This window comes from Scyliorhinus torazame, chromosome 10 (genome assembly GCF_047496885.1).
Source record: "Scyliorhinus torazame isolate Kashiwa2021f chromosome 10, sScyTor2.1, whole genome shotgun sequence".
Lineage (NCBI taxonomy): Eukaryota > Metazoa > Chordata > Chondrichthyes > Carcharhiniformes > Scyliorhinidae > Scyliorhinus > Scyliorhinus torazame.
Window position 1 is genome coordinate 224,802,375 of NC_092716.1, and position 1,153,433 is coordinate 225,955,807.

General features: G+C 47.7%; 8 protein-coding genes, 3 long non-coding RNA genes and 1 pseudogene across 39 annotated transcripts; 5 read left to right on the forward strand and 7 right to left on the reverse strand.

Moving 5' to 3' along the window:
• Window positions 1-3,201: 3,201 nt before the first annotated feature.
• On the reverse strand, window positions 3,202-573,839 carry dennd2b (DENN domain containing 2B). Of its 11 annotated transcripts, XM_072466471.1 has the most exons (22): window positions 573,344-573,839; window positions 559,508-559,652; window positions 454,142-454,290; window positions 289,679-289,783; window positions 211,165-212,403; window positions 185,380-185,534; window positions 151,312-151,457; window positions 145,367-145,582; window positions 137,196-137,292; window positions 124,904-124,948; window positions 124,190-124,374; window positions 121,218-121,327; window positions 119,054-119,123; window positions 94,208-94,285; window positions 82,425-82,565; window positions 79,331-79,479; window positions 33,950-34,127; window positions 31,154-31,195; window positions 26,876-26,987; window positions 23,868-24,110; window positions 8,168-8,254; window positions 3,202-4,085 (listed from the first exon to the last, which is right to left on the reverse strand). In XM_072466471.1, the coding sequence occupies exons 4-22, from the start codon at window positions 289,750-289,752 to the stop codon at window positions 4,051-4,053; spliced, it is 3,402 nt and encodes a 1,133-aa protein (XP_072322572.1). In that variant the 5' UTR covers window positions 289,753-289,783; window positions 454,142-454,290; window positions 559,508-559,652; window positions 573,344-573,839; the 3' UTR covers window positions 3,202-4,050. The 11 variants fall into 11 exon arrangements, with proteins under 11 accessions (XP_072322572.1, XP_072322576.1, XP_072322574.1 ...); XM_072466475.1 differs by lacking the exon at window positions 559,508-559,652; XM_072466473.1 differs by lacking the exon at window positions 454,142-454,290.
• Window positions 473,628-548,529, forward strand: LOC140384925 (uncharacterized). The gene is made up of 4 exons (XR_011933220.1): window positions 473,628-473,671; window positions 482,610-482,799; window positions 491,598-491,664; window positions 548,261-548,529. It is a non-coding gene; the product is annotated as an uncharacterized lncRNA (long non-coding RNA).
• A 19-nt stretch (window positions 573,840-573,858) lies between the features above and the next one.
• Window positions 573,859-603,987, forward strand: akip1 (A kinase (PRKA) interacting protein 1). 4 transcript variants are annotated; one of them, XM_072466485.1, is made up of 5 exons: window positions 573,859-574,002; window positions 596,908-597,081; window positions 599,172-599,252; window positions 602,363-602,458; window positions 603,307-603,987. In XM_072466485.1, the coding sequence occupies exons 1-5, from the start codon at window positions 573,976-573,978 to the stop codon at window positions 603,448-603,450; spliced, it is 522 nt and encodes a 173-aa protein (XP_072322586.1). In that variant the 5' UTR covers window positions 573,859-573,975; the 3' UTR covers window positions 603,451-603,987. The 4 variants fall into 4 exon arrangements, with proteins under 4 accessions (XP_072322586.1, XP_072322588.1, XP_072322587.1 ...); XM_072466487.1 differs by lacking the exon at window positions 573,859-574,002 and adding an exon at window positions 595,813-595,921; XM_072466486.1 differs by lacking the exon at window positions 573,859-574,002 and adding an exon at window positions 595,846-596,023.
• Window positions 603,988-606,004: 2,017 nt separating this feature from the next.
• c10h11orf16 (chromosome 10 C11orf16 homolog) lies at window positions 606,005-630,941 on the reverse strand. Of its 5 annotated transcripts, none has more exons than XM_072466480.1 (11): window positions 630,253-630,936; window positions 629,702-629,943; window positions 623,715-624,074; window positions 623,147-623,313; window positions 620,372-620,495; window positions 619,233-619,464; window positions 616,990-617,718; window positions 612,397-612,584; window positions 611,457-611,629; window positions 608,597-608,846; window positions 606,005-606,343 (listed from the first exon to the last, which is right to left on the reverse strand). In XM_072466480.1, the coding sequence occupies exons 2-11, from the start codon at window positions 629,909-629,911 to the stop codon at window positions 606,212-606,214; spliced, it is 2,565 nt and encodes an 854-aa protein (XP_072322581.1). In that variant the 5' UTR covers window positions 629,912-629,943; window positions 630,253-630,936; the 3' UTR covers window positions 606,005-606,211. The 5 variants fall into 5 exon arrangements, with proteins under 5 accessions (XP_072322581.1, XP_072322580.1, XP_072322582.1 ...); XM_072466479.1 differs by having other exon boundaries at window positions 620,366-620,495; window positions 630,253-630,934; XM_072466481.1 differs by having other exon boundaries at window positions 617,023-617,718; window positions 620,366-620,495; window positions 630,253-630,931.
• A 20,846-nt stretch (window positions 630,942-651,787) lies between these two features.
• On the reverse strand, window positions 651,788-652,435 carry LOC140430286 (achaete-scute homolog 3-like). The gene has a single exon (XM_072517706.1). It carries the CDS (start codon window positions 652,415-652,417, stop codon window positions 651,788-651,790), a length of 630 nt encoding a protein of 209 aa, XP_072373807.1. The 5' UTR covers window positions 652,418-652,435.
• Window positions 652,436-658,461: 6,026 nt separating this feature from the next.
• LOC140384619 (uncharacterized) lies at window positions 658,462-684,216 on the forward strand. The gene is made up of 3 exons (XR_011933105.1): window positions 658,462-658,583; window positions 659,366-659,448; window positions 683,769-684,216. It is a non-coding gene; the product is annotated as an uncharacterized lncRNA (long non-coding RNA).
• tmem9b (TMEM9 domain family, member B) lies at window positions 666,725-766,683 on the reverse strand. The gene is made up of 5 exons (XM_072466492.1): window positions 766,510-766,683; window positions 751,257-751,348; window positions 715,607-715,715; window positions 709,503-709,634; window positions 666,725-668,821 (listed from the first exon to the last, which is right to left on the reverse strand). Exons 1-5 carry the CDS (start codon window positions 766,597-766,599, stop codon window positions 668,666-668,668), a joined length of 579 nt encoding a protein of 192 aa, XP_072322593.1. The 5' UTR covers window positions 766,600-766,683; the 3' UTR covers window positions 666,725-668,665.
• LOC140384615 (PRA1 family protein 3-like) lies at window positions 743,095-746,542 on the reverse strand. Its single transcript, XM_072466490.1, is given in 3 exon segments — window positions 743,095-743,497; window positions 746,036-746,128; window positions 746,131-746,542. Coding segments are annotated over 3 exon segments (618 nt in total). The 5' UTR covers window positions 746,495-746,542; the 3' UTR covers window positions 743,095-743,336.
• On the forward strand, window positions 766,661-822,885 carry LOC140384618 (uncharacterized). The gene is made up of 3 exons (XR_011933104.1): window positions 766,661-766,737; window positions 814,012-814,111; window positions 821,383-822,885. It is a non-coding gene; the product is annotated as an uncharacterized lncRNA (long non-coding RNA).
• A 5,373-nt stretch (window positions 822,886-828,258) lies between these two features.
• On the reverse strand, window positions 828,259-854,994 carry LOC140384616 (nuclear receptor-interacting protein 3-like). The gene is made up of 7 exons (XM_072466491.1): window positions 854,491-854,994; window positions 849,858-850,040; window positions 849,033-849,115; window positions 840,731-840,870; window positions 836,412-836,470; window positions 835,211-835,302; window positions 828,259-832,817 (listed from the first exon to the last, which is right to left on the reverse strand). The coding sequence occupies exons 1-7, from the start codon at window positions 854,662-854,664 to the stop codon at window positions 832,808-832,810; spliced, it is 741 nt and encodes a 246-aa protein (XP_072322592.1). The 5' UTR covers window positions 854,665-854,994; the 3' UTR covers window positions 828,259-832,807.
• Window positions 854,995-883,810: 28,816 nt separating this feature from the next.
• Window positions 883,811-1,122,841, reverse strand: scube2 (signal peptide, CUB domain, EGF-like 2). 12 transcript variants are annotated; one of them, XM_072466495.1, is made up of 23 exons: window positions 1,122,701-1,122,841; window positions 1,121,350-1,121,472; window positions 1,104,195-1,104,320; window positions 1,095,891-1,096,025; window positions 1,039,328-1,039,450; window positions 1,038,091-1,038,207; window positions 1,034,626-1,034,715; window positions 1,017,456-1,017,572; window positions 1,014,298-1,014,420; window positions 1,011,789-1,011,905; window positions 1,005,178-1,005,300; window positions 1,004,528-1,004,644; window positions 980,322-980,411; window positions 973,957-974,079; window positions 972,426-972,593; window positions 971,708-971,911; window positions 945,410-945,580; window positions 920,049-920,216; window positions 906,801-906,962; window positions 903,206-903,403; window positions 901,172-901,324; window positions 899,230-899,309; window positions 883,811-887,308 (listed from the first exon to the last, which is right to left on the reverse strand). In XM_072466495.1, the coding sequence occupies exons 1-23, from the start codon at window positions 1,122,786-1,122,788 to the stop codon at window positions 887,156-887,158; spliced, it is 3,069 nt and encodes a 1,022-aa protein (XP_072322596.1). In that variant the 5' UTR covers window positions 1,122,789-1,122,841; the 3' UTR covers window positions 883,811-887,155. The 12 variants fall into 12 exon arrangements, with proteins under 12 accessions (XP_072322596.1, XP_072322595.1, XP_072322597.1 ...); XM_072466494.1 differs by having other exon boundaries at window positions 1,004,528-1,004,641; window positions 1,039,328-1,039,453; XM_072466496.1 differs by having other exon boundaries at window positions 901,172-901,309; window positions 1,039,328-1,039,453.
• On the forward strand, window positions 1,118,751-1,119,226 carry LOC140384927 (10 kDa heat shock protein, mitochondrial pseudogene; annotated as a pseudogene).
• Window positions 1,122,842-1,153,433: the final 30,592 nt, after the last annotated feature.

A 1,153,433-nucleotide genomic window follows, 5' to 3' on the forward strand; every position in this document is an offset into this window, starting at 1 on the left:
GATAACTATTTGCCATCTTCCTGATAGTGGCTATTCCTTTCATCAAAGACCAACTGGCCTCTTGTGTCAGTATTAAAACCTCTAAACTCAGTTGCCTCCATGCCAAAACTAACCTAACCACCATAGATTATCTTGAGCTATGATTTGCAGGTGACTGCAGGGTCGTACCCCGCTGTGCACTAGATTTACAAGACACTCCGGATCTCTTCGATTCTGTATGCAAGAAACAATGATTGTCTTTGAACAGTGCCAAAATAAAACTCATATCAACCCACACCAGGTTAGCCAAGTATTCCATCTCCCATATATGTTGAAGGAGAGACTCTGGAATATGTTGCGCGCTTCTCATACCTTTGCAGCAACCTCTCAAAAGGATATTTTTGACTCGAAGATCCAACAATGGATCAGCTGCATCAGTCAGCCTTCTACAAACCACGGCAGTAAGAGTTCTCCGCACGTCAACGTCCCAATGTGCAGAACAGTTGTCACCACACTCCCATACTGCAGTGAGACTTGAACTGCGTATTAGCGACACATAGGAGTGCCGGAGAAATTCCGTCAGCGATGCTTCCGTCACAGCCTCCAGATTCAACGGGAGGAACTTCGAGCAAATAATCACGACCTTCTTGAAGGCAGCTCCACAAGCATTCAGGCAGAACTGCAACATGATGGCCTGGACATTGGATGGTCAAAAAGCATCTCTGCAGCCAGGTCCTCTCAAATGGCCAATGTTCCAAGGAGAGATACCTTGAAGCACTGCTCTTGAGGAGTGGCAGCATTGACAACTGAGAGGAGCTTGCTACCAATCGTTCAAAATGCTGACAACTTGCCCATCTTGCTGCATCAGTCATAACGCAGAGTGGCCAGAGAAGGAAAGAAACAGAAGCTAATCCTGCGCTCCAGATCCACCTACCTTGTTGAACATCCTGTTCCTATGCATCCAAAAATCTTTGTTGAAAATGTGCTTGTTCAATCACATGGCAGAAATCCATGACACTGAGTAGATGTCATTCTCGAATCCCCCTCCCCCCTTGTATAGGACTGTAGTTTAGGCATGTGAGATTTTTGGAAGATATGACTATAATTTGGAAAAGGCGAGGGAATTATTGGCTCGGACAAGGCAGCAGGAAAGAAAATTGAGCGTTCAGTTGGCATTGACAACATCCATGGAGCAGAGGGTGGATCTGTTAAGACAATAGGGATTGGGGGTTGACAGAAAAAGATCAGGGCTAAGAAAATTAACTTGAACTCAAGGAATTAGTTCTGTTTTTATTACTTTACATAAATAAGGGCAAAGGCAATTCACATACTTCATGCAAAATAGACCAGCTGTTGATTTAGTCATGCCTTGCACGTGCTTTTCAATCTGCCTTCCTTAAAGCCAAAAGAATCTGTAATATTTCAACACTTTGGAGATGGAGCACAAAACCTCCCCTGTTACAATCTCAAGCTTTAAAGCCGCCACCTCACTTGGGGAGTAAAAAGGTTTATCCTCAAACGGAGGCATGTGGGTTCTGCTTATAGGAGTGGTTGGTGATGTTGACCTCAAGTGACAATGTGGGGAGAAGCAAAACATTGTGACAATGTTAAGCTTAAGCTTCCTGGCTCACTCTGTCCTAATGTCTTCTAAAAGCTCAACTTTGGCATTGTCTGTCTTAAATTTCTTTACTTTCAAGAGTCAACCTCTCCCTCTTGAATGTGATCTGAGATATAATTATATGTGAGGAGTACTATTGTAAATGTAAGTTGCTGTCCTCAATGAATAAACATTAACATCAGTTCTCTCTCTAGGTGGGGCAAACATCACAGGAAAATGCTGACTTGCTATAAATAAACTGCAAACTTTGAAATCCAAATGTAAATAGAAAATATTAAAGATGTACAGGTTTGCACCCCTTGCAATATACTTGCATAACTCATGGTTCTGTTGGTTTTAGCTGAGGGGTGGAATTTTACTTGTATTTGGCAGAGTGCGACAGTGCCTGGGGGCAGTGCCCAGGCATGACTCTCCTTTCTGAGCATTGTATTCACCTGTGCTCTGGGAGGTCCTCCCACCAGGTGCATGCCATGTGAGTCTAGTCATAATTCCCGCTGGTCTGCCCTCATGCTGACGTTAATGGATTTTCTTCCAGAGAGGTGGGGGTGTGCAATAATTCAGGTGTAGAGGCATGATAATATGTAAATGCATTATAATAATGTTCCCGATGCTGAATGTCAATATTCCTGTAATAGAATCATAGAATTTACAGTGCACAAGGAGGCCATTTGGCCCGTTGAGTCTACACCGGACCTTGGAAAGAGCACCACTACTTAGGCCCACATCTCCACCCTATTCCGGTAATCCAGTACCCCCACCTAACTATTGGAAGCTAAGGGGCAATTTATCATGGCCAATCCACCCAATCTGCACATCTTTGGGCTGTGGGAGGAAACCGTAGCGCCCAGAGGAAACCCACGCAGACACGGGGTGGAACTGCAAACTCCACATAGACAGTTACCCGAGGCCGGAATTGAACCTGGGTACTTGGAGCTGTGAGGCAGCAGTGCTAAGCACTGTCCCACCGTGCTGCCCCAAATACCTCTGGTGTTGGGGGGGGGAGGCACAATTGCGTCCCGCTTTTATGTCGGCATGAAACGCAATTTGGACATCTCGCAAAATTTTTCTGCTCCCATCGCTAATCACACGACGGGAATGGGAGCCGAAAATCCCCCAAGATCTTATTAAAACAATCAGTGGAATTCTCCGTCGACAGGATCGTCCAGTCCTCCGGCAGCACAACCAAGCCTACGGGTTTCCGGATGGCGTGAGGTGGCCACAATGGGAAACCTCATTGGCCAGCTGCGGGAACGGAGAATCCCGCTGCTGGCGGGGGCGGTGGCGCCATGACGGAAAACATGGCTGGCGGACCGGAGAATCCTGGCAAATATGTTTTATGCACCTGAGGAATCGAGATTAAGGACCAAACTCAAAAGTAGATTCCACCAAGCATGGTAGTAGAGATGAGGTATATCAGAAATTGGGATCCAGTTTGACATTTTGGTTGATAAAAGCCCCTGGAAAGTCTATGATAGAAGGATAGGCGGAGAGGAAGGGTAGGAGATCCACAGTTTAGAAGTGCTGGGTAAGGAAAGGGGGTATGTGAAATCTTGATTTCAACCTAATATTTGCTAAGTATTCGAACAGAATCCCAACGATGCACAACCATTACCAAATGTGTTTATTTTATTTTAAAAATGCAGTACATAGAAACGTGGCAAGGCTTACCCAGTCATGCTCTTCGAGTATGGCAGAGTAGGAAAGGCTTCTGCACAGTTCTCATTACACTCAGCTACAGCAGTGCATTAGATACAGAAAGGATTCAGTGATTCATTCAACACCCTCTTCTATGGCAGCTTATGCATTTTCAAGCAACATCATTAAAGGTACCAAATATTTTCAGTGTAACTTGATCACATTTTGTTGGCAAAATGTGGAAAGGAAAATCAAAAGAGATACAATCAGAACTCTACAGTTATAGCCCCCAAGTAAAACTGATACTTCATCATTTTTCATACAGTTCAGGTATTTCCCAATTGATAGGATCGCACGCACTCTCCATAATCATACCAGCAAAGTAGTGAAATTGTTAACAAATGAGAACATCAGTGTTTGCCCCCACAACAAACAATACTCTTCTGCACATGCTCAGTTGGACCATTCATGCTCCCAAGTCATAAGTCATTCTGGCATCAAAAAAACCTGTTAAAGTCAACTCTTTACAGATATTCAGTACAATGACTGCTAAATCCAGACAACAAAATACCAATAAAAACATAGTAAATATATTTACAATATACAATCCAATCTGCATCAAAGATGAACATAGTTAAGTGTACTTGTTGCAGCTTCAGATTCTTCTCCAATACTATTATAATTCAGTCTTTGAATAAAGATGAAGATTTTGTGAACATGAAAAATGTTAATTTTCCAAAAATACAAATGGGTTTTACAAAGTAATTGCGTAAGTTCCTCTGGTCCTTGTGACAACAGCAGGTACGATATGAACACAACTAACTCTTCTTGTGAAGGAATTTCATTTTATTTCCTGCAAGAGATATTTAATCATTAGTGTCGTTATACAGAACAGAAAAGTCATTCCAGAAATCCCTCAAAGGCCTCATTTATGGGATCTTATTTGGATTTTAGTTTTTGCTGCAAGGCTGACAGAAGACTTGTGTTTCAGATTAATGTGTTTCACATCCACAGCTTATGTTGTCCTATCAGATAAATCAATCCCTGACTACAAGGGTAGATGGATAACCTGTTCCCAAACCTCTTTATAACCAGTTTTTGGGAGTTCATGGGATTCCCCTCGGTTGGGCTGCTTTCCTGATATCCCTTCCTTTTAATTTCAACTTGGCGCCCAGCTATAATAATCTTTATAATTTTTATTATTGTCACAAGTAGGCTTATATTAACACCACAATAAAGTTACTGTGAAAAAACCCTAGTCACCACACTCCAGCGCCTGTTGGGGTACACTGAGGGAGAATTCAGAATGCCCAATTCACCTAACTAACAAGCGCATCTTTCAGGACTTGTGGGAAGAAACCAGAGCACCTGGAGGAAACCCACGCAGACACGGGGAAAATGTGCAGACTCCGCACAGACAGTGACCCAAGCCGGGAATCGAACCTGGGACTCTGGATACCTGCACAGAACCACAGGATGATACGGAACAGAAAGAGGCTATCACACCTTTTATACCTGTACAGGTACTTTTGAAGGTGATAATTAATTACTCCTATTCCTTCCCCCTCCACCAACCCCCCCTTTTTCCTGTAAATGTCCTTGAATCAAGCATTTATCCAGCTTCTTTTTGAAAGTTATTATTGAAACAAAGCAATGTGCTGAATTAAAAACTAAATCTCATCTTGCCTTTGGAATTGATTAGAGATAAATCAATTTTAGATCCAGTTTTGTGCAATGAGGCAGGGTTAATTGGTAATGGCATAATAAAATCTCCACTGGGAAATATTGATCATAATACAACTGAATTCCACATGAAGTTTGTAAACAACATACTCTAATCAAAAACAAGAATCCTAAACAAAACCAATTGCATAGGTGTGAGGGGAAAGATTCTTATTGAATTTAAGAGCCGTGAGGTGATGATGCAGCTGTACAAAACTTTGGTAAGGCCACATTTGGAGTACTGTGTACAGTTCTGGTCGCCTCATTTTAGGAAGGATGTGGAAGCTCTGGAAAAGGTGCAAAGAAGATTTACCAGGATGTTGCCTGGAATGGAGAGTAGGTCTTACGAGGAAAGGTTGAGGGTGCTAGGCCTTTTCTCATTAGAGCGGAGAAGGATGAGGGGCGACTTGATAGAGGTTTATAAGATGATCAGGGGAATAGATAGAGTAGACAGTCAGAGACTTTTTCCCCAGGTGGAACACACCATTACAAGGGGACATAAATTTAAGGTGAAAGGTGGAAGATATAGGAGGGATATCAGAGGTAGATTCTTTACCCAGAGAGTAGTGGGGGCATGGAATGCACTGCCTGTGGAAGTAGTTGAGTCGGAAACATTAGGGACCTTCAAGCAGCTGTTGGATAGGTACATGGATTACGGGAAAATGATATAGTGTAGATTTATTTGTTCTTAAGGGCAGCACGGTAGCATTGTGGATAGCACAATTGCTTCACAGATCCATGGTCCCAGGTTCGATTCCGGCTTGGGTCATTGTCTGTGCGGAGTCTGCACGTCCTCCCCGTGTCTGCGTGGGTTTCCTCCGGGTGCTCCGGTTTCCTCCCACAGTCCAAATATGTGCGGGTTAGGTGAATTGGCCAATGATAAATTGCCCTTAATGTCCAAATTGCCCTTGGTGTTGGGTGGAGGTGTTGAGTTTGGGTAGGGTGCTCTTTCCAAGAGCTGGTGCAGACTCAAAGGGCCGAATGGCCTCCTTCTGCACTGTAAATTCAATGATAATCTATGATTAATCTAGGACAAGGGTTCGGCACAACATCGTGGGCCGAAGGGCCTGTTCTGTGCTGTATTTTCTATGTTCTATGGCTAACGTTGATTGGATAATAGACAAATAGGTTTTGTGGCAAATAAATAGAAACAGTTAAAGAAAGTATTCAAAATGTTCAACAAAAATACATTCCATTAAAAAACAAAAACTCAACAAGGAAGATCCATTTGTGGCTTAATATTAGATTAAAATATGAAGTCCACAATGTTTCAAAAAATAGGAGCAAGTATGAGGATTGGAATGTTCTAGAAATCAACAAAGGGCCACCAAAATGCTGACGCCAAAGGGGAAAAATAGACGTAGGAGTGAAATAGCCAGGAATATTAAAAAAAGATTGGATGAGCTTTTATAAGTGTGCACAAAGAGTACCTAAGTAAACATTTGTCCCTTTAAAAGCAGTAACAGGAGAAACTATCTTGGGGACTGAGAAAATGGCAAAGACAGTGCACAAATATTTTGTGACGGTCTTCACAGGTGAAGACACAAATTACTTAACAGAAATAGAGGGTAACTTGGGGTTTAATAAGAAATTAAATCAATTAATATTAACAGAGAACAAGCATTGGTAAATTCAAGCGATTAAAGGCACGATCTTCCCAAAAGGGAACAAAGTCCCCTAGCGGGCGCGTTTAGCCGCATGTTTCCCGGCACTCGCAGTGCCGAGAAACATGTGGCTATTCAATGCTACTCATGTTGAAGAACCCTGAACGGGGAACGTGCGGCCGAGGCCACACATGGCCCCGTACAATGGGGAGCTCCGCTGGGCATGTTGGCAGTGCCAGGGTGACAGGCTGGCACTGCCAAGGTGCCAGGCTGACAGCCAGGGTACCTAGGTGGAACCAGCAGTGCAAGGGCTCTACACTGCCCAAAAGGCATGCAGCTGGGGGCCTCTGATCCCCTTGGAGACTCTCATGAGTGCCGTTCTGTCTGGTCCCCGTTTGTGGATGCCAGTGCTGAATGGCGCTCACTTGAGGTCTCCGAGGCGAAGGGATTGAATCCCAAAGCCTCAGGTACCTCGGGAATCTGCACAGTAGAGTGAGGCTTACTGCCTCATTCTAATGTGCAGATTCCCGAGGTACTTGAGGCTACTGCCTCACTTTCATATGCAGATTCGGAAAACGTGATCCCGCCCGTTGTGGGCGGGATTCTCCTTGCAGCAACTTGCGAGATTGCGTTGAATCTGGCAAGGCGTTGAGAGCCCGGTGGATCCCGAGAGTGGGGACTTCCGGCTTTCACCAGCCACGCTGCACCGCAGCGAGATGCTTTTCTGGCGCAGTGTGGCTGGAACATCGCGCCCTAAATTCCAAAAAATCTCCATAACTTGTTGGACCTACATCCTAAGATTTTGAAAGAAATAGCTGCGAGTGAGGTGCTGGTTCTGATTTTCCAAAATTACCCAGATTCTGGAATTGTACCAGCAGATTGGAAGTTACCAAATGTAATATTGCTTTTCAAGAAAGGAGGGAGAGATAAAACAAGGAAGTACAGGCCAGTTAGGCTAACATTGGTTTTCGGAGAGAGCTAGAATCTATTATTAAGGAAGTCTCAACAATGCATTTAGAAAAGTATAGTATGATTAGAGCAAGCTAACATGGTTTTCAGAAAGGGAAATCCTATTTGACAAATATGTCAGAGTTTTTGAGGAAACTTGAGTGGCGAAATCACAAACTCCTGCTCCTATTTATATTTTTATTATTTTATTTTTCAAAGAACATAATCAAGTTAGTGAATAAAATGTGCCTTTAACAAATCTATGCCAACTGCGATTCTTTTAACCCATATTTTTCCAAATGATAATTTGACCTTTATGTCAATTTTCTTGTAAATTTTTTTCAGTCTAATCAGAGAACAAAGTAATGAACACACTGAAGCTCGATCCATTTTTACCCGAATCTGGGATACCACTGCCAGCATTGGTCTCTTGTTTAGCTGAAGGCTTGTTTATGGCAGATGCTTCAAACAACTAAACATCACCTGAGCCATTATAGGTCCCGATTCATTTGCAACACAGCTTGGCAATAGTAGCTCGCAATGCAGAATTTGGAGACCTAACACCAATTTTATGGCAGGAAAATGTGAGGTTGTGAAACTCCACTCCAGTTTAACTTATTCTCTCAGCAATTCTTAAAATTTTGGGTAAAAGTACACTCACCAAGACCTTTTAGAAATTTGTTCACTCCGCTCTGTTCTGTATCTGGCAGCTCTTCCAAATATTGCTCAACTCTCTGCTCAAACAGACCTGAGGGGGGGGAAGAAAATGAGACACCTTGAAAGCGGATCCAACTTAATACATGCTTTCTATCCACTGCTAAAATTGAGTTCAAAGCTATCAGAAAATTGTTCAGTGATGTTTACTACAGCATAGTTCCTGACGAGAGATTAATTGAAGTAAATAACCTAAGTTCAATATGACATTCACAATTCAATCACGATTTTAGCCAGGAGATCTGTTCACATCTTCATTTGGTGAACTCTAGCAAACCCTCCTAGTGATATTAAGTTCACCAACAGCACAAACCTGCATGGTTCATTGTCTGAAAATTGCAAAAAAAAACCCTATGTCAGGAGTCCTACTGAATGAAAGAGCATTCAAACCACTCGTTGATAGACATATTGCTGTACTAGCTTTTTACATGGCCAGGATTTCCTCCGTGTGCTAACGTGAACATTATAAACTCTTATTTTTAAGAAAAACATATTTATGATTTTACTACAAATTGTGTAGAGGAAATCTTTTTCCAGTGTTCACATTTTGTTTACTGGAGCAAATATTGAAGGTACTGAGGAATTCAAATGGCAGAAGTTGAAATTGTCCAGCGTCTTTGACTGCAGAGAGTGTTGGTCCTGAATGCAGTTGTTACAGGCTGGGGGGCTTTACTGTGCTGCCAGCAGCTGCAGATGACAAGCTTTTGTTTTACAAGCATTTCCACAGAAAATGCAGCCACCAGGTTTAAAATATTTCCAGACAAATAAGGTATGCCTGAGGGCGAACACTGTTCGTCATTAGCAATAATAAAGCAACGCCGACCTATGTTATAGCCAACTTGTCTCATGGCCAGGTCACTGAAATCTGGTGCAGCAAAGTCAGACACATTAAGGCTGTGACACTTTCATGATTCCCTCTCTGCGTTTTCTCTCCCTTTGTTACCTCTTTGCGTATATCTCCCGGGTATGAAGAAATGTTTCACTTGCGACAAGGTGGAACATTCACCCTCTCAATAACTCAACTCGCACATGGCATGGATGCCTGAAACCACACAGTTTGAGCCCCAAAAAGTACCAATAATGCTTCAAGTCCCTTTCCAGAAAAATCAAGACTATCAGGACAAAATGGCAATTTCAAGAATGCTCTCTGCTCATTATTAATCAACGTTAATTTGAAACTTAATATAAGAACTATTCAAAGTTCAAACTTAGAGTGATTTAGAATTTTGCAAGTGATTAATTACATATTCTGATTTATTTTATGCTCCATTATGAATTGTGTTTTGATGTAACTGCATGATAATTGGATATTGCTGTACACTGGCAAGACTTATATTGGAGCTTTTAACGACTTCCTTTCTCTGGTTGTGGTTGTCTCTGCGGTGTGAGCATTTTTCTTTTGTCTGCCTATAAATTGACTTTGCAAACTTAACCCTGTTCATGGCGGGTTTCAACTGACCACAGCAACTACCAATAAATTGACAATCTCTCTTAAATGGCCATAAAGACATCCAATTGTGAAAAAGCCATGCATACTACTCCCAACTACCACCACCCCTACTCAGTGCCCTACACCGTCCCCAATAACCCCATAGGAACCAACCCAGAAACACTGGCACTGGTTCATGTCTAAGTTTCCAACTGAGCCAATAATTCACATTGGTATGGCTGTGAATTTTTGATCTTAACTAGTTTTGGAAATCTCTCCTTTGAAACAAATGTATTCAAATCTTTATAATTGTGCCAATCACCCTCTGGTTTTCTGAAGGAAGTAAAGATGGGTATTCCTTACCATTTTGTGTGAAAATGCGGGATACCTAGAATCATCGAATCCCTAAAGTGCAGAGGAGGCCATTCAGCCCATCAAGTCTGCACCAACCTTCTGAAAGAGCACCCGACTTAGGCCCACTCGCCGGCCCTATTCCCGTAATCCCACCTACCCTTGGACACTACGGGGCAATTTATCATGGCCAATCCACTTAACCGGCACATCTTTGGACTGTGGGAGGAAACCGGGAGCAAACCCAGACGTGGGAGAATGTGCAAATTCCACACAGTCACCCAAGTTTGAAATCAAACCCAGGTCTCTGGCGCTGTGAGGCAGAAGTGCCAACCACTGTGCTACCCCTTCAGTTTCTGGGGCCAAAGGTGTGGAAAAAGGAGCATAAGAAAGTGGTTTACTCAGTGCTAGTCCCTTTTATGTTTCCCAAAGTAGTTTCCCCAGGACTGCTCTTCAGGTTGGGGTACAGACTGCACCTGCAGCAGACATTAGTGTCACTCAAATATGCTAACAAGGCATTCCCAGTTTCATTCTACATTTTTTGTTACGACCCCATACAAGGAATCCTTGGAAATGTGTCACTTGGAAATATGTCATATGTCAGCCAGTCTCTCCACAGGAGTAATGGAGGCAGGTTGAAGCCTGAATATAATGTGCCTCTCACTTCATGCTCCTTTTGCCTGTATTAGACTTGTAGCCACCTGGGTTGGCCAACTCCCGATGTAAAATGGAGAACAGCAAAGGCTGCAGGGAAATTCAGCCAACACAGGCAGAAACTAGCAGGTGCAAGTTACTGTGTATTAAACTCTGCAAAAGCCCAGACAGCATCGATACAAGCAGCCATCTGCATAATAATGTAGCAGCCATCTACATACTAATAAGCGATCCCCGGGAACAATCGCAACATTTGGGACAAACAAAACTAAGCCAGACTCCCTGGCGCCAGCAGGAGCCAACACAAAAGAGGTTAACGGACACCTCAAGACCGCCCATTGATCAGGGAACCGCTCCAGTATTGGAGAAATCGAACCAAGTGATTGGAACAAAGTCCAATCACTTGGAACCAGGTACAGGGTCCGCCCCGAAAGGCGGGAAGCCCCTGGGGACTATAAAGTTAAGCCCCCAAGTTCAAATCGTTTTTCTTGACTGGGGCACTCAGCAACGCGAACCAACCTTGACAGTGACCGGTGCAGCTGCTGCCGATATCCAGTAAGTCTTAAGTCAATGCTCGCTACGAGATAGACGCTCCTAGCTACCAATCCGTACCAACTTTGAATCCCGCTGACTCAGAACCTGAACGAAAGGCCATTTGTTCCCCTGACCTGGTGGGCCAGTCTGAAGCTAAGTATAGGCCTGTTAGTTGTAGAAGTAGCTTAGAAGTAGAATTTGTGCATGAGTAGCGATTACTGTGTATAATAAATGTGCTTTGATTTGAATCTTACTAATTGGTGTATTGAGTTATTGATCATTACTTGAACTTGAACCTCGTGGCGGTATAAAGATACCTGGCGACTCGGGAGCAAAGGTTATAAAACAGAGCCAATTGAACCAACCAAAAGTTAACAACAGACTCTACTGGATCGGTGTTGGAGTGTCCCTGGGCCATGTAATTGACACGGGATAGGAAATTGTGACCTACCTATGCTTAGCGAGAGTAGTACACTTTAGGAGCAGGACATTCTTTTGTTCAGCAGTGTTGGGCAGGACATTTGCGCTATAATCTTAAATAGTTTTTCTGCTCAACAGTTTTATTTGATTCATTCTACCACAGCTATGTGCAACTGATCTCGTGTAACTCGTTGCAAATAACCATGTATGAGATTTATAGACATTAGTCCAAATGGACTAGATGCAGTAGTGCAGTCTTTTGTCATATGCGTACCTGAAGGGGGAATGGGTGCTAAAAGTTTTGTAAAAACTATGCAACCGACTGTACTGTTTCTTATGTGTGTGTAGGTCCGCTGTAGCTCAGTTAGTATCAATCCCATCTCTGAGTCAGAAGGTTGGAAGTTCAAGTCTTACTTCAGAGCTTGAGCACAACGTTCTGAACTGGCACTCCAGCACTGAAGGAGTGTAACATGTTCAGGGGTATAGTAAGATATTAAACTGAGGTGTTGCCTGCCTTTGCTTTTTGGATGTAAAAGGTCTCTTGGCCATATTTTGAAGAGATGGGGAGTTATCCCAAGTGTCCTGGCAAATATTTACTCAATCAACATCAGACAGATAGTTACCAGGTCATTATCACATTGTTGTGCGCAAATTGGCTGCCTCATTTCATTTGTGACTGAACTCCAAAAGTACTTAATTGCTTGTAAAGCATATTGCAATGTCCTGAGCTAATAAAACACACTCTATAAATAACTATGTACAATGCATCAGGTTCACTAATGTCCTTTATGGAAGGAAATCGGTCTGGCCTGCATGTGACTCCAGACCCACAGCAATTAGGGCTGGGCAAATGCTGGCACAACCTCTGCAAATGCACAACAAATGCTCGCCCATGTCCCATTAACAAATAAAATGTTTTTTTTAAAATGCAGGGTTTTAAAATCTTTTGCTTTTAATAAACCCTTCCTTGGTTTATAACCAAAGCCTTGGTCTAATGGGATATTAGTCTTCTGCTTTTTTAAGTTTCGGAGATCATGGGAGTGATTGTGTTATGTGTGGAAAGATTAATGCAGTCTGTTTAATGGCTGGGCAACGCTATATGCACCCAATTAGATAATACTGTGGTTCACAACAAACCTGAAGTCCCCTTTGGGAGTGGTTATTAATGCTGAGCATGGGAAATACGTTAGCAGAGCTTATAAACATATCGCCAGTTGTGAAGACTTTTGAGCAACAATGACGAATGCCACAACTAACTGCTTTCAAAATCCTTCTGGGGTAAATATCATGTAGGCCTCGTGATTTATCTATAATCAGGCTATTAACATTCTTAACACCTTCTCTTTTAGAATATATGGCTAGGATTCTCCATTCCAGAGTTGGGGCGGCACGGTAGCACAATAGTTAGCATTGTGGCTTCACAGCTCCAGGGTTCCAGGTTCGATTCCTGGCTTGGGTCGCTGTCTGTGTGGAGTCTGCACGTTCTTCCAGTGTCTGCGTGGGTTTGTTTCAAGTGCTCTGGTTTCCTCCCACAAGTCCAGAAGACGTGCTTGTTAGGTAATTTGGACATTCTGAATTCTCCCTTTGTTTACCCGAACAGGCGTCGGAATGTGGCGACTAGGGGCTTTTCACAGTAACTTCATTGCAGTGTTAATGTAAGCCTACTTTTGACAATAAAGGTTATTATTATTATTATTATTATTATTAGAGGACTCGTCCCTGCTAGCGTTAGGAGTGCTCCCAATATGCCATTCCATGGCACTTAGGAAGTTTTTTTTCTTTCCATTCCATGGCACGCCAGGATCCGGGCTGCAACTGAGAGGGCAGGAACTAATCTCTCCGACAGGTCCCCCACCTCTGAGATTGGAGAATCCCCTCCAATCTCCATAATAATAATAATCTTTCTTGTCACAAGTAGGCTTACATTAACACTGCAATGAAGTTACTGTGAAAAGCCCCTCGTCGCCACATACATTGGACCCTGGAGCTGAGAAGCAACAGTGCTAACCACTGTATAGCTGCTGCAGCCTGCCTCCCTCCACCCGGATGTAGGCAGGGAACCATCCCCTTTGACTACCCTCAGAACCCCCTTCAGCCAGCCAGGCCCTCTATTCATCCCCCTCACCACCAGGACCCTCCCCTCAGCACCTCCCCCCTCCTTATTTTCCCATCTCACCTCCCAGGTCACTCCCTCAGCCCCCTCCACTCATTCCCCCCTTCAGGCTCTGCCTCTTGGCAGTGCCAACCTGGGATGGCAATGTCATAAGTACCCTCCCAACAATTGCCGCTAGGGTGCCGTGGGGGGTCCTCTCTGGGAGGTGGGGATCAGGGTGCTTGTGCTGGGCTGGAGAGGTGTCTTCCCCGGAATGGGGCTTCTTTGGCTGCTTTCCTCATCTATAGCCTTTAAAACCATTAAACAACCACCCTGTATGTAAAAGTTAAAGTTTTCCATAAGCAAGTGAAAATGTTCCCATGTGTGCCCCTATACCATTTAGACAGTCACTCATTATCTCATAATTAGACATCCATAATAATAATAAAGTGAACATCGAACATCAAATTCAACAACTTCAGATGATTAGCTCGACCCCACCTCAACCCCTTTGTTTTCATTCCATTTCATTTTAACCGTCTTTTACCGTTTATTTCTTTCTCGTCTTTCTTTATAGATATATTCCCCCCCCTTATCTTATTCCACTTCTCCTTACCTTTTCTCCCCTTTGCTTCTCCCTTTCCCCCTAATCTGTCACAGTTTACCCTCTCCCTCTGGTGACTGCCATTAGCACTCTTTCCCTTGGTTTCTGTGGCTATGACTCATCTTTCATTCCCTCACCCCACAGTATAAATATCTCCCATTTTCTCTGCCTTTCAGCTTTGACAAAGGGTCATCTGGACTCGAAACGTTAGCTCATTTCTCTCCTTACAGATGCTGCCAGACCTGCTGAGATTTTCCAACATTTTCTCTTTTGGAATAAAGTGAAAGTGTTCTTAACTGCACCCCTAAGTCCTTTAAACAGTAAGTCGGCATGTAAGAAATAAAGTTTGTTTACAAGTCTGCCTCTTTGTTCTGGGCACAGTAAGAAGTCTTACAACACCAGGTTAAAGTCCAACAGGTTTGTTTCGAATCATTAGCTTTCGGAGCACAGATCCTTCCTCAGGTGAATGAAGAGGTGGGTTACAGAAACATAAATCTCGACAATGTCAAAGATGCCAGACGATGACTTCCGGTTGCAGCTATGCCTAGGTAGGTCGCACGTTCGGCAGCTCCCGCCGGGAACGGACTTTTGGGCTCTTCAGAGGGGCCCCAACAGCAATTGTTCGACGGCTCCCAGTGTGGGAAGGTGACAGCAAGGTCCCCCCCGACAGGATATGGATTGGACCAGGAGTGGAGCAGTTACAAAAGTGATCCTGGTGCAGCGGAAAGTGCGAGGGAGGAAAAGCAAGATGGAGGCGGGTGGAGACCAAGCAGCATGGTCGCAGGAGCAGCAGGAGTTCCTTAAACGCTGCTTTGCGGAGCTGAGGACAGAAATGCTGGCGCCAATGAAGGCGGTGATTGAGAAGCTCATGGAGACCCAGAAGGCCCAAGGGGCGGCGATCCAGGAGGTGCGGCAAAAAGCCTCGGAGAACGAGGACGAGATCTTGGGCCTGGCAGTGAAGGTGGAGGCGCACGAGGCGCTGCATAAGAGGTGGCAGGAAAAATTTGAGGACCTGAAGAATAGGTCGAGGAGGAAGAATCTTCGGATTCTGGGTCTCCCTGAAGGAGTGGAGGGGCCCGATGCCGGGGCATATATGAGCACCATGCTCAATTTGCTGATGGGCGCGGGAGTTTTCCCGAGGCCCCTGGAGCTGGATGGGGCTCATCGGGTCCTGGCAAGGAGACTCAAAGCCAACGAGCCGCCAAGGGCTTTAGTGGTGAGGTTCCACCGCTTTATGGACAGAGAGTGTGTCCTGAGATGGGCCAAAAAAGAACGGAGCAGCAGGTGGGAGAACATGGAGATCCGTATTTACCAGGACTGGAGTGTGGAGGTGGCTAAGAAGAGAGCTGGTTTTAACCGGGCTAAGGCGGTTCTCCATCGGAAGGGGGTGAAGTTCGGGATGCTGCAGCCAGCGCGGTTGTGGGTCACGTTCCAAGATCGGCACCACTATTTTGAAACGCCTGATGAGGCATGGAACTTTATCCAGACTGAAAAGTTGGACTCAAACTGAGGGTTTGTTGTGGGGGGATGTTTACTGCGTTTGGGGAATGAATGTTCATTTTGTTTCGGTGCTGGGTGGGGTTGGATGAATGGATTTGGTGTGGGGGATGTGGGAGAGTGTGGGCATCGGTGTTGGAGGGGCAGTGCCCCACGGGGGAAGGGGGGGGGGGTTGGAGGCCCGGGGATGGGGAGTTGGGGTAAGGCCGCAAAAAGGAGCTGCACCACAGGGGGTGGGGCCGGCTCAGACGGAAAGCGCGGGCTTTTTCCCGCGTTAGGGAAGGATGGAGGCGGGGCCAGGGGGGAAGGGCAGTGCTGGAGAGGAGCGCACACTGACTGCCAAGGGGTGGGGGGATTCTCACACTGGGGGATCGATGGAATGGCGGGAGAGGCCGGGGTCAGCAGGAGTGTCATGGGGGGAGCAAAATGGCTAGATGAGGATCTAGAGGGGGGGAGGGGGGGGAACTGGGTTGCTGCTGCATTGGCCAAAGGGGAGCTGGAAGTAGGTGAGGTGGTCGGGGTGGGGGTCCGCCGCCTGGGGGACTGGAGGGTGCGGGAGGCGCGGGCACGTGGCTGGCCTAGAAAAGGAGATGGCTAGCCGGCAAAAGGGGGGGGGGGGGGGGAGTAGCCCCCTGATCTGGCTGATAACTTGGAATGTGAGGGGCCTGAACGGGCCGGTCAAGAGGGCCCGGGTGTTCGTGCACTTAAAGGGACTGAAGGCAGACGTGGTTATGCTCCAGGAGACACATTTGAAGGTGGCAGATCAGATTAGGCTGAGAAAGGGATGGGTAGGGCAGGTCTTTCATTCAGGGCTGGATGTGAAGAACAGAAGGGTTGCAATACTGGTGGGGAAGCGGGTGTCGTTCGAGGCACTGAATATTGTAGCGGATAATGGAGGTCGATATGTGATGGTGAGTGGCAGATTGCAGGGGGTGCGGGAGGGACTGATGAACGTACATGCCCCGAATTGGGATGATGCCGGATTTATGAAACGCATGTTGGGTTGGATTCCAGATCTGGAGGTAGGAAGCTTGATAATGGGGGGGGGACTTTAACACGGTGCTGGACCCAGCACTGGACCGTTCTAGGCCCAGGACAGGTAAGAGGCCGGCTGCGGCCAAGGTGCTCAGGGGGTTTATGGACCAGATGTGGGGGGGGGGGTGGATTCATAGAGGTTTGCCAGGCCGCAGGCCAGGGAATTTTCCTTCTTTTCCCATGTCCATAGAGCCTACTCCCGGATAGATTTTTAAATTTTGAGTAGGGCGCTATTCCCGAAAGTGGAGGGAACGGAATACTCGGCCATAGCCATCTCGGACCACGCCCCGCATTGGGTGGAGCTGGAGTTGGGGGAGGAGAGGGACCAGCGCCCACTGTGGCGCCTTGATGTGGGACTGTTGGCGGATGAGGGGGTGTGCGGGCAGATGCGGGGGTGTATTGAAAGATGCTTGGAGGCCAATGACAACAGGGAGGTGCAGGTAGGAGTAGTCTGGGAGACGTTGAAGGCGGTGGTCAGGGGAGAGCTAATCTCCATTAGGGCCCACAGGGAGACGAGAGAGAGGAGGGAGAGGGAGAGGTTGGTGGGGGAGATTTTAATGGTGGACAGGAGTTATGCAGAGGCCCCCCGAGGAGGGACTACTTAGGGAGCGACGGAACCTCCAGACGGAATTCGACCTGATGACTACGGGGAAAGCAGAGGCACAGTGGAGGAAAGCGCAAGGGACGGTTTATGAGTATGGGGAGAAGGCGAGTCGGATGCTGGCACATCAGCTTCGTAAGAGGGAGGCAGCGAGGGAGATTGGTGGAGTTAGGGATAGAGGGGGGAATACGGTGTGGGGTGTGGTGAGAATAAACAAGGTATTTAGGGACTTCTATGGGATCTGTACAGGTCTGAGCCCCCAGCGGGGGAGGAGGGGATGTGACGATTCCTAGATCAGCTGAGATTCCAGAGGGTGGAGGAGGAGCAGGTGGCTGGTTTGGGGGCGCCGATTGGGCTGGAGGAGCTGGTTAAAGGATTGGGGAGCATGCAGGCGGGGAAGGCCCCAGGGCCGGATGGGTTCCCGGTTGAATTTTATAGGAAATACGTGGACCTGCTGGGCCCGTTGCTAGTGAGGCCTTATAATAAGGCGAGGGAGGAGGGGACCTTGCCCCCGACAATGTCCAGGGCGCTGATTTCTTTGATCTTGAAGCTGGACAAGGATCCATTGCAATGTGGGTCGTATAGACCGATCTCGCTCCTCAATGTTGACGCAAGTTGCTGGCGAAGGTGCTGGCTACGAGGATTGAGGACTGTGTCCCGGGCGTGATTCATGAGGACCAGACGGGATTCGTGAAGGGTAGGCAGCTAAATACAAATGTGCGGAGGCTCCTCAATGTGATTATGATGCCCTCGGTGGAGGGGGAAGCGGAGGTAGTGGCAGCTGTGGACGTGGAGAAGGCCTTTGATCGGGTGGAGTGGGAGTATCTTTGGGAAGTGTTGCGGAGGTTTGGGTTCGGGGACTGCTATGTAGAGCCCCGGTGGCGAGTGTGGCTACGAACCGGCGGAGGTCGCAGTACATTCGGCTGTACCGGGAGATGAGACAGGGGTGCCCCTTATCCCCCTTGTTGTTTGCACTGGCAATTGAGCCGCTGGCCAAGGCACTGAGGGAGTCCAGGAAATGGAGGGGATTGGTTCGGGGGGAGAGGAACACCGGGTGTCGTTGTATGCCGATGACCTGTTGTTGTATGTTGCGGATCCAGTGGAGGGGATGGCGGAGGTCATGCGGATCCTTAGAGAGTTTGGGGACTTTTCGGGGTATAAACTCAACGTAGGGAAGAGTGAGCTCTTTGTGGTGCACTCAGGGGACCAGGGAAGGGGGATAGATGAGTTACCGCTGAAGAGGGAGGAAAGGAGCTTTCGGTACCTGGGGATCCAAGTAGCTAGGAGTTGGGGGGCCCTGCACAAGCTTAATTTGACGTGGTTGGTGGAGCAGATGGAGGAGGATTTTAAAAGAAGGGATATGCTGCCACTCTCACTGGCGGGTAGGGTGCAGTCGGTAAAAATGACGGTCCTTCCGAGTTTCTCTTTGTGTTCCAGTGCCTTCCCATTTTGATTCCCAAGGCCTTTTTCAAATGGGTAAGCAGGAGCATCATGGGATTTGTGTGGGCGAATAAGACCCCGAGGGTGAAGAGGGTGTTTCTGGAGCGTAGCAGGGACAGGGGGGGGGGGGGGGGCTGGCGCTGCCGAGTCTATGTGGCTATTATGGGGCAGCCAATGTGGCGATGATCCGTAAGTGGGTAATGGAGGGAGAAGGGGCGGCGTGGAAGAGGTTAGAGATGGCGTCCTGTGTGGGCACGTGCCTGAGGACACTGGTGACGGCACCGCTGCCGCTCTCGCCGACAAGGTACACCACGTGTCCGGTGGTGGCGGCGACGTTGAAGATCTGGGGGCAGTGGAGGCGACACAGGGGCGAGGTGGGGGCCTCGGTTTGTTCCCCGATTCGGGAGAACCATCGGTTCGTCCCGGGAAGGATGGATGGGGTTTTCGGAGCTGGCATCGGGCAGGGATTAGAAGAATGGGGGACCTGTTCATCGATGGGACGTTTACGAGCCTAGGGGCGTTGGAGGAGAAGTTTGGGCTACCCCCGGGAAATGCTTTCAGGTACATGCAAGTGAGGGCGTTTGTGAGGCGGCAGGTGAGGGAATTCCCGCTGCTTCCAGCACCTAGGATTCAGGACAGGGTGATTTTCGGTGTATGGGTTGGAGAACGCAAGGTTTCGGCGATTTATCAGGAGCTGCAGGAAGAGGAGGAGGCCTCGGTGGAGGAGTTAAAGGGCAAGTGGGAGGAGGAGCTTGGGGAGGAGATAGATGAGGGTCTGTGGGCTGATGCCCTGAGTATGGTTAATTCTTCCCCCTCTTGCGCCAGGCTCAGTCTAATACAGTTCAAGGTCACTCACCGAGCGCATATGACAGGGGCAAAGTTAAGTAGGTTCTTTGGAGTGGAGGACAGATGTGGGAGGTGCTCGGGGAGCCCGGCAAATCACATCCATATGTTCTGGTCGTGCCCGGCACTGGATGGGTTTTGGAGGGGTTTTTCGAGGACTATGTCCAAGGTGGTGAATGTCCGGGTCAAGCCCAGCTGGGGATTAGCATTATTTGGTGTATCGGACGAGCCGGGAGTACAGGAGGCGAAAGAGGCCGGTATTCTGGCCTTTGCGCCCCTGGTAGCCCGGCGGAGGATTTTGCTACTATGGAAGGATGCAAAGCCCCCTAGTGTGGAAGCTTGGATCAATGACATGGCAGGGTTCATCAAGCTGGAGAGGATAAAGTTTGCCTTGCGAGGGTCTGTGCAGGGATACCTCAGGCGGTGGCAACCGTTCCTAGACTATCTCACGGAGCGTTAGGAGGAGGTCAGCAGCAGCAGCAACACAGGGGCGGGGGGGGGGGGGGTAGGGAGGGGGGCTCTCTCTTGGGGTGGTGTTTGGGTCAAGGTGGATTTTATTTCTCCCTATTTGTGCTTTTTACTGTTATATGGTGGGTTACTGTATATGGGGGAAATCCAATGTATAATTTCTACTTGTTGTGTTTTTATTGCTTTCTTTTTGTTGGGGGGGGGGGGGTTTGTTGAAAATTTGTTGAAAAACTTGAATAAAAATATATATTTTTTAAAGATACCAGACGATACTTTGAATGCAGGTAATTAAGTCTTTACAGGTCCAGACGTAGCAACTGGAGAGAGGGATCCTCTTTCTTCTGGAGGAAAGAACAACTGTGAGGGCTGCCCCTTCACTTTCTATGAAGCACTCAACAACAAAGGGACAGACTCAAAAACTTTGCTGCTATTCTGACTTAATGGATCCTTGCAAAGCTATAAAAATAAACAATCTGGTTCTACACTTTGAAATTCTAGTGAGTTATCAATCAAGATGCTTTCAGCAGGCAATGGTGTGTGAATTTCAATGCAAACAATCCAGTTCTAAGCATTCACACATCCTAGCCATACGCATTGACTACAATACTTCAAAAGACAATGAAATTGATTGTGAAAACTACTTTAACGGTTTCCACCACTTTAAAGGCATAACTTTCAGCTTCATCCACAGAGCTTTAAACTTGGCATACTGACAGGCCTTTTAAAGGGTTTAGAGGTACCGATGGGATCACTTTACTTTATTATGAGAAAACTTTATTTTTGAAGTAGAACGTGGTCTTTCTCATCTCATCTTTAACTATTTCTTTACTTCTTCTATTTTCTTAAACTTGTGCTATTTCCTTTTGTGTTGACCAACAATTTTTTATTCAAATTCTTCCTAATTTTATTTGAACTTCCCTTCTTTATCATATTCTCCATTTTGTCCTCTAATTATTCCTCTAATATTTTTTCAATTGCCTGTCGAGGGAGCTTAATTCTGCATCTGGCTGTGCACAAACATTTGTGTGTCAAAGAAGAGAACAAGAACACCTAATCGATGGTGTAGACATTATAATAAATTCTAGCCACAAAATTAAGCAATTTACACAAAAATAATCAATTTGAGAGGTTTTGATGTTTGCGGCACATCACGGGGAAGCAGAAGATGAATTTTGTGACAAGTAGTAAAAAATCGGGGCCACAATCGTAACAAACCAAAAACCAGTTGCTGATGGTGGCATTTGTCACTGGAGTGCCGCAGAAGGAATAACTGGACATGTTAGAAATTGAAGCAAATGCCCGTCCCGTTTAAATCTCCCATCAATCCAGTTCAACTGGATCAAGGTTGCTCCATCGCCCCATTCTATTATAGTAAGTGGATGTGTATTTTGTGATTTTTGTAATCCTAAAATTACTGCAGATAACTGGTTAAGGCCAATGCATTGCGGAATTAATCATGAAAAATGTAAAGTTCTGCCCAACCTCGTGCGACATGAATGATGAATGACCTGTTCATATATTACAATCACCTTTGTTACAATGTGGCATTTAAACTCTTCACTTCGTCTAACAGGAGGGTTAACCCTTCTAAAAATTAGTTTTCATGCCAACAATTAACATCCATTGAGTACACTGCGGCATGATCAGGTGGAATGGGAATATCTGTGGGAAGCATTGGGGCAGTTCGGGTTTGGGCAGGGGTTTGTTGATTGGGTCCAGTTGCTATATAGAGCGCCGTTAGCAAGTGTTAGGACGAATCGGGTGAGTTTGGAGTATTGTGGATTGCATCGTGGGACAAGGCAGGAATGCCCACTCTCCTCGTTGCTTTTTGCCCTGGCAATAGAACCATTGCCAATGGCACTTAGCGCGCGAGGTGTTTTAAAGGGATAATGGGGGGGGATGGGGGTGGAGCATAAAGTTTAGCTATTCGTGGACGATATGTTACTTTACATTTTGGACCTGTTGGGAAGCATTGGGCGATCATGAACATCTTAGAGGAATTCGGCCGGTTTTCCAAGGATAAATTAAACATAGGGAAGAGTGAGGTCTCCCCTATTCAAGCAAGGGGACAGGAAGGGATGCTGGGCAAGCTGCCGTCTAAAGTGGTGGGGACGAAGTTTAGATACTTGGGCATTCAGGTGGCACAGGGATGGGAACAATTGCACAAATTGAACTTGGCACGGTTGGTAGAGCAGGGGAAGGGGGATTTTAAGAGGTGGGACGTGCTCCCGCTGTCGCTGGCGGGGCGGGTGCAGACCGTGAAAATGAAGGTGCTTCCGAGGTTCCTATTTGTTTTTCAGAACCTTCCAATTTTTATCCCAAAAGCCGATTTTAGGAAAGTTAACGCCTTGATTTTGGAGTTTGTTTGGGCGGGGAAATGCTCCCAGATAAAGAAGGTGCTGCTGGAGCAGGGACGTTGTGGGGGGGGGGGGGGGGGGGAGAGAGGTGCGGTATGCCGGCTGGCCTTGTCAAACTTATGAACTATTACTGGGCAGCAAATATAGCCATGGTTAGGAAGTGAGTAGTGGGGGAATGGTCGATGTGGGAGCGGATGGCGGCAGCCTCTTGTAAGGACACTAGTTTAGGGGCATTGTTGACGGCGCCTCTGCCATTCTCACTTGCCAGGTACTCCACAAGCCTGGTGGTGTGGTGGCCCTGAGAGTGTGGGTGCAGTAGCGGTAGCCCCTGAGGTTGGAGGTGCCGCAGTCTGGGCACCGATCTGTGGGAATCATTTGCCTAGAGGAACTGGATGTGGAAGAGTTGTCCAGCGGGAATGGGTTCCGGTACTTACAGGTGCGGGATTATGCTTGGAAGCAGGTGCCATCCTTTCCCGACCTGCCATCCCCGGGACTGAAGGACAAGGTGTTGTTGAAAACAGAAGTTGGCGAGGGTAGGGTGTCAGAGATTTATAAGGAATAAATGGACTGGGAAGGAGCCCCAAATTGGGATGTTAAACGGAAGTGGGAGGAAGAGCTGGGGAGGGAGGTGGAGGCTGGGTTACGGAAGAAGGCTTTGAGGAGAGTGAAATCATCCTCTTCATGTGCTAGGCTTAGTCTTATTCAATTCAAAGCGGTTCATAGGTGGTCAGAATGAGCAGGCTCTTTGAGGGGGTGGAAGATAGGTTTCGGCAGTGCGCGGGGTTCCCGCAAACCATGTCCATATGTTTTGGGCTTGTCTGAAGCTGGAGGGATTCTGGCGGGGGGTTTACTGACATTATGTCTGAGGTACTTAAGGTGAAGGTGGTCCTGAGTCCAGAAGTGGCGATTTTCGGAGTGTTGGAAGACCCGGGAGTCCAGGGGGCGAGAGAGGCCGACGTCTTGGCCTTTGCCTCCCTGGTAGCCCGGAGACGGATCTTGTTGGAATGGAAGGTCACGCAGATGCCGGGTGTTCGCGAAATTCCTGACGCAGACACAGGGAGAACGTGCAGGTTCCGCACAGACAATGACCCAAGTCGGGAATCAAACCCAAGTCCTGGCGCTGTGAAGAAACAGTGCTAACCACTGTGCTAGCCCCATGAATTAATGGCCATATTAAAGCATATCATATTCAGTAATAAACTTCTAAATTATCTTGGCACAGTAAGTGAAAAGAAAGAGACAAGTCTAGAATGTGCACATTGTGAAGTGTATTGTGATGATATCAGTGCAGGGCTAAATGCCCTTAGATGCTTCAGCTCTACCTTTTGCCCTGCACTTTCGCAGTTCTCTGTCCTGTATGAATCCAGCAAACATCTGCGACTCCATGAAGACCTCTAGAAACCGCCGGATACTCTTGGATGCCACTGACTTGCGGAAAGCTTCTCTTTGGAATATTCGTTCATTCCTCTCATTTTGCGTCAGAAATAAAGAATAATGGCCGACAGTTTCCACAAAGAAGCGAATGAAGGCTTCCGAGACCAGATTGCTCAGTGTGTTGCACTCTGCTGGGGTGGAGACAAAGTAAAAGTTTTTAAAATTACAAACTTCATTACAGTGGTTTAGGTTCTCAACCCTTATCAATAATGTTATTATGTTTCTTGTTTGAATCATAGGTGATTCCCACATTGGAGTGTTTTTTGGGGACTGGACATTGTGTCAGTGTTTGCAGATATTCCTATTCCAATGTTGAAAGTTCTGCACCTCCCCAAGTCTTGCTGCTAAAACACAGATTCAGGCCCTCCTTTGGTGTCACTCCCAATGCTATCAGCAGGAACTGTCACCACAATGCATAGCATTGCTCACAGTGCATAGAGGCTGCAATCTTCACATTTATCCAGATAACAGGATTAAGAGGAGAGGTATACGTTCCAGACTTGAAAGAGCAATAATGGAGTTGGATAAGTGGATGGAATCAAAATGGGGAAATGGGTGCCAATGACTGAGAGAAATAGATGACATTGAGGGAAGGGGGAAATGGATGATAAGGAACATAAGAAGAAAGGGTCAGTGCACCCGAGTGCACACTGATGGTGCCACAAAAACGTGGGCTGATTGCCCTGCAGTTGCATGACTTTTTGCACAGATTCTTTTTAAGGCTGTGCCTAACTGGCGCAGAGCCTGCTCAGGGCCACCTTACGTTTTATGTTTTGATGGGATGTGGGCGTCACTGGCAAGGCCAGCATTTGGTACCCACCCCTAAATGCACTCAAACGTAATGGCTTGTTAAGTCATTTTGGAGGGCAGTTATGGGTCGACCACATTACTGTCGATCTGTAGTCACATGTAGGCCAGACCAGGTAAGGACAACAAATTTCCTTCCATAAAGAACATCAGTGAGCCAGATGGGTTGTTACAGCAAACAATGATAGTTTGCAGAGACTGGCTTTCAATTCCAGCTGCCATGGTTTGATGTGAACCCATTTTCCCAGATTATTAGCCTTGGTTTCTGGATTACAAGCTCAAAGACAATACCATTACAGCACTGTCTCTCCCTTTAAACCATCACGATTGTTAAATCACACCCGCTCCTTTGGCATCCCCAGCATTTCACTGACCACACATCCCCAGTTCCTCTCTCACTCTACGCAATCCTTTGACCCTCAGCACCCCCCCCCCCCCCCCCCCCCATCCCAACCTAGAAACCCCCAGCTCCCCTCCTACCCACAGCTCTAAAAGCAATATTAACAGGAGGCCAAGGCCTCCACCTCGTCGCTGATTGCAAGAACCATGCTCATGCTCTTGGGGGAGGAAGAGGGAAGCTTGAGTGGCACTTTACTGGAGGAGGTTGAAAAGTGTAATATTTACAAAGAACGAATTAAGGGGGAAAACATCAGCCTGAATTGATGGGAGATGCAGAAGAGAGCAGCGTGGACTGATGTGGAGGAAATTGTGCAAATTTGAATTGAGGAGAATGAAAAATTGGATTGCCAGGTCAGAACATTGGCTGACTGAAGAGGTGGGGGTGTGATGAGAGGTAAACGAGAGCCAGAATGAACTAGGGGGTTGGAAGAGAGAGGGCTGTGTGCACGACGGAGTGGAGACTTGAGTGAGTACAATGCCTCTGATAAGTGGATCCAGAGGGGGAGGATTGATGTGCGCGAGTGACTGTCGATGAAGTCTTTGAGTAATTGATAGTCTGGTTGGTATGCTGAAAATAAAGTCACTTTATTTTTATTTTCCATAGATTACACAACCATCAATTATTGAGAATAAATACTAAAATTAAACCAGAATACATCATCAATTATGTGCATTCGACATTGTATTTCCCCATTTTATGTTTTCTTTTCCTCCAATAGAAATTATGGTCTTAAATTCGGTGGGACGTGTCAGTTCCCTGCTGACAGTTCGGAAAGTGTGGACGGCTGGGGGCACGGTTGGAGAATGATGGAGGCCCTACAAAATTTCCAATTATGGATATACTGATTTAATTCACAGATTTTTCAACTCATTTTGTTTCCACGTGTCAAGGTTTGCAGCCTTTTGCCGGCTGTTGGGTTTTATGAAATTCGTGGCCACCTTCTGCCGGCACCTTGGCGAGCAAACTGTAGCCAGTTGTACCAGATGGCAGCTGTTGACATGATTGCTCAGACAGCGCTTCAAGGAACGGCACGTGGGAAGAGCAATTCTCCACTGATGCTGCCAGGTTGGTGGAGCATTTCCAGCATTCTCTGTCTTTGGTTCATTATTTTTTTAATATACATGCAAAGTACCCAATTCATTTCTTTTTCAAGTAAGGGGCAATTTAGCGTGGCTAATCCACCTACCCTGCACATTTTTGGGCTGTGCGGGTGAGACCCACACAGACACGGGGAGAATGTGCAAAGTCCACACAGACAGTGAGCCGGCCGAGATCAAACATGGGTCCTCAGCGCTGTGAGGCAGCAGTGCTAACCACTGTGCCACGGTGCCACCCTGTCTTAGGTGCATCTGGATTGGAGTGTTTTGTTCTTTATTCAAATCAGGGGCACCAGAAATTGTAGTGGTGCAATGTAAATAAAGTATGACTGCAGTAATTCAATTAATCTTATTGTCAATTGCTCATGTATATAACCTATAAAAACTATTGGGCCTTCACTAATAAATGTATTAGGCCAGAGTTTTGCTTACCCCCACCTTTTGGGTATTTGAATTTTTATTCTGATTTAATTTTCAATGAAATATTGTCCACACCTAATCTAAACACCTCCACATATCAAAAGGAATTAAGTTTGGAGAAAAATGGCTGTTTGTAAATTGTTCGAAGGAAACAATTGAACTAATTCCTCACCATCGTCTGAATCACTGTCTGAATCGAAATTGGCAAACTCATTCTTTTGCTCCAGAGCCTGCTCCAGAGCAGCCTGCAGTTTCCGTGGTAACAGCGAGTCCTCATCATCCATCTAAATAATCACAAAATCAAAAAAATATTTAATCCACTCTGCTGCTCCCTTCACATTCTTCAAATAAAAGTTGTTACTTCATTTATAGGGCTGGTTTAGCACAGTGGGCTAAACAACTGGCTTGTAATGCAGAACAAGGCCAGCAGCGCGGGTTCAAATCCCGTAACGGCCTCCCCGAACAGGCGCCGGAATGTGGCAACTAGGGGCTTTTCACAGTAACTTCATTGAAGCCTATTTGTGACGATAAGTAAGGGCAGCACGGCAGCATTGTGGATAGCATAATTGCTTCACAGCTTCAGGGTCCCAGGTTCGATTATGGCTTGGGTCACTGTCTGTGCGGAGTCTGCACATCCTCCCCGTGTGTGCATGGGTTTCCTCCGGGTGTTCCGGTTTCCTCCCACAGTCCAAAGACAGTCCAAATTGCCCTTAGTGTTGGCTGGGGTTACTGGGTTATGGGGATAGGGTGGAGGTGTTGACCTTGGGTAGTGTGCTCTTTCCAAGAGCTGGTGCAGACTCGATGGGCCGAATGGCCTCCTTCTGCACTCTAAATTCTATGATTTCTGTTTAGAGTACCGTCTGGGGTACTGTCATCATCCAAAAGTGTCATTTACTAAAATAATAGTAAGTTATGACAAAAATTAAGCAGTGTTCTTCTTCAACTACAAAAAGATTACTACTTGTCTAGAGGACCATTGCTTCTGTAGAGATATAGGACACACTTTAAAATTCCTGCTTGTTGAACTACAGAACAACATTTTGGCACCAAAAATACTCCTTAGCATTTATACTAAAGTTTGCCCTACAATAATGTTTTTAGTTTCTACTTCTAAACCTAGCCTTAACCATCAATCTAATAAATAAAAAAGTATTGCATGGAGAGCCCCCCACCACCTCACCTCCCCCCCACCCCATATGTAGCATGGATGCCAGGCAATTGGTGCCTAAGAGGGGATCTCTGATATAGTTTGACCTGTTCATTGCATTTACTTCAAAATTTAATCTGTCTCTTTAATCAAACTACCTTAATGATTTGTATATTTAGGGCAATTTACAATAATGTCCCTTTTGAGGTGAAGGAACTGGTTTATCTCATTGCAAAGAGTTGTAAGTTTGGCACAGGCCTGTAAAGAATGTTATCGCCCACAAGACGGTCTGAATGGTTAATTGTGTATTGATGACATCTGGGGCGAAATTCTCCCGAAACGGCGCGATATCCGCCGACTGGCGCCCAAAACGGCGCCAATCAGACGGGCATTGCGCCGCCCCAAAGGTGCGGAATGCTCCGCATCTTTGGGGGCCGAGCCCCAACATTGAGGGGCTAGGCCGGCGCCGGAGGATTTTCCACCCCGCCAGCTGGCGGAAACGGCCTTTGTTGACCCGCCAGCTGGCGCGGAAATGACATCCCCGGGCGGCGCATGCGCGGGAGCGTCAGCGGCCGCTGACAGTTTCCCACGCATGCGCAGTGGAGGGAGTCTCTTCCGCCTCCGCCATGGTGCTGACCGTGGCGGAGGCGGAAGGGAAAGGGTGCCCCCACAGCACAGGCCCGCCCACGGATCGGTGGGCCCCGTGGGGGCACCCCGCGGGGCCAGATTGCCCCGCGCACCCCCCCAGGACCCCGGAGCCCGCCCGCGCCGCCTTGTCCCGCCGTTTAAAAGGTGGTTTAATCCACGCCGGCGGGACAGGCAATTTATCAGCGGGACTTCGGCCCATCCGGGCCGGAGAATCCAGCGGGGGGGCCCGCTAACCGGCGCGGCCCGATTCCCGCCCCCGCCGAATATCCGGTACCGGAGACTTTGGCAACCGGCGGGGGCGGGATTCACGACAGCCCCCGGCGATTCTCCAACCCGGTGGGGGGTCGGAGAATGACGCCCCCTGGTCTCCAACTTACATTTGAAGCATTATTGAGTTTTCTGTAAGGAAACATTGCAAAGGTTTAACAGATGTTCATTGAGGAGCTTAATGGGAAAAGGCAGGGAACAGCAGGTGAGTCTTCTCACAAGTGGGTGCTTACAAAAGTTCTGACATAAGCAGCCATTAATAAAGTTAAATTCAATTTTGAACAGGACAGGACAGGACAAAAAGCTGTTGTATTTGCTGTTGAAGAATTTAATTGTGTTCATTATTTGACAAGACTTCTTGAACTCCAGTAAGAAAGAAGCACACAAAAATGTTTGAGTGGGAAATATTCACTATTCCATAGAGTTGTGATGCCTAATGCATCATGATTCTGATACTCCTGAACCAGCAGGAGTTATGTCATTTCCCTGGAGGCACGAAAAATCAAAATAAAACCCTGAGGTCAATGAGAAAAGCCTGGTAAATTCCTTTGATTCCCCCAGGTGAGTAAAAGAACTCTAGGGCCAAAATTCTCTCAACCCGCTTGCGGTGGGTTTTCTGCCAGGTGGACGTGGAGAATCTAGTGGGAGCCAAAACGTTGTGAACCTGCCGGCGTAAAATCACATTCTCCCAATGGTGGGTTAATGACAGGTCACTCTTCTCGCTGGCTGGGGGCATGGATGCAATTTGCATTCTTTTGCTCATTAAAACATCTGCCCACCAGCATCCCATCAGACCTGCCAATCTTCCATTGCGCCAGCATGAAATTACGTCAGTCAAAAACTTGATTGCTTAAGGGTCACATGCACAAGATAGTCCACAGTTCACCAGACACTTCCAGGTGAGTGCGACAAAGTCTTTTGGCCATAGTCCCCTGCTGCTCCTGATGCACTGTTCACTACTCTGTCAGGGGAGATTGGTTCCTGCTCTCTGCTCTCCATCGCCTGCTGAGCTGGTCTTCATTGTCAGCATCGTGCTGCAGGACCCATGGACTCTCCTGTGTCATTGAGTCGGATCAGTACAGCACCTGGGATTGGGGAATATAGGGGTCTCTTTTCCCTTGGTGGCAAACACCAGTATCTACCTGGACAGCACTGTGCCACAGAACTCATGGAGCCACCACAACAAAGGTCCAAAGTGCGACCGGGGGAGGAGTGCAACTTGAGGCCGGTGTGTTGAGGGGGCTGGGCTGACAAAGACCAGCGGGACAATGTGGATGGCGAGACTTTGTAAGGAAGTGGGGGGAGGGTGGCGAGGGCTCATGCACCGTTGTAACATCACCCACCTCTAAACCTTTTTCACCTCACAGCTGAACTTCCCAACATCTCTTGGTAATTTTCTTGAATTTCCTTAATTTAGGGAGTCAGGAAGTGAGTTACACGCCATAGAATTCTCAGTCTCGAACCTACTCTTGCAGCGACAGTATTTATGTAACTAGTCCTTGCGGATTCTGGTCAATGAAACCCCAGGATGTTGATAGTAGAAGATTCAGCGACGACTTTGAATGTCATGGGGAGGTGGTTAGATTCTTTTGTGTTGACTGGCACTCGTGTGGTACAAATGTTACTTGCCACTTATCAGCCCAATCCCTCACTGTTGTCCAGGTCTTGCTGCACGTGTACAGGGACTGCTTCAGTATCTGAGGCATTGCGAATGGTGCTGAACAGTGTGCGATCATCAGCGAACATCCTGTAGCGCACAATGACTTACGAGAGAGACGAATAGAGGTGAAGTCGATGAGGCTTTATTAAGCGTGACTTGTTCCCAGCAGTTCAGCAACAGACTGGAGCTGCGGGGAAAAGCCCAGGTTATTATACTCCGCCTTCAGGGCGGAGCTAGGGATCAACAGCCAACCAGGACCCGGGATCTGTCAGCCAACAGCATCACGGCTTCACAGTCCCACATGACCCCTAATGCATACTACCACACATCCCTACTCCTGACCTATATCCACATTCTATACCATTGTCTCATGGGCACTTAGAGCACTGCAAAATATATTTTCAGCCAGGTAGTAGGGAGCATGCAAGAGCAATGTTAATGTAAACTTATTTTGTTGTCCTCCCCACTTTCTCCCTTTCCATAATGATACGGCCGGATTGAAACCCAAGAGAATGTGGGAATGAACCAGCTTGCCATTGCTCATTGCCAATAGGGACCAGTATTCCAATGTGCCAGCCAGTCGCACTCCCTACAACAGGTTTATTTTTAATCGTAAACCTGTAAAGAACATACAGTCCTCAACAGATAATATTCCAATTCCAATTATTAATACACAAATAGTTCATAGATTGGTGCTGGTACAGGGATATTTCTACTTTGAATCTTACCTGTCGGAGGAAACGATCTGCTCCTAGATCAACCATTAGTGCCTGATGGAAAGAATTTTGTAGAATATACGATCACTTATACATCAGCAGATTCTTTAAATAAAAATGTTCTGCCTGACCCCCACACAAGATTAAATACTTCCCCTTGACTTCCTGCACAAATGAAGCCTGTAAGGCCCACTATCAGAATTCAGAACAAATAAGCAGTTTATTCAAGGTTTGTGCTAAACTGGGTGTCCAACATGGTGGCCTACATATTCACAAAAAAGTACTGAAGGGCATTAGATCTTTAACACAATTTTAAGATGAATTATTTGCATTGGTTCACCAAACTGCTTCAACAGTAGCAACGTTCTGAATTTAAACTGATGCTGTACCTTAACCTGTTTACAAAATGCCAGTCCCACAGCTAGATTTGCCACCACTTTCATGTCAGGTACTTGACTATATTGTACCACAGATGCTGCCTGTGATCCCTGCATAAACTTGTCAGATGACGTTAAAAATCGCATTCCTGTTCACTATTAAGTGGACAGAAAAACGTGGGCAGTGTGCCCATTATTTCCTGATGTGTATATTTGGCTAGGAAGGTTCCCTGCCAATGGCATTCATTTGTATAATTGGCCATTTGCTGCACAGCTATAGTTTCTGAATTATCCAGTAAAAAATTGGGTGGCAACTATGATAATCCATAATTACCCCTGTATGTTATGATTGATGTAATCTCTTCATACCATCCTGTGGTTGGATTACCAGCACACAATCCTCTTTCGATAGTAGGGTGGGACAATTTAATCTATAGGTTTCCACGTGATCATTAGTCTGTAAATACATTTTTTCAGTGGGCAGGAATGGCAGAGGGGGTGGAGAATCGAGCGGGAGAACCAAAACGGCTTTGACGCCGTCAGAATCTCTCCACTTGATTGACCCCACATTGCCATTATAATACAGTTGAATATAATTAGTGGGCTTCCCCATTGTAATCTCTCTCATGTGAAAAGCCCGCCTAACAGCATGACATCAGCGCAGTTCACAACAGGTTTTAAAAACGGGGAACTGGCAAATAGAACCCGCCGGGGAAGGATGCCCTGGAAATGCTTGGGCATTACCCCCTGTCACTGTCTGGGCATTGCCCCAGGGGGCAGTGAGGTTCCGTGTGTGCGTGTGTGTGGGAGGGGTGGTGGTAATGGAGGTGGAGACCATGCCTGCGGAGGTGGGGGGGTGGTTCCGTAATGCTGGCGGTGGGGGAGTCCATGGTATGGCAGGGGTGAACAGTTCTTTCTGTCTATTTTTATCATTCTGACATTGGGGCCCCATCTGTCAAGAGCTGAGGTTGCTGGGCAGAGCGGACTCATTCAAAGCCTGCCCCGCCAGCATGATGTAGTGGACCCACCTCCTTAGTTTATTTTGGTTACATGTTTAAAAATAAGCCAACAGACTTTTCCTGCCCGAGTTGACACATAGACAAATAAATGATAACATTTTGCCTTATATATAGTGTTCCTGCCATGACATTGAGTACATTGCTCTGTATTTTTGTCATAACCAGATTTTTTCTTTTTGAAGTGTACCTTTGGCACTTTAGTGAAGGGCTTTGTATCATGTTTATCTTATTGCCAACTGTCTCCCATGTGATGATGTTAAATCGTCAAGCCCTTCATGAGACACCTTCAATGGATGTTACCCATGACAAAACAAAGCAGCTCTTTAAGAGTAGCCAGAACTAGGATAAATGTTTTTTTCCCCACTTTAAAACTAGTTTCAGGATAATAAAAGTTGAGGAAATTACAGTAGGTTCAACTGGGAAACCCATGAAACCCACCTCCTACTCCCTTAGTCACACTGCTACTTAACTGTCGTCTACCTAACTTTCCTTCTGGCTGTAATGTTAGCTGATATTGTAAGTAATTCCCCCTTCTTAGATATTGCATTCCTCTATAAAAGCACTATCACCACTTTCTTCTTCAGAAAACCCACCCGTGACCTCTCTATTTGCACCTCTCTCTCCAGTTCTACCTTCAACTTACTTCCTGTTTTTTGTCACTTCAGATTTTTGGACAACTTTCCCTCAATGCAGCTTTTGGCATGGTCAACCATTTAATTCTCTTCTTAACAACTCTCATACTTGTTTAGCTCAGTGGAACACTCTTACTTTCATCTATTCCTGCTATCTGACTTTACCCAAAGCATCGGCAACAGTTCCCATCCATCCTTTGCCCCTCCTTTACCTCATGTTGCCCCGGGGTGAGGTTAATCTGCCAATCTGGGATCAGCATTGGCATGTATGATGATATCACCCAACTTTCCTGTCTGCTGCTTCTGGTGATCCACGTATTCCCTCTTGTTTTCAGATTTATTGGCTGCCATCTAGTCTTGGAATGAGCCACAATTTTCTCCCACTTTACAATTATAAAACTAAAACTGTTGACTTTGACATCTGCCACAAGCATTCAAGCACTCTACCAAGTGCCTTAGGACATTTTTCTATATTTACTATTTATTTCTTACCTAACTATGTATCACCTCAGTACTTAAGCACATCTCTGTTTGCCTGGATTAATTCTGAAGTTACATTACAAGTAAAGAAAGAGCTTTTATTCATATAGCATCATGTGTGAACTCAAGATGTCCCCTTCACAGCCAACGATGTATGTCTGACGTGTAATCAGAGTTTCAATGTGGAGAAATTAAGTAAGAAACAGAGGTTAATATCTCATATCTTTCAAATAAAACACTCAAATCCATAGACATTACGGATAGGAAATGTACCTCCTAAAAAGAGGGAGGTGGTCTTACCTCTTCCACTGGAAGTTCCTTCAGTTTGGAGAGTGAGCTGGAGAGCAGGCCCACTAGGAAGGGCGTCGGGCAGCACACAATATCAATCATGGAGGACGGAAGCACTGGTATGAAGGTGTGCTGCCAGGAGAATGGGTATAGCAGAGCCACCACAGCGTGGGCACAGTTGGACAAAGTGCTGTGTAAACATATCACAACTAATGGTTAATTCTGTTGTTCAGTAATATGAATGATCTTCCTAAAATACTGTCCGATTTACAAAAGAAATTATGATAATCTTGGGCTAGGGAAATTTTATAAATTGAAATTTAGGTGATGTCCTCAAAAAAAGAGTGCATGACGGGCATTTCAACCGGACAATGTATTGTATTGTGAAACACCACACTAGGTTGTTCCTTAGGTTTTATACATGGGTGCAGTTAACTGGTCGTGGCTATTGTTTCCTTTTTGACTGATTAGTGGATAGGATTGTTCCAGTAGCAATCAAGGTGGGCATGGTGAAAGGAGAATCGGAAGATATAATCTTGCAACGTTAACCAAACTGAATTAAATAGCCCATCGATAGCAAAAAACTTGAGTATTGCTGAAAAAGAGACATGTGGTCGAAGCTTTGTCTCTTGTGCAGGAAAGGGGCTGGTTTAGCACAGTGGGCTAAATAGCTGGCTTGTAATGCAGAACGCAGCAGCGCGGGTTCAATTCCCGTACCAGCCTCCCCGAAAAGGCGCCAGAATGTGGCGACCAGGGGCTTTTCTCAGTAATTTCATTGAAGTTGAAGCCTACTTGTGACAATAAGCGATTATTATTATTATTAGAATGCCAAATTTCAAAGGAAGCAATAACATATACTGCATGAGAAAAGTGTGCTGAAATTTGCAAGTCGGTCGAGAAGTTGTTATGGAGAACCGCCAGGGAACTAATTAATATATCATGCCATCTCAATTGAAGTAATAATAATTTTACTTGACTGCATCCTTTTTTCACTGCAACAAACTGTTGAATAATAATTTGCAACCACTCCGAGAAATGCCCCAGGGCTTCATTGAACAGACTGCCAGATTGCACCACTGGAAATGCACCGTGTCACTCAGTTATTCAATTCTTATTCTGAAGTCTCACAGACACACCGACCGGGATTCTCCGAAATCCCGGCCAAGTGTTGACTCCGGCGTAAACACCGGAGTGGAGTACGCCGGCGTCAACGGACCTCCTGGCCCAGTGATTCAGCGGTCTTCATGGGGCCAGCACAGGTGCCGAGTGCGGTGCGCTGCTCCGGCACCAAAAGGCAGCCCTGCACGGCTGGCACGGGATCGCGCACGGCTGTCTCCGCGGCGGCGCATGCGCGTGGTTGCCCTCTCCGCGCAACATGGCGGAGACCTACAGGGGGCCGTGTGGAAGGAGGTAGGCCCCCTCCAGATCACGGGTGCTCGCCGATCGGAAGCCCCCGATCGCGGACCTAGACTCCCAGAGTCAGATCCCCCCGCCCCCCCACCAAGAACGTCCACCGCGGCCACGGGTCCGAGCTCCCGCCGGGTGGTACCAGGTTGGAACCACGCTGGCGGGACTCAGCGGAACTCGGCGGCAGTTCGGCCGGTCGACCGCGGAGAATCGCCGCAGGGGCATCTTTCAGAGGCTCCCACGCGGGCGCGATTGGCACCGATTCTCCGGTCACCGGAGAATCGTGTCCAGGCGATGAAGCGGCGTGGCGGGAATTTCCCGCGTCCCCACCGATTCACTGACCCAGCGCAGGCCCGGAGAATCCCGCCCACCTTTTGGGAAATATGGGGCGCGATTCCCCGATGCTGCGCCGGTTGAGAGAATCGCCTGGCGTGCCATTTTTCCACGCGAGGCCGGTCCAATGCCCTCCCGCGATTCACCCAAGCGGCAAAATTGGCCCCGTCGAGTTCTGTGCGCCGCAGGCCGGAGAATCGCCCGAGACACCCAAAATGGCGATTCTCCGCTACCCCCGCTATTCTCCGCTACCCCCGCTATTCTCTGGCCCGGATGGGCCGTCACGGTTCACATCTGGTAAATAAAGTTGTCAGCCAGTCTTGCTGGCTGACGCTGAGCAGTGAGGAGGTGAGTGGACTGTTCCGGAGCTCCTGCAGACCGGGTCGGCTTCCCCGAGAATGCTGCGGCCAACGGGGGTGGGGGGTAGGGGGGGCGTGGAGGTGGTGTGGGGGGGGGGGTGGAGGTGGGCGAGGGAGAGTGTGGAGGTGGGGGGGGGATGAAGAGTGTGGAGGTGGGAGGGGGGGTGAGGGAGGGAGTGGAGCTGGGAGGGGGGTGAGGGAGGGAGTGGAGGTGGGAGGGGGTGAGGGAGGGAGTGGAGGTGGGAGGGGTGAGGGAGGGAGTGGAGGGTGTCGTCCATCCGCGGATGCCACATGTCAGCCGCCCTGATATGGAAGGACGGTGACGAGGACACTGCCACAGGTTGTCGTGTAGCTGATGGGCACAGGCGATTGGCACACTGGTGAGGAGGACGGTGTGAACTGACCGTTGGACGCAGACAGTGACCCGGTGTTAGGCTGGCTGCGTATCTGCAGCGCGATCAGGCCACCAGGACACACAGGTATCCCATGCAACCCGGCTGGCGAGGTGTGGAAGAACCTCCGTGTAACATGTCGTTTCTCTGCCCCCCACCACCCTCCTGCAGGTCACCATGTATGCCAACCAGACAGCGATGTTCACTGCCGTGGTTGGAGCCGCAGCTCTGCAGGTGGCCACCCGGCAGCGTAGACTCAGATGGCCTACAGTAGTTGCAGATGCAGCGGTTGCTGCTGCAGCAGAGGCGTTGGCCGTGGAGTGGCCCGTTGTCGCTGCGCAGGCCGCAGGCGCTCAGGCCCGGACTGAGGGGAATGCCGAGGGGAACACTGACCCCCGACGGCGAGGAATGCACAGGAAGCGGGCACTGATATTGAAGTGCTTGGGAGGGGGAGGAGGAGGAGGAGCCACTGATGGTGGTGCCAGGGCGCCACAGGCGTCCAGCAAGGCCGAGGGTGTACCATGATAGAAGGTCGTTCGAGGCCCTACCGGACATCACATGCAGGAGGAGACTACGGTTCAGCAGGGATACGGTTGCACATATATGCCACCTCGTGGCGCACGTCACACCACTTGGAACGGATGGAGGACATGCTATCAAGGTGACGGTGGCCCTAAACTTTTACACTACCAGTTCCTTCCAGGCGCCAAGCGGGGACCTATCCGAGATTTCACAGGCATCGGTCCACAGGTGCTTCAGGGTCGTGACCGATGCCTTGTACGCCATCGCGGACAGGTACATTAAATTCCCCGAGGACCGAGCACAGCAGGAAGCACGGGCACGTGGATTCGCCAAGGTGGCCGGGATACCGATGGTCCAGGGTGTCATCGATGGTGTGCACGTCCCCATGCGCCCACCTGCAGACAGCAGGGAAGTGTTCATGAACAGGAAGGGCGCATACTCCATGAACATTCAGGTGGTGTGCGACCCCCACATGAAGATCATGCACGTGTGTGCAAAGTACCCCGGCAGTGTGCATGACGCCTACATTCTGGCACAGTCATTCATCCCCACAATGTTCGATGGACGCCCCCCCCCCCGGCTGAGGGGCTGGTTGCTGGGCGACAAGGGCTATCCGTTGAGGTCTTGGCTGATGACGCCAATACGGAGGCCTCACACCAACGCGGAGAGCCTATACAACGAGGCCCATGCAGCAACCAGGGGTGTGGTGGAGTGGTGCTTCGGCATGCTGAAGATGCGCTTCAGATGCCTGGACCGCTCCGGAGGGGCCCTGCAGTACCGGCCCAACAGGGTCGGTCGCATGGTTGTGGTCTGCTGTGCGATGCATAACATTGCCATGCAGAGGGGAGAAGAACTGGTGGAGCAGTCGGAGGGAGGCCCCAACGGCACTGGAGCTAATGCAAACGAAGGGGAGGAAGAAGAGGAGGAGGAGGATGGGGCGCATCAGGGTGGGGGGAGGGGAGCAGGACACAGACACTGCCCGGCTGCTCGTTACGCCCAGGAGGCTGCACGACGGCACCGGTGAGGACAGCGGGCATGCGGCACGTTGGTGGCCGCACGGTTCACGCACCGTGGGGGAGGGATTCGCTGAACACTGCCACTTGTCAGTCCTGCACACGGGAACCACACTGCACCCCCCCCCCCCTCCCCCCGCACCGCGTACACGGCACCAATTCCACATCACTGTACCACTGCGGCACTACGGGATTGCACAACATTGATGATTGTGTAAGCGGTTGTGATCAGTGCCATGTTGAATGGTGACAGCCCGCTCTGCGATGAACTGTGAGCTGTGATTCGCCAGCCAAGGTCTGACTCATGGCTATAGCTGAACCATGAACTCCGGTGGTCAAAGCCTTCGTAACGGGCATTTCATCAAGTGCCCGTGCAGGGTAGCTGGCGTCGGAGTGCCGAGGACTACGGTGTCCGATTTTGGGATGCAGGGGGGACAGGGACAGCACATCTGGCACCGACGTTGAACCGCTCGTTAACCACAGCACCACTCGGTCACCCTCACGAGCCCCCTGGCACCGGACATAGCACAGAGTCTTACAAGTTAAGTGCAACAGTGAGTTTATTTGTGACATTCACATACAGATGCCCTACCCCCTACAACTAAACTGTGCCCTGCACCTGCGCCAACTTATTATGTGCCTAACTTCTTTGCCTTACGGGCCCTACCACTACGTCTAGGTGTCTCCCCAGATGGTACAGCAGGAGTGGAGGTGGACTGCTGAGAATCACGCCCTGCGACATGGCTCCCCGTCGGCACGCGTTTCCTGGGGCGGCCCGGCTTCGATGGGCCAGGCTGCTCGGTGGGCATGGTGCCACCCTGCCCTGCCCGCTGCCCATCAGATGCGCCAGGGACGGAACGGGGGGAGGCCGAGTGTCCCGGGACGTCCCTTGCTGGAGGTACCGGGACGGGCCCCAGAACCACCTCCTCCCTCGGGGAGCCCGGTGGCCCCCGGGCCTCACTGTGGGATGGAGGTGCGATCGGAGACATGCCCCGTTGCACCACCGACACCTGGCGCTGCCAGTCCTGGAGGCCTGCAGCGGTATCGACCACGGCCCGAATGTTCGCAGAGACGGAGCCCAGGGATTGCGACACTCCTGCCAGGGACTGCGCTAGCTCAACCTGTGAGTGCGTTACGCCATCCATCACGTGCTCCAGGCGGTCTATGCTCTCCGCGACTAACTGCTGGGACTGAGCCATCGCTTGCTGGGACCGGGCCATGGCATGGTGAGACTCAGCCAGGGTCCGGAGAGCGGCGGCAATGTCGTGTTGGCTCTGGCGCCTGGCTACCCGTGAGTGGGCAGCCCGCTCCTGGGCCATGGATGACGCGTGCACGTGAAGCCCAACGCCTTGCAGAACCTGACCCATGGCCAAAACCCCTTCACCCATTGCCTCCACCGCAGTCGCCACCAGTTCGGTGTCGGCCTGGGTGACTGCGATGAGCGGCAGCACTCCCTGCTCCTGGACGCAAATGGACTCTTCCAACTGCGTGTGCAGGTCCTGGAAGATGGCCCTCATCCTGTTATTCAGTCCCTCGGTGTCCTCATGCATCGGTTGTCCGGGTGGGTCAAGTACATCCAGGAACCCGGGAACCGTCTGGGCGGCAGCTGTTTGCTGGGCCTAGGCTGCCCTCCGACCGTCCAGCCCCTAGGCTGCTCCAAACTCCACCTGCTGTACCGGCTCGGCTGCGTGGTGCGCACCAGACCGTGACCCGGGAGCCTCATCACTTATCTGCCCAACCGAGGTGAGTGTCTCTGCGATGGTGGATGGTGTGGGAGACAGCAGTGCCGCTAACTCAAGGTCATCGTATGTTAGGATGTCTGGTGTGTCCTGGTCCCCCTCATGGCCCGGCGCAAGGTGCATGCGGCCCATGTCATGTTGCCCTCCAGGTGAATCCGTGTGGCCGTTCTCTGTGCGTCATCGTCACTGTCCGTCCTGCACCCCTCAGTATTGTCTCTGTCCGTCATATGTGCGTCCCCGTCCAGCGTCCCAGACTGAGAAGACGGCCCTCCTGTCCGACCAACTGCCACCCTCTGGCGTGCGTCCCTGGGTGCGCTTGAGGTTGGAGATGGTCGGCTGTGTCTTGTCCGAGACGACCCTGGACGTTCGGCGGCTGGCCCTGCGGAACACAACGATACGGGGATCGTTAGACACGCTGGGCCGGGTGTATGGTGGAGGTGGGGGCAGTGTGTGAGGGGGGGGGGGGGGGGGAGGGGATTGGGGGTGCAGTGGCATGAGTGTAAGGGGGGAGGGGATCGAGGGTGCAGTGGCATGAGTGTGAGGGGGGAGGGGATTGAGGGTGCAGTGGCCAGTGTGAGGGGGGAAGGGATCAAGGGTGCAGTGGCCAGTGTGAGGGGGAAGGGGATCGAGGGTGCAGTGGCATGAGTGTGAGGTGGGAGGGGATCGAGGGTGCAGTGGCCAAAGTGTGAGGGGGAGGGGATCGAGGGTGCAGTGGCCAGTGTGAGGGGGAAGGGGATCGAGGGTGCAGTGGCCAGTGTGAGGGGGAGGGGATCGAGGGTGCAGTGGCCAGTGTGAGGGGGAGGGGATCGAGGGTGCAGTGGCCAGTGTGAGGGGGGAGGGAATCGAGGGTGCAGTGGCCAGGTGTGAGGGGGACGATGACGGGTTGGGGGGGGGGGGGTGAGGACATGCAGGGTTGTCTCACTTGGTCGCGGATCCCCCAGCGAGGTCCAGGGCCCTCTGCTCATGAACATTTAGGGGCTGCAGCACAGGAGAACCCCTTCCGGTTCTCATACGCTCACGTTGGTTGTGAACTGTCTTGTGCTGGGGGTGGTTGGATAAAGCATCACAATTAGGCGGGTATCATCAGGGCGTGCAGATATATGCTATATTAATGTTGGGTGAGGAGACAGTTGGAGCCACGCCATGGCATCTCTCCAGGGGGGGTCCCGGTGCTCATGTGGGTCAAGTACAATGTTGTGCACCCTGAACCCCCCCACCCGCCCACCACCACCCCCCCCCCCCCACACCCCCCCTCCCCCCACCCCACTTCCGCCCCTCGTGCCCCGGGTGGGTGGGGTTGGTTGTGACCCGGGTGAACCCTCATGGCACTTACCCTGGCAGCCCGAGTGAGGTCGTGCAGCTCCTTCCGACATTGCTCCCCGGACCGGGGGGGTGTGCCCCACAGCACTCACAGCGGTGCCAACTTCACGCCAACCGCGCCTCACCGTGCTGGATGGCTGGCGGTGCCCACGTCTTGGGCAGAGGGTGGCGCTTCGATTTTCAACCTCATCGAGGAGGGTGTGCAGGTCCGTGTCCCGGAACCTCAGTGTGGCTCGTCGGGGCTCAGCCATCTCTCCTCCTTCTCCTCCACCTGGGTCCTTCCGTGCGTGAATCGCGCCATTTATGGCGCAGCGCCGCGTCATTCGGGTGTCGTGCGCTTACGACGCTGCTTTCGCGCCACGCCCCCCCGAGTTCCTCGCGGCCCCGTTCCTAGCCCATTTTCGGGCCCTGAATCGATCGCGATCGGGGCCGTTTCGCGCTGTCGTGAAACTCGACGGCGTTCACAACGGCGTGGGCACTTAGTCGCGGGAGCCCATGAATCTGGATTTAAATTCCCAGCACAATCGGAATTTCTTTGCACAGTCACTTTTTGGCTAATCAGATGTTGCCACTTGCTGGGATTTGAATGAAACAAATCAACAGGCTCAATCATGTACAACACACTGAACCTTAAGCTATTTGGTTTAACAAGAGGATGTCCCAGGAGCTTGGCTGCTATGTTAGAACTTGATCGGAATGTCAAATGCCAGGCTTGACCTGTAGGAACTCTTTCACTCGCTCTGCTAACACCTACCAAGTGATAAGGAAATAGGGAAAGTTTGCCAAAAGGATTTCCTTTAGACCATCAATTTCCGCCCTGCAGCTGGAAGCTTGGGTTAAAAAAGGAATGGTGATGGGACAATCTGCTAAACATCACAGGTTGTAAATTTACATCTTCACTGTCACTGAGTATTAAAATACAGCTAAATATAGCTGGATTGAAGAAAATATACTGCAGAAAAAAGAAAACTTTTTTCAGTGTACTTATCACAATTAAACAAAAAACTCAAGGAAAACAACTCCAATTTAATGAGGACTCCTGAAATAACAAAAACAATTTGGGAGGTCCAGCTGGTTTAAACTCCAATAATCTGAAAGCATTTTACTTCGGTTAAAGAGGACATTTCTGACAGACTTGTTTTATTCAGTATTGATGATCATAATGAGGTTAAAAATGTCTTAAGGTCAGTTTCCACAATTAGGATGCATCCAGAAGAATCATAATTAATGAGAAAACATGATTGGAAACATGTGGAAAGTCCCACCCACATTGTTTATTATTTACAGCACAGAAGGAGGTCATTCAGCTCATCGTGTCTGCTCCAGCTCCCAAAAAAGCAACCTAGCTAGACCCGTTCCCCAGCCCTATCTCCGTATTCCTGTCAAATATATATCCAGCTCTCTTTTGAAACCTCCTATGGAATCCACCTCCACCACTCCCCCAAGCAGCGCATTCCAAATCCCAACAACTCTCTTGAGCAAAGATGTTTCTCCTCATCTCACTCTTGCTGACCATCTTTAAATGGTGACCCCCCTCATCACTGACATACCAACTAGTGGAAACAGAATATCCATCTGTACCCATTCCAAAATTGTTCAGAATTGGGCAGCACGGTGGTGCAATGGGTAGCACGGCTGCCTCACGGTGCCGAGGTCCCAGGTTCGATCCTGGCTCTGGGTCACTGTCTGTGAGAAGTTTACACATTCTCCCCATGTTTGCGTGGGTTTTGCCCCCACAACCCAAAGCTGTGCAGGATAGGAGGATCGGCCACGCTAAATTGCTCCTTAATTGGAAAAAATAAATTGGGTACTCTTAAATTTTTTTTTTATTGTTCAGAATTTTGAACACCTCAATAAAGTCGCCTCTTCATCTTCTCTGCTCCAAGGAGAACAAGCCCAATTTCTCCACTCTTTCCTTGTATCTAAAATTCCTCAATCCTGGTATCAATCTAGTAAATCTCTTCTGCACCCTCCACGGCTTTAGCATCCTTTCTTAAATAAGGTGCCCAGAACTGACCACAATACTCCAAATGTGGTCTGGCCAATGATTTGGAGAGGTGTAGCATCACTTCCTTGCTTTGATACTCTATGCCTCTATTTTATAAACCCAAGGATGCTTTCAACCTTCTTAACAACTGTTTCAACTTGTCTGGCCACCTTCAGAGAATTATGCACTTGAAACCCAAGGTCCCTCTCCTCCTGTTCTCCCCTCAAAGTTGTACAATTATCATAGAATTTACAGTGCAGAAGGAGGCTATTCGGCCCATCAAGTCTGCACCGGCTCTTGGAAAGAGCACCCTACCCCAAGGTCAACACCTCCACCCTATCCCCATAACCCAGTAACCCCACCCAACACTAAGGGCAATTTTGGACACTAAGAGCAATCTATCATGGCCAATCCACCTAACGTGCACATCTTTGGACTGTGGGAGGAAACTGGAGCACCCGGAGGAAACCCACGCACACATGGGGAGGATGTGCAGACCCAGACAGTGACCCAAGCCGGAATTGAACCTATCTTGTCTCCCCACTCTTTAACACTGAAAGAAGGTGTCAGACAGGGGGGTATATATGTGTGTACATACATGATATTAAAGAACCATCAATAAGATTTAATAAGCAGAGTACGAGAACAAAGGGTTCTGTTAAAACTGGTGAAAGGAAAGCTGAGACTTGATGTTGGGAAGAACATCTTCATACAGACAGATCTAGTGGGTAGGATGATGCAGGCAAAAGAGGTGACTCAATCAAGATGGATCACATGATTGTAGCTACGATGCGCCGCGTAGTCGCCCTCATCTGTATGAATGTCACTTGGGCTTGCCAGAGGTTCCTGAAAGTTGACTGTACATTCACTACTCTGCCAAACCACCGGGTGGCAATATTTACTAGTCTTCCATTCTCTATTTTAGCTGATACAGTCCTGTGGTAATATACAAAATTTTAACCCTGCATTAGTAAATAGCTCTCAACTTCTAAAACCTGAAAAATAAAAATTCACATGACACAAGTCAAAGATGAGTTAAGATTCCATCCAACCAAGATTAAATGAATCCAACTGAAGGCCAAAACCCACATCATCCACTTCCCCAATCAGGCTGAGTTAGACTATGTAAAATCTTGCCGTCCTGTCCAACTCACAGTGGGACCTCATGTCCACTTGTCTTTCTATCACCAAAACCATGTACCTCCACCTTTGAAACAATCCTTACCTCCACCCCGCCTTAACCCAATTGCTGTTAAAACTCTTAATCATGATTTTAGGTTTCTCGACAAATAATAATAGGGACTGTAAATTGTAAAAATCCGTTGGGATGACCTCGTGACCCCGCTATACAAATACAAGTTTCTCCTGCTTGTGTCCATTTCTGTATGGGTCCTTCAGGCTGGATTTTCATCCTTTATGAGCTCCGATTTCTTCAAAACTCAGCCGCTTGTATTCTGTTCTGCAGTAAGTTCAGTTTGCCAATTGCCCTGTCCACACTGACTTCCATTCGCTCCTTGTATCACCATGCTTTGAATTAAAAATGCGTGTAAAGGCAAATTAACCATGGCAGCTGGTGGAATTTAAATTCAATTAACAAAAATCTGGAATTGAAAACTAGTCTTTGTAATGGTGACCGAGAAACTACCATCCACTCCATAAAACCATCTGGTCTACTAAGGTTCTTTAGGCAAGGGAATCTGTTGTCCTTACCTGGTCTGACCTACATGTGACTTCAGATCACAGCAATGTGATTGACCCTTAATTGTCCTCTGAAATAGTCTACCAAGCCACTCAAGGCTTGGGCAACACATTCTGGCCTGGCATATACTGCCTACATCCCATATAAAAATAAACACTCCCATCAAGTTGCTTAGGATGTTTTCTACAATATATGTGCGACGCAAATACAAGTTTTTATTAATGTCAAAGGCCATGTCAAAGCATGTCTACTGAACAGCATGGTTCAGTCAGTGAACTTGTTTATTTTTACATACCGTGGAAGAAGTTTGGATCTATTTTATACTGCTGACACTTTCTTTAACTGCTAGCCAATATGTTTGTGTGTGTGTGAACATGAACAGCATGACTATATGTTACTGTTCACACGTGAAGTAAATGTGCCCTGCTCTCCCAAAAAGGAGCTTCTAGGCACAGTTATTGCCATAGCCTTAAGACAAGGGTAAAATCTTCAACAATGGAAAAATCCATCAAAGCACCAAATCAAAGTGTTGTGCAAAATAAGCCTTGTATAGCAAGCAAGCGGTGGCCTGCTCAGTGCCACTCATTCACTGGAGCCTTTGCAACAATCTGCTCATTCTTGGAACTACTGGCCTCCAAAATTTCATTTGTAAAGTTAGCACAATGTGGTCAGATTAGAAATTCTGGTGGTAGTCTAATGTCATTGATTTAATATCATAGGCTGACACTTTTTAACCCGAATTGTGGTTAACCACAAATAATGGATAGCATATATATGGAACATAGAACATTTCACTGGAGTCAGACTGACAATCTCTTCCGTGAAACAAAACTCCAGTGTGCGATTGAGTGAAATTACACCAGCAACCTTTATTTATATAACACTTTTAATATAATAAAAACTCAGAATATTATTAAGCAATTTAACCCAAACATTTCAGCAAGTGTGACCAATGATATTATGACTCATTGAACCATTGATTGTCTCATTGCACACTGCTGTAGTTTAGCGACTGCAATAAGTTGTGTTCTGAAGCAATTTGTTTGGTCACATTTAATACTCAATAGCTTGGTTGGTATTTGGGGTCTTACAAATTGCATCACGGCATCTAGAATAAGGAAGGGTGGGGGGAGAAAAATAATCGGTCAGGTTTTCTGTTAGCTGATCGTTACAACGGGCACCAGACTCAAAGGTACGTGTGCAAGGCTCTATTGTTGAATAGATTGACTACACTCACAACTAAGATCTGTACATGAAAACGACTCCATAGGTGCGACACTAACAGATTATCGGCCTCCCTGTAACTATACCTGAGAACGAGGAAGAAAGTAGAACAAAACTTTATGCCTGCCAATTACATTGCAATGATCATTCAATTCAACGTGTGTTTTAGCAACTTCTTATTGAACATAAATCCTCCTTATAGCTGATTTAATTACAATCCACTTGTTTATAACTCTCCCCCCCCCCCCCCCACTCTTTGATAACACTCATCATCTGTCCTATAATATGAGAACAAGAAGGCAGTAATTCAGCCAAGGGCACTTTTAAATTAAATATTTAATTAAACATTAATTCTTTTTTTGAGCTCACCAAATGCTACTTACATATGTATTTCCACTATTAGTGGTGTACAGCACAAAATGGAAGGAATAGTCCAAAGGGCTGGATTTGATGTGGCCCACTGCAGCGGGAGGTTGGAGTCTACATTTCTGATGTCAAACTGGAAAGAGCAGGAGTGCCCCTCCTGACTCTGCATTCAGGCAGGTGAGTCAATTTTTACTTAACTGCTTTACCGCTAGCCTCTAAAAGCCGCTGTAAAGACCAGCTGCCTTTTGCCTGTGAAAACAACTTCAGAAGGCTCAGTGTCCACATAATGGGACAGGGCACCCTACCCTACCCAATACCGTATTTCACAGCATGAGTGCATATATTCGTATTAGGCCCGTCGGCACTCATTTTTCGCTCGTGAAACAGACACAACGTAATTTATTTTCTCGGTCCACCGTCTCGCTTCCAGCCCAACAACTAAAATTGCTGTACCGCACAGAGTTGGTTAGAGGCTAACTATTCCAAGCAGGTCTTCAGGTCAATTAGAACTCAGGCTAACTTTCTCTGTTGTCTTGACACTCTTAAATGTGAATCCTGAGAACACGGGGACCGGGTGTTAGGCACCAGATTCCATTAACGATGTCACTGCAGGGGAGAATAAGCAGAGACTGAGTGCCACCATTGTCATGGTGGGGAAGGAAGATGGCAACCTTTTGTGCTGAGGAATGGGAATTGGAAAATATTTCACAGAGGCAAGGACATTAGCCAAAGATGAGAAAATTAGGAGTGAACAATTTGAATGGGATGAAGGGGTGGAGGATCACTAGGAGCTTGGAGCGGGAGAAGATTGCCAAGTTGATCCCAAAGGGAATTGAGCCTGTAGGAAATGCAAAGAATGGTCTAGAATTTCCAGTGGGGAATATTTGGAAAATTCTGGCCAATTGAATGTTGATTTTGAAAATGTTAATTAATCCTGAACTTTGCTGTGGACCGAATCAGACTGTGTTGGAGTGTAAAAAAGCAGCACGATGTTACAAGGAAATACCCTCTCTCAGTGTCCTAAATTAACAAATCTCTTTATCAATGATATGTCAATGGTTTATATTTTCTCCTTTTAGAAAAGAAGGTTCTAGTTATGTCACTATAGGCTGCATCTGTTTGATAATAAATACATAATAAAACCCTTCATAGATTTATCATTGGATATGCAACTTAATGATTGCAGCGCCATTCTGGGAATGTGTGAATACTCCTTGGTGAATAGTGCAGGCATGGAAATAGCGTCCAAGAGAAATGTTGCTCTTTGCCTTGGGATTCCGGGGGAATTGAAGTCTAGCTGCAAGCCAAATAGTTGGGAGTGGGGGGTGGTATGGTCAATTATCCATGAAAGAATAATACATGCCCTTTCAATATTACAATTCCTATCTTATTCTATTACTATAACTATTTTATTTTCTCTCACAACATACATCTAAATACCATCAATGTCATATTGCCATATTGTTAATTAGTTGAAACAGAAATGTACAGTGTTTGCCCATTTTTATGCAAAGGGTTTCACAAATGTAACTTTAAAATTTCCATTCATTAAGAGCAAGAATTGTCTGATACAGTTACCTTCAGTTGCCCAAGATTCCTGTCTCAGTTGGGATTTGGGAGTTTTAATTATCTTGTTTCAGTTTCTCCCCTTGCTCTTCTCTGCAGTTACTTAACTCAACTTCAAAGTGATCATTAACTATCAAAAGCAGATACTTCACGTTTTTGCTGATTTATCAGCTCAGTAATCACATTCAAAACTGTCATCTGAGAGTACCTTTAAGAAATGGGTGTTTATTACTGCAGTGATGCCAGAGAGTGGGTGGAGCTGGGCTGTCGGCCAGCTTTTTACTTTTGTTTTAGGCTGTTTGCTGACACACTTTGGGGTTCTCTAAACCCTGGTTCATAACAAATTGGGGGTTCGAGTGTGATAAAGGTCTATCTATTGGATTGGCTTAGTGAACTTAAAGACAGTGAGGGGTGAGCATATTGCAGTTGCTTTTCAGGTGTGGCATTCTAGTTTAAGTAGGGAATGTGTTGTGGACAATGGCTCTTTCAGAGGCTCAGAAATTTTTGGGGGTGGAGACGGTCACACGCAGTACCTTACGGACAGAGACTAAAAGCAGACTGTTCGATTTGGCAAAAACATTGCAGTTAACATTACCTGTCAAAATGCGAAAAGAGGAGGTAATTATGGCAGTGGCTAAGCATTTAAAGTTGCCTGAGATACAGTTTGACTCATTGGAAATGGCAAAAATTCAGTTGCAAATTAAACAAATGGAACATGAGAAAGAATTAAAGCAGCTTGAATACGATTTTTGATCAGATGGTTGAAAAAGAACAAGAACAGGTGGAGGATGAGGCGGATATTTTTAGTTCAGGTAAATTGGCGGAGTTACAACAGAAAGATGTAGAAATAAAAAGGATGTATCAGAAAGCATATACGGAAGAGGAATCGGAGTGGATACCAGAGTGTTATTACCGTAAAAGTAATGTCTTGATGAGAAAATGGAGACCTTTACATATGCAGGCAGATGAAAAGTGGGCAGAGGTTCATCAAGTAGTATTGCCGGTAGGGTATAGAAAGGAGGGGCGTAACAAATTCCAGTGGACAGTGGAGTGTTAACAGGCATTTGACGGCCTGAAGGCTGTGTTAACCACTGCTCCTGTGTTAGCCATCCTAAATTATACAAAACCATTCAAAGTGCCGGTTGATGCGAGTGATGTGGGTGTAGGTGCGGTGCTTCTCCAAGACGACGACGAAGGGCTAGAGTGGCCTATTGGTTATTTTTCAAAGAAATTGAATTCTCACCAGAAAAAGTATTCCACGATTGAGAAGGAGACTTTGAGTTTGGTGCTGGCTTTGCAACATTTTCACATTTATGTGACCAGCAATCCGTCTGACACCATTATATATACTGATCATAATCCATTGACGTTTTTGGAGCGAATCCGGAATAGCAATGCAAGGCTGTTTCGCTGGAGTTTATTGTTACAGACATTTCATTTCAAAATAGTGCATCTGGCAGGACGAGAAAACGGGATAGCCGATGCTTTGTCACGAATGTGATGAACGGAAGCAGTTTCAATTGGAGGAAGAACAAAAATGGACTATATTATTGTACCTGTTTGCGTGTGTTGTTTTTGAAACGAAAAAGTATATTTACTGAGTGCATTTCTTAAAGAATGGTGAAAAGGTGAAAAATGAAACCATCTTGAAGTTGATGGTTTATTTATTTTTTCTTGGGGGGAGGTGTCATGTGAGAGCACCTTTAAGAAATGGGTGTCTATAAATGGGTGTGTATATAAATATCTGTAGTGAGAGTACCTTTAAGAAATGGGTTTTTATTACTGCAGTGATGTCAGAGAGTGGGTGGAGCTGGGCTGTGTCAGCTTTTTACTTTCGTTTTAGGCTGTTTGCTGCAGGGTGTTGTTTAGTTTCGTTTTCAGAGCTGGATAGCTACAGTCACAGTCAGAAAGTGTATGAATCTCTCTCTGTATTCTAAAGACTGTAAATCGATCCTGTTGACTTAAAACTAACAACAGTAGTGACTTTAACCTGATGTGCTTCTGGTAAAAGGTGTTTTAAGTCGTATGGATGTTAAAAGGAAAGCTTAAAGGATTGTTGTAGTCTTTAGGTGTTGTATTTGAATTAATGGTTACTAAGATGTTCACTGTATGTTGTAAAAAGGTTAACTTGAGTTCATAGAATAAACATTGTTTTGCTTTAAAAAAATACTTTTCCATTTCTGCTGTACCACACCTGTAGAGTGGGCCGTGTGCTCCCCGTACCACAATCTAGTAAAGGTTGTGGGTCAGGTGAACTCCATGATACACTTTGGGGTTCTCTAAACCCTGGCCCATAACAAAAACAAACACACTGTAATATATTGGTGACTTAGATATGAAGACATGCACATAACCATTATAATTTTAAAAAAAAAACATTACCCCCATGAGTAGAACATATTAAAGTTTATATTCTACGTGAGGACATTTAGACCATATTAAAAAACATACTTGACATAATTTTCTGGAAACTAGACTCCTCTGTGGTAACAAGCATGTGAATTCCACTGCATTTGCCAATCTCTTTAAAGGATGTATAAATCCAAAGAAGTCTGTGCACTGGAAGCCTTGATGGCAAATTTATCACAGTTTTGAACCTACCTAAATGAAGGAGTTCTCAGTCTTTTGGATGAAGGGTAATGTGACTATACTGAAAGCATTGGAAGGTCTGGGCAAAGGCTTCAGAAAGCGAATGTGAAACATCCAGGAAATTCAGTTGTGCGAGTGGTTGTAAGTTAGTTACGCCTGGACTTCCGGTTGCGGCTATGCGGAGCTAAGCCGCACGATTTGGCAGCTCCCGCTACCACGGACTTTCGGGCTCGCTAGAGGAGCCCCAACGGAACTTTTTTTGCCGTCAACCCGTGGGGAAGGGAAGAGAGAGGTCCCCCTCCAACTTCTATGAAAGGAACCAGAAGTGTAACGGCCAAAAAAATCGGCACTGGAGCAGCGGGAGAAGCGAGGGAAAGAAAACAAAATGGCGGCGGCCAGAGACAAAGGGGAGCTGCAGGAGTTCATCAAGCGCTGCTTCGAGGAGCAGCGCGAGGAGATGCGCAAGGAGATGCTGGCGCCTATGCTTTCGGCAATTGAAGGACTCGGGATCACCCAGAAGGCCCACGAGGTTAAGATCCAGGAGGTAGAGAAAAGAGTCAGTCAGAACGAGGATGACCTCTTGGGCCTGGCGGTGAGAGTGGAGCAGCACGAGGCGCTACACAAGAGGTGGGCGGGAAGACTCAAAGACCTGGAGAACAGGTCGAGGAGAAAGAATCTGCGGATCCTGGGTCTCCCTGAAGGATTGGAGGGGGCCGATGCCGGGGCATATGCGAGCACGATGCTTGGGTCGATGATGGGCAAGGAGGCCCCTTCGAGGCCGCTGGAGTTGGACGGGGCACACCAGGTGCTGGCGAGGAAGCCCCAGGAAAATGAGTCGCAAAGGGCGATGGTGGTGAGGTTTCACCGGTTCACGGACAGAGATGGGTCCTGAAATGGGCCAAGAAGGAGCGAAGCAGTAAGTGGGACAATGCAGAGATCCGAATATACCCGGACTGGAGCACGGAGGTTGCAAAGCGGAGAGCGGGTTTCAACCGGGCCAAAGCGGTGTTGCACCGAAAAGGAGTGAAATTCGGAATGCTGCAGCCAGCGCGACTGTGGGTCACATACAAGGGCAGCACGGTAGCATTGTGGGGCAGCACGGTAGCATTGTGGATAGCACAATTGCTTCACAGCTCCAGGGTCCCAGGTTCGATTCCGGCTTGGGACATTGTCTGTGCGGAGTCTGCACATCCTCCCCGTGTGTGCGTGGGTTTCCTCCGGGTGCTCCGGTTTCCTCCCACAGTCCAAAGATGTGCAGGTTAGGTGGATTGGCCATGATAAATTGCCCTTAGTGTTCAAAATTGCCCTTGGTGTTGGGTGGGGTTACTGGGTTATGGGGATAGGGTGGAAGTGTGGGCTTGGGTAGGGTGCTCTTTCCAAGAGCCGGTGTAGACTCGATGGGCCGAATGGCCTCCTTCTGCACTGTAAATTCTATGATTCTATGATTCTATGAACACTATTACTTCGAAACGCCTGAAGAGGCGTGGACCTTTATTCAAACCGAAAAGTTGGACTCTAACTGAGGGTTTGTGAGGGTGGGGGGGTTGTTTGTGGTTTGATGTGTGATGGTTGGTGTATATAGGGGGTCAACCACGCGCAGGAAATGTTACATGGTCTGGGGGAGAGAAACAAGGCCGCGACAGGGGTTCGCCAGAGGGGGCGGAGTGGGCTGTGGAAAACGCATGTTTTTTTTCCCGCGTGCGGGAAGAAAGGCGGGAAGGGGAACGAAGGAACGCAGATAGATTGGGGGACTCCCACACGGGGAGGTCAATGGGACGGCGGGGGAAGCCGGGGTCAGCAGGTGTCAGCTGACTTACAGGAGTGACATGGGGGGAGCAAAAAAGCTAGACGGGGGTCTAGCGGGGGGGAGGGGAGGGGGGGGGGGAAGGGGGTGAGAGCCCCTCCAATCCGGCTGATAATGTGGAACGTGAGGGGCCTGAATGGGCCGGTGAAGAGGGCTCGAGTGTTCGCGCACTTAAAGGGACTGAAGGCGGACGTGGCCATGCTCCATGAGACACACCTGAACGTGGCGGACCAGGTCAGGCTAAGAAAGGGATGGGTAGGACAGGTATTCCACTCGGGACTGGACGCGAAGAATAGAGGGGTGGCAATATTGGTGGGAAAGTGTGTGTCATTTGAGGCCAAGACTATTGTAGTGGACAATGGAGGGCGATATGTAATGGTGAGCGGTAGGCTGCAAAGGACGTGGGTGGTGTTGGTAAACGTATACGCCCCGAACTGGGATGATGCAGGATTCATGAAGCGCATGTTGGGGCGCATTCCAGACCTGGAGATAGGAGGCCTGATAATGGGAGGGGACTTCAATACAGTGTTGGATTCAGCACTGGACTGCTCCAAATCAAGGACTGGAAAGAGGCCGGCGGCGGCCAAGGTACTTAGGGGGTTTATGGATCAGATGGGGGGAGTGGACCCATGGCGGTTTGCAAGGCCGCAGGCCAGGGAATTTTCTTTCTTCTCCCATGTACACAAAGCCTACTCCCGGATAGATTTTTTTGTTCTGGGCAGGGCGCTCATCCCGAGGGTGGAGGGGACGGAGTATTCGGCCATAGCCGTTTCGGACCATGCCCCGCACTGGGTGGAACTGGAGCTGGGAGAGGAGAGGGACCAACGCCCGCTGTAGCGGATGGATGTGGGACTGCTGGCGGACGAGGTGGTGTGTGGGAAGGTGAGGGGCTGTATCGAAAGGTACTTGGAGGCCAACGACAACGGGGAAGTGCGGGTGGGGGTGGTATGGGAGGCTTTGAAGGCGGTGATCAGGGGAGAGCTAATCTCCATTAGGGCCCATAGGGAGAAGACAGAGGACATGGAAAGGGAGAGGTTAGTGGGGGCGATTTTGAGAGTGGACAGGAGATATGCAGAGGCCCCGGAGGAAAGATTACTTGGGGAAAGACGACGGCTCCAGACGGAGTTTGACCTGTTGACCACAGGGAAGGCGGAGACACAGTGGAGGAAAGCGCAGGGGGCGACCTACGAGTATGGGGAAAAGGCTAGTCGGATGCTGGCCCACCAGCTCCGTAAGAGGATGGCAGCAAGGGAAATAGGGGGAGTCAGAGATGGAAGGGGTGCCACAGTTCGGAGTGCGACGAAAATAAACGAGGTATTTAAGGCCTTCTATGAAGAGCTGTACAGATCCCAGCCCCCAGCGGGGGACAAGGGGATGAGACGATTCCTAGACCGGCTGAGATTCCCGAGGGTGGAGGAGCAAGAGGTGGCTGGTTTGGGGGCACCAATTGGGTTGGAGGAGCTGAGCAAGGGTTTGGGGAGTATGCAGGCGGGGAAGGCCCCGGGACCGGACGGGTTCCCGGTGGAGTTCTACAGGAAGTACGTAGACCTGTTGGCCCCGCTATTAGTGAGGACCTTTAATGAGGCAAGAGAGGAGGGGACACTGCCTCCGACAATGTCGGAAGCGACAATTTCTTTGATCCTAAAGCGGGACAAGGACCCACAGCAATGTGGATCGTACAGGCCGATCTCGCTCCTTAATGTGGATGCAAAGTTGCTGGCAAAAGTGCTGGCCACGAGGATCGAGGACTGTGTCCCGGGGGTGATCCATGAAGACCAGACGGGATTCGTAAAGGGCAGGCAATTAAACAGTAACATGCGGCGGCTCTTAAACGTGATGATGATGCCATCGGTGGAGGGAGAGGGGGAGATAGTGGTAGCTATGGGCGTGGAGAAGGCCTTTGACCGAGTAGAGTGGGAGTACCTCTGGGAGGTGCTGCGTAGGTTTGGGTTCGGGGGAGGGTTTATCAGTTGGGTTAAGCTCCTTTACAGAGCCCCGGTGGCGAGTGTAGTGACGAACCGGCGGAGGTCGGAGTACCTTCGACTGTACCGAGGGACGAGGCAGGGGTGCCCCCTGTCCCCCCTGTTGTTCGCATTGGCGATCGAACCATTGGCCATGTCATTGAGGGAGTCTAATAAATGGAGGGGGGTGGTCCGAGGGGGAGAAGAGCATCGGGTGTCGCTATATGCGGATGACCTGTTGCTGTACGTGGCGGATCCAATGGAGGGGATGGTGGAGGTCATGCAGACTCTAAGGGAGTTTGGGGACTTTTCGGGCTATAAGCTCAATGTAGGGAAGAGTGTATTACAGGCGGGGGACCAAGAAAGAGGGATAGGGGACCTACCGCTGAGGAGGGCGGAGGGGAGCTTTCGGATAGCCAGGAGTTGGGGGGCCCCTACATAAACTGAATCTGACAAGGCTGGTGGAGCAAATGGAGGAGGATTTCAAAAGATGGGACATGTTACCGCTCTCGCTGGCGGGTAGGGTGCAGTCGGTCAAAATGGTGGTCCTTCCGAGGTTTCTGTTTGTGTTTCAGTGCCTTCCCATCGTGATCACCTGGGATATGCCTGGGCGGGTGGATGAGCAAGAGATAACATGAAGGGTTGGGGAAACTGGCACGTACGGGAGAGAGCCAATGTACAAAGCTATGTAAATATATCTTGTCATGTATATATCTTGCTCCGCGCGATTCCTCGTTCTTTTGTTATGGGGGGGGAGGGGTTATTGTTTGTAAGGGAGAAAAATTGTGTTAAAAAACTTTAATAAATATATATATATTTTTTAAGTTAGTTACGTCTGAATTTCAAAGACTTTGGAGTCCAGGGATTGTCATGATGCCACCTTTGGGTGCATATTGCCAAGTAATTGCAGGCCAAAGTCTGTACAAAAGGCTGGGTGATGGATGGCGTACAGCCCCTCTGTGAACTAGTATGGAGGGCACTAAACGTTGGAGAGTGATGTGGTTAAATGTTGATGTGGTTGATCTGCTAAAATGAGAATACCAGCATCTTCTGGAAGCATTTCTCCTCCAGGCTTCTCCTGCTCACCAATCTACCACCTGCTGCTGCTCCAACTGCAGCTTCTGAGCAGAGCGAGGACGGCCTTGTTGGTCAATCAGTCCGGCTGGTTTCAGGCTGGAGTAGGTCGTTTTTGCAACACCTCCCAGTTTTCTGCCCACTATTGGATAAGGGAGGCCAATGAGGTTCTGCTCCCCATAACTCTTGATTCCCTTGTCAACCAAAAATCGAACTCAGCCTTGACTATATTCACTGACCCAGAATCCACTGCTCTCTGTGGAAAAGAATTCCAAAGACAAGTAACCCTCCAAGGGAAGAAATTCCTCCTCATATTTGGGCTAAATAGGATAACTATTATTTGGAAACTGTGCCCCCAGGTTCTAGATTTCCCCATGAGGAGAATCATCCTCTCAGCATTACCTTGTCAAGCCCCCTCTGAAACTTTATTTTGACAAGATCACCTCTCATTTTCCTAATCTCCAATGGAGTATAGGCCCAGCCTGCACAACCTTTCCCGAGACAACCCCATCATTTGAGAAATCAGCCTAGTGAACCTTCTATCAACTGCTTCCAATGCAAGAATATCCCTCCGTTCAACCTACAGCAGCCCGCTGCACTATCTGCATTTGAGCCGGCATGACAAACCAGAGGGTGGATATATAGTAATAATAATCTTTATTAGTGTCACAAGTAGGTTTACATTAACATTGCAATGAAGTTACTGTGAATATCCCCAAGTCGTCACATTCCGGCGCCTGGTGTCAGACTGGTGGTGCCCAGGTGGCACTGCCAGCCAGCTTGGGCACTGCCAGGGTGCCGGGTTGGCACTGCTGAAAACGAGTGTTTTTTGCGTGTGTGTGATCAGGCTGAGGGTTGCCCAGTGTGTGTGTTGGGTTGGGGGGGGGGGGGTGGAGACAGTGATGGGACCCATCCCATGGTGCGTTCGGGCTGTGTGGGAGGGGGGGGGATCAGTGATTGGAAGTCCCGGCGACACCATTTTTAAATGGTGTCTCGGTCTCTCACTACACTGGGGAATTCCAGTGAGCGGAGCTCCCCACTGTACAAAATGGGGCTAAGTGCGGCTTCGGCCATGCGTTTCCCATTCAGGCCCTTAGACAACGTGAGTCGCGTTGAATAGCCATGTGTCTCTCGGCACTGCGAGCGCCAGGAAACACGCGGCTAAACAAGCTTGCTAGGGGACTTTGTTCCCTTTTGGGAAAATCGCGCCCATCCTCCCTCTAATACTATTACTCGGAATTCATAACTGATAGAGATTGTTGGTAGCAAAGTGATGGGGGCTGTGGTACATTAAGCAGCATGTGAGACGAGTGATGCAGTTTGTAGGTATGGTATTAAAAGATGCGTTTGCTGACCTTGGCCACTCATGTGAGACCATTGAATCAACCAAACATTAATTCCAAGGCTCCAGAGCTAGAACCTTGACATTGACCATCTAGGCCCTTGTTTTGTGAGAGCTTGATTAGAAGAATCGTAGTATCTTGCAAATCTGCAGATCAGTGAGATCACTTATCCTCTACCTGCCCCCTTAACCAAAGCCTCCAATGCAGCATCAGGAAATACTGGAGAGCACTGTCTGCCATGTTGTTTTTTTCAGGGTAGAGTCCTAGGCCCAACTATCTTCAGATACTGCATCATTCACCTTCTCTCCATCTTAAAGTCAGTACTGGGAATGTTCACTGATGATTGCACAATGTTCAGTCTGACTCCTCAGACATTGAAACAGTCCAATGAAACAGTTTGCAGCAAGATCTGGACACTATTCAGGCTTGGGATGATATATGACAAGTAATATTCACACCACACGGGTGCCAGGTAATGAATATCTGACATTCAATGGTATTACGATCGTCGGATCCTCCACTATCAACATCCTGGAGTTACCATTCACCAGAAACTTAATCAGTCTTAAATACGTAAGACCATAAATACCGTGGCTACAAAAGCAGGTCAGAGGCTAGGAATTGTGCAGTGAGTAACTCAACATCTGACTCCCTAAAGCCTGTCCACCATCTACACGGCGCAGGTTAGCAGCGGAATTCTCCGCCGGTGGGATCATATGGTCTGCCGGCAACGCACCCACGCCTGCGGTTTCCCAAAGGTGTGGCGTGGCCACAATGGGAAACCCATTGGCCGGCTGCGGGACCGGACAATCCCGCTGCCTGCGGGGGCACACTGCTCCAGAAAATGCGGCTGGCGGACTGGGAAATCCCACCCCAGGTGTGTGATGGAATACTAGCCACTTGCCTGGACGAGCACAGCTCCAATAACATTCAGGAATCTCAACACCATCCAGGACAATGTGGCCTGTTTGATTGACACTCCATCTACCATCTTAAACATTCACTCCCTTCACCACCAACGCAAAGTGGCAGCCGTGTGTATCATCTACAAGATGCACTGCAATAACTCACCAAGGCTCCTTCAAAGCACCTTCCAAACCTGTGACCTCTACATCCCAGAAGGACAATGGCAGCAGATGCATTGGATCACCATCACCTGCACGTATCTATCTGCCCACAATGTGGGTGTACCTATGCCACATGGACTGCAGTGGTTCAAGAAGGTGGTAGAAGGGCAATTAGGGATGGACAATAAATGCTGGTTCAGCCAGAGATGCCAACATCTTGTGGAAGACCAAATTTAAAAAATCTTGTGTTTATCCCAAGTCAAATTCTCTTTTAAAATGACTTCCAGCACCAGATTCAGTTGAAATGCGGTGCCCTTTTAAGAGATGCGGGATGATTTTAAGTAACGCGGGCTACATGGAACCCATGCTAGCCTCTCACAGTTTGGCAACCCTTGCTCAGATGTTCAGCCATCCAGCAATGCACTTAGAGTTGGCTGCACTTTGCAATCATTCAGATTAGTAGAACGCATGAAATTTTGCAAGCTGCCAGCATCAAGGGCATGGGGTTATTAGGCATCGTGATCATCACGCCCATTTTCAGGTCTTACAGAATTTCACAGCAACTGTAATGTTTAAAGCGATCTCGCCCACTGTAATATTGTGAGTAGGTTTCCATTATTCTGCTTAATGTATTTATTCAGTGCTCCTCCTGTTGAACCACAGTGGAAGAGGTTTTTCCTTTCAAAAACAGATATAGTTGGGAATGCACGAACAGCAAAGCACCACAACTGGGTACAGTGTCATTAGCCTGAGAAACTGCAATGGGATTTCAAGGAGAGGTAAAAGATTCCAAAATTCCTCTGCAGTCCTGTCTCTGACATCTGTCCATGTGTATTCTTACTGTTAGCTCTTTGAGATGGATTATTTGTTCCCTTTTACTGCCTTGCTTCTGTTCCAAGAACCTTCTGGCTGGGTGAGCTCAATCCAAGCAGACAATTCCACAATGCTGTGCTATGTATGTGCTCCGACTTGCAACTGAATAGCCGCAGCATTTTACAACCGTAAAGTTTATGTCCAACAACTGACACAACACAGCTGCACATACTAGCAGGGCAGATGTTTAGAAGGCCACAAAATTGCAGCAGCACACATGACGTCTGGAATTGTACTTCGACTTTTTACAAAATTCAAAAGGGTAATTTGTGTTTGGTTTGATTCAATTCAAATACTAGTCATTGTAAATGAGCTCAAATTTGTGGGATTCCGGTGGACACAGTCCCAACCTGTCCAACCTTTCCTCATCGGGCAAACCCTTCACCCCAGGAATCAGTCGAGTGAACCTTCTCTGCATGGCTTCTAATGCAAATATATCTTTCTTAACTAAGGAGACCAAACTGGTCCAAAGTACTCCAGATGTGGTCAAATGTAGCCAAACTTTCCTACTTTTATTCCCCTTTCAGTCAACAATAACAATCTATTTGCCTACTTCATCACTTGCTGTACCTGCATATTGACATTTTGGGTTTCATGTACCAGGACACCCAGATCCCTCTGTACCAGAGTTCTTTCTTCCTACCAATGTAGACAAATTCCCATTTTTCCGTGTTATGCTCCATCTGCCATATTTTTCCCAATTCACTTACTCTACCTATATCTCTCTGCAGGCTCCATATATCCTCTTCACAACTTACTCTTCTACCTATCTTTGTGTCATCAGCAATTTGAACAATTATACCTTTAATCCTTTCACCTAGTCATTGATATAGATTGTAAATATTTGAACCCCAGCACTGATCTCTGTGGCACTCCACTGGTTACATCTTGCCAACTTAAAAATGACTCATTTATCCCTATTCTTGGTTTCCTGTTAGCTAACCAATCCTCTGTCCATGTTAATATACTAACCACTACAATATGAGCGTGTGTCTCCAGTTGAAGTGATGTATCAAGTATGTTGGCATACTGGGTTGTGCATAGTGGTTAGTCTGCATGTCGTCTCTTGCTTTCAGCTCTCATCGCTGGCTATCAATACAACCATTGGGTTGCGGCTATGCCTAGGTAGGTCGCACGGTCGGCAGCTCCCGCTGATAACGGACTTTTGGACCCTTTTAAGGAGCTCCAGTGGCACTTTGACGACGATTCCTGGTGTGGGAAGGAAACAGTGAGGTTCCCCCAGTGCTGTACGGAGTGGACCAGGAGTGGGGCGGTTAAAAAGTGGCTTTGGAGAAGAGAGGAGAACGGGCACGAAAAAGCAAGATGGCAGCTGGCGGGGATCAGGCAGCGTGGGCCCAGTGGTCACGGGAGCAGCAGGAGTTTTTAAGGAGCTGCTTGGTGGAGTTAAAGGCGGAGATGCTGGCCCCCACGAAGGCGTCGATTGAAAGGCTGGTGGAGACCCAGAAGATGCAGGGGACGCCGATCAAGGAGGTACAGCAGAAGGCCTCTGATAATGAGGACGAGGTTCTGGGCCTGGCGGTTAGAGTGGAGGCGCACGAGGCGCTGCACAAAAAATGGCAGGAGAAGCTGGAGGACCTGGAGAATATGTTGAGGAGAAAGAACCTGCGGATTCTGGGTCTCCCCGAAGGCGTGGAGGGGTCGGATGCTGGGGCGTATGTGGCCACGATGCTGAGTACACTGATGGGCGCGGGGCCTTTCCCGCGGTCCCTGGAGCTGAATGGGGCACACAGAGTCCTGGCAAGGAGGCAGAGGGCGAACGAGCCGCCGAGGGCTATGGTGGTAAGGTTCCACCGCTTCACCGACAAGGAGTGTGTCCTGCGATGGGTGAAGAAGGAGCGGAGCGTGGAACGTGAGAGCCCTGAATGGGCCGGTCAAGAGGGCCCGTGTGTTTTCACACTTAAAGGGGCTAAAGGCCGACGTAGCCATGCTACAGGAAACACACCTGAGGATCGCGGATCAAACCAGGCTGAGGAAGGGATGGGTGGGGCAGGTGTTCCACTCAGGGCTGGATGCGAAGAACAGGGCGGTCGCAATTTGGGTGAGCAAGCGGGTGGCATTTGAGGTGGCGTGTATTATGGCGGATAAGGAGGGTCGATATGTTATGGTGAGTGGCAGTCTGCAGGCGGCTCGGGTGGTGCTGGTGAATGCGTATGCCCCAAACTGGGACGATGCAGGGTTCATGAAGCAGATGTTGAGTCGGATTCCGGATCTGGAGTCATGCAGTTTGGTAATGGGGGGACACTTTAATATGGTCCTGGACCCGACAATGGATCGGTCTAGGTCGAGATCAGGTAAGAGGCCGGCAGCGGCCAAGGTCCTGAGGGGGTTCATGGACCAGATGGGGGGAGTGGATCCGTGGAGGTTTGCCAGGCCTATGGCGAAGGAGGTTTCCTTCTTCTCCCATGTGCACAAGGCTTACTCGCGGATAGATTTTTTAGTAGTAAGTAGAGCGCTAATCCCGAGAGTGGAGGGGGTGGAGTATTCGGCCATTGCGATCTCGGACCATGCCCCGCACTGGGTGGAGCTGGGGTTGGGGGAGGAGAGAGGCCAATGCCCGCTGTGGCGAATGGACGTGGGACTACTGGCGGACGAGGAGGTTTGTGGGCTGGTTCGGAGGTGTATCCAAAGCTATGTGGAGGCCAATGATAATGGGGAGGTTCCGGTGAGTGTGGTCTGGGAGGCACTGAAGGCAGTTTTCAGGGGGGTGTCATGATATCCACATTAACATATCATGGTGCAATCACACACACACACTGATGGACAGGTAGTTGGACCAACCAACACACACACAACATCGCAGCCAATCACCAGTGAGAGCACACGCACTATAAAACAGGGAACACCACAGTTCCCGCTCATTCTACCAGGAGATAGCTCAGAGCACAGAGCTCACAGCGTGCCACTCAGACATACACCATGTGCTGAGTGCCTCACCAAGATAGTGCTAGGGCTGGGTCCACAGGTTAGCTGGTGAAGCACGAACCTCAGCCAGCAGTTATTAGTTGTTATTGTTCAAGACAATAAAACAGAGTTGTTGGTTCATTTGTGTATCGGAACACCCAACACGACAGGGGGAGCTAATTTCAATCAGGGCCCACAGAGAGAAGAGGGAGAGGATGGAAAGGGAGAGATTGGTGGGGGAGATACTTAGGGTGGACAGGAGGCATGCGGAATCCGCCGAGGAGGGGTTGTTGAAGGAGCGCTGGAGCCTCCAGGCGGAGTTTGACTTGTTTTGGGGGGGGGGGGGGGGGGGGGGGGGGGGGGAGCATCGGGTTTCACTGTATGTGGATGACCTGCTCCTGTATATTGCGGATCCAGTGGAGGGGACGGGGGAGGTCATGCAGATTCTTGGAGACTTTGGAGACTTTTCGGGGTATAAGCTGAATGTTGGAAAAAGCAAGCTTTTTGTGATACATGCGAGGGGCCAGGAAGAGAGACTGGGAGAGCTACCGCTTAAGATGGTGGAGAGGAGCCTTCGCTACTTGGACAGCCAGGTGGCTAAGAGCTGGGGGGTCTTGCACAAACTCAATTTAGCACGGCTGGTGGATCAGATGGAGGAGGACTTTAGGAGGTGGGACATGATGCCGCTTTCCCTGGCGGGCAGGGTGCAGTTCATAAAGATAACGGTCCTCCCTAGGTTCTTGTTTGTCTTCCAGTGCCTGCCCATTCTCATCCCCAAGTCCCTTTTCAAGCGGGTAAATAGGAGTATTACAGGATTTGTGTGGGCAAACAAGACCCCGCGGATTAAGAGACTGTTCTTGGAGCGCAGTCGGGGGAGGGGGCGGCGTGGAAACGGTTGGAAGCGGCGTCTTGTAAAGATATTAGCTTGGGGGCACTGATAACGGCACCGCTGCCACTTCTGCCGACACGGTATACCACGAGCCCGGTGGTGGCGGCAACATAGAGGATCTGGGGGCAGAGGAGGCGGCACAGGGGGTAGGGGCCTCAGTCTGGACCCCGATACGGAATAATCACAGGTTCGTTCCAGGTAGAATAGACGGTGGGTTCCTAAGCTGGCACAGGGCGGGTATCAAAAGGATGGGGGACTTGTTCATTGATGGGACTTTTGCTAGTCTGAGGACGCTGGAGGAGAAATTTGGGTTGCCCCCAGGGAATACCTTTAAGTACCTACAGGTTCAGGCGTTCGTGAAAAAGCAGGTGGGGGAATTTCCATTGCTACCTGCCCGGAGGATGTGGGTAGGGGATGGCATAATATCGGACATATTCCAGGAGCTGCAGGAGGCAGAGGAGGCACTGGTGGAAGAGCTGGTGGGCAAGTGGGAGGAGGAGCTGTGCGAGGAGCTAGATGAGGGCCTGTGGGCTGACACCCTGGGCAGGGTCAATTCCTCCTATCTTGCGCCAGGCTTAGCCTGATTCAGTTTAAGGTTGAATAAAAACAAATAAAAAAAATAAAAAAATCAATACAACCATTGCAAAAAGGGAGCCAAGAGCATAAGCCTGTCCCGTCCATATATAGCCTCTTCTTCAACAAGCCATAAATACTACCTCCCCATGGAGACTTGTGCAAGCTTCACTCTTCATGGATCTAGGCAAAATACAGGGGACTCAGAGGAGATCTGGCACCCACATATGTGGCATACAGGCACACCAGCATGTGGTACGCATTGGTGCCCACAAACCAGACCCCCAACTATGCACAGCTAGCCCCAGTGCCTTGTGGGTATCTCAGGAGAGAAGAAGTCTGTGGTAATACGAGGTATTGCAGTACCTGAGAGGTGGATGACCATTGGTTAGACCCAGGAGTCTACCATTGGCTGATGTACATAGCTCCGTCCTGACAGGCGGAGTATAAGAACCGGTGCAGTCCCAGCAGCCTTCACTTTCTGTATCGAAGCTGCTGGGGAAGAGTTCTAGCAGATTAAAGCCTTCAGTTATGAATCACTTCGTCTTGAGAGTAATTGATTGTGCATCAAAGGCTAAGGGAGTAAACCCTGACAGGAAATCCAGAGTGGAGTCCAGTAGGCAGTAATCTGTCATCAATCAGAGAGCTTTCCAACAACTCCTGCAGCAGAGCTGGTACCAAACAATACTGGTTCCATCCTTTCCTTTAGACTATACCAGCAATACTGAGGAGGTAGTCCTGATGCTTGGGCAATTCAGGGTCTCCATACTATTTGCCAAGGCCTGCACCTTGGAGACAACACTTCAGTTCTGTGGTTTACATTGGCAGAACATGGGAAGAAACTGTTACTGATTCATAGAATCCCGACATTGCTAAGGAGGCCAGTGGATCTATCGAGTCTGCATCGGCCCTCCAAACAAGTACTCCACATAAGCTCACCACCCACCCCATCCCCATAACGCATTATCCCACCCAACCTACACATCTTAGGACACTAAGGGGCAATTTCTTTTAGCATGGCCAATCCACCTAACCTGCACATCTTTGGACTGTGGAAGGAAACCAGAGCACCTGGAGGACATAGTGAGAATTTGCAAACTCCACACAGACAGTCATCCAAGGCTGGGATTGAACCTGGTCCTGGTGCTGTGAGACAGCAGTACGAACCACTGTGCCACCCCACAAACTCTCACTTGATTGGGTAGAGCATGAGATCCAGGGGTTACATCCGATGGTGGGAAAGATGATCATGTCCTATTGCCCACCTCAAGCTGGGCAACCCCCAGACAGTAAGGTGCTGTCCTGCCATGGCCTGCTTGCTTCAATGGGTGCTTGCAGCTTAGAGGGTCTTCTCTCAACAGGTGGGTTACCAATCAATGCACCAGGCAAGACAAACTCAAGAAAAAAAACACTAGTCTTTCGCAACACACTGGAATGTAAGAACCATGAGTCTTGACCTTACTGATCACCTTCTGCAGGTTGATGATGCACTCAAGACAGATGTCATCGTCAAAGAACTTCCATGGCTCAATTCAGACATGGCTGCATTATAGAAACTAGGCTCATCTTCTTCTTCTGGCAGGGGGAAGCCCAAGAGGCAACATGTGGGTTTTGCAGTAAAAGAAACTCTACTCATGATGATTGAAGCCCCCACAGAAGGGTCAGAAAGACTTCATACACTTTGTCAACAAGCGCAGGCTCAGTTAACCTCATGTGCTTTTACGCACACTCACTTTCACCCCAGATGTCAAGCATCAATTCTATGAACCACTTTACCCTGCCATCAGCAGAATCCCCAGTACCAAGGGACTGTACTTTCTCGGGTACTTCAATGCAAGTGTGGGTACCGACTACATAGCTTGACCAATGTGCATAGGGCACCAGGGAATTGACAAGATGAAGGAGAGTTGCACAGAGGTTGCGGGAGTTATGCGGACTGTGTGCGATGAACAGCTACTTCCAAACAAAGCCATACCACTAGGTGTCCTGAAGATACCCAACACAACCAACATCACGCCATTGGTACCAGCCAGATCTCATCACCACCAGACACATCACCCTCCACAGTGTCTTCAGCGTTCATAGCTTTCACAGCACTGACTCTGACACTGACCACCCCCTGGTGTACAGCGAGATCAGGCATCAGCAAAAGAAACCATACCATGGAAGAAAGATGTTCCTCGGATCAATGCTTGCTATCAGACTGAGCCAAAAAGGACCAGGAGTTCCTCAGCATCCACCATCAGGCTCGTTCAGACAACAACTCCCAAGGCCAGAGTGTGGTGCCAAAGTGAGATCATCTGTGCCACACCATCTATAAATCCGCACTCACCACATATGGGAGAAGAGATCAGAACTGGCTTGAGGCTTATTGGACTGAAATGGAGCTAGTTACTCAAGCTCTCATGAACTACAAGCAAGTCCCCAGAAAACAACATCTAGATGCTCTCATAGCTGCCAGCATCAAGTCTCAACAGACTGCTCGGCACTGTGCCAGTCAATACAGGTTGAAACTCTGCAACATCAAACAATCTGCTGCTGAATATGGGAATATTAGAGGGATGTGTGAAGGAATCAAGAAAGCCCCAGCAGCAACCAAACCGCCCCCTTGAAGACAAAGATGGGGATGTTCAACACTGGGTGGAGCACTACCCCCACTATGGAGAACATGCTCTCAGCGCCATTCAGATAGTTCTGTCATGGAAGAGCTGGACAGTAAGCCCATCATTGTAGAGCTCAAAAAGACCATTGGCCATTTTGCCAGTGGCATATTTTTCTCCATGCTGCTATTGTACGCTTTCAGTGACCCAAATAAGGATGTCTACTTGCGTACCAGAGGTGCAAACAAGCTGTTCAACTTGGCGAGACTGTACACCAAGATCAAAGTGGATAATATCCTAGTCCATGAGTTGCTGTCTGCTAAGATGCCGTGTTGGCATCCCATATTGAAGTTCACTTGCAGCAGCTTGTCGATTGATTCTCCGGGGGCTGCAAGGGGTTTGGACTGACCATTAATGACAGGAAGATCAGAATTATTGGACGTAAAGACTTTGTCTTCCATCAACAATGGTAATCTCACTCCGGAGATCATCCACAGTTTCACATACCTTGAATCAATAATTACCAGCAAGCTGTCCCTTGATGCCGAAATCAGCACCAAGATTTCCAAGGCCGCAGCTGTCATGTCAAAGTTGAGAGGTCACGTGTAGACTAACTGAGTGTGCACCAGTTGTGTTCTCAGCAGGCCTCCTTTACAGTACTGAGGCATGGGCAACTTATGCATAGAACATAGAACATAGAACAATACAGCGCAGTACAGGCCCTTCGGCCCACGATGTTGCACCGAAACAAAAGCCATCCAACCTACACTATGCCATTATCATCCATATGTTTATCCAATAAACTTTTAAATGCCCTCAATGTTGGCGAGTTCACCACTGTAGCAGGTAGGGCATTCCACGGCCTCACTACTCTTTGCGTAAAGAACCTACCTCTGACCTCTGTCCTATATCTATTACCCCTCAGTTTAAAGTTATGTCCCCTCGTGCCAGCCATATCCATCCGCGGGAGAAGGCTCTCACTGTCCACCCTATCCAACCCCCTGATCATTTTGTATGCCTCTATTAAGTCTCCTCTTAACCTTCTTCTCTCCAACGAAAACAACCTCAAGTCCATCAGCCTTTCCTCATAAGATTTTCCCTCCATACCAGGCAACATCCTGGTAAATCTCCTCTGCACCCGCTCCAAAGCCTCCACGTCCTTCCTATAATGCGGTGACCAGAACTGTACGCAATACTCCAAATGCGGCCGTACCAGAGTTCTGTACAGCTGCAACATGACCTCCCGACTCCGGAACTCAATCCCTCTACCAATAAAGGCCAACACTCTATAGGCCTTCTTCACAACCCTATCAACCTGGGTGGCAACTTTCAGGGATCTATGTACATGGACACCTAGATCCCTCTGCTCATCCACACTTTCAAGAACTTTACCATTAGCCAAATATTCCGCATTCCTGTTATTCCTTCCAAAGTGAATCACCTCACACTTCTCTCCATTAAACTCCATTTGCCACCTCTCGGCCCAGCTCTGCAGCTTATCTATATCCCTCTGTAATCTGCTACATCCTTCCACACTATCGACAACACCACCGACTTTAGTATCGTCTGCAAATTTACTCACCCACCCTTCTGCGCCTTCCTCTAGGTCATTGATAAAAATGACAAACAGCAACGGCCCCAGAACAGATCCTTGTGGTACTCCACTTGTGACTACTCCATTCTGAACATTTCCCATCAACCACCACCCTCTGTCTTCTTTCAGCTAGCCAATTTCTGATCCACATCTCTAAATCACCCTCAATCCCCAGCCTCCGTATTTTTTGCAATAGCCTACCGTGGGGAACCTTATCAAACGCTTTGCTGAAATCCATATACACCACATCAACTGCTCTACCCTCGTCTACCTGTTCAGTCACCTTCTCAAAGAACTCAATAAGGTTTGTGAGGCATGACCTACCCTTCACAAAGCCATGCTGACTATCCCTGATCATATTATTCCTATCTAGATGATTATAAATCTTGTCTCTTATAATCCCCTCCAAGACTTTACCCACTACAGACGTGAGGCTCACCGGCCTATAGTTGCCGGGGTTGTCTCTGCTCCCCTTTTTGAACAAAGGGACCACATTTGCTGTCCTCCAGTCCTCTGGCACTATTCCTGTAGCCAATGATGACATAAAAATCAAAGCCAAAGGTCCAGCAATCTCTTCCCTGGCCTCCCAGAGAATCCTAGGATAAATCCCATCAGGTCCCGGGGACTTATCTATTTTCAGCCTGTCCAGAATTGCCAACACCTCTTCCCTACGTACCTCAATGCCATCTATTCTATTAGCCTGGGGCTCAGCATTCTCCTCCACAACATTATCTTTTTCCTGAGTGAATACTGACGAAAAATATTCATTTAGTATCTCGCCTATCTCTTCAGACTCCACACACAATTTCCCATCCCTGTCCTTGACTGGTCCTACTCTTTCCCTAGTCATTCGCTTATTCCTGACATACCTATAGAAAGCTTTTGGGTTTTCCTTGATCCTTCCTGCCAAATACTTCTCATGTCCCCTCCTTGCTCGTCTTAGCTCTCTCTTTAGATCCTTCCTCGCTACCTTGTAACTATCCATCGCCCCAACCGAAACTTCACACTTCATCTTCACATAGGCCTCCTTCTTCCTCTTAACAAGAGATTCCACTTCCTTGGTAAACCACGGTTCCCTCGCTCGACGCCTTCCTCCCTGTCTGACCGGTACATACTTATCAAGAACACGCAGTAGCTGATCCTTGAACAAGCCCCACTTATCCAGTGTGCCCAACACTTGCAGCCTACTTCTCCACCTTATCCCCCCCAAGTCACGTCTAATGGCATCATAATTGCCCTTCCCCCAGCTATAACTCTTGCCCTGCGGTGTATACTTATTCCTTTCCATCATTAACGTAAACGTCACCGAATTGTGGTCACTGTCCCCAAAGTGCTCTCCTACCTCCAAATCCAACACCTGGCCTGGTTCATTACCCAAAACCAAATCCAACGTGGCCTCGCCTCTTGTTGGCCTGTCAACATATTGTTTCAGGAAACCCTCCTGCACACACTGTACAAAAAACGACCCATCTATTGTACTCGAACTATATCTTTTCCAGTCAATATTTGGAAAGTTAAAATCTCCCATAATAACTACCCTGTTACTTTCGCTCATATCCAGAATCATCTTCGCCATCCTTTCCTCTACATCCCTAGAACTATTAGGAGGCCTATAAAAAACTCCCAACAGGGTGACCTCTCCTTTCCTGTTTCTAACTTCAGCCCATACTACCTCGGCAGAAGAGTCCCCATCTAGCATCCTCTCCGCCACCGTAATACTGCTCTTGACTAGCAGCGCCACACCTCCCCCTCTTTTGCCTCCTTCTCTGAGCTTACTAAAACACCTAAACCCCGGAACCTGCAACATCCATTCCTGTCCCTGCTCTATCCATGTCTCCGAAATGGCCACAACATCGAAGTCCCAGGTACCAACCCATGCTGCCAGTTCCCCTACCTTGTTTCGTATACTCCTGGCATTGAAGTAGACACACTTCAAACCACCTACCTGAACACTGGCCCCCTCCTGCGATGTCAAATCTGTGCTCCTGACCTCTATACTCTCATTCTCCCTTACCCTAAAACTACAATCCAGGTTCCTATGCCCCTGCTGCATTAGTTTAAACCCCCCCAAAGAGCACTAACAAATCTCCCCCCCAGGATGCAAGACAAGAAAAGTAGCTGAACAGCTCTCACGTCCATTGCCTCAGAAGAATATATTGGACATCTCCTGGTAAGGCAAAGTGCTGAATATGGCAGTATACAAATGGGCACAGATCTCCAGCATGTTTTCTCTCTTGAGGGTGCAGTGTCTCTGACAGCTGGGTCATGTGCACAGGTGGGTGACAGCCGCATCCCCAAATGCGTGGTCTGTGGTGAGCTTGCCATTGGCACGAGGCCAACAGGTCACCCATGCCTGTGATACAAGGACTTCTGTAAGTGAGATCTCAAGTTGACCGCGATTGGAGTTGATGCATTGGAAGTCTTTGCTGCTGACCAGTGTGCCTGGAGACAAGCAGCCAGAAACGGAGTGGAAAAAGCAAAAGGACAACAGACGCTGGAAAAGAGAACCCACCGGAAGGAAAATACATCCTGGGCTAATGACATTCACCTATGCCAGCTGTGAAATGAATTGCCACACATGAATCAGCCTCTACAGCCACAACAGACCCTGTCCAGTCCAGAGGAGATATACACCCTGGGTGTAGTTTATTGTCTTCTAAGATGGACAGATAACAGAGAGACAGCATGAGCTCGTATTTTACGTAGCAACATTCAATGTAGCACCTTGCCAAACGTTTTGACAATCCAAGTACATCCCATCTATATATCGAGATCCCTTTATTCACATTGCTTGTTCCCTCTCAAAAGGATCTTAATTTATTGCATTGTAATTACAGAGGTATTTATTACATAAATATCTTGGGACGGTGATATGGGTGCCACAATACTGGACTGGAAACCTAGGGGCCCAGACAGATGGCCTGGCAACACAGGTTCAAATCCCACTGTGGCAGCTGAAGGAATTTAAATTCAATGTAATAATAAATCTGGAATAAATTGTTAGTCTCATTTACAATGATCACGAAGCCATTGGATTTGTTGTAAAGGCCGGTCTGGTTCTCTAATGTTCTTCAGGGCTCAGAAGATGATGACGTGCCAATGTGAAGTACAGGCAGGATGAAGGAGACCGAAGCTAGATCCAGTAGCTGAGAATAAGCAAATATTTGGCTGCTGCAGCTGTTCTGTGACTTGAATGTAACATTGGTGGATTTATGCCATCCTGATCATTACAAGCAGAGTTGAGGAGGTTCTGCAGATGTTGCCATTTTTGGTGAATACTGTGCCCACGTAACACGGGTTTGGTTGTCACTGCTGTCGGCTAGAGATCAGGCTAAATCCTAGAAGACGAGGAGCTGAAATTCTGTGTGAGGAAGACAGGGTTCTAATGGACTTTGTGATTGAGATTGATGACATATATGTTGGTTGGACTGCCAAGCCAATTCTTCGGCATGTCACAGCCTTCTGGACTTAACATGGAGTTCAACAACTTCAGATCGTGAACTCTCTCCTCCGCCTTCGCCCCATTTTTATTCCTATCAATTTATTTTAATTTCTTCCATCGATCCATTTTTCCCTCACCATTGTCCCCACCCCCATTCCACCACACTTAAGCCATCTATTCCTTGTCCCGTTGTCCTCTGACACACTGCTTACCTTTGTTCTGCCATTAACATATTCTGACCTCTTAAATGTCTCACTATCAGCCCCCTTCTTAGCCTTGATCATGATCACCACCAAGTAGACTCCCTTTATCTTTCTGTCTATGACACCTTTGTCAATCTCCACTATCGCTGGCCGTCTATCCAGCCCCACTGTTCCATGCCCCCCACAATAGTATAAATCTGATCCTATCTCCAGTCCTCTCCAACTTTGACAAAGAGTCATCCAGACTCAAAACGTTAGCTCCCTTCTCTCTCCACAGATGCTGTCAAACCTGCTAAGATTGTACAGTACTTTCTGTTTAAGCCAAATCATAAATTCTGTCCTATTTATAATCATCACCCCCTCAGCCCCTTTGCCTGTTAATTCATGTTTAAGTTATGCTGATTCTGACCTTGTAATTAGCGGGCCTTCAGGTTGCTCCCTACCACAGCAAACCATCTAGGAGCATTCTGCCCATAGTAGCACAGTGGTTAGCACAGTTGCTTCACAGCTCCAGGGTCCCAAGGTTCGATTCCCAGCTTGGGTTACTGTCTGTGCGGAGTCTGCACGTTCTCACAGTGTCTGTGTAGGTTTCCTCCGGGTGCTCCAGTTTCCCCCCACTGGCCAAAGATGTGCAGGTTAGGTGGATTGGCCATGCTAAATTGTCCTTAAGTGTCCAAAATGGTTAAGTGGGATTACTGGGTTACTGGGATAGGGTGGAGGCGTGGGCTTGAGTAAGGTGCCCTTTCCAAGGGCCGGTACAGACTCCTTCTGCACTGCAAATTCTATGATTCTATGAAACACCAAACAACTAACCACAGATACTCGCTACCTGTGAAGCATTCCTAAATTGAAAACATTCTTCAAAATTAACAAAAGATGAATGGACTTTTGACATGGACCTTAAAGATGGAGACAACAGCAAATCCTCAATTCTGCTCAAGCAAAAGTTTATTATAGAGGAACTTGATGGACAAGTTATTTCCACAGATTTCCACACTAAAGAATTAAGTGGGACATCAAGGGAAGGGATGCACAGCACAGGCTCATACTGGTATTCATGGACCATTTGCTCCATTGTTATGCGGCTTGTACAAGCTTACTTCTATTGATTGGTAGTTAACCAATGTTAATGTGCAATGCAGTCATGCATGTGCATCGTCCTAATAATGTGTTTGCACAATTTACCAAAATATTACAGTAACCCTTAACAGGTTTTAGTGAAATTTTTCAAAAGAATTTGTTATCAATCATAAGTCACTTTAACTAACCTTCATAACCCCATTAATTAATTATAGTCAGGCAAAAGACACAGGTTGCCAAAGAGATTGGAGTAGTCGATCATCGCTGAATAAACAATTGCATTTCAGTTCCAAAGTGGAATATTTCTGTGATAAGTTCCAGATGTTGCTATCCATTTTTGTTATGAACTGGAGCACAAATGAACTACGAGGACAAATTTCAAATATGTTTGACAGATCAAATGAGGCCTCTACAAAAATGGGGAGCAGAAAGAAAACTTTAAGGGGAAGTACATTCCTTCCAAATGCCGTCATTGGCTGTCAGAAGGACCTTGTGCCTGTGTTTGTTTAGACTGCGTTCCAAACAATATAGAGATGATATCCACTTAAAAAAAAAAACTTTCCACCAACCAACTCAAATCGCTGCTTTGGACCAGCAATACTACAAGAGAACATCTGTGAGGTTTCTTGTGGCCAAGGACTGGTCGAGAATATTTGGATTTTCAAAGTTGCACCATTTCTACTTTCCCGGTTTAATTTTCGAGCTTTTAGAAATGTTTTTAGTTCCATGTCCACATTAATTGAGGATACAGTACAGCAGTGGTCATGTCAGTCACTAATAATCCAGATGCCTGGACTATAATTCAGGGAATTTGAGTCCAAATCCCACCATGGTTGTTTGGGTATTTAAATTTGATTTGAAAAAAGGTCTGGGATAAAACTGACCACAAAGCTTTGGATTGTTGAAAAATAACCCCATTTGGTTCCTTTAGCGAAAGAAACCTGCTTTCCTTATCAGACCAGGCCTGTATTTGACTCCAGGTCAACATCAACGGGGTTGATTCTTAATTACCCTCTGAGATGACCGAGCAATCCACTTAGCTGAAGTGGGCCCACCACCACTTCCTCAGGCAATTCGGGAAGGACAATAAATGCTGGCTTTGCAGCAACATCTCCATCCCGAAAATAAAAGCTCCAAGGATGCAGTTCAGCAATTTGGAAGATGCATCTGTGGGTTTTCCTCCCAGTGGTGGTGATCAGTTGGTTTTAACCTGGGTATCTTCTTCCATTTCCATTAGCTTTAGTCTGCTCTCTCAACATCTCTGACCAGGTCAAAGCTGAACTTTGGCTTTAGCTGCCAACTCCACTTAAGGGTCGGGGACTGAAATGGATTGATTTGTCGGAATCAAAAACCTTGACTCATGTTGCTCTATGGATGGATACTGGGAAACTTTCAGTTTCTCCTTCACTTTCATTTTCTTCCTGACTTTCACTTGAGGCTGGAAGAGGAATTTGGACTGCAGGCGGTTTCTCATGCTCGCCGTTTATCAGGTTTCCTCTATCAATGAAATGATCTACATGACACTGGAGTCTCTCCAATCTTGGGTAGACATGTGAATGCACCCAGTCTCTTTACAACTCCAATCATAATGTGAGGGGATTTGCATTCCCGGGTTGTTTTGGTATGCTTTCTAGGTGGAAGCCGAGGCATTCCTGGGAGTTACAGCACACGTGCGGATGTGTGGCAGGGAGGCAGACCATGCATGCTAATTTGCCGACATTCCTCTGCACCTGCAGGGATTGGGAAGTGGGCTGTGTGGAGGTGTGGTTTAAAGCAACGACCACGGGACTGGGGAACAGCACAAAAGTTAGCCCACATGGCAAGCAGTCAGGAGCAGACGGAGAGGAGAGTCAGCTCTACATAGCTAAAGTGTTACAGTTAGTTCTGTGCTGTGGAGGGGGTTGGAGCTCAGACAAGCCCCAGGAGCTCATGGCAGCTCCTTGCGTATAGGAATTGAGGCTCTGAAGCAGTATTTGCTCAGTAAAGCTGAGGAAATCGGAACTTAGTGAAATGCAAGGCTGTGTCAGCTCAGTGAACCTGGCTGTCAGGGTCCGGGAGTTGTCCTGCTCAGAGTAGCTAGAGATATGGAATCATGCCGGTAATTAGATGCTGGAGCGCAGCCTCGAGAATCTAGTGGGACATAGTCTTGGGAGAAGTGATTGAGCAACTGGGAGGTGAGCAGTTGGTGGGGCAATCTAAATCTCAGTTTGAGTAGCCATTGAGAAAAATCAGTCACTATATCCTTGAGAGAGAGGGTTTGAAATCACTCATTTTAAACAATATTGTGACTCTCGGTGATCGCTGACATCTAGGGCAAAAATAGAAAATGATGGACAATCATAGCAGGTCTGACAGCACCTGTGGAGAGAAGGGAGCTAATGTTTTGAGTCTGGATGACTTTGGCAAAACTAAAGAATCGGGTCAGATTTATACTGTCGTGGGCGGGGGGGTGGGGGGGGTGGGTGGAGCAATGAGGCTGGGTAGGGGGCCAGCGATAAGTAGAGATTGACAAAGATATCGTGGACAGAAGACAAAAGGATTGTAAATGGAGGTGATTAAGGCTGCTGATAGTGGCACATAAAGAGATTAGAATGTGTGAATGGCAGAACAAAGGTGAACAAAAGGCAACTAGGAACAGATGGCTCAAGTGGGATAGGGGGAGGAGGAATAATGGTGAGGGGAAAAACAAATCAATGGAAGAAATGAAAATAAATGGATGGAAATAAAAGTGGAGTGAAGGTGGAGAAGAGAGTTCACAGTCAGAAGTTGTTGAACTCACTGTTAAGTCTGAAAGGCTGTATGTGCCTAACTCATATGAGTTTTTGGAACCCACCTCTTCATTCGCCTGAGGAAGGAGCTGTGCTCCGAAAGCTAGTGATTCCAAACAAACCTGGTGTTGTAAGACTTCTTACTGTGTCCACCCGAGTCCAACACCAGCATCTCCACATCATTCTTAGTCATGCCATTAATAGGAGTTCAGAATCTCATTAATTTCAGAATAATCCATAGTTCTCAAGTATTGCAAGCAACATTGGTTAGGCACCAGCTCAAAATGTCTAGCCCCATCCTGGTGAGGAAAACATTTACTTTATCCTTAGCTCCTATTTTATTTGCTTTCAGCCAAATGTGTAACATTAGTCCATAATAACACCAGTCCTCCTTTGTCCCTAAATATGCCTTCAGCGCCATTTCTTTCAATTACATTCTATGGTGATTCACTGTGTACCTGAACACTGTGCACGCACAAAGCAATCTTTAAAATTGCTCAAACTTCCTCAATTTAACCGGAGGAATTCCAAAAATGTCCTATAATGTTCTTTAGTTCTTAATTACACAAATGAAATGTAAAAAGAAAATTCCACCTGGTACTCGTCTCCATCTTTGGGTTGTATATTACAGCGAGTAAGACTAACATATGCTCAGCCGCAAGCAGCCATTATTGAGTTAACTTCATTTACGCCTCCCCACCAGAGAGAGCAGCATAACAAAATGCTCTTGCGGTATACCACAATTCAGTCCGAACTGGGGGAGTTTCATCATTAAGAAGAATTTGCCATGCAAAAACAGTCTAATTTTTTAAGCTCTGGTACCTGAATTATAACCCACACCAGGTTCCATTCACTCACCAACCCTTGCTCATGACCTACATTGACTCCTGATCCTCAGCTTCATTCAGTTTAAAATTCTCATTCTCCTGTTCAAATCTCTTCAGGCCCTTGCCCTTCCCTACCTTGTGAACATCTTCCACTCATACAACCCTCCAAAGCTCTGCAGTCCTCCAACTCAGCCCAATCCATCTCTCACTCCCTTACTCTACCATTGATGGCTATGCCACCTTGGGCATAAATTCTGGATTACCCTCCATTAAGGCCCTCCTTTAAATATTCCTCTTTAGTAAAGCTTTCAGTCACTGTTTCTAATATCCTTCTTTGGTTCTATGACATTTTTGTCTGACTCTGCTACTGTGAGGCACCTTGAGACATTGTCTATGTGAAAGGTGCTATATGAATGAATTGTTGTTGTTGAACTGCTCCCTTCTCATTCTTATTCGAAAAAGAGCAAGAGCTGAAAAAAGGTTGTGAAAGTTGAGCACACAGACCGGGAGACAGTTTTAATTGCAAGGTGGAGGCAGGATCGTAGGCAACCGGGCCTGAAATGTCCTGCTGTGAGCTGGTGTGTTGGATTGCTGGCAAGGTTTCAACTCCAAGCAGGCCGTTTTCAAAAGGATTGGGTCAGGGTTGGGAACAGCTGCCCATCCGCACACAGTCTGCAGGTGGCCAATAAAGGTAATTCAGGCCTTCCTCCTAAACGGACTGGAAATTTCCATTTGGCAGGCAGGTCCCTTGCAATTACCCAGAGACTAGGATGGCCAGTGCTTCAATTGGCTCTAAAGACCCCTCCCCTGTACACGCCATACCATGATAGTAACTGAAAAGAACGGACAAAAGAAATAAAATCAATTAACTCTGAAAATGAAAGTGTGCTTTAGCTGCGAGGCATTTTGCCTTTCTGTAAATCCCTTGGGGGGGAGGAGGTGGTCAGAAGGAAAACTCTTCTTTCGTCTTGGAATGAAACAGAAGTTTATACTCACCGAAATATTTTCACAGTTAATGTTTGACACTGCTGTTTAAGAGCCAGTCTGTCAGTAATTGTTTTCACAGACCAAATCATTGAGAATCATGGCAAGGAAGAAAAACGTAATTTATGCCTGTCCCCTCCTGGCTCTGGAATGTGGCCAGAAATTGCGTGTAAAAGGCAGTCTCCATTTAAGCAAGTGAACTCAATCCTGCTGTTGGACTTCAGCAGGGTCATTAACACATAAACTGACAACCTCTCATTATCTCTGTGTGATACCACTCTTCCCCCTCATAAACAATTTCCATTTGCTGTTTGGAATGACAGCGATATTGGTTGTGTCTGTGCAATGACTCACATTCCTTTCCTATCACGTTTAAACAGCTTTTCTCCTTCTGTTGATATGAGCAGCAAACTAAAATGCAAAACACCATGTTGGGTTTTTCCAACATTCTGCACGCATCGAGACCACAAAACGATACCAAACATCACAAAATTTCCAGTCCATAACACCGTTTATCAGTTGCAAAAAAATTATCATTTTATTTTAATACTTTGCTGGTAAACAAGCTTTGAGTAGATGAAGTTATCGCCAAGAAAACATCGCTTGATCAATCATTCCATTTCTTGCACATGATAAAAGCAAGGAGAAAGGAAGTGAGTTCTAAACACAGGGCGCATAGTTTCTACAATAAGGCCATGACCCATTGAAGTAATTTTACTGGATTGTTAATGGAGTTTCCCAGCATTTTGTGACAGGCTCTCCCATAAGTGGATGCTAAATTAGATGGTTGGACGGCTTGCGATGCCCTTGGCCCTTTACCTAACAATTAATCATTGATTGGCTTTGGTATAAATCCCAGATTAGGTTATTTGCCCACTTACTCAATGAATAATCCATCGGTGAAAGGGGAACAAAATATCTCAGTTTAAGATAATGAGTGAGAAAAGGAGAATGAGGGGGTTGGGGGGAAAGACTCTCAAACAGAAAGTTATACAGGAAACAATTCTCCTCCCAAAATATCAGTGAGTAAAAATGTGTAAGACATCTGGTGCTCAATAAGGATGTTCATGCTGAAATCTGCCATTGGCTGCAAACTCAGAGCAGGCCCAGTACCTCATTACCAATGGCTGTAATGGTGGCCATGGCAATGAACCTTTAAGCCTCCAGTTCCTTCCAGGCTGAAGCTGGAGGTATCTGCAACATCCCGCAGTTTGTCACCCACTGTTGTGTATGGAAGGTTACAGAGCCTCTCTATCCAATGAAACCTAACTGCATGTCTTCTCTCCCTGTATGACCTCCTGTTGAGAGGTTTTCTCCACCTCCTCCTGCCTTTTTCCAGTAGCTTTTCCAGCTCGGGTTGACCTTAGCGCCTTCTCCAAAGTGATTGCCATAATGCTGCACCTGTGTGTGTAAGCAACTGGTTTATGAGGGCTGCTTGAGGAGAGCACAAGCTCCTTCACCACCTGTTACATCACCTCCTGTAGCCTTCTGCAAGTTGAAACAATTATAGAAAGCAAAAAATACTTGTAGAATCATAGCAGCAGCCAGAAAAAAGCAACTATACTGTAAGTAATTGATTATCCCTTCACATAGTTCTGTTGGGGTTCCTTCCTGTGGCTGAATGCATGTTCAACTGTGTGTACTAAAGGGAGGGCATTGGCTGGTGCATTGAGCTCCAAAATGCAACAGTATTGCATGCTGATTGATGCAGTGATTTGCCTGTTCTGCATACTTTCAAGTGCATGTTCACGGTGTACATGTAAACTCCTAAACCAATATGATGTTCAGCATAATTCACTCCACAAGTGTGAGTGCAGCGGGCGCCACCTTGGAAATGTAAGACTACTCGTGGCGCTCAAAAAACAAACTCAATGTCGTGCCCATGTGTCTTAAGTTGAGTTATTTTGTTCCCGTTTCGCTGGATCACAGGCCTTCAATGGTGCACAGTGTCCCTGAATGTATACACATTGCTTTGTGGGGACCACATATAGACTCTTCCCTACACCAGAGCTGAAAGGGATCCCACTCCCTCAATGTCCAGCTAGTGTGTGACCATAGACAGCAAATCATGAAAGGCAACACTCGGTATGCTGACAGCAGTCATAATGTCTTCATTCTTCAGCTGTCCACCATGCCAGCTGCATTTGAGCAAACACAGCAAACCGAAAGATGGTTACTAGGTGACCAGGCCTATCTACTGACAACATGACTGATAACTGCAGTGCGCAACCCACACACAACATGTACGCACCATGCATACAAGAAAGCCATTCTGCTCCACCCGATGTCATAGAGCAGACCATTGGCGTGCTGAAACAATGTGTCCACCGCCTGGACATCCCTGGAGGAGTCTTGCAGTACTCAGCAAAACATATGTCAAGATTGGTGGTGTTTTCCTGCATGCTGCACCCCAACCTTGCCATCATGAATGCACAGCCTTGCTACCAGGAAGCAGCTGAGGGGCAGGAGCAGAAGAAGGAGAAAGAGGAAGGGAGGAGGTTGACAAGAAAGACTTTTTGCGTTTGCTTTTCCATGGACCTGCCTGTGAAGAACTCATTTGAGGGTAATTCTTGTAACCACAACATCAGTACCTCATTCACCAACAGTCCCACACTCCTAACCTCCCCTCTGGCACTGACCCTCCCAGCATTGGTTTGGCCACAATGCGGGAAAAACCACCACAAAGTAAACATTGAAAATCAAATTTATCAACGGAATCATGTCATATTGCATTCAAAAGTCAATCAATCACCCTTGTACATTCTCTCTTAGTGTCTCAATTGAAATGAGATACAAAACAATGACAAATTAGAATTTTCCCACTAATGCCACAAAAATATCCGGTAGCTTGTAAAAGAAAAATAGCCCTTTACCTCAGTTTATCTGCGATGAATATCACCCGCCGCTCCAGCAACAGAGATGCAAAGACCCTCATAACTTGCCGGATGCTGAGGCAACGAAAGAGACAGTCAAAATCTACATGTTCCAATCGCGAGTCCATTGGGCGTCGAAGCTCAATAATCTGAAATGACAGGTTCAGCTGTCAGGCGGCTGAATCAGCTACTACAAGTCCGGGGAGAGTAAAAGGGGCAGAGGCAAGACTGTTTATGATGCTTTTTGGAATAGAATGTTAGAGTCAGCCGATCAGTGCTCTGAGATATTCTATAATACACCAAATCAAAACAACACAGAAGTATCAAAACTACAGATGTTAAATAAGTGGATACATGCTTAATAAGATTGTATGACGTTCCTCTATTCACCATTTTATTACAGGTGTTAAAATCACAATGAAAAACCATTCAAGCATGTGCTCACTAATATCGGTATTAATAATCTCCAGGCTGTTTAGGCCTATCTGGACTGCGTTCAGAATTCAAAATGCGGTTTCAGCTGTGTTGAAAGAGAAGCAATTGAATAGTGATATCCTACATCCTGCTCTCCTTAGCACACTTTAGAAAACACTGGGCAAAATTCTCCACTCACGCGCCGGTTTGGAGAATCGCCTGGGCCGCCAAAATTTCCCGGGACGCCGGTCCGACGCCCTCCCGCGATTCTCCCAAGCGACGGGAACGGCCCCGTCGAGTTCCGCGGGCCGCAGAATCGCCGGAGACACCCAAAATGGCGATTCTCCGGCACCCGCGGTATTCTCAAGCCTGGATGGGCCGAGCGGCCAGGCCAAAACGGCGGGTTACCCCTGGTGCCGTCCACACCTGGTCGCTGCCGTCGGGAACAGCGCGGGAACGCTGGGGGGGTGTCCTGCGGGGGGGATCCTGCACCGGGGGGTACCTCAAATGTGGCACGGCCCGCGATCGGTGCCCACTGATCGTCGGGCCGTCCTTTCTGAAGGAGGACCTCCTTCCTTCCGCGGCCCCGCAAGATCCGTCCGCCATCTTCTTGCGGGGCGGACTCAGAGAGGACGGCAACCACGCATGCGCGGATGACGCCAGTTATGCGGCGCCGGCCGCGTCATCTATGCGGCGCCGCCTTTACGCGGCGACAAGGCCTGGCGTGTGTAGATGACGCGGCCCTGATCCTAGCCCATTGTCGGGGCCTGAATCGGTTGGGATCGGGGCCGTTTCGCGCCGTCGTGAACCTCGACGGCGTTCACAACGGCGTGGGCACTTCGGCGCGGGAGTGGAGAATCCCGCCCACTGTTTCATGGCTTATTTATGTCTTATCGGAGGCGGAGAATCACGGAGGCCCCGGAGAATACCGGGTCAGGCCCGCTAATGATATGCAAAGGGTGTTTACTGTAGTGCGTTCTGGACCGAATTGACGCCACTGCCGAGGTGACAGAGAAATGCGATTTGGTGTCAAATTGGCGCCCGCTGCAATTTTGGCATCGGAACCTATTCTACACCCAATCGCGTTTCCAGATTTCGGCGTCGGCCAATGGAGAATCCCGCCCATGGGATCTCCTTTGATCTTTCCTTGTTTTCTTATTTGAAATGTCAGCCATTGATTGGTTTTACCAGATTTACCAGAACTGTGTTGTATATTTGTCCCAATGCTATATTGTTACAGCAGAACTGAAGGCAAACAATGTGACACAGTACATTTTCAGTTTCTAAATTACTATCATCAAAGCAGACACAATGCATACTTTAAAAAATAATTTTGTAGCTTTTAAATGTAATGAGATGATAAGGAATAGCACATGTGTGGCAATGAGTTTGATGCAGTAACTTAGACTCCCGGTGCTATTGCCATTAAACTGTTTCAGCTTTGGCTTAATGGTTTGTGGCCAGTAGACAGCTTGATTGAATTACCATCTTGCGATCCACTGCCAGGTCTCAGTTTTCCTATGTAACTCTGCTATTAGCTTTTTAGCCAATAGAAAGATCAGTGGAATATTTTCTTCTTTAGTGAGCATCTTGCACATGAGCCCAGTCTTCCGAAGGGTGTCAATCACTGTTGGATTACCAGTCCTTTTCTATTTCCTTTCACAGAGTGCTGGGCTTCTGCATTTCAGGGCCAAAACTCCAAACCGGCTCTCTTCAAAAATGGGAAGCATTCCTGTTCTGGGAGTCCTTCTTCGTAGGGCAGCATCATCAGGCAGGTGGAGGGAGTGAGGGGGGGGGGGGGGGGGGGCATAGCGAAGCCACACACCCTTTTTTTTCTAGGCACTAGCTGTTGTATTTTGGTAAGTCTTCATTCACAAACACAGTGAGGAACTTTGGGATATTTAAATAGCTTTTCACTGTGATAATGAATGAGCGCGTATGAAATGGGTAGGGGTGGATAGGGTGGCAGGGTAGTCGATGCCAGCTGGGTAGGGTGCCAGCTAGGCAAGGTGGTAGGTGACATGGTTGGTGGGTAGGGTGTCAACAGAATAGAGTGGCAGGGTGGTGGGGTTGGGCGGAGGGGAGTTGGAAGGTTGGGCGGAGGGTGTTGGATGAACGTGGGGTGATGGAGGGTCAGGGATGTCGGAGAGTTGGGGGGGGGGGGAAGAGTTGGAGGGGAGGGAGGGTCAGAGAGTCAGGGGTCAGTGGGGAGTTGGAGGGTTTGGCAGTGGGGCGTCAGTTGTATGGTTACCCAGCAGTTAAACAAGGTTTTCCCTGTCTGACATTTCCTGAGTAACTATTCTGGTGAATCGGAACCCTTTCAAGTCTCTGACTAGAACTTCATTTGTAGTCTTTTTTGGACGGTTCCAGGTGCAGGGGAATTGTCCAGCGCAAGTTGAAATTTCTTGGGCAATTCCCGGGGAGTCCTTGCAAGGTGTCCCCAGCATATCTTCCAGGGATGTGAAGATCTGGGCCAATGTTTTGTCCGACTCTCAGCGTGTCTTATAGATACATCACAAATGTAATACATTCAATAAACCTGGTGTTGAACACAGGTATTGGCTCAATTAAGAGGCCGATTTTGGCTGCTCAAACGTTGATTAAATTGAAATCTTGCCTGTTGGAGCATGTGTCAATAGCTCCTTTAACTCTGTAACTACTTTAACAGAGGGGAACTCACCTCATTTCCAGCTCCTGGTAGAAAGGTCTTGACCCGGATGGTCCTTCCTGGTGCAGGGAAGGGTGACTCCATCAGACTCCTCATGAATGGATAGACCAGGGCAGCAGAAATTCCACGTCTCCTCTCCACTTCATCCAGAATCTGGTCGAGCACAACATCAGATGTTTAAAACAAAATCAAGAATTTCCCGACACCTACTTTTAACAAGCTTGCTTTAGGTATTTCAAAACATATTGAATTGAATTAGTGAGCACTTGAGAAATATCTTGAGCAAACAAGCTGTGTTAGTGAGCTGTCAAATCCATGGACAATTTTCACATTTAATAATAATAATATTCTTTATTAGTGGCATAAGTAGGCTTACATTAACACTGCAATGAAGTTACTGTGAAAAACCCCTAGTCGCCACATTCCAGCATCTGCTCGGAGACACAGAGGGAGAATTCAGAATGTCCAATTCACGTAACAAGCACGTCTTTCGAGACTTATGGAAAGAAACCGGAGCACCCAGAGAAAACCCACTTAGAACATGCAGACTCCGCACAGACAATGACCCAAGTGGGAATCAAACCCGGGACCCTAGCACTGTGAAGCAACAGTGCTAACCACTGTGACGCCCATAAAAATGTTGACCATGGGAATGGCAGGGGACAGCAGAACACATAATGCGAGCTTGATCTGTTTTTCACCCGGAAATATTGGCAGGAATAATTTTAACTGATATATAATAAGTATATTGTATGGAATTATGAACATAAGTATCTCAGGAACTGGTTGACGACTAGTTTTAACATAAGACAGGCAGCGATCACAGTGCAGCAAGAGGTCAAGTAAAGCCGAGAAACAGTCCCAGCCAAACTATGCCTCACTTATGGGGCGAAATTCTCCCCCAACGGCGGGATGCCCGCCGACTGGCGCCAAAGCCGGCGCCAATCAGACGGGCATCGCGCCGGCCCAAAGGTGCGGAAGGCTCCGCATCTTTGGCGGCCTAGCCCCAACATTGAGGGGCTAGGCCGACACCGGAGGGATTTCCGCCCCGCCAGCTGGCGGAAATGGCGTTTGTTTCCCCGCCAGCTGGCGCGGAAATGCGGCGCATGCGCGGGAGCGTCCGCGGCCGCTGTCAGTTTCCCAGCGCATGCGCGGGAGCGTCAGCGGCCGCTGTCAGTTTCCTGCGCATGCGCAGTGGGGAGAGTCTCTTCCGCCTCCACCATGGTGGAGGCCGTGGCGGAGGCGGAAGGGAAAGAGTGCCCCCACGGCACAGGCCCGCCCGCGGATCGGTGGGCCCCGATCGCGGGCCAGGCCACCGTGGGGGCACCCCCCGGGGTCAGATCGCCCCGCGCCCCCCCCCCAGGACCCCGGAGCCCGCCCACGCCGCCTGGTCCCGCCGGTCAATACCAGGTTTGATTTACGTCGGCGGGACAGGCAATTCCTGGGCGGGACTTCGGCCCATCCGGGCCGGAGAATCCAGCGGGGGGTCCCGCCAACCGGCGCGGCCGGATTCCCGCCCCCGCCCAATCTCCAGGAGCGGAGACTTCGGCGGGGGCGGGATTCACGGCGGCCAACGGCCATTCTCCGACCCGGCGGGGGGTCGGAGAATGACGCCCCTGATGTGGGAATATTTTACTCTTGAATTGGTCATGTGAAGCAGGTCATGAGAAATAAAAATGATTTTGTACATTCAATATGAGAGTCACTAAAATAGTACAGAAATAAAGTAAAGCATGGGCATCTCCTTTTTGGACAGTCTCCCTTGACCTTCCTTTTAAATTAAATTGGACAAAACATCCAAACTAACAAGCTTCATTTGTACAGAGCTAAACATTCCAGCTGAAATTCCATTTGATACAGAATGCGTACTGTAGAAGGGTCATTTAGATCTGAAAAATTAACTCTGTTCCTCTTCACTGTTGCTCCCAGACCTGCTGAGTTTATCCTGAATTGTCTGTTTTGATTTCAGATTTCCAGCATCTGCAGCATTTTGCTTTTATCACTTTAAATGGAATGGCTGCGTAAAAGTGTAAAGGGCAAAGAGGGAGAGATATTGCTGAAATGTGGACAAGTGTGTTTCTTGCCCAACGTCAGGGGCCAGTGCTGGATCTAATTCTGGGTAATAAATTGGGGTATGGGCATTTGGGAAACAGCGATCAGAATGTTATCAGGTTTAAAATAGTTGCGGAAATGGACATGGTACCATGTGCAAAAAGGCTGATTAGGAACCAAAAAAATAGACCTTGTGGAGGCAGAGGACACAGCTGAGGTACTACATGAGCACTTTGCATTTGTCTTCACTAGTGGAGAGGATACTGCAATGTAGCTGTAAAGGAGAAGGGCAAGATAAAAATAGGCAAAGTGGAGGTACTGAAAAGATTGGCAGTTCTCAAAGTACAAAAAGCATCCAGTCCAGATAGGATACATCCCATTACTGAGGTGTTTGATAAAATACTACATTATAGACTTATTAGCAAAGTTAAAACCTGTGGATTTGCAGAGACAGTGGCAGAACAGATAGAAAATTGGCTAAGAAGCCAATGGTTGTTTTGCAGACTGGAGTGAAGTATACAATGGCATTCCTAGGAAGTCAATATTTGGACCACTCCACTTTTTGATACAGGTATGTAATAATGATCCGGACAGGGAATAATTTTAAAGTTTTCAAATATTACAAAACTTGGAGGTTTGGTAAACACTGTGGAAGTTAGTAATAGATTTCAAGAGGGCACAAGCAGAAATGGGAAATGTAAAGTGAAACTTTTTGGCAGGATGAATGAGTTGAGGCAATATGGACTAAATATTACAATTATAAAGGGAGTGTAGAGAGCAGCACTGTGGTGCAGTGGTTAGCACTGCTGCCTCATGGCGCCGAGGTTCCAGGTTCGATCCCGGCTCTGGGTCACTGTCCGTGTGGAGTTTGCACATTCTCCCCGTGTTTGCATGGATTCCACACCCCACAACCCAAAGATGTGCAGGCTAGGTGGATTGGCCATGCTAAATTGCCCCTTCATTGGAAAAAATTAATTGGATACTCTAAATTTATAGAAAAGTAAGAATAAAAAGATAAAAATAAAGGGAGTGTAGGAAGAGAGAGAGCTGGGAATTTACGTACACAAATCTCTGAAGGTGGCTGGAGAAGTTGAGAATGCTGGTGAAAAAGAAAAGCCTGAGATTCTTTGCTTCATACTCAATTTCTCTATTAATAAGAGGTCATTCTAAAGCTTTTTAAAATCACTGATTAGGCTTCAGGTAGAGTATTGCATCCAGCTCAGGCACACACTTGAGGAATGACTTGTTATTATACATTATAACATTAGCGACCCGGAGGCGCCAGTCGGGAGTATTATGGGGATTCTGTGGTGCTTTGAGGCGTTCTTGGGCTACAAGCAGAACATAGGGAAGAGAGAATACTTTGTGATAGGGGCACCAGGGCGGGGAACTGGGTTGAAGGGATTGCCTTTTCGCTTGGAAGGGTACCTGGGGGTACAGGTGGCAGGGGATTATAATAATAAATAATAATAATAATGATAATAATCACTTATTGTCACAAGTAGGCTTCAATGAAGTTACTGTGAAAAGCACCTAGATTGGAGACGGCTTCAGTAGCTCAACTACACGAGCTTGGTGGGGAGGTCAAGGTGGACCGGAGGGGTAGGAAAATCTCCCATTATTGCTGGCGGGCTGTGTCCTGTCGGTTAAAATGAATATCTTGCCGAGATTCCTATTTTTATTCCAATGCCCAAGTGTTTCTGCCCAAGTCATTTTTCCGAGAGGTGGACCGATTCATTATTGGGTTTATTTGGGTGGGCAACGACCCGAGGATTCAGAGGTGGGTGCTTCACAGGGAGAGACAAGCAGGCGGCCTTAAATCTTCATTGTCACAAGTAGGCTTACATTAACACTGCAATGAAGTTACTGTGAAAAATCCCCTCGTCGCCACACTCCGGCGCCTGTTCGGGTACACAGAGGGAGAATTCAGAATGTCCAAATTACCTAACAGTTTGTTGTACTATTATTGGGCAGCCAATGTAGAGAAGGTGCTGGGGTGGTGCAGGGATCCGGGGGCACTTTGGGTCCAGAAGGAATCAGTTAGGGGGACGAGTCCGGGGGCATTAGTAACAGAACCACGTCCAGTGGCATCGGCGAAGTACTCAACAAATCCAGTGGTCGTGTCCTTGCTAAAAATCCGAAGGCAACTCACCAACACTTCAAATTGGGGGTGGCCTCACAGCTGGCTCCCATTTGTGCCAATCACCGATTCGAGCCAGCAAGGTTGAATGCCATATTTGGTGCATGGAGGGAGAGATTATTGGAGAAGCTAGGGGGTTTATTTTTGGAGGGGCGGTTTCCCAGCCTGGCAGAGTTAAAGGAGAAGTATGGGCTTGTGGATGTGGATGGGTTCAGGTACCTCCAGGTGCAGAGCTGGGTTAAGTTCTTTCTGGCTTTCCTGGTGGTACAGCCATCTACCTTGTTGGAGCAGATTCTATCCTGCTCAGGATCGGTGGAGGGTAGTACGTCCGGTATGTACCAGCAAATAACAGGGGAGGAGTTGTGTTCAGTGGAGAGAGTGAAGGCAAAACCGGTGGAGGAGTTGGGGCCAATACTGGAAGAGGAAGTGTGAAGGGAGAACGCAACATTGTCTTGTGCAAGATTGAACCTCATTCAGTTGAAGGTAATATATCGAGCGCACCTCACTAAAGCAAGTATGAGCTGCTTTTTCCAAAGGGTGGAGGACAGGTGCGAGCGCTGCTTGAGGGGGCCTGTGCAGCACTCACACAGAAGTTCTGATCATGACCCAAGCTGGTGGGGTTCTGGAGCCTCTTTTTTGACACCAGGTCACCGATCCTGAATGTGGGGTTGGAACCCTGCCCAGTGGCGGCAATGATTGGAGTCTGATATGCCAGAACTGAAAACGGGGCAGTGGTGGATGTCCTGGCTTTCGCTTCATTGATGGCATGCTGGTGGATCCTATTGGGCTGGAGGATGGCGACACCACTGAGTGCTTCAGCTTGGCTAGGGGGACTGATGGAGATTTTGTACCTCGAGAAGGCCAAATACACAGTGAGGGAGTCGATTGAGTTGTTCTACCGAAGATGGCGGCCGTTTACATTGTACTTTAGAGAGTTGGTTACTGTTAGCTATTGGGGGGTGGGTGTGGGGGGGGGGGGGGGGAATTATTTGCCTTTTGGGCGTACGTTTTATTGGTTTGGGAAGGGGGTGGTATTTTGGAAAAAAATGTTTGTTTATGTCTCTGGTAATATCTGTATAACATTTTAATAAAAGTCATTTCCAGAAAAAGCTTTACATTTTTCCACATTATATTCCATCTGTTATATCTTTGCTCCCTCGCTCAACCTGTTTATATCTGTATGCACGGATATACTTATAATAAAAACAGAAAATGCTGGATAGACTCAGCAGGTCTGGCAGCATCTGCGTAGAGAGAAACAGAGATTATGCATCATTCCATATCATTTCTTCAGAACTGAACAGGAATCGAAATGTAATAAATTATATAGTTGGAGGGGCCGCACGGTAGTGCAGTAGTTAGCACTGCTGCCTCATGGCGCCAAGGTCCCAGGTTCGATCCCGGCCCTGGGTCACTGTCCGTGCGGAGTTTGCACATTCTCCCCGTGTTCATAGAATCATAGAATTTACAGTGCAGAAGGAGGCCATACGGCCCGAGTCTGCACCAGCCCTTGGAAAGAGCACCCTACTTAAGCCCACACCCCGACCCGATCGCAGTAATCCTGTAACCTCACCTCCCCTTTTTTTGGACACTAAAGGTAACTTAGCATGGTCAATCCACCTAACCTGCACATCTTTGGACTGTGGGAGGAAACTGGAGCACCCGGAGGGAACCCACGCAGACATGGGGAGAACGTGCAGACTCCGCACAGACAATGACCCAAGCCGGGAATCGAACCCGGGTCCCTGGCGCTGTGAAGCGACAGTGCTAACCTCTGTGCTACCGTGCCGCCCTGGGTTTCACCTCCACAACCCAAAGAGTTTCCTTAATTGGAAAAATTTATTGGGCCCTCTCAATTTATTTTAAAAAGTATAGTTGGAGAGAGAGTGGAGCAGGTGGAGCAAAGTGGAAGGTCAGGGATAGGTTGGAGCCAAGGAGAGATTGACCATCTAGTCCTCTTCCACTCCCCGCTCCATCTATATAATTCATTACATTCCTATCCCTCTTCAGTTCTGTTTCTCTCTCCACAGATATTGCCAGATCTGCTGAGCTCACCCAGAACTTTCTCTTTTTATTTCTGATTTCCAGTATCCGCAGAATTATGCTTTCACACTTTTCAACCTATCTTTGTATCATCTGCAATTTTGGCTACCATTTTGGCTCTCCTTATCCAAGTCATTGATGTAAATTGTAAAAAATTGAGGCCCCAGCACAGACCCCTGCAGGACTACACTCGGCATATCCTGCCAATCAGACAAATAACCATTTATGCATACTCTCTGTTTTTGCCAACCTGCCAATCTTCAATCCATATCAATATGTTACCTCGTACACTATGATGTTTTATTTTTGACAATAGCCTTTGATGTGGCACCATATCAAATGCTTTCTGGAAATCCAAGTACAGTACATCTACAAGCTTCCCTTTATCCATAGCACATGCAACAGCTCAAATGAATTGGTTAAAAGTGATTTCCCTTTCACAGAACCATGCTGACTTTTCCTTATTACCTGGAGTTTCTAAATGTCCAGTTATGAAGTCTTTATTGATCGATTCTAACACCTTCCCCAAGATAGGCCTATAGTTTCCTCACTGCTGTCTCATAGCGTTACTGCTGCCTCACGGCACAGAGGACCCGGGTTCGATCCCGGCCCTGGGCCATTGTCCATGTGGAGTTTACACATTCTTCCCATGTCTGCATGGGTTGCACCCCCACAACCCTAAAAGATGTGCAGGGTAGGTGGATTGGCCATGTTAAATTGGCCCTGAATTGGAAAAAAATAATTGGATACTCTAAATTTTTTATTTTTTTTAAAAAGGCCTATAGTTTCCTGTTTTCTGCCTCCCTCCCTTCTCAAGTAGAGGGGTTATATTTGTTACTTTCTAGTCTAATGCAATCTTTCCACAATCTAATTAATTTTGGAAAATTAACACCAATGCATCTACTACTGCGTTAGCCACTTCTTTTAAGACTCTAGGATGAAGTCCATCACGACCTGGAGACTTGTCAGCCCACAGCTCTATCGGCTTGCTCAGTACTACTTCCCTAGGAGTTGTAACTTCACCAAGTTCCTCTCTCCCTTCCACCTGCTGATTTACAGCTATGACTGGAATATAGGAATTATATTAGCTACTCACCAGTCCTCTAGCACAACCCCTTTTTCTAATGAAGTGTTATTATTCTATTATTATCCCATCTGTGTGAAATATATTAATTTTGCAAATTTCTACTTCCTTTCTCTCGGTCTCTCTCCCTTGTGCTCATTCACTCTTGCCCCTTTTGCTCTCTCAATTACCCTCTATTTTACTCGTTAACAGTAGTAGATAAGGTTCACATTGTCATAATGATACCAGAAGTACCACTTGATGCTGACGGTGTTGCCAAAATAACAGTTGGTCATTAGAACCTAGCAGTCACCCATAGATGGGGTTTGGAGAGTGGACACGCACACGTGCGCGCGCACACGCACACACACAATTGAAGCTCCTTACAGCGGTGGTAGAGTTTGGCTTCCAGTCAACTCACTTATCAGCAATGCTAGTGATTTTCTCCTTTCACTGAAAAATGGACAGAGTCATGAAACGCAATCCTCAAAGCTCTGGTTAAAAAAAAGAATCCTGGAATCTGGTAATAAAAATGGAATTTGACTTATTCAGTCACCATAAACCAGAGACCCTGATTATAAACAGATGGGATTGTGGAATTTGATCTGCAAAATACCGGTTTTAAAAAATTCCAGAATCTAATGTAATAAAAACAGATTTGACTCAGTCCATCACAGCAACCCATTGGCTCTGTTAATCAATTAGGTGAGTGGAATCATAGCCCTGTTACAGTGAAATCAATGGCTGGTTATGATGGGAACTTGAGTGCTGAGTTCTGTTGCTTTGCTTCTAAAGAGTTGTGGAATATGCTGCACGGATCAATAAAGATTTCTGTTCATCAATAAAGCACATTCACTTGCTTTCTATATGCTAAACAGTGTAAGACAGAAATAATGAGGCTCTGCTGCCATGATTGGTACACACATGGCCTTGACTCAGTGTCCTGGCTTACGTGTAGTGTGGCTCTTTGTTTGTCGTGAAGATTTGTATTTTCTGTAGGACTCCACCAGTCAGTATTCCACTTTTTCATGACATTAACTTATTTCAACTGATTAATTCAAATCTGTACTATCAAATCTGCATTAGTTAAGAAGAGATCAAAGCATTATAAGGTTGGGGCTAGCGATGGCAAAGAGGTGAAAGTACTTTGTTAGAGGAGGGGCAATTTCAGTGGTATGAGAACAGATCTGGCTCTGTAAATTGGATTCGCTGGCAAAACTTTAACTGAACAATAGGCTACATGAGGTGGTTCAAGTACAGTCGAGGTACATTCCCATGAAAGCCAAAGTCAGAACTCCATGGATGATGAACGAAATGGAGGATAAAACGAGGCAGACAACAGAGCATATGGCAGTTTGATAACAGAAGTGAGATCTAGGCTGGATACAAAGTTCAGAGGAGAAGGGCAAAAGGAAGTAAGAGAGTCAAAAAGAGAGTATGAGAAGAGACCGTCAGCTAACATAAAAAGGAATCAAAAAGTCAACTGTAGGCATATAAATAGTAAAGCGGCAGTAAAAGGAGAGATGGGGATGATTCAAGAAAGATTGAGGATAGCTGTGGTACAAAATGAGTACTTTGGATGTTGTGTTTGTCACTTTCCATCGTTTTTTTTGTCAAGAAAGAAGATGCTACTGAAGTCAGAGTGAAAGAAGAGATAGTTGAAATATTGGATGGGCTAACAAATGATAACGAGGCGTGTTAGAAAGGCTGAAAGGGTGAAGTTGATAAGTCCGGACTGGATGGATACATCCGAGCGTTTTGAGGGATGTAAGGGTCCATATTGTAGAGGCACTGGCCCATATTTTCCAATCCTCCTTAGATACAGGGATAGTACCAGAAGACTGTAAAATTGCAAGTATTACTCCTTTGGTCAATGAAAAAGGTGTAAAAATAAACCCAACATCGATAAGACAATCCGTTTAACCATGGGTGGGAAATCTTTATAATCCAGGACAAAGTTAACAGTCATTTGTGACTGGTGGCGGCTATGAGCTGAACAATCAGACATAAGGTGGCTCTTCCGCTCGGGGACTAATTTTTTGGCCCTTTTTACCGTTTAACAATGTTGTTTGGAGAGAAAAGTGGTGTAATTTGGAAGTTTGGGTTCCTCCTCTGGCGTGTGATGTCTGGACCTTATAATACAAGGAACAAATCGAATAAGGGGTCCTTGTCTGATTTGGAAGCAGGAGGGGAGAAAATGGCAGAGGCCCACGTGTCTTCATTGCCCTCTCAGTGGACAATGGAGAGGCTGGTGGAATTCCTAATGCAGGAGTTTAAGAAACAGAGACGAGCATCTCTGATGACCTGGCCAGGGCGATTGAGGTGGCAGTGGCACCCATTTGTGTAACTTGGGACAGGGTGGAAGAATGGCTGGAGGTACAGGGCTCAACAATTCGGAAGGTGGAGGAGACAGTCACGGCGTATAGTGATTGGATTGCCTCTTTGGAGGCAGATGTGACGATGTTGGCGGAGAGGCAGGAGATATTGAAGGACAAGGCTGATGACCTGGAGAATCGCCCCAGATGCCGGAATTTGAGGATCGTCGGGCTGCCTAAGGGCATGGAATGTACGAGTGCCGTGGAGTATGTAGGATAGATGTTTGGAAAGCTGGGGAGGAGGGTCTTTGCGAACCCTCCCGAAGTGGACCGGGCCCACCGGTCGTTGAGACAGAAGACCAGATCTGGGGAGCCGCCACAGGCAATTATAGTTTGACTTCACAGATATTGGATAAGGAGAGGATCCTGAGGTGGTGAAGAATACTCGAGAATGTAGTTGGGAGGGCCATCCCGCCAGAATTTATCAGGACACTGGGGCAGAACTGGCAAAAAGGCATGCAGGTTTAACAAGGGCAAGGTGGCTCTTGACAAGAGCAAAGTCGTTATGGAGTGGTGTACCTGCTCTCGTTCGGGTCACATTCAGAAATCGGGGCTATTATTTCAATACGCCATGGGAGGCAAATGACTTTGTAAAGAAGCATGGACTGGGGGGAATTGAATGAAGTTCTTGGTTACACCTGAATGTTGGTTTTTGATGTGTTTTGCTATTTCTTTGCCTTTTTTCTGGATATGTGGTTCTTTTGTTTTTTTTAAATCTATTAGTGGAAAGGTTTGGGGGGGGGTGGAGGGATTGCGTGTATACTTTTTTCCTTCCTGAAATGTTTGATATTGAAGTTGGGTTTGGGTAGGGGGGGATGTGGGTGGTATCTACATTGTGTTATTGATCACGCTGCTAGCAGTTATGCTAGTTAACGGGAGCAAAGTGGGGGAGAGAGCTGCCGCTGGTTACCTGGGGTGGGGGGGGGGGGCATGTCTTTTATTTGTTCAGGTAACAAGCCTAAATTGGATGTGTTTTCTTTTTTGGGATGGGGGGTGGCATCTACGAGATACATCGCAGGAACTCACCAAGGTTCCTTAGGCAGTACCTTCCAAATCCGTAACCTCTACCACCTTGAAGGATATGAGCAAGATGCCTGGGAACACCACCACCTTGAAGTTGCCCTCCGGTTCCCCATCATGCTAGCTTGGAAATATATCACCATTCCTTCAATATCGCTGGGTCAAAATCCTGGAATTCCCTACCTAACAGCACTGTGGATGCACCTCAGGGACTGCAGCAGTTCAAGTGCCCACTCCCCCTACCTGCAAGCTCCCCCCTCACTGCCTGCTCTCTCTCCCCCACCCCCACCACACAAAACTGCAATTCCCGAACTCCAGGGGGCTCCCACAAGGGCCTGCCCCTGGCACTTACCCCTGGTACTGCCACCTGGCACAGGTTGGCATTATGCCAACCTGACAGTGCCAACTTGTGCCAGGGCAGTGCTAAGGGACAATGCCTAGGCATTCCCTCTCCCCTCGGGGACTATACTTACCCTTGCATCCCCGGATGGATCCTCTCAACCTAATCCCGTTTTTCAAAACCAGTTGTAAACATGATGTCATATGGGCGAGGTTTGAATATTCAGTGAGGGGGATTCATATGGTGGGGGTGCTGGCTAATGGCATTTAATTTTACTGAAATCCATTAAAACAAGGTTCTTGTACACAACATCACTGGCGAGGGTCGGGGAAATTGGGAAACGCGATTCTCTCTGGGTTTCCTGCCCTCGTCGCCAGTCTCTCTGATGGTGAATACGGGCTGAAAATTGCCCCACTTTTAACATAGTGATATCGTACTTTCCTGACACAGCCAGTTGTCCAAGTTATTAATTTGATTCCGGACAAAAATAATTATATTTTCCGGAAATCAATGAATAGTCTTGTGCAATGCGATCATGTTGGAAGTGTTGATTACTATGGGGTTTATTATGTGGCACTTACCGAAAAATATTAAGGCACACTAAGTGTTTCACATTATACATGCCTGTGACTTTTTACAAATCTCTGCTGGGAAACTATCTCCTAGTTCTTGGTTAGCAGAAATCTCAACTCTTAATGACACTTTCTGAACAAGTCAATGAGAAGTGAGTAAACATTTGCCATCCAAGCAGTAACATTGTACCTTTGAAAAGAGGGTGAAGCAGCCCAGGCGACTGATGACACAATAAACTTCTGGTAAGCGAGGACCTTTCCCACTCGGCTGAAATTAAAAGAAAAAAGAAAAATTAAAGATACTCCCCCCTCCAGTAACAAAAAATACTTTGTATGAATTTTCCATGGAGGTGTGAGCCCAAAAGTGTGCAGGTTAGGTGGGGTTACGGGAATAGGGTGGAGGTGTGGGCCTACGTAGGGTGTGGTTTCGGAGGTCGTTGCAGTCTGAATGTGCCAAATGACCTCCTTCTGCACTATAGGGATTCTATGGTTGGAATCCCTATTTTGGTCCCTGAATAAAGATACACACACTTAATTTGCTGCAATATTTTGGGACAGTCTTCCGATGGAGGGCCCTGCAGAACTGGCTCAATGCAGGAAATCTCGGAGGGAGCACGGGAAATAATCCGCACAGATACCACACACACATTTTACAGAATTAGCTTCCATATTCTGTAAGTAAAGAGATTAAATTTCCCAAAGTTTCTTTGAAACGGAACAGAGAGAAGGTAAGTGGTTAAGTGAGTAGGATGGGTAAGGGTAATTGGGTAGGGGGTACGGTGCATAAGGTAATTGGGCAAGGGGGGATGGTGCATAAGGTAAGTGGGAAAGGGAGCAGTGTGGGTGTGGTAAGTGAATAAGTGGGTAGGATGTATAAAGGTATAGGGTGGGCGAGGTAGTAAAGAGAGTGGGTAAGGGGGTAATGGGTAGGCTATCAGGTGGGTGAGGTGGTAGACTAGCAGGTGGGAGCTTGGCACAGTTGCAGGTAAGTGAGGGGGAAAGTGGGTTGGGGGGGCGGTCAGGTTGGGAGGGGTTGTCAGGTTGGGGTAGTCGGGACCATTGGTAGGGGCCATTCAGGTTGGGTTGGAGGCGAGTCGGGAGTTGGGGGGGGGGGGGGGGGGGGTGCAAATCAGGGGCGGGATTCTCCGAAAACTGACGCGATGTCCGGGACCCGGCGGCAAAAACGGCGCGGATCACTCCGGCGTCGGGCCCCCCCAAACAACGCAAATTCTCCGGCCCCAAATGGGCTAGCAGCGGCGTGACGCCATTCGCGATGGCGTCACCCGATGTGGACGGTGACGCCGCATGGCGTGACGGCTCAAAAGACGCACCCCACCACCCCGGAAGACACGACAAGATGGCCGCCCGCCGCGCAGCCCTGAGGTTCCAGGACCGCGACATCGAGGCGCTCCTGGACGCAGTGGAGGAGAGGAGGGAGTCCCTGTACCCTGGACAAGGCTGCAGGGTCGCCCCACGCCTCAGCCGCTGTCTGTGGAGGGAGGTGGCAGAGGCCGTCGGCGCTGTGGCTCTGACACCACGGACAGGCACTCAGTGCCACAAGAAGATGACCGACCTCGTCAGGGCAGCCAGGCTGAGTCTCCCCCACCCCCTCCCTGCCCGATGTGCGGAACACCCCCAGGTAAACCAACCCTAACCTCTGCACTATACACTATGGCGTGCATTCATATACCTGTCTAACACTGTTGCCCTTTACCACTGCCACCCACCCGCCCCCCCCACAGGAGAAGCGCGCACACACCAAGAGGGAGCATGAGAGGACTGGAGGGGCCCCAGCTGATGAGAGGCCACTTACCGTACACGAGGAAAGGGCCCTGGAACTGGCTGGCGGACCTGAGGACCGGGAGGTTGCCGATGCAGAGGTTGGGGGCCCACCAGCAAGTGAGCCACCGACAGCCCGTCCCCATATCCCCCCCTCCCCCATATCCCCCCTCCCCCATATCCCCCCCTCCCCCATATCACCTGATCACCGCCTGCGTGTCTAACCATGCATGCTTCATTGTGTATTGCAGGAGCAAACGTCGAGGCACCCATCCCCGCAGATGCCGACCATCCACAGGATGCCCCAGGGCGACCACGGGATACGGAGAGACCCGGACCCTCTGGCATTCGACGCCCACAGGATGCCCTGGGGCAACCATGGGATACGGAGAGGCCCGGACCCTCTGGCACGTGACGCCCGCAGGATGCCCCAGGGTGACCACGGGATACGGAGAGACACGGACTCTCTGGCACGCGACGCCCGCAGGATGTCCCACGGTGACCATGGGAGACGGAGAGACCTGGAGCAATAGGGAGACGTCTCGTGTGCTCGTCTCGTGCGGGTGCAGCGACGCAGGCGTGTGCCACCCAGCGACGAGGAGGGCAGCCACAGGCCCCCATCACAGCCGAGCCACGAATCCCCTACCCACGACAGCCCTACCCACGACAGCCCTACCCGGGACAGCCCTACCCGGGACAGCCCTACCCGGGACACTCCTACCCGGGACACTCCTACCCGGGACACTCCTACCCGGGACACTCCTACCCGGGACACTCCTACCCGGGACACCCCTACCCGGGACACCCCTACCCAGGAAACCGAAATACAGGACAGTGCCACAAAGTGGATGTGTGGAGACGAACCGCCACCCCAAAGTACCATGGACTCCGAGACGGACGATGCGCATGACACAACGCCACTGCTGTCTCCAACACCCTCCACCATCGCAGAGACACTCACCTCGGATGGGCACTTTAGTGATGAGGCGTCTGGTACACTCACTGGTGCGCACATCACAGCCATACAGGTACAGCAGGTGGAGGTAGGAGCAGCAGAGGGGTCGGGAGTTCAGAGGACATCCTGGCGCAAGCGAACATCTGCCGCCCAGGTGGATCCCTGGTTCCTGGAGTTACCACACCCACCCATAGCCCCGATGCAACCACCGAACCTGGATCGAGCGAAGAGGGTGACGGCCGGCTTGCAGCAGCTGCAGTCGCAGGTGGAGGAGTCCACCCGCGTCCAGGAGCTGGGAGTGGTGCCGGTCATGCGTGCCACCCAGGCCGACACTGCACGGGTGGCGTCCGCGGTGGAGGCAATGGGTGCGACGGTGTCAGACCTGGGGAACGGTTTGCGAGGCCTGGGGCTTTCCGTGCAGGCGGCGTCTGTGGCCCATCCCGCCGGGAGAATATGGGCAGCCCCGGAGTCCATTGTCTCGCGCCTGCCCCTGCCATTCTCCGAGGCGGGCGGCGCGATTGACGCCCCTCCAATTGACGCCCCTCCGATTGACGCCCCGCCGACTTTTTACCCTTGGTTGAATTCGGCGGGTGTCGGGGGCGGGACTTACGCCGCCCCCCAGCGATTCTCCAACCCGGCGTGGTGTCGGAGAATCCCGCCCCATGTCAGGGAAGGTGTTGGATTGTATTGTGGGGGTTATGTTACTCAGATCAGGTCGCAGAGAGTGGGAGGTGCAGGGTGCAGTTGGGAGAATCGGGGGGCAGGGGTCAGGGTGAGCAACTGTGGGATCAGTTTTTTGTTACTCAAGAGATAGACTAGGTTTTTTCCTGCCTAACATTTCCCGAGTAACTATCCAAATAAGATAGTCGGAACGTCCAAAGTCTCCAGCTCTAACTCAGAGAGACGTTTTGGAGGCTCTCGGGGAACATGGGAATTGCCCAGCAAAAGTTCAAACTTGCCAGACCGTACCCAGAGCTTCCTTATGTTGAGATTTTCCAAGGCTGGCATAACATATCTTCTTGGGTAGGTCTGGTCTCTGACCATCCAGTGATAGGAAGATTAAGATCCTTGCTTTATGGCATTCGACAGTTTCTGTCCACTACAACTCATCCTTCACCATTAAAGATAACTGCTCTAATGTAATGAAGACACTTGCCTTAGAACGCTGCTAATGCGACAGTATAATAGATACCCTCCAATATCTCTCATCCTGCAGTATAATATATACCCTCCAACATTCCTCACCCTACAGTATAATAGATACCCTCCAATATCTCTCATCCTGCAGTATAATATACACCCTCCAACATTCCTCACCCTACAGTATAATTGATACCCTCCAATATCCCTCACCCTAAAGTATAATAGATACCCTCCAATATCCCTCACCCTAAAGTATAATAGATACCCTCCAATATCCCTCACCCTAAAGTATAATACACACCCTCCAACATTCCTCACCCTACAGTATAATAGATACCCTCCAATATCTCTCATCCTGCAGTATAATACACACCCTCCAACATTCCTCACCCTACAGTATAATAGATACCCTCCAATATCTCTCATCCTGCAGTATAATATACACCCTCCAACATTCCTCACCCTACAGTATAATAGATACCCTCCACTATCTCTCATCCTGCAGTATAATATACACCCTCCAACATTCCTCACCCTACAGTATTTTAGATACCCTCCAATATCCCTCACCCAACAGTATTTTAGATACCCTCCAACATTCCTCACCCTACAGTATAATAATACCCACCAATATCTCTCATCCTGCAGTATAATAGATACCCTCCAATATCCCACACCCTACAGTATAATAGATACCCTCCAATAACCCTCATCCTACAGTATAATAGATACCCTCCAATATTTCTCACTCTACAGTATAATAGATACCCTCCAATATCCCTCACCCTACAGTATAAGATACCCTCCAATATCTCTCATCCTGCAGTATAATATACACCCTCCAACATTCCTCACCCTACAGTATAATAGATACCCACCAATATTCCTCCCCTACAGTATAATAGATACCCTCCAATATCCCTCACCTTACAGTATTAGATACCCTCCAAATTCACTCACCCAACAGTATAATAGATACCCTCCAATATCCCTCACCCTACAGTTTAATAGATACCCTCCAATATCCCTCACCTTACAGTATAATAGATACCCTCCAACATTCCTCACCCTACAGTATAATAGATACCCTCCAATATCACTCACCCAACAGTATAATAGGTACCCTCCACTATCTCTCATCCTGCAGTATAATATATACCCTCCAACATTCCTCACCCTACAGTATAATAGATACCCTCCAATATCCCTAACTCTACAGTATAATAGATACCCTCCAATATCTCTCATCCTGCAGTATAATATACACCCTCCAACATTCCTCACCCTACAGTATAATAGATACCCTCCAATATCTCTCATCCTGCAGTATAATATACAACCTCCAACATTCCTCACCCTACAGTATAATAGATACCCTCCAATATCTCATCCTGCAGTATAATAGATACCCTCCAACATTCCTCACCCTACAGTATAATAGATACCCTCCAATATCTCTCATCCTGCAGTATAATAGATACCCTCCAACATTCCTCACCCGACAGTATAATAGATACCCTCCAATATCTCTCATCCTGCAGTATAATATACACCCTCCAACATTCCTCACCCTACAGTATAATAGATACCCTCCAATATCTCATCCTGCAGTATAATAGATACCCTCCAACATTCCTCACCCTACAGTATAATAGATACCCTCCAATATCTCTCATCCTGCAGTATAATATACACCCTCCAACATTCCTCACCCTACAGTATAATAGATACCCTCCAATATCTCTCATCCTGCAGTATAATATACACCCTCCAACATTCCTCACCCTACAGTATAATAGATACCCTCCAATATCCCTCACCCTACAGTATAATAGATACCCTCCAATATCCCTCACCCTACAGTAGAATAGATACCCTGCAATATCCCTCACCCTCCAGTATAATAGATACCCTCCAATATCTCTCATCTTGCAGTATAATATACACCCTCCAACATTCCTCACCCTACAGTATAATAGATATCCTCCAATATCTCTCATTCTGCAGTATAATATACACCCTCCAACATTCCTCACCCTACAGTATAATAGATACCTTCCAATATCCCTCACCCTAAAGTATAATAGATACCCTCCAATATCCCTTACCCTACAGTATAATAGATACCCTCCAATATTTATCACTCTACAGTATAATAGATACCCTCCAATATCTCTCACCCTACAGTATAATAGATACCCTCCAATATCCCTCACCCTACAGTATAATAGATACCCTCCAATATCCCTCACCCTACAGTAGAATAGATACTCTCCAATATCCCTCAACCTCCAGTATAAGATACCCTCCAATATCTCTCATCCTGCAGTATAATATACACCCTCCAACATTCCTCACCCTACAGTATAATAGATACTCTCCAATATCTCTCATCCTGCAGTATAATATACACCCTCCAACATTCCTCACCCTACAGTATAATAGATACCTTCCAATATCCCTCACCCTACAGTATAATAGATACCCTCCAATATCTCTCACCCTACAGTATAATAGATACCCTCCAATATCCCTCACCCTCCAGTATAATAGATACCCTCCAACATTCCTCACCCTACAGTATAATAGATACCCTCCAATATCCCTTACCCTGCAGTATAATAGATACCCTCCAATATCCCTTACCCTGCAGTATAATAGAATCCCGCCAATATCCCTTACCCTGCAGTATAATATACACCTTCCAACATTCCTCACCCTACAGTATAATTGATACCCTCCAATATCCCTCACCCTACAGTAGAATAGATACCCTCCAATATCCCTCACCCTACAGTCTAATAGATACCCTCCAATATCTCTCACCCTACAGTATAATAGGTACCCTCCAATGTCCCTCACCCTACAGTAGAATAGATACCCTCCAATATCCCTTACCCTTCAGTATTAAAGATACCCTCCAATATCCCTCAACCTACAGTAGAATAGATACCCTCCAATATCCCTCACCATACAGTAGAATAGATACACTCCAATATCCCTCACCCTACAGTAGAATAGATACCCTCCAATATCCCTTACCCTTCAGTATTAAAGATACCCTCCAATATCCCTCACCCTACAGTATAATAGATACCCTCCAATATCCCTCACCCTACAGTAGAATAGATACACTCCAATATCCCTCACCCTGCAGTAGAATAGATACCCTCCAATATCCCTCACCCTACAGTAGAATAGATACCCTCCAATATCCCTCACCCTGCAGTATAATAGATACCCTCCAATATCCCTTACCCTGCAGTATAATAGAACCCCGCCAATATCCCTTACCCTGCAGTATAATATACACCCTCCAATATCCCTCACCCTACAGTAGAATAGATACACTCCAATATCCCTCACCCTACAGTAGAATAGATACCCTCCAATATCCCTCACCCTACAGGTGAATAGATACCCTCCAATATCCTTCACCCTACAGTAGAATAGATACCCTCCAATATCCCTCACCCTACAGTAGAATAGATACCCTCCAATATCCCTTACACTACAGTAGAATAGATACCCTCCAATATCCCTCACCCTACAGTAGAATAGATACCCTCCAATATCCCTCACCCTACAGTAGAATAGATACCCTCCAATATCCCTCACCCTACAGTAGAATAGATACCCTCCAATATCCCTCACCCTACAGTAGAATAGATACCCTCCAATATCCCTCACCCTACAGTAGAATAGATACCCTCCAATATCCCTCACCCTACAGTAGAATAGATACACTCCAATATCCCTCACCCTACAGTAGAATAGATAACCTCCAATATCCCTCACCCTACAGTATAATAGATACCCTCCAATATCCCTCACCCTACAGTATAATAGATACCCTCCAATATCCCTCACCCTACAGTAGAATAGATACACTCCAATATCCCTCACCCTACAGAAGAATAGATACCCTCCAATATCCCTCACCCTACAGTAGAATAGATACCCTCCAATATCCCTCACCCTACAGTAGAATAGATACCCTCCAATATCCCTCACCCTACAGTATAATAGATACCCTCCAATATCCCTTACACTACAGTAGAATAGATACCCTCCAATATCCCTTACACTACAGTAGAATAGATACCCTCCAATATCCCTTACACTACAGTAGAATAGATACCCTCCAATATCCCTCACCCTACAGTATAATAGGTACCCTCCAATATCCCTTACCCTGCAGTATAATAGATACCCTCCAATATCCCTTACCCTGCAGTATTAAAGATACCCTCCAATATAAAATACTTTATTCAAGGCATTTTCACATATATACACAAAATATCAGAACAACAACAAAACAACTCAATAAACAACCACAACCCACCTGCCCCCTGACAACATCACCCACCACACCGTGCCTTCCATTTTAACCCCGTTACCGCACAACCCCGTCCTTCCCTTGATGACCCCTCAATCCTCCTTAAAGAAATCGCTAAACGGCTTCCACCTTCAGGTGAACCCTGCTGCCGAACCCTGCAGAGTGAACTTGACCTTTTGCAGCCTCAGGAATTCCACCAGGTCACTCACCCACACGCCCGCTTTCAGCTGCTCCGAGTCCCGCCACCCTAGCAAAATCCGTGTCCGGGCTACCAGAGTGGCAAAGGCCAAAACATCGGCCTCTCTCGCCCCCTGGGCTCACTGCTCTTCCGACACCCCAAATATCACCGCCTCCGGACTCGGAGCCTCCTCTACACGCAGCTCCTCAGACATCACATCCGAGACCCCTGCCAGAACCGCCCCAGTCTTGGACATGCCCAGAACATGTGGGCGTGATTCGTGGGCCTCCCCGCACACCGCCCACACCTAACCTCTTCCCTACTCATCCTCAACACCATCATATGAGCCGTAGGTACCACTATAAATGGAATGAGGCTTACCCTCACACATGACGAAGCCGCGTTCATTGTCTGCAAGGCCTCCGCCCATGTATCGGCACCCACCTCCCCATCCAGCTCCTCCTCCCATTTACATTTAATGTTCCCCACCAGGGTTGCCTCCCACTCCATCAAGACCCTCCGCCAGGGCTTGGTCGGAGGGTTGGGAAAGAGTAGCGGGCCGTGTGCAGTGGGGATATTTGCATCGTTACACAGGTATTAGATATGGTTTTTTCTTGTCCAACATTTCCTGGGTAACAATCCCGGTAAGGAGTCAGTACAATCTGAGTTGGAGACTTTTGTGGATAGTTCTACAAGTTAAAACTTCCTGGGCAATTCCTGCGGCGTCCTTGGGTTCGGACTGCCAAGGGTTTCGCCAGTGCATCTTCCAGAGTACCACCGGGATACGACCATCCGGAGACTGGAAGATCTGGGCCATTGTCTCTTGTCTTTTCCAAAACCACAAGAGGAATCACCTGACTTTCTGCAATCCATTTTAAAGGTACAGTGTCCATTTTTGCATGCGGTTTTCTTTTTAAAAGTACAGTATTTACTTCCCAATTAGCTTACTGGACATGACATGACCATCACACTATGGATTTGGGAGGAAAACTAACTCCTCCCTCCTGACTTCAGGAATGTGACAATTGTAACAACCTTCAAGAAGGGAAATCAATTATGTTTTGGGAACTATCGACATATTTCCCTTTTGTTGATGGCAGGGAAACCTTGACATGCATTCTCATGAATTGACTACTACCTGTGACTGAGAAAATCCTTCCAGAGACACAGTGTGGCTTTACACCTTCCAGAGGAACTTCCAACTTAGTCATTGTTGCCAGACAAAGGAAAATGTCAAGAACAACATGAGAAACTCCTCTTTGCCTGATCATCGACCTGATCAAAGCATTTGGCTCAGTTAATTTCAAGGCCCTTTGATTGTGCTTCAAAGATTTAGACGTCGAAGAAACTCCATCACAATCCTACAATTTCATCAATCTGATATGACTGCAACTGTCTTAAATGCGAGGTCTGAAACAGCCACCTACAAAATCCAGACCAGTGTCAAGCACGGCTGTTTGATAGACCCCATACTATTTACAATCTACCCGACAGTGGCTATTTACCTCATTAAAGGTCAACTGCCCTCTGGTGTCAGTATTAAACACCACCTCGATGGGAAACCCATTTACCTCAGTTACCTTCATGCCAAAACTAAACTGACCACCATAGATGTCCATGACCTATGGTTTGTAGGTGACTGCGGTGTTGTTGACCACTCTATACCAGATTTGCATATCACTCTCGATTTCAGCATACAAGAAATTCAGCTGGTTGACAAAATAAAACTCGTATCAACCCGCATCTGGTCAGCCAAATATTCCACCGCCCATATATGTTGAAGGAGAGTCTGGAATATGTTGCGCTCTTCTAATACCATGGCAACCACCTCCCTCAAAAGGCCACAATTGATGAGGAGACCCAATACTGGATCAGCTGTGGCAGCTCAAGGGTTTGATAAACTACAGCAGCGGGTGTTTGACAACCAAGATCTCTGCTAGTCAACAAAAACCCTAATGTGCAGGGCGTAAGTCGTCACTACGCTCTTGTATTCAGTGAGACCTGGACTGTGCATCAGCGAGGTAGAGTGTTTGAGTAATTCCATCAGCAATGCCTCCGGCCCTATTCAGACTCAATGGGAGACCGTCAAACAAATGTTAGTGTCCTACTTGAAACCAGCTCCACAAGCATTCAGGTAAATCTACTTCATCCGCCACCGGGTCCTGTTTTCTCAAGTCTTAAATGGCCACCGTTCCAGGGGAGGAGAAAGGAAGCACTTCAAAGACACTCTGAAGCCCTCCTTGAAGCACTGTTGTATTAACATTAATGAATGGAAGGGGCTTGCTACCAATCATTCAGACTGGCAATATTTGTCCATCAAGCTGCAACTCACTTTCAGTCATCAGGTCTTAATGATGCAGGTTCAGTTGGCAGTTAAGAAGGCAAATGCAATGTTAGCATTCATGTCAAGAGGGCTAGAATACAAGACCAGGGATGTACTTCTGAGGCTGTATAAGGCTCTGGTCAGACCCCATTGGAATATTGTGAGCAATTTTGGGCCCCGTATCTAAGGAATGATGTGCTGGCCTTGGAAAGGGTCCAGAGGAGGTTCACAAGAATGATCCCTGGAATGAAGAACTTGTCGTATGAGGAACGTTTGAGGACTCTGAATCTGTACTCGTTATAGTTTAGAAGGATGAGAGGGGACCTTATTGAAACTTACAAGATGCTCCGAGGCCTGGATAGATGGACGTGGAGAGGATGTTTCCACTTGTAGGAAAAACTAGAACCAGAGGACACCATCTCAGACTAAAGGGACGATCCTTTAAAACAGAGATGAGGAGGAATTTCTTCAGCCAGAGCGTGGTGAATCTGTGGAACTCTTTACTGCAGAAGGCAGTGGAGGCCAATTCACCGAGTCTCCTTAAGACAGTGATAGACGGATTCTTGATTGATAAGGGGGTCAGGGGTTATGGGGAGAAGGCAGGAGAATAGGGATGAGAAAATATCAGCCATGTTTGAATGGCGGAGCAGACTCGATGGACCAAGTGGCCTAATTCTGCTCCTATGTCTTATGGTCTTATGATGTAGCAACAGGAAAGAAAAGGAAGCAACTCCTGCATTCTTAGAATCCCTACAATGCAGAAGGAGGCCATTCTGCCCATTGAGACTGCACAGACCCTCCGAAAAAGCACTCCACCCAGACGCACTTCCCCTGCCCCATCAGTAGCCTAACCTGCACAACTTTGGAGCACTCGGAGGAAACTCACGCAGACACGGGGAGAAAGTGCCAGCTCCACATAGACAGACACCCAAGGCCGGAATTGAACCCGGGACCCTGGCGCTGTGAGGCAGCAGTGCTAATGACTGTGCCACTGTGATACCACTACATGGGGCATCTGGTCCCATATGCCCAAAGATAAGTGGGTTGAGAATCGGCATGTTCAGTCACATGGCGATCAATGGCAGAAGCCCGTGATCCTGAACCACAACGTAATCCTCGAATCAAAGGACAGCCAATGATTAGGTCACCTCTTATTCTCTTTTCAAGGGTAAGGGACCCAGCCTCCCAACCTAGTAAAGGCACCTCTCAGCGCCAAGGACCTGGGTTAAATTTCAGCCTCTGTCTGCGTGGAGTTTGCACTTTCTCCCCGTGTCTGCGTGGGTTTCCTCCGGGTGCTCTGGTTCCCTCCCACAGTCTAAAGATGTGCAAGTTAGTTGGATTGGCCAGGCTAAATTGCCCCTTAATGTCCAGGGATGTGCAGGTGAGGTTCTGGGTTACAGGGATACTGCGGGGTGGACGGGGGAGTGTAAATAGGTAGAGTGTTCATTCGAAAGGTCGGTGCAGACTTGATGGGCCGAATGACCTCCTTCTGCACTGTAGGGATTCTATGATTCTATGATATGACAAACCAAACTTTTACGAGAGTAGCCTACTAATCGAAGAACATCATCTTGATGCTGGTGGATTGAGACAACTTCATTGCTCTGAGGGTTTCCATTTTTTTACTATTAAGACTAGGAGAGAGGACAGGAAGTGATGTCAAATTGGATGTTAAAACTTGGAGATTACGGAGGAAATTTAGAAATTGCACAGTTTTGAGGTTCTGACAAAAAAGCAGTTTGGGTGATTGCGCAGTGGGTTTTGATTTTAATACGAAGGTTACAAGAAGGGGAAAGAATATCAGGATGCCATATTTGGAGTTCAGCAGGAAGAAGAATGAGGTCAGCGGAGTGGTGATCTTTTACACCTTGTGACACAGCTGGAGTTAAAAAGCAAATATTTAAATTTGTTTGCCAGGGAGTGTAAATGAAGATATTAATAGATGAAGGCCGGCTGGTGAAGTTCAGACCTGACTGAAAGGATTAATCACTTCCCCTTATTAGGCATTAAATTGCTCCTGAAGGCACTGACTGATTAAATCAACTATGAAAAGTTTTTGCTTAAAATCCACAGTGTCAAATCCACTGGAATGTCGACATCCTGCCAGAGGCCTTGGATTTCCACCAGTCCATAGCTATCTTTGGTAAATGCCAATAAAAACACTTTGGCCCAGGAACATCTATATAAATTACTGCAAAACAAATAAAAAAACTAAATTTCCTTTTCTAACGATAATAGGTCTAAGGTAAAATGGAAGCTTGAGGCCTGAAATGTCCCTGGAGCTGCCTCCGCCTCAGCTACACTGCATGTGCAGTGAGTACCCTGTTTATGTTGGTATAAGGGGTTCCTAGCTAATATCCAGTAAAGTTACAGTGACAGAGCTCTGGGAAAAATCTCTGCAGTGTAATTATAGAACATGGCCAATTAAATGTACTGATATTCTGTGTAAGCTTGCAGGTGCAGTAGGCAGTAAAGGAGGCAAATGGTATGTTGGCCTTCATAGCAAGACTATTAGGGTACATGAGCATGGACGTCTTGCTGCAATTATACAGGACCTTGGTGAGGCCACACCTGGAGTATTGTGTGCAGTTTTGGTCTCCTTATCTGAGGAAGGGTGTTCTTGCTCTAGAGGGAGTGCAGCGAAGGTTTACCAGACTGATTCCTGGGATGGCAGGGTGGACATATGAGTAGAGCTTCAGTCGGTTAGTATTGTATTCGCTGGAGTTCAGAAGAATGGGGTGGAGGGGATTGCATAGAAACCTATAAAATTCTAACAGGACTAGACAGGGAAGATGCAAGAAGGATGTCCCTGATGGTGGGTCCAGAACCAGGGATCACAGTCTGAGGATATGGGGTCGACCATTTAAGACAGGGATGAGGAGAAATGTCTTCATCCAGAGAGTGGTGAACCTGTGGAATTTGTTGCCACAGGAAGTAGTTGAGGGCAAAACATTGTTGGCTGGATTCTCCAATCCTGCGGTTAGGTCCACAGGATCAGTCTGGTCTTAGAACCAGAAAGTTGACGTTACACTAGCAGCCGCACAGCGTAAAGCCCCCTGACTTTACCTGCGGATACGGCCGGGCCCGTGTCCGCTCATGCGCACGGCGGAGGCAGCCGCGCCATGCAGCATGGCGCCGGCCGTGCGTGGGCCCGGCCTGCCAAAAACTGCCCACTGGAACCAGCCTCACCACCCCTGGACCACCCCCCACCAGTCCCCGCTGAAATCCCCCTGCCAGCGGAATGGCTCCCCTCCAAGTGTGACGGCATTGGACTCAGCCCGCAGCCGCCACGCGAGATCCCTGAATGGTGTGAGCACACGCGAGCGACGCCGTCGGGGACTTGGCCCATTGGGGGTGGAGCATCAGGGAAGGGTCTCCGGTGATGTCCTGAGGCCGTCCATATTGGCGTGCGACGTACTCCCCGAGTATGCCGGTTTTGAGGCGGTGGAGCATCGGAAAAGCGGCGCCGTGCCCGATTCCAGGGTAAACGGGGATTCTCCGGCCAATGGTTTAACAATGGTTACGATTGCTGCCTGATAAGGTTGTGTTGAATGATGTCAACTTCCTGATGTTAGGCAATCCTGTAGGGTATTGGACTTGCTGCCACTGGCCAGAAAACTGGAGATATTCGTGGCTGCTGCAGGTTTGCTTGTGAGGCAGAATTAGGAAGCCACGACCACAGTAATTTCAAAGAAACTTCTTTTACACATTGGTTCGCGAGTTAGCCAAACAACTTATTAAAGTTACACATGCAACACTGAGAACTGTCACTTCTGATTGGAAACGGCTGGGCCTGAGACAGACTGAAGATATGGACGCTAGAGCTGTGGCTTTTTCTGCTGCTAAAAGGCATATTGGCATTCAAAAGCTCCATTACATGTTATAGAACTTCTAACTGTAACTGGGGATATTTTCTCTGTGTGTGTAAAGTTCAAGATAAATGGGTTTACTATATGATCATCACACGTGCCAACCTAGAAAGTCATACGGCTGGATTCTTCGTTCCTCAGGCAGGGGCAGGGGCAGGATTCGGGGACTTCCACGATCGCAAATCTGGCGGCGTACCAGGACTGATTCAGCGACTGTTAAGGGGCTAGCAGCAGCGCCATTTGGAAAACAAATGATTCCAAATGAAGAACCAGGCGCCAGATTCGCTGGCTGCGCGATTGACACTCAGAAGGCCGACAAGCTGCAGCCACATTTACACACTTCAGTCCCCACACACTCCATCCCAGCCCAGATGATGACACTGCTTGCGTTGGAGCACGCCCCTACAGCTGATGAATCGGCTGGGGCCAGAGGGCACCTAGGGAGGTGGCCTGGGGGGACACCCATACGACCCGCGGCCTTAGATTCACGGTGGGCAGTCAGCGGCGTGCACAGCTGCCTTGCAGGCTGCAACAATGGTGTCCCGTACCCGTCCACTCTGACCCCAGAGCTCGCCTCCTGGCCACTCCCCGCTCCTCTCGGCCCTGGCAAAAGCCCCCCGACCGGCGGCACAACTGTCAGCAAACTACGGCGATGTGGAGACACTTTCCGTACCCCCTCTCTCTCTCCCTCAGCAGGCACAGCACCAGAGCACAAGTGCACATCGCTGCCAGGAATTCGGCCCAGTAGAGGCGGAGAATCACAGGTTGGGCTGCTAATGATATACGCCGTTTACTGTACGTGTGTTCTGCAACGCATTGACGGTGTCGGAATCGATTCTCCTCCCAATCGCGTTGCCCGATTCGGGCGTCGGCCGAAGGAGAATCCTGCCCATAGAATTTGACAACCAGTTCCAAAACAACCTAACAACTGTTTAAAAAAAACCTCTACAATTCAACAGCAGCCAGCTCTGAATGTAGGCCTATAACCAAGATCACTGCTTCCAGATTGTTGAACAGATTAAATTCCTTTCTAATTACAAGCGATCTAAGGATGTTATCAGTATTTGGGGGATCATATTCTGCAACTTAATTTGTTTTTCTGTAGAAATTGAAAACCAATGACCTTACCTTTAATGGGAGAACAAGTAGTGACACTGAGAGAACACAAGAATATAAGAAATAGGAGCAAGAGTAGGTCTGCTGCTCCATCAAGCCTGCTCCACTATTCAACACATTTGCGGCAGATTTTCAAATATAACTTCACAACTTCACACTCCCGCCTGATCCCTTATAGTCCAAAAGTGTGCTGAACTCTGCCTTGAATATACTTAAGGGCTAAACACTCACAACTCTCTGAGGTAGAGAATTTGACAGGTTCAGGCAGGAGGTTTGAGTCTTCCGAACCTGATGTATTATTACTGGGCGGCGAATGTGGAGAAGGTGCGGAGCTGGGTGAGAGGGGTGATTCTCAGTGGGTCAGAATGGAGGAGAGTTTGTGCAGGGGGTCGGGATTGAAAGCACTAGCAACAGCGCCGCTCCCGATAGCCCCGGGGAAGTACTCAGGGAGTCCAACAGGTGAAGAAATGTCTCTTAGTGCAGCTGAATTTTACTTTGGCTGTTGGCCATTAATTGGTTTCATAGAATCATAGAATCCTTTCAGTGCAGAAGGAGGCCTTTCAGCCCATCGAATCTGCACTGACCCTTCAAAAGAGCACCATACCTAGGCCCACTTCCCTGCCCTATCCCTGTAACCCCAAATCTTTGGACACTATGGGGCAATTTTGCATTGCCAGATAACCTAACTTACACATCTTTGGACTGTGGGAGGAAACCAGAGCACCCGGAGGAAACCCACACAGGCAGGGGAGAATGTGAAAACTCCACACAGACAGTCACCAGAGGTCAGAATCGAACCTGGGTCCCTGGCACTGTGAGGCCGCAGTCCTCACTACTGTGCTACCAAGCCGGTTTGAGGCAAGACTTCAACCTCCCATAGGGAGAATGTAATACCTCGAAGAGCTCCCGGCCATGTTATATGTTAGGTTACATGTATTTTAACTGCAGGGCTTGATTATAGGGCCCTGTCCGACAAAGCCAAGCTGGCGGTTTCATGGATTGGCATTGTTTAAGTATTGACATGCATTACAGTACTTTTCACAGTCAAACAAAGTACCATAATGTATTCAGAACTTGTAGAAAAACGTGATAGGCAGTTAAAATGAACGTGTTGCCGCGATTTCTGTTTATTTTTCAATGCCTGCCGGTTTTCCTGCCAAAGGCTTTTTTCAGAGAGATTGAGGGAAGGATTACGTCATTCATACGAGGAGGGAAGGTGGCCAGAGTGAGAAAGGTGCTACTACAAAGGGGAAGGCAGGCAGGGGGTTTGGGTCTTCCGAACCTGGGGCGAAATTCTCCCCAAACGGCGCGATGTCCGCCGACTGGCGCCCAAAACGGCGCCAATCAGATGGGCATCGCGCCGCCCCAAAGGTGCGGAATGCTCCGCATCTTTGGGGGCCGAGCCCCAACATTGAGGGGCTAGGCCGGCGCCGGAGGGATTTCCGCCCCGCCAGCTGGCGGAAACGGCCTTTGTTGCCCCGCCAGCTGGCGCGGAACTGACATGTCGGGGCGACGCATGCGCGGGAGCGTCAGCGGCCGCTGACAGTTTCCCGCGCATGCGCAGTGGGGAGAGTCTCTTCCACCTCCGCCATGGTGGAGACCGTTGCGGAGGCGGAAGGGAAAGTGTGCCCCCACGGCACAGGCCCGCCCGCGAATCGGTGGGCCCCGATCGCGGTCCAGGCCACCGTGGGGGCACCCCCCGGGGTCAGATTGCCCCGCGCCCCTCCCCGGACCCTGGAGCCCGCCCACGCCGCCTTGTCCCGCCGGTAAGTAGGTACTCTAATTTACGCCGGCGGGACAGGCAATTTATCAGCGGGACTTCGGCCCATTCGGGTCGGAGAATCCAGCGGGGGTGCCCGCCAACCGGCGCGGCCCGATTCCCGCCCCCGCCGAATATCCGGTACCGGAGACTTCGGCAACCGGCAGGGGCGGGATTCACGGCGGCCAACGGCCATTCTCCGACCCGCTGGTGGGTCAGAGAATGACACCCCTGATGTATTACTACTGGGTGGCGAATGTGGAGAAGGTGCGGAGCTGGGTAAGAGGGGTGATTCCCAGTGGGTCAGAATGGAGGAGGGTTTGTGCAGGGGGTTGGGATTGAAAGCACTAGCAACAGCGCCGCCTCCGATAGCCCCGGGGAAGTACTCAGGGAGTCCGGTAATAATAGCTTCATTGAGAATTTTGAGGCAGTTTCGCCAACACTTCAGGTTGGGGGCAGGGTCAAGGGAAATGCCGATTCGGGGGAACCACAGGTTTGAGCCAGGAGGGTGGGATGGAAATTTTTGGAAATGGGAGGAGAAGGGGATTAAGACAATGAAAGATTTGTTTCTTAGGAGTCGGTTTGCAGGATTGAAGGAGCTGGAAGCGAAGTATGGGCTGGAGCAGGGGGAAATGTTTAGGTACATGCAGGTTTGAGATTTTGCCAGAAAGGAGATACAGAACTTTCCGAAGGAGCCGGCCTCCACATTACTGGAGGAGGTGCTGACGACAGGGGGACTGGAGAAGGGGGTAGTGTCAGCGGTTTACGGAGCTATTTTGGAAGAGGAGAAGGTGCCACTGGAAGGGATCAAAGCAAAGTGGGAGAAAGAGTTGGGAGAGGATATGGAGGAGGGGTTCTGGTGGGAGGTGCTACGGAGAGTGAATGCCTCCACCTTGTGCATGAGGTTGGGGCTGATACAGCTGAAGGTGGTGTACAGAGCACACCTCACGAGGGCGAGGATGAGCCGATTCTTTGAAGGAGTAGGAAATGTGTATGAACGTTGCGGGGGGGGGGGCGGCGCTAATCAGGTTCATACGTTTTGGTCCTGTCCAAAGCTAGAGGATTACTGAAAGGAGGTTTTTAGGGTAATTTCTAAAGTGGTACATGTGAAACTGGACCCGAGCCCCCGGGTGGCCATATTCGGGGTGTCGGACCAGCCAGGGTTGGAAACGAGTGCAGAGGCAGATGTTGTAGCCTTTGCCTCGTTGATCGCCCGAAGGCGGATCCTGATGGGATGGAGAGCAACCTCTCCACCCTGTGCCCTGGCGCAGCGGGGGGGACTTGTTGGAATTCTTGACTCTTGAGAAGGTTAAGTTTAACTGAGGGGAAGGATGGAGGGGTTCTACAATTCATGGGCATTATTCATTATGCACTTTCAAGAACTGAATAACATCGAACATTAGTTGGGGGGGGGGGCGGTGTTGATGTTGACTATGGATTCCTGATTCCTTTTTGTCATTTGTTTATGTTAACATACGGGCTAATGTTTGGGGTTTGGTGGGAGGATGGGATCGTTGTTATTGATATGGGGATTGACATATTTTTTACTGATTATTGTTTATTGTTGGTGGGTGTAAATTTGGGAGAAAATGTGAAAAAGGAGAATAAAGAAATATTTTTTAAAAACATGATTGGAAAGCCCCTGGTCATTATTTAGACAAGCATTTAAATGTCCAGATCTCTTCAACTTAGAAAATAATTCTCTGCCGCTGAAACTTAGAAAAATAATCCCGTCATCTGTCTCATTCTTTGTGCAGTATGACAGGGCATTGGTTGGAAATAGGAGGTGGAAAACATTATCTGTTCTTTTAGTTCGAAAAGGCTCCATTGTCTGGAATTGCAGGGGTTTGTTTTGACAGCTGAGCCCATTCTGAATGCTTGGATAAGTTTCAAAGCTGATAACCATTTATCCCAGCAGGAGGTTGTGTACAATGTTTGACTGACAGTTTTAATAAGTTATGAAAGGATTATATGTCTTGATGTGGCTTCTGAATAGATGTTTGTTTTCACAGCTGACTGGCCAATTAAGGAGAATGAAATTTTATTCGATGGGAAATATGTTTTTGTGCAGTCTGACTGGCAGTGTGTTTGATGGGCAGCTGATAGATTATTAGCGATTACATTTTTAAAAATCCACTTCAAAAGATTCCCATTCTATCATGGGTTTGAGGGGCTGAATGGCCTACTCATGCTGCTATTCCTTATATTCCTATGCTTCTAATGCTTAGTGAGTTTCCCATCCAGTCTTACACCCATTCATCAATGGTAAGTAAGTAGTGCATGTTTTTGTAAATGCATTTAGGATAAAATGCGGGAAGATATTTGTTTTCCTGCCAATTTGGGAAGACTTGTGTGAGGGCTGATGCGATATGATCTTGATCCTTACAGAACTCTGAATTTTGAATCTTAAAAGTTACATTTGAAGCCAAATTCAAAAGTAAAACAAAATATCTAGGATGGCAGTAATTTGAAAGAACAGATTAGTGTAAAATAAACTAAAGCACAGTTTGGTATGGATTTTTACAATAAATTCAAGCAAGGATCTATACTGATTGATGTGCAATTGTTGTGAAAATGAAAATAAAAAGTGCCTAGATTAAGAAGTGACAGATCCTCTCACGCAGATCCAGTCCTGTGTGACCTCTGCAGATATATCTTGGAACAATGGATGAACAGTACAGGTAATTTGAATCCCGGATGATTTCTAAATGCATTAAGACTCTACCTGAAGCACTGCTGTCTGCATTAAACACAGTGGTTAGTAAACTAATTGTTTTTTCACTTTAGACGCAGAAAAATATACCTCAGGGTGTTGCTGTGCAGCCTTCTGCAAGGTCGTCTCCAACATTTTCAGTAGCACAGGCTAAAAAACGTAATGACCACAGCTTTCCGGATGTTTCTGCCGGCAGCATCATCCGGTCCCGCCTCCGCCGGCGCACCCGTGCCGCGGGTTTCCTGGTGGCGATGGGTGCATTCAGCAAGGATCCCTGTTGATAATGGTGGGACCAGAAGATTCTGCCGCCAGTCTATAGTGGGACACCTCCACCACTACGGAACATGTGGCAGGTTGCATAGAAAATCCCAAACAATACCTCTGATTCTGTCATGTGGAGATGCCGGCGTTGGACTGGGGTGAGCACAGTACGAAGTCTTACAACACCAGGTTAAAGTCCAACAGGTTTGTTTCGATGTCACTAGCTTTCGGAGCGCTGCTCCTTCCTCAGGTGAATGAAGAGGTATGCTCCAAAAACATATATATAGACAAATTCAAAGATGCCAGACAATGCTTGGAATGCGAGCATTAGCAGGTGATTAAATCTTTACAGATCCAGAGCTGGGGTAACCACAGGTTAAAGAGGTGTGAATTGTGTAAAGCCAGGACAGTTGGTAGGATTTCGCAGGCCAGATGGTGGGGGATGAATGTAATGCGACATGAATCCGAGGTCCCGGTTGAGGCCGCACTCATGTGTGTGGAACTTGGCTTTAAGTCTCTGCTCGGCGATTCTGCGATGTCGCGCGTCCTGAAGGCCGCCTTGGAGAACAATCTCCGGGTAAGCATTCTCCAAGGTGGCCTTCAGCTCCTCTTCATTCACCTGAGGAAGGAGCAGCGCTCCGTAAGCTAGTGACATCGAAACAAACCTGTTGGGCTTTAACCTGGTGTTGTCAGGCTTCGTACTCTGATTCTGTGGGCAGTGGTCACGCATGCCGCTGACTGCATTTAAATCTATGTGCCTACCTTTATCGCAGACTCCAGCAAGTAATTGCTCTCTCTGTTGCTATATGGATCCATTGGTGAGGTAATCAGGGAGGCTCAGTGGTAAGACGTTATTCCAGCAAAATCTCATCTCCTTTGATATCGTGAGCTGAAGACATGCCCCTTGAAGGCTGACTTGAGCTCAGTGACATTCTCTGAATTAACGGCCATATTGCCCAGTGATGCGTTTCAATATTTGGGTGGAGCCGGTGGCGTAATCCACAGAACCCAGGCTGAAATCCCACCATGGCAGGGGGTGAAATTGACTTCAATAATAATCTGGAATTAAAAGTCTAATGATGACCCATGAATCTATTGTTGATTGTCATAAAAACCAATCTGGTTCACTAATGTCCTTTAGGGGAGGAAATCTGTCGTCCTTAGCTGGTCTGGCCTACATGTGACTCCAGACCCACAGCAATGTGGTTGACTCTTAAACACCTCCTGATATGGCCTAGCAGTCTCAGCTATCCTTTTGTGCATGGGGTACGGTTCATCTTCTTGCCCACCTGCTCTTCACCCTAATCTCACCTTTGGACAATGTCCAGTGGGATTCTAGGCCTGGGATTCCAGGTCTCCCCTGGCAACCTGTGTCTCCTATTTGAGCAAATTGGGTCAAGTATCAGCCTCCCAGTGCTGTATTCAAATAGCAATTGTTCCAAAAGAAATATGGGACCCTTGTGAATCTCCTCCCTATTTTGGAAACATCATCAGCCAGTACACTCATCTCCAAATTGCAATGTCCAAGTCCCACTCCGTCACTTGAGCAGAAAAGTCACAGCACATTAGGCTGCGAAATTAATATTGGCTAGGATACTGGAGAGATTCTGGCTCATTTATGAGGTGTCACAGAGCTTTTGCCATCAGCCAAACTGAAAGAGCTTTGGTTTAATGTTTCATTTGAAAATATCATGCTGATAGCGGTTAGCAATGCTGCCTCACAGCGCCGAGGACCCGGGTTCGATCCTGACCCCGGGTCACTGTCAGTGTGGAGTTTGCACATTCTCCCCATGTCTGTGTGGGTCTCACCCCCACAACCCAAAGATGTACAGGGTAGGTGGATTGAACATGCTAAATTGCCCCTTCCTTGGAACTTTGAAAGAAACCGTGTGGATGTGTCAGCCTGGATTGTGTGTTCATGTTCTGAAATGAAGCTTCAGCCTTTGCAAAGACAACTGAGCCAATTAGAAATATTCTTCTTCTCACTGTGCCTGGAGCATCAGTAAGAGACAGGTGCTAATTACGGGGGCAGCACGGTGGCGCAGTGGTAGCACTGCAGTCTCACGGCGCCGAGGTCCCAGGTTCGATCCTGGCTCTTGGTCACTGTCCGTGTGGAGTTTGCACATTCTCCCCGTGTTTGCATGGGTTTTGCCCCCACAACCCAAAGATGTGCAAGGTAGATGGATTGAACATGCTAAATTGCCCCTTAAGTAGAAAAAATGAGTTGGTTACTCTAAATTTATTTAAAAAAAATATCTCATCTAATTACCATAATGGTTTTGGGCGTCAAATACTGCCCTTAGCTGATACTTTTCCAATTAATCCAACTTTTCCTCTGAATCCAAAGGAAGTAGGCATCGCTGGCAAGGCAGCTTTTATTGCCCATCCCTAATCACCCTTGGAAAGATGTTGCTGAACCACATTCTTGAATCCCTGTGTAAATCTGTGTGGATTTTAGTTTTTTCTCATGGTATTGATTTTGTGGCATTTCGAAGATTTGTCACAGTCAATCACATTGCTGTCAATCTGGAGTCGCCTATAGACCTGACCAAAGTACAGCAGGTTTCCTTCCCTGAAGGAGATGAACAAGCTGTTTTTAACCAATAATCCAATAGCTTCTTGGTCACCATTACTGATACTCGCATTTTCCGATTCCGTCCGTCACAGGACTGGAAATTCCCACCCAAAGTCAACAGACCTTTTGGTGATCCATCGAATTATCCATCCCGGCCACGGCGACTCCCAGGTGGGCAGGACCAGAACATTTAGGCGTTGCTTTCTATCCTAGGTTAACTCATCAATTGAATTTAAACTCCAGAGATACTAAAGTAAGATTTGAACTTGCGTCTCAGATTATTAGTCCAGGCCTCTGTATTACTAACACAATTACATAACCAATATGACATCATACCTATCACTACATTGCCAGGTAGCTGGCCCAAACAGAAGTCTATATCTGATCCTTTATGTTATAAAAGATATATATCTTTTCTCGCTTAATATCATTATTAAAGCCATGAGAGCAAGATTTACCGCACTCTAAAACTTAAATTAATTTTGGCATAAATCACAGGTTTTCAGATGTATTTGCTCCAGTTCTACATCCTGTATATATATTGTCCCTGACTTAAACACTGAATGGTTCAATAGATCTTTAGGATTTAGGATCCATGTTCCAAATCAGCGGCACGTCCCCAAGAGCTGCCAGCCCAATCAGAGGAGCAGCAGCTCAGGAACGGCACCAGGAGCAAGGGAAGCTCCTCCATGGAAATTGTTGGGGCCATAGCTGCTGCCTTCCCTTCCAGAAGCCCCTTCTCGGTTTCATGAAATCTTCCCTCCTGGACTGCTGCTGAGAGGCCACTTATATTTAACTGGCGGCCTCCTCAACCAACATAAGGGGCGGGGAGCAATCCACCATTGGCAAGATGCCAACGGCAATGTCATTGGCGTAAATCAGGATTTAACAGTGGGACAATACTAGAATAAGTATCCGAGTATTGCGCAACAGGCCCAAGCCTCCAACACTGAAGTCAGCTTCAGTGGAGGGGCCCATATGCAAATCTGCCCATTGGAAGTTTAAACTTTCCAGCCAATTATCTTGCGGATATGCGGTCAAGACTTCCAAAGGGTCCCAAAGTGCAAGAGAGGCAAATGTCTGAATGATAATAATAATAATCGCTTATTGTCACAAGTAGGCTTCAATGAAGTTACTGTGAAAAGCCCCTAGTCGCCACATTCCGGCGCCTGTTTGGGGAGGCTGGTACGGGAATTGAACCCGCGCTGCTGGCCTTGTTCTGCATTACAAGCCAGCTGTTTAGCCCACTGTGCGAAACAAGCCCCTCTAAACCATTCCCCACTTTTGGCATTAGAAGATCCGGCCCATCATTTCAAACCCAAACAAACATGAGAATGGAATTCAGAGGTTTAACAAAACCTCTTGGGGAATTGAACCCAATTCACCCAGGCGCCACCTTCATGGACCACCCACTTCCCTCTGACAAGATCTTCCGAGAAGCCCCTTCCCCACACTTCCCACACAGCAGTTTGCCGCCAAGGGCCACACAATTTCCATGGGCCAGCTCCCTGTTCACTGCCTGACCATTTGGGGTAAAGTGAAGTGGTGCTCACTATAATGAGGCCCAGCAGGAAAAATAAATCACCTCAAGTGACCACAAGCTGCTGCCGGATAGGTCAGAAACAAACGGGCTGCCATGGTAACTTGATTTAAACTTTCTCTATCTCTTTCCTCTCCACCACATGGAGCACTCCGACAAGACATCGTAATTTATCTAGCGTCTGGCCAAGAATGGTTCAAATCAAGGTCCATGTGGTACTCAAGTTCATAATTGGTCTCTTTGGGAGGTAGCGACTGTCTAGTGAGTCTCCAACTTGACGAATTTGACCAAAAGCCTGACAGTTTCTCAGTACCTAGGTTTCTGCGACAGATGTTTTTTAAAAAAAGGAATGAAAGCTAGCATCGGAAAATTGGAAAAAATGGCTGTAATTTAAATAATGAGCTGCACACTTCACACTTTGACCAAGGGGGGGGCAGTATAGCTTGAATGTGAAAAGGGAATTCTGACATGGAAGTGTATACTCACCAATAATCGTCTGCAATATCCAAATCGCCGACTACCATCTTCCCCAGTGAGCATGAATGAGAACGTTTCACTGTAACAGATGATTGTTGGAAGTTACTCAAAAGCAGGACCAATATCTAAAAAAAAAACTGAGGAAGTTCTCCTTGATTATATGCTGATAGGTTGAACACTTTTCATTTTCACCAAAACTTCCATTATAATCAATTCCGTAATAATCCTTTAAGCTATGAGATTCCAGGCTGCAGCATCTGAATTGAAATTATGGACTGAATTATGAAATAGGTTATATTGGCACATAGGTTATATTGGCACATGAAGTTTTGTTCACATTCATTGTTAATTTTGAGGAAGTTGACATTTTTGTTAAGAAACATAATATTTGGAAGGGATCGAGGAAGGAGAACACAAATCGGAAATAACTGAGGGGAGGACGCTGCAGGTTCACTTATACCGTACGTGTAATGAAACTTTCTGGGCCAGATTTATGCCACGACAGAGAGCCTCTCCATTGCGGAGCAAATCCAAGAAATGGCCAAACTTTCTAATTCCTGCCCCTGAATCTGGCACTCCCCATCTTCACAGGGGTGAGACTGGAAACGGGCTGGGGTTCATGCATATTTGATTCGCAGAGGCAGCTGGTCGTTTAGGTGATCAGCTGCCTCTACTGAAATGGGATTTGGGAAGAACAGGAGTGTGGAATTCGGAGTGTTCAAATTAGAACAGCAAAAAGGAGATCTGACCTTCTTGGATTCTTATGTAAATGTCACCACAGTCCCAGAAGACCATAGGCTGCTCTCCCATTTGAGAGCTGACTGGTGGTGATTTAACCTGAGGGTCACCACACTGCAGGCAAGGGGCAAGGTTGAGAAGGTGGGGACTTCATGAATAACCTTAGCCAGTACAGGAATTGAACCTGCGCTGTTGGCATCATGAACCAACCGTCCAGTCAACTGAGCTAACCAACCCCTGGATTCTTATAGATAGCTAGGGGTTACCTTTGGAGAGGAACAGTACCCGTTTAGATACAGTTCCAGAACCTTTGGGAGAGATAAGGCACCCTTTGGGATTGTTAAAACGGAATATGATTATGCATGTTTTACGCAACAAACTCATTGGAATTGTCAAGAGGTGTCCAGCTATCCAAGAAATGTCCAGCTGTCAAGGAAATGTCCAGCTATCCAGGAAATGTCCAGCTGTCAAGGAAATGTTCGGCTGTCAAGGAAATGCTAAGCATCTGTGCAGCTGTCAAACTTGTCCAAGCTATCCAGGAAGTGTCAAAGCTGTCAAGGAACTACCCAACAATACTAGCTGAATTGGCATGGAAGGGGGAAGGAAAAAGGGTGGTTGGCAGAACATAGATTGGCATGAGTTGGCCTGGTGAGCATGGGGAAGTGGAGGAGGGTAGAGGGGAATTAATTTGGCATAGGGGTCATAGGTGTGGGTGTGGGGCATGGATTGGCATAGGTTGGCATGGATCTGTCATCGTGAATGTGTGTGGGTTGTTGAGGGGTGAGGGCTGCAGGGATGTGTTTTATTATTATTTTTAGGGGCAGGCTTTGCGTGCAAGCCCATCTCCGCCTCTGCAGCCTGCTGGTTCATTCTGGGATCGCCCACCCCAACTCATGTTCCAGCCCAATGCCACACACCCCCCCCCCCCCCCCCCCCTCACCCCCAGCCCCACCACACAGATCAAAATTCCCATCTGTGGGAAGCTATTTTTAAAGGTCAGGATCCCTGGGCCAGGAAGTTACCCACCCTGATCCGGGGGACAAAAATCTGGGCCTCTGTCTTGTGAAACCAAAAAATGTTGTAAAACTGCCAAAAACAATATATCATTTGTTTTTGGAATGAGGAATCAACCAATTTACTGGGGAGAAAAAACTCCAGAATTGTGCAAAACCAGATTAAAATCCATAATGAGACATAGAATGTTAAAGTTTTGGTGTCATAAACTGTAAATCCAGTATTGTAACTGGTTTTCACCATTCCGAACCCTGGAATGTGTAATATTAGTCTTTGGTGGAAGACTATAACAATGCTCCTCTTACTTTATATTGTTTAAATCTAAACCAAACTGCAGAGATTAAACAGGGCTGCATTTTTTACAAAAGCTGGTGCACCAAAATACACTCCTGAATTGATTGAAAACCTCCACCTTCTTTACCTGGTAAAATCCGACACTGGGCTCCAGTCCTTGGCATCTGGAAAGCAGAACAGTGGGATCGCTTTCAATCGTTCTTCCGCTTCACGAACTTGTTTTGTTGGCCTTTCTAGCTGTGGAGGAGAAGCAAAATCAAGTCATGTAACTTGGACATCGGCAACAGTCCTAATAATAACACACTCAAACCTTAATAGTACATTATGTAACAGTACTCAGTGTTATCAGTACCCAATGTAACAAGACCCTATCTTAACTGCACTTGATGTACCATAGACAGCCTTCGTCTAACTGTTCAACGGAACCACAATTGATGCTGTTAGACAGCATCAGTATCTGTAACTTCAACATATGAAAATACAACAGACTGTAATGCAACATTGTTGAATTTTAACAATTTCAATATGAGCACGGTATTATATACCCAGAGGTGAAATCACTTCTGAGAGATTGTGTTTTTGTTCTTATATTTAATACTTTGGCCATGACAATATCTTGTGAACTTTGTAAGTAATTAGTAGATGTAACAACAATTGATACTGTGGTGGAATTCTCCTTAAAAAATGACTAAGTGTCATTTTGGGCAAGAAAAACAGCGGCGGCTGTTCCGGTTGGCAAGCGCGGCTTCACTGAGATCTGGCAAAGTGACAGTTCAGATCCCCCCCCCCACAACATCAGCGACATTGGGGCTTCAATGCACAACCCACCATCGTAACCGGCATCCCTCCGCCCACAAAGAATCACTGGTATCAGGGCTCTCCCAATGGGTCTCCCTTCAGACCCTTCCCGCTGGCATCAGCACCACTCCCCCTCCCCTCCGCAATCGCCGGTACTAGCACCCCCTATAGGTGAGTGACACCCTACAGCATTACCCTCTTCCATACCCAGTCCCCTTTCAGGCCCCACTCCCTTGGCAGTGCCAACCTGGCACTGCCCCTTGCACCCTGGGACTGCCACCGCCAACCTGACAGTATCTGGAAATGGCAAAGAGCATGGAAGTGGAACAAATTAGCTAACTCTAAGAATCCACACAGGAGAGGATGACATATTATCGGGGAGACAATGGCTTTGTGGCATTGTCACAGGACTAGGAATCCCACCACGGCAGATGGTGGAATTTGAATTCAATAAAAATCTTAAATTAAAAGTGTAATGATGGCCATGAAACCATTGTCGATTGTTGTAAAAAAAAAACTATCTGGTTCACTAATGTCCTTTAGGGAAGGAAATCTGCCGTCCTTATCTTGTCTGGCCTACGTGTGACTCCAGATCCACAGCAATGTGGTTGGCTCTTAAATGCTCTCTGAAATGACCTAGCAAACCACTCAGTCAAGGGTAATTGGAGATGGAAAACAAATGCTGGCCCAGCCAGTAATACCCACATTCCATGAACAAATTTTTTTAAAATTAAAAATGCATTGAGTTTGCCACCACCATAGTTAGAAAATTCCTCCCGTTCCTGATGCAGAACATTGGAGGGAAAAGTCCGTTCATGGCCATCTATTCTTCTGGTGGAGAATTGCCGTTCGATGAAGTTCATGTTGCGATCTGCCATGTTTCAATTGTGCTGGGAGTGTGCCCGACATCGTGCTGTTTAGATCATTTTTATTTGCCTAAGGTACCCACTTAAAACAGGAATTTGGCACCTTGAAAATGTAAATTTGATTGATACCCTATTGTAGGATATTTGCAAGGCCACAATCAGATGAGCTATGATCTTATTAATTGGCTGAGGTGGCCTGGGCATCCAAGTGGCCTACACCTGCTCCTATTTCTTATGACCTTATCATCTTACAATTTGCTATTTTGGGCTGGTTTGCTGGCAGTGTTGGGCTATTTCGAGTTTTTCTGGCATATTGTGGTGAGTTATTAGATCGGATTTCAATGATTTCTTTTGGCAGGTTAGCATCCATATTTTGAATAGTTAAATGTACCATTCATTCAAATCTTCTAAAGATAGAGGACATGTTATTCAAAATGTCCTTTAAAAGGCTTTAGTAAGAATTAGAGGAGGAGTCAGTGAAGACAGTGTATTGAGCCTCAGCTCAATTTGCCTCGAGTGAGCTTATGGCACCGATTCTGGGCCTCTGACCTTTTTCATTCTTCATCCACTGCTGAAAAGTGCAATGGCATTGCATTTTTGTGGAGAACTATTGTTACCTTTGGCCAAGCATCAGCTTAATCAAACTACCTAACTGCACAATTCGGTTTCCCCCCCCCCCCCAAACTGGACTCCTGTTAAGCAGGAACAGATTATTTATAGATAGTGCATACGCTGGTATTCATTTTGTTGTAGAGAATGCAGGTATTTCTATTTCCAATAACCAGACACATTTTCCACACATTTATACATACTTTCAGCAATGCGAGAAACGTTACATTTTTGGCAAAAGCTTAGAACCTGGCATGCTGAAAAATTGGAGCCAAATGTGCAATATTGAACTGATAGATACAGGCAACTAACGAGAACAGGCAGCTCATTTTTTTCTCTTGCTCTTTAACTGTTACCAATTATTTTCCTGCTGCCCTTTCTTGATTTCAACTTGCTATCGGTGCTAGCATGTTGCTTTGTTCACCCTTATTATTTTGCCTTTGCCTCTCTGGTTTATTACCATGTTCAATGAGCAGAGTTCAAGTTGTGGTCTACAGAAGACAGAAACTAGAAGCAGGTACGCCAGTAATATCAGCAGTCTTGGATATGTACAGGTTAAAGCATAAATGAAACAGCACAGGGCTCCACAAATTATAGCAGTTTGTAACTTTCCTGATCTCACATAAGTTCACAGTCAGAGTTCTAATTAAAGGCAGAAATTTCTGCAGGTGTGAAAAAAAACTACGGTTTGAAGGTACATTAAATTCATGTGGAACAGACAAACTTTAAAAAACTCTTTGCTTTCTAGGCATAATACTGTAGAATTTCGGTAAATGAGTCTAACATTTATATTGAACGCTGGCTTGATTTAAATTATAGCATTCACCTTTGGAAACTGATAGGATACATCAGGGATATAAGTGTTCTTGGAAGGTTTTTTCTTTAGTGATATCACCACAAAATATTCAAAGAGTTCCCGCTCCTGCCACTCGATGAGCTCTCGTTCTAATGTGCGGTATCTGGGAGCTTTCTTTAGGACTGACTGGATGTGGACCAAACGTTGTGTGTGAGCTGGAAAACAAAACAAAATCCAAATATGGTTGACGGTGTCAACAAAGAAAATGTTGAAACGAAGTAAAGCGAGTTATCATGGCGATTAATCTGCAGTTTATGGCCGGCACGGTAGCACACTGGTTAGCGCTGTTATTTCACAGCGCTAGGGATTCGGGTTCGATTCCTGGCTTGGGTCACTGTCTGTGTGGAGTCTGCACGTTCTCCCCGTGTCTTTCCTCCGGGTGCTCCGGTTTCTTACCACAAGTCCTGAAGGACGTGCTTGTTAGGTAATTTGGACATTCTGAATTCTCCCGCTGTGTATCCGAACAAGCGCCGGAGTGTGACGACTGGGGGATTTTCACAGTAACTTCATTGCAGTGTTAATGTGAGTCTACTTGTGACACGGATAAAGATTATTATTATTGGCCTTGAGAGAAAAAAGCAACAATTCACTATCGCATGGAGGACCCAAACACATGGAGGACACTGTTATACAGGTATAAAGGAAGCAGCATGCACTTCTGATCAAGATAACGTGGCCTCTCACCTTTAAATCTGTCATCAGAGTCACTCTCACTCTCACTGTTCTCATCTGTGAAAGAGATAAAGAAGCCGTGTGAAGGTTTCAGCAAACCAAAACAAAATGTAGTGAAGGAAAATGCCGAAAATATAGACTAAACAGTCCTTTCCCCTGCAGCAGCTGTTAACAGTTTAGCTCCTTTTGGAAAAAAAAAGATTCACAGTTCAACTTACTGCATCAATTCAGTAATGTTCAAGGCAGTAGACTCATTTACTCTCTCTTACATGGCCTCATGTATTGTCAATTCAAATAATTCAATTTAATTTAAATAATTCTAAAGGACTTTAACTCTTGCATTTTCAGGTATTCACTGCGAAAACAATGGCAGCTGGTGCCATGACTGGGTGTAAAATAGCACGGAAACATGGCTGAAGTGACACAAACACCATTGGACTATCGGGTGAAGCTGGGCTTCAGACTGACAGAGCTCAAAAACTATTGAAGATCTGAGGAGTATCTAAATTTAGCACCTTCCATTTTCCACGACGCAAATCTTTAATTCACAGACATGCACACGCTCTCAAATTGATCAAAGAGAGGCAATTTCTCAGCCAAATCCAGCCCAACATGGCATCACTCCAGAAGGTTGTGAACCTTTGCACCTTTCCTGCTGCTGACCCGGAAGCCGGGTGGGAACAGGATGGATGACTCCCTTGCAAGAGAGTGCTGCTCTGCAAGTTCTCAAAGCTGCCACTGGATTTTTTTTCTTGCAAAAGCTAAGTATTCCTCCGGAGAAAAGCTGGAGATGGCGAGCTTGGGGGTGGTGAGGGTGCTGGATTGTTGCCGCTATCTTTCTCTCGGTCTCTCGCATTCTCTTTCGGTATGGGCACTATGGAAACCCTAGGGAAGTTTGTGACTTGTATTTTTAGGTCTAATTTTCAAATTCCTGCAACCTCCTTCTGCTCCTCTACCACCAAGCTACTTACTGTTTTTTACTTGACTATTCAAGACCCTTCATTTAGCATGACAATCTCACCCCACTGATCAGTTCTCTCCACCTTCAAAAGTAAACCATGTGAAGCACTTTACTTCTACTGTGCCGTTCATTTCCCAATCTAACTTTTATATTTACACTTTCCCCTCCTGTTTAACAAACACTATTTTGCAGTCTTTGATGTAAAACATTGAGATGTGTCCCTGTATAAAAAGTACTGTGGAATTACAAAGTATTGTCTATTGGTGACGCAGGTGGAAAATGCAGCGAGATTCGGGAAGTGCAATTCTCGCCGGCAAGCTGGTGCTTTCCAATTTTCCATGTCCCTCATCATGCTTATGAATATATTTGAGTGTAATTACCCAATCCACCCCCCTGCCCCCCCCCCCCCCCACGCAAACACATGAGCCCCCCCTTCGCTAAATATTAAACCTCGCTGAAGTTTACAACAGTTATTTGAAGATGTGAATCAGTTAAGGGTATCTTCTCAGGGCACAAAGGTAAGTATAACCATGGGGGCCAGTGGGGGTGGGGAAAGAGAGAGTGGAGAAGAGGGACATGCCCGGACAATGCCAACCTGGGGGTTTTGTGTTGTGTGTGCTGGGAGGAGAATGCCCAGGCCATTGAAGGCGGAACTTGCAGGCACGGAGCGAAAGCGGGTAGTGATGGAGGGGGAACACTGCCAGTACTTCTGCAGTGGGGATGGTGGAGAAGAGTACCTGATGATTAGGGTAGGGGGAATGCCCACAAACTTCTATGGTGGAGGGGAGGAGTTGATCTTCAGATGACACCCCAATCTCTGTGGAGCTGGGCACGCTGACTCTATCAGACCCAGTCCCACCACAGTGACAGTGTAAACCACGCCCACTGAATTTACTTTCTCAGAGAGGCTCAAGATCTGTCAAACATCAGCTGTGCAGCTGCCGAGCTATATGCCAGGAGAGTTATATACCAAGTTTCAGTCAGAGCCTGACACTGAAAAAATATAGCAAGATTCCACTCCTGATTTTTCACTCCGGGGGAGGTGGGGTGGGGGGGAGGGGGTTAAATCAGGCCTGCTGCTCCCAGATGCGGATCAGCAGCCAAGCGTTAATAATTACATATTAATAGCCTTTTGGGAAATGTCAACATAAAACATTTTTAACTGCAATAACAGAGTTTTTTCAATTCTCACTGACTCAGGCAGCCTTTTGAAAAAAACTTTGTGAGGGCTGGAGATTTAAATAACTTAATAGCTTGAGTTTTTTTAATCTCTCACTGACAAGGGCAGGATTCTTTTTGAATTTAGAGGGCAAGGGATTTAAATAGCATGACAGCTTGACAGCTTCCAGAGACTTTTTCTACCCTTCACAAGCATTTACACTGAAAATAAAATCTGTGACACTCCCACACTAAAGTTTAAGATCTTTGTTACAGCAAAAAATAGGTCTGGTTGAATTTAGCACTGAGTTCAAATGGTTCTGCCGGGATTAGGTTTCCCCCATGTGAGTCATCCCCACCCCCTTTCCTATACCGGCAAAAGTAGGATTTGTTGGAAATGGAAGCAGGATTTCCAAATCCAGCCCATCATTTTTAAAGACATGCGGAGTCTCCATGACTCTGTGTAATTCCGGGCCAAGGTAACACAATTGTTTGGGATAGACTGGATGCCAGTTATCCTTCATACATTTGTATTAACTGTCACTGCCATATTTTGATGTACTCAAATTTGGGAGTGATGATACCCCCTGCCGATAAATGCATTATGCTGTATTAATGCATGTGGGGTAGGTTTCATCCTATAAGGATCCTCCAATATTGACTGTGGTGGGAGGAGTCCTTCTTTAACATGTGTGGCAATAGTGGGTAGGATTTTTAAAATGCTTTTTCAGCTTCAATAATAACATTTTTGTAAAGGGTCTGACATGTTAGAGATTTAATAAATCACAAATGAAATTTATGAACCAATTGTCAACCTGTATGGTTTATGTCTTTAAAAAATATAAACACAGGCAGAATTCTCCGCTGAAGATCGGGAATCCGATTGGGTGGAGAATCTCGCATTGGTCGAAAAACAGGATCGGCGTCGAGCGACAGCTCCATCCCCAGTCGGCCATAGCGGGCTTCCCTCCTGATACCAGCAGGAACATGCAAACAGTTCATGTGCATTCATTTGAATATGATTAATGGGCTGGAAACCCAAATCCCCATCATCGCCCCTTCCCCCACCGGAGCAGCTGGAGGAAACCCACGCAGAAATGGGGAGAAAGTGCAAACTCGTCACAGACCATCACCAGAGGCCAGAATTGAAGCCGGGTCTCAGCCACTGTGAGGCAGCAGTGCTAAGCACTGGGCCACCATTCCGCCTGGGTAGGTACTGCCCAAGTGCTCTCTTGGTGCGCTGGACCCCAAAGCAGGGGGCGGGATTCTCTGATGCTGAGGCTAAGTGGTGACGCCATCATAAACGCCGTTGCGTTTTACAACGGCACCAACAGGCCCCCAGGATCAGCGATCCTGTGCCCCACAGAGGGCCAGCACGCACTCGAGTGACTCACGCAGCTCCAGCTGCCGATGCCAGTGTCAACCAGGCACCGCGGGTCTGCGCATGCGCGCTGCGACCGGCGCGAACTCGTGCATGCGCGCTAGTTGCCTGCTCAGCGCCGGCCCCGACGCAACATGGCATAGAACTACAGGGGCCCGGTGAATGTAAAAGTGGCTGACACCAGGACAAGCCGGCCGCCGATCGGTAGGCCCCGATCGCAGGCCAAGCCACAGTGGAGCCCCCCCCCCCCCCGGGGTTGGACGCCCCCACCAGGCCATCCCCTGCAGGATGGGACGCTGAGGTCCCGCCGGATAGGACCACAAGTGAATGGCACCGGCGGGACTCGGCCTATCTCACCGGCCACTCGGCCCATCCCGCACGGAGAATCGCCGGGGGTGCCGTGTAGAGCGCCCCCTCTCACCGGCGCCGCACCGACCACGCCTCACCAATGGCGCCGATTCTCCGGTCAACCGTGAATTGCGCCCCCCCCCCCAGCGAGTCTCTGACCCAGCCCGGGGTCAGAGAATCCCGCCCAGGGTCCGGGAGGTTAGGCTATTGCTCATTTGCCCCTCTGCCGCTACCAGGCGGCAGAGGGAGGGTTCCCCAAGAAAGTTGGGGATTGGGTGGGTTCAGGTTATGTTGACCTCAGGACCCTCACCCAGGATGGGGGGGGTCCTGTGACTGGACTGCCTCTTCCAGCCCTGGGCAACCTGAAGATCACTCTTTATTTATTATCATAGAATTTACAGTGCAGAAGGAGGCCATTCAGCCCATCGGGTCTGCACCGGCTCTTGGAAAGAGCACCCTACCCAAGGTCAACACCTCCACCCTATCCCCATAACCCAGTAACCCCACCCAACACTAAGGGCAATTTTGGACACTAAGGGCAATTTATCATGGCCAATCCACCTAACCTGCACATCTTTGGACTGTGGGAGGAAACCGGAGCACCCGGAGGAAACCCACGCACACACGGGGAGGATGTGCAGACTCCGCACAGACAGTGACCCAAGCCAGAATCGAACCTGGGACCCTGGAGCTGTGAAGCAATTGTGCTATCCACAAGGCTACCGTGCTGCCCAAGGCTACTCTTGGCATGGTGAACTCAGGCAATCCGCTGTTCAAAATCAGCATTCTTGTCTGAACTGTTTAAAGTGGCCTTCTCAGTCTGAACTGCTCCACCTGACACCTGATAAGCAGATCAGAGAGTTCAGTGAAGAATCAAGCTAAGAACACGTTCCCTTTCCTCACATCTGCTCCCTCAAGGCAATGCATTGGAACCTGCTGCTTTTTGAAGAGTCTGAGGCTTCCTAGAAAGCCCACAACACTTGAAAAGCATTGAAATCCACTGAGATCCTTTGAAATGCTTAGCAATCATTGAATTTCACAGTGCAGTACCTTTAACTTCGATTGACATATTAATGGTTTAAACACAGCAGGCTTGTTTTTTCATCTTTCCCTTCAGGTTTAAATGCATCTGAAGTACTCCCACCACTCCCCCCAATTGACCCTAAGCGCAATGTGGATAAAAAACTTTGTTCTGATTAACAGCTGCTGGCCACTTCATAAACCACAAGTGCTTTCATTTCCTCTTTTCTAATTGCAGAAAGTGCTGAGCATTGTTGAAATGGCCAGCAGCTATCTGCATCTGAAGTACCCTCCATTGATCCTAACTGTAATGTTTATAATGTCGGGTCACCCTCATGCACGTGTTGTGGCAGGGGCGGTAGCTGCCCCTCCTTGATCAGTGGTTGGTGGTGCTCCCCTCGTCAGCAGAGGGGTCAGCGTTTGCTTTGTGGTGGAGAGGGGGGCCTGTCTCTGGATGCTGGGATTGGGGCGCCCATTATAAATGGCAGCCCACATAGGGGGGGAAGTTGGGGCCTCGGCGTGGACCCCATTATGGGGGAACCACCGGTTCGCCCCAGGAAGAACAGGTGGAGGGTTTTCGGGGTGGCACAGGGCAGGGATACGAAAGTTGGGGGACCTGTTTGTAGACGGGAAGTTCGCGAGCTTGGGTGAGCTGGAGGAGAAGTATGGGCTCCCCCTGGGGAACACCTTCAGGTACTTACAGGTAATGGCATTTGCCAGACGGCAGGTGGTGGAATTCCCACGGCTACTGCCACACACAGTACAGGACAGGGTGCTCTCGGGGGGGTGGGTGGGAGTGGGGAAGATCTCGGAAACGTAGCAGGTGATGCAGGAGGAGGAGGAGGCCTTGGTGGTGGAGTTGAAAGGTAAGTGGGAGGAGGGGTTGGGAGAGGAGATCGAAGAGGGGACGTGGGCAGATACCCTAGGGAGGGTGAACTCTTCCTCTTCGTGCGCGAGGCTCAGCCTCGTACAGTTTAAGGTGCTGCACAGGGCACACATGACCGGGACAAGGATGAGCCGGTTCTTTGGGGCCAGGTGTGTTAGGTGCTCAGGGAGCCCAGCAAATCACACCCATAAGTTCTGGGCATGCCCAGCGCTGGAGGAATTTTGGAAGGGCGTAGCGAGGACGGTGTCGAGGGTGGTAGGATCCAGGGTCAGACCGGGCTGGGGGCTCGCAATATTTGGGGTGGCAGAGGAGCCGGGAGTTCAGGAGGCGAAAGAGGCTGGAATGCTGGCCTTTGCGTCCCTGGTAGCCCGGTGAAGGATTCTCCTTCAGTGGAAAGATACGAGGCCCCCAAGCATGGAATCCTGGATCAGCGATATGGCAGGGATCATTAAATTGCAGAGGGTGAAATTCGCCTTGAGAGGGTCGGTACAAGGGTTCTTTAGGGGGTGGTTCTTAGACTTTCTGGCAGAACGATAGACATTGGTCAATGGCAGCAGCAGCTCCCAGGGGGGGTGGGGGGGGGGGGTTACTTTATTTTTGTTTATGTTATTTACACTGGAGGGTCTGAGGGGGTGTATACACCTGTTGTGTTAAGTTGGGGTGTTAATGCCAATTTATTATTTATGTACGGGGGGAGGAGTTTGGGGGTTGCTTTTTTAGATTGTGTTTTGTACTTAACCCTGTTGGGTTCTTTTTTCTTTCTCATTTTGTTATTGATATTTTATGAAAACCTTTAATAAAAATTATTTTTAAAAAAATAAATAAATGGCAGCCCAAGGTCAATAAGTGCAGGGGAACCGACATGTTCGCCACTGATACACCATCAATTACGGCGAGACGAGAGCAGAATGTATTCAAGGCTTTATTACAGAGATTTGTGGCCTCCGATAGCAGCTTACGAAATGGCTGCTGTTCGGAGAGCACACACATTTATACTCCGCCTCCTGGGCGGAGCCAGCAGGCAGGGATCTACCCCCGTACCTGTAGTACAGGGGCCTTACCATAATACCCATATATGCAATATAATACAACAGTGGTGACTACCACATTCACCCCCTGTTAAAAATCAGTCCAGCGGGGGTGGTGGAAAACTATATACGTACAGATTGGTTTCAAAATTACAGAGAAGATTACAAATATAGACGATCGAGCGCCTTGATCTGTTGTTGAGGGCGCCGCTGTACTGGTGGCGACTCAGGCGTCGGCTTGGTCTTCGGTGACTCCGGGAGCGTGTCGAAATCCTCTTCATTCCCGTGTGGGAACAAGGGGAGGATGGATTGTCCTGGAGCGGGGGCTGCGGGGGGGTGTGGGGACCCGGCTGGTGCCAGATCCCTGCGGAGATTGTGTCTTGACGGCCATCAGGGTACGCTACGTAGGCGTACTGTGGGTTCGAATGGAGTGGCTGTACTCTCTCAACCAACGTGTCCGCCTTGTGGAGCCGCACGTGCTTGCGGAGGAGAATGGGTCCTGGAGCTGCCAGCCACGTTGGGAGCGAAACCCCAGAGGTGGACTTCCTGGGGAAGGCAAAGAGATGTTCCTGGGGGGTTTAGTTGGTCGCGGTGCACAGGAGCGACTGAATGGAGTGAAGTGCGTCGGGGAGGACCTCCTGCCAGCGGGAGGCCTGGAGATTTCTGGACCGTAGGGCCAGCTGGACGGCCCTCCAGACCGTCCCATTCTCCCGCTCCACCTGCCCGTTTCCCCTGGGGTTGTAGCTGGTCGTCCTGCTCGAGGCAATGCCCCTGTTGAGCAGGTACTGGTGCAGCTCTTCGCTCATAAATGAGAATTCCCGGTCGCTGTGGACGTAGGCGCGGAAACCAAACAGGGCGAAGATGGTGTTGAGGGCTTTGATGACGGTGGCAGACATCATATCGGGGCATGGGACGGCGAAGGGGAAATCGGGAATACTCGTCGACCACATTAAGAAAGTACGTGTTGTGGTCGGTGGAGGGGAGGGGCCCTTTGAAGTCCATGCTGAGGCGTTCAAAGGGGCAGGAGGCCTTCACCAGGTGCGCATGGTCTGGCTGGTAGAAGTGCGGTTTACACTCCGCGCAGACCTGGCAGTCTCTGGTGATAGCCCTGACCTCCTCGATGGAGTAGGGTAGATTGCGGGCCTTAATGAAGTGGTAAAAGCAGGTGACTCCCGGGTGACAGAGATCATCGTGCAGGGTCCGGAGTCGGTCCACTTGTGCGCTGGCACATGTATCTCGGGACAGGGCATCGGGGGCTCGTTGAGCTTACCGGGGCGATACAAAATCTCGTAATTGTAGATGGAGAGCTCGATCCTCCACATCAGGATTTTATCATTTTTGATTTTGCCCCGCTGTGTGTTGTTGAACATGAAGGCAACCGACCGTTGGTCAGTGAGGAGAGTGAATCTCCTGCCGGCCAGGTAATGCCTCCAATGTCGCACAGCTTCAACGATCGCTTGGGTCTCCTTTTCGACGGAGGAGTGTCAAATTTCGGAGGCATGGAGGGTGCGGGTAAAGAATGCCACGGGCCTGCCTGCCTAGTTGAGGGTGGCGGCCAGCGCGACGTCTGATGCATCGCTCTCGACTTGGAAGGGGCGCGTCTCGTCGACTGCGTGCATCACGGCCTTGGCGATGTCGGCCTTGATACGGTTGAAGGCCTGGTGGGCCTCGGCTGTCAGTGGGAAAGCAGTGGATTGAATGAGTGGGCGGGCCTTGTCCGCATAGTTTGGGACCCACTGGGCGTAATACGAAAAGAACCCCAGGCATTGTTTGAGGGCCTTGGGGCAGTGGGAGTTCCATGAGGGGGCGCATGCGATCGGGGCCGGGCCCTAGAACTCCGTTCTGAACCACACAGCCGAGGATGGCTAATTGGTTCATGCTGAACACACACTTCTCCTTGTAAGTTAGGTTGAGGAGTGTGGCGGTGTGGAGAAATTTGGAAAGATTAGCGTCGTGATCCTGCTGGTCGTGGCCGCAGATGGTGACCTTGTCCAGGTACGGGAAAGTGGCCCGCAGCCCATACCGGTCAACCATTAGGTCCATCTCCCGTTGGAAGACCGAGACCCCGTTGGTGACACCGAAGGGAACCCTAAAGAAATGGTAAAGGCGGCCGTCTGCTTCAAACGCAGTGTATGGGTGTTCCGCCTTACGGATGGGAAGCTGATGGTAGGCAGATTTCAGGTCCACTGTCGAGAAGACCCGGTACTGTACAATCTGATTGACCATATCAGATATGCGTGGGAGGGGTTATGCGTCGAGCTGCGTGTACCGATTGATGGTCTGACTGTAGTCAACGACCATCCTGTTTCTCTCCCCAGTTTTCACCACTACCACTTGGGCTCTCCAGGGGCTGTTGCTGACCTCGATGATATCTTCCCGCAGCAGCCGCTGGACGTCAGACCTGATGAAGGTGCTGTCCTGGGCGCTGTACCGTCTGCTCCTGGTGGTGACGGGTTTGCAATCCGGAGTGAGGTTTGCAAACAGGGAAGGCGGGTCGACCTTAAGGGTCGCGAGGCTGCAAACAGTAATGGGTGGTAGGGGCCCGCCAAATATCAGGGTTAGGCTCTGGAGGTTGCACTGGAAGTCCAGGCCGAGTAGCAAGGCAGCGCAGAGGTTGGGGAGGACATAGAGCTGGAAGCCGTTGAACTCTACGCCCTGGACGGTGAGGGTGGCAAAGCAATACCCCGGATCGCCACGGAGTGGGATCCGGAGGCCAGGGAGATTCTTTGGTTAGCGGGGTGTACCGCAAGGGAGCAGCGCCTTACCGTATCGGGGTGGATGTAGCTTTCATGCTCCCGGAGTCCAGAAGGCAGGCTATCTCGTGCCCGTCGACCTTCACCTTTGTCGAAGCAGTCGCGACGTTGTGCGGTCAAGACTGGTTGTTTGTGACCGAGGCGAGACGCGGCTGGTCGTCAGCGGTTGCAGGCGATGAGCGGCCCAATGAGGTGCCCAACGGGCAGGGGTCCTGAGGTGGGTAAGATGGCCACGCCCACAGGCCGCAGGTGCCCTGGGGCAGGCAAGATGGCGGTGCCCATTGGGTTCTGAGGCAAGCAAGATGGCGGCGCCCACGGGCCACACGTGTTGTGAATGGAGCAAGATGGAGGCGCCCACGGGCCGCACGTGGTCTGAGGAGAGGAAGATGGCGGCGCCCACTGGCCGCACCGGGACAATAGCGGTGATTGAGCGGGCCTGGCACACTGCAGCGAAATGGCCCTTCTTACCACAGGCCTTGCAGAGCGCGCTCCGCGCCGGGCAGCGTTGCCGGGGGTGTTTTGTCTGTCCGCAGAAGTAGCACTTTGGTCCCCTGGGGTTGGTTGGCTGCCGCGCGGCGCAGGCGTGGGGTTGGCTGAGGGCGGTCGTTGATGGGGTCCACGATGGGGTGACCGCTGGCGGGGTCCACGATGCACAGGGGTGGTGGGCCGTGCGGTCGGGGGCATAAGCCTGCACGTCGCGTGAGGCGAGTGAGAGCGCTAGTTTCTTGGTCGCCGCGAGGTCAAGCGTGGCCCCTTCTAAGTGGCGCTGGCAGATGTAGTCAGACCCTGTGCCCGTAATGAACGCGTCTCTCATTAGCAGGTTCGAATGTTCAGTGGCCGAAATGGTCTGGCAGTCACAGTCTCTCACCAGGGCAAGCAGGGCATGCCAGAAACCTTCCACAGACTCACCGGGAAGTTGGTGCCGTGTGGATAGGAGGTGCCTGGCGTAGATCTTGTTGGTCTGCTGAGCCTAATTCTCCTTCAGTAGCGCCATGGCCTCTGTGTAGGTCGGCGCATCCTGGACGAGGGGAAAAACATTGGAGCTCAGCCGCGTGTACAGAATCTGGAGCTTCTGTGCTTCTGAGATTGGGTCTGGCGCAGACCTGATATATGCTTCAAAGCAAGCTAGCCAATGTTGTAAGTCCTTTTTGGCGTTGTCTGCTTGAGGATGCAGCTGCAAGCGATCCGGCTTGATGCGGACGTCCATCTCTGAAAAATCTCTGTGTAATAAATTGATGCACTATCAATTACGACGGGACGAGAGTAGAATGTAATCGAGGCTTTATTGCACAGAGATGTGTGGCCTCCTACAGCAGCTTACAAAATGGCTGCTGTTCGGAGAGCACACGCATTTAAACTCTGCCTCCTGGGCGGAGCCAGCAGGCAGGGATCTACCCCCGTACCTGTAGTACAGGGGCCTTACCGTAATACCCATATATACAATATAACAGCGGTGACTACCACAGCCACTATGCATAATTTAGCACAGCAAAGGTATATGAATACCACTTGGACGACGCTCCTCGGTGCACACAGTTCCGATTCTCCATTGGCGGGAGAAGTTAGTCTCTGAACCAGAGGACCCCGCCCATGATTTTTAGACAAAATCTCTTGATTTTGGAAGAATTTTGGAACAATTGATGAGAGGGTGGCTTGACATTCTTTTTCATCCCATCCATACTGAGGGGCAGGGCGCCAGGACGAGATTTGGAAAGTATCAAGTGAGGGAATAACACTTGAAAATTAAGACTCGGGCTATACACACATACTTCTCGACAAGCAGTTCTGCAACAGTACTGAACGTGAAGCCTGGCTGTCCTTTTTAGCTGCAGAATCATGTGTTCAGCAGAGCTTCAAAAATGAAGGAAAATATACTTCAATAAGAGTGTCACATTGTAATTGGAAAACTGCATTTTCCTCTTTAAAGCACAGGAATTTCAAGTACTTCAACTAAATAACAAAGGGGAAAATGAAGGTTAAAGACCCCAGTAACTATTTTGTTTGATTGCTGTAAATCGCGAAACAATTCTTTACCCAAGACAACTCTATCATATTTATGGCATTCTAAGTATATTTAGTTACTGAAGGCTATGAAGATACAAGATAAGTCAGCTGGTATCTCTGGTGGTTTCAGGAAAATCGACACAACTGCCCCACTCCCACCCCTGGGAAAAAGTTACAATATTTAAATAGGTTGTAACCCTGTTCTGGTAGCTTTCAACATGCAGAAAAGCAAAGAAAAAGATACTGGTTTTCAGTCAACTTTTAAAAATAGTGTGATGTTTGTAGGAAGTGTTCTTTACACAGGCTTTTGCAATGGAACAAAATGGTGAGAGCCATTCTCTGATTCATTCCCCAGGGCAATGCCTTGATCAATCAGAGTTAACTTGCCTGGTTTGAATTTAAACACAGTTTGGAAGTTAACTGTCAGTCATCAGTTAACTGGTGCGTTATCCATGGCAACACCTCTATCAATTAAAGTCTACTTGCAATATAATCAGCAGTCTCTCCTCATGCAGAAAGAATTGTTGTTCCCTTTGCATTTGGTATTCTTGCCAATTGTCCTGATGAGTGTAAGATGAAAAGCTTTGACAACATGCATCTTTTTTCAGCAATATTCAAGTTCTGTACTACCAAATGGCTATTTGTTTTACTGTTGGGCATTCATGTCTTCCTATTTTTATTGGAGGAGCATAGGAAGATGTTTGAATAAAGTTTTTTGATTTGATTTAATACCCACAAGATGCTGGTAATTGTCCATCCCCTTACCTCGCAGAGATGCATTCTCAAAGTTTGACAGTGACAGCTTCTTCAGCCTTTTCTTCCCTCTCTTTGCACTGTAGATACCATTAATTTTCTGAACAAGCTACAAGTTAAAGAAGATACACAGATATGTTTTGAATTTTACATTCAAGTTAAATTCTGTTCAGATTCAGCCATTTCATTAATAAGAATCACCTTTCATTCATACATGGCAGTTGATTAAATAAATCAGGATTAAAAAGATAATCTCAGTAATAGTAACAATGAAACGATTGTGCGATTGTCATAAAAACTCATCTGGTTTACTAATGTGAAACCAGAAAGTGAATTGGATCACCATATAAATTGTAGGACTACAAGATCAGGTCAGAAGCTGGGAATCCTGCGGAGAGTAACTCACCTCCTGACTCCCAAAACCTGCCCACCACTTGCAAAGCACAAATTTGGAGTGTGATACTCTCCACTTGCCTGGACGAGTGCAGCTCCAACAACACTCAAGAAACTCAACACCAACCAAGAGAAAGCACCCTCTTGATTGGCACCCCATCCACCCACTTAAACATTCGCTCCCCCTGCCATCGATGCACAGTGGCAGCAGTGTGCATCGTCTACAAGGTGCACTGCTGCAACTCACAAAGGCTACTTTGACAGCACCTTCCAAATCCGCAACCTCTAAGAAGTACATGGGCAGCAGATGCACAGGAACACAAGCACCTGCAAGTGCCCCTCCAAGCCACAGACCATTGTGGCCTGGAATTATATTGTTGGGATGGATTCTCCATTGCCCGACACCGGTGTCCGGATTTCCAATCAGGTGGAGAATGGAACACAGAAGGGAAAATGGATTTGGTGTTGTGATGCTCTGATCCTCCACTGGCGGCCTCAGCACACGACCCACCCCGTGCCGGTGGGAGGATACACATCGGTGATTTGAATCCATTTTCATTTGATTAGCGGGCTGGAAGCCCGAGTCTCCCTCCCTTCACAGTGGGAAATCCACCCGGCAGGCTTTAGTGCAGGTTTCCCCAGCATGGCCCTGATGCGGTGGACCCAGAGGTGGGTCAAGGGGGCCAGTGCATAACTGAGGTCCCCAAAATTAATTGCCAGGCCCCCTCCCCCCCCCCACACAAAGAAGATCCTGCTTCCCACCCCCCCATCAGGGGAATAACGGGTGATTCCCCCACAGCACGCACACATGAGGGTGATCCAACACCACCCCTCACAGATCCCCCATCAGACCCCAGACCCCCCCCCCCCCGCCCATCAGAGACCCCCCCCCCCCCAATCAGTCACCCTGAAAGCTGATAATCAGTCTAGGGAGTAGAGTGAAAAATCACTGCATTTTCACTTGCCCTTCTCCATCATCTGCTGCCTCAGACAAAAGTGTTTAAAGCGGCAGCTGTTACAAGTGTCAGAGGCTTCAGCCAAAGCCAAGTACTCTTCAAAGGGCTTCAAATCCCTTGACCGCCTTTGAAATTCAAATCTTCCATTCAATTTCACACTGCAATATACTACATTAGCCAATGATTGACAGTTTTATTACTCAAGGCAGGTGCTTGGTAGATTGTTTATCTATATTTCCCTTGATGCTTGAATGCATCTCAAGTACCCTGCTTTAATGATAACCGCAATGTTTATAAACACTCTTGCTATGATTGATAGATCCTCACTACATAAAAAGCAGCTAAATGCTTCCTGCTGTGAAAAGGAAAAATATCTGTTGTCACTACCTAGTCTGACCTAATCGAGACCCCAGACCAACATCAATGTGGCTAACTCTTAACTGCCTTCTGAAATAGCCTAACAAGTCACTTAATTATAGCAAATCTCCACAGAAACATCTAGTAAGAATAAACCTGGAAGTGTCCACTTGGCATCAACCTCGGCATTGGCCTCCTTACTAAAACCTGAGGACAAGTGCCAAAATTAGGAGTGCTGTTCCACAGACTAGTCAAGTAACAGCCTGACCACAGTCAAACTCTCCGAATCATATCTTACACCCAATGGCTCAAATCCTTCCATTGCCATCTCTGTGTATGTCCTGACTCATCAACCGGACAGACCCATGAGAGGTGGTGGCACAATGGTATACAGTCAGAAGAGAATGTTCTTGGGGGTTTTCAACATTGACTCTGACCCCCATGCCTCATGGCATCAGGTCAAACAAGGGCATAAATACCTGCTGCGGATTCATACATCTGATTCAGCTGATGAATCAGTATTCCTCCATGTTGAACACATCTTTGAAGCAGCACTAAGGGTGGCAAGTGCACATAATGTACTCTATGTGGGGGACCTTAATGTCTATCATCAAGAATGGCTTGGCAAAACTGCTACTTACTAATCTGTCCGGTTTCTGAAGAACCTGTCAGATTGGGCCTGTGGTAAGAAAGCAAACAAGAGGGAAAAACCTACGTGACCTGGCCATCACCAATCCAACTTTTGCACTTGCATCTTTCCATGGCAGTGTTGGGTGGATTGTCCACTGCACAGTCCTTCTGAACATGAAGTACCATCTTTGTACTGAGGATACCCTCCACAGTATTCTGTAGCACTACCACCATGCTAAATGAGATAGACGCAGAACAAATCTGGCAGCCAGAACAGGGGAATTCATTAGCAGCAGAATTGTATTCAATCACAATCTGTAATCTCATAGCTGAAAATATCTCACCTCTATCATTGTATCAAGTCAGGGGATCAGCTCTCATTCAAGGTGTCCATATGGCACTGTCAAGCCAGCAGGATCACTGCCTGGATGCCAGGGTGGCAATGCAAAGTTGCCTAAGTGCCACTGCCAAGGGCCAGAGGGGGCCATGCCATAACATGAGGGTGAAGGGAGGTTTGAAGGGTGGGAGAGTGCAGGGAAGATAAGTAGGTGGATCTGGGAAGTTGGGGGGCAGATGGGTGGGGGTCCTGGAAGGGAAGGGGTGCTGTAAGAGGGCTTGGGGAGGCCTGAAGAGGGGGAACCCCCAGGGACCCCATAGCGGGGTGTCCTCACTTGGGGGTGTGGGGTAGTGTCCATGTGTGTGGGGGGGATGACATTGCCCATGGGTAGGGGGGATAAAGCTCACTTAGGGTTCGGGGCACCCTTTCAAAATGGCGGGCCAATCTCGAGTTCATCTTCCCAGGGCTAAACAAAAATTGAAGTGTGGGCTAAACCCGTGAGCAACTCCCCAGGGCCCAAAAAGGTGACTAAGGACGCGATTCTCTCCAAAGATTTCTCAGTTAGTTTGTGGCGGGTTTTTCAGGGAGTTTCCCCTCCCCACTCCTATTCAATCACATTTAGTCACTTTTGGTCCCTCCCATTTGAGGTGAGATTCCGACTCTGACGTCTCGCGGGACTCTGGTGAATCTTGCGACGCGCAGAGGCTGTCGGGAGGCTCGCTGGAGTGCTCTCCCGGGATTCCATGGCCGCTTTGTGCTCGCCCTTGAGCGCAACGCAGCCGGAGAATCGCTCCCCAAGTGTCATTGAATAGCAGTGGCAGAGTCGGCGGGAAACTCCCTGAAAAACCTGCCACAAATTAACTTAAGAAATGTTTTGGGAGAATCGCGCCCCAAGTTTCAGATTTGGTGGCGGTCTTGTCCTCGGCAATAACTTTGTTGTTCAGTTGTAATGCTGGAACTTTGGGAGACATAGATTACCTTCTTTCCTTGGAGACTGGGAGCTGTCTCACAGGGCAGCACGATAGCACAGTGGTTAGCACTGTTGCTTCACAGCGACAGGGACCCGGGTTCGATTCTCGGCTTGGGTCACTGTCTGGGGGCTTTTCACAGTAACTTCATTTGAAGCCTACTTGTGACAATAAATGATTTTCATTTCATTTCATTTCTGCCTGTGTCTGTGTGGGTTTCCTCCGGGTCCTCCGGTTTCCTCCCACAAGTCCCAAAAGGTGTGCTGTTAGGTAATTTGGACAGTCTGAATTCTCCCTGTGTACCCAAAGAGGTGCTGGAATGTGGCGACCAGGGGTTTTCACTGTAACTTCATTGCAGTGTTAATGTAAGCCTACTTGTGACAATAATAAAGATTATTATGTACACTTGGCTTCCTTCCTGGCCAGAGGAATCTTGTAATATGTTCGCCAAGTTGTTGGAATTGGCCAGAGGAATCTTGTAATATGTAAAAGCAAATTACTGCGGATGCTGGAATCTGAAACCAAAGAGAAAATGCTGGAAAATCTCAGCAGGTCTGGCAGCATCTGTAGGGAGAGAAAAGAGCTAATGTTTCAAGTCCAGATTCTAAAGGGACTCTCCCTACAGATGCTGCCAGACCTGTTGAGATTTTCCAGTTTTTTCTCTTTGGAATCTTGTAATATGTTTGATCTGCTACCATGGGATGCAAAAGTAGCTACTGGGAGAGGCCTCCTCCAGGCTTCCTGAAAGCCGTTGAGCCACACGAGACCTACCCAGATTTCGCGAGGCGTCACGATCTGGTTCCCGCCCACAAGAACCCACTTGATGGGGACAATGCCGGATCTAACCGTCTCCTGGCATCCATCGACCTCCCAAAGGAGATCCCAGCTGGGTAATGATTAGTACAGGTCCATGCAAATGTGGGGGGTCTCCTAGGCCATTGGAGGCCTCTGGTCGGTTAGGGACACAGTAGGTTGACTCCCTAGCTCTCCCAGTGGCACTCAGGCATTTTGGCACGTCCACCCTGGTACTGTTAAGGTGCCCAGGTGGCACTACCAGGGCAGGAGCACAGCCAGGTGCCAGGGTGGCACTGCCAAGGGTCAGGGCGTGGGGGGGGGTACCATGCCCGTGAAAGGAGGGATGAGGGGGGTATGAAGGGTGGGGGGGGGGGAGAACCCTCAATGACCCCAATACAGGGTGTCTTCACTTGGGGGCGGTAGTGCCCATGTGTGTGGGGGGTGACATTGGGTGGAGAGTGTGGGGGACCCTAAACTCTCTTTGAGATCAGGGCATCCTTTCAGAATGGTGGCCCACTCTCGGAGGAGGCGGTTTGGCCAGCGAGTTCAGCTCCCAGTGATGGAAAACATTCTCAGGGCACAATCTAACAGAAAGGTTCCAAGTGTCATTTGTGGTGGGTTTTGCTGGGAGTTTTCTGCTATCTAACGACACTGATAGTCACTTTTCTGGGCCCTGGGGAATTTCTCACTGGTTTAGCCCACACATTACCGAGCAACCTGCCATGTATTTATCGGCGTTGGAGGCGGCGCGCCAGCGGGATATTCTGGTCCCCCCATTGTTAATGGGATTTCCTGTTGGATGCACTCCTCGTTGCCTGGAAACCTGAAGCGGAGATGCACCATCGGTGGGACCGGAATATCCCTCCAGCTCCACCGGGTTGCACCCCCCTGACAACAGCGCGTCTCAGAGTCAGCATCTGGCACAGGGTGGCACGGCAGGGCATGTCCCTCTAGCAAGTGAGCCGGTGCCCTCTGGCCCCAGGGCCCCCAGAGGATGCCGGCCAGGGGCATCGAAGGCTACAGGACATGGTACGCAGCTGGCTGCCTCCAACTCTGATATGCATCCTGGGGATATATCTAGACACAACGGTAGAGCACAGAAGATTAAGCTGGTCTAGAAACACTGAGAGGGCACTAAGGGGGGGGGGGGGGCAGTACCGCCGGAGGCTAGGGGCAGTGGTGGTCACATATGTACAGCATTAAAAAACATTGCACCCAAGACACATGACGCCCCAAGGCACACCATGTGCAGGTGATGGGTGTGAGCGCACACTCAGCAGACAGGCAGGAGTCAGACTATGGTATAGAATGAGGAGCACCAGCTCTCAGCGGGTTATCATGGCCCCCCTGCCTTTGACAGTGACCCGATGGCAGTGCCGGCACACTCCCGTCATCCTGGAGTGATGTTACACAGACCCTGGGAGGATGGAGCAGGATAGTGGGGGGTGATGGGGGGTGGGGGGGGCTGCAATGATGGACGAGGCCATGTCCTGTGTGCAGCGTGCGAGGATGAGGGCCTCACTGGCCCTCCGGACCTGTCGGACCCTTGCTGCTGCCACCTGTCCTCCATCCTCTGGCTGATCCTGCGGGTCCTCCCCAGCCCCTCCTGGTCCGGCACCTCCTCGTCCTCATCCGCGGGGGGGGGGCCCACAAGTTCCTCCCCCTTCATCGCTGCTGTGCCAGGTATTGGAGGGCACAGGAAACCACCACAAAGCTGGTGACCGTCTGGAAGGTGTACTGCAGGACACCACCAGAGCGGTTGAGGCATCGGAAATGCATTTTGAGCAGTCCGATGCACCACTCAATGGCAGCTCAGGTGGCCTCATGGGCCTCATTGTATCGGATCTCCACATCGGTCACCAACCTCCGTACTGGCATCATTAGCCAGGTTCTCAGCAGGTATCCCTTATCCCCGAAGAGCCAACCGGCCATCCTGGGTGGTCCTCAAAGAGGCTGGGGATGATCGACTGCCCCAAGATGTAGCTGCCTTGCACACTCCCTGGGGAGTGTGCACACACATGCATGATCTTAAGGTGGTGGTTGCACACAAGCTGAACATTCAGGGAGTGGAACCCCTTCCTGTTGATGCAAGGTCCTTGCAAGGCGTGCCATCTATTATCCCTGGACCTGGGACCTCCTGGCGATAGCAGGGAATCCTGCTGCCCAGGCATCTTGTTGGGCCTGGTTCATGTCAAAGTTTATATAGTTTGCTGCCCAGGCAAACAGGGCATCCTGACAGATGCACTTGTAGGCTGCAACTTGTGAGATACTGCACAAGTCCCCACTCGAGTCCTGGAATGATCCTGAGGCGTAAAATTCAGGGCTGCGGTGACCTTGAAGGCCGAGAGCGGGCATCCTGCACATGGTCCTCCTCCTCCAAATGGTGCCAAGTCCGCGAGGACATGGCGCAGGTGCCGACCCATCCTCTAGTTGAGGCGCAGCCTCCTGCGGCACACGCTGTCCGCCATCTGCTCGAAAGACCAGTGACGGCTGTACACCTTGGGCCGTCGCCAGCCTCCCCCTCTGGGTCCCTCCCTGGCCTGTTGAGTGGTCCGGGCCTCTGGGTGTGGGGCCCTGCACATGGGCCACCCCCTCAAGTCTCTGCTCCAATGTCTGATCGCCTGGCCTGTCAGCAGCACCGTGAGGGCAGCAACCCCAATGCCCCCGAGTTCATTGCCTGGCAGGGAAGATAGCTACTCACCTCCTCAGGTCCCCACAGCAGTCATTCTGCCAGCTTCCCATTTTTTAAAAGGTGTACTAATCGGTACTGTGTGACCGCTTGCTGAGGAGGCAGCTAAACCACGGAAGGCCGTTAGATAGAGGGTCTTCCCGTTAATTGTATGGAGATTGGGATTAGGTGGTGATTACTGGTTTCTTGCCACGCTATGGCGGGATCCTGATTTCTACAACGGGAGCGGCCCGGTTAGATCGCAAATCTGTCGACACCCGACCCGCTTCTTGATTTGGGCCATTCCCGCGATCTAACGGCCGTGTTGCGCTCTCGCTCATGCACGACGCGGCCATTAAATTGCGTCCGAAGTGTGGGCTAAACCGGTGAGAAGGTCCCCAGGGCCCAGTGTTGTTAGATAGCGGCAGAGAGAACTCCCCAGGAGACCCCCAGCAAAACCCGCCACAAATGACACTTGGAAAGTTGTCCGTTAGGTCGCGCCCCAAGTATGTGAAAATGCGAAGTGATGATGTAGTACTAACTCCAAGAGCAATACTTGTAGAACCATTCTGTTGCTTCTCCCTGCAGCAAGAACGTGGAGTTCTGTGGAGGTCATGGTTTCTCTCTGTAAACTTGCAGCCAACATTCCACCTCCCACAGCAACAGAGCAGCAAGCTCAAACATATGATTAAATAAGGGAAAGTACCGACCACAATGTTCCACCTATTCGTTCAACCACCAACATGTTGTGGGAAAACTCACTTTGCCAATCTTCAAACCTGCCCGGCAACTCTGGAACATTCCCATTCCCAGCTTCAAAAATGGAAAGCGCTTCATATTTATCGAAAACCTAGTGAGGCTCAACTCCTGGATAGGGTTTTATAAAATGAAGGTCCTTTATTGAATTTTATAATGACCATGATGTGTGAGGTGTCACTCAGATGCCATCATTATGAGCACGTTTTTGATCATTCATGTACATGTACTTACAGACAGAATAACATGAGATGCTAATGATCTTCTTTCTAATTCAGTACTCCACAGTAATTTCAAAAAGGAACCAACGAAACTTTCCTTACCTTAGGGATCCGCCTGGCCCGACGTGTGGACAGCAGCTCACTGGTGGTGCTCATGCTGTCATCATTGAAGCTGGTGGGGGAAGAGGGCACACTAAGGTGGGGCAGAAGTAACACATCATCATGGCTGTGTCTTTTGGACAGTCGTGGTAGTTTAAGGCTCTTCCTGTCTATGGTACTAGTCAGGCGCAAAGACAGACTGCTGGGTTTCGGAGGCAGCTTTGGAAGATAAGTCATTGACCAGGTTAAAGCAAAGTACTGCAGTGAGAATAGAGTACACAACAGCTACGTATCATTTCATGATCTATCCAGCTTTTGAACCAGATGTTCTTGAAACACTCAGTACTTTCTGCTGCAACCTTCCGACCACACTTAGTATGGAGAGCAAAAATGCCCCCCCCTGCATACCTCAAGGCTAATTAACTGCAGACTTGAGAATGAGCGCTTATTCTAATCTAAACAAATTAAATTCAAATCAATTTGCATGTGGACAATCAATAGCCAAATTGAAGTAGTGGAGAAGAAAACTGAAGCTAGTGAAGAATGAGTCTGAACTTAACATTCAGATTCTTCAGCTATAAATAATGCACTTGACATCTGCAGTAATTAGTGTAGACCAGTGGAGTATTGCTTTCTGTCTGATCTGCTCCAAGTTATTCCCATCATTTGCCCATTAACGGTGTCAGTCCCGTCACAGAACAGAATAAGGTCCTGTGATTTTATCTTGACCTTATTTAGCTGCTGTATAAAACAAAAACTGAGTCTATCGAAACATATTTTATCACTGACCTATCATCATGACCAGTAATAAATGTTCCTCAACTTATTTCCCCAGATGAAATTATACCATGGGGTTCCAGAGGTGCAGCACACTTTCTGAAACCTGCTGGTGGGTCCTGTATCTCAGGGATCAATGTCTACATTCTTCGTTGTAGTACTGTATGCATTGATGTGCGTCCAACTTACTTGGCAAATGTGAAGCTTACACACACGGGTTTTGCCTGTCCTGCGCATTGAGTTCCAGCAGCAGTGAATGTATTGTTGGTCTACTATCAAAAAAATCTTTCTATGATTTATAGTTTTGTTTTTCTTTTTTGCCTTTTGTAGTGCTTTCCCCCCCGCCCCCCCACCCCCACATTTTTCATCCAGACTTCAATTGCATAAGGAAATAAATTGTCCGCAAGGAAAGTTGAGAAGTAACCCCTTGTGGAGAAAGCCTACACTTCCTTATCAGTCTCTGTCAAATACAGTGGATCACAAAGCTTACTGCTTGGAGATGCCTTCCTCAGTAACCTGCAAACTGCCCCACCTACAAAAAACACAAGTTAGTTCTAAGCTTAGTCTATAAGAAAGTAACGTGCAAATAAAGTTACTTACTGGGCAAGAAATTAATTATGGCAAGAGATTAGAGTGTTGAGAACAGCAAAAGGCGTGTAATGCAAGTACCAGGTGCCAACAATTCTTCAGCTTGCAATTATATTTTTAAAATCCATAAACTTATTGGAATAATTGTAATGAACATTTATTCACGAGTTTCACAGTTTCAACTCTTCCAGTTCAATGCAGTTCAAAAGATTCCAGTTGCATCACAAAGACTGGGCGCTCTAATTAAAGCTGCTTATTTTTTGTTGTAAATCCATTTTGAATTGTATTAATCAAATGGCACCCAGCAACTGCTCAAATATATCAAAGGAATTATTGTTAAAGCAAAAACCTTTTTAAAATTGTGTTCTGAAAAACTGCCCGACTGTGGAAGCTCATGACAGATTTTGCATTTTGCAATATCAAAATGAGTTTGATTGGAAACTGGATTAAAAACAACTTTAGAAAGTAGCAGGACTTTGAGTGCAAATTGTGCCGGGATCACCAACTGAATTGAGAATGTGGAACTAGGGCTCACAGTTTAAAAAGAAGCATTTAAGACAGCGATGAGGAGAATATTGTTTTCCTCAGAGGGTCGTGAGTGTCTGGAACTCGTTTCCTCAAAGGCAGGGGAAGCAGCATCTTTGAATATTTTTAAGGCCGAGGTGGATAGATTCTTGATAAGGGGGGGGGCAAAAGGTTATCGGGGGTAGGCAGGAATGTGGAATTGTGGTTAGAATCAGATTAGCCATGATCCTAGTGAATGACAGAGGAGGCTCAAGGGGCCGAGTGGCCTACTCCTGTTACTAATTTGTACATTTTTGTGTGTCACTGCTTGAGCAATACACTGGTAGAGTTGATTGCCTGCATGATATAGAACCCACAATTTATATTTTCCCTCAAAAATGTTTCAAAAAGCTTGTGTACCCATTTTCTGATCTCCCCACCCCTTCGACATTCCTTTTAAGCTGTGCTGGTTGAGTCACTAAATGCTTGCACCTATGAACAGACAGTGCATACCCTGCCAATGATGCTTCAAATTACTGCTTTGTCCTGCAGTGTCTTTGCATTTCTCGTCAAGCATATACATAAACAATTTATTCTAAAACAGGATGGTTGGGACACTGGCCTTTTAAGGATTGATAATTATTCGGTGTTTTGATATAGGTTTAGAGGTGCAGCTTGAGTTTGCGAATAGATTTGGATAAAATCACTGCCAAACAGTCGTTCTGACAGCTCCCCATTTGTGGCCATTTTGGAAAAAGGTTGCTTATCTTTTGTGCAAACACCTTTATAATCTCTCCACAGCACAGTCTGAAAGTAATCATACCTTCATCAAAGAGAATGTCCAGAATTTCCTCCATGGTACTGATGGAGAAATAGTGTATAAATTTACATCTACTTTTTCTGCGTCGGTCTTGTCAACATGAAGTTAATCCCTAAATTTCCTGTATAACTCATGTGTCTATATCAGAGCCTAAGAATTGACATTAAAAAAATGCAAATAGGGGGCTGGATTCTCCGCAGCCCCATGTCGAAATCGCGTTTGGCGCAGGACGGAGAATCTACTTTTACACGGGAATTGGGCCCGGTGCCGCTCCCAGATGGGAGAATCGCTCGCGCACAATTTACGCGGCGTGGCTGGGGGGCCATTGCCAGAGGCCCTTCCAGCGATGCTCCGGTCCCGACCGGCCAAATTCCCGATGGTATGGTTCTAACCAGTCTGGCCGGTCGGGACTCTCGCGCGGCGGCTGCAGACTCCGTCCGCGGTCGCCCTGGTGAGGGGCGGGGGATCAAGTACCAGGGGCATGCTTTTGAGCGGCCGGGGTGGCGATCGGGCGGGTTAGATGGAGCAGCGCGGGGCAGATCGTTGGGATCTTGTTTGTTGGTCCAGGTCCGCTGGCTGAGTCCGCCATCGCGTTCAGCTCGGCCACTGGAGGCCGCCGCCATGCGCATGTGTGGACTCGGAACCGGAAGTGCGGAGGCCTGTATCCACAGCTAAAGCTGCGAGAGGCACTCCGGGACCCTGGCAGCCCCCTGAAGGTAGGTGAATAGCTCTTAATTTTTTCAAGGAAAGTCTGGCGTGATACGCCAGCGTTTTTACACCGGCGTGGGGACATAGCCCCATTTTTGGAGAATCCAGCCCAAAGTGTCCCTGTCGAGGGAATGTATCGAGCTGGTAACCTCCGTCATGATGCCTCACTCTCATAGTTCTAAGCCTCTGCTGCTCCCTTCCATTATCATGCAGCACAGTGGTAGGCCCACTGGGAAGGCTATTCCAGCCGAGGTCTGATAAATTTCAGCTTCACTGAGACAGACAACTCTTTGGTTATGCACAACACAGGAAATATCTAAAAAGAAACATGAGAAAATATCTCCCTCCGGGAATCTCAACTTCCATATTATCAGGCGACCTAGGACCTTGTTGTTCTCTAAAGTTTAGCCATAATTCTACAACAGCAGGTTATCTGTGTAAAGCCTGGAAATGAGCAAACAAATCTTCTGCATCGAGAATGGGGTTGTAAACAAATGGCAGAGGTCGGTTCTCGGTTCTCGGTTCTCGGGTGTCCCCCCCCCTCCCTCCCCCCTCAGTCACATTTAGTATGACTTGCCCATCCTGCCACCGGGGAACCCACTGCAGGAGGTCGCCTTTGGCAGGACTGGAAGGTCCTGCCGGCGGGAAGGGCTGGAAAATCCCACCCAGAGAATTTTGGACCCAACTCAGGAACGGCAAATAAAGAGGAAATTTGCACATAGCAGCTAATTGTAAATTGGTGTATATTAGTGATGTCCAAATAAAACATGCAACTCCAATCTTACGCTGGAGTTACTCCAAAACTGCCCAGGAAATTCCAGGCAGTATTTTTAGTTTATTGCTGGGTAGGATCTGAACTATATTGGAAACTGTTGTTACGGATATTACCTTTCACTCAGTGGCATCTTGTGGTGATAGTTCCTTGATCCACTCAAGGATTTTTTTTTTTTTTTTTAAACATTCAAATTTATTCTACAAGTTATGTCGAAGAGTACTGCGGATGTTCTATTTAAAACATTCTGCATGACCACGTAATCATTTTAAGCTTAAGCATAATGAAATCATTGAAATAGTGAAAAGAATTTCTCTGGCATGTCCCTACTTGATTCGAACCAGGTTAGCTTGGCGGGTGCAGCTGTGAGAGTTCCTTTAGAGGACCAAATTTGATATATTGTACACATCTCAGTACTCGCAGGGCCCGCCTCTCTTTAGGGGTACGGAAACCACACTACTACCCACTAGTTGGTCTGCGTATCCCTGCTATAATTCATATTAACTAACCCCTCAGAAGACAGTAATGGCATTTCTGGATTGATAGCAAGAAAAATAGAGGTGATTTTATGCAATCCCTGAATGAGAGCTGAATGTGGTGATAAGTCAGACCTTCCTGACGGAGCAACTGACTTACTTTTCTTACCAGGGAAAGCTTGCGAGTGTGACCTTTGCACAGGTGGAGCCAATTTCACGCTGAGGCCGTGACACAGTTTATACATATATTGTGCTCTGCATTGCCACAAAGTTAGAGAAAATCATTTTTGTGACATTGGTACAGACAAGTCTATATTCTGAAAGCTGTTCATACTCAAATGGATGCTTTGAATTATTGCATACATGTGGGTGCGTACAAAGAAAGCCCAGAAAATCTGATATTGATATCCTCAAGCTAAAGATTTTGTGGCATCACTTCAACCAGAATAAAGATATTGCTACTACTATTATTACTTAATGCTTATTTAAAACATGAATTAAAATCACTAATTGGTTCACAAAGTAACAACAATGTGAATTTATATAGTGCTTTTAATGTAATGACTTAGCAGTATTAACAGAAAAAAAAGTAAAGTTTGCATTTATGTTAGATCTCAGAAACTTTCCAAAGCATTTTTCAGAGTGTCACATCAGAATGACGACATAGCCAATAATACACAGTACCTTAGTTTATGCCTTGAAATCCTGGAGTAGGACTTGACCCCACAGTTTTAATTTTGTATGGGGAAAAATGTGCCATTTATATAATAATCAGCATCTTAAAGGGTGACTGGTCTATTTCATCATGAGTGAGAGAGAATTCCCTGACAGGCACTTGAGAAATTAAACCAGATTTTCACTGCTGAATACACAATTCTCCACATTTCTGAACTTCTACAGATGCAAGCGTCTTACAACTGAGCTAACTTTAGAAAAAGCAGAGTATGTTTTGACAAACTAGTCTTATGTTTTCCTTCATAACTTAGAACTCGTGCTTTTTGGCTTAAAGTCAAAATGCAATCAAAATCATAAAACAGCACTTAACCCCGAATTATTGTTTTTCTAATGCTTTACATGTTTATTTCATTTTCAATTTTCTAAACTTATTTTTTGGGGGGTAAGTTATGAAACAGCTCAGATTTCCGAATCCAAATCCGCCTTGGTTAGGCAGACAGTTCCCAGTTACGTCCTCCCCTCTTCTAGCCTTTTGAAAACAAACAGACCCCCTCCCGCCCCAACCAATAAAAAAGTATTCCTATATGAACTGGATGAGATTTTCTGATGAATTAAACAAGAGAATTACCTGGGGAGGTGTACTGTACTTCCTGTCCTGAGGGGACCACATCCTGTGCAAAGAGTCTAGGGAATTCTCAGATGACAGCTGCAGCTTTCTGCCAGGGCAGCGGCCTTTTAGCTCCACATCTTCATAAGGATTTTCTTTAGGTGTATCTGTGAAGCAGTGCAAAGAAAAAACAGGCTGATTCAAGAGAGTCATGTGAATCTAAAAATATTTCCTCAGTTGGCAGACTGAATCGGATTGCTGTTTACAGTTAACTTTTTTCTACTTCGGTTTTTTTTTTCTGGTGTTTTACCCAGATCCGTGTTAAAAGTATAAAATCCTGTTCAGAAAGTGAAGCAGAGACGTAAGCCTTTCGTAAGCCCCGTACTTAATTGGGAAGATCCAGCGTGAGTGAACAGGATGTGATGTCAGTTGGAATATTGCTTAAGAACTGGTTTATGAATCTTTGAAAACATTTGGTGACTCATTTTCTAACCCTAATACTGAGCCAGTTTCAGCCCGTATGTTAACACTTTGCCACTAGTCCTCACAACAGAATATTGTACTTTGGGGGGGGGGGGAAAGTCATTTATGTGTATTTGTGTTTTTAATATTGTTCCAATTAATGAATCAGACTCACATCAGTTGTGGAATGCTTCAGCTGGCAATAGGAAAGTATTCACTCAAACGCTAAACCTCTCAAAGATACACAGGTTTACAGATTTTTACATTGAGAATTTGCCCAACAAGGACTTATTACTCACTGAGAGAAAACAAAAATCTTTGCGTTCATTCACTTTTTTTCCATTTGAAAGTTCAGCTTCTCAAGTCCTAACTTACAGCCATTAATATTGTCGGAGAAAAAACACTCATGGCTCCCCCAGAACTTCACAGATCTCAATGATTCATGTTGCTCCTTATAAATGTGTGCCTGAACAACAGAAAGCTAAAAAGCATGATTTTCCTTTCTCTTTTCTTTTCCAAATGATACAAACTCTCGCTGCACTGATCTGAGGAAACGGGGCTCAAGCCAGTACTTGCCAAGTTAGCCGAGACAGTCTTGCCGCAAAATTTGATAACCTCCAGAACGGTCATAGCGATCGTGATGTGCAATTATCTGTGCCCACTTTCTGATGAAGGAAGCACACTCATGCTGCCTGTTCAATTAAATGAGTATTAGTGCGGAGCCAGCATTAACTACACTGTTGAGTGGCTGTGCGCATGGGCAAAGGATTAGAAATTGAGAGAGCTGGCACAAGTTAAAGCCAATCCAAACTTCAGACTCTTTCATTTTGACTGGAGACGGTGATGGAAATTATTTTAAAAGTAATGCTGCTGTGGAAGAAACACAATACTGGGACAATATGGCAGACAGCCACCTCCAAGGATTTCTGTACCAGATTCCTCAGTGTAGGAGATAGAAATGCTGTCTGGCCACAGGTGACTAGGAGGCCTGCTAACCAAAAATTGTGTTAAATCACGGGATCAGCCTTGGTGGTCAATGCCAGGAGTCAAAACCTGAGGACCTGATGCAAACCCACAAGAGGTGCACTTTTAAAAAATTAATTCAAGGGATGTGGCTTCACTGGCTAGGCCTGCATTTATTGTCCATACCTAACTGCCCTTGAGAGGTTGGTGGTGAGCTGCCTTCTTGAACCACTGCAGTCCATGTGGTGTAGGTATACCCACAGTGCTGTTAGCGGAGGAAGTAAATCTTTGTGAAAATGTGCCAGTCAAGCAAGCTGGTTTGTCCTGTATGGTGTCAAGCTTCTTGAGTGGTGTTGGGGCTGCACTCATCCAGGCAAGTAGAACATAGAGCATACAGTGCAGAAGGAGGCCATTCGGCCCATCGAGCCTGCACCGACCCACTTAAGCCCTCACTTCCACCCTATCCCCGTAACCTTTTTGGTCACTATGGGCAATTTATTATGGCCAATCCACCTCACCTGCTCGTCTTTGGACTGTGGGAGGAAACCAGAGGACCCGGAGGAAACCCACGCAGACACGGGGAGAACAGATAGTTCCGCACAGATAGTGCCCCAGCGGGGAATCGAACCTGGGACCCTGGCGCTGTGAAGCCACAGTGCTATCCACTTGTGCTACCCTCCTGAATTACCCGTCACTCCTGAATTACCTCACATAAGTCGTCAAGACCAGTGAATGGATTAAATGCCCATCATGAGCCTTGCACATGGTCAATGTACCACATCCCCTTCACTCAACTACCAAGAATCTCTGTCAATCACAATACATAACCAACATTCATGACTTCACCTCACCCTCAGATTTCATACTTTGCACACATTGTCAGCTGTTAAACTATGACAGGCACATCATCCTAACACATTTCACCATGCTCAGTGACGTACTCTTGCAGAACAAAGACGCAACAGCATCCAAACAGAGGGAGACAGGCACGGCTAGAGGTCCTTACTCCCACGGAGGAAAGGTTGCCCATCATCATTCGGGAAGTCATGACTGAAGTTATGGCTAGCAAAGGAAACATTGAAGATAATGATATCCTCATTCCTAATCTTCTCAAAGCTCCTTTCACACTCATCGAAGAATCTCTTCTCATTTACAGGCTGCAGGTGGTGTAAGCAGACAGCACTCCTTTTCCCCTGCTACCCCCGCTCACCACAGCTGGCCTTTTAACATTCCCCGATACCCAAAAGCGGCAAAGTGACAAGCAGTGGTGGAAGAGCAAGAGGTGAAAGAGGAGTAGGTCAGTGAAGAAGAAACAGTCATCCGCTCTCGCACTCATTGTCACATTTCTGATATTGGCACTACACATGCTTTAGAGGAAAAGATTAGAAGCTTGCTGTCAATATTAGGAAGAATAGAGTAGTCGTGCATCAATTTGTGCAGCTTTTCTCATGTGGAAGAGATGAGAAACCCCTTTAGCCACTTGCCAACCCAACATCAGATGACCAATACCTCAGTTTCAAGTGCATTGTAAGCAAAAGTCACATAGTCTGGCTGCTGCAGTGGAAGCTTGGACTCAAATCATGCATGCTCAGAGTGTCAGCATCATAGCTGAGGATTCCAGTGTTCAAAGGAGCTTGCAGGCTGTCACTCTCTTCTCTCAACACATTGCCAGGATTGCTGGGGCACCACCAGAGGACGGATCTACTGTCCGTCGTCAGGATGAAAACATTTGTATTCCCATCACTGTTATTCCATCCGTATCCAGGCTGTTGCAAGTCAGCCATTCAGCCCAGACTTCGGCTGCACAAGCAAAAATGGTGCAGCCTGAAGCCAGAGCTTTTTGGCCCATAGGAACAGGAAGGAAACGTACAAGGGTGATGAGTTGATATTTGTATGAAATATAGCATGGTTTCATGTATAAAGTTTTTTTATTTTGTGGTGCCTTTTATTTTGCATTATGGGAAGGAGGACACTGATGAACAAAAACCAGAGGCAATGTAAGGTGTGGGAGTGTTGATGAATGGGGATGTAGAGCTGCAATTACTCCCAGATGAATTGGCCTCGGACAGGCCAAGCAGAAAGGAGGTGTATTGGCTACCTCCTCCTCCTCCTACTCTTCAGTTGCCCGTTGTAAAGCTGGTGGACAGGCCTTCATGATGGTGAGGTTGTGCAGCATGCAACAGACCACCACAAATCTTGACATCTGCTCTACTGAGTACTCAGGGCTCCTCCAAAGTCATCCAGGCCGTAGCTCAATCGTCTCGATCACATTTCGTGGGACAAGACCTCTGTTATGCTTCTCTCATGTGGGTGAATTGCACAGCAGAGTCATGAGCCATTTCATTGAAGAATAGTCTTTGCAGCACAGCAACCAATCTCTGGTTTGTCTCTCTCAAATACAGCTGGCACAGCAGACTGCCACAAAATGAAGACATCATGGCTGCTGTCAGGATACCGGGCATTATGCGGACTATGGTCACACACCAACAGGATTTGAAGGCAGTGGTATCCTTTTCAGTTGTAGTGCAGAGTTAGCATGCAGCACTCACAAAGTAACATGTGTGAGGTAATGGCGCCCTGCGCGATGGGGAAGCCTGCGTTCCTCACAAAACAGTGTACTTACACCACCTGCTTCCCTCCGACGAGAGAATTAGTTCTATTCAGCTCTCTTGGAACATAGAGCCTCACTATTGTTCCTGATCCAACCGCGAACAACAAAATGGATATGTCCTATCTTCAAAGTCACTGGCAGTGCGGTCCACGGCCTGCTCTGAGGTTGCATTTGTGACAGCAGATGGCAGACTTCAATAAGGGCCTCCTCAGGGGAATGGAGATGTCTGACACGCTGCTCTTCATTGAGGTTCAGGAAGGAGCATTACTCCCAGAAAACCCTGTTGGTTATGGCCTCCTGCTGAAAACCCTTCGCCCCTTCCTCCCCACTCCTGACCCTCCTCCCTACCCACCTCCCTCCCCACCCTCCTCCTCACCTCACTCCCTCCCCACCCCCACCCTCCCCTCCTCCTCACCTCCCTCCCTCCTCCTCACATCCCTCCCTCCCTCTCACCTCCCACCTCCCCTCCCTCCCTCCCCTCCTCCTCACCCCCTCCCTCCCCTCCTCACCCCCTCCCCCCTCCTCCTCACCCCCTCCCTCCCCTCCTCCTCACCCCCCTCCCTCCCTCCTCCTCACCCCCTCCCTCCCCTCCTCCTCACCCCCCTCCCTCCCCTCCTCCTCACCCCCTCCCTCCCCTCCTCCTCACCCCCTCCCTCCCCTCCTCCTCACCCCCTCCCTCCCCTCCTCCTCACCCCCTCCCTCCCCTCCTCCTCACCCCCTCCCTCCCCTCCTCCTCACCCCCTCCCTCCCCTCCTCCTCACCCCCTCCCTCCCCTCCTCCTCACCCCCTCCCTCCCCTCCTCCTCACCCCCTCCCTCCCCTCCTCCTCACCCCCTCCCTCCCCTCCTCCTCACCCCCTCCCTCCCCTCCTCCTCACCCCCTCCCTCCCCTCCTCCTCACCCCCTCCCTCCCCTCCTCCTCACCCCCTCCCTCCCCTCCTCCTCACCCCCTCCCTCCCCTCCTCCTCACCCTCCTCCCTCCCCTCCTCCTCACCCCCTCCCTCCCCTCCTCCTCACCCCCTCCCTCCCCTCCTCCTCACCCCCTCCCTCCCCTCCTCCTCACCCCCTCCCTCCCCTCCTCCTCACCCCCTCCCTCCCCTCCTCCTCACCCCCTCCCTCCCCTCCTCCTCACCCCCTCCCTCCCCTCCTCCTCACCCCCCCTCCCCTCCCCCTCCTCCCCCCTCCCACCCCCTCCTCACCCCCCTCCCACCCCTCCCTCACCCCCTCCTCACCCCCTCCCACCCCCCTCCCACCCCTCCTCCCCTCCTCCTCACCCCCTCCCTCCCCTCCTCCTCACCCCCTCCCTCCCCTCCTCCACACCCCTCCCTCCCCTCCTCCTCACCCCCTCCCTCCCCTCCTCCTCACCCCTCCCTCCCCTCCTCCTCACCCCCTCCCTCCCCACCTCCACACCCCCTCCCTCCCCTCCTCCTCACCCCCTCCCTCCCCTCCTCCCACCCCCCCTCCCTCCCCTCACCCCCTCCACCCCCCTCCCTCCCCTCCTCCTCACCCCCTCCCTCCCCTCCTCCTCACCCCCTCCCTCCCCTCCTCCTCACCCCCTCCCTCCCCTCCTCCTCACCCCCTCCCTCCCCTCCTCCTCACCCCTCCCTCCCCTCCTCCTCACCCCCCCCCTCCTCCTCACCCCCACCCTCCCCTCCCTCCCCCCACCCCTCCCCTCCTCCTCACCCCCTCCCTCCCCTCCTCCTCACCCCCTCCCTCCCTCCTCTCACCCCCTCCCTCCCCTCCTCCTCACCCCCTCCCTCCCCTCCTCCTCACCCCCTCCCTCCCCTCCTCCTCACCCCCTCCCTCCCCTCCTCCTCACCCCCTCCCTCCCCTCCTCCTCACCCCCCTCCCTCCCTCCTCCTCACCCCCTCCCTCCCCTCCTCCTCACCCCCTCCCTCCCCTCCTCCTCACCCCCTCCCTCCCCTCCTCCTCACCCCCTCCCTCCCCTCCTCCTCACCCCCTCCCTCCCTCCTCCTCACCCCCTCCCTCCCTCCTCCTCACCCCCTCCCTCCCTCCTCCTCACCCCCTCCCTCCCCTCCTCCTCACCCCCTCCCTCCCCTCCTCCTCACCTCCTCCCTCCCCTCCTCCTCACCCCCTCCTCCTCACCCCCTCCCCTCCTCCTCACCCCCTCCTCCTCACCCCCTCCCCTCCTCCTCACCCCCTCCCCTCCTCCTCACCCCCTCCTCCTCACCCCCTCCCCTCCTCCTCACCCCCTCCTCCTCACCCCCTCCCTCCCCCTCACCCCCTCCCCTCCTCCTCCTCCCCCTCCCTCCCCCTCCCCCCCTCCCCTCCTCCTCCTCCCCCTCCTCCTCCCCCTCCTCCTCCTCCTCCTCCTCCCCATCTCACCCCCTCCCCTCCTCCTCCTCCCTCTCCTCCTCCCCCTCCTCCTCCCCATCTCACCCCCTCTCTCCCCTCCTCCTCACCCCCCTCCTCCTCCTCAACCCCCCCTCTCTCCCCTCCTCCTCACCCCCTCCTCCTCCTCAACCCCCCTCCTCCCCCCTCCTCCTCCTCCTCACCCCCCTCCTCCTCCTCAACCCCCCCTCTCTCCCCTCCTCCTCACCCCCCTCCTCCTCCTCAACCCCCCTCCTCCCCCCTCCTCCTCCTCCTCAACCCCCCTCCTCCTCCTCAACCCCCCTCCTCCTCCTCAACCCCCCTCCTCCTCCTCAACCCCCCTCCTCCTCAACCCCCCTCCTCCCCCTCATCCTCCTCAACCCCCCTCCTCCTCCTCAACCCCCCTCCTCCTCCTCAACCCCCTCCTCCTCAACCCCCTCCTCCTCAACCCCCTCCTCCCCCTCATCCTCCTCAACCCCCCTCCTCCTCTTCCTCAACCCCCTCCTCCTCCTTAACCCCCTCCTCCTCCTCAACCCCCCCTCCTCCTCAACCCCCCCTCCTCCTCCTCAACCCCCCTCCTCCTCCTCAAACCCCCTCCTCCTCCTCAAACCCACTCCTCCTCCTCAAACCCCCTCCTCCTCCTCAACCCCCCTCCTCCTCCTCAACCCCCCTCCTCCTCCTCACCCCCCCTCCTCCTCCCCCTCCTCCACCTCACCTCCCCTCCTCCACCTCACCCCCCTCCTCCTCCTCACCCCACTCCTCCTCCTCACCCCACTCCTCCTCCTCATCCCCTCCTCCTCACCCCCCTCCTCCTCACCCCCCTCCTCCTCACCCCCCTCCTCCTCACCCCTCTCCTCCTCACCCCCCTCCCTCCCCTTTCCAGCAGTTTGTCCTGCTCCACGTTGCGTCTGCACTTCTCACTGTCATACTGAAGTCCAAGTTGGATGCATACTGCTGCACCCATGCCTAGGATCAAATAGTTTGTGCAGACAACTTGAACTCAGGAGAAAGCCCTGCAGGATGAGCCAGGCCATTCACCATTAACTGTAGCAAATGTAAACAAGTCTGGAAACTACCAAACATTTGTACAACTCAGCAACTAACATGTAAGCAGATGATGACTTAAATAGCTCTTTTTAAGAAATATACTTTTATTCAAATTTTCAATATTTTTAAATAGTGCTGGCTAAAGGGGTCTTTCCTGCAGCTGAATGCATGTTCAGCTGTGTGAGTTTAAAAGACGACATTAGCTGTAGCAATGAGTTTCAAAATGTCGCTGTTGGCATCAAATCAACATTATACATTTTTAAAAAATAAAATATTTTTATTCTCCTTTTTCACATTTTCTCCCGCATTTACACCCATCAACAATGAACAATAATCAGCAACAGATATGTCAATCCCCATAATAACAACGATCCCATCCTCCCACCAACCCCCAAACATCAGCCCGCATGTTTACGTAAACAAATGACAAAAAGGAATCAGGGATTACCCATAGTCACCCTTAATATACACAGCCCCCCTCCCCCCCAACCCTCCCACCCCCAACTCATGTTCGATGTTATCCAGTTCTTGAAAGTGCATAATAAATAGTGCCCATGACTTGTAGAACCCCTCCGAGCTTCCTCTCAGTTCGAACTTAACCTTCTCAAGGGTCAAGTATTCCAACAGGTCCCCCCGCCACGCCAGGGCACTGGGTGGAGAGGCTGCCCTCCATCCCAGCAGGATCCACCTTCGGACGATCAACGAGGCGAAGGCTATGATATCTGCCTCCGCTCCAGTTTCCAACCCTGGCTGGTCCGACACCCCGAATATGGCCTCCTGGGGACCCGGGTCGTTTCACACGCACCACCTTGGAAACTACTCTAAACACCTCCTTCCAGTACTTCCCTAGCAAATAAACATGATACATTGATGTCAAGTATGTTCAACGTGTGGGTGAGACCAGCCCAGCTCAGTGCTGTCAAAGCAAGCATATTTATAGGGTGTCTTTGACATAATGAAAGGTCCCACGGTGCTGCACAGGAGAATTATAAAACAATATATGACATCAGGCCATGTGAAGAGATAATAGACCAAAGAGAGGGAGGTTTTGAGAAGGGTCTTAATGAAGGAAAGTGAGATAGAGAAGTGGGGCGGTGTAGAGAGTGAATTCCAGAACTTGGGGTCCAGGTTATGTTATTCTCGAAGTCTGAATAAAGATTGTAGACTTCCAGTCAACACAAATACTTTATTCAGTGGGTTCATTCTGTTTCCAGAGCTTAACTAGATGTAATACAGTCAAGAGGTATGACCAGTGAAGCTAAGGTAAGCTGCCTATGCTGAGCTGTCTCTGTCTGCTGCTGCTCACTAGCCCTGTGCTTCTGAAAGAGGCGGATCCTGCCTTGGGCTGGACCCTTTATACCCGTCTCTGATGCTGCGCTCTAGTGATGTGGCTGTTACATTTTTCTGTAGTCCCTGGTGTATGTGCAGATGTATGTACAGATGTACAGATCACTACATCCCACCCCCCATCCCTTTTATTTGATATGTTTTCTAGACTGGCCTCAAGAAAACTGTACATAACAAGTGGTGAGAATAAGCAAATCTGCACACTGCGAAAATGATAAAGTAATAAAGAAACAATTAACTGTGTTGTGGTCCATCGTGAGAAATGTCCATATTCTTCTTGTGGGTGTGTTGAAGTTTTGTTACAAATCCAGCCGGTCGGGTGCCTTACGGCTTCTGCTGGAGCGTCTTAACGGTGGTAGTAGGGATGATGGTTTGATGTCATCAAGAGTACTGTCTGGTGTTGTGTGGTGAGGAATGTCCTGTAGACAAATGGACTCAGTCAAGCCCAGTGTGGGAAATACTGGCGTTGTAGGTCGAATCTCTAACAGATCCCGGCGGTTACAGCGAAAATGTACTCCGGCAGACGATTTGACAATGTAGGACCACGGTGCCTCCTGCCTGATCACCGTGGCTGACTCAGACCATCCGCCTTCTGGGTCCCTGATTCTGATGGTGTCACCTATTGTCAGTGGCTTGAGTGGGATCGCATGTTGATCGTAGTATAGTTTTTGTTTGGAGCACAGTGCCCGCATGTCGTCGAGAACCGGTGCGTTGCCAGTGTCTCGGAATTGCTTTGCCAGTAGGGTTGTCTGGATGTCTCTGCCGAAGAGCATTTGCGCTGGCGACAATCCTGAGCTCAATGGGGTTGCTCGGTACGATAACAGAGCTCGTTTGATGTCAGAACGTGACTCGGCTGCTTTGCTGATGAGTCGTTTAATGATGTGGACACCTTTTTCCCCTGTTCCAGTTGACTGCGGGTAGCAATTCTGTGTCGCACCATTGTCTGACCTCGACTTTTTCCTGTGTTTGTGGTATTGATTCTGTATGTCATCGTTCGCGAAAGCTGTTTTGCTCATTTGTTCTGGAGCAGATGTGAATTTGTGAGATTCTTTATCATGCCATGGCATGTTTGTAGTCTTGTCATTGTTTTGCAGTGTGCTGTGGCATTGTCCTTCACGTGCAGAGTTGTACCATGTTGTACAGGTCATTGTTTCATTGTTGTTGTTTCTGTCGTTTCTGTCTTTGTTGTATTCGTTGTCGTTATTGTTGTTGTTTTTGTCGTTTCTGTCTTGGTTGTTTTCATTGGCGTTCTTGTTGTTGTCATTCTTGTTGTTCTTTTTGTCGCGCTTGTTGATTCTGTTGTCGTTGTTTTCGCTTTTATTCTTGTTCTTTTTATTGTTGTGCTTTTTGTTTCTGGGATGCTTCTTGTTGCTTTTGTCGTTCTTGTTGTGCTGCATGTTGTTTCTGTGGTTGCTGTTGTTGTTCTTGTTTCTGCTGCGCTGCTTGCGGTTTTTGTTATTCTTGTTGCGCTCAATGAGTGTGCCATGTGGATGATTTGAGTCATTGTCACAGTTATTGGTGTCAGTGTCCTTTGTAGTATCTGCTACATTGAGCGTTTCTTCTTGAGAATTGTGAGAAGGATCTGATGTTGCATTGATGTTGGTGACATCAGTCATTTGTGGTAGATTCAATTTCTCTTCTTTGATTACTTGGTCCTCCTCTTCTAGAGTCATTTCTGGTTCACTTGAATCATCATTGATTTCTTGGTGCTCCTCTTTTGGAGTCATTTCAGGTTCATTTGAATCATCTGTGATCTCTTTGTGCTCCTTTCTTCGAGTCAAAATCTTCACGATTTCATTTTGTTGTGGGTCGTAGTGCTCCTTTTCTGGAGTCAAAATCTTCAAAATTTCTATTGACATGGTCTCTCTGGACTCTTGGGTGGCCGTCCTCTGATTATTGAGTGCTTCTGTGCAGACGAGCTGAGATATGTCAGTCTCGCTGTGATCCTGCACATCCTGTATGGGAATTGTGATTTCTTCGTCACTTGTCTCACATACAGTGGATAGACATTCAGCGTCTTCTTCAAGCTCAAATAAGCTTGATAGATCTTCATGGTCTTATACATGCATGGCGTTCGCTATGGAGTATTTGCTTGCTTCCATTTTTGAGTCTGTCACCGAGCTGTCTGTGGAGGCTTGCATCACTCCCTTTGTGGAGGCTTGCGTCGCTCTCTTTGTGGAGGCTTGTGTCGTTCTCTTTGTGGAGACCTTCATCGCTCTCTCTGTGGAGTTTGTTATCGCTCTCACTGTGGAGTCTGTCATGGCTCTTTTTGTGGAGTCGTGCAGTGTTCTTGCTGTAGAATCGAACTGTGCTCTCTCAACGGAGTCGTTCTGTGCTCTCTGTATGGCGTCGTCTTCGTCTTGGGTATTGCTGTCATCCAATGTATCGACGATCTGCCATGGCATTGCATTCATCTACCATGAGAAGAGTCGTATTGAGCTTTTCAACCGTGTTGCTGATGCTGTGATCAACACGTCCGAATAACTCAGCCATGTCTGAGCAGTATTGTGTGTATTGTTCGACAGACAAATCATCGCTTTTTGTTTCGGAGTTGTGATCGTTCTCTTCATGTTCAATGAACAAATCATCTTCTTGTGTGGAGGCTGGGACCCTTCGTGGTGCGAGGACCACTCTCTGTTTCTTGGCGTCAGGCTGCAGCATAATCCTGCACTCACGAGTCGGGATGTCATATATGCTGGGCTACAGATTCCCCATTCCGAAGAACTCATCGTCGGGGTCTTCACGGTACAACACCTCTAGTGGCGGTTCGGATTTGGTACTGGGGTAGCCATCTCCCAAGATGAAATCTTCGTCTGAGTCGTAGTCTACAAGGATATCATCTTTTAGAGCGGTGCTAACTGCTTGTTCCAGGGTGTTGTGACAGTTATTTACAACTGCTGGTGTAAGTTCGGGCATTGTTCTGTCTTTTGAGGCAAGAAAATTGGGTTTTGCAGCTTTAAATTTCTTTTTGTTCATTTTCGTGCATTTCCCTTTAAAGCGGTCGTGGTCCTGATCCTCTGACGTCATGATGCTCGTGATGCGTAGGACTCGATTGCCCATGCGCACACCGAGTTTCCTGTACTGTGCGCTCTTTTCGCAACTGAGCATGTGCTGCTCCTTTCTCAAGGTGGCTGCCGCTCAGAACCTCCATCTTCCTCTGATTCAACCCTGCCTCCGCCTCGTGGTGAGTGTTCACGCCATTTTTACCAATTTTGTTTTCTAAATGATGATTCTGTGTTTGTAGAGACTCAAAGTACTGATTTTGTTTTTGTTCATAAGCAAGGCATTTTTGTATAGCGATTTCTAGAGTTAGATACTTATTTTGTGAACGTTCTTCCCTCAAATTTTTATCATATAGTCCAGAAATTAATTGATGCATTATCACAGTGTCTCTGAAATCAGCATAATCACAGCCTTGTGTAATTAAATTGAGATTTGTAATAAAATCATAGATGGGCCCTTCGTTTCTCTGAATTAAATCTTTCCAGCATTTCACCAGCCTGACTGTTACAGCGTTCATCAAATTTTCTAAGTATAACATCTATTTTGGTGTTGTCCTCACCTTCTAAGTAATTAAAGCAATTGTAGATTTGTCTAGCTTCATGCCCTCCTGTTGAGAGTAGTAGGGCTATTTTCGTTGCGTCAGAGGCAGTGCTTAAATCATTAGCTGTGATAAATATTTGGAATAGCTGTTCAAATATTTTCCAGTTATAACTTAAATTCCCGGTTGTTTCCAGCTGCCATGGAGTTCCAACAAGTTCCATCGAATCAGTTAGTCATCGAGGATCCATTTGCTGCAAAGTCTTCCACAGTCGAAAATCCGGTTTAGGTTTTTCTTCTCTTGCTGGTGTCCAGCTAGCTTTCTAAAATCACTCCTGGTATCATATGTTATTCTCTAAGTCTGAGTAAAGATTGCAGACTTCCAGTTAACACAAATACTTTATTCAGGGGGTTCGTTCTGTTTCCAGAGCTTAACTAGATATAATACAGTCAAGAGGCATGACCAGTGAAGCTAAGGTAAACTGCCTATGCTGAGCTGTCTCTGTCTGCTGCTGCTCACTAGCTCTGTGCTTCTGAAAGAGGCGGATCCTCCCTTGGGCTGGACCCTTTATACCTGTCTGATGCTGCCCTCTAGTAATGCTGTGGCTGTTACATCTGTCTGTAGTCCCTGGTGTATGTGCAGATGTATGTACAGATGTACAGATCACTACACATTGGTAACTGAAGACACAGCTACCAATGGTGAGAGGTTATCGGTGGCAATGCACAAGAACGGGCAGCCTACTCAAGATTCCTGCAGACAAAAGCAAATTACTGCGGGTGTCTGAAGCAAAAACAGAAAATGTTGGACAATCTCAGAAGGTGTGACAGCATCTGTGGGGAGAGAACAGAGCGAACGTTTCGAGTCCGGATGACTCTTTGTGAGAGATTGGACTCAGGCTATGGACAGGCTGAAAACAGAACAGGAGGTTTTTGTGGACTAGGAGAACTGTTTGTATCTCGAGCTGAAAGATATTAGGAGGGCTAAATAAAAGATTAGTCAAGGACATAGTTATGAAGGAAGATATTTAAGTGCGAAGGACAAAGGCAGAGAGGTTTCGGGAGTGAATTCAAGAGTGCAGGACCAAGACAGCTGAAGATTCAAGATAGCCAATGGCAGAACAGAGGTAGTGGAACTCAAAAGAGATCAGAATCTAAGGATGGTGTTGTAAAGCTGGAGAAAGATACAAAGACTGGGTGGAGAAGATCGGCCAAGGGAAATGAAAAAGCAATTAGAAGTTATAATTTCCAGTCTTTGCAGTATTTTCCTTATAAAGTAATGGACCTGGATTGAGCTCAACAAAACAAGTCGCTGTTGGCAATCCAGATTATTATTATTAAACAAGCAGTTTATGAAGAGTTGATGGTTTAGGGTCAACGAATGTTGAAAAACAATACAGTGACCTTAGAAATGGCTCCAGGTGTGGAAATGTTACAGAAGTTAGTCACAGCTCAATCAGAGAGAGATATATATTCTGAATTTAGTGCAGTGTCGGAGGAGAGGACATGTCCGGTGTACAGGACATCAAACAATGAAACAAGAAGTCAAACAATTATTGTTAAACGTTGTATTGGGAACCAGGAAAATCCAAAGGATTTTTTTTACCCTGAGACTCAGTGAAATCCGAGGGAGAGTATTCCTAAACCTATGTCTGTTTAATCATCAACAGATCTGTCATTCCAGACTTGGCAATAATAAAAATCTAATTGAAGCATTAAACTGTAAACTGAACTAATTTATTAAATAAACAATTTGGTGAACACAATAATTTATACACAATCACTCATCACAGAGATACATTCAATTATTAACCCAGAACTCAACATGCCGTCTGCACAGTTCTTCACATGGAAATGTTTAATTGGGCCAAATTTTACTTACTGCCTTTTTGGAAAGCCCCATCTTGGGATTGTGTTCATTTCATTTCTTCATAAAAATAATTTTGAGGGAGAGTTAGATTTAAGGGCTGTGCTAGCTTTAAAATAATGTGAATTCAGTTTGTCAGTAAAAACAGCAGACATTTTAGAATATGTATTACAGCTAGGCCAGGGTCGGGGCCAGGAGAGGGTGCGTAAACATTGCTTATGGGACCTGGAGGAGTCCTCCTGGTCTTCTGGGGCCCACAACAGTAAGAAATACTTACTGTTTGGGCTGCTTCAGCTTCCTGCCAGGTTCCGACTCTTCTCTGAAAAGCCACAACGCTTCAATTAGAATTGCAGTCAGAGCTTGCTGATGCCACCTGACCCTGATCTGCACATTTAAAGAAAGATGGAGGCCATGGCCTTTGGGAGTCAGTAGCTGCCCGTTCAGCTGCCTGTTGCAAAATCAGTGGGATTTTAGTGGGAGCTGGGCGACTTGGGGATGGGTCAGTGACTTTGCCGATTTTAACTGCTGGGTTTCAACCAGGCCAGTAGGATTCCACTCACTCTCAAGATGTTTGGACTCCAGGAAGTCTACACTAAAAATGGATCAAATATTGCCCTCTTGCTAACTGATGAAATACAATAAAACAATTAGAAAACTAGGCAACAGCATCAAGTGAAATATAAGACAGCCACATTCGGATTGCTTGGTTAAGTTTTTTAAATTTTGTTCAATTAAGGGGCAATTTAGTCTGGCCAAGCTACCCTGCACATCTTTGGGTTGTGGGGATGAGACCCACGCAGGCATGGGAAGAATGTACAAACGCCACATGGGCAGTGACCCAGGGCCTGGATCGAACCTGGGTCCTCGGCACTATGAGGCAGCAGTGCTAACCAGTGAGCCATCATGCCGCCCCTTTGCTGGGTTAACGTAACAGAAATACACCTTAGTGCCCTCAAAAGGTTTTCCACGATATTTACGTACGTCTACATCGAGGTAAACTCGCCCTTCACAGATTCCCGACAGAATCCCTACATGCCATCAATTACTTTTAGAATCATAGGAATTTACAGCACTGGAGGAAGTCATTCGGACCATGGTGTCCATGGCAACCGGAGAAGAGCTTTTTCAGTTTTTTGTCCATAGCCCTGTAGTTTACCTCTGGGTGAAAGAAATTCTGAACCCTTCTAATCCTTCTACCAATTAGTTTAAATCCACGGCCCATGGCTATTGACGTCTTTCCTTCTGATCCACTATATCTAGGCCCTTCATAGCTTTATACATCTCAATTAAATCTCACCTCGGCCTCCTTTATTCTAAAAAAACAACTTCAGCCGATCGAATTTTTTCTCCGAGCTCAAATTCTCCAATCCTGGCAACATCCTCGTAAATTGCTTCTACACCCTTTCTGGAGCGAACACACCCTTTATCTGCTGGGATTACCAGACCTGTTTGCAGTATGCTGTATGCAGCCTGATGTTTTATATACTTCTAGCATAATCCCCCTGCCTTTATATTCTGCATGAAGCAAGATAATTATTTATCCATTAAACCACCACACAAATCTATTTGATTTTTTTGGTTTCGTTTTCATTCCAATGGAGAAAAAAAGGTAAATTATAATCCATTGTCAGAACTAATTTCCTTAAACATCATCAAGCAAATTAAAGTGGGCAGCACAGTAGTATAGTGGTTAGTGCCAGGGTCCCAGGTTCGATTCCCGGCTTGGGTCACTGTTTGTGCGGAGTCTGCACGTTCTTCCTGTGTCTGCATGGGCTTCCTCCGGTTTCCTCCCACAAGTCCCGAAAGACGTGCTATTAGGTAATTTGGACTTTCTGAATTCTCCCTCCGTGTACGTGAACAGGTGCTGGAATGCGGCGACTAGGGGCTTTTCACAGTAACTTAATTGCAGGGTTAATGTAAGCCTACTTGTGACAATAAAGATTATTATAAAATTTGTTCCTTTCATGCTGCATTTACATGGCGTAGATCTGTTTTGGACAGTAAGTAGCGTTGCTTCCAGTCAGCCAATGTCCCATTTAGAGTGAGGTCTCTATGCAACGGGAGGTTGCTCTATCTCTTCAGTTAAATTTTAATTCTTTAGGCAGCCCTGATAACAGCTCAGTTCATTGTGAGTCAGGTTAAAACGGGATTGATTGCCAAACACTTTCACACCCAATTTGTCACATCAGGATTTGCGTTTCATGCAATATCAAAATAAAGCAGCGGGAAGCTGCCCCCTTCAATCATCAGCGAAAGAAGTAAAGACACTGGTGAAGGACAAAATAATTCTTAATCTTCAATACGTTCATTGATTAGCTCACAAAAGTATGCAGGTGGAAATATTCAAACGACCCATTAGTGGTGCGGGGATCACAATGCGGGACCACTTTACATCCATTTGTGTTAAGGCAGGAAATAAGTAAACTTCACGCTGGCTGCTCATCAGTATGATTGTAGTCTGCAGCCCAGTGTGAATGCATGCAGCTACAACTCAACTGCACTTCCTAAAGGCAGCCTTTCCCTCTTAAAAGGGAATTGCACTACGGCCACAGCAGCTGGTGGAACAGTGTCAGAAAGTCGATGATGGACGAAAGGAGACTAGCGGTGAAGCAAGAGCCCAGGGAGAGAGCTCTGAGATTCTTTGATGCAGTTGTCAGCTCCAGAGACCTTAGTAGGAAGTGGAGGGGAGACAGGTCATGTTCTCACAGGAACCTATAAAGATATACCCTGTGAAGGGAAATGGAGCAGGTGGGAAGGGAGGTGAATTCCCAGAGTCTGGCTGCAGTGCCGGAGAAAATTCAAAGACCTTAAGTTGATCAAGGTCACTGACTGCAACTTCAAATGATATCTTCTGTCACCAGGCCACCAACTTCTCATGTTGCTCAATGCACCACACCCCATCATTCATCCATCAGTAATCAGGGGTGTGACTTTCCCACCACATTGCGCCCGGTGCTGATCCCATTGCGCTACGCCGGGCGCCATGCGTCGGATGGCTCACGTACAGTTTCCACCCGGTGCCATCTGGATTGATCTGGATAATCATATTTAAATGCGTCATTACGTTCATTTAAATATGTGCGGCCTGTCTGACGCCGCATTCTCCCGGCGCCCGGGAGTCACACCCCGCACCGGTGAGGCCTCAACTGGGTTCTGATTAGTACTGGTCTCCACAAGCGTAGGCCAGGCATGGTGGCCATTCCGTGGGTCTCAGAGGCCATTGGAGCCCCTAGGTGGAGGGCAGGGCAGTGCCCTGATACTCCCCTTATCACAGCTAATCAGGTTGGCACTGCCACGATGTCTGGGGCACTGTCTGGGTGCTGGGTTGGCAATGCCAGGGTGACACTGCCAAGGGTCAAGGCCTGAGGGGGGCCATGTCCATGAAAGGGGCAGTGAAAGGGGTTATGAAGGTTGTGGGGTAAGGGGGGGTCCTCAAGGAGGGGGGCTGAACGAGGGGGACTCTAAAGGTTGGGGGGACCTCAGCAACCTCACAGCACGGTGTGCTCATTTGAGAGGGGGTGGTGTACATGTCTGCAGGGGGTGTGGGGTCCCTCAAGCTCACTTAGAGATCGGGGCACCCTTTCAAAATGGTGACCCCGATCTCGGAGTAGCCGGTCTGGTCAGTGGGTTTTGTTCCCCAGTGCTGAAAGAATTTGTAAGTGTGGGCTAGACTGAGGAGAAACTCCCCAAGCCCCCCCCCAAAATTATATAGGGCGTGATCGAATGGCCACGCTGCGCCCAAAAAAGCAGTGTGGCCGATAGAAGGTGGAAGACCCCGCTCCCGGGATCTACGCTGTTCGCAACACTTTGCGAGATTTAACACGATCTCACGAAACGTTGCGACATAAATCCTGCCCAGCTAATCTCACTTGAATATGCAGTTTCCCGAGGCTTTTGGATCTATCCCCTTTGCCTTGGAGACCTCAGGCAAGTGCCGTTCAGTACTGGTCTCCACAAACGGGGACCAGACGGAACGGCACTCATAGGGGTCTCCCAGGGGATTGGAGGCCCCCAGCTGCGTGCCCTTTGACAGTGTGGTACACTGGCACTGCTGATGCCACCTGGGCACCCTGGCACTGCCAGGGTGGCAGAGGGTGCCAAGCTGGCATTTTCTGCATGGTAGTGATTGGGCCAGGGGTGCACTGCGGGGGTACGGTTAGGGGCCTGCAGACTCTCCCATTGTCCGTTGGGGCTTGGGAGAGGTCGCTTCAGGGGCTCCAGGGATCAGCTGGCAAGCGGAGCTCCTCAGTGCACAAATGGGGCTAAGCGTGACCCCGGCTGCGCGTTCCCTGTTGAGGCCCCCTATCTAACCCGGGTGCCATTTTATAATGCGTGAGCGCCAGGAAACCCGCTGCTAAATGCGCTCACTATGGGGCTTTGTTCCCATTTAGTTAAATCCCGCCCTCACTGTAGGTGAGCCTAGGTCTGGATCTTACCCAAAAAGCCAAGGGAAACACCCCGCCAAATCGCCCACTGTGACACTTTGTCTCTTTTTGGGAGAATCGCGCACTAGGACACATGTCTAACATTCAAATGTTCTATCTTCCTCACACTCACCATTGCTTCCAGTCTCACAACTACAACCTCCAGTTCCCATATACTGCTCAGCATGGATAGAAGATCACCCAAACAGTGCAACACACTCACTAACACCCCTCCTCTCTCTTGCAGGACAGTATTACACATCCACAGATGTGCAGGTTAGGTGGATTGGCCATGCTAAATTGCCCCCTTAGTGTACAGGGATGTGTAGATTAGGTGGAGTTACGGGGGTAGGGTGAGGGAGTGGCTGGGCCTAAGTAGGATGTTCTGTCAGAGGGTTGGTGCAGACTTGATGGGCCAAATGGCCTCCTACTGCACTGTCGGGATCTATGATTCTAACTGCTGGGAGCAGAAAGTACAGGCCGGGGGCAGTCATGTCTATCACCATGATACATCTAATCTGGGAATACTTGATGTTGATCGCCTTTATTACAAAGGGATTGGAAGATGAGTAACAAGGGCTTCTTGCAATTACATGAGTTCTTGGTGAGACCACACCTGGAGTATGGTGTACAGCGTTGGTCTCCTTACATAAGGTAGATATACTTGCCTTTGCGGGAATGCCATAAAAGTTGACCAGACTGATTCCTGGGATGAAGGGATTGCCCTCTGAAGAGAGATTGAGTAGACTAGACCTATATTCCCAAGGGTTTTGAGAAATTAAAGATGATCTCATTGGATCATGTAAAATTCTGAAGGGGCTTGACAGGATAGATGCTGGGGGGATCTTTCCCCTGGTTGGTGAAAACCAAGGGTTAGTCTCAGAATAAGAAGTTGGCCATTTAGGACTGAGGTGAAGAGAAATTCCTTCAGTCAAAAGGCTGTGAACCCAGAGAGCGGTGGATGCATGACCATTGAGTATATTTACAACAGAGAGAGACAGATCTCTACACAATCACAGCCTCGCCCTGCACTCTCACACTCATTTGTAGAAAGGAGACTCATGGACAATAGACCCTTGGTGTTGTGAGACGTCTCTGCTGTGGGGATCTCAGCCCCTCAAGCCTCCTGTTGATGTTCACGCTCCCCCCTGGCCCATTCCCCATGCAGTGCCTCCTGCTAGAGCTAAGCCCGCTGAGCCTTTCTCTCCTTTGCCTGCTGCATCAAATGAGGATTTGTAGAAAAGCTCCCTTGTCCACTAGATCCACCTCCTCTTTTAAAAGATACCAGATATCGAAGTCCAGAATGGGTAAAGAGTGGTTAAATCAAAGTTGTGAATCAGAGACTTATGGGAGAGGTTGGGCAGTTCAACGTTGGCACCTCAGATCACATTATTCCTCATGCTACCTTACCCCTGGAGCTCTAGATCATACACAATGATAATAATAATGATCTTTATTGTCACAAGTAGGCTTACATTAACACTGCGATGAAGTTACTGTGAAAAGCCCCGAGTCGCCACATTCTGGCGCCTGTTCGGGTACACAGGGAGAATTCAGAAAGTCCAAATTACCTAACAGCATGTCTTTCGGGATTTGTGGAAGGAAACCGGAGCACTCAGAGGAAACCCACGCAGACACAGGGAGAATGTGCAGACTCCACACAGACAGTGACTTAAGCCGGGAATCGAACCTGGGACCCTGGAGCTGTGAAGCAACAGTGCTAACCACTGTGCTACCGTGCACACAAACCTCCTCCTGCAGGGATTCTTTTATAGTGAATGGATATGCAGGTAGAAATGCCACCTGTTATCCTCCACCCAGTGGGCATTGACACACTCCCACCAAACCTCTCACCCAAGTCTATCATCTGTGAGGCGCCCAATCATCATGTGGACCTACTCCATCAAGAGGCCACATGCACCGTTACTTACAGGGATTCCACCCCCAACACAAGAACTTCACATCCTCCCGCCCTCTATTATGTGTTCCCTATCTACATGCTGCAGATGCCCCCTATGACCATCACCATTCCCTCTGCAGCCCAGTACAGAGCCTGCCAAGCCCAGTCTCATTGACTGTTGGACAGTCCTGCGCACCAAACTGTGCATTTTCCCTGAGGAACACACTGCTCTTGCCCCTCCCTGTTGTCAAGGAGTGGGTTAGAGACTTTCAAATTAGATGTCTCATTGATGTTAAGTACCCAATAATTGACACTGATATGTAAAGGGCTTGCAGGTGGCTCTTGTGGCATGTGATGTGGTGATAAGAGCGTGTTCAAGGAAGATAAAGGTATTTGTGACAAGGAGCAGAACTCTTGACTCTTCACTCAACAGCAGCCGGAAGCTGACACTTGTAGCTGGTATACACCATGGGTGGTACTCTCCCCCATCACCGGCGGGTGGGGGAATCGACGGGGTGCCGCGCGAATCGCGCCACACCGCCCCGACCCCCGCACACGACTCTCTTACCCCCCCCCGAAACCAGCACTGCGCGAATCGCGCCGGGCCGCTCGGAGGGGGGGTGGAGGGAGTGGGGGGGGGGGGTGTCCGTTCCGTTCCCAGAGGGAGGCTCCGTTCCCAGGGCGGGCCTCCGTAGTGGCCTGGTACGCGATCGGGATCAACCGATCGGCGGGCCGGCCTTTCTGTCGGCGGGTCTCCTTTCTTCCGCCGGCGAGCCTGGATCCATCCGCCATGTTTGTGCGGGGCGGCCTGGGGGAGGATGGCCACCGCGCATGCGCCAGTTGGCGCCGGCCCAACTGCACATGAGCGGGACCCAAGGCGCACGTCTTTTACGCGCCGCCGGGTCTCTAACGCCGCGCCGAGGCCCGCCCCCGTAAATTGCGCAACGCCCCTGCTAGCCCCAAGGAGGGGGGAGAATAGGGGTCTGGGAACGGGCACTGACGCCGGAGTAAAACACTTTTACTCCGGCGTCGGCACTTAGACTCCCGTTGGGAGTATCCCGCCCCATGTTTCCAATGATTGCTCCTGACGCACCCCCGCTGCTCCTCTGCATTGTCTCCTTTCTCTGACTTCAGACTGAGGTCTATGTAGCCACTGGACTGCCTGTCATCTGTGACTCCTTTCCATTCCACAGCATAAATGTCTGCAATCTCAGACTCCTGTCTGCCAGCCCCTGAACATAAACAGGGGCCTTGACATAGTTTGCATTTCTAAAGAGGACTATTGACAACAGTAACCTTCACAAAGCACTGCAGCCCCCACCTGTTTAGTGTTCATATGAACCATCCCTGATGTGCCACACTAACAGGCACCCTCCCCATAATCTGCAATCTGTGTTCATCCCCTACCAGTAATAGGTGTGCTATCCCACCAAGCCCCTTCATGCAGCCATGTCAGGGTTCAGCTTCCCTCCCCTCGGTCTTCTCTCTGCCTTCGTTGTTCATCTTCCCCATCCACCTCCTTGACCCTCGGCCTGCCATCGTGAGCTCTCACCATTTCCCCCCCTCCTTGCAAAGCCCTCCTTCCACATTGACCCCTAGTGTTTGCCCTTATCCCAACCCACAGTGCTGTCCAGATAGACACTGGTGTGTGGTACCAGGGGGAAGGAGCCCCTTTACTCCCCAATCCCGGGCACAGAACCAATCTGACTCAGTCACACAGGAGGGTCCATGGGTCCAACAGCACGGTGCTGTCCATGAAGACCAGCTGGGCATGGAGATGGAGGGCAGGAACCAGTCTGCCCCGGCAGAGTGGTGAACTGCGCATCAGGAGCAGTGCGGCACTATGGCAGAAAGGCTTTGTTGCACTTCCCTCAAAGTCTTTTAAAACTGAGGACCACCTCGTGCACGCCACCCTTTATCAATCAGGGATTAGACTGACATAATTTCGGCTGTTTAAATTAGCATTCATCAGATGCAAATGAAATTTGCTCCACCAGCCAGCGGGATGAGCCACCATTAACCCACCTTTGGGAGAATTGCAAGGTGATTTTACACCAGCAGGATTCTGACATTTTGGCTCCTGCAAGATTCTCCGCTCCCGCCCGTCACCCTATATCTCTGAGGCAACTGTTCTGTTCAAATGTCTGTTTGCCATCTTGTGTACAAAATGCAGACATGTACAAGAACAATTATGCTGCGTTTGCATTCACAGGAATGATAAAACATAGGTTGAGTTAACTCTATCTATAAAAAACTGAACTCGGAGTTGCTCTCAGTGCCCGGCTATTAGTCACACATGCAACTTACCGATGTGAGCTACATTTCAGCTTTCAGAAAATAGCAGTTTGGCACAATTCAAACACAGACAGTGGTAGTTCTTTCAATGCCAAACAAATGATGACTTCCCCCTGGCTTCAAGAAAGAATTCACAGGGCTACAGCCAGGCTGTAAATCTGACAGCAGCTGTGCTCCAACCCCAGTGCCAGGTCTGTATAGACAAACTGTCTTCTATCCCACCAACTATCGCATCTCTGCTGTGATATTTTTAAAATATCTTCTTTAATTCTATAAAGTTCAGATTGTCTCCTTTCCCCAATGCTCTTCAGTCCAATTTCTCGAACTTGGCCGTAGAACTAAGTCCTTTAAGGCTGATGCTCAACACCGCGGCACTTTTCTGAACTGGCTCCACGGCTTGAATGGTTCCCATGTGTTGTGATTAAAATGAACACAAACTGGGCGGCACGGCGGCGCATTGGTTAGCACTGCTGCCTCACGGCACTGAGGATCCGGGTTCGATCCCGGCCCCGGTTCACTGCCTATGTGGGGTTTGCACATTCTCCCCGTGTCTGCGTGGATCTCACCCCCACAACCCAAAGATGTGCAGAGTAGACGCTAAATTGTCCCTTAATTTAAAACAATGAACACAAACTCTCGAGGTGTTGTCTGACTGGAGGAGAATCACAGAATCGTTACCACATGGAAGGAGGCCTTTTGGCCCATTGTGTCTGCATCAGTTCTCCAAATGAGCATCATGTCTTAGTGCCGTTCCCCTGACCTTTCCCCGTACCCTGGCACATGATCACTTGAATAGAAACAACCTATTACCCCCTTGACTGCCTTGATTGAATTTGCCTCCATCATACCGCCAGACAGTGTATTCCAGACTATATGAGCACTATGCAATTTTGGTATGTTTTTCTCTGATTAAACTGTACTCATGTCCGTGTGGAGTTTGCACATTCTCCCCGTGTTTGTGTGGGTTTCACCCCCACAACCCAAAGATGTGCAGGATAGGTGGATTGGCCACGCTAAATTGCCCCTTAATTGGAAAAAATGTATTGGGTACTCTAAATTTATAAAAATAAAAAATAATTTTTTTTTTTAAAAAATGTTTTAAATTTCATTTTATTTGCTTTAATTACTTCTTCAAGGTACCTTACCAAGCGGTGCTGAATTTACTCACACCTCCAGAGTTCTCATTCAATCACACCTTTAGCTATTTCCACACCATCCACAGAGGAAGCATGGTGTTTATTCTCTTCGAATATATAGTCTGTATTAATTTGTTTCTGTCGTTCTTCTACATATTTACAGAAATATCGAATGTCTTTGGTAGCTCATTGCTTTGTGTCTCTCATGTTGCCTAAAATTATGGCCTCTCGTTCTAGGATGCCCAACAAGGGGAAAAGTCTGCTCTCGGTCCACCCTGTCAATCCCCTTTAGCATCTTATATACCTCAATTAGATCTCTCATTCTTTTAAACTCTAGGGAGTATAGGCCTAAACTGCTCAATCTCTCTTCATCAGCCAAGTCCTTCATCCCTGAAATCAATCTTTCTGAACGTTCTTGGAACTGCCTCTAATACATTTGCATCCTTCCTCAAGTAAGGGTACCAAAACTGTGGCAGTACACCAGATGAGGCCTCACCAATGTCCTATACAGTTGCAACAGCACTTCCCTACTATACTCTATTCCATGAGCAATGAATGTCAAAATTTCATTTGCCTTCCTTATTACCTGCCGCACCAGCATACTAACTTTCTGCGATTCATTCACAAGGACAGCCAGATCCCTTTGCACTGCAGCATTTAGATAAGTTGCCTTTTTATTCCTCCAACCAAAATGGATAACCTCTCACGCTTATCCACTGTTAGATTCCATCTGCCAAATTATGGCCCACTCACCGAACCTAGCCATATCTATTTGTAAATTTCTTGTTTCCTCATTGCAAATTGCTTTCCCATTTTAGTGTCATCTGCAAATCTGGCTATCGTACATTCTATCCCTACATCCAAGACATGAATGTATATTGTAAATAGTTGCGGCCCGAGGACCGAACCCTGTGACACACCACTGGTTACAGCTTGTCAACTAGAAAAAGGACCATTTATTCCCACTCTCTGCTTTCTGTTGGTTATCCAGTCCTCTAACCAACCAAGCAATGCCCACCGCCGTGTATTTACCTTTTATGCAGCACCTTATCAAATGCCTTCTAGATGTCCTGATACACTGCATCTACAGGGCCCCCATTATCCACTTGACTTGTTACATCTTTGAAGAACTCTAGCAAATTAGTCAAACATGAATTACCCTTCATAAAGCCATGCTGGCTCTGATGGATTGCGTGTTGACTTTCCAAACGTTCCAAAAATAGAAAGGCAGATTATTATTTGAATGGGTGTAAATTGGGAGAGGTAAATATTTAGTGAGACCTTGGTGTCCTCATGCATCAGTCCCGGAACGGAAGTGCGCAGGTACAGCAGGCAGTAAAGAAGGCAAATGATACGTTGGCCTTCATAGTGAGAGGTTTTGAGTATAGGAATCGGGATGTTTTACTACAATTGTATAGGGCATTGGTGAGGCCACACTTGGAGTACTGTGTGCAGTTTTGGTGCCCTTATCGGAGGAAGGATGTTCTTGCTATGGAGGGAGCGCAGCGAAGGTTTACCAGACTGATTCCTGGGATGGCGGGACTTTCATGTGAAGAGAGACTAAATCGGTTAAGATTATATTCATTGGCGTTTAGAGGATTGAGAGGAAATCTCATAGAAATGTATAAAATTCTAGGGTAGATTCAGAAAGAATGTTCCTGATGGTGGGGGAGTCCAGAACTAGGGGTCATAGTTTCAGTAGAAGGACTTTTAGAAAGTGGTGAGGAGAAATTTCTTCACTCAGAGAGTGGTGAATCTGTTGAATTAACTACCACAAAAAGTATAAAAGCAAATTACTGCGGATGCTGGAATCTGAAATCAAAAGAGAAAATGCTGGAAAGTCTCAGCAGGTCTGGCAGCATCTGGAGGGAGAGAAAATAGCTGACGTTTCGAGTCCAGATGACCCTTTGTCAAAGCTGGCAAAGCTTTTTTAAAAATATATATATTTATTAAGATTTTTAACACAATTTTTCACCCTTACAAACAAACCCACCCCCGCCCCGTAACAAATAGAAAGAAAACGCACATAGCAAGACATAAACATGTTAAAACGATATGTTACAGAACGTTGTACATTGGATTCCTCCTGTACATGTCAGTTTTCCAGATCCTTCATGTATTTTCTTGCTCAAATACCCCCCAGACAGACACCCCTTCCCCCTCCCTCCCTCCCTCCCTCTCTCCCGGCCCCCCCGCCCCCCCCCCCCCCTCCCACCCACGCAAGGCATCCCCCCCTCCCCCCCCCTGGGTTGCTGCTGCTGCTGACCGACCTTCATCTAACGCTCCGCGAGATAGTCTAGGAACGGTTGCCACCGCCTGTAGAACCCCTGCGCAGACCCTCTCAAGGCAAACTTTAAACTCTCTAACTTGATAAACCCTGCCATATCATTTATCAAGGCCTCCACGCGGGGGGCTTCGCCTCCTTCCATATTAACAAGGTCCTTCGCCGGGCTACTAGGGACGCAAAGGCCAGAATGCCGGCCTCTTTCGCCTCCTGCACTCCCGGCTCGTCCACTACTCCAAATATTGCTAGCCCCCAGCTTGGCTTGACCCGGGCTTTCACCACCTTAGATATTGTTCCCGCCACTCCCCTCCAGAACCCCTCCAGTGCCGGGCATGACCAAAACATATGGACATGGTTTGCCGGGCTTCCTGAGCACCTCCCACAACTGTCCTCCACCCCAAAGAACCTATTCAGCCTCGCCCCTGCCAGGTGCGCTCTATGAACCACCTTAAATTGTATCAGGCTAAGCCTGGCACACGAAGAAGAGGAATTAACCCTACTTAGGGCATCAGCCCATAGCACCTCCTCAATCTCCTCCCCCAGCTCCTCCTCCCATTTACCCTTCAGCTCCTCTAGCAACCCCTCCCCCTCTTCTTTCATTTCCTGGTATATCGCCGACACCTTGCCCTCTCCGACCCATACACCCGAGATCACCCTGTCTTGAATTTCCTGTGCCGGGAGCAACGGGAATTCCCTCACCTGCCGCCTCACAAACGCCCTCACCTGCATGTATCTGAAAGCATTTCCTGGGGGTAGCCCAAACTTCTCCTCCAGTGCCCCTCGGCTCGCAAACATCCCATCAATGAACAGGTCCCCCATTCTTCTAATCCCTGCTCGATGCCAGCTCTGAAAACCCCCATCCATCCTCCCTGGAACAAACCGATGGTTACCCCTGATCGGGGACCACACCGAGGCTCCCATTGCACCCCTGTGCCGTCTCCACTGGCCCCAGATCTTTAGTGTTGCCGCCACCACCGGACTCGTGGTGTACCTTGTCGGCGAGAGCGGCAGCGGTGCCGTCACCAGCGCCCCCAGGCTCGTTTCCTTGCAGGACGCCATCTCCAACCTCTTCCATGCCACCCCCTCTCCCTCCATCACCCACTTACGGATCATCGCCACATTTGCTGCCCAGTAGTAGCCACCCAGATTCGTCAGCGCCAACCATCCTCGGTCCCTACTGCGCTCCAGAAACCCTCTCCTTACCCTCGGGGTCTTATTCGCCCACGCAAAACCCATCATATTCCTGACTACCCTCTTAAAAAAGGCCTTGGTGATTACAATTGGAAGGCACTGGAACACAAAAAGAAACCTCGGAAGGATCACCATTTTGACCGACTGCACTCTACCCGCTAGCGAGAGCGGCAACATGTCCCATCTTTTGAAGTCCTCCTCCATCTGCTCCACCAGCCTCGTCAGATTCAGTTTATGTAGGGCCCCCCAACTCCTAGCTATTTGGATCCCCAGGTACCGAAAGCTGCTTTCTGCCCTCCTCAGCGGTAGATCGTCTATCTCCCTTTCCTAGTCTCCTTGTTGTACTACAAAAAGCTCACTCTTCCCTACATTAAGCTCATAGCCCGAAAAATCCCCAAACTCCCTTAGAGTCTGCATGACCTCCACCATCCCCTCCACTGGATCCGCCGCATACAGCAACAGGCCGTCTGCATAAAGCAACACTCGATGCTCCTCTCCCCCTCGGACCACTCCCCTCCATTTCCTAGACTCCCTTAATGACATGGCCAAGGGTTCATTTGCTAATGCAAACAACAGGGGGGACAGGGGGCACCCCTGCCTCGTCCCACGGTACAGCCGAAAATACTCCGACCTCCGCCAATTCGTAACCACACTCGCCACCGGGGCTCTGTAAAGGAGCTTAACCCAACTTATAAACCCTCCCCCGAACCCAAACCTACGCAGCACTTCCCAGAGGTACTCCCACTCTACTCGGTCAAAGGCCTTCTCCGCGTCCATAGCTGCCACTATCTCCACCTCTCCCTCCACCGATGGCATCATAATCACGTTTAGGAGCCGCCGCACATTGGTGTTTAGCTGCCTACCCTTTACAAATCCCGCCTGGTCCTTGTGAATCACCCCCGGGACACAGTCCTTGATCCTCGTAGCCAGCACTTTTGCCAGCAATTTAGCATCCACGTTGAGGAGCGAGATCGGCCTGTGCGACCCACATTGCAGTGGGTCCTTGTCCCACTTCAGGATCAAAGAGATCGTCGCCTCCGACATTGTCGGGGGCAGGGTCCCTCCCTCCCTTGCCTCATTAAAAGTCCTCACTAGCAGCGGGGCCAACAGGTCTATGTACTTCCTATAGAACTCAACTGGGAACCCGTCCGGTCCCGGGTCCTTCCCTGCCTGCATACTCCAGACCTTTGCTCAGCTGCTCCAACCCAATTGGTGCCCCCAAACCAGCCACCTCCTGCTCCTCCACCCTCGGGAACCTCAGTTGGTCCAGGAATCGTCTCATCCCCTCTTCCCCTGCTGGGGGCTGGGATCTGTACAGCTCCTCATAGAAGGCCTTGAATGCCTCATTTACTTTCGTCACACTCCGCACCGTAGCTCCCCTTCCATCCTTGACTCCACCTATTTCCCTCGCTGCCATCCTCTTACGGAGCTGGTGTGCCAGCATCCGACTCGCCTTCTCCCCATACTCATACGTCGCCCCCTGCGCTTTCTTCCACTGTGCCTCTGCCTTCCCTGTGGTCAACAGGTCAAACTCCGTCTGGAGACGTCGCCTTTCCCCAAGTAATCCCTCTTCAGGGGCCCCTGCGTATCTCCTGTCCACTCTTAAAATCTCCCCCACTAACCTCTCCCTTTCCATGCCCTCTATCTTCTCCCTATGAGCCCTGATGGAGATTAGCTCTCCCCTGATCACCGCCTTCAGCGCCTCCCACACCACCCACACCTGCACCTCCCCTTGTTGTTGGCCTCCAAGTACCTTTCAATACACCCCCTCACCCTCCCACACACCGCCTCATCTGCCAGCAGTCCCACATCCAACCGCCAAAACGGGCGTTGGTCCCTCTCCTCTCCCAACTCCAGTTCCACCCAGTGCGGGGCGTGATCTGAAATGGCTATGCCCGAATACTCTGTTCCCTCCACTTTCGGGATCAGCGTCCTGCCCAGAACAAAAAAATCTATCCGGGAGTAGGCTTTGTGCACGTGGGAGAAAAAAGAAAATTCCCTGGCCTGCGGCCTGGCAAACCTCCACGGGTCCGCTCCCCCCATCTGATCCATAAACCCCCAAAGCACCTTGGCCGCAGCCGGCCTCTTTCCAGTCCTAGATCTGGAGCGATCCAGTGCTGGGTCCAACACCGTATTAAAATCCCCACCCATTATCAAGCTTCGTACCTCCAGGTCCGGAATGCGCCCCAACATACGCTTCATGAATCCGGCATATTCCAGTTCGGGGCGTATACATTTACCAATACCACCCACTTCCCCTGCAACTTACCGCTCACCATCACATATCGACCTCCATTGTCCACTACGATATTCTTGGCCTCAAACGACACTCGCTTCCCCACCAATATTGCCACCCCTCTATTCTTCGTGTCCAGTCCCGAATGGAATACCTGTCCTACCCATCCCTTTCTTAACCTGACCTGATCCGCCACCTTCAAATGTGTCTCCTGGAGCATGACCACGTCTGCCTTCAGTCCCTTTAAGTGCGCGAACACTCGTGCCCTCTTTACCGGCCCATTCAGGCCCCTCGCATTCCACGTTATCAGCGGATTGGGGGGCCTCTTCTCCTCCCCTCCTCCTCCCCCCCCCCCCGCCGACTTGCCATTTCCTTTTCTAGGCCAGTCCCATGTCCGCACCGCCCTCACCCTCCAGTCCCCCAGACGGGAGACCCCCGCTCCGACCACCTCTTCTGTGTCCCATTCCCCTTCGGCCAGTGCAGCAGCAACCCTATTCCCCCCCACTAGACCTGTGTCTAGCTTTTTTGCTCCCCCCCATAGCACTCCCGTAAGTCAGCTGACTCCTGCTGACCCCGGTTTCCCCCGCCGTCCCATTGACCCCCCCATGTGGGAATCTCCCAATCAGTGTGCGCTCCTCCATTCCCCCCCCCCCTCCGTTCTTCCCTAGCGCGGGAAAAAGCCCGCGCTTTCCTGAGCTGCCCCGCCCCCTCTGGAGCAGCTCCTGTCGCGTCCTTGTCTCATTTCCCCCATCCCCGAGCCTCCTCTCCCTCCAGCACCAGCGCCCACCGTCTCGTACGGTCTTCTCACCCGGTCCCTTTCCCCATCCCCATCCATCCCCCAGCCCGTGGAACATTTCCTGCGCGTGATTAACACCCTATGTACAACAAACATCAAACATCCCCCCCACCCTCACAAACCCTCAGTTTGAGTCCAACTTTTCAGTTTGAATAAAGGTCCAAGCCTCCTCAGGCGTTTCAAAATAGTGATGTTGATCCTTGTATGTGACCCATAATCGCGCTGGCTGCAGCATTCCGAATCTCACTCCTTTCCAGTGCAGTACCGCCTTGGCCCGGTTGAAACCCGCTCTCTTCTTTGCTACCTCCGTGCTCCAGTCGGGGTATATTCGGATCTCCGCATTCTCCCAGCTGCTGCTCCGCTCTTTCTTGGCCCATTTCAAGACCCTCTCTCTGTCCGTGAAATCGCACCACAATCACCCTTGGCGGCTCATTAGCCTTGGGCCTCCTCGCCAGCACCCGGTGTGCCCCATCCAGCTCCAAAGGCCTCGAAGGGGCCTCCGTGCCCATCATCGACTCGAGCATCGTGCTCGCATATGCCCCGGCATCAGCCCCCTCCACTCCTTCAGGGAGACCCAGGATCCGAAGATTCTTTCTCCTCGACCTGTTCTCCAGGTCTTCGAATCTTCCCGCCCACCTCTTGTGCAGCGCCTCGTGCGCCTCCACCCTCACCGCCAGGCCCAAGATCTCATCCTCGTTCTCATTAACTTTTTTCTGCACCTCCTGGATCTTTACCTCGTGGGCCTTCTGGGTCATCCCTAATCCGTCAATCGGCGACAGCATAGGCGCCAGCATCTCTTTCCGCAGCTCCTCAAAACAGCGCTTGATGAACTCCTGCAGCTCCGGCCCATATTCCACTTTATCTCTGACCGCCGCCATTTTGTTTTTCTTCCCTCGCTTCTCCCGCTGCTCCAACGCCGCTTTTTTGGCCCTTTCGCTTCTAGTCCAATCCATAAACGGTGAAGGGGGACCTCACTCTCCCCTTCCCACACGGAACGTCTTCAAAAAATTCCCGTTGAGGCTCTTCTAGAGAGCCCGAAAGTCCGTGATTGCGGGAGCTGCCGAATCGTGCGGCTTAGCTTCGCATCGCCGCAACCGGAAGTCCAAAGCTGACAAAGCTAACTACCACAAAAAGTAGTTTAGGCCAAAATGTTGTGTAATTTCAAGAAAGAATTAGATGTGGCTCTTGGGGCTAAAGGGATCAAGGGATATGGGGGGATGGCGGGATCAGGATATTGAATTTGATGATCAGCCATGATCATATGAATGGCAGAGCAGGCTCGAAGGGCTGAATGGCCTCCTCCTGCTTCTATTTTCTATACAAGGTTCTGTGTGTGTATGTCCCGTTACTATTTCCTGAATAATGGATTCCAACAATTTTCCAATGATGACATTAAATGAACTGGTCTATAGTTGCCTACTTTCTACCTTTCTCCCTTTTTGAACAGGGGCATTACATTAGCCTTTTTCCACTCCACTGGAACCATTCCAGAATCCATGGAATTTGGGAATATTAAAACCAAGCCTCCACTATCTCTGCTGCCTGGAATCTAGGCCATCAGGCCCTGAGGTGCTGTGCCTCAATTACTTCTCACACTGTGAAAGGATGGTACCAGTGAATACACATACAGTGTGTTTAGTAATCCTGCTGTGGTGGCATCATGCATCATCTAAAGCCACTAATACATTACTCATTGAGTTGGCAGGATTCGGAAGAAGGCTCAGTACAATTGAATGTTAATTAAGTCACATCCCACTACTGTGATAGATCAGAAGCAGATTTAATATGCAAGTCTTGGAACTGAATGCTCATCACATCATGATCACTTCAAAACATTTTTATTATATTTTTGGTCCTGTTTTTGCTGTTTGTTGCTCTTTCATCTTTAAAAGGTTGATTATACTTTTGGGGGAAGAGGGGAGTGATTGGTTAGAAGGCCAAGAGTTAACTTAGGAATGAATTCCTTCATCGCATCTTAATGCAAAGCCAAGTTCACGTGTGTGAGTCCTACGGTGCCAGAAATCACATTTGGTTTCATTCAGACTTACTTGGATATCGGAGAACTGTTACAGTCCTGCTTCAAATTTATATCACATCCTTGGCAGGTTTCTTGACCTCTTTCCAGCTGACCCAAATATTTCTAACTTTGGTTGAAATAAAGAAAGAGTTTTCAGTGCCTCCTTCCCTTCCTCTCCCACCCTCCAAACATATTCTAAGTTTAAACATGCGTGAATTTATGCTCAATTATAATATGAAGAAACATCCTTGGTTGGGAAACTTATAAGGAAAACTGGATCATTTGTTTAATCTGTCTTTGCAACGTATGAGTCAAGTGGGCACAGTAGTGCAGTGCTTTGTTAATAGAAGGAAGTGGGTTTGAGCCTGTAGTTAGTCACAGTATATTCAGAACGTTGCAGGGGGGGGCGATGTGAACTCAGAAGTGAGGGCGTGGAGAATGCACTAGTAAAGTTCCTTAAGTTAATAATCTGCCTGACCTTTCAACCTGTGAATGGCACAGGGAGATCTAAATTACAACTTCCTCTCGATTCACAAAAAACATCGTCTGCGAACAACTTTTCATCTAACTTGCCTCATCGATATTGTACCACCCGCATTAGGTTCTCTGCCAGAAGGAAACCTTGCTTTGGACGCCTCACCATTCTGAAACTAGCCACAAAGAAGTAGACATGAGGTTCCACTCCTTTTCAGTTTGGTTTTTCCTTTTCTGCCTGCATGCCTACCTGCAAATGCGGATGGAAGAGAAGAGAGAACTCCGGAGGCTGGACTTTCACACCATTTATAGTTAGCGAAAGCCCTGCCTTAAAACCCTCGGAACTATAGAAGGTACAAAATCTTCCGGGAATTAAAAACATTGCATTAGTGTGAGATTACAATCTTGAGATATGAGGCGGGGAAATTGAGGTTTGGCACATGAGATTCTTGCCAAATGCAGGATATCATTGAGAGGTCATTTTCAACCCAAGGGTATGTGAGATTTTTACATGGAATTAAATACATTAATGGATATTTTCAAGATTTTTCATCCATTTTGAAACCTTTAATCAAGGGAATTGTACCATTAAAGGTACAATGGTGAAGATTACCAATTGAATATCAATTCAGTGCTGTGAGGAGCCACTTCATCTTATTAAAGGGTAGCATGGTAGCACAGTGGGGGTGGCACGATAGCACAGTGGTTAGCACAGTTGCTTCACAGCTCCTGGGTCCCAAGTTCGATTCCCGGCTTGGACCACTGTCTGTGGGGAGTCTGCACGTTCTCCCTGTGTCTGCGTGGATTTCCTCCGGGTGCTCCGGTTTCCTCCCACATTCCAAAGATGTGCATGGTAGGTGGATTGGCCATGCTAAATTGCCCTAAGGTGTCCAAAAAGGTTGGGTGGGGTTATGGGGATAGGGTGGAGGTGTGGGCTTGGGTGGGGTGCTCTTTCCAAGGGCCAGTGTAGACTCGATGGGCTGTATTGCCTCCTTCTGCACTGTAAATTCTTGCCATCCAGATATAACAATCAGCTGGGGTGGTAACACTAAAGTATAGCAAACTGCAGATCATTTCTTTCAAATTATATTTTTGAGAATTGCCAACATGATGGTAATATTTTGAAGTGTAAATGTGAGTCCTTACACTACATTCCTTTTTGACTCTTACCTATGATGTCTTCATAGGCATTTTCTTCTGCTAAAGTGCTTTTTGAACTGAATCTGCTGTGTACTTCCAGAGGAGAGGTGGATGTACCATTTTCAGTAGGAGAGGGAGAGTGGGATGACTGAAGACTGGCAGCATCTTCAAATTCAAAGGATTTCCTGGCAAAACACACAGAGAAGAGTCATTAGTTATAGACATTGTAATTCCGTACCTTCTAAAAATGTACAGCTCGTGAGAAATTGCTTTATGCAAACTAAAATGTGCTGAAGCTGTTATTAATCATTGAATCATGGAATCCCTAAAGTACTGAAGGAGGCCATTCAACCAATCGAGTCTGTACCGACCCTCCGGAAGAGCACCCAACCCAGGGCCACTCCCCCGCCCTGTCCCTGTAGTCCCCCTAACCCTTGGACACGCAAGGGCAATTTAGAATGGCCAATCCACCTAACCTGCACATCGTTTGACTGTGCGAGGAAACCGGAGCACCCGGATGAAACCCATGCAGACACAGAGAGAACATGCAAACTCCACACAGTCACCCAAGGTAAAAATCAAACCCAGGTACCTGGCGCTGTGAAGCAGCAGTGCTAACCACTGTACCACCGTGCTGCCCAGATGAACAGGCCTCTTTCATTGTTTACTTTCTCATTGAATATCAGTTTAAATTCCTTCCAATTTAGTGATATCTTTCCAGCAATCAGCATTTCTACAAATATCAGTACAAACGATTGACAAAAACTAAGCAACAGCTTTTTAAAAAATCAGATAACTTATAAAGTGATAAAAGAAAATGACTGCGGATGCTGGAATCTATAGGGGCAGTGTTAGCACAATGGGCTAAACAGCTGGCTTGCAATGCAGAACAAGGCCAGCAGCGCGGGTTCAATTCCCCTACCGGCCTTCCCGAACAGGTGCCGGAATGTGGCGACTAGGGGCTTTTCACAGTAACTTCATTGAAGCCTACTTGTGACAATAAGCGATTATTATTATATTATTATTATTATTAAAAATAGAAAATACTGGACAATCTCAGCAGGTTTGACGGCATCTGTGGAGAGAGAAGGGAGCTAACGTTTCAAGTCTGGATGACTCTTTGTCAATTTTGACAAATAGCCTTGGAGAGAGACCCAGGATTCATAAGGAATGGTTCAACAATACTCAGTTGCAGTGAGGTACATGTTAATAGGAAGTAGGAAGGTTAGAAAATCAGGACCAAAATGTTGTAGTGTAATCTCCAATGTGAACGTGGCTTCCCTATGATGAACATGTGATCACAGAATCAACTCGAATTTACACTGAAAGATCAGTGGGACAGGGTTTGCCTTCACTTAAATTGAAGTGGCAACTTGCATTCTATTACGAGCAATGCAAAAGATTGTGGCAAAATTTGTGGATTTGTTCTTATTTCTTGGTAAGAAATTGTGTGTCTGCGCTTGTATAATCGAGAGAAACAGAAATTGGAGACTTCAGGTTCGCAAATCACAAAATATCTCTCCCCTAAATGCTGACAACTCTCAGCAACCCAGTCTTAATATTGAACAGTGACACAGGCCTCACCCAGTGCTCTTAACTCCACGTGATCTCTCCAATATTGCTAAATACTGGGGGAGCCGGGTGGGAATTGGGCTGGGTAGTGCCGGTTTTCTGGATGCTATGAGTGCCCTAAGGGTTCCAAAATGATAGCCACATTGCATGCGCAATTCTGATGTGAAGCGTGCTAGAATCAGTCTTGGTCAACCATTTTGCACATGCAATCAGTGTTCATTGGAAGGGCGTCAGTGTCCATTTTGAAGTTCTATGCTGCAGTGAGCCCTCTCTCTTAACTCGCACAGTTGAACACATGTTGAGCAGTTTGATGGACTCCACCATCCCCACCTCCTGGTCTACCAGTAGTGCTATTTACAGACGACCTACAGATCCCTGCAATTCTATAGACTGTTGGTGCTTTCAGGCTTCAAAGGCCGACAGATGTTGCTCTGAAAGCTACTTAGTTGTTTCTTACTGATTGCAAAGTTCCTGCACAAACCAGCCAGTTACTCCCAGTCGTGAATCACAATATCGGCCTTCCTTTTGGAATTGAGTATAACTGGGAAAATGAACAGAGGAGGCACTGAGTTGCTGGAAGAAGGAGAAGGAGAAGGGAAGGAAAATAGCTCTGAGCAAGAGGCCATTTCGACCCAGGGTGTTCAGGGAGCAATTCTCCTACTTTGACTGTAGTGACGGCAAATGTTTAAGGTGTCTGCACTTAAGGAGGTGGCCACTGAAATCTGTCAACAGCTGTACATGTAACTCCAGCCTCAGTGCAGGGCAATAACCCCATTGCCAGTGGCTGTGAAGGTAGCCGTAGGTATGAACCTTTATGTATTTGGTTGCTCCCAATTTGGTGTTCGAGATATTAGCAACATCTCTCAGTTTCTACTGTTGCACTGGGGAGGTCACTGACTCTCTCTATTCAGGAAGAAACAGACAGAATAAGCAGGAGGAAGGTTTGCAGACTTTCCAATAGCACCGGGTGCAGGGAAAAAGGTTCTTCTTAGCGCATGTGAGTCATAAAGAAACAGTCTGGGCAGACATATTGGCCGGGATTCTCCGACCCGGCGCGGGGTCGGAGAATCCCCGGGGGGGGGGCGAGAATTCGCCACGCCACCTCAACGTCGGCTCGCTGATTCTCGGGCACCCGCGGGATCGCCGCCGCACCGGTCGGGGCCGTTGAAAGCACGCCTCCCCCCCCCCGCCCCCGGCGATTCTCCGGGCCGCGACGGGCCGAGTGGCCGCCGAGTTCCGCCGCCGTGGGTCACGTATGGTCCCATACGGCGGGACCTGGAAGTTTTGTGTGTGGGGGGTGTCCTAGTGGGGGGTGGGGGGATCCAAGTCCGGGGGGGGCCTCCAAAGCGATCGGGGCCTACCAATCGGCGGGTGGGCTGGTTCCGTGGGGGCCTATGTTCCTCCGTGCCGGGCCCCTGTATGATTGCCCGGGGGCCGGCGCAGAGACGGGAACGCGTATGTGCGGAATCATGCCGGCCATGGCGCGCATGCACGAACTCGTGCCGGCCGTAGCGCGCATGCGCAAACTCGCGCAGACTGGAGTTGCGGGGAACACGCTGCCTTCGACCTAGCCCCCTAGGAAGGGGAGCATACCTGAGGACCGTTGACTCCGGAGTGGTTGGTGCCGCTTTTCACACCGGCGTCAGAACTTGGCCGCGGGATTGGAGAATCCCGGCCATTGAGTTTGAGGGGGTAAAGCAAAGTAATTTTGACCATCGGATACAGGCATTAAACGTATAGACAACGTTTGTAGCCCTTTGGGAAACAATTTTACTGGCAGAATTAAAAAATTTCATAGATAACATTTCATAGAATTTACAGTGCAGAAGGAGGCCATTTGGTCCATCGAGTCTGTGCCGGCCCTTGGAAAGAGCACCCCACTTAAGGCCATGCTTCCACCCCAGCCCGTAACCCCACCTAACCTTTTGAACACTAAGGGACAATTACCATGGGCAATCCACCTAACCTGTACATCTTTGGACTGTGGGAGGAAACCGGACCACCCGGAGGAAACCCACGCAGACATGGGAAGGAAGTGTAAACTCCACACAGCCAGTCACCAAGGAATTGAACCCGGGATCCTGGAACTGTGAGGCAGCAGTGCTAACCACTTCTTCCAATAGTTAGAACCCATGTTGAAGACCAGAGGGTTGCAACAGCTGGGTGGAGAGCAGAGATGGCTGATGATTATAAGCTGGTCCATAAATCAAACCCCTTTTTTCTGCCACTCATACAAATCAGAGAAAAATAGAAGATGGGAATGTGAAAGGAAGGCAAGTAGCCAGGGAAGAGAAGGGACAGATGGGAATGCCGTGAGGATTTCCCTTCAGACTGGAAAGGAAGGCACTGAGGATGGAAGTGATATTCGAAAGCTGGAGTGTTTTCATTGTAGCAAAGTTCTACAGCAGTCCACTGCGCCAGTTGTATTTCAGTCAATGAGACAAACCAAAGGACGGATCCTGGGCGATAAGGGTTATTCACTGATGACATAGTTTGTGACTTTGGTTCACAACTAACATAGACCTGTGCAGCATGCATAGAATAAGAGCAATGCCTCCACAAGGAATGTGACAGAGCAGATCATTGGCATGTTGAAATAATTGGTGGAATTCTCCCATCTGAGGACTAAGTCCTGAGGCGGAGGCCGGCAGGAAAACACGGCAAATCTTCCACCCCAGCCTCATTAAGTATCCAACTGGATGTTTTGCGCCATATTCTGCGGTAGGATAGGCCAAATGGCACATAGTCTGCCATCCTATTGGGCACCATAGTGAAAAGGAGTCCAACATCGCTGACCCACTATTGAAGAAAGAAGGTGGACCTCCTGGAAGTGAAGATAAATCTCCGGAAACATTCTAAGGCCGGAACCTCCTGAGAATGGCGATGGATTTCCAGGAACATTCTGGGGCTGAAAGATGGAACCCCTCCCCTTTTTATGGCTCTATTTCTAAAGCCCAAGTTCCCAATACTTTATGAACCACTTTCTCAACCTGCAGTGCCACCTTCGATGATTTGCATACCCCCAGGTCCCTCTGCTCCTGCAGCTCCACTAGAAGTGCACCCTTTATTTTATATGGTCTCTCCACACCCTTCCTGCCAAAATGTATCATTTCATTATTCTCAGCATTAAACAACATCTGCCATGTGTCTGTCCATTGTGCCTGCCTGTCTATATCATAGAATCATAGAATCCCTATATGCAGAAAGAGGCCATACAGCCCATCAAGTCAGCACCGACCCTTCGAAAGACCACCCTACCTCGGCCCAATCCCCCGCCCTATTCCTGCAACCCCACCCTAAGGGGAAATTTAGCATGGCCAATCCCCTGAACCTGCATATCTTTGCACTGTGGGAGGAAACCATAGCACCCAGAGGAAACCCACACAGACACCCGAGGTCGGAATTGAACCCGGGTCCCAGGCATTGTGAGGCAGTAGTGCTAACTACTTTTGAAGTCTATTTCTATCTTCCTCACATTTCCAGTAGTTCCAGGTTTGGTGTTATCTGATTCCAACCAAAGCTTGCAGATTGGGAGGGGGGGGGGGGGGGGGGGGGGGAATCCCAATGCAACAGAACCGCATCAGCCCACAGGAATCTCTGCCTGCCAGAGCTTACAGATCACAAGACATTCTGGACACAACCTCCTGTTCGCCTGCCAATTCCCAGGGCCAAATACCAGTGTTCCCAACTTCATATCCAATAACAGCATTAAATTCTGATGCCCACATTTCTCCACATTCTGACCAATGCCAAGCTCTATAAGAGTGCTTCCCTGTTCCAGGACTTTTCCTGCAATCTGGCTGACACCAGGAACACCGTAGGTCAGTGCAAAGCCTAAGTCCAGAACTCTATTACCCAGTTTTGTGTACTAAAATAGCTGGTGCATCTCCCTTAACATCTTTCCTGTTTTATTTACTTTTTACATTTTTGAAAGCAAACGTTTAATGCAATAAGAAGATAGACAAGCCACGCATCACGCAGATCTAATTTTTGAGTTTAAAATATCCAAAAAAATTATTTTGCAAAAGTTGCATAAACACAAGGATTCATAATCTTTACTCCGAAAGTGAGAGTGGATACTCTTCGACTTAATTCCTTGAATGAATAAAGTGATAAAAAGATTCCAAACATTAACCTTTTTTTTGTAAATTACTCTGAATCAATAATGTGGAGAGAAAAGGGAGTTAATGTTTCAAGTCTGGGTGACTCTTTGTCAGAGCTTTGTCAAAGAGCCATCCAGACTCGAAACATTGGCTCCCTTCTCTCTCCACAGGTGCTGTCAGGCCAGCTGAGATTGTCCAGTATTTTCCGGTTTTGTTTCAGACTCCAGCATCCGCAGTGATTTGCTTTTATCTTTGAAACAATAATGTTTCATTCCCTTGAAGTTCATAACTGCTGTGGGGTTAAATGTTTGTCATTATTGTCTGGGCAGTAATCTGGATCCCCTGTTGTTGTGGTACCTGCTTTTACTGAAGTGAAATTTGGGCAGGTTCTCGCGCAGATGGGCAATCTGCTTCTCCAGATTAGTGCCTGGGCACGGAGGGTGAAAGTTTACCCTGTAAATTTAACTGGAATATAGTTACCAGCATACCCTGGATTTTGAAAACCCCACCACTTAGATTTTTGCAAAGGAACTCATGTTCAAATGAAAGCAATTGCACAGCATTGTTTTAAGTTTGAATTATTTCCCTTCCTCACTGGTAACCATTAAAGCTTAAGATATTAAATTGAAATAAGCTTGCTACTGAGACCTGGGCTGAACTCATTTTTTGAAACAACTTATATGGTGACTGGATTCAAAGAAACATGAATTAACTAAAGCTAGACATGAGTATCTTATTTTTGACACAGTAACTTTTTTTATAGTAAGCTAGCGTAGCAGAAAATAATAAGATGTGGCTGCTGCACTGAAGGGAGAATTATTCATTATTAATGTCATAGTTTCACTGTTTCTCCACCACCTATGGGACTTTTCAGGCATGTTATTTTCCTTTTAACACTTGAGACAGCTTCTCTCTGACTGCAATTGAACAGGTTGATATCCACTTTCAAAAATGACTGCACTAAAGCAGATTTAAATAACTGTTCATTCTATTTTTAAGGCTACAGTGAAATCATTTGAACACATTCATTGGATTGTAAAATCATACCAGGAGCAGGAGTGGGACATTTGGCCCATCAGGTCTGCTCCGCCATTCAATAAGATCGTGGTTAATCTGTTTGTGGCATTAACTTCGCTTTCCTGCCGGTCCCACAGAATTCCTTGACTCCCTTGTCAATCGAAAATCAGTCTACCTCAGCTTTGAATATGTTCAGGGTGGAGGCAGGCAGATGGTGGGAGATGGTCCGGTTAAATGACCTCTCTGCCTCACCACAGAGGAGGGCATAAGATTTTTTTAAGCTGCAGCTCCTAGTTCATTTTTAAGCTGCAGCTCCTAGTTCTAGATTCCCCAATGAGAGGAATCATCCACTCAGCATATACCCTGTCACGCCCACTCAGAACCTTGTATAGTTCAATAAGATCACCTCTCATTCTTATAAACTCCAATAAGTATAGGCCCTTTCCTTAAAAGGCAACGTCTTCATCCGAGGAATCAGCCTGGTGAACCTTCTGTGAACTGAATCCACTGCAAGTTTCTCTTTCCTCAAGTGACAAAACCAAAACTGTACACAGTTCTCCAGTTGCGATCTCACTAATTCCCCGTACATTTACACCAACATTTACTTACTTCTATACTCCACCCCCTTTGCAATAAAGGCCAACATTTAATTTGCTTTCTTAATTACTCGCTGCCCCTGCATGCTAACGTTTTGTGATTCATGTACAAGGACACCCAGTCTCTCTCCATTTAAATTACATTCTGCTTTACTATTCTCCCTGTCAATGAGGACAATCTCATATTTTCTCACATTAAACTCCATCAGCCAGGTTTTTGTGCACTCACTTAATCGATCGATGTCCTTTTGCAGACTCTGCATCCTCTTCACAACTTGCTTCCCTATGTATCTTTGTATCATCAGAAAATTTAGCTACAACATGGTCCCCTCATCCAAATCATTAATATAAAATCCCTTGTTACTCTCCTCAACGGCAAATCATCTATTCCCCTGCCCTGTTCCCCAGGGTGCATCACAAACAGCTCACTCTTCCCCATATTCAATTTATATCCTGAAAATTCCCCAAACTCCCCGAGTGTCTGCATTATCTCGGGCATTCCCTCCACTGGGTCCGCGACATACAACAACAAATCATCCGCGTATAGTGACACCCGGTGCTCTTCTCCTCCCCTAAGTACTCCCCTCCACTTCCTAGAGCCCCTCAGCGCTATGGCCAGTGGCTCAATTGCCAACGCAAACAGTAACAGGGACAGAGGACATCCCTGTCTTGTCCCTCTGTATAGACGGAAGTGGTCAGATCTCTGCCTATTTGTAGTCACACTTGCCACCGGGGCCCTGTATAGAAGCTGAACCCATCCAATAAACCCCTCTTCAAATCCAAATCTCCTCAACACTTCCCACAGGTAATCCCACTCCACTCAATCAAATGCTTTCTCTGCATCCATCGCCACCACTATCTCCGCCTCCCCCTCCGGCGGGGGCATCAGCATCACACCCAGCAGCCTCCGTATGTTAGTGTTCAATTGTCTCCCCTTAACAAACCCCGTTTGATCCTCGTGAACCACACCCGAGACACAATCCTCCATCCTCGTCGCCATCACCTTGGCCAAAAGCTTGGCATCTACATTCAGGAGGAAAATAGGCCTGTAAGACCCGCACTGCAGCGGGTCTTTGTCCCTTTTCAAGAGCAGCGATATCGTCGCCTCCGACATCGTCGGGGGCAACGCCCCCCTTTCCCTGGCCTCATTAAAGGTTCTCGTCAGAAGCGGGGCCAGCAGGTCCACGTATTTCCTATAAAATTCCACCAGGAACCCATCCGGTCCCGGGGCTTTCCCTGCCTGCATGCTCCCAATCCCTTTTACCACCTCCTCCACCTCAATCTGTGCTCCCAGTCCTGTCCTCTCCTGCTCCTCAACCTTCGGGAACTTCCGGGGGCTGAGCCTTATACAGCCTCTCATAAAATGCCTTAAACACCCCGTTCACCCTCTCCACTCCCCGTTCCATCTCACCCTCCTCGTCCCTAACCCCTCCAATCTCCCTCGCCGCCCCCCTCTTCCTCAGTTGTTGGGCCAGTAACGGGCTCGCCTTCCCTCCGTACTCATACTGCACTCCCTGTGCCTTCCTCCATTGTGCCTCCGCCTTCCCCGTGGTCAACAAATCAAATTCCGTGTGCAACCTTCGTCTTTCCCTGTATAGTCCTTCATCCGGAGCCACCGCATACTGCCTATCCACCCTCAAAATTTCTCTCAACAATCTCTCCCTCTCTTTGCTCTCTTGTTTTCCCTTATGGGCCCTTATGGAAATCAGTTCCCCTCTGACCACCGCCTTCAGTGCTTCCCAGACCACTCCCACCTGAACCTCTCCGTCGTCATTAATCTCCAGATACCTTTCGATACATCTCCTTACCCTTACACACACACCCTCGTCCGCCAACAATCCCATATCTAATCTCCACAGTGGGTGCTGTTCCTTTTCCTCTCCTACTTCCAGATCTACCCAATGTGGGGCATGATCCTTCGGGATCAGCGCCCTTCCCAGGACAAAAAAGTCTATCCGAGAATACACCTTGTGGACATGGGAGAAGAAGGAGAACTCTTTATTCCTAGGCCTAGTAAATCTCCAGGGATCCACTCCTCCCATCTGCTCCATGAAGTCCTTAAGCACCTTGGCCGCTGCCGGCCTCCTCCCGGTGACCGCCTAGACCTGGACCGCAGCCCTGGATCCAGGACCGTGTTGAAGTCTCCCCCCATTACCAACTTTCCCGCCTCCAGGTCCGGGATACGCCCCAGCACACGCTTCATGAAGTTGGCATCATCCCAGTTCGGGGCATATACGTTCACCAGAACCACCGCCTCACCTTGCAATCTGCCACTCACCATCACGTATCTACCCCCACTGTCCGCCACTATGGTCCACGCCTCAAACAATACCCGTTTCCCCACTAATATTGCCACCCCTCTATTTTTCGCATCCAAGCCAGAGTGAAATAGCTGTCCCACCCATCCTTTTCGTAATCTGACCTGATCCGCCAGTTTCAGATGCGTCTCCTGCAGCATGACCACATCTGCTTTTAATTTCTTTAGGTGCGCAAGTACCCTTGCCCTCTCAATCGGCCCATTCAGCCCTCTCACGTTCCACGTGATCAACCGGGTTGGGGGGCTCTTTACCCCCCCCCCCCGTCGACTAGCCGTCCCCTTTTTTAGACCAGCTCCTCACCCGGTTCCCACGCATCCACTTTTCCACCCAACGGTGTCCTCCCGTCCCGACCATCCCATCCCGTAGCAGCTCCCCCTTCCCCTTAACAGCAGCAACCCAGTTACACCCCCCCCCCGCCGCTAGATCCCCCTCTAGCATGATTGCTCCCCCCATGTTGCTTCCAGAAGTCAGCAAAATCTGGCTGACCTCGGAATTCCCCGTTTATCCTCAGCCTCCCATTGTGTAAGGCCCCCTCCTTCCTGCGCCCCCTTTTCCCGCCACAATTACCATAGCGCGGGAGCAAAGCCCGTGCTTCCCACTCGGCCCCGCCCCTAATGGCGCAGCTCCCTCTCTCCTTCCCCCTCTCCTTCCCCACCGGCGCCCACAGTTCACCATACCCCCCCCCCCCCCCCATCGAGGGGAAAGAGAAAATTTCCCCCCCTTCCGACTCCCAGTCCCATGCAATCACACCACTGCTTTATTATAAAAGTTATTTCTATCTCCAGTCTAGTCCAGCTTCTCCTCTTCAATGAATGTCCACGCCTCTTCTGCCATCTCGAAGTAGTGGTGTTTCCCTTGATGTGTAACCCACAGTCTCGCCGGCTGCAGCATACCAAATTTAACTTTCTTTCTATGGAGCACCGCCTTGGCCCGATTGAAACTCGCCCTCCTTCTCACCACCTCCGCACTCCAATCCTGGTACACGCAGATCACCGCGTTCTCCCACCTGCAGCTCCGTGTCTTTTTCGCCCATCTCAGGACCATCTCCCTGTCTTTATAGCGGTGAAGCTTCACCACTATAGCTCGAGGTATTTCTCCCGCCTTCGGTCTTCTCGCAAGGACTCGTTATGCTCCCTCCACTTCCAAGGGGCCCGTCGGGGCCTCCGGTCCCATTAAGGAATGAAGCATCATGCTCACATATGCCCCGACGTCCGCTCCCTCTGCACCTTCGGGAAGACCCAAAACTCTTAGGTTCTTCCTCCTCGAGCTATTTTCCAGGGCTTCCAGCCTCTCCATACACCTCTTATGCAGTGCCTCGTGTGTCTCTGTCTTCACCACCAGGCCCTGTATTTCGTCCTCATTTTCGGCAGCCTTTGCCTTCACGCCACGAAGCTCCAATTCCTGGGTCTTCTGCGCCTCCTTTAGCCCCTCAATCGCCTGCAGCATCGGGGCCAGCACCTCCTTCTTTAGCTGCTCAACACATCTCCGAAGGAACTCTTGCTGTTCCGGGCCCCATACCAAACGGCCTCCCTCCGCCGCCATCTTGCTTCATGCTTCCCTTCCTTGCCACTGCTCCAGAGGATCCTCTGCAATCCGGCCACTATTATCTCCTTTCTCCATGTACATCTGGGGGGATTCTCTTCTGTTTCACCGCACAATGGGTTTAGCCGTCAAAAATTGCCGTTGGGGCTCCCAATAAGAGCCCAAAAGTCCGTTCAAACGGGAGGTGCCGAAACGTGCGACCTAGCTGGTCATCGCCGCACCCGGAAGTCTGGTCTTCCTCCTTTCTTAAGTACTAATATCACACTTGTGGCTTTCCAATCTAATGGGATCTTTCCAGAATCTAGAAACTTTTAGAAGATTATAGCCAATCCATCCACTTCTTTTAAGACCCTAGAATGTGGGTCGAGTATGAACACCATAAAGCCAAAAACATTTGTAGCTCAAGGAATACATTGGAAGAAACAGGAGTGAAGATCGAAGTGGATGCTGTTGTACTGGAACAAGGAGATATGTCTGTTTAAAACAAGATGGTAGCTATGCTGCTGAAATCAGAAAAAGGATCATAGAATTTACAGTGTAGAAGGAGGCCATTCGGCCCATCGAGTCGCACCGGCTCTTGGAAAGAGCACCCTACCCAAGGTCAGTGATAGTGTTATGAAAATACCTCTTTATTTTTGAAAAATTATTTTCAGAAATCATTCAATGACTGGAAATTTGGACTTTGGAAAATGAGACAAGAAAATGCTTTAAAGTGCAAAGCCACCTTCCAAAATGAAGTGTAAATAAACGTACAGACCTTAAAGTCCAACACTCTAAGGATGAGATTAACATGCAAAGTGCTGAATTTTCATCAACAGTAAAGACCAATCGGAACTGCTGACCAGCCTGATAAACCCAGTAGACACTCAAACCCCTCTGTGGGGGATGAAATAACCCCATCTGTTGTTGGTTTCTACCATCTTGAAATGCGGCAAACGTTTCTGAGACGAAAGATCAAAATGTGATTACTCACTCGACAGAAATAACTGCAAGGTGTGTTAATTGAATCCCTTTTTGGGAATATCCAGACAGGAGGATTTTAAGAACTGGATTGGCAAGCCAGACATAGAGAGAAGTAATCTGGAAAAACTGCTGAAGGGGGCAGTAAGAAATCGCTCGCTCTCTCGTTCTGAAGTTAAGAAAAGCCCTATCTCTGCAGTGTAACAATACAACCCAAGAGATAATGACTGTCCATAGGAAGGAACCTCAGGAGAAACCAATTGATTTTTGGGAGATGGATCATGGAATTAAAAGGAAGAGGACTGTCTCTTAACAAAGTGCAGCAACCTGGAATTCAATTCAATTCCAGCATTTTCAAGGGAACTTCAAACGACCACAATGTTCAATAAAGTGTACCTCAAGAACGAGCATAAAACTCAATCATATATTCTTTTACCTTTTATTTTGATTCTAACTTTTCTTATTTCTGCGTGAGTCATCATATTTTCTATTATTTGTCCTTTGGTTTAGTGGCTAATAAACTTGCTCTTTCATTGATTCAAGGAAATCTGTTTGGTTAGCTCCTTATTGAAACCTTTATATACATTTGGATTAGAAAAGGCGTCTACGAGGAAAATCAATTTAAAAACATTTCTTGCTACCAGCCAAGGAGGCTGAATAAAGGGCAGCCAGTTTGTAGCCTCTCACCCAGTCGTAACAATAGTCAGAAGTAGGATGGACGTAGTCAGAAGTATTTTGTGGATTGTTAACAATGAGAAAGCCTAAGCCTATAACAAAGACAAACTCAGAAGATGCTGCATTCTATCCACTCTTCTCTTTGCCTCAGAAACCTGGATAATAAGTAAAGATCTGCCGAAGCAAAATAGACCATTGAAATGTGGATGCTAAGTCGTAAGCTTAAAATTCCATTTATGGATCTTAAGACAAATAAGGGTTGTATGAAATTGCAAAAGAGACTCTTAAAAGTTGACATCCAGCAAGAAAATTTCAGGGACGATGCAGAGATGATATAAAATAAAGTTCCATATAATCAAAGTGCTTATTGCAGACTTCATTGAATTGAAAAGAACTCTCATTCATAAACACCCAGTTACTACATTTGCATTCCTTCGACCATATAAAAAGCTATTACAACAAACATTTCATTCAAGTGCACAATCGCTTACAACAACACATCAATGGATTTTTGGCTGCTCTGCCGCATCGTCTGCGACGGATCCCAACACGGCAAGACCCCAAAATCTGGTCCAAAGTTTCAAGTCAAACATGACACTTCTTCAGAAGAAAGTAAAATACTGCACTGATCTTATTGTTCGAGGTTTTCACAGCATGGACGATCACAGGGAATGTTGGATTGGATCAAACACTAAATAAACATGAGGAAAAAGGTTTTGCTGCAGTGGTTAGGATCTAGGATGAGAGTATGGCAGAGACAGATTCAACTGTAGCTTACTAAAGGGAATCAGATAATCATTTGAAGAGAAACAATGTGCATGGCTGCAGGACAGGCCAAATGTCCTCCTCTGTGCTGTAAGAATGAAGAAACTAGACCGAAACAAGAGGGTTTGGGGTTTACATTTTGATTATGCAGCCCGTTATTACGATCCCAGACCAGATCCCAACAGTGGCTTGGATACTGGACCATAACCCTAATGTATTTGTAAGACTGTGCAAAAAGAATGATTGCTCCAGAAGTGATTGCATGAAGAATTAGGGATTTGGTATTGGTATTGGTATTGGTATTTTTAAAGCAAACCTTTTTAGGAATACAGTATTAAACTCTTTAACTGCACACCGAAAAAGAGCTTATAATTACCCCTTTAACACTACTACACAATTCCCTGTTAAACATCAAGAAAGGAATGATACAGGGTGGCATTCTCCAGCAATTGGCGGGATGGCTGGCGCCGGCGCCAAGAACGGCGCGAACTACTCCGGCGTCAGGCCAACCGGAAGTTGCGGAATCCTCCGCACTTCCAGGTTGCTAGGCCGGCGCCGGAGGGGTTAGTGCCGCGGCAACCGCCGCCGAAGGGCCGGCGCAAGTTGGCGCATGCGCGGAAACGCCAGCATGGTTCCGCACATGCGCAGACCGGGCGGCGTGTTCCTGCGCATGTGCAGGGGGATTCTTCTGTGCAGAGTCCTACAGAGGACGGTGCGGAAGGAAGGAGTGCCCCCACAGTACAGACCCGTCCACAGTTCGGTGGGCCCCGATCGCGGGGGCTCCCCCGAGGATTCCACTAGACGGCCTACCAGCCAGGTCCCCCATGTGGGACCATGTCCATTTCACACTGGCGGGACTGGCCAGGAACTGACGGCCGCTCGGCCCATTGGGGCCCGGAGAATACAGTGAATGGTAGAACCCTCAAGAGTATTGAAAGTCAAAGAGATCTAGGAGTACAGGTCCACAGATCACTGAAAGGGGCTACACAGGTGGAGAAGGTAGTCAAGAAGGCATACGGCATGCTTGCCTTCATTGGCCGGGGCATTGAGTATAAGAATTGGCAAGTCATGTTGCAGCTGTATAGAACCTTAGTTAGGCCACACTTGGAGTATAGTGTTCAATTCTGGTCGCCACACTACCAGAAGGATGTGGAGGCTTTAGAGAGGGTGCAGAAGAGATTTACCAGAATGTTGCCTGGTATGGAGGGCATAAGCTATGAGGAGCGATTGAATAAACTCGGTTTGTTCTCACTGGAACGAAGGAGGTTGAGGGGCGACCTGATAGAGGTATACAAAATTATGAGGGGCATAGACAGAGTGGATAGTCAGAGGCTTTTCCCCAGGGTAGAGGGGTCAATTACTAGGGGGCATAGGTTTAAGGTGAGAGGGGCAAAGTTTAGAGTAGATGTACGAGGCAAGTTTTTTACGCAGAGGGTTGTGGGTGCCTGGAACTCACTACCGGAGGAGGTAGTGGAGGCAGGGACGATAGGGACATTTAAGGGGCATCTTGACAAATATATGAATAGGATGGGAATAGAAGGATACGGACCCAGGAAGTGTAGAAGATTGTAGTTTAGTCGGGCAGTATGGTCGGCACGGGCTTGGAGGGCCGAAGGGCCTGTTCCTGTGCTGTACATTTCTTTGTTCTTTGTTCTTTGTTAGGGGCCGCTGCCAACGGCCCCCGACCGGTGTGGCGTAAACCCCGCCCTCGCCTGAAAACAGGCGTTGGAGAATATGGCAGCCAGTGTGAATATGGCAGCCGGAGGGCGGCGGGGCGGGATTCACGCCGCCCCCCGGGGATTCTCCGACTTGGTGGGGGGTCGGAGAATCCCGCCCACAGTTCTAAATCCATCTTGAAAGCAGCATGGCATAGAGTAATACTTGCTTTATAGAACAGATTTGGCTCCTGTTAGAACCCCTTCAGACTCGGTATGAACATCTTCAAAAAGCTGGTTCACCTGGCATGTTGCAACTTCTTCCTTGTCCTCAGGCAAGATTGATCTGCTTTAAATGTTATTATTCTTTTGCTAACTACGGTGAGAGAATTGTGGACTCAGTGTCAGACAGATCAGACTTCAACTCCCCTCCAAAGCTGTTCAAAATGTCTCTGCATCCCTTAGCTCCACCCAGCAATGACATCAGCTCCCCAATCTGCAAAACAAATTAACTCTCCAAGCTGAAAACACATCAACTCCCCTTGGGATTTTCCACAATCAAACCCCTGCAAACCACATTCCTCTGGTCAATTTCACCTTCTGGTTCCTAACAGCTTCCAAGCCTTGCAAAACAAATCCTTTATAAAAACATGACTACTGCAGTCAAACACACTATAACGCCAGACTAGCAACCCTTATATTGTCCTAATATTTAGGAGCCAATATTCCTAAAATCCTCCATTCGCCACACTGCAAAACAGACTAGATAGACTGGCTGTACTTTCTTATTCCTACCTTCTCCCGGCTCTGTTCATTATGGCTGGAAGAGTTGGAGGAGTTTTTAAAAGTACATCTGACTAAAAAGTTAAAATGGTCTACTTTGCACTAAGCCTTTTTTGAATCAACAGATGTTTTGATGGCTAGAGGAATGAATTTGTCTTTGTGTGCAAATGATTATTGCCTCTTCAAATCCTCCCTGCCAAGATATCAGATAGGCATATCTGGCAACAATAGCAAAGCTAAATGGTGTTTTTGTTCTTTCTGCAATGAAATACATTCATTTAAAAATGTAAATTTGCAAGTCTTACACGGTCTACTGCCCGCCATTCTAGTCGGCCCTGGTCATGGGCATAGCTCTGGTGGCACAGCTTTAGGGGTGTTGAAAAGTGGAGATATGCCAGTTCTGTAAAGATCACACCCAGTGGAAAGCTGGCGTTAAGTTCTGGTGGGGGATCATGGGCAACAATTTCAAACGTGCTTCTCATACACATGTTTAAATTTAGTTATAAATTACAAACAGCAGAACTATCCCCTTTAATGTCTCTAACAGAAGCCAAGAATCTTTTGTAGGAAATTGCAAAATCAGTACAAGTCCAATAAAGCGTCTTTGTTATTGTGCTGAGAAATAAGTGTATAAAATTGGATTAGCCCTCAATTTTCTGGAGAGATCTGTGGGTTTTTGCTTTAACTCCAAATCTGGGACTTTCTGGTCAGACTACAGGATAGATTAATTACAAGACCAATGAAGCTAAACATGCTAAATGGTTGGGGTTAGTGAGGAGGATGCCTTGTGCTAGAAAACTGCTGGGGCGGGATTCTCCAATAATGGGCCTTGGTCCACATGGCAGCATATAAACGCTGGCGTTTCACTCTGGACTTTCCTTAAGAAAGTCCTGAGTGATTTTTCTACCTGCAGGAGGTTGGCAGGGCCCCCCCCGAGTGCTTCTCACAGCTCTGGCTGTGGATACAGGGCCCCGCACGTCCGGTCGGGAGCCGCGCATGTGCACGGCGGCAGCCTGCGGCGGTCGCACCGTGCGAGTTGGCAGACTCACACCGCGGACCGTCATCAAAAATGTAGGGCCCCCCTGAGATCGCACGTGCCCGTGGGTCTGTGCCACCCGATGGCTCCCCTGGCCGTCCATGAGGCCCCCCCGGTGACCGATCCCCCTGCCCCCCCCCCCCCCCCCCCCCCCCCCGCCCCCCCCCCCCCAGGGCGGCTGCGGACTGAGAGCGATTCTCCTGGACCGGGTAAACGTCCATTCTCTGCCCCCGCACCAAACGCGATTTCAGGGCGGAGGCTCGGAGAATCCAGCCCCTGGTCTCAGACTCTGGGAAAAGCACATATAACTAGAAGTCTGTATATCTTGAGATATTGCGGCATCCAGAACAACACAAGTGGGCTCCACCAGGATGGACGCAACGATAAGGGACGGGACTTTCACGGGAAGGCCAAAGTCGTGTTTCACCTCAATGTGAACCAGGAAATGATTGTCCCTTCCCCCTTATCAATGACAGGCCGCGTTTCCTGCCATCCAATGTCAGGATCCTCATTGTAATAAATTAACATATTGGGCCCCATATGCTGGAAACATACCCCACCATGCATCCGTGGCGGCATGATGTCAGAACGGTGTGAAGCACAACTGGTTTCAGAAATCCCAGGGTAACTGCGAGGTGAGCACAGCACTCATGGGAGAGGGTTGTGCCAGGGTAATGCCGGGGGTGCCGGGGTAATGTTAGAGGGCTCCAGGGTAACGCCAGTTTGATGCCAGGATGCTGCCAGGGGGCACCTAGGTGAATATTTTTTCCTGGTTTGCTGGCTATGTGCTGCGACAGCCTTTAAAAATGGCGCTTGTATCATTGATGGCGTGCTGACTGAATGAGAGGCCGTCACCAGCGATACTTCGTGGAAACCGTGCCTGAAATTCTTTTCCTCTAAATCCTGGACTAAATGGCGGAAAAAGCAGTTATTGCAGTCAGCGACCTCAATTCCGCTTTTCCCGCCCGACATCGGCAGGTGGGATACTCTGGCAATATCCAGCCCTTCCGAATTCCCCGTTCCTTACACTGGCACACCCCAGGGGTAATGGACAGAACAAGGTGAAATGGCAACACTAGTGACACCTGAAAGTCGGCCGGGTCCCTCCAAGTCCAGGCCCGCCATAGGACGCCCGCCAAGGATATCTCGACGACAGAATGCGGAAGGCAGCAGGCCGCCTCCTCCTCTGATAAGGCCCTCGAGACCCATAGACATAATGGTGGGCCTCCTAAGATTAAGGAGTTCTGGGTGCACAGAGTGGACACTGTTGAAGTTATAGAACATAGAACATTACAGCGCCGTGCAGGCCCTTCAGCCCTCGATCTTGCGCCGACCTGTGAAACCACTCTAAAGCCCATCTACACTATTCCCTTATCGTCCATATGTCTATCCAATGACCATTTGAATGCCCTTAGTGTTGGCGAGTCCACTACTGTTACAGGCAGGGCATTCCACACCCTTACTACTCTCTGAGTAAAGAACCTACCTCTGACATCTGTCTTATATCTATCTCCCCTCAATTTAAAGCTACGCCCCCTCGTGCTAGACATCACCATCCGAGGAAAAAGGCTCTCACTGTCCACCCTATCCAATCCTCTGATCATCTTGTATGCCTCAATTAAGTCACATCTTAACCTTCTTCTCTCGAACAAAAACAGCCTCAAGTCCCTCAGCCTTTCCTCATAAGATCTTCCCTCCACACCAGGCAACATTCTGGTAAATCTCCTCTGCACCCTTTCCTATGCTTCCACATCCTTCCTATAATGCGGTGATCAGAATTGCACGCAATACTCCAAATGCGGCCGCACCAGAGTTTTGTACAGCTGCAACATGACCTCATGGCTCCGAAACTCAATCCCTCTACCAATAAAAGCTAACATGCCATACGCCTTCTTAACAACCCTCTCAACCTGGGTGGCAACTTTCAGGAATCTATATACATGGACACCGAGATCTCTCTGCTCATTCACACTGCCAAGAATCTTACCATTAGCCCAGTACTCGGTCTTCCTGTTATTCCTTCCAAAATGAATCACCTCACACTTTTCTGCATTAAACTCCATTTGCCATCTCTGAGCCCAGCGCTGCAGCTTATCTGAGTCCCTCTGTAACTTGTAACATCCTTCCGCACTGTCCACAATTCCACCGACTTTAGTGTCATCTGCAAATTTACTCGCCCATCCTTCTACGCCCTCCTCCAGGTCATTTATAAAAATGACAAACAGCAGTGGCCCCAAAACAGATCCTTGTGGTACACCACTAGTAACTGGACTCCAGTCTGAACATTTCCCATCCACCATCACCCTTTGTCTTCTTCCAGCTAGCCAATTTCTGATCCAAACTGCTAAATCACCCTGAATCCCATGTCTCCATATTTTCTGTAGTAGCCTATCGTGGGGAACCTTATCAAACGCTTTACTGAAATCCATATACACAACATCAACTGCTTTACCCTCATCCACCTGTTTGGTCACCTTCTCAAAGAACTCAATAAGGTTTGTGAGGCATGACCTACCCTTCACAAAATCGTGTTGACTATCTCTAATCAAATTATTCCTTTCCAGATGATTATACATCCTATCTTTTCTAACCCTTTCCAAGATTTTGCCCACAACAGAAGTAAGGCTCGCTGGTCTATAGTTACCTGGGTTGTCTCTATTCCCCTTCTTGAACAAGGGGATAACATTTGCTATCCTCCAGTCTTCTGGCACTATTCCTGTAGACAAAGATGACTTAAAGATCAAAGCCAAAGGCTCAGCAATCTCCTCCCTAGCTTCTCAGAGAATCCTAGGATAAATCCCATCCGGCACAGTGGACTTATCTTTTTTCACACTTTCCAGAATTGCCAACACCTCCTCCTTATGAACCTCAAGCCCTTCTAGTCTAGTAGCCTGAATCTCAGTATTTTCCTCAACAACATTGCCTTTTTCCTGTGTGAATACTGACGAAAAATATTCATTTAGCACCTCTCCTATCTCCTCGGACTCCAAGCACAACTTCCCACTACTGTCCTTGACTGGCCCTGCTCTTACCCTAGTCATTCATTTATTCCTGACATACCTATAGAAAGCTTTAGGGTTATCCTTGATCCTACCTGCCAAAGACTTCTCATGTCCCCTCCTGGCTCTTCTTAGCTCTCTCTTTAGGTCCTTCCCAGCTAACATGTAACTCTTGAGTGCCCTAACTGAACCTTCATGTCTCATCTTTACATAAGCCTCCTTCTTCCTCTTGACAAGTGTTTCGACTGCTTTAGTAAACCACGGTTCCCTCGCTCGACCACTTCCTCCCTGCCTGACAGGTACATATTTATCAAGGACACGCAGCAGCTGTTCCTTGAACAAGCTCCACATTTGCATTATGCCCATCCCCTGCAGTTTTCCTCTCCATCCGATGCATCCTAAGTCTTGCCTCATCGCATCATAATTGTCTTTCCCCCAGATATAACTCCTGCCCTGCGGTATATACCTATCCCTTTCCATCACTAAAGTAAACGTAATCGAATTGCGGTCACTATCACCAAAGTGCTCACCTACCTCCAAATCTAACACCTGTCCTGGTTCATTACTCAGTACCAAATCCAATATGGCCTCGCCTCTTGTTGGCCTATCTATATACTGTGTCAGAAAACCCTCCTGCACACACTGGACAAGAACGGACCCATCTAAAGTACTCGAACTATAGCGTTTCCAGTCAATATATGGAAAGTTAAAGTCCCCCATAACAACTACCCTGTTGCTTTCGTTCCTATCCAGAATCATCTTTGCAATCCTTTCCTCTACTTCTCTGGAACTTTTCGGAGGCCTATAGAAAACCCCTAACAGGGTGACCTCTCCTTTCCTGTTTCTAACATCAGCCCATACTACCTCAGTAGACGAGTCCTCATCAAACGTCCTTTCTGCCACCGTAATACTGTCCTTGACTAACAATGCCACCCCTCCCCCCCTTTTACCACCTTCCCTGCGCTTACTGAAATATCTAAACCCCGGCACCTGCAACAACCATTCCTGTCCCTCCTCTATCCATGTCTCCGAAATGGCCACAACATCAATTAGGCACCAGTAGTTAGGGTGTAATTAAAGTGTTACTATCACTACTCACCAAATTAAAATATTTAGCTCCGCAAAGCCTTAACGCCTCTGTCTTTGACCCCTCTCCCACAGGGAAAGGTCATCTTCGCATCTAAACTCAGCTCCTCGTACAGCCCTCCAAGCAAAGCGAAAGTGAGACCCAATGAAACCCTCAGTGACAGATATCCTGTAATGACTGCTTCATCACAGGGTTGCACAGTGGTTAGTACAGTTGCTTCACAGCTCCAGGGTCCCAGGTTCGACTCCCGGCTTGGGTCACTGTCTGTGCGGAGTCTGCACGTTCTCCCTGTGTCTGCGTGGGTTTCCTCCGGATGCTCTGGTTTCCTCCCACAGTCCAAAGATGTGCGGGTTTGGTGACTTGCCCATGATAAATTGCCCCTTAAGTGTCCAAAAAGGTTAGGTGGGGTTACGGGGATAGGGTGGAGGCGTGGGCTTAGGTAGGGTGCTCTTCCCAAGAACCGGTGCAGACTCGATGGGCTGAATGGCCTCCTTCTGCACTGTAGATTCTATGATCATTCAGTGGACCTTTCACCTTGCCCCTTTTCCCCCTTGGAGCTGTGGGATAAAAGAATAAGGCCCCGACCCTCACTGAGACATGAGCCTGGCAGTCAGTGCGCAGTCTGCAAACAGACATAAGCAGAACCCGAGGAGCTTCACAGCTTTCCTAACTGCAAGCCGCCATCATCCTTCTACCTTGACAAGCGACACAATAACACTGATAACCCAGGCCCATCACCTTGTTCAGATGTTAATGAAACCTGCGGGGTAGGGGATTGTGGAGCTGGCAGACAGAAAGCCTCCAAATGTGTAAACCTGGAGCCGATGAGGGCATCACTGATCTTACTACCCTGGCGCACCCAGGCTGCCGCCTGTCCTCCTTCCTCCCGGTCCTCCTTGGGCTCACCCTCCACTCCCTCATGGTCCTTCTCATCAGAGGAAGCGGCAAGTTCCGCTTGTTCTCCTCCGCATGTCACCGGCTGCTGCACCAAGCTGTGGAGGGCACAGCACACCACTACAATGCAGGAGACCCTCTGGGGGCTGTACTGAAGAGCCCTACCGGACTGGTCAAGGCAGCGGGAGCGCAAATTCTGAACCCCAATGCACCGCTCGATAACTGACTGGGTGGACGTATGAGACTCATTATAACAAGCCTCCTCTGCAGTGGCCAGTGCTGCCCCAGTTCCCTGCTGCCCATCACGTGGCTGCATGAGCAGCCACGGTACACACGCACACACACACTTCCGTTTCATCACTCCCTTCCCCCCACAACATTAGCCCTGCTCCCCAGTCAGCCCACACCCCCAGGTCATTGGTCCATGTTTATAAAGAGCAGTAGTAAACCGCACCCATGTAATATCACGTTGGTAGGCGAGAAGATGCACAACGATGCCGGAACATCAGACTTAAGCCTCACTAATGATATTACAATGCATGCAAATTAGGATCTCGCCCTTTCTGGGGGTGAACCTGATTACGTCAGCGGGGAGGGTCGGAAAGATCGCGTTTGGAGTTCTCTTCAGGGAGGTGTTATGGGCCAGGGTTTAGAAAACACCAAAGTGTATCATGGAGTTCACCTGACCCACAAATTTAAATGGATTTTGGTTATGGTGAGCACAAGGGCCCACTTTACAGGTGTGATGCAACAGAGAACTAAAAGTATTTTTAAACAAAAGCAATGTTTATTCTATGAATCCAGTTAACATTTTATAAACACACACTAAACATCTTACTAACTACAAACACTGATACTTTCCCAAATACAATATTCTGTAGATAATCCTTAGCAACTTTCCTAACAACATCCATAAGCCAAAAACACTTTTTAACAAAGACAGCAAGTTTAAATTCTCTACAGAAACAGGTATTACTTTGAAATCATCAATGAGCTGAAGACATTCTTTAGCTTGTAGAGAGAAAGATCAGTGCACACATCTGCTTGGTTCACATGCAGCTCTCCAACTGAAAGCAAAACTAAACAGAGCCAAATCCAGCTTTCAGCACAAAACAAAAGTAAAAAGCAGAGCAGAGCCCAGCTCCACCCACACACTCGCATCACTGCAGCTATTTGATAAACACCCATTTCTTAAAAGTACATCCACCTGACAGAGGCATAATCAGATAAAAAATGGACACCAAGTCAAAGAAGATATTTGGGTCACTATTGGCTTGCTAAGAGAGGTGGGCTTTTAGGGGGATCTTGGAAGAGGAAAGATGGTTGGAGAAGGAATATTTGGTTAGACAGAAAGTCAAAATTGTATTTTGAGTTTTTGTTATCGGTAGAGAATTCTCTTTGCCAGCCACATATAATGCCCATTTCCTCGGCTGTGTGCCAGTTATTTCCAAATACACAGAGCTGGTTGGTGAAGATACCTGCTGGCTATATAAACTTGAATAATCAGCTTATTGTTACATACGAACAAGGAGCAGTAATAGGCTATTTAGCCCCTCAAACCTGCTCTGCCATTTAACAAGATCATGGATGGCTGATCTAATAGTAACCTTAATCTGCATCCCATCAACCCCCAATAGCCAATCACCGCCTTACTCACCAAGAATCTTATCCGACTGTGCCTTAAAAATAGTCAAATGGTGGGATTTTCCAGCCATTCCCAACAGTAGGATCTTCTAATCCCACCGAAGGGTCCCTCAGCAGAGAAGGTTGCGAACAACAGGAAACCCCCTTGACAGCGGCGGAACTGGAAGATCCCGCCTCCGGCTAATATTAGGTCGCCACCGCTACCGCAAATCCCGCTGTGGTGGTGGTGGTGGGGGGGGGGGGGGGGTTGCTAGGGGATCCTGCCTAAAGACTCTGTTTCCATCAATTTTTCAAGAAGAGAGTTCTAAAGACTAACAAACCTCTGAAAGACTCTCACCTCACCACTGTTTTAAATGGGCCATCCCCTATTTTTAAACTGTGACCCCCTACCTCTACAAGAGGAAACATCCTCTTCACATCCACCTTGTCAATACCCCTCAGGATCTTATATGTTTATAAAAACGATATAGTCGACACAATAATAACCTACAATGACCCACCCATGAACTGGTCACACACTTAGAAAAGAAAACCAAATGCAAGCTCAGAGATTTACGCAGGGTAGCTTCCTGCAATTCACAGCACCTGAACAGCGAAGGAGAGGGATTCTGCTCAAAGCGCTCCAAGGCGAATGATAAAGCTGAAGAAATTTAAGGTGAGGCAAACGTTTTCTTCTACAAAAAGGAGGGAACAATAAAGTATTTCCTACCCCCTTAAGACAACAAAACTTTATAATGGCATAGTGTAGGTTAGATGGCTTTTGTTTCGGTGCAACATCGTGGGCCGAAGGGCCTGTACTGCGCTGTATTGTTCTATGTTCTATGTTCTAAAACTGTAGCCAGGCTTAATGTATCATGAACACTTCTTGGAAGTACAGTCATACAAAAGTACAGTTTATCTGGGGAGATGCCAATGATGCAAATCAAAAACCAAATTCTGAATGGCAAATTAAGGCTTTCACTACAAATTAAGGTGATGACAAATATCAAATAAAAAATAGCACGTCAGGAAAATTCTGGTGCTGACCTTCAGTTCAGCAGCCAAAGCAACAGCTTTAAAATGAAATAAAACCACACTGCTACTCTCGGTCACAGCAGCAGGCAGATAGCAAATTTGTGTTTACAGTAAATGCAATGAAAACCATGCCCAATGGACAGACTCACTGCTTTTGCATATCACAGCAGTTCCTTTACTGCTTGAGTAATTCTGGGAAGATTGTGGGGGTGAGCACAATAACAGCTTCATTGTGCTGTGTTGAATGGCTTCCAAAGGGTGTTGCGAATTATGTTATCACCGTCACCGGGAGGAAGTATCAGCCTCTGCGAAATATTACTCAACATTTTCCTTAATTGGCACCAGCCACCTGTGGTCTCCAGGTTTGTGAGGTTGGTATTGAAAGGGTTTTCCAAATTTTAGTGATCTCAACGGATCTTAAATCCCGGACCACAAATATTATAATTTGAACAGAAGTGCACTTTAAATGTATAGGTGCATCGTGAGTTCTATTAAATAATGAGAATTACATTCTCTTTCAGTGCAGGCATCTGCATACATCAAGGTGGGATATTTAGTCATCAGCAATGGCAATATTTCTCAATGACATACGACACAAGTAACCCACGAGCGCCACTCATGTGTTCAATGATTGCCAGGGTAAAAGGTTAGGATTTTCTTCCAAAGTATCTGAGTTATTCCTCTGTGTTGGGATGGAGTGATTTTGCAACCAAAGAGGAAATGGTCATTTTAAAGACTATTGTATTGGATTTTATTTTCCCTTTCTGCAAAGAGATACACCTGGTATAATACGCTGGCTGCATCTTCTCGCCTTCTACGTGGGACATTATGGCCAATTGTTCTGCCCCATAGATGACTCAAAACAAGTCAAATACCACACTTCAAGATGACTTCTTCATCTGCCTGGTTCAATATCCCATCATACAGCATATTGGCACACTGACGGTAACTTGACTATAGGAGTCTTCACTGTCACTTAATGTCTTATTCAATGTCTTATTCTTCCAGGGACCCCATATATTACTTTTCAACTGTATAATGCATAATAATTCCCAGCATAATTCATTGTAAACCTTTCAATAACATTTCCTCATAGGTGTTTATATTATTTATACATTAAACATTGGAAAATGTATAGTAAAGATGCCAGTTTACCTGTTATGGATTTTCCTGTGGAGGTTTGAATCTTTTTTCTGCTTCCGGGTGACAGGAGGGGCAGGGGTCGATGGGAGAGGTGGGGGAGACGTGGGGCTCAAGGATGGAGGTAGACTGTTGCTCGGAGAGCTCCTATGGTTTTTATCTGCTTCATACTCAAAGGTGCGTTTTGGCTTTGGCACAGGGTTCACCATGATGCTGGGCAGGCTCTCTGCCGGCAGTTCAGGTTTGTGGTAGGAGCTTTCAGGATTAGGGCTAAGCTGTTGCTCTAACGTAGTTTTCTCAATCACAGGCTCAGGTTCTGGCTCCGTTGCCACAGAGCTAATACTTCCTCTCTGCGTTGTGCCCACAGCCTCCTTAATATCCTCTGACACACTTAGTGCAAAAGATTTTTTCCTTAGTCTTTCCCTCCCGTAGCAGCTGCTGGGCAACTGGGGAAGGTCCTTGTTGGGGCTCTCCTTGAGAGTTTGCTCAATTTTCTGAATCCTGCTTAACACAGCAGAAGCCTGTTTTTTGGTGTGCTCTTTGCCACAAATATTGGAAGACTGGCTCCTGCCAAACAGTCTTTCATGTCTGGCAAATGACTCTCTATCAGACGCATCATCTTCAGTCTCAGGGTAGGAGCACTCTGAAAAGGACCGACTCATTCTGTTGAATCCTGTCAGGTCAAAGGTCTTTTCGCTACACGGTGAAGGCAGCATACTGGGGCACCCCTCACTACTGGCCCTATCTCCCATTTTTCTCTTCTCCAACATCAGATTCCGCCTGGGGGACATTTCCTTTCTGCATTCCCATTCTGAAATCTTCTGCCTAATGTCAACAGTCTGAGAGCGTATACCAGCCCGGCTGAAGGAGAGGCCCCGGAAGGTGGAAGCAGGTGCCAAGGATAGTGTACTCCGGTTAAGTTGGTGCGTGCCTATCCCGTCACCTGGCCCCTCTTGGCATTCTTCCCGTGATTGTTTCTGGTCTCTGATCCCTTCAACTGTGGCTGCTGGTAGGTCTGTGTCTAAGCATCCAATACTCACAGCTTTCGGTATAGAATTTTTTGAATCAATAGTACAAGAATGTAGAAAACTGCTTCTTGGTGTTGCTCCTCCTGAACCACAATCCCTCAGACTCAGTCTTGGAGTTGAAATATGAGCATATCTATTAGACCTATAGGAGTCTTCACTGTCACTTAATGGGTATGCTGGGCTTCTTACTGGCAATGAAAGTGTGGTTGGGGACACCGAATGGCGTCTGTAAAGAAAGAAAATGTCATTAAGAAGATGAAAGAGACAAAATAAACTGCACACAATGCACAAGTTTGATGTCAGGTTTATTAGTCATTGTTCAATTCATGCCCACTGTTAATAAACATTTGTTTTTATGTAACACCTGCCAACAGTCCAAGGTTCTGCAGGTTAGGTGGATTGGCCATGCTGAATTTTGCCCCTTAGTTACCAAAGATTGGATGGGGTAACAGGGATAGAGTTGGGGCATGGGCCTAGATAGGGTACTCTTTCAGAGGGTTGGTGCAGATTTGATGGGCCGAATGGCCTCCTTCTGCACTGTAGGGATTCTATGATTCTAGATCTGATGACGAGCAATGATAGGCAAATGGGAAAGGAATTGAGAAGCTAGGCTGGTGAGCCAAAAGCACTGCAGCGAGATCTTGGGGCGATGTTTGAAAGTCGGGAGGGAATTAGCAAGGTGATGCGAACTAGGTGGAGAATTTGACAAGCCACGTGGTGCACGTGCATACCAATGACACTAAGAAAGAGGTTCTACTGAGGGAGTATGAACAGCCAGGAACTAAATTAAAAACTGGATTACTACTGGAGCCACAAGCAAAAGGGCATAAGGCAAATAAGGTCAGACAATTGAATGTGTGGCGAAGAGATTGGTATGGGAGAAATGGGTTTCAGCACTGGAGGAAGTGGAAGCTGTTCTATTGGACGGTCTTCACCTGAACTGTGTGGGGACCAGTGTACTAATGAATCAGCTCACTATGATTGTAGTGAGAACTTTAACCAAAATAATGGGAGAGACGATTCATGTGAGGGGAGATTTGGAAAGTTAAAAAGAACAAGGCAATAGTGTAGGATCGTGATATGGGTAATATATAATCAGAGTGTGACAGGAAGATAGAAGCAGAAGAGGGCATTAGCAAATAGGGAAGACAGAATTAAGAAGACAGAATTAAGCACTCTTTGTCCATGTGCACCATACATTACGAGAGATGGATGAATTGATCGTACAAATAGAAATAAATGAGTATATGATAGCCATTACACAGACATGGTTGCAAAGTGACCACGGCTGGGATCTGAATGGTCAAGGGTATTTGACATTTCAAAAGGACAGGAAAAGGAGGTGGGTTCCTTCTGTTAATCAAGGATGAGATCAGTACTGTTAGACTCGAAAAAGTTGTCAAGGATCAAGTGTAGGTAGTTCTGTTCATAAACTTTATTGAAGATATATCTCGGCCGGGAGAGGAGCCCTGCTTATCCTTCACTCAAGGAGTTAGCCAGTCTCATCTCGGCTTACAAACATGAGAGCAGAGAAGAGCCTCAGAGGCTTGACTGATGACGTTATTATTCCAAATGTTCAAGGAGTCTACTGTGACCTTTACAAATGATAACAGTTCACATACATTAGACACATCTGTCAACCTGAGATTTCAGAATTTGCTGAGAAAGAATTTATGGCTGCTAACACCCCTTAACCGGGTGAAGCCAGCAGCCTCGATCCATAAAAAACAAAGAGCATCAGTTTCCCTTATCAGCCATCTTACTATGAGGCCCCAGCTCTCCTGACTGTGGGCATCGGAAACTCAACTGGGTCACTTTACTTTTAAAACAAAGGATAGCGTGGTAAAAGCTTTAGACTTACAGAACTAGGACAGAAAGATTATAATACAAATTGTACTTAAAATTATGCAGAGTGAGTTTACAATGTAAATGCACAGCAATAGTCACTGTTTAAAATATGACATTCTAAACCAGTCTCTTTATACATTAGTTAATACACAGTGTTGGATAATAATGATCTAAAGAATTGTGGTTCTGCCTTCCTCCCTGGCACCTGCAGTTTTCTGCAGATTATTCCGCCCACTGATAACAAATAGAATCAATCCATTTATCCTGAAGGATTGAGACTCCTGTGGTGATTATTTGTACTTCATTAGCCTGGTCTCAGGCCTTAAATCAATGATTATCACAACCAGTGTTTTGATTTTAAAGATGCCTAATTTAATTATGCCATTTGAATAACATGTTTCCTGCAGACCCTGCAGTCTCTGCCATTCCAGGCCAAGATTTATGTCCACTGTCTATGAATTATATTTACTGGCCAACAGCACAACTTTTAATGAAGCAGAAGTTAATGAAGTTTCTGGGAACTTCCGGTGGTGGCCATGGAGTGAGTGGTCACACGCAGGGCGGCTCCTGCCTGGAAGAATTGGTTTTGGTCCCTTTTACTTGAACTTCGGTGTAAAAAGGCTATGCGGAGAGTGGAGGGGGATCAGTTCTCCCCTGGATGGGCTTGTCTGCAGGTTATCAAACTTAACAGAAGACAGTGAAAGCCCTGGCTAAGGAGTTGGAGGAGACTTGTGCAATATCAATTGGAAAATGATGAAGGGGGAAGGGGCGTCGTCGACTGGAAAGCTGCCAATGGAGCTGTTGATGAGCTTCATTAAGGACAAATTTTGGCAGCAGCATATACAGTGCAGAAGGAGACCATTTGGCCCATTGAGTCTGCACGGCCCTTGGAAAGAGCACCTTACTTAAGCACACGCCTCTACCCTATCCCCGTAACCCAGTAACCCTACCTAACCTTTTGGACAGTACGAAGTCTTACAACACCAGGTTAAAGTCCAACAGGTTTGTTTCGATGTCACTAGCTTTCGGAGCGCTGCTCCTTCCTCAGGTGAATTCACCCGAGGAAGGAGCAGCGCTCCGAAAGCTAGTGACATCGAAACAAACCTGTTGGACTTTAACCTGGTGTTGTGAGACTTCGTACTGTGCTCACCCCAGTCCAACGCCGGCATCTCCACATCATAACCTTTTAGACACTAAGGGGCAATTTAGCATGGCCAATCCATCTAACCTGCATATCTTTGTACTGTGAGAGGAAACCAGAGCATCCGGAGGAAACACACGCAGATACGGGGAGAAAGTGCAAACTCCAGTCACCCAAGGCTAGAATTAAACCCGGGACCCTGGAGCTGTGAGGCAGCAATGCTAACCACTGTGCTACTGTGCCGCCCCAGAATTTATCAGGATTTATCAGGACATTGGTACTGAGTTGGCCAAGAGACGGGCGGGTTCAACAAGGCCAAGGCCGTGTTGTACTGGTGCCAAATCTGATTTGGGATGTTGTACCCGGCCAAACTTTGGGTCACTTCTGAGGGCCGGGAGTATTACTTTGGGATGCCAGCAGAGGCGAATGACCATTAAGGAACGTGAGTTGGGGGAGGTCTGAAAGAGGAATGTAGGTGGAAGTCCTGTCTCTGTTAAATTTTGTTACATCTATTCGTTTGCCGATTGGAAAACGTTGTTATGGGGGTGGTTGCATCTCCTTTTTTGTATTTTGTTTTTAATTTTTGTATTGAAGTTAAGTTGCTGCTTTTTTTCAGAGGGGGCCTCTTCGGTGATGGGGGTGCAATGTTTGATTGTATTGCATTTTATTTTTTATGCTCTGTACAGTGCACGAGGGCTTGTAGTGAGTCGGGGTAGTTCGAGAATGTTCTGTGTGTAGGCCATTTTGGGATGGTGTTTCTTCCATTTGGTTGGGTGTGGGGTACTGGGGGAGAGGCTGGGGAGGATGACTGGAGAGTAGCCATGGGGGTGGGGATGCAGGAGAGGTTGGTAGAGGGGGTGGTGATGGTGGGGCTTGGGTTCAGGGCCTTCAGATGGGATGCGCCACGCTAGCAAGAAATGCTAGTGAACGGGAGGGAAGTGGGGCGGAGCTGTGGCGGTTAGCCAGTGTAGGGGGAGGAGTGGTTGGGAGGGGGAAATGGGGGGAGGGGGGAAGGGAGTTGATGAGGCAGTTATGTAGGGTGAATTTGGTCATGGACAGGACGGGGGCCATCTTGGGTGGTCCTGATTTGGAGTGGGATGGGGAGGGGTGTAGCCCAAGGGTAATGATCACGGACTCTAGTGGGGAAGGGAGGGGAGGCGGAAGCCTTTGGTGTGAATCGTGACGTGGAATGTCCACGGGCTAAATGGCCAGTTACACGGTCCCGAGTGTTCATGCGCTTGAAAAGTTTGAGCACAGAGATGATTTTCCTGCAGGAGTCGCATCTCCAGGTGAAGGTTGAGGAAGGGGTGAGTGAGGCAAGTGTTCTATTTGGGGATTGACTTGAAGTCGAGGGGGTCAACATACTGTTGAATAAGAAAACGAGGTTTACTGGGACTAGGGAGGTGCAGGACCCAGGGGGGAGGTTTGTGATACTGAGTGGGGTGTTAGTGGGGGCTCTGTGGTGTTTGTGAATGTGTATGCACCTAATTGGCATGATGCCGGATTCAGGAAGAGGCCCTTAGGGGCAGTCATGGATTTGGACTCTCACCAGCTGATTATGGGGGGGATTTCAATTTTGTCTTGGAGCTGAGGGTGGATAGGTCGAGCCCAAAGTCGATGGGGAGGTTGAGAATGGCACAGGGAGAACATACAAATTCCACACTGTCAGTGACCCAATTCTGGAATTGAGCCCGGGTCCCTGGCGCTGTTAGGCAGCAGTGCTAACCATTGTGTGTCCGTGCCGCCTCCTGGGGATATTGGTTCAAATTTCACCGTGGCAATTGATAGAACTTGAATTCAATTAATAAAATAGCAACCTAGGACATGGAGCAGGAACCCTGACAGAACCCTGCTCTGTCATTGAATAAGGCCATGGCTGATCTGGTTTTGTCACAATTCCAATTTTCTGTCTGACCCCATACCACTCGACCCCGTTGTCTATCAAAAGTCTGTGACCCAGCCTCCACTACTCTCTGTAGAAGAGAATTCCACATAATAACAACCCTCTCAAAGAAACAAATTCACCTCATCGCAGTCTTAAAAGGGAGACCCCTCATTCTTAAATGGTGCCCTCTAGTTCTAGACTCCCCCACAAGTTGAAACATCCTCCTGCTTTATATCTTATCAATTCCCCTCAGAATTCTCCACATCTTATATGTTTCAATAGATCACCTCTAATTCTTCTAAACTCCAATGGATATCGGTCCCACCTATTCAGTCTTTCTTCATAAGGTAAGCTCCTCTTCCCAAGAATGAGTCATGTGAACCTTCCCTGAATTGCTTCTAACGCAATGATGTACTTTTTCTCACGAGGAGACCAAATCTTACACATACTCCAGGTGTCTTACCAATGACCTGTACAGCTGCTGTAAAACTCCTCGGGCGGGATTCTCCACCCCCTCGCCGAAGTGGCCGCGCCGTCGTGAACGCCGTCGAGGTTCACAACGGCGCGGAACGGCCCCGGTCCCGACCGATTCAGGCCCCGACAATGGGCCAGTATCGGGGCCGCGTCATCTACCCGCGCCAGGCCTAGTCGCCCGCATAAAAGCGGTGCCGCATAGATGACGCGGTCGGCGCGCATAACGGACGTCACCCGCGCATGCGTGGTTGCCGTCCTGTCCAAATCCTCCCCGCAAGAAGATGGGGGACGGATCTTGCGGGGCGGCGGAAGGAAGGAGGTCCTCCTTCAGAGAGGACGGCCCGACGATCGGTGGGCACCAATCGCGGGCCACCCCACATTTAAGGTACCCCCCGGTACGGGATCCCCCCTCGTCCCCCCACAGGCCGCCCCCCCAGCGTTCACGCACCGCCCACGACTGTAGCGACCAGGTGTGGACGGCGCTGGGGGGCACCCGCCGTTTTGGCCTGGCCGCTCGGCCCATCCGGGCCTGAGAATAGCGGGGGTGACGGAGAATCGCCATTTTCGGTGTTTCCGGCGATTCTCCGGCCCGCGAAACTCGACTGGGCCGTTCCCGCCACTTGGGAGAATCGCGGGAGGGCGTCGGACCGGTGTCCCTGGAAATTTTGGCGGCCCACGCGATTATCCCAACCGGCTTGGGAGTGGAGAATCGCACCCCTCTACTTCCACATTCCATTCCTCTTTCAATAAATAACAACATTTCATTTGCCTTCCTAATTACTTGCTGCACCTGCATACTAACTTTTTGTGATTCATGTACCAGGACACCCAGATCCCTCTGCATCTCCAAGTTCTGAAACCTCTCTCCATTTAAATAGTATACTGCTTTTCTACTCTCCCTGCCAAAGTGAACAAGTTCACATTTTCTCCCAGTACACCCATCTGCCAAATGTTTGCTCATTCCTTTAACCTGTCTATATTTCTTTTGCAGACTCTTGGTGTCATTAGCAAATTTATCTACCGTACATTCTGTCCTTTATCCAAATCCAGATTTGAAAGCTGGGGCGAAATTATCGCCACGGAGTTGGGAACACAGAGAAGAAAATGCCCGACTCCACAAACCTAACTCAGGAGAAAGTGCCCCAGATGTTTGGATTTTCATTCTGGGATGGGGGTGGGGTGGGATGCTGACTGTTTGGAGGCAGCCATAGGGGCTGCCAGATGTGAAGCAGGCTGTTTAAGCATCCAGGTCAGTGCTCTGAGATTTCATCCCAGTTGTGAAAAAGTGTAAAACCAAAAACAGACCTCAAGCCCTCATCCCCTCACACACTCACCGTGCCCTATCCTTGCAAACTCATGATCACACACACCCTCATGCCCTCCTTGCCAACCTATACTCCTTTACCATCGCCATGGTCCCTCATACCTTCCATGTCAACCAGTGCCCCTCTATCCCCTCCCCCATTGCCCCATATTCTCTCTATTAACCCATACACCCCACTCATCCCCATGGACCCCATGCCAACTTGATGCCCACTGATGCCAATCCATGACCCCCATTCATACTCATGGCCTTGTATAGGCCCAATGCCAATGTAGTGCCAACTCATGCTAACCTACCCATCACCTTTTTTCCCTTACACCTTCCATGCCACCTCACCCAGTATCCACCATGGGCAGAACTCAGCAGCCACGGTGGGGTGAAATAAAATAAAGTTCTAAGAATCTATTGCATAATTCACTATATTAAAAAACCATCTTCAATGATAAAACCCCATTCAAATAATTTAAATCCATTCAAGCACTTAAATCACTATACAAACAAACATTCCTCCATGTACTTAATCTCTTATGAAAACAAATATTTGCATTAATAGTCTCAAATCAAAGACAGCTACTCTCTTTATAACCACTTGGAGTTTTCAATAAAACTGTAAACTTACACCCCACCCCCATTGTGATGATAGGTTGTGGAAGTAGTCAAGCAGAAATAGTACTCCAATAATAGAAGCCAGGTACTAAGTGAAGGCTGGCTGTTTTCCCCCCCAAAATTCAAAGTGCAGGAAATTGAAATCACTTGATATATTAACAACAATCCCAAAAGGGTACCTTACATCTGTCAAAGGGTAGATGATTTTTGCAAAGAAATCAGATAACTTTAGATCTTTTCCTCAAATGCCGAATGCCCACAAGTTGTGTTTCTGAAACTACATTTTGGCTAAGGCCCACCGACATTGTGTAAATTCAGGCCCTAGTCTCAGTAATGGTGACAATGAAACTAACACAATTATCAATGGAAATACCACCACCTCCAAGCCATGCATCATCCTGACTTGGAACTACATCACCATTCCTTCACTGTCACTGGGTCAAAATCCTGGAACTCCCTCCCTAACAGCACTGTGGGTGTACCTACACCACATGGACTGCAGCGGTTCAAAAAGGCAGCTCAGCATCACTTCCTCAAGGACAATGAGGGGCAAATGCTGGCCTGGGCAGGGATGCTCACATCCTGGTGATTTTAAAAGATCTAGTTTATCTAGATTTTAAAAGATCTAGTTTATTCATAGAATCATAGAATTTACAGTGAAGAAGGAGGCCATTAGGCCCATCGAGTCTGCACCAGCCCTTTGAAAGAGCACCCTATCCCCATAACCCAGCAACCCCACCTGACTTTTTGGACACTACGGGGCAATTTTGGCGTGAACAATCCACCTAACCCGCACATCTTTGGACTGTGGGAGGAAACCGGAGCACCCGGAGGAAACCCACGCAGACACGGGGAGAACGTGCAGACAGTGACCCGATAATCAAACCCAGGTCCCTGGTGCTGTGAAGCAACAGTGCTAACCACTGTGCTATCAGTGTAGTTCTCTGCTCCTAGCCTGAACTGGAAAATTTGATCCGTTTTGCTTCAGTTTCTATCTTCCTCGGATGTCCTTTAGGGAATGAAATCATCTTCCTTACCTGGTCTGGCTTGCATGTGACTCCAGCTATGTGGTTGACTCTTAAATTGTGGTCCGACAAGCTACTCTGTAAAAGGGTAATTAGGGATGGGCAACAAATGGAGGCCTTTGCAGGGTCACCCACATCCCATGAAAAGAATAATAAACAATAGCTACATGGTAGGACAGAGTTTACATATTGAACAACAAGAGCTTGAAGAAAGGAACTGCAATAATAATGGGTGACTTTAATCTTCAGATTGATTGGTCAGAAAGAAAGTTGGCCTGGAGGATGAGCTCACAGAGTGTATTCAGGACAGTTTCTTAGAACAATACAGTCTGGAACCTCCCAGGGACCAGGCTATTTTAGATCTGGTAATGAGACGGGATTAATTAAGGACCTCACAGGAAAGAGGCAAGAGTGATGAGGGGATGAAAACAGAGTTGGCTGAAATGGGCTGGTAAATAGGCCGAAAGGAAATAAGAAGTATCAGACATTTCAGGTGATGTTACATAACTCTCAACAGAGACATATTTCACTGAGGAAAAAAGGCTCTACAAAAAGAATGCACCAACCTTGGTTAACTCAGGGAGTTAAGGACAATATCAAATTGAAGGAAAAGGTGAACAATGGTGCAAAGATACCAGCAAAGGATGAAAAAAATATACAAAGAAGGAGCAATTGGAGTTTAAGAGAAAATTAGCAAGGGAAGCGCTGGTAGAAGAGTTGAAGGGTAAATGGGAGGAGGAGCTGGGGGAGGAGATCGAGGAAGGTCTGTGGGCTGATGCCCTAGGTAGGGTTAATTCCTCCTCCTCGTGTGCCAGGCTCAGCCTGATACAATTTAAGGTGGTCCACAGAGCGCACTTGACGGGGGCGAGGTTGAGTAGGTTCTTTGGGGTAGAGGACAGGTGTGGAAGGTGCTCAGGGAGCCCGGCGAACCATGTCCATATGTTTTGGTCATGCCCGGCACTGGAGGGGTTCTGGAGAGGAGTGGCGGGAGCAATATCTCAGGTGGTGAAAGTCCGGGTCAAGCCAAGCTGGGGGCTAGCAATATTTGGAGTAGTGGACGGAACCAGGAGTGCAGGAGGCGAAAGAGGCCGGCATTCTGGCCTTTGCGTCCCTAGTAGCCCGGCGAAGGATCTTGCTAATGTGGAAGGAGGCGAAGCCCCCCAACCTGGAGGCCTGGATAAATGATATGGCTGGGTTCATAAAGTTGGAGAGGATTAAGTTTGCCTTGAGAGGGTCTGCGCAGGGGTTCTACAGGCGGTGGCAACCGTTCCTAGACTATCTCGTGGAGCATTAGAGGGAGGTCGGTCAGCAGCAGCAGCAACCTTGGGGGGGGGGGCATCCTGGGAGGGTGGATGAGCAAGAGATAACAGGAAGGGTTGGGGAAACTGGCATGTACGGGTGAGGGCCAGTGTACAAAGCTGTGTAAATATATCATTTTGCCATGTATATATCTTGCTCTGCGCGATTTCTCGTTTTTTTTTGCTACGAGGGGGGGGGTTATTGTTTGTAAGGGAGAAAAATTGTGTTAAAAAACTTTAATAAATATATTTTTTTTTAAAAAAAGAAAAAATGAGCAAGAAAGATAAAACAGAGAGTAAAGACAAGTGTATAAAAGGGAAAAGAGTAACTAAAGGGAGCATTGGTCCCTCAGAGGGTGAGTCTGGGGAATTATAAAGAAAACGAGAATGTGGCAGAGGTCTTGAACAAATATTTTGCCTTCACAGTAAAAGACACAAAAACATCCCGAGTAGAAAATCAAGAAACAAAAGTGGGGGAGGAAATTAAAATAATCACCACCACGAGGGAAAAAGAAACACAAAAACTAATGGGACTTAAGGTTGACAAGTCCCCTGGATGTGATGAACTGCATCCTAGGGTCTTAAAGGAAGTGGCCAGAGAGATAGTGGGTAGTGGAAAGATTCCAGTGGATTGGAAAACGGCAAATGTAACACCATTATTCAAGGAAGGAGGGAGACAGAAAGCAGGAAATTCTAGGCCAGTTGGTCTAACATCTATCATTGGGAGAATATTAGAATCTATTATTAAAGAGGTAGCAGCAGGACATTTAGAAAATCATAAATCAAGCAGGCAGAGTCAACATGGTTTTATGAAAGGGAAATTCTGTTTTGACAAATGTATTAGTGTTCATTGAGGATGTAACAAGCAGGATGGTCAAAGGGGAACTAGTGGATATAGTCGGCGGAATTATATCAAAATTCTTCAGGACATCAGGCTCTAATTGAAAACTGTTTTCAGACCAGAGTTTCTGGCACTGAGTGCACAGGATATCTGGGGGTGGTTTATGCCATCACTCTGGCAGGGCGGGGCCTGATAGAAGTGGCAAGGCTGTCTCCACAGATATTGGGGCGCCACCTTTAAAGGGCATTGTCATCAGCGCTGGAATTAAACACCCCCACCCCCCTCCCCATGGACACGGAGGGGCCCCTCACAAGCATCGGGACGTCATCACCTCCCCCTGCCACCATGACTGAGATATTGGGAGCTCTCTTTCCTTCCCCCAACAACCAAATTAGCTAAAGGTAAAGTCTTTATACACATCTCCAAGCAATAATCTCTCCTTCTCAAGAGCAGCATAAAAGAGACTGCCCCTTTCTGGACAACTGCCATATCACAAAATCTGCAGAATCAGTCATCTATGAGATAAAATGTTTAATTCTCCAGCTACGGCACATCCGAGGGAACTGATTTTGAAGGCTTGAACTTATTTTCCCAAGAGTTCAACCAGAATCTTGCCACTAGGAAATTATTTTATTGGCATGAGAGTTGGCAATAAGAGGAAAATAGAAATATCTTGTTATAATTGAAGTGTGGCAGATGTTCAACTGTCCGACGTGAAGCTATTAGGCAAAATCAATCATGGATACATGATTTCCCCATCCACTTTTCTTTTGCTCTATTTAAGCCACATCTTATAATAATAATCTTTTTTGTTACAAGTCGGGTTACATCAACACTGCAATGAAGTTACTGTGAAAAGCCCCTAGTCGCCACATTCCGGCGCCTGTTCGGGTATACGAAGGGAGAATTCAGAATGTCCAAATTACCAATAGCATGTCTATCGGGACTTGTGGAAGAAAACCGGAGCACCTGGAGGAAACCCACGCAGACACAGGGAGAATATGCAGACTCCACACAGACAGTGACCCAAGCTGGGAATCGAATCTGGGACCCTGGTGCTGTGAAACACTAGGGTCCCAGGTTCGATTCCCGATCTTTGAGTCAGCAATTGAGAAACTAGATCACCATTGATTGTTGAATCTGGCTACTACTGTATATAAATTATTTTCTTGTAATGTGTTTGCAGTGGACATCAATGAAGTAATTCGGGCACTCAACTGCTTCAAAACAATGTTGCACAATTATGTAAATCAAGCTCGTATTCTTATATCATCTGGCAAACTCAGTTATCTATAATCAAAATATAATTCTTGTTAATTTCTGTCACCTATAAAGGTGAGTCAGTGTAGTGTTTAGCATGTAAATGTTTCAGCAAATTATCTTCTTTATGTACAGTTGTTGCCTTTCAATTTTCAACCTTCTGTATAAAAATTGCTATTTACAGAAGAAGAGAATTTTTCTGACGTAACGCACTAAGCCCACATTGAGGGAATTGAGTTAAAGAAGCACAGATTCCTGGGCGTTCCTTCCAATATGTCTGCCAGGAATGTCAATTGTGCAATGTGGAGGGGAGTGCCATTGGCGTTGAGTGCCAAGACTTTCACCCCCAAGCTTCAAATCAGAGCTGGAGAGGGTTCAATGACTTTGGCAAAACATGGAAAGTGACAGAGCAGGCACCTTTCCTAATCTTCATTGCTTAATCAGGGCTCCAGCACACTGTTCACTCTCTAGAAGCAACGTGTATAATTAATGTTTCACAATGTGCTTTGGATTTTGGGGGCTCTAACTTGGTATCTTGGAGTATAGATCCCCAGCTCCCTTAACGGCAATTATTTGCAAGCTTAGAATGCCTTATTCCACTTTACTAGACTGATATTCTCACATCTCTTACAGCAACTTGCCCCACTTCTCTCCCCCCTCCCCCTCCCCCCACCCCATCATAAGAAAATGGTGCAAAATGCCCATGAGATACAGGTCACCAGAGGACACCTTCCCATCTTTAAAACTGCACATAATACTCCAGATGTGGTCTCACCATGGCCCTGTACAGCTGCAGTAAGTTATCCTTGTTCCTGTACTCAAGTCCTCTTGCAATGAAGGCCAATTTGTCTTCCTAACTGCTTGCTATACCTGCATGTTTGCTGTCAGTGATTGGTGTACAAAGATGGTGGGGCGGCACGGCGGCACAGTGGTTAGCACTGCTGCCTCACAGCGCCAGAGACCTGGGTTCGATTCTGGCCTCTGGTTACTGTCTGCGTGGAGTTTGCACTTTTTCTCCATGTCTGCATGTGTTTCCTTTGGGTGCTTCGGTTTCCTCCCACAGCCCAAAGATGTGCAGGTTAGGCGAGGTTACAGGACAGTGCGGGTGAGTGGGCTTAGATGGGGTGCTCTTTCAGAGGGTTGATGCAGAATCGATGGTTGAATAGCCTCCCTCTGCACTGTAGAGGTTTTAGGTTTCTGTGGACACCCAGGTCCCTTTGTACGGCAACATTCCTAAATCTATCACTATTTAAATAATACTCTGCCATTTTACTTTTCCTACCAAAGTGGATAACTTCACACTTATACACATTTTATGCATCTGCCATGTATTTTCTCACTCATTCAACTTGCCTAAATCTTAAGAAGGTATGTTAGTTACACGAAACTCATGGTAGCAGCAAAGCCAGAGTAATATCTGTCCGTTCTCAATTATATTTTCCAAGCCATGAAGTTCAAGGCAGGAGGACCATGCCTCTTGCACTGAAATCCCCCAGTAGGTAAAGATGTTCTATCTGAGAGATTGTGCTAATAGTAACGTCAAGCTCCTCAGAGAATCACCTCTGTGGTGGTGCACAGTGTTGAAAAATGAAAATGAAATGAAAATCGCTTATTGTCACAAGTATGCTTCAGATGAAGTTACTGTGAAAAGCCCTTAGTCGCCACATTCCGGCGCCTGTTCGGGGGAGGCGATATGGAAAGGCGCCGGATTGTGGCGACTAGGGGCTTTTCACAGTAACTTCATTTGAAGCCTACTTGTGACAATAAGTATGGATTACACATGTTACATATGGTTACATAGAAGATAGGAGCAGGAGGAGGCCTTTTGGCCCTTCGAGCCTGCTCCGCCATTTATCACGATCATGGCTGATCATCCAACTCAACAGCCTAATCCTGCTTTCTCCCCATAGCCTTTGATCCCATTCTCCCCAAGTGCTATATCCAGCCGCCTCTTGAATATATTCAAGGTTTTAGCATCAACTACTTCCTGTGGTAATGAATTCCACAGGCTCACCACTCTTTGTGTGAAGAAGTGTCTCCTTATCGCTGTCCAAAATGGTTTACCCTGAATCCTCAGACTGTGACCCCTGGTTCTGGACACACCCATCATTGGTAAGATCTTTCCTGCATCTACCCTGTCCAGTCCTGTTAGAATTTTATAAGTCTCTATGAGATCCCCCTCAGTCTTCTGAATTCCAGCAAAAACAATCCTAACCTAGTCAATCTCTCCTCGTATGACAGTCCCGTTGGAGCATAGATAGTAATGATGTTAACCGACTCTGTTTGAGTTGAGAGGCGGATGGAGAAAATACCTTCTGAACCATTTGTGTGGAGGTTCTACAATCCAGAGTAGTGAATTCCTTAGTAAAGCCAACGGGCGCGATTCACTGATCACGGGACGAAGTGTCCACGCCGTCGTGAACGCCATCGCGTTTCACGACGGCGCGAAAAGGGCGCGGGCAGTAGGGATTCTGGCCCCCATAGTGGGCCAGCACAGCGCTGGAGCGACGGCCGCTCCAGCCTTACATTCCGGCGCGGACTGGGGGCAGCACCAACCCGTGCATGCGCAGTGGCGAAGCGCCAACCGACGCATGCGCGGTAGACTCACGGAACGCACCGTCGTACATGGCGGCGATTCTCCGCACCTCAGAGAATCGCGCGCCGGCGTGGCGCGATTGCGGCAATTCTCCGGCCCGGCACGGGGCTGGGAGAATCGTGCCCAGCATTTTTCTCAAGCATCTCCACTGCGCTCTTACCCTGTCAAATGAATGGATAATGTCTTTTCTTTCCATGATCTACTCTTAGCAAGCCTGATCTCTTGTAGTGATGTTATGTTAATGTAGAGTCTATCACGTTCCTCGTCGAGAACAGCTATCTTTTGCAAATTATCGACCAGCAGTAAGTCACCGGTCAATCTCATGCACACGGGTCCTGACATTCCAGCTTGTCAATCAAATAGTTGGCACCTTCTTGCTTTTTGTTTGTTTTGTCTGGTGCGAAGGATTCCATCCATTGGTTGATCAGAGACTCTAAGCTCCAAACACCCATTAAACCAAACGGACTGTGGCGGGTCAGTACCTCAATCATCGGGGGTTGCTCAACTTGAGGTGGGCAGTGGCTGACCAGTGGGTGGAGATGGTCATTCCATCATTGGAGACAGCCTGCAACATCCATTCTCTATGCCAATCGAATTGGCGGTTACATGAGACACTGGCAGATAGATGAGATACTGGCAAATACATGGCGGATATCACAGGAAACTGCTGTCGGGCATGTTATTTTAACACTCTTAGCAGCCAAACAGGAGTGCCCTCTCCAGGACACAAGCCTTGAAACAATGTATAGACTCCCTGAGCTGCCCAAGTTTCAGGACACCTCCTCTTATCTTCCTTAGTTGAGTCCAGAGGAACGCAAAATACATTTGGCACCAACTTGGTTATAGAAGTTGCTGGAAAGATTACATATTTGGGCTCCACTCCAGATTTGTTGTCAGGGTGAATTCCCTTAGCCTTCAACCCTCTTCAGCTATTTGCCCATAATGGGGTGTTTGGTTTATGAGTGTCAGGGCATGTCCCACACACAGGTGGCCTGAACACAGCATGTTCCTCTGAAACATCAGCCTGCAGTCACGAGGGGCTCAATTTCCATGTGTTGCATGTGAGGAGGTGCAGCTGAAGACTTGCTGATGGAGAGGCTATGTACTGACAGTGGGGAGACTTATGCACTTGGCTTTCCTATTTGTCTTTCTGCTAGCCGGCAGTTTCGGCTGAAAATGAGAAGCAAACTAATGCACAAAAAGCATGAAGTACCCTCACTCCCATTCGCCAGCATCTTATGTAGCCGCCAGTATCTCCTGTATCCGCCAGTATCTCCTGTATCTGCCAGCATCTCCTGTATCCGCCAGTATCTCCTGTATCCGCCAGTATCCCCTGTATCCGCCAGTATCCCCTGTATCCGCCAGTGTCCCCTGAATCCGCCAGTATCCCCTGTATCCGCCAGTATCCCCTGTATCCGCCAGTGTCCCCTGAATCCGCCAGTGTCCCCTGTATCCGCCAGTATCTCCTGTATCCGCCAGTATCCCCTGTATCCGCCAGTGTCCCCTGAATCCGCCAGTATCCCCTGAATCCGCCAGTATCCCCTGTATCCGCCAGTATCCCCTGTATCCGCCAGTGTCCCCTGAATCCGCCAGTGTCTCCTGTATCCGCCAGTATTTCCTGTATCCGCCAGTATCTCCTGTATCCGCCAGTATCTCCTGTATCCGCCAGTATCCCCTGTATCCGCCAGTATCCCCTGTATCCGCCAGTGTCCCCTGAATCCGCCAGTGTCTCCTGTATCTGCCAGTATCTCCTGTATCCGCCAGTATCTCCTGTATCCGCCAGTATCTCCAGTATCCGCCAGTATCTCCTGTATCCGCCAGTATCTCCTGTATCCGCCAGTATCTCATGTATCCGCCACTATCTCATGTATCCGCCAGTAGCTCATGTATCCCCCACTATCTTATGTATCTGCCACTATCTCATGTACCTGCCAGCCTCCCATACATCCGCCAGAATCTCATGCCTGCATCTACAGCCAGAAATACACATACTTCACGTTGTTCTTGGATTAGAATATACAGGGGCAGTGACAGCATAGCAGATGGCATTGGGACTTCTGTGAAATCTTGGCTAGCCTTGGTGTTGGGAGTTTTTTTTCAGAAGGACCCATTTACAATGTTTCATGTTTGAGGCGGAACTAAATGAAAGCTGGAATGTCAGGGAGATCAAGCGCCAGCAAAGCATAATTTATTGCATCTACCAAGATCTCATCAATCAAATCTTACGGACCTAGCACACACAGATAACAACTGTGGGAAAAGTGCTCTGCAAGCTTCAGGGCAATTGAGAGCCAAATACAGAGCTGTACCAATTACTACAACATCTCTTGCAACTTCACTGCAAGTCTGGCAAATTAATTATATCCTCAAATCTGTCTCCAATCCCTTCCAGATATGCAACACCATTGTATAAAAAGGTTGTTCTGGAGAGACAAAGATGAGCACTCTCCTCACCATGGCCTTATGAGGTACTATCTCCACTTCACCAGCCCGGACGGAGACAGTGTCAGATGTTAGTTACTCTGTCACTTGCCTGAAGGCGCGTTTCACGTTTACATGCCTCTACATTTGGTTTCCTTTTGCAAAATGTTTTACTTGGCGATTCTTTCCCCAACAACATCATGTATCTAGATCTTTCTGTACAGATTTCATTCCATTTTGCATTTCGCCCCCACCCTCCCTTCCTCCAATTGTTGATTAACAACTTTAAAGGGACACAAGTTTCTCCTCCAACCTCCCCTAATAAAAACAAACATTGAGATTCATATTTGCATAATCTCTGCCCCTGCATCAGCTCAGCAGTTGTTAGCACTCACCCAGGCCTTCGCTGCGTCTATACTCGACAATCCCAATGCTCTTCTGGCTGACCTCTCACCTTTCACCCTTCAGAAGCTTGGAGTCATCCAAAACCCTGCTGACTGTCTGTTAACTCACACCAAGTCCTGATCCCCCCCCCCCCCAAAACCAAGGAACACTTAACTACAATAGTTCCCAGTCTAAGAACCTTTTGATACTTCTCATTCTTGTTTCCAAATCCCTCCATTGTCCAACCCCTTCTTCAGCAAGTTTGATTTTACTCACTCCGTCATTGGTGACTGTGCCTTCAGCTGCTTTAGCTCCTAGCTCTGGACATCCCTCCTTAAATCTCTCACCTCGTTACCGCCTCCTCCCTCCTCCTCCTCCTTTAAGACGCTCCTTAAAACCTTTGACCAAACTCAATGTGTGGTTCAGCATTACGTTTTGCTGCATAATGCTCCCATGAAGCGGCAACTGGGACATTTTACGTTAAAGGCCTGTTGTTGTAAACCTCAATTCACTTTTCCATAAATATTGATTCAACCCTCCTTTAAGCTGTTCAATTGAGCTCCGGTTGAATTACAAGTCTGGTCCGCATGAGGCGAGAGGTTCGGAGAAATGTACACATGCCAAGCTTTGAGACTAGTGAATGCTTTGCGAGAGAATAACAGAGATAGACACCATTGCATTGTTGGGAAAGTAAATATCATTAATTTGAACCAGAAGAAGATGGAGTCTTGGTTTTGGGTCTCTCTATGGCGAGAAAGCAGGCCAGTGAGATAGTTTGGGAATACGTTTGGGAGAGCCAGGTACAGTAAGGTTAGGTGCTGCAAACTTCTATGTTTCTACATCTACTCTCTGGTGTGGAAGGGGGGGCAGAGGGGGACACGATTTCTTAAACAATTTCTAACTCCATTTAAGATGTGGGTTTTAATTGGGTCTTTAGATGTGTTCTCAATGCCCATGTTATTTCCTTGCTTATTTCAATGTTATCTACACCTTTCACAAACTCCAGCACTCCTGAGTTCTGGTTTATTCATTAAACTGCTAACAGCCCCAAGACCTTCCTACCCTCAATACAGAAAGGGTCACAATGGCAATAAGCTAGTGTAAGTGCAAATATGCTTATTAATATTATTTGCGTATTGCAGGGTTGCAGTTATTGACTACAGAATGAGACTGGAGAGGTTAGAATGGATTGGAGCATGGGGTTTGTCTTTATTGGGTTATACTGGGGTTAATTTTGTGAAATGTGGTTGGCAGGGCAATATGCTTTATTAGTAGTCACAGTAAACACGGTTATTGTAAATATTGAATTTTTAAAATATGGCTTTATGGCAAAGATAAAACATTACAGCTTTTTGGAGTGCTTGTACAATCTGACTTCAGGACGTCGCTTCACCTATCCTCTTTGGATTTTTCAAGGACGTTATTTTCTTTGCTCTCTTGCATCTTCAGTTGTAAGTTACTTGTTCAGGGCCATTTGCCGCTGCATGGTGACTCCCAATCGTAAGGTTGTGACACGAAGCAGGACGTTTAGCCCCCAGTGGAGGGAGGCGGGCAAGCACAAAAATTAGCAGCATCAGCGAGCATGCTAATTTGCCAGCTCCATCCCACCCTCAGGCCATTTTCGTGGGCATAAGGATCGGGGGTCTGGTGGTGGCAGGGCCAGTTAGTGGGATTTAAAGGTCAGTGAGGTCTAATGTCAGATGCTGACTGGAAATTTCTAGACTGGAAGTAGAGACTAGGCCAGCTACCTGGAGGCAGCCCCCAGCAGCAACACAGGGGGCCAGCCTTCCAAGCAGTTTTCGAGTCTCTTCCCAATCCCAAACCTGGTTGCGTCTACGATGACAGGCCAGCCTGTGGAGGAGCAGCCATTCACAATGGGGGCCTGAATGTTCATCTGTATCATTCTCTCCAATTGTTTTATATTTTAAATAGATGTTCATATCTTCAATATATGTCTCACAAATATATTCAGTCTTGTCCCACATAATTTAGGCTGCTGCTTTAGTTCAGCACTGAGAGCATACCGCATTATCACAGATGTGATGTTATATTAAAAGTCGCGCACTTATTAAGCTGAACATAAAATATTTGTGGTGCGATTTGATTATAACAACAGACAGCTCTTCTCATCACCCAGCCCAGACCTTCGGAAGGTTTTTTAGATCTTGATATAAATGTCTAAAAATAGCCGTGTGGTAACACAGAACTTGAGTGTTGCTGAAAAAAAATGTTTTGTTGGAGCTTTTCATTTTGCACTCGCCTGGACAATCGCAACAATATCAGTGTCAGGGGAAACAACAATTTATACTGTGCGAGAAGAGGGTTCTGATTAGTTACCAAGTGGACTCTGATTGGTAGAGGCATTGGCATGGAGAATACACCAGTTGCTGGTGGCACCATTGCCCATAGCAACATCTGTACCAATTAGTGTCCAGTTGTCAACCAATCAGCATTCTCTTCTCGTACTGTCTAAAGTTGTTGTTTCCCCTGGCATTGGTATGCTTGTGAATGTCCTGATGAGTGCAAGCAGAAAAGCTTCGACAAAATGTTTCTTTCCCAGCAATACATAAGTGGGTTATTTCTTTCTTGTACAATAATGCTGAAGACAAATGTAGATTTGAGTCCTGCTATACTCCGATCTGCACTGAGTTGAGAAGCATCAAATGGACACAGCATCCCCCACTAAGGAGGTGGGAGCACTGGGGAAATCATAGCCAGAAATCCTATGGTGCCTTTCTGGCAACTATATATAGGGCACATTGCCAGTGATCTGTGCCTTACTTTCTTGACTAAAAGCATCAGTGCACTTGAGTGAACAACAGAGGATAAAATAAAGAAAGAAGGGGAATCTTCGATCTATAACTGCTTTAACATTATTATTAATAATAATAATAAGCACTTATTGTCACAAGTAGGCTTCAATGAAGTTACTGTGAAAAGCCCCTAGTAGACAAAAAATGTATCCATTCATTAAAACAATAGACTGATAGCAAGTGAACTGAAGGCAACCAGTGTCAAGATATCAAACGGCTCACTCAAACTCTGTAATTCCATAGATTTTGAAGTCATCTGCACTCCACATTTGGAATACTGCATTGTAACGCGGTGCATTCCATTTGGCACTCTAACTTTACATTGTTCCCCTATTTAGTTTGCATTTAAACTGGAGCTAAAGCCTGCCGCTCTTCCTGTAACAGAGTACTTTGAAAACTTCAAATAATGCCTCCCACCTGGGTCCACTTATTATTGGCAAACCCATCACAATAAAGTTAACAGATGGTAGCAAGAAATGTGACTGACCACCCATAAGCTGCAGAGTGGAGTGCAGACTTCTGACTTGGGATTTCTCCACATCACCATTCGGAAGATTTCTACAGTGTTTTCTGTCCATGTGTAACCAGTAAAAAGCTGAGCTTACCCTGAAGCATGACTTCAGGATAAGTCACGAATTGTGGATTGCACGACTGCATCAAATGGTGGTTACCGATAGCGGCAAAACTTGTAAAACATCTCAAACTTTGCGAGGGGAGATCTTGTGGTGTGGTGGGTGGCACGTCTCTAGCTCTGAGCCGGAAGCTCCGGGTTCGAGTCCCACTCCAGGATTTGATTGCCATCGAAGGTGTATTTGTATCGCGGTCACCCAGAAACCCTTCCAACAGGCCTATGGCAGGCGGTTAGGGTGGGAGAGACCTCTTCATGGATAGCCATGCTTGATGCCGGGTGGTGCCCCTCAAGCTATAGCCTCTGGCCTCGGGTAGCGACCTGTTCCAGGAATAACAAGCACAGAAAACAGACTTCAGCATGTGTTTTATCTGCCTCGTGGTTCTCTAGATGTGGAAAGTCTTCCAAGTCTAAACTCCATGTAAAAATTGAGTTAAGTAAATCTATTTGGAAATTAAAAACTGATTAAATATGTACAGCGTATAAAATCTGAAAGATGATCAAGCTTTTCTAAGAAAATATATTTTCTTCTGCTTAATGTCCTAACTTTGATGATTATTAATTTTAAAGTCTGAGGGTAGAATTCTCCCTAGCCTCGCTGGCAGATTCAATGGCAGGCGGGGGTGGAGAACTTCGTGAGGCCCTAAAATCAGTTTTACGCGGGTGCGAATTTCCCACGGCATCTTCCGCTGGTGCCTGCCATGGCGGATTGGGAACCCTGCTGGAGGCCAGCATGAAACTGATTTGCAATCCACTGCAGATGAAGGCTCGGCCGAAATCTTCTACACAAGTCCAAATCTCCATGACAACAGCAGGAAAATGCCTTTGGAACAATGTGGCTTGCAGGTGTCAGGATCACCTGAAAAGTGCCAGGGACTGCCTCCAGAATTCAGGATGGAGGCCATCGGCAACTGTGTGTCATGATATGCAAACATGCAGCTAATGAACACATAGAATAGGACACAACCAATGAGCAGTCAGGACACTCAGAGGTGGTATCTCACTATAAAAGGGATGAGGCACTCTCACCCCGCCTCTTTCCACAGACCAACATCTACAGAGTGAGACAGGGTGTATCCTCAGCATCACACCCCAGCATGTGGCTTAGAGCAAGGCTGGTTCAGTTAGACTGAGTTACTACATTTAGATTAGCAGAGAGTCAAACTCATTGAGAACTGTGCTAATAGTTCAATAAAACACATTGAACTCACTTCAAAGTCTGGAGCATCTTTTACTCAAAACTGCATCAAGTGGCAGCTTGTGTTTTTCCAAATTACATAACACAACAGTGTGGACCCTGGAAGATCACAGCTGTGGCTGGGGGAGGTGCCTGCAGGTGGCTCTTTCAGGTTAGATGTCCTTAAGGTGATCCATTTTCCAGCATCGGAATGTTCCTGGTGAATCCGTCTTCATTTTCAGGAGGTCCATTTTCTTTCTTCAAGAGTGGGTCAGTGATTTGGGGCACCTTTTCAATATGGTGCCCAATACGACAGCGGACTATGAGCCAAAAGGGCCTACCCTGCCACAGAATATGGCACAAAACACCCAGTTGCATAATTAATAAGGTCAGGGCCAGACGATATGCCCGGTTTCCTGGTCTCTGCAGCGTGAAATACTCCACGTTCCTGCCCACAATCCAGATCAGAAACAGATATCCACTTAGCCTTTGCCCACCGATTACTGGATAAGATGTTTTTATATTAAAAGAACAATTTCCATTTTGGGTAAGGTGCTTGAACACATTTTTATTGTCAATGGGAAAATTACTTAAGGCCTACTCTTCCAATAGAATAATGTTTGCTGGCAAACTCTACATTCTTCCCATCTCTGAAACCTGTAATAATCATTCATAATTGAGAAAGATATCACCAAATTCCATTGTTCTGGGCTCATCCGACATTTGTCTTCTGTGGAAAGCCCTCATACCGTAAGAAACAAAACAAAGGACTGGACTTTGCCCTCAGTAATGAATGAACAGTGCCAGCCATTAATTACACTTGTATTTTCCCAGAGACTTTTATGGGATCTTGCACTGGAATTTTGGCAATTAGAAAGCCATTTTGTTCAGCATAATCTGTTCTACAGTTCTATGGAGCTGAGGAGGGAGTTCAGAAACCCAACCAAAGCCATCTTCGCCACCAAAGAGCACTGGCATGTATTCAGAACATACTCCAACTACCTCCCGATGTCTGAGAGTAAATGTCAGAGACAGCCAAGGTTTTCTCGAGAGGTGGTTAGTGACCTGTGCGTGCTCCCGCAAATAGACCTGCAGCCAGTCAGCTTTGGAGGAAAGCCCATGCCAGATGCCCTCAAGTTAACTGTACCTAAAACATCTGCACCAGTGGCATATTTAAAGTGTCCACAAAGATGGTATATTCCAGGCTGCAACACATTTGGGCATATGAGAGATGACAAGTGCCCTGTTCAGAAGGGTCAACAAGTTCATCAGATTTGCAACAGATTTGATAGCCAGGCTGCTAGACCAGGCCTCAGGTCATTGCACAGTCACCACAGATACAGGGTGCTATCGACATCACATGCATGGTGTAGCCACCTGGGTTGGCCACTTCCCAACTTAAAATGGAGATCCGCAAAGAATGCAGGGAAATTCAGTCAAACCAGGAAAAACTAGCAAGTGCAAAATCTCCTGTGTATTAGAACTTGCAAAAGCCCAGACAGCACTGAAACTCACAGCCATCTGCATACTAATGAGCGATCCCCGGGAACAATTGAAACATGTAAGGTGAATAAGGCCAAGCCAGACTCCTCGGCGCCAGCAGGAGCCAAGACAAAGGAAGACCAATGAACACATAGGGACCTCCCAGCGATCAGGGAACAACTCCAGTATTGGAGAAATCGATTCAAGTGATCGGAACGTAGTCCAATCACTCGGAACCAGATACGGGGTTCGCCCCAAACGGCGCGAAGCCCCTGGGGACAATTAAGTAGAGCCCCCAAGTTCAAATCGGTCTTCTTGGCAGGGTCACTCAGCAACGCGAATCAACCCTTGACAGTGAACTGCTAAGCTGCTGCATCAACCAAGTAAGTCTCCAGTCAAGCACGCTACGAGATAGGCGCTCCTAGCTACCAGTCTATACCAGCTTTTGAATCCTGCAGACTCAGATCGAATGAAAGGCCATTTGTTCCCCTGACCTGGTGGGCCAGTTCCGAAGCTAAGTATAGGTCTTTTAGAGATAGAGAATAGTCTAGAAAGTACAGTTTATGCATGAGTAGTGATTTACTGTGTATAATAAATGTGTTTTGATTTGAATCTTACTAATTGGTGTGTTGAGTTATTGATCAGTACTTGAACTTGAACCTCGTGGCGGTATCATAAAGATACCTGGTGACTCTAGAGCAAAGGTTATGGAAACAAAGCAAATTCAGTAAAGACCCAACGGGCAACGAATTAAGAGCCAACCAAAGTTAGCAACAATGGTAATTAGTGCTCCTTGGGAACGTCCAGCTGCATTCGTAAATTGAAAAGGATTTCACTCCATTTAACATTCAAAATGTCTGTGACCACTGTAAAAGAATTATGCACTTGTGTTTGTTTCCCGGGAGGCTCTCATGACACATACATCTTATGGAACTCCCAGCTCTCACAGCTACCTGATTTAGAAGCAGCCTCAGAAGAAATTAAAATAGCACTGCTCATCGCAGGACATGAAGCTAGAGAAATATAGAATTGCCTTAAATACTTGAAAGGTGAAGACAGCACCAAATTAGAAGTAATACTGAAAAATTGTGAAGAGTACTGTATGGAATTTGAAGGGTACTGTATGCTCACAGACCAAATTGCACAGGGAATAAGTGATGCAAAACTCAAACAATCACTACCAGAACAGAAAGGGTTCAGTCTAGAATTTGCGAGTGAAAAGTCCAGTTCGAAAGGAAAAAGTAACTTGAATTTTTACAAAGAAAAAACGCTGAAATCCACTGTAAAATGGCGTCTGAGCACATTTTACAGTCTCCGGGGAACAAAAGATGAAAATCTGCGTCTGCGCATGCGCGGCTTCTGTTTCCTGCCGTTTTGCCTTCTGCGCATGCCCAGTTCAAAGAAAAGATTGCACCATTCGAAGATGGCTCTGCGCATGCGCAGTGGACAAAAAACCTCAGAGTAAAGGATGATCGATTTCCGCATGCGCAATCGATTCCTACGCATGACGTCACGAGCGTCATGATGTCAGAAGTCCCGGACCACGCCCACTTAAAAGGGAAATGCCCGAAAATTGGAAACAAGACACTTAAAGCTGTAAAACCCAATTTTCTTACCTCAAAGAACAGAACAATGCCTGAACTTATACCAGCAGTTGAAAATAATTTTCACAACACCCTGGAACAAGCAGTCTGCACCACCCAAAGTGAAGAGAACGGTAACAACACCAAAACAAAAAGAAATGATTTGTCTATCGAACAATACTACTCAGACATGGCGGAGTTACTCGGATATGCTAATCACAACATCAGCAACACGATTGCAAAGTTCAACACGACTCTACTCATGGGAGATGAATCCAATACCATGATGCCATGGCAGATCATCGATACATTGGATGACAGCAATACCCAAGATGAAGACGACGTCACACAGAGAGCACAGATCGACTCTACAGCGAGAACACTGAAAGACTGCACAGAGAGTGATGAAAGACTCCACAGACAGAGCGACGCAAACCTCCACAGGGAGAGCGCCACAAGCCTCCACAGACAGCTCGCTGACAGACTCCAAAATGGAAGCAAGCAAACACTCCATAGCGAACGCCATGCATGAACAAGACCATGAAGGTCTACCCACCAAATCTGACCAACCAGAAGCAGACGATGAAAGTCTACCAAGCTCACATAATCAACAAGAAGACAATGTAAGGCTACCCACTGTATGTGAAATCAGTGACAATGTGATCACAATCGACATACAGGATGTGCAGGATCACAGCGAGACTGACAGAACGCAGCTTGTCTGTACAGAAGCACTCAACAATCAGAGTAGGGCTACCCAAGAGTCCAGAGAGACCACGTCAATTGCAATCTTGAAGATTTTGACTCTAGAAGAGGAGCACCAAGACTCCAGAGAGACCACGTCAATAGAAATCTTGAAGATTTTGACTCCAGAAGAGGAGCACCAAGAAAGCAAAGAAGAGGAATCAAATCCACCACAAATGACTCCAGAAGAGGAGCACCAATGAAGCAAAGAAGAGGAATCAAATCCACCACAAATGACTGATGTCACCAACATCAATGCAACATCAGATCACTCTCACCATTCTCTAGACGAAACGCTCAATGTGACAGATACCACAAAGACACTGACACCAATAACTGTGACAATTACTCAAATTATCCACACGTAACACTCATTGAGCGCAACAAGAAAAAGAAAAACCACAAGAAGCACATCAGAAACAAGAACAACAACAGCAAGAACAAGAACAACATGAAGCGCAACAAGGACAACAAAAACCACAAGAAGCACTGCAGAAACAAGAACAGCAACAACAAAATCAACAACAAAAACTACAAAAACAACAAGAAGCATAACAAAGACAACAACAAGCACGGCAAGAACAACAACGAAAACAACAAAAACAGAAACAACAAGCACGACAAATACAACACCAAGAATGACAACAACAAGAACGACAATGAAAACAACAAAGACGAAACACCAACAATGAAACAACGACCTGTACAACATGGTGCAACTTTGCACAATGCCACAGCACACTGCAAAACAATGACAAGACTACAAACATGCCATGGCATGACAAAGAATCTCACAGATTCACATCCGCTACAGAACAAGCAAGCACACCAGCTTTCAAGGCAAATGACACACTAAATCGATACCACAAGCACAGAAAAAAAAGGTCCACATCAGTCAACATCAGTGGTTCAACCATTCAAACACCTCGGGATGACTTGTTGATTACTTAACACACAAGAACACTGACAACATTCACAAAGGAGTTGCAATATCAATATCACCACGTCAACAACAAAAAAAGAAAAAACCAAATTCATAAAGTTTGGACTCATAAATGTTTTTATTCAGGTTGAACTCAAATATCAATTGACTTTGTACAATAACCAATATCATCACCACTTGTACAGATATACATATCATAAGTAATCTAACTGTTCTGTACAATTTTCTTTACCACTGTACAGAAAAAATGTAAAAGAAAAAAAGGGGCATGTAGTGATCTGTATAGATACATAAGGGGTCAATGTGGATGCAATACAACTGGGCAAGCACTAGAGGGAGCACGGGAGAGGTATAAATAGAGACAGACAGGAAGTTAGAGGGCACTTCACAGGAATGGCAGCTCGGAGCAGAACAGACAGGCAGCTCAGATGTAACTTAAGTTAAGCGCTGGAGAGAGAACAAATTCACAATAAAGCATCTTCTTCAACTTTAAGACTACGAGCTTTATTCAGAGACAAGGAACAACACACCCATAGCCCTGTGGAGGAGCATTACAAAACTCAACACTGCTCAACAAGCAAAATCATAAAGCAAACCGTAGAATTGATCAAAATGTACATCCAATACCTTGACCGATCTGGCCGAGCTTTACAATAACATACAGAGGGTCTCCAGAATTGTCGTCCATCTGCTGTGCCTTGCACAACATGGCATTACAAAGGGGAGAGGAATTGCCAGTCAAGGACATGGAGAAGCTGGTAACCACCTCAGGTGAGGATGACGGGAAGGAAGATGAGGAGTAGGATACAGAACTCACTACAGCTCTGCCGGATGTCAGGGCCACAGAGGGATGCCTCAGGGCTGTCAGGGACAACCTCATCTTCAATTGTTGCGACCACGAGTGATCCACCATCACTTCCTCACATGCAAACCTTTGCCTGCTGCGACTGTGCGCCCACCTCTGCCAGCCTCCATCTGGAGCTACCTCACTACACGCATCCTCTACCCTTTGGAAGACCAAGAGGAGATGAAAAAGGATGACTCTTTCCGAGGATACTGGCTTTGCACTGGTGCTCAGGTCAATGATGTTAAAATGAACCATCTCTCTGTTGCTTGTCCACATCATCAAGGCCACAATTGCATGAGCATCACTTCACTTCTCGTGCTCATCAGTGACCTCAGCCAGTCTCATTGGTACGTCATTTATCGGAAAGCCAGCAGATGCTGCATGTTCAGCCATGTCGCATTGAGGATACAAATCACACCACACACACACACATTACCATTGAATAAATACTGACCCCTACCACACCACCACATTATTGCCAACAGAAGTGAGATGTCCCTCCATCCCCTTCATTCAGCAACAACTGCCAAATATGAAGTAAGGCAGCGCAACATGTCCTCCGAACCAACAAATGCATATAATGCACACAATAGTCAAGTGAACACAATATATTGTGATATCTATATACATGTACATAACGTAACAGTGTCTCAGCCCCTGTGCCACCATTGTGCCCTCAATACGTCTTAGTTTTTATTTTAGGACCATTCGGCCTTGGTGTGACCCCGACATCAGGAGCTGATGAGGAAGCAGGCTGCTGAGATTGGTCCACTGCCACATAATTGCACAGTGGGTCACAGGTCTCGCGTATTGGTGATGGGGTGGTGCGGTGGCACTGCTTCACAGCGCCAGGCACCATGGTTTAATTCCAGTCTTGGGGGTCAGTCTGTGTGGAATTTGCACATTCTCCACACATGTGCGGAGGTTTCCTCCCACAGTCCAAAGATGTGCAAGTTAAGTGGATTGGCCATGCTAAATTGTCCCTTAGTGTCTAGCGATGTGCAGGTTAGGTGGGTTATGGGGGTGCAGGGATAAGGCAGTAGCCTGGCTGGGTTGCTCTTTCAGAGGGTCAGTGCAGACTCGGTGGGCCGAATGGCCTCCTTCTGCCCTGTTGTAGTTCTATGTCTATCGTATGCACTTGCAACATTGGATGTGTAGAGGCTCCCGACATAGAAAGGGAAGTGATTTGCACTTTCTGTCCTGCCGGCCAGGAGCCGTCCTCTTAATTTCCGTCTATTAACTCCCTCTGCCTGGCAGAAATAGGGTTGTAGTTATTCCAGCTTGTCCCACTATTCCTGCTCTTCCCTGGGACCATACATTGGGAAGTCCAGATACCAGTCTGAATCAGATGTGGGCTTCATTAGTCCATAGAATCCATGGAATCCCTTCAGAGCAAAAGGAGGCCATTTAGTCCATCGAGTCTGCTTCAACCCACCAAAAGAGCACTCTACCCAGGCCCACTCCCCTGCACTATCCTGTAACCCCATGACACAGAATCGCCGAGCAGAAACTTATAGCCAAGTTCCGCACACATGAGTGCGGCCTCAACCGGGACCTGGGATTCATGTCGCATTACATTCATCCCCCACCATCTGGCCTGCGAAATCCTACCAACTGTCCTAGCTTTACACAATTCACACCTCTTTAACCTGGGGTTACCCCATCTCTGGATCTGTAAAGATTTAATCACCTGCTAATGGTCGCATTCCTAGCATTGTTTGGCATCTTTGAATTTGTCTATATATGTGTTTCTGGAACAGACCTCTTCATTCACCTGAGGAAGGAGCAGCGCTCCGAAAGCTAGTGACATCGAAACAAACCTGTTGGACTTTAACCTGGTGTTGTAAGACTTCGTACAATGAAAGTCATGACCTCCGACTTTCTGTGCAGAATGCTACAGAATTTGGAAAGAAAGCCCAGCTGTGCAGCTGGAGTGATACACAGGTGTTCAAAATGGACAATACCGCCCACTGTCTCTCCACAATAAGCATATTGCATATACCGGTGCAAGTTCAACCATGTAGAAATGACGGCAGACACCCACTTTCACAATATACATATTGAAAAAGTTTATTCACCCGAGTCTAATGTTGAAGGTTACCAAGACAAATAATATTTGAAAAGCTCTCGGTTACAAATTCTTGTGATGTAATCAATTAAGCAGCATCAACATGGCCAACGTGAAATCTTGTTTCGCAAATTTATTAAAGTTCTTTGTAGATGCAGAAAGCAGGGTTAGTACAGAGGAACCAGTTTCTACGATTTTGCGGCTATGTCCGGAGGAAGCGTCTGGTTTTACGGCCAAAAGGTTTGGCGCCACGGATGCTCTGCCCAGTGGGAGCTAGCAGTCGCGTCACGTGAAGCCCCCGGCCTTACCTGCCGGGAGACCCTGCTCCCGGGATCGACCTGGCTCGCCATGCCTCGCGGGATCTAACGCACTCTCGTGAGAGGTTGCGATGTGAAACCCTTCCATTTGGGTGGGATCGCATTTTGCCAGATCTGCTTATTAGAGCGAGGCAGCTAGTCTCGCCCTAATATGCAGTTCCCTGAGGTAACCAAGGCATTGGGATCTATCCCCTTTGCCTTGTAGATCTCGGATGAGAGCCCCCCCTACAGTGAGTTGAGGCTTGGGAGGTGTTTGGGGAGCTTGAGAGATTGGGACGCTTGCACTGAGGAGTTTCGGTGAACGGGCTCAGTGCAGCCTTGGTCACATGTTTCCCCTCTGAGGCTCGATCTAACTGGAGCTACGTTAGATAGCGATGTTTTCATAGTTTCATAAAATTTACAGTGCAGAAGGAGGCCATTCGGCCCATCGAGTCTGCACCGGCACCCCACCCAAGGTCGACACCTCCACCCCATCCCCATAACCCAGTAACCCCACCCAACACTAAGGGCAATTTTGGACACTAAGGGCAATTTATCATGGCCAATCCACCTAACCTGCACATCTTTGGACTGTGGGAGGAATCCGGAGTACCCGGAGGAAACCCACGCACACACGGGGAGGATGTGCAGACTCCGCACAGACAGTGACCCAAGCCGGAATCGAACCTGGGACCCTGGAGCTGTGAAGGAACTGTGATAACCACCGTGCTACCATGCTGCCCGTTGAGACCAAGGTCAGCTCAGTCGTGATTTTATTGAATGACAGACCAGGCCCAAGAGGCTGAATAGCCGACTCTTGCTCCTATTTCCTATGTTATTTTCCTTGTGTTCTTATGGGTTTCATAAATTAATATTTTCAAAATGTCATTGATGTGTAAACTGGTACTGCATGAAAGCTTACTTGTGTTTTTGTATCTGATAACTTCACATGATCTATTATGTAAGTATTAACCCAAGGGCAATGTATGACCTACTTCAGCAAGCTGCACATTACGATAATAACTTCATACCGTGCCTCTCACATAACAGAATGTCTCGGGGCACTTTAGCTTCGGAGGGAGTTGTGGTTTTGGGAGGGAGTGGAGCTAGAAGGGGACTGTAAAATGCCAGGGTGAAGACAAAGCTTTTAAAGAGATTTTTGAAGGGGGTGAGAGAACGAGCAAGGCAAAATGGCTCCAGTAGAAACCACCACAGGACAGAGGCAAGAAAGCTAAAGAGATTGGTCTCCAGATGTGGAAAGGAAGGACTGGGGAAGGCCCCTAAAATTGCATCACGAAGTACTAATGTTTAATGTTAGCGAAACTAAAGTGGCAATTTTAACTTCCTCCAATCCAGAGCAAATGGAACAATGAAGTTGAAATCAGGATGGCTGAGATACCCTCAATTACGACTCAGGAGAGCAGTTCGATAATACAAAGGCTTTAATAACCAGAAAACCAGACAGCTGCCGAGAAGTGTGCTCACTACACGCTGCTGACTGAACGTAACCTTATATACAGCTTCGTGGGGGCGGAGCCGGAGGCAGAGTCCCCAGGGTTCCAAACCCAGTCTTAAAGGGGCCTACGCATTAAGGGTACATATGTATACAGATATCATTCACCACACTCACCCCTGTTTTAAAAAAAATGCATAGTCCATCGGGGGTGAAGTGGAATTACAAGTTCAGTCTTTTGGGTGATCTGATTGCCCGTGTCGACCTTCTCAGCTCCGGCGGTGGTGCGATGGATACGGTCGTCCTCGGTGGTGGTATATTCGGGAGCACGGTTGTCTGAGCCTTTGCCCGCGTTGGAGCAGGGGGGGTATCCGGAGTGACTAGGGCACCGGCTGCGGGGCGCTATGGGGGGGGGGGGCGCTGTCGGAGTCGACCGCCGATGCGGGGAGGGGAGCGTCGGTGGAAGGGGGGGCGTCGGTGGGTGAGCTAGCGGGTGCCAGGTCTCACAGGGAAACGGTGTCCTGCCTGCCGTTGGGGTGCTCGACGTAGGCGTATTGAGGGTTTGCATGTAATAGTTGGACCCTCTCGACCAGTGGATCTGTCTTATGGCTCCTCGCGTGCCTCCGGAGTAGAACTGGTCCCGGAGTCGTCAGCCAACGTGGAAGCGAGACCCCAGAGGTGGACTTCCTGGGGAAGACAAACAAACGGTTATACGGGGTCTCGTTCGTGGCCATACAGAGGAGCGACCTAATGGAGTGTAGGGCATCAGGTAGGACCTCCTGCCAGCGGGCGATTGGGAGACTTCCTGACCGTAGGGCTAGAAGGACAGCCTTCCAAACTTTTGCGTTCTCCCTCTCCAGCTGCCCGTTTCCCCACGGGTTATAGCTGGTCGTTCTGCTCGAGGCGATGCCCTTGTTGAGCAGATACTGACGCAGCTCATCGCTCATAAACGATGTACCCCGGTTGCTGTGGATATAAGCGGAAAAACCAAACAGGGTGAAGATGCTGTGCAGTGCCTTGATTACGGAGGCAGAGGTCATATCGGGGCAGGGGACAGCGAATGGGAAGCGGGAGAATTCGTCGATGACAGTGAGGAAGTAGGTGTTGCAGTTGGTGGACGGGAGGGGCCCTTTGAAGTCCACGCTTAAGTCGCTCAAAGGGCCCAGAGGCCTTTACCAGACGGGCCTTGTCTGGTCGATAGAAGTGCGGTTTGCACTCCGCACAGATTTGGCAAGCCTTGGTCATGGCCTTGACCTCCTCGGTGGAGTAAGGTGGGTTGCGGGACTTGATGAAATGGGCAAGCCAGGTAACCCCCGGGTGGCAGAGGTCATCGTGGATGGCCCACAGACAGTCTTTCTGCGCGTTGGCGCACGTGCCGCGGGACAGGGCATCTGGGGACTCGTTGAGCTTCCCCGGACGATATGTAATATCGTACGTGTAGGTGGAGAGTTCCGTCCTCCACCTCAGAATTTTATCATTCTTTATTTTGCCCCATTGTGCATTATCGAACATAAAGGCGACCGACCGTTGGTCGGTGACGAAGGTGAACCTCCTACCGACTAGGTAATGCCTCCAGTGCCGCACAGCCTCCACTATGGCTTGTGCCTCCTTCTCGACTGCAGAGTGTCAAATTTCCAAGGTGGTGAGGGTTCGGGAGAAGAACGCTACCGGTCTGCCCACCTGGTTGAGGGTAGCAGCCAGGGCGACGTCTGATGCGTCGCTTTCTACCTGGAAGGGAATGGTTTCGTCCACCGCGTGCCTGGCGACCTTGATGATATTGGCCTTGATACGACTGAAGGCCAACTGAGCCTCAGCCGTCAGGGGAAACACCGTGGTCTTTATGAGTGAGCAGGCTTTGTCCGCATATCTGGGGACCCACTGGGCATAATAGGAAAAGAGCCTCAGGCACCGTTTGAGTGCCTTGATGCTACGGGGGAGGGGAAGTTCCTTAAGGGGGCGCATGCGGTCGGGGTCTGGCCCTAGGACCCCGTTTTCCACGACGTAGCTGAGGATAGCTAACCAGGTTGTGTGGAACACGCATTTCTCTTTATTGTATGTCAGATTGAGGGCCTGGGCGGTCTGGAGGAACTTCCTCAGGTTTTCGTCATGGTCCTGCTGGTCATGGCCGCAGATGGTGATGTTGTCCAAGTACGGGTATGTAGCCCGTCAACCGTACTGATCCACCATTTGATCCATTGCCCTTTCGAAAACGGAGACTCCGTTTGTGACACCAAAGGTGACCCTGAGGAAGTGGAAGAGCCGACCGGCTACTTCGAAGGCCGTAAAGGGGCGGTCCTCTGGGCGAATAGGGAGTTGATGATAGGCCGATTTTAGGTCGACCATGGAGAATACTCGATACTGGGCGATTTGGTTCACCATTTCTGCTGTGTGGGGAAGTGGGTACGCATCAAGTTGCGTAAAGCGGTTTATGGTCTGGCTATAATCCACCACCATACGTTGTTTGTCCCCGGAGCGGACTACCAGTACTTGTGCCCTCCAAGGGCTGTTGCTAGCCTCTATGACCCCTTCTTTTAGTAGCCGCTGAACCTCTGACTTGATGAAAGTCATGTCTTGGGCACTGTATCGCCGACTCCTGGTGGCGATGGGCTTACAGTCGGGGGTGAGGTTCGTGAAGGAGGGGGGGGGTGCAACCTTGCGTGTCGCCAGGCTACATACCATGAGATGAGTGGGGGCAGGGGTCCGCCGAACTTCAGGGTCAGGCTTCGGTGGCTGCACTGAAAGTCCAGACCGAGCAGCAGGGGGGCGCAGAGGTGAGGGAGGACATAAAGTTTAAAACGGGCGTATTTGGCGCCTTGAATAGCGAGGTTCACGACACAATACCCTGTGATTTGGACCAAATGAGACCCAGATGCGAGGGCGATAGTTTGGGAGGCGGGATAGGTGCGCAGGGAGCAGCGTCTTACTGTGTCTGGATGGATAAAACTCTCCGTGCTCCCGGGATCAAAAAGGCAGGGGGTGTCGTGGCCGTTGATTTGAACATGCATCATTGAGTTTCGCAGGTTCTTCGGCCGAGATTGATCGAGCGTGATCGCTCCTAGTTGCGGGCAGTCAGAGTCCTCGGTTGAATCGGACTCGCAAAATGGCCGCCGCCGTCGGTCACATGTTTTGGGTTTTGAAGATGGCCGCCCCCATGACTCGCGCGAGGCCGATTACGCGTCGGAAGTAGGCGTGTCTGGCCACCGCGTGGCCGTGTTTCGGGGCCTGTGGTCCCGGGAGTTCGATTTCTGGGCCCGATGAGACTTTTGTTTCTGGCCTTTGGGCCCAGCCAAGCAGACCTTCGCGAAGCGCCCCTTCTTTCCGCATTCGCCGCAGATAGCGGAGCGGGCCGGGCAACGCTGGCGTGCGTGCTGGCCTTGCCCACAGAAATAGCATTGGGGGACCCCGGTGTGAGCGGGTTGCCACGCGCGCAGATCTGAAGCGTGGCCGAGTCTGGAGGGGATCGAGAGGTGATCAAGAGGGGTTCGCAAGGTCCGCGGAGTACGTGCGGAGATTATGGTGGGCCGCTTCCAGGGAAGAGGCGAGCGTTACCGTGCCTTGGAGGTCCTTCGCTCCGTCTTCTAGGAACCGCTGCCGGATGTACGTGGATCGGATACAGGACACGAAAGCATCACGAATATGTAAGTTCATGTGGGCTTCTGCCGTCACCTCTTTATAGTCGCTGTTCCTGGCGAGCGCGGTGAGTCTCTCCAAGTATTCATCTAGCGTTTCCCCGGAGCGCTGGCGGCAGGACGAGAGCAAATGTCTGGCGTGTAACTCGTTTATGAACAGTGAAAACAGCGCGAGAGGTGAGTGAGCCGGGAAATTGAAAACAGCACGGGAGCTGAGTGAGCCGGGACATTGAAAACAGCACGAGAGGTGAGTGAGCCGGGAAATTGAAAACAGCGCGAGAGGTGAGTGAGCCGGGACATTGAAAACAGCGCAGGAGGTGAGTGAGCTGGGACAGTGAAAACAGCGCGGGAGGTGAGTGAGCTGGGACAGTGAAAACCGTGCGGGAGCTGAGTGAGCCGGGACATTGAAAACAGCGCGAGAGGTGAGTGAGCTGGGACATTGAAAACAGCGCGAGAGGTGAGTGAGCCGGGATATTGAAAACAGCGCGAGAGGTGAGTGAGCCGGGACGTTGAAAACAGCGCGGAAGTTGAGTGAGCCGGGACATTGAAAACAGCGCGGGAGCTGAGTGAGCCGGGACATTGAAAACAGCGCAGGAGGTGAGTGAGCCGGGACAGTGAAAACAGCGCGGCAGATGAGTGAGCTGGGACAGTGAAAACAGCGCGGGAGGTGAGTGAGCTGGGACAGTGAAAACCGCGCGGGAGCTGAGTGAGCCGGGACATTGAAAACAGCGCGAGAGGTGAGTGAGCTGGGACATTGAAAACAGCGCGAGAGGTGAGTGAGCTGGGAAATTGAAAACAGCGCGGGAGGTGAGTGAGCCGGGACAGTGAAAACAGCGCGGGAGCTGAGTGAGCCGGGACATTGAAAACGGCGCGGGAGCTGAGTGAGCCGGGACATTGAAAACAGCGCGGGAGCTGAGTGAGCCGGGACAGTGAAAACAGCGCGGGAGGTGAGTGAGCCGGGACATTGAAAACAGCGCGGGAGCTGAGTGAGCCGGGACAGTGAAAACAGCGCGGGAGCTAAGTGAGCCGGGACAGTGAAACAGCACGGGAGCTGAGTGAGCCGGGACAGTGAAAACAGCGCGAGAGGTGAGTGAGCCGGGACAGTGAAAACAGCGCGAGAGGTGAGTGAGCCGGGACATTGAAAACAGCGCGGGAGCTGAGTGAGCCGGGACAGTGAAATCAGCGCGGGAACTGAGTGAGCCGGGAGATTTAAAAAGCACGGGAGATTTAAAGCGGAGATTTTAAAAGATCGCGGCCTAGTTTCGGGAGCCGTTCGGAGGAGGAGGAGCAGTCTCTGTCAGGGAGAGAACCTGAGAACATCTAAGACACTCAGAAGGTAAGTAAGTGATTTTTACTCATTTTTACTTTTATACCTTTTTCAAATTGTGTGTGTCGGGGGGAAACTGAAGTGACATCACAGAAAAGCTGTGGCCTGAGTGGCTGGTTGGGAATCTACACTAAATTAAAAAAATTAAGCATTGGTAACCAATTAAACATAATTACTTAATTATAATTTAGAGGGGTATCTAAACCAGAGATCGGAGAGTACTATATTTAGCTTTCGCATTTATATTAGAAATCTAGTGCTAGGAAACAGATAGTTAACAGTAACTTTGAAAAAATTAAGAAAATATATAAAAATGTATTTTTAAAAAACTTTTAATTTTAATTAATTGACGTAATGTCAGTTAGAGGGGTGCAGTGCTCTGACTGTGAGATGTGGCAGGTCCGGGAGGCTTCCAGCGTCCCGGATGGCTTCATCTGCAGAAACAGCACCCAACTGGAGCTCCTCACAGACCGCATGATTCGGTTGGAGCAGCAATTGGATGCACTTAGGAGCATGCAGGTGGCAGAAAGCGTCATAGATCGCAGTTATATAAATGTGGCCACACCCAAGGTGCAGGCAGAGAAATGGGTGACCACCAGAAAGGACAGGCAGTCAGTGCAGGAATCCCCTGTGGTTGTCCCCCTCTCGAACAGGTATACCCCTTTGGATACTGTCGGGGGGAGGATAGCCTATCAGGGGAAAACAGCAGCAGCCAGAGCAGTGGCACCACGGCTGGCTCTGATGTTCAGAAGGGAGGGTCAAAGCGCAGAAGAGCAATAGTAATAGGGGACTCTATAGTCAGGGGCACAGATAGGCACTTCTGTGGACGTGAAAGAGACTCCAGGATGGTATGTTGCCTCCCTGGTGCTAGGGTCCAGGATGTCTCCGAACGGGTAGAGGGCATCCTGAAGGGGGAGGGCAAACAGGCAGAGGTCGTTGTACATATTGGTACTAACGACATAGGCAGGAAGGGGCATGAGGTCCTGCAGCAGGAGTTCAGGGAGCTAGGCAGAAAGTTAAAAGACAGGACCTCTGGGGTTGTAATCTCGGGATTACTCCCTGTGCCACGTGCCAGTGAGGCTAGAAATAGGAAGATAGAGCAGCTAAACACGTGGCTAAACAGCTGGTGTAGGAGGGAGGGTTTCCGTTATCTGGACCACTGGGAGCTCTTCCGGGGCAGGTGTAACCTATATAAGAAGGACGGGTTGCATCTAAACCAGAGAGGCATAAATATCCTGGCTGCGAGGTTTGCGAGTGTCACACGGGAGGGTTTAAACTAGTATGGCAGGGGGGTGGGCACGGGAGCAATAGGTCAGAAGGTGAGAGCATTGAGGGAGAACTAGGGAATAGGGACAGTGGGGCTCTGAGGCAGAGCAGACAGGGAGAAGTTGCTGAACACAGCGGGTCTGGTGGCCTGAAGTGCATATGTTTTAATGCAAGAAGTATTACGGGTAAGGCAGATGAACTTAGAGCTTGGATTAGTACTTGGAACTATGATGTTGTTGCCATTACAGAGACCTGGTTGAGGGAAGGGCAGGATTGGCAGCTAAACGTTCCAGGATTTAGATGTTTCAGGTGGGGTAGAGGGGGATGTAAAAGGGGAGGCGGAGTTGCGCTACTGGTTAGGGAGAATATCACAGCTGTACTGAGGGAGGACACCTCAGAGGGCAGTGAGGCTATATGGGTAGAGATCAGGAATAAGAAGGGTGCAGTCACAATGTTGGGGGTTTACTACAGGCCTCCCAACAGCCAGCGGGAGATAGAGGAGCAGATAGGTAGACAGATTTTGGAAAAGAGTAAAAACAACAGGGTTGTGGTGATGGGAGACTTCAACTTCCCCAATATTGACTGGGACTCACTTAGTCCTAGTCTTAGAGTGGTCCTAGGATGAATGTGCTAAATTGGGGGAAGGCTAATTATAATAATATTAGGCGGGAACTGAAGAACATAGATTGGGGGCGGATGTTTGAGGGCAAATCAACATCTGACATGTGGGAGGCTTTCAAGTGTCAGTTGAAAGGAATTCAGGACCGGCATGTTCCTATGAGGAAGAAGGATAAATACGGCAATTTTCGGGAACCTTGGATAACGAGAGATATTGTAGGCCTCGTCAAAAAGAAAAAGGAGGCATTTGTCAGGGCTAAAAGGCTGGGAACAGACGAAGCCTGCGTGGAATATAAGGAAAGTAGGAAGGAACTTAAGCAAGGAGTCAGGAGGGCTAGAAGGGGTCACGAAAAGTCATTGGCAAATAGGGTTAAGGAAAATCCCAAGGCTTTTTACACGTACATAAAAAGCAAGAGGGTAGCCAGGGAAAGGGTTGGCCCACTGAAGGATAGGCAAGGGAATCTATGTGTGGAGCCAGAGGAAATGGGCGAGGTACTAAATGAATACTTTGCATCAGTATTCACCAAAGAGAAGAAATTGGTGGATGTTGAGTCTGGAGAAGGGTGTGTAGATAGCCTGGGTCACATTGAGATCCAAAAAGACGAGGTGTTGGGTGTCTTAAAAAATATTAAGGTAGATAAGTCCCCAGGGCCTGATGGGATCTACCCCAGAATACTGAAGGAGGCTGGAGAGGAAATTGCTGAGGCCTTGACAGAAATCTTTGGATCCTCACTGTCTTCAGGGGATGTCCCGGAGGACTGGAGAATAGCCAATGTTGTTCCTCTGTTTAAGAAGGGTAGCAAGGATAATCCAGGGAACTACAGGCCGGTGAGCCTTACTTCAGTGGTAGGGAAATTACTGGAGCGAATTCTTCGAGACAGGATCTACTCCCATTTGGAAGCAAATGGACGTATTAGAGAAAGGCAGCATGGTTTTGTGAAGGGGAGGTCGTGTCTCACTAACTTGATAGAGTTTTTCGAGGAGGTCACTAAGATGATTGATGCAGGTAGGGCAGTAGATGTTGTCTATATGGACTTCAGTAAGGCCTTTGACAAGGTCCCTCATGGTAGACTAGTACAAAAGGTGAAGTCACACGGGATCAGGGGTGAGCTGGCAAGGTGGATACAGAACTGGCTAGGTCATAGAAGTGGAGATGCCGGCGTTGGACTGGGGTGAGCACAGTACGAAGTCTTACAACACCAGGTTAAAGTCCAACAGGTTTGTTTCGATGTCACTAGCTTTCGGAGCGCTGCTCCTTCCTCAGGTGAATGAAGAGGTCTGTTCCAGAAACACATATATAGACAAATTCAAAGATGCCAAACAATGCTAGGAATGCGAGCATTAGCAGGTGATTAAATCTTTACAGATCCAGAGATGGGGTAACCCCAGGTTAAAGAGGTGTGAATTGTACCAAGCCAGGACAGTTGGTAGGATTTCACAGGCCAGATGGTGGGGGATGAATGTAATGCGACATGAATCCCAGGTCCCGGTTGAGGCCGCACTCATGTGTGCGGAACTTGGCTATAAGTTTCTGCTCGGCGATTCTGCGTTGTCGCGGGTCCTGAAGGCCGCCTTGGAGAACGCTTACCCGGAGGTCAGAGGCTGAATGCCCTTGACTGCTGAAGTGTTCCCCGACTGGAAGGGAACATTCCTGCCTGGTGATTGTTGCGCGATGTCCATTCATTCGTTGTCGCAGCGTCTGCATGGTCTCGCCAATGTACCACGCTTTGGGACATCCTTTCCTGCAGCGTATGAGGTAGGCAACGTTGGCCGAGTCGCACGAGTATGTGCCGCGTACCTGGTGGGTGGTGTTCTCACGTGTAATAGTGGTATCCATGTCGATGATCTGGCACGTCTTGCAGAGATTGCCATGACAGGGTTGTGTGGTGTCGTGGCCACTGTTCTGAAGACTGGGTAGTTTGCTGCAAACAATGGTTCGTTTGAGGTTGCGCGGTTGTTTGAAGGCAAGTAGTGGGGGTGTGGGGATGACCTTGGCAAGATGTTCATCGTCATCAATGACGTGTTGAAAGCTGTGAAGAAGATGACGTAGTTTCTCCGCTCCGTGGAAGTACTGGACGACGAAGGGTATTCTGTCGGTTGTGTCCCATGTTTGTCTTCTGAGGAGGTCGGTCCGGTTTTTCGCTGTGGCGCGTTGGAACTGTCGATCGATGAGTCGAGTGCCATATCCCGTTCGTACGAGGGCATCTTTCAACGTCTGTAGATGTCTTTTACGCTCCTCCTCGTCTGAGCAGATCCTGTGGAATCACAGAAGGTATACTTCTTTGCAGTAGTCCGTTCTGTTCAGTACGACAGTGGCTCCCCCTTTGTCTGCTGGTTTGATGACGAAGCAGACTACCAATGAACCGGAACAGCAGACCGAGAGATCTGCGGTGCGGCAACCGAAGAGGAAAGAGTCGAATTGGACCCCTCCGGAAGGCCGCTGCCTTAGACTCGACATGTATGCTCAAGCCGTCAGGAGTCGCGTCAATGCCAGATTCATCAGTCGCATTCACAAGACAGCCCCGAGCGTCACCCAAGCACACCGCAACGCCATCCGCGCTCTCAAGACCAACCACAGCATCGTCATCAAACCAGCAGACAAAGGGGGGCCACTGTCGTACTGAACAGAACGGACTATTGCAAAGAAGTATACCGACAACTGAACAACCAAGAACACTACAGACAGTTACCCGCAGATCCGACCAAGGAACACATCCGCCAACTTAACAGACTGATCAAGACCTTGGATCCAGATCTTCAGAGCACCCTACGTGCTCTCATCCCACGTACTCCCCGCATTGGAGATCTCTACTGCCTCCCGAAAATACATAAGGCCAACACACCAGGCCGCCCTATCGTTTCAGGCAATGGGACCCGGTGTGAGAACCTCTCTGGCTACATCGAGGGCATCTTGAAACCCATCGTACAAGGTACACCCAGCTTCTGTCGCGACACGACGGACTTCCTACAGAAACTCAGCACCCATGGACCAGTTGAACCAGGAACATTCCTCGTCATCAATGGACGTCTCGGCACTCTACACCAGCATCCCCCATGACGACGGCATTGCTGCAACAGCCTCAGTACTCAACACCGACAACTGCCAATCTCCAGACGCAATTCTGCAACTCATCCGCTTCATTCTGGATCACAACGTCTTCACCTTCGACAACAAGTTCTTCATCCAGACGCACGGAAGAGCCATGGGGACCAAATTCGCACCCCAATACGCCAACATCTTCATGCACAAGTTTGAACAGGACCTACTCACCGCACAGGACCTTCAACCGATGTTATACACCAGATACATCGATGACATTTTTTAACTTTGGACCCACGGCGAAGAATCACTGAAACGACTACACGATGACATTAATAAGTTCCATCCAACCATCAGACTCACCATGGACTACTCTCCAAAATCAGTTGCATTCTTGGACACACTCGTCTCCATCAAGGACAGTCACCTCAGCACTTCGCTTTACCGCAAACCCACGGATAACCTCATGATGCTCCACTTCTCCAGCTTCCACCCTAAACACATTAAAGAAGCCATCCCCTATGGACAAGCGCTCCGTATACACAGGATCTGCTCAGACGAGGAGGAGCGTAACAGACATCTACAGACGTTGAAAGATGCCCTCGTACGAACGGGATATGGCACTCGACTCATCGATCGACAGTTCCAACGCGCCACAGCGAAAAACCGGACCGACCTCCTCAGAAGACAAACATGGGACACAACCGACAGAATACCCTTCGTCGTCCAGTACTTCCACGGAGTGCAGAAACTACGTCATCTTCTTCACAGCCTTCAACACGTCATTGATGACGATGAACATCTTGCCAAGGTCATCCCCACACCCCCACTACTTGCCTTCAAACAACCGCGCAACCTCAAACGAACCATTGTTTGCAGCAAACTACCCAGTTTTCAGAACAGTGACCACGACACCACACAACCCTGTCATGGCAATCTCTGCAAGACGTGCCAGATCATCGACATGGATACCACTATTACACGTGAGAACACCACCCACCAGGTACGCGGCACATACTCGTGCGACTCGGCCAACGTTGTCTACCTCATTCGCTGCAGGAAAGGATGTCCCAAAGCGTGGTACATTGGCGAGACCATGCAGACGCTGCGACAACGAATGAACGGACATCGCGCAACAATCACCAGGCAGGAATGTTCCCTTCCAGTCGGGGAACACTTCAGCAGTCAAGGGCATTCAGCCTCTGATCTCCGGGTAAGCGTTCTCCAAGGCGGCCTTCAGGACCCGCGACAACGCAGAATCGCCGAGCAGAAACTTATAGCCAAGTTCCGCACACATGAGTGCAGCCTCAACCGGGACCTGGGATTCATGTCGCATTACATTCATCCCCCACCATCTGGCCTGTGAAATCCTACCAACTGTCCTGGCTTGGTACAATTCACACCTCTTTAACCTGGGGTTACCCCATCTCTGGATCTGTAAAGATTTAATCACCTGCTAATGCTCACATTCCGAACATTGTTTGGCATCTTTGAATTTGTCTATATATGTGTTTCTGGAACAGACCTCTTCATTCACCTGAGGAAGGAGCCGCGCTCCGAAAGCTAGTGACATCGAAACAAACCTGTTGGACTTTAACCTGGTGTTGTAAGACTTCGTACTAGGTCATAGAAGGAGAGAGTAGCAATGGAAGGATGCTTTTCTAATTGGAGGGCTGTGACCAGTGGTGTTCCACAGGGATCAGTGCTGGGTCCTTTGCTCTTTGTAGTATATATGAATGATTTGGAGGAAAATGTAACTGGTCTGATTAGTAAGTTTGCAGACGACACAAAGGTTGGTGGAATTGCGGATAGCGATGAGGACTGTCAGAGGATACAGCAGGATTTAGATTGTTTGGAGACTTGGGCGGAGAGATGGCAGATGGAGTTTAATCCGGACAAATGTGAGGTAATGCATTTTGGAAGGTCTAATGCAGGTAGGGAATATACAGTGAATGGTAGAACCCTCAAGAGTATTGAAAGTCAAAGAGATCTAGGAGTACAGGTCCACAGGTCACTGAAAGGGGCAACACAGGTGGAGAAGGTAGTCAAGAAGGCATACGGCATGCTTGCCTTCATTGGCCGGGGCATTGAGTATAAGAATTGGCAAGTCATGTTGCAGCTGTATAGAACCTTAGTTAGGCCACACTTGGAGTATAGTGTTCAATTCTGGTCGCCACACTACCAGAAGGATGTGGAGGCTTTAGAGAGGGTGCAGAAGAGATTTACCAGAATGTTGCCTGGTATGGAGGGCATTAGCTATGAGGAGAGGTTGAATAAACTCGGTTTGTTCTCACTGGAACGAAGGAGGTTGAGGGGCGACCTGATAGAGGTCTACAAAATTATGAGGGGCATAGACAGAGTAGATAGTCAGAGGCTTTTCCCCGGGGTAGAGGGGTCAATTACTAGGGGGCATAGGTTTAAGGTGAGAGGGGAAAGGTTTAGAGTAGATGTACGAGGCAAGTTTTTTACGCAGAGGGTAGTGGGTGCCTGGAACTCGCTACCGGAGGAGGTGGTAGAAGCAGGGACGATAGGGACATTTAAGGGGCATCTTGACAAATACATGAATAGGATGGGAATAGAGGGATACGGACCCAGGAAGTGTAGAAGATTGTAGTTTACTTGGGCAGCATGGTCAGCACGGGCTTGGAGGGCCGAAGGGCCTGTTCCTGTGCGGTACATTTCTTTGTTCTTTATCGGCTTTACGAAGCGCTTCTGTAGGATTTTGACCGCCGTTTCGTACGTCGTAGCTTTCTCGATCACGGAGGATAGTTGGTGGCCCACCCCGGCATGTAGTAAGCTCAGCTTGCGAGGTCCGTCGACTTCAGTCTCTGAGGAATTCAGATAGGCCTCAAAGCACCAGAGCCAGTATTTAAAAATGTCAGTGGCTTCCGGCGACCGAGCGTCCAAATTGAGCTTCTCCGGCTTTAGACCGCTATCCATCATGATGTAGTCTGGTTATTAAATTGAAATACCCTCAATTACGACTCAGGAGAGGAGTTTGATAATACAAAGGCTTTAATAACCAGAAAACCAGACAGCTGCCGAGAAGTGTGCTCACTGCACGCTGCCGACTGAACGTAACCTTATATCCAGCTTCCTGGGGGCGGAGCCGGAGACCGAGTCCCCCAGGATTCCAAACCCGGTCTTAAAGGGGCCTACGCATTAAGGGTACATATGTATACAGATATCATTCACCACAATGGCCAACTCATTGCCCCATTCCTCCTCTGTCACTATTTCTCCTGGGGACTTGTGCTTTGTGGTCCAGGCACTAGTCTACAGTGTGGATGGAACAGGCACCATGGATGCTCCACTTAGTTAAGCCTTGTGGACATAGGGGATGGTGGTGGCAGAGTGCTATTGTCACTGGGCTGGTAATCCAGGGGCCCAAGATAATGCTCGGGCAACCTGGGTTTGAATCCCACCGCGACAGATGATGGAATTGGAATTCAATTTTTCAAAACGTTGAATTAAAAGATGACCATGAATCCGATGTTGATTGTCATAAAAACCCATCTGGTTCACTAATGTCCTTTAGGCAAATAAATCTACATATGACTCCAGATCCACAGTAATGTGGTTAACTTTAAAATGGCCCTCTGAAATTGTCTAGCAAGTCATTTGGTTCAAAGGCAATTAGGGATGGGCAATAAATCCCAGTGAACCCCACATCCCATGAATCAATGAATAAAAAAAAGCATGAGGAACAGACCCGATAAGGTAAGTGTTAAAATTATCTTTGCAGTGCCAGGAGATACGTAGGAATGCAAGCTGCCCCAGGTCCCTAGCCCTGTAAACACACGGGCTGGTCACCCAATAGTTAAACTTTATCCATAAGACTTTTTATTTGTCTGTAGATTTGAAACAACCACAGTTGGAACTTGGCCCTGTTCCGACCCAGTGGAGAAAATGATCTGATTGATTCTCAGAGCCTCTTCTCCCACCTTCCAAATTACCCCATTGGTTCAGACCAACAAGCTCCAGTCCTAGTTGGAAGAAAGTTGTTTTTCTTGTGAAATACAGACAAGTTGATACATGGGTTGAGATACCGATCGGCTCAGAGAGGAGCAATTGACATGGACGCCTTCTGCAAGTTCAGCCCTCCTCCTTCAGCATTTTATGGAGTACAATTTCTACCATTTATCCACGTTTTTGGAGGACAAAATCAAATAACAGCACCCCAGCTCTTCATTGGCACCAGGCTAGGTTATAAAGTGATAACTGACTAATCCTCAATGACTACAAACAATAAAACCTCCAAAAGACACAGAATTCAAGATTTGCAAACTTCCAGAGGACATTTTATAAGAACTAGGAGTCGCAATAGGAAATTCAGCCTCTCAAGCCTGCTCTGCCATTCAATACGATCATGGCTGATCTCATCCTGGCCTCAACAACACTTTCCTGCCTATTCTCCATAACCCTTCAACCCATTATCAATTAAACAGTTGTCTATCTCCTCCTTAAATGTACTCAATGTCCCGGCATCCACCACTTTCAGGGGTAGATTCAAAAGCAGCAAACATCACAGTAGTGACAGTCAATCTAATAGTTAACCCATTATGCATGAAGAGATCTGGGCAGGATTCACCGCAATCGGCGAATTGGGCTAACGCCGGCGCCAAGAATGGTGCGAACCACTCCGGCGTCGGGCCAACCGGAAGTTGCGGAATTCATGGCGCCGGAGGGGTTCGTGCCATGCCAGCTGGCGCCGAAGGGACTGCACGAGTTAGCGCATGCGCAGAACCGCCGGCATGGTTTAGCGCATGCGCAGAACCGCCGGCGTGGTTTAGCGCATGCAGAGAACCGCCGGCGTGGTTTAGCGCATGCGCAGAACCGCCGGCGTGGTTTAGCGCATGCAGAGAACCGCCAGCGTGGTTTAGCGCATGTGTAGATCGGCCGGCGTATTCTTTTTTAAAAATAAATTTAGAGTACCCAATTCATCTTTTCCAATTAAGGGGCAATTTAGCGTGTTCAATCCACCTACGTTGCACATCTTTGGGTTGTGGGGGCGAAACCCACGCGAACACGGGGAGAATGTGCAAACTCCACACGGACAGTAACCCAGAGCCGGGATCAAACCTGGGACCTCGGCGCCATGAGACTGCAGTGGTACCACTGCGCCACCGTGCTGCCCAGCGGCCAGCGTATTCTGGCGCATGCGCAGGGCTTCTCCGCGCCGGCCATGGTGGAGCCCTCCAGGGGCAGGCACGGAAGGAAGGAGTGCCCCCACGGCACAGGCCCACCCGCAGATCGGTGGGCCCCAATCGCGGTCCAGGCCACCGTGGCCCCCCCCGGGCCAGTTCCCCCCGTGCGCCCCCGAGGACCGCACCAGCCGGCCTACAGCCAGGTACCGCCATGTCCATGGGACCATGTCCAATGAACACCTGCGGGACTGGCCAGAAACGGACAGCCGCTCGGCCCATTGGGGCCTGGAGAATTGCCGGGGGGGGGGGGGCGCTGCCAACGGCCCCCGATCGGCGTGGCATGATCTCTGCCCGAAAATCGGCGCCGGAGAATACGGCAGCCGACATTCGACGGCGTAGGCGGGATTCGCGCCGCCCCCCCCGGGGATTCTCTGACCCGGCGGGGGGTCGGAGAATCCCGCCTCTGATATTGCTCTCACCAATCACCACTCATACATTTTATACACCAGAAATGTAACACGTCATATACTTTTTCACTAATCCAGGACCATCAACAGAGCCTTGCTTAAAGAATCAATATCATTAGGTTGCAATTCAAATGACAAAACAGGACCAATCTTTTATCATCTAGAAACCACAGTGCTCCCTCAACGAAACATTGTTCATTTGTTATCCAACAAAAAATACAGGGCATTCTTTTCAAAGGTAATTTATCTTCAAAAGCAGAATTAGAAGCGGATCTTTAGTCACATATTTAAAGCTCCCCACCCACCACCCCATTATATTTGTGTTGCAAATGCTCCTTTTGCTGTGAATTCTCAGAGATGGTACAACTGGTTAAATACAAGGGATGGGGAGTTATTTACTTTTGTTTGGTTGACAAAGTAAAAATTCCCATCACTTGACCTTGAAATTATCTATTGCTCCATCAGGGTGACATAACTACTCGATACCAATCTCTGGTTCATTTCAGCTATAATTTAGAAAGCATTCGGCAAATTGTTTCCTACCTCCTCACACAAGAATCAACTTGAGAACAGGTTGCTACAAAGTCCTGAGGGAACTGCATTCAGTTTAGATCATTCTGACCTAAAACAAATTCTGGGTATAAAAGTACACACGGTTCTACAGATTGTTTGATCCAAGAACATAAGAAAAAAGGGGTGTAGGTCTTTCGGCCCCTTGAAGCTGTTCTGTCATTCAGTGAGCTTGTGGCTGATCTGACTGTGACTTCCGCTCCACTTTCCTGCCTCACAGAGCCCTCCACTCCCTTGTTGTTCAAAAGTCTATCTAACTCAGTCTTGAATACATTCAATGACTCAGTCCCCATTGCTCTCTGGAGCAGAACATTCCCAAAATGAATGATACTCTGAAAGAAGAAATTCCTGCTCCAGTCAGGATGTGATGGGATGCTCCCCACTTGCCTGGATGAGTGCAGCTCGAACAACAGCACGGCAGCACAAGGGCAGCACAGTAGCACAGTGGTTAGCACAGTTGCTTCACAGCTCCAGGGTCCCAGGTTTGATTCCGGGCTTGGGTCACTGTCTGCGTAGAGTTTGCACTTTCTCCCCGTGTCTGCGTGGGTTTCCTCCGCGTGCTCCGGTTTCCTCCCACAGTCCAAAGATGTGCAGTTTAGATGGATTGGCCGTGCTAAATTGCCCTTAGTGTCCAAAAAGGTTAGTGGGGCTACTGGGGGATGGGGGTGGAGGCGTGGTCGGAAGTGGGGTGCTTTTTCTCGATGGGCCGAATACTGTAAATTCTATGATTCTGTGAACAGACAAGAGGCTCAGTACCATGCAGGACAAAGCAGCCCACTTGTTTGACACTCCCTCCACCATCAACGCACAGTAGCATCTACGAGATGTGCTGCAACAACTCACCAAAGCTCCTTCGGCAGCACCTTCCAAACCCGTGACCTCCACCATCCAGAAAGACAAGGGCAGTAGATGCATGGGAGCATCACCACTTGAAAGTCCCCCTCCAAGCCACGCACCTTCCTGACTTGGAACTATATCAATGTTCTTTCACTGTCAAAATCCTGGAACTCCTCCTCCTCACCCCCACTCCCTCCCAAACCCCTAATAGCACAGTTCATGTACCACATGGAATGCAGCAGTTCAAGAAAGCAGCTTGCGAACACCTTCTAAAGGGCAATTACAGGTGGGTGACAAATGCTGGCCTAGCCACTGATGCACACAACTTTGAAAGAATATTAATAAACAAAGGGCATACCCTTTATTCTGTAACAGTGGTGATTGCTATGAACTATGTGATAGGGGATCTTTTCGTGCATGATATTGGGTTAACTAATATAGTGACTGTCGCTACAGCAAGGTCCTCTCATTCTAGAGTCCCCCGTGAGGAGGAGCATCCTCTCAGCATCTACCCTGCCAAGCCCCCTCAGAATTTTAGATGTTTCAATAAGATCACCATTTACTCTTCTAAACTCCCAGGAGTTGCTCAATTCTTCCTCAGAAAACAATCCTTCATCCCAGGAATCAGCCGACTGAACCTTCTCTGAACTGCTAGCACAAGGTGATTATATGCAATTACTCTGAACAATACAAAAATTTCATTCTTAAATATGGAGATCAAACCCGCTTACAGTATTGCGGGTATGTTCTCACCAGTGCCCCATCCAGCTGTAGCAAGATTTACCTGCTTTAGTGCTCCATCCAGCTTGTAATAAAGACCAATATTCCATTTGGCTTCCTAATTACTTGTTTTTTCCTGCATGGTATCTGTAGAATCCATGACAGAGTGAACATACTTGGAACAGTCAATTAGATGCAACAAACACTGATCTTTATGTTGTGTTATGCTTCTTCATGTAGCATAAGCTGCTTCCTTGATGTATACTCTGACAAAGAAAAGTCCAGACTTTGTAAGGAGTTCAATATGTTTATTGAACTGTTAACACAGTTCTTAAATGAGTTTGACTCTCCTGCTAATCTAACTGTAGTAACTCAGTCTAACTAAACCAGTCTGCTCTAAGCCACGTGCTGGGTGTGATGCTTCTGATCAACCCTGATTACTTTCTAGATGCCTGTCTGTGGAAAGAGGCAGAGCATGTGTGCCCTGTCCTTTTATATGGGTTGTGAAATGCCCCCTTGTGGTAATGCCACCTCTGGGTGTCTTGACTGCTCATTGGTTGCGTCCTATTCTAAGTGTTCATTAGCTGCATGTTTGCATGTCATGACATCTCCGGTGCTCCCTTTAGTGTTTACTTAGTTGTAGTGTATTTACATTAACCCCTTGTATATATACGGTGATGCATATCACCACAATCTATTCTCAACACACAAATACTCTCCATTCCCCGAAGGGTCTCCCTATACTAGTGGAGCTCCCCTCGTTAAAGGGGAAGCCCTGCCCCATTACCGGCAATGCTCGTAGTTTGTGGGGGTCAAGGGAAACTGGTTAGTCCACACCCCGTGACCTCCGTGGGGGTTGTAACATACCTTTTTTGTGTTTCGTCTATGGGACTACCCGATCTCTCAATACCACAACATTCTGCAGTCCATCTCCATTTAAATAATGTTCTGCTTTTCTATTCTTCCATCAAAGTGAACAAACTCCCATTTTCCCACTTCATACTCCATCGTCCAAATATTTCCTCACTAACTTCCCCTATCTATTCCTTTGCCGATTGTGTGTGGCCAGCTCACAACATACTTTCCTACTAATATATGTATCATCAGCAAATTTGACTATAATACATTATTTCCCATTTAATACACCACGCCTCTTCATCCAAGTTATTCATATAGATTATAAATAGTTGGGGCCCCTCGTTACAGTTTGCCAACCTGGAAATTACCCATTAACCCAAATTGCCATTTCCTGTTCATCAGTCAATCCACTCTCCATCACAGACAGGGCAGGAAAGAGCAAGCGAAAAATGGAATCCACTCCTTTTGCCGACCTTCACTTCCAACCCCCACTAAAAATTATACAACACATCGGTATATTTTTAGAAATATATTTGTGGATGAAATACTCCCCGATCGTTGAACTATTGCCCCAAACCCCAACGGTACGCTCCCCCCTCCCACAATTCGCTGCCTACATGTCTAACCACAGGTACAACCCCTACCGCCCAACTACGCCCCAGCCACACCCCTGCACCCTCTCAACTAACCCTGCACCCTCCCGACAACCCCCTACCCTCCGACAACCCCCCTAACCCCCGTCTCCTGGCTCCACATCCCAATTGTGACTACACCCCCGCCCCCATCAACTACATACCTACCCCCGCAACTACATGTCCCAACTATACCCCTAACCCCTGACTACACACCCCAGCAACTATCCCTCTGACTGTGGTACCCACCACCCACCTGACCAGACCCCAACTACCACTGACTACCCCCCCGGGAACCTGACGCACCCCCCTATCACCGGTGACCACCCTACACGATACACTGCCCACCACCCTGCTGGCCGCTCACTCCCCTCACCATCTCACCCTGTCACCCCCAACCAACCGACAATCCCCCACCCCTTCCCACCAAACACCCCCTTCCCCAATTTTGTCTCACGGACGTACCTTCTACCTGGCTTCTGAAAGTGGCTGGGCCGATGCGTGCTAGAGCCGTTCAAAAGGGGGCCGCGGTTCCTTACCTCCGACTCTCCTGTCCTCGACACAAGGCCTCCGGATCCCGCTGGTCTACATTGTTCTCACCCAGCCTGAGTGGGAAGGTCGGGTGAGAAAGGAGTGACTTCATTTCCAGCTGAGTTAGAAGGAGCAGAGTATATAGCAAGCAGACTCTGACTGCCACTCCACGGAAGTTAGCAACCAATTTTCTTTTCTCAAACGGCACCTCTCTGTGGCAGTTTGTTCCTCAAGTTCGCTTTTATCGATCTCTCCCTCTTCTCTCCTGTCTGGTGGAATGTTCCATCGAACAGCCTTCCTCAGTGACTAATTTAAATGTCATTTAAACTGAAGTGATTTCTACTGAGGCCCCCTGGTTGGGAATTGAGTATTCCACAATACAAACTATCAGACCATTGCTCCATTCCAAGAACCATTCAAGTGTTTAAGGCACATTGTAAAGTCGTGTTGACAAAATTCCTCGCATTCTTTCTTTGTCGTCTCAAACCTTCTCATTCCATCAATGGCCAGAGCAGGAAACCAGTTTACAGTGGGGAAGGAGAACTCATCCGATTGTGCCTGTGCTGGCTTTATGCTGCAGGAATCTAAACCGATCCCACTGTCCTGCTCTCTGCCCATAGACTTGCATTTTCCACTGCTTTAAATATTTATCCAATTGTCTTTCGAATGGTACAATGATCCCTGACTTAACCACTCCCTGTGGAAAAACGTTTCATGCTCCTTTACACTCGCATGAATAAATCTCTCCTAAACGGTCTTCTTTACTACTGACACCCAGCGGAAATAATCCATCAAAATCTTTCAACTGTGAAATGTTTTACCCTGTCTTTAATTATTCCTGTTTAGGAAAGTTTTATGTTATTAATATGTATTATTAACATATATTTCACTTCATTTTTTAAAACTTCGCTCATGGGACATGGGCATTACTGGCTGGCCAATATTTATTGCTCATCCCTAATTGCTATCAGGAAGGTGGTGGTTGTCGTGTTTGGTGCTCTGCTACATAGACAAACCAACACGGTTGCGGATGGTACAACTCAGTTTTATTATTAACACTAACAACATCTGTAAACTGGTTACTGTGGTTCGTTCATTACCCTCTAACCTATGGATCTAGCCCTAACACTATCTTGGAGAAGCACTCGGCACATGGTGAATGTCTGAGTGGCTTGCTGTGAGCTCTGTGCCCTGAGAGGTCTCCTGTTGGAATGCGCGGGAAGTGTTGTGTTCCCCGTTTTATAGTGTGTATGCTCTTGCCTGTGATTGGCTGTGATGTTGTATGTGTATTGATTGGTCTGTTGATCTGTCCATCAGTGTGTATGTATGATTGCACCATGATGTTTATCTGTTTATGGTGAGCTGCCTTCTGAAATCACTGCAGTCCATATGGTGTAGGTACACCCTCAGTCACAAATTTTGACCCAGTGACAGTGATGGAATGGCGACATAGCTCCAAGTCAGTCTTTTGTTCATATTCCCATTTAGCTATCTAATCATCCATTTTATTACCCTCCGTGCCTTCCTTTGTCCCTGTAAGGATGCTCCTGTTAATCCATGTCTGGCCCTTGTTTTTTCCTTTAATTTCTGTTATTCTGCTATTTCAATTTCTGTACCTGGACATTTAATGGGATCTATCTTTAAGATGGACTTCACCTTAATTATTTTTTAAACTCCAGCAGGATGTGCTGTTTGCTCTGACATCAGTGATGACACATCTTGATGGGCTTAGCTGTCGGCTAACGCACAGTTTCAGATTGCTGGGCCTTATTAATGGATCATGCGGATTGGTCAGGTTTTTCTCTGGAATGTTCCTTCCTCTGTGAGACTGTGTTTACGGTTTTAGTTTTGTTTTGAACTCAGAGCTAAATGACGCTCTTTTGAGTTTCTCTCTCTCTGAAAGGGTAACTCTCCCTCAAATACCCAGTTGGGGACTCTGCTTTCTCCTCAGTAAAGTGGGAGGATATTCTAGTGAGTCTGGAAACCAAGTAGGAATAAACCCCAGGATGGGAACTGGGTTTGATGGGAGACAAGGGAGACAAAGAAAATCTTAAGGAAATCCAGACAAGCCACCAGCTGAAAGCAGGGTCAGCAGTTAAATCTCATGTGAGAAACTCTGTTCTTGCCTCAAAGGCTGGTGGACATTCTGGTGGAGTTAGAAACAAATGAGAATTACACAGGCCTGAGGCTGTGAGGGAATCCTACAGCTGTGAGTTCTGACTGAATGCTGCTGCCAGAAGCTCCTCGTTGGCAACCAAACTGGCGGTTCCAATCACTCCGAGTCCTGGGAGGACAACCTGCTGCTGCAACAACTTCAACATCAAAAGACAGGCACTCATCTTCCATTTCATATTAATCCTCTTATTATTTTTACCCCACCCCCTCCCTTGGTTTGTGACTGCCTTGCGTGAATTTGGGTAGAGGGTGGGACGGTAAAAAGGGGGTAGTCGTAGAATAGCTGGCTGTTATTCTATTGTAACTATTGCATGTCTTGTCTCTATTTTTGTTATAAATAAACAGTTGTTGTGTTTTACTTACAAATCTAGTGCCTGTAAGTCATTGGAGCAAAAGGGCCAAAGATCTCAGAAACCTTATACAAATGATTGGTTAATTCACTTATGTTGGGACTCCGGGATCTGTGGGGCTGGAATTGACCCCACACTAGCCCAGGGTGTCGTAACAGTCCCTCATAATTGTTTTTAGTATTGTTAGCTTTAATTTTATTGTATGCCTCCCTTTTATATGTCACTCAGTTTTAATCTCTTTATTTATCTCTGGAACTCTTTATTCTGATGCTGCTTTGTACCCTAAAGAAAGACAGTTAATGTATCAATCTCCTATTTGAAAAATTCTCACTGCTGATTGATTTGCTAACACTCTTGCCAAGTTAATTTGTGCCCGACTCATCACATCTTTTTGAGCTTGGTCTTTATCCAAGACATTTGACTCTTGGTTAAGTATGGTCAAGCCCACACTTAGAATTATTTTTAAATAGCAGGGTTACATTTGCCATCCTCCAGTTCCAGAGTCTACAGAATTTTGGAAGATGACAATCAATGCATCTATTATTTTCATGGTCACTTCCTTCTGTACCCGGGGATGGAGATTATCAGACCATAGGGATCTATCAGCTTTTAGTCCCATTAATTTCTCCAGCACTTTTTTTTAGTAATACTAATTCCTTTCTCACTCTTGGTTCCAGATCATTTCTGGGAAGTTATTTGTCTTCCTCCATGAAGACAGAATTAAAGTATTTGTTTAATTGTTCTACCATTTTCTTGTCCTCCATTATAAATTCTGCAATCTCAAACTTTAAAGGACATACATCTGTCTTCATTAGTCTTTTTCTTTTTACATACTTAAAAGTGGACTGTAAAAACTTTATGTTATTTGCAAGTTTATTCTCATAGTCTATTTTTCCCCCTCTTAATCAATCTCTTGGTCCTCCTTTGCTGAATTCTGAACTTCCCCCAATCGTCACTCTTCCTACTTTTTCTAACAACTTTATGTGACTGCTCTTTGGATCCAATACTATCCTCTGTTTTGTTTGCCATGGTTGGACCGCTTTTCTTGTTGTGTTTTTGCATCAGAAAGGAATGTATAACTGTTGCAATTCTGTTGTTTTATTTCATTTAACTTTTTTTCACATTTAAATAGCTTTAAATTTTCTAACAACCAAGTGGCACTTTATCAAATACCTTTTGGAAGTCCATATGGACCATATTACTCTCGTCACCCCTCTCTGTTGCTTCATTAAGAAATTCAATCAAGTTAGTTCAACATAGTTTGCCCTTAAATCAATGTTGGCTTTGCTGAATTAATCCACACTTGTCCAAGTGACTGTTCATTTTGGTCTGGATTATTTTTCTAAAAGCTTTTCCATTACAGAGATTAAATAGTATTTGCTGAGTTTATCCTTACACCTTTTGTTGAGTAAGGGGATAAAGATTTGAAATTCTCCAGTCCTTTGGCATCACTCTACCAATTCCACTGGAGCATTTTGACCAGTGCCTCTGCAATTTCCACCTGTACATCACTTAACATCCTCCAGTGCATTTGATATGGCCCTAGTGACTTTTCAACAGTTAACTGCTGCCAGCCTTTCAAATACCACTTCTTTAACAATTCTAGCCCATCCAGTGTCCAAACTATCTCCTATTTCACAATGATTTTGACAGTATGCAAAGTAGTCATTTATTACCTTAGCCATACCCCCTGCCTTCAAATAAATCTACTTTTGGTCCCTTATCAGCCCTACTTCTCAATTTACCACTATTATTATTTCTCTGCGGATGGAAGATTTTTGGATTTCCTTTTACGTTGGCTTCCAGTCTATTCCTAAACTCTTTTTGTATCTTTTATTTCTTTTATCCAGGGGCTGAACAGGACATTTGCAACATCTTTAACCGAGGAACAGTCCTGAACGCCTTCAACTTGTTTAATCAAGGAACTGCTGGATTGGCCATGCTAAATTGCCCCTCATGACCAAAGATATGCATGTTAGGTGAATTGCGCAATGGACACGGGGTTGCGGCGATAGGGCGGGGGCAATTCTCTTGATGGGCCAAATGGCCCCCTGTTGCAATGTAAGAATTCTATGGAATATGTTTCATCCAGGAACTGTACTGAAGCCTTTAACACATTTAATCCAGGATCTGTACTGATCACCTTCAACATATTTAATCCAGGAACTGGACTGAACTTCTTTAACCAGGGCAATGGTAAAGGTCAGAGAGGTTGTAAAATAGCCTGCTGACTTACTATCATCAATGTTACAATATTTCACAAAACTCAATATCAGTGAGTGAGTGAAACATGAAAGTGGGAGAATGCTGATTGAGATAGCTCCACGGGAAATGGTGGTCTGGTTGATCTGTTAAAATGTCACTATTTAAAAAGAAATCATAAGTACTTAAAATTAATTACTTAAATGTAAAAAAAAAAGTTTTCAAAGCAGTCTCGTCAACCCCCCACCACCACCCCCAAGCCCCATTGAAAATAGCAATTGTCCTTTCAACACTTAGATCCCTCGACAGACAATTATGCACTTCATTTTTTGTTCAAATGAAGAAAAGTTTGATACATCTGTGGGTGATAATACAAGTCAATATCACCACCTTCAATGTAATTACTTGCATCTACCTGCTAAAGGTTTACGTTCAGAACAAAGACTCTCACTCAAAGCTAATGGGCTGCTTTTTAACATGTATAGGTTGGGTCTGATGAAAGATTCTCCCGTCGCGTCGACAGACAAGAGTTCAGCTAAGGGAAGCAATTGTGCACCATCTAACTTGGTGTCACCTCGTACACGACATTGAGCCAAATTTTGATTTGCAGATCTGATTGCAAATAATACATATGAAGTCACTGTTGGAGAGATGGATGAAGGTACTTGCTTTGTGCCATGCTCACTTGTCTTGTATGAACCTGTCTCTATTCTCCTCAAATTCTAAGTTTGATTGATGACAGAGACTTCTCCATTTGGACCTGTCCACAGGTGTTTTCTACCCTATGTAGTGGAATCCAACTTACGGGGCTCTGAGATTGGCGTTCAGAATGTCTTTGTACCGGAGTTTGGGACGACCTATGGTGAGGTCTCCCCCACCTAATTGTTTGGAGAACACCCGTCTTTGGTATGCGATGGACAATCCACTCTGAAGTCAGGTATGCGGAGCCTTTCAAAACTTCACGTTGGGGAGTTTGTCCTGCTACATGATGTTGTAGACGGATCTTAAGCGACATAGTTTGAATGCATCTTGTTGCTTTGTGTGACCCTGGTAGGTCCAATAACATTATCTAAACCCAGCTGCAGTTTTTACTAGGCAGCTTGATGGGAAGCAGCAGTGAGTTCCCCGTTAAATCCCATCCAGAAAACGATCACAGCCAGAGGTAGCCCAAAAGATTTTTAAACTTTCCCCGTGGCATCAGGAGGAACAGGAACAGAAGCATCAGCTGGTTCCCCGATTTAGCTGATTCTGGGGGCTGCCCCCCAGGGGATTTAAATGAAGTCTGATAATTTTTTTAAAGTGCCTTATTATTGTGCAGCAACGTTACTGTTCACCTGCCTAAAACTGTCCCACAGTTAAAATTGGGGTCAAATTTGAACCACACTGATTAACACTATTTAAGTTACCATAGTATTTCGTGGGAACTTGAATATTTTAAGAGATCATGTCATCAGGGACTGAACATTAAGCACGGTTAAGGATTCGAGATTTTTTTATTATCTCCATGTGTGGTCAAGTGTTGAATTGGTACAGTTGCTGACAGGTGTCAGCATTTTATTGAAGTTCTCTGACTACTTCCCGTTTGAGGGTGATGGTTTTTAACACCATTAAGCTGGGGTTACCCAAGGCAGTCGATCTTCAATTATTTCTACTAACCTGGAGGAACTTTTTTGGGATACTTTCTCCAGAGGGGACTACCCTCAGACCTGTAGAAGCACCACAACTACCTTTAATCATGCTATTTCCTCAGTAAAATATATAAAACCTGTTTCAGTAACCTGTCACATTATTCAGGTTGTGTTGTCCACCCAGCATTGTGGAAAAGCAAGTTAAAGCTCCACTCTATTTGAATCTTTGAACATGAAGCCATAAATAACAAACTGCACAATGTGCCTGACTGATAGGACTGTCAGTACTTCAGTCCCGGACGGCACGGTAGCACAGTGATTAGCACTGTTGCTTCACAGCGCCAGGGACCTGGGTTCGATTCCCGGCTTGGGTCACTGTCTATGCGGAGTCTGCACGTTCTCGCCCATGTCTGTGTGGGTTTCCTCTGGGTGCTCCGGTTTCCTCCCACAGTCCAAAGATGTGCAGGTTAGGTGGATTGGCCATGCTAAATTGCTCCTTAGTGTCCAAAAGGTTAGGTGGGATTATTGGGTTACGGGGATAGGGTGGGGGTGTGGGCTTAAGTTGGGTGCTCTTTCCGAGGGCTGGTGCAGTCCCGATCGGTCGAACGGCCTCCTTCTGCACTGTAAATTCTATGATTCTATGATACAAGTAATTCCCATAGAATACAAAGTCCAATCAAACCCTCTGTTGAAGGACTCTTGGGATAAGTTGACACTCAGCCATTTCCAAATGGCTGTTTAAAATGGCTAATGTCAAACCTTAAAGGGAAGAAATAAGTCACTAACATCAAAGATGACAAAGGGTCATCTGGACTCGAAACATTAGCTCTTTTCTCTCCCTACAGATGCTGCCAGACCTGCTGAGATTTTCCAGCATTTTCTTTTTGGACTAACATCAAAGATATCTTCAAACAAGATATAATCAGCACAAACTTGATTTCAGCCATCTAAATTGTCATAACATCTAAATGTAGTCAACCATTGAGTTGACCATAATTTGTGTTAAATGAGAATGAAAGCACAGCTGGCCTGAATCAGAAACCCCAGTAGCCTGCTTGATGTACTCTTCTTTCCGGCCGAGTTTATAGTTTCAAACACAATTCAGACAGGATCTTTGAAACCCAGTGAATTAGACACTGAAGTGTACTTGAAACACAGCTACAAGAACTGCAGGAAAAGATTTGGATGGAAGTATTCCTCAGTTACTCTTTAGACAAGCATGCATGTGGCTTTGTGCAATGCACCCTTTCAAATGACCGACTCGTAACTGAGGCAGGGTCAAAGTGAAATGCTGTCCCACTGTACTGGACCCTTGAATGGTATTTGATTGAATTTCTCACACGGTGAGTTATTGATCTTCACTGGGCCAATCTGAATGAGACAACGTGTGAAGAAATCATAGCTGGAAAATGAAAGTCAAAGCAAAAGGACGGTTAAGCTCAGGGATAAATGAACACATATTCCTTTAATGTGAGGAGAATAGTGTAGAACCTCAAAAGATCATGGGGTGAATTTTACTTGTAGAAAAACACTTTAACTGGCCTGATATTTACAAGACCCATTGTTACGACACCCTGGGCTAGTGCACGGTCAATCCCAGCCCGACGGGCCCCGGAGTCCCAACATAAGTAAATTAACCAATAATTTGTCGGTGGTGGAGGGATTGAATGTCTGTGGAAGGGGTAGCAATCAAGCAAGTTCTTTTGTCCTGGATAGTGTTGAGCTTCTTGTTGGAGCTGCGCTCATCCAGGCAAGTGGAGATATTCCATTAGACTCCTGACTTGTGCCTTGTTGATGGTGGACAGGCTTTGTGGCGTCAGGAGGTGAGTTACTTGCCATAGGATTCCTAGCCTTTGAACTTCTCTGGTCACCACAATGTTAATATGACTAGTCCAGTTCAGTTTCTGATCAATGGTAACCCCAGGATGTTGATTGTGGGGAATTCAGCAATAGTAATGCCATTGAATGTCATGGGGCGATGGTTAGATTCTCTCTTGTAGGAGACAGTCATTTCCTGGCACTTGTGTGGCACAAATGTAACTTGCCACTTGTCAGTCCAAGCCTGGGTATTGTCCAGGTCGTCCTGCATTTGAACATAGACTGCTTCATTATCTGAGGAGTCGCGAATGATGATGAACATTGTGCAGTCATCCACAAACATCCCCACTTCTGACCTTGTGATGGAAGGGAGGTCATTGATGAAGCAGCTGAAGATGGTTGGGCCAGGGACTACCCTGAGGAAGTTGCAGTGATGACCTGGACCTCCACCCATTTTCCTTCATGCCAGGTATGACTCCAACTAGCAGAGAGTTTTAGCCTTGATCCCCATTGACTCCAGTTTAGCTAGGGCTCTTTGATGACATACTCAGTCAAATGCTGCCTTGATATCAAGGGCAGTCACTCTCACCTCACCTCTGGCATTGAGCACTTTTATCCATGTTTGAACCAAGGCTTTAATGAGGTCAGGAGCTGAGTGACCCAGGCGGAACCCAAACTGAGCGTTAGTGAGTGTGTTATTGCTGAGTAAGTGCCATTTGATAGCACTCTTTCCATCACTTTGCTGATGATGGAGGGTAGACTGATAGGACAGTAATTAGCTGGGTTGGATTTGTCCTGTTTCTTATATATATATATATATATATATAGGACACACCTAAACAATTTTCAACACTGCCGGATAGATGCCAGTGTTGTAGCTGTACTGGAATAGCTTGGCTAGGAGTGCGGCAAGTTTTGGAGCACAAATCTTCGGTACTATTGCAAGAATACTATCAGGGCCCAGGGCCTTTGCAGTATCCAGTGCCTTCAACCATTTCTTGACATCACGTGGCGTGAATCATATTGGCTAAAGACTGACATCTGTGATGATGGGGATCTCCAGAGGAGACCGAGATGGATCATCCACTTGACACACCTGACTGAGGATTGTTGCGGATGCTTCAGTCTTGACTTTTGCTCATATGCAAAGCTCCTCCATTGTTGAGAATAGGGATGTTTATGGAGCCTCCTTCTCCAGTGAGTTGTTTAGTTGTCCACCACCATCCACGGCTGGGTGTGGTAAGACTGCAAAGCTTAAATCTGATGCCTTCGTTGTGGAATCGCTTAGCTCTATCACTTGCTGTTTCTGCTGTTTGGCACACAAGTAGTCCTGTGTTGTAGCTTCACCAGGTTGACACCTCCTTGTTAGGTAGGCCCGATGTTGCACCTGGCTTGCACGTCTCCTGCACTCTTCATTGAACCAGGGTTGGTCCCCTGTCTTGGTGCTGCTGATGGCCCACAGCTCCTCATGAATGCCCAGTCTTGAGTTGCTAGTTCTGTTCGGAGTCTATCCCATTTAACATGGTGGTAGTGCCGCACAACGTGCTGGAAGGTATCCTCAATGTGAAGACAGGTCTTCAGCTCCGCAGGGACTGTGCGGTGGTCACTTCTATCGATACTGTCATGGACAGATGCATCTGCAGCAGGCAGGTTGGTGAAGTTGAGGTCGAGTAGGTTTTTCCCTCTTGTTGTTTCTCTCACTACCTGCTGCAGTCCCAATCTAGCAGCTATGTCCTTTAGGACCCGGCCAGCTCGGTCTGTGGTGGTACTACCGAGCCACTCTTGGTGGTGGACATGGAAGTCCCCCACCCAGAGTATATTCTGCACCCTTGCCATCCTCAGTGCTTCTTCCAAATGGTGTTCAACATGGAGGAGTACTGATTCATCAGCTGATGGTGGCCGGTACGTGGTAATTAGCAAGAGGTTTCCTTGCTCATGTTTAGCCTGAAGCCAGGAGACTTCATGGGGTCCAGAGTCGATGTTAAGAACTCCCAGGGCAACTACCCCTCGACTATATACCACTGTGTCATCACCTTTGCTGGGTCTGTCCTGCCGGTGAGACAGGTCATACCAAAGAATACTGATAGTGGTGTCTCAGACATTTTTTATAAGGCATGATTCTGTGAGTATAACTATGTCATGCTATTGCTTTACTAGTCCCAACTTTGGCACAAGCCTCCAGATATTAGTTAAGGATTTTGCAGGGTCGGCCGAGCTGGGTTTGTCATTGTCGTTTCCAGTGCCAGGGTCGATGGCAGGTAGTCTATCCGGTTTCATTCATTTCATTTGGTGGCCAAAACCGCGAATTTATAGCGGTTGAATACAACTGAGACGTTTGCTACGGCATTTAAGAGTCAATCGCACTGCTGTGCGTCTGGAGTCACATATAGGCCAGACCAGGTAAGGATGGCAGATTTCCTTCCCTAAAGATTTCATAGAATTTACAGTGCAGAAGGAGGCCATTCGACCCATCGAGTCTGCACCGGCTCTTGGAAAGAGCACCATACCCAAGGTCCACACCTCCACCCTATCCCAGTAACCCCACCCAACACTAAGGGCAATTTTGGACACTAAGGGCAATTTATCATGGCCAATTCACCTAACCTGCACATCTTTGGACTGTGGGAGGAAACCGGAGCACCCGGAGGAAATCCATCACAGACGGGATGTGCAGACACCGCACAGACAGTGACCCAAGCCGGAATCGAACCTGGGACCCTGGAGCTGTGAAGCAATTGTGCTATCCATAATGCTACCGTGCTGCCCAAGAGCATTAGTAAACCAGATGGATTTTTACGTTAATCGACAATGGTTTCATGGTCATCATTAGACTTTTAATTCCAGGTATTTTATTCCATCTGCCGTGGTGGAATTCAAACTCGGGTCCCCAGATCATTACCCTGGGTCTCTGGATTACTAGTCCAGTGACAATCCCACTGCACCCCCGCCTCCCCTCACTGCCACATTATTTACCATATCCAAGAAACCAACTAACCTACTCCGCCCATTTCTTGTACATTTGTGTGTGTGTGTGCGCGCGCGTCCGTATGCACATGCATGTGCCCGTCTGTTTGTGTGTTTGTTTGTAGGCCCGAATGATTACATGAGGGCTGAATGCCTGACCTCACATTTTAATTATTTTTCACAGGTTTAAGAATTAATAAATTTGCCCTTTCTTTGGGTCACGAAAACCTTCTTTGATCGGTCCCTTGTTGCTCACAGCTTAAATAGTTAAGTACATTCCGATTTGGAAAAGGCATAGCCTCATGAAAAAGAAACTTAAACCTTTGTTGTGACCAGCCGAGAATGTTGAATAGAGGTGAGCCAGTTCACACCTTCTCACCTGGTCGTAACATCAGGGGCGGAAGTGTCTGTTTTTTTACTGTGTCAATTCAGCGCCAACTCTTCCCTTCGCCCGTTTTGACACTTAGTAAAAGAAATCCTGGAGGCGGGTCCCACGACGTCTCGCTGATGGGGCCCACCAGCATTGGTGGCCTTCAAGTGCCAGGGGGCAGTGCCCGGGCATGACCTTCTCCCTCTCCGCCCGGGGGTTGTGCAGCCCCAGCGAGTACTTTTTGCCAGGTCCCCATTCCAAGATGGCGCCGGAGCGAGGCGACTTCTTGCAAGCTGTGCCTAGCATACCATCTAATTCTATCTTTTACTCTCGTTCTCTGCTTACATTCTGTAGTCTCTCCTTCCTTCCCTATGTACAGTATGCATTGTCTGTATAGCACGCAAGAAACAATACTTTTCACTGTGTACTAATACATGTGACAATAATAAATCAAACAAAAATACAAAACCTGTTGAAATCCCCGCTGTGACATTTCATGGCGGGAACCCCATCATGTCATTGGTGGGGGAGCGGGAACAATCAGGACGGGAAATCCCACTGTTGTGAAAGCTGTTTGAGGACTCCTGATGGATTCTCCAGGCCCAAGAACGGGAGGGGAGAATCCCGGCCAACGTGTATGACATCAAAATAACCAAATAAGGGAAGGAGCAGCTACATTGTGACAATTGTTGAGTTGTTTGCAACTAGGTGATAGATTCCGTAAAGGAGAAAAGATCAAATTTAATTGAACCTAAAGCAGGAATAAAAACAAAGGCAAATTTGTCGATTGTGTATAACAAAGCACAAAGCAATAATAGAAGGGAAGACACTTTTACCAAGATGGCGCCGGAGCGAGGTGACTCTCTGCGAGCTCTCCCAAACAGATCCACTTTTTAAACTTAACTTATACTCGTTCTCATCTTTTAAATGTTGTGTTGCCCTATTATGTATTTTCTTTTATTCCCTTTTCTTCTCATGTACTTAATGATTTGTTGAGCTGCTCGCAGAAAAATACTTTTCACTGTACCTCGGTACACGTGACAATAAACAAATCCAATCGAATCCAATCCAAGATATCGGAGAGTCAGCATTGAAGGACTGTAACTGTATCTACAACCCACTTCCCTTTGTGCACAGATGTTCCATCCCCTACCCCTGAGAGTATGTGATTGAATGATTTAAATGCTCAAGAATATTATTAAAAATCTGCTTATGGAAATTCAATCTGGGAAACAGAGTTTGCACCATTTTATGGGGTTAATGAAAGCTTGAGGTCTCATGGGGACAACAGGGTGGGAATTGTGCACGAGGAGCACTATCTTGGCCGATTATCAACTACATGCAGGAGGATATTTCAGATTCTTTTTCCACTATAACAGGAAGTGGGTAGTATATTATGCTATGTTGCATGCTTGGGAATCGTCTCAGGATTAAGTTATCATGTTAGGAGATTCTGGAAACATTGTTAAGGTTCCAGGGCCATATAAATCATTTCTCAATAGTGACCGTACCTGGACAGATCTGATAAGAAATAGTATGATATTGGTATGCTGATTTAGCGCATTATTCCACCCCATCTTTGGAAAATAACTTAGTCTAATGGGAAAGCAAAGCTTCAGCAAGTTGTGAAGCTTCACTGTTAAATCTACTTCGGCAGGCTCAAATAATTTTCTAATGTGTGTGAGACCAAAGGACAAAGTCTCCTCTTTATTCACCACTATAGGCAAATGACTGCTCTATGCAGAAATGCGTTGGGCATCTCTCAGTTTTGTTCACAACAAGGAATGTGCATCTTTATTGTCAGATGCCTTAATTGCAAACAGTTGTCTGATGATAGAAGTCTCAAGTTATTTGAATCAGTAGGTTTTTATATCCCTATCATTTGTTGCCTAAAAATCAGTAGGCCAGAGACCCCAGGATAAGTGCTGGGCCGTGCCAGCCTGTGAATTCTAATGCAGGCCTGACTGACGTATGGGTCAGGGAAAGGTGATTTAAATAATGTCAGCAAATGTGCACGTCACCAGGTGGAAATCCTGAAACAGAGTGTCTAATTCTCCAGGAAGGGGGTTGGTTAGCCACAGAAAGATATTCTCATGATGCCCATTAAAGAAAACCCCCTCAGCCTTTTTTATGTTTGGGGATCCTGATCTAAAACGGAAATTTTTCACATTGTTGGGGGGGCCCAACACCCCTTGGCCTACATGTAAAGAAACTCACCCAGAGGGAAACTTTTGTATTTAAAAACAAAGGACAAATGTGTTCATTTAGCCTTTGGCAACTTACAATGTGCGGTGTCAGCTGTAGCAGAGTGCGTGCACGATTGCCTCGGAGTCAGATAGTTGTGGGTTCAAGTCCCACTCCAGACTTGATCACATAACCTAAGCTGTCACTCTAGTGAGGCCCTGAGGGGTTGCTGCATGTTCGGAGATGTTGTACGTTGGATGCAATGTGAAACTGAGCTCCCATCTACCTCTCAGGTGGATGTAAAATATTCCATGGGTTTGAAGAATAGGTGGGTTTTCCCAGCTTCCTGGCCAATATTATGCCTCAGCCAACATGGCTAAGAAACAGTTCATCTGGTCATTTACCTCATTTATTTTTGTGTGATCTTACAGTATGTAAATTAGCTTTTCTCGACACTACAACGTCCTCAAGGAAACCTTTCACATCTGCAGGATGTTCCAAGGTGCATAAAACATTTCAAAAGCAATGGCTGTGGAACACTTTGGAATGTGCTGGGGACATGAATCATAGATTTGGTTCTTTGGTCTATACCAATTCTTTCAAAGAGCAATCCAGTTTTCCTTACTCATCCGATCTTTCCCCATATCTGTGTCATCTTTTCTCTTTCAAGAATTTATCCAGTTTTCATTTGAAGGCTGTTATTGAATCTGTTTCCACCACCCTATCTGGTATTCACAACTAGACATAATACACCAGCTGGTAATGAGCTAATAGGGGAGGATGCTCCATGATATGCCCATCCTCAACGCTGACAGAGCCCAGCTTTTCAGTGTAAAAGACAATGCTGAAGCATTTGTAACCACCATCAGCGGGAAGTGCCAAGTGGATGATCTACCTTGACCTCTTCCTGAAGTCCCAAGCATCACAGAAGCCAGTGTGCAGACGTTTTGATTTACTCCTCAATATACCTAATAGCTGAGCTCACTGGTCACGGCAAAGGCTCAGGACCTTGATAAGAGCCCGGCTGGAGTGCTGAAGATTTTTGATCCAGAACTTGACATGCCCCAAGCTAGGCTGTTCCAGTTCAGGGTAAACGAGCCAGGAGTACAAAGACAGATTGGAAGAGCTTTTATAAGAATATAAAAAGGGAGTAGTTAAAGTCAGTCATGGAGCACGATTTACCAGCCACATTCTGCCGAAATTGGGACGGGGACGGCCAGTAAATCCCGGGACAGGCCATCCCCGGGATTCCCAATGGCCAAGATCCAACCAGATCTTGCACGACATCGCGATCTGGATCCCGCCCACAATAGGTGTAAGTGAGTTAAAAAACCCACTTAACCATGCTGACACCAGATCGAATGGCTGCCTGGCATCTACCAGCCTTGCCAAGGAGACCCCAGCCGAGCGCGGATTAGCACAAACTGGGACTAGGCGTACCAGCATTTAGGTGGAGGGACTCCCAGGCGATCGGAAGCCCCCGGTTGGTTGGCCTCTGGCCAGATTGGCACCTGGGGACCGCTGGTGCCACCCAGGCACCTTGGCACTGCCAGCCTGGCACTGCCAGGGCACCCAGCTGGCACTGTCAGGTTGGCAGGAACACTGCCAGGATGCCAGGCTGGAAGTGCCAAGGTACCACGCCGGGGTAAGGCCCGGTGGGGGGGGCTTTCATTATGTTGTGGGGTGCAGGGGACCTTGAGGACCTCCTAACAAGTTGGGGCTTTGGGGGGTTCCGGGGTTGAGTTGGGGAGTTGAGAGATCGGTGCGCCATTTAAAAAGGCACCCCGATCTCTTCCTGCACTGAGGACCTCTGCTCATTGGAGTTTTTCAGCCGCTAAGTGCGGCTTCAGTGGGCATTCCTCCCGGGGGCTGAAATAAGAGTGCCATTAGACAGCGGGGAGTTCACGGCACTCAATTCCAGTACAGAACGGACTCTTTATTTTTTGCGTCCATAGAGTCACAGTACAGATCGCAGTGGTTAGCACTGCTGCCTCACAGCACCGAGGATCCAGGTTCCATCCTGGCCCTAAGTCACTGTCCGTGTGAAATTTGCACATTCTCCAAGTGTCTGCATGAGTCTCACCCCACAACCCAAAGATATGCAGGGTAGATGGACTAAGATGGTAAAGGGCTAAATTGCCCTTTAATAGGAAAAAAAAATTGGGTTCTCTAAATTTGTAAAATAAAAAGAGTCGTACAGTACAGAAGAGTCTGCACTAACAAAACACTAAATCAATAACAATCCCACTTTCCAACACTTGGCCCATAGTCTTGAATGTTATAACACTTCAAGTGCTCATCCACGTACTTTTTAAAGGCTGTGAGGTTTCCCGCCTCTACAACCTTCCCAGGTTGTGAATTCCAGATTCCCGGGAGACAAAATCCCATCAAAACCTCCTGTCACTCACTTTAAAATTATGTCCCCTCGTTATTGACCCTGCATATGATGGGAATAGCTGCTTTCTATCCTCCCTTTCCATGCCCCTCATAATCTTTTTAAAAATATTTCTATTCAAGATTTTTTACATATATAGACAAAACATCCAACATGCGATTTTGGGCAGCACGGCAGCATAGTAGTTAGCACTGTTGCTTCACAGCTCCAGGTCCCAGGTTCGATTCCCAGCTTGGGTCACTGTCTGTGCGGAGTCTGCACGTTCTCCCTGTGTCTGCGTGGGTTTCCTCCGGGTGCTCCGGTTTCCTCCCACAGTCCAAAGATGTGCAGGTTAGGTGGATTGGTGATGCTAAATTGCCCTTAGTGTCCAAAAAGGTGAAGTGGGGGTTACTGGATTACGGGTATAGGGTAGATATGTGGTCTTAAATGGGGTGCTCTTTCCAAGAGCCAGTGTAGACCGGCCGAATGGCCTCCTTCTGCACTGTAAATTCTATGATTATATGAACGTTCACAAACCCAATTCCCAGGAGAAATCAGTGTTTTTAACAGGAGGAGGGACTTTGGTCAATTTGTTAATGGCCTTATTATTGCACTGGCTGCAATGACCAACCTCAGTCCTTCCAGTCTAAGGATTGTAACTGTAAATTCTTTGGGCTTAATTTCACAGAGTGATGCAAGAACAATCAAATTGTTTGGTATTGTGAGTATGGATACAAGAGCATTGCTGCACAACAACACTTTCGGAAAGGATGGTTGAGTGACATATTAGCACAAATCAGCAGTATTAATGCTCGGGATGAAGAAAATTGCAAGCATAAGTTCCATTAAGAATGTTCTTTTAGCTGGTGCTTTGCACTTATCAAGGTAAACATGCTAACCATCTAAAGTGCTAAAGCGCAGGCATCCTTAACATCAGCCTTTAGGTAAGTATGTTAAAGGTGCAGCGTAAAGTTCCCCCTACTTTGTCTCCAACAACATGACTGAGTCCCAACTCTGGAGGGGTATTCGCCATTGAACAGGGGCTGGATTCTCCAATTCTGGGACCATGTCCCCACACCGGCGTGGGGACGGTGGTGTTTTACGCCAGGCAAACTGCCGCAAAACGGCCACTGTTTCCCCGTTTTGCTGGGGGCTAGCAGGGAGACGGCGTAGGGCACCCGGCTCTAGCTGCCGATACGGCCTGGAGAATTGCCGGGTCCGTGGCCGCGCATTCACACGGCGGCGGCCTGCAGCGGCAGTGCCGTGCTTCCTGGTGGAGGCCGCTTGGGGACCCGGCCCACAAAATAGTCCCACCCTTTGGCCGGCTCGCACGCCCCGGCCCCCAGCCCAGAATATGTCCCCCCCTGCCCGCGGATCGGCCCTCCCCTGACTGTGGCGGTGCTGGACTGAGTCCGCAGCCGCCATGCCGCGTTCCTGAGGGGTGAGACGACACTTGTCCCCCACCGTCGGGAACTCGGCTGGTCGGGTGCGGAGCATCGGGGGGCGGGCCTCAGCCATCGGCCTGAGGTCGTCGATACATGGCGCAACGTACTCCTAGAGTTCGCCGCTTATGACGGGGCGGAGTATCAGGAAAATGGCGCCTCCCCCGATTTCATCGGGAATTTGGATTCTCCGGCCGTTCGCGATTTTGGAGTCGGCGACCGGAGAATCCAGCCCTAGGTATTGCATATCTATTTCCTTCACTATCTTCCCAGTGACAGGTCTGAGTGACTTTGCAGCAACAGTACTAAAAGAAAGAAGCAGTAGCGGTATGAAAAACGTACTGAACAAGTTCTGTAAGGACCTTTAATATTATCAACTTATTTAGAATGTAGTTGTCCATCAATGAAAATGCGCATTTCACAATGTGGAAAAAAATAAAGGTTGTGATTGAGTACTGACAATAAACTTAGGGTGCAGTTAGTTGAGCTGAGCAACAAATATCAGGAGTTACGTTATTAATGAGTATTAAGGATGTCTTGAATGGATTTTTTACAAAGACACATATCTACTAACTCCCTATTTCCATAGAATTTTAGAAAGGAATTCACCCCTGGTTGAAGCTGTCGGGAAGCAGCAAGGCTCCCTCTTATCACAATATTGTTTGTGTTCTTCTCTGGAATGCTACCGGCCTCGAAAGTATGCTTTGTACAGGCCTTTCCAGAAGCAGGTGGTGGAGAAACACTCCTGTTGGGAGCAATTTAATTAATTTTACTTTTTTTCATAATCACCTTCTTGAAATATAGCACTATTATCACTGGCTGTAGTTCAGGATTTCACCTTATGATAAGTCATCATGTACGAGCTTGAGCCTTGAGTAACAGTAGTTAATACTTCCTGGGTAACACTGAATTTGGCGCTGATCCTTTCCTCACTCGTAATCCACATTTTTCTTCTGAATGATCGAGAATAGGCATCCCATCACATCCAGGAGGCAGGCATCAGATATATGCTGGGGTTAGGGATTGCCACATATGGACCCCTGACAGTGTCAGGGGTCGGAACACTAATGCATGGCCTTGATTGGACCACCCGGGATGCACCCACAGGGGTTAGAAGGTTGGACCCTCTCCCGGGTCGGGGATTAGCCAGTCTTCACCCGAGGGTCAAAAGTTGAAGCCCCTTCCGGAGTTGTCGATGGGACCTTCCTGGTCCTGGAGCGCGCTCCCCACCCAAATGGAAGTCTAGCCCGTTGATCAACACCGCTCGACTCAGCACAAAAAAAAAATCAATTTTGGAGTATATCTTATACACGTGCGAGAAGGAGTACTCCCCCCCCCCCCCGCGCCCCCCCCCCCCTCCAGCCCCTCCCCCGGTTCCTAAACCTCCACGGGACCACCATCCCATGTGTTCCATAAACTCTCCCAGCTACTTCACCATCCTGAACCTTCCCATTGACTTAGGGCTCGGCCTGCTCACCCTCGTTCCAGCACACAGTTGAAATCGCCCCATCCTATAGTCAACTGTTGTGTGTCTAGGTCCGGGATTGCTCCCAGCAACCCCTTCGCAAACTCTACATCATCCCAATTTGGCGCATATACATTCACTAGCACCACTGGCATCTCCTCCAACACCCTGCTCACTATCACATACCTTCCTCCCCGGGTCCCATACTTCTTTGGCCCCTACAAACATTTGCTCAGCAACATAGCCACCCCAGGTGACTTTGAGTGAAATACATGACCCACCCATCCCTTCCACAACCTGACCTGGTCCTTCACTCAGAGATGCGTCTCCTGCAGAAAGACCAGTCACGCCTTCAAACTCCTCAGGTGCGCAAAGACCTGAGACTTCTTAACCGGCCCATTCAGTCCCCAGACATTCCATGTTACAATTCTTACCAGAGGTTTATGCCTCCAGTCCCCTCTACCGTCTGCCAACATCCTGATTTTTCCGCCTTTAATTTTGCCCTGATCCGTGCCCATCCCAGATGGTCACCTTCTCCGTCCATGACAACACTCCACTCTGCCATGTTACATTCACCCCTCCCCAGCCCACCCCCTGCCCCTCCCCGTCCACCCTCCACATCGCTGGCCACCCACCACGGCAGATTCCCCCACCACACCTCCATTCACCACATTGCCTGTCAGCATGGCAGCTCCTGCCCGAAGGCCCCTCCTACAAACTCCTCCACACCTATCCCCACCATTCCTCCTTGGTCTTTGCGAACGGCTGCCTGTGGACCCCACCCTCCATCTCCATATCCCTTGGGCGAGATTCTCCGAGCCCCTGCCGTGCCGGAGAATCGCCGGGGGGCAGCATGAATCCCGCCCCGCTGCACCGACGCCAGCTGCCGGATTCTCCAGCGCTGCGATGGGCCGAGTGGCCGCCCGTTTTCGGCCAGTCCCGCCAGCGTAAATCAAACAAGGTCCTTACCGGCAGGACCTGGCTCTGTGGGCGGCCTGCGGAGTCCTCGGGGAGCGCGGGGGGATCTGGTGGCTTGGCCCGCGATTAGGGCCCACCGATCTGCGGGCAGGCCTGTGCCGTGGGGGCACTCTTTCCCTCCACGCCAGCCGCTGTAACGGTCCGCCATGGCCGGCGCGGAGAGGACCCCCCCTGCGCATGCGCTGGGATCACGGCAGAACACGCTGGCCCTCCCGCGCACTAACCCGCGCCGGCCGGCGGAGGCCCTTCGGCGCTAACCCCGCCGGCGCCAGCCTAGCCTCTGAAGGTGCGGAGGATTCCGTACCTTCCGGGTGGCCCGGCACCGGAGTGGTTCACACCACTTCTTGCCGCTGGTACGGCCCGCCCCGCCGGATAGCGGAGAATCCCGCCATATCTGCCTCGAGGCATTTCTCCACTCATTCCAGCAATGCTCTCAGGGTGCTACTGATCCCTCAATGGTCTTTGACTAGTCCACGCAACTCTTTTCTTTGCTGGCGGAACTCTTCTCTGATTTACGTCATCAACTGCTCCATCTGGGGCTTTCCCACTGGTGTCGACCCTTCCGCCTCCGCCATCTTCACAATTGTTGCTGCACACAGGCCTCCTCCAGTTCCTTGGCCAAGTCCTTTATTGTTTTTTATTGGGTCTGGTAGCCAGTAGACATGCCACTCATGGGGGGATCTTCTTCCCCATACCGTCTGCGACACTTTCCTGCTGAATCTACCCCACTTTCGGTAAAAGCAGCTCAAACCAACGCCTTCGAACTGGAGCTGCCCTGTGTGCGACCACTCTCCATGGCTGCTACCGGAAGCCCGTTCCTCCACCTTTTCACAGAATTATAGAATCTCTACAGTGCAGAAGGAGATCATTCAGTCCATCAAGTCTGCACCGACCCTCCGAAAGAGCACCGTACCTAGGACCAATCCCCTGCCCAATTCCCGTAGCCCCACCTAATCTTTGGACACTTAAGGGCAATTTAGCATGGCCAATCCACCTAGCCTGCACACCTTTGGACTGTGGGAGGGAACCGGAGCACCCGGAGGAAACCCATGCAGACACAGGGAGAACATGCAAACTTCACACAGACAGTCACCCGTGGCCGGAATTGAACCCAGTTCCCTGGTGCTGTGAGACAGCAGTGCTAACCACTGTGTCACCATGCTGCCCTGTATGTACTTCCGTTTATTTATTTAATATAATTTGAGGAATGGAGAGGGTACCTGTTGTTTTCAGCTTTTGGGTGAATGTATTAACGTTTACAAAGCTAATGGCCAGTTCTTTTCATAATTTTCTGGGTCGGTGTGTAAAAGTCCTACTTTATCCACACATCACCAACGTTTGATTCATCTAAGACTAATCATTGTCTCGCAGCGCAGATTCCTTTGATGGTGGGTATCCAGCCACACACCCCACAAAAGTAAGAAAACTGGGTTGCAGGAAAAGTTCAAATTCACACTATTACAATATGCTGTAGGGCGTGCAGAGGGGAGTCAGGGGGAAAACAATGAGAAACATGACAGGTCCCTCGGTTAAATCAAAGGTTGCAAACCTCGATCTTACGACAGTGTTGGAACCCTCAGTTCAATTACCGTCTCACCATTCAAGGTTTCCAATATCTGCTGTAGATGTTGTTTAATTTCTGGGCCTGAGCAAAGTTTTAGTTCATGTCAGAGAGTGGTGCAAATGTGCCATTCGATCAGGACTATAACAGCTCAAAATCTGTAATAGTTACATGTGTACTAAAAACACTGGCTAACAAAGTCGGAACCAAACTGAGGGGTCTCAAGCTTCGCCAATACAAGAGGTTGCTGGGGAAACACAAAACAGGGCTATAGTTCGCCAATAAAGATCAGACTTTGGGAAACTCATGTGGATCTCTGAAGGTTTTGACAGGCATGCAGGGGTTTCTGTCTGGCCTGCAGCAATCACAGTGCTGTGTGGCCAGAAAACTTGAGTTCATCTCCATTTTACAACAATGCTGTCAATAGCACAGCATTCTTTCACAAAGTATTTGGAATAAGTTTCCATTGCCGAAACCAACAAAAATGATCTTACAATAAGAACGTGTCAGATGCTACCATCATGATTGCAACTTTACAGGCTTTTCATTAAGCGGTTGTGACCTGACATCCTGGATGTTTGTCAAGGACAATTTCTTTCTTACGAGTACAATATTCCTGACAACACAGGTCTTTGCCGTTAATTCATCTTTTAGAAATAAATGGAATGTCCATCCGGAGTTGGGTCAATGTACTGAATTCACAAGCACTGAGTGGTGTTTGACATAAACCCTGTTAAAAAAAAAAAAAATCCCATATATCAGGGCAGTAGGGTAGCATAGTGGTTAGCAGTGTTGCTTCACCGCGCCAGGGTCCCAGGTTCGATTCCCGGCTTGGGTCACTGTCTGTGCGGAGTCTGCACGTTCTCCCTGTGTCTGTGTGGGATTCCTCTTGTTTCCTCCCACAAGTCCCGAAAGACGTGCTATTAGATAATTTGGACATTCTGAATTCTCCCTCCGTGTACCCGAACAGACACCGGAATGTGGCGACTGGGGGCTTTTCACAGTAACTTCATTGCAGTGTTAACGTAAGCCTTCTTGTGACAATAAAGATTATTATTAAAAAGTTGAAGCGATGTACCCATTTCAAAGATGTGACTTGAACAATCCGAAAGACTGTAATCTAAATTAAGCTCTACTTAAGTGCCCGCACTGTATCAAACAAGTCAGCATGGAAATAAATGATCCTGAATCACGGAGCACATAACCATACTTGACTGTTCTGCAGTTGTGTTGTAAGAATCACTATACCTCAGCCGAGCATTGGAACCCGTGATGCTTTTGTGTCCATTGAGGTTTGGGCTGTTAATTCTGCAAAACTATGGAATGGATTTTTCAACTCATCATACCGAGAAAAGTGGGGAAAACATCCCTTTGTTTTCCACCAGCTTAATTCTGAGGCTTAAAAAAGCGTTTTTTGCAATTCTACACACTAACCACACCTCTATGCTTCTAACTATGATTGCCCATTGTGGTAGTCACCACTGTTGTATTATATTGTATATATGGGTATTACGTTAAGGCCCCTGTACTACAGGTACGGGGGTAGATCCCTACCTGCTGGCTCCGCCCAGTAGGCGGAGTATAAATGTGTGTGCTCTCCGAACAGCAGCCATTTCATCAGCTGCTGTAGGAGGCCACACATCTGTGTAATAAAGTCTCGATTACATTCTACTCTCGTCTCGTCGTAATTGATAGTGCATCAATTTATTACATGGTAGTCACCACTGTTGTATTATATTGTATAAATGGGTATTACGGTAAGACCCCTGTACTACAGGTACGGGGGTAGATCCCTGCCTGCTGGCTCTGCCCAGTAGGCGGAGTATAAATGTGTGTGCTCTCCGAACAGCAGCCATTTCATCAGCTGCTATAGGAGGCCACACATCTCGGTGTAATAAAGCCTCGATTCCATTCTACTCTCGTCTCGTCATAATTGATAGTGCATCACCCATTTAGTTGTATACCATGGGCAAAAGCACATCAGATCCTTATAGCCAAGAGAAAAAGGAGGTGGTTGTCTTTATCAAACTGCCTCACCGTCCTGCCCATTCAATACTGAGGAAGTGCTGTTTTCTCTGGGATGCCATCTTGAAATTCAGATGTTAAAGCATGTTCCCATGTTCATCCACCTACTCAAGTAGGTAGAAATGATCCTGTTTGAAAACAATCAAGGCATTTTCTTTTGCTATCCTAATCAACCAACACCACAGAAAACAAATTACTTAGTCCTTTACTTCATTTGCTGGTTGTGGAACATTCAGTGCAAATTGGATGCTTTTGCCTACGAACATCAGTAACTACACTTCAGAAGTAATTAATTGACTGTGAAGCACTTGGGTGCATTCTGATGATATAAAAACCTACATAATGTACAAATTTGTTCTTTTTCATAATAAAAATATCTTTAAGATCGTCTGCAGGGTGGGGGGTATGTCGTTCAATGAGCAAATGTTTGTCTGGTAACGTTTGGTGGAATTAAATGAATTTTCCTGCTAAATGTTTGTTAACTTGCATATACTAACATTTCTATTTGGTGAAAAATAATTTGTTCATGCTTATGCCATAACTCAGGTTACCATTTCAACATATCCTCGCAGTTTATTTTACACTGATTGCATCTTTTCTGCAAACTATCTGTTAATGCTATGCATTAAACTTGCAGCAACTGTGTTACCGTTGTTAATCTCCCCGTGTGGAAATTATCGCTAAGCGAGCAATTTGGTACAGCACAACAAAACCAGCATATTTCTGCACTTAACTGTGTAACTCAATTTTCTGCCTGAACACTGTAATTTCACACAAGGGGTCCCTGAGACAGTGAAAATGCCTGTTACTGAGCAGATGTACATTAACAAATCACTTGCTGCAATAATTCCCTTCCCCCCGTCATCACGACATACTGAGCACAGGCATTCACATCACCGACCATGGCTGCAGCTGTTTAGAGAAGGGGGTTTAAATAGAGTAAGGCCAGTCCCATGAACCTCGCTGTATGTACTCTAAGAAGAAATAATAAACTGTTCTCAACTTTCATCTCGTCTCAAGGTTCACGTGATAATTATTAACTGTTTGAGATACGTTGTTACATTTGATTAGTCTTTCCTGTATATGAAGCAGGAGTGCATTATTATCCATGTTTCTGCCATTTTAGTCTGCTTCTTCCTCCATAAATTGATTGGTTTGTGTCTTTTTTTTTCTGTTGGCCACTGTTACGGTTTTCTGCAGAGATTAAATATTTCTCTGATCCTTGTTTATGCTTGTTTATATTTTGGTCTGACAACACTCGATAGCTATGTTCTGCTATTGTGTCCATGCTGTTGAGTATTCCATGTATCTATGTGCTTTTCGTGTCATGGTTCTCTCTTCACGATGTTCTGTGCTTTTCTTTAACTTCCCTCATTCTAGCCTTTGACTTATCGCGAACCCATAGTAAATTGATCGGAAATTGCAGGAGTAGCTGGGAGGGGAGGTGGGGGCTGTGACGTGAGCAGTCACCCTGCGGAGGGTGAATGAGTTTTCATCGTGTGCGAGGCTAAGCCACATTCAGTTTGAGGTAATCCATAGGGCATATATGACAATAGCAAGGATGAGTAGGTTCTTTGAGGGGGTGGAGGATGGGTGCGGCCGATGTGCAGGGAGGCCCGCGAATCACATCCACATGTTCTGGGCGTGTCCAAAACTGAAGGGTTTCTGGCAGGGGTTTGTGGACACAATGTCTGAGGTGCTGGGAGTCGAGGTGGCCCCCCAGTTCAGAGATGGCGATATTTGGGGTGTTGGAAAATCCGAGAGTGCGGGGGTTGAGAGAGGCCGGTGTTTTGGCCTATGCACCCCTGATGGCCCCGAGACGGATTTTGCTCAGGTAGCGGGACTCAGAGCTGCCGAAAGCGGAGGTGTGGGTGAGCGACCTGGTGGAATTCCTGAGGCTGGAGAAGGTCAAGTTCGTCTTGAGGGGAGTCGGTGGATGGGCTCATCTGGAGGTGGAAGCTGTTTATTGATTTCTTCAAGGAGGTTTGAGGGGTCAGCGTGGAGAAGGGAATGGGGAAGGGGACATGAGAAGTGGGCCCTATTAGGGGAGGGGGGTGGTATTGGTTGTTTATAATGTTGTATGGTTGTTGTTCTGCTTTTATCTGTTTCCATGAAAATGCCTTGAATAAAATATGTATTTAAAAATAGAAATTGCAGGAGTATGTGCCAATTTACTGTCTCTGATAAGTCATCGCCTGTTCTTGTTGGTTTATTTTCTGTTGTTTGTGGGTTCATCAAGTAGCTTTTTCAAAAAAGAACTTCAGTGGCTAGTGTCATATTCAGAGCTGGCAATGTCCTGTTTAACACAGAGGCTGCCAGGTAAAGGGTAGACCGTGAACATGACAAGGGTATGACTAGGGGTCTTGACTGACATTGACTTTGCTGCTAGTGAAAATTTAAGAAATTTAAAAAAAGAAACAAGGGTCAAAAATTGATTTATGTTTTAAAGATAAGACTGTCATTGGATGATCCATATTTGAGGAATTTACATGCAGCCCACCAGAGTCCAGGCAGGTGGCAGCCCGACATGTGGGTGAGGAATTCGACCCCATGTTGTCAATCATTAATCGTTCTGACTTATATCCAAAAAAAGTTAGGTTTCGCAGCCAGTTTTGTGTGCCGTTGATTTGTATGGGCACTAAACAGTGAGGTCACTGCTGTCGTTTGCTATCTTTCGGATTTTCTGCATTTCAAGGAAAACTTTGATAATTCTTCTTCAATTATGGCTTTGTCTCTGTATTTTGTTTTGTTGTGCCGACTCTGGAATTTGCTGTTTTCATAGTACTGGCTGTTCTTGTAGTTTTGGATCTTGCCTCCCTGTGTCTGCGTTTAGTGTCTACCTTTCTTCAGACGGTGATTACAGCACAATTTCTGTCCTGATACTGTTTTCAGGAAATCTTGTGTGTTCAGGTCAGCTTTTATTGGGGGAATAGGTTGATCAAATTCTGCAAAAATGGCCATGGTCCTGAGCTACTGGGGCCATGAGAGTACAATGCTACAGCAAGCAAATAGTAATTACAAAGAATATAGCCCATAAATTCAGACAGGTATTCTGGCAGTTCGCTGGAACACTTTGCAGGGGGCAATGCAAAACTTTGTGGAACTTGCCCTTAAGGAGCTTGGATAAGGAGCTGAAGATAAAGAAATTTAAGAAGCCGAGGTAAACAGTCTGAATACATTGCCCACCTGGTGCTTGTGTCACGAGCTACTTTAGTTGCTCCAGCTGTGTGATTGGCGCTGGCATTTTTGTTGGCAGTCATCCTTATCTCGCCCCTTAGTATTCCTGGTCACCTGCAGAGGAAAGAGACATTTCATTAACCTAAACTCAGTGGATAATACTGGATCACCACCAACATGACAAACTTGTTCATTGTGAGGGAGATGAAATTGTCCCATTTGACAAATTATCTTCCATTAGCTAGGAATCATGGGAATGGATGGAAAGAATTGAATGACAATTGGTACATAGGAATTGCAATTAACTGCACTAGTGTTTGAAAGAAAAAAACAAAAAGAACTAGAATTTGTACAGCAACTATAACATGGTAAAACAGTTGCTTCAAAGGAGTGTAGTCAGACAAAATTTGGCACAGAAGCACAATGGATATATTTGTAAAGGGATCCACAGATGCTGTAAAGATCACATGTGACCTATTCATTACTTTCTCCATGCAACGACCCTGCTCTTGCTAAGCGTGAATTTGATTACCTCTTCTCCGAAGTTAATATAGGCAGAGGACATGATCGAACGGCCACGCTGCACCCGAAAAGCAGCGTGCCTCAGCACAGCGTGGCCGATAAAAGCCAGGAGACCCCACTCCCGGGATCTACCCGGCTTGCAACGCCTCGCGAGATCGAACACAATCTTGTGAGGTGCGACAATGTAAATCCCGCTCATTGTGGGCGGGATCACTTTTTAGCAAATCTGAATATTAGAGCGAGACGGCTAGTCCCACAAACGAGAATCAGACGGAACGGCACTCGTGGGGGTCTCCCAGGGGTTTGGAGGCCCCCAGATGCTTGCCTTATGATTCATCCAATTCGTACAATGTGAAATGTATGATTTGGGATGAATCCCTCATTGGTCCTCCTCTTTTCCCTGTGGTGTCTGCTTGAACATTTATAACTCATGGAATCAAAAGGACAATAGCAATGGGGATACAGAATTGGCTGAGTAATATGACACAGAGAGCAATGGTCAATGGCTATTTTTTGGGCTGATGGAAGGTTTGCAGTGGAGTTCTCTAGGGATTGGTTTTGTGACCCTTGCTTTTTCTGGTACATATTAATGATCTTGGTGTGCAGGCGACAGTTTCAAAGTTTCTGGATGACACGAAACCTGGAAGTGTTGTAAACTGTGAGGACAGTGGAGAACTTCAAAAGGACATAGACAAGTTGGTGGAGTGGGCAGATAGGCAGCAGAAGAAATTCAATGCGGAGACGTGTGAGGTGATGCAGTTTGGTAGGAAGAACATGGCCGGACAATAGAGCGGCACGGTAGCACAGTGGTTGGCACTGTTGCTTCACAGCGCCAGGGTCCCAGGTTCGATTCCCGGCTTGGGTCACTGTCTGTGCGGAGTCTGCACGTTCTCCCTGAGCCTGCGTGGGTTTCCTTCAGGTGCTCCGGTTTCCTCCCACAAGTCCCGAAAGGCATGCTGTGAGGTGAATTGGACATTCTGAATTCTCCCTCCGTGTTCCCGAACAGGTGCCAGAATGTGGCGATTAGGAACTTTTCACAGTAACTTAATTGCAGTGTTAATGTAAGCCTACTTGTGACAATGAAAATTATTATTATTAATACAATAAGGGATACAATTCTTAAGGGCGTGTTGGAGCATTGGGACCTGGGTGGATGTGTGCATAGATCACTTTTGTTCTATGTTCTATCATTGAAGGTAACAGGATAGTTTGAGAGAACAGTTCATAAAGCATATAGTATCCTGAGCTTTATTAAGAGGGGCATAGAGCACAAGAGAAATGAGGTTATACTGAACTTATAACAGACACTAATTATACCTTAGCTGGAGTACTGTGTACAGTTCTGGATGCCACACTATAGGAAGGATAGAACATAGAACATTACAGCGCAGTACAGGCCCTTCGGCCTTCGATGTTGTGCCGACCTGTGAAACCACTCTAAAGCCCATCTACACTATTCCCTTATCGTCCATATGTCTATCCAATGACCATTTGAATGCCCTTAGTGTTGGCGAGTCCACTACTGTTGCAGGCAGGGCATTCCACACCCTTACTACTCTCCGAGTAAAGAACCTACCTCTGATATCTATCTCCCCTCAATTTAAAGCTGACATCGGTCTTATATCTATCTCCCCTCAATTTAAAGCTATGTCCCCTCGTGCTAGACATCACCATCCGAGGAAAAAGGCTCTCACTGTCCACCCTATCCAATCCTCTGATCATCTTGTATGCCTCAATTAAGTCACCTCTTAACCTTCTTCTCTCTAACGAAAACAGCCTCAAGTCCCTCAGCCTTTCCTCATAAGATCTTCCCTCCATACCAGGCAACATCCTGGTAAATCTCCTCTGCACCCTTTCCAATGCTTCCACATCCTTCCTATAATGCGGCGACCAGAATTGCACGCAATACTCCAAATGCAGCCGCACCAGAGTTTTGTACAGAAAGTGATATTGGATATGATGGCATTGAAGAGAGTGCGGAAGAGGTTTACAATAATGGTTCAGTTATGAATATAGATTGGAGAGGTTGGGACTGTTCTCTCCTTGGAGGTTTGACAGAGATGTTCAAAATCGTGAGGGGCTGGACAGATTAGATAGGGGGAAACTGTTCCCTCTCGTGAATGGATCTAGAGTGGGCATGCACAGATTTAAAGTGATTTGCAAAAGAAGCAAACGTGATGTGAGAAAAAAATATTTTTCACGCAACACTTCATTCGGAGCTTCTCTCTGGGAAGCTGTCGGCCTGAAACCATAACCTACTACCTTGTGTCACATTGTGTTGAAACACCAATCCACTGCCTCATACGCCCTCATATTTGGATACAGGGGTTGTTTACGCTACCGCATCAATGCAAAACAACTTATTTCTTACACTTATCAAGCGGCTGCCTAAAAATCTCAAAAAATGCTGTCTAAAATAAGTGCATTTTGTTTCTGACTTTACAAAAATGCAAACGGCTCATTCTTTCTGTCACTCTTCTTGGGTTTTCATGAATTAAGACGAGATTAAAATACCCATTTGGATAGAGGTAAAGCGGGTGGAAGCCTACACATTTCCTTTAGCACCAATTTATTAAGAAAATGGATTCTAATTCTCTGGCCAAGGTTTCATTTGCAAGGGCCATCACTCAAATGAGTTTCAGTGACTCTCCGCATTGCTGCTGGAAGAAAATAGTATTTGTAAATGAGTCCATGAACCATGACAATTCAGCACAAATGTAAATATTTGTGTAATATGTTGGTTGGATTTATTCAACCTCCTTGTTCAATCACCATATCTTAACTACATGAATCAAAACAATGAGACACTGGGGAGAGGAGGAAGAATAATTGAGAAATTGTCGGCAAATCATGTGATCAACGATCATTCTGCTAAAAATTAAAATCTGCCCCATCTTCATCTGTAAAGATGTAGTTGATCTTAGCTGGTTTCTAAATCTTTATTAGCACCTTTGAATGTAACAAAAGACCACAAGGCTCTTCACAGGAACATTATAAAACAAATTGGCCGATTGGTAATACAGAACTTGAGTATAGCTGAAAAAGAGACATGCTGCTGAAGCTTTTCATCTTCCACTCATCAGGACAGATTTGCAAGAATATCAATCATAAAGGGAACAGCAAGTTATACTGATTGAGAAGAGCGATCTGATGGGCCGGCAAGTAAACTTTGATCGGCAGTGGAGTTGCCTTGGAAAATGCACAAGGGCACACAGAGCCCAATTGTGCCTCAACTCGCAGTAGAGGTTTGGATGACCCCAAGTTTATGGACGCTAGAATGTGGGAGACCAGCATGGTGTGTCTTGGAATATTCTCGAGGTAACAAAGGTATAAATGAGGATTTCAACAGCAGATGAGCTAGGACAGGGGCAAAGTTGTGTGATGTTATGGAGGTGAAAATAGGCAGTCTTAGTGATGGCATGAATTAGGTCAGAAGCTCACCTCAGGATCGATGTGATACCAAGATTGTGAACAAACTTGCTTAATCTCATACTGTTACCAAGGAGAGGAATGGACGCACGGTGGTGCAGTGGTTAGCGCTGCTGCCTCACGGCGCCCAGGACACGGGTTCGATCCCGGCCACGGGGAGGAGTTTGCACATTCTCCCCATGTCTGCTTGGGTCTCACCCCCACAACCCAAAGATGTGCAGGGTAGGTGGATTGGCCACGCTAAATTGCCTTTTAATTGGGATAAAGAAATTGGGTACTCTAAATTTATTTGTGTTTTAATTAAATGAGAGGAATGGAGTCGGTCGCTGGAAAACTGAGTTTGGAGTGGGGGCATCAGAACAAATCAATCATGAAATGAATTATAATTTCTGCAACTTTAAAAAAAATCATCCTATCCATTGCAAATGTTCAAGATATGCCTGGGGTTTGATTCTCTGTCGGTGGGACCCTCCATTTCCCCCGCAGCACACTTACACCTGCGGATTTCCCGACGGCGTGGTGGTGCACACAATGGGAAACCCCATTAGCCTGCTCACGGGACAGAGGATCCCTTGCCAGCGGGGGCACGTCGAACCAGAAAACGTGTGGGGTGGGATGGAGAATCCTGCCCAAGGTCTTTTGACACGAAGTCAAAAAATATTGAAAACATTACTCTTACAAAATCAACTGAAGTGACGGATGATCTGAAATTAATTCTGCAGAAGCGATCGCTCCCTTACCAGTATGTCAGTGCAGTGACAGATATGAGCTTGACAAGGGGGTTATCAGGGGTGAAAGGTTATCGGGAGTAGGTTGGAATATGTGGTTGATGTTACAATCAGATCGGTCATGATCTAAGTGAATGGCGGGCCAGGCTCGAGGGACCGAGTGTCCTACTCCTGACCCTAATTTGTACATTTGTAAATTCAGATGTTCAAGCAAATGTCTATTGTCTTGAGACTCCCACTTTGTCGACTAGTTTGGGAATGCAAAGGAAATGATGAAGGAAAATTTATGTTTCCACATGAGGTAGTCCAAAATAAGCAAGGGGTAAATTTCCAGTCCCACCCACCGTGGGAGTCCTCATGGGGTGGGTAGGACAGAAAATCTGGCGGATGCTTCCGGTTGCGGCTATGCCTAGGTAGGTCGCACGTTCGGCAGCTCCCGCCGGGAACGGACTTTTGGGCTCTTCAGAGGGGCCCCAACGGCAATTGTTTGACGGCTTCCAGTGTGGGACGGTGACAGCAAGGTCCCCCCGACATTATATGGATTGGACCAGGAGTGGAGCGGTTAAAAAAGTGATCCGGGTGCAGCGAAAAGTGAGAGGGAGGAAAAGCAAGATGGCGGCGGGTGGAGACCAAGCAGCGTGGGCACAGTGGTCACAGGAGAAGCACGAGTTTCTTAAACGCTGCTTTGAGGAGCTGAGGACAGAAATGCTGGCACCAATGAAGGCGGCGATTGAGAAGCTTGTGGAGACCCAGAAGGCCCAAGGGGCGGCGATCCGGGAGGTGCGGCAAAAGGCCTCGGAGACCGAGGACGAGATCTTGGGCCTGGCGGTGAAGGTGGAGGTGCATGAGGCGCTGCACAAGAGGTGGGTGGAAAAATTCGAGGGCCTGGAGAATGGGTCGAGGAGGAAGAATCTTCGGATTCTGGGTCTCCCTGAAGAAGTGGAGGGGCCCGATGCCGGGGCATATATGAGCACAATGCTCAATTCGCTGATGGGCGCGGGAGCTTTGCCAAGGCCCCTTGAGCTGGCTCATCGGGCTCATCGGGTCCTGGCAAGGAGACCCAAAGCCAACGAGCCACCAAGGGCTGTAGTGGTGAGGTCCCACCGCTTTATGGGCAGAGAGTGCGTCCTGAGATGGGCCAAAAAAGAGCGTGCAGCAGGTGTGAGAACACGGAGATCTGAATTTACCAGGACTGGAGTGCGGAGGTGGCTAAGAAGAGGGCTGGTTTCAACCGGGCTAAGGCGCTCCATCGGAAGGGGGTGAAGTTCGGGATGCTGCAGCCAGCGCTATTGTGGGTCACGTTCCAAGATCGGCACCACTATTTTGAAACGCCCGATGCAGGATGGAACTTTATACAGACTGAAAAGTTGAACTCAAATTGAGGGTTTGTCGCGGGGGATGTTTACTGTGTTTGCTGCGTTTGGGGAATGTTCTTTTTGTTTTGGTGCTGGGTGGGGATGGGTGAATGGATTTGATGTGGGGGCTGTGGGAGAGTGTGGGCGTCGGTGTTGGAGGGGCAGGGCCCCACGGAGGAAGAGGGGGGTGGAGGCCCGGGGATGGGGGGTTGGGGTAAGGCCGCAAAAAGGAGCTGCGCCAGAGGGGGCGGGGCCGGCTCAGGAAAGCGCGGGCTTTTTCCCGCGTTAGGGAAGGGGGGGCGGGGCCGGGGGGGGGGGGGGGGGGGGAGAAAGGGCGGTGCTGGAGGGAGTGCACACTGACTGTCATGGGGTCGGGGGATTCTCAAACTGGGGGGTCGATGGAATGGTGGGAGAGGCCGGGGTCAGCAGACTTATGGGAGTGTCATGTGGGGAGCAAAATGGCTAGATGAGGATCTAGCGGAGGGGAGGGGGACGAACTGGGTTGCTGCTGCATTGGCCAAAGGGGAGCTGGAAGTAGGAGAGGTAGTTGGGGCGGGGGTCCGCCGCCTGGGGGACTGGAGGGTGCGGGAGACGCGGGCACATGGCTGGCCTAGAAAAGGAGATGGCTAGTCGGCGGGGGTCGTGGGGGACGAGTAGCCCCCCGATCCGGCTGATAACTTGGAACGTGAGGGGCCTGAACGGGCCGGTCAAGAGGGCCCGGGTGTTTGTGCACTTAAAGGGACTGAAGGCAGATGTGGTTATGCTCCAGGAGACACATCTGAAGGTGGCAGATCAGGTTAGGCTGAGAAAGGGATGGGTAGGGCAGGTCTTTCATTCAGGGCTGGATGCGAAGAACAGAGGGGTTCAAATACTGGTGAGGAAACGGGTGTCTGAATATTGAGGCACTGAATATTGTAGTGGATCATGGAGGTCGATATGTGATGGTGAGTGGTAGGTTGCAGGTGGTACTGGTGAACGTATATGCCCCGAATTGGGATGATGCCGGATTTATGAAACGCATGCTGGGTCGGATTCCAGATCTGGAGGTAGGAAGCTTGATAATGGGGGGGGGGGACTTTAACACGGTGCTGGACCCAGCACTGGACCGTTCTAGGCCCAGGACGGGTAAGAGGCCGGCTGCGGCCAAGGTGCTCAGGGGGTTTATGGACCAGATGGTGGGAGTGGATCCATGGAGGTTTGCCAGGCCGCTGGCCAGGGAATTTTCCTTCTTTTCCCACGTCCATAGAGCCTACTCCCGGATAGATTTTTTCATTTTGAGTAGGGCGCTAATCCCGAAAGTGGAGGGAATAGAATATTCGGCCAGAGCCATCTGGGACCACCACCCCGCAGTGGGTGGAGCTGGAGTTGGGAGAGGAGAGGGACCAGCGCCCGCTGTGGCGCCTTGATGTGGGACTGTTGGCGGATGAGGGGATGTGCGGGCGGATGCGGGGGTGTATTGAAAGATATTTGGAGGCCAACGACAACGGGGAGGTGCAGGTGGGGGTAGTCTGGTAGGCGTTGAAGGCGGTGGTCAGGGGAGAGCTAATTTCCATTAGGGCCCACAGGGAGAAGAGAGAGGGGAGGGAGAGGGAGAGGTTCGTGGGGGAGATTTTAAGGGTAGTCAAGAGGTATGCAGAGGCCCCCCCAAGGAGGGGCTACTTAGGGAGCGACAGACCCCCCAGACGGAATTCGACCTGTTGACCACGGGGAAAGCAGAGGCACAGTGGAGGAAAGTGCAGGGGGCGACGTATGAGTATGGGGAGAAGGCGAGTCGGATGCTGGCACATCAGCGTCGTAAGAGGGAGGCAGCGAGGGAGATTGGTGGAGTTAGGGATGGAGAGGGGAATACGGTGCGGAGTGCAATGAGAATAAACAAGGTATTTAGGGACTTCTGTGGGGATCTGTACAGGTCTGAGCCCCCAGCGGGGGGGGGGGGGAGGGGATGCGACGATTCCTAGATCAGCTGAGGTTCCCGAGGGGGGAGGAGGAGGAGGTGGCTGGTTTGGGGGCGCCGATTGGGCTGGAGGAGCTGGTTAAAGGATTGGGGAGCATGCAGGCGGGGAAGTCCCCGGGGCCGGATGGTTTCCCAGTTGAATTCTACACGAAATACGTGGACCTGCTGGGCCTGTTGCTAGTGAGGATGTTTAATAAGGCGAGGGAGGGGGATCCTTGCCCCTGGCAATGTCCAGGGCGCTGATTTCTTTGATCTTGAAGCGGGACAAGGATCCATTGCAATGTGGGTCGTATAGATCGATCTCGCTCCTCAATGCTGGCGAAGGTGCTGGCTACGAGAATTGAGGACTGTGTCCCGGGGGTGATTCATGAGGACAAGACAGGATTTGTGAAGGGTAGGCAGCTAAATACAAATGTGCGGAGGCTCCGCAATGTGATTATGAAGCAGAGGTAGTGGCAGCTATGGACGCGGAGAAGGCCTTTGATCGGTGGAGTGGGAGTATCTTTGGGAAGTGTTGCGGAGGTTTGGGTTCGGGGAGGGGTTCATCAGTTGGGTCAGGCTGCTATATAGAGCCCCAGTGGCGAGTGTGGTTACGAACCGGCGGAGGTCGGAGTACTTTCAGCTGTACCGGGGAACGAGGCAGGGGTGCCCCCTGTCCCCCTTGTTGTTTGCACTGGCAATTGAGCCACTGGCCATGGTACTGAGGGAGTCCAGGAAATGGAGGGGACTGGTCCGGGGGGCAGAGGAACACCGGGTGTCGTTGTATGCCGATGACCTGTTGTTGTATGTTGCGGATCCAGTGGAGGGGATGGCGGACGTCATGCGGATCCTTAGGGAGTTTGGGGACTTTTCGGGGTATAAACTCAACGTAGGGAAGAGTGAGCTCTTTGTGGTGCATTCAGGGGACCAGGAAGGGGGATAGACGAGCTGCCGCTGAAGAGGGCGGAACGGAGCTTTCGGTACCTAGGGATCCAAGTAGCTAGGAGTTGGGGGGCCCTGCACAAGCTCAATTTGATGCGGTTGGTGGAGCAGATGGAGGAGGATTTTAAAAGATGGGATATGCTGCTACTCTCAGTAGCGGGTAGGGTGCAGTTGGTCAAAATGATGGTCCTCCCGAGGTTTCTCTTTGTGTTCCAGTGCCTTTCCTTTATGATCCCCAAGGCCTTTTTCAAACGGGTAAGCAGGAGCATCATGGGATTTGTGTGGGCGAATAAGAACCCGAGGGTGAAGAGGGTGTTTCTGGAGCGTAGCAGGGACAGGGGGGGCTGGCGCTGCCGAATCTATGTGGCTATTATTGGGCAGCAAATGTGGCGATGATCCGTAAGTGGGTAATGGAGGGAGAGGGGGCGGCGTGGAAGAGGCTAGAGATGGCGTCCTGTGTGGGCACGAGCCTGAGGGCGCTGGTGACGGCACCGCTGCCGCTCTCGCCGACAAGGTACACCACGAGTCCGGTGGTGGCGGCGACGCTGAAGATCTGGGGGCAGTGGAGGCGACATAGGGACGAGGTGGGAGCCTCGGTGTGGTCCCCGATTCGGGAGAATCATCGGTTCTTCCCGGGAAGGATGGATGGGGGGTTTCGGAGCTGGCATCGGGCAGGGATTAGAAGAATGGGGGACCTGTTCATCGATGGGACGTTTGCGAGCCTAGGGGCGCTGGAGGAGACGTTTGGGCTACCCCCAGGAAGCGCTTTCAGGTACATGCAAGTGAGGGTGTTTGTGAGGCAGCAGGTGAGGGAATTCCCGCTGCTTCCGGCACGTGGGATTCAGGACAGGGTGATTTCGGGTGTATGGGTTGGAGAAGGCAAGCTTTCGGCAATTTACCAGGAGCTGAAGGAAGAGGAGGCGGCCTCGGTGGAGGAGTTAAAGGGCAAGTGGGAGGAGTAGCTTGGGGAGGAGATAGATGAGGGTCTGTGGGCTGATGCCCTGAGTAGCGTTAATTCTTCCTCCTCTTGCGCCAGGCTCAGTCTAATACAGTTCAAAGTTACTCACAGAGCGCATATGACAGGGGCGAGGTTGAGTAGGTTCTTTGGGGTGGAGGACAGATGTGGGAGGTGCTCGGGGAGCCCGGCAAATCACGTCCATATGTTCTGGTCGTGCCCGGCGCTAGATGGGTTTTGGAGGGGTTTTGCGGGTACTGTGTCCTAGGTGGTGAACGCCCAGGTCATGCCGAGCTGGGGTTTGGCTTTATTTGGGGTAGTGGACGAGCCGGGAGTGCAGGAGGCGAAAGAGGCCGGTATTCTGGCCTTTGCGTCCCTGGTAGACCGGCGGAGGATTTTGCTCCCATGGAACGATGCGAAGCCCCCTAGTGTGGAAGCCTGGATCAATGACATGGCAGGGTTCATCAAGCTGGAGAGGATAAAGTTTGCCTTGTGACGGTCTGTGCAAGGGTTCCTCAGGCGGTGGCAACCGTTCCTAGACTATCTCGCGGAGCGTTAGGAGGAGGTCAGCAGCAGCAGCAGCCCAAGGGCGGGGGAGGTTCCCTATTTGTGTTTTTAAATGTTATATGGGAGGTTATTGTATATGGGGGAAATCCAATGTATAATTTCTGATTGTTGTGTTCTTGTTTCTTTATTTTTGTTGAGGGGGGGGTTTTGTTGAAAATTTGTTGAAAAATTTGAATAAATATATTTTTTTAAAAAAAAGAAAATCTGGCGGACCATTTAACATAGAACATAGAACATTACAGCGCAGTACAGGCCCTTCGGCCCTCGATGTTGCGCCGACCTGTGAAACCACTCTAAAGCCCATCTACACTATTCCCTTATTGTCCATATGTCTATCCAATGACCATTTGAATGCCCTTAGTGTTGGCGAGTCCACTACTGTTGCAGGCAGGGCATTCCACACCCTTACTACTCTGAGTAAAGAACCTACCTCTGACATCTGTCTTATATCTATCTCCCCTCAATTTAAAGCTATGTCCCCTCGTGCTGGACATCACCATCCGAGGAAAAAGGCTCTCACTGTCCACCCTATCCAATCCTCTGATCATCTTGTATGCCTCAATTAAGTCACCTCTTAACCTTCTTCTCTCTAACGAAAACAGCCTCAAGTCCCTCAGCCTTTCTTCATAAGATCTTCCCTCCATACCAGGCAACATCCTGGTAAATCTCCTCTGCACCCTTTCCAATGCTTCCACATCCTTACTATAATGCGGCGGCCAGAATTGCACGCAATACTCCAAATGCGGCCACACCAGAGTTTTGTACAGCTGCAACATGACCTCATGGCTCCAAAACTCAATCCCTCTACCAATAAAAGCTAACACACCGTACGCCTTCTTAACAACCCTCTCAACCTGAGTGGCAACTTTCAGGGATCTATGTACCTGGACACCGAGATCTCTCTGCTCATCCACACTGCCAAGAATCTTACCATTAGCCCAGAACTCTATCTTCCTGTTATTCCTTCCAAAATGAATCACCTCACATTTTTCTGCATTAAACTCCATTTGCCACCTCTCAGCCCAGCGCTGCAGCTTATCTATGTCCCTCTGTAACTTGTAACATCCTTCCGCACTGTCCACAACTCCACCGACTTTAGTGTCATCTGCAAATTTACTCACCCATCCTTCTACGCCCTCCTCCAGGTCATTTATAAAAATGACAAACAGCAGTGGCCCCAAAACAGATCCTTGTGGTACACCACTAGTAACTGGACTCCAGTCTGAACACTTCCCATCAACCATCACCCTTTGTCTTCTTCCAGCTAGCCAATTTCTGATCCAAACTGCTAAATCTCCCTGAATCCCATGCTTCCGTAATATCTGCAGTAGCCTACCGTGGGGAACCTTATCAAACGCTTTACGGAAATCCATATACACCACATCAACTGCTTTACCCTCATCCACCTGTTTGGTCACCTTCTCAAAGAACTCAATAAGGTTTGTGAGGCACGACCTACCCTTCACAAAACCGCGTTGACTATCTCTAATCAAATTATTCCTTTCCAGATGATTATACACCCTATCTCTTATAAACCTTTCCAAGATTTTGCCCACAACAGAAGTAAGGCTCACTGGTCTATAGTTACCGGAGTTGTCTCTACTCCCCTTCTTGAACAAGGGGACAACATTTGCTATCCTCCAGTCTTCTGGCACTATTCCTGTTGACAAAGATGACTTAAAGATCAAAGCCAAAGGCTCTGCAATCTCCTCCCTAGCTTCCCAGAGAATCTTAGGATAAATCCCATCCGGCACACAAGGCCGACAATTTCCGGTCTGGGGGCGGACGCGACCGGAAAAATCCCACCCCAGGTGTCAGAATGGGAAAATCGACCGTACTTTATTCCAAATATTTTTCTCAACTTTATGTTTAAATTTAAACCAAGAAACAGAAGAAAATTGTAAATATTCAAGTTACAACAGGCATTGCATCTGTGGTCGTGCCAATATTTCCGACATAAAGTGGAATATTTTAGAGGGGCTATTGCAGCCTATTCCAGGAACACAGCTTGTCTGGAAATTCCCCAGCTGAACTGCCCTTGGAGTTAGAAAGGTTACGGGACACAGGAGCATGTTCTAAATATTTTTATAGTATGTTTTAAAAGACGTGCTTCACATTTTGTCGCAATTGACTTAAAAAGTGGTGTGACCTATAGCAATCTACTACTGCACATGCAATTCTTTTTATGTGTCCAATATGTTAAGTTGGAGGGAGGGGTGGAGAGGCCTGGCAACTGGAACATGTTCTTTTTCCCACACAGTGACAACAGAAGTCAGGAGCAGGCCAGTGATGACGACATGCCTGCAAGAGCCAAAGCTCCCTTATGTTACTTTGTAAGAAGGTGGTGCTAATAAACTGGCTGAAGCAGCTCATTTGGCTCACTGGCCCCTAGAACTCCTCTGACTGGAAAGGGTGATTTGTGCCTGGGGAACCCGATATGTGGTTGGCATCTAGTTCCTTCAAGCTACTCTTCCTTTAAAAGCAGCCAGTTGGAGGGTGCTCGTGGGTTTTCTATCTACCAGGTCACTCGAACCCGAATATTTAAGCGAGCCTTACGGCCCATTTAAATACCGGGATGTCGGATTCACCCGGCCCCTGGGACTTAACGGCCATGCCTGGGAGACTTTGCCAATGTGCCGTTTAGTACTGGTCCACACAAACCATGGAACGGTCGTAACGGCACCTGGGGGAGTGTCCAAGGCCACTGGAGACCCCCAAGTGGTCGGGCACAAGACAGGGTGGCATCCTGGCATTCCCCTGGTGCCTGGGCACGTTGACAGTGCTGCCCAGGTACTGCCAGGGTGGGCAGATAGCATTGCAATGGTGCCAGGGGCACTGCCAGGGTACCAGGATGGCAGTGCCAGGGTGCCCAGGTGCCAGGTTGGCACTGCCAGTGGTGAGGACCAGGGGGAAGGAGCCTTGCCAAGTAGGGGGTTGGTGAGGGGAGATCAAATGAGAGGGGGAGCCTGAAAGGTGGGGGGTGGGTGGGTGGAAGATCGGGGCTGCCGGTCAAAATAGCACACTGATCTGCGAGGAGCCACTGCCGATTCAGGAAATCCCTCCAAGTGCAGCCTCGGCAGCGAGAAACATTTAACCGTGTGTTTCCCGGTGCTCGCAGTGCTGAGAAAGACATGGCTATACAACACAACTTGCATTGCATAACGCGCCTCAGCGGGGAACTCGCAAACGAGGCCGCACATCGACCTGTTTTGTACACTGAGGAGCTCTGCCCATCGGAACCATTTTTAAATGGTGTCCCAATCTCGGAGGCCACCGAAGCAACACCGAACCCACCCCCCAGCATGAACGCACCTTGGGAGCGTCTCCGCGCCCACCCCACCCCCACCCTCCAACACCCACGCATGAAATGACAGCTTGCAGGTTGGCAGTGCCACCTGGACACCTTGGCAATGCCAGGCTGGCACCCAGGCTGACACTGCCAGGGTGCCAGGCCGGTACAGCCAGGGTGCACAGGTGGCACCAGTGCCAGGACACCACTCTGCCCAAAGGGCATGGGGCTGGCGGCCTCCAATCCCCTGGGGGCCCCCACAAATGCCTGGCCCCTGTTTGAGAGGACCGGTGCTGAACGGCACTCGCCGGGTTCCTGAAAAAAATAGCATGAGTGGCCCACCCTGTCCGGAACCCGGCCCATCGGGGGAGGGCCTCAGGTGACGTCCTGAGGCTGCTCTGACGGGATGCGACGTACTTGTAGGGATCGGTGCGCCGCAAAAGCTGCAGCGGCCCCGTTCTCCCCGCCAACGGGGATTCTCGGGCCGATAGCCAAACACGATTTCGGCGTCGGAGACCGGAGACCCCACCCAAGGACTCAGCTTGGAGAGCATGTTGATCAGGCCAGCAAAGTCAGCCCATCTGAGCTCAATGCAATACCACGATTGGATGAATGAAGAGAGTGAATCTGACATCAGTTTATTCAACTCACATCAAACACTGTATCTCATGGATCAACTATGATCTAATGAGATGCATGTGGCCATTCACCATCATGACAATCAGATAAGCTTCCAATTATTTCAACCATGAACTGGTGTATAATCATCGCTACATTGCATAAGTTTCTGAAGTAACATCCATTTTTTAAAAAACTATAATCATCTTTCACAGCCTCAGGATGGCCTAACACACTTTATAACCAATCAAACACTTTTGCAGTTTAGTCTCTGTTGTGATGTAGGAAGCTGCATTAATATAAATTCCTACCCAATTAGGCAAAATTATTAAAAGAAAACACAGCACAGTACCAGGGATAAACCATGATTTGAAACTACGGTATAAAATTAGCCAGTGAAACCTTGATCCACCAGGCATAGCTTGCTGAAATAGCTACCTTGGAACATCTGTGTCCCAGAATCTTGTAAATAGCAGTCTCTTCCGAGATAAAAGAATGATTATTTTTTCGCATGGATATGAAATGACCAAACCCCAGAAGCAGTTGAATATGTTGTCATTAAATAAATTCCATTTGCAGACTTCATTGTAAATGTACGGTTTCATGTTCAGAATGTTGAGTGTAAATATTATGAAAACCCTTCCCACTATATAATTAGGTCATGAGAATCATAACACAAACAAATTCTTTTGGTAACTTGGACTGATTGCAATCAAAACACAAATTACAGAGACTGTTTATAATGTTTTCCAAATTTTCAAAGCAGATCTTATTCCTCTACTTTAGTTTTACTCATTCTCCACAGTCAACTGAATATCTCCCCCCATTTTCAGAATGTGGCAGCAACTGATACCAACGTGAAGACGACTGCCCGAGTGGCTGAACCTAATCCTTTGGCGATGATATCAAGACAGAAAACTGGGACAATAATGTTGCCCCTTAATGCTGGTTGCTCCCCAAACCAGTAATATAAATCTATATTTTTGCAGCATATTGTTGGAGTATTCCATATCTGTCATCATTCCAAAGAACCTATTTGGGTTGAAATCACTGCACAATATTAGTAACTCATACATATGTGAAGTTCCATTACTTTAACAGAGGTATTGCTCCATTCAAAGCTTTTGCTAAAATAGTGGACAAAAGAATTACATTCAAATGTATCAATGCATTTATTACTGATATCACACAGTATCATTTCAACTCAATTTATCTTTTTATGGTGTTTCCAGAACATTTTCTCTGTTCATAATAGCCAAATACCACAACCAAGTGCTGTTTGTGCATTTCATACTCGGTAACATCTGCTTAGATTGCCTGTTGGCTCCCCATCACTGTGTGGCCAGGGGTTATGGAGCTCCGTGCACTCAAATGAAGGTATTTAATATGAATGAATTTGAACCCTGGTCCCTGGATTTCTAGTCCAGAGACAATACCACTCAACCACCACCTCCTTCCCGACTCCCTACTTGGCCGTACTCCTCCTTTTCTTACCCTGTTGTTATTTACATACACGTAGAAGACATTGATTGGGATTCTCTTTTAAGATACACTCACTCTCTTTTCACACTCCCTCTTTGCTTTCCTTATTTGCTTTCTCATTTCCCCTCTGAAACTTCTATGCAAAATGTTAAACTAAGTGTAAAAATGTAATTGTGAAAACTAAAATCTCTGGATGGAACACCTTGGGCACTTGGTTAAATATTAAGCAGTTGCTGCAGGGGTAGATTTTGACCATGTGTGTGATTGTGCAAAATGGGTGCTGGCAAATCACTGTAGTGATCTCTGTATATCAATATACATGATCAATATATGTAATGCTAGTACAGACAATTGAACACTAGAGGTCTCACTATCAGAACCTATATTAATGGTTTTCCCGCTCTTTCTGATAGCAGTGTGTATCAGGAGTGCAGGGAGAACAGACATAGTAAAGATAGAGAGAGAAGAAGTTATTTGTTATCAAAGCATTGTATTGTATAATTTAATTAGTTATCTCTACAATTGTTTCTTTATTTACCAGTTGAGTATTAAGTTAAAGAACTCTCAATATTTATTTACATTACTCAATAAATTAGTTTATATTTAAAAGACGATTACTCATTTCAACAACTTGGCTGGTTCAAGAGAGTAATATATATGTATTACATAAGGTAATATAACAATGACCAGCCCAATTTACATCCCTGTTGACTTGACAGGGATGGAAAATGAGCAGCCAGTTTGCCATTATATATAACTGCACAATCCCTCAGCCTCAGATGACCTTCTGCCATAGATTTCATAGAATTTACAGTGCAGAAGGAGGCCATTCGGCCCATCGAGTCTGCACCAGCTCTTTGAAAGAGCACCCTACCCAAGCCCACATCTCCACCCTATCCCCATAACCCAATAACCCCACCCAAAACTGAGGGCAATTTTGAACACGAAGGGCAATTTAGCATAGCCAATCCACCTAACCTGCACATCTTTGTGGGAGGAAACCGGAGCACCCGGAGGAAACCCACGCACACACGGGGAGAACGTGCAGACGCCGCACAGACAGTGAACCAAGCCAGGAATCGAACATGGGACCCTGGAGCTGTGAAGCAATTGTGCTAACCACCATGCTGTCACTAGCCTCAATGCACCAAATACATTTCCGTCAGGTGGCATCACTCTAAATGACAGTATAGGACTTTCATCTATACAAGACAAGACTGTCACATCAATGTGGAATCTGTAATGTAACTGGCCTGTTAATAACTATCACCTTTAGTCACTTCGCAACAACAAATAATTTGATTTTTAATTTATTGTATACTTCCCATGTTTTTCCTTTTCCTCTTTCTTTTATTTTTGGTTATTTTTTATTTTGCCTTCTTTGCCTTCCTCCTAATCTGCTCCCTTCTCATGATAGACTCTGCTTCTGCCATAGCTGTTTCGAGTTCGGTCTCCAACCAGAAGATGGGAGACCTCTTTGTGTTGGACAGTGCAAATGAAAAATTAAAAGATGAGTTGGACTTTGCTCAGTCACTTACTGTCAGGCCCATCAGTATCCATTCAAAAATAAGAACCATTCAGCATTGAGGATGTAATGACAGACCCAGAACATAATGAAAACCTCGGTCCAATTACATAAACAGAGTTTTAACTGCGATTTCTTTTGTAACTTTTCATCAAATCTTGGGTAATAAATAGGGCCTTGGTAACAAAATCATTAGGCTCATGTATATACGCGAGTTTGTGGACTAGTCATTAAATTCAATGGCATTTAAATGATGCCGGAATAGCTGAAAAAAATCTTAGACAGCCCATCTATCAAGGCTGATGTGACTAGGTCAGATTTTGGCACAATTGAGCTTGTATCTTGTATCATAAGGTCTTTTATTTTTTGATGTTTCAGATTCATGTGTGAGCTATTACATCAAAAAATGAGTAAATTATGAAATCAGGTCATACATACTTGGAGGTTTTGCCAAGAATATGGAATAGCGCAATTGAAAAAGATGAGACACAGATCCAGAGCATGAGTGGGACCAGAAGTGGTGGATTTAAGCGAAAGAGGGTATGAGATTTGAGTTAGTTCAATGATAGACTAGAAGGAAGGCTTGCTAATTGATGGAGGGGCTTGTTCAAGAGTGCATTTTGCTCAAGCTCACCAATAAACTGGTTCTTCAAAAAAATGTGCATTACTTAGATATTTCACCAACTACCAAACTTACTCAGTGCATAGAGAATCATAGAATGGTTACAGCACAGAAGGAGGCCTTTCGGCCTGTCGGGTCCTTGTCAGTTCCTTACAAGAACAACTCAGCCAGTCCCACTCCCGTGCCTTATTCATGCAGTCTTGCAAATATTTTCTACTTCGTAATTACCCAATTCCCTTTTGAAAGCCACAATTGAATCTGCCTCCACCATTCTTTAGGATAACGCACGCCACAACCACTTACTGTGCAATAAAGTTTCTCTTCATGTCATCTTGTCATGAAATCCATTGTTATGTGTGCCGCTTGGTGCTAAATTGGCCGTGTGTGGAGAGTGTAATATTGAAGGCGTAGGGGTTCCAATGTTTGTTAAATTGGTTCCTGCCTAGTAACAAGTGTGGGACTCTCTGGGAGTGGTTTCATAGGACACCAGACAGTGCAAGGGTCAGTGAACAACCCTTCTTGAGACAAAAGCAAATGACTGCAGCTGCTGGAATCTTAAACAAGATAATTTGAGACAGGGGGCGGGATTCTCTGATCCTGAGGCTAAGAGTTGACGCCATCGTAAACGCTCTCGCGTTTCTTGACGGCGTCAATATGGCCTCAGAAGCAGCGATTCTGACCCCTACAGGGGGCCAGCATGACACTAGAGTGACCCACGTCGCTCCAGCTGCCGATCCCGGCATCAGATGGGCGCCGCGGGCCTGCACATGCGCAGTGGGACCGGCACCAACGCGTGCATGAGCAGTGGGACCGGCGCGATTGCCGCGCATGCGTGGTGACTCCCTTCTCCGCGCCAGCCCTGCGCAACATGACGTAGGGCTACAGGGGCCGGCGTGGAACAAAAAGGCCCCCAGACTGAGAGGCCGGCCTGCCGATCGGTAGGCCCCGATCGCGGGACAGGCCACACCGGAGGCCCCCCCCCCCCCCCCACCCATGGTCGGACCCCCCTCCCCCCCACCAGGCTGCCCCCGGATGCATTCACACCGAGGTCCCGCCAGGTAAGAGCAGGTGTGAACGGCGCCGGCGGGATTCAGGTTTTTTTGTATGGCCGCTCGGCCCATCCCGGGCCAAGAATCGCCAGGGGTCCCCGGCAGGCGGCGATTGTCCGCTCTCCGGAGAATCGGCGGGTAGGCATCGCGCTATTCGCACCCATCCCGGCGATTCTCCGGCCCGGCCTAGGCTGAGAGAATCCGCCCAGACATTTTGCGGAGAGTCAGGAGCAGGTGAAAGAAGATCCATGCAGTCATAGTGCTGCTGTTAGCTCTGAGGAACTGACAAGAGATTCAGGGGATGCCCTGGTAATCAAAGAGGACTCAGAGAAAGCCCTGGGAGTCAATATAACGGTGTAGAGAAACTCAGAGGAAGTGCCTGATCAGTGAAGCTAGCTGTCCATCAAAGTACTGAAATTACACAAATAAGTAGCAGTTGAAGGGCAGACTTGAGAGTTCAGGGAGAAGGAATCTCAGAAGGAATCTTGAAACCCTGTGAGGTGGACCTTGTTAAATCTGTCCGAGTGGGAGTGGGACTTTGAGAGAAAATTCTAAAGAGAGATTTTTGAAGGTGAAGCTGGGAATCCAGGGTTTCAATGAGATCATTTGACTTGGTGTTTACTGACATCTGGGTGAGTTCTTGGGAAATCCATCGACTGTCTCGGTTGAATCTGCTATTTACTCTAGTGTGGTGTGTATGACCACAGATCATCTGTTAATTCACATGTACCTCACAATCTAACATTTGTACATGTTGCAAATTGTTTTATCGTTCTGAACTTGTCCAGTAAAATTGTTTTTGCTTCTCCAAAACCCATGGAACCTTGCGGCTTTATACCAAAAGCAGATGCCTTGAATCTCAAGCGTTATCTAGTTTAAACAAAACACTATTGGTCCCTAACTGGATCTCTCCCTAACATCTTGGGGTCTGGCCAAGGATCATAACAGCCTTTAGTTTGTTTGCCATTTACATTAAAATGATAACTCTCTGGTTCCTGCTCCTTCTTCTAGTGGGGGCAGTATTCTCTCCATCTACCCTGCCCAAACCCGTCATGATATTGAACAATTCTATCAAATCTTCTCTCAGCCTTCTCTTTGCTAAGAAAAACAACTCCAGATTCTCCAATCTGCCCACGCAACTCCAGTTCCTGGCACTCAGTCAACTTCATCCACGCTGTCACTATCCCTTTTGTTCCCTGGGCTTTAACATTGCTGCAAACCGGTTATGCAGCACTTTATTAAACACCTTTTGGAAGTCTATGCAAACCACATCAACAGCATTAACCCAGTAACCCTCCCTGCTAACGTAACAAAAAGCTTAACCAATCAAGTTAATTACATGCTACTGTTAACTTTGTCTCGTATTATAATTTCTAAACATTTTCAGACTAACAAGGTAAACGGAGTGGTCTGTGTTTATCCTCAAGCCCTTCTTTGAACAAAAGTGTGACATTCACCGTTCTCCAGTCACAGAATTGTTCCAGCGCAGGTGGAAACCATTTGGCCCATCAAGTCTGCACCGGCTCCCTGTAGGGGCAATTTACCTGGTGCCACATTCCCATCTTCCCCCCGTATCCCTGCCCATTCCTCCTTTTCAGATAAAAATCCCCAAATCCCTCCTGAAAGCCTTGATTGAATCTACATCCACCACACTCTTATGCAGTCCATTCCAGGTTCCAGAAAAATGTTTCTCTTCATCTCTTCATTGCTTCTTTTGTCATTACCTGCAATCTGTGCTATCTCATTTTCCATCTTTCCACTAATGGCAGCAGGTTCTCCTCACCTACTCTTTCCCAGATGCCTCATGGTTTTAAACACTTCCATCAAATCTCCTCTCAATCTTGTCTTCTCCAAGGAAAACAGTCCCAACCTCTCCAAGGTCCTCATTCCTGGGAAAGATTCTTATTCATCTTTTATGCGCACTTTCCAATGCCTTCACAACCTTCCTGAAGCGTGGTGCCCAGAACAGGATGCAAGACTCCAGTTGAGATTGAACCAGTGTTCTATGCAAGTTTAACATAACTTAGAAAATGCTGGAAAAATTCAGCAGGTCTGGCTGCATCTGTGGGGAGAGAAACAGAGTGAATGTTTTAAGGCCAATATGAACTCAGTTCGGAGTTGTCCACTTTAGCAGGCAGAATGGAAAGACAGTGGGCGGTATTCTCCACCCACCCCCCCACGCCGGGTGGGAGAATCGCCAGGGCGCCGCGCGAGTCCCACCACGCCACCCCGACGCGATTCTCTCTCCCCCCCCCACCAAACCAGCGCCGTGAGAATCGCGCCGGGCCGCTCGGAGAATCGCCGCTCGCTGTTTGCAAAAGGCGAGTGGCGATTCTCCGGCCCGGATGGGCCGAGCGGATGCTCCGACACGACAGGTTCCCGCCGGCGCCGTCCACACCTGGTCGCTGCCGGCAGGAACTGTGTGGGAACGCTGGGTGGGCGGCCTGTGGGGGGGGAGGGGGGGGTTCCTTCACAGGGGGGGGCCTCCGTTGGGGTCTGGCCCGTGATCGGTGCCCACCGATCGGCGGGCTGGCCTCGCTAAAGGAGGACCTCCTTTCCTCCGCCGCCCCGCAAGATCCATCCGCCATCTTCTTGCGGGGTGGACGGCAACCACGCATGCGCGGGTTGATTCCGGCCAACCCGCGCATGCGCAGGTGACATCATTTACGTGACACCGGCCGCGTCATCTACGCGGCGCCGTTTTTTCCGCGGCACCAAGGCCCAGCGCGCGTAAAAGACGCGACCCCGCTCCTAGCCTCCGGGGGTGGGGGGGGGGGGGGGTGGGGGGGGAGAGAGAATAGGGGGCTGGGAGCAGGCTACGATGCCGGAGTGAAACACTCCGGTTTTCACTCCAGCGTCGGGACTTTGTCTCCCTTTGGGAGAATCGTGCCCACAATGCTATTTAAATGGAGAGAGATTGCTGAACGTTTGAGCTGCAGATAGATCTGGGTGTCCTGGTACACACATGTTAGTATTCAGGTACAGCAAGTGATTAGAAAGGAAATGGAATGTTGGCATTTATCGCAAGTGGAATGGAATATAAAATTGGGGAGGTTTTACTGCAGTTGTACAGGGTGTTGCTGAGACCATGGGCTGGATTGTCTGGTTCTCCAGTAGTGTGTTTCTCAGTGGCGGGCAGCAGGATTCTACACCCGTGCTGCTTGTCAATGGGATTTCCCATTGAAGTCACCCCACCCGAGGCGGGGATGCCCTGCCAGCAGGGATAGTGAATCGCAGTGGCTGGAGAATTCTGGCCTACATCTGGACCACTGCGTACAGTTTTGGTTTTCTTATCTGAAAAGGATTTAATGGTGTTTGGGGCAATTCAGAGAAAGTTTGTTCAACCCATTCACGTGATGACGGGCTTATCTTATGAAGTAAGGTGGTTAGCACTATGGCTTCACAGCGCCAGGGTCCCAGGTTCGACTCCCAGCTTGGGTCACTGTCTGTGCGGAGTATGCACGTTCTCCCCGTGTCTGCGTGGGTTTCCTCCGGGTGCTCTGGTTTCCTCCCACAAGTCCCATAAGGCGTGCTATTAGGTGAATTGGACATTCTGAATTCTCCCTCTGTGTACCCGAACAGGCGCCGGAATGTAGCGACTAGGGGCTTTTCACAGTAACTTCATTGCAGTGCTAATGTAAGCCTACTTGTGACGATAAAGATTTATTTTTAAGAGTGAGAGCTGATATATGCTCCTGAGGGGATTGAGCTGATAGATGCCATGAGGATGTTTCCACTTGTGGAGGAGACTAGAACTGGGGGTCACAGTTTAAGAAAAAGAGATTTCCTTTCAAGACTGGGATGACGATAATATTTTTCTCTCATAGGTTCGGTAGTACTTGCAATTCTCTTCCTCGGAGAAAAGTGGAGGCTGGGTCATCGAATTTATTCAAGTCAAAGTCAGACATATTTTTGACAGACAAGATGGTCAAGGGCTACAGGGAGGAGCCCCAGCAAAGTGGAGTTTGACCACTACCAGATCAGTCATGATCTTATAGAAAGGGAGAGCAAGTGAAATACCTGAATGGCCTACTCCTGCTCCTACATCCTATGTTCCTTCACACCCCCCTCCACATCTGCCTATGGCACAACCTGCTGGCAGAGAGGCAATTCATGCAAACTGCCCCCATTCCATAATCAGCCACTCAGAGATGCACAAAGAAAAGCTCCAATGAATTTCCTTCTAATCTTCCATCCTTCCCTGCAAGGAAACACCAGGCGTTAAGAATAAACAATAATCAAGAATTAACGAAGAGCGATTAAAATTGTACCCCCAACACCCACAGTCTTTCCACCTCCAAGCTGATGTGCCCATCATACACCTATCCCTTTTTACCAAAACTACAATCATAGAATTTACAGTGCAGAAGAAGGCCATTCGGCCCACCGAGTCTGCACCGGCCCTTGAAAGAGCACCCCACTTAAGCCCACCCCATCCCCGTAACTCAATAACCCCACCTAACGTTTTTGGACATGAAGGACAATTTATCCTGGCCAATCCACCTAATCTGCACATCTTTGGACTTGTGGGAGGAAACCGGAGCACCCGGAGGAAACCCACGTAGACACGGGGAGAACGCGCAGACTCCGCGCAGACAGTGAGCCAGGCCGGGAATCGAACCTGGGACCCTGCAGCTGTGAAGCAACTGTGCTACCCAGTGTGCTACCTTACCGCCCTACAAGATGCCACATTGGCCCACAAAGCTTCTCTGTCACCTCACCGATCACGATCTGTCACTTTCCTAATTTATTTGCAAATATATTTATTTAAGGTTGCACAGGATAGATAAATTTAGGTCGAATTTCTTCAACTAGTTCCTGCACAAACGAGTTGAATCAAGAAATGAAGGAAGGAAATGTTTACCTTTGCTGCATCATAATTAATTTGTTTGATGGATCATGAACTACAAGAACGATCTATATTATTACAGCACCATTAATGTAATGAAACAATGCAAGGCACTTGCCAGCAGCATTATAAACCAACACTTTACCACAAAAGGAGATTTCGGGGGCAATTCAGTGGACTTACGTTAACATCTGCTGAACAGCGCATTTAGCAGCGTGTTTCTCAGCGCCTGCAGCACCCAGAACGTTCCTGCTATTCAAAGGCACTTTGCCATTATTTTTTGGCCTCGGTGAGTAATTCCCAAGTTGAGCTCGCCAGTGCAGGAATACTACTCGCAGCACCATTCTTTCGACCTTCATCTGTCCCGCCACCGCGGCCTCAGGACCTTCCCACTTCACCCAACCCTCGTCTTCCAGTTCCTTGAGCTCCCCCTCACCCCACCTCTTATAGGCAAGTCCCCCCCTCCCACCCCCCCCGGCATGGACAACCTGGCACCTGTGCCCTTGGGCACTGCCAGCCTTGCACCTGGCCGTACCCGGTCATCCTGGCAGTGCAACCTGGGCACCCTGACAGTGTCAGGATGGCAATGCCAAGGTGCCCAGGGGAAATGTCAGGGTGCCACCCTTCCCAATACCCAACCACCCGGGTGCCTCAACTTCCCCAGCGAGAATCCCCCCCCCCCCCCCCCTCCTCCCCATGAAGGTGCCATCACGAATAGTTCATCACTTTATGAACCAGTGCCAAACAGCGCCCAGTTAAGGTCTCGCTGGTGAGGCCAGTGAATCCTGAGCCTCAGGTGAATTGGGCATTGGGCGAGCACATAGTTAAAAGAGTCTAATGGTTTGTTTAAATGTGTGCACCTGGATCTTACTCAGCTGGAGCAAACAGACTGGCTTAATGTCAGACTGTTGCCTGGAAGAGGGATGGAGTTGATAACTAGGGAATAGACTTTTGAATGGGGGACTGAAAAAATAACTTCAGTGTTATCAATATTTAACAGGAGGAAATTTGTTCCCTTCCAGTGTTGGAAGTCTGATAATTTAGCAACAGGGGATGAGTCAAGAGAGGTGATGCTGATATAGAACTAAGTGTCATCAGCATACATTTGAAAATGAACACAGTGACTTTGGATGTCGCCGTGGGGAGCAGCATGCAGATAGGAAATAAGATTGTGTGAAGGACAGATACTAATGGGGCATTAGAAGCAACAGTACAGGAGTTGGAACTGAAGCCACCGCAAGGAACGCTTTGGTTCCAATTAAATAGATAAAAAATGGAACCAAATGAGAGCAGACCCACCCAGCTGGACGACTGTGGATCATTGTTGGAGAAGAATGGTGCGGTTAACCACTAAAGACTTCAGGCAGTCCGCAAAGAGAGAAATTTTACCTTGGTTAGGGTCACATAGGATGTCATTTCTGAATGTGTGAAGAGCTGTTTTTATATTTTGGCAGGAACAGAAATCTGATTGGAGGGATTCAGAATTGAAGTTCTAGAAAATAGCTGAACAAACTTGGGAGCTCCTCACAGTTACTGTTCAAGGTGAGGGCGGAGAAGATGGGAAGACAATTTGCAGGAGAGGAACAAACCTTCGCTTTCCAGGATGTCAATGAAGAACGAGTCGTTTTATAGGAGACAAGAGCAGGATCATATAATTTTTAAGAGGTCCAGTCAGATGTGGCAAAGGCAGTTCAATCAATTTCCCATCACATCCTTTCAAGTCTGTGTCCCTTGATTTAAGGGAGTGGAAATGAGGCCGTTAGCAGGGGAACAGCAAGGGTGAGAGAGAATATTGGCTTGATAGGGGGCTAGAGCATCTAAATGGGAAGTGAAGGTACAGCTCAGTAAGTCAGTAGCTGAAGAAATGTTATGGCGAACCCAGGGCCAAAGGCTAGGCAGTTGGAATTTTGGAAATGCAGCTGCAAGTGGATTACATAAAAGGAAATAAAGGATTAAAATGATTCTATGAAGGGTCAAAGTTGAGATATCGACAGGGATTTATTACACTAAGGGCCTAAATATTTAGGATTATGAGTTGTAATTAAGGATTAAAACTTTGTTGACCTGATCTAATAACTGGATGTAAGCTATTCACAGAATTGTGCTTGACACAGTCTGAACATGTTCAGGTAAATGCATATGTTGTATCTCGGAAGTTTGCTGGTGAATTGAAGTCCTAGAAACTGAAACATTAAATAAGATCATAGAATCCCTACATGGAAGCCTAGAATCCCTATAGTGCAGAGGGAGGCCATTCAGCCCATCGAGTATGCACCGATCGGCTCCGCCCTACACCCGTAAACCTGTAACCTAAACTGCACATGCCTGACATGAAGGGGTAATTTATCATGGCCAATCCACCAAACCTGCACATCTTTGGACTGTGGGAGGAAACAGAGTACCCAGAAGAAACCAATGCATAAACAGGGAGAATGTGCAAACTCCACAGAGTCACCCAAGGCCGGAATTGAATCTGGCTCGATGGTGCTTTGAGGCAGCAGTGCTAACCAACGTGAGATGCATTCTCACATTTGAAAATTGGGCTAATATATAAATGCCCCAATAAAATATTTTTTAAAAATTGGGCTAAACTCTATCTTTATCAATTGAGTTTGTTTAATGTGTAACAGGAAATCGCTTAGTGCGTTAATATTGCGCATACTGATAATATATAATTTAACAATATTACAATACATTCCATTTCACTACCTTTGGAACTAAAATAGCATTAATAATGGCTTAGAAAAATTAGAAAACCTGTGGGCCGCCTAAAGTCTCGAGTGAGCAAGAATTCTCAATAAGTGGCAATTACAATTACCAATATGCTGCCTTTCATTAAGATTCTATTGTAGTTGCTTACTGTTGAATTTCTGTACTCCAGTTCAAATAATATTTAGCATCAAGATCCCAAAGCTTTGTCCCAACAATGTGTGTAGGCCTAATTTAAGAACCGCAAAGACTACTGTAACCTAGTGACATCTTGCAGTTCCCCAATCAGGAAAGTTGTGCCTTCTCTACGTGCAATTGTTTGATATGTCTCAGTTTTCTTTAGTGGGCATAAGTTCATTTCAGCTGCTTCAGATTCAACAGACAAAGGCGAGACTTTTGTTTCACTGACCTGATCCCAACATTGAAATACCAGTGTGCCAAATGACCTATGCACACCCAGTAATGTATCTTTTCATCCCCTGATGCACTGATTGAATAGGCTCTTAATTTTAATATGAAAAGGTTTTTAACAGCTGATGGTGACTGACCCGGCACTGGTGAATTTGAGAAGAAAATTTGGACATGACTCAGAGAGGAAATCAGAAAACAGCAACAACAAAAGTGGGGAGTGAAAACGAGTCCCATAGTTTGTTTAGTCTTTCGACAGTAGTTATCAGTTCTGTCTATATTTTTTCTGGATCTCATTTTGTGGACCAGAAGAACATATCCCCTGAGTTACAGTAGTCATTCCAGTATGTGGCTCTGGCTCATATTAAGGCAGAGGCCGGTATAGGGGGAGGTAACAATGCAGAGAGATAGCACTCTGCACTTGGGTTCAAATTCATACAAGTTTGACAAAATTAAGTATTCTTTTCCCTGCTGACTATGTGGATCTCATGTGAAGTAAGTTTGTGCAGCCAACATGAGTACACACAGAATATAGTTCCATCTACCCCCAACAATATGCTACTGCTTATCACACCGCTGTGCCATTTTCATTTCTGGCACCAGTCATCCTTGACATCTGGGTGGGAGGGCCTGATCCGTCTCTCATTATGAATAGTTTTGTACCGTGAACCAAGAATTGGCTTGAGACAACTTTCAATCATTCAACTGGGATGGATTTCAAATTCCTGTTGTGGAGGTGAAATTATAGTTCTTACCATGTGCCATGTTTTGCCTTTTCAAAATGTTAAATATCTGTTTCCACTTATAGGCCCGAATTCTGATTTTTGCTCCAGATGAGCAATAATAAATCGGCATGCCATTCTTACCTTTTATGTTCATTTTAAATGTTACTTAGCTGCAGTCAACCAGATGTTGATGGTCACTTGAGAATGGACTTATTGGAAAAAAAAAATGTAAAACACTGCAAACTCAATCCCTAAAAGACTTCTCAGCAAAATGTAATTGTTTGTGAATAGGGCTCTTCATCTTCACAGGAGTTGGCTCTGTGAGGAGTGTACTATTTACCGCCGTATGCATGTTCCACCATCCAGTGAGATCATGGCTGATCGACAACCTAACTCCATCAACGTGGTTAGGAGCAGGAGTAGGCCATTCAGCCCCACCTATGCCCTATTTCCATCCCCTTTTTATTTGTTCATGGGATGCGAGCATCATCGGCAAGGCCAGCATTTGTTGCCCATCCAGAACAGCCTTTGAACTGAGAGGCTTGCTTGATCCTTTCAGAAGGCAGTGAAGAGCCATCCACATTTGTAGGCCAGACCAGGTAAGGAGGGCAGATTTCCATCAATCAGTGAATCAGATGAGTTTTTACAACATTCGATGATAGTTGTCACGGTGACTAAACTGAGACTAGCTTTTATAATTGATTGAATTTAAATTCCACCAGCTGCCATGGTGGGATTTGAACCCCTTTCCCCAGAGAATTAGCTTAGGCCTCTGAATTACTAATCCAGTGATGTAACCACTGCGCCACCATCTTCCCCCAAATCCCTCAATACATTTGGTTAACAAAAATCTATCAATCTCAAATTTAAAATTAAGAATTGATCTTGAACCAATTGCCATTTGTGGATAAGAGTTCATCAGCTAATTAATTTGAAAGTGGTTCTAACTTTATGCATGCAATATTTTAGATGGCATTCAGAGGACAGTTAATAAAATTGCCAGTCATGGATTAAAAATGACAGCAGCTCACTTTCCATTAAAGAGTGGAAGAAGAATGCCAAGGAAGTTCCTGTCAGGCCCCAGAGTTAATGTAGTAATTATTTGGAGCACATACTTTAACTTCTATGTAATAATGATAGTTTGGTACTCTGTGGAGCAATAACATTTTATGTGGACGCAGCACAACTTTTACTTTTTTTCAGCACCACTTAATGAGCCTGAATTTGCACATTACAGTCTAAGCTCGAAACTGAAACGGCCTTTTTCAATAATCACATTGCCGGTTTTGAAAACTAAGCCCACCAAAGTGTACTCTGGCTGCAAGTAGCATGATAGCAAATAATCCATTGAAATGCAACTTTATTTAAAGAAGCAGCAGTTGGAAGCCCTCCTTTAATCGAGAATGATAATTAAATGGCAGGGCCCAAGGTATGGAGAACTACTGGAAGTTGAAGCAAACAAGAGATCAGATAAATGGAGCAATGATTATCTGATGGCATGCTTGGGTTTTGAAAGACCATAAATTACCGGAGGAGAGGAAACTGGGGGAGGGAGGAACTCCCCAGTTTTGAGGTCCAGATAAGGAATTCTTTAGAGTAGGAGACAGCGCAATGATCTTGGTTTCAACATGAAAGCCGCAGGGAGCTGGGAAAGCTGCAGGGCCAGTTTATTCAGATTACATCAAAATTACAACACAGAAACAGGCCATTTAGCTCAAGTAATCACAATGGTATTTATTCAACATGTGAGACCAACCTGTTCCCATAGCCCTTTATCCCTCAACCACCTATTTAACCCTGTCTTACAGACTGACACTTTAATAACTAACACTGGTAATACATTTCAGTACATTTCTGTGTAAAACAAAACTCTGTTCTCAATTTCTTTACATTTAATCTTGCATCTACGTCCCCTCATTTATAGATCCATTGCGACTGAAGACAGTCAGTCATATATTTACTAATCTATCCACCCTTCATCGCCTCAAACACTTCTGTCAAGTCTGCTTCTCTGTTTTCAGTACAATCTTTTCGGACTTTTAAATTCCCCTATCAAATCATCCCATAATATCCACTGCAGAATGAAATTCAAAAATGGACTAAAATGTTCATATTTCTCTGTGCTGTATTGGGATGCTAATCTGCCCAACGCATTCTCATTTGCCTCAATTTCCTTAAAGGATAGAGGTCAAAATTGAACAGAGTACTCCAACTGTGATTTTACTGAGGTTTTCTACGGGTTCACCATTACTTCTTGACCTTTATATGCTATGCCTCTTTCTGGAAAACCCCACGTTCCCCCAGAAGTTTTGGGGGATTGGGAAAGATAAGGTACTCTTTCAGGCTAGCTAGGGTGCTCTTTCGGTCGGTGCAGACTCGATGGGCCAAATGGCCTCCTTCTGCACTGTAGGGATTCTGTACCCCATTATGAACATCCTGGTGTTACTATTGACCAAAACCGGAACTAAACAAACCAGATAAATACTGCACTTACAACAGCGGATTAGAGGCTGTCTGTAGCTGGTAGCATCTGAACTCTCCATGCCTACCCATCATCTGTGTTGTGTTGGGTGTTCTGATGTACAAACGATCCAACACGGCTGGAGATGGTGTAACTCAATTTTATTAACTGGTTAACTGTAACAACACACTGCTAACTTGGGTACATGCATTACCAGCTAATCTGTGGACCCTGTCCTATTACTATCTGGGTGAGGCACTCAGCACATGGTGAATGTCTGAGTGGCAGGCTCTGAGCTTGGTGCACTGAGCTGGCTGCTGCTGGAATGAGCGGGAACTGTAATGTCCCCTGTTTTTAAAGTGTGTGTGCTCTCACTGGTGATTGGCTGCGATGTTGTGTGTGTGTTGGTTGGTCCTACTGCATGTCCATCAGTGTGTTTTGATTGCACCATGATATGCTTATCTAAATATCATGACAATCTACATAGCACAAGTTAAGAGTCTGATGGAATACTCTCTGCTTGCCTGGATGAGTGCAGCTCCAATAATACTCATAAAGCTCAATACCATCCAAGTCAAAGCTGCCCCCTTGATTGGCACCTCATCTACCACCGACAACATCCACTCCCTCCACACCCGTGTACTGTGGCCGCAGTGTGTACCATCTACAAAATGCACTGCAACAACTCCCTAACAGAACCTGCCAAACCCGTGACCTCTCCCACCTAGGAGGACAAGGGCAGGAGATGCATGGCAACATCACCCAGACTTGGAAAATATCGCCGTTCCTTCACTGTCGCTGGGTCCAAATCCTGGAACTCCGTCCCCAACAGCACTGTGGGTGTTCCTACACCACATGGACTGCAGCGCTTCAAGATGGCGACTCACCAGCACCTTCTCAAGGGCAATTAAGGATTGGCAATAGAAATGCTGGCCTAGCCAGTGACACCCACATCCCACGAATAGAATTTTTTAAAAATCCACCCGGAACTTCCTTTAACCCTCATAAATATTTACTCAGGCATAAAATAACATCATTTAAATCAGAAGTGGAACACCAGGTTTTGATGTGGATTGACAAAGAAAGCTTCTGCTTTCTACAAGTTTCCTGTTGTACCCTTGTTTAAAAAGGGGAGAAAGAGATAGACCAAGTAATTACAGGTCGGTCAGCCTTACCTTGGTAATGGTCAAATTTCTGGAAAAAAACGAATCGTCATTTAGTTCGCAGAGATTTGTTAAGGAAAAGGTCATGTCTGATTAACTTGATCAAACTTTTCGAGAAGGTTACAACAGGGTCACCAACGAGTGTAAAACATTTGATGCAGTCCACATGGATTTTCCAAAGGCGAATAAGCAATTGCAATTATAAGTTACTTTAATGCCCGGACACACAGACAAATTGAACCACGGGAAACTTCTGTTCACTATTAATGAAATTGTCTGACATTTAAAAGAATGTTTTGTCTGAATTACCATGCAATAATATGCTAGCTGCTTGTGAATCCAAATTGTCACCAAGACAGGGGAGACTGCATTCCTTCTGTCAGCTATTTCCTGGAAAAATCCCGCCAGTGCATCCATCCACACTCAAGTGAGAAGGGAATTTGCTTTTACTTTCTGCCAATGTTTCCAGTGTTTAACCCATAAAGACTAAGCAAACATTTTTATGAATCGCAAAACATAAATTTAACATTCAGGATTTATTTTAAAAGAATTTATAGCTGACTTGAAGACATCAACCAATAGCGATTGTTTTAATTTTGTTAATTCAAAACCACTGGTGAAATTATTGATAGCGTATTCTGTTTTACAAATGACCAAGTATTTATGTCAGCTTGATAGAAACTAGACTGGAGAGAGTAGAAGGGCAGAACCTGTTCCCACTCCTGAAAGGAACAGGAACAAAGGGCACAGATTGAAAGTAATCGGCAAAGGAAGCAAGTGCGACATGGGGAAAAATAACGGTTTTACTCAGCGAATAGTTACGGTCTGGAATACGGTGGACGCATGGTTCAATCGAACTTTCATAAGGGAAATAGACTGTTAACCAAAAAGGAAGAATGTGCAGGGTTACAGGGATAAGATATGTTAATGGAACCAAGTGAACTGTTCATTCGGTGAGCCAGTGCAGATGCAATGGGCAGGAGGGCCTTCTGTGATTCGGTAATAGATTGGTTTTGCAAGAGTTTCCAGGGTTGAGGGATTACAATCAAGAAGCTAGACTGGGTGCCACCCTTCCCAGATGGCAACCGCCTGGGGGTCTCCGATCCCTCTCCGATCCCCTGGGAGACTCTTCCACCCCCCCCCCCCCCCCCCCCCGCCCCACTCAAAGTGCCATTCCATCTGGTTCCTGTTTGTGGGGTCCTTCATTAAATGGAACACTTCTGAGGTCTCCAAGGCAAAGGGGTTAAATCCCAGGGCCTCGGTCGCTCAGGCGAGTTTATATTAGAGTGAGACTAGCTGCATCGCTCTAATATGCAGATTTGCCAGAGACTGACCCCGCCCACAAAGGACGGGATTCAGATTGCGACATGTTGCAAGACTGCATTAGATTTCACGAGGCGTGGCGAGCTCAGTAGATCCCTGAAGATGGCTCTCCCAGAATCTACTGGCCACTACGTGCTGCCGTTCGGGCACACACGGCCGGTAGATCACGTACTTAATCATTATTTGGAAGAATTGCGCCCTTCCTATATCTTTTTTTTTTAAATTATAATCTTTTTTTTTAAATGGGGCAACTTATCATAGCCAATCCACCTAACCTGCACATCTTTGGGTTGTGAGGGTGAGACCCACACAGACATGGGGAGAATGTGCTAATTCCACACAGGGATTGAATCCGGGTCCTCAGCGCCGCGAAGCACCAGTGCTAACCGCTGTGTCACCGTGCCGTCCGCCCTTTGAATATCTTTAAGGCAGAAGTATATAGATTTTCGATAAGCAAGGGGATGAAAGGTTATGGGGATAGGCAGGAATGTGAAGTTGAGGTTGAAATGAGATCAGCCATGATCTTGTTGTATGAGGGAGCATGATTGTGGAGCCGAGAGGCCTACTCCTGCTCAGAGTTCCTGGGCTGGATTCTCCGCATCCTCGCGCCAAAATCGCTTTCACGCCGAAAATGGGCCCGGCGCCAGTCCGTCGATTCTGTGGGACATGAGAATTGGCGTAATCGAGGAGTACGCCGCGCGGCTAGAATAGAAGCCAGCACAGCAATCCTTCGCTCCCAACCGGCCGAATTCCCGATGGCGTGGAACTTATCACCTATTGCCGGTCGGGATGCTGGCGTGGTAGCTGCGAACTCTGTCCTCCTGCTGGAATGGAGAGAGGAGCTAATAAGTGACTGCCTTGGCTGCTTCCAACATTGCAATCTGCCTCACCCTCAGTCCGATTTGCAGAGATTCAACATGCTGCCTCACTGGATGATTGGGGAAGACTGACCTCGCCATCAGCACAGGCACAGACATGGTCTAAAACCAGAAGACATAGGAACAGGATCAGGCCATTCGGCCCACCAAGTCCACTCCGCCATTCAATCATGTCTTATATGTTTCTCATCCCCATTCTTCTGCCATCTCCCCATAACCCCTGACTCCATTATTAATCAAGAACCTATCTATCTCGGTCTTAAAGACACACAGTGAATTGACCTCCCCAGCCTTCTGCGGCTAAGAGTTGACTCTCAAATGCCCTCGGGGCCATAAATGCTGGCCCAACCAGCAACGCCCACATCCTATGAACGAATTTAAAAAAGATGTAGGAGCAGGACACACGCATGTTGCTGGTTCTGTGGCTCATACGTGACATTGTGGCTCCCCAGTGTCTGCCCCATATATAAGGCACATGTGAGGTGTTTGAGAGAATACTATCCACCTTCCTGGGCAAGTGTAGCTTCAATAGCTACAGGAAACTGGAGGCCATCCAGGATGAACCAGGCCTCTTGATTGGTACCCCCATCCAGCACTCTCAACACTGAATCATTCTAACACTGACCCAATGGCAACTGTGTGAAAGATGCACTGCTGCTAGTCCCCAGGACTACCTTGGCAGCCCACTCCAGACCCACAAGCTGCAGCAGCTAGAAGGACAAGGGCAGCAGTGATATGGCATCAGCAGCATCCACAAGTTGCCCTCTATTCCAATGCTGCCACCTCCCTCCCCCACAATGGTTGTACATTCAGTATGACTGCCTCCCAACAGCAGCCCACATGGACCGCAGTGGAACAATGTGACAGCACACCTGCATCATTGCAAGGACTTTTAGGAATGGGCAACACCGATACAGGCCTCGTCATTGATGCCAATGTGAAAAAATGAAATGAAAATCACTTATTGTCACAAGTAGGCTTCAAATGAAGTTACTGTGAAAAGCCCCTAGTCGCCACATTCTGGCGCCTGTTCGGGGAGGCTGGTACGTGGCCTGCCTTGGTCGGCTTTAAAAGCCAGCGATTTAGCCCAGTGTGCTAAACCAGCCCCTAAATCTGTCCCAGGACAGATTTAGAAAATGGTGAGATGAGAATAGAGGGTTCACCTACACTAGTAACACGGATTAAATTGTTCATGTATGTCCCACACTGCAGGGCACTGGAGGTCCACCTCGGCACCCTTGTGGCACTGACCACCTTGGCGACCTCCTCCCAGGCCAGTGTGGTGGGTTGGGTGAGTGTCTTGCTTCCATCCCTTGGAAAAAGGATGTCCCTCCTGTCCTCAATGGTCTGGAGAGGCATCACTGAACTATGGGGCCAGTGCTTTCTGGAGACCATCTCGGTGCCCTGAAATCCAGGAGGGCCGAAACCCTGGCTGTCCGGTGCCGATTTAATATGGTGCCCAGGCATGACTGCGGGGCACACGGTGCGCAGTAATCCTCCCGGCTGCACAATTAGTCAGGGTGAGCAGCGCACCATTTATTGTGCACACCCACCCCGCTCTCCAGCGAAAACCACTCCCACTTCCCGCGCCTATCTACGGACTTGGACCCGTTGCGGGAAATTCCACCTATCGTGTCATGCATGTGTGCATCCTTTTGCAAGAGGACTTCCCAAAAAAAGAAAATGCTTTCTCCCCGTTTTTTGAATACCACAAGTGACCAGTGACACCTGTAAAAAAATGTCCAGCTGGAAGAAATGGTGGGGAAAGTCAAGGCCTATACTGGGTTGCTAAAATTAGGAGTGCAAGTGCCAACAGCTATAATGCAGCCAGTCTTTGCAGTAACTGTCGGAGTTCATATAAACATGCTGCAGTTTTCCCTCCTGCTCCGTGTGAACATAGAAAGTTACCATTAAAGCCAAATAAAACAGCAACACTGCCCCTCCTGCTTCCGATTCTGGCAGGTCTCACCCTCCTTGTGACTACCACCCCAATTAACCTTGGAGCCTGAGACGGCGGGGAGCTGAAGGCAGACTGACTGCTGGGCAGTTGCTGTCTGGTCGCTGCTTATAGATTGACAGTGGTCTGCAATCTGACCGCTGGTTGTGAAATATCACTTGGTGGCTGGCTGTGAGCTGACCGCTGGTGAATGGCGCACACATTGGCTCAGGGTAGCTGGCTGCTGTTGCCTGGCTGGCCAGCTGCCTGTAAAAAGGTTAACAGTTGACTGCAGGCCGGCTACAATGTAGGGAAAATCAAAATATCGTGCAGGAATGATCGCTTTAACACTAATTCAGGAGCAAAATATTGCGGTTGCTGGAAATGCTTGAAGAATTCTGATGAAAGGTCATTGACCTGAAATGTTAGCTCTGTTCCCTTCTGCGCACATGCTGCGGACTGAGTATTTCCAGCACTTCTGTTTTTATTCCACTTTTTAAAATCACCTATGCACTGCACTTGTCATCACGAACCTGTGAAAGAACCTGAGTATGCGGTACCATTCTTAATACTGTGCAATAATGAGATTATTGAAAATGAAAATGCACAAGTACGTGGACAATACTGCAGGAGTTCTACAGGGAAATATATTGGTAATGACACCATCACAGACCCTGCCCACCTCCACAGGCATCCCCTTAGTTCACCATGTTTCCACCACTTGCTTGCCCACATGTAGGGATACAAGGCTTTGATCTGATCGATTGATAGCGGCGGGGTTGCTTGTCTGTACCTGAGCTGCTCCTTTTGATCTTCAGTATGCAGGTTGTCCATTGTTGGAACATTACTCCATTCGCATCTGATCTTAAGGATGCCTTTCACACTCCCAATGGTGTTAGTACCACAACTAGATGATGATCTAGAACGGAGGATGCACACGCTTACACATTATGATGCAGCTACCATCAAGCTACATTGCCTCACAGGATTTTCTATTGGGTCTTTAGTGTGTCGCTTTAGCCTCACACTTACACAGGACAAACCAATGGACAGTGATGGAGGGCTCTGGAATATTTAGAGATCATAAGACCATAAGACATAGGAGCGGAAGTAAGGCCATTCGGCCCATCGAGTCCACTCCGCCATTCAATCATGGCTGATTTCAACTCCATTTACCCGCTCTCTCTCCATAGCCCTTAATTCCTCGAGAAATCAAGAATTTATCAACTTCTGTCTTAAAGACACTCAACGTCCCGGCTTCCACCGCCCTCTGTGGCAATGAATTCCACAGACCCACCACTCTCTGGCTGAAGAAATTTCTCCTCATCTCTGTTCTAAAGTGACTCCCTTTTATTCTAAGGCGTTGCCCCCGGGTCCTAGTCTCCCCTGCTAATGGAAACAACTTCCCTACGTCCACCCTATCTAAGACATTCATTATCTTGTAAGTTTCTATTAGATCTCCCCTCAACCTCCTAAACTCCAATGAATATAATCCCAGGATACTCAGACCTTCAATGTATGTTAGGCCTACCATTCCTGGGATCATCCATGTGAATCTCCGCTGGACCCGCTCCAGTGCCAGTATGTCCTTCCTGAGGTGTGGGGCCCAAAATTGCTCACAGTATTCTAAATGAGGCCTAACTAATGCTTTATAAAGCTTCAGAAGTACATCCCTGCTTTTATTTTCCAAGCCTCTTGAGATAAATGACAACATTGCATTTGCTTTCTTAATTACGGACTCAACCTGCAAGTTTACCTTTAGAGAATCCTGGACTAGGACTCCCAAGTCCCTTTGCACTTCAGCATTATGAATGTTGTCACCGTTTAGAAAATAGTCCATGCCTCTATTCTTTTTTCCAAAGTGCAAGACCTCGCACTTGCCCACGTTGAATTATCAGCCATTTCTTGGACCACTCTCCTAAACTGTCTAAATCTTTCTGCAGCCTCCCCACTTCCTCAATACTACCTGCCCCTCCACCTATCTTTGCATCATCGACAAACTTAGCCAGAATGCCCCCAGTCCCGTCATCTAGATCGTTAATATATAAAGAGAACAACACTGAACCCTGCGGGACACCACTTGTCACCGGTTGCCATTCTGAAAAAGAACCTTTTATCCCAACTCTCTGCCTTCTGCCTGACAGCCAATCGTCAATCCATGTTAGTACCTTGCCTCGAATACCATGGGCCCTTATTTTACTCAGCAGTCTCCCGTGAGGCACCTTATCAAAGGCCTTTTGGAAGTCAAGATAGATAACATCCATTGGCTCTCCTTGGTCTAACCTATTTGTTATATCTTCAAAGAAGTCTAACAGGTTTGTCAGGCACGACCTCCCCTTACTAAATCCATGCTGACTTGTCCTAATCTGACCCTGCACTTCCAAGAATTTAGAAATCTCATCCTTAACGATGGATTCTAGAATCTTGCCAAAAACTGAGGTTAGGCTAATTGACCTATAATTTTCCATCTTTTTCCTTGGAATCATTTTGTGAGGATGGCTAAATAAGACTGTTGCTGAACTCCTCTGTTGGATGTCTCTCCCAATACGTGCACCAGTTCCCAGCTATTGAAAATGAAATGAAATGAAATGAAAATCGCTTATTGTCACAAGTAGGCTTCAAATGAAGTTACTGTGGAAAGCCCCTAGTTGCCACATTCCAGTGTCTGTTCGTGGAGGCTGGTACGGGAATTGAACCGTGCTGCTGGCCTGCCTTGGTGTGCTTTAAAAGCCAGCTATTTAGCCCAGTGTGCTAAACCAGCCCCTTGATGCAGACTTTGCAGGAGCAACTGGACAGGCGGAACTGCATCACCTCCTCTCGGACAATTAGGGGTGGACAATAACTGCTGCCCTAGCCGGTGAGGCTCGCATCCCCTGAATTAATTTTTTTTTTTAAACCTCACCTTGGCACACGGAAGAACCAAAGCATTAGTAAAAGGTGAGCAACGTGTTCAAAAGAGCAGTTATCGCTCTTTAGAAAGTTAAACAATATAAAAACAGGCCATGCTGTGTGAAGACAAGGCATTTTCCTCTCGATGCGGTGATGCACTCTGATGTGCAAATGGACACAAGTTAAAATTTCTGGAGAGGAAACACAATTTCCCCGCGCCTGCCTGAGCTTGCGCCATTTTCTTTGGCGTTCTTGCGGAACGGGGAGTCTTCGGGTTGGATTCTCTGCAGCCCCGCGCCAAAATTGCTTTCGGCACGGGGGCGCAGAATATAATTTCACGCCAAAGTCAGGCCCGGCGCCGGTCCAGTGATTCTCCGGCATCCGGGAATCGGTGTGACCGCGCGGCTGCAGGCCCATTGACAGAGTCCAGCCCAGCAATCCTCCGCTCCCGACCGGCCGAGTTCCCGACGGCGTGGAACTAACCTGCTATTGCCGGTCGGGATGCTGGTGTGGCGGCTGCGGACTCAGTCCACGGCCATCCTGGTGGGGGGTAAGGGGATCGGACACCGGGGGGCCCTTATAGGCCTAATGGTGCGAGGTTTTTAGAGACCCATTAAAAACATATCACATTTCAGAGTTAGTGTAGAAAATGGAAGGCCTGCTGAGGAATCATGAACTTTTAATTTGCAAGTATGAAATATCAAATGGGATGCCAAACAGCCGGCTAAGATACTGGCAACAAGGATAGAGGACTGTGTCCCAGGGGTGACAGGGGAAGACCAGACGGGATTTGTTAAGGGCAGGCAACTCAAGGCCAATGCTCGAAGGCTTCTAAATGTTATTATGATGCCCTTAGAAGGTGAGGAGGCGGAGGTGGTGGTAGCGATGGATGCGGAGAAGGCTTTTGATCGGGTGGAGTGGAATTACCTGTGGGAGGCGCTGGGAAGGTTTGGGTTTGGCGAGGGCTTTATTGACTGGGTGCGGTTGCTCGATCAGGCACCAGTAGCGAGTGTGCGTACGAACCGGCTGAGGTCGGGGTATTTTGAACTACACCGAGGGACGAGGCAAGGGTGCCCCTCTCCCCGTTACTGTTTGCTCTGGCCATAGAGCCATTGGCCATGGCGTTAAGAGCCTCTAGGAACTGGAAAGGGCTGGTTCGGGGGGGTGGAGCACCGGGTCTCGCTCTACACAGATGACCTGTTCTTGTACATTTCGGACCCGTTTCAGGGGATGGGGGAAGTAATGTGAATCTTGGGGGAATTTGGCAATTTTGGGGGTATAAATTGACCATGTGGAAAAGCGAGATGTTTGCGATCCAGGCAAGAGAGCAGGAGAAGTGACTGGGAGAGCTGCCACCTAGAATGGTGGGAAAGAGCTTTCGATATCTGGGAATCCAGGTGGCCCGGGAATGAGAGGTACTGCACAAGTTAAACCTATCCCGGTTTGTGGAACAAATGGAAGGGGACTTTAAGAGATGGAACATGCTCCCGCTATCACTGGCAGGGTGGGTACAGACTGTGAAGATGACGGTCCTCCCCAGATTTCGGTTTGTCTTTCAGTGCCTCCCCATCTTCATCTCCAAGGCCTTTTTCAAGCGGGTGAATAAGGTTATTTTGGGCTTTGTGTGGGCGAATAAAACCCCGCGAGTGAAGAAAGTGTTGCTGGAGTGCAGTCGGGGGGAGGCTGCCGAACTTCTGCAATTACTACTGGGCGGCTAACATAACCATGATCAGGAAGTGGGTAATGGGGGAGGGGTCGGCATGGGAGCGGATGGAGGCGGCATCATGTAAAGACACCAGTCTGGGGGCATTGGTAACGGCACCTCTGCCGTTCTCGCCAGCCCGATACTCCACAAGTCCGGTGGTAGTGGCGGCTCTGAAGATCTTGGGACAGTGGAGGAGATATAAGAGAGTGGAGGGAGCATCGATTTGGACCCCGATTTATAATAACTACAGGTTTGTATCGGGTAGGCTAGATGGTGGGTTCCGGTGTTGGCAGAGGGCAGGAATTAGAAGGATGGGGGATCTATTTATAGATGGGAGCTTCCCAGCTTCAAAGCTTTGGAGGATAAATTTTAATTGCCTGCAGGGAATGGTTTTAGGTATCTGCAGGTGCGCGACTTGCTGAGAAAACAGTAGCCGGCCTTTCCGCTGCTGCCACCACGGGGGAAAATTTTCAAATACCTTAACAACATATTAATTTTTTAAAAATGAAATATCAAATGGGCAGAATGAATGGTGATGGCTTGAATGTATGTTTTCCCTCGGAAGGTCTGGAAACATTCCCTCCCTCACCCCAACCTCACCATTTCTCCTTTCCACCACCACCACTTCACCTTCTGACAGTTTTGCGGTGGTCTAATCTGACATTTTGAAGTCGGTAACAATTTTGTTCTTTTTTTTTTTTTAAATAATTTTTATTAAATGTTTTCATAAAATATCAATAACAAAATGAGAAAGAAAAAAGAACCCAACAGGGTTAAGTACAAAACACAATCTAAAAAAGCAAACTCCCAAACCCATCCCCCCTGTACATAAATAATAAATTAACATTAACACCCCGACTTAACACAACAGGTGTATACACCCCCTCAGACCCTCCAGTGTAAATAACATAAACAAAAATAAAGTAACCCCCCCCCCGCCGAGCTGCTGCTGCCATTGACCAATGTCTATCGTTCTGCCAGAAAGTCTAAGAACGGTTGCCACCGCCGAAAGAACCCTTGTACCGACCCTCTCAAGGCGAATTTCACCCTCTCCAATTTAATGAACCCTGCCATATCGCTGATCCAGGATTCCACGCTTGGGGGCCTCGTATCTTTCCACTGAAGGAGAATCCTTCGCCGAGCTACCAGGGACGCAAAGGCCAGAATTCCGGCCTCTTTCGCCTCCTGCACTCCCGGCTCCTCTGCCACCCCAAATATTGCGAGCCCCCAGCCCGGTCGAACCCTGGATCGTACCACCCTCGACACCGTCCTCGCTACGCCCTTCCAAAGTTCCTCCAGCGCTGGGCATGCCCAGAACATATGGGTGTGATTTGCTGGGCTCCCTGAGCACCTAACACACCTGTCCTCACCCCCAAAGAACCGGCTCATCCTTGTCCCGGTCATGTGTGCCTGTGCAGCACCTTAAACTGTATGAGGCTGAGCCTCGCGCACGAAGAGGAAGAATTCACCCTCCCTTGGGCATCTGCCCACGTCCCCTCCTCGATATCCTCTCCCAACTCCTCCTCCCACTTATCTTTCAACTCCACCACCGAGGCGTCCTACTCCTCCTGCATCACCTGGTAAGTTTCTGAGATCTTCCCCACTCCCACCCACCACCGCGAGAGCACCCTGTCCTGTACTGTGTGTGGCAGTAGCCACGGGAATTCCACCACCTGCCGTCTGGCAAACGCACTTACCTGTAAGTATCTGAAGGTGTTCCCCGGGGAGGAGCCCATACTTCTCCTCCAGCTCACCCAAGCTCGCGAACTTCCCATCCACAAACAGGTCCCCCAACTTTCGTATCCCTGCCCTGTGCCACCCCGAAAACCCTCCACCTGTTCTTCCTGGGGTGAACCGGTGGTTCCCCCGTAATGGGGTCCACACCGAGGCCCCAACTTCCCCCCTATGCCGCCTCCACTGCCCCCAAACTTTGAGGGCCGCCACCACCACCGGGCTCGTGGTATACCTCCTTGGAGGGAGCGGCAGCGGCGCCGTTGCCAGCGCCCCCAGACTCGTACCCACACAGGACGCCGTCTCCAGCTTCCATGCAGCCCCCTCCCCCTCCATCACCCACTTGCGCACCATCGTGGCATTGGCGGCCCAGTAGTATCCACAGAGGTTGGGCAGCGGCAGTCCCCCCCCTATCTCTACTCCGCTCCAGGAACACCCTTCTCACCCTCGGAGTCCCTCGCGCCCACACAAACCCCATTATACTCCTGTTAACCCGCCAGAAAAAAGCCTTCGGGATAAACACGGGGAGGCACTGGAACAGGAACAAAAACCTTGGGAGCACCGTCATTTTGATTGACTGCACCCTACCCACCAATGACAGCGGCAACGCGTCCCACCTCTTGAACTCCTCCTCCATTTGCTCCACCAGCCTTGTAAAGTTAAGCCAGCTCCTGGCCACCTGGACCCCCAAATATCTGAAGCTCCTCTCCGCCCTTTTCAGTGGGAGCTCGCCAATCCCCCTCTCCTGGTCCCCTGGCTGAACTACGAACAGCTCGCTCTTCCCCATATTGAGCTTGTACCCCGAAAAGTCTCCGAATTCCCTAAGGATCCTCATTACCTCTGGCATTCCTCCCACCAGGTCCGCCACATACAGCAGCAGGTCGTCCGCATAAAGCGACACCCTATGCTCCTCCCCACCCCGCACCAACCCCCTCCAGTTCCTCGACTCTCTCAGTGCCATAGCCAGGGGTTCAATCGCCAGTGCGAAGAGCAGGGGGGACAGGGGACACCCCTGCTCGTCCCTCGGTGCAACCGAAAGTACTCGGACCTCCTCCTATTTGTGGCCACACTCGCCATCGGGACCTCATACAACAGCCTAACCCACCTGACAAACCTCTCCACAAACCCGAACCTCTTCAGCACCTCCCACAGGTACCCCCACTCTACCCTATCGAAGGCTTTCTCAGCGTCCATCGCCACCACTATCTCCGCCTCCCCCTCCCTCGCCGGCATCATGATAACGTTCAAAAGCCTCCGCACATTCGCGTTCAACTGTCTCCCCTTCACAAAGCCCGTCTGGTCTTCATGGATGATCTGCAGCGCACAATCCTCAATCCTCGTGGCTAAGACCTTCGCCAGCACCTTGGCATCTACATTTAGCAAGGAAATCGGTCTGTAAGACCCACATTGCAGGGGATCCTTGTCCCGCTTCAGGATCAAGGAGATCAGTGCCCGGGACATCGTCGGGGGTAAAGCCCCCCCCCCCCCCCTCCCTTGCCTCATTAAAGGTCCTAACTAACAGCGGGCCCAACAGGTCCATATATTTTTTATAGAATTCGACCGGGAAACCGTCCGGCCCCGGTGCCTTCCCCGCCTGCATGCTTCCTATCCCTTTGATCAGCCCCTAGTCCCGCCACCAGTCCCTCTTCCACCTTTGGAAACCTCAATTGGTCCAGGAAACGGCCCATCCCTCCCTCCTCCCGTGGGTGCTCGGATTGGTACAATTCCTCGTAGAAGTCCCTGAAGACTCCACTGATGCCAACCCCAATCCGCACCACGCACCCTCCCCTGTCCTTAACTCTCCCGATCTCCCAAGCTGCGTCCCGCTTCCGAAGCTGATGTGCCAGCATCCGGCTTGCCTTTTCCCCATACTCGTAGACCGCCCCCTGGGCCTTCCTCCACTGCACCTCCGCCTTCCTGGTGGTCACCAGGTCGAATTCGTCCTGGAGGCTGCGCCTCTTCCTCAACAATCCTTCCTCAGGCTCTTCCGCATACCTCCTGTCTACCCTCACCATCTCCCCCACCAGCCTCTCCCTCTCCCCGCGCTCCCTCCGCTCCTTGTGGGCCCTAATGGAGATCAGCTCTCCCCTCACCACCGCCTTCAGTGCCTCCCATACCATCCCCACTCGGACCTCCCCGTCGTCGTTGGTCTCCAAGTACCTCTCTATACTTCCTCGGACCCGCTCGCTCACCTCCTCGTCCGCCAACAGCCCCACCTCCAAACGCCACAGCGGGCGCTGGTCTCTCTCCTCCCCCATCTCCAAGTCCACCCAATGCGGGGCGTGGTCCGAAATGGCTATTGCCGAATACTCGGTATCCTCTACTCTCGCTATCAGCGCCCTACTCAAAATGAAAAAGTCGATTCGAGAATAAGCCTTATGGACATGTGAGAAGAATGAAAATTCCCTAGCCCCCGGCCTTGCAAATCTCCAAGGGTCCACCCCTCCCATTTGGTCCATAAATCCCCTCAACACTCGAGCCGCCGCTGGCTTCCTACCTGTCCTAGACCTGGAGCGATCCAGTGCCGGATCCAACACCGTGTTTGTTATAACTTGCCTACTTACCATTGGCTGGGGACTAATGACTATCCCACAATCCTGTGGGAGTATTAGCTTCCCCAATGAGGGGGGCGGAGAAACCACTAATAAACTCCTAGTATAAATAAAGCTGGCCAGTTCAGGAACCAGGAGGAAGGAGTATGTAGCAAGGGAAGTTACTGCAACTGTTCTGTATATATGTTATAGTAAATAAATGTTATTACTTTGTATCCTTAAAACTCGTGCTGGATTCTTCGTGGCCCTTACAAAACTGGCGACAAGGATGGGATGTTATAACCTGCCTACTTACCATTGGCTGGGGACTAATGACTATCCCACAATCCTGTGGGAGTATGAGCTTCCCCAATGAGGGGGGCGGAGAAACCACTAGTAAACTCCTAGTATAAATAAAGCTGGCCAGTTCAGGAACCAGCAGGAAGGAGTATATAGCAAGGGAAGTTACTGCTATTGTTATGTATATATGTTATAGTAAATAAATGTTATTACTTTGTATCCTTAAAACTCGTGCTGGATTCTTCGTGGCCCTTACAAAAGTGTTAAAGTCTCCCCCCATTATCAGGCCCCCCACTTCCAAGTCTGGGATCCGACCCAACATACGCCGCATAAAACCCGCATTGTCCCAGTTCGGAGCATACACATTGACCAGTACCACCCTCTCTCCCTGCAACTTACCACTTACCATTATGTACCTACCGCCATTCTCTGCCACAATGCTCGACGCCTCGAATGACACCCTCTTTCCCACCAAGATCGCCACCCCTCGATTTTTGGCATCGAGCCCCGAGTGAAACACCTGACCTACCCACCCTTTCCTCAGTCTTACCTGGTCTGCCACCTTCAGGTGTGTCTCCTGGAGCATAACCACATCCGCCTTAAGCCCCTTCAGGTGCACGAACACGCGGGCCCGCTTAACCGACCCATTCAGTCCCCTTACATTCCAGGTTATCAGCCGGATCAGGGTGCTACCCGCCCCCCTCCCCCGCCAACTAGCCATGACCCCCTCCTCGCACCCCACACCCGGCCCGTTCCCCACAGCGGCATACCCCCGTCTCGACCCCCTCCCACTCGCTCCAGCTCCTCCTTGACCTTAGCAGCAGCAACTCTTAGGGGCAGCACGGTAGCTACTGGAACCCACGAGGTTTCTTATCCCTTAATTTAAAAGGGAAGAAAAGCATCAGGTCTCATTGTGTGCGGACGACCTATTATATATTTCAGACCCAGTGGGCAGCATCGGAGGCATCTTGGAGGTTCTGGGGGAATTTGGCCAGTTTTCGGGATACAAATTGAATATGGGAAAGAGCGAGGTTTTCCCAATTGAGGTCAGAGGGCAGGAAAGAAGACTAAGGAGATCAAGATAGTTCACATTTAGAGTGGTGGGGGCAAGTTTCAGGTATTTGGGTATCCAGGGGACGTGGAGTTGGGCGCAGTTGCAGAAGCTGAACTTGGCTCGACTGGTGGAGCAGATGAAGGGGGACTTTAAGAGGTGGGATGAGCTGCTGCTGACGTTGGTGGGGTGGGTACAGACCGTGAAAATGAAGGTGCTGCTGAGGTTTCTGTTTGTATATCCCCCCAATCTTTGTTCCTCAGTCATTTTTTAGGAAGGTCAATGATCTGGGGCGGGATTCTCCCCTACCCAGCGGGGCGGGCGGTCCCAGCGCCGAGGAGTGGCGTGAACCACTCCGGCGTCAGGCCGCCCGGAAGGTGCGGAATCCTGTGCACCTTCAGGGGCTACGCCGGCGCCAGCGGGGTTGGCGCTGCGCCAACTGGCGCCGAAGGGCCTCCGCCGGCCGGCGCGAGTTGGCACATGCGCAGGAGCACCAGCGTGTGCTGGCGTCATCCTAGCGCATTCGCAGGGGGGCTCATCTCCGCACCGGCCATGGTGGAGGTCCACAGCAGCCGATGCAGAGGGAAAGAGTGCCCCCACGGCACAGGCCCGCCCGCGGATCGGTGGGCCCTGATCGCGGGCCAGGCCACCGTGGGGGCACCCCCCGGGGCCAGATCCCCCCGCGCCCCCGGAGGACGTCCGCAGAGCCAGGTCCCGCCGGTAAGTACCAGGTCTAATTTACGCCAGCGGGACCGGCCTAAAACGGGCAGGGTAGGGTCTTTGATCTGTGCTGAATTTCCCTCTCCAGTGCAGAGTCCAATAGGGCACCAAGATTGCGAACTGTCTGGTTTGGTCTCAGAGACGAGAGTGAAGAATGGCAAGATTTTGAAGAGCTGGCAGGGTCGGGAACAGGTGCATACACCATTTAAAATTGTAGTGTCAGAGGGTTTCTCTGGATCCTGATGCCTCCAGGCTCCAATTTACAAAGGGAAGGCAGAGGTGGGGTGGGAAAGTGGAACCTGCTTGTCTCCAATTAAAGGCCCATTAAGCTTCTTGAGGAACTTTAGGGACCGGGGAGGTCGGCATTGCTTTATCAGCAGTGACTCTGGCGAATCAAAGCTGTCTGGTGCATGTTTGTGCACAACTGTCAGGTTCACAGCGGGGTGAAGGTAAACTTTTTTTGTCGATGTTGCAAATTACAAAGCCCTTGGGGACCTTGCCCCGAATCATGTGCATTACCTCAGTTTTGGCTATTTGAACACCCTCTTATGCAGCTGGCCCTCTGAGGAGCTGCCACCTCCTGGCGATGTTTGACACCACTGTTTGGATGCAGGGCACACCTCCTGCCCAAAATAGTTTGCATGGATTCATCTGGGCATCATGGACGGGATTCTCCGAGCCTCTGCGTCGAAATCGTGATCGGCGAGGGGGAGAGAATGGGCATTGGCGCCGAAATCCAATACCCGGAGAATCACTGCGAATCGCGGGCGCGCGGTCTACGTGGTGCGGGCCATTCGCAGAGGCCACCGCTGCGATTCTCCAAGTATAACTGGCCGGGTTCCTGACGGCGTGGGTCTCTCAGGTCTCACCCGTCGGGAACTTGGCATGGTGGTTGCGGACTCAGTCCTTGGTCGCCCTGGTGGGGGGCAGGGGGATTCTTCACCGGTGGGGGGGGGGGGGCCTCACAGACGGCCAGGCTATCGATCGGGGGCCATCGATTCACAGGCGCGCGCAACCTCAGGGGGGCCTATCTTTTTGGTTCCGGTCCGCGGTGTGGGTCCGCCATGTCGTGCGGGGCGACCAACGCAGGCCGCTGCCGTGCGTATGCACGGACCCCCAACCAGAAGTGCAGGGCCCTGTATCGGCTGCCAGAGCTGCGAGGACGACTCCGGGGCCCTGCTAGCCCCCTTCAGGTAGGAGAATGACTCTGGACTTCCTTCAGGAAAGTCCACAGTGGTTCGCCCACGTTTTGGCGCTGGAGTGGGGACAGATTGGAGAATCCCACCCATGGTTTCTGACCCCACTTCGAAAATCCAGGCCACGGAGTCTGTGTCTGCCCAACAGAGTTTGTGTCAGAGACCAAAGACAATGGAGAGGATTTTCCGGCCAGTCCTGCTGACGGGATCTTCCGGTCTTGCGGAAGACAATGGGGATTTAATTTGAGCTAAGACCAAGTGTAGAATTTTAAGGATGATGAGTTGGCGGGTAACAGTACCACAAACTCTTGGAAGCCCACTTCCATTTCACATTCACTTGAGCATTGTTTCACAATGGGCAGGACCTCGGTCTGCCCTTGGTAGGAAATCCCACCAGTGAGAGCTATCAGCCAATCTCAACCCATCCAGTCACAGCACTGCAGTGGCCAGAAGCAGTACTGCAGTGCTCTGTCTGGAACTAGGCCCTGGGACCATTCTCAAAGTAAGTTCCAGGCGTCGTGGGAAGGAAGGGGATGACCTGGGGGTTCGGGAGAGGGGCGAGCATGATGTCAGGTGTAGGTAAGGGAGGCCTGGAGCTCCAAGGTCCTAGAGCGGAGGACACCTCAAATCTGAAAGGCCCTTCAGAATGAGATTCCACCGCCCCCTTCCCGCTAGAGATGGAGAAAAATGTATTTCTCAGTTTCCCACCCTACTCGCACTAATGGCCACTTAAAGGCCTTAAGAGGTGAAAGGGTAGGTTTCCTGCCCGAGGCCCTGCCCGCCCAACCGTGAAATTGTGTCTGGGTCAGGCAGGAAACTGCCCTTGCGATTTTACACCCCTCCCCGTCCCTTCTCCTCAGAACCCACCTTGGGGGAGCATGAAATTCTGTCCCAAGGGTGAAAATGTTGGGTAGTCAGCAGTTTGGGGTGAACAGTGTCGAGGGAAGGTGGGTCGCATGGACAGCTTGGAGAAGGCACGAGGGGAGATAGGAGAGGCTGAAGTTCAGAGCTAGGGGAGAAGGGAACTTTAGAGGAATGCTAGCTTTGTGGGCTGGGGAAAGGGAAGGGAGAGGCAAAGGCAGCTGTCCAACTGGACTTGATCTTAATGGCAAAGGCACCCATGGGCATCGGGCAATTGTATTTGGAGATGAGGGGAGAGGGGGCAGGGGCGAGGGGTTTAAAAATATAGTTTGCCGTGAAGAGAAGCTCGGTATTGTTTTGCATTTCTAAGCTGTTCCTGGAATAGTGAGCAGTTTTAGCAGAGCAAGACCAGATAGTGCTTTATGTGAAGGAAAGACTTGCATCTAAAGCACTGTTCACAACCACCAGACCCCAGTGCTTTGTGAATTGTGGTCACTATTGTAATGTAGGAAACGTGACAGCCAATATTGCACACAACAAACTCGCACAGAAAGCAATGTAATAATGACCAGAAAATTGATTCTTGAAATGTTGATTGAAAGATAAATAGTGACCAGGATGTCATGATATGCAAACATGCAACCAATGAACACTCAGAATAGGACACAACCAATGGGCAGTCAGGACACTCAGAGGTGGCATCACCATAAGGGGGCATGACATAAACACTATAAAAGGGATGAGGCACTCACACCCTGCCTCTTTCCACAGACAGACATCTAGAGAGTTAGACAGGGCTGATCAGCAGCATCACACCCCAGCACGTGGCTTAGAGCAAGCTGGTACAGTTAGACTGAGTTACTGCAGTTAGATTAGCAGAGAGTCAAACTCATTTGAGAACTGTATTAATAGTTCAATAAACACGTTGAACTCATTTCAGAGTCCGGAGCATCTTTTAGTTAAGACTGCATCATGTCGCAGCCCGTGTTATCTGAAGCAGCATAACACAACACAGGACATCAGGGATGTCTCCCCTGCTCTTCTTTGAATAGTGTCATGCGGTCTTTCGACAGTGCAGCACACCCTCAATACCACACTGAGTGTGTCAGCCATGATTTTGTGTTCAAGTCCTGATGTGGATCCTGAACCTGGAACCTTTTGTGACTGAGAGTGTTACCAACTGAACCACTGCTAACACACTGTGAACAGTTACCTCAGCAGTCCCACATCGACTAGGACGTTTATATCCTTCGGATTAAGCCCATAGTGATATCGGGGGAATGGCCAGGGTGAGACAGAGCAATGATTTTAATGTATACTTGACATTAATGCTGAATTTAGTGCTTGCTAGTTTAAATCTATTTAGCCTCTTTAGTCTACTCAAGCAATTCTTTAAATTAAATTGATATGCAAACAAAAAATAATCAGAAGAAAACAAACAAAATGACAATGCATGTTATTTGATTAGACAATCAATCTTTAACATACCTCCAGTCTTAAAAACAAAAACCAATAATAAGATTACAACATGAACATTTCTGAGTTCTCGTAATCCATTCTAACACAAGGATATCCAACAATTTCTTTGGACCATCAATTCTTCTCGTGAAACAATCTGACATCTGGTGACTTGCATCAATCCATTTTATTTTGAAAATCTCCCCCCTTTCCAACATTTCTTTTATACTCTCGACATTGATCCTCAACCTACTTTCCATGTGTCACATGAATCTTGTCTCAGAGGGAACGGTTACCTATATAGCATTCTATTGGCACATTTTCCCCAGTTGCCCCTTATATAGGAGTTCCCTTAAAATACATAACCCATATCTGTCACTTCCATCAGCACAAGAGAACAGTGCAATAAAATGTTGGCCAAGCCTAAAATAATGAATCCCGCTGTACTCGGCTAACCATCAGGAAGATTGGTGCCCAATTCAATACATCATGGCACACATCCTATCTAATTTGTGTGCATAACCAATTGCCCAATTAACCTTCTTAATTGATTTGCTTTTTGCTTGATTGTACAGCCTTCCCTTTGTGACGATCTGGCCTGTTTTATTGGGATCCAATTAACATTCTCTGGGTAAGACAGTTAATTCATGGTTATTCCCAACTTAGTCTGTCCAATGTCCAACTCTATGGGCTGGATTCTCCCACCCCGCCCACCCCAAGAATGCCACGGGCTAGTCGCGTAGAATGGAGAACTCCATTGACGTCGGGCGGGATTCTCTGGTCGCCTGATGACGCGGCCGGAGAATCCCACCCTCTATATTTAAAAGGCCCAGAAGCCTGACTTCCAATTTTAAATTCCTTCATAATTTTATCTATCACAAATTTCTCAAGTGGCACAGATTCGTGCCTCTCTCGCCACACACAGGAAATCATTAAGAATCCACAATAAAACATTGCTGGATCTGCTTTTAGCTGAAGACAGCCAGCTTTTAGAGGAAGGAGCTCAATGAAAAATATCATATCTTGGATGATGCATCATTTAACACGTAAACACACTTGTTTAGCTTCCATAATTTCCCTTCGATATTTCCAACTTCTTTGAAGCTTTAAGAATATTTCTCTTTGAAATTGTTCTCCTTGGAAAAATGCAACTTCAACCTTAATGGATTTACATTTCGATGAATATTTTGCTAGATGTGCTAGGAAAATCCTCAAACTTCATTTTCTTGCTGTTAGGGAGTCTACTCTTACTACCTAGTTGTCCAGTTGTTCCTCAAATTCTAGATCTACAAGTCTGGCTTTAGCTTCATACGTACTATCAGGAAATAATTTCTCTGTACATATCAGTCTACGGGAGAATGTTGGCTGTCCTTCGTCTGGCATCTCTTGTGTAAACAACAAACTTTCTCAAATTGTCAACTTCTTTTAGTTTTAACTCCTTCACCAGTTTACCCTCTAACTTGTTAGCAGCCACTAGAGCCACTCCTACGTCTTGTGTCGCTCTTCACCTGTTCTTTGGTCTTTGCTCTTGTTAAACCACGTCCCCTACTAGATCTCCTGTCCCTATGTGAGACTGCTACTACTTGACCTGCTCCTCCCACAACTAGACTTCCTTTCACAAGTTCTTGGACTTTTCATTGGACAGTGATCACCTTTAGGCCCACTGTCTGAACTCACACTATGTTCAAGGAGCGCATGGGGGAACTGTAACTATTGTATATTCCTGTCTGGCACAAAACTAAAACAGGAAAGGTGGCCAATCCATAGCTTACAAGAGAAATTGGAGATAGTATTCGATCCAAGGAAGCAACACACAAATTGGCCAAGAAAAATAACAGGTCTGAGGATTGGGAGCAGTTTAGAATTCCGCAAAGGAGGACCAAGGGATTGATTAAGATGGGGAAAATAGGCTTGCAGGGAACATAGAATCTGACCATAAATGTTTCCATAGGTACATGAAGAGGAAAAGATTGGTGAAGACAAATGTAGGTTCCTTACAGTCAGAAAAGGGGAATTTATAATGGGGGACAAAGAATGGCTGAGCAACTAAATACATACTTTGGTTCGGTCTTCACAAATGAGGACACAAATAACATACCAGAAATGTTGGGGAACGCAGAGTTTAGTGAGAGGGAGGAACTGAAGGAGATCAATATTAGTAGAGAAATAGTGCTGGGGAAAATGATGGGATTGAAGGCTGATAAATCCCCAGGGCCTAATAATCGACAATCCAGAGTACTTAAGGAAGTGGTTCCAGAAATAGTGGATGCATTGGTGGTCATCTTCCAAGATTGTATAGACTCTGGAACAGTTCCCACAGATTGGAGGGTAGCAAATGTAACTCCAATATTTAAAAAGGGAGGTAGAGAGAAAACAGGGAATTATAGCCTCATGTCGGTAGTGGGGGAAATTCTAGAATCCATTATTAGAGATTTTATGGCAGAGCACTTGGAAAATAGTGGCAGGATCGGACAGAGTCAGCATGGATTTATGAAGGGGAAAACATGCTTGACAAATCTACTGGAATTCTTCGAGGATGTAATTGGTAGAGTTGATGAGGGAAGCCAGTGAGTGTGGTTTATTTGGACTTTGAGAAGGTTTTCAACAAAGTCCCACACAAGAGATTGGATGTAAAATTAAAGCACATGGGATTAGGGGTAGTGTATTGAGATGGATAGAAAACTGGTTGGCAGAAAGGAAACAAAGAGTAGGAACTAACGGGTCTTTTTCCAAATGGCAGTCAGTGGTTAGTGGGGTACCACAGGGATCGGTGCTGGGACCCCAGCTATTCACAATATATATTAATGATTTCGATATGGGTACAAAACATAATGGATGGCCGGGATTCTCCTTTCTGGGGACGAAGCCCCACACCGGCGGAAAAACCGGCGGCAACCACTCCGGCATCAACAGCCCCCGAAAGTGCGGAATTCTCCGCACTTCCGAGGGCTAGGTGGACGGCGGAGGGGTTGGCGCTACACCAGCCGACGCCGAAGGGACTGCGCGAGTTTGCGCATGCACCAAAGGGCCGGCGTGATTTGTGCATATGCGGAACCGCCGGCGTATTTTGGCGCATGCGTGGGGGGTTCTCTTCTCGGTGCCGGCCATGACGGAGCCCTACATGGGCTAGCGTGGAAAGAAGGAGTGCTCCCACGGCACAGGACGCCCGCAGATCGGTGGGTCCCGATCGCAGGCCAGGCCACCACGGGGGCCCCACCGTGGTCGGAATCCCACTGAATATCTCCAATTTAAAAAAATAATAATTGTTAATAATCTTTATTGTCACAAGTAAGCTTACATTAACACTTACACCTACACCTTGCACCTACACCTTGCACCTAACACCTACACCTTACATTTACACTTACACCTGACACTGACACCTGACACTGACACCTGACACTGACAGCTGACACTTACACCTGACACTTACACCTGACACTTACACCTGACACTTACACCTGACACTTACACCTGACACTTACACCTGACACTTACACCTGACACTTACAGCGGGATTAACATTTTACATTGGATCAGTAATCCAGAGACCTAGGGTCATGCTCTGGGGACCCGGGTTCGAATCCCGCCTTGGCAGATGCTGAAATTTGAATTCAACAAACAAAATCTGGAATTAAAAGTCTAAAGATGACCATGAAACCATTGGTGATTGTTGTGAAAACCTTTCTAGTCCACTAATGTCCTTTAGGGAAGATAATCGGTCATCCTTACATGCTCTGGCCGACATGTGACTCCAGAGCCACAGCAATGTAATTGACTCTTAGGGCAGCACGGTAGCACAAGTGGATAGCACTGTGGCTTCACAGCGCCAGGGTCCCAGGTTCGATTCCCCGCTGGGTCACTGTCTGTGCGGAGTCTGCACGTTCGCCCCGTGTCTGCGTGGGTTTCCTCCAGGTGCTCCGGTTTCCTCCCACGGTCCAAAGATGGACAGGTTAGGTGGATTGGCCATGATAAATTGCCCTTAGTGTCCAAAAAGGTTAGGTGGGGTTATTGGGAGAGGGCGTAAGTGGGTTGGTGCAGACTCAATGGGCTGAATGGCTTCCTTCTGCACTGTATGTTCTAAATTCTAAAAAACACTGCAATGAAGTTACTGTGAAAAGCCCCTAGTCGCCACAATCTGCCGCCTGTTCTGGTACACTGAGGGAGAATTCAGAATGTCTAAATTAAATAACAGCACGTGCTTCGGGACTTCTTTGCAGAGGTCACAAAGTTGGGTGGGAGGGTGAGCTGTCAACAGGATGCCGAGATCCTTCAGTGTGATTTGGACAAGTTGAGTGAGTAGGTAAATGAATGGTCGATGCTGTATAATTTGGATAAGTGTGAGGTTGTGCACTTTGGTAGCAAAAAAGGGATGGCCGACTATTATCTGAATGGCCATAAATTAGGAGAGGGGAATGTGCTACGAAACCTGGGTGTCCTCGTACACCAGTCGCGGAAGGTAAGCATGACCCCCACAACAGGCGGTAAACAAGGCAAATGGTGTGTCAGCCTTCATAGCGAGAGGATTCGAGTACAGGAGCAGGGATGTCTTGCTGCAATTATACAGGGCCTTGGTGAGGCCACATCTGGAATACTGTGTGCAATTTTGGTCTCCTTATCGGAGGATGAATGTTCTTGCTGTACAGGGAGTGCAGCAAAAGTTTACCAGACTGATTCCTGTGATGGCAGGATGGAGGTATGAGGAGAGATGGAGTCGGTGAGGATTGTATTCGCTGGAGTTCAGAAGAATGATGGGGTTCTCCTAGAAACCGATACAATTCTAACAGTACTAGACAGGCTAGATGCAGGAAGGATGTTCCCGATGGTGGGAGGATCCAGAAATAGGAGTCACAGTCTGAGGACATGGGTTAGACCATTAAGGACAGAGATATGGAAAAATGTCTTCACCCAGAGAGTGGTTAGCCTGTGGAAGTCGTTACCATTGGAAGCAGTTGAAGCCAAAACATTGTGGGTGGGATTCTCCGTCGGCTGGACACTCCATTCTGCCGGTAGCGCACCCACGCCCACGGGTTTCCCGGCAGCGTGAGTTGGCCACAATGGGAAATCCCATTGTCAGGTAGCCAGAACATCGAATCCCATGGATGGTGTGGACGCGCCACCAAGGAACACACGGCTGCCAAACCGCAGAATCCCACAGTGTATGTTTTCAAGAAGCAGTTAGATATAGCAGTTTTCATAGAATTTACAGTGCAGAAGGAGGCCATTCGGCCCATCGAGTCTGCACCGGCTCTTGGCAAGAGCACCCATCCCAAGGTCAACACCTCCACCCTATCCCCATAACCCAGTAACCCCACCCAACACTAAGGGCAATTTTGGACACGAAGGGCAATTTATCATGGCCGATCCACCTAACCTGCACATCTTTGGACTGTGGGAGGAAACCGGAGCACCCGGAGGAAACCCACGCACACACGGGGAGGATGTGCAGACTCCGCACAGACATTGACCCAAGCTGGAATCGAACCTGGGACCCTGGAGCTGTGAAGCAATTATGCTATCCACAATGCTACCGTGCTGCCCAGTTGAGGCGAAGGGGATCAAAGGACGTGTGGGGGGGGGGGGGTGGGGGGGGGGGGGGGGGGGGGGGGGCTGTGGAAGCAGGTTGAAGCTATTGAGTTGGATCATCAGCCTGATCATAATGAATGGTGAAGCAGGTGCGAAGGGCCAAATGGCCTCCTCCAGCTCCGATTTCCTATGTTTTTATGTTTCCTGGCTTTCCACATTTTCACTTTCTCCTGCCAATCCATGCATCTGATACATTCACATTCAGCTAGTTTTTGTATTTCCTTTTGGCCTCTCCTGCCCTTTGTGCTGCGGTGGCTTCCCTCCACTCACTCCTTCTGGAAAATGTGCCACTCCAGTTCCAACTTTGGGTCGTTGATTTTTGTGATAAATGACCCTCTCCTGATCTTTCGCCCATTCTGAGCCACGGTTTGTGGTTCATGCATTCCAAGAGTATATTTGCACCAAGTGCATGGTTCATCTTCAGTTGCCTTCATCTATTCTGGTTCCATCAATGTGTAACTGCATGGAATGTACTCAAACAGCTTGGCTATCATCTTCCCAGATTCTCCTTTTGCCATCAGTGCCTATACCTTTTCCTGAGCCTCTCCAAACTTTCGGTCCTTCCCTTTTATAATAAACCGTGATCCCTGGCGTAAAATTCATTTTGGGTGGCCTGATTAGATCCTTCAAAGCTCTCCTGATTTTTTCTGAAACCTCCGCCTTAACAATTGTTCTCCTCCCTGCATGCAAGGCATTCAAATGGTCTGCAGAAATTGAACTAATTGGGGGGGGGGGGGGGGCGGCGGCATGTGGCACAGTGGTTAGCACTGGGACTGCGGCGCTGAGGACCCGGGTTCGAAACCCGGCCCTGGGTCCGAATCCCGGCCCTGGGTCACTGTCCGTGTGGAGATGACACATTCTCCCCATGTCTGCGTGGGTTTCACCCCAACAACCCACAGATGTACAGGTTAGGTAGATTGGCCATGCTAAATTGCCCCTTAATTGGGAAAAAAATAATAACTGGGTACTCTAGATTTAAAAAAAAGAAATTTTAATTAATGCCAGGGGATGGTCCACATTATTAAAGGTGTCCTCAGATTCCTGCCATGCCATGAACTAATTTACAGGAGTTGTAGCCCCCAACCATCTGGAGCATGGTTTGTAATGCCCACACTAGAGCGGTTGTCAATTTTCAAGACGGTAAGTCAGCTAAAATTATTTCGATCATTTCTTCAATCATAGCATGATTTCTCTCACATATCCTATTGCTAAAATAGTATTTTGCTGCTGTGGGCATTACTACAATATCCAAATTTTCCTGAATTCAGCATTGGCAAATTCTCCTCCATTGTCCATTAAGAATTTGGTTGGTGCTCCCAGCCCCATTCCTATCCATTATTCTGGTTATATTTCTTTGTTGCCGCAAAGAGAAAAGGTATGGAGGTGCCCACACTCTGGATTCTTGTAAAACACGATGAAAGGTTTATTGAGGATGTTGCTCATACAATCAAAGATGGTAATCTGCCCAAAGCCCGCGCAAAACCAGCAGGAACGTATTCTCTGACAGACAACAATTCTATTATTTTTCCGATAATTACTTTACCTCTTACTATTAATTACAGCTGTCTAAATCTCGTTGCTACATCTACAAAATGTAAACAAAATACATTTTTTTCTTTAGCTCATATTTTGAGGTCCATCAATACGATTTCATCAAAGTCTCTTTCTAATGGTCATGATGATGTTTTCCTGTATTTTTTTACAAATATCACATTTCTCACTATTATCTTCAACAAGTCTATCTTTCTCATTCAGTACCCCTGTACCCTTTTGCAGAATCTTCAACCTATAGCCAGAGGGATGGGCAATTGTCAATGTAGTTTTGTAATAATTTACTTCTCTTTTAAATCCCTATCCCCAGCTGCCATTAATACCTATTTAACATTCTGTCTAGAGATGATAGGCCGTAAAGGAATACAAGAACTGTAAACTGCAGAGAGACCAAAATTAACCCATGTTGCAAGTCCAACTTCATTTGGGCCTTTTTCATTGAAGGCTTACTTAACAAAAAAAAAAACACTGAAGGATTACTTAACAGTAAAGATATTTCATTCAATACTACATCAGTACTGATAAAGCAATTTACCCCTGCTATTTTACATGGAATTACTTATTTTTTGTGATTTCACAGTGTTAACATCACCAAACCTGAAACAAGTAGAACTGTCATATTCTTTGACTTTACTTTGGTCTTGCTTACTTAAAAGAGTCCATGTAACATTTGAGCCAATCCACTCCACATACCGTGGAAGTATACCCACTATCTAGAACTGCGCAACTAAACTAATCTGTGACTAAGATACGCATTACCGGACTGAAGCTTCTGCTGACCAATACAATCCGTTCTGATTGGTGAGTATCATCCTCCTCACCTGCCGTACCTTCATGCATTGCTTCAAACCTGTTTTTCATTTTTGGGCAATTCAACACAACGATACTTAAGAGTTGTATCTGAACCACCTCTTGACCACCCCTTGATTATTTGTGGGGTTCATCCCTTTCCATACTTGACCAACTCTGACTGGTATAGGTCCTAAGAGGGTCATTATCCTCATACTTTTTGTTTGTCATTCTTATTTTGCACAGATGTTTGAGCCCTACATTTGAAAAGTCTTGAAATGCTGCGAGCATTTTATCCTCTATCTTTGGGGTGTCACTGCTGAAGAGCTCTTTGTGCCTCAAGAGCGGCTGAAAATGAATGCTTTCCAAGAATTGTTTTTTAAGGTTTCGAACATTTGATCCAAAAGAGTATCTTTGTCTTTGAGTCCAACTCCGGTTAAAACCAAGAGCCTATCCATGTTTGATATCCCAGCACAGTCCAATAATTTAAAGGTAATTACTGATTTAGGAATTTCCAAGTGGAATTACTGCAATCTTGTATATAGTTGGTTAAACTCCATGATGTATTCTTTTATAGAGTAATCATGCTATTCTTTTTAATTCATCAATGTCCGGCCAAGCCTCATTGCCATTCAATAAGTCATCTTACGTATAGATTTTGTGAATCTCATGAGATTGTCCAAACCTTTTCATTGTCTTGTTCCTGAGTGTCCAAATCCAAGAATACCCATGCAGCTGATCTTGCTCCTGTCAGGAAGTGAAGATGCCAAAACCACCCATTGATTTATTTCCAGTAGTGAGATGTCCAAGCGTCAACTTTTATTTTTCCATTGATGATAAAGTTCTGTTTCATAGAACGGTGGTGCAAAATCATATCATCTTGCCTTATACCTGACTTCAGTCATCTCTCTTCAAAGAGTCTCCAATTACAGTCTTCTTTCAAAAACAACTCCAAAACTAGCCCTCAGTTTGGAAGTAAATCTTAGTCTCCAATCTTCACTTTCAGGCAATCATTTTCTGCTCCCAATTATCAAAGAAATTCCCAAATCTAGTGGTGGAGAAGACACTGACACTAGGATGCTTTGGTAGACATTGTTTATTGCTTTCCACAATGTTTACTTCTCAATCCCAACCTCTACCCTTGTGCCAGTGCTGGCTGACTCTTTATAGACACATCTGAGTACAACTAACTAATCAATACCCAACATCTGTTCATCTTGTTACCTTAAACTACTAAAGGTGGTCGCTTTCAGAAGGAGATTGTGGTTGAGAGACAGAGCTACCTGCTGCTTATTTGGGATGAGGGAGGGACCTCCTGATGTGCAGTTCGCAGCCTGGATGCATGCCTTGATCTTTCTCTTCAGTCTAGAGGATGAGATCAGCTTTCAGATAGTTTACAATTATTACATGCGATTTTCCAGTTATCATAATACAGCCAAGATTCTGATGGTACTTGTAGGGGCACAAGGACTAGGCAGGACTGAGGTACTGGGGCAACATCACCTCTCCCACAGTGGAAGAATGGACCACATCTCTGTGTGTGGCAGCCTGCGAGTACACATTAAGTCGTGCACAAGGGAGGTTGGAGTGCTTTGGAAAATAATTTTGGGACATCTGAGACTTGCACATTTTATCTGACCAAATCCGTAGCCAGCACCAATGGCGATAGACCCCTCTCAATCATCTTTGCTTTGCCAGAGAATAAATTACCCGATTTAAATCCATGGAATGCTGCCTCTAGCTATATATTAAAACAAACTGATTTAATGAACGCTGTATACATCGGATTGTCCTGCAGTGTGTTTGATATCTTGTCGCCATTGTCCACTGTGCTAAGAGCTGTTTTCAGCTGAATCATTCTTCTGTATTATTCTTGTTGGAAAAACCAATAAAAACTTCAATAATCTTTTTTAAAAACCTATTAGATACTAACATACAGGACTATACAATTTGATAATAGCTTTCCCTGATGTGTGTTCTGCTCTAATAGCTTTTGTAGTTCAATATACTGTTGACTTTGTTTTTTTTTTAAATCAGGTGGTTTATTGGAGCAAATTCTGCTGAGATTCAGGTCAGTAAAGTTTCATTTTGGAAGTCGACATGATAAAAGGTCAAATATAATCAGTAGTTCAACACACATGTAATAAAACTCTATTGATCAAAAGATATTGGTTCATGATTAGTGGGGCTTTTCAAATATTTTTAGACCAAGTCTCCAGAGCATTAGAACGCTTGCTCCTGCAACTAAAGCAGTCGGCATGAACTTTCCTGAATTGTAAAATCTCATTCCCATTATTCCAGTCAGCCGTCCTGAAGCAATCAGGAATGACCATATATTATAGGGGTCTCAAGTGATCTGTTGGCGCCAAACCCAACCACACCCCCAAATAACAGTCCAGCCACCAGAGCAGGCACACTACAAACATTGACACAACAGAGCAGACTTCCTGACACCACCAACGCCCCATATCCAAAACCAACCCAGTCAACCGCCATCTTGCACTGGACCACTGCTGTTGGCTTTGCTGAGTGTTGCTCCATGTTGTTTCGACATGGTGAATGTCTACAATGAGTCTAGGTCGCTTTCAGTTTCGCCCTTATGTGTTCCAACACATCACGGAGAACGGCCGCCTCTCATTTTTCCTTCCTTTGTCTGGATTAAATTTCATCTGCCATTTTCTGGCCACTTTTCTCCAATTGAATCTGAAACTTCTGAGCTAGCTACACTAGGTCCACTGTTCCTCCTAGTTTGGCAAAATCTAAAAATATTGCATTGAATTTTAGAATGGTGCAAATTAGAAACACACTGATCCCTGCGGCGTACAAATCACTGGCCCCATTCCCCACCATTCCACTCCGCCGCCCTCCGGCCTAACTACTCTAACAATTAACCACTGTTTTCTTCCCTTCAGCCAGTTTCTTATCCATTACTAAGGCTTTCGCTGAATTCCCACAGTTTGGAGCTTGACTAACAGCCATTTGGAAGTTGAATTATAACATATTACATTCTTCCGCTATCCAAAAGAGATGCCACTTCTTCGAAGAAGCCAAGCAGATTTGTCAGGGAGATTCTTTCTATTCTTAGTATATACGGATTATCCAGGTTGTAGTGATTTGGATGAACAAAACGTTTATATCTGATAATTGATTCCACTATGTTACACAGGATTTAAGTAAGACAGAGGTCTGTAGATGTCTGTATCGCAATTGTACCCTTGTTGAACGTGGAGACTATATCAGTCTATTTCTCAGCAACTGATTATGGCTTACAAATCTTCTCCCTAATTTATCTTTGCACACTGGAGAAAATACTATTGAACCCTCGGGGGTGCGGGGGTGGTGGTGGGGGGGGTGGGGGGGGGGGGGGGGTTCTCGTTTCTTCCTGGATGTTGACCACACTAACCGACATTGAGGACCCTTCTCCTGATGATAATGAGCATCACCAGTCAACTATAAACAACTCTTCAGGGTACAGAACATAACTGCATTCAGACAAATAGACCAACGTTACACACCATACATCACTGTAGTGCACTATTGTAGAATCCTAAATAGGGAAATCTGTGTACTTTAAAAAAAAATGAATTGAAAGTAATCACCACTGTAATGCAATAATTATTTTCTTTACAACTCCTGATTATTCCAGCGCATAAAATGTGCAAGTCAACCAAGTGCATGCATTCTTTCTCATCAGTTGTAACTTGTTTTGAAGAAAATAAGCCTTTGTGAAAGAAGGACCTTACCCAGAACGTTTCCCTGGGGAAAATAAAAAATGTCAATACCATTTCAGCAGCTTCTTGCATAACTCATTCGGAAAGAATAAATAATCCCACCTGTAACCGTGGGAATGAATCAATGAGTCTTAAGAATTTCTGCCTCAAGTTTATTTTTAAAAAACAGTAAAATAAATGAAAATGAAAATGAAAATCGCTTATTCTCACAAGTAGGCTTCAAATGAAGTTACTGTAAAAGCCCCTAGTCGCCACATTCTGGCGCCTGTTCGGGGAGGCTGTTACGGGAATTGAACCATGCTGCTGGCTGGTCTTAGTCTGCTTTCAAAGCCAGTGATTTAGCCCTGTGCTAAACCAGTCCCTGGTTTAGTGATGTGTCAGGCATCTTCCAATACTACCTTCCACTTGATCCAATTGGTTAATATTGACAACTTTCACTTTAGTGAAAGGAATAGATTTTTCTTATGATATTTTTATAAATTAGCATGTGGTTTAAATGTTGATCTCAGAGTAAAATCCTGACGTGTGCCTCACATCGCATAACACTCCATAACCAAAGTGCCAATTTGCACTTAAGTAAATAGTTAAAAATATGTAAGATAAAGTACTTCTGTTTCATAAACAAACAAAAGAAGTTTGGCAGGTTTACACACAATAAAACGATTGCAACATGGCAACTTGGTGTGAATCCATCATGCTTATCAATTAGCGTTAGAAGAAGTAACATAGCGCAACAGTGACGAAGACTCACCAATAGCTGAACATTTCCTACATTACAATAGTGATTACACATCAAACTTTTCTGGACTTCCAGCGCTGCACGGTACTTTGGGACATCACAGGATGTAGTAGATGCTATATAAATGAAATTAATTTTTTGTTTTAAGTGTGAATTTCACACATCTGTAAGTCACTTTATCAGAAAATCACTTCCTCAGGAGTGTGGTCTCCCTCGGCCTGTTATTGTTAAAATATTAGATTAGCAGCATATGCATACAGACTCCACAGAAACAGCATAGCAGACCTTTACATGCTACGTCACCATAGTCCAACTCACAACGATTGTGTGGCTCAGTTAAACAGTGAATATCTCAGTGCGACTGCAAAGCACTAAACCAACCAACAGGAGAAATGGTGTCACAAACAAAGGGTGGAATTATCCCATTCTTTTCTTCAAGTGTCAGGCTCAGACTGAAAACCAGCATGTAGTTCTCCAGCTGTACTGCCCAGTTTTTTCTCCAGATCTTGAGCCTCTGAATAAAAAAATGAGTCGGGGTGCTTTGTGCCGTAACTCTGCCGGGCCAGGACCTGACAGAGATCGGGGCGCCATCTTTAACGGGTGCACCAATCAACATGGAAACTGAACGGCCCCCAACACCGCCCCCACCACCACAAACGTTACGATGCTCCTCAAATGCATTGTGGTCTACTTGCACCTCCCCCCCCCCCCCCCCCCCCCCCCCACCTCAGCATAAGCGACAAGACTCTCCCCATGACGCCAAACTCAGGGCGCCTCCCCGTCCCTTCGCAGGCATCAGGCGACCCTCTTGTCACCCCGCACTCCCCTTGCAGACATTAGGGCGACCCATGGCAGTCTTGTGGGCACCCTCACAGCCATCAGCCCTCACAAGGGGAACGCCTCCCCTGGAGTCTCCTGGAGGGACAAAGCCAGGTACAGGTTAGCACTGCCATGTTCAGCCTGTGCCAATCTTTGCCAGGGAACGTGCTAGGACATTTCCCAGCCATATCCCTCATCCCCGTGGGTATACTTACCTTTACGCCGCTGGGGGAGGGGGGGGGGGGGGATCCTCTCGGCTGAATCTCGTTTTTCTAAACAGGTTGTAAACCTTGGTGACTTGACATCACGTCGGCAAGGTTTGAATATTCAATGAGGGGGGAAGCATGTAGCTGGCTAAAAGGGGGGCTGGCTAATTATATTAAAATGCATGCAAACACATTAAATTGAGGATCTCGCCCTTTGTGGGTGTGAACGTCGTGACGTCACTGATGATGGGTGTGGAAAATCAGGAAACACGATCTCTTCACATAAGTGCCAGGCAATGACCATCTACAACAAAAGATAATCGAACCATTGTGCCTTGACAATTAATGACATTACCATTGCTGAATTCCCCCACTATTAACATCCTGGGTTACCATTGACCAGAAACTGAACTGGACTAGCCATATAAACACTGTGGCTGCAAGAGCAGGTCAGGGGAAGGAATTCTGCAGTTAGTAACTCACTCCTGACTCCCCAAAGCCCGTCCACCATCTACAAGGCACAACTCTTGATGGAATACTCTCCACTTTCCTGGATGAGTGCAGCTCCAACAACACTCAGGACGATTGTCACAATCCAGGTCAAAGCAGCCCACTTGATTTGACACCCCTTCCACAAACATTCACTCCATCCACCACTGATGAACAATGGCAGCAATTTGTACCATCCACAAGATTCACTGCAGGAACTCACCAAAGCTGCTTCAGCAGCACATTCCAAACCCACGGCCACTACCATCTAGAAGGACAATGGCAGCAGATACAAGGAAATACCCCCACCTGGATGTTTCCGTCTTGACACTCACCATCCTGACTTGGAAATATATCGCTGTTCCTTCACTGTCACTGGGTCAAAATCCTGGAAATCCTTCTCGAACAGCACTGTGGATGTCCCTCCATCCCAGGGATTGCAGCAGCTCAAGAAGATAGCTCATCACCATCTTCTCAAGGGCAATTAGATATAGGCAATAAATGCTGATTGAGCCAGAGAAGCCCTCATTCGATGAATGAATTTTTAAAAAATGCCTTTGAATGGTGGTGGTGAGCCGCCTTCTTGAACCGCTGCAGTCCTTGTGCTGTAGATACACCCACTGTATGAAAACTGAACCAGCCATACACATAGAAAGGTACTCGCTTCAATCCTAAACTGATGCGGAGTTATCTGATTACAGCTGGGCTCATGACAGAAGTATTACAATTGACTTCCAGGTTACTGATCCCAACTGCCATCCAGTGACATCTTCAGAATGTGCATAAGTTTGCATGTTGGTGTGTCATGCCCCAGTAAATTATGAACTTTGAGTCAATACCTTTGAAAACTAAACAGACTATCAAAATGGCCACTGAAATTGTGAGCTTGGTATTTGAGCTTCAAAAGTCTTAAGTCTCAAGTGAATACCTAGTCAAATATTCAAACTTTCACAGCCATCCAGGGAATTCACACATCCCTTTGTTTAAGGACTTATTAACACAAAAGGACTATTGACTTGACTCTCTGTTTCACCCTGGACAAAAAGAAACACTGAAATTCAGTGGTGTTTCAGGATCCCATCAACCTTCCATTATATTATGGCAGTTGCCCTCATCCAAACTAGGCTGGGTGCCAAAAAACAACACAGATGATTGAAATCAACGTGCACACAATTCATTTGTGTGGGGGAAAAAGGAATTTGAACGTGTGGAAGTCACACGATGAGGAAACCATTTTTTAAGCCTGCTCTGAAACCAACAAGAAGATGCGTGTAGACTGAGCCCCACTGAAAGCCACCAAACTAGCTACAAACCATCCAAGCAACCATGCCAATAAACAGCAACACCTTGAAAGTAGAAGATTCGGTCAGATGGATCCCCAACCTGGTCCAGCCAGTTTACTGAGAACCCTTTACTTTAACAGGCCTTCACTTCAGCTAATGCATAAACGTCATCCAAGAAATTACAGGCCTGCCACAAAAGAGACTGATATATTTATAAGCTGTACCAATATATTACCTTCATCTGTATCTATTCTTTAATGCATGTGAAAGTGTGTGTAAGACGGATGGGTGAAACACTGCATCAAATCTGAAGTGAGCATGTGGTGATAAATAACTTTTATTTTTAAACTCACAAAACGATTGCTGCTGGAAAATTTAATTGGTCCACTCACTGTGTGGGTGAGAAAACACACACCTCTGACATACAAACATGTTGATCATGGGCAGTAAAATTAAATCCACAAATTATGTCCATAAATGGTAGAACAGAATCATAGATTCCTAGAATCGTAGAATATGATTGGGTTCAACAGATAACCTATGAACACACTGTCCTGCCTGATATATCAGGCTTGGTGATTTTGGCTGGTAGCAAATGGCTGGAGCCTCGAAACTACACAACAACTAGAACTAGTCTCCCCTTCAGAGTCACTCTCCTTTTCCCCTTATTCAGTTAAGCACTCTTCTTTCTTTCTAACTCTTTCAGAGGCATTCCTCCCTTTCTACATCCTCTGCTCACAGATGGAATTTCATTCCATTACACGGAGACACCTTTCCAATAAACCCCTCCAATTAATAGAAGCATTCACACATACTGATTCCAGTGCATAGCTCATTTAAGCTGTGATCTTCTCATTGTTGGTCCCAGGTGTAAGGCAAATGGTGCAGAAGGGATGCGAGGAGGAACGTTTTTCAAAGCAGCAAAGTGATAATGTCCTGGAACTCTCTGCTTATGAGATGATCATCGCTTTCAAAAGGAAATTGGAGAGACCCTTTAGGGAAATTAACTTACAGAGCTACAGGGCTTGGGACTGACTGAATTCCTCCACGGACAGTCGGAACCGTGGGCTGAATGGCCTCCTTTTGTGTCGCAATTACTCTATGCCTTCATGTACTGACATTTTGCTTTGCTCAGTGAGTGGACTCATTCCTGATCCATTGTCACATCAAAGCTTACTACGCAGCCATGCATCAGCAGTGTGATACACGATCAATTGCACAAAGACTTGAGCTTCCCTCCCCCAACCTCGGTTCCCTCGCCCCAACTTTCCACTACGGCTAGACCACACGGACCCTGTTCTGTCAGGCTCCGATGGCCGCAGCCCCTCCCCCCACCTCGCTCCCGTTCACTGGCCGGCTTAAACCGGCCAGCGTGGAGGCCCCCGCCCGGGTCCCTTTCCCCCTTGCCCGGCCCTAGGAAAGCCCAAAGATCCCCTTTTAGCACACAAACCTCGCATATCCACCTACACCCCGAAGAGCCCTCCTTTCGAGTGAAAGTCCCGTCCCTTCCCTTGTCCAAATATATGCAACATTGGCTCCTTTAGCCCCTACACCCGCGCGCAGTGATACAAAAAAAAGAAAATACAGTCATGAGGTCACATCGGCACATGGCCATTTCTCAATTTCTCAGTTCTGCCACAGTCCTTCTGCCTTCGCAAACTCCTCCGCTGCTTCCGCCGTTCCAAAATAAAAGTCCCTGAGCTTGTAAGTCACCCTCAGCTTCGCTGGATATACAATGCCGCACTGCACCTTGCCAATGTACAGTGCCCTCCTCGCCAGCTCCACCGTAAAGTCCTGGTATACACGTATACCAGCTCCAGCCCACTGCACCACCCGCTTCTGCTAGGCCCAGCTCAGGACCTTCTCCTTCACACTGTACCTACGGAAGCACAGAGTCACTGCCCTTGGCGGCTCACTCGCCTTTGGTACAGGCCTCCACGACCGATGAGCCCGATCCAGTTCATATCGGGAGGGGTCCTCCCCCTCCCCCAGTAGTTTTGCCAGCATCGCAGCAAAATACTCAGTCGGCTTTGGTCCTTCAACTCCTTCGGGCAGTCCCACAATCCTCAAATTCTGTCGCCTGGATTTGTTTTCCAGATCTTCCATTTTTCCTCGCAGATTCTTGTTCGTGTCCATCACCTTCCGCATCTCCTTCCCCATCGAGGCAAGTTGATCACCGTGCTGCAATACCGTCTCCTCCACTTCCTTCAGCGCCTCCCCTTGCTCTCGCACCTCCGCCACTGCGCTCGCCACCGCCGTCTTCGCCGGGAAAACCGCCTCCTCCACCAGCACATTCAAAATCTCCCTCATCTCCTTCCTCACCATCTCCATACATTTCTCAATCTGCGCCAACTGCTTTTGGAATTCCGCAACCATCACTTTAGTTATTTCTTCAGCTGTAAGCAGTGCGGCCTCCCCGGTGCTCCAGCCTCCATTTTCTTTGTTGACCCCGCGGTGACCTTTCCCCTCCGCGGTGACCTTTCCCCTCTCCAACGGACTTTCAGCCACTTTTTTCCCGGCCTTTTTTTTTGTGTTTTTCGACATCCTTCTTCTCCTTGCGCTACCTCCCGACTTTTACTGCCGTCGCTGGCTCTAGGACCGGGCGTTACTCCCCGAAAATGCCGTTCCCGAACGGGAGCCCTCTAATGTGCGGCTGCCTCCCGCCCGCCGTCACCGGAAGTCCCGTGTCCGTTGATTTTAACGCTGGGCGATGCGGTGGTCAGGTTGTGCGGACGAGACTGGTCGATGGTCACTGAGGCGAGTCATGGTCGGTCGTCACTGGTGTCGGATAATGGGGAGCCCGGGGGGGGGCACAGGTCCTGGAATGCTGGCGGTGCCCATGTGTCGTGGGGGAGACAAGATGGCGGTGCCTGAAGATCTTGAGGTGGACAAAATGGCAGCGCCCATGGGCCGCACATGTTGCGTGGAGGGGAACATGGCGGCACCCACTGGCCGCGCTTGGTCTGAGGGGGAGAAGATGGCGGTGCCCACTGGCGGCGTGTAGTCGGAGGGGGAGAAAATGGCGGCGCCCATTGTCCGTAAGCGAGGGAGGTGGGGGCGATAGCGGCGATTGCACGGGCTTGGCACAGCGCAGTGAAGTAACCCTTCTTACCGCAAGCCTTACAAAAGGCAGCGCGGGCCGGGCAGCGTTGGCGGGGGTGTTTCTGCTGGCCGCAAAAGTAACATCGGGGACCGCCGGGGTTCGCTGGCTGGTGCATGCCGCAGGCGTATTGGCTGGGTAAGGCCCCCGCTGGGGCGGCCGTCTGTGGGGTCCACGATGCGTAGGAAGGGTCGGTCGCGCGGCTAGGGGTGTAGGCCTGAATGTTGCGCGAGGCGACCGTCATAGAGAGCACTAGCTTCGTTGTCTCTGCGAGATCGAGCGCGGCCCCTTCTAACAGTCACTGGCGTATGAGGTCCGACCCAATCCCCGTAACAAACGCGTCCCGCATAAGGAGGTTTGAATGTTCAGTAGCCGTAACGGCCTGACAGTCACAGTCCTGGACGAGTGGGATTAGGGCCTGCCAGAAGTCTTCTATGGACTCACCAGGGAGTTGAGAGCGAGTGGCGAGTACATGCCTGGCGAAGAGCGTGTTCGTCTTCTGTGCGTAATTCTTTTTGAGAAGCGTCATGGCTTTGGCGTAGTTTGGCGTGTCCTGGATCAGCGGAAAGACGTTGGAGCTCAACCTGGAGTATGGGATCTGTATCTTCTGAGCCTCCGAGACAGGGCTGGGCGCCAAGTTGATGTACGCCTCGAAACAAGCTAGCCAGTGTTGAAAGTCCTTTTTGGCGTTGCTTGAATGCGGATCCAGCTGCAGGCGATCCGGCTTGATACGATGGTCCATCTTTTGAAAATCTTAGAGCAATAAATTGATGCACGATCAATTGCACAAAGACTTGAGTTGGGCACAACTGAGGCTTTATTGCTCGAAGATGTGTGGCCTCCCACAGCAGCTGGCGAAATGGCTGCTGCATGGAGGACACACATATTTATACTCCACCTACTGGGCGGAGCCAGCAGGCAGGGACTACCAAATTACCTGTAGTATAGGTCCTACCATACATCATCTAATAGAGGTGCAACAGTGGTTTACCACACAGTGACAAGATCATCAAGGAGAGGTGCACCAGCAAACATGCTGGCCATATCTCTTCATGGTGCAAATCAGCTGTTTTACTATGTTTTTGCTAACTTGCTGACTGAAGTAATAAAAAGTGCACGTATTTGCAGATAGTGGATATGGCTACAGCTGCTTCTCGGAGTCTTTTTGACTGAGTGACCAGTATAGTTGAATAATGAGCTTGTTGCACATTGAGTCCAGCCCAAGAAATTAAGCAGGGACCTCAAAAGTGCCCAAACAGATTTTAATAGGGTCCCTTGCTAGCAAATGGTGAACAATTCTTGCACTCATGTCGCACCTTCCCAACATCAGGATTTTCTACGGCACTTCACATTCATTGAAATTATTCTTGGAGTGTAGTCACTGTTGCTACGTTGGAAATTCAGCAGACGATTCGCGCTGAGAAAGTTCCCATAAACAATATTGTGATAATGGTCAGATTATCGGGTTTTTTTCCAGTGGTGTTGATTGCGGGGTTAATATTGACCAGGACGTGAGTAATAACTTCCCTGCTCTTCCTTGAGATAGTGCCAGGGGATTTTCCAACTCCACCTGAGAGGAAGGGGTATTGGTGTAACTTTTCATCCAACTCCAACAATGCAGCACGCCATCATTACGGTACTGGAGTGCTAACTGAGAATTTTATGCCGAATCTCTGAGTGGGACTTGAACCCGCAATGTTCTGGGGTGGGGGGGGGGGGAGGGGTGGAGGAGAGTTTTTAGAAGAAAAATACCATTGAGGGTGGTCGGCAGTTGGCGTTGATGCAGACCCGTTGGGGTGAATGGCCTCATAGAATCATCACAGAATTTACAGTGCACAAGGAGGCCATTCGGCCCATCAAGTTTGCACCGGCCCTTGGAAAGAGCACCCTACTTAAGCCCACGCCTCCACCCTATCCCCATAACCTAGTAACCCCACCTAACCTTTTTGGACACCAAAGGCAATTTAAGGCAATTTTGAAAAAAAAGTTTTGCAATACCAGTAATCAGTGTACAGCAAGAGAACTACAAGAGATAAAAGACTGTATAGTTGAATTTTAAACCCAGATGCACATTAGACAGGATTTTCTGTCGAATCCTTACAGTGCAGAAGGAGGCCATTCAGCCCATCGAGTCTGCACTGGCCCAATTCCCCGCCCAATCTCATAACTTCCACATCGTTGGACACTAAGTGGCAATTTAGCATCGCCGATCCACGTAACCTGCACAACTTTGGGCTGTGGGAGGAAACCGGAGCAGCTGGAGGAAATCCAAGCAGACTGAATGGTGCAATACAGAAGGTTGCTTTTTCCCCAGGGTAGAGGGGACCATTACTATGGGGCATAGGTTTAAGGTGCGAGGAGCAAGGTTTAGAGGCAAGTTTTTTTACACAGAGGATAGTGGGTGCCTGAAACTCGCTGCCGGAGATGGTGGTGGAAGCAGGGACGATAGTGACGTTTAAGGGGCCTCTTGACAAATACATTAATAGGATGGGAATAGAGGGATATGGACCCCGAAAGTGTAAAAGATTTTAGTTTAGACGGGCAGCATGGTCGGCGCAGGCTTGGAGGGCCGAAGGGCCTGTTCCTGTGTTGTACTTTTCTTTGTTCTTTGAGGCCTTTCATCCCTCAGGCCTCTCCCCTGTGTCTTCCCCATACCGCTGCAATATTTCTCCTTCAGGTGTTTATCTGATTCAATTTTGAAGATTCCAATGAATCGTTTTCCTCCACCCTATCAGACAGTGCATTCCACATCCTGATCATTTGTTGCACAAGAATACATTTTCCTCTTTTCACCTCTGGTTCTTTGGCCAATTACTTTAAATCTGTACCCTTTGTTACCGACCCTTCAGGAAAGAGTTCATTTTACTTGCTCTATCTAAACCAGTGATGGGCTAGTGAGTGGGCTGCCTTCATGTCAGTGAGCCGCATGATTAAAACATGATTTGTTCACTAACCATAGCCCCCAGGCTGCAGATCGCCCACCACTGATCTAAAAGACCCGACCAAATCTCCTCTTCACTTTTTCTGTTCTAAGGCGAACAACCTCAGTTTTTACAGTCTATCCACAGAGCCATAATCCCTCATCTGTGGATCCATTGCAATACATTTCTTCTATGCATCCTTCAAATCCTTCATGTCCTTTATGTGGTGCCCATAATTGGACACAGTGCTCCCAGCTTGAGCCACACTAACGTCTTATGTAGGTAAAATATATTCATGAGATTTATTGAGACAGCAGGAGAAGTTAGCTTCAATTGTTAATGTTTCATGGGGCTGACATGAAAGTAATAATTGTTAATTGAAATAACACCTGAACTGAGATTTGAATGTTGGATCCACAAATTAAGTCTGAGATGTGCCGACTGAGCTATCAAGGCTCAACGTATTTAATGGGCGGGATTCTCCGTTCCTGCCGCTAAGTGTTGGCTTGAACGGAGTTCCAGTGAAGCAGTTGAGGCTCCTTCTTTAAACGGTTTTAAGAAAAAGATAGATACCTTTCTAAAGAATAAAGGGATTCGGGGATATGGGGCGTCATTCTCCGACCCCCCGCCGGGTCGGAGAATGGCCGTTGGCCGCCGTGAATCCCGCCCCCGCTGAAGTCTCCGCTCCCGGAGATTGGGCGGGGGCGGGAATCCGGCCGCGCCGGTTGGCGGGACCCCCCGCTGGATTCTCCGGCCCGGATGGGCCGAAGTCCCGCCCAGGAATTGCCTGTCCCGCCGACGTAAATCAAACCTGGTATTTACCGGCGGGACCAGGTGGCGTGGGCGGGCTCCGGGGTCCTGGGGGGGGGCGCGGGGCGATCTGACCCTGGGGGGTGCCCCCACGGTGGCCTGGCCCGCGATCGGGGCCCACCGATTCGCGGCCGGGCCTGTGCCGTGGGGGCACTCTTTCCCTTCCGCCTCCGCTACGGCCTCCACCATGGCGGAGGCGGAAGAGACTCTCCCCACTGCGCATGCGTGGGAAACTGACAGCGGCCGCTGACGCTCCCGCGCATGCGCTGGGAAACTGACAGCGGCCGCTGACGCTCCCGCGCATGCGCCGCATTTCCGCGCCAGCTGGCGGGGCAACAAACGCCATTTCCGCCAGCTGGCGGGGCGGAAATCCCTCCGGCGTCGGCCTAGCCCCTCAATGTTGGGGCTAGGCCGCCAAAGATGCGGAGACTTCCGCACCTTTGGGCCGGCGCGATGCCCGTCTGATTGGCGCCGGCTTTGGCGCCAGTCGGCGGGCATCCCGCCGTTGGGGGAGAATTTCGCCCATGGTGTACGGGCCGGAGAGTGGAGCTGAGTCCACAAAGATCAGCCATGATCTCATTGAATGGCGGAGCAGGCTCGAGGGGCCAGATGGCCTACTCCTGTTCCTAGTTCTTATGTTCTTATCCACAGGAGGTTCACGTCAAAAAAATCAGCACGAGCCCCTCACCGATTCCGGTACCTAGCACCGGCGCCGCGTAAAACACGTAGATCGCGTTGAGAATGGCCAGAGAATAGCCATGCCCTGGGCCGCGCATGCGCACGGCTGACGACCTACACCGGTCGCGTCGTTCAACATGGCGCCAGCCATGCGCGCAACCTAACCCGCCGACCGCGACCCCACAAGCCCGCCCCCTGGCTGTTAAGTAATGGGTTAAGAGACATTGCAATTAGTTGTCTCATTTATGTTAAGTATCCATTAATTGACACTGATATTTAAAGGGGCTTCAGGTGGCCTCTGTCAGGTGGTGTGTTGTTAAGAGTTTTGTGCAGAGGCTGTGGAAGTGAAATAAATGGTGTTTGGTGAAAAGGAACAAGAACTTTAGACTCTTCATTTCACAGCAACTAAAACATCTAACAATGGTAGCAGAGGATGGTTGCTGTGCAAATGTGAAGGTTTGAAAGATACAACTTTTCCTGATTAAACCAAAGAGTGAGTGAGAAGGAAAAAAAAAAAGATACATGGCTGAACCCAGGATAAAGATGGCTGGATATGACTATCCTTCCTTATTTTCTGAAAGGGAATCGTACGACCAATGGAGAAGTGCAGTAGTTATGTGGACTAAAGTAACTACTTTGGGAAAGAGAAAACAAGGTATGGCATTGGCTCTTTCTCTACCATATGGCAGTAAAATCCAAAACAAAGTGCTTTCTGAGCTGGAATTGAAAGAGTTAGACTCAAAAGAAGGTCTGGAGACTTTATTACATTATATGGATGAGATTTAGAAGAAAGATGACTTGTTAAGTGCGTATGAAGCATGGTCGGATTTTGATAAGTTCCGGAAAATGGAGGATATCTCCATGGAAGACTATATAATGGAATTTGGCAGACTATATAAAAGACTGCAGAAACACAATCTGGAATTTCCACAGTCTGTGTTGGCCTTTACATTACTTGACTGTGCTAGAGTGAGCAACATGGATAGGCTCCTGGTTTTGACAGGAGTTCAGTTTACTGATAAGGATACCTTATTCGAACAGATGACAAAAGCTTTACAAATGTTTCAGGGGAAACATTCGATTCCGATGGCTCTGATGACCCAAATAGGTCAGCCTGCAATAAGGCAGAATATGAAAGATACACGAGTAACAGGATGGCAAAATCATATGGCTACGAACAGGGCCAAGACTATAGACGGAGACTGAGACAAGGAAATTATGAAGTCAAAAACCCAGTTAGAACCTACAATAGGAAGATGAACCACAGAAATGCACAGGGCATGATAAATCGATGTTTTCGATGTGACTCTCAATACCATTATGCTTTCAACTGTCCAACCCGTTATGATAGAGTGTTTGAAGCGACACATGTCACGGAAGAGTCAGAAGAGGAAAAAGATAGTGACCAGAAAGAAGGCATTGTCCTATTGACAAGCAGTTTTACGCCGGTAATGAGGGTGTTGGTTGCAGAATCCTTCAACTGTGCTGTATTGGACAGTGGCTGCACATCTACTGTGTGTGGAATTGACTGGTTAAAATGTTACCTGGACTCTTTGAATGCTGAAAATCGTAACAAGGTTAAAGAATTTGAAAGTTCCACAAGTTTCAGGTTTGGGGATGATAATACTTTCAAGTCGCTGAAAAGAGTGGTGATCCCTTGCAATATTGCCGGAGTGAATCATTTCATTAGCACGGATGTTGTATCAAGTGAGATACCTTTGCTTCTGAGCAGACCATCGATGAAGAAAGCACACATGAAACTGGATATGGAACAGGATAAGGCTTTTGGAAAGACTGTGGACTTACAATTTACACAGTCGGGACACTATTGTATTCCATTACTGACAAATAAAGGATGTGTTAATGGCAGTTGAAAATGGGACTTTAGCTGATAAAAAGCTTATGGTATTAAAACTGCATAGGCAATTTGCACATCCATCTCCTCGGATGCTGGAAAATTTATTAAAGAACAAAGAAATGTACAGCACAGGAACAGGCCCTTCGGCCCTCCAAGCCCGTGCCGACCATGCTGCCTGACTAAACTACAATCTTCTACACTTCCTGGGTCCGTATCCTTCTATTCCCATCCTATTCATATATTTGTCAAGATGCCCCTTAAATGTCCCTATCGTCCCTGCTTCCACTACCTCCTCCGGTAGCGAGTTCCAGGCACCCACTACCCTCTGCGTAAAAAACTTGCCTTGTACAGCTACTCTAAACCTTGCCCCTCTCACCTTAAACCTATGCCCCTAGTAATTGACCCCTCTACCCTGGGGAAAAGCCTCTGACTATCCACTCTGTCTATGCCCCTCATAATTTTGTATACCTCTATCAGGTATGCAGGGATACAGGGGTAAGGGATGACGACTATACTAAACTGATAAAACAGGTTAGTGACCGCTGTGAAGTTTGTAGGAAGTACAGAAGGACACCAGCACGACCGATAGTAACCCTACCTTTGGCCAGGGATTTTAACGTCATTGTGGCCATGGACCTTAAGATCTGGGATAAAGCAAATAATATATTTATTTTGCATTTTGTAGTTTTAGCAACCAGATTTAGTCCATCAACTATTGTACGAAGTAAAGAAAAGAGAGTAATTCTGGATAAAATCGTGGAAAAATGGATAGGGACAGGAATGGGTCCACCGGCAAAATTCCTTACGGACAATGGGTAAGAATTTGCTAATGATGAGTTTAGGGATATGTGTGAAAACATGAATATCAGAGTTATGAATACGGCTGCAGAAAGTCCATTTAGTAATGGTGTCTGTGAAAGAAATCATGCGGTCATCGATGACATGCTTCGGAAAATTTTGGCAGATCGACCAAATTGCAGGTAAATTCAGCTTTAGCATGGGCAGTACATGCAAAGAATTCATTGCAGATGGTTGGGGGCTATAGTCCTTATCAATTAATGTTTGGTAGAAATCCTAAAATTCCGTCCATTTTGGATGACCAGCCTCCAGCTTGGGAGGGAACTACAATTAGCTCTGGTTTTGCTGAACATTTAAATGCATTACATAGCAGTAGAAAAGCCTTTTTGGAAGCAGAAGTCTCTGAAAGAATTCGCAGAGCTTTAAGACATAACGTACGGCCATCAGATGCCGTTTTTCAGCAAGGAGACATGGTATACTATAAGAGAGACAATTCTAATGAATGGAAAGGCCCAGGGAAGATCATAGGCATAGATGGCAAAACAATTATTTTGCAACATGGTAATCAAACTGTTAGGGACCATTCATCAAGGATAATGGGTACAGATTACAAATTTTCAAATTTAGACAGAGCAGACAGACATGATGAGGAACCAGAGTCATCTGGTACGCATGTGTTACAGAACTATGAGGACCAATTAACTGATATAGACAGGGTTTCTGTGGAGGAACACAACACTTCTGGTGAATTAAAACAGGCCATTTTTCCGAAAGGGCAACTGCCAAAAGTTGGTACAAAAGTGACATACTTGCCTGAAGGGTCTAGGAAGGATGCAACTGTTATTAGTAGAGCAGGGAAGGCCACTGGAAAGTATAAACATTGGTTGAATGTACAGCATTCCGGGGAAGGAGTCAAGACAATGGATTGGGAAAACGAAGTTCAAAAACGGAGGGCACAGAAACACCGTGCCAGTTCAGATAGTACATCGGATAGTGAACAGGTCCGCAGGAAAAGGTCGAGAACTATTGAAAGGATATCCCACAGCAGAAGTGAAAGATCAAGCAGTAGCAGTACAGAACGAGATACCAGGCGGGAGAGGGGACGTAGTTTGTCAAGATCTCGGAACATGAGTAAGACTACGAATACTAATATGAGTAGAAGCCCACATGCACGTGAGATTTTGGTGGCTTCAAATAAATTAGATGAAAAAGTTATTAAAGAAGCTAAACAGCAAGAATTGCATAGTTGGAGTGAATTTGGGGTATACACGGAAGTACCGGATAGGGGACAAAGAGCTCTATCCCACGGATGGATTTGCACGGAAAAGGTTCTTCCGGGTGGAACGTATAAGGCAAAGGCCAGGCTCGTGGCAAGGGGATTTGAAGAAAACTTAGAAGATCAGGATTTAAGGGTAGATTCACCTACAGCAGGAAAGGTTATTTTAAAGATCTTCTTGGCTCTATTAGCCACAAAGGCATAGGAATGCAAATCTATAGATATAAAAGCGGCCTTTTTGCAGGGGCATCAGCTCCAGAGAGACATTTTTCTCCGTCCTCCTAAAGAAGCAGCTAACAAGAAGGGGTACTCTGGAAGTTGAACAAATGTGCATATGGATTAAATGATGCATCTAGAGTCTTGTATTTTGCGGTAAGGTCAGTTTTGTTAAAGTTAGGCTGTTGCCAGTTGAAAGCAGATCCTGCAATGTGTTCCTGGCACTATAAAGGAAATCTTTCTGGCATTTTTATGATGCATGTCGATGATTTTTTGTGGGGTAGGACTAGTGATTTTGAAGCTATTGTAATCTCTGGTTTGAGGAAAGAATTCAGGGTTGGAAGTCAGGCTTCCGGTGCATTTAAATATATTGGACTGGAAATTGGACAGACTAAGTTAGGGGCAACTTTACGTCAGCAATCATATTTGGAAAGCATCACCCCAATAGCAATTAGTCGTGGCCGAGTTTCACAAAAAGACGCAATGGTTTCAAAGACAGAAAAAGAGCAACTGCGGAGTTTAATTGGGCAACTGAACTGGTTAGATAGACAGACTAGACCGGACGTGAGTTTTGATGTCTTAGAGTTGAGTACAAAAATGAATGATCCCAAAGTGGAAGACATAGTAAGAGCAAATAAAGCGTTGGCCAAACTAAAAATGCAGGAGTGTGTTTTGAAGTTCCCGGTTTTAGGTGACCTTAAGCACTTGAAACTCATAGTTTATAGTGATGCGTCCTACGCAAATTTATGTGATGGGGTTTCAAGCGCAGGAGGTTTTATAATTTTTCTTTTGGGGAACAATGGTAAATGTTGCCCACTTGTGTGGGAAACAAAAAAAATAAGGAGAGTGGTAAAAAGCACTTTGGCTGCTGAGACGTTAAGCCTTGTAGAGACAGTGGATATGGTTTTTTATATAAGTATGATATTGACAGAAATTTTGGGATTAGGGGATTTGGGTAATATACCTATTGACTGTCACATTGACAATAAATCCCTGTGGGAAAATCTGCACTCTACAAAAAGTGTCAATGAAAAGAGGTTACGGATAGACATAGCAAGTCTGAAGCAGATGTTGGACAGAGGGGAAATAACAAAAATTAAATGGGTCGACAGGAGCTATCAACTGTCAGACTGTAAGACGAAGAGGGGCGAGTTCACAGAAACTTTTGGATATTGTTAATGAAGGGCGCTTGTTTCTGTGACGGTTTTTTTTTTCTTTCTCGTCCAAACATTAAAAAAAGGGGGGGACATCATGTGTGTGTAATTTTGTTTTCACCTAATTTTTTTTTTCTCCAAGGAAGGGGAGACTGTTAAGTAATGGGTTAAGAGACATTGCAATTAGTTGTCTCATTTAGGTTAAGTATCCATTAATTGACACTGATATGTAAAGGGACTTCAGGTGGCCTCTGTCAGGTGGTGTGTTGTTAAGAGTTTTGTGCAGAGGCTGTGGAAGTGAAATAAATGGTGTTTGGTGAAAAGGAAGAACTTTTCATTTCCCAGCAACTAAAACGTATAACACTGGCCACCCCCCACCAGTCCCCCCAGCCCTGGCAGACACCCCTCAGGCCAGCGGCATGGATCCCGGCTGAGTGTGGCGGTGCTGGGCACAGTCCGCAGTTAGAACTGGCAACTCTAATGATATTGTACATAATAGTTCAAAAGAAACTGTCCCATAACTTTAAAAATTAAACAGAATTGGATCGTTGCTGTTGTTTCCAACATCACTGAACTAGTTTACAAATGAGACTAGCAACCTCTTCAAAATTATCCACATGGCAATCTGGAACACCAAGATGAGAATTTAGGGTGTCAGAGGTCAAGGAAATGATTCAAGGTGATGGGAAATTACACAATACTGAGAATTGAAAAAGGAACATGGGTTAGAAGAGAAAAGTGCACATGGAAGTTGTAATCAAACCTGCCGGCTCAAATTCAACAAAGTACATCACAGAGTTCTTACGCTGATAGGAGAGATGTTAGGAAGTGCTTCTACACAGAATGACACACAGCTTTGGGACTCTCATCCACAGATGGCAATTGATGCCAGATCAGTTGTTAATTTTAATTCTGAGAGAGATAACTTTTTGTTGAGCAAAGGTATTTAGGGATATGGGTCAAAGGCAGGTATATGCAGCGGGATTCTCCGCCCCGCCGTGCCACATTTTTGCCCCGATCGGCCGGCAGGATTCTCCGTTACACCAGCCGGTCAATGGGGTTTGCCATTGAAGGGCAGCCCCACGCCGTCGGGAAACTTCCGGGCACCGGCATAACGGAGAATCACGACGGCGGAGAATCCCAGCCATGGAGTTAGGACATGGGGCGGGATTCTCCGCGAACCGGCGGGGTGGGCCACTCCGGCGCCGAGGAGTGGTGTGAACCACTCCGGCATCGGGCCGTCCTTCAGGGGCTAGGCCGGTGCCAGAGTGTTTGGCGCCGCGCCAGCCGTCGCGGAATGGCTTGGCGCCACGCCAACCGGCGCTGAAGGGCCTCCGCCGGCCGACGTGAGTTGTCGCATGCGCGGGAGTGCCAGCGTGTACTGGCGTCATCCCAGCGCATGCGCAGTGGGGTTCTTTTCCGCACCGGCCATGGCGGACCGTTACACCGGCTGGTGCGGAGGGAAAGAGTGCCCCCACGGCACAGGCCCGCCTGCGGATCGGTGGGCCCCGATCGCAGACCAGGCCACCGTGGGGGCACCTCCCGAGGCCAGATCCTCCTGCCCACCTCCCAAGGACTCTGTAAGCCACCCGTGAAGCGAGATCCCGCCGGTAAGGACCTGTTGTGATTTACGCCGGCGGGACCCGCCGAAAACGGGCGGCCACTCGGCCCATCGCGAGCCGGAGAATCGCCGGGGCGGCCGCTGCCGGCAGCCGCCGACTGGCGTGGCGCATTCCCGGCGCTGGAGAATTCAGCAGCTGGCGGGGGCAGGATTCACGCCCCCCCCCCGGTGATTCTCCGACCCGGCGGGGGATCGGAGAATCTCACCCCATCATCTCACTGTATGGGAGAGCAGGCTCGAGGGGCTGAATAGCCCACTCCTGTTCCTATATTTACCTCACAAATAAACTAAATTTTTTTCAGTGCCTCTGCTCTTCCAAATTATGGCCAGTAATGCATAGAACAAATCTATGTATTGCTTGAAGTGTTGTTAATTATAATGGAACAGAGATTTTTTGAACAAAAGCGTGCACACAGAAAGGCTGCAACTTCACTGAAAACTGTGGCTCCAAATCTTTTTCTCGACTGGCGGAAAATAATGTTGGACAGCTGCACACGATTATAAACACACGTCATGCCAAACGCAGCAAGCTAATCAAGAGAGCAAAGTACCATTGGTTTCTGATACTCAACACTCTCTTAGACTCTCTGTGATGATATTTGCTCTCAGAAGGTCATGTTTATTGAGGTAATTTTGTCTTCATTATGAGCTGTCATAAATATTTTGCTATCACATACCAAAGTTGTAAAAGTAGAAATCACATTAACCGTGCTGCAAAATGCTCTCAATTGTTTCAGTCCCTTTTTTGAATTCTTTTAATGTAAGATTATCTAAGAATTGCTTCAATACTGGAGCATCTGTAGTGAAAAGGAAAGAGCAACATTATATTCACTTGGGAGGGATAGCCACAAGTCGGTCTCCGGAGACCTCAGCTCGGATTAGTTTGAAAATCAGATGGAATTTCAGCACACTTTCCCTTATAAGGGAAGGATGGCGAGCTGCCAAATAAATGGAGCATTCCACAGACACCGGGGTAAAATGTGTTCTGCGAAAGCTTTCCTCATATGGGAACAGCTTGGCAAAGGGGAGATGAGAGTAGCAGAAAGCATCGCTGGACATAGTGTGGACATGGCATGGATATAAGAGGCTGGGCCCGAAGTAGCGAATATCAAAGAATGTCGGCACAGCTAAACCGACCTCCCAAAACGATTAACACTTTTTTCAGGCCTGCACCAGAGTCTAAATGAATTGTTCCAACATTCGAGAAATAACTGTTGATGGTAACAATAGACAATTGCTTAACAAGAGTGCAAGATCCCTCTGCCCATGAGCTAAAAGGCAGAAAAATGAGTGCCATACGCCATGTGAAACATTCACCTGCCCATCTCACCAATGGCAATTCAAAATTCCTCATTTTCATTATTACATTTCCATCTGGAGAATTTCACAGGATTGTTTTGGCAGGGGGTGGTGGGGGGAAATTGAGAGGAACTTGAAAGCTGAGAAAGCTACAAGTGCTCTCAAGCTACTGGGAAACTGGAGAAAGAGAGAGCGAGCGAGTGTCTCGAGGCTAAGGAAGGGGAAATTGGCCAGTGTTTCCACTGCTAATCACTAGCTGATGAGTCCCGCCGGAGAATGTTTGTGTGCAAATATTGGGTGAGGACAGCACTGAGCTTAGCCACGATCAAAACCTCCACCCAGCATTGGCCGACTCACTGGCACGCGGGGGAATTGTCACTGGAGGGTACACGTCAATGTGTGTGGACAGTTAAAGAAGAGGAAAATATTCTAGCACGTCAGGAACTCACTGCTGAATGCACTTAGCAATGTCAATATAAGAAACGCAGGCAATTAACTGCGTTTTTAAATTTTGGATTCTGACTTTAGCTGTCATCGCACAAGTTACCCAGATTTTCTGAAACCCATCAGGATTAATCAAAGTGAGAGGACAGTGGGTATTGACGGGGCTGAATAACAGAGGCTGGAGGCCTGTAAATTCTGAGATCTGACAGCTGCTTCATTGCCTAAATGAAAGGCTTTTGTTCACAGGACATGTTCCGAGAGTGAGATTTTATAATAATAATAATCGCTTATTGTCACAAGTAGACTTCAATGAAGTTACTGTGAAAAAGACCCTAGTCGCCACATTCCGCCACCTGTTTGGGGAGGCCGGTACGGGAAATTAACCCAAGCTGCTGCCTTGTTCTGCATTACAAGCCAGCTGTTTAGGCCACTGTGCTAAACCAGCCCCTTTCAATGCTTTGGAGGTAATTTCTGACATTTGAGGTCATTTCTGCTATCTGGACTTTTTTTAACCTTCCAAAAATCCCGACAGTGCAGAAGGAGACCATGTGACCCATCGAGGCTGCACTAACCCTCTGAAAGAGCACTCTACCAGGCCCAATCCCCCGCCCTACCCCTGTAACCCCACACATTGGCCATGGCCATTCCGCCTAACCTGCACATCTTTGGATACTAAGGGACAATTTATCATGGCCAATCCAACTAACCTGCACATCTTTAGACTGGGGAAGAAACCGGAGCATTTGGAGGAAACCCACGCAGACATGGGGAGAAATTGCAAACTCCACACCGTCACCCAAGGCCAGTATTGAGCCCAGGGCCCTGGCACTGTGAGGCAGCAGGGGGGGGGGATGAACAAAGGAGGTGATACCTCTAACACAGTCAGAGAATGAGCTTTCTGGACATGCCTTAGGATGCTCGGGACTTTCACAACAGGTCTTTGCTTACATTTGCATCTTCCTGGAATATGATCTCCTTCCCAGCAGGTCAACTGGGCATGCATCACCAACGCCCCATCAAGGTCACATCCCTGAATTTCTTTGACTCCAGCTCCCCCCATGGATCTATTGGCGGCAACTGCAAAATGTCACAACCTCCAGTTTGTTTTTGATGACTTCAGTCAGAAAGAAAAGGCTCAGGCAGTGTGTAGAGGGGCGAAGCGCATGAGGTGGCTCCCGCCAGTGACTGACTTCTCAGCCCTTTTCACCCAGTTTCTGGAGGTACATTTGTTTCAAATCCCTCAAAAGGGAAACGCCAGAAGGACCAGGGCAAAGAAAGTTGAAGAAAGAAATTCGTTGACGGAATCCAAGGTTTCTCGAGGCTCTTCGGTGGAGAAAATGGCGGAAGCTGCTGCTGCCACTCCACTAAAAGCCAAGACGCTTATCGGCATATTGGCGGCCGAATTGGAGAAGGAAAAGGCATCATTAGGAGATGCCCTGGCACCCATTCAGTCGGCATTGAAGAAGACCAACAAGTTGGTAAAAGCGCATGGCACTGCGTTAGAGGAAGTGGAGGTGGCTCTCTTGAGGCAGAGAAACCAGATTGCCTCTCTGGAAGCTGAGATGTTGCATACGGCCGGTGTGAATAAAGGACTGAAGGCCAAACTGGACCTCTGGAGAATCGTTCCAGGAGGCAGAATATCAGATTTGCTGGGTTACCAGAAGGCCCAACTCCCACGGAATAACTTTCAAAGATGTTTGGGAAGATGATGGTGGAGGGTGGATTCACGTCCCCTCCTGAGTTGGATCGGGTGCACTGGACACTCCGGCAGAAGCCCTGTCCCAACGAGCTGTTCTTGTAAAGTTCAACAGCTTTCAGGAAAGGAACGGATCCTGAGATGGGCTAAAGATCACAGTGATTATAAATCGGAAGGCCACGCCATCAGAATGTATCAAGACGTTGGCGCTGAGTTGGTGAGGAAGCAGACAGTGTTTAATAAAGCCTAGGTCGCCCTATATAAGAGTGGAGTTCAAATAGGGGTGGTGTACCCGGTGAGTGACTGTTGAGTCGAAAGACTATTTTTTTTGATGCGCCGGAGGATGCAGAAGCTTTTATTGAAATCACATGGGCTGAGTGTGAGTTGATTGGGGTTATGGGAGGTATTTGGATGTTGGGGGTGGGTATGTGGTTGTGGGGAGTTGTTGAAGTTTCTATCTGCATTTCCTTGTTCTTGGGTGGGATGACGGTTTGAAAGGTTGATTTGGGTGAGGGTCTCAAGGTTATGGGGGTTTTGTTCTTTGTGTTATAATTGTGATTTGGGATCATGCTCCACATTTTGTGGATTTGGCCCAAGAGTCGGTCTCTCCCAATGCCCGCCATGGAGGTTGGATGTTGTCGATATGGACTTCAGCAAGGCTTTTGACAAGGTCCCTCATGGCAGACTGGTACAAAAGGTGAAGTCACACGGGATCAGAGGTGAGCTGGCAAGATGGATACAGAACTGGCTGGGTCATAGAAGGTAGAGAGTAGCAATGGAAGGGTGCTTGTCTGATTGGAGGGCTGTGACTAGTGGTGTTCCGCAGGGTTCAGTGCTGGGACCTTTGATGTTCGTAGTCGATATAAATGATTTGGAGGAAAATGTAACTGGTCTGATTAGTAAGTTTGCGGACGACACAAAGGTTGGTGGAATTACGGATAGCGATGAGGACTGTCGGAGGATACAGCAGGATTTAGATCGTTAGGTGATTTGGGCGGAGAGGTGGCAGATGGAGTTTAATCCAGACAAATGTGAGGGAATGCATTTTGGAAGGTCTAATACAGGTAGGGAATATACAGTGAATGGTAGAACCCTCAAGAGTATTGTCAGTCAGAGAGATCTAGGTGTACAGGTCCACAGGTCACTGAAAGTGGCAACACAGGTGGAGAAGGTAGTCAAGAAGACATACGGCATGCTTGCCTTCATTGGCCGGGGCATGGAGTATAAAAATTGGCAAGTCATGTTGCAGCTGTATAGAACCTTAGGCCACACTTGGAGTATAGTGTTCAATTCTGGTTGCCACACTGCCAGAAGGATGTGGAGGCTTTAGAGAGGGTGCAGAAGAGATTTACCAGGATGTTGCCTGGTATGGAAGGCATTAGCTCTGAAGAGAGGTTGAATAAACTTGGTTTGTTCTCACTGGAACGAAGGAGGTTGAGGGGCAATCTGATAAGAGGTCTACAAAATTATGAGGTGCATAGACAGAGTGGATAGTCAGAGACTTTTTCCCAAGGTGGAGGGGTCAATTACTAGGGGGCATAGGTTTAAGGTGCAAGGGGCAAGGTTTAGAGTAGATGTACGTGGCAGGTTTTTTTTTTTTTTTTTTTACACAGAGGATAGTGGGTGCCTGGAACTCGCTGCCAGAGGAGGTGGTGGAAGCAGGGACGATAGTGACATTTAAGGGGCATCTTGACAAATACATGATTAGGATGGGAATAGAGGGATACGGACCCAGGAAGTGTGGAAGATTTTAGTTTAGATGGGAAGCATGGTCGGCACGGGCTTGGAGGGTTGAAGGCCCTGTTCCTGTGTTTTTCTTTGTTCTTATCGCTGTGTCAAAATCCTGGAACTCCCTCCATAACAGCATTGTGTCTGTCCCTACATCTCAGGGACTGCAGAGGTTCAAGAAGGCAACTCAACATTACCTTCTGAAGGAAAGTTAGGCTGGGCAATAAATGCTGCAGCGACACCCACATCCCGTGAATGAATTTTTAAAAAGATGAGGGGCGGGATTCTCCCGGAACTGGCCAGATGGCCCGCACTGGCGCCAAGAGCGGCGCGAACCACTCCGGCGTCGGGCTGACCGGAAGGTGCGGAATCCTCCGCACTTCCGGGGGCTAGGCCGGCGCCGGAGGGCTTGGCGCGAGTTGGCGCATGCGCAGAACCGCTGTCGTCGTTCTGCGTATGCGCAGACCGGCTGGCATGTTCCTGCACATGCGCAGGGGGGTTCTTCTCCACGCCAGCCAAGGCGGAGCCCTACAGAGGCTGGCGCAGATCGGTGGGCCCCCGTCGCGGGCCAGGCTACCTTGGCGCCCCCCCCGGGCCGGATCCCCCGGAGGACTCACCTAGCTGGCCTACAAGCCAGGTCCCGCCGTGATGGACCATGTCCATTTCACGCCGGCGGGACTGGCAGGAAACGACGGCCGCTCGGCACATCGGGGCCCGGAGAATTGCCGGGGAGACCGCTGTCAATGGCCCCTGGCCGGTGTGGCGTAAACCACGGCCCCACACAAAAAACGGCACCGGAGAATACGGCAGCCAGCGTCGGATTGGCGGGGCGGGATTCGCGCCGACCCCCAGGGATTCTCCGACAACCCGGCGGGGGCTCGGAGAATCCCGCCCGATAGGTCAGGCTGCTTCCTGGGAGATTGATAAGAAGTCTTACAACACCAGACTGTTGTAAGACTTCTTACTGTGCTCACCCCAGTTCAACGCCGGCATGTCCCCATCCTGGGAGATTGTACAGATAAACGGCTCTGGTGTCAGTTTGGTTTCCGCCCCGTCTAAAGTCATTGCGGCTTTTGAAACATGTGGTGGTATGTATTATGGGTAGTACGGTACCTGTGAAGCCGAGAGGCTATTGGCTGACAGGTCCCGGGTCCTGGTTGGATCTGCTGCCTCCTGGCTCCGCCCAGACAGGCAGAGTATAAGAGCCCGGGTTCTCCCCTCAGCCGCATTCTGTAACTGAGCTGCTGGGGAACAAGGCTTGCTTAATAAAGCCTCGATTGACTTCATCACTTCTCGACTTGAGTGAGTAATTGTTGCGCTACAATTTATTAAGCAAACTTAAAAAACTGTGGAGCTCCGGATCGCCCCGGAGTGTCTGCGAATCAGCCCCCATGCAGCAAACTCGGCGGCCGTGTTTAAACACTGGCTCGCATGTTTCGAAGGTTACCTTCGAACGGCCCCCGGCCGGACCACGGAAGATCAGAAAATGCAGGCCCTGCATTCCAGGGTGAGCCCGGAGATCTACTCGCTCATCGAAGACGCGGAGGATTTCCCGTCAGCGCTCACCATGCTGAAAGGAGTCTGCATTCGGCCCATAAACCAGGTCTATGCACACCACCAACTCGCGACGAGACGGCAAATCCCCGGAGAATCGCTCGACGAGTTCTACAGCGCACTGTTGATTTTGGGAAGGAACTGCAACTGCCCGTCGGTGAGCGCAAACAAGCACAGACCTCCTAATCAGGGATGCTCTTGCGGCAGGTATGACTTCTTCTCAAATTCGGCAAAGACTGTTAGAGAGAGACTCGTTTGGACTCGCAGAGGCACGGGCCCTTGCGGCCTCCCTCGATGTGGCCTCCCAAAATGCCCGCGCCTACGGCCCCGACCGCGCGGCAGCCCCTTGGGCTCCGTGGACACCCGTTGCGACCGACTCCCCGGCACACCCCCCATCCCCCCCCTCCCCATCCCCCCCCATCCCCCCCTCCCCATCCCCCCCCCATCCCCCCCTCCCCATCCCCCCCCCCCATCCCCCGCAGGCCTGCGCGGCTAGAGCACCAGACTATCCCGGTGGGCCCCGCTGCTATTTTTGCAGGCAGGCGAAACATCCCCGGCAGCGCTGCCCGGCCCGCTCAGCTATCTGTAAGAGCTGCGGCAAAAAGGGGCATTACGCAGCGGTGTGCCAGTCCCGGGGGGGTGGGTCGCCGCTATCTCCGGGGGAGAACGGGGACAGCAGACTCAACCTCCCCAACGATCCATGTGCAGCCCGCGGGCGCCGCCATTTTGGGTCCCGGTCACCACGCGAGGAGGATGGGCGCCGCCATCTTGTGACCCCCCCCGGCCACGTGCGATCCATGGGGGTGGCCATTTTGTCCACCCCCGACCGCGTGCGATCCATGGACGCCGCCATCTTGGCTGATAGCCAAGGACCCCAGTATAGACGGCTCCACGGGGTCTGAAGAAAACGCAGCGATGCAACAACCAAGACTGGCTTCAGTGACGCTGGACCAATCGCGGCCCTGGACGCTCCAAACGGCAACAACGGTGCTGGTCAACGGGTACGAGACGCCATGCCTGATCGACCCTGGGAGCACGGAAAGTTTTATCCACCCGGATACGGTAAGACGCTGTTTTCTTTCCATTCGTCCGAGCACCCAAAAGATTTTCCTGGCAGCGGGATCCCATTCTGTAGAGATCAAAGGGTTCTGCATTGCGAACCTAACGGTGCAAGGGAGGGAGTTTAAGAATTATAGGCTTTACGTCCTTCCCCAACTCTGCGCTCCCACTTTCTTAGGGTTAGATTTCCAGTGTAACCTCCAGAGCCTAACGTTTCAATTCGGCGGCCCAATACCCCCACTCACTATCTGCAGCCTCGCGACCCTCAAGGTTGAACCGCCTTCCTTGTTTGCAAACCTCACCCCGGATTGCAAACCCGTCGCCACTAGGAGCAGACGGTACAGCGCCCAGGACCGTACGTTTATCCGGTCTGAAATCCAGCGGCTGCTGAAGGAAGGCATAATCCAGGCCAGCAATAGTCCCTGGAGAGCCCAGGTGGTAGTTGTGAAGACCGGGGAGAAGCAGAGGATAGTCGTAGACTATAGTCAGACCATCAATAGGTACACGCAGCTCGATGCGTACCCTCTCCCCTGCATATCCGACATGGTCAATCGGATTGCACAGTACAAGGTCTTTTCCACCGTGGACCTCAAGTCCGCATACCACCAGCTCCCCATCCACCCGAGTGACCGCAAGTACACGGTCTTCGAGGCAGACGGGCGGCTCTACCATTTTTTAAGGGTTCCATTTGGCGTCACGAACGGAGTCTCGGTCTTCCAACGGGAGATGGACCGAATGGTTGACCAGCACGGTTTGCGGGCCACGTTCCCATACCTCGACAATGTAACCATCTGCGGCCATGACCAGCAGGACCACGACGCCAACCTCCGCAAATTCCTCCAGACCGCTAACGCCCTGAACCTCACCTATAACAAGGAAAAATGCGTTTTTAGCACCAACCGTCTGGCCATCCTGGGATACGTAGTGCGCAATGGAGTGATAGGCCCCGACCCCGAACGCATGCGCCCCCTTATGGAATTTCCCCTCCCCCACTGCTCCAAAGCCCTGAAACGCTTCTTTTCATACTACGCTCAGTAGGTTCCCCAGTACGCAGACAAGGCCCGCCCGTTAATCCAGTCCACTACCTTCCCCCTGTCGACGGAGGCCCGCCAGGCCTTCAGCCGCATCAAAGCGGATATCGTAAAGGCCACAATGCACGCAATCGATGAGTCCCTCCCCTTCCAGGTCGAGAGCGACGCATCCGATGTAGCTCTGGCGGCCACCCTCAACCAAGCAGGCAGACCCGTGGCCTTTTTCTCCCGGACCCTCCACGCCTCAGAAATCCGCCACTCCTCAGTGGAAAAGGGAGCCCAAGCCATAGTGGAAGCTGTGCGACATTGGAGGCATTACCTGGCCGGCAGGAGATTCACTCTCCTCACTGACCAACAATCGGTAGCCTTTATGTTCGATAATGCACAGCGGGGCAAAATCAAGAATGACAAGATCTTGAGGTGGAGGATTGAGCTATCCACCTATAACTATGAGATCTTGTATCGTCCCGGAAAGCTGAACGAGCCGTCCGATGCCCTATCCCGCGGCACATGTGCCAATGCACAAGTAGACCGCCTCCAAGCCCTCCACAAGGACCTCTGCCACCCGGGGGTCACTCGGTTCTACCATTTTGTTAAGTCCCGCAACCTCCCCTACTCTGTTGAGGAGGTCCGTACAGCCACCAGGAACTGCCAAATCTGCGCAGAGTGCAAACCGCATTTTTCAGGCCAGATAGAGCGCACCTGATAAAGGCTTCCCGTCCCTTTGAACGCCTCAGTTTGGATTTCAAAGGCCCCCTCCCCTCCACCGACCGCAACGTATACTTCCTAAACGTGGTGGACGAGTACTCCAGCTTCCCCTTCGCCATCCCCTACCCCGACATGACAGCGGCCACAGTCATTAAAGCCCTCGGCACCATCTTTACACTGTTCGGTTTCCCCGCGTACATCCATAGCGACAGGGGGTCCTCCTTCATGAGCGACGAACTGCGTCAGTTCCTGCTCAGCAAGGGCATTGCCTCGAGCAGGAAGACCAGTTACAACCCCCGGGGGAACGGTCAGGTAGAGAGGGAGAACGGTACGGTCTGGAAGACCGTCCCTATGGTCCAGAAATCTCCCAGTTTCCCGGTAGCAGGAAGTCCTCCCGGATGCCCTCCACTCCATCACCGCGGTCGCTGCTGTGTACCACCACTAACCAAACGCCTCACGAGCGCCTCCTTGTCTTCCGTAGGAAGTCCTCCTTCGGAACATCGCTGCCGACCTGGCTGGCAGCGCCAGGACCCATCTTGCTTCGAAAGCATGTGCGGGCGCACAAATTGGACCCGTTGGTCGAGAGGGTTCACCTTCTCCATGCAAACCCTCAGTACGCCTACGTGGCGTACCCCGACGGCCGACAGGACACGGTCTCCCTGCGGGATCTGCCGCCCGTCAGAAAAACACACACACCCCCAACACCGATCACCCCCTCTCTCCCACCGGCGCACCCCACGACCGCCCCCTTCCCGGGTGGATCGGTCCTCCTCCCGTGCCCGCCCAAGAGTAAAGAATCAGGGACGAACAGCGCACCGCTCCCAGAGACGACAGTGCCTGAGCCAGCACCTGCACCACCACCGGGGCTGAAGCGATCGCCAAGGACGACCAAGGCACCCGCTCGATTCGTGGAATCCGCGTGACAAAAATCTGTAAATAATTCTGACAAAACCTGTATATAGTTAACTGTTGGGCTAAATGCATAGCCACTGTACAAAATTAGTTCCAGGACCAGCCTTGTAAACCCCGACCACCATGCGAACCACCACCCCGCCGGGTTCTTTTTTAACAAGGGGTGAATGTGGTGATATGTATTAGGGGTAGTACGGTACCTGTGAAGCCGAGAGGCTATTGGCTGACAGGTCCCGGTTCCTGGTTGGATCTGCCGCCTGCTGGCTCCGCCCAGAAAGGCGGAGTATAAGAGCCCGGGTTCTCCCAGCAGCCGCATTCTGTAACTGAGCTGCTGGGGAACAAGTCTTGCTTAATAAAGCCTCGATTGACTTCATCACTTCTCGACTTGAGTTGAGTAATTGTTGCGCTACAAAACATTCTATAAGGATCTATATGGATCGGGGCCCCCGGATGAGGGTTCAGCTATGGCAGAGTTTTTGGATGGGTTATCCTTCCCTTTGGTGGAGGGAGAGAGGTGGGAGGAGTTACAATCCCTGTTGGGCCCGGAGGAAATTATGAAATATATTGGGTTAATACATACAGGTAAAGCTCCCAGCCATGACGGACTCTCCATTGAGTTTTACAAATGGTTTGCAGATCAGTTGATCCTGTTAATATTGGACATATTCAATGACTCCTTGTCCCGGGGTTCGTTACATTGGCGCAGGTCTCTAGTTCCCTGATCTTGAAGAAGGACAAGGACCCTATGGAATGTGGGTCATTTCAGCCCATTTCGCTTTTGAATACAGATGTTAAATTGTCCACAGAGGTGCTGGCGCTGCGGTTGGAACCCTGCCTTCCAGAGGTGATCGTGGAAGAACAGACAGGCTTTGTTAAGTGTCGACAGTTGTTGGTCAATATACTTGGCTGTTAAATATTGTTCTTTCCCCCTCTCTTGTGCCGAACCGATGGCGATTGTGTCCTTGGACTCCAAAAAAGCATTTGATAGTGTGGAGTGAGGATATCACTTTGATATCTTTGGGAGGCTTGGTTTTGGGCAAAAGTTCATTTCTTGGATTTGTTTGCTGTACGGGGCCCCACTGCTAGTGTCCGCACTAATGGGTTGAGGTCTGGGTATTTTTTGTTGAATAGGGGTATGAGGTAGGGGTGTACATTACATCTGCTTCGGATTGCTTTGGCAATTGAACCATTGGCCATAGCGTTAAGATCCTCTGGTAAATGCAAGGGAATAAGTCAGGGAGGGGGGGGGGAAGCATTGGGTGTCCTTGAATGCAAATGATCTGCTTCTTTATATTATGGATCCAGTTTCCGCGATGGATGAGATAACAAAGCTATTTAGGAATGTAGTCTCCTTCTCCGGGTATAAGTTGAATTTGGACAAGAGCAAATACTTCAAATCTGGGGATGTTGCCTTTTCGCCTGGCCTTACCTAGCTTTCGTTAACTGGGTATCCAGGTGGCCTCGGACTGGGCCTTGCTCCATAAATTAAAGTATGCTAGTCTGGTGAGTGGGGCCAAGTTTAACTTGCAGAAGGGGGATAACCTCCCTTTGTCCTTGGTGGGCAGGGTTCAGACTATTAAAATGAATGTCCTCCCGAGGTTTTATTTATTCTTCAGTGTCTCCCCACTTTTCTACCTAAATCCATTGTTGCTAGAGTTAAAAAGTTAGTGTACTCCTTATTTTGGCGGCCAAGACCCCAAGAATCTATTGGATGTTTTTCCTGAGCGATACACAGTCAGGTGGCTTAGCTTTACCCAATTTGTTATTTTATTATTGGCCTGCCAATATTGAGAAGTGCTGGGGTGGTTTAGTGATCAGAGTTCCATTTACGGCAAACAGAGGCGTATTCCTGTTGGGGCTCTAGTTTTGGATGCTTTAGTGACTGCATCACTTCCGTTCTCTCCTGTGAGATTTTCTCTGAATCCGGTGGTGTGTCTATCCTGAGGATCTGGAGGCAATTGAAACAACATTTTAAATTTAGTTCCATGTCATTGTTGGTCCCTATCTGTAGTCATCATCTCTTTGTGCTGCCGAACTTGGACTCGATGGGCGGGTTTCTCTTTGCCGCCACACCAGATTTCTGGTGCAGCACGCCGTCAGGATTCTCCGTTTTGCCGGCTGGTCAGTGGGGTTTCCCATTGTGGGGCAGCCCCACAACGCCGGGAAATCCCCGGGCTGCCGGAAAAACTGAGAATCCCGACAGCGGAGAATTCAGCCCTATGGTTTAGGACATGGGAGGGGAAGGGTCTGGAGAGGTTTGGGGATTTATTCGTGGAAGGGAGGTTTGCCAGTTTTGAGGAGCTGTCAGAAAAACTTCAACTCTCTGCGACCGATTTGTTTAGATTCTTCTCATTCGTGATTTTTTGCGGAAGGCTTTTCCTTCATTTCCCTTGAAACCATTATCCTCCTTGTTGAAGAGAATTTTATCTTTGGCCAGATCTGGTGTTGGGGGGGGTGGTGAGTTTTGGGTATTCATGGCCTCATCCTATCTGTGCAGTCAGCTCCGTTGGATGAGGTGAAGATAAAATTAGAGGGTGGATTGAGTCCTATTCTGGGTGTGGAGTGAGGCTCTTTGCAGGGTGAACGCCACGTCCTCCTGTGCTCAGCTTAGTTTGATCCAGTTCAACGTGGTGCCCAAGGCTCATCTGATCAAGACACAGAGGAGTGATTTTTTTTCAGGGGTGGACGACAGGTGTGAGCATGGTTTTCGGGGCCGGCTAATCATAAGAATATGTTCTGGTCGTGTCCCAAGTTGTTAAGCTTTTGGGTTTCTTTCTTCAACACCATGTCAGAGATTCTTAATGTCGAGCCTTGTCCGCTGGTGGCCAATTTCGCGATCTCTGACTCGCCGGTGCTGCAGAGGGGGAGTGAAGGCTTATGTCCTCGTCTTTGTCTCGTCAATAGCTCGGAGGCGAGTTCTGCTCGGGGGGGGGGGGGGGGGAAGTCTCCTACTCCGTCCAGTGCCTCAACTTGGTTTGGTGACCTCATGGCGTTTCTACATTTGGAGAAAGTCAAGTACACCATTAGGGGGTCGGTAGAAGGGTTCTACCCAAGACAACAGCCATTCATTTCCTTTTTTAAGGAGTTAGTCACTGTCAGCTGTTAAGTGGGTTTTGTTTCGTTCAATATGGGGGTAGGATTGGATGTGTTCTTGATTGGTGATTGTGTTCTTTTTATATCGTTACTTGAAGCATTGGTTTTGTTTTACATTATAATACTGTTTTATTCTGATGAAAAAGCTTTTGATAAAAATATTTTTTTTTAAAAGAACAAAAACGCTCACCAATTTACTGTTACGGCTGCATTTCCACAGGTCCAGGGAGTCTTAGATTGCACAGATATCGTAATCTAGGTGTCCTCAGGTCAGTCAGCAATGTTTGTTGATCAGAAGTAATTCCACTCCATCAATGTTTTACTGGTATGTGACTGCCAAAATATTATCTTGCAGATTTGTGCAAGATAGCCTGTAGTGGTCATGATACCTTCACTTGGCAAGTCTCACACATCTTCAAATCTGATTCAGTGGGTGACTCCTTGGAGTAAAAGACGTGGCCGATGACATTTGCGAGGATCTCTACCATTGACAAACAGATTATGGTACAACCAAGGTCATACGGACACTAGGAAAGTCATCAAGCAAGCAATTGAGAAGCTGAAGATGTGATTCGGGGGCCTGTATTTTTCAGTATGCACCAGTGAGGGTGTCCAGAATGAGAGTGGTATCCTGCATCTTGCACAACATCATGCAACAGGGAAGACAAGAGCTGCATGAGGAGGACGATGATGACTACTCTGCATTCTCAGAGGAAGAGGAGGGGCAAGAGAAGGAGGAGGAACCTGATGTGGCCACATCTGCTGGGTTTCAGAGACAGGTTTCTTTCTCCCGTTTGTTGTGGACAATGTTTTTCTCTGGGCCCTTACAGCCCTCAGCTTGATCTCCAGGGAAGCCTCTGGCAATCTTCCCTCTTTGAGACTCCATTGTTCCAGATGCTATCTCTCATTTGTCCATTGTAGAATGTTCCCATTCTGTGCCTTGGATACCAAGGCTTCAACAGTCAGGTGCGAGTTGCCATAAGCTCTGGAATATCCTCACTACACTTCTCTACCTCACTTTCCTCCTTTAAGACATTCATTAAAATCTCTCCATCCGACCAAGCGCTTGGTAACCCGTCCTAATTTTCCTTTACATGGCTCGGTGCTGGACGTAATGACCCAGACTCATCTGCTCTTTGAGTTGGAGAATTCCAAAGATTAACAATGGCCTCATTGAAGAAATTTGACTTCGGGTGGAATTCTCCGTTCCAGTGGCTATGTACCAGAGCCAACGGAGAATCCGCAGGTGGATCACAACGGGAAAATTGGCACAAACCCCTCACCGATTCCGGTACCGGCGAGGGGCTAGCACCGGTGCCGCGTGATCCACTGCGGATTGCGCAGAAAACGGAGAATCACCGGGTCCCGGGCCATGCATGGGCAGGGCTGATGGCCTGCACCAGTCGCACCGGAAGACATGGCGCTGGTCGTACTGGAAACCTAACTCGCCCATCCGACACCAAAGACGCCCCCCCCCCCCCCCCATTCCCCCCAGCCCTAGCAGAAGCAACCCCCAGCCAGCGGCATGGATCCCGGACGAGCGTGGCGTCTCTGGACAGTGTCCGCAGCCGGGACGCGGGTTCCCGACTGCTGGGACAACACATGGCTCCCGCCATTGGGAACACAGCCCATCGGGTGGGCGGTGCATGGTGGGTGGGCCGGCTGAAGACGCGCTAACGGCCTTGCAATTGTTCGCGGCGCCGTCCCGATGATGCCCATTTGGTGGAGGCAGAGCATCGCTGATTTGGAGGAGGCGGAACATCGTCAAACCGGCGCCTGCCCCAATCCGCCATTGGAAGCCAATCTCTGCCCGATCGCCGATCCCAATTTTGGCATCGGGCTACGGAGAATTCCGCCCCAATCTTTGGCTTAAATGGGAAACTCCTTCTTTTGAAACTGTTTCAATCAGACCATCCCAGTTTTTTCTAAACCCCAATGAGCACTGGTCCAACCTGCTCAACTTTTCCCCATAAGGTAACCCCTTCTTCCCAGGAATAAACCAGGAGAACTTTCTCTGAACAGCTTCCAATGTAGTGTCCTCCAAGACAGAAACTGTATACAATACTCTTGGGACAGCCTCAGCAATGCCCCGTGATTTCTAGTCAGAAGTGTGGGCAGCCAGGTTTGGCCTGAGTGAGCTCAGTTGTATCAAGGCTTCCTTACTTTTATATTCCATCCTCTTTGCAATCAAGGCCAATATTCCATTTGCCTTCCTAATTTCTTGCTGTGCCTGCATGTTAATATTTTGTGATTCATGTACAAGGTCACCAAAATCCCTCTGTACTGTAATATTCTGTAGTCTGCCTCTATTTAAATAATATTTTGTTTTTCTTTTGTTCTTCTTTTCTTCGTACCAAAATCAATAACTTCACATTTTCCCACAGTATAATCCATCTGCTACATTTCTTCCTCCCCCCCCCCCCCCCCCACTCGTGGGCGGTGGCACAGTGGTTAGCATTGCTGCTTCACAGCACCTGGGACCCGGGTTCAATTCCGGCCTTGGGTCACTGTCAGTGTGGAGTTTGCATGTTCTCCCTGTGTGTGCGTGGGTTTCCTCCGGGTGCTCCGGTTTCCTCCCACAGTCCAAAGATGTGTAAGTTAGGTGGATTGACCATGTGACATTTCCCCTTAAGAGTCAAAGAAAGTGCAGGTTAGCTGGGGTTACAGGGATAGGGTGCGGAACTGGGACTAGGTAGGGTGCTCTTTTTGACTTGGAGGGCCGAATGGCCTCCTTCTACACTGGAGGAGTTGTATGATTCTATAAACTCACTTAACATCCCTTTTGCAGTCACTTTGGGCTGGATTTTTAAAACAGGTCTGGGTCCAGAATGGAGGTGAGTGGGAACAGCTGGCCTCTGTGCTGGTTGACTACCATGATCCCAGCTCCATGCCGTTTTGAAAGACTAGCTAGGGATTGGATCCGCTTCGCCCAGGAAGTGGCGGGTGCCAATTTCGGTTAATTATGGCTAATTCAGGGCCCTATAAAGGCTCCATTCCCGCCCCGACTGCGATTTCTCGTCGGCATTTGGGCAGCCAGATTTGACCTCAGTGGGCTCAGGGTGAGGAAAACGCTGGATCAGTCAAGGCACAAGAACCCCTCCCTCCCATAATAGGCATTGGGCCATCGTTGTGGCTGCTGGCTGTCCCCTGGCGGGGATTGTCTTTCCAGGATCATGGCCAGGCCACTCGGGCATTGTGAGGAATAAATTTAATTTACCTGTCTTGTTCCCCTAGCATCAGGAACCTGCCACTGTCCTTGATTGGAAGCTGAGCCCACTCCCTGGCCTTTAATTTTCTGTAGCTTTGAAAATCCCAGTAGGCATGTCAGAAGCACACCACGCTGGTTCGGGATCCGCAATGTATCTTCATTTCCATTTCCCGACACCGGATTAAAAATTCAGCCCCTTTGGTTCTCCTCCCATCTTGTTTTCCACCCAACACTGTATTGTCAGCAAATTAGACTTCAATATACTCTGTTCCTTTATCAAAGTCATTAATCTATGCTGTAAATCGTTGTGGCCCCAGCATTGATCCCAATGGCACTCCATTCATTTGCCAACTTGAAAATTACCCATTTACCCCGACTCTGTTTCACATTAGATAGTCAATCCTTTATCCATGCTAATATATCACCCACAATACCATTAATTTTCATCTTCTGTGGTAACCTATTGTGTGAAAGTGAAAGTGGCCGAAGTGCCAGAGGACCATCGGCTGCTCGCTCTCCGTTTTTGAGGGAGAGCTGGCTGGTGATGATTTAACCAGAGGGTCACCACACCTCATGAGGGGCAAGGTTGAGACAGTCAGCCGGTATGGGAGTTGAACCCACTCTGTTGGCGTCGCTCCGCATCATGAATCAGCTGTTAAGCCAACTGAGCTAACCGACCCCCAACCTATTATGTGGCACCTTACTGAATGCCTTTTGGAAATGCAAATACACCACATCTACTGGTTCCCCATTCTTCATCCTGCTTATCTCAGAATCTCTCAGAAATTTGTCAAATTTCCCTTTCATAAAATCTTGTTGATTCTGTTCATCTATATTCTGACTTTCTTGGTGCCCTTCTCATACGTCCGCAGCAGTGGATTCCAGCATTTTCCTAATGATAGACGTTAGAGTAACTGATCTACAATTTTCCACTTTGTCTCCTTCCTTTCCTATTTTTATTTTTTAATGGGATGTGGGTGTCGCTGGCTAGGTCAACATTTACTGCCCATCCCTAATTGCCCTTAAGAAAGTGGCAATGAGCTGCCTTCTTGAACTGCTGCAGCCCATGCTTTACGTCCCCTCACAATGCTGTAAGGCAGGCAGTTCAGGACTTTGATCCAGATTTAGCGGAGGAGCGGTGATACAGTTCCAATTCAGGATGGTGACTGGCTTGGAGGGAAACTTGCAGATGGTGGTGTTCCCAGACATCTGCTTCTAAGTGGTTGAGGCCGCAGAGTTCAAAGGTGCTGTCAAAGGAGCCTTTGGGAGTTCCTGCAGTGCATGTGGTAGATGGTACACATTGCTTCCACTGTGCATCGATGATGGAGGGAACGAATGATGAAGGTGGTGGATGGAGTGCAATTTGAGCAGACTACTTTGCCCTGGATGGTGTCAAGCTTCGAGTGTTGTTGGGAGTTGCACTCAGCCAGGTAAGTGGAGCGTATTCCATCACACATCGGATTTGAGCCTTTTGGATGATGGTGGACAGGCTTTGGGGAGTCAGGAGATGAGTTACCACACAATTTCCAGCCTCTGTCCTGCTTTTGTGGCCACAGTATTTATATGGCTAGTCTGGTTCAGTGTCTGGCCCATGGGAACTCCCAGGGTGTTGACAGTGGGGATTCAGCAGTGGCGATGTCATGAATGCCAAGGAGTGCTGGTTAGAATCTCTCCTGTTGGAGATGATCATTGTGTGGCAAGACTGTTACTTGCTAACTTGAATGTTGTCCAGGTCTTGCTGCAGACGGGTTCAGATGGCTTCAGTATCTGAGGAGCTATGAATGGTGCTGAACACTGTGCAACCACCAGCAAAGGAAGGGCATTGATAAAGCAGCTCAAGATGGTTGAACCTAGAACACGACCCTGAGGAACTGCTGCAGCGATATTCTGGGACTGAGATAACTGACTTCCAAGAACCGCAACCATCTTCCTCTGTGCAAGGTGTGACTCAAACCAGCGGACAATTTTCCTCCTGAATCCCATTGACTCCAGTTTTGCTGGTGCTCCTTGATGCCATACTCGGTCAAATGCTGCCTTGATGTCAAGGGCAGTCACCGTCACTCTTGGCTCCCCTCTTGAGTTCAACTCTTTTGTCCTTGTTTGGACTGAGGCTGTAATGAGGTCAGGAGCTGAGTGGCCCTGGCAGAATCCAAACTGAGTGTCAAAGAGCGGATTATTGCTGAGGAAGTGCCACTTGCTGGCATTGTTAACATGTTCCATCACTTTGCTGATGAATAGGTGTGTTATATTTTTGGTTTTCCAATCCTCTGGCAAAATCGAGGGAATTTTGGAAGATTATAACCAATACATCTACTATCTCTGGAACCAACTCTTTTAAGGCTGCAGACCATCAGATCCAGGGGACTTGTCAGCCTTTAATCCCATCAGTTTTCCCAGTACTTTTTCCCAAAGTGATAGTGAATGTTTTAATTCACCTTTCTTTGCCCCTTAATTTTCTACTATTATCGGGATGTTTTGAGTGTCATCTACTGGGAAGGCAGCTAAAAATACTTTTTCCAAAGTCTCTACCATTTACTGATCGTGTAAAGTGCCTAGGGAGGTTGTATTTCGTTAAAGGTGCTATCTAAATATAAGTTGTTTCAAACCTCTTCCATCTGACAGATTCTGAACAAATTGCAGCATTATAAATGTCAAATATAACCAGTCTTTATAATTCACTTAATTTTCTTTCTTCACACTTCTGTAAATCACCTTGAATGTTTTCCTCTTGTGCAAGCACTCGGGAACACAGTGAACAGTTCCGGTCTCCATAACATAAAGCGGAAATGGAGGAACTGGAAAAGGTGAAACTAGGTTCACTGGTATCATACCAAACGTGCTAGGTTCTAGCCATCAAAAAAAAAACTGAACAGTTGGGGCTCATTTCTCTAGAAATGGGAGACTGGGAGGTGATCGCAGCAGCCTCACGATAACAAAAGATGTTTCCGGGAACACCAGAACCGGGCCATGAATGTAATGATAATCACAAATAAATCCAATAACAATTCAGAAGAAATTACCTTAAAAATGTTAATTGGATTAGGCCAGTTTTCAGAGGTGAGAGTCACAGTATAAAGGTGAGCCAGCTACAGTGCAGACTTTATTTGCACTGAGTGCTGAATTTGGGTGCAATAGTGAGAGTTTGGTGACTGAGGGAGTTAGGTGAGGAGGGAGTAAGGTGCTCCTTTCATTTCATTTCCGACATTTCCTCAAAGAGCGTGAAGGAACCCGGGAGTTTACAGAGAGTGCAGCTGACTGGGAGCAGAGTCGGAGGGCAGAGTTCTAGTTGGTCCACAGGGCAGCTATATTCTGTAAGGTAAGAGGGGCTGGAGGCTAGGGCAGTTGCATGCTCCTCCTGCAGGATGTGGGTGGTGAAGGATACCAGCAGTGTCCCCGCTGACTATGCCTGCGGGAAGTGCACCCAACTCCAACTCCTCAGAGACCGTGTTAGGGAACTGGAGCTGGAGTTGGATGAACGTCGGAACATCCGGGAGGCAGAGGGGGTAATAGAGAAGAGTTACAGGGAGGTAGCCACACCCAAGGTACAGGACAAGAGTAGCTGGGTTATAGTCAGGGGAAAGAAAACGAACGGGCAGACAGGGCAGGGATCCCTCGTGGCCGTTCCCCTTCAAAACAAGTATACCGTTTTGGATGCTGTTGGGGGGGACGATGACCTACTGGGGGAAAACCCTAGTGGCCAGGTCTCTGGCACTGAGTCTGGCTCTGTGGCACAGAAGGGAAGGGAGGAGAATAGAAAAGTAATAGTGATAGGAGACTCGATGGTTAGGGGAATAGATAGGAGATTCTGTGGTCGCGAGCGAGACTCCCGGAAGCTATGTTGCCTCCCGGGTGCCAGGGCCAGCGATGTCTCGGATCGAGTCTACAGGAGTCTTAAAGGGGAGGGTTAGCAACCAGAAGCCGTGGTGCACATAGGCACCAACGACATAGCTAAGAAAAGGGATGAGGATCTAAAAAGTGATTTTAGGGAGTTAGGTTGGAAGCTAAAGAGCAGGACAAGCAGAGTAGTGATCTCAGGATTACTACCAGCGCCATGTGCAAGTGAGGCAAGGAACAGAGAGCGAGTGCAGCTGAACACATGGCTACAGGGCTGGTGCAGGAAGGAAGGCTTCAGATATGTGGATCATTGGGATATCTCCTGGGGAAGGTGGGACCTGTACATGAAGGACAGATTGCACTTAAACTGGAGAGGCACCAATATCCTGGATGGGAGGTTTGTAAGAGCTCTTTTGGAGGGTTTAAACTAGTTTGGCAGGGGGATGGGAACCAGAACTATGGATCAGAGGATAGGGTAGCTGTTGAACAGGCAGAAATAGTTGCAGCAAGTCTGTGAGGAAGGATAGACAGTTGATAGGGCACAGTTGCCTCAGTGGAATGGGTTAAAGTGTATCTGTTTCTATGCAAGGAATGTCAGGAACAGGGGAGATGAACTTAGAGCATGGATCAGTACTTGGAACTATGATGTTGTGGCCATTACGGAGACATGGATTTCACAGGGGCAGGAATGGTTGTTAGATGTTCCAGGGTTTAGATGTTTTCAAAAGAATAGGGAGGGAGGTAAAAGAGTAGGGGGAGTGGCACTGTTAATTAGGGAGTGCACCACAGCTGCAGAAAAGGAGGGTTTTTCTACTGAGTCAGTATGGGTGGAAGTCAGAAACAAGAAAGGAGCAGTCACTTTATTGGGAGTTTTCTATAGACCCCCCAATAGCAGCAGAGAGATGGAGGAACAGATTGGGTGGCAGATCTTGTAAAAGTGCAGAAGTAACAGAGTTGTTGTCATGGGTGACTTCAACTCCCTAATATTGACTGGAACCTCCTTAGTGCAAATGGTTTGGATGGAGCAGATGTCAGGTGTGTACAGGAAGGATTCCTGACTCAATATGCAGATAGGCTGGCTAGGGGGGAGGCCATATTGGACTTGATGTACCGCAACAAACCAGGCCAGGTGTCAGATGTCTCGGTGGGGGAGCATATCGGTGACAGTGACCACAACTCCTTGACCTTTACCATAGTCATGGAGAGGGATAGGAACACGCAGTACGGGAAGGTATTTAGTTGGGGGAGGGGAAATTATACTGCTATTAGTTAGGAGCTGAGGAGCATAAAGTCGGAACAATTGTTCTTGGGGAAATGCACAACAGTAATGTGAGGATTGTTTAAGGAGCAGTTGCTGCGAATGCTGAATTGTTTTGTCCCACTGAGACGAGGAAGGAATGGTAAGGTGAAGGAAACTTTGATGACAAGAGAAGTGGAGCTTCTAGTCAAGAAGAAAAAGGAAGCTTACATAAGGTTGAGGAAGCAAGGATCTGACTCGGCTCTAAAGGGTTACAAGGTAGCCAGAAAGGAACTCAAAAATGGACTGAGGAGAGCTAGAAGGGGGCATGAAAAAGCCCTGGTGGGAAGGATTAGGGGAAACCCCAAGGCGTTCTACACTTATGTGAGAAATAAAAGAATGATCAGAGTGAGAGGAGGGCCGATCAGGGATAGTGGCGGGAACCTGTGCCTAGAGTCTGAAGAGATAGGGGAGACCCGAAATGAATACTTTGCTTCAGTGTTCACTAGAGAGAGGGATCCTGTTGCCCATGAGAACAGTGTGAACCAGGTTAATAGACTCGAACAGGTTGACATTAAGAAGAAGGAGGATGTGTTGGAAATTTTGAAAAGCATCAGGATAGATAAGTCCCCTGGGCCTGACGGGATATACCCAAGGTTACTATGGGAAGCGATGGAGGAGATTGTTGCGCCGTTGGCGATGATCTTTGCGTCCTCACTCTCCACTGGAGTAATACCAGATGATTGGAGGGAGGCGAATGTTGTTCCCCTGTTCAAGAAAGGGAATAGGGAAATCCCTGGGAATTACAGACCCATCAGTCTTACGTCTGTGGTGAGCAAAATATTGGAAAGGTTTCTGAGAGATAGGAATTATGATTATTTAGAAAAACATAGTTTGATTAAAGATAGTCAGCATGGCTTTGTGAGGGGCAGGTCATGCCTCACAAGCCTCATTGAATTCTTTGAGGATGTGATGAGACACATTGATGAAGGTCGGGCAGTGGATGTGGTGTATATGGATTTCAGTAAGGAATTTGATAAGGTTCCCCATGGTAGGCTCATTCAGAAAGTTAGGGAGCATGGGATACAGGGAAATTTGGCTGTCTGGATACAGAATTGGCTGGCCGAAAGAAGACAGCAAGTGCTAGTGGCTGGAAAGTATTCCGCCTGGAAGTCGGTGACCAGTGGTATCCCACAAGGATCTATTCTGGGGCCTCTGCTCTTTGTGGTTTTTATAAAACATAAAGATTTGTGGAGTTGTAGATCGTGTTGAGGGTTGTTGCAGGTTACAACAGGACATTTGACAGGATGCAGAGCTGGGCTGAGAAGTGGCAGATGGAGTTCAACCTTGATAACGGTGAAGTGATTCATTTTGGAAGTTCGAATTTGAATGCTGAATACAGGGTTAAAGGCAGGATTCTTGGAAGTGTGGAGGAAGAGAGAGATCTTGGGGTCCACGTACATAGATCCCTCAAAGTTTCCACCCAAGTTGATAGGGTTGTTAAGAAGGCGTATGTTGTGCTGGCTTTCATTACAGGGGGATTGAGTTTAAGGGCCGCGAGGTTTTGCTGCAGCTTTATAAAACTTTAGTTAGACCACACTTGAAATATTGTGTCCAGTTCTGGTCGCCTCAATTAGGAAGGATGTGGATGCTTTGGAGAGGGTACAGAGGAGATTTACCAGGATGCTGCCTGGACTGGAGGGCATGTCTTATGAAGAAAGGTTAAGGGAGCTAGGGCTTTTCTCACTGGAGCGAAGATGGCAGAGGTGACTTGATAGAGGTGTACAAGCTGATGAGAGGCATGGATAGAGTGGATAGCCAGAGACTTTTCCCCAGGATGGAAATGGCTGTCACGAGGGGCATAATTTTAAGGTGATTGGAGGAAGGTATAGGGGAGGTGTCAGAGGTAGGTTCTTTACACAGAGAGTGGTGAGTGTGTGGAATGAGCTGTCAGCAGAGGTGGTGGAGTCAGAGACATTAGGGACATTTAAGCGACTCTTAGACAGGCAAATGGACAGCAGTAAATTGAAGGGGTGTAGGTTAGGTTGATCTTAGATTAGGATAAATGGTCAGCACAACATCGTGGGCTGAAGGGCCTGTACTGTGCTGTACTGTTCAATGTTTAACCTCAGAGTGGTTAGAGTACTCCGTAAGCAGTACTTGAGGTGACTAGTTAAGAGGCACATGAGGGAGAAAGGAATATAAGAATGTATTAATGAACTTTGACCTTGGGAGGAGACCCATGTGGGGCTTAAGCACCGGCAATGGACCTGCTGGACCAAATGTTCTTTCTCCGAGATGCAAGAAATTTGGTGCTGTAATATTATGGCCTAAATCTTCCCATCTCTGAATCATTGGAGACCTGATGTGTTGGGAGATGCATGTCATGACCCTGTGGAAGACCACACTCCAGGCACAAGGAAATACGTGGGAATTGAAACATCCAATAGGTTGACTCTCTGCTGCCCAGGACATTCCACAAAACACTCCAACTGTGAGCTTGGGGTCGAGCTTTGGGCTAAATACATGCGACTTATCTGTGTGCCTACCCTGGAAATGTCATACAGGTTGAAATTGGGCTAACAACTAGGTAACTCAATAAACCATCCCCCCCCCCCCAAAGATCACCCGAGTATCCAACAAGCCCGGCTATCTCCCAACCCGATCGACTGCCATCCGATCCAGCTGACTCACCAGCTACCCAACTAAACCCCCCCCACTCCACCACCACCACCTGACCAGAATAGCCCCCCTCCCATCCCCCCCGGCAACTCAAATAACCTCCCAAAACCTGATCCAACTAACTTACTGATTCCCCCCCGCCCCCCCCCCAAGGCCTGACCTGGCTGATTGATCGCCCTAAGGTCCAACACAACTAGCCACCAGCCCCCCAACCAACTACCCTTTCAACCACATGACTACAACCGCCTTCCCCCCTTCTAATAATGGAGATCCTGTGGTGCGGTGGTAACGTCCCTATCACGGGGTCAGCAGGTCCAGCGCCAAGACTTATTGGCCATGGTAGGGGTGTTGATGTTAAAACGGGCTGATATTCAGCCTGGGAATCCTTCCACCACCTCTCCACTATTCCCCACACGGAAAGAAGTGCGTGAATATGTGCTTAAAAAATAAATGACTAACCCCCACCCTACTTGACTATGTCAACCCAACCTAATTACCTCCCGGCCACATACCCATCTCCATTTCATCCACTTACCCATTCACCAACCCACATTCATTCATTCAAATTCTTGGATTCTTAAAAACAAACCTGGATAAAGCTTGTGCTTTGGAATTCTCTAGCCCAGGCTCAATCACTGAGCTTGTTCAACATAGAAAATCAACCGATTTCTTGATACTACTGGCATCAAGTGATATGGGTGTAGCACAGGGGGAGTGACATTGAGGTAGACAACCAGCCATGACGGAATTGAATGGCGGAGCAGGCACGAAAGGCTAAGAGACCTACTCCTGCTCTTATATTCCTCTGCCATAAAAAAGGGGCACGTCCGAGTTTCCTCCCCGACTCCAGTACACATGTTCAGCTTATCCAGGAGTTCATTGTGGACAGCACTGTTGCTGACTGGAAAATATAGGCCAATGTAATAAATCCTGGTAGAGATTAAAATTTGCAGAATCTTGTTCAGGGAATCAGCTCAAAGCAAGCAGCTGATTTTCAATGTTTAATACGTACATTGGAAGCTTCCATATCTTGTCTCTTCCACAGAAGATCTCCTGAACGTTCTCTCAAAATATGTAATCCTTGTTCAACACTTGTGGTGGCACTGGTTTTCCATGAATTCATAAGCACATGGTGCAAGTGCCTGCTCTTAATCACGTAATTACTGTTTAATTGATTGTGACGTACTGACAAGGTTTGCATAAACTCAGTTCAGCAAAAGGGTTATTCCAAAAGTATTTCAAGGAGGCATTGTCTCCATTGACCATGAACAATATATATAGCTGACTAATCAAATGACTAACTCTTGTTCTGCTGTATTCATTTCCCCTCTCCACATTATACTGGTCAGACAATTAAACCGACAATGTAACAAACTTGATGAACTCCAACACTGATTACCATCACTGTGCACAATAAAAGAGAACATGCTGGGGCACGCTATTTTATCCTGTATTGCAACAAATCAGCAGCTCCCAGTCTTTATTCATAACTCCAGCTTGAGCTTGGGTTTCTGCACTTTTGACTGCAAAAGCATCAGAGAGAGCAGAAACAGAATCAAACAGGTTTTTATGGGATAGATCTCAGGAGAAAGCATAAATGCTGACCAATTATGAAGGAATTCTAATGTGCCATTAAAGGGAAACCTTCTAATTGCATCTTCTGAAATTAGAGGAAACAAAGTAGTTTTCCTTCAGCTCACAACTCCAGTTGTGAACTAACAATAATAATAATATTATTGTCACAAGTAGGCTTACATTAACACTGCAATGAGGTTACTGTGAAAACCCCTGGTGGCCACATTCCGGCGCCTGTTTGGGCACACAGAGGGAGAATTCAAAATGTCCAATTCACCTAAAACGCACGTCTTTCGAGAATTGTGGGAGGAAACCGGAGAACCCGGAGGAAATGCACGCAGACACGGGGAGAACGTGCAGACTCCGCACAGACAGTGCCCCAAGCCGGGAATCGAACCTGGGTCCCTGGCGCTGTGAAGCAACACTGCTAACCATTGTGCTACCATTGAGGGACTGCCCAGTATTATGGGAATATACAGCAAGTTATTCTATAAAAGATGCAATTATGCAAGATCAATATGCATATTAGTTATACATTGCTGAAAAAATATATGCTGTTGAAACTTTTCATTTTGCATTAATCAGATGCAAGAATACCAAATTTCAAAGGAGGCAACCATTTATATCGCATGAGAAAGGACGTTGATTGGTTGAGGCATTGCCATGGAAAATGCACCAGAGGAATAGTGGCCCCATGCCTTTGTTTAATACAAAACCGGTGCAATGCCTGGACATGTTCCTTTTGCCAGCAGAGGATAGGTCCCTGCGTAGAAACATATGGAATTTCTAACAAGCATTACTGAGCCACATTACGGGTGGGATTCTCCCAGCCCCGCACCGGGCAGAGAATCCCCGAAACTGCGCCACGCTGCCCCGACACCGGCACGCAAATCTCCACAGAGCGGAGCATCGGTGCCATTGGCACTGGTGCGTTTGGCGCGGCGCCGGTCGCGGGCCGCTCTATGAGGCCGGGCCGCCGATTCTCCGGCCCAGATGGGCCGAGTGGCCGCTCCAAAAAGGCAGAATCCGGCCGCTCCGTCCACACCTGGTCACAGCCGGCGGGAACTCTGCACGCAGAGTCGGGGGAAGGCCTGGAAGGAGGGGGGGGGGCTCCGACCTCGGGGGGGGGGGGGCCCTCCGAAGGGGCCTGGCCCGTGATCGGGGCCCACCGATCGGCGGGTCGGCCTCTCGCTCCCCGGGCCTATTTTCTTACGCGCCGGCCCCTGAACTCCCACGCATGTTGCGTCGGGGCCGGCGCATTGAGGGAGGCCACCGCGCATGCGCGGGTTGGCGCTGGCACCACTGCGCATGTCCTCGTTGATGCCGGCACCACTGCGCAGGCGCGGAGCCCGCGGCGCACAGTTCGCGCCGGGGATGGGAGGCTGGAGCACCGTGAACCGCGACGGCATTTCTGACGGCATGGACATGCTGCCGAATGAGAGATTCCCAAGTCCAACTGATAATCTTAAATTGATTGTGATCTAATTCTCAGCACACTCAGGATTGTTCAACAAATGCTATCCAAGCAGGGAATCACATCCAACATTAGACATTATGTACTGAAATTTACAAGCACAGGCTGGTTGAGTACGGTGAGTAATTTGCCCATTGCAAACATGCAAAGGGGCATGCTGTTTCAGAGGCTCCAGTCATTGGCACGTACCATCTACATGCCTGGCGTCACACCAACACTAAGTTTCATATACCACATCACTAATTTAGCCCATAATGTCTAACATTAGATGTGATTCCTTGATTGTTCAGCAAATAATGTTCAATCTCGAGAATGCAAAGAATTATACTTGCAACCAATTTAAGAAGATCAGTCAGGCTTGCACTGTGACTCACTTATTCTTGCTCAAAACTACATACATTCATAAGCAGGCACTTGTCCCCGACAGGCAAAAAGAACATGTCGCGGCATTGCACTTTTTCTGAATTAAACTATAGCACAGCGGACAATAATTCTCTGGTTCATTCTCCATGGCAACCCCTCGGCCGGTGTCAAATTGACAACCAATTAGCCTCAAACATCTTTAACATAGTCATCAGCTAAAGAAAGTGAGGTACAGGGGACCACTTTGATTTTAACTCCACTTCCTAGTTTGCTTCAGGCAAACAGAGTTAAATCTCCATTGTTATATCCCTTCATCCCCATTTCCAATGACATTTAACAGTATTTAGCCCAGGCTTTGCATCACTGAATCAAACCTTACTGATTTATTTGCTCTTTTAAGGGTAGTTGTATTGATAACAGAAATACCTCACAACCAAACTCTTCCTCACTATTATAACAGAGGCACTGATTAATCTGTTAATGTTGAATGGGTTCAGACTTCAATTAAAACAGTGGAATATAAATTTAGTGCACTTGAAACATCAAGGTTTAATCAATGGTAAATTATAACCTTTTTCAACTTTTCTTGTGTCTCATACTGTTGGATTTGGCCCTTAATCGAGGTTTATTGATAAGAGAGCAATAATCTGAAGATAAAGAGATGATAGATATCTAGTAAGGTGGAAGACTTTCTTTGTTATTTAGAGAAAAGGTATAAATTAATTTATGTTCAGATTGTTTCTACTGCTACAAACAGCGAAGAGGCTCATTTTCTCTTAAAGGTATCTGATCAGTGTTTAAAACCTAAAATTCAGCACATAAGTAATAAGAGTGCGAACATCATGCCGCACAGAAGTTGGTCATTCAGCCACCTTGTCTGTGCCAGTTATTTATCTTTAAATGTAGAATGTTGTATTTGGGGCCTTGCATTATACAAATTGGCTGCTGTGTTCACCTACTTAACAATAACTCAGATGAATGTTAGCGTGGACGAGCGAGTGGAATTGGGCGCAGTTACAGTGTTAAATGTGCTAAAGTTCTACTCGTGTCAGGAAGCTGACAACAGGCCACCGACTTGAGAGTTTTCCTCACGTTTGGACAAGAGTTAGGCATCTAACACAATCACACAAAGTAGATTTGCATTTTAAATGGGTTAGTGAGGCTGCAAGTCTCTGGTTTAGCCTGCTTTTCCAGTTAACTACAGCAGCCTGCAATTTGCGGGCCTCAGGAAATCTGACAGCTGCAACAAGGCGAGAAGAGCTGGAGAAAAAGTTTTAACAGCACTTCTAGTGGACCAGGAGGTACAGGGGTCTTTCCCCCTGAGTCCGTCCCCCGCTCTCCTACTCCTGAGTCCCCTTCCATCAGATCTGGAATTGAGGATTGGACCTCTTGGGCTGGACCTACAGGGGTCTGTGATTGGAACTTACCTGCCCCCAAAGCCCCCTTTTCCCCCCAATTCACACGTCGTGGCTTGGGATAACTTGGTCCTGCAGACCAATACTGCGCAGCCCAGAGAGAAACACAGACACCCAGTTTCCCACACGCTATCTGATCCCTCCCCTGCTCTTAGCACATTGGCAATTAATAAACACCCTCCTATATTTAAAAAGTCCCTCATTGCCTGGAACATGTCTGGGACATCCTGAGATACTGAGCAGAGGTATAGATATGGAAGGTTCCTTCTTTCTAAACATCTCGAGGTAGGTTTAGTCACTGAAACAACCCTTAATCTCAGAATTTCTTTATTTCAGTGCTTAATACTATGACAATATAAGGGAAGAGTTACAGCTAAGCAGCCAATGCTAACAAATTAGCAAAAATGTGGTAATCCGCAGCTCTGCCGAGCTCTGGTGACAACTGCGGATTTAAAATTTCCATCTAAACGTCTATTTACCGAGCTAGACATGAATAATAGCAGGACAGGCAATACTCCTGGCAATAGCTCTTTAGGCAGGACAGGCAATACTCCAATATCTGTGAAAGTGGGCTTTTATGGATGTTGGGTGGTGATGGCAAGATCAGCCTTGGTACCTTGCCCTTCCAAATGAATTTGACACTGTCTAACTTTGTGTGAGAACTTTGGCAGCTTGGGAAATGATCCATAACAATTGTCAATACCCCCGGGAAGGAGGAGTGGGGGGGAACTGAGACAATTGAGATATAGTTTTTTCTTTAAAAAAAGAGATGTAGGAATACAGCAATATTCTCACCCTAAGTGAGTCATGTTTAAAGGCTCGCCTACACAAGCCTACCCTCATGGGAAATTTATATATCATTTTTCTGGACATAGTTACTAGCCAGCACATGGTAATCATGGCAGCCAAACGTGTGTTGATGATCTGGGCATTTTTCTAAATTGCGTTCAGGATAAATACTAAGTTGCTTACTCCAATGACAGGCCCATGAACATTATTGTCACTGACACTTTTAACAGATGCCTCACAAATTGGAAAAGTAAATGCAGACACGAGAAGGGAATCTGAAAGATATTCATCGAGATATCATAAAATGTTCAATCAAAGGTTGGCTTGTTTATAAATGTAGGTTAGCTGCTTCGTACTCACTCCTAGGATTTCCTTCTTTCTGTCATAAAATCTACAACATTTGTAACTTTACGGTTTATTTTAGAAGTTATACTTCCATTCAGTGAAACCCCCTCACACTCCAGATGCAAATGTGCTTCTCACTTCAGCTCTCTGATGGGTGTTGAGTGCCTGATTTAGTGCTGTGTTCACGGTGATACACTCTACTCGAAAACCCAGCAAAAAAAAAAAAAGCAACAAGTCAGCAGCAGTGGGATTGGTGTGCTCGAGGGCAAGATTTATGGAGTACAACTCCAATCTCACTCTGCGAGGAACATCTGGGTTATTATTTGTACCTCATAATAGAAAGTAAACCATGCAGTGTGCGTTAAAACACAGCTGTGGGTTTACATAAATAGTCATCTGAACCAGGTCATTATACTCAACACAAATAATTTTTAAATTTTCTCTGTTAAAGCAAGTCATTAACTGTCTAACGGCCTAAAAAACACACATGCAATTAAACAATTATCATACGTGTACACTAATTCCTTGGTCTGACTGCATCCTACAAGCGTCCAGCACATGTTTATCCACCTGCAGAACCCAATGAAAATGTTAACTAACAATCAAGGGCATTTCAGCTAATTCTGTATTTTAAGCTTGACTGGGCTACCACAATCAATCTGTGCTGTTAATGCAGAACAGAGTCAAATCTGCCTGATTTGCAGTATATGCTCTGATCCAAAATGGAGTTTTTGAAAACGTGCAGGGTCATAAACAGATTTTTTTTTTTTTTTTTTTTTTTAAAAGAACTCTACATTTCGTAAACTGTAAATCTTGCCAGAACGTAGGTGGGTTGAAACCAGTATTGGAGAGTGCATTATCATTTACCCAAGGATCCATCTTAATGGTAGCCAACTTCCTGGGCTGACACCGAGGCGTAGGAGTGTTACACTGTCAGAGGTGTGTTTTGCATGCAACATTAAACAGAGGCAGATTGGCAGATCTCAGTTTGCTGGACCTCAGGTATATTCTCAGAATATCACTGTTTCTGTTCTGAGAGGTAGCAAGATTGTGTGAGGACCAAGACCAAACCACTCCGCGCTGCCATGGGGGGTGCATTGCACAAACAAATGTCAAAGATGCGCAAATAGGGAACATTGTTATGAGCATCTTGACAGGAGTGCTGAAACCCCAACACATGGGTTAACAGCGTTTTTCTTGGCGGTCGGAGATGGCCCCATTGGCTGGTGGCTGGACCCGCTGCTGTCACGGGGAGTTCCCACAGAATCCACCCGCCCGCCGCTGGTTTGGGTATGCTGTTGGCGGGGAGATCCTGTTGGCGAGAATGTCCGGAAAATCCCCCCCCACGTTATGTTTTGTGTTCTTTTACATCACAGATATTGTATCGTTCACGATTGTCATTTGCTGTCACATTTAACTTCATGGTTAACAAACAAATTGAAAAGCTAAGTTAATTTTTAAACCAAAAGGAGTGAATGACATTCTAAACAAATACCAGGAATGGACGGGTTGGCTTATGACGAAAGTTTGGAGAGGACAGGTTTGTATTCACTCGAGTTTAGAAGAGTAAGAGGCAACATGATCGAAACCTTTAAGATCCAAGAGGATGTTTCCTCTTGTTGGGGAATCTAGAACTAGGGGCCACAGTTTTAAAATAAGGTGCTTTACTGCAGTTCGTTTCAGACAGAGATGAGGAGAGATTTTTCTCTCAAAAGGCCGTGAGTCTCTGGAACTCTTCCTCAAAAGGCAGTGAGAGCAGAATCTTTGAATATTTTTAAGGCAGAGCTGGATAGATTCTAGGGCAACAAGGGGGTGAAAGGTTATCTGGTGCAGACAGGAATGTCGGGTTGAGGTTACAATCAGATTAGCCATGAGCTTATTGAATCGCGGAGCAGGCTCGAGGGGCCGAGTGGCCTACTCCTGTTCCTGGTTCACATGCTTGTACATTCATACGAGTGAAACTTGGTCAGTCACAGCATTGCATTCATTTCCTTGTACATTGAACATGGATGTGTTAGAAAGGAAATGCCCACCATGAGCATGAATTATAAAAGAGAATAAAATAAGCTGCTCTTCAGGGACCGTGGATTTTCTTTTCCTCATTGACACGCTGTTAAGTCAAACTTTCCACCATGTGCAGAGCTGCTCCAGGTCAGAGAAAGTTTAAACCAAAAATAATTATGATTCTGGTGTGTCTATTTTCAAAGTTGTATGAAGCAATATTGTCAGACTTGATAATATATTACCTGGAATGTTAGTTTGGCTCTGAAGTGATTTCAAGATCATTGCTGTCAAATTATTCCTTCAGGGTTGAATAATATGCAGAGGATTTATCCAGTCTGCTGGCCACTGTTGCGGTGTCATCTGCTCATGGCTAATAATTTAGTTCCCTCAGAGCGATTTTTAAAAAGTTTGTAGCGTACTTAAGTGAGATTAGGAGTCTGCCCTCCACAATAAAGGGCTTTCTATATTATTTTGATTTTCCTTTATTGAATTAACTGTGTCGTCCACCAATGCTTTCTATTATGGGGAAAGGATTCCTCCTTAAACAACAATCAGGGCATCTGCTGGGTGTTTTTAACAGGGCAATCTGCCCTTACCAGTTGTCACATCAGTCCCTCTTTCTCACTGCCTGACTGGAAGGCCTGTGGGATCTCACCATGTAGCATCAGCTGATGTCTACAATAGGCAAGGGAATCCTGCACTGTACCACTAGAATGGCCAGCCATTTCTAGCTCTTCTGACAAGCTGCCTGTCTCCTACCTAGTTTACTATTCCCCACCTCCCTCGGGCCTCGGCTTAGATTTCCACAGCTACAAATTAGCAGCAAGTAAGGAATCTCAAACCCAAGAAAGGAAGGCTACCACATGCAGGTGTGACAATACAGAATTAGAAGGAAGACTTTTCTATTTCATATGTTTTGTGAGTACTTTTCTCTGAATTGCACCTTTAAAATGTTATCTCTTTATATATTGATTATTGAATTCAGGTTCCTTCGTCCTCAATGCGGCAGCTGAGTCTGGCAAGGTGGGACTTGTGCCTGCCGAAATTGGAAGAGGTTAACTCAAGTCACAAATCCTGAGGTGGGTTTAGTGGATACGTTGGGCATGTGTGGAGATTGGGTGGGGACAGGGCTGAGCGAAGCTATGACATTCCCTGTGACTGGGAAACCTGCCAGTGACCATGGTTTAGTCTCGTATGTGAAGACTGGCACTTGAAGGGCTGGTGCTTTACTGCAGTTTGAGCCACTATTTTCAAGGCAGAAGAAAATCAAAGAGAGTAAAAAGAGGTATAAAACGCATTCTAAATATTGAGACATTATTCCATTCTGCACTAGTATTAACAACCCAAGTCCATATCATGCCTGCAACAAAACACCACAGTCTGACCAATATTTCCTCCTCTGTGAAGTAAATTCCAAACTACAGTCTTCATACCAGTGCCTCCTGATGATGTGGGAGCTTTGAAGTATTCCACGCTTCAAATCAGTTTTAAATATAATTTAAAACTTTTGCAGATGTATAGTGCACACCACATAAGAGCTGTACCAATAGAAGTATCATATGCATGATCTAGGCAAAAGCATTTAACTTAATTACAGCACAGAAGCACACAGATGTACCATAATAATAGCTCTATATAACGTTCAAGCGACACAAAATAGTTGTTGTTCCTCCTGGATACCAGACAATGTGGCTTATCACATTCTGTTGCAAATTTTGATAGAATCTTTTAACATAGAAAAAAGTCCCAGAGTACTTCCTAGATTTGTAATCGGGGAAAAAAAGAATGCTGAATGTTGAACATAAAGAATAATATTAATAAGCAGGGTGGCCCCAAGTTTGGTAAAGAAATGTGTTTTAAGGAGAGTCTAAATGGAGGAGAAGAAAGTGGAGACATGGAGGGACTTCTAGAGTGTGGGGCTAAGACAGCTGAAGCCAATGGTGGGGGAAAAAGAGCAGAGAAGAACATCAGGCCCCTGTCAGAGGAATAGAGGGGCTATATAGGACTTTAGAGAGTTACAGATGTTTTATGAGGGCCACAAAGAATCCAACACGAGTTTTAAGGATACAAAGTGATAACATTTATTTACAATAACATATATATAACAGCAGCAGCAACTTCCCTTGCTGCACACTCCTCCCTGCTGGTTCCAAACTGGCCAGCTTTATTTATACTTGGAGTTTACTAATGGTTTCTCCGCCCCCCCTCATTGGGGAAGCTCACACTCCCACAGGATTGTGGGATTGTCATTAGTCCCCAGCCAATGGTAAGCAGGCAGGTTATAACATCCCTCCCCCCAAAGTCCAAGGAATCCACCGAAGACCCTGGCGAAGGAGGGCATCGGACTCGTTTTGCCGCAGGCCGGACACCATTTGCACGCGGCGCTGGATCAGGCGGCGTGTAACGAGACGGAGATCGGCGCTTCCATGATGAACGGCGCAACGGTTGTACATCCACGGCCCGTGGACCCGAGGATTCCCCCTCTGATGCATCCTGTGACTCCATCTCGGAGTCAGAGTCTGCTGCCTCCGTCATGTCAGCGTCTCTATCTCCATTCGGTTCTGTAACGACCTTCGAGTGAGGCACCAGTGGAAGATTGTGAGGACTACCTTCCCTTGTCTCTGGTCTCTGTGGCTGTAGAAATGAGCTCCGGGGGCGGGGAATCTTTTGAGGGGATAGTCTTCTGGACCGAACGTTGTCTACATGTTTGCGCTGGAGACGACCCTGGGCTTGCACCTGGTAAGATATAGGGCCGGTTTGGCGAAAGATTACGCCAGGAACCCACTGGGCACCACCAGCAAAATTCCGAGCGAACACTGGGTCACCGGGCGCAAACTGCCGAATCGGCCGATGCCGAGAAAATCCCTGTCCCTGCCGTTCTTGTGTGCGGCGTACTTTTGCGCTAATGTCCGGGAAAACCATACTAAGGCACGTGCAAAGTCTCCGGCCCATTAGGAGTTCTGCGTATGGATCCTTGAAAAGGTCCTGCGAAATCTGCATGCAAGCGTGCCCAAGGCCGCCCTGGCCATTCCCAGTGCTGTAGGGGCGCGGCCGGCGGAAGCTTCTGATGCTCCTGGCAAATGGAGCAGTTTTGGGCCACCTTCTCAAATGTCGGTGTCAAGGCCTGGCCACCAGACATAACTCCGGGCCAACATTTTCATTTTGGTCACACCTGGATGCCCATTGTGCAAGTCTGTTAGTATCAGTTCCTGGCCTTTTTCCAGGACAATCACACGCGTCGCCCACAAGAGGATGCAGTCTTCCACGCTGAATTCTGACAGCTTGGAGGAAAATGCCCGCAACTTGCCTGGGAACTGTCTATGCTGCCCACCATACAGGACTATGTGCCGAACCTTTGACAGGACTGGCTCCGTGTGGGTCCACTCACGGATCTGTGATGCCGTAACAGGCAAGGTGTCCATAAAATTTAGGGTTGAAACCACCTCACCGGTCGTGGGGGTCGACATGGGGCCGGTCGATAAAGGCAATTGGCTCAGTGCGTCGGCATTTGCTATCTGCGTTCCTGGTTTGTGCTCCAGAGAATACTCGTATGCAGCAAGCAACAAAGCCCAGCGCTGGATCCGTGCGGAAGCAATGGCCGGTATTGGCTTATCCTCTCTGAAAAGTCCCAGCAGAGGCTTATGATCAGTCACGATAGTGAAATGGCGGCCATACACGTACTGGTGGAAGCGTTTTCACCGCAAAAACCACTGCCAGGCCCTCCTTCTCGATCTGCGCATACTTTTTCTCCGCTGCAGTCAATGTGCGGGAGGCGAAAGCTATCGGTCGCTCGGCCCCGTTCTCCATCTTGTGGGACAGGACGGCCCGAATACCATACGGGAATGCATCACATGTGACGAGCAAAGGCTTTCCAGGATCATAGTGGGTTAGTAACCCAGACGACGACAATTGTTGCTTTACCCGCAGGAAAGCGGTTTCTTGCGGCTGACCCCAAACCCAGGTGTGATTTTTCTTTAGCAGAAGGTGCAACGGGGCCAGCGTAGTTGCCAGATTGGGGAGGAACTTCCCGTAATAGTTTACGAGACCGAGAAAAGAACGAAGATGCGAAGTGTCAGTCGGGGCGGGGGCCTATTGAATCGCACGCACCTTCTCTGCGACGGGGTGCAAACCTTCGCGGTCCACCCGATAACCGAGGTAGACTACTTCCTTAGCCTGAAATACGTACTTTGTGTGACATAAACGGACTCCAGCCTCCGAAAAGCGTCCAAGGACAGCCTCCAGATTTTCCAAATGTTCCTGCTCCGACGTCCCTGTAATCAAAACGCCATCTAAGTAGACAGCAACACGTGGTAAACCTCTCAAAATGCCCTCCATAACACGCTGAAAAATTGCGCAGGCAGAGGATACTCCAAAGGGCAACCGTGTATATTCAGACAGGCCCCGGTGTGTATTAATCGTTACATATGGTCGTGAGGCAGGGTCCAACTTCAACTGCAGGTAGGCGTGACTCATATCTAATTTTGTGAACAAGAGTCCACCTGCAAGCTTCGCGTAGAGATCCTCTATGCGAGGCATTGGATATCGGTCGAGTCGGGAAGCCGTATTCACTTAAAGTTTATAGTCGCCACACAAGCGAACTGTGGCATCTGGCTTCATTACAGGTACAATTGGTGCTGCCCAGTCAGCAAAACGGACGGGCCTGATAATACCCAAACTCTCCAAACGAGTGAGCTCCCCTTCTACCTTCTCGAGCAAGGCGTAAGGCACCGAGCGCGCCCGGAAATAGCACGGCGTGGCTCCTGGTTCGACTTGGATACGGGCTACGGCCCCTTTTATTTTCCCCAAACCAGGCTGGAATATATCTGGGTATCGTCCTAGCACCTCAGTCAACCCTTCAGAAACTGTTTGGAGGATGTGCTGCCATTGCAAACGCAAATGGCGCAACCAGTCCCGACCCAACAGGCTGGGCCCATGGCCGCGCACCACGATAAGTGGGAAACGCCCCTCCTGGTGTCCATAAACAGGGGTCATTTTAGTTCCTGCAATGTCCAGTGGTTCCCCCGTGTAGGTGGCCAACCTGGCCTGTGAGTCGGTTAATGTAAGGGTCTGTATACCCTTCTTGATGCGGTCAAATGTCCTCTGGGCGATCACAGAGACCGCTGCTCCGGTGTCCCACTCCATCTCAAGTGGGTGACCATTGACCCGTACTGTCACCTTAATGGGGGCCACACGGGGAGCTGCCACACAATGCAGCTGCAGGCAGTCGTCCTCCGTCTCCACGTCCTCAGGAGTAGTCGCCGCAGGTTCATCCACATGGAAGGTACGGCCTCTGGGCTGGTCCCAGTTATGGCCCCTGGGCTGGTCCCAGTTTCGGTCGGAACGACGGCGCCTCTGGCGCCCCCAGGACCGCCGTCCGCGACGGGGTCGGCGCCTACAAGTCTGACACGGACATGGCTCCTCATGCATTGGTTCTGGAGAAGGCTCCCTTCGGGGAGGAATGTCCGACAGCCACTGGCGTCGGTCCGGACGTCGCCTCGCCCAAGGTACCGCAGGAGTGCGGGGGGACGTTTTTGGACAGAAGGGGCTGTGCCCCAAGGCATGCACTTCCATTCCCTGTAGCTCCTGCACTTCTCGTTCTGCGCTCTCTCGGGACAATACTATTTGAATGGCCTGTTGAAAAGTCAATGTTGGCTCAGCTAACAACTTTCTCTGGGTGGCCGCATTGTTAATACCGCAAACCAAACGGTCGCGTAACATTTCTGACAATGTCTCACCATAGTCACAGTATTCCGCAATCCCGCGTAGCCTGGATAAAAAAAATCGGCAAGGGATTCTCCAGGGGTCCTCTCAGCGGTATTAAACCGGTAACGCTGGACTATCGTGGACGGAATTGGGTTAAAATGTTGCCCCACTATATTCACAAGTTCATCAAACGTTTTGGTGTCCGGCGCAGCTGGGTACATAAGGCTCCTAATCACCCCAAACGTATGCGGGCCACAGGCGGTGAGCAATATGACCACCTGGCGCTCGTTTTCGGTGATATTGTTTGCCCGGAAATAGCAACGCATCCGTTGTGTGTACTAGTTCCAGTTTTCCAGCGCAGCATCAAAAACATCCAAACGTCCATACAGAGACACGGTATAATAGAAAACAACTTCCAACCTGTATCCAACAAAAATCCAGGGAGGTGGCTTCAGCAGTGTAGACAGCTATTCACTTTAACCCTCGTCGCCAGTTTTGTGAGGGCCACGAATAATCCAGCACGGGTTTTAAGGATACAAAGTAATAACATTTATTTACAATAACACATATATATATATATAATATATATATATCATATATATATATATATATAATATAAAACAGCAGCAGCAACTTCCCTTGCTGCACACTCCTCCCTGCTGGTTCCAAACTGGCCAGCTTTATTTATACTTGGAGTTTACTAATGGTTTCTCCGCCTCCCTCATTGGGGAAGCTCATACTCCCACAGGATTGGGGGATTGTCATTAGTCCCCAGCCAATGGTAAGCAGGCAGGTTATAACAAGATGTAAAGAGCGGCCATGGTAATGAAGGAATATACGCAAGGATGAAAATGTTAAATGTGAGCCTTTGGGGAAACAGGATGGTGAGTTACTTGGAGGGGAACTTGCAGGTGGTGGCCTTCCCATGTACCTGCTGCCCTTATCCTTCCAGGTGGTAATGGTCTCGGGTTTGGAAGGTGCTACCTAAAGAGATAAAAGCAAATTACTGTGGGTGTTGGAAATCTCAAATACAAACAGACTGACATATGAGGAGAGATTGAATCGGTTAAGATTGTATTCGCTGGAGCTCAGAAGAATGAGGGGGATCTCATAGAAACTTATAAAATTCTAACAGGACAGGAGAGGATGGATGCAAGAAGGATGTTCCCGATGGTGGGTGTGTCCAGAACCAGGGGTCACAGTCTGCGTATACGGGGTAGATCATTTAGGACAGAAATTAGTAGTGAGCCTGTGCAATTCCTTGCCACAGGAAGTTAGTGGAGGTCAAAACATTGTCGTTCTCCTCTCCATTTTTCTCCCCTTCCCACAAATACTCGCCATCATCACTACTTTGCTGCTGTAAAAGCAGACTCTTTGACAGTGAAGGAGCATCAATGGGTAAGTTCGATGCTGTCTTCACCCGAGATCAAAAAATGGGCCCTTTCTCCCAGTCGTCATGAAAGAATCCAGCTAGGCCTTGATTGTGTCACGTCTGGATCTGATTACTCCGATAAACATCTTGCTGGTCTCCTATTCCCCACTCCGCACAAACATCTTGGCCTGATTGTCCATCCTCATGTCCTTGATCACCTATACGGACTCCCTGCTGCCAAACATATTAAACCTAAAATCCTTGTGCTCATCTTTGAACTCCTCCAAGCTTACAATTCTTTTATTTACATCAGACCTCTCTAACACTGGCCTTTTTTAGTTGCATGTAGGATCTACACCCAAGCATTTGTAACAGAGCCTCCAGCTGTCTCAGTCGTGCGCGATGGAACACCATACTTTAAATTCTTCGACAGGGAATGTGCCGAGAGTTCCCTGCAGTAATGTTGAGGCATATCCGTGGAAATCCAATTCACAAATGCTCATGCGCATCTACTGGCAAAGTTATGGTAGTGGAACAGGTGAAGCCCTGAGGAAATTCTCTCAAATATCTCCATTTATCAAGCACCCTAGGACTTTTTATAAGTGAATGATATTTTATAAATGCAAGTTGGTCTTTACAAAGCCCAGGAATAAGCCATTCAGGACAATGAGGCCAGCTATAGTTAGACAAATGTGATCCATTCCAGGATCAGTAATGAACTGAGAGCTTCCGATGCTTTATTCTGCCTGTGATGAACTTTGGTGATGCATTTATACATGAAGATATCAGCAGAATTCCCTGTTGTTGAACTCTACTCTCATGTTAATGTACTCACTGGGAGTCAACTGTTATAAATTGAAATACATGTTGCAGTAAATAATTCAAACTAACATAAAATGTAATACTGATGCAATGGGCATCAAGATCCAGCAGCCTTACAACAGAGCACAGTGGAATGTCCACCTATTTGCTGTTTTCGGTTCGATTATGGAATCACGCTGAAACTTGATACAGGTAGACATTCAATCAAAGCGCATTGGGAAAGATTTACTCTGTTTATAAACGGATTAAAGATCAGGTTGCACACATCACACAAAGGTAACTTTCACCTTTTGTGATATCCCTTGGCTGAAACTCTCTCAACCCGCACTCTGAAAACAATAATGGTGCTTTCCGTCCAATGTGCTTAGTCTGACAGCCAGATAACAGGTGTAATTGCTGACTGGAAGCTTAAGCAACTCATTAGAAACTGAAGGTATGATAGATACGAAATGTCATGTCGTAAAGGCATGCAGTAAATCCATGGTCCTGCACCCACAGTAAGAAAGCATGGAGCACGGAACATTAGGGGTACAATTAGGGGCCCTATCTCTGATCCATGCTTCCTATGAGTACAGGTTCTCCACAAGAGGCATTTGGTCATAGAGATTGCCACAGGTTTTAATTTTGAGAGTATACATTTCATGAAGTTCCATTTGTTCTCAGATTTTCATGTTACTTTATTTGGTCTGTCTGCACTAAAAAATTAAACATAGCAAAAAAAAAAAAACTGTTTTTGAATACACAAGTCAAGCGGTGACAGAACTCTGTGTGCAGTTGTATTGCGTCACATAAGGGCCCCCTTGACTGCCAAAATCATGTAGTTGTTTGGCAAAATGTCCAAATATTTTTGCATTTTAGACATAAACGTAAATCACCTGTAATATTTTGGACAAGATTGTTCTGAAAATGGCCTTTTGCTGTCGTTATTTTTTTTTAGCTGGGCTCAATATGATGCAAGGACTTTCAGGTGTAAATGTGCGAGATTGTTGCATGATGAGACAATTATTGGCTCTATTCAGCCGTGTCACCAGTTGAACATGGCCCATTAGGATCCCAAATAGAAAGGAGAGGCATACCTGCATTCAGCTGAGGAAATGAGGAGAATCAGGAAACTGTGGCGTGTTCTAGTCCAGAAAGTCAATTGTGACAAATGTAACTGGAGCCAATCTTTACACACTTTAATAGACAGTTAACCTCCTAACCCCACAACCACAGTTTAATTCAGTTTCTAGGTAAGGGGCACAAGGGAATCCCCAATTAATGGCCACCACTTGCCTACAATCAAACACAGTGATAAACACAGTGGACATTAGAATATTAACAATACCTCTTCATTACTCAGCACGAAGTCAGCTGTGCAACTTCGCCAACTTTAAGATGATGCATTATTTTCAACTCTTTGATTTGTACCTTTTGAGACACATCTGCACACATTGAGGCAATTGAACTGTTCTATTGGCTAAATCTCCCTTCATCGTTACTGGGATTTCTTGGTGTGCCATGCATTTCAGAGAAGGCGAAGATCTTTGTTGCACATTTGTGCTCTTTGAAAATCTTTCCTGCCCTCATTTCTAAAAAGGATCTGATGGAAAGAATCTATTATTTTCTGCAGGGAGATATAGTGATAAGCAACAGATATGATTTGCTGGCCTCCCCGCAGTCTGTTCCTTGGTGGCAGGAGGCAGCCCGCTGTTGGCCAGCAGCGGGGTCTTCAGCTGTCTCCGCTGCCAATGGGATTTCGCATAGAACCCACCCCACGCTGCTGAGAAACCCGCAGTGGGGGTGTGCTGTTGACAGGAACGGGGGGCCCCGTCGACGTGAACAGCTGTAAGAACTCACCCAATATGTTCTCAAGAGAAAGGCAGCTGTTCACCCAGCTAATGGATTCGGGAAAATATTTAATGGGTATCGGTTTCCTTGACTTATTTAGTAAATGGGGGGGGGGGGGGGGGAAAGGGGGCTTCAACTTGAAGCCCCTTCAGATTTGAGGGCCCTCCTCTCTGGGACCTTGGAACTCCCTCCCCCCTGGCCTACCTCCTGATGTCATGATTGCCCCTCTGCTGACCCACCAGGGCCTACCTAGAGAACGGTCCCAGGACTTAGTTCTGGGCAGAGTGCTGCAGTACCTCTTCTGGCCACCACAGCACTGTGACTAGGCAGGTTGGAGAGCTGCTGGCTAATCAGATTGGCTGACTGCTCTCACCGGTGGGACTTCACTCACCAAAAATTCTACGCCAAGAAATCTGGGTGGGACTTTCTGTGCAACTCGCCACATTATTGGCCGACGGTGGGATCTTCTGGTCCCATTGTTGTCAATGGGGTTTCCTGTTGAATGCACCCCTTGCTGCCAGGAAACCCATGCCAGGGGTGCACCATCAGCAGGACCAGAAGATCTCGTCAGCATGAACAGCAGGAAAGTTCCAGCCCAAGTCATTCAGCCACCCTCTTAAATTTGGTTAATGAGCTCAAAGAAAATGAAGGAATGGAACGTTCAAAGATAACTTTCCAATTCAAATTCTCTTCCTGCGTGTTTCCAAAGCTAGTTATTCCAGGTCACTAATCTGTTGCCAGCGACTTACCTAGCTTGAGGAGCACCACTCCACATCAAACATGGCCAACCAGGAGTCTCGCCCACTCTTAGCAACAGCCATTGGCGTGTTGGAAGGATTTGCTCGTTGACACTAAACTTGTTTGGCCACGTTATGAACACACCTTCCTTGGTCGTTAAGTTCGTGGATGGGACTCTAACTGGGAGCTTCTGGCTTAGAGGCGGGGCACTACCCAGTGCACCACAAGCCCAAAGATAACCTTAATCATACCACACCTTAATCATACCAAACTAAATGTTTTCCATAACTCAACATAAAATGGAAAAAATACCCATTAATTCATTGCCACAAGTTTGAAGGTGAAGACTTACACGTTTGTTTTTTCTCCCACTGACGATGTTGATCAGGTACCAGACACCCTCGGGTATCTCATTCAAACAATACTCATTCACACCTGAGCTCTGGTAATTTGTATTTACAGGTTGAAGTGTTGGGTACTCTGATACACAGACGAACCAACACGGTTGCTAATGGTACAACGCAGTTTTATTTCAATTAACTATTAACATATTAAACTCAGCACATGGTGAACCTCTGAGTGGCTGGCAATGAGGGCTGTGCCCGGAGCCCTCTCCTGCTCGAGTGCCCAGGAAGTGTCGCGTTCCCTGCTTTGTACTGTGTATGCTCTTGTCCGTGATTGGCTGTCATGTTTTGTGTGTTGATTGGTCCGTTGATCTGTCCATCATTATGTGTGTATGTATGTGCTGTGATGTTCACCTGAATATCATGACACTGGTGAGTTAACAGAAATGTATCACATCCAAATTTGATTCAGTATTCAACAATTAGCCATGTTTCCAGAGGGGATTATTGGATAGCAATCAGGAAGGGAGGAGATGTTGGCTGACTTTCCCCAAACAAAATATCACACTTATCATATTTTATTACAAGTTTGGGATTTCTCACTCATGCTTTTGTTTATGAATCATAACTCAAAGGTGGAACAGAAGAAAGCACCTGGCTTCAACATTAATTGAGACAAGGAGGGATTTGGCATTGATGATGAACATCTGTGGTTTTAATACATTATCACACATGAAACATTCAAACCTCATAAAAGCAAAATGTGGTTGAATGAAAATGTTCCTTTTAGTGTTTGACCCTTAATAATCTTGAAGGTTAAAACTGCAGAAGCATGTGGGGACAGCGGCTTTCATTTGAGAAAGACCACTTTTTCTGCCCCGACATTGCATATGTTGTTACTTTTTGTCCCTGCCCAATCCTTGTCTAGCTCCTCCTCACCTATTGATGCTTGCTCCGTCCTGAGGTACAGATCCAAAAATATAGTGCCTTTGATAACTTACCTTGGTAATTAGTCATGTGAGTCTAGTCTAATCCTTTGGGTCACAGAACACATCATAGTACACTTGTTCTTGTTCAATCAATGTCCACAAATGTACATTTCTACTGGGTTATTGCATGGTAATCACTCAATTTTCCCCTGCATATTGTGGTCAGTTGTAGCACATTATAAGTGCTCCAGCTGTAATCACCACAGTAGTTTGACGATCTTAAGTGAGACCTTCTTATTCAACGTGGACCAACTACACACTGGTAAACTCCCGGGTGATCAGTGAAACTTGTATTTTATTCATTTCCTTCTCCCACTTGGCTGGATGCTTCTGACCACCATTTGAGTCAGCACAAAAGTTGAAAAAGAAGAATAAACAGGCTCAAGAAACAATTACAAGAATTTCAGGAAAGAGATTATTAGGGAGAAAGAAAAAAAGAATAGAGGCATGGACTATTTTCTAAACGGTGACAAAATTCATAATGCTGAAGTGCAAAGGGACTTGGGAGTCCTAGTCCAGGATTCTCGAAAGGTAAACTTGCAGGTTGAGTCCGTAATTAAGAAAGCAAATGCAATGTTGTCATTCATCTCAAGAGGCTTGGAATATAAAAGCAGGGATGTACTTCTGAAGCTTTATAAAGCATTAGTTAGTATAGGCCCCATTTAGAATACTGTGAGCAATTTTGGGCCCCACACCTCAGGAAGGACATACTGGCACTGGAGCGGGTCCAGCGGCGATTCATACGGATGATCCCAGGAATGGTAGGCCTAACATACGATGAACGTCTGAGGATCCTGGGATTATATTCATTGGAGTTTAGGAGGTTGAGGGGAGATCTAATAGAAACTTACAAGATAATGAATGGCTTAGATAGGGTGGATGTAGGGAAGTTGTTTCCATTAGCAGGGGAGACTAGGACCCGGGGGCACAGCCTTAGAATAAAAGGGAGTCACTTTAGAACAGAGATGAGGAGAAATTTCTTCAGCCAGAGAGTGGTGGGTCTGTGGAATTCATTGCCACAGAGGGCGGTGGAGGCCGGGACGTTGAGTGTCTTTAAGACAGAAGTTGATAATTCCTCGAGAAATCAAGAATTTAAGGGCTATGGAGAGAGAGCAGGTAAATGGAGTTGAAATCAGCCATGATTGAATGGTGGAGTGGACTCGATGGGCCGAATGGCCTTACTTCCGCTCCTATGTCTTATGGTCTTATGGTGAGGATTCTCAGCAGTAGAAAGGGCCCACGCAGTGTATGACTGGACATTCGCACCTTCTAAAGATGATAGAATGGGTCCCGGTTGGGAGTAAAGGTAAATGAAAAAAGAAAGCAAGACTGTATGATCTGCAATATAGAAATACCTGAAAAGAACTGTCAAAATGGAAAGCTACAGAAACTGGCAGAGTACAATCAAAATGGTTTATATCCATGGCCAGCCGATTTACCACAACTTCCTGTCATTTGTAAGTTATTTTCTCTTCTTGTTATCCTTTAAATGCACACATATGTGCCACACACTCTTCCTGACTAAGCACATGGACACATGACCCCCCTCTGCCAATGCTACTGTTCAGCAATACACCATAGACAGAAGGCCCAGAGAATCATGGACGGAAGCCACATCCTAGCCGACTAACTAAAATACTGGAAAGACTCAGCAGCTCAGACCCGGGGAGAAACAGAGTTAACATTTCAGGTTGATGATCGTTCATCAGAATTCTGGATGGAGTAGAGAAAGTCTCACTCGCGAACACTGGCGAGTGACGCCTGGGGCAGCTGGGCTCGTGTGGGTGAGGTCAGACTGGGGTTCAGTTATGAATGACACTCCTTGGTACCAAGTAGTCTGCCGACATTCACTCTCCATAATGGACACGTAGGAGACTGGAGGGCAGCTGGCACCCAGCAGGAAACCACAACATTCAGCAGAGGGGAGAAAATTAGAAAAGAAAATTAACATGCAAGGAAAATAACTTAGTGCAGATGTGATCACTGCATCTATTTTTGGTCTGCACTTAAAGGAACCAGCAATTTTCCTGTTCTCATGACTGCAACCTCTTAGGGCTTTGTGGAGCCATGAAACATCCATGCTGGACCACGATCGGTGGCACAGTGGTTAGCACTGCTGCCTCACAGCGGCAGGAACCTGGGTGCGATTCCGACCTTGAGTGACTGGCTGTGTGGCGTCTGCACGTTCTCCCCGTGTCTGCATGGGTTGCCTCCGGGTGCTCCGGTTTCCTCCCACAGTCCAAAGATGGGCAGGTTAGGTGAATTGGCAATGATAAATTGTCCCTTAGTTCCCAAAGGTTAGGCGAGGTTACGGGGATAGGGCAGGGGAGTGGGCCTAGGTTAGGGTACTCTTTTGGAGGGCCAGTGCAGATTTGATGGGCCAAATAACCTCCTTCTGCACGCTAAGGATTCTATGATTCTATAACAAGGAAAGTTACTTATAAGATGTTCAAACCTAGTGTTAAGCACTGCCTGCTTTGTTAGGCAAACTATATGCCAATGTATCAACATGTTAAAATCCTGAGAATACACATGGAAACACCATTGCAAGAATTGAATTCTTCTACTACTGAACTGTTTGGTAATCAATTAGCTGGAAACTTTAGTTTAGCTTCATCTTATCAAGGCACCATCCATTCATCACACTTACAGACCAATACTTTCTCAGGACTGGACGTTGAACAGATTATTTCTATTGCATCCCTTGTCAAGAAAATTAAGTAGTTGATTTATCAACATATTGTTTTTTGGAGCATTTTCCCAGCACAGGCACCCAGTGTCACCTTCAAATTTTCCCAGGGTCAGGTTGGATATAATCAGTCCACTCCCCGGTAATGTATCACAGCCCTATTAATCTGTGTCAATCTGAATTTCAGAACACTCACTAATACACCAATGTAAAATATTCCATTTCTCAGCCTTGTACTCTCTTGAGGCATGAGAAACAATTTAGTGCCAAATTACTGGCCAACTTGGACTTTTGGCTCATATCCACTAAAATCAGAGAAGGAAAGACTAGAGAAACTGGGGCTCTTGTCCTGAAATATGGTGGCTAAAGGTTCTTCTAAAACTATGCAAGACTCTAAGGCATATTGAAAACGTAAAATTGGAGTATTACTTCAGCGTAAGACAGTAAGTAGGGCAACAAGCAAAGATTTAAGTTGGTGAAGGCAGATTTGTGGCTGACGTTGGGAGGATGTTCTCTAACAAAGACTAGTTTTAAAATAGACATAACAGGAAGACAAATGAAAGCAATCAGCCTTAAAGTCATTCAATATCAAGAGCCTATTAAACATTGTGAATGAATGTGTGTGTTATCTCCGAATGGATAATCCAAGATGGACAGGATAACCTTCCCTTATCTGTATTTATCTTGAAATTTTGACATTGTTCAAATCCATTTTATTGACTTCCCTTAAAGCTAGCCGGAAGGGGGTGGCACGGTGGTGCAATGGTTAGCACTGCTGCCTCACGGTGCTGAGGACCCGAATTCAATCCCCGCCCCGGATCACTATCTGTGTGGAGTTAGCACATTCTCCCCGTGCCTACGTGGGTTTCACCCCCACAACCCAAAGATGTGCAGGTTAGGTAGGGTGGCCACACTAAATTGCCCCTTAATTGGAAAAAAATAATTGGGTACTCTAAATTGTGAAAAAAAGCTAGCAGGAAGAGGCAGATTTCATCCATCAGAGAAGACTGGCTTCAAACCAGAGGTAAAACCCACTGTGATTATCAACGGCGCTGTCCTATCCACTGAGTATTATTGATTAGATTAAAATGTCATTATTTATAATGATGGACGTTATTGCATTCCTCCGCATCAACCACTGATTGTGCCTTGAATAAAAGTACATTTTGTATAAATCAGCGTCCGATATGAAAATTTAAATTACGCAAGACCTTTCCAGCAGTTGTTTTCATATTGACCCATAGACGGAACATCTTGATTGAAACCACTGTTCGAAAACATCTGACACATTTTCGTAGGTGGAAGTGTTGAATGCTTGATTTAATTTTTGTTTTCTATTCCCCTACATCCTATCCCCAATCCCTCTTCCATATGATGCTTTTCAGGCGGATTGTGTATCCTTCATTTTTAAAAAAATTAAAAAAAAAAAAACATTCCCTCATCAGTTTACTATCCATGAACAAAAATGAGTAAAAGCTCAATTAAACCTAACTTCAGTCAAATTGGACCCCAAATAATCCAGGTAAATTTGGAAAAATAAAATCAGTAGCAATATATTTTAACTTGGAATATCACTAAAACTGGGAAAACAACATAGAGATTTATTAAAAGACTCATGGTGAAGTAATCGGTACCCTCCCATGTATTGGGTTCAGGGACACCACTTTTATGGAACTCAGAATCAACTCCTTCAAGATACTGTGGTAAATGTCAGTGATTTGTAGTTCTTGCTCCCTACCTAAGAATAACTAAGACCTACATCAAGGCAGCATTTGAACAAGTATGACATCATTGGATTCAACGGGGATCAGGGGGCAATTTCTCTGCTAGTTGGAGTCATATCTAGCACAAAGAGAGGTGGTTGTGGTTGTTGGAGGCCAATCATTTCAGTCCCAGACCATCACCGCAGGAGTTCCTCAGGGCAGTGTTCTTCAAAGTCGGGGGCGCGACCCGCGGGTGGGTCGTGGAGCCGTTGTCCGCGGCGCTCCCAATCGTGCAAATCCCTGCGCAGCAGCCAGCTTTTCATAACGCCGGCTGCAAGCAGCCGCGAACATGTTTTTTTAAAAAAAATTTGGCCGCATTGCGCATTCGCGCACAATGATCGGCACACCTGCGCAAATGCGCCGATAATCGGGCATGCATGCGCAGTGCGGCCGCTATATTTTTTTAATGGTTGCAGCTTTTTGTTTTACAAGTTCTGTAGTGGTTTTTATTAATTTATTTTATTCATTTCATTTTTATTTTTTTCATTTATTTTACTCATTTTATTTATTTACTCATTTTATTTATTTATTTTTTTACACAAGTTCGGGTGGGGGGGGGGGGGTTTATTTGATAAAATTTTACGGGAAAAAATTCAGAACTTTGGATAGATGGAGACGCCATATTTTCCGACACCGGAAGGCTTCACCTTCATCCAACAGGTTCCATTGGAGGAGCGCGTACGAGGGCCAAAGGGACCCAAAACCATTTCCTCCATTTTTGTCAGCAGCAAACAAGGTAAGAGAAAATGGTGGGTCGCGCAGGTCGGCCGGCATGGGTCGCGAAGGTCGGCCGGCGAGGGTCGCGAAGGTCGGCCGAGTTGGGTCCTGAAGATTGGCCGGTTGGTAAAAATGGGTCCCCGGAAAAAAAGTTTGAAGAACATTGCCTCAGGGTAACGTCCTAGGCCCAATCGTCTTCAGCTGCTTCATCAATGACCTTCCTTCCATCATGAGGTCAGAAGTGGGGATGTTCGCTGATGATTGCAAAATGTTCAGCACCATTCGCAACTCTTCGGATACTGAAACAATCCGTCTCATATGCAGCAAGACCTGGACAACAGTCAAGCTTGGGCTGATAAGTGGTAAGTAACATTCAAGTCACATAGATATCTGGAAATGACCATCTCCAACAGAAAATAATCCAAACATCGCCCCTTGATGTTCAATGGCATTGCCATCACTGAATCCCCCACTATCAACATCCTGAGGGTTACCATTGACCAAAACAGAACTGGACCAACAATATAAATACTGTGACTACAAGAGCAGGTCAGGACTGGGAGTTCTGCAGAGAGTAACTCACCTCCTGACACTCTAAAGTCTGTCCACCTTCTCAAGAGCAATTAGGGATGGGTAACAAATACCAACTTAGCAAGTAATGCCCACATCGTGTAAACAAATTTTAAAAAATTAAAGACTGATTTTTTTTTCCCCCATGGGAATGGGAAGGTACAGTTCATAGAATCCCATAAAATCATAGAATTTACAGTGCAGGAGGCCAGTCGGCCCATCGAGTCTGCACCAACCCTTGGAAAGAGCACCCTACCCAAGCCATGCCTCTACCCTATCCCCGTAACCCCACCTACCCTTTTGACACTAGGGTCAATTTAGTATGGCCAATCCACCTAACCTGCACATCTTTGGACTGTGGGAGGAAACTGGAACATCCGGAGGAAACCCACGCAGACACGTGCAGAACGTACAGACTCCGCACAGACAGTGACCCAAGCCGGGAATCGAACTTTTAACCCTGTAGCTGAAGCAACTGTGCTAACCACTGTGCTACCGTGCACCCTGGAATCGAGGCAGAGGATTAATCATGATCTTGTTGGATGGTGGAAAAGGCTTCAGGAGCCACATAGCCCACTTATGCTGCCTCTATTCTTATGCTCCTACCTAATTTGTAGAATTGCTACAATCCCATGGTAGTGAAATAAACTGTTGTCAAAATCTGGCAGGCTCTTCTTCCTTGTTTGTGGCAAGATTATTGCACCATCTGAGAAGGTCCCAGCTTATGATAAGTTAGCTGATCGTTAACCAAGGAAGGGAAACGGAGGCCACTATTGTTGTCACAGCACACTAGCAAAAAATTAAACCATCAGGAGATTAGGAAACAAAATAGGAGAGGTTAAAGTAGCTTCACTGCCTCAGAGGCAGAAGCTCAGGGTTCAAGTCCCTGATATTTTTATCAACTCCAGGATTTGATAGCCTTTGAAGGTGCGTTAATAATGTGGCCAAACAGGTTGACTGTCATCCTGTAAATCTGCCTGTATCACCCAATGGTGAACAGGAAGAGCGGGAGAGTCTCCTAGTCATCTGTCAAAGGCAACGGCAAATCACTGCAGTACCTTGCCAAGTATAATCCTGGGCCGACATGAATTGAAAATAAATGGAAGTCCGTGGTTGCCAAACTAGGGCATGGTAACTAGGCAGAGAGCATGGAATGTGGACAGTGGAAGATCATGTGCTGTGACATAATTAGATTTCCAAAACATCCCTCACAAAAGGCATTGGCTAAAACAAAGACTATTTCGAGGCAAAACAGGGTATTGATAAGGAATTGGCTGAAGGAACTACTCATTAAAGGTGTGACAAGAGAGGGGGGGGGGGTGCGAGTGGTACCAAAATTGGTGCTTAAACCTTTACTGTTCCCAATTTATACTGGCAACCTGGATGCAGAAACCCAATAGCAAGCATAGGCCCAGTCTGAGGAAATAGCCAGGGGCCTAATGGAGATAGATATAATGTGTGAACAGACAGAACAGCAGCAGATAAAATTCAATACACAACAACAACTTGCATTTAAATATTCATCTTTATTGTCGTAAAATGCCCCACGGTATCTCACAGGATTGTTATCTGATAAAAATTGAGACCATGCCACACAAGGCAACATTAGTGGCAGGATTTACCGACCAACCCCTGCTTGATTTTCATCGGTGGAGGCAGCCCGCTAGCAGGATTTACTGACCCCCACCATTGTCAATGGATTTCCCGGTGACTGCACCCCTCATCACCGGGAAACCCGTGCGCCGGCATGGGACCAGAATATCTCGCTGGCATAAACAGCCTGTAGATCGCGCCCTTCAACAATCTTGGTCAAAGAAGTAAGTTTTAAGCAATACCCCAGCTGAGGAGGGGATCTCGGGCAGTCAGAGGTTCTCTAATTAATATGTTAAATTTCTCCGAAATGGTTAAAAGCAATGGCAAACATTGGTAAATGATATTCAACTAATCTAGCAGTTGTAGTACAGGCAGGAGACCAGGAAAGGGGGATAGGCGACTTACCGCTGAGGAGGGCAGAAAGGTGCTTTCGGTACCTGGGGATCCAAATAGCTAGGAGTTGGGGGGTCCTACATAAACTGAATCTGACGAGGCTGGTGGAGCAGATGGAGGAGGACTTCAAAAGATGGGACATGTTGCCGCTCGCGCTAGCGGGTAGAGTGCAGTCGGTCAAAATGGTGATCCTCCCGAGGTTTCTTTTTGTGTTCCAGTGCCTTCCCATCATGATCACCAAGGCCTTTTTTAAAGAGGGTAGGTGGGAGCATTACGGGGTTTGTGTGGGCGAATAAGACCCCGAGGGTAAGGAGAGGGTTTCTGGAGCGCAGTAGGGACCGAGGTGGGCTGGCACTGCCGAATCTGGGGGGCTACTACTGGGCAGCAAATGTGGCGATGATCCGTTAGTGGGTGATGGAGGGAGAGGGGGCGGCATGGAAGAGGTTGGAGATGGCATCCTGCAAAGGAATGAGCCTGGGGGCGCTGGTGACGGCACCGCTGCCGCTCTCGCCGACAAGGTACACCACGAGTCCGGTGGTGGCGGCAACGCTAAAGATCTGGGGCCAGTGGAGACGGCAGAGGGGTGCAATGGGAGCCTCGGTGTGGTCCCCGATCAGGGGTAACCATCGGTTTGTCCCAGGGAGGATGGATGGGGGTTTTCAGAGCTGGCATCGAGCAGGGATTAGAAGAATGGGGGACCTGTTCATTGATGGGACGTTTGCGAGCCTAGGGGCACTAGAAGAGAAGTTTTGGCTTCCCCCGGGAAAAGGTTTCAGATACATGCAGGTGAGGGCGTTTGTGAGGCGGCAGGTGAGGGAATTCCCGTTGCTCCCGGCACAGGAAATTCAAGTGTATCTCGGGTGTATGGGTTGGAGAGGGCAAGGTGTCGGCGATATACTAGGAGATGAAAGAAGAGGGGGAGGCGTTGGTAGAGGAGCTGAAGGGTAAATGGGAGGAGGAGCTGGGGGAGGAGATTGAGGAGGGGCTATGGGCCGATGCCCTAAGTAGGGTTAATTCCTCTTCTTCGTGTGCCAGGCTTGGCCTGATACAATTTAAGGTGGTTCATAGAGCGCACATGATGGGGGCGAAGCTGAGTAGGTTCTTTGGGGTAGAGGACAGATGTGTGAGGTGCTCAGGAAGTCCGGCGAACCATGTCCATATGTTTTGGGCATGCCCGGCACTGGAGGGGTTCTGGAGGGGAGTGGCGGGAACAATATCTAAGGTGGTGAAAGCCTGGGTCAAGCCAAGCTGGGGGCTAGCAATATTTGGAGTAGTGGACGAGCCGGGAGTGCAGGAGGCGAAAGAGGCCGGCATTCTGGCCTTTGCGTCCCTAGTAGCCCGGCGAAGGATCTTGCTAATGTGGAAGGAGGCGAAGCCCCCCAGCGTGGAGGCCTGGATAAATGATATGGCAGGGTTTATCAAGTTAGAGAGGATAAAATTTGCCTTGAGAGGGTCTGCGCAGGGGTTCTACAGGCGGTGGCAACCGTTCCTAGACTATCTCGCGGAGCGTTAGATGAAGGTCGGTCAGCAGCAGCAGCAACCTGGGGGTGGGGAGGGATGTTTTACGTGGGGGGGAGAAGGGGGTCTGTCTGGGGGGTATTTGAGCAAGAAAATACATGTACAAAGTTCTGTAACATATCGTTTTACCATGTTTATGCCTTGCTATGTGCGTTTTCTTTCTATTTGTTACAAGGGGGGGGTTTGTTTGTAAGGGTGAAAAACTGTTAAAAATCTTAATAAATATATTTTTAAAAAACAAAAAAAACTAATCTAGCAGTTAGATGTCATGTTCAATCTGTTTACACTATTTCACCAATTATGACAAATGAACGACGTGAGCAGAACAAGGGAGGGATATGCTAAAATTGGGGCAAGGACAATTTTGGGGAGGAAGAACAACCTGATGCAAAATGTGACCAAGGCTGAGTGGTCTTTAGGATTGGGTAATGGAACCGAAAACCTTGGATTCTTTTGGGATTCTGTTTGAATGGAATGAAGGGTCTCCCTCCCTCGTCTATATTTACGTGGTCTTGAGTATGAACATCGGGTCAGGGAAAGGTGAGATCAACAGAATCCCTTGCTGCTACTCAATGTTGAGGCTTAGAGAACTGGTTTACTGGGTGAGTTAATGGAGGGTGGTTGGCAACTATGGGCTGCATACTGGTACAAGTTAGTGCAAGGAATGGAAAGGAAGCTGGAAGTAATAACCACCGTGATTATAGATGTCCTAACAATTTAAACCCGGAGACATGGCTGGATTATTGACTGAGACTGCGGTGTACTTCAGCAATATTACAGCAACATTTCAAACATGGGTAAAGCAATCCTCATACCATTCCATGGCAAACACAAAGCATTTGGATGTTCAATTGTTTAAAAGCGATTGGTTTGTAGGCAAATCTCAGTGCAAAGACTTATGAAAGAGCAACAAATTTAAGCAGTTTTAACCATTACTGTCACTAAGTTCCTGACAAATAAAAACAGAAGCACGTTAGTTTTCTGCGACAGGCTTAGACATGGTGCCAATTGATCTGGAAGATGAGTAGTCTTTGAATGCTGAATTAAAATCAATCAATTTACATCAACCCCACATGATACCATGTAAATGGGCTGCTTGGTTCCCTATCGGAGCCTGCCATGCGTTTAGTTTTCCAATGTTTCAGACTAGTTATAGAGCCTGAATGCAGCAGACTGGCCCCTTCAGGAAGGATCAAGTTACTTGAAGCTTTTTCTTTTTCGAACTGATGAAAGGCTAAGCCAAATGTAATTGGCACTGATTGAATACCGAGACTATCGAGATACCAGAAATACATCGAGTCTGAACTTTGATTGCCGGGGTACCGCTGCAGTCAGCCTACTTGTAAGTAATCTGCTGAAAGGTTCAAAGTGAGTGAAATTTACCAGCAGCCAGGTGAACCGCTGGAATGTTGCAGAGCAACTAAGTGAAAGCAGGAGGGTCAGGGAAATGTAAAAACAATAATAATATTAACCTTTGTTGTCACAGGTAGGCTTAGATTCACACTGCAATGATGTAACAGTGAAAAGCTCCTAGTCACCACATTCCGGCGCCTGTTCAGGTACACGGAGGGAAAATTCAGAATCTCCAAATTACCTAACAGCACATCTTTAGGCATTTGTGGGAGGAAACCGGAGCACCCGGAGGAAACACACACAGACACGGGGAGAATGTGCTTAATCGTTGGTGATTTCAACTTCCCCAATATTAATTGGGATACTCAAGAGTGTTAAAGGCTTAGAGGGGATGGAATTCTTAAAGTGCATCCAGGAGAGCTTTTTGAGCCAGCATGTAGGAAAGTCCTGCAAAAGAGGGGGCTGTACTCCACCTAGCTTTAGAGAATGAAGCCAAGCAGGAGGTAGAAGTATCAGTGGGGGAGCATTTTGATGATAGTGACCATAACTCAGTAAGATTTAACGTAGTCATGGAAAAGGGCAAAAATGAACTGGAAATAAAGGTTCTGAATTGGGGTAGGCCGAATTTAATAGGATAAGACAGGATCTGGCCAAAGTGGACTGGGATCAGCTACATGTAGGGAAATCCACATCAGAGCAGTGAGAGTCATTCAAAAAGGAAATAGAGAGAGTGCAAAGCCATCATGTACCCGTAAAGGTAAAGGATGGGACCAAAAAGTTCTCTGCCCGAAGGAGAAGAATCCTGGATGTCAAGGGAAATACAGCATTAAGTCTGGAAGAAAGGGACAATTAAGACAGATATAGAGGGCTGAAAACAGTGCATGCCCTTGAGGAGTATAGAAAGTGTAGGGGGAAACTTAAAAAATAAATCAGGAGTGGCGGCATGAAAAAAACACTGGTGGGGAAAATGAAGGAGAATCCCAAAGTGTTTTATAAGTATATTAAGGGCAAGAGGGTAATCAGGAAAAGAGTAGGGGACAAAGTGGCGACTAGGAGATTTTCACAGTAACTTTATTGCAGCATTAATGTAAGCCCTACTTGTAACACTAATAAAGATTATTATTATTACCTGTGTGTGGGACTGAAAGACATAGGTGAGGTATTAAATGAGTATTTTGCATTTGTGTTCACTATGGGGAAGGACGATGTAAGTACAGAAAGCAGGGATGAGGACCGTGATATAATTGAACAGATTTGCATTGAGAGTGAGGAGGTGTTAACAGTTTTAGCGGGATTAAAAGTGGATAAATCCCCAGGCCCAGATGAGTTGTATCCTAGGCTGCTGTGCAAGACAAGGGGGCAGGTTTCTGGGGCTCTGACGTTAATGTTCAAATCTTCTCTGGCCACAGGAGAGGTGCCAAAGGACTGGAGGACAGCTAATGTGCTACCATTATTCAAGAAGGGATGTGTGGAAACATTGAGTAATTACAGGCCAGCGAGTCTAACATCAGTGGTTGGGAAATTATTGGAAAAAACTCTGAGGGACACAATCACCACTTGGAATCAGCATGGCTTTGGCAAGGGGAGATCATGTCTAATAAATCTGATTGAATTTTCCAAGGAGGTGACTAAATATATAGATGAGGACAGTGTAGTCTACATGAACTTCAATAAGTCTTTTGACAAGGTCCCTCATGGAAGACTGATCAAGAAGAGTCCATGGGATCCAGGACAGTTTGGCAAATTGGATCCAAAACAAGCTAAGTGGCAGGAGGCAGAGTGTGTTGGCCAAAGGTTGTTTTTGTGACTGGAAGCCTCCGCAGGGATCAATATTCGGTTTGTAGTGTACATTAATGATTTAGATGGGAATGTGGCTGCTGTGGTCAGTAAGTTCCCACTTGACACAAAAATTAGTGTTGTGGTAAATAGCGAGGAGGAAAGCCCGAGATTACAGGGCTGGTCAGATGGGCAGAGCAGGGGAAAATGGAATTTAACCTTGAAAAGTGAGAGGTGATGCATTTTGGGAGGACTAACCAGGCAAGGGAATACACAATGAACGGTAGGACGCTAGGAAGTACAGAGGAGCAGAGGGACCTTGGGATGCATGTCCATAACTCCCTGGAGGCAACAGGACAATAAGGTGATTAAAAAGGCATATATTGCCAAGGCATAGAATACAAGAGCAGGGAGGTTATGATGGAGCTGTATAAAATGCTGGTTAGGCCACAGCTAGAGGACTGTGTGCAGTTCTGGTCGTCACACTCTGGGAGGGATGTGATTGCACTAAAAAGGGTGGCGAGGAGATTCACCAGGATGCTGCCTGGGCTGGAGCGTTTCAGCTATGCAGAGAGGCTGGTTAAACTGGGGTTGTTCTCCTTTGGGCAGAGAGGGCTGAGGGGAGGCGGGGGGGAGCTAAATGAGCTGTACAAAATTATGAAGGTCATAGATAGGGTAGATAGAAATAACCGTTTATCCTTAGTCGAGCGTTAAATAACCAGGGGCATTGATTAAAGGTAATGAGCAGGAAATTTAGAGGGGATTTGAGGAAAAACATTTTCACCCAGAAGGCGGTGGGAATCTGGAACCCTCCTCCTGAAAGGATGATAGAGGCGGGAACCCTCACAACATTTAAGAAGCACATTGGTAAGCACTTGAGATCCCATTGCATACAAGGCTATGGGCCAAGTAGTGGAAAATGGGATTAGAATAGCCAGGTGCTCGATGGCCAGTAGAGATGATGGGCCAGAAGGCATACAGTTCTGCTTCCAATCAGCAATGGTTCATTTCTTCAATTGTCACCTCATCTCAATGCAACCTTCCGCTGATAACGAGGTGTAAAAATGATCCATTTAACACACGTTAGATCAAAACCTGGCTCTGCTGTTCGACGTCCCAATCACTCAGCTGTTGTTTGTGCAGGAACGGACATATTCTTAACTCGGTTGCAACATTCCTTGGGCTGGATACTCCACACCCTCTCGCCGAAATCGCGGCCAGTGCGGGGGCGGAGAATCGATGTTCCGTCAAGAAATCAGGGCCAGCACCGGGTCACCGATTCTGCGGGTCCCAAAAAGCAGCATACGGGCCCCAAAAAGTGGCATACTCAGAGTACGCTGCACCGCCTGGGACCATTGCCAGAGGCCCACTCAGCAATTCTCCGCCCCCGACCGGCCAAAGTCCCAAAGGCGTGGAATGCTCCAGCCGGTCGGGATACTAGCGTGGTGGCTACGGACTCAGTGCAGGGTTCGAGGGTCGGGCGCGCGGCCGATCGGGGGGTCTCTTTCTTGGGTCTGGCTCCGCGGTCCCAATCTGCCGTGGAGCATGGCGCACCGCTGGAGGCCGCCACCGTGCGCATGCGCGGCCTCTGACCCTGAAGTGTGGGGGCCCATATCTGCAGCAAAAGCTGCGAGATTTACTCCGGGTCCCTGCTGGCCCCCTGCAGGGCTGGGAATTAGTGTCCCTTTGATCCAGGATTTTCAGGAGTAAAACTCTACCATTTTGATGCCAGAGTTGGGACATAGCCCCAATAACGGAGAATCCAGCCCTAAGTATTTGTTTCTCATTCTCTGTCCTGACAAATTCCAGAATTTTCAACATACTCCTTGTGGTATTATCAGGTATTACAGTACCCAAGAGGCCGAAGACCATTGGTTAAACCTAGTAGTTTACCATTGGCTGTTGGTATGTAGCTCCACCTTGACAGGCGGGGTATAAGAACCGGTGCCGTCCCAGCAGCCCTCACTTTCTGTACCGAAGCTGCTGGGGAACAGTTCTAGTCGATTAAAGCCTTCAGTTGTTACAACCTCATCTTTTGAGTGTAATTGATCGTGCATCACTCCTTAATGGTTTCAACTGACTTTAACATGAACAATCAACAGACTTGTCAGCTTTGATGATTCTTGCCATTTGCGTCTTGCATTCTGTTGAGTTCGCTTCCTCACGGCCACACCACTGAAGACAAGGCAAACAAACCGATGCCCAGTCACCAAATTCCCCGGACCCTCATTAGAATTTTAGTCCATCAGCGGTGTCTCCTTGACTTCTCTATTCCTTCTGTCTCGCCATATCTTCCTTAGGTTGCAGCTCACTCTGAGCTCTGTCCAGTCTAACACACTCGCTCCAACCTAACATAAAAGCTAATGCTGCCAGCAGCACCTGAATTCAAATGTCCCAAACTTCTGTCAAGTGAAAATGAGTAAGAATATTAAGAATCAAATCTTATTTTATCACAATGGAAAACAGTCGCATAATGTATTGAACCAGTAGAAAATGATGCATAATTTAACAATGCACTTTAATGATGAACTGTAATTCGCCTGTAGCAATTCCACAAACTAAAAAAGGAGTAAGTTTGATTTTTAACAGAGATTTTAGAAGGCATGATGCTCACTGAAAATAAAGCACCCTTGGAAAATTAAGAATAAAAAGGTGCTAATGTCTCAGCAAAGGTAATGGCACTAAAATTACTCTCAATAGCACTGGTCAGGGAAAGAAAATCATTTTTCTATTCATTCACTGGATGAGGGCATCACTGGCTTGGCCAGCATTCATTGCCCATCCTTAATTACCCTGGAGAAGGTGATGGTGAGCTGCTTTCTTGAAGTGCTGCAGTCCACGTGGTGCACCACCATGCGGTTAGGGAGGGAGATCCAGGATATTGACCCAGTGACAGTGAAGGAACGGCAAGAAATTTCCAAGCCAGGATAGCGAGTGGCTTGGAGGTGAATATCTAGGTGGTGGGAGGGCGGGGCGAGCTGATTCCGTGGGGGGCCTCTATGGTGGCCAGGCCCCTGAATGGGGGCAACCGATCAGCAGGCGGGTTCATTCCGGGGGGTGCCTATGTTCCTCCGTGCCGGGCCCCTGTACGGCTCCGCCATATTGCCCGGGGACCAGCGTGGAGAAGGCCGTGGCGCGCATGCGCAGACCCGCACCGACCCTGGCGCACGTGTGGGCCTGCGCCGGCCGTGGTGGGCCGGCTTTCGGTGCCAGAACACCGCACAGCACTCCAACGCTGTTCTAGCCCCCGAGGAACAGGTGACTGACTGGGCCTGGAGGCCCGTTGACACCGGCGTCGCTCGCGCCAGTTTTGACACCGGCGCCAACACTTGGTCAGGATATCGGAGAATTCCGGCCCATGTTTCTGTAAAGACTTGAGGAAATCAAAGGATGAAAGCTTGGCTGCTGAAGGGCGGAATTCTTCCATGCAAATGACTGAAGGTCAGATTTTCTGATATCGTCCGTGGGCTGCCCCGCTGCAAGTGACAATGGCGAATTTCACATTCCAGCCAAAACTCCATTCACTTTCAGGGCCACCAGATATCCAAGCTGTGAATGATGACAGACGCTTTCTGCCCAAGACTCATTTCAGGCGGGAAAATCGGTGAGAATTCCGCCTGATGTTCCAACGCAATTACCATTGCAATCCACGAAACTGAAGTCATTTTTTGGAGCCTTGGAAAATTCCTGCTGGAAAAAATGTGCAGGACCTAAAGATGCTGGCCCCCAACTCCTCAGAGATTGTGGTGCCAATTCTATAGGGTGCCTAATCTCCAGACAACTCTAAAGCCACCCCCACCTCAGAACTCACTAGGTACCCTTCCCCAGCGCTGGTACCAGTGGTACCCCATCCCCTAGTGACTGACACCCCACTATTGAGTTGCCGAAGGCCCCGCTATTAAGGCTCACCCTCCATCACTTCAGTCCCCACCTTCATTTCCCTTCCCCTCGATCCCACTCCACCCAATTTCATGGCTATGCCTCGTCTCAGGTCCCACCCCTTTACACCCTGCCATTGTCCCCTGACACCCTGGCAGTGCTCCTTGGCAACCTGGAAGTGCCAGGGGCCAGAGCCTTGCCCTGTTCCCTGCCACCCAGGTGCTGTAATGGCCTCCGAGCATCCCTCTTTCCCCCCCCCACCCCCCCACCCGGCATGCTCACCATGTTTGGTCTCCATTGATGGAGACCGGCAGCGAATCCTGTTGGCCTCGCGCTGTGCAGGCAGGGATGGTGAAGCCAGGACAATCAGACTAAATCCCGGAAATGCGTGTTTAAATGAGTTAAAGTAATCATTCAAATGTGAGTCAGGTTCACGCTCAGCGAGGGCATGAAGCAGATTGCATCCGGTATCACGGGCCAGAAGCATCGCGCTTGGTTCGGTGGCTAATGCAAACTCAGTTTACAGGCTCTCCTGCTATTCTCTGGGAATAGCAGGATGTGCATCAGGCACAATGCGGGTGGAGAGTAACCAGGGGTTAGACCATGAGTTGTGACCTTCAGTTTTGTTTGGTACTGATAAAATATATTAAATACGGTTTTGTAAATAAAAAGAAAATTCCAATTAAGGGGCAATTTACCGTGGCCAATCCACATACCCTGCACATCTTTGGGTTGTGGGGGTGAGACCCACGCAGATATGGGGAGAATGTGCAAACTCCACACGGACAATGACCCCGGGCCGGGATCGAACTTGGGTCCTTGGCGCCGTGAGGCAGCAGTGCTAACCACTGCGCCACCGTGACACCCCATTAATTACCTTAATATTTAATAGTGCACTCATTTCCGAGTCAGAAGGTTATGGGTTTTAATCCTAATCTAGGCCAGTGTCATTCAATAGGATTCAAAAAAGGTTGTAAGGATAGCCCCAGCAATCACAGGCCAGTCGGTTTAACATCAGTAGTGGGAAAGCTTCCAGAAACAATTAGTCAGAATAGAATTGGTAAACACTTGGAACATTGTGGGTTGATTAGGAAGAGCCAGCATGGATTTCTAAAGGGGAAATCATGTTTAACTAACTTGCTGGAGTTTTTTTGAAGAGGAAACAGAAATGGTCAATGAGGTTAATGCCATGGATGCGGTGTACATGGACTTTCAGAAGGCATTCAATACAGTGCCACGCAACAGACTAGTGAGAAAAGTTGTAGCTCATGGAGTAAAAGGAACGGTAGCAATGTGGATACAAAATTGGCTCAGTAATTCTTTGAGGAGGTAACAGAAAATGTCAATGTGGGTAACTCTGTCGATGTGGTGTATATGGGCTGTCAGAAGGCATACAACACACGATAGACTTGAGAAAAGTTGTACCTCGTGGAATAAAAGGGACAGCAGCAATGTGGATACAAAATTGGCTGAAAAATGGATATTTTTTCGGGCTGGACGATGGATTGCAGTGGTGTTCCCGAGGGATCAGTATTGGGTCCCTTACTTTTCTTGATATATATTGATGATCTAGATCTTGGTGTGCAATATTATACCAATATTTCACTATGAAAATACACATTGCAAACTGTCATAATGTGATTTAATGCAATTCATTTGTCAACTGAATAAACACCGTTCTACAGTGACCTGAGCCACAGGGACAACGAGGAGCCTGAATTCAGTTCTGCAAAATTAGAACATAATTATAGCAAGCAGCATGATTACAGCAACATCGCAGGGCCAGCAACAGGCCAGAAATATTTAGAGTTTTTGGAGGTCAATTCTGTTTGACCCACTCGGAGGAAAAGGTTCATGTTCAGAGCAGAAAGATGCTCCTCGGGGCAAAAGTGCACTGAATGAAAGAAAGCAGCTGATTTTAATCAGGCTGTGGGACTGAGCTTTCAGAGAATCCTGCTGCTCTGCACTGAACTTCTCATCTCACACTTTTAAATTACAGATTGGACCTTTCTTCCCCTCCAATGGCCCAGCCCCAACACACATGATGATTGACCCTATTCGGCCCATTACAGAATGATACGTTCAAAAAAATATACATCAACACTAACATGGATGAAGCCACATAGTCTGAGGCATCCATATCCATGCTGCCTGTCTCAATGATCTGTTTGTTTTATGTGTGCCAGACAACCATTTAATAACTGAAAATCGTCCTAATCTCCAACCTTCCTAATTATTCATTCGTCCCAGCTGGTGATGGATTTCTTATCAGGAGAATGTTGTTCCTTAGTGGGGAATGGGCTGATATTAAAGAGATTTCTGCTTAACTCATGACAGCAACCATTAGGAGTCAAAATGTTTCTGTCTGCTAGCCATGTGTAAAGGTGCCATCTGCTGTGGTAGAGAGCGGTACAGACAGAAAGGCCCCAGGCTTGAGCTCCAGTCTGCATTGAATTAGCTCTCTCAGCCAAAAACCATGGGCTGGATTCTCCGAGCTTCCGCACCGAAATCGCGATCGGCGCGGGGGCGGAGAATGGGCGTTTACGCCTAAATCCGGTCCGACGCCGCTCTTGCGATTCTCCGGTCCCCGCGCCCTGGAGAATGGCTCAGGAATCTCGCGTGCGAACTACGCGGCACAGGTAGGGGGCCATTGACAGAGGCCCCCCCCCACACACACACCACGATTATCCGAGGAAAACTGGCTGAGTTCCCGACGGCGTGGTACTAACGGCCGTCGGGAACGGCCGGTGGCGGCTGCGGACTCAAGTCTCATGGATGGCCTCATGGATGTCCAGGGGGGTGATCAGATGTGGGGCCTACATTTCTGGTGCTGCTCCGCGGACCGAGTCCGCCATGTCCCATGGGGCGGCCACCGCCGTGCGCATGCGCGGACTCCCGACCGGAAGTGCGGCCCCCTGCAGGTAGGAGAATCACTCAGGACTTTCTTAAGGAAAGTCCAGAGTGATTCGCCAGCGTAAAAGGGGACATAGCCCCATTATTAGAGAATCCACCCCATAGTTATGGAGTTACAGCCAGCCCTCAATACCTAAGCAACGCCTTAGCTCCCACTCCAAATCCGCCCTGCCAGAAAATGATTGTACACAGACACCAGGTGAGAACCAGGTTACACTTGCCCTCCACAGCCAAATAGCTCCAATGCTTGCTATCTAAGAAAACAAACGACTGAAAGATTTGGACAAGCTATTGAAGGGACTCCCGATGCCTATCTGATAGTGCCTCCAGCACAAGGGGAGGAAAGGACAGAAAGTTGGGAAAAAGTCAAAATTCCCTCTGGAATCACACCATTTGTGTAAAATCCTTCTGTGCTCAAAGTCCTTGTTTCATTCGAAGTAAAAAGAGCACAGCTCTATAAAAATTAAACTGAGATGTTTGAAGTAAACGTGCCATCGCCCTTTTTAAAATCAAGCTGTGCTGCGACAGAAGATACTTGAGAGGATTCTATTAATTCAGTCCAATTGTCCACTCACCATGTTGCTGGATGTTTCGTCCTGTGATCACATTCCTAAGACATTCCTGCAGTGCTTGCCTGAGTATGGTGCTTTGTGAAGCGGTCCCCAGTCCCCGGCTAAGTCACCCTACCAGCTGCTTACATTCTGAGCGCATTGTCCTCTCAGACAGATAGTCTCTTCACAGCTCAATATGAACCAGATGGAAATAATTCAATCATTTTCTTTTCCTTAGGCCTAACTCCCAAACTGTTCACAGTTTTTTTTGAAAAACATATAAAAGAAACATTTGCAACTTTCCAGGCTAAGGCACAAGCAGATTGTGACTGCGAGGGCAGAAGTTACTCTGAAAGGACCCTCCCTTTTGCAAATGTTGAGACCACCCCCACCCACTTCCCTGTCGAACACAACAGTTCTATTTACTAGCACTGTCGTCACTGAGCCTTTCAAAACAGCCCGGTTCCCTCACAGGAGTTAGCTTATTATTTGTCCCTGAAAAATGATCTTCTCCTTATTCCAGGGAAATTTGGGAGTCTGGTCAAGGTCTGCCGTGTGTCATCCTGCACGTTAATCCACGGAGGCTGGTTGTGATGTCCTTTCTGTTCAGGAGGAGTGAGTAAATTCAATTCCCCTTTGGGTTCCAAGCTGGGGAATTCGGAGAGGATTTCTCATACTCACTTTCAGTTGTTCTGCTCACATTTGGAATCAGTAAGTTTCACGTTGGGGTAGATTTTCCAGTTCCGCCTGCCTGCCACAGGAATCGTCGCGGGCAGGTCAGAAAATTTGACGGACCGTTTAAAAGACCATTAAGTGCGGCTGGGAATATCTGGTCTTGGAGTGGGCATGACCGGAAAATCACACCCGTAGACTTCCCTGGCTGACAAAACCACTGGATGCATAATATGAGGCCACACCAAAGTCATGATTTAATTAATGAATTAATAAATCACGTTACAATCTCTGTCGAGACCAATAATAGCTTTTAAAACATTTGATATTCCAGTTAACATGAAAGGATAACATGAGATTTAAGACTTTTTACTGGAACAAAAGATTAAAAATACAAATGACTAAACACTATTTTTGCAGGCAAGTTATAATTTAAACCTCAGGAAAGAACTTGCCCCTCTCGCCTCCCAAGTGTTTACGGTTGTCCTTTTCATTTCTCAGTCTGGTAATTTATAATCTCAGAACCATCGTTCACAGTGAGATTTTCCCCCTCAAGAGATTATTTCTTTAGCACAAACTAGGTGAACCTTCCAGCCTTGTTTCCACTTGTGACTTTGGTCTCTCAATCTGTGCGCAAACTAATTCCTGTATGGTGGACAACACAGTGATTTGCTGCCTATAGCTGTTTTCCCTCTCCCAAATACTGGCAGACTAACCTTGGCTAATTTTTCACGGAAATCGGAGAACCATTCTCCTCTCAAAGTCCATGTCCATGGCAACATGAAGCCATGGGCATTGTATCCAGATAGACATGCTGATTAGTGATCTTTGAGACCCCAACTCTCTTTTATCTTGGAAGTAAGTGGGCAGCTTAAAACACAGCTGTTTACAACCAGACATTCTCAACACATTTCTGGAACTTTGGAGACATTCAAGACGCAATTCTCTAGTCTTGTTACGCTCTCACTGAAGCGAAACGAGGTAGGTGATTAGTGGGAGTGGCCAAAAACGAGAACTGCGCCAGGCACTTGAGTCCAGGAACTGGAGGAGGCTGGTCCGGGGGGGACGGGGGGGGGGGGGGGGGGGGGGGGGGGGGGGACCTCCAGAGGTTCCTTGTTATAGTCCAGTGCCTCCCCATTCTGATCCCCAAGGCCTTTTTTAAGTGGGTCAGTAGGAGCATCATGGGATTAGTGTGGGGGAGAAGTGTGTTTCTGGAGCGGAGTAGGGACAGAGGGGGGTTAGCGTTACGTACTCTGTGTGGATATTACTGGGCTACCAATGTGGCGATGATACGCAAGTGGGTATTGGAGAGGGAGGGGGCAGCGTGGAAGAGGCTGGAGATGGCATCCTGTGTGGGCACATGTCCGGGAGCGCTGGTGACAGCACCGCTGCCGCTCCTGCCGACTAGGTACACCACGAGTCCGGTGGTGGCGGCGACTTTGAAAATTTGGGGGCAGTGGAGACGCCACGGGGTGAGGTAGAGGCTTTGGTTTGGTCCCCGATCCAGGAGAACCATCGGTTCGTCCCGGGGAGAATGGATGGAGGGTTCCTGAGTTGGCACAGGGCAGGAATTAGAAGGATGGGGGACCTGTTTTTAGATGGGACGTTTGCGAGCCTTGGGGTGCTGGAGGAAAACTTTGGGCTTCCCCCTGGAAATGCCTTCAGGTAAATGCAGGTAAGGGCGTTTGTAAGATGGCAGGTGAGGGAGCTCCCGCTGCTTCCAGCACTCAGGATCCAGGATAGGCTGCTCTCGGGGGTGTGGGTTGGATAGGGCAGGGTCTCGGCGATCTACCAGGAGATGCAGGAGGAGGAGGAGGCCTCTGTGGAGGAGCTAAAGGGTAAATGGGAAGAGGAGCTTGGGGAGGAGATAGACGAGGGTATGTGGGCGGATGCCCTGGGTAGGGTTAATTCTTCTTCCACTTGCGCCAGGCTTAGCCTGATACAATTTAAGGTTCTTCACAGAGCGCATATGACAGGGGCGAGGCTGAGCAGGTTTTTTGGGGTGGAAGAACACAGGGCAAGAGTTATAGCTGGGGGAAAGGCAATTATGATGCGATATGGCAAGACTTAGGATGCATAGGATGGGGAGGGAAACTGCAGGGGATGGGCACAATTGAAATGTGGAGCTGGTTCAAGGAACAGCTACTGCGTGTCTTTGAAAAGTATGTCCCCGTCAGGCAGGGTGGAAGTGGTCGAGCGAGTGAACCATGGTTTACTAAAGTAGTTGAATCACTTGTTAAGAGGAAGAAGGAGGCTTGTGTAAAGATGAGACGTGAAGGTTCAGTTAAGGCGCTCGAGAGTTACAAGTTAGCTAGGAAGGACCTAAAGAGAGAGAGCTAAGAAGAGCCAGGAGGGGCCATGAGAAGTCTTTGGCAGGTAGGATTAAGGATAACCCTGAAGCTTTCTATAGATATGTCAGGAATAAACGAATGACTAGGGTAAGAGTGGGGCCAGTCAAGGACAGTAGTGGGAGGTTGTGCATGGAGTCCGAGGAGATAGGAGAGGTGCTAAATTAATATTTTTTGTCAGTATTCACACAGGGAAAAGACAATGTTGTCGAGGAGAACACTGAGATACAGGCGACTAGACTAGAAGGGCTTGAGGTTCTTAAGGAGGAGGTGTTAGCAATTCTGGAAAGTGTGAAAATAGATAAGTCCCCTGGGCCGGATGGGATTTATCCTAGGATTCTATGGGAAGCTAGGGAGGAGATTGCTGAGCCTTTGGCTTTGATCTTTATGTCACCATTGTCTACAGGAATAGTGCCAGAAGACTGGAGGATAGCAAATGTTGTCCCCTTGTTCAAGAAGGGGAGTAGAGACAACCTTGGTAACTAGAGACCAGTGAGCCTTACTTCTGTTGTGGACAAAGTCTTGGAAAGGTTGATAAGAGATAGGATGTACAATCATTTGGAAAGGAATAATTTAATTAGAGATAGTCAACACGGTTTTGTGAAGGGTAGGTCGTGCCTCACAAACCCTATTGAGTTCTTTGAGAAGGTGACCAAACAGGTGGATGAGGGTAAAGCAGTTGATGCGGTGTATATGGATTTCAGTAAAGCGTTTGATAAGGTTCCCCACGGTAGGCTATTGCAGAAAATACAGAGGCATGGGATTCAGGGTGATTTAGCAGTTTGGATCAGAAATTGGCTAGCTGAAAGAAGGCTAAGGGTGGTGGTTGATGGGAAATGTTCAGCCTGGAGTCCAGTTACTAGTGGTGTACCACAAGGATCAGTTTTGGGGCCACTGCTGTTTGTCATTTTTATAAATGACCTGGAGGATGGCGTAGGAGGATGGGTGAGTAAATTTGCCGATGACACGAAAGTCGGTGGAGTTGTGGACAGTGCGGAAGGATGTAACACATTACAAAGGGACATAGATAAGCTGCAGAGCTGGGCTGAGAGGTGGCAAATGGAGTTTAATGCAGAAAAATGTGAGGTAATTCATTTTGGAAGGAATATCAGGAATTCGGAGTACTGGGCAAATGGTAAAGTTCTTGGCAGTGTGGATGAGCAGAGAGATCTTGGTGTCCATGTACATAGATCCCTGAAAGTTGCCACCCAGGTTGAGAGGGTTGTTAAGAAGGCATACGGTGTGTTAGCTTTTATTGGTAGAGGGATTGAGTTTCGGAGCAATGAGGTCATGTTGGAGCTGTACAAAACTCTGGTGCGGCCGCATTTGGAGTATTGCGTGCAGTTCTGGTCGCCGCATTATAGGAAGGATGTAGAAGCATTGGAAAGGGTGCAGAGGAGATTTACCAGGATGTTGCCTGGTCTGGAGGGAAGATCTTATGAGGGGAGGCTGAGGGACTTGAGGTTATTTTCTTTAGAAAGAAGAAGGTTAAGATGTAACTTAATTGAGGCATACAAGATGATCAGAGGATTAGATAGGGTGGACAGTGAGAGCCTTTTTCCTCGGATGGTGATGTCGAGCATGAGGGGACATAGCTTTAAATTGAGGGGTGATAGATAAAGGACAGATGTCAGAGGTAGGTTCTTTACTCTGAGAATAGCAAGGGCGTGGAATGCCCTGCCTGTAACAGTAGTGGACTCACCAAAATTAAGGGCATTTAAATGGTCATTGGATAAAAATATGGATGATAAGGGAATAGTGTAGATGGGCTTTAGAGTGGTTTCAAAGGTCGGTGCAACATCGAGGGCCGAAGGGCCTGTACTGCGCAGTAATGTTCTATGTTCTATGTAGACAGGTGTGGGAGGTGCTCGGGGAGCCCAGCAAATCACACCCACATGTTCTGGGCGTGCCCAGCGCTGGATGGGTTCTGGAAGGGTATTGCGAGGACTAAGGTGTCTAAGGTGGTGAACACCCGGGTTAAGCCGAGCTGGGGGTTAGCACTATTTGAGGTATCGGAAGAGCCGGGAGTGCAGGAGGCGAAAGAGGCCGGTATTCTGGCCTTTGCGTCCCTGGCAGCCCGGCGGAGGATTCTGCTACAGTGGAAAGATGCGAGGCCCCCCCGAGCGTGGAAACCTGGATCAGCGACATGGCAGGGTTCATTAAATTGGAGAGGGTAAAATTTGCCTTGAGAGGGTCTGTGCAAGGGTTCTTCAGGCGGTGGCAACCGTTCCTAGACTTTCTAGCGGAGCGTTAGGAGGTGGCCAGCAGCAGCAGCTGCCCAGAGAGAGGGGGGGGGGGGGGGGGGGGGGGTGTACTTTGTGTTTTCTACTGTGTTTATTATTGCTTAATGGGGGGTTTGTATATTGGGGGAATTCGAGATGTAGTTGTAAGATGTTTATTTATGTGTTCTTTGTTTTTCTTTTTTCTGTAAGGGGGGGGGGGGGTTTGTTGAAAATATGTAAAAATTTGAATTAAAATATTTCTAAAAAAAAAAAGGACCGTCAGCTGGAGGTGGAGGACCCTCCACCAGGCAACCGCTCATGGCAACACCATGCAACCCATTCACCCACTCCGGGGGCAACCCTTGTCCCTGCACACCTGCCCCACTGACCACCCATAACCTCCACCGATTGCCGAGGCCTCCGGCTGTGCGGCTGAAGGCTTTCGTTAATAGGGAATTGGCAATCGTGGTTAAGTGAGCACTTCACGTATCCCAAATGGATACCTGTGGTGGGCTGACCCTGTACGATGTGGGGGTCATTGCCTAGCATTCCGATCACCTTTAATGCCTGAACACTGGGAGGCAACACCACACAGCAACATCCGAACACCCAGGGGATGGGACACAGCTCCGGGGACATGTCCACGGCCGTAGGATGGGTGGGTGCCACTGGGAGGGGGCGGGTGCCTGCAGAGATGGGCAAAGGGTTCCAAAGTCATTCTGCATTGCGGAAGAAAGTGATGGAAGCATCATACAGGTTGTGCAAAAAGGTGTTTAATGTGTTTCACAATCACCCACTTGACCACTGGTGCCAGCCCCCCCAACCCCCACCCACCCCTTACATACCCCCTCCTCACCCCCTACCTACTCCCCAACCCCCTCCCCCTGTGCCCTTAGTGCTCCTCAACATGCTTGGCCCTCCTAGCTCTACCGCTACGTCTAGGTGTTTCCCCAGGATGCACATCTGTGATGGAGGCAGTCAGCTGCTTGCCTTGTCCCGTGGCCTTCGATGCCTCTGGCAGGACTCTTTTGGGGGCTCTGAGTCCGGAGGGCCACGGCTCACTTGTCGGTGGCACATGTTCAGCCATGCCACCCTGTCCCGTGCACGGACTTCGAGAAGCATCCTCATCAGAAGTGTGGAACTTGGGGGAGCTGGTGGCCACTGTTGCCACTCCATGGGTCGGGTCCGGATTGGCACCCAGCCTCCTTCCACTCATTGCCCATAGGGCCTTGCGGTTCACCATGGGACGGAGGGTCAACTGGTTTGAACCCTGGCTGCCCTTGCATCAACTGGTTCTGCCAGCCCTGCCGTTCGACAATGTCTGCACCATAATGTCAATGCCCTCGGCGATGCTCCTCAGTGATTGGGCCGTGTTCTGCAGAGCCTCGGAAATGCCCACCTGCAACTGGGCCAAGCTCTGCAGCGCCACGGCCATCCCCATCTGAGAGCGGGACATGTCCCGCAGAACCTCACCTAGGTTGGTCTGCCTAGACCCTCAGCCATGGTCGTCACCGACTGCGCGGTGCCTTGGACACCTTCACTCACAGTGCCGACGTAGTGCACCAGGCTCTCCACCACACCATGGTCGCCATCCTAGCAGTGTTGGCCTCGGTGCCATGCATTGCCGGCGACATCTCCTGCACCCGTAGCCTCTGGGACTCCTCCAATCGGCTGTGGATCTGCTGGGGTTGACACTGACATCTCCCCTGAATGTCACAGCTGCTCCCTCGTGTCTCGATTAGCTCAGAGTACCTCTGTACCACAGGCTCAGCATCAGGCTGCGACCCAGCTGGGTCCTGGGATCCAGCAGATCTCTGACTGCTGTCTCGTCTGGGGGTTCCTGCCTCTACCTGATGTCCATCAGCAGCAGTATGATGCTCACCAGATTGTGCCCCCTCGCATGGAGAGTTGGGGGATGGATGCTCTCTTGGGGGGGGGGGGGGGGGGGGGGGGGGCAGGCGTTGGTTCCTACTCACTTGTGCTGCCCGTGTAGGTCGTTGACCTTCTTACGGCACTGGAGTCCATTCCTCCACACCCCGAGCTGACAGCTGCCGCCACCTCATCCCAGGCAGCACTGGCTGCCTTTTGGCTGACTCTCCTGGATCCTCGGGGGGGAACAGGATATCCCTCCTGGCCTCCACTGTGACTAGGAGCCTCCCTAGGTCAGCGTCCCTGAATCTTGGGGCGGTCTCCTCGGTGCCATTTCATAGAATTTACAGTGCAGAAGGAGGCCACTCGGCCCATCGAGTCTGCACCGGCTCCCGGAAAGAGCACCCCACCCAAGCCCACACCACCCCATCCCCATAACCCAGTAACCCCACTCAACCAACACTAAGGGCAACTTTGGACACTACGGGCAATTTAGCATGGCCAATCCACCTAACCTGCACATCTTTGGACTGTGGGAGGAAACCGGAGCACCCGGAGGAAACCCACGCACACACGGGGAGAACGTGCAGACTCCGCACAGACAGTGACCCAGCCGGGAATCGAACCTGGGACCCTGGAGCTGTGAAGCAATTGCGCTATCCACAAGGCTACCGTGCTGCCATTGTTGGGAGCTGCCTGAGGCTGGTTGAGCAATTGCAGCTTAAGTGCTGCTTGACCTTGTTAGCGGGTAGGGCTGGCGAGCGCAGTCCCGGCGAATCAGCTGGCAAGCCTTGATTTGCGGCGAGAAGCCAGTGAGCCCTTGTTAAGTGGACCAACTAACGTTGAATAGCGTTGCCGGACTCGCTGTGCCGAGCACCGGGAAGCTTGCGGCAATTCCCGTTTGCTACCACACTTAGCACCCTCAGTCCATCCACTGTTAGAACGTAGGCTTCTGCCATTGTCTCCAAGCACAATCACCTTTCACCTCTTCCCAGTCAAATGGTCTGGGACGCCTTTAATTGCTACAATTGAACTACACAGGCTTGCTGTCAGGCAGGCTTCAGAACAGGTAACGTGACCCCTTTCATTTTTATCTTAAATTAAAAGACAGAGTTCCAGTGCATAATAATCTTACAAATCTCATAATTGTAACAGTCGATATTCCAGGATTACTCCACTTTCTCCCTGATTCAGCTTCATAAATTCTCTTGAATGCAAAAGACAGCAGGCACCACTTCGTCTTCTCAGCATTGATCTCATGGTGACAGCAGCACTCCTGTACTTGTGTGAATTTACTCCACAATATACAGTAGCCCTGATCCCTTCCATTGGTGGTAAGAGGGAAAAGGGGCCAATCCAGTTTGGTGCTTTAGTGTAGGAACAGATCTGAAGCTCGACTGTGCTGATTCTTGTCAGCAAATAACGCCACGCCGACCAGACTGCAAATTGCTGCATCTCAGCTTGAAGCACGTGGTAATTAAATAAGGATGACCAAGATATTTTGGCCATCGTGGCTGGGGGTTGGTGCGGTAACAATAGGCTTAATCCTGTGCCCACCAATATCCACTCATGCATGACTTTCCATCAGGGCTCGCCGAGGAGAGATTCGGAATGGGAACATTGGATAATTTTTCTTTCCTTAACCCAGGGAACTGAGGCCAATGTTTGCAACCATTCCTCTACCCTGGCTGACACGAGCTAAATGAGCACTGACCCATGGACTTCCAGATTTGCATAGCTCAGATTAATACTACCGAGGCATAGGGAGAACTCGATGCAATATGTTGACAGTTAAATTTGCACTGCGGTGCTGATGATGTTTGTTGGGTTAGGCAGAAGAATTAATAACTATGAGAAATCTAAAGTGACAACCCAAATTATGATCATTCCAAAGACAATAATGTCACTTCAACATGACTGGTTAGCTGCTTTTCGCAAAAGATTAATGCCAGTGTTCTACAATTTAAGGAGTTCTCCATGAGGCTTTGAATTTTTAGAAATCACAAACGCACTCAGTTAATTTAATTCTTCCTATGAAACCGACCAGCTTTGCGGCCTAACTCTCTGCTGATGTCCTGTTGGAAAAGATAAGAAGGCAGAACTTGAGGGATATAAATTGGTCCGGGAACATTTGACAGGTTCTCTTGCACGTGAGGTCTCTCCAGATGCAAAAAATGCCTAAAAATCCTGAAGAAATTACAGAAACGGCAATTAATGCTATTTCTTCTGGGTTTCCAAAGGTGCTGCAGACAATCAGGAATCCCTGCGGAAATTTATCCTCATGTTTAAATTCAATTACATAAAATTACTTCATGCACCATTTATTTTATACACATTACCACCTTAAAATTGCGCATAATCTTTTACATAGAGATTAAACTGTTGCATTATAGGATTAAAGGTGTAAACAATAGAAACTGCTGCTGTAACATTACAGTAAAGTCAGTGAGGTTGGCAGATAAGTTCATGCGCCTTAAATCTTTCTCATAATATTTGGAGGCAGTGTTTGAATTTTCCTTGTGACCAAATGTCCAGTAAACAAATTAAATTGCACAACAAATAAAAAATTCAAAATCCTCAAATTGGGCAGGCTGGAAGTTACAGAAATATAGATTTTTACACTATTGGAGGCCATTCAACCTGACATTTCTGTGCCGACGACCCAAAGCTAATCACACTTCCTCAAGCTCCCCCCATATCATTCTTTGCATCATCCTTTATTTCAAAAAAATTATTTTTAAAGTTGCAATAGTCTCTTCCTGATCCATTCCCAATGGCAAAGCATTATGGGCGGGATTTTCCGGGGACTAAGTCCCCACGCCAGTGGGAAAACCAGCGCGAACCACTCAAGTGTCAACAGCCCCACGAAAGTGCGGATCTCCACACTTCCGGGGACTAGGTGGATGCCGGATAGGGTGAGCGCCGCTCCAACCGGCGCTGAAGGGACTGCGCGGGTTCGTGCATGCGCCAAAGGACTGGCGTGGTCCCGCGTATGTGTGGAACCGCCAGCGTATATTGGCACATGCGCAAGGGGTTATCTTCTCCGCGCTAGCCATGTCGGAGCCCTACAGGGGCCGGCGCGGAAGGAAAGAGTGCCCTCACAGCACAGGCCCGCCCGCAGATCGGTAGGCCCCGATCGCGGGTCAGGCCACCGTGGGGGGCGCGGGTGGATCTGATCCCGCAGGGGACTGCACCAGCTGACTTACCTGCTAGGTCCTGCCGCCGTGTGGGACCATGTCTAATCCACGCCGGTGGGACTGGCCAAAAACAGACGGCCGCTCGGCCCATCGGGGCCCGGGGGGTTGGCATTATTTGGGGTATCGGACGAGCCGGGAGTGCAGGAGGCGAAAGAGGCCGGTATCCAGGCCTTTGCGTCCCTGGCAGCCCGGCGGAGGATCTTGCTATGATGGAAGGACGCAAAGTCCCCCAGTGTGGAAGCCTGGATAAATGACATAGCAGGGTTCATTAAGCTGGAGAGGATAAAGTTTGCCTTACGGGGGTCTGTGCAGGGGTTCTTCAGGCGGTGGCAACCGTTCCTAGACTATCTCGCGGAGCGTTAGGAGGAGGTCAGCAGCAGCAGCAACCCAAGGGTGGGGGGGGTGTGGGCGTCTTTCGGGGGGGGGGCTTCCCTACGGGTACCTTTGAATGTCATATGGGGGGTTACTGTATATGGGGAAACCCAATGTAAAGGTTTTGTATAATTCTTGACTGTTGTGTTTGTGTTTCTTTCTTTTTGTAATGGGGGGGTGGGGTTGTTAAAAATTTTGGAAAATTTGAATAAACATTTTTTTTTTTTTTTAAATGTAATCAATTGGTGTGGGATCACTTAGCTCTGTCTAACACATGCTGCTAATAGTGTTTGGCATGCAAGTATTCCTGTGTTGTAGCTTCATCAGGTTGACATCTCATTGTTAGGTACGCCCAATCCTGCTCCTGGCATGCCATCTGCATTCTTCATTGAACCAGGGTTGCTCCCTTGGCTTGATGGTAATGGTAGAGCTGGACTACAAGGTTACAGATCAGGGTTGAATACAATTCTGCTGCTGAAATGGCCCACAGCACGTCATTGATGCCCAATTTTAAGTGTGATTTGAAATCTATCCCATTTAGCATGGGTATGGTGCCACACAACACAATGGAGGGTATCCTATATGTGAAGATGACACGATGGGCATTCCTACCAATATTGTCATGAACAGATACCTCTGTGACAGGTTGATTAGCGAGGACAAGTTAAACTATGTTTTTTCCCTCTTGCTGGTTCCCGCGCCACCTGCCGCAGACGCAACCTAGCAGTTATGGCTTCAGGGCTTGGCCAGCTCAGTCAGTGGAGGTGCTACTGAACCACTCTTGGTGATGAACATTGAAGTTCTCCGCCAAGAATACACTCTGTGCCCCTGATGCCCTCAGTACCTCTTCCAACCAGTGTTCAACATGGAATGAGCTGATCCATAAGCTGAGGGGTGGCAGTGGATGGTAACCAGCAGAAGATTTTCTTGTCCGTGTTTGACCGGAGGACTCCCAAGGCAACTCCCTCCTGACTGTATATGACTATGCTGCTACCTTTGGCAGCTCTGTCCTGCCGGTGGGTCAGGATATACCCAGGAATGGTGATGGTGGTGGCTGGAAGACTGTCTGGAAGGTATGATTCAGTATGGTTTGATTTAGTGACTGAAAATATCAGGATGTTGCTTTCCCTCCCAATTTTGACAAAAGTCGCCAGATGTTGTGAGGAGGTCACAGCAGAAATCACCGTACATCTTTCTTGCTTCTGGTGTCTATAGGTTAATGCTGAGTAGGTCATGGTTTTATACTTATTCAAATTATCTGAAGCCTTTTGATTCAACCGAGTGCTTGGTCATTTCAGAGTGCTTTTAATAATCAACCAGATTGCTGTGGGTCTGGAGTCACATGTATTCTTCGGAACCTTGTATTCCCCTTCTCATAAACTTACTACATTCAGCATCATTTATTTTTCTGGATGCATCATTTTAATTTTATCACAGGTCTCCCTTTGAGTTTCAGTGTAGTTTTAATCAACTATCCTCTGCAATTTTGTTCTTTAGTGCACCCCCCTTTTTGCCATACATGCATATATTATTTTATAATCTGTCCATCTTATAGTTGAATATTTCAGTTGGACTGTTTTTGCCCATAATTTGAACCTGATCTCTTTTTATTTCATTGAGATTTTTCCATTTCCAATGGCAGCTTCACAGTCGTTTCTCCCCTTTATTTCCTAGGTCCAAATAAAATATTGCTTCTTTCTTTTTTGGACTCAAAGCATTTGATCAAGGAAACAGTGCTGAATGCATCTGAAATAGCATTTGCTCGCTCCATATGTACCTTGCTCCAGTCTATCTGGGATAGTTAAAATCCCCTGGTCTTCTTGCATATCCCTCTGAACTGTCTGCAAATCCCTCTTCCATCTCATCTCCACTATCCGGTGATTAAAAAGTAAATACTTTCCTTCCAGTTTCTTAATGCTATCCTGATGGATTTTAATGCAACACAATGCGCAAGCTTTTCCTTCAAGCAGCGCGTCGAAATCCTTCACTAACACTGTCCCTTTCCCACATCCCCATCTGCCCTGAACTTGTTAGAACCAAGAGCCGTATGTGTCCTGTTCAAATCTCATCTTTGTTACAACTACCACATCATATCCTTCCATAATCCTTCAAGTCTTCAACTTTATTTTGAATGCTTAATTCCACTTAATTCCAATTTCTTCCCTGGGATTTGCATTTAATTTTTTCATATCCCTCATGACAACGTCAGTGTTTTTAAATCTCTGACTACCTCGAAGTGTCTGCTCCTAACATTTTCTCGCAATTAACATCAGTCGAGTCTTCAACTTGGATGATAACTTGTGGTCGTTCTTCCCCCTGGACTATAGAAACTGGAAATGGAAGCACGGTTTTCAATTGGTTTCAAAGTGCTGGATATACATGAATTTTGGAGTATTTTAACGGTAGATCATTACATAAAACCAAAAGTGTAAAAAAGAAACTTGCTTTTGGAACTTCCCAAACTAGTAATTAATTTTAAAGGAGCGTGGTTGACAGAAAACTCCCTCTGCCTCCATTCTTGATGTTACAAATTAGCCCTTCCCCGCACTGCATGATCCTATGAGGTAAAATAGAAACACATCTCAAACAATTAATCGGGATTGCTCATAGCATCATTTTAGATCAACTCAGAAAAAAAGAGAAATTTGGGTCAATTCAGATTTGACCCATTCATCCCTTTAAAGAAAAGGCCATTGAGCAGAGGGGCCATAGATTCTTGACATAGTATTGCACTCACTCCTGTGCATGTTCAGTAACGCATTGTGTGAGAAAGAATTTAGCTTGAATTATTGTCGATGTTTAAAGGAGTACTGTTTTCATAAGGCGCTCAAAAAAACTGCTCTTTAAATTGGGGACAGTTAGGCTCAGAAGCGAGGTGCCTTTTTCTTTTTACAATAACTTCATCTGCAGAATTCCCACGGCTACTGCCACACACAATACAGGACAGGGTGCTCTCGGGGGACTGGGGAAGATCTCGGAAACATACCAGGTGATGCAGGAGGAGGAGGAGAAGGCCTCGGTGGTGGAGTTGAAAGGTAAGTGGGAGGAGGAGTTGGGAGAGGATATCGAGGAGGGGACATGGGCAGATGCCCTAGGGAGGGTGAACTCTTCCTCTTTGTGCGCGAGGCTCAGCCTCATACAGTTTAAGGTGCTGCAAAGGCACACATGACCGGGACAAGGATGAGCCGGTTCTTTGGGGGTGAGGACAGGTGTGTTGCGTGCTCAGGGAGCCCATCAAGTCACACCCATATGTTCTGGGCATGCCCAGCGCTGGAGGAATTTTGGGAGGGCGTAGCGTGGATGGTGTCGAGGGTGGTAGGATCCAGGGTCAAACCGGGCTGGGGGCTCGCAATATTTGGGGTGGCAGAGGAGCCGGGAGTTCAGGAGGCGAAAGAGGCCGGAATTCTGGCCTTTGCGTCCCTGGTAGCCCGGTGAAGGATTCAACTTCAGTGGAAAGATGCGAGGCCCCCAAGCGTGGAATCCTGGATCAGCGATATGGCAGGGTTCATTAAATTGGAGAGGGTGAAAATTCACCTTGAGAGGGTCGGTACAAGGGTTCTTTAGGCGGTGGCAACTGTTCTTAGACTTTCTGGCAGAACGATAGACATTGGTCATGGCAGCAGCAGCTCGGGGGGGGGGGTTTACTTTATTTTTGTTTATGTTATTTACACTGGAGGGCCTGAGGGGGTGTATACACCTGTTGTGTTAAGTCGGGGTGTTAATGTTAATTTATTATTTATGTATGGGTTTGGGGGGTTGCTTTTTTTTTTTTAAGATTGTGTTTTGTACTTAACCCTGTAGGGTTCTTTTTTCTTTCTCATTTTGTTATTGATATTTTATGAAAACCTTTAATAAAAATTTTTTTTTTTTTTTTTTTTAAATAACTTCATCTGCATTTTACTTCTAGACAAAACAAAAATATGTTCGAGAAGCATTGAAAACAAATCTGCCAAACAATGTTTTTCACCATAAAGATGGTGCCCTTTAACGGTTTGCTCAAATTTAACCTTGCATGGAACCGGAGGAAAAGTTGATACACAGCCTTGGTAGGTGGGAATGCATTTACTTAGTGGAAAGATCTGTAAGTGAATCTGTAGCAGATTGGAGAGTGTAGAACACTGGGCATGGCCAGATTTTCTTATTCAGGGCCGTATGATTCAAATGTGCTAAGGAAATAAGGGAAATGTGCAGCTTATTTATGAATTATTTACTGGCTAGATCTCGAAAACAGGAGGGTAAATCTGTGACTTTGAAAAGACTATCAGCTGAGAGGCAGAGCTTTAATAAATCCAAAATCAATCATTAAATAAATCTGAACTTTTGACCAAATTCAAACACAGTGGGAATGGGGAGATATTAACCTGGAGCAGGTTTTGCACAGGTGGAGTCAAGGTCAGGCAGCCCTCCTCCCACTCTCCCATCAAATCTCTTTGAACTCCAGTGTCTGCTCTCCATGCTGCCACAGGGTTGCACAGTTCAGGTAGTGGTGGGGGAAAGCAGGTGGTAAAGTCTTGAAGGGGATTTTAACTGTACACCATCCTATTCCAACTGGGCAGGGTGGGTTAAAATTACTATCATGTTCTGACTAATGTGTGGCCTAAACTGCTTAACCTCTTTAAGCGCAAGTACAAAAGTGAAATAGATAAGATTTTAGAAAAATATGCCAGTTGCTTCTTAGTTTGCTTCTTGTTCCCACTTAGTTTTGTAGTCAATAAGTCAGAAATTAGCTGTGTATTTCCCCTATTCCCTTAGCCCATCTACAACATTCCTCTATTCCCTTAGCACATCTACAAAAACTGGGCATGGCCAGTATTGTCCAATTACCTGTCTTGCTTCCCTCTTCCTCTTGTGAATATTATAGGAAGTAAAATGCTTGTCTCTTCAAGTATATAATTTGCTAAAGATTTATCCAAGCTCATCATAAAATTCCCCCACATACAGCCTAAAAATTGTTTCTACCCAACCCAACAGCACGGAAGTGATAGAACAAAGGCCCTTTCAATCTTAATCTTGGAGACACCCAACATCATGAGTACTTTTCTACATCAATAATAGATCTTAATTATTTTTCTATTCGAGGCATTTTTCTCTTCATAGTCTGAATATTCTGTCATCGTTCTACCAGATCTGGAAAGGTTCCCATGGTGGATCAAAATCTATCTGTAACTACTCCAAAGCATCTGACTGAATTTACCCGAGCGCAAAATTGACATCTCCTGGAGGTATCAAATAAGACGGGACCTGGAACCATTGTGGCATTTTCAAAATGAAGCACTGATTTGTCAGCAGGAATGATCACCAATTTGGTTAAATCGATTTCCCCACATATACTTCAGCTTTCCTCTCATTGCAAATTAAGTGATTCTGACATACCTAACCAGTAAAGAAAGAAATTACTTATTATTTCGGGCCTTTCAATTCTACTTATGTTCCACAGCCTTTGGCTTACTTTTCAAGTACACTCACTGGGCCGAATCAGTGGCCATCTTTTAAAATGCCTGGGCAACACTTAATTAGGTGGGCCATCCCTGAAAGAGGTGACACAGTACCTCCATTAGCTACCGCCCCAAGGTTGAAAAGAGGCTGTATTAATCACAGACTGTGGCCAGGGAGAGGGACAAAAGAACTGAATTCTAGAGGTAAGAGTGATTGTTCTTGACATTGCGTCATTTCACCGCGTGTAACATCAAGGAACCTCAACAAAATTGAAACCAATGGGGATCAGGAGGTAAACTCTCCAACAGTTGAAGGCAGACCCAGCATAAAGGAAGATGAAATTTAAATCGCTTATCGTCACAAGTAGGCTTCAAATGAAGTTACTGTGAAAAGTCCCTAGTCGCCACATTCTGGTGCCTGTTCGGGGAGGCTGTTACGGGAATTGAACCGTGCTGCTGGCCTGCCTCGGTCTGCTTTCAAAGCCAGCGATTTAGCCCTGTGCTAAACAGTCATGGTTGTGGTTGTCTGAGGTCAATTGTCTCAGACCCAGGACAACACAGTTTTGTCCTATGCCAGCCATCTCTAACAACTTCATTAACAAGATGTGCAGGTTAGGTGGACTGGTCATGCTAAATTGCTCCCTAGTGTCCAAAGATGTGCAGATTAGGTGGGGTTATGGGGAGTGTGCCTAGGTAGGGTTCTCTTTCAGCGGGATGGTGCAGACTCGATGGGCCAAATGGCCTCCTTCTGCACTGTAGGGATTCTACGGAATCTTCCGTCCATCAAAATGTTAGAAGTGGGATGTTCCCTGATGATTGCAGTATCATTCATAACTCCTCAGACACCAAAACAATCTGTGCCCACATGCAGCAGTTGCTTGGGCTGATAAGTGACAAGTCCATTATTGCCACAAACATGTCAAGCAGTGACCATCTCCAACTAGAGAGAATCTAACCCTCTTGATGTTCAACAGCATTACCATCACTGGATCCCCATATTTGGAAAACCCACTGATATGGAACTGTACTACATTAACAATATAAATACTGTGGAGTAGTTTAGAGGCATGGAATTCTGTGGCGTGTAACTCATCTCCCAACTCCCCAGAGTCTGATGACCATCTGGACTGCAGTGGTTCAAGGCCGAGTCTCACCACCAACTTCTCAAAGGTAATTAGGGATAGGAACAACTATTGGCCTAACTAGCAACACCCACATCCTGTCAAAGAATAAAAACCTCCATGGCACATATCAGATTTGTGATGGGATACCCTCCATTTGCTTAGATGAGTGCAATTCGAAAAATACGAAAGAAGCTCAACACATTCGAGGACAAAGCAGCCTTTCCGACCAGTGGCCCTGACCTCTATCATTGTGAAGTGCTTCAAGACTGAGGTTAATCATGATAGTCATGAGACACATCAACTCCATCCTTCCAGATTGTCTTGATCCACTGCAATTCACCGACCACCACAACCAGTCCACAGCTGACGCCATCTCCCTGCCCCTATACTCATCCCTGGAGCATCCCGCCAACAAGGACTCCTACGTCAGACTCCTATTTATTGAGTACAGCTCTGCCTTCAACACCATAATCCCAGCCAAGCTCATATCCAAACTGCAAAACCTAGTACACGGCTCCACCCTCTGCATCTGAATCCTCCACTTTCAGACCCGTAGACCACAATCAGTAAGGATAAACACTGACACCTCCTCCACAATAGTCCTCAATACCGGGGCCCCACAAGGCTGCGTACTTAGACCCCACTATATTTCTTGCACACACACGACTGTATGGCAGAATTTGGCTCCAACTCCATCTACAAATTTGCTGATGACACGACCTTAGTGGGTCGGATCTCAAACAATGATAAGTCAGAGTACAGGAGGGAGATAGAGAACTTAGTGGCATGGTGTAATGACAGTAATCTCTCCCTCAATGTCAGCAAAACTAAGGAGCTGGCCATCAACTTCAGGAAGCGATGTGTTGTCCACGTCCCTGTCTGCATCAATGGTGCCAAGGTGGAAAAGGTTGGCAGCTTCAAATTCCTAGGTGTAAACAATCTGTCCTGGTCCACCCATGTAGACGCTACGACCAAGAAAGCACAACAGTGCCTATACTTCCTCAGGAAATTTGGCATGTCCACAATGACGCTTACCAATTTTTATAGATGCACCATAGAAAGCATCCTATATGGGTGCATCACAGCCTGGTATGGTAACTGCTTGGCCCAAGACTATAAGAAACTACAGAGCGTCGTGAACACAGCCCAGTCCATCACATGAATCTGCTTCCCATTTATTGACTCTGTCTGCTCCTCTCGCTGCCTTGGGAAAGCGGACAGCATAATCAAAAACCCCTCCCACCCGGGTTATTCTCTCTTCCATCGGGCAGAGGGTACAAATGTTTGAGAACAGGCATTAATAGATTCAAAACCAGCTTCTTTCCTGCAGTTACCAGACTCCTGAATGGCCCTCTTATGTACTGAACTGATCTCATGGACTGAACTGATCTTTCTACACATCTTCTCTACAGTTGCAGCACTATATATCGTATGCTTCACCTGATGTCTATGTCCATGTATTTACATCGTCTATTTATCGTATGTCCTATGTTTTTCATGTATGGAGCGATCTGCCTGGACTGAACACAGAACAATACTTTTCACTGTACCTCGGTACACGTGACAATAAATCTAAATTTAAATCTTGATCAACACCCTATTCACCACCTTAAACATTCACTCCCTCCACCAATGACGCACAATGGCAGCAGTGTGTACCATCTACAAGATGCACTGCAGCAGCTTGCCAAGGCTCCTTTGACAACACCTTCAGAACTCATAACCTCTGCCAGCTCGAAGGGCAAGGGTGGCAGGCACAAGGGAACACCACCACCTGCAAGTTCCCCTCCAAGCCACAGACCTTCCTGATTTGGAAATATATCACCGCTCCTTTACTGTTGCTGGGTCAAAATCCTGGACTATGCTCCCGAGCAGTGGGTATGCCAATACCACTTGGACTGCAGGGGTTCAAGGAGGTGGCTCGCGGCCATTTTCTCAAGGGTGACAAATGCTGGCCTTGAATAATTTTTTTTAAATGACAGCCAATTTTCACACATGGACTAAATATAACTCGATAATTGAAGATGATGAGATACCCTCACTTTAAAATCTGGACTGAGTCATTAATGCAGAGTTTAATAATACACACCTGTCAAGCAGGTGCCCACTCTCTCTCGGAACGTTTTGATTAATTTAATGATAAGTCAAACAAAAGGACTAAGATGGAAAACCTGATGCAAGGCAGACATTTCCTGTTTCAAAAATAGAATTATCTTTAGTCAGCAAAAACAAATTTGAAATGGCATAAAAAGCATCTTATAACAAACAGCCTTCTTGAGCCTGAAATCTAACACCAGTTTGTTGTCAAGTGAATTGGTCAAGAGCTGGCACTTTTCCTCACGATAACACACAAAAGTGAGTAAAGAAACAGGAAGCTCAGAAGGCCAGGCAAAAGGACCTCCTCCATCCCCATCCTTCCATGGGGGAGTGGAACCTGCTGCACGCCTGCAGCTGAGGTAGAACTGCCTCCACAGCCTTGGCTGCATTTTCTTTCAATTAGTTCCAGGTGTTCTACAAGATCCAGGGAACAGTGAAGGCCGACAGCAGCATCTCCCACTCACAACACAAAACAACAGCAAACCAATCACAACCACACTTCACTGTTGGGCCGCAGACAAAGGCACACTGTATAGAAAGCGACGGAGTGGCCCTGTTTTCCCTAGCTCAGGGATACAGAGAAGGAAAATGGTTTGAGAATATCAATGAAGTGAGCAATAATCCACATGCAAATGGAACGTTGGAGAGAAAGCAGCAAACCAAGGCTGTCCTTTGACACTTTCTTCAATCAAAAGATTCAGAGGTCAGACAGAGCTAAACTTAAAAATTACAGCAACAATATCAAGACATTTAAAACTGCAGAGAATTACAACCTTTTAGAATAACTTTTAAATAAAGCCAAGCACAATATAATCACAATTTGATCGGAAAACACTTTTAAAAACTCTTATAAAAGCTGGCCCTGCAGTAAATAACCATATATGGTTACTTTAGTTAATATTTCATTTTTCTCAATATTTGTCTAATAGAATCCAACTGTTCGTTTCAGCATGACATCACCTCACAGCATTGGATATGCCGGCATGCTGATGAAAAGGGGGGCCTCCAGAATGCTGAAAATCAGCTTCCACCAACATGCCATACATAGCCCTGAAGCAAACAGAGTTCTCCTATTATTACCTGCAAGTCGCAGCGCATTCCTCTCCCCTCCATTCCGGTTTGGATTTCCCAGACAAGCCTCCCTATTAGTTGGACTGCTGCTAACAGTAGTTTGGACTCGGATACCCACCGGAGGTTCCCACAACTCACTCACATGACTTTAACAGCACACTTTCAGCTGAAACGATTGCAGAATGCTGACAGGCTGGGCTAGTCACCATGGCAACTGTTGTCCCTGCTTGCAGTTCTGGGAAGGTTCCATGAAACAGCATATGCCTTTTGATTAAAAAAGTTTTGCAAGAACTGTGCTCCACCTCCCTCTCGGAAGCAGCACGGGCGAATGAGTTTACAGACCAATCTCTCTCCTCAAAGCATGGAAGCGGCACATCTCAAGACATCGCATTAATCTGTTGCTGCGTGTAAATGGGGGCAATAAAGCATTACCAACATTCTGTTCTTAAGAGGGTGAAGAATATCTCCTCTCCTCGGCTATCTTTTCTCTGATTAGCGTTAACATGCAGGCTTTTCCTGAGTGTAATAGGATCAGATGAATAATGCTATTGTGTTGCAAGTACTCACAAGCATGCCCAGCTATCCACCCAAAACTTGTTCAATGCGTTCCTTTCTTTGCCTTCGTGGAAGTTTTGATGGTTACGAGTTTGGTTCCAGGCATTTTCGTCTCATTATTAAAGTTCCTCTGATAACCCATTCATGTGCTCCCTTGTTTCCTTTGGGGTGAAGGATGACAGCATGAGCAATGTAACACTTTTTTCTTTGCACCTAAGGTTAACCTGCCCAGGTCAGATACAATAAAGGACAAATTACATCAGCTGTTTATTTCTCTGATTCTAAATCCGTTGTGGTGAATGTATTCACCATAATATAAGTTGTCTGTATCGTACTGTGGCCTATGGCCAGGAAATGGTAATATGATCTCCTTCCATGTATTGTACTGGAACCCTGGTGGGCTCCGCCTCTGACTCTGCCCCCCCCCGGGGCAGTACATAGACCTGCCGCCTGTGGGCGGCGTTCATTGTTACAGCAGTCACAGGCAGGCAAGTTCTTGGATAATAAAGCCTATGTTCACTCGTTCTCATCATCTTGTAGTGGATTGATGGTACATCAATTTATTATCCAAAGACATCACTATGGAAGCCGCTCTGAAGCCTGATAAACTGGAACTCGGAACTTCCGGTTGCGGCTATGCGGAGCTAAGTCGCACATTCGGCGGCTCCCGCAAAAACTGACTTTTGGGCTCTTTTCAGGGCCCCCAACGGCACCTTTTCGACGTTTCCCGGTGTGGGAAGGAGTCTACAACAGCTCCCCACCAGTATATGGCTTCAACTAGGAGCGGGGCGACAAAAAAGGTGGTGGTGGACCCTAAGAAGGTGCGAGGGAAGAAGGACAAAATGGCGGTGGGCGGAGACCAGGCAGTGTGGAGGCAGTGGGCGGAGGAGCAACAGGAGGGTATCCAGCGCTGCCTCAGAGAGATTAAAACGGATCTGCTACAGACGATGAAGGCGTCTATTGATAAGTTGCTGGAGACACAGACGGCCCAGGGGGTGGCGATCCGCAAGGCTCGACAAAAGATCTCTGACAATGAGGACGAGATCTTAGGCCTGGCGGTAAAGGTGGAGGCACATGAGGTGCTCCACAAGAAATGGCAGGAGCGGTTCGAGGAGATGAAGAATCGGTCGAGGCGGAAGAATCTGCGGATTCTGGGCCTTCCGGAGGGGCCGGAGGTGGGGGCCTATGTGGTCACCATGTTGAATTCGCTGATGGGAGCGGGGTCCTTCCAGGGGCCCCTGGAACTGGAAGGGGCCCATAGAGTGCTGGCGAGGAGGCCCAAGGCTAACGAGCCTCCGCGGGCGGTGCTGGTGAGGTTCCATCGGTTCGTCGATCGGGAGTGTGTGCTCAAGTGGGCCAAAAAGGAGAGGAGCAGCAGGTGGGAGAACACGGAGGTTCAGATATATCAGGACTGGATTGCAGAGGTGGCGAAGAGGAGGGCCGGGTACAATCGAGCGAAGGCGGTGCTGCACAGGAAGGGGGTGAAGTTTGGCATGTTGCAGCCGGCGCGACTGTGGGTTACCGAGAAGGACCAGCACCATTACTTTGAGTCTCCGGAGGAGGCGTGGGCCTTTGTTCAGGCCGAGAAGTTGGACACAGATTGAGGGTCGGGACGGGCGATTGGGGACTGCGGTTGATATGCTATGTTTATTTTTGTTTCGAGGGGGGCCTTTGTATTGCTCCGGGTTTCTTTTTCTTTGTGTTTTTTCTCTTTTGGGTCGGTGAGGGTGGCTGGGGCGAGTTGGGCACTGTTTTGGTTGGGTTGGTCGGCGGGGGGGGGGGGGGGGGGGGGGCTCTTGGAGGTGAGATGGGGCCCCGCAGGGGAGGGGGAGGCCTGAGCCAGGTGTGAGGGGACCGGGCCTGTAAAAGGAGCTGCATCAGAGGTGGCGGGGCCTGGTAGGTGATAAGCGTGGGCTTTTTCCCGCGCTGAAGACTGGAGGGTGCGGGGCCGGTGCGGGGAAGCGAGGGTTGTTTCCCGCATTTAGAACGGAAGGGGGAGGGGGAGAGCCTATGGATGGGGACGGGAGAGGAGGGTGTGCCACACAATGGGAGGAGTCGAAGGAGAGGCAGGAGTGGCCGGGGTCAGCAGGAGTCAGCTGACTTGCGGAAGTGCAATGGGGAGAGTAAATCAGCTAGGATGGGTCCTAGCCGGGGGCGGGGGGGGGGGGGGGATCGAGTTGCTGCTGCTATGGTCAAGGAGGAGCTGGAGCGAGTGGGGGGGGGGGGGGGGTCGAGACGGGGGTATGCCGCTGTGGGGAATGGGCCGGCTGTTGGGTGCGGGCGTGTGGCTGGCCGAGGAGTGGTCATGGCTAGTCGGTGTGGGAGGGGGGCGGATAGCCCCCTGATCTGGCTGATAACCTGGAATGTAAGGGGACTGAATGGGCCGGTTAAGTGGGCCTGCGTGTTCGCGCACCTGAAGGCGCTCAAGGAGGATGTGGCTATGCTTCAGGAGACACACCTGAAGGTGGCAGACCAGGTAAGACTGAGGAAAGGGTAGGTAGGTCAGGTGTTTCACTCGGGGCTAGATGCCAAAAATCGAGGGGTGGCGATCTTGGTGGCAAAGAAGGTGTCGTTCGAGGCGTCGAGCATTGTGGCAGATAATGGCGGTAGGTACATAATGGTAACTGGTAAGTTGCAGGGAGAGAGGGTGGTACTGGTCAATGTGTATGCTCCGAACTGGGACGATGCGGGTTTTATGCGGCGTATGTTGGGTTGGATCCCAGACTTGGAAGTGGGGGGCATGATAATGGGGGGAGACTTTAACACGGTGCTGGATCCGGCACTGGATGACTCCAGGTCTAGGACGGGTAGGAAGCCGGCGGCGGCTAGAGTGCTGAGGGGGTTTATGGACCAGATGGGAGGGGTGGACCCTTGGAGATTTGCAAGGCCGGGGGCTAGGGAATTTTCATTCTTTTCACATGTCCATAACGCTTATTTCCAAATTGACTTTTTCATCTTGAGTAGGGCACTGATAGCGAGAGTAGAGGATACTGAGTATTCGGCAATAGCCATTTCGGACCACGCCCCGCATTGGTTGGACTTGGAGATGGGGCAGGGCAGGGACCAGCGCCCGCTATGGCGCTTGGAGGTGGGGCTGTTGGCGGACGAGGAGGTGAGCGAGCGGGTCTGAGGAAGTATAGAGAGGTACCTGGAGACCAACGACAATGGGGAGGTCTGTGTTGGGATGGCATGGGAGGCACTGAAGGCGGTGGTGAGGGGAGAGCTGATCTACATTAGGGCCCACAAGGAGCAGAGGGAGCGGGGGGGAGAGGGAGAGGCTGGTGGGGGAGATGGTGAGGGTAGACAGGAGGTATGCGGAGGAGCCAGAGGAAGGATTGTTGAGGAAGAGGCGTATCCTCCAGGCCGAATTCCACCTGGTGACCACCGGGAAGGCGGAGGTGCAGTGGAGGAAGGCCCAGGGGGCGATTTACGAGTATGGGGAAAAGGCAAGCCGGATGCTGGCTCATCAGCCTCGGAAGCGGGACGCAGTTAGGGAGATCGGGGGAATTAAGGACAGGGGAGGGAGTGTGGTGCGGAGTGGAGCTGGCATCAATGGGGTCTTCAGGGACTTCTACGAGGAATTGTACCGATCCGAGCCCCCACGGGAGGGAGGGAGGGATGGGCCGCTTCCTGGACCAATTGGGGTTTCCAAAGGTGGAAGAGGGACTGGTGGCGGGATTGGGGGCCCCGATTGGGCTGGAGGAGCTGATCAAAGGGATAGGAAGCATGCAGGTGGGGAAGGCACTGGGGCCGGACGGTTTCCCGGTCGAATTCTATAAAAAAATATATGGACCTGTTGGGCCCGCTGTTAGTTAGGACCTTCAATAAGGCAAGGCAGGGGGGGCTTTGCCCCCGACGATGTCCCGGACACTGATCTCCTTGATCCTGAAGCGGGACAAGGATCCCCTGCAGTGTGGGTCTTATAGGCCGATTTCCTTGCTAAATGTAGATGCCAAGGTGCTGGCGAAGGTCTTAGCCACGAGGATTGAGGATTGTGTGCCGCAGATCATCCATGAAGACCAGACGGGGTTTGTGAAAGGGAGACAGTTGAACGCGAATGTGCGGAGGCTTTTGAATGTTATCATGATGCCGGCGAGGGAGAGGGAGGCGGAGATAGTGGTGGCGATGGACGCTGAGAAATCCTTCGATAGAGTAGAGTGGGGGTACCTGTGGGAGGTGCTGAAGAGGTTCGGGTTTGGGGAGGGGTTTGTCAGGTGGGTTAGGCTGTTATATGAGATCCCGATGGCGAGTGTGGCCACAAATAGGAGGAGGTCCGAGTACTTTCAGTTGCACCGAGGGACGAGACAGGGGTCCCCCCTGTCCCCCCTGCTCTTCGCACTGGCGATTGAACCCCTGGCAATGGCACTGAGGGAGTCAAGGAATTGGAGGGGTTTGGTGCGGGGTGGGGAGGAGCACAGGGTGTCACTTTATGCGTACGACCTGCTGCTGTATGTGGCGGACCCGGTGGGAGGAATGCCGGAAGTAACGAGGATTCTTATGGAATTCGGGGACTTTTCGGGGTACAAGCTCAACATGGGGAAGAGCGAGCTGTTCATAGTTCATCCAGGGGTCCAGGAGAGGGGGATTGGTGAGCTCCCACTAAAAAAGGCGGAGAGGAGCTTCAGGTATCTGGGAGTCCAGATGGCCAGGAGCTGGGGGGCCCTGCATAGGCTTAATTTTATAAGGCTGGTGGAGCAAATGGAGGAGGAGTTCAAGAGGTGGGACGCGTTGCCACTGTCCCTGGCGGGTAGGGTGCAGTCAATCAAAATGACGGTGCTCCCAAGCACTGTTCCAGTGCCTACCCGTGTTTATCCCGAAGGCTTTTTTCAGGCGGGTTAACAGGAGTATAATGGGGTTTGTGTGGGCGCGAGGGACTCCGAGGGTAAGAAGGGTGTTCCTGGAGCGGAATAGAGATAGGGGGGGAACCGGCGCTGCCCAACCTTTGTGGATACTACTGGACCGCCAATGCGACGATGGTGCGCAAGTGGGTGATGGAGGGGGAGGAGGCTGCATGGAAGAGGTTGGAGACGGCGTCTTGTGTGGATACGAGTCTGGGGGCGCTTGCTACGGCGCCACTGCCGCTTCCTCCAAGGAGGTATACCACGAGCCTGGTGGTGGTGGCTGCCCTCAAAATTTGGGGGCAGTGGAGGCGGCAGAGGGGGGAAGTTAGGGCCTCGGCGTGGACCCCATTACGGGGGAACCACCGGTTCGCCCCAGGAAGAATAGGTGGAGGGTTTGCGGGGTGGCACAGGGCAGGGGACCTGTTTGTGGATGGGAAGTTCGCGAGCCTGGGTGAGCTGGAGGAGAAGTACGGGCTCCCCCCAGGGAACACCTTCAGGTACTTACAGGTAAGGGCATTTGCCAGACGGCAGGTGGCGGAATTCCCGCGGCTACGGCCACACACAGTACAGGACAGGGTGCTCTCGGGGGGGTGGGTGGGAGTGGGGAAGATCTCGGAAACTTACCAGGTGATGCAGGAGGAGGAGGAGGCCTCGGTGGTGCAGGTAAAAGGTAAGTGGGAGGAGGAGTTGGGAGAGGAAAATGAGGAAGGCACGTAGGCAGATGCCCTGGGGAGGGTGAACTCTTCCTCATCGTGCGTGAGGCTCAGCCGCATACAGTTTAAGGTGCTGCACAGAGCACACATGACCGGGACAAGGATGAGTCGGTTATTTGGGGGTGAGGACAGGTGTGTTAGGTGCTCAGGGAGCCCAGCAAATCACACCCATATGTTCTGGGCATGCCCAGCGGTGGAGGAATTTTGTAAGGACGTAGCGAGGACGGTGTCGAGGGTGGTAGGATCCAGGGTCAAGCCGGGCAGGGGGCTCGCAATATTTGGGGTGGCAGAGGAGCCGGGAGTGTAGGAGGCGAAAGAGGCCGGAATTCTGGCCTTTGCGTCCCTGGTAGCCCGGCGAAGGATTCTTCTTCAGTGGAAGGATGTGAGGCCACCAAGCGTGGAATCCTGGATCAACGATATGGCGGGGTTTATTAAGTTGGAGAGGGTGTAATTCGCCTTGAGAGGGTCGGTACAAGGCATCTTCAGGCGGTGGCAACCGCTCTTAGACTTCCTGGCAGAGCGGTAGACATTGGTCAATGGCAGCAGCAACTCGGGGGGGGGGTCACTTTATTATTTTTTGTTTTTGTTATTTACACTGGAGGGTCTGAGGGGGTGTATATACTTGTTGTATTAAGTCAGGGTGTTAATGTTAATTTATTATTTATGTACAGGGCGGGACAGGGGTATGGAGGGTTGTTTTTCTGGACTGTGTTTTGTACTTAACCCTGTTGGGTTCCTTTTTCATTTTGTTATTGATATTTAATGAAAACCTTTAATAAAAATTATTTTTTAAAAAAGATAAACTGGAACTCGACGCACGAGCAGCAGAAGCTAAGCAAATCTTCTCCCACTGGCTCCGCTGTTTTGAGGCCTACCTCGACTCCTCTGAAAGGCCTCCCTTCGATGCCCCAAACTGCGCCTCCTCCTCCTCACCTGGGTGAGCCACCGAATCTCGGGTATGATTGAGGACGCAGTCACGTACGAAGCGGCGGTCGCGATTCTAAAGAGACAGTTCATGAAGCCCGTGAACAAAGTGTTCACGCGGCACCTCCTCACTACCCGCCGTCAACGTGCCGGGGAATCGCTGGACGAGTATCTAGAGAACCTGACACTACTCGCCCGCAACTGCAACTACAGGGATGTGAAGGCCGATCACCACATGAAGCTGATGATCCGGGACACCTACGTGGCTGGGGTCCGGTCTAACTATGTCCGACAGCGACTGCTGGAAAACGGGGCCACTGATCTACAGGACACGGTAAAACGAGCCACCTCGTTAGAGGTGGCCTACCAGAGCCTCAGCATGTTCCCGGCAGACAAAGCGAACCCCTCGTGGGTACCACAGACACGGCCTTCACCAGGCCCGACTACGTCCCAGGCTTGTGCCGCGCGGCTGCCCGTTCAGCCCGGGGGACCGTCTTGTTACCTCTGTGGTCAGGGACGACACCCACGGCAGCGTTGCCCAGCCCGCACCGCGACACGCAGCGACTGCGACAAAAAGGGACATTTTACCAGAGTCTGTCTGGCCCGATCCAAAGCCCCGAAGTCAAAAGCTTACTAGGCCCAATCCACGGACACACAGGCCCACAGATCCCACAATGTGGCTGCGTGCCTGCCGGTACCGCCCCCTTCAGACGCGTCATCCGCCTCGTGCAGCTCGTGGGGGGGCGCAATCTTTAACTCAGCCCCACACATGCGACCCATGGGGGGGCGGCCATATTGGCCGCCATCTTCAACACCAACCGACACGTGCGACCGATGGGGGCGGCCATCTTCAACTCAGCCCGACACGTGCGACTCGTGGAGACCGCCATCTTGTGACCCTGATACCTCCGACCACGCAGACTACCCGCAGCTCAGCACAGTCACCCTCGACCAGTCACGGCCAAAACATCTGAAGAATTCGATGATGGCCGTCCGGTTCAATGGGCGCAAGACCCCCTGTCTTTTCTACTCCGGGAGCACAGAGAGCTTTGTCCATCCTGACACGGTAAGGCGCTGCTCCCTCCACATCTACCCCACGTCCCAGACAATCTCCCTTGCCTCTGGATCCCATTCGGTACAGATCCAGGGGTACTGTGTCATGAACCTCGCGATACAGGGCGCTGAGTACGTCCATTTTAAACTGTGTGTCCTCCCTCACCTCTGCGCCCCTCTACTGCTTGGACTCGACTTCCAATGCAGTCACCGAAGCCTGACCCTAAAGTTCGGCGGACCCCTACCCCCTCTCACTGTATGTAGCCTCGCGACCCTTAAGGTCACCCCTCCTTCGCTCTTTGCGAACCTCACCCCCGACTGTAAGCCCCTCACCACCAGAAGCAGGCGGTACAGTGTATAAGACATGGTTTTTATCAAGTCGGAGGTCCAGCGACTCTTGAGGGAGGTGGTCATCCAGGCCAGCAACAGCCCCTGGATAGCACAAGTGGTGGTTGCCAGGAGGGGAACTAATCGGATGGTTGTGGACTACAGCCAGACCATAAACCGGTTCACGCAACTGGATGCGTACCCCCTCCCCTGCAGAGCGGAGATGGTCAACCAGATCGCACAGTACCGGGTGTTCTCCCCGGCAGATCTGAAGTCTGCCTACCACCAGCTCCCGATCCGCCTGGAAGATCGCCACTACATTGATTTGAAGCAGCCGGCCGACTCTTCCACTTCCTCAGGGTCCCTTTCAGCGTCACTAATGGGGTCTCGGTCTTCCAGAGAACGATGGACGGAATGGTGAAATGGTGGACCAGTACAGGCTGCGGGCTACATACCCGTACTTGGACAATGTTACCATCTGCAGGTATGATCAGCAGGACCACGACGCCAACCTGGTAGTGGGTGCCTGGAACTTGCTACCGGAGGCGGTGGTGGAAGCAGGGACGATAGTGACATTTAAGGGGCATCTTGACAAATACATGAATAGGATGGGAATAGAGGGATACGGACCCAGGAAGTGTAGAAGATTGTAGTTTAGTCGGGTAGCATGGTCGGCACGGGCTTGGAGGGCCGAAGGGCCTGTTCCTGTGCTGTACTTTTCTTTGTTCTTTGTTCTTTGTTCAGAGGTTCCTCCAGGCCGCCCAATCCCTCAACCTCACATATAACAAGGAGAAGTGTGTTTTCCGCACAACCCGGCTAGCCATCCTCGGCTATGTCGTGGAAAACGGGGTCCTAGGGCCCGACCCCGACCGCATGTGCCCCCTCATGGAACTTCCCCTTCCCCAAAGTCCCCTAGTGAGTGCATTTAGCCGCGTGTTTCCTGGCGCTATTCACGTTGAATAAGGAACCCAAATGGGAAAGGCGCAGCCGAGGCGGAACACAGCCCTGTTTTTTACAACTGGGGGTCTGCTCACCGGAACTCCTCATTGTAGCGAGAGATTGGGACAATATTTTTAAATGGCGTCCCGATCTTTGAGTCCCACAAAAAAAAAACCTGACCTCCCCCCAGCCTGAACACAACATGGGAGGATCCCCACAGCCCCCACGGTGGGCAACCCCAGCCCAATCGCACACGCGCAAAAAATGTCACCTTGGCAGTGCCAACCTTGAACTATGGCAGTGCCCCGGCCAGCTGGCAATGCTACCTGGGCATCTTCCTGTACAGGGACATGTTTGAGGGCAGTGATGACAGCTCCTCTTCCATTCTCACCGGCCAGGTACGAGCCTGGTGGTGATTTCCTCCTTAAGAGTTTGGAACCAGTTTAGGCAGCACTTTAAGTTGGAATTGATGTCATTAAGGACGGCAATATGTGGGGACAATGGGTGGGATGCTCCGACCCCACACCGGGTCGGAGAATCGCCGGGGGGGGGGGGGGGGGGGGTCGCGAATCACGCGATGCCGCTCCAGTGCCGGTCCGCCAATGGTGCTGGTGCGGTGCTGGTCGGGGGCCGCTCAACGCGCCCCCCCCCCCCAGCGATTCTCCGCACGCGACGTGCCGAGTGCCCGCCGAGTTCGGCCGAGTCCCGCCGCCGCCATTCGCGTGTGGTCCTACCCGGCGGGACCTCGGCATTCATGCTGCGAGGGCCGTCCTGGTGTGGGGGAGGGGGGATCCGACTCCAGGAGGGGCCTCCCCAGTGGCCAGGCCAGCGATTGGGGCCTACCGATTGGCTTATCCCAGGGGGGCCTATGTTCCTCTGCGTCGGGCCTCTATCTCCGCCATGTTGCCTGGGGGCCGGCGCGAAGAAGGCATCTCACGCGCATGCGCAAACTCGCGCCGGCCGTGGCGCGCAGGTGCAGACCCCGCCGCCCGTGCTGACGCCTGTATCGGCAACTGGAGCTCCGTGAATTGCTCCAGTGCGCTGCTGGCCCCCTGTGCGGCGCAGTATCGCTGATCCGAGGGGCCAGATGACGCCGTCGTAAAACGCTCCAGGATTGGAGAATCCCGCCCCACAGATTTAGCCCAGTGGGATTGGACTTGTAATGCAGAGTCTGGGAGCAGACATGGATTGCAAGATTTCGGGATTTACTAATGGAAGGTAGGTTTGCGGGGCTGGCGGAACTGGTGAAAAGGTTTCTACTTCCACGGGGGAAATGGGTTCAAGTATTTAGAGGTGAGGAACTTTGTTCAGAAGGAGCTTTCTACATTTCCTCAGTTGCCACCCCCCTCAATGATGGATAAGGGAGTGTCTTTGGATGAGATAGGGGAGAGGAAGATTTCAGATATCTATGGGCAGTTGGTGGAGAGGGCTTCTCTGGAGGAGATCAAGAGAAATTGGGAGGAAGAGTTGGGTTGTGCATTTGAGGGGATGGGTGTGGAGTGAGGCCTTACAAAGGGCCTCCTTGTGTGTGAGACTGAGTCTGATCCAGTTAAAAGTAGTGCACAGAGTGACACACGAGTGGGTTCTTTCTCGAAGTGGAGGACAGATGTGGGCATGTTCAAGGGGGCCGGCGAACCACTCGCACATGTTTTGGTCCTGCCCTAAATTAGAGAAGTTCTGGGAGTAATTTTTCGAGAATAAGTCAGAGATTTTGGGAGTAAAGGTGGTGCCGTGCCCAGTTGTGGCGATATTTGGGGTGTCGGATGAACCAGAGCTGCAGTTGTCTTGGCCTTTGCCACCCTGATAGCCCGGAGGAGGATTCTGGGTGGGTGGCGGGTACTGGAACTGCCGAGGACGACGGGTTGGGTAGGGGATCTGTCAGAAAATTTGCATCTGAAGAAAATTAAGTCACACCATTAGGGGGACGAAGGAGGGGCTCAATTCGAGGTGGAAGCTATTTATCTTCTTTAAGAATTGTTAATAGTCAGCAAATGGCAGGATAGATAGGAGGGTATAAGGATGGAGTTGCATAAAAGAGAGACATAAGGGATGGTTAGTTGGTTGTTTGTTTATTGTAAAAATTGCATAAAGTTGAGTGATTGTTGTGTATATTGTAAAATGGAAAATGTCCGGAATAAAAATATATTCAAAAAAAATTAGTATGCATAATTCTCTAATACTGTACTGTATTATGTTATGGTGCAGAAGGAGGCCATTTGGTCATCGTGACTGCACCAGCTCTCCAAATGAACAATTCGCCCAGTTCCATTCTCCCCGTAACCCTGCATAATCTTTCTTTTCAAATAACAGCCCAATTCCCTTTTGAATGCTTCAGTCCAACATACCTCCACCACACTCTCAGGCAGCGTAATCCAGACCACGGGCTGCATGTAAAAGGTTTTCCTGGTGTCGCTATTGCTTCTTTGACCAATTATTTTTAAAATCGGTGCCCCCCTCATTCTCTATCCTCTCACGAGTGGGAAGTTCCCCTGTAACTACTCTGTCCAGATCCCTCATGATTTTTTCACACCTCTATCAAATCTCCTCTCAGCCTTCTTCACTCGAAGGAAAGCAGTCCTAACTTCTCCAAACAATCTTCACAACCGAAGTTCCTCATCCTGGAACCATTCTGCTGAATATTTTCTGTATTCCCTCCAATACCTTCATAATCCTTCCTAAAGTGCAGTGCCCGGAACCGGATGCAATACTTAAGCTGAGGCCAAACTACACACTTATACAAATTCCCTGTGAGCTCTTTGCTCCGGTACTCTATATTCCTATTAATAAAGCCCAGGTGGGAATTTTCCTGGTTTTATTCCCAAAGTGTTGTCTCTGGCAGGAAAAGCAGAGGGCTGCCCTCCAACTGCTTCATTGGGTTTTCCCACCTTATGTGTAAACACTTGGAGAAAAAAGTGAAGAGGCGGGTCCTCGGCAGCAACCTCAACCCCCGAGAGAGCGAGACCCCCCAATCTAAATAAATTAAAACTGGAAAAAGGAACCTCGCCCACGGACTGAACGCACCCCCCCCCCCCCCCCAAGGGACCTCCCACTACCAACCCCACAGAGAGCCCACCCCTTCCCAGTGAGCCCACCCCTGTCCAGGGACCCACCCCACCCCCATGTGAACCTCCCCAACGAAAACCATTCTGGCAGTTTCCCCAGCAACGCCCCTTGGCACTGCCTCTGCTGGTACCCAGGCACTTCCCCCGACGGTGCCCGAGCAATGCCCCTGTGGCACACAGGCAGTGTCGCCTGACACTGCCTCTGCAGTGGGCCAGTGGGCATTGCAAAGGGTAGTGCCTGGGGACATCTAGAGGACAGTGGATGGCATTGTCAGGGTACTTCCCGGCATGATTCTCTTTCCCCCCTCGGGGCTGTATTTACCTGCACCGTACTCTCTATTTTAAATTGGGTGTGATTCAGCGAATATGTAGTGGCCGGGTGAATCCCGGGAGAGCACCAACCCGGTGCACCGGGCACAACACCTCACACGAGCCAGCTGTCCTGGGGCGCCTGATCACGCCCTCGCTGGGCATGATGCAGATAATTATATTTAAATGGACCATTAGGCTCATTTAAATATCCAAACACCATATTCTCCCGGCACCTGGGAGTCAATGGTCGCAACTGCGAAGCCTTAATAACAGGAGCCTTGCAAGCCAATAGAGCTCCCAGGAGGTCAGGGACAGGTCAGGGTAGTACCCTGGTACTCCCCTTGACGCCCTGGTAATTCCAGCCTGGCGATGGCAACCTGGCACTGGGTGAGCGGGTGACAGTGCCAAGGTGCCTAGGTGCCAGTTTGGCATTTCCAGGGGTTGGGGCCAGGGGGGACCAAGCTCACGAAAGGAGGATTGAGGGGGCGAAGGGGGGCATAGCGATCGGGGCAGCCATTCAAAATGGCGTCCCGATTTGTGAGGAGCTGGTGCTGCTGGTAAGCTCATCCCCCCCCCCAGTGCTGGAAATCTTCCTAAGTGTGGCCTCAACGGGATGAAACTCCACAAGGCCCAAAAAACAGCTAAGTGCCGATGAATCGCAGTGTCAATCGTGGCACTGTAACTGCTGAGAAACACCCCGCCAAAAGGGCCCGAAACCGGACTTCAAAATCGTTTGGGTGAATGTCTCTCAATGTTCTTTTTTCACCAAAATGATTCACTTCACATTTCTCTGCATTGAAATTTATCCCCATTTTGTATCGTCCGTAAACATTGAAATTGAAAAAAAATGAAATGAAAATCGCTTATTGTCACAAGTAGGCTTAAATGAAGTTACTGTGAAAAGCCCCTAGTCGCCACATTCCGGCACCTGTTCGGGGAGGCTGTTACGGGAATTGAACCGTGCTGCTGGCCAGCCTTGGTCTGCTTTCAAAGCCAGCGATTTAGCCCAGTGTGCTAAACAGCCCCAATTGTGCTCTGTACACCAAGGTCGAGGTCATTAATATATGTAAGGAAAAGAATGGTCCCGTCACTGACCCCAAACCTTCTTCCAGCCTGATAATCACCCATTAATCACTACTCTCTGTTTCCTGCCACTCAGCCAATTTCAGAACCATGTTGCGGCTATCCCTTTGATTCTAAGAACTATAATTTTGCTCACAAGTCTGTTGTGCAGCACTGTACCAAACACTTTCTAATCTCTATAGTCACTTTGTAGTAAAGCTGCAAGTTTATTGTTCAGTAAATCCTGGCTCCAGCCATCTCCAGTTCAGAGATTGTGACAACATTCCTTCTCTTTCTTTAAGCTTTATTATCTTTACGGGGGAAAGTAACAGAAGTAACAAGAGGGCAAAGCTCTCGGATATACAGAAAAATAATTAAAGGGAAGCTTAGAAATAAATTATTTTACACAGACGGTGATTAGAATATGGAACCAGAACTGAATTATTTTAGAAAGGAAATTGGGTTTTTCCTTGAAACAAGGAATATTACAGGGAATGGGATTAGGTAACCGGGACAAGAGTAAGTTCCGAATGTGGAGAAAAACATTAGCCGTGATTCTCCTGATAAGTGACAGAGGGCACCATCCAATGGCCATGCTGCGCTGGAAAAGCATCTCGCACGGCGCAGCATGGCCAGAAAAAGCCGGAGACCTCGCCCCCGCGATCTACCCAGCTCGCACCACCTCGAGAGATCCAACTCAATCCCGCCAGACGTTGCGATGTAAATCCCGTCTACAAATACTCCCTATACACACACGACTGCGTGACAAAATTTGGCTCCAACTCCATCTACAAGTTTGCTGAGGTCGGACCTCAAACAATGATGAGTCAGAGTAGAGAAGGGAGATAGAGAATCTAGTGGAGTGGTGTAATAACAACAATCTTTCCCTCGGGCAGCACGGTGGCGCAGTGGTTAGCACTGCTGCCTACGGCACTGAGGGCTCGAGTTCAATCCCGGCCCTGGGTCACTGTTCATGTGAAGTTTGCACATTCTCCCCATGTCTGCGTGGGTTTCACCCCCACAACCCAAAGATGTGCAGGGTAGGTGGATTGGCCACGCTAAATTGCCCCTTAATTGGAAAAAATAATTGGGTACTGTAAATTTGAAAAAAAAAAAACAATCTCTCCCTCAACGTCAGCAAAACTAAGGAGTTGGTCATTGACTTCAGGAAGCAAAGTATCGTACAAACCCCTGTCTGACTCAATGGTGATGAGGCTTCAAATTCCTAGGTGTGCACATCACCAACAATCTGTCCTGCTCCACCCACGTTGACGCTACAACCAAGAAAGCACAACAGCACCTATATTTCCTCAGGAAACTAAGGAAATTCCGCATGTCTAAATTGACTCTTACCAACTTTTAGAGATGCACCATAGAAAGCATCCTGTCTGGTTGCATCACAGTCTGGTATGGCAACTGCTCGGCCCAAGAGCATAGGAAACTACAGAGAGTCATGAACACAGTCCAGTCCATTACGCGGAACCGCCTCCCATCCATTGACTCAGTCTGCACCTCCCACTGCCTTGGGAAAACGGGCAGCATATTCAAAGAACCCTCCCACCCGGGTTATTCTCTCTTGGCGACAATTGGTTTCTCAAGAGACCTGTTTTCGCCTATGGGAGCGGGCCGGTTGCATTGTAAACTCTTTGGTGCCAGGCGCGTTTCTTGTTTTCGGCCTCTCCCACTATTCACTGGCCTAATTTCGCTGGAGCGAGAGGGCAACTGATGCGTTGGTATGCCGGGGACTGCGTTTACTGCAGCAGTGAGAGACACAGGCTTTCAACACTCGAAGAAATGCAACTCGATTTTATTGAACTCTTAACTATCATACATACTTTAACAGTGGGTTGACACTATGCTGACTTGACTGGAGACCTGAGGCTAACCTGACCAGACTATCTTACTACCACATGGTGTATGTTCTAGTTGTTGCTCACGGGCTCTGACTGTCTCAGAGGCTGGATCCCAAGAGAGCGGGAAAACTAGTGCCCTCTGGCTTTATAGTGGTCGTGTCCTGTCTGGTGATTGGCTGCTGTATTCTGTGTGTTCATCCTGGTCATCGTGTGTGTCAATCACTGCCTGTCTGTGCACCATCATACAGCTGTGTGTATATTATGACAGCAACGAGGCCTGAGAATCGCGCCCCCAGGGTCATCTCAGGTGAATCAGATTCCCCAAGTGGGGGGCTGGAGGAGCCATACTCTACATGAAATACTGGATGAATCTAATGGAAAGTAGATGCTCTAGTCCACACTACTGACTGAGTGGCACAAAACCTTACCAAAAGTCTGTATGGTATGACAGAAGTAAAATATTTCTGTCTAGTTGGTACTGAATCCGTCAGTTGCAGCACACAATGGCTGGGTTTTTTTGCTGCTGCCCATGGTGGGCAGGCCCCTGGATATCCTGGACCCAGGTCTAATTGGCAGCTGTCATCCTGCCAGTGTTGACCTCGGTGTATTGGCATGCCGATGCAATCATCGCGGACCGAACACAGGCAGACGTCTCCATCATTCATTTCAATCTGAGCAGTGTAGCTGACATCCCTTACTGATATTCCCTTGACAGTCATAGAACATAGAACCTACAGTGCAGAAGGAGGCTATTCGGCCCATCGGGTCTGCACCAACCCAATTAATCCCTCACTTCCACCCTATCCCCATAACCCAATAACCCCTCCTAACCTTTTTGGTCTCTAAGGGCAATTTATCATGGCCAATCCACCTAACCTGCACGTCTTTGGACAGTGGAACCATTTAAAACTGGGGCTGGCGTCCCAGGGCCTGGTGATCCAGAAAGTGGAGGGGCCGATGGGGGGTGCATGAGGAGCAGTTGGCCTCGTTGGTGGCTGAGATGGAAGTGAAGCTGGGGGCACAGAAGAGGTTGAGGATTTGGAGAATCAGTCCAGGAGGCAAAACCTCAGGATTGTTGGGATGCCTGAAGGCATTGAATGTGCGGAGGCCGGTGTGTATGTGGCACAGATGCTGGGGAAATTGATGGGGGGGGGGGGGGGAGCCTTTGACCGGTCTCTGGAGTTCGACTGAACGCAGAAGATACTGATAAGGAGGCCGCAGGCGGGCGAGCTGCCGAGGGTGATGGTGGTGCGCTTGCACCACTTTCTGGGCAAGGAGAAGATCCTTCGATGGGTGAGACAGACCAGGAAATGTACCTGGGAGGGGAATGAGTTGCGGATGTACCAAGACCTGGGAGCAGAACAGGCAAAGAGCAGGGACGGTTTTAATGGGTTAAGGCTGCCCTCTTTAAAAAGGGGGTGAGGTTTGGAGTATGATACCTGGCCCACTTGCGAAAGCATTATTTTGACATGCCAGAGGGGGTGACGGAATTTATGAGGGACAATAGACTGGGAGGAGTGTTGAGGACATTGAACCTTGGAGGAGTTTTGTGTGCTTTTTAAAGTTTTTGATGGTGGGTTTTTGGGGGAACAGCAACGGTGAGTGTGCCTTTTGATCCTCTACAAGGATGTATGGTTGGGTGGGGGGGGGGGGGGGGGGGGGGGGGGGGGGGGGGAAATCGAGGGGAGCTGGAGGGAAGAAGGATGGGGGCCACCATGATAGCTGGGCTGGAGTAAGGAGGAGGTTGCTAGCGGGCAGGTGTGAGGGCTGGGGGGAGGGTGGGGGGGATTGGTTCTTTGTTTGAGGGTGGTGGTGGGGAAGGGGGTGGAGGATTGCTGACAAGGGTGGGATTGGTGGTGCAGTTGGGAAGCGATCAGTTTCTGACCACGTGCCACACTGGGTGGATCTGTGCGTGGCCCCCGCAGTGGAGGCTGGATGTGGGATTGTTTGTGGATGAGGAGGGTGCGGGCTGCCATTCGGTGCTACGCAGAGCTAGATGATACATGGGAGGTCACGATCAGCAAGCGATGGGAGGCGCTCCAGGCGGTGGTTAGGGGGGAGTTCATTTCAATTCGGCCGCACAGGGAGAAGGCGTAGTGGGTAGAGACGACAAGACTGGTGGATGAGATTTTGAGGATGGATAGGAGATATTCGGAGGCCCCAGAGGCAGGGTTGTTGAAGGAGAGGCAGAGACTCCAGATGGAGTTTGGACTGGTGTGTACGGGGAAGGCAGTGGGGCAGTTACGGAGGGACAGAGTGGCAGTGTATGAGTATGGGGAGAAGGCCAGCAGGATGTTGACCCATCAGTTTAGAAAGCAGGAGATGGTGAGGGAGATTGGCAGAGTTAGGGACGATATGGGCAGGGTGGTGAAGGACACGGAGGGGGTGAATGGGGTGTTTGAGGCATTTTATAGAAGGCTGTACGCGTTGGCGCTCCTGGACAGGGGGGGGGGCTTCGGTGGTTTCTGGGCGGGCTGGAGTTTCCCGGGCTGGCTCGGGGACTGGGGAATTGGGACAAGGGATGTGATGGAGAGTGTGAGTGCGATGCAGACAGGGGAGGCCCCCTGGCTGGACGGGTTCCCGGTGAAGTTCTATAAAAGGTTTGGGACGGACCTGGGGCCACTGTTGGTCAGGGTGTATAATGAAGCAAGGGAGAGGAGGGAACGCCCCCCCTACACTGTTGCAGGTTTCCATCTCCCTGATTTTGAAGAAGGATAAGGATCAGGAGCAGTGTGGGTTGTACTGCCCGATGTCATTACTGAACGTGGACGCCAAGCTGTTGGCGAAGGTGTTGGTCTCACGGATTGAGAGGACTGTGCCCCGTGGGTAATAGTGAAGATTAAACGGGTTTTGTGAAGGGTAGGCAGTTGTTGGTGAACATGAGGAAGCTGCTTAATGTAATCACGATGCCGTGGGAGGGGCAGGAGAAGGAGATAGTGGTGGCGATGGACGCGGAGAGATGTTTGATTGGGTGGAGTCGGAGTATCTACTGGAGGTGCTGGAGCAGTTCGGGTTTGGGCAGGGGTTTATGGATTGGGTCCGATTGTTGTATAAGGCGTCAGTCATGAGTGTGCTGAACGACTGAGTGAGTTCGGGGTACTTTGGGCTGCATCGTGGGATGAGGGAGGGGTGCCCCCTCTCCCCATTGCTTTTTGCCTTAACGATAGAACCGCTGACAATGGCGCTTAGAGCATCGTGGGGCTGGAGAGGGATAGAGCGGGAGGGGGGGGTGGGGGGGGAGGCAGCGAGCACAGGGTCTCACTGGATGCGGATGACCTGTTGCTGTATATTTAAGACCCGTTGGGCAGTATCAGAGGCATTATGGGAATGTTGGAGGAATTTGGCCAGTTCTCGGGATACAAGTTGAATATGGGGAAGAGCGAGGTGTTCCCAATTGAGACTAGAGGACAGGAAGGTCAGGGTTGCCATTTAGGGTGGTGGGGCGAGCTTTAGATACTTGGGTATCCAGGTGGAGCAGGGCTGGGTGCAGCTGCAGAAGCTGAACCTGGCTCGGCTGCAGTAGCAGATGAAAATGTATTTCAAGAGGTGGGATGTGCTGCCGCCGTCACTGGCAGGGCAGGCGAAGACAGTAAAACTGACGGTGCTGCCAAGATTTCTGTTCGTGTTACAGAAACTCCCAATCTTCGTCCCCAAGTTGTTTTTTTAAGAAGGTCAATGTGCTGATCTCTGGATTTGTGGTGCTATCCTTTGAGTTGGCAGTGTGTGAGATCAACGTGAATGTGTGATAGGCTGGTGAGTCCGTGAGTTGAGCATAATGAAATGCTGGATTCACCTTGGCAGAACAGATAAGATCATTCATTTTCTTCCTGCATTGGGTGGCGGACTGTTTGTATGTCAAGTTGGCACTGACCATCGTTACTACCGCCTCCCAAGCCAGAGTGGTGAGGTTGGTGGACCTTGGGCCAGAGCAGAGATAGAGGACATCACAGCAGTCCAGGGAGGTGCCGCTGAAATCCGCTGAATAGCGGTGAGATCATGGTCAATCTGAGGCCACTGACCAGTGATCCTGCATGTTTCACGAGTGTGCATATTTAATTAGCTCACAAGCATACGATATGGCGCAAAATCCCATCATTCCAAACAGGCGGAAAAGCACCATTTTTCATACCCACACAGGGTGCAGAATGGAAAAGTCCACCTAATGAGTCGAAATCCAACTCCATCTTAACTCGCCAAAGAAAATGGTGGGTTAGCTTCAAATCAAAGATTAAAATGAAAAACAAAATGTCACCAAAAACAGTAACCAAACCCACTTTCAACCCACCCACTTTCAGATCGAACGAAATAGGGGCGGGCAACCAATCTGCTGGCAGGAAAGCAGGGTGGTCATTTAAATATCATAATGATGCTGTGTGACTTCATTTGATCAGCCATTCTATCTTTAACCACAGGTGGCTGGCAGTTTAAAGGAGCTGAGAAGAGTTGAATCCAAAAGGTGAGTGCTTTATCTCCACATGCTTTTGGACCAGGAGGAGCTCAAGTGCTTCCTTCAGGCACAGTAAGATACCCAGGAATGCCAACCACCACTTCCTCCTTCCCCTCAATGATCTGTCTGCTCCCCTGTCGCCATTAACATCTGCCACTTTGGACATCTATTGGACCCTTGACCCCCATCGGATCCTCATTCAGGATCCATTGGCCCAGGATCAGACCCAAACACCAACCAAGCTATAAGGAACTCCACCTTCCCAGACCACCATTGAACATAGGGGCAGCATGGTAGCACAGTGGTTACACAGTTGTTTCACAGCTCCAGGGTCCCAGGTTCGATTCCCGGCTTGGGTCACGATCTGTGCGGAATCTGCACGTCCTCTCCATATCTGCGTGTGTTTCCTCCGGCTGCTCCGGTTTCCTCCCACAGTCCAAATCCAGGTTAGGTGGATTGGCTATGTTAAATTGCCCTTAGAGTCCAAAAATTTTAAAAATAGGTTCAGTGGGGTTACGGGGACAGGGCGGAGGTGTATGGATAGGGTGGAGGTGTGGTCTTAGGTAGGCTCATTCCAAGGGCCGGTGCAGACTCAATGGGCCGATTGGCCACCTTCTGCACTGTAAATTCTATGATTCCCAACCCCTAGGCCTCACAGACCATCGGAACGTCAATAGAACATACCCGCTACCTCCATTTGACACCCCCACACAAACTTGACTTCCCCCATGTTCCATAGCCCCATTTCCCCGCATCCCACAATACCCCCTACCTGCACTTGTTTTGGGTCTTGTGAAAGTTCCCACAAGGTGGGCCTCCAGCCTATCGATAAGTCTGCCCGTGGTTGGGAATCCCACAGAAAACAATTTTAAGCAGTGTGACAGTTAAATCCGTGGTTCATCCTTCCGTGTTTCCCAGTCCCACTACACAGAACTCGACTCCACCCCAACGTTCTGGCCCATGTTCTAATTTAACTTCAAAGTTGCTGCTTCCATTGTTCAGCAGTTCGGTAGAGAGAGGAGCCAAGTCACTCAATTAAAGTACAAACATGCTCTGTAATTTGTCCAGATATGTATCTGATTAGCAGCATTTTGAATTATATCTACCTCCAATTTCTGTGTAATCAGACTGTTTATTTTTAAATCTTTGATTTTGGAGCCTTTGAAGAGAAAACACTCCATTTAGAATTTCTGAAAGGTGTTAGTTGAGATTGTCTAAAACAATGAAGGGATATAACAATATAAGTATCTGAGGTAAAAGGAGTACAAAAAACACAATAATAATACAAGTCATCTCACCACCAATATAGCATAAAATTTCTTATCTGTTTACAGGTGCCATGATGAAGTTTTTAAGATAATTGTGTTTTCAAACTGTGTCTTTAATTTAAGGTAAAATGAAGGGGGTTAACATGATCTGTTCTGAAATGTGCCCGACAGCAAACCGCCCTGGGTATGAATTTTCTGTTTAACATATATATGAGTTTGTCTCAGAGCTTATCGGCAAAGATTTAGAAATCTGAGGAAGAGACGGAATCATATTTTTATGGAATTTGCTACAGAAAAAGAATGTTTGATCAATGGTAAAGGGTGGTGAAGCTTGACTAAAATTTTGAAAATTATAGGGAAGTGTTATTACTGGAAGATTCCTTTCGGAATCAAGTCGCACCTGGAAGATTGTAAAGTTTCCAAAATAAGGGAAGCTGTAGTTTTAGCTGATGCTAAATCGCTGGCTTTGAAAGCAGACCAAGGCAGGCCAGCAGCACAGTTCGATTCCCGTAACAGCCTCCCCGAACAGGCGCCGGAATGTGGCGACTAGGGGCTTTTCACAGTAACTTCATTTGAAGCCTACTTGTGACAATAAGCGATTTTCATTTCATTCATGTTTATGAACCAGCCCACCAACAGAGGGGTAGAAGCAAAACTATGTTTGCAAGCCCACACAGAAGCTGGAGAGATAAACTGCTTGGTAATGAACAGAACGCTAATTACCATGAGGGGCGGGGTGGCAGGAATGAAAAGACAGGTGCTACTCAGAGACAGGGGGAGATAAATATGATTCAAGGAGACTAACATGTTGCTTTTGCCATAAATCGGATAATGTGAAAGTTGACTGCTGGAAGTTGAAAGTTAGGCTGGTAGCTTTTATGGATGTTTCTAGTGTTTCTTCACATAACTGGTGAGTGAAGCTTGTGACAAACCAATGCCACCTGATGTATTAACAGTGGGTGTAAATTAGAACATAAAAGATGGGAGTTTTATATCCGAGGGTGAAGTGACTCCATTTTTGTCTGATAATGGTGCCAAAAAGATTGTTGTTCTTCAGGAAATGAAAAATGAAAATCGCTTATTGTCACGAGTAGGCTTCAATTAAGTTACTGTGAAAAGCCCCTAGTCGCCACATTCCAGTGCCTGTTCGGGGAGGCTGGTACGGGAATTGAACCGTGCTGCTGGCCTGCCTTAGTCTGCTTTAAAAGCCAGCGATTTAACCCAGTGTGCTAAACCAGCCCCTGATATGGGGTCAACTCAAAGGTTGATGTTAGGAAAAGACAAATTTCTCTCCAAAGAGTTCACTAAGTAAGAGTATATCGGTAATGATGAAAATAGTTCACCTGTTCCACTGTGCAGAGTGAATTTAAACAGTACTTTAGTCAGCTGGTGTGTTAGGCTAATTGCCTATTAATAATATTAATCCTATCTTGAGGAACGATCTAGCTGGAGATCGTGGAGTGCCTCCAGACATTTACACAAGATCCACTGACGTGGGTAAAGATGAGGATATATCACCCAGATCAGTGAACTTTGAAAAGCATATACTTGTCTTTGAATCTGATGTAAGAGGACAATGGTTTGAGTCAAGGGGTGCCTAAGAAGTCAAAAGCTCCAACTTACGAAATTGAAAAGATACTGGAGCCTCAGACTAACAGCAAAGAATTAAAAGCAGCTGGAAATGGATGATTCTGTCTCAATTGAACTTTCCAGCAGACCCAAAACTTGACGTCAAAACAGAATGCAGCAGCAGAATTCCAGGCTAATGAATAGGCAAAGAGCGAAAGTTCTTGAACCAAACTGAGGAAAGAAAGCGTATGTCCCAGTGTGGAGGGTGGATGATCTTGGTCCATCAAATACCATTTCAGTTGAGAAGGATGAGGTGATGAATGGGCTTGTGATTGATGGGTCATAACAATATGCCCATTTTTACACAGCTAATGGTGAGAATCTGCAATGCACTACCTGAGAATGTGGTGGAGGCAGATTCAATTGCGGCTTTCTAAAGGCAATTGGATCATTATCTTAAACAAAGGAATTCTCAGAGCAATGTGGAGAAAGCAGTTGAGTAGTTCGTACAGACAGCCGACATGGACACAATGGACCGAATGGACCCCTTCTGTCAGTAACCATTCAATATTAGCTAGAAATGAAATTAAATAAATATCGATCAGAACACCATATTTTACATTCTATTAAAGTGCTGAAATCTATAAAGAAAATTATTTCCTTCTATACATTTCTCTTTAGCGTAATTTTTCCTGTACAAAGGTGTGAAGCATTCAAGGTGGTAATTTGCTTCCTTATAATAAAGCAATAGAATTTAATCTTCTCCGGGTTCACGTATACATTCAATCCAAGCAAATGTTTTACTTTAGTTTTATATTTATTTGGCCGGTAAAATTGGATGAAATATAATTTCAAGGTGCTATTCACATATTCATGTATTAACGCAGAGCACGAATAATTATCTGGAGAAAGCCAACTTCAATGGGGTAAGAATGGATCTGGGTCAAATAAGTTGGCAGGTAACTGAACAAGGAATATGTTCAAAGAAGAGATAGTTTGGGCGCAATCAAGGTATATTCCCTGAAAAGGGAAAGGTAGGACAAAATCTCCGATAGGCATATAAATAGTAAAAAAGTGGTAAAAGGAGAACAAGGGCCAATTTGGGACCAAAATGGAGATTTACACATGGTAGCAGGGGGCATGGCTGAGGTATTATTAAATTAATACTTTGCATCGCTCCTCAGAATCATATTTCTATGAATCATTGAATCATAGAACCATAGAATCCCTGCAGTGCAGAAGGAGGCCAATTGGCCCATTGAGCCTCCAAAGGAGCACCACATCCAGGCCCCCACCCCCACCCTATCGCCTAGCCCCACCTAACCTTTTTTTTTGGACACTTAGGGGCAATTTAGATTGGCCAATTCACTTAACCTGCACATCTTTGGATTGTGGGAGGAAACTGGAGTGCTGAGAGGCAGCCCATGCAGACACTGAGAGCATGTACAAACCCTGCACAGTCACCCAAGGTCGAAATTGAGCCCGGGTCTTTGGAGCTGTGAGGCAGCATTGCTACTGTGCAACTGTGCCACCCCTTACTGAGGAAGAAAATTCTACCAAGGCCAAGGCGAAAGAGGAAGAAATTCTGTCAGTAGAAAGGTTTAAAATTGATAAGGAGGAGGTATTGAATAGGTTGTCTGTGCTTCAAGTTGACAAGACATTAGGACAAGATGAGATTCATTCAAGGATACCGAGGGAAGTGAGAGTAGAAATTGCAGAGGCACTGGTCATAAATCTTCAGTCTCCTTTAGACTCACGGATGGTGCCAGAGGAATGGGCGATTACAAATGTCATTGTTCCAAATAAGGTGAAAGAATATACCCAACGACTACAGGTCAGTTAGGATCTCTTTAGTGGTGAGGAAACTTCTAGAAGCTATTATTCAGGACAGAATTAATATTCACATGGACAATTACAAGTTCATCCAGGAGAGTAGGCATAGATTTCTCAAGGGGAAATCATGTCTAATAAACTTGCTAGAGTTTTTTGAAGGGGTAACAGAGAGGGTTGATGAGGGTAATGTTAGTAATGTGGGGCGTCATTCTCCGACCCCCCGCCGGGTCGGAGAATGGCCGTTGGCCGCCGTGAATCCCGCCCCCGCCGAAGTCTCCGGTAACGGAGATTGGGCGGGGGCGGGAATCGGGCCGCGCCGGTTGGCGGGACCCCCCGCTCAATTCTCCGGCCTGGATGGGCCGAAGTCCCACCCAGAAATTGCCTGTCCCGCCGGCGTAAATCAAAGCTGGTATTTACCGGCGGGACCAGGCGGCGTGGGCGGGCTCCGGGGTCCTGGTGGGGGCGCAGGGCGATCTGACCCCAGGGGGTGCCCCCACGGTGGCCTGGCCCGCGATCGGGGCCCACCGATCCGCGGGCGGGCCTGTGCCGTGGGGGCACTCTTTCCCTTCCGCCTCCGCCATGGTCTCCACCATGGCGGAGGCGGAAGAGACTCTCCCCACTGCGCATGCGCGGGAAACTGTCGGCGGCCGCTGACGCTCCCGCGCATGCACCGCATTTCCGCGCCAGCTGGCGGGGCACCAAACGCCATTTCCGCCAGCTGGTGGGGCGGAAATCCCTCCGGCGCCGGCCCAGCCCCTCAATGTTGGGGCTCGGCCTCCAAAGATGCGGAGCATTCCGCACTTTGGGGCGGCGCGATGCCCATCTGATTGGCGCCGTTTTTGGCGCCAGTCGGTGGACATCGCGCCGTTGGGGGAGAATTTCGCCCGTGGTGTCCATGGATTTTGAAAAGCATTTGACAAAGTGTCACACAACAGACTTGTGAGAAAAGTTATATCTCATGAAACAAAAGGAATAGTAGCAATGTGGATACAAGATTGGCTAAGTGACAGGAAACAGATAGTGATGGCCAATGGATGTTTTTGGGTTGGACAAAGGTTTGGAGTTCACCAGGGATTGGTGTAGGGAGCTTTGCTTTTCCTGATAATGATCTAAGCCTTGGTGTACAGAGAACAATTTCAAAATTTGCAAATTATACAAAGCTTGGAAGCATTGGAAACTATGAAGAGAAAGAACAGTGTAGAACTTCAAAAGGACATAGACAAGTTGGTGGGATAGGCATATTAAGTGTTCATTGTGGAGAAATATGAGGAGATACATTTTGGTTGGAGGAACATTGAACAGTGTACAGTAATGGGCATTACTCTGAAGGGAGTGCAGGAGCAGGGGTGTATAAATGCATAAGTCATTGAAGGTGGCAAGACAGATGGAGAGAGCAATTAATAAAGCATACTGTGTCCTAGGTTTTATTGATAGGGGCAGAGGGTACAGGAGCAAGGAGGTTAAGAGGCAATGATGTTGTGGTATTGCCACGGGGCTAGTCGTCCAGACACCCAGGGTAATGCTATGGGGACCCAGGTTTGAATCCTGCCATGGCAGATGGTGAAATTTGAATTCAAAAAAAATCTGGAATTAAATGTGTAATGATGACCATGAAACCATTGTCAGTTGTAAAAACCCAGCTGGTTCACTAATGTCCTTAAGGGAAGGAAATCTGCAGCTTTTACCCGGTCTGACCGATATGTGATTCCAGAACCACAGCAATGTGGTTAAAATGCCACTCAGTTTGAGGGCAATTAGGGATGGACAACAAATGCTGCCCTTGCCTGCGACGCCCACATCCCGTGAAAGAATAAAGAAAAAAAAGTTCAATTTGTATAAGGCACTATGTTGGACCTCAGCTGGAGTACTGCATGCAGTTCTGGATGCCTGCATTTTAAGAAGTATACGAAGGCAATGGAAAAAGTGCAGAAGAGGGTTCCGGGAACGAGTCCAGGAACAAAGAACTTCAATTATGAAGATAGGTTGAAGAAGTTAGGGCTGTTTTCCTTTGAGAAAAGAAGGCTAAGAGGAGATTTGATAGAGGCATTCAAAATCATGAGGGGTCTGGACAGAGTAGATGGGGAGAAACTGTTCCCACTCGTGAAAAGATTGAGACCGAGATCTAAAGTAATTGGCGCAAGAAGCAAAAGTAATTTGAGATAAAAAAAACGTTTTAAACACAGCGAGTGGTGAGTGTTTGGAATGCATTGCTTGTGAGTGTGGTGGAGGCAGGTCCAATTGAGGCCAATTAGATGATTATTTGTAAAGAGACAATCTGCAGGGTTACAGTGAGAAGGCAGGAGAATGGCACAATGTCAAATGCTCATTTGGAGAGCTGGTGCAGACAAGATGAGCTGAATGACCTCCTTCTGCTCTGTAACAATTCTGTGATTTACTTCATTTTCTTTCTGTGCTATGTGTCCCTTGTGAATTGGCTCAGCCATGTTCATATCATTACTGTTTTTCAATTATTTAGCAGTCGCTTATTAAGTGTAAGCAGTACAAACCAGGAACATTTAAGCCTTGGCAGAAAGGTACAACCTCAATTAAAAACCCATAAAGTCTCACTGAGTTAAAGCAGTGTCATAGTGCCAGCCAGTTACAGAAACCATACTTCTATGGTGGGCAGTTTTACATTGAAATTAGTATAACGTTTAAACCTAAGTAAATGCATTTGATCAGTTATTTCCACTCCCCATAAAATATAATTGCAACTAAAGGTCAGAGGTTATTTCAAAAATACCCATTAGAAATGTATTTTGAAGGAAAAGTATTAAAAATGTGAATGAATTTCCTGCACATGTGCAACATTCTTTATGCCCTAAGAAGGTAGAATAGAGCAGTCAGTTCCTATCCCTGTGGAATAAACTCAGATTATAGACAACCTCCGGCCTACTACAGCCCTACCCAGTCCCACAGTGACCTGCGGGACCCGATGGCGTATTTATTTGTTTAAATTCCTAGGACACTGATCTTCTGATAATGGCTGAGGAAATACCAAGCCGATAAAACAAATACCATTTTGCAGATAGAACCATATCGCTCTTTGGAAATTATATGGATTGAGGGCTGTGGTGGCTCTTCCAAAATCTGGATATAATATCAAAAGATCCCGTTAGAAAGATACTGGGAAAAATCCCTTTGAAAGGCTCCCGCCTGGTATTTTTTAATAAAACCAGAAAAAAAACTTTTAACTTTCAGTCCTCAGTTGACGAGAAGGTCAAACACAGCCAGCATTCAACACAAAGCTAAAATGACCATTTTATATATCACTGACATATGCAGACCATCTTGCTGAGGGACTGACTGCTTTTCTGGCATATTCACATCGGATATGCGCTCCGTAGAAGAAGGAAATACATTAGAACATGGGCAGCATGCCGCTGCCTCACAGCGCCAGGGGCCCGGATTCGATCTGGCCTTTGGTGACTGTCTGCCTGGAGTCTGCACAGGTTTCTTCCGGCTGCTCCGGTTTTCTCCCACAGTCTGAAGATGCACAGGTTAGGTGGATTGGCCATGCTAAATTGCCCTTTAGTGTTGTGTTTGGTGCTCGATGTCTGCCGAGGAATCTACCAAACGACTTGACTTGTCCAAAACAGGGTCTTTATTGAACCCCACGTGGTAAGATAATGACAAGTTATCATGGAGTTTCTTTGTACTCCTCTGGAACTACACCTAGTACGACTGTTCACTTGCACGCCTTGCAACCATCTGTTGATGGCTTGATGTACCCTCATTCATATTGGAGTGCCTAGTCACATGACTACTGTCTTGAGCCCGCATGGTGTGCCTGTACCACGTGTCTGGTTGGAGGTCGCACCACCAGCCATCTATGATATTGCTTTCAAGCATATCACCATATTTAGTATCGAAAGATGTGCAGCTAATTGGGATTACAGGGATAGGGCAGGGGAGTGAGCCTAAGTAATGTGCTCTTTCAGAGGGTCTGTGCAGACTTGATGGGCTGAATGGTCTCCTTTTGCACTGTAGGGATTCTATGGAACATGAGAAATTAGAACTTTTATACTCCATCCTCCTTGCAATAAAAGTGAGCATTCCATTTGCCTTCCTAATTACTAGCTATGCCTGCAATCTTACCTTTAGTGATTTATGTACCAGGTCACCCAGGTCTCTCTGTACCACAGCATCCTGCAGTCTCGCTCCACTTAAATAATATTCTGTTTCTCTATTCTTCCCACCAATTTCACATTTCCCACATTATACTCCATCTGCCAATTTTTTGCCCACTCACTCAACCCATCTATATTCCTTTGCAGACACTTTGGGTGGAATCTTGATGAGGCAATCAGAGGCTCACCCGCCAACTGAAGAACCACAAGCCTATTCGGCAGTGGCCCTCCCCTAGAATCAAGTGTTGCCCAGTGAGAGCTGCCAGCCAATCAGAGGCCAGTGAGGAGACAGAAGGACACCTTGGAGTACCAGGGCCGTGAAGGACCGAGGCTAGAGGTAAGTAATTTGGGAGGATGGGTTCGCGGGGCACAGGGGTTAGAAGCATGGGCAGGGGTCGGCTCTCAGCTGTCCACCCCCTTCCCGATGTCTAGGGCCTGGATCAGGTACTGACTGGCTGCCTTTGATCAAGGAACCATTGCCCAACCGCCCACTCTCTCCCGAGGTGACAAGCAGCCTGCACAGTTTTACCAGTCATGCACCCTGCATGATGGAAGTTCTGCCTGATACCAGTGGCAGCGAACCCTGTGGCATTCCATCAGATACAGTTTGCTAACCTGCAAATGACCTAATGATCCTGACTCTCTATTTCCTGTTAGTTAGCCAATCCTCCATTCATGCTAACATCCCAGAACTTAAAGACAGTAAAATGGGGAAATAAGAAAACTGATCCGAACTTTTTTCTTCTTTCTGGTATATTACTCCCAACACCATGAGCTCTTCTTATGTGGTAACTTTTAATGTGGCACCTTATCCAATGCAGCCTACGATCTACTATAAAAACTATACACAGCCATTTTCACTCCCATGACATAAACGTTTACGACATATTTCTTTACATTTTTCATTTTAAAACTAAAGTTGTGGGGGAGGGGGGAATTACCCACCAGATACACTGACACCAATGGCTACGCTGCATTGTTTTGGGGCCTGATGTGGACCTGTGTTTCTTTTAAGTAGACCACTGCAGGTTGAACGGAGTAAGAAAATTGGAGCCGGGTAAAGCGAAAGCAGCTCATCAACATAGTCATGTCTCCGGCAATACAATAGGGAATACACTTGAAAAGTGCTTCATTGGCTATTTAGTGGGAAATACTAATATCATGAAGGGTGCTATAGAAATGCAAGTCTTTCTTTTTTTTCCTTCCGGATGTGAGAAATTGGTTTCATTTTCAGGTGCTCGTGGCTGTATGATGGCAGAGGCTGAATTACTCAGTGGCTACATGTTTCAGTAAATCATTCGATGCCATGATTCAGCATCATGTCAAAATCAGACACTATGTTCGTCCACTAAAGCAGATATCTGAAATGTCATTAGTAATCATGTGGTTTTGTCTGTTTTTACTTCAAAAGATTCAGAATTTTTCAGCCCCTCTGTTGCCTAGTTTCTAACCAAATTAGGATAAAAAAATATTACTTCGCTACTTATGCAGTATTTTTTTTTAAAAAGTTACATTCATAGTTCAAAATAAGATGGCGAAAGGCAATACAAATTTTTAACAAAATAATAAACAAAAAGTGGCAGATACAATTTAATTAATCCATGCAAATGGATGACAATTTTTTTTTAGCTGATTAATTTTCATGTAAATGGCCCCAGGGAAACTGGCTTCCAATAAATGTCCTTTCCTTGTTTGATTCTCTTTCACCAAATCATTTACCCATCCCTGAAGGGGCATGCTCTCCAAGTCAGGATTGTGAGTGACTTGGAGAGGGATTTGTTGGTCGTGGTGTTTCCATATATCTGCTGCACTTGTCAATTTAGGAGGCAGAGGTCTCAGATTTGGACGGTCAAAGGAACCTTGGTGAGTTGTTGTAGTGTACCTTGTAGATGGTACTCAAGGCTGTCACTGTGCATTGGTGTTGGCGTGAGTGAATGTTGAAGGTGATGGATGGGGTGCCAATCAAGCGGGCTGCTGTGTCCTGGATGGTGTTGAGCTTCTTGAGAGTAGTTTTAGTATTTATATGGCTAGTCCAGTACAGTGTCATTCAATAGTAACCCCCAGGTTGATGATAGTGGGGGATTCAGTGATGTTAATGCCATTGAATGTCAAAGAGAGATAGTTGGGTTATCTCTTGTTGGAGAGGCTCAGGCCGGGATTCTCCAATCCTGCAGCCAAGTTCTTTCACCGACGTGAAAGGTGGCACGAGCCAATCCGGCATCAATGGGCCTCACCTGGCAGCTATCCATTCCTTCCCAGGGGGCTAGAACGGCGCCGGAGTGGTCTCCGCAGCTACGGCGCCCGAAAGCCAGCCCGCCACGGCGGGCGCGAGTTCGTGCATGCACGTGGGTGCCCGTCTCCGCGCCAGCCCCCCAGCAATATGGCAGAGCTCTACAGGGGTCCGGCGCGGAGGAACATAGACCCCCACGGAATCAGCCCGCCCGCAGATCGGAAGGCGCCAATCGCTGGCCAGGCCACCATGGAGGCCTCCCGGGGTTGGATCCCCCCCCCAACCAGGACGGCCCCCGCTGACAGAACTCCGAGGTCCCGCGGGTGGGACCATATGTAACCCATGCCGGCGGGACTTGGCCGAACTCAGCGGGCACTCGGCCTGTCGAGGCCCAGAGAATCGGCGGGGGGGGGGGGGGCTTTCAATGGTCCCCGACCGGCGCGGCGGCGATCCCGCGGGCGCCCAAAAATCGGTGCCAGAGAACCGGCGAGCCGGCGTGCCGTGATTCTCATGTCCCCCCCCCCCGGGGATCTCCGACCCGGCGTGGGGTCGGAGAATCCCGGCCTCATTGTCTGGCATTTGTGTGGCACAAATGTTACTTGCTACTTATTCAACCCAAGCCTGAATGTTATCTTGCTGCAAATGGCCACAGACTACTTCGGTATCTGAGGAGTCGCGAACGGTGCTGACCACTGCAACCATCAATGAACATCTCCACTTCAGACCATATGATGGAGAAACTATGATCGATGAAGCAGCTGAGGATGGTTGGGCCTAGGGCATAACCCTGAGGAACTCCTGCAGTCGTGTGCTGGAGATGAGATGATTGACCTCCAACCATCACACCCACCTTCTTTGTGCCAGGTATGACTCCAATCAGCGGAGAGCTCCCCTGCCCCCCCCCGGATTTCCATTGACTCCAGTTTAGCTAGGGCTCCTTGGTGCCATACTCCGTGAAATGCTGCCTTGATGTCAAGGGCAGTAACTCTCACCTCACTTCTTGAGTTTGGCTCTTTTGTCCATGTTTGAACCAAGGCTGTAATGAGGTCACAAACTAGGTGACCCTGTCAGAACCAAAACACCGTCGCGTTTCACAATGGTGCGAAACGGGCATGTGCACTACCGATTCTGGCCCCCACAGGGGGCCAGCACGCCGTGGAGTGGTTCACGCCACTCCAGCCTCCCTTCCCAGTGACAACTGGGCGCCGCGCCAACCCGCGCATGCGCGGGGGACTTCCTCAACGCGCTGGCCCCGACGCAACATGGCGCAGGGGCTCAGGGGCCGGCCGCGTCATAAAATAGGGCCAGGGCTGGCGAGGCCGGCCCGCCGATCAGTGGGCCCCGATCGCGGGCCAGACCCCATCGGAGGCCCCCCCCCGGTGAAGGAACCCCCCCCACCGGCCTTCCTCCGACCCTACGTGCAGAGTTCCAGCCGGCTGCGAGCAGGTGTGAACAGTGCTGGCGGGACTCTGCCATTTCTACGCGGCCATTTGGCCAATCAAGGCCGGAGAATTGGCGGCCCGGCCGCAGACAGCGGCCCGCGACCAGCACCGTGCCAAACCCGCCGGCGCAAATTGTGGCGATTCTCTGCTCCTCGGAGAATCGCGTGCCGACGTCGGGGCAGCGTGGCGCGGTTGCGGCCATTCTCCGGCCCCGCACAGGGCTTGGAGAATCCCGCCCATGCAGTAAGGGTACGTGCAAACGATAGACCTAGATATGGACCCTTAGGGGTGGGTTCCTGGAGTCCTGCAGAGTTGAGGCCCACGCAATGAGACCTCATTGTTTGAGGGCCAGAGAACGTTCTGGAAAGGCTCGAAGAGGTGTATAAAGATCGACCACCCAGGACCCTCCCCAGCGAAGACTCAGCGCAGAGGTAACAGAGACAATGGGACAACTGACCAGAGACAGAAGGAAGTGGGTTTGAGACCCACGTTCGTGGACGAAGACCCTGAGACTCAGAGAATTGGACCTACAACTCGACTGAGTTCATCAGCATGGGTAGTATTAAGATCCTTGGGATTTTTATTACTATTTGGGATAACTTGAAGGGGGTGACTGTTTTACTGTGCTTAATAATACATTTGGTTGAATTATGAACTTGTATTTCCCCTTTGTTCATCTCGCAACAAAAGGCATCTGGATAAAATGAATAATAAATTGGTCGAAGTGTCTGATAATTTACAGACAACATTTATGGGGAAAGTGCAAGGGAGTGGGATGAATTGGAAACCTTTTCAAAGAGCCTACACAGGCCTGTTGGGCCAAATGGCCTCCTCCTATGTTGTATTATGTTTTGTTCCTATAGGAAGGAAACCCTTGCTAATTTCCCCTTCCCAGAGAGTGCCACTGAACCCAATATTCGTACCAATAGGCAGAGTTTGAATACTTTATTGATAGATAACTGAACATTTCTGAGTAATGAAATCTCCTGTCTATCTAGGAATCCAATTGACACAATCTGTGGTCCTTGATAAAATAACTTAAAACTAAAATAATTTGAAGTTACAGTATATCACGGAACAATTTCCCAACAGCTCTTACATTAGGAGGTACATTAAAAGTATTGTTGCTGTTGAGCCGTGTTTAAGCACAACACATAAATGTTTTGGCAAATGATAAAACCCATTGAAGTATACGATTGACTTTGAGCACTTTGAAATACTCCCCAAGTAGCCCAACAGAAATTAATTGCTCTTTACCATGCTTCACAAGTCTCTCTCGGTGCTGGTAAATAGGGTTCTGTTTATCTCCCTTAGTGCTGGTAAATAGGATTCTGTTTGAAGTACAAGCAATGCAATGGTTCTATGCCACATCCCTTCTTTCAAACTACAAAGTGGTAAACACTGGCACTAACAGTTCACAAAACAAACAACCCCAGCAGTACTTGGAATAGCAGAGAGATGCAAACACACATGACTCAAGGAAATCCAAAATCCACAGGTGTGAACTGGATTGCTTATCTGTCCAATTTACGTTCCTGGTGCAGTGTGGGGAGTTAGCACCTGTTCATACACTGACCTAAATTGGCTCACGGTGGTGTCCAGATTAATTCAGCCAGGGTGAATTGGCAATACCAGAATGAAATTTGACCCAGTATCTGCAATGTTGTACGTCAAAACATATTATGGTTCTCAGCATCACATGAATAGTTAACAATATAATGGGCTGATTGCTTTATGTGACAGTAGTACACATTGAAAATCACCCTTTGCTCAACAGTAGCAGAGATTGCTAAACACAGTCAAGATGCTATTTCCTCCTGTCGTCTCTACAATGAAATCCATATTTTTCACTGTTTAATCATTATGGTTGTTTTTAAAGCTTAAAAATAAAAAAGGCAGTGAATAAAGTTCCAAAGATTTGAATCTCCTTGTAGCAAAAATAACCGAAACTATTTCACTGGTAAGTAAGGTAGCAGCAGTGAAGGCTTGTATTTCTTTTTTTTTTTAATTTAAAGTGCCCAGATTGTTTTTCAATTAAAGGGCAATTTACATGGCCAATCCACCTACCCAGTACATCTTTGGGTTTTGTGAGGGTGAGACCCACGCAGACACAGAGAGAATGTGCAAATTCCACACAGACACCCGGGGCTGGGATCGAACCTGGGTCCTAGGCGCCGTGAGGCAGCAGTGCTAACCACTAAGCCACCAGCCGCCCCGTTATTTCATTTTTGTCTGTGAAAGTCATTGAGCCTCTGTGGTCTAATTTACTTGCTCCTTATGCTCCAACTACATGCCAATTAAGAATAGAAAAACAATGAAAAGACCAAATAAGTTGATAGGCTGACAGACACACGGCAACTAACTATCTTTCCACCACATGACTCAATGTACAAAAAGACATTCAGGCAGTCATTCTATAGTTTTCCCTCATAACCTATTCCACAACTTTGGCACTATTTGCATGAAAAATCAGTGCATATATTATAACAAACAATGGACACCATCATTCAATGCGTAAATAAAGGGTTATTTAAGAATCCATGAAAGAAAATGCCTTGGAAAGTATTGGATAGCATAGGAAGCATCCAGAGGGTACTGCAGCACACCAAACCTGTCACGTCAAATACTTAAAAAGACATGTGAACTCCAAAACACATTTCTTGGTCCAAGATCAGGGTTAAACTCTGAAAAGCATCCATAATCACTTATCATTCGGATTACTCAATCCAGCTGTTAACAGTATTCATTTTTAGCCCTGACCTTACTCTGGAAAAAAATGTTCTAATATCTGAGCTAGTGCTAAAAGGATATAAACAATTGTAGTTGGTGACTTGACCACTGCTGATAAATGATGTTGTCAAAAATTGCCCCTCATGACTAGTCTAATCATCTTTAGATTCAGGGACCATATGCGACTGATGAAGTGGTAGAAAACACAGTTGAAATCAATCGTTATCTACAGGAAATGTTGCAGACCATTTCAAAAGGAGGTCTTTCCATATTCTTACATTCAAACTTCTAATTCTAATTCTGAGGGTTTTATTTGCAAAATCACAAGTCACAAAAAAAGGAAAACAGATACAAAATAAATATATGTAAGTTTATAAATGATCTTGGCTTGGGTGCAAGTACAATTTTGAAGTTTGCAGATGATACAAATCTTGATAATGTAGTAAATAGTGAGGAGGAAGTAGCAGACCTTGGGTGAAGATAGGCGGGTGAAATGGCAGACACATGGGTGATGCGGTTTAATGTGACTAAATGCAAATTGGTTCACGTTGGTAGGACAACATGGAGAGGAACTTTAATTTCAATTGTACCATTTTGGGTGGGGTGCAAGAGCAGAAAAATCTCATAGTACATATTCACAAATCATTGAAGGTGCCATGGCAAGTTGACAAGCTGGTTAAGAAAACTAATGAGATACTTGGCTTTGTAAATGGAGGCAATTAACACACAAATAAGGAGCTAATGCTGGTTAGATCACTGGTTAGATCTCAGCTGGAATATTACGTTCAATACTGGGCACCACATTTTAGGAAGGATGTTCAGACCTTGGGGAGGATGCAGGGAAATTTTAACCGGATGAGAGGTTTCAATTATCTGGAGAGATTGGGCAATCTGGGATTGTTAGAGCAGAGAAGGTGAAAGGGAGACCAAATAGAGTTATTGAAGAGAATGAGGGGTTGAGAGAGAGCAGGTCGAGCGAAACTGTTTCCTTCAGTCAGTAAGCAGAGGCCATTGGTGCGATTCTCCACTCCCACGGTTGGGAGAATCGCCTGGGCCGCCGAAATTTCCGGGGACGCCGGTCCGACGCCCTCCCGCGATTCTCCCAAGCGATGGGAACGGGCCGGTCGAGTTTCGCGGGCCGCAGGCCGGAGAATCGCCGGAGATACCCAAAATGGCGATTCTCCGGCACCCCCGCGATTCTGAGGCCCGGATGGGCCGAGCGGCCAGGCCAAAATGGCGGGTTCCCCCCCTGCGCTGTCCACACCTGGTCGCTGCAGTCGTGGGCGGTGCGTGAACGCTGGGGGGCGGCCTGTGGGGGGGCGAGGGGGGATCCTGCACCAGGCTTCACCTGCAATGTGGGGTGGCCCGCGATCGGTGCCCACCGATCTTCGGGCCGTCCTCTCTGAAGGAGGACCTCCTTCCTTCCGCGGCCCCACAAGATCCGTCCCCATCTTCTTGCGGGGCGGATTTGGACAGGACGGCAACCACGCATGCGCGGGTTGGCGCCGGCCAACCCGCGCATGCGCAGATGACGTCCGTTATGCAGCGCCGGCCGCGTCATCTATTCGGCGCCGCTTTTACGCGGGCGACAAGGCCTGGCGCGGGTAGATGACGCGGCCCCGATACTGGCCCATTGTCAGGGCCTGAATCGGTCGGGACCGGGGCCGTTCCGCGCCGTCGTGAACCGCGACGGCGTTCACGACGGCGCGGCCACTTTGGCGTGGGGGTGGAGAATCCCGTCCCATAAATTTAAAGTCATTGGCAAAAGAACCAGACAGGAATGAAGGAGAATCTTTATCACAGAGTTAAGGGGCGTCATTCTCCGACCCCCTGCCGGGTCGGAGAATCGCCGGGGGCTGCCGTGAATCCCACCCCCGCCGGTTGCCGAAGTCTCCGGTACCGGATATTCGGCGGGGGCGGGAATCGGGCCGTGCCGGTTGGCGGGCCCCCCCGCTGGATTCTCCGGCCCGAATGGGCCGAAGTCCCGCCGATAAATTGCCTGTCCCGCCGGCGTGGATTAAACCACCTTTTGAACGGCGGGACAAGGAGGCGAGGGCGGGCTCCGGGGTTCTGGGGGGGCGCGGGGCGATCTGACCCCGGGGGTGCCCCCACAGTGGCCTGGCCCGCGATCGGGGCCCACCGATCCGCGGGCAGGCTTGTGCCGTGGGGGCACTCTTTCCCTTCCGCCTCCGCCACGGTCTCCACCATGCGGAGGCGGAAGTGACTCCCTCCACTGCGCATGCGCGGGAAACTTTCAGCGGCCGCTGACGCTCCCGCGCATGCGCCGCCCCGACATGTCATTTCCGTGCCAGCTGGCAGGGCAACAAAGGCCGTTTCCGCCAGCTGGCGGGGCGGAAATTCCTCCGGCGTCGGCCTAGCCCCTCAATGTTGGGGCTCGGCCCCCAAAGATGCGGGGCGGCGCGATGCCCGTCTGATTGGCGCCGTTTTGGGCGCCAGTCGGCGGACATCACGCCGTTTCGGGAGAATTTCGCCCAAGATCTGCAATGCACTACCTGAAAGGGCGGTGGAATCAGAACCAGAGCTTTTAAACAGCAATTAGATGTGTATTTGAAGAGGACTAATCTGCGGCAGTATGGGATGAATTTGAGCTGTTGAACTAATTCAGACAGCTCTTTCAGATATACAGCATAAGCAGGATGGGTTGTAAGATTAAATTATTCTAAATTGCTTTCATCCTTCATCTAACCTTTCAAATTACTTTCTCTCCATCAGAAGCAGCTCTGAAAGCCCATTGATCACAATTACTGGGATTATTACTATGCATTTCCCATCATTTGTGGTAAGTCAAATGCATTTTATCTTTGTTTCTGTGAATTATTTATCCTATGGTATCATGTAGGCAGCTATTTTCCTCAGTCAAAAATGTGCTCAATTGCTAGTGTACAGCTGGAAAAACATTCTTATTATTCTGACTTTAGAAATATTTGTAAAGCCTCACTGTTCAACTTGGAACAACTGTGCTGGGGTGGTCTCAACACATTATATCATAGAGTGGTGGCTATTTTGTTCTGACCTTTAGTTCCAATTATATATTTATGGTGCCTGGAAATGATTAATCAAATGTACTTACCCATGTTTACATACTATCAATGAATTTCTAATCTCCCTATGAAGGACCATTGAAATAGAACGAGGCCCTTCCTGGGTGTGAAGGGAAGTTGTACCCTGATTTATACCCTGAAATTGGGAAGCAATTAATGCAGACCCTTCTGCTCTGCTTGTCAACACTTAAGAATGGGGAGGATAGACGTGCATAGGGGAGACCAAATCTGAGGGATCCAGGCACATAGAACACAAGCACTATACGGCAGCATGAATTACAGGTTCATATGGTGATGTGCTAAACCTACTGAGGTTGGCTGGGGAATGACAGAGTGGAAATTCGTCTTTATAACCTTCTTTATACTGTCTGGTATGTCCTGGTCGTCAGTTAAAGATTGACACTGACAATGGCTGAGGAATAGTAACTAAAAATGAGGTGAGAACTTAGTAATGTAAACAGGAAGTGTTTAATGAATAATTGTTTCATTTGCTTCGCTTTGCCAGTTTAAGATAACTTCCCCAAATAAGCGGAAGTAACCAATTCCTTGCCTCCTTCTGTGCTGTATATATAAGAAGAGGGAAGACATAATAAAAGCAAAGTGCAAATGGAGTACTTCTCTATCAGGTGACTTGCCAGGATGTGGCAGCATCCATTTACCAGGATTGCTGGTGCAAGATGGGTTTTTGTATCGAGTCATTGAAAAGAAAAGCAAGGAGGTGATGATGAAAAAGACCAGAGATGGTGTACTGTGTGGAGTTGTGAGTATAAAGACAATGCAGCAATGGTGCAAATGAAATTAGTTCGAATATAACAATAGGTGTAAATATGAGAGACTGGAAATAGCTGTATTCACTGGAGGTAAAGAAAGGAAGGGATCTGTGTTCACAATGTCAAAAGGAGTGTGAATTATTCAGGATTATTTGCACAGTTCAGTGAATTTGTCACAGGTGGGCATAAATTTAAGATAAGTCATAGAAATAAAAAGATAGGAGACTAGAATTGTTCAGACAAAGGATTATGAACAAGGTCCTTGCCATCCATCATCTTCCAGTGGATGATTGCACTAACATCATGGCCTTGATGGAAATGTGGCTGAGGGTGGATGACAGTTTCCGTTAAATGAAGCCTCCCTGCCTAGGCCTTCCATTACTTGCCCCACCCAAACCATTAGGGTAAGTGATGTGGCTCTTAACTCCAAATCACAGATTTGTCTGTACTCTATTACCCTGGTAGCTTCTTGTCTTTTGAGCATATCCCACTTCTCTCGCCTCTTATTTAAAATTCTAATTTTCTGCAGCACTTCGAAGTACAATGGCAGTCTTCACCGTGCCATCTCCGCTGCTTTGCTCCCTCAGTTTCTGCACTGAGCAACCTTTCACCTTTTGATGATTATAGTCTACATCATTCTCTCTCTCCTTTAGGTGTATTGCTCTCCTATCCTCTATACATCTTTCCTTCCCTTGAACTCCACTCCCCATATTCATTGTTATCCTCCTTGTGCATGCCATCTTCCCTAGCCTCACTACCCGCATCATGATAATCACAGATAGGACCATCTTATTTCTCTCGCTCTCTGTCTACATCCTCCTTTCACTCCTGAAATCGCTTCCCCAATTCACTTCCAACTACACTTTCAAAATTCAACCCATCTCACCTTTGGCCTTCTGTACACCTTAAGATTTATGCAGCTGCCAATCTGGTCAATCTTCTCCTCACCTCCACCTCTGATGCACTGGGCCCCAGTAAAACTATTATTCTCTCTCACCCCAAGGTATTTTCCCAGTACTATCCTAATTTGTGCCAAGGGCAAAAATTTTGAATGTACATGCCTGAGAACTGGTGTATCAGGGCCTACTATCCTTTACCTAGACTGCTCACTATTCCAGATCATCCTGGAACATAAAAGATGGTCCCCGGCCTCTTTTCCACTATCAACCAACTTCTCACCTCTGTTTCCGCCACCCTCACCTCCAACAATGAGTGCAAAGGGCACATCATAGATTATCATAGAATCATAGAATTTACAGTGCAGAAGGAGGCCATTCGGCCCGTCAAGTCTGCACCGGCTCTTGGAAAGAGCACCCTACCCAAGGTCAACACCTCCACCCTATCCCCATAACCCAGCAACCCCACCCAACACTAAGGGCAATTTTGGACACTAAGGGCAATTTATCATGGCCAATCCACCTAACCTGCACATCTTTGGACTGTGGGAGGAAACCAGAGTACCCGGAGGAAACCCACGCACACACGGGGAGAATGTGCAGACTTCGCACAGACAGTGACCCAAGCCGGAATTGAACCTGGGACCCTGGAGCTGTGAAGCAATTGTGCTATCCACAATGCTACCGTGCTGCCCAATGGGCTTCTTTACCACTAAGATTGAAAACTCTGCCGCTTGTCTCCTCGCTTACCATCCCAAACCTCCTCTCGGCCTCCCTCTGCCCTAGCCCTGAACATGCTTCTCTTCTATCACCACTCATGCCTGCTCAAAGCTCAACTTGTCCATCAGGTCCACCTCCTGCTCCATCGATCCTATTCCCAGAAAACTACTGACTGACCACCAAATTTCCCTTCCTGGCTCCCATGTTAGCTGATATGATTAACAGTTGTAGCCAGTTAAAATGGCTAACTCCCGATTAGAATGGCCAAACTCCGATTTAAAATGGGGAATGGAAGAGGCTGATGGGAAAATCAGCCAACAGGACTCAAACAGGCAGCTGCAGGCAAAACTGTGTATTCGCCTCTGGGGAGGCCAGACAGAATCGATACCTGCAGCCATCAACATAGCAACACACCAGCCATCTGAATATAAATTAGCAATCCCCGGGAACAATGTGCAACAAATTAGACACACAAAGCCAACCCAGACTTTTCGGCGCCAGCAGGAGCCTACACAAAAGAGAGGTGAACGACCACCCCAAAACCGCCCATCGATCAAGGAATCGCTCCAGCATTGGAGAATATCGAACCAAGTGATTGGGACGAAGTCCAATCACTTGGAATCAGGTACAGGGTCCGCCCCGAAAGGTGGGAAGCCCCTGGGGACTATAAGAATAGAGTCCAAGTTCAAATCGACCCTTCTTCTCCTCCCGCACCCTTCGAGACCCTTCTGCTGACCTTCTACAACAGCTGCGAGAACCGTAAGTCTTACTCCAACGCTCGCTATGAGATGGGCACTCCTGACTATCGACCTGTACCTGCTTTGAATCCCGCAGGCTCAGAACCCATACGAAAGGCCATTTGTTTCCCTGACCTGGTGGGCCATTTCCAAAGTTAAGTATTGGCCTGTTAGTTGTAGGAAGTAGCTTAGAAGTAGAATTAATGTATAAGTATTGATTACTGTATATAATAAATGTGCGTTGTTTTAACTCTTACTAAGTGGTGTGTTGGATTATTGATCATTACTCGGACTTGAACCACGTGGCGGTATCAGAACGATATCTGGCGACTCAAGAGCAAAGGTGATAGAACAAGAGCAATTAAACTAAGGCTAAAACGAGCAACACAGTTTTCTCACCTTAAATACGGTTTCCCTCCCCATCAAAAATGTTGTCATCACTCCACTCCTCGCAAAAAAAAAAAATCCAGGCCCCACCACCATTGCAAATGACAGTTTCATGTCCAACCTTGCTTTCCTCTGCAAAGTCCTTGAACATGTTGTCATTTCCTGAATCCATTCCCACCTTTCCCAGATTTCTATATTTGAATCCCTCTAATCAAATTTTCACCCTGCCACAGTACTGAAATGGATTTTTAGCAAAGTCAGTGGCGTACTGGTATTGTCGCTGGATTAGTAATCCAGAGACCCAGACTCGTGCTCTGAGGACCCGGTTCGAATCCCGCCCTGGCAGACGGTGAAATTTGAATTCAATAAAAATATGGAATTAAAAGGTGACCATGAAGCCATTGTCAATTGTCGTAAAAACCCATCTGGTTCACTAATGTCCTTTAGGGGAGAAAATGTGTCCTCCTTACCTGGTCTGGTCTACATGTGACTCCAGATCCACAGCAATGTGACTGACTCTTAAATGCCCTCAGGGATGGGCAGTAAATTGCAGCCCAGCCAGCCACGGTCACATCCCATGAACGAATAAAAAAAAATAACATCCATTGTGTCTGTGACAAAGGTAAACCCTCTCGCCTTGCCCTTCTCAATCTGTCTACGGTCTTTGATTGCACCATCCTCCTCTATCGCCTTTCTATTATTGCCCAGCAGGGTGGGACTTCTCCACCTTAGCTAGCTAATCGTAGCCACAGAATCACCTGCAATGGCCTCTCTTCCCCTTTTCACACTCTGTTACCTTTTGTGTTCCCCAAGGATCTATACGTAACCCCCTGCTATATAACTCTCTTCCCATCAGTGACACCATCTGAGAACAAAGTATCAGTTTTCACAAGCATGTTGACAATTTCCAGCTCATCCCTCATCACCACCTCGCTTGACTCCTCCACTATCTCTAAATTAAAATCAGCCTCCTCTGGTCCAAAGAAAACAACCACGAATCATCGGATCCTTTGTGTCAATTTGTTTTCACTACCTCCCATACTCAATTGCTTTTCTCTGCCTTCCCATTTCCAGCTTTGCCTCTCTCTCACTTCTGAATCTGAATTTCCCAACACCTGCCAGGTTAGTCTACACCCTCTCTGTTAAGAGCACTATATAAATGCCTGTTGCTGTTGGTGTTGGTTTATGAGACTCAAATAAATTAGCTCAAGAAGCTGAATCATCCACAACCTTTTAATAAGAGGGACTTAGAAAGGACAATAATTGGGTTTAGAGTGGAACAATTCAATATAGCCCCTTCCAGAATCTCCCTCTGGCCATGCCCCTACCAGGATCCTGACCCTCGCACTAAACTCTCCCTCCTCCATGCCCCCACCATAATCTCTCCAATTGCATGTCTCTCCCACTGCATTATATGGTCATCATTTTAGCCCACAACCTCCTTTAACACTCTCTTTATCAGCTTCATTCAGGACACTATTGACTGTCCTCAACTCACAAAGTACTGCACTCCTATCCTCTCCAACCTCCACTAGCTCCCTGCACCCCACTGAGGTAACTTTACTATTCTCATTTTCAAATTCCTCACTGCATACAGGCCCTTCACTAAGTGGACATGTTGCCTGCTCCCTCTGCTTTACCACCACTGGTTACTCATTCACCTACTCTGTTCGAACTTGGAGACCATTCTGCCTTCCCACCTCCCTCCCTTCAAAAGCCCCCAGAAAATACCATGCCTGGGATTCCCCTTTTAAACCTGCCGTATTTCCCTCTTCCCCTCCTATTTGCCGTTCATTGTTTTGGGCTCCTGATGGAGAGTAATTGACAGGTGCAGAGGACTGCAGGAGTGCAAGTTCCTCCCGCTACTAAGAGACCGGGTCGGCAAGGCAACAATGCATAGAAGGCAATTTTTTGGTAGATCATTGAGTTGGATCAAATTCCAATTAAAATATTGGTATTGACTGTTGTATCATTTTAAACAATATACACTCTGGTGCTTTCACCAATAGGAAATATAAAATTGGGCCATACAGATAATGATTTTGTTTGAGAATATGAATCCTTCCTTACAAAGGCAAGTTTATCAGGGGAAATGTTGAGCAGCATGGGAACAAAGGCCACATTGTTCAGTGGGTACAGAAATTAGCATCATAGCAGATGTGTCCATGGATTTCATAAGCCTGTGTCTGCTTTTAAAATTAGTCGGCACAATCAATTTTTAATGCCTTTGCGATTGTTGCCAAACTGGCAAGGACAGTGCCCCTAAGTCCCAGTGGTAGAAGTAATAAACAAATGCATTTCCTTCTGAATCATCAAGATCATGGAGCAAGATCCAAAGCCATAAATTATTTTTATATGCACACGCAGATACCCAAAAAGTCAAAGGAGCCTCGAGAATGCTAAAAGTCAGCAACTGTCTGCAATTCAATTGATACCTACCGTAATTGCAACAGGCTGTTTGCGACAGTATTTTTTACATCCAAACATGTTGTTAATCTATATAACAACCTACCACCAAAAAAAAGGCTAATTTTCAGCTGGTGAATGCAAGCAAAGTAATTTTCCAGCTTTCTGCTACCATTGCAAAGTCTGGCACACAGAGCGCATGCCAGATATTTAAATAATGGTTGGAAAGTCATATGCCACACATGCTGGAATTTACAGGGTGCCTTTCGAAGGGCAAAGGTCAACTTGCCAGCGCTACACACACAAAAACTTGTGCGTGCCAACGTAACACATTTCTGGGGCGAAATTCTCCGGAAACGGAGCAATGTCCGCCGACTGGCATCCAAAACGGCGCAAATCAGTCGGGCATCGCGCCGCCCCAAAGGTGCAGAATGCTCCGCATCTTTGGGGGCCGAGCCCCAACCTTAAGGGGCTAGGTCGGCGCCGGACAAATTTCCGCCCCGCCAGCTGGCGGAAAAGGCCTTTGGTGCCCCGCCAGCTGGCGCGGAAATTACATCTCCGGGCGGCGCATGCGCGGGAGCGTTAGCGGCCGCTGACGGCATTCCCGCGCATGCGCAGTGGAGGGAGTCTCTTCTGCCTCCGCCATGTTGGAGACCGTGGCGAAGGCGGAAGGGAAAGAGTGCCCCCACGGCACAGGCCCGCCCACGGATCGGTGGGCCCCGATCGCGGGCCAGGCCACCGTGGGGGCACCCCCCGGGGCCAGATCGCCCCGCGACCCCCCCAGGACCCCGGAGCCCGCCCGCGCCGCCTTGACCCGCCGGTAAGGTAGGTGGTTTAATCTACGCCGGCGGGACAGGCATTTTAGCAGCGGGACTTCGGCCCATCCGGGCCGGAGAATCGCGGGGGGGGGGGGGGGCGCCAACCGGCGCGGCGCGATTCCCACCCCCGCTGAATATCCGGTGCCGGAGAATTCGGCAACCGGCGGGGGCGGGATTCACGCCAGCCCCCAGCGATTCTCCGACCCGGCGGGGGGTCGGAGAATCTCGCCCCAAATCTCAGTCCCGAACATGAAGCCAGAGGGATGCCCTCGCCTTGCGATTTTCTTTCAGTCATCTCTTTACCTTGCGCTTACTTCATTTTATGAGGTGTAAATCATTCAGAAACAGGTTGGCTTCTGATCCCGTGTCATAGCTTAGAACACAATCATTGGTTGCTTTTAATAAATGGATGGAGGCTAAAACAAGGGCGGGTTCTCCGGTTGTCAAAGCTTTGACAAAGGGTCATCTGGACTCGAAAAGTTAGCTCTTTTCTCTCCCTACAAATGCTGCCAGACCTGCTGAGATTTCCCAGCATTCTCTCTTTGGTACCTTATTCAACTATATCTTTTTAGAGTCATAGAATCCCTACAGTGCAGAAGGAGGCCATTCAGCCCATCGAGCTGCTGAATTGGTGTAGTGGAATTGTCACTGGACTAGTAAACCAGAAGCTCAGGGTAATGCTCTGGGGACCCGGGTTCAAATCCCACCATGGGTGGCACAGTGGATAGCAATTAACATGACACTTGACCCATATCCGCCAACTTCGCTGTTTCCAAGTAACCAACCCAAATGGCAACAAATCGAACAATAAGGAAGGAGGACCATTGAGTCCGTACCTATCCCAAGCCCTGCAACACCACCTAACCTTTGCTAACTTGATAGAGTTTTTCGAGGAGGTCACTAAGATGATGGATGCAGGTAGGGCAGTGGATGTTGTCTATATGGACTTCAGTAAGGCCTTTGACAAGGTCCCTCATGGTAGACTAGTACAAAAGGTGAAGTCACACAGGATCAGGGGGGAGCTGGCAAGGTGGATACAGAACTGGCTAGGCCATAGAAGGCAGAGAGTAGCAATGGAAGGATGCTTTTCTAATTGGAGGGCTGTGACCAGTGGTGTTCCACAGGGATCAGTGCTGGGACCTTTGCTCTTTGTAGTATATATAAATGATTTGGAGGAAAATGTAACTGGTCTGATTAGTAAGTTTGCAGACGACACAAAGGTTGGTGGAATTGCGGATAGCGATGAGGACTGTCAGAGGATACAGCAGGATTTAGATTGTTTGGAGACTTGGGCGGAGAGAAGGCAGATGGAGTTTAATCCGGACAAATGTGAGGTAATGCATTTTGGAAGGTCTAATGCAGGTAGGGAATATACAGTGAATGGTAGAACCCTCAAGAGTATTGAAAGTCAAAGAGATCTAGGAGTACAGGTCCACAGGTCACTGAAAGGGGCAACACAGGTGGAGAAGGTAGTCAAGAAGGCATACGGCATGCTTGCCTTCATTGGCCGGGGCATTGAGTATAAGAATTGGCAAGTCATGTTGCAGCTGTATAGAACCTTAGTTAGGCCACACTTGGAGTATAGTGTTCAATTCTGGTCGCCACACTACCAGAAGGATGTGGAGGCTTTAGAGAGGATGCAGAAGAGATTTACCAGAATGTTGCCTGATATGGAGGGCATTAGCTATAAGGAGCGGTTGAATAAACTCGGTTTGTTCTCACTGGATCGAAGGAGGTTGAGGGGAGACCTGATAGAGGTCTACAAAATTATGAGGGGCATAGACAGAGTGGATAGTCAGAGGCTTTTCCCCAGGGTAGAGGGGTCAATTACTAGGGGGCATAGGTTTAAGGTGAGAGGGGCAAGGTTTAGAGTAGATGTACGAGGCAAGTTTTTTACGCAGAGGGTAGTGGGTGCCTGGAACTCGCTACCAGAGGAGGTGGTGGAAGCAGGGACGATAGTGACATTTAAGGGGCATCTTGACAAATACATGAATAGGATGGGAATAGAGGGATACGGACCCAGGAAGTGTAGAAGATTGTAGTTTAGTCGGGCAGCATGGTCGGCACGGGCTTGGAGGGCCGAAGGGCCTGTTCCTGTGCTGTACATTTCTTTGTTCTTTGTTGTTCTTTGAGTCTGCACTGACCCTTTGAAAGCACACCCTACTTAGGCCCACTCCTCCAACCCTTTTGTCGTAACCCCACCTAACCTTGGACGTTAAAGGGCAATTCAGCATGGCCAATCTACCTAACCTGCACATCTGTGGACTGTAGGAGGAAAGCAGAGCACCCAGAGGAAACCCTCACACACAGTCACCCAAGGCCAGAATCGAACCTGGGTCCCTGGTGCTGCGAGGAAGCAGTACTAACCATTGTGCCAACATGGTGCCCTTGATTAATGAAATTGCTGCCTGGACATTTCATTGCAAATATTCACCATCTTCTCTGTGAAGTAAAAATATCTTATTTGCCCATTCAGATACAAATATATATTGTCAAACTAATGGACAGTAAAATTAATAATAAGCTGTATTTTAAGGATAAGCTGATTGCTTGGATGAAATTTGTCAGCCACATGTTTTTTAAAAAAGTTAACCACATTCTGTGATTAATTACGACTCCCTTTTGTTTTTTATATTTGAGTCAGGCTTCCTGTATTTTTCAGAGGAACATAGGAAATAGGATCGGGGGTAAGACATTTGGCCGCACAGGCTGGCTCTGCCATTCAACTGGATCATGGCTGTTCATCTCCAATGCCATTTTTCCACAGTATTCCCATATTTCTTTGTCTTTAATATCTAGAAATCTGTCGATCGTTATCTTGATAGTACTCACTGACTGAGCCCCTGCAGGCATCTGCGGTAGACAATTCCAAAGATTCACCAGACTCTGCGGGTAGTAGTTCCTCGCCATCTCAGTTCTAAATGACATAGGCCTTATTCTGAGACTGCGTCCCCTAGCTCTCAACCTTCCCACCTAGGGAAATATCTTCCCTGCATCTACACTGTCGAGCTCTGTAAGAATTTTGTACGTTTCAATTTTCACTATCTGGTCGGCGCGCAGGAATACTGAGAAATGATCCACCATCCAGCCTCCTCCAGAGGCGAAGAAATCCCATCAACTGTCAGAACTTCACGCTGATGCTTTGCACCTTTGGGAGTTCAGTCCATGTGTCAGCATTTCCCGACAAAGGTCAGCACGAACCAACCCTTCAGCTCTCAGTCCCACTCCTACAGGCCCTCCTATTAATGCAAGTGATGCCGGCTGCTTCATACCATAGTTGGGACTTTTCAATCGGACTGGAATTCCTGCTCACAGCTGGCAGCAGCTGGAACATCTTCCATTTGCAGCAACAAGACATCAAGGCGGCATTTGACCGAGTACGGCATCCAGAAGCTCCAGCAAAACTGGAGTCAATGGGAATTGGGGGAGGAAAAACTCTCCACTGGTTGGAGTCATACCTGAGAAGTTGCTTTGAGCTAGGGAGGGAGCGAATGCTAGAATTAACTGAGAGTATAAAGGGGTAGAGGGAGAAACCTGACCTGGAGGAGGAGAAAACACCCCACACTATAAGGAAGTAAAGGGTGTGTGTTGGGGAAGGAGGAATGCCAATTTGAGAGTATTTGATGTAAGTGCCCCTGTGAGGTGGGGAAGCAGTCTATCAGATAAAATTGGAATGCAGGACACAAAAAATGTCAAGTTGAATTGAGGAATAAGGGGAGGGAGAAGAATGCTAATATGAACACGAAGGGTTGGAAGAGACAACTGTGAAAGTGAAGAGTTGGATGGAGGACATTGCATTGATAAATTGAACTGGGGAGGGTGTTTGAGGGAAGACAGAATGATCTGGCAACTTTCAGGAAAGCAATGATCTGGTTGGTCAAATACCATTTACATTTTCAGACTTTTGTTGATCTATTTTTTCCCAAAATGCAATTGAATGCTATGCCTACAGTATAAGTTACAAAGCTCATGTGCAACCTCATGGATTATTGGCTAATAGCAAGTTGTTCAACATTTGTTAATGTCCTGGGTTAGCATGTTGTCATGTAATCGTGCATCTTAAAATGTCCACCTTCTCCTCATCTGTGTGGCAGGCCTGCATCAGCCATGCCTCAGTGAACGTGTGAATAAATTGAAGTGATACATTTAGCGAGTATGTCCTTTACAGGTTTCCATCCATCTCAAAGCCAGCAGGCCAGTGTTTAGTCCTTCATCTGGCTTTTATTAAGACATGGCAATTTGTACGCCATCCCTTCCAGGTAAAAGACATCCTAGAGGACCAGAGATAGGTGTTCCTCCCGATCACACATCTGTGTATGGAGACATTGCACCGTGAGAAGGGTGATGAGAACCATATGCAAGAGCCTCCCTTGTCTCCACTACCCTTAGAAGTCTATCGAGAGACTGTTGCCATGGCAGCATGCAAAGACTAATCACATGAGGCCTTGTCAGCCAAGACCATTCACCCAGGAGGATGGAGTTTTGGAGCCGCTAGTTGGCTGAATTCACCAGCTGTATGCCTTGGAGGCCTCTACCTCACTCACTCCTGTCTCTGACAGCAGCTAATGGACACAGAATGACTGGCAGCTCGAGTCCTTGTTGGGATCTTGTTGTTCTGAGAGCCGTGAGTCGGGGACAAACCTGTTGCAACATGGGTTTCATTGTACAGAGAATACAACTGAGCATAGTCGACATCTAGTTGCCTCATAGTTATTCAGGTGTCCCTTTAATAAGCCATTTGTGCTGACCTTGAATTCCATCCACCCAAAAAAAAAATCCTCCCACTTCGTGGGATCTCACTGACTGAACAACAGTGTGGTCAAAGCCAAATTGAACAATGGTAGACATCACCTTTCAAACTCGCTCCACTACCTTCTACCTTTCCCCTGTCACCAACCAGCTATCCTCCAAATGAGGAGAAATTTCTTCAGCCAGAGAGTGGTGGGTCTGTGGAATTCATTGCCACAGAAGGCGGTGGAGGCCGGGACGTTGAGTGTCTTTAAGACAGAAGTTGATAAATTCTTGATTTCTCGAGGAATTAAGGGCTATGGAGAGAGAGCGGGTAATTGGAGTTGAAATCAGTCATGATTGAATGGTGGAGTGGACTCGATGGGCCGAATGGCCTTACTTCCGCTCCTATGTCTTATGGTCTTAAAGACCCAACCAATTTCGCTATTCCTCTTGCCTCTGTCACACTTGAACCTCCTGCACCATTATCCTGGACCCTATCATGAGCCGCCACGGAGGTAGGAAAGTAAGTTGTGAAGAGAACATAAGGAGGCGACAAAAAACGTACAGATAGGTTAAGTGAGTGGACAAAGATCTGGCAATTGGGGTATAATGTGGGCAAATGTGAAACTGTCTATTTTTAGCAGGAAGAATAAAAAATAAAACATATTGGACAGGATTCTCCGTTCCCCAGCCATGTGTTTCTTGGCAGCGCGCCTTTCGCTGGTGGCGGGATTCCCTCTTCCTGCCACTTGAGGGGCGTCATTCTCCGACCCCCCGCCGGGTCGGAGAATGGCCGTTGGCCGCCGTGAATCCCGCCCCCGCCCCCGCCGAAGTCTCCGCTCCCGGAGATTGGGCGGGGGCGGGAATCCGGCCGCGCCGGTTGGCGGGACCCCCCGCTGGATTCTCCGGCCCGGATGGGCCGAAGTCCCGCCCAGGAATTGCCTGTCCCGCCGACGTAAATCAAACCTGGTATTTACCGGCGGGACCAGGCGGCGTGGGCGGGCTCCGGGGTCCTGGGGGGGGCGCGGGGCGATCTGACCCCGGGGGGTGCCCCCACGGTGGCCTGGCCCGCGATCGGGGCCCACCGATCCGCGGGCGGGCCTGTGCCGTGGGGGCACTCTTTCCCTTCCGCCTCCGCCACGGCCTCCACCATGGCAGAGGCGGAAGAGACTCTCCCCACTGCGCATGCGCGGGAAACTGACAGCGGCCGCTGACGCTCCCGCGCATGCGCCGCATTTCCGCGCCAGCTGGCGGGGCAACAAACGCCATTTCCGCCAGCTGGCGGGGCGGAAATCCCTCCGGCGTCGGCCTAGCCCCTCAATGTTGGGGCTAGGCCGCCAAAGATGTGGAGCCTTCCGCACCTTTGGGCCGGCGCGATGCCCATCTGATTGGCGCCGGCTTTGGCGCCAGTCGGCGGGCATCCCGCCGTTGGGGGAGAATTTCGCCCGAGATTTCCCATTGAAGCCACCCTGCCGGGGGCGCTTTCAGCAGGGAAAGAGAATTCAGGCCATTATCTAAATCGAAGATTGCAAAATGAGGTGCAGAGGGATTTGGGTGTCCTAGTGCATGAATCACAAAAGGTACAGCAATTAGGAAAGCTAATAGAAAGTTATCATTTATTGAATATAAAAGTAGGGAGATTATGGGCACGATTCTCCAGCCTCCTTATGCTCTCGCTCAAGCGAAACGAGCCGGTGAATAGTGGGAGAGACCATAAACAAGACCTGCGGCAAACAGTTTGCGATGCAACCGGCCGTTCTGGTCGGCAAAATTGGGATCTCATCGTACCGTGGCGAGAAACCAATTAATACTACTTAAGCCCAATTTCCATACAATTAACGGGAGCCACCCCATATCCAACAGCCTCCCATCATTCAGCGGCCTCCCCAGCAAGTGCTCACGCTGGCACCTTTTGGAAAAACATGAACCTGACGGAAGGGTTTCTGTGGGGAGTCGAGGAGGTGAGTACCCATCTTTGCTCACAGGCAAAGAGCCCGGGAGTGCTGGGCTTGCCACCCCAGAGCTTGGATGGGGGAGCCTTAGCTGGGGATGGGGGATCCTCTGCAGGTGTGAGCCATCATAGGAGGCTGGGGGGCAAGTGGAGGGATGCCTGGAGGGATGGGCAAAAGGTCCGGAGGTCAACCTTCATTGCACAAGAAAGTGACATAGGCATCTTAATGGTTGTGCGAAAAGGTATTTAATGTGTTTACCAATACCCCAATCCCGATGGTGCCACTCCATGGGAAGGGTCTGGGTTTACACTCAGGGCCCCTCCTCCCGGTCAGTGTTATATGACCCTGGAGTTCACCTCAGGACCGAGGGGCAGCTGGTTCAAGCCCTGGCTGCCCCTGCATCCTCTGACTCTGCAAACCCTGGCGGCTCCCCATGCTCCGCACAATTGTGTCGACGCCCTCAGCAATGCTCCTCAGTGATTGGGCCATGCTCTGCAGCGCCTCTGCAATGCCCACCTGTGACTGGGACAAGCTCTGCAGCGCCTTGGCCATTCCCACCTGAGAGCGGGACATGTCCAGCAGAACCTCATCAAGGTCAGCCTGGTACTGGGTGACATCCCCCAGCGAGTCAGACATTCTACCGAGACCCTCAGCACTGGCCGTCACCAACTGCACAATGCCTTGGACATCTTTATTAATGGTGCTGATGTCTTACACCAGACTCTTCACTGCAGTCGACACCCGAGCAGTGTTGGCCTTGGTGCAACTCATTGCCGGCGCCATCTCCAGCGCCCGTAGCCTCTGGGACTCCTCCAATCGGCGATGGACCTGCTGGAATGACACTGACGTCTATCCCTGAATGTCCTGGCTGCTCCCTAATGTCTCGATCAGCTCAGAGTACCTCTGTACCACAGGCGCAGCTGTCTCTCCTGGAGGTTCCTGCTTTCACCTGATGTGCATTATCAGCGGTGTGGTGCTCACCAGATTGTGCCCCCGAAGCCTGTCCACTAACATGTCCCACCGAGATGTGTGTATCTGCGCTGGTGAGGGCTGGGAATGACGGAGGCATCCTCGCACCTCTCCTCAAAGGAGTTCTCCTCGGAGTCAGGAGAGGGGGCCGCCCTCAACCACAAAGGTCACCTCGAGGGCACGCTCCTGGGAGGAGGTGAGGCTTCTTACGTCCGGCACCCTTCCGCCAGCCTGGGCCCTCTCCTGATTGTGGGAGAGCTTTTCCTGAGAAGACACAGAGGGGGCATCGTTAGCCATATGCGTAGTTCATAGTGGTGGGGCGGGGGGGGGGGGGTGAAGGAGGGTTTGGGGAGGGTTGAAGGGGGAGGGGGTGGAGGAAGGGTTGGGGTCGCATGAGAAATTGGGGAGTGGATGCTCCCTTTGGGTGGGGGTGGTGGGGGGGGGGGGGGGGGGGGGGGAGTTAGTGTCTACTCGCTTATGCTGCCCGCTGACCTTTTTTCGGCATTGAAGGCCAGTCGTCCTGGTCATACTCCCTGAGCCGACAGCTGCCACTACCTCATTCCAGGCAACACTGGCTGCCTTGTGGCTGACTCTCCAGGACCCTCTGGCGAATCCTCCTGGTGTCTGCCGCGTCTAGCAGCCTCCACAGGTCAGCATCCCCAAATCTTGGGGCTGGGCTCCTGGGCGTCGTTATTGCGAGCTGGCTGGGATTGGCTGAGCAAGTGCTGCTTAAGTGCTGCTCGACTTGCTAGTGGGGAACTGGCAAGCCAGCTCCAGGGAATCAGCTGCCGAGCCTCGACTTGCGGCGAGAAGCTGGTGAGGCCTCGTTAAGTGGACCAATTAACATTGAATTGTGTTGCCAGCCTCACTGGGCACGTCCATACAGCTGATGGGTCGGTTCCATGTCCATCCACCCCGACCCCACAGCCCACCTCCTGGCCACCCACCCACTACACCCCCCGGCCCTGGCAAAAGCCCCGGTGAGCGGCACAACTGTCAGCAAACTATGGCGCTATTGGACACTTTCCGTACCCTCTCTCTCTCCCTCAGCAGCTACGATGCCGGTTTCACGATTTTTAAAAGTACAAGTGAACTGTGCCGTCAGGAAGTCGGCCCATCGGAGACGGAGAATTGTGGAGGCCCTGGAGAATACCGGGTCGGTCCCGCTAATGATAAACAAATGGTGTTTAATATCCGTGCATTCCGGAATGCATTGATGCCGCTGTCGAGGTGACAGAGAATCACGATTTGGCATCAAATCGGCGCCCGCCGTGATTTCAGCGTCGGAACCGATTCTCCACCATCTTCCCACCATCACTTATGACCTCTTCCCACCATCACTTACCTCTTCCTGGGTCCTCCCTAATCCGAGGACTCAAGTGGGTGCTGGCAGAAGCCACCTCCATCTTGGTGCTGTTGATGAGTACAGAAGAGCTGGCAGCCTCTGATTGGCCAGCAGCTCTCGGTGGGTGGGACCTCTGTCCCCAGGGTGCGAGATCTCGGCAAAAGGCCAACGCAGGCCTGTTGAGTGCCTGAGTGGCACAAGAAAAAAGGGCCTTCTTGAAAAGAGGTGCTGCGGGGGTCTAATTGGCTGTCCAGCTCTCCGCTCCCTTGGTGGCCAAGACAAGACCCCCATCACTTCCGAAAGAATCTGCCCATTGTGTGGGAAGCATAAGACCACAACACACAAATAAACCAATGGGGGTTTTAGTGAAGGAAGAATTTGACTTAAATTCTACGAAGTAAATTAAAATGAAATTCTGTGGTGTTGCTAATAAGGGAAACATTTGTTTGACAGGGTTCAACATTTATTCATAGAACCAAGGGTGTTAAAGTTATAACTTTCAATAAAATATTCAGTTTTTTGTTAGTATGACATGGTACACTGTTGGAAAGAATTGGCACAAATGGTTGGTTCAGTTCTTTACAGATTTGCTGCACTGTTATCAATGTATGTAATTAATAATGATTCATGAAACATACTTGCTCTGGTAATTCAAGTAATCATGCCGATCAGTGGATCCACTATTGTGGAGATAATTCAATTAACCGCTGACAAATATGTACGTGAACCATTAGAGTACAATAGGGTGTACAAATCTTGCAAAAGAGCACCAGTGAAGAGATGATAGACTCCCACTTGTGCTATGCCAATAATGGACAGGCTAATTGAAGGAAATCATTTGGTTTATGCCAAAATCTCAGTTCCGAGTTCCAACTCCATCGCAGTCTTCTGGTGCAAAATCTCCATGTTCTGTTTGACCCCAAATTGAAATGCAAGCCACATGTCCTTTCCCATCACCAAGATCACCTGTTGTCATCTACAGAGAATTGCTTACCTCCCCCATAGCACATCACATAGAGGCATCAATAACCAGGGGGCATAGATTTAAGGGAAGGAGCAGGAGGTTTAGAGGGGATTTGAGGAAGATCTTTTCCACCCAGAGGGTGATGGGAATCTGGAACTCACGGTCTGAAAAGGTGGTAGAGGCGAGAACCCTCACCACATTTAAGAAGCTTTTAGATGGCCACTTGAAACACCAGAGAGTACAAGGCGTGGGGTCAAGAGCTGGAAAACGGGATTAGAATAGTTTTTTTTTTGGCTGGCACACACACGATGGGCCGAACGGTCCCTCTTCTGTGCTGAAAAACTCTATTGTTGGGATTCTCCCTTCTCCAGCGCCAAGATTGGGAATCCCGATCGGGTGGAGAATCTCACGGTGGGGCACAATCTAGATTTGCGCTGGGCTGCAAACCGGTCACGAATCTCTGTCCCCGCTCTGTCAGCCGTCGTAGGTTTCCCCAACAGCCCAGGTGGGCTTCCCGTCCCAACTTGGTGGGACCAATGGCAGCTTTGCAGTCCGAGTGGTGACATGGTGATAACTACCCAACAAATGCCGCCAGAGTGCCGAGGGGGGCTCTTTCTGGGAGATGGGGTTCAGGGGAGCTTGTCCTTGGCTGTAGGGGCTCAGGTCGGGCTGGGACTCCTCTGGCTGCTCTCCCAATCTGCAGCCTTTAAAACTTCAAACAGTCACTCGGTATGTAAAAGTTAAAGTTTTCTTCGTTCCCCCCTCCCTCCTTAATACTAGTGATTTATAGACGATAAGTTTAAACTAATGTTACAAAAGCAAGAACGTACAAGTCAATTATGTTTTTAAATGTTTTCTTTAATTTAAGGTAAGGCAGGGTGACCTGAAGAGGGGGTGGTGATCATCCTAAACTCTGCCTGGATAGAGGAAATTTGTTTGTCATGAGGACAAAGGCCCAGGCCGAAACCCATAGAATCCAACATGCCAGGTTTCCCACCTTGACACTAAAGAGGGACCGTCTGGCCGTTCTTGCCTAACACACACACTCAGACTCAGTCAAGCGGCGACCATAAGAGGAGACTGCAATCAGTTGCTGCTGTGCCAAGCAGAGGGACACACCGTTTTTGTGTGAACCACCAAGCAGAATGCTGGTGAGAATGGTTTCTTTCTTTGAAGAGACGGGACGTGGAGAGATTTAAAGACAAAGGAATCGTCAGAGGTGGCCTTGCCATTGGAAGTCAGTTTGATGAAACTCAGGAGATTGAGTGAAGGGACATTCAACTCAAAGATTTCCCCCTGCCCCCCTACCACCATTGCCGGCATCCGGGCTTCAGTCCCCCACCATCCCCCCAGCCACTACCATCGTAGCTGGCATCAACCCCCTCTTTCTTCAACCCGATTCCACCCTCCCAAAGGTCTCCAATCAGGCCAGCCCACCCCCCCCCCCCAGTCTACGGGGTACCAGCAAACCCCCCTCCCCAGATGAGTGACACCCCGCTATGGGGTCGCCAAATGACCCCACCCCTTTATGCTTCCCCTTCATTTCCCTGCCTCCTTGCAGGCCTCTTCCCCATAGCAGTGCCAACCTTGCACTGCCCCCTGAGTGTTAACCCATTGCACTGCCCTGCTATGCCCCCGATCACCTGGGGGCTACTATGTCCTCCGAGCCCACTGGCATGCTCATCATGCCTGGTCTCCGGTGGTGGAGACCAGTTGTGATTCCTTCCAGCGCAACGCTGCACTGGCGGGTGGGCAAATAGCGGGAACTGGGAGAATCCGGCTTCAAACAGTCCCAGCATATTTAAATGAAGAATTAAATATGCTAATCTGACTCATGCCCAGATTACATCGCTGCCGGGGGCCGGGGGGCATTGGGCATTGTTTGGCGCCCGCCGCAAATTCCACTTCGGGCTCTCCAGCAATTCTCCCAACATAGAGTGGAATTTGCGCCGGGGGCAATGCCACCATAAATCACCGTCCTTCTGTGATTCTCTCCGTCGGTTGCTGGGAAATTCAAATCCTATAAAAATCATCTGTCCCCACGGGAATCATGACTCCAAGTCATTTTTTAAAATTGACTTTCTTTGTGAATCCCTGGCCTGAAGCCCAATAATGAGACCCCCATTGGTGCCACTGGAGGCGCAAGCCCCTCAGTTCACTTAGCCTATCAACTTTCACAGAGACAGCATTATATTCAGTGCAGTGGAAATTCCTGGTGGTTCGAAAGTGTCTTGCTGTCTCGTGTCTTTCGGTCTAGTGGTGAAACTATACAGTGGATTGACTGTATTTAATTCATAGGAATTGCACAGAATGGCAATAAATAGGCAGAGGAATAAAGCAGTTAAACAGAATAAATTTCAGTTTTTAGGAGATCCTGAGCATTGTATAGTCTTCCTTCAGAAATAGAATTTCTTGGCAAAAACTGGTTAACCATTTATCAAGAGTGCGGCTCTTAAATTACATGTGCTTTTAAGCAACAAGCACTTTGCGGATTGACGTCTGGTCATGTGCCAGTGAAGAGCTGCCCACAGCCAGCTGCTTGAGGGTAATTGCCACACAGAGGAACGTTTTCAAAAATAAATCATTATTGCTATCCTGATGTGATGCAGACATTGTTTCCTTTGCTTTGTACAGTTTCTGTTACTTTTGTTCTCACACTGCTGTCCACAGACGTCTTCTAATGATAGATTGGAATTTCCAAAGACTGTTTCAGCCAAACTCACTCTGCTTCCCTCCAGCTTTTAAATCCAATGCCAACTATTGCGAAGTATTCCACAATGTGTCATTCTGGGGTAGGAATAATGAAGCAGACCTCTCCAGTCAAGAGACCGGAGTCACACGTCCTATCAGGTTATTTAGATAATGGTTTCCTGTTGAAGTATACATTGCAGTATCGGTGCTGTACATCAAAGGATTATCTGCCTGTAATTTGTGACAGGAAATATGAAGCAAATGGTGTCGAATTAACAGAATAATTCTCAACGTCTGTCAAAATTTCGTAAAGATGCTTTTGTTTAAGGATGACAGCAATGAATTCTGAAAACACTGTTGGCATCATAACAATGTTTTAACATGGGATACAATACTTAAGATCCTGTATGTACCTCTATTAAAGGCTCTGTTAAACATGCTGGATTAATTTCAATTCTAACAACCTTTAAACTTCCACATTGATACTCCAATCTCAGTTTTACAGTTGCCAAACTCTTTAGCCAAAGGAGGGAGTGTCTTTTTCTGCATATTGTTTTTCCGCATCCCCTTACCCCCACCGCCCCCAGTTTCTTCCCTGCACTACCCTCTCCGGAAGGCATTGATTCTTGCTAGGTATGATTCCACAGACACTAGGATCTCTTCAATATCTTGCCCCTGTCCAGTGGCCACTGACTGATTGGAGACGAACAGCATCACCTAAGCCTAATCCTATCATCATCACATACAATCTTCTAACAGGGGTTAGCACATAACGACTAGGAGGCTGAACTAAAATTGATACCCACCGCCCCCCACTTCCGAAACACGTGACACTAAGGCCGGCTGTATTCTTAGGGGGCTTGGCAGGGTAGATGCTGAGAGGATGTTTCCCTTTGTGGGGCAATCGAGAACGAGGGGGGCACAGTTTCAAATGAAGGGGTTGCCCACTTAAGATGGAGATGAGAAGTGTAATAACCCCCATGAGGATGCACAGATTGATCTCCCCATGGGACTCGTGGAGTACGAGCTTTCCCGCTGAGTGGGAATACAGGGTACTGTTCGAATACACTCGCCCTCCCTTTGGGATCTCTTCAGTGCAATTTTTCAAAGGGTGATAGAAGGCACCCTCCAGGGACTGCCCAAAGTGGTGGTGTATTTAGACTATGTGCTCATCACGGGGGTCACTGAAAAAGAGCACATGGGCAATTTAAAGGAGGTCCTCAAAAGATTTTCCCAGGAAGAGAGGCAAACGTGTCTTCCACACAAAGGCTGTGACATAACTGAGCTGTAGGGTGGACAAGGACGGCTTTCACTGTGCGGAGAAGAAGGTTCCGGTCATAAAAGGAGCCCTGACTCCACAAAATGCCACAGAATTACGATTATTTCTGGGTCTCGTAAATTATTATGGGAAGTTTATTCTGAACTTGGCCACCCTGCTGACACCCTTCACACCTTGTTGAGGAAGGACCAGAAGTGGGCCTTCAGGAAGAGGCATTGGCAGGAGTGAAGAGGCAACAGTCATCCACCCAGCTGCTGGCCACACTGATCCGTCCTGGCCGCTTGTCCTCACCTACGACACCTCTCCTTACGGCATCGGGCAGTGCTGTTCCATGGTAGGAACAATGGCACACCACCCCTTCACCTTTGCTTCCATAACCCTAGCAGAAGCGGAGCACCGCTCCTCCCAGATAGAGAAAGAAGGTGATATTTGCCATGAAAGAATTCCATCAGTGTATCTATGAGCGGCACCTTTTTATTATCACTGACCACAAGCCACAGATAGGCCTCTGAGGAGGACAAAGGGATTCCCCCCATAGCCTTGCCCTGGATTCAGTGATGGGAAATTTTGTTGGCGGCGTACGAATATACTTTTCAGCATCACTCAGGGATCCAGATATCCCACACTGTGCCCTCAGTCAATTCCCACTGCCTGTGAGCCCCCCATCCCAACCAGTGGCAGGTGAAGTTGTGGCGACTTTAAACTTTGTGGACACTCTGCCAGTATCAGCCGTACATATACGCGCGCGAACGTAGAATGTTCCCACATTGGCGAAACTCCGCCAAATGTTACTGCATGGCTGATTACAGGCGACCTCCCCAGCAGCCCTGCAGCCCTCCAAAAACAGCAGGAACTGAGTCCCAAAGGCGGCATCCTCCTGTGGGGAGCACACGTGGCCATCCTGCAGCCAGGCCAGGAATTGATCCTGCAAGACTTACACAGTGGCCACCCAGGGGCTTCAGGTATATCTGGTGTCCAGAGATCGATGGGGACATTGAACGGGAGGTGCAAAGATGCCGACGTGTCAGTAGCACCAGAAGCTATCCCCTTCGGCCTCTCGTCACCCACGGGAATGACCAGAGCATCCCTGGGTAAGGCCACGTGCGGACTTCACATGGGGACCATCTTTCTAATCCTCGTTGTCACTCATTCTAAGTGGCTTGTCATGCATAGGATGGTCTCCATCACATCAAAAGCCACCATTGAGAAATTAAGGTGTTCATTCAACACCCATGGGATTCCTGATTTCTAGCCACTGATAATGGGACCCCATTCACAGGTGAGGAGTCCTCCACATTCACACGCATGAACGGAATCAAACACATCCAGACCACCCCGGACCATCCACTATCCCATGGCTTGGCCAAGCGGATGATCCAAACATTCAAGAGGGTTACGCGGAAGCAGGCTGCCTGGAGCCATGACTGGCGAGATTCTTTTTCATCTATAGGACCATGCCACCTGACACGACATAACCGTGTGGGTTATTACACCCTGCCCCACCCAGTCCTGATGTGTTGTGACCTTAGAACCCAATTAAGCCTCACTTTCCCAAACCTGGGCAGGAAAGTAGAGCTGCAGCAAGACTTGCAGCGGATGTATCATCACCACACGACGCCAAGGTGGAACTTTCAAACCGGGGGCCGCTGTTTACGTCTGCAAAGTCGGAGATGGCGCGCTCTGGCTCCCAAGGGTTGTGTTGGAGAAAATGGTACTCTTCTCTTACAAGGTGAAGACACAAGGGAATACCTTACGCAAACACGTTGACCACTTGAAGCGAGAGCCTGCACCAGAGGACATCCGGCCAGGGACATTAGTACCTCCGCCTCCCAGGGAACCACTCCTTGGCCAAGGTGTGCAACCCACTGACCCGCCGTGGCCCAAAACCAGGACCATCAAGACGATGACGACTCTGGCAAAGCATCCGCATTCAGGGGCGATGTTGTGTCCATGGCCAAAGTCACGGCAATAACCCTCCGGAGATAGTTTAGAATATGGCGGTCTACCGACCATTACACGTCACCCAACACAGACCCACTGTTGGCGGAAGCACAGCCATGTACAAAGCATCGCAGAAGGCCTCCTCAGTTTGTGGCAGAGGGGGAACTTTCGGACTGGGTGGGGCAGGGTGTAATGACCCACACGGGGATGCACTGATTGATCTCCCCGTGCTTGAGCTTCCCTGCTGAGTGGGTAGAGGCTGCCCCGCTGGGGCTCATTAGAACACTGTAAAAAGGCCGGCTCGGACAGGGACCGGCATGTTCGTTGTCCCAATGGGACTGTGTTATGTAAATAGTTCACTACCTATGTGACCTTGATTAAAACCTACATTCTCTTTACCGCTGGCTTCCTGGGTCTGAATAAGGAGGAGAGCAGTGGAGGCTGGGTCACTGAATATATTCAAGGTGGAGTTAAACAGATCTATGAGAGAGTCGAGGGTTTTAGGGGGCAGGCAGGAAAATGGACTTAAGGCCACATTCAGATTAGCCATGATCGTACTGAATGATGGTGCAGGCTCGAGGAGCCACATGACCCACTCATGTTTCTGTTTCTTACATTCAATCACAAGATAATTACAGTTGAGCTTGCCTATTTGGACGATCTTATTTCAACCATCCGGAAAGATACGACAGCCCCCCACTGTGCCATCCAGTGTTTTCTTCATTCATTAGAACATAGAACATAGAACGATACAGCGCAGTACAGGCCCTTCGGCCCACCATGTTGCACCGAAACAAAAGCCATCTAACCTACACTATGCCATTATTATCCATATGTTTATCCAATAAACTTTTAAATGCCCTCAATGTTGGCGAGTTCACTACTGTAGCAGGTAGGGCATTCCACGGCCTCACTACTCTTTGCGTAAAGAACCTACCTCTAACCTCTGTCCTATATCTATTACCCCTCAGTTTAAAGTTATGTCCCCTCGTGCCAGCCATATCCATCCGCGGGAGAAGGCTCTCACTGTCCACCCTATCCAACCCCCTGATCATTTTGTATGCCTCTATTAAGTCTCCTCTTAACCTTCTTCTCTCCAACGAAAACAACCTCAAGTCCATCAGCCTTTCCTCATAAGATTTTCCCTCCATACCAGGCAACATCCTGGTAAATCTCCTCTGCACCCGCTCCAAAGCCTCCACGTCCTTCCTATAATGCGGTGACCAGAACTGTACGCAATACTCCAAATGCTCCAAATACTCCAAATTGTAGGGTTTTCACATCCCAACTCTATCCAGGGGCGGGATTCTCTGACCCCCAGCCGGGTCGGTGAATTGCCGGGGGCTGGCATGAATCCTGCCCCTGGCAGTTGCCGAATTCTCCGGCACTGGATATTTGGCGGGGGCGGGAATCACGCCGCGCTGGTCGGCGAGCCCCCCCCCCCCCCCCGCGATTCTCTGGCCCGCGATGGGCCAAAGTCCCGCTGCTGGAATGCCAGTCCCGCCAGCGAGAATCGAACCGCCTCTCTTACCGGCGGGACCAGGCGGCGCAGGCGGGGTCCTGGGGGGGGGGGGGCGCAGGCCGATCTGGCCCCGGGAGGTGCCCCCAGGGTGGCCTGACCCGCGATCGGGGCCCACCGATCCGCGGATGGGCCTGTTCCGTGGGGGCACACTTTTCCCTCCGCCTCGGCCACAGCCTTCACCATGGCCGACGCGTAAGAGACCCCCCACCCCCCCCCGCGGATGCGCGGGGATGACGTCAGCAGCCGCTGACGCTCCCGCGCATGCGTGGACCTCTGTCGGCCAGCGAAGTCCTTTCGGCCCCGGCTGGCGTGGCACCAAAGGCCTTCCACACCAGTCGGTGGAGCGGAAACCACTCCGGCGCGGGCCTAGCCTCTCACGGCGAGGGCTTGGCCCCTAAACGTTCAGAGAAATCCCCACCTTTGGGGCGGCCCCACGCGGGAGTGGTTCCCGCCACTCCATCCCGCTGGAACCCCCCCCGCCCCACCGGGTAGGGGAGAATCCCGGCCCAGCAGCCCCAAAGGTGCGGATTTCTCCGCACCTTTAGGGGCCAATCCCTCACCTTGAGGGGCTAGGCCCGCGCCGGAGTGGTTGGCGCGCTGCCGGCCGGCGGGAAAGGCCTTTAGCGCCACGCCAGCCAGGGCCGAAAGGACTTCGCCGGCCGGCGGAAGTCCGCGCATGCGCGGGAGCATCGGCGGCTGCTGACGTCATCCCCGCGCATGCGCAGAGGGGTGTCTCTTCCGCGACGGCTGTAGCCATGTAAAATTGCTGCGTTCCGATTAATCTGGCCAAAACCCAGTTGGAAATGGCTAACCCGAAAGACTGCTGGGAAAAGCAGCCAAGAAGACACAAGCAGGCAGCTGCAGACAGGTTTGCAGCTTCAGCTCTGGGAACGTAGCCCAGATCGATACTCAGGGCTATCAACAGCCCATCAACCCAGGTATCCGCAGTTTCATTCAGGACTGTTTACACCAAATCTACTCAGACATCCACAGTTAAATCGGCTATCCCCGGGAACAATTGCAACATATTAGCAATTGAATACTGGGCCAGACCTGTCGGCGCCTGCAGTGGCCGAAACAGAGCAAATAGGATAAAGCTAGAAAGAGCAACACAGCCATGGTGAAGGCTGTGACCAAGGCGGAGGGAAAAGGGTGCCTCCATGGCACAAGCCCGCCCGTGGATCGGTGGGCCCCGATCGCGAGCCAGGCCACTGTGGGGCACCCCCCGGGGCCATATCGCCCCGCGCCCCACACCCCCCATCCCCCCAGGACCCCAGAGCCCACCCGCACCGCCTGGTCCCGCCGGTAAGAGAGGTGGTTTGATTCTCACCGGCAGGACAGGCATTCCAGCAGCGGGACTTCGGCCCATCGTGGGCCGGAGAATCGCCGGGGGGGGGGGGGGGGGGGGGGGGGGGGGCTCGCTGACCAGCACAGCGTGATTCCCGTCCCCGCCGGGGGGTCGGAGATTCCCGCCCCAGATGTTTATTCCATATGTTCAACACTCTCCGTAGGATTACTTTCATTTGTTAGTTTGGATCTGTGTCTCCTTGTCTTACAATTTAATTGAAAGTAATATTGTGAATTATTATCCGTTCCCATTACTATTCTTATACACAACAATCGATCTCTTCAGCTCTGCAATGTATCTTTCAGAAGAAGTTTAAAAGCCCAAGTCTTCCCTGTTCTTTCTCACAACTCTCACTCCTGACAATGGGACCACCCTTAAGGCTTTTTGATCTATTTTGGCACGGGAATATTTCCCATCTGTCTTGTTTACTAGAACGGGACATAGTACAGAGCAGGTTGGTCAGAATACTGTTTGGTCATAACTTCATACGCTTTAATCCTGTGAATCGGATTTTTTTTAAAAGCCTTTAATAGGACGCGGGCATCGCTGGCGAGAACAGAATTTGTATTGCCCATCCCTAATTGCCCTTGAGAAGGTGGTGATGAGCTGCCTTCTTGAACCACTGTAGTCTATGTGGTGTAGGTACATCCATCGTGCTGATAGAGTTGCTGGGTTTTGACCAACAACTGTGAAGTGCAATGGAATACTCCCCACTTACCTGGATGAGTGGAGCTCCAACAACACTCGAGAAGCTTGACACCATTCTGGGCAAAACCCCTTGCACAAACATTCAATTCCTCCACCACTGATGAACAGTGGCAACCTTGTGCTCCAAGATTCCTTCGGCAGCACTGTCCAAACCCACGACTGCTACCATCTAGAAGGACAACAGCAGCAGATACCTGGAAACCCCATCACCTGGAGGTTCTCCTCCAAGTCATTCACCAACCTGACTTGGAAAAATATCAAATATCACCGTTCCTTCACTGTCACTGCGTCAAAATCCTGGAATTCCCTCCCTCACAGAATGCTGTACCTGCACCTCAGGGACTGCAGTGGTAAAAGACGTCAGCTCACCACCTTCTCAAGGGCAATAGGGATGGGCAATAAATGATGATCCAACCAGCGATAACCACATCCCACAAATGAATTTAAAAAATGAAGTGAGCTGCTTTGTCCTGGTTGAATTTAAGCTTCTTGAATGTTGTTGGAGCTGCACTCATCTCGGCAAGTGTATCCCATCACACTCCTGACTTGTAAATGGTGGACAGACACTGTTGAGTCAGGTGGTGAGTTACAGGAATCCTAGCCTCTGACTTGCCCTTGAAGCAACAATATTTCTGGGGCTGGTCAGCCCAAGCCTGGATATTGTCCAGATATTTGGGCATGAACTGCTTTACAGAATCATAGATTTGTTATGGTGCAGAAGGAGGCCATTCAGCCCATCGTGTCTCCAAACAAGCATTGTAACCATTCTCCTCGTACCCACGAATATTGGTTTGATTCAAATAACTGTCTAATATCCTCTTGAAAGCCTTGATTGAACCTGCCTCCACCACACTTCCAGGCTGCGCACTCCAGTCCCCAACCACTCATTCTTTAAAAAAGTGTTTCCTCACACCACATTTGCTTCTTTTGCAATTTGCTTTAAATCTTTGCCCTCTCGTTCTTGATCCTTTCATGAGTGGGAACAGTTTCTCCCTTATCTACTCTCAGCCCCTCATGATTTTGAGCATCTCATAATTTTGAGCACCCCTATCAAATCTCCTCTTGGCATTCTTCTCTCCAAGGAGAATCGTCCCAATCTCTCCAATCTATCTTCATAACTGATGTTTCGCATCCCTGGACCAATTCTTCGGAATCTCTTCTGCACTCCCTCCAATGAGTTCACATTCTTCTCACAGTGTAGCACCCAGTACTGTACACAACACTCCAGCTGAGCTGCCACGAATATTGCTGAACATTGGGCAGTCATTAACGAATATCCCCACTTCTGACCTTATGATTGAGGGAATGTTATTGATAAAGCAACTGGAGATGGTTGGGCCTAGGACACTACTCTGAGGAACTTTTGCAGTGATATCCTGAGACTGAGATGATTGATCTCTCCAACAGCCGCAACCATCTTCCTTGGTGCTAGGTAAGACTCCAACCAGTGGAGAGATTTCCCCGATTCCCAATGACTCCATTTTTGCTAGGGCTTCTTGATTCCATGCTCGGTCAAATGCTGCCTTGATATCAGTGGCAGTCATGAGGTCATCTTTTTTGTCCATGTTTGGACTAAGGTTGTTATAAGCTGAATGACCCTGGCGGAACGCTAACTGAGTATCAGTGAGCAGATTATTGCCGAGGAAATGCCACTTGATAACACTTTGCTGATGATCAAGAGTAATCTGATGAGATGGTAATTTGCAGGGTTGGATTTGTCCTGTTTATTGTGAACAGGACATACCTGGGCAATTTTCCAGTTAGATGCCAGTGTAGTAGCTGTACTGGAACAGCTTGGCTGAGGGCACAGTTATTTCTTGAGCTCAAGTCTTCAGTACTATTACCAGAACATTGTCAGGGCCCATTGTATCCAGGGCCTTCAGCTATTTCTTGATATCACGTGGACTGAAACAAATTGGCTGAAGATTAGATGTGCCTGTTGCTGCTCCCAGAATGTCCTATTCACTGAACCAGGGTTGATCCCTTAGCTTGACAGCAATAGCAGAGTAAAGGATTTACCTGGCCATGAGGTTACAATTCTGATGGCTCACACTACCTTATACATGCCCAGTTTTGAGTTTCTAGATCTGTTCAAAATCTATCCCATTTAGCACAATGGTGGTGCCAGACAACACTATGGAGGGTATCCTCAATGTGAAGATGGGACTTCATCTCCACAAAGACTGTACAGTGGTCACTCTTCTCAATACAGTCATGAGCAGATGTATCTGTGACAGGTAGATTAATAAGGATGCAGTCGAGTAGGTATTTCCTCCTTGTTGGATCCTCACCACCTATGAATCAATGTCCTTTAAGACTTGCGCTGCTTGGTCAGTAGTGGTGCTACCAAGCCACTTTTGGTGATGGACATTGAAGTACCCCACCCAGAGTACATTCTGGGCCCTTGCCACCCTCCGAGGTTCTTCCAAGAGGTTTTCAACATTGCGGAATATTGATGGTGTCTGGGACAAAGTCACATCTTACAGATATTAGGCTGTTGCTTGACTAGTCTGTGGGACAACATTCCCAATTTTAGCACAAGTTCCTGGATGTTAGGAAGGAGGAATTTCCAGAGTCGACAATGCTGGTTTTGCGTTTGTCATTTCCGGTGCCTACGTCAATTCCAGGTGATCCATCAGGTTTCATTCCTTTATTGAAGACTTCATTGGAGTTTGATTCAACTGAGTAGCTTACTAGGCAGGGCCCCGGGAAACAACCTGAGATTTTGCTATATGATTTGTCATATAGTGGGTCCATCAAAACTATCAGGGCGAGTTAAATCTTGCAAATGTTTTGTTCCCCCAATGTGGACAAGATTCACAAAGCTCCACACATATGGACCTGCCATGTTCAAGGGTCAGGCTGTTCAGAGACTTCAACACAGGATCACTGTTGAAGTTTACAAGCCTTTGAACCTGACCTGATAGACATAACGCTCATTTCACATTTAAAATAAGAACATAATTATTCTGATGGCCGCATTAAATACATTTATTTATTGCAGCTTTTCGATCTGCGATTTTTAACTCCTTTCCCACCCACCCCCACATTTTTGCAGGATGAGAGCATCATTAGAAACAGAGAACATGTTTGGAGTTAGAGATTGGTTTTGTTGATAGCTGGATCAAAGAGATACACTCACTGAAATGTTATTATTTTCGGAGAACCTGCAAACCGGACTCATTGGCAGCACTTGAAGAATTTACAAGTGTGTACAATGGAATTTATTGGCAGCATTTTATTGGTTTGTGTGACCTATAAGCGAACCAAATTTATGTCTGCAGTTTTAGATCAAAGGCAATGTAATAAAGTTACAAACTTGATATAAGTCAGATGGGTCCTTTCTTCATTTAAAAGTTATCATCTTCTTCAGCATGTGACACCCACTGTACTGAAGAAAGAGTGTACAAAAGAGGGAGGTTTATGCTCTGTGACAGTGCTATATATTAAATCTAGACCTTGATGCTCCAGTGTTACCTGGCAAGAATTTAGCCTCAGTATATTTTATGATCTTCAAAAGATCTCATTGTTCAGAATAGTGTCACAGGTATTACAGCAATTAATGTTTTGGCCCCTTAATGATATATGGGGAGCCCTGCATCAATTATAAAGATAGGGGTTGGGATTCTCAGAAATGGAGGCAGAGTGTTTGCGCCGCGACGGCGCAAAACGGGCGCGGTCACTACCGATTCTAGCCCCACAGGGGGCCAGTATGGCACTGGAGCGGTTCACGCATGCGCAGTTGGGCCACGCCAACCCGCAAATGTGCAGGGGACTTCCTCAATGCGCCGGCCTCGACACAACATGGCGTGGGGGTTCAGGGGCCGGCCGCGTGATAAAATAGGGCCGGGACTGGAGAGGCTGGCCCGCCGAATGGTGGGCTCCGATCGCGGGCCAGTCCCCATCTGAGGCCCCCCTGGTGAAGGAGCACTTTGCCCCGCTCCACAGGCCGCCACCCCCCCCCCGACCCTATGCACGGAGTTCCTGCCGGCTGCGAGCAGGTGTGGACGGCGCCGGCGGGGCTCTGCCATTTCCGCACGGCTGCTCGGCCCATCAAGGCCCGAGAATCGGCGGCACGGCCACGGACAGTGGCCCGCGATCGGCGCCGCGCCAGCGCAAATGGCGCCGATTCTCCGCTCCTCAGAGAATCGCCTGCCGGTGCCAGACAGGCGGCGTGGGGAAAAATGGCGTGAAAGGCGATTCTCCCATATTGCGCGGCATGGGAGAATCGCGCCCAGGGAATAATGACCGCAGAATGTGTGCAGAACCCTGGACCGGAAAACCCCATCTAATCCCATGCAGGAGAAGTGCACCTAATCACATAGTGGAAAACTACACCTGACTCCATACAGGTAACTGCTCTTAACCCATTCCAGGAAGAGTGCAGCTAACCACAGGTAGGAAAACTGTTCTAATCCCATTAAGGAAAACTGTTTTAATTCCATAAAGGAAAACTGTTAGGATTGTGTGCCAGGGTGATAGATGAGGACCATGTGAAGGAGGTTACTGAATGTCAGTATGATGCCCTCAGAGGGCCAAGAAGTGAAAGTGGTTGTGGCGATGGACACGGAGAAAGCTTACGATCAGGTGGAGTGGGTCTACTTATTTGAGGTGCTGGGCCAGACTGGGTTTGGGCAGGGATTCTTGGACTGGGTTTGGCTGTGCTATAAAGCACCTAAGGCGAGTGTTCAGACCAACAGTGTTAGCTCAGGGTACTTTGGGGTGCACTGGGGGACAAGGCAGGGTTGCCCATTCTCACTGCTGCTCTTTGCCCTGGTCATTGTCAATGGTGCTTGGGGTTTCGAGGGGGTGGAGGGGTACTGGGTGGGGGGGGGGGGTGGAGCACTGAGTTTCTTTGCATGCAGATGACCTCCTGCTGTATATTTTGGACCTGGTTGGGAACTTTGACAGGATCATGGAGATTTTGGGGGAGTTTGGTCTCTTTCCGGGGTATAAACTCTATATGGGGAAAAGTGAGATCTTCCCAATTAATCCCAAGGAGAGAGGTTTGAGGGAAGAGTGCCAGTTCGGTTGGTAGGGGCGAGTTTTCGTTACCTTGGGGACAAGTGACGGGGATTTGGGCCCAGCTGCATAAGTGGAATTTGGTGCAGTTGGTGGAGGGAATGAAAGCGGACTTTAAGAGGTGGAGTATGCTGTCTTCGTTGTTGGCTGGTCGGGTCCTGACGGTAAAGGTGACGGTGTTGCCGAAATTTATGTTTTTGTTTCGGAATCTCCCGATCTTCGTGCCCAAGTCCTTTTTTAGGAAGGTTAATGGAATGATTTTGAGGTTAGTGTGGGTGGGTAAGGCCTCTCAGGCTGCCTTGTGTAAAAGGACCAGTTTGAAGGCACTATTGCTGGTGCCCCTTCCGTTCTATCTGATCAGTTACTCCACGAGACCGGTGGTGGTATCAGCTTTCAGGATGTGAAACCAGTGGCAGCAGCATTTTAGAATGGAAGGCATATCCCTGTGGGCGACGTTTTGCGACAATCGTAAGTTTGCCCCGGCGGGGATGGGTGCAAAATTCCGCGGATGGCGGCAGGTGGGAATAGAATACTTTAGGGATTTATATGTTGGAGGGATGTTTGCAGATCTGGAGGGAACATATCAGTTGCCAAAGGGGAACGGGTTCAGGTATCTGCAGGTTAGGGACTTCATGAGGAAGGAGGTGCCTTCGGTTCTGACACTGCTGCCCCGGGTGCTGCAGGACAAACTCCTGTCTGAGGAGGAAATAGGAGAGGGCCGGGTCTCGGATATATTTGGAGCGCTATGAAGAGAGGGAGTGCCCTGGTGGAGGAGGTTAGGCGTAAGTGGGAGGAGGAGCTGGGTGGGACACTGGGGGCTGGAGTTTGGAATGAGGTTTTGCGGAGGGTTAATGCGTCCTCGTCATGTGCAAGACTAAGTCTCATCCAGTTTTAAGTGATACACAGGGCCCACATGATGGTGTCCAGGATGAGTCGGTTCTTTCCGGGGGTGGAGGTTAGGTGTGGGCAGTGTGCGGGCAAACCGGCGAACCATGTCCATATATTTTTGGCGTGTCCGAGATTGAGGGGGCTTTGGACGGGATTTGCGGATATGGGGCGAAATTCTCCAACCCCCCGCCGGGTCGGAGAATCGCGGGAGGCTGGCGTGAATCCCGCCCCTGCCGGTTGCCGAAGTCTCCGGCACCGGATATTCGGCGGGGGCGGGAATCGCGCCGCGCCAGTTGGCGGGCCCCCCCGCTCGATTTTCCTAGGACATAGGAATCAGTTGAAGTCATTCAGTTACTCGAACCTATTCCACCATTCTTCCAGATCATGGCCGACTGTGGACAATGCTGTAGTTACTTCTGGACACAATGCAAGCAATTTTAACCAAACTTGTAGGATGGTAAACCTGGAGAATCAGGTGGAATGTTGATTTTATACCTTGCACAATGGGGTACTTTAAGTTATTCTGCCAGTCAGGAGACCGATGGAATTAGTGCAATTTTGGTTTTACACTCTACCTGGTTTATCTTTCCAATGACTTTTGGAAGTTTATTCACTGGGCTGGATTCTTCCGCCTGCCCACCGCAAGATGGCCACAGGCGGGACGTGGACCGTGTAAAAGGTCCATTAACCTCGGGCGGGAATTTCCGGTCGCTGGCTGGGCGCGGCCTGAAAATCCTGCCCTGTACAATCTCGCTGCTTTCCACAGTGGGAGTAAAGCTATGATGTGAATAACTCCCAAAGATATTTGACTCAATAGGGAAAATAATTTGGCGGGTTTTTTTGCATGGAGTCTGCACAAATCCAAATAAATGTTGCATTTAATTTAAAATTGAAATCGTACTGTGTAACATTAATTATTAAAGTATGACACATTGGTACGAACATTTTTCCCTGCTGTTTTAACAAAGACATTAATTCATTTGCAGTAAATATATTCATCCGGCCCATATGTCACAATGAGATTTCAACTCAAAATGTACCGCATGACAAGAAAGTCAGACAATACACTGTTTGGGGACTCTGAATAGAGCGGAGTTTAGTCCAAAGGTCACAATCGGTTTTCAGTCCCAAGTCATCACACAATGTAGCCATCTAATATTATATAATGCTTATGGGTTATTTAGTTGGTGCTTAATAGTTAGTGGTTAACGACTAACATATGTGACTGCGTGAATGATCACCTAGAGGATAGCCTGAGCACAAATCACTACAGCCATGTAACTCAACCTCAGTACTGGTTCTGTACCAAACAGCTAGTTATTCTTTATTTTAGCTGACAATTTTACTCTGGGGATGAAGGGGGTAGGAGCAAGTGGTTCAAATCGTTTACAGGTGGCCTGGAATTCATGCCTCAATAAACAATAAGATGCTCATGATGCTGGGTGATATCCAGAAAATAGCTTGGTTCAGCTACATGCTCGGATATCATTTTACTTCTTTCTCCTCATCCATGGCTTTTCATTGCATCTCTGTGTTACAAAAAAAACTTTTAGCGATTGTTTATCTGGGAAAGCTGCCAAACAGGGAGTTGCTGGTTTCATCTTTTGTCTTTAAGTTGTCAAATTTGGGGAGATGCGAATGAAGCCTGTGACATAAACTTTAACTTCGGAAATTCTGAACAATCATTTGTGACGACTGGTTTTAGGGTCAAAGCACAATAATCTGTGGGAACAGGATATAATTGCAGAGTCATTATTGAAGTTAAGAGGAATTCTTATATGACTTATGTTCTTAAAAATAATTTTAAAGGGGAGTTGGACAGGTACTTGAGAACGATGAACTCCGAGCTACAGACAGTAAGAGTTTAATGCCTCCTTCTGGGCAAATTTGGTGGCGGGAGAACATTTAATTGGGCAAGTGGGGATCCCGCCACCTTCCTGCCAGAGGCGGACTTACACTTTTGGGAGTCCCGGGCTCTCCCTCTTTGCAGGGTCCCCATGTCATGCCCTGCCCACAATGATGTTGAGCCTTAATGACACCAATGCCCCCCTGACCCCATTCACCCTCAGCTCACACGATGCAAGGCATAGAAACCCAGTATCTTGCCCTCGCTGCCCAGTCTGGTTGTTGCCCAGCCCCCTCACTCTCAGCCCTGCTATCTGACTGGCCTCTGGCTCTGGTCAAGTCACCCTGCTCCTGCTGCCCGCTGCTCCCCAATTCCCGGGGACACGATGCCGACACTTGCTTGGCCTTCCTCGCTGCTCTGCTCTGCTCAGCTCTCGGCTCTCTCTCAGGTGCCTGGGCCTTGAGCCACAACCCTCGGCAGCCGCGACTGCTCCTGGCTGGCTACTGCTGGCCTCTGCTCCCTCTCGCCAGGTCGCTGCCCAACCCAGCCCAATGCTTTCACTCTCAGCCCTGCCTGGCTGGCCTCTGGCCGCTGCTGGCTATCTGGCCTGGTGGCCTCTGTTCTTTGTGGTTGGTTTCCCGCCCGCCCTCCTCAGCCCTGGCCTAGAGATCGATTGAGAGCCTTACTCCACCACCGCTGATATTCGCTGTGCAGCAGACAAATAAATCCTGTGGTTTCCAGGGAGGAGGGAGAGGGGGGTCATTCAAAGGCACTCAGTGCATGATCAAAGGATCCAACATATGGAAGATGGAACCCACTGGGAGCCAACCCCATGTTCCCACGACCTAAAGTCCCAATTGACCTCCCACTATCACTCACTCGCCTGTGACCTGGGTCCCTTGGTGATCCTGTGCCTCAGGACACACTACCAGCATTGTTTTGATATTTCTTCTTCAATTACGAACAGCTTTGGGCTAAATTATGCATACCGTACAGGCTTCTGGAGTGCTGACCTTTTCAATCCAAGCATGATGTCTGCTCTGATAGCTTTACAGGTTAAAACAAGCTCCAATGTTTCCTGCATACACTCCGCAAGGTGAATGATAGTCGACCATGGAGAGCATTGTGGCCAATAATGTTCTCATACAACGAGCATACAAGTTTCAAGGATCAGATATGTTTACAACAGTACATGGGCGGCATAGCGGCACAGTGGTTAGCACCGCTGCCACAGAGCGCCAGGGACCCGGGTTCGATTGTGGCCTTGGATGACGGTCTGTGTGGACTTTGCACATTCACCCTGTCCACGTCTGCTTGGGTTTCCTCCGGGTGCTCCGGTTTCCTCCCACAGGCCAAAGATGTGTAGGTCAGGTGGATTGGCCATGACCAATGTGTGGGGGCGTTACGGGGATGTGGCGGGGGAGTGGGCTTAGGTAGGGTGCTGTTTCGGAGGGTCGATGCAGGTGAGCCGAACGGTCTCCTGCCCTGTAGGGATTCTACGGATTCTTAGGCCAAAGGTTGCATTAGCTGAGACTCAGCATTGATGAAGAATCAAAGCTGAACCTTCTGGTTTGTATGACATTTTAACTGACTCACCCCAGCTCAGCTTATTAAGTCGCTTTCACGTCTTAAATATTTCAGATAACAATTGCTGGGTCTTCTTTGATCAGAATGACTATAAGCCTCTAAACGCTCAGAAGTATCTGTCAGTTACATACATAAGAGAGCAATCTTTACAGTATGTACTATAATTCTATGAATGAATGTGGCTCCTCTCTTTAGTCTTTCTGCTGTAAGGCAGACCAAATTGTCCTCATGACTTTTGTATTGAATTAGTTTGTGACATGGATTCTAACTGTGGCTGGTTTTAAAATCCTTGAGGCCAATTCATTTTCTGGTGTGCGCCTGGTGAATGCTCAGTTTCCAGGAAGAAAATGGGATGGGAGCCTTTTTCCTTTGTGCCAGGCAGGAATCTTCTGGGGATGACTTGGAGATCGACTAGTCAGGCAGGTGTCTGATTGGAGTAGCCCCCAAACTTAACACCCCACCCCCATCAAAAAAAAGAACCCCACCACTTTAGATTAGAAGAGCTGAACGAGTCTTGTTGGAGAGTCATGCAGAATGCAAGTACCCCCCCCCCCCCACACACACACACCCCCCAGTGAAGAAAGAAGAAAATTGGACATGGGGCCTTTATGCTGTTGTAATTGGGCAGTAGCCAAAATGCTTTCCAGCCAGCAGCAACCATTATGCCTGCTGCACACTTGTCAGGCTTGCAACAGTGGCCGACTTTCCTCCACCTCTTGCAGACACTGGGCCCTGCTGACTGGGGGTGTATCCAGCTAACAGACATCACATGAACCCAGAAACACAGGCATTTCAAGTCAAGCACACTTCTTTATATTTTGGTACTCCAGTTGTTTGAAAAAAAAAAAAAAAAATCAATCTAAACCGACCAAAAAAAAATGTATTAATCACAAATTCCAAGATGTAAAACCAATTCTTCCTTATTCATTTGTACAATAAAGCAGCCCATTCAAATGGATACTGTCACTATAGGAACATCTTCAATGTTTCTAATCAAAGGAAGATGACCCAATTTTTTCATTCATCTCATTGCTAAGAGCAGAAGAAACAAGAGCAGGAACTCTTTGAACGTGCAATCTGTGTTACTGTCAAACATATTCTTCTATTACTGACCATCTTCAAAGTATCAGATACTTCTACCATTACCAGTAGTGTTGAACACAAATATATGACAAAAGATTTGAGTTTTATTTGAAGTTTTCTTTGTCTAAAGCCTTCTCGAAATCCAAATAAGTGTCACTGCGTGTGTTCTACTCACAAGGTTAATTAGTTTCCGGATATTTATTAAGCAGGGTCTTCTTTTAAATCCGTTTCTTAGCACAGTGGGCTAAACAGCTGGCTTGTAATGCAGAACAAGGCACGCAGCGCGGGTTCAATTCCCGTACTGGCCTCCCCGAACAGGTGCCGGAATGTGGCGACTAGGGGCTTTTCACAGTAACTTCATTGAAGCCTACTTGTGACAATAGACGATTCTTATTATTATTATAAAACTACTGCTACATAGCTCCTTCTTCAGCCTTTAGAATGCTTTTAATAATTTATCTGCTATCGATATTATCTGGGTCAGATTTGTTTCTTGCTTACATATCGATATTGCCCAATTCTTAAAACACCACCTACAGTCAATGACTCTTTGATGACTGAAGCCAGTGCCACACTCGTTCACTTCTGACCCCCTCATATTCCAGAATGCGCACTAGGGCGGCGCTCACTCTCAAACTCGGTTTTCACAAATAAACTCGTGATAAACTCAAATGTTTGAGGTGTTTCGATGGCACAGAGTTCAGAGTTGCAGCTGTGAAGCTCAAATTGAAGGGGAGAGGTACTATAAACAGTCATGTTATTTGTGAGTCCCTGTTGCCACCCATTTACCCTTTGGGAAAATTAGACACTGCCAGACATACCACTGGAGCCAGGGCTGTGCTGGTCCTATTAAAACTCTAGATCAAGTAATTCCTTTCCTGTTCCTCTCGTTAATGGTACAGTTAGGCTCTGCCAGGCTGTCCATCTACACAGATTCAGCATTTATAGTGTCACATAAAACATATAACTGAAATATAACTGGCTTTATTTTCTGCTTTTAGAAGGAGTGTTGAATTCCCCATTTTATTTTGATTTTTGTGGCAATGCTCTGTGTCCTTGTATGGATTTCAGCCATACCCAGCTTTCAGTTGCAATTATGGATGTCTCAAAATAATATACTGACGTAGCTTGTCTGTTTCCACTGGGTAAGCACTTGGGAAAATAATTCACTATTATTAACACCAGAATTCCAACCAATCCGAACACACCTACAATAATCCCAAGTTAGCACATCTGAAATGGTTTAGTGACCACTTGAACACTGTAAACAGGCCGAGCCAAGCATCTGCTCTAACAGAATATACCACTGCAGCATAGTCACAGAGCTTGATCAATCGGCACCAAATGCAAATGGTGTCCACGGGCGAGATTCTCTCTCTCTCTCTCCCCCCCCCCACTCCCCAACCCCAGCCGCAAATTTCTCGGGATTTCCCATTGAAGCCATCCCACACTGCCGGGAAACCCACAGGCGGGGATCCGCTTCCAGCGGGAAAAGAGAATCCCTACGGCCAGAGAATTCCGGCCCATAAATAATGTCGACAGCCTCCTGCTTTCGGATATAGTCTCACCTCATTTGACGCCACTTGGAATATACGGCAAGGTCGGTGTCAAATCAGCGTTAGAAAATGCCAAGTGGACCTTCTGGTCACTTTATAGACCTAGCTGCAATTAATGTAAGAGTGAGGCAATGTTGTAAGCACCGCACTTTAGGATGGACGTGAAGGCATTAGTGAGGATGCAGGAAATCCTCACGAGAATGGTTCCAGGAACAAGGAAATTCAGCTGCCTGCATAGACTGATTCAGCTGGGTCTGTTCTCCTTGGGGAAGAGAAGATTAAAATGGAGGTTTGACGTAGTAGTGTTCGATGGTATTCAAAATCACCAGGGGTCTGGATAAAGAGCAGGTAGGGAGTAACCCTTGACATTGGCAGAAAGATCAAAGAGCAGAGGAGACCAATTTAAGGTGATCGGCAAAAGAAGCAATGCGACATGAGGAAAAGGTTTTTCTTCCATGCAGTTGGGTGATTTAGGAGATAAGAGTGCAGAGTCAGAGAATGTGGTAAGGCAGATTCAATCAAGGTCTTCAAAAGACAATTGGATAATTACCTGAAGAGACAAAAAGAAATGCTAGGCTACGGGGTGGAAGCCAGGGGAATGGGTCTGGCTGATTTGTTCTTGCAGAGAGCCAGCATGGATACAATGGCCCTCTTCTGTCCTCCGAATGGACTCATTCTAAAATTCTAGTATTTGGAAACAGCTAAAAATCAACATCAGGCATCCCTATTCATTTGTTTAGTTTTCACCACTTTTTAAACACATGGGGGCACTAACTTTAAAACCAAAATGAAAATATAGACAAAGCTGCTTTAAGACAATTGACATCAAAGTTTCTCATACGTTTAAATGAATGCAAAGGCAGTTGTAGAAATTGGTCCATTGAGCTGCAGGAATAGAGAATAATCACTCTTAAACCGTTGGAAGAATATATTGTGCAATGAAATAACTGTTGAAACAGAGTAAAACATCAAAATAGATGAAACTATGGGAATGAATCAACAAGTAGATATTTCAATAATCTGAATGGATTCCTGAAATTCTCACCTCTTGACCACGGTTTTACTGGTTTAGGGATTTGCTGGAAACCACGAACAGGAGTGAACTTTTCAAAGTAATTACTAGAATGGGAAAGACAGGCCTAAGAGTGGCTTAGTCTATTCATTTCTATTTTACCTCATGTAATCCCAACAGGAAGCACTGTCTTACCACAAGCTCTGGCAGTTGAAGAGGGGGTTTGATCTGGACTGCACATTATTGCACAGTGACTGGTAATGCATTTCCCTGAATAATTAATATGAAGATTACTAGCAGCTGAGGTGCTCTGAATTTATCAGCCTTATCCCTTCCACAAGATGATCTTGATATTTTATTCCAGGAATCAGCTGATAGTCTTCAAATACATAGCTAAAAAATTACTGTTGCTGTTAGCAGCAGATGAACAGCAGATGTGCTATTCTTTGGACGCTATTAATTTTACATGGATCCCCTCCCGCCATTTTTTAAAGGAACTGGGAGAAGGCCAGGGCTCACAATGCAGCATACTGCTACGGTTATAAAGACCGAGAGAAAATGAAGCAAAAAAGTGGACTTCCTCTGTAAAAAATTAGAATCCATAGAATCCCTACAGTGCAGAAGGAGGCCATTCAGCCCATCGATACTGCACCGACTCTCTGAAGCAGCACCCTATCGAGGCCCACTCCCCTGCCCTATCCCCGTGTGCATTGATCATGGCTAATCCACCTAACCTGTACAACTTTGGACTGTGGGGGAAAAAACCAGAGCACCCGGTGGAAACCCACCCAGCCATGGGCACAACACGCAACTCTAGACAGACTGTCACCCAAGGCTGGAATCGAACCAGGGTCCCTGGCTCTGCGGGGCAGCTGTGCTAACCACTGTGCAACCATGCCTCCCATGTACTGGTGTACACATTTCTGATTCTGCTTCAAATCGAAAAAACTTCCCCTTAGTTATTCTTGCATTTAAAAAAGTGTTAGATTGCAGCCAGATGAGAACGATGATGGAAGTGAACACGAGTTTGAGACCCAGGGAAAGAATAAATTGGAGACTGTAATGAATATTAATCTCACTAATTAACCTCAATAATTAATGCTCACTGGAAGAATGGGGCGGCAGGATGGCACAGTGGTTAACACTGTTGCTTACAGTGCCAGGGACCCGGGTCCAATTCCAGCCTTGGGTCAGTGTCGGTGTGGAGTTTGCAAATTCTCCCCGTGTTTGCGTGGGTTCCTCCGGGTGCTCTAGTTTCCTCCCACAGCCAAAGATTTACAGGTTAAGTGGATTTGCCTTGCTAAATTGCCCCTAGATGGGGTTACGTGGATAGGATGGGGCGAGGGTCGGAGCAGACTCGATGGGCTGAATGGCCTCCTTCTGCACGATAGTAATTCTATGATAAAGCACAGCATAGCTGGAGCTCATTTTTTTCATTAACTGCATATTTCTCAGTAATTATCTTAGGACTGCTTTTTCTTGTCCTTTTACAAGATGCATTTGTATATACTGGAAGCTACATATATTAATACACAGGGCCCGTTCTTTGCAAATGAAACAAACATGTATAGACATTGCGCCTGTTTCAGCTAAACAAATATGTACAGCTATTCACTCCTCAGGGCAATGACTTGACCAATCAGAGACAAGCTGCCAGGTTTAAATCCAAAACAATTCTTGGCAATTAACTGTCAGTCACTGTCAACTGGTGCATTCTCCATAGCAACACCTGTATCAATTAAGAGTGCATTTGTCACCCAATCAATGCTCTTTTCTCATACAGTATAAATGTATTGCTCCCCCTGAATTTGTATTCTTGTGGTTGTCCTCATGAGTGCAAGACTAAAAGCTTCAACAAAAATGTCTCTATTTTCAGCAATGGTCAAGCCTTGGTGAGTTGCTGTAGTGCATTTTGTAGATGGTACACATTGCTGCCACTATACATTAAGCAGGCTGCTCTACCCTGGTTGGTGGTGTTAAACCTCTTGTGTTATTGGAGCTTCACTCATCCAGGAAAGTAGGGAGTATTTCATCACATTCTAGATTTGAGCCTTGTAGATGGTGGCCAGGATTTAGGGAGACAGGAGGAGAGTACCTTGCCACAGAATTCCCAGCCTCTGATCAGCTCTTGTAGCCACAGTATTGAAATGGCTGGTCCATGCAGTTTAAGCACCTGACAACTTAGCTTAATTTATTGCCAGAACAGTGTAAATGTTCATGTATTCCCTTAGCTGTGTTCACGTATGAATTGCAATTCTTAAGAGAATGGTTTTAAATGTGGTAGAGCTTTTATCTTAGTTGCACATCCATTAAAATTACAGTTTGCTTGCACAACTTCCAATGATTCTTACATGTTTTGGCACCAAGTTAACAGAATTTCTAAAACTCAGACATCACAGTATTGAAATAAAGGTACATCATGCCATCATCATTTCTAATTCATTCTTTACCGAGACCTTAAAACCTTGCCATTTTTTTATTTTCTCACACAATCTTCCAAGGTATAAAACCTATAACTTGACATCAACTCACGTTACGTCAGTGCCAGTTGCCATCTGACATGTCTGCCTCTCAGTCAGAAGATTATGGATCTAACCAGCGAACATAGAACATACAGTGCAGAAGGAGGCCATTCGGCCCATCAAGTCTGCACCAACCCACATTAAGCCCTCACTTCCACCCTATCCCCGTAACCCAATAACCCCTCCTAACCTTTTTGGACACTAATAGCAATTTATCATGGCCAATCCACCTAATCTGCAAGTCTTTGGACTGTGGGAGGAAACCAGAGCACCCGGAGGAAACCCACACGCACACGGGGAGAACGTGCAGACTCCTCACAGACAGTGACCCAGCGGGGAATTGAACCTGGGACCCTGCCACTGTGAAGCCACTGTGCTATCCACTTGTGCTACCGTGCTGCCCGGTCATCTAAGATGACACTTCAAAGTAGTGCTGAGGGTCTTTGGCACTGTTGGAGCTGCTTTCTTTGAGATGAAATGTTAAAGCTTGGCCCAGTTACAGTTAGACATGAATAATCCTGCAGCACTCTTTGACGATGGGCAGGGGAGTTCTCCCTCAACCAACACCACCAAACATATAAACTGGTGATTGATCTCTTTGCTGTCGTGCACAATTTGGCTGCCACATTTGTCGATGTAACAAGTGTGACCACACTTCAAACGTTGTTCATTGGCTGTGAAGTATAATGGGATATCCTCCAGACATTCTTACCCCCATCTTATTTTGTTCAACCTTGCTAACCTTGCACTTCCACTGTCAGCCCTTTACTAGAAATGTGTAAGTTCTGACTTATTTAAACCCACCATCTACAATGCAGTGAAAATTATTGCAATTGAAATTCTACTCATACATCCAGGTCAATTAAAATGAATACTTACTCAAGAAAATGTACACACTGACCTATTAACGGTACATGCCCTGGCTTGCATGTGTATGCATAGTTACTTCAAAGCAATTTGATTGCTCATGGTATAGAGGAGGGACAATTCCAGTCTCACAGTAACAAGGGGCAAAAACACCCCTCTTATTTGAAGATAATAGATGGGATTTTTGTTCTTGGGATCTTGGTTCAATAATAACACTACTAAAATATGACAACTGTTAAAATAGATACTGCTGCTCCGTTTGTACGCAGAACAGCATGTCAATAGCTCACCAGTTTGGTGTGCCTTGATTTGTTGGAACCTAGAGATGAATGGATGGAGTCTTACCAGAATTTGGCAATGTGTCAGGGCCAAACTGTGTAACTCTCCAGTTGCAGAGACCATGGGCTGGATTCTCCATTATTGGGACTATGCCCCCACGCCGGAGTTAAAACAGTGGAGTTTCACGCTTTTGCTGCAGATACGGGCCCCCGCATTTCCGGTTCGGAGGCCGCGCATGCGCACGGCGGTGGTCGACAGTGGCCGCTGCAGTGCTCCATGCCGGACTCAAAAAAGAACCCCCCCCCCCAATTGGCCGCGTGCCCGATCCTCAACATCCACACAAGCATTTACCGGCCACCTATAAGGCCCACCCCTGCCCTCCGATTGGCCCACCCCTGAACAGGGCGGCCGTTGACTGAGTCTGCAGCCGCCACGCGAGTATCTCGACCGGCTGGAGCACATTGGTTCCACGCCGTCAGGACTTTGGCCGGTCGGGAGCAGTGAATGGTTGAGCGGGCCTCTGGCAATGGCTCCAGTTAGCTTCCAAGTGGTGCGGCATACTCCCCGAGTACGCCACTTTTTGGGGCCCGCAGAATCGGTGAACCGTCGCCGGTTCCGATTCCTTGCGAGAAAATGGATTCTCCGCCCCTGCACCGCCCGCAATTTTGGCGTTGGGGTGCGGAGAATCCAATCCCAATTTTCTCTCCAGATTTTGAGCCTCTTAAAAGAAAAAAAATGAGTGGGCAGGTGTAGCCACTTAAAATGGCCAACTCCCGATTCAAAATGGAGAACGGCAAAGGCTGATGGGAAAGTCAGACAACAGGACAAAAATGAGCAGCTGCAGGTTGGCTGTGTATTTACCTCTGGAAAGGCCAGACAAGATCGATACCAGCAACCATCAGCATAACAAAACAACAGCCATCTGCATACTAATGAGCAATCCCCGGGAACAATAAGCAACATTTAGACACACAAAGCAAAACCAGACTCTTTGGCGCCAGCAGGAGCCTACACAAAAGGAGGTGAACGAGCACCTCAAGACCGCCCATCGATCAGAGAACCGCTCCAGCATTGGAGAAAATCGAACTAAGCGATTGGGACAAAGTCCAATCACTTGGGACCAGGTACAGGGTCCGCTCCGAAAGGCAGGAAGCCTCAGAGCTATAAGAATTGAGCCCCAAGTTCAAATCGCTCTCTTCTCCACCGCTTCTCCAGCTCTTCACTCTTCAGCAGCTGGTCGAAACTGTAGGTCTTACTTCAATGCTCACTACGAGATAGGCGCTCCTAGCTATCAATCTGTACCAACTTCGAATCCCGCAGGCTCAGAACCCGAACGAAAAGCCAGTTGTTTCCCTGACCTGGTGGGCCAGTTCCAAGTTAAGTATAGGCCTGTTAGTTGTAGAAGTAGCTTAAACGTAGAATTTGTGCATGAGTAGTGATTACTGTGTATAATAAATGTGCTTTGATTTAAATCTTACTATTCGGTGTATTGGATTATTGATCATTACTCAGACTTGAATCACATGGCGGTATCATAAAGATACCTAGCGACTCAAGAGCAAAGGTAATAAAACAGAGCAATTGAACTAAGGCAAAGTTAGCAACATTATTTGGCGACATCCTGACGGGACCCGATCTAGAATTGGAAAACCACTCCGGGAGAACCCAGAATTTGAATTAGAGATCCAGTTGGAAACAGAAAACTACAAGTGTTCAAGCATTTCTGATCAATACTCATAATTCGGGAGTGTGTGTATGCATGCGTAACTAACAGGGCAATAAGGTAAAACTGATAGATTTTTTGTTGCGACAAAAGTGTCGGAAGTTTGTATATCGGAAAGTAGCAAAAGCCGTACCCGTATTTACAGCACCGCCTTAATACCCCTGTCCCAAATTTGAAGAGCAGCATTCGGATTAAAACCTCTGTCCCAAAATCTGAAGAGCAGCATTCGGACAGGAAAGATGGCAATGCAGCGCCTAATGAACCCAGAGGAATTTGCGGTCGCAGCGACCAGCAGCAGTAGAGTGGGACAATGTCCCATCTGGGAGGAAGAGATCAGGAAATATCTCAAAGGGAAAGGAATGAATTCTGTGATAACGAGGAACCAGGCCCCGGGAGTATAGGACATACTTGGTGGGAGAACCTGAGCGAGATCCACAAAAAGAGCTTAGGGAAAGCTCGCAAGCCGATGGCAATCGTGTCCTGCTTGGCACAATTGCGAGGCACAGAGGAGGTCGTTAGAACGCTCCGGAAAGAAGTTGAGGGCATACATCGAATGAGTAAGGTCGATGTAAGCGAGGTGAAAAAGGAGAATTTGGAATTGAGAAGGAAGTTGGCAGCAAAAGACGTAGAGGTGGAGGATGCCAAAAGGGCATACCAGTCTAGTCTGGCGCATTTAAGCAGCTTCCAGTCTCAATACGAAAAGGCCTATCAGGACACGCAACGTGCAGTCCTGGTACGTGAAGAAACGGAAAAGCAGGTAGAGGCATTACAGAAACAGTGTAGTGACCTAAAGGCAGCATTAAGAGCACTCCATGCTGCCACCACAGAGCAAAGACAAAGCACCTTAGATCACGCAAAGTGCCGGAAGCAGATTGCAGAGCTGCAATCGCTGCTTTCAGTTCAGAAAGGCTTCCAGGAAACCTTTGGAGAAAAATTAGATCAGGAAGACGGCCCTGATTGGGGAGAATTGAACGAAACAGCGCAGAGATATGTTCAGGGAACATGTGCGCAGGGAAAGCCACAAAAGAGAAAAGCGCCCCAACCCCCCACACAGCAGATAGTTCAAGCTCCAATGAACCCTGTAACCACCCACCGCACAGCCACACCAGACGATGCGGAATTTCTATATTCCACCTCCTTAACAGTGACCCAATTATGTATGCGTGCGATAAGATCACACCGTTCCTCCCCATCTCAGACCCCCACCATTTTTTTGCCACAGTTAAGCATCAGGCGACCATGTACGGCCTGGATGAGCGAGAGCATGTAAAGCTCACCGTTTTAAGTTTAGACCCTTCGGTAGCAGCAGCCCTTCCCGACCCACAGAATGTAGGAGGAGGCACCCTTGCAGAAATGCATACCGCGATCCTGGACGCGATCGGGTATAACTGGGGTGATCCCGTAGATGGCCTCAACAAATGTAGGCAAAAGAAATCCGAGCACCCCACAGCGTTTGCTGGACGCCTGTGGATCCACTTTGCAGCAGTCTTTGGAGACTTAGACCGTGCCCATTTGTCCCCAGACAACATGGCCAAATGGACCCGCACCTGCATCCATAGGAGAGTACGCGAACAAAATTAGCGCAGTAGGCGAATTTTGGTTCAGCCTGACCACGCTTAGTACGGACAGGCAGGTTAGGGCAGTCCTGCAAAAGAACAGGGCAGCATTCACGACCCACAAGCATGACTGTGGACGGATGACTGGCTCCGTACAAATACCAGGACCTGACCCCAGACCCCAAAAACAGTACGGATTTCCCCAAGAGGCAGAGGGAGAAATCTCCAAGGTAATAGAAAGCTTATTAGAGCAGGGCGTACTTAGATCAGTAGCCTCCACTAATAATGCCCCGATTTGGCCAGTGAGAAAGCCCGATGGATCATGGCGACTGACCATCGATTATCGGGAACTCAACAAAATCACCCCCACAGTAGCAACAAGTCCCGAGACCATGCTCAAGCAGGGACTCAATTCCCGATTCTTTACGGTTTTGGACGTCAGTAATGGATTCTGGTCCATTCCATTGGCAAAGGCGTGCCAGTACAAATTTGCCACATTGACGGTTTCGCCAGCAAGGCAGCACCCCTCTCAGACCTCCTAAAGAAAGAAGCCCCCTGGGAATGGCTTCCGCAGCATACGGATGCTGTGGACTCTTTAAAACAGGCACTCACAGCAGCCCCCACACGACAAGTTCCAGACCCGCTTTCCCCTTACGCCATAGAGGTAGTGACCACAGACCGCACCCTTTCGGCCGTGCTCCTCCAGGAATGGCACGACCAGTTAAGGCCCGTAGCTTACGCCTCCAGAATTTTAGATGCTGTGGAGCAGGGATTTTCAGCCTGTGAGAGGCACCTGCTCGCAGTATTCTGGGCAGTCCAGTATTTTTCGTATATTACCGGACTGAACCCCATCACAATTCTCACCGAACACACCCCCACTCAACTTTTACTGGACGGACGACTCAAGGATTAAGCCAGATTAGAGCAGCAAGATGGACCCTTCTCTTGCAGGGACGGGACATCACTGTTAAAAGGACAAAGACGTACACCTTTTTAGCCGACAACTTACAGTACCCCGGACCCCGCATGAATGCGAAATTATCTCTCCACACCACAACACAGGCCCCTTTATTGCGAAACCCCCCCCCCCCCAGACAGATAGGTAGTTCAAACCAAAGCCCCCAGCACACAGACACGTGTGAGCCCATAAAGATCTATGTGGATGGATCTTCCACAGTCTTGGATGGGAAGCGCATAACAGGTTGCGGTATATATGTTGAGGACGCGCAGGGGCGCGCCCTTGAGGAAATATCGTTAAAACTTCCAGGCCACTTAGGCCCGCAGGCAGCAGAGCTGGAGGCCATTGCGTATATAGTGGAACACCCAGATTCCTTCCCCAGCCCAGCAGACATATACTCGGACAGCCTCTATGTCTGCAACAGCCTCACGGAATTTCTGCCCCTGTGGAAAGCAAGAGGATTTGTTTCCGCAGACGGAAAACCCCTCCCCTCAGCCCCAATGCTTTGTCACATTTTAGAGAGAGCCCAGAACAGGACGTTTGGGATAATCAAAGTTTGCGCAGTCACCATCGTTCCTCCCCCGCTGGAAATGTAAAAGCCGACGCACTGGCTAAAGCAGGTTCCAGGCATGGATATTTTTGGACACCCCCCCGAAAGCGCACCAGTGAATGCAGTTCAGGTCTCACAGACAAAGATCGAGGATCTAGTAGAGGCCCAGAAGCAGGACAGCAATCTCAGGGAGATTGTAAAAGGAAAATATCCAGCACCCTATGAGAGGTTTAGAAATGCACTGGCCACACATGACGGTGTGGTGTTAAAAGACACCCTTTATGTGGTTCCTGAACAGGACAGGAATCAACTGATTTGTTTGTTCCATGACGGTCATGGACATCAGGGAATCGATCTCACTACAGCCCACCTCAAGCAGCTTTGTTGGTGGCCGAATTTAAAGGGTGATGTAAATCACTACATCGAGAATTGTCTTATCTGTGCCCAGAATAATCCGGACAGATATGCCAAAAAGGCTCAACTCAGCCACACCCGACCCGTTAATGGCCCCTGGACTAACCTCCAGATTGATTTCATAGGACCATTGCCCCCTTGCAGGAATGGCTATAAATATGTACTTGTGGTAATTGACACATTTACAAAATGGGTGGAAGCATTCCCAGCCCGCATAAACACTGCAAAAACCACAGCCAAGATTTTGACCCACCACATCTTTACAAGATGGGGACTCCCCGCAGCATTGAATCCGACCAAGGTTCACATTTTACGGGACGCGTTGTGCAGAACGTCTTCACGATATTTGGCATCACCCAAAAATTCCACATAGCATACCACCCACAGTCGAGTGGTATCGTGGAGCGCATGAATCGGACCCTAAAATCCACCCTCAGAAAAATGGTCCAGCAAAACAACACCACTTGGGACTCAGTCCTCCCTTTTGCGCTGATGTTTTTACTTAACACAATTTCTACTTCCACAGGTTACACCCCACACACTCTCATGACCGGACGCCCCATGAAAGGCACAGAGTATTTGTTAGGTTTAGACTTGACCAGCCCCGAAGTGACGGCCCTCACACACGAGAAAGCAGTAGAACAATTAGTGGAAAATGTTAAAACGGCTCAGCTAGCAGCCGCAGTGAAATTGGGCACCAGAAAGAAACAGAGCAAGGCTTGTTTCGACAAGACAGTGCATGCGACTGAGTACAGTATAGGACAGCAAGTTATGCTCTCTGTATATCACCCCAGCACATTCCTGTCCCCAAAATACTCGGGTCCGTACTCCATTGCAGATAAAGTAAGCCCTTCCGTATATAAAATAAAGTACCCCAACGGTAAGACTGCCTGGTTCCATATAAATCAGCTGAAGGCATATGGAACACAGTCTAACCACGCACACCACATCATGCTCGACGCAGCGCACCACACCCCGCCCACAGCCAACGGAACCCTACCATCCCCCAACATGTCCAGCCCAGCCACGGACTCGACCTCGACTCCACTCCCGAAATATATACTCCGCCCCGGAACGCCCACAGACTGCAGCAGCAGAGACAGCGACTGTGACTCGGACGATAGCCACAGCACACCTCCCTACTATCCCCATGCAACAGGACCCACACCCAGCGACTCCGACTACGATCCGAGTGATCCCTTCATGATCACTTTCCTAAACAAACCCCACCACCGACCATCGAACTGCCATAACGACCCCGATTTTGTCCCCACACAACTAGACACCAACTATTGGCACCGAGATAACTCGTTCCGACTCGTCTGCAACGACGAGAGCGACCCCACCTCACACCATGCAGCCCTGATAAAGGGTGTCTTTTAACACCACACCGTCATGTGTGGCCAGGGCGGGGTGTGGTGCGCTGCGTCGAGCATGACGTGGTGTGCGTGGTTAGACTGTGTTCCATATGCCTTCAGCTGGTTTATATGGAACCAGGCAGTCTTACCGTTGGGGTACTTTATTTTATATACGGAAGGGCTTACTTTATCTGCAATGGAGTACGGACCCGAGTATTTTGGGGACAGGAATGTGCTGGGGTGATAACAAGAGTTTGGCACCCGGGAGAAGATGACGACCTTGGGTCTGACTCCCAAACCGAGAACCCCTTTGCGACCCTGTTCTCAACCGAGAACTGAGGTGTCCAGATGATGTTTTAAAAAGGAACTGCTTGCGAGAAGTGGTGTCCTTTCTGATGGAACCTGCCGCATGTTTTATGTTGTTTGTAAGTTTGTTAAATGTTGACAGGAAAAAAAAAAATTTCACTGCCCCACGCCTATTCGGCCGAAACCTCTGAGGACGTGCCTACAGAGACTCACTATTGCCAGACTAGTTCCGCGGAACTAGCTTGTCTGCAGAGACTTGTTCAGGTACCAGACACCCGTTCGTAACTGCCCTTCTGGTTCAAGGGAAAGAACCACTACGGCAGCCCCCCCACGATGACTACATTTCTTGCCCGTTCTTGTCGGTTGCTCAGGCAGTGGAGAAACGGCTTGGGACCCGCCCTGCCTGGGAACCCCCCTCTGGTCAACTACGCTCGGGTAGGAGAGACACGGCATTGGTTGCCGTCCTACCCAGGGACTCCATTCAACTCTTACCCGTCGCGGCCCACACGCACCTCATTTTGGAAATTTTAGTTCAAAAAGTTGTGTTTTATTTCAGGTAACCCTTAGGTTGCCAACCACATGCTATTTACATCCTGAAACATTTGGATGGTAAATTGCACAGTCTGCGAGACGGCTCACACTGGATCATTATTTGGAAGTGTGTCTTGTCTTAAAACTCAGTTTTTGAAAAAAAAAAAAAAAAAGAGGGAGTCACACATAGTGACCAATTATAAAGGGAGTAATTGGCACTAAAGGACAGACAGATTATCGTACGAGATGTTAAACAAAGATAGTTACAGACACTATGCTTGCTTCCACAGAACTCCAGGACCGGAGAAGAGAAGAAAGAAAAGGAAAGAGAAGAGCCATGAGGACTTCCTTCACATGGGTCATCATCTTGATAATGGACATTTGGTTGCGAGTGAACGCGAACCCCATGACTTCAAGCCCCCCAGCCGTTAATGTTTCACTTCCCCGCAGTACCCAGAGCCCAGTCACCAGCGACACCGCACCATCTTGGTGTGCCAGGTTTATAACCTGGTACTCTCTGTCCTATGTAATAGAAACCTTACTGGTATTAGCGATACTCTGCTGCATTGTGCAGACTATGCGTCTAAGAAAATGGAGAAGGAGAGCCTACCGCGCTCGAACCCCGGTATATAGGATCAGATCCCCTATTTTCAGATACGACCAGACCCCCGACCCCCGCGATCTATAATAAAGAGCATTCGTTTGCGTTTTATTGTAAATAAAGAAATGTAAAGAACTGTTCATGAGCAAATTGTATGATCCTGAGCTTGACTGCCAAGCCAGGGAAACTGTGTATAAACTGCTATGATTTTGTTGTATGGTTGAGGAAGTTAGGATAATGAAATGTTTAAATGAGTGTAGTGTATTAAGAATAATTAGAGGTTCCCAGTTTATTGTTTTGTAATGCATGTCCCTGTTTGACATAGCACCTTTAGAATTGTCAGTTAAAAATTTTTTGCATAGCTATGGTCAGTGCAGAGGCCATGAAGGAAGTGCCCCCCCCCCAGGTCAGGGAATGGAAAGCAACATAGTTATGTGATCCTTCACGCTCCGTGTTAGGATCACAAGGAGGGAATGTAGCCACTTAAAATGGCCAACGCCCGATTCAAAATGGCGAACGGCAAAGGCTGATGGGAAAGTCAGCCAACAAGACAAAAATGAGCAGCTGCAGGTTGGCTGTGTATTTACCTCTGGAAAGGCCAGACAAGATCGATACCAGCAACCATCAGCATAACAAAACAACAGCCATCTGCATACTAATGAGCAATCCCCGGGAACAATAAGCAACATTTAGACACACAAAGCAAAACCAGACTCTTTGGCGCCAGCAGGAGCCTACACAAAAGGAGGTGAACGAGCACCTCAAGACCGCCCATCGATCAGGGAACCACTCCAGCATTGGAGAAAATCGAACCAAGCGATTGGGACAAAGTCCAATCACTTGGGACCAGGTACAGAGTCCGTCCCGAAAGGCGGGAAGCCCCTGGGAACTATAAGAATTGAGCCTCAAGTTCAAATCGCTCTCTTCTCCACCGCTTCTCCAGCTCTTCACTCTTCAGCAGCTGGTCGAAACTGTAGGTCTTACTTCAATGCTCGCTACGAGATAGGCGCTCCTAGCTATCAATCTGTACCAACTTCGAATCCCGCAGACTCAGAACCTGAACAAAAGGCCATTTGTTTCCCTGACCTGGTGGGCCAGTTCCAAGTTAAGTATAGGCCTGTTAGTTGTGGAAGTAGCTTAAACGTAGAATTTGTGCATCAGTAGCGATTACTGTGTATAATAAATGTGCTCTGATTTAAATCTTACTGTATTGGATTATTGATCATTACTCAGACTTGAACCACGTGGCGGTATCATAAAGATACCTGGCGACTCAAGAGCAAAGGTAATAAAACAGAGCAATTGAACTAAGGCAAAGTTAGCAACACAGGTTTCACACTGTCACTCTGGTGGGCCGGGGCCTGATAGAACCAGCAACCAGCTCACAGAGATACTTGCGTCATCTTTAAAGGGTTTCCCGATTAGCATTGCAACCTAACAGTCCCCAACTCCCAGCACGGATTTATCAGGAACTCTCCTCCCACCCCGCAGCATTCCTCTCCCCCTTCCCCCCGACAATCATTTCTGGCATTCCCCCCCCCCCCCTTCACCGTTCCCCCAAACAATCATCGGCGGCATTCCCGCCATCAACCCCCCCCCCCCCTCAACAATCATCGGTGGTATTTCCCCCCTTCCCGAACAATCATCACCAGCATCCCCCTCCACCACGCCCCTAACAATCATCGCTGGCATTCCTCCCTGCCCGACTAACACGGAAGTACCATTGCCAGTCTTCCCCCTTGTGCCGCCCCCACAACTTTTATTATTTTTTTTAAATGCACTACAAAACTTGACATTACAACAGATGTTTTCTCTAATTTTCCATTCTATTCCCATGGTTTTCCAAATGGGAACCGAGCTACAAACTGGTTTGGTGCTCACAAAAGCGTTACAACTAAACTAAATGCTGCAACATAATGAGAGAAGATGTGGAAAAACTTGCCGATTGGACAGTCAAGTTTCAAAAGAACTTTAACGTTTATAAGTAAGGTGAGGTAGGGGCTTTGCCGGGAAAACTAGAAACATCACTTTGCACCACTGGATGGGGTAGAAGCGGAAATAGATCAAGGAACTGAGGTCAAAAAAATCATTAAAAGCAGCATTGGAAGTCAGAAAATCAATGAGAAATGCGAACACAGCACTGGGATTTATTTAACTTAATCAGGAGGCCAAACTTATGGAGTTATGAAAAGGACACAGAAGCACTGGAGGAAGGTGAAAGAAGATTTACAAAGGTGGTACCAGAACTAAGAAATTATAGGTAACAGGAAAGATTGAACAGATTGGTTTTTTTAAAACAAACTTCAGCGAAGAGAAGACCCGATAGAGGTCTTTGAAATGAGGAGTGGTTGGCCAGGCTGGGTGTTGAGAGAATGTTTCCACTTGGAGGAGAATCCAAAATTGGGAGTCATGAATACAAGATAATAAATCTCAAATGGAAGTTTCTTTACTCAGAGTGGAAATCGCTACCACAAGAAAACTAGGTGATTGCAGCAGAGAACGAAGAATCAAGCAATCTGCTGAAGGTTGGGTTGAGGTGGGTGAAAGGGTAGACACTTGTACTTGTGTGGCGTGTAAATACAAGGTTGAGCAGAATGGCCTGTGCTTCTGTGCAATATATTCTATGTAAAGAAGAAGCTGTACGAATACCTGATTGAAGGATAAGCACAAACAGTACAATAGTCCTAGGTGACTGTCATCATCAAACTATCATCTCTGCAGTGCAAATAGTCAGAACCGTATAGGGTGGAATATGAAACCTGATAGTCATTCAATGACCAAGAGATGTTAGGGTGTTCTCCACAGAATTTCATGTTCCTACATATCTTCACGGTGATTACGTGCCTCCCTCAGGACTTTAAAGGACTTGATTGGAGCCCACTTTAATGGAAATCATGAGTTGTTTGTTGGTAGGCATAGACTTGATGGCCTGACTGATTTATTTTAGTTCCGGGAAATTTAAGCTTTGTCCCCATCATTGATTGCTGCTCAAAACCCCCTCTGGTGGCCAGATGCAGACTGACAACCAGCTTACACAGTCATTCAGAGAAGACCCTGCCGTCTCAGCCTTATCGCTCGCCTGAGGTGTGGTGATCCTCAGGTTAAATCACCACCAGTCAGCTCTCCCCCCTCAAAGGGGAAAGCAGCCTATGGTCATCTGGGACTATGGCAACTTTATCTTTTACCTTTACAAAGTCAGAGCATTTCGTTTCCATTGACGACAGTCTGTTTCACACACTTTATTTGCTGTATTTTATCTCAAGCAATCATTAACCCATTTAAATGAGGAAGTGCGATTAAACAAGCTATCAACAATTTTCCTCTGGAAAGGGCCATATTCTGAGCAGTGTCACATATCTGGGCAGTTTCAAAGGTTGACTTGCCAATTTTCACTGGTGTTCAGGTTAAAAAGTCAATGACACAGATCTGAAACTGTAAATGTAAATGGGGTGAGCAATCGGAACAAAACATCATGAGGACAACATGCGACCAACTCGAAGATTCCATTTTGCGTGTGAAAAATATCCTTTTTTTATTCCACATCGGAACAAATAGACTTGCGTTCTCATAGTGCCTCAAAATAACGCCTCGAGAGGTTGTGCAACCCGTTACATATTTCTGAAGTGTAGTCACTGTTGCAATATAGATAAACTGGCAGCTAATTCGTGCACAAAGTTCCCACAAACACCGACGTGATAATAACCAGAAAAATCTATTTTAGCGAGGTGGTTGAGAGATAATTATTGACCAGGACATGAGGAAGAACTGCTCTTCTTTATAATCGTGGTATGGTATCTTTAATGTCCGCCTGACGAGGCATGTCGGGCCTTGGGTTAATGTTATCCAAGGCATTGCGCCTCTGCTGGTGCAGCACTAACTCCATAATAAGGTCATAAATAAGAAAAAGAAGCACCGGGGTTCATTACTTGAGGGATAGAATTGAAAAGTAAAGATGGCAATGTGAACAGTTGTGGTCCTATATTATAAAAGGATAATAAGGCACTAGACAAGGTGCAAAACAGATTTACAAAGATGATATCAGAACTGTGACGTTGTACCAATGAGGAAATTATGAACAAGCAAGATCGGTTTTCTCCTGAAAACCAATGAAGTGTGGCTTCATTGGAGGTCCGTAAAAAATACGAAAGGTTTTGATAGAGCAAAGCGAGAGAGATTCCACTTGTGGGGTTGAGCAAAACCTAGGGTCATCAATGTAAGATAATCACCAAACAGTGCCAGGGACTTGGGTTCGATTCCGGCCTCGGGTGACTGTCCGTGTGGAGTTTGCATGTTCTTCCCGTGTCTGTGTGGGTTTCCTCTGGGTGCTCCGGTTTCATCTCACAGTCCAAAGATGTGCAGGTTAGATGGACTGGCCATGCTAAATTGCCCCTTAGTGTCCAAGATGTGCAGGTTAGATGATGTTACGGGGATAGGACGGGAGAGTGGGCCTAGCTAGGGTGCTCCTTTGGAGGGTCGTTGCAGACTTGATGGGCCAAATAACCTCCTCCTACATTGTAGAGATTCTACAGTTCTAAATCAAATATCAGAATATGCCTCTTTCTGTGGGGAGTGATGAGAATGTAAAACTGGTTACTACAGGAAACAGATGAGGTAAATAGAATCGATGCACTTAAGAGGGAGGTGGATTAACATATGAGGGAGGAGGCAACAGAGGGGTTTTCCTGTTAAATATAAATGAGGAGGTTTGGGAGGAGTATCAAGTAGAGCATGAATTCCAGCATGAACTGACTGGGTCAAATGGTTTGTTTCTATGCTATATATTCTACGTATATCGATATAAATCTACTGCACTTAAGTGTCAGCCAAGACTTTGTACTCAAGTCTTTGGACTGCGACTTCAACCTCAACCTTCTGGCAGAGAGGTGACATTACTACCACTGAGCCAGGACTAACAAAATAACAGATTTTAATGCTGTCTGCAAAAACAAAAAGGCAGTAACCTTATTCCAAAGTAACATATTACAAGTACAACTAACAGCACATTTCTTAATTCTTTCCCCTATAACCTGCTGCCAACAGAACTGAATTGGCATTTTGTGACATACATGGTGCTGCAGTTCTCAGAGGAATCATTCCAACATATTACATTCCAGGTCTTTTAATGCACCCTAACATATATTAAACATCTCTCAATACCGGTATCCTCGTGTTTCTGGATATTTAATTTCGCTGATGTTTTCCTGAAGCTGATTTCTGACTGTTTGATGGCGTCTGTTGTCTATCACAGCAGTGTTTGTGCGTTAAGATTAATTTGTGACTGTTAACATCTGCTCTCTTGTGTTTGTGCCAATCTGCATGTGACTTTCAGGTTTTCTGTAAATAAAGTTAGTTCAGTTCGTTGAAACAGACCCGTTAAAACATCAGATTTAATTAAACACAATATCTAAATGACATAAGTTCTATCTGAGCACCTCTGGGAGTTGTGATATATTGTGTTTGCCAAGCTCACAAACTCCATTTCCTGTTCTAGGTTCCAACACACTGCAAAAACGAACTCAAACCTTCACAGAATGACAGACTTGTTACAGTGCAGAAGGGGACCGGTGGCCCATCCGGAATGCACCGACTCACCAAAGAAGCATTGTGGCTTGGTACCAGTCCCCCGCCTTCTCCCTGTGCCTCTACACATTACTTGAAAGAAATCATCTAAAGCCCTCACCCTTAACAGTCGATAACCACTCTCGACTGAGGTCTGTAGATAGAATCTATTACAAATTGAATAAAGACTCTCAGCTGAAACATTGCTCGTTCTCTTCCAGATGCTGACCGATCTGTTGTGTACTTCCAGTACTTTGTTTTAATTTAAAGTTTCCTTTCATAAACCAAAGCCAAGTTTTCTTTTTTTTTTTTAATTTAAAGTACCCAATTAATTTTTTCCAATTAAGGGGCAATTTAGCGTGGCCAATCCACCTACCCTGCACATCTTTTGGGTTGTGGGGGTGAAACCCACGCAAACACAGGGAGAATGTGCAAACTCCACACGGACAGTGACCCAGAGCCGGAATCGAACCTGGGACCTAGGCGCCGTGAGGCTGCAGGGCTAACCCACTGCGCCACCGTGCTGCCCCCAAAGCCAAGTTTTCACTGCAGAAACTCTCCACTGTTTCTTTTGGCCTTACCTCAATCTCCATGAATCACAACAGTGTTGCATTATTAATTCATTAAGGAGGCAATTACTGCAGCATGGAGGAACGATGTCTTGGAAGGGTCTTCAAATGAGGCACTGTGGGTAGTGTTTAGGAGGTAGTCACATTGCTGGAAGTGGGGGGCATGGTGGCACCGTGCTTAGCACTGTTGCCTCATGGCTCCAAGGACCCAGGTTTGATCCCGGCCCCGGGTCACTGTCCATGTGGAGTTTGCACACTTTTCCGTGTCTGCGTGGGTCTCGCCCCACAACCCAAAAATGTGCAGGGTAGGTCAATTGACCGCGCTAAACTACCCCTTTATTGGAAGAAAAGAATTGGATACTCTAAATTAATTATTTTTTAATTGCTGGGAGGTATTTTAGTCCCCCAAACAGTCAGCAGGCAATAGAGGAGCAGATATGTAGACAATTCACTGAGGTGCGTAAAAATAATTAGGTAATTATATTAGAGGACTTCAACTTTCCCACCAATAATTGGGATAGTCATAGTGTAAAAGGTTTAGAGGGAGCGGATTTCTGCAAATGTATTCAGGAGGACTTTTTATGTCAATATGTAGACGGTCCAAGGGACAGCGCAGTGCTGGATCTAATTCTGGCAAACTAAACCGAACAGGTGTTCAAGGTGGCAGTGGGGGAGCATTTTAGTAATAGCAATCACAACACTGCACAATTTAATTTTGCTTAAGCAGGCTGCTCTCTTCAATGGCCAGTGCAGACTCGATGGACCAAATGGCCTCCTTCTGCACTGTAGGGATTCTACGATTCTAAAAGGGAAAAGATGGTCTGCAAAAAATGGTTTTGGATTGGGGGAAGGCAGAATTTATTAAAATAAGGCCAAAGTAGAGCTTCTTGTGGGAAAATCCTGTGGGGGGAAGGGGGTGTTCAAAAAGGAAATGGGGAGAGTACAGGCCCAACATGTTCCCTTTAAGGTGAAATGTAGGAGCAACAAACCCAGAGAACCCTGGATGTCCAGGAATATTCAGGACTGGATAAGAATCATCAAATTTTTTAATTTATTTTTTTACAGTGCAGAAGGAGGCCACTCGGCCCATCGAGTCCGCACCGGCTCCCGGAAAGAGCACCCCACCTAAGCCCACACCTCTACCCAATCCCCACAACCCAGCTACCCCACCCAACACTAAGGGCAATTTTGGACACTAAGGGCAATTTATCATGGCCAATCCACCTAACCTTCACATCTTTGGACTGTGGGAGGAAACCGGAGCACCCGGAGGAAACCCACGCACACACGGGGAGAATGTGCAGACTCCGCACAGACAGTGACCCAAGCCGGGTATCGAATCCGGGACCCTGGAGCTGTGAAGCAATTATGCTAACACGATGCGACCGAAAGAAAAGAAAGGCTTTTAGCAGGTACAAAGGGAGCAAAGTACAGAAAGTTCAGAGCGAACTTAGGAAAGCAATTAGTGAGCATGAAAAAGAGTAGGATTAGAGAGAATGACAAGGTGTTCTATACTAAGGAGAAGAGGATACCCAGGGAAAGAATAGAACACATTAGGGACCAAGGGGGAACTCTGTGTGGAGTGGTAGGGTGTTAAATGAATACTTCACATCTGTCTTCACTCAAGAGGAGGAAGTAGGTACAGAATTCATAGAGGTACGTGAGGTTCTTGAACAGTTTGACATAGGGGGCGGGAGTCTCGCCACGCCGCCCCGTTGACGAGTGGAGAATCGGCGCCATTGGCGCCAGCGTGGTTGGCGCGGCGACGGTCGCGGGCCATTCTACGCGGCCAGCCCGTCAATTCTCCGGCCCGGATGAGCCAAGCGGCCGTACGAAAAGAGCCAAGACCCGCCAGCCCCTGTAGTCATACGCCATGTTGCGTCGGAGCCGGCGCATTGCGTTGGCACCGGTGCCACTGCGCAGGTCCTCATTGGCGTCGGCGCAACTGCAACAGTTGGAGAATCACGCCCAGGGAGTGAGGAGGTACTGGAGATTTTGGCGGGCTTAAAAGTGGGCAAATCCGGATGAGTTGTATCGTAGGCAACTGTGGAAGGCAAAGGAGGAAATTACAGGGCCTCTGACCCAAATTTTTAATTCCTCTCTGGCCATAGTGGAGGTGCCAGAGATTGGAGGACAGCTAATGTGGCTCCACTTTTCAGGAAGTATGATAGAGGTAAACCAGGGTATTACAGAGCAATGAGTCTCACGTCAGTGATAGGGAAACTATTGGAGAAAATTCTGAAGGAAAAAATTAATCTCCACTTGGAGAGACAAGATTTGATCAGGGATAGTTAGCGTGGCTTTGTCAGAGGGAGGTCATGCCTAATGAATTTGATTGAATTTTGGGAGGTGGTGATCGGGTGTGTAGATGAGGGTAGTTTTCATTGTCCACGTGGCTGGGAGAGCATTTAAGAGTAAACGACTTTGCTGTGGATTTGGAGTCACATGTAGACCAGACCAGGGAAGAATGGAAGATTTCCTGCCTTAAAAAGGACCGTGAGGGTTTTTACAACAATCAACAATGGTTCAATGGTCATCATTAGACTTTTAATTTGACTTGAATTTCACCATTTCAACAAACAGGGGATATGGAAGCATTTGGCCAGGTCTCTTTTTTTTGCTATCGGACCACGCCGCACGCTCCAACGGGGGTTGCGGCATCGGAATTACTCATGGGGGCACCACCTTTGCACACGCTTGAGTTTAGTGCTCCCGGACATTAGCAGGAAAGTCGCAGCAGACAGGAATGATCCCAAGTGGACGCGAACAGGCATACGCCCTTGCTCTGGTTTTCTCCGGGAGGCACAGTGTATGTCCGAAACTTTGGTGACAGAGCCCTGTGGATCCTGGGTGTTGTGCTTACTGAGACAGGGTCGGTCTTCTATGCGATATGGGTACAGGGCCAGGAGTCTAACAGACACATGGACCATCTTTGCAGCCGTGTCCCAGAGCTGGCAGACCTGCTCCCGGTTGCTCCGGCCCCACCGATCCCATCTCCCCCGCCGTTGCCACTGGCACCAGCCCTACAGGTCCAGGAAACAGAGATGGTAGATGCAGACCTCTCCGACTCCGATTCAGAGATGGAAACTCAGCCTCCGGCGATGGACAAAGACCAGATTTCTGATGCGGGAGCAGCTACGCTGGCACCGCTCCGGCGATCCACTTGGAAACGTCGATCCCCCGTGCAAAAAAAACACCTCCGGGCCCCATGAAGACAATACCCGAACACCAGCTCCAGGCGAAACGGAGAAAAGGACCTTTGCAACATTCCGCAGGTCGCCGTTCAGGGCGTGGGTGGGGGTGGAGGAGTGTTACAACCCTCACAGAGGTCACGGGGTATGGACTAGCAGGTTCCCCGTGACCTTGCACAATATGACCTTCCCCCGTTAAAGGGGCGGAGCTTTACAAGGGAAGCATGTTGGGTGTAAAAACCCCGGCCTAAATGTAGGTCAGGATAGGAGAATCCTTCAGGGAGTGCAGAAGAGCATTGTGTATTTCATTAAACCTTGTTTCAGCCTCCAAACATCCGTCGCCTTCTGATCACTCTGCTCGGATCCAACAGAAACCAAACATAAGATAACAATTCTTTTAAATTACAAAGCTACTACATTGAGCAGCGTTTTGTGACCATTTCCAGGCAACGCTTATGTTTAGGTTATGCTCATTCTAGGAGCATGGATAATTTATTTTTATATGCGAGGTACAGTGGTTCTTGTGAACTTTCATCCAATATAATATGATTTCATTTAATCTCTCACTTCAGAATTAGGGGTGGGATTCTCTGATCCTGGGGCTAAGTGTTGGCGCCGTCGTAAACGCCATCGCGTTTCACGACGGCATCAACATGCTCCCAGAAGCAGTGATTCTGACCCCTACAGTGGGTCAGCATGGCACTGGAGCGACCCACGCTGCTCCAGCTGCCGATACCGGCGTCAAATGGGTGGCGCGGGTCTGCGCATGCGCAGTGCGACCAGCGCGGGGATTGCGTACATGCGCAGTGCGACCAGCGCGGGTCTGCGCATGCGCAGTGCGACCAGCGCGGGGATTGCGTACATGCGCAGTGCGACCAGCGCGGGGATTGCGTACATGCGCAGTGCGACCAGCGCGGGTCTGCGCATGCGCAGTGCGACCAGCGCGGGGATTGCGTACATGCGCAGTGCGACCAGCGCGGGTCTGCACATGCGTAGTGCCTCCCTTCTCTGCGCCAGCCCCGATACAACATGGCATAGGGCTACAGGGGCCGGCACGGAGTAAAAGCGGCCCCCACCCAGAGAGGCCGGCCCGCTGATCGGTAGGCCCCGATCACGGGCCAGGCCACAGCGGGCCCCGATCACGGGCCAGGCCACAGCGGACCCCCCCCCCACAGGCCGCCCCCAGATGGATGCACGCCGAGGTCCCGGCGGGTAACACCACACGTGGACGGCCCTGGCGGGGCACGGATTTTTTTTACGGCCACTCGGCCCATCCTGGGCGGAGAATCGCCGGTGGGGGGGGGGGGGGGGGCCGCATAGAGCGGCCTCCAACCGGCGCCATACGGACCGCCCAGCACCAGTGACGCCGATTCTCTGCTCTCCGGAGAATCGGCGGACCGGCATATGGGCGTCGTCGTACGATTCGCTCTCGGCACGGCGATTCTCCGGCCCAGCCGGGGCTGAGAGAATCCCACCGAAGGTTCCTGATGTAAACATCTCAGTTTGCCTCTCTATGCTTGCTACACATCCTGTGAGGTGGAGGATACAACTTAAAGGGGCGGGATTCTCCCCCCCCCCCCTCCGGGTCGGAGAATCACCGGGGGGGGGGGGGGGGGGGGGCGGTGTGAATCCCGCACCCGCCGGCTGCCGAATTCTCCGGCGCCGGAGTTTTGGCAGGGGCGGGATTCACGGCGCGCCGGTCGACGGCTGCTGGCAACGGCACCCCCCGGCGATTCTTCGGCCCGCAATGGGCTGAGTGGCTGCCCGTTTTCTGCGGGTCCCGCCGGCGTAAATCACAACAGGTCCATACCGGCGGGACGTGGTTCCACGGGCGGCCTGCAGAGTCCTCGCGGGGAGTGCGGGGGGATCTGGCCCCGGGAGGTGCCCCCACAGTGGCCTGGCCCGCAATCGGGGCCCACTGATCCGCGGGCGGGCCTGTGCCGTGTGGGCACTCTTTCCCTCCGCATCGGCCGCTGTCAACCTCTGCCACAGCCGGTGTGGAGAAGAACCCCCCTGCGCATGGGCTGGGATGATGCCAGCACATGCTGGCACTCCCGCGCATGTGCCAACTCGCGCCGGCCGGCGGAGACCCTTCGGTGCCGGTTAGCGTGGCGTGGTGAGAGTGGCAGAGCCTCCTGGTCAGCCATGCTTGATGCAAGCCTGAAGGTGTGGAGGATTCCGCACCTTCCTGCCGGCCCGACGCCGGAGTGGCCACCCCGCCGGTTCAAGGAGAATCCCGCCCTTCTTGATGCTGCTCCCTTGGGCCTCCAACACCATCGCTCTTTGACAGCTGAGCAATGATAGAAAATAGAAGCACCCAGGTTTCACTCTGATACTCAAACATGATAATAATAATAATAATAACAACCTTTTATTGTCCCAAGTGTGAAGTTACTGTGAAAAGCCCCTAGTCACCACATTCCGGCGCCTGTTCGGGTAAGCTGGTACGGGAATTGAACCCGCGCTGCAGGCCTTGTTCTGCATCACAAACCAGCTGTCTAGCCCACTGAGCTAAACCAGCCCTTTTAAGAACCTGGTGTAATGGCTGCCACCCCACGACACAACACATTAGAGCCCTGATGTGCTCTCCATTCCACAGGCACACACTGCACTCCTTTGCGCTAATAGTTTTATCGCAGGAACAGCTATTAGAACAGAACCCCTCCAGCGCAGAAGGAGGCCATTCGACCCATCGTGACTGCACGACCCTCTGAAAAAGCACCCTAACCAGGCCCAATTCGCTCCCCTATCCCCGTAAAGTCACCTAAGGGCAATTTAGCATAGCCAATCCACCTAACCTGCACATCTTTGGACTGTGGGAGGAAACCAGAGCACTCGGAGGAAACCCACGCACACACAAGGAGAAAGTGCAAACTCCACGCAGACAGTCACCCGAGGCGGGAATTGAACCCGGGTCCCTGGTGCTGTGAGGCAGCAGTGCTAACCGCTGTGCCACCATGCTGCCCTATTGGGTAGCTGTCTTTTTTTGAACTGAAATACGAGACGGAATATTCCGCATGCAGCTTCACAGTTACCTTCATTGGCTAATGCAAATCAGGATTGAAACCTCCGTTAATTTTCTTTTCTCTAATCACAAGTTTGAAGAAGGTATTGTGGGTAGTGCCTCTGAACCAGAAACTTCGGATTTGAGTCCCGCTCCAGAAACACAGCGGATTCTGTGTTCATAACACGGTCATACAGGTTGACTATCAACCGATAAATCCTTCCCATAGGCCTATGTCAGGTGGTGAGAGTGGCAGAGCCTCCTGGTCAGCCATGCTTGGTGCAGATTTGTGCCCCTCAAGTTTTAGCCTCTGGTGACAGACTGGCAACCTGCTCCAGGAAGAAATAACCATGGAAACATAGACAATGGGAGCAAGAGTAGGCCATTTGGCCCCTCAAGCCTGTCCTGCCATTCAACATGATCATGGCTGATGATCCACTCACTAACCTGTTCGCTCTTCCCCCGCCATATCCTTTGATCCCTTTAGTCCCAAGTGCGATATCTTTTTGTAATTTTAAAAAAAAAATCCATTTATTTTTTAATTAGGGGGCAATTTAGCGTGGCCAATCCACCTACCCGGCACATCTTTGGGTTGTGGGGGTGAGACCCATGCAGACACAGGGAGAATGTGCAAACTCCACATGGACAGTGACCCAGGGCCGGGATCGAATCCGGTGCCTCTCAGCCGTGAGGCAACAGTGCTAACCACTGCGCCACCGTGCCGCCCCCCCAAGTGCTATATCTGACTCATTCTTGAAAACATACAATGTTTTGATCTCAACTACATCCTGCAGCAACGAATTCCACAGGCTCACCACTCCCTGGATGAAGATATTTCTCCGCATCTCAGTCCTAAAAAGGTTAACCTGTATCCTTTGACTATGACCACTGGTTCTGGACACCCCCACCATCAGGAACATCCTTCCTGCAACTACCCTGACTATTCCGGTCAAGTTTTATAGGTTTCTTTTAGATCCCCCTTCATTCTTCTGAACTCCAGCAAATAGAATCCTTTTTTTTTTTTAATTTTTCCAATTAAGGGGCAATTTAGTGTGGCCAATCCACCTATCCTGCACATCTTTGGGTTGTGGGGGTGAGACCCACGCAGACACGGGCGAATATGATCCTGACCAATTCAATCTCTCCTCATGCGTCAGTCCCGCTATTCCAGGAATCAGTCTGGACTCAACACTCCCTCTACAGCAGGAACATCCTGGGTGGGATTCTCCACTCCCGCGCCAAAGTGGCCGCGCCGTCGTGAACGCCGTTGAGGTTCACGACGGCGCGAAACGGCCCCGGTCCCGACCGATTCAGGCCCTGACAATGGGCCAGGATCGGGACCGCGTCATCTACACGCGCCAGGCCTTGTCACCCGCGTAAAAGCGGCGCCGCATAGATGACGCAGCCGGCGCCGCATAACGGCCGTCATCCGCGCATGCGTGGTTGCCATCCTCTCCAAGTCTGCTCCGCAAGAAGATGGCGGACGGATCTTGCGGGGCCGCGGAAGTAAGGAGGTCCTCCTTCAGAGAGGACGGCCCGACGATCGGTGGGCACCGATCTCGGGCCACCCCACATCGGAGGTACCCCCCCGGTGTAGGATCCCCCCCCTCGCCCCCCCCGCAGGCCGCTCCCCCAGCATTCACGCACCGCTCACAACTGCAGCGACCAGGTGTGGACGGCGCCGGGGGGAACCCGCCGTTTTGGCCTGGCCGCTCGGCCCATCCGGGCCTCAGAATAGCAGGGGTGCTGGAGAATCGCCATTTTCGGTGTCTCCGGGCTGTTCCCGCCGCTTGGGAGAATCGCGGGAGGGCGTCGGACTGGCGTCCCGGGAAATTTTGGCGGCCCAGGCGATTCTCCCAACCAGCGTGGGAGTGGAGAATCGCGCCCCCTATCTCTGATAAGGAGGCCAAAACTGCACATAATATTCCAGGTGTGGCGTCACCAAGGCCCTGTATAATTGCAGCAAGACATCCCTGCTCCTGTACTCGAATCCTCTGGCTATGAAGGCTGACATACCATTTGTCTTCTTTACCACCTCCTGCACCTGCATGCTTACTTTCAGCCTGGTGAACGAGGACACCCAGGTCTCGTTGCACATTTCCCTCTCTCGATCTATAGCCATTCAGATAATAATGTGCCTTTCTGTTTTTGCTACCAAAACAGATAATCGCACATTTATTCACATTATACTGCATCTGCCTACTCACTCAGCTTGACCAAATCACTCTGAACCATCTCTGCATCCTCCTCACAGCTCACCCCCACCCCACCCCACCAGCTTTCTGTGATCTGCAAATTTGGAGATATTGGCCGGGATTCTCCAACACCCCGCCGAGTCGGAGAATCCCCGGGGGGGGGGCACGAATCCTGCCCCGACACCGGCTGCCCTATTCTCTGGCGCCGTTTTTCAGGTGGCGTTGGTATTCCCGCCACACCGGTCGGGGGCCTTTGATAGCGTGGAAAAGTCCTTACTTTCGGGTGCTGTTGACGCCAGAGTGGTTCCCGCTGGCGTGGGGACTTAGTCCCCAGAAGGGAGAATCGCAGCTATTACACTTAGTTCCCTCATCTAAATCATTAATATATCTTGTGAAAAGCTGGGGTCCAAGCATTGATCTCTGTGATATCCCACTAGTCACTGCCTGCCATTTGGAAAAAGACCAATTTATTCCTACTATTTGTTTCCTGTACCAGTTTTCTATCCATCTCAATGCACTAGCCCCAATTCCCTGCGCTTTAATTTTACACAATCATCTCTCACGTGGGACTTTGTCAAAAGCCTTCTGAAAGTCCAAACAGACACAAGTAAATGATTTGCGTACCTCTTATGGGAAGTAAGATAAAGGAGAAGAATCCAAAGGTGCTGTGGCCAGTGTGGTACCTTACCATCTATGATCAATTTAATATGAGAGAGATATAACAACGGTTTTCATGTCTGTCCGTTAATCAGCTGTGGTATAAAGCTATAGCAACACTGATGGAAATTATGACATCCTCACACATGACTGCGCTGTTATTTGCTTTCAAATAAATTGGCAGTGATCAGAGAATCCCTTTTGTAAAAGTCCATTGCTTTTTTCAATACTATACTTATGATAATGTTACTGTGCAGCCATATGCTGCACTTTGGAAATTAAACCCTACATGGGCATGAACAGGTTAAGGAATTGGTTTATTTTGGCAAAGATACAGAAATAATACATTGAATCACCAACAGATGGCTCTGAGCCAATCAAAAGCAAGCCCTGATTCCCAGGGAGCTTCCTTCTAATTTATAGTGATGGATTGTTTTCCTCCGCTTATCCAAACATTCTTAAATATACTACTTTTCCTCTTTCAATTTACTCCCCTGTTTTGCTGAGAGCACCAGCTTATGCAGCATAAGATTCCACATGCACAGAGTATCCACCAGAGCCATGCCAAATATACCAATCTTCGTACATGAGCCCGAATGAATTTTGGAGATTCATTCAATCATAAAGGACATCATTGCCAAGCTTGTTCTTGATCGCCACATGAATGCATTTTCTCCAGGAATCACTGGGTGCTGATCAACAGCTTGAAATATGTCTTCCTTTACCTCCTTCGAATAAAAAGATGTGCTGAGGCAACCCAATCCATCAGCCAAAATGTTGGGTGTAACTCTGCCTCCGCTGGAGCTGGGAGCCCCAGGTGTATTTTGGTTTCATCAGGTCAGGAATTGGCTGCAGTCAGTGCTCCCATCCCTTTAAAGGATGATGACCTGTCCCCGAAGAACTGTCAACCAGTTGAAGAGTTGTCAGTTCTTCAGGCTCAGCAGTGCCACAGAGAGCAGTGGCCACTGCTGGGACTGCACCCAGGCAGCAGCAGCAAAGATGGAGGAGGCCCTAAACCCAGGTCAGTTTATTAGGGCAAGGGTGCAATGCAGGGAGGGTCTTTCTGAAGGGCAACTCTTGCCATTGGGGATCCTCCCCATGGGTCATGGGGAGTCCAATTACAAATGCCTTCAGGTAACCTACCAGGATATACCTCACAGCCTCTTTGGAGGTGCCTATCCTCCACTGGTAAAATATCAGTCACGGTGAAGAAAGCAAATTAAGTATTGCTTAATTAGCATTAGGGTGAGAGGGTAGTCCTCTGCCTTCCTTGATGCTGGTAAAATGGCTCCCTCCTGCTATCCCACCCAATCCCCACTCCCCCCCCGCAACCCCACCTCCCGCCCCCCCGCAACCCCACCTCCCAGCATGCTCCCCAGAGTCACTTAAAGTCTCAGCCCATGGGTGAGAATACCGACCAGTAGCTGAAACTGAGACTATGTCACTCAGCACCACACTGGGGCATCCATTTCACAGGAGAACCATTACTTTTTAGTGAGCATACACACGACTCAGAAAGAAGCATTTAATTAGAGAGGAAGTGAAACAACTATCAAGACTTACCATTTGTCGAAGAATTCCGCAGTTTTTCAGTGATTCGACACACTGAGCTTTTGTTCTGGGATCACACCCCATTCCAGCCAGCAGGCATCATTTCCCAGTAAGTCTGTTCAAATGTGGGAGAGCTTAATTCGGAAAAGTCTAACAGCTGCAAAATTTAAGCAGGAGGAGAAATTAAACAACAGACTGCAGGTGGTCTCACTTTAGGTAAAACTCCACAGATGGGGCATATCATTACTGGATTAGTGGTATTGTCACTGGACTAGTAAACCAGAGACCCAGAGTAATGTTCTGGGGACCCTGGTTCAAATCCCACCACTGCAGATGGTGAAATTTGAATTCAATAATAATCTGGAATTAGAAGTCTAATGACCATGAAGCCATTGTCGATTGTCGTAAAAATCTATCTGGTTCACTCATGTCCTTTAGGGATGGAAATTTGACTTCCTTACCTGGTCTGGCCTACATGTGACTCCAGACCCGCAGCAATGTGGTTGACTCTTAACTGCACCCTCAAGGGCAATTAAGGGTGGGCAATTAATGCTGGCATAGCCAGAGACGCCCACATCCCATGAGCAAATAAAAAAGTAAATATTAGGCTAGGAAAAAGTAGTATTTCATAACAGTTAGAAAATTCCTCCATTTTTTTTTCAGCGTTTGCTTTCGCTTTGGAAGTCCTGCAGCCATTTTCCTGCCTAACATCTTTGTGGGTAGAATTCAAAATTAAACCAGGAAAAACAGAAAGAGCTCAATAATGCCACCATTGTAGTCAAGCAGTAATCTATGACAAACTAAATCAGTGGCTGCTAAAGGTACTGAAAACTCAGGGTCAAATTAATTCTAAAAGCACTGCAAACCTTATAGTTATAACAAAAATTCCAGATAGTATTAAAAACCCTGCGAGAAGCTAAATGATGACAACAAAAATTCCAACACTCAACTGAAAAACAATGAATCTCAAACAACAAAGAAAAGGACAGCACAGCCATTCGGCCCTCCAAGTCTATGCTGAGCATGTTGCCCGTCTAACCTAAAACTTTCTACATTTCTGAGGTCCGTATCCCTCTATTCCCATCCTATTCATGTATTTGTCAAGACGCCCCTTGAACGACACTATTGTACCTGCTTCCACCACCTCCTCCGGCAGCGGGTTCCAGGCACCCACTACCCTCTGTGTAAAAGACTTCCCTCGCACGTCTCCTTTAAACTTTGCCCCTCGCACATTTAAACCTATTTCCCCTAGAAATTGACTCTTCCACTCTGGGAAAAAGCTTCTGACTATCCACTCTATCCATGCCCCTCATAATTTTGTAGACTTCTCTCAGGTCGCCTCTCAGCTTCCGTCATTCCAGTGAGAACTATCTCCTATCCGAATTTACTTTGGTCCGACAACAAAATGAAATGTGTTTTATGGACCTCAATATTTCTGAACCAGGTAGCAAGCCATTAAACTTAAAATTGCTGCAGGCAATGAAATCCTCCACAAACTAAATATGTTGGGACAGCCCAATGACCTTCTTTTAAACCCAGAAATAAAATCAACACTTGAAGATCAATTGTAAGTGATGCTCAACTTCAGAATACACCATCTGGAATTAATGCCCTTTAGGCAACAACCGACAGAGACTACCGACCAATTCATAAATAGATGCTGACAAGGGGCATGATTGTGACTTTGCGGCAACTGAGCTAACCAACAGAATCATTGAGTTTGTGATAGCATCTTCCTTAATGGAAGCATTCCAAAAAGGCACCTTGTACACCCCAAAAATGTACACCATGAAAGCACAACTACAAAGTGGATGCAAGTATAAAGCTATACTAATGGGTATATTGTTTATCCACCATTGGCATGGTAGCCACTGTAAGCAAACCTTGTAAGCAATATGGGCAGTATCGCCTGTACCCAGAAATTGCCCAGCTTTTAGCCCTGTAATCAAGGCATGTGGCACCAGGGTACAATGGGAGTGCCAAAGACCAAAATAAATGGTTCAATGTGATGAGAAGCCACAAGCAGAACCCCGAGAGGTACAGTACTTTAAACAACCAAGAGCATGTACCAAACACTGTGAAGTCAAGATCCACAAAATGACTGGCCAAGCTATACAATTAGATGGTGTGGATGACCAGACCATCAACTCACAAAGTGAGTCACCATTCAGCACAGTCAACATCAAAGAATGTGTTGGTACAGCGGTATGCACAAAAGCCTTTGCCACCTTCCAGATTGTACGTCCACAGGTGCAGGGTCAGCATAACCTGAATGCTAAACAGGGCACCAGTGCCGATGCAAACATCCTTCCATCTCGCACATGCACTGAAATGCTTGTATCACAGAAATGGCAACTGATGATTCGACCAACCATTGACAAATACACCACGTACAATGGCACAGAAATTCTACCTCTGGGATCCATTACACTCAGTGTTGATAAAACAATTCACCTTGGTAATTCCAGAAATGTTATATCGTGGACACCATAGGTACAGGAGTTGTAAGGTCCTGCCCTTGATCACCATCAATGGCAACATCAAGACCATGACGAGGACCAGGGACCATATGGAGCAATTGGAAACCCTGTGTTCACACTGGGAGACGATCACCTAACTGCAATGCAGATCATCAGCCAACAGGCGACATGACACTGTTTGAACCAAATACACATACCTATTCCAAACTTGCAAACTTCATACTAAGAAACCAAAGCCAAATTGATATGTGGCAGGCAGGTGTGGACAACACTCCACAGTCACCAGGTGCCTTGGTATGTAGCTAACAAATTACCCAATCTGAACATCAGACAGAAAGTTAGAGGACAACACCCAACTGATCGCACCTGGAATCCAGCACAAATTGCCCAAAGGCAAGATTATAATAATTACAAACACCAAATGGCATGACAGTGTGATGACACAGTTGTCAAATCAGGACAATGCCATAGAAACAGCGAATACTCCTATTGTGACTGGAACACAATCTAAGATACAATACAAAGAAAGCAGTCCCATCCAGCATTGTGAAAATGTAGAGCAGCCTGCAGGAAGAGCACTATAAACAAAGCTGGGTTGATAAGCAAACCACTGATACATTTCAGAGATTTCCTCTGTGTTAAAGTACATTCAGATGCAATGTTATTTTGTGTTGCTTTCATATAATTAGTTTGATTCTTTAAGGGTAAACTTTAAGTTCGAAAAAAGGGGATGTTATGATGTGCACATACCCATAAGGTAGTGTATCTTAAACTACCGTCAATGGCTTTCCACTCCAGCAAGATATGGTATATTAGTCCCATGACTTGTTAGGCAGTCTGGAGCAGCAGTAGTAGACATTTATGGGTTATACTTAATTCCCAGTGCATATTCTCTGTATTATAAAACAGGGAGACAGTGGCATAATGTTAATGTCACTGGGCTAGTAATAACAAACAAAGAACAAAGAAATGTACAGCACAGGAACAGGCCCTTCGGCCCTCCAAGCCTGTGCTGACCATGCTGCCCGACTAAACTACAATCTTCTACACTCCCTGGGTCCGTATCCTTCTATTCCCATCCTATTCATATATTTGTCAAGATGCCCCTTAAATGTCCCTATCGTCCCTGCTTCCACTACCTCCTCCGGTAGCGAGTTCCAGGCACCCACTACCCTCTGCGTAAAAAACTTGCCTCGTACATCTACTCTAAACCTTGCCCCTCTCACCTTAAACCTATGCCCCCTAGTAATTGACCCCTCTACCCTGGGGAAAAGCCTCTGACTATCCACTCTGTCTATGCCCCTCATAATTTTGTATACCTCTATCAGGTCTCCCCTCAATCTCCTTCGTTCCAGTGAGAACAAACCGAGTTTATTCAATCGCTCCTCATAGCTAATGCCCTCCATACCAGGCAACATTCTGGTAAATCTCTTCTGCACCCTCTCTAAAGCCTCCACATCCTTCTGGTAGTGTGGCGACCAGAATTGAACACTATACTCCAAGTGTGGCCTAACTAAGGTTCTATACAGCTGCAACATGACTTGCCAATTCTTATACTCAATGCCCCGGCCAATGAAGGCAAGCATGCCGTATGCCTTCTTGACTACCTTCTCCACCTGTGTTGCCCCTTTCAATGACCTGTGGACCTGTACTCCTAGATCTCTTTGACTTTCAATACTCTTGAGGGTTCTACCATTCACTGTATATTCCCTACCTGCATTAGACCTTCCAAAATGCATTACCTCACATTTGTCCGGATTAAACTCCATCTGCCATCTCTCCGCCCAAGTCTCCAGACAATCTAAATCCTGCTGTATCCTCCGACAGTCCTCATCGCTATCCGCAATTCCACCAACCTTTGTGTCGTCTGCAAACTTACTAATCAGACCAGTTACATTTTCCTCCAAATCATTTATATATACTACAAAGAGCAAAGGTCCCAGCACTGATCCCTGTGGAACACCACTGGTCACAGTCCTCCAATTAGAAAAGCATCCCTCCATTGCTACTCTCTGCCTTCTATGGCCTAGCCAGTTCTGTATCCACCTTGCCAGCTCACCCCTGATCCCGTGTGACTTCACCTTTTGTACTAGTCTACCATGAGGGACCTTGTCAAAGGCCTTACTGAAGTCCATATAGACAACATCTACTGCCCTACCTGCATCAATCATCTTAGTGACCTCCTCGAAAAACTCTATCAAGTTAGTGAGACACGACCTCCCCTTCACAAAACCGTGCTGCCTCTCATTAATACGTCCATTTGCTTCCAAATGGGAGTAGATCCTGTCTCGAAGAATTCTCTCCAGTAATTTCCATACCACTGAAGTAAGGCTCACCGGCCTGTAGTTCCCGGGATTATCCTTGCTACCCTCCAGGGGCCCAGGCTAATTCATTTGGAACGTTAGTTCAAATCCACCACGGCAGCTGATAGGATTTAAATTCAATTAACAAACCTGAAATCTAATTTTGTAATACATAGATACGCAGAAGATAGGAGCAGGAAGAAACCTTTTGGCTCTTCGAACCTGCTCTGCCATTTATCACGATCATGGCTGATCATCCAACTCAACAGCCTAATCCTGCTTTCTCCCCATAGCCTTTGATCCCATTCTCCCCAAGTGCTATATCCAGCCGCCTCTTGAATATAGTCAAAGTTTTAGCATCAACTACTTCCTGTGGTAATGAATTCCACAGGCTTACCACTCTTTGTGTGAAGAAATGTCTCCTTATCTCTGTCTGAAATGGTTTACCCTGAATCCTCAGGCTGTGACCCCTGGGGCGTCATTCTCCGACCCCCCGCCGGGTCGGAGAATGGCCGTTGGCCGCCGTGAATCCCGCCACCGCCCCCGCCAAAGTCTCCGGTACCGGAGATTGGGCGGGGGCGGGAATCGGGCCGCGCCGGTTGGCGGGAACCCCCGCTCAATTCTCCGGCCCGAATGGGCCGAAGTCCCGCCCAGAAATTGCCTGTCCCGCCGGTGTAAATCAAAGCTGGTATTTACCGGCGGGACCAGGCGGCGTGGGCGGGCTCCGGGGTCCTGGTGGGGGCGCGGGGCGATCTGACCCCAGGGGGTGCCCCCACGGTGGCCTGGCCCGCGATCGGGGCCCACCGATCCGCGGGCGGGCCTGTGCCGTGGGGGCACTCTTTCCCTTCCGCCTCCGCCACGGTCTCCACCATGGCGGAGGCGGAAGAGACTCTCCCCACTGCGCATGCGCGGGAAACTGTCGGCGGCCGCAGACGCTCCCGCGCATGCGCCGCATTTCCGCGCCAGCTGGCGGGGCAACAAACGCCATTTCCGCCAGCTGGCGGGGCAACAAACGCCATTTCCGCCAGTTGGCGGGGCGGAAATCCCTCCGGCGCCGGCCTAGCCCCTCAATGTTGGGGCTCGGCCCCCAAAGATGCGGAGCATTCCGCACCTTTGGGCCGGCGCGATGCCCGTCTGATTGGCGCTGTTTTTGGCGCCAGTCGGCGGACATTGCGCCGTTGGGGGAGAATTTCGCCCCTGGTTCTGGACACACCCATCATCGGTAACATCTTCCCTGCATCTACCCTGTCCAGTCCTGTTAGAATTTTATAAATCTCTATGAGATCCCCCATCATTCTTCTGAACTCCAGTGAGAACAATCCCAACCGAGTCAATCTCTCCTCATATGACAGTCCCCCCATCCCTGGAATCAGTCTGGTAAACCTTCACTGCATTCCCTCGAGAGCAAGAACATCCTTCCTCAGAGAAGGAGACCAAAACTGCACATAATACTCCAAGTGTGGCCTCACCAAGGCCCTGTACAATTGCAGCAACACATCCCTGTTTCTATACTCAAAACCTCTTGCAATGAAGGCCAACATACCATTAGCCTTCTTTATCGCCTGCTGAACCTGCATGCTTACCTTCAGCGACTGGTGGACAAGGACACCCAGGTCCCGCTGCACACTGCCCTTCTCCCAATTTACAACCGTTCAGGTAGTAATCTGCCTTCCTGTTTTTGCTTCCAAAGTGAATAACCTCACACTTATCCAAATTATACTGCATCTGCCATTAGTTTGCCCACTTTCTCAACCTGTCCAGATCTTGCTGTAGGATTCCTGCATCCTCGTCACAATTCACCCTCCCACCTAATTCGGTATCATCTGCAAACTTTGAGATGTTACATTTTGTTCCCTCATCCAAATCATTAATATATATTGAAAATATCTGGGGTCCCAGCAGCGATCCCTATGGTAACCCACTGGTTACTGACTGCAAATTTGAAAAGGACACATTAATTTCTACTCTTTGTTTCATCTCTGCCAACCAGTTTTCTATCCATCTCAATACATTTCCCCCCAATCCCATGCACTTTAATTTTGCACAATAATCTCTTATGTGGGACTTTGTCAAACGCCTTCTGAAAATCCAAATATACCACATCGACTGGCTCCCCCTTGTCGACTGTACTGTTTACCTCTTCAAAGAATTCCAACAGATTTATCAAGCAGGATTTTCCCTTCATAAATCCATGCTGACTCTGACTGATCCTGCCACTGCTTTCTAAATGTTGCGCTATAAAGTCCTTGATAATGGATTCAAGCATTTTCCCCACTATCGATGTTACGCTTACTAGTCTATAATTCCCTGCTTTCCTCTCTACCTCCCTTTTTGAATATCAGAGTGACGTGAGCCACCCTCCAATATGCAGAGACAGTTCCAGAGTCTATAGAATCCCGGGAGATGACCACCAATGCATCCACTATTTCCAGAGCCACCTCCTTAAGCACTCTGGGATGCAGATTCTCAGGCCCTGGGGATTTATCCGCCTTCAATCCCATCAGTTTTCCCAGCACCATTTCTCTACTAATGTTGATCTCCCTCAATTATTCCCTCTCACTAAACCTTTCATTATCCAACATTTCTGGGATCTGATTTGTGTCCTCATTTGTTAAGACAGAACCAAAGTATGTATTCAATTGCTCAGCCATTTATTTGTCCCTGATTATGCATTCCCCTGTTTCTGTCTGTAGGGGGCCTACATTACTCTTTACCAATCTCTTTCTCTTCACATATCTGTAGAAACTCTTAGTGTCAGTCTTTATGTTCCCTGCAAGCTTCCTTTCGTACTGTACTTTCCCCTTCTTAATCAATCCCTTTGTCCTTCTTTGCTGAATTTTAAACTGCTCCCAATCATCAGACCTATTATTTTTCTTGGAAATCTGTATGCTTCTTCCTTGTATCGGATGCTATTTCTAATTTCCTTTGTAAGCCATGGATTGGCCCTCTTACCCCCTTTGCTTTTGTGCCAGACAGGAATGAACAGTTGCTGTAGTTCCTCCAATGCTTCCTTGAATGTTTGCCATTGTCTGTCCACTGTCATCCTTTTAAGTAACTCTCCCCAATCTATCAAGGCCAACACACGCCTCATATCCTCATAGTTCCCTTTATTAAGATTCAGCACCCTAGTCTCCGAATCAACTACTTCACTCTCCATCTTGATAAAAAATTCTATCATGTTATAGTCGCTCATCCCCAAGGGGTCTTGTACAGCCAGATTGGCAATGATTCCCTTCTCATTACACAGTACCCAGTCGAAGATGGCCTGCTCTCTAGTTCGTTCCTCCACATATTGGTCAAGAAAACCATCCCGTATGCACTCCAGGAATTCCTCCTCTACTGCATTGTGGCTAATTGATTTGCCCAATCTATGTGAAGATTAAAATCACCCATGGTCACCGATATTCCCTTATTACATGCATCTTTAATTTCTTGTTTAATGCCATTCCCAACCTCACCAGTGCCGTTTGGGGGTCTATACATGACACCCACTAATGTTTTTTGTCCCTTGGTATTTCTCAACTCCACCCATGCAGATTCCACATTGACAGAGCTAATATCCTTTCTCACTGTTGTGTTAATTTCCTCTTTAACCAGCAGTGCCACACCAACACCTTTTCTTTTATGTCTGTCCTTCCTAAATACTGAGAACCCTGGGACATTCAGTTCCCATCCCTGTTCACCCTGTAGCCATGTCTCCGTAATCCCAATTATATCATACCCATTTATATCTATCTGGGCAATTAGTTCATCCACTTTATTGCAAATGCTCCGTGCATTAAGGCACAGAGCCTTTAAGTTTGTCTTTTTCACAATGCTCGTCTTGCTCCCAATATTTTTCTCCACTACCCTGTTTGAATGTTGTCCTTGGTTTCGCCACCTATCACTTTTCTTATTCACGTTTCTACCTTTTGCTTTTGTCCTTGCTCCCCCTTTCTCTGACTCCTTGCGTAGGTTCCCATCCCCCTGGCATATTAGTTTAAACCCTCCCCAACCGCTCTAGCAAATAGCCCCCCTAGGACATCAGTTCCAGTCCTGCCCAGGTGTAACCCGTCCAATTTGTACAGGTCCCACCTCCCCCAGAACCAGTCCCAATGCCCCAGGAATCTGAAACCCTCCCCCTGACACCATCTCTTCAGCCACGTATTCATCCTATATATCCTGTCATTTCCACTAATGGTAACCATTAATCAATGGTAATGGTAACCATTGCCGATTGTTACAAAAATAATCTGGTTCGCTAATGTCTTTTAGGGAAGGATAGCTACCATAATTACCTGGTCTTACCTTCATGTGACTCCAGCCCCACAGAAATGGGTTTACTGTTAACTGTGTTAAAGCCACTTGGTTCAAGGGCAATTAGGGATAGGCAACAAATGCTGGCCTTGCCATCAATGTCCCCCACATCTCATAGAATCATAGAATCCCTACAATGTAGAATGAGGCCATTTGGCCCATCGAGTCTGCACCAACGCTCTGAAAGAGCACTCCACCCAAGCCTACCCCTAACCTAACATACACATTTTGGACACAAAGGGGCAATTTAACATGGCAAATCCACCTAACCTGCACATCTTTGGACTCATGAAAGAAAAAAAGTAGTTTTATCTTCAAATAAAGAGCTCATTATCATTTGACCAATCCTTGTGAGATTGGGCAGCACGGAGTCATAGTGGTTAGCACTATGGCTTCACAGCGTCATGGTCCCAGGTTCGATTCCCGCTTGGGTCACTGTTTGTGCGGAGTCTGCACGTTCTCCCCGTGTCTGCATGGGATTCCTCCGGGTGCTCCGGTTTCCTCCCACAGTCCAAAGATGTGCAGGTTAGGTGTGACCATGCTAAATTGTCCTTAGGTTAGATGGGGTTGCAGGGTTATGGGGAAAGGGTGGAGGTATGAGGTTAAGTAGGGTGCTCTTTCCAAGAGCCGGTGCAGACTTGATGGGCCAAATGGCCTCCTTCTGCACTGTAAGTTCTGTGATACATTTACACCAAAGAAAATAACTTATATTCCTTTACATAACAAGCCCGTTGTCTGTGACATACTAATCTGCATTTTATCCTGTCTCTGTAGCACACCTCATACATATGTAATTCTATTTTGTTAATACAATTTAACCAGCATGTTATTCTGTCTCTGTAATATACTGCAAGCTACGTGTTATAGAGGGTATATATAATGCACTCCATTTATTATTCTGTCTTTGTAACATATTCTAGTCTGTATGTTGGCCTATGTTTAATACATTCCAACCCCCTGTCTATCACTCACTACAGTATGTGCCCCATTGTCCCGCTGTAGTGTTCTCCAGGTTGTGTTAATCCTGTCTGTGTAACATACTCCAGCCTCCTGGCTGTTATCCTGTCTTTCTAACAGGCTCCAGCTTGTCCACTAATGCTGTGTTTGTAACACACACACCGGTGTTGTTAACCTCTCCCAAACACACAGCAATCTACCTTCTATTCTCTCGCTCCAATGTGTTGGAGTATGTTTCCCTGAATGTAACAGATTCCAGACTCCGTATTTTCTTGGACATAACATCCTCCTGCATATGAGCTGACATTATTCTCCAGTGATGATATTGCAACATTCTCTCAGTCTTAATGCAGATGCAGCTCCTCAATTATATAACCATATTGAGACGAATGCAGGTAGAAAAACAGTGGCAGCAAAACAGCAAAATAACAGGATAATCTTTGGCCTGTAAATTACTGAAATATTACTTTCATTGCTTATCATGTCATGGTGCCTAAACTACAATTAGATGTAATTCTATTTTAAATAACAATAGAAGGAAAGCATTAAAAGCCTTCAGCTGATTGTCTTGGACTTTAAAAACTGAAATATTAATATATTTTTAAATTCCAAATGATATGGATAGAATGTGCCACAGCCAGCCACATTAGGACTAATGTCTCCATTTACCATGATCAGCCATGCTTTAAGAATAAATGTCTCCATTTGTGATTTATTCAGTCAGCTTCACTATGTAAAGATAATTTTTATATTGCATGGCTCACCCCAGCTATGTGTTTATATCTTCACACATGATGTCATAAAACCCTTAAATTGATTGCAGGTAATACATTAAGCCTGCAATTTAAGTAGGTACAGGTGAAGCTTTAAGTGTATGAAGTTCGGGACAAGGTAGGAGATATTTTATCCATGATAAAACCGTGCAATTAACAAGGAAATGGATGGGTGATGGGGAAAATTCAAAGTTTCAAAAATCTGCCATTGCCACAAGCTCTTGAAGGATATAATCTCCCGCAATGAATTCACATTCTGTACCTTCCCACAACTTTCTATCCAATCTGTGGGAAAGTAATTTTGTACCCAAACCTGACATTATCTCTGGACATGTGGTCAGTATCTATAATTTAACTAAGGGGTTCAGATTGTTTATAAATAGAATAAGGAACTTCAGAGAGCACTAAGGCAGTGATCTAATTGATTTCAACAGTTTGTACGAAGAATAATTATAAAGACAGTGGTCTATAATGTGAATAAGAGATATGTAAGACCATTTATAAGGCATTAATTTAATTGAGTTCAATGGTTTATACAATGAATAAAAGACCTTAAAGAGTGATTTTAAGAGAATTGTCTCATTGTGACGTTTGGGTGGCCTATATTTTGATGAAGAGGCATGTGAGGGCATTTGTAAGGCTGTAGTTTAATTGAAGAATTCAATGGTTTATACTGAGAATAATGGATCTTTGAATGTGGTAAGACAATAGTTTAATTGAATAGTTTGGATAGTTTATATTGAGAATATGAACTATGTGAGGGAATTTATAAAGTGGTAATCTAATCAAGGCATTCAGATGGCTGTATTGAGAATAAAGGATAGGGAAAAAAGCTGAAATCTAATCCAAGGGCTGAGATGGTTTATATTGAGAATAAGAGAAAACTAACAGCAATTGTAAAGCGGTAACCTTGTTGAATGATTAAGATCACATGATTGTTGATGAGGGTTGCTCAGTTTATATTTTTGTTTCAGATTAGAAATAAATCACTGCCTAAATAATCCTACTCCAGTGTATCTGTTAATCTTTATGTCTGTATTACACCCTATACACATGATGGAATGATTATGTTCTAGGTCTCTAGCAGTACACTTTTGCTGTGGGCACTGATGGCTAGTCCAAATACTTTTGTTGAGAAAGTAACAACATTCACACAAAGATTTTAAAATGTTACATAATTACTGTGAGCATATGGTTCTAATCCAGTTTTATTAATCGGAAATAAAGACAGCAGTTTATCAGTAATTATTATACAGCAATACCATTGGTACATATTATGTATTATATAAGTCTCTTTTTGAGCTGTACATACTCTGAAAGAAATGACTCTAATATGTTCTGTATATAGTACAGAGTAATAGATGTCCAGGAAGTGATTTGACCCGTGTTCAATTGCCATTATGATCTTGTAATCCTTCCCATGAACTCATCCTATTTTAAATTCTAAATATTGCAAAGTGGATGAAAGTAGTCTAATATTTTCACTCTATTTTTCTGGTTATGGGTGTTGGATATTCAAGCCAGCGTACATTATTCAGTCGATGAGCTGATGATGATATTAATGTTTATTAAAATTATGGTTAAAATCAGCCAAGGCTCAGTGATCCATAATCTATTATTAATTGCCAAGAAACACAGTTGATACATTAGGGTGAATTTTGGAAGTTCTGCATAATCAGCGGGGCCCAGTCTATAACCAAAGCATATCAAATAATCACTGCTCAATTAGCTTTAGCAACAGCGACCAGCGCCTACGAGCACACTTTTCCTCACTATCTGTCTTAATACGATATCATTAGAATGGCAACCTGAAATCCAGAAAGTGCCATATAAATGTTAATCATCAACTCATCAGATATGCGCCATTATCATATGTGTCTCCATCCTTTTTTTGCAATATTATGAAATTAGAGGGAACCTGCACTGTCGTGTCTCTCTGTAATATTGTTCCCTCCCGTAAACAGTGCCAAGCGCCCCCCCACCCCCCACCCCCCACCCCCCCCCCCCCCCCCCTCCACCACATTATCATTAGGTTCACTCTGTTTGGCTGCAAATCCATAATATCGACCCTCTCCTGTTAACACCAAGGTGCAGCTCTCCTTGTTGGTGTGTGCGCTGCAATGTCACCCCTCAGGTGGCAAGTTCCCTGCAAAACTACCCTCTCAAAATCTAGTTACCACAAGTCCTAGGAAGCTCATACCAGATGATAAAGGCCATCATGGCAGGAAATTACGGCCAATTCTGTCTTCAAATGAAAAGCTGCTGAGGGGGCATGTCACCTTTGTGACATCAATAACAGGAGCTACACACCCACTACACACCCTCTGAAGGATGGTGGTTTGATTATTATTGAGGTCGTCTTTCCATCAAATCTTCCATTTCGGGTGCAGAAATTACAGTGCCTTGCCGGTTACAGCATTTGGAAAATGTAAATTGCCCAGGCAATGCTGTGCAATTATATTCACAGGACATGCTGAGAAACACACATATCACACACACATAACACACTGATACATACATAATGCAGACAAAATATACACACACACAATACACTGACAACAGATACACACACAACACACTGACAACACACACACACTAACACAACACATACACACACTGACAACATACACACACAACATACTGACACAACATATACACACATAATGCACTCACACACTCTGACAACATATACACACACAACACACTAACACAACATATACGCACATAACACACTGACAACATATACACACACAGAACACACTGGCACACCATATACACACACAACACACTGACAACATATACAAACACAGCACACCGACAACATACACACATGATGTGGAGATGCCAGCGTTGGACTGGGGTGAGCACAGTAAGAAGTCTTACAACACCAGGTTAAAGTCCAACAGGTTTGACACACACACACCACACTGACACAACATATGCACACACATATATAATGCACTCACATAATTAAGAAATAACACATTCAGACATTTCCGCGTAAAGATACCAGACAAACTGTGAGGCTCGCGGACTCACCCCGGTAACTGATAATCTGACTCTCGCCTCCTGTGATCCTCTCTTCCCTCCAAAGTTATTTAACTCGGTGACTGCATCGCGTTTCCCGTTTGTGGAAATCAAACTCGTCCAGTTGTCCTGGTCAGTGAATCGCGCCGCGATCCCAGGTACTCCGTTCCAAGCGGGACAGGAAGGATGGAAACAGGGAAAGAGCTGAAATAATATCACTCTGGGTGACAACAACACGTCCAAAGCTTTAAGGGGGAAACTTATCCAAAAATAAACTTGCACCAAATAAAGTGTCACATTTGGAACAAAGCAGCTCCCAGCACGTGTCCAGGTCCAGGCAGGGATAAATGTGGAATTCGCTCCTTACCGTGCATTGTAACAAAAGGCTGAAATCCTGGAGGAAATGTGTTCTCTTTTTTTTAAGTGAAATGTGTTCTCTTTCTTTAAGTTGGTCGCGGATAGACACCCAAATCTGTTCGGCAGGGCTTTTCTTTTTGAGGGATTGGGAAAGACTCCGGAAGCGGTGACGGAGCTCCTGTTATTGATGTGAAATTTCAATCGGGATAAAGTCTGGAGCGCAATGACCGGGAGGGCTGTTCAGATCTCATCCCAGTATAAGGGGGAGTCAATCAACCGAATAAAAAATGCTCCCTGTAGCTCTCGATAGGAAGGTGAGAGCCGAGGAGGCTTCAACAATATCCATATTTCCTGATTGAGATGGGGGGGGGGGGGTTGAGGCAGGGGTTTGCATGCAGCCTGTAATGTAATATATTGTGTGTCCATCGTGCACAAAGAACATCTCTCCAAAATCCAGTGTTGACAATCAGATGCTAAAATCAACGGGGTTTGAACTCACCTAAGGAGTAGGCAGTAATTGCGATTATCCATAGAATCCCTACAGTGCCATTCGGCCCATCGGGTCTGCACTGACCCTCCGAAAGTGCACCCTATCTAGGCTCACTCCCCCACCCTATCCTCACACCTCACCTAACCTGCACATTTTTGGACTCTAAGGAGCAATTTAACGTGGCCAGTCCACATAACCTACACATTTTTGAATTAGATTAATATGGAATCGTTACAGAGACTGACCAGATTATTGATCATCAATTCTTTGTGAAAATACCTGAAGGGTTAAAATGTATATTAAGTCCAGTTATCAATGAAATGTCTTTGTTTTCAAAGAGACTATTTTACTGGGCAATGCATGTTCTGCGTGCAAGCTAGTCATCATTCGAGCAATATGTTTGTATTTTAGAAAAACTTTTCAAAAACGTTAAACTTTAAAAAACTACTTTGGTTAATAATGATTCTGTATGTTTCCGTTGCCATGACTGTCGTCCCTGCGTTAGGCAGAAACTGCAGGAATGTCCATGTCCCCTGTGCCTGGGACTCCCAGATATTCCAAACCAAAATCGCACCAGGAGAGTGTGGTGAGGGCGCCACTCTGTGGTCAGGCTGGGCAGCTGAAGCAGTTCTGGAGAAGGGCCCAGTAACGCAACTCTCTCTCTCTCCACAGATGCTGCCAGACCCTCTGAGTTTATCCAACATTTTCTGTTTTTGTTTCAGAAAGAATACGCCTTCCCTCCTCCCACCGCACACACAAAAACAGCCTTCCCATGGAATAATTGTCAGATGTTCTCATTATTATCATGTAATTTGTCCCTGTCATTTTCTCAGCCGACTGCTTCTTTGATTGAATCATAGTTAAACTGATTTGTACTCTCGGAACATTGCAATATGTGTAATTGTTGCGCGTTAGTTATCTTGATCGATTGTAACTTGAAATGTTTGAAATTACTGTTCAATGCTGTTTCATTTATCCATAAATATTGTATTGAATGTAACAATTTGTAATTGAATTCCATTGCACAGTCCATTCCCAAGGCAGTGTTCGGGGAAGTCTTTGGGAAGGATATGAAGGAACAGCAATATATGTGTGTGGCTCGGAGAGAAATGTGGAAGTTATCTTGTTTTTGTGCTTCTTTATAGTATAGGTCACAGGGAGGGGAGGGAGGGAGGTCGCCTCAAGGTAATAGTGGTGAGTTGCACCTGTGATGGGAACATGATAGTGGTGGCGGGTGATCTGGCTTTATGTGGGGCGGCACGGCGACATAGCTCCAAGGACCAAGTTCAATTCCAGCCTTGAGTGACTGTGTGGAATTTGCACGTTCTCCCTACCTGCATAGGTTTCCTCTGGGTGCTGCGGTTTCCTCACATAGTCCAAAGATGTACAGGTTATGTGGGTTGGCTCCGCTAAATTTCCCCTTAGTGGGTGTTCGCGAACGGAGTGGCCACAGCAAAGATCGCGGCTTTCTTCGGGGATTTTCCCAGCGGGTTTTTAAAAAATTAAAGTCCCGCAAAATCGGCCCTGCCTCCCTCGCCCTGCCCAGGCGCCAAAGCTCCATTCCACAGAGCTGAAGAGAAGAAAAAAAGAGGAGAGACTGGTCGCGGCGTGCTGCACGTGGAGGAGGAGTGGGGATCACAACAAGAAACAGCCTGAAAGTCGGAACACGGAGAGGATAAGACAAAAAAATAAATAATTTTTATTCAACTATTTTTTTTCCTCTCCTGAAAATTTTAAAAACTTTTTTTTTTAAACTTTATGGAAAAAAATTCCTTTTTATGAAAAAAAAAATCGTTTTTAAAAGGGGAAAAGTCCTTGAGGTTTTTTCTTTGGGGGGGAAAAAAAGAATTCCTTTTTCGCACCAGAACCAAAGGAAAAAACGAGAAAGGCACATAACAGACATATGTCTGCAAATAATAATAAATCGGGGGGGGGGTTGGCGAGATGTAAGAAGGAGCAGCAGCAAAGGCGAAGGAAAAAGGCAGGAGCTGCGGCCGCGCAGGCAGACGACCCCACGGAGAGAGATGGAGGTTCAGGTGAACCAGGAAGCGGAAAAGGTGGCAAGCCGAGCAGTGGAGCAGGAACAGGATGCAGCGACCATTCCCCCCCCCCCCCCCCCCCACAACCCCCCCGCACAGGGGGAGGAATAGAGAAGCGTGCTGAAAACGGAAATAAATGCCATAAAGGAGGAGATAAAAACAGAGATAAATACCATAAGGGAGGCACTCAGGATGGAGCTCCACGCAATGATGAAGGAGATGCTGGCGGAGACAACGGACAAAATGCAGCGAACCATCGATGGCCTGGAAAGGAAGGTGGAGGCGCAGGAGAAAACGATTCAGGAGTTGGAGAGGGCCGCCACGGACCAGAGCGACAGGATGGTAACTCAGGAAACCGAGGTGAAAAGGCTGGTAACGACCCAGGGGAGCCTAAGTGGGAAAGTTGAGGACCAGGAAAATAGGTCCAGACGGCAGAATGTTAAAATGGTGGGTCTGCCAGAGGGGATGGAGGGCAGAGACACCCAGCAGGCTACATCACCCAAATGCTGGGCAAGCTAGTGGGAAGGGAGAAATTTCCAAACCCCCCAGAAATTGACAGGGTGCACAGGTCGCTCCGACCCAGGCCCGAAGCCGGGGAGCAGCCCAGAGCGATTATCGTGAAGCTGCACAGGTTCCAAGACAGGGAGGAAATCTAAAACTTGGCCCGGCAGACAAAATCGAGCATGTGGGAAGGGAAGATCATAAGGGTGTGCCAGGACATTGGGGCGGACCTGGCCAAAAGAAGGGCTCAACAGAGCCAAATCAGCACTCTACAAAAGTAATGTGAAATTTGGGATGTTATTCCCGGCCAAACTCTGGGTAACATTTGAGGAGAGGGAGCTGTTTTTTAACACCCCAGCGGCAGCTGAGGAGTTTGTTAGAGTGAACAAACTGGGGGAGGGACAGCCGCAACGGCCATCATGACAGCAACGGGTTGGTAGAAATCCTGCTGCATGGTGTGTCGTCTATCCTGACTGACTCAGGAGTAGAGGCCGGACAAGGAGTGTTCGTGAGCCTGACCTTTTGCAAGATGTAGGAGGCGAGTTCCCAATTGAGTTTGAAAATTGGCTGCCATGCTTGAGCAATCATAATTTGGAGGCTGGGCACATCAGGTTTGAAGAAGCACATTGTATCCAGTCTTTGAAGCCTGAGGTCAGTTGGGGGTCCCTGATCAGTGGTCTGATATTATCCTGTTCTCGATGCTCGATGTGAGGGGTTGGAGGTGGCTGGCTGTGTCGTGTCATCTCCACCCCGACTCTAAACGGCGCCTACCTTCCTAGGTGACTGACCATCGGGATGACGGCATGGCAGGGGTGCTTGTTCGATGGAATGTGCCGTGGGGGCACTCTTTCCCTTCCGCCTCCGCCACGGCCTCCACCATGGCGGAGGCGGAAGAGACTCTCCCCACTGTGCATGCGCGGGAAACTGTTGGCCGCCGCTGACGCTCCCGCACATGCGCCGCATTTCCGTGCCAGCTGGCGGGGCACCAAACGCCATTTCCGCCAGCTGGCGGGGCGGAAATCCCTCCGTCGTCGGCCTAGCCCCTCAATGTTGGGGCTCGGCCCCCAAAGATGCGGAGCATTCCGCACCTTTGGGCCGGCGCGATGCCCGTCTGATTGGCGCCGTTTTTGGCGCCAGTCGGCGGACATCGCGCCGTTGGGGGAGAATTTCGCCCCAGGTCTCTTAGCTGGATCCTGGTCCTCTTTTATCCTGTGACCTTTGGCTCCACATAGTTTTCCTTTTTTTTAACACTGTTTCGATTAGGTTGTTGGGAGGCACTGACCATAATCCAAATGAACAGCTGCTGGTCTTCTCTCTATCAACATGTGAAATGATGATCCCTCTGTTCTGTGCTGGAGGTTGGGGTTATGATGCGTTGTGTGGTATATGTATAACATCCTTTTAGAACTGGGTTCTCGTGGATTTTCTTTGTAATTTTCTTTTTTTGTTATGATGGTTATAAAGGATCCGTGATTGGTTGCTTCAGGGGTACAGACGGGTCTGGAATGTGAGGAGAGGAGGTTGAGGTGTGTCATTGGTGCCTCCGGTGCTGCTGGAGTGGAGGAGGATATATACTGGTGCGCGCCCGAACATGGCGCAAAAAACCTATCCTGAACTCTCGTGGTCATTGCCAGCAATCGCTGCGTGGGAAGGTGTGCACCGTTTTACCACGCTTTCATGGCAATCTCCTGTTTGTCCCTTGTTCTCTGGTAGTGCGTATGGAGGCGCCAAGTTGAGTCTAATGGTTGTATTGAGCCAGCTATATTGCTGTTCTCCTGTTCCCATCTGTATCCATGTATATTGAGACTTTTATTTTCTTGCTGAGCTATACCATTCCTGTGGTTTTGTTGCGTTATTTGTTAAAATGTGAAACTTCAATAAATATACCTCTTTTTTAACAATTAGTCCGGATGCCATATTTAATGTCCATCCTGTCTCAACTGGGACGTGCCTGCCCCTGAGCAAAAATGATGTGAATTCTATTTCATTTTATTTTTTTTCTCTAATGTGGCCTGAGGGAAGGAACGACAGGAAATGTAGAAGTATACAGTGTCATGTGAGAGTACCTTTAAGAAATTAGTGTTTATAAATGGGTGTGTATATAAATATCTGTAGTGAGAGTACCTTTAAGAAATGGGTGTTTACTACTGCCGTGATGTCAGAGAGTGGGTGGAGCTGGGCTGTCTGTCAGCTTTTTACTTTCATTTTTGAGCAGGCTGCAGGGTGTGTTTTAGTTTCATTTTCAGTGTTGGAGCTGAAGCCAGACAAAGCAGGTGTACTGTTGATCTCTCTGCCATAAAAGACTATCTCTTGATCATTTGGTGAATTCAGAATTATAAATGTTCTCAGTAGTGAATGTAAACCTAATATGCTTCTGTCAAAAGGTGTTTCTTCTGTCTTCTGGATGTTGTTTGGGAAGTTATTAAGGATTACTTAGTGTTGTATTCTTTGGGTGTTGTATTTGAATTGATGGTTGCTAAGATGTTCACTGTATGTTTCAAAAGGTTAACTTGAGTTCATAGAATAGACATTGCTTTGCTTTAAAAATTACTTTTCCATTTCTGCTGTACCACACCTGTAGAATGGGCCGTGTGCTCCCCATACCACAATCTATTAAAAGTTGTGGGTCCGGTGAACTCCATGATACACTTTGGGGTTCTCTAAACTCTTCCATTCATACCGGCATCTCAAACATACAGAGGAAATGTCAGCTCCCTGTAGCATTGGGAAAGTCTATTCAGTGCCAGAGCTCTGACTTCCCTCTGTTTGGGGGGGGGTCAGGCATTCCAACCTCCAGATTTATTATCTTCAAAAGGATCTGGGGGTTTTGCAGGCTGTTGAACACTCATTGGTCAAATGTTGGTCAAGTGGCTTTGCACGATGGACAGAAGAATGCTGGACATCTCATTCTGGGATTGCCAGACCCTAGGGTCATAGGCCTGAGGTGCTCTTGTCCAGCTTAGCACCTGCATATTAATTTGGGTAATCTGGGGGTTCAGTTGTTTGGACCCAGGGACTGGGTTTAGGCCAAGAGTCAGGAGGATGGGATGTTTTGAGAGTCGTAGGTCGCTTTAGAGGATCCCGGTTTGAGTGCTAGCATAACTGGAGAGTTCCCGATTCCGGGGCTAGGGGCTTTTTGTGGGCACAGCAACAGGCGGGAAGTTGGCCCTAGCGCTTGGGCAGCCTTTCTGGACCAGGATAACAGGAGGATGACCTTCTGGCAGGGGCCTCTCCTGTGTCCATCCTGAAAATGATTACAGTGCAGTAGTCTGGCAGGGTAAGCAAGTGGTCCAATCTGGTTTGGGTCCCTCTACTGATGAGTGAGGCGATGGGTTCCGTCTGTTGGGTCCCTATTGTCCTCTAGGCTTATCAACTGGGCGAAGCATCACTCACTCTGCCTGTGCTAATTTGTGAACTTTTCTGCTCCATGTTTAAATTCGCCATATTCATCAAAGTCAATCACCCCGGCTTCCTGGCTGGGGCCTTTGGCTTTGGAGGATGCGCTCTCCTAACATGTTCCACGTCCTCGGAAATACCATTGTCTTCTAGTGAAGCTGCCACCCCAGCTACTTTCCCTGATGGCTGTTCAACTGGGGGAGGCAGTTTCCTCACCGGCTCGGGAGGTATTTGGGAACTCTTGGGTCGCCCTCCAAAATCAGCAAGGTGGGTTTGGGTAGCCAGACCTCCTGCTTACCCAGCAGGGGTGCAGGTTGCTTTTGGTTTAAATCTGGGCAAGGAATGTCGCTCGCCAAAGGTGTGTCTATTCCGGATCTTTCCATGCATCCCTCTTCTAAATATAGAAAGGTTTCAGACAGTCAGGCCTTCTGCTCATCCAGCAGGGGAATGGGTATTTTAAATTAGCTGGTCAGGTTTGGGGACTTTCTGTGCCCCTATTTAAAGCCAGTCAGAAAGATTCCACTCGCCATAATAAAAGCAAAATACTGCAGATGCTGGAGACCTGAAATAAAAACAGAAAATGCTGGATAAACTCAGCAGGTTTGGCACCACCTGTGGAGAGAGAAACAGCGTTAATGTTTCAAGATTTTATGCTGTTTAAGAGGGGGTGGAGCAGCTGGAGCAAAATGAAAGGTCAGTGAAAGGTGTGAGCTAGGAGAGATTGTAACAAAGATGGCACAAGACAAAGGAAGTGTTAATGGCAGTGTTAAGGACTGTAGAAGGTGCTGATAGTGGCAAAAAGGTAAGATAGCAGAATGTGGACCTAAAAAAAATATTTTTTTGCCTCCAATTTCCACCTCTCTCTCACCTTCATTCACTAGGTCCATCACCTTCCCTTCCCTTCCCTGACCTCTCTATCTCCATTTCTGGTGATGGATTGACCACCAATATTCATTACAAGCCCACTGACTCCTGCACTTCCTCACGTCCTGCTTCCTGTAAGGACTCCATCCATTCTCCCAATTTCTCTGCCTCTGTCGCATCTGTCCTGACGCCACCTTCAAAACAACGCTTCTACATGTATGCCTTTTTCCTGAACTGAGGGTTCCCACCCACTGAGGTTCGCACAGCACTCAACCCTGTCAGACCCATTTCCACACCTCTGCCCTCACCCCTCCCTCCCAAACCCAATATAGGGTCCCTCCTGTCCTTACTTTTCATCCCACCGGTCTCCAAATTCAGAGGATCGTCCTCGGCCATTTATGCCAACTCCAGCATGATGCTACCCCTCCCCCATCAACATTCCACAGGGACCGCTCCCTCTGTGGCACCCTGGTCCACTCCTCCATCACTCCCAACTGCTCATCCCCATTGTCGTGGCACCTTTCCTTACAATTGCAGAAGGTGCAACATCTGTCACTTTACCTCCTAACAGTCTAAGGGCCCAACAACTCCTTTTAGGTGATGGAGCATTTCACTTGCACCTCCTTCAATTTGGTCCACTGTATTTGCTGCTCTCAACGTGGCCTCCTCTATCGTGTAGAGCGATATTTTCCCTTGCCACTTACAATTTCAGGCCTCTCTCCCCCTTTGAGCTGCTAGCTCCATTTCCAATTTTCCAAGCTGGAATTCGTTCTGTTTCCTGTTCCTTTGCTCTCTCCCTTTCTGCCTCTTAAGCTTCCTTTTCTCTCTCTCTCTCTGTCTCTCTTGAGATACTAGCTGCAGTTTAAGCTTTTCCAGCTCAAACTTGGCTAGGGGAGGAGATTCAGAGACATGAGCGGAGGATCGCTGGGCGGCCTCTGGCAATGTCTCCCCAGCCGCGCGGAGTACTCTGTGACCACGCCGATTCTCGGGTCCCGGAGAATCGCCGGACAGGCACTGGGCCCGATTTCGGCGTGAAATTGGTTTGTCCGCCCCCGCGCCAAACACAATTTTGGCGCAGGGCTGCAGAGAATCCAGCCCAGTGTGTCTGTTCCAGCCAGCTATGGACAACAGCAGCAATTGTAATGCCTAATATCCCAAGCTGGTGTTAATGGCCTGATCATTGCCTGCTCCCAAAATAATTGGGGCGCGATAATGGGGGGGAGCGATTCTCCGCTCCCGCGACTACGTGCCCACGCCGTCGACGTTCACGACGGCACAAAACGGCCCCGATCTCGACCGATTCAGGGCCCGTAAATGGGCTAGGATCGGGGCCGCAGGGAACTCGGGGGCGTGTCGCGAAAGCAGCGTCGGCAGCGCGCGCCAGGCATTGGCGCCGCATAAAAGACACGGCCAGTGCCGCGTAACTGGCATAACTGTCTTCACCCGCGCATGCGTGGTTGCCGTCCTCCCCGAGGCCGCCCCGCAAGAAGATGTCGGATGGATCTTGCGGGGCGCGGAGGAAAGGAGATCCTCCTTCAGAGAGGCCGGCCCGCCGATCAGTGGGCACGATCGCGGGCCAGACCCCTTTTGAGTCCTACCCCGGTGAAAGGACCCCCCTCGCCCCCCACAGGCCGCCCCCCCCCCCCCCAGCGTTCCCGCGCTGTTCCCGTCGGCAGTGACCAGGTGTGGATGGCGCCGGCGGGAAGCCTTTGTTTTGGGCAGGCCGCTCGGCCTATCCGGTCCGGAGAATAGCGGGTGTAGCGGAGAAACGCCATTTTGGGTGTCCCGGGCGATTCTCCGGCCTGCGCCGCGCAGAACTCGACAGAGCCATTCCCGCCGCTTGGGTAAATTGCGGGAGGGCGTCGGACCGTTGTTGCGGGGAAAAATGGCACGCCAGGGGATTCTCCCAACCGGCGCGGGAGCGGAGAATCCCGCCCTGGGTTTCAACCAGGGAGCCTTGTTGATGACCCAGAAATCATATTATTGCATGACTGAGACTTGAGCTGTCGGAATTCCTTTAATTAATAGGCTGTTGGATCTTATAGTCAATCACTGTTGACTTATAATCAGTGACCTCTGAAGGAAACAGTAACTCTCGGTAACAGCCTGTGTTACTGTCCATCATCAATCAGGTGCAACAGAATGAGTTCTGTTCAGGTACAATTGCCTGGCCCTCATCTAAACTGTGAGCTACCAGAACATTGGAACTGGTGCCTTCAAGCTTGATTCAATCCTACAAGCCTTCTTTCTCCCTTCATTGAAGTCTTGCTTCTGGAAAGACAGATCCACCTGTAACAGTCAACAGGAACATTCCATTAAACTGTTGAATCTGGACACTGCACACACATAAAACCCTGACTTGTATCTTCACCATGGTTTTGCCCTGAACCCACTCCCTTTCCCTATCCCAGTTTTATTGTGTGAGTGCAAAAGGGGCAAATATTGCAAAACCCCACTCTGCGTTTTGTGTGTATGAAGTATATTACCTCACCTTGGGTTTGCTGTGCAAGTTATTCATGAGGACTGGAACACTCCAAATTTAATGATGTGGCGATGCCGGCGTTGGACTGGGGTGAGCACAGTACGAAGTCTTACAACACCAGGTTAAAGTCCAACAGGTTTGTTTCGATGTCACTCGCTTTCGGAGCGCTGCTCCTTCCTCAGGTGAATGAAGAGGTATGTTCCAGAAACACATATATAGACAAATTCAAAGATGCCAAACAATGCTAGGAATGCGAGCATTAGCAGGTGATTAAATCTTTACAGATCTAGAGATGGGGTAACCCCAGGTTAAAGAGGTGTGAATTGTATCAAGCCAGGACAGTTGGTAGGATTTCGCAGGCCAGATGGTGGGGGATGAATGTAATGTGACATGAATCCCAGGTCCTGGTTGAGGCCGCACTCATGTGTGCTGAACTTGGCTATAAGTTTCTGCTCGGCGATTCTGCGTTGTCGCGGGTTGGCGTTGGCGAGACCATGCAGACGCTGCGACAACGAATGAACGGACATCGCGCAACAATCACCAGGCAGGAATGTTCCCTTCCAGTCGGGGAACACTTCAGCAGTCAAGGGCATTCAGCCTCTGATCTCCGGGTAAGCGTTCTCCAAGGCGGCCTTCAGGACCCGCGACAACGCAGAATCGCCGAGCCGAAACTTATAGCCAAGTTCCGCACACATGAGTGCGGCCTCAACCGGGACCTGGGATTCATGTCACATTACATTCATCCCCCACCATCTGGCCTGCAAAATCCTACCAACTGTCCTGGCTTGATACAATTCACACCTCTTTAACCTGGGGTTACCCCATCTCTGGATCTGTAAAGATTTAATCACCTGCTAATGCTCTCATTCCTAGCATTGTTTGGCATCTTTGCATTTGTCTATATATGTGTTTCTGGAACAGACCTCTTCATTCACCTGAGGAAGGAGCAGCGCTCCGAAAGCTAGTGACATCGAAACAAACCTGTTGGACTTTAACCTGGTGTTGTAAGACTTCGTACTGTCCAAATTTAATGGCTAGGGAAAATACGCCACCGTTTGTTAAAGGGAGAAATCAAAAACATCTTTCTGTTGACGGGGCCGGGGGGGGGGGGGGGGGGAGGGGGGGTAAATTAGTCCCTCTCCTATCTTTAACAGAAATTGGGAACTCACATCCGGAAACAAATTTGACCAGAGTTCAAATTAATAGGCGAGTCAATTAAAGTCAAGATAAAAGAGGCATTGGAAGCCAAAAGAAGGAAACCCGGTGGCTGGAATTGATTTTAAGGCAAGTAGCTTACCACTTCAAATTCCATCCATTAACACAAAGAAAACTGGCAACATTTGATGCCCAAATGCTTGTTCAGCAAGAGAATTTAAGAAGGAAATTAGGAGACCCTTAGCACAGATCAATCGAAAGCTCCGGCCAGGGAGATAGGGTTTAAATTGACCAGCAAAATCCAAAGAAATGAACTAATGCTGGTATTGGTCATCTGAAGTTACCAGTAGAGTAGTCACAGGATGTGCGGGGGCCCGTATCCGCAGCTAAAGCTGCGTGACTCACTCTGAGTCCCTGCTAGCCCCCTGCAGGTGAGTGAATCGACTGTTCTTTTTTATTGGAAACACGGGAGTGAAACGCAAGCTTTTTTACGCCAGCGTGGGAACATAATCCCATTTTGGGCGAATCCAGCCCACTGTTTCTGGGGCTGAAATTTTGCCTTAGAAATGCAGAAGTATTTCTCTGGAATTCAATGATCAGCAGTCACAGAGGGTATTAGCACCTCCTTAGATATAGTGAGTCTCTGATAGTTTGAATTTCTCTGCTATAAGTCAAGTTGGGGTGTCATGGTGACACAGTGATTAGCACTGCTGCCTCATGGTACTGAGGACCCAGGTTTGATCCCAGCCCCGGGTCACCGTCCGTGTGGAGTTTTCACATTCTCCCTGTGTCTGTGTGGACCTCACCCCCTCAACCCAAAGATGTGCAGGGTAGGTAGATTGACCATGCTAAAATTTCCCCTTAATTGGAAAAATAATTTTTTAAAATGAGTCAAATTGGAAAGCCTTGTCCGTTTCAAAAAATTATAATTTTTACAGAGTAGTTCAGGTGGCATAGATATGCATTTATTTTCCGTCCCGACTTGTGTTCTGTGGTATCCTGGTCAGTTGTCGAGGATAGTAATTCATCTAAATAAAAGCAAAATACGCAGATGCTGAAAAATTGAAATATAACAGAAAATGCTGGATAAATTCAGCAGGTCTGGCAGCATCCGTGGAGAGGGAAACAGAGTTAACATTCAAAGCCTATATTACCCTTCTACGGAACTGAAGAGGGATAGAAATATAATAAATTATATTGTTGGAGAGGTAAGTGGAGCAGCTGGGGAGGGAGAAGAACAGGGATCAGTCGGCACAAAGGAGAGATTGACAAAGGGGGATGTTAATGGTGCCAATAAGGATTGAAGAGTGTTAATAGTGGCAAAAGGTAAGATAGCAGACTGTGTTAATGGGAGAACAAAGGTCAGTGCTCAGTGGGAGAAAAACTGAACAACAAGGGACAAATAGCCATGTGGGGAGGGGCGGGGTTATGTTGGGGCAACGCAAAGGAACCGAAAAACAGAAAGGGGGGCAAGATGCAGTCTAAAGTTGTTGAACTAAATGTTGAGTCCAGGTGGCTGTAGCTTGACTAATCGGAAGATGCTGTGTTGTACCTCCAGTTTGCATTGGGCATCACTGCAGCAGGCCGACTGGGCATGAGAGCAAGACGCAAAGATAAAATGGCAAATGTCCGGAAGATTAGGGTCTTGCGGATGGAGCGAAGGTGTTTAGCAAAGCGGTCAGCCAGTCTGCGTTTAGCCTCCCCAATGTAGAGGAGACCGCATTGCGGGAGGTGAATATAGTGGACCAAATTGAAGGAAGTGCAAGTGAAATGCTGCATCAACTAAAAGGAGTGTTTGAGTCCTTGGACATGGAGGCGGTAAAGAGGCAGATATTACACCCTCTGTGATTGCAGAATTAATATTTTGACAGTAATTCTTTTTAACTCTAGCATTCAGCACCCTGTGATGAGGTCTGGGGCAGAGTAGTTTTGACTGGACCTTAACTGAATGGTAGTGAATGGGTTTAAAGATGCCTAGGTGCTAGTTATGACTTCTTCCATCAGCTTACAGATGAAGAGGACACTGGAGTAATTAGGTGCGTTAGGTGTATCCTTAGTTGTGTATTGGGGACACCTGGCCATCCTTCCACATTGTTGAGTTGATGACAGTGTCATACCAGTGCTGAACAGTTAGAGCTGGTGTGCAGGTGTTAGCACTACAATCAGGTTCCATAGCCTAATTGTGTTCAGTGCACTTAATCACCCTTTCGATGTAACCCAGTGAACTAAATTGGCTAGACTCTAGCGCCCATGTGGATTTGGGAGGAGGCCGAAGAGTGTTGTCCTCCGAGTAATTCTGAGAAATCATTTGCAAACTCTTCAACATTGTCTTTTGTGAGGACAAGCTGAGTTTAACCAGAGTTTTTAAAAAAAATTTAAGAGTACCCAATTCATTTTTTCCAATTAAGGGGCAATTTAGAGTGGCCAATCCACCTAACCTGCACACCTTTGGGTTGTGGGGGCGAAACCCAGGGAGAATGTGCAAACTCCACATGGTCAGTGACCCAGAGCCGGGATCAAGCCTGGGACCTCAGCGTCGTGAGGCAGCAATGCTAACCACTGTACCAACGTGCTACCCTGAGTTTAATCATAGTTAAGAATGAGGTTGTTCTTGAGGCTTCCTCCATAGTTTCTGTATTGAACACCGCCATTCTCAACTTAATGTAGTAGAGTTAGAAACATAGGAACAGGAGTAGGCCATTCAGCCCAGCGAGCCTGCTCCACCATTCAATACAATCAGGCTGATCTGACACTTCAATGTATTTTACTCACACTATCTCCATAATCATTACGTTATTATTAATCACAAATTTATTAGTCTCTACTTTAAATATCCTCAATTCTCAACCCTCTGGGTGAGAATTCCAAAGATTCACAACCCTCTGTGTTGCATTTTGTTTTATTAATTTATGGGATGTGGGCATTGCTGACTGGGCCAGCATTTATTGCTCATCCCTAGTTGCCCTTAAACTTGGCTTGCTAGGCCATTTTAGAGGAAATTTAAGAGTCAATCGCATTGCTATGGCCAGACCAGAAGGCAGATTTCCTTCCCTAAAGGGCATTAATGAACCAGACGGGTTTTGACAACAATCAACAATGGTTCATCATTAGACTTTTATTGAATTCAAATTTCACCATCTGCCATCGTGGGATTCAAACCCAGATCACTACCTAGGGTCTCTGGATTACTCATCTAATGACAATACCACCATGCCTCAAAATCGTCCCTTAGCCTTTGTACCATGTACGATATGAATGAAAGTTTTAAAAAAGAATGACAGATAACCATGTCACCACCTTTATCTAAAAACACACCTAGACCAGGGGACTGAAACCGGCAGTTCATTAAGGTCTTATGTTCAGCTCCAAAACTTGACCAATTCAACTCAGCTTGACCTATTAAACCCATTTCGATAGCAATTAAATAGCTTGTTTAATTTTATTTTTATTAACATTGTACTTGTCAGAAAGTATCATTCAATTAGTAACTTTTGTAATAACATTTAAAATGTGTTGAAATGTGTCTGATTTTCATTGTTATTAGCATTTTTAGTAACAGCATTGTAGCCCTTAAGAGCTCACTGCATTTTTTGAAAATTCCCTTGTTCATATTAAGGTTTCTGACCTAGACCACAAAATCAAAAACATTTAGGCAACATTCGTATTACTCAGCAGGTCACCAGCATCTTATCATGGTTAACATTTCAGGTGTAATCCTCAATTGGAACTCCTCCAAACTGTAACAGTCCCTCAAATTTTGCCTACTCCAGTTGGATTCATTCCTGGAGATTTCATCATGGGACTTGCTGTCTCTAACTGCACCTGCCCAACATTGGCCATTGGACAGGTTCAACCCAAAAGGCTCTTTCTTATCCAATTGGATGGATGATTCGAGACTGTCAAGTCAAAAAAGCTTTTTTTTTCTCCATTACAATATTTTTATGGCTAAACGGACAAAACGAAAACAAAGGCAATGTTTTCATGTTTTGCAGCAATGTCTTTTTAAAAAAATAATAATTTTTATTAAAAGTTTTCATAAAATATCAATAACAAAATGAGAGAAAAAAAAAAGAACCCAACAGGGTTAAGTACAAAACACAATCTAAAAAAGCAAACCCCCAAACCCCTCCCCCTTGTACATAAATAATAAATTAACATTAACACCCCGACTTAACAACAGGTGTATACACCCCCTCAGACCCTCCAGTGTAAATAACATAAACAAAAATAAAGTAACCCCCCCCCCCCCCCCCCCCCTGGGAGCTGCTGCTGCCATTGACCAATGTCTATCGTTCTGCCAGAAATTCTGTAAGAACGGTTGCCACCGCCTAAAGAACCCTTGTACCGACCCTCTCAAGGCGAATTTCACCCTCTCCAATTTAATGAACCCTGCCATATCGCTGATCCAGGATTCCACGCTTGGGGGCCTCGCATCTTTCCACTGAAGGAGAATCCTTCGCTGGGCTACCAGGGACGCAAAGGCCAGAATTCCGGCCTCTTTCGCCTCCTGCACTCCCTGCTCCTCTGCCACCCCAAATATTGCGAGCCCCCAGCCCGGTCTGACCCTGGATCCTACCACCCTCGACACCGTCCTCGCTACGCCCTTCCAAAATTCCTCCAGCGCTGGGCATGCCCAGAACATATGGGTGTGATTTGCTGGGCTCCCTGAGCACCTAACACACCTGTCCTCACCCCCAAAGAACCGGCTCATCCTTGTCCCGGTCATGTGTGCCCTGTGCAGCACCTTAAACTGTATGAGGCTGAGCCTCGCGCACGAAGGGGAAGAGTTCACCCTCCCTAGGGCATCTGCCCACGTCCCCTCTTCGATCTCCTCTCCCAACTCCTCCTCCCACTTACCTTTCAACTCTACCACCGAGGCCTCCTCCTCCTCCTGCATCAGCTGGTAAGTTTCCGAGATCTTCCCCACTCCCACCCACCCCCCCCGAGAGCACCCTGTCCTGTACTGTGTGTGGCAGTAGCCGCGGGAATTCCACCACCTGCCGCCTGGCAAACGCCCTTACCTGTAAGTACCTGAAGGTGTTCCCCAGGGGGAGCCCGTACTTCTTCAGCTCACCCAAACTCGTGAACTTCCCGTCCACAAACAGGTCCCCCAACTTTCGTATTCCTGCCCCGTGCCACCCTGAAAACCCTCCACCTGTTCTTCCTGGGGCGAACCGGTGGTTCCCCCGTAATGGGGTCCACGCCGAGGCCCGAACTTCCCCCCTATGCCTCCTCCACTGCCTCCAAATTTTGAGGGCCGCCACCACCACCGGGCTCGTGGTATACCTCCCTGGAGGGAGCGGCAGTGGCGCCGTTGCCAGCACCCCCAGTATCCTGCCCACACAGGACGCCATCTCCACCCTTTTCCATGCAGTCCCCTCCCCCTCCATCACCCACTTGCGCACCATCGTCGCATTGGCGGCCCAGTAGTACCCACAGGGGCTGGGCAGCGCCAGCCCCCCCCATCTCTACTCTGCTCAGGAACACCCTTCTCACCCTTGGAGTCCCTCACGCCCACACAAATCCCATTATACTCCTGTTAACCCGCCTGAAAAAAGCCTTCGGGATAAACACGGGGAGGCACTGGAACAGGAACAAAAACCTTGGGTGCACAGTCATTTTGATTGACTGCACCCTACCCGCCAAGGACAGTGGCAACGCGTCCCACCTCTTGAACTCCTCCTCCGTTTGCTCCACCAGCCTTGTAAAGTTAAGCCTATGCAGGGCCCCCCTCAGCTCCTGGCCACCTGGGCCCCCAAATATCTGAAGCTCCCCTCCACCCTTTTTAGTGGGAGCTCGCCAATCCCCCTCTCCTGGTCCCCTAGCTGAACTACGAACAGCTCGCTCTTCCCCATATTGAGCTTGTACCCCGCAAAGTCCCCGAATTCCCTAAGGATCCTCATTACCTCTGGCATTCCTCCCACCGGGTCCGCCACATACAGCAGCAGGTCGTCCGCATAAAGCGACACCCTATGCTCCTCCCCACCCCGCACCAACCCCCTCCAGTTCCTTGACTCTCTCAGTGCCATAGCCAGGGGTTCAATCGCCAGTGCGAAGAGCAAGGGGGACAGGGGACACCCCTGTCTCGTCCCTCGCTGCAACCGAAAGTACTCGGACCTCCTCCTATTTGTGGCCACACTCGCCATCGGGACCTCATACAACAGCCTAACCCACCTGACAAACCCCTCCCCAAACCCGAACCTCTTCAGCACCTCCCACAGGTACCCCCACTCTACCCTATCGAAGGCTTTCTCAGCGTCCATCGCCACCACTATCTCCGCCTCCCCCTCCCTCGCCGGCATCATGATAACGTTCAAAAGCCTCCACACATTCGCGTTCAACTGTCTCCCCTTCACAAACCCCGTCTGGTCTTCATGGATGATCTGCGGCACACAATCCTCAATCCTCATGGCTAAGACCTTTGTCAGCACCTTGGCATCTACATTTAGCAAGGAAATCGGTCTGAAAAACCCACATTGCAGGGGATCCTTGTCCCGCTTCAGGATCAAGGAGATCAGTGCCCGAGACACCGTTGGGGGTAAAGCCCCCCCCCTCCCTTGCCTCATTAAAGGTCCTAACTAACAGCGGGCCCAACAGGTCCATATATTTTTTATAGAACGTGACCAGGAAACCGTCCGGCCCCGGTGCCTTCCCCGCCTGCATGCTTCCTATCCCTTTGATCAGCTCCTCCAGCCCAATCGGGGCCCCCGGTCCCGCCACCAGTCCCTCTTCCACCTTTGGAAACCTCAATTGGTCCAGGAAACGGCCCATCCCTCCCTCCTCCCGTGGGGGCTCGGATCGGTACTATTCCTCGTAGAAGTCCCTGAAGACTCCATTGATGCCAATCCCACTCCGCACCACACTCCCTCCCCTGTCCTTAACTCCCCCGATCTCCCTAGCTGCCGCTTCCGAAGCTGATGCGACAGCATCCGGCTTGCCTTTTCCCCATACTCGTAGACCGCCCCCTGGGCCTTCCTCCACTGCACCTCCGCCCTCCTGGTGGTCACCAGGTCGAATTCGGCCTGGAGGCTGCGCCTCTTCCTCAACAATCCTTCCTCAGGCTCTTCCGCATACCTCCTGTCTACCCTCACCATCTCTCCCGCCAGCCTCTCCCTCTCCCCCCCCGCTCCTTGTGGGCCCTAATGGAGATCAGCTGTCCCCTCACCACCGCCTTCAGTGCCTCCCATACCATCCCCACTCAGACCTCCCCATTGTCGTTGGTCTCCAAGTACCTCTCTATATTTCCTCGGACACGCTCGCTCACCTCCTCGTCCGCCAACAGCCCCACCTACAAGCGCCACGCGGGCGCTGGTCCCTCTCCTCCCCCATCTCCAAGTCCACCCAATGCGGGGCGTGGTCCGAAATGGCTATTGCCGAATACTCGGTATCCTCTACTCTCGCTATCAGCGCCCTACTCAAAATGAAAAAGTCGATTCGAGAATAAGCCTTATGGACATGTGAAAAGAATGAAAATTCCCTAGCCCCCGGCCTTGCAAATCTCCAAGGGTCCACCCCTCCCATTTGGTCCATAAATCCCCTCAACACTCTAGCCTCCGCCGGCTTCCTACCTGTCCTAGACCTGGAGCGATCCAGTGCCGGATCCAACACCGTGTTAAAGTCTCCCCCCATTATCAAGCCCCCCACTTCCAAGTCTGGGATCTGACCCAACATACGCCGCATAAAACCCGCATCATCCCAGTTCGGAGCATACACATTGACCAGTACCACCCTCTCTCCCTGGAACTTACCACTTACCATTATGTACCTACCGCCATTATCTGCCACAATGCTCGACGCCTCAAACGACACCTTCTTTGCCACCAAGATCGCCACCCCTCGATTTTTGGCATCTAGCCCCAAGTGAAACACCTGACCTATCCACCCTTTCCTCAGTCTTACCTGGTCTGCCACCTTCAGGTGTGTCTCCTGGAGCATAACCACATCCGCCTTGAGCCCCTTCAGGTGCGCGGGCCCGCTTAACCGGCCCATTCAGTCCCCTTACATTCCAGGTTATCAGCCGGATCAGGGGGCTACCCGCCCCCCCTCCCCCGCCGACTAACCATGACCCCCCTCCTCGGCCAGCCACGCGCCCGCAACCCACACCCGGCCCGTTCCCCACAGCGGCACCCCCCCGTCTCGACCCCCCCCCCCACTCCCACTCGCTCCAGCTCCTCCTTGACCTTAGCAGCAGCAACTCGATTCCCCCCCACCCCCCACCACAGCTAGGACCCATCCTAGCTGGTTTACTCCCTCCCATTGCACTTCCGCAAGTCAGCTGACCCCTCCCCTCCCGCTCCCCATCCACGGGCTCTCCCCCTCCCCCTCCGTTCTAAGCGTGGGAAACAATCCTCGCTTCCCCGCCCCGGCCCGCCCCAGTCTTGGGCGCAGGAAAAAAGCCCGCGCTCTCCACCTACCAGGCCCCGCCTCCAACCGAAACAGTGCCCAACCCGCCCCATCCACCCTCCCCAACCCGAAAGAGAAAAACACAGAGAAAAAGAAACCCAAAACAATGCAAAGGCCCCCCCCCCAAACAAAAAAATAGGCATAACATATCCACCGCAGTCCCCAATCGCCCATCCCGACCCTCAGTCTGTGTCCAGCTTCTCGGCCTGAACAAAGGCCCACGCCTCCTCCGGAGACTCAAAATAATGGTGCCGGTCCTTGTAGGTAACCCACAGTTGCGCCGGCTGCAACATGCCAAACTTCACCCCCTTCCTGTGCAGCACCGCCTTCGCTCGATTGTACCCGGCCCTCCTATTCACCACCTCCGCACTCCAGTCCTGATATATCCGAACCTCCGCGTTCTCCAACCTGCTGCTCCTCTCCTTCTTGGCCCACCTGAGCACACACTCCCGATCGACGAACCGATGGAACCTCACCAGCACCGCCCGCGGAGGCTCGTTAGCCTTGGGCTTCCTCGTCAACACTCTATGGGCCCCTACCAGCCCAGGGGCCCCTGGAAGGACCCCGCTCCCATCAGCGAGTTCAACATGGTGACCACATAGGCCCCCATGTCCAGCCCCTCCGGGAGGCTCAGAATCCGCAGATTCTTCCGCCTTGACCGACTCTCCAGCTCCTCGTACCGCTCCTGCCATTTCTTGTGGAGTGCCTCGTGCGCCTCCACCTTTACCGGCAGGCCTAAGATCTCGTCCTCATTGTCAGAGATCTTTTGTCGAGCCTCTCGGATCGCCACCCCCTGGGCCATGTGTCTCCAGCAGCTTATCAATAGAAGCCTTCATCGGCTCTAGCAGGTCCATTTTAATCTCTCTGAGGCAGTGCTGGATACCCTCCTGTTGCTCCTACGCCCACTGCCTCCACACTGCCTGGTCACCACCCGCCGCCATTTTGTCCTTCTTCCCTCTTCTTCGCGTCCACCGCCACCTTTTTTGTCGCCCCGCTCCTAGTTAAAGCCATATACTGACGGGGAGCTATTATTAACTCCTTCCCACACCGGGAAACGTTGGAAAAGTGCCATTGGGGGCCCTGAAAAGAGCCCAAAAGTCCGTTTTTGCGGGAGCCACCGAATGTGTGACTTCACTCCGCATAGCTGCAACCGGAAGTCTCGAGAGGGAATCTTTTTGGCAGTGTTCGCTTCACCAACCTGCCCCAAAAAGTCTGTGGAAACTCCGGAAAAAGGTCTGAGAGTCCATTCCAGACGGGAGCTGCCGAATGCGTGACCTACTCCTCCATGGCCGCCACCAGAAGCCTCGGCCCCGCTTCTTCAATGGCCTTGGTAGATCTTTTCACAGTTGTTCCCTCTGCTGCTAGAATTCACCTTTAATAAAGGCCCTCAAGTCAGCTTGCAGCCTTTAAGCTTGCCCTTCCCCCGCCTGCATGCTGGAAGAGGCCCCTCTCTCCCCTGCAGCTACAGCCAAATCTTTTACTGTTTCTGCCGGGTCTGGTAACCAAGAGACATACCATTCCTGGGGGAAACTGTCGGGGGAATGTTGCAGTCTTCTTCCCACACCGGGAAATGTCTAACAAATGCCGTTGGGGGCCCTGTAAAGAGCCCAAAAGTCCGTTCCAAGCAGGAGCTACCGGACATGCGACCTAGCTCTGCATAGCCGCACCCGGAAGTCCCGTTTTGCAGCAATGTCTAGGGACTCCGGGCATGTCTACAGAATCAGCACTTCGATTGGTTTAACGTGGTTAGATACCTAGGGTGCGATTCTCCGGAAAGATTTCTAAGTATGGTAGCGAGCGGGAACTGCTGCGAGCCTCCCGGCGCTCGGCCCAGTTGAGGCTGGCAACGCTATTCAACGTTACTTGGTCCATTTAACGAGGCCCCACGGACTCCTTGCCAGCCGATTTGCTGGCAATGCGCTCGCCAGCCCCCCATTAACAAGGTCGAGCAGCACTTAAACAGCACTTTCTCAGCCAACCCGGGTGACGGGGATGGTCTGCTGAGGGTCTCGGCAGAATGTCCGACTTGCTGGGGGATGTTACCCAATACCAGGCTAACCTTGAAGTGCTGCAGGACATGTCCCATTTGCGGATGGGAATGGCCGAGGTGCTGCAGAGCTTTTCCCAGTCGCAGGTGGAACACTTGCTGAGGAAGCCGCTGAAAGACGGGAGGCCGTTGGATATGGGGTGGCTTCCATTAATTGTAAGGATGTAGGGCTTAAGTGGTGATAATTGGTTTCTCGCCACGCTACAGCGAGATCCCGATTTAATAATAATAATCGTTATTATTGTCACAAGTAGGCTTACATTAACACTGCAATAAAGTTACTGTGAAAAGCCCCTAGTCACCACATTCCGGCACCTGTTTGGGTACACAGAGGGAGAATTCAGAATGTCCAATTCACCTAACAGCGCGTCTTTCGGGATTTGTGAGAGGATACTCCGGAACGCCGGGAGGAAACCCATGCAGACACGGGGAGAATGTGCAGACTCCGCACAGACAGTGACGCAAGCTGGGAATCAAACCCATGTCCCTGGCGCTGTGAAGCAACAGTGCTAACCATTTTGTCGATGGGAGCGGGCCAGTTGCATCGCAAACTGTTTGCCGCCTGGCGCAGTTCTCATTTTTGGCCTCTCCCACTATTCACCGCCCTCATTTCGCTCGAGCGTCGCGCAGCAAGGCCGGAGTATCGAACCCTAGCCTCTGAAAGCAGCTGCCAAACTTCAGCGCCTCAAGGACTGGCTCCCTCCCTCTGCATTTTAGGACCAAGTCCTTTTGATTGACGTGAGGAGGAAGGGGCGGCTCCTGTGACAGATTCCGCTCCAGCTGAGATCCCCGGGCCGGCGCCAGTGGACGCTTTTGCTGCGACCAGTAACTTGTGAATGGAAGCAAGTGGAGCCGAGTAAGGGGATTGTAACTTTGAATCGCTACTATTTCGGCGCCTGTTTGGCGCCACCAGTGGGCTGGCGCACGTTTTAAAGTCATTTCTGGGGAAGGAACCAAGGTGCTGAACGAGTTTGGAGGAAGAGCCTCTGCCTTAAGTCTTAATTTTTAAAAAGCGGAGATGGAGGAAAAAAACGTTGTTGTCAGTCGCTCATTAATGCCTCATTCCTCCGAGAGGGCGGATGTTAGTAGTGAAGTTTGTCTCATAAAAATTGTATGAACTTTTCCCCTCCCCCAAGTGGAAATGAAGTTATATTGTGCTATTGATCAGGCTGCCGCTCTTAGACTGTGCTCGAACATAGCTGCACAACAGTGGAGCGGGCAGTGGTCTGCTTGTGTCTGTGGAGAAAGTCCCAGTCACAGCAACTGAATGATAAGTCCCCTGTTTAATGTTTAAGCTGGTGCACCTACCCTAAAATTTGTTGCGGAAGGCCCTCTTACACCATTAGAGCCGAACAATTTTAAAACCAGGCTTCAAACCACACTGCCTGTCCAGCTTGGAGATTGGACAATAAATAATCTCTTTGTAAACCGGGGACAGAAGGGCACATTAGTTTCCCTGTATTAAATCGGCTGACTTTGCATTAATTCAAACCTGGCCTAAACAACTTAGTTACTCACTAAATAAACTGGCAATTGGAGCGAGAAAGTTTACAGCTTTATACTTATTGTGCACCATTTAGTTTTCATGATGTATGCTGCCACCAGATTGAATAAAACTTTGATGGCAATAAATGAAGCTAAAATTGCAATGAAGACAGACTATTGGCATATCTTGGCTAGCAGTATTGGGAAATGGACATTCCACACTTGCATGAGATTAGCCTATGTTGTAAAATAATGTGCAAAATGATTTGCCAAAAATAGATTTCATAAAAGTAATAGTTAATACATATTTTTGCTGGGCAGAAATAAATGCTGATTGGCTCTCTCCTCTTCCACCAGGGTTACGTTATCATGGAACCTGGTGGCTGCCAACTTCAGAGTGCTCTGAGGCGCTCATCACAACTTGGGCGTGAAGTGCTGGAACGTGCTCAGAAGAGGAGAGTGCATTGGTCCATGGATGGTCTGACATGTGGAGAAAGGGAAACAGAAGGATTGCCCATTCAGGAAGATGAGGTAAAAGTGCAAACTGAAGCATGCCAAGTGGCACAGTCCTCGGTGCCAAGTGGTGAGATATTAACACAGGAGAAAGTAAGTGAAATAACACCTTCAATCGGGGAAGCTGACGCTGTAACACAGGAGAAAATACAGGAAATTCCATCTTCAACAGATGAGGTGAAATTACAGGGTAAAGTAAGTGAAACAGCACTCTGTTCAACAGCAGGAGATGAGAGATTAGCAGAAGACGGAGTGGGCAGGGTGGCAGTATCTTCAGCAAGAGATGAGAAGGCACACCATGGAACATGTATAGCAGGCTCTTCGGTAGTGAGAGATAAGGTGACCGGACAAGCCAGAGTGGGCAGAATAACAGCACCTTCAACAACAAGGGATACGTTGATAACATGGGATGGAGTCTGTCGATCAGCAGTACGATCAGTAAGAAATAAGGTGGCAAATTTGACTGTTTTCCTAGAGGCAACTAAAATGTCAATAATTTATGTTCACTAAAAAATCAATTATAGCAATAGAAATTGGTAAATTCTGAGATGAGTATAATGATTGAAAGTCAGATAATGCCGTTTATACTTCCATCAAGAAAACGATGTATCATATAGCACTGATGTGGCGATGCCGGCGTTGGACTGGGGTGAGCACGTTGGACTGGGGTAAGTACGAAGTCTTACAACACCAGGTTAAAGTCCAACAGGTTTGTTTCGATGTCACTAGCTTTCGGAGCGCTGCTCCTTCCAGAGGAACATATCTTCATTCACCTGAGGAAGGAGCAGCGCTCCGAAAGCTAGTGACATCAAAACAAACCTGTTGGACTTTAACCTGGTGTTGTAAGACTTCGTACTGTGCTCATATAGCACTGGAATTAAATAACAATTAAATGTTGAAAACTATTGAAATTAACAATTTAAAAATTGTTACATTGAAATGACAATATGAAAATGGGTCAGTTGGCCCAAAATGTTAATGTTTATCCTTGGTGCAAATAGTAATTCTAATCCCTCATGCCCACATCTCCATTTTTGTTATTGCCCTTCAACCAAGTTAATATGTTCTCTACTTCAGTCACTAATTCTGGTGGTGCATTCTCGGGCCACTCAGCCCTCTGTAAATAAGGTATCACTTGCCCTCTGTCCTATCTCATTTTTAAAAACTTGTCTCTATGTCGACTTGTTCAGGACTCCTCACCCACTGGAAATTCTTTGCTCCTCTGCATTCTGTCTCATCCAAAATGAATAGCAAGCTGACTGGAAAATGGAGAGTAGAGTTTAATTGTGGCTATTGAGACTGGCGAGAGGTGGAAAATAGGATTCGCTTTTTGAAAACTAGCTGTTCACCACTTGCATAAATAACATGGATTCAGAAATCTGAAGGACAATTGAAGCATTTGTGGGTGTCAATGTTGCCTTATATAACAAGGAGCCTAAATTGCATAAAACTGTAGACTAAGTAATGCTAAATCTTGACATTCACTTTTGACATAAAACCCATTAATCCATTAGCTTTCTAATGGCCTTATTCAGCTGAGCTAGAGCTATGTGAAGTATCTTAAGAGGTACTATTTCATTAACCCCCTAATGCCTCTGGTGTTCAACATTACCTAGATTTTCTTCTATCAAAATGAGCCACCTCTCACTTGCTGATATTAATTTGCATGTGACACATTTTCGACACAATATCTTGTCAGTATCCCCTTGCCCTATCTTTGGTTCTCAGAATTATTCACCATCCTCCTGTGTTAGTATTGTCTCACTCTTAAGTTGCTCACCTACCATTTACAGGATCATTTATTTGACAGTAATTGCAAATTCAAAAAGACATTGAATTCTCCGGCTGTTGGGATTCTCAGTTCTGGCCGGCATCGCACCCCTGCCCATGGGTTTCCTGGCGGCATGGGGTGGATTTGACAGGAAATCCCATTGACAGGCGACGGGGGTAGAGAATCCCGCTCCCAGCGAATGGCGCACCGCCGAGAAACACGTGAATGGGACACCGGAGAATCCAGCCCACTGTATCACAGTGTCCGCCTCACTGTAGACTGATTTGCTCTTGACAACTAGAACCTCAATGTGATTCTGATTATATCTCTTTGCCAGGGTAAAGCAGAGTGGACTGACATCAATGATGCTTTTGCCTCGGTTCTGCAATGTATGGCTCATGCAACCAGGCAGTGTAAGGTAAGGTATATAGTTATTCGGATCTCTACAATGTCTGCTTCTCATCATCAAATTTCCAGACACGTTTACGACCCAAGCAAAATAAATTTAACCTTGTAGGTGGTACTGTCTGAGCATAATCTCTAAATTAGAGAATCATGATCTTTCAACAATATAGCAAACTCCAGTTGGTTTATATCTCTGTAACTATTAGTTAGAAATGTTCTATTCCAGAAAACCAGACAATGAAGGATAGAACTGGAGTCTAATCATTACATACTTTATAAACTTTTCTTTGCGGACACTTTGCAAACAAGAGTCTTCCAAACCCAATAACCATAGTTTTTATCTGCTCCTAGGAGCACCAGCGTATCCCCAGTTACAGCCCAGCCCAGTTCCCGTACCAGCTTACCCGAACAGGTGCCGGAATGTGGTAACTAGGGGCTTTTCACAGTAACTTCATACTTGTGACAATAAAAGGTTACTACTATTACTGTTACACCTGCACATAATTAAGAGTCAATTATTATACAACAGTGCATAGGACAAGAAGCTGAGGAAGACCAAAGAAGTGCTGAATAGACAATTTCAAGAGTGACCTGTCCGTTCCTCTCACTGATAATAGTCTGAGGTGTTCAGCACCTTGGTGTCTAATGTGACCCTGAGATAAACTGCCAACCTCATTGACAAGCCATCACTGAGACCAACTCTATAACATCTCACATTGCCTCAGCTCATCTGCTGCTGATACCCTCATTCGTGTCTTCCTTGCCTCAAGACTCGACTATTACAACGCATTTCTGACTGGCCTCCCACATTCTATCTTCCATAAACTTGTTCATCCAAAACTCTGCTACCTAATTAATAATGATAATTAATAATCACTTATTGTCACAAGTAGGCTTCAATGAAGTTACTGTGAAAAGCCCCTAGTCGCCACATTCCAGCGCCTGTTCGGGGAGGTCGGTACGGAAATTGAACCCGCGCTGCTGGCATTGTTCTGCATTACAAGCCAGCTGTTTAGCCCACTGCTAAACCAGCCCCAAAAACCTGCTAAACCTGTGTCTTGACTCAGCAAGTTCAGTTCTGCAGCAGCCATGTGCCTTGCTGGCCTATATTGGCGCCTGGTCAAGCAATTTCTAAAATTCTCAGCCTTGTTTTCAAATCCCTTCATGGGCTCACCCCTCTCTATCTCTGTAATCTCCTCCAGCCCCCAAATCCTCCGCGATATCAGCACTCCTCTGATTCTGGCCTCTTGTGTTTCCATGATTTTAATTGTTCTACCATTGGGGCCATGCCTTCAGCTGCCTGAACCTTCCGCTCAGGAATTCCTTCCCTACATCTCTCTACCTTACTTTCTGTAAGACATTCCTTCAAATCGATATCTCCCTATGTTACTCAGAATCATACTTGGTTTTATGATGCTCCTGTGAAGTGCCTTGGGACATTTCATTCCACTAAAGGCACTATACAAATGTAAGTTGTTGTTGAAAAGGATACAAAAGACTGAAGCAGCCAGGCTAATTCAGAATTGACAGCAATAGGGTGAATTAATTTGACTCCATAATTGCTGAACTAATCTTTAGAAATCTTCTGAATAACGGTTGGGCTCAGGCTGATAAATAGCAAATAACATTCGCAACACAGAAATGCCAAGTGATGACCATCTAGAACAAAAGGGAATCAACAGTATTGCTATCACTGAATCCCGATCTCCAACATCCTGGGGGTAGCCATTGAATAGAAACGTAACTAGATCAGCTATGCAATACTTTGTCTGCAAGAGCAGGTCAGAGGCTAGGAATTCTCCAGTGACTGAACTCATCTCCTGATGTCTCAATCTCCTTTCCACTATCTACAAGGCACAAGTCAGGAGTATGGTGAAATGCGCTTCAAATGCCTGGATGAGTGCAGCTCTAACAATGATCAGAAGCTCACCGCTATTTAAGGCAAAGCAGCCAGTTTAGCACCCTATCCATTATCTTCAAACATTCACTCCACCACCACAGACACACACTGGCAGCAGTGTGTACTATCTATAGGATACCCTGCAACAACTCACCAAGGTTCCTCCTACAGTACTTTCCAAACACACAAACTCAGTTACGTAAAAGGACAAAGGGAGCAGATGTATGGGAGCACCACCACCTGCAAGTTCCCCTCCCAAGCCACACACCATCTTGAATGGAACTATATCAATGTTCCTTCAATATCACTGGGTCAGAATCCTGGAACTCTCTCCCTAATAACACTGTGGGTGTACCTACACCATATGGACTGCAGTAGTTCAAGAAGATGCCTTACCATCACATTTTCAAGGAAATTAGGGATTGACAATAAATCCTGGATTTGCCAGCGACACTCCCATCCCATGAAAGAAAAAAATAATCTTGAGTATAATCATTACTCTACAGCTACCTGTATTATATTGATACTAAAAAATTATTTTTAATTTACTTTGCTTTTACTAGGAAAAAGGAATTTAGAGACTCCATCCTTCTCCCACTGATGTGAAGGTCCATTGCTTTTTATAGATCCGTTCTAACAATACATTTTGCACCAATGCAAAACTAAAATGATCCATATTATGTTAGCTGTGGATATAATTTGCAAATTAAGTTGGTCAGATCTAATATTCGCAAGTGGCACAGGTCCAGCTCAGTCAGGTTTTGTGGTATAATTGTAGCTGAGGTGAAATTTGTTTAAAAATTGAATATTTAACACTTTTAATATGAGCAAAGGACTTCCTTAGTGTTACTGAGAAACAAGGTGGTATTTAACCAGCACTTCGGTAGGAGTTAGCTGAGCTCCACAGAAACACACAAGTTCAGGGTTTTACTTTGACTGGGGTCAGTGATGGAAAAACAATAGTTTAACCCAGCTCTTCTAACCTCATCTAAACAGATATTAACCTGAGACTGGTGTCTTGAGTATGACAGTGCCGTAAAATAAACGGAATCACTGGCAGAAAAATACATAGTGTGCAATCCCATGGGTTGAATTCTGCGACTAAGTGCATCATAATGTTGTTGTATTGTAACAAAACAGCGTATTTTGACTGAGATGGATGTAACTAAAATCTGAATGCGATTAGCCATTGAAGGAATAATTCTGTAGATTTTGTCTTGCAGCATTACTACAAGAGTGTGCCGCTGTGCGAAAGAGACAAATTGGAGGAAAACCATATTCGACGATACCACAAGGGTCTTTCAACCACCAAAACTACTGTGAGTGAGATCTGGGGTCTAGGTGTAGAACAGGCAGGGAGCTGCAATGACTTGAAGAGTAACCACACTGCAGTTTCACAGTGATACTATGCCAGGCTTTAGTGGTAATTCTGATGAGAAAGGAAAACAAATGGAAATTTGAAACAAGAATAGAAAATGTTGGGAGCATCCAGCCGCCAGTGCCATTTGAAAAAGCGGGAGGGATTCCGTTAAGCTCCCATGAAGTATCCTGCTTGAAGCATTCATTTGCCTTTCGCTTTCAGTAGCTGACTGACTGCTCTGCATTTACACAATTCAGTTACTTTTTGAGTTTGCATTATTAGCTAAATAGTTGACTTTGTCTTTCCTTATTATTTTAATGGAAGCGGTCCAAGAAAATTCTAAGCCAATAATTGATATAGTTATACAGTACTGGTGGTAAAATGGGTGTAGTGCTGATGAACATAGACATGTATGTTTATGGAGGGCTTTGACACTCTGTGAATCTCGCCCCGGTGCATGTACTAACATCAGTTCACAGATAGTCTGTGCTTTAAGTGGGTCATTACCTTGATGTCACTTTACCCATGCACAGATTGATCTAGGAGCTGGTACAAGCAAGGGTGAGCTTCTAATTCTTGACACTCCAACCTTTTGAGGGTATCCCTGCCACTTCCAATCAGTGTCACAGTGTTACAAATAAGAGGCCCCCACTGTAGGATTGGTTTGCCCTGTGACAACCGTGGCCAACTGCACTCAGGAAAAGGATAAAAGTGAAGCACCATTAACAATAAGGCATGGTGAGGTTTAGAATGCAAGCTAAGCTGGCAATGTGATCGGCTCATATTGATAATTGCCCCTCTCTTTAGGCTAAATACATTGACAAGCTTCACATTCAAGTGGCACCTGGTTCTTACGCCGTGACAGCGAAATCCAGAGCATCTGAGAGACAGCAGACACGTGTGATACATTTGGGTCCAGATCAGACCATTGATCTTACCTTTAATGTCTGAAGTGTGTGGAATAAAGTGTTGGAGGGCAATAACCAATGGCCCTGTATTTGTTATAGAGAGACATTTGGAATTTTGAAGTCCAGGCAATTAGATCATCTTGGTGGTGATCTTTTTAAATAAAATGTGATTTCTCCATGCAACAGTTGAAGACATGTGAAGCCACCATTTTTAAAGTGCCATGATGCTTAATGCATTTGAATGGAACATTATTTTAAAATTGAACATAACTGAATAATGCAGTGTATGTTTGTGTTATGTTTTTCATACATGACTTTATTTTGTTTTAGTGTCGCCTTTATATTTATAAAACTTAAATCAGTTTATAATATACTTTATGCAAATAGTGACTAAATGCCAATATTGGCAGTATTGCACTGTTGTTATAATAATGAAAATCTATGGTATTATATTTTCAGAAGTTTCAAAATAAAAGTTCTCCCAAAACTCTTTCCTCTTTTTTTCCACCTAAGAACGTATTCTGTCTCAAAAGCAAATGCATTGCCTATCATTCTAGTCTATTAAAGGGATCCATTTTAACTTTGCTACTTTTGACATTTAACTTTGGATGTGATAGAATTACCACATGAATTCTTGTATGTCAGGATTAAAATTATAAAGGATTTTTTGTTGGAAAGGTGAATTTACAAATGTGACATTAGTCATTATGCAAAGATTAATTGGCTGAAAAGCTGCCATTCAAACAATGGCTGGGACAGATTTTACAACAGCAATAATAACTTGTATTTATATTGTGCTTTTCAATGCAGACAAATTGGCCCAGTGTGCTCCACAAAGAATAACCGAATTAAAAATGCATATTGAGTCAAAGATTAGGAATTGTGACCCAAAGCTTGGTTAAAGACATGGTGACAACCCTTCTCATAGAAGAAGAAGCAGGGTTATAGAGAGGTAATGTCAGAGAGTGGTATCCAATTGGCCGAAGGTTGTCAATGGTGGGGAGGGGATTCATAAGAGATGGATTAAAAGGTCAGGACTGATTATGGGCTGGAGGAGGCTATAGATCTGGAGGAACAAGTCAATGCAGGGATTTAAAGACCAGGATGAGAAATTTAAATTTGAGCCATTGGATACCTGGGGTCAGTGTACGTCAGCATGAGCAGGGATAATGGATGAACAGAACTTGGTGTCTCTCGCAGAAGCATGAAGTTGATGGAGAATAGAAGGCTGACCAGGAGAGCATTTAATTTGGAGGAGGATGGTGGTAGACTTTCAAGAGGAGGCTGGTGGGATGGGCAGTCATATTGCAGATAAAATTTAATGCAGGAAAGTTTGAAGTGATATACTTTGGTAGGAATAATGAGGAGAGGGAATATAAAGGTTACAATTCGAAAGGGGATGCAGAAATTGTTGAAGGAGGAAAAGCAGGTTCAGAAAGTTGTTAAAAAGGAATTTGAAATCGTGGGCTTTATAAATGGAAGCAAAGAGTACTAAAGTAAGGAGGTTACAGTGATTTAAAAAAAAAAAACATTAGCTCTACCTCAACAAGCATTTTCTGTCCAATTCTGAGAACTGCACATTAGAAAAGATTTATGAGAATTATTTCAGAGATGAGGGACTTCAGTAATGAGGATAAATTGAGGAGCGAGATTGTTTTTCTTCCAGAAGGGAACGTTGAGAGAGTATTTGATCAAAATCATGAGGGGCCTGTACAGAGAGAAACTGCTCCCATTGGCAGTGGGGCTAAGAACCATGGGACATCATTTAAGGTTATTTGCAAAAGAACCAATGGCTCCATGAGGAAAATCTTCAACACGCAGCGAATGGTTAGAATCTGGATTGCTCTGCCTGACTGTGTGGTGGGAAGCCGATTCTATCATGGCATTTACAATGGAATTGGATAAACACCTGAAGTGTAAACAAACTGCAGGGCCATGGGGAAAGGGCAGAGAAATTGGCTTAGCTGAATAATTCTTGCAGAAAATCAGCACTGACAAAGCAGACTAAATGGCCTTCTGTACTGTAACCATTCTATGTTCCTCGTTTAACGGTAAGGTCCTTGTCTCCAGAGGTGTTGAGAATCACGGTGATGCTGAAAAGGGTGGTTGTGTGTCATTAGATCTTGTGATACAGCCAGTCCATCAGTTCATCCCCCTCCACTACCAGCAGAGGAGAAAACATCTGGTACAATGTGCTTGAGGAAATCTTACTCCAGGATAAAATTTGAATGTAATGTTCGCTGTCTCTGTACTGGTGGGTCCATGGGAAATAATATAAAAGTCCCTGTGTGCAGGCTATTGGTCACTAGTTCAATGAAATGGTGCGCTGCTGCTAGTTTAACGAAACGGTGCACTGCTGATTGGCTTAAGTCTTATCCGTGTCACCTAACAATCCCCGGAAACATTCAAAGGGGCTTGAAGTCTGATGTTAACAGCTGGCATAACTCACTGGAGTGTCTTAGATTACCTTCTACTGTGTTATCCGAATGCAGAATGCCAACACCCCATTAGGTGTCTACAGTCTGGACTGACCAAGGAGGACAGCAACAATAATTGACTTAGGAGTAGGATTTAAAGGGACAAGAGTAAAGACTTAATTGAGGAAAAAAGTCACCAATTTAAGAAGATTCCAGGTGCCACAAATACAAAACACTAGTGTATAAAATGAATAACGTGAATCCTTTATCCCGTGTCACAGAAGCTAATGAATCCTTAAAATCACATGCTGTATCTTTGTCTCTGGAATGCTGAGTAGTACCTAAGCTACTGCAGTAAAAACAAAGTGAACCTGGTTAAATTTCTGTCTAAAATGATGAAGCATGTTTTATTTGATGTTTTCTTCTTCCTGTCTCTCGTTCTTCAGTCAACTTCTCTGCTTCATAGAACCTTTCTGCTGCAATTTTATTGTGTCGTTCCACTCGCCTCCTTCTGGCTTCCTACAAGACATGAACAATGAGATGTTAGAAGATTTTAAAAAATTCACGTGTCCTTGCTCCTTTGGAAAAGGTAATGTCACGGATGAAGACGCAGGTAAGGAGGAGGTGGTTGGATGATTTGCTGCAATATTGGTTGCATTTAACAAAATCAGGAAATGCTAGGAATACTCAACAGGTCAATTAGTATCAATTTTTAGTGTAATTTAAATTCACCATCTTGCTCTCAAGCTGGTCTCTCTTTGTCCTCTGCTGCTTTCTTTAAATTGGACTTGTTACCACCTTCTGGACTCTATGTTCAGTTTATCCATATTAGATTGTAATCTTTGCCCTTGTTCTGTTTCCCTTTCTCTTTACAGGATTCGTTTTTATTTTCATTTTTGCTTTTTGATGGCAGCAGTTCATCATTCTGCCATTCTCATCTCCTCTAGACCCATTATTGTTTCTTTGCTTGTTCCATTACCAATCTCTGGTTCTGCACCACCAGCAATATGGTTGATTCGAAACTGCCCTCGGGATGGGCAATAAATGATGGCACAGCCCGCATCACCCACATTTGAATTTTAAAAAACGTAATCCCCAGGCGCGATTCACCCATAAGGGAACAGAGTTCCATATCAAGCATGTTTAGCCATGTATTTCCTGGCGCTCACAGTGCCGAGAAACACATGGCTATTCAACGTGGCCCGAGTTGAATAAGGGGCCTGAATGTGGAGCCGAGGCCGCACATAGCCCCATTTTGTACAGTAGGGAGCTCTGCTCGCCGGAACTCCCCAGTGTAGTGAGAGATCGGGACGCTATTTTTAAATGGGTACCACCCTGCTCAAAGGGCATGCAGCTGGGTGCCTCCGATCCACTGGGAGACCCCCAAGAGGGTCGCTCCATCTTGTCCCCATTTATGGGGACCAGTGCTGAATAGTGCTCGCCCGAGGTTTCTGAGGGCAAAGGGGTTGAATCCCAAAGCCTCGGGAATCTGCACATTAGAGTGAGACTAACTGTCTCGCTCTAATATGCAGATTTGCCAAAAAGTGATGGGCGGGATTTACATCCCATTGGATCACGGGTGGCATTGTGAGATGGGTAGATCCCGGGAGTGGGGTCTCCCGGCTTTTATCGGCCATGCTGCACCGCAGCGAGCTGCTTTTCGGGTGCAGCGTAGCCATTGGATCGCTCGCGGCAATGGTGTTCCATCTTCTCACGGACCTTCCCTTGTGATCTTATCCCCATCTTTCTCCAGATCACTACTTTCTATTAATTTGCTTAAAACCTATTATCAATGAAAGGGCATCGACCTGAAATGGTAACTCTGACCTGAGATGGGTGTTGTCTGAGTGGAGAAAAATCTACATTACGAGGAGAGGTTAGAAAAGTCAGGAGAAGATTAAGAGATGACCTAATAGGGATTTTTCAAGATGAAGAGAGGCTTTGATGAGGTGACTAGGTCAATATTCAGAGGGTATGGATTCAATATAATTGTGAAAACGCCTGGAGGGGAAATGAGGATAAATGTTTCCACTTAGGCAGTTGACAGGATCGGCAACAACCTTTCCGAAAAGGTGGTGGAGGCTGATCCCAGAAATAATTTGTAAAGGGAGTTAGACAGGTATTTGAGTTTGAGGAACTTACAGGGTTACAGCCTAAAAGTGGGGATGTGGTTCTAATTGCTCTGTTGAAGAGCCAACACAGCAAAGTGGACTGAACAACCTTTGTCTGTCTTGTAAATTTCTATGATTTCAACAAAGTCATGGGAAACAATGACTTTTAGCCTATATGTAGAAAAAGTGAAGATCTGGTAGATCTCTGTGCCAGACCCCCTTTGAGTCAAAAAGTCCTGGGTTCAAATCATGAGCCCAAAGTCACAGCTGACATTCCAGTGCAATGTTGAGGGAGTGCTGCACTATTGGAGGTGCTGTTTTTTGGACATGTGCCTTAAAAACAAGGTCATGTCTGTCCTCTTATGGAGATATAAAAGACTCTTTGGCACTTATTGAAGAAGAGCAGAGCAGCTTTGGTGTTCTGGTGAACATTTATCCATCAACTAATATCACTGATGAAACAGTTTGATTGAGCAGGTTTTGTTTGTGGGACAATGTTGAGTGCAAAATTGACTGCTGTGTTTATTGCAACAGTGGCCACATTGCACAAAGTATTTCATTGGCTGATTTGCATTTTGCAATGTCCTGAGGTCATAAAAGGTGCTCTATTAATGTGTTTTTTCTAAGTGTCTCACGTTCCAAAGTTTCCTGAGTAGATTACCTGCAGCTGGATTTCTTTAATCTCTTCTGCTTTCACTTTCTCTGCCTCTTTTGAATTCATCCTTGCTGTCAACTGCTGGTGGTATGCCAATCTGCGGGCCTCTCGCTCCTTGTCCTCCCAGGCTACAGACTGTATCCTGGTTTGAGTCTTCTGCTGCAATTGCTGCTTGACTCTGTCTGTTTCTTCCAGCTTGCGCTCACATTCTGCTACCTGTTTGAAATGATTCTCCAGGTGCTGCATTACTTTCTCCCTACAGAAAACATACTGAAGCAGGTCAGTGTCATGTTGAGTGGTTGTGGGGAGGAAAAGTGGCATGGCCAGAAAGAACAGGAAATAATGTTTTACTATTCCATTGTCTGAATGTGGTATTATAGGTATTACGGTACCTGAGAGGCTAAAGCACCATTGGTAGAACCTGTATGCTTGCTATTGGCTAGAGTGTATAATAGCTCCGCCCTGATAGGCGGGGTATAAGAACCCGTGCCGCCCCAGCAGCCCTCATTCTGTACCTGAGCTGCTGGGGGAAACATCTAGCTTATTAAAGCCTTCAGTTGGGCTACAACCTCGCTTTAGTGGTCATTGATCGTGCATCACTGCATTAATATACACTTTGGGCAAAAAGTTGCTGCTTTCAAAATGCGTACCGCAACGTATGTTAGGAAGGTACCGTGTGTGTCCCTTTTTGCTGATTAAATAACGATGTGAGGACCAAAAGGTGCAGTGTGTTAGGTATAGGCCTATATAGCCTCTGACACTTGAGTTTCATTTCAGTCCAGAGTAATGAGATGAAAATCTTACATTGCTGATCATAAGGGCTCTACATTTACTGAGACATTGATTCTCTAGTTGGAAAAAAACACATTAGAAAATAGATCATCATTCTACATAGAAGGGTGGCACCGTGGCGTAGTGGTTAGTACTGCTGCCTCACGGCACCAAGGACCCGGGTTCGATCTCGGCCCCGGTCACTGTCCATGTGGAGTTTGCACATTCTCCCCGTTCCCCCCCACAACCTAAAGTTGTGCAGGGTAGGTCAATCGGCCATGCTAAATTGCCCCTTAATTGGAAATTTTTTTTAAAAATTAATTCGACATAGATATCCGGTGTGGAAAATGGAAAAATTCACACCGATCCATTTATTCTAGAGGATGCACTTCTGAAACATCATCAGAGCTTTATTCCCAAGTTGGCGTCACAAGGCACCATGATACTAAAAGTGGGATACCTGTGTGGAAACGTTGTCTATTTCTTTGCAGTAACTGAGACTAAGTTAGGGCGGTACAGTAGCGCAATGGTTAGCACAGTTGCTTCACAGCTCCAGGGTCCCAGGTACGATTCCTGGCTTGGGTCACTGTGCAGAGTCTGCACGTTCTCCCCGTGTCTGCGTGGGTTTCCTCCGGTTGCTCCGATTTCCTCCCCCAGTCCAAGATGTGTAGGGTTAGGTGGATTGGCCATGCTAAATTGACCTTGGGTTAGATGGTGTTGTTGCTGGGTTACGGGGAATAGGGTGGAGTGTGGGTTTAAGTAGGGTACTCTTCCCAAGAGCCGGTGCAGACACGATGGACCGAATGGCCTCCATCTGCACTGTAAATTCTATGATAATTTCTCGAAAACTGTAACAATAAAAAAGTATTCCTATCAAAACATGGAACATAAGTAAATCTGAATCAGTTGACTCGTGTAAGTGCAGCCTGCCATAGCATTTATGTGAGAGCTGCTTTACCATGTTATTAGGCAGAGTGGCACAGCTATCTCAGGTTGTCTTAAAGTCGTACTCTGAGCATAAATTAAAAAATATTTCTATATTAATAATTGTTTCTTTACATTAGTGCTTTTTGAGCAGATTATTTGAAAAAGCTGAATAAAATCTTAAAATATTGTCCCATAGTTTGCAGTTGCAATGATGGTGCAATTGTCCGAGTTTAAAGTCTTTGATCATATGAAACTGACATAAAATTCTGCAATTCACACATGCACAGTTGAATATGGTAATCTAGAAGTTGCTGTCAGTTATTCTATGCTTCTCCTTAGCTGCTGAGGCAACCCCCAACAATCAATGGGGAATCAGGGACACTTACCATCTGACCTCATTACAGCCTTGGTCAAAAAATGGGCGACAGAGCTGAATTCCAGAGGTGAGAGGTTAGTGACTGCCCTCCACATCAAGGCAGTATTTTAATGAATGTAACATCAACAAACCCTAGCAAAATTGACGGGAATCAGGGAGAAAACACTTCACTGGTTGGAGTCACATACAGCACAAAGAAAGGTAGTTGTGGTTGTTGGCGACCAATAATCTCAACCCTAGAACATTGCTGCAGGAGTTCTTCAGGGTAGTGTGTTACACCCTGTCTTCAGCTACTTTATCAATGATCTTCCTTCCATCATAAAATCAGAAGTGGGGAAGTTCGGTGATAATTGCAGTGTTCAGTACTATTCACAATTCCTCTGAAACAGAAACAGTCCTTCATCAAAGGCGATAAGATCTGGACAACCTTCAGGATTGGACTGATAAATAGTATGTAACATTCATGTCAGCCAAGTGCCAGACAATGGCGATCTCCAACAAGAGAGATCCGAAACATCTCTCCCTGATGTTCAACTACATTACCATTGCTGAATACCCCATCATTAACATCCTGGAAGTTTCCATGAACCAATCGGTAACTGGGCCAACCACATAAATATTGTGGCTACAAAAGCAGTTCAGAGACTGGGAATCCTGTGGCGAATAACTCACATCCTGACTCCCTAAAGCCTGACCACCATCAACAAGGCAGAAGTCAGAACTGTGATCGAATGCTCTCAGTATACAAAGCTAATTTCTGTTGTATTGAACTACTTCTCAAATCAGATGTACCTGCGCTGTTCATGGACACGTTGATACTTGTCTTCACTTTGCTGCTCTCTGTCTTTCTCCCACTGACGCCGTTGCAGTTTTTTCTTTCTCAATCTTTGCATAGCTTCTTGATGTTGGCGATCATGTGATAACTGATTCTCTCCTAGACGCTCCTGAATTGGTGGGGCCTCGGCCTGGTCATTGAAATTAAAAATTGCTTTAAAAAAATTTACATAAACACTTTGACCAGTCTAATCATTTACTACTCTGAGTTGCTATTGGGGAAATGGTTGTTACCTGGTTATGTGGTCAGTGCACATCTTTCTGTGCACTGACTTTAGGTTACTTGCCAAGAAAAGAATTGGATGCTGATGGTTTGTTTGAGTAATGTCCTTCACTTCTAGACTCATGGTACAAATTTAGGAGGCCTATGGAATGAAAACACCTACTGGTTCTAAGAATCCTATTGGAAATAAGTTTAGATAGCCAATGTAATGTTCAGTGGACACCAATGTACGCCACAACACTGGCAGGTCCGTGATGATCAAAGGAAATTATGTGGTAAATAAAAATATCCCAGTTGCTCAGTAGGATGTTCTCTCCTGAGATTGGGTTGAACCTAGAGTTGGAGGAAAGTGCAGAGTATCATCATGTTTCAATCATATTGTACCTGGCTGAGGATGGTTGTACTGTGGCATTGGCAAAGGCCCCAGGAAGGTTTGCTGTTCTCCTTTTCAGCAGAGAAAGGCAAGCGGAGACATAGTTTTGTGGGAGGAAAAGGGAATACAAACAGAAACTACTGGAAATATACCAGAATTTGAAAATGAAGAAAATGAGCCATGTTTCAGGTAGAAGCACTAAATTGTTAAGGAAAACTCTTAAGTATATATTATGAAACACATGGGTTGAAGATGGGGTGAACATGCATGCAATTTTGTGGATTAACCATTTGGAAGTTTACCTTGGTAGATGATGTAATGTCATGTTTCTGATGTGTCAAAACCTCTTTCATTGTCACTCTGTTCTGAGGATGTGGACGATCGACATTTTCAAACACTGCACTCTGATTTGTGTGTCTGAGGTGCTGCAGCGGCGTGGAAGAGACTAACTGGTTAGAAAAACTCCTCAAGGGACTTGAAGAAGATGTTCCTGCACAAGGAAGAATGTTATTCAGTATTGTAGTAATGGATCGAAGGCCTGGTCAGTGTTACTGTTCAGCTGGCTTGTAGAAAAATAAAAGACCAACAATTACCACCATCCCCGGCCCTGGGTCACTGTCCATGTGGAGTTTGCACATTCTCCCCATGTCTGCGTGGGTTTCACCCCCACAACCCAAAGTTGTGCTGGTTAGGTGGATTGGCCACGCTAAATTGCCCCTTAATTGGAAAAGAAAAATAATTGTCTACTCTTATTTAAATTTTTTTTAAAATTTTTTTAATAACAATTACCACCTTCCTTACACTCCCCACACATTGCCGGGGGGGGGGGGGTAGCACAGTTGTTTTAAAAGTTAGGATGAATGATAATGTCACACTCTCTTTAAAAACATTTGAAATACATTTATTCCACGATTAAAAGATTTTTTTATGCAATACTTGCATTTATGTAATATATAAATGCACTGACTAAACATTTAGAATACAGTAATGTTTATTATTTAAGAAAAAGAAACAGCTATTTCCCACAAATAGCAATGAACTACATAATCTGAACATTTTGTTATTTGGTGGTGCAGTATCCCTTATTCAAAATGCTTAGGGCTGAGAGTGTCTTAGATTCTGGAATTTTCCGAATTCTGGAATAACTGTACAGGAATAGTTGTGAAATGTCGGATCTCGGGTGAACACCATGTTAGTTTTTACTAGAGACATGATTTGGATCTCTAAAAAGATATATAATAATAATATAACAATAACAATATAATAATAAATAATAATAATCTTTATTAGTGTCACAAGTAGGCTTACATTAACACTCCAATGAAGTTACTGTGAAAATCCCCTAGTTGCCATACACCGGCACCTGTCCAGGTACACAGAAGGAGAATTCAGAATGTCCAAATTACCTAATAGCACGTCTTTAAGGACTTGTGGGAGGAAACGGGCGGCACGGTGACTAGCACAGCTGCATCACAACTCCAGGGTCCCGGGTTCAATTCCAGCCTTGGGTGACTGTCTGTGTGGAGTTTGCACTTTCTCCCCGTGTCTGCGTGGGTTTCCTCCGGGTGCTCCACTTTCCTCCCACAGTCCAAAGATGTGCAGGTTAGGTGGATTGGTAAATTGCCCCATCGTGTCCAAAAGGTTAGGTGGGGTTACTGGGTTACGGGGATAGGGTGGAGGCGTGGGCTTAGGTAGGGTGCTCTTTCCAAGGGCCGGTGCAGACTTGTTGGGATAAATGGCCTCCTTCTGCATTGTAGGTTCTATGGTCCTATGAAATCGGAGCAGCCGGAGGAAACCCACACAGACACAGTGAGAACGGCAGACTCCCCACAGACGATGACCCAAGCTGGGAATCAAACCTGGGAACCTGGCGCTGTGAAGCAACAGTGCTAACCACTGTGCTACCGTGTCGCCCACCGAGCGGATTTCGGAGCTTTTCAAATTTCAGAATTTCAAATAAGGTGTGCTCAATTTGTATTTGTTGATAGAGGAAACATTGGTCAGAACATTATTTGTTCTTCATCAAATTGTACAAAGAATTGTTTATATCCATTCAATCAAGCAGTTGGTAGCCAGATTCAACATCTCATTCAGAGGCCAAGACTGGCCATACTCCACTGGAGGAGTTAGGCCATGTGCTCACTGTGTGTCCCCTCCACCTACTGCAACACGTACTTCCTGAACGTGATTGATGAGTACTCCCGGTCCCATTCGCCATCCCCTGCCCCGACATGACCGCAACCACCGTCATCAATGCCCTCCATAGCGTCTTTGCACTGTTCGGGTTCCCCGCTTATATACATGGTGATAGGGGGTCCTCCTTTATGAGCAATGAACTGCCTCAATTCCTGCTCAGCAAGGGCATTGCCTCGAGCAGGACGACCAGTTACAACCCCCGGGGTAACGGACAGGTAGAGAGGGAGAACGGAAAGGTCTGGAAGACCATCCTACTGGCCCTACGGTCCAGGAACCTCCCAGTCTCACGCTGGCAGAAAGTCCTCCCAGATGCCCTCCACTCCATCTGGTCACTGCTTTGTACGACCACCAACCAGACACCTCACGAACGTCTCCTTGTCTTCCCCAGCAAGTCCTCCTCTGGGACCTCGCTCCTGACCTGGCTGGCAGCACCCGGACCCATCCTGCTCCGAAAACACGTGCAGGCGCACAAGTCGGACCCGTTGGTCAAGTGGATCCATCTGCTCCATGCTAACCCACAGTACGTACGGTGTACCCGACGGCCGACAAGATACGGTCTCCCTACGAGACCTGGCGCCCGCCGGAGCCCCACACACACCCCAGCCACCAGTCCCACCTCCCCTCCACCGGGGCACCTTACAGGAGGATCGGTCCTTCCGCCGGCCCCGTCTAAGCCCCCTCACCCACCGACGCTCCCCGCAGGCGCCCCCTTCCCAGGTCAACCGTTTTCCCCACCAGCGCCGTCTAGGGGTGCCGAAGCTGCCATGGAGATCGAAGCCACGCTCCCGGAGTCACAGAGCCTCCACCGGAGTCACCGCCGAAGCTCCAACGATCACAGAGGACGACCAGGGCCCCCGATCGACTGATTGCTTCATTTTAAATTGTAAACTGTAAATGTAAATCAACAAATGTACATAGCTATCAGAATTGTAAATAGTTACAAAACACTGTACGGAGGTATTATGGTGCCTCCATAACTAATTCTACCACGTTGCCATGTTTGTTATATCAGGCCGCCACCCCCGCTGGACTCTTTTTTTTAACAGGGGGTGAATGTGGTATTATAGGTTTTACGGCACCTGATAAGCTGGAGCACCATTGGTGGAAACTGTATGCTTTCTATTGGTTAGGATGTATGGTAGCTCCGCCCTGCTAGGCGGGGTATAAGAGCCCGTGCCGCATCTGCAGCCTTCATTCTGTACCTGAGCTGCAGGGGGAAACATTTAGCTTATTAAAGCCTTCAGTTGGACTACAACCTCACTTTAGTGGTCATTGATCGTGCATCACTCACAAGTTTCAGTTCTTTTAAAACCAGCAATGCAACACACCAGATTTCACATCACAAATATCAGAATATAGAGTGCACCGATTTGATAATAATAGATTTGTATCATTTATAGCTGTTTATGCATAAACATACATTATGGATTGTTGTTTATAGTACATTATGTAGCTTTTTCTCGTACCAGACCCTACATTAACCAGTTTCGGATAATGTTGCATGTAAATATTATTGGTACTCAAGCGTTACATCATTCCATTTCTATTATCTTGTGAGTTTCCTGATAGCAATATTGAGATGTGCACAAAGCAATGCTGGAGATGGCTGATGGGTAGATGTTGGAATAAAGTCTTCACAGCAAGTCATAGATAAATGGACTTTCATGAAGAACAGTTTAATGATGTGCAGATTAACTCTTTCAAAAAGAAGTGTACAAATAGTAATAGCCTACGAAGGCATCAAAGGTGTTGATAAGTACACAGATCTAATTACCGTAGAGAATACTATGGTTGAGGTGCTGTAGGGACAAGGGGATGTCATCTGTGCAGTGCAACCACTCACGGTTGAATATTGAAATTCGAAATGTTAGATTGATACATCAAAGTTTTATTTCAATTATTTTTGGGAGGGAACACATTTCATATAGTTTCTTTGCTGTTGTTAGCAGTTATTTAAATAACTCAGCAAATTAAATTAAGAGGGAATCCTATAACAGTGCAAAATGTATATGTTGAAAGGAGTAATCTCTGTTTATTCTTATGCTCTGCTACCCCTTTATGTTATTTTAATGTGATATATAAATGCTATTATAATCATTTAATGGGCCAATAGTTCCCTTTTGTGAACAACGGGTATATTAATAATCTTTATTATTATTGTCACAAGTAGGCTTACATTAACATTGCAACAAAGTTACTGTGAAAATCCCCTAGTCATCACACTCCGGCGCCTGTTCGGGTACACGGAGGGCGAATTCAGAATGTCCAATTCACCTAACAAGCACGTCTTTCGGGACTAGTGGGAGGAAACCGGAGCACCTGGAGGAAACCCATGCAGACACAGGGAAAACGTGCAGACTCCGCACAGACAGTGACCCAAGCCGGGAATCGAACCTGGTACCCTGGCGCTGTGAAGCAACAGTGCTAACCACTGTGCTACCATGCCGTATTTAAAATATTTATTAGATAGCACATTTATTTTTTGTGCATTCAGTTCAATACTTTTAGAAACCACAAACTGAATCACAATACAAAATGTCTTCAGATTTTAAAAACACATCTATACAAATAACCGTTTCTGGCAGGGAACAAGTTATTTATTATTCCAATGGACTTTTCCCACTCCACCGTTGCAACATCAGTATAGGTTTGGCAGAATCTTCATTTACATGAGAAGGCATTGTCCATAGGGACTTTACCTCTATAAAACTGAAAGGGAGGTCTCACTTTACCCGGTTTCTTTCGATGTGGCTCTTGGTGGCTTCGACTCCAATACTTCCATTCTCGCCTGTCCTTTACTTTAGTCCCTGGCTTCTCAAACAGCTTAATGTCTGTATTGACCGCCCTGTCTTCTAAAATAGGCTTGCTGGCATTCGGCTCGGAGCTACTGTCAGAATCTTCCGATAGCGAAGTGGAAGAAGATGAAGGAAGTAGGTTTTCGCCAGAACGTCTTTTTTTTAGGACGTCTAATTCCTGAAGCTGTGAAGTAACTTTCTTGTCCAACTCCCCTTTGTCAAATCCCACTGGGCTGGTGGATCTAGGAGTCGCTGTCCACCATCCAACAGGAGAAATCACTTCTGGAAAACAATGACACACGGGATGAGCTGGCAAACCGTGGAAGCCACGATAGAATCCATGCCAGTAATCATTATATGGGTCCAGGCCAGGGAAACCTGGATACCCAGGCTGTATGTATGTTGGTTCAAAGTGGCATAGGTGAACTGGCACAGCCTGAGGCCTAAGTGGACACAGATCGTGGCAGGAACTCAATTCTTCATACTGTAATTGATGTCTGGATGATAGAGGAGTAAGCAGTTGCTGTTGCACCCTTTCGTACAAAGCGCGTGGAATCCACATAGCCTTGTTTTTGGAAACTTTGACTGTTTTTCCATTCCAGAAGTTAACAGAGAGCTCTTCATCTTCCATCACTGTTTAATTAAAAAGAGGGAAGGGTATTATATTCGAGAACTACATTTTTAACATGAATGTGTACTGTTCATTGTTCTACTAGGAGAATACTCTAATCTATCAGGTTTTATTTTTCAGTCTGGTTAGCGATTATTAGTTGATTTAATTGTATTGCACAATTTCAAATATACAGGACAGTTTCAAAGCTGCAGTTGGAAGTATAGCATTTCAGTATCTCTGAAATAACTGTAAACCTGAGTATCAGTGAAATTATTGAAAATAGTTTTATTCCAGTGAAAAATGCTTTTGGATAAAGAAAATATCATATAAAGTAAACATAATATATTAGAGAAAATGGTACAGTACAGAATAGCAAGGTCCAGAGTAAAGTATGTCACTTCAGAAAACCATGGGATGTTAGAAAATGTAACTGTCACAACAAAATTCACTTAAATATTGGTAATTCTGAGGTCCTTTTGTATCTGGACAATTGAAGACCATTGCAGACGCTATTCATATTCATGACGAATCAACTGATAATCGGAAAAATAAAACATGCACTGGGGATACATGGTTCAACCCTTCAAATAATGCCTGTCCTGCACAGCTTTTACAAAATTATATCTCTGCCTTGGAATTTGATACATGTTTGATCGTCACCTGAAAGCTAACAGTGTACAGCAAATAATGGTTCCTTCAAGAACTAGTCTTTTGTTTCCCCACAGCCTGGGAATGATGTTATGTAAGGATGTTCAAGCTGGCAGTTTACAAGGTTACTCGTCACCAGCACAGGTATAAAAATTTACCCCCATATGTCCAACATCATCAAACTATTTTGTACTACACTATAACCAGCAGCACGGTGGCACAATGGTTAGCACTACTGCCTCATCAGCGCCAGGGACTCGGGTTCAAATCCGGCCTCGGGTGACTGTTTGTGTGGAGTCTGCACTTTCTCCCCATGTCTGCGTGGGTTTCCTCCGGGTGCTCCGGTTTCCTCCCACAGTCTAAAGATGTGCAGGTTAGATGGATAGGTCATGACTAAATTGCCCCTAGGTGTCCAATGTTAGGTGGAGTTAGGGGGGAATAGGGCGAGGGATTAGGCCTAGGTACGGTGGAGGATCGGTGCAGGCTTGATGGGCCGAATTGCCTTCTTTGACACTAGAGATGCTATGATGTGCAAATTAGGTGAATTGGCCATGTTAAATTGCCCTTAGTGTCCAAAAAAGGTTGGGTGGGGTTACTGGGTTACGGGGATAGGGTGGAAGTGCGGGCTTAAGTAGGGTGTTCTTTCCAAGGGCCGGTGCAGACTCGATGGGCCGAATGGCCTCCTGCTGCACTGTAAATTCGAAATTCTAAAATATGCTTGCCGATCAGGGTATGAAATGTGTTGTCGATTTGCTGTCAGTTCATTTAGAAGGCTTCCGGTTTGAAACTCTTGAATTCAAATGTAAAAGATAAAATCAAATCCAATATAGTTCCAATCAGAACAATAAGTGTATTGTTAAATAAATATTTAAAAGAAAGTTAATACCTTGACGAGGATCTCTGGTCTCAATGCCAAATATCACTGTTCCAGGACCATATCTGGTCTGATCTGATTCCCAAGGTGCTAATACTTTATCACCCGGGACCACAGAATGCCTCATGGCCTCATTGTACAGAATTATATCATGCAAAGCAATCTTCTGTAAAGAAACTTGCCACTTCTCACTTGGATCCTTAGTAGATTTGTCAAACTCAATCAGGAATAATCTTTTCCTTTCCTGAAAACAACAGAAATAAATTATTTTGCAGCATAGAATTGGTCCTTAGGGCACAATCTAGTTGGAAGGCTGTAGAGGAACAAATCTTCAAGGAACTGGCAAAGAGATGCAAAGGTGGGATAAACAAATCCAGAGCTCCCTGGATGAAAAAAAGGCAGAGTTTAAAATAAAGAAGAAAAAGTGTGCTTATCTCAGATAGAAAGTACAATTGAGGACCAGGCTGAATCTAGAAGGTTGAGAAGAGAGATGAAAAAGCAAATAAGCAAAGCAAAACAGGATTATAAAAAGAGAATGGCAGCCAACATAAAACTGAATCCCAAAGTCTTCCACAGGCATATAATTAGTAAATGTATGGTAAAAGAAGTTGATTAGAGACCAAAAAGGAGGAGAATGTGAAAACTCCACACGGACAGTGACCCGTGGGTCAGGATTGAACCCAAGTCCTCTGCGCCATGAGGCAGCAGTGCTAACCATGTGCCAGCCTGCTGCCCCATGATTCGATATTTCTTCTCCTTTACAGATGCATATGGATGGGCACATAATGTTTACTCTACAGCCAATTAAACAGCAATACATTCCACTCTCCTCCACAGAACCATAAAGCCCAATGCTTTGTACAGCTCATTTATTCTCACTGAAGACCACAGCTCATCACTGCCAAGTACTTCAGCAGAAAAGATAAGAGCCAGATTTTCCAGATTTTGTATTCATTACTTGAAATCAATGTCAATTGGTGCCAAAGAAACTGGGTTGGATTGATCGGTTATTGTTAAATTGGTACAATTTAAAATAAGTTGGTGAACAAATAATCAGCTGTGCCAGGACTGATTAAAATAAATTAAAATAAACTTTTATCCTACTTCTATATATATAGTATATGTATAGCAACAACACAGTTCACCTCCACCTCTTGCTTGATTGTGCCAGGGTAATAGAATCCATCGGACTCTCGTCTTGCAAGGACAGAGGCTCCAGAAATCAATTGACTTGATCCAAGAGGTCCTTCCCATGGCGCACCATATTTGCAGATACTATTGAGACAAATGTGAATGAAGAAGCTCAGGATCAATGTAAACTATTTAAAATATGCTTTGAAGGAAGCAGAAATTAGAAACTAACAATGAAATGAGTGCAATATGTAAACCGCTTTTTTGGGTGATCATACAAATAGTAAAAAACACAATCACTTATAAAGAGTTGGGGCAATGTATTGTGCAATTTTGAGTGAGGTATGGGAATAGAGTTTATAACAAAACAATTAAGGGCATCTATGATAGAATGCATTGAGATTCATTAGTTCCAATTTGAAAGGTTACATTATGTAACATACCTCCTAATTATTTAATAAACAAAATTTATCACAGAACCACGTGACATGATCAAAAGCTATGTCGTTGCAAGCTTAATTAGGATTTCAGTGAATCAGAAAACAATTGGACTTATAAAGGTAAAATAAGTCTTAGTGGTGTATGATGAATATAAGTCCATTTAGTCTGCAAAAAGTCCCTTTAAACAGTCCGTCTAGCTAACAAAACATGCTTAACAACCATATCTCATTATTAAAACCAACACTCAAAATCATTTCTCGTAATGCTTTTTTGTCCTGTAAACTGAACTATTCCAAAACTGATATTACATTGAACAGATACTAAATTAATTACATTACTGGCGACATAGTTTGCAAAATGCAAAAGGTGCCATTCAGCCATCATGTTGAGCCTGGCATGGACTCGGGCGCAATGGGTAAATCCCGGGAGAGCCCCAAATCGGACTTTGCACCGGACGCCGGGCCAATCGCGAATCACCCAACTTGCTACACCTGGCGCGATCTGGATTACACCGTCACTGGGTGTGATCCAGATAATGATATTTAAATGAGTCATTCCATTAGGCTCATTTAAATAACCTGACGCTGCATTCACCCAGCACCCGGAGTCAACGGCTGTGCCTGCGAGGCCTTAAACAGGCGTCGATTAGTAATGGTTCCCACAAACATGGACCAGGTGTGATAATAATAATAATCACTTATTGTCACAAGTAGGCTTCAATGAAGTTACTGTGAAAAGCCCTAGTCACCACATTCCGGCGCCTGTTTGGGGAGGCCGGTACGGGAATTGAACCTGCGCTGCTGGCATCGTTCTGCATTGCAAACCAGTTATTTAGCCCACTGTGCTAAACCAGTCAAGGCTGGATGGAAATTGGGGGAGGACCTTGAGGTTATTAGAGCCTGCCGGGTGGTCCGGGACAGGGCAAGGTAGTACCCTGGCACTCCCCTGGCACTTGGGTACCTGGCAGTGCCACCTGGGTCAGATTGGCAGTACCAAGGTGCTCGGGAGCCAGGTTAGCACTGGCTGCGGTCGGGGCCTGAAGGGGCCCATGCCCAAGAAAGGAGGGGGGGGTGAGGGGGCTCATGAAGGGGCTGCAGAATGTTTTGGGGGTTGAAGTGGTGAGTCCTGAAAGGGGGGGTGGGTTCGTGAAAGGGGGAAGGGGGTGAAGATCAGGGCAGCCTTTCAAAATAGTGCTTCGATCTCTGAGGAGTTGGTCCCAAAGAACAATACAGCACAGGAACAGGCCCTTCGGCCCTCCAAGCCTGCGCCGATCACGTGTCCTATCTAGACCAACCGCCTGTATCCTTCTATACCCCGTCTGTTCATGTGTCTATACAGATAAATCTTAAAGGTCGCTAACATATCTGCCTCAACCACCTCACTTGGCAGTGCATTCCAGGCCACCACCATCCTGTGTAAAAAACTTCCCCCGCACTTCTCCACTGAACCTTTCCCCCCTCACCTTGAACTTGTGCCCTCTTGTAATTGTCATTTCCGCCCTGGGAAAAAGCCTCCAACTGTTCACCCTATCTATACATCTAATAATTTTATAAACTTCTATCAGGTCGCCCCTCAGCCTCCGTCTGGGAATAAACTGGGAGAATAATCCCAGTTTATTCAATCTCTCCTCATAGCTAATCAATCTCTCCTCATAGCAACGGGTTTAGTGCCCTAGTGCCGGAAACATTTCAAAGTGTGGCCTCGACAGGGCAGCACGGTGGCGCAGTGGGTTAGCCCTGCTGCCTCACGGCGCCGTGGTCCCAGGTTCGATCCAGGCACTGGGTCACTGTCCGTGTGGAGTTTGCATATTCTCCCCATGTCTGCGTGGGTTTCGTCCCCACAATCCAAAGATGTGCAGAGTAGGTGGATTGGCCACGCTAAATTGCCCCTTAATTGGAAAAAAATGAATTGGGTACGCTAAATTTATTTTTTTTAAAGTGTGGACTCGACTGGAGAAAAACTTTCCAAGGCCCCAAAAAATGGCTAAGTGCAGTTGAATAGCAGTCTCCATCTCGACACTGCGCCCGTCATGAAACACCCCACCAAACACACCCGAAATCACACTTTGAAACGTTTCCGTTGAATTGTACCTAATATATTATATTCATAATATAATTTTAATGAAGAACCAATTATTTAGTTACATCACTTATTCAACTTAGGGTATATTTTAATAACATAAGCCTGAAATATTTATGTAATTTGAAAGACTGCTCTGTTTATGAACATAACGTTCAGCATTACAAAATATACAGCAAAGTGGAATTAAGAAATGAATTGCTTAGTCAGTTCTAAAATAATACAAATACCAATATTTTTATCAAGAACATGAATGGAGAGGAAAAAAGACTGACCAAGCAGTAACCTGTGGATTGTACACACTGAGCGAATGCATGTGTAAAGCTTCTGGGTCAGAGCCTGTGTAAGGGTTCATATCCAGTGCTCTTTTTACCGTGCAGTATTTCAGATCAGAATACAAAGGCCCAGAGGTTGAAAGGTCTGCAGGATAAACAGGAATTACCTAGGTAACAATAAACATATGATTAGATTCTTCCAAATATGAGGAATTTTCTTGTTAATATTTACTTTTCAATTAAACATAGAGACCTGTTCAAAGTAACTTGTCAGTTTTTTTTCTCAAACATGCATGTCTGCTCCTGTTTAAAGGGAAAATTTCATCTAATTAAAGTGACAAACTTGGGTACTCATTTGTACAAGGCCCTTACACCGCTTTTCTCGGTACATAATTTTGGTCTACAGACACTTAGCTTCTAATTTCTACTGTTCGTTACAGGCTTCTAATCAAAAGAATAGATTAACCTATGATGTGATTGTTTTTTGTCTTTCTGAAGACAATTGGCTGGCTGCGCTTTTCTATCATTATCGATAAAAGTGTTGCATGTTTTTTTTTCCACAAGTTACCTGTTTGATATCTCCAGAGGTGTTGAGTCTAATGAGATAAGCACTGCCTTGGGTAAGTCCACCAATTCTCTGCAGAAACTCTCGACTTTCACTGTCTATCCATTTACTGGACAAGTAGAGAGTGTGTACTGGGCGACCATGGGATATATAAGGTATTGCGTAAAAAATATCCTTTAATTCATTGTCAATTAGACTGTTTGTCACCAGGTAGATAGCCTGACATACTGGATCATGGAATGCAGCTGTTAATGCACCAAGCAGATTCCTACCCAAGGTACAGGTGAGAGACTGAATCCACTGTATTGCACTGTAGACAGTCTGGGGTGAGCATGTTACTAGACGATCACACCATTTAGTTATCTGCATGAAAGAAGGAGATATTTAATACTGGAAATATCTTTCAGAATATAGATTAGAAAATTAATGATTGACATTTGTTATTCAATGTGTAAAAATAACTTAACAGAAATAACATGTATCCAATATTTAATATGTGCTCAAATCATATACATTACAAGTAAACATAACACCATTGTAACTTCTGTTAATAAAATTTGTTAACAAATGGATTTCACTAAGGTTACAGCACACAGGAGAATGACAGGACTAGACAATACAGTGCTTACTCCTGGGCTTCAACTCCAGTTTCCTTTCTGCTCCCCATGGCCCTTGATTTGCTGAGAGCCAAAATCTGTCTATCCCAGCAAAACAGAGCATCCACCACCCTCTGGGTAAGCAAAATCCAAGGATTCACAATGGTTTGAGTGAAGTAATTTATCTTAATCTCAGTCCTAAACAACCTGCCCCTTATACTGAGACTGGGCCCCAAGGTTCCAGATTTTCCAGTCAGGGGAAAGAACCTTTCAGTTTCTACCCTGTCAAGTCCCTTCAGAATCTTGTAGGTTTCAATGAAATCACGTCTCAATTTTTTGAATTCCAGAGAAAAGGGTCCAATTTACTCAGCCTCGCACCATAGGATAACCACCTCGTTCCAGGGCCCAATTTAGTGAACCTTTGTTGTATGACTTTAATGCCTGGGTGGCATGGTAGCACAGTGGTTAGCACTGTCGCTTCACAGTGCCAGGGTCCCGGGTTCGATTCCGGTTTGGGTCACTGTCTGTGTGGAGTCTGCACGTTCTCCCCATGTCTGTGTGGATTTCCTCCGGGTGCTCTGGTTTCCTCCCACAAGTCCCGAAAGACGTGCTGTTAGGGGAATTGGACATTCTGAATTCTCCCTCAGTGTACCAGAACAGGCGCCAGAGTGTGGCGTCTAGGGGCCATTCACAGTAACTTCATTGCAGTGTTAATGTAAGCCTACTTATGACACTAGTAAAGATTATTATTATTAAGTATATCCTTCCTTAAATATGGAGACCAAAACCACACACAATATTCCAGATGTGGCCTCACCAAAGTCCTGTCCAATTGAAGCAAGATTTCTTTACTCCTGTTCTCCAATCCCCAAGATTGACAAGATGCTAGTTTCTTTTTTAACTGTGCGCTGCACCTGCATGTTAAATGTCACTGTTCCTTGTACGAGTACTCCCAAGTCTCTTTGGACATCAACGTTCACAGGTTTCACACCTTTGAAACAATATCCTACTTTCCACCTCCTCTATGGCCACGTCTGGACTAGCACTCCTATTACTATGACCAAAGTGAATAACTTCACTAACACAGGGAGAGGGGGGCAGAGGGTTCAGGTGAAGGGAGACTTAGAAATTCAAAGAAAAAGGTTGAGGTATTGGAAAAGTATAGTGATGTGTGTAAGGACATGCAGAGTGTTGACATGTTCGCTTGTTCTATACTTTTTTTATACTATACTTTTTTAAGTGCATTAAAACTTCCTTAATAATAGATTCCAGCATTTTCCCAAAGACTGATGTTAAGCCATCTGGCCTGTAGTTTCCTGAGTTCTTTCTCGCTCCTTTTCTGAAAACTGGTGTTACATTTGCCAAATCCAGTCTGATGGGAACATTCCCCAATCAAAGGAAATTTGGAAAATCATAACTAGTACATCCACTATCTCTGCAGCTATCTCTTTTAGAACCCTACAATGTTCATCCGGTCCTGGGGATTTGTCGGATTTTAGTCCCTTACGTTTCTCCAATAGTTTTTCTTTACTGTTACTAATTATCTTAATTTCCTCACACTTTTAGCCCAAAGTACCCATCTATCTCTTATATACATGTGTCATCGCCGTGAAGACAGACACAAATATTTGCTTAATGCCTTTGCCATTTCCCCATTCCCTATGATGATTTCTCGGGCCTCTGCTTCTAAGGGACTAATTTTTACTTGATCTACTTCTTTCCTTTTTATATAAGTATAAAAGCCTACAATATGTGTCTGTATTTCTGGCTAGTTTACTCTCATATTTTAATCTTTTAACTTTGTGGTGGCACTTTGCTAGTTTCTAAAACACTCCCAATCCTCAGGTTAGTGCGGTTCTTTCAATACTGTACCCCTCTTTTGTTAATCTAATACTTACTAAAGTAAGTCTTTTGGAGTTTTTATTTTTCAGTGGCATGTATTGCTTGTTGAACATTTTGAATTGTTTCTTTAAAAGTTTCCCATTGTTCATTTGCCTCCATACACTTAAGTATATTTACCCAATCAACCATAGCCAGTTCTCTCCTCATCCTTACGTAATTGGCTTTATTTCTATTTAAGGTTCTTTTTTTTTTTTATTAAATATTTTATTGAAAATTTTTGGTCAACCAACACAGTACATTGTGCATTCTTTACACAATATTATAACAACACAAATAACAATGACCTATTTTATAAACAAAAAATGAATAAATAATAAATAACAAAAATGAAAACTAGCCCTAATTGGCAACTGCCTTGTCACAAGTAACACTCTCCAAAAATATAATTTAACAGTCCAATATATAATTATCTGTAGCAACGACCTATACATACTATACAGTCTATATTAACAACCCTGAGAGTCCTTCTGGTTCCTCCTCCCCCCCCCCCCCCCCACCCCTCCCCCTCCCCCCCCCCCCCCCCGATCCTGGGCTGCTGCTGCTGCCTTCTTTTTCCCATTCCGTCTATCTTTCTGCGAGGTATTCGACGAACGGTTGCCACCGCCTGGTGAACCCTTGAGCCGACCCCCTTAGGACAAACTTAATCCGCTCTAGCTTTATAAACCCCGCCATGTCATTTATCCAGGTCTCCACCCCAGGGGGCTTGGCTTCTTTCCACATTAGCAATATCCTGCGCCGGGCTACTAGGGACGCAAAGGCCAAAACATCGGCCTCTCTCGCCTCCTGCACTCCCGGCTCTTGTGCAACCCCAAATATAGCCAATCCCCAGCTTGGTTCGACCCGGACTCCTACTACTTTTGAAAGCACCTTTGTCACCCCCATCCAAAACCTCTGTAGTGCCGGGCATGACCAAAACATATGGGTATGATTCGCTGGGCTTCTCGAGCACCTCGCACACCTATCCTCCACCCCAAAAAATTTACTGAGCCGTGCTCCAGTCATATGTGCCCTGTGTAATACCTTAAACTGAATCAGGCTTAGCCTGGCACACGAGGACGACGAGTTTACCCTGCTTAGGGCATCTGCCCACAGCCCCTCCTCGATCTCCTCCCCCAGCTCTTCTTCCCATTTCCCTTTTAGTTCATCTACCATAGTCTCCCCTTCGTCCCTCATTTCCCTATATATATCTGACACCTTACCATCCCCCACCCATGTCTTTGAGATCACTCTGTCCTGCACCTCTTGTGTCGGGAGCTGCGGGAATTCCCTCACCTGTTGCCTCGCAAAAGCCCTCAGTTGCATATACCTGAATGCATTCCCTTGGGGCAACCCATATTTCTCGGTCAGCGCTCCCAGACTCGCGAACTTCCCATCCACAAACAGATCTTTCAGTTGCGTTATTCCTACACTTTGCCACATTCCATATCCCCCATCCATTCCCCCCGGGGCAAACCTATGGTTGTTTCTTATCGGGGACCCCCCCAAGGCTCCAGTCTTTCCCCTATGCCGTCTCCACTGTCCCCAAATCTTCAGTGTAGCCACCACCACCGGGCTTGTGGTGTAGTTCCTCGGTGAGAACGGCAATGGGGCTGTCACCATAGCCTGTAGGCTAGTCCCCCTACAGGACGCCCTCTCTAATCTCTTCCACGCCGCTCCCTCCTCCTCTCCCATCCACTTACTCACCATTGAAATATTAGCGGCCCAATAATACTCACTTAGGCTCGGTAGTGCCAGCCCCCCCCTATCCCTGCTACGCTGTAAGAATCCCTTCCTCACTCTCGGGGTCTTCCCGGCCCACACAAAACCCACGATGCTCTTTTCAATCCTTTTAAAAAAAGCCTTCGTGATCACCACCGGGAGACACTGAAACACAAAGAGGAATCTCGGGAGGACCACCATCTTAACCGCCTGCACCCTCCCTGCCATTGACAGGGATACCATATCCCATCTCTTGAAATCCTCCTCCATCTGTTCCACCAACCGCGTTAAATTTAACCTATGCAATGTGCCCCAATTCTTAGCTATCTGGATCCCCAGGTAACAAAAGTCCCTTGTTACCTTCCTCAGCGGTAGGTCCTCTATTTCTCTACTCTGCTCCCCTGGATGCACCACAAACAACTCACTTTTCCCCATGTTCAATTTATACCCTGAAAAATCCCCAAACTCCCCAAGTATCCGCATTATTTCTGGCATCCCCTCCGCCGGGTCCGCCACGTATAGTAGCAAATCGTCCGCATACAAAGATACCCGGTGCTCTTCTCCTCCCCTAAGTACTCCCCTCCACTTCTTGGAACCCCTCAACGCTATCGCCAGGGGCTCAATCGCCAGTGCAAACAATAATGGGGACAGAGGGCATCCCTGCCTTGTCCCTCTATGGAGCCGAAAATATGCAGATCCCCGTCCATTTGTGACCACGCTCGCCACTGGGGCCCTATACAACAGCTGCACCCATCTAACATACCCCTCTCCAAAACCAAATCTCCTCAACACCTCCCACAAATAATCCCACTGCACTCTATCAAATGCTTTCTCGGCATCCATCGCCACTACTATCTCCGTTTCTCCCTCTGGTGGGGCCATCATCATTACCCCTAACAACCTCTGTATATTCGTGTTCAGCTGTCTCCCCTTCACAAACCCAGTTTGGTCCTCGTGGACCACCCCCGGGACACATTCCTCTATTCTCATTGCCATTACCTTGGCCAGGACCTTGGCATCTACATTTAGGAGGGAAATAGGTCTATACCCGCTACAATGCGGGTCCTTTTCCTTCTTTAAGAGAAGCGATATCGTTGCTTCAGACATAGTCGGGGGCAGTTGTCCCCTCTATTTAAGGTTCTTACTTGTGATTGGAATATGCCACTTTAAAACTTAATATGGAATTCAATTATATTATAATCACTATTTCTTAGTGGATCTTTTACTCGGATATTATTAATTAACCCAACTTCATTACACAATATTAGAACTAAGGTAGTTTTATTCCCTAGCCAGTTCCACAACATCTTGTTCCAGGGAACTGTCACAAGAACATTCCACAACCTTATCTTCTAGATCAACCTTGTCAATTTGATTGTCTTCATCTACATGACGATTAAAGTTCCCCACAACTATTATGTTGCCTTTGTTACAAGCTTTCTTGACTAATGCTCTGTCTAATACTGCTTACATTTTTTTTTTAAATTATTTATTTAATTTTTGACATTAAAAAAAAATTCCAATTCAGGGGAAATTTAGCATGGCCAATCCACCTACCCGGCACATCTTTTGGTTGCGGGGGTGAGACCCACGCAGACACGGGGAGCATGTGCAAACTCCACATGGACAGTGACCCGGGTTTCAGCGCCTTGAGGTAGCAGTGCTAACCACTGTGCCATCGTGCCGCCTGGCTGATTACATAATTAAACTATATTTATTAACTTTTGAAATAAATTTATTTTGTTAAAGTGTATAAATTGTGCATTTAACCTTCTTCGTACAAGCAGACTATACCTTATTGGAAAATTCCACAATGTTAAAGCGACTGTAATTTGTACTATAAGCCATTGCCAAAAGTGTTTCCACAAGGTGATACTTGACTGCACTGAGGTGGACTTGCATGTTTTCTGAGGTATCAATAACAAAGGTAACATTCGTATCTCTTATGCATCCGAACAATGTGGGAAATCCCCGGAATTGTAAAATTGGATAAACCACGGGCATGGTCGAAGCTCTCAAAGAAAAGGTGTACCTTCCTAAAAAAAAACAAGTTAGAGCTCGGGTAAACCGATACAACAGATATTTATGGCGAAGGGCTGTTTGAACTTCGCCCAGTACTAGGAGTTCAAAAGATTTCTAGACGAATTTTAAAACTTTTAAAAATGGTTAATTTCCTATTTGGTAGCCAGCGTTAACCTTATGAGACCGTTTAACTAGGAATGGACGTATTCGTCAGACAAACCTCACTAAAGCCAGATCACTAGAGGCAATGGACCGTATAAAACTCAATAGTAACTACCAATTGATTTGACATTGAGTATTCTATTAAACAAATAGAACCAAACCAAGTTGCCGTGATCCAAGTTGGGTTATTTGTGTTCCAAACCGGGTTGATGTGTTCCAAATCGGGTTGAAAGGTTCCAAATCGGGTTTGATAGGTGTTTGATCTGTGTTCCAAACCGGGCTGATGTGTTCCAAAAAGGGTTGAAAGGTTCCAAATCGGGTTTGATAGGTTCCAACCTGGGATGCTAGCTTTCACAGCGGGTTATCTGTGTTCCAAACCGGGCTGATGTGTTCCAAAAAGGGTTCTTGTGTTCCAAACCGGGTTGTTGGGTTCCACACAGGATTGTTGTGCTTCAAAAAGGGTTGTTAGGTTCCAAACCCGGGCTGCTTTTCTCCAAAAAGGGTTGTTAGGTTCCAAACCGGGTTATCTGTGTTCCAAACCGGGCTGATGTGTTCCAACCCGGGTTATCTGTGTTCCAAATCGGGTTATCTGTGTTCCAAACCGGGTTATCTGTGTTCCAAACCAGGCTGATGTGTTCCAAACCGGGTTATCTGTGTTCCAACCCGGGTTATCTGTGTTCCAAACCAGGCTGATGTGTTCCAAACCGGGTTATCTGTGTTCCAAACCGGACTGATGTGATCCAAACCGGGTTATTTGTGTTCCAAACCGAGTTATCTGTGTGCAAACCGGGCTGGTGTGTTCCAAAGAGGTTGTTACGTTCCAGCCTTGGTTGCTAGATTCCAAACCAGGTTGCTGTGTTCCCAACCGTTGCTAGGTTCCCTGCACCGTGTTGAGAGGGGACGGGCCGCTTTCATGCGCAGTAAGTTTGTTATGGGAGTTGTAGTTTCTGCAGTTTCAGAACAAACTTGAAATTGCAACGTTTCAGTGAAAAACTTAATGCAACCCCTGCCGGCCGAGATCCGCCGCCGCTCGGAACCGCAGAGACTGGGGTGCGAGCTAGAAAAGGAAAATAGGCTCTGATCTTCAACATCGTCTCCAGATTCCCGCTCCGCAATGTTGGCGGGTCATCCATCGGAGATCAGCCCAGGGAGTGGAGCCATGGGGAAGAGTGGATATACCCCCTTTTACAGCACTAGCTGCCGTGAGATACCTTTAAATGTCCAGCGGGGATGTGAGTGAATGGACAGATGTCAGAGTTCAATGGGTGAGTGTCAGAGTTCAATGGGTGGGTGAATGGCAGGTGTCAGAGTTCAATGGGTGGGTGAATGGGTGAGTGTCAGAGTTCAATGGGTGAGTGTCAGAGTTCAGTGGGTGAGTATCAGAATTTAATGAGTGGGTGAGTGTCAGAGTTCAATGGGTGAGTGGCAGAGTTCAATGGGTGGGTGCGTGTCAAGAGTTCAATGGGTGAGTGGCAGAGTTCAATGGGTGGGTGAATGGCAGGTGTCAGAGTTCAATGGGTGGGTGAATGGGTGAGTGTCAGAGTTCAATGGGTGAGTGTCAGAGTTCAATGGGTGGGCGAATGGCGGGTGTCAGAGTTCAATGGGTGGGTGAATGGGTGAGTGTCAGAGTTCAATGGGTGAGTGTCAGAGTTCAGTGGGTGAGTATCAGAATTTAATGGGTGGGTGAGTGGGTGAGTGTCAGAGTTCAATGGGTGAGTGTCAGAGTTCGATGGGTGGGTGGGTGCGTGTCAAGAGTTCAATGGGTGAGTGGCAGAGTTCAATGGGTGGGTGGGTGAGTGTCAATGGTTCAATGGGTGGGTGAATGGGTGAATGTCAGAGTTCAATGGGTGGGTGAATGGATGAGTGTCAGAGTTCAATGGGTGAGTGTCAGAGTTCATGGAACATAGGACTGTACAGCACAGTACAGGCCCTTCGGCTCACGATGTTATGCCGAACTAGTCTGAAACTAAGATCAAATCAATCTACTCCCAATCATTCTAGTGCACTCCATATGACTATCCAATAACCGCTTGAAAGTTCCTAAAGTGTCCGACTCCACTACCATAGCTGGGAGTGCATTCCACGCCCCAACCACTCTCTGAGTAAAGAACCTACCTCTGACATCCCTCCTATATCTTCCACCATGAACCTTATAGTTATGCCCCCTTGTAACAGCTACATCCACCCAAGGAAAAAGTCGCTGAACATCCACTCGATCTATCCCTTTCATCATCTTATACACCTCAATTAAGTCACCTCCCATCCTCCTTCGATCCAATTAGAAAAGCCTTAGCTCCCTCAACCTTTCCTCATAAGACCTACCCTCCAATCCAGGCAACATCCTGGTAAATCTCCTTTGCACCCTTTCCAATGCTTCCAGATCCTTCCTATAATGAGGTAACCAGAATTGCACACAATACTCCAAATGTGGTCTAACCAAAGTCTTGTACAGTTGCAGCATAACCTCACGGCTCTTAAACTCAATCCCCCTGTTAATAAATGCTAACACACTATAGGCTTTCTTCACGGCTCTATCCACTTGGTGGCAACTTTCAGAGATCTATGGACATGAACTCCGAGATCTCTCTGCTCCTCCACATTCTTTAGAACCCTGCCGTTAACCCTGTAATCCGCATTCAAATTTGTCCTACCAAAATGCATCACCTCACACTTAGCAGGTTTAAACTCCATCTGCCACTTTTCAGCCCAGCTCTGCATCCTATCACTGTCCCTTTACAGCCTACAACTGCCCTCCACATTATCCACTACTCCACCAATCTTGGTGTCATCAGCAAATTTACTAACCCAACCTTCAACTTCATCATCCAAGTCATTGATAAAAATCACAAATAGCAGAGGACTCAGCACTGATCCCTGTGGTACACCGCTGGTGACTGGGCTCCAGGATGAAAATTTACCATCGACCACCACCCTCTGTCTTCTATGTGATAGACAGTTACTGATCCAATCGGCCAAATTTCCCTCTATGCCATGCCTCCTTACTTTCTGCATGAGCCGACCATGGGGCACCTTATCAAACGCCTTACTAAAATCCAGTTTAATGGGTGGGTGAATGGGTGAGTGTCAGAGTTCAATGGGTGGGTGAATGAGCATCAGAGTTCAATGGGTGGGTGAATGGGTGAGTCAGAGTTCAATGGGTGAGTGTCAGAGTTCAATGGGTGGGTGAATGAGTGAGTGTCAGAGTTCAGTGGGTGGGTGAATGAGTGAGTGTCAGAGTTCAATGGACTGGAGAATGAGTGAGTGTCAGAGTTCAATGTGTGGCTGGGTGGGTGAGTGGCAGAGTTCAATGGGTGGCTGGGTGGGTGAGCGGCAGAGTTCAATGGGTGGCTGGGGGTGTGTGTCAGAGTTCAATAGATGGGTGAGTGTGCCAATGTCAGAGTTCAATGGGGGATGAGTTACTGGGTAGGGTGGGATTAGTTGGTTAGGTAAGTTGGTATAAATGAGTAGGGTGGGTGAAGTAAGTGGTAGGGTGGAAGCCGGGTGAGATGGTAAGTGAGTGGGTCAGGGGGTGGATTTTTGGGTGGTGGGGGTTGTGTCCGGCCCAACTTGAGATTTTCAAGGGCATGGGGTAATCCAGTGGGGTTGGCGTGTTGGTCAGGGGGATCAGGAGGATAGGCAGAGGATCAGTGGAGTTGGTCAGGGTTTCAAGGGGGAGTTTGAGAAACGGGGCAAATCATGGGGAGGGCCTCCTGCTCCACTCAGTCACCACTCCTGGAGCGAGGTACCCTTTCCTCATAGTCTTACAAATTAAAAGAAAATATTGGGTTTTCTGTCCAGTATCCTAGCCACTGTTGGAGTCTGGTTCGGGAGTGATTTCGCACAAAATAGAGATATGGTATATTGAAACAAACTTTATTACTAACACAGTATGAAAATATCTTTAACATCAGGCTAGAAAAACAGTTTACAATCACCCCTCAAACAATGCTTATAAAGATAGTGACACAATAACCCTTAACTGTTATCTTTATTCCCACTCAGACAATAAAACCATCTCAGAACCCAGTCTACATTTAAACACAGTTAGCAGACGCAGGCATACTTGCTTAAGAGATGTTCTGGGAGATTGTTTTAAGAGATAGACATGAGCAGAACAATGCAGGATCTCTAGCTTAACTTCTGAAACTGTCTTCATGGTTTGACTCCTAAGAACCAACTGCATAATCTCTGCTAAAATGCCTATTCCCATGACTTACATCATCTTACTAATGGAACACAAAGGCCTCTAATTAAATACTCAACAGAGAACCCCCTTAATCCAAATTTAAAAATCCATCAGGCCAAGCTTTTACAATGCTTTAATTGCACGTTTGGCTCCCCAAAATACTTAGCTGTCTTGCAAACCAGGATTTTTTAAAACACTACTTCAGCAGTCATACACACACTAACCCAGGCTTTTAACCCTTACTGCACCAAATACATATAATACAATATATCAGAAATTCCTAAATTCATCATAGCTAGATGAAAGTCCACGAATTGGCATGTTGCATGGTGGTGGATGTCCAGCTCGTGGCCAATGCCATCCATGACCTCAAAACGGTCTTACTCGGACCTGATGGCACTCGTGATCTCAAGGAGGTGCAGGTGTGCGGTGGATTCCCATCTGTGCGAACCATTGCTCAGGCGGAATTCCACATTGGCCCTAAGCCCTGAACCCTCCCTCGGGAACTGGAGCCCTACAGCCTTAGACGCCTCGCGAAAATGCCCTCCGTGACCTATCGCACTACATGGAGGGGTTACCTGTATGGGCTGCTACTGCACACCCTCCACTTCCTTGCCCTCGCCCATCGCCTTCGTGCCTCCCTCTACGAAAGAGTTCACCCCCTTAACACCTGGGACCTGGGGTGGAGGGTGTTGCACGCAGCAGTTCCATACAGCAGAATGCTGCTTCGGGTCATGGACTCCTAAGATGCCTGCCTTTTTGCAGCCTTGTGGAGTCGCTTGCCATGTGTATCTAAGTTGTTATGGACTGCACCTCCTTTTCAGTTTTTGGGAAAACCTTTTATTACAGATTTGTTTACGGAGTGGGGCGGGAGGAAGGAGGACCTCTTCATGAACCTGCTCCTGGGCCTGTCCAAACTTGCCATAATAGGCCCAGGCAGCGGTCAACCCAGGGGGCCGCCCGACCCGACTGTCTGCCCCTCTACCGTGGCCTGGTGTCCCTGGGAAGGGAGCATGTGGTGTCCGCAGGCACAATTGAAGACTTCCATGCCCAGTGGGCACCGCAGGGTCTGGGGTGCTTTATTGACCCTTTTATTCACATTTTGGTTTCTTGTTTTAAGTTCATTTGTTTTTGTTTCAGGCAGTTTAAGGCTTTCAAGGGGCTGCCCACTCTATTTTGTCCTTCAGTTTATTTAATTTAGTTTAATTGTTTCCCATCAAAATAGTTGGAGACAGGAAGATCTGGATCTAAGTGTTATGTTGTCTTCCCTTTGTCTAGCTAATTGGATTTTATTAGTTGGTTTCACCGAAACATTTGTTAGATTTTTTTTTTTTAATTATCACACTGGGGAAACCCTCATGGATTAACTGTGCAGGGTGCAGGGAAAGGCCGAGGGTTGAAATTTAAACTCAGATGGCGGTGGAAACAATAATTACCAATCGCAAGATAATCGGATTCAGTGTTTATCATCGGGGCTATCAGCTATTTCAGAATCCACCCAATGGGAGTGGAAGCACGTCACCCTCGATCCTAAGGGAATGGTTAAGAAGAGATTCCGATTTGTATTTTTATGTGTAGACATTCACTGTAGTGTGTGAAAAATTGGTTATAACTGCTTCTGTATAGAGTGGGCAGCACAGTGTCACAGTCGCTAGCACTGTTGCTTCACAGCTCCAGCTCCAGGGTCCCAGGTTTGATTCTCGGCTTGGGTAACTCTCTGTGCAGAGTCTGCACATTCTCCCCGTGTCTGCATGAGTTTCCTCCGGATGCTCCGGTTTCCTCCCACAGTCCAAAGATGTGCAGGTTAGGTGGATTGTCCATGCTAAATTGCCCCTTAGTGTCTAAAAACGTTAGTTGGGGTTACTGTGTTACGGGGATAGGGTGAAGGTTTGGGCTTGGGTAGGCTGCTCTTTCCAAGGGCCGGTGCAGACTTGATAGGCCAAATGGCCTCCTTCTGCACTGTAAATTCTATGATTCTATGATTCCTTCTGTCTTCATTTGCAATCCAATTTCCAGTTCTGACAAAGGACTTACAACGGTTAACCTTATTGCGGGGTGCTCATGTACCCAAAGAGAGCCAGTAGACATAAAGCAGAGCTACCATATCTGGCTGGAGATTTGGTGTAAAAATGAAGTCAATGACCAGCTCTTTAGTTTTGCTGGCATTGAGGGAGGGATTGTTGTTGCTGCACCACTCCATCAGGTTCTCTATCTCCCTCCTGTATTCTGACTCGTCGTTATTCGAGATCCAGTCCACTATGGTCGTATTGGCAGCAAACTTGGAGATGGAGTTGGAACAAATTTTGCCACGCAGTCATGTGTGTATAGGGAGTAGAGTAGGGGGCTAAGTACGCAGCCTTGCGGGGCCCCGGTATTGAGGACTATTGTGGAGAAGGTGTTGTTGTTCATTCTTACTGATTGTGGTCTGTGGGTCAGAAAGTCGAGGATCCAGTTGCAGAGTGAGGAACCAAGTCCTAGGTTTTGGAGCTTTGATATGACTTGGCTGGGATTATGGTGTTGAAGGCGGAGCGGTAGTCAGTAAATAGGAGACTGATGTAGGCGTCCTTGTTGTCGAGATGCTCTAGGGATGACTGTAGGGCCAGGGAACGCGGTGGTATGCAAATTTCAGTGGATCAAGGTATTCTGGGAGTATGGAGGTGATGCGCTTCATGACCAACCTCTCGAAGTACTTAATTACAACTGAAGTCAGGGCCACCGGACGGTAGTCATTGAGGCATGTTGCCTGGTTCTTCTTTGGCACCGGTATGATGGTGGTCTTCTTGAAGCAGGTGGGGACCTCGGAGTGGAGTAGGGACAGGTTAAAGATGTCCGCGAACACCTCTGCCAGCTGGTCCGCGCAGGCTCTGAGTGCACGACCAGGGATCCCGTCTGGGCCCGTAGCCTTCCCAGGGTTCACTTTCAGGAAGGCCGATCTGACTTTGGAAGCTGTGATGGTGGGTATGGGTGAGTTATGGGCTGCTGGGGCACTCGACAGCGGATTGTTGGTTTCCTGCTTGAACTGAGCCTAGAATGCATTGAGTTCATCGGGGAGGGGTGCGCTGCTGCCGGGGATACTGCTCGGCTTCACTTTGTAGCCCGTTATGTTGTTTAGTCCTTGCCACAACCGCCGAGAGTCTGTCTGTGACTCTAGCTTGGTTTGATATTCTCTCTTGGCATCTCGGATGGCTTTGCAGAGGTCGTACCTGGATTTCTTGTATAGGTCAGGGATGTCTGACTTGAATGCCTCAGACCTTAGGTTAGGTGGGGTTGCTGGGTTACAGGCTAGAGTGGAGGTGCAGGCTTAAGTAGTGTGCTCTTTCCAAGAGCTGGTGCAGACTCGATGGCCCGAAAGGCCTCCTTCTGCACTATGATTCTGAGTTTAAAATTCAGAACTGACAACACATAGTCACTAGATGGCACCAAAATGTTGTACATAAAATTATTCACGAACACAAAAAGCACAATCCATCCTCTAGATCGGTGTTCCCCAAACTATTTTCCAGTACAATCACATTTTAATTCTTGAAAAATAATGCAACCCCAGATGCTACTTAAAAAAAAAATAGCAATAAAACATAGTAGCATACAGTATATAATTATTCAAGTTTGTGTATCAACGATCGACATGTAGTAAATCATATATATTCTGTATTTTTAAAGTATTATGTTAAAAACGTTACTGCCCATTACTTCATGTGAGCCACTCCAGCTCATGGGTCTGAATTAGCCAGCAGCAGAAGCACAGGTTGAGGGTCTAATGTTGGAGGTCAGGCTGTTCCGCAGGACCAGGGTGACTGGTTCAGCTCAGACAGGTTGCAGCTCTGCAGTGGCAGCGTCACTGCCAGGTTCATGGTCAGGGCCAGGCTTCGAGATTCAGTAAAGCAGCCACGGCAGAGACCCAAAGAGCAGCAAGGCAAGGGCAGGACATGGGCACTACCTGGACCCTGGTGGCGTGTGAGGTGGTCCAGAGGAAGGGGAGCACGCAGCCCTATTCACTCTTTTTATGATCGACCTATAGTTTGGGAGGTGCTGCTGTAGACGCATTCTCATAGAACACAGAAAAATCGATTTTAGAAAGAGTAGCCAGGATCCATGGTTTCAGCTCAGTGTTCAACACACTTCATTTTGGCAATTAACAATCACTTCAGACTTCCGGTTGCGGCGATGACTAGCTAAGCCGCACGTTTCAGCGGCTCCAGCTCCAACGGACCTTCGGGCTCTTTTAAGAGCCCCAACGGGAAATTTTCGCACGACGAAACCCGGTGTGGGATGAGTGAATAGGGAGTCCCCCCCCCCCCCCCCCCCCCCAACGAAAGAGGAAAATATCGGCGGCGGCTGCAGCGCGAGGAATCCTCGACGATAGGGACAGAAAGGGAGAAGACACAAGATGGCGGCGGAGAAAGCCCAGGCGACATGGGGGTCCGAGCAAGACGAATTCTTGAGACGGTGTGTGGAGCTACTAAAGAGGGAGGTGCTGACCCCGATGCTACAGGCAATTGAGGGGCTCAAGGAGACACAAAGGACCCAGGAGACGGAGCTCCGCGTGGTGGAGCAGAAGGTGACGGATAATGAGGACAAGATCCTGGGCCTGGCGGTCAAAACACAGACGCACGAGGCGCTCCACAAAAAGTGCATTGAAAGGATTGAGGCCCTAGAAAACAGAGCGCGAAGGAAGAACCTTCGGATACTGGGTCTCCCTGAGGGAGTGGAAGGAGCGGATTGCGGGGCTTATGTAAGCACGATGCTAAGCTCGTTGATGGGAGCTGAGGCCCCTGCGGGCCCCTTAGAGGTGGAGGGGGCACATCGGATCCCAGCGAGAAGACCAAAAGCGGGAGAACCACCTAGGGCGACAATCGTGCGATTTCACCGCCTTAAAGATAGAGAAGAGGCCCTAAAAAAGTACGGAGTAGCAGATGGGAGAATGCAGTGGTACAGGTGTACCAGGATTGGAGTGCGGAGGTGGCGAGAAGGAGGGCGAGTTTTAACCGAGCCAAGGAGGTGTTACACAAAAAGAAGGTGAAGTTCGGGATGCTGCAGCCGGCACGACTATGGGTCACGTACCAGGAGAGACATCACTATTTCAAAACGGCGGAAGAAGCATGGACCTTTATTAAAGAGGAGAAATTGGATCGGAACTGAGGGACTGATACTGTAGGGAATGTTATTGTCGATGTAAATAGAGAAGTAAATTGGGAAGGGGGGAGACACTAAGAAATGTGGGCGCCGGTGAGGGGGGAAAGAAGGGACATAGGTGGAGAATGAGGAATGGGAGTGGGAGGGGAAAGGGAGCTGCGCCACAAGAGGCGGGTCAGATATAGGGATGTTCCCGCGCCAGAAAGATAATGGCGGGAAGACAGGCGCAAGGCAGATGGGAGTTCCCCACACGGGGGGGTCAAGGAGGGAGCAGGAGTAGCCGGGGTCAGTTGAAGTCAGCTGACATGCGTAAGTAATATGGGGGGAGCAATCACGCTAGAAGGGGATCTCGCGGGGGCAGGGGGGGGGGATAACTGGGTTGCTGCTGCGGAAATCAAAGAGGAAATGGCTAAAGAGTGGGTGGACGGGGATGGAATGCGACGCCTGGGGAGCGAGTGGGAGCGCGGAGGCGGGATACGGGACTGGCCTAGAGAAGGTGATGGCTAGTCGACACGGGAAGGGGGCAGGTAGCCCCCTAGTGAGGCTGATCACGTGGAACGTGAGAGGCCTGAATGGACCGATTAAAAGGGCCCGAGTGCTCGCGCACTTGAAAGGACTAAGGGCAGACGTGGCTATGCTCCAGGAGACGCACCTGAAGGTGGCGGACCAAGTTAGGTTAAGGAAAGGATGGGTGGGACAGGTGTTCCACTCAGGGTTAGATGCAAAGAATAGAGGGGTGGCCATATTGGTGGGGAAACGGGTAGCATTTGAAGCAAGGAGCATTGTAGCAGATAGCGGAGGTAGATATGTAATAGTGAGTGGCAGGCTGGAGGGAATGGAGGTCGTGCTGGTTAACGTATATGCCCCGAATTGGGATGATGCGGGATTTATGAGACGGATGTTGGGTCGTATACCGGACCTGGAGGTAGGAAACTTGATATTGGGAGGGGACTTCAACACCGTGCTGGACCCAGGGTTAGATAGATCCAGATCTAAGACCGGAAGAAGGCCGGCAGCGGCCAAGGTGCTCAAGGGGTTTATGGACCAAATGGGGGGAGTGGATCCATGGCGATTTCTTAGACCGAGGGCCAGGGAGTTCTCCTTCTTCTCCCAGGTCCATAAAGTGTACTCCCGGATAGATTTTTTTGTTCTGGGAAGGTCGTTGAACTCAAGGGTGGAAGAAGCTGAGTATTCAGCCATAGCGGTTTCGGACCATGCCCCACACTGGGTGGACCTGGAACTAGGAGAGGAAAGGGAGCAGTGAGCACTCTGGCGATTAGATGTGGGATTGATGGCGGATGAGGGAGTGTGTGGAAGAGTGCGGGGATGTATTGAGAGGTACCTGGAGGCCAATGACGACGGGGAGGTCCGAGTGGGAGTGGTATGGGAAGCACTAAAAGCGGTGGTCAGAGGAGAGCTGATCTCCATTAGGGCCCACAAAGGGAAAACAGAGGCCAAGGAAAGGGAAAGATTACTGGGGGAGATTTTAAGGGTGGACAGGGAATTTGCGGAGACCCCGGAGGAGGGACTGTACAGGGAGAGAAGACGACTCCAGACGGAGTTCGACCTTTTGACCACCAGAAGGGCGGAGGTGCTGTGGAGGAAGGCACAGGGGAGGAGGTATGAATATGGGGAAAAGGCTAGTCGCCTGCTGGCCCATCAGCTGCGAAAGAGGACAGCGGCGAGGGAGATAGGGGGAATTAGAGACGAAAAGGGAGCTACGGTGCGGAGAGCAGGGAAGATAAACGAGGTGTTCAAGACCTTTTATGAAGGACTGTATAGGTCCCAACCCCCGGAGAGAGAGGAGGGGATGCGGCAGTTCCTGGATCAATTGAGGTTCCCGAGGGTGGAGGAGCAGGAGGTGGAAGGCCTGGGGGCACCGATTGGGGTGGACGAGGTTATGAAGGGGCTGGGGAATATGCAAGCAGGGAAGGCTCCGGGACCAGACGGGTTCCCGGTGGAATTTTATAGAAAATACGTGGACTTGTTGGCCCCGCTGTTGGTGAGGACGTTTAATGAGGCCAGGGAAGGAGGGACTTTACCCCCGACAATGTCGGAGGCGACGATATCGCTAATTCTGAAGCGGGATAAAGATCCGTTGCAGTGCGGGTCCTATAGACCTATTTCATTATTGAATGTGGACGCCAAATTGCTGGCAAAGGTACTGGCATCGAGGATCGAGGACTGTGTCCCGGGGGTGGTGCACGAAGACCAGACAGGGTTCGTAAAGGGGAGACAACTGAATGTCAACGTGCGACGACTATTAGGGGTGATAATGATGCCCCCAGTGGAGGGGGAGGCAGAGATAGTGGCGGCAATGGATGCAGAGAAGGCATTTGATAGGGTGGAGTGGGAGTACTTCTGGGAGGTGCTAAGGAGGTTTGGGTTCGGGAACGGGTTTATTAGCTGGGTCAAACTCCTTTATGGGGCCCCAATGGCAAGTGTGGTCACGGGTCGGCAAAGATCGGAGTATTTCCGACTATATAGGGGAACAAGACAGGGATGCCCGCTATCTCCATTGTTGTTCGCGTTGGCAATTGAACCTCTGGCCATGGCGTTGAGAGACTCCAGGAAATGGAGAGGGGTGATTAGAGGGGGAGAAGAACACCGAGTGTCGCTATACGCAGATGACCTACTGTTGTATGTGACGGACCCAGTGGGGGGGATGACAGAGGTCATGCAGATATTGAGGGAGTTCGGAGATTTCTCGGGATATAGGCTCAACATGGGGAAGAGTGAACTATTTGTGATACACCCTGGGGACCAGAGTAGAGAGATAGAAGGCCTGCCTCTAAGGAAAGTGGAAAGAAACTTCCGATACCTGGGGATTCAGATCGCTAGGAGCTGGGGAACCTTACACAGACTTAATCTGACACGATTGGTAGAACAAATGGAGGAGGACTTGAAGAGGTGGGACATGCAGCCTCTGTCGTTGGCGGGCAGAGTGCAGGCAATTAAGATGATGGTCCTCCCGAGGTTCTTATTTGTATTTCAATGTCTCCCTATACTAATCACTAAGACCTTTTTTTAAAAAATAAACAGGAGCATCACGAGCTTCGTGTGGGCAGGGAAAGTCCCGAGGGTAAGGAGGGGGTTCCTACAACGTAGCAGAGACAGAGGAGGATTGGCGCTACCGAATTTGGGCGACTACTATTGGGCCGCCAATGTGGCGATGATTCATAAATGGATGATGGAGGGAGAGGGAGCGGCGTGGAAAAGACTGGAGAGAAAGTCCTGTAAAGGGACGAGCCTAGAGGCGCTGGTGACCGCTCTCACCAAAAAAGTTTACCACAAACCCAGTGGTGGCGGCAACATTGAATATTTGGGGACAATTGAGGCGACAGAGAGGTGCGCGGGGAGCCCTGGTGGGGTCCCCAATCAGGAATAACCACAGGTTTGCCCCAGGAAGGATGGATGGAGGATTTCAGAGCTGGCACCAGTTGGGAATTAGGAGGGTGGGAGATTTATTTATAGATGGGACGTTTGCGAGCTTGGGAGCATTGGAGGAAAAGTATAAGTTGCCCCGGGGAAACTTCCTTAGATATATGCAGGTGAGGGCGTTCACAAGACAACAGGTGAGGGAATTTCCGCTGCTCCCGGCACAGGGGATCCAGGACAGAGTGCTTTCGGGGGGGTGGGTCGAGGAGGGCAAGGTGTCAGAGATATACCGAGAGATGAGGGAAGAGGGGGAGGAGCTGGTGGGCGAATTAAAAGGAAAGTGGGAAGAAGAGCTAGGGGAGGAGATAGAGGAGGGTATGTGGGCTGATGCCCTAAGCAGGGTAAATTCCTCTTCCTCGTGCGCCAGGCGTAGCCTGATTCAATTCAAGGTGCTACATAGAGCACACATAACGGGAGAAAGATTGAGCAGGTTCTTCGGAGTGGAGGACAAGTGTGGGAGGTGCGGCGGAAGCCCGGCAAACCACGCACATATGTTTTGGTCGTGCCCGGCACTGGAGGGGTATTGGAAGGGAGTGACGGGAGTGATTTCGACGGTGGTGAAGGTCCGGGTCAAACCAGGCTGGGGGCTAGCTTTATTTGGAGTTGCGGATGAGCCGGGAGTGCAGGAGGCGAAAGAGGCCGATGTCGTGGCCTTTGCGTCCCGAGTAGCCCGGCGTAGGATTTTACTCATGTGGAAGGAAGCGAAACCCCCCGGACTGGAGGCCTGGATAAACGATATGGCGGGGTTCATAAAACTGGAGCAGCTGAAGTTTGCGCTGAGAGGATCGGCTCAAGGGTTCACCAGACGGAGGCAGCCATTCCTCGACTACCTAGGGGAACGTTAGAGGGAAGACAGATGACCAGCAGCAGCAATCCAGGGGGGAGGGGGGGTGGGAGTGGAAAGTTTTAGTTTATGTTAAATGATTAGTTTACCATGTTGATTAGCCATTTGTTCACTGTTAAATTTTCTTTTTTGTTATGTTTTATGTGTAAGGGGAAAAAATTGTGATCGAAAAATTTTCAATAAAATATATTTTAAAAAACCAAAAACAATCACTTCTGCTTCATCAAGCTCTGATGTCCAGGCGCTTCAGAGGAAGACCTGACTGGCTCTTTATAAGGCTGTTCCCATGCAATTCCCAAAGAGAGAAATTCAAATACTTGAAATTCAAATTGATTCGTGCAATTTCAATTCATAGAACATAGAACATTACAGCGCAGTACAGGCCCTTCGGCCCTCGATGTTGCGTCAACCTGTGAAACCACTCTAAAGCCCATCTACACTATTCCCTTATCGTCCATGTCTATCCAATGATCATTTGAAATCCCTTAGTGTTGGCGAGTCCACTATTGTTGCAGGCAGGGCATTCCATGCCCTTACTACTCTCTGAGTAAAGAACCTACCTCTGACATCTGTCTTATATCTATCTCCCCTCAATTTAAAGCTATGTCCCCTTGTGCTAGACATCACCATCCGAGGAAAAAGGCTCTCACTGTCCACCCTATCCAATCCTCTGATCATCTTGTATGCCTCAATTAAGTCACCTCTTAACCTTCTTCTCTCTAATGAAAACAGCCTCAAGTCCCTCAGCCTTTCCTCATAAGATCTTCCCTCCATACCAGGCAACATTCTGGTAAATCTCCTCTGCACCCTTTCCAATGCTTCCACATCCTTCCTATAATGCGGCGACCAGAATTGCATGCAATGCTCCAAATGCGGCTGCACTAGAGTTTTGTACAGCTGCAACATGACGTCATGGCTCCGAAACTCAATCCCTCTACCAATAAAAGCTAACACACCATACACCTTCTTAACAACCCTCTCAACCTGGGTGGCAACTTTCAGGGATCTATGTACATGGACACCGAGATCTCTCTGCTCATCCACACTGCCAAGAATCTTACCATTAGCCCAGTACTCTGTCTTCTTGTTATTCCTTCCAAAATGAATCACCTCACACTTTTCTGCATTAAACTCCATTTGCCACCTCTCAGCCCAGCGCTTCAGCTTATCTATGTCCCTCTGTAACTTGTAACATCCTTCCGCACTGTCCACAACTCCACCGACTTTAGTGTCATCTGCAAATTTACTCACCCATCCTTCTATGCCCTCCTCCAGGTCATTTATAAAAATGACAAACAGCAGTGGCCCCAAAACAGATCCTTGTGGTACACCACTAGTAACTGGACTCCAGTCTGAACATTTCCCATCAACCACCACCCTTCGCCTTCTTCCAGCTAGCCAATTTCTGATCTGCTAAATCACCCTGAATCCCATGCCTCCGTATTTTCTGCAGTAGCCTACCGTGAGGAACCTAATCAAACGTTTTACTGAAATCCATATACACTACATTAACTGCTTTACCCTCATCCACCTGTTTGGTCACCTTCTCAAAAAACTCAATAAGGTTTGTGAGGCACGACCTACCCTTCACAAAACCGTGTTGACTATCTCTAATCAGATTATTCCTTTCCAGATGATTATACATCCTATCTCTTATAAACCTTTCCAATATTTTGCGCACAACAGAAGTAAGGTTCACTGGTCTGTAGTTACCGGGGTTATCTCTACTCCCCTTCTTGAACAAGGGGACAACATTTGCTATCCTCCAGTCTTCTGGCACTATTCCTGTAGACAAAGATGACTTAAAGATCAAAGCCAAAGACTCAGCAATCTCCTCCCTAGCTTCCCAGAGAATCCTAGGATAAATCCCATCCGGCCCAGGGGACCTATCTATTTTCACACTTTCCAGAATTGCTAACACCTCCTCCTTATGAACATCAAGCCCTTCTAGTCTAGTAGTCTGAATCTCAGTATTCTCCTCGACAACATTGTCTTTTTCCTGTGTGAATACTGATGAAAAATATTCATTTAGCACCTCCCCTATCTCCTCGGACTCCAAGCACAACTTCCAACTACTGTCCTTGACTGGCCCTACTCTTACCCTAGTCATTCGTTTATTCCTGACATATCTATAGAAAGCTTTAGGGTTATCCTTGATCCTACCTGCCAAAGACTTCTCATGTCCCCTCCTGGCTCTTCTTAGCTCTCTCTTTAGGTCCTGCCTGGCTAACTTGTGACTCTCGAGCGCCCTAACTGAACCTTCATGTCTCATCTTTCCATAAGCCTCCTTCTTCCTCTTGACAAGCGTTTCGACTCCTTTAGTAAACCACGGTTCCCTAGCTCGACCACTTCCTCCCTGCCTGACAGGTACATACTTATCAAGAACACGCTGTAGCTGTTCCTTGAACAAGCTCCACATTTCCATTGTGCCCATCACCTGCAGATTTCCTCTCCATCCGATGCATCCTAAGTCTTGCCTCATCACATCATAATTGCCTTTCCCCCAGATATAACTCTTGCCCTGCGGTATATACCTATCCCTTTCCATCACTAAAGTAAACAACAGTTGTTGCTTCATCAGGCAACAGTGGAGTTCTTGGTCCAGTCCCAAGATGTATATACTTTTCAGTTTTCTCTTTGTCTGTCTGTCAATTCCTCGTCATGTAATTTTAAAAAAAAAATGAATTTAGAGTACCCAATTCTTTTTTTTCCAATTAAGGGGCAATTTTAGCGTGGCCAATTCACCTACCCTGCAAATCTATGGGTTGTAGGGGTGAGACCCACGCAGACACGGGGAAAATGTTCAAACTCCACACGGACAGTGTCCCGGGGCTGGGATCGAACCCGGCGCCATGAGGCTGTAACGCTAACCACTGCGCCACCGTGGCGCCCCTAGTCATGTAACTCTGCAGTGTTTCCAGACTTTTAACTTTCAAACCTCAGATTCTTTCCAGTGACATTATGGGTTGTTTTAATAAAGTTGAGATTCAGTGCATATTTGACATTTAGAATATTTTCATTTAAAACGAGAATCTCCTAGTTCAATTACATTTTTAGTCTCTGCAGATTGTATAACTGAAGTCAAATTCTGAGATGACAGTGGGGTGCAATAATGTAAGTCCTTTTTGGAGGTGGCCTCATAGTTTAAGGAATGTATTTCTCTCCCTCCATGAAGGAGGACATGTTTTAATTGAAACATGTGAAGGTCTGGTGAGGTTTAACAGGGTACATGCTGAGTGACAGTTTCCTCTGACTGGAGAGTCCAGAGACAAATTAAGATGCCGGCTATTTAGGGCTGAGATGAGGAGAAATTTCTTCCCTCAGAGCTGTTAATTTTAGTAATTCTCTACTCCAGAGGGCATAGATGCAAAGTCAGGAAGTGCATTCAAGGCAAAGATCAATAGATTTTTGGACTTCAGGGAATCAAGAAATATGGGGGTTGGTACGAAGGTGGAGTTGAGGTTGAAGATTAATCATGATCATATTGAACGGTCGAGCAGGTTCAGGGGGTTGGAGCGGCTGTATGGCCTACACCTATTTTCTTAATGGATTCACATTCCAGCCAGGTCGTTTTAATTAAATACAACCCACTGGACCTCACTCCTCTGTTTAGAAATCCAAACTTAGCCTAAAGAACACCATTTAAACTGACAATTTATTCAATTGAATAAGCAACAACAGACCACACTTGCTGTTCTGGTAATCAGGGTTTAGATCACAGTAACAGTTTGATAGAATGGTAGAATTTTACAGAAAAGGGATGCCATTGGATCCATTGTGCATATGCACATTTCCTGAGCCATATCCCCATACACACACTCTATTTTACATTTTCAAATATTTCTCACAACCCTTTCAAACACTATCATGACCTTTATTTGACCACCGTTTCTGCTGTGGTATTCCATGTCTTGACAGCAATCTACATTGAAGGCATATCCGCTCAGTGGGCTAGACAGCTGGCTTGTAATGCAGAACAAGGCCAGCAGCGCGGGTTCACTTCCTGTACCGGCTTAGAATTCTGAATTCTTCATCTGTGTACCCGAACAGGCACCGGAATGTGGCGACAAGGGGCTTTTCACAGTAACTTCATTGAAGCCTACTTGTGACAATTAAAGATTATTATTATCTAAAAGATTGTCTTGACCCTTTTTAAAAAATTTGCGTCCTGTAGTTACAGTTTCATGACCAATGGAAATATTTTCCCTTATCAAACCCCTGTCAGATCTCTTAAGCTTCTCTGTTCCAGTTGCTTTACAAGCCTTTTGTCACTTACATCACCTGAACATTAGCCTGACAACTTTTCCAAATGATGCTCGATGCAATATTTATTTATCTACACCAGGGTGGGGGGGGGGGAGAGAGAGAATTTGGAGAACAATCAGGAGTGGTAATGAAAAAACTGTCACAGAGATACGCTTTCAGACTGGGTCTGAAGGAGCCTCACAAACAGCCGGAATATGTTCTGTATCATTTTTGCCTTCCTGTGTATGTGAAGTTGAGAGTTGTGTGTGGGAAATTGTGTGTTGGGGTTAAGAGATATATGTAAGCTGTTCTTGTTCAGTTTGAAGTTTAAAAGTTTAAATATTATTTTTCTTTTGTTATAATAACATTTTGTTTGGAAAAATGACCAAATCCCATTTCTCGTCACTCCTAGAGCGATCTATTTGCACATTCTTAAAATAAATAAAAGTTGTGGTTCGGGATCAGTATCTGAACCACTGTTGGACTGGTCTGGCGTCCTGCACCTCTCTACCCTGCTTTCCCCATTTAACACACTCAGTAATCCCTACCTCCTTGACCGGGATACTCTCATATCTCCCGATGTGGCTCAGTATCATACTTTGTTTTATAATGCTTCCGTACACCTTGGGACATTTCGTTACGTTAAAGGCGTCATGTAAGTTATTGTTGCTCAGTTCTCATTTTTAGCGTTCGCCACTTCACAGTTAAATGTGTATACAATGGCTATCAGAACATTTATTTTGGTGAAAATAAACTGGGCGTGTATGCCTCCAACACTGCTAATCCCCTTTACCTGGTTTCCAGCGCGCTGGTGAATCGTTTTTCTAAATAGTTCACAATTGACATGTTTAGTGACAGAACATCAGCTTTGTTATCAACGTTTACGCCCGAAGCTTTCAAAATATCCATCGACAGTAAAGAAATAACTGCAGCCAGTGCCCCTCTGAAGCATCCGCAAACACAGAACGAAGAATTGTTTTAGAACGGTGTGGACAAGTTGAAACTATTTTAAGCTGTTGTCCCCTCAGTTTCTTGTTCCATCCATCCATTTGTTACAAGTGCATATATGCTTTGCGAAGATGGTATTATCTGCGGGGATTTCGGGGTCACGCGCGATGCGCAATTGGATTTGCATGTAACTACAGTGACCATGCATGTCCCTTTAAATACTCAGTCAACAGTCCTTTGTTCACAATAGTCACTACATATATATTTTTTAAATGTACAGAACATTTTAAAACGTTAGGACGCGATTCGCCGCTACATATAATATCATCTGATGATAATATTAAACATTGCGTTTATTTCTCCTTTTAAAAAGTCCCCAAAAGACCGGATTGATTGATAAATGGATTGCAGATTCAGGTGAGAGATTTATTGATAGATCGATTGTAGATCCAGAAGAGGGATTGATTGATGGCTCGATTGTAGATCCAGATACGAAATTGATAGATGTAGATCCAGATGAGAAATTGATTGATAGATCGATTGTCGATCCAGATAAGAAATTAATAGAGAGATTGTAGACCCAGATGAGAGATTGATAGGTAGATTGTAGATCCAGATGAGAGATTGATTGATAGATCGATTGTAGATCCAGATGAGAGATTGATTGATTGTAGATCCAGATGAGAGATTGATTGATTGTAGATCAGATGAGAGATTGATTGATAGATTGTAGATCCAGATAAGAAATTGATAGATAGATTGTAGACCTGGATGAGAGATTGATTGATAGATTGTAGATCTAGATAATAAATTGATGGAGAGATTGTAGATCCAGATGAGATAGATAAATAGATGTAGATCCAGATAAGAGTTTAGTTGGCCACTGGATAGATAATTTCGACCCTGGGGTTTATCACATAGTGACTAATTGATTTGAAAAGCGGTGTATTAGCGACACATTTTGACATAAAGTTCCAGAAAGTACCAGTGATAAACGGGCGTAAATAATCGTTTTAATTTAAAAGCTGTGGACTGAAATAAGTGTTATGACAAAAACAAACATGATCATCTCCACAGTTTTGAACAAAACTCTAGTGCAAATAAGGACTTTTAAAATTAATATCAGAATTATTTCGATAATTATATTGATTTAACTTAAGTACCACGGAACAGGTGCTCATAAATAATCTGCAACTTTAAAAGTTAGCTATTAAATAGAATATAACCCGTCTTTCGAAAGGCAACAGAAACCCGTCTATCCTTTATCGATGAAAACGGTCAGAAAGCACAGAACTCAGTTTTACGCAACTGCATTGTGAAAACTACAATCAACAATAATGGATAGTGGATCATGCACTATTTGGTCTGTGGGTTTGTGTGGACAGTTCTGCCAGTTCCAATGTAACCATTCAATCCGGTTCAATTCCATTCAGCTTCTTTTAATGGCATCGCTGGAGTGCTGTCGCTTCGTTATGATCCAGTTATCCTTCTGTGTGATGTGTTTCCAGAATAACTTCTAATAAACGCCAAGTAGCTTTGGTCGACCCGCGTTCGGACAGGGAGAGAGAGAGAGATCAGAAATTCTGAGACGCACGCTTTAGTGCGGACAGATTACACCAGAAATACCAAGAACGTTGAAGTTCTGCCTTGCCTTACAATCAAATGCAATTAATTTCATTGCGCGCGATTGTAAAAACAAGCAACCCCATTCTGGATTTCATCGACCACGATCACCAGGAATTTTAACTCGATTTTGAACAGGCTAATGTTCCTGACTGGTTGAGTTCTTCTAGAATTTATCCTTTTACATTGCATTTATGTTGTGACACATCCGAACAGGTCGTATTTTCGATCCTAATTTATTTGTTGGATCTTTAGAGTAAACTATTAATTGCACAAGCCAAGAGGAGAAAGAAATAAAAGCGACAAAAGTTTATATTCATTCCTTTCACCGGACTCTGCGACATTATAGTAATTAGTCTTTTTTTTTTAAAGCTGTTTATCTTGTTGAGATAAATTAAAATGTTTTAAAATATGTTCCTGGGATGAGTGCCCGATCCTGGTTGCCCTGTCCAATGCCCTTTTTACCGCACTTAGATCCCGACTTAACTGGCAAGTTATGGTGACAAAATCCCTGTCCTTGTGCGTGAGGGGGTAAAGAAAGACGCCTCTTGTGTGTGTGTGTGTGTGTGTGTGTGGCGGGAAGACAGCCGCATTCAGACGACCGAATAAACTACCGAATAATTTTTTTAAACAATTTGCAGAGACCTGGCACGGAGGGGACAGGCCGAATGGCCTCTTGTGCTGTCACCATTCTATGAAAAAGAGAACCCTTCACTGCTGAAATGAGAAGGGGGGCAACGCGACCGTTGCCATATGAATAACAAAATTAATTTCAACTAATTAATTTAACTAATTGGTGCTGGCCATTTCATGGTTCTCTATGGGAAGAAACTGTTGACCACCTCCTTCGATACTGTTGTCAGTTTGGAGGATTTAGGTTTGAGGCCAAGAACTCACCTCCTCCCTTTGCATTTCCCTCTCCATGCCCAACACTGTCTCTCTTTTGGGCCCTTGACACTGGGCTCTCCGGAGGTCGGATAGCCCGTCCATGCCCGGTGGGCACCGCAGGGTCTGGGGCGCTTTATTGACCCTCTTAATCACAATTCGGGTTGATGTTTTAGCTTTCGCTTGCTCTTTGTTTTTGTTTAAGGCAGTGTCCCTTTAAGGGGCTGCCCCTTTTATTTTGTCCCTCAGTTTGTTTAATTTAGTTTATTTGGTTCAATCAAAGTAGTTGGAGATCAGATGGACGATGGATGGGTTCCCCCCTGCCCTGCTCATCCCAGATGGTTTCCATAGCGATCCTGTATCCTTCCCCCCCCCCCCCCCCCTCAGCTGCCGGTTACCCTGGAAACCGAGGGCTGTCGCCCTGGGAGGCTGCAGCCCGGGGGGTTTCCCCGGCGGCGGTTGCCGGGGAAACGGCGTCCGGGGCCGGCTGCCGCTGCGCGCGCTCGCTGTGCTTCCCCAGCAGCGCCTGCAGCTCCTTGATGTACTTGATGGCGGCCCGCAGGGTCTCCACCTTGCTGAGTCTTTTCTCGGAGACTTCCTGCGGGAGGTGCTGCCGCAGCTGAGCGTAGCCCTCGTTGACGCACTTGACCCGCTGCCTCTCCCTCTCGTTGCGCTTGCGGATGAAGGCGGGCTCGTAGGAGTAGTCGTACACCCCGCCGAACGGGGTCTGAAAGGGGTGCTGGGGGTAATAGTGCCAGGCGGAGTAGGCGTCGCTGCCGAAAGCCTCGGGACTCGGCGGGGTGTGCCCGGTGCAGGGCAGCGCTGGCATCTCCTCCGGGGGGTGCCTGAGTCTGGGGGGCTCGGTGCTGGCCTGGAACCCAGAGAGATCGGCAGAGGCCGCCGGGGTCAGCTGCATGCAGGCGGCATCGCCGAAAGTCATCCTCTCCATCAGACTGTCGTAACTTTCAGGCTCCATCTGATACAGGTAACCCGGAGATGTCATGGCCATGGAGCTTTCGATCATATTCGGCGCGTTGTGCTGCTGTCCTTTGCAAAAGGGAAGGAAGCAAGGTACAAATTAATGTTTCCATTATCTTTAATATGCAATAATTGTGATTAGTTAAAACGCGGAAGACAAAATCTACATGCTACCAATGCATGGGGGGGGGGGCGGGGGGGGACTCAGGAATAAATCCCGTTGAGCCTCGACCTTATCGATTAATTATTAGTGTTGACATATGAATAACTGGCGAGCAGCTCTACAGGGTCGTTTCTATATGTAATATTTCTTTGATGTAATAGAAATTCGGTAAGGAAAAGTTATTATTTATCAATAAATCAAATACTATAAGTGTGTAGTTAAAACAAAACCATTTTAGACTAGCACAAAACACTTAGAAAACGTATAGCTCCCCTATGATATACGGGATATTTCACCAGGTGGAAATCGTTATGTTTGAAGTTAATGCAAACAATTATTTGATCCATCAGTGAAACGCATGAATTATTACATTACATTGCTTGTTTAGAATCTAATACGTTAAAGAAAAGAGTATTAAAACAATAAATCTTACCGGGAACCTATTGATTGTGGACACTGTTCACTAAAGGCAAAATAATGTTGGACTGGTCGAAGAGTCCATAAACAACCAGTTTATGAGCTCTTGCAGAGTAGCTTGGGGCTAGTTCGATCTGCAATGTTGTGGTTCCGTTTTTATTGGAGCCAGTTTCGATACGTATCATTTTACATGACAGTCAACCAGTTGCAGGACCCAAGTGATTGCGGCGTTTGTATGACATTTTCTTCAAAATTAATTTCACCAGGGTTTTAACTTTTTCATTATCATGTGTCAAATCTACAATCCAATTGCGTGGCAATTGTAAAAAAAAAGTGAATTAAGTTACAGATCAGTAATAAAACTCGTGTACGGAATTTTTCAGTGGCGCAATGGGACTTAAGATCAGATACATCATAATTACAATTCCGTCTAAAAATTAAACGAATTGGCCATTTATTCTATTTGGCTCCTGTTTATTTTAAAAGATTAGTATAGTATCCACACACCCACACCCGCATCAACTGTTAATTGGTATTCTATCAGTTCAGTTCTGTTAGTGAGTGGGTAGTCTAAAGTGTACCAGAATAATACATGTCACGTTGATGCACCCACCCAAAAACAGAGTCAAACCGCAAAGATGCAGATGTTTCATTCTATTGACGGGCCAGGCGATTATACAAAGACCAATGCTTTCATAGTAATACACTGTATCCTACGTCAATATAAACTGTAATTTGGGCGTGGATTCCCCAAGTGGACTTTGGAAAAAGTAGCGTGAGACACTCAAAAGACACTGTCACTATCTTGGCATTGACTTCACAGTGATATAACCCTCCTCAGCCAATGCAAAGCAGCATACAACTGTTAACATTGAAACACAATTAGCAGTTGGATGCTGGCGATGGAAGTTGTGCACCTGAGCGTTTGAATGGGCGCGAATTGTTTTCCTTGGCCAGTGCTTGATTCGGAGCTGTGGATGTATCTTGCCTCATTCGAGCTCACGAGGTATTCCGGTATGAGACTCACCTGAAGAAGCTAAAGTCCAATCTTTCCATTTTTGATGCAGGGTTAGAAATATGGCTGTGCTGAGCACTACCTTCAATCAGAAAGGTTGTGTGCTGAACCAAATCAATTAGTCAAAAGCAAATATGTTGGCAGCACAGTCCTTTTTACTCTACATGGAATAGGAATGTTGGCACTTTACATATTTCTTCTGCCTCTTGTACTATTTACCAGGCTGTAACTTTATCAAAAATTCAGCCAGTTATCACCAATTTATGTGAGTCTTGGCTCTTTGACATCCCAGCATAAATTCTCCAGGCCTTTTTCCTCTTAGCAACCGCCAGCCTCAGTTTCATAAAATGATGCCCTGGGTGCACTTGTCCCTTCTGTGGATCCTGTTCTTATGCTTCCTAATGTGTGAGAAAAGTATTGTTAGCAACACTGCTGAAATTAAATCTGAAACTGAGCAACCAAGAACACTACAGACAGTTACCCGCAGATCCGACCAAGGAACACATACGCCAACTTAACAGACTGATCAAGACCTTGGATCCAGATCTTCAGAGCACCCTACGTGCTCTCATCCCACGTACTCCCCGCATTGGAGATCTCTACTGCCTACTGAAAATACACAAGGCCAACACACCAGGCCGTCCTATCGTTTCAGGCAATGGGACCCTGTGTGAGAACCTCTCTGGCTACATCGAGGGCATCTTGAAACCCATCGTACAAGGTACGCCCAGCTTCTGTCGCGGCACGACGGACTTCCTACAGACTCAGCACCCATGGACCAGTTGAATTAGGAACATTCCTCGCCACAATGGACGTCTCGGCACTCTATATCAGCATCCCCCATGACGACGGCATTGCTGCAACAGCCTCAGTACTCAACACCGACAACTGCCAATCTCCAGACGCAATTCTGCAACTCATCCGCTTCATTCTGGATCACAACGTCTTCATCTTCGACAACAAGTTCTTCATCCAGACACACGGAACAGCCATGGGGACCAAATTCGCACCCCAATACGCCAACATCTTCATGCACAAGTTTGAACAAGACCTACTCACTGCACAGGACCTTCAACCAACGTTATACACCAGATACATCAATGACATTTTTTTCCTTTGGACCCACGGCGAAGAATCACTGAAACGACTACACGATGACATCAATAAGTTCCATCCAACCATCAGACTCACCATGGACTACTCTCCAAAATCAGTTGCATTCTTGGACACACTCGTCTCCATCAAGGATGGTCACCTCAGCACTTTACCGCAAACCCACGGATAACCTCACGATGCTCCACTTCTCCAGCTTCCACCCTAAACACATTAAAGACGCCAACCCCTATAGACAAGCTCTCCATATACACAGGATCTGCTCAGACGAGGAGGAGCGTTACAGACGTTGAAAGATGCCCTCGTACGAACGGGATATGGCGCTCGACTCATCAATCGACAGTTCCAACGCGCCACAGCAAAAAACCGCACCGACCGCCTCAGAAGACAAACATGGGACACAACCGACAGAATACCCTTCATCGTCCAGTACTTTCCCGGAGCGGAGAAACTACGACATCTTCTTCACAGCCTTCAACACGTCATCGATGAAGATGAACATCTTGCCAAGGTCATCCCCACACCCCCACTACTTGCCTTCAAACCGCGCAACCTCAAACAAACCATTGTTTGCAGCAAACTACTCAGCCTTCAGAACAGTGACCACGACACCACACAACCCTGCCATGGCAATCTCTGCAAGACGTGCCAGATCATCGACATGGATACCACCATTACACATGAGAACACCACCCACCAGGTACGCGGTACATACTCGTGCGACTCGGGCCAATGTTGTCTACCTCATACACTGCAGGATAGGGTGTCCCGAAGCGTGGTACATTGGCGAGACCATGCAGACGCTGCGACAACGAATGAACGGACATCGTGCGACAATCACCAGGCAGGAATGTTCCCTTCCAATCGGGGAACACTTCAGCAGTCAAGGGCATTCAGCCTCTGATCTCCGGGTAAGCGTTCTCCAAGGCGGCCTTCAGGATGCGCGACAACGCAGAATCGCCGAGCAGAAGCTTATAGGCAAGTTCCGCACACATGAGTACGGCCTCAACCGGGACCTGGGATTCATGTCGCATTACATTCATCCCCCACCATCTGGCCTGCAAAATCCTACCAACTGTCCTGGCTTGACACAATTCACACCTCTTTAAACTGGGGTTACCCCATCTCTGGATCTGTAAAGATTTAATCACCTGCTAATGCTCACATTCCAAGCATTGTCTGGCGTCTTTGAATTTGTCTATATATATGTTTCTGGAGCATACCTCTTCATTCACCTGAGGAAGGAGCAGCGCTCCGAAAGCTAGTGACATCGAAACAAACCTGTTGGACTTTAACCTGGTGTTGTAAAACTTCGTACTGTGCCCACCCCAGTCCAATGCCGGCATCTCCACAAATTAAATCAAACTAGGTTGCTGTGCGGGGTGGCTAGGGCAGGTCATTCACTCAGTTTCAATGGTAGGGCCAGGGGTCAGGCGATTCTAATTAATGAAAGGATCCAATTCTCTGCCTCTAAGATCTTTGCCGACCCCATCAGTAGATATGTAATTGTGGCTCACTCGTGACCTTCCTAGTTATGATTTTTATGCCCCGAACTGGGGCAATATAAACTTTATTAATACCCTGCTGGTGTCCTTCCCCGATTTGGATTCTCATCAGCCTATTTTGGGTGGGAACCTGAACTGTGTTTTAGACCCCAGATTAGATCACTCCAGTGGCCACGCTGCACCCGAAAAGCAGAACGCCGTGGCGCAGCATGGCCGATAAAAGCCAGGAGACCCCGCTCCTGGGGTCTACAATGTTGGGATGTAAATCACTTTTTGGCAAATCTGCATATTAGAGCGAGACAGCTAGCTTCACTCTAATGTGCAGATTCCCAAGGTAACTGAGACTTTCGGATTCATCCCCTTCACCTCAGAGACCTCGGGTGAGTGCGTTCAGCACAAGTCTGCAGACTGTCAGAGCCATCTGGCAGAACACCTCATCACCAGAACTTACAAACAAGCACCAAGACCTAGCTTGGCTGGTGGTGAGAAGGGCCCGCCCCGTCAGATTCTTCATGTACACCCGAAGCCTCAGCGCCGTTGCACGCTGCCCTCGGAGTGGCTGTGGGGGAAATGAGACGGTCACCCACCTCTTTGTGGAATATGCCTTTGCAAAGAAGGTCTGGGGAGAGATGCAGTGATATTTGTCAAGGTTCATCCCGAGCAGCTCTGTGACACAGGACTCTGTGCTCTACGGACTGTTTCCAGGGACACACACCGAGACAAACATCAACTGCTGCTGGAAGGTCATCAACTCGGTGAATGACGCTCTTTAGTCTACCCGAAACTTGCTGATCTTCCAGTGCAAAGAGCTGTCCTCGACCGAGTGTTGCAGACTGGCACATTCCAAGGTCCAGGACTACGTACCGAGGGACGCACTCATGTTTGGGGCAGCTGCCGCCAAGGCGCAATGGGGAAAGACCACTGTGTAAGGTCCGACCAGCAAATGTACACCGAGGGGCGGGTAACAGTGTAAACCCCCCTCGGTCTGGGTCATTAACACTCCAATGTATAAAAGAAACATGACAATGTAAATGTTTAAGAAGGAATTGTAACGTAAAGAGCGATTATGGGTGTAATGTTATCAAAATTGAATGGAAGAAAGTCAAGGAAATGTGTAACTCTGATGGAAATGTACAGTCAAGACAATTCAATGTTCTGTAATGTTTATGATAGATTTTATGAATAAAGTATATTTTTTGAAAAATAAATAAATAAATAAACAGGGACCAGATGGGGCGGCATTAGTGGGGGTCTCCCAGGGGATCGGAGGCCCCCAGCTGAATGCACTTTGGGAAGGATGGTGCCCACCTGGGAACTCTGGCAGTGCCAGCCTGGCACTGCTGGCTGGCATTGGAAGTGCCAAGGAGACAAGGTGGCATTTTTCATGTCCGAGTGATTGGGCCGGGGTGCCCTGCATGGGTGTTGGGGGGGGGGGGTGGTCAGGGATCGCGCGGAGATAGGATTTAAAATTAGTGTCCTGATCTCTCGTTACAGTTGGGAGTTCCGGCGAGCGGAGCTCTGCTCTGCATAAAATGGCCTATGTGGAGCCTTGGCCACGCGTTCCCCATTCAGGCCCCATATATAACACAAGTAGCGTTGAATAGCCATGTGTTTCTTGGCACTGTGAGCGCTGGGAAACATGCGGCTAAACGCACTTGCTATGGGACTTTGTTCCCTTTTGGGAGAATCGCGCCCTAAGTCTTTCCATCGGTAGTGGCCAGGGCTTTGTCATTATTCATAATGCAGATGTTGGGGGTGGGGGGAGTAGATATTTGATGTTCCTTGCACTCAAGTGAGAAAGCATTTTTGTTTGTTTCGCATCTTCATCATGTGTATTCGCGGATTCATTTTCTTGTAGATGGATCTCTCCTCCCTTCAGTGGTGCCAGGTGGGTACTCAGCAATTGTTATTTTGGACCATGCCCAACACTTCGTTGATTTTCTAGAGTCCAGCCTCACCCAATGTCCACCATGGAGGTTGAACACAGCACTATTAGCGGGTAAGAAAGTTTCTGACCACATGTCCATTGCCATAGAGGACTATATAAAATTTAACAGGACCGAGTCACTTTGGTGAGATGCCTTTAAGGTGGTCCTTAGGGGGGAAATTATTTCCTAAAAAGCATATTTGGTGAGAACAGCGAGGGTGGAGCAGCAGAGGTTGGTGGACTCTATTCCGGAGGTGGACCTCCACTACTCACTTGATCCTACCCTGGAGTTGCTGGCAGGGGTGGCATGAGGGCATAGTGGTTAGCACTGCTGCCTCACAGCTGCAGGGTCCCAGGTTCAATTCCGGCCTCGGGTGACTGTCTGTGTGGAGTTTGCACTTTCTCCCTGTGTCTGCGTGGGTTTCCTCCGGGTGCTCTGGTTTCCTCCCACAGTCCAAAGATATGCAGGTTAGTTGGCTTGGCCTGCTAAATTGTCGCTGTTTCCAAAAACGTTAGGTCAGGTTACTGGGTTACGGGGATAGGGCGGAAGCTTGGGCTTAGGTACGGTGCTTTCCAAGGGCCAGTGCAGGCTTGATGGGCCGAATGGCCTCCTTCTGCACTCTAAATTCTATGACTCTAAATAGGAAAAAACTGGAAACACAGTTCAACCTATTGTCGACCGGCAGGGCAATATGCCAATCGCATGTTTTACGAATACGAGGAGAAGGCTCACCAGCTTAAATGGCTGGCGTTACCTGGGAGATCACAAAGATATGCAATTCGACTGGTAGCCTAATTTCCATCCCTCCTCTGGTTAATGCAGCTTTTGAATCTTTTTACCGTGATTTTTGCAGATTGGAGCCTCCTGCAGATGAATTGGTTATGTCTGACTTTTTGGGCCTCCTAGCCATCCCAACTGTTGAGGTGGAGACGAATGGTGAGTTAAGTCCCGTTGCACTCTGATGAAATTTTAAAATGAATTGAGTTGATGCAATCTGGCAAAGCCCCTGGTCCGGATAGCTTTCCGATTGAATTCTCTAGGAAGTGCCTTTAATTCTGGATATGTTTAATAACTCCTTATCCTGGGGATTGTTGCTCTCTACCCTCATGCAGGCTTTTAGCTCTTTGATTCTTAAGAAGGATAAAGACCCGACAGAGTGTGGGTCGAACAGTACTATTTCACTTTGAACGCGGGCATCAAGCTACTTGCCAAGGTGCTGGCACTTTGGCTGGAGCCTTGCCTGCCAAACATAATCTCGGACTTGTGTGAAGAGTTGGTAATTGTCGGCCAATATAAGTCGCCTGTTAAATGTTGTCCTTGTCCCCTCCTCGGTGCCTGAGCCGGAGGTGATTGTCTCTCTGGATGCCAAAACAGCATTTGATAGAGTGGAGTGGAGTACTTATTGGAGATTTTTGGGAGGTTTGGTTTTGGCCACAAATTGTTTTCTTGAATTCATCTATTGTGCAAGGCCCCAACTGCAAGTGATCGTATGAAAGCCCTAAACTCTGGTTATTTTCCGTTGAACAGGGGCATGAGGCAGGGCTGTCCATTGTCCCTGTTCTTGTTTGCTTTAGCAATAGAGCTGCCTGCTATAGCGCTGAGGTCCTCTGTCAAGTGGAGGGGGATAAATCAGGGAAGGTGGAGCATCGGGTGTCCTTTTACACGGATGGCCTACATTTTTATTGATTGATTGATATTTATTGTCACATGTACCGAAGTACAGTAAAAAGTATTTTTCTGTGGTCAAGGGAATGTACACAGTACGTACATAGTAGACAAAAAGAATAATCGACAGAGCACATTGACAAATGGTACATCAACAAATAGTGATTCGTTACACTGCGGCACAAGGGCCAAACAAAGCAAATACATGAGCAAGAGCAGCATAGGGCGTTGTGAAAAGTGTTCTTACAGGGAACAGATCAGTTCGAGGGAGAGTCGTTGAGGGGTCTAGTAGCTGTGGGGAAGACATTGTTCCTATATTACGGTCCTGGTACCCTCCATGGAATATATAATGAGGTTGCTTCGCATTTTTGGCTCCTTTTCTGAGTACAAGTTGCACTGGGACAAGAGTGAGTGTTTCCTGGTTAACCCCAGTGAGAAGAGGGCCCAACTGGGGTCTTTACCATTTTGCCTGGCCAGGACTAGCTTTCGTTTTCTGGCGTCGAGCTGGCCCACAACTGGGCCATACTTCATAAATTAAATTACACCAGTCTGGTTAGTAGTATCAAAATAGACTTGCAGAGGTGGAACAACCTTTCCCTATCATTAGCGGATATGGTTCACACTATTAAAATGAACGTGCTCCCGAGATTTTTATTCTTCTTTCAGTGTCTCCCCATTTTCCTCCCCAAATCTTTTTTGGTAAAGTTAGCAAATTGATATCTTCCTTTATTTGGGCGGGTAAGACGCCCAGAATCTGTGGTGTGTTGCTCCAAAGAGATACACAATTGGGGGCCTTGGCCTTCCCCGATTTGTTGTTTACTATTGGGCAGCCGATATTCAGAAAATATTGTTGTGGTTGAGTGATCCCAGATCCATATGGGGATAAATGGAAATATACACCTGTGGTACCTCTCGTCTTTGTGCAATAGCTACTGCACCGTTGCCTTTTTTCCCTGTTGGATTTCATTGAATCCAGTGATGGTCTCCTCCCTGAGAATTTGGAAGCAGTTTAGGCAGCATTTCAAGCTCCTCTCCCTGTCTTCATTGGCTCCCATTTGTAATAATCGCCTTTCCTTACCAGCTGGTTTGGACTCAACATTTTAGTCTTGGAAGGGGAAGGGTCTGGAGAAGTTTGGGGACCTGTTCGTGGAGGGGAGGTTTGCTAGTTTTAAGGAGGTAGCTGAAAAATTCAAACTGCCAAGTTCCAGTCTTTTCAGGCATTTTCAAATTCGCCATTTCTCGGGCAAAGCTTTTTCCTCCTTTCCTGACGCCATCCTCTTCCCTGATGAAGAAGGTTCTGTTTCTGGCTGGGCCTGACGGCATATATGGCCATATCTTTTCAATGGATTCTGCTCCGTTGAGTGGTGTGAGGTCAAAATGGGAGGGTGAATTGGGTTCACATTCTTAATGGTGGAAGTGTGGCCCCTAACAGGGGTCAACTCACATCTTCATGTGCTCGGCTGAGTCCGATTCAAGTCAAGGTTTTGCATGGGACGCACTTGACCAGGGCTAGGATAAGCATTTTCTCTTTCTAGGGTTGAGGATAAGTGTGAGCGTTGCTCTTCCTAGGACGGCTAACCATACACATATGTTCTGGTCCTGTCCCAAGTTAATAGTCTTCTAGGCCTCTTTGTTCAACACCATGTCAGAGGTACTCTGTGTAGATGTGGATCCATGTCTGCTAGTGGCCATGTTTGGAGTGTCAGATTCGCCAGTGGCTCAGTCTGGGGTGAAGGCGGATGGATGTCCTCGCCTTTGTCTCATTGATGGCCTGGAGGCAAATTCTGCTGAGGTGGAGGTCTCCTACTCTGCCCAGTGCCTCGATTTGGCTGGGTGATCATGTAATTTTTCCACTTGGAGGAGGTCAAACATTAACTCAGTTAATGTTTCAGGTCGATCGATCCTTCGTAAGAGCTCTGATGAAGGGTCAGAGATTGGAAACACTTACTCTGTTTCTCTCTCACAGATGCTGACAGACGTGCAACGTATTTCCAGCAATTTCTGTATTTATTTCAGATTTATTTATTCTATGTTCTGCAGTATTATGCATTTGCGTCCATATATTTATTGCATTTTATTTGATCCTATTACAATTGGTTGAAGATTCATATGGATGAGAAGTGTAGAGGCAATGATAAATGTTCGGATATTTTGTTAAATAGTGAACAAAGACAGCCCGTCAAAGGAAAAGAAAAATGTACACAAAGTATTAAACGTGATGCAGAGTGGTCAGAGGCTTTAAAAAAAAATCTTTGCTGGGGGCTGGAAAGCTAGAATAATACAAAATGTGTTGAAATCTGTTTTACTGAACATTTAGTAGGAAACTGGATGATTTGAAATGAGGATAAACCGTAGACTATTATTTGAAAACATGCATGGGAATCATGTCAAAACTAGGACACATTTGTGGAAGTGTGAAGAGTCATACCATTAGAATGGTCGAAGGCAAATACTCAAGGCCATATTATGTGGTTGGTTGACTTCTCGTTGTAAAGATGATGAATTATGAAGGCTGATACTAGTCTGAACTGGTCTAATAATAATAATAATCTTTATTAGTGTCACGGGTAGGCTTGCATTAACACTGCAATGAAGTTACTGTGAAAAGCCCCCAGTCGCCACATTACGGCACCTGTTCGGGTACACCGAGGGAGAATTCAGAATGTTCAATTCACCTAACAAGCACGTTTTTCGGGACTTGTGGGAGGAGACCGGAGCTCCCGGATGAAACACACAGACACAGGGAGAATGTGTAGACTCCGCACAGACAGTGACCCAAGCTGTGAATCGAACCCGGGTCCCTGGCGCTGTGAAGCAACAGTGCCAACCACCGTATTGTGAGAGTGAGAAAGAGAGTGAGAAAAAGCGAGAGAGAGCAAGAATATTCACCACCCTCTGGCTGAATAAATTCCTCCTCATCGCAGTCTTTAAGATAAGAGATATTACTCAAAATTGTTGTGAGAGAGGAACATAAAACTACTTGGTGGATCTTCTGTTAGTACATGAATTAGCCTTGTAGTGACATGAAAATCGCTTATTGTCACGAGTAGGCTTCAATGAAGTTACTGTGAAAAGCCCCTAGTCGCCACATTCCCGCACCTGTTCGGGGAGGCTGGTACGGGTACATTAAATAGTTTATGATAAAAGTTTATTAATCAATTTATTATTGGAAGATAATTCAAATTATTTACAATAGTTTAACCAGGACAGTGCTGAGGGGACGGCATGTGGCGCAGTGGATAGCACTGGGACTGTGGCGCTAAGGACCCGGGCTCGAATCTCGGCCCTGGGTCACTGTCCGTGTGGAGTTTGCATATTCTCCCCATGTCTGCGTCGGTTTCACCCCCACAACCCAAAGATGTGGTTAGATGGATTGGCCACGCTAAATTGCCCCTTAATTGGAAAAAAATAATTGGGTACTCTAAATTAATTTTTTTTAAAAGACAGTGCTGAGAACTAGGCTGTTGGTACAGATGGAAAATGGAGTGATTGAAGTGTATGGTCATCAAACATATTGGGGGGGTGGGGGGGGGGGCGGATTTTCTGGGCCTTTTCGCCATGGGTGCAAATCCCGTTATGTCCACTAACTCTCCCGAGTGGGCCATAACAGGATCTGCGCCGGGGAAATCTCAGAATGAGACCTTCCCCACCCCGGCTGGTGACATAATCAGTGAGGGCATGAACCTGATTACCATACATTGCATTCACTTAAATATGGCATAGCACCATACCATCTAGGGATGTCATATGTTCCGGAGGTCAATCATCTCAACTCCAATCTCAACTCCAGGGCATCACTGCAAGAGTTCCTCAGGGTTGTGTCCTAGGCCCAACCATCTTCGGTTGCTTCATCAATGATCTCCCTTCCATCGTAAGGTCAGAATGGGGATGTTTGCGGATGACTGCACAATGTTCAGCATCATTCGTGACTCCTCAGATAATGAAGCAGTCCATGTCCAAATGCAGCAAGACCTGGACAATACCCAGGCTTGGGCTGACAAGTGGTAAGTTACATTCGTGCCACACAAGTGCCAGGCAATGAACATATTCTACAAGAGAAGATCTAACCACCGCCCATTGACATTCAGTGGCATTACCATTGCTGAATCGGCCACAATCAGCATCCTGGGAGTTACCATTGATCAGAAACTGAACTGGACTAGCCACAATTATTACTGTGGCTACCAGGGCAAGTCAAAGACTAGGAATCCTACGGTTAATAACTCATCTCCTGACCCCCCAAAGCCTGTCCACCATCTACAAGGCACAAGTCAGGAGTGCAATGGAATACTCTCCACTTGCCTGGATGAGTGCAGCTCCAACAACACTCAAGAAGCTCAACACCATCCAGGACAAAGCAGGCCACTTGATTGCTCCCCCTTCCACAAACAGTCAAACCCTCCACCACCGTTGAACAGTGGCAGCCGTGTGTACCATCTACAAGATGCAACTCAGTAACTCACCAAGGTTCGTTAGACAACACCTTCAAACCCACGACCACAACCATCTAGAAGGACAAGAGCAGCAGATACCTGGGAACCCCACCACCTGGAGGTTCCCCCCCCCACCCAAGTCACTCACCACCCTGACTTGTAAATATATCGCCGCTCCTTCACTGTTGCTGGGGCAACATCCTGAAACTCCCTCGATAACAGCAGTGAAGGGCAACTAGGAATGGGCAATAAATGCTGGCCGAACCAGCGACGCCCACATTCCGTAAATGAATGAGAAACAAAATCACTACTGTTCTCCAGCAGTCGAGATGACCACGCTGGGGACGCAGAGGCCAGTGTAGGGACATGGGAGCTGGTATTTCCAGGTTGGCACTGCCAGCTTAACAGTGCCACATTGGCAGTGACAGGGGCGAGGCCTGCAGGGAACCCCACTTGCGAGGTTGGCAAGGTTCCCACTAAGCCCCGATGCCGGGGATGGCGGTGGTGGCTTCACTTCCACATTGGGCATCCTTTCCCAATCTCTATTGAGCCAGACTTACCGGCTTTATGAGGCCGCGCACCGCCAGAGTGACAGTGCAAAACACGCCTCCCTTATTTGTTTTTGACAAAGTGACAGAGGATCTGGGGAGTATACCAGGCTGTTTCTCTGGGGAGAAACACGGCAGCTTTCAATTAGAACTTTTTGGGCGGGATTCTACGGTCACCGCCGCTGAAACCACGTTCGCCGGTCGGCCAGAGAATCCCTGTTTGCGCCGGATTCGGGGGCACTGCCGCATTTGCGATGCTCCGCTCCCTTGAAAAGCCTGAGGCCCTGCCCTGTTGCTACGCCCCCGATGGGCCGAGTTCCCGATGGCATGGAATAGTTATCCTTTTATTTTGTGAACCCGGCGTGACGGCTGCAGACTGAGTCCAGCGCCACCAGTCGGTGGGGGGGCGGGGGGAGAGGTTCCACGGGCAGGGGGGGCTTTGGCGGGGCACTGGTGGGGGGTAGTCAGGGAGGGGTGGCTAGGGGGTTACTGGGGGAGAGTATGTGGCAGGCCAGGTCTGCGAGCAGCCGGCGCCATGTTGCATGGCGAGGCCGCTGCAGGCCACCGCCATGCGCATGCGCAGCCACGGACCCGGCAATTCTCCGGCCGTATCCGCAGGTAAAGGCGGGGGCATTATGCTGCACGGCTGCTAGCCCCCCACCAGACGGATTGGTGCTGCTTTTGCGCCGTTTTTTTTGTTGGAAAACGCCACTGTTCCCACGCCAGCGTCAGCACTTAGTCTGCAAATCGGAGAATCCAGCCCGATATTTTGCCAATTTGGGGGGAAAATTCTGCACATTATTAAATTTGTTAAACTTGGTATGATAAAAGCTGCATTGTGTGATTACAAGGTTGGGGACCAACCTGCTTGAAGGCGTTAAAATTATTATGGATTATGCTAGAGTAAATATTAAAAGATTGCTTCCACTGGTGAATAGATGTTAAAGAGAGGAAACAAATTAAAGATGAAAAAAAAAATCAAAAAGAGTAAGAAATCATTCTTTCCACAGAGTGGTAAAACATTAGTTTATCGTTGAAAATTCTTTGTCAAAGTAATATCCATTAGTATTTTTTAAAAGAAATTGGGCTGAAAAGGGAATACTGAAGAGTATGGGAGCCAGTAGGACAGTGAAGTACAATTAATAGGTTGCTAGTGTAATGAAATATGGTAATCCCAGACGTTAATCAGACTAGATAGCTTTTGCTATACATTACTCACTTCTTCAAATGATGGGCTTTAGTGAAAGATATCAATTTCTATTTGGACAACTGATTCAGTAGTCACTAGGTTTTCTTTTTCAGTGTACTGTCAAGTTTAGGGATCTGAATCAAAAGTTCCAAGTTTGAAAAAAAATGAGGCAATTCAAAATGACAACTCTGAATTAGGGAATTAAAAATATTAAAAAGCATACATACCATTTGTACTGGTGCTGAATCTGTTTTTATGTCCTGTACAATAATGTATCCTATCAATCATGGACTTGACCCTCTTAAAGGTTTGTTTTCGCACTTACCTGGGGTAAGATATCATTATATTTGCCATTGCAAATGAATAAACATTCAGAATTTAAGCCAGAATTTTTTTATTAATTACAACTTATAAAACAAAATTTAGGTCCCAGAATATACACATTGGTATCATTAGGAGGAAGACAGGTGGAAGTGGGAGATCAATGAGGGAGAAATATAGCTTAAATTAAAGGATCAGTATTATGTAGTTATAAAGATTTCCTGTACAATTCCAGCTTTAAATAATTAATTGTGCAGAATGTAGAATTTTAGTGTTTGTAATAATAACCATTGGCTTTTCATCCTGCAGTACTTTTTATAAACCTTATTAGTGCATGAACTGTTTTGATCCCCTGTAAAATATGCCAGAATCTTAGTACCTCATGAGATGGAAGTTTACCAGTTTAAAAAACACACTAATCTTCATCAGCAAACTATTTTCTCTCAACTTTGTGTGGCATTTGGTGAACAGGTAAAATTAGCCCTGCGCAGTGCTGGTGCAGCACACTATAACTAAAAAGCTATACACAGATGTGCAGATCATGATGCCAATTTTTCTTCACTTGACAAGTTAATTTCAATTGTGCATTGCATGTGCAGGGGAGAGGGGTGGTGGTGTGATGTGTTCTACAAAAAAAGTGATAAAACAATTTTAGGTATTCCAGTAGCCCCTGGCAGTTGGTTACAAAACAATATGAACAGAAACCTGCTAGCCCAGCCAGTATCTGAAAAGGAAACATGTAATTCAGAGATTCACAAAGCAATGCTCAAAATACTGTAATAGAATAAAAACATCTAATTGCACATTAAGGCTAAGGCCTCTCTTGGGTAAATATACTGTATGTCACTGTACTGAATCATACAGACCCGAATGATCTCTTCATTGTATTGAATTAGCTGATCTGATGCAATAAGGGAGGGGTGAGGGAAAGAGACACAATTCCTGGTCTTGTGTCCAATAGATAGGTGAATGGGGCCAGGCGGGGGGAATTGATTACTCAGAGTGCCTGTTTCTAACCAGCACAGAGTGAGCTCCACCAGAAAATGCACAGATGTTAGGTGTAGAAAGGGTTGAGAATGGTTCTGGTGTTTCCCACTGTGGAATAATTTGGCCATGTCGTGGCCAAAATTTTAGCAACCTAACAGGAAGGGAGTTGCTGGAACTAATGAAAGTGTGCATCTTATTCAGTCATTGCCTTTAGAAGAAAAGGGAAGGGAAAAACTAAGATTACTAATCAACTGCATAATCCAGCTTTTAACGGTCAGATTAACTGAAGAACAAAGCATTTTGAATCAATGCTTGTGTAAAAATTGTTGTAAACTCTAGCACCATTTTTCAAAACATTATTAGGTTATTTCTGTAACGTTTGGTCCACAACAATGATTAAAACTAATTATTTTCCATAAGCTGAAGAGTTTGCGGTGCGGGGGTAGTTAGGAACATGTACTCCTTACCCTAATGTTTGATTAATTATCAGCATAATTATGTTTACAGTTGTCATCTTTAGGCTTCACTACTTCATTAAAAAAGTTAGTTTAAAAACAAAAATGAAAGGGAGATGTTGGGTGTCAACAAACATGTTCGGCACTTCCTCCAGGACAGGGAGTGCTGGGGGAGCACCTCAAAGAATGATTTTCGTTAACAGTCATTCTGTGCACTCTTCTGTAACTGCACCATAATTAAAGCATCCAGGAAAAAATATTAACTTATAGCTCTACTTTGTAATAGTTTATTATCACTTGTTATGCTGTGGCAATTGTTCCACAATCATATCATAATTTACGGGGAAAACTATTAAAATAGCTACATCAAAATCATGATATCGAAAGAATATCAAACTACTAACATGATCGCTATACTACTTTCTCAAAGAGCCAAGGATAAAAAGAATTTCACAGGCAGGGAGGACCACAAAGAAAATTGTCAGACATTGTTTCTATAGGTCCACTGACTTTTCTCTTCCTGTTTTCCTGAATGTACTTTAAGAAGCAGTATTTTTAGCTGAGGACAACATGGCGATCAAAGACCGATTTCCTTTGTTCTTGCACTTGTCTCTTCCATCGCTGCTGCGCATATTCAACTTTATTCAAAACGTTGGTACGTGATCGAGAACGGGACAGCACTTCATGGGCATTGGCAAATGGCTGTGTGTCCTAAAAGGAAAGCAAGCTTTCTTCAGAAAATGCAGAATAGTTTTGCAATCAATACAGAAAAATAGCAACAAAAGTACTGATATATTTGTGTCCTGCAATAACCAAGATAAATATCATTTAGCAAACAGATCTTTTGGGTTGTGGGGGTGAGACAAAAAGGAATAGGGGAACAATCAAGAAAGTGGCCAGTGGTGTACTATTATCTGTGAATGGAACAAATAGAATATATGGTACAAAATCACTTCATAGAACTTATTAAAACCATGACCTGATCAAGCAATGGTTTTCAGAGTACCTTTAGGCAGGAAATATCCAGCTGTTGGGATTCTCCTTTCCTACCGGCAATGTACACCACACCCACTGATTTCCCGGTGGTGTGGGGTGGTTTTAATGGGAAATCCCATTGACAAGCGGTGGAAGTAGAGAATCCCGTCGCCAGTGAACAGCACGCCGCTGGGAAATACACGGCTGACGGGACCGGTGAATCCAACCCTCAATAACAAGAAGACATGTTTAAAAATGTAAATAAATTTCAAAACCATGGGCTGCATTTTACTGGCACCGTGTTCCTCACCTCTCCCCATTACCTGACTAAAAGGTTGTTTGAGAGCCAAACCACAACAAAACTGTCTGTCCTGCAGCCATTTTATATTTGACGATGCATTTGTTGGCTCAGGGCGAAACTTCTGCTCCTAATTTGGGGTGTAAGTCTCACCTTAAGAGATTGGCCAGCAGCTCTATAGTCTCAACCGTGCCATGTTCAAGTGGTCATCACTGCTGGGACCGCAGTCAGTCCCTGAAGAAGCAGTTGTGGAGTCAACTGAATTAAGTCGATGGGCGGCATGGTGGTTAGCTCTGCTGCCTCACGGTGCCAAGGACCCGGGTTCGATCCCAGACCGGGTCACTGTCCGTGTGGAGTTTGCACATTCTCCCCATGTCTGCGTGGGTCTCACCCCCACAACCCAAAAGATGTGCAGGGTAGGTGGATTGGCCACACTAAATTGCCCCTTAATTGGAAAAAAATATTAAGTCTGATGTATCAGCAGGAAAATGCTGGTTGTTAAAAGGCTCACATCACTGTGATGGTATCTCTCAATGAAGCCAAGTGGTCTGCTCTCAATAATTACAAAAGAAATATGTGCGACAAAACACTGAATAGACTAATAGCTGAATTCTTCTTCTAAAACACAAAATGGACTGAAGGTAAAATCCAACAGACTATTAAGCAGTGCACCAATGACTGACTACTGGTTACAACACTGCCAGACCTTCCGGATATCCTTTGACTCAGGGAGTCAGGGACATTTTCAGATCAAAAATACAAGTCCATCAGCAAAGGAAACAGCTCCACATAAAACAAAGGTAAAGGCGGTCATCAGCAAATGCAATAAACAGTTGGAGAGATGAGTGAAATACTATCTTGATACTCTAGTCAGAACACTGTCACCAAGCAATCTTGAGACACAATCTCATAACACCCGCCTGTCATGACAGAACTTAATATCGAACCCACAGTGGAGGAACTTACAAAGTTATTGACTTGTTTGCCATGGGCAAAGCCATAGGTGCTGATGTTATGCTGCCTAAACTCATCAAGCACAGGAAACCAACATTCCTGAAGTATCTGCAGGAACTGATCTGTCTCTGCTGGAAGGAGGAGGCAGTACCCCAGGATATGCTTTTTTCAGAGATTGTGATTCCTGCCAAGAACAAAGGTGATCACAGCAATTGCAACAATTATCAAGGCTGAGCATCATGGGGAAGGTATTTACCAGTGTTGCCCATGTCAGGCTGCAGATCTTGGCTGAATGAGTCTATCCTGAATCCCATTGTGGTGTCAGAATTAGAAGATCTATAATTGACTCAGTGTCAAATATTGCTTTATAACACTCTCCTGAAGCACCTTAGAATGCTTTATTAAGTTAATGGGACTATAAAAATGTACAAGATTTTGAAGGGGCAAAAATAAGCAGAAGAATTTAACTCATTAAGGGAGAAGGAGGTGACTCTTGCCTCGAACTGCAGGCAGATCCAAAGGTGCTCTGGTCATCTGCTAACAAGGCAATAAGGAATATCTCAACAGAATGTTCAAGAAGTCACCGAGTTTAAAACAATTTTGAGAGATGACTAATCACCATCAGATACATTGATGTTATTGATTCAAACAGAATTATGAACATCTGATAATAATGGAAATGTGGGGGGCGTTATCACTTGTAAATGGTTTCCATAAACGAATAGACTTTTTAAAACTTTTACAATATTAGGCAAGGGCTACTTGTCAATTCAAAGTACATATTTGTGTATATAATAGATCAATGCACAACTGATGAAATTGTGGCCTGCAACCTATTGGGTTAAGGCTTTTATTCTGAGCTAAAGATAGAATTGTCTCCATAACACAATGAGAAATTATACTACAGTGAAAGAAAAAAATTAACCCAAATTAATAGGTTAAGATCCCTGATGTCACCTATTGATTTAAGGGCACGTCTTTACCTAAAAATCAGCTCTTGCTAACTATCTAAAATTAAAACAATTACACAAACAATCTTAGATATCACATTACTGCTCAGGCTAGAGTTACATTTTAAAATCTTTGTATTATATCTGCTGTACCGGTTTCTCAATTGATTGGTCCAATAATCGCAGTAATTCCTTCCATTTGACTAGGGTGGTGTTCTTGAAAGTTACAGTATGCACAGTCCGGTATACATTTTGGTCACCATATGCAGATAACTAAACATACAATTTGGTACTACTAGAAACTACAAACAGACCTATGTAAAGCTGATACTAAGCAGAATAGGTGAAGTGCACAATGTTAAATAATAAACAGGCTTGCTGGACAGATAGTGAATTGGAAAAAAGCGACCTCTAAATATTCTGTTGAAAATGCAAAACAGTACTGAAGAATACAGCTGTATTTTTAACTGACAAATGTCCCAATTGCTTACATTAATCTTCGTTCTTAAGGGAACACCTGCAAGTCTGCAACACCATTCTCAGTAAATAAAAGGAAAATAATAAACCGGCTAAATTTTGCCAACAGATAGAAATAAAGTTGAGTTCTTTCTCCAGTATGTCAAGTTCTAAATCCTCCAAAGTTCCATTAGCCTGCGGTTCTGGGACATGGGCCTCTTGCACCTGAGCCAAGACGCTTAGAAATGGCTTGGGGCGGGAGAGGTTTCGTTGGACGGTTGAGTTTCCAGAGTAAAACTGTCAAGATGCAGTGAAAGTTGCTTTTAAAATTCAAATGCTTGTTGGCACTTTGTAAGGACGCTGAAGCAACATGTTTTACCTGTTTTACCTATGAATTTGCTTTTTGCAATGTCAACAACTGTTTCAGTGCTTAGAAAATCTATCCAATATCTTACTCCTTGCAATTAGCTGTCCATATTTTAAAAATAAAACTTGAATTTCTATTTCTTTTTCAAAAAGAATTTTAATAGCAAAGAGCAATTAAAGTAGCCAGAAATCAAAACAGAGAGGTCTAACTGGTTTCTAAAACAGTCCAACACAATGAAACAATTTTGCAATGGTATCGTTTCTCATCTTTTTATAACAAGATCAACTCCTTGAACTTTCAAAGCATGTTTTGTGCACACCCTACAACATTAGGGCAACATTACAGAATACAATATCAGAGAGATATGCACGAGCAGAGATGACCAACTTAAGCAGGTATATTACCATTGCAATACTAGGTGAAAAGTACAGGTACCAGATTATGATGTAAAAAATGTATTGTGCAGTCATTACACAAACATTTCATACAAATGCCAAAAAGTTATCAATTCTAAAATGGTTCTATAACTTAGAAATGAGGTTGGTGATCTGGCTTCTGAGAACATTAAAATCAGTAGTGCACAACTTTCTCCACAACGGTAGCATCAGAATCCTGATTATTAGGCCATGCTAGCCTGTGTGGTAGGGTTGAGGTTAACCTCAATATGACATAATTGGAGGCCAAGGGGATCAAATTGGCTCTGCACCAAGGACACTTAATCAGACACACCAAATTAAATTGTCATAAAAGAAATGTTTTTGTGCCCACTTATGGCACTAGCACTAGATCCATTACATGACAAGGTTGTCTCTGACAGTATACTTATCTTTGTAGGCAACCCTAATATAAAAATGACATGCAACAATTTCCTTAATGGTTCAGGCAGTGAGTGTTGAGATATACATATCAGGATCAGTTGTCATTTGATGGTCTTCACCAAAGTGATAAAATTGATAGCCAGTAATAATGCAGTAGGAAATAAAATGGTCATATTATGAATAAAGCCTGCTTTCCCTTTCTGGGGAAATACGCAGTTTGCCATGAGCATTTGCAGAAAATCCAGACAAGTTAATATTTTCTTGACAAATACTGCATTGCATGTTGTGTGCTTTGATTTTGTTCAGATTCCCAGGAATTAAAGAATTATGATTTTTGGTCTACTTCCTTTGCACTTTCCCTTCAAACATGCAACAGCTTTTTTAACATTTGCCTACTCTTCAACATATCCTAAAACACAATCTCTTGAAACTTCCACCACACGACAAAGCAATCATGCTTCTTATATTGTTACTTCAAAAGAAGTTAGAATAAAACCACTGGTAACATTTTGACTACAAAATCAATCTTTAATTTCTTGTATAATCCCTTGAAATATTTTGTTGTCGTCTCTAATTCAATTTTTTGGTCAGAAAACAATCTGAACTGCTTTTATGCAGTTTTGTTAATTCTTGCTTTTGAGCTTCCTTCATTATGGTGTAAATGGCCTGCGTTGCTTGAATAACTTAGAACTAAAGTAAAGACAACTGAGTACATTCAAAGCAATTAAAAGCAGCCATGTATTTAATGAGTCCAACTGTTTCCATTTAGAAATCATACAGTACTTAAGATTTTGCAACAGCTTAATGTTACGACCAATACTACTGCTTCGCGGTGGTTGATTTGGTGACAATAGCCACCTTGGATTGTCTTCCGCAGCTTTGCTTCAGTACAGCATTTACAGCATGGTATCATTTGGATCTTTTGTGTTATGAAAACATTGCTTTGCAGCAGATGTCTTATACTATACACACAGGTGGATAAAGTGGTGGTCAGTAACCAAAGATGATACCCCTGTACTGTACAAAACAAATGGAAAGTACAATGCTCGGGAGAAAATAGAACATATTTATACATTAAATGCAATAAATATTTTCAACAAATTACTGTTTTGTAGCTCCATGCACCTGTTTATTGCAGTTGCAATGTCATTACTGGGTGATAGATGAGGCCTCATTTGGTCTCAGGAATCTATACGTAATTTAAATCCTTACTATTTTATCCTGAAGTGGATGATATTTGCTAATGTGTGGTTCTGTACTGTAAACCCAAGTAATGGATGTTGGCAGGCAATTTGAGTGTGAAGGGCCAATAAGCCAATTCATTAGACACCTACTGTAATGCCACATTAGCATAGTGCCTTGTCTGAGATTAGTTAACTCAGAAGAATCAGGCAGCATGGTGGCGCAGTGGGTTAGCCCTGCTGCCTCACGGCGCCGAGGTCCCAGGTTCGATCCCGGCTCTGGTCACTGTCTGTGTGGAGTTTACACATTCTCCCCGTGTTTGCGCGGGTTCCGCCCCCACAACCCCAAAAGATGTGCAGTTTAGGTGGATTGGCCATACTAACTTGCCCCTTAATTGGAAAAAGTGAATTGGGTACTCTAAATTTAAAAAAAAACTCAGTAGAATCTGGAAACCTAACCTGGGATCTTATGGAATATAAACCAAAAATTCTGGAGATATTCAGTAGGTCAGCCAGCATCTATGGAGGGAGACTGAATTAACTGAAACTCAGTGAACATAACTGTGCTTGTGTTATGTTTCACTGAGTTTCAGATAATTCAGTCTCCCTCCACAGATGCTGCCAGACCTGCTGAGTATTTCCAGCATTTTTTGTTTTTATTTAAAATTTCCAGCATCTGCAGTATTTTGTTTATTAGGACATTATGTCCAGCTAAGTAGTATTTTGCACAGACCTTGACCCAGTCAGATAACTATGGATAATTTTTAGGCCAATATAATTGACTTTCAATTTATTCAATCACATTTTAAATATACATACATATGTTTCTGTAGGTCATTGTTCCTTATGTTCCAAAAATGCAGCTCATTTTATAAAGTTTAGTTGGAAAGCAAGATATGCCTAGAATGTGGTTCTCATATCCATTCATTTTATAGGTTTCACTCGGTCTATAATTTTGCAAAATTTTGTGGAGAACAAAATTTTGCTTGAGGACTAGACGATGGCAAATGTAACTTGCCCTCTTCAAAAAATGAGTCATGAATAAGCAAGAACATTAAGGGCCACTGGGTTGTAACATCCAGATTTCCCGGGTTGGATTTTGGGGATATCCCAAAAATGCACAGGGCAATGTCTCTGGGAACTTCTCAGGTAAACATATGCAACCTTGTCTGCGTGGGTCTTACCCCCAAATCCCAATGATGTACAGAGTAGGTGGATTGGCCACTCTAAATTGCCCCTTAATTGGAATTTTTTTAAAAAAGGTAAACATTGCATTTGCCCACAAGTGTTAACTTTGCCTGGGCAATTGCGCTGTGCTAGGAACCATTTGAAAATGTGATTTAAATCCCTAACTACAGTTACACTAATAGTTACCCTGAGAAAGTGAGAAGAATTAAAACCTCTTTTAACTGGGTAAGTACTGTAAACACCCAAACCGACTCCCCCATGGAACTGCTCCCCCCGACCTCACCCCCAACCCTCCAGAGGACACCATCACCACCTGGATTAGCCATCTCACTCCTCAGAGTATTCCCCATCACCTGACCTCCCCATGGGATTCCCCCAACCCTCCCAAGGACTTCTCACCCCAATCTGTAGGCATGGCTCTCAGCCCCCACCCAACCTGGCTGGATCCCCCCACCCGACCCCTACCCCCAATCTGGCTGCGCCCCATCAATCCAACACAGCCCATCCCCCAACCCACCAACAATACCCCCCCCCCCGCCGGATGTTCGACCTCCCCGACCTCCTATCCCCGCCAATCCCCAATCTTTCCCAGAATCCTCGACCTCCGATATCCCCGGTGTCCGAACTCTCCCAGCACCCAGACCCCTGAACCAGCCCAATCCCACTAGACCAACCCCACACCTACCTCTCATTTCAGCCCTCCGCCTGACATCCAACCTCCCCCGATACACGAGACCCCCCAACCCCCTAAGGTCTGACCCCCTCCCTTCCACCCCCCCCCCCAACATCCGACACCTCACCCCACCCCCTGTCCTGTCAGTTTCAATCAGACCTTTAAACTTTTGTTTAAATTTAAAGTGTCCAATTCTTTTTTTTTCCAATTAAGGGGAAATTTAGCGTGGCCAATTCACCTACCCTGCACATCTTTTTGGGTTGTGGGGCGAGATCCATGCAGACACGGGGAGAGTGTGCAAACTCCACACGGACAATGACCCGGGGCCGAGATCAAACCCGGGTCCTTAGCGCTGTGAGGCAGCAGTGCTAACCACTGCGCCACCGTGCCTTTAAACCAAATCTTTACACCCAAACCTTTAAACGAATCGGCTCTGTGACAGCGAGTAAGTAAAAGAGGCACCTGTCCTCTGTCACTCTGACCCTCTTAGACTCCGGGCTGCTGAGACTGCGACGCTGTTTGGATCTTGCCCGGTTTGAATCATCTGGTCTCAAGCATGGAAGACGTTGGTGGAAATGGAGTGGCAGCCCAACGTGATTTATATGGGTTTTCATAAAGCATTTTAGGGTTTCACATAAGTGCCTTATATGGTAGCAAAGGTAACGGTCTATTAATTAAAGCAAATATGGTCAAATGGATAGAGACATGGTTGTCTGTAGAGTAGGGTACATTTCTAGGACTAAAGGATATGGTGAATGCTGATGTGCCTGGGTCTTTGAGGCTACTCTTATTTACTACATGTGTAATTATCTAGACATAGGATCTGAGAAATAAAATTAATATTTGCTATTAACATCTAATTAGACATTTGGCAAATTGTAATGAGCATTGTGCAGGAGGACACAGATGGAGAGCAAGGGCATAACATATTTTGTGTGGTATCCAGTGACATAGAATTTGAAAAAACCTCAAAAAACTTAGACATGAATTTTGAGGGAGAGAAGAGTGGGTTTGAGACTAAATATTTTAAACTTAAATGAGGGCAATTATGACGGCATAAAGATAGAGCTGGGAAATTAGATCAAGGGATAGGTCAGTAGAGATGTAGTAATAGACACTTAAGGAGATGTTTCATAACACTCAGTAAAGATACATTCCTTAAGAAAGAAAGACTTTAGGGGAAGGGTGCACCAGCTGTGGCTATCTAAGGAAGTTAAAGGTAGTATCAAATTGGAAGAAAAAGCGTACAATTTTGTGAAGATTGGTGGCAGGTCAGAAGATTGGACAGATTATAAACAAAAGCAAAGAATAACCGAAAGATGAATAAAGAAGAGGAAAAATGGAGTATGGGAGAAAGGGAGCCAGAAATATGAAAACAGGTATAGTTTCTAGAGGTACTTAAAAGGAAAAGAGTAAGTAAAATGAGCATTGATCCTCTATAGAGTGAGTGTGGGGAATGACAGTGGAAAATAAGGAAATGGCAGATAAATTTAACATATATTTTGCATCTGCATTCACTATAGAGGATAAAAATAAAATCCCAGAAATAATTGTGAATTAAGAACTGAAAGGGAGAAACAAACTGAAAACAATTAAAATCAACTGGGAAAGGGCATTGAGAAAATTATCAGAACAAAAAGCTGCCAAGTCCCTCGGTCGAGATGGACTTCATTCTAGGGTCTTAAAGGAAGTGGCTACTGAGATAATAGATGTATTGGTTTTAATTTTCCCAAATTCCCTAGATTCCGGAAAGATCCCATTGGATTGGAAAGTAACAGATATAATTCTTCTTTCAAGGAGGGAGACAAAAAGCAGGAAACTGCAGGCCAGTTGGGGAAATTGGTGGAACCTATTAAATAGGTTATAGCTGGGCACTTAGAAAAACTCAATGCAATTAGCTAGAGTCAACATGCTTTTGTGAAAAGGAAATCATGTTTGACTAAATTATTAGAGTTCTTAGTAAGTGATTAGCAACATCGATAAAGAGGAACCTATAGGTATGGTGTTCTTAGATTTCGAGAAGGCAGTTGACAACGTGCTACATCAAAGATTATTACACAAAATAAGAGCTCACAGTTTGGGGGTAACATATCAGCATGGACAAATAATTGGTTAGCTAACAGGAAACAGAGAGTGAATGAAAATAGGTGATTTGGCAATAAGACGTAGAGTCGCATGCCACAGTGATCAGTGTTGGAGCCTCAACCATTCACAATTTATCTGCATGATTTGGATGAAGGGCCCAAATATATGGTTGCTAATATTGCTTAAGACACAGAGATAGGTAGGAAAGTAAGTTGTGAAGAGGACCTGAGGAGTCTGCAAAGGGATGCAGATAGGTTATGTGAGTGAACAAAAATTTGGCAGATGGAGTATCATATGGAAAAATGTGAACTTGTCCATTTTGCCAAGAAAAATAGAAATGGAGTAATACTATTTAAATGAAAAGGGATTGCAAAACGTGGTGGTACAGAGGGATTTGGATGTTCTGGTACATGAATCAGGAAAAGCTAGTATGCGCATATTGCAAGTGATTAGGAAAACAAATGGAATACTGTTTTTTATTGCCAGGGGAATGGAATATACAAGCAGGGATTTTTTGCTACAGGTGTACAGGGTTTTGGAATAACTATATCTAAAGTACGATGTACAGTTCTGGTCTCTTCATTAAAGAAAGGATATAAATTGAATGATACTTGTGATGTGCGGGGTGGGGGGTATCTTATGAAAAAAAGTTGGACAGGCTGGGCCTGCATCCATTGGAGGTCAGAAAATCAAGAGGTTATCTTATTGGCACACATGAGATCTTGAGGGGACTTAACAGGATTAAAGTTTAAATGCTGTTTCAACTTGCAGGAGAGACTAGAACTAGGGGATACACATTTAAAATTAAGGGGCCTCCCATTTAAGATGGAGATAAGGAGTAACTTTTTCTCTCAGAGGTGCGCAAGTCTGTGAAACTCTCTTCCCCAGACAGTGGTAGAGGCAGGGTCATTGATTATTTTTAAGACGTCTTCCAACCCCAGGTTAAAATCCAACAGGTTTGTTTGGAATCACTAACTTTCGGAGCGTGACTCACCTGATGAATTGAATTCCCAAATGAATTGAACTCCCAAATCCTTCCACCTGATGAAGGAGCTACGAAAGCTAGCGATTCCAAACAAACCTGTTGGCCTTTAACCTGGTGTTGTAAGACTTCTTACTGTGCCCACCCCAGTCCAACGGCGGCATCTCCGCATCATATTTTTAAGGCAGAGGTAGATAGATTCTTGATGAACATGGGAGTCCACAGTGCTCGGTGTGAAATTACATTGGAAATATCAAAAACTGGTCCTTGTACCACCTCGTGTGCAAAGTAAAGCTGCGATTGTAATAGTTCAGAGTTCGCATGACAATCTGCTCATTTACTTACTTAAAAAATGAATTTCTTGTTGTCTTTCCACTTATGCTTTATTGTGTTGGGCAGTTCCATCCACCTCCACCTCCCCAATCTCAATTGTAGCCCATAAAATGACATACCGAGAGTTTCCAGCAATGAGGATAATCAGGACATACTCTAGAAACAAACTATGTACTGCTGCCAATCGGATTTTTATTAATCTCCGCCACTGATGTCAGGCTGGTTTCCAGTGATGTGATCCGACAACTGTGGTCAGATCGGGCTGTTTGGGGCGAGATTCTCCGACCCCTCACCGAGTGGGAGAATCGCCGGGGGTCGGCGTGAATCCCGCCCCCACCGGCTGCCGAACGTCTACTCTATCTATCCCTCTCATCATCTTATACACCTCAATTAAGTCACCTCCCATCTTCCTTTGCTCCAATGAGAAAAGCCCTAGCACCCTCAACCTTTCCTCATAAGACCTACCCTCCAATCCAGGCAGCATCCTGGTAAATATCCTTTGCACCCTTTCCAATGCTTCCACATCCTTCCTTTAATGAGGTGACCAGAACTGCACACAATACTCCAAATGTGGTCTAACCAAGGTCTTGTACAGTTGCAGCATTACCTCACGGCTCTTAAACTCAATCCCCCTGTTAATAAATGCTCACACACTACAGGTTTTCTTCACGGCTCTATCCACTTGGGTGGCAACTTTCAGAGATCTATGGACATGAACTCCGAGATCTCTCTGCTCCTCCACATTCTTCAGAACCCTGCCGTTAACTCTGTAATCTGCATTCAAATTTGACCTACCAAAATGAATCACCTCACACTTATCAGGGTTAAACTCCATCTCCCACTTTTCAGCCCAGCTCTGCATCCTATCAATGTCTCTTTGCACCCAACAACAGCCCTCCACATTATCCATTACTCCACCAATCTTGGTGTCATCAGCAAATTTACTAAGCCAACCTTCAACTCCATCATCCAAGTCATTGATAAAAATCACAAATAGCAGAGGACCCAGCACTGATCCCTGTGGTACACCGCTGGTGACCATTTACCATCGACCACCACCCTCTATCTTCTACGTGATAGCCAGTTACTGATCCAATCGGCCAAATTTCCCTCTATGCCACGACTCCTTACTTTCTGCATGAGCCGACCATGGGCACCTTATTAAACGCCTTACTAAAATCCATGTATACGACATCAACTGCTCTACCTTCATCTGTGTACTTAGTTACCTCCTCAAAGAGTACAATCAAACTTGTGAGGCAAGACATACCCCTCACAAATCCGTGCTGACTATTCTGGATTAAGCTGTATCTTTCCAAATGATCATAAATCCTATCCCTCAAGACCCTTTCCAATAATTTACCAATGACTGAAGTGAGACTAACCGGCCTATAATTCCCAGGGTTATACTTATTCCCGTTCTTGAACAAGGGGACAACATTCGCCTCTCTCCAGTCTTCAGGCACTATTCCTGTAGACAGTGAGGACATAAAGATCAAAGCCAAAGGCTCTGCAATCTCATCCCTCGCCTCCCTAAGAATCCTAGGATATATCCCTTCAGGCCCAGGGGACTTATTTATTCTCAGGCTTCTCAACATTTCTAACACACCTTCCTTCCGAATATCTACCTCCTCCAGCCTACCAGCCTGTTTCGCACTATCCTCCTCAACAACAGCCCCTCTCCTTTGTGAACACTGAAGAAAAGTCTTCATTTAGGGCCTCTCCTATATCTTCAGACTCCATGCACACGTTCCCACTACTGTCCTTGACCAGCCCTAACTTCACCTTGGTCATTCTTTTATTCCTCACATAAGTGTAAAAAGCCTTGGGGTTTCCTTGATCCTACCTGCCAAGGACTTCTCATGCCGCCTCCTAGCTCTCCTAATTCCTTTCTTGAGCTCCTTTCTAGCTATCTTGTATCCCTCAAGTGCCCATACTGAACCTTGTTTTCTCATCCTTACATAAGCCACCTTCTTCCTCTTGACAAGACATGGTTCCCTCACTCGACCATTTCCTCCGTGCCTGACAGGGACATACATATCAAGGACATGCAGTATTTGCTCCTTGAACAAGCTCCACATCTCAATTGTGCCTATCCCTGACAGTTCCTGTTTCTATTCTATCAGTTCCTGTTTTTATTCTATCAAAATGTGTCACCTCAGATTAACTCATATTGATTTCTATCTGTAATTCTTTGCCCATTCTATGATCTCATTAGCACTGTCTTGCAGTTTCCTTTGATCCTCATAATTATTCATTGTGCTTCCTATTTTAATATCATTTAGTTCTAGCTCGGTGTCTAAATTACAGATATTCTGGTTATAACAGTTAGGTTCCTCACCTGTCAACGACTATCATTTGCTCAACAATGATTTTTTTTCATAAATATTTTCTATTGGGTTTTTGAACAAAGTATATTTACCGTTATGTACACAGAATAAGATATATATATATATATATAATGAAATGAAAATCGCTTATTGTCACAAGTAGGCTTCAAATGAAGTTATTGTGAAAAGCCCCTAGTCGCCCCATTCTGGCGCCTGTTCGGGAGGCTGGTACGGGAATTGAACCGTGCTGCTGGCCTGCCTTAATCTGCTTTCAAAGCAGCGATTTAGCCCTGTGCTAAACCAGCCCCAGCTAAAGAGAAGGGCACATACAAACATACCAAAAAAAAAGTAATAATAAAAAAGAAATGAAAAATAAAATGAAGTAACTGGTAAGGTATTATGCACCAGCTCAACAGCAGCAACTCTGTACAATTGGCAATATTATTTACACACATAAGTAGGCATCTGTTTGTGTGTGTGTGGGGGGGGGGGGGGGGGGGGGGGGAGACTGGGCAGGTGCCGGAGAAACAATTACAGTGGGCAATACTCAAATGGGTCTGGTGTTGGTGTTGTCACTTGCTTCTCCTGGACGGGTTTCGCTGCCGTTGTCGTCTCGCGCTCACCTCCGCTTCAGCCGTTCGTCCCGTCTTTCGCCTGGATTCTCCTTGCTCTCTGTTCCTGTAGATGCCAAGTTTGTTATCGTTTCCCGTGCCCTCCTTCCGGCTATCATTTCCCTGCCTCCCCCCCCACCTCCCTCATTCTGCACTATTGTTCCCTGTCTCTTCACTCTTCTGCCCCTCCGCCCTTCCTGTGGTTCGCCTTTCTTTCCTCTTAGGTTTAGCTGTCCCCCCCGCACCTTCTCCTGGTCTATCTCTCCCTCTCATGCCTTGGCTATTTTCCCCTGATTCTTGGCTACCTGGCTATTCTTTTGCATGTTCGTTGGCCACAAACAGGTCCCGGGACAATTGGGTGAATGGCTCCCACGTTCTTGGAAGCCGTCGTCTGACCCTCGGATGGCGAACTTGATTTTCTCCATTTGGAGAGATTCTGAGAGGTCGGACAGCCAGTCTGCAGCTTTGGGTGGTGCTGCTGACCGCAAGCCGAACAGGATTCTACGGCGGGCGATCAGGGAGGCAAAGGCAAGGGCGTCCGCCCTCCTCCCAGGAATAGATCTGGCTGGTCTGATGCCCCGAAGACCGCCAGTTTTGGGCATGGCTCCACCCTCATCCCCACCACTTTGGACATTGCCTTGAAGAAGGCTGTCCACTACTCCGCAAGTCTGGGGCAAGACCAGAACATGTGGGTGTGGTTGACCGGGCCTCCTTGGCACCGGTCACATCTATCCTCCACCTCCAGGAAGAACATACTCATACGGGTTCTTGTTAAGTGGGCTCTATGTACCACTTTTAATTGCGTCAGGCTGAGCCTTGCGTACGTGGAGGTGGAGTTGACCCTATGCAGTGCTTCGCTCCAGAGTCCCCACCCTATTTCAATCACCAGGTCCTCCTCCCATTTCTTTCTTGTTATGTCCAGTACGGTGTCGGCCCTTTCTATCAGTCGGTCATACATGTCGCCACAGTTTCCTTTATCTAGTATGCTTGCGTCCAGTAACTCTTCCAGTAATGTGCTTGACAATGATGGCAAATTCAAAAAATATTTTATCTTATTACTACTGTTATTTTAGCGATAAGCATGAGCTTGTTATGATGTTAACATCACTGTAGATTGACCAGTTTATGGCAAATAGAATGCCAGCTTGATTCTGATTCTTGAAAATATTATGCATTGTTGAATGAGGCATAACTGGATTTCCCCCAGAAAACTAAATTCATAATTATTGCTGAATAGCCTCTCTGGCCATGAAAAACTAATTTTATGTTTGTGGAATGTCAAGTTTATCTCTGCTAATTTAAAAAAATCTTAGATTTTTAGAAAAATGTGTACGGTTTGCTGAGAATATTTTCCATCGTAATCACATATTATGTAATCTTTATTTTCCTGTCTGTAAAATGATTAAAAGGGGCAGATAAGATAATCACTGCTTTTTTCTTTCCATTTTGTTGTCTAGGAACTCATCAGTGTGACTTACTGCTTAACCTGCTTGATAACACCATTGTTGCTGGACAATCCCAGAGATTCCCTTGAATTAACTCTGGAATGAAATGATTGATGGAAAAGGTGGAATTCATGCCACAGAGATTGCTAGAAATTTGTGTGTAGTTTTCTTGAGGGTCTGTGATGAAAACTGTCTTTTGTCATGGACTGCAAAATATGGACCAAAGTGTCTCTGTCAGGTTGAAGCAATGGCATCAGTGAACCTTTACTTTAGTTCTCCAAGGTATTAATCACACCACCAAGCAGTATAACATAAGATAGACAGTTATTAGGATCTCTACAATGTTTTCTCTTTTCTCACTAAATTTCCAGACACTTTTACAACCGACAGCAAAATGAGCGCCACATTGCAGATGGTATTCTCTGAGCTTGCTCTCCGAGAGTATAATTGTTTCTTTAAACTTGGGTAATAATTCCTATTATAAATAAATTCCTTATAAATATTACTGAAAAATAATTTCCTATTATAAATAAATTCCTTATAAATATTACTGAAAAATAATTTCGTATTTATAAGTTAGACTCAAGTGATTTAATATGCACGACTGGTTCTTCTTTTTTTTAATAAACATTTTACTGAGGTAATTTTGGTTTTACAACAACAACAAAATAAACAATGTACATGAATTTATAAACATAGTGCAAAAGCTGTCTTCCTGCCTTACATATCCCACTTTTAGTAACCCCCTACTCTAAACTAAGCTAACCCCACCCCCCCCTTCTGCTGACGATTAATTTTCCGCAAAGAAGTCGACAAATGGTTGCCACCTTCGGGCGAACCCTAACATTGATTCCCTCAAGGCGAACTTGATTTTCTCCAGACTGAGAAAGCTAGACATGTCAGATAGCCAGGTCTCCGGCTTCGGGGGCTTTGAGTCCCTCCAAGCAAATAATATCCGTCTCCGGGCTACCAGAGAAGCGAAGGCCAGAACGTCTGCTTCTTTCTCCTCCTGGATTCCCGGATCTTCTGACACCCCAAAAATCGCCACCTCTGGACTCGGTGCCACCCTTGTTTCCAACACCGTGGACATGACATCTGTAAACCCCTGCCAGAATCCCCTAAGCTTTGGACATGACCAGAACATGTGGACACGATTCGCTGGCCCACCCGCACACCTATCGTCTACACCAAAGAACCTGCTCATCCGGGCCACTGTTATGTGAGCCCGATGAACAACCTTGAACTGTATCAGGCTGAGCCTGGCGCATGTTGTGGACACGTTGACTCTACTCAACGCGTCCGCCCAGAGACCATCTTCTATATCACCGCCCAGCTCCTCTTCCCACTTGCGCATAGGCTCCTCCGTCTGTGTCCCCTCTGACCCCATGAGTTCCTTGTAGATGTCGGAGACCTTCCCTTTCCCACCCACTACCCTGTATTCCCCTTGGTGGTAGGAGCGGGAAGGTTGAAACCTGCCTCCGTAGGAAGTCCCACAGCTGCAGGTACCAAAATTTGTTTCCCCTCGCCAATCCAATTTTCTCCTCCAGCTCCCTCAGGCTAGGAAAGCTCCCCTCTATAAATATATCCCCCATCCTCAATCCATGCTCTCTGCCTGCTCCGAAACCCCCCATCCATCCTTCTCGGGGCAAACCGGTGATTATTACAGATTGGAGACCAGACGGATGCTCCCTCCGCTCCCACATGTCTCCTCCAATGCCCACAGACTCTCAGGGCTGCCACCACCACGGGGCTGGTGGAGTACCGTGCTGACGGGAACGGCAGAGGCGCTGTTATCAACGCCCCCAAGCTGGTGCCCTTGCATGAAGCCGCCTCCATACGCTCCCATGCCGACTCTCCCCCCACCACCAACTTCCTGATCATGGCTATATTCGCCGCACAATAGTAATTACTGAAGTTTGGCAGCGCCAGCCCGCCCTCTCCCCGGCTCCGCTCAAGCATCCCATTTTTTGGTTGCGGGGTCTTGCCCGGCCCATACAAAGCCAGTGATCACTTTGTTGACCGTTTAAAAAAGGACCGCGGAATAAAGACGGGGAGATACTGAAACACAAACAGGAATCTCAGGAGGACCGTCATCTTCATCGTCTGCACCCTCCCAGCTAGTGACAACTGGAGCGCGTCCCATCTCCGAAAATCGTCCTTCATTTGGTCCACTAGTTGGGTCAGATTTAGTTTGCGCAGCTGTTCCCATTTCTGCGCCACTTCGATGCCTAGGTATTGAAAGCTTCTCCCCACTACTCTAAACGGCAGTTCCCCTGTCGCCTCTCCTGACCCCTTGCCTGGACCGCAAACATCTCACTTTCCCCCATATTTAGTTTATACCCCGAAAACCGGCCAAATTCCCCCAGAATCCTCATGGTTTCTTCCATCCCTTCTGCTGGGTCCGATACATACAAGAGCAGGTTGTCTGCGTAAAGCGAGACTCTGTGTTCCACTCCCCCCCCGGACCAGCCCCTTGAAGCTCTCCGTGCATTTGCCAGCGGCTCTATGGCTAATGCGAACAACAGTGGAGAGAGGGGGCATTCCTGTCTCGTCCCCCGATGCAGCCTAAAATAGTCTGATGTTGTCCTATTCGTCCGTACGCTCGCCACAGGAGCTTGATACAGCAACCTGACCCAGTCAATAAAGCCCTGCCCAAATCCGAACCGTCCCAGTACCTCCCACAAATATTCCCATTCCACTCGATCAAAAGCCTTCTCTGCGTCCATTGCGACCACTACCTCCACCTGCCTATCTTCCGGGGGCATCATGATCACGTTTAATAACCTTCTTACATTGGCCACCAACTGCCTTCCCTTAACAAACCCTGTCTGGTCCTCCACAAAAATGTCCGGCACCCAGTCCTCAATCCTAGAGGACAAAACTTTGGCCAGCAGTTCAATAGGGTTATCGGGCTGCAGGACCAACAACTCCGGGTTCTTGTCCGCTTCAAGATCAGCGCAATCGTGGCTTGTGACATCGTTGGGTGAAGCACCCCACGCTCCCTTTCCTCATTGAATGTCCTCATTAACAGCGGTCCCAATATCCCAGAGAACTTTTTGTTGAACTCCACTGGGTACCCGTCCACCCCAGGGGCCTTACCTGACTGCATGGCCTTCAGACCCTCCGTTATTTCTTCCATCCCGATCGGGGTCCCCAGCCCTTCTACCAGCTCCCCATCCACCTTCGGGAAATTCAGCCCCCTAGGAAGTGCCTTATCCCCTCCGGCCCAGCTGGGGGTTCCAACCCATACAGCCCACAATAAAACTCCTTAAATGCCTTATTCACCCCTGCTGAGTCTCCAACCAGGCTCCCGTCCCCATCCCTTACTTTCCCTATCTCCCTGGCTGCCTCCCTCTTTCTAAGCCGCTGTGCAAGCATTCTGCTTGCCTTCTCTCCATGCTCATACATCGCCCCCCTCACCTTTCTCAGCTGCTCTACCGCCCTCCCTATGGTTAACAAGCAAAACTCCGCCTGTAGCCTCCGTCGTTCCCTTAAAAGCCCTGCCTCTGGGGTCTCCGCATACCTCCTATCAATCTGTAATATCTCCTTTACTAGTCGGTCCATCTCTGCCCTGTCTACTTTCTCCCTGTGGGCCCATATCGAGATCAGCTCCCCTCTAACCACTGCCTTCAATGCCTCCCAGACCACCGCTGCCGAAACTTCCCCCATGTCGTTGACTTCCAGGTAGTTCTGAATACATTTCCTCAGCCGCCCGCACACCTCTTCGTCAGTTAAAAGTCCCACGTCTAACCTCCAGTGCGGGCGCTGGTTACTGTCCTGTCGGTCAACCCAGTGCGGAGCATGGTCTGAGATTGTAATCGCCGAGTACCCAGTGTCCACCACTCCTGTCAGTAGAGCCCTGCTCAGAATAAAGAAATCAATCCGGGAGTACACTTTATGCACGTGAGTAGAAGGAGAACTCCTTCACTCTCGGCTGCCCAAATCTCCATGGGTCTACCCCCCTCATCTGCTCCATGAACCCTTTTAAGTTCCTTTGCCATTGCTGGCACCCTGCCCGTTTTTGAGCTTGACCGGTCTAAGCTAGAGTCAATAACTGTGTTGAAGTCCCCTCCCATGACCAACCTGTGCGAGTCCAGGTCCGGTATCTTCCCCAGCATCCTCTTTATAAACTCCACATCGTCCCAATTTGGCGCATACACATTTATTAATACCACCTGCACCCCCTCCAGTTTCCCACTGACCATAATGTACCGGCCTCCCACATCCGTAACTATTCTTCCCCCCTCAAACACCACTCGCTTGTTGATCAAGATCGCAACCCCTCTAGTCTTAGAGTCCAGTCCCGAGTGAAAAACCTGTCCAACCCATTCCTTACTTAATCCAATCTGGTCAGCTATTCTAAGGTGCGTCTCCTGTAGCATTACCACGTCCGCCTTCAGTCCTCTCAGATGTGCGAACACGCATGCCCTCTTCACCGGCCCATTTAGACCTCGTACATTCTAGGTGATCAGCCTAGTTAGGGGTCTCATCGCCCCCCACCCCTCGCCGATCAGCCATCCCCTTTCGTGGGCCAGTCTCCAGCCCACGACCCACACCTGCACCGGCCCGCCCACAGGCAGTCTCCGCCCCCGACCTCTCTGTCCCTCAGCAAAAGTCCCTCCCTTGTCAGCAGAACATTTCCCTCCCCCCTCCCCCCTTCGTAACAGCACAATGTAAATCGACCCCTTCGATCAGCCTAACATCTGCTCACCCCCCACTGCGCTTCCGGAGCTAGCCCGCCCAGCTAGCTTGGTGGCCCCTGGCGCCAGACATTCTCCCACCTATTGTTCCCTCCCCCCCTCATACACACATATTCAAATGTGAAACAATCCCAACACAATTGCCCGAAAAAAAAGAAAAACCCGCGAAACAAAGAAAAGATCAAGCAAAAGATCCAGCATCTAAACAAACACACCTCCATCCCCAACAGTGCAAATGTAAACTTTAACTCACTCAGCTCTGCAGCTGGCCCCAAATCGATACAGAAGGCATTACAAATAACATCCACAAAACGAAAAACAATAAACTTTTTAAAACATGAACGATGCAGCAAAGTTCAAAGTTCTCAGTCCGCTACCAGTCCTTTCCTTTTCGCGAAGTCTAGCACATCCTCAGGGGACACGGAAAAAAAATGTTGCTCCTTGTACGTGACCCAGAGATGGGCCGGATACAGCAGCCCGAACTTCACCTTTTTCTTAAAAAGGATCGACCGTATCTGGTTGAACCCCGCTCTTCTCCTGGACACCTCCACACTCAGGTCCCGATAGATCCGCAGGATACTGTTCTCCCATTTACAGCTCCGTGTCTGCTTGGCCCACTGTAAAATACGCTCCTTGTCTAAATACCTGTGGAATCTCACCACCATTGCCCTCGGGGTGTCTCCCATTCGCGGCTTCCTCGCGAGCGCTCTGCGAGCCCTGTCCACCTCTAAGAGTCGGGAGAATGCTCCATCCCCCAGCAGCTTCTTGAACATGTCCGCTATGTATGCCCCAGCGTCCGCTCCTTCGGACGCCTCCGGGAGCCCAACGATTCTCAGGTTCTGCCGGCGGGATCTATTCTCTAGGTCCTCCACCTTCGCCAGGAGCCTTTTCTGCTGGTCTCTCAGCAGCCCCACTTCCAGCTCCACCGCAGTTTGATGTTCCTCCTGGTCAGCCAGCGCCTTCTCTACTTTCTGGATCGCCCGATCTTGGGCATCCAATCTAAGCTCCAGCTGTGCAATTGACTCTTTAATCGGGTCCAAGCAGCCCTGCTTCTGTTTGGCGAAGCCCTCCTGGATAACTTGCATGAGCTGCTCCGTTGACCGCTGGGGGTTGAGTCACTTTGGGTAATATAAGGTGGTATTTACTGGGGCCTGAAAGAACAGGAAATGTGGCAGGAGACAGGATTTAATTAGGTCGCTAGTGAAAATTTTGATTTCTGAGTATCGGGTTGAGTCCATGAGATAAAGTGGGTGGTGCCAGGCTTAAAGAACAATACAGCACAGGAATAGGTCCTTCAACCCTCCAAGCCTGTACCGGTCATGATACCACCCTTGGCCAAAACACTCAGCACTTCCTTGTGCTGTAACCCTCCGGGAGGGAAATCATGGGCCCTGGTCCTTCTTCTGTTTCCGATCCCTTATCCCTTAGTCTAGCAGTGCTCTGTGTCAATGTCCTATTCATGAAAATCTGTGAAGTTAGCTTATATTCCAAGAAATGTAAATATTGGAACAATAAATCCAGAAGTGGCAGTTAAATTGTGGTATAAAAATTGCCCAAATGCACTAATTGGCTTGTTTAGCTGGAACAGGATAAAATCCTGATTTAACATATGGGACATGACCACAAACTAATGTCTAAATGTGTATAATATCAACAATGCACTTTGTTAAATGGTGTTGATTTTCTTTTTAAAGCTCATATAATAGTTTTACGACACACGGTAAATACTGCATAGTACACAATATAGTCAAGTATTACGCTGTCTTTGGTACCTTTGTGATGTTCCTTCTATCCCAGAGTCAAAAATTAAAATTACACACCCAAAAGACAAGGAGCAGGATTCTCCAGCCTCCCAGCTGCATGTTTCTCGGCAGCGGGAGGCAGCGCGCCGTTCGCTAGCAGCGGGATTCTCTGCTCCTGCTGCTGTCAATAAGGATATCAATAAGGAAGCCACCCCACGCTGCCAGGAAACCTGCGGGCGGGGGTGCACTGCCGGCGGGACCACAGAATCCTGTTGCCACCGAATGCCCAAAGAATTCCAGCCAAGATACACAATTACTGATTTTCTGTTTTGGAAGGTGGCAATTGCCGTTTCTGTGTATGTGAGGGCGGCATTTCTCAACTGGAGTTATTACCATCTTGATATTCTTAGCAAAACATATTGCTGAGATCTCCTGAGCCTGTGTACCACCATGCAAACTGATCAAACTGCAATCTTATTCTGTACAACTACTCCTGCCCTATCTAGAAATACCCATCTGAAGAGGTTTTTCTAAGGGAGTGGGGAAGAAGTGTTACACATTTTACCAAGAAGAGCGTGTTGTGTTTCCCAGTGTGTATCTTAATAGTATGTTCTGGTGCCGACCATCTTTAATTCAAACTTTATCCCCATCCTGATATGTCGAATTATTTAAGTCGTGTTCTGTTTCCAAATCAACATTTCAAGAACTTACAAAATATTATGTTCCCATACAACTTTTTAAATTGAAAACTTCAACAGGATAACTAATTATATTTTGGAAACTCCAAAATTAAATTCAGTATCGCATGGGTTGAAGCTGTACTTAAGAGTTCTTTTTAAAAAAAAATGTTTTTATTCTCCATTTTCACATTTTCCTTCAAAATTTACACCCCACCCACAAACAGTAAATGGTAACAAATACAAAATCAATCCCCTTAACAAAACCAACGATCCCATCCTCCCACCACCCCAAACAACGGCCCACCTGTCAATATATGCATCCAATAAAACAAACCCTCCCACGGTGGAAACAAAAAACAAAAGAGAAAAAGAAAAAGGAGTCTGGGACCGCCCATGGTCACCACTGACCTAGAGAGTCCACTCCCCCTCCCCCCCTACACTCAACGCCATCCAACCTCTGAAAGAGTACCGTACATGATACCCAAGAGTTGTACAACCCCCCCGCCCCCAGTCTCCAACTCCTCCCGTCCACTGCCTCTTGTAAAATTCCTCCCCCCAACCTCGGTTCCTTCCCCCCCAACTTTCCACCCCGGCTAGTCCACTCGGACCCTGTTCTGCCAGGCTCCGATGGCCGCAGCCCCTCCCCTCACCTCACTCCCGTTCACTGGCCGGCTTAAACCGGCCAGCGTGGAGGCCCCCGCCCGGGTCCCTTTTCCCCTTGCCCGGCACTAGGAAAGCCCAGAAATCCCCTTTTAGCACACAAACCCCGCATATCCATCTACACCCCAAAGAGCCCTCATTTCGAGTGAAAGTCCCATCACTTCCCTTGTCCAAATATATACAACATTGGCTCCTTTAGCCCATACACCCACACGCAGTGAAACAAAAAAAGAAGAAAATACAGTCAGTCATGAGGTCACATCGGCACATGGCCATTTCTCAATTTCTCAGTTCTGCCACAGTCCTTCTGCCTTCGCAAACTCCTCCTCTGCTTCCGCCGTTCCAAAATAAAAGTCCCTGAGCTTGTAAGTCACCCTCAGCTTCGCTGGATATACAATGCCGCACTGCACCTTGCTAATGTACAGTGCCCTCTTCACCCGGTTGAAGGTAGCCCGCCTCCTCGCCAGCTCCACCGTAAAGTCCTGGAATACAGGTATACTAGCTCCAGCCCACTGCACCACCCGCTTCTGCTTGGCCCAGCTCAGGACCTTCTCCTTCACACTGTACCTACAGAAGCACAGAGTCACTGCCCTTGGCGGCTCACTCGCCTTTGGTACAGGCCTCCACGACCGATGAGCCCGATCCAGTTCATATCGGGAGGGATCCTCCCCCTCCCCCAATAGTTTCGCCAGCATCGCGGCAAAATACTCAATCAGCCTCGGTCCTTCAACTCCTTCGGGCAGCCCCACAATCCTCAAATTCTGTCGCCTGGATCTGTTTTCCAGGTCTTCCATTTTTCCTCGCAGATCCTTGTTAATGTCCATCACTTCCGCATCTCCTTCCCCATCGAGGCAAGTTGATCACCGTGCTGTAATAACGTCTCCTCCACTTCCTTCAGCGCCTCCTCGCCTTGCTCTCGCACCTCCGCCACTGCGCTCGCCACCGCCGTCATCATCGGGGAAATCGTCTCCTCCACCAGCGCACTCAAAACCTCTCTCATCTCCTTCCTCATTGTCTCCATGTATCTTGTAAACTGCCTTTCGAATTCTGCAGCCATCCCCTTAGTTATTTCTTCAGCCGTATGCAATGCGGCCTCCCCTCCAGCCTCCATTTTCCTTGGTGACCCAACGGTGACCTTTCCACTCCCCGACGGTCCTTCTGCTGTTTTCTTTATGGACGAATTTTTGCTCACCCTCGACATTTTTCTTCACTGTGCCTTCACTGTTTCTTCCTGCTTTTGCCGCCTCCGTGGACCCTGGGACCAGGCTTAAAGCCCCGAAAATGCCATTCCCAAACAGGTGCCCTCCATTGTGTGGCCGCTTCCCGCTCGCCGTCATCGGAAGTCCTGTACTTACGAGTTCTTAACAGATCTGATCACAGACGTGTGCTCTGATTTAGGTGACCTGTCCTGTGTCGTAGCAGCCTTAAGCCCGAGCCCGACTAGAGCACAGGCTGTGGTGTTTTGCACCTTGTGTACACCCTGTCCTGGGCCTAGGGCATCATGTTAGCGATGGAATGGCCAACATGCCTCCAGGTGGCGGGGACCTATTTACCAATTACATGTATTCTAAAATATTCATTAATTAGAAAATACACCAAATTAAGTCTCCCTTCAAGATTAAGACAATGTGAAATGGGAAACTTGTGCTTTCTGTTCCCTGACAGCTGAAGGTTGCGTGCACCAGACAAGGTTGTTTAATTTTGGGATCTGGGATGAGGTTTTGTTTTGATGTAACTCAGTAGCACAGCAGGCAAGACCAGGGAGGAATTTATGGTTCAGCAGTGGCAAGGAAGAGGAGTGGGGTGGAGAGTGTGGCAGGTTCTCAATTGTGCAGTGGTTAGGTTGGCAAGAGGGTGGGGCTGGTGCTCAAGTCCTCAAGTGACAGTACTGCTGGGCACTGCTACATTTGGCATAGGGGCTGGGAAAAGAGTCATTGTCAGTCAGAAGGGAGTAAGGTTCTGGCTGATTGGGCAGGGTCTGCCGTTGCAGTGATCTCATACTATGTGTCCAAGGGAGGCACCTACACCACACATGACAGGTCAACAGTCAGAGAGGGGTCCTTGAATTTAAAGCAGGGCAGGTCCAAATCCAGGGGGTAGCAGATCAATGGTCTCGGAGGGAGAAGAAAAGTGATGGCAGATGAAGTATGGTGGAGGAAGGCTCCAGGATGATATCAAGAAGGCCGCGCAGGAGAGATGGATGGTTGACGGTCAATAGCTCTGGGTCAAGGGTTATGGTTGGATGCTCCAGGATGATTGGGGAAGGAGCTGGATAATGTTGGGAGTCAAGGGAAATGGGAAGAAGCTTGAGGGTGACAGGATGCAGGGCTGCTGAGAAACTGCTACTTTGCCAGAGGTCAGGTGCTGCTAGAATATCTTTACTCAATCAGGTTGTTGTCCTGGAGGAGGCCACTGTGGGATGGGAAGGTCATGCAACCCCATTTGTCAACTGCAGCTGCTCTGGTAATGAAAGCCATATCAACAGTGGTGCTCATATTATTGCCTGCCTTCTTCATATGCTTCACTTTGTTGATTTGCAAGGGGTCTCATACTCCCAAACCTTTTGCTACTCCAGGTGGTGGAGGAGAAGATTTCCCAGAGGAGTGCCTTGGTTTCACAACATTATAGGCCACAAAGACATCTGCCAATACCAGCCAACAGAGACAAAGGTTAGGAGGAACGAACCAGGGCTGTCTACATCATCAAAAAACATTGGCTTGTCAGCACATATTCACAATGCACACCAACTAATAATAATCTTTATTAGTGTCACAAGTAGGTTTACATTAACACTGCAATGAAGTTACTGTGAAAATCCCCTAGTCGCCACACTGCAGCGCCTGATCGGGTACACTGAGGGAGAATTCAGAATGTGCAAATTACCTAACAGCACATCTTTCGGGATTTGTGGGAAGAAATCGGAGCACCTGTAGTAAACCCATGCAGACACAGGGAGAACGTGCAGACTCCGCACAGTGGCCCAAGACGGGAATTGAACTTGGGACCCTGATGCTGCAAAGCAACAGTGGTAACCACTGTGCTACTGTGCCATCCATCTGAGGTTCAGCCAGCAAGATTCTCGTTTTCTGAGTTTTGCGATATTTTGCGTTCACGTCATCGTTTACGCTCACGGTGAACGTGGATGCAAAATTGCAGCAAGTATGTACACATTATATAAAATGTGTATGTATCAGTATTTGTAAGTGTGTTGAAGGCTGAACAATGCTAAACTGCATATCAAGGTATGGACAATTTTGCTAAGGGCAGTCAATTTCTGTCGATAAACCTTACTTCATTTTGCCACAATTTCTGGATCAAGATTTACAATTCCAACTTGTTAGCTCAACAATTCCCATTAAGTTATTGGAATGTCAACTGGCAAAATATAATTGCAGTTCCAGATACATTGGGGACATATGGGCCGGGTTCTCCATTCCAGTGGCTAAGTACCAGCTCGAACGGAGAATCCGTGGGAGGTCTACACGAAATGAATTGGGCCAAACCCCACACCGATTCCAGTACCGGTGAGGAGCTAGCACTGGGGCCGACCAAAACCCCCGTCTCCCGTACCAAAAACGGCCGGAGTAATGTGTACATGCGCACGTGTGATGACCTGCAGCAGTCGCGCCATGCAACATGGCGCCGGCCGTGCGCTGACCCAACCCGCAAAACGACCCCACAGCCCACCCCCTGGCCACCTCCCACCAGCTCTCCCCCGCCACCCCCAGCCCTCGCTGAAGCCCACACGGCCAACGGCACGGATCCCGGCTGAGTGTGGTGACGCTGGACACAGTCTGTAGCCGCAACGCTGGGTTCACGATTTCTGTGAGGACACGTGACCCGTGCCATCGGGAACTCGGCCCATCGGGGGCAGAGCATCACGAGTGGAAGCCAATGAGGCACCAACAGCATTGTGACTGTGTGTGGCACACTTCACAATGACGCCAGTTTGGAGGGGGTGGAGACTCGCAAACCGGTGTCAAACCGGTGCCAGCCCAGATTCCGACGTCGCAATTGATTCGCCGCCCGATCGCCGATTATGATATTGCCATCAGGCAACAGAGAATCCCGCCCATGGAATTTGAAGTCTTTCTCCCAACTGACACCAGAGATGTAACTAGATCAATGGCATGAGTCACAGAATCACAGAAATACACAATGTAGAAGAGGCCCTTTGGCCCATTGAGCCTGCACCGACACATGGAAAACACCCTACCTATGTATGCAGGTGCAGCAGGCGGTAAAGAAGGCTAATGGCATGTTGGTCTTCATTGCAAGAGGTTTCGAGTACAGAAGCAGGGATGCGTTGCTGCAATTATACAGGGCCTTGGTGAGGCCACACCTAGAATATTGAGTGCAGTTTTGGTCTCCTTTTCCGAGGAAGGATGGGCGGGATTCTCCACTCCCGCGCCGAAGTGCCCACGCCGTCGTGAACGCCGTTAAGGTTCACGATGGCGCGAAACGGCCCTGATCGCGACCGATTCAGGCCCCGACAATGGGCTAGGGTCGGGGCCGCGTCATCTACACGCCAGGCCTTGTCGCCGCGTAAAGGCGGCGCCGCATAGATGACGTGGGCGGCGCCGCATAACTGGCGTCACCCGCGCATGCGTGGTTGCCGTCCTCTCTGAGTCTGCCCCGCAAGAAGATGGCGGACGGATCTTGCGGGGCCACGGAAGGAAGGAGGTCCTCCTTCAGAGAGGACGGCCTGATGATCGGTGGGCACCGATCGCGGGCCATGCCACATTTGAGGTACCCCCCAGCGTTCCTGCGCTGTTCCCAACGGCAGCGACCAGGTGTGGATGGCGCCGGGGGTAACCCGCCTATTTGGCCTGGCCGTTCGGCCCATCCGGGCCTGAGAATAGCGGGGCTGCCGGAGAATCGCCATTATGGGTGTCTCCGGCGATTCTCCGGCCTGCGGCCCGCGGAACCCGACGGGGCCGTTCCCGCCGCTTGGGAGAATCGCGGGAGGGCGTCGGACCGGCGTCCCGGGAAGTTTTGGCGGCCCAGGTGATTCTCCCAACCGGCGTAAGAGTGGAGAATCTCGCCCGATGTGTTTGCTCTTGAGGGAACGCAGCAAAGGTTTACCAGATTGATTCCAGGGATTGTGGGACTGTCATATGATGAGAGATTGACTAGCTTAGGATTGTTCTCACTGGAGTTCAGAAAAATGAGGGGGATCCCATAGAGATTTATAAAATTCTAACAGGACTAGACAGGGTAGATGCAGGGAAAATGTTCCCAATTATGGGTATGTCCAGAACCGGGGTCACAGTTTGAGGATTCAGGGTAAACCATTTTGGACAGAGATAAGGAGACATTTCTTCACCCAAAGAGTGGTGAGCCTGTGGAATTCATTACCACAGGATGTAGTTGATGCTGAAACATTGAATATATTCAAGAGGCAGCTAGATATAGCACTTGGGGAGAATGGGATCAAAGGCTATGGGAAGAAAGCAGGATTAGGCTATTGAGTTGGATGATCAACCCTGATCGTGATAAATGACGGAGCAGGCTTGAAGTGCCAAAAGGACTCCTCCTGCTCCTATCTTCTATGTATCTATGTACCTACCTAATCCATTTACCAGCACTTGGTCCAAAGCCTTGAATGTTGAGACCTTTCAAGTGCTCATCCTGGTACTTTTTAAAGGATGTGAGGCAACCCGCCTCTACCATCCTTCCAGGCAGTGCATTCCAGACCGTCACCACCCTCTAGTTAAAAATGTTTTTCCTCACATCCCCTCTAAACCTCCTACCCCTCACCTTGAACATATGTCCCCTTGTGACTGTGGGTATTAATAGTGACATTTTGTCTGGCCGCCGTATCTAACTCCAGCTGGAGGTACACATGGCTAATGTCGAGTTTTGTGAATGAGTGGCCCCCAGCCAACTCCACAAATAGGTCTTCCACGTGTGGCATGGGGTATCTGTCCAAGCGAGAGACCTGCTTGATTGCCATTGTATAGTCGCCACTTAAGCGGACGGACTTGTCTGACTTCAGAAAATTGGACCGGACGAATAATGCCCAAGTTCTCCAGCCGGCTTAGCTCGTCGTCCACCTTCGATAGCAGGGTCTATAGGGCTGGATGGGCCCTAAAATATTTGGATTGGGCATCTAGGCCAATATAAATTTTAGCTGTGGCCCCCTTTATCTTCTCCAGGCCTACCTGGTAGGCTATTTAAAAAAAAGGTATTTTACCCTTCATTGGAAGATTTGTTGCCAATCTAGGCAGAGTTTCTGTAACCAGTTGTGGCCCAGAAGGCTGGGTCCAGATCCTTGCATCACTACCTGTGGTAATCGGACGGACTGTTGTTCATGGGTAACCGGGATCACCATAGTCCCAATAATGGTCAATGGCTCCAAAGTATACATTGCCAGCCACGCCTTAGTGTCCTTTAACCCAGATGATGGATCCCCAAACGCAGTTTCCGGAACATTTGTTGTCCGATGACCAAGACAGCAGCCATGTCCAAGGGGTGACCATTTACTTGGAGGGTTGTCTTAATTGGGGCTATTTTAGGTGCCATAATGCAATTTAGTTGCATGCAATCGTCTTCATCGAGCTGGGCATTATGTAGTGCCCTGTCTCGGGGTGCTGGTATTACCCGACCACGGTGACACATTTGCTGTAGATTCTGGTAACCTCGACCGGCAGACGTTGCTCAGCTGGCGGGTGGATTCTGGTAACCTCGACCGTCAGACGTTGCTCAGTGGCGGGTGGGTCCCGTAGGTCCTACTCTAGGGGAATGTCACTTTTTGGAATGGGGGGGGGGGGCAGAGGGGGCAGTGCTGTCTACGTCGTAGTTGATGGACCCCTGGTGTTCCTGGACTCCCTTTTCTACATTTTCACGGGAAGTGCTAGGTCTATGGCACTTTTTAGATCCAAGGCCGATTCTGCCAAGTTTCAGTTCGGTTGTCCATGTTATTAATGCCACACACGAGGCGATCTTTCAACATCTCTGGAAGGGATAGGCCATAGTCACAATTCTCAGCCAGCTTGCGATGGCATGTCAGAAATTGTGTGACCAATTCCCCGGGGTTCGCCCGGCCATGGTTTAGGGTCGGAATGATTCGCGACAAGTTCCACAAGTTTGCTATGGGGCTGCTGAGTAGGTGAGGCTTTTGATTATGCTGAAAGTTGGGGCTCCGCAGGCGGTCAGCAGTATTACCTTTTGCTGTTTTTTTTCCAACAATACTATTTGCCTGGAATAAATACCTCATCAGTTCGGTATACTGGGCCCAATTTTCTCCACCTGCTTCAAAGGCCTCCAGCCTTGCGAAAAGCAGGATTTTTAAAATCTCACCGCCCTTTCTCTGGTGCCGGCGAATTCAGGTGTGGTCAGGACGTCCAGTATCCTCATCACCAGTATAGAAGCTTAAGAGTCCCGAGAAGGTAAATCAAAGCGACAACTAATTTTCTGACAAAAGAAAAGGCTGCAACGTGACATACAGCACAAGGTCCCAACCGGGATAACCAAACATGCCGGTCCTGATCTGAGCTGCCTTTTGAGAGGTGAATCCATGAGCCCCAGCTGATGGGCCTCAGCCCATTTGCAGGGGCTGATGGGCCTCCGCCCATTCGCGGGGGATGCTCGGATTCCACAAGCCTCACAGGGTGATCAATCCGGTCATCCTCATGGATCTTGTGAGGGTTAATACAGATGTGCCAATCAACTAGATGGTTTTGACCTAAAGAGTATCAAGCTTCTTGAGCTGCAGCCAGTCAGGTAAGTGGAGAGTATTCTATCACATTCTTAACTTGTGTCTTATAGGTAGTCAAGTGGCTTTGGGGAGTCAGGGGGTAAGCCACTCACACAGAATACCCAGTCACAGAACTGCTTGGGGAATAGTTCTTGCTTTGTTTGTATTCGAGACGATTAAATCATGGGGATTTCATAGAATAGAATTTACAGTGCAGAAGGAAGCCATTCGGCCCATCGAGTCTGCACTCTTGGAAAGAGCACCCTACCCAAACGCACACCTCCACCCTATCCCTATAACCTAGTAACCCCACCAAGGGCATTTTTGGACACTAAGGGCAATTTAGCATAGCCAACCCACCTAACCTGCACATCTTTGGACTGTGGGAGGAAACCGGAGCACCCGGAGGAAACCCACACGCACACAGACAGTGACCCAGCGGGGAATCAAACCTGGGACCCTGGAGCTGTGAAGCAATTGTGGTAACCACTATACTACCATGCTGCCAAAATTAAAAAAGATTTACAGGCAACAGATTTTGGGGGCGATTCTCCGAGCCCCGCGCCGGGCCAGAGAATCGTCGCACCTGCGCCCCGACGCTGGCGCGCGATTCTCCGGGGTGCAGAGAATCGGCGCCATTTGCGCCGGCGCGTTTGGCGGCGCCGGCCGCGGGAATCTGGGGGGCCGGCGATTCTCCGGCCCAGAAGGACTAAGCGGCCGCGCGGATACGACAGAGTCCCACCGGCGCCATTCACCCCTGGTCGTTTCTGGCGGGAACTCTGCGTGAAGAGCCGGGGGGGGGGGGCCTGTGGGGCACGGAAAAGCGATCCTTCACCGGGGGGGGCGGGGGGGGGGGCCTCCAATGGGGTCTGGCCCGCAATCGGGGCCCACTGCTCGGCGGGCCGGCCTCTCCCCCCCCGGGCCTACACTTGCGCGGCCGGCCCCCGAACACCGACGCCACATTGTCGGGGCCGGCGCACAGAAGAAGTCCCCCGCGCATGCGCGGGTTGGCGCGGCGCACATTTGCCGCCGGGAAAGGAGGCTGGAGCGGCCTGGACCGCTCCAGCGCTATGCTGGCCCCCTGTGGGGGACAGAATCGGTCGTTCCCGGGCCCGTGAAATGCAACGGCGTTCACAACGGCGTGAACACTTGGTCTCCATTTTGGAGAATCGCCCCCCAGATTCCCACAAATTATATATATTAAATTCTGTCCTGGGAACTACATGTCTTTGAAAACTTACAGTACCTGTTATTTCTGTAGGTGGCACTGTAATGAGCCACATTAAAGGTATTACACAGTGTTTTATGGCAAATAAGTACTCAAACAGCATGATGCATAATAGCTTAACTATTTCATAATTATGCAATCTAACAATTGACTTCCCATTAAACATTCTATTTTTTCCCCCACCATTTCTTCTTCATAACTGAATTTTCTATTGCACAAAATATGAGATTAAACAAAATTAAAAAGCAATTTTTTCACCCCACAAAATCTTGATTACATTTATCAAATGAAATGTTTCATGTATTTTATTAACTTTTTTAAAGCTTCTACTTGAAAGCCTCAACTTCTCCCAAAAGCCTAGGTTTGGATTTTACGTTTGACCAGAACTAGATTCTTATGAGCTGAATTTGGATTGTATATTGAGCACAGACAACCCAGGATGTATTAGTATTGCTCAGGTCATTGTAATGATGGATATTTTTTTTCAGCTCCCTAGAACTTTCTGTCCAGTAGTTCTTCATTTAATGCAAATGACTTTTTATAGTTGAATTTAATTCAGGATTGAATGTGTTTACTTTGGTTTTAAACAATGGTTCTAGTTTCCCCTTTCTTGTATGGTTTCACTATAACCCGAGTTATATAACCAGTTAGGATTTCTAATCAGCTAGTTTTGACAGTCCAGTTTTTGTCAAGACTTTTTGGATAAAAACAAAAACTAAATACTCAAATTTGTGTTTATAAAATAGAAGCTCACATTTTTCTTTTCTTTTTTTAAACAAACAATTTTATTGAGATATTTTAGGCATATAGAAAAAGTGACATTGTACAATACAAAAAAAAGAAGTAAAGGCACAAATTAGACATAGTGCAAACTATGGCTCTGTTCACGCAAGGACCTGCCTCAATATCCTGCTACTCTACTCTACTCTACCCTAGCCCCCCACCCACCCCCCTGCTGACGGTTACTCCTCTGCGAAGAAGTCAATAAATGGCTGCCACCTTCGGGCGAACCCTACTAGCGAACCTCTCAAGGCGAACTTGACTTTCTCTAGGCCAAGAAAGCTCGCCATGTCGGATAGCCATACCTCAGCCCTCGAGGGCTTTGAGTCCCTCCATGCTAACAGTATTCGTCGCCGGGCTACCAGGGAAGCAAAGGCCAGAACGTCGGCCTCTTTCTCTTCCTAGACTCCCGGGTCCTCTGAAACCCCAAAGATTGTCACCTCAGGGCTCATTACCACCCCAGTTTTCAATACCCGGTGTTGCTCGTTTTAGCCTTAGTTTAATTGCTCTTATTCTGTCACCTTTGCTCTTGAGTCGCCAGGTATCTTTCTGATACCGCCACGTGGTTCAAGTCCGAGTAATGATTAATAATCCCACACACCGCTTAGTAAGAGTTAAATCAACGCTCATTTATTATAGACAGCAATTAATACTTATACATTAATTCTACTTCTAGGCTACTTCCTACAACTAACAGGCCAATACTTAACTTTGGAAATGGCCCACCAGGTCAGGGAAACAAATGGCCTTTCGTATGGGTTCTGAGCCTGCGGGATTCAAAGCAGGTACAGGTCGATAGTCAGGAGTGCCCATCTCATAGCGAGCGTTGGAGTAAGACTTACGGTTCTCGCAGCTGTTGTAGAAGGTCAGCAGAAGGGTCTCGAAGGGTGCGGAGAGGAGAAGAAGGATGCAGCCGGGAGAAGAAGGGTCGATTTGAACTTGACCCCTATTCTTATAGTCCCCAGGGGCTTCCCGCCTCTCGGGGCAGACCTTGTACCTGGTTCCAAGTGATTGGACTTGGTCCCAATCACTTGGTTCGATATTCTCCAATGCTGGAGCGATTCCTTGATCGAGGGGTGGTCATTTACCTCTCTTTGTGTAAGCTCCTGCTGGCGCCGAAAAGTCTGGGTCGGCTTTGTGTTACTAATTTGTAGTATATTGTTCCCGGGATTGCTACTTTATATGCAGATGACTGGGGTGTTGTTATGTTGATGGCTGCAGGTATCGATTCGGTCTGGCTTCCCCAGAGGCGAATACACTGTTTTACCTGCTGTTTGAGTCCTGTTGGCTGATTTTCCCATCAGCCTCTTCCGTTTGCCATTTTAAATCGGGGTTTGGCCATTCTAATCGAGAGTTAGCCATTTTAAGCGGCTACACCGGGCCTCTTCCGTTTGCCATTTTAAATCGGGGTTTGGCCATTCTAATCGGGAGTTAGCCATTTTAAGCGGCTACACCGGGACATGACATCTGCAAATCCCTGCCAATACCCCCTGAGTTTAGGGCACGCCCAGAACATGTATACATGGTTGGCCGGCCCTCTGGCGCATCTAGCACACTTGTCCTCCAGCCTGAAGAATCTGCTCATCCGGGCCACCGTCATGTGGGCCCGGTGCACGACCTTAAACTGGAGCTCACATGTTTCATTTACTTCTCAAATTTAATTATAAGCAAAGCAAATACTCTTGGCTCTTCCACGGATCTACAGTCACCGTATGATTGCTCCGACCGAACGTTTCTGCACCCAAATGCTGTTCCACATTTCTGGCTGGGTCTTCCGAGCCCGGCTTCGCCAGAAACGTGGGACAGGTTTCTCAGTCCATTCACGGCAGCAGGATTCTCCGGTCCCGCTGCAATTAATGGGATATTTCGCTCGCGCCAAATTCTCCGTCCTCGCTAGCAGTGGAGCGGACTCACAACACAACAGAGAATCCCAGCAGTGGAGTGTACAGTCCATCAGAGAACTCCATTGCAGCGTGTAGCATTGGGGGGTACGGGGGGGGGAGGGGGTGGACACTGAGCACACCTTTATGTAGCACTAGCTACTGTAAGAAAGTTTAAATGTCCAGTGTGAATTCAAGCGAATTGTTGAATGGATGAATATTAGTGAATAGGTGGGTGGAGAAATGTGTGAATCAGTAGGTGGTGTCAGGTAAGTGGGTAGGATGGCAGAGAAATAAATGGGTGGGTGGGTCATGGGTGGTTGCGTCAGGTTGGGAGAGGTAGTCAAGTTGAGGATGAGTAAGTGGTAGGGGATGGTCAGGTTTGGTTGAAGGAGTAGTCGGGTGGTCGGGGGTAGTCAGTTCCGGCCGGGTGTGTGGTAGAGTGTTAGTGAGGTCAGGAGCGATAGTCGGGTTGGAGGAATCATTAGGGAGTTTGAGGAGGGGGGGGGGGGTAGTTGAGTTGGGTTGGGTCGGAAGGAGTAGTTTGGTTGGGAGATTGTTGCGGGGAAAGTGGGCGTTGCGGGGAGGGGGGTGGGGGTGTCAGTGTGAGTAATTAGAGGGTCAGTTCTGAAGTTATCCTGAAGTCTGACTAGGATTTTTCTGTCTAACATTTCCTGAGTAACTATTCAGGTAAGTATATCAGAACTATCTGAAGCTTCCGACTCTAACTCAACATCAGAGAGCTTTGCGGAGTGTCCCCGGGAGCAGTTTATTGCCCACTGGAAGTTCAAATTTCCTGGGCAATTCCCTCGGAGGTCAAATTCTGATGCGCACCTTGGGTTGTACGTCCAGTCTCCAGCCATCCGGAGACGGGAAGATCTGGGTCAATAAGGCTCAAGATCCCATCCTTTGCCTTCTTCCTTTGGTCTCTTGTGTGGGTTTGGCTTTGCAAAAGATAGTAACCCTCTAACTAGTTTAAACAGGAATTAATGAGGTTTGTACTAACATCCTTTCCCACAATGGCCCCAATTTTAATTTTCATATGAATGTGAAGTTAGTAGTGTAAACCAGGTTATTAGCAGTATTTACTATTCCTCTCCACATTGTTATTTATGGTGTATTGGACTGGCACATCTCCAGACTGACTAAACTATAAAATCTCACATTGTTAAGAAATGATAAAGCTTTGTACTCTAATGTTAACAATACAGAGTTAAAAAGATTGGATTTAGATAAATGTTCTCACATTTTAATATATAAACACCTAAAGATTATATTGATAAAAAGTTGATTTACATCACAGCAGCTGCATTTAATGAACAATGGATTACCCTCTCCATAGTAAAAGAACAGAATTTGGGAATGTTTACTCTTCCAGTTTTTAAAGCATAGTCAATGTCACTTGCTGTGAAGGATAACTAATGATATCATGCCATGAATTAGGTTGATGCACAGCCATCTCTCATTTTGTGATTCAAGAGCAGTCATTTTTAATTGCTGATCTTGAAGTTCCTTGCCTCCATAAGCCTGACTCCAGTGAAAAATAACACTTTCCTCTAAACTATGTCAAAGCTTTTGAAAATCATTAATCGAGTTTAAATGTCTTATACTGCCACAACTGCATTTTTTCTTAAACACCCAACACAACTTTTCTGATTAAATGAACTATGTGTCTAAAGTAAACTTCAAATGTGGCTAGACCTGATTATATTACAGTAAGAAGTCTTACAACACCAGGTTAAAATCCAACAGGTTTGTTTCGAATCACTAGCCTTCGGAGCACTGAGGCAGGAGCAGTGCTCCGAAAGCTAGTGATTCGAAACAAACCTGTTGGACTTTAACCTGGTGTTGTAAGACTTCTTACTGTGTTCACCCCAGTCCAACGCCGGCATCTCTACATCATGATTATATTACATTTAAGAACATTGGCGCAATATTATCATTCATAACTGGTGCTTTTAAGCAGATTATACATACTGAACTACTACTTTATTTATATTGTATGTTTCACATTACAAAATGTTCCTTTTGAGATTTTAAAGCAGCTGTACAAATGCAAGTAAGTGCTGCTGTTATTGTCCAGGCAATGATAAGTCAGTGAACACAATTTCAGTCATCCATTGTAATATGTGCTAATATCAAAATCTATTTAAAAAGTTATACTTCTACACAGATTTGATTCAAAGGAAGTTTAAAAATTGGGGCTTTTCAAGCACATCATTCTTAAAATATTGCTTACAAATCTTTGCCCAGTAATGAGAACTTTGATCCAGTAGGTCACTGAACTCCTACAGGAGTTCCTTAATAAATGGTAAATTCTGTTATTCACATGGGGCAAGTTCCATGTCTTCTCAGCCTGTCTATCAAAAAGGTACAGCAGCAGAATCACAGCTTAGTTTTCTTCCAAAATTAATGCACCATCCTGCATTTTCTACATTCTCGGACTACAATACCATTTTATTTCTCCAAATAATTCTTCAGGAGCATGTTGTCCTCTGAAATCGTATTTTCAAATTCTAAAAATGGTTTGCTATATTTTTAGTGGAATATGCATATACACAAAAGTAACATATTTCAGAATCTGATTTTTTTAACTATTCAAAATACAATAAAGGTTATTTATACAGTGGCTCATTACATATTGACCTTGGTCCCAAACCTCTGACAATCTTCTTCTTCAGCCAGCCTCTAGTGATTCATAACAAAGTCCAAAACCAACTTATTCAATTTCCCTTCATTTCCTGTAGCTAATTAAATGACCACATAGCCACACTGGTGCTCCTCGTGCCGCCAATTCTAAACGTTAGCTACAATTCCCACCACCATTGTTAGATTATATAAATGTATCAATAGCAAAATAAGTGTAACAAAATAAGTCACTCATCCTAATATGAATAAACCAAGTTCTGAAACGCAATCTTAAAAACTGAAATGAGTTAAACAGAAAGGTAAGTAAATCAGGAGGTAGTGATTGAGTTTTAAAAGCGTGAAGAGGAAAGGCCCCAGAAAGATTTAAGTTAAAGCAGTAGACAATGTGATATTATAATCAATATATTAAAACTCTTGGGCAGGATTCTCCGTTTCTGAGATTAAGTATTGAGGCCAATGCAAAATCCGTGGACTTTTACAACTGAAAAAACGGCGCCGCACCTGGACCGATTCCGCTACCATTGAGGGGCTAGCCTTGTGGAACACAATCGATTCCAATGAAAAACGGTGCGGGATTCGCCGGGTCCGTGATCGACAGTTGGGAGGCTGAAAAGCTGCAGCCACAGAAACACATTACACTCCCCACACACACTTATCCCAGCCAACAAGATGGCACTGGTTGAGCTGGAGTGCCCCCATACAGCTGATGGGTCGGCTGGGGCCAGAGGGCACCCAGGGAGGCGCCCTGGGGAGACACCTATATGACCCATGGCACTAGGTTCAAAGTAGGCTGTTAGCGGTGTGCGCAGCTGCATGGTTGCCTTGCCGGCTGCGACAGTGGTGTTCCATGCCTGTCCATCCCACAGCTCACCTCCTGGCCACCCCCCACTTGTCCCCCAGCACTGGCAGAAGGCCCCCCGGCCAGCGGCACAACTGTCAGCAAAGTATGGCGATGTTGGACAACCTCCGTACCCCCTCTCTCTCCCTCAGCCACGCCGTTTTCACGATTTTTAAAAGCACAAGTGAACCATGCCATCGGGAACTCAGCCCATTGGAGGTGGAGAATCGCAGAGGCCCTGGAGAATACTGGATCGGGCCCCTTAATGATATGCAAATGGTATCTACTGTACCTGCGTTCTGGAACGCATTGACGCTGCTGTCAACGTGCTAGAGCATTGTCATTTGACACCGCGATTTCGGCGTCGGATCAGATTCTCCGCCCAACCACCTTTTCCGATTTCGGCATCGGCTAACGGAGAATCCCGTCCCTTATTTTACTTGCAGTTGTCAACATTTTCTATTATAAATTCCCATATCCATACTTTTAAGGCAAACATCCTACCGAAACATGTCATGCTGTAATTACATCCTGACAGTTGATATGTGTTGCAAAATTCCCACTGGCGCAAGTATGTAATTACAGAATGTTAAGCTTACATCAATAACTTCCCGAAAGTGGATACAGAAAATTAAAAGAAAAATATTAAAGCAAGGACAAAATGAACGGCTTTAAAAAATTGTTTGAATTATGCAGTAAACCTTGGTCCAATTATCACCTGTTCTCTAAAATGGATTAACTGCAGTAGATTTTGATTCCCCTTGCTCAGTGTGTAGGTGATTGACGTGTTTTTAAGAAAAACTTTATAAATTAAAAGAATTAGTATTTCTGTATAATTGTATGATGTGACTGAATTTGTTAGGAAAAAGAGTGGATGAGAAAATGAAAAAAGACAAGTCAGAAACCCGATGGAGTCACTAATTCCATCTCCATCATAATAAGATAATTTGGCTTCAGAAAAGCTGTGACCAAAAGAATGTATGTCACACTACGTTTCCACCTAAAGCTAAGATATATAAATTGAGCGTTATACTTTTTAATAGAAAGAGTTAATTTGTAATTTCTCGAGTGTTACACTAATATATTTACATTGTCTGTTTCTCAATTTCCCAATCTATAACAGTACAATTACAATTTTGGTCAGTAAAGTTTTGGCAATTCAACAAGTTGTAGTTTGGACTCCAACTCTAAAATGCACTTGAGCAGACGTTTTTTTCGAAGTTAACTTTTAGGGAAAACCAAGATCCACATAGCAAGCAATAAATTTGCCAGTGCCCAAAACAATATTAGGACACCAGAAAAAAACCCTCAATAATTTGGTCAATTTAATTTCTGGAAATTATTCATTAACCAAAATATTTTTTAAATGTGCATGCAAAGCACTTAGTCAATTCAGAATGTTCAACCAAATAAAAAGCTTCAGGGTAAATCTACAATAGTTGAACTGGAATCTACCTAATCAGATGATCTTACCAAATGAGTATCATTTTGGATCTACTCCAAATTTAGACAACGTGGGCTACTTATATACTGCCATCTTTGCTCCTTCTCTGCGAATTTCATTTCTGAGCTTAATACCGACATTCAAAAAGTTTCACAAAAACAATTAATTGAAACAATCAGACAGAGTGCAGCAAGAAAGCTGAATGCAAGCTTGGAGTTTGAACTGGTTCTTACTCTACTACATGGAAAGGAGCTAGCTGTTTGGTGAGAATCTGGTAAGTGGGCAAGTTCCACTCTATCTCTAAGGTTTAAAACAGTATACAACTTGGTGGTGAAGTTAATAAAGTATACAGAAAGCACCAAGAGTAAGTAAATAATTTAACTAAGTAATTGTTTAAAACAATTTTAAAAATAAGATGGCAGGGCAGGTGATGTGTCAAGGCTGCAGCATGTGGGAGCTCCTGGATGCCAATGTGATCCAGGGAAAACAGGTCTGCATGAAGTGTTTTTGGCTTGAAGAACTTTGGGGATTCCTTTAGTTAGGGGGGCCCTTTAGTTAGGAGGTCTCTGGGGGGTGTCTCCCTATTTAGGGGGTCTCTATGGCGTTTCCTTTAGTTAACGGGTCCTGGGGGGTCTCCCTTTGGTTTCTTTGGTAAGGAAGTTCCTGAGGAATCCCTATGGGAGGGTCACTGCGGCGGTGGAGGGTTAGTTAGAAGGTCTCTATGAGGGGGGCCTTTTGTTAGGGGGTCCCTTTGGGGGGGGGGGGGGGGGCCTTTAGTTATGGGGTCTCTGGAGGTCCCTTTAGATAAGGCCTCTGGTAGGGTCTCCCTATTTGCAGGCGGGGGGAAAAAGAGGTGGCCATCCGTAAGACTTCGCTATCGGGCCGCCTGCTCAAGACGGCAGCCAGATAGCAGTATTCTCTCGGGAATCCCTCGTATGCAAATTTATGCATGGTGAGGATATTGAATTGCTTCGTGATTAATGTTGCCAGGGTTAAGGGATGAGGGGAGGCAGAAACGGGATGGGGTGAACATTCTCATGAATGTGCTGAGCAGTGTCAAGATGGAGGTGAAAATTGTTGTGATTGCTGCTTTGTTTTGACACTCTGGCTGATCTACTTAAGAGTTACGCTGCTTAGTGGGCTTTACACCTGCTGTGAAAAGTTTGAACTATATCTGTGTAAAACCCAGCCTAAGTATAGGGCAAACAGCCCAAGTCTGCTTGGTTCTGGCCATCTGATCTTATTGCTGTAGGAAATGGTGCTGCGATCTGGCATGGTAAAACCAGTAATCAGAAGTTTAAACTTCCCCCATATGTACTGCACATGTGTGCTTGTCAGGGCTTCCTCTAAGTTTCAAGGAGTATCAGCAGTTAAGTCATTCGTAACTTCCATCCCAGAAGATTCAGGGCAATATTTTGGATTTACTACTTATCTGGTAGAACTCACCCCAAATTCGTCTTCGTTCTGTAGTAGCCGTGAACGTAACAAATGTTTCTTCAGCAAGGGTTCCACCAGTGTCAGATAAATCATATAAACCAGCAGTAAGCCCAGAATAGACAAATAAATTATGATCGTTACCTGTAGACAGGAAATGGAAAGAAAGCGAACAATATCTTTACATATTTTAGCTATTAACACGAAAATATCAGTTCCTGAATGCTGGGAAATAAACCTGACCAGCAAATACAAGAACTGTCCACTGTTGCCTCTCTCCTGAACTTTTTCAGCTCACCCGTATGAAGCTCTGCTGTTACCTTAGGAAAGGATTTAAAGAGAATCATTATGATGCCTCTTGTCGCAATAATCAATAGGTAGAAACAATCTTGATGTAGTAGGATGAGCGCATGAATGCCTGTGCAGCAAATTCTCCCAGTACAAGTAGTAATGATATGAGGGCTCAGAGCAGTACACTTCAGGCACAAAATAGATTCATGCAATTAACATGTAATTAATCCACATGTGTTTTTTCCGTTGCAAGCAGTATGTGTTTGCCTCAGCAGAGGCCCCAGTTGTAATGTAAGCACAACTGCAATACTTAAATCTAGCCAATACCTCTTAAATTCTGGTTGAAGTAAATCATAGAAACCATAGAATCTCTACAGCGCAGAAGGAGGACATTCGGTCCATCGAGTCTACACTGATCCTCTGAAAGAGCACCCTACCCAGGCCCCCAACCTATCCACCTAACTCACACATCCCTGGACACCAACGGGCAACTTAGCACATCTTTGGACTTGTGGAATAGTGAAATAGTGGAATAGTGAAACTGGCTACAGAAGAAAGAGTGAATAGGAAGAACGCCAAATTAAGGTGCAACAGGGCAGTTAGAAAGTTCAGCCAGACGGATATCTGAGGTTGCTCAATACATCTTGGGGAAGGATTCGGCAGCAGAGTGGTTGTCTGTCCACAGGAGTGGTGTAAAGGTATTGGGACCAGATAGTTGATTGTCAAGCAAGGAGTTTAGCATCGAAGATTTGAATGCAGTGCTGCAAGACGTTCATTGGCATCACATTGATCAAGGTCAGTGAATTTATCTTCAAATTATTTTTTCCACCAACAGCACCACTAACCTTACACACTGCTCAGTGCATCCTATTCCCATCATTAGGCTACCAACAGTCACTATAAATCACAATTGATGTATAACATACATTGTGTCATCTCAACCTCACACATTTAGTTGCACATCCACATTTCACAGCTTGCATACCTGCTAACTAATCAACTGACAGCTACACTTCCCAAATGCATTGCATCACACTCACTAACACACTTGTCTCTCACCAGAAATTGATACATGGGCAGCACAGTGGTTAGCACCGCTGCCTCACAGCGGGGGCCCAAGGACTGAACCCTGGGGCACCCCACTAGTTACAACTTGCCACCTAGAAAAAGACCAATTTATCCCGACTCTCTTGTCTCCTGTCCGTCAGCCAGTCTTCTATCCAAGTTAATAAATTATCCCTAATCCAATGTGATTTCACCTTGTGAATTAATCTTCTGTGCGGTACCTTATCAAATGCCTTCCGGAAGTCCAGATACACTACATTTACAGGATCCCCATTATCCACTTTGCTTGTAACATCTTTGAAGAACTCAAGCAAGTTAGTCAAACATGATTTACCCTTCATAAAACCACGTTGACTCTGATGGAAAGCGCTTTGGCTTTCCAAATGTCCTGATATTACATCCTTGATGATTTATTCTAACAATTTTCCAACAACAGATGTTAAACTAACTGGTCTGTAATTTCCCACATTCTGCCTCCCTCCCTTTTTGAATAAGGGCATTACATTAGCATTTTTCCAATCCACTGGAACATTTCCATGTCCATGGAATTTTGGAATATTATAATCAATGGATCCACTATCTCTCCTGCCACTTCCTTTAACACCCTAGGATGTACGCCACCAGGCCCTGGGGATTTGTCTGCCCTCGATCCCAGGAATTTGTTTAGTACTGTTTCCCTATTGATGCTGATTGTTCCAAATTCCACCCTTTCTATTACCTCTGAATTGCCCATTCCTTTAGGAGTGGTACTAGTGTCCTCCACCATGAAAACTGAGGCAAAGTATTCATTTAGCATCTCCACCATTTCTGTGTTCCCCACTATTAACTCAACAGTTTCATCTTCCAAGGGGCCACCATTCACCTTAGGTACTCTCTTCCCTTTTAAGTACCTGTAGAAGCTTTTGCTATCTTTTTTGATATTCTGTGCTGTTCATTTTAAGATAAGAGTCCATGGTGTTAGGGGCAAGGTACTGGCATGGATAGAGGATTAGTTGACTGGCAGAAGGCAGAGAGTGGGGTTAAAGGAGTCTTTTTCAGGATGGCAGCCAGTGACTAGTGGTGTTCTGCAGGGACCACAACTATTCCCATATACATTAACGATCTGAAAGGAGGAACTGAGAACATTATTGCTAAGTCTGCAGATGATACAAAGACATGTAGAGGAACAGGTAGTGTTGAGGAAGTGGGGAGGCTGCAGAAGGACCTGGGCAGGCTAGGAGAGTGGGCAAATAAGTGGCGGATGAAATACAAGTGGAAAAGTGTGAGGTTATGCACTTTGGTAGGAAGAATCGAGGCATAGACTATTTTCTAAATGGGGAAAGGCTTTGGAAATCTGAAGCACAAAGGGACTTATGAGTCCTAGTTTAGGATTCTCTTCAGGTTAACATGCAGGTTCAGTTAGCAGTTGGGAAGGCAAATGCAATGTTAGCATTAATTTTGAGGGGGCTAGAATACAAGAGCAGGGATGTACTGCTGAGGCTGTATAAGGCTCTGGTCAGACCCTATTTGGAATATTGTGAGCAGTTTTGGGCCCCGTGTCTAAGGTAGGCTGTGCTGGCCTTGGAAGGTGTCCAGAGGAGGTTCACAAGAACAATCCTGGGAATAAAGGGTTTGTCATATGAGGAGCGGTCCAAAGGAGGTCCACAAGAATGATCCTGGGAATGAAGTGCTTGTCATATGAGGAGCAGTTGAGGACTCTGGGTCTTACTCAATGGGGTTTAGAAGGATGAGGGGAGATCATATTAAAACTTGCAGAATACGGAGAGGCCTAGATAGAGTGGACGTGGAGATGTTTTCACTAGTAGGAGGGACTAGAATCTAAGGGCACAGCCTCAGACTGAAGGGACTATCCTTTAAAACAGAGATGAGGAGGAATTTCTATAGCCAGAGGGTGGTGAATCTGTGGAGCTCAGAAGTCGCCACAGAGGTCACTGAGTGTCTTTAAAACACATAGATCATAGAATCCCTACAATGCAGAAGGAGGCCATACGGCCCATTGAGTCTGCACCGACCCTCTGAAAGAGCACCCTACCAAGGCCCAATCCACACCCTATCCCTGTAACCCCATTTAGGGGCGATTTAGCATAGCCAAACCACCTAACCGGCATATCTTTCGACTGTGGGAGGAAACCGGAGCACCCGGAGGAAACCCATGAATACACGGGAAGAATGTACAAACTCCACACAGTTACCCAAGATCGGAATCGAACCAAGGTCCCTGGCGCTGTGACGCAGCGGTGCTAACCACTGTTCCAAGGCAGGACGGTAGTACCGTGGTTAGCACAGTTGCTTCACAGCTCCAGAGTCCCAAGTTTGCTCCGGGCTTGGGTCATTGTTTTGCACATTCTCCCCGTGTGTGCGTGGGTTTCCTCCAGGTGCTCAGCTTTCCTCCCACAGTCCAAAGATCTGCAGGTTAGGTGGATTGGCAACGATAAATTGCCCTTAGTGTCCAAAAGGGTTCGGTGGTGTTACTGGGTTACAGGGATAGGGTGGAGTCATGGGCTTAAGTGGGGTGCTCTTTCCAAGGGGCAGTGCAGACTCGATGGGCCAAACGGCCTCCTTCCGCACTGTAAAATTCTATGATCTAAAAAAAAATGTTATAAGAACTAGAAGCAGAAGTAGGCCATCTGGCCCCTCGAGCCTGCTCCACCATTCAATGAGATCATGGCTGATCTTTTGTGGACTCAGCTCCACTTTCCGGCCCGAACACCATAACCCCTAATCCCTTTATTCTTCAAAAAACTATCTATCTTTATCTTAAAAACATTTAATGAAGGAGCCTCTACTGCTTCACTGGGCAAGGAATTCCATAGATTCACAACCTTTTGGGTGAAGAAGTTCCTCCTAAACTCAGTCCTAAATCTACTTCCCCTTATTTTGAGGCTATGCCCCCTAGTTCTGCTTTCACCCGCCAGTGGAAACAACCTGCCCGCATCTATCCTATCTATTCCCTTCATAATTTTATATGTTTCTATAAGATCCCCCCTCATCCTTCTAAATTCCAACAAGTACAGTCCCAGTCTACTCAACCTCTCTTCGTAATCCAACCCCTTCAGCTCTGGGATTAACCTAGTGAATCTCCTCTGCACACCCTCCAGTGCCAGTACGTCCTTTCTCAAGTAAGGAGACCAAAACTGAACACAATACTCCAAGTGTGGCCTCACTAACAACCTATACAATTGCAGCATAACCTCCCTAGTCTTAAATTCCATCCCTCTAGCAATGAAGGACAAAATTCCATTTGCCTTCTTGATCACCTGTAAACCAACTTTTTGCGACTCATGCACTAGCACACCCAGGTCTCTCTGTACAGCCGCATGTTTTAATATTTTATCATTTAAATAATAATCCCTTTTGCTGTTATTCCTACCAAAATGGATAACCTCACATTTGTCAACATTGTATTCCATCTGCCAGACCTTAGCCCATTCACTTAACCTATCCAAATCCCTCTGCAGACTTCCAGTATCCTCTGCACTTTTTGCTTTACCACTTATCTTAGTGCCGTCTGCAAACTTGGACACATTGCCCTTGGTCCCCAACTCCAAATCATTTATGTTAATAATCGCTTATTGTCACAAGTAGGCTTCATTGAAGTTACTGTGAAAAGCCCCTAGTCGCCACATTCCGCGCCTGTTCGGGGAGGCTGTTACGGGAATTGAACCCGCGCTGCTGGCATTGTTCTGCATTACAAGCCAGCTGTTTAGCCCACTGTGCTAAGCCAGCCCCTTATAATAGGTTCTTGATTAATAAGGGGATCGGAGGTTACGGGGTGAAGGCAGGAGAATGCGCATGAGAAACGTATTAGCGGAACAGATTCGATGGGCAGAATGGCCTAATTCTGCTCCTATATTTATGGTCTTAAGAACCTCCTTAGTGAAGTGGAAATGTCTAACATATTGTTTCTTGCTAAGGTTGAGAAAGAAGAAATGCTCCCCGAACACTCTGGATAGATAATCTTCCCCACCTTTCTCCACTTGTTATACTTTGTATTACCTCTTGCTCATTTTTCTTATTATGCTGTCGTCTAAGGCGTTGCAAGCGACAACCCATTCCTGGGATAAAGCAGCCAGTGCAGAATCCATGAAATCAGGACAAACTCCTTCAGCACGTGTCACACTTCTGCCTGCAGACTTCAGCAACTTTAATCAACACTGGAAACCACTAAACAGTTTGACAACCACAACAAGAGCCCGTTAATATCAATCAGCAGCTAAGTAGAAGTAGTTGCCGATCTGTTCAAAAGCACTGATGGGAATGGGCGTTACTTTTCTGGTTGAACACATGTTTAACTGTGCGAGGTTAAAAGGAATTAGCTGGAGCCTAAATGTCTGCACGCTATTTTGGAGGCAAAACAGCACTCGTTGCACTGGAAAACAGGGTGCTACAGAATTAAATTTTAGGTTTTCATCTTTATATCATCATGAAGTAGATGCATTACTGGGGATATGATTTTCAAAATAATTTTAAACTGCCGGCTATCTTTGCCATTATTCTGTAACAGGAATTAAACAAAAACTGTTTTCCAATAAAACTTCAAAGTGCATCATATGATTCGGCCAGTGTCAGCAGAAACATAGGCAAGGACCGTATATTAATGGCTTATTATTAGTGCTAAATCAATTGCAGTAGGATAACATGAGGTATTTGAATTACACCAATAAGAAAATAAATATTTTTCTATTCATAATCAGACAATTCAATATATTTTTCTTTTAATAAAGGGAAGTAAACTTCTTTGATTAAATTTAAAAGAATACCTTAATTGTAGCTGTGCTTCTTTCTTCATATTTGCATTCACATCTCAAGCAGTATGCTTCAACATCTTGTCCAGCAACTGGCATGGGATCAACAACATGTAGACAGTCACTGAAAAAGACAAGATTTCAATTGCTGTCAAGGTGCTATAAACTTCAATTTGCCCTACTTGCATTTAGTTCAGAGGAATATACTATGTGATGTTAACCAGATATTTTCTAATTGTGCCAGTAGAAGGAATTATAACCACATGTACTACTAAAATAATTAAAAAACACAACTACCATAGTGTTATTCAGAACTTTATCAGTTGAAATACAAAATGCTTAAGATCATTTCAGCGGGTTCATAATTTAAAGGGAGTAATTTTCTATGTTCTTTCCGAACTGTAACTAGAAGTAATAACTTTTGATCCTGACAAGATTCCAGCAATAGTACTGAAGATTTGTGTTGCAGAACTTGCTGTACCCCTAGACAAGGTGTTCCTGTACAGCTGCAAAACTGACATCTATCTGGCGATGTGGGAAATTGCCCGGGCATGTCCTGTCCATGAAAAGCAGACCAGATTTAACCCATCAAATTGCTGGCCCATTAGTCTACTCTTGATCATCAGCAAAGTGATGGAAGGGATTGTCAGGGGTTGTCGACAATGCTATCAAGCAGCACTTGCTCAGCAATAACTTATGCACCAACACTCAGTTTGGGTTCTGCCAGGGTTCTCGGTCCCTGGCCCCGTAGCAGCTTTGGTCCAAACATGGACAGAGCTGAACTAAGGGGGGGGGGGGGGGGGGGAGGGGGGAAGAGAGTGAGACTGACTGCCCTTGATCTCAAAGCAGCATTTGTCTGAGTGTGGAATCAAGGAGCCCCAGCAAAAACCAAAGTCAATGGGATTCAGGATGAAAGCTCTCCACTAGTTGGAGTCATACCTGGGACAAAGGAAGATGGTTGCAGTTGTTGGAGGTCCATCATCTAAACTCCAGAACATTACTGCAGGAATTCCTCAGGATAGAACATAGAACATAGAACATTACAGCGCAGTACAGGCCCTTCGGCCCTCGATGTTGCGCCGACCTGTGAAACCACTCTAAAGCCCATCTACACTATTCCCTTATCGTCCATATGTCTATCCAATGAATGCCCTTAGTGTTGGTGAGTCCACTATTGTTGCAGGCAGGGCATTCCACGCCCTTACTACTCTCTGAGTAAAGAACCTACCTCTGACATCTGTCTAATATCTATCTCCCCTCAATTTAAAGGTATGTCCCCTTGTGCTAGACATCACCATCCGAGGAAAAAGGCTCTCACTGTCCACCCTATCCAATCCTCTGATCATCTTGTATGCCTCAATTAAGTCACCTCTTAACCTTCTTCTCTCTGACGAAAACAGCCTCAAGTCCCTCAGCCTTTCCTCATAAGATCTTCCCTCCATACCAGGCAACATTCTGGTAAATCTCCTCTGCACCCTTTCCAATGCTTCCACATCCTTCCTATAATGCAGCGACCAGAATTGCACGCAATACTCCAAATGCGACCGCACCAAAGTTTTGTACAGCTGCAACATGACCTCATGGCTCCGAAACCCAATCCCTCTACCAATAAAAGCTAACACACCATACGCCTTCTTAACAACCCTCTCAACCTGGGTGGCAACTATCAGGGGTCTATGTACACGGACACTGAGATCTCTCTGCTCATCCACACTGCCAAGAATCTTACCATTAGCCCAGTACTCTGTCTTCCTGGTATTCCTTCCAAAATGAATCACCTCACACTTTTCTGCATTAAACTCCATTTGCCACCTCTCAGCCCAGCGCTGCAGCTTATCTATGTCCCTCTGTAACTTGTAACATCCTTCTGCACTGTCCACAACTCCACTGACTTTAGTGTCATCTGCAAATTTACTCACCCATCCTTCTACGCCCTCCTCCAGGTCATTTATAAAAATGACAAACAGCAGTGGCCCCAAAACAGATCCTTGTGGTACTCCAGTCTGAACATTTCCCATCAACCACCACCCTTTGTCTTCTTCCAGCTAGCCAATTTCTGATCCAAACTGCTAAATGACCCTGAATCCCATGCCTCCGTATTTTCTGCAGTAGCCTACCGTGGGGAACCTTATCAAACGCTTTACTGAAATCCATATACACCACATCAACTGCTTTACCCTCATCCACCTGTTTGGTCACCTTCTCAAAGAACTCAATAAGGTTTGTGAGGCACGACCTACCCGTCACAAAACCGTGTTGACTCTCTAATCAAATTATTCCTTTCCTGATTATTATACATCCTATCTCTTATAAACCTTTCCAAGATTTTGCCCACAACAGAAGTAAGGCTCACTGGTCTATAGTTACCGGGGTTGTCTCTACTCCCCTTCTTGAACAAGGGGACAACATTTGCTATCCTCCAGTCTTCTGGCACTATTCCTGTAGACAAAGATGACTTAAAGATCAAAGCCAAAGGCTCAGCAATTTCCTCCATAGCTTCCCAGAGAAACCTAGAATAAATCCCATCCGGCCCAGGGGACGTATCTATTTTCACACTTTCCAGAATTGCTAACACCTGAAATGAAATGAAATGAGAATCGCTTATTGTCACAAGTAGGCTTCAAATGAAGTTACTGTGAAAAGCCCCTAGTCGCCACATTCCGGCACCTGTTCGGGGAGGCTGTTACAGGAATTGAACCGTGCTGCTGGCCTGCCTTGGTCTGCTTTCAAAGCCAGCTATTTAGCCCTGTGCTAAACAGCCCCTCCTCCTTATGAACCACGAGCCCTTTTAGTCTAGTAGCCTGAATCTCAGTATTCTCCTCGACAACATTGTCTTTTTCCTGTGTGAAAACTGACGAAAAATATTCATTTAGCACCTCTCCTGTCTCCTCGGACTCCAAGCACAACTTCCCGCTACTGTCCTTGACTGGCCCTACTCTTACCCCAGTCATTTGTTTATTCCTGACATATCTATAGAAAGCTTTAGGGTTATCCTTGATCCTACCTGCCAAAGACTTCTCATGTCTCCTCCTGGCTCTTCTTAGCTCTTTCTTTAGGTCCTTCCTAGCTAACTTGTAACTCTCGAGCGTCCTAACTGAACCTTCATGTCTCATCTTTACATAAGCCTCCTTCTTCCTCTTGACAAGTGTTTCGACTGCTTTAGTAAACCACGGTTCCCTTGCTTGACCACTTCCTCCCTGCCAGACAGGTACATACTTATCAAGGACACGCAGTAGCTGTTCCTTGAACAAGCTCCACATTTCCATTGTGCCCATCCCATGCAGTTTTCCTCTCCATCCGATGCATCTTAAGTCTTGCCTCATCGCATCATAATTGCCTTTCCCCCAGATATAACTCTTGCCCTGCGGTATATACCTATCCCTTTCCATCACTAAAGTAAACGCAATGGGATTGTGGCCACTATCACCAAAGTGCTCACCTACCTCCAAATCTAACACCTGTCCTGGTTCATTACCCAGTACCAAATCCAATATGGCCTCGCCTCTCGTTGGTCTTATCTACATGTGTCAGGAAATCCTCCTGCACACATTGGACAAAAACAGACCCATCGAACTATAGCGTTTCCAGTCAATATTTGGAAAGTTAAAGTCCCCCATAACAACTACCCTGTTGCTTTCGCTCCTATCCAGAATCATCTTTAGTCGTGGATGTTGTCTAGCTTCCTGGGTGTTGATGGAGCTGCTTTGTCCTGGATGAGGCCCAACTATCTTCAGCTGCTCTTTTGGCAGCACCTTCCAAACCGGTGACCTCTGCAACCTCAAATGACAGGGGCATGGGAACACCACCATCTGCAGGTTCCCCTCCAAGCCACACACCATCCTGACTTGTAACAACATTTCTGTTCCTTTACTGTCACTGGATCAAAATCCTGGAACACCCCCCCTCCTAACAGCCCCCTACCCAACATGGACTGAGCGGTTCAAGAAGATGGCTCACCACCACCTTCTTGAGGGCAATTAATGGTGTGCAATAAATGGCTAGCCATGCCCACATCCCGTGGACAAGTTTTTTAAAAAGATAGAACAAATTTTCCCGAGGTACTTCACAGAAGTTTTATCAATGAAATTTAGAATTATTAGGACAGCTAACCAAAATACTTTGTTGAAGAGAAGAGTGAGAAGTAGAGAGACAGTGAGGTATAGGGAGGAGAATTCCAAGCTTAGAGCCAAAACAGCTTTTGAGTGATAAAACTCCTGTGAAATACTTGCTTGGAAAGTTTTTCTGTGTTAAAAAGCACCATATAAATGCAAGTGTTTTGAGAATGGCTTCAGAATGAGAGAATTCTGTTGTGGAAAAATTAGAGAAGCTTGAGCTGCTCTCTTTCGAGAAAAGATAAAGAGGAAATCTGATAAAGATGCTGAAAATCTGCAGATTGGTAAAAGGGTTGAGAACGAGAGGACACGAATTTAAGCTCATTGGTAAAAGAACCAGAGGCAACATGAGAGAAAATGATTTTTTAAACCATAGTGAGTAGTTAAGAACGGGAAGTGGGAGCACTACATTGATGAAGACAGAACGTGATGAGGAACAAGTGTTAACAAGGAAATTTGGTGCGGATGGGATATCTCTGTTAAGTTTTTCTCAAGCTAGAATTCAGATTAACAGTCAGATTCTAACCTAGAACATTAAAACAAGACAGTTAAAAAGCCTAGTTTAACAGAAAATGTAATGGCAGTTATCTGTCAATCAATTGAAAGTGGTTGCCTGAAAGTTGATTCTTATAACTGGCAGCTGACTTAGCAGCTGCAACTGGCGTCTGAGTCATCAAGCTTCTATAAAAGCAAACAGGTTTTGTGACTGCAAACTGTGGGGATGATGAGGCCCCAGTGCCATGAGAAACAAGTGCCAACTTGGGAATTTAGTACAGGTGGAAATTCAATAGAGGGGGAAGGAGGTGCTACTTTTTAATCAGATTCCATTATCTGGTGAGTATTCAAAGCCATTAATTAGGTGATTAGATAGTTGATTGGTGGGTGATGTTTAAAATCATATCCCTCTAAAGGGCGGGAGAAGTTTAGATCAGTTCTGGGGTATACACGAATTGCATTAAATTTACAGTTTAATTACCCAATATAACTGCAGATAACTACAGTTGAGTAATATTTCTAAATTTGAAACTTAATTACTTAAATATAACACAATAAAGATGGAAGGGCAGATAATATATTACAGCTGTAGCTAGCTGGTGAATACTTGTGTGATCCATAGAAAACACACCTGAAGTGTCTGCACCTTGAGGAACTTTGACTCAGAATTTATGAACTGGAATCTGAGCCTGGGACGCTGTGATGTGTCAAGGATGGGGCAAGTTACTTTTATTCCAATAGGCTGTCACACACCTTGGGTTAAGTTTTTTAAAATTCATTCATGGGATAAGGGCATTGCTGGCTGGGCCAGCATTATTGCCCATCCATAATTGCCCTTGAGTTTGTGAGGTCAATTCCTAGGCATTTAAAAGTCAATCACATTGCTGTGGATCTAAAGAGTCACATGTTGGCCAGACCAGGTAAGGACTGAAGATTTTCTTCCCGAAAGGTAATCAATGAACCAGATGGGTTATTACAACAATTGACAATGGTTTCATGGTTATCATTAGACTTAATTCCAGATTTTTATTGACTTCACCATTTGCTATGATGGGATTTGAACCTGGGATCCCAGCCTGGGTCTATGGATTACTACTAGCCCAGGAACAATGTCACTATGCCACTGCCTCCCCTAAAAGTACTTCTAATTTTGTTTGGGAGAGGAGGGTGTGACTGCATGTGAGGCAGGTATGGGGACCCAGAAGGTAGCAATGGAGAAAGGAGCCTCAATTTCTGCAATTGTTCAACAGGTTCAAAGTTCTTGCAGTTTGTGTGGATGGGAGTAGGGATGTGGATTGGATAAACAAACCAAACATGGCACTGTGGTGCAAGGATCTATCCAAGTGGGGGAAGTGAAAAGGAATGCATTTGTAATTGGTGCTAGCATAGTACTGACAATCCATATGAATGACTTGGATGAAGGGAAAGAGTGTATTGTAGCCAAAGTTTCTGATGATACAAGATAGCTAGGAATGCAAGTTGTTCGAGGGATACAGGGTGTCTGCAAAAGGATATGAAGGGGTTAAGTGAGTGGGTTAAAATTAGCAGATGGTGTATAATGTGGGAAAATGTACAGTTCTTCACTTTGGCAGGAAGAACAGAAAAGCAGAATATTATTTAAATGGAGAGAGAATGCTGAAGTATAAAAGGATCTGAATGTCCTTGTACATGAATCACAAAGTTAACATGAAGGTACAACAACAAATTAGGCAGGAATATTGGCCTTTATTCCAATTGGGATGGAGTACAAAAGTAGGGAAGTCTTGTTTTGTTACAGCTGTACAGAGCATTGGTGAGACCACATCTGGAGTACTGCGTATAGCTTTGGTCTTTTTACTTAAAGTATATACTTGCATTGGAAGCAATTCAGAGAAGGTTCACTCGTTTTTTAAAAATTTTAGATATCCAATTTATTTTTTTTCCAATTAAGGGGCAATTTAATGTGGCTAATCCACCTACCCTGCACATATTTGGGTTGTGGGGGTGAGACCCATATAGACACTGGGAGACACGTGCAAACTCCAAACGGATAGTGACCTGGAGCTGGGATTGAACCCGAATCCTCGGTGCCTTGAGGCTTACCACTGCCACCATGCCGCCCTTAAGGTTCACTGGGTTAGGAGGGGTTATTGGGTTACGGGATAGGGTGGAAGTGAGGGCTTAAATGAGTCGGTGCAGACTCGATGGGCTGAATGGTAGCATGGTAGCACAAGTGGATAGCACTGTGGCTTCACAGCACCAGGGTCCCAGGTTCGATTTCCAGCTGGGTCACTGTCTGTGTGGGATTCCTCCGTGTGCTCCGGTTTCCTCCCAATGTCCAAAGACGTGCAAGTTGGGTGGATTGGCCATGATAAATTGCCCTTGGTGACCAAAAAGGTTAGGAGAGGTTATTGGGTTACGGGTATAGGGTGGAGGTGAGGGCTTAAGTGGGTCGGTAGACTCGATGGGCTGGATGGCCTCCTTCTGCACTGTATGTTCTATGGGTTGTTTCCTGTGATGAAGGGATTATTTTATGAGGAACGGTTGCATGACATTGGAATTTGGAAGAATAAGAGGTGATCTTTTACAGAAAAGTATAAGATTCTGGGGTGGGCTTGATAGGATAGATGCTGGGAGGATGTGGGACACCATTCAAAATTAAAGGTTTCCCCTTGAAGATGAGGTGAAATTTGTTCTCTCAGAGTCGATAGTCTTTGGAATACTCTTCCACAGTCAGCTCTGGAGGCTGAATATATTCAAGGCTCAGTTAAACAGATTTCTGATCAACAAGGGAGTCTAGGATTCCTGGGGACAGGCAGGAAAGTAGAGTTAAAGCCAAAATCAGATCAGCTATAATCTTTTAGAATGATAGACCAGGTTTGATGGGCTGAATGCCTTACTCCTGCTTCTATTTCTCAGACCTTATGGAATCCACTGTCTGAGAGTGCAGTGGAGGTATTGCACGGTAGCACAGTGGTTAGCACTGTTGCTTCACAGGACCAGGGTCCCAAGTTCGATTCCCAGCTTGGGTCACTGTCTGTGCGGAGTCTGCACGTTCTCCTCGTGTCTGTTTCCTCCGGTGTGGGTTTCCTTCGGTGCTCCAGATGGCTAATATGTAAAGTGGAAACATAGGACTAGGACTAGGCTATTTAGCCCCTCAAGCCTGTTCTATTATTCAATGTGATCACAGCTGATCTGTGTCCTAGCTCCAATCACTCATTGGCTCCATAAACCTTAAATGTTTGTTTGCAAAAATCTATCGATCTCAGATTTGAAACTAATTGAATTAAGATCTACCACTTTCTGTGAGTGTTTGACACTTCTGTCACCCTTTATCTGAACAAGTATTTTTAACTTCTGTCCTGAGTGGACTGGCAGGTGAAGGACAACATTGAACTGTGGAGATGGGGTGTGGAGAGGAATGTGGTCTCTTTTGTCCTGTTACTGTTGGTAATTCTTGTATTTTTTCGGTTTGGTAGGTGGTTGGGAAACTCTTCTCCTCCCAAGATGTTTCGAGGCGATGAAGGGTGAATGTACCTTTTTTTTGACAGTTGGTTTTCTTTTGCTTTTCTTCAGTTGTTTATTGTTGCACTGTTACGAGGTGAGTGAGTGGGGGGTAGGAGGAGGTGGCGCCTTGGGCGGGGGCTGCCAGCCTAGCTGGCCGGGTAAGTGGTTGCTGGCGGAGGTGGTGGACTCGTAATATTCGGCGAACGTGGTCATGGACCACGCGCCGCATTGGGTGAACTTGCGAGTGGATCGAGGGAGGGGTTCAGCTCCTGCAGTGGAGGTCGGATATGGGATTGCTCGCGGAGGAGGAGGAGATCACATTAAATAATAGAACAGGCTTGATGGGCTAAAGCCTACTCCTATTCCTATGTTTCCACTTTACACATTAGCCATCTGGAGCACCGAAGGAAACCCACACCGGAGGAAACAGCGGGTGAGGGCCCCCATCTGGGGCGGCATGTGGAGGTAAACGATACAGGTGAGGTCTAGCGCGGCGGTGTTCAGGGAGGAGTTTGTATCAATTCGCGCCCACAGGGAGAAGAAGGAGCGGGCAGAGATGTTAAGGTTTGTGGACGAGATTATGCAGGTGGACAGAAGGTACGTGGGGCCCCTGGAGGTGGGATAGTTGAAAGAGAGGCAGAAGCTCCAAATGAAGTTTGAGTTGGTATCCACAAGAAAGGCAGTTGCGGAGGGGCAGTGTATTAGTAAGGGGAGAAAGTTAGCAGGATGCTGGTCTACCAGCTCGGGTAGCAGGAGGCAGCAACGGAGATTAGCAGGGTGAAGGACGGCAAGGATAGAGTGGTACTGGATCCAGTAGGAGTGAATGGGGTGTGGGGAGTGAGGAGGCTTTATGGATCGGAACCCTCGGACGAGGGGGAGGGAATGTGTTTTTTTTTGGATGGGCTGGTAGAGGGGCTGGAAGGGCCCATTGGATTGGTGGAGGTGCTGGAGGGTATGGGCCAATGCAGGCAGGGATGACCCCAGGTCCGGACGGTTTCCCAGTAGAGTTTTTTATCAAAAGTTTTTGGGTGACCTGGGGTCCCTGCTGGTGAGGGCATTTAATGAGGCAAAGGAGAAGGGTGAGCCCCCCCCCCAGAGGGACGAAATGTGGAGGTAGCGGTCACAATGGATACAGGGAAGGCCTTTGATCGGGTAGAATACCCGATCGTTTGTGGGAGGTGCTGGGGCAGTTCGGGTTTGGGAAGTGGTTTGCAGATTGGATTCAATTGCTGTACCGGGTGGCGAGTGTAAGAACGAATCGGGTGAGTTTGGGATACTTTAGGTTGTACAGGGGGATGCTGCCCGCTCTCCCTATTGCTTTTCATCTTGGCGATAGAGCCACTGGCGATGGTGCTTAGAGCATCTAGGGGTTGGAAAGGGATTGTGCGGGGGGGTGGAGCATAGGGTGTCCCTGTATGGCGGATGACCTGCTTTGTGTATATATCGGACCCACTGGAAACCATAGGGGGCGTCATGGACATTTTAATGAAATTCGGTCGGTATTCGGGGTACAAAAAAACATGGGAACGAGAGGCCTTTCTGATTTCAGGCAAGGGGGCAGGAGCGGAGGCTGGGCAAGTTGCCATTTATGGTGGTGGGAGCGCGTTTTAGCTATCCAGGTGGCACGGAGGTGGAAGCAATTACACAAGTTGAAGCTGGCTCCGTTGGTGGAGCAAACGAATCATAGAATTTACAGTGCAGAAGGAGGCCATTCTGCCCATTGAGTCTGCACTGGCCCTCGGAAAGAGCACCCTACCTAAGCCCACATCTCCATCCTGTCCACTCATGCCCACCCTAGCCACGTAACCCCACCTAACCCAACCTTTTTGGACACTTAAGGGAAATTTAGCATAGCCAATCCAACTAAGCTGCACATCTTTGGGAGGAAACCGGAGCACCTGGAGGAAACCCACGCAGACACTGGGAGAACGTTCCAACTTCTCACAGATAGTGACCCAAGCCGGAAATCAAACCTGGGACCCTCGAGCTGTGAAGCACCTGTGCTAACCACTGTGCTACCCTGGTACCCTAGGTGAAGGGTGAATTTAAAAGATGGGATGTGCTTCCGTCATCATTGGCGGGCCGGGTGCAGTCCGTAAAGATGACTGTTCTCCTGAGGTTTTTGTTTGCATTCAAGAACCTGCCGATTTTTATCCTTGAGGCCTTTTTTCAAGAAGGTTAACTCGTTGATATTGGTATTTGTGTGGGCGGGAAAGGCCCCTCAGGTAAAGAAGGCACTGTTCGAGTGTGTGTGGGGGGGGGGGGGGGGGGGGGGGAGAAAGAGTGTTGGCCGTGCCAAATTTAATTAATTATTATTGGGCGGCAAATATAGCCATGGTAAGGAAGTGGGTAGTGGGGGATGGGTCGATTTGGGAGCGGATGGAGGCAGCCTCGTGTAAGGGTACTAGTTTGGGAGCGTTGTTGGCGGTGCCTCTGCCGTTCTTGCCAGCCAGGTACTCCACAAGTCCGGTAGTAGTGGCGGCCCTGAAGTTGTGGGGACAGCACTAGAGGGGCCCTCAGTTTGGGCCCCGATCTGTGGGAATCACAGGTTCGCTCCGGTGGAACGGGATGGGGGTTTCAGGGTTGGCGGCGGGTGGGGATTGAGAGGTTTGGAAATTTGTTCGTGGAGGGTAGCTTCCAGAGTTTGGAAGGACTAGTGGAGGAGTATGTGTTGCTCAGCGGAAATGGGTTCCGATACTTACAGGTGCGGAACTACATGAGAAAGCGGGTGCCGTCCTTTCCTGATCTACCGCCCCTGGGGTTGCAGGACAAGGTGCTGTCGAGAGCAGGGGTTAGCGAAAGCAGGGGGCGCGATTCTCCCAAAGAAAGACAAAGTCCCGACGCTGGAGTGAAAACCAGAGTGTTTCACTCCGGCGTCGGAGCCCGCTCCCAGCCCCCTATTCTCCCGCCCCTGGTGGGCTAGGAGCGAGGTCGCGTATTTTACGCACGCTGGGCCTTGGCGCCGCTTAAAAAGCAGCGCCGCGTGAATGACGCGGCCGGCGCCACGTAAATGAAGTCACCCATGCACGGTTGCCGTCCTCCACGAGGCTGCCCCGCAAGAAGATGGCGGATAAATCTTGTGGGGCGGCGGAGGAAAGGAGGGCCTCCTTTAGAGAGGTTGGCCCGCCGATCAGTGGGCCCCGACCGCGGGCCAGACCCCATCGGAGGCCCCACCTGGTGAAGGAACCCCCCTCCCCCCACAGGCTGCCCCCCCAGCGTTCCCGCACAGTTCCCGCCGGCAGTGACCAGGTGTGGACGGCACCGGGGGGGGAACCTGTCGTGTCGGAGCGGCCACTCGGCCCATCCTGGCGGAGAATAGCGGGGGGTACCGGAGAATTGCCGTTGTGAGTGTCTCGGTCGATTCTCCTGCTAGCACGGTGCAGAACCCGACGGGGCCGTTCCCGCCGGTTGGGGGAATAGCGGGATGGCGTTGGACCGGTGTCGCGCGATATAGCGGCCGGCGATTCTCCCAACCGGCACGGCCTCGGAGAATCGCGCCCAGGGTGTCAGAGATATATAAGGAATTGATGGATTGGGAGGGTGCCCCGCTCGGAGTAGTTAAGCGAAGCTGGGGGGAGAGCTGGAGACTGGGTATGGGAGGAAGCTTTAAGAAGGGTGAATGGGTCCTCTTCGTGCACCAGACTGAGTCTCATTCAATGTAAGATAGTCCATAGGGCGTCTATGATGGTGGCTAGAATGAGTAGGTTCTTTTGAGGGGGTGGACGATAGGTGTGGGTGGTGCGCGGAGGGACCCACGAACCATGTACATATGTTTTGGGCCTGCCTGGATTTACAGGGATTTTGGCGGTTCATTAGCGTGATGTCAGAGGTACAGGGGGTGAAGGTGATCCTGAGTCCAGACTTGGCAGTGTTTGGAGTGTCGGAAGACCCGGGAGTCCAGGGGGGTGAGCGAGGCGACGTGATGGAAACCATTCATTGACTTCCAGGACAGTTAAGTCAGCAGGGGAGGGGGGTTTAGAGTTAAAAAGAAAAAGTGGAGGCAGAGAGGGTGGGGGGTATGGTAGGGAGGGAGGGTTGCAGTTGTTAGCTATTTATTGAGTTATGCCGTGTTCTCCTGTTGTTATCTTTTTTATCTTGGTTGTGGTTTCATTTGATGTTTATTTATAAATGCCTTAATAAACATATATTTTTAAAACAACGTCTGTCCTGAGTGGCCCGGCTCTGATTTTTAAGGTCTGTCCTCTCGTCCTACACATTCCCGTCATCTACCTACCTAACCTGTCATCTCATTTTATTTCAAAATCTAAAGAATCAAATTCTCCCTTAACCTTTTATATTCAACATAATATAAACCTATTCCAGGCATATTCGACATAATATAATCCTATTCCAGGCAATAGAAACCTAATTCATGTAACCTCCCCACATAGTTTGACTCATGGAACCGTGGTAACATTCTGATGAATTTATGCTGCATTCCTTCCAAAGAAAACTTATCCTAATGTGCAGTGCCCAGAACTGTACACAGCACTCCTTATGCAGTCATTCCAGAAAATCTAAAATTTCACTCTAGCGTTGTACTAAAATTGGGGCTCAGTAAAGTTTACTCCAATTAATCTTTGATTATGTGCAGGGCGGCACGATAGCATAGTGGTTAGCACTGTTCCTTCACAGCGCCACGGACCCGGGTTCGATTCCCGGCTTGGGTCGCTGTCTGTGCGGAGTCTGCACGATCTCTGTGTGGGTTTCCTCCGGGTGCTCTGGTTTCCTCCCATACATCCCGAAAGGGATGCTGTTAGGTAATTTGGACATTCTGAATTCTCCCTCAGTGTACCCGAACAAGCACCTCAGTGTGACAACTAGGGGATTTTCACTGTAACTTAATTGAAGTGTTAATGACACTAATAAAGATTATTATTATTATTAAAATGTTGAAATCATTGATAACCCACCACCTCAATCAATATGAATCTCAACCCAAAATAATACATGATACACAGGAGTTTAGTTCTCCATACATAAGAACATAAGAACTAGGAGCAGGAGAAAGCCATCTGGCCCCTCGAGCCTGCTCCGCCATTCAATGAGATCACGGCTGATATTTTGTGGACTCAGCTCCACTTTCCTGCCCGAACACCATAACCCTTTATTCATCAAAAAAATATCTATCTTTATGTTGAAAACCTAGTGACTCTCCTCTGCACACCCTCCAGCGCCAGTACATCCTTTATCAGGTAAGGAGACCAAAACTGAACACAATACTCCAGGTGTGGCCTCACTAACACCTTATACAGTTGCAGCATAACCTCGCTAGTCTTAAACTCCATCCCTCTAGCAATGAAGGACAAAACTCCACTCGCCTTCTTAATCATCTGTTGCACCTGTAAACCAACTTTTTGCGATTCAGGCAATAGGACACCCAGGTCCCTCTGCACAGCAGCATGCTTTATTATTTTATCAGTTAAACAATAATCCTTTTTGCTGTTATTCCTACCTGTAGCCACCTGGGTTGGCCACTTCCCGACGTAAAATGGAGAACAGCAAAGGCTGAAGGGAAATTCAGCCAACACAGGCAAAAACTAGCAGGTGCAAGTTTACTGTGTATCAGACTATGCAAAAGCCCAGACAGCATCGATACAAGCAGCCATCTGCATAGTAATGTAGCAGCCATCTACATAGTAATGAGCGATCCCTGGGAACAATCAAAACATTTGAGGTAAACAAGGCCAAGCCAGACTCCTCGGCGCCAGCGGGAGCCAACACAAAAGAGGTTAACTGACACTTCAAGACCGCCCAACGATCAGGGAACAGCTCCAGTATTGGAGAAATCGAACCAAGCGATTGGAACGAAGTGCAATCACTTGAAACCAGGTACGGGGTCCGCCCCAAAAGGCGGGAAGCTCCTGGGGACTATAAAGTAAAGCCCCCAAGTTCAAATCATCCTTCTTGACAGGGTCACTCAGCAACACGAACCAACCCTTGACAGTGACCTGCCCAGCTGCCTCCAAGAACGTAAGTCTCAAGTCAACGCTTGCTACGAGATAGGCGCTCCTAGCTACCAGTCCATACCAGCTTTTGAATCCCGCAGACTCAGAACCCGAACGAAAGGCCATTTGTTCCCCTGACCTGGTGGGCCAGTCCGAAGCTAAGTATTGGCCTGTTAGTGATAGAAATAGCTTAGAAAGTAGAGTTTATGCATGAGTAGCGATTTACTGTGTATAATAAATGTGCTTTGATTTGAATCTTACTAATTGGTGTATTGAGTTATTGATCATAACTTGAACCTCATGGCGGTATCAGAAAGATACCTGGCGACTCTAGAGCAAAGGTTATAAAATAGAGCCAATTGAACCAACCAAAAGCTAGCAACATATTACTGGCGACGTCCTGACGGGACCCGATCTAGAAGTGGCTTAACCACTCCGGGAGAACCCAAAATTTGAATTAGAAATCCAATTGGGAACAGAAAAAACCACAAGTGTTCAAGCAGTTCTGATCAATCCTCATAATTCGGAAGTGTGTTAATGCATGCATGCGTAACTAACAGGGCTATAAGGTAAACTGATAGATTTTTTGTTGCGACAAAACTGTCGGGAGTTTGTATTCCGGAAAACAGCGAAAGCCGAACCCGTAATTACAGCACCGCCTTAATACCCCTCGTTCTAAATTTAAAGAGAAGTATTCAGAGAGGAAAGATGGCAATGCAGGCAATGTAACGCCTCATGAATCCCGAAGAATTCATGGTCGCAGCGACCAGCAGTAGAGTAGGACCGTGTCCCGTTTGGGAAGAGGAAATCAGAAAGTACCTCAAAGGAAAAGGGGGAGCGAATTCTGTGGAAATGAGGAAACAGGTCCCGAGAGTATAGGACATACTTGGTGGGAGAACCTGAGCGAGATTCACAAGTAGAGCTTAGGTAAAGCTCGCAAGCCGATGGCAATCGTGTCCTGTTTGGCACAATTGCGAGGCACAGGAGGTCGTTAGGACTCTCCAGAAAGAGATCGAAGGTATACATCGAATGAGCGAGGTCAATGTCAGCGAGGTAGAGAAAGAGAACGTAGAGTTAAGGAGGAAGATGGCAGCAAAAGACGGCGAGGTGGATGATGCCAAGTGGGCACACCAGTCTTGTCTGGCGCACCTAAGCAGCTTCCAATCCCAGTACGAAAAGGCCTATCAGGACACGCAACGTGCAGTCCTAGTATGAGAGGAAACCGAGAAGCAGGTAGAGGCATTGCAGAGGCAGTGTGGTGATCTGAAGGCAGCGTTAAGAGCACTCCATGCTGCCACCATGGAGCAAAGACAAAGCTCATTAGACCACGCAAAGTGCCGGAAGCAGATTGCAGAACTGCAATCTCTGCTTTCAGTTCAAAAAGGATTCTAGGAAACCTTTGGATCACAGCTAGATGAGGAAGACGGCCCTGATTGGGAAGAATTGAGTGAGACAGCGCAGAGATATGTTCAGGGAACATGTGCGCAGGGAAAGCCCCAGAAGAGAAAAGCCAACCCCCCCCCCACAAGAGCAGATAGTTCAGGCTCCAATGAACCCAGTCACCACCCACCGCACAGCAACTTCGGATGACACGGTATTTCTGTACACCACCCCCTTAACAGTGACCCAATTTACGGGACGCGTGCGATAAAATCAAACCGTTCCTCCCCACCTCAGACTCCCACCACTTCTTTGCCAGAGTAAAACAGCAGGCTACCATGTACGGCCTGGATGAGCGAGAGCACATGAAGCTCAAACAGTTTTGAATTTAGACCCTTCGGTCGCAGCAACCATTCCCGACCCACAGAATGTAGGAGGAGGCACCCTTGCAAAAATGCATACCACGATCCTAGACGCGATCGGGTATAACACGGGTGACCCTGTAGACGGCCTCATTAAGTGCAGGCAAAAGAAAACCGAGCACCCCACAGCTGGACGCCTGTGGATCCATTTCGCAGCAGTTTTCGGAGACTTAGACCGCGCCCATTTGTCCCCAGATAACATGGCCAAATGGACCCGCACCCTTATCTCCAATGCCACAGAAACAGGACAAAAAGCTTGTGCGAATTATGACCCCTCAGAGGAAGCTCATGAGAAATGGGTTGCAAAAAGATTGTCCCGCACCTGGGAGCAATCTGTTCAAAACAAACCCACGAACAAAAATCCCGAAGAACAGCAGGCAGAAGCAGACATACACGCAGTTAAGGTACACCAGAACCCCGCATGGGTAAATGAAGGCAAGAACAGCCCCCCACAAAAGTCACAGGAGTGTTACAACTGTGGACAGTTAGGACACTTTGCAAGAGAATGCAATGCCCCACGAAAGCCACAGAGAGCCCAGCAGGCAGGCACTCTGAATAAGAATAGGACAGAGCCCATACATAGTGTGAGCACCCGTTCAGATCAGACGGACCTGAACGGAACAGACTGACGGTGTTCGGGCTCCCCCAGTTGGGTCTGCGACACCCTTTGGAATAGGTCTGGCGGACCAGTAGTTGCAGCAAAAATACGGGGACAGCCCATCTTCTCTGGGACACAGGAGGGTCCCACACCACAATAAATTCCTCCACCATGTTTCAAAAGGTCACGAGGCCCACTACAGCCACCATCACCCTCAGCAGCTTTACAGGCCACTCATAACAGGGACACATCACAGCCCTTGTACCCATTCAAATCGGCAACATCACCACCAAGCACCCCATAGTTTTAGTCTATCTACCTCACACAGCAGAACACATTTTAGGAATTGATTTTATGAATTCCCACAACCTATCCTTTGATCCAGTCAACCGATGTGTCTGGAGAATGGCAAAACCCGCAAGAGCACCCGCAACGCTCACCGTAGGAGAATATGCAAACAAGATCAGCGCAGTAGGCGAATTTTGGTTTGACCCGACTACGATTAGCACGGACAAGCAGGTTAGGGCAGTTTTACAAAAGAACAGGATAGCATTCGCAACCCACAAACATGACTGTGGCCAGATGACTGGTTCAGTACAAATCACAGGACCTGACCCTAGATCCCAAAAGCAATATGGATTTCCCCAAGAGGCAGAGGGAGAAATCGCAAAAGTTATCGACAGCTTATTAGAGCAGGGCGTACTCAGATCAGTAGCCTCCACTAATAATGCCCCGATTTGGCCAGTGAGAAAGCCCGATGGATCATGGCGACTGACCATTGATTACCTGGAACTCAACAAAGTCACCCCCGCAGCAGCCCCCACAGTAGCCACAAGTCCCGAGACCATGCTCAAACAGGGACTCAACTCACAATACTTTACGGTTTTGGACATCAGTAATGGATTCTGGTCCATTCAATTGGCAAAAGCGTGCCAATACAAATTTGCCTTCACGTTTAAAAATCAGCAGTACACGTGGACATGCCTTCCACAAGGATTCCACAACTCCCCCTCCATTTTCCACTGACAGCTGGCAAATGGTTTAGCCAAATTTTCTCGCCCCGAATGTCTGGTTCAGTACGTAGACAACCTACTACTGCAGACAGACACCAAGGAAGAGCACATTGAGCTTCTGTCCGAACTCCTGGAACTCCTACAGGAAATTGGATGTAAAGTCAACCCCAAAAAGACCCAGATTTTGGAAAACAAAGTGATATATTTGGGTACAATTATCACGCCCGGTAACCGCGAGATCGAGCATAAAAGCATTGACTCGATTGCCAAATTGACCCTTCTCCAGAATGTTTCAGCCCTCTGGTCGTTTTAAGGACTGGTTGGCTATTGCCGAAACCACATTGACGGTTTCGCCAGCAAGGCAGCACCCCTCTCAGACCTCCTAAAGAAAGGAGCCCCTTCGGAATGGCTTCCGCAGCATACGGATGCTGTGGACTCTTTGAAAAGAGCACTCATTGCAGCCCCCGCACTACAAGTTCCAGACCCGCTTTCCCCCTATGCGATAGAGGTAGCAAGCACAGACCGCACCCTTTCAGCCGTGCTCCTCCAGGAAGGGCACGAACAGTTAAGGCCTGTGGCTTACGCCTCCAGAGTTTTAGAGCAGGGATTTTCAGCCTGTGAAAGACACCTGCTCGCAGTTTTTTGGGCAGTACAATATTTTTCTCACATAACCGGACTGAACCCCATCACAATCCTCACAGAACACCCCCCCCCCCCCCCCCCCCCCCCACCAAACTGTTACTGGAGGGACGACTTAAGGACGGTACAGTCAGTCAAATAAGAGCAGCCAGATGGACCCTTCTTTTGCAGGGACGGGATATCACTGTTAAAAGGACCAAGACCCACACTTTCTTAGCAGATAACCTACAGTACCCAGGCACCCCCCCATGAATGTGAAATCATCTCACCGCACCACAACACAGGCCCCTTTATTGCGAAAACACCCCCCAGAAAGATAGGTAGTTCACCCCAGAGCCCCAAGCACACAGACATGTGCGAACCCATTAGGATATATGTGGATGGATCTTCCACAATATTAGAAGGGAAGCGCATAACAGGATGCGGCATTTATGTCGAGGACGCACCCTAGAAGAAATCGCAATAAAACTTCCAGGACACTTAGGCGCACAGGCGGCAGAACTAGCAGCCATAGCGTACATTGTAGAACACCCAGATTCCTTCCCCAGCCCAGCAGACATATACTCGGACAGCCTCTAGGTCTGCAATAGCCTTACAGAATTCCTACCCCTGTGGAAAGCAAGAGGATTTGTTTCCGCAGACGGAAAACCCCTCCCCTCAGCCCCATTGCTCTGTCAATGTCACATTCTAGAAAAAGCCCAGGGCAGGACTTTTGGAATAGTTAAAGTTCGTAGTCACCATCGTTCCTCCCCACTGGAAATGTAAAAGCTGACGCACTGGCAAAAGCAGGTTCCAGGCATGGATATTTTTGGACACCCCCCGAAAGCGCACCAGTGAATGCAGTTCAGGTCTCGCAGCCTAATATCGAGGATTTAGTGCAGGCCCAGAAGCAAGACAGCAATCTCAGGGAGATTTTAAAAGGAAAATTTACGGCACCTTACGATAGGTTTAAAAATGCTCTGACCACACATGACTGTGTGGTGTTAAAAGACACTCTTTATGTGGTTCCTGAACAGGACAGGAATCAGCTCATTTGTTTGTTCCATGACAGTCATGGACATCAGGGAATTGATCCCACTACAGCCCACCTCAGGCAGCTCTGTTGGTGGCCGAGTTTAAAAGACGATGTAACTCACTACGTTGAGAATTGCCTTAACTGTGCCCAGAACAATCCGGACAGATATGCCAAAAAGGCTCAGCTTAGTCACACCCGACCCGTTAATGGCCCCTGGACTAACCTCCAGATTGATTATATTGGACCATTGCCCCCTTGCAGGAATGGTTATAAGTATGTACTCGTGGTGAAAGACACATTTACAAAATGGGTGGAAGCATTCCCATCCAGAACGACCACTGCAAAGACCACAGCCAAGATTTTAACCCACCACACCTTTATGAGATGGGGACTCCCCCGCAGCATTGAATCCGACCAAGGTTCCCATTTTACAGGACGTGTCATGAAGAACGTCCTCACGATATTTGGCATTACCCAAAAATTCCACATCGCATACCACCCCCAGTCAGGTGGTATCGTGGAGCGCATTAATCGGACCCTAAAATCCACCCTCAGAAAAATGGTCCAGCAAAACAACACCACTTAGGATTCAGTCCTCCCTTTTGCGCTGATGTTTTTGTTAAATACGGTTTCAACATCTACAGGTTACACCCCACATACCCTCATGGCCGGACGCCCCATGAAAGGCACAGAATTTTTATTGGGATTAGATTTGACCAGCCCGAGGTGACGGCCCTCACACACGAGAAAGCAGTAGAACTGGTTCAGAACGTTAAAACGGCTCAGCTAGCAGCCGCAGTGAAATTGGGCACAAGAAAGAAACAAGAGCAAGGCCTGTTTCGATAAGACAGTGCATGCGACTGAGTTCAGTGTAGGACAGCAAGTCATGCTCTCCGTATACAACCCCAGCACATTCCTGTTACCTAAATATTCGGGTCCGTACTCCATTGCGGACAAAGTCAGCCCTTCCGTCTACAAAATAAAGTATCCCAACGGAAAGACTGCGTGGTTCCATATCAAGGCGGACCACAGTCGAACCACACACACCACGTCATGCTCGACGCAGCAGACCACACCCCGCCCACAGTCAACGTAACCCTACCCTCCCCCAACACGTCCAGCCCAGCCACGGACTCAACCCCGACTCCACCCCCGAGCTATACACTCCGCCCCGGAACGCCCACAGACTGCAGCAGCAGCGATAGCGACTGTGACTCGGACAAGAGCCACAGCACGCCTCCCTACTATCCCCATGTAACAGGACCCACACCCAGCGAATCTGACCACGATTCGAGTGATCCCTTCATGATCACTTTCCCAAACAAACCCCACCACAGACCTACAATGCCGACCCCGATTCCGTCCCCACAGAACTAGACACCACCTTTTGGCACCGAGATAACTCCTACAGACTCGTCCGGAATGACGAGAGGGATCCCAAATCACACCATGCAGCCCTATCCACCCTGATACACTCGAGGGTTTGGCATCCGGGAGAAGATGACGACTTTGAGTCTGACTCCCAAAACGAGAACCCCTTTGCGACCCTGTTCGCAACCGATAACTGAGGTGTCCGGATGATATTTTAAAAAGGAACCATTTGGAAGAAAACAGTGTCCTTTCTGATGGAACCTGCAGCATGTTTAATGTTGTTTGTACTTGTTCTGTTAAATGTTGAATGTAAGACCGGAAATTTTTTTTCACAGCCCCACGCCACCACCCTTCTGACGCCCACCGGCAGTCAGAGAAACTAGTTTGTACCGGACGCTAGTTCAGAGGAACTAGTTTGTCCAGAGACTTGTTAATGTCCCAGACGCCAGTTCAGAGGAACCCGCCTGCCGACAGAAACACAGACCCCCGTTCATAACTGCCCATCTGGTTCGAAGGAAGAACCAATACGGCAACCCCCCACGATGACTACAATTTCTTGCCCATTCTTGTCGGATGCTCAGGCAGTGGAGAAACGGCATTGGGACCCGCCCTGCCTGGGAATGCCCCATGGTCAGCTACGCTTAGGTAAAGCACACACGGCATTGGTCGCCGGCCTACCCGGGGATTCCATCCAAATCTTGCCCGTCGCGGCCCATACGCACCTCATTTCGGCAATTTTCGATCAAAAAGTTTTGTTTTGTTTTCAGGTAACCCTTCGGTTGCCACCCTATGCTACTTACATCCTCAAACATTTGGATGGTAAATTGCACAGCCTGCGAGACGGCTCGCACTGTTTCAGTATTTTTACGTGTGTCTTGTCCTGAATATTCGGTTTAAAAAAAAATGAGGGAGTCACATTTGGTGGCAAATTGTAAAGGGAGAATTGGCACTAAAGGACAAACATACTAACAAATGAGATATTAAACCAAGATAGTAACAGACACTATGCTTGATCCCACAAAACCCCAGAAGCTCCAGGAAAAGAGACGAAGAGAAGAGAAAGAAAAAGAACCATGAGGACATCCTCCGTGTTGCTCATCACCCTAATAAACATTTGGTTGCGTGCGCGAACCCCCTGACCCCAACCCCCCCCCCCCCCCCCCCCCAGCCGTTAATGATTCACTTCCCCATAGTGCCCAGTCACAAGCGACACCACACCATCTTGGTGCGACAGGTTTATAACCTGGTACTCCGTGTCCTACTTGATAGAATCCCTACTAGTATTGGCGATACTCTGCTGCATCGTGCAGACTATTCGTCTGAGGAAATGGCGAAGGAGAGCCTACCGCGCTCGCACCCCGGTATATAGGATAAGCGCCTATTTTTGGTTATGACCAGACCCCCGGCCCCCTCGATCTATAATAAAGAACATTCGTTTGCGTTTTTTTGTGAATAAAGAAATATGTTTCATGAGCGACGGTACAATCCTGAGCTTGACTGCCAAGCCAGGAAAAATATGAATAATGCTGCTATGATTTTGTTTGTATTGTTTAGGAAGTTAGTATGATTGAATGTTTGAGTGAGTGTAGTTTATTAAGGACAGTTAGAGGTACCGTTTTTCTTATTTTGTAATGCATGTCCCTGTTTTGACATAGCGCCACTTAGAATTGTCAGTAAAAAAAATTCTTGCATAGTTATGGTCATTGTAGAGGCCATAGAAGAGTGCTCGCCGGGTCAGGGAATGAAGACAATGCAGTTATGTGATCCTTCACGCTTCGCGTTAGGATCACAAGGAGGGAGTGTAGCCACCTGGGTTGGCCACTTCCCGACGTAAAATGGAGAACAGCAAAGGCTGAAGGGAAATTCAGCCAACACAGGCAAAAACTAGCAGGTGCAAGTTTACTGTGTATTAGACTCTGCAAAAGCCCAGACAGCATCGATACAAGCAGCCATCTGCATAGTAATGTAGCAGCCATCTACATAGTAATGAGTGATCCCCGGGAACAATCAAAACATTTGAGGTAAACAAGGCCAAGCCAGACTCCTCGGCGCCAGCAGGAGCCAACACAAAAGAGGTTAACGGACACTTCAAGACCGCCCAACGATCAGGGAACAGCTCCCGTATTGGAGAAATCGAACCAAGCGATTGGAACAAAGTCCAATCACTTGAAACCAGGTACGGGGTCCGCCCCGAAAGGCGGGAAGCACCTGGGGACTATAAAGTAAAGCCCCCAAGTTCAAATCATCCTTCTTGACAGGGTCACTCAGCAACACGAACCAACCCTTGACAGTGACCTGTCCAGCTGCCTCCAAGAACGTAAGTCTCAAGTCAACGGTCGCTACGAGATAGGCGCTCCTAGCTACCAGTCCATACCAGCTTTTGAATCCCGCAGACTCAGAACCCGAACGAAAGGCCATTTGTTCCCCTGACCTGGTGGGCCAGTCCGAAGCTAAGTATTGGCCTGTTAGTGATAGAAATAGCTTAGAAAGTAGAGTTTATGCATGAGTAGCGATTTACTGTGTATAATAAATGTGCTTTGATTTGAATCTTACTAATTGGTGTATTGAGTTATTGATCATTACTTGAACCTCGTGGCGGTATCAGAAAGATACCTGCCAACTCTAGAGCAAAGGTTATAAAACAGAGCTAATTGAACCAACCAAAAGTTAGCAACATACCAAAATGGATAACCTCACATTTGTAAGCGATCTCCAAGGCGACCTTCAGGACGCGTGACAACGCAGAATCGCTGAACAGAAACTTAAAGCAAGTTCTGCACACATGAGTAGGGCCTCAACCGGGACCTTGGATTCATATCTCATTACATTCACCCCTGGGTTTGCGAAATCCTACCAACTGTCCTGGCTTGAGACAATTCACACCTCTTTAACCTGGGATTACCCCTCTCTCGGGATCTGTAAAGACTTAATTACCTGCAAATGCTCGCATTCAAAGCATTGTCTTGCATCTTTGACTTTGTGTATGTATATATATATGTTTTTGGAACCTACCTCTTCATTCACCTGAGGAAGGAGCAGTGCTCCGAAAGCTAGTGATTTGAAACAAACCTGTTGGACTTTAACCTGGTGTTGTAAGACTTTTTACTGTGCTCACCGCAGTCCAATGCCGGCATCTCCACATCATGGCTCACATCTGTCAACGTTGTATTCCATCTGCCAGACCCTAGCCCATTCGCTTAAACTATCCAAATCCCTCTGCAGACTTCCAGTATCCTCTGCACTTTTTGCTTTACCACTCATATTAGTTACGTCTGCAAACTTGGATACATTGCACTTGGTCCTCCACTCCAAATCATCTATGTAAATTGTGGGCCGAACACTGATCCCTGAGGGATACTACTTATTGCCAACCAGAGAAACACCCATTAATCCACACTCTTTTTGCTTTCTTTTAATTAACCAATCCTCTATCATGCTACTACTTTACCCTTAATGCCATGCATCATTATCGTATGCAGCAACCTTTTGTGTGGCATCTTGTCAAAAGCTTTCTGGAAATCCAGATATACCACATCTATTGGCTCCCCGTTGTCTACCGTACTGGTAATGTCCTCAAAATATTCCACTAAAATAGTTCGGCATGAACTGCCCTTTATGAACCCCTGCTGCATCTATCCAATGGGACAATTTCCATCCAGATGCCTCGCTATTTCTTCCTTGATGATAGATTCCAGCATCTTCCCTACTACCAAAGTTAAGCTAACCGGCCTATAATTACCCGCTTTCTGCCTATTTCCTTTTTTTAAACCGTGGTGTCCCGTTTGCTAATTTCCAATCCGCCGGGACCACCCCAGAATCTAGTGAATTTTGGTAAATTATCTCAAGCGCATTTGCAATTTCCCCAGCCATCTCTTTTAGTACCCTGGGATGCATTCCATCGGGGCCAGGAGACTTGTCTACCTTTAGCCCCATTAGTTTGCCCATCACTACTCCTTAATGAAAACAATCGTCTCAAGGTCGTCACCTGTCATAGCCTCATTTCCATCAATCACTGGCATGGTATTTGTGTCTTCCACTGTGAAGCAAAAAATCTGTTCAGCTCTTCAACCATTTCCTCATCTCCCATTATTAAATCTCCCTTCTCATCCTCTAAAGGACCAATATTTACGTTAGCCACTCTTTTTTAAAAAATATATTTGTAGAAACTTTTACTATCTATTTTTATATTCTGAGCAAGTTTACTCTCCTAATCTATTTTACTCTTCTTTATAGCTTTTTTAGTTGCTTTCTGTTGCCCCCTAAAGATTTCCCAACCTTTGTCACTTTGTATGCTTTTTCCTTCAATTTGATACTCTCCCTTATTTCCTTAGAGATCCACAATCGATTTTCCCTCTTTCTACCATCCTTCCTTTTTGTTGGTATAAACCTTTGCTGACCACTGTGAAAAATCGCTTGGAAGGTTCTCCACTGTTCCTCAACTATTTCACCACAAAGTCTTTGCTCCCAGTCTACTTTAGCCAGCTCTTCTCTCATCTCATTGTAATCTCCTTTGTTTAAGCACAAAACACTAGTTTGATTTTACCTCCTAACCCTCCATCTGTATTTTAAATTCCACCATATTATGATTGCTCCTTCCGAGAGGATCCCTAACTATGAGATCATTGATCAATCCTGTCTCATTACACAGGACCAGACCTAGGATAGTTTGTTCCCTCGTAGGTTCCATTACATACTGTTCTAGGAAACTATCGCAGATACATTCTATAAACTCCTCCTCAAGGCTGCCTTGATTGACTTGGTTAAACCAATCGACATGTAAATTAAAATCCCCCATGATAACTTCTGTACCATTTCTACATGCATCAGTTATTTCTTTGTTTATTGCCTGCCCCTCCGTAATGTTACTATTTGGTGGCCTATAGGCTACTCCTATCAGTGACTTTTTGTCCTTGCTATTCCTGATTTCCACCCAAATGGATTCAACTTTATCCCCCATAGCTCCGATGTCATCCCTCACTACTGCCCAGATGTCATCCTTAAATAACAGAGCTATACCACCTCCCTTACCATCCACTCTGCCCTTCCGAATAGTTTGATTCCCTTGGATATTTAACTCCCAGTTGTGACCATCTTTTAACCATGTTTCAGTAATGGCCACTAAATCATAGTCATTCACGATGATTTGCACCATCAACTCATTTACCTTATTCCAAATACTACGAGCATTCAGGTAAAGTACCCTTATGTTGGCTATCAGTAACCTCCCCTCAGTTATTTTTCCTTTTAGCTTTTCTCCTAATTTTCCTTATCGTGGAACCCATATCTTCATGTAATAACCTGCTTCCCTCTTGTACCATCTCTCGAGCCATGCATTTATCGTATCTATCCTGACATTTCTACTCTGACTAGCTCGTGGCACTGGTAGCAATCCTGAGGATACTACCTTTTGAGGTCCTCCTTTTTAGTTTAACTCCTAACTCCCTGAATTCAGCTTGTAAGACCACATCTCGTTTTTTACCTATAACGTTGGTGCCTATATGCACCACGACAGTTGGCTGTTCAACCCCCCACCACCCCCCAGAATGACCTGCAGCCACTCAGAGACATCCTTGACCCTTTCACCAGGGAAGCAACATGCCATCCAACATACCACCAGCTCCCATCATTAGCTCCATCAGTGTTTCACTGGTATGGTATGTATTCATAGACATACCATCTATTACAGTCATTTCCAAAGTCGGGGTCGCAACCCGCGGAGCCATCCATCACAGCGTTCCTGATCGCGGGAATTAATATGCAACGGCCACAGCAGCCAGCTTTTAAAAATGCTGGCTGTGAGCGGCTTTAAAAATACCGGCCGCGACCGACTTTCAGAATGCGTGCCCGCTCATCAGTGCGCATGCCCGGAGCCCAGTGAGAAGCACCGCCTCCTCCTGATGTCAGCGCCATGACTGGGGAGAAGATTTTTTTTATTATTCAATCAGTCTTCCTGCCTGAAGCGAGGCAGAGAGCAGGTCACGTGCCTTGAAAACTGATGTCACGTGCTCTGGGCGCAATTGCGATTCCTCCATTTTGTCAGCAGCAAACATGCAACAGGACTGAAATTTAAAATGGATTGTTTTATAATAAGAAAGAGGGGGCCAGAGACATAAACAGGCCAGGATCTTAGAGCTAAATCTGCTGGAGAGAGTGGCTCAGCAGTGGTGGTGTTAGCTGTTCAGGAGTCCACAACAGGACAAAACGGTGCTGGTGTGAGCTCCAGTGCCTTTGATGAATAACCCATACAGAAATGTAACATTGAATGACAAAACAAGTGAGAGGGTGAGGACCAAGCAGGCTCAGCTGTTGTAATAAAAGTAAGCGAAAATGGTGGGTCACCAAGTTTGGATGGCATAGATTGCGAACGTCGGCCGGCGTGGGTCACTATGGTCGGCTGGCATGGGCTCTGAAGATTGGTTGGTAAAAATGGGTCCCCGGAAAAAAAGTTTGAAAAACACTGATCTACTGTACTTGAGTGATTAGATTTACTTTGTTGTCAAGTTGTATGCAATAGCACCATCTAATGGTCATGACTAAAATACATTTTTGCAAAGGTAAAGCATATAATTATTTTGTCACTACAAGAAGTTACAGGCCTACAATTTAAACACACAAAAAAAATCTTCCTGCAGAAATCTAAGCAGCAGGGAGAGAGGATACTGCATTTTTTTTTTTTTGGTTATATATTATTTCTTCATATACCTATCAAAAATCAATACAAAAGTATTTCATTCATATTCTTGGGAAAATCACACTGAACAGAAGCACGTGAAACTTTCTACTTGTGAAACTGCGATTAGAAACTTTGTGAAGATATCAAACAGGGTTTTTACACAACACTATAGATGTATTTGGATTCTTAAAAATCCAGTAATCAAGATGTATTTTAAGATTGCATCCTTAAACCTCAAAGTAGAAGCTTAACCAATTAATAGAATTAAATTTAATGCCACCACAAAAAGTGCTCAAGTGTACACATCGTCCAGGTAAACTATTGTAATGTCAGCATGTTAGTTAGCAACTAATTAACAACATTTCCTCAAAATACATAAAGCCAAAATAAAAAGCATAGCCTGGCACTATATCAAGCTGTTCATTTTCTACAATGTATTTTTACTCGGCAAAAAACTATCCACTTGTACTTTGGAATACTTGACAATGGAGGTCACTATCAGGTTGTATGTGGATTGCAAAATATTATTCCAGGAACACTGCACAACATACATCAAGTTAACTGTGTAAAACCAATTGATAATAAGTTCCTCATTAGTCTTTGTTTTGAGCTGCCAACATATCTGCAAATTTAGAGAGGTGCTCCTGCTCCTGGCCAAGTGCATGCAGAAAGATACCCATGGGGCTCTTCTTCAATCCGACCTCTTCCATCTTGTTTTCAAACTTGTTCTTTAAGTTACGAAGCTGGGGGGGGGCTTTACCCCCCGACGATGTCCCGGGCACTGATCTCCTTGATCCTGAAGCGGGACAAGGATCCCCTGCAATGTGGGTCTTACTGACCGATTTCCTTGCTAAATGTAGATGCCAAGTTGCTGGCGAAGGTCTTGGCCACGAGGATTGAGGATTGTGTGCCGCAGATCATCCATGAAGACCAGACGGGGTTTGTGAAGGGGAGACAGTTGAACGGGAATGTGCGGAGGCTTTTGAACGTTATTAAGATGCCGGCGAGGGAGGGGGAGGCAGAGATAGTGGTGGCGATGGACGCTGAGAAAGCCTTCGATAGGGTAGAGTGGGGGTACCTGTGGGAGGTGCTGAAGAGGTTCGGGTTTGGGGAGGGGTTTGTCAGGTAGGTTAGGCTGTTGTATGAGGTCCCGATGGCGAGTGTGGCCACAAATAGGAGGAGGTCCGAGTACTTTCGGTTGCACCGAGGGACGAGACAGGGGTGTCCCCTGTCCCCCCTGCTCTTCACACTGGCGATTGAACCCCTGGCTATGGCACTGAGAGAGTCGAGGAACTGGAGGGGGTTGGTGCGGGGTGGGAAGGAGCATGGGGTGTTGCTTTATGCGGACGACCTGCTGCTGTATGTGGCGGACCCGGTGGGAGGCATGCCAGAGGTAATGAGGATCCTTAGGGAATTCGGGGACTTTTCAGGGTACAAGCTCAATATGGGGAAGAGCGAGCTGTTCGTAGTTCAGCTAGGGGACCAGGAGAGGGGGATTGGCGAGCTCCCACTAAAAATGGCGGAGAGGAGCTTCAGATATTTGGGGGTCCAGGTGGCCAGGGGCTGTGGGGCCCTGCATAGGCTTAACTTTACAAAGCTGGTGGAGCAAATGGAGGAGGAGTTCAAGAGGTGGGACGCGTTGCCGCTGTCCTTGGCGGGTAGGGTGCAGTCAATCAAAATGACGGTGCTCCCAAGGTTTTTGTTCCTGTTCCAGTGCCTTCCCGTGTTTATCCCGAAGGCTTTTTTCAGGCGGGTTAACAGGAGTATAATGGGGTTTGTGTGGGCGCAAGGGACTCCGAGGGTGAGAAGGGTGTTCCTGGAGTGGAGTAGAGATAGGGTGGGGCAGGCACTGCCCAACCTCTGTGGGTACTACTGGGCCGCCAATGCGACGATGGTGCGCAAGTGGGTGATGGCAGGGGAGAGGGCTGCATGGAAGAGGCTGGAGACGGCGTCCTGTGTGGGTACGAGTCTGGGGGCGCTGGCAACGGCGCCGCTGCCGCTCCCTCCAAGGAGGTATACCACGAGCCCGGTGGTGGTGGCGGCCCTCAAAATTTGGGGGCAGTGGAGGCGGAATAGGGGGGAAGTTGGGGCCACGGTGTGGACCCCATTACGGGGGTACCACCGGTTCGCCCCAGGAAGAACAGGTGGAGGGTTTTCGGGGTGGCACAGGGCAGGGATACGAACGTTGGGGGACCTGTTTGTGGACGGGAGGTTCGCGAGCTTGGGTGAGCTGGAGGAGAAATACGGGCTCCCCCCGGGGAACACCTTCAGGTACTTACAGGTAAGGGCGTTTGCCAGACGGCAGGTGGTGGAATTCCCACGGCTACTGCCACACACAGTACAGGACAGGGTGCTCTCGGGGGGGTGGTTGGGAGTGGAGAAGATCTCGGAAACTTACCAGGTGATGCAGGTGGAGGAGGAGGCCTCGGTGGTGGAGTTGAAAGATAAATGGGAGGAGGAGTTGGGAGAGGAGATCGAAGAGGGGACGTGGGCAGATGCTCTAGGGAGGGTGAATTCTTCCTCTTCGTGCGTGAGGCTCAGCCTCATACAGTTTAAGGTGCTGCACAGGGCACACATGACCGGGACAAGGATGAGCCGGTTCTTTGGGGGTGAGGACAGGTGTGTTAGGTGCTCAGGGAGCCCAGCAAATCACACCCATATGTTCTGGGCATGCCCAGCGCTGGAGGAATTTTGGAAGGGCGTAGCGAGGACGGTGTCGAGGGTGGTAGGATCCAGGGTCAGACCGGGCTGGGGGCTCACAATATTTGGAGTGGCAGAGGAGCCGGGAGTGCAGGAGGCGAAAGAGGCCGGAATTCTGGCCTTTGCGTCCCTGGTAGCCCGGCGAAGGATTCTCCTTCAGTGGAAAGATGCGAGGCCCCCAAGCGTGGAATCCTGGATCAGCGATATGGCAGGGTTCATTAAATTGGAGAGGGTGAAATTCGCCTTGAGAGGGTCGGTACAAGGGTTCTTTAGGCGGTGGCAACCGTTCTTAGACTTTCTGGCAGAACGATAGACATTGGTCAATGGCAGCAGCAGCTCGGGGGGGGGTTTACTTTATTTTTGTTTATGTTATTTACACTGGAGGGTCTGAGGGGGTGTATACACCTGTTGTGTTAAGTCGGGGTGTTAATGTTAATTTAATATTTATGTACAGGGGGGGGGGGGAGGGGTTTGGGGGGGTTGTTTTTTTAGATTGTGTTTTGTACTTAACCCTGTTGGGTTCTTTTTTCTTTCTCATTTTGTTATTGATATTTTATGAAAACCTTTAATAAAATTTTTTTTTTAAAGTTACGAAGCTGTAGAGAAGCATGTACGAACATCAAAAGTAACGGTAAGGTGATTCCAAGCAAGAAAACCATGACGCCACCAATGGTGGAAATGAAGAGTAGCTCATCAGCAAGATGGTCAAGACAAACATAGTCGGGTAATGGCATTTGAAATGGCTAATAGCTGCCTTATTTTCAGAAGCCCACATGGAACCCATGAATATCAGTACTATCACTGCTCCACCCAGGATGATCTCCAAGGGACTCATAAACCCGATCACGATAAAGATGTCGACCGCCATGGCCAGGTAATTGCTCTGGTAATACAGCAGGTTGCTGATCACCCGGTTGTTCCACTTCTCGCAATCCCGAAAATCCGGCTGGGCGAAGTGGGCCGAGCCCAACATAAACTCATCCCAAGATCTTAAGGGGGCGAACTGCACTTCCATGGCCAGCAGCTGCCGCACTGGCTCAGGATACTGCATTTTTAGAACACTGGGAGGTTAGACAACTGATCAAATATAAGACGGGAAATAAAGATGAACAGGGTAAAAGTGACAAATGGAAATCCCACTGGAGGGGAACCGTCTTCGTCATCTCCCTTTATAGAACACAACTTTTAGAGTAAAGGAACAGACTTAGACTAACAACATTTGTTAATGGCTTTCCTGGTTCCCATCTAATGGCCCTATTAGAAATTTTGCTCTGCCAGATTCCTGTTCAGGTTTATTGACATCAGTCACTCCCGTAATCAGACAAAGTATTTTTCGTGATACTTGTACAGCAGCATAGACCTGGGTAACAATACTCCATGTCATCTGAAATAGATAACCATGGGCGAGATTCTCTGGTCTCCTGCGGTGGGAGGGCGCCTGCCATTGGCCGGCGGTGGGAGCTTCTGATCTCGCTGCTTTCACTGGGATTTCCCATTGAATCCATCCGCCAGGAAACCCGCAGTGGGAGTGCACCGTTGACGGAACAAGAAGGTGCTGCCAGTGTGAACAGCCAGAAGATTTTGCCCCATGTCTTCAATTCAACTAATTCCTCAATCTCTCTGAAGACAGACGATTGACCAGACTAGGATTAATACAAAGCAATATTCTGCTTTATTTTAAAGTGAGTGAACACATACTGAACAGCAGTTATTATCTAATTAACTTAGTTCAATCAATACAACTTGGCTTTAGGCGATAATATAACAATAATGAACTGACTGAACTTTCCTTCATCAGTGGGTCAGCTTGTTTCACTTCAACAAACTAATAATGTAACTCTCATACTGAGCCTCACTGCTTTGCACCTTTTGTTTCAAAAACCTGCCTGTCAGTCTGTGTTCTAGCTCTTGTTGGTCACAGGCAAAAAACAAAACTAGTTGGATAGCACAATTGCTTCACAGCTCCAGGGTCCCAGGTTCGATTCCGGCTTGGGTCACTGTCTGTGCGGAGTCTGCACGTTCTCCCCGTGTGCGTGGGTTTCCTCCCGGGTGCTCCGGTTTCCTCCCACAGTCCAAAGATGTGCAGGTTAGGTGGATTGGCCATGATAAAATTGCCCTTAGTGTCCAAAATTGACCTTAGTGTTGGGTGGGGTTACTGGGTTATGGGGATAGGGTGGAGGTGTGGACCTTGGGTAGGGTGCTCTTTCCAAGAGCTGGTTCAGACTCGATGGGCCGAATGGCCTCCTTCTGCACTGTAAATTCTATGAAATAGCATTATAACTACCCATCATTTTGTTTAAAAGTACATCAACGCTATGCTTTAAAATACAACATTTAAAATACATTTTTTACCAAATTCTGCAGAAAAATGGTGAAAAATCCTGAAAAACGTGCAAGATTCACATTAACTGTTATCACAATATTTTACTTTCTATTGGTGTTTAATTCACTGCTACATCTCTTCCAGGTACACCCACTTTAAAGATGCTCTTCTCTCCAGCAGGATTTCCATTTGTCACTTTTACCCTGTTCATCTTTATTGCGTTCTATTTCCTGTCTCATATTTGATGATATTCTCTAACCTCCTTAGTTCTGATGAAAGGTCACAATCTGAACGGGTGCAATTTCTAAGTGTCATTTTGGGTGCATTTTCTGGGGTATTTCCCGACGGTCGTGCTGGCGAGATCGCGACCCATATTTATCGGTGATGTGGAGATGCCGGCGTTGGACTGGGGTGAGCACAGTAAGAAGTCTTACAACACCAGGTTAAAGTCCAACAGGTTTGTTTCGATGTCACTAGCTTTCGGAGTGCTGCTCCTTCCTCAGGTGAATGAAGAGGTATGTTCCAGAAACACATATATAGACAAATTCAGAGATGCCAAACAATGCTAGGAATGCGACCATTAGCAGGTGATTAAATCTTTACAGATCCAGAGATGGGGCGACCCCAGGTTAAAGAGGTGTGAATTGCATCAAGCCAGGACAGTTGGTAGGATTTCGCAGGCCAGATGGTGGGGGATGAATGTAATGCGACATGAATCCCAGGTCCCGGTTGAGGCCGCACTCATGTGTGCGGAACTTGGCTATAAGTTTCTGCTCGGCGATTCTGCGTTGTCGCGCGTCCTGAAGGCCGCCTTGGAGAACGCTTACCCGCTTTATCGGCACTTAGTACTAGAAATGAGCCCCCATGAGTTTCTCGCCATTACTGGCTGTCTCGCCGTCCGATTTCACCAACTCGGACCTTGGCAGCTAGCTGCTAACAAGGCGGATCTGCTTTTAAGCACTCCTTCCCAATCAACACACTTAGCATGGCAGCATGCAGATCTGCTCTCCTCGCTTTGGGGATGCTGATCAGGCCAGGTTTCTGGACGCCGTGGAGGCAAGACAGGACATCCTGTTTCCCCCGAGGGGGTCGGAGACCCAGCAGCAGGGCCACCAATGCCGCCTGGGAAGCAGTGGCAGTGGCTGTTAGTTCAGGAAGCACAACAAGGAGGACCATCTCGCACCCTCCCCACATCCAAGCTTGTTTGTTCGTCAGCATCCCCTAGAACCCACCAGCACAATCCCCCATGTTCAGTTGCGATGCCCACCCATGTCACTTGCTAAAGATCCCCCCCCCCCCGCCCCCCCACAATCCATCAAGTATGCGGTTCACAACGCCCTCTTTTTGTCCCCACAGGAGAAGATAGCCCAGCATAGGCGGGTAGCAGAGTCCTCACCCCCCATGAGGAATGGGTCCTGGAGGTCACTGGGTTGACAGAGGAGAGTGCAGTCACCAACAGCGAGGTTGGCCTGTGTCACAACGGTGAGGCTCCATTGCCCCTTCACCCAAATAACCTGTCTTAAGTGAGTTGTTAATTTCAGACAAAATGATCCTCCCCTCTCTCTGACCATATGTCCATTCTCTCGCAGGATCTCGATTTGATGGGGCCGGGCCATCCAGGGCCGTTCCACCTGCCACCCGAGAGAACACCTGGGAGGAAAGCTCTGAGGAGACCATCATCGAGGCTTCACAGCTATCACAACTGTTTTTCGCTCCACAAATGCTGTTAGACCTCCTGATATTTCCAGTATTTTCTGCTTTTGTTTCCTATTAATCACAGGTCTATTTGGAAAATCTATTAGATTGAATGGTGTGGAAAACAGAAATGGTACATTTCACATTGGTGCGTTAGATACACCTGCACCAATGTTGAGACAGCGTAGGAGTTTTATTCTCTCTCCAGAGTGCCCAATGCCATTGGTGAACAGAAAATTTTCATTGTTCCAATACTTAAATTCTTTAACTTGTTAAAAGTTGGGAATGTGCACATTACTGGCAAAGCTGGCATTTATTGCTTGTTGCCTTGAAAGGTGGTGATGAGCCTTATTTTTAAACTGCAGCAGTCATGTGGTGAAGTTACTGATTCTTTGTAATAGTTTGATTCAACTGAGTGGGTGGCACGGTAGCACAGTTGCTTCACAGCTCCAGGGTCCCACATTCGATTCACGGCTTGGGTCACTGTCTGTGCGAAGTCTGCCTGTGCGGAGTCTGTATATTCTCCCTGTGTCTGCATGGGTTTTCTCCGGGTGCTTCAGTTTCCTCCGAAAGTCAAAGATGTGCAGGTTAGATGGACTGACCATGCTAAATTGCCCTTAGTGTCGAAAAAGGTTCGGTGGAGTTACTGGATTATGGGTTTAGGGTGGAGGTGTGGGTGTGGGTAGGGTGCTCTTTCCAAGGAATAGTGCAGACTCGATGGGCCGAATGGCCTCCTTCTGCACTGTAAATTCTATGGACGTCTTACTAGGCCACTTCAGAGGGCAATTAAAACTGAGCCACATTGATATGCACCAGCGCGACATGGATCTGATCAGTTAGAAAGGATGGGTTCCCTTGCCTAAAGGAAATTAGTGAACCAATTAGTTTTTACAGCCATCTGACAACATCATAGTCAATCTTACTAATAGCAGTTTTTTATTTCTGGATTTTTTAAAAACCTGAAATCAAATTGTCATGGTGGGGTCTGAAATCTCATTCACTGGATTATTAGTCCACGCTTCTGTATTATCACATTACTCCATCTATAATGGTAAATTCACTTGTCTTCTCTTTAAATGGGGAGAATTTAAATGGGGAGAATTTATATCAAACTAACTGATTTCAAGGCAATGGTCAATCGAGCTAAAATGTTTCAACAAAATCCAACGGGCAAGCTTTCACACAGAAGAGTAAAATACACCTGATATTCCATTTTAAGGATGACAGGAAAATCAACATTGGCTCAAACAATTGCAAAGGGACAGGTTTTCAAACCGGAATTCCCCCGGGGGTGCAAAGGTGAGTACAGCTCCTGGGTGGGGTGGGGAAGAGGGACATGCCTGAGCAGTGCCCTACCACTACCCCTGGCACAGGTTGGTACTGGCAGATTAGCACAGCACTGTCAACAGTGTCGGGGGAAGACCTGGGTTGCGAGAGCCCTGATGTTGGTGCGCTGTCTATGTGGAGTTTGCACATTCTCCCCATCTCTACCTGGGTTTCACCCCACGACCCAGAGTTGTGCAGGTTAGATGGATTGACCACGCTAAATTACCCCTTAATTGGAAAAAGATAATTGAGTACTCTAATTTTTTTTTTAAACCTGGACTAAAAACTCAGCTGTACAGCTGGAGAGCTACATGCCGGGTTTCAGTCAGAGTCTGATACTCTTGGAAAAAATATGGGAAAATTCTGCCCACAGACTTTTACAAGAAAATTGACGGAGAAGAAAATAAATATAATAGCTGTTTTTATAAAATGAAAGAGATTCAATATTCTGAGGCAGAAGCCTACTTACCAATCCTTCTGTGATACATTTTTGTTATAAATGTGACCTGCGTTGTCTTTGTATGGTGGGCAAATACACTTGCACCTGATATCTTCAAAATTCTGTAATCGAACAGATGAATATTTAAACCACCACAACAGTACAGCTTTGTGCACACTGATTTATAACTATTACATAAGCTTAGTACAGGAACCAAGAAGCAGGAGGCATAGATTTATAATAATTTGCAGATGAATTAGAAGGGAATTTAGTCCGTCCCCCCTCCCCCCAATTAACAAGTATTTGGATCTGCATTTACAGTGCCATAATCTATAAGGCTAAGAACTGGAAAGTGGTGATGAGGCTTGATTCCTCTTTATTGGCTGGCACAGATATGGTGGGTCAAATGGCTCACATCTGCATGATTCTACGAGTCTAAAGTAGTCAAAATGATTTACCTTTAACAAATTCATGCTAGTTTTCATTTCCTAACTGGTATTTTTCCATGTGCCACTTAATTTTATCCTAGATTAATGTGTCTAAATATTTGTCAACCACCAGAATTAGGCAGATTGGCCTGTAATCCTTTCCCTCCTTTTTGAACTGCCTCTGGCACCATGTCCATATCCAAGTGAGATTGTGAACAGTCACTCCACAACTTTCGCCCGTAATACCCTCCTGTATCCCAATTGGACGAGGTGACTATTCTACTTTTGAATATTGCCAACTTTTTAAGTACCTCTTACTTTATTTCTCCACGACCACTGTGACACTGCCAGCATCTCTTTAGTGAAGTCAGATGAAAAGTACTCATTAAGACCTCAGCCATGCTCCCTGCCTCCACAAGAAGATTGCCATTTTAGTCCCAAATCGTCCTACTGTTTTACTATGTATATGTTTCTAAAAGACTTTGGGGTTCCCTTTTAGGTTACCTGTTTTTATTCTCATATACTTGCTTCTCTCAATTCCCTTTTTCAGTTCTCCCCGACATTTTTATTTAACCTGATTCTCTATTCAATTCCAAACATTTATCACTTGCCTCTTTTTCAGTTTCATTTTAGCCTCTTATGGGCGGGATTCTCCGTTCCTGAGGCTAAGTGTTGATGCCAGGGCAGGATTCGTGGACATCAACGACAGGAAAACTGCCACTGCACCTGGACTAATTCAGCGACTGTAGAGGGACTAGCATCGGCGCCATGTGTAACACAATCGATTCCAATGGGAAACGGTGCGGTATTCTCCAGGTCCCTGATTGAATGCAGCCGCATATACACATTAACTCCCCACACACACTCATCCCAGCGAACAAGATGGCACTGGTTGCACTGGAAGTGGGGGGGGGGGTGCTCTGTGGGGACACCTGTGTGACCTGTGGCCCCAAGTTAGTGGGCAGTCAGCAGCGTACACAGCTGCATGGCTGCCTTGCCGGCCGCGATAATGGTGCTCCGTGCCCAACCCCACAGCGCCCCCCCCCCCCACTCCGATTGTTAAAAGTGAATCTTGCCTGGAATTCGCCTGAATGGAGGCAGAGCATCACGGAGACCCCGGAGAATACCAGGTTAGGCCCGCTAATGATACGCCAACGGCATTTACTGTACATGTTCTAAAATGCATTGACGTCGCTGTTGAGGAACCGGAGAATTGTGATTTGGCTTGAAACTGGCACCCACCACAATTTTGGGGTCAAAACCGATTCTCTGCTCAATCGTGTTTCCCGATTCTGGCATGAGCCATCAGAGAATCTAGCCCCTATCTTTAATCACCCGATAAGCTCTAGATTTGAATACCTTTTCTTTCCTCATGGGAATATGTTTAGCTTGTACCCAAACCATCTCTATGATGGCCTGACTTTTTCTAAAAGTAGGGTTGGAAGGGTTACAAAGTTGATCGGAATAAGGCCAGGAAAGATTTAAAATATGAATGAGAATTTTAAATTAAAAGCATTAGCATACTGGGAGACAAATTTTCAGTGAGCAGAGTTTGATGGGTGAGGAGAACCTTGTAGGTTAGGAGATAAGAAACAGCTGAAGGTTATGAAGAGTAGAGGACGAGTGGCTGATCAGGAGAACACTGGAATACTTTTGGAGCGGTATAAGGACTGAATGATAATTTCAGCAGGAGATCGGTCCAAGTGGATGATGTTAGAGGTGGAAGCAGGTAATCTTTGTGATGGAGGGATTTGGAAGCTCAGCTCGCGATCAAATAGGATGCTGAGGTTGTGAACATTCTGATTCAGCTTGAGATAGTGGCCAGTAATGTGAGTCTGTGGTGGAGGCCCAGGATGGTGGTTTTGTTCTGGAGGAAACTAAGATTTATCCAAGACTGGATGTCGGACAAGCAGTCTGACAACATGGAGGTAGGTTCAGAGAGGTTGCGGTGAGATAAAGCTGGATATCATCTGGATATCTGTAAAATTGACCACATGTCCTCAAATTATTTTGCTGTTGAAAACATGTAGAAAAGTACAGAAGGGAGTCAAGAATAGATCCTAATGTGTATTCCATAGATAATGGTTCAGAAAACGCAAGAAAAATTGAAAATCCTCTGGCTGCGATTGAACAGGTAAGAGAGGAACCAAGCAAGGCATGTACACCAGCTGGACAACAGAGATCAGGCATCAAAGGACAATGGCATAATTGACCCTGTCAAAGACTAGAGAGACTGAGAAGGAGGAAAAGAATATAGTGCACCAAAGTCAAAGAGTGTAAAATTAGTGATGTTTATTAGGATTTGTTGTTTCAGTGCTGTGTAATAAATACAAGTCAATATGAAGATATTCAAATATGGAGTTGTGGGAAGAGGAAATGTTTGGGAATCGATGACAGGCTTATGGACTAGGTTAAGATAGGGTGGTGGTTTGAAAGGACAGTGGAGTTGAGGGTGGTACTTTTGAGGGCAGTGGCTGTACCATGCAAAGATAGATTTGCCAATCTTATTTATTTATTACCAGCGGGTTGCAAGTGCTGGTTCCAGCCCCTGAAGCAGCTTTTATTAATAATAATAATCATATTGTCACAAGTAGGCTGACATTGCAATGAAGTTACTGTGAAAGCCCCAAGTCGTCACAATCCGGCACCTGTTCAGGTACACAGGGAGAATTCAGAATGTCCAAATGACCTAACAGCACCTCTTTCTGGACCAGTGGGAGGAAACCGGAGCAAACCCACACAGACACGGGGAGAACGTGCAGACTCTGCACAGACAGTGACCCAGCCGGAAATCGAACCTGGGATCATAGTGCTAACCACTGCTACCATGCTGCCCATTGGGTAGGAGAGGGAAAAGAGATTGGCCAGCTCAGGGTAGCAGATAAGTGGTGAGGTGGTGGCACCTCCTGGCTGCATATTCCTACAATTATGAACTATTTACTTGTCTTTGATGGTTGACTTCAGAGATTTCCTTTAGGTACTGCCGGTTTGGTTGCTTTGCTCCTGTGTGATCCAAAGGGGCCTGAAGTAAGCATTAGGCTTCTGATTTGGATAGGCAATGGAACTAATTCCTATTTCAGATGCACAAACTGGATAAATACAGGGAGCTGTAACCAATAGGCTTCGAAGAAGAAAAAAAGAGGTTGAGAAGGGGTGATGGTTTGCAAAGACAGTGGAGTTGAGGATGGTATTTTTGCATGGACAGCAGCAACTCAGGAAGGCCTTCTCCGTCACCATCTCAAGGGCAATTGGGGATGGGCAATGAATGCTGGCTTTGCCTGGGGCACCCACATCCTGTGAATGAATAAATGAATAAATAAATATAGAAAAAAATTAGTATTTACACTAAAGGGTGTACTTGCCTCACACAATATTGGATCTGCAGGGGCTGTTTAGCACAGGGCTAAATCGCTGGCTTTGAAAGCAGACCAAGGCAGGCCAGCAGCACGGTTCAATTCCGTACCAGCCTCCCTGAACAGGTGCCGGAATGTGGCGACTAGGGGCTTTTCACAGTAACTTCATTTGAAGCCTACTTGTGACAATAAGCGATTTTCATTTTCATTCATCTATCAGTGCTTGCTTATTTCAAGAAAAGGGCACTGTGCAATCTATGTTTTTTTGACTTCTGTGTTCCCATTAAATTCTTAAAACTCCCCTGATTCTGAGGCACTAACTAGATCATCAAGATTTAAAATGTCCAGCATCCTCCATTGTTACCAACTCTATAAGAAATGCGAATTGCAGTAGGATATGAAGAAATTAAAGTTATTTGGTGCCTGTCTAAACAACTGCAAAATAATCATCCAGAATTGATCAGACCAATCCTTGCATCAAAAGGAGCTGCTGCATAAGCCAAACAATCAATCGCAAATTACAAACAAGTTAAAATGAAAGCAAAAGCTACTACTACTAAACCAATTAAGCGAGGCAAATCATATCAAACTAACAAGTGGAAGGAAAACAAAGTACTCATACAATATAGCCATTGCAAAAGCACACATATTTTGATCACATTAGATCCAGAGACAAAATATCAGTACACTACCCCAACAATGCATCTGAGAAGAGACTATGACAGAGATTGGAAGGGAAAGAAAAATGCATATGGCATTTACCAATCAAAGGTAAAATAAATAAAGCAGTATTCTTGTCATGGCAATAAATATTGACAATTCTCTTCAGAAATTCTGATTATACATTTGCTGAATTATTGGGTAAACCACTGAGACTTCCAAGCCAAATGGTTCTTGATTTAATATTAGGCTGTATACTATTATTTCAACTTTTGTTATCAGTAATAAAGTCCAACAATCTTTCTTAAATAAATTAATTCAACATCTATGTTTCCCTGTAGAATGCCTAGTCTCAGGGTGGCACAACAATTGGCATTTGGATATCCTCCATGAACTCAGATATCACTTCAGAGATGCCTGAATAATCTGGAAGAACGGCATGCCATTGGTTGCCATGCTGTCAAATTCCCAGGTGCACGCTGTCCTCCAAAAGACACACCAATGACATAATTATCATGGCATCAGTTTGCCTGGGCCAGCACAAATCCTCTGTGCAAACAAGTAAATTGTAACTTTCTCAGATTATATAAATCCTACAACTATCCAATCATGGGGATGTGGCGAAAAGGGTTTTGAGCTTGGGAGTTTAAGTAATCAGTAACAGCGGTGCATCCATTTTCTGGGGAGAGTAACATGACACTGGTGCATATACCATCTGAGAATTTTTCTTTTAAATGTATTCAGTTCAATTTCAAGGCAGGGATTGCTTTTAGCTTAAAGTAACATGAAGACCATGCGGGAAATGGAAATTTAACTTTTAGAATGTGAACGCACAAAGCAGAAATTTGGAGTAGGCCCATGGGGCACATATGACGGTGGCCAGGATGGGTAGGTTTTTCGAAGGGGTGGAGGATAGGTGTAGGCGGTGCACGGGTGGGCCTGTCCGAAGTTGGAGGGATTCTGGAGGGGGTTTGCTGACATTATGTCTGAGGTGTTGAGGGTGAAGATGGTTCCGAGTCCAGAAGTGGCAATTTTTGGAGTGTCGGAAGACCGAAGAGTCCAGGGGGCAAGAGAGGCCAATGTTTTGGCCTTTGCCTCCCTGGTACCTCGGAGGCAGATCTTGTTGGAGTGGAGCGACCTGGGGCCGCCGAAGCCGGGGCTTTGGGTGAGCGACCTCACCTGAATTCCTCAGGTTGGAAAAGATCACGTTCGCCTTGAGAAGGACTGTGGAAGGGTTTGCCTGGAGATGGCAGTCGCTCATCAACTACTTCGAAAACAGTTAAGATGTCAGCAATGGGGGAGGGGGGGGGGTTAAAAAGGAGGTGGGGAGATGGAAGGCAGTGAGGAGGGTTAGTGGAGTGTTAGATATTTAAGTATTTGTTATGTGTATTCCTGCTTTCTTTTTGGTATGACTGTGTCTGATGTGTATATATATATAAATGCCACACTAAAAATATTTTTTTTAAAGAAATTTGGAGTAGATTTAGTTCAAATTAATTTCTAAACAAATCTTCATAGGTCAGTAAGAAATAAACAATTCAGGCTGCTTATATGATTTTAAAAGAATAGTATTTAAATAAATTTACCAAAATATATCTTTAACAAACTTTGAATAGACTGTATTTTAATGGTTTTCAAAATGAAGTTTCAGATGTGCAAACAAGGAAAAGCAATTATTTTACTTCACAAATGCTTACAATCCAAGAGTAGTCAGGGGTAGCTATTTGGGCATTTGACTTAATTTCAAAAGGAATCTTTTTATATTCTAAGAGCTTGTTTTCTTATTCTTCAAAAAAAATCACATGTGAATGTTAAATTTTTTTTGGTTTTTTTTGTTTCTTATTACAGAAATGTTGGGATTGTTTGAAAGAACAAGCTGCAAAGTTGACAAAAATATCATGTTTCTTTTTATTGGAAAGACTGGAATTGTTCTTCCATTTTTGTTTTGTATTCATAGATTATCATAGAATTTACAGTGCAGAAGGAGGCCATTCAGCCCATCGAGTCTGAACCGGCTCTTGGAAAGAGCACTCTACCCAAGGTCAACACCTCCACCCTATCCATAACCCAGTAACCCCACCCAACACTAAGGGCAATTTTGGACACTAAGGGCAATTTATCATGGCCAATCCACCTAACCTGCACATCTTTGGACTCTGGGAGGAAATCAGAGCACCCGAAGGAAACCCACGCACACACGGGGAGGATGTGCAGATTCCGCACAGACAGTGACCCAAGCCGGAATCGAACCTGGGACCCTGGAGCTGTGAAGCAATTGTGCTATCCACAATATTAAAATGTGAAATAAGATTACACTCAAGTTACTTTTATGTTTAATTTCAGATGTATTTTTATCTTTAGGCAATTGCTCAGTTTCCCTTTCCACAGATATTGCCAGAAAATGCTGACATTTTCCAGCATTTTCTATTTTTATTAATGCTTTTTTATTAATATTTTATTTGTTAGATGAAGATAGTGACAGCAATAAAACAGACTTAAACCTGATGGATGCAGTAATTATGTTAATATGCAATCAAAACATAATTAAGAGAGTAGTTTTTTATCAAGATAAGTCACAATTTTTAATAATGTAACTGCACAATATTCCAGCTGTAGTTGAACCAATAACAGAAATTGAGCAGTATTTCCTTGCTTTTATATCCAATTCCCATCTCCCCCTCCCCAATAAATCAAAATTTCCAAATTCCTGGGATACATGTTCTTCACCTATCAGCATTTTCTGACATTCTATCATTCCCAAATAAACAAATAAACATGTCAAAGTGATCTCATTTTTTTCTGCATGTATTTTGATTGTGTTTTGGAAAACCCTATGATGACAAGTCAGACTTCTTACCTACTTCCTCTTAGCCTCTTAAAATTCCAGTTCTGCTTTCCTTTTCCATGTTTGAAAATTTAAGTTTTTCTGTATATTCCCTTCTATATTCGTTGTGTGTATCTTTAATTTAAAAAAACTAAAAATCCATTTTACCTCTCAATTTACCTTTGGAACTTCAAACTTGGATGCATCCAAAGATGTGCAGTTATGTGGATTGGCTGTGCCAAATTGCCACTTAGTGTCCAGGGATGTGCAGGTTGGGTTACAGAATTTGCAGTTTAGGTTACAGAATTGTGGAGCGGACCTGGGTAGAGTACTCTTTCGGAGGGTCGGTGCAGACTTGATTCTAACCTATTTAATTTTAGTCAGAATGTGTCATGGCTACATATTAATCTCACATTTAATTATCCCCCACTGCTGATCCTAGTTTTTTTAAATGAACATTTTATCAAAATATTTCCTTAAAGCTGGTGTTTGCAATAATCTACTCGAAAGTAGATGAATTAGTATTCGGCGCATTCAAAATGCAGCTGCTCAAGGAGTGGTGCGGGAAAGAGGGATTCCATTTCATGGAACACTGCCATCAGTATTAGGACAGAAGGAATCTGTACCGGTGGGACGGTCTCCACCTGAACCAATCTGGGACCAGTGTTCTAGCTGAAAGGATAAAGAGAGTGGTCACAAGAACTTTAAACTAGCAAATGGGGGGGGGGGGGGGGGTAAAACTACAAGAAATATAATGGTTAATGAATGGGAACCAATGCAGCAGTCAGCATGTGAGGAGAAGGTAGAGGTTAATAGGATGAACAGGCAGGGACGGATTAATGGAGGGGAAGGGAAACATAAAAAATCAAAACGTAAGGTGACTGTCGGAGTGAAAGTTAGGGATGATAAAGGAGGTCAGATTGTGTGAAAAGCATAGTGCACAAGAAAATCCTGCAAGGGAAAGACAAATCAGTAGGACATATTTTAAAACCTTGTACCTAAATACATACAGTATTCGGAATAAGGTCAATGAGCTGATGCACACATAGAGACAAATTGATATGATTTGGTGGGGATTACTGAAACATGGTCACAGAAGGACCCCGGCGGGACTGGCAGTCGAATGTCCAAGGGTACTCATATTCCGAAAGGATAGACATAATAGAACAGGGGGTGGACTTGCTTTATTGGTTAAAGATGACAGCAAGGCTGTATTAAGAAATGATATTGGCACTAAGGGTCAAAATGTTGAATCAATCTGGGTGGAAATAAAAAACAAGGGAAAGAACTCCTTGGAAGGACCAATTCACAGGCCCCCGAACAATACTTCCAAAGTAGGTCATAGTATAAACCAAGAAATAATGAGGGCACAACGGTAAATATGTGCGATTTTAATATGCATATTGACTGGACTAATCAAATTGGAAAGGGTAGCCTCAAGGGAGATTTCATAAGAGTGTATGACGGATTGTTTCTTGGAACAATATGTTATGGAGCCATCCAGGGAGCAGGCTATTTTATATTTAGTATTATGTAATAAAAAAGGATTGATAAATAGTCTTGTCGTTAAGGATACTCCTGGTAGGAGTGATCACAACATGCTAGAATTTCAAATTCAGATTAAGCGAGAGAAGACACGAGTGCCAAACGAGAGTTTTACATTGGGCAGAGGCAATTATACAGGCCTGTGGAAAGAATTGGCCCAAATAGACTGGGCACAAATAATTGAGGATAGGACAGTTGAGGAACAATGGTGGATATTCAGGAGATATTAAATATCTCTTAATTAAAGTATATTCCTGAGAGGAATAGGAATTGTAAAAGGGAGAAAAATGTTCTATGGCTAAACAAGGAGTCAAGGAAGACATAAAGGCAAAAACTAGGCCATAGCATAGTGCAAAAGCTAGTGGTAAGCTGGAGGATTGGGAGAACTTTAAGGTTCAGCAAAAGGCTACTAAAATAAAATCAAAAGACTAAGATGGAGTACGAAAGGAAACTAGCAGAAACATAAACACTGATACCAAAAGCTCCTCGAAGTATATAAACAGGAAGAGAATAGCTAAAGTAAATGTTGGCCCTTTGGAGGACGATACTGGTGAGGTAATAATGGGGAACACAGAGATAGCAGAGGCACTGAAGCAGTTTATTTTGCCTCTGTCTTCATGGTAGAAGACAATAAAACTTTTTCAAAAACTACAGTTAATTTGGAGAGGAATTTGATGCAATAACCATCACTATGGAGATGATATTGAATAAACTAATGGGATTAAAGGCAAATAAGTCTCTGGGACCTGATGGCCTGTTCCCTAGGGTATTAAGGGAGGTGGCAGCAGAGATAGTGGATGCATTGGTTATGATATTTAAGAATTGCCTGGATCCTGGAAGGGTCCTGGTTGATTGTAAACATGTTAACCTGTTGCTCCTATTCAAAGAGAGAGGGGAAAAGTAGGAAACTATAGACCGGTTAGCTTGACCTCTGTGGTGGGGAAGTTGCTGGAAACAATCATTAAGAAGGAGATGACGCGACTTCCAGTGACGGCGGGCGGGAGGCGGCCGCACAATGGAGGGCTCCCGTTCGGGAACAGCATTTTCGGGGCTTTAAGCCCGGTCCCAGGGTCCATGGAGGCGGCAAAAGCAGGAAGAAACAGTAAAGGCACAGTGAAGAAGAATGTCGAGGGTAAGCAAAAAATTGTCCGTAAAGAAAACAGCTGAAGGTCCGTTGGGGAGTGGAAAGGTCACCGCGGGGTCACCAAGGAAAATGGAGGCTGGAGCACCAGTGGAGGCCGCATTGCTTACGGCTGAAGAAATAACTAAGGTGATGGCTGCGGAATTCGAACGACAGTTTACAAGATACATGCAGACAATGAGGAAGGAGATGAGAGGAGATTGAGTGCGCTGGTGGAGGAGGCGATTTCCCCGGTGATGACGGCGGTGGCGAGCGCAGTGACGGAGGTGCGAGAGCAAGGGGAGGCGCTGAAGGAAATGGAGGAGACATTATTGCAGCACGGTGATCAACTTGCCTCGATGGGGAAGGAGATGCGGAAGGTGACGGACATTAACAAGGATCTGCGAGGAAAAATGGAAGACCTGGAAAACAGATCCAGGCGACAGAATTTGAGGATTGTGGGGCTGCCCGAAGGAGTTGAAGGACCGAGGCTGATTGAGTATTTTGCCGCGATGCTGACAAAACTATTGGGGGAGGATCCCTCTCGATATGATCGGGCTCATTGGTCGTGGAGGCCTGTACCAATGGCGAGTGAGCAGCCAAGGGTAGTGACTCTGTGCTTCCGTAGGTACAGTGTGAAGGAGAAGGTCCTTTACCAGGACTTTACGGTGGAGCTGGCGAGGAGGCGGGCGGCCTTCAATCGGGTGAAGGAGGCACTGTACATTAGCAAGGTGCAGTGCGGCATTGTATATCCAGCGAAGCTGAGGGTGACTTACAAGCTCAGGGACTTTTATTTTGGAACGGCGGAAGCAGCGGAGGAGTTTGCGAAGGCAGAAGGACTGTGGCAGAACTGAGAAATGGAGAAATGGCCATGTGCCGATGTGACCTCATGACTGACTGTATTTTCTCCTTCTTTTGTTTCACTGCGTGTGGGTGTATGGGCTAAAGGAGCCAATGTTGTATATATTTGGACAAGGGAAGTGATGGGACTTTCACTCGAAATGAGGGCTCTTTGGGGTGTAGGTGGATATGCGGGGTTTGTGTGCTAAAAGGGGATTTCTGGGCTTTCCTTGGGCCGGGCAAGAGGGAAAGGGACCCGTGCAGGTGAACGGGAGTGAGGTGGGGGGAGGGGCTGCGGCCATCGGAGCTTGGCAGAACAGGGTCCGAGTGGTCTAGCCGGGGTGGAAAGTTGGGGGGAAGGAACCGAGGTTGGGGAGGAGTTTTACAAGAGGCAGTGGACGAGAGGAGTTGGAGACTGGGGGGGGGGGGGGGGGGGTACAACTCTTGGTTATCATGTACGGTACTCTTTCAGAGGTTGGATGGCGTTGGGTGTAGGGGGGGGGAGAGGGAGTGGACTCTATAGGTCAATGGTGACCATGGGCAGTCCCAGACTCCTTTTTCTTTTTCTCCTTTGTTACCACCGTGGGAGGGTTTGTTTTATTGGATGCATATATTGACAGGTGGGCCGTTGTTTGGGGTGGTGGGAGGATGGGATCTGTGGGTGGGGTGTAGATTTTGAAGGAAAATGTGAAAATGGAGAATAAAAACATTTTTTTAAAAAAGAGATGACTGGGAAATGCTTTCAGGTATATGCAAGTGAGGGCGTTTGTGAGGCGGCAGGTGAGGGAATTCCCGCTGCTCCCGGCACAGGGGACTCAGGACAGGGTGATTTCGGGTGTATGGGTTGGAGAAGGCAGGGTTTCGGCGATCTACCAGGAGCTGAAAGAAGAGGAGGAGGCCTCGGTAAGGAGTTAAAGGGCAAGTGGGAGGAGATAGATGATGAGGGTTTGTGTGCTGATGCCCTGAGCAGGGTTAATTCTTCCTCCTCTTACACCAGGCTCAGCCTAATACAATTCAAGGTTATTCACAGGGCGCATATGACAGGGGCGAGGTTGAGTAGGTTCTTTGGGGTGGAAATTAAATGTGGGAGGTGCTCAGGAAGCCCGGCGAATCACGTCCACATGTTCTGGTCGTGCCCGGCACTGGATGGGTTTTGGAGAGGTTTCGCGAGGACTATGTCCAAGGTGGTGAAAGTCCAGCTCAGGCCGAGTTGGGGGTTGGCACTATTTGGGGTAACGGACGAGCCGGGAGTGCAGGAGGCGAAAGAGGCCGGTATCCTGGCCTTTGCGTCCCTGGTAGCCCGGCGGAGGATCTTGCTATAATGGAAGGACGCGAAGCCCCCCAGTGTGGAAGCCTGGATAAATGACATAGCAGGGTTCATTAAGCTGGAGAGGATAAAGTTTGCCTTACGAGGGTCTGTGCAGGGGTTCTTCAGGCAGTGGCAACCGTTCCTAGACTATCTCGTGGAGCGTTAGGAGGAGGTCAGCAGCAGCAACCCAAGGGTGGCGTCCCTACAGGTACCTTTGAATGTCATATGGGGGGGTTACTGTATATGGGGAAACCCAATGTAAACGTTTTGTATAATTTTTGACTGTTGCGTTTGTGTTTCTTTCTTTTTGTTATTGGGGGGGGGGGTTTGTTAAAAATTTTGTTGGAAAATTCGAATAAACATATTTTTTTTAAAAAAGGAGATGACTGAACATTTGGAAAGACAAAGCTCAATCCACCATTGCCAGTATATGAAGGGCAATCCATGCTTGACAAACTTGCTTGAGATCTTGGGGGACATATCCAGCAAGGTGATAATGGGAACCTGTGGATGTGGTATATCTAGACTTCCAGAAGGCGTTTGACAAGGTACCGCATAAAAGACTGGACAAGAAAGTGAGGTCGCAAGGGATTGGGGGTAGAGTACCAGATTGGATTGAGGATTGGCTGACTGACAGAAAGCAGAGGGTCAGGATAAATGAGACCTTCTCTGGCTGGCAAACTGTAACTAGCGGGGTGCTGCAGGGGTCATTCCTCGGACCTCAACTGTTTATAATCTATATAAATGATCTCCAAGCAGGGGCAGAGTGTAAAATACTAAAATAGGTGGGAAAGCAGGCAGTGAAGAGGAGATAAAGATTTTACAGGCAGATATAGATAGGCTAGGAGATTGGGCCAAAATTTGGCAGATGGAGTATAATGTAGATAAGTGTGAGGTTATCTATTTTGGTCGAAAGAATAGAAAGGTAAATTATCTAAATGGAAAGCAGATTCAAAATACGTCTGGGCTGAAGGATTTGGGTGTCTGTGTTAATGAATCGCAGAAAGGTGGTATGCAAATGCAGCATTTAATTAAAAAGGCAAATGGAATATTAGCGTTTATTGCAAAAGGGCTGGAGTATAAAAGTAGAGAGGTGTTGCAATTATATAGGATGTTGGTAAGACCACATCTGGAGTACTGTGTCCTGTTTTAGTGCTTATTTGAGCAAGGATGTCGTGGCATTGGAAGCAGTTCAGAGAAAGTTCACCAGCTTGATTCCGGGGATGAAAGAGTAGACATATGGGGGCGCGATTCTCCGAGCGCCGCGACGGGCCGGAGAATGAAAATCGCTTATTGTCACAAGTAGGCTTCAAATGAAGTTACTGTGAAAAGCCCCTAGTCGACACATTCCGGCGCCTGTTCGGGAGGCTGTTACGGGAATCGAACCGTGCTGCTGGCCTGCCTTGGTCTGCTTTCAAAGCCAGCGATTTAGCCCTGTGCTAAACAGCCTATTATAAATCGCCGCAATCGCACCATGCCGCCCCGATGCAGCACGCGATTCTCCGAGGTGCGGAGAATCGGCGCCATTTGCGCCAGCCCGTTTGGCGTGTGGCTGTCCACAGCCGGGCCGCCGAATCTCCGGGCCGAGTGGAAACGGCAGAGTCCCGCCGGCGCCGTTCACCCCTGGTCGCTACGGGCGGGAACTCTGCGCGAAGGGCCAGGGGCGGCCTGTGGGGGTGGGGGGCTCTGTCACCGGGGGGGGGGGGGGAGAGAAACAACACCTCCGATGGGGACTGGCCCGCAATCGGGGCCCACCGATCGGCGGGCCGGCCTTCCCCCCCCCCCCCCACGGGCCTACTTTGTTGCGCGGCCGGCCCCTGAACCCCCACGCCATGTTGCATTGGGGCCGGCACGCTGAAGACGTCCCCCGTGCATGCACGGGTTGGCGCAGTGCCCATTTGGCGCAGGGGAGGCTGGAGTGGCGTGAACCTCTCCAGCGCGTTCTGGCCCGGGGGCCAGAATCGGTTGTCCCCGCATCCATTTCGCGACGGCGCGAACATTTAGTCTCCATTTTGGAGAATCGTGCCCATGAGGATTCGCGCCCATAGTTTGGGCTTATACTTACTGGAGTTTACAAGGATGAGAGGGGATTTTTTCGAAGTATATAAAATACTAAAAGAGATTATAAAGTAAACGTAGACCAAATGTTCCCCCTTGTAGGGCAATCTAGAACGAGAGGTCACAGATATAGGTTGAGAAGCGGTAGATTTAGAACTGAGATGAGAAGGAATTACTTCTCAAACTTGCTCCCCATTGTGCGGTGGAATCAGAGTCATTAAATGGTTTCAAGAAAGAGATAGCTATATTTCTGATAACAAAAACAGGTTAAAGGGATATGGGGAACAGGTAGGGGGATGGATTTGTGACCAGAATGAGATCAGCCATGATCTGATTGATGGCAGAGCAGGCTTAAAGGGCTGAATTGCCGATTGCTGCGCCTAATTCCTATGTTCACTATATAGAATACGTTTTCAATGTTACACATCAACACTTCGTCACATAACAACTCTCATGATTTCATCTGTTCTTTAGTTAAACAGTTATATTGAGCTGTAAAATGCACACAGGGCATCAGTCACAAGACATCGCTTGTGATTTCCTGTTTGAAATTTGCTTTCTGAAAATCAAATTCACAACCGGGGAAACCACTACAACTGCGCCAGGGAGAATTGTTTTCTCAGAAATCAATAACTAATTATTAATCAACCAGTTTAATAAAATTAGCATTTGAATCCCAACAAAGTACATTTGAATCCGAGCAAAGTAAGCAAATCTATCTAGAATTGCCATCTTAAAATCAAGTCTTCTCGACTCTGGGTCTTAAAACGATTACGAACGTAATTAGACTCAAAAATAATAAACTTGTCAACAACGGCATTCATAGGAGAAAAAAACACAATGGCGAAAAGAGTGAGCCAGCCTACAAACTATTTCATTGAAGGCAGCTGTGAGAGGACTGTCACTGCCAATTTAAGGAGTGAGACGGGGCAGCAGGCAGCACTTTGACTGACTAAACATGTGGGTTTCCGCCCCTCTAGTCATCACCTGTTCCAGTTAACACTGGAAGGGCCTCAGGGCCGCCCGGCCGCCCACCACACCGCGCTCCCCGATTCGCGGCCGCAGCAACAGAAGATTGTTTTGGGCCGGCCGGGAGCCACGGCTGCATCCGCCAACGGTCAGACTGGTCCGCCCCGCACTCCGTACCTTGTTGTCCTCCTCGTTCGTCGCCAGCGCAAGCAGACAGAGCAGCGACCAGAGGGACAGGACAAGGCCGCAGCCACAGGCACCCGCCATCACTCCGTTCCGCGCGCCCCCCTCCCCCCGCGCGCCGTTGTCAGGGCTCTGTCTCCTGGAGACGGCGTTTCCCTGGTAACCGGCGGCCGGGCGCAGCCATCAACGGCTGAGGCCTGTCAGCGCGAGCGATCCTGAACGGTAGTTTGTCTCTTGAGAGGTTGAATTGACTCGGTTTATCTTTTATTTCCTCTTTATTGTTCGGGTGAAGCAAAGCGGAGAATAATAGGCTCTTGTTGTTTTTGCCTGTTATACGTGTATATTATTCGGGTTATTATCCGAGAGTCCGATTGGGGTGTTCTTTTCAAGGGCCGGTGCAGACTCGATGGTCCGAATGGCCTCCTGCACTGTAAATTCTATGATACCGATTGCAAATTGCTTTTATATTTTAACATGCATCAAATTCAGTCGGAAAAGTCAACTTTTACTTTGTGAAATTTAACCAGTCCATAACCTGAGTGGACCATTTCGTAAATAGATCCACATTGCGGACGGATCAGGGATTTCAAGACTTGTGCAGCAGTGAAAAGGAAAGCAAACGTTTCTATTACACAGATCTGGGGTGAGATTCTCCGACCCCCCAGCCGGTCAGAGAATCGCCGTGGGCCGTCGTGAATCCCGCCCCCGCCGCCCGCCGAATTCTCCGAAGGGAGAAAAGTCGGCGGGGCGTCAATCGCGCCGCACACCTCGGAGAATGGCACGGGTGGGTGCAAGGCAATGGATTTTGGGGCTGCCGATATTCTCCCCCGTCCGGATGGGCCGAAGTCCCGCCGACGTGATCACGGGTCACGTCGGCGTAAATCAAACCACCTTTCAATCGGCGTCAACCAGTGCTCCAGGTTTACGCCAACCAGCGTGGAGGTGGGTGACGCCCTGGGGGGTTGGCCGCTGGAGAGGCGATGGCGTGGCCGCAGTCTGTATGTGTAGGGGAGAGGTGTGTAGGGTTGTGTGTGTGTGTGCGGCGGGGGGGGGGGGGGGGTTTAGAGTGGGCTGGGCTCCGGGGGAGTGCAGGGAGGTGGGGTGAGTGCCGGGGACGGGAGGATGACTGCCGGGGAGGGGGAGGGGGACGGGGGTCTGGGAGGGGGAGGGGGACGGGGGTCCGTGCCGGGGAGATGGGTGCGAGGACAAGTGAGTTGGTCCACCTGGCCAGGTGCCAGCCTCCAACAGTCGGACCCATGCGGTCCATGCCACCTGGTTGGGGGGAGGAGGGGGTATGGGCAATGATGACATGTCGTTCCCCCCCCCCCCCCCCCCAGGCCGTCATGTTTTCCGGTCATCCGGCGATGTTGGCTGCCGTGGCGGCAGCCGCTAATGTCCATGTTGCCCTGGATGAGGAGGAGGAGGAGCGTGCCAGAGAGGCGGCACAGGCTGCCGCAGAGGGGCAGGCGGCAGCCAACCAGGCTGGAGGGACACCTGACCGACAGGACGAGGAGGGGGAGGAGGACGTCGCGGCAACAGAGGCACCCGAGGACGCCCCATGTGTACCGGCCCCGGCTGTCATACCTGGACCTCACGGACCGGGAATGCAGGAGGAGACTCCGGATGAGCCGGGAAACCGTGGCACACATCTGCCACCTGCTGGCACACCTGTCACCGCGTGGCACTGGCGGGGGACACCCTCTCCCAGTGTCCGTCAAGGTTACGGTGGCCCTGAGCTTTTATGCAACGGGATCATTCCAGGCACCGAGTGGGGATCTGTCCGGCATATTGCAGACATCGGTGCATCCGGGCAATGACAGACGCCCTATATGCCATGGCGCACCGCTACATCCGCTTCCCTGTGGACCGGGCGAGCCAAGATGCCCGGGCCGTGGGCTTCTCTGCCGTGGCCGGGTTCCCCATGGTCCATGGCGCGATTGATGGGATGCACGTCGCCGTGCGGCCACCTGCAGATAACGGCCGTGTTCACCAATAGGAAGGGGACCAATTCGATGAACATACTGGTGGTCTGCGACCACCGCATGATGATCCTGCACGTCTGCGCCCGTTACCCAGGCAGTGTACGCGACTCATACGTGTTGTCATGGTCATACATCCCCGGCATGTACGAGGGACGCCATCCCCGGCTGAGGGGCTGGTTGCTGGGCGACAGGGGCTACCCATTGCGATCGTGGCTGATGACGCCTATACGGAGGCCACGCAATGAGGCGGAGAACCGCTACAATGATGCCCATGTAGCGACAAGGGGAGTGATAGAGAGGTGCTTTGGCGTGCTGAAGATGCGTTTCAGGTGCCTGGACCTCTCTGGGGGCACCCTCCAGTATCGGTCAGATAGGGTCGGCCGCATCATTGTGGTGTGCTGAGTCCTGCACAATATAGCCCAGCAGAGGGGCGATGTTCCGCAGGCAGAGGACGGCGGAGTGGAGGAGCAGCAGGAAGAGGCGCAGTCCTCCCCAGATGAGGGGTTGGGGGCAATGGTCAGGGCAGACGGGCTAGACACGGGCGGGTGGCTGTCCACTGTTTCCAGCTGGGCCAGCGGGCACGGGACAGGCTGATAGCCGCCCACTTCACTGACTAGATGGGCGTGGGAATCGGGTAGTATGGCCACAGACCGCACACCATGGCAACACCCGACCACCCACACCCCCCACCCATCCCCCCACCCGCATGCACACCACCCCCCCCATTGCCGAACCACCTGCGGCACAACGGCCGGGCTCACACAGTTCCCGGTGGACGCGTGTCTATTGCAGGCCATGGAGGATGATGACAACCCGCTCTGCGATGAGCTCCTGGCTCCACATCGTTGGACTATGTCTGACCCATGGCTTTGGACAGAGCACAAAGGCAGCTTCTGTAGGTGTAACATTGACTTTAATAACGAAAGGAGTTCATGCACGTGCCCTAGCCCCTAAAACTCATCTGTGCCCTGCATCCGTGCCAACCTACTCAGTGTCTAATTGTTTGGCCTTACGGACCCTATGACTACGTCTACGTGGTTCCCCAGACGGTACAGCAGAACTGGAGGTGGACTCCTGTGATTCCTGCCCTCTGACACGGGATCCCTTTGGTGGCCATTTCCTGGGGCGTCCTGGCCTAGATGGGCCAGGCTGCGGCCCGGGCGACTGGGATGGCGAGCTGCCAGCCTGTCCTGCCCGTTGCCCACCCGATGCACCTGGGACGGAAGGGGGGGAGTCTGAGGTGTACCGGGACCTCCCCTACAGGGGGAGCCGGGACGGACCACAGCACCTCCTCCTCCCTCGGGGTGCCCGATGGCCGCCAGGCCTCTACGTGGGTGGGAGATGCGAACAGACTGGCCATCCGACGCCCCCCCGACATCTGGCGCTGCCAGTTTTGGAGGCCCGTGCTGGTATCGACAAGGATCTGCAGGTTTGCAGCCATGGAGCTCAGGGAGTTGGCCATCCCTGTCTGTGCCTGGGCGACGCCGGCTAGCACATGGGCAATGGCGCCGATGCCCTCAGCGATGGCCTGCTGAGACTGGGCCATGGCGTTGAGCGAAGCTGGCGCTGGCTCTGGCTCATGGCCTCCTGTGAGAGGGCAGCCATGTCCTGGGTCACAGACGCCGCCTGCACGGAAAGCCCCAGGCCTCGCAAACCGCTCCCCATGTCTGACACCGTTGCACCCATTGCCTCCACCGCGGACGCCACCCGTGCGGTGTCGGCCTGGGTGGCACGCATGACCGGCATCACTCCCAGCTCCTGGACACGGGTGGACTCCTCCACCTGCGACTGCAGCCGCCGCAAGCTGGCCGTCGCCCTCTTCGCTTGTCTCAGGTTCGGTGGTTGCATCGGACCTATGGGTGGGTGTGGTAACTCCAGGAACCCGGGATCCATCTGGGCGGCAGATGTTCGCTTGGGCTGGGCTGCCCTCCGACCGCCCGGCCCCTCTGCTGCTCCTGCCTCCACCTGCTGTACCGGGACGGCTGTGTTGTGCGCAGCAGTGAGTGTACCAGACGCTTCATTACTAAAGTGCCCAATCGAGGTGAGTGTTTCTGCGATGGTGGAGGGTGTTGGTGACAGCAGTGGCGTTGTGTCGTGCGCATCGTCCGACTCTGAGTCCATTGCACTTTGGGGTGGCGGTTCGTCTCCGCCCATCCAATCTGTGTCACTGTCCTGTATTTCAGTTTCCTGGGTAGTGGTGTCCTGGGTTGTGGTTTCGTGGCTCGGCTGTGACGGGGGCCTGTGGCTGCCCCTCTCGTCGCTGGGTGGCACACGCCTGCGTCGTCGCACCCGCACAAGACGGGGGCGTCGTCTCCCTGTTGCTCCAGGTCTCTCCGTCTCCCGTGGTCTCCGAGGGGCATCCTGCGGGCGTCGCATGCCAGAGGGTCCGGGTCTCTCCGTCTCCAGTGGTCTCCGAGGGGCATCATGCGAGCATCGCATGCCAGAGGGTCCAGATCTTTCCGTCTCCCGTGGTCTCCGAGGGGCATCATGCGGGCGGTCTGCATCTGCGATGATGGGTGCCTCGACGTTTGCTCCTGCGATACACAATGAAGCATGCATGGTTAGACACGCAGGCAGTGATCAGGTGAGATGGGGGAGGGGGGATATGGGGTAGGGGAGATATGGGGGAGGGGGGATATGGGGACGGGCTGTCGGTGGCTCACTTGCTGGTGGGCCCCCGACCTCTGCATCAGCAACCTCCCGGTCCTCAGGTCCGCCAGCCAGTTCCAGGGCCCTTCCCTCATGTTCGGTCAGTGGCCTCTCATCAGCGGGGCCTCCTCCAGTCCTCACATGCTCCCTGGTGTGGTGTGCGTGTTTCTCCTGTGGGGGGGTGGTGGCAGGGGTAAAAGGCAACAGTGTTAGACAGGTATATGAATGCACGCCATCGGTTGCGCGTGTATTTCAGAGGTTAAGGTTAGGGCTGCATTCACTTGGGGGAAGGCGGATATGGGGGATATGGATATCGGGCAGAGGGGGGAGGCTCACCCTGGCTGCTCTGACGAGGTCGTTCACCTTCTTGTGGCACTGGGTGCCTGTGCGTGGTGTCAGGGCCACAGCGCTGACGGCCTCTGCCACCTCCCTCCACAGACGCCGGCTGTGGCGTGGGGCGACTCTGCGGCCGTGTCCGGAATACAGGGCCTCCCTCCTCTGCTCCACTGCGTCCAGGGGCGCCTCAATGTCACGGGACTGGAACCTCGGTGCTGAGCGGCGGGCGGCCATCCGGTCGGGTCTTCTGGTTGGGTGGGGGGAGCAGCGCATCCTTATGAGCCGTCACGCCATGCGGCGTGTATGACGCCGCACGGCGTGAACCACGTGAGCCAGCGCGGATAGCGTCACGTCGCTGCTAGCCCATTCCGGGCCGGAGACTTTGCGACGTTTGGGGCGGCGTGATGCAGGTGGGATTTGTGCCGTTTTTGGCGCCGGTCGGCGGACATCGCGCTGATAACGGAGAATTTCGCCCCTGAAGAGCATGTAGGGCACAACAAATAGATCAAAATGGACAGCAAATAGTGCAGGCCCTCCCATTGGAGAAAACATAAACCTGGAAATTATCATCAATTCAAAAGTGTAAGCAAAGCACAGAATGTCCAATAATGGCAAGTGTAATTTTAGAAATAAACAAGGGTACTATATAGGGAAGAAAAATGTAAGCTCACGCAGTTCACAACTTGGGTATGAAATGTTGGTTAATTGATATGAGTTGTTGCCTGATTCACCACAACAATATATGAACAACAAAACATCCTGACGTTCAAAATTGCTTGCAGGCAATATATATATCAAAAATATATTATTTTTGTTTCTTGTCAAGCTGGCTTGTAGTATCTGTCCCAGAAGTTTCAACAATGAAAAAATTTTCTGTGAGGAAAATCGCACTTCACTGAGATGCAGATCTTGGGTGCGATCCTACGGAAATGTTTCCAAGTGTGGGAGTGGGCGGGAACAGCCGTGGGTTTCCTGACGTCTGACCCGGCGAGGCTGTCACTGGTATTTAAAGTTAATTAGGGCATTTAATGATGCCCCATGGGCTTTAGGCCAGAAAAGACTGTCCCACCTGCTGATTCACCTTGACTTCGCTCGGCAGCTCCCTGCAAATGAGGGGGAGCAGCTCTTAACCCGATCCCACAGAGTAAAGCCATAACAGCACACAGCTATGCCACCATGCAGAGCAACTCTAGGATTCAGGGATGTCAACCTGGCCAGACTGTTGGATGCGGTGCAGTCCAGACAGGATACTCTGTTCCCCCATGGGGGTCAGAAGGTCAGCTGCAGGGCAGTCAGTGCCACCTGGGAGGCAGTGGCTGACAGCACGGGGAGTTTCACCAGGAGGACCGACACCCAGTGCTGCAAGAAGCTCAACGACTTCCATCTGGCCACCTGGGTGAGTTGGCATCGGTCCCCTGGCACCAGTCCTGCCTGCCACTCCTACCCATGCCCATTGTGCTAACACCTGACCCCTCCCTTAGCCCCATGAAGCGTGGGGCTCACAATGTCCTCTGTACCTGCAGGAGTAGTTATCTACAACAGATTGGAAAGGACCCAGATGGGCGGCAGGGTGCCAGACCTATGAGGAATAGGCTTGGCAATCGCGGGGGGGGGGTGGTCAAGGACAGATCGGTCACTGACATCAAGATTGGCCTGCGTGCAGAGGTGAGCCTCCACTGGCCCCCACCCAGATGACTTGTCACATGAGTTGTTCATGCCAGACAATTTTTAAAATATATTTTTATTCAAGGTATTTAATATGTATACACAGAATATCAGAAGGATGACACATCAACCTAATGATCAAGAGATAGTCGTTTCATGGCAGAGAGATCAACAGTGTATCTGCTCTGTCTGGCTTCAGCTCCAATAGTGAAAACGAAATTAAAGCACACCCTGCAGCAAACAGCCTAAAATGAAAGTAAAAGGCTGACAGCCCAGCTCCACCCACACTCTGACATCACTGATAAACACCCATTTACAACCCCCAAAGAATACAACACTAAGTAATCCTTAATAACTTCCCAAACAACATCCAGAAGACAGAAGAAACACCGTTTAACAGAAGCACATCAGGTTTACATTCACTACTGAAAACATTTATAATTCTGAATTCACCAAATGATCAAGAGATAGTCGTTTCATGGCAGAGAGATCAACAGTACATCTGCTCCGTCTGGCTTCAGCTCCAATAGTGAAAACAAAATTAAAACACACCCTGCAGCAAACAGCCTAAAATGAAAGTAAAAGGCTCCATCACTGATAAACACCCATTTCTTAAAGGTACTCTCACATGACACTACCCTCACTTATCTCATCCTCCGATAACAGCTTGTCTTGCAACATCACTGCCTATCACCGCAACCGGTCCACAGCAGACGCTATCTCACTGGCTTTGCAATCAACACTCGTACACCTCGACAACAAGGACACCTATGTAAGACTGCTGTTCATAGACTACAGCTCCGCCTTCAACACAATTATTCCAACAAGACTAATAAACAAACTCCACAATCTTGGACTTGACCCCTCCCTGTGCAGCTGGATCCTCGACTTCCTCACCAACAGACCGCAATCTGTCAGGATAGGCTGTTTAGCACAGGGCTAAATCGCTGGCTTTGAAAGCAGACCAAGGCAGGCCAGCAGCACGGTTCAATTCCCGTAACAGCCTCCCCGAACAGGCGCCGGAATGTGGCGACTAGGGGCTTTTCACAGTAACTTCATTTGAAGCCTACTTGTGACAATAAGCAATTTCATTTCATCAACCCAATAAACAACCACAACCCCCCGACACCAACGCCCTGCTACTCCCAACTTCCCCATTTTAACCCCCTTGTCCCCACCCCGTTAAAAAGAAACCTCCACATTGCTGACCCCTTAATACTCCTTGAAGAATTTGATGAACGGTTTCCAACTCTGGGCAAACCCCTCAACCGACACCCGCAGAGCAAACTTGAACTTCTCCAACCTCAGGAATTCTGCTGGGTCGCTCACCCACTCCCCCGCTTTTGGTGGCACCGAGTCCGCCAAACCTACTAAATCTGTCTCCGGGCTATAAGGGAGGCAAAAGCCAATACATCGGCCTCAACCCCCCAGGACTCCCGGGTCTTCTGACGCACCAAATGTTGCCACCTCCAGACTCAGAACCACCCCCACACCCAACACCTCGGACATTATGTCTCAGAACCCCTCAGTCTTGAACACACCCAGAACATGTTGATGTGGTTCATGGGCCGCCCACGCACCGCCCACGTCTATCCTCCACCCCTGCAAAGAACCTACTCATCCACGCGACCGTCATGTGGGTCCTGTGTACCACTTTAAACTGGATGAGGCTCCACATTGCACACGACAAGGATGATTTCACCCTCCACAACGTCTCCTCCCAACTCGTATCTCCCTACACAGCTCCTCCTTCCACTTGCGCCAAATATCCTCCGTTGGGGTGCCCTCCCTCTTCATCAATTCCTTATAAATATCCGACACCCTACTGTTATGGGCCAGGGTTTTAGAGAACCCCAAAATGTGTCACGGGGTTCACCTGACCCACAACTTTTAATAGATTGTGGTATGGGGAGCACACAGCCCACTCTTATCAGGTGTGGTACAGCAGAAATGGAAAAGTAATTTTTAAAGCAAAACAATGTTTATTCTATGAACTCAAGTTAACCTTTTTAAAACATACAGTGAACATCTTAGCAACCATCAATTCAAATACAACCCCCAAAGAATACAACACTAAGTAATCCTTAATAACTTCCCAAACAACATCCAGAAGACAGAAGAAACACCGTTTAACAGAAGCACATCAGGTTTACATTCACTACTGAAAACATTTATAATTCTGAATTCACCAAATGATCAAGAGATAGTCATTCCATGGCAGAGAGATCAACAGTACATCTGCTCTGTCTGGCTTCAGCTCCAATAGTGAAAACGAAATTAAAACACACCCTGCAGCAAACAGCCTAAAATGAAAGTAAAAGGCTGACAGACAGCCCAGCTCCACCCACACTCTGACATCACTGATAAACACCCATTTCTTAAAGGTACTCTCACATGACACTACCCTCACTTATCTCATCCTCCGATAACAGCTTGTCTTGCAACATCACCTATCACCGCAACCGGTCCACAGCAGACGCTATCTCACTGGCTCTGCAATCAACACTCGTACACCTCGACAACAAGGGCACCTATGTAAGACTGCTGTTCATAGACTACAGCTCCGCCTTCAACACAATTATTCCAACAAGACTAATAAACAAACTCCACAATCTTGGACTTGACCCCTCCCTGTGCAGCTGGATCCTCGACTTCCTCACCAACAGACCGCAATCTGTCAGGATAGGCAACAGCACCTCCTCCACAATAGTCCTCAACACTGGAGCCCCACAACCTCTCTCTAAATGTTGGAAAGACCAAGGAACTGATCATCGACTTCAGGAAGCGCAACACGACACACACTCCCGTCTGCATCAATGGCTCTGAAGTGGAGATGGTCGATAGCTTTAAGTTCCTGGGGGTCACCATCACCAACGTCTGTCCTGGTCCACTCACGTTGATGCAACAGTCAAGAAAGCCCCAACAACGTCTCTACTTCCTACGAAAGCTAAAGAAATTTGGCATGTCTGCATCGACTCTCACAAACATCTTCAGATGTACAATAGAGAGCATCCTATCCAACTGCATCACAGCCTGGTAAGGCAACTGCTCGGTCCAAGATCGCAAGAAACTGCAGACTGGTGAACTCAGCCTAACACATCACACAAACTTGCCACCCCCACATTGATTCTGTATACACCTACCGTTGCCTCAGGACGGCAGACAGCATTATCAGAGACCCCTCCCACCCAGGCATTGCCTTCTTCCAGACCCTTCCATCAGGCAAAAGGTACAGAAGCGTGAAGGATCATATTACTGAATCTTCTTTGTTCTCTGCCTAAGTCGAGCACCCGCAACCAAGGACAGGTTCTACTCTACTCTGTCCTATGGATTGGAACTTTTACCTAAATTGCTTTATATATATCACTTTATTATAAAATTCTAAGGGGCGCTATGACATTCAGGCATGCATTACAATTAAAACACGGGAACCTCTAACTGTTCTTATCTAAACTATCCTTAGTCAATCAAAAGAATTTACAACAGTATAAACTATACAACAGCAGCATTACATGTCTCTGTATCTTGGCGGTCAAGTACAGGATTTCACATCTTTATTAGAACAAACAAAAAAATTAGTCGATGCACTTTATTCACTTAAAGCGAGTGGGGAGCTTGCTGAAGTCCGAAAATAGGGGGTCTGAGGGTATATACCGGTGACTGCGGGAGGCTTTCCTTCGCAGTGGAATGCAGTGGGTGACACTGCAGAGTATCGATATGACGAACAGTGCTTCCACGATGTAGGACAGGGAATACCATGTGATAAATTTGTCACACCAGGTTGGTGTATCAGTGGCTGTCTCTGGGTGTGGGGTATGGCAGGGATGGGAAACATTCACAGCCTGTGGGGTAGGGGTCACGGGGGTCGCGTCCGCGTGCAACTGGAGTGATCCCACGAAGATCCAGATGTAGAACATGATGTCTGTCTTCATGTTCTCTTTTTCTTTCTTGGTCTTCCTTTGTATTCTGTTGTTCTGGATTTCCTGTGGACAAAAGCACAATATCTGTTATTATCTTGTTTAAGATCTCGTATGTCTGTCTGCCTGTCCTTTTATTACCAATTGCCCATTAGAATTGTCACCATATGTGACTACCTCATTTTTATTTTTATTTTTTTTAAAAGAAAGACCAAATATTTTGGGACAAGACATCTGAGAAGAAAATACTGTCGCAGCGCGAGCAGTCTCGCAGCCTGTGTGATCGATGCAGTGAGTGTACCATCCAAGTGTTTGAGGATGTAAATAGAATATGGGAGAGCAACTTAAGGGTTGCCGGAAATAAACAAAACTTGTGGCAAAGAATATTCTTTAAACCACAGACTAAAAGAACAGTAAAAGACTTTCGAACCAAAAGCTCCGAATGAAGTGCGTATGGGCCACAGTGGGGCAAGAATGGGTGGAGTCCCCGGGTAGGACGGTGACCAGTGCCGTAAGTGCACTACCCGAGCGTAGCTGACCAGATGGGGGTTCTCAGACAGGGTGGGGACCAGTGCCGTTACTCCACTGCCTGAGAGACCAGACAAGAACGGAAAGAATTTGTGTTCATCGTAGAAACTGCGTCTTATGATTACCTTTGAATCAGAAGAGTAGTTATGATTGGGTGTCTGCCGACAAACTAGTTCCTTTAACTGCCAGTGGACGTTAAAAGAGTGGTGGCGTGAATAAACTTTAAGTGCACAAACAACATTCAACATTTAAAGTAACAAACATTTAAAGTAACAAACTAACATAACAAAATCGGGCAGGTTCTAGTGTCTGAGGATGGGCTGGACTGGTTGGGGGAGGGTAGGAATAGGTCGTCCGTGGGCGGGGCGTGTTCAGCTGCTGCTGCAAGTGAGATGTGGTGTGAGTGGTTGTTCTGTGTGCCATAACCCTTAATCTGGTTTATGTGAAGCCATCCAGACTTGCAATTGGGATAGGTGATCTTATATACGGAGGGGCTGACTTCATCAGAAATGGAGTAGGGTCCTGCAAATTTGGGGGAGAGGAATGAACTGGGGTCGTATAGGGATAGCATGACCTGCTGCCCTACTACAAATTCTGTGGCGTGTACTGTCTTGTCAAAGCAAACTTTACTTTGCTTCTTTTGTGTCCCAAGCCTAACAGCTGCGGCGAGCTGGGCTGCTTTAACATTATCGATAATCTGCTGTACTGCTTTCTCATGGGTGAGGGCGGTGACTGTGGGGCTGGTCAAATCAAGCCCTAACAAGTATTCTGTCCCCTTCATGGGTCGTCTGGTCATGAGGGTGTGGGGGGTGTATCCTGTCGAAGTGGATACCGTGCTCCTTATGAACATTAGTGCAAAGGGGAGAACTGTGTCCCATGTGGTATTGTGCTGTTGCACCATTTTCCTGAGGGTTGCCTTGAGAGTTATATTCATTCTCTCTACGATTCTGCTTGATTGGGGGTGATGTGCAATGTGGAATTTTTGGCGGATGCCGAAAATTGTGAGGACGTTTTTCATGACGCGTCCTGTAAAATGTGAGCCTTGGTCGGACTCTATACTGCGGGGACGTCCCCATCTTGTGAAGATGTGCTGCGTTAGGATCTTGGTTGTCGTTTTTGCCGTGTTAGTTCTGGATGGAAAAGCTTCCACACATTTTGTGAAGGTGTCGATGACTACCAACACATACTTAAAACCATTCTTGCAGGGGGGCAGGGGTCCTATGTAACCAATCTGCAAATTCGTCCAGGGGCCATTGACAGGGCGGGTGTGACTGAGCTGACCTTTCCTTGCATATCTGTCCAAATTGTTCTGGGCGCAGATTAAACAGTTTTCAATGTAGTGCGTTACATTGGATTTCAATTCGGGTCACCAGCAGAGAGGTCTGAAGTGGGCGAGTGTCGCTTCTACGCCTTGATGTCCATAGTTGTCATGGAATTGACAAATAATTTGGTTCCTGTCCTGGTTGGGACTACATAAATACCTTCTTTTAAAATTATACCATCATGTGTCCTCAAAGTGTTCTTGCATTTATCGTAGGGGGCTGGGAAGTTGCCTTTTACAACTTCCCTGAACTGTGCGTCTTCCTTTTGGGCCTGAGCTAAATCCTGAATGTAGGTCTGTGAGACCTGGACCGCGTGTGCTGGGGCACTCTCGGGGGGGATTCCAAAAGTGACCGTGTCTGGAACCTGCCTTTGCTAGGGTATCTGCCTTAACATTACCAGGGGGGGAAGAACGATGGTGGCTACGAACTTTAATGATACCATATTTCCGATCTTTAGCTGTCCTGAGAATATGCTGGAGTAATGAGGCTGAGGGTAGGGGTTTTCCATCCGCGGAAACAAATCCTCTAGATTCCCACAGGGGTAGGAATTCCGTTAAACTATTGCAGACATATAAGCTGTCGGCGTATATGTCGGCTGGGGTCTGGAACGAGTCGGGGTGCTCTACAATATATGCTACGGCTGCTAATTCTGCTGCCTGCGAACCTAGATGTCCAGGCAATTTCAATGATATCTCCTCTAACGCGCGTCTCTGCGCGTCCTCTACATATATGCCACAACCAGTAATTTGTTTACCGTTCAAAACTGTGGAGGAGCTATTCACATAAATCTTAAGGGTGCGCCTGTGTCTGTGGGCTGGGGTCTCTGGGGTGTAGTACCTGGTTTCGGGGGAGCTGACTTTGGTAGAAAGGGTCCTGTGTTGTACCTGGTGGTGATTATTTCACACTCATGTGGGGTGCCTGCGTAATGTAAATTGTCTGCGAGGCAAGTGCGTGTTTTTGTTCTCTTTACTGTAGTGTCCTGTCCTTGTAAGAGAAGGGTCCATCGGGCGGCGCAAATTTGGCTGATGATGCCGTCCTTTAGTCTACCATCTAGTACAAGTTGGGTTGGGGTGTGCTCTGTTAAAATGGTGACGGGGTTGAGTCCTGGGCAGAAAATCCTTGCTCAACTGGGTCGAGAACTCGTGAGGCATATTCTACGGGGCCTAAACGATCGTGGCTTTCCTGGAAGAGCACGGCCAAAAGGGTTCGGCCGGTGGTTGCAACCTCAATTGCGTAAGGGGTGAGTGGATCTGGGAGCTGTGATGCGGGAGCTGTGCTGAGGGCTCGTTTTAATGCATCCACGGCATCCATGTGCTGTGGAAGCCATTCCCATGGGGCTTGCTTCTTTAAGAGTTTGGAAAGAGGGGCTGCCTTTGTCGCAAAACCGTCTATGTGATTCCTACAGTAGCCAACCAGTTCTAGAAATGACCGGAGGACTCTGACATTTTGGGGCAGGGGTAATTTGACAATGGAGTCAATGCATTTCTGCTCGATCTTGCGTTTGCCATGGGTGATCACTGTGCCTAACTAAATTACTTTTTCTTGTAGAATCTGGGCCTTTTTGGGGTTTACTTTACATCCAATTTCTTGAAGGAGTCCGAATAATTCGGTGAGAAGCGAAATGTGCTCTCCCTTAAAGTGCCTGTCTGTAGAAGCAAGTCGTCTACATACTGGACAAGTCAATCGGGTCGGGAAAATTTAGCTAATCCATTCGCCAGCTGTCGGTGGAAAATGGAGGGGAGTTGTGGAAGCGTTGTGGTAGGCACGTCCACGTGTATTGCTGTCCCTGGAAGGTGAAAGCAAATTTATATTGGAACGCCTTATCCAATGGAATGAACCAAAAGCCGTTGCTAATGTCCAAAACCGGAAAAATTTGACTGGAGTCCCTGTTTTAGCATTGTCTCGGGACTCGTGGCTACGGTGGGGGCTGCTACTGGGGTTACTTTGTTTAGTTCCCTATAATTGATGGTCAGTTGCCATGAACCATCGGGTTTCCTGACGGGCCAAATTGGAGCAATGTTCGTTGAGGCTACTGATCGGAGTACGCCTTGGTCAAGCAAACTCTGGATAACCTTTGCGATTTTTCCCTCTGCTTGTTGGGGAAAACCGTACTGCTTTTGGGGTTTGGGGTCGGGTCCTGTAATGTTGACTAAACCTGCTATTTTGCCGCAGTCGTGCTTGTGCTGGGCAAAAGAAGCCTTGTGTCTCTGCAAAACGTCTCCAATGTTTTTATCCTGACTAATGGCCGAGGGTCGAACCAGAAGTCTCCTACCATGCTAATTCTGTGTGCGTAGTCTCCAACTGTGAGCGTGGCGGGGGCTCGTGCTGCCTTTGCCATTCTCCACACACATTTGTTTATGCGGTCGAACGATAGATTGTGGGAGCTCAGAAAGTCTATCCCCAAAATGTATTCGGCTGTCTGGGGTAGATCTACTAGAACTACGGGGTGTTTGGTTTTAATGTTCCCTATCTGAATCGCTACAGGGGCTGTGATGTGTCCCTGCTGCAAGTGCCCTGCAAAACCGCTGAGAGTAATGGTGTCTGTGATGGGCCATGTGTCTCGTTGAAACATTGTGGAGGAGTTGAGCGTGGTACGGGACCCTCCTGTGTCCAAATGAAATTCTACGGGGTGTCCCCGGACTGTGCCTGCCATTACTGGCCTTCCGGACTTGTCCCAAAGGGTGTCGCAGACCCTAGTTGGGGAGCTCGAACACCGTCAATCGGTGCCGTTCATATCTGCGTTATCGGAACGGGCGCTAATACTATGAATTGGCTTGGCCCTATTCTTATTCAGGGTGTTTGCCTGCTGGTTTCGCTGCTGTTTCTGGGGTGCATTGCACTCTCGTGCGTAGTGTCCTAATTGTCCGCAATTGTAACATTCTTGGGATTTAGGCTGCTGTGGGCTGTTTCCTCCCTCATTTACCCATGCGGGGTTCTGATGTGTCCTAACTGGATGCATGGTAGCATCTGCCTGCTCTTCCTCTGCTTTACTGTAATCTGATTTTCCCTGAATGGACTGTTCCCAAGCTCGGGACAATCTCTTTAGTACCCATTTCTCATTGTGGGCCTCGTCTGAGGGATCATAATTGGCGCAAGCTCTCTGTCCTGCTTCGATCGCGTGAGAAACTAGGATTCGAGTCTATTTGGCCATATTGTCTGGTGTCAAATGGGCGCGGGCTAACTCTCTGAGTACTGCTGTGAAATGAATCCACAGGCATCCAGCAAACGCTGTGGGGTGCTCGGTCTTTTTCTGCCTACATTTATTTAGGCCTTCTACGGGGTCTCCCTTATTGTAGCCAATCACATCTAGGATCGCTGCATGCATTTGTTGGAGGGTGCCTCCTCCTACATTTTGTGGGTCAGGAAGGGCTGCCACGACTAAGGGGTCGAGGTTCAAAACTGAGCTTCACGTGCTCTTTTTCATCCAGGCCGTACATGGTCGCTCGCCTGTTGTTTGACTCTTGTGAAATAATGGTGTGGGTCCGATGTGGGTAGGAACGGTGTTATCTTATCACACGCGTCCCTTAATTGAGTGACGGTTAATGGGGTGGTGTACAGAAAATCTGGGTCTCCACCTGTTGTGGCCCTGCGCTGTGTGGTGACAGGGTTCATGGGGTTGTGCTCTACCTGTGCAGTCGGGGTGGGGGTGCTTTTCTTTTCTGAGGTTTGTCCTGAGTACATGTGCCATGTACATATCGATGGGCAGTCTCATTTAACTCCTGCCAATCGGGGCCATTTTCCTGATCTAACTGGGGTCCAAATGTATTCTGGAATCCATTTTGTACAGAAAGCAGGGATTGCAGGCCTGCAATTTGCTTTCGGCATTTGCCGTGGTCTACCGAGCTCTGCCTTTGTTCCATCGTGGAACTGTGGAGTGCTTGTGGGGCTGCTTTTAAATCGTTACATTGTTTCTTTAATTGCTCGACTTGGTGTTCTGTTTCTTCGCATACCAACACCGCGTGTTGCGTGTCTTGGTAGGCCTTATCGTATTGTGACTGAAAGCTGCTTAGGTGAGCGAGACAAGATTGGTGTGCCCATTTGACATCAGCCATCTCCTTGTCCTTCGCCACTAACTGCTCTCTAAGTTGCCTGTTAACTTTTTTGTATTTGCTAACGTCTCCCTCACTACTTCTCTCTGTCTTCAATCTCTCTGCGGAGCGTCTTCACGACCTCCTCTGTGCCTCGCAATTGTGCCACGCAGGACACGATTGCCATCGGCTTACGAGCTTTCCCTAAGCTTTTCTTATGAACCTCGGTCAGGTTCTCCCACCAAGTATGCCCTATACTTCCGGGACCTGTTTTGTCATTTGCACAAAATTCCCTCCAAAGGGGCTATCCTTTCCCTTTGAGATATTTTCTAATTTCCTCTTCCCATACGGGACACTGCCCTGCTCTACTGGTCGCTGTGACCTCGAATCCCTGGGGGTTCATAAGGCGTTCCATTGCCTTCATTGCCATTTCTACTGCTATCTCTGGGTTTCTACCGAATTTGGAACAGGGGGGAATAAAGTGGTGATGTAAACACAGATACGGCATAAGCTATTTTCCGGTCTACAAAACTCCCGACAGTTTTACGCAACAAAATCTGTCAAATTTACCTTATATCCCTTGTGAGTACGCATGCAAATAACACACTTCCGAATCTTGGTGGTTTGATTGATATTGATCTTACCCTTGTGGTTTTTACTTTTTCCAATTGGATTTCTAATTCAAATTTGGGTTCTCTCGGAGTGACAAAGCCACTTCTAGGTCGAATCCCACCAGAGTCACCAGTAATGTTGCTATATTTATTTGGGTATAAATATGGCGGTCAATATGGTCACCTTTCCTAATCCTAATTATGAGTATACTTTCAGAGTCGCCAGGTATCACTCGATACCGCCACAAGGTTCAACCCGAATACCGATCAAAGAGCCAATACACCAGTTAGTTAGTTCAAAGTCAATGGTATTTATTTACACACAGTAAGATCTACTCATGCACAACAGTACTACAAACTAAACTATCTCTAACGCTAACACCTATACTTAACTTCGGGTGCCCACTTAGTCAGAGGAACAATGGCCGTTGTTCGGATCTGAGGCTGTTGGGTTCGAAGAGGTAACAGGAGTACATCTAAGATCGTCCTCTGGTAGCGAGCGTTGACCTTGAACTTACATGCTTCTGGTGATGCTGGTGGATGGGTCTCTCCGCTTGAGAGCTGAATCCAAGAGACTGAATCTCGGTCGGGGATTCCTTCTTATACTTAGAGGGGCTTCGCGCGCTTTTAGGCGGGCCTTAAACTTGGTCCCAATTAATTGGGCAGCTTCTTGATCATTGTCATCGATCTAAACCAATAAAGGGGTGGGTGCCCTGATGGCTGGGTGTGTCTTAGGTGGCCGTTGGCCTTGCTTTGTTTGTGTCTTTCGGTTGGGGGACTGGCGCTGGGATGTCTGCGACAGTATCGGCTACCTGAGTATTAGTCCTGTAGCCATCTGGGATGGCCACTTCCCGATTACAAAATGGACACTTTGCAAAGATTGCAGGGAAAATGGACAATACTGAGAAAACAAGCAGGTTCAGGGTTTGTCTGCATATTGGAGCCGCAGCTCCCAGACAAGACCAAAACTGCAAACTCATTAGCATACTAATGGCCCATCTCCGGGATCAAAAGAGTAACATTTGAGTAACCGATACTAAGGCAGACACCCCGGCGCCAGAGGAGACCCGAACAAAGCAGGCCAACAGCCACCTAGGACACACCCAGTCATCACGGCACCCACCCCTTTATTGGAGGAAATCGATGAGAACGATCGAGAAACTGCCCAATTAATTGGGGCCAAGTTTAAGGCCTGCCCAAAAGCGCGCAAAGCCCCTTTTGGGTATAAGAAGAATCCCCCAAGAGCGAATCGCTCTCTTGGCTCCGGCTCTCACCGAGGAGAGACCTGCCCAACAGCTGCACCAGAACAAGTAAGTCCAAGGTCAACGCACGTGAGCAGACAGACGACTTTAGCTGTTCCCCTTCACCACTTCGACTCCAGCAGCCTCAGAACCGAACAACGGCCATTGTTCCTCTGACTGAGTGGGCACCCAAAGCTAAGTATAGGCTTTAGCAGTAGTGATAGTTTAGTCTGTAGTATTTATGCATGAGTATATTTAACTGTGTGTGTAAACAAATAAGCATTTGACTTTGAACTAACTGGTGTATCGAGTCTTTGATCAGTATTCGGTTTGAACCTTGTGGCGGTATCGAGAGATACCTGGCGACTCTAGAGCAAAATGTAATTAGGATTAAGGAAGGCGACCATATTGACCGCCATATTCAGAGCCAAATAAAGCAAAACACAGTTAGCAACAGTCCTTTGTTCCTCGGAGATGGGTCATCAATATGTTAATCGACCCAGAGTTTCGATTCCATCTGCTGACTGCTTTCCAAATATACATTCAGGCTCTGTGCCTGCTTGTTGCTTAGTATTGTCCACATTTCCCTATAGTCTCTGTGAGTGTCCATTTTGTGTTCTGAAAGTGGCCATCCCAGATGGCTACAGGGGGGTTTGAACTAATTTGTCATGGGGATGGAAAAATGAGCTGTAGTCCAGAAGCCAGTGTTGAGAGCAGTGAGGTACTGAGGAGGGTATCAAGATCGCTGGAGTGTGCCGGCAGACAGGAAGGTGGGTTGAAGTGTGTCTACTTCAATGCAAGGAGCATCCGGAATAAGGTCGGTGAACTTGGAGCGTGGATTGGTATTTGGGACTATGATGTTGTGGCCATTATGGAGACATGGTTAGAACAGGGACAGGAATGGTTGTTGGAAGTTCCGGGGTATAGATGTTTCAGTAAGAGTAGGGAAGGTGGTAAAAGAGGTGGAGGAGTAGCATTGTTAATCAAGGATAGTTTTACGGCTGCAGAAAGGCAGTTCGAGGGGGATCTGCCTACTGAGGTAATATGGGCTGAAGTTAGAAATAGGAAAGGAGCGGTCACGTTGTTAGGAGTTTTCTATAGACCCCCAAATAGTAATAGAGATGTGGAGGAAGAAATTGCAAAACAGATTATGGATATGTGTGGAGGTCTCAGGGTAGTTGCCATCGGCGATTTTAACTTTCCAAATATTGATTGGAACCTCTATAGGTCAAACAGTTTGGATGGGGCAGTTTTTGTACAGTGTGTGCAGGAGGGTTTCCTGATACAATATGTGGATAGGCCGACAAGAAGTGGGGCCACATTGGATTTGGTACTGGGTAATGAACCGGGCCAAGTGTAAGATTTGTTTGTGGGAGAACACTTTGGAGATAGTGACCACAATTCGGTGTCTTTCACTATTGTAATGGAGAGGGATAGGGCCATACGGCAGGGCAAGGTTTAGAATTGGGGGAGGGGTAATTATGACACGATTAGGAAAGAATTAGGGAGCATAAGATGGGAACAGAAATTGTCAGGGAAAGGCACAAATGAAAAGTGGAGCTTGTTCAAGGAACAAATACTGCGTGTCCTTGATAGGTATGTCCCTGTCAGGCAGAGAGGAAATGACCGTGTGAGGGAACCATGGTTCACAAAAGAAGTTGAATGACTTGTCAAGAGGAAAAAGGAAGCGTATGTAAGGATGAGAAAGCAAGGTTCAGTTGGGTTGCTTGAGGGTTACAAGGTAGCAAGGAATGAGCTAAAAGAAAAAGGGCTTAGGAGAGCTAGGAGGGGGCATGAGAAGTCCTTGGTGGATCGGACCAAGGAAAACCCCAAGGCTTTTTACTCTTATGTGAGAAATAAAAGAATGACCAGGGTGAGGTTAGGGACGGTCAAAGACAGTAGTGGGAACTTGTGCATGGAGGCAGAAGAGATAGGAGAGGCGTTGAATGAATACTTTTCTTCAGTGTTCACCAAGGAGAGGGGCCATGTTTTTGAGGATGAGAGTGTGATACAGGCGGGTAGGCTGGAGGAGGTAGATGTTCTGAGGGAGGATCTATTAGCAATTTTGAAAAACCTTAGGGTCGACAAGTCCCCTGGGTCAGATGGGATATATCCTAGGATTCTTTGGGAGGCAAGGGATGAGATTGCAGAGCCTTTGGCTTTGATCTTTGGGTCCTCACTGTCCGCGGGGATAGTGCCAGAGGACTGGAGAGTGGAGAATGTTGTTCCTCTGTTCAAGAAAGGGAATAGGAATGACCCTGGTAATTATAGGCCGGTTAGTCTTACTTCGGTGGTCGGTAAGTTAATGGAAAAGGTCCTGAAGGATAGGATTTATGACCATTTGGAAAGATGCAGCTTAATCCGGGATAGTCAACATAGATTCGTGAAGGGTAAGTCTTGCCTCACAAATTTGATTGAATTCTTTTAGGAGGTAACTAAGTGTGTCGATGAAGGTAGAGCAGTTGATGTCGTATACATGGGTTTTAGTATGGCGTTTGATAAGGTTCCCCATGGTCAGCTCATGAAGAAAGTAAGGAGGTGTGGGATAGAGGGAAATTTGTCCAATTGGATAAGACCAGTGCTGGATCCTCTGCTATTTGTGATTTTTATCAATGACTTGGAGGAGGGGGCTGAAGGGTGGGTCAGTAAATTTGTTGATGACACCCAGATTGGTGGAGTAGTGGATGAGGTGGAGGGCTGTTGTAGGCTGCAAAGAGACATTGATAGGATGCAGGGCTGGGCTGAAAAATGGCAGATGGAGTTTCACCCAAAGTGCGAGGTGATTCATTTTGGGAGGAAAAATTTGAATGCGGATTACAGGGTCAACGGCAGGGTTCTGAGGAATGTGGAGGAACAGAGAGATCTTGGGGTTCATGTCCACATATCTCTGAAGGTTGCCACTCAAGTGGATAGAGCCGTGAAGAAGGCCTATAGTGTGTTAGCGTTTATTAACAGGGGGCTTGAGTTTAAGAGCCGTGGGGTTATGCTGCAACTGTACATGACCCTGGTGAGACCACATTTGGAATATCGTGTGCAGTTCTGGTCACCTCACTATAGGAAGGATGTGGAAGCATTGGAAAGGGGGCAAAGGAGATTTACCAGGATCCTGCCTGGTTTGGAGGGTAGGTCTTATGGGGAAAGGTTGAGGGAGCTAGGGCTTTTCTCTTTGGAGCAGAGGAGGATGAGAGGCGACTTAATAGAGGTTTATAAGATGATGAGGGGGATAGATAGAGTGGACGTTCAGAAACTATTTCCTCGGGTGGATGTAGCTGTTACAAAGGGGCATAACTATAAGGTTCAGGGTGGGAGATATAGGAGGGATGTCCGTGGTAGGTTCTTTACTCAGAGAGTGGTTAGGGTGTGGAATGGACTGCCTGCTGTGATAGTGGAGTCGGACACTTTAGGAACTTTCAAGTGGTTATTGGATAGGCACATGGAGCACACCAGAATGACAGGGAGTGGGATAGCTTGATCTTGGTTTCGGACAAAGCTCGGCACAACATGGAGGGCCGAAGGGCCTGTTCTGTGCTGTACTGTTCTATGTTCTATGTTCTATGTTCACACTATGAACTACTTGCAGATCTCTTTTCCAGCAGCACAGACAGGCTTAATGACAAGGCTCCAGAAGCACTACTCCGGTAATTTGGAAGGAATGATGAGTTGGTCACAGCGGACACCCAGACCGCGCTGGACTCTGAGAAGAGCGGGAGCTGGGAGATGGCGTATTTAAAAATTGAAGCTGCTGATACAACAGAGAATCAGCCATTGACCGAGCCAGTGACGGAAGAAATCATCCCAATATAAAGAAATTGGCCTCAGAGATATGTGATGATTCATTCCAGGTCTGTGAAACAGTTCCTGTAATTCATTCCCAAACCAGCGACAATAACCATGATGAATGGGAAGACATAAATGACAACTGCGATGACAGCGACTTAGACGTTGCAGTAGCAGGCAACTCTGAGACTGACCCCAAGGAAGAACTGATAACAATCTCAATATGCAGCTCCACAGATCACTCACACATTTGTGAGTTTGATCCAGATGACCCAGTGCCTGGTTCAGCACAACCAGAGAGTACTGTAATCTCGAGTGACAAAGAGCAAGTGAGCGATGCTCCAGGGAGCCAAGAAGGGGCGACACCTGTAACCCCAGTTCCAACCGCAACTCAGGCACCAGAAACAGAGCCACTGCAACATGTCAGTGAGGCTGCAGAAGTGGGTGTGGTCATACCACCCAAAGATGACGCAACGCCTGAAGCTCTGCAAACATCTCAGCACACGGTAACAACAAGAGCAAGAGACACAAAAAAATACATCATCGTGTTCTCAAAATAAAGAGGAAAAAGAGGAGAATACTGGGACAGCTAGCTCATCCCACCAGCAATGGAAACAACAGCAAGTAGCAAAGAACATTATGCCAGGAAGCGCAAAAGAAAGAGACTGGTGACACGAATGTGGCAGTCACAGGCCATCCAAAGGCACAAAGCAAAGAGAAAGAGAAACAAGAGGCCGGCACTAAAACCAGTCTTCGAAGAGGCTGGCAACAGCTCGAATGATCACAGAGGTGATCCCGTGAGGGAGGCACAATGATCTGAGTAAAGGAGACGGACACTGGTTAGGCATATTATGTTTCTGGACACCCGAGTAAAACTTATTCACTTTGTTTGACAAATATCATAATTGTATAAAGTTAAAGATCAATGTTGCTTATTAACATATCTTAATGTTTTGTGAGGATGGGGGATGTGGTGATACACCCAACCAGTATGTGGCTGCGCAGACACACCATGCAGTCTCTAGACCGTGGTCAGGTGATTAGGAAATCCCATATAAGTGGAGGCACATCCTGCAATCAGCAGACGGTTGTAGGAGATTGTAGTAAGACACACTGGTGAACAGTGGGTGCTCAGTGTAGTTCCGGAGGAGTATAAAGAGACTCCATGATAACTTGCTCTGTAACAGATCACTATCTTACCACAAGTGATTAAATAAAGATCCTGGTCTGGATTCTCGGCACCCCCCCGCCCCCCCCCCCCCCCCCCCCCCCCCCCAACACCCCCGCGCTGAAATTGGATTCGGCGACAGGGCGAAAGCGGGACCGGTGCCGGTTTCGCAATTCTCCGCATCCTGAAAATTGGCGTACTCTAGGAATACACCGCGTCAAGTATCCACCGTCTCAGGCCATTGTCTGAGGCTCGCCCCGCGATGCTCCCTTGCCGACCGGCCAAATTCCCGACGACGAAGTTCTAACATGACCCCACCATCCATGATCCTCGCATGGCGGATGCGGACTCAGTCCGGGACCGCCACAGTCGGGGGAGGGTCAATCGGCGGGTGGGGGGGTGACACGGAAGTGCGGGGGGGGGCCGTATCGGCAGCTAGGGCTGCGAGCTCTACGACAGCTGCCTGCTAGCCCCCAGCAAAACAGAATCTGTGGCCTTTTAACGGCAGTTTTCCGGCATAAAAGACCACAGTTTTCCTGACGGCGTGGGGACGTAGTCCCCAAAAACTGAGAATCTAGCCCCCTCGTTTGGACAAGTTTTCGTGTTTGGTGGATTCCTTAGCAAGGCGCAGAGACCAAACACAACATTCCCCTTTTCCTAAACTGCCACCATTCAGATAATAATCTGTCTTCCTGTTTCTTGCCACCAAAGTGAGTAACCTCACATTTACCCACATTACATTGCATTTGCCATGTATTTGCCCACTCAGCCCGTCTGTCCACGTCACCCTGCCGCCTCTTTGAATCCTTCTCATAGCACACACTGCCACCCAGCTTAGTGATGTCTGCAAATTTGGAGATATTGCATGCAATTCCTTTGTCCAAATCATTAATATATGTTGTGAACCGCTGGGGTCATCTGCGGTACCTCAGTGGTGTCCCCTGCGGTACCCCATTAGTCATTGCCTGCCACTTTGAAAAGGACCTTTTTATTCAAATTCTCTGCTTCCTCTGTGGCAACCGGGGGCGAAATTCTCCGACCCCTCGCTGGGTCGGAGAATCGCCGGGGGGCTGGCGTGAATCCTGCCCCCGCCGGTTGACGAAGTCTCCGGCACCGGATATGTGGCGGGGGCGGAAATCGCGCCGCGCCGGTTGGCGGGCCCCCCGCTCGATTCTCCAGCCCGGATGGGCCAAAGTCCCGCCGCTAAAATGCCTGTCCCGCCAGCGTAAATTAAATCACCTACCTTACCAGCGGGACAAGGCGGCGCGGGCGGACTCCGGGATCCTGGGGGGGTCGCGGGGCGATCTGGCCCCGGGGGGTGCCCCCACGGTGGCCTGGCCTGCGCTCGGGGCCCACCGATCCGCGGGCGGGCCTGTGCCGTGGGGGCACTCTTTCCCTTCCGCCTCCGCCACGGTCTCCACCATGGCGGAGGTGGAAGAGACTCCCTCCACTGCGCATGCGCGGGAAACTGTCAGCGGCTGCTGACGCTCCCGCGCATGCGCCGCCCGGAGATGTCATTTCCGCTCCAGCTGGAGGGGCACCAAAGTCCTTTTCCGCCAGCTGGCGGGGCGGAAATTCGTCCGGCGCCGTCCTAGCCCCTCAATGTTGGGGCTCGGCCCCCAAAGATGCGGAGCATTCCGCACCTTTGGGGCGGCGCGATGCCTGTCTGATTTGCGCCGTTTTGGATGCCAGTTGCCGGACATCGCGCCGTTTCCGGAGAATTTCACCCCAGTTCTCTATCCACGTCAATACATTACCCAATACCATGAGCTTTCATTTTGCTCACTAATCTCTTGTGTGGGACCTTGTCAAAAGCCTTTTGAAATTCCAGATACACAACATCCACTGGCTCACCCTTGCCCACTATACTGGTCACATAATAATAATAATCGCTTATTGTCACAAGCAGGCCTCAATGAAGTTACTGTGAAAAGCCCCCAGTCGCCACATTCCGGTGCCTGTTCGGGGAGGCCGGCACGGGAATTGAATCCCCACTGCTGGCCTTGTTCTGCATTACAAGCCAGCTGTTTAGCCCACTGTGCTAAACCAGCCCCACATCCTCAAACAATTCCAGAAGATTTGTCTAGCATGATTTCCCTTTAGTGAATCCATGCTGACTTGGACCGATTCTGTCCACGCTTTCCAAATGCTCAGTTATTTCATCCTTAATAATTCACTCCAGCATTTTCCCCACCACCGATGTCAGGCTAACCGGTCAACAATTCTCAGTTTTTTTCTCCCTCCTTTTTAAAAAGTGAGGTTACATTTGCTACCCTCCAATCCATTGGAACTCTCCCAGAATCTATAGAGTGCTGGGATTGCGTCCACTATTTCTAGGGCCACTTCCTTAAGTTTCCTGACTAATAAGGATTTCCTTCAGTTCCTCTTTCATGATAGACCCTCTGTCCCCTGGTATTTCTGGAAGGTTATTTGTGTCCTCCTTAGTGAAGACAGATCCAAAGTATTTGTTCAACAGGTCTCCCATCTCTTTGTTGTCCATTATGAATTCACCTGATTCTCACTTCCGGGTGCGGCTATGCAGAGCTAGGTCGCATATTCGGTAGCTCCCGCTTGGAACGGACTTTTGGGCTCTTTTACAGGGCCCCCACGGCATTTGTTTGACATTTCTCGGTGTGGCAAGAAGACTGCAGCATTCCCCTGACAGTTTCCCCCAGGAATGGTATGTCTTTTGGTTACCAGACCCGGCAGAAACAGTAAAAGATATGGCTGCAACAGGATAAACAGGGCCTCTTCCAGCATGCAGGCGGGGGAAGGGCAAGCTTAAAGCTGCAAGCTGACCTGAGGGCCTTTATCAAAGGTGAATTCTAGCAGCAGAGGGAACAACTATGAAAAGATCTCACCAAGGCCACTGAAGAAGCGGGGACGAGTCTTCTGGTGGCGGCCATGGAGGAGTAGGTCGCGCATTCGCCAGCTCCTGGCTGGAACGGACTCTTAGACCTTTTTCAGGAGTTTCCACAGACATTTTGGGGCAGATTGGTGAAGCGAACACTGCCAAAAGGATTCCCTCTCGGGACTTCCGGTTGCGGCTATGCGGAGCTAAGTCGCACATTCGGCGGCTCCTGCAAAAAACTGACTTTTGGGCTCTTTTCAGGGCCCCCAAGGTTCGAGGAGATGGAGAATCGGTCGAGGCGGAAGAATCTGCGGATTCTGGGCCTCCGGAGGGGCTGGAGGGGCCGGACGTGGGGGCCTATGTGGTCACCATGTTAAACTCGCTGATGGGAGCGGGGTCCTTCCAGGGGCCCCTGGAGCTGGAAGGGGCCCATAGAGTGTTGGCAAGGAGGCCCAAGGCTAACGAGCCTCCGCGGGCGGTGCTGGTGCAGTTCCATCGGTTCGTCGATCGGGAGTGTGTGCTCAGGTGGGCCAAGAAGGAGAGGAGCAGCAGGTGGGAGAACGCGGAGGTTCGGATATATCAGGACTGGAGTGCGGAGGTGGCCAAGAGGAGGGCCGGGTACAATCGAGCGAAGGCAGTGCTGCACAGTAAGGGGCTGAAGTTTGGCATGTTGCAGCCGGCACAACTGTGGGTTACCTACAATGACCGGCAGCCATTATTTTGAGTCTCCGGAGGAGGCGTGGGCCTTTGTTCAGGCCGAGAAGCTGGACACAGACTGAGGGTCGGGATGGGCGATTGGGGACTGCGGTGGATATGTTATGCCTATTTTTGGTTCGAGGGGGGGGGCCTCTGCATTGTTTTGGGTTTCTTTTTCTCTGTGTTTTTCTCTTCCGGGTTGGGGAGGCGTGGATGGGGCGGGTTGGGCACTGTTTTGGTTGGTGGCGGGGCCTGGTAGGTGGAGAGCGCGGGCTTTTTTCCCGCGCCGAAGACGGGGGGGGGGACCGGGGCGGGGAAGCGAGGATTGTTTCCCGCGCTGAGAACGGAGGGGAAGAGCCTGTGAATGGGGAGCGGGAGAGGAGGGATCGAGTTGCTGCTGCTAAGATCAAGGAGGAGCTGGAGCGAGTGGGGTGGGTCGAGACGAGGGTATGCCGCTGTGGGGAACGGGCCGGGTGGGGTGCGGGCGCGTGGCTGGCCGAGGAGGGGGTCATGGCTAGTCGGCGGGGGAGGGGGGCGGGTAGCCCCCTGATCCGGCTGATAACCTGGAATGTAAGGGGACTGAACGGGCCGGTTAAGCGGGCCCGCGTGTTCGCGCACCTGAAGGGGCTCAAGGCGGATGTGGTTATGCTCCAGGAGACACACCTGAAGGTGGCAGACCAGGTAAGACTGAGGAAAGGGTGGGTAGGTCAGGTGTTTCACTCGGGGCTAGATGCCAAAAATCGAGGGGTGGCGATCTTGGTGGCAAAGAAGGTGTCGTTTGAGGCGTCGAGCATTGTTGCAGATAATGGCGGTAGGTACATAATGGTAAGTGGTAAGTTGCAGGGAGAGAGGGTGGTACTGGTCAATGTGTATGCTCCGAACTGGGACGATGCGGGTTTTATGCGGCGTATGTTGGGTCGGATCCCAGACTTGGAAGTGGGGGGCCTGATAATGGGGGGGAGACTTTAACACGGTGTTGGATCCTGCACTGGATCGCTCCAGGTCTAGGACATGTAGGAAGCCGGCGGCGGCTAGAGTGTTGAGGGGATTTATGGACCAAATGGGAGGGATGGACCCTTGGAGATTTGCAAGGCCGGGGGCTAGGGAATTTTCATTCTTCTCACATGTCCATAAGGCTTATTCTCGAATCGACTTTTTCATTTTGAGTAGGGCGCTGATAGCAAGACTAGAGGATACCGAGTATTCGGCAAAACCATTTCGGACCACGCCCCGCATTGGGTGGACTTGGAGATGGGGGAGGAGAGGGACCAGCGCCCGCTGTGGCGCTTGGAGGTGGGGCTGTTGGCGGACGAGGAGGTGAGCGAGCGGGTCCGAGGAAGTATAGAGAGGTACTTGGAGACCAACAACAACGGGGAGGACCGAGTGGGGATGGTATGGGAGGCACTGAAGGCGGTGGTGAGGGGAGAGCTGACCTCCATCAGGGCCCACAAGGAGCGGGGGGGGAGAGGGAGAGGCTGGTGGGGGAGATGGTGAGGGTAGACAGGAGGTATGCGGAAGAACCTGAGGAAGGATTGTTGAGGAAGAGGCGCAGCCTCCAGGCCAAATTTGACCTGGTGACCACCAGGAAGGCGGAGGAGGAAGGCCCAGGGGGTGGTCTACGAGTATGGGGAAAAGGCAAGCCGGATGCTGGCGCATCAGCTTCGGAAGCGGGACGCAGCTAGGGAGATCGGGGGAGTTAAGGACAGGGGAGGGAGCATGGTGCGGAGTGGGGTTGGCATCAATGTGGTCTTCAGGGACTTCTACGAGGAATTGTACCGATCCGAGCCCCCATGGGAGGAGGGAGGGATGGGCCGTTTCCTGGACCAATTGAGGTTTCCAAAGGTGGAAGAGGGACTGGTGGCGGGACTGGGGGCCCCGATTGGGCTGGAGGAGCTGATCAAAGGGATAGGAAGCATGCAGGTGGGGAAGGCACTGGGGCCGGACGGTTTCCCGGTCGAGTTCTATAAAAAATATAGGGACCTGTTGGGCCCGCTGTTAGTTAGGACCTTCAGTGAGGCAAGGGAGGGGGGGCTTTACCCCGACGACGTCCCGGGCACTGATCTCCTTGATCCTGACGCGGGACAAGGATGCCCTGCAATGTGGATCTTACAGACCGATTTCCTTGCTAAATGTAGATGCCAAGGTGCTGGCGAAGGTCTTAGCCTTGAGGATTGTGTGCCGCAGATCATCCATGAAGACCAGACGGGGTTTGTGAAGGGGAGACAGTTGAACGCAAATGTGCGGAGGCTTTTGAACGTTATCATGATGCCGGCGAGGTGGAGGCGGAGATAGTGGTGGCGATGGACGCTGAGAAAGCCTTCGATAGGGTAGAGTGGGGGTACCTGTGGGAGGTGCTGAAGAGGTTCGGGTTTGGGGAGGGGTTTGTCAGGTGGGTTAGGCTGTTATATGAGGTCCCGATGGCGAGTGTGGCCACAAATAGGAGGAGGTCCGAGTACTTTCGGTTGCACCGAGGGACGAGACAGGGGTGTCCCCTGTCCCCCCTGCTCTTCGCACTGGCGATTGAACCCCTGGCTATGGCACTGAGAGAGTCGAGGAACTGGAGGGGGTTGGTGCGGGGTGGGGAGGAGCATAGGGTGTCGCTTTATGCGGACGACCTGCTGCTGTATGTGGCGGACCCGGTGGGAGGAATGCCAGAGGTAATGAGGACCCTTAGGGAATTCGGGGACTTTTCGGGGTACACGCTCAATATGGGGAAGAGCGAGCTGTTTGTAGTTCAGCTAGGGGACCAGGAGAGGGGGATTGGCGAGCTCCCACTAAAAAGGGTGGAGAGGAGCTTCAGATATTTGGGGGTCCAGGTGGCCAGGAGCTGGGGGGCCCTGCATAGACTTAACTTTACAAGGCTGGTGGAGCAAATGGAGGAGGAGTTCAAGAGGTGGGACGCGTTGCCGCTGTCCCTGGCGGGTAGGGTGCAGTCAATAAAAATGACGGTGCTCCCAAGGTTTTTGTTCCTGTTCCAGTGCCTCCCCGTGTTTATCCCGAAGGCTTTTTTCAGGCGGGTTAACAGGAGTATAATGGGGTTTGTGTGGGCGCAAGGGACTCCAAAGGTGAGAAGGGTGTTCCTGGAGCGGAGTAGAGATAGGGGGGGGCTGGCATTGCCCAACCACTGTGGGTACTACTGGGCCGCAAATGCGACAATGGTGCGCAAGTGGGTGATGGAGGGGGAGGGGGCTGCATGGAAGAGGCTGGAGACGGCGTCCTGTGTGGGTACGTATCTGGGGGCGCTGGCAACGGTGCCGCTGCCGCTCCCTCCAAGGAGGTATACCACGTGCCCGGTGGTGGTGGCGGCCCTCAAAATTTGGGGGCAGTGGAGGCGGCATAGGGGGGAAGTTAGGACCTCGGCGTGGACCCCATTACGGGGGAACCACCGGTTCGCCCCAGGAAGAACAGGTGGAGGGTTTTCGGGGTGGCACAGGGCAGGGATACGAAAGTTGGGGGACCTGTTTGTGGACGGGAAGTTCGCGAGCTTGGGTGAGCTGGAGGAGAAGTACGGGCTCCCCCCCGGGGAACACCTTCAGGTACTTACAGGTAAGGGCGTTTGCCAGACAGCAGGTGGTGGAATTCCCACGGCTACTGCCACACACAGTACAGGACAGGGTGCTCTCGGGGGGGTGGGTGGGAGTGGGGAAGATCTCGGAAACTTACCAGGTGATGCAGGAGGAGGAGGAGGCCTCGGTGGTGGAGTTGAAAGGTAAGTGGGAGGAGGAGTTGGGAGAGGAGATCGAAGAGGGGACGTGGGCAGATGCCCTAGGGAGGGTGAGCTCTTCCTCTTCATGCGCGAGGCTCAGCCTCATACAGTTTAAGGTGCTGCACAGGGCACACATGACCGGGACAAGGATGAGCCGGTTCTTTGGGGGTGAGGACAGGTGTGTTAGGTGCTCAGGGAGCCCAGCAAATCACACCCATATGTTCTGGGCATGCCCAGCGCTGGAGGAATTTTGGAAGGGCGTAGCGAGGACGGTGTCGAGGGTGGTAGGATCCAAGGTCAAACCGGGCTGGGGGCTTGCATTATTTGGGGTGGCAGAGGAGCCGGGAGTGCAGGAGGCGAAAGAGGCCGGAATTCTGGCCTTTGCGTCCCTTGTAGCCCGGCGAAGGATTCTCCTTCAGTGGAAAGATACGAGGCCCAAGCGTGGAATCCTGGATCAGCGATATGGCAGGGTTCATTAAATTGGAGAGGGTGAAATTCGCCTTGAGAGGGTCGGTACAAGGGTTCTTTAGGCGGTGGCAACTGTTCTTAGACTTTCTGGCAGAACGATAGGCAATGGCAGCAGCAGCTCGGGGGGTGGGGGGTGGGGTTTACTTTATTTTTGTTTACGTTATTTACACTGGAAGGGTCTGAGGGGGTGTATACACCTGGGGCGAAATTCTCCCCCAACGGCGGGATGCCCGCCGACTGGCGCCAAAGCCGGCGCAAATCAGACGGGCATCGCGCCGGCAAAAAGGTGCGGAAGTCTCCGCATCTTTGGCGGCCTAGCCCCAACATTGAGGGGCTAGGCCGACGCCGGAGGGATTTCCGCCCCGCCAGCTGGCGGAAATGGCGTTTGTTGCCCCGCCAGCTGGCGTGGAAATGCGGCGCATGCGCGGGAGCGTCAGCGGCCGCTGTCAGTTTCCCCGCGCATGCGCGGGAGCGTCAGCGGCCGCCGAAAGTTTCCCGCGCATGCGCAGTGGGGAGAGTCTCTTCCGCCTCCGCCATGGTGGAGGCCGTAGCGGAGGCGGAAGGGAAAGAGTGCCCCCACGGCACAGGCCCGCCCGCGGATCGGTGGGCCCCGATCGCGGGCCAGGCCACCGTGGGGGCACCCCCCGGGGTCAGATCGCCCCGCGCCCCCCCCCAGGACCCCGGAGCCCGCCCACGCTGCCTGGTCCCGCCGGTAAATACCAGGTTTGATTTACGTCGGCGGGACAGGCAGTTTCTGGGCGGGACTTCGGCCCATCCGGGCCGGAGAATCCAGCGGGGGGTCCCGCCAACCGGCGCGGCTGGATTCCCGCCCCCGCCCAATCTCCGGGAGCGGAGACTTCGGCGGGGGCGGGGGCGGGGGCGGGATTCACGGCGGCCAACGGCCATTCTCCGACCCGGCGGGGGGTCGGAGAATGACGCCCCTGTTGTCTTAAGTCGGGGTGTTAATGTTAATTTATTATTTATGTACAGGGGGGGAGGGGTTTGGGGGTTGCTTTTTTAGATTGTGTTTTGTACTTAACCCTGTTGGGTTATTTTTTCTTTCTCATTTTGTTATTGATATTTTATGAAAACTTTTAATAAAATTTTTTTTTTTTTTTTAAATGAATTCACCTGATTCTAACTGTAAGTGACCTGCATTTGTCTTCACCAGTAGTTTTCTCTTCACAGATCTATAGAATCTTTTGCAGTCAAGTTTTTATGTTTCTGCAAGCTTACTCTCGTATTCTATTTTCCCCTTCCGAATTAAACCCTTTGCCTTCCTGTGCTGAATTTTAACTTCCTCCCAGTCCTCAGGCTTGCTGCTTTTTCTGGCCGATTCATATGCCTCCTGTTTGGCTTTAACACTATCCCTGATTTCCCTTGTTAGCCATGGTTGAGCCACCTTCCCTGTTTTACTCTTGAGCCAGACAGGGATGTACAATTGTTGAAGTTTATCAATGTGTTCTTTCACTGCCTGCCATTGCCAATCCACCGTCAACCTCTTAAGTATTCTTTGCCGGCTTATCCTACCTAGCCAATGCACGTCTCATACCATCAAAGTTAGCTTTCTTCCAGTTCAGGACCCTAGCCTCAGACTTAACTGTATCACTTTCCATTTTAATGAAGAATTCTACCATATTTTGGTCACTCTTCCCTAAAGGATCTCGCACCACAACATTGCTAATTAATTGTCTCTCATTACACAATACCTAGTCTAGGATGGCCTGCTCTCTAGTTGCTTCCGCGACATATTGGTCGAGAAAACCATCCCTTATACATTCTAGGAAATCCTCCTCCATCGCACTGCTACCAGTTTGATTAGCCCAATCAATATGCAGATTGAATTCACCCATAATAACTGCTGTGCTCTTACTGCACACATCTCTAATTACCTGTTTGATGCCATCCCCAACCTCACAACTACTGTTTGGTGGCCTGAACACAACACCCACTAAAGTTTTTTGCCCTTTGGTGTTCCACAGCTCCACCCATACAGATTCCACATCGTCCGGGCTAATGTCCTTCTTGACTATAACGTTAATCTCCTCATTAACTAGCAATGCTACTCCACCTCCCTTTCATTCCTTTTATCTTTCCTGAATATTGAATACCCCTGGATGTTGAGTTCCCATTCTTGGTCACCCTGGAGCCAGGTCTCCGTGCTCCCAATTACATTATATCTGTCAATTCATCAACCTTATTACAAATGCTCCTCGTATTGAGACACAGAGCCTTCAGGCTTGGTTTTTTGACATTTATTGCCCTTTTTAAATTATGATGTAATGTGGCCCTTTTCTATTTTTGTCTTTTGTTTATCTGCCTTCCACTTTTCCCTTTACTGCCTTTTGTTTCTGTCCCCACCTTCCCTCTGACTTCCTGTATCGGTTCCCACCCCCCTGCCATATCAGTTAAAACATCTGTGATGTGACCACTTTACTCAGCATGCTATCCACAATTTCCTCAGCATCGAGGATACTCTGAAGTGAGTCCACCTGAAGGTCCGAAGCCATCAAGCAGTCGGACAGGAGCTGCAATTGGACACACCTCCTGCACGTGAAGGAGTCAGGGACACCAGAAGGGATCTCCTGCCATGACTTAATCCTTAAATTAACTTTACAACAACGCCAAGAGGGAATAAGAGAAAAGAAAAAGAAAAACTACTTACTAGTCACCAACCAATCACTCACCTGCTGGCTGTGATGTCACGGTTCGATTTCTTCCTTGAAGCTGTAGTCAGGTTCCCAGTACCTTCTAGGCTACAACAAATTGTCCTAGCAGCCTCTCTCAATCCCTTTTTTTTTGTTAGAGTTGACTTCTCCCAGAATCCTCTTCTGCCGCCTCTGCTGGATCATCTCCAGGTAGCACCACCTTCAGTGGTCGATCTAGTTTTGATCTCCATTACCCTATTGCATTTCCTTTCTCTCCTGTGCCGTCCTGATTCCTGGTACTCAATTAGTGAAGAGTTTCCCCTAATTACTACTGGATCCAAAATCCCATTATCATGCCCTCATTGTCAGCTGGTTTCCTTCCAGTTGTCCTTGGCAGCCTTGCTCTCTGTCTTTCCACCCCAAGATGCCAGGGTATGCTGATCCCATTCAAAGCCCAGACACTAAAATATGACTCTCCCTACTAACTATGCAGCAGCAAGGACTCCCCCTTACCAAGTGCTCAGTCCCCCATTTCCCATTGTTCCCCATGTACGGCCAGGCAATGCTCTGGGGCAGCCATTACTGACCCACTACTGTATACCTGCTTGCCTTCAGCTAAACTGTTTCGGAAGGCATGGGTAACTTGGCTGGCCTGTCCAAAATCAGAAGTGCAACTCCATTAGGAGCTGTGAAAATCCTGTGGTGAGTAACTCACCTCTTGACCCTTCAAAGCCTGTCCACAATCTACATGGCACAAGACAGGAGTGTGATGAAATGCTCTCCCCTTGCTTGGATGAGTGAAATGAAAATCGCTTATTGTCACAAGTAGGCTTCAAATGAAGTTACTGTGAAAAGCCCCTAGTCACCACATTCCGGCGCCTGTTCGGGGAGGCTGGTACGGGAATTGAACCGTGCTGCTGGCCCACCTTGGTCTGCTTTCAAAGCCACGATTTAGCCCTGCGCTAAACCGGCCCCTAGTGCAGCTCTAATAACACTCAACAAGCTTGACACCATCCAGGACAAAGCAGTCAGTTTGATTCGCACACCTTCCACAAACATTGACTCCCTCCACCATTGACGAACAGTGGCAGCCATTTATATCATCCACAACAGGCATTGTCAAAGTCGGGGGCGCGACCCGCGGGCAGGTGTCGGGAGGGTTGCGGAGCTGTCTGTCGTGGTGCTCCCAATCGCGCAAATCCGCAGCAGCCTGCTTTTAATAACGCCCTCTGCAAGCGGCATTCAAAATGGTCACGAACATATTTTTTAAATGCGGCCGCACTGCGCTTGCGTGCCAATGAGCGGGCACGCTTGCGCAGTGCAGCCACATTTTTTTAATACGGTTACAGACTTTTTTTTACAAGTTCGGGGGAGTTTTTATTTGATAAGATTTTCCTGGAAAAAATGCAGAAACTGAAATTTCATTTTATAGAAATTGGAGGTTCACCACATTTCACCTAAACATTACAAGGTAAGAGAAAATGGTGGGTCAAGCAGGTCAGCCAGCGTGGGCCGCAAAGGTCGGCCGGGTTGGGTCCCGAAGATTGGCTGGTTGGTAAAAATGGGTCCCCGGAAAAAAAGTTTGAAAAACACTGATCTACAAGATGCACTGCACAAACTCACCAAGGCTCTTTAGACAGAAGCTTCTAAACCTATGATCACGACCATGCAGAAGGATAGCAGCAGATACCGGGGACGGGATTCTCTCAGCCCAGGCCGGGCCGGAGAATCGGCGGGCCGGGCGCGAATCATGAGACGCCGCTCTATGTGGCCTTCCTGGCAATTCTCCGCCCGGGATGGGCCGAGCAGCTGGAAAAAAAATCTGAGTCCCGCCGGCGCCGTCCACGCGTGGCCTTACCCGGCGGGACCTCGCCGTGCATCCATCCGGGGGCAGCCTGGTGGGGGCGGAGGGGGGGGTCTGACCCGGGGGGGGGCCTCCGCTGTGGACCGGCCCGCGATCGGGGCCTACTGATCGGCTCTTCGCCAACCCCTGTAGCCCTATGCCATGTTGCGTTGGGGCCGGCGCAGAGAAGGGAGCCACCGCACATGCGCGCAGTCGCACCGGTCGCACTGCACATGTGCAGACCTGCGGCGCCCATCTGACACCGGTATCGGCAGCTGGAGCGGCGTGGGTCGCTCCAGTGCCATGCTGGCCCCCGGTAGGCGTCAGAATCCCTGCTCCTGGGGGCATGTTGACGCTGTCGTGAAACATGATGGCGTTTACGACTACGTCAACACTTAGCCTCAGGATCAGAGAATCCTGCCCTTGGAAACACCACCACCTGAAAATTCCCCTCTAAGCCACACACCTCATGACTTGGAAATGCATTGCAGTCCCTTCACTGTAACTGGGTCAGAATCCTAGGATTCCCTCCATAACAGCACTGTGGGTGTTCCTACAGCAGTGGTTCAAGAAGGCAGCTCACCACCACCTTCCCAAGGGCAATTAGGGATGGTCAATAAGTGACCGGCGAAACCCACATCCCTTGAATGAAAATAAAAGAAAAAAGGAGAGAACATTGAAAATACGTATACTCATTTTATGTAAATTTATCCAGATACTTGCATTTATTTGGTTTTAAGTTTGAAAATGTTTTGCAAACGGTCACTTTTATATTGAAGCACAGAGGAGTAATGCAGTATTTAACATTAAAAGCTTAATGGAAAATCCATTTGAATCGGAGTATATTGGTCTTCCACTGAAAACAGCTGAGTATATATTAAAAACTTGCCAGGTATGATCGGGTTATCCTGCCCCATCCCTTTTGCTTATCATTGCTTAAAATCTCTGTGGAAGGAATAGTTCCATTATCCAGTTGTTCTTTGAATGTCATGAGATTATGTGGTCATGTAACTGTCTCCTCCAATGCTCTCTGGTTTTAAAGCTATTGGCATACCGACTGAACAGAACTGCAGACATTTTGGGTTGAATAAGCAGCAACATTTCAGAATATCAGTATTGTATATATATTTAATAAAATAATCAATCCATAATTACCCATCTCAATTTCAGTTCGAATATCATGAATTTTATTGAGAAAGCACAATAGAATGTGTATCTTTTATTGTAACAAGGGCTAGGGCAAGAGCTCTACTGTTATTTTGATGCTTGCTGCTATATGAATTATAACATCAGTATGTTGGCGACCTAGTTATCCCAGGTTTCTATGACAACTGTCCTTGAACGTCTTCTTTTACTATTTACCTTCAGACTGAGTCATCAGCTTGAGCAGCTGTTACTGAGTTTATTTTATCCTTTTTCTGAGTTTTGCCTTGACATTTTCATGCATGTGAGGTGCATAACAATTTAAATCTTTTTCTCCCCCTCTCCAACGTTATCTCCTCCTGCCTGATGAAGTTGAGTCTGGGCTACAGTGCCAAGAATGTCAGGTGCCTTCTAGTACTATACGTAGAAACATACAAACATACAAATTGGGAGCAAGAGTAGGCTATTCAGCACCTCAGGTCTCCTCCGCCATTCAATAAGATCATGACTGATCTGATTGTGGCCATGGCTCCACAGTGCTGCCTCCCCTTAATATCCTTTGACTCCCTTGTTAGTCAAGAATCTATCTGCCTTAATCGTTTTCTCAGGAAGAGAGTTTTAAAGACTCCTGACCCTCAAGAGAAAATAAATTCTCCCCATCTCCATTTTAAATGGGAAACGGGATTCTCCAATCCCACGGCCATGTTCTGACGCCAGCGTGAAAAGCGGCGTGAGCCACTCCAGCATCAACGGGTCTCAAGTGGCAGGTATTCACCCCTTCCTAGGGGGCTAGTACGGCGCCGGAGTGGTGTCCACCGCTCCGGCGCCCGAAATCCTGCGCGCCATGGCCGGCGCGAGTCCGCACATGCACGTGGGTTCCCGTCTCCGCGCCGGCCCCCGGGCAATATGGCGGAGCCCTACAAGGGCCCGGCACGGAGGAACATAGGCCCCCCACGGAACTAGCCCGCCCGCTGATCGGTAGACCCCGAACGCGGACCTGGCCACCGTAGAGGCCCCCCAGGGTCGGATCCCTCAGGACGGCCCCTGCAGCCAGAACTTCAAAGTCTTACCGGGTGGGATCACACGTAACCCACGCCGGCGGGACTCGGCCGAATTCGGCGGGCACTTGGCCCGTCGAGACCCAGAGAATCGCCGAGGGGGCCGCTTTCAACGGCGGCGGCGCAATTCCGCGGACGCCCGAGAATCGGCGCCGGAGAATTGGCGTGTCAGCGCCAGGGCGGCGTGGCACCATTCTCGCGCGCCCCCCCCCCCCCCCCCCCCCCGGTGATTCTCTGACCCGGCGCGGGGTCGGAGAATCCAGGTCCGCCTTAGTTCTAATCTATCCTACAAAGGAAAACATCCTTTCATCATCCACCCTGTCAAGTCCCCTCAGAATCTTACATGTTTCAATAAGATTACCTCATTCTTCAAAATTCCAATGGATACAGGCAGTTGGCAGCATGGTGGCGCAGTGGTTAGCATTGCTGCCTCACGGCGCCGCTGTCCCAGGTTCGATCCCGGCATTGGATCACTGTCTGTGTGGAGTTTGCACATTCTCCCCGTGTTTACATCGGTTTCGCCCCCACAACCCAAAAGATGTGCAGAGTAGGTGGATTGGCCATGCTAAATTGCCCCTTAATTTGAAAAAATTAATTGGGTACTCTAAATTTTTTAAAAAATGGATACAGCCCCAGCCTGTCCAATCATTCCTTGGAAGATAACTGTAATAGCCCACACAGGGCCTACGGGGTGGGAATGATTATCTTCCCTGTGGTCCTTGTAAAGTACAAGCACCCCCTCTAGGGGCAAGGGATCTCCATCAACCTCTGTATAAAAGGTTGGCCAGGATCTACCAAGCAGTGTAAATATTGTGTGTAAATAAAACTACGTTTCTTTATTTTACTCGGGAATGACTCCCCATGTCCTTATTAAAATAACCACCGCACCATCCCAGGTATCAGTCGAGTGAGTTTTCTCTGAACTGCTTCTAATGCATTTATATCCTTTCTTAAATAAGGAGATCAAAACTCTTCATAGTCTTCCAGATGTGGTCTCATCAATGCCACATACAAGTATAATAAAATACTTTTACTTTTATATTCCATTTCCCTTGTAATAAATGACAACACTCCATTTTCCTTCCTAATCACTTGCTGTACCTGCATATTAACGTTCACTGTTTCATGTACTAAGACAACCAGATCCCTCTGTACCTATGACTTCTGCAGTCTCTCTCTATTTAACTAAATGCTACTTTTCTATTCTTCCTGTCAAAATGGACAAGTTCACATTTTCCCACATTATACTCCATCTGCCAAATTTTGCCCACCCACTTAACCTATCTATGGGTGGAATTTTCCAAAAAAGTGTCATTTGTGGTGAAGCGATTTTCATTCAAAATTGGTGCAAATCTTGCCGGTCTCGGCAGTGCAATTTGGATCGTAATCTTTAGGCACATAGAAGAAAATCTTTTTCTCCACTTGACAAACGTCACGCTTTAGACACATAACATCTGATTTGCTTACCCCGGATTCATCTGAGTGGTTCAATCAAATGGGTACTGCATTTAAATGCTCCACAGCACTTGATTTCATTCAAGCCAGGAGGATGGCTGCTCGAAGACCAGCTCTGCGGTGCCTTGCCAATGTTCGTCTGCATCTGGCACACAGTCCTCAGCAACTGGGATATGCTCTAGACCACCTCAGCATTGCCCACCTGAAACTGGGACTAACTCCAGAGTACCCCGGCCAGATCCATCTGAGACTGTGACATGTTCCGTCGCGCCTCGGAAAAGCCCACCTGCATCAGGGAAATGTCCCCCAGCGACTGGGACATGCTGGGCGCTCAACCATGGGGGGGCTTGTGACGGGGGGTTGCACATGGAGGGGGGGATGCATGGGTGAGCATCACTGCTGGACATTGGTGGGGTGGGACATGGCATGGTGCTAAGTGGGGTTGGTACCAGGCGCATGGTTGTCGGGGTGGGCGGGGATGACATTGGCCCCCGGCGGGACCAGTGCCGGGAGCCGATGCCGACTCACTGTGCGGCCTGGTGGAGATCATTTAGCTTTTTGCTGCACTGTGTGGCGACCCTCCGGATCACGCTTCCCGCGCTGACGGCCATTTCCTCCTGGGCGTCATTGGATGCCCTGTGGCTGACCCGTCGAGCCCCTCTGGGGAACAGGGCTCCCGATGTGACTCCACCACGTCCAGCAGTCGGGCCAGGTCGGCATCCCCGAATCTCGGAGCCGGTCTCCTTGGTGGCATTGCTGCATACTATGTGGGATTACCTCTGTGGGATCGATTTAACTGCTGCCCCCACCTCATTAGTGGGAGGCTGGCGAGCGTGGTCCTGGTGAATCAGCCAGTGGGACAGTCATTTGTCCATGAAGCCTGTGGAGCCTTGTTAAGTGGATCAACTAATATTGGATACTGGTGACGGCCTCGCAGTGTCGGCGTGGGGAAACTCCCAGCATTTCCGCTCACTACCACACTTAGAAACGTTTCCATTAGATCGCGCCACTGTGACTTTAAAGGCTGCTCGCAGAGGATGCCCACCAATGAAAGAGGAGTAAAGTGCACACAATTCTAGCACCAGTTGCCTTGAAGGTGCATTTTCTGATGGTACTGATATTCCATTGTAACCATTCTTTGGGTGGAAAAGTAGCACAGTGGTTAGCACTGTTGCTTCTCAGCGGCAGCAACCCAGGTACGATTCCTGGCTTGGGTCACTGTGCGGAGCCTGTACATTCTCCCCGTGGCTGCGTGGGTTTCCGAGAGTGCTCCAATTTCCTCCCACAAGTCCTGGAAGATTGCTGTTAGGTGAATTGGACATTCTAAAAATCTCCCTCAGTGTATGTGAACAGGGGATTTTCACAGTAACTTCATTGCAGTGTTAATGTAAGCCTACTGTGACACGAATAAAGATTATTATTATCTTGTAGCTATGTACCCTTGTTTGAGAATCTCCCGTTAGTGAAAACATCTCACCATCTACCCTGTCAACCCCCTCAGGATCTTATATGTTTGAATAAGGTCACCACTCACTCTTCTAAACTCCAAGGAATACAGATCCAGACTATTTAGTCTCACTTAACAGGACACTTCTCTTATCCCAGTCTGGTGAATCTCCTTTGGACTGCCTCCAATGTTGCTATATCCTTTTTTTTAGGTAAAGGGACCAAATCTGTATGCAGTGTTTGAGGTGAGGCCTTAGCAACGCCCTGTACAATTGCAACAAAACCTTCCTATTTTTAAACTCCAACCCCTGTGCAATAAAGGCCAAAATTTGGTTTTCCTTTTTAACTACTTGTTGCACCTGCCTGCTAGCTTTTTGTGATCATGCACTAGAACACCTAAATCCCTCAGTACTTCCCTTGACTGCAGTCTCTCTCCATTTAGATAATAATCTGCTTTTTGATTCCTCCTACCAAAGTTCATGACCTCACACATTCCCACATTAAACTCCATTTGCTAGGTTTTGGCACAGTCATCCAATCTATCTATATTCTGTTGCAGAATCACAATATCCTCATCAGAACATGCTCTCCCATCTATTTTCGTTTCATTGGCAAATTTGGAAACCTTAAATTCTGTTCCTTCCTTGTAAATAGTGAACAATTGCAGGCCAAGTACTGATCCCTGTGGTACTTCACTCGTTACATCTTTACACTCTGAAAAGTCCCTGGATATCTATTGTTCAAATTTCTGCAACCTCCACACCCTCAATGAAGGGTTTCTTACCCCTTAAATTGTTCACAGAGAACTCTTAAATTCTTCACTTCCAGTATTGGCTTCCTATTTATTGCTGTCTCCTCATGGACATAATTGTGACCCTGCTATTCCCTAAACTTTCCTCCAAAATTGCTTTATTTGTTTTTTTTTGTTTTAAATATATTTTATTAAAGTTTTTCGATCAACCAAGAATTTTCCATTTTTACAGCTTTGTAACAATATATACATTGATCGTTTTTAAAATAATATATTAACTAACGGCAAGTGCCAACACAAATAAAAAGAAAAACGAAAAGAAATAGTAACATTGAGAAGATAACTATGAACAACAAATATGTAACAACACACAAAAAAAACCCAAAGACCCGAATGCACCCTCCCCCACCCCCCCCCCCCCCCCCCCCCTCCCCTGGGTTGCTGCTGTTGTCTTTCCTATTTTCCCTTATCGCTCTGCGAGATAGTCGAGGAACGGTTGCCACCGCCTGGTGAACCCCGAGCCGAACCTCTTAGTGCGTACTTTATCCGCTCCAATTTTATAAACCCTGCCATATCGTTTATCCAGGCCCCCACGCCCGGGGGTTTAGCTTCTTTCCACATAAGTAGAATCCTTCGCCGGGCTACTCGGGACGCAAAGGCCAGAACATCAGCCTCTCTCGCCTCCTGCACTCCCGGCTCATCTGCAACCTCGAATATAGCCAACCCCCAGTTTGGTTCGACCCGGACCCTCACCACCTTTGAAATCACTTTTGCCACACCCACCCAGAACCCGTGCAATACCGGACATGACCAAAACATGTGGGTGTGGTTCGCAGGGCTTCCCGCGCACCTCCCGCACCTATCCTCCACCCCAAAAAACCTGCTCAATCTTGCTCCCGTCATATGCGCCGTGTAGTACCTTGAATTGGATCAGGCTGAGCCTGGCACACGAGGACGAGGAATTTACCCTACTTAGGGCATCTGCCCACAGCCCTTCCTCAATCTCTTCCCCCAGTTCCTCCTCCCATTTTCCTTTCAGTTCCTCTATCATCGTCTCCCCCTCGTCTCTCATTTCCCTGTATATATCGGACACCTTACCATCACCCACCCATGCCCCCGAAATCACTCTGTCCTGGATCCCTTGCGCCGGGAGCTGCGGAAATTCCCTCATCTGTTGCCTCACAAATGCCCTCACTTGCATATAACGAAATGCATTCCCAGGTGGCAACCCGTATTTTTCTGTCAGTGCTCCCAGACTCGCGAACGTCCCGTCCAAGAACAAGTCCTTCAGTTGCGCAATTCCTGCTCGCTGCCAAGATTGAAATCCCCCGTCTATCCTTCCCGGGACGAACCTGTGGTTGTTCCTTATCGGGGACCACACTGAGGCCCCCGTCACTCCCCTATGTCGTCTCCACTGCCCCCAAATCTTCAGAGTCGCCACCACCACTGGGTTTGTGGTGTACCTTTTCGGGGAGAACGGCAGCGGCGCCGTTGCCAGTGCTTTTAAGCTAGTTCCCCTACAGGACGCCATTTCCAGCCTTTTCCACGCCGCTCCTTCTTCTTCCCTCATCCACTTACATATCATAGACACGTTAGCGGCCTAATAATAATCACTCAGACTCGGCAGTGCCAATCCCCCTCTATCTCTACTGCGCTGCAGGAACCCCCTCTTTACCCTTGGGGTCTTTCCGGCCCACACAAAGCTCATGATGCTCCTGTCCACCTTCTTAAAAAAAGTCTTTGTAATCAGTATGGGGAGGCACTGAAACACAAAATGAAACCTCGGGAGGACCACCATTTTAACCGCCTGCACCCTGCCCGCCAATGACGGGCACCATATCCCACCTCTTAAAGTCCTCCATCTGCACTACCAGTCGTGTCAAGTTAAGCTTATGCAAGGTTCCCCAGTCCCTGGCCACCTGGATCCCTAAATACCGGAAATCTCTTGTTACCCTCCTCAGCGGCAGCTCGTCTATTCCCCTGCCCTGTTCCCCGGGGTGCATCACAAACAGTTCACTCTTCCCCATATTCAGTTTGTATCCCGAAAACTCTCCAAATTCCCTGAGTGTCTGCATTATCTCAGGCATCCCTTCCACTGGGTCCACGACATATAACAGCAGATCATCCGCGTATAATGACACCCGATGTTCTTCTCCTCCTCTAAGTACCCCTCTCCACTTCCTAGAGCCCCTCAGCGCTATGGCCAATGGCTCAATTGCCAACGCAAACAGTAACGGGGACAGGGGGCACCCCTGTCTTGTGCCCCTATAGAGTCGGATGTAGTCGGATCGTTGCCTGTTCGTAATCACACTTGCCACCGGGGCCCCGTATAGGAGCCGAACCCATCTAATGAACCCCTCTCCAAATCCAAATCTCTTCAGTACCTCCCACAAGTAGTCCCACTCCACTCTATCAAATGCCTTCTCTGCATCCATAGCCACCACTATCTCCGCCTCCCCCTCCGGTGGGGGCATCATCATCACCCCCAACAACCTCCGTATATTGGTATTCAATTGCCTCCCTTTGACAAATCCTGTTTGGTCACCATGCACCACCCCAGGGACACAGTCCTCTATCCTTGTCACCATCACTTTGGCCAATAACTTGGCATCTACGTTCAGGAGGAAGATGGGCCTGTATGACCCGCACTGCAGCGGGTCTTTGTCTCTTTTCAGGATCAGCGATATCGTCGCCTCCGACATCGTCGGGGGTGGTGTCCCCCTTTCCTTAGCCTCATTGAAGGTTCTCGTCAAGAGTGGGGCCAGCAGGTCCACATATTTCCTATAGAATTCCACCGGGAACCCATCTGGTCCCGGGGCCTTCCCTGCCTGCATGTTCCCGATTCCTTTTACCACCTCCTCTACCTCAATCTGCGCTCCCAGTCCTGTCCTCTCCTGCTCCTCAACCTTCGGGAACTCCAACTGGTCTAGGAAATGCATCATTCCCTCTTTCCCTTCCGGGGGTTGGGCCTTGTACAACCTCTCGTAGAATACCTTAAATACCCCGTTCACCCTCTCCGCTCTCTGTTCCATCCTTCCCTCCTCGTCTCTAGCTCCTCCGATCTCTCTCGCCGCCCCCCTCTTCCTAAGTTGCTGGGCCAGCAGTCGGCTCGCCTTCTCTCCGTATTCATACTGTACTCCCTGTGCCTTCCTCCACTGCGTCTCCGCCTTACCCGTGGTCAACAAGTCAAAGTCCGTGTGTAGTCTCCGTCTTTCCCTGTGTAACCCTTCGTCCGGAGCCTCCGCATATTGCCTATCCACCCTCAGAATCTCCCCAATCAGTCTCTCCCTTACTTTACCCTCTTGTTTCCCCTTATGGGCCCTTATGGAAATCAGCTCCCCTCTCACCACCGCCTTCAGCGCCTCCCAGACTACTCCCACCTGGACCTCTCCGTCATCATTGACCTCTAGGTATCTTTCAATACATCCCCTCACCCTTCCACATACCCCCTCGTCCGCCAACAGTCCCATGTCCAATCTCCAAAGTGGGCGTTGCTCCTTTTCCTCCCCTAGTTCCAGATCTACCCAATGTGGGGCATGATCTGAAATGGCTATAGCTGAGTACTCTGCTCCTGCCACCTTCGGGATCAGCGCCCTTCCCAGGACAAAGAAATCTATCCAGATGTGGGAGAAGAAGGAAAACTCTTTACTCCTCGGTCTAGTAAATCTCCAGGGATCCACTCCTCCCATCTGCTCCATAAAGCCCTTAAGCACCTTGGCCGCTGCCGGCCTCCTCCCGGTCCTAGATCTGGACTGGTCCAGCCCTGGGTCCAGCACCGTGTTGAAGTCCCCCCCCCCATTACCAACTTTCCCATTTCCAGGTCCGGGATGCTCCCCAACATACGCTTCATAAAGTTCGCATCATCCCAGTTTGGGGCATATACGTTCACCAGCACCACCACTTCACCTTGCAATCTGCCACTCACCATCACGTACCTACCCCCACTGTCCGCCACTATGGTCTTCGCCTCAAACGATACCCGTTTCCCCACCAGTATTGCCACCCCTCTATTTTTTGCATCCAAGCCCGAGTGGAATACCTGTCCCACCCACCCTTTTCTTAATCTGACCTGATCTGCTAGTTTCAGGTGTGTCTCCTGAAGCATAACCACGTCTGCCTTTAGCTTCTTTAGGTGCGCAAATACCCTTGCCCTCTTAATCGGCCCATTCAACCCTCTCACGTTCCACGTGATCAACCGGGTTGGGGGGCTCTTTACCCCCCCCCCCTCGTCGACTAGCCATCCCCTTTTTTAAACCAGCTCCTCACCCGGTTCCCACGCAACCGCTTGTCCCCCAGACAGCACCCTCCCGTCCCGACCATCCCATCCTGTAACAGCTCCCCCTTCCCCTTATCAGCAGCAACCCAGTTAATCCCCCCCCCCCGCTAGGTCCCGCTCTAGCTTGATTGCACCCCCCATATTGCTCCCCGGAGTCAGCAAACTCTGGCTGACCTCAGCTTCCCCCGTTTATCCTTAGCCTCCCTGCGTGTGAGGCCCCCGCGTTCCTACGCCCCCTTTTCCCGCCACAATTTCCATATCGCGGGAACAGAGCCCGCGCTTCCCCCTTGGCCCCGCCCCTAATGGCGCAGCTCCCTCTCTTCTTCCCCATCCCCTTCCCCACCGGCGCCCACATTTCTTCGTGTCCCCCTCCTTCGAGGGGAAAAAATTCCCCCATCTGATTTACAATTTCTTGCCACCGCTTCGCTACTTCATTCCAAACATCCTTTCCCAAATCTAGTACAACTTCTCCTCTTGAATGAATGTCCACGCCTCCTCTGCCATCTCAAAGTAGTGGTGTTTGCCCTGGTGTGTAACCCACAGTCTTGCCGGCTGCAAAATTCCGAATTTCACTTTCTTCCTGTGCAGCACCGCCTTGGCCCGATTGAAACTCGCCCTCCTTCTCGCCACCTCCGCACTCCAATCTTGGTAGACGCGGATCACCGCGTTCTCCCATCTGCTGCTCCGTGTCGTCTTAGCCCACCTCAGGACCATCTCCCTGTCCTTATAGTGGTGGAATCTCACCACTATTGCTCGCGGTGTTTCCCCTGCCTTTGGTCTTCTCACGAGGACCCGGTACGCTCCCTCCACTTCCAGGGGGCCCGTCGGGGCCTCAGCTCCCATTAAGGTATGGAGCATCACGCTCACGTACGCCCCAACGTCCGCTCCATCTGCCCCTTCGGGAAGACCCAAAATCCTTAAGTTCTTCCTCCTCGAGCTATTTTCCAGGGCTTCCAATCTCTCCATACACCTCTTGTGTAGCGCCTCGTGCGTCTCCGTCTTCACCACCAAGCCCTGTATCTCGTCCTAATTTTCGGCAGCTTTTGCCTTCACTCCACGGAACTCCATCTCTTGGGTCTTTTGCGTCTCCTTCAGCCCCTCAATCGCCTGCAGCATCGGCGCCAGCACCTCCTTCTTGAGCTCCTCCACACATCGCCGGAGGAACTCCTGCTGTTCCAGGCCCCATACCAACTGGGCTCCCTCAGCCGCCATCTTGCTTCTCCCTTCCCTTCTCTGCCACTGCTCCAGAGGATCCACCACAATCTGGCCACTACTATCACTTCTTTTCATCCACACCCGGGGGGACTCCTTCCTATGTCGCCTCACACTGGGTTTAGCCTTTGAAAATTTCCGTTGGGGCTCCCGATAAGAGCCCAAAAGTCTGTTGAAACGGGAGGTGCCGAAACGTGCGACTTAGCTAGTCATCGCCGCACCCGGAAGTCGCTTTATGTGTTTTAACGAGCTGCCAGGAAGTTTGTTAGCATGATAAATTGATGATTGGCCTTTTTCAGGTAGGCCGCTGTTGTAGAGGTCCTGATGCTGCCGCCAAAATTACTGAGAGGTGGAATGGTGACAGGAATTGGCACACCTTTGGGGGATCCAAAATTGCGGGCTTTCCCACTTCTGCTCCCTCTCAGCCCTATGAATATCCAGCCCATATTGAGGCTCGGTCTCAAGGCAAACTTACTATTACTCTCTTTCTGATTTTAACTATAGCCTAATCTAATATGCACCTCTCAAATAAACAACCTGATTTATTTGAATGTGTTTGTAATCTATGCCAATTTTATTACTCAGAATGTGACATTAAATATTTCTCTGATTTTGACCATAATTGTTTATCACCATTTAGTTTTTAGTTTTGACAAATGTTATAAATTTATTCATTCAAAGGATGTGTGTTTTCTGATCCCTCATTGTCACTGTGAAAGGGTGGTGGTCCACCCTGAATAGAACTGATTGACTTGCTTGGCTGCACCAGAGGGATGTTAAGAGTCAACCACATTGCTGGAAGTCATATCGCCAGACCAGGTAGGAAAGCAGATTTTCTTCTAGAAAGGACACGGATGTTTTTTAATAACAATCTAATAGTTTCATGATCACCATTATAGATATTCCAGATTTATTTAATTAATTGAACTTAAAGTCCCCAACTACCATTGTTGGACTTGAACTCATATCTGCAGATCATTAGTCCAGACCTCTGAATTGCTGGTCCAATAATAACCACTATAATTCCATACTTATATGCTTGATTGAGTTGCTGTAAATTTCCAGAATTTTCAGTTTTATTTTCTATCAAACAATAAGTATATCTCCCCATGATAAATCGTTAAATAATTAACACTTTGTCTCTCCTTTGTGCCATATTCTAGCAAAACAGCTTGCATGACCCGATGAATACTTAAGTATTTATGGAAAATTTATGTGCAATGGAACATGCACACTAACAGCTAATGTGCACAATCACAAATCTAAAATACCTCACCATGTAAACGTAATTTACTAAAACTTTAAAAACCGTTTAAAAATGTTATAATAGTCAGCAGTTTCACAGTATCGACTCAGTCTTCAATGCATTGCACTGGCAGAAGTCAAAATATCAAACCGATGTAGAATTAATAGAACACTGAGAATGACTTCCTTGGAGATAGAGTAGGGGGGATGGAACTGTGCCTGAACCTTTGTCTGGGTTTTACAGCCCTAAGTGCTTTTGGATGAGGTTATACACAGATTATCTCCTATAATTACAAGCCTTACATCTCCATAATGGCAATGATTTCTTCAGTTATTAAATTACATTGGTCACAAAATATGCCTTAAGCAGCAATTTATATGGTTACTTACGCCATCCCTATGTTGCCCAATGTCCTTTTATTTATGGGAGAAAATATAAAAATGTGCCATGTGCATTAGTGCTTGACAACCTCATAAAGAGATGGCCAATAATGCATCAGCAATAAAGAATCAATGTTTCTGAATGATTGCACTGATATCTGGCTACCATATCTTATCAAAAAAGTGTTAAACATATTTATTTTATGGCATTATTTTATTAAAGATTAATTTAATGCATGGGTATTTCATTGCACAGAGGTGCACCCTTTCAAAAGACTGACATGTACCAACCAAATTGCAGTTGATATCTTTCATCACTCCTGATTAATCAGAACATCCAGGCACCAACCAGCATCAAATAAGCAATGCAGCATGGAATCATAGAATGGTTACAGCACAGAAAGAGGCCATTCAACCTGTCATATCCATGCTGGCGCATTGCAAGAGCAACTCAACGACTCCCATCCCCATCCATTTGCCATAGCTCTGCAATTCATTTTGCTTCAGATGCTTATCCAGTTCCCTTTAGGAATTAACATTAAATTGACCATCACCTCTCTCTCAGGCAGTGCATTCCAGATCACTCACTCCGTAAAACTGTTTTTCCTTATCCTGTCATGTTTTTTTTTGCCATATCTTTTTTTTAAAATTTAGAGTACCCAATTCTAATTAAGGGGAAAATTAGCGTGGCCAATTCACCGACCCTGCACATCTTTGGGTTGTGGGGGCGAAACCCATGCAGACACAAGGGAGAATGTGCAAACTCCACACGGGCAGTGACCTAGAGCCAGTGCTAACCACTGTACCACCGTGCTGCCCTCTTTTGCCATATCTAATTCCAGTGCCCTTTGTTTCTCAACCCTTCCACTAATAGGAACAGCTTCCCTCTATCTAGATCTCTCATGATTTTGAGTACATATCTGGCCATAACTTCTGACCTCCCCAGGTCGGTTTGGGGGTACCCTAAAGATACGCTGGAGAACCCTTCTGAGAACGTCACAAACATCCTGTGGCAATTGCCAGCGTTGGAACCATCCGAAAATACGATTTAAAATCGCAAAATTCAGATAGGCCAATTGATAAGGTTGCACCAATAGTTACTCAGAGAAAGTTAAAGACTCAGACAAACCACAACTCCCCCCCCACCCCTCAACGACCCCCAACACTGCACAGGGCTCCAAGCACACCACTGGCCTCCCAGGGATCTCCCCCACTCATGACTAACCATCCCACCCACAATATTCCCCATCCCCTTAACCCTATGGGATGTTCCCCTCCCACACTGTACTCCTCCACCCAACCCAACCGCCTGCTCCTGCAAGCCTGACCTGACCTGACCCAACTCAACCATCCTTGTAAGGCTGCTCCCCATCACCCTCTGTGGTCTGACTCCCCCCGACCTCATGCTTTGACTCCCCCTCTCGAGGTCCGATCCCCTCAGAGGTCTGACGCCACCAACTCCTGGAGAACTGATCACCACCCACCCCCCCCCCCAACCCTACCCTGAGGTCCGATGTACCCTCAGCCTAAGTCTACCCCTCGCCGACCCCAAACCCTCCCCCCTAACCCGCGCTCCCCTTCCTGACACCCTGCCCTGGGGATTGGATTGTATGGGATGGGATGGATGGAATGGGATGGGATCGGATGGGACTGTATTTATTGTCATGTGTACCGAGGTACAGTGAAAAGTATTATTCTGCGTACAGTCCGGACAGATGGTTCCATACATGAAAAAACATACGACGTACATATGTAGGAAAAGGATCTGTGGGAGAGAGTTCGCAGAGAGTCGGCATGCTCCGGTGCCATCTTGGTTTTACATTTAACTTGCATATTGAAGTCTCCCAACTCCACCTTTCTATTCCCTCATTCCCCGTGTTGTTAAGACTTGTCCAACATCCAAGATACAGTAAACCATATTTCCTCTAAGCAAACATCGGGAAGACCAAACCATTGTCTTTAGGTTGTGTGCAGTGGTTATTTTGCTGAGCTAATGATCATTGGCATGCAAGATGCCTAAACCACTCATAGCCAGTGATTTGCTGATTCACAGAAACTCATGCCATCCTATCTAAGCACTAAACATTTTACCACATGGCATACAAAGGAGACTTTAATTATTTCCTGTCATACAATTTATGTTCCATTTTGTGCTATATAAATTCACTGTTGTTCTCTTGTAACTGAGTGCAAGGCAACACATAATGTTTTTTAAAGACTTAAAATCATTGTCGAAATAGATGAAAATACTTAAAACCTCAACAGGATGAAAACAAACTCTATGTTCAAGATAAAAGCTGCTTTGCTTGTCTGGATCTTTCAGAAACAATTGCAATTACAGTTCATTACAATAAAATTGTTGGTTTCCAGTACATGGTAGAAATTCAACTCGGCCAGTAGCACAAAGCAGATGGTATCACATTTGTCATATACTATATGCCTTATTGAATATTTAATTCCATTGAAATAGCTGAAGGCTAATGCATTACCGTCTAATATACGCAACCATGTAAGATGAATTTCTACCCCCTGTAGCCATCTGTGATGGCCACTTCCCGATTACAAAATGGACACTTTGCAAAGATTGCAGGGAAAATGGACAATACTGAGAAAACAAGCAAGTTCAGGGTTTGTCTGTTGATTAGAGCCGCAGCTCCCAGACAATACCAAAACTGCAAACCCATTAGCATACTAATGGGCCATCTCCGGAGATAAAAGAGTATCATGATACTAAGGCAGACACCCCAGCGCCAGAGGAGACCAGAACAAAGCAGGCCAATGGCCACCTAGGACATGCCCAGCCATCAGGGCACCCACCCCTTTATTGGAGGAAATCGATAGGAACGATTGAGAAACGGCCCAATTAATTGGGGCCAAGTTCAAGGCCTGCCCAAAAGTGCACGAAGCCCCTTTTGGGTATAAGAAGGATCCCCCAAGAGAGAATCGTTCTCTTGGCTCCGGCTCTCACCGAGGAGAGACCTGCCCAAAAGCTGCACCAGAACAAGTAAGTCCAAGGTCAATGCATGCTACCAGACAGACGACCTTAGCTGCTATCCCATACCAGTTCCACCCCTGCAGCCTCAGAACCGAACAACGGCCATTGTTCATCTGACTGAGTGGGCGCCCAAAGCTAAGTATAGGCTTTGGCAGTAGTGATAGTTTAATCTGTCGTATTTGTGCATGATTATATTTAACTGTGTGTGTAAATAAATAAGCATTTGACTTTGAACAAACTAACTGGTGTATCGAGTCTTTGATCAGTATTCGGTTTGAACCTTGTGGCGGTATCGAAAGATACCTGGCGACTCTAGAGCAAAACATAATTAGAACTAAGGAAGGCGACCATATTGGCCGCCATATTCAGAGCCAAATAAGGAGAAACACAATTAGCAACATTTACTGGCGACTCTGCCGGGACTCGACTTAGAAGTGGCTTAGTCACTCCGAGAGAACCCAAATTTGAATTTGAATCCAATTGGAAACAGAAAACCACAAGTGTGAGAAAAATACTGATCAAACCTCCAAGATTCGGAAGTGTGTTAATGCATGCGTACTAACAGGGATATAAGGTAAACCTGAGAGATTTTGTTGCGTAAAACTGTGGGGAGTTTTGTAGGCCGGAAATTAGCGTAAGCCGTACCCGTGTTTACATCACCACTTTATCACCCCCTGTTCCAAATTCAGTAGAGAACCCAGATAGAGAAAATGGCAATGAAGGCAATGGAACGCCTTATGAACGCCCAGGAATTCGAGGTCGCAGTGACCAGTAGAGTAGGACAGTGTCCCATATGGGACGAGGAAATCAGAAAGTACCTCAAAGGGAAAGGATGGCACCTTTGGAGCGAATGCTGCGCAAATGACGAAACAGATCCCGGGAGTATAGGACATACTTGGTGGGAGAACCTGTCAGAGATCCACAAGAAGAGCTTAGGGAAAGCTTGCAAGCCAATGGCAATCGTGTCCTGCTTGGCACAATTGCGAGGCACAGAGGAGGTCGTTAGGACGCTCCGTAGAGAGATAGAGAGAGACAGAAATAGTGAGGGAGATGTGAGCGAGTTTGAGAAGGAGAATAAAGATTTGAGAGAACAGTTAGCAGCGAGGGACAGAGAGGTGGATGATGCCAAGAGGGCACTCCAGTCTTGTCTCGCCCATTTGAGTAGTTTTCAGACCCAATATGATAAGGCCTACCAGGACACGCAACGTGTGGTCTTGGTAAGACAAGAAACCGAGCAACAGGTAGAGCAATTGCAGAAACAGTGCAATGATTTAAAAGCAGCCCTAGGAGCGCTCCACACTGCCACGACGGAACAAAGGCAGAGCTCAGTAGATCACGCAAAGTGCCGGAAGCAAATTGCAGAATTGCAATCTCTGCTTTCTGTTCAGAATGGGTTTCAAAGTACGTTTGGACCCCAGTTAAGACCAGGAAAACGGCCCCGATTGGCAGGAGTTAAATGGAACTGCCCACAGATACGTACATGGGACATGGACGCAAGAAAAACCACAGAAACGGAAAGCACCCCAGCCCCCGACTGAATAGGCAGAACACACCCCCATGAATCCTGTAACCACACACCGCAGGGCCGCAGCAGAAGGAAACGCAGATTTCCTATATACAACCCTTTTAACCGTGGCCCAATTATGGGACGCGTGTGAAAAGATTACACCGTTCCTTCCTACATCAGACCCCCACCAGTTTTTCACTAGAGTTAAACAGCAGGCTACCATGTATGGCCTGGACGAAAAGGAGCAAATTAAGCTAATAGTTTTAAGCCTCGACCCTTCAGTTGTGGCAGCCCTTCCCGACCTACAGAATGTAGGAGGAGGCACACTCCAAGAGATGCACACAGCGATCCTAGATGCGATCGGCTATAACAGAGGAGACCCCGTAGAAGGCCTAAACAAGTGTAGGCAAAAGAAAACAGAGCACCCCAAGGCGTTTGCTGGACGCTTGTGGATACATTTTACAGCGGTATTCGGAGAATTAGCCCGCGCCCATTTGTCCACAGATAATCTGGCCAAATGGACTTGAATCCTAGTCTCTCATGCGACAGAGGCAGGACAGAGAGCTTGCGCAAATTACGACCCCTCAGACGAGGCCCACAACGAGGAATGGGTTTTGAAAAGATTGTCCTGCGCTTGGGAACAATCCGTCCAAGGCAAAACCGCACTTGCAAAACCAGAGGAAGAGCAGGCAGACATGCATCCAGTTAGGACGCACCAGGACCCCGCATGGGTAAATGAAGGCAGAAGTAGCACGCAGCACCCTACAGCACAGGAATGTTTTAATTGCGGACAGAAAGGACATTACGCACGAGAATGTCAAGCGCCCCCGAAACAGCAACGGAATCAGCACACCAATCCCCCCCCGAACCAGCACCGACACCAGCAGCCCAACCCCCCACCCAGGGAATCATACCCAAGGGAGCAATGCACCAGAGAGCCTGCTCCACATAACGTGCCCCAGGGGTCATGTTACAACTGTGCGCAGTCAGGACACTTTGCCCGAGATTGCAGGAGACCCCCACCACCAGCTAAACTAGCCCCCAGATATAAAAGAGAACACCACCCACAGCAGCTACAAGGTCCCAGCTGCCCCATGCAAACTGTGAGCGCTTACCCATCACGTCTCATGGCAGGGACACCTCAGCAATGCCACTTGATTTTTGTTTCTCTCCTCCTTCCTCTCTTCTTCGGTCACACTACACTGACTCCATATGCTAGTTACACCCCAAGCCAAATGTGATTTACGGTGTCCTTTCTGATGGAACCTGCACCATGTTTGTTGTATGTTTGTCCCGTTTAATGTACATGTTTGTTGTTTGTGAATTTGAAGGTTTTTCATGGCCCCACGCCGCCACCCTTTTGACGCCCAATGGCTGTTAATGGAACAAGTTTGTCCACAGACAACCGTTCAGAGGGACTAGTTTGTCGACAGACACCACTCATGGTTACTCTCCTGATTCGATCACGAGAGGCAGCCCCCACGACGACCACATTCTTACCCATTCTTGCCGGTCGCTCAGGCAGTGGAGAAACAGCACTGGTCCTCACCCTGCCTGAGGATCCCCCTCTGGTCAGCTACGCTCGGGTAGAGCACATACGGCACGGATTACCATCCTACCTGGGGATTCCACCCGTTTTTTACCCGCCGCGGCCCATACACACACTATTTTGGCTCATTCAAAATTCTTTTGTTTGTTTTTGGCAACCCTTAGGTTGCTTCCGTATGCTATTTACATCCTCAAACACTAGGATGGTAGATCGCACAGGCTGCGAGACTGCGCGCACTGTGTCAGTATTTTTCTCGGATGCCAGTCCAGAATATTTGGTTTAAAATTTTTTTTTTAAATGAGGGAGTCACAGATGGTGACCAATCATAATGGGTAATTGGCAACAAAGGACAGACAGACAGACATATGAGATCTTAAGCAAGATAATAACAGATATTATGCTTGTGTCCATAGAACTCCGGAACCTCAGGAACCCCAGAGGAAGAAAAAGAAGAAGACAGAAAGATGGAAAGATGAAGACAACCTTCACGTTTTTCACCTGGATCTTAGCGGGATCCCTTCAGTTGCGCGCGGACGCTACCCTCCTGACCCCTACCACACAGGCCGTGAATGATTCCCACCCCTACCATACACTGTACCCCGAGATAGTTAACCCCAAGACAGTTACCGACACCCCGACCTGGTGTGACAAGTTTATAACCTGGTATTCACTATCGTACATAGTAGAATCGCTCTTAGTACTGGCGATACTCTGCAGTGTCGTGCAGACACTTAGACTCAGAAAATGGCAAAGGAGAGCCTACCGCTCTCGCACCCCGGTATACACATTTAGGTCCCCTATTTTTGGACTTCTCCAAACCCCCCAACCCCTCGAGTGAATTAAAGTGCATCCGTTTTTCTTTATGTGTGTTTTGTTCAATAAAGAAATGTATACATCTGTGCTTGACTGCCGAGCCAGAGAAATATGTGTTGCTGCTATTTGTACAGTTTAAAGTGTTGTAGATTAGTTTTGATTGAGTGAAGATAGTTCATTGAGGATAGTTAGAGGTTCCTGTTTTTTAAAATTCTGTAATGCATGCTTGAATGTCATAGCGCCCCGCAGAGTTTTATAATGATGTATGTAAGTAAACTGATTTTAGGTAAAAATTGCGATTCATAGGAGAGGGAAGTGTAGAGCCCGTGAAGTGCTTATGGGTGCCCCGCTTGGTCAGAGAACGAAGATGACGCGGTAATGTGATCCTTCACGCTTCGTGTCGAGGATCACAAGGAGGGTGTGTAGCCATCTGGGATGGCCACTTCCCGATTACAAAATGGACACTTTGCAAAGATCGCAGGGAAAATGGACAATACTGAGAAAACAAGCAGGTTCAGGGTTTGTCTGTTGATTAGAGCCGCAGCTCCCAGACAAGAACAAAACTGCAAACCCATTAGCATGCTAATGGGCCATCTCCGGGGACAAAAGAGTAACATTTAAGCAAACGATACTCAGGCAGACACCCTGGCACCAGAGGAGACCAGAACAAAGCAGGCCAACGGCCACCTAGGACACGCCCAGCCATCAGGGCTTTATTGGAGGAAATCGATAGGAACGATTGAGAAACATCCGAATTAATTGGGGCCAAGTTCAAGGCCTGCCCAAAAGCTTGCGAAGCCCCTTTTGGGTATAAGCAGGATCCCCCAAGAGAGAATCGTTCTCTTGGCTCCGGCTCTCACCAAGGAGAGATCTGCCCAAAAGCTACACCAGAACAAGTAAGTCCAAGGTCAACGCATGCTACCAGACAGATGACCTTAGATGTTATCCCGTACCAGTTCCACCCCAGCAGCCTCAGAACCAAACAACGGCCATTGTTCCTCTGACTGAGTGGGCGCCCAAAGCTAAGTATAGGCTTTAGCAGTAGTGATAGTTTAGTCTGTAGTATTTGTGCATGATTATATTTAACTGTGTGTGTAAATAAATAAGCATTTGACTTTGAACTAACTAACTGGTGTATAGAGTCTTTGATCAGTATTCGGTTTGAACCTTGTGGCACTATTGAAAGATACCTGGCGACTCTAGAGCAAAACGTAATTACAACTAAGAAAGGCGACCATATTGGCCGCCCTATTCAGAGCCAAATAAAGAGAAACACAATTAGCAACACCCCCATGTCAGCCTAGACTCAAACAACACTCTTCTGAGTCACGTTGGAGGTTCAAGTTTCATTCCAGAGATTTGAGTGGTGAACTGTCCATCAGTGAGAAACATTTTCCCTCTCAGCAAATGTAAATAGCTCCATTCAAAGAAAAGCATGGGTGTTCTCCTGGTGCCTTAGCGAATGTCTTATCTTTCAACCAACATCATTAAAATAGATTATCTGGTGTTGCATTTACTTTCTGTTTCTTAGAACTTGCTGTCTGCAATTTGGCTGTCACATTTCGTACATTTGAACAGGACAATACTTCAAAGACTGGTAATCACTTTGGGATGTCCTTCAGTCGTAATACGTACAACATAAATGTACTTGTGGGGAAATCTACAGAAAAGCAGTGAAGGGTAGTTCAGAAAAGAAATGGGGAGGATACTGGCTTAACATGCTCCCTCTGGTGTGATAGGATGGAGTAACAAGCCTCAGAACCATGGACAACCAGAGATATTCAGGATACGATTAGAAGGAAAAGAGAGGCTTTTAGCAAGTACAAGAGGAGCAAATCAGCAGAGGTATTAGTGAAGAACAGAAAGTGCAGGTTGGAGCTTAAGAAAACAACTAGGAGAGCAATGAGAAAGCTCTGGCTGGTGAAATTAAAATCCCAAAATATTCTCTAAGTATATCAATGGGATGAGGATAACCAGGGAAAGAGTAAGGCCCATTAGGGACCCTCTGTGGGTGGGGCCAGAGGACATCGGTAGGGTGTTGAACAATTACGTTACACCTACCTTCACTCAAGAAAATGAGGAGGTAGATTTGGAAATCAGGGAGAGAGACTGAAGTTCTTGAGCAAATTGACATAGGGATCGGAGCTGTTGGCAGACTTAAAAGTGGACAAATATCCAGGTTTGGATCAATTGTGTCCCAGACTGCTCTGGGAGGCTAGGGAGGAGATTGCAGGGGCTCTGACCCAATTTTTAAATTCATCTTTGGCCAAGGGGGCAGGACGGTAGCACAATGGGTAGCACTGTTGCTTCACCGCTCCAGAGTCCCAGGTTTAATTCCCAGCTTGGGTCACTATCTGTATGTCTGCATGTTCTCCCTGTGTCTGCGTGGGTTTCCTCTGGGTACTCCCGTTTCCTCCCACAAGTCCCAAAAGATGTGCTGTTAGGTCATTTGGACATTCTAAATTCTCCCTCTATGTACCTGAACAGGAGCCGGAATATGGCGACTAGGGGCTTTTCACAGTAACTTCATTGCAGTGTTAATGTACACCTAATTGTGACAATAAAGATTATTATTATTAGGGGGAGGTGCCAGAGGACTGGAGAACAACTAATGTGGCTCCACTATATAAGAAGGGTTGTAGGGATATGCCAGGAAATACAGGCCAGTGAGTCTCATGTCAGTGGTAGTGCAGAATCCCAAGTTTCTTTACCCGTCAGTCTGGCCTCAATAAAAGTCGAGATGGATTTGCAGGTACAGCATTAGTTATTTTATTTAGCTTGCAAGCTTTCCTCAATTCTCAGGAGCACGAAGCACATCCTGCTCCATAGACTTCTGGAATTAAGCGAGGATGTGGAACAAAGGAGTCTCTACTGATACATTCAAATGGCATCAAGTTTCACATACACGATGCCCATAGGTCATCCTATATCCCTCCTGACCTGTTGATCTATTCTGATTGGCTCATTTCCAATCCCTTCCTCTGGCCCCTATTACCCAGCATCCTTTTCTCCTCCTTTGGTGGACACACCTCTTCCTGCTTTTCCATGCGGTCTGAAATCCTTTGTCTGTGAACTCACCAGAATTAGACTGGCCTATCTCTACATTACATTAACTAATATCTCTAAAGTAACTATTTTATATCACATTCGTCAGTAGGGAAACTATTGGGAGAAATTTTGAAGGAGAGAATCTATCTCCACTTGGAGAAACAACGTTTGATCAGGGATAGTCAGAATGGCTTTGTCAGAGGGGGGGTCATGCCTAACAAATTTGATTGAATATTTTGAGGAGATGACCAAATGTGTACATGAGGGTAGTGCAGTTGATGTAGTTTATATTGATTTCAGCAAAGCCTTTGACAAGGGAGACTTAGGCAAATGCTCATGGGATGCAGGGTCATTTGATAAGATGGATTCGAAATTGACTGAGTTGTAGGCATGGCACTAGGAAGTTCTCAGGAACAAAGGGATCTTGGCGAGTTTGTCCACAGATCTCTGAAGGATTAAGTGCAGGTTAACAGGGTGATGAAAAAGGCATGGAACGTTTCCCTTTATTAATTGAGGCATAGATTACAAAAGCAGGGAGGTAATGTTGGAGTTGTGTGTGCAGTTTTGATTGCCACATTATAGGAAGGATGGAGAGGGTGTAGAGGAGGTCCACCAGGCAGTTGGCTGGGATGGAACATTTAGGTTATGGAGATAGGATAGGCTGGGGTTGTTTTCTTTGGAGCAGAGAAGACTGAGGGGTGACCTGATTGAGGTGTACAAGATTATGAGAGGCATGGACATAGTGATATGGAGCATCTGTACCCCGTAGTTGAAGGGTCAGTCAGGAGGGTACACAAGTTCAAGGTGAGGGGTAGGTGGTTTAGGGGGGATTTGAGGAAAATAAAACATTTTACCTAGACGGCCTGGAATACACTGGGAGGATGGTGGAAGCGGGTTGCCTCACATCCTTTAAAAAGTACCTGGATGAGCACTTGGCACTTCATAACATTCAAGGCCTTGGGTCGTGCTGATAAATAGGATTAAATAGGTTGGTCAGATATTTTTCACGTGTCAGTGCAGAATGGATGGGCCGACGGGCCTCTTCTGCACTGTGTGATTCTGTGGAATTTTTTATTTTATCTTTAAGAGAGTTAAAGGGTATTAGTGCTGGATTATTATTACATTTTGTTTAACACCCCAGGAATATTTTGCTAAAAATGGATCCATACATTCACTATATGTATATCTCTGGTTTGTGATGCAGAGCTAGGCCAACATCGTGGGTTCAATTCCCGTACCGGCTGAGGTTACTCATGAAGGCCCCTTGCCTGAGGTGTGGTGATCCTCAGGTTAAAACTCTACCAGTCAGTACTCCCTGTCAAAGGAGAAAGCAGCCTATGGTCATCTGGGACTATGGCGACTTTCCTTTATCTCATTTATGTTGGGCAAGAGCAGGATCAATCCTAAAATTACCCAGTACGTGTGCAGGTGTTATTACTGCATTATCTCCTCGGGCTGTATTTAAGCGACAACATTGATACTTAGCATTGACACAAGACAGTTGACAGATTTCCCCTTGACACCAATCCCAACATGCCCCCTTTGAAAGTAAGCATCTAATATGACTCCTCCTTTCGCAAAGTTACAAAGCCAATGTGCAGTGTGGACAGGGGAAGCCCCAAATCCATCTCCTTGCTTGCTCCAAAATCCAATTCAAATTCAAACTGAATCCAATTCATGGTCCCCACAAGAGAGAGGTACATGATCCAAGCTGACAAGAATAGGCATTGCACCTTAATAGCAGGATTGATCCGCCACTTGATCTTAGCCAAAAGGCCAAGAAGCTATCATGTTGTTTAAGTCTGCGGCCAGTTGGGGCCCTGATCAGTTTAATAGCGTTGATGGAAAAGAAAATGTTTCTTACTGATGCTGCAGTTCTAGTGAAAATGCCTCAGGATCCTACAGAGACAAGTAGTGTTGGAACTAATTTTGCTGTCTCCAATGCCTGCTTCATACCACCCAAAATACGGTACCTTTTCAGACTTTCAATATAGAAATCTTCAACTACCACACAAGCTGTAATTCCTGCATCGAATTTTCTAGCCCCGGACATGTTCATAAAATCAGAGAAAAGTTACAGCACAGAAGGAGCCCATCTTGTCCATGCCAGCCCGAGGACACCCAGGTGCCCTTTCTAATCTCACTTTCCTGCACCCGGTCCATAGTCTTATAGCTTAGAGCACTTAAGATGCAGATCCAGGTACCTTTTAAAAGAGTTTAGTGTCGATGCCTCCACCACCAACTCAGGCAGTGAATTCCAGACTCCCATTACCCTCTGCGTAAAAAGGTTCTTCCTCATGTCCCCTTCTGTCACTTATCTTGAATCTATGTCCTCTAGTTCTAGAATTCTCCAGCAAGGGAAACAATTTTATTCTGTTCACCCTATCTCTTCCCCTCATAATTCTGTACACCTCAATTAAGTCACCCCTCAGCCTTCTTTGTTCCAAGGAAAATAACCCAACCTATCCAATCTCTCCTCGTAGCTACATTTTCCTAGCCCTGGCAACATTCTTGTAAACCTCCTTTGCACTCACTGCAGAGCAATAACATCCTTCCTGTAATGTGGCGACCAGAACTGCACACAATATGCCAGTTGTGGCCTTACCATTGTTTTATACAATTCTAACATTCTTACTTTTATATTCTATACCTCTGCCAATGAAGGAGAGCATTCCGTATCTTTCTTCACATCCTTGTCAACTGGAACTGCTGCCTTTAGGGACCTGTGTACCTGTATTCCAAGGTCTCTCACTTCATCTACCCCTCTTAGTATACTCCCATTTATTGTGTACTCCCTACAACTGTCCAACCTCCCTAAATGCATGACCTCACACTTCTCTTAATTAAATTCCATCTGTCACTTTATCGCCCATTTCACCAATCCATCTATATTGTTTTGAAGATGTTGTTTGTGAGGCCACTGCAGGCCATTGCAATATAGGGATACTGGGTGTCAAACATGGAAAGTGAGCTGTTTCTCAGAATAAACATCCTAACTATGATAAGCGGTAAGGTTTGGCAAAATCTTGCCTGAAGTTAGATGCCTGGTTTCCTGAGGCTTGTGAAGCCTGACTCACAGCCTCATAATACTAAAAGTGCTGGCTACTCAACCACCTTCCCACCTCAGCTGAAGCTAGAAGTGGGAGTGTTGGAGGCAGGTTTGTGTTAAAATCTGAATTTTAAGAATTTAACCCCACCACCCAAACCCACTTCTAACTAATTTTAGTTCCCTCCGAAAACAGTAGTCAACATTGTAACATAAGTGTTTTAATTTTGAGCACTCAAAAAATAATCAGTCATAAATAAAATGATCAAATTATGTTCTGTGTGCTGATAAAATAAATGAAATAAAAATACTGATAAAACATTACTTTCATGACAAGACATATTTTCTGAAAATGAATCAACAACCACTCGTGATCCTGCTGTTAAATAATTTTAATCAACATACACAATCATGTAACATAACTTATCAGAGCTAAAAACACATAGAAACATTAAAAAACGTTGAAACAGAACAGTTTACAAGATCTTATTGCATTATTGAAACATGCATGAATTGTTGCTTTCAGAGCACAGTTAACATACAAAGGAGGTCTTTTTCTATCTAAAAATTGCAAAACTGTTACAGGTACAAAAAGATACCTATAACCACAAAATACTTTGTTTTGTTGCAAGTAGAAAAGACCAACATTGAAAAGACTGGCACCAATAATGAGTCTGAAAGTACAGCAGGTTTCATTGGTCTCAACACTATAGTGCATGATGTTCTACTTAGATTGAATGTTAATAACATAGAGGGATTCTCTTGTTCAAACTTTTATTTATTATGATGAAAAATCTGATTAATAATGCGACTTTAACTGATTTCTATATTCTTATTTGATGCCATGACTAAAATAAAATAAAGAAAATAAAGCTGTCAATGAACCTTGTGCCCCAACAAGTTTACTTACTGACAAGTGTTAATGGCCAAAATTGAGAATCTTACAAAAAAAGGTAGTGTCATCATTGGGTTTGAAAAAACTCAGATTTTCTCATCAATAGTTTATATTAGTTCTTTTCCACCTCCATCAGAGGTCAGCACAGTGCCCACCACTTATAGCAGGCACATTGGTCTTTTTCACTTTGTTCCCATTCTTAGAAGTGAAGTAAAACTGATGTATAGAAAGACCAAAATTGTGGATTTTTTCCGGGTCTTCATCTCTGGATCATTGCGAGTCTCCCTATTGCTTTGGAATCCCCTATGGCCTTGATTTACCCCTGTAATATGTTGAAGTAATTCAGTCAATATTCCATGTCTTTGTGATAGAGTGAATCAACTGAAACGCAGTAATAGGAGTGGGAGGCAACTTGTGAACATTAAGCTGATAAAGCTTCCACTTGCCATATGCATGAAGTAGCCTTATATTTAATATATTGTAAGCAATGCTTTTGTAATTGACAGGTGTACTGGCAAATGGTTAGCTTAAACTGTAAATGAGCTTGAAAAACATAATGGACATCCAGCAATAGTTTCTACACTGATTAATTTAAATCAGAAGAAGTGGTGTTAATGACTACATACCAAAGCACTGATATTTAGGGGGGGTTGGAGAGGAGGGGGTGGCTGAAAGCAGCTGAAGAACCTGGCAAGGCTGAGGGAGCAGGGTCCTTCCAAATGTAATGGTAGAATCTGATGGGGCAATGGAAAGCATTTCTCCTCCTCTTGGTCCAGAAGAAGTGCTATTAAAAGCATTTAACCTTCTTGACCCAGCAGTTTCTGCCTCCCTTTCATTGTTGTCTTTTCTGAGCATGAAGAGATCAGGCTGATAGTGATTGAATTTAAATGAGGCTCCCAGTGGCACAGTGGGGGATTGATTTGTATGTGTTAATAAATTGCCCCGTTTTGCCAAAACGAGGCACTCACACACTTCACTTAAAACATTCATTGGCAGATTCAGGATGTGTTTAACATTTTTTAAGGGTTAACTCTCCCCCACCTCCCCCTCAACACGTCGTGGTTGGGCGTAAATATTGAGGTCCAAACGTTACAATTTTCTAGAACCAGCACCTAAAGAGACCAAATTGGAATGAAAATGCAATAACACATTTCGTGCAGTCAGAAACCAAAAGTATTATTTAATCAGACCATAAATTTCTGTCAAGATATTGGATTTTATACTAAGATGTAAATTAGTAAAGGCCAAAGTGAATCAAAATATCACACATCTGGTATAAAGCTTATTACTAAATGATGGAACCAAAAGCTTTTGCAAACTGACTACACAATAAATTTCTAATAAACCAAATAGGAAATATTCCTGCCCTCTTCTCCTGGATCAAAACCTATTACATTTTTATCTTTATTGGGTTTTGATGAAACATCATCTCGAGCTGAAATGTTAACTATTCTTCTCCACAGATTGTGCATGAGCTCCTGAGATCTTTTGAGGCCCTTATGCAGCCAGCTAGTAGCCACTTAAAGGTTTCATCCCACCTCCACTGGTATTATCCCAGCATCAAAGAGGGGGTTACAACATATGGCGAGGACGCCACATACCCTCGCCTGTGTCCTCTTAATTGGGCACTCTGAGCCCACAGGGGGACAAGGGCCACCCTGTTGGAATGCCCACCCTGTCCTCATGATTAACATCAGTGATGTTCCTGAGACTGAAGAGCTGCCAGCTCTCTGATTAGTCATCAATTCTTAGAAGCGGAGAATCCTACATTAGAGAGGCAGAATCCCCACCCTAAGGCAACGAAAAGAGTCATGGCTAACAGGGTCGTAAGAGGTGAGCTTATTCCTGACTTTCCAGAGAGTGGGTGGGGCCACCACCTTCCCTTACCAGCCTCCCCGAACAGGCGCCGGAATGTGGCGACTAGGGGCTTTTCACAGTAACTTCATTTGAAGCCTACTTGTGACAATAAGCGATTTTCAGTCATTTCATTTTCATTTCACCTCCTGTTAAATTCTAGTCTAAGTTTGGTTTGGTGTGATTTACAATGAATATATCAAAAAACCCTCATTATTAAATTATTTTGCTTTTACCTTTCCTAATTTCCAACAATTGAAATAATACATGGGTAGTTTCTCGTTGACTTCTCTGCATTTTTACTATGCAATTTTTCGTTTCACTCCACTTTGTGTCAGAAAAATTACTCCTTGGGCCTGATCTAACCAAATAAGAGTCTCATAGCAAGTGCGTTTAGCTATTTCTGGTCTTATTTTCTTTCTGTTTATCATTCTTTCCAATGCTACTCAATTTTCTTCAGTGCAGAGGATGGGCAGGTAGGTAGTTTGCTTGCTTGCTTTTGTTAATTTCTCTTTTAGACTAGTATTAGAACAAGGTTGGTTGGGAATGATTCATTCACTGTATTCCTCACTTTCTCTGTTGGGAAGTGCCTGCTTCTGCTCAGGACTTCCTCCGACAACCAAAAATTCTGATGTGTTGAATTGCAGGAAACAAGCCCACATTTTCCCCTCCCATCATACCACCATACTCTGCATACTCACAAACTGTGCTATTGCATTACTACAGTTATGGGGCAACCTAAATTCATAGTTAGTGTTATCAGTGATTAGCATCTACCAAAGATAACAGATTACTGCTATCTATGTAACTACCCATGTGCATGGTGGCACAGTGGTTAGTACTGTTGCTCCACAGCGCTGGTTTCGATTCCAGGTTTGGGTCACTGCCTGTGCGGTGTCTGAATGTTCTCCCCGTGTCTGCGTGGGTTTCCTCCAGGTGGTCCGGTTTCCTCCCACAAGTCCCGAAAGACGTGCTTGTTAGTTGAATTGGACATTCTGAACTCTCCCTCAGTGTACCCGAACAGGTGCCGGAATGTGGCGACTAGGGGATTTTCACAGTAACTTCATTGCAGTGTTAATGTAAACCTACTTGTGACACTAATAAATTATTATTATTATTACATCAATCAGGCCATTCCATTCCGTATGCATTATTCATATTGATTAATTGAATAGGCCCCAGACTATGCAGTTTATAGAGATACATCACTTTTTTAAGGATTGCATGAATATTTTCTAAAAACAAAATGTGCAACTTGATTCTCATATTATTTGACGCCAACAATAGTTCTACAAATCTGTACATACTTTATAAGATTCAACATTTCGCAAGTATAGGTAACCAGTTTAGTATAGCGCACACAAGGGAAAGAGATCTAATTTTGAAAACAGTAAAGGCTTTTCAATGCTTAAGGCATGGAATTCCACACAAATGTAGGGTTTGATCCTCCAGCTGTTCACGTCGGCAGTATCCTCGGGTTTCCAGGCAGCGAGTGTGGATTCAATGAGACATCCCTTTGACAGCGGCAGGACCAGATGATTACATGGCCAGTCAATGGCAGGCTGCCTCATGCCTCCAAGAAACACGACAGAGAATCTCACCCTAGTTTTCACGTGTAACCTGGATGATGCTTACACTTTTAACAAGAGTCTTAAAACCTCAAAATGTATAAATGTAGAATTATTCACAACCTATCAAGTGCCTAGAATGTATAAAATTAGGATTTAAAGTCAGAGAACACAGCAGATCTTACTGCATAGAGAAACAACACCGGAACCACAAGTCTGAGTAGGAGTAGTAAAGTTAATCTTTCACCTTCACACTGCACAGGTGAACAAATAGAACAGAATGTTAATATTATTTTGATAATATATAAATTAAATCCAACATTTTTACACAAAGCACTGGAAATTATATTTTGTGTAATTAATGTTGTTAAACACTTTATGCAAATGCTAAATCAAAATTAGACTCGTATGATAAACGAATTGCTCAGAAAATCTGCAGCCAAAGTATTAATTCTGGACAGTTGCACTATAGAAGAAGCAAGCTGAGTAGAATGGAGTTAGAGAAATAGCATACTGTATGTTTGGCCATATTTGTGCACTAACCACTGAAGCACGTCTTTGTAATTGACTGTTCAACTTTGCCACTCAATTCAGCATCAGTTTCCATCTGCACTTTATGGCGAGCTGAATTTAGAAAGACAATAATTATTTCATGAGTTTAAAGAACAAAAACACAAGTGTCTTCATTTTAAAACACTTGTTCAAACAGTAAATGTTTCAAATTAGGGAATCAATAAATGATGAAATCTCGTCTATTTTTGGATTCACGCAAATGTTCCTGAGAGTGATATTTCACACCAAGCACACCTACCTACAAGTGCTCTTTTGCAATTAGCACGCTTGCTTCTGATTAGCAACGCCATGTGCCCTTCCTGCATCAGGCATGTCCCCCTTGTATCCTTCTTACAATAAGCACATCATAGGCCTCCTCCCAATCTTAGCACATTTTTCTACTATCAGCCTATCCACATGTGTCATTTCACATTATTATTTACAAGGTGTGACATCCTGCTTTCATGCCTAACATGGTCAACTTCTTTCTTTCTAGTAGTGAAACCATTAGCAGAGTGAAGAGGGCAGTCTTGCCAGTAGGAGGAAAGAAAGGTCAGAGCCATCTGCTAATGGAAATTACTTTGTCACATAAACTGGACGAAAATCTTTCACCGACTCAGAGAACTTGAACCATCTCTGCCACAGTAAGAGCTTATCATCAGCTCAATCTTCTTCAACATGCACACTTTCCTAACAAGGTCAAGACTGCTCTACAATTTTTAATCATCACTGTCTGATTACTCAATTAGTTCAAGTCCAATTCAAATACTCCCATGCATTACATGAATAGGATGGGAATTACATGAATAGGATGGGAATAGAAGGATACGGACCCAGGAAGTGTAGAAGATTGTAGTTTAGTCGGGCAGCATGGTCGGCACGGGCTTGGAGGGCCGAAGGGCCTGTTCCTGTGCTGTACATTTCTTTGTTCTTTGTTGTTTGCATACTGGATTGTTAACAATTATCTTACATATGGAATTAACATTATAATGATATAAGGAATTATACTAATGCAATGTAGTATTGGGTACAGATCATTTTCATTGGTTTCGATAGTAGCGTTTGGGGGGGGAGGGGTTAGCGGTGTTGGTGGGCAAGAGGGTGAGGTTCCAGATGGAGAAGGTGGTATAGGATCAGGTGGGTTGATATGTGATTGTAATAGGGGGCATTGGAGGGGAGGTTGTTGGCACTGGCGAGTGTATATGGCCCCAACTGGGAGGATGCAGGGTTTCCTTCGTTAGGAAGGAGTTTCCGAACTTCCCGATGGAGCCGGCTCCCTTGTTGTTGGAGGAGGTACTGTTGGCAGGGGGATTGCAGAAGGGGGTGATGTCAGCGATAAATGGGAAGATTCTGGAGAAGGACAGGTGTCTATGGAAGGGATTAAGGCCAAGTGGGAAGAAGAATTGGGGGAGATAATGGAAGAAGGTCTGTGGAGTTAGATGCTATGAAGGGTGAATGCCTCAACCTCATGCGCGGGTTTGGGGGCTGATACAACTGAAGGTCGTGTATAGGGCGCACCTCACAAAAGCGGGGATGAGCCGGCTCCTTGAGGGGGTGGAGGATGTCTTTTTAAAAAATATATATTTATTAAAGTTTCTTTACCAACACAATTTTTTCCCCTTACAAACAATAACCCCCCCCCCCCCGCCCCCGTAACAAAATAACACAAAATCGCACTGAGCAAGATATATACGTGGCAAAATGGTATATTTACATAGCTTGATACACTGGCTCTCTCTCGCACGTGCCAGTTTCCCCCGCCCTTCATGTTATCTCCTGCTCATCCATCCCCCCCAAGCAATCCCCCCCCCCCCCCCCCCCCCCCCCCCCGGGTGGAGGGGAGGGTTCCCACAAACCATGTTCATATGTTTTGGTCCTGCCCGAAGCTGGAGAGGTACTGGAGGAAGGCCTTTAGCATCATCTTGGGGTACTGCATGTGGACTTGGAACTGGGTCCCCTAGAGGCCATTTTTGGGGTGTCGGACCAGCCGAGCTGCAGGCGGGTGCGGGGGCAGATGTCTTAGCCTTCGCCTCGCTGATTGCCCGCATCCTGCTGGAGTGCAGGTCAGCTTCTCCACCCTCAGCCTTGGCGTGGCCTGGGGACCTACTGGAATTCTTGACTTTGGAGATGGTGAAATTTGAGCTGGGGGGGGGGGGGGGGGGGGGGGGGGGGGGGGGGCGGGGGGGGGCGGCGGCAAGGAAGGGATTCTACAATTCATGGGGATTGTTTATCATGCACTTTCGGGAACTTGTTGCCACTGAACACTGAGGGGGAAGGGGTGGGTTGGGTTTATTTTTCTCTGTTTTGTTGTTAACTTATATTTGGAATGGATGTAACAGACTGTATATTAATAGGGCTGTTTTTGGGGATTGTTACTTTGTTTTTCTTTTGTTCTTTGTTTGATGAAAGTGATGAAAATGTGGAGAATAAAAAGATTTTTTAAAAATCATTTTCATTGCACTTACCAATCTTCACTGTTATCAACACTTAGAAATGGAATCTCCTCTTTTTCCTTCTCTCCAATAATTAAATATTGCTTTTCCATGTCAATGATGCACTAAGGACAAAATAAAGTAGACATTACTGAATGTGAAAGTAGGACACAAAGACAGAATGTTCCTGACCTTGGATGGTGAACTTGGAGGTTGGGTGGCTTGGAGAAAAAATAGGACAACTCCCCGACACATTCTCATTGCTAGGAAAATGGCAGACAGGGAGACAGAATAACTGCCTGCTGACAGCCAAGTTGCATGCTTTAGACTCCAATTAATGATGATCTAGAGGGCCCTGTGGCATTTTGCAGACAAAGCACAGTCTGCCACAACATAATGGAGGTGGCCTCTCTGCAGCACTCTGGGAGACCATCAGATCTACAGGCTTTACAGTCTCACCAAGAGAGCAACCTCACCAAGAGTGATAGACTCTGATATGGCAGGTTTGAGAATGCCAGGATATCTCAAAATGGAGATGCCCTCAGAGGTGTAAAACTAATCAAATATTTTAGAGGGGGTTTGTTGGGGCCTTTTCTTCGGCAGCCCCATTAGTGGGTCGTGAGCCTCTGGCTCCAATGGCACCCCAGCTTGTTGATGGTAAGGCACCTCCATTGCGATGATACCCTGTCCCAATGAGCCTGGGGAAATTCTGCTGCTGACAAAATGCTGATGGGCTCTCCAAATCACCCCTAATTGTGGCCTTAATTATTTAATTGTCTGTCCATGTCCATTCAGCAGGCAACCAATCTGCATCCTGACCCACCTCTGGACAATGACCCCCGACTGTAGGAGTGTGTCACAGGTCCATCTCGATGCATGCCATGGCTCCTCACTGTTTTCCCAACTCCCCCACCTGTCACCTCAGCATCGGGAAAATGTTGTGCTTTGTTTAAAACTTTCCCTCTGTAGGTGCATCCATGTTAAAGGACTTTCTTGATTTCTGACCTGCTTCAACAGGGCCTACCTGTCCTGGTAAAACTGCTGAGGCTTCAGAGCTGCAGGCCTTCTGATTAGGGGCCCACCTTCAGGAAAATAGCTCCACCTGTCTGGCTGCCAGCTGGTGCGAGCTTGGGAACGCCATTTAATGCTAACGTCGGCGTCCTAAAGCCCATGGGAATATCCTGTGCAAAAGGTCTCTTCCGAACGCATTAGATAATAATTTGTGACATTTTACCTTCAATGACCTTAATGTCTGCAGCCCAAGGGAAAGTGTTTTTTCATCATCATCATCATCTGTCAGAGAGGAAAATAATTCAATGTGAAAGGCCTCAAAGCAACATTAAAATAACTGACTATGAGTATTTCCAGTAACCATAATTTATACCAATAGTTTCATACTCTGTCTTTATGAATTGAAAATTGCTCCTGCTCAGTATAACCAAAGAAAGATAAATTTCTGCACTTTAATTTAAAAAAATGTAAATTGAAGCAATAACTTGCATTAAACTAATTCTTCTCTGTTTGCTTCATGGCAGGGTAGGTGATTTCTGTAATAAACAAAGAACAAAGAAATGTACAGCACAGGAACAGGCCCTTCGGCCCTCCAAGCCCGCGCCGACCATACTGCCCGACTAAACTACAATCTTCTACACTTCCTGGGTCCGTATCCTTCTATTCCCATCCTATTCATATATTTGTCAAGATGCCCCTTAAATGTCACTATCGTCCCTGCTTCCACTACCTCCTCCGGTAGCGAGTTCCAGGCACCCACTACCCTCTGCGTAAAAAACTTGCCTCGTACATCTACTCTAAACCTTGCCCCTCTCACCTTAAACCTATGCCCCCTAGTAATTGACCCCTCTACCCTGGGGAAAAGCCTCTGACTATCCACTCTGTCTATGCCCCTCATAATTTTGTATACCTCTATCAGGTCGCCCCTCAACCTCCTTCGTTCCAGAGAGAACAAACCGAGTTTATTCAATCGCTCCTCATAGCTTATGCCCTCCATACCAGGCAACATTCTGGTAAATCTCTTCTGCACCCTCTCTAAAAGCCTCCACATCCTTCTGGTAGTGTGGCGACCAGAATTGAACACTATACTCCAAGTGTGGCCTAACTAAGGTTCTATACAGCTGCAACATGACTTGCCAATTCTTATACTCAATGCCCCGTCCAATGAAGGCAAGCATGCCGTATGCCTTCTTGACTACCTTCTCCACCTGTGTTGCCCCTTTCAATGACCTGTGGACCTGTACTCCTAGATCTCTTTGACTTTCAATACTCTTGAGGGTTCTACCATTCACTGTATATTCCCTACCTGCATTAGCCCTTCCAAAATGCATTACCTCACATTTGTCCGGATTAAACTCCATCTGCCATCTCTCCGCCCAAGTCTCCAGACAATCTAAATCCTGCTGTATCCTCAGACAGTCCTCATCGCTATCCGCAATTCCACCAACCTTTGTGTCGTCTGCAAACTTACTAATCAGACCAGTTACATTTTCCTCCAAATCATTTATATATACTACAAAGAGCAAAGGTCCCAGCACTGATCCCTGTGGAACACCACTGGTCACAGCCCTCCAATTAGAAAAGCATCCCTCCATTGCTACCCTCTGCCTTCTATGGCCTAGCCAGTTCTGTATCCACCTTGCCAGTTCACCCCTGATCCCGTGTGACTTCACCTTTTGTACTAGTCTACCATGAGGGACCTTGTCAAAGGCCTTACTGAAGTCCATATAGACAACATCCAATGCCCTACCTGCATCAATCATCTTAGTGACCTCCTCGAAAAACTCTATCAAGTTAGTGAGACACGACATCCCCTTCACAAAACCGTGCTGCCTCTCACTAATACGTCCATTTGCTTCCAAATGGGAGTAGATCCTGTCTCGAAGAATTCTCTCCAGTAATTTCCCTACCACTGAAGTAAGGCTCACCGGCCTGTAGTTCCCGGGATTATCCTTGCTACCCTTCTTAAACAGAGGAACAACATTGGCTATTCTCCAGTCCTCCGGGACATCCCCTGAAGACAGCGAGGATCCAAAGATTTCTGTCAAGGCCTCAGCAATTTCCTCTCCAGCCTCCTTCAGTATTCTGGGGTAGATCCCATCAGGCCCTGGGGACTTATCTACCTTAATATTTTTTAAGACACCCAACACCTCGTCTTTTTGGATCCCAATGTGACCCAGGCTATCTACACCCCCTTCTCCAGACTCAACATCTACCAATTCCTTCTCTTTGGTGAATACTGATACAAAGTATTCATTTAGTACCTCGCCCATTTCCTCTGGCTCCACACATAGATTCCCTTGCCTATCCTTCAGTGGGCCAACCCTTTCCCTGGCTACCCTCTTGCTTTTTATGTACGTGTAAAAAGCCTTGGGATTTTCCTTAACCCTATTTGCCAATGACTTTTCATGACCCCTTCTAGCCCTCCTGACTCCTTGCTTAAGTTCCTTCCTACTTTCCTTATATGCCACACAGGCTTCGTCTGTTCCCAGCCTTTTAGCCCTGACAAATGCCTCCTTTTTCTTTTTGACGAGGCCTACAATATCACTCGTCATCCAAGGTTCCCGAAAATTGCCGTATTTATCTTTCTTCCTCACAGGAACATGCCTGTCCTGTATTCCCTTCAACTGACACTTGAAAGCCTCCCACATGTCAGATGTTGATTTGCCCTCAAACATCCGACCCCAATCTATGTTCTTCAGTTCCCGCCTAATATTGTCATAATTAGCCTTCCCCCAATTCAGCACATTCATCCTCGGACCACTCTTATCCTTGTCCACCAGTACTTTAAAACTTACTGAATTGTGGTCACTGTTACCGAAATGCTCCCCTACTGAAACATCTACCACCTGGCCGGGCTCATTCCCCAATACCAGGTCCAGTACTGCCCCTTCCCTAGTTGAACTGTCTGCATATTGTTTTAAGAAGCCCTCCTGGATGCTCCTTACAAACTCCGCCCCGTCTAAGCCCCTGGCACTAAGTGAGTCCCAGTCAATATTGGGGAAGTTGAAGTCTCCCATCACCACAACCCTGTTGTTTTTACTCTTTTCCAAAATCTGTCTACCTATCTGCTCCTCTATCTCCCGCTGGCTGTTGGGAGGCCTGAGCTGGCTGTTGGGAGTTTCAGCACTAAAGGCAGTTAAAAGAAAGCATTGATTACAATGTTTTCCTCTAACAATCTCACTGACCTTCCTTTCGAAAATGTTGGTGGTCATCCAATATGTCACATAAATAGCTATTTCCCACTTCACAGAATTCCTACTGTTCAGAAGGAGGCCATTCGGCCTATCGAGTCTACAACCCTCTGAAAGAGCATTCCACCCAAACCCACTGCCCCGTCCTATCCCAATAACCCCTTAACCTAACCTACACGTCCCTGGACACTACGGAGCAATTTAGCATCACCAATCCACCAGACCTGCACATCTTTGGTCTGTGGGAAAAAAACGGAGCTCCCGGAGGAAATCCACGCAGACATGGAGAGAAAGTGCAAGCTTCACACAGACAGTAATTCAAGGTCGGAATTGAACCCGTGTCCCTGTAGCTGTGAGGCTGCAGTGCTAACTGCTGTACCACCGTGCCATCCTTGTGAGACTAGTCAGTAAGTGTTTCAGAGCATCATATTTTGACCCCTGCCTCCCCTAACTAACATTCACATGTAAATATTTCCAGCAAATGTCATTGAGCAAGAGCAGGAACATTTTTCAACTCCAATCCGCACCCTAACATTCAAGTCAATTGCAACATATTCACTGGTAAGTTGGTTACAATAAGCAACTTTTGTAGAAACCAAGAATAGACAATGGGTATTTCTTGGTTTATATGGCTCTGTGCTATACTAGACCCTACAGGGAAACATGAATTTAATTTTTAAATTCAAGTTCAACCTGAGCAGAGTATTTCTGTTTTTTTCCTGTAATATTCATTTGTTTCCTTGCTTGAATGATATTTGAGTTAGCTGAGCATCTGAGTGGAATAGAAACCAATCCCCTTAAAATTTAGTGAGTGATCCACATAAGTAGGTTCTGCTTGCTCATTAAGTGGTCATGTCCAATCTGCCAGGCTGGCTCGTCCGACAAACCCCTGGAATACTACAGACCAGCCTGAGTCAGATATCAGAAGATCAACTCAACTTTATTATAGAGGACTGACCAATTTCCCATTAATTTGTCTACTCAAAAAAACCCTACTTACTACCATATCAACAAGAATATATATTTATTTTTGTAATTTGTACTTATTAAGATGCAGGATGTGCATGCATGGAAATAGGACACTTAGTCAGGGTTTGGTAGATAAATACTCAACCGGCAAGTGTACATCAATTCTAATCTAATATTTATGTTATTATTCAATTTACCTTGAAATTAAGTTGTTAATTTGACCTCAATTGGCACATTTCTTTGTGCTAGATACCCATATCCACTAGAATCTTAGATTGTCGGTGCAGAAGGACAATCCATTCATTATACATTTAAAAGCAATCAGTAAAAATGTAGAATTATTTAAGAAATGACAATTCTAATAAGTCTGAAAACTTACCCACTACAGCTGCTGAACACTCAATATTGAGTTGTCCTATAGCAATTCCAATATTTTCTATTTGGCCTTTAACCTTTAAAATAATGGGCATTCCCATTTTTTCTGTTTCATCCTTGTCTGTTTTCACAAGTTCTCTCAACCTATAAAAAATAAAGGTATTTTTGGTTTGATTTTGAATGAGTAATTTTGAAGATTGGAATTAGGTAATGTTTATAGAAAACTGTGATAGTGGTGTAATGGTAATATCACTGGACTATTAATCCCTAGGCTAGTGCTCTGTTGACTTGGGTTCAAATCCCACCATAGTGAAATTTAAATTCAATTTAAAATAGATCTGGAATTCAAAACTAGTCTCAGTAATGTAACAGTTCATCATTTTTTGAAGAAAACAAAAACTAGTTCCCTAAAGCCTTTAGTGGAGGAAATTTGTCCTCTTTACCTAGGCTGGCCTACATGTGATTCCAGAACCACAACAATGTGGTTGATTCACAAATGTTGCCATGAGATGGGCAACAAATGACCAAGGTGTCACCCTGCCAGCGATGTCGACATCCCACAAACACATTTTTAAAAATCTAAATGGAGCATGATTTTAAAATATTCAGAGCAAACATGTCTATGGTGCATCAGTTTCAAGAGGATGAATGTGTAGTAGAATGCCATACTTTAAATACATAAATGCAGTGCTACTGTGATTGCTGCCTGTCAATATCTCCATCAGAAAAATAAAACATCACTCATGATTCCCCAAGTTACATTACCAAATTCAAATGTGCAAACTTGAGCAATACAACCCAATATGGGCAGTCATGCGTTCTTATACATAGCCTTCCCTTTACCATAGTCCTGCCTGCTTCTAGCTACTCCTATTAGGAGATCTGCTGTCATGGTATGTTACACTCATCTGTCTTGTGCCATCCTCACAGTCCCCAAGCTTATTTAATGGAAATAACATAATTTGCTTTTGTTTTACTTTTGTCCAATGTGGTGAATGTATAGTACTAGTAATTCACCAGTGTATTCGTATCATGTTCTGCCATTGTGTTACAGCTATGTTATGTTGTTGACCTTGTGGGCTCCACCTATGGGCCATTGTGTGGCTTCACCCACAGGGGGATATGTTGGGGCATGTACGTGCTCCGCCCATGGCTCCTCCCCTTGAAAGGAAGTATAAAGAGCAGTTGACCTGTAGGTGGTCTACAGTATTGGACCAGTCGCAGGCAGGCATTGTTCTAAGCTGATTAAAACCACAGTTTACATCTACTCGTGTCTTTGGGTGAATTGATGGTCGCATCATCCATAGTGTGTTGTGAATTGTAGGATAAAATGTATGTGTTGTGTAAGGTAAAATGTTCAAGATAATTGAGACAAATTTGACAGTCCTCTGGGGACAGGCCTGGAGGAGGGGTGGGCCTGTATAATGACGAGAAAAGGTGGGGAGGTGGAGCGCCCTTTGTCTTCCCACTGCCATGCCATTTTGTCAGTAGCAGGGAAGGTGACAGCTATCCCAGAGGCCAATTGTCGCTGGCACTTTACCAGTGGCACGTAGGCCTCCTGGCATGTAGGGAAACCACCAGTTCAACATTGGCAGTTTCCCAATGGGCTCACAGTGGGGGGGCCTTCCCTTTGGTCCATGGATGGTCCCTCTGCAACAATGGCCTCAGCAACCTCACCCTCCCTTTGCCAGAGCCAGTCAGGCTAACCACACAATCGAGCAACATTGTATATCAATTTAAATGCCAGGTGTGTAGACCACACACCCAAGGATTTTCTGATTGAATCAAACAACATGTTCTTCAATTTTTATACAGCCTTACGATATATGGCACAAATACAGGCCATTTGGCCCAACATATCCATGCTGGTGTTTATACTCCACTTGAGCCTCCTCCCAGAATTTCTCATATAAATCTACTAGCATCATCCTCTATGCCCTCTCCCTCAAATATCTAGTTTCCCCTTAAATGTATCCATACCATATGCTTCAACCACTACCTGAGGTAGCAAGTTCCACATTCTCACCACCCTTTGGGTAAATAAGTTTCTTCTTAATTCTCCATTGGATTTCTTGGTGACTATCTTATACTGATGGTCTCTAGTTATGTTCTTGCATACAAGAGGGAACAATACCTCTGTATACACTCTATCAAAACATTTCATAATTTTAAAGACCTCTATTAGGTCTATTTGGTCACCCCTCAGCCTTTCTTTCTCAAGAGAAAAGAGATCCAGTCTGTCAATCCTTTCCTGATATTTATACCTACTATAATATATATAGTTATAACCTACTATATATGTATATATCTATACACACACCTCCACACACACAGACCTACCATATATACTATATTATATCGCAACCTATGGTTCTCCGCAATAGGAAGAGTCCAGACTGTACGCAACCAGCCGACTTTCGCAAAACCCAAAACAAAATGTCTCCTGTTGGATGGCATTCGGTAATTGGGCTACACTTGCTGAACAATCCTAAGAGCACGAATAGCTACACTAACAACCAATTTAAGGTAAGCAGCAGGGTTTGTGATGTGACGCAATTACGCTTGCTAGAAATGACATACATTTATATGCAGGCACCCGTTCTCTTTAAAAAAAGGAATATGTTCAAGCGTCACATTTTTTTGAATTACCTGTGAGTTTGAGGAGCCTACAGTTCTCTGTTGGATTCTCCATGCCAATGAATTGGCCAATCAGAGTCTTGCCAACCAATCTGCCCCCCCCCCCCCCCCGGCTTTCTCCTGTAGTATAAATTGTGATCATTTGTAATGTTGGCAATCTTGCATTTATCCTGATGAGTGCAAGATGTGAAGCTTCTGCAACATATCCCTCTTTTTAACAATATTGAAGTTCTGTACTTCCAAGTCTTTTTTCCGTCTGTTTGGAAGCAGTGCAGAAAACTGAAACTGAACTGATACTTAAACAACCTGGGGGTGTTTACTCCGGCAAGGAAAAGGTTCAGGAGAAATACTCTTCAAGATTCTTAAGGGAACACATGAATTGAACCCAATAATTGTGATAAACTTTAGAACCAACAAACCCAACCTCAAGCTCAGAGACAGAAGATGCACAACCTGTTTAGATTTAACTGTTCAAATCAGGTAGTGGTGAACATGAGGCAATGAGGCAGGCGGGGTTTAAAGATTTAAGGGCAATTAGGCAAACAGTTGTGGAGTCGGATTTGAAAGGTTTTAATTCTTTGGGATCAACCAGATAAATAATTTGTTTAGAATAGTCTTGTGTTTGCCTGTCATCCAAAATTTGCACCACCTGGATAGTTGATTACATTCTTTAACTCTTATCAAATTTGGTTGCATCCTATTTTATGAACATTGGCCATTTTTTTTTAGAATACTGCTAATGTACTATATTCATATTAGAGCATAAAATTAAAATGCAAACATTGCATACTGCTGTCAAATTTTCAGTCTCAAAGCACATTTGTCTTGTTATGCTCGAGGCGTAGCATAAGCGGCTTACTTGTGGTGCACTTGACAAAGGAAGGTTCAGACATGGAGATAACTTCAACACGTCTATTAAACTATTTACACTTCTACTCGGGTTTGCCACTACTGTTAATCCTTCTGTAGCTACTCAGACTGACTAACCAGTCTGCTACAATCCACGTGGTGGGTGTAATATTGAATCAACCCTGTGTCTCTACTCACTGACTGTCTCCACTGGAAAGAGGAAGATCATGTGTGTGGTGTCCTTTATATATGGGTTGGTGTAATGCCCTCCTGTGGTCATGTCACCTCTGTGTGTATCGTGAATGCCCATTGGTCATGTCCTAGCTAACCGTTCTATTGGTTGAGTGTCTGTGTGTCATGTCTCTGGTGCTCCCTCTAGTGTCTAGCTAGTCTACATGTATTTACATTAACCCCTTGTGTCTTTACATGCATATCACCACATCCCCCCTTTTTTATATGTTACATATTTTCTGTACACTTAAAGAAAATTGAACAACAAACCTGGGGAGCTACTACTGGGCAGCAAATGTGGCGATGATCTGCAAGTGGGTTATGGAGGGAGAGGGGGCGGCATGGAAGAGGATGGAGATGGCGTCCTGTAAAGGAACGAGCCTGGGGGCGTTGGTGACGGCACCGCTGCCGCTCTCGCCGACAAAGTATACCACGAGCCCGGTGGTGGCCGCAACGCTAAGGATCTGGGGCCAGTGGAGACGGCACCGGGGTGCAATGGGAGCATCGGTGTGGTCCCCGATCAGGGGTAACCACCAGTTTGTCCCGGGGAAGATGGACGGGGGGGTTCCAGAGCTGGCATCGGGCGGGGATTGGAAGAATGGGGGACCTGTTCATCGACGGGACGTTTGCGAGCCTAGGGGCACTGGAGGAGAAGTTCGAGTTACCCCCGGGAAATGCCTTTAGATATATGCAGGTGAGGGCTTTTGTGAGGCGACAGGTGAGGGAATTCCCGTTGCTCGCGGCACAAGAAGTTCAAGATAGGGTGATCTCGGGTGTGTGGGTCGGGGAGGGCAAGGTGTCGGAAATACACCAGGAGTTGAAAGAAGAGGGGGAAGCGCTGGTAGAAGAGTTGAAGGGTAAATGGGAGGAGGAGCTGGGGGAGGAGATCGAGGAAGGTCTGTGGGATGAGGCCCTAGATAGGGTTAATTCCTCCTCCTCATGTGCCAGGCTCAGCCTGATACAATTTAAGGTGGTCCACAGAGCGCACTTGACGGGGGCGAGGTTGAGTAGGTTCTTTGGGGTAGAGGACAGATGTGGAAGGTGCTCAGGGAGCCCGGCGAACCATGTCCATATGTTTTGGTCATGTCCGGCACTGGAGGGGTTCTGGAGAGGAGTGGCGGGAGCAATATCTCAGGTGGTGAAAGTCCTGGTCAAGCCAAGCTGGGGGCTAGCAATATTTGGAGTAGTGGATGAACCGGGAGTGCAGGAGGCGAAAGAGGCCGGCATTCTGGCCTTTGCGTCCCTAGTAGCCCGGCGAAGGATCTTGCTAATGTGGAAGGAGGCGAAGCCCCCCAGCCTGGAGGCCTGGATAAATGATATGGCTGGGTTCATAAAGTTGGAGAGGATTAAGTTCGCCTTGAGAGGGTCTGCGCAGGGGTTCTACAGGCGGTGGCAACCGTTCCTAGACTATCTCGCGGAGCATTAGAGGAAGGTCGGTCAGCAGCAGCAGCAACCTTGGGGGGGGGGACTGCCTGGGAGGGTGGATGAGCAAGAGATAACATGAAGGGTTGGGGAAACTGGCACGTACGGGTGAGGGCCAGTGTACAAAGCTGTGTAAATATATCATTTTGCCATGTATATATCTTGCTCTGCGCGATTTCTCATTTTTTTTTGTTACAAGGGGGGGGGGGGGGGGGTTATTGTTTGTAAGGGAGAAAAATTGTGTTTAAAAACTTTAATAAATATATTTTTTTTAAAAGAAGAAAATTGAACAAAAAACAGGTAGATAAGTTATGGTATGTACAAGTCATGAAAACAGTGATTAAACATTAAGTCCAAATCAAATGTGCGAGTCCAAAACCCTTCAATCATCATGGTCAAATGTCTCTCTTGGTGGGGTGGTGAGTTTGATGGTGGCATGTCCTTGTGAACACCATCGGTGTCCCTGTGCATCAGGAACCAAGAAGTGGTCAAATCACTTCGCTGTCTGATTTGGAGTCTTTTTTTTCGATGTTTGTGGTGGTGATGTTGAATGGCATCTTGTAGCTGATAAGTCGTTGACGTTGAAGAGGTACCATCAACAGTATCATTCGAGGTCATGGATGTGCCATATGTTGAAGATGGATAATACTGTTCATACTGGTTTTGGCCAAATGCTGTGTAGGAAGGGTAATCCTGATGAGAACTGTTGAAGCTTGTCGAATTGGAAACAGAATTGCAGCTCGCATAAATACCGGGAGATGGTGGGAAACTAGAACCTTGCATCTGATAGGAATATGCCATTTGGCCAGGCTGGGGTGCAGCAAATCCTGGGCTGTAACTAAGGCATCCAGTCTGCAGTGCAGATTGTGCTTGCGGTAGTCCTCCTTCGGTCTTGATTTGATAAGTGGGTGATCCGTAGTGCTGGCCTGTTTGAGAATATGCAGCATAGACTGCTGGCTGCCTTAGCGGTGCGTGGACCACTCTCTGTGTGGCAGCAGGCCGCTCTCTGTGGGCTTGTACCGCTCTCTGACTCTTGGTGTCAGGCCGCAGCATAATCCTGCACTCACGAGTTGGGATGTCGTATATGCTGGGCTGAAGATCCTCAAATCCGAAGAACGAATCCGCGTCCGCGTCAGATTCAGTACGGGGGTCGCCATTTCTAATGAAAAAACCTTCGTCCGAGTCGTAGTCCTCTAGGACCATATCATCACTGTTTGTGTCGGAGCTGGCATGGGGCTCGCGATGTCCAGGGAAAAAAATAAAGGTCGGTGTCGTAGTATTCAAGGTCTGTGTCATCGTTTTGGGCGGTGCTAACTGCTTATTGCAGGGTTTTGCGGAGGTTACTTTCAGTTCCTGGTTGAATTTGAGGCATTGTGCTGTCATTCCAGGTGATAGAAGCTTGTTTTACGGCTTTAAGGATTTTATTTCGTGATTTGGGACATTTCCCATTTAAGTGGGTGTGGTCATGATGCTTGGCGACGTAGTGTGTAGGAAGCGATTGTGCATGCGCAGATCGCTGTTCCTTTACTTGGGGCCTTTTTCGCAATCGCGCATGCGTGGCTTCTCGCGCATGCGCAAATGGACCTTCCCGTTCTGTGCGCTCTTCGCGCAACTGCGCATGTGCAGCACCTTTTCAAGATGGGTGCAATTCAAAACTGCCGTTCGTGGCTGCAAGCCTACTTCGCGGTGAGTTTTGGCGCCTCTTTTACCATTTCTTCTTGTTTGTTCCTCACAGAATTCTTGGAATTTGTCCAGGACTGCCTGGAAATCACTTTTGTTTTGCCCCTTTGAGTATTTGAAGGTCTGGAAGATTTCAGCTGCGAGGGTAAGTAGAAGCTTTATTTTCTCTGCATCCGCCACGCCATCTAGGTCGCACGCTACCAGGTAGATCGCGAATCTCTGCCGGAACCAATGCCAGTTTTCACCGAGATTGCCTTGGTACTGGAGCTGCTGTGGAATCGGAATCCCGAACATCATCTTGCCTGGCTTTTGTTGCTGGTTGTCACTGTTTGCCGAGTTGTAGCTATATGGATTGAAACACTCACTCAACTGGCACCATGTCTTGTTATGCTCTAGGCGTAGCATAAGCGGCTTCCTTGTCGTGCACTTGACAAAGGAAGGTTCAGACGTGGAGATAACTTCAACACGTTTATTAAACTATTTACACTTCTCCTACTCGGGTTCGCCACTACTGTTAATCCTTCTATACCTACTCAGACTGACTAACCAGTCTGCTACAATCCACGTGGTGGGTGTAATACTGAATCAACCCTGTGTCTCTACTCACTGACTGTCTCCACTGGAAAGAGGAAGATCATGTGTGTTGTGTCCTTTATAAATGGATTGGTGTAATGCCCTCCTGTGGTCGTGTCACCTCTGTGAATGCCCATTGGTCGTGTCCTATCTAACTGTTCTATTGCTTGAGTGTCTGTGTGTAATGTCTCTGGTGCTACCTCTAGTGTCTAGCTAGTCTACATGTATTTACATTAACCCCTTGTGTCTTTACAGTGATGCATATCACCACATCTACTCCATACCTAGTAGATTTCATTTTAATTTAATTTTAAATTATTTAAAATTGTTGTCAGATTGAAATGCTAATTTCCTAATGTGTTGAGTTAATAGAAAATCATTTTAATTTAATTTTAAATTATTTAAAATTGTTGTCAGATTGAAATGCTAATTTCCTAATGTGTTGAGTTAATAGAAAATACAGGAACAACCTATGGAATAATCCTGTGGTACTGGTCACTTGATGCAATCTTGTGATAGCTTCCATTCATTTCCCCCTGCCCCAGTGTTTGTAATTTAAAAAAATTCTAAACGTCATTGCACCACAGAAATTTATCACACATTCGGCAATGGTATCTTCTACAATGTCAGCAAATGTGGAAAATTATCTTTGAGACACTATAGATATAGCATTGCTCCTGTAAATGTATTTCTGCTTGAGTAAGCCCTCAGTCAGAACATATCGTTATTCCAACCATCTGTGGTGATGTCTGTAAATTCACACTCGAGCTATTCCCATCCCTTCATGTGAAAAAAATCTTAATTCGGTCCAAAAAACCATACAGTTTCTTGGCTGCAACCTGAATCAGTACTGCCATTGGATGGGAACATACAAGCAAAATAATTGTTGGATGAAGTGCTGCAACATTACCTACCCTAGTTTATCCACACAGGCAGATGAAATGAGATTATATCGAGAACCAGTGTCAATCTGTACTTTCATCTCTATTCCAGCACACTTAAAAAAAATGAAAACAGACTTAGAACCTTCCAGAATATATTGCTAAATCATGTGTATTACTGTGGAACTACAATAGTGTTTTGCAGACATGGGTTGCAACAGAGATCAGCAGTCTGCTGAGTATTAATAACATTAAATATATTATACAAATCTTGCTAAACTGTAGATCTGGAGTGTTGAACCCTTTTGTGTAAAGGGCTGGATCCTTCTGCAACAATTAGTGAGTGGGCCATGTTTGATTCAAACAAATTTTCGTCAGGCAGAATTCTTATTGGAATTCAACACTACGGAATGGCAACACTATGCATTCTGCCCTGTTACTCATATATATTTTTATCCCTTGATTTTTGTTCCTTCATTTTTCCTATCCTAACGGTGATTACGTACACTGGGTAGAAGTCACTGACACAAATAAGTAGACATGAAAACAATTTATGCATTAGTTTGTACAGTAAGGACTGAGTGAGTAGGTGCTCTCAATCAGAAGTTCTTTATATACACAAGGATCAATGCTGCAGTGGTACCATTACATCAAAAAATGCATCAATAAGCTTTGCAATAGAAGAAGCTCAAACATTCAAAAATGACTGTAGTGTGGTTTGTCAACTTACATTTACATATTGATGTACTTAAATGGGAATCTAATTATTTACACAGATGGGATAATCTACAATTAACTGGCTTTAGTCGTTTTGGTTGATCAGTCATTTAATATCCTTTGTAAGGAATTGGCAATTACCTTGCAACACACAAATATCAGGTCATCTTCTGGTGTTATTTTGTGAAGTTCTTGTTTAGTTTGATGAAAGTTTTTATTTTCAGCTGGAAATGAATTATTAGAAGACCATGTCCCTTGATTGTTGGCTTGGAATTTGGACAAGTTGGTTTCTAGTAAACGTCTCTGCAAAATGTTATGTGGTTGCTAAGAAGAAAATGTTTAAAAATACAACAAGGTCATACAAGAACATTCTTAGCATTTATTTGGAATTATCAAGAGCTAATTGAAACAGGATTTCATACATTCAACTATGGCAGATGCCAGTTCAATCTATTCTTTCACTTGGAGTAAATCATGACCAGTACATAGGCTAAAATGGTACCAATCCTCATGGTCAGTTCTCCCAAATAAGGAAGGAATAAAGTAAAAATATTTGAGGCAAATAATGAGACAAACAGCATTTACTATTATTATGGAGTAAATCAGATAATGACTTCTGATGACCATATGCACAGCTATGCATGGAAATCCAGAAGTTGCTGTCAGAGATACCCTTCTCTTGCACAGGATGCTCTAAAGCAGTCCTCACTAATAAGACAGAGCATCGGAAGACATGCAACGGAGCGACCCTGGGGCACAAAAGTCATTGAGCATTCTTCAATCTGATTGGTTGAAAAGCTCAAACATGGCACAGATGCCCTGTAGAGGTATTGCACTGGATCAGACACTAGATCAGAGCAAGGCTGTAGAATGCTGTAAGCAAAATGACAGTGAGCACATTCCTTGATTACTGTTGATCTGAAAAATTGGGACCATTAAAAATCATGCAAGTAAGGAAAACATTTCAGGGTTTGGCTGCTTCAAAAACAATCTAAGTTGTGTGCACAGAATGTTACATTTAAAGTTATTTTTACATTAACTTTAATTCTATTTCAATAATAATTATGGACTCTACTTCAACAATAGTTAGCAGCAGAGAATTCCACATTCAAACCACCCTCTCGGAAGGATTTTTTTCGAACCTTCTTTGTGATTATATTAAATTTGTATCTGTATTTGTAGACACAATAATAATGTTGCAAAACCACTGAGACATGAATCAGCTCAACCCTGAGCCTTCTCAGGCCTAGTGAAAAAAAGCTCACACTGTTCAAATTTATCTTCACAACTTTACCCCCTTATCCCTGGTAATATCCTAATCTATGTTGCATTATTTCCATTAGTTTTAAACCATTCATTTAATTATGCCCCCAAACAACAGGTAATAATCCAACTCCCCCAAAAAAGGTTGTACAAACTCAGATTAACCACCTTACTTTTAAAATCTACCTCGCTAGATAATAAACTATAGATTCCATCTGACTTTTATGAGTTTTTTGCTTTGTGCTGCCACATTTACGGACATGCTTTTCTGCACACTGTGGTGTCATGTGAGAGTACCTTTAAGAAATGGGTGTTTATTATAAATGGGTGTGTATATAAATATCTGTAGTGAGAGTACCTTTAAGAAATGGGTGTTTACTACTGCAGTGATGTCAGAGTGTGGGTGGAGCTGGGCTGTCTGTCAGCTTTTTTACTTTCATTTTTTGAGCAGGCTGCAGGGTGTGTTTTAGTTTCGTTTTCAGTGTTGGAGCTGAAGCCAGACAGAGTAGGTGTACTGTTGATCTCCCTGCCATAAAAAGACTATCTCTTGATCATTTGGTGATTTCAGAATTATATATGTTCTCAGTAGTGAATGTAAACCTGATGTGCTTCTGTTGAAATGTGTTTCTTCTGCTTCTGGATGTTGTTTGGGAAGTTATTAAGGATTACTTAGTGTTGTATTCTTTGGGGGTTGTATTTGAATTGATGGTTGCTAAGATGTTCACTGTATGTTTTAAAAAGGTTAACTTGACTTCATAGAATAAACATTGTTTTGCTTTTAAAAAATATTTTTCCATTTCTGCTGTACCACACCTGTAGAGTGGGCCGTGTGCTCCCCATACCAAAATCTATTAAAAGTTGTGGGTCAGGGGAACTCCATGATACACTTTGGGGTTCTCTAAACCCTGGCCCATAACAGTGGGCCTTATGCTCATTTAGTGCATTTACATCTCTCAACATTTAAAGTACATTTTCCTTCCTTATTCTTCATCAGAATATATTATTTTACAGTTTTCTGCGTAAACTGCATCTGTGAATGTATGAAAAAAGATGCAGGAAAAAACATCAGGTTCAATAAGTCCACCCCAACCAGACATAGTGGAGCATTGTATACCACCAACCCCTAGCCATGCAATTTCTGGGGAAATCTAAAATAACCTATGGTCAATTCACAAAACGCTTTCCAGAAATCCTCTCTGACTCACGGAGCAATTATGCAGCCCATAATTCATCACATCCCTAACTAACTCGAGCTTGCACTCCACATCTGGAAATATCCTGTTCTCTCAAAAATATACACTGGGCAAAGAGTGATCATCTTATTTAAAGGACTGTAGTGACTCCTTATCCAATGCAAGTTTTGGTTGTATATTCAGGAGATGAAGAGTCTGTGAAAATAACTATTTCCTAAGGTACAATGCAACTCCTTACGTTTAGATTTTATCGGCATAATATCTAGTCCTACTAGTTTATCCATTTCAAAGAGTCTGTTCATCCAGGCTAAATCCAATTGTTTAATTATTTTAAAACCTCAACCATAATCCGTCTAAATCTCCATTTCTTAAAAGTGGATATCCCTAATTCTTGGAAGCTATAATTAAAACTATGGACCCAAAGATTATCTGTCATCTATCTGCCCATCCAACCAAGTTCCTGCTGAAGTCTTTCAAGCTCCACGCCACTTTGCACATCTCCAAATGTGGTATCATTGACAATTTTCAATGTTTTCCCCCTTAATTTTGTGTTGAAGATACCCTTGATTTTATTAATACTATCTGTTTAAGAAGTTGCGGCAAATCATTATCCATAAAATGGTTTTTAAAGTAACGTTGAATGTTTGTGTTTGAGAAGTAAGTTAGTCAAATTAATAGGTATGGAAATTATGGATGCCTAGTGTGTGTGTTCTGAACTATATGGACCAGCCTTCCCTACTGCCATTACTCTAACGCTGTATTTAACCCATTGAAAATAAAAGAGTTAACAAAATTAGAACTGAAATTGTAGGGTGTGACTTAATCATTAAAATGTATTTAGCTTTACAAACAAGTAGATTTCAGGTTCTATGTGTTAAAATCTATTCAAAATTAACTGGTCAAAAACACGTAGGTAAATTAGTTGTCAACATAGCATGTCCTGAAATCAGAGTTCACATTTTAAGAATAATTTAAAACATCTCCAAGTTTCGCTATTCTTCATATATTAAACTGTTATATTCTTGTAGATAAATGTCTAGTTCCAAATTTCCTCACGATTACAAACATTTCAAGGTGAACCATTTAAAGGGTATTTATGTTGGGGGTGGATATGTTTTCCTGTTCTGAAGACGCTTCTCAGATGACTACTCTAGTACATGCTGAGCCTGACATCCGGTGTCGGCAAACAAATGTCATAGTACCTTGGTGAGATCGAATCCGATATGATCGATTTCAACACACATTTGTGGTCATTTTAACTTGCAGCTAGAATGTAAACAGGTCGCCCGCTATCAACCTCTCCCCATGTTTGTTTCTGAAACTCAGCACTGGACAGCGGCTAAACTCATCCAAAGTCTCCCATCCTATTGAAAGAACAATGGGACCTAACCAGGACTGTGAGTATTTCTAGAATTATCAAAATAAAATATTATAAATTAATGCTTTAAATGAGTGGCTAATCTTTTATTACACTCCTGTATTATCTTGATATACTACGGAGTGTAATATGTGTTACTCAAACCTTGGTTACTGATGAGGTCTTCTGAATCTCGATGAAGAAGACTCTAACTCGTTCAGTAGGAACAAAAGGTTTATTGAGTAACTATAACAATAATTGCATGGGTTCTTTACTTTAACATTGATACTCGTGATAAGGTTAACAAGATCTAACTACAGTAACTATACCTAACTCCACTAACCATCTGAACTGATTTGATACTGCCCTGGTCAAAGTACACCCAAAAGAGAGGGAGAGAGACCCAATGTGGTTTCTTTTATACCGCTGTTGGTCCGGCCCTCTAGTGATCATGTGGTGCTACTGATTACACATTAACCCCTTATGTACATACAGAGAACACTACAGCTAATACGTAGTTTAATCCCAAATGAAGAGGTACTGTAATGTAAAACATGCTTTAAAATTGTAACGCTTTCAAATAGTGAAATATGTCTGATCGCCACTGAATTGGATGTTTCACAGCCTCCTAAGTAATGTTTTCTTCTCAAAGATCAGCAGGTGAAATGGAAGCAGTAAGGGGGATTTCATTCAGAACTCAAGCATAGACAATACAAGAACAATCTTAACGATTGGGATTTCATCAAGATTCACATTTAATATTATGCCTGCAACCCACATGACCACTTTGAATCCTCCACCCTCCGAAATATAGAGCAATTCAGCAATGCTGATGGAGTGCGTGAATGTTCTTCATATTGTGGATATATTGTGGGAAATACCAGATAGAGGATGACGGATCATGTTGCCTCACTGGTCACCAAGCTAACGTGTGCTTCCCTCACAGTAGACGGTCACTTACGGTTTCTTTGGAGGTTCCCAGTTTTTTGAGCCCATCCAGGGGCAGCAGGTCCGCCGAGTCTTTATGAATGAACTGAACAGTTTGTTTTATGCGCCTGTGCTGGCGGAGAGAGGCAGCCTCTCTGATATCCATTTGCTGGCGTCGGTTTTCTCTCAGAATATTCGAGTAAAACATTCTCCGCGGTCAAGAACTGCGTGGCCACCAAACAAGCAGGAGGTGAGAGGGATAGCTAAGCAGGTGCGCCAGATCATTAAAAATCCCCCGATCGAAATGAGAAGCTCTTGTGGGGGCAGTCAGCTTTTAAAGGGTTTGATTCAATGATTGGCAGGAATGGTCCAGCCCCCACAGATAACAAAGCAGGGAGCTGGAGAAACACTTCTTCCCAAACCAGCTCCTGCATGAGTTTCATTCCACAGAACACGGCAAAGGCAAGAAAGGCTGCTCTCCCACCATCTTACAGTTTACCCTGACCAGAAGCTTACCCTGCAACCTTCTCAACGTCCTGGCATTTCAAGAAACAGCTCTAGATACTTTCGACCTACAAAAGATATACCAATGATGCTGTATGTGCGACGAAACGATTTTCTCACCTCAAATCTTGTGTGAGGTTTGCTAATTTTACGAAACAAATAAATAATTTGCACTTTCATAGCACTGTCCATGACCCCAGATTGTGCCAAAACACTATAGGGTCAAAAAAGTCGTTTGTATGTGTAGTCATTTGTTGAGATCTCCATAGAGAGTGATAACGTTTTCAAATAAATTCGAACTTCCAGTTAATAGTGGGAAGGGTAGGATAGCACATTTTCACATGTTAGGATCAGGGGAGAGATGTGGGATAATTTCTCCCTTGCCCCACCTCTCAACTGACCTCAGCGAGATGTATTTTAGAGAAGGAGCGTTTTAACCTCTTGATTGCTGTCACTTTCAAGAATAGACTCAGATTTTCTCATAGGATCAAATTAAAATAAAGAATAAATATTTATTTTCTGAACCTGAAATGTGAGCACCCATTCACACAAGAAACACACACATACACAAGAAAATGTTATTACAAGAGATGCAGCATGCACTTATATTTCTTAAAAGGAACTTCAACCATTTTCCACATCTCAAAAGGAGGGAAAACACATCCCCCGATGTTGAATGAAAAGATCACACATTTGAAGAATACAAAGATAAATTACAAGGACGGCTTGATAATTTGAGCCAGATTTAATGACTTGCAGAAGTTGAGATCCTCCTTCACCTTTCTTGCAAACCCCTTCTGGTAATGGAAACATCTGCTGTAGAAATGGAATGTATGGACTTCCAGGAGGACCAGGGTCAAAAGGTGATGTTTATATCACAATCTACATTCGAGTTCTAAAAGCAAGTGTCCAAAACAAAATGTCCACAACTCAAGAAAACTAGTGAGCAACTCATTCCAATTTGTTTGCACAACATGCTGCTGTGAATTACTGTACTCTGTAATTAAGTTTGTAAAGTCAAAACATCATGCAGTCCATATTGGATTGGATTTGTTTATTGTCACGTGCACCGAGGTACAGTGAAAAGTATTTTTCTGCGAGCAGCTCAAACAGATAATTTAGTATGTGAAAATAAAATTAAATTAAAAGAAAATACATAATAGGGTAACACAAGGTACACAATGTAAATACATAGACATCGGCATCAGGTGAAGCATACAGGAGCGTAGTATTAATCAGGTCAGTCCATAAGAGGGTCGTTTAGGAGTCTGGGAACTGCGGGGAAGAAGCTGTTTTTGAATCTGTTCATGCATGTTCTCAGACTAAGGGTGGGAGGGGTCTCTGATTATGCTGCCCGCTTTCCCCAGGCAGCGGGAGGTGTAGATAGAGTCAATTGATGGGAGGCAGGTTCGTGTGATGGACTGGGAGTTTCACGACTCTCTGAAGTTTCATGCAGTCTTGGGCCGAGCAGTTGCATACCAGGCTGTGATGCAGCCAGATAGAATGCTTTCTATGGTGCACCTGCAAAAGTTGGTAAGAGTCAGTGTGGACATGCTGAACTTCCTTAGTTTCCTGAGGAAGTATAGGCGCTGTTGTGCTTTCTTGGTGGTAGCGTCCAGGACAGATTTTTGGTGATGTGCACCCCTAGGAACTTGGAGCTGTTAACCACCTCTACCCCTGTTGATGCAGACAGGGGTGTGTACAGTACTTTGCCTCCTGAAGTCAGTGACCAGCTCTTTATCTCCCTCCTGTATTCTGACTTGTCGTTATTCGAGATCCGCCCACTATGGTCATGTCATCAGCAAACTTCTAGCTGGAGTTAGAACCAAATTTTACCACGCAGTTGAGTGTGTACAGGGAGTATAGTAGGGGGCTAAGTATGCAGATCTGTTGAGAAATCCATGGAATTTGCTTTGGTCACATCTGGCATTAATTTTGGAGTGTGTTGTGCTTGATCACAGTTCGCTTTTAATTCACATGTCGATAAAGATATTGATGGGGTAAAAGGAATAGTGTGAGTTTGAATCATTTTGTGTTGTATTGAGATCTTTCCAATCTTTCTGTCTGGTGTAATAGAATTTATTTAATTCTTGTTGATTAAATATTTTATACTTGGTGTTAAAAGTCAATCAGCACAATGTGGGTCGTATAGGCCGATCTCGCTCCCCAATGCTGACGCTAAGTTGCTGGCGAAGGTGCTGGCTACGAGAATTGAGGACTGTGTCCCGGGGGTGATTCATGAGTACCAAACGGGATTTGTGAAGGGTAGGCAGCTAAACACAAATGTGATTATGATGCCCTCGGTGGAGGGGGAAGCGGAGGTAGTGGCAGCTATGGACACGGAGAAGGCCTTTGATCGGTGGAGTGGAAGTATCTTTGGGAAGTGTTGCGGATGTTTGGGTTCGGGGAGGGGTTCATCAGTTGGGTCAGGCTGCTATGTAGAGCCCCAGTGGCGAGTGTGGCTACGAACCGGCGGAGGTCGGAGTACTTTCGGCTGTACCGGGGGATGAGGCAGGGGTGCCCCTTATTGTTTGCACTGGCAATTGAGCCGTTGGCCATGGCACTGAGGGAGTTCAGGAAATGGAGGGGACTGGTCGGGGGGAGAGGAACACCGGGTGTCGTTGTATGCCGATGACCTGTTGTTGTATGTTGCGGATCCAGTGGAGGTGATGGCGGAGGTCATGCGGATCCTTAGGGAGTTTGGGGACTTTTCGGGGTATAAACTCAACGTAGGGAAGAGTGAGCTCTTTGTGGTGCACTCAGGGGACCAGGGAAGGGGGATAGGCGAGCTACCGCTGAAGAGGGTGGAAAGGAGCTTTCGGTACCTAGGGATCCAAGTAGCTAGGAGTTGGGGGGCCCTGCACAAGCTCAATTTGACGCAGTTGGTGGAGCAGATGGAGGAGGATTTTAAAAGATGGGATATGCTGCCACTCTCACTAGCGGGTAGGGTGCAGTCGGTCAAAATGACGGTCCTCCCAAGGCTTCTCTTTGTGTTCCAGTGCCTTCCCATTATGATCCCCAAGGCCTTTTTCAAACGGAGCATCATGGGATTTGTGTGGCGAATAAGACCCCGAGGGTGAAGAGGTTGTTTCTGGAGCGTAGCAGGGACAGGGGGGGGTCTGGCGCTGCCGAATTTGTGTGGCTATTATTGGGCAGCCAATGTGGTGATGATCCGTAAGTGGGTAACGGAGGGAGAGGGGGCGGCGTGGAAGAGGCTAGAGATGGCGTCCTGTGTGGGCACGAGCCTGAGGGCGCTGGTGACGGCACCGCTGCCGCTCTCGCCGACAAGGTACACCACGAGTCCGGTGGTGGCGGCGACGCTGAAGATCTGGGGGCAGTGGAGGCGACACAGGGGCGAGGTGGGAGCCTCGGTTTGGTCCCCGATTCGGGAGAATCATCAGTTCATCCCGGGAAGGATGGATGGGGGGTTTCGGAGCTGGCATCGGGCAGGGATTAGAAGAATGGGGGACCTGTTCATCGATGGGACGTTTGCGAGCCTAGGGGCGCTGGAGGACAAGTTTGGGCTACCCCTGGGAAACGCTTTCAGGTACATGCAAGTGAGGGCGCTTGTGAGGGGGCAGGTGAGGGAATTCCCACTGCTTCCGGCACGTGGGATTCAAGACGGTGATTTCGGGTGTATGGGTTGGAGAAGGTAAGGTTTCGCCGATTTACCAGGAGCTGAAGGAAGAGGAGAAGGCCTCGGTGGAGGAGTTAAAGGGCAAGTGGGAGGAGGAGCTTGGGGAGGAGATAGATGAGGGTCTGCGGGCTGATGCCCTGAGTAGGGTTAATTCTTCCTCCTCTTGCGCCAGGCTCAGCCTAATACAGTTCAAAGTTACTCACAGAGCGCATATGACAGGGGCGAGGTTGAGTAGGTTTTTTGGGGTGGAGGACAGATGTGGGAGGTGCTCGGGGAGCCCGGCAAATCACGTCCATATGTTCTGGTCGTGCCCGGCGCTGGGTGGGTTTTGGAGGGGTTTTGCGAGGACTATGTCCAAGGTGGTGAATGCCCGGGTCTAGCTGAGCTGGGGATTGGCATTATTTGGGGTATCGGACGAGCCGGGAGTGCAGGAGGCAAAAAAAAAAAAAATTTTTTTTTTTAATTGCTTGTCACAAGTAGGCTTCAATTAAGTTACTGTGAAAAGCCCCTAGTCACCACATTCCAGCGCCTGTTCGGCGAGGCTGGAACGGGAAAGAGGAAGGTATTCTGGCCTTTGCGTCCCTGGTTGCCCAGCGGAAGATTTTGCTACTATGGAAAGATGCAAAGCCCCCTAGTGTGGAAGCTTGGATCAATGACATGGCAGGGATCATCAAGCTGGAGAGGATAAAGTTTGCCTTGCGAGGGTCTGTGCAAGAGTTCTCCAGGCGGTGGCAACCGTTCCTAGACTATCTCGCGGAGCGTTAGGAGGAGGTCAGCAGCAGCAGCCCAAGGGCGGGGGAAGGGGGGGGGAGGGAGGGGGGGTTCTTTTAAGGTGGCATTTGGGTGAAGGTGGGGGGGGGGGGGGGGTGGGGTTCCCTATTTGTGTTTTTAAATGTTATATGGGGGGGTTATTGTATATGAGGGAAATCCAATGTATAATTTCTGATTTTGTGTTGTTTCTTTTTGTTGGGGGCGTTTTGTTGAAAATTTGTTGAAAAATTTGAATAATTTTTTTTTTTTTAAAAAGTCAATCAGCAAACTCCTGTGAATTTGTTCAATAGCTTTCCTCCATGGTTTCTGGGAAAAAAAAGATCTATCAGGCCAAACTTTACCCTGGGATCTGACTTGTCCAGTAGCAACACCAGCTGGGATCATAACACTCGCAGTAATTAGCTAGTGTAAAGTTTGCTCATGTCTTGCGGCTCTTGAATATCGGAAGATTATCATATGTGGCACCTAGGTTCAGTAAGTTTGTCTACCCCTGTCTTAGAAGATTGTAAGGTTAGAGGAAATTAGAGAGATAGGAAGGAGTGAGGCCATGAAAGGATTTTAAAGCAAGGAGTAAGAGATAGTCATAATGAGAAAACAAAAGCAACGTTTTGCGGATACTGGACATCTGATCAGGCAGCATCTGCTGAGGAAGAAGCAAAGCTGTTGGCCTGGATCTTTTGGACTCGGAGGTCCCACTGCACGGATTCTGTGGCAGTTACATGGAAAGTTTCAACTTCTGATGGACAAGTCCCCTGCTCCCTGAGACCTTCTGGAAAAGTCACCAAGTCGCAGACTTCAGAGTATTACTTCAGAAACATACATAGAAAAGGGAAGCAGGAGGAGGCCATTCGGCTCTTTGAGCCTGCTCTGCCATTCATTATGATGATGTGGAGATGCCGGCGTTGGACTGGGGTGAGCACAGTACGAAGTCTTACAACACCAGGTTAAAGTCCAACAGGTTTGTTTCGATGTCACTAGCTTTAGGAGCGCTGCTCCTTCCTCAGGTGAATGAAGAGGAGCTGAAGGCCGCCTTGGAGAATGCTTACCCGGAGATTGTTCTCCAAGGCGGCCTTCAGGACGCGCGACAACGCAGAATCACCGAGCAGAAACTTATAGCCAAGTTCCGCACACATGAGTGCGGCCTCAACCGGGACCTGGGATTCATGTCACATTACATTCATCCCCCACCATCTGGCCTGCAAAATCCTACCAACTGTCCTGGCTTGATGCAATTCACACCTCTTTAACCTGGGGTTACCCCATCTCTGGATCTGTAAAGATTTAATCACCTGCTAATGCTCGCATTCCAAGCATTGTTTGGCATCTTTGAATTTGTCTATATATGTGTTTCTGGATCAGACCTCTTCATTCACCTGAGGAAGGAGCAGCGCTCCGAAAGCTAGTGACATCGAAACAAACCTGTTGGACTTTAACCCGGTGTTGTAAGACTTTGTACTGTATTCATTATGATCATCAAGTTCAATACCCTGATCCCATCTTCTCCTCCCCCATTCTTTGATCCCTTTAGCCCCAAGAGCTAGATCTAATTCCTTCTTGAAACTACACAACCTTTTCGCCTCAACTACTTTTTGTGGCAGTGAATTCCATAGATTCACCACTCTCTGGGTGAATAAATTTCTCCTCACCTCAGTCCTAAAAGGTTTACTCCTTATCCTCAATCTATGAGCCCTAGTTCTGGACTCCCCCACCATCGGGGAACATTCTTTCTGAATCTACCCTGTCTAATTCTGTTAGAATTTAAGAATTTCTATGAGATCCCCTCTCACTCCTCTAAACTCCAATGAATATAATCCTAACCAACTTAGTCTCTCTGCATATGACAGTCGCGACATCCCAGGAATCAGCCTGGTAAACCTTCAATGCACTCCCTCCATAGCAAGAACATCCTTGCTCAGATAACTACACCAAAACTGCTCACAATACTTCAGGTGTGGCTTCACCAATCCCCTATACAATTGTAGTAAAACATACCTAGTCTTATATTCAAATCCTCTCGTTATGAAGGCCAACGTACCATTGGTATCTTTACTGCCTGCTGTACCTGCGTGCTTACTTTCAGCAACTGATTCACAAGGACACTAATAGCTTGCTGAGTATCCACCTCTCTCAATTTATACCGATCCAAACAATAATCTACCTTCCAATATTTGCTACCGAAGCGGATAACTTCACATTTATGTGGATAGCGGATAGTTATCCAGAAAATGTTAGACTGAAAAAATCCACGGCCAACTTCTGAGTAACTATACAACAAACCACTCCCCCCCCCCCCCCCCCCCCCCCACCCCCCCACTGCCAACTGACCTTCCCCCACTGACTTCCTACTGACCCCCTGTGACTCTCACCTGACTTATTCCCCTATTGTCTCCCCATTGACCCCTCCGTGGCTCCCAGCTGACCCCCCCCCCAACTCCCGACTAACCCCTTGTGACTCTTACCTGACCTTTCCCTCAGTGTCTCCCCACTGACACTCCCACCTGGCTTTCTGACTAGACATGACCTCACCACCTTCCCCAACCTGCCAAGTGACCTAGCTGGCACCCGACCGATACCACTCTACTCACCCTGCCATTTATCACCTTACCTACTTGCCTCACTAACACTTTATTCATTGACAAATTGAAAAGCTATTTAAATGTCACAGAGCTTTTCAGTGTGTTAGTGAATAAAGAATTACAAGAATAGAAAAGTTAATGCTATAACAAAGGTGAGTAGCTTTGCTTCCCTCCGAAGATCCTGCACTATATGGAAGGACGCCAAGAACAGGGATGCTTCACATTGTTGAAGAGACCAGGGGCGAAATTCTCCGACCCCCCGCCGGGTCGGAGAATCGCCGGGGGCTGGCGTGAATCCCGCCCCCGCTGGTTGCCGAAGTCTCTGGCACCAGAGATTCGGCGGGGGTGGGAATCGCGCCGTGCCGGTTGGCGGGCCCCCCCGCTCAATTCTCCGGCCCGGATGGGCCGAAGTCCTGCCTCTAAAATGCCTGTCCCGCCGGCGTAAATTAAACCACCTACCTTACCGGCGGGACAAGGAGGCGCGGGCGGGCTCCTGGGGGGGGGGGCGATCTGGCCCCGGGGGTGCCCCCACGGTGGCCTGGCCTGCGATCGGGGCCCACCGATCCGCGGGCGGGCCTGTGCCATGGGGACACTCTTTCCCTTCCGCCTCCGCCACGGTCTCCACCATGGCGGAGGCGGAAGAGACCCCCTCCACTGCGCATGCGTGGGAAACTGTCAGCGGCCGCTGATGCTCCCGTGCATGCGCCGCCCGGAGATGTCATTTCCGCGCCAGCTGGCGGGGTACCAAAGGCCTTTTCTGCCAGCTGGCGGGGCGGAAATTCGTCCGGCTCCGACCTAGCCCCTTAATGTTGGGGCTCGGCCCCCAAAGATGCGGAGCATTCCGCACCTTTGGGGCGGCGCGATGACCGTCTGATTTGCGCCGTTTTGGGCGCCAGTCGGCGGACATCGCGCCGTTTCCGGAGAATTTCGCCACAGGTTTGGAGATCCGGGCCAGAAATTCAGAGCTCTGGCGTTGGGTAAGAAATTAGGAGCCGAGTGGCAATCCAATGGTGATTGCTATTCCTTGGAAGATTCAGCCCAATGTTTCAGGTCAATGACCTTCTATCCAATGAAAGGCATATGTTGTTGTAACCTACAAATTTTATTTATGTAGCTGGAATGGCACCTAGAGCAGAGGAGAGAGGAGCAGGAGAGGAGAACACTGGAGAGGAGCAGGAGAGGAGAACACTGGAGAGGAGCAGGAGTGGAGAACACTGGAGAGGAGCTGGAAACACTGGAGAGGAGCAGGAAAACACTGGAGAGGAGCAGGAGTGGAGAACACTGGAGAGGAGCAGGAGAGGAGAACACTGGAGAGGAGCTGGAAACACTGGAGAGGAGCAGGAAAACACTGGAGAGGAGCAGGAAAGCACTGGAGAGGAGCAGGAAACACTGGAGAGAAGCAGGAAAACACTGGAGAGGAGCAGGAAAACACTGGGGAGGAGCAGGAAAACACTGGGGAGGTTTGTTCTAAGAGGAGGAGATAAATCACTTTGAAGGAGTGTTAAATATTGTTCTGGGAAAGTAAACAGGCGGAACCTCAATGGGTGTGGGTGAGAAAGCCAAGAGCAAGGCTCTAGTTCTTTTTATTCTCTTTATCTCTTTGTATTTCTATTTTCATTTGTGAGTCCACAACATGGGTGTCATTCTCCCACCCCCCAGCGGGTCAGAGAATGGCCGTTGGCGGCCGTGAATTCCGCCCCCGCCGGAGTCTCCAAAGGGAGAAAAGTCGGCGGGGCATCAATGGCGCTGCAGACCTCGGAGAATGGCACGGGTGGGCGCAAGGCAATTGATTTTGGGCTTGTCGATATTCTCCCCCGTCCGGATGGGCCGAAGTCCCGTCGACGTGATCATGGGTCACGTCGGCGTAAATCAAAACACCTTTCAATCGGTGTCAACCCGTGCTCAAGGTTTACGCCGCCCAGAGTGGAGGTGGGTGACGGCCTGGGGGGTTGGCCGCTGGACAGACGATGGCGTGGCCGCAGTCTGTATGTGTGGGGGAGAGGTGTGTGTAGGGTTTTGTGTGTGTGTGTGCGGCGGGGGGGGTGGTTAGAGTGGGCTGGGCTCCGGGGGAGTGCCGGTAGGGGGGATGGGGGGTGGGGTCCGTGCCGGGGTGGAGGAAGGGGGGGGTCCGTGCGGGAGGGGGGATGGGGGGGTCCGTGCCGGGGAGGGGGGAGTCCGTGCCGGGGAGGGGGGATGGGGTCCGTGCCGGGAGGAGGATGGGGTCCGTGCTGGGGAGGAGGGATGGGGGGGTCCGTGCCGGGGAGGGTGGATGGGGCAGTCCGTGCCGGGGAGGGTGGATGGGGGGGTCCTTGCCGGGGAGGAGGATGGGGGGGTTCCGTGCCGGGGAGGAGGATGGGGGGGTCCGTGCCGGGGAGGAGGATGGGGGGGTCCGTGCCGGGGAGGAGGATGGGGGGTCCGTGCCGGGGAGGAGGATGGGGGGGTCCGTGCCGGGGAGGAGGATGGGGGGTCCGTGCCGGGGAGGAGGATGGGGTCCGTGCCGGGGAAGGCGGATGGGGGGGTCCGTGCCGGGGAGGGGGGATGGGGGGGTCTGTGCAGGGGAGGGGGAGGGGGGATGGGGGGGTCCGTGCCGGGGAGGGGGGATCCGTGCCGGGGAGGAGGATGGGGGGGTCCGTGCCGGGGAGGAGGATGGGGGGGTCCGTGCCGGGGAGGAGGATGGGGTCCGTGCCGGGGAGCGGGGATGGGGGGGTCCGTGCTGGGGAGGGAGGATGGGGGGGTCCGTGCCGGGGAGGGGGGATGGGGGGGTCCGTGCCGGGGAGGAGGATGGGGGGGTCCGTGCCGGTGAGGGGGGATGGGGGGGTCCGTGCCAGGGAGGAGGATGGGGGGTTCCGTGCCGGGGAGGAGGATGGGGGGGTCCGTGCCGGGGAGGAGGATGGGGGGGTCCGTGCTGGGGAGGAGGATGGGGGGGGTCCGTGCCGGGGAGGATGGGGGAGTCCGTGCCGGGGAGGGGGGGTCCGTGCTCCTCCCTCGGGGTGCCCGATGGCCCCCAGGCCTCTACATGGGTGGGGGATGCGAACGGACTGGCCATCCGACGCCCCCCCGACATCTGGCGCTGCCAGTCCTGGAGGCCCATGCTGGTATCGACAGGGGTCTGCAGGTTTGCAGCCATGGAGCTCAGGGGATTGGCAAACCCGCACATGGCCAATGGCGCCGATGCCTTCTGCGATGGCCTGCTGAGACTGGGCCATGGCCTGCAGAGACTGGGCCATGGCCTGCAGAGACTGGGCTATGGACTGCTGAGACTGGGCCATGGCGTTGAGCGCCTCTGCCATCTGGCGCTGGCACTGGCTTATGGCCTCCTGTGAGAGGGCAGCCATGTCCTGGGCCACAGACGCCGCCTGCATGGAAAGCCCCAGGCCTCGCAAACCGTTCCCCATGTCTGACACCGTCGCACCCATTGCCTCCACCGCGGACGCCACCCGTGCGGTGTCAGCCTGGGTGGCACGCATGACCGGCACCACTCCCAGCTCCTGGACGTGGGTGGACTCCTCCACCTGCGACTGCAGCCTCCGCAAGCCTGCCGTCGCCCTCTTCGCTCGTCTCCGGTTCGGTGGTTGCATCGGATCTTTGGGTGGGTGTGGTAACTCCAGGAACCCGGGATCCATCTGGGCGGCAGATGTTCGCTTGGGTTGGGCTGCCCTCCGACCGCCCGGCCCCTCTGCTGCTCCTACCTCCACCTGCTGTACCGGGACGGCTGTGTTGTGCGCACCAGTGAGTGTACCAGACGCCTCATCACTAAAGTGCCCAACCGAGGTGAGTGTTTCTGCGATGGTGGAGGGTGTTGGTGACAGCAGTGGCGTCCCACTCTGAGTCCATGGCACTTTGGGGTGGGGGTTCGTCTCCACCCATCCACTCTGTGTCACTGTCCGGTATTTTGTTTTCCTGGGTAGTGCTGTCCCGGGTAGGGGTGTCCTGGGTAGTGGTGTCCTGGGGAGTGGTGTCCTGGGGAGTGGTGTCCTGGCTCGGCTGTGACGGGGGCCTGTGGCTGCCCCTCTCGTCGCTGGGTGGCACACGCCTGCGTCATTGCACCCGCACGAGACTGGGGCGTCGTCTCCCTGTTGCTCCAGGTCTCTCCGTCTCCAGTGGTCTCCAAGGGACATCCTGCGGGTGTCGCATGCCGGAGGGTCCGGGTCTCTCCGTCTCTCGTGGTGTGCGAAGGGCATCATGCGGGCGTCGCATGCCGGAGGGTCCGGGTCTCTCCGTCTCCCGTGGCCTCCGAGGGGCATCATGCGGGCGTCGCATGCTGGAGGGTCCGGGTCTCTCCGTCTCCCGTGGCATCCGAGGGGCATCATGCGGGCGTCGCATGCCGGAGGGTCCGGGTCTCTCCGTCTCCCGTGGTCTCCGAGGGGCATCATGCGGGCGGTCTGCATCTGCGGGGATGGGTGCCTCGACGTTTGCTCCTGCGATACACAATGAAGCATGCATGGTTAGACACGCAGGCAGTGATCAGGTGATATGGGGGAGGGGGATATAGGGGAGGGGGGATATGGGGACGTGCTGTCGGTGGCTCACTTGCTAGTACGCCCCCGACCTCTGCATCAGCAACCTCCCGGTCCTCAGGTTCGCCAGCCAGTTCCAGGGCCCTTTCCTCGTGTTCGGTCAGTGGCCTCTCATCAGTGGGGCCTCCTCCAGTCCTCACATGCTCCCTGCTGTTGTGTGCGCGCTTCACCTGTGGGGGGTGGTGGCAGGGGTAAAAGGCAACAGTGTTAGACAGGAATATGAATGCACGCCATCGGTTGCGCGTGTATTGCAGAGGTTAAGGTTAGGGCTGGATTCACTTGGGGGAAGGCGGATATGGGGGAGGGGGGATATGGGGGAGGGGGGATATGGGGGAGGGGGGATATGGGGGAGGGGGGATATGGGGGAGGGGGGATATGGGGGAGGGGGGATATGGGAGAGGGGGGATATGGGAGAGGGGGGATATGTGGGAGGGGGGATATGGATATCGGGCAGGGGGGGAGGCTCACCCTGGCTGCTCTGACGAGGTTGTTCACATTCTTGTGGCACTGGGTGCCTGTGCGTGGTGTCAGGGCCACAGTGGTGACGGCCTCTGCCACCTCCCTCCACAGACGCCGGCTGTGGCGTGGGGCAACTCTGCAGCCGTGTCCGGGATACAGGGCCTCCCTCCTCTGCTCCACTGCGTCCAGGAGCGCCTCCACATCCCGTGACTGGAACCTTGGGGCTGAGCGGCGGGCGGCCATCCGGTCGGGTGTTCCGGTCGGGTGGGGGGGAGCAGCGCGTCCTGATGAGTCGTCACGCCATGCGGCGTCATACACGGCGTGAAGCACGTGAGCAAGCGCGGATAGCGTCACGTCGCTGCTAGCCCATTCCGGGCCGGAGACTTTGCGACATTTGGGGCGGCGTGATGAAGGTCGGATTTGCGCCGTTTTTGGCGCCGATCGGCGGACTTTGCGCCGATAACGGAGAATTTCGCCCTATATCCCAAAGCACAACAATCTGAGCAACTTAAAAATCCTTTCCAACTCCGATGTTAAGTCTAACAAAAGTGTCACGACAGTGAAATAAGGAGGTAATAAATTTAAAAAGCCAGAAATTAATCATGAGCTGCTCAAGCTGTACTCCCACCGTTTGCCGTCATTTCTTTTTCTATGGAGTAGTCACCAGATTCTTTGACATGAAACAGAGAATTTTTCCATAGACTACATTAGCACCATTGTCAAGATTACATTTGATCTGAACAATAGGTGAGCTGCGACATGACTTTTTAATTGTTAAGTAATTCATGGTACAGAAACAAAAAAATTAATGAAAAAATAAGCTTAAGCGATTTTCTTCCTACTGCCATGTCGAAGGCTTTTGTGCCATTTTACTGGTGAAGCTGAACTGCAGCCATGGTGAATTGACTGCCTCAATTTTCCACTTCAGCTCATTTGAATCAACATTCGCAACTGCTCATGCAGCTTTGGCCTTGTGTAGCGAGGAAGCCTAATGTGTAGGAACTTGGAAATCTGGCCAACAATCTAATAATAGAGATGTACACATTTGAAGGATGTGTGCCTGTATATGGGAACAAATATTTATTTCAGCTTTTATCAGTCTTTAAATATTTATCAGCATTGACCAAGGCCGAGAGACGTGTAGTTAAGTGTACTGTTGAGTGTATTTGTTGTGTGTTTCTCTTTTAAGTTAATAAATATTCTTTATTAATTGATCAAAAAACAACTGGCCTATTCCTTCTGGTTTGTATATCTTTTCCCACAGTATAACAAATTGAAAATATACACCACTAAGAATCATTGTTCCAAGTTATCCTTTGGGTTTTGGATACCCTTGCATTTAACATCAGCAGGGTTCTTAACAAAACTGGGAGCTCTTTGGCAGAATTTTTAAAAGCATAACTCCTTGGGTTTAGGGGAATTTATAACTTAAATATAACAAGAGTGAGGAAAATATGGAGCCAAATGAGGTGGTGTGTGATTTAAAATAAGTTGATTGCAACATGATTTGCAGTGGCTGAGACTTGTTTGGGAGTAGACAATATAACCTTGGAGAGTTTGAGAAGCGTAACTAAATTGGAATTGGCGATTATTTTACAATTAGGGTTGCCTACAGGGACTAAGAAAGCTGAGGTAATTGAAAGACTGTCGAAGGATTTACCTGTACAAAAGTTGTTAGATCGTCCAAGTATTTCAAAAAGGAGGAAATTGAATTATCTAAAATTCAATTAGAAATGAAATATTTCGAAATACAGGGAAAAGGAAAGGAAAAAGAAAATAAATGGTTTTTATAAATGACTTGGATGAGGAAGTGGAAGGGAGGGCTAGTGAAGTCTATATGTCTTTGTCAGAGGAAAATCTAGGGAGTATGATGCAGTGAAGAAAGTTATATTGAGTGCTTATAAGTTAGTACCAGAAGCTGATAGTCAACAGTCTGGAAAGACCTGTATTGAAATTGAAAGTGTTAAACAAGTAATTTGGTAGGTGGGTGAGAGCAATAAAAATAGAAAGAACCTCTGAGGCTCTTAGGCAGTAATTATGTTGGAATAATTCAAAGATTCATTACCTGCAGTGACAGAACTCGTGGAGAAACAATACAGGGGCAGCACGGTAGCCTTGTGGATAGCACAATTGCTTCACAGCTCCAGGGTCCCAGGTTCGATTCCAGCTTGGGTCACTGTCTGTGCGGAGTCTGCACATCCTCCCCGTGTGTGCGTGGGTTTCCTCCGGGTGCTCCGGTTTCCTCCCACAGTCCAAAGATGTGCAGGTTAGGTGGATTGGCCATGATAAATTGCCCTTAGTGTTGGGTGGGGTTACTGGGTTATGGGGATAGGGTGGCAGTGTTGGCCTTGGGTAGGGTGCTCTTTCCAAGAGCCGGTGCAGACTCGATGGGCCGAATGGCCTCCTTCTGCACTGTAAATTCTATGATTCTAAAGAGTTAAAATTGCGAGGGAAGCTGCAAACTTGCTGTTGAGTACGAATTGGTTCATAGGTCAAAGCCTTTTTTTGACACACTTTTAAATCTGGGAAAGACAGAACATGGGAAAGTGTGAGAAAAGGCAGTCAAGCAAGAGAGGGAATGGTTGACAATTCCAAGGAGACTTCACCTCAAAGTAAACAGATGGTGCTGAGGGAATGAGGGATTTGAGTAAAGTTAAATGGGTTCATTGTAATAAGCTAGGCCGTACAAAATCATTATGCTGGGGGTTAAATGGCAAGTCTGTTTCACTTATCAGTTTTAAGAAATTAAATATCAACTCACAGACTAGAGAACAAGAAAAGCTGGTAGGATTTTTAGACTGAGAAGAACAGACAATAGGAGTGAAAATGTGTGCACAACCTGTACAAAGGCAGAGTGAACATCAGGTGGCTGATGTGTTTAAGGATTTTGCATGTGAAGGCAAAGTTTCTTCATGTTTACAAAATAAAATGTGAAAAGATATAGAAATTTTAAGAGATACAGGAACGTGTGAATCCCTAAATATTTGTTGCTCAAAAGGGATATTGGAGCAAGAGACTCTGATTAGCAATATTCACAGAGAGACTAAAATAAATCCTCTGGTGAATGTAAACTTAGAGTAGCTTGAAGATGGGAGAAGTGACTGTAGGAGTGGTTGAAACATTTTCCCTTTGCAGGGATTCAGTTCATTCTGGGGAATGATCTATCTGGATCACTGATAAATGATGCCTACTGTGGTTGAACAGCTGGTAGAAAATAAAGCTACAGAAATTCTAAGGATAGTTCATGAAATTCCATTAGGAGGACATCTAGGAATAATGAAAATACAAGCAAAGATAAAGAAACAGTTTTACTGACCAAGAATCAGTTTTACTGGCCAGGACTACATAAAGGTATAGTTAACTTTTGCCGAACAGGTCACACATGTCAAGTAATAAGGAAACCACAAGCTGCAATAAAGTAAGCACTTTTGATCCCCATTCCAGCTTTTGAAGAATGTTTTACAAGAGTTCTAGTCAACTGTGTTGGACCTCTTCGAAAACATAAGTGGAAATCAATACTTGTTAACTATTATGGGTATATCCATTAGATTTCTTGAAGCCATAAGATTAAAAAATATTACAGCCAAGAGAGTGGCAGAGGAATTAACCAAGTTCTTTACTAGATATGGCTTACCAAAAGAGATACAGTTGGATCAAGCGTCAGGATTATTGAAAGAGATCATGAATAGCACATAAATAAAACAGTTTAAATCACCGGTGTACCACCCAGTCACAGGAAGCATTAAATAGGTGATATCAAACTTTGAAAACAATAATGAGAGCATATAGTCAAGATTACCTTCATGGTTGGGACAGAGATTCAATTTTTATTATTTTTCCATTAGGGTGCACCAAATGATTCAAAAGATTTAGTTCTTTTGAATTGGTTTACGGACATGAAGTTAGAGAACCACTGAAATGAATCCAAGAAAAGTTATTAAGTAAGAAATCAGAGACTACTTTTGGGCTATGCGTAAAATTTTGGAGAAAGACTGAATGGGGCTTGTGAGTGACAAGAAAGCATTTAAAGATAGCACAATAGGGAATGAAAGCAATGGCTTGTAGGAGAGCATAGACCCATACTTTTGTAGCAGAGGGAAAGTGCTGGTGTTACCTGTGTCGGGCAAACCACTGCAAGCTATATTTAGTGGACCATATCAGATTTAGAGAAGTAAATGATCTGGTACACACACCAAATTGACATAAATCTCACAGAGTATGTCATATTAATTTGCTTAGCAGGTATAAGGATAGAGGAGATGAGGACAGGCATGAGGTATTGGTAGTAATGAAGCAAGGAGAAGAGGAAGGGTTACATTCTGAGTGACTTTTCTCTAATTCATTTGGGTAATGATGAAGTGCTGGAAAATTTAAACAACTGGTTGTTATCTTCCAGATCAGAGCTGAGGCCAATTGGAAGAGTTACTGCAGCCGTATAAATGTATTTGTGGGAATACATTAGGTAGAATGAGTGCATGATGTAGATTTGGGGAAACAGCTCCAATAAAACAACGTCCATATAGGTTAACCCAGCAAAGTTATCACAAGTATCAAAGGAAATTGAATATATGCTCCAAAATGACATTATTGAATTGAGTTCTAGTGATTGGTGTTTACCTATCGTAATGATACCGAAGCCCGATGAAACACAAAAGACCTTCTGTGGACTACAGGAAAGACTAAACATAATGGGCTACAAAGCGAAGCCGAGCAGTATTTCCGGCAGCAGCTCACCCCGCCCCGATGAACTCAATGTATTTTATGTTTGGTGCGAGCAGGAAGCCAGCAATCCGCTGTCGAGTGCCCCAGCAGCCCATACCCACCATCGCAGCTTCCGAAGTCAGATCGGCCTGCCTGAAAGTGAACCCGCGGAAGGCGACGGGCCCAGATCCCTGGTCATGCACTAAGAGCCTGTGCGGACCAGCTGGCTGAGGTGTTCACGGACATCTTTAACCTGTCCCTACTCCACTCCGAGGTCTCCAGCTGCTTCAAGAAGACCACCATCATACCGGTGCCAAAGAAGAACCAGGCAACGTGCCTCAATGACTACTGTCCGGGGGCCCTGACTTCAGTCGTAATGAAGTGCTTCGAGAGGTTGGTCATGAAGCAAGGCGCATCACGTCCATACTCCCCGAACGCTTTGATCCACTGCAATTCCCATACCGCCGCAACCGGTCCACAGCAGAAGCCATTTCCCTGGCCCTACATTCATCCCTGGAGCATCTCGACAACAAGGATTCCTACATCAGACTCCTATTTATTGACTACAGCTCCGCCTTCAACACCATAATCCCAGCCAAGCTCATATCAAAGCTACAAAACCTAGGACTTGTCTCCTCAATCTGCAACTGGATCCTCGCCTTTCTGACCCACAGACCACAATCAGTAAGAATAAACAACAACACCTCCTCCACAATAGTCCTCAATACTGGGGCCCCACAAGGCTGCGTACTTAGCCCCTTACTCTACTCCCTGTACACACATGACTGTGTGGCAAAATTTGGTTCCAATTCCATCTACAGGTTTGCAGATGATACGACCATAGAGGGCCGGATCTCGAATAACGACGAGTCCGAATACAGGAGGGAGATAGAGAACCTAGTGGAGTGGTGCAGCGACAACAATCTCTCTCTCAATGCCAGCAAAACTAAAGAGTTGGTCATTGACTTCAGGAAGCAAAATTCTGTACACACCCGTCAGCATCAACGGGGCCGAGGTGGAAATGGTTAGCAGATTCAAATTCCTAGGGGTGCACATCTCCAAAAATCTGTCCTGGTCCATCCACGTCGACGCTACCACCAAGAAAGGACAACAGCATCTATACTTCCTCAGGAAACTAAGGAAATTTGGTATGTCCACATTAACCCTTACCAACTTTTACAAATGCACCATAGAAAGCATCCTATCTGGCTGCATCACAGCCTGGTATGGCAACTGCTCGGCCCAGGACCGCAAGAAACTTCAGAGTCGTGAATACAGCCCAGTCCATCACAGACACCTGCCTCCCATCCATTGACTCCATCTACACCTCCCGCTGCCTGGGGAAAGTGGGCAGTATAATCAAAGACCCCTCCCATGCGGCTTACTCACTCTTCCAACTTCTTCCATCGGGCAGGAGATACAGAAGTCAGAGAACATGCACGAACAGACTCAAAAGCAGCTTCTTCCCCAGTTACCAGACTCCTAAACGACCCTTTTATGGACTAACATGATTAACACTACACCCCTGTATGCTTCACCTGATGCCAGTGTTATGTTGTTACATTGTGTTGCCCTATTATGTATTTTCTTTTATTTCCTTTTCTTTTCATGTATTTAATGATCTGTTGAGCTGCTCGCAGAAAAATACTTTTCACTGTACCTCGGTACACGTGACAATAAACAAATCCACCATCCAAAGTGAATGTCGTCACCAAGAGAGATTTGTTTCCTTTACCACGTTTGGAGGATTTAATTGAAAGATGGACAGTCTAAATTCATCACAAAAGTAGACTTGCTAAAGGGATATTGGCAAGTACCTTTGTCCTCGAGTGCAAAGGAAATCTCTGCATTCATGACGCCAAATAAACTGTATCAAACTTAAAGTTATGCCGTTCCAAGATGAAGAACGCGCTACAACATTTCAGACTAACAAAAAAAGGACTTGAGTCCCTGTGTAGTGTACACTGACCAATTAGTCGTTTGGGATACTCTGGTATTTAACATCAACGGGGTCCTTAAGCAAGGACACACCTTCAAAACTAAAAATTAGAATTAAAAACTTTGCCACATACACATTTTCCAATGCTTTACCCCTTTGGTCTTTGTAAAATATGTTAGCTGTATTATGCAGTAGCTTACCAACACCCAGCGAGTCGCTTAATGTTTCAGTAACTCAAAGTTACTCATTCATTTGTACAGAAAGATGGCACCTTGAAGGAAGGATTCCACCCAGGGAAAAGTACCTCCCTTAGCAAGTGTCATGTATGCTCTGTCATGCCCAAGTAGCTCTGGTAGGGTCTGTACTATCCATCTCAACTACGGGTAGACTGCCTTCTGATCATCCTTCTGGAATTCTTCCTTGCCTCGAGTCACTTGCTTGACATTCGAACTATAAAAGGAATACCAATCCTATCAGCTGGGGTTGCTGTAAATCATAAAAAATGCCATTGACTGATGTTTTTAAATACAGGGGGCGCGATTCTCCACTCCGTCGGTTGGGAGAATCGCCTGGGCCGCCAAAATTTCCGGGGAGCCGGTCCGACGCCCTCCCGCGATTCTCCCAAGCGGCGGGAACGGCCTGGTCAAGTTTTGTGGGCTGCAGAATCGCCGGAGACACCGAAAATGGCGATTCCCCGGCACCCCCGCGATTCTGAGGCCCGGATGGGCCGAGCGGTCAGGCCAAAACAGCGGGTTCCCCCCGGCGCCATCCACACCTGGTCGCTGCAGTCATGAGCGGTGCGTGAACGCTGGGGGGGGGCGGCCTGTGGGGGATCCTGCACCGGGCTTTACCTGAAATGTGGGGTGGCCCGCGATCGGTGCCCACCGATCATCGGGCCGTCCTCTCTGAAGGAAGACCTCCTTCCTTCCGCGGCCCTGCAAGATCCGTCCATCTTCTTGCGAGGCGGACTTAGAGGACGGCAACCACGCATGCGGGGTTGGCGCCGGCCAACCCGCGCATGCGTGGATGACGCCCGTTATGCGGCGCCACTTTTATGCGGGCGACAAGGCCTGGCGCGTGTAGATGATGCGGCCCCGATCCTGGCCCATTGTCAGGGCCTGAATCGGTTGGGACCGAGGCCGTTCCGCGCCGTCGTGAACCTCGACGGCGCGGCCACTTCGGCGTGGGAGTGGAGAATCGCGCCCAAGTTCTTTTTTTTTAAAAATCAAAAATGCACCAAAGACATTCCAAAAAGGTAAAACAAATTCATTTAGCTAAGGAAAACGACATTAGGAGGAGGTAGTTCCTTATCTTGTCACGTGTTCTGCTTCATTAATGGCATTGCACTGATAGTGTATACCACTGAACGTGTGGGAAAGCGAACTAATTAATCTTTTGCGCTCCTTTGAAACTTGTGCACATTTACCTTCAGGGATCTCCTGTTTTACCAGAGCTGTCCAACCAAAATACTGGACAACACAGCCTGAAAGCATTTCAGAGGCTCAGCTTCCACATTACTTTTCCCGCTTCATGCACTGGGCTTGCACACTGGAGCAGAGATTCACCCTTTATCTACTCCCTTTTACATGATGACAGTGAATAGAATAAGAATCCTTAAAGTTCATGTTTCACTGCATGTTTATGGTGTTGGAATGTAAGCAAAGTTAATTAACATGACAATATTCCATTTCTCTTTTTACTTTCTCGATTTAGTTTGTGTCTAAGATGTACTATACACCAACTCGCTAAGGACGAAGTTGGAAGTGATTTTAGCATTTGGTATTTCTCAGGTTCAGTTACCGCACACAGTACTTAACAAAGCAAATAGAAACTGCCCCATATTATTAAATGGATAGAGTACAGAGAAGAAAGAAATATACAGCACAGGAACAGGCCATTCGGCCCTCCAAGCCTGCACCTACCATGCTGCCCGTCTGACCTGAAACCTTTTACACCCCCGGGGTCCGTATCCCTCTATTCCCATCCTATTCATGTATTTGTCAAGTCGCCCCTTAAACATCACTATCATACCTGCTTCCACCGCCTCCTCCGGCAGCGAGTTCCAGGCACCCACTACCCTCTGTGTATAAAAACTTCCCTCGCACATCTCCTCTAAACTTTGCCCCTCGCACATTAAACTTATAGAAATAAAATATTGCAAAGGCACAGAAATGGGAGACAGCTAATCCAGGCAATTACAAGCTAGTTAGTTTCACGAAGATGGTCGGGAAATATTTAAAAGCTTTAATTAAGGTGGTATAATCCGTCTCCTGCTTGTAGAATCTGGAGGAAAGCTGGGGCACGATGTTACAACAATTACATGGCCTCACTATTATCCTCTCGCGGCAGAGTATAGAAACAGTATCGTACCATACGTATATCCTCAGAATATTTAAGTTTAGCAGTATAATTTATTTTACATCCCAGTTTAGTTACATTATATATGCTTATTATGCCAATACAAATCAGGATGGTTTTCTATCCATGTACCCCGAATGAGTTGCTCCCATTCACATACGCCTCGTCTGTTCTCACCGTTAGATCCTCTCAACAAGAGCACCAGATTTATGTCGAGTTTTAATCCATTTAATCTCTTTTCCAGTTTTATATAACTGTACCCTTTATGATCAATTAGTTAACACACCATCTTTATGTGTGTTTATAAAAAGGAGCATATCAAGACAATAAATCACAGATTTGATAAATCACAAGAACAGTGATAAGGCTGACGCACAAGTGAGACACGAGTCATCCGGATTTTGAGAGAACGCACATGTTTAGTTTCATAGAGAAACTTGAAAAAATATGGCAAAGAGTTCACGCTCCTTTGTCCTGGTTTAAATCTTTTCCAGATGGGAGGGACATCTATCTCTCTCTGTGTAAAAGTCTGAACTGAGGCAGTCTGAAGCAGTGTCATTTTTGTTCCAACTGGATATGCGGCACAGATACTATCCTTGAATGTAGCACGCATTAGACGTAATTTTACCAAACAAAAACACCTCCGTTTGACTCACAACAGAATGGTAATTGGGAACATTCATGCCCACCTTCTGAGATAGGGTGAAGCGCCTTTTTGAGGTGGGAATATTTGATCATGACGCTGAGTTCCAAACGGGGGAAATGTTAGTCTGTAAAATTGGTGAACCCTGCCAAGGCCAGTCACTGCCTTGGACCTCTGATGGTTTCTCCCACAAATTAAACATTTAGAGAATAAAATTGAGCATTTGCCTCAGTTATTCAGTATATTTGAAGGAGAGTGAGATCATCATCCGAGGTGAATTTGGATAGTACCAAACAGCATATTAAATGTGTCAAATGTTGCCCCAAACAAAATAATTATTTCTGGAACAATAATCTCCTTGGCAGGGGAATCACAATGGTTAGCAAAACGATTCTATTTATACTGCAAACTTGGCATCATCAAAACCTCATACATTATACTCATTGCAATTTTAAAAACGTTTCATTTTATTTCTCCTCATAGGCCCAATCAGATACCAAATAAGATGTAACTTTAGGTGGTTCTTTTCTAGTCTTGATCTCCTCTGTACAAAACAACACAACGCAATCCCTACTCGCCCACCTGAAGTAAATTCACGCAGAACTGAATTGTGCCTGTTTTATGCGGGGACAGCAGAAGGCGAGTTTCCTCAATGGTTTGTACTGCTCTCAAATTATGTCGGCCAATGCCGGATTAGCTCATGAACGTAGTTTTGCCGGCTTGCAAAAAAATCAGAAACTGTGGGTTTCCTGCATTTATACCAGTTTTTAATGAGATTAAGAGCCAAAATATGGGACTCAGCAGAACCCTTCAATGTTCAAGCAGATCTACACTGTACCTTCTATATCTTGAATACTTATATATGACATCAGAATATTTTACATTAAAATGAGAAGGTTTGCTACACTTCCACTTTTAAACATGCCTATTGTGCATACAGGTTGATGGCTTCAAACTTTAATTTTCATAACAAAGAGGAACTTAAGGAAGAAAGATGGTGTGATGATCCTCGGGTGCTGATCATTTAGGATGATTTTGGCTCACTTTAAGCTGACTTTTATGTCAAGGGGGATGATGAAATTCTCATCAAACTTTAGTAAAGTTGCCTTTGCCAAAATTAGCGCAGAAATCCCATATATTTAACTGTATGTCAGATTGAGGAAATTGCAGCTGATATGCTTCAATGTTAAGCATACATTTTTGCACCTTACTGGTCAAATTGCATCCTGTACTGTGATCAATGACAGACCTGTAACTACCAGCAAGTCATTCTAACATATAATTCACGAATTATCATCCATATTTGGAAGGATACAAGCATGAGGATTGTTTTTCACAGTTCAAATGGACCCAAATAAAAACATTCAAATGCCCACCATTAATCTTTGCTGAAATTCTAGAAATAACACTGGTGAAATAATGTATAATTGAAATGGGTACTACAAAGAGGTGTCGCATTTTCAAACACGTCTAAATATATTATGTAATAATGACTAAAACAAGAGTTTCAAGGTAAAAATTTGTATTTCCTTGAGTCAATATTAAACCTCGTAGGACAAACGTTTGACAACTTTATACATAATTTACAGTAACAGTTTAAAGCATAAGGCGGCAGCATTTGTTCCAAACTAGAGCTGATTAAACGATCTGTGTGGAACAGAAACTTCAAAATAAGTCACTGACAAGATGGAAACAATCTTGCAGCTGTTAGTTTTATCAACAGTATTTAAGCATCACACTAGTCATTGACATGACTTCTTGAAATCTTTTTTTAAGCAGAGGTTTTTCCACAAAAATATCTTTCACAGCTGTTAATAGCGTGGTGATTGTGAATCAATGTGCTGCCGTTTCCAAACAACCAATTGAAATTCAATTTCCTTCCTCATCAGAGTTGCACAGTGAGTTGCTGGTGGTCTTGTGTATTATGGATTTCCATTGTTCCACTACTGATCGCCTTTAGCTATCACGGCTTTAAGCTCTGGAATTACATCCCTAAACCTCTCAACCTCTTTTTCGTCCTGTAAAAGGCTCCTTAAAACATATTTTGTTGACCACCTGTCCTAACGTCTGATTCTTTGACTCGTGCCAATTATTTTTGTCTGATAACACTCCTTGAAGTGCCTTGGGATTTTCTTTATGCATTTAGGGCTCAATATAAATTGTTGTTATTTAGAGGAGGGCTTGGAAATGAAAAGGTGCTTCCTGACACCTGGGGTGGGATTCTCCGAAAACTGGCGCGATGTCCGAGACCCGGTGCCAAAAACGGCGCGGATCACTCGGCGTTGGGCCCCCCCAAGCAACGCAAATTCTCCGGCCCCGAATGGGCTAGCAGCGGCGTGACGCCATTCGCGATGGTGTCACCTGACATGGACGGTGACGCCGCATGGCGTGACGGCTCAAAAGGTGTGCTCCTCCCACCCCGGAAGACCCGACAAGATGGCCGCCCGCCGCGCAGCCCCGAGGTTCCAGGACCGTGACATCGAGGCGTTCCTAGACGCAGTGGAGAAGAGGGAGTCCCTGTACCCCGGACACGGCCGCAGGGTCGGCCCACGCCTCAGCCGCTGTCTATGGAGGGAGGTGGCAGAGGCCGTCAGCGTTGTGGCTCTGACACCATGGACAGGCACTCAGTGCCACAAGAAGGTGAACGACCTCGTCAGGGCAGCCAGGGTGAGCCCCCCCCCTCCCTGCGGCACACCCCCAGGGGAAACCAACCCTAACCCTAACCTCTGCACTATACGCGCAACGGATGGCGTGCATTCATATACCTGTCTAACACTGTTGCCCTTTACCCCTGCCACCCACCCGCCCCCCACAGGAGAAGCGCGCACACAACAATAGGGAGCATGTGAGGACTGGAGGGGGCCCAGCTGATGAGAGGCCACTGACCGTACATGAGGAAAGGGCCCTGGAACTGGCTGGCGGACCTGAGGACCGGGAGGTTGCCGATGCAGAGGTCGGGGGGCCACCAGCAAGTGAGCCGACAGCCCGTTCCCATATCCCCCCTCCCTCATATCCCCCCTCCCCCGTATCACCTGATCCCCGCCTGCGTGTCTTACCATGCATGCTTCATTGTGTATCGCAGGAGCAAACGTCGAGGCATCCATCCCCGCAGGATGCCCCAGGGCGACCACAGAATACGGAGAGACCCGGACCCTCTGGCACATGACGCCCGCAGGATGCCCCAGCGCGACCACGGAGACGGAGAGACCTGGAGCAATAGGGAGACGACGCCCCCCTCTAGTGCGTGTGCGGCAACGCAGACGTGTGCCACCCAGCGACGAGGGGGGCAGCCATAGGCCCCCGTCGCAGGCAAGCCACAAAACCACTACCCAGGACAGCCCTACCCAGGACAGCCCTACCCACGACGCCACTACCCAGGACACCCCTACCCAGGAAACCAAAATACAGGAGTGACACAGAGTGGATGGGTGGAGACGAACCGCCACCCCAAAGTACCATGGACTCCAAGACAGACGATGCGCACGACACAACGCCACTGCTGTCTCCAACACCCTCCACCATCGCAGAGACACTCACCTCGGTTGGGCACTTTAGTGATGAGGCATCTGGTACACTCACTGGTGCGCACAACACAGCCGTACAGGTACAGCAGGTGGAGGTAGGAGCAGCAGTGGGGCCGGGAGGTCGGAGGGCATCCTGGCGCAAGCGAACATCTGTCGCCCAGATGGATCCCGGGTTCCTGGAGTTACCACACCCACCCATAGCCCCAATGCAACCACCGAACCTGGGATGAGCGAAGAGGGTGACGGCCGGCTTGCAGCGGAGGAGTCCACCCGCGTCCAGGAGCTGGGAATGGTGCCGGTCATGCGTGCCACCCAGGCCGACACCGCACGGGTGGCATCCGCGGTGGAGGCAATGGGTGCGACGGTGTCAGACATGGGGAGCAGTATGCGAGGCCTGGGGCTTTCTGTGCAGGCGGCGTCTGTGGCCCAGGACATGGCTGCCCTCTCACAGGAGGCCATGAGCCAGTGCCAGCGGCAGATGCGCTCAATGCCGTGGCCCTGTCGCAGCAGGCCATGGCCCAGTCTCAGCAGGCAATGGCCCAATTCCTGCAGGCCATGGCCCAGTCTCAGCAGGCCATCGCTGAGGGCATCGGCGCCATTGCCCATGTGCTAGCCGGCGTCGCACAGTCACAGACAGGGATGGCCAACTCCCTGAGCTCCATGGCTGCAAACCTGCAGACCCTTGTCGATACCAGCACGGGCCTCCAGGACTGGCAGCGCCAGGTGTTGGAGTGGCGTCGGATGGCCGGTCCGTTCACACCCCCGACCCATGTAGAGTCCTGGGGGCCATTGGGAACCCCGAGAGAGGAGGAGTTGCTGGTGCACGTCCCTGGACCCCCTGTAGGGGAGGTCCAGGAACACTGCAGTACCTCAGACTCCCCCCACTTCCGTCCCAGGTGCATCGGGTGGTGTGGTAGTATGTATTGGGGGTCATGTGGGACTGGAAGCCCTAATGTCATTGGCTGTCAGATCCCGGGTCCTGGTTGGCCGTTGACCTCAAGCTCCGCCCTGAAGGCAGAGTATAAGAAGCCGGAGTCTTCCCCCGCAGGCCAGTTTACTATCGAGCTGCGGGGGAACAGACACGCTTAATAAAGCCTCATCGACTTCACTCTATTTGTCTCATGGAGTCTTTGTGCGCTACAATTTATTAAGCGTGTCTGTTCCCCCGCAGCGTGCGCTACAGGTGGGCAACGGGCAGGACAGGCTGGCAGCTCGCCATCCCAGACGCCTGGGCTGCAGCCTGGCCCATCTAGGCCAGGATGCTCCAGGAAACGGCCGCCAAAGGGATCCCGAGACAGAGGGCAGGAATCGCAGGAGTCCACCTCCAGTTCTGCTGTACCGTCTGGGGAACCACCTAGGTGTAGTCAAAGGGCCCGTAAGGCCAAACAATTAGACACTGAGTAAGTTGGCACGGGTGCAGGGCACAGACGAGTTTTAGGGGCTAGGGCACGTGTATGCACTGTTTGTTAGAAGGATACGGACCCAGGAAGTGTAGAAGATTGTAGTTTAGTCGGGCAGCGTGGTCGGCACGGGCTTGGAGGGCCGAAGGGCCTGTTCCTGTGCTGTACATTTCTTTGTTCTTTGTTTGTTCTTGTTATTAAAATCACTTTAAACACCTACTGAAGCTGCCCTTGTGCTCTATCTGAAGCGTGCGGGGGTGTCGTGTACGTTGAGCGCCAGTGTGTGTGTGAGGGGTGGTCTTACGTCGGCCTCAGGTGAGTCTGCCCCCTTCCCCCTGGGCCGCCCTCACCATCCCCCCGGGCAGAGGACGGGACCGTGCGCTGCAGTGTCACAGCCGCATGCAGGGATGGTCCGGGTGGATGGTGGTACTGTGGCCATGGGTCAGACATTGTCCAACGATGTGGAGCCAGGAGCTCATTGCAGAGCGGGTTATCATCATCCTCCATGGCCTGCAATAGACACGCTTCCACCGGTGCCCGTGAGAGCACAGCCGTCGTGCCGCAGGTGGATCTGCAATGGAGGGGTGGTGTGCATGCGGGTGGGGTGGGTGTGGGTGCTGGGTGGGTGAATGGGTGGAGGGGGTGAGGGTGTTGCCATGGTGTGCGGTATGTGGCCATACTCGCCGATTCCCATACCACCTAGTCAGTGAAGCGGGCGACTATCAGCCTGTCCCGTGCCCGCTTGCCCAGCCGGTAATGGTGGACAGCCACCCGTCCATTTCTAGCCCGTCTGCCCTGACCATTGTCCCCATCCCCCTCATCTGGGAGGACTGCGCCTCTTCCTGCTGCTCCTCCACTCCGCCCTCCTCTGTCTGCGGAACATCGCCCCTCTGCTGGGCTAAGTTGTGCAGGGCGCAGCACACCACAATGATGCGGCCGACCCTATATGACGGATACTGGAGGGCACCCCCAGAGAGGTCCAGACACCTGAAACACATTTTGAGCACGCCAAAGCACCTCTCGATCACTCCCCTTGTCGCTGCAAGGGCATCATTGTAGCTGTTCTCCGCATCATTCTGTGGCCTCCGTATAGGCGTCATCAGCCACGGCCGCAACGGGTAACCCGTTGCCCAGCAACCAGCCCCTCAGCCGGGGGTGGCGTCCCTCGTGCATGCCGGGGATGTAAGACCGCGACAACACGCATGAGTCATGTACACTTCCCGGGTACCGGGCGCAGACGTGCAGGATAATCATGCGGTGATCGCAGGCCACCTGAATGTTCATGGAATAGGTCCCCTTCCTATTGGTGAACATGGCCCTGTTATCTGCAGCTGGCCGCACGGCGACGTGCATCCCATCGATCGCGCCCTGCACCATGGGAAACCCGGCCACGGCAGAGAAGCCCACGGCCCGGGCATCCTGGCTGGCCCGGTCCACAGGGAAGCAGATGTAGCGGTCCGCAATGGCATAGGGCGTCTGTCACTGCCCGGATGCACCGATGTCTGCGAGATGCCAGACAGGTCCCCACCTGGCGTCTGGAATGACCCCGTGGCATAAAAGTTCAGGGCCACCTTAACCTTGAGGGACACGGGGAGAGGGTGTCCCCCCCCCCAGTGCCACGTGGTGCCAGCAGGTGGTAGATGTGTGCCACGGTTTCCCGGCTCATCCGGAGTCTCCTCCTGCATTCCCGGCCCGTGAGGTCCTGGTACGACAACCGGGGCCGGTACACACGGGGCCTCCGTTGCCCTGGCACCGCGACGTCCTCCTCCCCATCCTCGTGTTCCTCCTCCACTATGTGCTCCCCCTGCTCCTCCTCGTCCTGCCGGGCGGGTGTCCCTCCAGCCTGGGTGGCTGCTGTCTGCCCCTCTGTGGCATGCTCCTCTGCGGCAGCCTGCGCCGCCTCTCTGGCACGCTCCTCCTCCTGCTCCTCCAGGGCAACATGGAGAATAGCGGCTGCCGCCATGGCGGCCAACATCGCTGACTGATCAGAAAACGCGACAGCCTGCGGTGGGGGGGGGGGGGGGAGGAAACGACGACGTCATCATTGCCCGTACCCCCCCTCCCCCCAGCCAGGTGGCATGGGCGCGATTGTTGGAGGATGGCACCTGGCCAGGCTGACAAACTCCCCTTGCCCTCGCACCCCCGGCCCTCACCCCCCCGTACCCGGCACTCATCCCCCCGTCCCTGGCACTCACCCCCCCATCCCCGGTACTCATCCCCCCCGTCCCTCAAACCCCCCGCCGGCACTTACCCCCCCCCCTTCCCCAGCACTCCCCCGTAGCCCACCCCACCGCACACCTCTCCCCCACACACACAGACTGCGGCCACCCCCCAGGACGCGACCTACCTCCACGCTGGACGGCGTCAACCATCAGCACTGGTTGACGCCGTTAAAAAGGTGTTTTGATTCACGTGGTCACGTTGGCGGGACTTCAGCCCATCCGGCCGGGAGAATATGGGCAGCCCCGGAGTCCATTGTCTTGTGCCCGATGACTTTTCACCCTTCGGTGAATTCGGCGGGCGCAGAATTTACGCCGCCCCCCCAGCAATTCTCCGACCCGGCGGGTGGGTCTTAGAATCCCACCCCTTATTTGTGTTATATGTACACAGACCATATCTCATTCTTTTGCATTGTGAACAGAACACTCCCCAGAATTTATAGGTTGTTTATGGAATTATCTCCCCATATCTCTCTGTTTCTTTATCTGTCCCTCCTGCTTAAAGATACTCCATAAAACCTACCTCATGGACCAATCCTTTGATCACATATCCTAACATTTCCTATGCGGCTTGATGTCAAATTTTGTTGGAGAACATTCCGTTGCAACATTTTACAATGTTGAAGGTGGTATTAAATGGAAGTTGTGTTGTTATAAAAAAAAATTATTGTTGGTTTCAGATTAGGAGTTGGATTGCAAAAGGAAAGCAAGAAGAACAACATAATGTGTTCTATTATCTGCTCAGGTACCAAACATGTGGATCACAAATGATTTTGTCACACTTCCTTTTGGAGGTTTCGAAGATGAAATAATTTGTTTAAGTGCCTTGACCAGGAACTTCTACTTTTCTAGGTGATTATGTACAAATGTAGACAGATATTCTTCTCTCACTGAAAATGGGGACAGTTAGCATATAAGGGACAGATTAATCTCCCTACCACTCTCATATGCCCATTGTTTCATGATGGGAATATACACTGGATTTTAGTAATAATCTTTATTGTCACAAGTAGACTTACATTAACGCTGAAATGAAGTTACCGTGAAAATCCCCGAGTCGCCACATTTCCTGTTCGGGTACACTGAGAGAGAATTCAGAATGTCCAAATTACCTAACAGCACGTCTCCGGGACTTGTTGGAAGAAACCGGAGCACCCGGAGGAAACCCACGCAGACACAGGGAGAATGTGCAGACTCCACACAGACAGTGACTCAAGCTGGGAATCAAACCTGGGACCCTGGAGATGTGAAGCAACAGTGCTACCCACTGTGCTATTGTGCAACCCACTAAATTGTCTCAATAGTTCAATTTAACCTGTATCTTCTAAGATCACAATTTGTGAAGGGCAGACGTGGTGGGAAGGAGCCGTAGAGCACATTTCAAGCTTCAACAGCTATCCTCAAGATAACTAATGCGGAGCTCAGAAAAAAAACAATGGGCGTCATTCTCCGCCGGCGGGAGTCTCCGTTTTGCCGGCGCCCGGGGGTTTCCCGACGGCGTGGGGCTGCCCCACAATGGGAAACCCCATTGACCGGCCGGTGTTACGGAGACTCCCGCCGGCCGGTCGGAGCAGAAATGTGGCGGGGCGGGTAGGAGAATTTCGCCCCATATATCAGATACTACAATACATAGGAACAATATGGAGTAGAAAAGAACTCACGTTAGAAACATTATGAAATCTCAACAATGAAAGTACAAGTGCAAACATACTCATTGCCACACATAAGCATAACTACATAGAGACCATTTTGACATCCAAGTGGCTTAATTGATATATCATGTTCAATAAACATTGAATGCAGAAATGAGATATTTGTCACTTATAAAAAACAAAATAATGCAGATGCTGTAAATACTCAGCAGGTCTGGCAGCATCTATGGAGAGAAATAGAGTTGAAGTTTCAGATCAATGACATGTCACTAGAACCCATCAGTTCTGATGAAGGTTCATCAACCTAAAACATTAATTATGGGTGCAGTTTAACCGGAAAAAAATCTATGTCGGGATTTGGCACTTTTAGCGGGGTGCTTCTTGGTGGCTGCAGCGTGGAGAAAGACTCCGCTATTCAACGGCACTTGACCATTTTTGTTGGCCTTGGAGAGTTTCTCTCTGCCGAAGCCAGACATAGCGTCATTTTCTGCTGGAGTCCTCGCAGATCAGGGTGCCATTTTGTCTGGCCGAACTGATCTTCTCCCCCTCCGCCACCAACCCACCTCACCAATTCAGTGCCCCCGGGGCCCAATCCCTGGCAATTCCAACCTGGCACCCAGGTGCCCTGGCAATGCCAACCTGCCCAGGTGGCACTATAATCTTGGCAGTGCCACAGTGCCAAAGGGAGTTCCAGTGCCAGCCTGCCTCGTGCCCAACCACCCAGGGGTCTCCAAAGGCCTGGGAAACCCCATCCCCGGTGCCATTACGACTGGTCCACGTTTGTGGAAACTAGTACTAATTGCACCCGGGCGAGATATCCCAGGTGCGGCCGTTGGGTCCCAGGTGCTGAGAGAATGCTGCTGACGCTCATTTTAATATGGTGATCTGGATCTCACCCAGTGAGGATGAGATCCATATCGCGACATCTTGCAAGACTCCGTTAAATCTCACGAGGCATTTCAAACGTCACAAATCGTTCCGATACCAAGTCAGGCCCGACAAGGGCATTAAATCGCGCGATGTTTCTCTCCACAGAGGCTGCCTGATCTGCTGAGCATTTGCAGCATTTTCTATTTTCATTTTACATTCTTTTAGAAAGCTGCACATGCTGATTAAGATCAACCACAATCTCATTTTACTGTTTTAACAGCAGAGTTTAATATTGACAATAGTTCACTAGAATAAGACCACTAAATTTAACAAAGAATAAGTGGCTGTGATAGTGTGACTGATTTTCTGGATCAGATATTGCATGTCGACGATAGACAAGCTCTCTGCAGTTGACTCGCACAGAATGCAATCTTCCTACATACGTTTTACATGTCAGTTCTATTAAATACCTGCATTTATGTAAGGAATAGTTAGATTAAAATATTGTAATTCAGTAGAGGACCACCAATGCATCTTGTTTTTGGAAATCAATGATGTTTGCAAAAGCCACTGGCACCATTGTTGAGTGGTTCCACAGCACTTTTTTTTAAAGCTCTATAACAGTATTACTTTGTCAAAAAAACGACTAGGGCAAGTATGTAGATAGGACAATTGTGTTGCTTAATATAAATTAAAAGAAAATGAATATTGTCTTTTTTTCCAAGTGATCTTATTTCTATTCCATCATGAATGGTTTATAGTGTTCAATGTTTTGGTACTTAACTGAGTGCAATGACGCAAGATATCCGGACTTTAGGTTCCTATGTAAAGGAGTTTGTACAAACTGCAGGTGAACAGATTAAATGAAACATTTTTAGTCTTTCTGATGAAATTCCAAAATGTTCAATAAGGATGTCAGAATTTCTCAACTATTTGTATGGCCGTAGAAATCTTGAAACCTTTGAGCGCAATAGTCTAATAAATGACCTTGGAAACATTTCTCGGGATTCTTGTGCTGTGTATTTAAAATAATTTTGTGGATGAGCTAACACGTCAAACAGAGCCTTGATGAGTTTCTTGTCCTGAAAAAAAAATGTGTCAATCAAAATCCAAGTTTAGTAATCATTGATAGATCAAATTATTAGAAAGGGTCAATATTGCATCCAATATGTAATTCTGATTTTAATAAAACTTGTGACAACATTCTTTGACTATGCAACATTTGTACTTGTTTATGTATTTGTGGCAAGCTTACAGGTAAATCTTTCATGGTGTTCCTGGTTCTGAATGAGAAAAGGTAATATTTGTCCCCCCTAATGAAGGATAACTAATGACCTCCATAGATAAGTTTATATAGGATCAGTAGTGGGCTGCCATTATCAATGGAAGCTATTTCTATCTAAATGACTGCTTGCAGAAAAGTGTGTAAAAGGGAACACAATATTGTAATTAATTGATATTTTTGCATAATCAAGAATATCAAGAATGGGCCAAATCTTGCTCGAAAAATAATAGCACGTTACGCTAGTATTAGTGCAGAAATCAGCCAGTGTGGTGAAGGGATGTGTCATGAGTTGCAAATCTTCTGAAATTGATCAATTCATGCTCTTCTGCCGTTCTATCCACTCTACCTAGGACCCTGATAACTTTGAACACCTCAATTAAATCTTCCCTCAGTCTTCTTTCTTCTGTAGAAAACACACCAGCCGATCCAATCTTTCCTCATAGCTAAAATTCGCCATTCCCAGCAACATTCTTTCAAATCTCCTCTGTACCCTTGTTAGTGCAATCACATCCTATCTCTAAAGTAGTGGTCAGAACTGCACACACTACTCTAACTGTGATCTGATTGCAATAAATAATTAATTATCAGTTGGATTAATATTACACACCTATTCTAATAATTCACCTGTCAAGTTTTGATTGATACTTGCTCCATGAAGTGCCATGGGATATTTTGTTATGTTAAAGACACAACATGAGGTTATAAAAAGAATAAAAGGATACAACTAAAAACTCCGTATCTGAATGCATGTAGCTTTTGAAACAAAACAGATGAAATACACATAGAAATAAATAAGTATGATTTGACAGATTGCAGATCTGAAGGTTGGACAGAATATAAGGAACAACAAAGGATGACTAAAAGAAAAGTGAGGGAATAATTAGAGTACAAGAGAAAGCTAACCAGAAATATAAAAACAGATGGTAAGAGTTTTGAGAAATATTTGAAGTGAAAAGAGTTAACAAAGTGAATGTTGGTCCTGTAGAAAGTGAGTATTGAGAATTGACAATGGAAAACCAGGAGATGGCAGATGAATTGAACGAGTATTTTGCATCAGTCTTCACAATAGAGGATACAAGTAACATCTCAGAATCTGTTATAAACCAGGAAATGGATGGGAAGGAGGTACACAGGAAAATTAGTCAACAGATAAGTGGTACTGAGTAAAATGTTGCAGCTACAGGCTAACAAGAACCCGGGTCCTGAAGGACTTCATCCTAGGGCCTTAAAATAAACGTCTAGTGAGATAGTTGATGCTTTGGTTTTAATTTTCCCAAACTCCCTAGATTTAGGGAAGGTTCATTTAGATTGGAAGATAGCAAATGTAACTCCATTATTCAAAAGAGAAGACAGAAATCAGGAAACTACAGGCCAGTTAGTTTAACATCTGTCAAAGGGAAAAGATTAGAAGCTGTGTAAGTTATAGCAGGGCACTTAGATAAATTCAAGGTAATCAACCGTCAACATGGTTTTGTGAAAGGAAATCATGTTTAACCAACTTATTGGAGTTTTTTTGAATAAGTAACATGCGCTATGGATAAAGGGAAACCGATGGATGCACTTGTTTATTCCAGGAGGTATTTGATAAAGTGCCACGTCAAAGGTTAGTGTAGAAAAGAAAAGCTCATGGTATTGGGGTAACATACCTGCCTGGATAGAAGATTGGCTGGCTGATAGCACAGAGTAGGCATAAATCGGTCTTTTTCAGGTTGACAGGATGTAACGAGTTGTGTGCCACAGCGTTCAGTGCTGGGACCTCAGCTGTTTACAATTTATATAAGTTATTTGGATGAAGGGATTGACAGGATAATTGCCAAATTTGCTGATGACACAAAGATAGGTAGGAAAGTAAGTTGTGAAGAAGACAGAAATAAGGAGGCTGCAAAAAGATAAAGATAGGCTAAGTGAGTGGGAAACAGTCTGGCAAATGGAGTACAAAGAACAAAGAAATGTACAGCACAGGAACAGGCCCTTCGGCCCTCCAAGCCCGTGCCGACCATGCTGCCCGACTAAACTACAATCTTCTACACTTCCTGGGTCCGTATCCTTCTATTCCATGCTTGATGTGGGAGCTGGCAGATCCCATTGCGAGCTGCAGCGACCACATCTGCAGTAAGTGTTGGCTGCTCGAAGAGCTCCGGCTCAGAGTTGATGAGCTGGAGTCTGAGCTTCAAACACTGAGGCACATCCGGGAGGGGGAGACTTACCTGGACACTGTGTTTCAGGAGGCAGTCACACCTGTCAGAGTAAGTAGTTTAAATCCTGCCAGTGGCCAGGGACAGCAGGGTGTGACTGCAAGTCAGGCAGGTAAAGGGAACCAGCAGTCAGGAACTCAGGAGCCTCAGCCCTTGACTCTGTCCAACAGGTATGAGGCACTTGCTCCCTGTGTGGATGGCGAACAGGGCTGCAGGAAGGATGAGTCAGCTGACCAAGGCACCATGGTTCAGCAGGCCATTCAAGGGGAGGGAGTAAATAGGCAAGTTGTAGTTGTAGGGGATTCTATTATCAGGGGGATAGATAGTATCCTTTGTGAGCAGGATAAAGAGTCCCGCATGGTATGTTGCCTGCCCGGTGCTAGGGTGCGGGACATCTCTGACCGGCTTGAAAGGATACTGGAGAGGGAGGGGGAGGATCCAGTTGTTGTGGTCCATGTCGGTACCAACAACATAGGCAAGTCTAGGAAAGAGGACCTGTTTAGAGATTATAAAGAGCTAGGATTCAAATTAAAAAACAGGTCCTCAAGGGTCATAATCTCCGGATTACTGCCCGAGCCACGTGCAAATTGGCATAGGGAGGCAAGAATAAGGGAAGTTAACACGTGGCTGAAAGAGTGGTGTGGGAATGAGGGGTTCCTTTTCATGGGACACTGGCATCAGTTTTGGGACAGGGGGGACCTATACCGTTGGGATGGTCTCCACCTGAACCGAGCTGGGACCAGTGTTCTGGCGAAAAGAATAAATAGGGTGGTCAATAGGACTTTAAACTAAAGATTGGGGGGGGAAGGGAAAGTCAGGGAATCAAGAGGTGAAGTAATCAGTGGGAAGCGTAGCTGCTTAGGTATACAAAAAAGCCTATACTAATCACCAAGACCTTTTTTAATAAAATAGACAGGAGCATCACGAGCTTTGTGTGGGCAGGGAAAGTTCCGAGAGTAAGGAGGGGGTTCCTTCAGCGTAGTAGGGACAGAGGAGGATTGGCACTACCGAACTTGGGCGATTACTATTGGGCCACCAATGTGGCAATGATATGTAAATGGATGATGGAGGGTGAGGGAGCGGCGTGGAAAAGACTGGAGAGAAAGTCCTGTAAAGGGACGAGTTTAGAGGCGCTGGTGACGGCGCCGCTACCGATCTCACCTAAAAAGTTTACCACGAACCCGGTGGTGGCGGCAACATTGAATATCTGGGGACAGTGGAGGTGACAGAGAGGGGTGTGGGGAGCCCTGGTGGGGTCCCCAATCAGGAACAACCATAGGTTCGCCCCAGGAAGAATGGATGGAGGATTTCAGAGCTGGTACCAGTTGGGAATTAGGAGGGTGGGAGATTTATTTATAGATGGGACTTTTGCGAGCTTGGGAGCATTGGAGGAAAAGTATAAGTTGCCCCGGGGAAATTTCTTGAGATATATGCAGGCGAGGGCGTTTACTAGACAACAGGTGAGGGAATTTCCGTTGCTCCCGACACAGGGGATACAGGACAGGGTGCTTTCAGGGGTGTGGGTCGGAGAGGGCAAGGTGTCAGAGATTTACCGAGAGATGAGGGAAGAGGGGGAGGAGTCGGTGGGCGAACTAAAAGGAAAGTGGGAAGAAGAACTAGGGGAGGAGATAGAGGAGGGTATGTGGGCTGATGCCCTAAGCAGGGTAAATTCCTCGTCCTCATGCGCCAGGCTTAGCCTGATTCAATTCAAGGTGCTACATAGAGCACACATAACGGGAGCAAGATTGAACAGGTTCTTTGGAGTGGAGGACAAATGTGGGAGGTGTGGCGGGAGCCCGGCAAACCACGCACATATGTTTTGGGCGTGCCCGGCACTGGAAGGGTATTGGAAGGGAGTGACGGGAGTGCTTTCGCGGGTGGTGAAAGCCCGGGTCAAACCAGGCTGGGGGTTAGCTCTATTTGGAGTTGCGGAAGAGCCGGGAGTGCAGGAGGCGAAAGAGGCCGACGTTGTGGCCTTTGCGTCCCTAGTAGCCCGGCGCAGGATCCTACTCATGTGGAAGGAGGCGAAACCCCCCCGGACTGGAGGCCTGGGTAAATGATATGGCGGGGTTCATTAAACTGGAGCAGATAAAGTTTGCCCTGAGAGGATCGGCTCAAGGGTTCACCAGGCGGTGGCAGCCATTTCTCGACTACTTAGGGGAACGTTAGAGGGAAGACAGATGACCAGCAGCAGCAACCCAGGGGGAAGGGGGGGGATGGGGGAGGGGGAGGGGGGGGTTTAGTTTAGTTTAGGTCAAAGATAAAGGGGTTTTGTTACTTGTGTATTGTTAAAAATGTCTGTATTGTTATTGTTGCGTTTGCTTTGTAAGAGGGGAAAAATTGTTGTTTGGGAAAAAAATTTCAATAAAACATATTTATAAAAAAAAAGGTATACAAAAAAGCACGAAAAGACAAAACTCAGGAGAGGTTATGATAGTCTCCATCCCACAAAATATGACACAGTGTATGGAAAGGCTCAGTAAACCAAGGTCCACCACACTAAGAAAACAAAAAGGGACGGTCAATAGAGAATTAAAGGTGCTATATTTAAATGCGCGCAGTGTACGGAACAAGGTAGATGAGCTTGTGGCCCAGATTGTGACTGGCAGGTATGATGTGGTAGGCATCACAGAGACATGGTTGCAGGGGGTTCAGGACTGGCATTTAAACATCCAGGGATTCACAACCTATCGAAAAGACAGGGAGGTGGGCAGAGGGGGCGGGGTTGCCTTGTTAATTAGGAATGAAATTAAATCAATAGCACTAAATGACATAGGGTCAGATGATGTGGAGTCTGTGTGGGTAGAGTTGAGGAACCACAAAGGCAAAAAAACCATAATGGGAGTTATGTACAGGCCTCCTAACAGTGGCCAGGACCGGGGGCACAAAATGCACCACGAAATAGAAAGTACATGTCAGAAAGGCAAGGTCACAGTGATCATGGGGGACTTCAATATGCAGGTGGACTGGGTAAATAATGCTGCCAGTGGACCCAAGGAAAGGGAATTCATTGAATGTTTACAGGAGGGCTTTTTGGAACAGCTTGTGATGGAGCCCACGAGGGAACAGGCCATTCTGGACTTAGTGTTATGAAATGAGCCAGACTTGATTAAAGATCTTAAAGTAAGGGAGCACTTAGGAGGCAGTGATCATAATATGGTAGAATTCAATCTCCAATTTGAAAGAAAGAAGGTAGAATCAGATGTAAAGGTGTTACAGTTAAATAAAGGTAACTACAGGGGCATGAGGGAGGAACTGACGAAAATCGACTGGGAGCAGAGCCTAGTGGGAAAGACAGTAGAACAGCAATGGCAGGAGTTTCTGGGAGTAATTGAGGACACAGTACAGTGGTTCATCCCAAAGAAAAGAAAGGTTATCAGAGGGGGGATTAGGCAGCCATGGCTGACAAAGGAAGTTAGGGAATGCATCAAAGCAAAAGAGAAAGCCTATAATGTGGCAAAGAGTAGTGGGAAGTCAGAAGATTGGGAAGGCTACAAAAACAAACAGAGGAAAACAAAGAGAGAAATAAGGAAAGAGAGGATCAAATATGAAGGTAGGCTAGCCAGTAACATTAGGAATGATAGTAAAAGTTTCTTTAAATACATTAAAAACAAACGGGAGGCAAAAGTTGACATTGGGCCGCTCCAAAATGACGCTGGTAATTTTGTGATGGGAGACAAGGAAATAGCTGAGGAACTAAATAAGTACTTTGCGTCAGTCTTCACAGTAGAAGACACGAGTAATATCCCAACAATTCCGGAGAGTCAGGGGGCAGAGTTGAATATGGTAGCCATCACAAAGGAGAAAGTGCTAGAGAAACTAAGAGGTCTAAAAATTGATAAATCTCCGGGCCCAGATGGACTACATCCTAGAGTTCTAAAGGAGCTAGCTGAAGAAATAGTGGAGGCGTTAGTTATGATCTTTCAAAAGTCACTGGAGTCAGGGAAAGTCCAGAGGATTGGAAAATCGCTGTTGTAACCCCCCCTGTTCAAGAAGGGAACAAGGAAAAAGATGGAAAATTATAGGCCAATTAGCCTAACCTCGGTTGTTGGCAAGATTCTAGAATCCATTGTTAAGGATGAGATTTCTAAATTCTTGGACGTGCAGGGTCAGATTAGGACAAGTCAGCATGGATTTAGTAAGGGGAGGTCGTGCCTGACAAACCTGTTAGAGATCTTTGAAGAGATAACAAATAGGTTAGACCAAGGAGAGCCAATGGATGTTATCTATCTTGACTTCCAAAAGGCCTTTGATAAGGTGCCTCACGGGAGACTGCTGAGTAAAATAAGGGCCCATGGTATTCGAGGCAAGGTACTAACATGGATTGACGATTGGCTGTCAGGCAGGAGGCAGAGAGTTGGGATAAAAGGTTCTTTTTCGGAATGGCAACCGGTGACGAGTGGTGTCCCGCAGGGTTCAGTGTTGGGGCCGCAGCTGTTCTCTTTATATATTAACGATCTAGATGACGGGACTTGGGGCATTCTGGCTAAGTTTGCCGATGATACAAAGATAGGTGGAGGGGCAGGTAGTATGGAGGAGGTGGGGAGGCTGCAGAAAGATTTAGACAGTTTAGGAGAGTGGTCCAAGAAATGGCTGATGAAATTCAACGTGGGCAAGTGCGAGGTCTTGCACTTTGGAAAAAAGAATAGAGGCATGGACTATTTTCTAAACGGTGACAAAATTCATAATGCTGAAGTGCAAAGGGACTTGGGAGTCCTAGTCCAGGATTCTCTAAAGGTAAACTTGCAGGTTGAGTCCGTAATTAAGAAAGCAAATGCAATGTTGTCATTCATCTCAAGAGGCTTGGAATATAAAAGCAGGGATGTACTTCTGAAGCTTTATAAAGCATTAGTTAGGCCCCATTTAGAATACTGTGAGCAATTTTGGGCCCCACACCTCAGGAAGGACATACTGGCACTGGAGCGGGTCCAGCGGAGATTCACACGGATGATCCCAGGAATGGTAGGCCTAACATACGATGAACGTCTGAGGATCCTGGGATTATATTCATTGGAGTTTAGGAGGTTGAGGGGAGATCTAATAGAAACTTACAAGATAATGAATGGCTTAGATAGGGTGGATGTGGGGAAGTTGTTTCCATTAGCAGGGGAGACTAGGACCCGGGGGCACAGCCTTAGAATAAAAGGGAGTCACTTTAGAACAGAGATGAGGAGAAATTTCTTCAGCCAGAGAGTGGTGGGTCTGTGGAATTCATTGCCACAGAGGGCGGTGGAGGCCAGGACGTTGAGTGTCTTTAAGACAGAAGTTGATAAATTCTTGATTTCTCGAGGAATTAAGTGCTATGGAGAGAGAGCGGGTAAATGGAGTTGAAATCAGCCATGATTGAATGGTGGAGTGGACTCGATGGGCCAAATGGCCTTACTTCCGCTCCTATGTCTTATGGTCTTATTCCCATCCTATTCATGTATTTGTCAAGATGCCCCTTAAATGTCACTATCGTCCCTGCTTCCACCACCTGCTCCGGTAGCGAGTTCCAGGCACCCACTACCCTCTGCGTAAAAAACTTGCCTCGTACATCTACTCTAAACCTTGCCCCTCTCACCTTAAACCTATGCCCCCTAGTAATTGACCCCTCTACCCTGGGGAAAAGCCTCTGACTATCCACTCTGTCTATGCCCCTCATAATTTTGTAGACCTCTATCAGGTCTCCCCTCAACCTCCTTCGTTCCAGTGAGAACAAACCGAGTTTATTCAACCGCTCCTCATAGCTAATGCCCTCCATACCAGGCAACATTCTGGTAAATCTCTTCTGCACTCTCTCTAAAGCCTCCACATCCTTCTGGTAGTGTGGCGACCAGAATTGAACCATATATGGCCAAATGTGAAATCGTCCGTTTTGACAGGAAAAATAAAGCATATCTGGGGAGGCGGTGGAGTAATGGTATTGTCATAGAATTTACAACCCCACCCAATACTAAGGGCAATTTTGGACACCAAGGGCAATTTATCATGGCTAATCCACCTAACCTGCAGATCTTTGGACCGTGGGAGGAAACCGGAGCACCCGGCGGAAACCCACGCACACACGGGGAGGATGTGCAGACTCCGCACAGACAGTGACCCCAAGCCGGAATCGAACCTGGGACCCTGGAGCTGTGAAGCAATTGTGCTATCCACAATGCTACCGTATTGTCCCTAGACTAGTAATCCAGCGACTCAGAGTAATGCTCTGGGGAACCCAGAATCCCACTACGGCAGATGGTGGAATTTAAACTCGATAAAACATCAGAAATTAAAAGTTTAATGATATGACCATGAAAAACCATTGTCACTAATGTCCTTTAGGGAAGGAAACCTGCTGTTCTAACCTGGTCTGGCCTACATGTGACTCCAGACCCACAGCAATGTGGTTGGCTGTGAAATGCCCACTGAAATGGCTTAGCAAGCCACTCCATAGAACCATAGAATTCCTACAGTGCATGAGGAGGCCATTCAGCCCATTGAATCTGCACTGACCCTCTGAAAGAGGACACTCCCTGCCCTCTCCCCACCTAACCCGCACATTTTTGGACTGTAGGAGAAAACTGGAACACCCGGAGGAAACCCAGGCAGACACGGGGAGAACGTGCAAACTCCAAACAGATGGTCACCCAATGCCGGAGTTGAAACTGGCCCCCAGTGCTAACCACGTGCCACCGTGCTGCGCTCAGTTGTATTCAACTGCTACAAAGAAAACATAGAGGAATGAAACCGGTGGACCAATGGTATCGATATAGGTACCAGAAATGGCAATGGCAAACCCAGCCCTGTCCTCTTTACTCACATCTGTGCCAAAATTGGGACCGTTATCTCACAGACTAGTTAAGCAACAGCCTGACTTATTCATGGAATCATGCCTCACAGATAATGTCCCAGACACCACCTTCACCTCTCTCACCGGCAGGACAGAACCAGCAGAGGTGGCAGCACAGCAATCGGGAGGAGTTTTGCTGGGGGTCCTCAACATCAACTCTGGACCCCATGAAGTTTCATAGCACCAGGTCAATCAAACCTCCTGCTGATCACCACGCTCCCCACCCGCCCATTCAGCTGATGAATCAGTATTCCTCCATATGGAGTTGGTTAGCTCAGTTGGTTCGACGGCTAATTTGTGATGCGGAGCAACACCAACAGTGCGGGTTCAATTCCCGTACTGGCTGAGGTTATTCATGAAGGCTTCGCCTTCTCAATCTCAAACTCCTCCCCTCACCTGAGGTGTAGTCACCCTCAGGTTAAATCACCACTAGCCAGCTCTCTCTCAAAGGGGAAAAGCAGCCTATGCTCCTCTGGGACTGTGGCAACATTTATTTTATTTTACTCCTCAATGTTGAACACCACTTGGAAGAAGCACACAGGCTGGCAATGGGTGGGGATCTTCAAATGTCATCATGAGGAGTGGTTCGGTAGTATCCCCACAGACATGGTTGCAAGATTGGGATGGCTGCAGGGAACCAACAAGGGCAGCACGATAGCACAGTGGTTAGCACAGTTGCTTCACAGCTCCAGGGTCCCAGCTTCGATTCCCGGCTGGTTCACTGTCTGTGCAGAGTCTGCACGTCCTCCCCGTGTCTGCGTGGGTTTCCTCCGGGTGTTCCGGTTTCCTCCCACAGTCCAAAGATGGACAGGTTAGGTAGATTGGCCATTCTAAATTGCCCTTAGTGTCCAAAATAAAGTTAGGTGGGGTTACTGGGATAGGGTGGAGGTGTGGGCTTAAGTAGGGTGCTCTTTCCAAGGGCTGGTGCAGACCCGTTGGGCCAAATTACCTCCTTCTGCACTGTAAATGCTATGGTCTAAGAGTGAGAAGCATACTTGAACTCTTTCTCACCAAGCTGCCTTCCGCAGAATTATCCATGACAGTATCAGTAGGAGTGACCACCACACAGTCCTTGTGGCGATGAGGTCCATCTTTACATTGAGGAAATCTCCATCATGTTGTGTGGCATTACCACTGTGGGAAATGGGATAGACTTTGAACAAATCTAGCAACTCAAGACTGGGCATCCATGAAGCACTGTGGACCATCAGCAGTAGCAGAATTGTACAGATCCACAAACTGCAACCTCCTGGCCTGGCATATCCCCCACTCTATCATTACCACCAAGCCAGGGGATCAACCATGGTTCAATGAAGAGCGTAGGAAGCATGCCAGGAACGACACTAGGCATACCTAAAATAAAATGATGTGTCAAACCCGGTGAAGCTACATCACAGGACTACTTGTGTGCCAAACAGCATAAGCAGCCAGCATAGACAGAGCTAAGCAATTCCACAACCAACAGACCAGATCCAAGCTTTGTAGTCCTGCCATGAATGATGGACAATTAAACAATTCACTGGCGGAGGAGTCTCCACAAATATCCCAATCCTCAGTGATGGAGGAGCCCAGCATATCCGTGCAAAAGATAAGGCTGAAGTATTCACAACAATCTTCAACCAGTTGTGCCACATGGATGATCCATCTCATCCTCCTCCGGAGATCCCCAGCATTACAGATGTCAAGTCTTGAGACAATTCGATTTTCCCGACGTGATATCAAGAAACGGCTGAAAGCACTGGATACTGCAAAGGCTACGGGCCCTGACAATATTCCAGCAGTAGTACTGAAGACTTGTGCTTCAGAACTTGCCAAGCTGTTCCAGCATAGTTATACTACCACCTTCTGAAGGGCAACTAGGGACGGGCAATAAATGCTGGTCTAGCCAGCGACACCCACATCCCATAAAATGTATTTTTAAAAATCTAAATGGTGAGAGATCGCAGAGCACTGAGGTGCAAAGGGATCTGGGTGTCCTAGTGCATGAATCAGAAAAAGACTAATCTGTGGGTACAGCAATTAGGAAAGCTAACAGAATTAGGATGTTATTGTTTATTGTGAGGGGAATGAAATGTAAAAGTAAGGAGGTTATGCTTCTGTTGTACGGGGCACTTGTGAGACACATTTGGAGTATTGTGTATCAAACTGGTCCCTTTATTTAAGGATGTAAATGTGTTGGAGGCAAGAGTGCTACTAACTGAGCCACAGCTGATCCAAGTGAGATGATCCACTTATTTTGGAAAGTAAGAATTCATTCCATGCTCTTCCTTGCCAGGAAAGTATTTACTAGTGCACTAGACCTAGGAAACAGGTAGATTTAGAGGATGAAAATAAAAGTTACCACAGAAAATATAAATTTTTATTTAATTTGTTTTTTCCAATTAAGGGGGAATTTGGCCAATTTACCTATCCTGCACATCTTTGGGTTGTGTGGGTGAGACCCACGCAGACACAGAGAGAATGTGCAAATTCCACACAGACAGTGACCCGGGCGGGGATTGAACCCGGGTCCTCGACGCCATGAGGCAGCAGTGCTAACCACTGCACCACTGTGTCGCCCACAAAAAATATAAATGATCACTTATCATGATTCTACTTAAAGGATGCTATTAAATGTGATCCTTTTTGTATCAATTTTGTAGAATGAAAACTTGTGAAAAAGCTGCATTCAAATATGTCCTCTTCCAATATTGATTTGTTGTAATCTACCTTCAGTATTTCTTGATGGTTCTCAGATGCATACAATCGACCATCTCGAACTATATCCTCAATCAGCTCTTGATAATCCTCTATAACAGAAGAAAAGAAGTTAAAGTTTATTTTGACGGATTTGTAAGCACAGTTACAAAAAAATCTTCTAAAAAGGTGATGATGTAACCGGACAACAGAACATGTGCTCTTTTTCTTCTCTCCTTTCATTTTCTGAAAGATTTCTTGCATTGCTGGGAAAATAATCATATTGGGTGCGATTTAATGGAAATGAATCAGAGGCCTGTTTCGGGCACATTTAACCAGGTGTTTCTAGGCACTTACAGCGCCGAGAACGACCTTGCTATTAAACGGGGCTCTGCTTCTTTTCCGGGCCTCGGCAAGGAACGCCCTGCCAAGGCTGCACTTAGGCTCATTATGGGCGACACAGTAGCAGTGGTTAGCACTGTTGCTTCACAGCGCCAGGCACCCGGGTTCGATTCCCAGCTAAGGTCACTGTCTCTGTGGTCCCTCTTGGCAGGGAGAAATGTAAAATGTCATGTAATGACAGGATCAAATACAAACGGAAAATAAAAGAAATACTCAGCAAGTCTGGCAGCATCTGTGGAGAGAGAAACAGAGTTAACATTTCTGGTTGATGATCTTTCATCAGAACTGAGAAAAGTTAGAAATGTAATAGGTTTTAAACAAGTGAAAGGGGGAGAGTGGAAGAGGAACAAAACATGTCTCTGATAAGGTGGAAGGCAGGAGAGGTAAAATGACAAAAGGGTGCATGATGCAAGGCCAAAGGGAGTGGTAATGGAACAAGGAAAAAAAAATGTCAAGAGGAAGTCTCAATGGAATAATCATGAGCAGCTGCTATCTGAAAGCAAAAAGGGGGGAAAGAGAGAATCAAGACAGAAAACCCCACATTCAGCAAAGAAAAAGGAACCAAAATGGGACGTACAATCCAAAATGGTTGAACTCAATCTTGAGTTCGGTAGGCTGTAAAGTGCCCAGTCAAAAGATGTTTTTCCTTTAGCTTGCATTGAGCTTCATTGGAAGGAGGACAAGGGCACAAAGGTCGGAGTGGGAGCAGGGCGGAGACTGGAAGCCTGGGGTCATACTTTTGGACTATCGGGTGGGGTCCTACTAAGTGGCCATCCAATCTACGTTTGGGCTCCCCAATGTGGAAAAGGCTGTATACTAAATTGAAAGAAGTACAAGAAAAATGTTGTTGGCCTGGAAGAAGTGTTTGCGGTTTGGATGGTGAGAAGGGAGGAGGTAAAAGGACAAGTGTTGACTCCCTTGCACTTGCATGGAAAGGTACAGTAGCAAGGGGAGGAGGTGACTAAAGTGTGGACTAGGGTATTGCAAAGGAACGGTCCTTTGTAATGCTGAAATGGGAGGGAAGGGGGACTGTGTGTTTCGTGGTATCACACTGGAGCAGATGAAAGTGGCAAAGACAATCCATTGAATTTGGAAGCTAGTATGTGGAAGACAAGGGAACACTATCGACGGTCTGAAAGAGAGCGGAAGGGGTGAGAGCAGAATGTGTGAAATGGAATGGACACAGTCAAGGACCCGATCAACTATAGGAATCCTCGATTGAAAAATAAGGGAGACTTATTGGAAGTGGATCATCAGAATGAATGCAACGGAGAGAGAGAGAAAGTAAGAGAATGTAATAAAGTCCTTACAGGAAGGGGGGTATGAGGAACTGTAGAAGATAGCTATGGGAGTCAGTAGACTTGCACTGAATAATCCTCAATAGCCTATCCCCAGAAATGGAGAGAGTGAAGTCAAGCAAGGAACGGGAAGAGTTGCAAATGGACCATGTGAAGGTGCAGGAAGGATGGAAATTGGACGTAAAGTTGATGAAATTTTCCAGTTCAGACAAAAGCAGGAAATAGCACCAATAGTCATTCAATTGAAGTGTTTTATAGAGGAGGTATCTATTTACCATCATATGTAACATATGGAACCTGAAATCCTTTGTCACTGTTCCCTTCATTGGACTTGAATTGAATCCACAATTTTCTTGATCTTGAGGTGAATGCTATGGGTCGTTCATAGGTCTGACAAGTTTCATAGGTTGTCACTGAATTAGACAATGCTGGTCAATTACACAAGAACAGACTTAGTCATTGATATTGATCAATTTTGAACATTACCAATTCTTCCAAATCTCAGATCAAATTATATTACCAAGCAGCTCTATGCTACATTTTAAACATCACACCTAATATTGTTGTTCTGTTTAATGCAAAGGTCACAATCAACTGTAGACTGCAAAATCTAACATTTATTCACCTGGAAATAACAATAATAACAACAATCTTTATTATTGTCACAAGTAGGCTTACATTAACACCACAAAGAAGTTACTGTGAAAAGCCCTTAGTCGCCATACTACGGCGCCTGTTCGGGTACACTGAGGGAGAATTCAGAATGTCCAATTCACCAAACAAGCACGTCTTTCGGGACTTGTGGGAGGAAGCCGGACCACCTGGAGGAAACCCACGCAGACACGGGGAGAATGTGCAGACACGCAGACAGTGACGCAAGCTGGGATTTGAACCTGGGATCCTGGTGCTGTGAAGCAACTCTGCTAACCACTTTGTCTATGGGAGCGGGCCAGTTGAATCGCAAACTGTTTGGCGCCTGGCACAGTTCTCGTTTTTGGCCTCTCTCCAACTCTTGTGCTGTTGAAATTTCATTGTGCAATATTTACAACGCATTGGTTACTGCATTTCTGGGGAAAGACTATTAAATGAACATTGAAGTTTCCCACCAGAGTACTTTTTGCGCCCCTGCTTCCTCCAAGTGGTGTTTAACATGGAGGAGTATTGATTCTTCAGCTGAAGGCGGTTAGCAGGGTATGTGGTAATCAGCAAGAGGTTTCCTTGCTTATGTTTGACCTCATGGAGTCCAGATCCGATGTTGAGGACTCCCAGGAAAACTCCCACCCGACTCTATACCACTGTGACATCACCTCTGGTGGATCTGTCCTGCTGGTGGGACAGGACATGGTTTAATACAACTGAATGGCTTGCTAGGCCATTTTTAAAATTTGAAAATATTTTATTGGTGGCATTTTCAAATATATACATAACAAAGAAGAAAAACAAACTGCGGCAACAGCAAACAGCCAAAACATCCTGACACACACACCAAAAATCTCCCCACGCCCCCCCACACTCTACCCACTGCCACCCCAGCGCCTGCTCCCCTTTTTTGACTTTTAACCCAGATCCCTAGCCCAAACAGAAAAAGAACCCCCCACCACCCCCTGCAAGAGACCTGTTGGTGCTCTCAAGCATGTATAGTGGAAATATTTTTGGACGAAATACAAAAACAGAATAATTAATTTGTGTATTTTTTTCAATGCCGGTTGCTGAGCGTATTTGCTGTTTTTGAGTATATTTGATAGTGTTGAGCGCATTTGAGGCCTTTTGCAATTTGATTGCAGTTGATGTAAAAGATGAAAAAACGCTGAGAAAGCATGTAAACCTCATTCCAGGTCAGAATATTTAATGTCAAATGATTGCTGATCAATTTTGAGTGCATTTTAATGCAAAAATGTTATCATAATTTTCGGGTAGGGTGTCACATAGTACTGAGCTAAGCAGAGCAGGAAGGTTTTAAGTTTAATCCCTTTGCTGAGTTTTCTGGGAGAGGGAAGAGAATGACTAATAAATCTCAGTAAGAGAAAGAAAGCTGGTCAAGATTTCTGCTTCTCTGCCTAACCAGCAACCTCTGCTATTTACAGCACACTGCATGCACTCAGATTAACCTGAGTGTAATGTTTGACTAAAGATTGTCATATATTGTAGAACTATAATTAACTGCAGAATAATATTCCCATCACCTTCAACAAGGGAGTTGAATCTAAACTGGGAGTTTAGATTCTTGTAAAGAGATAAATGCAAACTTTTTAAAAATTCTAATTGAAAAACATTATAAAATTATGAATTTTATTTGTGTTCTGACTTACAGCTTTTTCTCATGACTAAGTAGTCACCACACTCATCATCAATTGGCAGAAATATTTCTGGGACAACAATAAGAATGCGGCGTTTTGGAGGCGGACTTAAGTTCCAGGTGCATTCAACATTTGCAGGATAGTCCCCAGGGTAGTTTGGAGACTCAATATATCCAGTATAGTCTCCAAGTTCTCCTCCACATTGTCTGTCTGATACATAATAACCATAAAGAATGTAATTAAGAACTGCTCAGTGCTTTACCATTAAGCCATCTTAAGCTAGAGAATCAGCAAGAGTTCCAAAACATTGACATTCAAATACGGGAGCGCTGATGACAATATACCAGACTGATACACTAGTTCTCCCTTCCCTCATCTGGTCTTCTGAAAAGCATGTCCATTCTGAAACCACTGATTTTTCAAAATTTCTCCAGGGTTTATTTATCTTTAACTATTTCCTCGTGCATTTATTTTGTGTAATGTCAAATGTTCAACATGGCCAAAATATGAATAGAACAACCACAATTATGATTCAAAATATAGTTGCCATAGTATCACATGCAGCAGTCAAAGAGGGAGGCCCATATCAGGAGAACGGACTGACCCGTCCCTAAAGGGGAGTCACACAAGCCCCAGTCCTCAACAGGACAACACACTGTCTACCTAGCCTGGAAAAGTGAAAGGCGCTAGACAAAAATAAGAAACTAACTCACACTGGGGGAACTTCTTAAAACATAGCGAGGACATAACTATCCTACCAATCAACCCCCCTCTCATCCCGCTCCGGCTCTGCTCATCTTCCCAGCTAGGATAAAGAGACTGTGCACAAATCCCGAACTCAACATTCATCATAATTTAAATTTATTAAATGAGGATAACTAACAGTGCAGGATATTTACACCCAACATATTCACTTCCCTGCAAGCAAATATATTGACAATATCAACAGGCAACGCATAGTTGTCGGGGAACTAAATCCAGGATAGCAACTGAAATGCGAGGCTGCTTTCAGGTTAAGATTTCTCCACTGGTGTGCGAAGAAAGTAGAATCAAGATAAAGCAGTGAAGAATGTTCCATGGATTCCATCGATCGAAACAGTCTCTCATAGACCTCTTATAGAGGTCTATAAAATAACGAGATGCCTAGATAAGGTAGACAGTCAACATCTTTTCCCAAAGGTAGGGAGTCTAAAACTAGAGGGCATAGGTTTAGGGGGGGGGGGGGGGGGGGAGGAGATGCAAAAGGGTCCAGAGGAGCAATTTTTTCACACAGGGGGTGGTGAGTGTCTGGAGCGAGTTGCCAGAGCAATAGTAGAGGCAGGTACAATTTTGTATTTTAAAAAGCATTTAGACAGTTATATGGGAAGCTGGGTAAAGAGGGATATGGGCCAAATGCAGGCAATTGGGACTAGTTTAGTGGTAAAAACTGGGCGGCATGGACAAGTTGGGCCCAAGGGCCTGTTTTCATGTTGTAAACTTCTATGACTCTATGAAGCTATAGTCCCAGATGACCATAGGCTGCTTTCCCCTTTGAGGGGGAGAGCTGACTGGTGGTGATTTAACCTGAGGATCACCACACGTCAGGCAAGGGACAAGATTGAGAAGGCAGGCTTTCATGAATAACCTCACTGTTATAAATGAATAACCTGTGCTGTTGGCCTCGCTCTGCATCACGAACCAGCTGTCTAGCCAACTGAGCTAAACCGGCCCCTAATTAATAAACAATAATTACTGATATTGGAAGTATCTCAAGTATTTACAATGACAACTCAGCTTGAACTTGGTAAAACATCGCAATGTCCTTCCCAGGAGTATTATCAAAAAGAACAAGCCACATTAGGCAGATGACCCAAAAACATAAGGCGCGAACCAGCGGTCATGCTGCACCAAAAAAGCAGCTTGCGCCGCGCACCATGGCCGATGAAAGCCGGGAGACGCCACGTCCCAGGATCTACCCGGCTCACCACACCTCTCAAGATCCAACACGATCTCGCGAGACATTGCAATGTGAATCTCGCCCATTGTAGGCGGGATCACTTTTTGGCATGTGCAGATTCCTGAGGTACCTGAGGTTTTGGGACTCATCCCCTTCGCCTCAAAGACCTCGGTCGAATTTCAACACTGGTCTCCACAAGTGGGGACCAGGCAGAACAGCACTCGTGGGGGTCTCCTAGGGGATCAGAGGCTCCCAGCTGCATGTCCTCAGGGTTAGGGTGATACCCTGGCACTGCTGGTGCCACCTGGGCACCCTGACAGTACCAGCTTGACACCCTGACAGTGTCAGACTGGCGGTGTCCTCCCATAGTGCGTTCAGGCTGGGGGTGGGGGGGTCGCGGATCGCTTCGTAGGGCCTCGGTGATTGGGAGGCCAGTTTTAAATGGCTTCCCGATCTCTCGCTAAACTGGGGAGTTCCGGCAAGCGGAGCTCCCCATCGTACAAAACGGGGCTATGTGCAACCTCGGCCGCACATTCCCTGTTCCGGCCTACAACGCAAGTCGTGTTGAACAGCCATGTCTGAGCGCTGCGAAACACCCGGCTAAACTCGCACACGAGGGGACTTTGTTCCCTTTTGGGAGAATCACACCCTTGGTCAAAGATTTTAAGGAGTGCCTGAAAGGCAGACATAGAAGTATAGAAGCAGAGAGGTTTAGGGTGGGAAATCTAGTGCTTAGGGCCTTAAGGGGTATGTGAGGCAGGACCACCAAGGCTGAAGTGAGTAATAGCTGAGATCCTCAAGAGGACAGCATTAGAGGAACGCAGGTATTTTGATGGTTGTGAGGTTGGAGGAAATTACAGGTATAGGGAGAGGCAAGGCGGGAGAGAGAATTGAAAATCATTTTGTGATCGAGTCAATGTTTAACGAGGAGGGTTAGGGTTAGGGAGCCAATGTAGATCAGCCAAACACAAAGAATAATGGGTGAACAAGATGATGAAGAGTCACCATCGACTGAAATGTTAACTCTGTTTCTCTACAAAGACGCTGCCTGACTTGTTGGGTATTTCTGTTTTTTTTGTTATTACTTCAGATTTCCAGCATTCAGTATTTTATTTTTGTATTAGTGTTCGCTCCTGAAAAACCCAACTCCATTAAGTCCTAGACTTCTCAACCAGCGGAAATACTCGATTAATCCTAGACTCCACAACCAGTGGAAACAGCTTTTTTCCATTTATCCTATCAGCTCCATCCAAAATCTTGAAAACTTCAATCAAATCACATAAATATTTTGTAATTTCCAGGGTTTAGAAAATCTTTCTGAATAATTTAAACCTTGCAGTTCACATCCCATTCTGATAAATCTATGCTGCATTCCCTCCAAGGCTTCCTAACGTGTGATGCCCAGAACTGTAGTACTGCAAGTATGGTCTAACCGCAGCTTTGTATAGATGTAGCATAACCTCTTCCTCATATCCTAGTATTCTCGTTAATAAAACCCAATGTTCCATTAATATTTAGGATTATTTTCTGTACCTGTACATCATATTTAATGTTCTATCTACTTGAATCCCCAAGTACTTAGGACCTCCATTGTTTCTAGCTTTTCACCATTTACCAAGTACCTGATTCTATCCGTTTTAGCTTCAATATTATATAGATATTAATACCTACTTTTACATTGAGTAATATTAGTTGATCCATCAAAATCTGTTGTAGTATTTCCAGGACAAGCAACGCAGTGATTCTGCCCAAACTCTGGCTGATACATCCCCACAAGACATCGTCTGCACCTATGTGTGTTTGTATCATAAAAATGACCTGGCGAACACTGAACTGTGGAAACAGAATGGAAGATACAAACAAAATATTAAACATTTATCAAGTGCAAAACTCTGTGACCCTACAACTAATTGAATGCCCCATCGGTTTCAAGTCATAATTTGAGCAGAAATGTTGCAGAACCCACTGGAAAACCCATGCCATGAACCCCCCTCGCACACCTATAAAAGGCCAAAAAGAGAACAGAGCTTAGATTTCCTACTTCCTTGGTTCGGGTGGGAGGTCAAACCACAAGTGAGATTTAGCAACTGCCATTTGCACTTCACTGGGCCCCACCACAGAGGTGAATCTCCCCCAAAAGTCATTTTTTTCTTTTAAAATTATGTCCGGATTCCCCGAGCCCTCGCCGGCTCGGAGTTGACACCGAGACGGCCCGTGACGCGATTCCCCGGCGACCGGTGAATCGGCGCCAGTCACGCGCAGTCGACGCGGCGCCGGTCGGGGGCCGTTGAAAGAGGCCCCCGTGGTGATTCTCCGTGATCGACCAGCCGGGTTCCTGCCGGCATGGTTCATGTATGATTCCACCTGGCGGGAGCTCGGCGTCATGGCTGTAGTAGCCATCCTGGTGGAGGGGCGGGGGGATTAGTCTCCGAGGGGGGGCCTCCACGATGGCCAGGCCCGCAATCGGGGGCCACCGATCGGCAGGTGCCGCCATTCGGGGGGCCTACCTTCTTTCGCGCCGGCCCGCTGTGTGGCTCCGCCATGTTGCGCGGCGCCGGCATGCAAGTGGCTGCCATGGGCATGCGCGGACCCGCGGCGAGCAGTGCAGGGCAATCCAGCGCCGTGCTGGCCCCCTGTGGGCAACAGAATCGCTGGGCCAAGAGGCCCGTTGACACCGGCGTGAAACACTCCGGTGTTTATGCCGGCGCCAACACTTGGCCGCGTTTTCAGAGAATCCCGGCCTATGTTTATCCTTTTAACAGAGGTCCAAGGAGCAGCTGAACTGCATTTCCGCAGGGCAAGGGGCTGGGTTGAGCTTGGTCAGCACTGGACGACACCTGTGAGGGTAAGTGTTCATGGCCTCTGGAAATTAGGGCCCATAATATCTGTTCCAGATTGTCCAATAATAAAAACTAAGCAATTCTTTGGGATGAGAAGACATTCCTAATAGCACAGAACAAAGCTAAAATGTTCGAAAAACAGAGTTGAAAATAAATTGTGCCTCATTTCCATCTCCAATCATTTCAACTGATCCGAAAATGAAATGAGATATTGAAGTGTACATTAATGTTATCATAAAGAGTAGAAAAAATCTAGAATTCTCTCCCAAAGTGCCGTGGATGTTAAGACAATTCAATACTGATATTGCTTTTGGCTTTTTATATGCTTTCAGACCACCCAAAGCTAAAGGGGAAACCAAATTTTAAGATTTCAACTCAGTTGGCCGTCAGTGAGATCTGTGCAGATTGACTTGGCTTCCAATTGCCCCAGAAATTAAGCACAGGATAAAAGCTCCACCAAGCCACTTTAAGCCAAAATGTTGCAGGAATTTTTTAATAGAGGTTACAATACTATGAATGGTTTTGATAGAGTAAAAAAAGAGAAACTGCTTCTTCTGGACCGAACAATTGTCAACCAGAGGACACAAATTTAAGGAAATCAACAAAAGAGCTAAGGATGAGATCAGAACATAACAAATAGGAGCAGGAGTAACCACCCTGCCCATGAAACCTGCTCCGCCATCCAATACGATCACGGCTGATCTTGGGCTTCAACTCCATATTCCCACCCATTCCCTATATTCCTCAATTCCCTGATCCCAACTTTAAATGTATCCAACAGTGGAACATCCACAACCCTCTAGGTCACGAATTCCAAAGATTCACAACCCTTTGAATTAGGAAACTTCCCCCGATCCCAGTCCTACATGATCGGCCTCTTATCCTGAGATTGTGCTCTCATATTTTGGATTCCCGACAAATGGAAATAATCTCTCAGCTTCCATCCTATCAAGCCCCTTCTGAATTGTGTAAGTTTCAATGAGATCACCTCTCATTCTTCTAAACACCAGAGAATCCAAGTCCAATTTACTCAGCCTCTTACCATAGGACAACCCCCACGTCCCAGTGATCAATTTAGTGAACATTCACTGGTTCACCAAATGCAAGTATATCTCCTTTCTTCAATGTGGAGACCAAAACTGCACACTAATCCAGATGTGGTCTCACCAAAAACCTGTACAACTGTAGCAAGACCTCTTTGTTTTTGTCCTCCAGTCCCCTTGTAATAAAGGCCAACATGATATTTGTATTCCTAATTGCTTGCTGCACCTGCTGTTGTATGTTGATTGTGTAGGCTAAGGAATGATTGCTGAGACATTGGTTTGTCGAAACAATAACTGGTTTATTGGATGTAATGGAACTATATCCAGATATACGTGACTAGGTGTTAGCCTACCTAAGCTAGATGAATTCTCCCTCTCGTCTCTTGATCATGTGTCTCTTGCATCATTGTTATGGGCAGTGTTGCTTCCACAGTCCCACACATTAACTCTTTCAAACCCTAATGCGCATCTCCACCCCCTGCCCCCACCAAGTCTCTGATTTCATAGATTTGATTTGTCAAGAAGTTTGATGACTTTCCTTGATCATGTTCTTGTCTGATAATATCTCTTTGAACTGTTTTTCCTTGACTTGGTTAGTCTTCATTGAGAGTTTCAGTATCTGTTTCTTTGCCAATTTCTGACTCAACGTCGGGTTCTTCCAAATGTATGACTAATGTATTTGAGGAATAGTACTTCTGAAGTATGTACTAAGGAGGATCTCTGTTGATTGTCATCCCTCTAGCCAATTACTCCTTTTCTGCCTTGGTCTCTTACTCATATTTTCTTTCCTTCCTTCAACCTGGGCACGTTCATGGCATGGTATCTCCGATTATAGTTGGAAGCCTGTTGTTTTTGATAGGACTGCTCTCATTCTTGAACTCTTTGGATAATGCTGGACTTCTAGTCTTGAAAGCCATTTTTTGGGTGTGGTTTGAGCTGCGTTCAAAGCTTTCTGCCCATCAGCAGTTCAGAGAGTGCCACCCCACAATGCAATGGAGTGGACCTGTACATTAAGAGTGCCATCGGAAAATTCCTATTCTTTTTTAACAGGGCTTTGATAGTGCAGGTGGCCCTTTCTGCCTCATCATTAAAATGGGGATGTCACAGGGAACTGGTGAGGTGGAGAAATGCATAGTTCTCTGTGAAATGGGTGGAGTAACTATTGGCAAATTGTGGACCTTTATCGGAAACAACCTGATCTGGAATGCCGTGTGCTGCAGACTTCCTTGATTGTCTGTGGCTGTCGTGTACAGATGTTTAACCTCAATCCAACTGGAAAAGCAATCGGCAAGTATAAGGAAGAATTTTCCATTAAACATTAACAAATTGATCCCCAGACATTCCTATCATCTGGTTAGGAATTGAATGGGCATAAGGGGTTCGCTTTGGTAGGGTCTGTGCACTGCGCACACCTGACACTGAGAAATTATTTATTCTGTAGATCTCGATCGTCCAGACCACCAGGCAGCAGACTGGACTTGTGCTCTGCATTTCATGATGCTCATGTGGTCCTAGTGCATTCTTTTCAAGGTCTCTGACCGAGTGAGATCGAAATCACCAGCAAGTCATCTCTATCATAAAGTGCTTCTTTTGCTCAAAGTAGGTTTAAATCAAAGTTCCACTGGGATACTGATGTGGCCAAGATTGCAAATGTATTGGCAAATGTGAATGCATTTTCCTTTTTCTTTTTTAAATAATTTTTATTAAAGGTTTTCATAAAATATCAATAACAAAATGAGAAAGAAAAAAGAACCCAACAGGGTTAAGCACAAAACACAATCTAAAAAAGCAACCCCTCAAACCCCTCCCCCCCTGTACATAAATAATAAATTAACATTAACACCCCGACTTAACACAACAGGTGTATACACCCCCTCAGGCCATCCAGTGTAAATAACATAAACAAAAATAAAGTAACCCTCACCCGAGCTGCTGCTGCCATTGACCAATGTCTATCGTTCTGCCAGAAAGTCTAAGAACAGTTGCCACCGTCTAAAGAACCCTTGTACCGACCCTCTCAAGGCGAATTTCACCCTCTCCAATTTAATGACTCCTGCCATATCGCTGATCCAGGATTCCACGCTTGGGGGCCTCGTATCTTTCCACTGAAGGAGAATCCTTCGCCGGGCTACCAGGGACGCAAAGGCCAGAATTCCGGCCTCTTTCGCCTCCTGCACTCCCGGCTCCTCTGCCAACCCAAATATTGCGAGCCCCAGCCCGGTCTGACCCTGGATCCTACCACCCTCGACACCGTCCTCACTATGCCCTTCCAAAATTCCTCTAGCGCTTGGCATGCCCAGAACATATGGGTGTGATTTGCTGGGCTCCCTGAGCACCTAACACACCTGTCCTCACCCCCAAAGAACCGGCTCATCCTTGTCCCGGTCATGTGTGCCCTGTGCAGCACCTTAAACTGTATGAGGCTGAGCCTCGCGCACCAAGAGGAAGAATTCACCCTCCCTAGGCCATCTGCCCACATCCTCTCTTCGATCTCCTCTCCCAACTCCTCCTCCCACTTACCTTTCAACTCCACCACCGAGGCCTCCTCCTCATTCTGCATCACCTGGTAAGTTTCCGAGATCTTCCCCACTCCCCCCCCCCCCCCCCCCCCGAGAGCACCTTGTCCGGTACTGTGTGTGGCAGTAGCCGCAGGAATTCCACCACCTGCCGTCTGGCAAACGCCCTTACCTGTAAGTACCTGAAGGTGTTCCCCGGGGGGAGCCCGTACTTCTCCTCCAGCTCACCCAAGCTCGCGAACTTCCCGTCCACAAACAGGTCCCCCAACTTTCGTATCCTTACCCTGTGCCACCCCAAAAACCCTCCACCTGTTCTTCCTGGGGCGAACCGGTGGTTCCCCCGTAATGGGGTCCACGCCGAGGCCCCAACTTCCCCCCTATGCCGCTTCCACTGCCCCCAAATTTTGAGGGCCACCACCACCACCGGGCTCGTGGTATACCTCCTTGGAGGGAGCGGCAGCGGCGTTGTTGCCAGCGCCCCCAGACTCGTACCTACACAGGACGCCGTCTCCAGCCTCTTCCATGCAGCCCCCTCCCCCTCCATCACCCACTTGCGCACCATTGTCGCATTGGCGGCCCAGTAGTACCCACAGAGGTTGGGCTGCGCCAGCCCCCCCCTATCTCTACTCCGCTCCAGGAACACCCTTCTCACCCTTAAGAGTCCCTCGCACCCACACAAACCCCATTATATGTGAATGCATTTTCATCCTGCATCTGCACTTGGCAAATTTGTTGCAGCTTTTTTGGGCGTTCTGCAATGAACTGAGAATATGACTCAATCTCGTTAATTTTATTTATTGTTTTAGTTTTTATAAGTTTTCCAATTAAAGGGCAATTTAATGTGGCCAATCCACTTACTCTGCACATCTTTTGGGTTGTGGGGGTGAGACCCACACAGACACAGGGAGAATGTGCAAACTCCACACAGACAGTGACCTGTGGTTGGGATCGAACCTGGGTCCTCGGCGCCGTGAGGCAGCAGTGCTAACTACTGCACCACTGATCTCACTGATAAGGCCTGTTGTACAGGATAGCCCACGGTGGCTCTTGACAATGTATTTGCTGTCGTTTGCAGCTTGTCCTGGACATTTACCATTTCATAGGCAAAGCACCTTAATCTCAACTAAAGTCTCTGGACTTTCAGGGGCATTCTAATGGGTTTCTTTTTGTCAAGTAAAGAAACTAAGGATTTGCCATCTGTCCCTAAGATGACCTTTAATCCGATGATATAATAGGAGAATTTATTGCAAGCCCAAGTGACTGCGAGAGCCTCTTCCTCTATGACTGCATACCAAATTTCTGTTTCGGACAACACCCGAGATGCATACGTCTATGATACCCATTTGGTTGTTATTGAAACAGGACTGGCTCCAGCCCTGTAGATGAGGCATCAGCTGTAATGATGGTTGTTAGGGGTCATAATAAGCTAATATGTCTGGTAAAAGCAGCATGTCCTTAATTTGGCTGAATGCCTGCTCTTGATGTGCACCCCAAAACCAAGCTGGGACTTTCTTCAATAGCGGTTTCAAGGAATTGGTAACTTGCGGCAGGTTCGGCAGGAATCCTGTTAGCTGATTAACCATACCAAGGAATTTATGGAGATCCAGGATAGAAGCAGGGGTTGGGAATTCACTAATGGCTCCTGCTTTTGCAGGTCTGACATTATGCTCTTGCAATTAACAATATGGTTCGGTGGATTGCCCTTAGTTTCCAAAAAGGTTAGGTTGGGTTATGGGAATAGGGTGGAGGCTTGGGCTTAAGTAGGGTGCTCTTTCCAAGGGCTGGCACAGACTCAATGGGCCGAATGGCCTCCTTCTGCACTGTAAATTCTATGATATGAGTGTGGCCTAAGAATCAAATGGATATTTTAGAAAATTCACACTTTCCATGAAGTGTCAGACCTTTTTCTGGCAAATTGTTCAGAACTGCTTTAATACTCTTCAGTGGATGGACTATGAACGTTTGAGGTCTGTAGAATGGTAGTCAATTGTTTGTTGAAAATTTCAGGTGCTGAGGTTATACCAAATGGCGAACGATTAAAACAAAATCTGCCAAATGGAATAATGAAGGTTGTTAGTAATTTCAGTATTTCATCCAATGGTACCTGCCAAAAGCCACTATTGGCATCCAGTTTGTGAATATTGTTTTCCTGGACAGCTCCATCACGCTGTCGTCCACTGAGGACATCAGGTGAATATCCCTTGCTACGGCCTAATTATGTTGAGTCAAGTCCACGCAAATGCAAAGGGATTCATTAGGCTTTGGAGCCGGAACCGAAATCAGTCTGTAGGCTCAGTGACCAGAGATGACTCCCATTCTGGTCATCTCTTCTAGCTGTAGTTGGACCTGTTTCATTAGTGGGTGTGGTATCTCCCTAGGAGTGAAAAGACACACAGCTTTAACATCTTTCCGTAATGTTATGCTATATTCAATCTTGTGTCTTCCCAGACCAGTAAATAGTTTCAGAATGACCTTTGTTTTCTTTTAAAAATATTTTTATTGAACAATTTTTGAAAAGTACAAAGCGATAAAACAGGAAAAGACACCAAAAACCATAATCCCCACCCTCGCACATCCTACCAAGCCCCACAACAGCTGACTCTAACAAGCTCTTTAAAATATCAAATAAACGGCTATCATCTTTTGCACAACCCCTCAACTTCACGCCTTATGGTGTACTTAATTTTCTCAATGCACAAAAACTCCATAAGATCCCACAGCCATACTGAGGCATTGGGTGGAGAAGCTTACCTCCACTCACAACAGAACCTGCCTGCGAGCGATCAGCGAGGTGAAGGCTAAGATGTCCGCCCCAGCACCCATCTGCAGCTCAGTCAGGTCTGACACCCCCAATATGGCCCCAATGGCTCCAATTCAATTTGTACAATCGCTGACGTGGGCCTGAAGAAAGAGACCCAAAATCTCACGAGCTCAGGAAATGGCCAGGACATACGTCCATAACTTACCGGGCACTTCCCACAGCGCTTACACTTATACACCACTCCTTCAAACAGCCGACTCAACCTGGACCTTGTTAAATGCGCCTGGTGTACCACCTTAACCAAGTCTCGCGCACGATGAAATAGCGTTCACCCTTTGCATGGCTTCACACCACACCCTCTCCTCCAATTCCACCCCCAACCTTTCCTCCCACTTGGCCGTAATCACCTCCAAGGATGTAGTATCCTCGGCCACGAGCCTCCCCAAGTACTCCCCTCCTCCATCCCTATGAGCGACAGAACTCTTTCCAACAGCGATGATGGTGGCACTACCGGAAAAGACGGGAAGAACTTCCTCGCAAAGCCCCAAACCTGCAAATACTAAAAACGTTTTTGACTGCGAGAGCCCAAACCTCTCTGACAGCTCCTCTAAACTTGCAAACCGCACCTCCAGACACAAATCCCTCATTCCTTCCACCCCCTTGTTCTCCCAACCTCTAACCCTGACATCTAATCTTGCCGGCGCGAACAAGGTTAGCACAAATCGGCACCAACTTCGACATCGCTCCCAATTTAAAGTGCTGTTGAAATTGTCTCGATATCTTGAATGTCCTTTCTGAAGTCAGACCTAGGTCCTTGCTGATTGATTTCCTCCACCTTGTTAATAAGATTGAGGTCTATACAGGCTTTTCGACAAAGAGAGAATTCTTGATTCTGCAGAATAAAGGTTCCATTTGTACCTGTTTTCACTTGTACTGGAGTGTTGCCTGTAACATTCCCTTGACTTACAGTTTAATCCCCCCTAGACCATATAGCTGGGCTTCTGTTGGCTTCAAGCATTGTGTTAATATCCAGGGTTCTTTGTCTGATAAAACATTACACTTGCTCCTGTATCAAGTTTAAAGTTGGTGACATGTCTATTAACATAAACATGCAATCCAGAATATGTGCTGTGGGTCTTTGACCTCACCCAGGAAACATTTTGGGTTCAATTTCATTAATGGCCTTGGGTGAGATTCTCCGACCCCCCGCCGGGTCGGAGAATCGCCGGGGGCTGGCGTGAATCCCGCCCCCGCCGGTTGCCGAAGTCTCCGGCACCGGATATTCGGCGGGGGTGGGAATCGCGCTGCGCCGGTTGGCGGGCCCCCCCCGCTCGATTCTCTGGCCCGAATGGGCCGAAGTCCCGCTGCTAAAATGCCTGTCCCGCTGGCGTAAATTAAACCACCTACCTTACCGGTGGGACAAGGCGGCGCGGGCGGGCTCCGGGGTCCTGGGGGGGTGCGAGGCGATCTGGTGGCCTGGCCCGCGATCGGGGCCCACCGATCCGCGGGCAGGCCTGTGCCGTAGGGGCACTCTTTCCCTTCCGCCTCCGCCACGGTCTCCACCATGGCGGAGGCAGAAGAGACTCCCTCCAATGCGCATGCGTGGGAAGCTGTCAGCGGCCGCTGACGCACCCGCGCATGTGCCGCCTGGAGATGTCATTTCCACGCCTGCTGGCGGGGCACCAAAGGTCTTTTCCGCCAGCTGGCGGGGTGGAAATTCGTCCGGCGCCGACCTAGCCCCTCAAGGTTGGGGCTCGGCCCCCAAAGATGCGGAGCATTCCGCACCTTTGTGGCGGCACGATGCCAGTCTGATTTGCGCCGTTTTGGGCGCCAGTCGGCGGACATCGCGCCGTTTCCGAAGAATTTCGCCCCTTGTGTGTGAAGGCTTTCTCCTTAATACCTGCAGATGTTATAGGCTTTACTTGGCACAGTTTCCCAAAATGTCCAACCGTTTTGCAGAGAGAACATTCAGCAGTGCTCTCTGGACGCTGCTTGCGTCTCTGCGTCTTTTTGGGACCACAGAGCAGGCATGGTTGATGACATCTTGCATTTTCCCTGGTACCTTCTTCTCTATGCTGAATGAACGGTATAGTCACTGGAGGTTTTCTTGGCTAAGATTTTTTTTCAACTCTCCAAGTTGCCCTGTTGTGTTTATGGACCTTTTGTTTGTGTCACCAGTTGTATTGCTTTCTCTAAGGTTAGGTCTTCCTAAGACTGCAGTAGGTCTGATAGAGTATTATCAGTAACACCGACTTCAATACAGTCACGTATTCATTTTGCTTTTAGGTCTCCATTCTCGCAACCTTCAGCCAGTCTATAAAATGTCATGAATAAAACCAATTACTGATGCAGCTGGCTTTTGATTTTGGACCCTTTTGTTGAATTCGGCCCTTTCAAGAATCGTGTAGCTCCTCAAGTTGAAATAGTTATCGAAGATTTTTAAGACTTCAAATTTATCTGAGATCACATTAATTCCTTGTCTTGCAATAACATCATCTGCTATTATGGAGTAAAATAACCTATTTACTGTTTCAGCTTTAGACTTATTGTCAATTTGGAATGACAAGGATCATTTTCGCCAAAGTGCCCAATTCGGCTTTCATTCTGATCTCTTAGGACACGACTTAACGGAAAACAAACAGAGTCCCGTTTGGGGTGCATTTAGTGTGGTGTTTCTCAGCATCTGCAGTGCCGAGAAGCACCCCGCTATCAAAGTAGACTTTTGTTTTGGCCTTGGCGACAAATGCTCCGCCGAGTCAGCACGGTAGCAAAGTGGTTAGCACAATTGCTTCACAGCTCAAGGGTCCCAGGTTCGATTCCCGGCTGGGTCACTGTCTGTGTGGAGTCCGCACGTTCTCCCCGTGTGTGCGTGGGTTTCCGCCGGGTGCTCCGGTTTCCTCCCACAGTCCAAAGCTGTGCAGGTTAGGTGGATTGGCCATGCTAAATTGCCCTTAGTGTCCAAAATTGCCCTTAGTGTTGGGTGGGATTACTGGGTTATGGGTATAGGGTGGGAGTGTGGGCTTGGGTAGGGTGCTCTTTCCAAGAGCCGGTGCAGACTCGATGGGCTGAATGGCCTCCTTCTGCACTGTAAATTCTATGATGATTCTGAGTCCACACTTACCTTCATTTCAGCTTGTCAGTGCAAGAAGTGAGCAGCCCGCCATTTTTAAATGCAGCCCCAATCTCTCGACCTCCCCACTGCGGCATCCGGACACCCCCCCCCCCCCCCCCCCCCCCCCAAATTTACCTGTTAGGGGCTCCTCGAGCATCCCTCTCGTACCACCTCATAAGGGCAGGGCATCCCAGGCCCAATCTCTGGCATTGTCAACCTGGCATCTTGGCACTGTCAACCTGGCAGTGCCATCTGGGCCCCCTGGCACGTTGGACCAGTATATTGGCACGGTCTCCCAGGCATGGGCTTTCGTTCCCGAGTCTTGGGAGAATCCAGCGCTAACATATTTAAGTGAGCCTATATTGCCCAGTGAGGGCAAGATCCAGATCACGAGGTGTTCAGAGCATCGCAAATCTCGCAATATGTAACGGCCTCGCCACGCCACTGAGTTGGGTAGGATGAGGCCATTCGATCGGGCCCCTAATGTGCCACTATCAGAACCCTTCTTGGCCTTGATCACCACCATTTACATTCTCTTTGTCTTTTTGTCTACAATATCTTTGTCAATCTGCACCTATGGCTGACCCTGTATCCAGACCCACTGCTCCCCCCACCATCAACAGTATAAATCTGACCCCATTTCCAGTTCTTTCCAGCTTTGACAAAGAGTCATCCAGACTCAAAACGTTAGCTCCCTTCTTTCTCCACAGATGCTGCCAGACCTGCTGAGATTGTCCAGTATTTTCTGTTTTTGTTTCAGATTCCAGCATCTGCAGTAATTTGATCCTTCCATCTGTCCAAATCTCTCTTTGATAATGTAAGTTTGGAATCTATGGCTGCTTCGAGCTTCCAGGTGGTTTGCCTTAATATTTTAAACTTTTCTTGTAGTAATTTCAGTGTTCCTGTGTTGCTCAGCACTGAGACCTGCTGCAGTTGCTGTCTCCTTTAGGTATTTGTTTCTTTAACTCTGTTAAGCCTTTAAAACTCTTTACTTGAAGCTATTGTTATACTTACTTTGCTGGAGCATTGTGTATTTGCAACCAATTTTGTTCACATGCTGCCTTGCCATCACGTGTAAAGGTGGCATCCCTGGACCTGGGCTGTGGGCCGTATCAAAATCTGCGCTTGAAAAGAATGTGATTTTCCCAGTGCGGCCTACTTGGTATGCGGTTACATTTTCTACCTCTTAAGGATTGCTCACCAGTTCCACGAACTTTGTTTGGTTCTCTGACTATAGAACGGTATTGGGATTTTCTTCATGGACCACCATGAGCTATGATACAGCCCATAATAAGTTGAACAGTTGATTTTCTAACTCTTCCTGCCTCCACTTCGTCTACGAAGCAGCTGTTGGAGTTCTTCAACTATCTTACCGAGTTCTGCAATTTTGACACCACCTTTTCAGGTCAGGCTTGCAAACCTCTTTACAGCTGACTTTTTGAGATTTCAGGGTCCTTCACAGCTGCCTCCATATTGTATGTTGCTTGGGCTGGCTAAGGAACGGTTGCTGAGACATTGGTATGTTTAAACAATAACTGGTTCATAACAGGATTATGTACAGATAACTTAGTGTTAGCCTGCCTAAGCTAGGAACATTCTCCCTCTCGACTCTTGGTCATGTGTTTCTTATGTCATCAATATGATGGTGCTGTTTCCATAATAATCCCACACATTAATCCTTTCAACCGTAATTCTACACCTGCATGCTCCCTTTCGGAATTCCTTGTACAGTCACACCCAAGTCTCTTTGCAACAGTAACCTTCAAAATGAAATGCACAAATACTTGAAGAGGAAACAACTGCAGGACTACTGGAAAACAACAGAGTGTGAAACTAATTGGATAACTCTTTCAAATAGCAGGCACGATTGTCGAATGCTTTCTTTCTGAACTATAATCATAAAATATGATCCAAAAAAACAATAAAAATATTAGTTGCAGCAAGCACAAAGGTATTAATGCACCTATAATTACATCATTGTGCTTAAAAGCCCTTGACAATAACACTTCTGATAACCATTATAAAAGTGCAGCATAACCTTACTTTATAAAATTCTGCTTCCCAATATCCAAAAAGAAAAGCTTGTCAATCATGGAATCCTTACAGTGTAGGAGGCTATATGGGCCATCGAGTCTGCACCAACATTTCGAAAGAGCACTCTACCCAGGTCCACTCCTCCATCCACCCCACCCTCGTAGCCTAACCTGTACATCCCTGGACACTATCGGGCAATTTAGAATGGCCAATCCACCTAACCAGCACATCTTTGGACCGCGGGAGGAAACCGGAGCATCCGGAGGAAACCCATGCAGACACGGGAAGAAAGTGCAAACTCCACACAGACACTCACCCAAGGCCTGAATTGAACCCGGGTCCCTGGCACTGTGTGGCTGAAAACTAACCACTGTGCCACCCAATCCTTAATCCTCTGACTGGAACATTCAGCAACATCAGGATTAAATTAATTTTCCCACCGGCAGTGCACCCCGCCTGTGAGTTTCCCGGCGGCGTGGGGTGGCTTCAATGGGAAATCCCAATGGCATGCAGTGGGAAGACAGAATCCCGCCGCCAGCTAACAACTCACCAGCGAGAAACACATCGGTGGGGAACCGGAGAATCCAGCCCATAGTCTTCAACACGATTTTACCTTTAGTTTCGCAATCCTGAAAAGATGCTGCTCCTTCACGTTTTGTTGTTAAACCTCCACCACAAGAAAAGCATGAAGTTCGCCCAAAATCTGTCTGGTACGTTCCCAAAGGACATGGTTGGCACGGCCTGAATCCATCAGAGGAAAACTCTCCATCAAGGCACTGCCCTGCAAAATAAAAAACATGAATTATTTTCAAACCCATTTCAATTACCAAATTAATTTACACAATATTGTTTTAAGCATTTAAGCTGTCTCAGAAGTTTGACTTTTAGGAACATTCTTGTTATTTGTGCTTTATGCAAGAATATAGATTGCCTTCATATTAAGAAATTAAACTCTAGTTAAACAATCTTAAATTGCAGTATTTTTGTAAATAAAGCCCAAATTCCTTTTTATAAAAGAGAGGCAAAATTATCGCCAAAGGAATGAATGAGATTGTGCACCTCATGAATATTTTCTTTGATTAATAATATGAAGATGGAGAATTCCTGCTGCATGTGATTTTTAAACAGTGGATCTGTCCAGAAAAAATAGTGATGAAACGGCAACACTATTTTATGATGCCTTGTGGACAAGTAATATAAAAAGACATTAAAACATATTTACAATTTCTATAAAAGATATTGGAAACATATAGTATCTGATGGGTATTATTTGTGATTATACACTGGAAGAAAAATAGCGTGACATTATTTCCTGAAAAAAAGTACTTTGTGTCCAGATTTCACCAAAATAATGTAGGCTTGAACAATGCCTACCACATACAATAAATAAAAATGAGTTTACATCTGAGTGAGAAAGAACACCAGCAGTTTATGCCACTTTAAAAATAAATATTCCAAACTTGAGTAATAATTTTGCTCCTACTGACTGTAAATTATTAAATGGAAATATTTATTACAGGCTGTGTTTCCACAACTGATTAAGACAACGTGATAAGAAATATTTTAATATATATTTTATGCACAAATATTAACCTTCACTGCTGTCATGATCCCATCTTTAGCTATCCTGAAAATAAAGTCAATCTTGCATAGGAAGGAAAATAGGGTCAATTTGAACTTGCGCAAATTGGCATTAAAGGAACGGAAATGTTCTTGAAATTGCCGATTTACTACTTGTTAATGCTAATACTCTGAACATTGCTATTTTTTAAAGGGCTTAGCACCAGGCTACCAAAGTGCCTGCCTGTTTTAAACAGTAATCGCTGATATAACCAACACAGCACTCCAATTGTCAATTTAGGACAGAGTCAGTTGAAATGTGCACTGTCCATTCTCAGACAATTCTTCCAAAAATACCCCAGAAAAGTAAAGTTTGAAATTATTTCTGTGGGGCCAGTCAGAACAGGAACCGTTGTCTCTAGTTTAGTTCTTGCTTGAATGAAAATGCATAACTAATCTAACATGGGGTCCATAATGTATTACTTTATTACCAATTTGACTAAAACATTTCATAGTGGTGTTAACAGCAAATAATCTTTTTTAATGTATCAAGTGCAATTCCTCATTACTCTTTGGCAATGAGCTTTGGCAGTTCTCATCCAAACTGCTAGGTGGAGCATTTCACCATGCAGAGAAGCTGATGCTTGCAGCCTGGCCCTGTGGCCAACAAACACCTTCCAAATCAATCTCACACAACACTCACGGTCAGAACATTAGAAACATTTGTGAAATCAAAGAACTCTTTTCCAGCCCTCCAGTGACAGGAGTAATATACTAATTAATGAAGAGGAATTCTGTGTATACAGAAGAATTTGTACAAATAATCTTGTTTATATCAGAATTTATGTAATGTGTAACACAGAAAGAAATTCTCAAGTGCTGTCAAAATCTTTGGTCACCAAATCAGTATCTCCAAGGCTGAGGTTGTTCAGCCAACACCAAGCACACACTATGAAGCACCAGACATAATAATTAATGGCACCAGTCTCAAGGTTGTGGAAATATTCTCATACCTTGGTAGTGTGCTCTCTAGGGATGCCATTACTGATGAACACATCAATGCACACAGCCAGAAAGCAAATTCTGCCTATGGATCTGTGCCTGGATCTGGAAGCAGCATGGTATTAAACTGAAGATAAAATCAACCTTTAACAGATCATTGTCCTAACCACCCTGCTGTATTGCGCAGAATCCTGGGTCTGCTAGATGTACCACATCAAAGCTCTGGAACTCTTCCACCAAAGACACTTGAGATCCATAATGAGAATTAGTGGCAGGGCTATATCATAAACAACGAGGAACTTCAACATGTTGGCTTCAACAACATGAAGACCACCCTCCAGAAAATTAAGCTCAGATCCTGCATGGATGATTATTGAATCCCCAAACAGATTTTCAATGGGAACTGTCCGTGGGAAAAAACATTAAGGTGGTCAATACAAGCTATACAAGGGCACCCTAAAAAACAACCTTACAAACCTCTACATTTTCCTTTCTTGATGGAGGCAAGCACTCTAATTTGCATCAGCATGTTTCAAGAACCATCTACACCCAACTCACAACGTCCAATGTATCCAGAGAAAGGCCAGAGGAGCTGCAGCCACCAGGTTCATGCAAACACCAACAACACCAATCATGAACTGGCAGTTCATAGAATCTCTAGTGCAGAAGGAGGACATTCAGCCCACCGACCCTCTGAAAGAGCACCCTATCTAGGCCCATTCCCCACCCTATCCCCATTACCCCACCTAAACTGTACATTCCTGGACACTAAGGGGCACATTTTTATCATGGCCAATCCACCTAACCTGCACATCTTTGGAGTGTGGGATGAAACAGGGGCACCTGGAGGAAACACATGCAGACACAGGGAGAAAGCGCAAACTCCACAGACAGTTACCCAAGGCTGGAATTGAACCCGGGTCCCTGGAGCTGTGAGGCAGCAGTGTTAACTACAGTGTTACCACGCTGCCTCACAGTTCTGTGAACATCCATGGTGAACTCGCATCGGACTCTTCAGTCATGCCAGGATGTACAGATGAGGAAGTCACTCACATCTTGGACATAATCCAGTAACAAAAAGTCTACCACCAGTGTGTAATATGAAGATGGATAGTATAGCAATTGTTTATGCATTGATGAAAATTGTGTTTCTAGTTTTCTACATAGGGCATGTTATTTACTAACTAATACCTCAATACCAACTTTGACTAATTCCAGTTTACAAGTAAAATGGTTTCCTCTACTACATGCAGAAAGTTTTCATTTAAGTAGAAAGATGGTGACCTGTCACTAAGAAGCAGCAATAACACGGGAACACTGTCATCTCCAAGTTCTCTCCCATGTCATACATTGTCCTGATATGCACTGATGTTTTATCATTGTTGCAGCGACAAAATCCTGGAATTTCTAACATAACACCATCATGGGAACACTGACACCACAAAGACTCCAGCTGTTCAAGACCTCATCAATATTAAGCAAAGCGAAAAAATGTTTTTTTAAAACCCTGGCAGGTGAACTACAGACCAAATCCTTTGTGCATATTTTTACCATGACCGTAGGAAGAGCCAATCAATTCAAATACAAGAATGAACTTGCATTTATATTGCAGCTGTAATGATCTCAGGATGCCCCAAAGCACCTTACAATCAATGAAGTACTTTGGAATTTAGTCAATGTTGGAATGTAGGGAAATGAGCCAGCTAATTTGTCCACAAAGCTATGAGACAAGTAAGCAGATAATCTGGGAATTAAATTCATCACTGTGATCACATTTGGCACTGTGACCTACAGTGTGGTTTCATAGCAACTTCTGAGTTTACATAGCCAGTACGTCATTGATGTATATGTTGACTGTTCAGATCAATGGAGAAGGTAATTTACTGTTTAGCACCAGCAAACATGGTATTGATAACCAGCTTAATACTGTTGTGTATTGCAGACTAGGGTATACATGCAACTTCCCCTTTTGCACACTAGAAAAAGTAACTGAAAAAGCATGAAGCCGTGGTCCAGCAAGTAGCAGGTCTGTTTGCAGGTCTGTAACAATAACAATCTGCTTGGAAATGGGCAGCCTCCTGGTGCACTGCTTTTCAGATAGTTCCAAGAAAGCCTGACTCTCTGGTGCGGCCTCTTTCCAGCAGCCTCACCTGCTGTCCTCTAACAGACCTAACTGCCGCTGCTGCTCCTTTTGCTCTACCTGTTTCTCTACATAAGTTGTACCAGCAATATTAACACCAATGATCACCAGACAGAGCTTACGAAAGCAATATAGTGTGAGAAAGTAATCAGGAAGCTGGGAATTCACACAGCACAACTGCACACAGATTCTGTGATCCAATTATCTACAGCTGAGTGCAAAGTAAATGAATAAGCACACTCACTTCTGCATGGTTTTCCTGTTTCACTGCTGCAAGGCAGATTTTAGTCAGGAATGGAACACGGGTAAACCCCCAGATTTTCTGAAGCCTCACTGGTGAAGCTTGTAGCAGAAATGAGGGGCTGGATTCTCAACACCTTGACGCCGAAATCACGGCCGGCACCGGGGCGTAGAATCCATTTTGACGCACAAAATCGGGACCGGCGCTGGTTCCCCGGGCCCTGAAAAGAGTACGCCGTACCACATATCACTTACCTGCGGCCATTGATGGAGGCCCACCCAGCCATTCTCCACCTCCGACCGGCCGAAGTTCCGGCGGCGTGGGTCTAACATGATCCTGCCAGTCGGGATAGTAGAGTGGCAGCTGCGGACTCAGTCCGCGGCCGCCCTGGTCGGAGACGGGCTGATTGGAGGGCAGGGGGTCCTGAGATGCGGCCGGGCAATGTTTGGCGGTGAGTTCGGGGTCGGATGCACGGCCGATCGGAGGGATCTACTTTTAATGTCCAGCTCTGCGGTCTGAGTTCGCCATGGAGCATGGCGCGGCCACTAGAGGCCGCCACCGTGCGCATGCGCAGCCTCCGATCCGGAAGTGCGAGGGCCTGTATCTGTAGCAAAAGCTGTTAGTTTTACGCCGGGTCCCTGCTAGCCCCCTGTAGGGCTAAGAATATGTGGCCCTTTCACGTCAGTTTTTCTGGCGTGAAAGTCCACAGTTTTTACGATAACATGGGGACATAGTCCCAAAAACAGAGAATCCAGCACGTGGATGATGAATGCACTCCTGCTCCCCAGCAGTGCCACGAGGGTTGACAAACACTCTGTGCACCAGATGTAGAGAGATTACAGAGGTCATCAACTCCAGGATCTGGATACAGCACAAGAAACACTTCAATGACTTCACAAGAGGAACAACACTGAGTACTGAATACCACTCCCTGTCCACAATAAATGGTTGCAGTCATTCACTCCACCATGCAACATTCTCAACAATTCCTCTCCTTCCGTTACTTTGTTCTCACTGGAACGATGGAGGTTGAGGGGCAACCTGATAGAGGTCTACATAATTATATGGGGCATAGACAGGTGGATAGTCAGAGACTTTTTCCCAGGATAGAGGGGTCAATTACTAGGGGGCATAGGTTTAAGGTGCGAGGGGCAAGGTTTAGAGGAGATGTACGAGGCAAAGTTTTTACACAGAGGGTAGTGGGTGCCTGGAACTCGCTGCCGGAGGAGGTGGTGGAGGCAGGGACCATAGTGACGGTTAAGGGGCATCTTGACAAATACATGAATAGGATGGGAATAGAGGGATACGGACTCCATAAGTGTAGAAGATTTTAGTTTAGACAGGCAGCATGGTCGGCGCAGGCTTGGAGGGCCGAAGGGCCTGTTCCTGTGCTGTACTTTTCTTTGTTCTTTGTTCACCACTCAACACAAGACCAGGCCACACCACCTCTTATTTCCATTTCCAACACACATGCAACTTTCATCCTTTACATCAGCCACAAGCCCCATTCTCTTCTCACTTGGCAGGCTTTTAACAATCAATTGTTCTCAGGATTCCTTCTGCAATTCACAGTCAGTCACTTGATTCCCATTCAGCACATGCTCATCCTGCTTGCATATTGATTCTTCTCCCTCAGATGTTTAAACACAACTAGTCTGCTTAATTTGTAAATTTAGAAACTTTAAGTGATTTAATAGGATCCTCCCTTAGATGAGCCCTTGGGCAGAAAACCAAAATAAGCTATGACAGAATGAAACAAAGTTTTGGGAGAAGCTGCAACAGTCTTTTTCATAACAGAAGATGGTATAGAAAAAGAATGAATTGAATCCCAAATTTAATTAACAGGAAATCACTTTTCCAAGCCAAAGGTTGTATTCAAAACACAAAGGAAATGAATAAGGGGTATACGTTAGGATAGGAAGCAAACCTTGAGAAGCATTCTATAGAGGATAAGCACCTGTAGATATGACACACAGCATCTAAAAATGGCAAATGTGTAAAGCCACCTTTCACTGGTTATGGGAAGCAATAGAAGAAAAGCAAAGAAAATAAATAAAAACGGTTAGCAATATTTCTCAAATTGACCCTTGAAAGAAAAACGAACTCATTAACACCATCTGCTTTAATCATTTCCTTACTTCTCAGAATTCTTGGAAGCATCTATTCCCAACACAAAAAAAATACAACTGGACAAACCAGAGCAGAGGAGACAAAGGAAACTTAGCCGCTCAACCATCAATAATGTACTTTTCTCATTTGAATAGATAAAAGGAAAATTTGGAATTCCTAAATCACAATTTTTCCAGTATTTGCAAATAGGACAGCACTTAAGAGTGTTTGAGCCCTTAGCAGATTAAACCCAATGGATCAGATTTCAAGGAATGGATTCAAAGCACAAAGGACAGGAAGGAGCAGGTCTTCAGAGCTTTTGCATTCCTCATTATCAAAAAGCATCAAGAACAAAATGTTTTTTCAAAAGTGACTACTTGGAAAAGGAGTCGGATTACCAACACAGCAGATGTCCAATAGAAAGGGTGAGAATAGCCACACATATAAATTTGGATTAGAGTTTAAAGCACTGACCCAATCTAAAATATGATGTGGAGATGCTGCATTGGACTGTGGTGAGCACAGTAAGAAGTCTTACAACACCAGGTTAAAGTCCAACAGGTTTGTTTCAAACACTAGTTTTCGGAGCACTGCTCCTTCCTCAGGTGAACCAATCAAAAATAGTCCACCAAGTACCTTTCCTTCAGAAAACAATACCAATGATCCCAATAAATCCTGGCAACGAGCTACTTTGATATATATGTTGAGGGCATGGTTCCAGTGAAGGGTACACTGGATAAACACTTCAGTACATGGCATCTAGTATAGAAGACTTTGAAGCAGAATCTCTCAATATCAAGTGCATTAGTTAGACTTCTGCGTCGGTTTCACAATCTGATTGAGAATACATAAATAATTTTAGCAGAATGTAAGGGTTTCAAAAGGAGTTACTGAAATATCACAGTGAAGACATAAAGTGCAGAGTTTTATCAGAAGTTCAGAGTCCCGGACTTCCGGGTGCGGCGATGACCATCTGAGTCGCACGTTTCGGCAGCTCCCGGTGAAACGGAATTTTGGGCTCTTGATAGGAGCCCCAACGGCAATTTTGACGGCTAAAAACACTGTGCGGTAAACCAGAAGGGAATCCCCCCCTGGATACGGATGAAAAAAGGAGGAGAAAGTGGACGGATTGCAGTGGATCCTTTAGAACAGCGGCAAGGAAGGCAAGCAGAAACCAAGATGGCGTCGGAAGGTGGCAGTTTAACATGGGGCCCTGAACAACAAGAGTTCTTGAAATTTCTGTGTGGAAGAGCTCAAAAAGGAAATGAAGAAAGAGCTGTTGGCCCCGATACTACAGGCGATCGAAGGGCTAAAGGAGGAACAAAAGACCCAGGAGCGGGAGCTTCGGGTCGTGAAGGCAAAGGCAGCCGAGAATGAGGATGACATACAGGGCCTGGTGGTGAAGACGGAGACGCATGAGGCACATCAGAAACGATGTGTGGAAAGGGTGGAGGCACTGGAGAACAACGCAAGGAGGAACAACCTGAGGATTCTTGGTCTTCCTGAAGATGCGGAGGGAGCGGACGTCGGGGCATATGTGAGCACGATGCTGCACTCGTTAATGGGAGCGGAGGCCCCGGCGGGTCCGTTGGAGGTGGAGAGAGCATACCGAGTGATGGCGCGAGGACCGAGAGCAGGAGAAATTCCCAGAGCCATAGTGGTGAGATTCCTCCGTTTTAAGGATAGAGAAATGGTCCTTAGATGGGCAAAGAAAACTCGGAGCAGTAAATGGGAGAACGCGGTGATCCGCGTTTATCAAGACTGCGGAGTGCGGAGGTGGCGAGAAGGAGGGCGAGCTTTAATCGGGCCAAGGCGGTGCTTCATAAAAAGAAGATAAAATTTTTAGAATGCTGCAACCGGCAAGACTGTGGGTCACATATCGAGGGAGGCACCACTACTTTGAGACGGCGGATGAAGCGTGGACTTTTATTGTGGAAGAAAAACTGGAATGAGCGGGTTATTAAAAAGAACGTTTGAACAAAGTGGTGGGGCGAATGTGGGGGGCGAAGAGGGGGGTTAAAAAGGGGGGAAAGAGGAGTTTTATGTACTAACCCTGCGATGTGGTAACTTTTCTCTCTTCCACAGGTGGTGATGGGGGGAGGAGGGGAGGTGGAGGAGATGGGGCGTTGGCCATTGGGGGCGGGGCCAAGGGAGAAGCGCGGGCTTGGTTCCCGCGCTATGATAATCATGGCGGGAATAGAGAAGCAGGAAGGAGGGGGCGTCGCACGGTGCGAGCCGAGGTCACGGGGGGAAGCCGAGGTCGGCCAGAGTTTGCTGACTTCTGGGAGCAACATGGGGGGAGTAATTACGCTAGCGGGGGATCTAGCGGGGGGGGGGGGGGGGAAATTACTGGGTTGCTGCTGCTGGGGAGAGGGGGGAGCTGGTATGGGAGGGGATGGGCGGGGGGGCACCGCCTGGGGGAGATACAGCTGCGTGGGAACCGGGTGAGGAGCTGGAAAAAGGGGATGGCTAATCGACAAGGGGGGGGGGGGGGGGGGGGTAGGAAGCCCCCTAACCCGGCTGATCACGTGGAACGTGAGAGGGCTGAACGGGCCGATAAAGAGGGCACGGGTACTCGCACACCTTAAGAAACTTAAGGCAGATGTGGTTATGTTACAGGAAACGCACCTGAAACTGATAGACCAGGTTAGGCTACGCAAAGGATGGGTGGGGCAAGTGTTCCATTCGGGGCTAGATGCAAAAAACAGGGGGGTGGCTATATTAGTGGGGAAGCGGGTAATGTTCGAGGCAAAGACTATAGTGGCGGATAACGGGGGCAGATACGTGATGGTGAGTGGCAAACTACAGGGGGAGACGGTGGTTTTGGTAAACGTATATGCCCCGAACTGGGATGATGCCAATTTTATGAGGTGGATGCTAGGACGCATTCCGGACCTAGAGATGGGAAAGCTGATAATGGGGGGAGATTTTAATATGGTGTTGGAACCAGGGCTGGATAGGTCGAAGTCCAGGACTGGAAGGAGGCCGGCAGCAGCCAAGGTACTTAAAGATTTTATGGAGCAGATGGGAGGTGTAGACCCGTGGAGATTTAGCAGACCTAGGAGTAAGGAGTTCTCGTTTTTCTCCTATGTCCATAAAGTCTACTCGCGAATAGACTTTTTTGTGCTGGGAAGGGCGTTGATCCCGAAGGTGAGGGGAACGGAGTATACGGCTATAGCCATTTCGGATCACGCTCCACACTGGGTAGACTTGGAGATAGGGGAGGAAACAGGAGGGCGCCCACCCTGGAGAATGGACATGGGACTAATGGCAGATGAGGGGGTGTGTCTAAGGGTGAGGGGGTGCATTGAAAAGTACTTGGAACTCAATGATAATGGGGAGGTCCAGGTGGGAGTGGTCTGGGAGGCGCTGAAGGTGGTGGTTAGAGGGGAGCTGATATCAATAAGGGCACATAAAGGGAAGCAGGAGAGTAAGGAACGGGAGCGGTTGCTGCAAGAACGTTTGAGGGTGGACAGACAATATGCGGAAGCACCGGAGGAGGGACTGTACAGGGAAAGGCAAAGGCTACATGTAGAATTTGACTTGCTGACTACGGGCACTGCAGAGGCACAATGGAGGAAGGCACAGGGTGTACAGTACGAATATGGGGAGAAGGCGAGCAGGTTGCTGGCACACCAATTGAGGAAAAGGGGAGCAGCGAGGGAAATAGGGGGAGTGAGGGATGAGGAAGGAGAGATGGAGCGGGGAGCGGAGAGAGTGAATGGAGTGTTCAAGACATTTTATAAAAAATTATATGAAGCTCAACCCCCGGATGGGAGGGAGAGAATGATGGGCTTCTTGGATCGGCTGGAATTTCCCAAGGTGGAAGAGCAGGAAAGGGTGGGACTGGGAGCACAGATCGAGGTAGAAGAAGTGGTGAAAGGAATTAGGAGCATGCAGGCGGGAAAGGCCCCGGGACCGGATGGATTCCCAGTCGAATTCTATAGAAAATATGTGGACTTGCTCGCCCCGGTATTGACGAGGACCTTTAATGAGGCAAAGGAAAGGGGACAACTGCCCCTGTCTATGTCTGAAGCAACGATATCGCTTCTCTTAAAGAAGGAAAAGGACTCGCTACAATGCGGGTCCTATAGACCTATTTCCCTCCTAAATGTAGATGCCAAGATCCTGGCCAAGGTAATGGCAATGAGAATAGAGGAATGTGTCCCAGGGGTGGTCCACGAGGACCAAACTGGGTTTGTGAAGGGGAGACAGCTGAACACGAATATACGGAGGCTGTTAGGGGTAATGATGATGGCCCCACCAGAGGGGGAAACGGAGATAGTAGTGGCGATGGATGCCGAGAAAGCATTTGATAGAGTGGAGTGGGATTATTTGTGGGAGGTGTTGAGGAGATTTGGTTTTGGAGAGGGGTATGTTAGATGGGTGCAGCTGTTGTATAGGGCCCCGATGGCGAGCGTGGTCACGAATGGACGGGGATCTGAATATTTTCGGCTCCATAGAGGGACAAGGCAAGGATGCCCTCTGTCCCCATTATTGTTTGCACTGGCGATTGAGCCCCTGGCGATAGCGTTGAGGGGTTCCAAGACGTGGAGGGGAGTACTTAGAGGAGGAGAAGAACACCGGGTATCTTTGTATGCGGACGATTTGCTACTATACGTGGCAGACCCGGCGGAGGGGATGCCAGAAATAATGCGGATACTTGGGGAGTTTGGGGATTTTTCAGGGTATAAATTGAACATGGGGAAAAGTGAGTTGTTTGTGGTGCATCCAGGGGAGCAGAGTAGAGAAATAGAGGACCTACCGTTGAGGAAGGTAACAAGGGACTTTCGTTACCTGGGGATCCAGATAGCCAAGAATTGAGGCACATTGCATAGGTTAAATTTAACGCGGTTGGTGGAACAAATGGAGGAGGATTTCAAGAGATGGGATATGGTATCCCTGTCACTGGCAGGGAGGGTGCAGGCGGTTAAGATGGTGGTCCTCCCGAGATTCCTCTTTGTGTTTCAGTGCCTCCCGGTGGTGATCACGAAGGCTTTTTTTAAAAGGATTGAAAAGAGCATCATGGGTTTTGTGTGGGCCGGGAAGACCCCGAGAGTGAGGAAGGGATTCTTACAGCGTAGCAGGGATAGGGGGGGGCTGGCACTACCGAGCCTAAGTGAGTATTATTGGGCCGCTAATATTTCAATGGTGAGTAAGTGGATGGGAGAGGAGGAGGGAGGGGCGTGGAAGAGATTAGAGAGGGCGTCCTGTAGGGGGACTAGCCTACAGGCTATGGTGACAGCCCCATTGCCGTTCTCACCGAGGAACTACACCACAAGCCCGGTGGTGGTGGCTACACTGAAGATTTGGGGACAGTGGAGACGGCATAGGGGAAAGACTGGAGCCTTGGGGGGGTCCCCGATAAGAAACAACCATAGGTTTGCCCCGGGGGGAATGGATGGGGGATATGGAATGTGGCAAAGAGCAGGAATAACGCAACTGAAAGATCTGTTTGTGGATGGGAAGTTCGCGAGTCTGGGAGCGCTGACTGAGAAATATGGGTTGCCCCAAGGGAATGCATTCAGGTATATGCAACTGAGGGCTTTTGCGAGGCAACAGGTGAGGGAATTCCCGCAGCTCCCGACACAAGAGGTGCAGGACAGAGTGATCTCAAAGACATGGGTGGGGGATGGTAAGGTGTCAGATATATATAGGGAAATGAGGGACGAAGGGGAGACTATGGTAGATGAACTAAAAGGGAAATGGGAAGAAGAGCTGGGGGAGGAGATCGAGGAGGGGCTGTGGGCAGATGCCCTAAGCAGGGTAAACTCGTCGTCCTCGTGTGCCAGGCTAAGCCTGATTCAGTTTAAGGTATTACACAGGGCGCATATGACTGGAGCACGGCTCAGTAAATTTTGTGGGGTGGAGGATAGGTGTGCGAGGTGCTCGAGAAGCCCAGCGAATCATACCCATATGTTTTGGTCATGCCCGGCACTACAGGGGTTTTGGATGGGGGTGACAAAGGTGCTTTCAAAAGTAGTGGGGGTCCGGGTCGAACCAAGCTGGGGGTTGGCTATATTTGGGGTTGCACAAGAGCCGGGAGTGCAGGAGGCGAGAGAGGCCGATGTTTTGGCCTTTGCGTCCCTAGTAGCCCGGCGCAGGATATTGTTAATGTGGAAAGAAGCCAAGCCCCCGGGGGTGGAGACCTGAATAAATGACATGGCAGGGTTTATAAAGCTAGAGCGGATTAAGTTCGTTCTAAGGGGGTCGGCTCAAGGGTTCACCAGGCGGTGGCAACCGTTCGTTGAATACCTCGCAGAAAGATAGATGGAATGGAAAAAAGAAGGCAGCAGCAGCAGCCCAGGATCGGGGGGGGGGAGGGAGAGGAGGAACCAGAAGGACTCTCAGGGTTGTTAATATATACTGTATAATATGTATAGGTCGTTGCGACAGATAATTATATATTGGACTGTTAAATTATATTTTTGGAGAGTGTTACTTGTGATAAGGCAGTTGCCAATTCGGGTTAGTTTTCATTTTTGTTATTTATTATTTATTCATTTTTTGTTTATAAAATAGGTCATTGTTATTTGTGTTGTTATAATATTGTGTAAAGGATGCACAATGTACTGTGTTGGTTGACCAAAAATTTTCAATAAAATATTTATATTAAAAAAAAAGAAGTTTAGAGTCCCAAGCACAGCTAGAAATGTGTTCCGGCAGCATGCACGGCTCGCCCGCGGGACATTCTCCTTGATTTTACAGGTAGCAGCTCATAAATAAGCTGCCTCTAGACCTGCTGTTCAGTGCAAAATGGACGGCCATCTCCTAGAGCTGCCAGACCAATCAGAGGGTCAACAGTGCCACCAGGAATGGTGGCCACTGCTGAGGAAGGCTGTGGGCCTCAGGCCTACATCAGGTAGTCCAAAGAAACATTTCAAAAACTTAAAACATTTTTTGAAGGAGATGAAACCCGTCTGAGCTAATCTCTGGGGCTATATGGCTCCCTCTTTGAATGAAGAAATACTCTCCCCTCCTCCCTCCCCAGGCTGCTGCTGTGAAGTCACCTGATAAATGTGTGGCTCAAAGATTAGTGTTGCAGAAATGGATTTGAATTCATTGGACATTGACACCAGGACTGGGGAAGGAGGAACCTCTTCCAATGGGACAGTCTTCATCTGAATAATGCTAGGACCAGAGTCCTGGTGAATCGCATAATTAGAGCTTTAAACTGAATGGGGGAGGGGTTCAGTTGCACAGAAAATTTGAAAACTAAAACTAAAGTTAAAGGAGGAGATAGGAGTGCAGGTTAGCGATGTGGTGGGTCGTTATGAGAAAATAAAGGTGAAGGACAGAATGGGTGATTCTGTTTTTGCAACAAGGGGCGGGATTCTCCCCTACCCGGCGGGGCGGGAGGTCCCGGCGGGACGGAGTGGCGTGAATCACTCCGGCTTCGCGTCGCCCCAAAGATGCAGAATCCTCCGCACCTTCAGGGGCTAGGCCCGCCCCAGAGTGGTTAGCACCGCTGGCCGGCGTGAGTTGGCGCATGCGCGGGAGCGCCAGAGCGTGTTGGCGTCATCCCCACGCATACGCAGAGGGATTCGCTTCCGCAACGGGAATGGCGGAAGACCACAGCCTCCGGTGTGGAACAATAGAGTGCCCCCATGGCACAGGCCCGCCCGCGGATCGGTGGGCCCCGGCCGCAGGCCAGGCCACCGTGGGGACACCTCCCGGGGCCAGATTCCCCTGCGACCCCCCAGGAACTCTGGAGCCCGCCCGCACAGCCAGGTCCCGCTGGTAAGGGTCCTACTCTAATTTACGCCAGCGGGACTGGCAAAGAACGGGCGGGACTTCGGTCCATCGCGGGCCGGAGTTCGGTCAGCCCCGGGGCCCATTGAGCCGCGGCGGACCCCGCAATTCTCCAAGACGGGCGGCGCGACTCATGCCGGGGCAAGTTTTGGGTGGCGGGAGAATTAGGAGGAAGGCGGGGGCGGGATTCACGCCAACCCCCGGCGATACTCCCACTCGGCGGGGAGGGTCGGAGAATCCCACCCAAGGAATTAAAGAAGAGTAGGGAAATTTGACAATAGAACAAATTTAAAAGCTTTGCATCTAAATGCACAAAGCATTCGGAATAAAATTAATGAGATTAATGGCGCAAATAGAGACTATAGGGTATGATTTGGTGGCAATTACTGAGACATGGTTACAAGGAGTCCAGGCCTGGGAATTGAATTACCAAGTGTTTCAGAAAGATAGACTGAAAGGAAAAGGAGGTGGTGTAGCTTTGCTGCCAAAGAAAGGGATCGATGCTGCAATGAGAAATGATATACACACTGGAGATCAAGACGTGCAATCAATCTGGTTAGAAATAGTAAATAGTAAAGGGAAGAAATCCCTGGTAAGAATAATCTATAGGTCCCCAAACAGTAGTTCCGCAGTTTTAATATGCACATAGGCTGGATTAATCAAATTGGCAAGTGTAGCCTCGAGAGAGAGATCATTGAATGTATTAGAGATTGTTTCTTGGTACAATATGTGGTGGAGCCAACTAGGGAGTAGGCTACTCTGGATTTGGTATTGTGTCATGAGGAAGGATTAATTGATGACCTCTTGGTTAAGGATCTTCTAGGGAATAGTGACCATAGTATGATAGAATTCAAAATTCAGTTTGGGGGTGAGAAAGTGGAGTGCCACACTAGTGTTCTGCAATTAAACAAAGGTAATTACACAGGAATGAGGACAGATTTGGCCTGAGTAGAGTGGGCAGGAAGGTTATACCGTAGGACAGCTGATGTGTAATGGCAGTTGTTTAAGGAGATACTCAATTTCTCACAACTAAAATATATTCCAGAGAGGAAGAAAGACAGTAAGAAGGGTAAAAAAAAACATCTATGGCTAAGCAGGGAGGTTAAGGACAATACAAAAATTAAATAATACCATGCTGCAAAGGCCAGTGGCTGGCTGGAAGATTCGGAAACGTTCAAACATAAACAAAGGGTTACTAAAAAAGTAATAAAAAGAGCTACGATAAATTATGAAAGAAAGCTAGTGCAAAATATCAAAAAGGATAGCAAACACTTCTGTAAGTACATAAAAGGGAAGAGCGTCGCTAAAGTGAATACTAGTCCCTTGAAAGATGAAACCAGAGAGTTAATAGTTGGGAACACAGAATGGCGGAGATGCTAAATCAATATTTTATCTCAGTTTTACCAGTGGAGGACACTACTTCCATCCCTATAGGAACGAGTAATTCAGAGGTAACAGAAAGGGTGGAACTTAGAACAAATCACCATCAATAGGGAAACAGTACTGAACAAACTATTGGGATTAAAGGCCCCAGATCCTGATGGCATTCATCTTAGGATGTTAAAGGAAGTGGCAGCGGAGACAGTGGATCCATTGGTTATATTCCAAAATTTCCTGGACACGGGAAAGGTTCCAGTCGATTGGAAAAATGTTAATGTAACACCCTTATTCAAAAAGGAAGGCACAGTGTAGGAAATTACAGATCAGTTAGCGTAACATCTGTTGTTGGGAAATTGTTAGAATCCATTATTAATATCAGGACATTTGGAAAGTCAAAACGCAATCCATCAGAGACAGTATGGTTTTATGAAGGGTAAATCATGTTTGACTAATTTGCTAGAATTCTTTGAAATGTAACGATCCAGCAATTGCTTCATGATGATATTACTACAGCTGTCTTGAGCGGGGACCTGAGACAGATGCCTTCAAAATCCAAACTATGGTCAAGCAAGGTTGTGTGATTTCCCCCATACTATTTATTCACCTATCAAAGATCAACTGTGCTCTGGTGTCAGTATTAAATGCCATCTAATGGGAATTTCTGGTGGAATTTCTGGTGTCAGCATGTAAGGCGACGTTGCACACAAGGTGGCTCCCGCCAGGGTACTTTATTTTTGGTCCATTTTGCTCAGTTTCAGGGAATACATTTGCTTAAAATCCTATCTGATCGATAGGATAAGGTGCCCACATAAAGGAAATACCAAAAAGGACCAGGGCAAAGGAAATTGTAGATAGAAATTTATCTCCAGATTCTGAGGCTTCTCGGTTCCTGCGACTCTGACCATGCTAATAAGGGCCGAGATGCTTGCTGGCGTCTTGGCGGTGGACTTGAGAAGCAATGTAGGATTGGGTCCAGGGACCTTCCTAAGTCGATAGAGGATGTCATGGCTCCCATTCGGTGGAAGTTAGAAAAGACCTCAGAAACTGTAAAAGCGTATGGCGCGGCGATTAAGGGCGTGGAGACGGCTCTCTCAAAACACGGCGACCAAATTTCCTCACTGGAGGCTGAGATCTCCCTGATGGCCAGTGAAAATAAAGCAATGGTAGGTAGATGATCTGGCGAAACACTCTAGGAGGCAGAATGTCAGAATCATGGGTTGCCGGAAGGTATGAAAGACGCAACTCCCACAGAATACTTTTCTGAGATGTTTGGGAAGATATTAGGGGAGGGTGGATTCACGTTCCCTCCTGAGCTGGATCGGACACTCCAGCAGAAGCCCCGTCCCAACGAACCACCATGGATTGTTATTGCACGTTTCTGCAGCTTTGAGATGGAACGGGTCCTGAAATGGGCTAAAGAGCATAGGGACTATAAATGGGAAGGCCACGCCATCAGGCTTTACCATGACATTGGACCAGAGCCGGCAAGGAAGTGGGAGGCGTTTAACAAGGCCAAAGTTGCCCTGTATAAGAGTGGAGTTCCGTTTGGGTGGGGTACCCGACTCAGCTCACAGTGACTTTTGAGACAAAAGACTATTTTTTAGATATGCCGGAGGATGCGGATGCCTTCGTAAAAAACATGGGCTCGGTTCAAGTTGATTGTGTTCTTGTGAGGTTTTTGGTTGTTGCAGGGGGGCAAGTGGGTGTGGAGAGTTGTTGGGGTTCCTTGTACATACATGTTTGTATTTCTTTGTTCTTGGGTGGGATGATTGTTTCATATGTTGGATGTGGTTGGGGAGCTGAATGTTACAGGGGCGTTGTTCTTTGTACTAGGGTTGTTATGGGGAATATATAGCTCTCGGTTGGAATATGATGTTTAAAGGGATTTTGTTCTACTTTGTGCCATCGGTCTGGGCAGTATTTACCACACTCCGTGCCCTCTCATACATGCACAATAACCTTGATTTAAACTCTGTTACTTCCTCTTTTACTCTGACTCCACCTATTAACTTACTGTTTTCTACTCTAGTGCTTGCTATCTTTACTAGTATTATGTATACCTTGGTATTCCACTCCAGTATTATCTACTGGTTCCCACACCCCTGCTATGAAAATTTGAAACCTCTGCAATAGCATCAGCAAAATGGCCTGCAAGGAATTCTGTCATAGTTCTGTTCACGTCCAACCCTCTGGAGGAGGTGAGACCTGGACGTCCAGCCTGCCCAGTTCCCACCGCCTCCAGAACCAGTCCCATTGTCCTAAGAATCTCCCTCCTGCACCATCTTTCCAGTCATATATTCATCTGTCTTATTTTCCAATTTCTGTACTCACTTGCAAATTACACTGGGAGTAATCTGGAGATTATGGCCATTGAGGTCCTGCTTGTTCATTTTCTACCTAGCTCCCTAAATTATGACATTAGGACCATATCACTCTGTCTGTGTTGTAGGTCCTGATGTGGACAATGACTGCTGGCTGTTCACCCTGCCTCCTCAAGGTGCTCTGCAGTCGCTCAATGACAATCTTGACCTTGTCACCAGGGAGGCAACTTACCATCCTGCAGTCACATCTATGGCCGCAGCAACGCTAATCTGTCCCCATACTATTGAATCACTTATCACTAATGTGCTTCCATACTTCCCTTTACCCGTTGTGCAGCTGGGTCACCCATGGTGCCATTGATGTGGCTCTGGCTGCACTCCCTGGATGAACCATCACGCTCATCAGTATTCGGAACTGAATAATAGTCGGAGAGTGGGATGCACTCAGGTGGCCCCTTCACTACCGATTGCTTTTTGACTGTCTGGTGGTCACCCCTTCCCTCTCTTCCTGCATACTCTTAAGATTTGGGGTTATCACATCCATGTGCTATCCACATAGCTCTCAGTCTCACTGATGTTCGGCAGTGATACTAGCTGCTGTTCAAGCTCCAAAACCCAGAGCACAAGCTTCTGCAAATGATGAACCTTCCTGTACAACTAGTTATCCAGGATAGGGGAAACATCCTGGCATTCCCACATAGCACAGGATGGGCATTCTGAAGGTTGAGGCAGACCTGCCATATCCTTATTTATTAGTTACCCGTACCACTTCTCGCTCCGCTTTCAGTCCCGACTCTCCTCCAAACATTCACTGCATCGCACTCTGCTATCAGCTCTAAGTCTCCTTCTAACACTCACTGTGTCTTGCTCGGTTTCCAACGCCATGTCTCCTCCAAGCTCTCGCTGTGTCTCGCTCCGCTTTCAGTCCCAAGTCTCTTCCAGGCTCTCGCTGAGTCTTCCTCCGCTTTAAGCCCCTAGTCTCCTCCAAATTCTTGCTGTGTCTCTCTGCTTTAAGCCCCTAGTCTCCTCCAAACTCTTGCTGTATCTCTCTCTCTCTGCTTTCAGCCCCAGGACTCCTCCAAACCATCACTATGTCTTGTTCTGCTTTCATCCGGAGACTCCTCCAAACACTTGCTGTCTTTTTTTCCTTCTTTCGTGGGTGGCGCTGGCAAGACAGCATTTTTGTTGCCCATCTATAATTGCCCGAGAGAGGTGGTGGTGAGCTGTCTTCTTGAACAGCTGCAGTCCATGTGGTGTAGATAAACTCACAGTGCTGTTAGGACAAAGGTCCAGGAGTTTGAACCAACAGCAGTGAAGGAGCGGTGAATTTTCAAGTCAGGGTAGTGTGTCGCATAGAGGAGGGGAACGTCGGGGTGGTGATGTTCCCATGAATCTGCTTGCCTTGTCCTAGATAGTAGAGATCAAGGGTTTGGAAGGTGCTGTTGAAGGAGCCTTGGTGGGGTGCTGCAGTGCATTTTACAGATAGTACACACAGCTTCCACTGGCCACCGGTGGCGGAGGGAGAGGATGTTGAAAGTGGTGGATGGAGTGTCAATCAAGCAGGTTGCTTTGACCTGGATGGTGCCGATCTTCTTGAGTGCTGTTGGAGTTGCACCTATCCAGACAAGTGGAGAATATTGCATCATACTCCTGACTTGTGCCTTGTAGATGGCACCGTCCCTGACCACCATTGACCACCATTGGGGGTCTCCAATGGCCTGCGGGAAAACTCCGAAATGCCGTTACGCCGAGTCCACGTTTGTGTGAACCAGTACTAAATGGTGCCCTGGCGAGGTCTCGCAGGCGCAGCGGTTGTCCCCACGCCAGGTGAATCCGGCATCCAGGTATTTAAATGAGCGGTTATGCTCATTTAAATATGCAGATCTGGATCTCTCCTTAGACTTGGGTGACTCACGTCTGGGGTGGAGCCCGATTTAGGGCTCTTGTGCGATTCACCCTTTGCACCCGGATCCGTGCCGGGCTCATTGGGGTCACTGAATCGCACCCATACATCACGTATATTACCCTCAACTTGGGAACAGATGCATAAGAAAATGGCAGGCTTAAAGGAATGTGGCAAGGAATGGTTGATCCAAACAAAGATTGTCTATTTCACAAGTACTCTTTTATCCATTCCTCAGGAGATGCAAGCAAGAATCATAAACCTTAAATCTCATACACTTTCAAGACTTTAACATTCAAATCCTGCATGATACACATTCTAACACCCGTTATGTGCAGTTGTGTACATGTCAATCACTGCGCCATCGACGAGTCCCTCCCCTTCCAGGTCGAAAGCGACGCGTCTGACGTAGCTCAGGCGGCAACCCTGAACCAAGCGGGCAGACCCATGGCCTTCTACTCTTGTACCCTCCATGCTTCAGAAATCCGCCACTCCTCAGTAGAAAAGGAGGCCCAGGCCATAGTAGAAGCTGTGCGACATTGGAGGCATTACCTGGCCGGCAGGAGATTCACTCGCCTCACTGACCAACGATCGGTTGCTTTCATGTTCGATAATGCACAGCGGGGCAAGATAAAAAACGACAAGATCTTGAGGTGGATGATCAAACTCTCCACCTACAACTACGATATCTTGTATCATCCCGAGAAGCTAAATGAGCCTCCTGACGCCCTGTCCCGTGGCACATGTGCCACCGCACAAGTGGACCGCCTCCGAGCCCTCCACGAGGACCTCTGCCACCCGAGGGTCACTCGCTTTTTCCATTTCGTCAAGACCCGCAACCTGCCCTACTCCATCGAGGGGGTCAGGACAGCGCTTCAGGGCCTTGGGGCAGTGAGGGAGGGGGAACTCCATAAGGGAGCGCATGCGCTCAGGGTCGGGGCCTCTAACTCCATTTCGCATTACGTAGCCTAGAATGGCTAGACGGTGGGTGCTAAATACGCTTTTAACCTTATTGTACGTTAAGTTAAAGATTTTCGCGGTCTGGAGAAATTTGCGGAGGTTGGTGTCATGGTCCTGCTGGTCATGGCCACAGATGGTGACGTTATCCAGATACGGGAACGTTGCGCGTAAGCCGTAGCGGTCGACCATTCGGTCCATCTCTCACTGGAAGACCAAGACCCCATTAGTGACACCAAAGGGAACTCTTAAAAATTGATAGAGCTGCCCATCTGCTTCGAAGGCAATGTACTTGCGGTCACTATTACGGAGGGGTAGCTGATGGTAGGCAGACTTGAGATCCACCGTGGAGAAGACCTTGTATTGCGCGATCCTGTTTACCAGGTCGGCTATACGGGGAAGAGGGTATGCGTCCAGCTGCGTAAACCTGTTGATGGTCAATGACCATCCTATGTTTCTTCCCGGTCTTTACCACCACTCCTTGAGCTCTCCAGGGACTGTTGCTCGCTTCGATGACCCCTTCCCTCAGCAGCCTTTGGACCTCTGACCTGATGAAGGTCCGGTCCTGGGCACTGTACCATCTGCTACTGGTGGCGATGGGTTTGCAATCCGGGGTGAGGTTCGCAAACAGGGAAGGTGATCGACCTTAAGGGTTGCGAGGCCGCAGACAGTAAGGGGGGGTATAGGGCCACCGAATTTAAAGGTCAGGCTTTGCAAGTTACATTGGAAGTCCAACCCCAGGAGTGTAGCCGCGCAGAGGTGCGGCAGGACATAAAGGCGGAAATTGTTGAATCTCCTGACTTGGACAGTGAGGTTCGCTAGGCAGAGTGTGACCCGGAGGCCAGGGAGATCCTTTGGTTTACAGGGTGGGTAACAAGTAAACAGCGCCTTACCGTGTCAGGGTGAACAAAGCTTTCCGTGCTCCCAGAGTCAATCAGGCAAGACGTCTCCTGGCCGTTGCTGAAGACCGTCATTGTTGCTGTTGCGAGTGTCCGAGGTCGACTTTGGTCCAGTGTCACCGAGGCCAGATGAAGCAGATGCGAGTTCTGATTGGGCAGCGTGTAGTCGGCCGTGCTGGGGGCCTGGGGCCCCATCCAAGATGGCGTCTCCCATGGGTCGCACATGGTGGCCGGGGGTGGACAAGATGGCGGCGGGATGTCCGGGGGGCAAGATGGCCACGCCCGTGGGTTGCACGTGGCCCTAGGATAGAGGGGTGGCGGTGAGCGCTGGCCGGTCGGGGCCTGAAGGGGGGGTTGCCGCGGCGGTCCGGAGTCGCTGGAGACCGCGGCCACGGCGCGGGCCTGGCGGCAGACCCCACAAGGTAGCCCTTCTTGCTGCACCCTTTGCAGGTGGCGGTGCAGGCCGGGAAGCGCGGGTGAGGATGATTCGCCTGCCTGCAGAAGAAACAGCGGGGCCGGCGGCGTTAGCGTGCTGTCTCGCAGCGCAGGCCTGCGTGGTCAGGGGAAAGGTCTGTGGGGCTGCCGCTGCCACGCAGCCGAGGGGGCCGCCGCGCGGTCTGGCGCATAGGACTGCGTGTTTTGGGAGGCTACGTCCATGGACCCTGCCAGGGCCCGTGCCTCTCTAAGTCCCAGGGTGTCCTTTTCTAGGAGTCTTTGGCCGATCTCGGAGGAGCTCATACCTGCTACGAAGGCATCCCTGATTAAAAGTTCCAGGTGCTCGCTCCCCGAAACTTGGGGGCAGCCACAGTTTCGGCCCAGCACCAGTAGCGCCCGGTAGAAATCCTCCAACGATTCCCCGGGGCTTTGCCGTCTAGTTGCAAGCAGGTGACGTGTGTAGACCTGATTTACAGGGCGGATATAATATCCTTTTAACAGTTCGATCGCGGCATCAAAGTCCTCCGCCTCCTCGATAAGGGTGTAGATCCCAGGGCTGACCCTTGAGCGCAGGAGGTGCATTTTCTGTCCTTCTGAGGGGGTGCCTCCGGCCGTCTCGAGATAGCCTTTAAAGCACGCCATCCAGTGTTTAAATATTGCAGCCGAGTTCTCCGCGTGGGGGCTGAGTTGTAGGCACTCCGGTTTGAATCGGAGATCCATCCTTCCAGCTTAAGTCTAGTCTATTAAATTGATGCACGATCAATTACACTCAAGACGAAGTGATTTCATAACTGAAGGCTTTAAAGGACTAGATCTGTTCCCCAACAGCTTCGGTACAGAATGAGGGCTGCTGGGACGGCATCTGTTCTTATACGCCGCCTGTCAGGGCGGAGCCACATATCAACATCCAATGGCAAGCTGCCAGGCTTACCCAATGGTCTACAGCCTCTTGGGTACCGCAATACCTGATACTACCACACAGGTAGAGAGGAAGAACGGAACGGTCTGGAAGACCGTCCTACTGGCCCTACGGTCCAGGAACCTCCCAGTCTCCCGCTGGCAAGAAGTCCTCCTGGATGCCCTCCACTCCATCCGGTCACTACTTTGTACAACCACCAGACACCTCACGAACGTCTCCTTGACTTCCCCAGGAAGTCCTCCTCTGGGACCTCGCTCCCAACCTGGCTGGCAGCACCCGGACCCATCCTGCTCCGATAACACGTGCGGGCGCACAAGTCGGACCCGTTTGTCAAGAGGGTCCATCTGCTCCATGCGAACCCCCAGTACGCCTACGTGGCATACCCCGACGGCCGACAAGATGTGGTCTCCCTACGGGACCTGGCGCCCGCCAGAACTCCACATACATTCCAGCCACCAGTCCCACCCTCCCCTCTACCGCACCACCTTACAGGAGGATCGGTTCTTCCGCCGCCCCTGCCTAGGGCCCCCCACCCACCGACACCCCCCCGCAGGCGCTCCCTTCCCAGGTCAGCCGTTTTCCCCACCAGCGCCATCTAGGGGTGACGAAGCTGCCATGGAGATCGAAGCCACGCTCCCGGAGTCAGAGACGCCCGAGCCTCCACCGGAGTCACCACCGAAGCTCCGACGATCACAGAGGACGACCTGGGCCCTCGATCGACTGATTGCTTCATTTTAACTGTAATCTGTAAATATAAAACACCGAATGTACATAGCTATCAGACTTGTAAATAGTTACTAAACACTGTACGGAGGTATTACAGTACCTCCATAACTAATTATATCATGTTGTTATGTTTTATAATTGCTGGCCACCACCCCCGCCGAACTTTTTTTTAACAGGGGGTGAATGTGGTATTATAGGTATTACGGTACCTGAGAGGCTGAAGTACCATTGGTAGAACCTATATGCTTACCATTGGCTAGAGTGCATAATAACTCCGACCTGATAGGCGGGGTATAAGCACCCGTGCCGTCCCAGCAGCTCTCATTCTGTACCTGAGCTGCTGGGGGAAACATCTAACTTATTAAAGCCTTCAGTTGTACGACAACCTCGTTTTAGTGGTCACTGATCGTGCATCAGTTACTAACTCCATCGCTCTCCCTGGCACCTGTCTTAGACTATGTCTGACTATTCAGAACTTTGATATCATATTCATTGAATCACTACAATGCAGAAGGAGGCTATTTGGCCTGTCGAGTCTGCACCGACCCTTCGAATGAGCAGTCTGCCCATTTACGAGTGCCCTATCCCTGTAATCCCATAACCTAATTTGTATATCCCTGGACTCTAAGGGGCAATTTAGCATGGCCAATCCACCTAACCAGCACATCTCTGGACCGTGGGAGGAAAGCGGAGCACCCGGAGGAAACCCACGCAGACAGGGGGAGAATGTGCAAACGCCACACAGACAGTCATCCAAGGCCGGAATTGAACCCAAGTCTCTATTTCTACCTCTGTAGCATCAACCAACACCCACTCCTTCCTCACCTCATCTGCTGTTGTAATCCTCGTTCATGCCTTGATTATCTCTAGACTTAATTATTCCAAGGGACTTTAGATGGCCTCCCATATTCAACTCTCCATAAATTTGTGGTCATCCAAAACTCTGCTTCTATGTCCTTACTCGCACCAAGTCCTGTTCATCTGTTTCACTCCTGTGTTCACTGATCTATACATTAGCTCCCAATCAAGCAATGCCTCACTTTTAAATTCTCATCCATCTTTTTAAATCCTTCCATAGACCAGTAATTCCCTATCCCTGTAGAGGCTGTTTAGCACAGGGCTAAATCGTTGGCTTTGAAAGCAGACCAAGGCAGGCCAGCAGCACGGTTCAATTCCCGTAACAGCCTCCTCGAACAGGCGCCGGAATGTGGCGACTAGGGGCTTTTCACAGTAACTTCATTTGAAGCCTACTTGTGACAATAAGCAATTTTCATTTTCTCTGTAGCCTCTTCCAACTCCACAACCCTTGGGTATTCGCAATCTAGCCACTTGAGCAATTTTAATGGCTGCCATGACTTCAGTTGCTCAGCAATTCTCTTTCTAAACCGCTCCACCTCTCCATTTCTCTTTCATTAAAGACATATCTCCTTCACCAAGCTTTTGGCCATCGTCCCTGATACCACCTTATGTGACTCAGTGTCTAATTGTGCTTTATAAAACTCTTGTAATTAGCCTCGAGTCCTATTACTTTACAGTTGTTGCCATTCAGAAATTAAGTGATTGCATTTCCAGCATTTTAATTGGAGAATTACATCGCTATTCCATTTGTATTAATGTCAAAATGTCTCACCTCCACATTCTGAAACATTACGTGCACCAGTTGACCTTTGGTTCACTTGGTTCTCAGAGTTTGGGCAGGGCTCGCACGAAAGCTGTCCTTCTTCATCCTGATATGTGCCAGCAGGACATAAAATACACTTCTCCTGTTCGCCATCATAGTACCTGCCAACGCTACAACTAACTAACAACAGAAATTAGAAGGAACAGTCACTATATAGATGGAAGAGAACACGTTTCTCAGAATTGGTAGGACAATCTGTGTACTCCATACTGACTTGTTGAAAAGCATAAAAATTGCTTTTTATGGAGCTATGGAAAAAATGTTGAAAGATAACTAAAGCTGACTGTGAGACACCAGTGGACGTAATTGCAAACAGATTTAAATCTGTTTTGCATAGAATGTCAAAAGCATATCTGACTTTTCATGATGATTTTGACTTTGCTGTTAGCTCAATATAGCATTCACACTTAGCTTATTACATGCCAAATGTTTGTATTACTGTGATATGTTTCTATGGTTTAATTTAGTTTGTATTGGTTTTGCATAAACTACTAACATTTGCTGCAAACTTAGAGAATTACAGATCATCCTGTATTTTAAATGACTAGCTGATTGATTTTACAATATAATGTGAATTGGTTTACTGCACATTGTGGAACCCAGGTTCTTCCAGAAGCTATTTAGAATTAATTTCTTAATTTTTATTTTAAGTAGCATAAACTGATAATATTTTTAATGCTCCAAAGATTATACAGTGAAAACATATGACAATGGGTACCCAAGGGATCCTGCAGAATTCAATATAAAGATATCAATATATATTTTCCAATAACATTTTTTAAATGGATGAAGCCATTGATTCTGTATTGTTTCTCTGTAAAGAAGAAAAACTTATATTTTGACTTTTCTTCTTACAAGCGACCTGTCCCCTTTTCCTCATTGTCTTCTATGCCCTGGAAGATCAGTATTGCAAATGTATCTCATGGAATTTTCTTTTATTAATTGTTCTAAAGTAAATAGATTATTGAATTGTTCCATATTTAGTATGTGTACCCTTCGCTGTAACTAGCTTTTTGTATGGTTCCCAAAGAGTGTTAAATAAAATTAATCCTACATTTTGTATACCACAAGTGGCCTTTTTATTAAAAGTATTTTTTGAGCTTTTGCAAAGTATTTATAATGAACAAATGAATTTCTAAGAGAACACATACGTGCATAAGTGTATCTTCCATCGAATCATTCAAATTAGGTAGCAAAGGAATAAAACTCTACAGATCATCCTGAAGGAATCAGAATGTTGAATCAGATTCAATTTTTATTTCCCTTACATCACTTGTAATATCAAAAACACTCTGAACATCATCAAGGTTACTGAACGGCAATTTGATTCCACATAATAAGAACAATTGAGCCAACAGTACTTTTATGCTTATGTGCTAAACTGCATCAAAGTAACAGAATGTGAAATCACACTGACAAATCCCTATGCACCAAGTTCCTGTAATTTTTGACAAATTGTCTAGCAAAAGACACCAATCATACTCAGCACTTCTTCACAGGGATGAAGGAAAGGAAGAAAACCTAAAGGATGAGAAACATTGCATGGTTTCCATACAATTCATTGTTGTTGACTCATCTGGCACAGGGTTATCCACAGGAACAATAATCTGTGAAATGGGGCTAAAAAGTACACTTGTAACAGATGTTTCTTATGTTTAACAAGTGGCATGTTCAGTTTTCCCCATTGTCTTCTGTGCTATGGGATAGTGGTGTTCTGTATGCACCTATTTACATTTTGTTTTATTAACTGTATTCTAAAGAAAGTAGATTGTTATTAATAGTTCCAGCAGAAAAACAAACTGCAATAATCAACTTGGCACATCATTGATTTTGCATGATACCAGTTTATGTAATTCTCCCAGACTATGTGGTTGCTTTGTAAATGGTATGGCCAAAATAATTAAACTGCCGCTGGTGTTATCAATTTGATATAAAGCTGATGATGGTATAAATTCAATGCCACTTTTTAAAAATGTCTTCCTTTTCCTCTCCTGAAAGCATCACATTTTATTATTGAGGCATTAGTGTCTCAGTCAAGTGGTCAAACTTCATTTGATAGCAGGCTAGTCAACCTGCCTTTTTGGTCAGCAGAAATGGGAGCTTCAGTCTTTCTTTTATCAATATGTGGTAATGGCATGGATACCAGTGCTAGAAAATCAATGTGCAATTCCTTAACATTTCTGTAGAAATATGCTGTATGTTTAGCTTGTCCATAAAGAACTGGCAGGGTTAACAGGAAATTAATGCTAAAAGAGGGGCCAACCGCAACTTAATTTGGAACACATACAAGCTCAGATTTTGGGCATGATTCAGCCACCGTGTTGGGCCGAGTGCGGAGCTGGGTGTGACAGGTGAATCCCAGGAGAGCCTCAAATTGGGCTTTGCGTCAGGCACAGGCCGATCGCAAGTCACCTTAATCGCTGAACCCGATACAACCACGCCCTCATTTAAATATCCCAACGTCACATTCACTTAGCGAATGGGAGTCACAGGCATCAATCGTACTGCTTTCCACAAGCGTGGACCAGTCATGACGGCACCTCGGGAGGTCTCGGAGGCCAATAGAGACCCCCCCTGCTGATCAGGGATAGGGTAGGGTAGTTCCCTGGCACTAGGACAGTGCCACCGGTGCATCCTGGCAGTGTCAACTGATTGTGAGTCACCCGACTAGCTACGCCTGGCCCTATCTGGACCAAGCCCTAACTGGGCATGATCCAGATAATGATATTTAAATGAGCCATTGGGCTGATTTAAATATCCCGATGCCACATTCACCCGCTCGGGAGTCAATGGCCGCACCTGTGAGGCCTCAACCAGCATTGATTAGTACCAGTTTCCACAAGGGTGGACCAGGCGTGATGGCACCTCGGGGCATCTGGGGAGGCCATTAGAGCCCCCGGATGGTCAGGGACAGGGTATGATAGTTATCTGGCATTCCACCGGCACCCGGGCACTCTGGCTGTGCCACCTGGGTACCCTAGCACTGCCAAGATGTCAGGGACACTGCCAGGGTTCCAGGCTGGCAGTGGCAAGGTGCCCAGGTGCCAGGTCGACATTGCCAAGGGTTGGAGCCTGGGGGCCCATGCCCATAAAAGAGGGAAGGGTGTGAAGGTGCTGCAGAAACGTTGAGGGGGTGAAGGGGGGGGTCAAGGGGGAAGGTGTAAAGATTGCGGCAGCCTTAATGGCACCCCAATTTCTGAGGAGCTGGTCTCGCCGGCGTTTTCAGCTCGCCAGTGCCGGAAAAATTTCAAAGTGTGGCCTTGACCGAGGAGAATCGCCCCCCAAATTTTTCATTGTGTACTTAAAGATCAGGGAAAAAAGTCTCAAACAAGGAGAAGTTCCCCTATGCCCAAAAAACAGCTAAATGCCGTTGAATATCGCGCTCCATCTCGGCATTATATCCATCACAGAACACCCTACCAAACACGCCTGAAAGCGCACTTTGAAACTTTTCCGATGAATTGCGCCCATCATATTTTCATTTGTAAAAGTTACATTTTGTCGTATTATTTTTGTCACTTTTGTTCGAGACTTTTTTCCTGGGGCAACATTCTCCGACCCCCCGCCGGGTCGGAGAATCGCCGGGGGCTGGCGTGAATCCCGTCCCCGCCGGTTGCCGAAGTCTCCGGCACCGGAGATTCGGCGGGGGCGGAAATCGCGCCGCGCCGGTTGGTGGGCCCCCCAGCTCGATTCTCCGTCCCGGATGGGCCGAAGTCCCGCCGATAAATTGCCTGTCCCGCCGGCGTAAATTAAATCACCTACCTTACCGGCGGGACAAGGCGGCGTGGGCGGGCTCCGGGGTCCTGGGGGGGGGGGGGGGCGCGGGGCGATCTGACCCCGGGGGGGTGCCCCCACAGTGGCCTGGCCCGCGATCGGGCCCACCGATCCGCGGGCGGGCCTGTGCCGTGGGGCACTCTTTCCCTTCCGCCTCCGCCACGGTCTCCACCATGGCGGAGGTGGAAGAGACTCCCTCCACTGCGCATGCGTGGGAAACTGTCAGCGGCCGCTGACGCTCCCGCGCATGCGCCGCCCGGAGATGTCATTTCCGCGCCAGCTGGCGGGGCACCAAAGGCCGTTTCCGCCAGCTGGTGGGGCGGAAATTCCTCCGGCGTCGGCCTAGCCCCTCAATGTTGGGGCTCGGCCCCCAAAGATGCGGAGCATTCCGCACCTTTGGGGCGGCGCGATGCCCGTCTAATTGGCGCCATTTTGGGCGCAGGTCGGCGGACATCGCGCCGTTTCCGGAGAATTTTGCCCCTGATCTTTAAGTACACAATGAAAAATTTGGGGGGCGATTCTCCGGTTCCCCCAGCCGTGTGTTTCTCAGCTATGTGCCAGTCGCTGGCAGCAGGGTTCTGCCTTCCCGCCACTTGCCAACATATATCCCATTGAAGTCACTCCACACCACCGAGAAACCCGCGGGCGGGGGTACGCTGCATCGGGGGTAAGAGAATCCCAACACCTGGAGAATTCTGGCCCTGATTATAATTATAAAGGATATTACTCTCAAGAGGGGGAAAAAAAGATGAAAGGAGAGATATGCAGGATGCACCAGGACCCAGGAAAGAGAAGAGACAAAGAAAGTATATTTTATGCCCCATCTGACAAGTTTGGATCTCATCTGAAAGACAGCACCTTTGTTTTTTTAGAAAACACTTTGAGGCATTTATAATTTTAACATTCTAAACAGCAGAACGGTCCAACACACGCAAACCCCCACAGTAACATGCCCAACTTCCCTCCGTTCTAACTCCAAGCTACCCATATATTAGATTCCCTGCCCTTATTCTTCACTGCCATGCCTCTCCTTTCCACCCCCCACCCCTGCTGACAGTTAGTTTTCCTTCAAGAAGTCGATGAACGGCTGCCACCCCCAAGCGAACCCCTGTATTGAGCCCCTTAAGGCGAATTTACTCTTCTCTAGTCTGAAAAACCTGCCATGTCACTGACCCACACCCCTGACTTTGGAGGCTCTGAGTCCCTCCATCCCAGCAAAATCCGTCTCCGGGCCACCAGGGAGGCAAACACCAAAATGTCGCCTTTCTCCCCCCTCCCCCCTCCCCCCCCCCCAGGCCCCCGGATCTTCCGACACTCCAAATATTGCCACCTCTGGACTCGGAGTCATCCACCCTTCCAGGACCTCTGACATGACATCTGAGAATCCCTGCCAAAATCCCCTCAACTTCGGACACATTCAAATCATATGTACATGATTCGCCGGACTTCCCTCGCACGGCCTACAAGTGTCCTCCACCTCCTCAAAAAACCTACTCATCCGGGCCACAGTCATAGGAGTCCTGTAGACCACCTTGAACTGCATCAGGCCAAGCCTGGCACACGACGAAGATGCATTGACTCTTCTCAGGACCTTCTCTCATAGCCCGACTTCCAACTCCCCTCCCAACTTGTCCTCTCACTTCCTCTTCACCTCCCTGATTGGGACCCCTTCCCGCTCCATCAATTCCTTATATATTTCCGAGACCCTTCCCTCCCCAACCCGTTTTAGACATTACCTTATCCTACAGTCCCTTTAAAGGGAGGTGAGGCAAGCTTGGAACCTGCCTCCGTCAATGTCCCGTACCTGCAGGTACCGAAATCCATTCCCACCCGGCAACTCAAGCTCCTCCTCTAGCTCTTCCAAGCTCGGGAAACCCTCCTCAATGAAAAGATCCCCAAACCTCTCAATCCCTGCCCTCTGCCACCTCCTAAAGCCCCTGTCCAGCCCCCCCGGAGCGAACTGGTGATTGTCACAAATCGGTGACCACACCAACGCCCCCTCCAGCCTCATTTGCTGCCTCCATTGCCCCCATACTCTCAGGGCTGCTACTACCACTGGGCTTTAGGAGTAGCGAGCCGGCGAGAACGGCAGAGGTGCTGTTAACAGAATCTATAGACGCGTGCCCTTGCAAGGTGCCGCCTCCACTCGCTCCCACACAGACCCCTCCCCCACTACCCATTTCCTAACCATCGAAATATTGGCCGCCCAGCAGTAGTTAATAAAGTTCGGAAGGGCCAAGCCTCCCTCCCCGCGCCCCCATTCAAGAAGGATTCTTGATTCTTCTTCATCCTCGGGGCTTTTCCAGTCCATATAAAACCCGAGATCACCGCGTTCATCTTCCTAAAAAATGCCTTAGGGATGAAGATTGGAAGACACTGAAACACAAACAGCAATTTCGGGAGGACTGTCATCTTCACAGTCTGTATCTTCCTTGCCAGTGACAGTGGGAGCACGTCCCACCTACGGAAGTCCCCTTTCATTTGTTCAATCACCCCGTCCAAACTTAGTTTATGAAGCTGACCCCAGTCCCTTGCCACCTGAACCCCAGGTACCGAGAACTCCTTTGCACCACTTTGAACGCCATCTCCCTCAGTCTCATCTCCTGTCCCCTTGCCTGGATCGCAAAGACCTCACTCTTGCTCATGTTTAGTTATAACCTGAGAACCGGCCAAATTCCTCCAGTATTCCCATAATTCCTGCAATCCCCCTCAACGGGTCTGTTATATAAAGGAGCAAATCATCCGCATAGGTCGAGACCTTATGTCCCAAACCACCTCCCCCCCCCCCCCCCCTCACTATCCCCCGCCAAGTGTTCGATGCCCTCAGCGCCATTACCAAAGGCTCTATGGCCATGGCAAACAGTAGTGGGGAGAGTGGACACCCCTGCCTTGTCCCCCTGCACAGACTAAAATACTCTGATCGAACCAGGCTGGGAAATGTTGCTGAACACAGCAGGACTAGTGGAGTGCATTTGTTTCAATGCGAGAAGTATAACAGGCGAGGCAGATGAGCATAAGAGCTTGGATTAGTACTTGCAACTATGATGTTGTTGCCATTACAAAGACTTGGTTGAGAGAGTGACAGGATTTACAGCTAAACGTTCCAGGATTTAGATGTTTCAGGTGGGATAGAGGGGATGAAAAGGGGTGGGGGAGTTATACTACTGGTTAAGGAGAATCTCACAGCTGTGCTGAAGGAGGACATCTCAGAGGACTCAAGCAGCAAGGCAATATGGGTAGAGCTCAGGAATAGGAAGGGTGCAGTCACAATGTTGGGGTTTTAATATAGGCCTCCCAATTGCCAGTGGGAGATAGAGGAGCAGATATGTAGGCAGATTTTGGAAAGGTGTAAAACAACAGGGTTGTTGTGGTGGGTGATTTTAACTTCCCCTGTATTGACTGGGACTCACTTAGTGCTAGGGGCTTGGGTGGGGCAGTAAGGAACATCCAGAAGGGATTCTTGAAACAATATGTAGGTGGTCCAAATAGGGAAGGGGCCGTACTGGGCCTGGAATTCTGGGCCAGGAAAAAGATAATGTTGTGGAGGAGAATGCGGAGACCCAGGCTATTAGAATAGATGGCATTGAGGTACGTAGGGAAGAGGTGTTGGCAATTCTGGATAGGCTGAAAATAGATAAGTTCCCGGGGCCTGATGGGATTTAACCTAGGATTCTCTGGGAGGCCAGGGAAGAGATTGCTGGACCTTTGGCTTTGATTTTTATGTCATCATTGGCTACAGGAATAGTGCCAGAGGACTGGAGGATAGCAAATGTGGTCCCTTTGTTCAAAAAGGGGAGCAGAGACAACCCCGGCAACTATAGACCGGTGAGCCTCACGTATGTAGTGGGTAAAGTCTTGGAGGGGATTATAAGAGACAAGATTTATAATCATCTAGATAGGAATAATATGATCAGGGATAGTCAGCATGGCTTTGTGAAGGGTAGGTCATGCCTCACAAACCTTATCGAGTTCTTTGAGTAGGTGACTGAACAGGTAGACGAGGGTAGAGCAGTTGATGTGGTGTATATGGATTTCAGTAAAGCGTTTGATAAGGTTCCCCACGGTAGGCTATTGCAGAAAATACGGAGGCTGGGGATTGAGGGTGATTTAGAGATGTGGATCAGAAATTGGCTAGCTGAAAGAAGACAGAGGGTGGTGGTTGATGGGAAATGTTCAGAATGGAGTTCAGTTACAAGTGGCGTACCACAAGGATCTGTTCTGGGGCCGTTGCTGTTTGTCATTTTTATCAATGACCTAGAGGAAGGCACAGAAGGGTGGGTGAGTAAATTTGCAGACGACACTAAAGTCGGTGGTGTTGTCGACAGTGTGGAAGGATGTTGCAGGTTACAGAGGGAGAGATAAACTGCAGAGCTGGGCTGGGAGGTGGCAAATGGAGTTTAATGTAGAGAAGTGTGAGGTGATTCACTTTGGAAGGAATAACAGGAATGCGGAATATTTGGCTAATGGTAAAGTTCTTGGAAGTGTGGATGAGCAGAGGGATCTAGGTGTCCATGTACATAGATCCCTAAAAGTTGCCACCCAGGTTGATAGGGTTGTGAAGAAGGCCTATGGAGTGTTGGCCTTTATTGGTAGAGGGATTGAGTTCCGGCGTCAGGAGGTCATGTTGCAGCTGTACAAAACTCTGGTACGGCCGCATTTGGAGTATTGCGGACAGTTCTGGTCACCGCATTATAGGAAGGACGTGGAGGCTTTGGAGCGGGTGCAGAGGAGATTTACCAGGATGTTGCCTGGTATGGAGGGAAAATCTTATGAGGAAAGGCTGATGGACTTGAGGTTGTTTTCATTGGAGAGAAGAAGGTTAAGAGGAGACTTAATAGAGGCATACAAATGATCAGGGGGTTAGATAGAGTGGACAGTGAGAGCCTTCTCCCGCGGATGGAAATGGCTGGCACGAGGGGACATAGCTTTAAACTGAGGGGTAATAGATATAGGACAGAGGTCAGAGGTAGGTTCTTTACGCAAAGAGTAGTGAGGCCGTGGAATGCCCTACCTGCAACAGTAGTGAACTCGCCAACATTGAGGGCATTTAAAAGTTTATTGAATAAACATATGGGTGATAATGGCATAGTGTAGGTTAGATGGCTTTTGTTTCGGTGCAACATCGTGGGCCGAAGGGCCTGTACTGCGCTGTATCGTTCTATGTTCTATGTTCTATGGTATTGGGGAATGAGCCCGGCCAGGTCGTCGACGTTTCAGTCGGGGAGCATTACGGGAACTGTGACCACAATTCAGTAAGTTTTAAGGTACTGTTGGATAAAGATAAGAGTAGCCCTAGGGTGAAGGTGCTAAATTGGGGGAAGGCTAATTATAACATTAGGCAGGAACTGAAGAATCTAGATTGGGGTTGATATTTGAGGGTAAATCAACATCTGGCATGTGGGAGGCTCAGAAATGTCAGTTGATAGGAATTCAGGACTGGCATGTTCCTGTTGTCATGTGAGAGTATCTTTAAGAAATGGATGTTTAAGCAATGCACCTTTAAGAAATGGAGCTGATCATATTACTGAAGTGATGTCAGAGGGTGGGGGGGGAGCTGAGCTCACTTCTGCTTTTTTGAGTTTCAGTTTGAGAACGCAGCTGGGAGTGTCTGTGTGTTTTGCTGTGAGCTGCAGGAAGAAACACAGAGTTGGTCTGTTGATTTCTGAAATCCAAAGACGATAAATATATTGAATGTAACCTAATGTTTTCCAATTTTCGAAGTTTTGAAGTCTTTTGTATGTTTAAAGGAACAGCTTGAAGGATTATTTAGTGTTGTAGTCTTTTGGGGTTATTTTTGAAGTAATGTGTGTTAAGATATTCAATGTTTGTTTTTAAAAGGTTAACTTGAGTTCATAGAATAAACATTGTTTTGTTTTAAAAACCATTTGTCCATTTCTGCTGTATCACACCTGGAGAGTACGCCCAATGCTTCCCACACCACAATCTATTAAAAGTTGTGGGTCGGTTGAACTCCATGAAACACTTTGGGGTTCTGTAAACCCGGACCCATAACACTGTGAGGAAGAAGGATAAGTATGTCAAGTTTCGGGAACCTTGGATAACAAGGGATATTGTGAGTCTAGTCCAAAAAAAAGGAAGCATTTGTAAGGGCTAAAAGGCTGGGAACTGACGAAGCCCATGAGGAATAAGGAAAGTAGGAAGGAACTTAAGCAAGGAGTCAGGAAGGCTAAAATGAGTCACGAAAAGTCATTGGTAAACAGGATTAAGGAAAGCCCCAAGGCTTTTTATACATATATAAAGAGCAAGAGGGTAGCCAGGGAAAGGGTTGGCCCACTCAAGGACAGGGGAGGGAATCTATGTGTAGAGCCAGAAGAAATGGGTGAAGTACTAAATGAGTACTTTGCATCAGTATTCACCAAAGAGAAGGACTTGGTGGATGATGAGTCTGGGGAAGGGTGTGTAGATAGTCTGGGTCACACTGAGATCAAAAAGGAGGTGGTGTTCAGCGTCTTGCAAAACACGAAGGTAGATATGTCCCCAGGGCCTGATGGGATCTACCCGACAATACTGAGGGAGGCAAGGGAGGAAATTATTGGGGCCTTGACAGAAATCTTTGTATCCTCACTGGCTACAGTGAGGTCCCAGAGGACTGGAGAATAGCTAATGTTGTTCTTTTGTTTAAGAAGGGTAGCAAGGATAATCCAGAAAATTACAGGCTTTATGTCAGTGGTAGGGAAATTATTGGAGAGGGTTGTTCGAGACAGGATTTACTCTCATTTGGAAGCAAGTGGACGATTAGTGAGAGGCAGCATGGTTTTGTGAAGGGGAGGTCATGTCTCACTAACTTGATCAAGTTTTCTGGAAGTGATAAAGATGATTGATGAAGGTAGGGCAGTAGATGTTGTCTACATAGACTTCAGTAAGGCCTTTGATAAGGTTCTTCATGGCAGGCTATTTGGTCGGTTTAGAGAAATAAATATCCTAAAACTGAAATGTTGCATCTTCTGATTTTCTAGGGTGCTGGTGCTGATGTTTAAGATTGGTAAATATCTTAAACAAAAATGAATGTCAACTACTAGCATGGCATATATTAATATTATTTTAACTCATCAATGCGTTACTGTTTTACAACATACTCCAAAGTACTTAACAGCATATGTAACATATACAAATGTGGTGATTTATTCTTTTCTCAGGTTTTGGCAAAGTGCTGCACCATCACCAGCATCTTCCCCTCCCCCCTCCCCACTCCCCTCCAGACCCTGACCCTATTCTTCCTATGATGACTCAGTGTGCAAAAGCATCATCCAATGTGTTACTAACTGAACCACGCAGGTCAGAGAGGTCCCTGGTAAGGTCCTTGTACTGTGCCGACTCAGCGGATCTCAGCTAGCACACGGTAGTTATACGTCAGTGTCCACAAACTGGAGACGACAGAAAAGAATTTGCCAGAGTTCCTGTTCTTGATCGTAACATGATTCATGGCATTCAGGAGTAAAGAGGAAGAAATCTTGAAAGGAAAGGAAATAAAATGGCATCCAGAAAGCAAAAGGTTAAATGAGCATATCATTGGGGCAGCACAGTGGCGCAGTGGTTAGCACTGCTGCCTCACGGTTCGATCCCGGCTCTGGGTCACTGTCTGCATGCAGTTTGCACATTCTCCCCGTTTGCGTGGGTTTTGCTCCCACAACCCAAAGGTGAGCAGGCTAGGTGGGTTGGCTACGCTAAATTGCCCCTTAATGGAAAAAATGAATAGGGTACTCTAAATTCTTTTCAAAATATGAGCATATCATAGCCAATTTGAACTACATTTTGGTTATATAATGGAAGCAGGAGGATAGTTTTAAGAAATTTCACCTATCAGCATTGGACAGTTGCACAATTAAAAATATGAAAACATACGGCCCTGTTCCCACTCGATTATTGCCCATGCACATTTTTGCATGTCTACGGCAGCAATTAGAAGTAGGCAAGTGGGAGATGGGATCATGAATATGTGTAAGTCAAGGGTCCACGATGTAATTTTTAACCTGAAAAATCCAAAGTCCTCCCCAGTAGTCATCTCACTTGGTAAAACCTAGGACCATATTTTAACTGGCATGCAGGCTAGATTTTACAGGGTGCTAGTGTTCCTGCATCTCCTTGGATAAAATGTCAGGGAGAGCCAGTTCACAATTCCAATGGCTGCCCCAGAGCAATTCCACATTGGGAAGATAAGAATTCCATCTCTAACATGGGAGGAAATCCCGCCTTAGAGAGCTGCCAACTAATCAAATGGTCGACCTCTCTGTAGCAGTGCTAGTGGGAGTTGTGGCCCATGTAAATCCGTGGTCGGGGTCTCATTGAGGGGGTGAGATTGGCATTGGGGGAGGAATTGAGGAAGATGGGGGCATGACGGGGTTGACTGGATTCAGAAGGCTGGGGAGGGCGTTAAAGGGGAGGTAGTAATTTTGGGGGGCTGCCTCTAAGGGGCCCACAAGACATACAAAGTAGATGCTTCCCATCCGCCCTGGCCCAACACCACTGAGTGCAACTAAAGCTGCTGGGCTTCTCCCTTGGCTTCGCCCTCTCCCCACTACAAGTAAAATACCGTCAGCAACAGGATGAGATTCTTCAGTGACCATCAATAGATCCAGGGGCAGGTGGGCTGCCCAACAAAATTACAGACAGGTTGGCAAGTAGGCAGCAGGAAGACCACCAGCTGGATTTTACATGCCCCCCCCCCCCCCCCCGGCGAACCACCACCACCGCCCCGCTTCAAATCCACCAATGGGGAAGTGTAAAATCCAGCCAAAAAACATTCACTAACACAGTTAAAATCAGACTCTTTAATTTCAGGGAGACATTGGAAGCACTACCTAGGGAACACTGTGAGCACAGGCACCATGGAGGTCAGAGAACTACTGTGTTTTTTAGATTTCAAAGGGAAAATTTGGAGCTTTACTAATTCCCTTTTTTCTTTATTTGTCCTCACTGTGCACACAGCTTATCATGGATGTTATGGTGGTCATGGGCAGCATGGTAGCACAAGTGATTAGCACTGTGGCTTCACAGTGCCAGGGTCCCAGGTTCGATTTCCTGCTATGTCATTGGCTGTGCGGAGTCTGCACATTCTCCCCGTGTCTGCGTGGGTTTCCTGCGGGTGCTCCGGTTTCCTCCCACAGTCCAAAGACGTGCGGGTTAGGTGGATTGGCCATGATAAATTGTCCTTAGTGACCAAAAAAGGTTAGGAGGGGTTACTGGGTTACGGGGATAGGGTGGAAGTGAGGGCCTAAGTGGGTCAGTGCAGACTCGATGGGCCAAATGGCCTCCTTCTGCACTGTATGTTCTATATAAAACTATGTTATTCTGGCTTCTCTGCAGTGGATGAAGGAAGAGTGGCAGTAACAGCCTCAACAGTCAGGTGGAATGGTCAGTGATCCTGTTAGAGGACAACAGCAAAGGGCCTTCTCATAGAATAATGTACCCGACCCACAGGTTCTTTATGACGAAAACAAATACCGGTATTTTGGATATCTCTGCTGAACAGTGTACAAGGCGGCTGCACATCTTCCAGGCAGGCTCTGGCTAAGCTCTGACGCTTCTGGCAAGAAGACCTGCTGCCATCTGGGCCCGGGGTGGCCATGCTTAACCAGTGGCTGTGAGAATAACCACATACTTGACTTTTTTGCTTCAGGTTCTATCCGAACAATTTCAAGGGACATCCCTACATTTTCCAGTCTGCATTGGTTGTGGTTCTTGGAGGTCAATCACCTCAGCCCCAGGACATTGCTGCAGGGGTTCCCCAGCCACCTTTAGCTGCTTCATCAATGAATTTTCCTCCATCATTAGGGTGACATTGACGAATTCTCAGATATTGAAGCAGTCCATGTTACTGAAGCAGGGTAGCACAGTGGCACATTGGTTAGCACTGCTGCCTCACAACACCAGGGACCCGGGTTCAATTCCCTCTGACTGCCTTTGTGGTGTTTGCACTTTCTCCTCATGTCTGCGTGGGTTCACTCCGGGTGCTACGGTTTCCTCCCAGTCCAAAGATGTGCAGGTTAGGTGCCCCTTAATGTCCAAAAGGTCAGGTGAGGTTACTGGGTTATAGGCATAGGGTGGGGGCATGGGCTTAATTAGGGTGCTCTTCCCACCGGCTGGTGAAGACTCGATGGGCCAAATGCCCTCCTTCTGCACGACAGGGTTTCTATGATTCTATGTCCAGCAAGACCTGGACAGCATTCAGGCTTGAACTGATAAGTAGCAAGTAACATTTTTGTCCCACAAGTGCCAGGCAATGTTAATCTCCAACAGAGAGAATCTAACCATCTCTCCTTGACATTCAATAGAACATAGCAGCGCAGTACAGGCCCTTCGGCCCTCAATGTTGCGCCGACCTGTGAAACCACTCTAAAACCCATCTACACTATTCCCTTATCGTCCACATGTCTATCCAATGACCATTTGACTGCCCTTAGTGTTGGCGAGTCCACTACTGTTGCAGGCAGGGCATTCCACGCCCTTACTACTCTCTGAGTAAAGAACCTACCTCTGACATCTGTCTTATATCTATCTCCCCTCAATTTAAAGCTATGTCCCCTCGTGCTAGACATCACCATCTGAGGAAAAAGGCTCTCACGGTCCACCCTATCCAATCCTCTGATCATCTTGTATGCCACAATTAAGTCACCTCTTAACCTTCTTCTCTCTAACGAAAACAGCCTCAAGTCCCTCAGCCTTTCCTCATAAGATCTTCCCTCCATACCAGGCAACATTCTGGTAAATCTCCTCTGCACCCTTTCCAATGCTTCCACATCCTTCCTATAATACGGCGACCAGAACTGCACGCAATACTCCAAATGCGGTCGCACCAGAGTTTTGTACAGCTGCAACATGACCTCATGGCTCCGAAACTCAATCCCTCTACCAATAAAAGCTAACACACTGTACGCCTTCTTAACAACCCTCTCTGGGTGGCAACTTTCAGGGATCTATGTAATTGGACACCGAGATCTCTCTCCTCATCCACACTACCAAGAATCTTACCATTAGCCCAGTACTCAATCTTCCTGTTATTCCTCCCAAAATGAATCACCTCACACTTTTCTGCATTAAAACTCCATTTGCCACCTCTCAGCCCAGCGCTGCAGCTTATCTATGTGCCTATGTAACTTGTAACATCCTTCCGCACTGTCCACAACTCCACCGACTTTAGTGTCATCTGCAAATTTACTCACCCATCCTCCTCCAGGTCATTTATAAAAATGACAAACAGCAGTGGCCCCAAAACAGATCCTTGTGGTACACCACTAGTAACTGGACTCCAGTCTGAACACTTCCCATCATCCACCACCCTTTGTCTTCCTCCAGCACGCCAATTTCAGATCCAAACTGCTAAATCACCCTGAATCCCATGCCTCCGTATTTTCTGCAGTAGCCTACCATGGGGAACCTTATCAAACGCTTTACTGAAATCCATATACACCACATCAACTGCTTTAACCTCATCCACCTGTTTGGTCACCTTCTCAAAGAACTCAATAAGGTTTGTGAGGCACGACCTACCCTTCACAAAACCGTGTTGACTATCTCTAATCAAATTATTCCTTTCCAAATGATTATACATCCTATCTTTTCTAACCCTTTCCAAGAATTTGCCCACAACAGAAGTAAGGCTCACTGGTCTATAGTTACCTGGGTTGTCTCTACTCCCCTTCTTGAACAAGGGGACAACATTTGCTATCCTCCAGTCTTCTGGCACTATTCCTGTAGGCATAAGAACGTAAGAACTAGGAGCAGGATTAAGCCATCTGACCCCTCGATCCTGCGCCGCCATTCAATGAGATCATGGCTGGTCTTTTGTGGACTCAGCTCCACGTTCCGGCCCGAACCCCATAACCCTTAATCCCTTTATTCTTCAAAAAACTCTCTGTCTTTATCTTAAAAACATTTAATGAAGCAGCCTCTACTGCTTCCCTGTGCAAGGAATTCCATAGATTCACAACCCTTTGGGTGAAGAAGTTTCTCCTAAACTCAGTCCTAAATCTACTTCCCCTTATTTTGAGGCTATGCCCCCTAGTTCTACTTTCACCCGCCAGTGGAAACAACCTGCCCGCATCTATCCTATCTATTCCCTTCATAATTTTATATGGTTCTATAAGATCCCCCCTCATCCTTCTAAATTCCAATGAGTACAGTCCCAGTCTACTCAACCTCTCCACGTAATCCAAACCCTTCAGCTCTGGGATTAGCCTAGTGAATCTCCTCTGCACACCCTCCAGTGCCAAGACGTCCTTTCTCAAGTAAGGAGACCAAATCTGAACACAATACTCCAGGTGTGGCCTCACTAACACCTTATACAATTGCAGCATAACCTCCCTAGTCTTAAACTCCATCCCTCTAGCAATGAAGGACAAAATTCCATTTGCCTTCTTAATCACCTTTTGCACCTGTAAACCAACTTTTTGCGACTCATGCACTAGCACACCCAGGTCTCTCTGCACAGCAGCATGTTTTAATATTTTATCATTTAAATAATAATCCCTTTTGTTGTGATTCCTGCCAAAATGGATAACCTCACATTTGTCCAACATTGTATTCCATCTGCCAGACCCTAGCCCATTCACGTAGCCTATCCAAATCCCTCTGCAGACTTCCAGTATCCTCTGCACTTTTTGCTTTACCACTTAGCTTAGTGTCGTCTGCAAACTTGGACACATTGCCCTTGGTCCCCAACTCCAAATGATCTATGTAAATTGTGAATAATTGTGTGCCCAACACTGATCCCTGAGGGACACCACTAACTACTGATTGCCAACCAGAGAAACACCCATTAATCCCCACTCTTTGCTTTCTATTAATTAACCAATCCTCTATCCATGCTACTACTTTCCCCTTAATGCCATGCATCTTTATCTTATGCAGCAACCTTTTGTGTGGCATCTTGTCAAAGGCTTTCTGGAAATCCAGATATACCACATATCCAGATAGACAAAGATGACTTAAATGTCAAAGCTCAGCAATCTCCTCCCTAGCTTCCCAGAGAATCCTAGGATAAATCCCATCTGGCCCAGGGGACTTATCTATTTTCACACTTTCCAGAATTGCTAACACCTCCTCCTTATGAACCTCAAGCCCTTCTAGTCTAGTAGCCTGAACATCAGTATTCTCCTCGACAACATTGTCCTTTTTCCTGTGTGAATACTGACAAAAAATATTCATTTATTTCCTTAGACTCCAAGCACAACTTCCCACTACTGTCCTTGACTGGCCCTACTCTTACCCTAGTCATTCGTTTATTCCTGACATATCTATAGAAAGCTTTCGGGTTATCCTTGATCCTACCTGCCAAAGACTTCTCATGTCCCCTCCTGGCTCTTCGTAGCTCTCTCTTTCGGTCCTTCCTAGCTAACTTGTAACTCTTGAGCACCCTAACTGAACCTTCATGTCTCATCTTTACATAAGTCTTCTTCTTCCTCTTGACAAGTGTTTCGACTGCTTTAGTAAACCACGGTTCCATTGCTCGACCAGTTCCTCCCTGCCTGACAGGTACATACTTATCAAGGACACGCAGTAGCTGTTCCTTGAACAAGCTCCACATTTCCATTGTTCCCAATCCCTGCAGTTTTCCTCTCCATCCGATGCATTCTAAGTCTTGCCTCATCTCATCATAATTGCCTTTCCCCCAGATATAACTCTTGCCCTGTGGTATATACCTATCCCTTTCCATCATTAAAGTAAACGTAATCGAATTGTGGTCACTATCACCAAAGTGCTCACCTACCTCCAAATCTGACACCTGTCCTGGTTCGTTACCCAGTACCAAATCCAATATGGCCTATCTACATACTGTGTCAGGAAACCCTCCTGCACACATTGGACAAAAATGGACCCATCCAAAGTACTCGAACTATAGCGTTTCCAGTCAAAATTTGGAAAGTTAAAGTCCCCCATAACAACTACCCTGTTGCTTTCGCTCCTATCCAGAATCATCTTTGCAATCCTTTCCTCTACATCTATGGAACTTTTCGGAGACCTATAGAAAACCCCTAACAGGTTGATCTCTCCTTTCCTGTTTCTAATCTCAGCTCATACTACCTCAGTAGACGGGTCCTCATCAAACGTCCTTTCTGCCACCGCAATACTGTCCTTGACTAACAATGCCACCCCTCCCCCTCTTTTACCACCTTCCCTGAGCTTACTGAAATATCTAAACCCCGGCACCTGCAACAACCATTCCTGCCCCTGCTCTATCCATGTCTCCGAAATGGCCACAACATTGAAGTCCCAGGTGCCAACCCGTGCCGCAAGTTCACCCACCTTATTCCGGATGCTCCTGGCATTGAAGAAGACACACTTTAAACCACCTTCCTGCCTGCCGGTACACTCCTGCAACTTTGAAACCTTACTCATGACCTCACTACTCTGAACCTCCTGTATACTGGAGCTCAATTCAGGTTCCCAAGCCCCTGCTGAACTAGTTTAAACCCTCCCGAAGAGCATTAGCAAATTTCCCCCCCAGGATATTGGTACCCCTCTGGTCCAGGTGTAGACCATCCCGTTTGTAGAGGTCCCACCGACCCCAGAATGAGCCCCAATTATCCAGATATCTGAAATCCTCCCTCCTGCACCACCCTTGTAGCCACGTGTTCAACTCCCCTCTCTCCCTATTCCTCGTCTCGTTATCACATGGCACGGGTAACAACCCAGAGATAATAACTCTGTTTGTCCTAGATCTAAGTCTCCACCCTAACTCCCTGAATTCCTGCCTTACATCCCTATCCCTTTTCCTACCTATGTTGTTGGTACCTATGTGGACCACGACTTGGGGCTGCTCCCCCTTAAGGATCCCGAAAACACGATCCGAGACATCACGTACCCTGGCACCTGAGAGGCAACACACCAACTGCGAGTCTCTCTCGTTCCCACAGAATCTCCTATATATCCCCCTAACTATGGAGTCTCCACAGACTAATGCTCTATTCCTCTCCCCACTTTCCTTCTGAGCAACAGGGACAGACTCTGTGCCAGAGACCTGTACCCCATGGCTTACCCCTGGTAATTCCCCCCCCCCCCAACAGTATCCAAAGCAGTATACTTGTTACTAAGGGGAACGACCACAGGGGATCCCTGTACTGACTGATTCCTCCCAGCCCCTCTCACCGTCACCCATCTATCTTTATTCTTCGGAGTAACTACATCCCTGAAGCTTCTATCTATGACCACCTCTGCTTCCCGAATGATCCGAAGTTCATCCAGCTCCAGCTCCAGTTCCCTAACGCGGTTTCTGAGGAGCTGGAGAGGGGTGCAATTCCCACAGATTAAATCAGCAGAGACACTGACGGCGTCCCTCACCTCAAACATTCTGCAGGAGGAACATTGCACTACCTTCCCTGCCATCCCCTCTAGATAAAAAAAGAAAAAGAAAGAAAGAGCTTACCTGTTATTCACTCCCCTTCTCAGCAAGCACTCACTCAGCAACCTCTGCGCCCTACACGATAACACTCGAGGGAAAATAAAAGAAAAACTACTTACCAGTCACCAGCCAATCCCTTACCTGCAGGCTGTGACTTCACAGTTCAACTTCTTTCTACTTCTACCTGCCCTTGAGCCTTCCTCTTGATCTTTACAGCAGTTGTTTTTTTTTGGTTAGAGGAGGGGGTAGGAAGGGAAACACTGAAGAAGTGTTTCGGGTTTAAGTGTCACTTGACAACAGCTCCTCCACAAACCACCTTCAAGTTAGGGTGAGCACAATAGACGTATGCAAATTGCCCCTGCAACAGCCAATCAGCAGCTCCGCTCTACTGCCCTCTGCTGGATGCTTGTCTTCACTTGAACAGCTAGGGTCTCTTGCTCGGGTACACCTTCAAGTTAGGGTGAGCACAACAGACGTATGCAAATTGCCCCCACAACAGCCAATCAGCAGCTACGCTCTACTGCCCTCTGGTGGATGCTTGTCTTCACTCTTCACTTGATGCTCGTCTATCAGCACTGAAAATCACTGATCCGACCATCAATATCCTTGGCTTGCCTTAGATCTGAAACTTAACTGGGTCAGCCAAATAAATACTGTGACTCCGCCAGCATGTGAGAATCTTGGAATTCTGCAGCAAGTGATGACCTCCTGACCACCATCTTCAAGACGCAAGTCAGGAGTGTGGTGGAATACTCTCCCCTTGCCTGGATGAGTGCAGCTCCAACAATACTCAAGGAGCTTTTTTAAAAAATTCATTTATGAGATGTGGGCATGTTGGTTAGTCCAGCATTTATTGCCCATCCCTTGTTGCCCTTTGGAAGGTTGTGGTGAGCTGCCTTCTTGAAATGCTGCAGATCCTGAGATGTAGGTGCACTCACAGTGCTGTTAGGGAGTGGGTTCCAGGATTTTGCCCCAGCGACAGTGAAGGAGCGGCGATATATTTCCAAGTCAGGGCGGTGAGTGACTTGGAGGGGAACCTCCAGGTGGTGAGGTTCCCAGGTATCTGCTGCTCTTGTTCTTCTAGATGGTAGCGGTCGTGGGTTTGGAAGGTGTTGCCTAAGGAAAGTTGGCGAGTTCCTGCAGTACATCTTGGAGATTGTGCACATGGCTGCCACTGTTCGTCGATGACAGGGGGAGTGAATGTTTGTGGAAGGGGTGTCAATAAAGCTAGTTGTTCCTCAGTGCAGGAAATGAAGGTAAGTGCGGCCTCAGTGAGGCCCAAAAAAAGAACAGAGTCCCGTTTGAGAGTGGGATCATCCTCGGCATTACAAGCGCCAGGAAACATCCCGCTAAACGTGCTCGACACCGGACTCTGTTTTTTCCCCGTTAAATCGTGCCCAAAATGACAGAAGACGAAAACAATACTTGAAAACCCCAGTACTAAGGGGAATTTGCTAACTCTTGAAGCATAATTTGATCTCTCCTCCAGACTCAAACCCGAACACGTAGCCACCCTCAAATTCAAGATGGTAAAAGACAAAGAAAAATTCAAGGAGAGGACTGACACAACCAGACCCATGTTAACAATCCATGATTACCCACAGAAAAAGCAAAAAGAGAGCAAGAACAAGAGCTAAGAGTGAAGAATCAAACCCCCACAACCCCAGGACCAAGGACAAAACAGATGATCAAACCACCAACAGCACCTCTAACAGAGCAAAAGGCAACCTTGGGGTTTAGAAGAAAACAGCCTGAACAAAGAACAAAGAAAAGTACAGAACAGGAACAGGCCCTTCGGCCCGTCTAAACCAAAAACTTCTACTCTTCCTGGGTCCCTATCCCTCTATTCCCATCCTATTCATGTATTTGTCAAGATGCTCCTTAAATGTCACTATCGTCCCTGCTTCCACCACCTCCTCCGGCAGTGAGTTCCAGGCACCCACTACTCTCTGTGTAAAACACTTGCCTCGTACATCTCCTCTAAATCTTGCCCCTCGCACCTTAAACCTATGTCCCCTAGTAATTGACTCCTCTACCCTGGGAAAAAGCCTCTGACTATCCACTCTGTCTATGCCCCTCATAATTTTGTAGACCTCTATCAGGTCACCCCTCAACCTCCGTCGTTCCAGTGAGAACAAACCAAGTTCAACTGCTCCTCATAGCTAATGCCCTCCATACCAGGCAACACCCTGGTAAATCTCTTCTGCACCATCTCTGAAGCCTCCACATCCTTCTGGAAGTGTGACGACCAGAATTGAACACTATACTCCAAGTGTGGCCTAACTAAGGTTCTATACAGCTGCAACATGACTTGCCAATTCTTATACTCAATGCCCCGGCCAATGAAGGCAAGCATGCCGTATGCCTTCTTGACTATCTTCTCCACCTGTGTTGCCCCTTTCAGTGACCTGTGGACCTGTACACCTAGATCTCTCTGACTGTCAATACTCTTGAGGGTTCTACCATTCACTGTATATTCCCTACCTGCACTAGACCTTCCAAAATACATTACCTCACATTTTCCGGATTAAACTCCATCTGCCATCTCTCCGCCCAAGTCTCCAAACGATCTAAATCTTGCTGTATTCTCTGACAGTCCTCATCGCTATCCGCAATTCCACCAACCTTTGTGTCGTCTGCAAACTTACTAATCAGACCAGTTACATTTTCCTCCAAATCATTTATATATACTACCAACAGCAAAGGTCCCAGCACTGATCCCTGCGGAACACCACTAGTCACAGCCCTCCAATCAGAAAAACACCTTTCCATTGCTACTCTCTGCCTTCTATGACCTAGCCAGTTCTGTATCCATCTTGCCAGCTCACCCCTGATCCTGTGTGACTTCACCCTTTGTACCAGTCTGCCTTGAGGGACCTTGTCAAAGGCCTTACTAAAGTCCATATAGACAACATCCACTGCCCTACCTGCATCAATCAGTCAGGGAGACCAGGGGAAAACACACACCGGAACGTCGGAGCGGCCCCCAAACTGGGGGTGTCCTTGGAGGGAGAGCCGACCCATACTCCGCCTAGACCTTCGTGATAGCCCCCCCGACAACTGAGATCATCAAAACAGGAAAAGGATTCGGCCACCCAAAAAACAGCAAAAATCGATCTCGACACAGGATCACTAGAGACCACCTTCCAACACAACCACTAGCCCGCAAGGACATCAAAACTAAGACTGAAAAAGGTAATACTCCTACACACCTCCCCAGGTTCGAAGAAAAATTAAGAAGAAGAGCAGAACTGTCAGAACTAACCCCTCGGGTCCACCATATTATAACAAAACAAAGAGTAGCCAACCAACCGGCATGTGGGCCCGTCTAATTCTCAGGAGGAACTAACGAAGAATAAAGATTAGGCCCTTCCTTCAGACCTACCCCATCTCAACGGCTCACCGAATGTGGGTGACTCACCTTGGGACCACCCCCCACCCCCCTCCCCTCACCCCCAAAGGAGGTACCACCGCAACAGGATAATGACCACGACACCAAGCCTAGCCTAGCCTAGCGCAACCACAAGAATAAAGGCATGAAAGAACTTGTCTCTAGGACTACCATAATCCCCCATCCAACAAACTCCTCCCCTCTGCAACCTAAGCAGCTCCCACAGGGCGGGGACAGCTCAGCCAGTCCCCACTCCTCTCAGCCGATACCAGGAACAGGCCCACACAACCAGAGGTTGGAAGGCCAACCAACCCCGCGCCCCGGAGACAGAATTTAAAAAAATATATATAAATTTAGAGCGTCCAATTCATTTTTTCCAATTAAGGGGCAATTTAGCATGGCCAATCACTCTACCCGGCACATCTTTGGGTTGTGGGGGCGAAACCCACGGGGAGAATATGCAAACACCACACGGACAGTGACCCAGAGCCGGGATCAAACCGGGGACCTCGGCGCCGTGAGGCTGCAGTGCTACTCACTGCGCCACCGCGCTGCCCCGACCTGGAGACAGGATTAAATGTGCTCCATCGAATTTGATCTGCCCTCCCTCCAGATCAAAGTTCCCGAAACATGTCAGCCAGTTCTTAACCTCGGCCGGGAACCTCTCCACCACCTCACCAGGGACACCAGGCTGAGCAGGGATCCTCACTGGTTCTCTACACCCGTCATTGTTCGCACCTTTAGACGACAGGCCATGCAACAGGATGTTGGCCAAGTGGAGACGGGCTCCCACCAAGGACAATGCTCTCACTGTCACAAGAACCTCATGCGCCGCACTACCTTCATAAAAACAACTCCTGAAACTGGGTTTGATGTCTCGCATGTAGAGTCAAGCGATTCAGAGGATTAACTTCATCGCGAGCAGCCATAATCCGCTACTAAACACTGTACCGTCAGGGCGGGAATCATCCCAAAATTTGCTGTGCCACCAAAGACAGGGCCCCACCCCAAATCCATCCAGCTTCCATGAATCAAAGAGGACTAAAGCCTTTTAACTTGACTAAATAAAGCTGAAACACTGGCAAACAACTCTTGGTACACTGCACTAAGGGGTAATGTTAGCATGGCCAATCCACCTAACCTGCACATCATTGGACAATAAGGGGCAATTTAGCATGGCCAATCCACCTAACCTGCACATATTTGGTCTGTGGGAGGAAACCAGAGCATCCGGACAAAGCCCAGGCAGACACGGAAATTCAACCCCGGTCTCTGGCACTGTGAGGTAGCAGTGCTAACCACTGTGTTTCTCCATGTTTGTGTCAGAATAGCTTTGGGCTTCCAAACCATTCTGGTTGGACAATACCAGTATTGGTAGCATGACTAAAACTGGCTTGAGATAACGAGTTTTATTATCTGATGAATCATAGTTCTGAGCCGTCTACAAAGAACTCCACTGCAGAATAGCAGCTGCAGACCAAGGCAGTAACACCAAATACTTTTTTAAAAAGTCTTGGTGGTTCCTACATTTTACAAAGCCTCGCAGCCTGGTTCCCAACTCCAAATCCACCTCTAAAGAAATCTGATCTCCTGGTATGAAAACCACAAGTGTCTAATTCTGTGACTGCCAAACAGTCTTCTCTTCGAGGAAATCCTGCAATAATCCTGATATCTGACTTCAGTTATTTGAACTGATCTGAACTACATTTCAAGGGTGGAAAAGAATCCTCGAACTATTCTTTTGTTTACGACTTGTAAAAATATACAACTCTTTCCAACTGTATTTTTTCTTGAGACTTTGTGTGTGTGCTTCTGTGTGGGTGCTGAGGGATTGATGTAGTATTTAGACTTTTGGGGCGAGTGCATGAATAAGCAGTATTTAAACCCATGAGAGCTTGCTGCTGTTATTCAAGTTGACTACGTACTCAAGGGGCTAAGAAACACACACATCTTCCTCTCCAAAATCCACACTGATCGCGGAAGGTATGGGGAAGGGTACAAGGATTTTAGGTGACTCCCAACACTGGCTATAAGTCAGACATTCAAAATATTTTCTGAAAATAACAAAACTTAAAAAAATTATTGCATCCTTTGTCTGCGCTCGGCAAATTGTGCTAGCAGAAATGTTTAAATTTCCTAATTTTAAGCCAGTACAATATATTGATTGATTTGATTTGTCACATGTTCCGAAGTACAATGAAAAGTATTTTACTGCGGCCAAGGGAACGTGCACAGTACGTACATAGTAGGAAAAAATAATAATCAACAGAGTACATTGACAAATGGTACATATATCATGTCAAAAATGAGCACATCCACCATTTTCAATTGAAAAACATCAGTCCTGATTTTATCAAAATAATGGTGTGGCTAATAACACCATTTTTCATCTGTAAATGATATTGTAAATTTAGGTACGTGATAATCATGCTTAACTCAAATATTCATAATCATGCTTAACTCAAAAATATTCAATGTGGTCTACATTGCGTCCCTTCACCATTAGTTTCACAAATACAGCATCACACTGGCTGCCTCACCATTGAAATGCATTAACTATCATGAAGTTGCTGTCTTTGTGTAGTGGATACAAATTACCTTCTGCTGTGAGTTTAATAAGTGTTTATTACTGCCAAACAACCTCACTAACACTGAAAGTTAATTATTACATGCATGGTGTCTTGTTCCTTCAGGTTTTGATTGCTGTTGGATATTTTAAAAATAATGTTCATTTTTCTTTTCCATCATTTTTTCCCTTTCTCTTCATCCCATCACTCTTTCCCTCTTTTTTAATTCTCTTTCTGTACTCAATTTGACATTGAATTCACCCACTATAATTTACCCTTTTTTTCTTAGTTCTTGCACTGTTAATTTCATAACCTTTCAGTTTGATTGATTAAGGAGATAGGCAGTTGCTTGTCCTGTTCATTCAGGTCCCAAGTGCACAATTTCCCTTGCTGTGCACCAGTTCGCACTTCCAGCAACTTGGCATGCAAAGAATTTAAAACACCTGTATATGCAAGGGCAAACTTAACCAACAGCAGATGCTGTTATATGTCCTGCTAGAGCAAAGGTGACTCATCAAACCTATAATGCAAAGACAACGCTTTACATAAATAGACACAGTATGGTAAAAGGTCCACATGGGTTTTGTGAGGGCCACGAAGAATCCAGCACGAGTTTTAAGGATACAAAGAAATAACATTTATTTACAATAACATATATATACACAACAGCAGCAACCTCGCTTGCTGCTTACTCCTTCCTGCTGGTTCCAAACTGGCCAGCATTATTTATACAGGGAGTCTGCTAATGATTTCTCTGCCCCCCTCATTGGGGAAGCCCATACTCCCACAGGATTGTGGGATTGTCATTAGTCCCCAGCCAATGGTAAGCAGGCAGGTTATAACAATGGACATCATATAAAAACACTGCATAAACTTTCCATGCAAATGTTAAAGGTTGATTAAAACAGAAAATACATGAAGGCAGTATATAAAAGCCAAAATAACCATAATTCTGAGTATTGTTTGATGTAGTAACAGTAATAATAATTCAGTATTTCCAAAAGTGACTTCAGTTATATTGTGAATCTTACACCAGGGTTTACTTCCTGTGTGCCGACCAGGCCATGAATTTCTAGCCTTTTTGATGAATGGACAAAAGGTTGTGAAGTAGCAAGTGCAGAAGCAGAAAAACCAGGCCTTAAGAGTTTTGTACCCACCACATCTGTTGTTCTGAAGAACCTGACCAGTTCCACATGGCTCCTGTAAATCCACTGCTTTTACTGCTTTCTTAGCCACCTCATATTCACCTCCAGCTACACGCAGGTAGAATTGTTCCCTGTTGATTGATTTCCGCAGTGTTCTTGTTGTTTTTCGAAGCCTTTTCTCGGCCTTTCTTCGTGTGCACCCAAAGTCACAGGTTTCTACAGGTAACAACAGAACCAACCATACAATTACCTGAAATAGTAATAGTCTACTTGGCAGAATCTCGGAGAACCATTGACAATAACGACATGCTTTACTTATGTCGTCAATTCATTCAAAATTAAAGTTATAAGTACAGGCCGATCAGCACCATGGATATCAGTTGTTTGCAACATGTAAATGGAGATGTTTCCTCCAGATATGACAAGCCAAATTAATGGTCTTCATCTATTTTTAAAAAAATATTGTACCCAAATAAATTCTGCACAGACGAAATCTTTACTTAGCTTGGTAGAATGCAAAATCAATTATTAAATGAAAGTAAATTTTTGGGGGGGTTCAACCTCTTCCAAGTTGAAGGTCAACATCTCTTCTAACCCAAAACATACTGATTTCTAAAAACAGGAGATACTTTTATTAAAAACAGAAAAAAAAGGGAGAGAGATGAGAGAAAATAAACAATGCTTAAAAAAAGAAAAGTGTAAATTCACCTTCTGAATTTTTCAAACCAACCTGTCACCTCCTCGGGTTTCATTTCAACCTCAAATATGGCAGAAATGATTGATCCCTCGTTTGTCATTGCCTTGTGATTCCAATGGTCATGACTTTTCTTGAAGGAGCTACACTTCACATTTACAAAGTTCAGCTGGCAGTTCTTTGAACTAGGGAAATTATGTTTTTCTGTGTATTGACATGAAGACAAAAGAGCTTGATTAGTTAAGAGGAAAGCTTTTTAACTTGTTATCTAATCCATGCTTAAGCAAGTTGGATTGGTTTGGAGTAAGTGTGAAAGTCTGTGATGGAATTTTGCTGACGGAACATTTAGGTGTGTATTTAAAAATACACATATGTTTTTGGGATATATAGCTAACTCATTAATCATCGCCAATTTCAATATAATTTGCTTCAGTCTTGCACAGTGGAACCAGAGAGGTAAAGAGATTGTACACTGAATTTAACTGAATTATGGATTGTAATACAAATACTGTCGATACTGGCAGCTGCTAGGTTTGGTTCCTCTCGAGAGTTTCATTCCCTGTCCAGCATGTTACGAAGCAGCCTTCTTTCATGTATGAGCCTTCTAGTATTGCGATCTGCCCACAGGACAAATTAGTCAAGCTTGAACTTATACCCACCTAATGTCCACATACAAAAGAGATCACTGGATCGGGATCAGGAAAAAAAACAATTTTTTCTCCCTTCTCTCCCTCAGTAATGGAAGCTGAAGCCAATTGCTGCACCCCAGTTTAACCCAGGTGAGATCACGGCACAAACCTGGAACCCTCTCTCCTGTATGGTTGTTAGCAGCACGGTAGCACAGTGGGTAGCACTGTTGCTTCACAGTGCCAGGGTCCCAGGTTCGATTACCGGCTTGGGTCACTGTCTGTGCGGAGTCTGCACGTTCTCCCCGTGTCTGCGTGGGTTTCCTCCGGGTGTTCTGGTTTCCTCCCACAAGTCTCAAAAGATGCGCTGTTAGGTCATTTGGGCATTCTGAATTCTCCCTCAGTGTACCCGAACAGGCGCCGCAATGTAGCGACCAGGGGCTTTTCATGATAATTTCATTGCAGTGTTAATGTAAGCCTGCTTGTGACAATAAAGATTATCATTAGTGGTAGTATTCCTGCCAACTGAGGCAATCAAGAAACTCAAAGTAAATATTAATAAACTTCCAGTTCTGCTATTATCTGTACAACTAACTATATGAAAAATGAATGTATTTGGTTTCCAGTGAAGTGAGTTTTAATTTGATGGACAATTAGTGAAGGCAATGATGAAAGACATGACATAGTCAATTTCACTCTGTAAGTAAATAGTTTACAGAGGAGAATAATACAAGTGATCCAAGCTTTAATTACTTTCTTGACTGACTTGGTCAAAAACAACTGAGATCTATTTGTTCTTTTGATTCTTTGTGCTGGGAAAAGAGCAGGAGTTGTGCAGATGGAGCAATAATACTCAGAGCAATTTTCTTTTGTGATCTTTAACAAAAGACTGAGCTAGCAGCCTAAAATGACGTGTCTTCCATACAAATAAAGCTATATACCTGAAGAGACCTGCTTTAGGCTGCTCTTAAGCTTCTCTTTGATTCGCCTTAGCTCACATCTTCCCGCGTGGATTTTAAAGGTTGCTGTTGTTTTTACTGTTGGCAGGTTTGTAGCATTCAACCCTGGAAAGAAAAAATGGCAACATTCCTTCAACAGCTGTTCGGCTAAGTACTGACAGACATTTTAACATCCAACAGACTACAACAGAAGCTCCAGGCGCGCACTGAAGAATGAATAAAAACCTTCACGTTTGCAGAACTCATTATATGAAATAAAAGCAAAATACTGTGGATGCTGGAGCATTGAAAGAAAAACAGAAAATAGTGGAAAAATTCAGCAGATCTGGCAGCATCTCTGGAGAGAGACACAGTTAACAAGGCGGGGGGGATTTTCCACTCCACTCCTGGCCGCCGGTGGGTTCTTCTGGTCCTGCCGCTGTCAATGGGATTTCCCTTCGAATCCAGCCCCACCGCCGGGAAAACCACAGCAGGGGGTTAACCGATGGTGGAACCAGAATATCCCCCCCACCCTCCAACATTTTGAGCCTGGATGACTCTTCGCTGAAGATAAGTCATATGGGGGGAAATTCTCCCCAAACGGCGCGATGTCCGCCGACTGGCGCCCAAAACGGCGCCAATCAGACGGGCATCGTGCCGCCCCAAAGGTGCGGAATGCTCCGCATCTTTGGGGGCCGAGCCCCAACATTGAGGGGCTAGGCCGGCGCCGGAGGGATTTCCGCCCCGCCAGCTGGTGGAAACGGCCTTTGTTGCCCCGCCTGCTGGCGCGGAAATGACATGTCGGGGCGGCGCATGCGCGGGAGCGTCAGCGGCCGCTGACAGTTTCCCGCGCATGCGCAGTGGGGAGAGTCTCTTCCGCCTCCGCCATGGTGGAGACCGTTGCGGAGGAGGAAGGGAAAGAGTGCCCCCACGGCACAGGCCCGCCCGCGGATCGGTGGGCCCCGATCGCGGGCCAGGCCACCGTGGGGGCACCCCCCTGGGTCAGATCACCCCGCGCCCCCCCCCCAGGTCCCCGGAGCCCGCCCACGCCGCCTTGTCCCGCCGGTAAATAGGTACTTTAATTTACGCCGGCGGGACAGGCAATTTATCGGCGGGACTTCGGACCATCCGGGCCGGAGAATCGAGCGGGGGGCCCGCCAACCGGCGCAGCCCGATTCCCGCCCCCGCCGAATGTCCGGTACCGGAGACTTCGGCAACCGGCGGGGGCGGGATTCACGGCGGCCAACGGCCATTCTCCGACCCGCTGGGGGGTCGGTGAATGACGCCCAAGGTCTTGAAACGTTAACTCTGTTCCTCTCTCCATAAATGCTGCCGGGCCTGCTGCGCTTTATCAGCATTTTCTGTTTTTGTTTCATTTGATGAAATGTTTACTTGCGCTGAAAGCCAAAGATTTTATACCTATTTGAAATGAAAAATGAAATGAAAATCGCTTATTGTCACAAGTAGGCTTCAAATGAAGTTACTGTGAAAAGCCCCTAGTCGCCACATTCCGGCGCCTGTTCGGGGAGGCTGTTATGGGAATTGAACCATGCTGCTAGCCTGCCTTGGTCTGCTTTCAAAGCCAGCGATTTAGCCCTGTGCTAAACCAGCCCCTATTTGCACAATTTCATTGTGAATTTCATTTCATTTACTCAAATAATGGATTGCTAATTGAAACAATGGCATGGATTCTTCAGTAGGAATAATAGTGATTGTTATTGAAGAGCAAATCGGATTGTTGATTCCCAAATTTCTTTCTCCGTCAGTCTGGCCTCAATAAAAGTCGAGATGGATTCGCACGTAAAAAGAAGTTATTTTATTTAGCTTGCAAGCTTAATTCATCTCACAGAAACATAAGAGACATCCAGTCTCCTACATCCCAGAAAGCGAATGAACAAAGAGACAAAGGGATCTCTGCAAATCAATTCAAATGGTATCAAGTTTCACATACTCGACGCCCATAGGTCAGCCTATATCCCTCCTGACCTGTTTGATCTATTCTGATTGGCTCACTTCCAATCCCTTTCTCTGGCCCCTATCAATGCAGCATCACTCTCATAGACACACCTCTTCTTGCTTTTTCCATGCGGTCTCAAATCCCTTTGTCTCTATCTGCCAGAATCAAAGTGGCTTATTTCTACATTACATTAACTAATATCTCTAAAGTAACTATTTTATATCACATTCGTCAGGATGGTAGATATCCAGTTCAACATGGAAATCCGGAATTTGCTGCCCAACGAGCTTTGCTCATCCAGAAACCTTGGTTTAATAATATCTCACCAGAAGGCTTCACATACACATGGATGGAAGGGTAGGAATTTATGGTCCTTATCTATTGATACCAATTAAACACACCAGAAAAAGTTAATGAATTTTTAATGGTATGTTAAGTCTTGCTGCCAAACAACCTCGTTAGCAATGAAAATTCTTATTTTTTTTTACAAATGTGGCTTTTCATTCCTTCAGATTCTCCAATGATTTTGCATCAAATTAAATACTCTAACTTACACTTCCTGATTTAGACTGTATGTTGAATCTGAGTGGTTAAGGAGAAACAAATGTATTTGCTAGAAGCGAGAATGCTCAAATCTATTATTAGGGATGTGGTATTGAGGCACTTAGGCAATTACAATATGATTGGGCAAAATCAATATACCATTTACAAATCATGGAAATCATGTTTGAAAAATCTTTCGGATCTTTGTGAGGATGTAACTAGGAAGAATGATAAAGGAAACCCAGTGGATATCATGGGCGGGATTCTCCAATAATGGGGCTATGTCCCCACGCCGGCGTGAAAAGTGGCGCCAACCACTCCGGCATCAACGGTCCCCGATAATGGGGAATGCTGTCCTTCCTAGGGAACTAGGTTGGCGCCGGAGTGGTCCCCGCAGCTACAGCCGGCCGGCGCGAATTCACGCTACGGCCGACGTATTTCCGCGCATGCGCGGGGGTTACCTTCTCCGTGCCGGCCCCTGGGCAATATGGCGGAGCCCTACAAGGGCCCTGCGCGGAGGAATATAGGCCCCCATGGAACCAGCCTGCCCGCCGATCGGTAGGCCCCAATCGCGGGCCAGGCCACCGTGAGGGCCTCTCCCTGGGGTCGGATACCCCGCCACCCCCTCCAGGACGGCCCCCCCCCTCCACGCTTTCAACGGCCCCCGACCGGTGCGGCGGGAATCCCGCGGGCGCCCGAGAATCGCCGGGGAATAATCGGGAAGCTGGTGGCGGGGTGCGATTCTCACGTCTCCCCGGGGATTCTCCGGCGTGGGGTCGGAGAATCCCGGCCAATGTATTCGGATTTTCAAAATGTATTTGATAATGTGCCACACAAGAGATAATTACAAACAAATTTGGACTTCTGCGATTGCGGGGTGAGAAATCAGCGTGGATTGAGAACTGGTTGGTGGACAGAAAACAGAAAATAAGAATAAATAGGACATTTTCAGGTTAGCAGGCTGCAACTGGTGGGGTACTGCAAGATAAAAGCATATTACTGCGGATGCTGGAATCTGAAACAAAAACAGAAAATGTTGGACAATCTCAGCAGGCCTGACAGCATCTGTGGATAGAGAAAGGAGCTTGGATGACTCTTTGTCAAAGTGCAGGGTACTGTGAGGATCAGTACTTGGGTTTCAGTTCTTTACAGTCTACATTAATGACTTAGATGAGGGGACCATGTATAAAGTATTCAATTTTTCAGTATTTGGAAGTTAGGTGGAAAAATATGCTATGAGAAGGGATATAGATAGGTTGGATGAGTGTTCAAAAACACTGCAGATGGAATACAATTTGGTGAAGTATGAAGTTGTCCATTTTGGTTGTAAAAATAAAAGGCCCCAAATCTTTTTTGAATGGTGAGAGAATGGCAAATATTTCATTCAGAAATATCTTGAGTATCCATTGACGTGAATCACAAAAGGCTAACATCTACAGCAAGCATTAAGGAATGGTATGTGAGCTTTTCTTACAAGGGAATCGGACTAAAGAGTACAGAAGTCTTACTAGAATTATATAGGGCATTAATGAGGTCATGCCTGGGGTACTGTATGCAATTGTGGTCTCTTCACATGAGGGAAGAGTTAATTGGACTCCCCAGGGTGATTGGGGACAGTGGAAGGTGGCAGCCTGACACTAACTCTAGCACCTGGGCACCTTGGTATTGCCAGGCTGACGCGTTGGCATTGCTGAACTGGCACTCTGGAGGTGTCACTCTGGCACTGCCTGTGTGCCCGGGTGGAACTGCCAGGCTGGCAGGGGCATTGCCATGGCACCACCCTGGCAGTGCCAAGGTGGCAGGATGCCCATGCCAGAGATCGGGCCCAGGATTGCCTTGCCCATAGAGTTGGGGGTGAATGGGGGCTCGAGGACCCAGAAGAGGTATGTTGGGTAAAGTTGTGGGGGGAGACCGCAGTGGTGTCATTGAGGGAGGGGATCAAAGGATCAAGACTGCCTTTAAAAATGGCACCCTGATCCGTGAGTAGTCTTTTTGCTAGGTGAGCTGAGCTCATCAGTGTAGGAAATGACTAAAGCGCTGCCTTGATGGAGCGAGGCCAAAACAAGCAGCTAAGTGCTGTTGAATTACGGGGTCTTTCTTGGTGTTGCAGGTGCTGCGAAACACCCCGTTAAACACACCCGTAACTGGACTCTGAACTCTTTTGTTGAATGGCGTGGGCTCCAGAGTCCAGGATCAAATTCAAATGTGGTATTCTTTCACGAAGATCAGTGAGCTGAAACCAAAGCTGCTTAATTCACTTTTCTGGTGCTGTTGACTTCACATAATGAGATAGGCATGCAGAGATTAATCAGTCCCGTCGACAATAGTACAGAATTTCCACTAGAAGCAGTGTAGATGGAGCCAGGTGTCCAACCTGGGCCAAAGCTCCTTGTCTGTGAGGCTGCTAGTTAGATGGTAAAAAGGCAGGCTGACTTTGCAGTATTGCAAAGCAATATTACTGATTCCACAAACTAAAGGGCCATGTCACATGACTCCCACCTTTCCACTCATCTGGGTCTCTGTGGTTGTTAAATGTCTCAAAGATATAGAACTGAAAGCAAGGCAAATCAGTAAATTCCAGTTGGTCAACTTGGTTGATGCCATGCAGATGCCCTTTGTCTGGCTCTCCTTAAATGTGGTCTGTGCAGCCCAGAGTGGGTCATCGGTGTCTCTTCAGAGATAACAAGGCACAATACTGCCAGGTAGCTTTTTTTGTTTGAGGGTAACAGACAGATGTCGATTCAGTTTTGAGACAGCAATGAAGATATTTCTAGTTATATTTTGTAAGAATATATTGGGTACGGTCTCAGTCCCCTCACAATTTATACACAACGATACTAAAGTCGGTGGTGTTGTCGATAGTGTGGAAGGATGTAGCAGGTTACAGAGGGATATAGATAAGCTGCAGAGCTGGGCTGAGAGGTGGCAAATGGAGTTTAATGTAGAGAAGTGTGAGGTGATTCACTTTGGAAGGAATAACAGGAATGCGGAATATTTGGCTAATGGTAAAGTTCTTGAAAGTGTGGATGAGCAGAGGGATCTAGGTGTCCATGTACATAGATCCCTGAAAGTTGCCACCCAGGTTGATAGGGTTGTGAAGAAGGCCTATGGAGTGTTGGCCTTTATTGGTAGAGGGATTGAGTTCCGGAGTCGGGAGGTCATGTTGCAGCTGTACAGAACTCTGGTCCGGCCGCATTTGGAGTATTGCGTACAGTTCTGGTCACCGCATTATAGGAAGGACGTGGAGGCTTTGGAGCGGGTGCAGAGGAGATTTACCAGGATGTTGCCTGGTATGGAGGGAAAATCTTATGAGGAAAGGCTGATGGACTTGAGGTTGTTTTCGTTGGAGAGAAGAAGGTTAAGAGGAGACTTAATAGAGGCATACAAAATGATCAGGGGGTTGGATAGGGTGGACAGTGAGAGCCTTCTCCCGCGGATGGATATGGCTGGCACGAGGGGACATAGCTTTAAACTGAGGGGTAATAGATATAGGACAGAGGTCAGAGGTAGGTTCTTTACGCAAAGAGTAGTGAGGCCGTGGAATGCCCTATCTGCTACAGTAGTGAACTCGCCAACATTGAGGGCATTTAAAAGTTTATTGGATAAACATATGGATGATAATGGCATAGTGTAGGTTAGATGGCTTTTGTTTCGGTGCAACATCGTGGGCCGAAGGGCCTGTACTGCGCTGTATTGTTCTATGTTCTATGTTCTAATTACTAATGGGTCAACATCCCAAAATTCCCTACCTAGCCGCACTGTGAGTATAGCCACACACTTACAATCTTATTATCTTATAATAGGCAATGTAAAAATAGGTCTTTAAAGGAACAAACAATAACCATTTGCAAATCTTTCTTTTACTTACCTGAGCAATGAGTAACATCTTTTATGTTCTGACCAACATGCTGACATTGTGAAGACACGCCACATCGAATTGTGTAAGAATCTTCAGATTCTGTCGAATACAGCACATTAAAGAAAAAATTGTTCAATTGATAAAACTCTCAAACAAGAGTAGCAACTTCATAACTTAAGACCAATGGCATTTATGGGGGTGATTTTCTGGCCCTGTTTCGTTCTGATGCAAATTCCGTTTGGGCCGAAATATCTCACGTGAGGGCCATAACATATGGGCTGCACAGACCAAATTAAAAGGGAGATATGCAAAGGGCATCTGCATAGCATAACCCGAGTTGACATAACTTGTGATGGGGAGAACGCAGAATGTGATATCCCTGCTCTCCCAATTGGCGACGTATTCAGGTTCACGCCAGGAAGGATGTGAACCTGATTACCATTTCAATCTTCAAAATGCCGAATCTTCCAAAAATGGAGACCAGATGTTATGACCACGCCAAGCTCTCAGAGGTCACTGTAGCCCCCGGGTGGTTAGGGACATGGAAGGGCAGTGCCGTGACACTGCCACCTGGCACCTTAGCAGTGCCAACCTGGCAGTTCAGGAGGAACCTGAAGTGAGTGGGGCCTGAAGGGGATGTAAAAAAGGCATGTAAAAAAGGCAATATTACAATAATCATGGGGGACTTCAATATGCAGGTGGACTGGGAAAATTAGGTTGGTAGTGGATCCCAGGAAAAGGAATTTGTGGAATGTCTAAGAGATATTTTTTTGCGGCAGCTTGTGACAGCCTACTAGGGAACAGGCAATTCTGGATTTGATGATGTGTAATGAGGCAGACTTGATTAGGGAACCTAAGGTGAAGGAACCCTTAGAGAGCAGTGACCACAATATGATAGAATTTACACTGCAGTTTGAGAGGGAGAAGCTGCAATCAAATGTAACGGTATTCCAATTAAGTAAGGGTAACTACAAAGACATGAGGGAGGAGCTGGCCAGAGCTGATTGGAAAAGGTGCCTAGCAGGGAATACAGTGGAACAGCAATGGCAGGAGTTTTGGGGGGGTTTTCAGGAGGCACAACAGAAATTCATCCCAAGGAGGAGGAAACATGCTAAGGGGAAGACAAGGCATCCATGGCTGATGAGGGAAGTTAGGGACAGCATAAAAGCGAAAGAAAAAGCATACAAAGTGGCGAGGAGTAGTGGGAAGCCAGAGGACTGGAAACCTTTAAAAGCGAGCAGGACAATTAAAAAAGCAAAAGGGGGGAGAAGATGAAGTATGAGTGGAAGCTAGACAGTAATATAAAGGACGATAGGAAGAGTTTTTTTCAATATATAAAAGGTAAGAGAGAGGCAAAAATAGACATTGGATCACTGGAAAATGTGGCTGGAAAAGTAATAATAGGAAACAAAGAAATGGCAGATGAACTGAATAGTTACTTACATCAGTCTTCACAGTGGAAGACACCAGCGGGATACCATAGCTCCAGGAGAACCAGGGAACAGAGGTGAGTGCAGTGACCATTACTAAGGAGAAGGTTCTGGGGAAACTGAAAGGCCTGAAGATGGATAAATCACCTGGACCGGATGGACTATATCCCAGGGTTCTAGAAGAGATAGCTCAGGAGATTGTGAAGGCATTGGTGATGATCTTTCAGGAATCACTGGAGGCACGAAGGGTCCCAGAGGACTGGAAAGTGGCTAATGTAACACCACTGTTTAAGAAGGGAGGGAGGCAGAAGACAGGAAATTATAGGCCGGTTAGCTTGACTTCGGTCATTGGTAAGATTTTAGAGTCCATTATTAAAGATGAGATTGCGGAGTACTTGGAAGTGCATGATAAAATAGGACTGAGTCAGCACGGCTTCGTCTGACAAATCTGTTAGATTTCTTTGAGGAAGTAACAAGGAAGTTAGACAAAAGAGAACCAGTGGACGTGATTTATTTAGATTTCCAGAAGGCCTTTGGCAAGGTGTCGCATAGGAGACTGGAAAATAAGTTAAGAGCCCATTGTGTTAAGGGTAAGATCCTGGCATGGTTTGGCTGACTGGCAGAAGGCAGAGAGTGGGGATAAAGGGGTATTTTTCAGGATGGCAGTTGGTGACTAGTGGTGTACCTCAGAGGTTGGTGCTGGGACCACAACTTTTCACAACATACATTAATGATCTGGAGGAAGTAACTAAAGGCATTGTTGCTAAGTTTGCAGATGATACAAAGATCTGTAGAGGGACAGGTAGTATTGAGGAAGCAGGCGGGCTGCAGAAGGACTTGGACAGGCTAGGAGAGTGGGCAAAGAAATTGCAGCTGGAATACAATGTGGAAAAGTGTGAGGTTATGCACTTTGGAAGGAGAAGTGGAGGCATAGACTATTTTCTAAATGGGAAGATGCTTAGGAAATCAGAAGCACAAAGGGACTTGGGAGTCCTTGTTTACGATTCTCTTAAGGTTAACATGCAGGTTCAGTCGGCAGTTAGGAAGGCAAATGCAATGTTAACATTCATGTCGAGAGGGCGAGAATACAAGACCAGGGATGTACGTCTGAGGCTATATAAGGCTCTGGTCAGACCCCATTTGGAGTATTGTGAGCAGTTTTGGGCCCCGTATCTAAGGAAGGATGTGCTGGCCTTGGAAAGGATCCCTGGAATGAAGAGCTTGTCGTATGTGGAATGGTTGAGGACTCTAGGTCAATACTCGTTGGAGTTTAGAAGATGAGGAGGGATCTTATTGAAACTTACAGGGTACTGCGTGGCCTGGATAGAGTGGATGTGGAGAGGATGTTTCCACTTGTAGGAAAAACTAGAAGCAGAGGACACAATCTCAGACTAAAGAGACGATCCTTTAAAACAGAGATGAGGAGGGATTCTTTCAGCCAGAGGGTGGTGAATCTGTGGAACTTGTTGCCACAGAAAGCTGTGGAGGCAAAATCACTGAGTGCCTTTGAAACAGAGATAGATAGGTTTTTGATCAATAAGGGATCAGGGGTTCTGGGGGAAGGCAGGAGAATGGGGATGAGAAAACTATCAGCCATGATTGAATGACGGAGCAGACGCGAGGGGCCGAGTGGCCTAATTCTGCTCCCGTGTCTTATGGGATGGGCCTAAGGGGGTGAAGCCAGGGCAGAGCTTATAGATGACGGATCCCAAAGCCAGAAGTCCTGGGGAGGGGGAGCGGCTTGGGGCACTGGCCTGCCCTTCACAATGATGCCGCAAAACATGCCCCCATCGAAAAAAAAAATCACAAAGTATGCAAAGATCTCGACGGAAACCTGCCTGATTCTCTGGGGAGAAATATGCTGACTTTCAGTCAGAACCTGACACGTTGCCATTTTTGGGGGAAATGCCACCCCATATTTAGACATATTTAAAAACACAACTACTGGCTATTTAATATCTAAAAAGAATAATCAGAACATATTAATGTCAAAAATGTGGCTTTAATCATGGAGAATTATCCATTCAATGGGAGTGTAAAAATCCCAAATTTAGAGTAAGTACAGACAAAATGAAGAAACATGGGCTTGATTAGCATCTTTGGCATACATCAGGTGGGCAGTGGATGAAACAATGTAAAATACGTGTCTAATGTCACCAGCAAGAGTCCCAAACCATTCTGATGGCGAGATCTTTGCATTCAGCTGGTGAGGTGCAAGTGCATGACAGTTTGGTGTTTTGAAGGGGGAGGGGAAGAATTCAGCAGGTCTTCCACAGATCACAGGCTTGCAGCAAGGCCCTTATCAGTGGGTGGGAGTGATGACACTGAGCATTATTGAAAGAAATTGGATGTAAAATGCAGATATGCAATTCTACGCATCTCACTTCCCAAAAAGATGCAAATAAATTATTTCTAATGTTACAGAGCTAAGTGCAGTGATTTCTTTAAGAGACATTGGGCTGGATTGTCCGATTCTGCGACTATGTCCGCAGGATCTGTCTGGCCTTACGACAAAACGTTGGCACCGCCTCCGCACCGATCCTCCATCCGGTGGGGGGAGGGGGGCTAGCAGCCTCGCCACATAAAGCCCCCGCAGAATGGCCGGGTCCACGGCCACGCCTGCTAAAAACCGCCCCTTGTGACCCTCTTAGCCACCCCCGGACCACCCCCCACCAGTCCTCCCAGCCCCCGCCGAAGCCCGCCCTGCCAGTGGAACAGCTCCCCGCCCCCCCCCCCCCCCCCCCCCCCCCCCCCCCGACTGGGACGGTGCTGGACATAGTCCACAGCCACCACATGAGGTCCCCGAAAGTTGTGAGGACACCCGCCCCACCCCATCGGGAACTTGGCCCATCGAGGGGGGCTCAGTTGACGTCCTGAGGCCGTCCCTACGGCTTGCAGCATACACCTCGAGTACGCCGTTTTTGAGGGGCGGAGCAACAAAAAAAACGGAGCCACCCCTGTTTCCAGCGTAAAAACGCATTCTCCGGCCGATCGCGATTTCGCCGTTGACGATTGGAGAATTCAGCCATATTTTTCAGGCCATTTCCTGCTCCATGAAATAGGTGGTTCCACCATTAGCTGTCAAACATAATTGCCTGAAAGCAGCCTTGGACCCCTAACATCATCATTGAATTTGATTTGCTTTGAATAATAGAAGTTCGGAGGACCACTGGCTAAATTAAATCAGTCCCTTCAAAAATTGCAGCAGGCTGAAAGTCAGTTTATTTTTGTTCTGTCGGTCTCACACCTACCTCGTCCTAGCTGAAAAATGGGATGACAGAGACACCAAGTTTGGGGTCTTATTGTGAGTCTCTCATCAAAATTGCATCGGAAAATGTGGAAAGTCAAGACATTTCTACAATCTGGATTTCATGAGTTCTCTCTCGCGGGCTATACCAGGTTAGATATTTTATTGCACATTGCTGGGGCAGGATATTTATATTGACATCAGTGGAATACAATAATCAGTACAGATTCGTACAACTCAAGATATTCCTACCTACCTAGATTTTCCTCAGTCAATGTGACACTGGTGGATGTTTGTAAGGTTACAAGTATTTTGGTGCAACCAAATGAAATATATCATCAACATGTGTAGATGCAGGAGAGTATATGAATGTTATAAACTATCACAGAAGTGTAATTATATCATACGATTTGAAGTCTTGTTACATTGATCATAATTAAAAATGTTAAATAAAATTTGTGACCCTCTTAATACAACTCATCGTTCGGTAAAACAAAACTTGAGTATTGCCGAATAAAGAGAAATGCTGTTGAAGCTTTTTATCTTGCACTCATCAGAATTGATTGCAAGAATACCAAATCTAAAGGGAACAACAAATAATATTGCATGTAAAGAGGGTGCTTATTGGTTGGTAAGAGGACTCCGACTCGTTGAGGCGTTTCCATGGCGAATGCACAAAGGAACCGTTAACTGCCGAGCTATTGTTTAAATCAGAGTCCTCTTGCGAATCTGTCCTGATGAGCGAAAGATGGAAGATCTTCAACAGCATGTCTCTTTTTTTGGCAATAACCATCTCTATCCTTTCCTCTACTTTTCAATTTTCCACTTTTTCTCAATGGAGAATTTTTCATCCCCCACTTATATTCTCGCCGAAAAACTGGGTTAGTAGACGGTTTACTTTTTCAAAATAACCTACTGCTCACTAAGCTGCATGAGTGCCTTACTCAACTATTGCGCGTCTTGAAATGGGTAGCCACCAAAATGGCCGATAACCTTATTAAAATTGGCTTTACACCCAAGACTATTTTCAGGCACTAATTTTTTTTCTTATAAATTTAGAGTACCCAATTATTTTTTTTCCAATTAAGAGGCAATTTAGCATGGCCAATCCATCTACCCTGAACATCTGTGGGTTGTGGGGGTGAGACCCACGCAGTCACAGGGACAATGTGCAAACTCCACACGGACAGTGACCCGGGGCTGGATTGAACTCGGGTCCTTGGCGCCGTGAGGTAGCAATGCTAACTATTGCGCCACTGTGCCGCCCCTTTTAGGCACTAATGAGCTGAGTGAACATGATGCACACTTCTTCCATTGTTACTGAACATAGCACAGCCAAACCAACAACCCTTAAGTATAGGCCGCTCCAGAAGTTCTGAGTAAAAGCCTATTACACTGATAAATGCTCAATCTGGCACCAAAAATGTCTTCAAGCCTGTTAGCAGTCTTCTGCGCCAATTACTTCCTGAGATTTTCTTGTCTCTTTTTCAAAATCATGTACGCTCCTCTCTGCAAAGTAGCCAAATATTTCCTGTTCCCTTCCTGGATTGGTGAGCTATCTATCAGCCCTCATTGAACATTGCTAGCTCATGTTTGTCGATGAGGAATAATAATGAAAATGGTACAAACCTCCCACTGGTGCATGGCACAAATGGTACATGCCTCCCTCTTCCCTGGTCCATAGCTGTATAATTATCTACACAGTTTCAATTTAATTCTGACATCTCTCTTACATAAGAGTCCTTCCTGCGCATTTCCTTTGTTCCCATTTACTTTATTTTATTTTTAGTATTTTGGTCCATGGACCCATAATCGGGGTGCACCTTTGAGGCGAAGATTCAAAATTTGTCTGTATGTGTGTAGAGAGTGGGGTGGGTTAGAAAGAGGGGTTTGAGAAAGGGGTAGTAGATAGTCATTTACATTTTCTGTCCATTCAATTGTAATACTGTACATACTAAAAGCTTACTTGTGTTTTAATATTACAAACTTGGTGTGGTAATACCAGGTATTGCAGTACCTGAGAGGTGGATGACCATTGGCTAAAACTAGGAGTCTACCATTGGCTAACATACATAGCTCCGCCCTGAGAGGCGGGGTATAAGAACCAATGCCGTCCCAGCAGCCTTGACTTTCTGTATCGAAGCTGCTGGGTACAGTTCTCGCTGATTAAAGCCTATTAGTTATGACTCACCTTGTCTCGAGAGTAATTGATTGTGCATCAATTTAATCAGCTATTACTTCTGAAAGGATGGATCTCCGCATCAAGCCGGATCCGGTGCCTTCAGCTCAGCCCCCATGCAGACATCTCCGCTGCTATCTTCAAGCACTGGCTGGCGTGTTTTAAGAGCTTCGTTGACACGGCCGCCGACACCCCTACGGAAAGGCAGAAAATGCACCTTCTACGCTCCCGGGTCAGCCCTGCAATCTACCCTCTGATCGAGGAGGCGGAGAATTATGCTGCAGCTATCGAGCTGCTAGAAGGATACTATATCCGACCTGTGAACCAGGTCTACGCCCGGCACCTGCTGGCAACTAGAAGGCAAAGCCCTGAAGAAACACTGGAAGACTTCTATCGGGCACTGCTAGTGCTGGGCCGGAACTGTGGATGCCCGCCAGTTTCGGGAAACGAGCACACGGAAATTTTGATTAGGGATGCTTTCGTGGCAGGTATGACTTCTCCCGAGATCCGCCGGAGGTTCCTAGAAATGGACACACTGGGACTTACTGAGGCACGGGCCCTGGCGGGGTCTATGGACGTTGCGTATAAAAATGCGCTGGCTTTTGCCGCCGGAAGCGCGGCGCCCCCCTGGGCTGCGTGGCACCCCGTAACGGCAGCCCCCAGACCTATCCCCTAACCCCGCAAACCTGCGCGATGAGACGGCCCACTATCGCTACCGGCCAACGCTGCTTTTTCTGCGGGCAGGCGAATCATCCCCGCCCGCACTGCCCAGCCCGCACCGCCACCTGCGAAGGGTGCGGCAAGAAGGGCCACTATGTCGGGGTCTGCCAGGCCCGCTCCGTGGCCGCAGTCTCCAGCGACTATCGGCAGCCTTTAGTTCAGGTCCTGGCCGTCCAAAGCCCACTGCCGCCCTCCTATCCCCTGGCCGCGTGCGATCCACGGGCGCGGCCATTTTGCCCCCCGGCCACCACGCTGGATGGGTGGGCGCCGCCGTTTTGTCCCTCGCCGCCGCCATCTTCGGCATCCCCGGACTCCATGTGCGATCCGTGGCTGACGCCATCTTGGATGGGGCCTCAAGCCCCCATCACAGCCGACTCCACACTGCCTGACCAGAACCTCCCCTTGCTGCAGCTGGCCTCCGTTACCCTGGACCGGCCTCAAGCCCCCAGCACAGCCGACTCCACGCTGCCTGACCAGAACTTCCCCTTGCTGCAGCTGGCCTCCGTTACCGTGGACCAGAGTCGGCCCCAGACGGTAGCAAAATCCACCACAACGATCACCATCAACGGCCACGTGACGTCATGCCTCATCGACTCCGGGAGCACGGAAAGCTTTGTCCACCCCGACACGGTAAGGCGCTGTTCTCTTGTCACCCATCCCGTAAACCAACGGATCTCCCTGGCCTCCGGGTCACACGCAGTGGAGATAAAGGGGTTCTGCCTAGCGAACCTCACTGTCCAAGGCAGGGAATTCCGCAATTTCCACCTGTATGTTCTGCCGCACCTCTGCGCAGCCACCCTTCTTGGGCTGGATTTCCAGTGCCACCTACAAAGCCTGACCTTTAAATTTGGCGGCCCTATACCCCCCGTTACTGTCTGCGGCCTCGCGACGCTTAAGGTCGAACCGCCTTCCCTGTTTCCGAACCTCACCCCGGATTGCAAACGCGTCGCCACCAGGAGCAGACGGTACAGTGCCCAGGACCGGACCTTCATCAGGTCAGAGGTCCAAAGGCTGCTGAAGGAAGGGGTCATCGAAGCAAGCAACAGCCCCTGGAGGGCTCAAGTAGTGGTGGTAAAGACCGGGGAGAAACATAGGATGGTCATCGACTATAGCCAGACCATCAACAGGTTTACGCAACTGGACGCGTACTCTCTCCCCCGTATAGCCGACCTGGTAAACAGGATTGCGCAGTACAAGGTTTTCTCCACGGTGGATCTCAAGTCTGCCTACCACCAGCTGCCCCTCCGCCATGGTGACCGCCAGTACACTGCCTTTGAAGCAGATGGGCGGCTCTATCACTTTTTAAGGGTTCCCTTCGGTGTCACGAACGGGGTCTCGGTCTTCCAACGCGAGATGGAGCGAATGGTTGACCGGTACGGCTTACACGCAACGTTCCCGTATCTTGATAATGTCACCATCTGCGGCCATGACCAGCAGGACCACGACACCAACCTCCGAAAATTTCTCCAGACCGCGAATATCCTTAATCTGACCTACAATAAGGATAAATGCGTGTTTAGCACCGACCGTCTAGCCATCCTAGGCTACATAGTGCGAAATGGAGTCATAGGCCCCGACCCTGAATGCATGCGCCCCCTCATGGAGTTCCCCCTCCCTCACTGCCCCAAGGCCCTAAAGCGCTGCCTCGGCTTCTTTAGCTATTATGCACAATGGGTCCCTAATTAAGGCTCGACCCCTGATCCAGTCCACAACCTTCCCCCTGTCGACGGAGACCCGCCAGGCCTTCTGCCGCATCAAAGCGGACATCGCAAAAGCCACGATGCGCGCCATCGACGAGTCCCTCCCCTTCCAGGTCGTGAGCGACGCGTCCGACGTAGCTCTGGCGGCCACCCTCAACCAGGCGGGCAGACCCGTGGCTTTCTTCTCCCGCACTCTCTGTGCTTCCGAAATTCGCCACTCCTCGGTCGAAAAGGAAGCCCAGGCCATAGTAGAAGCTGTGCGACACTGGAGGCATTACCTGGCCGGCAGGAGATTCACTCTCCTCACAGACCAACGGTCAGTGGCCTTCATGTTCGATAATGCGCAGCGGGGCAAGATTAAAAACGACAAGATCTTACGGTGGAGGATAGAACTCTACACCTACAATTACGTGATCTTGTACCGTCCCGGGAAGCTGAACGAGCCTCCTGATGCCCTATCCCGCGGCACTTGTGCCACCGCACAAGTGGACCACCTCCGAGCCCTCCACAAGGACCTCTGCCACTCGGGGGTCACTCGTTTTTTTCATTTCATTAAGACCCGCAACCTGCCCTACTCCATCGAGGAGGTCAGGACAGTCACCAGGGACTGCCGAATCTGCGCGGAGTGCAAACCGCACTTCTACCGGCCAGAGAGAGCGCATCTGATAAAGGCTTCCCGTCTCTTTGAACGCCTCAGCATGGATTTCAAGGGCCCCCTCCCCTCCACCGACCGCAACACGTACTTCCTGAACGTGATTGACGAATACTCCCAGTTCCCATTTGCCATCCCCTACCCGGACATGACCACGACCACCGTCATCAAGGCCCTCCAGAGTATTTTTACACTGTTCGGTTTCCCCGCATACATTCACAGTGATAGGAGGTCCACCTTTATTTATTTTTTTATAAATATTTTTATTAAGGTGTTTTAACAACACAATTTTTTCCCCATACAAACAATAACCTTTTTGGATTTCGGCGGCAGCGGTGCGCAGGGGCCTTCTTGGAGGTGAGTAGCGACTTTAAAACCACTTACCTTTACAGGAGCAGCCCTTTGGATTTCGGCGGCAGCGGTGCGCAGGGGCCTTCTGGGAGGTGAGTAGCGACTTTAAAACCACTTACCTTTACAGGAGCAGCCCTTTGGATTTCGGCGGCAGCGGTGCGCAGGGGCCTTCTTGGAGGTGAGTAGCGACTTTAAAACCACTTACCTTTACAGGAGCAGCCCTTTGGATTTCGGCGGCAGCGGTGCGCAGGGGCCTTCTGGGAGGTGAGTAGCGACTTTAAAACCACTTACCTTTACAGGAGCAGCCCTTTGGATTTCGGCGGCAGCGGTGCGCAGGGGCCTTCTTGGAGGTGAGTAGCGACTTTAAAACCACTTACCTTTACAGGAGCAGCCCTTTGGATTTCGGCGGCAGCGGTGCGCAGGGGCCTTCTGGGAGGCGAGTAGCGACTTTAAAACCACTTACCTTTACAGGAGCAGCCCTTTGGATTTCGGCGGCAGCGGTGCGCAGGGGCCTTCTGGGAGGTGAGTAGTGTATTTAAAACCACTTACCTTTACAGGAGCAGCCCTTTGGATTTCGGCGGGAACCGGAAGTTCGACCTCTGGCAAGTCCCCCCCCCCCCCCCCCCCCCAACCAATAAATTCTGGTGGAGAGGAAACCCGAGACACTACACGTGTAGTGTCTCCCACCCACCCTCCTCCTCTAACCTAATAATAAGACCCATTGGTGTAAGGTAAGTGCCATATTATATTATTATATTATTAGCATTGTGCAGGTCAAGGATTGGAGGTGGAGGAGCAGTCTCTGTCAGCGAGAGAACCTGAGAACATCTCGGAAGGTAAGCAAGTGATTTTTACTTTTATACCTTTTTTTCAAATTGTGTGTGTCGGGGGGAAACTGAAGTGACATCACAGAAAAGCTGTGACCGGAGTGGCTGGTTGGGATTCTAACCTAAATTTTTTTGAGTATTTGGGAACTAATTAAACATAATAACTTAATTATAATTTAGAGGATATCTAAGCCAGAGATCGGAGAATATTATAGTTAGCTATCGCATTTCTATTAGAAATCTAGTGCTAGAAAACAGATAGTTGACAGTAACTTTGCAATTTAAAAAAAAAAAGTATTTTTAAAAAAAGACAAATTTTAATTTTAATTAATTGACGCAATGTCAGTTAGAGGGGTGCTGTGCTCTGACTGTGAGATGTGGCAGGTCCGGGAGGCTTCCAGCGTCCCGGATGGCTTCATCTGCAGAAAGTGCACCCTACTGCAGCTCCTCACAGACCGCATGGTTCGGTTGGAGCAGCAATTGGATGCACTTAGGAGCATGCAGGTGGCGGAAAGCGTCATAGATCGCAGTTATGTAAATGTGGTCACACCCAAGGTGCAGGCAGAGAAATGGGTGACCACCAGAAAGGGCGGCAGTCAGTGCAGGAATCCCCTGTGGTTGGCCCCCTCTCGAACAGATATACCCCTTTGGATACTGTCGGGGGGGATAGCCTATCAGGGGAAAACAGCAGCAGCCAGAGCAGTGGCACCACGGCTGGCTCTGATGTTCAGAAGGGAGGGTCAAAGCGCAGAAGAGTAATAGTAATAGGGGACTCTATAGTCAGGGGCACAGATAGGCGCTTCTGTGGACGTGAAAGAGACTCCAGGATGGTATGTTGCCTCCCTGGTGCCAGGGTCCAGGATGTCTCCGAACGGGTAGAGGGAATCCTGAAGGGGGAGGGCAAACAGGCAGAGGTCGTTGTACATATTGGTACTAACGACATAGGCAGGAAGGGGCATGAGGTCCTGCAGCAGGAGTTCAGGGAGCTAGGCAGAAAGTTAAAAGACAGGACCTCGAGGGTTGTAATCTCGGGATTACTCCCTGTGCCACGTGCCAGTGAGGCTAGAAATAGGAAGATAGAGCAGACAAACACGTGGCTAATCAGCTGGTGTAGGAGGGAGGGTTTCTGTTATCTGGACCACTGGGAGCTCTTCCGGGGCAGGTGTGACCTGTATAAGATGGACGGGTTGCATCTAAACCGGAGAGGCATAAATATCCTGGCCGCGAGGTTTGCTAGTGTCACACGGGAGGGTTTAAACTAGTATGGCAGGGGGGTGGGCACGGGAGCAATAGGTCAGAAGGTGAGAGCATTGAGGGAGAACTAGGGAATAGGGACAGTGTGGCTCTGAGGCAGAGCAGACGGGGAGAAGTTGCTGAACACAGCGGGTCTGGTGGCCTGAAGTGCATATGTTTTAATGCAAGGAGCATTACGGGTAAGGCAGATGAACTTAGAGCTTGGATTACTACTTGGAACTATGATGTTGTTGCCATTACAGAGACCTGGTTGAGGGAAGGGCAGGATTGGCAGCTAAACGTTCCAGGATTTAGATGTTTCAGGCGGGATAGAGGGGGATGTAAAAGGGGAGGCGGAGTTGCGCTACTTGTTCGGGAGAGTATCACAGCTATACAGCGAGAGGACACCTCAGAGGGCAGTGAGGCTATATGGGTAGAGATCAGGAATAAGAAGGGTGCAGTCACAATGTTGGGGGTATACTACAGGCCTCCCAACAGCCAGCGGGAGATAGAGGAGCAGATAGGTAGACAGATTTTGGAAAAGAGTAAAAACAACAGGGTTGTGGTGATGGGAGACTTCAACTTCCCCAATATTGACTGGGACTCACTTAGTGCCAGGGGCTTAGACGGGGCAGAGTTTGTAAGGAGCATCCAGGAGGGCTTCTTAAAACAATATGTAAACAGTCCAACTAGGGAAGGGGCGGTACTGGACCTGGTATTGGGGAATGAGCCCGGCCAGGTGGTAGATGTTTCAGTAGGGGAGCATTTCGGTAACAGTGACCACAATTCAGTAAGTTTTAAAGTACTGGTGGACAAGGATAAGAGTGGTCCGAGGATGAATGTGCTAAATTGGGGGAAGGCTAATTATAACAATATTAGGCGGGAACTGAAGAACATAGATTGGGGGCGGATGTTTGAGGGCAAATCAACATCTGACATGTGGGAGGCTTTCAAGTGTCAGTTGAAAGGAATACAGGACAGGCATGTTCCTGTGAGGAAGAAAGATAAATACGGCAATTTTCGGGAACCTTGGATGACGAGTGATATTGTAGGCCTCGTCAAAAAGAAAAAGGAGGCATTTGTCAGGGCTAAAAGGCTGGGAACAGACGAAGCCTGTGTGGCATATAAGGAAAGTAGGAAGGAACTTAAGCAAGGAGTCAGGAGGGCTAGAAGGGGTCATGAAAAGTCATTGGCAAATAGGGTTAAGGAAAATCCCAAGGCTTTTTACACGTACATAAAAAGCAAGAGGGTAGCCAGGGAAAGGGTTGGCCCACTGAAGGATAGGCAAGGGAATCTATGTGTGGAGCCAGAGGAAATGGGCGAGGTACTAAATGAATACTTTGCATCAGTATTCACCAAAGAGAAGGAATTGGTAGATGTTGAGTCTGGAGAAGGGGGTGTAGATAGCCTGGGTCACATTGTGATCCAAAAAGACGAGGTGTTGGGTGTCTTAAAAAATATTAAGGTAGATAAGTCCCCAGGGCCGGATGGGATCTACCCCAGAACACTGAAGGAGGCTGGAGAGGAAATTGCTGAGGCCTTGACAGAAATCTTTGGATCCTCGCTGTCTTCAGGGGATGTCCCGGAGGACTGGAGAATAGCCAATGTTGTTCCTCTGTTTAAGAAGGGTGGCAGGGATAATCCCGGGAACTACAGGCCGGTGAGCCTTACTTCAGTGGTAGGGAAATTACTGGAGAGAATTCTTCGAGACAGGATCTACTCCCATTTGGAAGCAAATGGACGTATTAGTGAGAGGCAGCACGGTTTTGTGAAGGGGAGGTCGTGTCTCACTAACTTGATAGAGTTTTTCGAGGAGGTCACTAAGATGATTGATGCAGGTAGGGCAGTAGATGTTGTCTATATGGACTTCAGTAAGGCCTTTGACAAGGTCCCTCATGGTAGACTAGTACAAAAGGTGAAGTCACACGGGATCAGGGGTGAACTGGCAAGGTGGATACAGAACTGGCTAGGCCATAGAAGGCAGAGGGTAGCAATGGAGGGATGCTTTTCTAATTGGAGGGCTGTGACCAGTGGTGTTCCCCAGGGATCAGTGCTGGGACCTTTGCTCTTTGTAGTATATATAAATGATTTGGAGGAAAATGTAACTGGTCTGATTAGTAAGTTTGCAGACGACACAAAGGTTGGTGGAATAGCGGATAGCGATGAGGACTGTCTGAGGATACAGCAGGATTTAGATTGTCTGGAGACTTGGGCGGAGAGATGGCAGATGGAGTTTAACCTGGACAAATGTGAGGTAATGCATTTTGGAAGGGCTAATGCAGGTAGGGAATATACAGTGAATGGTAGAACCCTCAAGAGTATTGAAAGTCAAAGAGATCTAGGAGTACAGGTCCACAGATCACTGAAAGGGGCTACACAGGTGGAGAAGGTAGTCAAGAAGGCATACGGCATGCTTGCCTTCATTGGCCGGGGCATTGAGTATAAGAATTGGCAAGTCATGTTGCAGCTGTATAGAACCTTAGTTAGGCCACACTTGGAGTATAGTGTTCAATTCTGGTCGCCACACTACCAGAAGGATGTGGAGGCTTTAGAGAGGGTGCAGAAGAGATTTACCAGAATGTTGCCTGGTATGGAGGGCATAAGCTATGAGGAGCGATTGAATAAACTCGGTTTGTTCTCACTGGAACGAAGGAGGTTGAGGGGCGACCTGATAGAGGTATACAAAATTATGAGGGGCATAGACAGAGTGGATAGTCAGAGGCTTTTCCCCAGGGTAGAGGGGTCAATTACTAGGGGGCATAGGTTTAAGGTGAGAGGGGCAAAGTTTAGAGTAGATGTACGAGGCAAGTTTTTTACGCAGAGGGTAGTGGGTGCCTGGAACTCACTACCGGAGGAGGTAGTGGAAGCAGGGACGATAGGGACATTTAAGGGGCATCTTGACAAATATATGAATAGGATGGGAATAGAAGGATACGGACCCAGGAAGTGTAGAAGATTGTAGTTTAGTCGGGCAGTATGGTCGGCACGGGCTTGGAGGGCCGAAGGGCCTGTTCCTGTGCTGTACATTTCTTTGTTCTTTGTTGTTCTTTGTAATAACCCCCCCCCCCCCTCCACCCCGTAACAAAATAACTCAAATTCTCCCTGAGCAAGATATATACAAGGCAAGATGGTATATTTACATAGCTTTATACACTGGCTCTTGGCCGCGCGTACCGTTTCCCCCCCACCATCCATGCTATCTCCCGCTCGTCCATCCCCTCAAACAGTCTCTCATTCCCCCTCCTCCCCCCCAGGGTTGCTGCTGATCGACCTTCTTCTAACGCTCCGCGAGATATTCTAGGAACGGTTGCCACCGCCTGTAGAACCCCTGTGCAGACCCTCTCAAAGCAAACTTCTCTCCAATTTTATGAACCCCGCCATGTCGTTAATCCAGGCCTCCAGGCTAGGGGGCTTCGCCTCCTTCCACAATAGCAAGACCCTTCGCCGGGCTACTAGGGACGCAAAGGCCAGAATTCCGAGATCACCCTATCTTGAACTTCTTGTGCCGGGAGCAACGGAAATTCCCTCACCTGTCGCCCCACAAAAGCCCTCACCTGCATATATCTAAATGCATTTCCCAGGGGTAACTCAAATTTCTCCTCCAGTGCCCCTAGGCTCGCAAATGTCCCGTCAATGAACAGGTCCCCCATTCTTCTGGTCTCCGCCCGATGCCAGCCTTGGAACCCCCCGTCCATCTTCCCCGGGACAAACCGGTGGTTACCCCTGATCGGGGACCACACCGATGCTCCCATTGCACTCGTGTCTTCTCCACTGGATCCCAGATCTTTAGTGTTGCCGCCACCACTGGGCTTGTGGTGTATTTTGTCAGCGAGAGCGGCAGCGGTGCCGTTACCAACGCCCCCAGGCTCGTTCCTTTACAGGACGCCATCTCCATCCTCTTCCATGCTGCCCCCTCTCCCTCCATAACCCACTTACGGATCATCGCCACATTTGCTGCCCAGTAGTAACTCTCTAGGTTTGCCCTCCTCGGTCCCTGTTGCGTTCCAAGAACCCTCTCCTAACCCTCGGGGTCTTATTGGCCCACACATACCCCATAATACTCCTACCTACTCTCTTGAAAAAGCCTTTGGTGATCACAATGGGGAGGCACTGAAACACGAACAAAAACCTCGGAAGGACCACCATTTTGACCGACTGCACCCTACCCGCCAACGAGAGCGGGAGCATGTCCCACCTTTTAAAATCCTCCTCCATTTGCTCCACCACCCTCGTCAAATTCAGTTTATGTAGGGCCCCCCAACTTCTGGCTATCTGGATCCCCAGATACCGAAAACTCCTCTCCGCCCTCCTCAGCGGTAGGTCCCCTATCCCTCTTTCTTGGTCCCCTGCCTGTAATACAAAAAGCTCACTCTTCTCTACATTAAGCTTGTAGCCCGAAAACTCTCCAAACTCCTTCAGAGTCTGCATGACCTCCACCATCCCCTCCATTGGGTCCGCCACGTATAGCAGCAGGTCATCCGCATATAGCGATACCCGATGCTCCTCTCCCCGCGGACTATCCCCCTCCATTTCTGAGACTCCCTAAGTGATATGGCCAAGGGTTCGATCACCAATGCAAACAACAGGGGGGACAGGGGACACCCCTGTCTCGTCCCTCGGTACAGCCGAAAGTACTCTGACCTCCGCTGGTTTGTCACTACGCTCACTACCGGGGCGCTGTAAAGGAGCTTAACCCATCTAATGAACCCTCCCCCGAACCCAAACCTGCGCAATACCTCCCAGAGGTACTCCCATTCTACTCGCTCAAAGGCTTTTCCCGCGTCCATAGCTGCCACTATCTCCGCCTCTCCCTCCTCCGATGTCATCGTTATCACGTTTAAGAGCCGCCGCACATTGGTATTCAACTGCCTGCCCTTTACGAATCCCGTTTGGTCCTCGTGAATCACCCCCGGGACACAGTCCTCAATCCTAGTGGCCAGTACCTTCGCCAATAGCTTAGCATCCACATTGAGGAGCGAAATCGGCCTGTACGATCCACACTGCAGTGGATCCTTGTCTCGCTTTAGGATCAGGGAGATTGTTGCCTCCGACATTGTCTGGGGCAGGGTTCCCTCCTCTCTTGCCTCGTTGAAGGTCCTCACTAGTAGCGGGGCCAGCAGGTCCACATATTTTCTGTAGAATTCCACCGGGAACCCGTCCGGCCCCGGGGCCTTCCCCGCCTGCATGCTCCCTTACTCAACTCCTCCAGCCCAATTGGCGCCCCCAAACCAACCGCCTCCTGCTCCTCCACCCTCGGGAACCCCAGCTGGTCCAGGAATCGCCTCATCCCCCCTTCCCCCCCTGGGGGCTGGGATCTGTACAGCTCTTCATAGAAGTCCTTAAATACCTTATTTATTTTCGTTGCATTTCGAACCGTGGCTCCCCTTCCATCTTTGATTCCCCCTATTTCCCTCGCTGCCGCCCTCTTACGGAGCTGGTGCGCCAGCATCCGACTAGCCTTTTCCCCGTACTCGTAAGTCGCCCCTTGCGCCTTCCTCCACTGTGCCTCCGCCTTGCCCGTGGTCAGCAGGTCAAACTCCGTCTGGAGCCGTCGCCTTTCCCCAAGTAATCCTTCCTCTGGGGCCTCTGCGTATTTCCTGTCCACCCGCAAGATCTCCCCCACTAGCCTCTCCCTTTCCATTCCCTCTATCTTCTCCCTATGAGTCCTGATGGAGATCAGCTCTCCCCTGATCACCGCCTTCAACGCCTCCCATACCACCCCCACTCACACCTCCCCGTTGTCGTTGGCCACCAAGTACCTTTCAATACACCACCTCACCTTCCCACACACCACCTCATCGGCCAGGCGTCCCACATCCAGCTGCCACAGTGGGCGTTGGTCCCTCTCCTCTCCCAGCTCCAGTTCCACCCAGTGCGGGGCATGGTCCGAAACGGCTATGGCCGAATACTCCGTCCCCCCCACTCTCGGGATGAGTGCCCTGCCCAGAACAAAGAAATCTATCCGGGAATAAGCCTTATGCACGTGGGAGAAAAAAGAAAATTCCCTGGTCTGCGGTCTTGCAAACCTCCATGGGTCCACTCCCCCCATCTGATCCATAAACCCCCTAAGTACCTTGGCCGCCGCCGGCCTCCTTCCCGTCCTTGATCTGGAGCGGTCTTGTGCTGGGTCCAGCACCGTATTGAAGTCCCCTCCCATTATTAGTCCTCCTACCTCCAGGTCCGGAATGCGTCCCAACATGTGCTTCATGAATCCAGCATCATCCCAGCTGGGGTCATATACATTTATCAACACCACCCACGTCCCTTGCAACCTACCACTCACCATCACATATCTCCCTCCATTATCCGCTATGATAGCCTTGGCCTCAAATGACACATGCTTTCCCACCAGAATTGCCACCCCTCTATTTTTTGCGTCCAATCCCGAGTGAAATACCTGTCCTACCCATCCCTTTCTTAACCTGACCTGGTCCGCCACCTTCAGGTGTGTCTCTTGGAGCATTGCCACATCTGCCTTCAGTCCCTTCAAGTGCGCGAACACTCGAGCCCGCTTCACCGGCCCATTCAGGCCCCTCGCATTCCACGTTATCAGCCGGATTGGAGGGACTCTCACCACCATCCCCCCCCGCCGACTAGCCATCTCCTTTTCTGGGCCAGTCCCTTGTCCACGTCTCCCTCACTCTCCAGTCCCCCAGCCGGGGGACCCCCGTCCCAGCCACCTCTCCTGTGTCCCGTTCTCTTTCGGCCAGTGCAGCAGCAACCCTTTCTTCCCCCCCCCTTCTTTCCCCCCCCTTCCTCTCCCCCCCCTTCCTCCCCCCCCCTCCTCTCTCCCCCCCCCCCCCCCTCCCCCCCTCCTCTCCCCCGCGCTAGATCCCCGTCTAGCTTTTTTACTCCCCCCATATCCCTCCCGTAAGTCAGCTGACACCTGCTGACCCCGGCTTCCCCCGCCATCCCTTTAACCCCCCCGTGTGGGAATCTCCCAATCAATGTACATTCCTTTGTTCCCCTTCCCACCCTTTTTTTTTTTGCCGTGCGCAGGAAAGACAACCCCGTGCTTCCCAAAGCCTGCCCGCCCCCCATGGCGCTGCTCCTGTCATGGCCTTGTCCCTCTCCCCCAGCCCATATATCCTTTCCTGCGTGTGGTTGACCCCCTATGTACAACAACCATCATACTTCACCCCTCAAACACCCCCCTCCCACACAAACCCTCAATTAGAGTCCAATTTTTCAGCTAATATAAAGGTCCACGCCTCTTCGGGCGTTTCAAAGTAGTGGTGTTGGCCATTATGTGTAATCCACAGTCGCGCTGGCTGCAGCATTCCAAATTTCACCCCTTTCCGGTGCAGCACCGCTTTGGCCCGGTTGAAACCCGCTCTCCGCTTAGCGACCTCCGCGCTCCAGTCCGGGTATATTCTGATCTCCGCGTTGTCCCACTTGCTGCTCCGTTCCTTCTTGGCCCATTTCAGGACCCTCTCTCTGTCCGTAAACCGGTGAAATCTCACCACCATCGCCCTTGGCGGCTCTTTTGCATTGGGCTTCCTCGCTAGCACTCGGTGCGCCCCATCCAGCTCCAGCAATCTCGGGGGGGCCTCCACACCCATCAGCGTCCCGATCATTGTGCCCACATATGCCGCGGCATCGGCCCCCTCCATTCCTTCTGGGAGACCCAGGATCCTCAAGTTGTTTCTCCTTGATCTGTTCTCCAGGTCTTCGAGTCTTCCCGCCCACGTCTTGTGCAGCGCCTCGTGCCGCTCCACTCTCTCCACCAGGCCCACGAGCTCGTCTTTTTCCTCGATCTCCTGAATCTTCACCTCTTGGGCTTTCTGGGTTGCTCCAAGTATAGGCGCCACCATCTCCTTACGCAGCTCCTCGAAGCAGCACTTGATAAACTCTTTCATCTCCTCTCTGTCCGTGGGCGCCGCCATTTTGTTTTTTTCTTCTTTCTTCTCCCGCTGCTCCAGGGCCGCTTTCCTCGCTGTTTCACTGCGGGTCCGGTCCATGCAGGGCTGTAGGGGGCTTCCTCCGTTCTTCCCCACGGGTTGTTTTTTTCTTTTACAGGTCCGTTGGGGCTCCATTAGCGGGCCCAAAAGTCCGTTTCTGCGGGAGCTGCCGACTCGCGCGGCTTAGCTCCGCATCGCCGCAACCCGGAAGTCGGGGGTCCACCTTTATGAGCGACGAACTGCGTCAATTCCTGCTCAGCAAAGGCATCGACTCCAGCAGGACGACCAGTTACAACCCCCGGGGAAACGGGCAGGTAGAAAGGGAGAACGGAACGGTCTGGAAGACCGTCCTGCTGGCCCTTCGGTCCAGGAATCTCCCAGTCTCCCGCTTGCAAGAAGTCCTCCCAGTGGCCCTTCACTCAATTCGGTCGCTGCTCTGTACTACCACAATCCAGACACGCCTCCTTGTTTTCCCCAGGAAGTCCTCCTCCGGGACCTCGCTCCCAACCTGGCTAGCGACACCCGGACTTGTCCTGCTGCGGAAACATGTGAGGGCGCACCCGTTGGTCGAAAGGGTCCACCTGCTGCATGCCAACCCCCAGTACGCCTACGTACGACGGCCGCCAAGACATGGTCTCCCTTCGGGACCTGGCCGGAGCCCCACCCCCACCCTCCATGCAGCACCTGACCGGAGGGTCAGTACTGCCGCCGCCCCTACCCAGTGCCGAACAGGCACCGACGCCCCCTACAGGCGCCCCTCCCCCTGCCCACTTTTCACCCCAACAGCGCCGCCTAGGGGTGACGAAGCTGCCTGGGAGGAAGACACCACGTTCCCGGAGCCACAACCGCCGGGGCCCCCACCAGGATCATCGCCGAAGCCCAGACGCTCCAGAAGGACAACCAGGCCACCCGATCGTCTGATTGCTGCACCATAAAACAAAACAAAAACACTTTTTCTGTTACCCTCGACATCACGGTACCTCCATACCTGGTCCTACCATGCAAAAGGCGACAGTAACGCTGGCCATCACCCCGCTGGGTTCTTTATTAACAGGGGGTGAATGTGGTAATACCAGGTATTGCAGTACCTGAAAGGTGGATGACCATTGGCTAGACCTAGGAGTCTACCATTGGCTAACGTACATAGCTCCGCCCTGAGAGGCGGGGTATAAGAACCAATGCCGTCCCAGCAGCCTTCACTTTCTGTATCAAAGCTGCTGGGTACAGTTCTAGCTGATTAAAGCCTATTCGTTATGACTCACCTTGTCTCGAGAGTAATTGATTGTGCATCACTTGGTAACCATAGTTTGTTGGGCTCAACCAAAGACCTTGGGAATTTTAAATAAAATCTAATTTCACCTGTGTTGTGACTTTGGGACAAGTGGGTCTGGAATTGACCGTACACTAGTCCAGGATGCTGTGACACTTATACATTCCCTTCTTGTTTTCATTTTGGAAATAAACAGTTCAGACTGGTATTCTTATTTCCCAGTTTTTACTGATGTTTCATATTAAGATATACAAGACCAGTTCGGGCCAGTATTCTTATTTCCCTGCTTTTACTGTTTTTTCTTTCAGGGGTCTCTGACGCTTCACCTTTTGCCATTCTATCTATTTCTCACTTTGTATAAACTGCCCTGCTTTTTAAAAATCCATTCACTGAATGTGGGTGGCACAAGCTAGGCCAATATTTATTGTCCATTCCTAATTACCCTTGAGATGGTGGTGGCGAGATGCATTCTCGAACAGATGCAGTCCATTGCTGTTATGGAGGGAGTTCCAGGACTTTGACCCAGCAACAGTAAAGGAACAACATTATACTTTCAAGTCAGGATGGTGAGGAAGTACTCACTACAGCACTCCGAGTCCCTGACCTGCTCTTGTAAGCCATGCTATTATATAGCTAGTCCAATTCGGTTTCTGGTCGATTGTAACCCACAGGATGTTGCGAGTAGGGATTCAGCGATGGTAATGCCATTGAATGGCAAGGGGCGATGATTAGATTCTCTGTTGTGGGGGATGGTCATCGTCTGGCACTTGTGTAGTGTGAATGTTACTTGCCACTTGTCAGCCCAAGCCTGGATATTGTCCAGGTCTTGCTGCATTTAAACATGGAGTGCTTCAGTATCTGAGGAGTCACAAACAGTGCTGAACATTGTGCAATCATCAGCGAACATCCTTCTGTTTCTTGTACAAATGCTTCTGGAACTGTGTGCCTTTACTAATGTATTAATCTATACCTTCCACCTTTCTGCTTGAGCAGCCCCATGCTGTCAAACCGCTGATTCAAATTAATTGAATGAGTCACGGCTTCCTGGAAAGAGGGGGTCAAAATGTGCAGAGGTAATCATTCAGGTCCATGCAGGAGACTACTGCAGACTATGAATGATGTTTATGTATCTGTCCTTAAACTTTCACACAGTCAGGCACCTTGGGCGTCATTCTCCGCCGGCGGGAGTCGTTTTGCCGGCGCCCGGGGGTTTCCCGACGGCGTGGGGCTGCCCCACAATGGAAAACCCCATTGACCGGCCGGTGTAACGGAGCATCCCGCCGGCAGATCGGGGCAGAAATGTGGCGCGGCGGGATGGAGAATTTCGCCCCATGTCCTTCACTATCTTAGCAGGTAAGTGATAAATAAGCTTTCGTTTGGTTATGTCAAAATGCTTAGAATTTGATCTGACCACATCATACTTTCCACAGCACACAGGCTCGGAAAATCTGAGCAAGAATATCTAGAGTTGTATGACTCGGATTTCACACTTGCTGCTTCCACTGGCGTCTGAATCTTTTGGTGTGGAGTGTTTTCATTTTGGACTCAATTGAAACATTGTACCAATATGCATGTGCCTGATATTGTCCTAGTTTGGTTATGGTTCAAGTTTCCAACAAAAATGTATTTGCATCATCACAAATGCAAGGGGCCAGATTTTCCAGACATTTTGGCACTGCACAGATTTAGAAATTGGGAAGAAAATGGCCACTGAGTGGCAAAGTTCTGCCTCCATTTCCACCTCCAGCAACTGTTTGCAGAGTGGGGTAGGGGCCCTTTGGAAACCCCACACATTACTATTTAGAAGTTGCCAGCATCTTTGCAGAAGTGGACATTTAAAACTTCTAAAACTCCGAAATCACACCTGCAGAGTGGAGAGGTGAACCATGGATTGGAGGGAGGAAGAGTGAAAAAGGAGGGTAAAATTGTGTTGCCTCCTCTACAGCTCACCCTGAAATACTTTACCGTGTTATATCTGTGTTTAGAAAAATGAGTAATGACAGTGCTGTGACTGGAAAAGTGACCATTAAATATTGTGGTTGCCAAGTTGTCACTTCTGACTACTGGCAAGCTGTCAAATGAAAGAGCAGCATTGTAAAAGTGGAAAGGTTTCCAGATGCATTTAAATAGATTAATCTACTGGTTAAAGTGCTATTCTGCACTGCACAATATTGAAAGGCTAGCCCAGTGTGCTAGCACTGACCCTTCGAAAGACCACCCTACCTAGGCCCAATCCCCAGACCTATTCCAGCGACCCCATCCTAAGGGGCAATTTAGTGTGGCCAATCCACCTAACCTGCACATCTTTGGCCTGCGGGAGGAAACCGGACATGGGGAGAACGTGTAAACTCCACACAGACAGTCACCCGAGGTTAGAATCGAACCCGGGTCCCTGGCGCTGTGAGGCTGCAGTGCTAAGTTAGCCTGGCTTTTGCCAATATTATTGGCGGTACTGAACAGAAATTCTATCCCTTGCCTTTAACTCCCATTGCTGTCTCACAATTTCTTCTTACAGGACTGTGATTCTAGAAATGTGAAACTTTAGGAACTGCTTTCAATATTGCAATATGACACTCAGTACCCAATGCCCTCAGCAATCAGTGGACTATACAATTGAAAGATATTTCTAAAAATTAAAATATGTTGTACTAAAGCTATATTGAATAATAAGGAAAACCTATGTAACATTGCATTAATAAACTCACCAGCAGCAAAGTATACATTTGATTGGCAGCTCAGAGAGCACATAACAGCTCCACCTCTTTTACTGCAGTTAAGAAGGGCTTTGGTTGATACTTTAGTTGGTAGGAGCTTCTCTGCTTCTAAAGAGGATAAAAATATGACAAACTCATGGAAAACATTAATTACATGGTTACCACAATTAGCTTTCAAGTCAAATTTTACTCTGCGTCCAAATTACACGGAAGGCAGTATGGTGGCAAAATTCATGTTACGTCAACCATCTTCTGCTGCCCAGTAAAGGGAAGTCAACAAAAGGTAAACTGTACAGATTATAGGAGAATGATAAACATAAACAATCATCCAACACAAGTTTCAGAGGGAAAATACCAATGCTAGAGAGAGAGAAATCACTTAGGATCATTGCTGAGAAATGAAAAAAATCACAAAGAAATTAGTAAAAAGTATCTCCTGTTCTACTCTTGTGGCAAATACTAAATGGTAATGAAAACTACATTAAAAGTAAACATGTTCACATAAGTAAAACAGAGGATCCATGAACTGGAGGAACAGGTCTGACTGTTTATCCAGATCTGACCCATTTAAAGATTTGGCATATTTATAGATTTGGCAAACGAAAGGATACAACAATAAATATCTCCATATAGTTTCTTACCAACACAGTCTTTCTTGTTCCAATGTAGTTTGGAGCCAGGATGACAGTGACACTCGTAACTTCCAACTGAGTTTACACATCTGTGTTCACAGCCTCCATTGTTGATGCTACACTCGTCGATGTCTAAAAATCAGGAACAACAATGTATTTCTACCGAAAGGGGAAAACTATGACTTCAGAATTACAAAGTGTAGTTTTATACTGGTTCTCTTGGTGGCTCAAGGTAACAGTCACCACAGCGCTCTGGTGAGGCATACAGGCAAATATTGATCGCAACTGGAGTGGAGATGCTACAACTGGCCTCATTATTCTGGGGTTAGAGAGGGAGTAATGATCAGTCCATGGTTCAGTAACTCATTGCTATTTAAATTATTTTTGCCACGAGGTGCTCAGGTGTGACCATTAGAACATAGAACATACAGTGCAGAAGGAGGCCATTCAGCACATCGAGTCTGCACCGACCCATTTAAGCCCTCACTTCCACCCTACCCCCCTAACCCAATAACCCCTCCTAACCTTTTTGGACACTAAGGGCAAATTATCATGGCCAATCCACCTAACCTGCACGTCTTTGGACATTGGGAGGAAACCGGAGTGCCCGGAGGAATCTCACGCAGACGCGGAGAAAACGTGCAGACTCTGCACAGACAGTGACCCAGCAGCGAATCAAACCCAGGACCCTGGCGCTGTGAAGCCACAGTGCTAACCACTATGCTATTGTGCTGTAATTAGATAATTACAGGGTGAGATTTATGCTTGCTGTTGAAATGTCCCCTGTCAGTGCATATCCAGCCATAGATGTCCAATAGGCTGATACAGGAAGAGGAACCATAGGACTGCCTGTGCCCATGGCTGAGATTGAGTTGCTAAAACCTGGGCAGGAGAAGAGAAATTAGAAAGGAAAAAGAACTGTTACTTATACTAAATGAAGTGACAGAGTGTGGTGGTATGTATTCGGGGTAATATGGTACCTGTGAAGCCGAGAGGCTATTGGCTGACAGGTCCCGGGTCCTGGTTGGATCTGCCGACTTCTGGCTCCGCCCTGAAGGCGGAGTATAAGAGCTCGAGTTCTCCCCTCAGCCTCATTCTGTTGCTGAGCTGCTGGGGAACAAGTCTCGCTTAATAAAGCCTAGATAGACTTCATCGCTTCCCGTCTCGTGTAAGTCATTGTGCGCTACAATTTATCAAGCGAGCTTAAAAGACTATGGAGCTCCGGATCGCCCCGGAGTGCCTGCGGATCAGCCCCCATGCAGCAAACTCGGCAGCCGTGTTCAAACACTGGCTAGCATGCTTCGAAGGCTACCTTCGAACGGCCCCCGGCCGGATCACGGAAGAGCAGAAAATGCAGGTCCTGCATTCGAGGGTAAGCCCGGAGATTTACTCACTTATAGAAGACGCGGAGGATTTCCCGACGGCGCTCGCGTTGCTGAAGGGCATCTACATTCGGCCCGTAAACCAGGTCTACGCAAGCCACCAACTCACGACGAGACGGCAAATTCCCGGAGAATCGCTCGACGAATTCTACGACGCGCTGCTGATTTTGGGACGAAACTGCAACTGCCCGCCGGTGAACGCGATCGAGCACACGGACCTGCTAATTCGAGATGCATTCGTGGCAGGGATGAACTCTCCCCAAATTCGTCAGAGACTTTTAGAAAGAGAGTCGCTAGGACTCTCAGAGGCACGGCCTCCCTTGATGTGACCGCCCAAAACGCCCGCGCCTACGGCCCCGACCGCACGGCAGCCCCTTGGGCTCCGTAGACCCCGTCGCGACCGACTCCCCGGCACCCTCCACAAGCTTGCGCAGTTAGAGCGCCAGACCATCCCGGGGGGGCCCGCTGCTACTTTTGCGGGCATGCGAAACACCCCCTCAGCACTGCCCAGCCCGCGCAGCTACTTGTAAAAGCTGCGGCAAAAAGGGCCATTACGCGGCAGTGTGCGGTCCCAGGGGGTCGCCGCAATCCCCGGAGAAGAACGAGGACAACACATCCCGAACAACCCCCAGCGTCCCATGTGCGACCCGCGGGCGCCGCCATTTTGGGTCCCGGACACCACAAGGAGAGGACGAGCGCCGCCATCTTGTGACCCCCAGCCACGTGCGATTCATGGGGGTGGCCATTTTGTCCACCCCCGACCGCGTGCGATTCATGGGGGCGGCCATTTTGTCCACCCCCAGCCGCGTGCGATTCATGGACGCCACCATCTTGGTTGACAACAAAGGACCCCAGCATAGACGGCTCCACGGGGTTCAAAGAAAACGCCGCGACACTACTGCCACGACTGGCTTCGGTGACACTGGATCAATCGCGGCCCCGGACGCTCCAAACGACGACAACAACGGTGCTGGTCAACGGATACGAGACGCCATGCTTGATCGACTCCGGGAGCACGGAAAGTTTTATTCACCCAGATACGGTAAGACGCTGTTTTCTGTCCATCCATCCAAGCACGCAAAAGATTTCCCTAGCTGCAGGATCCCACTCAGTGGAGATCCGAGGGTTCTGCATCGCGAACCTAACGGTGCTAGGGAGGGAGTTTAAGAACTACAGTCTCTACGTCCTTCCCCACATTACTGGGATTAGACTTCCAGTGTAACCTCCAGAGCCTAACATTCCAATTTGGCGGCCCAATACCCCTACTCACTATCTGCGGCCTCGCAACCCTCAAGGTTGAACCGCCGTCCTTGTTTGCAAACCTCACCCCGGATTGCAAACCCGTCGCCACTAGGAGCAGACGGTACAGCGCCCAGGACTGGACGTTTATCCGGTCTGAAGTCCAGCGGTTGCTGAAGGAAGGCATAATCCAGGCCAGCAATAGTCCCTGGAGAGCCCAGGTGGTAGTCGTGAAGACCGGGGAGAAGCAAAGGATGGTCATAGACTATAGTCAGACCATCAACAGGTACACGCAGCTAGATGCGTACCCTCTACCCCGCATAGCCGACATGGTCAATCGGACTGCCCAGTACAAGGTCTTTTCCACCGTGGACCTCAAGTCTGCATACCACCAGCTCCCCATCCGCCCAGGTGACCGCAGGTACACCGCCTTCGAGGCAGACGGGCGGCTATGCCATTTCCTAAGGGTCCCATTTGGCGTCACGAACGGGGTCTCGGTCTTCCAACGGGAGATGGACCGAATGGTTGACCAGCACGGGTTGCAGGCCACGTTCCCGTATCTCAACAACGTAACCATCTGCGGCCACGATCAGCAGGACCACGACGCCAACCTCCAAAAGTTCCTCCAGACCGCTAACGCCCTGAACCTCACATATAACGAGGAAAAATGTGTTTTTAGCACAAACCGTTTGGCCATCCTGGGATACGTAGTGCGCAATGGAGTGATAGGCCCCGACCCCAAACGCATGCGCCTCCTTATGGAATTTCCCCTCCCCCAATGCTCCAAAGCCCTGAAACGTTGCCTGGGCTTCTTTTCATATTACGCCCAGTGGGTCCCCCAGTACGCAGACAAGGCCCGCCCGCTAATACAGTCCACTACCTTCCCCCTGTCGACAGAGGCCCGCCAGGCCTTCAGTCGCATCAAAGCGGATATCGCAAAGGCCACGATGCGCGCCATCGACGAGACCCTCCTCTTCCAGGTCGAGAGCGACGCATCCGATGTAGCTCTGGCGGCCACCCTTAACCAAGCGGGCAGACCCGTGGCCTTTTTCTCCCGGACCCTCCGCGCCTCAAACATCCGCCACTCCTCAGTGGAAAAGGAAGCCCAAGCCATAGTGGAAGCTGTGCGACATTGGAGGCATTACCTGGCCGGCAGAAGATTCACTCTCCTCACCGACCAATGGTCGGTAGCCTTTATGTTCGATAATGCACAGCGAGGCAAAATTAAGAATGACAAGATCTTGAGGTGGAGGATCGAGCTCTCCACCTATAACTATGAGATCTTGTATCGTCCCGGAAAGCTGAACGAGCCGTCCGATGCCCTATCCCGCAGCACATGTGCCAACGCACAAATAGACCGCCTCCAAGCCCTGCATGAGGACCTCTGCCACCCGGGGGTCACTCGATTCTACCATTTCGTAAAGTCCCGCAACCTCCCCTACTCTGTGGAGGAGGTCCGTACAGTCACCAGGAACTGCCACATCTGTGCAGAGTGCAAACCGCACTTTTTCAGGCCGGATAGAGCGCACCTGATCAAGGCTTCCCGCTCCTTTGAACTCCTCAGTTTGGATTTCAAAGGCCCCCTCCCCTCCACCGACCGCAACGCATACTTCCTGAACGTGGTGGACGAGCACTCCCGTTTCCCCTTCGTCATCCCTGCCCCATGACAGCGGCCACAGTCATTAAAGCCCTTGGCACCATCTTTACACTGTTCGGTTTCCCCGCGTACATCCATAGCGACACGGGTTCCTCCTTCATGAGTGACGAGCTGCGTCAGTTCCTGCTCAGCAAGGGCATTGCCTCGAGCAGGACGACCAGCTACAACCCCCGGGGGAACGGGCAGGTAGAGAAGGAGAACGGCACGGTCTGGAAGACCGTCCTACTGGCCCTACGGTCCAGAGATCTCCCAGTTTCCCGGTGGCAGGAAGTCATCCCGGATGCTCTCCACTCCACCCGGTCGCTGCTGTGTACCACCACTAACCAAACGCCCCACGAGCGCCTCCTTGTCTTCCCTAGGAAGTCCTCCTCCGGAACGTCGCTGCCGACCTGGCTGGCAGCCCCAGGACCCATCTTGCTCCGGAAACATGTGCAGGCGCACAAATCGGACCCGTTGGTCGAGAGGGTTCACCTTCCTTCACGCGAACCCGCAGTACGGTATGGCGTACCAGACGGCCGACAGGACACGGTCTCCCTACGGGACCTGGCGCCCGCCGGCAACACACACACACCCCCAACACCGATCACCCCCTCCCTGCCACCGGCGCACCCCGCGACCGCCCCCTTCCCGGGGGGTATCGGTCCTCCTCCCGTGCCCGCCCAGGAGTAAAACAGGAACAAACAGCGCAACGCTCCCGGAGACGACAGCGCCCGAGCCAGCACCTGCACCACCCCCGGGGCTGAGGCGATCGACGAGGAAGACCAGACCTCCCGCTCGACTCGTGGAATCCGCGTGACACCAAGAAAGCAAGAATTTTGTTGCAAAATAAATGTTTTTTTTCCTTATTGTAAATAGTTCTGACAAACTTGTACATAGCTAAATGTTGGGCTAAATATGTATATCCACAGTCCAAAATTTGTTCCAGGGCCAGCCTTGTAAACCCCTACCACCATGCGAACCACCACCCCGCCGGGTTCTTTTTTAACAAGGGGTGAATGTGGTGGTATGTATTAGGGGTAATATGGTACCTGTGAAGCCGAGAGGCTATTGGCTGACAGGACCCGGGTCCTGGTTGGATCTGCTGACTTCTGGCTCCGCCCTGAAGGCGGAGTATAAGAGGGTGAGTTCTCCCCGCAGCCTCATTCTGTTGCTGAGCTGCTGGGGAACAAGTCTCGCTTAATAAAGCCTAGATAGACTTCATTGCTTCCCGTCTCGTGTAAGTCATTGTGCGCTACACAGAGAAAGTCAATGATCTAACATACAGTGCCATGGAATGATATATCAGTTCATACCTGCAATTCACCACACAAAAAATAACTGATCTCAGCTGAGTCAGGATTGCACCTCTTGGATGCCTATCATCCAATCGTAGAGCAGCATTGGTGCATGAACTTTATAGCTCATTCTCGGCCAGAGAGCACAGTAGATTTCACAGATGTACAAGAGACAAGATAGCAACTTTGATAATGAAAAAATCAGTCATCAGAAACTGTGGGTGCGATCTTCCGGCCACATTGCGCAGGAAAAGCAGCTCGCCGCGGCACAGAGTGGCCGGTGAAAGCCGGGATACCCTATTCCTGGGATCAATTGCAAGGGGAATACCGCCCACTATGAGCGGGATCGCCTTTTGGCAAATTTGCATATTAGAGCGGGGCCTTACTCTAATGTGCAGATTCCGGAGGTACTTGAGGCTTTGGAATTGAATTCCTTCACCTCGGGGACCTCAGGCGAGCGCTGTTCGGGAATAGTCCCCACAAACAGGGACCAGACGGTACGGCTCTCATGGGGGTCTCCAAGGGGATCCCTGGCAATGCCGCATGGGTTCCAGCCTGGCATTGCCCAGGTGGCACTGCCAGGTTGGCGGTGCCAAGCTGGCATTCTTTGCTTGCGCGCCATCAGGCCAGGTTTGCCCGCCGTGGGTGTTGCGGGGAGGGGGCCGGCGGACACTCCCAAGATGCGTTCGGGCTGGTGGTGGGAAGGTCGGGGATTTTTTTCTGGGCTTCAGATATCAGGGCGTCATTTAAAAATGCCATCCCGATCTCGTGCTGCAATGGGCATTTCCGGTGAGCAGAGCTCCCCATTGTAAAAAACGGGGCTATGTGCGGCCTCGGCCGCGTGTTCCCGTTTAGGGCCCCTTATTCAAAGCGAGTCACGTTGAATAGCCACGCCACGTGTTCCTCAGCACGGCACTCGCTCGGGGACTTTGTTCCCTTTTGGGAAGGTCACGCCCATGCCTTTTCTCTGCTTTTTTCCTCATGTGTGCTTCAACCGTTAATAGTGTAAAATATCGGAATAAAAATGTACTCTGAAGAATATCCTGTGAAATACTCATTTTGACTTGCCTCCACAATGAATCAATCCATACAGGGTATATCCCTTTTTACAAACGCATTCAAAATATCCTGGGTAGTTGATACATATGTGATCGCAAGCTCTTTCGAAGAAGCATTCATCAATATCTACAATTGAAAAGAACATACTGTGAGGACAAAGAAGAAATCAATTACAATCTAAACACAAAAGACTAATGAAGAATAGAAGAGAAACTCAAGCTTTCCGGTAAATACATCAAATGTCATGATGCTGTGAAATGCTAAACAAGGAAGTCCCTGTTCTGATCTCCAGTGTTCACTGATCACAATGTCATGTGGCAGGAAGTTGCCAGAATTAGTCCAGTACCTCTGGACTAGGAAAGGGATTTTAAAAAATGAACCCTCAGGTTGCTATCTAGTGGCTCGTGCTGCAATTTGACTGTTTTTGGACAAGGATGGCTTTAATGCCTTCTGTTATCAAATGGTTTTTAACCATTGGTAAAAGGTAACACTTGTGTTGAGGTCCAGAGGGAATTTGTACAAATACATTAACATCAAACCTCAGAGGAAATTAAACCCAAGGATGAGAACAGGATTTAGCTCGACTATGAAATGTTTCATGGATAAAATAAAGTATCAAATATTACAGAGGAAATTACAAAGAAAGGGGCATCAACAAATATATTAAAATAAGCTTGATCAATAGCTTTAATATGATAAATAACAAAAAGCTATATCAATCTTTCTACTCAATTATTTTGTTACTTGAATCTATTTTCAGAAAGTGAATAATTGAGGATGATCTCCAAAGAAATAGCATCACCATCTTGTCAAACAAGAACTTGGGTGTGTCACAATTCCACATCATAAACATGAATATGTTGAAATATTGCCAGGTCACAGAGGTTTCCAAAAGGGGCTGAAAACCCCCTGCACTGATTCTGTCAGGCTCTTTTAAACTCTTTCTCCTGAATTGGCAGCCCGTGGTTGGGTACAGATCTGAGTGTATTCATGATTGGCTCTAGGCATGTTCCAATGACGATCTTACTGGCCTGCATAGCTCAACAAACCGCCAAAGGAATGAAACTTGACTTAAATAGTAACACACAAGGGTTGATAGAGAGTTAGCTGCCCATTTCACAGTGTGCCTAATTTTCTTATTAATGATTTGATTTTATATATCATGTAAAACAAGTTGTCCACATGTTTTCACACATGTTGCGCAAACACCCATGACTGATTAAAAATATCCCGGTATGTTAGAAATTAATATCTGTTGCCATTATTTTCAGTTTCACAGAATAATATTTGTTTAACTGACTTAATGTAGCTTTGAATTTTCTTTTGTAGACAATCCCTTTGCTTGTTGGCGATAAGCAAATCTGAAGTGCTCTTTAATTATATTTCAAGACTGAAAAATGTAGAATAACTCAACAAATAGATAAAAGCTTTTATAAAAGTTTTAGAACACATGATTGGCTTTTATAAATCAATTCTTAAAGACTTATCATAGTTTTCAACATAAACTGTAACTTGAAGACCTTGGGCTGAAAATGCATTCATATAGCACCACTTCAAAGCAGTACTAATTAGACTAGTCATATTTCACGGATTTCATAACATTTATAGTGCAGGAGGCCGCCATTTGGCCCATCGAGTCTGCCCTTGGAAAGAGCACCCTACTTAAGCCCACACCTCTGCCCTATCCCCATAACCCAGTAACCCCACCTAACCTTTTTGGACACTAAGGGCAATTTAGCATGGCCAATCCACCTAAACTGCACATCTTTGGATATACAAACCGGAGCAGCTGGAGGAAACTCACGCAGACACAGGGAGAACGTGCAGAGTCCACGCAGACAGTGAACCAAGCCGGGAATCGAACCTGGGGCCCTGGAGCCGTGAAGCAACAGTGCTAACCACTATGCGACCATGCCACCTATATAACTTGGGGATGGACAGGGCTGCAGGCTGCTACCTGTGGCACCCTCATTGAGATTAATGGAGAATCCTGTTAAGGTAGAACCTGCAAAGCTATCTTCCCCGGCGAATCAATCTCAATGAGCAATGTCTAGAAGCAGCATTATGTAAACACATTTTTAGCCTCCTAATCATAGAATTTACAATGCAGAAGGAGGCCATTCGGCCCATCGAGTCTGCACCGGCTCTTGGAACGAGCACACCCTACCCAAGGTCAACACCACCACCCTATCCCCATAACCCCACCCAACACTAAGGGCAATTTTGGACACTAAGGGCAATTTATCATGGCCAATTCACCTAACCTGCACATCATTGGACTGTGGGAGGAAACCGGAGCACCCGGAGGAAACCCACGCACACACGGTGAGGATGTGTAGACTCCGCACAGACAGTGACCCAAACTGGAATCGAACCTGGGACCCTGGAGCTGTGAAGCAATTGTGCTAACCACAATCCTACCATGCTGCCCTTTGATATGTCCCAAGACATGAATCCCTAATCTGTAAAAACCTAAGAGACAGATGATTTAAATAATCCTAAACATTTTTAAACCAACCTTGACAGGTTTTTTCATCTGTTAAGAGTTTGTAACCTTTCTTGCAGCTGCAGTCAAAACTGCCAATAGTATTCTTACAGAAGTGATCACAATCTCCATTATTGATTAGGCATTCATCAATGTCTGCAAATTAAATTAATTCAAGGCCATTAGTACTTGTACATTTAACATTTTACATTTAACATGTTAAGCAATCCGAGAAAAGCCATTTAAAGGTAAACCAGTGAATCGATTTCTATAGTGCATAAATAATTTATCAAAAGTACGTAAGAACAGAGGGAACTCAAGAAGGGCAAAATGGATAACAACCTCAGACATCTCGCATTGAACTTCATCTACCATTGTTTTTGCCCACTTGTCCCTTTGTTACTTTCTCTTCCCATCTAGACAATTTACTGAGCCATCTTAGTGTCATCTACAAATTTGGGTTTACAATTCCATATTTTGTGACGATGAATGGGGCCGGATATATAGATTGAATTACCGCAGAACTGGAAAGAGACTTAGGGATTCAGATATACAAATATTTTAAATTGGGAGGTAAAGCTGGTAAAGTTTTTTTTTTAATGCATTTGGTGTCGTAGGTTTTGTTAGTAGGGAAATAGTTAGTAGTGGGCAGCATAGTGGTTAGCACAGTTGTTTCATAGCTCCTGGGTCCCAGGCTGGATTCCCGGCTTGGGTCACTGTCCGTGCGGAGTCTGCACGTTCTCCCTGTGTGCTCTGGGTTCTTCCCACAGTCCAAAGATGTGCAGGTTAGGTGGATTGGCCATGCTAAATTGCTCTCTGTGTCCAAAAAAGGTTAAGTGGGGTTACGGGGATAGGGTGGAGGTGTGGGCTTGGGTAGGGTGCTCTTTCTAAGGACCGGTGCTGACACGATGGGCCGAATGGCCTCCTTCAGCACTGTAAATTCTACGTTTCTATGAAAAGCAAAGAGGTATCAGCAAATCAAAACTAGCGGATACAAGAAGAGATACACTGAATATCAGGGATCAGAGGTATCTGAGAACAGACTGGAGAAACTGGGGATCTTTCCAAAAACACAGATAAGTTTAAAAGGATATCTAAAAGATAGGTTTAAAGTATGAGTTTTCTTAAGGTAAATCAGTAAGTTAATAACTAGACAGCATGAATAATTATCAATGGTACAGAAGAATAATGGAAGGCGGTGCCGCAATGGTATTATTGCTGGGCTAGTAATCCAGGGACCTGGGGACCCGGGTTCAAATGCTACAACGGCAGGTGGTGGAATTTAAACTCAATAAAAAATCTGGAATTAAAAGTCTAATGATGACCACAAAACCATTGTCGTAAAAACCCATCTGGTTGACTAATGTCCTTTAGGGAAGGACATCTGCCACCCTTACCCATCCTTACATGTGATTCCAGACCCACAGCAATGTGGTTGACTCTTAAGTGCCCTCTGAACTGGCCTAGTAAGCCACGCTACGAAAACACAAAAAAAGAATGAAACTGGACGGACCAACCAGCATCGACCCAAGCACCAGAACGGACAATGGCCAGCCCAGCCCTGTCGACCTTGCAAGTCCTCCTTACTAAAATCTGGGAGCTTGTGCCATAATTTGGGAGACCAGTCTCACAGATTAGTCAAGCAACAGCATGATATAGTCATTTCTTTCGGCAGCACCATCCAAACTGGCGACTCAATGGGCACCAGGGCCGCCCAAATTCTCCGGCCCGCGATGGGCCGAAGTCCTGCCCGTTTTTTGCCAGTCCCGCCGGCGTAAATTAGAGTATGTCCTTACCAACGGCACCTGGCGGCGCAGGCGGCCTCCGGAATTCTCGGGGGGGGGCGCGGGGGGGATCTGGCCCCGGGAGATGCCCCCACGGTGGCCTGGCCTGCGATCGGGGCCTACCGATCCACAGGCGGGCCTGTGCCGTGGGGGCACTCTATTCCTCAGCATCAGCCGCTGTGGTACTCCGCGATGGCCAATGCGGAGACAAACCCGCCCACGCATGCGCCAGGATGACGCCAGCACATGGTGGCGCTCCTGCGCATGCGCCAACTCGCGCCGGCCGGCGGAGGCCCTTCGTCGCCAGTTGGCGTGACGCCAAGCCCCTTCCCCGCTGGCCGGCGGGGCGCAAACCACTCCGGGGCCGGCCTAGCCCCTGAAGGTGCAGACGATTCCACACCTTTGGGGCGGCCCGACGCCGGAGTGGTTCACGCCACTCCTCGGCGCCAGGACCCCCCGCCCCGCCAGAGAATCCCGCCCCATATTTCTAGTCCCATTATATTCTCCATTATCATTTTTTAAAATTGATATTAAACAATGATCACACTTCCTAGAATTGCTTACTTATAAACAGATTCTGCTTTATCTGGATTTGGAATGCTCAACTAAAATAATGATGTAAGCAAAAATTTTAAAATGGAAGAAAATTAAGTTCAAAAAAGAAAACGATTACCAAACTATTTTATTTTAATTCTCAGTACTGCCCCACGCTTCGCAGTAAATATGTACCACAAAAATAACACACATTTAATGAGAACACATTTAATAACTGGGCGGCAAAATAGCACAATGGTTAGCACTGCTGCCTCACAACGCCAGGGACCCGGATTCAATTCCAGCCTTGGGTGCCTGTGTGGAGTTTGCATGTCATCCCCGTGTCTGCGTGGGCTTCCTCCAGGTACTCCGGTTTCCTCCCATAGTCCAAAGACGTACAGGCTAGGTGCGTTTGTGGGGTTAATGGGGTAAGGTGGGGGAGTGGGCCTAGGTAGGGTGCTGTTTCAGAGGGGTGGTGCACATGGATGGGCCGAATGGCCTCCTTCTGCACTCTAGGAATTCTATGGTTCTAAGAAAACTTATTTTAACAGATATTTCATCATCAAATGTTAACAAATAAGAATTATAAGATGAAAGAAAGTCTAAATGTTAAAACCTATTGGGCTAGATTCTCCGTCGACAGGATCCTCCATTTCGCCGGCAGCGCACTCACGCCCGCGGATTTCCCGTCGGCGTGGAGGTGCCCAGAATGGGAAACCCCATTGACCGGCTGCCGGGACAGAGAATCCCACTGCCGGCAGGGGTGCATTGCACCAGGAAACGGGTGCGGCGGTATGGAGAATCCCGTCCATGGTATTTAAACATGCCAAATTGTCTACTACACACAGAAGTGATTAAAAATTGATATCCAACCTTTACAAGTCTTTCCATCTGGTTGCAGAGTGAATCCTACAGGGCAGCTGCACCGAACACCAGTTGAGGTGTCTTTACAGGTACGATCACAGCCTCCGTTGTTGACTGCACATGTTTCTGTAGATAGCGGAGAAAATTATTTGCTACCAATTTCTAATCTTGCAATTTTACCATTTGAATTCATTAAAATGTCCTCGTGACCCTATAAGGCTAAAATTGTCAGCCAATTGTTTTTCACAGTAACTTCATTGGAGTGTTAATGTCTGCCTACTTGTGTTACTAATAAAGATTATTAAATGAACTCAAAATATCTGGCCGTTATTAATTTATGATAGAAGCATTGAGTGATGTTTTTGAATATCCCTCACTTTAATGATGAAAATAGTCGGCAGTTTTACATAGTATTGTAGGGTATTTACAGCACAGAAACAGACCATTTGACACAACAGGTCAATATCAGTGTATTTCATGCTCCCCATGAACTTGCTCTCATCATTCAACTAATCCCACCAATCCATCTTTCCATTTCTTTATCCTTCATGTGTCTATCAAGCTTCCTCTTAAGTGTGTCTATGCAATTGACTCTAACTGTTTCTTTCGTAGCAAGTTCCACATTCTAACCACTCTCTGGGTAAAGAAAATTTTTCTGTATTTCATTTTGGATTTGTGTCAACAAGGACAACATGTATTTATAAAGTGCCTTTAACATTATAAAATGTTCCACAGCGCTGCTCAGAGGCATTATAAAACAAGATATGACACCAAGTCACAGAGGGAGACATTAGAGGCATGATTGGACAGAGCACCAGTGATGGTCAGAAAACGCAGGGTGATGGGTGAACAAGGTTTGAAGTGGGTTAAGATAAGCACAGCAGAGTTTTGGATGAACGCAAGTTTCTGTAAAGCAGAAAATTGGAGCTTGGCGAGGAGAGCATCTGAACCCTTTCTGGCTGGCCTCCTATGATCTACACTCGATAAACTTGAGGTCATCAAAAACTCTGCTGTCTCTCTCCTGACTTGTAACAAGTCCAATTCCCCCCATCAATCCAGAGCTTGCTGACCTACATTGGTTCTAGGTCCAAGCAATGCCTTGATTTTAAATTTTCATCCTTGTTTCCAATTTATTCCATAGTCACACCTCTCCCCGTCTCTGTAATTTCCTCCAGCTCCAAGATGTTGGTGCTCCTCCAGTTCACATCTCTTGCACTTCAACAATTTTAATCGCCTCACCATTGCTGTCCATGCTTTCAAATGCACAGACCCTGAAGCTTTGAAATTCCCTCTTAAATATCTGTTCACTCCTTATGGAACTCCTTGACCAAGATTTTGGCCATTTAACCTGATGTCGTCTTATGTGACTCAGTGCCAAAGTTTCCTTTCTTACACTCCTGTGCAGCACTTTGAGATGTTTTATATTAGGTGCTTTACAAACACATGTTGTTGTTATTGGAAAAGTCAAGTCCAGTGTAATAAATGCATGGGTGAGATTTTCAGCAGCAGTAGAGCTGAGGCATCAGACTAAAGAGAAGGGAGGTGAACTAAGTAGTTTTATTGATAGTGCGATTGGAAACTCATCTCAGGGTCAAACACAACACCAAGATTACAAACAGTCTTACTCAGATTAAGACAGTTATCAGGGATGGAAAGGTGGCCAGGAGTTTATGGTGGGGACCAAAGAAAGTGACTTCAGTCTTCCCAATATTTAGTTGGAAGACATTTCTCTTCATCCAATATTGGCTGTCAGTCAAGCAGTGTAGTAAATCAGAGAGAGTTGAGGAGCCAAAGAGGTGAGATACAACTGATTGTCATTGGCATAAATGTGGATCCTGATTTTTTGTTTTCTGATGATATCAAGAAAGGGGTAACATGTAGATGAGAAACAGAAGGGGATATTGGGAAAATCCTTAGAAGGCTCCAGAGACTAACAATGCTGGAGTGGGAGAAGACATTGCAGGTGATACTTTAACTACAAGTCAATCGATAAGGTGGAACCAAACCAGGGCAGTTCCATCCAGTTGGTGAATGCAGGAGAACGATATGTCAACTGTGTTGAAGGCTCTAGGCAGGTTCGTAGGATGAAGGAGGATACAAAAACACAGTTACAATCACAAAAAACATTACTTGCAACTTTGACAAGGCTGTTTCAGTATTGTAGTCAGGTCAGAATCCTGATTAGAGGCATTCAATTGCAAGAAAAACGGACAGGAATTTTAGAAGCAATGGGCGGGATTCTCCAGTCTGTCATCTGTGTTTTCTTGGACGGTGTGTCCTCGCTGACAGGGGGATTCTCCGTTCCCAGCACCTGCCAATGGGATTTCCCAATGTGGCCTCCCCATGCTGCCGGGAAACCCACGGGCATGGGGTGCGCTGCTGGCACAACGGAGAATCCCACCGGCGGAGAATCCAGCCCAATGTGTTTAAGGGCTTTAGAGAGCATTGGCTACAATACTGAAACAGCCTTGTCAAAGTTGCAAATAATGTTTTTTGTGATTGTGGCTGTGTTTTTCTACTCTCCTTCATCCTGCAAACCTGCCTAGAGCCTTCAACACAGTTGACATATCGTTCTCCTCCAATGTATCTCCTGCATTCACCAGCTGGATGGAACTGCCCTAGTTAGAGAGGAAAATGATGCAGTTTGCAAGGTCAGGGAAGGTTAAGGAGGCTGGGGAAGCAATACCTGCACAGAGAGAACTGTCAACAATATGAACTAACATGGGGCCCAGGAAGGAAAATTTAGTGGTCAGCGGTTTAGTTGGAATAGGAACAAGAGTGCGGGAAGTGGGTCTCATTGACAAGAAGAGATTAGTGAGAGCAATTCAGGATAGAATCTAGAGAGAAAGGTGTGAGTTCAGGGATGTAGATGTTCTGTGATGGAGGTAATTTCCCAATAATACTGTAAGTGGATGAGAAAATCTGATGATGAATGGTTAAACCAGTAGTTCACTGAAGACATTCAAATCTGAATCCCTTGGATTTAAGGGAGTGGATAAGAGGTGTATACCAGGGTAATGATTGGGGTGAGAAAAAGTATTTGTTCTAATGGGGACAAGAGCTGTAAAGGCTGTGGTGTGGGTATGATTTGGAAATTCAGTCACTGAAGAAATGTTATGATGAATTGTAGATTTTGGGGGAATTTGAAAGTGCAATGGTAAATTCTGGGAATGGACACGGAATGGTGATCAACAATGGTCCCAATCATCGCAGAAATTACGTCCCACCTTTAAGTTTCACTCTGTTTTCTATTTTCTGTCCAACCCGACTCCACGTAGTCTGACCTTAGTTACGAATCTCCTATGTGGTACCTTATCAAAGGCCCTTTGGAAATCCAAATATATTACATTTTCAAATAACTCAATAAGGTTGGTTAAGTAGTACTTTCCCTTTTGGAATCTGTGGTGACATGTTTTGAGTTTCTAGATGCTTTTCTATTAAATCTTTGAGTTAGGATTCCATTATTTTCCTTACCATTTACGTTAGGCTAATTAGACTTACTCTATCTTCCTTTTTAAATATAGAAATGGTATGAGCTGTTTACCAATCTTCTTCACATTCCTTTTTCTGATGTACAGCATTAGTGTGCATGGATGCAATCCATCTAGAGGGGTTTAGCCTCTCTAAGTTTAATTAATTTATTAATTACCTCCAACTTTCTATCTTAAATGGTTTCATATCCTTGTCAACCTCTTCTAAATGTTATGCTCACCATCCCATATAAATGCTGAAGAAAAACATTTATTTAATATGTCTGCCATTTCACTGTCATTACCTGGGGTTTAACATGTTTTTCTCTCAGTGGTCCTATCCCTATTCTGATTTCTTCGGTGTCTTTTATGTATCCGCAGAATCAGTCACCTGATAATGCAGAACATTAATGTTTCTCAAAAGAGAGACACGTTGCTGAAGCTTTCTGTCTTTCATTCATCACAAATGCAAGCATGCCAAATTTCAAACGATGACAAAAATTTATACTACTGGAGAAAAGGGTGGTGATTGGTTGGCAAATCGGCTTTCATTAGCTGAGATGTTGCCATGGAGAAAGCAATGGGAAACTATAGGTTCCGCATGTGCCCAGGTAATTCAAAAAAGATGCAAAGTTTGAACATATTCCTTTTGTTTGCAGAGAACAGTCCCCTGCGTAGGAATGTATGTCACTTCTAGCAAGTGTAAATGAGCTAAGTTATGAACTCAACTGATTATCTTAAATTGTGTGGTAGACAGAATGTCTTGTTGGACGGACAGCAGCATCCTGCTTGTGGAAACATGGAATACCACTCGCACACCGACTACATAGTTGCAAATGTTAAAGTTCGGGAGTCACAGATTACATAAATAGGTGGTCAAGAACTCATAAATGATTTCAAGGTTGTTTATTAAGTCAGTTAAGAAGCAACAGTTTATGTCAGGGTATGTTAATTATATTGCTAGGAAACACATGTAGGGCATTGTTTAATTAAGTACTTGGTGCACATATAAATAGGGACCCTTCTGTGACCGATGGGCGCCGCCGGGACTGGTGTGCATCACCCCCAGGAATACATTTTAATTTGAATTAGTTAAGTTTCCTTTTGATATTTTATTTCAGTTATAGTCCCTTCCAGGGGCTGTCAGCCTCTCTAATATGTTTAATTTACTGATTATTGGTTTCATTAAAAGAGCATAGATAGGGTCCAGCTGGAACACTGACATTTGTGAGGACAGTTGTGAGACTGAACAAAGTCGATAAAGTCGCTTGGTTAAAAAAAAAGCTGTCTTGGTTTCAACTTCACCAACCAATTTGAACCCTGTTAACAGTTTATATATGATGCATAAACTAAGTCGATAAGAATAGCCTATGACGTCCGGGTGCGGCGATGACCAGCTGAGTCGCACGTTTCGGCAGCTCCCGGTGGAACGGACCTTTGGGCTCTTAATAAGAGCCCCAACGGCAATTTTAACGGCTAAAAGTACTGTGCGGCGAACCAGAAGGGAATCCCCCCTGGATACGGATGAAAAAAGGAGAGGAAGGTGGCCGGATTGCGGTGGATCCTTTAGAGCAGCGGCAAGGAAGGCAAGCAAAAACCAAGATGGCGTCGGAAGGTGGCAGTTTAATATGGGGCCCAGAACAACACGAGTTTTTGAAACGATGCGTGGAAGAACTCAAAAAGGAAATGAAGAAGGAGCTGTTGGCCCCGATATTACAGGCGATCGAAGGGCTAAAGGAGGAGCAAAAGACCCAGGAGCGGGAGCTTCGGGTCGTGAAGGCAAAGGCTGCCGAGAATGAGGACGACATACAGGGCCTGGTGATGAAGACGGAGATGCACGAGGCACACCATAAACGATGTGTGGAAAGGCTGGAGGCGCTGGAGAACAACGCGAGGAGGAACAACCTAAGGATTCTTGGTCTTCCTGAAGGTGCGGAGGAAGCGGACGACGGGGCATATGTGAGCACGATGCTGCACTCGTTAATGGGAGCGCAGGCCCCGGCGGGTCCGCTGGAGGTGGAGGGAGCATACCGAGTGATGGCGCGAGGACCGAGAGCAGGAGAAATTCCTAGAGCCATAGTGGTGAGATTCCTCCGTTTTAAGGACAGAGAGATGGTCCTTAGATGGGCAAAGAAAACTCGGAGCAGTAAGTGGGAGAACGCTGTGATCCGCGTATACCAAGACTGGAGTGCGGAGGTGGCGAGAGAGGGCGAGCTTTAATCGGGCCAAGGCAGTGCTTCACAAAAAGAAGATAAAATTCGGAATGCTGCAACCGGCAAGACTGTGGGTCACATATCAAGGGAGGCACCACTACTTTGAGATGGCGGGTGAAGCGTGGACTTTTATCGTGGAAGAAAAATTGGAATGAGCGGGTTATTAAAAAAAAGAACGTTTGAAACAAAGTGGTGGGGCGAGTATGGGGGGTGAAGAGGGGGGTAAAAAAGGGGGGAAAGAGGAGTTTTATGTTATTAATCCTGCGATGTGGTAACTTTTCTCTCTTCCACAGGAGGTGGTGGGGGGAGGAAAGGAGGTGGAAGAGATGAGGCGTTGGCCATTGGGGGCGGGGCCAAGGGGGAAGCGCGGGCTCGGTTCCCGCGCTATGATAATCATGGCGGGAATAGGGAAGCAGGAAGGAGGGGGCGTCGCACGGTGCGAGCCGAGGTCACGGGGGGAAGCCGAGGTCGGCCAGAGTTTGCTCACTTCTGGGAGCAACATAGGGGGTGTAACTACGCTAGTGGGGGATCTAGCGGGGGGGGTGGGAGGGGGGAATTATTGGGCTGCTGCTGGGGAGAGGGGGGAGCTGGTATGGGGTGGGATGGGCGGGGGGGCACCGCCTGGGGGGGACACAGCTGCGTGGGAACCGGGTGAGGAGCTGGTAAAAGGGGATGGCTAATCGACAAGGGGGGGGGGGGTAAAAAGCCCCCCAACCCGGCTGATCACGTGGAACGTGAGAGGGCTGAACGGGCCGATAAAGAGGGCACGGGTACTCGCACACCTTAAGAAACTTAAGGCAGACGTGGTTATGTTACAGGAAACGCACTTGAAACTGATAGACCAGGTGAGACTACGCAAAGGTTGGGTGGGGCAGGTGTTCCATTCGGGGCTAGATGCGAAAAACAGGGGGGTGGCTATATTAGTGGGGAAGCGGGTAATGTTTGAGGCGAAGACTATAGTGGCGGATAGCGGGGGCAGATACGTGATGGTGAGTGGCAGACTACAGGGGGAGACGGTGGTTTTGGTAAACGTATCTGCCCCGAACTGGGATGATGCCAATTTTATGAGACGTATGCTAGGACGCATCCCGGACCGAGAGGTGGGAAAGTTGGTAATGGGGGGAGATTTCAATACGGTGTTGGAACCAGGGCTGGACAGGTCGAGGTCCAGGACTGGAAGGAGGCCGGCAGCAGCCAAGGTGCTTAAAGATTTTATGGCGCAGATGGGAGGAGTAGACCCGTGGAGATTTAGCAGACCTAGGAGTAAGGAGCTTTCGTTTTTCTCCTATGTCCACAAAGTCTATTCGCGAATAGACTTTTTCGTTTTGGGAAGGGCGTTGATCCTGAAGGTGAGGGGAATGGAGTGTACGGCTATAGCCATTTCGGATCACGCTCCACATTGGGTGGACTTGGAGATAGGGGAGGAAACAGAAGGGCGCCCACCCTGGAGAATGGACATGGGACTAATGGCAGATGAGGGGGTGTGTCTAAGGGTGAGGGGGTGCATTGAAAAGTACTTGGAACTCAATGATAATGGGGAGGTCCAAGTGGGAGTAGTCTGGGAGGCGCTGAAGGCAGTGGTTAGAGGGGAGCTGATATCAATAAGGGCACATAAAGGAAAGCAGGAGAGTAGGGAACAGGAGCGGTTGCTGCAAGAACTTCTGAGGGTGGACAGGCAATATGCGGAGGCACCGGAGGAGGGACTGTACAGGGAAAGGCAAAGGTTACACGTAGAATTTGACTTGCTGAAAACGGGTACTGCAGAGGTAGTGGAGGAAGGCACAGGGTGTACAGTACGAATATGGGGAGAAGGCAAGCAGGTTGCTGGCCCACCAATTGAGGAAAAGGGGAGCAGCGAGGGAAATAGGGGGAGTGAGGGATGAGGAAGGAGAGATGGAGCGGGGAGCGGAGAGAGTGAATGGAGTGTTCAAGGCATTTTATAAAAAATTATACGAAGCTCAACCCCCGGATGGGAGGGAGAGAATGATGGGCTTTCTGGACCGGCTGGAATTTCCCAAGGTGGAGGAGCAGGAAAGGGTGGGACTGGGAGCACAGATTGAAATAGAGGAAGTAGTGAAAGGAATTAGGAGCATGCAGGCGGGGAAGGCTCCGGGACCGGATGGATTCCCAGTTGAATTTTACAGGAAATATGTGGACTTGCTTGCCCCGCTACTGATGAGGACCTTTAATGAGGCAAAGGAAAGGGGACAGCTGCCCCCGACTATGTCTGAGGCAACGATATCGCTTCTCCTAAAGAAGGAAAAGGACCCGCTGCAATGCGGGTCCTATAGACCTATTTCCCTCCTAAATGTAGACGCTAAGATTCTGGCCAAGGTAATGGCAATGAGGATAGAGGATTGTGTCCCGAGGGTGGTCTATGAGGACCAAACTGGGTTTGTGAAGGGGAGACAGCTGAATACGAATATACGGAGGCTGCTAGGGGTAATGATGATGCCCCCACCAGAGGGGGAAGCGGAGATAGTGGTGGCGATGGATGCCGAGAAAGCATTTGATAGAGTGGAGTGGGATTATCTGTGGGAGGTGCTGAGGAGATTTGGTTTTGGAGATGAGTATGTTGGATGGGTGCAGCTGTTGTATAGGGCCCCAGTGGCGAGTGTGGTCACGAATGGACGGGGATCTGCATACTTTCGGCTCCATAGAGGGACAAGGCAGGGATGCCCTCTGTCCCCATTACTGTTTGCACTGGCGATTGAGCCCCTGGCAATAGCATTGAGGGGTTCCAAGAAGTGGAGGGGAGTACTTAGAGGAGGAGAAGAACACCGGGTATCTCTGTATGCGGATGATTTGTTGTTATATGTAGCGGACCCGGAGGAGGGGATGCCAGAGATAATGCGGACTCTTCGGGAGTTTGGAGAATTCTCAGGATATAAACTGAACATGGGGAAAAGTGAGTTGTTTGTGGTGCATCCAGGGGAGCAGAGCAGAGAAATAGAGGACTTTCCGCTGAGGAAGGTAACAAGGGACTTTCGTTACTTGGGGATCCAGATAGCCAAGAATTGGGGTACATTGCATAGGTTAAATTTAACGCGATTGGTGGAACAAATGGAGGAGGACTTCAAGAGATGGGACATGGTATCCCTGTCACTGGCAGGGAGGGTGCAGGCAGTTAAAATGGTAGTCCTCCCATTGTGGATGGGAAGTTCGCAAGTCTGGGAGCGTTGACCGAGAAATATGGGTTGCCCCAAGGGAATGCATTCCGGTATATGCAACTGAGGGCTTTTGCGAGGCAGAAGGTGAGGGCATTCCCGCAGCTCCCGACGCATGAGGTGCAGGACAGAGTAATCTCAAAGACATGGGTGGGGGACGGTAAGGTGTCAGATATATATAGGGAAATGAGGGACGAGGGGGAGATTATGGTAGATGAGCTGAAAGGGAAATGGGAAGAAGAGCTGGGGGAGGAGATTGAGGAGGGGCTGTGGGCGGATGCCCTAAGTAGGGTAAACTCATCGTCCTCGTGTGCCAGGCTAAGCCTGATTCAATTTAAGGTGTTACACAGGGCGCATATGACTGGAGCACGGCTCAGTAAATTTTTGGGGGTAGAGGATAGGTGTGCGAGATGCCCGAGAAGCCCAGCGAATCACACCCACATATTCTGGTCATGTCCGGCACTACAGGGGTTCTGGGTGGGGGTGACAAAGGTGCTTTCGAAAGTAGTGGGGGTCCAGGTCGAACCAAGCTGGGGGATGGCTATATTTGGGGTTGCACAAGAGCCGGGAGTGCAGGAGGCGAGAGAGGCCGATGTTTTGGCCTTTGCGTCCCTAGTAGCCCGGCGCAGGATACTGTTGATGTGGAAGGAGGCCAAGCCCCCGGGGGTGGAGACCTGGATAAATTACATGGCAGGGTTTATAAAGCTGGAACGGATTAGGTTCGTCCTAAGGTGATCGGCTCAAGGGTTCACCAGGCGGTGGCAACCGTTCGTCGAATACCTCACAGAAAGATAGAGGGAATGGAAAAGAAGAAGGCAGCAGCAGCAGACCGGGGGTGGGGACCAGAAGGAGTCTCAGGGTTATTAATATATATGTATAATATGTATAGGTCGTTGCTATAAATAATTGTATATTGGACTGTTAAATCATATTTTTGGAGAGTGTTTATCTGAGACAAGGCAGTTGCCATTTAGTTTTAGTTATGTATTATTTATTCTTTGTTTATAAAACAGGTCATTGTTATTTATACTGTTATATTATTGTGTAAAGGATACACAATGTACTGTGATGGTTGACCAAAAATTTTCAATAAAATATTTAAAAAAAAAGAATAGCCTATGACCCATGACAGCTGAGAACAGTTTACTGATCCCAGATGACAAACGCATGGATGATAGTGTATTGATCTCTGTAGCTTGTGGCAGCATCATTCTACTCAATAGCTCAAGTGTTAGGAAACTCTTTCCCCAGTCTTCCTCCATTTTTTTCCAATCTTCTTCCAGCTAAAGATGACAGCTGCCTGACAAGTCTGCCCCCCCCTCTCCGATCACCCATTACTCGATCACAATCACTTGTTCGAACGCTTCTCACCAATAAACAAAAGACATGTAGGCCACTTTTTATTTGTTAGCCCTTACCAGACACTTGCAGAGTAGGTACGAAACGTCATCCTATCAACTTGGGAATGGCAACTTGGAAGCCTGAATCGGGAGATCTTGACATTTCTAGAGATTGTTTATGAATTTTTCCAGAGACATGAAGAAAATAGTTTATCTGCCAAAATGGCCTTATGCTGTGCCTACCAATTCCATTAAGGTCCTGATAGACTACGGGGTAAAGTACTGAAAGAATCTGCTAATCAGTTTAAAGGAGTATTTACACAGTTATTTCAATTGTTATAGGATATATGTACAGTTCCAAAGATTTGGAAAGCATCAACAATCGCACTGTGCCTAAGAAGCTAGGAGTCAAATCATTGAAATGTTTAGACCTGTGACTCTTGCTTCTTTATTGGCTAAATGTATGGAGAGAATCGTTAATAACCACCTCACTTTGTCTGTGTCAGATTATCTTGATCCACTATAATTTGTTTCTCAAGCACATAGGGGAACTGAAGATCCTACCCTTTCTCTATTGAACCTGATAAGTAATCACCTCCAGCACCCAAAATCTTTTGTGAAATGAAATGAAAATTGCTTATTGTCACAAGCAAGCTTCAAATGAAGTTACTGTGAAAAGCCCCTAGTCTCCACATTCTGGCGCCTGTCCAGGGAGGCTGGCACGGGAATGTGCATGTTTAATTTATTGATTTTAATTCAGCATTCAATACAATGCAAATTCACATCCTTTCACAAAGGCTGTTTACCTTAAACGTGAATGAGGGCCTAATTCATTGGATATGGGATTTTCTTACTGCTCGCCTTCAGCATGTTATGAACGGCTTTTTATCTGATGAACTTATTTTAAACTCAGGTGCTCTTCAGGGCTGTGTCTTGTCACCTCGGTTATTTTCCATGTACAGCAACCAGATAAGAATTAAGGGAACTAATACTAATTTAAGTATGCAGGTGATATGGTTTTGGTGGGATTATTTTTAAGAGAAAATGACAATTGAAGGAAATTACTTTGAATATGTTGCCATCTTCAGAAATGGTGTCAATTGAGTACTCTGCAGAACAATGTAGATAAACCCAAAGAGCTACTTTTATATAGCAATGGCCTGCATATGTGTGAATCTCTGTATCTTAATGATCAACCGATAGAGGTTGTAGCGTGTTTGAAACATCTGGGAACATATATAGATCAGAAGCTAAGCTTCAGAGAGAATACCGACTGTATCTTTAAAAAGGCTAGTCAGCATCTGTTTTTAATTTCAAAACTGAAAGATTGGAGTGAGTCAAGATGTTTCAGGGAAGTTTTACAAAAGTCTGGTGGAGAGTGTTTTAACATTCAATATGACAGTCTGGCATGGTAACCCGAGTGTGAAATGCAAAAGTAAACCGGTCAGAATTGTCAACACCGGTAGACAGCTGACATAGCTCGATAATTTATTTAACAACACAGTAAAGAGGAAAGCCATCATCGGTGATCCCTCTCACTCTTTATATCATTAATTTGAAAGGCACCCTTCGGGCTGACGCTTTAGAATGCCTACTGATGGAAAAATCAGAAAACTGGGTTTTTGTTCCCAATGCCATAAGCTTATTCTATAACAAATGTAAATTTAACTTGCTGTTTTTATTTTAACTGCTGTGAATGCTTTAATGGCAAGAGTGCAATGTGTAATGTTTGTATGGTATGGATGTATGTTCTATATGCGCAAATGTATGAATGTTGGTATACATGAAATATTTAATGTTTTTAACTAATGACTGTATGATTATATATTCTACTGGAGGGGAAACCAAAGACAAATTTCCACTTTCGCGTGAACAATAAAGTTCTGTTCTATTTTATTCTATTCTATTTTATCTTATACTAATTCCGAGGAGCATCATTGATTAAAGGTCCCATTTCTTATTGGATGAATGGTTAGCTGAACCTGGGGCGGGATTCTCCCCTACCTGGCGGGGCAGGGGGGTCCCGGTGGGATAGAGTGGCATGAACCACTCCGGCGTCGGGCCGTCTCAAAGGTGCGCACCTTTAGGGGCCATGCCCTCACCTCTAGGGGCTGGGCCCGTGCCGGAGTGGTTGCTGTCCTGCCGGCTGCCGTGGAAGGCCTTTGGCGCCACGCCAGCCGGGGCTGAAGGGACTCCGCCAGCCGGCGAAAGTCCGCGCATGCGCGGGGGCGTCAGCGGTTACTGACATCATCCCCGCGCATGCGTGAGGGGTCACCCCCCCCCCCCCCCCCCCAAGGCCAGATTGCCCCATGCCCCCCCAGGACACCGGAGCCTGCTCGCGCCACCTGGTCCCACCGGTAAGGAAGGTGGTTTAATTCACGCCGGCGGGACCGGCATTACAGCAGCGGGACCTCGGCCCATCGCGGACCGGAGAATCGCCGGGGGGGCGGGGGCCGACCGGCGCGATTCCCGCCCCCGCCGAATCTCTGGTGCCGGAGAATTCGGCGGCATTCACGCACCCCCCCCCCCCCCCCCGGCGATTCTCCGACCCGGCGGGGGGGGGGTCTGAGAATCCCGCCCCTGTTGTTCAGTCTTTTGCAATACTTTGCCCTTCCAGGCAATTTTAGGTGCACCCCGCACTTCTCAACCAAAATCTTTACTGCTAGATGTGGGCATTCGTGATTGCAGTGTGCTAATAGCTACACTAACAACTAATTTAAGCTAATCACTCCAAACTCATAATGTGGGGGTTTGCTGGAAGTGACATCCATTCATATGCAGGGACTGATCTCTGAAAACAAAAGGAATATGTTTATGCCTTGTACATTTTTTGAATAATCCAGAAGCACAGGAGCTTATAGATCCCTTGGCTTTCTCCATGGAAATACTTCATCCAGAGTCGACTTGGCATCAATCAGCAGCCTTTCCTCCAGTTATTTAAATTGTCGTGATCGTTTGAATTTTGATTTTCTGGTGTTTTCCCTGATGTGTGCAACATGATTTGGTAGCATGTCTCTCTTCTCAGCAATATCTGTAGAATACTATACTATTTCTTTACATATTATTTGACAATTTAAGTTTGTAATTTCTCTGTACCTTCCTCATTTTTATTTTTTGGCTTCTTTTCTAACCTTTCCAGTTTGTCATCCTCTCCTTTTTTGAATAGGTATTTAATGTATGTCTTCTTCTTTAGTCTCCGTATTTCTTTATTCACCCAAGATATAACATTATTGGCTCATTTGTTCTTACTTTTTATTGGGGTATATTTCTCCTGGACTCATCATTGATTTAAATGTTCCCCAGTGCTATTATAATAGTCAATAAATTTTACTCTAAAGTCTTTCAAATATTACCACAATTGAGTTAAATAAGGTAAATTCTGAGTTAATATGGAATTCTACAATTTTTTCGGTACATTATTTTGTCAAGTCAAATTCTTTCTTCATTTTGATGAGTGGCTTTGCTCATCAAAGTCAGGGATGTCTGATGAATGGAAGTTTTACCAAATTTTTGGCAACAATAATCAACCTACAACATTCACAGATCAAGTACATAATACGTTGCAGTAAATTAAGATCCCCCTAGAAGAGACTCCCCATTATATCAGTGTGAAGTCTTAATTTCCAATACGGCAACATCTATCTTCCCACATTAATGGCAATGTGCCAGATCCTGAATGATGTTATGATGTAGATTCATAGCTACTCTGGAATTAGGTTAAGACTGTGCATTTATATTTAGGACTTTTACAATCAGATTGGTAACTCGGGCATGCTCCACCATTTGATAAGATCAAGGCTGGTTTGATTATGTCTTCAACTATACTTTCCTGTCTACTCTCTTTGTCCCTTTTATTTTTTGTAATTCTTTTAAAAAAATTATTTACATTTTTCCAATTAAGGGGCAATTTAGCGTGGCCAATCCACCGACCCTGCTGGGCTGTGGGGGTGAGACCCACGCAGACATGCGGAGAATATGCAAACTCCACACGGTCAGTGACCCAAGGCCGGGATCAAACCCTTTTCCTTGACGCCACTGCGCCACCGCTAACCACTGCTCCACTGTGCCGTCCGCTCCTTTGCACCGGTTCAATTGATCTAACGCAGCCTTAAAAATATTCAGTGATCCTACCTCCACTGCTTTCTGGGGGGAGAGATTTCCTCAGTTTACCAACCGTCAGGGAATGAAATTCTCCTCATCGCCATCTTTATTTGGAGACCCCTTTCTTTAAAGTGTATCCCCTAATGCTCATCTCTCCCAGAATGGGAAACACCTTTATAGACTTTTATCCCTTTAACTTTTATCAGCCTTTTATCCTTTTAATCCATGATTCACTCCCATGTCAGAGAGATTAAAGGATCGCTATCCATCCAGAGTTCATAGAATTTACAGTGCAGAATGTTTAATATTTAAGCCATAAATTTGGAAAATACCTGCTTCCCTTTCCATTGGCTCCAGGTACAAAATTAGAGATCACTTATGATAAATTAATTTACAAAATGAGAGCATTTTAGTACTAGTATTGCTGTAGGGAGGGAGGCGCACCAGCTATTGATAAAGCCACAAGACGCTGTGCCCTTATTACGTGAGAAAGTCCCAATCTAGGGTTGGGGAAACAAAATCAGTTATAACAGCCAATCATAAAGCAGTATCTACGGTAGTATGCTCCAGTTCAGTACTTTCGTTCCAGCCAAAGACAGCTTTATGAAAAGAAGATGACATTCATTGGAAATAGAGGGGTGAAAAGGTTTAAGGGGAGATATTCCTGGGTCAGTGCCCAGGTGCTTGGACACATGAAATATCAGAAAGGAAGGTGGGTTGGTGCATATTTCTGTAACAAAATATACTCAATCATCCCTCCATTAATGCAAGTGGGAACAGAAGGATGGTTGATGAGTGGATTTTCAGATTTTGCTGTACTCGGGCAAATCAGACCCAGGAAAATCACTTCTTAAAAACCATGTGTTGTCTATTTTGCCGTAAAGTATCTATTGTGACACTTTTAAATGTTTTCATATGGTTACAATTTATCCCATTACTATCAACAGAGACTTAAGTATACTGAGTAATCGGTTATGGACAATGATGTGGAGATGCCGGCGTTGGACTGGGGTGAGCACAGTAAGGAGTCTTACAACACCAGGTTAAAGCCCAACAGGTTTGTTTCAAATCACTAGCTTTCGGAGCACTGCTCCTTCCTTAGGTGAATCCTGAGGAATGTGGTTATGGACAAAATAGCAAACAGGCTACCTAACTTTAGATACAATCATAAATCTTTTTTGAATAAATGCCACCTACTAATAGCAAAGTGAGCAATAACATTAAGAGGAAAATATCCCTTCAAAATGGTTTCTTTTTAGGACCAGAAGGAGATGGATTGCAGAATCTGGTACTTGCATCTGAAATAGCCTCAAAATGACATAAAGCTGTACTGCTTACTGTTGGCCAAAATGGCGCTAAACCTTAAGAAAATTTAAAATCAATATATCTCCTCTCTACTTTGGAGTTAATCTTTCAGCGTACGGGTAGCAGAGGGTTCATAAACTGCACTTGAATTGGGAAATGGACTCAATGAAATTTAAGTTAATTTATCTTAATGCTGCACATTAATGGCAGAATGTATTAATAACAGATAGAGGGCAAATTGCAGATGTATTGCTGTTTACTAAAAATGTATAATGAATCTCGCAACATTATACTTCATGTTGGAAAACAGGCCAGTAAGATAGTTGTATAGAATGGCATTGGTGAAACGCCAAAAGCACAATGAAATTAAATTGGAAAGGTTCACATTTGGTTCCTCCATTCCGCTAAGTGCCTGATCTCCGCTATCCTGTTGTGGGAAGGTGCTTAAGCAGGGAGGAGGGAAGTTAGCTACTGTTTACATCCCTCAGAGCATTGCTGGCTAAAACATGGGAGCATAATATACTTTCTTTGCCACAAGCATACACAGACCAGTGGGCCCACACAGGAAAGAGGAAAATATAAAAGGATTGGATATCCCCAAGGAATGTAAAAGAACAAAAATGCTGAAAAGATTTCCAATAATCTTTGTAGGCAGGTTATTTCAGTGATAAAGTACAGGGCATAAAATTAGGTTACACAGCAGGCTCAACAATAGCAGACGGGTTTTAACTGAACACCATCACACTATCGCTTGATTAGGTGCATAGGCAAAATTCTCTACGGATATATTTGACCAATATTGCACTGATTTTATGACAAAATATAAGCTGTTTAACTTTTAATGGTTTGCTAATAAACATTATGTACCTTAAGTATTATCCTGTAATTAAACACCGAGAAATCCATCTGCTACATTCAAAATACTGCATTTCCCCGCCCCCCCCCAGTTTTCTCCCCAAATCTCCCGCAGGCATTCATTGGTGCGAGAGTACAGTTCCATAGGTGCCTGTAAGCCTCTCGTACTTCATCCAGGTGGTCATTCGTCAAGACTGAGCTCAGACATTGCATACTGTCAAACTATTTCATCATGGAACACATTTGCCCCAGTTTGCCCTCACCCAACTCCACACACCGCCCCTCACCCGACCAATCAGCAGGAAAATGGCTGGCTCTTCTTTTCCCCTCCCCCGCCCAGGAATGCTAATTGCTGCATGAGTTGAAACAATAACACCCAGAGGAGGCCAGTAAAGTGACTGCTTTCAGATAGAAAAGTAAGATCATCCTGACATCTTCCTAAACTCTGAATGTACTTTCGGCACATTTAGTAACAGTTTGAGGTATGTAAGAAATATCTTAAAGGGACAGCGACATGTACTTGTTAGTATCCATTGCCAGACACGGCAGAGCCAATGATGAGTATTTAGTGTGCAAGGACGCTAATGCAACAGTGGGTTAAATATCGAAAAGAAGCCCATGCACACCAACACAAGTTACAGTGTGATGCCGTTCGGATCTAGCTAAGAGTTTAGACAAAGAGAGCAAAAAAGAAACTATCAGTGCACTAGAAGCTTTTTATTTTTTACCCATGAGCAGTCGCCGTTTCACCCGCTTGTCCACATCAGTTACTGACGTGGCATTGTATTCAGAGTTCTCAATTGCAGCCTCAGCCTTTTCTATAATACAAGTAAGCACAAAATATATTGCAATTGGTCAAACCAAAGAAGAAAAAATTTTTTTTAAATTATGTATGTGGAAAGGCATCTAAACAATGCTTTTCTCTCTTTATCGCTTTGCCTTCCACATTGCATCACCAACTATTAAAAACAGAAAGAACTGGAAACGTACAGTAAAGATGTTGCAGTTGGGACCGTTTTCTTTCCAACATTTAGAAACCCGTTGTGCATTTCCAGCATTTCCTGCTCTTATTTCAGCTTTCTTGGTCTTTCTTTTTATCTGTGGTTTACAGCAATACATTTTCTTATGTTACTCATTCTGTTTTCTTGAGTACATGTAGCAGCTAGCCTTCTCTTTTGTTTTCACAGTCAGGCTGTAAATGAGGGCGGTCAAAAACTCACAGCTATGCAAAAAAAAACTGAGCTGGGAATCAAACAGAACGAGCATTCACAAGCAACAGAAAGTGCATCTGAGATTTATTTTTCGAGAAGCTAGGAAGCAATCTGATGCTGGATAAAGCAGGTAATCAAATAGAAATAGCTCAATGAAGGAAAATGCAAAACAAAATGCATGCAAAAAAAAGTAAGCGTATACCGCAGTGCTGGTTGCTTGCTTGTCCATATTCCAAATTTAAAAGCCAAATAATGTTTCGTTAAAAAACATTGCAGAAAAAAATGATCAGCAGAACATGCTTTCAAAATGTTTCACACTGTCCCTAAATCATTCAACGGGACTAAAATCAGCCATTTTCCAAGACAAATATGCAAGCTCTTAAATTCTAGGACAAGAAAGTTAGCATCATTATACATGAAAAATAAAATGTTAATGTATCTTTCTTCTGACAAGTATGCTCCTATTCACTTTTGTGCAGTTAAATGAAAAAATTAACAAATAATCTACCAATCTTTCCTATTCATGCGATTGATTAGAGAATCCAAGCAGGAGCACATGATATTAGGGAAAACTGACAAAATCCTCCGTGTTCCGTGTGACGGAGTTAGTGCCTCTCTTCAATCTCCCAGTCAGCTAAGAGAAGTCTCAACCTCTTGTACTCTACATGTACAACAAATTAGATTTGCATAAAATCAGGATGGAACATGGCTGCAATAGAGATCATTGTGTTGAAAATACTTAGATTATTTTTAATTTCTGTTTGGCTGTGGATAATACAGACAATCAGAGTCATTACCAGAGCACAACAGCTTGGAAAGCAGAATAGGAAATCATAGTGGAGAAGGATTAGTAAGCCCGTGGAAGAGGACAGAACAGTATCAATTTGTGAGCAAATAAATTCTCATGCTTTCTGTTGTATTTGCATCATCAACCTGTGCAAGTAAATGTTAAATGATCTTAGCCTTTGAAACATGTACAATATAAATATGGTGTAAAGTTTGAAATATTGAAGTATTTTTGAATATTTTACAAAAAATGTTCGAAATACACAACAGTGCGTCAGCATTAATTGGTGAAAGGAAAAGAGTTTTTGAAGTTTCATTTTACGTTGCTTGGCATAACGTGCACCCAACCCGGAAGCATGTGAAATTGCACGAGAGGATGTTGGGCGCGCATCCTGACATCATCGTGCACTTGCGACATATTTCAGTCGGCAGCCACGGGTGGAAGTCAGAAGCGCGCCCACCGACCATCAAGTGGGCAATTAGACCCATTAAGGAGTCAATTAAAAGCGATTTTGCATGACCTGTCTACTTTGATGGTTGGAGGGCAGCCCAATTGGCCATGCGGTCTTAACGTTTTGGCTACAATCTCAATCCAGGGCAGGATGAACTGTCAGGGCAGAAATAAAATTTACTAAGTCGTCTGAGGACTGCGGTTTTCAGAGTTCAGCTGTCAGACATTTGAATATGCTGCCTAGGCACAGTTTGATGCGTTTTTTTTTCATCACTTTTAATTGATAAAGGTATGCAACCCCCTGAGGCAGCTCCGCAGCAGCTGTCCACCTTGAGGGAGCCCATTCGAAGTGTCAGCCCGCACTGTCGCTTTTTCTTGGTGCCCGCCCTCTTCCTTCTCCCCTCGGCAGTGCCGAGCCTTTCCGGGGCCAATCGTGGCCAAAAGCATATTTCAAACCACTTCCGGGTCCGCCAAATGCAAAGGCCGCAAAACTTAGGCCCTGGATTCACACCGAATCCTGACAGCTGAACTCTGATCTGATGATAGGTACACATCCAAACTAACATAACTTGTCTTTTCCATTTACGAATACTGATTTTTCTGGTGTGCATTTTCTCCTTTAATTTCAGACATCCGCCATTTATAGTTTTATCCTTTCCAATGAAAATGATCAGAATTCAGAACAACTGAACATTTTCAAACTAATTACTGCAAAATAAGATTGTGCCAAATTTTCATCAAATTTATTTGTTTCTGAAAGATGTATAAGTATAAAGTTCAATTGGATAAAACACTCTTCCTGCCAGCTCTGGAATTTTCCAGCACTGTCAGATTTGCATCCTCTAAGATGACACATTTGTCAGGTATAATTGGTGACTGAACTTTTCACAGAACAATTTTGTGCATCAACTGGTCACCATGAAACGACCTTTCATTCAAGGACTTTTATTTTTTGTCAAGGTTCATCGTCTTAATCTGTGGCTATTTATATGGGATATTTTTCTGATAAATTCTAATCACTAATTTTTTTTCAGTAATCCAACAGCAACATTTGTATTACCATTTTATGGTTGTTGCTATCAAGTACAATTAAAAGAACTAATGTGACAGCTGTAAGCAACTCTGAGATTTTTGTGGGTGTAGCTGCTTAATGTGACGGCAATCATACCGTATAATATTTATTAGAATACAAAGTGAATACGTTGTATTATTTTCGATGTAGGCTAAAGCAAATGCAATATGTGTCACAACAAACAATTTTACTTTCTTTATGCAGCTGATTTATGCTTAATGGAAAACTAATTAACTTATACTTATTTGAAATAACATGACTGTATTAAGATCAAGAGCTTAAGCTTGACACCACAAGTGGAAATATAATTATTCAAAATAGTATCTGCTATCGTCTAAACAGGTGGAACTTGTGATTCAAATTAACGTGTTGATCAGAAAATGCCTTTAATATTATCATCTAGCCCTATCCTTTTCAAGATTTTGAGGTAGCTGAATTTGCTTGGCTGAAATAACACGAAAAATGTCGATGAATTTATAAACATCTACCGTCTAGACAGCAGTAAAAGGCATCCAAGTCTATCATCAGGACAAACAGGCAAGAATTATATTGCAGGAACATTCTTCAAAAAGTAAATTTGTCTTTAATTTGCTTCTAGACTTGTGTAAACTGTCACAAATGTGAAGAAAAGAGTCCGTAGCAAAAATGGCAGGATCAGAGCCAGTTCACTTACCAATGCAGATTTTCCCATCAGACAGCAAGGCATACTTTTGATGGCAGCCACAAACAGGTCCATCATCTGCATCATCACAAGTATGATGGCACCCACCGTTTCCATGATTACACGTTACTAAAAAGAAATTACACACATCTAAAGGAACCAGCTGATCGTTGTCACAATCATATTGAACTGTCCCAGACATCTTTAAATTTATAAACAGAAAAGCAATAAAATAAGAGTCCTGTTGAAATGTTTGGATCACTCAATAGTCAAACAACTTAGTGCTAAAGCTCTAGGCATGTCAGATTTTTTTTGTGAGACATTCAAATTTAAATTTGTATTGGTCTGGCTATTAGTGCATCGTCTTGCAGAGACAACCAACTTTAAAATGTTTCTGCAAGATCATCCAGCTGTTCAGACCTGCAGGATTTTCCGGTCCTGCCGACGCCACATCCCACGGTGGGTTTGCTGGTGGTGTGTGGCGAGAGCGGCGGGACCAGATGGTCTCACTGCTAGCCAATGGCAGGCATTCTCCTACCGCCAATCATAGATTATCCTAGAATTTACAGTGCAGAAGGAGGCCATTCGGCACATCAAGTCTGCACTGGCTCTTGGAAAGAGCACCCTACCCAAGGTTATCACCTCCACCCTATCCCCATAACCCAGTAACCCCACCCAACACTAAGGGCAATTTTGGACACTAAGGGCAATTTTGGACACCAAGGGCAATTTATCATGGCCAATCCACCTAACCTGCACATCTTTGGACTGTGGGAGGAATCCGGAGTACCCGGAGGAAACCCACGCACACACGGGGAGGATGTGCAGACTCCGCACAGACAGTGACCCAAGCCGGAATCGAACCTGGGACCCTGGAGCTGTGAAGCAATTGTGCTATCCACAATGCTACCGTGCTGCCAAGAAACACGTCATGGGGAGGCCAGAGAATCTCACCCTTTATTTCAAGGATATGCAGTCAGAGCCAGAACCTTCTAGCCAGGCACAAAATCAAAAGCACATTTTTGTAAGCAGAAAACATTTTACATCAATGTTGGTGCAACCCAGGGAGAAAAAAGCCTTTTTGCACACGTTCAATATTTTTTACCAGTTGACTTAAATCAGAGGTCAAACAGAACAATTAAGAAGGAGGAGTAATTAAAGACAATTGAAAAGGTTAAATTCTTTGTAGTATTTTCAATGTCCTAAAAGAATATATAAGGAAACAGGAAAATTAAAGGAATTAACGTACATAGGCATCCTTTCTGATTTCTGGCTAGTTCAAAACCAGGCCTACATTCACATGCCACTCCTCCTTTTGGTGTTTCTCTACAGATGTGGGCACAGCCATGGTCTTTGTTCATGCAACTCATCCCTTCTGAAGCAAGATAATAGAACAATCAGAAATACAGTTCATTAAGAAATCTGTTCAAAGCCAACTGTTTATACAGAGACAAAATGGAGACAATATAAAATAACAGCAAACAGAATCAGAATTGTCTGTAAATTCATTATATTCTGTAAAGTTAGAGACAGAGAAATTTGTTCATATGGTGTTAATGGCACCACGCAGACACACTTCAATTCCCTGGCAGGAGACAGGCAACACCTCAGGCCTCTGCTTGCATGGTTTTCTTCAATTATATCAATAAATGCATTAATATTTCCTACCACAATATTCTCATTTTTTAAACTGAGTTACTTTGGGAGAACTTTAGGTAAGTGTCAACACTGGTTCAGTGGGACGTCCGGTGGCGCCCTCGAGGAATCAGGTCGCAGGTCGGATAGCTCCCGCCCGCGATGGGCAAACAGACCTGTTTCAAAGGATTTTTTCGGGACCTGGCGACCTGAATTGGTGGAGGAGACGAAGGGAAGAGGTTTTCCCCCCGGGGTATGGACAGTTGGACCAGAAGTGGTCGAGTGGAGCGGCAAGGATCGAAGCGGGAGCAGCGGGGACCCCAGGCCGGGCAGCGAAGCATGGCGGACGGCAGGGACCAAGGAGCAGAGGCTCACTGGCCAAGGGAGCAACAGATGGAGTTTTTCAGGAATTGCTTCACCGAACTGAAGAGGGACACGTTGGACCCGATGAGGGCGGTAATGGACCGAATGGTCGAGGCGCAGGCGGTCCAAGGGAAGGCGCTCAGGGAGGTCGAGGTGAAGCTCTCCAGCCAGGCGGACACGGTAACGGAGCTGGAGCACGAGGTGGAGGAGCTGAACACCCGCCAGAGGAGGATGCAGGAGCAGCTTGAAGAGCTGGGGAATAGAGCCAGGAGGCAGAACCTCAGGATCGTTGGCCTCCCCGAGGACTGCGAGGGATCGGATGCGGGTGCATACGTGATGGGTATGCTCGAGGCGCTGATGGGACCGGAGGCCTTCCCTCGACCCCTGGAGTTGGATGGGGCGCATAGAGCCCCCGCAAGGAAGCCCAGGACGGGCGACCGACCGAGGGCCTTGGTGGTCCGCTTTCACCGGCTTGCTGACAGGGATCGTGTGCTGCGATGGGCCAAGGCGGAGAGGAGCAGCTGATGGGAGAACTGCGAGGTGCGCATCTACCAGGACTTGGGAACGGAGCTGGCCAAGAGGCGTGCATGATTCATCAAGGTAAAGGCAGCCCTCTATAAAAAGGAGGTGCGGTTTGAAATGCTGTATACTGGGAAGCTTTGGGTCACGTTTGAGGAACTCCATCACTACTTCGAGACACCAGAACAGGTTTGGGCTTTCATTAAAGATAAGAAGCTGGACTTGAGAACTAACGGGCACTTCGTTTTTTCAGTGCTCTACAGTGGCGGCGGACTGTTATTTTATCTAAGATTGTTTTCAGCCTGGACAGAGAGCGGGCGCTGGAGGGCGCACTGCTTAGGGTGATTTTGGGAGATTGCAATGAGGAGTGGGGGGGGGGGGGCCTGCAAAGGGGGCCCTGCACTTGGTATCTTTTGGCGGGAGATCGGGGCCTCTGATGGGGGGGATGGGCTAGGGGCCGGTTAAGGGACTTGAAACGGCACGGGGAGATACAATCAGGTTAATGGGTCCTTGGTGTGGGGGGGGGGGGGGGGTGGCAGCCGGGAAGGAGAGCAGAGAAGACTTGGATTGGATTTGTTTATTGTCACGTGTACCGAGGTACAGTGAAAAGCATTTTTCTGCGAGCAGCTCAACAGATCATTAAGTACATGAGAAGAAAAGGGAATAAAAGAAAATACATAATAGGGCATCACAACATATACAACGTAACTACATAAGCACTGGCATCGGATGAAGCACACAGGGTGTAGTGTTAATGAGGTCAGTCCATAAGAGGGTCATTTCGGAGTCTGGTGACAGTGGGGCTTAAGTGAGCAAGGGGGGGGGGGGGAGCAGGGATCCCCGGGGGGAGAAAGTCGCTTGCAGGGAACAGCGTAGAAACCGACAGCAGCAGCACCCGGGGGGGGGGGGGGGGGGGGGGGGGGGGGTTAGAGCCACATTAGTTTAGTTGAACACGTGGGGCATGGACAAACAGAGCTGATAGGGGAAGTGCCTTATTAATATGTTTATTCTTTCCCACTGTTCGTTTTCAATATGTTAAGGCTTTTTGCATATGGCCTTCTTTTTTTCTCTGTAAATGTTACAAATTTGTTTTAAATAAAAAATTTCAAAAAACAAAACAAAACACTGGTTCAGTGGTGGATTTTAGTCAGAGTATTAGTTCAAATTCTATTTCAGGTCTTGAGCACATAATCATGACTGACGTAGTGTACTGAGGGAATACTGATTGTCCACAGGTACAATTCATTTGGATGAGATGTTCAACCAAGAAACCATCTGCTTGTCAAAGTGGACATTAAAAAGACCAGATGTTGCTCTCTTTAGTTGGCTCTGAATATGGAGGTCAATATGGTCGCCTTCCTTAATCCTAATTATGTTTGCTCTAGAGTCGCCAGGTATCTTTCGATACCGCCACAAGGTTCAAACCCGAATACTGATCAAAGAGTCGGCACACCAGTTAGTTAGTTCAAAGTCAATACTATTTATTTACACACACAGTAATATCTACTCATGCACGAAACACTACAGACGAAACTATCACTACTGCTAAAGCCTATACTTAGCTTCGGGCGCCCGCTCAGTCAGAGGAATAATGGCCGTTGTTCAGTTCTGAGGCTGCTGGGCTCAAAGTGGTGAAGGGGAAACAGCTAAGGTCGTCCGTCTGGTAACGAGCGTTGACCTTGGACTTACTTGCTTCTGGTGCAGCTGGTGGACGGGTCTCCCCGCTGTGAGAGCTGAGTCCAAGAGAGCGATTCTCTCTTGGGGCCTTCTTCTTATACCTGAAGGGGCTTTGCGCGCTTTTGGGCGGGCCTTGAACTTGGCCCCAATCAATTGCGCCATTTCTTGATCATTCGCATTGGTGCTGACCAATAAAGGGGTGGGTGCCCTGATGGCTGGGTGTGTCCTAGGTGGCCGTTGGCCTGCTTTGGTTTCTGCTTTCGGTTTGGGGAACTGGCACCACGAGGTCTGGGGCCAGATCGGTTACTTAAGTATCTTCCTTTGTTCCCGGAGATGGACCATCCATATGCTAATAGGCCTACAGTTTCAGTCTCGTCTGGGAGCTGTTTCTCTAATATGCAGACAGGCTCTGCTTGCTTTCTTAACATTGTCCATTTTTCCCTACAATCTTTGCAAATGTCCATTTTGTATCTGGAGGTGGCCATCCCAGATGGCTACACAGAGAACTATTGAAAGAAGAACAGACAATTGTTCCAGTGATTGTTTCACCCTTGAACACTCATCAAAGAATTAAGATCCTTCTTAAAACTATTTCTTTGACCAAGTGTTTGGTCACCAGGCTAACACCTTCTTTGCCATGGCATCCATTTGTTTGTGGAGTACCTTGGGCTATTTTTCTAAATTAATAGCACTATATCAATACAAATTGCTGATGACAAACAAGTTATTTGTCTTATTACTGTTTGAGAGATGTTGGGCATGATTCAAGGAACAAAAATTCAAATTCCAGTTTCGGGTAAGTTTAGCGGGGTCTTTCTCGGTGCTGCTATTCAATGACACCCTGCCATTTATTTTTGCCTCGGCGAGAAATGCTCCGTCGAGGTCGTACTTGAGTCATTTCCTGCACTTGTGAACTTAGGTGGCCAGGATTACTCGCAGATCAGGGCGCCATTTTTAAAGGCAGCCCCGATCTTTCGACCCCCTCACCGCCTCCACCGAGACCTCCGGACTTCTCCACTTCACCCAAACTAAATCTTCCGGAGTCCTCAAGCCCCCCTCACCCCTCCTCTTATGGGTAAGACACCCTCGGGACTGACCCCTGGCATGGGCAATCTGGCACATGGGCACCTTTGTACTGCCATCCTGGCACCATGGCAGTGCCCCTGTCAGTGCTAACCAGGCACCCTGGCAGTGCCACCCTGACACTGCCAGGGTGCCGGGGTGAAAGTAACATGGTGCCAACCTGGCAGTGCCAAGGCGCACGGGTGCCAGAGGGCCACCCTGTCCTGTCTCGAATCACCTGGGAGTCTCTAATGGCCTGATAGACCCCAGGTGCCGTTATGACTGGTCTACGTTTGTGAGGCCTCCTAGGCACAGCTGATGAATTCCAGGCGCCGGGTGAATCTGGTGAACGTATATTTAAATGTGCCTAATGGCATTTAAATATGCTGATCTGGATCTGACCTATCGGGAGGACTCTTGCGAAATCCAACGGTTTCGTTGCGACACCAAGTCGAGGCCATTAATTTGCGTCCCTTGTGTGATACTGTAGTTGGCTAAACTTGAATAGTCACTGTATACTCTACCTTAATATATGTGTATGAAACACTTTTACTTCTTGCGAGCTGTCATAAACCATAAATGTAGGGAGTGATCCAATGGCCACATTGCACAGGAAAAGCAGCTTTCCGCGGCGCAGTGTGGCCGATAAAAGATGGGAGACCCTGCTCCCGTGATTTACCCGGCTCGCAACACCTCGCCAGATCCAACGCAATCTTGTGAGACGTTGCGATGTAAATCCTGCCAACTCTGACAAATCTGCATGTTAGAACGAGGCAGTAAGCCTCGCTCTAATGTGCAGATTCTTGAGGCAGTGAGACTTTGGGGTTCATCCCCATCGCCTCAGAGACCTTGGGTGAGCGCTGTTCAGCACTGGTCCCCACAAACAGGGACCAGACAGAACGGCACTTGTGAGGATCTCCCAGGGGTTCGGAGGCCCCCAGCTGCATGTCCTTTGGGTAGGATGGTGCCCTGGCACTACTGGTGCCACCTGGGCACCCTGGCAGTGCCACCTGGGTGTCAGCCTGGCACTACAAAGGTGGCAGGTTGGCACTGCAAAGATGCCAAGCTGGCATTTTTTGCACTTGTACGATCAGACCGGGGGTGCCCTGCGTGGGTGTTCGGGGGGTGCGGTAGTGCCAGGGACCCTCACATAGTGCTTTTGGGCTAAGTGGGAGATTGGGGATCGCTTCGGGGGCCTCAGAGATCGGGACGCCATTTAAAAATGGCATGCCGATCTCTCGCTACACTGGCGAGCTCCGCTGTACAAAATTAGACTATGCCTTGGCTGCCCGTTCCTCAGTCTTGGCCCTTGTACCACGCAAGTCGCGTTGTATAGCCATGTGTTTCTCGGCACATCGAGCGCCAGGAAACAGGCGGCTAGACGCGTTAGTTATGGGACTTGTTCCCTTTTGGGAGAATCATGCCCGTAAACTTATTTTACTTTCTTTTACGTCCGCTAACTTTTCCCGATAATTTCTGTCTTCTTTTTTGAAGGTGCAGACCTTGCACTGGGCAACCGTCCTGCAAGACCTGTATACCCTCTTGTTGTTGCCACTCTTCAAATATTTGCCAGAGAGTGAGTGCTAGGGGTCAATTCCATTACTGAGGGCACCACAACTGAACCTCATGATCCTACCCCTATCTGGCACCAAAACATGTGGAGGAACTACTGGAGAGAAATCAATCAGAACACTGACCAGTTTCCCCCCTCCCCCTGGAGGTAACAAGGCCAACTTAAACAACTGCTAACAGCATAGAGCGGGGAATAAGCCTGGACTTTTCCAGTCTGAATAGCTCAGCCACTGAGTATCAAACAGCTGAGGCATCAGAAAAGCTTACATGACATCTTTAATTCATCATAACTGATGATTACTGTTAGTATGTGAAACTTAAAAGATCAGTATATTATCAAACTGACCAAGAAGTGACATTATCTTCAAGATCAGAGGTAAAATCCATGCTTCAGTCTTGAGGCTAATGTCATCTGGGTGGAGTAAATCACTCTCACACATCCATTATTCGCGGTGTAATTGGCCTCTCTGGCAGTTGTTAGCTGTTCACACCAGAGCTATCAATCTGCACACTGCTGGATGAAAAGGGCACAGCTAACCTGACTCAGCAGGTTTTGACCAAAGGCTGTGACCAATTAAACTATAAATACGCATGCCACAAGTGTTCATTGAACTGTGGCTTTGACATCCTCTCAGCTATGTAACATGTATTTCTTAATCACCAGACAACTGTATTAAACAGAATTTAGCAATGAAGTCCCAATTGTACAAAGCTGCAGTCATAGAGAGCCTGTCTGAACAAAACACAAGGGGCGAGATTCTCCGATCCCGCAGCCAAGTTCTGACGCCGGCGTCAAAAGCGGCGCAAGCCACTCCGGCGTCAAAGGGCCTCCAGGCCCAGGCATTTACCATTTCCTAGGGGGCTAGTACGGCGTCGGAGTGGTGTCCGTTGATCCGGCTCTCGAAACTCGGCGCGACACGGCCGGCATGGGTCCGCGTATGTGCACCACAGCCGGCGCAGGTCCACGCATGCGCGTGGGTTGCCGTCTCCATGCCAACCCCCGGGCAATATGGCTGAGTCCTACAGGGGCCAGCACGGTGGAACACACGCCCCCACAGAATTAGCCCACCCGCCGATCGGTAGGTCCCGATCGCGGGCCTTGCCACCGTTGAGCCCCCCCCCCCCCCCACGAGTCGGATCCCCCCCGCCCTCCCACCAGGACGGCCCCCGCAGCCAGATCTCCGAGGTCCCGTCGGGTAGGACCATACGTAACTCACGCTGGTGGGACTCGGCCGAACTCATCAGGCACTCGGCCTGTCGAGGCGCGGAGAATCGCCGGGGGGGGAACGCTTTCAACGACCGGCGCTGGGGTGACCACGCAGCCGCGGAGAATCAGCAGCCCGGCGTCGGTGTGGCATGGCGCGACTCTCAAACCACGACCCACCGCAGGATCGGAGAATCCTGGCCAAGGGATAGGAGCAGGAGTAGGCCATATAGCTCGTCAAGCCTGCTCTGCCAATCCATGCAATCATGCCTGATCTGGGGCTTCGACTCCTCTTTTCCTGCCCCCTCCCCATACCCATTGACTTCCGGGTGGCCGAGAGACGGAATCCTCTGTCCAGCGATGCGCGAATCGAGAAACACAATTGGGCGGAGAATTGTGTGAGGCAAAACTCGTGGGCTGCCGATCCTGCCGCTAGCAGGGCTGGCCGCTACGGGGGGGGGGATTTGATGGGAGGTGACTAGAGGCTGGGACGTGACGCCGAGGTGTCAGCGTACAGCTAGCATGCATAGGGCCAGCCACTGGTACCCCTGCCGGCTGGGCCGGGTGCTGGGCTCAGAGGCCCCTGCAGTGCCGGGCACTGACAAGGCCTGGGGTGTCGTGCGGAGGGTAGAGTGCCGGGGGAACGGCCGGGGTTGGGTGTTGGAATGGAAGAGGAAGGGGGGGGCACAGAGGGTCATGCGGGGCAGGGGCTGCAGTGCCGGCCATTGGACCTAGTTCGGCACGGGGGAACGCAGCATGCTAACATGTGTTCCACCCCCTACAGACAATTATGGCTAGATAATGGACTTTGGAATCCAACCAGGAATGGCAGCATTCATCCTGGGGATGTACTATGGCTGTATGAGCAGGAGCTGCTTGAGGATGACCCTGAAGTGACGGAGCCTGTCCCAGAGAAACAGGAGACAGCCAGTGAGGATGGAGAGCCGGTCACCCAAGGAGGGGGAGGTGGGAGGAAGGAAGGCGCCGTATGAGGTCTTGTGTGTACCGATAGCACCTGTTATTTGAGGACTTGCCAGACCGGGCATGCCATCTGGCTGAGCAGGGAGATCATATGGCATATTTGCCAGATTATGGCGCACCTGGAACCGCGGGGGTATGGGAGAGGACACCAGCTCCTGGGGGCTGTCAAGGTGGCGGTCGCCCTGAACCTTTATGCCACGAGGTTCTTCCAGGCGCAGAGTGACGACCTGCCTCGACTCTCACAGACCTCATTGCACAGGTGCCTTCACACTGTCACGGAGCCCTATCTGACCGGTTGGCACAATATATCAAGTTCAGTGTGGACCGAGCCCACCAGCGGGGTTCACTGCCATTACTGGGATGTTCCAGGTCCTGGTAGTGATCGACTGGATGGATGCATGTCGCCCTACAAGCACCGGCCCATGACAGGCTGGTCTTCACAAACTGAAAGGGGGTCCACGCCATGAACGTGCAGCAGGTGCGTGACCATGAGCTGCACATCATGCGCCCGATATCTGGGCAGTGTGAACAACGCCTTCATCCTGCCACATTCAACGGTTCCTAATACCTTTGAAGCGCACCCCCAGGTAAGGGGTTGGCTCCTGGGCGACAGAGGTAATCCGCTGCGGTCGTGCCTGATGACGCCTATCTGGACGCCACAGACAGATGTGGAGACCCGCTACAACAATGCCCAGGTCATGACCAGGTGCGTGATGGTGCGATGCTTCAGCATCCTGAAGATGCGGTTCAGGTGCCTGGTCCGCTCTGGAGGGGCCCTCCAGTACAGAGCTAGGAGAGTCTCCCACATCGTGGCAGCCTGCTGTGTTCTCCACAACATCACGCAGCAGAGGGACAATGTGCGGGAGGAGAAGGATGAACACAGGCCTCGTAACTCGGGGAGGATGCGGAGGAGGACCAGGATGGGCTGGGCATGGGGCCCGGGCAGGCACAGGAGGCCACACAACATGTGCGCCTGGGCCAGCGTGCAGGGGACGCTCTAATCACATCCAGTTTCACCAACTAGGGGGCCTGGCCGACAGCACAGACATCCATCCGTTGCCTTCTCCTGAGGGGGGGGCCTAATTGCTCACTTAAATATGTAACTCCGGACCCCGCCCAGCAAGGGCATCGCAAATCTCAGGAGATTTTGTTTTGGAAAATATCGGCGGTGTTTTCAAATATATGCAGAACAGAAATGAGCAAACAGCAGCAACAGTTAACCATGCACAATTGCCCCTAATCCCGTGTACCCAAAACGCAAACTAAGAAAAAAAACCTCCCCCAATTGATGTGTTAATGTCCCTTAAAGAAGTTAATGAACAGTCTCCACCTGGGGGGGGGGGGGGTCTCCCAGGCCATCAGAGACCCCCGGGTGGTCGGGCTCATGGCAGGCTGGTACCCTGGCACTCCCGCTGCCATCCAGCCATCTTGCTCGGCAGTACAGGAAATGAAGGTACGTGCGGCCTTGGCGGGAAGTTTGTTGCCATGGCCAAAAAAAAGAGTCCCGTTTGATAGCGAGTCGATATTGGCCAACCCACTAAACACGGCTAAAATGAGACTCTGTTTTTTACCTGTTAAACCGTGCCCAAAGGTTTGGAGCAGGATTCTCCGCTTCAGAAACTGTTGATGCCGAAACTGAATTAGTGGATTTCCACGACAACTAATTTGGCGCCGGCCTTGTAGCAATTCATGAGCCGTTAATGGGCTAGCACCGGTGCCATGTGGAACTCGAGCGATTCCATGAAAAACGGTGTCCGATTCACCGGGGTCGGGGATTGACACGTGGGATGCTGACAAGCTGCAGCCGCATATTAGCACTCCACTCCCCACACACACTAATTCACGCCAAGAAGATGGCAGCATGGAGAGCGGCACCCTGGTTTGCGGACATGGTTCACCGGACTCCCTGAACACTACCCACACCTATCTTCCAGCCCTGGAGAAAAACAGCTCATCGTAGACCCAGTCATATGAGCCCTATGCACCACCTTTAACTGTACGAGACTCAATCTTGCACACAACGAGGAAGAGTTTATCCTCAGCAGAGGTTCACTGCACACCCCAGCTTGCACTGCCCCTCGCAACTCCTGCTCCCATTTGCACCGAATCGCCTCCACTGGAGCGCTCTCCCTCTTCATCAGCTCCCCACATATATCTGTCACCTTGCCCTCTCCTATCTCATCTTCAGACAGAAGCTTGTCCTGTAGCACTGGAGGCAGCAGCCATGGTAACGAACTCAACTCGTTCCTCAAAAAATCTCTCGCCTGCAAGTATCTGAACCCATTCCCCTTCGGCAGCAAGTGCACCTCCTCAAGCTCCTCCAATTAGGCAAACTTACCCCCACAAACAGGTCCAGAAAATACTCTATCCCCAACCGCCCCATCCCCAAAACTAACATCCAGCCCTGCTGGACAAACTTGTGGTTGCCACAAAGTGGTGCACACAGGGACATGTCTTCCATCCTACAGTGCTGCCGACATTGATTCCACATCCTCAACGCTGATAACACCACAAAGCCCGTGAATACCTGGCCAGAGAGAACGGAAGAGGTACAAACAATAGCGCTCTCAAACTGGTCCGTTCAGATGAAGCCGCCTCCATCCATCCCCACACCGACCTCTCCTCCACCGCCCACTTCCGAACCATAGCTATGTTCACCGCCCAAAAATTATTTTGCAGATTCTGCAGCGGCAACGCCCCCCCCCCCCCCCCCCCCTTCCCCCTCCCCCAACCTATCCTTTCCATAAACACCCTCTTGATCCGGGGAACCTTCCCCGCCCGCACCAACCCTGTATCATTTTATTCATCCTGCTAAAAAACTTAGGCACGAAAATGGGCAGCATGGTAGCATTGTGGATAGCACAATTGCTTCACAGCTCCAGGGTCCCAGGTTCGATTCCGGCTTGGGTCACTGTCTGTGCGGAGTTTGCACATCCTCCCCGTGTGTGCGTGGGTTTCCTCCGGGTGCTCCGGTTTCCTCCCACAGTCCAAAGATGTGCAGGTTAGGTGGATTGGCCATGATAAATTGCCCTTAGTGTCCAAAATTGGCCTTAGTGTTGGGTGGAGCTACTGGGTTATGGGGATAGGGTGGAGGTGTTGACCTTGGGTAGGGTGCTCTTTCCAAGAGCCGGTGCAGACTCGATGGGCCGAATGGCCTCCTTCCACACTGTAAATTCTATGAAAATCGAGTGATTCTTAAACATGAACAAAAACTATGAGGTGGAGTTGCCGGCGTTGGACTGGGGTGAGCACAGTACGAAGTCTTACAACACCAGGTTAAAGTCCAACAGGTTTGTTTCGATGTCACTAGCTTTCGGAGCGCTGCTCCTTCCTCAGGTGAAGGAGCCTGAGGAAGGAGCAGCGCTCCGAAAGCTAGTGACATCGAAACAAACCTGTTGGACTTTAACCTGGTGTTGTAAGACTTCGTACAAAAACTATGAGAGCACTTTCATCTTTACCATCCGGACCCTTCCAGCCAACGGCAAAGGCAACAAATCCCACCTAAGGTCCTCCTTCATTTCCTCCACGTGTTTTGCCAGATTCGACTTGTGCAGCTGGGCCCAGCTCTGTACCACATGTATCCCAAGATACTAAAAGCCCGCCCCTACCAACCAAAACAACAACTTCCTATCCCTGGGCATTAATTAGGAATACCTCGTTTTTTCCCCATATTGAGCATGCCCTGAAAAATGACTGAACTCCCCCAAGTTCCCCATAACCCTGTCCAAACTTTCAACCAGGTTTGCAATATATAACAAGAGGTCATCAGCATAAGAAGAAACTTGGTGATCATATAATCATCATAGAATTTACAGTGCGAAAGGAGGCCATACGGCCCATCGAGTCTGCACCAGCCCTTGGAAAGAGCACCCAACCCAAGCCCACATCTCCAACCTGTCCCTGCAACCCAGTAACCCCATGCAACCTTTTCTGGACACTAAGGGCAATTTATCATGGCCAATCCACCTAACCTGCACGCCTCTGGACTGTGGGAGGAAACCGGAGCACCCGGAGGAAACCCACGCAGACACGGGGAGAACGTGCAGACTCCGCACAGACAGTGACCCAAGTCGGGAATCGAACCTGGGATCCTGGAGCTGTGAAGCAACTGTGCTAACCACTGTGCTCCCATGCTGCCTTAATCCCACCACCCCCTTGAAGCCCTAAGGGCCATTGCCAATGGTTCAATCACTAGAGCAAAGAGCAAAGCATTGGCCCCTGAGACAACAAAAATACTCCGAATTGACACTATTGGTCCGCACACTCGCCTTAGGAGCCCTATATAACAATCTTACACAGTCAACAAACCCCTGCTTGAACCTGAACCGCCCCAGCACCTCGAATAGGTATGGCCACTCCACATGGTCAAACACCTTCTCCACCTCCCAGCCAGACAAAGGCATCATTATCACATTCAACAACCTCTGAACTTTGGCTGATAGCTGCCACCCCTTCACGAACCCCATCTGCTCTTCCCCTATCACCCCAGCATACAATTCTCTATCTGCACTGCTAGCACAATCAACAATGATATCGTGCGGTGCGACCCACACTGCTCAGGGTCTGTATCGTTCTTTAAAATGAGTGAGATAGACGCCTGAAACAGCGTGGGGGTAGCTCGCCCCTCCCCACCAACTACATGTCCACTAGCACAGGCCCCAGCTCCGACCCAAACATCTTATGAAACTCCGCTGGGAACCTGTCCCGTCCCCCCGGTGATCAGCTGGTGTCCAGGCCTGGGATCTTTGCCATGACTCACCTCATAAACTCCACATCGTCCCAGTTTGGGGCATAAATGTTCACCAGTGCCATGGGAGCTCCCTACCATCTCCCGGCACACCATCACAAATCTACTGCCAGAGTCCGCCACTGTGCTCCCCACCGCAAAGGACACCCTCTTATTAACCAACACTGCCACCCTCCTCGACTTCATATCCAGCCCCGAATGAAACACCTGTTCCACCCACCCCTTCCTCAGCCTCGTCTGATCCACACCTTCAAATGACTCTCTTGCAAAAACACAACGTCCGCCTTCAGACTCCTCAAATGCGTGAACACGCGCGACCTCTTAACCAGCACATTTAATCCCCGAACATTCCAAGAAATCATTTAGATCGGAAGGTCCAGGCCCCCCCCTCCCCTCCGGTCAGCCATATCCCCGCTTTAACCAGCTCCCCCAAGTCCATGGCCCACACCCCTCTCGGACCTCCCTAAGATGTCCACCACCATCACCCCTTAAGCATCTGCTCCACATCCACTTCGTCCATGTCAGCAACCCCCCCCTCCCCCCCACCATCCCCAATAAAGAACAAGAAAAAGAAAACAAAGACCACCCTCCCCTGCAGCAGATCTATCCCCCACTTCACTCCTGTTAACTAGCCTATCCGCTAGCATGGTGGCTCCCACTCGAGGAAACTGCCTTACCCCAAACCCCCCCCCCCAATCCCTCGCACTCGCTCCTCAACCTTCCCACTTGTACCCACAGCCCCAATAACCCACATAATATACAACATGATGCAACATTTAACCCAATCAAAGAAAGCCAATACTCCCTCCACTGATATCTCGATTATCTAAAGTTCTTACAAGTTCCCAAGTCTTATGTCTCGCAAGAACCTACTCGCCTCCTCCAGTGTGTCGATGCAGAACTCCTGGCCTTGGTACGTGACCCACAACCGGGCTGGGTACAGCCCGAACGTCACTCCTTCCTTGAACAGGTGCCCTTTAACTCTGTTAAACCCAGCCCTGCACTTTACCAGCTCTGCACCCAGATCCTGGTAGATCCGAATTATATTTCCTTCCCAGATGCAGTTTGTCTCCTTCACCCACCGCAGAATCTTCTCCTTGTCTAGATATCTGTGCAGTCGTACCACCATCGCCCTCGGCTGCTCACCGCCTTCGGCCTCCTCCTCAGCGATCTGTGCGCTCAATCCCCCTCCCCCATTAGCTTCCCAAGCATGTTCTCTACATACATGGCCTGCATACCCTCAATGCCTTTGGGCAATCCCACAATCCGGAGATTCTGCCTCCTCCACCAATTCTCCAAATTGTCCACTTTCTCCCTCAGCTTCCTTTGGCCCGCCACCACCAGCGTAATCTCTGCCTCCAACGAGGCCAACCGATCCGCATGGTCCACAAACGACTCTTCCACTTTTTGGAGCGACGCACTATGTGCCTCCAACCTCTGTTCCACTCTCTCAATGACTGCCCAAATCAGGTAAGCCACCGTAGCCAGGTCTTCTGAGCCCTCCAGCCTTTACTGTTGGAATTAGCTGTCAAAATCTCCACCAACTGTTCCGTGGACCACTGACCGGATAACAATTCCACAGAGCTCGACGCCATCTTTCCTTCCATCGCATTTCTCAAAAGCTCCAGGTCTGACTGTTGCCCCTTTACAGTTGTACTCCTTGTTTGATCGGGCTGAGACATGCCCACCTGAAGAGAATCCTTAGCTCTAGCTCTTCCCGTATTTTGTACCAGCACATAACCCCATGAACGGGTAACAAGGACGAGCCAATTTCATCTCAAACAGGAGGCACCAAATGTGCGACAACTCACTACGTGGCCACCGACAGAGGTCCCTTTCGCGAGTTTTAATAGCCCCTTTCCGTCCCGAGTCGGGCGCGACAAGGCCATTTGATTGGGCCCTTTGTCTTCCTCCCAGTCTTAAATATAGTCAACAGTGGAAGGAGAGCACAGAATCCAGAGCATCCCACCCACCCACCTTATCCAACACCACCTGTCAAACCTGTGGCAGAGTGTCCGGATCCAGGATTGGATCCTTGACACTGAGGGACTGCCCAAGAAGAGATATAGTCACCAATGGAACATCTACGAACCTCTTCAATTTTTGGAATTTTGGAATTCCAAAAACTCACAACCCTTTGAATGAAGGAATGTTTCCTCATCTCAGTCCTCAATCGTCAACTCCTTATCCTGAGACTGTGCCCCATGGGCAGCACGGTAGCATTGTGGATAGCACAATTGCTTCACAGCTCCAGGGTCTCAGGTTCGATTCCGGCTTGGGTCACTGTCTGTGCAGAGTCTGCACATCCTCCCCGTGTGTGCGTGGGTTTCCTCCGGGTGCTCCGGTTTCCTCCCACAGTCCAAAGATGTGCAGGTTAGGTGGATTGGCCATGCTAAATTGCCCTTAATGTTGGGTGGGGTTACTGGGTTATGGGGATGGGGTGGAGGTGTTGACCTTGGGTAGGGTGCTCTTTCCAAGAGCCGGTGCAGACTCGATGGGCCGAATGGCCTCCTCCTGCACTGTAAATTCTATGAAACTGTTCTCGCAGGCATGGCTCAAAACTTTGGTCACACCACATGATGCGTTAAATTTTTCAAACACAATTTTTGGGAAGCAAAACTGGACATCTTGCAGGCAAATGGAACCCAAATTTAAATAATAAAATTATTGAAATAAGGGGCGTCATTCTCCGACCCCCCAGAGGGTCGGAGAATGGCCGCTGGCCGCCGTGAATCCCGCCCCCGCCGGTTGCCGAAGTCTCCGAAGGGAGAAAAGTCGGCGGGGCGTTAATGTCGCCGCTGCCGCGGAGAATGTCACGGGTCTGCGCAAGGCAGCCGATTTTCGGCCTGCCGATATTCTCCCTTCCGGATGGGCCGAAGTCCCGTCGACGTGATGACCGTTCACGTCGACGTAAATTAAACCTCCTTTTCATCGGCGTGACCCTGTGCTCCAGGTTCTCGCCGACCAGCATGGAGGTGAGTGACGGCCTGGGGGGTTGGCTCTGGGCAGGCGATGGCGTGGCCGCAGTCTGAATGCGTGAGGAGAGGTGTGTCTCGGGTTGTGTGTGTGTGCGTGCGGCGGGGGGGGGTGTCCGTGCAGGGGTGGAGGTTGGGGGGGGGGGTCCGTGCCGGGTGGAGGTTGGGGGGGGGGGGGGTCCGTGCTGGGGAGGGTGATGGCGGGGGGGGGGGAGTCTGTGCCGGGGAGGGGGATGGGGGTCCGTGCCGGGGTGGAGGTTGGGGGGGGGGGGGGTGTCTGTGCCGGGGAGGGGGATGGGTGCCCGTGCTGGGGAGGGGGATGGGGGGGGGTCCGTGCCGGGGTGGAGGTTGGGGGGGGTCCGTGTCGGGGAGAGGGATGGGGGGGGGGGGTCCGTGCTGGGGAGGGTGGGGTGGGGGGGGGTCCGTGCTGGGGAGGGGATGGGGGGTCCATGCGGCGGGGTGGAGGTGTTGGGGGGGGGGGGGGGTGGGGGTGCCGGGGGAGGGGTATGGGGGGGTTCCGTGCTGGAGGGTGGAGTCGTGGAGTGGGGTCCGTGCCGGGGAGGGGGATGGGGGGGGGGGGGTCCGTGCCGGGGAGGGGGATGGGAGGGCAAGTGAGTTGGTCCACCTGGCCAGGTGCCAGCCTCCAACAGTTGGACCCATGCGGTCCATGCCACCTGGCTGGGGGGAGGAGGGGATATGGGCAATGATGACATGTCGTCGTTCCCCTCCCCCACCAGGCCGTCATGTTTTCAGATCATCCAGCGATGTTGGCCGCCGTGGCGGCAGCCGCTCATGTCTATGTTGCCCTGGATGAGGAGGAGGAGGAGGAGCGTGCCAGAGAGGCGGCGCAGGCTGCTACAGAGGGGCAGGCGGCAGCCGCCCAGGCTGGAGGGACACCTGACCGACAGGACGAGGAGGGGGAGGAGGACGTCGCGGCCCCACTGCAACGGAGGCACCCGAGGGCGCCCCGTGTGTACCGGCCCAGGCAGTCATACCAGGACCTCACGGACCGGGAATGCAGGAGGAGACTCCGGATGAGCCGGGAAACCGTGGCACACATCTGCCACCTGCTGGCACACCTGTCACCGCGTGGCACTGGCGGGGGACACCCTCGCCTCGTGTCCGTCAAGGTTACGGTGGCCCTGAACTTTTATGCAACGGGGTCATTCCAGGCACCGAGTGGGGACCTGTCCGGCATATCGCAGACATCGGTGCACCGGTGCATCCGGGCAGTGACAGATGCCCTATATGCCATGGCGCACCACTACATCCGCTTCCCCGTGGACCAGGCCAGCCAAGATGCCCGGGCCGTGGGCTTCTCTGCCGTGGCCGGGTTCCCCATGGTCCAGGGCGCGATCGATGGGATGCACGTCGCCGTGCGGCAACCTGCAGATAATAGGGCCGTGTTCACTAATAGGAAGGGGACCTATTTGATGAACGTACAGGTGGTCTGCGACCACCGCATGATGATCCTGCACGTCTGCGCCCGTCACCCAGGCAGTGTACATGACTCATTCGTGTTGTCGCGGTCATCCATCCCCGGCATGTACGAGGGACGCCATCCCCGGCTGAGGGGCTGGTTGCTGGGCGACAGGGGCTACCCATTGCGATCGTGGCGGATGACGCCTATACGGAGGCCACGCAATGAGGCGGAGAACCGCTACAATGATGCCCATATAGCGACAAGGGGAGTGATAGAGAGGTGCTTTGGCGTGCTGAAGATGCGTTTCAGGTGCCTGGACCTCTCTGGGGGCACCCTCCAGTATCGGTCAGATAGGGTCGGCCGCATCATTGTGGTGTGCTGCGTCCTGCACAATATAGCCCAGCAGAGGGGCTATGTTCCGCAGGCAAGGGACGGCGGAGTGGAGGAGCAGCAGGAAGAGGCGCAGTCCTCCCCAGATGAGGGGGATGGGGGTAATGGTCAGGGCAGACGGGGTAGACACAGGCGGGTGGCTGTCCACCGTTACCGGCTGGCCCAGCGGGCACGGGACAGACTGATAGACGCCCGCTTCACTGACTAGATGGGCGTGGGAATCGGGTAGTATGGCCACAGACCGCACACCATGGCAACAGCCGACCACCCACACCCACCACCCATCCACCCACCCAGCACCCTCACCCCCCTCCCCAACCCCACCCACCCCACCCGCATGCACACCACCCCCCCCCATTGCCGATCCACCTGCGGCACAACGGGCCGGGCTCACACAGTTGCGGGTGGACGCGTGTCTATCGCAGGCCATGGAGGATGTTGACAACCCGCCCTGCGGTGAGCTCCTGGCTCTACATCGTTGGACTATGTCTGACCCATGGCCACAGTACCACAATCCACCCGGACCATCCCTGCATGCGGCTGTGACACTGCAGCGCACGGTCCCGTCCTCTGCCCGGGGGGATGTTGATGGCGGCCCAGGGGGAAGGGGGCAGACTCACCTGGGGCTGAGGTAAGACCACCCCTCACACACACACTTGCGCTCAACGTACATGACACCCCCGCACACTTTGGACAGAGCACAAAGGCAGCTTCTGTAGGTGTAACATTGACTTTAATAACCAAAGGAGTTCATGCACGTGCCCTAGCCCCTAAAACTCATCTGTGCCCTGCAACCGTGCCAACTTACTCAGTGTCTAATTGTTTGGCCTTACGGGCCCTTTGACTACGTCTACGTGGTTCCCCAGACGGTACAGCAGAACTGGAGGTGGACTCCTGTGATTCCTGCCCTCTGACACTGGATCCCTTTGGCGGCCGTTTCCTGGGGCGTCCTGGCCTAGATGGGCCAGGCTGCGGCCCGGGCGACTGGGATGGCGAGCTGCCAGCCTGTCCTGCCCGTTGCCCACCCGATGCACCTGGGACGGAGGGGGGGGGGGGGGGGTCCGAGGTGTCGCGGTGTACCGGGACCTTCCCTACAGAGGGAGCCGGGACGGACCACACCACCTCCTCCTCCCTCGGGGTGCCCGATGGCCCCCAGGCCTCTACATGGGTGGGGGATGCGAACGGACTGGCCATCCGACGCCCCCCCGACATCTGGCGCTGCCAGTCCTGGAGGCCCGTGCTGGTATCGACAGGGGTCTGCAGGTTTGCAGCCATGGAGCCCTACCAGGGGGTTGGCAAACCCTGTCTGAGACAGTGCGATGCCGGCTCGCACATGGCCACTGGCGCCGATGCCCTCAGCGATGGCCTGCAGAGACTGGGCCATGGCCTGCTGAGACTGGGCCATGGCCTGCAGAGACTGGGCCATGGCCTGCTGAGACTGGGCCATGCCCTGCTGAGACTGGGCTATGGCGTTGAGCGCCTCTGCCATCTGGCGCTGGCACTGGCTCATGGTCTCCTGTGAGAGGGCAGCCATTTCCTGGGCCACAGACGCCGCCTGCACGGAAAGCCCCAGGCCTCGCAAACCGTTCCCCATGTCTGACACCGTCGCACCCATTGCCTCCACCGCGGACGCCACCCGTGCGGTGTCGGCCTGGGTGGCACGCATGACCGGCACCACTCCCAGCTCCTGGACGCGGGTGGACTCCTCCACCTGCGACCGCAGCCGCCGCAAGCCGCCCGTCACCCTCTTCGCTCGTCTCCGGGTCGGTGGTTGCATCGGATCTATGTGTGGGTGTGGTAACTCCAGGAACCCGGGATCCATCTGGGCGGCAGATGTTCGCTTGGGCTGGGCTGCCCTCCGACCGCCCGGCCCCTCTGCTGCTCCTACCTCCACCTGCTGTACCGGGACGGCTGTGTTGTGCGCACCAGTGAGTGTACCAGACGCCTCATCACTAAAGTGCCCAACCGTGGTGAGTGTTTCTGCGATGGTGGAGGGTGTTGGTGACAGCAGTGGCGTTGTGTCGTGCTCTTCGTCCCACTCTGAGTCCATGGCACTTTGGGGTGGGGGTTCGTCTCCACCCATCCACTCTGAGTCACTGTCCGGTATTTTGTCTTCCTGGGTAGTGCTGTCCCGGGTACTGCTGTCCCGGGTAGTGGTGTCCCGGGTAGTGGTGTCCTGGGTAGTGGTGTCCCGGGTAGTGGTGTCCTGGGTAGTGACCTGGGTAGTGGTGTCCCGGGCAGTGGTGTCCTGGGTAGTGGTGTCCTGGGTAGTGGTGTCCTGGGTAGTGGTGTCCTGGCTCGGATGTGACGGGGGCCTGTGGCTGCCCCCCTCGTCGCTGGGTGGTCGCTCCCGCACGTGACGGGGGTGTCGTCTCCCTGTTGCTCCAGGTCTCTCCGTCTCCCGTGGTGTGCGTGGGGCATCCTGCGGGCGTCGCATGCTGGAGGGTGCGGGTCTCTCCGTCTCCAGTGGTCTCCGAGGGGCATCCTGCGGGCGTCGCATGCTGGAGGGTGCGGGTCTCTCCGTCTCCCATGGTCTCCGAGGGGCATCCTGCGGTGCGGGTCTCTCCGTCTCCCGTGGTCTCCGAGGGGCATCCTGCGGGCGGTCTGCATCTGCGGGGATGGGTGCCTGGACGTTTGGTCCTGCGATACACAATGAAGCATGCATGGTTAGACATCAGGCAGTGATCAGGTGATACGGGGATATAGGGGAGGGGGGATATGGGGGACGGGGGATATGGGGGAGGGGGGGATATGGGGGAGGGGGGATATGGGGGAGGGGGGGATATGGGGGAGGGGGGATATGGGGAGGGGGGATATGGGGGAGGGGGGATATGGGGGAGGGGGGATATGGGGGAGGGGGGATATGGGGGAGGGGGGATATGGGGGAGGGGGGGATATGGGGAGGGGGGATATGGGGGAGGGGGGATATGGGGGGGAGGGGGGATATGGGGGAGAGGGGGGATATGGGGGAGAGGGGGGATATGGGGGAGAGGGGGGATATGGGGAAGTGGGGATATGGGGAGGGGGGATATGGGGGAGAGGGGGGATATGGGGGAGGGGGGGATATGGGGGAGGGGGGATATGGGGAGGGGGGATATGGGGGAGGGGGGGATATGGGGGAGGGGGGATATGGGGGAGGGGGGATATGGGGGAGGCTCACCCTGACTGCTCTGACGAGGTCGTTCACCTTCTTGTGGCACTGGGTGCCTGTCCGTGGTGTCAGGGCCACAGCGGTGACAGCCTCTGCCACTTCCCTCCACAGACGCCGGCTGTGGCGTGGGGCAACTCTGCGGCCGTGCCCGGGATACAGGGCGTCCCCCCTCTGCTCCACCGCGTCCAGGAGTGCCTCCACATCGCGTGACTCGAACCTTGGGGCTGAGCGGCGGCCAGCCATCCAGTCGGGTGTTGCGGTCAGGTGTTCCGGTCGGGTGTGGGGGAGCAGCGCGGCCTTATGAGCCGTCACGCCGTGCGGTGTGTATGACGCTGCACGGCGTGAACCACTGCGCAAGCGCGGATCCCGTTACGTTGCTGCTAGCCCATTTCGGGCCGGAGACTATCGACCCATTTTTCCGACGTGACGCAAGTCGGATTTGCGCCGATAACGGAGAATTTCGCCCAAGGTTCCTGATTAAATTGTGGCTTTTGGTTGATATTCCACCCAAATAAAATGGACAACTGAGGGGTCAATCGGCCTGTCTTGCCAGGCTTCAAACCAGGTTATTTTCATTTTGGTAGCTGTTGCTGAACTGTTGTTTTTTTGTCAATCAGCATTTACCAACTTCTCTCGGTTCAATATTTTGCACTTTGTGACATGTGCAACCCTGCTTAAGCCTTTGGTTGTTAGCTCTGAACTTCTCGGCAGGTTGGCAATTGCTTCTGCATAGTAAGTTACGGCTCACAAAGTTACACCGCTAGGAATCCCCTTGGGTGTTTACGAACCTGCGGCACTATTATTGGCCGGCGAATGTGGAGACGTTTAAGCGATGGTGGGGAGAAGAGAGGGGCGGAGTGGATCAAGATGGAGGAGGAGTCCTGCAGGGGATCCAGCCTGAGGGCCACGGTGACCGCTCTGCTGCCATTAGCTCCGGGGAAGTATACGGGGAGCCTGGTGGTGCAGTCGACGGTCAGGGTGTGAAATTAGCTGAGGAGACATTTTAAGTTGGAGGAGATGTCGGTGTTGGCGCCACTGTGTGGGAACCACGGGCAAAATTCTCCCCGAACGGCGTGATGTCCGCCGACTGGCGCCCAAAACGGCGCCAATCAGACAGGCATCGCGCCGCCCCAAAGGTGCGGAATGCTCCGCATCTTTAGGGGCCGAGCCCCAACATTGAGGGGCTAGGCCGACGCCGGAGGGATTTCCGTCCTGCCAGCTGGCGGAAACGGCCATTGTTTGACATCTCGGGCGGCGCATGCGCGGGAGCGTCAGCGGCCGCTGACAGTTTCCCGCGCATGCGCAGTGGAGGGATTCTCTTCCGCCTCCGCCATGGTGGAGACCGTGGCGGAGGCGGAAGGGAAAGAGTGCCCCCACGGCACAGGCCCGCCTGCGGATCGGTGGGCCCCGATCACGGGCCAGGCCACCGTGGGGGCACTCCCCGGGGCCAGATCGCCCCGCGCCCCCCCCCCCAGGACCCCGCCCATGCCGCCTTGTCCCGCCGTTCAAAAGGTGGTTTAATCCACGCCGGCGGGACAGGCAATTTATCGGCGGGACTTCGGCCCATCTGGGCCGGAGAATCCAGCGGGGGGGGGCCCGCCAACTGGCGCGGCCCGATTCCCGCCCCCGCCGAATATCCGGTACCGGAGACTTCGGCAACCGGCGGGGGCGGGATTCATGGCAGCCCCTGGCGATTCTCCAATCCGGCGGGGGGTCGGAGAATGACGCCCCACAAGTTCAAGCCGGGGACATGAATGGGATATATGGGAAATGGAGGGAGGCGGGACTGGAGAGGGTTAGGGACTTGTACTCGGAAGGGAAGTTTGCAGGTTTGGATGAGTTGCAGGAGAGGTTTGAGTTACCGAGGGGGCGGTGAGTTTAGATATATGCAGGTGAGGGACTTTGCGCGGAAAGAGTGGAGGGTGTTTCCCAGGTTGCCGGAGTACACTTTATTGGAGCAACTGCTGCTCCCAGGGGAGTTGGGAGAGGGTAGGATTAGAGATATATACGGGTGGTTCGGGGAGCAGGGTGGGGTGCAAGTGGTGAGAATCAAGAACAAACTTGAGGAGGAGTTGGGGAGGGGGGGAATATGTTGGGGACTGTGTGCAAGGCGATGCAGAAGGTGAACTCAACCTCCTCCTGTGTGAGGATGAGCTTGATTCAGTTCAAGGAGGTGCATAGGGTACATATGATACGGGTGAGGATGAGTGGATCCTTCCAGGGGGTGAACGGTGGGTGCGGGAAGTGTGAGCGGGGACCAGCGAATCATGCGCCTATGTTTTGGCATTGCGACAAGCTGGAGAGATACTGGGAAGCGGTGTTTGGGACGCTAAGATTATTGGGATGGAGGTCAAGCCGGAACCAATGGTGCCGATTTTTGGGATATTGGAAGTGCTGGAGCTTCTGGAGGGGAAGGGGGCCGATGTAGTGGCCTTTTCCTCTCCATCTGTCTGGCGAAGGATCCTATTAACCTGGAGGTCAGATACGCCACAGCTGAATGGCGGCCTGGCTGGGGACTTTTACAACTTTCTCCGGTTGGAGAAGTTTAAGTTTGAGTTGAGGGGGTCAGCGGAGGGTTTCGAGATGAGGTGAAGGTTGTTCGTGACGAAGTTTGAGGAACTGTTCATCGGGGGATGTGCTGGGGTGGGGTGGGGCGGGGGGGGGGGGGGGCAATAAAAAGGGAAAACTGTACAAACTGTGGGCTGTGATTTTTTATTTGTTGATGTTTTACACATGTTTGGAATAAAGCACATTTTTTAAAAAAGGAAACGCCTTGGGTATTCCAGTTGTGCTACTTGATGATAATTTCACAAAAACCTATGCCTCAGGTAGGTTCCACATCAACCATAATGCAGAAATGAACAGGAAGGATTATCAACATATAAATGTTCAGGTGGTTTCTGAGCAGAGAATTGAGATTCTCTAACATGTTATCTGCAGAACATCCATTCATCATGTAGCAGTCCACAGTGGATGCCTTATCTGGAGATGACCAAGTGTATGAACAGATGGTTTCTACAAGACTCTCCTTTGTTCTCCATTTAGTTCAATAGCTTCAAGAAATCTTTCTACATTGGCTGCAAATTTTAGCACAAACAATGGTGCACCTCTTCCTTTCAGCAAGTAAATTTCTTTTTTTTTTAAATCACCTTCTACAGGTGAGCAGCAGCCCTCAGCTGCTGGCTTGCTGAAGTTTACGTACCTCTGATTAGGACTGGCTCCTACACACATTTCCATGTATAGGGGCAAAATCGTCATTCTGGGCGTGATTCAGTAGACCAAAGTTAAAGTCCATTTTTCGGCCTCTTTGGTGGGGTGTTTCTCGATGGCTGCAGTGCTGAGACTCACCCCGTTATTCAACAGCACTTTGCCATTTTTTTTGGCCTCGTGGAGTTTCTCCCTGCCGAGGCCACAGTTAGGGAGATTTCCTGCTGGCATTTTGATTGGTAGCCCTGATCTCCCCCCAACACCCCTGCCATTTCAGGGCCCCCCACTTTATTGACCGCCCCCTCCCCCCCTTCACCACCCCAACCGTGTCAAATCCCTGAGAACACCCCCTCACCATCTCCTCCGGGCCCGAACCCTAGTAGTGCCAAACTGGCATCCGGGCACCCTGGCACTGCCAGCCTGGCACTCTAGCAGTGCCCCTGGGGCCCCAGCACTGTCAGGTTGTCCAGCTGCCAGGGAGAGTGCCAGGGTTCTACCCTGTGCTGTCCCGACCAGCCGGGGGTCTCTAATGGCCTACGAGACTGCCTGAGGTGCTGTTACACCTGGTCCACGTTTGTTTAGACCAGTACTAAACAGCACCCTGACGGAGGCACGGCCATTGACTCCCAGACACCAGGTGAATCCAATGGTTCATTTAAATAAGCAGATCTGGATCTCGCCCAGTGAGGGAGAGATCCAGATTGCGCCAGACAGAGCGAGTCGGGTGACTCTCAATCAGTGCAGCGAGGAATCTGATTTGGAGCTCTCGCGTGATTCACCCATTGCGCCCAGATCCGCATCGGGCGCAAAGCAGTCACTGAATCCCGCCTGGTATTGCTTCATGGATTTGATGACACCAGCATCCCTGCAACCAGCACAGATACCCATACCATGGGCAAACATAGTACTGGTTCTACAAAATGTGAATTAATAATAGCACAGCAAGTAAAACAGGGTATCAAGGTCCTCCATAAACCAGTACGAAGTCTTACAACACCAGGTTAAAGTCCAACAGGTTTGTTTCGATGTCACTAGCTTTCGGAGCGCTGCTCCTTCCTCAGGTGAAGGCTGCTCCTTCCTTCACCTGAGGAAGGAGCAGCGCTCTGAAAGCTAGTGACATCGAAACAAACCTGTTGGACTTTAACCTGGTGTTGTAAGACTTCGTACTGTGCTCACCCCAGTCCAACACCGGCATCTCCACATCATGGCTCCATAAACCAGGCAAGCAACTGTGTATCTCTTTAATCAATCAGACTGACAATAAACAGTGAGCGAACTGAGAAGCAAGTGTAAATTAGAGATGATGAGTTCCAGGTTGAAATCAAGTACAGAGTGAGGGAAAAAAACATTTGAGAGAGAGAGAGAAAGAGACAGAAAATGAACATGTAAATAAAATTTAAAATTAGACATTTTTGAAATCTCCAAAAATTAATACATGAAGAATCAGACTACACATTTGTAACAGTTCAGTTTCAAAGCCAGCGAGGTTGATTGGCAATCATTCACACATATGCTGTTAAAAGGGTATATATGCTTAAAGTGACAGCTTGTAACCTTATGTGATGAGTTTAGTTTTCATCTTTCATGCAAATATAGCAATTTCACCCTATGCAAAGCATTTTCATGGTCAGACAGGCCATTTTGATAAATCTAACAGTAACTTGTATAGCAACATTTGGATATTGGTCTAAAGTTGCTATACTATTTACATAATAAACAACAGCAAATATCACTGGCCTCATCATTATTTTGACTGCAAAATCTTGCTTAATCTATTAAAGGAAAGGTACCATATGAATGAGAAATCCTTTGTTAATTCATACATCACATAAAATGTATTCTAGTGTCATAATGTAATACAGCATCATAAACAGGGGCAATTGTGGGTTGCTTCCCCTCCACAAACACCCCATATCACTTCAAGATTAACAATAAAATTTGGCAGCCTGCTGGCTATACCAAAATTCTCACTGAATTTACATTTCATTGATCCACTATCTGTTGACTGTAATGCCGGGGGTAGGGGTGGGGGGGGAATCAAGAATTGGTTTTCACTAATCAAAGTTTCCATTGACACTAGATGAAAACATAAATGGCACCAAATCAATTTAGAACAATGCTCTCTTTTCATCTCATCATCCTATAAAACTATACCAATCTTCGCGAAATGATGAGTTTTGTGAGGGCCACGAAGAATCCAGCACGAGTTGAAGGATAGAAAGAAAATTTATTTACAATAACATATATAGCAGCAGCAGCAGCAGCAGCAGCAGCAGCAGCAGCAGCAGCAGCAGCAGCAGCAGCAGCAGCAGCAGCAGCAGCAACTACTCCCTTGCTGCTCACTCCTCTCTAGCTGGTTCCAAACTGGCCATCTGTATTTATGCAGGAAATCTGCTAATGATTTCTCCGCCCCCTCAGGAAGCTCATACTCCCAAAGGATTGTGGGATTGCCATTAGTCCCCAGCCAGTGGTAAGCAGGCAGGTTATAACAATGAGCAATCTTAAGAGCCTAACCCTTCAGTGACTTGAAGGGTTTCTCTCAACAAGGTACTGGGATGAAAGTGGTCTTGAGCAGTAGTGGGTTGGCAGACTATGCAAGTCCTCAGTTGATTTAATTTTCATTGTAGTGGAGTGCAAATTCACTATTGCCGTTTTGCGCTATTGCCAGAAAACAATTTCAGCGCCATATTACCTTGCTAGCACAGAGCGTGAAGGCACTACAACAAGTATGGTGCAGAAATATTGGGCTGGTCTAAGCAGATACGGTCCAACTCCAATTAACAATTGATTTTACACCAAGCGATGATCAAGATATATAACTCTTCCTTCATCTGAGAAGCACAATGCTCCGTACTTTTGGATTTACTGGAAAAGCACACAGGACAAATGGCATCAAAAGTAAATTGTGACACCGTAAAACTTTTGTGAATGGCACAGCAGGACAGTCTGTGAGAAACAGAGCCAATTGAGAAGTTTAACTAACAAAACAAACACAATCCTCGTTTTACACACTGCAGATTCGTGGCTGTTTAACATGTCGTTTTTTGCAATCTGAAATGGAAATCGCTTTGGCACGAACATATCCAACTGCAATAAAATTCAAATAAGAGTACAAAGAAAATAATTTTATACCATAGCAATTAAAAACATGCAATAAACGTCTTGAAATATAAAGGAATGACATTAAGTGCAGCACAGTGAATTAGCAAAAGGCCCTGTTTTCTTTGCACATTAATGTGAAAGTTGAAGCAATTTTACAAATATGTACAAGAATCCTACTATTGGGGGTTAGCAGTTGATACTGATTAACAATGTGTTCCATTTAGCGATGTTTGCCATTTGGTGATGCAGCACTGTTCGAACTCCACCTTATAACTGAAGTATAATTCTAAACAGTAATACTGCCAGTTTTATAATGGTGCAACGGTGATGGCAGCCCCTGCAGAAGGTAAAGGAGTGAGCTCTTACAAATGAGTGTGAAGAGGATGCCAACACAGCTCTATTCCGAGTATGACTGGATAGAGGTCCATACAGCACCAAACAATTAACAACACTGTTACCACCACTCAATGTTCTGTATGAATGTGTATTTCACTAGTCCCATAAATCTTCCAAAATCGCAAATGTGGTGTGGAAGGGGATCGTTTTTGTAGCTCTTCAGCTGTTATTGGTGAGATGCACTGGTTCTAATACAGTGCTGTGTTCACACTACAGCAACAGGAAGTATGATTGTTCACACAAAAAAAAACGACAGGCATTGTGAATGCTTTCCGACATCAGTTATATTTTTGCTTCAAGTCACCTCAAGTTTTACGGAGGAAGAAAATATATTAACTTTACAGTTACTGTCTTTACTATTCGTCAGGTTTCAGTTGATTTCTGAGTTCTGTTTGAATAGCACAATGCACATCGGCATAGTGGCAATATCCCCACCAGATTCCTACAGGTTCACACATTATTCATACCTGACACAGCCTGGAAAAAAGTTCTAATCGCCATAGCAACATCCTTTATTAGCTGGGTCTACAGAATTTCAAATGCACCATCTCAAGATAATAAAATAAACAGGTTAAGCTCCAAGAGCCAGGTCCATCATTCAAAGTGATAAGTGCCCCCAGGGTGCTTCAGCAGGGGTCTTTTCTTCTGTCTCAGCTGAAGGTCTGAGTTTGACAGCAATGCCAAGATGAATAGTGAGGGAGAGGAGGAACCTCTTTATAGTCAGAAATTTGACTGCTTCAATAAATAACATTTATCGAGCAAGACAAAACCATTTCTCTTCCCCACGCCCCAAATTTTACATGTGCACAAGCGTTTAAACAGAGACATAAATAAGTGCCAGTTCTGCTACTTACCAGAACAGATATCTTATTACAATCTATAGTTTTTGCATTTATTCTAACAGTGTTACTGTATTTTATTTTTCCTTTTTAAAGAATATTTAAATAAAATCATTTGTATGAGATAGTAAAGGTTGGTACTTTGTTAAAATCTGTAATCAAGGTGGCAATTCATCCTATCTTGATAACTTTTGCTTTCAAATGTATTTTCTAGACAGTCAAGGCTTTGCCCTATTGGCCAAACATTGCTGTTTACACAAATGAGAAAAGCTACGCATTTTGATGGCAAAACGGACAGAATAATAACATTTATTCCCAAGGCACACGTAAAATTATCATAACCCGATGTAATAAAAATAGAACTTGGCTTATTAAGTCATTCGATAAGTCAGAGATTTTTTCAATTAAAATGTGGAGATTTGATGCCATTGATTTTGAGTTCCACCACTGCTCTCTTGACCCTGTTTTCTAAAGGGAGCTGAACTAAGTTATATACAACCTCTGTGACTTATTCAACCCATCTATCCCCCAATATCACTTACTTCTGTAGTTAGATTATTGTTTGCTTTTACTTACCTTACGATAAAAAATGAAATGAAAATTGCTTATTGTCACAAGTAGGCTTCAAATGAAGTTACTGTGAAAAGCCCCTAGTCGCCACATTCCGGCGCCTGTTCAGGGAGGGTGGTACGGGAATTTAACCTGCGCTGCTGGCCTGCCTTGGTCTGCTTTTAAAAGTCAGCTATTTAGCCCTGAGCTAAACCAGCCCATATTCATCACTTGCAGAACCCTTACTTATTAGCTTTCTGTGCTCCTAGACTGGACTTCTTCAATAAAATGAAATCAAAATCGCTTATTGTCACAAGTAGGCTTCAATTAAGTTACTGTGACAAGCCCATAGTCGCCACATTCCGGCACCTGTTCGAGGAGGCTGGTACGGGAAATGAACCATGCTGCTGGCCTGCTTTGGTCTGCTTTAAAAGCCAGTGATTTAGCCCAGTGTGCTAAACCAGCCCCAATGCTCTCTGACTTGTCCACAGACCTTCACTGCCGACATCCTGACAGGCTAGGACATGCTTACCCATCTTTCTGGCATATGCTAGCTCCCTATCTGCCAATGCACTGAATTTGAATCCTAATGCTAACTACAAATCATGCTGTGGCCATGTCCCTCTCAACCCCTCCAATCTGCTCTCCAATTGAATTGGATTAGATTTTGCATTTGATTAATTGTCATGTGTACCGAGGAACAGTGAAAAGTATTGTTCTGCGTGCAGCTCAGTTCCATGCATGAAAAACATAGGACTTACATAAATACACAATGTAAATACATTGACACAGGCATCGGGTGAAGCATACATAAGAACTAGGAGCAGGAGTAGGCCATCTGGCCCCTTGATCCTGCGCCGCCATTCAATGAGATCATGGCTGATCTTTTGTGGACTCAGCTCCACTGTCTAGCCCGAACATCATAACCCTTAATCCCTTTATTCTTCAAAAAACTATCTAGCTTTATCTTAAAAACATTTAATGAAGGAGCCTCAACTGCTTCACTGGGCAAAGAATTCCATAGATTCACAACCCTTTGGGTTAAGAAGTTCCACCTAAGCTCAGTCCAAAATCTACTTCCCCTTACTTTGAGGCAATGCCACCTAGTTCTGCCTTCACCCGCCAGTGGAAACAACCTGCCCGCATCTATCCTATCTATTCCCTTCATAATTTTATATGTTTCTATAAGATCCCGCCCCCCCCCGCATCCTTCTAAATTCCAACGAGTACAGTCCCCATCTACTCAACCTCTCTTCGTAATCCAACCCCTTCTGGGATTAACCTAGTGAATCTCCTCTGCACACCCTCCAGCGCCAGTACGTCCTTTCTCAGGTAAGGAGACCAAAACTGAACACAATACTCCAGGTGTGGCCTCACTAACACCTTATACAATTGCAGCATAACCTCCCTAGTCTTAAACTCCATCCCTCTAGCAATAAAGGACAAAACTCCATTTGCCTTCTTAATCACCTGTTGCACCTGTAAACCAATGTTTTGCGACTCATGCACTAGCACACCCAGGTCTCTCTGCACAGCAGCATGTTTAAATATTTTATCATTTAAATAATAATCCCTTTTCCTGTTATTCCTACCAAAATGGATAACCTCACATTTAACATTGTATTCCATCTGTCAGACCCTAGCCCATTCACTTAATATTAAAATCTCTCTGCTGACTTCCGGTATCCTCTGCCAGTTTTGCTTTACCACTCATCTTAGTGTCGTCTGCAAACTTGGACACATTGCACTTGGTCCCCAACTCCAAATCATCTATGTAAATTGTGAACAATTGTGGGCCCAACACTGATCCCTGAGGGACACCACTAGCTACTAATTGCCAACCAGAGAAACACCCATTAATCCCCACTCTTTGCTTTCTATTAATTAACCAATCCTCTATCCATGCTACTACTTTACCCTTAATGCCATGCATCTTTATCTTATGCAGCAACCTTTTGTGTTGCATCTTGTCAAAAGCTTTCTGGAAATCCAGATATACCACATCCGTTGGCTCCCCGTTATCTACCGCACTGGTAATGTCCTCAAACAATTCCACTAAATTAGTTAGGCACGACCTGCCCTTTATGAACCCATGCTGCGTCTGCCCAATGGGACAATTTCCATCCAGATGCCTCGCTATTTCTTCCTTGATGATAGATTCCAGCATCTTCCCTACAGTGGTGTCACGTTTGCTAATTTCCAATCCGCCGGGACCACCCCAGAGTCTAGTGAATTTTGGTAAATTATCACTAGTGCATTTGCAATTTTCCTAGCCATCTCTTTTAGCACTCTGGGATGCATTTCATCAGGGCCAGGGGACTTTACCGTTAGCCCCATTAGCTTGCCCATCACTACCTCCTTAGTGATAACAATCATCTCAAGATCCTCACCTGTCATAACCTCATTTCCATCAGTCACTGGCATGTTATTTGTGTCTTCCACTGTGAAGACCGACCCAAAAAACCTGTTCACTTCCTCAGCCATTTCGTCATCTCCCATTATTAAATCTCCCTTCTCATCCTCTAAAGGACCAATATTTACCGTAGCCATTCTTTTTTGTTTTATATATTTGTAGAAACTTTTACTATCTGTTTTTATATTCTGAGCAAGTTTACTCTCATAATCTATCTTACTCTTCTTTATAGCTTTTTTAGTAGCTTTCTGTTGCCCCCTAAAGATTTCCCAGTCCTCTAGTCTCCCACTAATCTTTGCCACTTTGTATGCTTTTTCCTTCAATTTGATACTCCCTTATTTCCTTAGATAGCCACGGTCGATTTTCCCTCTTTCTACCGTCGGAGTGTAGTACTACTCAGTGGAGAAGATGTTTGAAGAGATCGGTTCAGTCCATAAGAGGGTCATTCAGGAGTCTGGTAACAGTGGGTAAGAAGTGTTTTTTTTACCTGTTAGTGTGTGTTCTCAGACATTTGTATCTCTTGCCTAATGGAACAGGTTGCATGGGAGAATAACTGGGGTGGGAGGGGTCTTTGATTGTGCTGCCTGCTTTCCCAAGGCAGTGGGAGGTGTAGACAGTCAACGGATGGGAAGCGGTTTTGCGTGATGGACTGGGCTGTGTTCACGACTCTGTAGTTTCTTACGGTCTTGGCTGAGCAGGTGCCATACCAAGCTGTGATGCAGCCAGATAGGATAAAATTGGTATGATTTTGCCCCTCCATTTGCCTCTTCCCTTCTTTCTCTGTACCAAATCTTCAGGAGTCCGAAAAGTTAACACAAATGGAGGTTTATTTAGAGAACAAAAGTAAAGGCCGCAATAAGTCCCAGTCAAGGCCATCGATCATGTCAGTCCCAATCTGGGCCGGCTTTTAAGCACTAGGTTCACCAGCCCCAGAAACTAGGCCTTCGCCCCTCAGGGTGGAAGCTGGTCTTCCACGAGCCCCATGGGGGGATAAATTGGGAAATTCCCATGGGTAGCCCCCCCCCCCCCCCCCGAAGTCCATAGTCCATTTGTCATTGGAGGTGTCATTGTCTTTGTCAGCAGCTGTGTTTCCAACGGCTGTAGGGTTAACTCGGTGGGAGTGTAATGCGCGGGGTGCATCGCTTCTGCGCCAAATGTCTGCGGGGTCTTGTCCGTAGTCTCTCCCTGACCAAACAGTCATCCAAAATGATGAATGATTCCAACTCCATATCTGAACCAGTATCTTCCATCTCATGCAGATCAGTGTTCTGGATCAGTGAACACTATCAATGTTCTGATAGTGGTGGCGATGGATGCCGAGAAAGCATTTGATAGAGTGGAGTGGGATTATCTGTGGGAGGTGCTGAGGAGATTTGGCTTTGGAGATGGGTATATCGGATGGGTACAGCTGCTGTATAGGGCACCGGTGGCAAGTGTGGTTACGAATGGACGGGGGTCTGATTATTTCCGGCTTTACAGAGGGACGAGGCAGGGGTGTCCCCTGTCTCCGTTATTGTTTGCACTGGCGATTGAGCCCCTGGCCATAGCACTGAGGGGTTCCAGGAAGTGGAGGGGAGTGTTTAGGGGAGGAGAAGAACACCGGGTATCTTTGTATGCGGATGATTTGTTGTTGTATGTGGCGGACCCGGTGGAGGGGATGCCAGAGATAATGCGGATACTTGGGGAGTTTGGGGATTTTTCGGGGTATAAATTGTACATGGGGAAAAGTGAGTTGTTTGTGGTGCATCCGGGGGAGCAGAGCAGGGAAATAGAGGATTTACCGCTGAGGAAGGTAACAAAAGACTTCCGGTACTTGGGGATTCAGATAGCCAAGAATTGGGGAACCTTACACCGGCTTAATTTAACACGATTGGTGGAACAGATGGAGGAGGACTTCAAGAGATGGGACATGGTGTCCCTGTCACGGGCAGGTAGGGTGCAGGCGGTTAAAATGGTGGTTCTCCCGAGATTCCTCTTTGTGTTTCAGTGCCTCCCGGTGATGGTCACGAAGGCTTTTTTTAAGAGAATTGAGAAAAGCATTATGAGTTTTGTGTGGGCCGGGAAGACCCCGAGAGTGAGGGGGGGTTCTTGCAGCGTAGTAGGGATGGGGGGGGGGCCTGGCATTACCGAGCCTAAATGATTATTACTGGGCCGCCAATATTTTAATGGTGTGTAAGTGGATGGGAGAAGGGGAGGGAGCGGCGTGGAAGAGATTGGAGAGGGCGTCCTGCAAGGGGACCAGCTTACAAGCAATGGTGACGGCACCGTTGCCGTTCTCACCGAAGAAATACACTACAAGCCCGGTGGTGGTGGCAACATTAAAAATTTGGGGGCAGTGAAGACGGCATAGGGGATGGATGGGAGCCTCGGTGCGGTCCCGATAAGAAATAACCATAGGTTTGTTCCGGGGAGAATGGATGGGGGATTTGGAGCATGGCAAAGAGCTGGGGTAGTACAATTGAGAGATCTGTTCGTAGATGGAACGTTTGCGAGTCTGGGAGCGCTGACGGAAAAATATGGGTTGCCCCAAGGGAATGCATTTCGGTGTATGCAACTGAGGGCTTTTGCGAGGCAACAGGTGAGGGAATTCCCGCAGCTCCCGACGCAGGAAGTGCAGGATAGAGTGATCTCAGAGACATGGGTGGGGATGGTAGGGTGTCGGACATATACAGGGAAATGAGGGACGAGGGGGAGATCATGGTACATGAGCTGAAAGGGAACTGGAAAGAAGAGCTGGGGGAGGAGATTGAGGAGGGGCTGTGGGTTGATGCCCTACGTAGGGTAAACTCGTCGTCCTCGTGTGCCAGGCTAAGCCTGATACAATTCAAGGTCCTACACAGGGCGCATATGACTGGAGCACGGCTCAGTAAATTTTTTGGGGTAGAGGATAGGTGTGGGAGATGCTCGAGAAGCCCAGCGAATCACACCCACATGTTCTGGTCATGTCCGGCATTACAGGGGTTCTGGGTGGGGGTGGCGAAGGTGCTTTCGAAGGTGGTGGGGGTCCGAGTCGAGCCAAGCTGGGGGTTGGCTATATTCGGGGTTGCAGAAGAGCCGGGAGTGCAGGAGGCGAGAGAGGCTGATGTTTTGGCCTTTGCGTCCCTAGTAGCCCGGCGCAGGATATTGCTTATGTGGAAGGAAGCCAAACCCCCGGACGTGGAGACCTGGATAAATGACATGGCAGGGTTTATAAAGTTAGAACCGATCAAGTTCGTATTAAGGGGTTCGGCTCAAGGGAACCCCCCCTCACTCTCGGGGTCTTCCCGGCCCACACAAAACTCATAATGCTTTTCTCAATTCTCTTAAAAAAAGCCTTCGTGACCATCACCGGGAGGCACTGAAACACAAAGAGGAATCTCGGGAGAACCACCATTTTAACCGCCTGCACCCTACCTGCCCGTGACAGGGACACCATGTCCCATCTCTTGAAGTCCTCCCTACACGTGGCAACCGTTCGTCAACTACCTCACAGAGCGATAGAGGGAATGAAAAAGAAGGAAGACAACAGTAGCAACCCGGGGGGGGGGGGGGGGGGAGATCCGGGCGGGCTCTTAGGGATGTCACTGTATATGTATAGACATTTGTTATAGGTAATGTATATTGGACTGTTGGATTGTATCTTTGGAGAGTAACTATTTTTGACAAGGCAGTTGCCATTTAGCTTTGTTTTTGTTTCTGTTTATATATTATTTATTTACTTGTTTAAAACTGGCCACTGTTATTTATATTGCTTTATTGTTGTTTAAAAGAAAAACTATGTACTGTTATGTTTGGCCAAAAAATCTCGAATAAAATATATTTTTTAAAAATGTGCTAACTGGCTAAAGAATGAATGTATTTTTTATGAATTAAAAATTGCTGTATGTCATTATGTGAATTCTTGAAGCATAAGTTCAAAGGTGTAATATTGATGCTCCATTTTATTGCATTTAGTAAGGCATGAGATTGTAGTTTTGATTACTTTATGCATAAAATTCCCACCATCTACAATTTCCGCTGCCTCGGAAAGGCAGCCAGCTTAATTAAGAACCCCATGCACCCCGGACATACTCTCATCACCTTCTTCGGTTAGGAAAAAGATACAAAAGTTTGAGGTCAGGTACCAACCGACTCAAGAACAGCTGCTTCCCTGCTGCCATCAGACTTTTGAATGGACCTACCTCGTATTAAGTTGATCGTTTCTCTACACCCTAGCTATGACTGTAACATTGCATTCTGCAGTCTCTCCTTCCTTCCCTATGTACGGTATGTGTTGTCTGTGTAGCATGCAAGAAACAATACTTTACACTGTATACTAACACGTGACAATAATAAATCAAATCAAATCAAAAAGACGAAACTGTTATTACACAGATATTTATTTTGCTTAGACTCTGGATGAAAAAATTGGTCCATAATTCTGTCACCAAAGTAAAGGGATTTGGATTTAATGAGGTAAACATGGAGTGTTACTCTTCATAAATCTAAAATAAATCTGTACCACTGTGAAAGTGGGCCAGAAGAACAGCAAAGTTGCCACTGGGTTTTTAGTCAGTGAGCTCCAAAGTAAGATAAAGGAGGTAAATTTGTTGTTTACACGCATGGGCAGAAGGAGAAGGAACTTGATCCAATTTATTGAATTCTTAAATGCAATTAATGGAGTCGACATAAAGAAACCAGAGTGGCCGGGTGGATGATCCAACTCAGCCTTATCCTGAGGTCCCCTGCATCACAGATTCCAATCTTTAGCCAATCCGATTCACTCCACATGATATCAAGATACGGCTGAAGGCACAAAGTACAGCAAAGAATATGGGCCCTGAGAGTATTCCAACAATAATGCTGAAGTAGTGTTCCAGAACTAGCCTCATCTCTATTTCATAGAATGTACATTGCAGAAGGAGGCCATTTGGCCCATCGGGTCTGCACCAGCCCCTGGAAAGAGCACCCTACTTAAGCCCATGCCTCCAATATATCTCCATAACCCAGTAACCCCATCTAACCTTTTGGACACTAAGGGGCAATTCGGCATGGCCAATCCACCTAACCTGCACATCTTTGGACTGAGCACCCGGAGGAAATCCATGCAGACACAGGGAGAAAGTGCAAATTCCACACACACAGTCGCCCGAATCAGGACCCTGGAGGCAGCAGTGCTAACCACTGTGCCACTCCTACTGCCGCCGCTCTAACCAAGTTGGTCGAGTACAGCCCTGGCATTTACCCAACACTGGCATTTACCCAACAATTTGGAAAATTGCCCAGGTATGTTCTGTTTACAAAAAGTTGGACAAATCCAACCCGGCCAATTACCGCCCATCAGTCTCCTCCCGGTCATCAGCAAAGTGATGGAAGCTGTCACCGACAGTGCTATCAAGCGGAGCTTACACAGCAATAACCTGTTCACTGATGCTCAGATTGGGTTTCACCAGGGCTACTCAGCTCCTGACCTTTAGTCTAAACATGGCCAAAAGAGCTGAATTCCAGATGTGAGGTAACAGTGATTGTCCTTAACATTAAGGCAGCACTTCACTGAGTGTGACATCAAGGAGCCCTGACAAAATGAAAGTCGCGGGGTTTGGGGAGGATAGCTACCCATTGACTTGAGTCATACCCAACACTAAGGAAGATGGTTGTGGTCTTGGAGTTAAATCATCTCAGTGCCAGGACATCGCTGCAGGAGTTAATCAGGGTAGTGTCCTAAACTCAGACATCCATCATATAGTCAGAGGATGTTCACTGATGAGTGTTCCATATCATTCACAAATCCTTATATACTGAATCAGTCCATGTCCATTGACAACAAGATCTGGACAACATTTAGTCTTGGGATGAATAGTGACATAGCATTAGTGCCACACAAGAGCTAGACCATGACCATCTCCAACATGAGCGAATCTAACCATTTGTGCTTGACAGACAATTGCATTACCATCGCTGAACTCCCCCACTGCCATTGACCAGAAACTGAACTCAGCAACCATATAAATATTGTGGCTACAAGAGCTAGGGCATGATGCTCCGACCCCCCGCCGGGTCGGAGAATCGCCGGGGCTGGCGTGAATCCCGCCCCAGCCGGTTGCCGAATTCTCTGGCACCGGATATTCGGCGGGGGCGGGAATCGCGGCGCGCCGGTTGGCGGCCCCCCCCCCCTGCGATTCTCCGGCCCGGATGGGCCGAAGTCGCGCTGCTAGGATGCCTGTCCCGCCGGCGTGGATTAAACCACCTCTCTTACCGGCAGGACAAGGTGGTGCGGGCGGGCTCCGGGGTCCTGGGGGGGGGGCGCGGGGCGATCTGGCCCCGGGGGTGCCCCCACGGTGGCCTGGCCCGCGATCGGGGTCCACCGATCCGCGGGCAGGCCTGTGCCGTGGGGGCACTTTTTTCCTTCCGCCTTCGCCACGGTCTCCACCATGGCGGAGGCGGAAGAGACTCCCTCCACTGCGCATGCGCGGGGTGCCGTGAGCGACCGCTAACGCTCCCGCGCATGCGCCGCCCGGCAATGTCATTTCCGCGCCAGCTGGCGGGGCACTTCCGCCAGCTGGCAGGGCGGAAATCAGTCCGGCGCGGGCCTAGCCCCTCAACGTTAGGGCTCGACCCCCAAGATGCGGAGGATTCCGCACCTTTGGGGCGGCGCGATGCCCGACTGATTTGCGCCGTTTTTGGCGCCAGTCGGCGGACATCGCGCCGATACCAGAGAATTTCGCCCCAGGTCAGAGGCTGGAATTCTGCAGTGAGTAACTCATCTCCTGACTTCCCAGTCTGTCCACTATCTAAATGGCATAAGTCAGGAGAGTAATGGAATACTCTCCACTTGCCTGGCTGAGTGCAGCTCTAACAATACTCCAAAAGCTTGACACCATCCTGGACAAAGCAACCCGAGCACCCGATCTACTAACCCAAGCATTCAGTCCATCAGCAACACACAGTAGTAGCAGTGTGCACCATCCATAATATGCACTGCAGCAACTCACCAAGGGTCCTTTGACAGCACCTTCCATGACCTCTATTATCTAAAGGACAAGGCAGCAGGCACACGGGAAAACCACCACCTGCAAATTCCTATGCATGTCACACACTACCCTGATTTCGAACTAAGGGCAGGATTTACCGGCCAAACCTCCGTGTGTTTTTTGGCAGCGGAGGCAGCCTGCCAGCGGGATTTACCCACCCTACTGTTGTCAACGAGATTTCCCGGTGTCTGCACCCCTCGTCGCCAGGAAACCCGTGCCCCGGCATGGGACTGGAATATCCCGCCGGCGAGAACAGCCAGTAAATCCCGCCCTATATCACCATCCCTTCACTGTCACTGGGTCAAAATCCTGGAACTCTCTCTCTAAAAACACTATGGGTATGCCTACACCACAGGGACTGCAGCAGTTCAAGAAGTTGCTCATCTGGCATGGTGAGTCTACTGGCTTCACCATGAATCCATCATCACTCTGTTATTGTTGATTTCAGCAAGTTCAAATCAGTCCAATTTTTAGCAGTAATGGTTAGGTGAAAAGTGAGCAGATACAAAAAAAAAAACCACAATACATCGAATCAACGCCGTAGTAATTTTTAAGCAAACAGTATAGTTATCCCTGAGCTGCACTGTTCAATATTTGTCTTCACAATTTGTTTCAATCCAATACAGTACTACCGAGGATCTAATAACAGCTGAACCTGAGCCATAGATTAATTCCCAGTGACCTTTCCCAGCACTTTAACCAAAAGCAAATGATCCCGCAGCCATGTCAGCAAGCATTTCCACACAGCATTTTCAACGATTCTGAGAGATGGCAAGTGGGTCTGTAAGATTGCATCATCTTTTAGACTGATACTGTCTCACACTTGCATGCTCTAAACCAACACTGCTCCTCCCTCACAACAAACATTTCATTGTGCAAGTTCAATTTTAAACCATGACATTCAAGCAAGTAGCCAGATGATGTGATCAACTCTTTTCTCAACATTCTTTTAAGTGATCACCTCCTTAAAAATAGAAAAACACAGTAGAGAAAGAAAGTCATCCGAGTGTTGATAATCGTCTCAGCTGTGGTCCTGTTGAGAGCACTCTTACCTCTGAATCACAAGCTTCTGGGTTCAAGTCCCAAGCTAGCTCTTAAACGCAAAAATCAAAGTTGAGGTTCCAGTGCAGTACTGCGGGAGCACTGAACTATCAGAGATGGCCTCCATCTTTCAGATGAGATATTGAACTGAGGCCCATTAGCCTGCTCGGTGGATATAAAAGGACCCTGGCACTATTTCAAAGAAGAGCTGGAGAGTTATCCCCAGTGTCCTGGCCAATATTTATTCTTCAATCAACATCACAAATTACACATTATCTGGTTATTTTCATAAAGCTGCTTGTGGGAGTTTGCAGCCCTCATATTGGCCGCTGCATTTCCTAAATTACAACAGTGCCTTCACTCCAAAAAAAGGTAACCGATTGGCCATAAAGTGTTTTGAGGCTCCGGGTGCCGAGCTAGATCAGGAGATCCCAATTAGTGTGGTCAGTGCTGAGGCCCCAGTACAGATGCATACAACTCCTAGCTCTGAGGCCCCATCAGATTTTTCAAAACGGTTGTGGAACAAACCCATTGCCCCTCTCCCCACCCCCGGCTCGACATCTCCCCCACCCCCGGTGGAACAACTCTTCCTCATCCCAATCTCTCTCTGGGCTCGGATTAATTTTCCAGCATTAAATGGGGTAACAGCGGGAAAAGGTTTGGGAAGCACTGCGCCGTAGAAATGAAAGCCTTTTTTAAAAAGAGCGATACCACTTGTGAAAGTAAATTTGTTTCAGTGTTGCAAGTGAAAACTACGATACTGTGAACCTGAAACACTAATATGCCAGTTCCACTAGGATGCAGTCTTACCTAATCTCTTGAAATCATTCTTCTTTCGACTTCATCGATACTCATACTTAGTAACTGGGCACGAGAGGCTGGATTCTCTGTTTCAGCGGCTAAGTGCCGGCTTAAATGAAGAATTCCCGGACGTTTTACAATGCCAAAATCGGCGCCAAACCCTCACCGATTCCAGGACTGGTGAGGGGTTAGCAGCGGCGTCGGGTGACGCTCCCACGCCAAAAGCAGCCAGAGAATGGCCAGGTCCGTGGCCCTGCATGCGCACGGCAACGCCCTGCAGTGGCCGCGCCGTACAACATGGTGGCAGCCGCGCACGGACCCGACCCGCCAAATGCGACCCCACAGGCCACCCCCCCACCAGTCCTCCCAGCCCTCGGGGAACGCCCCCCCGTCCAGCGGCACGGATACTGGCCGAGTGTGGCGGGGCTTGACACAGTCCGTAGCTGTCAGGCCAGGTTCCCGACCGCTCACCACACATCAACCGCACGGTCAGGAACTCGACCCATCGGGGGCGGAGCATCGCGGCATGGCCTTCCGATGACACGGGGCGATTATGATATCAGCGTGGGCCAACGGAGAGTCCTGCCCGAGATGAGTGAAGATTTTATTTTTGGCAGTCGTTGCTCATGGACTGGTGAGGACAATGTCTACCTCTGTAACTTATTACTGCAGTTCATATCTGGAGGAAAATGTTGATCTCCTGACTTCCAAGGCAAATGAAAACTAGTTCTAAAGCCAAAAAACAGTGAATAATTACTTCTAATGCTATTAGCTGCCTCAGTTCCATCTCCCATTCAAATAAATCTTTAACAACTCCATCAGTGAAGCCGAGTATGGTTGCCTAATTCTAAAAGTTATTAAAACATGTAATACAATACAATTTGCAAATACTCGAAATGCCTCCTTTATTTGGATCTGGATCTTTGATGCACAAAAATGTTCTCTTTTTGCACAGCAAGCTCCATGTTAACGCGATGGTTGGTGCATTCAGCAGCTTTCAACCTTTCCTGGAGCCTGACCACAAGGAGCTAACATATGCTGCAGCAAGTGAGAGAACTAGTGTATATAATTCACTGAAGAAAATGTGGAATAAAAACAGAAAATGCTGAATAAAAACAGCAGGTCTGGCAGCATCTATGGAGAGAGAAACAGCGTTAACGCTTCGACTCTACAGACAAACTCAAAACGTTGGGCATGATTTATTCAAAACAATCAGAGTCCGTTCTCGGCGGGATTTGCGGGGACAATCCCGGCGCTTGTAGTGCTGGGATCGACCCCCTATCTAATGGCACTTTGTTGCTATTTTGGCCCCCAGGGAGAAGTGCCCCCCCACCCCTCAGGCCGCAGTTTTGCATAATTTCCTGCACTGTGGAGTGAAACTCACCAGTGCAGGAAGAGAGTCGGGTGCCATTTAAAAGCAGCGCCCGGATCTCTTAAGCCCCCGACACAACACGCGGATCCCCCCAATGCTCCAACTCACCTAAAAGGGGGTCCTCCACTCCACCCCCCTGCCCCGAAACCTCACCTCAGACGGGCAGGGCACGTGATCCCTGAAGCGGGCAAAATGCCAGTCTGGCACCAGGGCACTGCCAGCCTGACACCCTGGGTGGTGTTCGATCAGGCTTTGACATAGTTAAGTGGGCTTTTAAGTGATCTTAACTATGCAAGTCTGGGTCCCACCCATTGTGGGCAGGATCCAGATTGCGACGTCTCGCGAGATATGGTTAGATCTCGCGAAGCGTAACAACCATCGGAATCCCAGGAGAGGCCAGTCCCGGGATCTACTGGCCGCGTCCCATTCCAATCCTGGCAGGATGTGGCTGGAAAATTGTACCCGTTAACTCTGTTTCTTGCTCCTCAAATGCTGCCAGACCTGCTGTGTTTACCTAGCATTTTCGGTTTTCATTTCAGATTTCCAGCATTGGCAGTATTTTATTTTTAAGAAGCTGTGCTTCTGAAGAAGTGTGCCTCATTCGAAGATGGCCTTGCGGGGAATGCTCCGATTCAAAGTGCACCAAGTGAAATAGGAGGTGAGCAAGTGTACTCTTCTATGTCGAGGTCGTGTAGCAAATAGGAAAATGTTCCTTGGAATAAAGAAAAGGAATGTGACTGGGTCCAAAGGGTATAGAAGTACAGAAGGAAATTGAACATAAGCTCCAAAATGACATTATTGAATTGAATTCTAGTGATTGGAACTCCCCCATTTTACAAGTGCCAGAGCCAGATGGAACAGTTTTGGACAGTGCTGGAAGGGGAAGATTGATTTACCATGATAGCTAACACGAGACCCAGAAAGACAAGTATAGTGGTCAACAGTTTAATGAAAATGGCATCGGGGGAGGAGGAGGTGAGTTTCATAGACATGGTTGAAGAGGGGTAGGGGGTGGTGGAGGGTGTAAAGTAAAAGAGAAACCGGAGAGAGATGGCGATTCAGGATGAGGGTGAAGGGAATTGGGGGTGAGCAGAATTTTATCTGGTTTGCAAGGGGAAAGGGGAGAAGCAGAGGCAGCTGAACAGGGAGTCTCTGTGATTTCTCTAGGATTCAAAACACCATCTTGTGTTCAGAGCAATTGTGCAGTTTGTGTTGTGAGAAAAAGAGCCAAGAAGCCGGCAGATTACAATAAGCTAAAAAAGTTGAGTGTGTGCTCTTTTCTTGTATTGAGATGTCATGAATTGAAAACATATTACTGAAAAAAACCTGTCGGAATCCCAGTAAATCAATGAAATTCAGACTGATTTTACACACTTCCCTGCCCCCCAACCTGCATCTATCCTGTGTATCACTCTTCACAGAGAAAACAGGTGTCAAATTCAGTTGTCCATAAATTGTACTTCCAGATTCCTGTTAGTACACACAACTGAAGTGTCTGCACCAGTGATGTCTGACATCTTAACAAACTCTCAAATGTCAGTCTTACCTGTATCAGAAAAATAAAACAACCACATTGTTGCTGCTGCCAACAACCATTGACATTGTAGGAGCATCATAGCTTAACGCATTCCTACCCACATCCTCACCAGACTGCCTGCATGTATCTTCCAGCACTAATGACTTGGGTGAGAGGACTGAAGGAATCTTTGCTAAATATGTCCAGACGATCAAAATGAACGTGCAGCCCAGGTACATCTTCCTATTCAGATCCATCCCGATCTACATCCCCAAGGCCTTTTTCAAAGCAGTAGACAAATTAATCATGGCGTTCGTATGGGGGGGAAGTATGCTAGGATCCCAAAGAAGGTCTTACAAAAAACAAAATCAAGGGGAGGACTAGCCCTCCTAAACCTACAATTCTACCACTGGGCGGCGACGGCCGAGCGAATAAGGGGATGGATCAAGGAGCCAGAAGCCGAGTGGATGCGCGCGGAAGAGACCTCCTGCAAGGGGACCTCCATCCAGGCCCTCGGCGGCACTCCCATCCCCACCCAAAAAACACTCCAGCAGCCCAGTGGTGATAGCCACCCTCCAGTCCTGCAACCAACTACGGCAGCAATTTGGTCTGGCCAAAATGTCGGACAAAGCTCCCATCTGCTACAACCATAGGTTCACACCAGCACTGACTGACGCCACCTTCAAAAGGTGGAGACAGGACGGAGGGACACTGACAGTCAGGGACCTATACACCGACAGCAGGGTCACAACACTGGACGAACTGACAGAGAAATTCCAGCTAGCCAGGGGGAACGAGCTAAGTTACCTGCAACTCAAAAACTTCCTACGAAAGGAGACAAGGACTTACCCACAACCGCCACGACAGACATTACTGGAAGAGTTACTGGACGCAAGCATACTAGAGAAAGGAAACTGTAGCGACATGTGTGACCGACTGGTAGAAGGGGCCGACACCGTACTGGACGCAACAAGAATGAAATGGGAGGAGGACCTGGGGACCGAAATAGGGTGGGGACTCTGGAGCGAAGCACTGCATAGGGTCAACTCCACCTCCACGTGCGCAAGGCTCAGCCTGACGCAACTAAAAGTGGTACACAGAGCCCACTTAACCAGAACCCGTATGAGTAGGTGTGGTAGTCTCTGTAGAGGTATTACGGTACCTGGTAATGCTGGGACACCATTGGTAGATATTGTATGTTTCCCATTGGTCAAACTGTATGGTAGCTCCACCCTGCTAGGCGGGGTATAAGAGCCCGTGCCGCCCCAGCAGCCTTCATTCTGTACCTGAGCTGCTGGGGGAAACATCTAGCTTATTAAAGCCTTCAGTTGGACTACAACCTCGCTTTAGAGGTCATTGATCGTGCATCAATTTAATAAGCTAGATTTAAAAGGATGAAGCTCCGAATCAAGCCGGAGTGTCTGCAACTCAGCCCCCACGCGGCGAACACAGCGGCAATCTTCAAACATTGGCTGGCGTGTTTTAAAGGATATCTCGGAACGGCCGAAAACATACCCACGGGAGAACAGAAAATCCAAGTCCTGTACTCGAGGGTGAGCCCGGAAATTTACACCCTCATCGAGGAAGCGGAAGACTTCGATGCAGCAATAGAGCTGCTAAAAGGACATTATATTCGCCCGGTAAACCAGGTCTACACCCGACATCTGCTAGCAATGAGGCGACAAATCCCTGGGGAAATCGCTGGAAGAATTCTACTGTGCGCTCCTGGTGTTGGGGAGAAACTGCAGCTGCCCGCAAGTTTCGGCGAGCGAGCACACAGAACTCTTGATCCGGGACGCTTTCGTGGCAGGTATGCTGTCCTCCCAAGTCCGCCAGCGATTGCTGGAAAAAGACACTCTAGGCCTCAAGGAGGCACAGGCCCCTGCAGGCTCTCTGGATGTGGCCTCCAGAAACGCCCGCACTTACATTCCTGACCGTGCGGCAGCCCCCTGGGCAGCGTGGAACCCCGCTGCAGCCGACCCCAAGACATCCCCCATCCCCCCACAAGCTTGTGCTGCAAGACGGCCTGGCAACCCCCGGGGGCCCCGTATTTGGTATTTACCAACCTCCGAAAATTCCTCCAGACCGCAAAGATCCTTAACCTTGCATACAACAAGGATGTTTAGCACCGACCGCCTACCCATCCTCGGCTACGTAGTGCGAAATGGAGTTATAGGCCCCGACCCTGAACGCATGCACCCCCATATGGAGTTCACCCTCCCTCACTGCTCCAAGGCCCTGAAGCGCTGCCTAGACTTTTTCTCTTACTATGCCCAGTGGGTCCCCAACTATGCAGACAAGGCCCGTCCCTTGATCCAATCCACAGGTTTTCCCCTGTCAATAGAGGCCTGCCAGGTCTTCAGCCGCATCAAAGCAGACATTGCAAAGGCCACAATGCACGCCACCAATGAGTCCCTCCCCTTCCAGGTTGAGAGTGACGCGTCTGACGTAGCTCTGGCGGCCACCCTCAACCAAGTGGGCAGACCCGTGCCCTTTTTCTCACGTACCATCCATGCTTCCGAAATCCGCCACTCCTCAGTCGAAAAGGAGGCCCAGGCCATAGTAGAAGCTGTGCGACACTGGAGGCATTACCTGGCCAGAAGGAGATTCACTCTCCTCACTGACCAACGGTCGGTTGATTTCATGGTCGCTAATGCACAGCGGGGCAAGATAAAAAACGGTAAGATCTTGTCGTGGAGGATCGAACTCTCCACCGACAACTACGAGATCTTGTATCGTCCCGGGAAGCTGAACGAGCCTCCTGATGCCCTGTCCCGTGTGTCAACGCACAAGTGGACCGCCTCCGAGCCCTCCACGAGGACCTCACTCATCCGGGGGTCACTCACTTTTTCCATTTTGTCAAGACCCGCAACCTGCCCTACTCCATCGAGGAGGTCAGGCCAGCCACCAGGGACTGCCAAATCTGCGCGGAGTGCAAACCACTTCTACCGGCCAGAGAAAGCACACCTGATAAAGGCTTCCCGTCCCTTTGAACGCCTCAGCATGTACTTCAAAGGCCCCCCTCCCCTCCACCGACTGCAACACGTACTTCCTGAACGTGATTGACGAGTACTCCCGGTTCCCATTCACCATCCCCTGCCCCGACATGACCGCAACCACCGTCAATCAAGGCCCTCTATAGCACCTTTGCACCGTTCCGGTTCCCCGCTTACATACATAGTGATAGGGGGTCCTCCTTTATCAACGACGAACTGCGTCAATTCCTGCTCAGCAAGGGCATCGCCTCGAGCAGGACGACCAGTTACAACCCCCGGGGTAACGGACAGGTAGAGAGGGAGAACGGAACGGTCTGGAAGACCGTCGTCCTGGCCCTACGGTCCAGGAATCTCCCAGTCTCCCGCTGGCACGAAGTCCTCCTGGATGCCCTCCACTCCATCCGGTCACTGCTTTGTACCACAACCAACCAAACATCTCACGAACGTCTCCTTGTCTTCCCCAGGAAGTCCTCCTCTGGGACCTCGCTCCCGACCTGGCTGGCAGCTCCCGGACCCATCGTGCTCCGAAAACACGTGCGGGCGCACAAGTCGGAGCCGTTGGTCGAGAGGGTCCATCTTCTCCACGCTAACCCCCGGTACGCCTACGTGGCGTACCCCGACGGCCGACAAGATACTGTCTCCCTACGAGACCTGGCTCCCACCGGAGCACACGCACACCCTAGCCACCAGTCCCACCCTCCCTCCCACCTGTGCACCTTACAGGAGTGTTGGTCCTTCCGCCGGCCCCATCTAGGCCCCCCAACCCACCGACGCACCCCGCAGACGCTCCCTTCCCAGGTCAACTGTTTTCAACCGGAGTCACCACCGAAGCTTCGACGATCACAGAGGACGACCAGGGCCCCCGATCGACTGATTGCTTCATTTTAAAGTGTATACTTAATTATGAATCATAAATTGTAAATAGTAAATAGAATTGTAAATAGTTACAAAAGGCTGTACGGAGGTATTACGGTACCTCCATAACTATAATTTCTACCACGTTACCATGCTGTAATGTCAGGCCACCACCCCCGCCAGACTCTTTTTTTAACAGGGGGTGAATGTGGTAGTCTCTGTAGAGGTATTACGGTACCTGGTAATGCTGGAACACCATTTGTAGATATTGTATGTTTCCCATTGGTCAAACTGTATGGTAGCTCCGCCCTGATAGGTGGGGTATAAGAGCCCATGCCACCCAGCAGCCTTCATTCTGTACTTGAGCTGCTAGGGGAAACATCTAGCTTATTAAAGCCTTCAGTTGGATTACAACCTCGCTTTAGTGATCATTGATCATGCATCAGTAGGTTCTTCCCGGAGGTGGAGGATAGATGTGAGCGGTGCCAAGGAGGCCCGGCCAACCACGCCCACATGGTCTGGTCTTGCCCCAGACTTGTGGAGTACTGGACAGCCTTCTTTGAGGCAATGTCCAAAGTGGTGTGGGTGGGGGTGGAGCCATGCCCGAAAGTGGCGGTCTTCGGGGTTTCAGACCAGCCAGATCTATTCCTGGGAGGAGGGCAGACGCCCTTGCCTTTGCCTCCCTGATCGCCCGTCGTAGAATCCTGTTCGGCTGGCGGTCAGCAGCACCACCCAAAGCTGCAGACTGGCTGTCCGACCTCTCGGAATCCCTCCAAATGGAGAAAATCAAATTCGCCATCCGAGGGTCAGACGACGGCTTCCACAGAACGTGGGAGCCATTCATCCAATTGTTCCGGGACCTGTTTGTGGCCACCAAACAAGCAGAAGAGTAGCCAGGAACCAGGGGAAAGCAGCCAAAGCATGAGGGGGAGAGATAGACCGGGGAAGGGGGGGGAAAGAGGCAGAGGGGAGGAGGAGAAGAGGAAAGAGACAGGGTACAACAGAGAAGAGCCAGGGAGGCAGGGAAACGTTAACGAACTTGGCATCCACAGGTACAGAGAAAAAGGAGCATACAGGCGGAAGACGGGAGGGCCGGCTGAAGCGGTAGTGAGCACTAGACGACAACAGCGAAATCTGTCCAGGAAAAGCAAGGGACAACAACAGCACCAGACCCATTCAAGGATTACCCTCCGGAATTGTCTCTCCGGCACCCAATTGTATATGCCCCCCCCCCCAAACAAACAGATGCCTACTGTAGCGCACAAAGACTCACGAGAGACTAATAGAGATGAAGTCGATGAGGCTTTATTAAGCGTGACTTGTTCCCCGCAGTTCAGTAGCTGACTGGCCTGCGGGGGAGAACTCCAGGTTCTTATACTCCGCCTTCAGGGCGGAGCTAGAGGTCAACAGCCAACCAGGACCCGGGATCTGTCAGCCAATGACATCACGGCTTCACAGTCCCACATGACCCCTAATGCATACTACCACATTCACCCCTTGTTAAAAATGAACCCGGCGGGGTGGTGCTTCGTATGGTGGTAAGGGTTTACAAGGAAAACTTTTGCATGTACAGAGGTTTTTTTTTTTGTTTTGAACTATTTACATTAAAAGGGGGAAAAGGAAAATGTTCTCGTTACAGTCCACAATATAGTAGTGTTACATTGATGCCACCAGTCGGTCGGGCGGTCTGGTCGTCCTCGTCGATTGCCTCGGCCCCGGTGGTGGTGCTTGTTCCCGTGTTGTCGTCTCCGGGAGCCTTACGGTTTCTGCTTCCGCTTCACTTCTGGTCGGACCTGGGAGGAGGACCGATTCCCCCGGGAAGCGGGCGCTCGCGGGGTGCGCCGGTGGCAGGGAGGGGGTGATTGGTGTCGGGGGGGTGTGTGTGTTGCCGGCGGGCGCCAGATCTCGCAGGGAGACCGTGTCCTGTCGGCCGTCGGGGTACTCCACGTAAGCGTACTGCGGGTTCGCGTGGAGGAGGGGAACCCTCTCGACCAACGGGTCCGACTTGTGCGCCCGCACATGTTTTCGGAGCAGGATGGGTCCTGGGACCGCCAGCCAGGTCGGCAGCGACGTTCCAGAGGAGGACTTCCTGGGGAAGACAAGGAGGCGCTCATGAGGCGTTTGGTTAGTGCTAGTACACAGTAGCGACCGGATGGAGTGGAGAGCGTCCGGGAGGACCTCCTGCCACCGTGAAACTGGGAGGTCCCTGGACCGTAGGGCCAGTAGGACGGTCTTCCAGACCGTGCCGTTCTCCCTCTCTACTTGCCCGTTCCCCCGGGGGTTGTAGCTGGTCATCCTGCTCGAGGCTATACCGTTGCTGAGCAGGAACTGGCGCAGCTCGTCACCCATAAAGGAGGACCCCCTGTCGCTGTGGACGTATGCGGGGCAACCGAACAGTGTGAATATGGTGTTAAGGGCTTTAATGACTGTGGCCGCTGTCATGTCAGGGCAGGGGATGGCGAAGGGGAAACGGGAGTACTCGTCCACCACGTTCAGGAAGTATATGTTGCGGTCGGTGGAGGGGAGGGGCCCTTTGAAATCCAGCCCAAGGCGCTCAAAGGGATGGGAAGCCTTGATCAGGTGCGCACCATCCGGCCTGAAAAAGTGCGGTTTGCACTCTGCGCAGATGTGGCAGTTCCTTGTGACTGTACGGACCTCCTCCACAGAGTAGGGGAGGTTGCGGGACTTTATAAAGTGGTAGAACCGAGTGACCCCCGGGTGGCAGAGGTCCTTGTGGAGGGTTTGGAGGCGGTCAATTTGTGCGTTGGCACATGTGCCGCGGGATAGGGCGTCAGACGGCTCGTTCAGCTTTCCGGGACGATACATGATCTCATAGTTGAAGGTGGAGAGCTTGATCCTCCACCTTAAGATCTTGTCGTTCTTAATTTTGCCCCGCTGTGCATTATCAAACATGAAGGCTACCGACCGTTGGTCCGTGAGGAGAGTGAATCTCCTGCCGGCCAGGTAATGCCTCCAATGTCGCACAGCTTCCACTATGGCTTGGGCTTCCTTTTCCACTGAGGAGTGGCGGATTTCTGAAGCGTGGAGGGTTCGGGAGAAAAAGGCCACGGGCCTGCCCGCTTGGTTAAGGGTGGCCGCTAGAGCTACATCGGAGGCGTCGCTCTCGACCTGGAAGGGGAGGGACTCGTCGATGACGCGCATCGTGGCCTTTGCGATATCCGCTTTGATGCGGCTGAAGGCCTGGCAAGCCTCTGTCGACCGGGGGAAGGTCGTGGTCTGTATTGGGGGCGGGCCTTGTCTGCGTACTGGGGGACCCACTGGGCGTAATATGAAAAAAAACCCAGGCAGCGTTTTAGGGCTTTTGAGCAGTGCGGGAGGAAAAATTCCATGAGGGGGCGCATGCGTTCGGGGTCGGGGCCGATTATCCCATTGCACACTACATATCCCAAGATGGCTAGCCGGTTTGTGCTAAACACGCACTTGTCCTCGTTGTATGTGAGGTTCAAGGCTTTAGCGGTCTGGAGGAATTTTTGGAGGTTGGCGTCGTGGTCCTGCTGATCGTGGCCGCAGATGGTCACGTTGTCGAGGTACGGGAACGTGGCCTGCAACCCGTGTTGATCAACCATTCGGTCCATCTCTCGTTGGAAGACCGAGACCCCGTTTGTGACGCCAAATGGGACCCTTAGGAAGTGGTATAATCGCCCGTCTGCCTCGAAGGCTGTGTACTTGCGGTCACTTGGGCGGATGGGGAGCTGATGGTAGGCGGACTTGAGGTCCACGGTGGAGAAGACCTTATATTGGGCAATCCGATTGACCATGTCGGATATGCGGGGGAGAGGGTACGCATCTAGTTGTGTGTACCTGTTGATGGTCTGGCTATAGTCTATGACCATCCTTTGCTTCTCCCCTGTCTTTACTACTACCACCTGTGCTCTCCAGGGACTGTTGCTGGCCTGGATTATGCCTTCCTTCAGTAGCCGCTGGACTTCGGACCGAATGAATGTCCGGTCCTGGGCGCTGTACCGTCTTGCTCCTAGTGGCGACGGGTTTGCAATCCGGGGTGAGGTTTGCAAACAAGGATGGGGGCTCAACCTTGAGGGTTGCGAGGCCGCAGATAGTGAGTGGGGGTATTGGGCCGCCGAATTGAAAGGTTAGGCTCTACAGGTTGCACTGGAAATCTAATCCCAGTAATGTGGGCGCGCAGAGTTGGGGAAGGACGTAGAGCCTGTAGTTTTTAAACTCCCTCCCTTGCACCGTTAGGGTCACTATGCAGAAGCCTTTAATCTGTACGGAGTGGGATCCTGCAGCTAGGGAAATCTTTTGCGCACTGGGACGGATGGTCAATAAACAGCGTCTTACCGTGTCGGGGTGGATGAAGCTTTCCGTGCTCCCGGAGTCGACCAGGCATGGTGTCTCGTGCCCGTTTATCAGCACCGTTGTTGTCGTCGTCTGGAGCATCCGGGGCCGTGCTTGGTCCAGCGTCATTGAGGCCAGACATGATTGTAGTGTTTGAGCTTCTTCCTCGAACCCCGTGGAGCCGTCGACACTGGGGTCTGTTGTTGCCGTCCAAGATGGCGGCGGGGGTGAACAAAATGGCCGCCCCCATGCATCGCACATGGCTGGGGGGTCACAAGATGGCGGCGGGGGTGGACAAAATGGCCGTCCCCATGCGTCGCACAGGTCTGGGGGATCCCAAGATGGCGGCGCCCCATCTCCCCTCGTGGTGGCCGGGACCCAAAATGGCGGCGCCTGCGGGTCGCACATGGGGCGCTGGGGGGGCGTCAGAAACGCGCAGATCGCCTTGTTCTCCGGGGACAGCGGTAGTCGGGACCCAAACTGGTTGCGCCTGCGGGTCGTACATGGGGCGCTGGACAGCGGTGGCCGGGACCCAAACTGGTTGCGCCTGCAGGTCGTACATGGGGCGCTGGGGGGGGTTGGGGAGCGTTAGAAGCGCGCAGGAATCCTTGTTCGCCGGGGACCGCGGCGACCTCCCGGGACCGGCACACAGCCACGAAATGGCCCTTTTTCCCGCAGCTCTTACAAGTCGCTGCGCGGGCCGGGCAGCGCTGCCGGGGGTGTTTCGCCTGGCCTCAGAAATAGCAGCGGGCTCCCCCGGGACGACTTGGCGTCTGAACCGCGCAAGCCTGTGGGGTGGGGGGGGGGGGTTTGTCGCGACGGGGGTCCACGGAGCCCAAGGGGCTGCCGCGCGGTCGGGGCCGTAGGCGCGGGCGTTTCGCGCGGCCACATCTAGTGAGGCTGCAAGGGCCCGTGCCTCTGAGAGACCTAGCGACTCTTTTTCTAAAAGTCTTTGGCGGATTTGGGAAGAGTTCATACCAGCCACAAAAGCATCACGCATCAACATGTCCGTGTGTTCCATCGCGTTTACCGGCGGGCAGCTGCAGGCTCGTCCCAAAATTAGTAGCGCGGCGTAGAAATCATCTATCGATTCTCCGGGACTTTGCCGTCTCGTTGCGAGTTGGTAGCGTGCGTAGATCTGGTTCACTGGGCGAACATAGATGCTTTTTAGTGCTGCGAACGCCGTCTGGTAATCCTCTGCGTCTTCAATGAGAGGGAAAATTTCCGGGCTTACCCTCGAATGCAGGACCTGTAGTTTCTGGTCTTCTGTGACCCGGCCGGGGGCCGTTCTGAGGTAGGCCTCGAAACAAGTCTGCCAGTATTTGAGAACTGCTGCTGAGTTCACTGCGTTGGGGCTGATCCTCAGGCATTCCGGGATGATCCTGAGCTCCATAGTCCTTTTAAGCACGCTTAATAAATTGTAGCGCACAAAGACTCACGAGAGACGAATAGAGATGAAGTCGATGAGGCTTTATTAAGCGTGACTTGTTCCCCGCAGTTCAGTAGCTGACTGGCCTGCGGGGGAGAACTCCAGGTTCTTATACTCCGCCTTCAGGGCGGAGCTAGAGGTCAACAGCCAACCAGGACCCGGGATCTGTCAGCCAATGACATCACGGCTTCACAGTCCCACATGACCCCTAATGCATACTACCACACCTACTTATGTGTGTAAATAATTTTGCCAAGTGTACAGAGTTGCTGCAGCTGGGCGGGTGCATTATACCCTACCAGTTACATTATTTGATTTTGTACTTCTGTCGTGTTGTTACTGCTTTTTTTTTCTCCTCTCCCTTCGTGATTTGTGTGTGTGTGCCCTTCTCTTCTATAAACTCCTGTGTACATAACGGCAAATATTCTTTGTTCAAAAATCCAATAAAAAACATTTATTAAAAAAAAATCTTTGCTAAATATGCTGATGACGCAGATAGGCAGGAATGTAAATTGTGAAGAGAACACAAGGAGACTACAAAGGGACATAGGAAGGTTAAGTGAGTGGGCAAAAATCTGGCAAATGGAGTATAATGTGGGCAAATGTGAAATTGTCCATTTTGGCAGGAATAATAAAAAAGCTTATTATCTAAATGGTGAGCTTGGAGTTAAAAGGATCTGGTGTCCTAATACATGAATCACAAAAGGCTAGAATACAGGTACAGTAATTCATGAGGAAAGCTAATAGAATGTTGATTGTGAGGGGAATTGATTACAAAAGTAGGGAGGTTATGCTTCAAGTGTACAGGGCATCGGTGAGACCATATCTGAAGTATTGTGTACAGTACTGGTCTCCTTATCTAAGGAAAGATGTAAATGTGTTAGAAACAGTTCAGAGAAAGTTTACTAGACTAATACCAAGAATGAGGGAATATTGGCGAGGTTGGTTTGTATCCACCAGAGTTTAGGAGAATTGCTAGCATACTGGACAGATACCCCAATATTTTATTTAATTTGTAAGACTGTGAGGAAAAGATACTTTGTCCAGAAGTAATTTCACGCACAAATAGGGATATGGTATATTAAAACAAACTTTATTATTAACACAGGATTTACTAACCTTAACACCATAAAGACAATGGGTGAAATTCTCCACCTCGCGATGTCACAAATGCAATCGGATGGAGAATTGGGTGTCCGGCAAAATCGAGGTTTGCGCGTTCTGCCGAATCGGATGCCATGCTCCGGTCCCTCTCTGGTGGCGAAAATAAGGTTTGCACCCTGCAGCAGCAGCAGTGGCATGCAATACCAGCATTTGCATGCATTTAAATGTCATTAGCATGTTTGACCGAATATGCTCCGGGCCTCTGCGATTCTCCGCCCTTCTCAGGCAGAGGTCCTGCGGGTGCTGGCTGCTCTCCCTGCTGAGTGCTGCCTGTGTCCTTTAAAGTCTCTGGTCATATGGGAGCCCACCCAGGCAGCCCCTACGCACAACCTCATACCCCAGTTGTATCATCAAGGCCAAGCTCAATAAAGAGCCCAGCAAGTGTTTGCACTCCTCAGAAGTGCTGCTCCATTGCAGAGGATCAGCAGAGCTCACTCCAACTAGGGTACACCTGAACCTCAACATTTGGAACCCTTCCTGCTTCGCTGCCCCTCTTAAGGCAGAGGGCTCTTCAGTGACCCCCAATCCTCCAGATCACCAGCTGTCTCAGTTGGATGGATGAGGTAACTGAGCCAGCAGGGCTAATAAAGAGAGTAACCTTCAGTTACACGAGTGAAACTTCATGCAGAACCAGCACTTGAATGTGTTTAATTTATTTTCTTTTAGCACATTTCCCTTATGGCAGCAAGTTAACGCTTCAGCCCATTTCCATTTATCACAACCAGGGCCCCAAACCCCAAAGTGTTGCTTCCGACCCAGGTGTGTTACTGATCCCACCAATCAAAGCTGTCACTTCAAATCACCAGAAGAAGCAGATTTTTACAAGTACATAGCAGATTGAAGGATATTTTCCACCATGACAGACATATCATGTTAAGCAAACACTGATATAGGGGTAGGTTATATTATGTTTATTCTATCAATTCACTTCACCTCCCGATTTCCATGCACATCATTCAGCTGGTACTGAGTGGAGTGTATCCATGAACAGGGCCAAGTTGACATTGAGAAGAATATTTTGAATCGCAAACATGGAAAAGACTCAGGTTTTACACTTTCTTCTCATAGCCGCTTGGCAGTACAGAACTTGAGTTCTACTGAAAAAAGACATGCTGTCAAAGCTTTTCAACTTGCACTCATTAGGACAGATCCATAAAAATACCAATTGTTAAAGGAACAACAATTGTGACTTTAGAATCCCTACAGTGCAGAAGGAGGCCTTTCAGCCCATCGAGTCTGCACCAACCCTTTAAAGAACACCCTGCCTGGCCCACTCCTCTGCCCTACCTCCGTAACCCCACATAACCTTTTGGACACTTAAGAGGCAATTTATGCATAGCCAGTCCACCTAACCTGCACATCTTTGGACTGTGGCATAAAACTGGAGCACCTGGGGGAAACCCACAGACACGGGAAGAACGTGAAAACTCAAGACAGACAGCCACCCAAGGCCATAAATGAACCCGGGTCCCTGGTGCTGTGAGGCAGCAGTGCTAACCACTGTGCCACCCATTGTCTCCACCATGGTGTCGAAGCCCTCAGCAATGCCCCTCAGTGACTGGGCCATACTCTGGATTGCCAAGGCAATGTCCAGCTGCGTCTGAGTCACATCCCACAGTGACTGCGACATGTTTTTGAGGACCTCAGCCATGATCATCACAGACTGAGCCTTGCCTTGGACACCACCATTCACGATGTGGACGTCATGCTTCAGGTTTTCCACTGCGACCGGCATCCTAGCAGTGTTGGCCTTGGTTCCACGCATTGGGGGCTCCTGGCGCCTTTGGGACTCCTCCAATCGGCCCCGCAGTCGCTGGAATGTCACTGACGCCATTCCTGAGTCTCTCAGCTGTGTCCTATCATCTATATCAGCTCTGGCAGAACCTTGTTGATTGTCTGTGTGTGTGTGCGTGTTTTGGGCGGGGGTGGGGGGGGGGGGGGGGGGGTGGTAGGAATTTGAGGGTTGGCAGGTCAGGAGAGGTGGTAACTTATCCTTGCAGCTCGCTAGAGGTTGTTGGTTTTCTTCTGACATTGAAAGGCGGTCCTCCTGGTCATGCTGCCCACACTGACAGCCGCTGCCACTGCCTTCCAGGCAGCATTGCTAACCCTGCTGCTGGTTCTCTGACCCCCTCGGGGGAACAGGCTGCCCTGTCTCTCATCCACAGCATCCAGAGGCCTGGTCAGGTCGGCATATCCAAAGCGAGGAACAGGTCTGCGCATTGCCATGCTTGTGTGTTGACATGCAGTGAGTGGTAAGGGAGCGTTTAAAAGCGGCTCCACCTTGTTAGCAACGAGCAGCTGAGTCATGAGCCAGGCAAATCAGACTGCAAGACAGACAGTAATGCCAAGAATCTCGTGAGGGCTCATTTCTGGCACTAAGTGCAGTTGAGTATGGGCCGCGATTTCGTCAACGCGACCGTCGCGAAACTCGCCAATCACGCTCGGACTATAACTTGAGCCCACTGAATCGCACCCTGATTAAAGTTAATGGAAATCAGGATCACGTCACTGGCAGGGAAGATCTCAAACCGAGATCTCACCGTCACAAATCCAGCTATGACTCTCATGAGTTTTGGCTGCCTTAACGGGGTTTGCACCCACAACGAATGGGCCCTTTAAATTCCGCCCAAGTAGTTTGAAAGTTCTGAGTTGTTGAGAAAATAATTGATATGATAAGTCCCATTTTAATAATTAGAGAAGAGAAACAACACGCAAGATAAAACATTTGTAGCTTGTGGGGCAAACACTGAGGAGCAACAACTTCATACCATCAATAATTGCTGACAAACAAGGAAAAGCAATTGAAGGCTAGAACTGCAAGGATGCTCACCCATCAGACAACTATTACCAACCTTTTAGCAATACATCACAGCACAGAAGCTCATAAGCTTTATTCAGTTTGCACATACATGTATTTAACTCAATTGCTGTACACTACAATAGTAACTAAAGACGATTATCACAATATGGGACCATAAAACAACTAAGCAAAGGAACTGCTAATGTTATTGCCTATTTGGATAATATTCCTAATTTTTATGAAGTAATTTGCGTAAACTGGTCATATGTATGTACAACCTTTAATTTCAATGACAAAGAATAAATGTTGCCACAAGGCTCAACTTACCTTCTGAACGATGAATACAGGTGTGTTGGTTGTCACTCAGAAAAAATCCTTCTTTACACTGACATTCATAACTACCCACTGTATTTACACAGGTGTGTTGGCAACCACCATTGTTAAATATACACTCATCCACATCTAAAAGGAAAAAATATGTTGTTACTTTCGTACCTGTTTGTGATTTATTACAACCTTTGATTTAATGATATGAAATTAATTTGTTAGCAAGCACAATAACATTTGCTTTGAAACAAGAAAGTTACACTTTACTTGCACACATTACTCAATGTACAAATGATGTTCATGAGTCTGTACAACTAAAAAGTGATTCATGGGCAGCACGTGGCACAGTGGTTAGCACTGCTTGGGACCCGGGTTCGAATCCCGGCCCTGGTCACTGTCCGTGTGGAGTTTGCACATTCTCCCCTTGTCTCCGTGGGTTTCACCCCCACAACCCAAAGATGTGCAGGGTAGGTGCATTGCCACAATAAATTGCCCCCTAATTGGAAAAAAAATAATTGGGTTCTCTAAATTTATTAAAAATAAAAAATATAATTTAAATAAAATTAAATAAAAATGTGAATCATAATCGCATCTTCTGAGAAGTTTTAGTTTTGTAAATGTTGCCCATAGTTTGAAGAGAGTACCCAAAACTTATTTATCATAGAATTTACAGTGCAGAAGGAGACCATTCGGCCCATCGAGTCTGCACCAGCTCTTGGAAAGAGCACCCCACCCAAGGTCAACACCTCCACCCTATCCCCATAACACAGCAACCCCACCCAACACTAAGGGCAATTTTGGACACTAAGGGCAATTTATCATGGCCAATCCACCTAACCTGCACATCTTTGGACTGTGGGAGGAAACCGGAGCACCCGGAGGAAACCCACGCAGACACGGGGAGAAAGTGCAGACTCCGCACAGACAGTGAGCCAAGCCGGAATCGAACCTGGGACCCTGGAGCTGTGAAGCAATTGTGCTAACCACCATGCTGCCCCTATGTGATCGTCTTTGCGAAGTCACATTTAAAGCTGTAAATCATTAAGTATTCTCTGTTTTAGAACAGCTCAATCAACTAAGGAAAATGCCTATATCCTAAGTCATGTTCAAATATGAAGGACAATCTACAAACACAGCTCAATTAATGAAATTTGAAATGAAGCTGTATGAAGTCAGGCATCATCATTTATACTTCCAGAATCTCTTCATATACTTGCAATTTTGATTATACCACAAATAAAGATATTTTTCTGAAATAATGAATGGAAATATTTATTTTTGCTTAGTATTAACACGAATGATGAAGCTTCTGAATAATAAAGTACAATAGCATTTAAGATTTATCAAATAATCAAGCTACATTTGTGGTGGTAATTAAGAGAAGGTGCTTTGAATTTATGAAGAAATTGAGATGGATTATGAAAATCTTTGCTCACTAGTTACCATTTTCTACAGTAGCAATTCAGCAGTCTCAGAGACATATGTATACATTATCCTAAAACATCAGATTTTCCATCGTGGTAAATGCTAGTCAAATGCTAATTTTCTCACCTCCACCTTCAAAGCCCTTGGCTCCAACAAACCCTTCAACATTTTCCATCCTAGTCAATGCTGCAGTTCGCCCGAGTTTCACTGGGCAGTATTTAATGTAGACAATATGTGCCTCCCACCCATTGGGTGGAGAGCCAGCGAGAGTGTCCCATCACCTCTTTTCAGGAAGGCTCAGCGAATATGTGCCAATCAAGCACTTAACTGGGCAGTGGTTCGCCTTCCTCAGGTTCAAGGGCCCCTGGGCAGCGGTTCAATTGGAGACTGGCAGCAATTTGTTGCTCAGAACACCACCCCACCTACATGAGGTCAAGGACCACCAATGAATCCAAGAACAGGTAAGCGATGGTGGGTAGGATGTCTTGGGAGCCTGCAAACTATTCCATCAGGGTTTACTTTTTGGGCTTCCCGGCAATGTGGGGTGGATTCAATGGGAAATACCCGTGGCCGATAGAAGCCGGGAGACCCCGCTCCCAGGATCTACCCGGCTCGCAATGCCTTGCATGATCTAACGTGATCGCGTGAGATGTTGCGATGTAAATCCCGCTCATTGTGGACAAGATCACTTTTTGGCAAGTCTGCACATTAGAGTGAGACAGTTAGTCTCACTTTATTGTGCAGATTCCCTAGGTACCTGAGGCTTTGGGATCTATCCTCTACGCCTTGGGAGATCTTGGGTGAGCACCGTTCAGTACTGGTTGCCACTAACAGGGACCAGACAGAACGGCACTTGTGGGGATCTCTCAGGGGATCGGAGGTCCATGCCCTTTGGGTAGGGTGGTACCCTGGCCCTGCTGGTACCACCTGGCCACCCTGGCAGTGCCACCTGGGTGCCAGTCTGGCATTGTCAAGGTGCCAAGCTGACATTGTTTCACTTGGCGGTGATTGGGCTGGGGGTGCCCTATGCGGGTGTTGGTTGGTAGCGGGGGAGCCCGGGAACCCCTCATAGTGCGTTGGGAGCTCCAGAGATCAGGATGCAGAAAATGAGGCTGTGTGTGGCCTCAGTCATGCGCTGCTCGCTGAGGCCCTCATCTTACCCGAGTGACGTTTAATAGCATTGTTTTCCCCAGCACTGCGAGTTCTGGGAAACATCCAACTTTGTTCCCATTTAGAAAAATCGCACCCCATGGCTGATCTTTTACCTCAATGTCATCTTCTTGATATCACTGCTATCTAGAAATCTATCAACCTCTGCTTTGAACAGTCTCAGTAAATGAGACTACCCCTCTGTCACAAACATCCCCCGCCTTTTCTCAAACCTCTCTGCAGCGCCCCTTAACTCATACTTTATCTTCTCCAACCACAGAAAGTCATACAGGTCACCCAAACAAGTTGCGACCACCGATGGCGATGCTGACCGCCACTCCAGTAAAATTAGCCACCGTGGAATCAGAGAGGCGAAGGCTACAACATCGGCCTTCTTCCTCTCCATGAGCTCTGGCTTCTCTGAAACCCCAAATACCGCCACCAAAGGGGATGGGTCCACCTCCTCCTCTACTATCCTGGCTAAGACCGAGAACACTCACGGCCAGAATCTTCCCAATTTTTAGCAACTCACGGCCAGAATCTTCCCAATTTTTAGCAACCCCAACCTTTCCTCGTGAGACAACCCACCCATTCCTGGTATTAGTCTAGTAAACCTTCTCTGAACTGCTTCTAATGCATTTATATCTTTCCTGAGAAAGCAGGTAATACTATACACAATACACACTAGTGTGGTCTCACCAATGCCCTGTGCAATTGAAGCATAACCTCCCTACTTTTGTATTCAACTTCCCTCACAATAAATACCATTCTATCAGCTTTCCTAATTACTTGCTGTACCTGTATACTAGCCTTTTTGTGATTCATGCACAAGGGCACCCAGATCCCTCTGCATATGAAAGCTCTGCAGGCTCTCTTCATTTCGATAATAAGTTTTTTATTCTTCCTGTAAAAATGGACAATTTCACATTTGCCTAAATTATACTCCATTTGCCATATTTTTGACCACTCACCTAATCTATCTTTGTCCCTTTGTAGCCTCCTTATGTCCTTTTTACAGTTTACTTTCGTACCTATATTTCTATCGTCAGCAGACTTAGCAACCATCCAAAGTCCCTCCATCCAAATCATTTATATCAATTGCAAAAAGTTGAAGCCCCAATGTTGATCCTTGTGGCACACCAATGGACTGATCAGGTGGGCAGAAAAATCGCAAAGGAAATTCAACTCAAAGAACAATGAGGTGATGCATTTAGGAAGATCAAACAAGGGAAATGATAAATGGGATAATACTGAGAGGTGTAGAGAAAGTGAGGGACCTTGGAGTGAACGTCCACAGACCCCTGAAGGTAGCTGGACAGGTTGATACGGTGGGAAGAAGGCTATGGTAGCACAGTGGTTAGCATTGGGACCGGGTTTGATTCCCAGCTTGTGTCACTGTCTGTGGAGAGTCTGCACATTCTCCCCATGTCTACGTGGGTTTCCTCCGGGTGCTCCGTTTCCTCTCACAAGTCTCGAAAGATGTGCTGTTAGGTGAATTGACATTCTGAATTGTCCCTCAGTGTACCCAAACAGGCACCAGAGTGTGAGGACTAAGGGATTTTCACAGTAATTTCATTGCAGTGTTAATGTAAGCCTATTTGTGATACAAATAAAGATTATTTCATTTATCAGCTGAGACATCAAATATAAGAGCAGGGCGGTTATGCTGGAATTATATAAAACATTAGTCAGGCTACAACTTGAGTATTGTGTGCAGTTCAGTTAACTTCATTACAGAAAGGATGTAATTGCAATACAGAGGACAGAGAGGAGATTTACAAGTATGTTGTCAGGACTGGAAGGTTGAAGCTATGAGGAATGATAGGATGGACGTGGATTGTTCTCCTTGAAAGAGAGGAGGCTGAGGGATCATTGATTGAGAACAAAATCATGAGGGGCCTGGAGAGAGTGGATGGGGTGGAAGGATTTACTTTGGCAGAGTGATCAGTGATTGGGGCATAGATTTAAAGTGATTGTTAGAGATATGGGAGAGGAGATGTGGTATATGTTTTCATCCAGAGGGTTGGAGGGGTCTGGAACTCACTGCCTGAAAGTGCAGTAGAGGCAGAAAACTTCAAACGTAATTCAAAAGGATATGCACCTGAACTGCCGTAACCTGCAGGGCTATAGATCAAGCGCTGGATGGTGAGATTAAGCTGGGAGGCTTGTTTATTGGCCAACTCAGACTCTATGGGCCAAATGGCCTTTCTGTGTCGTATACTTTCGATGATTCTATGAAAAGATCCCTCAATTAAACAGTAAATTGATCCTGACATATGGCACTACTTGCTTCTTCTTAACCTGAGATTCTCTATACTCTGGACAACTGAGATACGTTTTCTCCATTCACTCATATTAGTACTCAAAAGCAGGAGTGTATCATGGGCCCAGATCTTCTGATCTCCAGATGCACAAGACCAGACATACCCCCATGATGCATTACAGGACCACTTGGAAGTCCCAACGCAGTGACTTTGTGAGAATTGTCAGGGAGTTTAAACTTCAGATGAGCAATTCCCCTGCTCTCCAGGATCCTTTAAGAAAGTCTCCATGCTGAGTTAGAGTCAAAGACTTTGAATAGTTCAGATGTACTTGCATGATATCTGCCCAGAAAATGTTGGGCAAGATTTGTTAGTCTAACCCCCAAGTAAATAAATAAGCAACTCCTTAATCACTAACACTGGCCCCCGACTTCACTTTGACAACCCCAACTATGTTCCTGAACCCCCTCAGTTACCCCGTGACCCAACTGACCCCCCCTCAATCCCCCCAACCCCCATCACTCAACCTGACTAGTCCCACCATCCAACTCCCCGACCAAACTTGCCACCCTACCTAATTTTCCACCTCACCCATCCAACACCCTTCCCAACTTACCTCACCCCATCCAGCCCTTACCCAGCTACCTTCTCTCCCCGACACCCAACTCCATTCAATCCAACCTGACTAGCCCTAATCACCCAACTCCTTTCCCGACACCACCTGACCCAACCTCACCAGCCTAGTCAGCTGCCATGTCACCCACCTGCCACCCTACCCTATTACCCACTTATCTAACCCTCCCTATCACTTATCTTAACCACCCGACCTCCTTATCCACTTACCTCACTCACATTTGGGACATTTAAGTTCCTTACTTACCAGAATGTGGCAGCTCGTGCCACAAAATGGGGACATTGTTCCAGTGCATAAACACTTTGTTTATGTCTCCAAGGTTTGCTGCACTGAATGGAGTTGTTCTCTTTGGAACAGAGGAGGTTGAGGGGAGAATTCCCAGGAAAATCAGAGGAAGGTAAGTGAATATTTTTTGTCTGATCCGGGTCAGAACCAGGGGTTCCAGGAAACCAGGAATTGGAAGATCTAGGTCATGATCTTCCTACAATCAAACCATGTCAACATTTTTGCTCAAATGGATGAAGGAGAGAAAATATACCTCGCTGTGTTTACACTATTCTTTTCTGTATAGAAGCAGAAATATCAAAAACAATCTGCCCCATGAGTAATATAAAGAATTGAGAAGTGTTTGGAGGTTTAAATGTAACATCACACTTTTTAATCACTCCAACAGCTAAAAAAATAGATGATGCTACAGCATGATGGCACAGTGGTTAGCACTGCTGTCTCACAGTTCCAGGGACCCGAGTTCAATTCCGGCCTCAGGTGACTGTGTGGAGTTTGCACTTTCTCCCCGTGACTGCGTGGGTTTCCTCCAGGTGCTCCGATTCCCTCCTACAGTCCAAAGATGTGCAGGTTAGGTGGACTGGCCTCGCTAAAGTACCCCTTGGTGTCCAAACGTTTAGGTGGGTTTACTGGGTTACGGGGATAGGCTGAAGGCGTGGGTTTATGTAGGGTGCTCTATCCAAGGGCCAGTGCAGACTCATTGGGCCTCATGGCCTCATTCTGCACTGTAAATTCAATGATTCTATGAAAATGTACGGTAAATAGTCAGTAAACACAAAACAAGCTTTTGACTCTTGTTCGCTATCAAGGATGTAATTATTTTACATTTTTAACAACTCCCAAACCACAATAGGAGGCAGAAACCAACCAAAGTTATTCTGCCTGCACACTTCTCTCCATCATCTACTCAGACTCACCACCCAAGAATTCACCATGACTAGCATTTTGAAGGATTGGAAGGGAGTTATTTTAGGAAACCGGTCAGGACAGATTTATCTGAATATGACCAGTACATCTCCCATCAGATGATCTGTGACTATGGAAGAAATCTGCGAACTAGACAGTCCGGTCTTCCTGAATTAATTGAACGTGGTCAGAGAGAAGTCAACTGTCTAGACCATCCTGTCGCTTTGGCTAAAAATAAACAGTAGAGATAGGAAGGAGGTTAAAATGACAAAGTAGAGGGGGGTGGGGATTGAAACAAGCATAAATTTACCATTAAATTTGACTTTGCACAATTAAAATTCTGTTGTCTCACTCCTTATCGTCAGCCAAGTATTCAGTATTTCCTTGAATCACATAAGAAACCCGTATTCTTGAACCCAATATTCTTTTTATTCCCTTGAAATGATGCAGGCATATTTATGTGCACTGACATGTGACCCAGTTCAGTGCTACATGGTAACAGTGCAATGGCTCAAAGCCAGTCATCAGTAAACTGTTACTTCATATCTATCAGGTCAGGAGTTAATTTTAAATAAGACACATAACCTTCTCAAATGAACCAAGGAGACATTTCTGCCTTATACCAATCTTTATGTCACATTTAATGTAATGAAAAACAGGTGATATTTTATTAAACATATCACAAGCAACATTTTCATACCACTTAGCAACAACTCTGTTGAGTGAGAAAGCAGGGCCAATCCGACATTGTCTGAACAGAACTCATTCTTTATGTTTCATGTTTAAAGAGCATAAATTGCGGGGGGGAAATACATCTTGGATGAATGATTTCCGCGTCTTTCAGTAGATTAAAGGCTGAACACTCTTGTCATTTAGATGCATGGACTTTGAAAGACTATTTATAAAGTGCATCTTAAGAAATGATAATGAAAAAAAAAACATTGCTTTTTCCCCCCCCCCCGCTGAAACAAAGCCAAACCTTCAGCTTTGAAGATCTGTTTTTGTTAGCAGAAATGGAGAACAATACAAGCTCTTTTGAAAGTATTCTTCACAAGAGATGATGGAGCAAAATAGACCATTGTGTTTCCGCAGGTTGCCAGGCAGTTCAGTACACCCTCTAGAATTTCACATTCCAATTGAAAACTAAATGCAGTTGTGGTCTTAGAACCTTTCTCCGACAACTAAATTCCAAAAGAATGATCTAAATCTGGTGTTTCAATAAGTGCATCAGTGTTTATTTGATCCCAAGTCCTTTCACTGAATTCAGCACCAATGTCTCAGACAATTTTAAAGGGCTTTCAATTTAAAAAGGCACTTGGAAAGATAAACAAACTATTATTTGATTTTTACTCACGTAGATTTTACAAATCAAACAGATTTTAAAATGTGATGTTGGTATATTTAACCCAGTAGTTTGCTGAGGAGAATTCATTAGATTTTTAATTACTCGTACACATTGTATCAAAACCGTATAAAGGATACAGAACCTAACTTCAAATGATGCTGTCGGTTTATAAAATTTATATTGAATTATAGTTTGAATATTGAGATATTTGGCTATACAATTTTCAAATCAAATTTCCATACATTTTTTTATTTTTACTTTCTCTATACATCAAATAAACTGCAAAACATTCTTCTTACCCAAACAATTGTGTCCATCATGCGCCAACATGAATCCATCATAGCAAGTGCAACGATAGTTTCCTGGAATGTTAATGCATTCATGTACGCAGCCTCCATTGTGTTCATTATCACATTCATCAATGTCTAAAGGATAGGGCACAAAACAGGATGATGGATGGTTTCTGTTAAAATGAGACACTAGCACAGCCAAAAATTGCAAATCGTTACAAAGATACTTAAAGCCATATTAATCTCACTTAGAAACCCACAATCCCATTTATATTCATCGTAAAATAACCATCGCTTAAATGAATATAATTTTTAAATGTGATGCTTTTAAACCAGCTTCTATGCTCAACGGATTACAATGGAAATGCATTTCAGGCAAGAGTTTAACCTCCATTGTATATTTAATCTGCTCCACCACTTGCTCTTTTCTAACCTGTAAAGATTATATACATCCAGTAGAGTAGCAATGTATCTTGTTGATGACACAAACCTGAAAACTCCATTTTCAAAACTGAAAGACTAACATTTTCTACATTTAGTGAGTATGCAAACAAGCGGAACACTTATAAGTACCAAAAAGTAAGAAATCTAATAAAGAAATGTTTACGGTGTGACATTTCATATTATATTAATTTGTGGTTCTGATGACCATTAAGATTTGCTTCACTTTAGATTTATACTTTTTGGGAATCAAAATTCTAATATTTTATTATTTTTAAAAATATGTTCATCGAAAATTTTTCATTATGAACAAAATAATATAAAACAATTAACCTAAGTTGCAATATCAAAGAACATAACAAACAACAAAAAGCACAAATTAACTTAAACCCCCCAAACTAAACTAAACCCCTTAACACTGACGGTAATCTAACCTTCCCAAAAGTAGGCAGGGGACTAGTGGACGGGCTGGGGCCCCCGATTAGAGTGGAGGAGAAATTGGGCAGCCTAAAGGCCATGCAGTCGGGGAAAGCCCCAGGGCCGAATGGATACCCAGTAGAGTTTTACAAGAAGTTTTCGGAGATAGTGGGACCGGTCCTGACATGGGTTTTTAATGAGGCAAGGGACAGAGGGACCCTGCCACCGACAATGTCGCAAGCCACCATCTCGCTGATATTGAAGCGGGACAAGGACCTAGAATCCTGCGGGTCATACAGGCCAATCTCCCTGATCAATGTGGATGCCAAGGTCCTGGCAAAAATGGCCATCAGCTGACATGGATCCAGATCGAGACTGAGTATCGCTGACATGGTGTTGAAGAAAGAGACCCAAAAGCTTATTAACTTGGGACAGGTCTAGAACACATGGATGTCTTTACCAGCCCCGAGAACAATGCACACACCTGTCCTCCACCCCAGAGAAAAATCTGCTCATCCTCGCCCAGGTCAGATGCACCGTGTATCACCTTGAAGTGGACCAGACCAAGCTGAGCACAGGACGTGGAGTTGACCCTGTGAAGAGCTACACTCCATACCTCACTATCCAGAATATTAGCCAATTCACCCTCCCATTTCACCTTTACCTCAGTTAACGGAGCCGACTCCGCTGATTGGATCTGGCTGTATATGCACAAAACAATTCCCCCACCAGACCCAGCCAAAGACAAAATCCTCTTCAACAGGAAGGAGGGTTGTGCCAAGGAAAAAGAGGGAAAAGCTTTTCGCGAAAAATTCACGAATCTGAAAGTATCTAAACAGATTGGAACCAGGAAGTTGAAATTTCTCCAACAGCTCCTTAAAGCTGGCAAACCTTCCCTCCACGAGGTCCCCAAACCTCTCCAAACCCTTCCATGACTTGAACGTCGAGTCCAGACCTGCTGGCAAAAAGAGGTGATAATTGCAGATAGGGGCCAGCAAAGTTTAAAATGCTGTCTGAACTGCTTCATGATTCTCAGGGTGGACACCACCACCGGGTTAGAGGAAAATCTTGCCGGAGAGAATGGCAGTGATGCGGTTACTAATGTACCGAGGCTAGAATCCTTACAGGAACTCGCCTCCACTTGCCCCCATATATATCCTGGATCACTAAACCACCCCAGTACCTTCTGAATATTGGCTGCCCAATAGTAAAAATAATAAATCAGGTAAAGCAAGCCTCCTGATTGCCTATCTCTCTGGAGGAATGCCTACGGATCCTTGGGGACTTATACGCCCAAATAAATGAGGACATTATTTTGTTACTTCTGACAAAGAAGGTCTTAGGGAGAAAAGTGGGGAGACATTGAAAAAGAAATAAAAATCTCGGAGCACATTCATCGTAATAGTCTGAACGATGCCTTCCAAGGACTGGGGAGGTTGTCCCACTTTTCGAAGCCAGATTTGACGCCCATTAACCAGACTAGTAAAATTTATATTATGAAGTAAGGCCCAATCGTGGGCCACCTGGATTGCCAGATAACGAAAGGTAACATCCCCAGATAGGCTCCCCTCCCTGGGGGGTTAACCGGGAAGTTTTCGCTCTTAGCCAGATTCGTTATCTCATCCATGGTGGATACGGGGTCCATAATATAAAGAAGCAGGTCATCGTGTATAAGGACACCCTATACTCCACCCCTCCCCAATTTATCCCCCTCTACTTACTGGAAGATCTCAGCGCTATGGAAAGCGGTTCTATTGCCAGAGCAAACTGGAACAGAGGTAATGGACGTCCCTGCCTCGCGCCTCTATTCTGCAGAAAGTAGGCAGAATTCAAAGAATTTGTGAGAACACTAGCAGTAGGGGCCCTATACAATAAACAAATCTAGGATATTAACTTTTGCCCAAATCCAAATCTTCCAAGAATCTCAAAGTGATATTCCCACTCCACCCTATCAAACATCTTTTCAATGTCTAGGGAAACATCACCTCCAGTTCGGGACCGAGGAGTGGGGCGAGAACAACATTTAATATATGGCGTATATTGGCCAATAATTGCCGACTCTTGACAAAGTCTGTCTGATCTTGACAAAGTCTGTCTGATCTTGACAACTGCCGACTCTTGACAAAGTCTGTCTTGATCTTGACAATTGCCGACTCTTGACAAAGTCTGTCTGATCTTCCATGATGACCTCTGGGAAGTGTGGCTCCCACACTTTTGCAAGTAACTTAGCGTCCGCATTTAAAAGCAAAATAGGTCGGTTCAAACCACGCTTCCTTGATTCTTAAAGATCAAGGAAATAGAGGCCTGCGCATGTGTAATGGCAACAAACCCTGGAATAAGGAGTCGTTAAACATATCTAAAAAAGAGGAACAAATTGTTCCGCAAACTTCTCATAAAACTCAATGGGGAAGCCATCAGGACCGGGAGCTTTACCCGTCTGCATCAACCTAATGCATTTCATAATTTCCTCTGGGCCCAAAGGGGATTCCAACTCTTCCCGCCTCTCTCTCTCCACAGCCGAGATGGATAACCATCCAAAAAATCAGTCATGGCCGAACTCCGATCTATCGCGATCCCGATAAAATGTCTCAATAGCCGCAACGATCTGAGGCGGGGCGGAAGCCAGGCTGCCACTCGAGTCGCCTGCCGTCTCAGCTGGTGAGCGAAGAGTCGACAGGCTTTCTTCCTGTGTTGTTAAAATACACCCCTCTAATGTCACAGCAGGCCCACCGCCTTACCCGGTGATAATAATTCAAACTGTGTCTGCAGCTTTTTCCTACTTGCCAGCGATTCCAGGGTTGGGGCCAGTGAGTACTGGTAGTCCATCTCAAGAATGGAGTCCATCCACCTCTGCCGCTCCGCCCTCGCTGTCTTTACCATGTGCACTTTGTACAAAATTATCTCCCCCTGATAACCACCTTAAGGGCGTCCCACAGCATAGTCGGTGAGATACTCACTTTTATTAAATTTAATATATTCCCCAATGGTGGTGAATATGTGTTCACAAAATCGCTAGTCCGTTAATAGTGCTGTATCCAACCTCCATGGTGGACGCTGGGAGGGATACGATTTTAGTACCAAATCAACAGAGTGTGGGACATGGTCTGAAATCACAATCTTCAAGTAGCCCACCACAAAAGGGAGGAGAGACCTATCACCACAAAAGTCAATGTGGTATGCAAGTATACCTGGTGAACCCCACCCCCCAATCTGTTCCAGGAAAACCAACAAAGTTCTGACCACCCCTGATTGAGTCTGAGGTTTGGGCCTGGTTCCAGAACACAGTTTAAGTCAACACCCAAAATGAGCTGATGCAAATCCAAATCGGGGATGGAGGCCAGCAACTTATTAATGAAATCCATTTCATCCCAGCTTGGAACATAGACAACAACCAGAACCACCGAGCTGCCCGCCAAAGATCCACAGACAAAAATAACACGTCCATCATTGGGAGCAGCCTGATGAATATTGCCGCACCCCAAGCCCTACCATCAAAGCCCAATTGAAAAACTTGTCCCACCCACCCCTTCTGCAGCCTAGTCTAGTCTCTGACCCACAAGTGAGTCTCTTGCAGAAATGCCACATCGGATTTTAAACTTTTAAGGCAAGCAAATACCCTCAACCTTTTCACTGGGCCATTCATGCCCCTGAAATTCCAGGTGACCAAACAAATTGGGGCCTCCCACCACCCCCCCGGATCTGGAGCCAGTCATTTCCACCAAGAGTGGTTACCCAATAGTTACATAGAAAGTACAGAGACGACTTCCGGGTGCGGCTATGCAGAGCTAGGTCGCATATTCGGTAGCTCCCGCTTGGAATGGACTTTTGGGCTCTTTTACAGGGCTCCCACAGCATTTGTTTGACATTTCCCGGCGTGGGAAGAAGACTGTAACATTCCCCTGACTGTCCCCCAGGAATGTTATGTCTTTTGGTTACCAGACCCGGCAGAAACAGTAAAAGATTTGTCTGTAATTGCAGGGGAGAGAGGAGCCTCTTCCAGCATGCAGGCAGGGGAAGGGCAAGCTAAAAGCTGCAACCTGACTTGAGGGCCTCTAATAAAGGTGAATTCTAGCAGCAGAGGGAACAACTGTGAAGAGATCTACCAAGGCCATTGAAGAAGCGGGGACGAGGCTTCCGGTGGCGGCCATGGAGGAGTAGGTCGCGCATTCGGCAGCTCCCGTCTGGAACTTACTCTCAGACCTTTTTCAGGAGTTTTCACAGACGTTTTGGGGCAGATTGGTGAAGCGAACACTGCCAAAAGGATTCCCTCTCGAGACTTCCGGTTGCGGCTATGCGGAGCTAAGTCGCACATTCGGTGGCTCCCGCAAAAATGGACTTTTGGGCTCTTTTCAGGGCACCCAAGGGCACATTTCCGACGTTTCCCGGTGTGGGAAGGAGTTAATAAAAGCTCCCCGTCAGTATATGGCTTTAACTAGGAGCGGGGCGACAAAAAAGGTGGTGGTGGAACAGAAGAAGGGAGGGAAGAAGGACAAAATGGCGGCGGGCGGAGACCAGGCAGCGTGGAGGCAGGGGGCGGAGGAGCAACAGGAGGGTATCCAGCGCTGCCTCAGAGAGATTAAAACGGACCTGCTAGAGCCGATGAAGGCTTCTATTGATAAGCTGCTGGAGACACAGGCGGCCCAGGGGGTGGCGATCCGAGAGGCTCGACAAAAGATCTCTGACGATGAGGACGAGATCTTAGGCCTGGCGGTAAAGGTGGAGGCGCATGAGACGCTCCACAAGAAATGGCAGGAGCGGTTCGAGGAGATGGAGAATCGGTCGAGGCGGAAGAATCTGTGGATTCTGGGCCTCCCGGAGGGGCTGGACATGGGGGCCTATGTGGTCACCATGTTGAACTCTCTGATGGAAGCGGGGTCCATCCAGGGGACCCTGGAGCTGGAAGAGGCCCATAGAGTGTTGCCGAGGAGGCTCAAAGCTAACGAGCCTCCGCAGGCAGTGCTCGTGCGGCGATCGGGAGTGTGTGTGCTCAGGTGGGCCAAGAAGGAGAGGAGCAGCAGGTGGGAGAACGCGGAGGTTCGGATATATCAGGACTGGAGTGTGGAGGTGACGAAGAGGAGGGCCGGGTACAATCGAGCGAAGGCGGTGCTGCACAGGAAGGGGGTGAAGTTTGGCATGTTGCAGCCGGCGCAACTGTGGGTTACCTACAAGGACCGGCACCATTATTTTGAGTCTCCGGAGGAGGCGTGGGCCTTTGTTCAGGCCGAGAAGCTGGACACAGACTGAGGGTCGGGATGGGCGATTGGGGACTGCGGTGGATATGTTATGCCTATTTTTGGTTCGCGGGGGGGGGGGGCCTTTGCATTGTTTTGGGTTTCTTTTTCTGTGTGTTTTTCTCTTTCGGGTTGGGGAGGGTGGATGGGGCGGGTTGGGCACTGTTTTGGTTGGTGGCGGGGCCTGGTGGGTGGGGAGCGCGGGCTTTTTTCCCGTGCCAAAGACTGGGGGGGGCGGGGAAGCGAGGATTGTTTCCCGCGCTTAGAACGGAGGGGGGAGGGGGAAGAGCCTGTCGATGGGGAGCGGGAAAGGAGGGTGTGCCACACAATGGGAGGAGTCGAAGGGGAGGCGGGATTGGCCGGGGTCAGCAGGAGTCAGCTGACTTGCGGAAGTGCAATGAGGGAAGTAAAACCAGCTAGAATGGGTCCTAGCCGGAGGGGGGGGGGGGGGGGGGGGGGGGGGTGGGGCGGCGGAAGAATCGAGTTGCTGCTGCTAAGGTCAAGGAGGAGCTGGGGCGAGTGGGGGGGGGGGGGTTGAGACGGGGGTATGCCGCTGTGGGGAACGGGGCGGGTGTGGGGTGCGGGCGCGTGGCTGGCCGATGAGGGGTCATGGCTAGTCGGAGGGGGGCGGGTAGCCCTCTGATCCGGCTGATAACCTGGAATGTAAGGGGACTGAATGGGCCGGTTAAGCGGGCCCGCGCACCTGAAGGGGCTTAAGGCGGATGTGGTTATGCTCCAGGAGACACACCTGAAGGTGGCAGACCAGGTAAGACTGAGGAAAGGGTGGGTAGGTCAGGTGTTTCACTCGGGGCTAGATGCCAGAAATCGAGGGGTGGCGATCTTGGTGGGAAAGAAGGTGTCATTCGAGGCGTCGAGCATTGTGGCAGATAATGGCGGTAGGTACATAATGGTAAGTGGTAAGTTGCAGGGAGAGAGGGTGGTACTGGTCAATGTGTATGCTCCGAACTGGGACGATGCGGGTTTTATGCGGCGTATGTTGGGTCGGATCCCAGACTTGGAAGTGGGGGGCCTGATAATGGGGGGAGACTTTAACACGGTGTTTGATCCTGCACTGGATCGCTCCAGGTCTAGGACGGGTAGGAAGCCGCCGGCGGCTAGAGTGTTATGGGGATTTATGGACCAAATGGGAGGGGTGGACCCTTGGAGATTTGCAAGGCCGGGGGCGAGGGAATTTTCATTCTTCTCACATGTCCATAAGGCTTATTCTCAAATCGACTTTTTCATTTTGAGTAGGGCGCTGATAGCGAGAGTAGAGGATACTGAGTATTCGGCAATTGCCATTTCGGACCACGCCCCGCATTGGGTGGACTTGGAGATGGGGAGGAGAGGGACCAGCGCCCGTTGTGGCGCTTGTAGGTGGGGCTGTTGGCGGACAAGGAGGTGAGCGAGCGGGTCCGAGGAAGTATAGAGAGGTACTTGGAGACCAACGACAATGGGGAGGTCCGACTGGGGATGGTATGGGAGGCACTGAAGGCTGTGGTGAGGGGAGAGCTGATCTCCATTAGGGCCCACAAGGAGCGGAGGGAGCGGGGGGGGGAGAGGGAGAGGCTGGTGGGGGAGATGGTGAGGGTAGACAGGAGGTATGCGGAAGAACCTGAGGAAGGATTGTTGAGGAAGAGGCGCAGCCTCCAGGCCGAATTCGACCTGGTGACCACCAGGAAGGCAGAGGTGCAGTGGAGGAAGGCCCAGGGGCGGTCTACGAGTATGGGGAAAAGGCAAGCCGGATGCTGGCGCATCAGCTTCGGAAGCGGGACGCAGCTAGGGAGATCGGGGGAGTTAAGGACAGGGGAGGGAGTGTGGTGCGGAGTTGGGTTGGCATCAATGGAGTCTTCAGGGACTTCTACGAGGAATTGTACCGATCCGAGCCCCCACGGGAGGAGGGAGGGATGGGCTGTTTCCTGGACCAATTGAGGTTTCCAAAGGTGGAAGAGGGACTGGTGGCGGGACTGGGGGCCCCGATTGGGCGAGATGAGCTGGTCAAAGGGATAGGAACCATGCAGGCGGGGAAGGCACCAGGGCCGGACGGTTTCCCGGTCGAATTCTATAAAAAAATATATGGACCTGTTGGGCCCGCTGTTAGTTAGGACCTTTAATGAGGCAAGGGAGGGGGGGGGCTTCACCCCCGACGATGTCCCGGACACTGATCTCCTTGATCCTGAAGCGGGACAAGGATCCCCTGCAATGTGGGTCTTACAGACCGATTTCCTTGCTAAATGTAGATGCCAAGGTGCTGGCGAAGGTCTTAGCCACGAGGATTGAGGATTGTGTGCCGCAGATCATCCATGAAGACCAGACGGGGTTTGTGAAGGGGAGACAGTTGAACGCGAATGTGCGGAGGCTTTTGAACGTTATCATGATGCCGGCGAGAGAGGGGGAGGCGGAGATAGTGGTGGCGATGGATGCTGAGAAAGCCTTCGATAGGATAGAGTGGGGGTACCTGTGGGAGGTGAAGAGGTTCGGGTTTGGGGAGGGGTTTGTCAGGTGGGTTAGGCTGTTGTATGAGGTCCCGATGGCGAGTGTGGCCACAAATAGGAGGAGGTCCGAGTACTTTCGGTTGCACTGAGGGACGAGACAGGGGTGTCCCCTGTCCCCCCTGCTCTTCGCACTGGCGATTGAACCCCTGGCTATGGCACTGAGAGAGTCGAGGAACTGGAGGGGGTTGGTGCGGCGTGGGGAGGAGCATAGGGTGTCGCTTTATGCGGACGACCTGCTGCTGTATGTGGCGGACCCGGTGGGAGGAATGCCAGAGGTAATGAGGACCCTTAGGGAAATCGGGGACTTTTCGGGGTACAAGCTCAATATGGGGAAGAGCGAGCTGTTCGTAGTTCAGCTAGGGGACCAGGAGAGGGGGATTGGCGAGCTCCCACTAAAAAGGGCGGAGAGGAGCTTCAGATATTTGGGGGTCCAGGTGGCCAGGAGCTGGGGGGCCCTGCATAGGCTTAACTTTACAAGGCTGGTGGAGCAAATGGAGGAGGAGTTCAAGAGGTGGGACGCGTTGCCGCTGTCCTTGGCGGGTAGGGTGCAGTCAATCAAAATGACGGTGCTCCAAAGGTTTTTGATCCTGTTCCAGTGCCTCCCAGTGTTTATCCCGAAGGCTTTTTTCAGGCGGGTTAACAGGAGTATAATGGGGTTTGTGTGGGCGCGAGGGACTCCGAGGGTGAGAAGGGTGTTCCTGGAGCGGAGTAGAGATAGGGGGGGCTGCCACTGCCCAACCTCTGTGGATACTACTGGGCCGCCAATGCGACGATGGTGCGCAAGTGGGTGATGGAGGGGGAGGGGGCTGCATTGAAGAGGCTGGAGACGGCGTCCTGTGTGGGTACAAGTCTGGGGTTGCTGGCAACGGCGCCGCTGCCGCTCCCTCCAAATTTGGGGGCAGTGGAGGCGGCATAGGGGGGGAAGTTGGGGCCTCGGCGTGGACCCCATTACGGGGGAACCACCAGTATGCCCCAGGAAGAACAGGTGGAGGATTTTTGGGGTGGCACCGGGCAGGGATACGAAAGTTGGGGGACCTGTTAGTGGACGGGAAGTTCGCGAGCTTGGGTGAGCTGGAGGAGAAGTACGGGCTCCCCCCGGGGAACACCTTCAGGTACTTTCAGGTAAGGGCGTTTGCCAGGCGGCAAGTGGTGGAATTCCTGCGGCTACTGCCGCACACAGTACAGGACAGGGTGCTCTCGGGGGGGGTGGGTGGGAGTGGGCAAGATCTTGGAAACTTACCAGGTGATGCAGGAGGAGGAGGAGGCCTCAGCGGTGGAGTCGAAAGATAAGTGGGAGGAGGAGTTGGGAGAGGAGATCGAAGAGGGGACGTGGGCAGATGCCCTAGGGAGGGTGAATTCTTCCCCTTCGTGCGCGAGGCTCAGCCTCATACAGTTTAAGGTGCTGCACAGGGCACACATGACCGGGACAAGGATGAGCCGGTTCTTTGGGGGTGAGGACAGGTGTGTTAGGTGCTCAGGGAGCCCAGCAAATCACACCCATATGTTCTGGGCATGCCCAGCGCTGGAGGAATTTTGGAAGGGCGTAACGAGGACGGTGTCGAGGGTGGTAGGATCCAGGGTCAGACCGGGCTGGGGGCTCGCAATATTTGGGGTGGCAGAGGAGCCGGGAGTGCAGGAGGCGAAAGAGGCCGGAATTCTGGCCTTTGCGTCCCTGGTAGCCCGGCGAAGGATTCTCCTTCAGTGGAAAGATGCAAGGCCCCCAAGCGTGGAATCCTGGATCAGCGATATGGCAGGGTCCATTAAATTGGAGAGGGTGAAATTCGCCTTGAGAGGGTCGGTACAAGGGTTCCTTAGGCGGTGGCAACCGTTCTTAGACTTTCTGGCAGAACGATAGACATTGGTCAATGGCAGCAGCAGCTGCGGGGGCGGGGGGGGTTTACTTTATTTTTGTTTTTCTTATTTACACTGGAGGGTCTGAGGGGGTGTATACACCTGTTGTGTTAAGTCGGGGTGTTAATGTTAATTTATTATTTATGTACAGGGGTGAGGGGTTTGGGGGTTTGCTTTTTTAGATTGTGTTTTGTACTTAACCCTGTTGGGTTCTTTTTTCTTTCTCATTTTGTTATTGATATTTTATGAAAACCTTTAATAAAAATTATTTTTGAAAAAAAAGAAAGTACAGAGGCCCACCCAAGATGGCTGCCAAACCCACTAACAAGATTAAACAAAGAAAAATATGCAGTCACTGTTGGCAAGCTACCCCTATTCCCCACCCAACCCCCGCTCGTCCTTGCCCTCAGACACTACTACACCCAAATACGCACACAGAAAACAACAAGGCAAATATAAACACGTAAAACCTACTCCTAGTAAATCTAACCCCAAACAGAACAAAAACACTAAGCTCATTATCTAAAGCAGAACTATAATAAGCTGCAGTCAACCCCTCAGCACAATAGCATAGTGGTTAGTACAGTTGCTTCACAGCACCAGGGTCCCAGGTCCGATTCCCATCTGGGACGTGCGGAGTCTGGACGTTCTCCCCGTGTCTGCGTGGGTTTCCTCCGGGTGGGCCGGTTTCCTCCCACAGTCCAAAGATGTGCGGGTTAGGTGGATTGGCCACGCTAAATTGCCCTTAGTGTCCAAAAAAGGTTACGTGGGGGTTACTGGGATAGGGTAAAGACGTGGGCTTGAGTAGGGTGTTCTTTGTAAGGGCTGATGCAGACTCGATGGGCTGAATGGCCTCCTTCTGCACTGTGAATTCTATGATCTACTACTCCCGTTAACTAACTCTTCAGCTAGCAGGGCGGCTCCCAACCAGAGTGAAGAAAAATGCTTACAGAAGAACAAAACACAAAGTATAAAAACACAGTAAAACACAGTACTCCAACAGGGAGTTATATATTTTCACAACAGTTAGATCAAAAACCCACACGAAACTAAACTCCAGCGCCAAGCCCAACTTATAAAACATTCAACTCCAACAAGAACAGCAAAAATGCAAACATGAACAAGGATCCCCAACAATTCCACATATCAACATGCCCATCCCCAATATCCTAAAACCTCAATCATCTTGCGCCCAGCCCATGCGGAATTCACCTTCCCTAGCACATCAAATAAATAGTCTTTTCCCTCAAAACTGGCTCTTAATCGCGACCCACTTCTTTGCGATGTCTGATAGCATGGCCTTCCCATTTGTAGTCACGATGCTTCCTCACCTGTCTCAGGACCCGCTCTTTTTCTTAGAAGATGTGAAACATCACAATTACAGGCCGCGGAAGTTCACCAGGACAAGGCTTCTGTCGAAGAGTCCGGTGGACACGTTCCAGCTCAGGAGGGAACCTGAGTCTACCATCTCCCACCATCTTCCCAAACATCTTTGCAAAATACTCTGTGGGAATTGGGCCTTCCATTCCCTCTGACAGCCCCACAATTTGGGCGTTTTGCCTCCTGGAACAATTCACCAAATCATTCACTTTGGCCTTCAGAGCTTCAATAGCATCGGCCACCAGAGAAAACTCCACTTCCAGAGAAGCAATCTGGTCACTATACCTCGAAAGTGCCACCTCCATGCCTTGTAACGTGGTTCTATGTGCCGTTTCATTAGTCCTCTCCAACGTCAAGCAAATGGGAGCCAAGGCCTCTTTCATCGATTTGCGGAGGTCCCCAACAAAAGCCTCCAGTGTTTGTCAAATTCTGTCACCAAGGTGTTCATAAGCATCCCAGCTGTTAGTGGAGTGGGCCGGAGTCCCAGATGCTGCCTCCGACATCTTTTCTCCTGACAAGCCGCAAGAGGTCTCTGAATTTGTTGACAAACTTCTATTTTCAGCCTTTTTTCCCCTGAGTTTTCTAGGCATTTCACCTATGCAAGTACCTTATCCCATTAAATATGTGGGATTTTAAAAGAAAATATCACCTGGAACCAAACAAAAAAAGCTAAAAGTGCAGCACTCTAGCAGGAGCCGCCTCGTGCACGTTTCCCCCTACATAATGCCACCGGAAGTCCAAAATTTTAATATTTGATGACAGAATGCCCTTTGGCTTGGTCCACTGAGGAACCAATATCTGGAGTCAAACTCATGAGGGCGGTAGTCTGAGTTACTTTAGGCTAACTGGAAAGGTCGGGCCCAAACCACGTCTGCTTAATGTTAGAGAGAGAGGCACTGGTGGTTTCAAGAGATGCCAGAAACATTGAGGACACACATAACTCCTGGAAATAAATTGGAGAAAAGTTTGCTAGCTCATCTCAAAGAGATGGGCTTGCTATGTGGAACACAGTAGGTATAAGGTTTGTTCAGCCAATCAGTAGATTTTTCAATTTTTGTTAAAGAATGACATTTATAGGGCAGCACGGTGGCTCAGTAGTTAGCACTGCTGCCTCACGGCGCCGAGGTCCCAGGTTCGATCCTGGCACTGGGTCACTATCCGTGTGGAGTTTGCACATTCTCCCCGTGTTTCCGTGGGTTTCGCCCCCACAACCCAAAGATGTGCAGGTTAGGTGGATTGGCCAAGCTAAATTGCCCCTTAAATGGAAAAAATGAATTGATTACTCTAAATTTTTTTTTAAAAAGAAAAAAAGGATGACATTTATAGATTAGGTATTCTCAGTGGTATATGACACAACGGATCAGAGTGAAACATCGAGGCCAAATTCACTTTGGAAAAGATCTTCATCGATTGGTCAGTTTTTGTAAGTATGCTTCCCTCATTAATTAAATCTGCTATTGGGTGGGGAAAAGGTACCAATCAACTTTGTTCACTTAATCACTTCTCGGCCTTTTGGCTAAGATCAAGTGTCTGTAGATTGAGCCTTTGGTTCAGATCTGGTATGTCTCTCTTGTGGGGACCATGAATTGGATTCAATTTGAATTAGTTTTTTTGGAGCAGGTGAGGAGCTGGATTAGGGGTTCGCCCTTGACCCACACTCTGAGCCCTGGCTTGGTAACTCAGAAAAGGGTTTTTAAAAAAATGTTTTTAAACGTTGTTCACTCAATGGACAACAGCCAGCCATTGCTTGGTCTATCAACATGATCTTTGTGCTCCACAGACATGTTTAAGTTGTGATTATATAACATTGAGGTATGATGCCCTACAAATGCACAGCATGCAGAGATATAGAAACATGCTAAGTCTATCAAACACCACGGCATTCAGGAAAATAAAACTAAGTATCACTTCAAGTTCATGCTTTTGGGAGCATGCTATCTACCCTACTACGGCAGGAAATGCACAAAATTTAATAAACCTATAGGAATTATGCCTTTAAATTATTAAACTAATTAGCGTCCCATGGTGTGAACGCAAGTGGTTTTATATTGATTGGAGTATTATTCTGTATCATGTAATTATATTCAATGCATAAGCACTGCTACCTCACAGCTCCAGGGACTCGGGTTCAATTCTCGATTCCGGCCTCGGGTGACTGTGTGGAGTTTGCACTTTCTCCCTGTGTCTGTGTGGGTTTCCTCCGGGTGCTCTGGTTTCCTCCCACAGTCCAAAGATGTGCAGGTTAGGTGGACTGGCTATGCTAAATTGACCCTTAGTGTCCAAAAGGTTAAGTGGGGTTGCTGGGTAATGGGGATAGGGTGGCGGCACGGGCTTAAGTAGGGTGCTCTTTCCAAGGGCTGGTGCAAACTCGATGGGCCGAATAGCCTCCTTCTACACTGTAAATTCTATGATTCCATGATATTGCTAAGATTCCAGAGTCCACTTTAGAATACAGAGCGGAATTAGTTTAAGTAACACAATCTAAGGTCAAAGAATAATTCTTGATTGGTAAGGGAAGTTTTGGAATTGAAAGGTGTTTGTGCATTCCCCATCAGAGGAAGGATGCATTTCTTTCCTTCAATTTTCTCTCCCAAATTTCTCTTCTTTTCCCTTTTCGCCCAAATATCCTGACCGACATTGGGGTATGACCAACCCACAACACCCCAACCGAGGGCCTCTTCCTGCAGGAGTTAACACAGTGATTGCCAAAGGGCTGCTTGTTAGAAGAGAAAGAGCGCTTCCCGTCTCTCTCTGCTGCAGGAAGCTCGCCTCATTTCCAGCACTTTCTACAGGCGGTAGCAGGCATGGCAGGTCAGGCGTTCAAACGATTTCTACCCCTCTTCGATCGTGTTTTGGTGGAAAGGGTTGCAGCAGAAACGGTAACAAAAGGCGGCATCATGCTTCCAGAAAAATCCCAGGGGAAAGTATTTCAAGCAACAGTTGTAGCGGTTGGACCTGACAGCCGAGTAAAGAATGGTGACGTCCACCCAGTTAATGTGCAAGTTGGTGAAACAGTTCTACTCCCAGAATATGGAGGGACTAAAGTTGTCTTGGAAGATAAGGATTACTACTTGTTTAGAGATGGAGATATTCTTGGAAAATACACAGCATAAATTTTGAATGTTGCTCTCAGTTTTAAGAAACTGATGATTCCGTGAAGTACCTGTCTATTTGTCTCAGCCTGTAAATACCATTTTTTGAGCTTTGGTACAATAAATTCATTGTTAAACCCCCCCAAAAAAAGAAGAAAAAAAAGAAGAGGAAGAGCAAAGAAGAGCAGTGAGCCCCATCATTCAAGACCTTCATATGCACACTTTCAGAATTTAGCAATCAATGTGTGACACAGTGGTTAACACTGCTGCCTCACAGCGGCAGGGACCTGGATTCAATTCCAGCCTTGGGCGACTGTCTGTGTGGAGTTGGTATTTTCCTGCGTGGATTTCCTCCCAGTGTAGGTTAGGTGGGATTATGGGAAAGGTACAGGGAAATGGCCTAGGTAGGGTGTGCTATCAGAGGGTTGGTGCAGACTCTATAGGCCGAATGGCCTCCTTCTGCACTGTAGGAATTCTATGGTTCTAATGTTGCATCCTACAGTGCATCTTTACTTTATCAGATATCTAAAGAAATTAATGCATGACCCAGGGATTGTAATAGAGAACCTGTAATCTGCATGCTAGCTACTGGAATACAACAGACTGCTACATGAACTCATCTGTCTTTACAGAAGTGGAACTGAACAGACAGATGTTTAGATAAAGTGAGGTAAAGTAAGGTGACAGGAAGTTTATGTGAAACATAAACACCACATGGATATATGTTGAACCAAATTATCTGTTTCTCTGTTTAAAGTTCTACATAATTCTCATCAGTGAGACAGAATTCTAAATAATAATGTCCTTCTCTAGCCCAAGGATTATACAGCAGATGTTGAATCAAGGATTATACAGCAGATGTTGAATCAATGCTACCAATAACCAGACTGAATCAGTTATACACTGTGTGGTTCACAGATCAACTGAGAGCTTTCTAACATGCCTTTAGAGTGTAAAAATGATTCCAAAAATGGAGTTGCGTGAATCCTATTTCCTGAATTTCTTACAGCACTAAAGCTGCACCAACTTTAAATATTAGCTTTCCTGGCTATCCAGTTAAGCAGTTATGAACTGACAATAATCTCGCACATTCATGTTAGAGGTCCGGCTTTGCAATATCACAAAGTACATAAATGTAGAACCAGTGTGCTTATTGCATTCCCCAAAATTTCTGGTACATCCTAAATCTTTGATTTCTTTACCCAAATTGAAAAATATTGCGGTTATTTTGCAGAACTTCTTTAATGCGTCATTACTTTCAATTTGCCATATTGCATCTCAAATGATTGTGAAGACTCATGCAAACAAGTATCGTCTTCTAAGCAAAAGCTACCTTTTTGAGGTAAAACTTACAATTCACTAATGTCACAAAAAGTCACTTAATACACCAACATCGGTGGCTTATTGTGTAAACACACTATGCAGTGTAGTAACTAAACCACATGCACCGGGGAGGTTCCAAATCCATTTTCTGGCGTGTGCTGAGTAAGTTGCTGTCAATAATCAGCTGCAACGCCACTAGTGTCAGTGTGTCTCTGGATTTGGGGAAATCAGTTACTGTTCTTGACTGCTAATCAGTGACCCTGCTGGGAAGAGACACATACACAAGTAAGCAGCTTCATGTCCGTCTTCAATGCTACAATCCCTTGTGGTCAACGAGCATACCGGCACTCCCTATCTGGATTCACAGATCAAGAATGCCCACTTAAGTAAGGAGTAGAGGGGGTTTTAGTGAACTGGAACTGTACCACAGCAGGAGTCAGCCACTTTCATTTTGTTATTTTAGAAGATTATAGCATGAACTGTCCAGAATCTCAGATTAGTTATGAACTCAACACAGCAAAAATGGGCCATAAATTTAAAAAATGATCAGATACTGTTCAGTGTTCAAAGAGTTTATGGTTTTTTTAAAATTTGCAGCTAATGTAGTATGGAATTCTGCATGGAAAACAGTTAAATGTTATTATTTATTATTAAAAGTGAATGATGGATTCTGTGGAATGACAATGTTTGAAACTGGGTATGCACTAAATAGGTTTTGATTTTGATTGAATATACGCAGTAAACATAGAAAACGAACTCAATTTTAAGCTTGAATGGCACCTAGAAAAATTCATATTATCTTTATCCTATAAAACAAAGAAATACACTATTTTTTAAAAATCTTATTTTGCAGATTATAGCTTGCCTGATTATGGAAATATTTTCCCCAATTTTGCTTCAGTAATAAATACTGGTAAAAGCAGGTTATGATCACCTTCGCATTTTTTTCCATCGCCTTTATCGCCCGGTTTGCAAGTGCATTTATACGACATATATGTATTCTGACAGATTGCGTCGATGTGACAGTCATCAGTTCCTTCTGTACACTCATCAACATCTGTAAAACAAACAGGGAGGTACAGAGTGACAAAACAGAAGCTGAACAAGCTCCAGGGAAAAACAGTAATTACGTGTCAGTTCCACATTTTGATTCAACAACGAAAAATCTTTGGTTTGTACTTAAAATGTGAAGAAACGCACTTGTGACCTGTTTCTGATTAACCTCGAAAGTATAAAGCAAGGTTAGCAGAGCTGGAAATCCATTAAGAAAAACAATCTCAGTGAGGTAACAAAATGTTCTCAGGTAATTGCCTCTGTCTTTCCAATGTTCAACACCAAAAAATTATTAATAAGGGACATGTGTTTCAATCAGATAAAGAAATCCGTTAAAGGACCAAGCAATTCCACGACAAAATACAAAACCACAATTAAGAGCCACCGACAATACCAAGTGAAAGACGGAATAGAAAAGAGACTGTCGCTGTCGAAGCACTGTAAAAAGTACATTCGTCTGAGGAACGTTTAAATTTGCAATTAAAATGTCAGGACACAAAAAGAAACAACACAAACCAATAATTCGCCAAGTTAATGCCTAATATCGGACCTACAATGTGTTTTAATGTATCCATTAGGATTTACCAAATGATCATCTAGTCCGACACAAATCTAACTAAAATGCTGAGTTACAGATGTAAATTCTTTGAGACCATCATTAACCCCTTTGTATATCACATAAACCATATCAAAAGGTAAAACTTCACACACAGCTGAACAGTCCTCAATAGTCTCTCAGATTTCACATTATTCAATGCAACACTGATCATTTCAAATATTGTTTTAATAGCACAAATCAATTGGGAAATATGCTGGCAATTTGCAAATAGCAGTACTTCCATTCATTTCTTACGACAAAGATTCACGTTTTTTACCTTGCAGGACATTATTCCAACAAACCTTTGATACAGCACTGCCTTGGTCAACTTTAATCTGCTCACGGCAACTGGAGAAGTATTTTTAAACAATCACACAGCTTGACAAAAATATCTCAACAGTTTAGATTCTTAAAATTACCATGTCTTGTAAAGCAGCCTATAATGGAATGTAGTTACATTTTTAAATGAGGCTTGGAAACGAAATGAGAAACCGAAATAGTGAAACAAAATTTTAACTCTGATATTGCAGGAAGAATTGTCTTCATCCACAGAAAAGACTAAACCAAATGCAGTTCTTTCCGTGTTAAGGAGTGAAGTGAAGCAGGAATTTCACACTAGTGACTGCAAACCTACCGAGAATTCCAGCACTTGTGGAGCTTTCACGAGTGTTTAACAAGAGGAAAAACAAACAAAAGTGCCATGCAAAACAAACAGCCCCCATGATGATATGATCCGAGCCTTAGTGTCTCTTTGCAAAGACACGTTTGAACTGAGAAGCAGGGTTGTCCTGACTGGCTGATGGATTCGGCGGATTGTTTGTTATGCCTGCCCTTTAGCCTGTGACGTCATTAGAGTAACAGACTGATCTCGGCCTGACTAACTTCACCACTAATTAGAATACCTAATTTAATTATCTGCCAGCAGACCTGTCAACACTACTGATACTGCCTTCTCTGCAGCATAGTCTGCAGATCTAATTTCCGTGCCTGTTGCAGTTCATCTGCAATTGCTTTTACAAATAAGCAAGCCTCACATTGTGGTTTCTCGTTCCTCTAGTCGCTTTATGGGATAATTTTTTTTAACATTATTTGCACTTTCCATTTTAACCTTTGCCTTCTTCTGGTCTCTCACACCAGTAGACGTAGCTCTTTGTCCATATTATTTCCGTTCACCCTAATTTCTGCATTTCAGTTCTCATTCAATGTCCTTCTTTCTCTCTCACACTTGTCTTTGCCCTCATTTTTACTTATTGCAGCAATCTGAAATTGCCTCTGTAACAAAACTGCTTAGTTCTGCTACAATTCTGGAGTCCTGCCCCTGCTAACCACAGCAGGTCTTTTGAATATAAAGCCCCAACATTGTGGGTCTAGAAATTTGGAAGCAGCGTCCCGTAACTAACCGCGGTGCAAATAAATTTGCAATTTGAAGTTCACAACTGTGGGCCTCAAAGACACGACACCCCTACTTTCTTTTCAGACATAACCATTGATACCCACTTAACTACCATCAGTCATCAGGACACAAACTCCAATAGATCTCTCCACACTCATAGATTATCATAGAATTTACAGTGCAGAAGGAGGCCATTCGGCCCATCGAGTCTGCACCGGCTCTTGGAAAGAGCACCCTGCCCAAGGTCAACACCTCCACCCTATCCCCATAACCCAGTAACCCCACCCAACGCCAAGGGCAATTTTGGACACTAAGGGCAATTTATCATGGCCAATCCACCTAACCCGCACATCTTTGGACTGTGGGAGGAAACCGGAGCACCCGGAGGAAACCCACGCACACACGGGGAGGATGTGCAGACTCCGCACAGACAGTGCTACCATGCTGCCTTTGCTATCTGCAAGAGATCGCAATTATAGAAATAAATATATCACAAAGTTTTGCACTGAAACATCATGGGCAGGGTCAATTCCACTGAAGATAATAACAGCAGCCCATTATTTATGCAAAAACTCAGCCAGCAACTTATTGGCAGTAATGAAATACCCAATGAATTGCAAATCGCCACATGTTTCCAGCCAATTTACGCCATTGAGAGTTTCAAGAAAATTGTTTTGTGGTGCTTAACCTCCTTTTTATTTTCAGGAAGCTTTTGCATTTTCACTTTATTTACCCATGAATCTCGCAGCATTGTGTGATGACACCTTCTAATGACCACCAAACAACCTCTCCTGCTTAGAAAGTGAACAATTAGTGCTGAATCTCATTCATTAAAACCGTGAAATGTTTTATATTTTAAAATATTTTAATTTACAAAGTTGTCTTCCCTTCTGTCACTTTTACCTCTATTTTAATCCAATTGTTTCAGAGACAGATTTACAGTTAGTGGGGCTTGTAATGTTCTTGTCAGATGGCCTGATTTATATTACAAGAACACTTGTAGCTAAAGCTATAAATGATTTATTAACATTAACTGTGGGTCAAATAGGGTGGCGCGGTAGCACTGTGGTTAACTGTGGTTAGCACTGTTGCTTTACAGCCTCAGGGTCCCAGGTTCGATTCCTGACTTGGGTCACTGTCTGTGCGGAATCTGCACGTTCTCCCAGTGTTTGGGTTTCCTCCGGGCGCTCCGGTTTCCTCCCACAATACAAAGATGTGCAGGTTAGGTGGATTGGCCATGCTAAATTGACTTTAGTGCCCAAAAAGGTTAGGTGGGTTACTGGGGAATAGGATGGAGGTGTGGGTTTAAATGGTCTTTCCACGGGCCGGTGCAGACTTGATGGGCTGAATGGCCTCCTTCTGCACAGTAAATCCTATGATTCTATATACAAAACAACAGATGAATAGCAGTATGAACATGCACAAACCACTGTCTCTCTCCCAGCTCCCTAGTCAGTCTGAGGTCACCTTACTCGAACATTCACTTATATACTAATGAGACCCCTAGTGGTCAGTCGGTGAATTACACCACAACCATGATATCATTACATCCCCTTTCCTTTGAAGGAATAAATTAATATATTATCATCAGTATATTTACAAGTGATATCATTAGCCAGTCAGTCTAACAGTTTTAGTTTTTTAACATTTTAAAACTTTAAAAAAAACTAAAAATAAATATACATATATATATATATATATATATATATGCAGGGTCTTTCTCGGGGTACAAGTTGAACCTGGACAAGAGTGAGTACTTTGTGGTGTCTCGGCCAGGGGGGGGCTGCCATTCTGTAGAGCAGGGACTCATTTTAGGTATCTGGCGGTGCAGGTTGCCCGGGTGTGGGGGAGGCTTCGCAGGTACAACACCACTAGTTTGGTGGGGAGAGTGAAAGCCGATCTGGCAAGGTGGGATGGCCTTCCTCTGTCACTGGCGGGTCGGGTACAGACGGTTAAAATGAATGTGTTGCCGCGATTCCTGTTTATTTTTCAATGCCTACCGATTTTCCTGCCAAAGTCTTTTTTCAGGGAGATTGAGGGAAGGATTACCTCATTCATATGGGGAGGGAAGGTGGCCAGAGTGAGAAAGGTGCTGCTACAGAGAGGAAGGCAGGCAGGGGGTTTGGGTCTCCCGAACCTGTTGTACTACTACTGGGCGGCAAACGTGGAGAAAGTGTGGAGCTGGGTCAGAGGGGTTGATTCTCAGTGGGTCAGAATGGAGGAGAGTTTGTGCAGGGGGTCGGGGCTGAAGGCACTAGCAACAGCGCCGCTTCCGATAGTTCCGGGGAAATATTCAGGTAGTCCGGTAATAATAGCTTCATTGAAAATCTGGAGGCAGTTTTGCCAACACTTCGGGTTGGGTTTAGGGTCAAGGGAAATGCCGATTCGGGGGAACTACAGATTTGAGCCAGGGAGGTGGGATGGAAGTTTTCGGAAATGGGAAGAGAAGAGGATTAAGACACTAAAAGATTTGGTTCTTCGGGGTCGGTTTGCAGGATTGAGGGAGCTGGAAGCGAAGTATGGGCTAGAGCAGGGAGAAGTGTTTAGGTACATGCAGGTTCGGGATTTTGCCGGGAAGGAGATACAGAGCTTCCCAGAGGAACCGGCCTCCACATTGCTGGAGGAGGTGTTGACGACAAGTGGACTGGAGAAGGGGGCAGTGTCAGCGGTGTACGGAACTATTCTGGAAGAGGATAAGGCACCACTGGAAGGGATCAAAGCAAAGCGGGAGGAAGAGCTGGGAGAGGTTATAGAGGAGGGGGTCTGGTGTGAGGTGCTCCAGAGAGAGAATGCCTCCACCTCATGTGCGAGGTTGGGGCTGATACAGCTGAAGGTGGTATATAGAGCGCACCTCACGAGGGCGAGGATGAGCCGATTTTTTGAAGGAGTAGAGGATGTGTGTGAGCGTTGCGGGGGGGGGCCCGCGAATCACGTTCATATGTTTTGGTCCTGTCCAAAGCTAGGGGAGTACTGGAAGGAGGTGTTTAGGGTAATTTCCAAGGTGGTGCGTGTGAAACTGGACCCGGGTCCCCAGGAGGCCATATTCGGGGTGTCGGACCAGCCAGGGTTGGAAACGGGAGCGGAGGCAGATATCATAGCCTTCGCCTCATTGATCGCCCGAAGGCGGATCCTGCTGGGATAGAGAGCAGCCTCTCCACCCAGTGCCCTGGCGTTGGAATACTTGACCCTTGAGAAGGTTAAGTTCGAACTGAGGGGAAGCTCGGAGGGGTTCTACAAGTCATGGGCACTATTTATTATGCACTTTCAAGAACTGGATAACATCGAACATTAGTTGGGGGGGGGGGGGGGGGGCTGTGTAGATTAAGGATGACTATGGGTAATCCCTGATTCCTTTTTGTCATTTCTTTATGTAAACATGCGGGCTGATGTTTGGGGGTTGGTGGGCGGATGGGATCATTGTTATTATGGGGATTGACATATCTTGCTGATTATTGTTTATTGTTGATGGGTGTAAATGTGGGAGAAAATGTGAAAAAGGAGAATAAAAATATATATATATTTTTAAATGTATATATATATGCAAGAACAGCAAGCATAGTATGTACATATAGTCCAACTCTACAAATTGCGTTGATCAGGTTTTGTTCTGACTCTGGTTGATCTTATCAAAGTTTGTCCTTGCTGCTCAGAACTTGTAGATTCAATGTTCTCCATGACATTCTCATGCTCAGGAACTGCTGAACTATCTCACACTGCAGCTGACGTTGATTCATATGTAGATTGGTCATCCATCACGTTGTTGTGAAAGTTTTCTTTGGTTTTCAAGAGTGCGCAACGATTTCTTCTTAAAACCAACCCTTCCCCTGTCTGTACATTGTAGGAACGAGGTGCTACTTCTTCAAGTACAATGGCTTTTCTCAACCAATTGCCTGAATCGTCTTTCTCACAATGTCATCACTACTCAGAGGTGGTAAGATTCTAGACACTCTATCCTAGAACTGTTTTTGTTTTGCTTTAATGTTTTGCATTTCCTGCAGGACCACTGCATTCTCCTCCTTCATTCCCAAGCATGGAAGTGTGGTACGCAACCTTCTATTCATGAGTAACTCTGCTGGTGATCTACCCCATGTGTAATACTTTGTAACGTGATTTCACGAGATATGGTTCAGATTGGCTGTCCGTTGTTTTCTGCAATGATTGCTTTACAATATGTACAATTTTTTTGTTAAGTTCTTTGGGATCCATGCCTATACGAGCATCACCATTTTTTTGTTTCACATATATCATGGAATTTACCCCATTGGTAGGTTCTTCTTTCTTCTTGATAAATTGTGGTTTCATATCTGATACGGATGGTAGGGTGGAAATGAGATTGACATGCAGATCTACATCTTCAGCATTTTCACTACTAACAGTTTGTATCGGAACTTTAGATAATGCATCTTCTTTAAATTGTATCTCGTTGGCGAATGGTAGTGCACTGCAATCAGTGAACACGTTGCTGAATTTGCTGCTAATGTTCTCAGAATCGTTGAAGTGTTGATCCAATCCTTTGTGGATCATAGAATTTACAGTGCAGAAGGAGGTCATTTGGCCCATCGAGTATGCACCGGCACTTGGAAAGAGCATCCACTTAAGCCCACGCCTCCACCCTATCCCTCTAACCCCACCTACCCTTTTTGGACACTAAGGGCAATTTAGCATGGTCAATCCACCTAACCTGCACATCTTTGGACTGTGGGAGGAAACTGAATCACCCGGAGGAAACCCACGCACACACGGGGAGGATGTGCAGACTCCGCACAGACAGTGACCCAAGCCGGGAATCGAACTTGGGACCCTGGGGCTGTGAAACAACTGCGCTAACCAGTATGCTACCATGCTGCCCTATATACCATGCTAGATACCAACTGCACTTGACTTAATTCTTCACAGGACTGATCATCTAATAATGAATCTAAGCCTTCGGAAACAATACAGAATGGGACGGAATAAACTGTGTTCTTCACCACCATACTTAGGTCACAAGCACCTAACATTTAATGCTTGAACCATTATAATCTCTCAGAGATATTTTGTGATTTCTTCTAATCGACTGAATTTTTAGATATTTTAAATCAGCTGATTTAATTAACTTTGGCAGCAGTGTCTAACTTTAATTGGACCACTGTACTGTTCACTTCAAGCGGGAGCAGCCATTTGTCCTCATCAGCCGCATTTATTTTAAATGGAGCAAATTCTAAGGCCTTGTCAAATATCTTTTCAAGCTCCTTAACCAGTCCAATAAGATTGAATCTTGGCACAGGTCTATACGCAGTGAATATAATCACCCTCGACTACCAGGCACTTTAGGCACACAGGGGATATAGCAGGATCAAACCTGTGTCTCAAACCCGGTGTGATATGTAAACGGTGCAGTACCTTGAACTGAGTCTCTGAAGGGAATGTGGTATTTATGATAGGTAAAAAGGAGTATTGATTATAGATTTAAAAACAACCCAGTTTGAAAACCATTTTAAAATGGATTCTGTCCCAAACTACAGAGCTGAATTAATCCCATATCAATTTAAAAACCACATAGAAAAACCACATTTTTACAGAAGAATCGGCAAGCACCCAATTTGTTTGAAACATTTGCAAAAGTACTGAACAATGCAACAATTTCATCAAGGTCAAATTAACACCAGAGTTAACATGAATCTGCCATTGTTCAAAATGTGATTATAATAGTCAGCAAATACCAACCTAATAAGTGTAAGCTTGCATTCCAACACGCAGGAATCCAAAGATGCAACATAGTCAAGCCTATGTTGCACATCGATGATTGACAACTAATCATTGCATCAGATGTATTGAAGACTCATCCAAACCAATCAACATGTTACAGGGTTAGGAACAGATTGATAACAAATTCCTTAAAGATAGTGGTCCGGGCAGCCATCTTCATTCATGAATCATCCTATACTATTTGCTTGACTATCTACTATCTTTATTTCGTATTTTCATATTTCTACTCTAACTCTAGTCTGCGCAACTGTTTTGCTTTGAGCAAGAAGCCATTACTGTATTTTGAAGTTCAAGTCATTTGTAAGCTACTAAATTTAATTATCTCTTAAAAGTCTTCTGCTGGCAGGGGCTTTCTTGAGAACATTTGATTTGTAACCACAAGAAGATTTCAAACTCTCAATTATAATCAATAGACACACAATAAAGATTTTATTTCGCACCCGAGACGTGTAGTGCAAATTTCTGCTTAGTTAAGTGTATACGAGACTACACTTAACCACGGGTAGATTTCAACAACTGGCGTAGCATGGCAGAGGGGAGGAGCACAAAGTCGACGATCGGAAAGAGTCGGAGACGATCGGAATGATTCGGAGGAAATCGGAAGACCGAAGATCGTACCGTTAGCGGAAAGGCCAAAAGGACAGAAGACCCAAAGACATCTATCCAAAGAACGGCTAGACTGGGATAAGAAAATCTTTTTTCACCCATTAAAAGTCTTAAAGCCGCAACGGCTATTGCTTCGACCCCTCTAGAAAGGACCTGTAAAGAAAGAGCTATTCAATTGGGTGCAGGCCGTATAACTAAATAAAATACAACTGTATAGTTGTGAACGTGTAATCTTCAAATTACACACACTTGTTTACGGCCAAAAATGTTGGTTTTAAGGCAGGATTTATGGCGGACGACAGTCCTAAAATAAACCTGGGGCGGGATTCTCGACCACACGCCAGGTCGGAGATTCACCGGGGGGCCGTGTGAATCCCACCCCCGCCGGCTGCCGAATTCTCCGGCGGCGGGGTTTTGGCGAGGACGGGAATCGCGCCGTGCCGATCAGTAGCAGCAGCCCCCCCCCCCAGCGATTCTCCGGCCCGCGATGGGCCGAATGGCCGCCCGTTTTCGGCCGGTCCCGCCGGCGTAAATTAAAGTAGGTCCTTACCGGCGGGACATGGCAGCGCGGGCCTCCGGGGTCCTCGGGGGGGGATCTAGCCCCGGGAGGTGCCCCGGCCCGCGATCGGGGCCCACCGATCCGCGGGCGGGCCTGTGCCGTAGGGGCACTCTATTCCTCCGCATCGGCTGCTGTGGTCCTCCGCGATGGCCGACGCGGAAAAGATCCCCCCTGCGCATGCGCTGGGATGACGCCAGCACACGCTGGCGCTCCCGCGCATGCGCCAACTTGCGCCGGCCGGTGGAGGCCCTTCGCCGCCGGTTGGTGTGGTGCCAAGCCCCTTCCCCGCCAGCCGGCGTGGCGCAAACCACTCTGGGGTCAGCCTAGCCCCTGAAGGTGCGGAATCTCCGCACCTTTGGGGCGGCCCGACGCCCGAGTGGTTCACGCCACTCCTCGGCGCCGGGACCCCCAGCCCTGCCGGTAGAGGAGAATCCCGCCCCAGGTTCCTTCATAGGGTAGAGAACAACTTCCCACAACTTCAAAGGGAGGTCGAGCTGTACGAGAAGTCTCTATTGACGATATATTGGGTGACCTTAAATCTTCAATTTATAGACATTTTGGATTGTCTTAAGTAGCTACGGAAATTTAATCAAAATATGATATCCCTAAAGGACAGTGGTCCATTAACGACATCAAGAGAGTTTGGGGAAAAAACACACGTTTGACCAAAAAGAAACATATGAAATGGTCTTTTGCAGTAATGTCACAGCTCCGTAGACGACAAGAAATAATGGTGAACTCAAAACACGTTCATGATCTTCAGTCCACCAAATACCAACTAGTGGCAGTTGTTGACCAATTACAAGATGCAAAATTAGACTTGAAAAATGTGAACAAACTAAAACATTATTGGAAAATGAAGCCTTCAAAGTTCAACAACTATCATTCCAAATTGGCGAGTTACAGAGAAAAAATAATGAATCAGATTCCAAACATCAACAGTTAATATCAGAAACTGATGGTCTTAAAAGTCAAAATTGCTGGTTACTTGAGGAAAAATGTATTTTGGAGAGTGAAATGAACAACATGAAAGGTCATTGCAAAATCTTAACAGACAATCTGGCAGCTCATAATTTGGCTCAGAAAACAAACGGCCCTCGTTTAAATCCTACTACCAGTTCCGAAGCTAGTCAAAATATCCCGAGCGATACAGCGACAGCTCCAATTCCACCACCAAGATCAAATGTTAAAATTAGATCTAAAGTTAAAATTAATAAACCAAGTGACTGGCCATTGCGCTCAGGACTTCGGGGAATTGGAGGGGGCTGGTGCGCGGAGGGGAGGAGCACCGGGTCTCCCTCTACACGGATGACCTGCTGTTGTATATTTCGTACCCGTTAGAGGAGATGGGGCAGGTCATGCGGATCCTGGGGGACTTCGGGAGGTTCTCGGGGTATAAGTTGAACGTGGGGAAGAGTGAGCTGTTCGTGGTCCACGGTAGGGGCCAGGAGGAGAGACTGAGGGAGCTCCCGCTCAGGATAGTGGAGTGGACCTTTCGGTACTTGGGGATACAAGTGGCCAGGAACTGGGATGCCCTGCACAGGCTCAGCTTAACCCGGCTAGTGGGGCAGATGGAGGGAGAGTTTAAAAGGTGGGATATGCTCCCGCTTTCCTTGGCGGGACGGGTGCAGACTGTGAAGATAACGGTTCTCCCCAGGTTCCTCTTCGTATTTCAGTGCCTCCCCATTTTCATCCCCAAGTCCTTCTTTAAGCGGGTGAATAGGATTGTTACGGGATTTGTGGGCCAATAAAACCCCGCAAGTCAAAAGGGTATTCTTGGAGCGTAGCCGGCGCGATTTCCGCCGGCCCCGGCCCAACATGGCTCAAGAGTACAGGCGCCGCCGCGGAAGAAAGGAGGCTGGGAGACAGAGAGGCCGGCCTGCCGATCAGTGGGTCCCGATCGTGGGCCAGGCCACATCGGAGGCTCCCCCCGGGGTCGGACCCCTCCTCCCACCCACAGGCCGCCACCCGACCCTTCAACGCCGAGTTCCCGCCAGCTGAGAGCAGGTTAGAACGGCGCCGGCAGGACTCGCCGTTTCCACGACGGCCGTTCGGCCCATCATGGCTGAGAATCGGCGGGCCGGCCGCGTAGAGCGGCCCATGACTGGCGCCAAGCCAACCATGCCGGCACCAATGGTAAGAAGTCTTGGCTGACACTTGGTTATTCTGAATTTGATGCAGCTACGTCTAATAAGGTTTCCTTCATATCAGCAATGTTCATTTTCAAAGTCAAAACAGCATCTGCACAAGCAGACCACCTGGTGTCACAAATTCTTTTGATCATCAAATGTTTTTCATTTGCCTGCTCCAAGCGTGATTGCAATATATTCCACCGATTCATGGAAACCAGAAAAAGGCTTACACGTTCTGAACAAGGTCAAAAAAAATACAGCTTTCGCACAGAATTCTGCTGTGTTGCAGATTAAATTCAAGGAGTGAGTGGAACATGGGATGAATAATGCACTGGGGTTGGCATTGTTCAATCTTGTTGTTGACCTGATTTTCCCACCATATTTGCAGCATTATCAACAATTTTTGATGGTCAAACCCAAATCTGGACTGCTTTTCAAAACACTTGTCTCCAGACACTCAGAAGTGTGGGACTGGACAAAACAAAGAAATGGCTCTATAACTTCACGATCACTGCTCACATATCTTAAAATTAATGTTAATTAATCCACATGACTCGTCCAGTGTTGAACCAATTATTACGGAATAGTATTTGACATCTTTTATTTGATTCATGAATTGGTTTCTGAGTAACTCGGCCATTATAGTGATGAAGTCATTGTAGGTTTGGGGCATGAGTCAGCGTACTTGCAACTAAGTCGACTGTTGGGCACACCCACAAGAAGCACCCTGCTACTCAACGGCACTTTGCCGGGTTTTATTGGCCTTGGGGAGTTTCTCCCCGCCGAGGCCGCACTTAGAGAAATTTCCTGCTGGCGGGCTGATCTCGCCAACAGGAACGGCTGCTCAAAAAGCGGGGCGCCATTTTAATCGGTAGACCTGGGTTGGGATTCTCCGATTCTGAGACCAAGTGTTGACACCAACGCAGAATTCGTGGACTTTCACTCCAGAAAAACTGGCACCACAACTGGACCGATTCCGCTGCTACTAAGGGGCTAGCACCGGTGCCGCATGGAACACAATCGATTACAATGAAAAACAGTGCAGGATTTGCCGGATCTGTAATTGACCCTTGGGAGGCTGACAAGCTGCAGCCGCATACATACATTACAATCACCACATAAATTCATTCAGCCAACAAGATGTCATTGGTTGTGCTGGAGCGTGCCCCCATGGGTCAGCTGGGGCCAGAGGGCACCCAGGGGAGGTGCTCTGGGGTGGGGGTGGGGGGGCCTATATTTGGGGGGGGGGGACGGACCTATATGACCCATGGCAATAAGTTCACAAGGGACTGTTAGCGGTGTGCTGCATGGCTGCCTTGCCAGCCGCAGCAATGGTGTTCTGGGTGAATCCGGTGCCCAGGTATTTAAATCAACCATTCAGCTCATTATAATATTACGATCTGGATGCCGCCAGCGAGTGTGCTGAGCGGAGCAAGTTGGGTGACTAGCGATCCGCCCAGCGTCTGGCGCGAAGCCTGTTTTGGGGCTCACGCACGATTTGCCCGTTGCGCCGGATCCACACCCAGCACAGCAGAGTCGCTTGGTCTGCTAAAAGATTGGTCTTCCCTGAGCCACGATATTGATAACCTTTCAAATGTTATTTTCATGAAATTCGCTGAGATATTCGAGGCAGGCTAAAAAATTGTCTCTTCAACTTGGCACTTGTCATGTGAGATTACCTTTAAGAAATGGGTGTTTATAAATGGGTGTATATATAAATATCTGCAGTGAGAGTACCTTTAAGAAATGGGTGTTTACTAATGCAGTGATGTCAGAGAGTGGGTGGAGCTGGGCTGTCTGTCGGCTTTTTACTTTCGCTTTAGGCTTTTTGCCGCAGGGTGGGATGGTTTCATTTTAGTTTTGGAGAAGCTGAAATCACAGCAGGATGTGTATGAATTTCTGCAAGCTTATGAATGTTCATTTGGGATTTTCAAAGTGGTAACTGCTCTCAATAGTGAATTTAAACCTGATCTTTGTGTTAAAAGTGTCTTTTGTCTTCTGAATGTTGTTTGGGAATTTATTAAGGATTACTTAGTGTTGTATTCTTTGGGGGTTGTATTTGAATTGATGGTTGCTAAGATGTTCACTGTATGTTTTAAAAAGGTTAACTTGAGTTCATAGAATAAACATTGTTTTGCTTTAAAAAAGAACTTATCCATTTCTGAAGTACCACACTTGTAGAGTGAGCCGTGTGCTCCCTATACCACAAATCTATTAAAAGTTGCGCATCAGGTGAACTCCATGATACACTTAGGGGTTCTCTAAACCCTGGCCCATAACAAATTGTGGGCTCGCCTGGGATTAAAAGTCTATCTGTTGGATTGGCTTAGTGAACTTAAAGACTATGGGGTGAGCATATTGTGGTTGTTTTTCAGGTGTGGTATTCCAGTTTAAGTGGGGAGTGTGTTGTGGATAATGGCTCTTTCAGAGGCTCTGAAGTTTTTGAGGGTGGAGACGGTCACACGCAGTACCTTACGGACAGAGACTAAAGGCTGACTGTTAGATTTGGCAAAAACATTGCAGTTAACATTACCTGACAAAATGCGAAAAGATGAGGTGGCTAAGCATTTAAAGTTGCCTGAGATACAGTTTGACTCATTGGAAATGGCAAAAATTCAGTTACAGATCATGCAACTTGAACATGCGAAAGAATTAAAGCAGCTTGAATACGAAAAAGAGAGAGAACGTAGAACATAGAACATTACAGCGCAGTACAGGCCATTCGGCCCTCGATGTTGCGCCTACCTGTGAAACCAATCTAAAGCCCATCTACACTATTCCATTATCATCCATATGTTTATCCAATGACCATTTAAATGCCCTTAATGTTGGCGAGTCCACTGCTGTTGCAGGAGGAAAGAGAAAAAGAGAGAGGAAAAAGAAAGAGAGGAGAAGGGGTTGGGGGTGCTCCCCTTGTCTTCGGGGGTCAACATTTGCATTGTGGGGGGGGGGGGGCGGGGGGGAGAGGTGGGGCCTGTCTCAGGTCACTTGGATCAGGGCACTCATTCAAAATGGCTACCCAAGACCAGTAAGTGCAAGGAAACCGTTGTGTTCTCCACTATGCATAATGTTTGCATAGTGAAGGTATGGGAATACCACCTCGGATACACTCCGAGCGCCAACGGGTCACAGTCTCAATTCTGCGCTGGGGGAGAACTTAGTTTCTGAATCAGAGGATCCCGCACGCAGAGTACAGTTGTCCCAAAATATTTCTTAGTGTTGTCTCCGGTGGGAAACATGGTGCAATTCCCACTGGGTGGGTTGGCGCAATCCAGATCGCAATCCACTCACATTGAGACATTTTTTTGAGTATGGATGATTTGTGCCGTGAATGCGGTGTGTAGGCCCTAAAGGTGCCGGCAAGGTCAGCGCTTCAGAGTTTGGGGCGCCCTTCTTAAGACAACCCTACATAACCACTCCCCAATCGCAGGCATAGACCTCACCGCAATTGCTGTCATCAGGACTCCCCCAAAGTGAGCGACACTCCGCTTTGGGTTTGTCAAAGGTACCCCCATTCAGGGTCCCCCTCATCCTCCACCCCCTCAGGCCTCCCTCTCAGGCCTCAATCCTTGGCGGTGTCAACCTGGCACTGCCCCCTGTGCTAGTTTGGCACTGCCATGGGCAGTGCCAGGGCACTTTCCAGCCATGTCCCTGACCACCCAAGGACTGGAATGGCCTCCGAGGCCGCCGGATTCGTCCCCGTTTTTGGATATGAGCTTTGGCAGTTTCATGATCAGAATATCTCTTCAACATTTCTCCAAATAGAGTTCCCGTTGATGAATGCTTTTTTCCCTTTGCCAGAGTCAGGGAATCATTTGCAATCATAACAGTATGAGCCTAAGAGGTTTCCAAAAAAAAGTCAACCCATTTCTAATTTCCTTCATCCCAATTCTCTCACCCAGTGGAACACATTTTGGCCATAAGTCCATGTCTTCAGGGTCGGTTTCTTCCCTCACTTCAACAGAATCAGAAATATCTTGTAGTTCCATTGTCATTTCAGACTCTATTCCTGTTCAATTTTTTCAGGCCAAGTGGTATCTCCAGAAATTGGCATGTCAAAGTTATCAGATAATTCACCCATATTTTTGGATGAGGATAAATGTGCACTGTTCAATACTTCAAACTTTTTAAAGTAAAAAGACAGACAGATTTTTTTGCCAACCCTAACCCTGCCTCACCTACAATTTTTTTGTGTTCTTGACACCAGAATGATTGTGTCACTTCATATTGCTAAATAAATTGATCTTGATTTTAGGCAGTGAATAAAGTGTCTGAAAGAGCAGGGGCTGGATTCTCCGTTTGGGAGACTAAGTCCCCATGCCGGTGTGAAAACGGTGGTGTTTTACGCCAAGCAAACTGGCGCAAATTGTCCACCGATTCACCGTTTTGCTGGGGGCTAGCAGGGAGGCAGCATTGAGCTCCCAGCTCCAGCTGCCGATATGGCCCTGAGCATTTCCGGGTCCGAGGCCACGCATGCGCACAACGGTGGCCTGCAGCGGCCGTGCCGTGCTTCATTACGGACTCAGTCTGCGGACCCGAAGCACAAAAATAGTACCCCCCTTTGGCTGCTCGCGCGCCCCGGACCGCCCGCCCACAATACCCCAGCCCCTAATGTAGCCCCACCTGCCCGCGGATCGGCCCTCCCCTGACTGTGACGGCGCCAGACTGAGTCCGCAGCCGCCCCGCTCAGTTCACAACGGATGAGACCATGAGAGTTCCACGGCGTCGGGAACCCGGCCGGTCGGGGATGGAGCATCGTGGGGCAGGCCTCAGGCCAACGTGGAAAATGCGTGCGGTGTATTCCTGGAGTACGACGCTTTTCGCCACCCCTGATTTTGGCGTCATCGGGGATTCTCTGCCTCCACCTCGCCGAACGCGATTTTGTCGTCAGGAAGCGAAGAATCCAGCCCCGGGTATTTGCTGTCAATCCCACGTTTTTATCAAGTTCAAACTCTGCAAAGATGGTATTCCTCTTTTAACCATGAAGCTGGTGATTCTGATCATGGATTTCAAACACTTGCTCAACTCTCCTCCTGCCCATTCACCCCTCACAAATTCACAAACTCTCCCTCCCCGTGGACCCTGCAACCCCATCACAAACTCTCCCTCCATGCAAACCGGCCCTCACACGCTCTCCTTCCCCGCAAGTCTGCAACCCCCCCGTTCTCACCCACGCTGGTGCTGATCGCCGCCCCTCTCCCTCACCTTGTGGCGTCGTCGAGCGCCGGTTGCTGGCCTGGGGGCGGGTCCGTTCTGCTGCCGGCACAACCCCACGTGCCCGGCTCCTCGTGATGTCGCCGCGCGCCTGTTGATGGCCAGGGGCGGTTGCTCCATTCTGCGGGCGGGGCGTGGGATGGTCGGGGGCGGTTGCTCGAGCACGTGCCTGCTGCCAACAACCGTTGCTTTTCCCGCTCTCTGAAACTCATCCAACCGGAGTCTGGTTTAGTTCTGCGTTTGCTGCTCATTTGTATGAACCGATCAGCAGAAAATGCAGAGTAATCGGCTTCTGATTATATATACGCCCTGTTAACTTTTGGCCCTTGGCCATGTTGAGGTGACACTTGCGGGTTTGGCTCTGGGCCTCCCCATTGGCTGGGGCCCTATGCCTAAGCACATTGGGCTGGATTCTCCATTATTGGGATGATGTCCCCACGCCCGCGTCAAAACGGTAGATTTTTACGCCAGAAAAACTTGGTTCAAAGGGACACGAATTCCCAGCCCTGCAGGGTCTAGCAGGGACCCAGAGTAGATCTTGCAGCTTTTGCTGCAGATACGGGCCCCCGCACTTCCGGGTCGGAGGCCGCGCATGCAGTGCTAGATGCACAAAAGAGACCCCCGACCGGCCTCGCGACCGACCCTCAACCCCCACACAAGCTCTCCACGGCTGCCTATAAGGCCCTCCCCTGGCCTCTGATCGGTCCTCCTCCGACTAGGGCAGTCGCGGACTGAGTCCACAGCCGCCACGCGAGTTTCTTGACCGGCTGGAGCACATTAGTTCCATGCCATCGGGACTTCGGCCGGTCGGGGGCGGAGAATGGGTGAGCGGGCCTCTGACAATGGCTCTAGGTAAGTCCCAGGCGATGCGGCGAACTCCCTGAGTACGCCGCTTTTCGGGGCCCGCAGGATCGGTGAACCAGCGTTGGTCCTGATTTCTTGCGGGAACATCGATTCTCCACCCCCGCGCCAGCCACGATTTCGGCGTGAGGGTGCAGAGAATCCGACCCAATGTTTCATTGTAAATATGCCTCTGAATTGTTCCCTCTGTTTGCGTAGAATTCTCCCAACCAGCGCACAGCGGGTTTGGTGGTGGGCGGGTGTGGTGATACTGGCAGGAGCCAAAAAGTCAGAAAACGGTTGGCATAAAACTGTCACAATTCTCCCAATGGTGGCTTAGCGACAGGTCACTCTTCCTGTTGGCTGGTGTCATTTGCATCTCTTGAATGGTCATTAAAACAGCTGCCCACCCTTCAGGCCATTCAATCTTGGGTCACACCAGCGGGAATTTACGCCGGTGTCAAACCCGATTGTTAATGAGTGGCATATACAAGGCAGTCCTCAGACTTCAGAGTGACCACAACAACTTTCTGCCATAGTGCTGCACTGTTCCTGTTGAGCTGTTCACCACTCTGCCGGGGCAGACCAGTTCTTGCCCTCCGTCTCCAAGCCGGTCTTCATGGACAGCACCGTGCTGCTGGACCCATGGGACCTCCTGTGTCGCAGAGTCATTTCAGCCCTGTGCCAGGGGTCAGGGAGTAGAGGGGTCTCCTTCCCCCTGGTACCACACACCAGCACTGTGCTGTGGGACTCATGCAGCCACTGCAACAAAGATCCGAAGTTCAACCAGGGGTAGGGTGCGAGGTAAGGCCAGGATTGGTGGATGGGGATGTGGCCTGACGAAGACAAGGGGTGCAACATGGAAGGAGGACAGTGCAAGGTGTGGGAGGGGGAAGGGCAAGGGCTCATGATGGCACGCAGGGAGGAAGGAGGTGAATGAGGATGAAGAATGGAAGGCAGAGGGAAAACTCAGGGGAGGAAGCTGGACCCCAGCAAGGCTGCATGAAAAGCTCACAAACAAAGTGGTCAAAGAGATATTGGATAGTTTACTGGACGAGGAGTGCACGAAGACTCCAAATATTCAATTATGGTATTCAAATATGGCGCCGGGGACATGAATGAAATGAAATGAAAATCGCTTATTGTCACAAGTAGGCTTCAAATGAAGTTACGGTGAAAAGCCCCTAGTCGCCACATTCCGGCGCCTGTTCGGGGAGGCTGTTACGGGAATTGAACCGTGCTGCTGGCCTGCCTCGGTCTGCTTTCAAAGCCAGCGATTTAGCCCTGTGCTAAACATTCGCACCCACCAGCTGATGGACGGTGGATGAATCAGCTGTCGGCCCACCAAGAGGGTCAGAGGGGAACACGCTTGTGCATAATTCATTTGGTTCCAACCACTGAATCTGGCACGGGATCCCTCCATTCCAGTTGGTGGGACAGGTGGCCTCTGGAGCTGCCCAGCACCACACTTAGTCTCACATTGGATGAATTCCGCCCTTTATATTTTTTCTATACATTGAATTCACCCATTACCAGTTACATTCCTTCTCAGCCATCCCTTTGCTTATTTCAGTTTGTAATCTCAGTGGTTAAGGAGATAGATTGTTTGTCCTGCTGTTCACCAAGCTCCTGGGTGCCATGATACCCTCAACAAAATATTTTAGAACAAAAACATGCATAAATAAGTTTAACTCCTAGGCATGTCGCAATGCCCTGTTCTCATACATTCTAGTCTATCAATTATGGAGTACAACGCCTAAACAGTGGTTAGCACTGTTGCTTCACCGCACCAGGGTCCCAGGTTCGATTCCCACTTGGGTCATTGTCTGTGTGGGATCCGCACGTTCTCCACGTGTCTGCGTGGGTCTCCTCCAGGTGCTCTGGTTTCCTCCAACAAGTCCCGAAAGACATGTTGTTCAGTGAGTTGGACCTTCTGAACTCTCCCTCAGTGTACCTGAACAGGCGCCGGAGTGTGGCGACTAGGGGATTTTCAAAATGTCATTTCAGTGTTAATGTAAATGTGACAATAATAAAGATTATCATTATAGATTACAAATTAATTTTCTCACCATAAAGAATGGTATGAGTCCACTGCTAAAGAAATGCCTGATGCTGAATATTATTAACAGATTCAAAATTAAGCATAATCCATGCATAAGCGGCGCAGTGGTTAGCACTGCTGCCTCACAGCACCGAGGACATGGGTTCGTGTGGAGTTTGCACATTCTCCCCATGTCTGCATGGGTTTCACCCCCACAATTCAAAGATGTGCAGGGTAGGTAGATTGGCCACACTAAATTGCCCCGTTATTGGAAAGAAATAATTGGGTACACTAAATATATTGAAAAAAAATAATACTCCACACTTACAAGTTATTTGAAGGATATTTTTCTTAAATCTCCTGTGCAAATAATTTTTTTGTAACAAAATATTAATCCATTTCACCATCACAGGTTCAAATTATGGCTCAGTTTAGAGAAGTTAATGAACATTCACATACTGGCCATAGGTCAGGCAAAGCAGCAGAGGAATGAAAATCATAAGGGCACTTTAAAGTGATTTATTCTCTTTCTGACTTACGATAAAGAACAACACCAAATAGCTGTCTTCAATTTATTCATCCCCTGTTGGAAATTTTGTATAATTTTTGCGGGAATTCAAAAGTGGTTCAAATCCCCTCTTCAGCTCACAAATAATAGTTTTACACGGCATCTGGTCAACAGGTGAAAAAAAGGAATACATCCTGCCAGCGTTACATACTTGGAACATTTTAAGATGTCATGCCAGCTATCCTGCTGAGGAAGAGATGATGAAAGTGAAGATGAAACAGCATCTGTTCTATGCTGTACCTGGCTGGGGAGATTGGCACTTTGAAGGGAAAATGGAAGGCTTTTGGCACCAACTTCATACACCTGAGAGAATTTTTTTTTTACTGGAAGTCATATTGAGGAGGTGGGTTGTGTGACAGGGTGAGACCCCGACTTGGAGAATGGACACTGGGGATTCGGGCTGTGGCCGCACAAGAGCTTGGAGGGTGGGGCCTGCACTGGTGGGGTTTGGCGGGAAGAGAGGGCTCACACATAACTTGGGTACTGCGGGGTTTACGGGGGCTAAAGGTGGCAGATTCTGAACTTTTGCGCAAGACAAACACATTCCCACCTTCTCCTCAATTTCGGCATCTTGCCCCGGCCACAAAAAATAGTTCCTAGCTATCTCCTTCATCCTTACAATACCACAGTGGCCTTTGTGTCATTGATTTCAAACAATTTTCTGAGAAGTGGTGGAATGATGTCTCTCATTCCTCAGAGGACACAATCTGCCTGTACAGAAAATTAAAGTCTTCGAGTGGAATATGGCTTTAACTCAGGGTTTGCTCCTGGATGTCTTACCTCGAAGCACCATGTCCATAATGTCTGAAGGTATTGGATCATTTCTGGTATGCTTTTAACTTGTCCTGTGGTTACAGGAGTGCTCGAATAAGAAAATGTTTCTACACAAATTGCTTATCGACAAACTATTTGGTAAGGGTAGTCGGGAGAGTCCATCTGCGTTCCCATGAAGGTTTGACTGACAACACATGACAAGAATAATGTCCACCTCAGCATCCTGCTCGCTGTCATTGCTGAAATCCCAGTAGTTTGAGGTCCAAGAATCGCTGATAATAGACTATGGACCACCAATAAAGTAAATTTCCTTCCATACAGGAATTGGTAGAATGATTCTAAGGGCTTCTTTCTCTATCTGCCGCAATTGCTTTTGGCCATGTTGTGTTCTGTGACCTTGCCATTGCATTGATGCGCACAGAATTGCTGGTGACTTAACTAGAATGATGACTTATTGATCAACACGTGGAAATACAATATACAGAATATTATACAGACTAAGTTACTATTTGAGAATTGAACTCTCCTGGAACTACCCTATGTGCGACTGTCCTGTTGTACGCCTTATTATCAACTGGAGAAAGTCAGATGTCACATGACCGATGTCTGGTGCCACCAACTGGTTGGAGGTCACATTGCTAACTATATACAATATTATTCACAGGCATATCTCCACAGGCCATATTCAAGGTCCTGGACATGAAGGCTATGGGCTTCTCTTCACCTGTGGGCATTATGTGGGAGACCACAGCCCCAACCCCATAAACTGATGTGTCACATGCCGGTTGCAGGGGTAAATTTGGATCAAAATGTGTCAGGACTTCTGGCTTGAGTAGCACCTCTTTGGCTTACACGACTGCTCTCATATTGATCCACCCATGCCCATTTTTTATCTTGGCACAGTAAATTGTGGCAGGGTTTTAGAATAGTAACCAGATTAGGGACAAACCTTCTGTAATAATTCAGTAAACCTAAGAAAGGACGAAGTTGGTTGACATTTTGAGGTGTGGGTGCCTCAGTGATGGCTTGACTTTCGAATTCAGTTTATGCAGTCCCTTGGCGCGATGACATGACTCAGATATTCAATTGAAGATTGGAAAAATTTGCATTTATCTTTTCAGACTTTTATTCCATAATCTTCTAATCTCTGGAGTGTGGCATATAGGTTGCGGAGATGTTTTTCCTTTTTCTTTCCAGTAACCAAGTAACTCCGTCTAATCCGTTTAAAATTTGGCCCATAGCTTGTTGGAACAACGCTGGTGTGGAAGTGATGCCAAATGGTTGACTTTTACATCAAAATAACCCTTTGTGTGTCACAATCATCAAGAACTGTTGTGAATCTGGATCCATGCTCATTTGAAGATATGCTTGAATGAGGTAAAATTTACTGAAGTGACGGCTTCCAGCCAACCCAGCGAACAGGTCATCAATTGGGGGTTAGATAGGGTGGACAGTGAGAGTCTTCTCCCGCGGATGGAAATGGCTAGCACGAGGGGACATAGCTTTAAACTGAGGGGTAATAGATATAGGACAGAGGTCAGAGGTAGGTTCTTTACGCAAAGAGTGGTGAGGCCGTGGAATGCCCTACCTGCAACAGTAGTGAACTCGCCAACATTGAGGGCATTTAAAAGTTTATTGGATAAGCATATGGATGATAATGGCATAGTGTAGGTTAGATGGCTTTTTGTTTCGGTGCAACATCGTGGGCCGAAGGGCCTGTACTGCGCTGTATCGTTCTATGTTCTATGTAATTCAGGGCAGAGTGTACTGCTCTGCACACAGTGCAGGCTCAATAGTGACTTTAAAATCCCCACAAATGCGTACAGATCCATCAGGTACGATCGCTGTGGCCCAATCACTCATGTTATCGGGTTGAAGGACTCCTGTTCTGACCAGCCATTCTAATTCTGCCTCTACCTTAGGTCTGATTGTGTATGGCACCGACCTAGCCTTTAAGCATCTCGCTTGACTTTCTTCCTTGATTGTCAGCCATAGCGAGATATCCTTCATGCTTCCCAGCTCATTGTTGAAGACAATGGACTCTTTCTTCAAGACTTTGGATAGAGCTGATTTAGAATCTGTCATGAGATTTACCTCAGCCCAATTTAAACTGATCTTTTCCAGCCACGTTCTATCCATTTGTGGCAGATAATTTCCTTTGTCTACGTTCAAGGACAAATCTGCAGACTGTCCATTTAATTGCTTTGTTACATCAATACAGCCGCACGAAGTCAACGAACCACTTCTCCAGTGTAGGCTTTTAACGCTATCTTCGAGGGTTTCAGAGTAATGTCGGCGCTTTTCTTGATAATGGAACTGTGAATCAAGTTTCTTCTCATGTCCTTTTTGTAACACGTTGGTGCTTTTCCCTTTATTCAAGTTTCCGATTTGATTAATTTAGCTCTTGCTTTTTGCAACTTTTGCCCGAAGCTTGTTTCTTTTTCCCACAAGCACGTTCAATATGGCCCTTTCTGCCACAATTCCTGCATATTTGCACCAACAATCTGCTGCTGAGTGCTCGGTTTCTGCACACCTCTGGCAAGTGCGAGTCTATGTCTGTGTTTTGGTTTTGGCCGCCATCTTGTGAATCTTTGTGCTCGAACTCAACTATTGAGCATCTTTGGCTGCAAATTCCATGGACACAGCAACTTCCAAAGCTTTCTTTAAGGTCAGATTGCTTTCAGTTAACAGCCACTTTTGAATAGCTTTGCTCCTTAAACCACAGACTAATCTATCTCTGATGGTATCATTTAATACATCCCCGAATTCACAGTGTTCAGCCAGTCTTTTCAGGATAGCTACAAACTGTGCAATTAATTAACCATCTTTTTGGTTTCACTTATGAAACCTAAACCTTTCTGCGGTGACTAAAGGTGTCAGTAAATAGTTGGCATATTTCCGTTATTTCATTGTAGGTTTTCGTGCCTGGCTTTTCTGGCTCTACCAGACTCCTCAGGAGGCTAAATGCCCACCACCACCACCACTATGCTCAGGAAAGTTGGTACCACTATATCTGCTGCTATCTTGTTCTCTTGGACAAAATAATCGGGTTTCTCTGTATGAAAATGAAATGAAATGAAAATGAAATGTATATGAGCTCCATCGCTCTGTATTCTCATCAAACAATCCCATGGTGTGAAAAGACTCCCGCCATTTTTCACTATGGAAGGATCTGTGTGTGTCACGGATTTTTAGCACTACTTTGCTTCCTTTCTTCCTGAAACAAGACAACCCTGAGTTCAGCCTGGTTTCCTTTTGTGTTTTGCAACACCCCAAGCTCTAAATTTGTTGTTCCAGGATATTTGCTATCCATGGCGTTCACGGGTCGCTTTGGGCAGAGCACATGGCAAGCTTCTTTTCTTCAGATGCCTCAATGATTTTTCTGTTCTTCCGGAGGCTGCAACCGTTGTTTGGTTCCCCCGTCACCAGCTTTCATGTAGAACAATTTTAATTATTTGCTTTTCTTTTCAGGTCCCTACAAATGTTGTTTGACTTTTTCTTTCAGGTGTCTGCAAACACTGTTCATCCACCTCGTCGGCAATTTTTAAGTGGTGGTTTTAAAATTAAGCCTGCAGGCCTCAGAGGTTCAAAAAAACAAAAATCTTTATTCAGGAGATGGTAACACCTCAGGCTGCAATATTACATGACCAACATGTCCACGCAAACGGCCGATGCGATGATGTCATGTGATTGGTCTCTTAAAATGCCCCCGTTTCACTGCAAGGCTGCTCGTGAGGAAACACGAGAAATACCACGAATACACAACACAGGCAAGAATCAGCAGTGCATCATCCTGAAAAGCAGGCGAACCAGATTCTCCCACAAGAACACCTTGCATTAACGATGATGTATCACTGGTATCAGGAACGATCCATGACTGCGCACACACTGATGTGCGATGGAAACAAACTACACAGACCAGAGGCGTCAGATCACAACATCTGTGATAAGTGGAGGGAGGTATCATGGTGACACACCTGTCTGACCGCAACACAGCTGAATTTAAGAGGAGGCAAACAGAAAAGTAGATGTGAAATGTGTTGCATTGTATTTAGATTGGTGAACATTATAAGTATGTGGTTAACATCCTTGTCATCGTAGTACTCCTAATATTTCTTAGATTTCCTAACTCTACCGCTATGTCTTTGTAATTCCCCAACAGCCACAATGGAGGTGAGGTATCCTGCTGACTGCTACTCTCTGCTGTCTGTGATGACTTTGTTGGGGGTCCTCTGGAGGACCCTGACCTGTTTTGAGGGTCCTTCGTGGGGCAGTTGCCCCCTCATCAGTCTGTGGAGTTAGAGATGATGCGGTACAAGTGGGGATTGGGATTGGATGGATACTGCCAGAGTCACCTGGGTGGATTGCCCCAGAGTGTGCACCTGCTGATCCTCCTCAGTATGGGTGCTCAAGGGGTCCTGGCTGAGCCCTTGAGGAGAAGGGGCAGCTGAAGTGAGATCTAGGTGTCGTAACCCCTTCCCGTGTAGCCCCTGAAGAATGCCACCAAGAGCTACAGCGAGGCATCTACCCTGTCTGGTCCTTTTAGAATTTTATAGATTTCTATGAGATTCCATCTTATTCTTCTGAACTTTGGTGGATACAATCCTAACCGATTCAATCACTCCTCATACATCAGTCCTGCCATCGCAGTAATCAGTCTGGTAAACCTTCGCTGCACTCCCTATAGAGCAAGAACATCCTTCTTCAGATAAGGAGACCAAACCTGCTCACAATATAAGAAAATAAGAACATAAGAACTAGGAGCAGGAGTAGGCCATCTGGCCCTTTAAGCCTGCTCCGCCATTCAATGAGATGATGGCAGATCTTTTGTGGATTCTGCCCACTCTCCCGCCCGAATACCATAACCCTTTATTCCTTTATTCTTCAAAAAACTATCTATCTTGATCTTGAAAACATTTAATGAAGGAGCCTTAATTGCTTCACTGGGCAGGGAATTCAATAGATTCACAATCCTTTAGGTGAAGAAGTTCCTCCTAAGCTCAGTCCTAAATCTATTTCCCCTTATTTTGAGGCTATGCCCCCTAGTTCTGCTTTCCCCCACCAGTGGAAACAACCTGCCCGCGTCTATCCTATCCTATCTATTCCCTTCATAATCTTATATGTTTCTATAAGATCACCCCGCATCCTTCTAAATTTCAACGAGTACAGTCCCTGTCTACTAAACCTCTCCTCGTAATCCAACCTAGCGAATCTCCTCTGCACACCCTCCAGTGCCAGTACGTCCTTTCTCAGGTAAGGAGGCCAAAACTGAACACAATACTCCATGTGTGGCCTCACTAACACCTTATACAGTTGCAGCATAACCTCCCTAGTCTTAAACTCCATCCCTCTAGCAATGAAGGACAAAACTCAATTCGTCTTCTTAATCACCTGTTGCACCTGTAAACCAGCTTTTTGCGACTCATGCACTAGCACACCCAGGTCTCTCTGCAAAGTAGCCTGTTTTAATATTTTATCATTTAGATAATAATCCCTTTTGTTGTTATTCCTACCAAAATGGATAACCTCACATTTGTCAACATTGTATTCCATCTGCCAGACTCAAGCCCATTCACTTAAACTATCCAAATCCCTCTGCAGACTTCCGGTATCCTCTGCACTTTTTGCTTTATGAAGATGTGGCCTCAGCAAGGTCCTGTGTAATTGCAGCAAGACATTCCTGCTCCTGTACTCGAATCCTCTTGGATGTGTGATCATGTGGCGGCGCGAGGTTTTCAGTCGTGAAAACCGCCATTCACTGATAATGCTGTAGCTACGGGTGGGCTATTAAAGAATTTCCTGGACAAACAGGGTGACTCTTCACCACAGCCAAAACCTATTGTCATTTCCGTCAACCTGAGGTTTGAGAGCAGAAAGTGGGGACAGAGTGGCTTCAGGTGGGGATGGACGGAGTATCTGCCAGGCAGGGCGGAAATACAGTATCGAAGCGGGAAATAAATATTAGATTGACATCAGACAGACAGAAAGGAAAAGCAAGAAAAATATGTTAAAATTTCCATGATCAAAATATCTTAAAATAACAAAAAATCTTAAGGAATGAAATGCTACACTTTTATAATTAATTTTCAGTCCCAGAAAGGCTGGGTGATAGTCACTGGCACTTATCATATTTTAAATTATTTTGAAATGACAAGCCCTAAATCTCTGTGGAAGGTTTAGTTCCTATTGATTACGCCAATTCAGCAACTTCAGTCACAAGGCAGACAATTGGTTAGGTGCCGCAACCTGAACAGCAACTTTTGTATAGTTAATCTCGCAAGTTCCCATTGCAATGGACCTTCAGCTCGCCAACAGGAAATTTCCTTGCAGATTTAGGATTGCCATTTTGTCTGGCAGCTCCGATCTTTCCCCGCCCCCCTTTCAGTCCCCCCCCCCCCCCCCCCCCTGTTTTTGACTCTCCCTCGCTCCCCCCCCCCCCCCCCCCAACCTTGGGGAGGCCCCTGGGAACCTCCCTCACCCTCCCTCTACCTGGCAAGGCTCTCCTGGGCCCAACCCCTGGCAGTGCCAAATGGCACCCGGGAACCCTGGCACTGTCAGCCTAGCTCCCTGGCAGTGCTTCTGGCACACTGGCAGTGCCATGGTACACAGGTACCGGGGGGTGCCAGAGTGCCCCGTGCCCTGTCCCCGAGCACCCAGGGGGGTCTCCAATAGCCTGAGAGACTCCCATAAGTGCTGTTGGGACTGGTGTACGTTTGTGTGGCGCAGTATTAAATGGCGCCCTGGCGATGTCTCCCAGGTGCAGCTGGTGAAATGAGCAATTATGAAACAGAAAATTGATTAACTGCACTTATCCCTTATGGCCTATCCAGGAAAACACAAGAAACATCTATGCCAACTCATGCTGCATGAGCCATACACTGGATTATGAATTGGGGAGTAGGAGAGCTAAGAAAACACACACACACAAGGTTACGTTTAAGGTTCACTTGTAGTGCAAACGGATTGGCACTTGGAAAGAAGATCCAAAGGAAATAGACTACAATTAAGTGCTCACCATATATTGAATTCAGATAAGTAGAGCCACCTTCCTATTCTTAACCTCAGTATTTATACTATCATTTCAGAGATTTTAGCTGAATTTCATTGGGTACTTGTTTCCCTCTTTGGGTGCTTATCTGTCCCGTTTAAAAAATCAAATTTGTTGTCTTACTCAGAGTCAAGAGATGTGTAAATGATCAGACGCACGTTAATGGAATTTAACTCACTCCAGAATAGAAATGAGGCAAACTCCACAGCGACCAGGCACGAAATTGGAGAACTGGTTCAATTTTGGAATATAACTGGGCACGAAGACTGACTAATGGTGTTGTTGTTCCTCTGCAGCAAGAACTGCCACATGAGAACCACCTCATGTCGAGACACCCGACTCTGGTAACTTTACAAATGATACATTCTTTGTATTGAGTTGTCATTTTTGATGGCAATTTTAAAAAAAGAGCGGCCAGCAGAAGAACTCTTTAATGAGGTAGGAAGCTAGAGAGCAGGGTCAACTCATGCCGGTGACCCATTGAAAACAACGAGAGCATGAACAAATGTGTAAATGCCATCTAGCCTCAGGGCACGCTATACAGTTCCCACTCGGACACAGAAACATGTTGCACATGCTGTTGACAAACTCATATACATCTGCTGCAAACCAGAAGATTGTCCTTTATGCAATAATGTTATTTAATATTTAATATAAATACTTCCAGCTAATCTCTGTTTTAGATTCAACTACTTAATCCCTTTCATACATAGTCGAGGTGCAATGCACACTATTAGACTGTATTAGCATATGAACAGCTCCTAACCATCGAGCTAATCCTCTAATCCCTTCACATCCCTTCACAATTTAAAAAAACTTTTGGTCATTATTTCATCCTCCTTGCTTTTCCTGTTCCTTTCTTTTTCATTTGTTTCCTGTTGCAAGCTATATTTGTCTTTGTCAAATGCAATCAATAAATCACAAGCATGATAATAAAAGCCCTTCTGACAAACCTACACCCTTCCAAAGTTAATTTGGAAGATAGATATTCAATTCATTTTTAAAACACTGAACTCGATTAAATTGGTGAAAAATAACTTTTCCACTTTAAACATACTTAGTTACAAAATCAGAATAAGTTATTCTGATATCCTAAGTGACGTTCCATCAAAATATTAGCCTTTTTCAACAAGCATCAGTAATCATTCTTTGTAGATTTTAGTAACTCCAGTTGTAACAGGGTCAGTATGGTGCAATGCAAACACTTGTTGAATAGGATTTAATTGATGGCTAAACAGCACTCAGCCACAATTAACCTGCAAAGATTTTTGCTTAAGAAATATGAAGCAACCCAATTATTACCTAATATAAATTATTAACAGTTGTGTAATATTGCCTTTAATTGTGCAATATATGTCCGTTATTGGTTCAATCAAAATTGAGAAAAATCTCTACTTAAAATGTTCAACAAGTCAGATAGTTCCACTTCCACAATATCCTTCAGTTCTGCCACAGCCTCAAATCACCTCTGCTGAAATTCTTATCCAAGTCACTTCCAAACTTTAAAAAAAATATTTTTAACCATGGCTTTTTAACAAAAATATACAGGATATGAGAGATGCAACACATCAACGCGATAAACAACACATCCCTCCAGCCCCCCTGACCCCAGCCCCATACCACGTCCTGCCTTCCCCATTTTAACCCCAGGAACATCTCCCCCCACCCCCCCCCCCACCGCTTGCTGACCCCTTGAGCTTCCTTGAAGAAATCAATGAACGGTTGCCACCTCCGGGTGAACCCTTCTATCGACCCCTGCAGAGCGAACTTGATCTTCTCCAACCTCAGGAATTCTGTCAGGTCGCTCACCCACACCCCTGTCTTCGGAAACTATGAGTCCCGCCAGCACAACAAAATCCCTCTCCGGGCTATCAGGAAGGCAAAGGCCAATATATCGGCCTCTCTCCCCGCCTGGACCCCCGGGCCTTCCAACACACCGAATCTCGCCACCTCCGGACTCGGGGCCACCCCCACACCCAGCACCTCGCACATAACATCCGAGAAGCCCTGCCAGAACCCCTCAGTTTGGACACGCCCAGGACATGTGGATGTGATTCACTTCTCTCCTCACAAAGTCCCGAACCTGCAGGTACACAAAACCATTCTCCTTGGGCCTCCCAGATAATCCCTCTAACTCCTCCAGCCCCGTGAATTTGCCCCCTATAAACAAGTCCCTGAAATACTCAATCCCACCTGCCACCACCCCCGGAACCTCGCATCCAGCCCCACCAGCACAAACCTACGGTTGGTCGCTGATCGGCGCCCACAACGACATTCCCTCCACACCCAAGTGCTGCCTATACTGCCCCACACCTTTAAAGCCAACACCACCACTGGGCTCGCAGAGTACCTGGCCACTGCGAATGGCAAAGGTGCCAACATCAAAGCCCTCCACCTCATTCTCCTACACGATGCCGCCGCCAATCATCCCCAGACCGATCTCTCCTCCATAGCCCATCACCTCACCATCACAATATTGGCCGCCCAATAATAATTTATGAAATTCAGCAACACCAGTCGCCCCCTCTCCCTTGCCCCCATTCCAAACAAACCTGCCGCACAAACGGGCCTTCACCGCTCACACAAACCCCAAGATCAATCCATTACTTTCCTGAAAAAAGACTTGGAAACAAAGATTATCATAGATTTTCATAGATTATCATAGAATTTACAGTGCAGAAGGAGGCCATTCGGCCCATCGAGTCTGCACCGGCTCTTGGAAAGTGCACCCTACCCAAGGTCAACACCTCCACCCTATCCCCATAACCCAACCCAGCACTAAGGGCAATCTTGGACACTAAGGGCAATTTATCATGGCCAATCCACCTACCCTGCACATCTTTGGACTGTGGGAGGAAACCGGAGCACCCGGAGGAAACCCACGCACAAACGGGGAGGATGTGCAGACTCCGCACAGACAGTGACCCAAGCCGGAATCGAACCTGGGATAGGGAGGTTCTGCAACACGAGCAGAAACCTAGGCATCACCGCCATTTTCACTGTCTGCACCCACCCAGCCAGCGACAGTGGCAAAACTTCCCACCTCTTAAAATCCGCCTTCATTCCCTCCACCAATCGAGCCAAGTTCAATCTATGCAGCTTGGCCCACCTCCGCGCCACCTGAATACCTAGGGTCCTAAAGCTCGCCCCCACCACCCTGACAGGGTAATGCCCCTAACCTTCTTTCCTGCACTCTGGCATTGAATGGGAACACACTCTTTCCCAAGTTCAATTTATATCCCGAAAACCGGCCAAATTCCAATAGGATCTCCATAATCCCCCCCAGTACTGCCCAACGGTTCCGAAATACAGCGAAACCCTGTGTTTGGCAACCCCCCCCACCCAATCCCTCTCCAGTACTCAGATGCGCTAAAACCCATTGCCAGTGGCTTTATCGCCAAGGCAAAAAGCATCGGGGAGAGCGGGCACTCCTGCTTCATCCCGCAGCGAAGCCCAAACTCACTCGGTTTGTCCGCACACTCGCCACCGGCGACTTGTACAGCAGCCAAACCCAATCCACAACCCCTGTCCGAACCCAAACCGTTCCAACACCTCGAACAAATACTCCCACTCCGCCAAGTCAAAAGCCTTCTCCTCGTCCATTTCCACCTCTACCTAACATCCTGTCTCCCCCACCCACCCCCAAGGCATTATTATCACGTTAGGCAACCTCATTCACCAACAGTTGCCTTCCCTTCATAAACCCGTCTGATCCTCCCCAATCACCCCCCGCGATGTCAGCACTTTCGCCAAGAGATTGGCATCAACATTCAATAACGATATTGGGCAGGACAACCCACACTGATCTGGGTCCTTATCCTTGTTTAGAATCAGGGAGATGGAAGCCTGTGATAAAATAGGGGAAAGTTCCCCCCTTTTCCTTGCCTTGTCATATGTCCTCACCAGCAGTGGCCCCTGCTCCGCCCCAAACTTTATATAAAACTCTACTGAGAACCCATCTGGCCCTGGGGCTTTTCCCGCCTGCATTGCCCCCATGTTAGGTAATTTGAACATTCTGAATTCTCCCTCCGTGTACCCATAAGACCATAAATCATAGGAGCAGAATGAGGCCACTCGGTCCATCGAGTCTGCTCTGCCATTCAATCATGGCTGATATTTTCTCATCCTCATTCTCCTACCTTCTCCCCATAACCCCTGTACCCCGAACAGGTGCCGGAGTGTGGGGACTAGGGGCTTTTCACAGTAACTTCATTGCAGTGCTAATGTAAGCCTACTTGTGACACTAATAAAGATAATTTTAAAAAAATAATAAACGGGGAGAGCGGTTTAAGTCATCAAAATTTTACCAATCTGAGCTGTAACCTCCTGACAAATCTGAGGAAGCAAAATAATGGAAGGTGAGATCGTGGCTTCAATTCTGAAATTTTAGTTTACCTATGGTGCAATTTAATAATAAGCCGTAACTATCTCAATTCTAAATGAG

Bases quoted from the DNA above. Each gene is read 5' to 3' on its own strand.
- dennd2b (XM_072466472.1), bottom strand. From the start codon at position 289,752: ATGACTGCCAACAAAAATGCCAGCGCCAATCACACAGCTGGAGCAACT. The intron at 79,480-82,424 runs GTGAGTTCCCCT...CTGTCATTTCAG, and splicing joins TACCAGGAGCTGGAAATGAG to ATTATTGAGCTTCGACGCCC. The intron at 8,255-23,867 runs GTAGAGCTGAAG...CCCCCCCCTCAG, and splicing joins GCGAAAGTGCAGGGCAAAAG to GTCTGTTTGAGCAGAGAGTT.
- akip1 (XM_072466484.1), top strand. From the start codon at position 596,084: ATGGAGGAAAAAAACGTTGTTGTCAGTCGCTCATTAATGCCTCATTCC. The intron at 599,253-602,362 runs GTAAGGTATATA...TTTGTCTTGCAG, and splicing joins ATGCAACCAGGCAGTGTAAG to CATTACTACAAGAGTGTGCC. The intron at 602,459-603,306 runs GTGAGTGAGATC...CCCTCTCTTTAG, and splicing joins TTTCAACCACCAAAACTACT to GCTAAATACATTGACAAGCT.
- c10h11orf16 (XM_072466479.1), bottom strand. From the start codon at position 629,911: ATGCCCGTGGTTTATCCAATTTTACAATTCCGGGGATTTCCCACATTG. The intron at 623,314-623,714 runs GTAACTTGTGGA...ATTGTTACCTAG, and splicing joins CCTCTGGAGATATCAAACAG to GTAATTCCTGTTTATCCTGC. The intron at 612,585-616,989 runs GTAAAGTCCCTA...TTCCTTGTGCAG, and splicing joins TCCCTTTCAGTTTTATAGAG to GAACATCTTCTTCAAGTCCC.
- LOC140430286 (XM_072517706.1), bottom strand. From the start codon at position 652,417: ATGATCGAAAGCTCCATGGCCATGACATCTCCGGGTTACCTGTATCAG.
- tmem9b (XM_072466492.1), bottom strand. From the start codon at position 766,599: ATGGCGGGTGCCTGTGGCTGCGGCCTTGTCCTGTCCCTCTGGTCGCTG. The intron at 709,635-715,606 runs GTATTCTTTTAA...TCCTGTCTACAG, and splicing joins GAAGCACAGCTACAATTAAG to GTAACGATCATAATTTATTT. The intron at 668,822-709,502 runs GTGAGTTCTACC...CTTTCCTTTTAG, and splicing joins AGAACGAAGACGAATTTGGG to GACACACAGCCATTTGCCAA.
- LOC140384616 (XM_072466491.1), bottom strand. From the start codon at position 854,664: ATGTTTTACTCGAATATTCTGAGAGAAAACCGACGCCAGCAAATGGAT. The intron at 836,471-840,730 runs GTAAGTTTTCAG...CCTCTCTGACAG, and splicing joins GTGTTCAGCAGCTGTAGTGG to ATGATGATGATGATGAAAAA. The intron at 835,303-836,411 runs GTAAAATGTCAC...TTTTGTCCTTAG, and splicing joins AGACATTAAGGTCATTGAAG to TGCATCATTGACATGGAAAA.
- scube2 (XM_072466493.1), bottom strand. From the start codon at position 1,122,788: ATGGGGGCTGTTTGTTTTGCATGGCACTTTTGTTTGTTTTTCCTCTTG. The intron at 1,034,716-1,038,090 runs GTAAGTGAACTG...CTTGTATTATAG, and splicing joins TGATGGGAAAATCTGCATTG to AAAAGGCTGAGGCTGCAATT. The intron at 980,412-1,004,527 runs GTGAGTTTATTA...TGTATTCGACAG, and splicing joins AAATGTATACTTTGCTGCTG to AATCTGAAGATTCTTACACA.